At 39.6% G+C, this 1,153,433-nt stretch overlaps 1 protein-coding gene and 1 long non-coding RNA gene across 3 annotated transcripts; both read right to left on the reverse strand.

Moving 5' to 3' along the window:
* Positions 1–59,590: 59,590 nt before the first annotated feature.
* On the reverse strand, positions 59,591–893,902 carry GALNTL6 (polypeptide N-acetylgalactosaminyltransferase like 6). 2 transcript variants are annotated; one of them, XM_067551729.1, is made up of 13 exons: positions 893,799–893,902; positions 892,798–893,103; positions 578,780–578,888; positions 522,930–523,068; positions 471,284–471,450; positions 172,689–172,874; positions 165,845–166,028; positions 127,691–127,808; positions 117,475–117,582; positions 96,476–96,697; positions 80,275–80,391; positions 66,009–66,158; positions 59,591–60,591 (listed from the first exon to the last, which is right to left on the reverse strand). In XM_067551729.1, exons 2-13 carry the CDS (start codon positions 892,948–892,950, stop codon positions 60,424–60,426), a joined length of 1,821 nt encoding a protein of 606 aa, XP_067407830.1. In that variant the 5' UTR covers positions 892,951–893,103; positions 893,799–893,902; the 3' UTR covers positions 59,591–60,423. The 2 variants fall into 2 exon arrangements, with proteins under 2 accessions (XP_067407830.1, XP_067407831.1); XM_067551730.1 differs by lacking the exons at positions 892,798–893,103; positions 893,799–893,902 and adding an exon at positions 600,197–600,264.
* Positions 893,903–897,726: 3,824 nt separating this feature from the next.
* Positions 897,727–898,858, reverse strand: LOC137155589 (uncharacterized). Its single transcript, XR_010920558.1, has 2 exons — positions 898,721–898,858; positions 897,727–898,230 (listed from the first exon to the last, which is right to left on the reverse strand). It is a non-coding gene; the product is annotated as an uncharacterized lncRNA (long non-coding RNA).
* Positions 898,859–1,153,433: the final 254,575 nt, after the last annotated feature.

The raw sequence follows: 1,153,433 nt of genomic DNA on the forward strand, positions 1-1,153,433 counted from the left end.
GTACCAGACCTCTGTCATAAAATACTACTAGTACTTTATTTTCCCTCAAATGTTTGTAATTTGATGTATGGGAACTCTGTATATGCACCTGTCTCATCATAGCTGAAAACTTTAAAAGAAGGGATGAGCCTGGGTTGTCAGGCCTTCAAAATGATTTAGCATGATTATAGCCCTGGCAGCCAAATCTTATTCATTCTTCTCAATCCGTAAAGAATATCATGTAGACATTTTTACTTTAAGGAATAAAGTGTATTCCCCTCCTTAGTGCTTGCTATTGCAGCAACATGCAAAATAAATAACTTTCCATATACCTTAAATTGAAGTAGAGTATTGTCCATAGTATTAAACTGGTGTACCATGAACAAACGGTTGTATGCAGCTTGAGCAAATAACAATGGTGTAAATTCAACATAGCTTCCAAAGTTGGTGAGGTTTCTCAAATTTTGGCTTGTGTGCCAGAGAGCAACCTTATGCTAATCTATCTTTCATTGCACACCTGCACTTTTCTAATAAAACTGAACTGCACTGAAAGTTAAGAATCCTTTTTTTTATCTTGTGCAACAGTTTTGGAAAAATTAGTGTAATACTTCAAGTGCAGTTATCAGGAAAGCAACTATGTAAAAGCAACACTTTGACTGAATCCACAGAAGTATAACTGTTAAACAATTTACTGACTTTTTAAAAAAAAACTTTTGTTCACACTGTAGGAATCTTCTAGATCCCACAATCCTGAACATTGCCTTTGAGTGATATGCAATAACTTGTTTTGCTATAACTTATGACCAGGATTCCCCTTTGAAGATTTTTTAAAAAGCGTAAATGTAGTGCTTTACACACTTGGAAACTGAAGTCTTTTTCAAAACTACTATAGCACTGTTAGTGGCATTAACATTTTCGCCACTCTAATAAATAGCTTGATGCAAAAAACTACATAGATTAATGCTGAATTAAAGTTAAAGGCTCCAATCTTGCAATCACTTGCACAAGTGCTTAACTCTGTGTGTTTCAGTGAGAGTTACAATATCTAGAATTTGAAAAATTTATCAGATACCTACTAGCTAGAAGTAGATATAAAAGACATGAGTGGAGAAACCACCCTCCACCCACAATGAGCTCATTGTAAATTTGAAGCTCCAGCTCTTGGAAGGGTGAAGGAGGGAATATTTTTCTTTGTCTTTGAGCCCCCTGGCTAGTGCAAAAAAAGTGAAATCTCCTCTGCTGTCTTTCCCAAATCTCCATTTTTTGGGACCTCCTCTCCTATGACCGATTCTAGTGCCTCATTATTACTCATAGCTTTCTCAAGGAGCAACAGTGGAAAAATAATATTTTACAGTCTTAATATTGCCCATAATGTGCTTGTAAAACTGACCAAAGTCTTGTAATTTAATTCTGCTGCTGTTTACTCAGTAACAGAAGCATTAGAGTTGTCTGTAGATTGAGAATGACACTACTGCCTCAGTTCACATTTGTGAGGTTATAATCATTGTTTTTTAAATGAAAGTTTAAATTTTTCAAAAAAATTATGAATAAGGCCTCCACAGCTATCTGGAAAAGCTTCAAGTTCACCCCAGGGCGGGTGGAAGTCCTGCACCTGATTAACTATATCCTACAAATTGCCTGGGAATAGTAGTCCCTATGTCAGCCAATTTGGCAGATAAAAACTGCTCTTTTCCTCACAAACGAATCATGGCTTTGTTAGGCTGTTATAGAGCTGATGCTTGCTAGAAAGCAGTGTGGCCTAGTGGACAGGGTACTGGAGTGGGAGTCAGGAGACTTGAGTTCAGTGTCTGGCATTGCCACTAACCTACTGTATAACACTGGGCCAGTCACTTCAACTCTCTGTGCCTGTGTTTTTCCTCCCCTCTTTTATTTGTTTGTCTTGTAAACTTGTCAGGGCAGGGAATGTCACTCACTATTTATTTGAACAATGCCCAATATAATGGGGTCTCCATCTTGACTGGGCCTCTAAGATTCTAAATAATGAGTTTAGAAGTGATTTCAGATGCTTATATCTTTAATTGTATTTTTTACATGCTACAAAATAACTATAGCTTTTTTTCCTACCAGTGAAGCTAGAACAATACTTAGAAGTTAGAGATGGTGGCTTACCCCCTTCAACATATTGCATAAACCTCAAGGGCTCATTCCCATTATCCTTATTCAGAAAAGAGCCCTAGTGAATTTAGTTAAGAAACTAACTTCCCTGTAAGGATACTTCAGTTTAGTTAGGCCACATCCAGCATCTCTATGCACACATTTTGAAAAAGGGTGCCAAACATCATGATTTTCTTTTTTGAGCATTGTATTAAGACCTTCAACTCATTTCACATAGGCCTCCAAAGAGCTGTCAGATGGTATTATTTTTAGTCATTAGTAGCTCATGCTGTACTTGAACCAATGACCTGCTGTGACCTAAAGGTGAAGTATCTTATTACCAATCCTTTAAGCCACTCTGTCACCTTCTTTTGAGAGACTTGGGGGATGGTATCTGCACCGGAGCTGCTAGAAAATGTCAGTGTCATGCATTTTGCTAGTATCTGACAAACCAGTATTTGGATACACTTGTTAACTTGGTTTACTATGGGGAAAATACTTATTCAGGAAAACATTTTAGATGTACATTACCACAATTATTGAAATAATCTTTTAATGAACTTCAATGACCATAAAAAACCAGACTGTTTACTAGTCTACTAGTAAGATGTAAGTATAAGGTGCTATACAAGTTTCCCTGTACATAAAATTGGAAAGGTGCCAAACTGTGATCTTCTTTTCAGAAGGACTGATGGGTTGTTTGTTTGTTTGACTTACAGTCTTTCATGCTTGACCTGTGCTCTTGGTCATACCAGGACTTGTTTAATCTCCTATTACTTTTAGGCCTGTTTTTATTTATTTATTCTAAATTCAAGCCACTCTTTCAATTCAGCACAGTCAGTCAAAAACAATTGTTTTTTCACTAACCTTTTTTTCCAAGCACGTTATTTCAAAACAGCAAGAAACTGTAGGAATTCATCAGAATAATTTGACCTTGAGTACAACATTGTGCCTAGGAATTTTGAAATTCAGCTGCCAGAATTTTCATTTCATAGTCTGATATTTCATTATGTGAGATACTGGGGCTTTGATACATGTGCAATCTTAGAGTTGATATCTTTTAAAAAGAAAAGTTGGCAAGTGTACTGATAGACACTCTTTAAAAATATATTTAAATATCCTGTATACTGATTAATGTTCTTTCTTCATTATTTATTGTTTTCTGAAATAGGATTTATAAACATTTTAGCACCTTAGTAAGTGAAAAGTTTTTCTAGCTTAATTTTAAATCTGATTGATATCAATGCTGATGTCTTTTGATGAGAACATAATTTACACTTCAGTAGCACCTTCTACCTGAGGAGTTTAAAGTACTCTCTGAATTAAATCTCACATGTAGATGGGTAACGGTGGTTATCCTCATTTTACAAATGAGGGGCAGGGAGGAGAGGTTGTGTCACACGAGGAGTGTATGGAACAGAATACATATTTCCTGACTCCCTGTGGTGTGTTTCCATCATCTGGCTATGCCTCCCTCTAATGCTGTTTTGAGTCTTATTACAAATCAGTCACCACCCTTGAAAACAAAAGCAAAAAAACAGTTTTTGACTTTTTTTGTTAGCATTGGTTCTCAGTGAGTCTTATTACATATTGCTGTGAGTCTTCCATCAACTAGAGACTGGGAGTGAAGAGGGCCATTTGCATTTTTAATCATTGTCTGTGAGCCAGGTCAACAAAGCTTTACATATACTACACTCAATACACAGCAAATCTCTCACTGAAAATAAGAGATTTACCTGGCCAAGAGGAGATCCATTTGTCACTGACATTAACACCAAGGAGGATTCCAGGAACTTGGCAGTATTGAGGTAGAGTTGGAGGCAACCCTTGAGTTTCTCAATTACACAGGGTTGAGATACTAGAGGCAATAGATGGAAAAGGCTGGTTTTATCAAGGGATTATTTCTTATATACTAGCCAGATTATGAATTTAGGGAGAGTAGTGAATTTCCCTAAAGGTTGATGATCTCAGATTAGGGCCCAAATTGCTTTCAATTCTCTTTCACTAGCAAAGAGGAGAATGGCTTGATCAAAACTGTGTCAAAATCAGTTTCTCTGCAGTGCTTCTAGGACTTCCTGTTGTGTAAATGGCTTGAGTTCAGAAAGGGGAAAATACCATGTTATCAGGTCTAGGATTATTGCGTGATTTCTGGTGTCCAGAGAGGCCTTCTTACATGCAAGTGATTTTCTTTGAGAAATATGCTGATGGTTCCTTTTAGTAGAAGATGCTGGGTTCTAGTGTTGTGTGGAGGCATTTCAGATTATTGGAATAATTTAGGCCTCACATTAGCAATATGGAATGATGGAGGAGAGAGGTAGGAGGTCTGTGTCCATAAAAATAAAGCTTAAATAGTAAACAGTCTAAGATGAACTGAGCTACAGGTTTTTAATTTTATATTACTGTGATTGGTAGGTGGTTTTTGTCTCATTCATATACATGGAATTGACTGCAAGATACCATGGTAATACCAGGAACAGCAAGTCTTGACATTTTATCTAATTCACAAGCTCTTCATCTTACCTTCCCTGTCTTCCTGATTTAATAGTCTGTAGCAGACACTAACTTACTTCTCATTTACTATTCTCTCTTATTCTAATCCATAGAATTTGCATTGCAACTCCTACCAAAATTATCTATTAGTGTATCACTACTTATATGTGTGGTGTTGACATATAATACATCTTGCTTCCTTTCTCTTGTCACTTCTATAAGATGATATTTTTCAGTGTTGACACTTGTCATGAAATTTAGCCCAACATGCTCCTGTCATGCCTAAATCATAATTTTTCTCCTGCAGCAATACCTCTAACTCATCTTATATTTCAATCCATCACAATATATCACAGCTGAATATATTATGTAGTGCCTTGCTTTATAATATTGTACAATCTTTAGAACGTACAGGAAAAAGACAGGAGTAAGTTAGGTATGATTTTGCTTGTATTGGAGTATCCTAATTATTGCACATTAACTACCAAACACTGATGACTATTATATATTTTGTAACACCTACTACCTTCCTTTCCTATAAGGAAAGATTCTGATGCTTTAACACAGGGGTTCTCAAACTTTTTTTGCTGGGCCCCCCTTTCAAAATATTTCAGGCTCTGACAATTCCCCTCCAAAAAGTGACGACACCCCCATACCAAGTCTCCCTTACTTCTCTGCTGCTGCTGGCCATGGTGGCTGCCTTTAGAGCTGGGTTCCCGTCCAGCATCTGCTACTCTTCAGCTGCCCAGCTCTGAAGGCAGCGCCACCACAAGCAGTAGCACAGAAGTAAGGGTGGCAATACTGCGACCCCCTTAAAATAGCCTTTTGAACCGCTTTTGGGTCAGGACTCCCAGTTTGAGAAATGCTGCTCTAACATATCTATGGTGTTTATAGAGTGCTAGCCAATATGCTATTTCTAAGTTCTGTTTTTTCACATATTAAGGCTAGCTTTTGGATTTTGATAATTCATTATCCTGATTTTCAACCTTAGTGACTGTTGAGGCAATTGTTATCCTATTATTTTTATCTAAAATTACATTAACAATATACATTGCTGATATTGTTTTCCTCTTATACTTACTCTTATTCATTCTTAGGATAATAGCTTTTGTAATGCATAACTCCCTATTTTGCTGGCATATTAACTTTTGAATACACTTTTAAAATCAGTCAGATTTCAATTTTTGAGATCCTACCCCCAAATGTACACTGTGCGTGTTCTAGAAGCAATGTCTTCCCCATATTCATTCTTTAAGGCCTTATCCTGTTCTTGGTTCACATGCAACATTCTTGTAGTGTAGGGCTACCGTTTCACAGGTTCCCAAAAAGGACACTGTGGGGAGGGAAAGGGGGAGAGAACGGGAAAGGGAGAGGGGGTATAATTGGGGGTGTTGGAGGGGGTACCTGCAGCAAGGATACTCACTAGAGGTGGGGGGCAGTGTCACTCCTTGTCATAGTGGTAGGGTGGCTGGCGCAAGCCCAGGACACAGCAACAGCTGTTAGTCAGCACCTCCCTGTGGGAGCCCTGGCTGGGCAGGATCCAGCAGCTGTGGCTGGAGGGGAATAGACCAATCAGCTGTGGATGCAGGGGAGAGACCAATCAGAAAAGGGACCAATCGGGATTCTTTCTGAGCTACAGCTCTGCACTACAAAAGTCCAGGACACTTCCTGTTGTTTGAAAAATCTTCCAGGACAGAGGCTGAAAAAGAGGCAATGTCCTGGAAACCAGGATGTATGGTAATCCTAATGTAGTGTCATTGAGGAGTTTACATGTGGATCCAAGCTAGGACATTGCTTTAAATGGATTACTTTGTTTAGCAGTTCAGATAGGTGAATGTATTTTAAAGAAAAAAAAGTTAAACATTTGTTGCCGTGTTTCTTACTAGTGATGATACAATTGATAATCTGTTTGAATAGTCTTAATCAGCAAATTATCAATAATGACTTGGTTGCAAACGTTCGAAAGGAATGTGAAAATCCAGATAGATTTAACTGGAATTTTTTTAAAGATGAAAACATGCATTTTATTTTCTCTTTTAACAACCTAAATTCTAAATCTAAATAAGCTGACAAAACTACTTTTAAACTTATTTGTAGCTTTGGCAGCAAACAACTTGGTCAGTCATGGTTTGGTGGAGAAGCTGAATCCAGAGCTGAAATGCTGATGTGTTACTCACCTTTTTACCTCCCTGGTATGCAGTCATAAATTGCTGCAACCATACCACATATTTTGGATACAAAAATTTCCTCCTGTTCAATTTTCTCGGGCCTGATTCAGGAAAGAACTTAAGCATGTTCTATTCTATTCACCCATGTAAGTACTGTCGTGAACAGGGATGTTTTCCTGAATCAAGGCCTCAATAGTGATATAAAAGAGTTAAAACAAAACTAGGCATATTTTGGTCATCCAGAGGTGAGCAATATCCGAAACAAATGCAATTTTAAAGATATATATTTGAGTATATTGCTGCTTCATATCTTTTTTTTAAATTTCTCAATTCTACTTTGGAGAAATAATTTTACCCTAAGTAGCATGACACGTACAGAAGCAGTGTTATTCTTTTTACTGCCAAGTATATTTGATGGAACCAAAATCTTTCAAAGATCATCACCAATCCACATAATGTGAGACATTTATTATTATTATTGAATGTCAGAAGCTTTACATTAATACATATTAAATTTAAAAACATGCTCCCAGACAACTTCCTAACATCTGCATATCAGTGATGGTTACAGAAAGTAAGAGCCTGATCCTACCAATAGCTGAGCACCTCCTCCTGGGTGCTGAGTGGCTTCCATTCCTATAATGTGACCATATGAAAAGAATGCTTAAACAATGGAAGGCGTGGTTTTCCGATTAGTGTGACTTCAAACCAGATTGTATTGATTACACTTTCACTCAAATTATACCCTCTGTTAGACATGGGTCAGTCAGTGGGAATTGCAACTGTGTAACTCTGGGCAGCAGCAGCTGAGAGAGCCCAGCATCTTATATGATCAGGCCCTATATTACTAGATATAGGCACTCTGAAATAGATTTCATAAGATTTTTAGTTAATAAAGTACAAATCAGTAATGTTGTGCTAAAACCTCCCCTTTTTGACTACTTCAGAATTTCAGCATATAAAATAAAGCCAGCTGGATGTGAATTAAACACATTTTGCGAAGATGCAATGTTCCCAAGGCTCACCATTTTATAACAAGTTCTAGAATATTTGTTTTTCTGAAAGCTTTCACTCTTTCTAGCCTTCATGTTTTTGGGAAAAGGCTTGAAAACATGAACCATAAAGGCACAATATAGAAAGCAAATTTTTTTAATCTCCTGATTTTGAGAGGCCTGGCTCATGATGTTTTAGCACATGAAGGCAGTATTACTGATAGAATTTCACAAACCTATGTTGCAAACCTTTACTTATGTGAGTAGTCCTAATTACTTTAATGGGACTATATCACATAAGTAGTTTTCAAAATGGGACCAAAACAGTGTTTTTCAGAAATGCCCAGGTACAGATTGGACGACAGAAGCAAATCTTGATTTTGTACTAATATAAACACTACACAGTATAACTTACATCTTTTGCTTTATTGAGTTTATCAATCAACTGAGGGACCTCCCTTTAGAGAAAGGGGATTTATGGTAAGTAGTGCAGATATTTAGCTATTGCCTAATTAATTTTTTCCATTTTGTAGAATCCTTGCTCTTTAAAGCAGTTTAATTTTTCATCTAGTTGTAACATGAAAAGAACTGGGAAGGAGGTGACTTGTATTAGCATGACTTCAAATAAGATAGGAGCAATTAGACATTCATTCTCAATTCCATCCTAAATACTCAAGGGGCTAGTCAGTGGGAACTGCCCCAATATAACTTAGAGCAAAACTGACCCCCTTATTGTTTTTAATTTCAACAACTTTTTCAGCAACATAATAGAAAATATGTCTAATTGTTTGTAGAACACAAAAACGATATCTATAAAACCGATGGACGAAGCATTAGGCCTCTGATAATAAAGAAGAGGGCTAAGGGCAAACTGGGGACCACAGAAAACTCGCATAATGTTAAACAGCCTACTTCCTCCTCTGGAGATGCATTCTGAACCATTGTTTGATTAGCAGCCAGGCCAAGTAAAAAATTAGTGGCTCAATATCAGCTAACAAAATATACCAAGATAAGGTTTTAAATTTTTTTTGAGTCTTTTATCTTCAGGTGATCAAACAAGTAGGTTTATCATATAAATAAAAAAAGGAATTTAACAAGTTACCTTTCTCTCAGGCTTATACCCAAAAGCCCCTCCTCTTCTGACTCATACTGCTCAGCTTTTGGTGTTAGAGTTGATTATTACAAAGAAGGAGAGTGAGGCTGTCTCTTTCTCCAATATTTAGGTCAACTCTGATACTCTCCCTAAGTATGTCTTGGCCACATCTTTAATTAATCCCAGAAGATTCCATCATTGCTGGGTTACCTCAGTCAGCCTCACCTACAGGAACATCTACCTTCATTCCTGGCAGTAGAGCTTTGACCTCAAGGAACAGAACACTTCATTTCCTTACTTCAGGGAAACATTTTAACTTCCTCACCACCATAAACTATGTAGTGTTTATACAACTCTTCACACAAGCCATATGTAACCTACTTGGTACCTCTGAGAGGACAAACTCAAGAGGTGTGCAGTGTTGTTGGGGGGCACACTAACTCTTGGAGCACCCCTTGCATTTGGCTGTACTGTCACCGGGATCCTTGGCTCTAGTACCTCTGGCTCCAGGTCTTCGGTGGCTCAGTCCTCTGGCAAAGTCAAATTTCAGACCTCTTCCATGGTATCATAAAACTGTCCAAATTAATCAGAATAATTCTTCTGGCCCCTGACTACTGACATGTTCTCTTTCTACTTGCAAACCCGTATCTCAGGGCTTCCCTTTCAGGAGCCTACACTGCCCCTGCAGTATGCTACATCATTATATCTGGATATTAACCTAACCTTAGGCTTCGCTCAGCCAGAGAAACCTGCCCCCTCTGCAGTCTCTCCCTCAACTGAGCTCCTTCTGTCTATTTATTATGGCTGAGCTCTGCCCCCTCTAGCTGGGAGCCAATTAGCTACACCCCTGAGCAGAGCATGACCAACTGGGTACATTTGCTAGCCTAGTAGGTGGTGATGGTTAAGACCCGTCACACACATACCTCTTCAAGGTAGTACTCAATAGGTTACTCTCTTTCTCCATCACTGTCCAGGGCTCTGAAGTTGCTCCAGCTCTTCCTTTAAGTCATCTACTTGGGTGAACCAACAGCTTTTGTCATCTAGCACATCAACGTAACATTCCTTCCTGCATTCTCTATCTTGGATGTGTATTTGCAGGGTCTACTCTACAGCAGCTAATCTCTCCCAAAGTTCCCGGATCTGAGTACTCTCTATGGCTGATCTGGCCTCCTATGGTTGCCCTTGGGGTGGCAGGTCAGGGTCCAGGATCAGGGCATTTTTTCCTGTCTCCTCACTCAGGATGTCCATTCCCCCAATTAGCCTCCTCTTCGTCCAGGGCCTGTTCTTGACTTTTAGAGGTCAGGGCCCCTTGTCACATGTTTCCATGATTCGCAGTGCTGCTAGCTCCCATTCAAGTTGCTGCTGACAATTCTTTTCATATACCAGGTCGAGTCTTCTCCGAATTAGTTCTTGCTCTTGTTTTGTTGCCGCCTCTGTTATTTTCTGTTGTGAGGCTTTCAACTCCTTCAGCTATTTGCTTGCCTTGTGTAACTGTGTCTCCAGGGTCTGTAGTTGACTTGGCGTCTCTTGTTCGACTCTCTCAACTAACTTCCCCCAGTCCATTGAGTTTACACATGTTGGTCTCACCTCTAGGCTGCCTGGCCCAACAGCGCGTGTCCAGGCAAGGGTTGCTGTACAGTCAACTCGTCCATGCAGTACCGTTTCTTGAAATAGGGCTGGGAAATTAGGCCAGTCTCTGCCTACAATTATGGGTCAGGAGGTTTCTTGCAAAGCCAACCCTCAGCTTGTCCCTCTGACCTTGTATTTCTACCTCTGTCTCTACTGTTAGGTAGACTCGGGTCTCTTCGTGCACACATGAAATGCGCACTGGCAAATGCGGATCTATTTTCACAGTTCCTAGGCTTCTCCCCTAAACTAGCATCTGCTGACACCAGTAGTCAATCAGTCCCCTCATTTTGCATCCAGCCACTTTCACAGTTATCTGATAGGCTGGAGTGCAACCTCTACTGAGGGAGCATCACAAGCCACAGACTTGGCTGTAGTAGGGAGTCTCCATAAATGGGGAGTCTTTTCTTATATGACCTGGTTGGCCACACTGGAAACACACAACAGTGTTCTCCTGATCAATTACTGGGTGCCTGTCCCAGGTACCCGGTGATAAGTGATGCACTGCTACCTCTTTCAGTTTCTTCAGTACCAGATTTCTTAAGAATTTCTCTCCCTGTATGTCCCCCTTGCTGTCCCAGGGTCAGGGTTCTCTGTCAGGTTACTTCCCTCAGAAGAGTCTCCTTGAACTAACCCCTTTTGATTGCGTTGTTCAGCATTACCAGACTCCATATAGGCCTCTGCCCTCACCATGGCCTCATCAGTAGAAGGCAGTCAAAGCCTCTAGACCCAACTTGGGCTCCAGCAGGCAAGACCTTTAGGAATTTTTTTAAGATTACAAGATCCACAACCTTGGCTATGGAATTCGTGTCAGGTTCCAATCATCACATTGCCAGATCCCATAAATGTTATGCTGCCACCCTAGGGCGCACCTCCCCATGGGAAAGTCTCTATCCTAAACTGGTGGTGGTATGCTTCGGAGGTCAGTCACGGAATATCCAGAATGACTCCTTTTACAGTTTTGTAGGGCTGTGCCTGCTCATCGGACAAAGCTCAGTAGGCTGCTTGAGCTGCTTCCAAGAGGAATGGGGCCACTCAAACTGCCTAAGAGGATTCGGCTCACCCTGCTGCTGTTGGTACCCTCTCGAAAGTGCTCAAAAAGATCTCTGGGTCATCACCTGGACCCAATTTTGCCAGGCTGGGTACTCATCTGGCAGAACTTTCTTCTCCCAAAACTACCCAGGTCCTTGGAGTCCATTTTCTAAGCATTGCAGGAAAGGTTGTTGCTGAGGCCATTAAGCCTCTGGCTGTTCTTGCTGCCCTTGTAATAGATACAACAAAAGAGCATGCAGCTGCTCCTGTTGGGCTGCCAGCATGCAGATTATATGCTCCATGTTCCCCCAGAGGAAGAAAAAAAGACTTTAGTCTGTCTGACTGCTCCTGCTCTTCAGTTAGTTGGTATCTCCCTCCTTCCCTGGGGTCCCCTGAATCCCCCCACTGCTGCTATCAATATGTGGGAGCACACCCACCCTTGGACTGCCCCCTTGCATCCAAGGTGCAATGTTGCCGGAATCCTCAGCTTCTGTGCCTCCTACTGGCCATCTGCCACTGGCTCCTGGTCTTCAGTGGCTCAGTGCTCAGGCCAAGTGAGCAAGCACTGTGTGGTCCAGTGTCTGTCTTGTCTGAGGGGGTCCAGGGTGGTCTGAATCCTCCTCACATTGGGGTAACAAGCTTAGCTACAAGCTTTCTGCTTTTCCTCCTGGCTGAGGTAACTGTCAGTGATCAGGCTGTAGGCTGTGGCAGCTGAGGTGGCTTCCTGAACTGTCCGGTGAGCAGTCACTCCCCTCACAATGGTGTGGTAGGACGGTGGGGAACCTAACTCAATGGGGTTTCCCAACTGAGAATTGGGAAAATTGAAAAAAGAGTCAGTCACTCTGTGGGGGGGAACTGGATGTTCATTCATCTCTGGTTGTCTCCACAGCCCTCTCTTTCTCTTCCCTTTCAACTGACACCAGAGGAAGGGACTATCTCGGTGCTTAATTTGTGGCAGGGCTTGCCATGGGCTGAGCCCCAGCACCTCTAGGTTTGGCAGTTCATAGCCCCGGCACCTCTGGGCTTGCTGCATCAGTTACGAATATAAAGAATTGCTTGAGCCCTGGCACCTCTTTCATTACTAATTAAGCACTGAACTACCTCCTCTCTCCTAGCCATATGGTCCATGGGGTAAAGAAACAGGCAGAGCTCCCCTCTTTCAGGAAATCTGCTTTATTTCCCTCTCTCCAGCCTTCTCTTTGCTTAAGGGAGGGTCATCTGGCAACAAGGCAGCAATGCTTCTGGGATGCAATCTTTGGCCCTGTCAGTGCCCAGGTAAGTTTCACTGTCCCCCTTGTGATAAGGGGTGTGGGGATATATTTTATATATATTGTAATTGCAACTATATACATAATCAAGTCAAATGTGTTAAACTAAGTGTCTCTGTGATGGGGTTTGGTACTCACTGCTGGGGTGCCTCCTTATAATCATCTGGGAATTAGTTCTCAACCAGTCTGACTCCCCCTCCTTCAGTTGCTTGCTCCATCTCTCTTCTTCTTCCTTGCTGGACACGATTGCTCTCGCTTCAAACTCAGGATCCACATAATGCAGAGTAGATGCTGGAGCCCCAGGTTGGGACTCAAGGTTCAACAACCTGGGGTTAGAAATGAGCATAGACACTAGGATAACAAACCCAGGATCTGCTAACTTGAGTTCTTCTAACTCTGGGCTTTTGTTGCAGTGTAGACATACCCCACAATGTCTGCATGTTCACTTCCCAGGTAGAACGAACTAATTCGCTGATCAGATTGATTCTTGTCTTTATTTTCAGCAAGGTCTTGGTAAAATATTCCTTGAAGGTCAAGGTGTCCTCCAGTGTAACACCTAGATACACAGCTTTGAGGCATGGTCCAGCCTACGTCCATTCAGAAAGATGTTGAGCTGTTTATTGGTCTTTGTGTGCTATAAATGGAAACAGCTGAAAACTCTTTTTGGTACTAGGTTTTTTCCATCTTTTATAATAGTGGGCCATCTCTTTCATGTCAGCATTCAAGTCTTCTTCTAGGTGACTGATATCCTGGTCCTATACTGCCAGACAAATGTAATCTGCATAGATTAAACACCTGGCAGTGGTATTGAGGAGGTCATTTGTGAAGAGATTGAAAAGTGGTGTTGTTAGAAATGAGCCCTGAGATAGACAATTGTCTTGGGACTTCCAGGACATGGAGTTTTGATTTTGTTTTTTTTTGTTTTCTTTTTTTTGTGTAAGTAAAACTTAGAACCAGCGGCTGTGACTGATGTGGGAATTTCTTGCTTTATTCTTGGAAGCCCTTATTGAATTAAATTGAAGTATCTTTGGGCATTGTATTAAATACAAAGTTTATGTATTATTGTGGGCCAGAATTGTATGTAACCTCTCTAGGTGAAAAGATGTGATTCAAAGGACTATACTGAAAATGTGCCAGACAAGAATGGACTTTTGGGCCAATAAGTGTGAAGTGGATTTTCTGAGGCATACCTAGGGAGAGGTAAATGTAAATTCCCCACCTCCAGTTATGTAAAAGCCTAGCCTTTTGAAGCTATGCCCTGAGGAGTAAGTCATTGTTTGCTGATTACCTGTTCCTTGACACTAACTCCCTGCCAGAGCCTTTCCCCACTGAGGGAGTTTTTTCCTGTGGCAGCAAAGGACTCCAGCAGCAGGGAGGGGGTGGGACTAAAAAGAACAGTGTGTATGGGGAGGCATGGCTTGGACAAGTAGAGGGGTGGGGTATGTACTCGTATACATCTCCATGCTTCAAGCACATCTTTACTTGCCTATGCCCTGTCTCACCATCTACACTGCTATTTGTACTAGTTCTGGGGTTAGGTGGGTATTGTACTCTACGTGCTGCCAAAAGAAGCATGCAGTCTAGACATCCACTTACTCAGTCTGGCTTGCTGGGGATATCACAGTGTAGGCAGGGAACTGTGCAGCCTTAAAGAATCCCCAGTCAGGAGGAATGAGACACAGGGCTGTGCCCAAGAAAAGAGATAGCTGGGAGCCAGAAACCTTTAAGTGGGTGCCCTGAGGGGACCACATAAGGGAAATACAGATGCAGTTATCCTGAAATTTTTTTTTAGAGTGTCCTCTCAGCAATAGCTGCACAGCCATGACAACCCACTTTGGTAAGACCAATGATAGTTCGGTGGGTCTGTATGCCAGATCATATTATATGCAGCAGTATGATCTAGAAACATTGCACCTGTCTTCTGCCCACACTTGGAAGCCATGCTTGATGTAAATCCATCATGCATCAGTTGTCTTTGCTCGTGTCTGAAATACAGATCTTGAGAGGGAAATCTGGAAAAGAAAAAAATGAAAGAATGAACCAGCTCAGACTCCCTAATGGTAGGGGTCATGGCCTTCATTTTCACAGGAGGTTGTAAAAGGGTGCATTAAACCAGGCGATTAATAAAAACTTGTTTAAATTTGTCAATATGAATGTGTCTCCTCCATACTTGTGTTTGGTAAAAGATGTTACAAGTAGCAGTCATGTCTACGCAGATGGCTCTTTTAAAAAAAATATATTACATCCCTGGGGAAGTTGGGAGCTTGGGAGGGGTGAACTCTCTTTTTCAAGTAGCCAAAAAGCATAGTAAAACTTTGAACAGAAGATAGGTAATAGCTTGGCTTTCAGACCAGGATGCTTATGCTTTACACAAACTGGCCCAAATACATTTTAAAAGAAACAAGACCATTGTTTCAGACGTGGATGCGCAATGGCAGGCAGATTTGGTGGATATACAATAGTTCTTCAAACACAACAGCGGTTTTAAGTACATCTTAACATTCTATTCAAATATGCCTGGGCCTTAGGCCTCAAAGACAAGACCAGCGAATGAACAGCACATGGTCTGGGGCCCAGAGGTATCCCCAGATCCAATCTACAACCTGCCCCTGGGCACTTACCCCGCTGAGGTCAACTGGACGGTGGCACACCAGGTACCCAAGGGAAAGGGGGCAGGAAGTAGTCCGGGGAGGGGGGCCACCCAGTCCAGGGACTGGGGAACTGGACAGTGAGTCAGCGTGTTGTGGTTGGAACCCCGCTGATTCCATGGCATACCCCTCTGCCACGGTTAGGGACCTGGGCTGGGACGCAGTGGAGTCGGGTGGGCCTGCGCCCCCCTCCTCCTTCCCTGACCACCCCGTTTGGGGGTGCTAACCTGTTTGCTGCTCCATGTGGGGCCTCTGAACTATTTGCTGCCTGGTGGGATGCTGGACTATTTGCTGCCTGTTGGGACTTCGGCTAACACCTTTGGACTGCCTGGCCTGAGCCCGGAGACTGTTTCCCTGCCCCGGACTAGGCCAACCCCTGCCGGAGCAGGGTAGGGAGTGGGTGTGGCCTCCCTCCGAAACTGACAGGGAGGGACAGCCACCCATCCTACACAGACCCATTGATGTTAACCCCTCAAATTCTCAGAAGGTGTGGAAAATGGTTTACAGAGACTGTTTTAAAATAAAAGTGGTTGTTGCCCCTTTTAGAAAAGGTGACCAAATGAGACTATCTAAAACCAAAGGAGCTTTTGAAAAAGGTTATGAACAAATGTTTACTGATGAGTTATTCATAGTGGATGAAGCCTTAACCAAGGGCCAGAGAGCTGTATACCGATTAAAAGATTACGAGCGTGAGGCAATTGCTGGATATTTTTACCCCAAAGAATTACCAAAAGTAAACCCCCAACGGGACAGGATTTACAGGATTGAAAAAGTTCTAGGGGAGAAAGGAAAAGGGAGAAAAAAAGCAGCTACTGGTGAAATGGTTGGGGTGGCCTGATAAGTTTAACAGGTGAGTGGAAGTGTCTCAACTCTGCAACATTTAGATGCAAAAGAAAACAATTACTCCTGCAAAGAGAGGGGGGGAAATGAGCGACGGTTGCTTTTATATAACTTTGCCTAGCAATGCCAGCTCTGGAGTTTTTCCCTAAAACACCAGCTCGAACTTTACCGTACAGCTAATTAAACTGTTGGATCTCTGGGGTGCCTGGGAGGTGATGTTTGTGGAAATACAATACCCGCCCAACTGGAACAGTATCAATGAAGACACCCCTTTCAAAATCACCTTTGGAGATAAGAAATAGAGTTTCATCCTATGATGAGTTTATTACTCGTCCATACCCGAATTACTGGATCATATGAACAGCACCATGACTCGTCACCCTGGAGCACCTGAACTATGACCCTGTTGGTAGAAAAGTTAGACTTAAATCCACCGATTTGACACCATCTATTCAGTGGCTGTTGTATACCACTCACAAAGAAAATATACAGATGTGTTATGCGTTACAGGAAGGCCCCTGCTTTCTAGATGGTTACACCATCGTTGGTAGGGTACATACAGCCTTTGTGTTTAACAGATGTTTTTCCATGGCTGCATCATCTGTTACTCTGAAAAAGCACGGAACCCTATGATGGGGATGACTTTCGGGTTACTTTATTACAAGATGCAGCTCAAGACCGACTATCTGAAAAGACTAGGATATGTAGTCAGGACTCTCTGGGCACATGAGTGGGAGCTGATGATAGAAACAGATAGGGAGTTTGCGGATTTCTTAAACAAAGCCCAATTGCCTCAGCCTCTGGTCCCTAGGGATGCTCTTTTTGGGGATAGGACTAACACTATCTGTCTGTATTACAAACCTAACCCCAGGGAAGAAATCCACCATTACGATTTTACCAGCCTGTACCCTTTTGTAAACAAAACCAAAGACTATCCTATCGGACATCCCAATATCGTTTATGAAAAATTTGGACCTCAAATGATTTGGGAATTGCAAAAGTTAGTGTACCCTCTGCAAGGTTTCTTTTTCCCGTTGTTACGTGTCAGAGTGGATGGCAAACTTATGTTCCCACTATGCTGAACCTGTTCAGAAACTGAGCAGCAGGAGACATGCGCCTATACTGATGAAGAGTGGGCCCTCCTGGGGACTTGGTGCACGATGGAATTGAATGCAGCCATAGCGAAAATCTATGAAATCTCAGAAAAATCTGAAACTTTTTTCAGAGTACATAAAATTACACCTGCATCAGAAACAAGAGGCTTCGGAGTATCCCGGCTGGTGCACGGACAAAGAAAAACAAAATAAGTACATTAATTATTTCTATTGGAAAGAAGTCATGCGTTTATGCCAACAGGAGATCATGTTGAACCCTGCTAAGTGTCAAACCGCTAAACTGTTTTTAATTTCTCTTTGGGGTAAATTCAGCCAAAGAACAAACCTGCCCAAAACCAGTATCGTGAAAGACCCCAATGAACTTTTTCAGTACCTGTTTTCCCCCAATTATGAGATTTCATCCTGCGAGTTTATCGATGATGAAACAGCGTGCATGTCTTGGAAGCACACAAAAGACCGCTACTCAGTCTCCAGAAATACCAACGTCTTCATTGCCTGTTTCACCACTGCTCACGCCTGCTTAGAACAATACAATGTGCTAGACAGGCTGCAAGAGAGGTGCCTGTACCACGACACGGATTCAGTGATATTTGTGAAAAGGGAGGGTGACTGGAGACCCTTTGGGGAAATATTTAGGGGACCTCACAAGCAAGATCCCGCCAGATCAGCACATCACAGAGTTTGTGTCAGCTGGTCCGAAAACGTATGGGTACAAGCTGTCAGGAGGAAGGACCTCTAAGAAAGTCAAAGGGATTACTCTCAATGTAGCAAACTGTGAAAAGATCAACTTTGACAGTCTGAAAGATCTGGTTCTGGACCATAGCATGGACATGGGAGAAAACAACCAAAAAAAGATAGAAGTGCAACAACCCTCTATCGTAAGGAACAAAAATCAGTGGCAAATAGAGAGAAAGTCCCTTAAGAAAACAGTCATTTACAACAATAGGGTCCTCAGAGAAGGTTTTAAGACACTGCCGTACGGTTTTTGAAAAATGGATATGTAGTGGAGACACCCCTTTTTTGTAATTCTCGCAGGGCCTAGCAACTGCAGGAAAAGTTACTTTATAAAAAATGTGCTGGATAACGCCGAACGAATGTTGTCTGTTATGCCTGAGAATATTGCATGGTGTTACAGTTGTTGGCAGCCTCTGTATAAAGAACTGCTTGGTAAATATCCCTTTATCAATTTCGTGGAGGGGCTGCCCGATGTTTTGAGGATGACCAGTTGTTTCCTACCAATAAAGTAAATATGATTATCATAGATGATCTGATGAACTCTGCTTGTGAAAGCAAATAAACTGAGAGGCTTTACCAAGTACGTGCATCACAGGAACCTGAGCATTATATATTCAGTTCAGAAAATATTTTGTCAGGGAAAAAAGAGTTGAACGATTAACCTAAACGCCAAGTACATGGTTCTGTTTAAAAAACCACAGGGATAAATTACAAATGACTACGCACAACCAGCAAATGTACCCTGGCAAAACACAATTCTTTCTAGAAGCTTTTGAGGATGCTACCAAAAGACCTTACGTACCTGGTGTTGTGTGTAAATGCTTCTACACCAGAGGCTTATAGACTAAGAACAGGTCTTTTCCCTACAGACTGGCTGGCAGTTTATACTTTGAAAAGAACAACAGCCAGGTATAAAAAGAGACGAATTACCAGTTGAACTTTTTTAACAGCAGGGGTTGCCAACTGGAAAAAATATCTAGCTCTGTAAAAATAAACCTGGTTCTTTTAAAATTACTTAGCAAATCATCCCTGCAGCAAAGGAAGGCTATACTGTGTTCAGCCTCTGACGATTTAGTAACAGCCATCTCAGAAATAAAACTGAATATCTTAAAAGGAAACATACCTTTGACACAGAATCAAGTGTGTGCGCTGAAAAAGACACACATTTATAAAAACACTGTGTAATAAAAGGGTCTCGTTTAAAAGAAAGAAGCATCTGGTGAAGCAGTGGGGGAGGTTTATCGGACCTCTGTTAAGTTTTGCTATCCTTTAATAACAGGGCTTTTGACTAATTGATAATGGAGTATGTGGAAAAAATGTTCCTGGTCCCCAGGTGCCAGTTGGAGCAATTAAGGGCTCCCCCTCTACCGGAGGAAAATATCAGAATGACTGCGACTCACTTGCTGGACACTGAAATGAAGTCTGTTCTTCAAAGGACTGACTTAGCCGAATGTGAAAAGGCTAAACTATACGCTGCCGTGCTTCAAAGGTACCTAACATATGTGAAGCGGAATGATTCAGTTCAAGGGAAAATAAGTCTCTTTCTACCGGAACAGGAACAGAGCATGACTGCTGAGGTCCCAGAAATACCAAAGACCTCTGACTCTATTGCTCAGGAGGTGTTGGATAATGTGAATAAGCATTATAAGAAAAGTGCATTAGTATTGCTAAATAAGCTGGGCCAGCATAAAAATCTCTCTTCGTGGAATGATAAAGGGGCATTTGTGTACAAAGGCTCAGTGGTTAATGACTCTAACAGGGTCGACTTAGTCAGGGCCGTCCCCAGACCTGCTCTGTTCCTAGCAGACACATACCTAAAGGATGGGATGTGTTTATGAGCGCCTTGGCAGAGCTAAATGTGCCATCTTCCATCATGGGCAACGCGGCCAACAGAGATCTTTTGGAATGCCTGAAAGCCTCGACTGGAAAGCCTTGATCATGAAACAACACCAATCCCTTTTTGCCTTCTAAAAAATGAAAACTGACTAAAAGATCCGAATGGCTCAGTGTGTAATATGTTTTCATGCTCTAAAAAATTTTAAAATGGTAATGTTTTGCTTTAAATAAAAAACTTCTGTGCTTTAAAAAAAATTTTTTTTTAATATCTACGTGTACTTTCTCTGAAGTGGTGGTTGTTTAAAAAAAAAAAACCCCACCAGACATCAATTGTCTTTAAACCCCTCGCCTCGGGCGCTTTATTGAGAAACATGGCTATGAAAGCCATTGCAAGATACAACAAACTTTTTGAAGCATGTTATGAGTGACCCTAGGCATGCCAGAGAATTTAATTTTTGAATTTTTTACAAAATTCATCACCATCTGGTCGTTTTCAACTAAGTCGTTAGAATACAATTTTAAAATCTGGTCAAAAGGTAAACCCTTGCTATGGTGATGTAAGAAAAACACACAGCAATAGCCATAGGTGACGGAATGGGGGTCTTCTAGTTGTCTAGTGTGAAACGCAATGTTGGTGGTATTTTTATTTTAAAAATTTCATAATGCTTCTAGGAAACAGCATACTGTTCTGGGGGTGTCCATATGAGTCAAAAAACTCTCTGCGGTTACACTCTGCTAGGTACAAGGTGAGCCAGTGTGTTCACCTGGTTGGTTGTGCAGGTGCATGTAGACCACCAAACCTAAGGGTCTCTGAGACAGCTTGCTACTGGGGACCCAATCGCAAGAGAACACATCTAAGAAATTCTCTTTTGTGTAAGGGTCCACTGATAAGACATGTGAGAGCTGCACGGTGTCCATATTCACATGTATTCAAACAGAATGTTTCTCCTCTGATTTATCTCTATGATGTTGTCAAAAACCCCATACACGATCATATTAACGGTTACTGTCAAAGCTTTCACAAAGCTTATTTCCACTGTCAGGTTCCTCATTTTAATCAGGGAATAGTGGTCAGCGCATGCCTGGTTGGGAGACAGGTCAAAGGCAAACTCCACACGGTCGATTAGCAGCACATGATCTTTCATGTATTTACCAGCCATCTGTACCAAATTCATGTACTCTCTCACGCAGCACCCGGCCTCGAAATCTGGTTTCAGGGGGCTTGGTTGGTATCTGTTCACCATCCACGTACAAGGCCACAAAATTAATATTGTAATGTTTAAAGTGAAAGGAGTTTTTAGCATAACTTCCGCTGAAGGCTTCATTATCCACAATCCCTAGGTCAAGCATTTTGGGTAACTGTCCCAAGAACACTTTCTCCTGGTTACTGACCCTGGTGCCTGTGGGGATGTTGAACACTTTCTTTCCCACACAGCCCACTGGGTATTTAGCATTAGCGGTAATCAGGGCCTCCACATGCCCCAGACGGACACCAGGAGCCACCCATACTTTCTTCACAAAAAGGGACGCTAATACAATGCTCAGTTTATAGCTTTCAACCACATCACCCATTAAGCAGCATTCATCTTTACTGTGCATCAGTTTAATTTTCACATCCACACCATTCAACAAAAGTTTTCTTGAAAAAACAGGTTGCTGTGTAAATGGCCCAGCAGCTCTATCGTCCTGTTTAAGGCCATCAGATTTGCCCGCTTCACAAACCCTAGATTCTCACCATCCAGATCCGTTGCTTTATGTTGTCCGGGGATGTCTTTGTAAAACAGGCCAGCGGAAAATTGTGTGGTGAGAGTATTGTCGCTGTAATTGAGCACCAATTCTATAAAGGCCCTGTAAGGGTAACAGTTATTGCTTTGGCTTATGAGGTGGTCTCCCAGGGTGACATCCAACTGACTGAAAATAGATGCCACGGGGTAATTCACCAGGTCCACCTCAGTGTCCCTGGCGAGTGCGGTTCCGGCTCCTTTTACAGTCTTGCAACAGAGGTACAGAAGCATATTGTTTAAATCCATATAATCTATGCCATTCCCTGCTATAAAAGAATCGGGGGAGAGGGGGGCAGCCTCCATAATGGCTGACAGAGGCGCACCTCGATGTAGATGCTTTTCTTGATGCTGGTCTGCGTAGGGGCTCTTTGGAACAAGTCTAGTTCGGATTTGGTGCACTCTTCAGACCTGCAGTGAACAAAAGCCATGTTGATTAAAATATCTCTCTTTTACCAGGTGGAGAGTATCTCGTATTTCTCCTATGCTTCCCCTTGGTCTTTTGCTTATGGTTGGCCCTGCATGTCAAAGTCTTTCTTTTAAAGGGTTTTGGGGGACCTGTGCATCACGGGTAGGATGCATTTCTCCTTCTCTTCCTTCTTTTAATGTACATCAGCCCCGATCCCTCCTGTGCGGGCAGTTCCCCGACCTTCTCCAGAACAGCATGGGAGACGTGGTCTACCACATCTCTAGCTATGTTTTGAGTGACGGTTTTCACATGGGGTTTAACAATCTCTAGTCCCCTCCTCAAAGTGGTATGGCTTTTTGAAAGAGGCTATGGAATATTCCACCCACGCCAGCCCCATACATCATGGAGGCATGGTCAAACTGTCGAGAGATTTTTAGAAAAGAAATAGCTGTAAGCCCCCCGCCGCTTGGTTTGTACCTAACCCCATCATGCCCCCATGCTCGACCATCAGTTCTTATTGTTCCTTTACCTGCACTGCGTCTTCTCCTTTCGCCTTGTCCGCCGGCGACTCCTGTGAGCCACGGCCACCTTCCTCCATGAGGATGGACAACGTGAGGCTATCACGCTCATTGGGCTGCCTCACAATCGCTTGGGTTTCGGGTTCTGGCGTATCCATCAACATCTGAGCCGAAGGGCCCCCTCGGTCATTATCTCCTCCTCAGAACTGTTGCTGATGTACCATTTTCTCCTCAGGCAGTTAAAGGCCCCTGGAGCCAAAACAAATTCAGAAGATCTCACAAGGGTGGTGAAGGAGTCCATATTTTCCTCTCCGCGTTTCCACGATTTCTGAAACACGTGTTCTTGAAACAAGATGGGCTCTTCTGCTCAGCACTGAGACTTCCGGGGGTGGTGCTGCTGGCCAGCTAAACATTGAGCCCCAGAAATCAGGCGGGGGTTCCAGACTAGACCCGCATGCTACACATATTCCTATTGCTACACATTTCCCATCTGGGATGGCCTAAGCGGGTGAAACCCGCTCTGATTGGTAGAGGGCGGTGGGAGGAGCTATAAGGGGTCACACAGCCCTTTTCTGGGGCAGGTCACTCTGCCCCGCCATGTGACCTTTTTTGTCAAATCCTCCCTCGGGGGCAGTCCTCCAGGGGTGAAACCCACTCCTATTGGCAGAGGACGGTGGGAGAAGTTCTCAGAAGGGTCACACGACCCACTTCCAGTCAGGTGTCCATCTTGACCTGGAAGTAATACCCCAGGGGGGCAGGCTGTAAGGTGACAGGTGGGTGGGGCCTGAGGGGGCACTACTAATGTTTCATTAATGGTAGGGCCCTTGTACTACTTTTGATAAGGCAGCTGGCAGAAAGGGAGTTGACTTATTTCCTGAAGGCAGATTATACCCTTGTTGTGTCTGGAGGCTAGTAACAGAAGAATGGAGCATTTAGCAGCTGAGAAACTTTCAATGTTTAGCCGAAGAATTTTCAGGGATTGGCCAACTTCCAAGGTTTCTTGATCATGGTATACATGACTGTGATCACTTGTAAATCCATGCTGATTAGGATTGGAAATATTTGGCCTGTTAGTTGCAGCTTTGGTTTCCCCTGCCGAAGCAGTGTATTTAGGGAGTATATGATTGGAATGCAGTTGCTTTATATCCCACACAACCCATAAGATATTAAGTCTATATCGGGGTGAAATCCTGACCCATTGAAGTCAATGGGAGTTTTGCCATTGACTTTAATGGAGTCAGGATTTCACGCCAAGTTTTACTGGGATGGATTCCATGAGAGACGACTTGTAACTGTTAATAGTGCAGTTAGGGGGAGAGGGGTTAATGGTTCTGGTGGTATGCAGCAGGGTTCGGAGGAGGGCATGTAAACCGTGGCTTAAATCTGGTGGGGGGCACATGACTTTGCGTGCTTCTCCTCACGCATTGCATCTGGATTTTGTTAGGTATCTTCAAATCATAAAGTTGTCTCTGTTCAAAAGGCAAAACCATTGTTCTTTTTATAAATAAAACTGGTATACAGGGTAAAGTGTTTAATCAAAACATAGGCCAGAAGACACGGGAGATTTCCAAATTTACAAGGGACAATTAAGCTTCCTAACTCCTGTTTGAAAGTCAATGGGCATTGGGGGCCTAAATCCCATCTGTGCCTTTGAAAATCTACCCCATAGTTTTTCTCTGTTTACTTAATATAAATGTTCTCTTTCAGGGAATAAGTCAATCTGCTGTGTTCTGTGATGTGCCTGAATCAAGCATGCAAGTTCCCACAGCTGCTATGAAACTGTGGATACACAAAAGATTAGTGGAGATGCAAAAAAATGAAGTGTTGTCCCCAAATCACAAGTGACCAAGCATGTTTTAGAAGCCGATTGAACCAGGAAAATAATATATGAATAATCAGTTACCACAGTCCAGACATGTCCTTGAAATCCTAACACTAAAAGCAGTATAAATAAAATATGCTCTGAGAGGTGCCATATCTCCACACAACAACTCTCTAGATTGTGTCCAAAAGCATAACAATATATTGAAACAAACTCTTTTTCAGGCTTTGATTTATGGACTCAGTTCTGTATTGTAGTGTACATACACATGACTGTTTGACACAGAAGTATTCTGTTTAAAGACATGCCACATTTTATAACCTATAAGGAACAAGAAATACCTGTTTTTAATACTTACTGATAACCTACAAAAATAATAGAAAAATAATACAAAAACAACAATCCAGGCATTTTTGTAGCTTGTGAGGATTAATTTTTCCACCCCACCCTTAAATTTGAAATTTATATCCGTGAAATCTCAGGTTCTCATACATCAAAGATTTTTGGTGCATTTTATACAACACAATTGTCAGAAAAACTTTTAAATAACTTATTGAATTGCATATTATAAATGTAAATAGGATGCAAACTGTTTTACATAATACTTTATATTTTCCCCACATTTGATTACAGAGACAGGAAATGCTATGAATAAATACTCGACACCTGCATATTAACAATATTCATTTTGAAAACATGCATTTTAAAAACTAATACACTGTCAAAAGCCAGGAGGGATGAGTAAGAGAGACCAAATACACCGCATATTAAGAAGAGTTTTGCCTGAGTAAATCGAGAAGTATCTTCTGATCTGCAGGAGCTTCCATCTCATTTCATAAGTAAATTACTGTATTATCATTCATATCATAGTCAGTTTCTTTGGAAACCTTCATTCAGTGACCAACGACCATCCATCTTTCAGGTGCTGCATAATTCTTGTGACAATTAATTTTTGCCTTTGATAAGCCAGCCTCCAGAACCAACTATTTATAGCTCCCATTATTGTTAAATCACTAAATTCTCCAAGAGCCCTAAGAATTGAATAAATACAACTGCTCATGCTATCTATATGGAGTTTCAGTTTTAAAAATGCCAGTTATTTTTGCACATGAAACACTGAACAGTGTCTTTTCTGGTGGTTTTTTTAATAAGCTTTCACCACTTTTTATTTATTTTTAACCATTCAGACTTAAGCATTGTGGGCTCAGCTGGTATAAATTGAGTCACTCCAATAAAGCCAAAGGAACTATATTGATTGATACCAGAATCCGGCTCTCTTACATTACTGCCAGTTTTACCTGCCTTCACTCCAACTAATCTCCCAACTGCCTTAACCACATCCACTTCCTACTGTAGCCCCATGAATCGCTTTCAATTACCTCCTTCTTAATACATAACCCTCAGTAATTCTTTCCATCCAAAGCCTTCTAAATCCTTCTAGTATTTTTTTTTCTTTTTTAAAACTTAACTAATTGTAGAAGCATTTGTAACTCTTTGAAATCATACTTCTGAATGTACTGTGGTATGTTGACTCTGAGGGCTAGAGTTTCTAAGCAGCTTTCAAAATAATGAGATTTGTGTGCAAGGCTCCCATGGACTGCTTTGAAGATTTACTCTTTATAGTTAAAAAGTTTTTGAAGAATCGGTTTCTTTGTGATGTTCTCTTGTAAACAGTATGCCAAAGCATGCAGTCTTTTTGGTGAAGATTTTTCCCAAGATATTCCACTTTTGGTTGCATATGTTGCACTTTTATAACAATACAACTTTCTAACATAAGGATGTAGCATCTTTTCATCTGATATAATGTGTAGTTTTGATGCCAGATTTGCCTGCAGTCTGCTTTCAGCCTTGTTGTATACACATTCCAAAAAGGAGGCTGATACTGCTTTCTCTGCACATCCAAAGTGTCCATTATCTTTGATAGGAATATGTGATGTATATGCTATATTTCACATTGGCAAACACTTGGATGGTACAGATTTTTATTGTTCAACCCTGGAAACTAATGGTGTGATTATTGCAGTAGGATATTTTGCATTTCTATTGCATCTTTCAGTTGCTGATCTCAAGATGTTTTACAAAGATTAGGTATCACTCCCATTTTAAAGATGGGGGAGGGAGGAAATTGAAGCACAGAAAGGTTAAGTGATTTGCACAATGACAGACAAGTCAGTGGAAGAGATGAGAATTGAACCTATTTCCCAGACCCCAACTGAGAATACTAGACTTGCTCACTCAGTTGAAAGTTGTATCCCAAGTAAAGTTGAACGTCATGCCTGTCATGGGTCATGTGGTTTTCATGTTTCATTTGTTTTATATGGTATATCCATGACTTTTGACATTGTGGGATTTTCAGATGATGATGAGCAAGAACAAATTGTAATAGTACAAACTTTGGGTTGCATTCTGCCCCTGTTACTCCAGTTCATAAGTATCTTACTTTACAAAATAGTCCCACTAACTTCAATTAACTACTTGTGAAATAAGGTACTGCTCAGAGAAAGAGTAGCAGAATCTACCCCTTTGAGAGAACAGCCAATAAAACTGAATGGATGTCTAATAGGGCCTGATTATGCAATGTGCTGAGCATCTCATGGGATATGCTTAGCATCACAGCCACCATTAAATGTTAATAGATGGTGAAGACGCCAAGCACTTCATGGGGCACTCGACAGGTTACAGGATTAGATCCTTTGAGAGCACAAGATCAGCAGCAACAGTGCAGGGACACAAGGTAAGACTGGTAGAATCTACACACAAACACTACGGTAATGGGGCTGTACAGGACAAGGAAGTAAAGGGGAAAAGCGGGCAGCAAGACACCTTTAAGAAACCCTTTAGATGATGGGAAAAATGAACATCTACAAGGACTATATATATGCATACAAACAAAGTTACAGTGCTGGTAAGAGAGAGTTCTTGGGTACCTAGCTACTAACAATATGAAAAAAGTAATTTAGAAAAAAAATATGTTTAGAGACCTGATTCTGCGGTTTGGTACCCACAAGATTTGTCTGTGGCATTTCGAAATTTCTGCCCTGACTTGTGGGGGATGTGGGAACAGCCATACATAACACAAATCAGCACTGTATTTGATCCAGCAGATTGTGCTTGAGTGTAGCAGTCTTTGCATTTGGTCAGTATTATTTTGCTAAGGTTTGTTTATTTTATTAGTTGTGCCCCTTTTTATCTGTGTTTTAACAAGGCTATTTGTTTAACCTTGAAGACTCACTGGCTTATTATGCCAAAGAAGGTTGATTCTGCCAATTGGTGACTAGGCACTTGAATAGATTTAACAAACAAATGATGACTCCTCCATCCCATGCCTGCTGCTGTGTGTTGGTTTGCCAACCCCCCAGGATTGTCCTGGAGTCCCCAGGAAATTAAGATTCATCTATAATTGAAGATTGTCATGTGATTAAAACCTCCAGGATTATATCAATGTGTGCACCAGCAAATTATGCAGGCAAAACCTGAACCTTAAATCCAAAGTTAGCAGTTCCCCAAGGCAAATCAGAAAGACACTCCTTACTTGTTTCAAGACTTTGACTCTTGTTCTTTTTAGAAAGTGCTTGTGGTTTTAACAGGGCCACCTTTAAAAGAGGCAGGGGATCTTGGGCCAGCCAGCCCTGTTCTGAGGAACAGGTGTTTGGGCCTTAAAGAGGACATCAGCAGACCCAATGGGGAAGGGGTCAGCTGATTACAGATGATAAGCACCTGATTTTTATAAAGGCTGGAAGAGTTTACTCAAAGTGGAGAGTTACCGGAAGCAGGTTGGAGCCTATGGCAAGGTTACTCCCAGAAAGGCAGCCTGTAGAGGACTAATGGAGAGCTGCAGAGAGCAGAAAGATCCCTGCAGACAACCCAGGCAGGGCCTGTTCTAGGGACAGGGGCTTGCCCTTGGTCACTATGCTGCCCCCCCCCCCTTTTTTTTTCTCTCCTCCATAACATTGTTCACCCTAGATGGCAAAACTGGTTAGGTTGCTCTAGCAGGTTGTGGGAAAAGAAGGGAAGCAAGGGGTGAGTGATGTGCTAAATTTGTGTTATTTGGAACAAATAAAGCTGAGGAGTTGCAACAGAGAGCCTGAACCAGATTCTGGGTGAGGTGTCAGTCCTTGAGCTGAGGGGCCAGGCCCACCTTTTATATCTGTGGGGGAAAATTAGCTGAAAAAGAGCTAATTGAGGTGTATGTCCAAGCAGTTTGCATTCAGCCACAATTACTTTCCTCTGCAATTTCACACCTAAAACTGTACACTCCTGTCTACTTAGCAGCTCTTATGTGAAATTGTCAGTCCTCTTATGGCTAGATTTCCTTAGGTGCCGCTGGCATTCATAAAACCACCACTCAGCTGCTTCCTATCTCTTTAGGGCCTAATGTCCTCAAGGCACTTAAATTTGTGCTGGTGAGTACATGCACAGCCACCTAAATCCTGACACCATTGAACAACTTGGCACCTAACTCAAACCTGAGCCCTGGTGGAATTCATAAACAAGGCATTCCCCCTCCCCCCACCTATCTCACCAGGGGGCCTGATGCAGTAGATGTGTTCAGAGGCTGCCTAAGACCGCACCTACCAGATAGGCCCCTGTGTGAAACAAAGCTGGAGAGGTGGTGAACCCCTTGTACACGATAGTCCATCCAGGAGGTAGGAGACCCAGGTTCAAATCCTGACTCTGCCTGACTGGGAGCAGACTTGAACTGAGGTCTCCTTACTTCCCAGTAATGTACTAAGCACTGGGCTATTGAATATTCTGTGGTGGATCACCCTTAGTTTTTCCTGTTGAACCTGTTCTACTTGGTTTGAAATACTTAAATATTTATTGGAGCAGAGATTGGAACCTGGGATACCAGGTGAGTGCACTAGCCACTAGACTACAGAGTCAGTCTCCCTCTCTCTGGCTCAATGAATATTTAAGTATTCTTACAAAGTGGAACAGCTTCAACAGAAGTGATTGAGAGCCCCACTCTAGAATAATCTCTAGTCTAGCCCAGTGTTTAGGGCCCTCTCCTGAGAGGTGGGAGACGATTCAAGTCCCTGCTCTGAATCAGGCAGAGTAAGGATTTAAATCTAGGTCTCCCACATTCTGGGTGAGTGCTCTAACCACTGGTCTATTCCTTGAGAGAGGATTTAACAGTCTTTAGGTGCCTGTTTCCAGGTGAGGGTTCACAGCTGTGAATCCTGAGCAAAGACAGGTTCTCTCTTCAGCTCAGAATTAGGCACCTAACTGCCTTTGAGGGGCAGTGCATAGGCCACACCCCTCTCCAAGACATTGCCAATTGGCTGGCTTAGGCAGCTCCGTACTCAGCATGATTGCTTCTGTGAATCTTTTTTTAGGTGCCTAACTCCCACCATGTATTGTATAGAGAGCTTGGGTGCCTAATTTGGAGTTGTGAATTCCACTAGACTGCAGGATCACTAAAAGTCAGGCATTGCGATGGTTAATTCCCCCTTGTGAATCTAGCCCTTAGTTTCACCTAGCTCAGCAGTTCTCAAACTGTGGGTCAGGACCCCAAAGTGAAGTCACTAGGGCTGATGTTAAACTTGCTGAGGCCTGGAGCCTGAGCCCTCCTGCCCAGGGCTGAAGCCATTAAAAGCTTTGGTCCCTCCTCACCCAAAGCAGCATGGCACAGGCTCGGGCTTTGGTCCTCCTTCCAGGGGTCATGTAGTAATTTTTGTTTTCAGAAGGGTGCAATGAAGTTTGAGAACCGCTGACCCAGCTGATTTGATTATTGATCTTAAAGGGCTAACTTTGAATTCCCTTTTTCTCCCTCCATTTGTTATGAATACACATTTGGCAGCCAGGAAGAGAGTAGAAAGAGGGTATGACATTTAGGGGACAAGAGGTAGTCTACAAGAGATATCTCCAATATCTTCTTATATAGCTCTTCCTCCATGGCCTGAATAAAAAATAAACTGAGACATCCGTATCTCACCCTCACCAAAGAAGGGAATCTCATCAATGATCATGCAAACTGACTGACTTTTGATTGTATGTTATTTGCATGGACTCCAGCCTCCTTTATAACTAGATATTGTCCATAAAAAAATTATTAAAAAAAAAAATCCTTTTTGGATAACTAGATTACTTAAGGGAAGCATTCTCTACTCTCTATTAAGACTCCAGAGACCACCAATTATACAAAGAGTATTAAGGATAATGCTAGCATATCTACATATAAACACTTCCCAACTAGCCCCTAGAACCTGAAATTATAGCTCTTACATGTAAAGGGTAGTGGAGTGACTAAGCATTACACTTAATAACTGAGATATACATGTATGGAATCAGTTATAAATATCAGTTCTATAGTGCACATTTTCTCTATCACCCCCTTCAATCTGTTCCAGTATGTTGTTGTTGTCACATTTAAGATGTCTGTAACCATTGATTTCAGTCTTAGTGACCTTCTCATTCAGGGGTGGGGGAAAACAGTGAAGGAAAATGGGATGATGGCAGTGGTATAATCATGCCACTAGTACAATTGCTTCTCTGCACACTTCTTAAAGCCTTGTTAAGGTATAGTATTTTTGGATCAAGAGCATTTTCCAAAGTAGGTATGACAGGAACAAAGGAAAGATGGGAAACTGGAGTCTCTGGGGGCAGATTTAAGATTGTTTGTTTGTGTGACCTTAACTGTGCATTTTCATGCTTTCAAAAGTTTAGGGTTCTTTTAAGTTTAATTATTAGTCAGAATTGCTGGGTTCTAATGCTTGGATTTTGTTTTTGTTTGTGACAATATTCTCATAAGGTTTTTTGTGTTTTGTTTTTTATCCTTAAGTTACTATTAACATCTCCTTAACTACTCAAAGATTTTGTCTGGGAATTTAATATTCTTCTTCGAGGAGTATCACTAGGTGCTCCACTTCAGGTAACTGTGTGTCCTTGCACCTTTTGATAAGAGAATTTCAGCAGCAGTGCACATCTGGGTTGTGCATGTGCTCTCCCCGTCTCGCACTGTTGTTGGCGCCTATCTAGTTCCATGCTCCAGACACCCCTCAGTTCCTTCTCAATACCCCTTAGAATAGTTCGTGTTCATCCTTGAGGCTGAACCACTACAGTTCAAGCCATGCCGGGTTCATCAGGCTTCAAGTGCTGCCTTTCCTGCCAGGAGGCAATCCCGATATCAGACAGACACTCTCAGTGCATCTGGTGCCAAGGTAAGATGTATGTCCCACAGAAGTGCTCTTACTGCATCAACTTAAAGGCTCATGTCAGGAAGGACAGAAATCTATGTCTTAAACCTATACTGATGAAGAAGTATCTGTACCAGGCATCCAGTCCTGGACAGCAGACTCCCTCTGGACAACGGTCTCAAACAATCCCTTCTGAAAGACAGCTTTCACCCTCCTCAAAAAGCAAGGCTCACTCTTCCAAACAGGTAGTGAGGAAAAGATCATCAACTTCCCCCTCTTAAAGAGCCATCGAAAAAGAAACTGTCTCCAGCTCGTTCTATGTCCTCGGTACCAACTGCACAGCAGCTGAGTACATACGAGGCACTGAGATCCTCTGGTACCGTGTGTACTGTAAAAAAGTTAGTGACCACAAGTGGGCAGACACAGAGTCAAGAGGCAAACAGAAGACTACCTCCTCCGCCATGGTACTGACGGAGCTGCCGAAAGATGCAGCATCGATGCATGCTATGGTGCCACCTTCAGCTCCCAAAGCACAGAGCTCTCTCACATCGGTACCGACAACTGCAATTACAATAGCATCGTTGGCACTGACTACCATCTTGGCACCAAAACCACCAGCACCATATCATTTCCTGCACCAGGAATTATTATTATTATTATTTTTCACATAATCATACATCCCACTCATGGGAGGTTCCTCAGATTTACTCTGGAGACAGAACATTATCAATACAAAGTTCTACCTTTCAGTCTTTTTGACATCACCACAGGTGTTTTCCAAAATTCTTGCTGTAATGGCAGTACACCTCCACAGGCAGGGAGTGATAATCTTTCCCTCTCTGGATGATTGCCTGCTAAAGATGCTGGACACCTCTCACAGGACAAATTGCCTTCTTTTCATGGCTGGGATTACAATTAAACAAAGAAAAATCAACACTGACACCGGTGCAGAAACTTAACTTCATCTGGGCTCATCTTGATGCTTTGAAGGTCAAAGTGTTGCTACTACTCAATCTGATCTCTACAGTACTGAACAGCCCACAGATATCGGCACGGACCTGCCTCCAATTATTAAGTCATATGGCAGCAACCACATTTGTGGTACGACATGCGTGACTTCACATGCGCTGCATTCAGGGTTGGCTAAGAACTGTCTGCATTCCAGAGACTCAGCCTGAACAAGTGCCTCATCATGCCGCTCAAAGTCAAAGACTCTCTACACTGGTGGATCCAACCCCACAATATGTGTGGGAGTCCCTTTCACACAGATTCCACCTTCAGTGATTCTCACAACAGACACCTCTTTGATAGGCTGGGTGGGGGCACACCTACAGCACCACACAATTCAGGGCATACAGTCTCCTTTTGAGACACTGTTACATATAAACCTCCTGGAAATGCATGCAGTTCGCAATGCATTTACACTTCCTGCCCTTGATCGGAAACAAGATCATAAGAGTAATGATGGACAACATTGCCTGTATGTTTTTTATAAACTGGCAGGTGGGGGCAAGATCACGTTCCCTATCCACCAAAGCTATGAAACTATGGGACTTGTGTATCTGGCACAATGTCAACATATCAGCCTTGTACCTCCAAGAATGTCAAAACTCCACAGTGGATACATTGAGCAGAGAATTCTCTCAGGACCACGAGTGGTAAGTAAACAACACAGTCCTGCAGAGCATATTCCGACACTGGGGTCAGCCACCCATAGACCTCTTTGTGCCATCCCAGAATTACAAAAGCCCACAATTCTACTCGAGAGCAGAGTTCAGGTCCCAATCCCTAGGCAATGGTTTTCTCATCAAATGGGACATGCCTCCGCTATATGTGTTTCTTCCTATGCCCCTGCTATTGAGGATAACACACAAAATAAAAACCAACAAGGCCAAAGTCCTCTTGATAGTCCCCACATGGCTCAGACAAACCTGGTACTCGTACTTGTTGAAGATGGTAGTATATACATCGCACTTTCTTCCCCTTCTGCCGAGCCTTCTATCATAGGATGCCAGACGGGTTTATCACCGAAACCTGGAGAGGCTTCACCTGAGAGTATGGCTCCTACAATGTTCCATCATGATGAGTTGATCTGCTTGGAACAGGTGAAGGACATATTATTAAACAGCAGAAGGACAACCACATGTAATACTTACCTGCATAAATGGAAGAGATTGAATATATTGTGTCAAAACAAACAAGCCTGGGCCATTACTGCCTCCTTACAATAATATTAGAATAATACATATTGGAACTAAAGAAATGTGGCCTGTTGCTTAGCTCAGACTACACCTCGCTGCTATTACTGCTTTTCACCACAAGGTGGATGGGATATCTATCTTTGCCCATCTTATCACCAAACACTTTCTTAAGGATATCAGAAGGATCCACCCTGAAAAACGAGTACCTACCCCACCTTAGGACTTGAAGTTGGTACTACACTGCCTTATGGGGCCCCATTCAAAACATTAGCAATGTGCTGTCTGACATATCTATTGATGGAGGTGGCCTTCTTAGTCTCTATCATATCTGAGTAGGCAAGCTAGAGGTCCTCATGGCACACCCACCATAAACCATCTTTTTCGGGACAAAGGCACTCTAAGACCACATCCTAAATTTTTACCCAAAATACCTTCTTCTTTCCACCAACCAACCAACCAATCCATCTCTCCTTGTTCTTCCATAAACCTCATGGAAGTAAAGGGACTCCATACTACACACTCTGGACATCAGACACACACTAGTGTTCTACCTTGAAAGAACTAAGCCCTTCAGAAAGTCACAGAAAATTTTTATTTCAACTTTGGAACAATCTAAAGATTCTGCTATTTCTAAACAGAGACTATCCAAATGGATTTCTGGGTGCATCCACCTTTTGTTTTCAACAGAAGGATTTACAACCCCCCACCAGGGATCTGAACCCACGCCACTAGATTCTTATCAACCTCAGTAACCTTTCTAAACAACATACCGATCATGGACATATGAAAAGCGGCTACCTGGGCATCAGCACACATGTTCACAGAACACTATGCTATCCAGGGTTCAAGATCGGATGCATTGTTAGGACTTACTGTATTGTCATTAATTGCTTATGCAACTCCGAAGCCCCTTCCGACCACTGAGAGGCACTGCTGGACAGTCATCTGAAGTGGAACACCCAGAGGTACACTCCTCGAAAAGGAAAAGGTTACTCACCCTGTGCAGTAACTGAAGTTCTTTGAGATGGGTGTCCCTCTGGGTGCCCCACTATCCACCCCTCTCCCCTCTACTTTGAAGTTCAATCTATGGACTTGGCATTAGAGAAGGAACTGAGGGGGGTCTGGTCATGCAACATGAGATGGGGAGAGTACATGCGTGACCCAGACGAGAACTGCTGCTGAAATTCTCAGATCAGTGGTGCAGGGATGCACATCCACCTAAAATGGAGCACCCACTGGGACATCCCTCTCGAAGAATCTCTGCTATTGCACAGGGTGAGTAATGTTCTCATCTTTAATCTTTGATTTTGTTTAAATACGTCGATATATTTGCTTCCTTAATAGTCACAAGGAACAGAGGATTCTACAATACTTCATTGCTGTAGCCTCACAATCCAAATCCCCATCAAGTTTCTCTCATTTTAATTCTCTTCAAATGCTGGGAGGCAGTCTTTGTTGCAACATCTGAGAGTTTAGTAAATAGTTAAGTTACTTGGCACAGTCCCCTTAAGAGAGATGAGCCAGCAGGGACCTAGAAACAGGCTTTTGTTCCTGTGAATAGTTTCATGTTATAGCTCAGTAGGCAAGGGTGTGTTTATCTGATGTATGTATACAGTCTCCTCTATGTGTATTAACCTCAGCAATCTTAACATATCTCTTGGGGGAAAAAAGTTATCATTCTCCCTAGAAAATGGAACTTAACATACATTCCAAGGTAATTTCTAAACACTTAGAGAAATATACTGTACATGTGCTTTAAATATTGTAATTATTAGGGCTGTCCAGTACACCAACCCCCTTGGGTGTCAGTAACAATGCCAGGTGTACTGAAACTTGGAGACAAGCACCATAGGTGCTTTAGCAGCTTGTCCTTGTAGTTGCTAGCCCTGGTGGGTCCCATAACCACTGAGGCATACAGCTAAGGGAAAGAGGACTTTCTGAGGGCCGGCAGGAAAGGGAAAAGTTGCAGATACATTAGGTACAGAGGCTTAGGCAGTTACAGATCAAAGTGAGTAATAGCAATTGTTGTTTGGATTCTGAGGAGAGGCCAGTCCAAATCAAGAGTCAGGGCTCTTCAGGCCTAGTAACTGGGGTTCTCTCTCCAATCTAGGCTCTATTCCAGCAAGTAGGCGCTTGCAAGGTTCCTGGCCAGTCTCTGTTACTGACTCTCATTGGGCCTTTCTCTGCGCTGGCTCCCTATCCAGCTGCTGCTGCTCCCCATAAGTCCCACACAGATCTGTACCCAGCTGTATCATCTGGCAGTCATAGCCTGTTGCACATGTGGCTCTGTCCACAGTTCCTCAGGCTTCTTTCCAGCTCCCTGCTGCTATGTGGCTCCTGCTTGTTGCAGGGTACTTGCTACGATCAGTGGAAGTTGCCAGTGAGACACGGTGCGCCCGATTTGTAGATCAATAAAGTTTAATGCGCAAGGATTTCTTAGAAAGTTAGTTCAGTACAAAGCCAAAAATTAACTACAACGTATCCATACTCACTAGACCCAAGGAGTTACGTGTTCACTCCTTTGGCTGCACACAAGAACAACTTTCTTCAGGAGCCCAGACAGGTGATCAGGCTGGCGGCAGCATCACCTGCGGAATCAGTTGGCAATGAAGCGTGTTCCTTGTCTGGATAGTGGCTTTTTATACCCTTTTTTACACAATGTCCATTCATTCACTTATCTGAGGAGGATTCTTAAGTTGTTCACTTTCTCTATCCTTGAATATTAGTTATTACTAACAGTGATGTTCTCACCATGATAAATTGGAGCAAAATAACCCTTGGTCGTGGGAGAGGCAGGGGAAATATCACCCCTTAACATAAAATATATAAACTCTTGTCCATCTTTATCTGTGTGCAGCTGCAAACTAACAAACTATGTGCTTTATTGTGCCAAACCCACATTAATTATTATTTGCTAGGATGTACAGAAACTGAGGTATCACAAGGTTACTCAGCAATCTATTGGTCTCTGCCACATGTAAAAAGCAGTCAGGCTCCTGAGGCTTAGGCCTCAAACAGTGGTCAAGCAATCTCACCAGTGGTCAAGCAGCTCGGTCAAGCAACTGAGGCCAAGCTAGGCCTCCAACACCACTCTTGTCCCAAACACAGCCAGCTGCTTCCTGTTTTAGGACCTTTCCCCTTACCTGGCCAGGAGAATGGAAGTCCAGAAGGGAAGAGGCTGATGGGAGCTGTAGTTCTCTGCTTTGCTGATCCATCACACTATAGAAAAGTGCCCAAGAATTTAACTTTTGTAATCCAGACCCAACACTCACCATTACACGGGTTGTCATCAGAGATCACATATTTAAAGGCTTTATAACTAAGCAAAGGTTTCTTCTTTGTCCTGGGAGGCAGACTCAAATTGGAAAAACACTCTATTTTCAATAGATTTAACACTTGCTTGGTCTCATTCTTCCCCTATACAACCCCAGTTTGTGTGTCTGCCATTCTTAAAAGTCACTGCAGTGCATCCTGCAAAGGGACTTCACCTCTTTGCCCCTGGCAGGGGTGCCATTTTGTGGGCAGCAGTCCTCAGATGTTGAGCAGGAGCCATGGTTCTACTGAACCAGGAGGATAAGTTTAGCACAAGAATAAAAATAACAATGCCGCCAACTGAGGAATACCACCTTCACCCCATGAATACAGTCTTTAGTCCTTACTATGAAACTTGGCAGGAAAACCCAGAGTAGTTCACTTAACTAATGGGAGCAATGCTTACTGTCCATGGGGTCAATATAGCACAGGACAGTTTAAAAAAAATTTTAAATAAAAAAAAATCACAGAATGGGGGGCAGAATGGCTTCATTTAAACTAACAAGTGCGTAGAAAAGCTGAAAAGAGAAAACAGCGTCTCGTTAAATAACTCCATTGCAAACAGTGTAATACTATATAAAACCACCATCTGACCATTCCCACAATGACCTCCCTCCTTCTTTCAAGAACCAGTTTCTAAAATATGCTAGCTGGTGGGCTCATTGCAACAGGTAATGGACTCCAGTGATAGGATAGAAGGGGAGGGGTACCGCACAAATCAGCAAGAAGGCATAGATACCTCTGGAACTCTAACCATGGCAGGCTACACTAATCCACCCATAATTTTGTCCTTTCCAGCTGGGGGCAGGAATCCACGGCCTCTGTAGGTTGCTGGACCAGGAAGTCCCTTTTGAGAACAATGTCTTGGGCGCTGGCCTGATCTTTTAGCTGAAGTCCGCACTAGCAGTTTACAGAGTTTTAGGTCTCCTGGGTGGGCAATGAGAATTGGAGCCTGCAGAAGATAAGCAGAGAGAGCTCTATTCTCCACCTTATTATTCCCACTCTTGCAATTTTTGGCCTTTTTTTTTTAAGCTCCAACATCTGAAGTCATATGATTTTTAAAAAAGGTTTCTAGCCCTCACGGTTATGGGAGAACCTTGAAAACATGAACTCTTAACATTGAAAAAACAGAAGGCAACTACAAAGACACTTTTTTTCTTTTTTAAAACATTGTAATTTCAAAGGCAATTCATGATCTTTGGATGCTTGGGGTTGGCAATGCTGTCATCTTCTGTCCTCTGCTTAACACTTATGCCTCACCATTTTAGTTCTCCTTCCCTTGGGGAAAGGCTTTTAATTCTTTCAAAGGGTCTCTAGTGACCTGGTCCAGATTCCACAGACTACTTTCATAAAGGTGAGCTCTTGTTGCTATGGCAATTGGAGCTAAAGCCTGTACTCCAATCAGAAGGCTTTTGGGGGGTAGGTTTTTTCCAGGAGTCACTGTTGCAAGTTGGACTGCAATTACATGAATGCCTGAACTCTATAGGGCTCACAGAAATATAGTAAATCCCACCATGGTTATATGACATAGTGCTCCCACTATGAGTTTTGCTTATTGAGGTCATATAGAAATGTTATATATAGCACGTTCTGTCATCTTTAATTTCCAGGTTCAGAAACTCAAGTAGTAATTTTTTCCATGCTTGTAATAGTACCCATGGCTTCCTTGCCAGACATAATTCCCAGAGTTCTTCTATGCCTCATCCATTCACAGCTCTTTAGAAGCCTATACTTCTACTTCACAAAGCTATTTACAGCTGTTCTAGAGTAAAATTTCTGATCCTAAATAGATGGTGTTTTTCTGCACTATAATACGCCCCACCCCCTTCATATCATTTACTTTTGATGCTAGACTATGAAACCTCTCTTTTTCTCTCTCTTTAACTGATGTGAAAATTGTCAGTAATTGATCAGTCTTGTGTTTATGGTTTCCACAAACTCAGGTTGATCCTTGATGCTTGAATTTTCAAAGTGAAATGTCAGCAGTAGAGCAGATGACTCCATCTGTCAAGCTTAGGTATTTTATTTTTACTCTTTGGCACCTTGGAAACTTTCTCTGCATGCCTTTTTTTATGCAGTCAGAGGAACTGAGGGCCTCTTCCAATTTGCTTGTAAAGTTACATATGTTTTAAATAAAATCAATGCACCCTATTATGTTGTTTACCTGCAGTTCCCTTGATATAGGAGCTCAAACACGTAATTTCTGTTCATTAGCAATACGATCATATACAGTAATTGATTAGTTTTGCTTTCACCTACAGTAACAGGGATGTGATAGGGAAAGAGTCTCCATTGCTCAGGCTATGTTTCATGATCCTGTAACCCATGTGTGGCCTTTTTGTCACACTTTGAACAGTCTTCTACCCCCTTGTCCATATCTTTGTTCTTCAGTAGCACTTATTACTGATAAGCTGCTGAATAAAGATGGATTTTGTATCAGACTCTGTAAATATTCAGGCTATTGTTCTTTCTGATCTCCTCTACGGTGTATTCAATAATAAAAACGTAGCACCAAGAATGTCAGGCTCTAGTTCCTGAAAGCTTCACACTCAACAATGAAGGTTTCTACTATATCTTCAAAGAGACTTTCACAAAGGACCCAACTCCCTCTCTGTTCCCAACTATACAAAGTTGGGGAAACTTATCTGTGCATATTTTGGGGGGCTCCATCTAGGTCGTTACAAAAAAATATATGAACGATAGTTTCACAAGATTTTGCATTCAAAATCACTGGTATTTAGTTGCTAGCCTTGGCTTAATTTAATTGCATCATGACTAGTCAGGCTAACGTTTCATTGCTTTAAAAACCTCTTGTTGGAGTTTCAGTATTTGTGTGTCATGCATATAACAGATAGTCAATAAGTGCATTTCTGTGGACTTTTACAATAAATAGAAAACAGGTGTAGAAAGGAATCTAAAGCAATTAAAATAACATGTTCACAGTTGTAATGACTGAGCAATTAGGGACTAAATTCCTGGCCCAGATATGTTGTGATTCAAAGGCCCCTGGAGTAAGGTAACTCCATTATTCAGCTGCCAACCTGAATCCCCTGATGATACTGATATGTAACTGCTGGAAATTTTCAGTTGTCATCTGTTAGGGTATTTCTAGGCATTTTGCCAGTGTTAAGGTTTAGCTTCTGCAGAAAACTTGGGAGATGTGTTATTTTTAATGAATCCATGACTCAGTTTACCTACCTACTTTAATACTGTGTGTTACGTGAACTCAAAGGGTTAACTCCTGCTCTCCACCCAGGAGACCAGGAAGAGAGGCAATGATCTGAAGCAGGGCCTGCTTAACTAAGCACGGAGACGCTAAAGGGTCATCTAAGATTCATGTGTACAACCTTTGTACATCTCATGACACACAATATTTTGTTTTTGAAAAGCCTTAACTGTGTCACTCCATACATTTTCTGGTTACAAAGCTCCCAAGAGAGAAGACTTACGGCTTGTCTACACTTACCTCCGAGATTCGGCGGCAGGCGACGGGAGTTACGCAAGTTTTTTGTGTAGCTTGTGTAACTCCCATCGACTTCTCTGCATCTTTTCTGCGTGCAGTCTTCGCTGCACTGCGCCAACGGGAACTGCGTTCCTATCAACACAGTGCTATGCCACTTAAGAAGGTGGTCTTAATAAGTTGATTTCTGGATCAACTGAGCGGGTCTTCACTGACTACTCAGTCAATCCAGAGAAATCGATCTGACGACGGTGAATTTGCCACCGTCAGTGAAGACGTAGCCTTAAGCAGAGTTCCTACTCTGCAGGCATCTTTATAGCCTTTTCTGCCCATATAATTCATAGATTCATCTTTGGTTTCATTCATTGTATAACTTCAGATATTCCCTTTTGGGGCCAAATAAACATGATATAGAGACAGTCACTTGTAAAATAGGATAAAATATAATCTGTAGATAGGGATTTGTGTGTGTGTGTGTGTGTGTGTCAGTGATCCCACTGATGTCTCATTCTTTGGATTTTGTTAGGTAACAGTTATAAGGCCACACAAATAACAAAGATGAGAGAAGTTAGCCTACTCTTGTAACATGCTGTAAACTGAAAACATGTGAGCTTGAGTTAGTAATCCCTGACTTGACAGAATGGAAAATAACAAAGAATCTGTTTATTGCAAACCTTTATAGTCTATGGTCTGTAAAAGACCATGCACATTTACAGTGTAGTAATCTTTAATTGCTCATAGACTCATAGACTTTAAGGTCAGAAGGGACTATTATGCTCATCTAATCTGACCTCCTGCACAACACAGGCCACAGAACTTCAACCAACCATTCCTGTAATAGAGCCCTAACCTATGATTTGCTATGACTGTACCTAAAGACTTCAAGGTACAGAGAATCCACCAGCAAGTGACCCATGCCCCACGCTACAGAGGAAGACAAAAACCCACCAGGGCCTTTACCAATCTGCCTTGGGGGAGAATTCCTTCCTGACCCCAAATATGGCAATCAGCTAAACCTTGAGTGTGTGCGCAAGACTCACCAGCCAGACACCCAGGAAAGAATTCTCTGTAGTAACGCAGAGCCCACCCCATCTAACATCCCATCGCAGGCCATTGGGCATATTTACCCCTAGTAGTCAAAGATCAGCTAATTGCCAAATTAGTCTGTCCTACCATACTATCCTCTCCATAAACTTCTCAAGCTCAGTCTTGAAGCCAGCTAGGTTTTTTGCTCCCACTGCTCCCCTTGGAAGGCTGTTTCAGAATTTTACTTCTCTGTTGGTTAGAAATCACTCCTCTGATGGTTAGAAAAAATTATATTATTTAGATACAGCGCATATTTTGTATGTATATAGTCTCATACGCCAACAGACATTATGAAATCTAATCACAGCTACACATTTGAAACTGCTCAAATGGTCAAAATTTAATCTGTGTACTAAAAATGTTGTTTGCTCAACATATTAATGAAAAGCTGCACTAAGAATTTAGCTGAAAACTTTCAATATATGTACACAACACAAATAAGTATCTTGAACTGCTGTAACACTGTTTGTATTAAACACTGCTCTTTTGGTGTCAGTGATTATATTTTGTGATTAATTATAGTGGCTTGTTGCGTCACTATTTGAAATGCAAACCTTGTTTCCATATTGATAAGTTTGTTTAACTAGCTCTGCTGTTTTTCTTTATAATTTGAGCTAGGTAGTTTTCTAAAATCTGAAAAAAATACTCCTACTGTGCATCAGATTCTGCATTTTTTTTTCATTGGCACGATGTTATTCTCATTTCCATATGCACAACTATGGCATCAGATACCACAGTGATGAGTACCATCTAAGAACCTAAAAGAAACCTATGTAGTTCACATTGTTCTGGATTTGTGATAGAAAATCAAATTATTTGACCTGTATCTTTACCTTGATAGTGTCTCAGAGTAATAGGGTGGATATTCTTAGCTTTATACAAGCCTGGACTTTCTTTTCTTCTTTTGCTTCATCCTCCACCCATTTCTGACAACCCTGAATTTCCCATGATGGAATTATTGCATCTTTAATTCTTTGAAAAAGATCATGTGGAGGAAAACTGTGATAAATGGTCAGATGAGACACCGGTTCAGAAAGGAGAGGGTTTCTTTTAAGGAGCTAAGACTCAGCAGTAGCATCAGGAGTGAGGATCTGTTCCCCAACCACCTGTAGCCAGAACTTTATGGACACATGGCCCCAGGAGCATCCGTGTCCCTTCCAAGAGCACTACACTGTTGGCAGGAGCCCTCTGTGGAACTCACAGGAAGGTGGCTCTTTAAGAAATATAAACTCATTTGCAGTAGCAGCAGGGGGAGGGAGCTAGCTGAACACCTTTCTACTACCCTACCTGCAGAGACAGGAATTTCAAGGCACATGGCATCTTTACAGTTAGTAGTCCTGATTATGTCAACGGTTCTGACTTCTGTGTGCTCCTTGCAGAGTTAGGAGACAGACTTTGGAGTGGAAAGGGATCTAATTGAGAGGGGTTAGGTTATGGGCTGGCCAGGGTGGCACCTCCAACAGCCTTGATTGCAGTGACAGCAGCATACAGGTCCCAGGATCAACGTGCCCTCTTGTACCTGACAGTTGCAAGGATCCACCCCTGTCCCCTTGGTGGTGGTGGCGGCGGCCTGGGAGAAACCTGGGAACAAGATAGCCTTCCAGCCTTCTCATGGAACCAGCATCCTAAGGGAGGGAGCCTGAGGCAGAGAGATTGGGTGGATGGAGCGACCTCGTCAGAGTGTTTTTGGGATAGTTGCTTTTTGTTAAAGCAACCTAGACTATAAACTCTTTAGGATAGGGACCTGCCTCATTCAGTGTTTTTGTTCAGTGCCCAGCACACCAGGGACCTGATTTGACTGGGGCCTCTGGGTTGTATTGTGCTATGAATAGTAACCACTACTTGCTAGGTAGAGAAGTGATTGGGGATAGTCTACTACATGGAAAGGGGAAAGCAAACAAATACAATATTCTAGCTGAGCCTGCTTGATAGGGATGCTGCGAGTGCCATGATGCACTGAACTCTGTCTGGGACTTGGTAGTATGCCAGGTGTATGAGCTCAGAGACAAGCATTGAGGCACTTCAGATGCTAGGCACCTGGAGGCCCTACCACAAGGTGGGTCCCCTCCCCACTAAGCACTCACCGGCATTGCTAGAAGGAAATGGTAGATCAGTTCCTGGAGGGCACAAGAGGAGACGATAACCCCGTCCTATGGTAGCTCCTCAGGCCTAGTTCCTGCAGTGGACTATCTAGTCCATCTTTTTGTTGAGGGCCACCTAGTAGTGTGTAGATTCCAGTATCAGGGTTCAGTCTCATTGGCTGCGCTTTCTTTGTGGGCCCCTCTGCATTGCCCTTCAGTTGTCTATTCATACAGGTTGTTGCATGCATGCAGACTGCTTCCCTGTATCCTTCAGCTGCTGCGGGCCCTCTGCCAGAATGAAATGCAAACCTCATCTGTTTGTCTTGTTCTTTCAAAGTCTACACACACTTACACACATACTAATTCCAACAGGTTGTGAAGGAAGAAAAAAGGAAAGATTATTTCTATTTTTAAATACAGGAGAGGTGCCCAGAGATACTGCAGCAATGGGAGCCATAGAAGGATTGAGCTAGGCAGCTAAAAAACTAAAACTGGCAGTTTCACCTCATCCCCAAACCAGAAATTAACTAATCAGAGAGATACCAAACACAAATAAACCCTGCCTCCCCCATGGACACCATTGTGACCCGTCCATGCCTAGGGCAGCCACCTGAGAATGCCAAGGTCAGGGCAGGCTGTAAAAGGAGAGCAGATTCTCCCCATACTAGTGGGTGACACTGAAGTCAGACTTCCCAACCAGCCACAAACTGTGCTTCTGATTCCCCACACTGGGTATCAAGAAGCCAAAATAAAATATACACAGCCCCCTTTACTGCATTTCAGTCTCCGGCTCCCAATCAGCCACTAGGTCCAGTAAAGAGACCAATTGTTTAAAACTCTATGCTCTTTACCAAAAAGGTTTCTCCTGACCCCAAAGGGTAAGCCACAGTACCAGATCAATATAAGTTTGGATCTTACCCAAAATACCACGTTGCCAGCCAATCCTTTAGTAACTAAAACTAAAGGTTTATTATAAAAAGAAAGAAACAAACTATAAGAGAAATGTTAAAGGATTAAAGCAATCAGATACATACAAATGATTTGAAAGTCCATATACCTCAGGTTTCTAGTAGAATTGTGGAGTTTGCAGGCTTGTATAATCCCTCTGGTGTACATCCAGTACCTGGATGGGTCACAGTCCTTTGTTTAACATCTTCAGTTCAATTCAGTTGTAGATGAGTTGATCCAGAGGTAGGCTGGAGACTAAAAACAAACTGGATCTCGGGCAGCTGCCTTTTGTGTCCTTTGCCATGCTGCTTGTGGAAACTTACAGGAACAAAATGGAGTCCAGAGTCACATGAGTAAGTCCTAGTGACGCATCAGGTATATCCCTGGCTTCTCCCCCTGGTCCATTGTACCTGTGAGTTTTCTTAATGGGCCATTAAGCAGACTAGTGCTGCAGCCATCCTGTCTGGGGTGTCACCCAGACACAGCACAATTTGAACATAACACATGAATATAACACATAAACATAAACATCATCATCGTACTTAGCACATTATAGCCTTTCTAACAGTACCTGACATTGCATATCTCACATGAATTACTATGATTTTGACATACTGATGTTAAACAACATAATAAATGCCCCCACAATCCAGCCAGCGTGACAACCATCACTTATTATATCGGTCACTCCCTAAAAAGCTAGGCATTGCAGTCTGCCATGAAGGGTCATGGTATTTCAGATCAAGGTGAGAAGTTCCTCACTGAGCACACCCTGGTAGCAACATTCTCCCTTTTATACCAAGAGGATTCCATTTTGAATCCTCTGTTGATCAAATAGGGGTTGGTCCTGCTTTGAGCAGGTGGTTGGACTAGATGATCTCCTGAGATCCCTTCCATCCCTAATCATCTTCAATGATTCAAAGCTGTGGCATTAACAAACTGACAGAAAAGTCAAGACAGATGATCTCTCAGGTGAGCAGGCTCCAACACATTTAGGGAATTATAGGTCAAAAATCAACATCTTAAACACTATCTGGCAGCCAATGCAGAGCTTGGAGCAGTGATTCCCTATGCTCCTAGCGCCATTTATTGTCTACCAAGTGGACTGTCACATTCTTCAGCAGCTCAGTTTCTGGATTAGTTTAAGGTGTAACCGCACATGGACCGTACATTGCAGTTGGGAGGTGCTAAATAGGGCTGATTGGAATTTTTTGGTAAAAAATTAGATTTTCAACTAAATTGAAACATTTTGGAAAATATGTCTAATTTTAGTGACTATTCCTGCAGGAAAAAGATATTTTGCAATGAACAAATTTGTTTTGGAAAATTTTTGTTTCAGAATTCCAAAATGGCATTTCAATTTTTTCTTCATTTTTATATTTTTACATTATTGCACAATATATACTACTACTACTACGACATGTCATAATAGGACATATTGTAATAGGTGAAATATTCTATTCTTTTTAAAATCACTAAAGAGCAGCTGCTACTTAGTAATGATTTAAACAGTCTTCTTTTCTATACCAAAGCGTCTCCCGTTTGTGCTGAATTAAGAGTTTAATACTCTGACACAAAAGTTTTTAAATTCTGAAATAAAATTTTTCTGGAACTGGAGTAATTCAGAAATTTGAAACTATTTGGATTTTGAGCTACAAGATTGTGATAAAAAGAAATGTTGAAATTTTGAGTTTCAACCAGCTGGCCCACGGGTTTAATATTTATTCTTGCTCCTTTTGACCCAAGTGTCTAGTCAATTTTTGGGGCAATGGGTATGTTCCAGCTGGAAGAGAAATTGATGGCCTCAGGTATTTTTTTTTAATGCTGTTTTGTTTATTTACAAAGAATGTACAAAGTTCGGTGTGTCTGAATGCAGAAGGAACCAAAAACAAGAGAAGCAGTTTCTCAGCTTACAGCCCCAAGCCTCTTAAGCCAACAGATCCAAAAGCTCTCTCCCTAGCTTTTTCCAGTCACACTGTGCTCAGAGAATATTCTTACGCTTTCTTGGGTTTTTTAGCTCTGCCTCTCTCTCTGTTTGGACTGCATCCTCAGTTTTTGTATGTTCTCTCACACACCCACATATACCTACCCAAAACCATACTCAGCCCAAAAGGTCATGGGCAGTTTCACTCACACCATTTGTCTGAGGTGGGATTGTGATCAAAAGCACCCCTGTAGTCACACCCTACATACTAATGTAATCATCTTTGTACAAAACATGCCTTGTGAGGTATCATTTGAAAATTAGTCATTCGCTGCTCAATAATGTTATGGTGAAATGTATGTAGCCACAGTACAGTATATGTAAAGTTATGAATTCCTCATATGATGCTATTAGCACGTTTCAAACTAGGGAGCCCCACCTAGGCTAAAGTTATTAAACAAACCCATCTTAAACACAGGAATGTGTTTACACTTCAGTTTTCATATCCTCCAGCCAGCAAGGGGAGGAGATGGCAGGAACAGAACAATTTGCATTTTTTCAAACAAGTGGGAGAAGAAAGAGCATTGATTTCCTTCATCATTAGACTCCATGCCGCCTTCCTCACTGTTTGGATAAACTTTATTTGGAGGGGTAACCTTCAGAAGAATTTACTTCACTTGGTCATTGGACTATAAAGAAAAGGGGCAGAAAACCCCAAGATTTTTCTCTCACCTAAGAAAACAAAAACACCAGCCTCTTTGGTGATCCTGACCAACCAAAGGGACAGTCACCATCTTGATGGAAAACTGTGGGTCAGAAAAGCCATGTCAAACAAAGCCCTGAAGCAAAAGTTGCGAGATTAAGTTTTAGAATGTGTTTTCACTTTTATTTGTTTGTAACCATTTCTAATTTCTCTTACACTTGAATTCACTTAAAACCCTATCTTCTTTTGTTAATAATCTCATTTTATTTTTAATCTAATCCAAATCAGTGTTGTGTTTAAACTGAACTGTTTGGTAACTGCAGTTAAAGTAACTAAAACTGTTGAATATTGACACCTTACTGGGATAACGAATCTTAATATCTAAATTGTCTGGGAGAAGGCTAGAAAGTGCAGAACACACACATTTTCAGAAAACCTTGGCTTGGGAATGTGTTGGAGTCACCCTGCAAGTAGTAACCAAGTCTGGTGGAAGCCAGTGTGTGATTAGTGCGTTGCTGGCAAGCTGTTGGAGTCAGAGTTGCTGGACCAGGGCTACACCTATACGCAGACACTCAGGTTGTGACTTTCATGCTAGTAGGCTGTTTGTGAGCAGCCCAGGTTGGGAACTACAGCATCAGCAAAGTGTTGCGAGGCACCCAGGGTTACAGGGCAGGTTGTGACACAGCCCCTGACTAGTCTGGATTGCACGCCAGAATGTGACTGGAGTTTATGTTTAAAGATATGTAAATTGAAGGGTAAAGCCACACCTACTCACCTCAAAGGGGTTTTAACCCAACCCATAACAAGGTTTCACCCAGTTCATAAAAATATGTAGTATTCCTTTAAACATAGCTTATTTGAAAGCCACCAAGCAAGGCTGAAATAAAATAAAATGAAATTAAACTTTTTTAATATTCTTGGCCTACTGCAAATATTTACATTCTGCAGAAAACCAAAAACTTCTAAGTGGTGTTAGTGAACTTACACCTTAGTCTTTCTGAAAATGAGGAAGAATATGGAAATAATAATGGTGATTATTGCTATCATGTCCCGGGCATAGAGGATGAAATCCTGATGCCATTGATTTCATTAGGGTTGGTTAGTATTTCACCCAGAAAATATAAATCTTTCAATGTATGCTCACGCCTCTTCAAAAAGAAAAGAGGTAGAAAGAGAGACAACCAAATTATTACACTTAACTCTCCTTTCTATCAAGAAAATTAAAATACAGTCTGGTATAAAGGAGATCTCAGACATGGCAATGCTATGCATGTATTTATTCCTCACAAATGTATTTGCTTTAAAGTGATCACAGCTCAAACATAATCTAGATCTGAGGCCCAATCCTGATAGTGTTACTCAAGCAAAGTCCCATTGTTTTCAGTTAGCATTTCAGGATTGGATTTACCAACTTCTAAAATTATAGCTGTGTAAATTTTGGGCTATATGTACACTTGGAGCTAGCAGTGTGATTCCCAGCTCACATAGACATACCCGGGCTAACTCTGATCAACCTAGTGCACTAAAAGTAGTAATGTAGCTCTGGTAACAGGGGCAGTGCCGAGTGTCGGCATGGGCTAGCTTGATGAGAACTAGTGGGAATATGCCAACACAAGGTGGAATTACACCCTTAATTCCAAGTGTAGACACAGCCATATTGATGATAATATTATAATGAAAGTTTGAATGAAATGGATTTCTAGCCCAGTATTGAATAAGATTCCCATTTACTTCAAGAGGTTTTGGATCAGGCCCCATGCTTCCTATATTTTGAGTGACCACACACTCACACTTTATGTCTTACTTCCCAGTGGTTTTTAGCCCATGAAGTTGGGCAAAGAGGAACTGACCAGCTTCCTTTCTCATGTGGTCTAGAAAACAGTACTATGAGAGGAGGGGCTAATCACCATCTTCAGAAAGGCATATGTTCCTCTTCCTACTCCAAGTTTCATCGCCTTCCCAGAAATGCCCTTGCATGCAAAACCCTTTCAAAAGCCATTCTCCTAGAAAGTTTGCATCTGATACTAACAAGAATTGATACAAAGTTCATATAAGCCTGTCTTGTATTTTATGCAAATGCTTTACTTGGGCTGTGAATTTCAGATGATAATGAGGATAGAAACTTTACTTAGCCTATGTTCAACTTCAGTCTACCTTATTTATCTTAAAACTAATGCTAATTTTTTCAGAGACATCTAAAATGGCTTTTTATTCTTTAAATAATAATTGTCCTTTGTTCCCAGTTGTTTTCTTGCCGAGCATAGCTTTCCTGTGATCTTAACTACTCCAGTCTCCTTTGGAATCCGGTGCTAATTTTTGCAGCTGTCTTGTTATTCAGGAAATCTCTTCATTTTATTTTAAAGCAGTGACTCAGGGATATTTGTCAAGGGCTACACAATTGAACTGCCTATAAAGGATTAGGCCCAGATAATTTAGTTATTGGATTGGCTAATATGGCAGTTAAGATAATAGATTTTTTCCTCCTCATCTGCTAATATTTTTTAGTTTTGTTTTGATTAGACACCTTTTATGCCTGCTAGAGAAGCACAGGCAGTTATTTTAATGGGCACTTGTTGTCTCTCTCATCACCTATTAGTTTTAAAGGTCTTGAAAACCAAAGCTTGCTTAATTGAGTCTTCAGAAGAGTGCTGCAACAAACAAATGCTATCCAAAAGAGATTATGACAAAGTAATCCCTGGTGTAACTCCACTGACTTCAGTAGGATGTCAGGTATTAATCTATTTGGAATAATTTTTCACCCACAGCCCTGAACAAGTGAAGAGTATGTGGATAAAAATATAAAAGCATAAACGAATGTAAATAAACAAAAATCATTCCTTGCTCACATGAAGGATAAATAATATACATAAGCAAAAATACCATGAAAAGATGATGGAATCTTGTCATGAATCTACCCAGCATGACCTATCAATTGCTGCATTGCATCTTCAGATTGGTTCAATAGGCAAAGAATTCTTTTACCAACAAAATCGATGCAATTTCTAGTTTATGGATAGTTTCAACTTCAATTTACTATCTGTGGGGCTGAACAAGCATGTTCCAACCCACCTAACGAACTAAGGATATGACGGTGAGAATCATCTCAGATGCACTTAAATAACTAGGTCAAGCAAAAATAATAAACACTGGGTAAAATCCCGGCTCCATTGAAATCAGTTGGAACTTCGCCACTGACTTTCAAAGGACCGGGAATTCACCTACAGAGTCTGACTTAGCACTCACAGAGAACATACATAGGTATAACACTGTTACTTCTGTGAAGATACTCCCAATTTACTCCATTGTTAGATCAGAATCAGGCCCTTAGTATCTTTTTCAGTTCCTTTCTTTTTACTTTGGGCTAGTGTGTATGCATACAGCTGCCCTCTACAAAATGTCAGATAGATATACTCAAGTATGCATGTTCATATCTCATTCTAGTGACTGAGTCACAGAGGATATCAGCCCTAATATTGCCATAGATAACAGATTCTCTTTTAAGCTCAGTGACAGAGGCTTGTGTTTTTTGGAGCGGAAGATTTGTTTTGTCCCTGCTGATGATCATAAAGCCCATGCGGTCACGGTGGGTGGAACAGCAAACGGTTATGAAATCCCATGAAGCCACATAATTGTTATACCTGCTTACTCATAAAAAGCTTTTCAAGTTCTTCATCCACTTGACAGAGTAGGTCATTCTAGTAATAATGTATAAAAAGCAAACTGAAAAAATAAATACTGTGATTTCTGAGAGGTATTTATTCATTCAAATCAAGGTAATTTTTTGGAGACTGTACTTTAACAATCTCTTCCTTTTGTGTCCCATAACTTAATACAATTGAATATAAAACAGGAGGACAGGTGAACAATTTTTATTCCATATTTCAGGATCTGCATTACAGTCTAGTAATTTACAGGCATGTGTTCTCTGTAAATCCTTTAGGGTTGACACGAAAATATTATTTTAATGCATTAAGTTGATCAAAGCTTCTACAGCCATGATTAATTAAGATTTAAGCCAACTATTTTAGACTAGTCAGCACAGAAGTGTTTGCTTACATTTTGTTTATTATAAAGTATATATTATTGGTCATAGCTCAGTTTATAATACCTTAAATGCACACACCTGAAAAATAAATTTCCCATGATTTCAGAAAGATTTAATAAATTACAGTAATAAACGATTATTGTACTCAACTCCCATGAAATTAGACAACTAATTGTACCTGTTAATTGGTCATGATAGTCATCATAGACTAGCTCTCCAGTGGCTAGCATTACCTATTTGCTGACTGGAGCAGGAATATGCAAATTTCTCTCAAGACATTGTCTTTAAAAGCAATTGGATGCTTAAATCTCCAGACATCATCTGATTTGGATGATGTGAAATAGTGAGTAAACCTTGGGGTATGCTCAGGAGCATTGTGGTGGAATGGACTAGAAGACTGTAAGAATAGGATCCTCGCAGGAAAGGATGTCTAACTGACTGATATGTCTGGAAGAGGAGATGGCTGTCATGTAGGTCACTTTGATTGTAAGAAAGGAAATGAAAGGGGGCGTTAAACCCTAGACTGAGACTCCAATTTGTCACTAGATGCCTGGCAACCTAGCTGAGGTGCTAGACTACTTTAAGTAATTAAGGGATGGAAGGATGGATTGCCAAATTATCCAGATATCTGGTTAAGAATAGAGCTTTGAGGGCTGATATTTGTATCCACAGGGAAATGTAAGTCAGTCCAAAGTTGAACCCACCCTATAAGAAATAATGAAAGGAATTCCTAGATGTTTTGAGAAGATAGATATACATGGACTGGGAGAAGACTCCCCACACTGATCAATAGATTAATATCGTCAAAGCTTTCTTGGATGTCAAAAGAATCTCTGTAATATAAGGGGAATAGCCAAAAGAATCCTGATTAAACCCTGATAACCTCTCAGTTATAAAACTACGTTGACAGAGTACAGATGGAGAACTGGACCTTTGTGGAGATACCTAGCTATGATTTGGAGGTCTACACAGTAAGAAGGCAAGAAGCTAAGTCTTAGAGGCCAACCCTTAGAGTCAGTCTGGGAGATCTGAGAGACCTGTTAACCTCCTGTGTGGAATCTTTCTTCCTTGGCCGTCAGTCCTTTCAACCAATTATCTGTGGAATCATACTCATTCTCAGTCATCCTAGGAGTTCCTTCAGTGGACAGAGCTTCTGTTCATGTATGGCAGCTAGACATAACTGACTTTGTAGAAATGGCATCGTCAAGTTCCATGCTGCCTGAGTTTCAGTGATTTAGCTGCCAGCTCTGCAAACTCAGCTTGAGTTCTGGGAGTGAAGCGGAGTTCTTTCTTTCCTGTGCATCTGTGACAGCCACCATCTTGGCGGACAACTGGGGACCTCAGGAGCTAAAATCATGAGCTGTTAACATCTTGAGCCTAAGGATCTGTAATTGCAGTTGTGACAGATTCCTATCCTTTGCAGATCAGCACAGAGCAGTACTTCAGTTACACTTTTATAACCCTTCAGTGTCTTTTCATAGGTGTGTCTTACTGGAATTTAGTACAAGTCTTTATAATACACAAGATGTATGCAAGGATACACAAGGAAAAACATCCAACTCATTCTCTCATAGCTTTGACTCTGTAGGGTTAAGAGGAGGAAAACCCAATAAAATCTTGGTTTTTGTCACCAAATTAAACAAATGTGACTCTGTATACACAAAAGAAGCAGACCTGTTGAGTAGGATGCTTTTTTTTAAATCACTCAGTCTCCTTTCAGAGTAGGACTGCATTTTATGGAGGTGAGAGCAGATGGAATACCTGCTGCCAGATGCTTCTGGGCTTATGGAATCTTAAATACCTAGATGGGGAACAAATATTTAATAATGGACTCTTCAATCTAGTAGAGAAAGGTCCAACATGATTCAATGGCTGGAAGTTGAAGTTAGACAAATTTGGACTGGAAATTAGATATACATTTTTAACAGTGAGAATAATTAATCACTGGAACAGTTTACCAAGGGTCATAGTGGATTCTCCATTGCTGACAATTTTTAAATTAAGATTGGATGTTTTTCTAAGAGACCTACTCTAGGAATTTTTTGAGGGGAAGTTCTATGGCCAGTATTATATAGGAGGTCAGACTAGATGATCACACTGTTCCTTTCTGGTTTTGGAATCCAAGAATCTATGAATTTACTCCCTTCACATCCAGGGAATATAAAAGTCTTATGTGACCCATAGTCCTTCCCTATTCTGAGCTATCTGTTTCCTCTGTCCTTTTCCAACTAAATCAGCAAGTCATAACTTCCTCAGCATCCAGCCTCGCAAATTCCTCCGTCTAGGCTTGTGACTCAGGATCTTCCTAATCTAGTTTTATTGCTGTCAATCACTTCCCTAGGCTAACAACCTCTCAGTTATGAATGAATCATGGGCTTGCCCTAGAAGATCTCTGCTCCCTCTTGTGGCCCAGACTATTATTTTATTCTAGTTCTAATGCCATTTGGGATTTTCTAGGCAAATTGTATCCAATATCATATTGTGCAAATCAGATAGGGATGCCTAGAGCTGAGAAGCAGACAGACTGGACATTTGTCTGTTTGTGATTCTTTCAGACTAGGGAGTCATGGGCTCAAACTTTTTTTAAAAAAAGGTTCAGGAATAGGGCTGAGGTTACTGAGAACTGTGTTTTGCATCCTATTGAAAATCTCTCAGACACTGGCATCACTTATCACTGACTCATTACATCTCCTCTACTGTACCCCGATGCCAGCTTCAATACCCAGTCTGGTCTGTCTCTGCATCTCTAACAACCATCACTATGCCTTTTTCCCATGTCACTCACAACACATGGAATGTCCTTGGCCCAGTCTACAAGGCCATTAACCTCTCTTCATTCATGTCCTTCCCAAAGATCCACTTCTACCAGGATGCGTACAAGAAGTAAATCAATAAACACGTTTAGTTTTATATCTAATTGAAAAAAATAACTTGTTTCACGTCCTTCCTTCATTACTCCTATCCTATTGTCGATATTTCATCATTGTTCGAAATTAGATTGTAAGCTCTTTGGGGCAAGAACTTTTTTTGCACAGTGAGGCATCAAGTACACTCTTGGGCACTGTAAAATAATAAATATCTAAGATAGGTAGACAGATGTCACCAAAGGTGTCTCAGACATACCACACAAACCGCCATGGTAGAAAGCTCTTTAAAATATTAAAATCACAGCCCATTGTTAGCCAATCAGCATGCAGAGCACTGCTACATAATATTTGTAAGTTCCATTTCACTGGGTGATAGCACTGGTATTATTGATACCTGGCAGGCCCCACTGCATCGAAATAGTGTCAAAATATACACCTTCAACAATGTCCTCTGAACAACACTGAACTGGAAGTACCTGAAATGTTTTTCAATTCACCTCTAGTTAAAAGTTAAACTGAATTCTAACTAACGTTTTGAATGAAAAAGTTGCTTTTTCTTGCTGAAATCATTTTTTGAGGGTATTGTGCACACAGAATAATCACAGAGGTAATACCATAAGATTACAAATACTCCTCTACAACAGTTACAAGGAGAACAGAATTGGTTAAAAATAACGCCATCAACTACAGATGTACCAATTTCTGATTCAGATCCAGAGTACAACTTGTAATTACAAAACACTGCATAGGGTAGAACTACTAAGCTTACCTACTCATTCAAACTTTTTCCAGGTGAGGACTTTTTTTTGAGAACAAGAAGTCTAAAGAACCTTTGACTGCTGTGTCCAGAGGTGCCGGATATTTTTCGTGTTAAACCTGCATCTCCAACAGCAACCACTCTGAGTCCCATCATAAATATTATTGCAACTCCTCATTGGCCTATACTCTGAGATCATTTTTGGAAGCTCACTCTTTGTTTCAGAAAAGATGAGCTCTCAAAAATGATGTACAAAAAATTCTGGGGTTCTTGTGCTCTTTGAAACAACTGATACAGCACAGATTTGTGGGGCAGCTAGGCGAGTCACGTTTCTTAGTCCAGTCCTAGCCAGCTTCTACTCTGTAATCAGTTCATGAGCTGTATGTGTCTAGTACCCATCACAAAATTGCCTCAGGTCAGTTTTTCAGCATGAAGACTTTGAAGCAATTTTCATAGCCACCTGGACAGATATTAAAATACATTTTTTTCTTTTTAATGTTCTGATTTAATGTGGATTTCACATGCTCACATAAAAGCTGGACAAAAGAGGTATAGCATGGGTGGTAGCAGCAGTGCAAACCTCCTGTTACGGTCCTGCTAACATGCTTCAACTCTAATCTGTTTGGATAAGATGAAAGGGTAATGAAGTCTCCATTTTATCCAGTCTGCAGCTTCTGCTGAGACTGCCAGCAGGAAAGCAAATTAGCATCAGTTTTGATGGGAATACCTGTCCTTTGTGAAAAGGATTGAGACCACTAACTTCATTTCACTGAACTAGTTTGAACCTTTTGCAACCGGTTTTCCCTGGCCCCAGAATTTCACTTAGGCCTTGTAAGCACATACTGGTACCTGGTAAATTGTCAGCACTGAATGGGTTAAGAAATGCATGTCCATTTTCTTTTAAGCTGAGATATCTTTATCAGGATGAACAGTTCTGAAGATTGAACATTTATTTCAATATTTAAGGAGCATTTTGTCTATAAACTGATCTTATTCAGATATAGAAATATGAATTATGTTATGCTATTAAACACCCATACTCATTGTAGCAGAGTGGATTGCTGACAGCATTGTCTCAAAACAACCTGACTTTTCTGAAATCAGATCACTACTAATAAGAAGTGAAATCTTGTCACAACTTCAGGACTTCTGCAGCAAGATTACTTCTCTGACATGTCAATCATTCTGACAGATTAAAGAGCTGCGGATGCCTCCTGGAAACATTGGACAATCATTCTGTTTAGAAATAGCTGAGCTGACATGATTTTATTTGCCCCCCTCCGATTCCCACCTTTTGTTATTTTATAACTTGGGCTATTTGCTTGAAAACAAGACCTTGCTTTCTTAAGAGTTTTAGTTGGACCTGTTGCTTATTCCACTTTCTCCAGCTAAGGTCCTATTCTCTGTTACATTATAATTTCTGCAGCAATTACCTTTGATGTCACAAATAGATCTAATAACCTTAAAGTGAAAAATAAACTGCAGGAGCTGATAAACTCTTATAAAATAAAGATTTTATTTTCACGACTATGTCAATAGACTCTCTCCTCCCCAAAACCCCGTGTTTTTAGAAACAAAAAATATGGGTCCAGATCATCAGTTGGTGTAAAGTGACATGGTTTCATTGAAATTCATGATATGTAGAACTAATTCTAAATAGTGCTTTTAAGAGTTTTGTGTAAAAGCTATGAAGAAATGCAACATTTGTTGTGATTTTAATTAATTAACAAATTATGTGGTTTGGTGGGAGTTCTCCAAAGGCCCACGTCTGCCATTTTGGAGAGATGCATGCTGACACTGAACAATGAAGGAAGCAAAATTTATCTTTCATTCTGTCCTTTGAGCTGTGCAGATTTTTGGGGTTGGTGGTGGTGGAGGGGTATAGCTGTGGGAAGACTCATAGAATTTCTACACATAAATCACCCATAGAACTCTAGTGAGATCCATCGGAGGCTTTTCTCATTATTCAAGGGAGGATTTAACTTCATGCCTCAAAATCTCAGTTGCAGATGACAATTTACGACTAAATTAAGCTTTTTTGCTGAAGGAGCCATTGTTTTGGCAGTCACATCCCATTCTGAAGACCTATTAACACTAATGTGATTATGTCAGAAGTACATTTGAGCTACACTTTTTGAATGAATTTTAACTTGTGTGGAGCCAGCCTTAAGTCTGCCACACTCTTAGACCCCTTTTCCCTGCTCCACCAGAGTTTTGCTCAGCATAGCAGTAGCGGCAGTAGGGAGCTGGTTATGGCTTCCTGATTCTGTGCCACAACCAGCAGGTGAAAAGTTCCTTGAGTTCAGCATGCTCCAGCCACTCCCCTTCCCAGTCCTCCCTGGCTTCAACATGTTCTTCCCCCCTCCACCAAAATACCACAGGGGGTTTGAGGGTGGAAGAGAGGTTGTGATACCGAAGCCAGCTATGTTAACTACATCTGCTAGAATTCCTCTGCCCTAAAGGCATCTTCAGCAATGGGGCCAGTGTGGTGGGGATGCATGATATAATTTTTATCCCTTAGGACCATGTGCCTGAAATCTGGCCCTTGATTTAAGCACTTTTTGTTCATTTAGGGTGTCTTGTTCTAGACATACCACACGCAATGGGCTCCCTGATAATTTCTCTGTGTGAAATTATGCTGACCTCCTTCTTATAGAAAATGGAAACATTATCTGGAGCACCTTTATGTTTTGTTAAAAGATCTTAATCTCAGTGCTTTGGAAGTTTGTTGACTGATAAATGATGGATTTTAGAAAAACTGTCAGATTTAAACAAATCTTGTCTACCAGCAAATAATGGGAAGTTTTCCTCTGACAGAGGTTAGTATAGAGCCAGCACAATACTGAACATCTGGAAGAGGCATAGAATGTCTTTGCCAAAACAGCAGTCTAATGCCCATTAAATATTTTAATCATCAGATGTTTAGGATTCATTCATATGTTGAATGATATAAACCAAGCAACGTTTTGTACAATTGACATTGCTTAGCCAGGTGAGATGGGTTTAGAACAGTCCTCCTTGGCCCCTTCCACCTCAAACATTCACTATTGATAACAGGCTTTGAGGGTTATGGGCAAGTCCAAACAGATATCCTGGGGATTTCATTTTCACCTCTACTTCTAGACATCAATTTTTCTTTTATTTTCAAATCCTCTTTCCTCGTGCTTAAGATGCAAATGAATTGTGCTACGAGTCCAGCAGCTGAGAGTGATGACAATCTGTAATGCCCAGTCTGGCTCTAATTACTGATAACTACACAAAAAAAATCAAACCCTCTTTGAAAACTCAGATCATCATCAGCCTCTTCTGGGCTCCAGTTCAAGAGACCCTGAGATTAAAGTTTGGGGTCTTCCATGCTGCAATGCAGCGAGTCTTCAAATTAAGTCTGAACAGTAACATATTTAAAGACGTAACGGGAATAGTCTAACTCTACAGACAGATTGCTCCTTGAACATTTGAAATAGATCTTTACTCATTTGCTGCAATTGTCCAGCATATAGTTGCATTTCATACAATTGATTTTCCAGGACATGCATCCTGAAGGCTCCAGGATCTGACATGCTCCTTCTAACATGTCCCTGAGACCTGCAGTTTAGAAGCCTTTCCCATAAACAGCACACAAGTGTGGATAACATAGTCATCCTCCAGGTACAACCATTGCTCTTCACAGATACAGTTGAAAGAGCAATAAACAAAACCAAATCACCCTCAACTCTCAGGCAGGACAGTTTAAATATGAAAATTTTGGTTAGCTGGCCACATTTCTAGCAACATAAGACCATCCAAATTTACAGAGTAACTTCATACAAATTTTTGAAAGTGAAAAGTGCTATTAACAGCCATCTGTTGTGAGCTTTAACGTCTGCATTCATGGAGATTTCATCTCTTGTTTCAGGTTTCAAGTAAAACCAGGCAATTTAAATGTGCTCTTAATTTTAGAAATCCCGGAGCTCTCTACGGAGGCCCACATTGGTACTCATTGATTTCCACTGTGGAAGAAGAACAGGTCTCTCCAAACAAATTTTTAAGCCACTCACTCTTCCCCCGCCCATGTCAAAAATATGTAAGATCTGATGGACACTATGTGCCACAATGATCATCAGTGCAAGAAAATTTCTGTCTTGGGTTGGACAGTTTTGTTTATGCTACTAAAAGGTCAAAATACTGAACATTTTGAAATTTATACTTGCTTTTATTTCCTAACTCCCCCATCCAGAGATTACAATGCCTTTAGCTGAAAACTGGCAGTTTTTTACAATGGATTTCATCAAGTTTTCTGCAAAACAGCTAACTAGTTTTATGGAACCCGCTTCCCCTTTGGCAAAAAACAAAAACCTCCTCTCCACCCAAAAAAACCAACTCGATCTCCTGCAGGATCCTGTAAGATGCATTGCAAGGAACCAACACTCTTCAGCTGATGCCAGTGTACCTATGATTATTTGGCTGTAAGTCTCTCCTGGCTTATGGCAAACAATTAGCCTGTCATTCATGATGCCTCTCATGTCTCTAATTATTTTAATTTGATTTAAAGCAATTTTAATTTTAATAAAAATACTGGAAAAGTAAATACAGATTTCCAAGGGAAATCTTTTCTGTAAACCTTGCATTGTGCTGCTATTATTGGTGATATACCTTCTATTGAATGACTGTTCAAGATTGAGTAGCCTTGTCCTTTTAGCCTTTAAATTGGATGAAGACTAGATTTGAATCACAGTTGATTCAGTTGATGAGTGTTAGGAGTTGTTTCATATATGGAAATCTGATGGCTTTTTTTTTTTTTCCAAACACTGAGGAGAAATGGGACTTTTGAAACCTTAGAAGTCTATTTCATGCTTCATTGCAACATAATTCTAAACCCTTATATTTCTACCATTCCCATTTTGGTAATGAAAGGTATGTAATGGGGAACTGTTTAAAATCATCATCAGCAAGCTGAGGGTTAAACCCGCTTATCCCAATCTTTATTAAGAGAATGGCACCAGATCATATAGTTTGTCTGGAGTGCTGGGAGATTGTTAACATCTTAACCTGTGATTTCTGCAGGTTCCCATAGCAGTCATGCACGCCATATACCCACCCCAACTTGTAGCATCCATTCAGAACTACTCACTACAGCAGGATTTGACCTGAGAAACGCTAGAATTTTGTTTTAATTTATTAACTCTGAATGTTTTGAAAAGTTTTTTTAAATAAAGTTTTCCCTTGGCCAGCAAGGGAATTGTCAGCCTGAAGTTCTCAGCAGCATCTGGTGAGGCTCTCAGCCAAGTTCTTCAGATACTGTACATCCACAATGACAACCCATTGGCCTTTGCCATGGCATTTGCTTAATCCTCAGAAAAGACTTCCTGGATCTAGGAAACTTAATTCCTGACTTCTTCGACCCAGATGCTGGCCAAAATGTAGTCTGCAATCTGCATGTAATCATCTGGTTTCTTCCTAGGAACTGGCTTTGCTGTTAAATTTTTCTAAAACAGTCATATTAATATGTTCAAAAATCCACTGCTGAGTTTCAGATAAAGGATCACATCTGTTCATAAAAATCTTCTTCTCAGCTGGGTTGCAATCTATGCAGCTGTTGCTTACTGGATGGAACAAAGCTTTGTCCTATGGGAATGAGAAAAAAAAATAGAATTAAGTAGTAAAGGCAAAATGATTAAAAGTGTTCTTATTTTCTAGAACTTGGATTAACACAACCCTAGCTGAGGTGATTTAGTTTTCTGTAGAAATTCTCTGCACAATAACCTACAGTGAAAAACAAAGCTATTGTTGGGGAGATATAGATAGCTGAGTGATTTCTTAGGACAAAAAGTGTTTGTCTTATCTCAGGGAATAAAAGCACAGAGACAAATGGCAACAAGCAACGATCCAGTTTCCTATCTTCCCATCTTCATTAGACTCTAAGAAAAGTCTGCTGTACTTTTCGTATGTGTGTGTATTCAAGACAAAATAACCTAGTCATCTGAAGGTGGCAAGGACATTATCCTTCAGAAAATTGGGGATACAGACAAACCCTAGTGGGAAGGGGATGTCAACGAGGTTAATTTAACTGAAGAGGTATGATGGACAGGACTGGGAACCAGGAACTCCAGAGTTTTAATCACAGCTGACCATGGACTCCATGTAACATTGGTTGGACAAATCACTTAAATGTTCTGCCTCACTGTCTCCATCCGTAAATAGGAGATGATATTTGCTTCCTTGCCTTACAGAAGTTTTGTGAATATTAATATTTAAGTTACTTAGAAAAGCAAAATGGATATTTATTAACAACTGGGAGTTTTGGTTAGCTGGAGTTTGGTTAAAAAAGGACTGCACTGTAAATAATGCAAGCTCGATCTCTTACGATTTGGTTTACATCAGTCTAAATTCCAGCTGTACTGCTTACTAGAGAACACTGAAGACTAACATTGAATTTAAAATATTAGGTAAGGAAGAAAATATCCAATGGATGCTGATATTTGAGCTCTAATGTAATGTAATGGAAAGCTCTAATGTATTTGGGTTTTGCCTAGTGTGTGGGTGATTAAATAGCTGGAAAGTTTCCGATGGCTGTACAATACACTTACTCTAGCTGTTGAAATAACATTTCAGATAATCCCTGATAAACATATCCAGGTTTCTCCCTCTGTGCCAGACATGACTCTATTGACATTCAGTACTAATTCAGTACGTGAACACTTGCACAGCAACAGAATATGGGGGAAGAAAGAACAAGAGGCAAACAAGAAAAGGCTCCTGTAATTTAGTCTGACCTATTTCTATTTTCAGTACCTGCAACAGACAGGCCAAATACAAGAGTGCAAGACCCAGTTCTGTCCCTGGGTGGTGGGAATACATCTGGCCTTCTTTAATGTTGTTTCTCATCTCACACATCATCACTCCCCAAAGCTGATACCTGAACACAACTTTTTTTTTCTATATATTTAAAATAAAAATAATTTACAGAGACACTGTCAGTGCTGCCAGGGCTAAACTGGCCCTACAGGCTGTGTTTGGATCACTAGATTACAGGCTCCTACCTCGCTTTTCTCACCTCTGCCTACCCAATTCATTGTCAGAGCAGGCAGGGTATTTCAATTTGCAAGAATCCTGGATTCTCAGGGCTCAGCTGCGCTATTAAAGCATTGGACTAAGTAAGGAATGTTGCAGAGCCACACTGCCCAATGAGAACACAAAAAAGACCCTTAGGTGCAGGTGTGCCCTTCTTATTGTGGCTGGCCAGTGCTACAGGGGTGTGGAGGCTGCTCCTTCCTGCCCCTTCTGTAGCGGCTAGTGCTAGTGCTGAGCAGTCCCTGCACTCAGGAGAGTGCTGGGATTGTAACTGGCCCCTGCTCTGGGGTCTATGGAGAGGAAACCTTCTTAGGTCCTCCTTCACCTTTTGCACAAGGGCCAACCACAGTCTGGTTCTCTGTGCTTTGAGACATCAGGGTCCTTGAAAACTGGAATATCCTGGTTGTGCACAAGCAGAAAACAACCTGTTCCAGCCGGAGAAATGTGCTATTCAAAAGCACTGTTGCCTTCCCAAAGAAAGCCAGTGCACTTCTGGGTTAGTAACTGTAGACTTACCTTAAGTGGGTGGATTTATTACAGTTGCAAGTTTTAGTAATTAGGAAGCAGACAGTGTCCCTTTAAGAACAGCTGTTTCTATTCTGAAAAACTTCTTGGTTCCTTAATAAACAAATGTCATCCATTGTCATCTCTAGCTTTCTCTGGCCTAAGGTTTAATTATTTTTGGGTCACGGATTTCAGTGGAAATGGAATCAGGACCATAAGGGGTAGCAGTAGTTTGTGCTTTAAAGCATAATTTTCCACTTGCAGCCAGAGGGGCATAGGCATAAATCCTCCTTCACAGCCAGCATAAAAAGCCACAAGAAATCCTCCTGTAGATTTCAGTCCTATTGGGGAAGCATAATGAGATTTTTTCTCTGCATGTGGGCAAGTCTGACTATTATTTTAGAAAGAAAACCTTTTCCATAAGATAATGGACTTACTAGCAGGCCAGGACTGCTCAAGTAATTGGTAATGAGACATAGAACCTTTCTCTTCTTCTAGGTCACTGCTTTAACTGTGGCAAAGGTCAGTGGTGACTGAAAGTCATTATCCTTGGATGGCTGCAGTAACTTATCTAATAAGAGGTGATAGCGTCAGCACAGTTTCTACCAGACAGGTGTCCACATGATAAAAACCACCGTAAGAATGATACCCCCCACTGATAATCTCAGAAAAGAAGCTAAGGGTTTAATGTGCATGGTGAGTGAATTACTCTTACAGTTTGTCCCTGCACCTCAGTCAGGGGCAGTCTGAGCAAAATGCACTGCTTTTGTATCTGTTCTCTGGACTGAGAGCTTGAGTTTCTGATGCTGTAAATCTAGCACCTTTCATAATCACTACACTTAGAGTAAAATTATATAATATAATTAAATTGGTCTTTTACAACTGACTTTGTTTTTTACTAAGTCAGTCTCTACTTCGATACATGTAGAAGCACTACAAATGGCAGTAAAGGCATTAGAGTACATAAATTGGATCATGCTTTATCAGATTCAAACCATCATTAGTTCATTTGAAGTGATACTAAAATAAAAATTGAGGGCAGATCCTTTTAAGGGAGAAATGGAAAATGGCAGGGATTAACTAATATGTCAGCATGGTAAAATTTGCTTCATCTGAGGATTTTATAAGATTAATGACAAAAATTAAAGTACTTCATGTGACATGAGAAAAAATAAAAGTAAGAATTCCATGAGATCACTAAGAAGGTGTGGGGACGAGTGGGGGTGATGTGGAACAGAGTAACAGGTCTGGTCTTTGTTTATGAAAAGGGACTGTTTGTTATCTACCCACAGACTATTATTCATATGTATATTTTTGCATGATTAGTTTAAAATTAATGGACACTTGTAAAAAGAGCACTGCCAGTCAATGCTTAATTTGTAAGGAAAGAGGTGCCAGGGCTCGAGCAATTTTTACTTTTGTAAATGATGCAGCAAGCCTAGAGGTGCCGGAGCTATGAAACTGCCACGGCTGCTAGAGGTGTCAAGGCTCAGCCCTGGCACAGGTTAAGGTCTGCTGGCATAGTAAGGTTAGAGGCATGCTTTTTTTTTTTTGGGGGGGGGGGGGGGGGAATATTTCCAAGCTAGCAAAAACCCTTATGCAGATGCAGTTATACCAATGTAGTGTTTTTTGTTGGGATAGCTTTTTCTTTCGGGGAAATAGTGTAAGCACTTTTTTGCTGGTATAAGCTGCATCTATATTAGAGGGAGCGGGTTTGTTGGTATACTTATTTTGGCAAGTTTGTAGTGTAGACCTGGCCTATATCTGATGTAAGGCAATGAATTACTTAATTCACAGTCAAGTTCAGTTGAGAAATCAGCTTAGATCAGAGCAAGGGGAATATATTTAACCAGTAGTTTTGCAAGGTCAGCGGATCCTTGTTTTGAAATTATGTAGCTAAACCAGAGCCACTTGTGTAACTATGGCAATTAAGGAGATAGACTGCTACCAGGTTAGTATTATGGTTAAGATTGTGTCAGCACTTTCATGATAAAAATATTTTGAAGGAATTTCTAACTCAGATGTAAACATTTGACTTGTCCTGAGAATTGTTATGAGTGCTCAGCCTTCTATGTAACAAAAACAAACCAGTACAGGGGACTCAGTGGGACAGCATTTTTGAAAGTGCCACTATTTCATTGGCTGTCTACTGGATTCTGTCCACATAAAAAATGATGAACCAGGTACAGCGGACAGCTCCAGACCTGCATTTTGTCACATGTATCTGGTACATTAGGCACCAATGAAGTGTTTAAGTTGTCAAAGCTTCTTTCTAGCAGCTTGGATAGGCACAGAAATAAATTGGAAGTGGATCTGAAGCGGGAAAGTACTATTATGGGGGTACAGAGACAGCCGTTCAGCTGGTGTGCACTGGCAGAACTCCTCTGACTTCAATGGGGAGCTGGCTCAGAAATTCTAGCTGGATTACAGATGCTACCTCAGTTTCGAAGATATCACATTTCTGGAAAGCCCTTTGGCACGTCTCTGATTGCAATGTAACTACTGGACTAAATGTCGAAGGTCCATAACTAGACACCTGAGAAAAATGTCTGTAGCTAAACTATTTATAATGGCCATAGTTCAGTTTATTACAGTGCATCATCTCAAACTAGAAAGTGCTACTGAGATGTGTGCAGTAATATCCAAATCCTGGCCCTTAAGCTCAGTTTGCATAAATGTGGACGCATGGGGATGGTGGTTACGTGGAGGTGATTGAAGGGTGGGAAGGGATCTCTCAGCGTTTCAAAGAAAACTGCCATGGTTTGCTGCTGCACAGAATGCAACAATGAAACTGTTAATCAAAGTCAGTTACATGTTAATAATCTTATTAGAAATTCTGTTCATAGTACTGTGGCATTGTTTACCCTGAACACAGTTTCCAGCATGAAAATCACTATTTTTAGTGATTTATAAAAATGGGTTGAAACAGCAGATCAGAGGGACATTTAAACTGCTTACCCTTGATTTGTAAACTCTCTTTTTTGTGGTCTCACAACAACGCTTTTAATGTTAATTTTTGGGGTTTTTTTTTTGTGATTGACATGGCAATTATACTCCTTAAGGAATAGTAAAATATTAATATTTAACCCACAAGCAATATTTCTTGCTGCTGTCACATTGAATAAAAATATTCCCAGTGGTGCCTTTGTTAAAATGACACACACGTCTTGACGTGTCAAAATGGTAAGGCATCTTTCAAGGAACAACGGGCTCACTTTGTGTTGGATTAAGTCCGTATTAATTTAACTTTGACCTAAGTAGCTGCAAATGCACACAATGTGCATAAATGCCTAATACATATTAAAAGAAACATGCTCTACAGAGATTCCCATTTAAGCTAAATTGGAATAAGCCAGGATGGTTTTTAAAACCAATGTCTTTTGACTGGACAAACACATTGTTCTCTAAATTCAATACAGACTCAAGAGAGTTTAGAGTATCTAAAAATGACCGAAGGTGACTCCAACCTTCCTATAGCTCCAATGCTGGTTACCCTTCATCCCATGACAGTCATACAGTGTGACAGGGCTACTGTGCGAAATGGCATCGAAGCAGAATTTCCTGGTGTGAAGAGGTTCCCCGGGGCGGATGTCTTCTCTCCAACCAAAGGTAAAGAGCTACAAAAACAACCAGGCAAGATGATAATATATGGCCGTTGAAAGACATTTAAAAACACAAAAACCAAACCAGTGTATATGCCCTTACTTTGCATGTTAGGTTATAGGATTAATTAGACTCCAACTGATGATCCAAAGTTCTGTTGGCTAAATGAGTGCATTAATAACAACATAGAAAAAACACTGCTAATGGAACAACTGCTAATTCTTGGCAGAAAAGGAAAAGTTTAAATGACACTAATATTAGTTATTCTCCCATTTCTAAGAAGAGGGGGATAACTCTCAAGTTACTGACATAGAAGAAATTAGTAAACCTTTGAAATTCCATATGTAGGCAGCATTCTGCAGAATCATTGAAAATACAGGTGCAAAATACATGGATGTTCAGAAAATACCTTGTAGCTTAGCCTCACTCACACAGCATTTTTCTGACCTTCACTTAGAAATCACTAGGGATAGTATCTCAGTCAGATACATAGACAGATCATTCCACTGCCGAATTTTAGTCATGTTTAATTTACAGTTTCTTTTATTTATAGGGTATGCTATCATTGCCTCTTTTTTGCCCCCTCTTTCCCAAGCCATTAAGTTTTATCAATCTCCCTCCTCTACGACTTGTGATCTACATACAAATCATTAAAGCCCTTCTTCATGTGGTTCTGAGAGAGATCCTGGAGGTTTACAGTGAGTAACAGTATTCCTGTTCAATCAGACACCAGCTGCCTGATGTTACTGCGTGGCACCACAAGTCTTTCATTCATATGATGCAGGTGACAGGCCTGACAGCACCAGATTTAAAGATGCAGCATGCATCTTCCTTTCATGTGGGCCAGTGTGTAATACAGGTTACAAATTTTAAGTTTAATATATTGGTAATTAGTTCTTCTACACTGTACTATCTCTTTAGCAGAGTTAAGCTGAAAGTTGTTTTTTGTAGGGCCAACTCTGTCCTTTGGCTCTTAGAATGGCTGTTGATTTCCATGTAGTCCGAGTTACATCTATGTAGTCCAGGCTATTGAAGTCAAGGAGATCAGAATTTGGTTCTAAGTACCTCTGTCATAGGGTGTATATTTTAACACTTTCATTGTCCTCCTCTGAATTATTTCTGAAAGTGATGCTCTTTTTAAAATGAAGTGTCGCAAATGATACACTCTGCTTCAAGTGTGACTGCAATGAAACGGCATAGATAGGCATTATTACTTCCCTTGGCCTGCAGGCAATTCCACCGTACATACAGCATATATCAGAATAATATTTGCCTTTTTTTCCTGCTGCATATCATTGTGAGCTCATGTTCTCTTTGTTATCTGCTATCACTTCCTATTAGTTTCTGCACTACAGGTTCTTTAGCCAGCATTTTCCTTGTTTGGCCCTGTGCTGTGCTTTTTATGTTCTCTTTCCCCTAGGGTATTGCTTTACATTTATCTACAGTAAAGAACAATGGACAGCTTTAACCTGGTTTTTAAACCAATCCTTGCTTTGTAAAAGGTTAAGTCATTTTCTCCTTTTCTTTGTGCTTCTTGAAAAAAGCCTTCTACACCCTCTGCTGAGGTACCTTATTATTCATCAGCAGAGGGGAAAGCAGGATGTGGCACTGCAGAAAGCAGCAAGGCTGCTGCTTCAAAAAAGCAGAAGCCTTAAAAAAATATCACTGCTAATCTGCAGGCCAAGTTACAGGCCTGAGGCGCAAAATGAGAAATGACAGACACCAATGCAAAGCTAGGAATCCCAGCTTCCCAAAGGTGTGGAACAGCAGTTCTGAAACTTTCTCACTCTGTTGACTACTTTGTAAGAGACAAAGCCTCTCATAGGCCATTTTCTAATCTTAAGTCTCCAAATGTTTCATTCTGCATACCAGCAGGAAGGGCAGCACAGACCATTGGTGATCTATGGACCTTAGCTTGAGAACAGCTGCCATATAGAATGCACTGGTACTCTAATTACCAGCTTGCGTCCCTCATCTACCCCCATTTCAATTACTGCATGATTTCTGTAGATGACTGCTTCGGGACAGCTAGAGACAGAGATTAAAGTTGTGCACCATATCTTGTCTGAAACCAAAGAATCCTGCCTTTCCAACATACAGCTTTCATTTCCAGCACTGGTGGGCTGAGAAATATTGGACCTTAAACTTTCAGACTACCAGGGCTTTTTTTTCCTTTTATCTTCTCAGCTGGCTGCCTTTTGAAACAATATCTAATTTTCTTTCTGCTGCAGCAAGTGCTGCCTTTCCCTGGTGATGCCATAATAAAAGCAACTTCAGCAGGGACTGGAACTCCCTCTTAGAGCTAAGCAGAAAAGGAGCAAATTAGATTGGATGGAGGAGCAACTCCCTCAAACTACTATTAAAATCCTGTATTCACAGAGAGAGTTCAGTGGCATTCATCACTTTCAATCTCATCCCTTCACACTGGCTCCTCATTTTGCAATTTCAGTCTATCCCCCACTGTCCTGAGAATTCTGCTTGGTTTGATATCAAATCTGGTCAGCATAAAATGTATTTTATCCTCCAGATAATGTGTGAAGATGTTACATGGTAATAGTCCCAGTGATCAGCCCCATGTCTAGGGCCCTACCAAATTCATGATCCATTTTGGTAAGTTTCACGGTCATAGGATTTTTAAAATTGTAAATTTCATGGTTTCAGATATTTATATCTGAAATTTCACAGTGCTGTAACCTTGGGGTTTCCTGAGTCAAAATGAGGTAATGGGGGATCACAAGACTATTGTTGGGGTGTCATAGTATTGCCTCTCTTACCTCTTTGCTGCTGCTGGTGGGGTGCTGCCTTCAGAGTTGTGCGCCCAGCCAGCAGCCGCCGCTCTACGGCCACCCAGCTCTGGAGGCAGTGCAGAAGTAAGGGTGGCAATATCGCAAACACCCCCCACCCCTCACAACAGCCTGGTGCTCCCCTGTATCTCCCTTTTGGGTTGGGACCCCCAGTTTGAAAAATGCTAATCTGCCCCCCCCCTGGTGAAATCTGTATAATATAGCGTAAAAGTACACAAAAGACCAGATTTCATGGGGGAGACCAGATTTCACAGTCCGTGATGCATTTTTCACAGCTGTGAATTTGGTAGGGCCCTACCCATGACACTCCAATTGTTACTTTCCTCATAATTTGATTCTGCTGCCCCTCTGGCTTGCGTCATTAGCCAATTTTTGGGGCCTTGCAGGATTGTTTTCATTAGGATGACAAATGGATGATAGGAGTCATTCTGTTTACTTACAAAGAACGTACACTGTTTCCTTGAACACAGTAGGAACAATAACAGCAGGCAGTTTTCTTGCTCACAATTTCCAAGTGTGCCCCTCCAGTTAAATCTATGCCACAGGGAGTCTCTCTCGCTCCGCTTCTTCTCAGGACCGCACTGAACTACTTTGTTCTCCCTCTCACACACATGCTTCTCATTCGGAGTTGTGCCATGCATCCAATTGCCTTGGGCAGAAGCTTCTATTATTTCCAGCTGTGTCACTACAAAAAGGAGCTTAATTGTTCCTTCCATTTAACCTGAAAGAAAGGCGCTTAGCACACCCATTGGCTTAAACCAGGTCTGTGATGAACTTTAGATCCTGGCAGCCATGAACACCTTCCAGCATAATGTCATTGTTCTGCTAGTAATTAACCTTATTATGGTCTGTCAGTCAGTATTATGTCCACTCAACAATATTGGCTTTTGCCAGACAGCACATTTCCAGTTTTCTACTAGTTTCTGATATGGGCCTATAATAAAGTCTAGACAAATTATATCCATTGAATTTGCTGTATTCACTAAACCTGTAATACTGTTAAAATAGCTAGAGTTTGTTTGGCACAAATGTCCTTTATAAACATGTTGCTTATTCCCTTTTTCTTAGGGCTTGATGCTGTGTGGTATAGAAAACCTCTGCTGAACACTTTCAACTCTCACTGAAGTCAGTGGAAACTGAGAGCACATAACATCTGAAGGCTAGACTGTGACTTGGATTACACGCCTATGTAAGTGACTGAGAGCTCCCCCTATTTAGGCTGCTTGGATGTTTGCTCCGGGTGTGTAGAAGGAAGCAGGTGCTGTGTACCAACCTCTATTTCTTTTTCCCCAGAGACTGTGAGCAGGGAGAGCACAGAGCAATGGCTTTACTCTGCTGCTAAGCAGCATAGCTGAGCCTGGACAGGCAGGTGTAATTGCTGCTGGCACATCCCAGTTTACTTATGTGTGATCCCTTGCCCAGGGCGCTGCCTGAAGTCAGAATGTAGCCCATAGAAGTAAGAGATGGAAAAGATCTATTAATTGATCCAGACTGGTTCACTGCCAGTACAAGCTTTATTTCCTACAACATATTCTTTTTATTCATTTTGTTTTTCTTTCTGTTGAAGTTTCCTTGATCTTCATTTTAAAACTCAAAACTACAGAGTTACACATCTCCAGCCCTCTGATTCCCTCACCTACTCACTAGAAATTTAAAAAACAAAGAAACACACAAACAAAAGAAGCTAGCCTTTTGTCTACAGATTTGCCTTTGGAACCTTGGGATGGAAGGTCATCTTAAACTACTGCAGGCTGCATAAACGTGTACCAGGTAGGATTGCTGCCAAGAGATTCATCTTTATTTTCTGCCCCCAACACATGGTGAGAGTGAAGTTGTACAAAAGGTTATATCACTGTCTCGTGGCAGGGAGGGGGTCAGCATTATGCAGGTTATATCCTGCCACTGATTTTTCTATAGAACTCTCCGAAAATTTTTATGGGAAGTTACTAAACTGGATCAGCAGCAAATATGCATTTAAAAAAAGACATAACCATAGTAATAAAATATTCGATACCCTAATCAACATCTTTGGTTTCTACCAGCAGATACAGAAATCATGTAGGCAACAAAAAGCTAGCAAAAATTAGAGTCATGTATTTACAACTCTGCTTGAGCACCCTTTTAACCATGAAAACCATTTTCATGGTTTTCTGACAAATCTCAAGAGGAATTACGTGTTCACATTCTCTTTCCCTGGGAGACATTTCACTTGGAATATTTAAACTAGAAAATGTATTTAAAGCATATTGCATGTAACATTCCTGCACAGGCAGTAAGATAGACTAAGTGATCTAGCAAGTCTATTTCATCTTATATTTCTGTGATTCTCTGATTCTTTTTTTTTTTCTTTAACTGGCAGCTTTGAAAAACAGAGTAAAATGATTCCTACCCCTGCCACAAACACTTTGCAGGTTAGATGACTTTCACTTCAAGATTCTGAAGACTTCTTAGAATGTATTTGAATCTTTAATTCATTTGGTCCCTAAAACAATCCAGACACCAGTATAATGTAAGAACCACTAAGAATAATCTTAAAGCAGCACACCATTGCAACAGTAGGCACTGTACCATGTAACACATCCCAGTTGTTCCACTGCAAATATTTTTGCATCATGAATCTTTGCTCCTTCAAAATCGATTTTTTAGTTTAAAAGGAAGAGGTTACTCACTCTGTGCAGTAACGGTGGTTCTTCGAGACGTGTTTCCCAGTGGGTGTCCCACTTCAGGTGCATGTACACCCCACACACCTTTGATTGGAGATTTTCATTAGCAGCATCCGTTCAGCCTGTGCATGCACCCTAAACATCATGACCCGCACTGAGGCAATATATGGCTGCATGAGTGAACTGCCCTCAATTTCTTCACCACCACCTAGTCTCACAAGAAACTCCAAAGCAAAGGGGAAGGAGGGTGGGTAGTGGAGCACCCATAGCGAGACATCTTGAAAAACCACAATTCTGCGTAGGGTGAGTACACTCTTTCTTCTTCGAGTAGTGTCCCTATGGGCACTCCATTGCAAGTGAATCCTTGAATGGAGGAGGGAGTTTCAGAATCTAATCTACAACTGAGAAAAGAACTGCATCTCCAGCTGCCATATCCAGTCTAGAGGCATCAATTAGGGTGTTGTGTCTGGAGATGGTATGTATGGAGGACTATGTAGTGGTGCTATGGATCTCAGTTATGGGGACATTTTAAAGTAGGGCTGTAAATGTAGACTGTGAGCTCATAGAATGAGGAGGTGGAATGCTAGTAGCACCATAATACGCAATAATACATCTGGAGAGTCATTTTGACAGTCTCTGGGTAGAAATAGTAGATCCTTTAGATCTATCTGCAAACAGAATGAATGGTGTAGGAGATTTCCTGAATGATTTAGTTCTATCTAGGTAGAAAGCTAGTGTCCTTCGGACATCTAGTGTGTGGAAAACAGTCGCCAAAATGGAATTATATGGTTTTGGAAAGAAAAATAGTAGATGAATAGTCTGATTCAGATGAAACTCAGAAGATATTTTAGGAAGAAATCTGGGATGTGGCCATAAGGAAACGTTGTCATTGGAGATTATTTTGAAAGGAGGGTCTGCCATTAAGGCTCCAATTTTGCCCACTCTTTGGGCTGATGAAATAGCCACTGAAAAGGAAGTCTTAATAGATAAGTTCAATAATGAGCAGGTTGCCATTGGTTCAAAAGGAGGTTTCATGAGATGTGTAAGAATCAGACTGAGGGGTTCTTCACCTGAGGAAAAATGTTTCCCAAGCCTTTAATGAACCTTATAATTGTAGGATGAGGAACCCCTCAATTGTGAAATGAAAAGCTGCAAAGACAGCTAAGTGAATCTTGAGAGATCTAACTCTCAGCCCTGTTTTCTTTAAATGCCACAGCTAGTGGAAGCAGGGCAGATTCAGGAGCAATTTTCTGGAGGTCACACCACTCACAAAATCTTTCCCACCTTTGAAGATAAGTAATTCTGGTAGACTCTTTTCTACTTTTTAGTAATATCTGCTGTACCTCTGAAGAGCAGTCTGACTCTAACTCAATGAACCATTGAAGAAGGATGCTTTGAGGTGGAGAGTTCTAAGACTGGGATGAAGCAATCGACCAGTGTCCTGTGAGAGGAGTTGAGGAATGATTGGAAGCTTTATTCCTGGACAGAAAGCTAGGTGAAGCAGGTAAAGAAACCATGTATGCCTTGACCCAGGTTGGGGCCACTAAGATAATTCCAACTTTCTCCTGTCTGATCATCTTCACCACTTGAGAATCACAGGTGTGTGTGTGGGGGGGGGGGGGGGAATGAGAAAAATAGCTTCTTGTCCATGGTAGGAAGAAGGCACCCCCACCAATGAATCAGCCTAAGCTGCCCCTTGAGCTGAACAGGTGGCATTTTTTGTTTGAAGCTATGAAGAAGAGATCCACTTCTTGGAACCCCCAAGTTTGAAATATAGGATCTGAGAGTTCAACTCCCATTCCTAGTCTTGGGGAAAAGACCTGCTGAGAGCATCAGTTGTGATGTTTTGCCTTATATAGCAATTCTATAACTATAGCTTTGGTGTAGAGGGAAGGGGATCTTGGTTCCCTCCCCCCAGTTGATGTAAAACATGCAGGGCATATTGTATGCCATGACTCTGATTGTCTTTGATGAGAGGCTGAAAATGAAGGCAGGCATTTCTAACTGCCCTTAGCTCTGACAGATTGACGTGAAGGGTGGTTTCTTGGTGTCACCATCTGCCCTGTACCATGTCAGCATCAAGGTCTGTCCCCTATCCCAACAGAGATGCATCTTATCATTGTGGTTACCATTGGCACCAGTTGGAGTAAAGAAACTTCTGCACCTACATTGCGATGATTTCTCCACCTGTCTGGGGAGTGTTTCTTCTGACGGGGACCAGATACCTATTTGAATAAATGGTGTCCTACATTATCTATAATCTTACATTAGCTGTCACAAAAGTGCAAGATGCCATGTGACCCAGAATCTGAAAACAGTTTCTGTCTGAGGTTTGGAGGCTCATTTGAATAGACTGACAAAATTTGATAGTGCTCAGCATCTGTCTAAGGGAAGAAATGCACTGGCTGCCAGGGAATCCAGAGATGTCCCTCTACTCTGTATATTTTATACAGGAGTCAGTGTGGATTTTTCCACATTCAGTTGCAGGCCCAAGTTCAGGAAAAGGCAAGTGTCCTCTGTGTAACAGAGAGCACCTCCACATAAGACCAACCATTGAACAGCCAATTGTTGGAGTATGGAAACACTACAATTGCCTGTAAATGCAGGTAGGCAGTCACTACTGCTATAATCTTTGAACACCCTCAGAGCCAAGGTAAGGCCAAACAGGAGCACTTAGTACAGAAAGTGATCCTGGCCTATAACAAAATGCAGATATCTTCTGTGAGGTGTGAGTCGCAATGTGGAAGCATGCATCTTGAAGGTTCAGGGCTGAAAACCAATTCCCTGAATCTAGTGAAGGAACCATCCTGAACTTCATGAATCTGTTTCAGAGTCTTAGATCTAAAATCAGTCTCCACCTTCCATTTGTCTTTGGCACAAGGAGGTATTTTGAGTAGAAACCTCTTCCTTTGCGCTGAGCACGAACAGGTTCTGTCACTCAGATAGAAAGAAGGGAGATTATTTCCTATCTTAGGTAAGAGCTCATGAGAGGGGTCATTGAAGAGGGAGGAGGAAGGAAATGAGGAGGAGGAATGGAAGTAAAATGGATGGTGTAGATCATTATTAATTCCAGCATTCATTTGTCTGAGGTGATACATTCCCAAGCCTGTCAGAAAGGAGAGAGGGGTCTCCAAATGTGGGGAGGTGGGCAAATGATTGCAGCTGGCAGTCTACAGAAAGGGGAGGGTTCAAATTATTGACTATCCTTTAAAAATTGATGCTTCAAAGCAGCAGCAGCCTGCTGTAAACTAGTGTCAGATGGAATAGAGGATCTCTCTCTCTGGAACCTCTGTCTTTTTCTTGGAGGTTCCATAGGTCTCTGAAACCCAAAGTATTGCATTGGGTGGGATCTTTGGGCCGCTTGGGTTCTACTAAATTTTCTTTTGTTTGCAAAAGTGTAGGTGCCTAATGAATGCAATGTGGCTCTAGAGTCTTTTAGAGTATGGGATGATTAATTGGTATTCTCTGTGAACAACTTCAATCCGTCAAATGGGAGATCCTCTGCCATATTCTGGACCTCTCTGGGGAACTCAGATAATTGCAGCCAGAATGAGTTGAGGTATCTGCAGCATCTAAGATGCTTGAAGGGCTGTCCTGGCCAGTAACTGTCCCTCAGCAATAATAGCTTGGAATTGTTTCCTTTGGTCTGGAGGAATGTGCTAAACAAAACAATTAAACCTCATATAATTTGTGAAGTTGTATTTGACCATTAGCACCTGGTAATTTGCAGTGCGGAATTGTAGGATTGCATATGAGTAAGATTTTCACCTTAGAAGGTCCAGACGCATCTGGTCTCTCTCATATGGGGTGCACTTATGTCAGTGGTGTTTACATCATTCATTCACCACATCAACTACCAAAGCATTGTTGGAGGGGTGTTGCCTGATTTCTGGGTATTTAGGAATTTGAATGGGGTTATAGGCTCGCCAGCTGATCTGATCAGAAGATAATGAGGTTCTAGCCCTGGAATCAAGCTCCAGAAGAGTTTTATAGGGAATCCCGGGGTGCACGACAGGAATACTCACACAGATAACTGAATCTGTATAATTTTATAAGCTTTTATTAAGATAATATAAAATGATAGACAAATGACTGATTAAAAGAAAATGAATAATCAAATGGATAATGATAGGATTACAGTCTTATTCTAAAGACACATGTGATATATATATGTATATATTTATACAGTATGCTTTGGATTAACATACTCACACCCTTTCCAGATGACCTGGTTGATAGAGATGTCCGGTTCCTCAACTCTTGAGTAGAGGAGTGAAGAGCTAGGCAATGCTCGAGAACAAAAGATCTTAACCCACTAATTGAAAGAAGTTCAAGAAGAAGTAGCTGATGATCGCCCCAAGTAACATGGTTTGCCCCTTCTTATACCCTGAACAATATGGGTCCTCCTCCTAAGTCCAAACTTGGATTCTTCACCCCCAAATTATTAGGGTACACTTATTCCATAGGCTGGCAGATTTGTGCATATTAATGACATATCCATATTCTTTCAGGTGGTTCGTGCATCTCACCTTTGTTATTTCTGGCCCTTTCTGTGGGTTTTGTGGCATACCTTTGAAGTTTACTTGGGGAATAAACTGAGGCAGTGGTTATGTCCAATGGTACCGCTTTTCTATGGTTGGTCTGCCCATCTCTTCCAGACAGTACTGGTGCCTTCTTGGAACCATGTTTTCTGTTAGAGCTACAGGGTCTCTCCAACCCATCAGTGCTGGAGAAACCCTTAACCTCTGTGGTATTTACTGTGCCTCAAGGTAGAGGCTTGCCCGGGATTTGAGGGCTAAATAAAAGTTACAGTTCAGCAGGATGGGACTTTCCTAAACAGTGAACACACTTAGAGGGTCCATTGCTGAAGGGGATGGCCTCTTGGCATGTGAGGCAGCATTTAAAAACCAGTGAACTGGGCATGTCCCTCTCTGGGAGGAAGGATTCTCATGAGGGAGGAAATAACAGCCATCCAAATAAAAGTCAGCTAACTAATTAACTAAATAAAAGTAAACAAATCTAATCTCAGAAAACAAAGCTAACTAAAATTACTAAGGCAAAGTAGCTGACATGTACGCACTGCAGTCACACTAAGGTCTTCCTCAGGCTGAGACAAGAAGGAACTGAGGGCAGTTTGCCCATGCAGATCTATATAGCTTTAGCGTGGAGCACGAGGATGTCTAGGGCACGTGCACAGGTCGAATGGATACTGCTAATGCAAATCTCTGATCAAATGTGTGGGAGTCTCACATGCACCTGAAATGGAACACCCATACGGACACTATTTGAAGACAAAAAATAAGTTCCTCTTCAGATGAAAATTAGTCTACATTTATATTGCTTTAATTTTCTTTTGCAGATGATAATCTTCATAGGATTTATACTTTGAAATATTTCTCATCTTATTTAAGACTATGTTGAAAGGTATATAAACTAATCACAACTTTGTTTCCTGTAACTGAAAGAATAACTTTCGCTTACAGTGTAATCTCTTCTTGAAAAGAAACCTCCAGCTCATTATTGCAAAATAAAACAGACTGTAACATTTTAACCTTAGAATCAATTTACTTTTCATCTGAATTTAAAAAATGATCAACTTCCCCCCCCCTTCTTCTGGCCTTGTTGAATCTCTGAAAAAGCTCCATCTTTAGTGGTTTGAAGAATTGAAAATCTCCAACAGTTAAAAATTAATGAACCTTTTTATCTTCCTTCACCACGTATGGTACTCTGCTTGTCTAGAGCTGCCCTCTCCTGATAAATGTTTGAACTACATATTTCACATTTCAGCCCACCTATGGGAAAGCAGAGAGGAATGTATATAATGCAAACAACTCAGGGCTTGATTCTATGAGGTGCTGACCACTTTCCACACCCAGGGAGTCCAAGAGAGTTGAAGGTGCTCGGTACCATCCAAAGTAGTGTTCTGCAGCTTGTAGAACCAACCCTTATATTATGAAATAATGTTTGTACCTTATACTTTACTTGAATTTATGCACAGTTTTGTCCTCTTATTGGCAGCACTCCATAGAAATAAATATCTGCACTAGAATTTGCCACTTTTTTCTGAAGCTGTTAACCTCTTACACCTCTCTGTCTCCTTAAGTGAGGGTTTCAGTAGTCCTTTGCCAATTAAAGTGTACTGTTATTTTCAAGGACATGTTTTCTTGCATTGATCTGAATAATATTCTGTTGTATGAATGCATACATATGGGTTATGTGTCAGCCACACAAGAATAATTCAGATTGTCTAGGAAGCATAGATTAGTCAGTTTAAAGAGACACCATTATTCTGATTCACTTCTTACACTGGTTTTTCATTGGCTTAACTCCATTTAAATTACTAGAGTTATTGCTGATCATTAATGTTGGGGAGAGTAGAATCAGACACATAGTATTTTTTTTAATTAAATCTGTTTATAGTCATTGTAATATTCAGAAAATCCCAAAATCATTTCTTTCCAACCATCAACTCTTTCTGAAAATTCTCCCGACTTGCTGTCCCTCCTTCCTTTCCACACTGAAATTTGATTTCAATGGGAGTTTGGTGCCTAAACCTCCTTGAGGATCTGGGCCATGCTCTCTTCTTCAAAGATCAGTTACATCCTCTCTCTCCGCTATTCTTTCCTCCGGCAAACTCTCTTCTCTCTCCTGTTACCTCCGTTTCTTGCTGCCTTCTCTTGCATCCCCTCCACCCATCATCGCTTGCTTCCTAACCTGACCTCTTTTGATTCATAGATAATAAAAGCTAGAACAAACCATTGTGATCATCTGGTCTGACCTCCTGCATAACACAGGCTATAGAACTTCACTGCATTAACTCCTGATGAACTAGAGCATCGTTTTTAGAAAAGCATCCAATCTTAATTTAAAATAAAGTCTAGTGAGAATCCACCACAAACATTGATAAAGTGTTTCAATGGTTAATTCCTTCACTGATAAAAATTTGCACCTTAGTTCTCATGGAAATTTGCCTACTTCAACTTCCAGCGATTGGATTTTTTTTAATACCTTTGTCTGCTAGATTGAAGAGCCTTCTAGTATCAAATATCTGTTCTCTATGTAATTATTTACAGATTACACTCAAGTCAATCCTTACCCTCCTGGCATCACACTCAATTTCTCCGTTGCTCTCAATCTCTCTCTATCTCTCCTGCTTCTGGTCTCTCTCCCATTCTCAAAAAGCTGTCCCTTGACCCTAACTCATCCAAGTACCCTTCTTTTTTCACTTCCATTAAATGTGCCATATACAGCTGCTGCTGTGAATTCTCCTCCTCAAAGTCCATGACATATTCCTTTGTCTGGCTCTACCCAAGCAGTAAACTGCATTCACTAAGTCCTATCAAAAACCTTTGATGTGTCTTCACAATTATAGGAGCAGAAGTAGCCAAAGCAGGAATTGCTGCAGTGGGAGGCAGAGGACAAAATGGGGCTCTGGCCAGGCCCACCCATCCCAACAGACTCTCTGAATGTTCAGGAGTGTTCAGGGACTAGAACCCAGGTGGTACCTCCCCCACTTTCCTTCTCCTACCCCTCAGCATATGGCCTTGGGGAAAAATAGCAGAGAGTAGCCAGCCAGTAATGGTAGTAGTGGAAGCAGCCAAAGCAGGGACCTTTAAATGTTCAGAGAACTTTCTACAGTTTTGACTGGACTCTCTCTTTGCCCTTTGCTGATTGGCTGTTTGCTCCAACCCTCTGCCTCCCTCAGTCTCTTCACTCAGCCTTATTTATTCCACACCTGCCCCTTTTACCCTTTTCTCCCCTGACCTGTCCCCCTCACTATCTCCCCTTCCCTTTCCATTTAGCGTATCCCCTTCTAAGTAATCCCTCTGCCCCCAAATATTGGGAACTAACATATTTGTTGACATCACATGGTTCACTCTCCTAGTGTGTTAGATCCATCCTGTGTCTGTCCTGTCTATTGAGATTGTAAACTCTTCAGGCCAGGAACTATCTACTAATATAGTGCCTAGCTGAAGGGAGACCCATTATTGGTTGGCTCTAGACACTGCCTAATAAATACGATTGATAATAAAATAATACATTATCTCTTTTCTTGATTACAGCCTCTTCTTTTCTGGCCTCTCTGAATCCACAGGGTTCCTGTTGGAAATGCATATTGCTCCTTTCTACACCAAATTCTTTCAAAACACAGCTGCTAAGATTATTTTCCTTTCCCATTGACCTGACCCATCTTTGAATCCACCATATTTGAAACTTTTTGTCGCATTTCCAGTCATTAGGGTTATTTGGCTGAAGAGACAAGGAGGAGACAGACAGGGTAGGCTCCTCTGCGCTTTTATGAAACAGATGTGGATGTTTCATGACAAACATGTATATGTTAAGAAATGCTGAGAGCTAACTGAATCAAAGTCAACATTTCTGTGTAACTCAGCAAAAATCAAAAGCCTAAAGAATGTCTGAGCATAACAACTCTTTCCATAAATGAAACTAGGGGAAAGTAGCCAAAAAAAGAGGACTAGCAGAAACCCTAAGGTAATATTAAAGTTTGCTTTGTAAAAGTTATTAAGACCAACAGTAGATTAAAAAGAAATCCATGCTGCGTTTAGACTTAGGAAGAGGAGAAAACCTCAGAAAGGTCTTAAGAATCTGGGGAAGAGAAGCAACAATTGTGCAATGCTTTTTTCTTTACATTGTTAAAATACCTGTTCATGTGACCACGTTCGTTCTGAGCCGTCCTTTACACAAACGTCTAGCCTCAGCTCAGTCCCTGTGGCCCCATGTTTACTGTCCACACAGAGATTGGCTGCCACATTTCGAATCTGCAAAACCAAGCAGCAACATTTCACATCATACAGCAGGCTGAGGAATAGGACTTGTGAGGATGAGGAGGTTGAAATTTGACTCTGTCTTGGTTCATTCAGAAATTAGAGATATGGATATAGGTACATTACTTATGTATCATCAGTGGGACTTTCTGTGTGGCAGAGAGACTGAAGAGATTGTGTCTGGGAGCGATTTATTCCTTCCTCTGCACCAGCATTTGAAAAATTCTGTTAAGAAATTGAGGTTACATTTTGTATTGGAATAGGGAATAGTTTTGGGCATAGGGACTGGAATTAAAAAAAAAAAAAAATCTTGGGAGGGCAAAGTTTAGTTTGTTGTTGTTCTCCTGCCACCAGAGCAAGCTAAATCAAGTGCCTTCAGAGGAAAGTCCTTCTGTTTGAACCTCCACCGGATTTCAGTGACATTTTTCTAAAGCTCAGACACACACAATTCCAGTGCTTCTTTTTATTTTTACATTAAAATTGCTGCAGATAAGGTCAAATACTGGCATTTCATATGTAGAATCTGAAAGAGCCCTTAAATTTGCACTGAAACATGTCTGGAGCATTGAGAGAGTCCTCTATGCTGTGCTTATGGATTCTGAGGTCAATATGCACTGGAATTTATTCTGAAAAGGAAATAGCCTTTTTGAAACTTAAGGTAACTTACTGTCAAGCAATAATTAGTTCCACAACTTCAGTCATACCTTATATGTGGCACTGATTCTTTTCTTGGAAGACACAAATACTGAAGAGCAGTGTGGACACTACCAGTGATAAGAGAAGGTATCAAGTGTATTCTGCATTACATGCATGAGCTTCTTTGAGTTACTTAACTGCACTATTTAAAAATCTCCTACACTTTCACAGTCTGGAGCTGAATCTTTAACTTTGCCTATTAGACATATGTATGTAAATTGAGAAATCAACACATGTGCAGAGATTCATGCAGAGATTACACACGTGTAATGCATTTTAAATGGGTGTATGGTTTGGCCATCCTTTTGGAGCACATCAAAAATGGAGAGTGAACAAAGCAACAATTAAAGTCACACATCTGCAATTTTCGGCAGAAAATTTTGTAGACAGCTATGATTATTGCCATGCAAAGTTAAGCAAAAGTAAGCAAAGTCACTTGTAAACATTACGTATATGTATACACTAAAGCAGTAAAGCCTTTTAATACAGAATAAAGCATTATTATTGACTCATTCATATTGGAGGCAATGTAATCTAAATGAATGAGCCAGGAAGTTTTGAATTCTAATCCTGGCTCTACTGATTTACTATATGGCCTTAAACTAGACACTTAAATTCTCTGCTTCAATTTCTCCCTCTGTAAAAAGGGGATGATAGTAACTATCTAGCTACCTTAGAGTAGTGTTGTGAGGGTTAATTAGTTATTGCTTGTACAGTGCTATGTACAGCTATTATTATTTTAGTTGCTAAGACGTCTGCAAGGGAAATAGTTGCCTAGTGTTACTGTAATGTGTGACCATACTGGGAATCTGAATTCAGGTTCCAAACACAATTGATGACTCCCCAGGCAGGCAGGAGCTAAGAAGCACATTTAGCTCTCTAAGAGGATGAAGGAAATCTCTCTCTCTCAGTTCCACATGCAGGAGTAGCACTGACAGACTCTAACATGGAAGCATGATTCAGTACACAAATCATTTGAAGAGAATAAAAAAGAAAATGGGTGGAACTCATCTCTTTAGCCCTTCTGTGATTTAAATTGTCAGAAAATCTTTGAAAAGAATTTAAAGAGATCAAGATGCTACTGGAGGATCTTGATTTCTCCAGGTCCCTCTTTGTGGAAAAGAAGGAAGATATTAAGGCCGGTAGAATTTATGGCACCCCATTTGGGATCAGAGGTTGTCAACAGAATGCTATTAGTCCATTGTCAGAATCCTATTAGCTGATGTGTCTGACTTCATCTGGTGGAAGGTAGTAGTTGTTGAGACACGGAAATTATTGTGCAGCACATAGGACAGGATAGCTTCAATAATCACACAATACTAACCACTGTAGAAGGAGAAGAGTTTACAAAAGCAAATGACTTCCACTTAGAAAAATGCTGCTAAAAGCTAAGACCATGGGAGACTTAGAATGCATGTCAGTAGTTCCTTGAAATTACAATACAGAATTAGGGCCCGTTTTTCTCAGGTGCAGGGGAAATGCACGTGCTAATATATTCAGGTATATAAATCCATCTTCAAAAACCCACTGCGTAATTATTGCGGACTTAGAAACTAAAACTTTTCCACATTTGCAAAGAATTATGTACTGTATATATTGCCTGGGCAAAATTACTTGACTTGCTACTTGAATATTTAACTGAAGGAATCTTAGAACTCAATCCCTCACACAGGCTGTGTAAGACTGAACTAGGGCCTCATTAACTGAAAAAGGGTTCTGCAGTTGAAAAAGCCAGCCAAGTTGTCAAAACTCTGCCTTCCTTTTACATGTTCTAGAAAAACACAAAATAGCAAGACTAAGGAAATATTTTAATTTCAAATTTTCAAGTCGTTAAAACTGAAGTTAAAGATCAATTTCAAATATAATTTTGACTATTACCTCACCAGGGCCTCATTCAGACACCTCTAATGTGAATAATTTCAAATTAGTTCAAATAAAGTGTACCTGTTCTATTGAAAAACCATTAGCTGTTTTATTAACATTCCTCTCTTCATGTTATATACTCAAAACATAGACACCAACTAAACAGGAAAGCTATAAAACTAGTGTTAACAGTAAAATAAATACTTATTTCAGTGTTTCACTTAAAGCCTTATTGTATTAGTAGGGCTTTCATATTTTTGTCTGGTGGGGGAATTTTGCTTATCCTTTTCTCCTACATTTAAGTTATAAAGTCAATCTACCATATACTTTTCTGGTTTTAACTGAAGAGTTTCCTTTAGCTCACTCATTGTTAGCACTTCTCTATCTGTCTGGTCCTTTCTATTTCCCCTCCCTCTGCCTCTCTCCTCTTTTTACTGCTGAAATGCTTGTCAGTATTTGTTTCTCTGTTCTCTGCATTGTTGCCCGTGTCTTTCCCACCCATTCTCATCTTCTCTTTGCCTCTACCTGCTCCTTGAGTCAGAGAGCACTGGCTTTTTTGGGATGGGGGGCAGGCTTTGGTAATAAAAGGATTTTAATCCAGCCCATACACCTGCTTTGTGGTGCTTCTATCCTGTCTTTGCCATTGTTAGAAACTGAATGGAGCAGTTCAAATGCCTGTCAGAACCACAGGAATATTCTACAGAGCATCAGCCCCATGCTGCCTGCAAATCCTACAAGCAGGAAGCCTCAGACAGCATGTGGCTTTGTTGTTGTTGTGGTTTTTTCTTGATTAGGGAAGCATGAATCTGAGTCCCTCATCTCCAACAACAGGCTAATATGCATTTCTAAGTTATTGGACTTTGATTGAAAACTACTGAAAACATGGCAAATCTGAATTTTCAAAAAGTTGTCCTCATTTGTACAGATATAATTATTGAGCAGCCTCCTAAACACACAGGGGTAGATTTGAACACTCGTGCATACAAAAGATAGAATGTTTACATGCAAAGCCCATTTGTTCACCCCCAAATTCTATTACCTTACACCCAGGTGAGTATGCTAAAAATAAATATGCACTCAAGGGTTTTGTCTGAGCAGAAATGTAGAAACAGAAGTGAATGCCTGATGGAGACCTTTTTAAAAATCTGGCCCTTAAAGTCCTCCGTTTTAGAATTTGATGTAGTGGAAAACAATGCTGTAATCCAGAAACTGCAAACTTTGTATTTCTACCTTAATGTGCATCAAGATTACAATTACACTGAAGGCTGGGACACAAACACTGGTGAAGAGTGCAAGAGGGCTTAAATAGAGCGCATGCAGCATAATCCTACAAAGAGCCCCAATGCTAGGGGATGTATTTTACATTATCCACTTCAAAAGGAAAAGAAGACTGAAGGGGAGGAGACCTGAGTCAGGGGACTTGGAGGCCCCGGCTCTCCCTCCTTTCCTTGCTGCTCCTGTACCTGGGAAAAAGAAGGTATTGACCAAGAGTAAACCTTTGCTGCTGGGGTTGAGAGGTTGTTCAGTACACAGAAGGAATCAAGGAAGGAGGGAAATTACTTCAAACAGAATCTGAAGGATGGACCAGGGTGGGATTGTGGAAAGCCTTAGATGCAAGACGTTTAAGCTGTGCAGGCCTTAAAAGTAAGGCTGAGGGGGTATCATCCCTTGCTAATCTTCTGCACCATGACTGTCTGAAGCTAGTGATATTAGTCTGTTAGCTAGTAAAAAAAAAAAAATCCTCCACCATAACTGATAAATGTATTTGCTCATTGGGCACCTTCATAATATGGGGGAATTGTACATGCAAAATATTTTTGGCAGAAAGTGTCAAATCTGCCTGCTCCACTACCAACTGCTGTTGGGTTATTTACCAGCTAATACTAGAATATTCAATTTTATAATTTAGAGTTTTGAATGTTTAAATTAAAGCATTTCCCTATTTTTCTGAATCAATGGATTCAATTACACTTTTCACCAAATCTCTTGAGTAGAGACCTTTATTAAAAAACCCTCCATTTTGTAGAGAAAAATGACCTGTGGGAACTGAAGCACCTGTGGAAGCCTATGGTTTAAGTAAATCATTGTGTCAGTCAAGGCTTTGACTGGTTAAAGATACATAAAAACCTGGTTGACAAACTTTAGGTTGCTAAAAATGTCTTAAACATGCTGTGAAAGTGAAAAGCATATTTACTATGTGGTTGTTGGAACAAGCCCAAATTACTTCAGTAGAAGACTGTTCAATTCTAAGGGCATTTAAAGGATATTTTCCTTTACATTTTAACCCCTTACACTGAAGATTAAATAAGAATTTCTCCTTTTATCCTGGTCTGAGTGGTGGTGTATATGTTGGAAATGAGTGGGGGAGGCAGACTGTAGAAGTAAATATACATGTTTTTCTTATTATGCACATTTTGATGTTGAAGTTAAAACCACGGTGATCTGCAAAAATGCTATTTTTTAAAACAAATTCTTTCCAAGATTTGATATTAAGGGAAACCAAAATCTTTATGAATTTTAAAAATGTGTAACCCTTTTCATGAAAACAACCAATGTTTTCTAACCATAATATTCACAATTTCTCCAAAGGCGGCGGCTTCATTTTATGCCTCTTTGCAAGCTCCTGTCTGCACTCTTCCGTGATTTCATTCACAGTCCTCTCAGGTCCTAGTTGAGTTGTTTCTCTTTGGCACTCCTTATGTTCATGTAAGCTTAGGGGAGTTTTAAATGGTTCATGCACTCTTAAAGGGAGTAGTAAATTTTATTACTTAACCATACCCAAAGTGTGCTAGGTGCTTCAGAGTACAAATTAGATAAGAGACGGCCAGACTTTGATGCTGCCACAGCAGTGTTGCACCATGTGGTAAAGACAGGTCACCCACACCATGGAGACTATCCAAGCCAAGATGATTCCTTGGGTGGCATAGAACGACTGATGCAATCTGCAGTGATGAGTCTTGAGATTTTGGACCTTTTGACAACAGGTAGATGTCACAAACAGGAATGGCTGTAGACATTGCCAGATCCTAAAAATACCTCCTCCTGCCAGTCTGCATCACCTGTCTTATCAGGATGGATTTTAAGACACCTGACTCCATTCAGGACCCCATCTGTGCCAGACACTGGGAGAACAGTGAGACGGGCACAGCCAGTACTGAAAAAAGGAGATAGAGCTCCTTGACATTAACACAGCACAACAATGCATTCTAGCCAATAATACCTCAGTCTCCCCCAGTGTCTTCACATAGATGTTGAGCAAAAGGGATGACAGAATTGAGGGGAACAGGACTGCTCACCCAGAGGCCGTTCGGAAGAGGAGCAATTCCCCAACACTACCTTCTGGCATACAGTCTAAAAGAACCATCAAAACCATGTTAAAATGATTCTATCCATCCTTGTCTGGGCCTGTACTTGCATCAACAGCACCCCAGGATCAACCATATCAAAGGCTCTGAAAGATCTAGCACCATCAGGAGACACACTTGAACTCTATTTGTTGCCCTACAATCATCCTTCTCACACCTCCTTGCCCTGAGTTCATCCCTAAATCCTCCCATTTCCTCTGTGCTTCCCTTCATGGCTCTTCTCTGTCTTACCAATGACAGCTACCACTGGTAAGCACCAGTGGGCTGTCTCCCCTGCTGTTGCAATGAAGCACTGAAATGGGCCAGCAGGGAGCAATGGAGACCTGGAAGGAAGACAGGAGGCTGCTTCTGCAACCTCTAAACATCTGATAGCACCCCTGGCACCAGGAGAGCCAAAACCAGAAATCACTACCCTCTGAATCCGTGGGACGAACCACAGCTATGAACTAAGTAGAACGTAGGACTCCATGCAGAAATTTAGCAGCACAGTCTTCTGAACTGGAGGTGGGGAACTAATTTGGAGAATGGGCCCTGGCCCTGAGAGTCAGGGAGATAAAGGATCAGACTACAGAGTTCCACTGCATAGTGCAGTCACTTTTAAAAAATCATCAGAAGTGCGAAGAGGCCATTCCCACTGAGCATTTTCCACAACATCCAAACAGGCATCAGAGGATTTGTTGAATATTTTTGCTAAATGATTAGCTGTGAAGATAATTTGTGATCTTTTCCATGGAGGGCATCAGTGACAATGCACTTCTGATCAGACTGCTGGGGACATTACAAGACAGAGTGCATCACCTATATCTGCTCATCATGAAGACCCAGGCTGCTCCAAAATACAGGGTGACAAGCCAGCAGCTTTAGCACATTTAGCACTACCAATGGCACCAAATTTGCCTGAGACGACCATAACTAAGGGAGAGATTTTTTTTAAAGAAAGTGATTAAGGGATTTAGAAGCACAGAGTACATGGAAAGCCAATGGGATTTGTGCTCTTAAATCCCCTAAGCAGTTTTAAAAATCTTCTCCTAAATGTTCTCCTTCTCACCTCCACTTGGTAAATTTAGAATGGATAATAATGTACTAAATCAATGTCTCTTACATTTAAAAAAAAATTATGACAGCATAATGACTGGGTAATCACACACTAAGTTCCTTTATCTATTTTGAAAAGCAACATGAAAACTTTATTCCCTTTGAGGAAATTTGCATTAATTTATGCCAAAAAAAAAAAATGCTACTGAGATGAACAGTGGTCCAGTGCTAACATAGTGACAATTCCTGCTTTTGATTAGTTAAAAATACAGACAGCTACATTACTACAGTAATATCCATTTTAGACATTGAAAGCAACACCTAGCTTCCAGCTCTCACGAGTTTCACTCTTGAGATAGAGAGTGAAATCCTGGCTCCACTGAAGTCAGTGGCAAAACTTCCCACTGGAGGCATGATTTCACCCAGAATGCTTAAGTGTTTCTAATGATGGCAAGTGGTGAGGTGAGTCAGAAAGGAAGGGCAGTCCCTAAGGCAAGTTGGACCTCAGTTTTGCGCATTTAAGGTCATAAAAACATCTATAGCAAAATAAAAATAAATCAGTGCTCTTCTGAATGTGTAATCTTAATCTTAAAACAACTTTATATAATACTATGGAATAATACAGTTTAGCCACATTTAATAACTGCAAATACATGTCTAGGATTCAGGAAATGACTGAAATAGAGTTCTCCAATGAGGTGTTAAAGTTATCTACAGTACATGAAATGAATGGCAAAACATGTCAGAACTACTGCTCAATTTAATCATCTGTTCAAATGATGTATTTGCCCTTGAATAGCAAAGATGGTGCCTTGACTCTGTTGTTGTGGTCACGGCAATACAATACAATATCATGAGAGGCTTCCAGTTGCTACCAATTTAAAGAATGTTTTTCACATAATGTGATTTAGTGTCCTGAATATGAAAGTGGCTGTATCTCCCCAGAGAAAATTAGCAGCATTCACTTCGGTGCAAAAATGGGAATGCCATTGGTCATCTCTGCTTTTTAAGTAAGCAGTACTTGCACTGGATTACTACACTTATTAGTGTGAGAAAGCAATATATCCTTAGATAATCAGAATCTACAGACTGAATGCCTAACATTGAGCATCCTTTCATATTAACTGTTATGCAGTAACTTTAAAAGTCCTGGTTTTTGTGTGAAACATAAAAAGGAAAAGGCCAGGTTAAAAGAAGTCAGGCACAGCCTGAATGAAACACAGAGAAAGCGATGCTGGAGCCAGAGATTGTCTGAGCACTTCATTATTTACCCTGTCTCAAATTGGCATAGGCAAGAAGATGTAAAGCCTTTCCAAGTGCGAGTGGAGAAGGTAGTAAATGACAGTCCATCTTGGGACAAATGTCCCATAAAGGATTCTTGATGTGCACAGCCAGGGAGGTTTCTGTGGCTGCTCAATTCTTCTAAAGTATTAAGGAACAGTCTGTTTTCCTCCTTTCAATTTCTAACTATAACAACCACTGACCTTTACGTTTGTTCAAGGTTACTGCAAGCTCTGAGGAATTAATTAAAACTTTACAGGAATGTGAAAGTCTCAAAAAATTTTTTAAAATAGCAGGAAAATAACTTACAGATGGAACATATTTTTAGGGGATTGGGAGAGTCTTTGGGTCTCAGTTCCATTCCAAGTTGTCTGTGGGTATTTTTAATAGAAAAATTAGATACATATAATACAGTCCTATGATTCTTTTTAAAGACACCTTAATATCATTGTGATGCTGGCAGACCAGGTGCTAGTTCATGCCAAGGCCCCAGGCCTCACTGAACACTTACAAATCCATAGCTGGAAACCAGTCTTGTTTATTGTGTGTTAGTATTATCAAAATAGATATTAGATGTTAAGTTTATAAGGATGTGTTTAATGTTTCGACTTCATGAAATGCAGGTAGGATTCTGCAGATATTGATCTCACTTATAATCTCTGTAGCCCATGCTATAAAGTTATATTGAGCATTTGCACTGTAAACCTCTGTAATTGTGTAACTCAACAAACAGGAAAAGCAGCACTGATTAAAATAAAGTGCTTATCCATGGCCTACTGAAGGCAAATGACCATTGTGTAGCATCAAAGGACAGAGACTTTATTGACTGCATTCCTAACTTCTTCCAGGAAGGAGACACCTATGCATGAACTCAACCCATCAGTTTGGACTCTGAAGCAGAGAGGATAAAAATTCCCAGGCAAGGAGAAACTGAATCTTTCTTTCATGCTGTCTGGACTGTGAGGGGTAAAGATTCCTAAACATAAGCAAAGAGATCCTCATGCTGCTTGGCAAGGGTTAACCCTGAAGGACACTTAGGCCTGGTCTACACTGGCAACGGAGGTCGATGTACGTCGATCTCCTAATCACAGAATCATAGAGTTGGAAGGGACCTTAGGAGGTCATCTAGTCCAACCCCCTGCTCAAAGCAGGACTAACCTCAGTTAAATAATCCCAGCAAGGGTTTTGTCAAGCCGCACCTTAAAAACCTCTAAAGATGGAGATTCCACCACCGCCTTAGGTAACCCATTCCAGTGCTTCACCACCCTCCTAGTGAAAAACTTTTTCCTAATGTCCAACCTAGACCTCCCCCACTGCAACTTGAGACCGTTGCTCCTTGTTCTGTCATCTGCCACCACTGAGAAAAGCCTAGCTCCATCCTCCCTGGAACCCCCTTTCATGTAGTTAAAGGCTGCTATCAAATCCCCCCTCATTCTTCTCTTCTGCAGACTAAACAAGCCCAGTTCCCTCAACCTCTCCTCATAAGTCTTGTGCTCCAGCCCCCTAATCATTTTTGTTGCCCTCCACTGGACTCTCTCCAACTTCTCCACATCCTTTTTGTAGTGGGGGGCCCAAAACTGGACACAATACTCCAAATGCAGCCTCACCAATGCCTAATAGAGGGGAATAATCACTTCCCGCGATCTGCTGGCAATGCTCCTACTAATGCAGCCCAATATGCTATTAGCCTTCTTGGCAACCAGGGCACGCTGCTGACTCATATCCAGCTTCTTATCCACTGTAACCCCCAGGTCCTTTTCTGCATAACTGCCGCCTAACTTGTCAGTCCCCAGTCTGTAGCTGTCTACACTGGCACGGTAGTTCCGTCGACTTAAAGCATGGCAAAAGTTGATGTAATAAAACTACCTCCGCTAGTGGCGTAGTGCATAAATCGAATTTCATGTGTCAATTTTGCATCAGTGTAGACAGAGAGTGATGTAATTCAATGTTAATGGCCTCTGGGAGATATCCCATAATGCCCTGTTGTCACCGCTCTGGACATTCGCGCTTTGCTGTTACGTGGCCACACAAACCGGAAATGGCCCCTCCTCTCATGCCCCAGGAAAATTTGAATTTTCATTTCCTGTGCAGCCAGCGTGGAGAGAGCCTTGTAGCTGAACTCGTCATGGCTACTGCAAGACCCAAATGCGCTCCAGCATGGAGTTGACCAGAGGTCTTAGATCTCATCTGTCTGTAGGGCGAGGAGTCCGTTATAGCTCAACTCAGAGCCAGCAAAAGAAATTTGGACACTTACGGGAAGATTTTGCAGGGCATGTTGGAGAAGGGGCACAACAGGGACACACAGCAGTGCCACATGAAGATCAAGAAGCTATGGCAGGCATATCAAAAAGCCAGGGAAACTAACAGCTGTTCTGGCTCCTCTCCCAAAATATGCTGCTTCTATGGTTCTCTGAGGCGACCCCACCACGGTGCCGCCATGCAGCATCGATACGTCTGCTGGATCCCAGTCCAGGGATGATGAGGACTCCGTGGACGAGGATGAGGAGAGCAGGGTGCAGGAGAGCGGGGCTTCCATTCTCCCAGACAGTCAGGACCTATTCCTGACCCCAGAGCAGTCCAGCAGCACACAGGACTGCAATAATGATCCTTGGGAAGACACATCTGGTGAGTTTTATTTTTCTACGTAGCAGTTATACCCTTTTAACTGGGGGGGAGGGGAAAGGGATTTCAGGGGTTTAGTGGACTTTACTGGGGGGTTACTCCCAAAACAGATTATTTATGTGCAGAGGTATGCTCCGAGAATCATCCGTTGATATCTCAAGGAAACTTTCATGTAGGTAATCTGTTATCCTTTGCACAAGGTTTCGGGGGAGGGCAGCCTTGTTTCTTCCTCCCCGGTAGGATACTTTGTTGCGCCGCGCTGCAATGAAGTGAGCTGGAATCATGGCGGAACACAGCATAGCGGCATAAGGGCCAGGCCAGTACTCCTGTGCGTGCAGCAAATCTTCCCTTTCCTCGTGCGTTACCCTCAGGAGATTGATATCACTCATGGTCACCTAGGGAAGATGGCGCATGTTTAAAGTACCCGAGCTATATAGCCTATACCTCTCTATTCCCTTTTGTATTGTCCTACTGATTCACTTAAATAATTTTGCTTAGGTATCTGATGAGACTATTAACCCGCCCGCGCTGTCCTCAGATCCACTGTGGCCGTCTCATGACAAAACGGTCATCTTAATTAAACCATGGCGCCCGGTCACCCCTCTCACACAGGGCATTTGAAATGAGCTTTTTAGAGATAATTAATCCTCTATAGCAGAGTAAAGTGCCCCTGGCTTACCATCTCTGTAACAGCACAGTGACCCGACCCTTCTGAGATTTTCGGAATGGAATGTGGGTCTGACTTAGCCTTGTGCACACTAAGGGGAATACTTTATATATTGTTTCAGTTGCTTCATTTTCCTGGGTCTGCTAACAATGGCAACACTGTGCATTTCTTTTTGTTCTGTAGACATCTCAGCCTTGGCACCCCCCCTCTAGAACTGCTGTGGAAAGACTATCGCAGATCAGAAAGAGGAAAAAAAATCACGGGATGACATGTTTGGTAAGCTCATGAATATCTCCGCAGCTGCTGAGACAGAGCTCCAAGCGTGGCGGCTGACCTTGTCCCAGAACATGGACATGGTCAGGGAGAATCGAAGAGTGATGCAGGAGCATGATCACAGTACCCAGCAGGAGATGCTGCGAATCATGCACGATCAGGCAGACATGCTCAGGCGGCTTGGCGGAGCTTCAGGAGGAGTGGCAGCCAGACAGAGTCCCGCTGCAGCCCCTCCACAACACTCCTCCACCTATGGCTTTGCTGCTCTCCCCCACCCCCAAGTGGTCTTGGAGGAGAATGGCCAGGCTGCAGTACTCCACCCCAGTACCACGCTGACAGCTGTCCTGCAGGCAACCATGCTACCCCTTGAGGCTGTGAATGAACACTTGCCCCCCACCCCCACCAACTTGAATGTTCATAAATAAACGTTTGCATCATTTCAATACATGTCTCTTTATTATTCATAGCTTGTTTGGGGAGGGCTTTGGAGAGTACTGATATTGATGGTAGGAGGGATGGTAAGCAAAGGCACAAGACATACAGAAACAGAAATCATTACTGTGTCTCACTGCAGAACCTGGTTTTCAGTGCTTCCTGAAGGCAAAGTGCTCTGCGGTTAGCTCTGAATGTATTGCAGACATCTGGCTGCTCAAAATTGGTGGCCAGTCTTTCTGCCTCCACAGCCCAACCCTAGGGGAACCTTTCCCCCTCTGCTTCACACACTTTATGAAGAACATCACGGAGATATAACTGATGGGATGTTCTTTTCACTCATGTCCAGCCTAGTAAGGAGACATCTCCATCTGGCCTTTAAACGCCCAAACGCACATTCCACCACCATTCTGCAAGTGGTTAATCTGTTATTAAAACACTCCTTGTCACTGTCAAGCCGGTGTATGGCTTCATTAGCCAAGGGAGCGAGGGGTAAGCAGGATCCCCCAGGATCAATATTGGCATTTCCACATCACTGATGTTAATTTTTTGGTCTGGGAAGAAAGTACCCACCTGCATGTTAGAGAACAGCCCCAAGTTCCTAAATATGCGCGTGTCATGCACCTTTCCAGACCATCCCATATAGATGTCGGTAAAATGACCCCTGTGATCCACAAGGGTCTGCAGTACCATGGAAAAGTATCCCTTGCAGTTATGTACTCTGTTGGTAGGTGGTCAGGCTCTAAGATAGGGATGTGCGTGCCATCAGTGACCCCTCCTGCAGTTTGGGAACCCCATTGCAGCAAACCCGTCCACTATGTCCTTTCCCAAAAGTCACTACCCAAAGTCATTTGGGTACATTTCCCAATAGCAGAAGTCTATTGATGGCCCTGCACACTTGAATCACAGCAGCTCCCACTGTAGATTTACCGACTCTGAACTGATTCCCAACTGAGTGATAACAGTTGGGGGTTGCCAGCTTCCACAGAGAAATGGCCACTCACTTCTCCACCATCAGAGCTTGTCTCAAGTGAGTATTCATGTGCTTCAGGGAGGAGGACAGCTCCGAGCAAAGTTCAAGGAAAGTGGCCTTTCGCATACAAAAGTTCTGCAGCTACTGGTCATCATCCCACAGCTGCATAACGATGTGGTCCCACCAGTCTGTGCTTGTTTCCCGGGACCAGAACCGGCGCTCCACAGACTGCAGACGATGCGTTACAACCTGCAGCAATCAGGAATTGTTCCACTCAATGTTTTGTAGCAGGGCAGCCTCAGTGACATCTCTGTTGCCTGTGCTTCGGGTTCTTGCTCTCCTTTGAAAATACTCAAGGATAAGGTGTGATGTATTTGTGATGCTCACAATAATAGCACATAGTTAAGCTGGCTCCATGTCTCCGTAGCAATGGTGAGCGCATGGCATAAACAAACGACGCAAAAACCGGTTTCCTGTTCGTTTGGGGGAAGAAGGAAGTGGGAAAAAGTACTGCATCATGGGACGATGAAACTCATTCCAACAGCCCCGCGGCTAGTTGCACTGTGGGATAGCAATCCACAGTGCACTGCTTTGAATGTTGACACAAGCGTGGTGAGTGTGGACGCATGAGCCTGGTGCAAGGAGAGTGGTGTGGACATACTTCAGCAACTTCTAAAAATCGGCGGGTGAAAGTCGATTTTAAGTAAGTCGCTTCACTCTGCAGCATAGACATACCTTAGAATTGACAGATTACCACAACTCTGTCACCTTTTAAAACAGACAAACTTAGTTGCTTGCTTTAACTTATAAATAACTCTCTCATTTCTTTTTCCTAGTAAATAAATCCTTAGCTAGTTTACGATAAGATTGGCTACCAGCATTGTCTTTGGTGTGAGATCTAAGTTCCAAGATCTGGGGTAAGTGACTGGTCTCTTGGGGCTGGGAGCAACCATAATATTTTGCAATTTTTGTTGTAAGTGATCATTTATCACTGAGTCCTGCTTGTCTGGGTGGCAAGATAGACTGGAGTGCTCAAGGGAACCGTCTGTCACTCTGTGATAAGACTGTTACTGGATTGGCAAAATCTAATCATAGAACATATCACCAGTTTGGGGTGGCTGCCCTACTTTTTGACACTCTGCCTTGAGTTTGGCACTCACGGTCATGAATCACTCCAGACAGTTCGACAATCATGTAAAAAGTGTATTCATAATTCTGTATTAAGCATGAATACCTGAATCTCAAAGGTCAGGATGTGCTCCTTTACCCCCTTTCTGGAGCACTGAGTGAGGATTCTAAAGTAGGGCAAGGTAGGTATATATCACATGTTCAAAGTCCTGCAGTTGCAATGGGGTGTCTGGGGGTGGAAGGAGGGACATGGGAGAATTACTGAACTTTGGTCTTTCCTGACTTCTCCTGTTAATTTTCTATTGCCTCTGGGTATAGCTAGTTCACATGAAGTTTATGAAACAAAATGTCAAGGATATGAGAAAAAACAAAAGTGAGGGAATTCACTGGTGTCAGGAGTTTGCATATGTCAAGGCACTGGCACCATGAAGTACTTTGAGGTACTGTAGCTGGGGGCTAGAATAAGAGAGCGTGAAGGTGAAAGGACTGTAAATCTGGGAGGTTATTTTTAAAGTCCTGCTACAAGATGTAAATAAATTGTTTTAGTTTAAAATGTTCTGAAGAGAAAGGGACCAAAAACGGTCTGGATCTTCCCTCCTGGGGAATACCCTGGTATAATGGGAACTTCTGTAGTTTTAGGGGATCTCACCAAAAATCTTTGTTAAAATTTCAACATCTTAATTCTTTCAATTTTGGTATACAATTTTATAATCTGAGAGCCCCTACCAAAACCAGGGAAAACTAGAATTGATATTGCTGATACTTCTAAAATTATTAAAAAAGGCAGAAAAATACACATTAAAAAGTCAAGCCTTCTTTATAAATCATAACCAAAAAGAAAAAAAAAATCTTTTGCATGTCACCTTTAAGGTGGAAGATGTTAAAAGCCAGTGCAATTTTTCAACAAGACCATACAAATTATTTGCCTTCTCTACAGCCTATGTGTATTTATTTCTAATACATAAAGCACCCTGTCGCAACGTGGTGTGCATTAGTAGGCTGTTGGTGTGCTCCCCCAATATGTTAAGAGGAATAAGTCAAAAGGCAGAATGCACCTGAGAAGTGCACCAGCACCCTGCTGACATATATCCCACCATGGCATATTGATATTAAAAAATGGCTCCTTATTTCCTTTTTGTTTAAACTCTTGCTGTGATACCACCAACAAAAGCCAACCAGCAATCAGATCATAGATTGAGACAAACTGCGCCAGTTTTTGTTAAGACCCTGCCCAATTCATTTTTGCATATTTACATTTCCATGTGCAAATGAGAACACACAAAACGCTAGATAGGTACCTAATAGATACCTAATTTACACATGCAATTTGTAATTACTTTGTACAATTTACAATTTGTAAAAACTTTTCAAAAATCAGATTCTCAGCATCCAAAGCCATCCATTAATATGCTGTAATGACTATCTGTTCTTTCTGAATCTTTGGTCTTTGTTGTGCATGCACATCATGGTCCACCGAAGATTATAAGGGATTATTCGAGGAACAGCCCTCAACATCAGACATGGCAGTTCCTTATTTTAGTGGTTGTTTCAGAGATTGTTGCAATCACGACAAGCTCCCTTAATGATACCACCAGTAATAGGAGCCAAACCTCATTTCAAGAGGGCTTTGTTATAATGTAAAACATTACAGTAACTTTATAGGACATTTAGTGTTCTACCAAATGACTTTGCAATAAAAATGGAACATGCTGTTAAATTTGATCTAGCTCGGGTGTTCCTTACCTCCCCCCAGGCAGCAGGTGGAGGCTCAACGGGAGGGTAATATTTAGGGACATCCCATGCCACTGCAGCCATGAACCACTTGAAGTCCTTGCACTTCAGGTGCTTGCGAAGCTCCTTCTGGGCAGAGATATCTCCTGTTGAGAGATGCCTGTACTCAGGCCGCCGCTGGTAAACGTACTCTGCAAACTCATCCATCCATGTCTCCGCCACACGCTTCAGGTTCTGTGTAGCAGAAAGAAAGAGTCGTTAACCTGTCCATGCTTTGACTAGAGGATTGACTTCCAGTGTCAATTATAAAACCAGCCCTGATCGTGTTTTGGATGGTGGTGTGTTAAATAAACAGTAAACCTTTTGCAATTAAAATACTGTTAGGAGCATGATATAATTAGACTGATGACTTCATGCAGTTTGTTTTTTTTAGTACTGCAGTGCAATTGCTGAATGGGGATTTAATTAGCCAGATACAGTAAAGATTTAGCTAATTATTTCAAATGGAATCTCATTGTGAAGCTCCTCCCCCCCCCCCTTTTTTTTTTTTTTTTTTTAAACTTGATTGCTAAAGTTGTTTTTCCACAGTTTTGATGCAGCTGAATTTTGAAGTTGGGATCTTGCTTCTTACTGTAAAATATTATATACAGTCCAATTTACCGACAACACATTGGCTTCAGGGCCCCAAAATGTTCCCAGTCTTTCAGAAGCCAGAGTAACATATCTGCAAAGACAGGCTCAATAACAAGTCTGCTCTGTCCCTCTAGTTACACACAATTAACCGGGCATTATTAATATATTCAGAATGCAGGATGAATTCTGACACAATACATAAATATTAATGCCTGTTACCAGTAATACTGCACAGGAGGATGAGTTTAGGACGGTCAACAAAGCAATGAAGCCACTTCCTCTCCTCTCATGGGTGTTTGCTCAGGTAGCCTGGAGGAGGCTAGAAGACTGCTCTTAGCAAATAGCTCCAATGGCTGGTGATGGGACACTAGATGGGCGGGCTCTGAATTACTATAGAGAATTCTTTCCCAGGTGTCTGACTGGTGCATCTTGCCTACATGCTCATGGTCTAACTGATAGCCATATTTGGGGTTGGGAAGAAATCTTTCCCCAGGTAAGATTGGCAGAGATCCAATGTTTTTTCACCTTCCTCTGCAGAATGGGACATGAGTCACTTGCTGGTTTAAAAGTAGAGTAAATGGTGAATTCTCCGTAACTTCATGTCTTTAAATCATTATTTGAAGACTTCAGTAACTCAGCCAGAAGTTATAGGCCTTTTACAGGAGTGGGTGGGTGAGGTTCTTTGGCTTGCCACGTGCAGGAGGTCAGACTAGATGATCATGTGGGTCCCATCTGGCCTTGAAGTCTCTGAGTAAGAGCATGAAGTTGCCTCATAGACGAATTCTGTCACAACAAAAGCCACCCAAGTTTAGGCTGCATTACCTTTTCTGGATGGTCTCCACAGGGCTGGTGAGAGGATGATGCGGCCCCTTTGGACCTATCCATACCCCAGTCATTCCCTGGTACCAAGCCCCCTTTTCTGCATGGATCACAATTGTGCACTCTGGTGCAACGTAGGCAATTCATCAGGGCTAGAATACCACTGCCTATGCAACTGATCCCCCCATCTGTGTGGGGCAAGGGAGATTTGCATATGAATGAGGCTCAGTCTAGATTTTTCTCTAAACCATCAAAAAGCAGGACATTCAGAGTAGAGGCGGAAACTTTCATTGTACATAAACACTGCAGCATGTATGATTACTAACTGCTTTGTCCCAGGAACAATGAGTTACAGCCTAGTTTCTTTATCACACTTTTATGGGTTTATGAGAGACCTTCAATGCTACTTTAAATGTTTGGAGCGGTTTGTGTCTTTTTTTGCATTTCAAAAAGCCCTTGTTGGTGCAGTACATCATTGGCTCCAGTACATTTAGATAGGCTAGGGATTAAGTATATATTATTACAGTTTGTTGTGTCAAGGCCTAAAATGAAATACTATTATGGCTAAACATTGTATACACTTGCTGTCTAACTTTGCGTCCTAAAAAACATAATACAAATATGGAAAAAGAATGGTAAGTTGGGGGCCCAAAATGCTGAGATGTTGAACACCTTTTGTGGGTGCTGAGTGCCCTAAACAAAGTCTATGGGCTTGGGTCTTTTGCCTATTGAGCATCTTATTTTCCATCCTGTTTTTTATGCATCTTAACCTTTTGCTTGCTTTTCTGAATGCCACTGCATGTTGAGCAGAAGTCTTCATTCAGCTGTTTTCTATGATACCCAGGTCTTTTCCTTTGTTAGTTAGTTTAGTACCCAGTAAACAGCATAAGTAGTACAAATTATTCCTTCTAATGGGCATTACCTTGCATTTGTCAGCATTCATCATGTTGCCTATTCACCTGACTTTGTTACATACCTCTTAAGTTTCTCTCAGTCTTCTTTAGTCTTGACTAACTGGAATAATTTTGTCTTCTGCAAGTTTCATACCCTTGCCTTCTTTTTCAGATCATTAATAATATTAAACACCAGTCCTAGTATGAAACCTTGTAACCTGGTGCTAAACCTTCTCCCCTGAAGACAGCTGACCATTTATTCCTATTCTTTGCTGTGTGTCTTAGCCAGTTTCTGATCTATGACAGTATTTGGTTTCTCAACCCATGACTACTCAATTATTTACTTATTTTTAACAGTCTTGAGTGAGGGACTTTGACAAAGACTTTTGTGAAAATCCAAGTAAAATAGGTCATCTGGTTCTCCTTTATCAACTGTTTTGACAGATTCAAAAATACATTTTATAGATTAAGGATGCAACAAATGACTGATACAACCAAACCCCACAGAGTTCATATGCTCTGTTCAGCATTTGGTACAGACTCAGTCTATTCATATCTCCCCCTTACACACTAATGTGCATCTTCACAGATGCCCCTTTTTCCAGAAGTTTCTCTAATTGTCTTTCATTTTCTGTTCCTGTCAAGTTAAAATCTGCACTTCCACAACTGTCCAAAACCAAACACACACACATACATCAAGTGACATTCTGACACTAGAGGAATCTTATAGCCTTGCTTGTAAAAACAAGATCCTCAAACCTTGTAATGTTCTGTTTATAGAATGCTAGCTGCAACATGCTGATATGTTCTGTAATAAGATAGACGACAGTATACATCTGAAAATCAGCAACAGATGGTAATGTATTCTTTCAGAATTGTCTCTGCATATTTGTGAACCTGATTCTTATTCTGATTTGCTTTCAAGATTCATTTGAAAACCACTCTCCTGAATTTTATTAATTTAGTTTGCTTCAAGCATCTGCACAAACCTAGATATCTCAGAACTAATAAGGCTTATCAGAATATAAAGGCAGCAAGATACAGCACAAATGAAGTATATTCAGCTGGTTCTGTAAGATAAGTTACTATGTGCTTTGTCTCTGTGAAGCAAACACATTAAACCTGAAGAATGAGGCATGTGCAATTAAGACAGTTTAAGAAATAACACTGAAGTCCCTATTCTAAATGACTTATGCCCCACATAAGGTTGACTTTTGTTGCTATTTCATGGGAAACAAAGCAACACGAAATTAGCATTCAATAGTAAGGAAATGGGGTGGGGGGGTTGCTATGACAAAAGGAAAAATAAACCGGATACAAGAATGATAGCTACAAAGGCAATCTGATTCCCTGTGAGGGAACATTATAATATGGAAATCTCCCAAGACTCTGAGAATACTATTTGCCCTTTCCTGTGCAGACAGAGTCAAACTGTATTTTAACCACATTAATCAGAAAAGGCAAAACCATGAATGTCAGTATAACCTGTACAGTAACACATCTTCCTCTCAGATATTCTGTTTATGCCAGTTTTATTGGAAAACTATTTTAAACATGTTTTAGAGAGTTTTAGAAGTAGTATGGTGCTATTTTTAAAAATCATTCCACCTGACCAGTTGCCTTAATACCATGAGTCCTCCTTTACAGGACTCCAAAGACGACAAAACTGGTAAATAACTGTAGCAGTGGCTTACCTGTTCAGTAGCAAGTGTAGCTACTGCCTCAGTTTTCCCCCCTCTTTTGTAGATTAGTTTAGATCTCTGGCTAAACTAAATATACTCCATCCCTTCTGCAGCAACAAGAGTTCAACAAAAGAAAAGTCCAGCAGAAGTCCTTTAAACTTCCATCTCTTGGTGGAGGGGCTCATAAATCATCCTTCGGCCAGACAAATCTTCACCCTTCCCTGAAGAGACTCCCAATCAATCCTTTACTACTTGGCTTTTTCATAGTCTTTTGGTGAAAAACCACAAATAGTGGGTTTCTTAAGAGGGTCACATGCTCTTTTAAGATCTTTCTCTACCTTTCCACCAAGCCTCTGGCTTTCTAGCTCACAACACCAACCTTTGTTCAGGGTACTTTCCCCAACTCTTTGACTGTTCTCTCTATAAGACTCTTCCCAGCTCTTCCAAAGCCCCTCCCAAGCACCATGTCTGGAGAGATTCAACAGCTTTCCCATTACCTTCGATTCTCTCTCTGAAATGGCACAATTGTGCATCTCTGCCCTCCTTCCCGGTATGCATTGCTTCCCAACCAATAGTTCCTCTGCTATAACAATTAACCCTCAGATTTTGGACTGAACCTGGAACAGGGCCAGATGTGGATCTTGAACATCGCTTAAAGAGCCAGTTCTCTATGAGATACCAATACTTTTTAGAAATTTCTAAAAGTGCCTAGCCTTTCCTTTCATGATAATGTCCAACACTGAGGTGCTGAAGGTACTGACTTGACCCAAGATTTGTAGGAGTGTGCCATAGGACATTAGGACTCTAGCTGAACCAGCAGGATGGCAAGCTCATCACACTCTGAAAATCTTCCTATGCCTCATCGGAACCCCTGAAGAGCTTGTCTATGTAGCTATTTATATCACCATCACGTCTGAGGACATAACATGAATTTTAACATGCCCTTCTGACATTCCTTGCTTGGTACTGAATAACTTCTAAAATATGCTTTTCAATCTTCCCTCAATTAACATCATTTGAAATCTCTTGGATAAGCCATATTATAACTACAATACAATAAGAAAACCCATTTTCTGTGTCCTATATCTTTAAAATAGCTATCTGAAAACTTTTGAGTTGGTTCAAAAATTGCCCACTGGTTATACAGACCAAAATTTAAGATGAAAGGATGTAACTATATTTTATTGGGGAAAAGGCAACACTGGGCTTACAATGGAAAGCAGAATGCAATGTTAACTATGGACCAGTTGTTGCTGCATAATATTTTAACCATTTCCCTTTAAAATACACAGAATCTCAGAAAATACTGACTAGCTAGCTATAAGGCTACAAATGAAGAGGGTCTTTTTAGCGAGAGTGTAAGTAACTTTGTTCCTTTGACAGAGCTATTAGTAGGAAGCTCTTTCTGAAGCAGTCAATTACAGTGTTCAAATAATACAAACCAGCTTCCTCAGACTTTGACTGCTTTGAAGGTGGTATATTGAATCAAGTCATCCAAGAGCTCATTATCCTGGTTATCTCTTCACATGCTGACAATATAGCCTTAATAATTACCACAAACCTTTTTGTTTAAAAGAGTAAAGTCCAATGCTGAAAACCACATTCAAGATGCAATCGATCTTAATAGGTGACTCATATGCAATAATGTAGATTTGCACTTATGAAAACTAGAGTCAGCTCCCACCATATACTAAAGAAGTAACACAAATGGTCTATTTGTAAATGTTTATAAGACCCTTACTTAGGGTCTTAGCCAAGGAAAAGACATTTGTGCTCTTCCAAGATGCATGAGTTCTGGAAAGTGACAGATTCCGGTTCTGTGGCTGACTAAACATATTGGAAGGTAAATTGGCCAAATGTGGAGGCCCCTGCAAAAAAAAAAAATCCTCTTTGGAGCCAAGAGCTTTTCAGAAGAGAAGAACTTAATCAATGGGTACTTCACTTCTCTGGACTCTCTGGCCCTTTGCTTACCTCACCTGTAAAGTTAGGCAAGCAGGAGATGATCCAAATCTATAATGTAGTAACCCACCTGCATGGCTGCTGGTGGAAAACCATGAGACTTGGCTAAATCAAACTTCTTCTTCAATTAAAAAAAAAAAGTGAGAAAGAAGGAGTTAATGGTAGTAGGACTGACTAAAGAAGGCGAGGGCAACAGGAAGTTCCTCCTTCCAAGGGCTGTAGGGCTGTGTTACTGGGAACCATTCCCAGCCACTGCATCCATTAAAAATGGGGTTTTAGGACGTTATAATTTTAAGATAAGCCTTTTTTATTATTACAACATTAACTTTGTTTCATGTACCCATATGCTAGGTATTAACATGAGAAGACTCCATGTTTCTAAAACTAAATGGTCTCTTTATTAAGATAACTATTTACAGACATGGCTGCTACATCCTAGCCATGTCCAGACAAACTGACCATCTGGTGCCTTCTCCAAACTCTTCCCTCCATGTTCCATGCAGGTTTCTAGACGCACTGATCTGGGTTCAGGGTTTTTGCTGGCAGGGTCAAAGTTCACTTGTTCTACACTAAATTAAACATTCTTTTACTGTTTGTTAGACAACACACAAAAGTTAAAGCATTTAAAACTAAAAAAAAAAAAAAAAAAAAAAAAAAAATATTAAAATAAATCATAAAGTCTCCCCCTTAGTCCCTCTCTCCCTATTTATATAAGTCTTAACTGGAAACTCTGTGTGACAGTCTCTCAAATGGCATCAAATATCTTTGTCAAGATGAAAAGTCAGTTCTGGGAGGCATGGTCTCAGGTCGTCAACTTCTATTATTACAATGTGATCCCGTCTCCTACAATACATACATATGAATAGGGAGTAAAGAATAGCAAAAGAAAGAAAAATGAAGCTTTTGTCTCTGGGTTTTAGATCAGCTACTGGAAAAATAAAGGTACAGCACACAGCATTATTTTTAGCATGCCAAACTGATCACAGAAAAGTGTTGCTAGGTTAGATTTGACCTGTCTGGTTAAGCCAGACTCAGTAAGGAAAGCAAAAGATAGAAAGATAAAAAGAGACATAAGAGAAATAAAATGAGGTTGGGAATAGACACATCAGGCAGGGAAGTGGCAAGAATTTTAGATTTACTTCTCAGGGTACAACCACAAAGATAATAATGTCATCTGGGTCTCTCTCCTTGTCATTTCTGGTCAGAACAACTTTTTTGGATAAGGATGAAGAAAGCTCAATGATGTTATGGTACATGGTTATGTCTTTGTATGTAGTGGGGACAGTTGTGATCATGAAGCTGATGAATGTCTCCAAAAGCGTTGACAACTTCAATCTAATGAAAGTGAGCAATCAAACCAAAGTATCCAGTTGTCCCATGCATGCAAACCTCCTCTCATTTTAATTATACTTTGTTTTGTTGCTACAACTTTTACCTCACTACGAGTCTTGAAAACCCTTAAATCAACAGTTCTTCAACTTCAAATTATTCTATGATTCTGTTCTATGCTTTTTTCAACAATATTTTACATAACATGTTTGTTAAGTTAAAATTACCTTCCCCCTTTAACTTTCTTTCGACAATTCAGGACTTCAACATAAGGTAGGTAGAGTTCAAACTCAGCTGCAGAGAGGGATAAATGTGCACTTTTTTACTTGATTGCTATTCTTTTGTGGAATCTTTGGGCCATTTTTGGTTCCTGTTTTTTTCTTTTGTGTCTGACAAATTCACCTCTTCCGCCAAATGCCCTGTGCCTCTTCATTAAGCACGTTTAGTGGAGTCCTATCTGACGTTCCCAAGAGACCTCCTGGTGATTCAGGCAATTCAGCTGGGCAAAAGCAGAGATTTTGTTCTTGGCAATGGAATGGCTGCTTAACAGCTGGGGACTGCATAGCACAACAGGCTGGTAAAGATTCCAGGGAAGCAAAATTTAAATGGATCGGTCACTAACAGGAATATTATAGTTTCGTGTTTTAGAAACAGGGCTGGCATGCCAGTGGAAATGACAGTACTTATGAGAAAGACAGAGACATATATGGCTAATGAACCTGCATGCTTCTATCATATAGATTTTTTTCAATTTATATTTTACACTGTTAAATTATCAAAAAAATACTATTTCTGCTCCCAATTTCTCCAGATGTTATTAAGCAGATGTTTTTATCCCCTGGCTGCAAAGGAGTACAATGCTTTTATTATTTTTGCCATTTCACCTTCGTAAACCATTTCTTCTCCTTTCTGCGTACCTCACTCTCTGCACATACGCCAGCCTGACCCCAATGCATGCACTTTGGTTTTGTCAATATTAAACTATTGTATCATATCTGGGTCCCGTAATCAGTTCCTGTTGCTCTATTTGCAATCTGAACATTTTCCAGGATGCTGACAGTCACATACAGGACCTCTTTTATGCACATTGTGTATCTTATTTATTACAACAGGCTTTTTCTCTCAGTGACTTTTTATCCTAGATCCTAGTTTTAACTTTATTGTATCAATAGAGTGTCAATCACCATGGGACAGAGGCACTCCTTCCCTCAGGGATTCTCTGTAGCTGTGAAATCAGTGCCTTGGCATAGTGTTGGAAGCCACAGTGCAGAGTGAGAGATGCGGTATTTCAGATGTGAAATAAAACAGAGGACCGGATTGTTAGGTTCATTAAAAATCTCATGGCACTTTTTTTGGCAAGAAAACAGATATTAATTCCTCTCTCTCCTGACCAAACTTCAGCTTGGATACTTGCCTTCTACCTACCTACTTTTTCCTCAACTGAAGTTATTCTTTATTTCCCAGTCCGTGGTGCTGCTGCAAATGGAAATGGTTGCATTTCATTGAAATGGAATTAGTGACATACGTCAGTTGCATTACTGGTTGCATTTCATTGAAATGGAATTAGTGACATACGTCAGTTGCATTACTGGAGGAGTAAGGAGCTAGAAACTCAAGCTGCTTTCTGTAGGCTGGTGAAAGTCTCTTTACCACCCGACTTTACTGCCTCTGCACACTGCTATTCATATCCTCTTTGTCCTTTTCATTCACCCTCCGTTGCAAGTTGTCACCATATCTTGCAATGAAAATCATGCAAGCACTGCAGAGTGCATCCAAAGTTTGGACACAGACTGTTATTTACTCCCTCTGCTCCCCATGCCACAAAGCACTGTGACAACTTAGCCACACCTCCTTAAAATAGGCAAATATTATGATGCCCATTTTACAGAAGGGTATATTGAATCACACTGAGGTTAAATGAACCACAGGTCACACAGCACGGGAGTGTTGGTGCTAGGAACAGAGCCCAAGAATCCACACTCGCAATACATTTCTCTAGCTACTAGACAACATTACTTTGATAATCCATCAAATAAATCCTGAAAAGTAGTTACTGCCATTGCAAACTAGTTATTTGCCTGGATATTATACAGGTATCTATTATACAGGTAACTAGTTTCTTTTCAAATGGTTAATAGACCACAAACTACCGGCTTATTCCTTTCTTTTTCCTCAAAACAAAACATTTTTGTTAGATTGAAGAAAGCATACAAAACTACTGGGATTTTGATTATTTTGTTTTTCTTGTATTCAAAAATTATCATACAGATTTTTATTTAAGCTTCTTTCTTAAAACGACTGGCTCCTGGGTTGAGACCTTGATTCAGCCGGTAAGTAATTTTGACCATGAATTTATAAAATTGTCTAAATAAGCACTGTTATAATGGAAACTCAGAACTTCAGAGGGGAAAGTGCATTGTTGTGATATATAGAACTGTGTTACTACAAGAGGATAATGCCCCAAATGACCTGCTGATTCTAAGTTGATATTTCTGTCATTTACAGTGATTGCTGGATCACAGTTGACGTCTACGGCTGCTTGATGTGCTAAAGGACTGAGTGATGGCAAAACTGTGCTGCCACCTTACACAGGAGCTGCATCTCTTTTGTGAAGAAGGCTTTAAAACAATACAAAAGGAACCATCTGTCAGTTTGCAATCTGGTCACTAGATAATGTAACTTTGAGGATTTGCTTTGACTAACTGATTCTATTTTGTCTTATAACCTGGCTGGAAACTGTGAATGCAAAAATGTTGGAGTGCTGTATTCAGCAAACCCCAAACATTGCTCACAGCTGGAAAAAAATCATCACTCCTAAACTATGCAGTTGGGAATCACAGCACAAAATGGTATGCCTACACCATCTTGTTCTACAGAAAAAGCCAGAGAAAAAGGCCGATTAAGTAGTTCAGGTGGGAATCTGAACCTACCTTAATCACTTGAATTCCTGCCTCTTAAACTGAACCCAAACACCTACAAATTCCAATTCAGTAACAATGTAATGAGGCAAATGTCATCATGCTGTGCCTGCTGGGTCAGAGGATCTCTGGGCTCTGGGATCCCTCCCAAGTCCTGGAATCCAGGGCGGAATTCAAGTTAAGGTTAGGATTCATCACATTTTTGAGTTAACATCTAACTAGACCTTCATTGGGTTTGCCAATCCCTAGTTCAGAAAGACGTATACTAGTCTAATGCTATGGAGAAAGTGATAGAAGTCTGATTTAAAAACCTTTGCAAATGAAATATATTACTGTAGACATATATTGAAATTCTAAGGTCATCTCTATATCCCCCATGGAACAGTGGGTTGTTATTGATAGAACTCTTATGTTGTTTATAGAACCATAACGAGTAAAATCTGTTAATAGGGAGTTAGCAAAACCTGTCTGATAAACTGTAATGTACCTATAAAAATTGCTGATTTTATTTGAAAAAAATCTATTTTTACCAGATACCTGGCTAGGAGATGATGGCTTAGCTAGAGTGCATAAAAACAGAGAGACATTCATGAATACCAAAGCAGTTAAAATAATATAGCAAAAGAATCCAGAACTTATACACCAAAGCAGTGTCTTGTATGAGGTTTTAAGACTTTTGCTGAAAATTATTTCATATAAAATAGTCGGAAAAAATAGTTATTAGTAGCTGTGATTTTTTGGTAAGATTGTAGGGATTTGGAATGAATGATAAATACGCTGTGCTTCCTTAGGATGTGGAATCTCTGTTAACATCTGTACACCCATTAATCTTGCTCTATGTGCAATTACCTGTACATTACAGGCATTGACTGTGTTAGCAGGCAACAATGTTCTGAGACATCTACAAAAATGTCTTTTTGCTTTAGTAGTCCTCTCATTTTGTTTATCAGAGTCCGCTTTATAAATCTGGTATTTATTTTTCCAGTTTGTTTTGCTCTTTTTCTGTGCACTGAATGGTTTCACCTGCAAAATATTTTTACATGGACATTTTCTAGTTTATAGACCATGATTCAGGGGTGCCATTTCAGGTTTTGGTGGGGTGGGGGCAACTTTAACTGTGATTCCAGGGGCTACACTGCAGACACAAGCAGATTTAAAAAATAACCACACACCACCACTACCCTGCAGGCTAACTATTTTAAACCTTATCCATTTAAACCTTATCCTTAAACTGCATCCATTTGAATGATGCACATGAACAATATTTTATCACACCCTAACTCAAGATTGCTTCATACTACCCCACAACTGAAATACTTTTCATAGCAGCAGGCTTTGTATTTTTACTTTTCCAGTGCACAAATGACTGAAATTCTACTAAATTTAGAATTTCAATCAATGAACCTCAGGGTTTATATTAAGGAGGTCAAAATAGATTGTTCAAAATCTTGTATATGTAACATATAAACTAAAAATGAAATAAAATTCATATTCCGTTCTCATTTACACAACTCCAAATTCAGAATAATGGTTGAAACTCATGCAATAACTCCACTGCTAAGGATATCAGAATTTGCCTCTGTGTTTGTTAGCTGCAGTTCCTGTTGGAAGCTATCTCACTATATTGAAGAATTCGCTCAGCACAACTTACAGTAAGTACTGAAGTGTACCTAATTACTCAAACTTATTTCATGATGTTTCTTTGTAAAACTTCTGTAAAGTAAAGATTGGAATAAACATTTCCTCCCAGTAACATTAGACCTTTGAGTAGGACCATTTGCAACGAATTAACTGTGGTAAAAGGTATGGAGATCATCCACAACAGAACCCTTTCACGGTGGGAGGAAGGGGGAAACAAGCCATTTTACAAGGGGGTTCCTGGATATAAAATTGAACTGGGGACTAGATCCTTAAACACATACATCACAAATAACTATTATCCAATACTTCTGCATAGGTACTAGAAGGGGCATTCTGGAGGTAGTTCTTGCTCTTTCTATTGTAATCCTGGAGATGAAACTAGAAGCTGAGGAGATCTGAAAAGAAACCAGTGGTGCTAGTTTTTATAGTTTTTAAGAAACCAGTGGTGCTAATTTTTATAGTGGGGGTGCAGAGAGAGCCATTGAACCAAACTGTAAACCTTGTATATAATGGAAACCACTTCAAGCCAGGGGTTGTGGCAGGTCCCCCCCCTGTAGATCCAGCACCTACAAAAGAAACCCCTCTGGATAATTCAGAACTACGCCACTGTCTGGCTGCTGAGAATCATTTACCCTCTCTGATCTTTCCCCTTTCATTTCTTTAGGGCACTGTACTAGGCATTTTAGAAATAATGCTACATCAAAGCACTGGCTTTTACTGACATGCTGATTACATGGCAGGCAGCAATATACTTTAATTGTGAAAGGTTAGAAAACTTCTCAAAAATATATGAACTCAGCAAAGATGACATAGATCCATTTGGCAGATAAGGATCTGAAAGCATTTGATCAAACCCTTTTTTGGGGGAAAGGGAGGGAAGAAGGGGAGTTTGCAATTGGCAGCCTGGATGATGAAGGAGATGCAGGATTGAGGGACCAGCAATCCATCCCTCTCCCTGTCCCAGAAAAATTCAGTGAAGTAGCTGCTTGGGGCGGTGTGTGCCAATGAGGCAGGGAAGCCCCAGTCAAGGGGCTGTGGACTTCAAAGGAATCGCTGGCTGACTGACAGCACAGGGGAGGGATTGTGTGACTCCACACACAGCTCTACCTGCCTGTCTTAAAGGACAAGTGCTCCTGTATGCCAGAGCTCATCCGCATGGAGCGAGCTGGAGCCAGACTTGGGTATGAAACTCGGATCTGGGAGGGCGGGGGCGGCAGCCCCCCCCCCCCCCATGGCACCCCTTTTTAGGCCTTGCAGGGCTTGATTGATACTGTAAGAATGTGTGAAATCTGATCTTGAGAAAGAAACAAATGATACCGTGATACATACTTAAGGTGTAGATTATGATACACTAGTGATCATTTACAGTCCTTACTGCCCTGAATGGATGGGATTTTTCTCATGCCAGTTTTTGGATTTAAGAACATAAGATTGGACTGCTAATTTCACTGGATGACCCCTTGTGTTATTTACCCCTTGTGTAATGTGACAGGATAAATAACATATCCCAATTCACTTTCTCCACACCATTCATGATTTTATAGACTTCTCTCATGATCCACTTAGTCATCTCTTTTCTAAAGTGAAAAATCCCAGTCTTTTTAATCTCTCTCCTCATATGAAAGTTGTTCCACACCTCTAATCATTTCTGTTGCCCTTCTCCGTACTTTTCCCAGTTCTAATATACCTTTTTTGAGATGGGGCAACTAGAACTACATGCAGTATTCAAAGTATGGGAGCACCATGGATTTATATAGTGGTATTAGGATATTTTCTGTTTTATTATCTATCCCTTTCCTAATGGTTCCTATCATTCTGTTAGCTTTTTTGACTGCTGCTGCATATTGAGCAGCTGTTTTCAGACAACTATCCAAGATGATTCCAAGATCTCTTTCTTGAGTAGTAACAGCTAATTTAGACCCCATCGTTCTGTATGTATAGTTGGGATTATGGTTTTCAATGTGCATTTCTTTGCACTTAACACTGAATTTCATCTGCCATTTTGTTGCCCAATCACCAGGTTTTGTGGGATCCTTTGTAACTCTGCGCAGTCTGCTTTGGACTTAACTATCTTGAGTAATTTAGTATTGTCTCAGAGAGGTAGCCGTGTTAGTCTGTATACAGCAAAAACAGCGAGAGTCCTGTAGCACCTTAAAGACTAACAAATTTCTGTGGACATAAGCTTTCATGGGCTGCAACCCTGGTCATCAGATGCATGAAGTGGAAACCACAGATAGGAGGTATATACATATACATCCAAGGGTGAGAAACAACAAAAAAACTTCAAAAACAGACTTCAACGAGAAACTGCAGAGCTGGAACTCATATGCAAACTTGACACAATCAGACTGGGTCGGACTAAAGACTTGGAATGGTTATCTCATTACAAGAAGTAATTGTCACTGTTCACACATTCTCACCTTCTAATCAATGGCTGTGAATAGGCCTCATCTACCCTAACTGAATTGACTTTGTTAGCACTTGCCCTCCCCAATGCTATGTTTCTCACCTTTGGATGTATATATATACATCTTATCTGTGGTTTTCACTTCATGCATCTGACAAAGTGGGTTGCAGCCCATGAAAGCTTATGCCCGCAGAAATTTGTTAGTCTTTAAGGTGCTACAGGACTCTCTTTTGTTAGTACTGCCTGCACACTTTGCCACCTTACTGTTTACCTCCCTTTCCAGATCATTTATGAATATGTTGAACAACGCAGGGCCTAGTACAGATCCTTCGGGGACCCTGCTACGTATCTCTTTCCACTGTGAAAACTGGTCATGTATTCCTACCTTTTGTTTCCTATCTTTTAACTAGTTACCAATCTATGAGAGTACCTTCCCTCTTATCCCATGACTGCTTACTTTGCTTAAGAGCCTTTTGGTGTTGCACCTTGTCAAAGGCTTTTTGAAAGTCCAAGTACATTATATTGACTTGTTGACCTCCTCAAAGAATTCTAACAGATTGATGAGGCATGATTTCCCTTTACAAAAGCTGTATTGACTCTTCCCCAACAGATTGTATTCATCTAGGTCTCTGGTAAGTCCGTTGTTTACCATAATTTCAATCAAATGTCAGTAGTAGTAGTAGTAGTGCATAGAAAAACACTACTACTGATATGTCTTAACAATAAATTTATAGATTCTAATGCCAGAAGTGACCACTGTGATCACCTAGTCTGACCTGCTGTATAACACAGGCCAAAGAACTACCCCCTCTTCCCCTGTCCCCCTCACCCCACAAAATTCCTAGAGAATGTCTTCTAAAAAACATCAAATCTTGATTTAAAAATTGTCAATGATGAAGAATCCACATAACCCTTGATAAATTGTTCCAATGGTTAATTACCCTCACAGACAAAAATATATGCCTTATTTCCAGTATGCATTTGTCTAGCTTCAACCTCCAGACACTGGATCGTGTTATACCTTTCTCTGATAGATTGAAGAGACCATTATCAAATATTTGTTCCGCATCTAGGCATTTGAAAATTCTAATTAAGTCACTCCTTAACCTTCTCTTTGTTAAGGTAAATAGACTGGCCTCTTTGAGTCTATCATAATAAGGCATGATTTCTATTCCTTAATCATTCTTTTGGCTCTTCCCTGAACTTTCTCCAATTTATCAATATCCTTCTTGAATTGTGGGCACCAGAACTGTCACAGTATTCTATCAGCCAAATACAGAGGTAAAATAACCTCTCTACTCCTACTCGAGATTCCCCTGCATATGAATCCCAGGATTACATTAGCTATTTTGGCCACACGATCACATTGGAAGCTCTTCTTCAGCTGATTATCTGCCATGACCCCAAATCTTTTTCACAGACATTGCTTCCCAGGATAAAGTACTCCATTGTGTAAGTAGGGCCTACATTCTTTGTTCATAGATGAAGAATTTACATTTAGCCATGTTAAAACACATAATTGTTTGCTTGTGCCCAGTTTATCACATGATCCAAATCACTCTCAATCAGTGACCTGTCCTCTGCATTAGTTACCATTCCCCCTATTTTTGTCATCTACAAACTTTATCAGGGATGATTTTTTGTTTTCTTCCAGGTAATTGATAAAAATGTCAAAAAGCATAGGGCTAAGAACTAGTCCCTTTGGGACCTCATTGGAAACACACCCGCTTGATTATGATTCCCTGTTTACAATTACAGTTTGAGACTTAGCAGTCAGTTTTTAATCTATATATGCCATGTTAATTGTATTTTGTTCTAATTTTTAACCAAAATATCATGTGATACCAAGTCAAACACCTTACAGAATTCTAAATCTATTACTTCAACACTATTACCTTTATCAACCTAACTTGTAATCAAATAAAAAAACATAAACCCATGTTGATTTGCATTAGCATTACATTACATTACCTTCTTTTAATTCTTTATTAAATAAATCCTGTATCAGTCTCTCCATTATCTTGCTTGGGATCAGTGTCAGACTGGCAGGCCTATAATTACCCAGATCAATCCATTTATCCTTTTTAAAAATTAGCAGAATATTAGCTTTCATCCAGTTTTCTGGAACTTCCTCAGTGCTCCAAGACTTATTGAAAAAAGCAACATAAACGCTCTAGTGAGTTCCTCAGCCAGCTCTTTAAAAACTCTTGAATAACAGCTGATATTTTATTTTATTTTTAAAATCATTAGCGGCAGCTGTTACTTAATACTGATTGAAACCTCTTATCTTTTTTTCTCGATTAGAAAGCCTCCTCTTTGTGTTTTAATGAATGATTTGACAGTGACACATTTTCCAAAAAAATTTCCAAAAATTTTGGTTTTGGAACTTCTGTTTCATGGGACATTAAAGAAGATTGTTTTCATTTTGATTCAGAATTAAAACAAATTTTGAAACATTGAAACTTCCCATTGAAATTCTGAGTTGCGACCAGCTTTATTTATGGCAGTACTGTCTCTGGATCTGCCCAGAATTCATATAACAATGCAACATGGCTCTGACAAGCTCTCTTTTCCTCACACAGCTCCAGTCTGCATGTCCTTCATGCTGATGCTTGTGAGATGCTTTTGTAGCGAAGCCTGTGGCTGTTCTATGAAGTGCTTGCACTGGGAAGCTTTCACTGGGCTTTTATGGCCCCTGTATGCCACTGCAGCAGCATGCAGGGCAATAGTGGGTCAGGGCGATGCCTGTGTGTGCTGTGCTTTCAACATCTGCCATCCAACCAGTCAGCACCTTAGATGCACCCATTTCTGTGGGAGAGAGATGTGTCAAACTGACTATTTCCTACAATATCCTGAATGAACTTTATTGAATTAAGTTAAACCTTATTGAATTAGTTCTAACATCTTTGGAGTTTGTTGCATTAAAAATACAATTGTGTATGTGTTATTGTGGAATTGTATTTCCATGGGAAGGGTAAATAGGAGAACTGCAAAGGGTGATTAGAACAATTCACTCAAATTATAACATCTCCAGAGAAGCCACTGGTGCACAAATACTAGTTCAAACTGGTCTTTCCAGGGACTGACAGACAAAGAAAGTGTTCTTTGGATCAACAGTCTGGCTTTAAATTGGGTCAGGGCCTTCTTCCTGATCTAGTAAATAGACAGGACCCTTGGTTAGAATCCATGTTATGGTTAGGGTTAATTCTGGTAAGCTTCTTAATATCTGAGTAGGTTCTTTTATTGTCTTTAATATGTTTTCTCTGGAATTTTTTTTACCTTAAGAATAAAGTAGTTTGCATAGGAAGTGCTGTGAGATAATTTTAACTACTGACAATAACTCTGTTGTCAGTCTCTGAAGAGAAGGCAAGTAGGTGTCCTGGGGCAATCTGTCTGTGCTGGGAATAACACAGTGAAAGCAGGGAACTGTGCACCCTGGGAACATCTCAGTTAGAAGGTAAAGGGGCACTAGTTTCCAGCCAGAAAGGCAATGGCTAGGGAGTGGGAAGCGGAGAGTGGGTGACCTTGTTCAACCACTGAGGGGAAAATACAGGCACAATTGCCCTGAATTGTGAGAACAATCTCACATAGTCCTGAACTGGAGAGTAGTTTTAAATGAAGTATCTGAAAGGTATAGTTCATAGGTAATACAAAAACACCTGAAGCATCCAGATCATCTGTGTGTGTCCTCCTAAAGTACTCCTTTAGTTAATAGCTTTATATGAACCAGCTGATTCAGAATCATAGGGAGATGTGGTCAATAAAGTGGGGCTCCCTGTTCATTAAAGGACTATACATGACCTTGATAACTGCTTTAGTTTTGGATTTCTTTCCCAAACCAAGTCCCTTTTGGACTTGGATCAGTTAATGGGGGCTAATTGACTATGACAAACTTATGACAATGCTGAAGTGCTTTGCTGGATCAGGGACCCAATGCTCTTTCTTGATTGGCAGACTATCTATTTATTTAGAATTATATGAATTCTAAAAAGGCAGTATGTCTATCCATACTCTGTAGGTATCCCTGACTCAACTTAACAGTACATCTTAAGAGCAGCAGTACCGTTTAAGATAACCTACTACATGTAAGCCGGAAAGCCTAGAGACTCAAATTCCCCTTCGAACAAATGTCTACCAAGAGGTTCTGCTAAACATCAAGCTATGTATTATAATCTTGCTGACAAATACCCTCCACATTCTACAGGCCACTGTCCTCTGATCCCACTGAGGAATACCAAAAGAAACTACACCATCTGCTCATGAAACTCCCTGAAGAAGCACAGGAACAAATCCACACAGATACACCCATAGAGCCCCGACCAGGGATATTCTATCTGCTACTCAAAATCCACAAACCCGGGAATCCTGGTTGCCTCGGGCATTGGCACTCTTACAGCAGGGTTATCAGGCTATGTGGACTCTCTCCTCAGACCCTACGCTAGCAGTACTCCCAGATTTCTTCAGGATACCACCGACTTCCTGAGAAAATTACAATCCATTGGTGATCTTCCAGAACACACCATCCTAGCCCCTGTGGATGTAGAAGCTCTCTACACCAACATTCCACACAAAGATGGACTATTAACCATCAGGAACAGTATCCCCGAAAATGCCACAGCATACCTGACAGCTGAACTTTGTGACTTTGTCCTTACCCACAATCATTTCAGATTTGGAGACGATTTATATCTTCAAGTCAGTGGCACGGCTATGGATATCCGCATGGCCCCACAGCATGCTAACCTTTTCATGGCTGATTTAGAACAACACTTTCTCAACTCTCATCCCAAAGTGCCCCTCCTACGCTACATTGATGACATTTTCATCATCTGGACCCACAGAAAAGAGTCCCTCGAAGAATTCCACCGGGATTTCAACAATTTTCACCCCATCATCAACCTTAGCCTGGACCAGTCCACACAAGAAATCCACTTCCTGGTCATTACAGTGAAAATAAGTGATGACCACATAATCACCTTATACTGAAAACTTATTGACCACTATGCGTACCTACATGCCTCCAGCTTCCACCCAGGACACATCACATAATCCATTGTCTACAGCCAAGCCCTAAGATACAACCGCATTTGGTCCAATCCCTTAGACAGAGACAAACACTTCTCTATCAAGCATTCTTAAAACTACAATACCCACCTAGGGAAAGGAAGAAATAGATTGACAGAGCCAGATGGGTACCCAGAAGTCACCTACTACAGGACAGACCCAACAAGGAAAATAACAGAACGCCACTGACCATCACCTACAGCCCCCAGCTAAAACCTCTCCAACACATCACCAAGGATCTATAACCTATCCTGTAAGATGATCCCTCACTCTCACAAACCTTGGGAGGCAGGCCAGTCCTCACTTAGAAACAGCCCCCCAACCTGAAGCAAATACTCACCAGCAACTGCACACCATACAACAGAAACACTAACCAAGGAACGTATCCTTGCAACAAACCCCGTTGCCAACTCTGCCCGCGTATCTATTCAAGTGACACCATCAAAGGTCCTAACCACATCAGCCACACCATCAGGAGCTCGTTCACCTGCACATCTATTAATGTGATATATGCCATTATGTGCCAGCAATGCCCCTCTGCCATGTACATTGGCCAAACTGGACTGTCTCTATGCAAAAGAATAAATGGACACAAATCAGACTTCAAGAATGGTAACGTTCAAAAACCAGTAGGCAAGTACTTCAGTCTCCCTGGACACTCAGCAACAGACTTGAAAGTTGCCATACTTCAACAAAAAAACTTCAAAAACAAACTTCAGCGCAAAACTGCAGAGCTGGAACTCATATGAAAACTTGACACTATCAGACTACGTCTGAATAGAGACTAGAAGTGGCTAGCCCACTACAAAAAATAATGTTCCCTCTTTTGGCTTTCACACCTTCTCATCAACTGTTGTAAATGGGACTCATCCACCCTGACTGAATTACCTCATTAATACTTGCCCTTCTCACTGTGATGTAACTCACCCATCCTTGCATGTGTATATATACCCACCTAACTGAAGTTTCCACTTTATGCATCTGATGAAGTGGGTTTCTGCCCATGAAAGCTTATGCCCAAATAAATATGTTAGTCTTTAAGGTGCCACAGAACTCTCATTTTGCTGAAAACAGACTAACACGGCTCTCCCTCTGGAACTCATGGATACAGATATGTTTAACTGTCTTTGAAAAGGGTATTGGGATCCCTACTCTCACATGGTAACACGGTGGTCAGCTTTTCCTTACTGAGGTTTTAACCAGTCACTTATCAATCCTTTTGTTTCAAAGAATATTCCTTTTGCAAGATGTAGACTGCTTGATTAATTTCCTGACTGATCAAAATACCTGCCTAAATACCAACCATTCAAATTCCTGGTGATGTGTCAGTTTTGCTTTCAAAACCATGATGACAATCGTAGTAAGTGTGTAAAAGGCAATCTTGTGTGTCAAGTAATTCATATATTCTTTTGAATGAATGTGAAAGTATTACACCTCTATTCTGAAGCCTTTAACTTTATTTTTACTGAGCACTGTTTTGTTCTTGGAAGCTTTGCCTCTAGAAGGTGGTTGTTACAAAAGTAAAAGCACTTTTTATGCTAGTCAGAGAAATGGAGAATCTATGATTATTTTATCCTAAATAAAGAAACTGACTTACAAGGAGTAAAGTGACTGACCACTGAAAGACCACTTTAAAGATGGAAAATTTCAGCTACCAGCTACTCACTCGTGCCAGGCTGGTTCCAGATGGAACTTTATAAGGGACGTACTTCCTGTAGATGTGTCCAACTCTAGAACATGGAACATCAAACATGCCACCTCCACACATCCAAACCTGAGGAGGAAACAAAAAACCCAACAGTGACAACTGAATGCCAGCATAGAAGATAAAATCTTAAATCATTCTACACGGATTCCTCTTACTGAGGGTCCTGTTTCATTCTGAATGGCTAGGAATGGGAAGATGAGGGAAAATCCATGTTTTGATACTTGGGGTCTCACTCTACAAAAAGAAGTCTCATTTAAAAAAAAACAATATAAACTATAAATAGCAGCAGCTACAGGTATCTACCCACACAACTTTTCAAAAAAATAAACAAGATTCCTTTATCTAAGAATTTCCAAATTCTTAATGTTCTTGATCAAATAAAAATTAATTAATTACATTCTTAATTCCAACATAGTCAAATTTTCAAAAGTGGTCTCATATTGGGCATATATATAGTTAAACATACAAATCAGGTGATAATTTAGAGGCTAAACTCAGAATCCTTGGCCTACAATCTATAGCATATAATCAATACAAGGCTTGGCTCTTTACTAGGATGTACTTTTCTAAAGAAAAACTGAAACAGAAATATCAAAATACATTATCTAACCAAACTCATACATATGCAGAAAGTGGCATAAGTCATTTATGTGTCATCTTTAGTGCAAGCTTCTGATATTGAAACAAAGAGCTTCAACTGGAGTATGCATTTTCAATGTTTAAGGGCCTGATTTACAAAAGTGCTGAGCAACCACGAGTCCGGTCAAAATTAGTGAGAGCTGTAAGTGCACAGCCCCTCTGAAAATCAGGCCACAGATGCCTGTGCTACAGGATGATGAGCAATGAGCAATTTCACTCTTCACAAGAGCTTTAATGTTGCTTGTTTTTAAAAGATGTATGTGTGAGAGAGGGAGACTGACTCACGCACAAGTCACAATGGAAAGCAGCCCAGCAACTCTGATAGACATGACTTTGGTGACATGAGAACTGCCGTACTTCAGTTTGTCAGCTAAACAAGACTACTAATATAGTATGTGGGCAAAACGGGACAACACACTTGTAGGGTAAGCATATCGATGTTAAGGAGTGTAATTTTGAATTTCTACCAACAAGTCACTGGAAGCATCAAACAGGACAGTAAATAGGCTAGCAGAGCATATAAATAGGTTTTAAAACTAATCACACTCCAAGAGTTCAAAATTCACTCATAGACCTAGTGCTTGGATTACCACAATCATGCAGCAGCCCGCTGACTTTGTCGAGAAGTAAAATCACTTAGCCTTTCATAACCCTGGCAAAACAACTTTCTTGGCTTCCTGATCTTGCAAATTGTTCTGTAAGCAAAACTCCCACTATCCTGAACTAGTTCTGCACACAGCACTTGCAGTCTCAGCTTTTTCAGCCTCTAAACTGTGAGATCATCAACAAGAAAACCATTCCCACGTACAAAAAGAGAGAGAGGAGACCATTAGTAAGGTTAAGATTCTGTCATGGGTATTATTACTAAAAGTCAGGGACAGGTCCTGGGCAATAAACAATAATTCACAGAAACCTGCAACCTGTCCCTGACTTTTACTAAAAATACCAGGAGGGTTAGGGGGCAGAGACTAACAATCTGACCATTGACCTCTAACAGCTGCTCCAGCCCCAGAGGGGCTCACCCAACCCCAGCCTGCCACCCCAATACCCACTGCTTTTGTAGCTTGGAGGTCACTGATCCCATGGCCCCAGGGCTGACCGTCGGTCACTTCTCCATTGGCAGGGTTGACAGCCACTGCTCCATCCCCAGTAGTGCTGACCCAATCCCAGCAGCTGCTCAGTTCTGGGGCTGCTGTTCCAGCCCTGCTCATGGAGGTCCCAGAAAGTCATGGAATCCATGAGCTCTATGACAGAATCGTATCCTTAACCATTAACAGCAGCAAAAGGGAGTTTTACAGATCGAGAACAGCAGCCATAGAATTATGCTGATTTACTCAGCTCTTGAGGTTTGAAGAGCAAAAGATTTGTGATGAAAATTCTTTTGTTATCTAGTTTAGTTAGAAAAACTTTTTTTGTATAGTGCAAAACTTCCATTAAGTCCCCTCCTCCCATTTTCACAGTAGATTATTTTTGGGAAATAGTCAAACTTTTGGAAAAGTTCTAGAGTAGAAGAACTTGACATTTCAAGAGTTCTCTTATTCCCTAAACACTACTGTGCAGCATCTGTCATCTGTGATGGAGAATCAACTAGGAAAACGTATAAAGACACCTAACTTCACTGAGAAGTTACTGTAACTCTATGTTCAGTATTGACACTGTGTGGAAGCTGCAATAGTATACTTTATAAATATCTGGAAGGATCATTCCAGAGACAATGAAGAACACAGTAAGGAGGAATGAAAGTTAAGATATTGTGGCCGATGGCTGGCTTCCCTCTAGTGGATCTCGTGCTTCTCTCCTGTTGGGGGCCAGAAAAGTGCCCGTCATCCCGCCTTCCCAGGGGTCCTATGAACAGCAACTGCAGACTGCTGGCTCTGTATTTTTGGAGTCGCAGCCTCTTCCCCTGGGCTACTTCCCCCCCTCAGTCCTGCTGGCCTCTCAGGCCCTTTTTCCTTGCTGCCCCTTGCTGGGTTCAGTACCTCCTTTTGGGGTTCCTCCGCTCTCCCACACTTCGCTACTCCAATCTGCTACTTCACTCCACTCCACTCCACTCCACTAGCACAGCACAGCACAGCACAGCACAGCACAGCACAGCACAGCACAGCACAGCACAGCACAGCACAGCACAGCACAGCACAGCACAGCACCTCTGCTTCCTCCAGCTTGTGCCCCGTGTTTTTGGGGAGGAGCCCTTTTATGGAGCACCTGGCTGATCCTCAATTGGCCCCAGCTGCCCCTGGTTAGGCTGCAGGGAATAAAGCCCTGATCATTCTGGGGCTGATGTACCTCCCGTCGTACTCTCCTGCTGCCCTCGGTATATCACAATATACTATAATCAGGGTAAAAAAGACATCATGCAACATCTCCCAGAATCTTGTCAGAGCTTCCACGTTGCAAGGTTCAGTCATATACAAAGGACCCAAGCTCTGCGTTCTGTATATATGAGGCAGAGGGCATGTTGTGCTTGTGGTCTAAGGAAAAGTAGAACACAATATATAGACAACAAGGATGAAATGCTGGCCCTACTGACGTCAATAGGAGTTTTGCCATTGACTTCAGTGGAGCCAGGAATTTACTCCAGAGCTTTTATGTTCTCACTGAAAAAAACAGTGAGGGATGTGTGGAAACCAGATAATTAATGTAATTAATATAGCATGCATAATCAGCATAGGTAGCATAGATAAGACACCTATTGTCATGCCCAGTGGCTACTTTATATATTCTTCCCACAAATCAGATGGCAAAAGTGTGCAGTGGAAGTCTAAGTAAAACTGCCCCAGACCTACAGTGCACCCAACAGCATGCATTAAAATGCATACAAGACCAAAAGGTACAAAAAAGGGGTAAGTTATATGCAATCAGAGCTGGCAGACTGATGAGACAAATACAGAACCCAGCAATAGCACATGCTAATCATCACTGTATCATGGTCACCTTAAGTCAGGACAGTGACAGGAAAAGTGAAGGTCTATGTAGAAGGGAAAGTGTGGGATGCTTACCTAGCAGGGATGCTCCCAGCAGAGAGGCTGCGGAACTTCCAGCTGGGAAGAACGGGGTTGCGCCCCAGAAAGAAGGGTTGGGGTGGCCCTCCTGGCAAAGGGATGGAAGAGGACTGATAGGAGCCTAAGCTGTGGTGGAAGACACTGGGGTATGGTGAGAACAAGGAATATGTACACCGGGGTGATATGGTCTTGGGGCTTTAGTTATAGACTGTTTGTTTGCACAAGGTTTTTGTAATAAACTGGTTCCCAGGAGGAGTATTGTTTAAATAAAAACCCGAAGTGGAGCCCTTTGGGTTAGCCAAGGGGGAAACTGAGGTGGTGCCTGGGAGGAAGCCACTCATTTACAATTACTGTTAATTTTTATTTTTTATTACAGCGATGTTTCTAGGACATGTGAAGATAATAAAATGATTACAGTTGGCCCTTGGAAAAGATGACAATATAGATAAACAAAAAGATAAACTCAGTGGAAGGTCAGCTCCCTTTCACAGAGCACATACATAATGTGAGGAAGCAGAAACCTGTCTAGGTGCTTTATTACTGTAACATATGTAATGACTGTTGGAGTACACATATATTGCATCTTCTTGATGCTGTAGGATATCAATAAAAAAGAAAATAAAAGAAGAAAAGGAATTAAGAAAAGGCTATCAGAGACACTCAGGCAATAACAATTGGAAGGAAATCACACTTTGATGTTGGGCTTGTATTTGATAGATATAAAACTTAACTTGAAAGTGCTGTGCTGCACCTGAGGTGCATTTTGTAGCATAATTGCAATGAATCTCAGGCTGGCTTGCAGGACATTTAGCAGCTGTTCCTGTTTATCGTTTAGCTTCAGAATGACTTTAAAGGAATTTTTATATTTTCTTAGGAAGATCAATTCTGGGAACCTCGTCCTTAGAATGTGCATTTTAATGTCACCTGTGCTAAATATTGCGAAAAATTGGAGAAACAACTTGAAATCTTCTGTGTTAAATATTACAGACCTCTAGTGCACCATAAAAGGAATTCTGCTGGTATGGAGCTGCCAAGTGGTGTCACAATGTTGATGCTCTGTTTGTCTAACTAGCAAGCCATAAAACTTCCAAGATCTCTAATGTCTCCTTCTTATAATAGGAATGAATGTGATCCATAGCCAAGGTAAAAAAAATCCCCAACAAAACAAGTCAACTTTAATTCAGAAAGCTCAGAAGAAGAGTATTTTATGATGCAGTGATTCCCAAACATTTTACTACGTTGACCCACCAACAACATTTTGTCTTTTTGGCAACCCACCATTATACATATGCATCTTCCACCCCGGCACTGCAACCCTAATTCAGCTCTGATGCAAGGGGAGGCCCTGGGGGGGAAGGAGTGTGAGTGTTGCAGCCACGCCAAACCTGAATGGTGCTGTGACCCCATGCATTAGCTCACAATACCTAGAATGGGAGCTAGGCCCAGTCCCGCAAGACAAGAGCTGCCATTGTGGGCTGAATGTGGGATGGGCTTGCTTTCCAAACCTCCCCTCCACCTTGGTAGAAATGTATGTTTGCTTAGGGCCCAGTGATGGGTTAACCTGCACTTGGATATGGCAACCCATCTAGAACTTTCCTGTCATCCACCGGTGGTTGGGCCCCATCATTTGGGAAACACTGCACTAAACTATAGTTTATCAGCTCCTTCCTACAGAACATCACAGAACACTTCATAGAGAGAGTCAAAGAGAAAGGCAAAAAAGCAAGCTTTAAAAGATAGGATGCAGTGGTCTAGTGGTTAAGGCACTAGTCTGGGCCTTGGTGATATGGGTTCATTTCCTGGCTCTGCCACAGACTTTGAGAGTCTTGGGCAAGTTCCTTAACTTCTTTATCCCTCAACTCCCACTCTTTGTCTTGTCTATGTCAATTGTAAGCAATTCAGGACAGGGACTATCTGTTATGTGTAAGTACAATGCCAAGCACTGTGGACCACAGTTTTAGTTTAGGGTCTCTAGATGCTACTGTAGTACAAATAAATAATAAGGGAAGGGACTCATGGGCTTAGAGATGTGAAATGGAAGATGGGGGAGAAAGAATTTGATAGATGTGGTAGCACAAATAAAAGAGAATTCCTTGCAATTGTAGAGTGTCGTGGAGAAAGGACAGGGAGCATCCCAAGACTGGAAGAGCACAGAAGGATGGGGAGTTAATGGATGCCTAATAAGGGTATAGTGGAATGAATCCAGAGAGACTTTTGAATCATGTTACTGTATGAAAATAGAATAAAGAAAACATAAGAGAAATCTAATAATATAAATTTAATAACAACTAGGTAGTACATCGTGCGCCTAAATTTTCATGATTTGCATTTGGTTCTGGGGGAAAAGGGAGGCGAAGTGGCTAGTGTGTATGTTGCTGACTGCAGCGTGGATTATGTTGGAGAGGAAGGGGACCAGGCACAGCTCACTTTTAAAGCAGCAGCACTGTGCTCACTACCGTGTGGTGTGACTTTCCTTCCTGCATCAACAAGATAGAATGTTAACAACTCTTGTGATCTGATTGTGAATTTCATTAAACTTAATATTTTTCTTAAAAGCCCACTTCCTGGAGTCCTCTGATTATGAGAGAATTTAAGCTTTCATTTTAATAAAAGTAAGTTCCCACCTTTGTTGTGGAGAGAAGCTGGAAAACACAACACCTTAAAGGTTCAAAACAAGGAAACGAAATAAAAATACCCCAATTTTATTATTTTTAAGCCAATCTCACAAATTTTTGGAGCCTGACTCATTGTTTTTGAAAGGTTGGGGTTGGAACTACTGGAGAGGATTCCTGTAAACAACACATGGTTGGACACTGCTCTGTTTCTTGGCACCTGCAAAGGCCCTCTTTCACTCAAATGTACACCCCATGGCAATCCCGTCAAGATAACTGCCTTCATTTTCAGTTCTTGGAAACCACTAGGATTTTACAGATTTGCCCAACAACTTAGCTGTTGAGATGGATTTTAGGTTGTTTATTGTATCACGTGAGGTGAAAATATATATTTACATTGCATTTGTAATTTGCTCTTTATTAAGTATCTAACTAAACTGTTATGAAGGTGTTAATTGACAGTTTCACATAAAACAGATTCAATTTAAGTATTTTTCTGTAGAGAGACCCACCTCCAGTTATATTTCTGTGAACATATGATTTATTGGACAATAATGGTTCTAACATAGACCTAGCTGATCAATGTGCACTATAGGAATATTTCATGTACACTTTGGAGCATTTATTTGAGATAAAGCTACAGGCATTGAAAACATTCCAAAATTAACTAATTAGCATAATTAATGGTGACTAATTAGCTGCCTCTCAAGTGATGGGGTTGGTGCCACGGATCAGATGATAGGCGCAGACCACCTGGTCCTTGGCTTACAAGACCAAAAAGCAGCTCAGACAAAGGGAAAGACCCGTAGGGAGCAAGTCGGCTCCTGCAGGTGAGCTCGGGTCAGGGGAAAGGATGTGAAGAGATCCAGCCGGAGCTACTTACAGTGATGGGCACAAGCATTAAGAAAAGCAGAAGCCTTCAGAAGAGGAGAGTTCAGAAGAGGCAACGCCAGATAACAGGACCTGGGATTTGTGAAAGAACTGTACAATCCAACATGGAGCCAAGAAACTGTAGAGTTAGGGAAAGACCTGTTTTAGTTCAATTGGACTGTGAAGTTTTAATGAAGCAGATGCCACATTACAAAAGTCTGGATGCAGCTTTTAAGAACTCTAAGAAGGATAAACTGAGTCAGCAGTGAGAATAAATTCTGGAGTGATTATGTTGCTGGTCTGTGCTATACCTTAGTTTAAATAGTGGTGTTAATTCTTTGCTTTCATGTGCACTAAATTTATTCACAATCTAAATAAATAGTTCTAAAAATAGTGACGGTATAATCATAAAATTATATGATTATATTATATTCCCTTTCTCCCTGGAACCATTCATTATGCTGGTACACTCTGACTCTGAAATGGGAGTTAATCAACACTATATCAGAGCTGTAATAACTTCGGTCATCTGTGATTGTGTTACACGGAGACAGACATGAACAAAAGGGAACCACATCGCCTCCTGCAAACCAAGAAACAAGTGTCAGGAAAACTTTAAAAAATCTGAGTGATTACAAAGCTTTATATAAACTGATTTATAAATACTACATAGGGATCACTTCATCTGTCATTGAAATTAGAGATGGGCCTGAACCAAACCTCCAGCTCTGAATTCCCCAAACTATAGGAAAATTCAAATTTGACTCCATATCTCCAACTTTGTGATCTCTAAGTGAAATGCAATCAAGTCTGAGGTGAAATGTGACAGTTGTTTAACAAAACTCAATGAGATTACACAACAGTTTAGGACAGGAAGTGAAAAGAATGCAGCTTCTAGTTGACACTTCAGGGGGAATTGTAGGTAGGCTAAATATAATCACTCAAACTGGAATTTGGCCAGAATACTATCTGTAATCTTGTTAAAGATCCCATATAACTTTTGACAATCACGAATTGTCAGAATATCAGGCTTAAATCTCATGCAACAGCTGGCATCTGTGGGACTCATCACTCCTGGTAATGCTATGTTGCAGCTATTAGTTCAGTACTGACTTCAACGGAAAAAGTATTTCTGACTAAGGACCTGATCCTACAAGATATCTGAGTGCTGAAGTCAGAGAGGCAGGTTTAGTACCAAACACAAGCATCATTGCAATTTGCAAATCTTTTATCCAAATGCTGACTGAGCTTGACACTGCTTAACTTCTATTTGACAAAATCGTAACCCAAAGATGTAACAGAGACACAGCAAATCAAATTAGTATATTTCAAGTAGCTTTAGAATTTTTATTTTCACTTACTTGTTTGAGTGTTTGTGGTTTGTTTTTGTAAAATTCCTATTTATTCCTGCTCATAGAACATTTTCATTGTAATAAATTATCCAATAATGCTCAACAACTGACCAATTCCAAGGCTGCTCTTTGATTTCAAGATTAATTGGGGCCTATTTTCCAATGTTCCCAATCACAAGTACTGAATAATATCAGTTAATGACCTATATATCAAAAAGTATTTCTCTGTTGCTTTCTCTCTGCTGATCTTATTTTTCCTTTCACTATTCCAGGGAAAGCAGTAGCCAGTCTGCATAAAACTTCCATTTGTTGAACATCCACCAACAGAAAGTTCATATTCCTTCTAGTCAAATGCTGTAAAATCCTGTTTAAAGGTTTTTAACGCTAATAAGGAGGGACAGGAACCCTAAGGTCAACATACAGTAATGAGATGAATGAGGAGATATGACTGAAATAGGACCCATTGTGACATAGCTGTTTCCAAAAAAATCTGTCACTCGAACAAAACAGGCTGGATCAATTCAGTATCTAAACTTCCATTGCCGTTACCATGGTTTCTATACAAAGAGGAATGGACTGTATTCCAATTATATTCTTCACAATGACAAACAACACAAACATGGGAAATGGGCTAATAAAATTGTGTGATCCTTGCAGAGATGTGACAGATACTAGTGGCAGTTTACATTTGTTTCTGAAATAACCTAAATATGCAGAGTGATGTATTCAAACAACCTTTCCATCCATTTATCTAGTGAGTTTCTCTTGACCACCAATTTTATTTTGCTCTCATATAAAGCTGATTCAAAGTAACATGAGAGCAGCACAGTTAGGCAAGTAATTTAGCTATTCCCGAGAACACCCATTAAAAACAGCCTAGCAGTTTGGAGTACAGACTTGGTAGGTTCATTTCATTCAATACTTTGCTCTCATTAGCATTGCTTTAATCAATGTTGAAACTCAGATGTAGCTAGATGTACAGTATAGTCTATGACTTACATACTAAATTTCTTCAGTTGGAAATTGGGGGTATGCTTTGTAGAGGTTTAGAACTAGACTGGGAGATCCTGAAGCTAAATGTGAACTGCAATGTAAATGTGTCATTTGACTATTCCCTGAAATTTTATCTCTAAGTGGAAAGGAATTATAGTGAAGAGGCTAAAGGCAAAGTCCTTAATTCCTTGAATACTTTATCTTTGAACATAATGCATTATATTTTCTCAATTAGGTACATTTGCATATAACTGCTTAATATATACAGGTACCTGATATGTGTGTGGAAGTTCATATGGCTGCCAACTAGACGTGCAAATAACCGACTTATGCACATGCGTGCGTGCACACACACACACACACACACAGAGGATGTTTGTGCACATAAGTTAGGCATATGCAAAATCAGATATGCAATTAAGGGATCACCTGATTTTGAAAATCTAGCCTGAAATATGCAACCAATTATGTGACTTTTGTATGGCATGCATTTTCCATTGAAAGCAGTGGAAATTCCTTAAAAAAATCCAAAGGAATATTGTAGAAAATGAGGTCTGACTATGGAGCAACATCCAGTATGAATAAAGGCACCATGATAATAACAAAGCACATCACAAATCAGGGTTCAGATAATTAAAACACAAACCTTTAGGATCATACCCAACAGAGTAAGTAAATATTAAATGGAAGTGACCGGATGACTTACCTTAAAGGAGATTTCATACTGTTCTCCTCCCCATATTTCTAAGCCTGGATCATAGCCACCCAGCTCCCAAAACCACTGTCGGTCAACAGCAAACAGACCTCCAGCCATAACAGGAGACCTGAGGAATGATTAAAAGAAATCATAAATGACAGGCACCATCATATCATGCTTGAAAAACTGTAAAGATCAACAATGCCACATTGACAGATAATATTGAATCGGCTAGCAATTGTGAGTATATGTTTGTTTGCATGTGGGAGGGTGGGGGTAGATGTCAGGTTCCCACCATTCTAGAGCTGTGGGGGAGGGGAAGACATTTACTCATTTGAAAAAAATAAACTCTTTAAAATGCTGGTCCTTCCATGACAGTAGATAAACAGCAGCTCCCCACGTCCACTCAAAACTAGCTTGTCAGGTTGATGTTTTAAATTGCTGGAGAAAGGTGGATCCTAGATCAAAGTTTAGTGACTAATCTCTCAGAAATCATCATCTAGAGCTACTTTACCCTATGATGCTTAGATATTGCTGTGAGCTATTGTATGAAGAGAAATATAGCCTGTGAAAAATATGACAGACATCTTTCACAAATAAACCTTTTATCATTAATCAATTCAGTTATATTTGCTAAATCACGATTTTTTTTTTGTTAGTAGGCAAAGGACTCAGGAAACATGCAAAAATGTAATTCCCATATTCCATGTGAAGTTATGCACTTTTGAACTCTCCCATTCCCCACCCCCGCACTGATATGTGAGCAAAACAGGTCAGTTTATTTCAGTTTCACAGTTGCTCTCTTAAAGAAAGAGCGGTGAAGGTGGCTGGCTTTAGAGCAGTGACGGTGGGTAGGAGTAAAACATCTGCTCTTCTTTATTGGCATTTAAAATTCTTGAAATTTGTCCCACATTGATAATTTACTTCTCAGGCAAATACTTCAATTTTTTTTCTGTTAATATTCACATGAATAAATAACTTAATTTTCTTTAACTCCTTTCTCACACCTTCATGTTCATGTTCCATAGATGATAGAGCAAATGAGTTTAAAGAAAGGAAAATTTTCCTAAGTTAATATTAGAAAATATTGATGGCAAAGTGAGTTTTAAATTCACAAACATGAATATTGGTACAGGAAATCTAATTGTAAAAGTTCTACTCATCCAGTCAGAGAGTAGAGATCCTGATTCTCCAGTGTGTCTGAGTGCATAGGCAGTCACAGGATATCAGCAATGGGTTTCTGGTCTCTGGCCACTGGGCCCCAATGGAAGCTAGAGTAGAAGAGGGCCTGACTCTTTCTACTTCAGAACATATGCCAGCAGGGCACTGGGTGTAGTGGAACTCTGCTCCACCATAATCCCCTCTTACTTCATTCTTCCAGACTACACCGTTCCCACCATCCCCGGGACTTCTCCATGCCAAGGTGGGGAGAGCTTTACAGTGGCAGCGAATCCCCCTACACAGGGTATACTGAATGCATAAGAGAAAATGATTCTCTCCTATACATTAGGGATAATGAACAAAGTGATAGATGTTTTATCTTTTGCTTCTGTTAATCAGTTTGTTTTTGTGCAGTATGTTATTCTTACAATTACATTAAATTTTATATCAATTATGGTGTAAATTATAAGGAGCTGTAGTGGGAAGCCCTCTTTTTAAAAGACACAAAGTAAGGTATTTTCCCAGACAGCACATTTTTAAAAGTAGTTAGTACTCTTTTTGAAATAAAGATTGAATAGTTAGCTGGTGAAGCCACATCCAACAACATACTCTGAATATTAATAGGCTTTTACTTTTTTATTGACATTTTCTACTTTAAATATTGACTACCTTTCCCACAAATGAATAAATCCAGTGAAGTCCTGTTAGAAACCTTCCCCTGGGGATTTTCACTACTATAAAACATTTTCAAGTCCAACCAAAAGTAATTGTAATTACACCATGCCCCTTGTGACTTCAAAATAATCAAAACACAATGTCCACTTATAAAGTGGAACTTGCACAAAGCTTCCTTCCTACATCTTTACTGGCATGTGAAAGGAAGTCTCAGATTACTGGGGCACACATGCTCTTCAGTGCTTTTATTCAGGTATCTTTCATGATCATTCCTCTGGATGCAGTCAATGGGTAACAAAAAAGGCAGCCCACCTCACAATTCAGAGAAGCCAATCAGATTTTATTTGACCAATTAGGGACTTCAAGATGGGAAATAATTGGCAGGTATTTACTGTACAAATTATATTGTGCAACAAAAGCTAATATCCAGAGTTTAAACCTATAATACAGGATAAAGCCTGCTTGTTTCATAGATGGTGGTTCATTAAAATTCAGAACATTTATTATAATTAGGCAAAATATGAAGAGAGAGACTGGAACAGCAGCAAACTATAATTTTTGGCATTTACTTTTTAAAAAATTAATGTTTCATGTAATTTTGCTCTCAGATCATTCATGCTCCACATCATCTTGATATTTGCTGCCTTGCAAAAATATCTGATGGAAGAGGCCCTATAAGGACACAGCTCTCTAATTTTCATTGGAATGGGACCAGCAATGCAGCTGTTTGAACATGATCACTTGGTACAGTGTGTGCCCCATTCAGCAAACAACTGCTATAGAATGAGCTCTAAATTGACTCAGAATGTGAAGACAAAAATGCCTGATCCCTCAGCCCTTACTGATATCAAAAGTCCTTTTTGTAGTGAGTAGGGGTTACTCAGATGGTTAAGGGCTGCAGCACTGGACCAAAGGAAAGGGAATCTCTTGTCAATTGAAATTTTTCATGAAGGACTGTCAGCTATGAAACTACATTTGTATATAGAAAAAGTTATTTAAATTAAATGTTTAATGAAAAATTTTAAACAATCAGATCTAATCTATATGCATCTGTGTTTGATAGGATTGGTTTTAAAACTGGCAGACACTGGGTGGACAGGAAGCAGAAACCCTACCTGGTCACTTGCATGCATGGGCTTAATTCCAGCCTGATTCCCCATCCCCTGAACAGATTTTCACAGAAACATACTGAGGCAGTGATGTGGATTGTAAGCCTGCCTAATTGCTCAGGAGCAGGACAACAAGCTCTATAAGAGTTAGCTTCTTAGCAAACAGAAGAAGAGCAGCCTTGCACACTCAGTCATTGATGGTTGAAGTGATAGTCCAGACAATATTTTCCCCTTCAATTCTGATTCCTGGAGCTCAAGCCAATTGGTATGGTTTCCTCCTCCTGATTGCAATCATCACCCATTGATGGATAGTGCTTATATGTGATGAGCTTGGTATAAAAGTCTACAAAAATCGATTGGCTAGCACACTAATCTATCAGTGTGGGCATCTCTGAGGGACGTCCCTAACATCAGGCTCTCTTTTGTCTTCCATCTTATGAAGAAGTGCTGGGGATGAACCCTTGGCCAGCCCCCTGCCATGCTAGCTTAGCTAGCTGAGGGGCAGCAGAGCAGGTAGCTGGGCTGGGGCTTGATTGCCTGAGGGGAGGCAGCTGTGCGTAGGCACATGCTGATCAGCCTCCCAGGGGTTTGATTAGGTCCTGCTGGCCCAGCAGGGTTCATAAGCCAGGCCCCAGAGGGTTTGAGAGGCCAGAGGGGAAAGGAGTCAGGGAAGGGGTGAGGGATGCAGAGGTGTTGCCTGTCTCCTGAGCAGCAACAGCGGGCCCAGGCAAGGCCCTGTATGATGGTGGGAGGTTCTGTGCATGCTGTAAATAAAGCACTGGTGACTGCAAGCTGGAGGGCCTCTGAGTCCTTTGTGGTCCAGAGGGACACCGAAGAAAGGGGCGGTGAAGGGCTGCCGCACTACACATCTCTTCTGGGATGGAATTTTTCTTATCCAAGCTTTGTTGAGACAAATTCCAGTTACCTAACCTCACATCTTAATACTTCATAGAGCAGAACTTGGCTCATCATTTCTGCAGGCCTGACCATTAGACATATAAAGGTTTTCCTCTGAGCCTGTATCCAACTAGCCACATTCAGGTTCTAAAAAAGTTCTGCCCCTTCATGGTATGAGATGGTGAATGAGTGGGACTTGTCTGAAGTAGGGAAAAGCGATGGGCCCTGTGCTTTTCTCCGTGGTTTGGGCCTTTCAGAATATTTGGATTTTTTTTTTTCGTGGTCGAGGAGAAATGGAGGCAGTCTTGGCATCACTTCTGGCTTTACATTTGGACTTTGCCAGCCAGTGCCATCTTTGCCCTACTTCAATATAAGGAAGGATGGAGCCCTAGGATTCATGGTATGCCCATTTTGTGGGGGAGCAGGAAGCCATGATTAATTGCTTGTAAAGGGAGAGATCCTTGACTGCTTTCCTAGTGTGCATAGTAATAATTTAAAAGCTTTCAGAAGAATCTTCCAGACCTGAGGGACTCTGGGGAACCTAGAAGTTTCCCATACTTTGAAAAAGATTGCCCCTTTTCTAACTCTGCAGAGAGACAGACAGCACACTGTAGCTCTCTCTTCTCTTAGTGGAGCCATTTTGGTGCACCAAAGCTAGTCTCTGTTGACCTCTGCTCTGGGGAGCAGGAGTTGGATGATTTGTTCTCTACACATGCCTACTCTCCTGATGGTACAACGTCTTCCTTGCCTACTGAAGAATATCTTTTAAATGCAAGATGACAACTAGAATTACAATGAATAATCTTCCTCCTAATTTTATACATTAATTTAAGAAACTATGATGTTTCTTCCTCCTGGCAAAGAACAGAATTATTTGCTACTGCCTTATACAAGATACATCAGGCAAAACCTGCCTCTGGCATCCTTCTATGCACTAAGTGCCTGTAAAAAAATGATGTTTCATTGTGATTTCAGTGGAATAGAGGGCCATTCATGTAATGCCACCACATACCATGTAGCAAAGATGCCGGAGTCAAAAATCAGCAATGAAGTTCTTAACTTTCTTTCCACGCCTCTTTTTGAACCCTGATATGTTTATGATTGTTTCACATTGCACTCATTTAGAACACTTATTTTGTTCTGAGAGATGTTCACCAGCACCAGAAATCTAACTTCTACTTAGGTCTAACCAGAGCCTAACATCTACTTTGATTTTTTATCATATTTGTGTACAAAACAATCCTGCTCACTACTTTTGCTGATTTAATTTAGTTTTCTCACTGCAACTGCATATTGGATAATACCTTCAGAGACTTTTGTACAGTAATTTCTATATCCTCACTATGAATCTTTCATTGTTGTTTTAGTGTTCATTTTCCCATTCTCTCCCCATTTTTGCATTAACAGTATTTGTGAAAGCAAAAGTATTAATGAAAGTATTTTAGAGCCACTGTCAGACTCAAACTTTAAAACATTTTATATTTTGTTAAAAGCCCATGAGACAGTCATCTACTTCTTCATTATTTTGTTCTCTACCCCTTCCATTGCTAATTAGCCAAATTCTAATGTACAACAGGAACTCTTTTCTGATCAGTGACCTAACTCTGAGTGTGACTAGTTATTATATTAACATATCCCATCACCAGACATAAAATTAAGATATATTATTTAGTCCCTAGTGAACCCAACTTGACTACACAGAGTTCTGCTGCTTAAGGCCTCAATTCTGCACTGGGATCTCAATTTTAAGCATGTGTTTGCTGAATTGAAATCCTAATGAGGATCCACTCACTTCTGCAAGATAAGGGTCCATTTATTTTTCCTGGCTTTTTCATTCATTGTTACCATATCTGCTGCCTGTGACCGTTCATCACTATGGGAGAAATTCTTAGGTCACACTTTGGATTGTGACTTTATACTTTGCATCCCGAAAATGGTGTTCAGTAAAGGAGAGATCTTACTTTTATAAACTTATAACTTGGTAATCATAGATGCTGGAAGTATGATAAAAATGTAACATCGTTTTAAAAATGTAACAATGATTTTTTATAGTATCTAATAGTTTCTGTAACACATCACCTTTCATTATTTATAGCTCCTCTCAGTCTAACCACCTTGGTAATGTTCCTTCTTATACCATCATCTCAGTAATTTGGTTAAATTGATTTTTTTTAAAGCTGCAGCATTATTCCCTACTTTTTAACCTGTAGGGAATTTTCAGTCCAAAAAATTCTTTCCTCTTATTTCATGACTTTGTACATTTCACCACAATAAGTTCCAGGGCAGAACATAACAAATATATTCTGAAAGTCAGAGTATAAATAGCGTCAGTGTCTGTTATATCTCCTGAGTGTGTTTTGGAAGCAATAACCTCAAAGAATTCTGCAAGTTAATAGACTGTCATGAAGCATGTCAACAGTGCAAGGTAAGAAGCTGCCATAAGTTCAATGTGCTGCCAAGTCCCATAAATGAGGTTGGAAGATGCAATTTTGAGGGATTTAAGCAACCTAAATCCTCCCATACTGACACTTGATGAGGGAAGATGACTTGCAAGGGACTGTTTGAGATAGAAGTCCATTTCTACATGAAACAAAGCTACATCATAGCCATGTGCAACTGCTGCTGCTACCATCGCTGCCAAGTCCCACCCTGTAAGTGGCTGCACATCAACTCACCAATTCAGTGTTTTCTGATGCCACTAAAAAAAACACTATGTATAGTCAAAGCAATAGACACAATACATTATCTGCCCTCCTTACTCATCTATTGGATAAGTAAAACTGAGGTCCTGATCAGTTGTAATGACGTAAGGTCCCATAGCAATTTTCACAAAAGCAAGGAAGGGGGTGTGTGTGTGTGTGTGTGTGTGTGTGTGTGTGTGTGTGTGGGGGGGGGGGGGGGGGGGTGGCTTGTTATGAGTGATAGAATACAATTGCACAAGCCAGAAGTACAGAAATTAGAATTTGGTCCAGTTAATAGACACTATCTCCTTAGATCCCGTCTGTAATTTTAAATGGCTTTAGTATTTTGGCCTGCCTAACTTAAGTTACTGTGTAATGGTACTGTCACTGTTAAACAGCTACCATGTCTCAATGCTGCTTTTCATTAATAGGGGAAACTCATTTCCATTCACCTCTCTGTTGAATCCATACATCAGTCTATATAAATATCTTATCTATCTGCAGGATCAACAGCTTTCAGCTCAAAGGCATCCTATACAGATGAGATACAAAAAAGACAAGATATCTTAAGATATCATGGGTGAGATCCTCACTTCTGCTCTGGTCCCCTCTAAGAGGCATAGAAGAGAATCTCACCTTATATTTGCTACCGTTGCTTAAACTGCATTTTGCTGACTGTTCCCTTTGATTTTTCCAAAATAATTTCTAAAATGTTCATGTAACTTATATAAAAACAATACGGTTAGCGTACCATAAAATGGCTAAATTTTACTACCATAATATAAATCCGTAGTGATAAATATCCTTCTAATTCTAAATTTGTATTTCAACTTATCCCTAAAGATGTAGTATTCCCCATTTTGATATTACATCTATATCACCCTTTCTGTACATGGATGTAATTAGGTAAGGAACACAAGGTCTGATTCTCCTCACACTGATTTTACACAGGTGTCATTCCATCAACTGCAATGGAGTTACTGTCATGCCTAGCACTGCCTAATTTGGACCCTTCCATGCATCCTCATTATTGTTCCCTTTTCCTTCAGTTTAATAGCTGTGTTCCATTAGCTCTCACTTTAAAATAATAGCTCCTTTGTGAATTTCAGACTTGTGAAATGTGCTGGTATAAAAGCCTTGACAAACGGATCTCTCTAGGAATAGGATCTGGAAGAGACAAGCAGCAGCCGCGCGAGCTTTCCCATAGTAACCCAGATACTGAACCCCAGACTTGACCTGGAAGATCCACCACTAAGAGAGGGAAGGTAGCTCAGTTTCCACACCCACACTATCGATGGTGTCTCTACTAAGACTGCCAACAGGAGCTCATATTGATGCCAGTTGTGGCAAAAACTTGTCCACTCGGAACAGAACTGGATAAACATTGATAGAACTCTGCATTTATACAGTGATTTTCATCTAAAATTATCCAAGTACTTTACAAACATCAATTAATTTGACCCATGATAGCTTTGTGACCTGGTATTCTATCAAACTCACTGTACTTAAAATTAAGTAAACATTTTGATCACTTTGGCATTTCAATAAATACTTAGGAATTGTAAACACTAAGAAACCAGGAATTTTCTTACATAACTTATCACTTATATTCAAGTAGAACACTGCTGTAATGTGTAAAAGTCAAACTTAAATTGCTTTAATTAGAATTTAATTAAAATCTAATTATGCATATATACACAAACGCATATGCAGACACGTGCACACACACACACACACACAGTAAAAGCAATCATACAACAAGCTTAAATATATATACTCATCTGCATATGCATGTGTGTATATTATTGCTTTTACAGTTCCTTAAAAATATTAACTCAAACTCAAACTGATCTACTATGAATGTCAGTCCATCTTTCTGCTCCCACAAAGGCAGAGTGTAAAGAAGAGCTGAAAGTGCATGAGGTTTGAGTTATAAACATTTTACAGCCTTGTTTTAACAAGATTTCTTTAAATGTTTTTTCCTAGCATGGAGCCCACAGTGGATAAACCTTCGAGTTACACTTTGAATTGGTGTAAAAGATTCATGACAAAATCATGCCATGCAGTCGAACCACAATGAGAAATCTAACCACAAGGTATGGGGTATTAAAAAGAAATTTACAGAAATAATCCTTTAAGTGAAAACTGTATGTGAACATGGATCTTGGTTCTTCTTAATTTACAATATATTTATTTTAGCAATGGATATAATTTGTCAGGGTTGTTCTCTGTGAAAATATCAACTTTGAAAATTAAAGAAAATTCCGTGCAAAATTTTGCACACAATTGAGAACCCACATTTAGGCCTCTTTTTGTGTGAAGTATGTTTGAAACTAAACAGCTCTTTTTTTAAGAAAAGATACAATCTTCCTCATCTTGTCAGAAGGAAAAACTGTTAGATTCTGCTTTAAAAGTTGACAAGATCAAAAAAGCCAGCAAAGAGATTCTGTATATGCGTTCTTCATAGCCACAGACTCTCAGAAGCCTGGGAAGTTGCCCTTCTTTGTTCGAGTAAAAATCCAATTATTTAACATTACGGAAAAGGACTCCATAGTTCAAATAGGAGGCACAAATGAGGGTCAAGAGACTATGAGTATCTTCTCTATTCCTCCAGGAGTACATCGAGCTGCAATTTTAAAGGCCAATGTTCTGCCTCAGTATACATCTTGTTTTTTAAACAGAAATAAAGCTCTTCTAGCTAACGAAGGAGTCTATAGTTATAACAAGTGATAATTTGCACCAAACTGACATCTCATTTGAGATTAAACTTCTACCTTCAAATGAAAAGCAACATCAGCTATATATCCTCTAGGTTACCTATATAGGTTGAACAGTACACCACCTTACAAGTCCTAAGGAATAACGATCGTTCAATAAATTCCATCAATATTTTCAAGCAAATGCACTACAAATATTCAGGGATAGTAGTTCAATAGAATTAATATCCAGTTACATCATCTACCCTCTTTGTAGACAGAAAATGAATAATCCAAAGAACTCTCTTTGTTGTCCGAGGCCTACTTTTGCTTTGTTTACTATGGCTCAGTACAGTTTCATAAACAATGCTTACACACACAGAAACACTTTGAAACCCTCTGTTAAAGATGGCTATATGCACAGCTCTCTGCTTTTGTCCCATGAACATGCTTCAGGAGTGGATTAGCATTTTATGACTTTTCTCAACTCCCAAGGACTCCATACTTAGTGTTCTTCTCCTTCACTCCTCTAAAATGTTCAAAGATAAATTATTATAACAGGTCCAATCAGCATGGAGAGTTTATTATTGGAGTCATGTTGTTAATTATTCTTTTTTTTAATTCCTAATACTACAAATGTAATAAATTATGAATTTATCCATCAGATAAATACATGGACCTGATTCTGAGCTATGCTTTTCAGGAGGTGCACTTGTATGTAAATGTGGCTTTTCACCCCAGAATTCTTGGCTGCTCTAGGACCAGGCACGTCCGCTGCCCATGTCTGTCAATGAGCTTCTCCATAGACCAAAAGACTATGAGCCTAAAGTGCTCCAGCCACACTGGCATACTCCTTGCTACTTCTTAGACCGAAAGAACATGAGCGCAAAGTGATCCAGCCACACCCCCTGCTACTTCTGGCATATCCCTGTGCTGCAGACAGGCCAGAGTAGGGTTGCTTAAGATAGCCCTACATGATCCCAATGCTGGAGGTTTAAGATTGCTTGGAGGATGGAATTTGGCCCTATTGTTTGTCAGTTTACTGTCCATCCTAAATACTCTACTAAAATAAATTCTCTGGAAGACAAACATAAAAGATTTGAAAAAATAGAAATACATCCCCTTCTCCAGCCCCCCCTTCCCCCCTTTTTTTTCCCAGACCTAGCATCTCATTGCAAGCCAAGACTTTGTTTGTGTGACAGTGAATATTATAGGGTGCAAATGTGTGAAGTCTGTACTTAGTTGACCAAAGCAGAACGATGACAAGGGTTTTATTTGTTCCCCCCAGATCATCTTGAATAATGAAGATTTTTTACAAGTAGTCACATAGTTACAATAACCTGCTCCTTTTCTTTAGATAAATCCTTTTAAATGCCGCTGCTTGGCAAACATTTTTGGAGGGAATCAGCTTTTCCTTCAGGCTCCTTTGAACGTGCACATAATGATACTGACTCAAGCAGACAGGGGCCTTACACTTTGCTAAGCGGATGAGACACACAATTAATGATATGGCCTGTGCTCTGTCATGGAGCAGAGGATGTGACTGAATATTATTCCTTTGATCCACCCATCAGTAGTATTGTCAGCAAGTGCACCCACACTCCCCTTATATACATTCACTGCCCTAATCCAAGCTTCAGGGGAATGGGCATAAAAAGGTAATTTTAATATTTCATTTACTCTAGCCTTTGGGAATTAATAGGGGAGTCTGAAGCAATTACATGGTGGCAGAGATGAAGACCAAAGCCTATGTAGCTTCATGTCTTTGCTACATAAAGCAGGTCACTCAGTTACCAGTGGACAGTAATTTCCAGAGAATGCTATAATTAGGTTGTGAAAAGCAGCAAACATGATGAACTGAAGAGGCAGATATGTCGCCAAAAGTAATTTGGGCTCCTGAAATGTGCTCTTAGCCTCATCCTTGCTATTTATTAAATCTCTATAATATACTATGTTACACTATAATGGAGGGTAATGGGGAAGCAGGCATATACTATTATAGAAGGTAATGGGGAGGCAGGCACTTAACTATAATGAAATTAGATTCCTCCTTGCCTGCACCAGAGGCACAATGACATTTTCTTGTAAAAGCTGTGAAAGCAGTTTCTCAAAAATGGAATTGACAGAAAAACACTGGAATCCACTTCACAGTAAAGGATGAAGGAGCTGAAAGCTGATGAGACTGAGCACTTCGTTGTCCCACAGTAGTGTCTGCTTTTAATTTGATGTTGTTGTAAAGATGGGCAGGCATTGCTGTGGAAACCAAAGGAAATGAAACTTCCTTTTTATCACTCCACTAAAAGGGGGATTGTTTTCTCATTCCAGTGAATCAAAGGGGAAAAAAACCCCACATACCTCCATGATAATACAAATAAAATGAAAGCCAGGTACAAGGACATCTCTTTACACTTGCATAGGTTCATTTGCCCTATATTAAGAACCCAGGATACTTTTTCTTACCAACATTACATGTTAGAGATAGCATCCATATTGTGATCTATGAAATAAGAATACCTCTGAGGGTTTTAACTTCAGGATTTTGAGATACTGCTGAGAGGTTTCCATTACCTTATCTTGTCCCTTCACTTAAATAATTATATGAAATATCTGACTTTTGGAATTCAGATGTGAATTTGTCATTCCCTATAATATACAGTAACTGTCAATAAAACATTCTAATGGCAAAAGAAAACTTAGACAATGGTTACCATTAGAAAGTGAACATTTCCACAGAATAGTACCTCAGATACCACAACTATCTCTTATTCTAAGTGTAGGGAAATACACAATGCAGAGATAGAATTGCTATTTTATTGGTGACTGTTCACTTTTTAAATGTGATTGTGATGCTGTCTCACAGGTTGCCAAAAGGTTGCTAATTCACTCACATGCTAATAGAAATCAAAAGAATGTTAAAAGGTCATGGTGTGTTCAAACCAATTCACTTGTAAAATGTAACTGTATTGTTAAACTCGGTTATATCTTGTTGTTTACTTGCATGCCCTGTAGTAAATAACCCTAGATCAAAAGGTGTGTTAGTATGAGAATGAGAATTTACTTAGTGTGCAGAACTTCATGAATACTAATGAAGGATACTTGTATTGTTCCCACTTATCCACCCCCTATTGTAATGAATGGCCAACAATTATATTATGTACATCACTGCAACTGGATTACTTGGGTATGCATAGGAAATAGAATGTTAACTTCAAATCAAGGGTTGTTCGTGTTCAACAATGGACATTCACAGCTCAATTGGCTGCTTATATGCATCAAAACCCATGGGGGTGGAGACACCTGTCAGCTTGTTTGCTGTGAGCAAGATCTATAAATAGTGGTTTAAGGAAATAATCTTTCATCTCTGAACTGCTTGGATTCTGATAGGGGGAACTCTAAGTGGTTGGTCAGAGATCCCCAAAGCCATTTTGGGAAGCCTGAGAGACTTATGGAAAACTGGCAGATTACTACATCGCTGCTTTCATTTTGGAATTACAAAATTTAATTCACATGTAATGTATTTTATCTGCTTTAACCTGTCAATAAATAATTTCTTTTTCTTAGCTAATAAATCTTTAGTTTAGCCACTTGCTTTAGTAAGCTATCAGCATTGTCTTTTGTGAGATCTGGATGATACCTTGACTTGGGGTAAGTGACTGGCCCTTTGGGGCTGGAAGACTCTAATGTGAGGTGATTTTTTATTTTAATAAACTGGACTTTGTGATAAAAGGTTGTCTGGATGGTAATATAGGCTGGAATGTCTAAGGGGACTGGCTGTGGCTCTATGATAAGATAGTATAATGATCCAGGAGCACATATTTATTACTGGTTTGGTTAAATCTAATTACAGAGTATACCACCAGTTTGGGTGCATCTACCCTATTTTCTGACAGTCTGACCTCAGATTGACACTCTCAATGGTGACCCATTCTAGGACACTGTAAAAGTGACTGCTATAGAGCTAACATTAAGAATACAGTAATTCTGGTTCCAAACGATCGTAGAAAGTTGGAGTTAGGCCTTCAGAGTGTATATGCACGCACACTATATTTTTTATATATCTATATTATATATTGCAATTGCTATATATATAAATATATATTTTATTATGTATATATTGCAATCGAAGCTACATAGTCGTGTGTTAGTTCAAGTGTCTTATCAGATGGTAGACGCTAACAGAGCAAAGTAAAGTTAGCAGAGTTATGCTATGGATCTGGCCATTGTTGTACTGGCACTAAAAATCAGCCCTGGCATTTAAAGCACACCGGCCAGGCGCCGCTGGACCCACGTTAAGGGAGAGGGGCAGGGGAAGGGGCAGGGCCGGGAGGGGAAGCGGAGTGGCCGCTGAGCTTCTACCAAGGTGCTGCTGGGCCCATGGGGTGGGAGGGGCCAGGGGGAAGCGGCTGCCACGCTCTGGCCAGGGTGCTGCTGGGCCCTGGGGGGAGCGGGTGCTGCACTCCGGCCAGGGCGCCATCGCTGGGCCCACGTGGTGGGACATGGGAGAAAGGCGGGGCCGAGTGGGGGAGCGGAGTGGCCGCCGTGCTCTGGCCAGGGTGCTGCTGGGCCCACATGGTGAAAGGGGTGGGGGGAAGGGGCAGGGTTGGGAGTGGGGAGCGGCTGCTGTGCTCAGCCAGGCCCAGCTGGAGGGCCTGGTGAAAGGCTTCTGCAGCAGGCCGACCAGCCCACCAGCCCTTCAGTACACTGGCCCCTCTGGCATTTGCCAAAACTGTCAGATGGCCAGTCCGCTCGTGGATCTGGTCCTTGAAGACTAGTGATAATGATAAGGAGTTTGCAATAATTTTATGGCATGCTTGGTAACTCTTGCACAGGCTCCTATGAAAATGAACTGAAATGAAGCATGTCAGCCTAAGAACTGAAAAGAGTAGCGCCTATACACAGTATCATAACTGCCCTATATGTCGTGGAATATCTACAACACATCCATAGTGAAATCTCTGCAAGGAATGTTGGGAACCATAAACAATTATTAACAAACCATGCTACAGAATTATTATAGCTCATTAAACCTTAATACTCAATGTGCGTTGCTGTGTAAGAGCACAATATAATGCTATAGAAAGTCAGTAGTATTTGCAAAAAATCTTTTTTGTGATTTATCTAGACAAATAATATATAGCTAAAATAAATATAGATTTCTTTTAGCAAATGTTTGAAGAACAGAGAAAATTGTGGGCAACCTGTTTCCTGACTCATTTCCAACAAATCCATTAGTGAAAGCCTCATTACTTGGGACATTTAAAAGTAGACTTAAAAAAATACTGACAAACATCCTGTACAGAACAATCCAGCACTGGCAGGACGATGGACTGGATGATAATAGGTCTTTTAAAACTGACTTATAAGGTTCTATAACTATCCGGAGACACAAAAAATAAGAACAAGATTGTATAGAAAAATGATTATATAGAAAAAAATTGGCCAAGAAAACTCGTTTCCAACACTGTTGGAACTGGCTGTTCAGCCACCAGTTCAACTACAGGTCACGCACCAGGTCTCCTCGACCATGGTGAAATCCTACATTATGACTGAGTGGCCCTCAATTTGACTACATAATTGTTGAAAGGGGTAGGGTTCCATAAGGAAGGGATACTCAGAAGCAGCTGTTAAGATTTATTATTATTTTATGGAGAACCCCAACTGCGCTAGGTGTCTCTAACAAGGCTTTTGGCACCATAAAGAAATCTTTCTGACATTGGTGCAAAGATAGTAGTAACAGCTCTTGTATAGTCCAGGGACCAAATTTAGAGCTACACACACTTAAAGTCTGAATGTAACTCCTGTCCTCTCTAAAGCTTAAGACTTAATACAAGGCTTCAATCTGAGCCTCAGTCACCTCAAAGTATAGGTTTGGTACACAGCCATCACACAGTATAAATGCAGGATGTACAAATTGGCTTCACATCTCATATAGTTTGATTTTTCCAGTCAGTCAAATTGCTCAGGCTACCTGAAACAATGATCACGGAACCTCAGTTTAGTTCTCCAGGCACTCACACCACCATTTTCACCTCTCAGCACCATATCCTTAGTGTTTCTATTGCTCAAAGTGTAGTAGGTTTTTTAGTGACAACTGCACAGGTCAGAAGGTGTTGGAGTTAGGGACTGTTAACTGAGGAAAAACTGTATCTTCCAAACGGACAAAGGCCTTCTTCAGGATCCTAAAGGACTTCATCCCTAAGGTGAACACTAAGTTCCAGGAACTCATTCTTCCCTTGTTATATCCCAATCCAAAATCCCTATGGAGTGGCAGTGATACAAGCAGATCTTTTTAACTTCTGGATTTTTGGAGGGAAGTTCCACCTTTCTTCACTTTCACTACTTTTCTGAGGGCTGCAGATACCTCTTGCTTTTTTTGATCAGCCGTTGGAGTTTGGGTATTTTTTCTTGCCTCTGGAGATATTTATCTTTGTTTGGACAGGAGGCAGCTGGCTGAGAGACTCAGTTTCTCTCTTCGTTGATTGGGCAATACAGCAGGAAGTGAGTGTAGTAAACAGATTACGCTCCCCTACTCCTATTCAGGAATTTCAATACCTCGGGGCTGAGTGGGTGGGTTTGTTGCAATAGTGAGAAAGAGAATAAGAGCTCTAAGAGGTTTTCAGTAAGCGAAAAATGTCAACCATTTTGAAAATAATTTTGGGGAAAAGACAGAAAATGGTAAATTTGAACACTTATTAAAACCTATAACATTTTATATTTTTTCACAAAATTAAATTTTTATTTTTGACCAGCTCTAGTATCCATTAGTAAATATTGCCTCATTATTTTTTAATTTTCTGCTTTCTTGTTGTTTCCAAAATGTTTCACACATTGCTCACTAGTCAAGACTTTTTCGATCACATGGTATTGATTTTGCTCCCTGATTAGCTCATTGAAGCTTATTAAGTAAGAGAGCACAATGTTGAATGCTAAAAATGCATGTCTGGTACAAATTCATGAAGTTTTTGGAATTAGCAGACATTTTCAAGAGTGCTTGGCGGATGTCCGAATACTGCAAAGAACAAATGGCACGACCCTACAATTAGCAGCAAATTGAATTTAAGTAATTTATTCATGAACATATTTGTAAAGCGTTTATTTCAATATTCAACCAGCTATATATATTTTTTCAAGAAAACAAAATCAATGGAGGATTTAAAAAAAATCATATGCACACAAAACTAAATGCAATGAAACACACTGAAATGTGAAAGACAAAAGATAGGTCAAATGTTGAGATAAGCTTTGACAGCATCCCTTTAAAATCTTTTCTAGGGTTGTGAAGTTATAAACAAAAAGCTCTTAAAATTAAATAAAAAAATCAAATAAGACTCCCCCCCCCAAAATTCCCAACACCCTGAATGTGTTCAGTAGCTACTTTTTTTCCCTCAGAGCTGTAATTTACAAGGCAACCTCATGGCATTGCTGTAATTATAGAAGATGCTGTTCCATTAAGAACAATTTTGGGAGAAAGCAGAAATGAAAATAACCTAGGAAGAAAACAACTTTTTTTTGCTTAATCTCTCATTGGAGGCAGAAAAGCAATACAGTCAAAACAAAGTTGTCTTTTGGGGTCAACTGAAGTGGACTCTTGACAAGGCCATTCAATCACTTATGGATGCACCTATCCTGGAAAACCAGACCTCCCTTGGCAGTAAGATACAATTGCTTCGCAATGAGTGAGAGAGAGAAAGAAAGCCTGAGTGCATTTCCTTAGAAAAAGAATGAGCCTAGCAGAGGTCAGCATTCTATCTCTGTCTGTTCAGTTCCCTGAACACAGACAACAATTTCAAGCAAATCTGACACAGCATGCTCTGTATTAATGATTTGCTTCCCTTGCACAACACCCTTTCTGAACTCCTACCCTTTAGATACCCTTCTCTTAGTCTGGGAATGGTTCACATACCTGCATTTCCCAAGGTGACAACTCAACAGTCGAACTCCCTGTTTAGAAAAAGATATGAAATAACCTCCCTCTCCCTCTGTCATAATTGAAAAATTCACCTTGAGGCTTGATTTCACTTCCTGCCGGACTTGATAGATTAGAAAGCAATGAACCAAAGGGTGCACCTCCTGTATAGGTTCAGTTGCAGAGGAGAATGCTATGGGATAAGATGCCAGTAAATGTGGAATACATTGTTATCTGCCATAGAAACTTCTTCTGAAGTAACTATTGAAGAACAATGAAGGAACAGTGAAAACTGGCATCCTATTTTGGCTCCCCTAATCTCAGGAACACTGCAAGCACAAGGTAAATGCCACTAGAGGTCCAGTCGTACAATAGTAGAAAGCTGATAGGCTGCAGCAGCAAATCTGTAGCTTGTGTGTGAGCTCATGAGAATTATTATTTGTTATGTGCACCAACAATATGCTGTACAAAACTCCAGAATAAACAAATGCAACACCCAGAAACTCCTGCTGCCATGAACACTGGCATCTCCACAACAAACATTACACAAATTAACCTATAATCTTCAAGTAGGTTGCTCTCCAAAGCTGTTCAGATTGAAGTTCACCACACACTGTTGATGTGTTCACGTGTATGTATGTATGCATCCAGACAAAAGAAATATACTGCAATGCATAGGAATCATATGCTTGACAAATAATGTATGTGAAAAAGAAGCTTGTGTTTTTTAGGAGTAACAGTGTCAATTTCTTTCATCCTCCCCACCCCTCTTTTCTGTATAAATAACTTATCCTTAGTTTTGTAAGAACAGAAAAGTGGTTTATTGATGAAGCATAAACAAAGTTTACTCTAGGTGGACATTAATGTAATATCTTTCTAATGTAATATATTTTACTAGATAAAAAGTAATTATTCACTTTATTGTAGTACTTTTTGGATAAAGAAATAATATACTTAGGAAGATCACAGCTAAACTTGGCAATTCAAAGGATTATTTAAATGTAGTTTCCCACACATTAGCCTGGAAAACATTTTGCTTAATATTCTAGAATAGAATTTTAATTCTTAATCTTAAAAATAACATTTTAAAATAAAATGTTTCAAATTATGGCCATTTTGGTAGGCTGACTGCAACACAGAAGGTGTAATTGCTATGCTGGTTTTTTTGCCCCTAGGAGACGTACATTTGAGTGATTAAGTGATTCAGGAAGATTCCTCCTCCACATATCAGCTACTGAATTATGTTTCTTGATTGTGTTAGAAAGTTTAACAAATTGTTAAAGACTGTTCTTTATTCAGGAAAAGGCAGTTTTCTTAATACACCAAACTGAAGCCCAATGTGAAAGGATCACAGCATTAAATAAATCAAACTCTCAGGGTAAATTTTCAAAATCCTGCACACAAGGGCAGGATTGGTACTTACATTTATACTAGGGATGTAAAAGGTTAACCTTTTAAATGGTAACCAGCTGTTGAAATATTTTAAACAGCTGATTACCGTTTAAACTGGGGGGAAGGGAGTGGCAGCTGGACAGCTCTCGCTGGTGGGGAGCACAAGCCCAGCACCGGGTAGACGCAACTGGGCTCGGCTCCCTACGAGCGGGGGGAGGCGTGGACCCCAGCGCTTGGGGGGGCGAACCACAGCTGGGCTCAGCTCCCTGAGCACGGGGGCGGAGGGGGAGAAGAGCTGGGGGAGCAGGGCTGCCCACGAGCAGGGGGAGGCAAGCTGCGAAGGGGAGGCATGCCATAGCTGGGCTCAGCTCCCCCAGTGGTGGGGTAGCTGCAGCTGGCCTCGGCTACCCACGAATGGGAGGGAGGCGTAAACGAGAGTGGGGGGGAGAAGCTGCTGCTGGGCTCGGCTCAGCTCCCCGTGAGTGAGAGCTGCCCAGCTACCACCGCAGCTAGGCAGCTCTCACTTGGCAGTGAGGAGTGAGCCCAGCATATCTCTCCCCCCCCCCCCCCCCCCCCCGTTCTATTTTTAGAATGTTTAAAGGGATTTTTAATTAAACTAATTTTTACATCCCCTAATTTATACCAACATATCAAATTTTATCTTTTGACCAGCCTCTGTTCGGTCAAGCCCACACCAAGAACATGTTTTGGGATATTATCAATCAAAGTTTTTATATTGCTAGTTCCTCCTCTTTCTCTTCTCCTCTCCCCCATCACCCCCCAAAAAGAGAAAAAATATTCAGGATAATGTAGCAGAAGCCTCTTTTCCTTACTGAGGAGTCTCCTAAAATAAGTATCCGTCATCCTAACCCGTTCCCCATGGAAATGCTAAAGCATTTCTAGGGCTGGATCCAGAGAGTAGCTTCCCCACAATAGGACCATTACCAAGAAGCATAAACAGTATGTTAGAAACCCTACTGCTGCCTAACTCCCTGCAGAACCTAAGAAATTTAGAGCATCCCCTTATGCCTTCTATAGAAGTTAGTGCAGATTGTTGATTCTGCTGGGGCTGCTATAGAGTTTATGATCATTATGGCAGTTAATGGGAAGCTTGTAAACTCCACATCAGGTTCTCCTTACAACACACCCCTGCAAGACTTTAAGACATTTTTATGCATTCCTTTCATACAACTGCTGCAAATGAACCTCACTCCATCTCCACCGCACAGCTGTTCCAAGAGGACACTGTACTCTAAAATGAAGAACATACACTATATGTAGAGTTTACAGATTCTGAATTAACCACTATGGGACTGTAAATTCTACAGGTATGGGGACTGAGGAAGATGTGGAACTTCTAAGTTCTGTCCCGGTTCCTTGGGAACTTACATTCCATACACAGATCAGTGCAGAGACTGTGATCTCTGCAGGTGTTAGGATGGATCATAGAACTTCTGCAAATACTGGGACATAAACAGTCAGAAAATCAAGGTCTCGTGAACAACTGTGTCAATTATGTGACACTGCCATCTTGATAAAAAAACATCAGTTTTCCCCTTTGAACAATATTAGGAAAATGGCAACAATATTTCTTAACTGCAGCTTGATTGAATAATTTATGTAGTATGTCTAAGATTCTGTGAAGTCAGCAGTGATCACCCTGTTCCCCACTTACCTGAAAACCGAGATGCCTTTTATGCAGCTGCTGCACTGACTTCTAAAACCTGAAATCATATTCCACAAAAAGGTTCTATACTCTTATAAGTATTATAGTAGCACCCAAGGGCCTCATTGAGGATTAGGGCCTATTATTCTAGATTATATACATGCTTCCTGGCCTTAAAAAGCAACAGACAAAGGAAAAGACAGGAGTGGCTTCCACAATCAAAAAAAGATATAGCGCCTCTCCACCAATGACAAACACCCACCAGAGTAAGGAACACCCTTCCTTTTGTGTTATGAAGCACACCACATTAGCTCCTCCAAATGGATATCAGAAGACAAATTCCACAAATATGAATAATGCTCAATCACCACTGTTCATCCTTGAACATCAGTGAATGCTGCCAAATACCAGAGCACCTACAGTTAAAATCTTATCCACCCCAAAGGCTAAAGAGTGCAAGATCTGATGAAACAACATGAACACCCATTGGCTGCTACCATTAACACACTCTCTCTTATACACCTCCTTTCTCTCACTGCCGCTGCAAATCACCAAGGTTCTCTGATGCTCTGTACTGGATGAAGTAGGAAGGAAACTAACACATCATTGGAAGGAAACATGATTCAAACCAGATTACTTCCAACACAATGATTTCCTGAGACCCTATTGAATAATTCAATGATCACCTTACAATAGACACAGTGAATGTGGAATCCTGCAGCATTCACTGTGTACCTTATGAGATGTGCAGTCAGGACCTGTTCAAAGCCCACTGAAATCAATGCAAGTCTTTATATTGACTTCAGTGTACTTTGGGTTAAGTCTCTAAACTAGGCAAGGACTTCTCTGGAGCCTCACTTCATTCACTGTGCACTTTCCCTACAGATTTTCACTACACTGCTAAGTTAGGAATGTACACATGCACAGTATATCTTTGTTCACAACATTGCTACAAAGGGTTAAAAATCAATATGTTGTACATGCACAAAGTGTGATTTTCAAAGGGTTACTATTTGGTGAAATCAAAAACAATTTTCACTGGAAGACTCCAGGATATTTCACCTCAATGAGACCTATTTCTTTATCCAACTTCAGATTTCTTTCTCAGACACTTTTGCACCAGAATTATTTAAAAAAAACAAACAAAACAAAAACAACCCACAAAAACGACTAAAGTTAAAGCTTTCAGTTATAAGGCCCAAAATAGAGTGAGAGAGGAATGAATTGGGAGGTGAAGGAAAGGAAGAAAATATACATTTTAAGATGAGATTTGGACAGAAAGGAAGTCAATGAAGCAGAGAAACACAGGCAAGATGATCAAGACGGCAATAGCTTCAGAAGGGCAGGCTTTTGATCCTACCAGGGTTAGAGAGAAGTTGAGAACTGGATGAATGGAGGAAGCTGGGAAGGTAGAGAGAGACTGAGTCTGTGAAATGGGCAAGGATAAGACAGTGCAGAGATTTAAAAACAAATAAATGTTCAGATTTTAGGATAGTTGCTTGGAACTAAAAGTCAGAGTCCACATCTCTGTCAATTAAGGACTGACATAACTAATGTTACGATTAATGAGTTAAAGTGGACCGCTTTCACCTTGACTTGCACTCAGCTACTTGCTTATATTACATACAGTAATGGAAAGCAAGGACACAGGCACACAACCTTTTAAAAAATCTCTCTCTCTCCAGCTCAGTGTTAATGAGTACCGTTCATTACATATTGGTTCTGGAGAAAATTACACTAATCCAAGAAACAATTTTATTCAGGAAATGAATAAGTCAATAGAAAACTTATACTAAAGATCTAACCAAAATCTCTGCCACTAAATTTTAAAAAGATTAATTAATTCATGCTGTTTTACTACATAAACTGTACAAGAGACCAACTGGCTGAGATTTACAGAAGTACCATAGTTACTTCAGGGTTCTTTTAATGGCCATAAAGACTTCATAACAAGGGAGTATTTCGGAAGCAAATGGATTTTTTTACAATTACATAAAACATGAGAGAATCAGTAGTAAGAATACATACATAACATACCATTGCAGTAACTCAGTATCTGTCTTTATTAGAGGCTCTGGGGTCATGAGATCAAGGCAGGATAGAAGACACAGTATAACTGTCCTCCAAACGGTCATAGTTTGATTATAGTTTATACAGGTGCTGAATGTTGAGATACAGTCTAAGAATATCTGCACTGAATCATTTAATTTTTATGCAAGTAATAATACATGCATGGAACATTGATGATGCTTGGTGTTGTTGTGGTATTAGTCTGACCTTCTGTACAGAGGATGATTATTTTTAATGAAAATTCAGTTATGTGCTTTGGACTTGGTATTAGAGAGTGAAGTTTTTTGGCTAAGGGAATATGGGAAAGGGAGGGGAGATTCTAAAGCACTATTTTGATAGATTTTCATTCAATTCCAGATAACATGTAGAAAAATAACTGAAGAATTTAGCCAATCCACAGAAGTGAGAAGCTTCCAAAGTTCCTCCAAAAATGAGATCTGAGAGAGACAAATGCTACTGTTTGGTTAATGCATCCCTCTTTTACATCTATTGGGGTGAAATCTTTGTCCAATTGAAATCAATGGGAGTTTTGTCATTAACTTCAATGACTTTCACCACGGGAGTTTTCTAATCCTGCCTTGCACTTTCCACTACTGGCATTTTAAAGAACAGTTCCAAGTATTCACAAAATAATTAATAGATAATTGGGACATTTCTTTCTTCCTGATTGTAACTTTAGTTCTGCTAATTATCATCCCTAGGGATTTTTTGATTTAGCAGCAGCAGCAACACTGAATAATTTAAGCATATGGAAAATCAAATGTGCAGAAAGGAAAGCTGTCATGAAATTCCCCTGAAGTTCTCTTTTAGCCAACCACTCTGCCAAATTGTCAGTCACCAATACTGCTGCGTCACAGTAAGAAGAGGTCACTGCTCAAGCTGTTATTCACAACCACAGATTCACTCTTCCATTCTCCATCTCAACAAGAGTATCTCTAAAAGAATAAGTTATTAGGATTAATCATCCTGTTAAAAAAAACAGATAAGACACCTAGAAGCCCATTCTCTCTCTTATTCTCTCCCTTTGATCAGAAGTATACATTTCTTTCGATCTAATCTAATCTAAACAGGCACATCACTGTGGTGCAAGAAATCAATACAAATAATAGATTCAGGGAGATAGCCTTTGACCTTCTAGGTTACACTAAAGTTTACTTAAAACTTACTTTAAATTTACTTAAACAGATAGAAAATTTACAATGTGGACAGAAATTTCATGGCATAGTTTCAATATCAAAACCTTTCATCTAGTACTATTTTCCCTAACACTTTTCCAGTTGCAAGATATTTTCACTTCTATGTTGTCCTCAGAGTAATGTGTTCAACTATCCACTGTCTTCAGAAGGATGAACTAGTATAATTTCCCCATCTTATTATTTTACAAAGCATATTTTTAGCATTATTTACCTATATTTCTTATTGATACAACATCTTTAATAGGTTAAAGGGATACGAGCAACTAGTTTAAGCTCAGAGCTTGCTCTTTCTTAAAATTTGTATGGAGAATATGCTCTGAATTCTAAAAACCTTTCTAAATGTAGTGCTGTAAGACATCAAAATTAAAACTTAGATACTTCAGAAAGTTTCAAATAGTTCAGAAAACCAAAACATTTGGTTATATGGGGCCTATCTAAAAATAGTTTGTTCTGCCATCCAGCAGCTAGACAAATCCTATTCCCACAGCTGTGCTAATATCAATGATATTATAAACATCGACAAGGAAGCAAACAAAAAAAGCTAATGTTAATTTCAAGCTTCATAAGAACAGAGGAGAAAAAAATCAATGTTTGCTGAATGGAAATAGACACAATCATAGAAAAAATGTTATTTTTAAGGTTCTAAAACATTTCAAAGGCATGGTGCTGAATATCTTGACTCACACTGTATACGCTGCACTTACATTTCAGCAAGTGTAGCTCAGGGAATCTATACAGTTTTGTCAATATCATGGGTCAGATATCTGAGCAACCACAGCACTACAATGATATGTAATAAATTTAATTGCTAAGGAGCAATCTTCCTTCTCCCCCACTGGAAAATCACATCAATGCCATTCTATGGATCATCTGGCTGGACATTTTTTTAGAACGGATGTTTTTCATCATTCTCCTGAAGCCTAATTATGTCATATATGTGATGTTGCTAAGTTCCACTGACCAATATAGCAAGAACCTTCTTGAGACCTCCTCTAAATCTGGTTCTCTAATGTGTCAGTGCATTCCTGCTGAGAAGATTCCCAGGCTGACTCTAAATAGAAACTTCCCCTTTTATTCATTAGAATATTTATACCTTTTTCTGTATTAAGGCCATGGCTAGTCAGTATAGATCAATGCATTTAAGGTCATTGGCTTAATAGTTAGAATGAGTGAATCAGTCTAAATAAAATCTCTAGATAAAACACCCTATCTAAAGATCTTAAAAACTTTCCTTGTACTCTTGGATTTTTTAAAGTAGCATTTGAATTGAGACATTACCCCTTTCACCAGTAGATGGAGATACACGTCCAGCAATTTCTCCTGGCAGCAGCATTTTGGTGGTCTTTGCCATACTCCAACATTTGTACGTATTATTTAACTATGAGGTTACAATAATTATCTAATTAATTATCTAATAATAATCACTAGATGAGACTGATGAGATCTATCTACAATTGAAGCCCATCTATCATCTTACCTTGCAGAATCATTCTTATACATTAGTCAAGTATCAGAGCTGTACTCAAATAGTACCAAGTTAAATAGGGGAAAGAAAAGTAGTTTTAAAAAACCTGGACCTTACACTATCAAATTTCTTAAATGTGTGATCACTTTTCTATTAACTTACAGAATTGTGATTAACAAAGGAATCACTGCAATATAGGATATATGACCCCCACTATTCTCAGTACCAGTACCTCTATCAAGTTTCTGGTTCTATGGGTTCTATTCTATTCTCTTCTCTCTCTCTGTCTCTGTGCCATTAGAGGGAATGGGTAAAATTTTCAAATGCGCATAATTTACTTAGGAGCCTGATATTGACTGCAAATGGCAAGCAGGTTTCTAAGAGACTTAGGTGATTTTGAAAATTTTACTTCCTGCCATCAATATGGTCATAATGGTCCATTAAAATCTATTAATCTATGAAAATATTAATATTGGGATTAAGATAAAAAAGCAGTTATTGTAACAGTAATATTTTGCATTTATTAGCACCTACAACTGGGAATCTCAAATCACTTTACAAACATTAATTAAGCCTCCCAACATCCCTGTGTAGTAGCTTAATATCTCTATTTAATAAACTCAGTGGTTATCTACATGGGAAAGTTCTAAAGGTGTGAATTCAAGTCAATGTAGTTTAACTGGTATAGCACCCCATAAGGATGCTCTTATTCTGATACAAGAAGGCCTTTTTTGGTTCAGCTTGTAGCTTAAGAAGGGATTTAAGTGAACCAAAAAAGACACTTTTATACTGGAATAAGAGCATTCTCATGGGGAATTATAGTGGTATAACTATAGTGGTATTACTATGCCAGAATAACTGGTAAAGCTTTCCTGTGTGGACAAGCTTTTAATGACAAAAGACTATTCTTCCTCCCCTGAATATGCTTTAAAAATTCACGTAAAACACACTAAAATTAATTTCAAACAGCTCCACCACTGAAATCTATGTTATCATCTGAGAGATAGTCATCACATAATTTTGCCTCACTAAAGGTGCACCTGAAACATTGCATGAGTTTTGTCTTTCTTGCTTGCTTTTTTTTACCTTTTTCTTGGGTGCCCTGTAAAGCTGCTAAATGGTTCCTTATATATTCTAAAAACAGTTCAAGTAGAAGAATGTAGGCCACCAGTTAAAATCTTCTGAGTCTTCTGTTCTCTCCTTCTGTTGCCGGCTCATCACTGACGGTTCAGCCCCTAACTCACTGCACATTCCCATGTGTTTGTACTCATGGGAAAACAATGGTTATTTGAACTTGCACAAAGAAGTCTGAGTGGTTCTGCAAAATCAGCTAAACTTTCTTCTGTGAAGAGCCAAGAGAAAGGTGGGTGATGTGCTCTGTTCATTAGTTGGTAGTTCTATAGGTGGTTAATTGACTTTGGTAATTAAAAACAAACAATGCCTTGCCAACACTGGAAGTAATAGTTACAACAATTAGACAATGAAAAACAACAAATGTATTGATCTCCAAAATCATTCACTTGAAGGAATGTTTATACTGTATCTACCGTATACTTATGGAGCTATACATTGTTTCCACAGTAGGTCTGGGTATTTTTAGAAACGGGTAAAACTGAAAGAACAATCTGATCGACTAATCACAGCACTTGCAATTTATGGAACAGCTACTGGCAAACTCTGTTTAGCCTTACTTTTCCTTGTCACTCAAAAAAGACAATTATATCATTTTGTAAATGAAATAACACACTCCAGTGAATGTGGAAGCTTTTATGATAATTGGCATTTCACAGGTGCTTAAGGCGCTTGGTATTTGACCCTTGTATCACAATGCACCTGAAATGTGCAGTTATCTCACAGCCATTATAGCTATATCCTCAGAAATCTCATCTAATATGAAAGGAAAACAGGTGTCACAGGGATGTCTACACTGCACACCAGGCCTTTGCTTGAGCATTCATATTGCATTGTAAAGCTGGTTCTCACAGCCATGCTAACGCATCCACACTGTACTGTGTGGACCTTCAAACTCAGATCAGTGGCTTGACCTGCATCCACACTGCAAAAAGACAGGCCTTGGACCTTAGTCACAGCAGAACATGGTCTCTGACTTATCCCCTAAGCAGATCCTAGGTGCTTGCTGATTTGATTCAGACTAATCTGTGTGTGTGAACAGAAGGGGGACTTGGACTCAAACCTGAGTCACAGTCTGGGTTTACTGTGCAGTATAAACATACCCACAGTGTCTAGCGATACATTGGAAGGTGATCTTGTCTTCTTATTTCTAAGGTGCCTATCACGTTGATATCAAAGTGATATTCTCCAGATATTTTAACAAAGGATTTGGACAAACTCTTTTCTGTAGCCGGAGATAAAGCCTTGGTATGAGGGGTAGTTGTAGGGAGTTAAAATAAAGGAGAGCCAAGTGGGCACAGTTCTCCTGCTAATGCTAAAAGCAGATGGAGAGTTCTCCCTCCTCTCCCCTGTCTGGATAAAGAGCGCTTCCCCCAGCTCCTTCTCCTTCATGAGAATGGTAAGAACTTTCCCTTCTCCTGTAACCAATGGATACACATGCTTGTAGAGTGAAGTGGTGCGGGACTGTGGATTGGAATCTATAAACCATAGCTCCCCCAAACCTCTTAACCCAGTGAAAACATTCCAGGAAGGATGCACACATACACATAAATGGAACACACTGTTGCACTAACAATGTGAATATTTTACCTCACCTGTCAATAGCATTGCAATACTCAGTCTCCTGGCCACTCACTCATCTATTTATGTAAGCTACTGAGGAAGGAACCTTGTCTTCATATCTGTCTCCAGAGTACCAAGCACAAAAGAAATAACAATATGCATTCAAACACATAGCCAACCACATGGTTTATCTCAGTCATAGCTAAGAGAGAAGGCAATGTCACTTGGCAGTATTGAGCTGTACTTTGCTGGAAATCTACCCACCTATGGAATTATATTGCACCCATCAACATGTAACAAAGGGTTTGATTCTTGAGCATAGAATTTGGGAAGTATTTTAAAAATATGTGACTTTTGAATGAATCTGTATGCCCCAAAGCATAAATATTTACTGTTCAGAAATACAATATATTTATCAATCATTTCTGGCCTGATGATCTCTAAGTTTGTTTATAAACCATCGGAAGAAGAAGAGATACAAGGTGGGAGACAGCATAAGCTTGCCTCTCTCACTAACAGACATTGGTCAGTAAAATATATTACCTTACCCACCTTCTCACTCTAATATACTTGGACCAATATGATTACAACAGCACTGCATATCAGAAAAAGTTATCTGTATGTGGTGTATAGACATGAAAGAACAGAATAGAAGAAAGTGTTGGAGTGACCTCAGACGGAGTTCATGTCCTTATATTGCCTTCATCATTTCCAGTAACCTGTTAAACAACGTGACTAACATCTGTCATGTGTGATTCATTCTGTCTCTCTGCCTTTTCCCAAGAGAACTGTATGTGCAGTGTAGGATTTTATTTTGGTAAACATTTTTGTTGTTTTTTGGTATTATTTTTTAATTTATTTTAACCAAGTATGTGTTTCTATTAGAGAAGGCAAGGTTGAAGAAGTATACTTTGTAGTTGGAGTGGGAAGGTGGTGTGGTTTTTGATGGTCTTTAATGTAGGAATAAAATTGTAATTGTAACCCTGTAGCTTAATTCATAGCTTTTAATTGTAATTGTAACCCTGTAGATTAATTCATATCTTTTAATTCATACCCTTATTTGTGTCAACCTCTATATGGTTATTATTGATATCATGTAACATTTGAACTTCTCTCAGTCATACTCCATATTGTGAATGTAAAACCCCATTTTGACCTATGTACTCCATCTTGTGTAAAAACCCCATTTTGACCCTATGTACTCCATCTTGTGTCAAACCCTTTCTAAACCTTTAGATGAATAAGATAGTTATCTGAACAAGGTATGAATGGAGGGTGTATGTGTGTGTGAGTCAGACCCAAACTGCCAGCTTGTCTTGATGAAGTTGTCCTGATGAAGTGTGAAGTCCATCCTAGGCTGAAGAGTGTGAACATAGCCCCAAAAAGCAAAGAAGGATCCACCCCAGAAAAACTTAATCAAACTTAATCAAAGACATCAAAGAACAAGCTGAAAGTCCCGTCTGCTATTGTACCAGCAATCAACGGTCACAGAGAAGCGACGTGACACAGCAGAACTGAAAAACCTATAAAAGACTGGGTGAGATTTCAAGGCTTTGGGGGAAAAACAGCGTTCTACACATCATCTAAAGAAGAGCGTCGGTGCGCGCCCGACAAGGACCCTGCTCTCCTCGTGCCCAGCTTCCCTGGCCAGGTAGCTGCCACGAGCCACGAACTCCAGCAACGGACCCTAGCTACGATCTCAAGCCACAACCAGGACTGGTAGCTATATATAACTATAGAACGCTTTCTGGTATGTTTGGGCGCGTGAATGTGTGTGTGTGTGTGTATATGTGTAGGTTTAAGTTAGTTATTACTTTAGTTTCTGTCAATAAATGCGGCATACTGCCTTTTCCCCTTGAAAAAGTCCCGAGTGCTTGATTTTGCACAACATTTAATTCCTATGGGAATTCATTCCACAGTCTTGGATTGTCTTCCAAGAAGGCTCTGTCTCCTGTATAGATGTGCTTGATCCTTACTGTAGGAAATACCACTGTGCTACAGGTCTGGAGCTGTTTGATGCAGAGTATTAAATTTGTTAGTTAGACTTTTAGTAAGTAGCTCCTGCTTGTCCCCTCTGGCACATGACTGAGGTAAGCGAGATGTAAATCAGATATGTATTATTAGTTCAGAGTTCAGTTTTACAGAAATAAAATGGTAATATAGCCAGAGAAGGGGCCTCTACATCATATTTGTAGATATTGAAAGAAATGACTACTTTTATGATATATGGAAGGCTAGATTTACAAAGCACAGATGGATAAACAACCCTCTAGTGACAACACATGTAGACTCTAAGGAATATAGGCCCACTTCAGCCAACATTGGCATTAATTTGCACCTTTTAAAACCTTTAAATCTGGTTTGGATGCTACATATGTGGGCTCTATCTGATATTTGGTCATATCACTTCTCCTTTTGGGAGCATCTACAGAACAAACATGGATGAGATGAAGATCTGGAAAGCTGTAATATTTTAAGAATGGCATTTTACAAGCATAGCTAGAATTTAGTGCAGAAATTGCTTCCAGGCTCTTACACAGATGAACACCGCTAAAAGTGAGAGATCTGCACTGAGGTTCTGACATTATCCCATGGCCCATAGGATTGCTGACATTAAATTCTGGCCCACAGGACTTGCCGACACCGAATTCTGGGCCAAAATTCTTGACAGCGTACCTTAAAAATTATTTTAAGGAAAAAACTAGCTCCTCTTAAATGATGGTAAATGTAATTTGCTTCATTGGAATTTGTTCAATTTAAAAAAAAATTTTTTTTTGAAAGCCAAGTCATTTAAATCAATAGGCTATTGACAGATTCAAATGGTTTACCCTAAGGCAGTAGGTAACCTGTTCTCTTAATGATTTTTTTTTCTTTTAAAAGGAAATTAAGGTCCTCAAGAATTTTGCTGTGGACTTCTCTGATTTAAAGGTGTTTATGATGGTTTAAGTACCCTATTCTACAAATAAGCCTCTGTGTGTAGGAGGTTCTACAAATAAGCTTAGGTATGTATTGTGGTACTTTGTACATTAATTTAATATTTGTGGGAGGTAGCAGGTTGACAGCGGTAGAAACTGGTAATTTAAGTTTATGTTAAAACCCAGAACCCAAATTGAAAGTGATATTTGGAGAATGTCAACTCCCACATATTGAAACTGTAAAAAATGTTTGCATAGCTCTAATCATGAGACAGGCCACCAAGTATCTGTGAGCAAAGTTTTATTATTACTGTTTTTGGAGGGATTTGAACTAGTGATTGGTCTATGGTGATTTTCTAGTGATTGGAAAAGTATGTCAAAATTGTAGGATGTCTCTTAAAATTTCAGGGATTTTTCCTGGTCCTGTTTATATGCTATAGGTCTCTGTAGGGAGGGATGTGATCTGAGCCTACCAATAATCAGCCAGTGCATAGCTGGCCTAGAGTAAGGTGGGGTGAGTTATGCCTCTCTGTTTTAAGGAGCAGCCTTCTTTGTCTCTGTTTTGGGGGTCTTGTGTGATATTCTGAATTCTAAGAAATAAAGCAGTCTAAAGTAGACACCTTCCAACAAGAGTATTTGATATTTTTATCCAACTTCTTGGTGTGTATGCCATGAAACATAATATGAGCCAAAAGTTTTAGCATCCAGTTCTCCTGGACTCTGTGATCCAAATTGTCTGCTGTGGTAACTCTAGAAAAGTCAGTGAAGTCACACCAGTAAAAGGGTTGGCCTTGGATAATTAACATTGTATTAATCTCTTAGGTGTAAATTTGAACACATGCTCTCTCTCTTATTCACTTGTTTTTGGTGAAAACATATTGGGTTATACAGAAACATTGTTCTGCACTCCCAAAGGAGGTAGGGTCATATTAACAAGGGGAAGGAATATATTTTTAATCCCCAAAAATGACTAAAGAAAGCCCTATGAGTGTGTCAGTTTTTACATTTTTCATTAAAAAAACTTGTGATCTTCATAGCACCACAGGGCTAGGACAACACAAAAAGGTATCAAAGTTATTGTTGACTATGGTTTTGGTCCTCTACCAACCACAGTTTAACAAAAATGGAAAATCTGGCCCTTAATCTATGCAAACTCACATGATTTGGAGGCTGTCTTTCTGTAGTATAGTTACCCCTGACATACCCAGCATGGACTACACAGCAGAACTATGCTCAGATAGAAAAAGAAATATTGGTAATTGTTCCTGGCTGTGAGAGGCTTTATGAATATGTTTATGAGCAGAGATCAGTCATAAAAGACACAGACTATAAAGCACTAAAAGCCATACTACAGAAATCATTATTCAAAAGCACTGCCTAAACTTCAGAAAATCATCATAAAATTGCAGAAAAGCACTTGTCAAATGTGAAATACAGGCTTTGTAAGGAGTTTCTTTGAGCTGACATACTTTCAAGAGTATGTATAAATAGTGAAAGCAAGGAAGCTGCAGGAAAAGGGGGTTGAAGTAAATATGACTTAATTTCTAAAATAAAATGTGTCAAATTCAGACAAGACACTAACCTTACAACAGCTTGCGAGAGTAATTCTAGATGCAATTCAAACAGAAGGTAGCCTGGCAGATTGCCAGCATTAGCTATGTCCTCCACACTGAGGTCATATGTCATAACCAACCTACAGGTCAGTCCCACATGAGGAACAGAAGACATCAAAACAAATCCAAGGAAACCACTGGTTTCCTTTTCCTGTGAACAATCATAATGCAACTGAAATGATCTATCTATAGATATGCTCCATCCCCCAGTAGCATCTGAGTGCCTCACAATCTTCCATGTTTTTATCTTCATTACACCTCTGGAAGGTAGGGAAGTCTTAATATGCCTATTTTACAGATGGGGAACTGAGGCACAGAGAGGCTAAGTGACCTGCCCAAGGAAGTCTGTGGTGGAGTAGGGACTCAGACCCAGACCTCCTAAGTCATAGGCTAATGCCCTAACCATTCTTTTTCTCTTATGAGCTGACAAGTAACACACATTCATCCCATGCACTGAAAACCTCCAGGAGCCACAAACAGGTTTGAAGGTGGCAGATTTACTTCAGCAGATGAACAGGCCACTGCAGAAAGAACTACACTGAGGGCAAGATGTAGTTGTAGGACCACACAGACATTGAGTTTCAAAGGTGGAAGGCAGCGGTTTAGAGATCATAGCTAGTGACAGATGTCCATTAAGGAAGAGAATAATCCTCTCATCTGTCAAGATACTCAGATAATATATTGTTATTTATTATAACTTATTTGTATTCCAGTAGCTTCTACGTCCTCCCCTTTCTTCCCCTCAATCATGGCTGAGGGCCGCATTGAGCTAGCTGCCATATAAATATATAATAAAAAGAGTATACCTGCCCTGAACAGCTATCCTATCCTTCCTTCTATATATCTCTGTGTGTTAATTTAATTAACAGACTATTAGTTTGAGATTGCTAACCGGTTGTTCTGAATTGATATTTTAATTTATTTGGATCCAATAAAAAAGTAACTTGCAACAGTAGCCACAGGTATCAATAGTTACTAATGCCTGCCATGTGCCAGGGATCTGAACATTTTGTAACACTAATCGAGGTCATATGACTGGTGCCAGCTATAAACAGCAGTCTCTTCCCAGCACTCCTGTGTCAAACCTCTATTATTTTTATCAGACCTATTTATCTTAGCGCAGAAGTGTTGGGAAGCCTGCATAAACAGCGTTAGGAGTACAGAATGATCCCTAAGGATCACCATGTATATTCTACAGATGAGATTTTAAATTTCATTGAACATTTAAACTGCTTTTTTGGGATGTGCACAGGAATTTTGATGGAAGAATTTAGCTTGTAGGACTAAATCCTGGTCCAATGACATCCACCGGAGTTTTGTCACTGCATGGCTTCACATGCATGGCATCATAAAATTGACAGTTTGGGGATGGGCTGCTGGGTCACTTGCACATTTCCAAAGTCATAACCTTTATGCAAGTTTTAGTCTAGAGCCAATTTGTTGTGAACAAGTTGCACTGGAAATGAAAGTGTGGGTGTTTGATCGAAAGCCTGAGCTATGCTATGACCACAGCTATGTGCTGCAGCTATGCCCCCAGTTCCACTGTAATTGGGAAGGAAGCTGCTGCTTGAATGACAAAGTGGATGTATGTACCATAAGACATATCCAGACTTTTGTTTCAAAATGTCTAAAAGAGTCCAGATTCTTTCCAATCAAGTGGATTTTATACACTATGTCCAGTAGAAGGATGTAACTCCCATACATAATCAACTGCCAAACTGAGTGACAGTAAAAAAAAAGAATAATCTAATTCCAAAGTTACAAGCTCAACTAGCTATGGAGTTCAGCAAGCTGTCCGATATTGTTACAGCAAAAGCCTACTTGACAACAGCTCTGATTGTCAGTGTAGGGCCACGCACACTTTTACAATTTTCTCTGCTTGTGTCCATTGCAATAATATTTTGACTGTGTGCAGACAGAATGCAAGTACCTGGTTTAAATAATACAGCGGCTGTGCTTTAGTTTTCAGTATTGTGGTCTGCTTTCTGATGTGCATCACATCTTAGGCTAACCTTCTGTATTCAGACAAATACTCTGCCAGCATTTGCAGTGGGAGAGAAACGAAATACAAACCACAAACAACAACAACAAAAGAAAAAAAATAACCAACAACTACAACACTATTTTTGAATCACATACTGATTGACTGCTAGTATCGTACCAAAAAAAGTTGGCAATTTCTCAGTTCATTTAGCATGTGCCCAGATCGGAAACTGTTGGCAAGAAGTAAAGCTATTAGAATGCCAATCACAAAATATTTAGTCTAGCTAAAAAAAAATAAAAATAAAATCCCTACTGCTGACAAAATAGTAACATGTTGTTTGAATCTGCCCCAGTGTAAGTACATACATAGCTAAAAGGAAATAGCTCAACTTCTTCACTGCTACAAAAACTGTCTAGGTCAATTAACTTACTGATAGCCTAGGCATGAAGTTTGTTATATTTACCTTATATGTCATATGCTATGTATTAAAAGCATCAGATATTTTTAAGCCTGTGAAATAAGTGGAGTAGAAGCTGTATTTTCTGCCATAAAGACAAAATACTAATCCCTAGCCAAAGCAAAAGCACACTGCTTTTTACCAGTGCATCGGTCCATTGTATTCAAGGAAAGAAAGCACTTCTAAATAGAAGGACTGACCTAGCACAAACTGTCTTGGGTTGCCACCTGTCTAGGTTTTCCCAGGATTGTCCCTTTTTTGAGGTAGCTGTTCCAAAAAATCTAGAAGTCTTTGCAGGACATTAAAAGTCCCAGTTTTCATCAGTAGAGTCACCTCTCAAGCAGCTGTCAAGTGGATCTCTTCTACCTCCTATTCCTCTCTGATGCTGCTGGTCACCCTCCCTCCTGGCTGTTCCACAGCTCTCCGGCAGCAACCATTAAGCAGCCGCTGCTTCCTACCTGACTAATAAGCTGATGAGGAGAGCAAAAGGAGCTCCAATCAGCAGCTTCACAGCGCCCTGCTCCTCACCATGTAGTGGCTCTTTCTGTTCAGCAGGGCCCCGCTCTGTCTCCTAGAGCCCATTTCCTGTCTCCCACACCCCTTCCCCAGCTCAGAAAGTCCCCCATTTTGTACCTTAGAGGTGGCAGCCCTATGGCTGCCTCGTATTCTGCCTTCCAGTTTGTGAAGCAGTTGTCCCAGGATCAGTATAGCTACTATCAGCCTGATCCGATGCCCAGGAAAATTAATGGAAAGACTCCCATTGCCTTCAGTGAGCACTGGATCAGACCCTATATTTTCTACTGTAACCAAGAGATAATTCAAACCACACCAGAGGTGCAAGTATTAAAGGCCTGATTCTACCCTTGCTTGCCCCTTGTGTAGTCATGTAGACCTGTGATGAATGAAGGCAGGGTGTGTCAGATGCTGCCATTCTGATTTAGTAACATTTTATGCAAACTTTGCACAGAGTTCTATAACTACACCAGGTATAAGCCCTTGTGTGCACTGGAAAGTTGTACCACTTTAACTATAATGATATAGCATAATCCCCTAGTGTAAACACAATTGTATTGGATTAAAGGTGTTTATACTGGTATAGCGATTGCTGTATGGGAAATATGCTGTACTATTATAAGACACTTTGCACCCATATAACTGAGTCCACACTAGGGCTTGTACCAATATAACAATGTTGGCAAAAACAAATCACACTCCCCCCCCAACCATAATGTCTGAGTACATGTGGAGCATGTAGAGTACAGATACTGCCCACTCCCTAGCACAGGTTAAAATAGTGTAGATGGAGAGGCACTGCTTAGGCAAGTTAAGAAACACCTGAACCCTAGGATATGTGCCCTACGTGGGCTCTCTACACACCCAAGCAGTGCCTCCATGTCTGCGTTGCTATTTTTAGTAGTGTAGTGTTCTGCTGTCTCCTCACAGACAGAGCCTTTCCCCTCACCACAGTGAAAGGCTCTGGCAGCTCTACAGATTACAGCATCTAAAGAAGCAGCCTGTATAAAATATATGTATGATATTGTATTTTAATTGTCTTGTCCCTTCGTTACAGATTGTTTCGACATTACTCGACTACATCTACATGTCCTTGTTTATGATGCCTTTTACAAAAGACCTTATACAAAGATAATATTTTTAAAGATAGTGATTAAAAACAAGAGTGCACTGGGTGATAACCAAATATCTTCAGTTAGCCGTAAATGCACACACCATCTCTCTTCCTTCTTCAGATACCAGATTTTACCATTGTTTTGGATATAAAGTTTTAAAATTCAAAACAACAAGAAAAAGTATATTCAGTTTTGCAGAAGCACACTGCATATTGTTTAAATGGTATATTTAACCATGGAGAACATATTCTATAGCACTTTATTCTAACCCGTCCCTTTGGAATCCAAAATTGATGCAAAAGTTTATATAGGACATCTAGGTGCCATTATCCTGAAGGTAATATCTCTATGCAATATTGTAGTGCTTATTTTTTTACCATTTATTGACTACAGCAAGACACTGAAAACCTGCCTATAACTTGCTAGTATAAAAGCTAGGGCTGCCTGGAGATGCATTAATGGTTTTTTTGTTTTGAATGGAACACTCAGATTTTAATGTCTTCCTTTTAATTCTCTCTTTTCTCTCCTCTGAGAGTTGTGTACCGCAAAACATTAGGAAAAAAATGCAAGTGTTACAAAAAAGAGCTCTGAATCAGAGCTGGAGGACTGCAATTGTTGGTAGTGGAAGCCACGTGTAAATGCAGGGCTCAAAAGCTGAACTGAACTATTTGAAGTGTTAGGTAACTTCTGGTCTGGAAGCAGGGAATAGGTAGGTGGCAAGAAAAGATGACTGTCAAAGGGGCATAGGAGGAATTGTGGGAAGGCACTGGAGGACTAGTGGCCCATGAGCATTGTGTTGCAGCACTAGCCTGCATCCACATTACAGAGTGGTCGTGCTAGCAACTAATAAATTGTGCTCGCTTTGGCACTGTTGCACATGAGTGAGGGGACTGCGTGTGCAGACAGGTTGAAAACAACAGGAACAATCTAGCTATAAAATGAGTTAACTTTGCAGTGAAGACAAGACCAAAAGATATACCATCTTTTCCTCCAGGAACAGAACCTATTAAATCCATGGAAATTGTGCTGCATTCTGCAAGAATCAGACCCATTTTTTCAGGTAGTACTGGGTTTTTTTTGTAATTTTTAAACTGAATATCTGAATGGAGACTCTGTACTCAATGCTGAGTTTCAGTACCAGACAATGAGGGCATCAAAATAAGTCTCACTGCCAGCCCTGCTGGGATATGAGCTGCGTGAGTGATTCTCCAAGTTTAACGAACTAAGCCATGTTTCTCTCTCCTCTCTCTTTGCTGATGAGGCTAAATCCCATGTTGTCCTTAACATGACAAGGAAAATAAAATAATATAAAATATAGACCAGCTTTGTGGAGGCTGGTAGATCATTACTATGAATTCTCCAATCCATACAATACCAGGATCTGACACTATTTAATCAGAAATCAGCTTGATACTGTTCTGCTTTGATACTACGGTGTTTAAATTCTAGCAATACATAAACATTAGCAATACCATCCATCATAAATAGAGCATTTGCTAGCAGAATGTGGACTCAGCTATTGGTGCAGCTATTACATCAATCTTTAGCAAAGGAATCAAACTAAAGTTTGTTCAGAAAATACTCTGAGGAATAAGAAGAGAATAACTATAGTCACATTTATTATTTCTTGTCCTCTCCCAACTCTTTCCTATTAACTTCAAGTATGTGTTTCTGCCTTGGTTTCTCTCCGACACACCAAGTCCTCCCCCCTGCCCCCATCCTGTCGAGATATGCCAAAGGCAAGGAAGTTCTGTGCATCCAAGCACAGCCTCTGCTATTTTATAACTCGTTACTCTAACCTTTTCTCACTGTTCTGCAGTTTGTGGCTGTTTGCTTTTATTACCTTTAATTAGGGCTGACTAGTCTAGAAAGTCCTGGGCTTGGAGTTTCTGATATTACAGTTACCTTGTTTGCTCTCTCTGCCTTTTGTTCCAACTCTTCCCCTTACTGCTACTTACTCAAAGGGGTCACTGGGGTCAGACCTCTGGAGCTCTGGAGGAATCGGTATTCTTTTGTAGTACATTTCCCAGTCGAAGGCTCCTCGCATGGCATCCCCCGCCTGTGCCTCGTAGCCAAAGTGATTGTGGTCAATGACATCGATCATGGGACACACAATGGTTTTGTGGTTTAGTGCAATCTGGTCTGAAAGATGAAAGCAGAAAAGAGGAAATGACATGTCTACTCAAGCCATCTATCTTATTACTGCAAAGTGAATCCCACAGGTTTTTTGAAGTTCGAAGATTGCCTGCTTAGTTCCCTATGGCCCCCCAAATCATTTCACTTTTCAAATCTGCATCAGGCCTTTATCTAAAGTGGACTTAATGCAGTTGGGCAGTGATTAGATGCAATTACAATTCTTTCAAGCGAGTCACATCCCAGTGAGACTCAGAGAAGTCCAGTCATCTATATCTCTGTCACTTTGCTTCTCTGATCTGTCCCCAATCTGTCACCAAAGGAACCAGCCAGCAAGCAAAATGTAAAAACGCTACCTGTTTAGTGTGAAGTCAGTGCAGCAGGAACTTGAAGAGGAAATGCTCGCCTATTTATTTGTGTTTCAATGTATGAATACTGGACTTTGCAGTAATTCAGCATCTGCTGTCATGGCATTTTGGTGTGCATCAGCTTTTAATTCAAACACCAAAAATTAAAGGTGAACTCCAAAGCCAGAAGCAAATAACGTGCAAAAAATATTGCTCATTTCTCTGAGGAATGAAGAAGCCCCAACGTGTTTTTTTCTCTCCCTCTCTGAGAAACGTCAGTGTGAGACTCAACTTCCCACCTTTCCTCATTTGAGGTTTGGGAAAGGGCCAGCTCTGAGATGACCAGTAGTGTGAAATGGTTATTTCTGGAAGTTTAGTACTCTTTTCAGACTTAAATCTCTAATGGTGAAATACATTTAAAACATGTTAATTCTCTCACATAAATCTGGAGGCCTCCCCCAGAAAGCTGTAATGAGATTTCTTATTACCAGGACTAGGTCAGCTCCCAGACAACTGCACTGGGCAGCACAGTATGGGGAGGAGGTGGGCACCCCTCAGGGGTGAAAAAACAGGTTCAGGATTATTTAGAAAAGCTGGACATGCACAAGTCCATGGGGCTAGATGCAATGCATCCAAAAGTGCTGAGGGAGTTGTCTGATGCAATTGCAGAACCATTGACCATTATCTTTGAAAACTCATGGTGATTGGGGGAGGTCCTGGACAATTGGAAAAAGGCAAACATAGTGCACATCTTTAAAAAGAGGAAGGAGGAGGATCCGGGGAACTACAGACTAGTCAGCCTCACTTCAGTCCCTGGAAAAAAAATCATGGAGCAGGTCCTCAAGGAATCCATTTTGAAGCACTTGGAGGAGAGGTAGGTGACTGGAAACAGTCAGCATGGATTCACCAAGGGCAAGTCATGCCTGACCAACCTGATTGCATTCTATGATGAGATAACTGGCTCTGTGGATGTAGGGAAAGCAGTGGATGTGATATACCTTGATTTTAGCAAAGCTTTTGATATGGTCTCCCATAGTATTCCTGTAAGCAAGTTACAGAAGTATGGGTTGGTTGGATGAATGGATTATGAGACGGAAAGAAAGCTGTCTAGATCATCAGGCTCAATCATCAATAACTTGATGTCTAGTTGGCAGGCGGTATCAAGAGGAGTGCCTCAAGGGTCGGTCTCAGGGTCAGTTTTGTTCAACATATTCATTAATGATCTGGAGGATGGGGTGGCTTGAACCCTCAGCAAGATTGCGGATGACACTAAACTGGAGGGAGTGGTAGATATGCTGGAGGGTGGGGATAACATACAGAGTGACCTAGACAAATTGGAGGATTGGGCCAAAGGAAATCTGATGAGGTTCAACAAGGAGAAGTGCAGAGTCCTGCATTTAAGATGGAGAAATCCCATGCACTGCTACAGACTGGGGACTGACTGGCAAGGCAGCTGTTCTGCAGAAAAGGACCGGGAGTTACAGTGGACAAGAAGCTGGATATGCCTTGTTGTCAAATAGGCTAACGGAATATTGGGCTGCATTAGTAACAGCATTGCCAGCAGATTGAGGAAAATGATTATTCCCCTCTGTTTGGCACTGGTGAGGCCACATTTGGAGCATTGTTCCAGTTTTGGGCCCCCCACCACAGAAAGGATGTGGACAAATTGGAGAGTCCAGCAGTGGGCAACAAAAATGATTTGGGGGTTGGGGCACATGACTTATGAGGAAAGGCTGAGGGAACTAGGCTTGTTTAATCTGCAGAAGAGAAGAGTGAGGGGGGAATTTGATAGTGGCCTTCAGCTGCCTGAAGGAGGGTTCCGGGGAGGAGGAGCTAGGCTTTTCTCAATGGAGGCAGATGACAGAACTAGGAGCAATGGTCTCAAGTTGCAGTGGGGGAGGTCTAGGTTGGCTATTAGGAAAAACTTTTTCTGTAGGAGGATTTAGTTGGGGTTGATCCTGCTTTGAGCAGGGATTGGACTACATGACCTCCGGAGGTCCCTCTCAACCCTAATATTCGTTGATTCTATGACATTGTCACTTTTAGTACTTGCACTGACTAGTGCACCAGGTAGTATTATACTTAGTTTTAAAAATGACATAATGGTGGTAACTATCTCTTTTCAACGGCAGTCCTAGCAACAACCGTGGGATTCGGATACTTTGGCCCTGATGCTCTCCTCTAGTTCCACAGATGGAGGGAAGCTAAAGAGCATAGGTTTGAGGGTATTGGGCTAAAGGTAGAGAGGTGGCTTCATAGCATGAGCCTATCCCTTCCTGGGTCCTGCAGAAGCCTCTACCTGCAAACAGATGGCAGGACTGGAGCCCTGTGAGTCAGAAAGAGGCACATATAGGCATAGAGAGAACTGGGTTAGAGTGGTGCTCTCACTCTCCATAGCATCATCTTCCTTCAAACCTGCAATATTGTTGAGTGTTGCACTGATCTATAGAATCCATTCCTCCTTCAAGGGCATTGTAACAGGCTGGCTTGCCCCTCTAATGACCAGTTGCCTGGAAGTGGCCTACCCCATACAAGTAGCTCTGCCTGCCACACCTGAGATGAAGTGTAGAGTGTAATTAGTAGAACCAATTGGATAAGGAGGAGTTGATTCTCCTGTAAACAGGAACAGGAAATTTCAGAGAATTGGGGGGACGGAGAGAGTAAGAAAGAAACATTACGAAGATTGCTAGGAGTTAGTAGGCTCCAGCAGGAAACCCTGAGTCTTCAGGAGAAAAAACTCCAGGGATTCAGGAGGGAAAGACTCCAGTGGGAAAGAGTGTTTCAGAAAGTTGCTGAAGATTTGAAGACTTTTCTTTTGGGATTGATTTTGTTATGTTAATAAATTCAGTTTAAAGGAAGGGTGTGTTGCACCAGAGAAAAAAAGTTTGTCTGGTAGTTTCAGGGGCCCTGAGCTGAAGAAAAGTGGGGAAACCAAGGCAGGACTGCTGCAGAGTGACTTCAAGCCACAAAGAGGTGCTCAGGAGGCAGCCAGTTCATTTTCAGGGATCTTTCAGGGCAGAAAACACACGGCAGTGTGACTCGAGGGAACCATGTTATCGTGTGTGCGTATGAGGAAGTACTGATCCTCTGTTCAAATTCATCAGCCTTCTGCTGATGGGCCAAGAGTAACTGCATATTTTGCATCCAACTAACTGGGTTTCTGCCCACGAAAGCTTATGCCCAAATAAATTTGTTAGTCTTTAAAGTGCCATAGGACTCTTGCCTGTTTTGCATATTTTCTCTCTCTTTCTTACACACAAACGCATGCACAAGCGCACACACACACGGACACAGAGGTACTGTAATGACCACTGAGCTAAGGTTGAAATCCAGTATAACTCCCTTTCCAACTGTTCAAAACACACTCACAAATTCCTTTTGGTCAGAAAATTTCTCCGTTTTTGCCCAGTGGCCATTTCTTTCGAAAAGTTTAAACAAAGTCTGTTCATTTTTAAATTGTGCATTTAAAAAAACCAAAACCAAAACCAAAAAGTGTATATGCCAATAATCAGAACATTTAATTGTTGCCATACAGCTGCTGTGATGACAGATAAGGCCTGGTCTATACGAGAACACTGCATTTCTTTAAATAAAGATACAAGGTGGGTGAGGTAATATCTTTTATCGGACCAACTCTGTTGCTGAGAAACAATCTTTTGAGCCACACAGAGCTCTTCGTCAGGTCAGAAGAACTCTGTGGCTTGAAAGCTCGTCTCTCTCATCAACTGGAGTTGGTCCAATAAAAGATACTACTTCAACCTCCTTGTCTCTCATGTCCTGGGACTGACATGGCTACAAATACACTGCATTAATTAAAGGTGTGACTTTGAACTCATCTGGTTAAACCACAGCAAACACTGATTTCAGTGTAAGAATGGCTTATTTCCGATTAGTGTAAATCAGTTAGGAATCAGTTTACTCTCACCCCAAAGGAGTCACTCTTATTTTGTTTTAAGAGTGTCCATACATGGGGCTTGCACTAGTTAAAACACAGTTTGAGTTAAACTGTTGCAGCTTTCTCATGTCAAAAAGATTAAATTATTATTTTCTCAGCCCTAATATTTGAGAGATCTCAACCAGAGGAAATGTTCAGAAAGAGGGGCAGGCTGATAAACACAGAAAGCCTTCACACTAGAACAGAGCTGAGTTTATCTCACTGTGAGGACTTTTCAACATGCTTTACAGATCTAATCAGACATAATAAGGGCAGCCTAGATTGCACTGTGGATGCAGCATCAGAGCAGTAAGTGCCAAATGTGCCATCTGCTTCAGCAGAGTTTCATCTAGTATTACTCAATAAATGAAGGACGTGTTGAAAGAGCTACGAGCTGGACCCTTTGGTAAAAACTTACAAGTAGGTATTTAGACCCACTGCCAATAAAGGGCCAGATGCTGCTCCCATTTAAGCCACTAAAATGTTGTCATTTTCTTCAAAGAGAGTAAGACTGGATCTGGAAATGGTTAATTTCTCCCTTTAGGAAGGCAGAGTGCAGGCTGCCCTTGAAACATTTTTTTTTTGTTCATCTTGTGTCTGCCCTTTGCTTTATTTTCTATTGCAAGTTCCAGGTCTAATAGATGAGCATTGAGCCTCAGTGTTTCTCAGTCCTAAATGTTAGAATGGTCCTTGCTGACTCACTGGATGCTATTTCCATTGGACCTGACATCTAAGGAGAGGGGGACTGGATCCCAGGGCCTTGCCTCCTGTTTTAGTTTCCCTTAGAAAGGAGCCGACTGTGGCCAGAAGATGACAGCTGTCATCCGTCTCCTAACACCTGACTGTAACCCAGAGCTTCTCATTTGTCTGTGTGTTTGCCTGAGGAAACTGTCTGTGATTAAGCTGAGATTGTTTTGAGGGTAACCCAGTTAAAAACTTTTTTCTCCTCAGAGAAGGGTTATGAAGAAAAGCTGGGTTTGTAACTTTCAATTTTCCAGCACACTGAAGTTAGCAAAATAGAAGGTTTACATCACATCTGTGGTTACTAAAAAGTTAGAGTTAGAGACCTAAAGATTTTTGCACTACTTGAGGGCTGCACTGAGTCACATCCCGTTAACCCTTCAACCCCAACAGCAGGCAGAAGACTTCCATTGTACTATATAAAGGTGAGCACAATCAGCGGTTTCAGCAGCGACCTGACAGCGTAGCTTGTGGAAGTCTATTGGTCTCTCTGCTCCTTCACACCACCAGCAATCTGGATTTTAAGTGAAGATGGTGGTGGTGTTTAAAAAAGAGGTTAATGCTGATACTGTGAATAAGGAAAAAAGATAACTAGGAGTAGACTGGAGGGGTAATTTGGGTACCCTAGTCAGAAAGGATATAGACTTAAATTTTGTAGATTATGTTGGGATATTTAGGTAGACTAGTTATTGGCCTTTTGGGTCATATTGCATAGTTCAGAAACAACTAAGCATTTTGCTGCTTGAATATGTTTAATCAGCATATTTTGCCACTAAACCAGTTCCAACTGCAAAATTCAAGACATAATGACCACTCACTGATGAAAGGCTAAACTGCCATCCTTATGAGAGATTCTTTTAATGAACAAAAGAAAAAGATTTTTTGTCTGTACTAAAGGAAGGAAGCATTCATCTTTGTCAGGAGGGGGTAAGTAGTCAGATGTGTAGGGAAGGGAGCATTGTTTCCTGACTTAAATCCTAGACTACTTACAATTGTTTCTTTCCAATGCCTTTGACTAATAGAGCTTTGGCTGGTTCTAGCTAGAATCTAGCTATTGCACAGCAGTCAATAGCAAATCATCCTTTCTGAGCTTCCTATTGTGAATGCAGTTGTTACTGGCTTTAACTCCAAAATCTGTGATATATTTACAAGAAAAGCTGATTTAGTGGAATGTGGAAGACTAAGGAGGAGTACAATAGCTGCAAACCAAACATTCCTTAACGCTCTTAGGTTTACAGTACATTCTTTACCTAGTACTAGACTTAGAGGTCTCTTATTAAAAAAGAAATTAAACTAAGGGAGAGCTGAACTATATTTCAGAAGTTATACTAGTTATCCATGGTATAAAGAAGTTCAGATTCCTGTGTTTTTCCAGATAAACAAGCTCTTTCTTATACTGACTTTCCAATTTCCAGATAAACAGCATATACATCTGTCAAATTATGCCTGAGAAATTCAGTGGTGTATATTTAGGTCTACAAATCTTATGCGGCGCTTGGGATATCAGAATTGTCACAGGTCACCTGCAGTACAGTTCTAACTTTTTATTATAGAGCAAGGATCTGCTTATTTTGGGGCACAAGTTTGATTCTTGGTACTATACTATATGTTCTGGTTTGAATGGCCAATTAATGTTCAAGCACTTACTAAGCAAGGGAGGCAGCCAATTCACGTTGACTTCACAATGGGAGTCCAGGAAAGTCAAGACTTCTCCTTTAGCCATTGAGGCTCCTAGCAGTCTGGTCCGAATCAGCCCTTCTCGTTTCTTGGTGCGCACAATTCTCACTTTGGCAAAACGAGCCATGTATTCCTCCAACTTCTCTTTCAAGTGTTCTGGAAAGGACGGGAAAAAAAGGTGGAGATGTCAGCCGTGGAGGGTCTGTGAAAACATGCAAACAACAGATACCACTCTAGAAGCACTCTAGAAGTGCCCTTTTATTTTTTGTAATTTCAAATCCTTCTGTATCTGCTGGAAACCCTTTCTGAGAAGGTTCATAAACTGCAAATGATCTTTGTTCTAACACAAAGAGGAAGCCACTTACATTCTAGACCTTTTACTGCTTCATAGCTGCTACTGGCAAGCTGCCATCCACCATATAATCACAGCCAAAACAACTGCAGGATGTTCACCCATTCTCTGGTTCCTGCAGCCCAAGGCCAGATGATCATCCTAACATATGGTTTTACAAACAATGTCTTTTCCAAGCAGGCTTCACACTTCTATTAATTATGCAAGACGATGCATGGAAAGCAATTTTTAAAAATTAAGTGTAAAATCAGCATGACTAAGTTGTTTTTATGAGCATGGAAGGGCAAATAAACTTGCAAGTGGCAACTGGCTAGCAGCTTGAAGCAAATGGATGGCTGACTTGCAAATAAATTAAGCTGCAGAAGCATAGCAGTGATAGATTCTGTACTATTCTGTCTGTATACTTTGATTGTGTGTGCATCATGGAACAGTGCATTTAGAATATATTGTCTTCTAATTAAAAAACAAACAATAGTGAAGTCACCTCCTACACTTTTGCCTCTTCATAAATAAATTACTGAAAATACTACAATAGGAAAAATAATCCAGTGCCTATGATGAAACACTTAATTGTCAGGTTCATTCCTGTTCTGAATAAATTCAGTAATTATTTTGCAGGGAAAAGAAGAGGGAAAGGCTTGGTCTCTGATACTTGGAAACTTATGACATGCTGTATTTACTGATGCTAGTGAATACAAGCTAATGCTTATAAAAATGATTATAAGGTTATAATTGTCTCTCTCAGTTATTCTGTGCAATTTGCACTTCCTTTGGAATGTTGCTGTTGTTCCCAATAGAAACCAGGAGCTTTGGAGCAGGCCCTGTATTATTACAGATTTTAGTAAATTTGTCATCAAATAGGATTTTCTTTGTTTTGGCCTTATGCAGATATTAAAGGCCTATTATTTAGCACTGACCTCAAAATCTGAGGACATTTCCTACTGTTTGAAGAAGTCTACATTGTCATGTACAGGCAGGGTAACTGCATGCACAAAGGGGCAATTAGCTTCACAGTCATCTTCTTTGAGCTCCATTAGAAGGTAAACAAAATTTGCAGAAGCACTTTCTCCAGCAATCTTGTTGGAGATAATGTACATATCTCCTTTAAGTAATCCATCACCAGGCTTCTATAACAAAAGGTCTATGGATATTTCCAGTCAAAACCACTTTTTGAGGGGTTTATAATATACTCTTTACAGTTTGCTTTAGGCATGTAGGATTTAATCTGAAGAATAGATACTTTACCAGATGTGGAATAATAAAGTTTGGGTTTTTGTTTTGTTTTTTTAAATTCCTTACGCTCTACGAGGAATAAACTAGGGACTTCTGAAAAATGAATTTTTTTTCAGATGTTTCTTTTCCTTTGAACCTCTGTTTTTTGGTAACTAGTGCAGCTGAATTAACATTGGAATATCAGCTACAACAAATCTTGATCTTTTTATTCTGCTAATTTTTATGGTGGAAAATGCTCTTAGCATCGAACGACATTACTATCTCAGTTTGGTAACCATACAGCATTCAGAAGACCATCTTGTTCTTCAACAAGTGCTGTTTTGCAGAACAGCTACAGCAATAGCAGAAGCATTAACAAAAAGCATTAGCAAAAGCATGTCCTTTCCATTAAGCTTTGGTTAGATATGAACATCATTCCTGGCTTTTAGGTACTAAGCCCCACCTGTATGGTCACAATTCAGTGTGGCAAATATTCAGTAAACCTGGTACCACTAGGAGACTCCTGGTGGACTCTGGTGGTTGCATTACACCTGAGTACACCAGAGTCCTTCCTGCCCTACAACACAAGCAGCAGAGAGATAAGAGACAGAGCAGGAAATACAGGTGTCTGGTGGAGCTAGCCCCACTGAAGCAAAGTAAACTGCTGTCTGCACATACTCCCTGCTGTCTCTGTTTTTGTTTTTTAAGTGTCACAAGTTGTCGGTGGGGACTTCTGAGTCTCAGTGCCTGGAAGGAAGACTTGTGACTCTGGGGATGAGTTGTCTAACCTGGAGGGGTAGAAGAGGGGTGTGTGCATTCTGAGCTTAAGACTGTTGGGTTGAGACCATTCAAAGTTGAGGGGGTAGTTCTGAACTATGAAGAGGATAACTAGGAAAAGGAGAAGTTCATAGCCTGGAATCATTGGATTGTAGGTGTTTCTGAGCAGATGGAGATTTGAGTTGGAGGGTGCCGAGTGGGGTGGAGCAGTGCTGAATTAGCAGGAGAATGGGTCAAATAGTGAATGAAGCAGTGAGCAAACTCTGCATGAGGGAGGAAGGGGTGAGATGGTGGGATAAGATCTATGTTGGAGGGGAAGGAGGCTGGTGCTAGAGGAGGATAATAAATGGACTGGAAGAGGGATACATACTGTTTTCTTCCTTCCTGTCCTTGATTTTAAAGAGCCCCAGATTTTCATTCTGAAAGGAAAGTGTCCTGTCCCCTCCCCCCACTTTGCCACCCCACTTCCTGCACACCTACTAAAATGTTTCCCTGTGAGAAACCCTAACCCCATTATCTCAATTTTTCCACTTTGAAAGTATGATCAGCCTGCATTCTTAGGAGCAGGGAGGTGTGCAGATTGTTACCTACATCCACACGACTTATCTTGGGCACCTGCTGCCACTAATCACATCTCTGGCAATATTCTCTTCACCTGCTTAGAGGTGCACACACATGATTTGTCAGCAAAACCACCTGGGTTCAGCATCATGACTCCTAGATTCAAAGTTATCCTTGGATCATTTTGTTTCCACTTGTAAGATCCCTTAAAGTGTATATTTACCCAACTCCTTCGTTGGCTTTTATGAGCTCTTTTCATACTTATTCCTTGAGCAGAAGAATACAGAAAAAGGAAATAATACCTAAGAACAAAGGCACACCCATGCCTTACTGTAGGGTAAGAAAAGTAAAAAGCTAAAATTTTTCTCTGTCATAATTTGGATCACCCGGTAGTATTAAGAAGTAAAACAGCTTTAATGCTACTGAGAACTGCAAATTTCCATGGTAAATCAAGCCAAAGTTGGTACAGTGCATCTGTGAAATTGTACCATGGTCACTTCACCCCTCCCCTCATTTCCACCTACAAGAGTCTAGTTAATTTGTTATGGATTATTTTTGTATTCTACTAGTGCCTAGAAGATCCTAGACTGGGGTTGAGTCCCATTGTTAGGTACCGTAAAGACAAGTAGACAGTCCTGGCCCCAGAGTGCTCCCAATCTACATGTCAGACTGGATCAAGTAGACATGGTAGGGATAACATTAAAAATGAGGTAACAATAAGATAAACAGAGCAGCTGTTAGACTCATCTTATTCCTAAATGGATTAACAATCTCCATTTCAGGACAATGTAGAACGAACACCTCCTCTTTAATTGTCACGACTGTGCTAGTACGTAGTGCAAGCAAGTAAATTGTTCATAAGTATGACCATCACAGGGAAGAAAAGGAAAAGAGAGAAAGGGCTGTTGGGATTTGGAATGAGAGAAAGGAAGACTAAGGCATTCTTTCTTTGTCCCCTGTAGGGTCCTGCTTTTATTCCTCTGAGTTTAAACAATTTTTTTCTTTTGATTTATCCCAAAATTGTCTCTTGCCTTGGTTAAGTAGAAAATAGAAACCCAGTACAGAGGAGTTCATTCCATTCCCCGTGTTTTGGTAAACCAGGATGTCCCAAACTTTTAAGAGGTGAGCCTACTTCAGGAAAATGAAACCAATCACATCCTTCCTGCAATGCTGCCATGTCTTGTTAGTGGCCTAACATCTTAATTTAGACACCTTCCATCCACCATCCTCCCCAAAACCCCCATTGGGAAACATTGGGAAACGCTGATACAGCTCTTCGTATTATGTAACGCTTCAGTGTAGACACTACTTTATGCTAAAAAAAGGTGTGTTCTCCCATCAGCATAGACAATCCACCTCTCAGAGGTGGCAGTGAGGTCGACAGAAGAATTCTTCCATTGATCTAGCACCACCAACATGGGGACTTAGGTTGGCTTAATTACACCACTCTGGGGTGTGGATTTTTCACACCTCTGAGCAATAGTTATGCTGATCTGATTTTCTAGTGTATACCAGGCCTAGGCCAACAAAATTCTTCTGACAACCTAGCACTGTCTACAGGGTTAGGTTGGCACAGCTACGTCTCTCAGTCCGCACCCCTGAGAGATGCAGTTTTGACAATATAAGTTCCCAGTGTAGACCAGCCCTATGATACTTTTTCTTTCTTACCTCATTTGCTAAGCAGTGAAAATGTTGATATTTATAGGATCTTCACTGACATCAGCACTAGCACCCATTGGAATGAATAGGGCACGTCATAACTCAGAGCTACTGTTTCAGGCTCCCTGAAAATTCGGTCAGGCAGTTCTTGATCAGCTGTGCTCTTCATATTTTGAGGATTTTTTTCACAGCCATAACAGAGACTTAAAGTGAAAGCTGAGACTTGAGAGATCTCCACAGAGAGATTCCCATTCCCCCAACTAGACCTTCATGCGTACCAGGGGGTATGTCCCACACTTTGCGAAACACTGTGTTAAATAATTCAGAACATCTTTGAATGTCAGGATTTAGTTTCCTTAAGTTAGCTTTATCTTTTTGAATTAGCCCATTTCTTGCCCTGTGACTGAATGTTTTTTTTTTAGGATTTTAGCATGATACAAGGACCACAGAAGAGCCAACTATACAAACATTTATGCTGTTTACAAAGCATTCTAGTACAGTTTCACTCAGATTTATACATACAAAGTAACCCTACTTACTCAGGAAGTACTAAATGTCAGAGAATACTCATTTTTAAAGAGATCAGTTTGACTGATGCCATCAAAACACTGGAGCCCTTGAAAAACTGAGAAAATCATTGATTACTAAAGACATGTAAAATGTCCCAACCAGTGGTTTTCAACCTTTTTTCTTCTGCAGACTCCTAAACATTTTCAAATGGAAGTGTGGATCCCTTTGGAAACTTAGACAGTCTGCAGACTGCCAGGGTTCCACAGACCACAAGTTGAAAAGCACTGGGCTAGACTGATTAACCCCGAGCAAATTAGGAAATTAAATCTACATAAGCAATATTCTAATCATAAATATTGACACAGAAGAAGAAAGTATCAGCAACTACATCTAATATATCTCTAATCTTGAGGTTTAGCAAAGATGGACAAGTGGAATATTTAGCACGTCATTCACAATTGCTTTACTACAAAAGTTGCATGCAGAACCCAGTTTCAACAATCTACTATAATATGATTTAGAGAGTGAAGATTTTGCAAAACAAAAAAAATCAGGGTCCACAGATGATAATCCTCCTCAAGTTATATCAGTATGAAAGTGCTTCCATACTGCATTTCCATTTTAAACATATGTCTCGGGACACTCAGTTCCATTCCTGCCAATCTCAGGCACATAATGAGACCTAACACAACAGATGGTCCCTCTGGGCAACTGCCCCAAAATTTTCTAAGGTTATATAAATGCTAAAAATAAAGACTTGACAGTCACTCACCAACATATAAGCAACCAATACACTTCTCAGTGTTGGCATCATTGTGGATGAAGACCCTTGAGAAATCATGCTGCTGTTTCTGTAAGAGCAGAGCTTTGTGGTTTGTTTTTAAGAGTCGCCCCCACATAAAGCACATCCCAGCCTAATGGTCATGAAGGTGTAGATCACTCTGACAAGGTCAGTGTCAAGAAGAAAGGCAAAACTGTAAAAGCCCCCTTGCTTAAGAGAATAATTAAAAACTAGAAAGGACAAGCATTTGAGGATATGCTGTAGGGAATAACCCTGTCCTAGCAAGATCTAGTACGTGTTTTCTGTTACTAATTTCTATGATCTTTGGCTTTTAACATCACATTTCTCCATAATATCAAAATAAACTGTCCCTTTACCACAAAACTCCAGTCTGAGTTTCCCTTCATAGGGAAGGGTGGTGGGGTGGTGGAGGGGAATATCTGATTTTTACCACACACACATATCTTAATTTAATTTTTATCACCAGCCTGATGGGTTATTCTATTGCTGTAGATATCATTTTCTGAGAAAACTTCCTGTATGCACATGACCTCTGCATTATCTATACACATTGAGAAGCCGGTAAGCTGCATCTCCAAACATACACACATCCTTCAGTGTCATAGTGAAACCATAATTTCAGGAGAAATTCTGTAAAGAAATTACAGTGTGATGTGCAAAATAGCAAACAAAATGAAATGAAAGGCCTTTAAATCTCCGGGAGAAAACACATTCAGGCCATTTATTGCCAGTGGAATCAGTTCAAGCAAGCTTGCCATGACAATAAAACACTGAGGTAGGATGGCTTCATTTATATGCAGTGATATTACATAAATTTCACTTTCAGAGGCAGGCATGAGAGAGAAGCTAGTATTTAAATTCTTCACTGAACAATAAATGGGGCAGCTCAGATGTAAAAAAAGTCAGCACTCCTGTCACTAAAAATAGGAGGAAGATGCCTAATTAGGTAATTTAAAAAGAAAAGATATCATTCTTTCTTTCACACTGTTGATTAAATGAGGTAATAAATCATATGTCTGATACATGCCAGGCATCTGCCAGGGCAGGAGTTGGCGCAGAAGGTGACAAATAAAGAATCATGCAGGAGCAAGAGTTTTATAGGCTGTCACTGGAATGACAAGTGATGATAAAGGGCAGCATTATGTCTCCACTGCTGATAGTCTATAAACAAATTCTCTATTGTAATTCTTTTGTGTGGCCTCTTTATCTTCATTTAAAGCCTGGAGGAGTTTTTCTAAAAGAGCAGCTAAGAGAAAATTGTTTTGTCCTAATAATTAAAAGTCTGCTCAAGCAGAATACCCAATTGCTAATTCAGTGTCCAAAAGTATAAACTTTGAATTGATAGGGATGACATACGAGGATTTTTTTTTTTTAAATTGAATAGTTTATCCCTCTTTTTCATGTGACTAAAAAGTATATGCTTTCTACTGATGCTTCCTGTTGGCAAATGTTCTAGGTGAATAGAACCTTCTTTATCAAGACCCCCTACATTTCCCAGGAAGTGCATGGAGAGGTTTTAGAGAAGACACTAATCATAGATCTTACTGAGCCATGGACTGAGTACATTCTTCTGTCCCAAACTTTGGGATTGGTGTGGCTACAGTGCAGATATAGGTTGCAGCCGAGAAAAGTAAAGATGCTATAGAGACACTTGAGAAATTAAGCCCCCTAGCTCTGCAGATTCTGGCCAGTCACACAAGTGGTATCTTGTCTGTGATCTAACTCAACTTCTCCCCCCCCCACCAAACCTCTCTCAAAGATAGCACAGCCAGCTCCCACATTTCCTGTCATGGTATTATTGACAACTGGGTCGCTAGCAGTGTTCTTTAACTCACCTGAGGGCAGCCACAGAGTTTGGAGGATTATTTAATGTTCCTTTGAACACCATTATCTAAATCTGTTTTTATGTTGATTTCATTTTAGTTAGAGGAGTAAAATTTTAACTGATTTGACATTGTCTGGCTGTGTTAAATGCATGTAGAATCAGTGCTATAAAGCTTATATATATACACACACACCACCTACTCCCCTCTACACAGAGGAGCATTTTGGGGGACATGCAGGGACATGACTGAGTGTGTGGTGCTCTGCTGATTTTGGGTCAGAAAAATAACCCCTAGAGGACTTTTCCAGTAAATGTAAATTAGAGGAATCATAGGACTGCTCTAACCTGTATAGAGGATTGGTTCACTTCCTTGCCAGTCCTAGGATCTGTGGCGGCAGAAAGTTGCCTTGAAGCCACCTTTTCCTCCTCAATGAGTGGCAGAGACTGTGAGCAGTGCAGTTAAAGATGGAGTTCAATACACCTAGTAAGGAGTGCATACCCATTTGCTTAATTTATTGAGCTCCCATTGCTGAAAGAGGAACCGGAATACTGTAAAAACATAATAAAATAGCTAAAATCCTGTTTCACAAGCCACAGTTAGACACAGAAATCAACAAATGTTCATTACATTTTATACCCTTTTAGAAAAGGTTACAAAGAGAACATAAGCCTTTCTTCACTGAAAGTTTAATGTCATCCCTCTAATGAGAAACCTTGCTATTTTGTACTACCCATTTCTGCTTATTGGGCTGACTGGCATTCTTGTTTCACTGGTGTTCATGATTGACAGTGAAGTATATCCCCAAAGACAGAGTGATGGGAAGAGAAATACTTGGAAAAATGGATTTAGCTTGCTCTTTGTTACAGTAACTTAGCAACTTTCAGGCATATTATACTTTAATATATACCCTTAGCCCTGTTTGTATCTATGCTTAGGAAAAGTCTGAGTGCGCCTGGGAAAATCCTCTCACCTTCTTTCCTTTAAGCTTGCCTCTACCTTTCCTGTTAAGTTTCCTGTTATGCAGTTTGCTATACAAGCTGTCTTACCAAAGAAGGATAGTATATAAATATAAAATACTCTTATAGCTCTGTTCATCCAGGAAGATCCAAAATGCCTTACAAACTACTGGTACATAGAGAAATCAATTTTCTCACCATAGCAATAGTAAATTGTGAAATGCACCCACCTCTACCCAGAAGAGTCACACAGCCACATTGCAAAACCATCTAGAACAGGAAGTTAAGAATAAACTAGCTGACAATTTTCTTTGCAATTAAGCATAACATTTACCTTAATTAGAATATGGCAGGAGACCGGGCTAACCAGTGCTTAAAGCAGATTAGGATAGGAGAGGGAGTTCTCAGCACACAAGTCGGGAAAAAGGAGAATTGTGCTCCACTCTGTTCCCCTCCACGTTTTAACCTCTAGGGCTGTGACACAAGCAGCACAGGTGCCAGCTCTGGCCAAAACTGCAGGAGTCAGTAGAGCACTGATAAATTCATAGCTGGAAGCCAGACCAGCTCACCTGTATATTAGTATTGTTCAAGATAGGTCTTAGACTTGCAGGACTGTGTTTAGACTCTATAAAAAGTTGCTGTGTGCATTAATCTTATTTGTAATGTCTGTATCCCATGCTAGAAAGGTAATATAAAAGCATTGCATTATAGCTGTAAAAATACCTACTCTGAACTTGTGAACTCAGACAGGAGGAGTGGTTCCTCTACCCATCAAAAGGGCTATCAAAACTAAATGGGCCATTGTAGGACAAAAACTTTATTGATGGCCCCATCCACCCATGAAGAAACTATGTGCAGGAGTTTGAACTCTGGGAGAAGGGCATATAAATATGCTCACAAGAAGAAATGGTTCTCTCTTTGCTCTCTGGACTCTTACAAGGACTGGAGCTAAGAAACAAAGGCAGAGATCCCCACGGTCAAGCTGGGTTAGCCCTAAAAGACTTTCAGTAGACACATTACTACATCTTTGTCACCTTTTGGAATCTAGGACTAACTCATTTGTGCATATCTGTTGCCTGCTTTAACCAATAAACAACTCTCTCATTTCTTTTCTTAATTAACAAAGCCTTAGACTCATAGATTAAGGTCAGAAGGGACCAATATGATCATCTAGTTTGACCTCGTGCACAATGCAGGCCATAGAACCTCACACACCCACTCCTGTATCCTATCCCTACCTTCCAGGGTATCTCCCAATCCTCCCAGCTTAGTGTCATCTGCAAACTTGCTGAGGGTGCAATCTACCCCATCCTCCAGATCATTGATGAAGATGTTGAACAAAACCGGCCCCAGGACCGACCCCCTGGGGCACTCCGCTTGTAATAAACCTCTAACCTATGACTGAGTTATTAAAGTCCTCAAATCATGATTTAAAGACTTCAAGGTACAGAGAATCCACCAGCAAGTGAGCTGTGCCCCATGCTACAGAAGAAGGTGGAAAAACCCCAGAGCCTTTGCCAATCTGCCCTGGCAACCCCAAATATGGCAATCAGTTAAACCCTGAGCATGTGGGCAAGACTCATGAGCCAGACACCCAGAAAGAATTCTCTGTAATAACTCAGAACCCACCCCATCTAACGTCCCATCACAGGCCATAGGGCATATTTACTGCTAGGAGTCAAAGATCAGTCAGTTGCCAAATTAGGCTGTCTTATCATACCATCTCCTCCATAAAATTATCAAGCTCAGTCTTGAAGCCAGGTAAGTTTCTTGTCCCCCCACTGCTCCCCTTGGAAGGCTGTTTTAGGACTTCACTCCCCTGATGGTTAGAAACCATCTAATTTCAAGTCTAAACTTCCTGATGGCCAGTTTATATTCATTAGTTCTTGTGTCCACATTGGCGCTGAACTTAAATAATTCCTCTCCCTCCCTGGTATTTATCCCTCTGATGTATTTATAGAGAGCAATCATATCTCCCCTCAGCCTTCTTTTAGTTAGGCTAAATAAGCCAAGCTCTTTGAGTATCCTCTCATAAGGCAGGTTTTCCATTCTGTGGATCAACCTAGTAGCTCTTCTCTGCACCTGTTCCAGTTTGAATTCATCTTTCTTAAACATGGGGGACCAGAACTGCACACAGTATTCCAGATGATATCTCACCAGCATCTTGTATAATGGTACTAACACCGCTCTATCTTCACTGGAAATACCTTGTCTGATGCATCCAAAGACCGCATTAGCTTTTTTTACGGCCACATCACATTGGCAGCTCATAGTCATCCTGTGATCAACCAATACGCCCAGGTCCTTAGTTAGTTTACTATAGGATTGGCTACTAGTGTTGTCTTTGGTGTGAGATCTAAAGTACAAATTAATCTCAGGTAAGTGACTGGTCTCTTGGGACTGGGAGCAACCTGAATATTTTGTGATCTTTGGTGTAAATGACCATTTATCACAGTGGCAAAATAGACTGGCGTGCCCAAGAGGGACTGTCTAGGACTCCATGGTAAGACTGTTATAGTGCTTCAGGGGTTCGCATTTGTTACTGGGCTGGTGAAATCTAATTCTAGAACACACCACCCAGTTTGGGGTGACTGCCCTGGTGTTTGGACAGTCTGCCCTGAAGCTGGCACTCAGTGTGCCAACCAGCATCCAGGCAGCATGACACCCTTAACTGGATGTTAACAAACATAGGAAGAGTACTGAAGACAAATATATGGAAGCCCATTCAGCTATCCTGGGTCTGCTGTATGTGTGGCTGGTCCTGATTTAAATTAGAACAGCTTAATTTACATGGCATGTTAATGGCTCCAAAAGCCTTTATGTTAGCTGGGGATCAGCAGGGCCTATGGAAACTCTGGGTGTTTGCCTTTTCCCAGGGCCACGACCCTTCTGCTCCCCCCAAGGAGGAAGGTGGAATAGAAGGTGTTTGTTGGCTCTGTGTTACTAGGTAGATATGCTGGAGGGTAGGGATAAGGTACCGAGTCACTTAGACAAATTGGAGAATTGGGCCAAAAGAAATCTGATGAAGTTCAACAAGGACAAGTGCAGAGTCCTCCACTTAGGACAGAAGAATCCAATGCACTGCTACAGACTGGGGACCAACTGGCTAGGCAGCAGTTTGGCAGAAAAGGACCTGGGTACTACAGTGGACAAGAAGCTGGATATGAGTGAACAGTGTGCCCTTATTGCCAAGAAGGCTAACGGCACATTGGACTGCATTAGTAGGAGTATTGCCAGCAGATTGAGAGAAGTGATTATTCCCCTCTATTTGGCACTGGTGAGGCCTCATTTGGAGTACTGTGTCCAGTTTTGGTCCCCCCACTACAGAAAGGATGTGGACAAGTTGGAGACTCCAGCGGAGGGCAACAAAAATGATTAGGGGGCTGGAGCACATGACTTGAGAAGAAGCTGAGAACTAGGCTTGTTTAGTCTGCAGAAGAGAAGAATGAGGGGGGATTTGATAGCAGCCTTTAACTACCTGAAAGGGGGTTCCAGGGAGGATGGAGCTAAGCTGTTCTCAGTGGTAGTAGATGACAGAACGAGGAACAATGGTCTCAAGTTGCAGTGGGGGAGGTCTATGTTGGATATTAGGAAAAAAAATTTCACTAGGAGGATAGCGAAGCACTGGAATGGGTTACCTAGGGAAGTGGTGGAATCTCCATCCTTAGAGGTTTTTAAGGTGTGGCGTGACAAAGCCCTGGCTGGGATGATTGAGTTGAGGTTGGTCCTGCTTTTGAGCAGAGGGTTGGACTAGGTGACCTCCAGAAGTCCCTTCCAACCCTAATCTTCTGTGAATCCCCCCAGTGCCAGGAAATCATTCCATGGCAGGCTGCACTGGCTTTAGGACTTCCTTACACTGGTAGTACAACAAAAATGTGGCCCTAAGTCAGTGGAGGATCTGGGCTAGTATATAGTTACAAGAAAAACTATGTTAAGTATGTGGTAACAAATAAATCTAAGACTGCCCTACAGATGATTCTCAGGGCATAGCAACACATTACAAACTTGTCAAATGAATGACCACATTGCATTAAAATTTTTATTCTTTTAACAAGTGTGTTCATTACAGGTATTTATACAGTAAATTGTCTCTAAGGAATGCAAGTCTTGAGTTGTCTCCTAGCCACAGCTAAATAAGGTTACTGAAAACTGAAAATAGAGAAAGCATCATTTTCCTTGATAGCAGTAAATTAGTGATAAATGCCAACTTTGTATTATCTGTGTAACATGGCTGACTAAACTGCATCATGATAACGACATTAATTGTTAACAATTATAAACTATACTTGACAATAACATGTCAACAAGGACAATTTTTGCATATTTATAACACAGTGAAAAGTCTTGGAGATTTGAGACCTGTCATTACACTGACATTTTCTTTGTTGCCTGAAACTATCTGACATATTTTTAGTTCTTCCTCCAAAAAGTACCACTGGGCTTCTATACTAGGCACTGTCTTTTTAGAAAATTGTTTTCTCCAGCATTGCTCTTTTTAACCCCTCAAAAGCCCTAGACACAATATGCTGGAGAACTTTTGCATAACTTTATCCCAGTAATAGCAATGGTCTCTTCTTTAAAAGGATAGAAACACAGGTACTTTCCAAGGTAAAAGGAGGTCACACAGCTCATATAATCCCTGCATCCTTTTTTTAAATTAGGGCTAGGTTCTTACTCCCTTACTCACACTGATTAACAACTTGGCGCTACTAAACCCAGGTATCAGAATTTGACCCTTAGCAAAATACATTGCAATGTGGAAAACTAACTTTCTGGTTACCAATAGACACTTATGCTGCCATTTTTGTTGTCCATTCTATATGTTAATGGGACAAATGCTTAAGTCCTTATTCAGCCTTTTCTTTTTAGTCAGGAAACATTTCAGTGAAAGTTTTTCCTAAGTAAGAATTGACTATCTGTGAGCAAAGATATTCCTTCTATGTTCTCTTTGAGCCCAGGACTGCCAGAAGTTTTAAACCACCCTTACCTCAATCCTTGTTCTAGAGCAGTGACACTCAGACTGAGGCTCAGGAGCCTTAAGTGGCTCTTTAATGTATAATCTAATCAGGATACTTTTACTAGGTTATTAACTAATTGTAGAATACTTGGGCAGTCATTTTGCTGTGAGAATATAAATAAATAAATAAATATATATGTATATAAAATAGTAAATGAAAACAATGGATTCACGCTATTGTGGCTCTTTTGGGTAAAGCTAATTTGGCTCCTGAACTACTGAGGTCTGAATGTCTCTGTTCTAGAGTTTGACATCAGGTCAAGAAGTTGCTTTGGCTTTACAATGACATAACACAATGTATTTCCTTCTAAGGTAGTTTCTAATGTAGGGTCTGCATGCTACATGGTACTGAGCCCCTGAGAATACTACATGGTATTGAGCCCCTGCTCAGGACACTGTACATCTTCAACAGATTACAAACGGACAATGCATAATACCTTGCAGTATGGACTCAGCACCCTACATCACAGGGCCCAGAATTTCTAGCCAATATAAATCTTAAAAATGAAACACCTCTTTTCATATCTGTAAACTTAAATATCCTTGTGGCATCTTTCTAATCCCTTCAATATCTTTCCTAAAATCTGGCTCCCACATTTGAGAACAACATTTTGGTGGCTCAAAGAGGCACAAACTTTGAGAAATTGTGCTAATTCCTTCTATTTCTGAAACCAAGCACTGGGTTAGCTTTTTTAGATTGCTTCATGGTACTGCCCTGACTTTTTCTCTCTTGTGGTTGTTATTCCAAGTTTCTTTTTCTTGTTTAACTTCTTCAGTGTGGGATTGTTCAGGAAAGGTGCATTCCTTCTTCTGATGCTTTGACCCAATTCTCATCAGCTAATGTTTTTATAATGTTGGGACTGCATTAACTACTTGTTTGCTTGCACATGCAGTTTGTAGCAATCTTCCTATATCCCGTCACCTTCTTTTTTTTAGATGGCTGAAACTCCCACCATCCTGATTTCTCCCCCACCTATTTGAAAATGTTAACTGTGCTTTACATATTGCCTTTCAGGTTACTGCTATATCATGTACCACAATGAAAGCAGAAGCATGGGACATAGTGGGTTAATGTTGCTGAGAGAATCTTTAGAAATCTACAACTGATGGCATTCCTCTGAAAACCTGCTCTAACTGCAACACAGGAAAGCAATCTGCTGAAGATTAATTCAAGCAATCTTTCATTGGTCACTTGCCCCAAAGAGTTTGTCTTCTAGGCTGGATATTCGGGGGAGGAGGGTTATATAGCTACAGAGCTAAACTGTTGTTCAGGTTCAATGCTCTGTTTGAGAAGAGGGAGAGGAAGCATGAGGAATAGCTATCAAAAAGGTATCGGTTTCTCAATTCACAAACTAATCTGCCATGATGTTGCTTCATTACATAATGAGGCAAACACTGATGCATAATTAGGCATCAAGTAATGACAGTACGAGCAGTTAATCAAATCATAATTCCGTAGTTTTTCCATGGATGGATGCTCAGCGATTTTGAGAAAACAAGTGAGCTGCTGGGTAAATCAAGCTTGGGAAAACAGAGACAAAGATAAAAAATACTTAAGGATCTTTTCTTTGTTTTTCCAGCTCAACCAACCTGTCCATTCATACTTCTCAGCTGCCAATACTGTTCTGGAGTGTCACAGGTGCTCTTCATCCCTCCCCTTACTCTGGCAGGCACCCTCAGTAAGAAGGGGAATTTGAGAAGCAGAAAGACATTGAATTTCAAATTAGCAGCTGAGGTCTGGAATTTTAAAAAAAATATCATCATTTATTGAAAATTAACTACAGGGTCCAGTTCTGCTCCAAGTAAAGTAACCAGAAGTTTGCTGCTGACGATGAGAGCAATATCAGCCCCACAGTCATAATTTTCTAAAATTGTATACAACTTTTTTAAAATTAAAAGTGCTCCAGGAGATTGCATCATGTTTTAGTCTGTATCCTTCTTGCCATGTCCAGAAGCAGAGAGACTGTTAGAGTGCTACCCTCTGGTTTTTATTTTATTTGCTTCAAAGGAAATTTTACTTTTAAATATATTTACTAAAATTCTTAGGCTTGGAAGTCAGGGAGTAAGACTAGCATGGAAGCTTATTTTACATTCCTTTGGGCAGTTCTGTCAGGAGGTGCAATTTGTCCCCTACCTCTCGAAGAGGCCTACAAAACTGGATGGCTGCCATGGCCAAACCAAAAACCTAACATCCAAATGCCACAAGCATTTTTCAGGTCTGACCTTTCCTCCGAAACTCTGTTCTATCGCAAAAGACTTTTCTAAAACTTCCAGAAACAAAGGTTTCAGGACGGTGTGCTGGGAATTGTGGGAATAGATAGCTAGAGAGCAATGCAGCTTCAACAAAGAAGTGTGGCTGTTGGGCTAAATAGCAACCAGCAGAACTTGGCGAGTATGGACATGCTGCACCATTGGTTCTTACACCAGCACTACCCCACTGGTTCAATTACCCAAATTAGGCACAGCACAAATTAGTTCCCAGGTCTATATAATAAATATTGCATCTATGTGAGAATCTTGTATTCAGCTGTATATAGCCCCATAAATCACGAAAAGATATTTACCATCTTATATTACTGAACCTCCGTAAAGCAATCCTAGACAATTCTATATCAAGAGAGTATTGACAAATTGGAAAGAGTTCAGAGAACAAAAATGACAATTGGGGGCTGGAAAGAGTGACATGAGAAAATTTTAAAAGAGCCAAATGTGTATTGCATGGTAACTGACTGCAAAGGGAGGACATATTTACATTAAGTTTACAAACATTTGAAGGATGTAAACAAACATGGAAACCAAAATGGAAAGGAATTATTTAGGATAATACTTGGCAGCATAAGTAGAAATGAAAAGATGATATTAACAAAGGGGAAAACAGAGGAAAGATTTCTAGACCCATTATCAGACTACAGTATAATCTGTCAAAATATTAGAGAAAAACCATCACTTGGGATATTTGAAACTAAACTGAACAAAACACTAGCAAATGTAATACAGAGAACAATCCTGCATTGCCAGAGGGATGCACTAGATGATAAACGTCTTTTCTATCTCTACTTTCAATAATTCTATGAACTCTCAAAGGGTTTAGTCACATGTAATAAGTACCAACATTTACCACCTTTCCTTCCTGAAGACCTGGCCTGGGTCATAAGAATTAATTTTTGCTGGAGATCTGTCCACAAAACACAGCGTTTTACAAATCATTGATCAGAACTGGGCCAGCCTGAGACAGTGTGGATAACACGTTGAAAGAACTGCAAGAAGGGGCATGACAAATGCTAATCTCTGGATGCTAGAGGTATGGTCCTGCACAGATTTTAAATCCAGAAGGGACCATTGTGATTATCTAGACTGACCTCCTGTATAGCACAAGCCATACAACTTCCCTAAATAATTCTAGCATAGCTTTAAAAAAAATCCAATCATAATTTAAAAATAGTCAGCAATAGAGAATCCACCATGACCCTCGGTAAATTGTTCCAATGGTTAATTACTCTCACCATTAAGAATGTACACTTCTTTTCCTATCTGAATTTTTCAGCTTCCAGCTATTGGATTGTATTATATCTTTCTCTGATAGAGTGAAGAACCTATTAAATATTTGTTCCCCATGTGGGTACTTATAGACAAATCAAATCACTCCTTAATCTTCTCTTTAATCTAAAGAGATTGATCTCCATGAGTTTATCATTCTTTTGGCTCTTCTCTGAACCTTTCCCAGCTTATCAACATCTTTCTTGAAATGTGAGCACCAGAACTGGACACAGTATTCTGGCAACGGTCACACCAGTACCAAATATAGAATTAAAACAACCTCTCTACTCCTACTCAAGATTCCATGGTTTATGCATCCCAAGATTGTATTAGCTTTTTTGGCCACAGAGTTGCACTGGGAACTCATGTTTAGCTGATTATCCACTATGACCCCTAAATCTTTGGGGCCTGCAGCTTAGACTGTTTCCAAATGTATATACTTACATGAGCCATATTAAAATGCATATTTTGCTTGCACCCAGTTTACCAAGTGATCCACATTACTCTGAATCAGTGACCTGTCCTCCTCATTATTTAACATTCCCCCAATTTTTGTGTGATCTTCAAACTTTACGAGTTATGATTTTATGTTTTCTTCCAGGTCACTGATTAAAAAATTTAAATAGCATAGGTTGAAGAACCAATCCCTGAGGGACCCCACTGGAATCACACCTACTTGGTGAGGAGTCCCCATTTACAATTACATATTAAGACCTGTCAGCCAGCTTTTAATCCATTAAATGTATATCATGTTAATTTTACATTGTTCTAGTTTTTTAATCAAATAAAAAGTCAAATACAGTACAGAAGTCCAAGTATATTATGCGAACATTATTACCTTTATCAAACTGGTAATCTCATAAGAAAAAGATATTAAGTTAGTTCGACATGATATATTTTCCACAAGCCCATGCTGATTTGCATTAGTTACATTATCTGCCTTTAGTTTGTTATTAATCAAGTCCTATATTAGCTGCTCCATTATCTTGTCCAGGATCAATGTCAGGATGGCAGGCTTATAATTACGTGGATAATTACCCTTTTTAAAAAATTGGCACAACATTAGTTTTCTTCCAGTCTTCCAGAACTTTCCCCGTGCCCCCATACTTCTAGAAAAGCAGCATTAACAAGTTCAGCAAGTTCCTCAGCCAGCTCTTTTAAAACTCTTGAATGCAAGTTATCTGGATCTGCTGATTTAAAAATGTATAACTTTAGTAACTTTTGTTTAACATCCTCCAGAAATACTAGTGTCATGGAAAGAGTCATCTCCAGACAATATGACTGCATCACCTGTTTTTTCCCTTAAATACAGAACAGAAATATTACTGAACACTTCTGCCTTTTCTTCATTATTATTGATAATTCTACCATTTCCATCTCTTAATGAGCCATTGCCAGGATTCTTTATGTACCCAATACATTTAAAAAACTGCTCCTCATCATTCTTAATTCGAATGGCCATAGATGTCTCCTTGTGTCCCTTGGCTTCCCTTAGAAGTTTTCTACAATTTCTGATTTATATTCATTACTATCAAATTCTCCTTTCTTCCATTTGTTATATATGTTTTATGACTGTTTTCACTTCCCCTCTAAACCAGGTTAACTTTTAACTAGAAAAGCCTTCTTCCTCATTTGTAGAATTGTGGCTTTTTGGGGCATCTAGTAAGATGTTCTTAAATAATTCCCATTATCATTCACATTTTTATGATTGTCTTTTTCCCAGCTCATTTGGCTCGGAATTTTTTTCAGCTTTGTGAAATTGGCCTTTTAAAGCACCAAGTGTGTGTGTGTGCACGTTTGTATCCATATATATTAGTCTAGACTTTATTCTGTTTGCACATTATAAACGTGATCAAGTTATGATCACTTGTACCCAAGTTAACATTAGTGTTTAGTACTGTGAGCACTTCCTCTATCTGTCAAAATGAGGTCTAATATGGAACCCCCCTGTGTCAGCTGCAACACTGAGTTAGAAATGGTCATCTATAATTTAGAAATTCCAAGAATGTCTTAGTACTGGTAGCATGACACCTCCAGCATGTGTGTCACTCAGACTGAAGTCCCTCATGATCATACAGTTTTCCCCCCTATACATTATAGATAGGTGCATAAGGAAATGGTCATCCTCTTCCCTAGTGTGATTTGGTGGTCTTTGGCAGACATCAGGTGTTACCCCATTTTGTGCGTTATCTGTTAGGACACTGATCTGTAAGCATTCAAGATAATTTTCTTTGAGTTACCTGTGACTCAGAAGTGTCATTTCCCCTCCCCCTCTGCCCCACTCGATCCATCCTAAATAGGTTCTAATAATTGATTTTAACATTCCAGTTGTGCGAGTCATCCCACCAGGTTTCAATAATATCAATTAGATTGAATTTTTGCTCATAATGAGCAATTCAAATTCCTCGTTTGTAACCCAGTCTCCTAGCATTAGGGTATAGGCAGTTCAAGAATTTCTTCTCTTCATGTCCTTTGATTCCCTTGATTAATTTTGTTCTCAATATCTCGATTTTGTGCTGAGTGCTCATATCATCCCTCTTTTTACCCCCCTCTCCTTTTGCTAGTAGTTTAACCCCTTCTTGACTACTCTAGCCAGCCAGTACCCAAGGAGATTGGTCCCCCTTCTACTGAGGTGGAGGCCATCTGAACTATACAGCTCCCGCACCTCACACACAATGGACCGATGTTCCACAACTCCTAAGCCCTGCCCCCATTACCACTTATTTAGCCAGTGATTCACTGCCAGAATCTTCTGCCTTCTGTCTTCCTTTGCTTGTGGGGCTGGGACTCAGAGATCATTGCTTGGATATTCTTCTTAGGCATGCTTCAGAGTTCCCTGGGGTTATGTACTACTGTGAGATAGGCTTCTGAAGTCCTACGGTCACGGGCTATCCAATCAGAGTGACATCTCATGGCCCTGCTCTGGGAAAGCAGCACATTGTCCTGTTGTCCACTGTCCCTTGCAGAATGTTCTTTTGATTCTTCTGAATATTGAATCTCCCTCTGTCTATCTTGGACAAATGGAGAACTCTTTGCAGGTAAGCTTGTTTTCTTACAGGTTGGTCTAAGTTGCCATCCACAAGTCTCCTGTACATCTCAAGATCCAGCAGGTCCAAGTGAACAAAGAGGTATCTTCCACCAGGATCTGATACCAATTTGAAACTTCTATCTGTGTGGAATTCCTACTACTTCTCTTTTTCTCTGGTGGCCACAGAATGCCTATCATCATGTATCTCCAACTATGTAGAATGCTGCCATGACCTTTTACTTTTGATGATTATGAACCACCGGACCTCCTCTCTGACTTCCTTTCTCACCGATTCCTTTGTGATAAGCTCCATTCTTACTTGAACCTGGGATACCGATGGTTTCCGAACCTGGATGTCTAGGAACTCGGACTTCTCTGATTCTTAGCAGTGTCTCAACTTGCTCCTCCAGTCCAATAATCTTTTCCTCCAGCACAGCCACCAACTTGCACTTTGTGCAGAGGAAGTCCATTCTGTCTTCAGGCAGGAAAAAACATGGGGCATCCAATGCAGATCACCATCTCTGTTCAATCTCTGGCCATCCTGATATCACATGTAGTACTGAACCTGGAAAGGAAGCTCTCAGATTCTCTCATTTGTCTCGAACTCTCATTAGCTGCTTTTGTTCACTCCTCTCCCATTTATCTAGCAAGTGACTTTTTATACTAAGACTTCCCTAGTTAGCTTAGGTCAGCTCCTCACCACTAAGGAGTGATTAATCACTCAGACTTCAAACACCTGGGCTGATCAAAGGCTAGAGCCTCCTGGCATTTAGAAAAGCATGGATCAAAACTCCAAGGGCTTTTTCAAGATTCCATGACCCAGCTACATAGCCTGTATGCAGAGAACAAAACTCACCAATGGACCAAATGCACTACTCACAGAGTCCTGCTTCTTCCAAGCACAGAGTTTGTAGCTGAACCTACTCCCTCTGACACTCCCCGGTTAGCTGCCTCTGTTCACTGCTCTTCATTGTCATGCTCTCTACAATTCAATGCAGTCACTGAAAAACTATAGTAGTGCCCAAAATGTACTACTAGATCTTCCCCTTCACATTTTTGGGGAAATCTGGACTTGGATTTCACCCTGATGTAAACGCCACAGCTTCAGCTCATTTGTTCTTTAAAAAAGGAATTAAGCATCTCATAAGAGTAGAAAGCAAGAAGGCTTATGTTTATTAAGTTCTTGTAGTCACTCATTATTTCAGAGAAGAAAGTACAGTGAAATTGGACCAAAGGCTCTTGTCGTGTATGAAGTGAAAAATAGAAGCATCTGGAGAATAAGCTGCAGACTCCATAAAGGGCAGTTATAAGTCAGCAGTGATCAGCTGATATAGCTATTACTACTGTGAACTGTGAAACTATCTTATTTTGAACATTTTACATCTGGTTATTGAAGAATAATCAGAGCCATTACAGAATCAGACTGGTGATGTCTGCTTTCAAGTATCTCATATGTCCTCTGAAGTAGACAAAATGGCTTAATTGCGAAGGACAATCCTGATACCTTTATTAACATAAGGATATATACATTAAATTAGAGATACAAATCATAATTTACATTTTCAATTAAACAATTTGTGTGAAACATACCCCTAATCCAACAATGCATATTTTGAGTAGCTATAGTGGATGTGCATGAACTAATAATCCAGGGCAGCTCAGTCCATCTCACAGATCCTTCCCAACATCCTTCTGAAGCCTGCTTCCTTTCTCTCCCCTTGATCCAATCTTGCGGTTATTGGTTGTATTGTAGGGAACGGATAGCTCTAGCCCATTTGTAAGATACCATTTATAACCCTTCCTGCATTTTTCCAATGTGCAGTTTTCTTCCCATCAGAGACTAAGCACCAGATGAAGAATGAAAAAATAAAATAAAGAGAGAAGGGAAGGTGATGATCAGTTACTTTTTGACTTCAGGCTAGTTGATTTTAGTGCATCAAGGATGATCTGATCTCAATAAGCTCCCATCTTGATCACAAACTGTGTTGTGTGCATGTGTGTGGGGCTACTTTTGTTAATGCCTTTGAGGAACCTGTATTTGATGTCCTTCTGGCCAAAGTGGATCTGTTCATAGCATTGAATAAGAACATTGATTAGACAGCACTTCCAGGACAGCCTTAGCTGTTCCAAGACAGTTTCTTACAGCAGGCATTCTGAAGTTGGACTGGAAATTACTAGTGGAAAAGTGTCCCCAAAATAACAATTTTTAAAAAGTCACATTGATATTTGCATGGTAATTTGAATGACCAAACTATGGGTAGCCATCACCATACTAACTGAAAGATCATATGTATTCATAGTATCAGTGTTTCCTTTTTTTTTTTTTTGGGAGGGGGGGAAGGGGGGTCTTTCGTCAGCGAGTGCTTGAATGCACCTTAGAACAAGAAAGCCATTTGTATCAACAATACAAAACAGGCATAATGACACAGTGGAGCTTATCTCAGTAAATATAGTACTTTACAGGGAACAAGTCCCTTAAGCGAATATACTTTCTGAATCAACGGGACCTATCTTTTTCCCCGGAATAAAACATGAAGAGGTATATATTTGTTTTCAATGTCAAAGCATGACAAATTGAAACAAATATTCTAAGAATATTTTTTTCAAAGAGCAAAGCTGGAAAAAGAGTATTTTCTCTATCCTGTGCTTTTAACTGGTGCCCAGATCATTCATTAGAGTGAATAGCAAGAGAAAGATCTGTAGCATTAAGGGTTTAAATATGAAAATATGAAAGCAGAAAATATTCTCCACATGAAGTTTTTCTTCAACTGAGCCACATCTGAATAGACAGATTTTTTTATGAATGACCTCTCCTACCATTCACAATCACACAGGCAATCTCCCCTTTCCATTTGCAATCATGCAATATTCCTGTGGCAACTACAGCAAATTGCTTGCATGAAAAAAGTAACAGTAGGAAAGTTTTTTGGTATTTTATCTGTCAATCTGACAAGTGTTTCGTCCTCTCTGAAAATCTCAATCACACTCTGCTTTTTTGCTCTGTCATCTCCTCCTCCCATTTGATCTGTACCTTTCTCTCCCCTGCACAGGTATTTATCTTTGGCAACGAAGAATCTGGATGCCTATGAAAGCAGCAAAGAGGAAGAGCCAGTACATTGCGACCTACCAGCTCTTCTACACCATCTGGAAGTGTTTTGCTGGTACCAGTGGTCTATGGACCAGTTTTAGAACTGCTGCTAGAGTGTGGATTTGTTCAATTTTTAGAAGCACTAAAACATTCATAGCTTCCATTATCTCCAGAGAGAACTGCAGGTGCTCAGCACCTTTGAAAAATCAAACCATTATTTTCTTACTACATTATTTATGGATCAATTTGTTTTGGCCAATTTCTAACTTTGCTTGAACAAAGCAGCTTGAAAGTCTGACAAGCTCAAATGCTTTTGGGTTCACATGTTGCTTAGGAGACACGGGGGAGGAGGGGAAGGAGCAGTGGAGAGAGAAAAAAGAAAATAATAAGGTGAACAATGGAGTATAGAGTGGGAAGAACTGAATACAGAGAAACTGTAAAAAAAGGGAACAGAAGGGTGAAGAGAAAATGTTTAATAAAATATGTTCAATATACTGTATGCCATATATAGGACAACTGCTTTTGCCACACTAACATTTTACTGGAGAAAATGGAAGCAGAAAGGGGCTTTTCTCTCTCTCCAGGTTTCCCTGACCAACGTGTTTTTTTAATGGTTTCTTTTTGGGGGGAAAAAACCACCAGCAACTCATGCTCCTCAAAATACAGGATAAAAAAGTGTTCAAAATGATATAAGTTTGCAAAACCAAAAACAGTTTGAGATGTTCAGAACAAAGAATGAATACATTTCCTACTGCTGCATGAAGAATGAATCTGCCCAACTTGCTTTGTACTAACAGGAATTACTTGTATAATTCCTTTAACTCACTGAGAGGAAAGGAGTCCCTTAGGGTGAAATTCATCCCAGCACAAAGAGCCTGTGCACCACTAATGTGTATTACTTAAGACCTCTTTAAGCCAAGGTCTTTGCATAGACGTGAATTTCACCTTTGGGCAGTTGCAGTTGTTCATTCATATAGGAATACTGTGTCACAATATTACTTTGGAAGGACCTCTGCATAGTTGAGAAAACTAGAAATTTGTAGCATATAACCTTTAAGTCTATTTCAGTTTTCTTGAAATGTTTATTTTGAGTTTTCAAAATTGATTATTCCAATAATCCTACAGGTTTTTTTTTAAAATGTATCACTTATTGTAGCAAAGCTCTGCAGAATATTATGAAAACAACAAAGTCAGCAGGACAATATTTTACCCATTCCATCAATGTCAACATTATCTCCACTCTAAGAACTTCTGTGGCCTCTGTACACCAGTGCTATCCCTTTAATGAGACATTGGCTTGGGGTTGCACCAAGGGACTTGTTAGTACCATACCAGAAGACTAGGGTAGGTTTATGAACACAAACAATAGTTTTATTATATATATATATATATTATATATAAAAACTGAAAATTTACTTTTGTTTCAAACAAATGCCTTTTTCAAGGGCATTTCAGTGCTTTAATTCAGTGCAGATAATTTGTGAAACATACTGGGAAAACCTGAACACACAGAGCTAGATAGTGGCATTTATGCCTCTTCCTTGGTATAGGGGCAGCTCCTTATTGATGGGGGTGGTGGGCAGATGAGCAGTTGGCTCCATCCATTAGGATGGAGCCCATCACTCATCCTGGTGTGTTGGCAAGGGAGAAGACCCATTTCTTTGTCTCCTCCCACTCCCTTTTTCTGGGACCTACTCCACTGGCAGAACAGAGAGCACAAGGGCTACTACTGTGGGAAGCCTTGCAATAAGGTGTGTGGGGTGGAAGGATCTTCTTGCATGGCCCCATAAGGACTATTCTGACCCACAGTGTATAGTAGTTAGAGTTGGACATATAACAATAAACAGTGCTTGAAAATATTTGCTTGAATTAAAAATGGAACTTGTTTTGCTGTGTTCATACACCTCATGCGTCCCCTTTTCATGAAATGTCTATAAACAATTTACTGGCAGAGGTGTTTGCAGAAACAGCATATTTTAAGCAAATGTCAGAGAATATGCAGGAGAAATGTTGAACTAGTAATTACAAGTTTGTGCACCTAACTCTGTTACACTCACATAACAAGGGAACAGAAACAATACCCTCAGACGTTCATGTCCAATCAAAACTAACCAATACATCTAGACTATCCAATACTGAGCATTTGCAATGAACTTGCTCATAAATAAACTGCAGGCAAAAACTGTTCACAAATATTATTTGGTAAATTATTTTGAATAAGAAATTTGAAAAAAATTGTTCATGAACAATAAACAAACCAAAAATGAAGGTACTTTAATTGATCATCTTATTTGTTCAGTTCCAATAATGACATGGTGCTGAAAACAGTTGTACAAAAGAGTGAAAGAGCAAGGATATTGGTGGGATTAATGTAGCAAATAGTTTGTCAAAATAATACAGGCCATTGACTGACCGGAGAGGTCTTTTCTGGTCTTGCTAATTAGAACAAGTTTTAAGCTGTCACTAAATCAGTTTGAAGGCTGTGGATGTATTTGTTTACACATGCAAATGAAAGCTGATTTGATCTATACGTTTAAAATGTACCCATGCAGAATAACTGCATCATACTTTGCTCCAATGAGGTATTTGTTTCAATTTATTTTTGTAAGAGTTCACATCAATTTGCCTACTTGTCTGGGGGTTCTGCACATTTTTTCCCCCATCATCTCAATTAAAATTTTAGTTCTTTCTGGACACGTTTCCTTTAAAACCTGCCGAAGTGGTTTAGAACTCAATTAGGAATTCATACATATTCTGCATACTCACATACTCAGCACTACTCTACTTAAAACTAAATTTCTGCAACATTGAAGAGCATGTAACTAGAGCTTGGCCAGTATTAAAAAAGCATTTTACATTGTTTAACATTATACATGATTACAAGTTCAGGCTACTTTTTACCCTTTCATGTCATGCCACTAAAAGAAAAGGTGATTACTTACATGAAAATGGAGAATAGTTGCTTTTGTCAAGTGTATAATATATTGATGTTTGTTCTAGATTGTCTTTCACCATACATTTGACCTGAGGTAAAAATGTCTAAAGCGCCTAAGTGACTCAGGAGCCTAAAAGCCACATTTGTAAAGGTGTTTAAGTGCCCACAGATGCAGATCAATGCCTAGTGGGAGTTAGCCACTTTTGAAAATCCCACTGAAGTCAAATCAGTGGGAGTTAAGCGCTTAAATATCCTTTAAAATCTGGCCCTTATGCACTTTGGAAAATTTTACCCCTTGTATAAATTTGTGAATTCTCCTGAAAAATAGGCATAAATAAGTACAGCATCTGCACACGGCCCTACGATCCATGTTTTTGGTCTCTCATCTTACATACTTTTCTATTGTTATTGTCACAGGGTAGCTTGTCTCTGTGGATAGACTGAGTCCAGTACCGCTGGACTGGAGCAGATGAGCCCAATCTAACTAATTAAAGAGGGCTGGGCTGGGCTATGTCTGGGCTTATAAAAGGCTGATAGTAAGCAACTGGAAGGAGACAGGCTGAACCCTGGGAGGAAAAGCCACACTGGAGTGGAGCCAACTCCTGTGGTGGGTCCCTGGAGCAAAGGGCCAGGGAAGAAGCCCTGTGGCTGCTAATCCAGGAGTGGAGCAGAGCTGACTGAGGCTGAGAAACTGCCAGGAGCTTGAGACCCCTGGGTTGGGTGCCCTGGAAGCCTGGGGCCAAGAACTGAATTAAGACTATTTTCTGTTTGTTTCATAATCTCTGTGCAAAAAAACCCCAAACCTCTTTGACTGAGACTGGTTGTGGCAGCATACGCTTTGGAACCGGAGAGAAGCAGTAGCCCTGCTGACAGTCACTTATGATGACAGTATATAAAGAAATGGGTTCTTTATTTAAGTATTACAGGCTTCCAATGTTCAATACCATTTAAGTATTTTAAATCATTAGTATGAACTGAATCTATGTTTTGAGGAGTTTTATTTTTTCCCTGAGTCATTGTATTTGATATTTACTTACTTTTCATGTTATCTATCTGACTTGCCTTCTACCTGATCATTTTCTTTTTCCATTAATTGCCACATTAACACGTGCTGTGGAATCAGAACTGTCCACTAGGTAATATACAGTTGAACATTCCAGCTGCTGTTCCACAAATCAAGGCTCAAGGAAACTATGTAGCATTTCATCTCCTGGTAGCAGTTAAAATACTGTCCTAGAGACTAGAAAAATTCTCTCTAAATATAATCCAGATCCTGAAAATGTTCTCAATGACTAAAGCATGAAGACTGTTTTAAAAAAGACCTTCCTGAAAGATTCATGAACTTTTCCTTTGCACAATTCACCCCACAAGGATAATTTATGAATTTAGCTGGTTTAGCTGCACTTCCTTACATTAACAATGGAGGATGAATGTGAACTGCATTCTAGGCACAAAGGTTTCTCTAAAATAATCTAAAATATTCTTTCACAGTTCACCCACATTTTGCAGAACATTAGTAATAAATGTGTCATTGATTCAATTTCTAAAGATAACTTTTTTGCTTCTCCATATACATTGGCAGGGTCTACACTGGTCAAATCTTCCTTCCTTTGACATCACTTGAGAATTGCAACACCTTATTTTATTAGAAGTGAATTCAGTGTTCATGAAAGAGGATGATTGGTAATCCTGGAAGTTAGAAATTTCTATCCTTAGAAGAAGGGCACAATGCAGGGGGTGGTGAGTGGTAGTCTAAGATTTACCACATTGATAAGTAAACCATTCAGTACATTTTAAAATGTTTGTTTCTCACAACCCCAGTTCACAGAAGCCATCTGAAAAGGACCACCAATAATAACTTAATATATAAGTGTCAGCATCTTTTTGTGGTGTCGGAACATTAATCCACACAACACACCCATGAATTAAGGAGGGGCAAAATTACCATTATTAATTATTATTATTATTACTGTTAAGCTACTGAAAGATTACTATGCTTTACATTTTCTTCATCATTCTAAACCTATGATGTTGGCCAGGAGTAATTACTAATATGTGTTATTTCTCCATCTTGCTTTTTCTACACTCATTCACTTTCTGCATTGCTATTAAAGAACAAATCGGAGGATACCAGTGTAACATTTAGAATAAAACATCAAGATGCCAAAGAGTAATGGCACAAAAATCTACCTGGGTGGAGGTAAATTCCAATAGTCAGAGCTTGCCAGGAATATGATTAAGATAGTTTAAAATTCCTTGAAAATACATGCAGGAAGGACAACTTCACTCATGCTTTATATTTAGTTGCTCAGGTGACATTGCTCCACAGAGGATGTAAGGCAAGCAAATGTATGTAGATAGAGTGGTAAAATGAGAAGAAATAAAGCCTATATGCTGAAGATTCCTGGGCAGAGAAAGTTAATATGGAAACATGCTTTGCTACAGAATATTATACTTCCAAAAAGTTTAATAATTTTTCAGAGTATCTTTGTAAATTGATCTAATGGAACAGATTAACCATCAAATATTCGTGCATTTCTCTTTATGAAGGATAGAATCAAGCTTTACGTTTAGAGCACTTTGCTACCTGACCTAATGTGATCATCTCAATGATCTTGACCGCTTTTCTGCTTAAAGCAAAAAAGGAGGGCATTAATCTATACCACTTCAACAGATTCTTAAAGAATGTTCAACGTTAGTAGTGATAATTAGCACATCTATTTTAGGCTTCAATCATTATCGGTCCCTATCATCCTACAGAAGTGCTTCTGTGGAACTGCTTATACATGATTAATGTGGGAAGATTACATTAGAAATTATGTCTATATCCAATAATGGAATACACATACTATCTCCAAATGGTATAAACAAGTGGTGGGTTGGGGGAGAGAAAGTAGAAAGAAATATTTCTACAGCATCCTCATGCAGCTCCAAATACTTTTACTTTAGTTTGACAGTAATTTTTTTCCCTTGTATTCATTTTTTTAGACCGTTTGAGACCCAGAATTCTTCAGCAGCCTTTTGAATCATGGCTAATGAAACGCCAAAAAAACATCATCATTAGCCTAACAAAGAATTTTTTTTGTAAGATACTAATGTTTTCCCTCTTTGATGTTTGCTTTGCAGGCCCATATATTTTGCCTTACCCCATCCTACTGTTAAGTGAAAATGTGAACTACACGGATTTTCTGGACCTTGTCTAAAGAATCTCTACAAAGTCAGCCTACTAAAAGCAACAATTCTCACTACTGGTCTTGTGCAAATTCATGGTGTAATCCCACAATTTCTTATTCAATAAAACTCCTACTGATGTACTAAAAGTAGTACATCCAGTTTAAGGGGCAAAATGACTTTTGTTCATTACAATTTACCAGGCTTGTAAACCTAAAATCCTTTTGGCCAGTTTAACCTTTGTTAACCAATCACCATTTATGTATGAGAACTTGTGTTTCCCAATACATTGGTTATTATAAGTCAGAAAAACTGCCTCTTCCACAGAGGTGTAAAGTGACCCTAGATGGAAGAAAGAAAGAGAAATGAAAATCCTGTATCTCAACACCTCAAACTTTGAGCCAAACAAGAATCTGAATTTTGCATCTGTTCCCTAGTATAAAAACCCCTGCATTTGAACATCCCTGAATTTTTTTTTTGGGGGGGGGGGGGGGTTTGAAACTTGAGTCTGGATCCACATTTTACAGCTCAAACCCACCCCTGAATGTAAGGGTATGGAATAATTAGAGATGGGCTTAGAGACTGTGTTATGGCTTTGGCAACACCTTCATCACCATATTTTGCCTTTCTAATGAAAAAACAAACCACCCTCTGGAATAGGAAGAATAAGAGGATGAGCATATCATAAAGACACTTGTAATACACAGACACACCGTGGGAAGCATTAAGGCTGCTGTTGGAATAATTTTCTAATTAAAATCATGGACAGTGTTGCATTAACATAGTTTTGTGCACTCGTGGAGGGAAGTGGGTATCCAGGTCAAATTGCAGAGTAACATGAAACAAATTTATCAAGCACATTTGACTACCTCATTTTCACTTAATCCACTAATCCTTCTCCTTTGGAACTTATTCTAACATTCCAACACATTGAGCAGCTTCAAATAACTTTATAAAATCAACCTGCCAGATAATTTTTTTCCTTCTCTTTTCAGATATAGCACATCCCTCCAAAAAAAATTACCTTGTGACACAGGATGGGCCAAATTCAATTCTCCTGCCTACTCATGCCCCAGCAGACCTAGACATAGGAGCCTGAAACCCCCATAAAAAGGAGATTCCCAGCTTTTAAACTAGAGATACAGGACTTATTCTCTGCTGGCAGGGTGGGGAGAGGATGGGGAGGAGAGCCACACTACAATGGACTTCCAAGTCCACTTATTTTTAAGAATTAGGAAAAAAGCTACTTTGAGTCACTTTTAGAGGTTCTTACGGTTTTCTCTGAGCACAGTACAGTGAGACTCAGGCTTCTTGCTTTACAGACAGAGAGATACAAAAGTAGTCTCAATCCTTTGTTTAAAAACTTGAAAACTACCACACATTGACCAATATTCTCACTGTTCACTTGTACTCATCGGTCTATGTCTAGCTGTTGTCTCTTGTCTTATACTTAGATTGCAAGCTCCTTCGGGACAGAGACTATCCGTTTGTTCTGTGTTCATATAGCACTTAGCACAATAAAGTCCTACCCATGACTAGGTCTCCTGGATACAATGATAATATAAATACATAAAAAATGATAAACATTCCTGAAATAGCTTTTCCGTAACATGTGTAGCATATATGAAATACATGATGGTGTGGTGTAGGCTAAAGAGGATACAGACATGCATTTGGGTGCATGATTCAATAGTGGCTTTATCTTGTGAGTAATACAGACATCCCAAGTGGAAACTGGTTAAAGCCTTATACTTGACTAGACCACTGTATACTCCATATTGTGTCTCTTTATACGCACATACAAATATATACATTGTGGCAAACGGCCGGCTTCACCTTAGTGGGTCTCACGCTTTTGCCTCTCATGGTGGGCCAGGGCGTTACCGGCTACCCAGTCTCCCCAGGGAGGGGGGTAGGGACCCAGGCCCACCTGCTCCTCCGGGTCCCAGCCCAGGAAGCCCTATGAGTAGCCGCTATGAGCTGCTGGTACTGTGCTCGCAGCTGCAGTCTTTTCACCTGGGCTACTTCCTCCCCCTCAGTCCTTCTGGCCTCTCACGCCCTGCTTTCTTGCTGCCCGGACTAGGCTTCCTTACCCAGGCCCCTGTGCCTGGGGGAGTAGCTCAGCCCTGCCAGGGGCCAGGTATTCCCCCACCGGGCCCAGTACCTCTCTCAGGACTCCTCCGCCCTTCCATGCAACACTGTACTCCTGTCTGCTCCTTCGCACAGCACAGCACAGCACAGCACAGCACAGCACAGCACAGCACAGCACAGCACAGCAACTCCTCCAGCTTGTACCCTGTCTGTCTGGAGCAGAGGGTTTTTATGAAGCACCTGGCTGGTCCTTAATTTGCCTCAGCTGCTCCAAATTTCCCCCTAATGACTCTTAGCTAGTCTGCAGGGAACAGACCCCTGAGCATTCTGGGGCTTACATACCTCCCTTCAAGCACTTTCCTACTGCCTTCTGCCCTCGCTATATCACGACGTATATATGCATGTGCGCAAATGTGTAGCAACTTCATCTAAAATGACTTCTTCAAAACTAGGGATGAAACAATTATGTCTGACTGACTAAACAAAGGAATACTAACAATCTTGTAAGAAATCCAGACTTGAGTAAAAATGTATTTTGAATGGGTTTTGTATCAAACCATAGGATTCAGATACCACTAAACATTAGAATAACTAGAGCCCAAATATAGATTTGAACTTTGCAGCTGATGTGCATTTCTATCTTGGGAGTGTTTAGAGCTAAATTTCCACACCTTTGGAAGTTCATCCATTGTGAATCAAATAATCACAAAACAATGTCTTGATCCTGCAAATGCTTATGCAAGTGCTTAACTTTAAGTAACATTGAAGTAAATAGAACTGCTTATGTGTTTAAAGTTAAGCAGATCAGTAGGTGGTTGAAGGACTGGAGCCTAAAAGGGTAAAATAAATGCATTACCACAGTCTAGTATCTTGTTAGAAGAAAGCATTAAATCAAACTGCTGGTGTTAAATTTTCAGAGAGGTCTTTAAACAATTCTTTCCTCAGGTGAGCTGTAGCATTTCATACTCTGCTGTTCAGGCAAGTGATTAGAGAAATGGGTGACAGACATGAGTTAGGTATTGATTAACTTCACAGAGAAAAACAGGACTGTCAAAAGTTCCCACAATGTGTCTGTAAAACAATTTGTAATTTAGTGCATGTATTGTTGCACTTAAATAGATATAAGACATATACAGGGGTGTGGATTGCTAATGCTTTTTAAAAGAAAAGAAATCAGATTTAAGTTCTAACAATGGGTAGAGTACAGAGTGGCTCTGCTGAGGTGTAGAAAAATCCAACGTGACCATGAGAAATAGTTGTTTTTGCCCACACAAGTTATGGTTATATAGTCAACATGTGGAATTCCTGATTAGACCATCATCATTAGACCACTGCAAATACAAATTCCTTCCTCTAATGAAGTAATTCCGTCTATTTTGACAACACATTACTTCACAGTGTAGATCTGAAGAAGAATGGCCAGAAGGAAAGATCTCAGAAAATAAAGTTCTTTATTCCTCAGCTCTTTCTCAAGATCCCAGTGGAATTCATTAGCAGTTTTGTGATTCATGCCTGTTAATACTTCCAAGAGCTACAGGAGTAGCAATAGGAGAATGGACTTGCGAATATGAGAGAAGAATGTGGATACGGGATATAATGGTGCTAAAAAAAAGTGGTCACTAGAGGTTAAACTTGTGAATCTGCTGTTCTCATCTCAAAGAAAATGAAATTTTGGATCAGACTACACTTGCACTAATGAACAACAAAACTCTGTTTATTGCACCAGTTAATTCAATTACCCTTCTATCTGATAAAAGGTATGGACGATAGTTGGGAATTATCTGCATGTTTTGCTACATCATGAGATCTGCAGAGAAACTGCGTTCCAGGCATAACACATTATTTTTTCCTAATATGGCAGACAGCTGAAGATAAATGACCAATAAAACTTAGGAGGGGTCAAAGCAGTAGATGATAGTAAGATACTATCACATATAATCACATAATACAATTCATGCCAATGGACCCAGAGGTGTTTTTAAAAATGTCTATATGGGAATCACTTTAAACCACCTTCAAAATCTCTCTCTCTCTGGATGTTAAAGGTGGAGCACTGCACAGCAGCTCAGGGCAAAAAGTGTAAAAGAATACTAACTGACACTGCAGAGTAAATTTCAGTAGGCAGGATGTGGTCAAATTTGACTGGAGTTATTAACAACCCCAACTTTTGTGAAAAGATCTTTTAATGAGAACGAGTTGTTAGGATGCTAATTTTATTTTTGCGAGGGAAGGCATTTCCAACAGAAGACTGCCCCATGCATCAACTCTTTCTTCATGTTTGTTACGGTCATTTGCATCTCTCCATTTTGGAAAAATAAGCTGAATTGAATTAGTCTGTTACCTTTAAGAAAAGAGATTTTAGATTGATTAAAATTTGTTTCAGATTTCTCCAATGTTTTACAGGGAGGAAAAAAGAAGCTATGTACACTTGAACTTTAGTCTTCAATCCTCTTCAAGTGTTCATTTTCCCCTTAGTTGCTTTCCCAAGTAATGTCTGCATAATCAGATCTAACACCTTTTCGTGCTTTGATGATCATGCTCTCCTAAGCTTCCATTCTTCTGTAAGATGAATGTCTGAGACTTTTGTTAACATCTATTCATCTTCCCCCTTCACTCTGGGGCCTAGAACTGACAGACAAAAGCTGTACTCTGAAATGTAGTATTCATATTGATTTCTGTTTGCATTTTCGTAAGACCTATTTGAGGTAACAGATTTTGGTGCCTTACTTCGTTATACTTTCTGAAGAATAAGATGAAACAAGAATTATTGTTTTAAATGCTGCTAAAAAAAACAAAAAAACAAAAACAAAAAACAAACAAAAAAACAAACAAACAACGGAAGAAAATATACCTTGAATTACTGATGTATATTCTAAGAAATCACAGCAACACCAGGAGTTTTTAAAGGTAAGACACGTTCTAATTAGAAACACATGCACAGAATTTTTTGTTATGACAGTAAGATCAAATAATCTGTTTCTTTTCTGTTTTTCCATATACATTATTTAAGAAAATTAAAGATCAGAACAGACTTCAGTAAATATCCTGTCACTGTTGATTGTAATCAGCACAGTTTATCTATATTTAAATGTTACTGTAATAAGGTAGCTTTTAAGGCTTTGATGATCTTGAGCAAATGCAGTCTCTGGTCAGAGACGTTTCTGAACCTACTGCCTAGTAAAAGCACAGTGTTTGATTACATCAGACTCACTGTAATGGTGTATAGTATGAGTTGTGTAGATAAGGGGTTACATTGTGGCACTGCACTCTAGCATCTAATTCCCCATTCTGTACACACTGATTATTACACCATTTCTTTCTATCACAGTCTGTTTGGGTTTGAAAACAGATTAGGGACTGTCTGTATCTTTCCTCAGTTGGCAAAGCAGCTCAGTCTTAATGTTTCTGCTCCATGAAGCTCAAAGACAACTCAGAGAGGAATTAAGTAATAAGCTACAGTGGCTCTGCAAGCATTTTCCATAGTATTAGGTCAATTCAGCAGAAATACATAAATTTAACCCTCCGGTGACAGAATATACCTGTGTTTGCACCCTATACAGTATTCTAATGATGTTCGTACAAGATATGTTTTGTGAAGTATCATTTAAAAAACTCAATTGGCTATTAAATAATATCATGGCAAAATGCACATAGCAGCATTATATATGAAGATAGAAACAAACTGAAATCATGACTGAAAATATCTTTTCCAGATAAATCTGAGAAGTGGCCAAACCAGTTCCTCAAAGACAAAAGGGCAAGCTGACACCTGAGCCAGGCATAAACAAGGCTGATGGACCATTACCTGCTAAGTGGCCATTCTTTGGCAGGAAAGACAGGGGCAATAAATAAATAAAATAAATAAATAATTCTACATCTTAGCAAAAGAAAGTATGGAATTTCCTTCCACACACATTGCCTGTCGCCTTGCGCCCAGCTGGAAATGCTTCTCAAAAGGGGGAGAGAACAATAAAATTAAAGGGCAGATATCCCTTCTCTCTGCCTCCCCATTACATTCTCTGCATCTGAGAAGGCAAAAAGAAATAGCTGTTGGACTTTGGGGGAGGAGACATGACCTGAGAGTTTGGTAAGTAATCTGCTGGACCACTGGTGAGAAAGTTTACTTTGCAACTAAGATAATTTCTTAAGATACTAGTAAACGGTTTATCATTATTTTTCTTGTAACCATTTCTGAATTTATGCCTCATTACTTGTATTCACTTAAAATCTCTCTCTGTGTAGTTACTAAACTTGTTTTACGTAATCCAATGTATTTAAATTGGAGTGTGTGGGTACTCTAAAATAATAAATGGCATATTATACCCTTAAAGGAATAGGGAACTTAATATATTTGCACTGACCAGGAGAGGGCTGGGCAGTACAAGACATACATTTCTGGGGAAGATTTGGGACTGGAGGTGTGTTGGCATCACCCCGCAGCATAACCAAGACTGGCAAAATTGAAGCTGTGGCTAGCTGGCTGCAGCACACACAGACATAGCTGAGAACGACTTACATGCTGGAGACTCTTTGTCCAGATTGGAGGCTACAGCAGCAAGGCATTGTAAAGGGCTCCCTAGGTTACAGGGCAGGAGTGACAGCTACTCACTAGTCTGGACTGTACCACTGATATGTCACCCCTCTCCCAATTATACTAGAATGACTTAGAAGATCAGTCCCTCTCTCCAAAATTCACACACTAGCACCACGCTCCAGAAGCCATTATTTCTATGTAGCAATCTGTACTGTAGTCGTAGTTCTCGTTTTAGCTTATACACGCACACACACTGACCTTTCTTCATTGTGGATGAAACTGATCATATTTTTCATCAATTGCCAAAAAATTTGGCTGCAGCAAGCTTTCAAAAATTATTTATTCCTTTTACACACAAACCATTGATCTAATACTACTAATCCGTTAATCTAATACTACTAGTGCTACACCTCATTTTATTGATGCTTGCTGGATCACGCTGAGCTCAGGTATATACTTTGTGTTATCCTGATGAAATGCTAGGGCATAATTTTAATTAGTGCAGGGAAAAGCTGTGGAAGTCCTAGCTGTTAACATGGCTACTTTAGACAAAAATGACTATGCTGCTATCAGTTCCAGCACTGGAAGCTCCACTAGCAAGGATACACTAAGTTAAAACAAATGACCACCTCTATTCCCTCTGCACCTCTGTCCCCTTTCTGATCTTTCTGACTGCACCCCTTCAGGTGTCAGACTTTGTGCCTTTACTTCTCCTGGGGGGAATAATGTCACTCTCCCACTTTTAGACCAGATCTCAACTGTCTCAACTGTTCATACGCCACAGGTATGACTGGTTTCTGGTATCTGCCGTTTTTCCTTTTGGAGTCTAATCACTGGTGAATATAATGACAAGACTGCCTTCTTAAAACAAAGTATTGTTTATTTAACCATAGGAACAAAGCCTTTAGAGAGAAAGGATTTTAAATCAAATAGCCTTCAGTGGACTGATTTCAGTGGAACTACTAAGTATAAGGTACTATTCAATGTGAGTCAAAGCATCAGAATTTGGCTGCCTCTGACTAATCTAATCAGTAAAAATACTACATGATTCATGCAGTTAATCAAAACAACATAAATTATAAGTATTTCAAACACAACATTTGCTGACTTATTCATGGAAGAAACTCACAAATGTCACACAGTTTAAATGAATTTGCTATGGCAAAACATAGCATTGCAATGGAGAATTCAGTCCTTTTGCAAAGTCAAAGCAATCATACATTTATTGTCTAAAATACCACAATTGAATAATGATTCACAAACATTAAAAAGGTTAAATTAATTAAATAAATTACTCATTGTGAATGATTCACTTCTCTCTATTTTACTTATCATACCCAACTTGGACCTTAAAACCTCAAATCCCGGCTTCATGGACATCGATGGCAAAACTCCTTTTCAATGGGGCCAAGATTTCAACCTCTGTGATTATAAATTAAATCTTTTTTTAATAAACATATGGGTGGCAATAATGCCACATAATGAGTACTGTACGGAAGAATTAGTCACTGCTTTGTTCTGCATACATTACTGGCCACCTAGTAGCATTAGTACTTACTAATAACTAGGAGTCATATACTTCTACATATCTATTGTAGATACACAGTTCAAAAGTTTGATTTTGCCCCAGTCTTGCATGAACTTAACTTTAAGTATATGAGTAATCTCAGTGAGTTCCATATTGCTATTCATGCGCTTAATAATTTGCCAGATAAAGAACTAAGATGAACTTATCTTATCTTAACTTATCCTAACTCTAGGGTCTCATTTTCTCTTCCTCTCTCATCATTTTTCCTCCTTCTCCCTCACCATCTGAATCCTCTTACTTTCCCACCATCCAGTCTTTCACTTCACTTGCCATGACTCCCTCTTCCAAGCAGAGACTGACTGTTACATATGATTAAACCCAATTACTGGTTTTTTGGGTACTAATAAAGGTACACAGAGAAGTTGTTGGTGTCAGAACATATCTTGGAGAGACTTATCTGAACAAATCCAAATGTTAAAAAGGGTTCAACATTAGTTTTGTTTCATCTGATGTTTGAACTAATTCTTCTACCCCTCCTTTAAAAACCAAATACACCCCCCCCTCCCAAATGATTTTGCCAAACTTTATTATTTATCCTCAGAGGTATTTAGGGACCTAACCCTTGTTGATTTCAATAGGAGGGAGGAGCCAATGGCCTGGTCTACACTACAAAGTTATATCTATGTAAGCTGCCTTGCATCTACCTAATTGTGTGCATGTCTACACTTAAATTTGTCTTCCACTGGTATAAATGCCTCGTTATGTTGACATAGTAACACCGCCTCCCTCAGCGGCACTGAGCCATGGTCAATGTACAGAGGGATTAACACAGAGCAAGTATAGACACTGCGTTACCTAGGTCACCCTAACAGTCGTCCAGCAGCTGTCCCACAATGCCTGACACAGATTGCTTTGGTACCATTATGAACTCCACTGCCTAGGGGTCACATAAACCAGAAGCTCCCTCATCCCCTTTTAAAGCCCCACAAATTTTTTAAATTCCTTTTCCTAATAGCCTGAATAGCAAGCACTCTTAGTAGCTATCCATTGTTGAGTGCAACTGTCCAGCTGACCATGCTGGGTACACGCTCTACATGTGCTCCTGCCTGGATTTGAGTGGAGACAGTGGATCTCTTGGGCTTGTGAGAAGAGGCGAGACTGTGCAGGCAAGCTCCGAAGCAGCCATAGAAATGTGTACATCTATGAGCAGATTGTTCACAGGATTCAGAAGAAAGGGTACAACAAGGACCAGCAGTGATGCCGTGTGAAAGCCAGGGACCTAGGGAGGCAAACCAGAAGGCCAGGGAGCTGACACACAAACCTGCCGCTTTGACAAAGAGCTGCAAGCCATACTTGGCAGAGACCCCATCAGCATCCCTACATCACTGTGAATACCTCCAAGGAGCCTGAGTCACATGCCCCTGCTCTGAACAGTGACTAGAAGATGGAGGAGAAATAGGAGGAGGATGGGGAACAGGTGACTGGTTATCCACCTGTGGAGTGAACCAGGACCTGTTTTTGACCCCATCACAGTCCAGCCACTTGAGCACAGGTGAGCTGGATGCAGGGAAAGGAACCTCAGATACATGTGTAGATGAATTTTCCATTACAGTGATGGCATGCCCAAATTAGCAGGAGAGCTTTTGATTTTTCTTTAATTTACTCATGCTAGAAGAGGTAGTGGTACAACCAAAAGAGGTAGAGTTGCCATCTGCTTTTCCGTCCCCTTTAGAATTAGGCCTTGCAGGGGAGGTGGAGGTGGGGGGAAGGTGTGGGCATGCAGAGCTGTTTATGTACACAGGGATGTCCCATGAGTCCTCCTGAGAGATCTTGATGAAACTTCTATGGAGATACTCTGCAATCCTCTCCTGAAGGTTTCTAGGGATGGCTGCCTTATTTTTTCCTCCGTGGTACGGTACTTTCCCATGGCATTCGGTGATTACTGCAATGGTGTCTGTCAAAGTTAACAAGATAGCAGCATACAAGCTTGGCTGGGCTTCAGGACACCAGCAGCAGCTGTGCTCTCTGCCTTTGTTACCCTCAGGAGTGAGATATCAGCTAAAATCACCACTGCCTGTGGTGCCACAGTATTTAGTACCAGTATATAGAGCCATTGCCTTATACTACAAGATTCATGCAACTGCCTCCTTATTTCCCTAACCTGGCAGGCCACACTCACCATATCTGCTGCTGTGACTGGCACCATGCACAAGCAATCCCAAGCAGAAATGATAATGTAGTGCTTAAAACTGTAGGGGATCAAGGGGAGTGAGTTCTGCATCTTAAGTTTTGCTTTCCATAGTGAATAAATTGACAATGGTACCTCTGTTTTATCTGCAGCTGCAGCTATTGCAGCCTTCAGGGTCTCCCCCTCCACACCCCCAGAACACCTGAGTCATATGAAGGGGAAAAAGAAGAGGACCCAGGATGACATGCCCAGTAAGATTCTGCAAGCCAATGCTGCACTGGACCATGAGCACAAGGGCCTGGAGGATGAATATTTCAGACAGCCGGGGACAAGGAAAGAGTGGATGTGAGAAAGGCTCAGGAGTCCCAGCAGGAAGAGGACGGGGAGATGCACCAGGACATAATGGGGCTTCTCAGGCAGCAAACACAGATACTGCAGGCTCTGTTGTACCTGCAGGTTCAACAACCCCCCTCCTCAACATTCCACATGGGCATCAGGGCACACTGCACTACTGCTATCATTTCACCCTGCGGGACATTACAGACCAATCTCAGCTTCCAATACTTTGACCTCTGAAAGCCCCGGTTAGCGTATGTGTAGCTGAAATGGACATGAATGGTCTTTCTCCTTCCTTAGTTCTGTTCTTTTAATTTATAAAAGTTTTAAATATATTTGTTCTAAAATTTCATGGTTTTGTTTTGCTCTGAATTCTTTTACAAAATAAATGTCTATTATTTAAAACATAGCTCACCTTTATTAGTTTGCAACATCTGCTACCAAGTGCTTAGCAGGTTTGAAAGCAACCAATTCCTTGTTACTGACAACGTGATGCAACTCATAGGATAATCCACAAACAAAAGCAATAGATGCATGGACAAAGTTATAGTCCTACATGTACAGCAACCACCACACAATTCCCAACAGGCCACAAAAGAGCAAGGCCAGGTAGAGCACACTACAACGTCTGACTGTGGATCACTGTTACAATGCTCTTTCAAAGCCTCCCTGAGCCATATAGCTCCATGTTGAACTCTTCTAATAGCCCTTGTATCTGGATGTTCAAGCTCAGCAGACAGCCGCTCCACCTCCACCCAGGTGGAAACTTTTCCCCTCTTGATTCACATATATTATGCAGGACACACCAGACAGCTATAACCATTGGGATATTTTTCTGACGGAGATCCAATCTTTTGAGTAAACAATGCCAGTGTCCCTCTAGCCAACCAAAAGCACATTTAACTATCATCTTGCACTTGCTGAGCCCATAGTTGAATTGTTCCTTGGTGCTGTCAAGATGGCTGGCATATGGCTTCATAAACCAGGGAATAAGGGGTAGGCTGGGTCGTCCAGGATCACTATGGACATTTCAACATTCCCAGTAGTAATTCACCAGTCACCTGCTTGCAACTTTCTGAAAAGTCCTATGTTCTTAAAGATGTGAGAGTCATGCACCATTCCTGACCAGCCTACATTGAAGTCAGTGAAGCATCCTCAGTGATCCACCAGCACTTGTATAAACATAGAAAAGTAGCCCTTTCCGATGATGTACTCTGGGGCAAGATAGTCTGGCAGCAAAATAGGGATGTGTGTGCTGTCTATTGCTCTACTGTAGTTCAGGAACCCTATCACTGTGAATCTATCCACGATATCCCCACACATTGCCGTGAATCTCAGTCCTGCACATGAATGGTCCCAAAATGATCTCTCACTTACTGGTAGCTATCTGGTGTTACAAGTTTCCACAGTTCAATCACCACTCTTCTCCACTGTCAGTGCAGCTCTAAGTTTGGTGTTCCTGTGTTGGAGGGCTGGGGTGAGCTCGGTGCACAGATCCAGGAATGTGACATTGTGCATCTGAAAGTTCTGCAGCTGCTGCTCGTCATCTCAAAGTTGCATGATGATATGTTCCCACCAGTCAGTGCTCATTTCTAAGGCCCAGAAGCAGCATTCCACCACCAGCAGCTATTCCATGAACATCATCAACAACTTTGAATTGGTTCTTGCCATGTCTCGCAGCAATCCTGCAAGAAATCGTCATTTCACCTGATTTGGTTCTTATTGTGGTTCTGCAAATACTGCAGGATTGTGCACCCTGTGCTTGCAATGCAGATGGCAATAGTGCAGAGCTGTGCCAGCTCCATGCTTCTGTGAGAGATGGCAGAAGCGAGGAGTGCTGTGCATGTTTGTGGGATTTTGAAAAAAGGCCCGAAAATTATGGGCTATGGATAACATTATGAGATGGATAAAGTTGCAAACTGGGAATTTGACCCCTTGCTCCCAGTCAACCCTGTGTGACTCATTTCAGGCCCATAATGCATTGCCAAAACTTTCCAAGAGATCGTGTGCTAGATGGCGGTGAGCTGAACACTGGGATACCTACCCATGGTGCATGGTGGAATTATGTAGATTAAACTGAGTGCGGATTACAACCTATTGTACAAACAAAATCTGTGTCAATTTATTGGAAGCATTGCTGTATAAATAATGATCTGCACCATTCTGAAGCTACCGCATTGTTTCTGATAATATAGGCCCCAATTCTGCAACAAGATATCTTGTGTATGCACCAATGGACCCACATAGAATTCCACAGGCTTCACTGGGGCCTGGGCACATCTCATTGCAGGACTGGGGTCAAAGATAGTCATCTCCTAATTAATAGTAAGTTACTTACACGGTGTTTCTCATACCACTATATTATGATCCCCACTTTCAAGATAGAAAAACACAGGCACAGCCTGACTTACCTAATGCCACATAATGAGTAAGAAATAGAATCCTGATCCTGCCAAAACTAATGCATCTGGTTACAGGTCTTACAAAACCTTAAGATTTACAATACAGTTCTTCATGTCCACTGACAGTAGAAGTAGTAATTGGCTTAATTTGGAATGAGAGATTTAGATCACATATTAGGAAAAAGTTTCAAACTATAAGGATAATCAAGCACTGGAACAAGTTACCTAGTGAGACTGTTGAATTCCCATCACTGGAAGTTTTAAAAAACAGGTTAGACAAATACCTGTCACAGATAGTCTAGGTATACTTGGTCCTAACTCAGCATGGGAAGATGGACTAGATGACCTTTTATAGTCCATTCCAGCCCCACACTTCTATGATTCTATGTGCTTTACTTAATGCACTGAGGGTAGGGTGACCAGATGTCCTGATTTTATAGGGACACTCGCGATATTCAGGGTTTTTCTTATATAGACGCCTATTACCCCCCTCCCTTTGCCCTGATTTTTCACACTTGCTACCTGGTCACCCTAATTCTGGGGTTGCCCTAATGACTTCAATGTAGCTACTCATGGTGCACAGAGTTAAGCACATTCATAAGTTTTTGCTAGATCAGAGATCATGTTTCTCTGCTCCAATCACATGAAATATCTCCTTACTTTATCCCCTACCTACTGTAACAAAATACTAGTAAAAGTTTTTTAAAGTTTCATCCAGTACTGCTTTATAGCCATTGGAATCCATTCAAATTAAATTTTTAAAATTTAAAATCAAATGCAGGTGCAAGTGAAGGTGAAAGAGGAAAAAAAAAATCACTGAGCCCCAAGGGCTGGGTGTAATTTGACATTTATTCTGAGAGCTTAATGAAGGAGTATGTAATACCATCTAAAATGAAGTGGTATAATAGAATGGGAGTTTTTTCCATTTGTGGATCTACCTAGGGCTCAAGGGATGTGCACACTATGTTGTTAAAAGTGGGCAGTAACATTAATCACAATTCTGTAAATATGCAGGATAGGTAGACCAGTAAACATCTCTAAGTAAAGAAATATAACTGCATTCAGTCTGCTTTCCTAGGCACTCAAATTGCAATATTTGTTACCAAGCAACAAAATTCTCCCATTATACAAAACCCTAATGCTGCTGGCAGAGTATACCTGCAGTAAGGCTTAATACAATTTTTATCATCTCAGTTGCTGCATTTGCTGAGCATGTGCAACAGCAGATCAAGGATAATTAGAAGGGGAGTGGATGATTTTACAGTGCAGTTGCATTCTGAAAAGCAAATAAAGTATTGATTTTGATGATTCTGCCGACTGCCATTTAGTAGGCATAGCTAACATTATTTGAATTGATATGAATGCAATCTAAATAATTGCTAAATGTGTCCTGGGTTTTGGCTGAGCAACTGATGTTCAGCCTTTCTGACTCTGTGTATTATACATAGTTATGAAATACAATAAAATAATGTGAAGAAAAATGTTATGGTTGATACATAACTCACAAGCATAGCTTTAATTTAGTCCTGGCTTTTTTTGGCATTCCCGCACATATGGCCCTTAATGGAGAAATATGGATTCTCAGGACACTTGGTATTTTAAGTGTCAAAGGTACTGAAATACCTGGGAACTAATGTGGCAAATGAAGGAGAACATGGCCAGTTCATGTCAAAATGTCTTATATTATGATTATTTATTGATTTATATAGCACTATTCACATGCATTATGGTGTTTTAATAAAGGTTACAAATGGCTTTTCAAACTATTACACACACATATAGGGTGAAGTTCTGCTCTCAATTACACTGGTGCAAATACAGAGCTACTCCACTGAAGCTAGATCAGTTACTCTGGATTTACATTGTTGAAAATTTCCGGAGTGGTAGATGTGTTAGTCTGTATACCACAAAAACAACGAGAATCTGACAAAGTGGGTTGCAGCCCACGAAAGCTTATGCCTGCAGAAATTTGTTAGTCTTTAAGGTGCTACAGAACTCTCGTTATTGTTGAAAATGAGTGCAGAATTTGGCTGTCACTCTGTAGGAATTGTTTCACTTAAGACTAAATACAGCTACCTGTCAAGTGAAACATGGCAAATGTTTAACAGCATATTACTCAACAGTTCAGAAAAGGAAGCAGAGACTACTACATCTAATTGAAAGTACAGAGATTATTTTTAGTTAAGCAGAGTGGAATTACCTGAGATTAGATTTGTCCAAGACACTAAAGATAATGCCCTTATTATGAATCTTAAAGAAATGGACCAGATTTTAATATGATTTTACTCTGATGTAAATCCAGATTAATTCCACTGACTTCAGATCCTTAAGCCACATTAACTTCTTGTCTGAAGTCAAAGGTATTCTTACACTGCTGTCCATGAGATTCTGGTTCCATGAGTGATCAGGACACCTCCACTCCACTCCCAAAAGGCAAAAGTGAAAAGAAAAACAACATCCGTGCACTTGTTAGTCTGTTCCTCAATATTAAGATTATGTTAATATTTTTTGTCCTACAGGATCTCCTCAGTTCCTTTTTACCTCCTTTCCCAACAAAATTATCTGTTTTGTTAAGTCTTCCTCTAGACCTGGGGTACTCAATGTGACTCCCTTTAGAGGTCTTATATCAATACATCACACAAAATATTCTAAATAGCAACAGTGTAAAATAGTTTTAGAAAGGCCCTTTGCTCTGTTACTTTGGGAATACTTTGGTTATTTGTTTGATAATGCTGGTAGTAAAGAATAAAATACACATACACAAAAGACAAAATTACAGTGATATACCTACAGAAGGTCACATATAGGTAGGAGTATACATTAATCACTAGCTCCAAATAATGCCAATCCAGAATTACATACTGGATTACCGAAAAGTTGGGAATGATACTTCTATATACACCCATTCATATAACATACACCATGCTATAATGTTTCTGTTTTATGCCACACAAATCTAGAAATATTATTTTGGACACTGTAAATTCATTTTTCCATCACTGCAACAGAAACAGACACTAAAAACTGAACAGAAATATATATATATATATATAGCCTATGTTCATACAAAGTGGGTCCTCTAGTTCATGCCAAGAACTCCATGTATACAAAAACAATGAAAATCTACTGTGGCCAGAGGGGACCATTGTGACAATGTAGTCTGACCTCATGGAACTTCCCCAAAATAGTTCCTAGAGCACACCTTTTAGGGAAAAAAAAATCCAATCTTGATTTAAAAATTGCTAGTGATGGAGAATCCACTGTGACCCTTGGTTTCTTATTTCTACAGGTCTTCGCTGTTAAAAACATACACCATATTTCCAGAATGAATTTGTCAAGTTTTAATTTCCAACCATTGAATCACGTTGTGCCTTTGTCTGCTACACTGAAGAGCCTGTTATCAAACATTTGTTCCCCATGTAGGTATCTGGAAACTGAGATCAAGTTATCCCTTAACTCCTCTTTGTTAAGGTAAATAAATTGAGCTCCTTGAGTCTATCCTATAAGGCATGTTTTCTAATTCTTTAATCATTTTCATGGCTCTTTTCCTATCCCTCTCCAGTTTATCATCAACATCCTTCCTGAATTGTGGACGCCAAACCTGGACACAGTATTCCAATAGTTGTCACTCTAATGCCAAATATAGAGGTAAAATAACCTCTTTACCCTGATTCAAGATTTCCTTTTTTGTACATTGTCTGTATATTCTACACTCAATGACTCTTGTACAACCCATTGTCTTCAGCAGGCTTACAACAGCTGTAACTCATTGGAACTTAGTGAAACAATCCTGTTCATACACAAGGAATAGAATCCAGTTCCTTCACTCTTATCTGTGTTGGCTCTGCAGGGCTAACAAATGTAAGCAACTATGTGGCCACACAGGAAGCCATTTTTATATAGTAATATTTTAGATTGCAACTGCAATTTAAGTTCTGTTTTTAAACTATGTTATAAAGCATTTCTTACATTAACCTGTTATAGCCCACTGTCAGAAGAAATAATAGTGCACTATAGAAAGTACCATATTAACCCTGACAACTATTCTCTTGCACTATCCTTTTGTGGAAGCCTATGTTTCATACCAGTAATTTAATGTCTAAATATTTGTTTGTTGTTTTTGTTTTAATCCTCCAAGTTGTAACCAAATTAAGTCATGTTGAACAGTCCAGTTTAGATACCATTTGACAAAGGAGGGATCATTCTTTATGCATTTCCTCACCCAGCCTAATTTTTTAATTTCTGTTTTATTGCCTGTTCTTTAGTTGCCCTCTACTATTCACTTCTGTGACATTGAGATTGGTGCTTTTCTAGAAACTTTATGAGTCAAAAGACTCAATGGGTGCTACTGAATAGCAGCTGCTCAGGATTTTGGCATAAAGGCAATGATAAATAACTGAGTCAGCTGATGTATCTTGGTTTATAGTCTTTTACATTGCTTGACATTTACTTTGGGTCATTCTTTTTATATATATAACATAATATCCTGCAGGCAAATGAGTATCTTGTATCCTTGCCCCAAGACTAGCAAGATTGTGCAAGAAAAAAAAAGAAAAGGGAATTTAGTATATTTTTGCTTATGTAGCTGAAACAAGCATCCTAGCTGGACACAGAATGCTTACCGATTTCATATTTCTTTCTTTGCAGTATGTAGTTATGTATGACTGGGTATCATCATCTTAGTGTTTTGTAAATTCCCACTAAAGCTAACTGCATAGAATGATGTCTGTGCCAAGTGTTTGCAATGAAATCCAAACCTAAATGAAACTCACCTATCATTCATGCCAAATTGAAGAGTTTTGCACATTTCCTGCAAGAATAAACACCTTTGTTAACATAGTGTCTGACTAATACAGCTTAAATAATAAACAGATCCTTAACTGCAAATAGGGGTGTGTAAAACCCATACCTCAAAAATTTACTTCTTTGGTAGAATGTTTGTGTTCCCTTATGTTGCTCCTAATAATCAGAGGTTTTAGGGAAAGGAATACTAAGGAGTAAGGTGATGGAGCAAAATGATTCAGAAACACTATTCCATCAGATCAAAATTGTCCAAATACTAATGACTTTTATCATCTTACAACCACTCAATGACATTTCTATGCTTTATCTGATCCTTTCTTATATTGATTGGGCATTAGACAATGCAAGATAATTTGACTTGGAAAGGATTGTCAGATATATTTTCCTTGGTGGTTTCAGATACCGTTACAGTTTCTCTAGAGCTGACTCTTAACCACTGCCCATGACGCTGGAGTTTCATTTGTGATCTGTGAGCACTGTCAGCTGACATCAAGGATTCAGTGAAAACAAATACATCAAAGCAGAGCTTAAGCAACTCTTGCTTCTGAGCTGCTCACTTTGCCAAAAATGGACTATGCCCTACCCATTTTTGTCTTGTGAATTTTGTTGTGTGCCTCATTAAAGAAGAAAAAGAAAAAGAAAAACATATGGTATTCTAGGAATTAAAGGATGTCATAGTATATTAAGTGAACACTTGCAATAATAAGAAAAAATAAAATCACTGATGTATTCTGTTTGGGATAGAAGGTTTGGGGGGCAGGGGGGAAGAGAATGAATCAGCTACTCAATAGCCATTTCACTCGCCATTAACTGAACGTGAATGTGTAAAACATACTACCCCTAAAGGTACTAGGCCTGCCAAGTAGCCTACATAGTAGGAGCTGTGCCAGGAGGGAGACCTGACCTGAATTCCTAGTCTTATGTTTCCGAAACTGGAAGTTTATGCAATTGCGGTGTGCTCATCTGTGGGAAAGAATGATTATATGAATTACTCTGACTATCATTTGGCCTTGCACAAGGGACCAGATGGTAAACTATTGTAAATGGGCATAGTGCTGTTGACTCCAATGGATCTAAAAATAGTTTATACCAGTTGAGGATCTGTCCCTATAGCATTTTGAGTTAATGCATATGGTAGGACTTTTATATATCTACAGGCTTATTTACATATGGAAATTGATTAAAATAATTATTCTGGAACAGCTTCCCATATTAGAGCGCCCACACAGGGAACTATCATTTATTATTTAATGCTTCTATGATGTTTCCTTTCATTCACCTCATCTCCAAAATAAATTCAATAGTCTGAATCTTTTTAAATCTTTCCTCAAATGGAAATCTTTCCATGTCTTGATTCAGTTTATTGACTCTCTCTGGGCCTTTCTACTATATCCTTTTTTCAGATGGTGTGACCAAAAATGATATCCAACGTGAGGACTGCAATTGGTTTAAATAAAGATATTATAATACTCTATCCTTTTCTCATCAGTTTGCTTTTTTGATCGCCACTATATAGTGAGCAAAGTTTTTCACTGAGTTGTCTACAATGATCCATAGGTTCTAAATTAACAGTAACCCAAGAAGAAGACCTATCTATGTATATAAGTAGTTCACATTGTTCCTTCCAGTGCACGTTACCAATGCTTGTTTACATGTAATTTTATTAGTCATCATGCTGCCCAGTTACCTAGATTTGTTAGCTTCTTTTAAAGATTTTATAATCCTCTCTAGATTTGAGTAACCTAAATAAGTATGTTCCTTCTGGAACATTTGCTGTCTTACTGTTCAACCTTCTTCCAGATCATTAATAAATATATTAAATGATACCAGTCCTACTTTGCTGGATTTAATTTTGACATATTAGAAAAGTGGAGAATCAAAATCAAAATGAGTAACAGATCTGCATTTACAAAATAAATAAATAAATAAATAGTCATATTTTAAAATAGATTATTATAGAAGTTTCATATTCCTAATAAGAATGTTTTATACTATGAAAACAATTTTCTTCCCTGGAAGAAGAGAGGGCCCATATCATAGAGATGTTAACATGACCTACACAGAGAGTTGTGCTGATATTTAGATTGAGATATAGCAGAGCTTCTATGGTGACATTGTTGAAGGTTGAAGTTGGCATGTTAAAAGACATAGGTCTATATATGATAGTATTTAAAATGTTTTGTAGCAATAGAAGTACCACCTTTAGCATCAGCAACACTTAAGGAATTTTTAAATTTAATGTGACCAGCACACAATTATTTAGGTATAACTATTTTCCTATATTTTAATCATTTTGATCATATTTATCATTTTGGCATTTTGTGTTTGCTGACTAATCTCTGGTATATGTCTGAGAGCAGTTAAAGGACTTTGATAGTTTCTTTAATCCAATGATTTCAAAGTCTTTACTCTCCTTCACAAGTTTAACTGAAATTTGTTAATCTTCTGAAATGCAGCTGCTTCTAGGGTGAAACAAGCAAGCAACAATAAATCAGAAGCCGAAAATAGAAAGCACCAGAAATAGAATAGCGATATATCTAGTTGATACTAATTTGTGGTATATAGGTAGGTAACTGACTAAATTAAAATTTGGCAATGGAGTTAATATTCCTATTTTTAGAAAAAAGTTTCAAGTGATGAGACTTCTGGCTTTCACTATCACCCCAAAAATGTCATCAACAGCAATACAATGCCTGCAATACTATACTGGTGCACTACTCGAATAGTGATGCATAGCAAACAGAATCATCCACTGAATCACTGATATCACGTGTCATATTACCTGTGTGTTTTTGTAGGTCTCCTTTGTAAGTATGATTTTAGTCCAACTCAGCAGTCTGCATGAGAAATGATGGTGCCACAGCACAAGGCAGTACAGATGTTAACCAAAATCACAAATCATTGATTCTTGTTATGAATTTTGAAGTAACATTTAGGTTACTAATGTGACACTGTACATTGCTGCTCAAACACCATAGTGCCTATGACAGGTACTGCAGAAATTTTTGGCAGTATCACTTGCCATATGTGCCACGACATCTAGGTATAAGAACATGAGCCAACGATGGATTGGCAGCACTTGGAATTTTCTTTTTTGTTGGTAAAAGTTACAATTTTAATGTCAGTTTAACATCACTCACTTAGCCATAGTAGAGATGACAACACAAGGATTTCTCAAAATCAAAGCAAAAATTCAAGGCAAGACAGACTCAGTCAATTCCAAGCAATCCTGGCCCTGAGAAAGTCTCCAAAGATATTCTCATTAAAGGAATGGAGAGGGGAGGAAGCATTTTTGAGTGCTGTCATATATATAGAATTATTTTTCAAGCAGTTTGTTTTTTTATCATTAGTTTACAAGTTGAGGTTGTTAGAAGATTAAAACATGGGCTCAGAGTGCCGTCAGCTCTAGCCCCAACAAGTTAGATCATTGTGCAACCATGTTTCCTTACCTTCCCAACCTTACCATAACATGTACTTGTTTTTGAACTTTGCCTCTTTTACCAAGAGAGCTTCAAATGCAGGACAATATTAAGAGAGAGCTGGCTTGCAGTGTTTTTCATCTTCAGAACAGAAAACAAGACTTCATGTCTCTGCTGCACACCTGTCTCTGGATTATGTTCATTTAGTTCATGGGAGAGGTTCATAGGCAGGCAAAGAGCCTTCAGAGTAATTTACCACCACAGTGTCCTTCAGTGCTTCAATAAGCAGAATTTATCATTCAAAATTTTAACTTTGTTGGATTAAAATCAGGGGAGACCTTATAAAAACACATACAACAAAAGAGAAATCAGCAACAGCTCTTACTGGGAAGGGAATATAATTGTCTTTTCAGAAATTTCTTTTTGCAGTGTCTTTATATTCACCCCTCCTTCAAATCTGGCACTTCACACCCAAAGGCCAGTGTTTCCCTACATGAATTCTTCCGATTTATGGGCTGAAAACTCCTCATATTTCCACTCAGAGTTTCTTCCCTATTCTTCTTTTAGGGTGGGGGGTGAGGGACAAATTTGCCCCTAAAAATGGCAAGAGGTTCAGCCCCTGAAAGCTTTGTATCTGCCAAAATCTATATAGATTATGAGGGAATCTCATGATGCAAGGATTTACCATGTGGAAGGACTATGCCACCACACTGCCACAAGGTCTCTTTCATCATCCCAAAAGGAGGAAGGATAGTTCAATGGGCCTAGGATGTTGGAGACCCAGATTCAATTCCTTGCTCTGCCATGGATGCCCTGTGTGATCTTGAGTAAGTCACTTAGTCTCTTTGTGCCTCAGTTCCCCATCTGTAAAATGGAGACAGTAGTGCTTCCCTACCTCAGAGGGGTGCTGTGAGGATTAATACTTAAAAAAAGATTGTGAAGTACCTTGAGATTTATTAATGAAAAGTGCTACGTACATAATAGGCATTATTATTAACTCCTTGGCAGCATGTAGATGGGGAAAATGAGGTACAGAAAAGTTCCTATGGTACTCTTTATAAGCTTCAGTAAAGAACTTCAGTGGCTGCTGAGTTTAACTTCAACAGTGAGGCAGAGACTGTAAACATTAATCGGGCGTGACTGAATTAACACCAGAGCAATTTGGAAGAAAGGGAGGTCACACAAGAAACAGTATTAATATTGATTTATTTAACTCTGTATATCAATGAGATGGGAAGGCACTAGTGGTAAAATGAGCTGGCAGTACAACATGGGAGACATGGTCAATGCAAACAAGAGTGGTCAATAAAATAATTACAGACTGATTCTGCAACCCTTATTCATGCAGTAAGAAATATTCAATCAAGAAGTTTCATTGACTTCAGTGAATAAATGATGCTCAACAGAAGTAGGATTTGCAGAATCTGTTCCTTATGGACTTGGATATAAATGAGAATGGTCAGGTAAGTGGCTTATGCAGTTCAGTATACTGAAAACTAAGGTGATGTTACAGTCGTAACTAAGGATTAGAAAGGAATGTACTCTCAATGGTTATAGCCCATGAACAGAAGCAGCAAGATTTAAGGGAAGGAAAACTCAAACAGTATGTAATATCAGCAAAAATAAATAAATACTATTCCAGGGGTGCACAGAGTTATCAAGACTTGGAAAAAACTCATTTTAATATTGTATAAGGGATTCATGTGTAGAGTTAGGAAGTGTAACATAGCCAATGCATCAAGATACATTTGGCCATTCAGTACCTCCCAACAGCTGATTTACATGGGAGAACCCTAAACTCCAGGAAGTGATTAAATCACTTCAAGAAAAATCGCCTTCACAAAAGACAGTATGTTTGATAGGGGCATTAAGAGAATCAACAAGTTACACCTGCCTAGTATTAAAGGCACTCCTGGAAACACTGTACTTATTTCAACTTTTTTTTGCATCTAGATTAAATTAAGTACTCAGGAATCTATGAAGAGCTCTACATTTGTATCCTGGTGTCTTAAATCACTCCAGCTTCACTGAGGGAGGCTACATTCTTAACAATATGTCATGGGTTGATCTTTTTCATTATTAAAAGAGCATCTTAGAAATGGGGAAGATTCAGAAAGGGATAATCAGAATCATGTAAAAAAGTGAAAGATCTTTAGCCCAAAGAGTTAGAAAAGCTGGGTTGGTATTCCAGGACAGAGGAAAAAAAAGATCACAAGGCATCCAGATTAATAAGAAAATAGCTAGTACAGATATCACTGCACAGGGCTAGCTGAGCTAGGGCCTAATACAAGAACAGAAGGGCATGATTTTTAGATAAGGAAGTTCTGACCTAGAAGGAGAGTCTACAGAATTTCTTTACACCAGAACATTAATATATGGAATAAACTGCCTCAGGCAGTGATAAAAGCATCTATTGTAAAAGGTGGGCTTTAAGAAGAAGTCTAAAAACAACTGCCAGGTAAGAGGAGAGAAAGAGACCTAGATAGGCTTCCTGGCCTGATTCTGTCCTATGTTCTTACATTCTGTATAGGAAATATGGAGATTTAATTCAGAATAATGGCAGGTGTCTAAAGCTCACTCAATAGATAATTAAGATTAAAAATTTCTTGATAACCCTGTAATATCTGTGAAATGATCTACCAGCTGAAATGATCTTTAATAATTGCATTCCCAGATTGATAAATGCAAAAAACCCCACTATCATTGAGATTATGGGTAGGTGAAAAAGTCTGCATGAAATCTGATCCATAACATATTGTTATCCCTGAATTAAACCTGAATCCTTTTAAAAGTTTGGATCAGAGACATACTCTCCCGACAGACCTTCCTGCTCTTCCCTAGATGAAGCATCTAGTCAGATTTCTTTCCAGCAGACTTTTTTCCATTAGTTAACTCTTCCTCTTTGCCCCAGAATTACTCTCCTTTTTAGGATTCCTCCCATCTTCTCTGCGGCAATCTCTGATATGTTAATGCAATGTTGACAGTGCACATTTAAATGCATACAAAAAAATCAGGGAATGCAAAAGTTAAAAGGAAATTAAAAGAGCTAGTTTGTGTGGTCATGAGCATCATCAAGTAATGATTTTGTTAGCATTGATTCAGCTGCTGCATGTTTTAGGGTGGGTGAGTTTGCCTCCAGGAAAGAGTTTTACTGGTTATACGGATATAGTTATACTGGTGAAACCCCTCATATGTAGGAGGAGCCTGGCTTTACTTCCAACTGCAAGGAAATAGGGAGAGATCAGGGCTTCAAAGCTCTTAGAGATAGGAAGTGCACTGCTGAACTGGTTCTGTGTAATGTGAAGAGAGCTTGTTTTACTCCTTTCTTTGATATAGCAGTATTCCTTCACTTGCTGCATTCTTATTGCTGGAGAGGTTTGATGGGTTCCTTTTCTTCCCTTCACTCCACCCATATCTGTTAGTTATGTGGGAAAGGTACAGAATAGGGGCATGTGTTTTTAGCAAGCTGATTTTACCACCTCTGAGGCACAAGCTTGGCAAAAGCTTCATACGTCCAAGGCTCATGAATTGCACCAGCAAAAACAAAACAACCTGATTAATGATACCCTCACCATGTTGCTTTTTGCTGAACAAAATTATAACAATTAGTTCTATATAAGCATGGTTCAAAGCTTACAGTATAGGACCTTCCAAGGAACTAGAAAATTCGCCATGTATATTATTTATTTCCTCAGTCGTCTTAGTATACTCTGGGCAGGATTTTGGTATATTTTACCCTGGTGCATAATGGGAGTAACTTCACTGTCGTCAAAGAAGTTACACAGATATGTAAAACTGGGGTAAGGTGTTCATCAGGCTCCCTGTCTCTTTTTCAATTGTATCAGATTGCATTAAATTTAAATAAAAACTCTTTATAGCCAGTTGAATGAGTGAAAATATCTGATGTGGAGAAAACAGTGGCCGGTTATTCTGCCCTTAAGAGAGCCATTTCAAAATTCTATCTATCTACATCAAAGAGCATTTTAATTACCAACATTTAATGTCAAAACCTAATGGCTCCCCTCCCCAGATTTGTGCTAAGGAAGGCAATCAGATAAAGTTACTGCTGAGTGTACTCACAGCTCTGTTTATAGGTCTGAAAATACACATTTGCTGGCTTTACAGAGGAAATCAGGGATTTTAATTTTTATGATGCTGTGAAAACACCACAGATTATTGCTGTTCTCAAGTGCCTTCACACAGCCATAATGAAAGAAATACGATATTCCCTTAGTGTCAGGCAAATGCTGTAATAAAAAAAGTTCATCTTAGCATTCCCACTCTCTCAAGTAGTTTGTACAGCCTGCAGGAGCAAACACAGAATTACAAACTCAACAAGTCTATTGGAAGAATGTCTGAACCCATTCTGGGCTTGAAACAAACCTGATGCATACACAAAGCAAATGAGCATTTAAGCCTTAAAGGTTACCCACCCAGGGAGGGGGGAGAGAGAAAAAATGGCTTGAACCCTTTTTTTTTTTTTTGTTTGTTTCCTTATGATGCTAAAGAAGGCCTGAGAGGGTTTGTTTTATTTCATTTTTAAAATAATGGTTTTGTGTTTTTTTGTTTATATTAGAAATTTAAGTCTTGCTGGCCATGAAAAATTCTATGATGGTGGTAGAACCAGTGAAATGAGGACGTAAGAGTCAGAAGAGTGGAAGGTGAGCAACTGAGAGGACAAGGGATTTGTTGTTGTCAGATTGATTAATGTTGTCAGGTCAGCTCTTTGGCTCCATTCTATCCCATTTACACTCTTCTAAAATTTGCCAGGGACCAGACTGGTTCCTAACTGCTCCCAAATTCAAGGGGCCACAAAGGTGGCATACAGCCCTTTACTCTTTCCCCACTGGGCCGCCCTGAGCACACCTGTGACACGACTGGGGCCTCAGCCTCCATCAGCATGCAGAACAAGAGAATGGGATCAAGGATAGAAGCATGGATCCTGCTAGGCAAGGTAGAACACTACCAATTTGGGCCACTGCAAAAAGCCTGTAAATTACATTTTAAATCAAGAATCCCGAAGAGTTTTAACTGTGTGTGAATGGTTAACCAAGAAACTGGAGAGATTACTGTGATCTACAAATCTCTCAATACTCATTTCTTTTGGCCAGGCTTCCATCACTGATTCCCACCTTACCCTTCCAACTCTAATACAGTGCGCGCGCACACGCACGCACGCACACACACACACACACACACACACACACACACACGCACGCACGCACGCACGCACACACTTTAATTCAAGGAGATTGAACAAGTGCTAATACATTTCATACACAACATGAATCTTTCACTGCTGTATCTCATCAGTCCATACCACGACCTTGGTTTGTCATGCCTCACTGAATTAAATCTAATGTAGCTTCTATGGGCCATGTTCTGCTTTCAGCTATATCTGTGTAAATTTTGGATAATTCCTTTGAGCCCCTCAGGGAACAGACATTTTATTTATTTACCAAGCACCATGGCACTTTATAAATAATACTAATGAAGATATGGACTCATTATAGTAACTAAGAGGTCATCCAGCGTGTTATCTGTAATAAATAATAATTTATAGGTAATTGCTAATAAGTCAGTTGGAATGGACTTTTTGTTTATGGTTATGATGCTGTACTGGGACACAGGAGTTATGGAGTCTGGCATAGCCAGAAACAGATGTGACCTTCAGCAAGTCACATGGATTTTTGTGCCTCACTTCCCCAGCTCAAAAACAGGAATAATATTATTTTGTTCCCACAGAGGGGTGTTGTGTGCGTAAATTCATTGATGTCTGTGAGGGGCTCAGATACAACTGTGAAGAGACCATAGAAAGCCTGTAAACAAATAAATAAAATTAATAGATTTGTAAGGTCAGAAGGGAAATATGCAATAGTGTAGTCTGATCTCCTGTGTAATAATAGTACATATAATTTCACCTAGTAATTCCTGCACTGAGCCCAAATAAGGGTAGGTATATCCTGTTTCTGCAATTTTGTAGACAAACGTGTTTGGGATATCTGGTTTTGTAATAATATAATCTTCCTGCTGTTTCCTTTTACTTTCATTATTATCTTAAATTCTAATCCTAGTTCTGTTGAATATAATGGTAAAACTCTCAGAGAGTTCAACTGGCAATGGTTCAGACTTAGAACCTGAAAACCTAATAGAGCACAGAAAGCAGAAGTACAAGTCCCCCCCATACCACTTCACCAATGTATATCAACTGTGAGTTGGGGCATCCACAGCCAGGAGGTCTCGCTCTCTCTCTGTCTGTCCAGCTTAGTAAATTTCACTAATTGACAACTGGTCATCTGACTTTTATGATGTAGACATCTGATGTGAAATCCTGGCTCCAGTGATGTCAATGGGAGTTTTGCCATTGATTTTAACCAGGTCAGGATTTCAGACCTTTTAACTAGAAACTGGATTGAGAACACCAACTCATGTCAGTTAGGCCAGCAAACAGCCATATGATAGTAACAGCTTTCAGCTGAAAAAGTTCTATATCCCATTATTTCTCAGCAAACACTGAGCATGCATGAATGCAAGATGGCCATGCATGAAGGCAAGATTTAAATGCCAGATGGGATCATTAGACCATCTAGTCTGACCTCTGGTATACCACAGGCTATTAAATTTCACCCAATTACTCATGTATTGAGTCCAATAACTTTAGGGTTAAATTTAAAAACAAGTATTGCTGCAATGCACGCTTCTTTCTAAAATAGAATGGAACACTTTAAACATGAAGTGGAAGTCGGATTCCACTGGAGAATTAACTCCACAATTTATCTGATTAAAACTTAAAATGAATTTTCCCAACTGTAATCAGACTTAGAATACATAAATGCACAGTCCTATTCAAGACACTGCATAGACACTGTATAATGGCATAAACGTTAACAATTTGCTTAACATAACAAAAATTACAAGAATAAACCATTACATTTAACCCATTGCTATTTCTGATCTGAAATAGCTTTGATTGAAATTAGTTGCAGCTTCTGTACCTGTAACAGATGGACAAACAGTTAGATCAGTATCTTTTCTATTAAAGGAAAATAGGATTATTTTTCCAAGAAACACCTGTCAAAATAGACACAAATTCTTTCTTAGAGACCATGTCAGAAAAGTGAGAATAGGTTTTATGTTCTGTGAAAAGATGTGATTACACATATACCTTAGAGTTATAAGAAAGAATATGTACCATAACATATTCTGGATGCAGATCCACATGCAGCTCCAAGAGCTAGACATTTTGTGGTATGACTTGACAACTTTGTTTTTCAGCCAGTAAAAGTATATATTTAATGTATTTGACCAAAATATATAGATGTATAGATATTACAGTGATGGGTACAGTACAAATGACTTAGCTAAACAGACAACGTAAGTGCTTTGTTAATCTCCTGCAGCATTCTGATTGTCTGTGTCATCCCCCACCTTACCCATGCCCTCTCCCCACAGCTAGGCTTTCCTATGCAGTTATTAAGTCTATAGAAGGGAGTCCAAGTCCAAGAGATTCCTTCAGTTCTATCAACTTAGTACTCCTGCCTAGCTAGTTACAGGATGTATTACAGAGAGCAGTGGCCTCCAGAGAAGAGCTATTAGCTTTTCTTGTGAGGCATCTGGAAGTCACACAGCCTGCCATGTCCTATCCCCTACTATGACCAGGTTATAGGCTGGAGGCAGAGAGAGGAGCAGACTTGCAGGTCAAGATGTGTCAGGGAGCAGAACTCTGCTCTCAAGGCAGGTTCTTCATAAGGTTAGCTTCTTGTGGATTGTCAGACCAGAGTCCCTATCTGAGGGCTGTAAGAGGGCCTTGTCAGGTTTGAATCCTACTAGAGAAGGTTAAAACCCCCAGGACACCTTGGAGGCATGACTGAACTCCTCTCCCCTCACATTCTCCCATTTTACTGCTCACCCCATACAGCCGTGTGCACATTCATTCTCTCTCTCTCTCACACACACACACACACACACACACACACACACACACACACACACACACACACACACACACACACACACACACACTTCTCCCTTTCCCCTTGCACCTCCCACAACTTCCCTTCTTTCCTCATCTCTTCATATACCCATAGCCTAGGAAGAGGAGAAAGAGCCTTATGGTTTACCAGAAAAATGTATGGTGTATACTTGCGTTACCACTAAGAGGTTTCACACTAAATATCTAGAAATAATTTTGAGTCAATACAATTAAGAGTGTTGAAACAGGAAAATTCATTTTGCTATAGGAGGAAACTATAAACTATAACTTCTAAAGGAAACTGAGCTTACTTGCATGAAAAGAAGAAAGCAGGTCCAGAGCAATTAGGAGCTAGCAATTATTTCAGATACATGATAACATATAAGACTGACAGATTCTAAGGCAAGAGACAGAATCTTGAATTATTAAGAGTATATGCTAAAGAGTTTACTATTGGTCTAAGTAATTTACTATAAGATTTTATTTTACGTGTTAGGAATAATCACCTGCAAACCTATTATGGTATACCTCTTGTGAATTTCAAGAGAAATCAGCAGCAGTTTTGAATGAACTATATACCGTGGGTTGGTGTGAGACAATTGTATGTGTGGGATAAAGAAAAGGGCTTAACTCTTTATTATTGTCTTTTTAATTAAACTGATATTTCAGTAATTAAGTAATTGTTTAAGTTTCTAATTTCAGAATTACTTTTTATTTAACTTTCACCGACAGTCATGTAATTTTCAATTGACTGATGCATTGATAAGGTGTGTGTTAAGGATTGATAGAGCCATACTAGTACTTAAACCACTTCCTTAGAGTTGTAAATTGACAAATGTGATAAGAATTTGATTTATTATGATTAAATCCATTACTTCTTGGTAAAATTTTAATAGCCTATGTTAAATTCTTTCATTTCAATTTTGTACTCAGGGACATATATCCAACTTTATTTCGCTGCCTGTAAATTCCTAATTATCTTTACATTTCATTTTGATTAATAAAACTGATATGTTTATAACTATTTTCAATTTTATACATTAACAAACAACCCAAAATTCAATGAATTCATGAGAAACCTGGGTAATTACAATTACTTAACCAAGCATTTTATACTGTATTTATCTTAATTGTCTCACTTTAAAATGCTGCACATTCTAGTATGGTGATTTTATACTAGTATTTTAAATAAAGAAATGTTCTTCCAGTGCACAGATCGTTACTCTGGTACTGTTGTTTGGAAGCGATATATGTTGTCAGTGAAATAGATAGTTTAGCAATGAATGGAGTGAAACAAGGACCAGTTTTTTTGACCACCATCACCACCACCCAATATCTTTATACGTGACAACATGCAAGCAACATGAGCAAGTCTGGAAACACAACAATATATTATGGGAAGGAGTCAGACTTTGTGCAAAGGATCCAAGGAATTGAGCAGCTGCGTTTGATGTAAGTGATTTTTAAGAATGATGTCTCTTCCTCAAACAGCATTTGTGCAATAGAATAGAAAAAATTTTGCTTCATAATTTCTCAGAAATTTAAATGTGATTAGTTATGCTGGAATATCAGCTATCACCTACTTCCAGAGAAGTAGTCCCAAGAGCATCAGTAGCAGGCTCAAAGATAGTTTACAGGCACTTGGAAAAGGCCACCTAAGGCTCTCTTCAATCAGAATGGTAACCCTACTGAGCTGGAATAGACACCTAAGTACCTGTCAGTAACAAGATTTAGTCTCATTCTCTTTCTCCTCTTTTTTCTTCTTCTGTGATATATTTGTAGTGCCTTTCAGAAATGTCTAGCAGTTGCTAACTCCAGCATGTTGGCAGCATGCCCCAGGGAAGGAGATGTGGAGTGCTCCTCATTGGCTATTCCCAGCAGTCTGACCTATTCCCGGGGGCTGTAGATAGTTCATTCCAAATTAGGGCGGCCCTCAGAAAGTTAGTGGTGTGAGAGGAAATAGAGGGACTGAGGGAAAAGAGGTTGCAGAAAGGAAAGAAGAGATTAAAAACGTTAAAAGTAATTAATCCTTGTACAGAATTTGTAGAGCACTAAGCTTTTCCAACTTTGAGGTAAGTAGCCTTTGTGGAGAAAAGCTAGTCAGCTTCTTTTAAGTGGGGCAAACCCTTAGTTGCATTGAAGTCAACGTGAGCTTTCCTGTTGATTTCAGTGGGACCAGGAATTGGTCCTGTGTGTTCAAAAAGATTCTCAGGATTGTTATTCAGTGTCTTGTTTCCTGTTTATTTGTTTTATCTTATTTAGATAGTAATCTCTTTTAAACAGGCAACATGCCTCATCTATGCCTGATCATTCAAATTCTTATTCTCAGGGCATCTACCTAACTTCCACTGAAGTCAATGGGAATTGTGTTTTGACTTCAATGGGAATTGGTTTCAGCCAATGAGAGATACCACTGACTACAATCGGAGTACTCATGTGAATAAAAATTTCTAGGATCAGGCCCACTGGCTGTTATGTTTTATGCAAATTAACTGACTATATTAATATATATATATATATGAGAATAACATTAAAATGAAAAACTTGAGAAAATCTGATCCCTGAAAACACAGAATTAAGGACAACTGTATCAAGGGACCCTACCTGGGTGGATCCATTCAGCTCAAAGGGTCAGTGGCTACCCACAGATTTTATTTTAGATTTCTTTCTTTATGTCATCAAATGTGACCAGTTCAATGTAGACACATACGTGGATGACAACAGAGAAGAAGAAAGTCGTGACATCTGCAATCCAATGCTGTGTTGTTAATGCGTCTGATTGTCCCCTGCGCTGTTAGTTTTATGCTGATGTAATGTCTTGCGTTTCAGTGAGTCACAGTGTCATAATGTACAGATGAATCAGACTCATCATCTCTGAGTTGGGTGCCTTCTCTTGGTTTCCACTATTGCTTTCCTTTTCATCTCACCCTGAGGTTTGTGCAAACCACTGAAAAGCAGAGAAGGTTCTGCCTACTCTGGACAAGCCACCTCTGACAAACAAGACTCACTAAAATCTATCTGACAGTGGCAGGAAATGTATAGTGTATAACAAGCACCCCTGTAGTGTGGACAGTTTGAACTGAGTTTAAAGAATATTTATATTGTATAATTTTTTGGGGGGAAAAAAGTTTGAGCAAAAAAACCTCCAAGTTCCCAAATATTTTAAGAAACTGCTGTGGGTGTTATCCACTTTTACCTTCCACAAAACTAATTCACCAGTTGTGTTTTATGACTAAAATTCACGGACATGGGTAGATGCAAAATTATTAGCAAATACAAACTGAAAACCAGAGATGGTGGTTGAGGCTGAGGTAAATAACGTATATAAAATACACTTTTTCTCACTGGTTCCTGAAACATAGGGTATGGTGCTGAAGTGGGTTTTCACTGGTGTTAGAAGTAGAGCTGGGCAAGTAACAGATATTTTGGTTCACTAGCAAATCTGAAAAAAAAATCATTTTATCTTGACAGATGCAAATAAAATTAAAGGAAATGTTGGAACAAAGCCATTTTGAACTTAAACATTCTAATTAAAAAAAATTTTGGACAAACAATTCGGTAAAATCCACATAATGTTTTGCCAATTTGTGGTGTCACCTAATCTCATTTTTCACTTGAATATTTCTATGAAAATTTTCACCCAGCTCTAGTTAAAAGGCAGAAAGACGTTATATCTTCAATTACTATTAAGGTGCCTTACACATTGAACGACATGAATTCAATACTTGGTTCAACTGAGATTGCCATAGCATAGAATGCAATTGGACCTATCCAATAACTTGTGCTGCTGAATGTTTAGGTACTGTGGAGAAAGTAAACACAAAATCATATATGCCTCTTTACACTGAGGAGGGCAGTCACGTATCTTTCTGCTCTTGGATCACAGCTGTGCAACATCTATGTACTGCTAGTACCATAAGAGTGCCTCCAGAATGCAGGTTAGCTGAGAAAAGGGTGAACTTGCCTTCTGGGGAGGAATAATAGTGGAAAACCTGAAATTAGTGTTCAACCAAATGAGCATCACGATTGCACTGAGTTAATGAAAATTTCACAAAAACACTTTTAGAGCAAGGACTATGGTCTCCAGTTTGACATTTGTCTGTGCTCCTTGTGCATCTATTCTAGTTTATAATGGTCCTTGGGAGACTTTAGTTAATTATTTGATTATGAAGTCATTTAAAAAATAAAATATGCTTACATGGCTAAGTAGTAAAAGTTTAATTTAAAAGCAGCAGACCATGACATAATTTTAGTTTAAAATTAACCTCCTGGGTTGAGGCTAATTAAACTAACTTCTGGGTCATAATATACACACTTCACTACTTAAAAACCACTATTAAAAATCATAAATAGCCTAACACATTTTGCCTCCAGGCTGTTACATTTTATATATAAGAGCTCTGTTTATCAGAAGAGATTCACAGCATTCTGTGCTCTACTTGTCAGAGAAGGGCCCTGAGGCTGGCTAACCGAATCATTCAGTAACCGTCCAGTTTCTGGAAGCCGCCTTCCCCTATGGCTGTAGGCCACAAGGACAGAATGGAGATGGAGATATAATGGGACTGATTCTCCATTGTCTTGCACCTTGTGTAATCATCAACATCAACAAAAAGTGAGTGCAAAGTGGGTGTAAAATGCTACAAGATTAGAATGCTAATGTTTTAAGTCTGCTTAGCAAAGGTGTCAGTGATTACACAAGACAAAAAAATAAAAATAAAAATGGGGAATCAGGGCAAGTGTCTATTTTTGTTTTTCTTTCCACTGGATTCAACAGGACCCTTGCATGACTGGGAAGAGAAATGAAAAATTTCAGAGCCAAATTAAGTGATACATGGTGTTGCAATAGCAAAGTGTATTATATGTTATTTTTCTATGGCCAAATAGGAGGCTGAAGTTATGATTTTACATTGTCGTGTGCGAATGAAGTGTATGGCCTATCTATTGTGTTGGGCACATTGGAGATGCATGGTACTTATGGAGGTGCTTGATCAGGACTCATTGAAACCCATTTCAGAACACAACTTTAAAACAGGGCACATATTTCTGTTCTTCTCTATATGTATGTTGCCTTTTAGTATGAAATGTCATGAACTGTTAAGTTTCTATGGCCTTCGCATTTTCTTTGCAATTTATGTTTTCTTCCTTTCATAAATTTATGGCAGAAAGCATTCAGACTGAGCTGTGTCTGAAATTTATAATTGGCAATTCATTGTTTTTGTTGACTGATATATTTCAAAACACATTGTTTATCTATACAAAAATTGCTCCTCCACTCACTTTACCAATATCACAACTGCCTAACACCACACAGCACACACCACAGCCATAACTCTGACCCCTTATCAGGGTTACTGTTCCATCACCGGCTTTACCAAATTATCTTCCACCAACCAAGCTAAACTCCCACACAACACACTCAGCATGCTGGGAGCACACCCATATGCAAAAATCCAGTAGATGTTAAGGTACGTACAATTTTCATAAATTTAAACAAGTATAATTTTAAATATGTGAATCTAAAAATAAAAACAAAGCAAAAAGAAGAGAGGGCAATGGAAGGGAGTGGGAGACTCCAGCATTTAATTTTCTTTCCCATCAAAGTGTTTTGGTATTTTTCAATCCTAGAATCAGCATTCCATTCCAACCCACACAACCCAACTTGCTTGCAAAACCACCTCTTACCTAATCCCACTTCATTGCAAAAAAGAGAAACACCCAGCCAACATCTTAGTTGGGGTAGACGGAACTGTATATTTTTGCAGTTAAGTTATTATTAAAATCTACAGCAGAGATGTCCATCCTTTTCAGCTGTGGGGGGCTAGGGTGGAGGAAGGACCACAATCAGGAGGTAAGGAGAAGTTTAAAGTTACTATTTTTTTCCTTCAGACACCATCTTGCTCTCCTCTCCACTAAATTCTTAATACACTGAATTAAGATCTTAAACCCAAAAATGTAAGAGCCCACAAGCAGAACTTCCTGAGTATGACCTGGGTTTGGAGGTGGCAGTGGTGGATCCAAAATACAAGTCCTACTCTTAGCATTCCAACCCTCAGAAATACACCTATTTCTGTCTTCTTCCGCAGTCCATCCCCTGCAAAACTGCCCTCCTCAGCCCTAATCACTGAAGGAAACATCTGCAACATGCTAGGAGGCCCCAAAGTTTTGCCTCCTACCACCCAGTCCCAGGGACTCAGCTCATCTCCTCCCCTCCCCACCCCACCCCTCCCAGTTTTCCCAGGAACACAACATTAATCCTCAAATCCCTCCTGTCCCACTATGCCACTCAGAAACCCCCCTAAATTCCACCACCTCCATTATGTTCCTATGATTAGCACCATCTCCAAGGTCAATTGTTCTCTTCCTCCAAATCAATTAAAGTCAATTACTGAAGCCCACAACTCCTTCCCCCCCAATTAATTGTAGTGGGGGGGACCCCCCTCTCCGAACACCAACGGTTGACACCACTAGCTCTTTTCGTCAGACCTCTGTTATTCTTCTTCCTAGTGCTCTCTCTACCGGGTGCCCAGCTCCCCCCTGCACTAGCTGCTTGCTAGCTCCTCTTCCCCTCCCCTTCTTGTGAACACTACATGGCTCTGGCCCTCTGCTTTCTCTCTCTCCTTCTCTTAAAGGAGTTGTAGATTAAAGGTTGCTTTGCTCCCCTAGTCTTTCTGAGGGGGGAGCGGGGGAAGAGTATTAGGGAACACATTTTTATAATCAACTACCAACACAAATTTTCTTTGTATTATAATAGCCATGGTTATGAGCCCCAAAAGCCACAGGCTAGACACCCCGATCTACAGAATATAGAGTAGTAAGATAAGGGTTAGGGTTAAAATGATTAAATATATCTTGAAAAGGTGAGACAACAGAATATAATTAATGAGAAATTCTTGCAGCTAGCAAACAGAGGGAACAATTAGTACAGTTTCATCTTCCAGCAGAATAGAAAAATTCTTTGCCACCACAAACAGTATTCAAATACCACTTTGGAGCTTTTTATTTATTTAAAGTTTAGACGGAGCTGTCATTTTGTGCAGAATAAAGACTAATCTTTTAGTACAGTGATGGACAGCAACTCAGTAACTTGGAAGAAGCATTGAGAAAAGCAGATTTCTTCAACATTCAAATAGGATATACACCGATAAGCAAAAAAAATTTGGTCTGGTGACATGGGACATTACTATCAATATATTTATTTATAATCTGAGTTTGGTAGCATCCTCAAGATCTTAAATTCCTGCAAAGTTTAATGCTACGATATATGCTATTGGCACCTTGCTGTATACAAAGTCGCCCCAAAACTCATCCCTCATTCACTAACTTTCTGAATGTTGGGTTGAAATTGATGTCAAAACAGCTGGTTTGTAGTATGAAAATATTTTGTGCCTGTCTTCTCTATTATAAATTAAAGACACTTTATTGATTCATACATTTTTAACCTCAAGAGTTCATCCGTGCCATTCTGTTTGTTGGATTACAATATACCAATTTCAGTTAATGTACCATTTTTCAAGTCAGAGTTCTGCACACTTTAAATGCAGCTGCTACATTGCTACTTTAAGAGTCACCCTCAGTGGCATCCATTTGCATAATGAATCATGTAGTGGCCCCCTCATAGCGAGGCCAGATGAAGGGCAGGGAAATCATTTTCAAGAGGTAGCTCTTTTTACCCTTGGAGTGATGTTAATAGTCAAGAAAATTTTGAAAGCAAGCACGAGAGAGGAAGAGACAGAGAATCATAAGGAGGGCTCTTATGAGTGAGTGAGGGCTAAGAGTTTTGAAACTAATTGGTAGTACTTCTCACTGATTAGGACTAAAATGAGCTGGGCTACAGTGAAAAAAATCTTACTTCTCATCAGGTGATGATTTTTTCTGTATGTATCTAATGCAAGTTCAAGGTTCTCTCTTCCCTATTAGTAAAGTTAAGCTCCCACTGAATTCAACTGAAAAACTCCCACTGACTTCAATGGGAGCAAGATCAGCTGTCAACCTGTGCTCTTTCGGGCAAAAAGTTGTGGTTTCTAATTTTATTTTCTACTCTCCATGTTGTGATATTCTCCATCTGCACACCTTTCCACCTACAGTTATTATTATTACTCCTTGTCATGTGGTAGGGTCTAGGGACTCCAATTAAGGAACAAGCCTCTGTTATACCAGGTGCCGTGCAGGCAAGTAAGGGGCAGCCTGTGGCCCAAGAGAACTCTCAGTTTATGACAAGACAACAGGTGGATGAAACAGACAGATAGTGGTGTGGATGGGAGTGCTGAGTAGGAGGTCAAGATAACAGAAAACGAGCATGTGTTGGACAGTAGGCAGTAGCTCCCCCTGCTTAGCCCTTATGTGATACCAGTGTTTCATGCAGTATTCATAAAATCTACTTCAGCCATCTCTTTTGTTGCTCTTCTTTATAGAGATTTTTCCCCAAACAAACTCAAGATGTACCTGGCCCTTACATCTTTAATCTGACTTTAGAGAATAACTGTTTGCAATCACATTCAACTTTTTGCAGCACTCTCTTTTATGCCTATATTTTAATTTTAATAGCATGTTTACTTAATACTATTCTTTAGTGTATAACATTATTTAAAGGCAATACACATAGTATTAACGTTGTTATATACCCATCTTAGCTCTGTTTGTAGGGATGTGAAAGTCATCTAACATCATTAACCAATTTCCATTGTGGATCATAGTAAGGCAGAGAAAAATTCTCTTCTTCTCCCCCAGTGAATGAGTCCAGACTGCTCAGATTTTTTTCCTTCAAGCTATTATTTACAAGTAGTATGATGAAAGTTGACAGTGATTTCATGAACTACAGAATTTTTTTAAGGAAGAATAAAACTGCCTAAAAAATAATTGTCTCTTAAAACTGACCACACAAATTTGTGTAAAATCTGAATTTGCAAATTAATCTCATTAGATGGGTAAGAGATAAACCTCATTGAAATATGCTGATAGCTCAGAGAAAATGAATAAATTATTAGTCAATAGGTAACGGGACAAAGAAATGGCAATGTTATGACATTGTAATGTTGGTTATGCCTGGGCAGGTGAGCTGTATTCTTATTTACATGATATATATATAAAATGTACCTGAAAAGAAACTGCATGTTTCACTATGCAAGTACACTTGGGGTTCTGGTAGTTAAGAAGAGAGGATTAGGAGGATTTGGGGATGGTGGGTGGTGGTGGTGAGAGAAAAGAGAGTTGTTAACTTTCCGTAATTGTTGTTCTTTGAGATGCGTTGCTCATGTCCACTCCATGCTAGGTGTGTGCGCACCATGTGCACCGGTGCCAGAGATTTTTCCTGCAGTGATATCCATAACGCCGACTCTATTGCCCACTGCAGTGGTGCACTTCTGTGCCAGTATATAGGGCGCTGCCGGCTTCCCTCCCTCTCAGTTCCTTCTTGCTGCATCTCCAACAGAGGGGAAGGAAGGTGGGTTGTGGAATGGACATGAGCAACACATCTTGAAGAACAACAGTTGAGGAAGGTTATTAACTGTCTTCTCTTCTTTGAGTGCTTGCTCATGTTCATTCCATGCTAAGTGACTCACAAGCAGTATCTCTGGAGGTGGACCAGGAGTTCATGGATGTGCTGATTACGATACAGCCCTGCCAAAGCCTGCATCGTCCCAGCTTTGCTGTATGATTGCATCATGGGATATGAAGTTATCTACTGAGGACAAAGTTGCGGCCCTGCATATGTCGTGAATTGGGACTTGGGCTAAGAAGGCCACTGAACAGCCCTGAGCTCTTGTTGAATGGGCTGTTAGAATGGCAGGGGGTGTGACCTTTGCCTGCCCGTAACACGTACAGATGCAGGAGATAATCCAAGAGGAAACCCTTTGCGATGAGATTAGCAGACCTTTCATTTGCTCAGCCACTGCTATGAAGAGCTGTGTGGACTTCTGGAAGGGTTTAGTTCTTTCTATATAGAAAGCCAATGCTTGGCTAACATCCAGTGAGTGTAGACTTTCTTCTGTAGAGCCGTGTGGCTTGGGAAAGAACACTGGCAGGAAAATGTCCTGATTGACATGAAAATGTGACACTACCTTTGGTAGAAATGCAGGGTGAGGTCGCAGCTGGACCTTATCTTTGTAGAATACAGTATAGGGAGGCTCTGAAGTTAGGGCCTTTGTAATCACCACCAGGAAGGCGACTTTCCATGACAAGTGAAGAAGGGAGTAGGATGCCATGGGCTCAAAAGGGGGCCCAGTGAGTCTGGTCAGGCCCTTTAGGAATTTGACTGTCATGTCATGAGATAACATTGAATTGCCCTGGATGTGCTCTGTGGAAAGCTGAGATGGCCGCTAGGTGTACCCTGATTGACGACAGTGGCAGGCCCTACTGTTTCAGGTAGAGTAATTATTGCAAAAATGGATGGCAGTGGTGCTCAAGATGGGGAGATCATGCTCCCCTGCCCACCAAGAGAAGCGTTTCCATTTTGCCAGGTATGTAGTGCTACTGGAAGTTTTCCTGCTCTCCAGTAAGACTCTCTGGACCTGGGCGGAACAGGCTTGCTCCTCCTGGCTTAACCATGCAGCATCCATGCTGTCAGGTGCAAGGAGGTGAGGTCTGGGTGTAGCATTTGGCTGTGATCCTGCGAGATCAAGTCTGGATGGACTGGGAATGTCCAAGGGGCTGCCACCACCAGGTCCAGCAACATGTGAAACCAGTGTTGGAATGGCCATGCTGGTGTGACCATTATAATCCATGCCTTGTCTCTCTTGATCTTTATGAGGACTCTGTGGACAAGAGGAATTGGAGGAAGGCATACATAAGATCTCGTGACCAGTGAAGGAGAAAAGTGTTGCGTAGGCAGCTACTGTCATGTCCTTGCAGGAAGCACAAGTGGTAGCATTTCCTGTTCTGTTTGGTTGCAAACAGGTCCACGCAGGAAGACCCCCACTTCTGGAGGATCATTCTGGTCACCACCAAGTGCAGGGACCACTCATGGGTGAAAGAAGAAAGACCTGTTGATTTGCTAATATGTCCTTGACCCCCGGGAAGTGAGAAACTTTGAGGTGAATCACGTGTCCTACACAGAAGTTCCACAGGCTGTGTGCCTCTAGACACAGGGCTGAGGCTCTTGCTCCTCCTTGAGTGTTGACATAGGTCATTACCGCCATGTTGTCCGTCAGCACTTGCACAGCCTTTCCTTACATCTGGAGAAGGAACACCTCACACGCCAGGCAGATTGCCCTATGCTTCCTGATGTTTATGTGCAACCTCAGCTCCTCCTGGAACCAAGGCCTTGGGTCTTGAGTGGGCTGAGATGGGCTCCCCAACCCAGGTCTGAGGTATCTGACACCAAGGTAAGTCTTGGGTGTGGGGCTACAGAGAAAACTTTTCTGCCACGTGCACAGTGATCGCCTACCAAGCCAAAGAAGTAAGCGGGGCAGGATTATGAGGACCATGTCCAAACTGTGTCTCCCTGGGTTCTGGCAACCGGTCCCGAGGGTCCAATGAACGGTACCTAGAGTCCATCTGGCGGCTACAGTGCCTCATAGATGATGAGGTACTGATGACCATTGTCAGGATATTGGTGGGTGCCGGGGCGGCAGTGAGCAGCGCCGTGATGCTGGAGATCTGAGCGGGGCCCCCATCATGATGTTGCCTTGTGATCCATGTTTGGTCAATTGACCCGGTATAACGTCCTGGCATGAGGGTCTGTCCTCCTGAGGAGTAGTCAGTACTGGGAGCAAAAGCAGGTCCGTGGCCGCCTGAAAGGCCTCGGGCGTGGATGGTACTGCAAGATGCTGGGGCCCTTGCTGCTGCCTGGAATCGGAGGTGGGTCCTGAAGTGGGCTGCGAACTCTAGGGGTTGAGGCCATGGATGACTCGGTTCTGGGGAAGACCAGCAACTTGGCCTGGGTCTTGACTCATCCCTTGCTCCCCAACTTGCTCCGTTTAGATGGGGAACGCCCTCTGTCAGCATGCGTCTTTTTTGTGCTGTATCTTTGGCACTGACGATGGTGATCGGTGCTGGGAGAGTGCTTCAAGTTAACACCGATGTACTAGGTGCCAAGTGTACTGGCTTGGACACCAGTCTGAGGGCCAACTCCATCAGGAACACTTTTAACCTGATGTCTCGGTCTTTCTTTGTGCGTGGCTTTGCAGATCCTGCACTTGTCCTGAATGTGGGCCTCACCCAGGCACTTCAGGCAGCTTTGGTGAGTATTATTCATGGGCAGAGGCTTTTTCCAGGATGCACATAGCTTGAAGCCCAGGGACTGGGGCACGCCCTGTCCCGTGGGCTAAGCCTGTGAATGGAGAACACTTAACTACTAAAACTAACTAATGGAACTCGTTAATAACTATATACACTACTAATACGAGGAAACACTGCAAGTGCTTGTCAAGACAAGGACATTTGACCACCATCATAGGTGGTAAGAAGGAACTAAGAGGGAGGGGGGCTGGAAGCGCCCTATATACTGGTGCACACATGTGCCACAGCAGAGGGTGCTAAAGGGAAAAATCTCCAGCACCGGTGAATGTGGCATGCACACACCCCTAATATGAAATGGACATGAGCAAGCACTCAAAGAAGAAGGGAAGAATTATTGGGAGATCAAAAAGACTCTCTTCATGACAGCATGCCATGAACTTGGAGAGAAGAAAATTAAATTGAGGGCCCAGTTGTGTAACTAAGGGTATGTCTATACTGACGGCGACAAAGTTGCCACCATCAGATCAATCTTTCTGGATCGATTGAGTGATCAGTGTAGACCTGCTCAATCGATCAGGAAGTCGATGCTAGTAAACCATGCCCTCAAGTGGCACAGTGCAGTGAAGATGGCGCGCAGAAGGGAAGGACAGCAGATGATGGGAGTTACGCAAGCTACTCTACGTAGCTTCCGTAACTCCTGTCGACTGCCACTGAATCTCCAGGTAAGAGTAGACCAGGGCTTCGTGTGTGAAAGTAGTACTTTTAACTGAGTTCCAATGAATACAGTGGGGAGATGTATGCGCAATACAGTATTACTCAGCACAAAATATAAAAGTTGGAGAATCATGCCTGTAAGCATACAAATTACCTCTTCCCATAGAGGTGCAGCTGTACCTGACTTTTCTCCTTCTGTGCTTGTTTTCCCTTTAGCAGATGGATGATTTGATCAGACTAAACCTGGAATCAACGAAAGAGTCAACAAAATAATGCTCAAGGTGAGCAAAGGTCTGGGGTAGGAAAATAGTCCTTTATTTGGTCTGTTGTATCCCCTGCATCCAGGGGAGCAAAAGGGAGTTGCCTAAGTATCCTTAAATATGGCCCCTGTTCAGCAAAACGTAATGCTGGAGGGAACAAGTATTGACCAGCGAGATGGCCTTCAGGAACTCAGGGTCTTAAAAAGCTAGCTTGAGAGTGGCGGCAATTGATAGACATAGACATGCCAGCAGATGGGGGTCTGTTCTGACAGGAAGGGTACAGGCAAGGTTACTTCCTGTTACAGATTTCAGACATTTAAGAGATGCATGATATAAGAATGTTTGCTATATACAAAATTATATCAGTAGCACTACGAAACAGAGAGAGGGATATGCATATCTACTGTATGAAATTTGACAGTATTAAAATAAGGATGTTTGCAGTAATCTAAGAACTAATTAGACAAATACAACTAAAGTTCATTAAGTACTTGCACAAACATTTACATGGTGCAGAAAGCTTTAGAAACTCGGATAGCGGTACTGGTGGAATGCAGTTAATCTATAAAACCAGATAGTGTCAATAAACATAATGAAGGGGATCTCTGATGTGTATTTGAGGTTTGTCCAAGGGCACATAGGAAGAACAGCTAGGTGCTCATTTTATTTTGTATTGTTCTAGAAGGTGCTAAGGCTGCCATCAAACATGTGTGATCTATAGATCAACCACAAACCTGGTTGAAGTCCATGGTACTAACCAACTTTCATTCACACTAAATGGAAGGAGCACTTCCATGCCCCCTTTGTGTAATATTAGCTGAAACAATAGGAAGTCATCACCCAAGCAATGAGCTACATGACAAGGCTGATGACAAGGTAAACCATGTTGGCAGAGGCATTTCCCTGGAATTGACTGCAAATGCAGTGGCAGGGGTTTTGACTGTGTGTGTGAAGCAGATAGGGTTGCCAGTTTTGGTTGGATGTATTCCTGGAGGTTCTATCACATGACAATCTTTAAAGATTAATTTTTAACTCCTGGAGATTCCAGGATAATCCTGGAGGATTGGCAACCCTAGAGGCAGAAAGCACCCAGAATGCCAGCAGATAGCAAGAGAAGCAATCGTGAGTACGTTCCTAAGAGGGAGCAGACACACAGCTACTTGGGGCATGCATCACACTTGCTGGAAAGGCAGATTCAGATTTCTGAGGGAGGAAACTGCTTGTTTGTTTGTGTTCAGGGAAACAGGACTTTGGGTACTTTCTTTATAACTAAATAGGATTGCACTAAAGAATATATTTGATGTATACCCCAATTTTATTCCTAAAGGAAACCACCTGGCCAAGTCCCTAATACTGGCTAACTGTTTGGGCCAAAAAGGGAACAATGTAAATCTAGATAAACAACAAAAGAGATGATGTGTCTCATAAGAACGGCCATACTGGGTCAGACCAATGGTCTATCTAGCCCAGTATCCTGTCTTCCGAAAGTGGCCAATGCCAGGTGCCCCAGAGGGAATGAGCAGAACAGGCAATCAAGTGATCCATCCTGTCATCTACTCCCACCCTCCAGCAAACAGAGGCTAAGGGGACACAGAGCATGGTGTTGCATCCTTGCCCGTCCTGGCTACCCTCCAAGAACTTATTTAGTTCTTTTTTTAACTCTGTTATAGTTTTGACCTTCACAACATTCCCTGGCAAAGAGTTCCACAAGTTGACTGTGCATATGTGAAGAAGTACTTTGTTTTTTTTATTTTAAACCTGTTGACTATTAATGTCATGTTCTTGTGTTACGTGAAAGAGTAAACAACATTTCCTTATTCACTTTCTCTACACCAGTCAACATTTCATAGACCTCTATCATATCCCCCCTTAGTTATCTCTTTTCCAAGCTGAAAAGTCCCAGTCCTTTTAATTTCTCCTCTTACGAAAGCTGTTTGATACCCCTAATCATTTTTGTTACCCTTCTCTGTACCTTGTCCAATTCCAATATGTCTTTTTTGAGATGGGGTGACCAGATCTGCGTGCAGTATTCAAGATGTGGTCATTCCAGAGATTTATATAGAGGTATTATGATATTTTCTGCCTTATTATCCCTTTCCTAATGATCCCTAACATTCGGTTAACTCCTTTGGACTGCTGCTGCACATTAATCAGATGTTTTCAGAAAACTATCCATGACTCCAAGATCTCTTTCCTGGGTAACAACTAAACTAGACTCCATCATTTTGTACGTATAGTTGGAATTGTTTTGCAATGTGCATTACTTTGCATTTATCAACGTTTCATCTGCCATTTTGTTGCCTAGTCACCCAGTTTTGGGAGATCCCTTTGTAACTCTTCACAGTCTGCACTGGACTTAACTATCTTGAGTAATTTTTTATTGTCTGCTGAAATCCCCCATTATCTCATTTTCATTTTAAAAAATATTCAAGGAGTTGGGATAAATCAAAGCCTCACAAGTACAAGCTACAAAACATTAAGGCATCATGAAGAAAATGGGTGACTTTCCAGGGACTTCAAGGGGATCTGGATCAGGTCCTTACTTCCTTGCATTAGTAACAACTCACTTCCAGTTTGTAATCTAAGTTTTTATTACCATGCACATCAGTGTGTAATGAGGCCCACACCTTAGAAGGGCCTTTTCAATGCTACTGCAAAATACCAGGGAAACTGATTAGAACAAATGTGACAGAATAAAGAGAGGGCTAATTTGTGTGTAAAGAGAAATAAAGAAATCAAATTTTGGATTACTTAAGTGCCCATACAAAGTTCTTGACACTCAGCCTGCAAGACATTATGGGCACAGTACAAGCTTCCCCACAATGCCTATCCAATAAGCCTCAGCTTGGAAGCACATGCTAGAAGACAGACATTGGCTTAGTCTTCTGTGCTGATTTTGCCAAAAAGTATGCCAGCTGCTGCTATATAGTGCCAGTTTAGATGATAATTTCTAGAAAGTGGACATTTATCTAGTAGGACCAGGACTGAAATGGAAAACTAATTTCACACAGATGAACAGCTCTGGTAAGGAGTTTTCAGTCACTCTGGATCTGATTCCTACTATTCTAGTGACCTAGAGGCAAAAGCTCCATAAGCTAGCCATTACCAATCCCCCAAAGCCAATCAGTCTGCCCCCTTAACATTCCACCTGTTAATTCCCACACCATCTAATCAAGCAATCACTTAGCTCAAATCTTACAGGCACTGGCTTTTAAAAGTAGAAAACTATAAATAAATAAAACCACCCAAAGTGTTTCTAAAGTACTGCTTTTTAAGGCTTGTTGTAAACTTAGTTTCAAAAGAAAAACAAAAAGCTTGGTGATTATGTTGGGGCAATCAATTGGACAAACAACAGAAGTGAGCTTTTTGGAAAGGACATATCAGCATGGCCCTCCAGCCAGCTCAGGCTGGACTTAGCATGCAATCAAATGGACGAAGAAGTGGAAGCCTGTCTGATATTCCTGCTATGGCCAAACTGCACATTGCAGAGATGGAGATAGGCTGTAACCGTGAACTTACTGCTGGCTGCTCCTGATTGGCTCCCAAACTAGCCTTTCCTTTGGCTTGCTTGGTGCACTAGCAATCATAAAAGCCATCATGGGGCAAGGGTTGGGCATCTTTGCTCCTGTGGTAGAAATCCCAGATGTAAAGATGGGCTTGCACAAATGAGAGCTCTGAAATTGGTCAGTCATTGACTAGAGGTGAGTATTATGGCCATATCTTTTATGATATGTTTCAGTTATCTCAAAGGGTACACAACATCTGCAGGCACCATCTGCCAACATCAGAGAAGGGTAAAAACAACAGGTGAGTTGGGTGAGGAAGCATCAAAGAAATGTGGGGGAGTGGAAGAAAGCAAAAGAGATCAGGAAAAAAAGTATGGAAGGACCTGAGGGTGCAGGTGAATAAGGTCTTCAAGGCATTGAATGTGAGATGGTAGGGTCTTGCTGGCACTTTGAGATCACAATAATGAATGCTGATGGTCCCTCCCCCCTCCTCCATGCACCTTCATTACTGCTTCTTCCTGAGTATTAGCTACCCTACTGCTGGGGACCTCTATATTTGCCTGGATCTGTCAAAGGTGTTGGGACACTGCCAGTGCTTTGTAGTCCTCTAACTCTGACGTTGCAGAAGTAAAACAGCATAAGGACTCAATCACTGAATAGTTGTCTGTGGGAGCAATGCTGCTTGCTGCCAGGACGACAATGGCTCCATAAGAACTAAAGGGAGTTCACATAACTATCAATAAGCTGCCAGATATCTAGTGGGTTCAACTTCCCCTGTTGCCTGTAGCTAGTGGCAACTCCAAAAGGTCTTGCTGCCTCCATCCTTGGTGGGGGATGGTGTTTTCAGTGTGTCTCAAGGTGGATGAAATGCTGGGATATCAATTGTCCCTGGATACCCTGAAAGAGTCTGGTGGAAGGTGGTTGTGTATATATTTGTTATCCTGAATATGAACCTTTTCCCTAAGTAACCATTATATTTAATACTAATTGCACATATGGAAGATGCTTGATGTCAATTTTCATCTCCAAGTAGTCCTTTGACTCCAGAAGGGTTGAGGCCTAAGGGGAAAACATTTGAATCAACAGTGGCTGGCGAGCCACTTGCCTAGCAACTTACGACAAAATGAACACAATCGTTAACATACCCAACTGCCTAAGAATGAAAAGCAGCCCAAGAATTGAAGACAGTTTCCAAAAAGGGAGGCAACTGCTTTGAACATTTCAAGATGTATGTACCTTACGCGGCTGTGTATTTAACCTCAAATGTAATAAGCTGGGGTCCAACATGCTGGAAGACAAAAAGGTAAAATCTTCAGCAAAGTAGTGCTCAGGACGATCCATGCAACAGCATGAGAGGGCCAACACCCATTAGGCCTCAGGTCTTATAGGTACCACAGAAATATGTCATATGATCTAGGAGTTAAATGGTGACTGAAAATTTTAGAGGTAGCTTTCATATACCTCTCAAGGCAATCATTCACTGCTCTGAGAGTATGACATGCAAGATTTGGCTATCGTATGTTCAGCCCTAGTATTATTTCCTTTCTCCACCATCCCAGAACTATTTGAACTATGCTATCACCTTAATTGTACAGGATCCAATTCTTACTCTCCATTTCATACTAAAAAGGAATGTATTACAATTAAGAGGGCCAGGAGAGATCTTCAAATGTTTCATTTGCCTTCCCCTCCAATCCATTTCAATTCCGTGAATGATTTCATCAAGCTGTGCATACGATTTTAAAAGGAAAAAAATTGGAAAGATTGATTGGTAAACATCTATAGACTCATTATTCCTCATGCTCCAACCCTGCACCACCCTTCAGAAAATAAATGTCCTCTCTGCTGTATAGCTACTGCTCCATGATTAATTACCAGCAGCCACATGCAAAATGCACCATGATGGGCTGTCTGCAGGCATCAGCATAATTACCCACTATAACCATTGACAGTTCTTGTCACTTGAGCGGCCAATCATCAGGACACAGAACTGAAAAAATGCCTTGTAAAAGTGGGTAAAGAGAGGCAATTAGAAAAAGCAAGACCCATCCACAGTAGTCGGTGTGCTCTTAGCTGTGAGGATAAACTCATCACTGACAGCTAAAGCTGTGCGAGTAATTCATAACGAATAATTTCCTCAACAAAAGTAGCCTCTTTTTCAGCTTGCAGACTGTCCATGAGAAGGCTTACGTTTCTGCACCTGTATTAATACATTTTTACAAGATTTTTAATTCTGAGAATTGATCATGAACAGTTCACTGTAAGTATCCTATAATTGAAATTTCAAGAATATCTGTTAATGGTCACAAAAAAATATCACATGGTATTGTTTCTGTTCCTTGAGTGAACTAATAGTGATCAAAAGGAGGGTTTCAATAAGTGCCTGGATTTTGGCACTTTAAACTGCTATCCTTCCTCACTGTGAAAGAGAAGTAGAGTTCATAATCCTATTTTTCTTCTAATAAATTGTAAACCCTTTGACTTTCTGAGTCACACAGACTTTGTATAAGGCTTCATTCCTAGAAAAATTGGCTGCTGTAGATTTAGGGCCTAAATCAGTGGTTCCCAACCTTTTTGGCTCGAGAGCCAGAAATATCATTTTTACAACCCTGAAGAGCCACCTGTCTATAAACTCATAAATGTATGGATGTGAACATCATTAAGGACTACAAACCACTACATATTTAAAGTAAACATTGTGATACTATTGTGCTCATTTTTAGATTCACTATTTTACACCTACAAATGACTCAGTGGTCACACACTCACAGACTGTCATTACACACTGAAGCACATGGCCTGGCAGCTAAGTCAGGGTGGGTGGTCTGCTACTTGCAGGCCAAACTGGAAGGCAGTGATTTTTAGAGTTCTGCCCCTCCTCAAGCATGGTGGGTCCTGGCTACTCTGCCAGCAGCCCCTCTACTCCTCCCCCCTCCCCACTGCAGCCAGATGGAAGGAGTTCATCAAGGAGGCAGCCTCCTTGCTGATCTCCCATCCCCCTGGCTGCAGCAGGGAAACTGCATGCATCCTGTAGCCCTGTGTGCTCTACCTGGGTCCCCAGGCAGTTCTCCCTTCTGCAGCCAGGGGGATGGGAGATCAGTGCTCATCTTCTTCTGGCTCCAGGAGGCACCGCAGCACCTAAGGACCCAGGTGGAGTGCTTTGCCATGCTCCCTACTACAGCCCGAGGGAGGGGAGCATTGATCTTCCATCCCCTGGGCTGCAGCAAGGATCCTGCACTGGTCTTGTAGCCTTGCGGCAACTCTCTCCACTTGGATCCTTAGGCAGCGGCTCCCTTCTGCAGCCAGCAGGAGGGGAGCGGCAGGCCACTTTGAAAGACCCTGTGGGCCATTTTTGACCTCTGGGCCACAGGTTGGGAACCAGTGGCCTAAATCAATACCCACTGAAGTTACAGATTTAGTTTGGATTCTATTTACTTTACCCATCACACTATTACAAACAGAACATATATGTGCAGTTCTATTGTCAGATTTTGCTTGCGTTGTTTATTTGCCTCTCTGCTGGACTTCTTACAAGGGGTTTTGGTAATTCTGTTCCCCTGCTGTGTCAGATAGTTTGCCATCCCATATACAATATGCCATTTCCAGTGCAAACAGTAGTATATGCACTTCCCATGAACATTCATGTGAATAAAATGCAATCACTTGAGTATTTGCAGGAAGCAAAGTCAAAAGGGCACAGACATAGCTGAAGGAAATTGAGGAGAAAAATAATAATATTGCATTCTCCTAGCCCTACTGACCACAATCCTCAAAATTATAGCAATGATCAGAAGAATTTTCTCTTCCATTGAGTTCAGCCTCCCAAAATGTGGCTTATTATTTACACTGCTATTTTGGACTGAAAATTGTAAAACCATTTTGGTTCCTGGTTTGAGACTGGAATGCAAGCAAAACAGAAGTAATATATAAATAAAACGAGAGTGACTTCTACAGAGAAAGCTACTTTTATGCATTCTAATTTTTGACACAGTACAATGTACCGTATTAAACAGTATATTGGCTCTGTGCCACTGAGTCACAGATTGAAACAACTACAAAACTGTGTAAGGCTAAAATAAGACAGATGTTAAGAAAACAACCATGGAGTGCCTTTGGGTGCTTCTCCTGTACCATACAAGATTGACTTGTGCACGACTGCAAAGTGGACTCATCATTTAACAACTTTGTTGCTGTCACAGCTGGGCTAATCCAGGTCAGCCAAAGGATGAAAAACTATAAAACAGGAGTCATATTTAAAATAATGTGATGTCATTAGCCATCAAAATGTCCCTTGTAGTTTGTCTACGATCGTGGATGCAAAAATTTCAAAATGTCATTATACATGACACATGCCTATCATAATGTGGTGTACCTCATCCAGTACATCAAATGCTTCAACAACTACATGGGTGGAACCAGGCAAACTATGCTCTCAAATGAACTCTCACAGAAAAATGATAAAAGACAAAAATCACCTGTGGACAAACACTTTTCACAAAGCAATCACTCCATATCTGACTGATTGGGAAACCTGCACAACGCTTTCAAAAGATGAGCCAAGGAACTTACATTAAAAACTTTGCTGGACGTTAAAAGCCATGGATTTAACAGAGACACTCATTTTATGGCTCATGACAACAATTTGTAACACACCTTACTGCCTGCTAACTCTTAATTACCTACTTCATTTTAAGTGGTGTCCTACAGCATGTGTGAACTCCTTATGCCTAACAATCTGTCTGTCACAGGGTGCTCTACTCACTTCTGGAGCACCTCCTCCGACCACTGGGGATTAGCTCTGCCAGGCTGGTGGGCGTTCCTGCAGTTCCTCTCCCCATTTTCTCTCTCTCCTTCTGGAAATCGGTTTGCTCCTTCGGGAAACAGGCCTCAAGCCAAGTCACTGGTATCCCAGAGGGGAGGATTACAAAATCTCACTAGACAACCATCCTGGGTAGTCTGTGTTCAACTGCCTGGTCTGTACCATTTCCCCAGTGGCTGGTAGGGGAACTGGGCCTGCCCACTCCTTTGGGTTCCATTCCAGGGACCCTACACACAAATGTGGTCTGCTTTCCCTCAGATCTTGTTGCTCTTTCCCTGGACTCCTTCCTACAGCTTCTAGTTGTACCAGCTCAAATTCTCTTCTCCAGTAGTTTGCAGTTACTCCCATGATCTCTATAGCCCCAAAACAAACCTCTCTACTCCCAGGGAGTAACTGTAGCCTGCTTTGTCTGCAGCTGCTTTCTTCTGGCTTTATATCATCTCCTCCTGTTCCTCCCCAGATGGGCTCCATCTTCAATCAATCCTTCAGTCCCCAGGTGAAGCCTATCAGATCAATTATCCTAATTTACTGGCTCTGCCTTGTGTGGGGGTGAACACACATCATGCTGTCCCACATTGTATTCAGCTCAGACACTGTGGTTACTTTCGCCAGATCTCAGGAAAAGCTTTGTGAAACTTGAAAGTGCATCCTCTTCCACCAAAAAAATATTACCTCACCTACCTTGTCTCTCTTTTGTTCTGGGACCAACACAGCTACAACACTACACTACATTACACATTCAGGAATCTACACAACAGAAGCAGTTTTTTTCCTTAAACAAGCATTATTGAAGAGATTTTCATTTTTTCCTAAAATAAATAACATCACTCCCTGACACAGTTGGCTAATCAGCATGGTAAAACTGCAGCACTGAGCCAGTGACAGCTTGAAATTGCTAGGAATTCAGAAAGTAGTTCAGAATACTTTATCACACAAAGTCTAGCAGATGTCTGATGAAGTTTTAAACAGATAACATCCGGGACTTTCACTAAGAAAACATCAACATTTATTAGTCAACATCCAATGTTTTTATTGACATTCAATAGGGATGTCCTAAACAAGAACAATTTTGAAGTATAATTACTGTGCTGGCACAATAGATGAACAAATTAAAATGTCTAAATCACTGTAGCATGGATCAGCAGTCAGGTATCAGGACTTATCAAGACACAGTATCATAATATGACAATAACTAAGCTGCATAAAGCAGTCTGATCTAAGGTTTGTAGAGAAACAGTACCATTTAGATAAAAATCAAACACAAAAATTGAAAATACTCATATCTGATTATATTTATCTACCACATTATAAGCTTGGATAATAATATGGAAAAGATTCAGCAATGTAAGGAATTCTCCTCCCATTAAGTTAAAATTGTGTTTATGGAGGTTCTTGTATATTTGTGATGGATGGTCTGGGCATCTGTCCATAATTGTAAGCAAAGGAAAAATTGCTTGGAAGAGAAATTGATTTAAAAAACAAAAGTTTTAAACCAAAGACCTGAATATGCTGGGTTCCAACCAAATACAGGAATCTGTGGCATGAGGTCTCTAAATGAAGTAGTTAGGCATTAATCACCATTAAGAGTCAGTGGGCCATCTCTTAATGAATATGATGGTTCCCCAAATTCTACTGTGTGTAGGTAATTGGAGAAAACTTATTTGGAAAGCAGGGGGAGCTACTCTAGATCAAAAAGGGATATTTGGATATGCAAACTGCCCCAGCCATAGGGACTTGATAAGAGAGTCACAACAAGCAGTTGCTATTGAGATAGCAGAATGATGCTGACAGGCAGATCTAGTTTTAATCTAATTAGCTAAAGTAGCAACGAGGTCGAGGTACAATGGGCTGCAGTGTGGGCTAGCAGTATAAGTATGTACCCAAGGGGGACAGGTGAGTTTGTGCAGCCCACACTGAAGACCACATTGCTGTGCCCTCATTGCTATTTTTGGCGTGCCCACCTCCAGCTGTAGTGCAGACATAGCTTAACGATGACATGCAAAGGGGGGAGGGGAATGCTGTACCCTTTTATTCTTTATTTTATATGCATATAAAAGTATTGAATGAGTTTTCATCTTGTTTTTTTAAAACTTTCCTTTTTTTTACATTAGAAATTCAAAAATCTGTTTTCTTTTCTGGAAGACTCTATGGACAATTTGAAAATCAGTAGGATTATGATATCATACATATGCAGATGTAACCCAATTAATAGAGAAAGTAACTTTTATTTAAATTGTTTAAATCTTTTTCGTTATTCAACTTTTCAATATTTTGTTCTGTGCTATTCAATTCAAACACCCTGTAAACAGATGAAAGAAAAGAACTGCTTGTTGAAGATTCAACAACGTGATTCCTCGATTATGATCAGAGAAATTCACAGCACACATCTGAGACTTCCAATGAGTTCTCCAGCAAAAACAGGGAAGAACAAACATCATTAATGATATTTCTAAGGTAAGAAAACAAACTAATAATAATAATAAATATTCTGTCTGCTTATTCTTAATGAAAAAACAAAATAAATTTCCTTTCTCCCCATTTTTGCAAATCTCTTTAAAAATTCCACAAGATTGAAAACCAAAGTTCTAATCAATATACTCAGTGAGATAAGATCTCTACCATTTAACTACATTCAAAGACCAATATATAGATTTCAAAAGTAGAGAGAAAAGCAAATATAAAAAATAGGTTCTCATATTCTGTACTGTACGAGCCCAATAAGAATTTCTATGTACTGCTGTGCAGAGCTTACTAACCCAGATCTTTTGTCACTTAAATGATCATGTTCTGAGCAATTGAATGTTACTACACAAGATAGAAACAAGTGTAAAAATATCATGTTTTTAAGACTCTGTTCTTAATGAAATTATTTCCTTAAGCTGGTCAAATGTGTTAGATTCCACTTTAGTAGAAACTGAGCAGACTGTAAAATTTAATGACTAAATTTACTATTAAATTAAGAAATGGCGTTAAATACTCCACAACAGTCTTTACCTGCAACACTAAACCTCCCTGTTATCTCTTTGTAAATTGTCACCTAGCAATGGCTTATAAAATTTTAATGTAATTTTTAAAGTTAATGGTATAAAAACATAAATGATATTGCAGCCATCATGGGCATTCTAGCATGAATAAAGTGTGGAAGTCACAGTAAATTGTAACTGAAAAAAAGTCACTGAATTCTTGAAAGCAGCTGGCCTTATTGGCCTCATCATGTTACATTTTAAAAGGTTAGTTTAGGTGTTGCTTGAACTTGGGATAAGAGTACCTAGTACTTGCTCATAAAAAAATCCGTGAATAGCTTGAGAACTTGAGATACTGCATTTCTCTCAATTTAGAATAAGAAATAACTGAATGACCTCAGATAGCACAATAGGGCATTTTGATGGTAACCACTATACCTCGCATTCTAGGGCTATTGCTTCCCCATTATAACTATAGCTGATTTTAGAGTCCAATCCAAAGCCTACCGAAGTTAATAGGAGACCTTCCAATGATTCTAGTGGGTTTTGGATTAGGCCTCTAATTATTTTATACTTTTTCTTGTAATATTTCATTTAAACCATTTGATGTCTCTTTGAGTTAGCTAGTGATAGTGTCCTGCAGGGCTAATGTGACAGGCATGATTTGAGTCCTGCTCCTGTTACTCCACTCCCTAGGGTGTCGGTGAATATGACAATCAACAGCAAACCAACAGTAGCCTGCAGCCATACAACTACTGTCCATAATTTTGTCAGGTTCTATATGTAAAGCAAGAATGAGGATGGCCATACACACAGTATTTTTTACTAAAAAGAATGCACCTTTAATGACCTACATAAACTATTCCTTCAGGTCTAGTTGCACCTCACCTATTATGTTTCTCTTTTCATACTTAAAAAAAAAAATTATATTCATGTAGTTTTTTGCATGTTACCATACAGATGAGAATTGCACAAGAATCAGAAAATCAGAATTAACATGGTAACCTAACTCTGCCTCCATTTGTATATACATTACAAATCAGGTTGTCATTATGTAATTGCAGGGCAATGTGGCATACTGATCACGAAACAGTACTAATGTAACAGAAAAAAAGTGCCTTTCTCCATAAGCATACTGTAGATCCACGTATGTGACTTTTAGTGTTTTTGCTTATGTTCTAAAATGGAATTTAAGTTTTTTTCCATTAAGACACATAAAATGGCGGTGTAGGCACAATTTATGTTTAAACTGCACCCGTTTCTATTACCTTATGTAATATATATAATATTTTAAATTACTCATTCACTTTGTTCTCTCATACTGCAATGAAAGGTCTTGTCACAGTTCAGGGCAATTGCACCTGTATTTCCCCTCAGTGACGCAGCAAGAGAACCCACTCTCAGGCTTCCAGTTCCCCAGCCGTTGCTGCGTCCCTCTCCATTCTGACCGGGGTATTTTCAGGCTGCACAGCTTCCTGCTTCCATTGTATTATTCGCAGCACAGACATGTGTCCTAAAGACACCTCCTTGCTTTCCCTTTAGATATGGTTAACAGGTGTAATTGCTACAGTTATAAAGTTATTTGATCAGTGTCAAAATTGCCTTCATCTGAGTTACCAAAGGTGGCCATTAGATGACCTTCCTCCCACTTCTAAGTGTGATTAAATAATTCTCACTTTTTCACAGCCCTGGAAATAGTGATATAATGTGAATCCAGCCAATTGCTGGATTAGAAATGATTTATCTCAAAAGTGGACTAGCCCAGCATAATCAATAGTTCTTTAGATAGCCTAGAGTTGCCTATAAAAAAACCCCAAAGCATAGCAAGAGCACTGCAAGTGTTCAGTGTATGAGATCAAAGAGAAAAATGCTGTAGCTGAATTAAAAAAGGAGCAAGCTAATTTTATAACCATGCATAATATTTATGTCTATGCAAGCAAAGATAATAAGGATAATCAAATCTCATACTTCAGTGTGTCAAATGATTGCCTAATGCTGAGAAAGAAATTCCGTCCCCATCTAGGCCTACCAATGTCTAGAATTGGCTAGATGCGTTATTGGGCTGTTGAGTTGAATTGTTTTATTTTTCTGGGTGGGAGGTTTACTCTTAAACATTGCAAATGGTCTGCTTTTGAAATCAGGATGCCATATATCAGAAAGAATTTATCATTCTGGATCAGTCTATGTTCCTATACATTTTTCACATTCCAAGTTAGGAATGCAAGACTCCACAAAAATATTTCTTGCTTCCTTAAGGTGTCCCTGTAGCTTACACTATAAACATATAGCACTTTATATGCTTCCTAAATTAATCCAACTATTTCACTTGTATACAGGCACACTGTTATAAGGGTTTTCACAGACACATTGCTTAACACTGGAAACATCATGCCTTCCATGACAGTACAGAGAATTAGAGCAACTTTTTCTTTAATCTTTGATCCTACGTGTCCAAGATTTTGTATTCAAATAATTTTGGAGAAAAGGAAAAGCAAATAAACTTCTGCAAGTATGAGTAAGAGCACTTGTTCTGCAGTGACTCCATCTCCATAAAACCCACATCATATCACCCCCACCATTTCCTTCCTTTATTTTTCAGACTAAACTTAATAGTTCAGAGGACAAAATATTTCAAGGACTAGCAGAGGATGCCACATAGAAACTACTTGCCTGTGACCAAAAGAGCTGGTTCACCAGCATCCAGTTGGGGTGCAGTGCAGGATTCAATCAGCCTTCCAAAATCCACAGTTAATAAAGTTAATGATTAAATAAAGTTAATGTCCTGTCTATTAGTTTGTGATAATAAGTGTATTAGAAATTAGAAATTACAGCCATTCTGAGGGAAAAAGGGCCCTTCTCCTAAAGGAATGGTCTGTAAATAAACCTGACTAAAGTGACTTAAATATAAATGATTTAGTTTAAATCAAAGTATGAAGGGGTGATGGATATTGGGAGTGAGGTGGAATTGCAAATAAATAAATAAATAAATAAATAAAGGATTGAAACGAGGGATTGGACGAAGTAGGGGAGGCTCGGAAAGGGTATGTCAAAAGGGATGAGGAAAGTGTAAGCAAAAGCAAAAGGCTAGGTTAATGGTTCAAATCATTTAAAAGGTTAGGCAGCCAATGAAAGGAAGAGGGATAAAAAAAAGAGGTGAAGCGGGGTATGAAAACCGAGGAAGAGGGAGAGGTCAGGTAGTTAACCAGGACAGGTTCAGACTTGGACCAAATCAATGTGCCTGGTGCAAGGAGGAAGGACACTGGAAAAGGGAATGTCCAAAACAAAAGGGGGAGGAAGAAATAGGAAACCTGATGCTGTTTGAAGAATAGGGAAGTCAGGGTTTTTGTTTTTTGGACCAGCTTTCCAGGAACCCTTGATAATCCTGAAGGTTGGTCCGTATGGAGAAGAGGTGGATTTTTTTGGTTGATTCTGGGGCTACACGGTCTACTCTAAATTATTTACCCCGGGGAGTAAAAACTGGAAAGGGAACTAAACAGGCGCAAGGAATTGGAGGGCATGTAATACAATCCTCAATTTGCAAACCTATTTTAGTGCAAATAAAAGAGGAAGGAGGCCCTAAAGTTTGGTGTGACTTTGTGTATATAAAAGGAAATGTAAATTTGTTGGACAGAGATTTAATTGGATCCCTGGGATTAACCATTAAAGAAGTCCAGGGATGGGTGGAAGTAAAACTGATGCAATTGATCAAAGAAGAAAGTAAATCAGTATGGCTAACTAAAGGACTGGCTAAAGAAGTGTTGTCATATTTACATGAGGGAAGTCACTGGGGGATAAAAGGAATGGTGCAAGCCTATTTAAATAGCTATTGCACTATTGGAATTTATGCCATTGCTAAGCATATAGTAATGGGATGTATACCCTGCCAGAAAGTAAATCAGTCTCGAAAAATAACGAACACTGTGGGTGGAAGGGAATTGGCAGTGAGACCGTTTCAATTTGTTCAAGTGGATTTTACAGAATTTCCCCGGTCAGGAAGGATGAAGTATTTCTTGGTATTGGTAGATCATCTAACGGGGTGGATCGAGGCCTACCCTACCATGTCTGCCACTGCAGGAACGGTGTCTAAAATCTTGTTGGAACAAATAATACCCGTTTTGGGATGGTTAAAGCAGTAGACAGTGACTGCGGAACACATTTCACTGGCCAAGTACTCCAGAGAGTAAGTCAAGCCTTGGGAATAGAATGGAAGTTACATACTCCCTGGTATCCCCAAAGTTCAGGTAAAGTTGAAAGAGCAAACAGGAAACTTAAAATTGCTCTAAAAAAAAAAAACTAATTTTGGAAACCCATTTACCCTGGACCAAGGTCCTTCCCTTGGCCTTACTGAGACTCAGGACAGCACCCAGGCAGGACATTGGGCTGTCTCCTTTTGAGTTGTTATATGGAATGCCTATGTATAAATTTTTAGAAGGTAAAGGAACTCAGTTAATCAAAGACCAGGCTGCAAAAAGTTTTGTTATATAGATACTGTCGCAGTTGTCTTCTCTCCGACAGGAAGCCTTGATACCACAAACTCCTCCCTTGGAATTTCCAGTCCATAAACTCGCACCCGGACAGTGGGTATTGATGAAGGTGTGGAAGGAAGAGTCCCTGAAACCAGCTTGGGAGGGGCCTTATCTAGTATTACTAACCACTGAAAGCTCCATCCGGACAGCTGAAAGAGGGTGGACTCACCACACCAGAGTTAAAAGTGTTCCAGCACCTGAGGAACCTGAAAAAGAGTGGACTGTCAAACCAAAGGGAGATTTGAAAATAATTTTGCAAAAGAAAAAGCCTCATGTGTAAATTCTGCGACTGTTTGTGTGGATGCTGTAGTTGTTCTCATTGTTGTGATTGTGGGGCTATACATAGCGACTGTCACTATGCCAATGGCAATTGTCAGGGTACACAGGAGGTGGACCTGGCTAGTGTTAAAGTGGATTCTTCTTTTGACCTTACTGAAGGGGGTGAGTGGGAAAAATCAGAGCCAGGGAAATCAAAATTCTGAATCATGTATTGTCATTACTAAGCAAGGAGCACGAATAAGTCACACACTTATCTATCATACATTCCATTCATGTACAGGAATAATAACAAGTTGTACAAATAATGGTGCCATATATTCCTATTGTGAGAAAGAAAAGAAATGTTTTAACCCCAAGACAACACCTAGAATGGAATATACAGTAACATTGTGGAGGTCACCTGATAACAAACAAATAGTCCAAAATATAACAACCCTAGACACGACAAAAGTGGTTCTTTTGAAGTTTGACATGTGCAAGGCACTCCAAAATTGTGGCTCACTTGAAAAGGAGCGGCAATATGGGTCGTATCACAAGGTTCTGTGCTTAAGTGAAACCCGTTGTTGGGATGAACAGTCTATTACCTCTGCTACTTGGCAGAATCAGTCTCCCAGTGGAAAAATAACCATACATAGAAAAAGAGGATTGCCAACCTGCCAAAGTGGTAGCTGTAACTCCATGGAACTACGAATTAAGGTTGACACAGAAACAACATTTCCCCACTCTTATTCTATTGGAATGCGGATTTTAAACCCTGGGATGCAGACCTCAGGGATAGTAAATATGGGGAATGCCTTTCGTATACATATAACCGCTCGACCCCTGCTGGGGACAGAAGTCAGATCTGTCTTTCATTCCTACTATAGGGAAATGGAAAAAGACATCCCAATCCCAATAGTAGTTAAGAATATGTTTGTAAATCTTGCTGAAAAAGTGGCACAAACCTTAGGCCTTAGGAGTTCAAAATTGTTATGTATGTGGAGGAACCAATATGGGGGAGCAATGGCCTTGGGAAGCTAAAGAAATAAATTATTCTATAGCCAATGTAACTTGGACTACCAGAACGGAGGGAAAATGGGTATTATCCACTAATTTAGTGGCAAAACTCTGTTGGTCTAGAGAGGGGGAAATTTTTACAGAAAACGTAGGACACCTAAAATGTGAATCCGCCTATCAGTACAATAAAACTATCCATAGCACTGAATGGTGGTCAAATGGGCTAAAACAGCAGATTAATCTTACTGGGACTAAGTTTGAGAAATGGATTTCTCAGTTAGGTACTCAAACCACTTCTCCTTGGGAGGCCCCGAAAAACATGTATTGGTTATGTGGAACTTTTGCTTATGCAAAGTTACCCCCCAAAATGGAAAGGGTTCTGTGCATTAGGATATATAAAACCAAGTTTTTTCTTGTTACCCATAGAAACGGGTAACCGCAGTGTTCCAGTATATGAGGATCTCAATTCACGAGTAAAAAGGGCTCTCATAAGTACTACAAACATTAAAATAGGAGATTGGAAAGATGATGAGTGGCCTCCAAGTCGAATAATCCAATATTATGGACCTGCCACTTGGGTCGAGGATGGTATGTATGGATATAGAACCCCAATATATTTGTTAAACAGGCTCATTCGATTATAAGCTGTAATAGAATTATTAACAAATGACACGGCTATTGCTTTAAACTTAATGGCCAAACAAAACACTCAGATGTGAACAGCAATTTATCAAAATCGCCTAGCATTAGACTATTGGCCCAAGAAGGAGGAGTATGTGGGAAGTTTAATCTGACCAACTGCTGCATTCAAATTGATGATCAAGGAAAAGCAATTGAGGAAATTACAAATAGAATGGTCAAACTTGCTCATGTCCCAGTGCAAAAATGGACTGGGGCGTTTGAAGAGGGAGGTTGGTTTAGAACCATTTTTGGGACTGGAAAAAAATACTCTTTGTAATACTTTTGGCTTTGGGGGGATTGTTATTTATTCCTTGCTTGATACCTCTCATACAAAGATTGGTAGTATCAAGTATAAAAGGAATGACTTTGGTAACTACTCCTACTACTAAAAAAAGTAATACCACTGATTTATTAGCAATGTCAGTAAAACCCACCACCCCAGTGGTATTTTCAAATGAAATTGATAAAAAGCTAGAACTAATGATCAGTAAATTCAAAAATTAAACAACATATTTTATTTTAGGATAAAAAGAAAAAGGGAGGACTGAAAGAGTTAAGAGTCTAAAAGAAATAAAATAGTTGTAGGTATAGAAAAGTAATATTTTTGCTATATGCATATATTAACTTAGAAAGTTATTTAATCAGCTTCAAGCCTAAGAAATGCTTTAAAAAGAAAAGAAGGGGGGGGGGGGGGCTAATAGATAAAGAAGAAGTTGAAGGCCGAACAGACATCAAGCGCCTGGATACAGATAAAGGGCAAACCACAAGACAAAGAAACCAAGGTCTACCCGCTTTTGCTAAGGCTATGTGCCAACAAACAATCCCGTTAGAAAAAGGTCAAAAAGGCACCTTAAAAGACGCATGCGTAATGAGGTGTTAGAATATTATCGCACACCCTGCATAGAAAATTGGTTCATTAGCATGAACATGGAATGACGTTTGTATGAAAAAGACAATGTATGTAGTAGGCAGTCGCGAAAGGTGTAAACCTTTTAGTACCCAGCCAATGGGGAACGAAGGGAGGGATTCTTTCGGCCGGGATAGGAAATATATACTGCTGAATAATAAAGGAGGGGCGCGCTCCTTTCAGAATAGATTTTTGTTCTGGAGTTGTGCCCAGCTTTGCAAACCTGTTAAAGAAATAAAAAGTAGGTTTTTTTTACTCTTTACCTGTATCCGATGTTCTTTATTAAACCTTTTTTAGTCAAAGGTATTTTTTACAACATAAAAAAGGAGATAACAGAAGCTGGGCAAAACAGTAGAGTAATAAGATTTAGAAAAGAGGAAAAACTTGAAAATCTCCTTGCCCCTATCCACTGATGCAGTAAAAGCTTGCATGACTTATAGTTTTAAACTATAACAGGGAATAAATGTGCCATTCAATTTTGAACTAATACTGTTATGAGAGGGGGCCTCTTTGTATTTTGCGTGTTAGGCTTCTTCATACTCCCAAACCATGGCTTGCTTGTTGGATGAAGGTTGCTATTTCTCTGGATTTGTAGCATGTATATGCCAAATCATCCTCTGCCAGATACAGGAGGGCACAATTGAAGCCTTAACCTATCAGGGAGTTTTTGACTTCAGCACATCCCATCCTTTCTTCCCGTAACTGGAAAGAAAAATCTTGAAACACCAAGTACGGAGCACACTACTCACCGCTGGCATGTCTCTTTATAGCTCATCTGGGGATTTGCTCAACCGTTTAGATCCTCCTTCCCTTTATCTCTCAGTCTCATACTCCAGGACTCAGGGTAGTTGACTTTTGTGACTCAGCCCACTAGCCAGGTCACTATAATCCTCTCCTTCAGGGTCTGTCAATGCCTCTCTGGATAGGCTGTCCCTCTGTCATTCCAGGAAGTCCTCCATTCTATGTCCAAGGCTATGCCACTTCCCCAGTGGCTGATAGAGGAACCTGGGCCTGCCCTCTATTCCAGGGTCCAGCTCAGGGACCCTGTATTCCACAACTATGGTCTACTTGCTCCCAAACCTGGATGCTACTTCCTTGTGCTCTGTCCTATTTCCTCTTTCTATCCTCTGGCAACTCATTTACCAACCGAGTGTCCTCTGCTCCCCATGGCTACTTTCCCCCTTGGCTTCTTGTCAGACCCTGTCATCTCTAGCAAACCTCCCTCCTGTCAGAAAATAACTGAAGACTATTTCAGCCTGCAGCCCCCTTCTGTTCTTAGCTTTATAGAAGGTCTCCACCTGTTCCTACCCTGGTGAGCTTCATCTTCAATTAAGCAGTATCAAGCCCTGGCTCTCCTCCAGGTGCAGCCTATTTGGTTAATTGGCCCATCTAGCCTACCTTAGCCTCTTTAGGAGTGGTGTGGAGTGAACACTTCAGCACAGCCAAAAACCAAAACACAAAACAAACAAACACTTTTACCCTTGTGTTCTCCCTACTCTTGTGTCCATGATGCTGCTAGAATTTTCACCTGACCTGTGAAGTTGTGAAGCCACAGCTCTTGGCCTTTCATTGTATGAGGAATCAGTGCATAATGAAACTGTCTGATTTTAATGAAGTGATGGTGTGTTTGTATTCCAGATTTAAAATCTCAGGGAGCCACTTGTTCAAAGGAAGTTGTAGGTTGGGGCCTCCTGGAGATCCATAATGAGCAGTTTGTTCCTTCCACAGCTGTTTCTGACATCTAGGCACTTTACCATGTTCAAAACTTCTTGCTGGTATTGGGGCAAACTGAGCAAGTTGTAGCCTCTCACGCTGTAGATTAGAGATACTTTTCTCTGCCCCCTCCATTTTCTCCATTCATTCATTCCTTTTGCTTGCTATCTTTTCTACAAACTAATAGCAGTAACCAGAGAGGCAGTACATCTGAGATTCCCCTGCTGCTGCTGTCTGTTGTGAAGCAGGCCAGGGAGCATAAGAAGATGATGGATCTTGCTGTAGAGAAGCAGCTGGGGACATGTCCACATTCTCTGCCACTGGTCCTGAAATGCGTCTGCTAAGAGAATATTGATTTAAGGCATCTGGAGTCTGGCCAGAGTAGAAAACAAAGTCACTTGAAAAGAACTTTGCCTTTAAAACAAAACTTCACTCTATAAAAGCTCTTGGTTTCATCAATCCATAAGGATTTGATGTAATGGAGTCCAAAATACAAGTTATACAATAGCCTATAAGAAATGGATATTTCAACATGGATAAGGACATAAAGGAGACTTAGTATATACTGATTCTACATGAGAAACATCCACGTTTTGTGGTGCTCAATATAAGAGTACAGAAGATAAATCAGCAGGTGGTGCAACTCAAGATCAGGCCATAGACAGGTATAGAGCAAAAAAAAATTGTGATCAGCATCTTGTAATCTTTGCTGATTGACTGCATCGCCAATGGTAAGCCAGAGCGCTTCCCTCTAAAAGGCTGTTCCATTGGGAAGGTGATGTAAAGACGGGGACTGAGAATGCTTTGTAATACATTAGTAGCATTTGACAACTTCTTTTCAGGAGTGAGAGTACATTGTGACTGTTATTTGTGCTAATTTGGTTTGAGAAAATAGCTAAAGTCAGACATTTGATTTCAATGGATTGCACAAAAAACCTCAGTTTGAGAATTAAAATTTATGACTTCTTTTGCAAATGCTGATGGAGTCTCTAATTAAAAAGTTGGACTATCTTCTGAATTCAATCCTATAACAGAATCATATCCAGTGAAATAAGCAACCCCTCTCCTTCCCCCAAGAATAAGTTTTTATACTTAACTTTTATTTTAACATTCCTTTTGGAAACCTGATTGTTTAAAACCACACTAAAATGTCTATCTTGTGTGCTTTCTACATTGCTGGGTGATAAGAGTAGTGTTCTCAATAAATGGAACAAATGAGTAGGGGCAAGACTCCTACAAATTTTCAGTAGCAACCTTAAAAATCTATTATAAAAAAGCTTAACAAGGGGAAAAATTGTATGAGAATGACTTAGATACCTGTATGTTATCCAAAGCTGCTGGCTTTCCGATAGCACAGGCTCATTAGCAGATCCCTATACACAGAGGATAGTTCATAATAAAATATTTATTGGGCAAGAATTGACATATCGGAATGGGAATTTACAAGGGTTCTTATTGACTGCATTAGCAGGATGTAACATTTTAATGGTAATATAAAGTACTATATGGTTTCTATTGTTTATGACGGCATGACAGCATAGTCACTGCAAAATATTATGAGCCTATTTACACCTGCGTAAAATGGGAGAAACTCAGAAGCAAATTGGGTATTATGTGAATATAAATAGGTTTTCATGTAATTCTCCAAATGGTGGGAGAGACAAATGTAGAGGGGTGATGTTCACTGATAGATTGAAAATACCTAGAGAAACTAATTATATGCCAATGTAGTAATACACAGTTTTGGATTTGATTCCATAAGTGCTTGAGATTTCATTAAGGCATGGTTCTACTTTAAAAAATGATTGTATTGTGCCTCATTTATTTTGACATCACATTTTTCTCAGTTTACAAATGTAAGGAATTTTTGTTTAAGTGATAACATTATTAAGTCACCCTGAGAGCTAAAAATTAAGCTTTATTCTTTCATGTTCAAGATTCTGCACACAAGAGTATGCTCTTAGTGGATGTTTGTATCTTTAATAGGGGTGTGCAGGCGTACATTTAGACAGTATTTGATCCTGCATTTGGAGTGTGGGGAACAACTGCTGATGGTTCATGAGTCAGAATAGAATCCAGTCTCACTCCCAGAACTGTACTGGCTCTGCAATGCTGACAAAAAATAGTCAACATTTTTTTTCCTCTAAAGCAAGAAGCTGTGGCTTAGAATACACTCAGAGGCAAGTTTTTTTAATAGAACTTATCCAGCTTCTTGCTACCCCTTGCTGTGGGCTAACCCTACGGAGACCACCACAGGCATTTTGCCTCAGAGTGCTCAAAGAGGCAGAATACCTCCCAGAGCTCCTTGGCTACACCAGGGACATTCAATCTGTGGCAGCTCTTTAAGGAGCGTGTCATACCCCCACTCCTCACATGTCTGGCCAGTGGTTGGGGGCTTCATATACTCCCCATCTCCTTTCAGGAGCGTTCCAGTTGCAGTCCCTGTGCTTCTCCTTACTCCTGTCCCTGCTCCCACCCACAGTGCAGACCTCACCACAGGTAGCAGATTTGTTGAGTAAGACAATACCATATTTCTCCAGTAGCTGTACATAGGAGAACTGTGTTTTGGGCACACCTTGTAGTCCTTACTCAAGCAAACCACTATTGATTTTAGTGAATTTTTTGTCCAATTATGACTCCTGCCTAAGAGCTTAGTAAGGACATTAAATTCTTTAACTGTAGACAATAACTGATTATATATATAATTTGCTATAAGTAATGTGTGACGCTGGTGCATTAAGTGCTAGCTCTGGCTAAGGCTGTAGGCATTTGCCAAGAACTGAAACTCATAGCTAGAAATCAAACCAGCTCACCTTTGTGTTAGTTTTGTTCAAAATAGGTGTTAGTCTTATAAGAATGTATTTAGTGTTTAGACTCTATGAAATGCTTGTAAGTTGCTGCATGCATTAAACTTACTCGTAACTTCTGTATTCCATGCTACAAGGTAAAATAAAAGTTTGTTTTATAATTGTAAAAATGCCTGCTCTGAACCTGTGAACTCAGATGGGATGACTGGCTCTCCTTCCCACCCAGGAAGACTATCAAAAATGAAGGGCTATCATAGGACAAAAGCTTTGTTAATTGCCCCATCCACCCATAGAGAAGTATGGGCAAAAGGCCTCGTCCTATTAGTTTGAATGCTGAAAAAAGAAAACAACAATAGTTAACATGATTTTTCATCTCTTTGCTTTTTGGACTCTGTAACGGGGTCGGCACCCACCTCTCACGAGTGCCTCCTTGGTCAAGTGCATGTCTGCAATCATTCCATTTTTGCTAACCAGGTGGCACCAACCTCTTGCGAGCACTCCCTTCTGGTCAGGTGTGAGCTACCAGTTTTTCAGTTCTTGGAACAGGGTCAGCACCCACCTCTCATGAACACCCCCTGGGTCAATGGTTTCTTCAGTGAGTCTTCAGAGTCACACACACTGTCTGTAGGTGGAACAAACAAATTCCTTCCGGGGTATATAACCTCTACTTTCTCCTGGCTGGTATGGGGCCATACCCCTAGGGCTTCTTCCCTGGTGACACTGTCTTCAATAACATTCCAAAAGGGCCCACTGTGGTACCCTCAATTGGTCTGGCTAGGTTCTGGGCTCAGTCCTTGCTCACACTGAGCTACCCATGTTCCCACAGCTCTTTCAGCCAGTGACCCCATCTTTCCTCCACACTGAGCTGTCCATGGTGCTGCTTCCAGGAAACTGGTGTTCCCTCTTCCAGTTCTATGCAGCAACTAACAGCTCTGTCTCTGCTGCTCCTTTTTATATGGCCCTCTTGGCCCCTGATTAGCTGCTTCCCCTGCAGCCACTCTAAGCCACCTGGAGGAATTCTCCCCTACTCTCTTTTGGGGCAGAGTGAGGCAAGACCCTGAGGCCTCCAGCAGGGGCCCTCCCATCCTACTCCACCTGATCACAAGGACTACAGCTAAGAAACAAAAAGCAGAGATCCCCAGGATTGACCAAGGTTAAGCCCTAAAACAACATTCAGTGCTGACAGATTACTACATCTCTGTCAGCTTTTGAATCACAGACTGAAGTTCATTTGTACATATGTGCTTGCTTTAATCTGTCAATAACTCTCATTTCTTTTTCCTAGTTAATAAACTTTTAGGTAGTTTATTACAGGACTGGTTACCAGCATTGTCTTTGGTGTGAAATCTAAGGTACAAATTTATTTGGGGCAAGGGACTGGTCTTTTGGGACTGGGAGCAACCTGAATATTTTGTGATATTTGGTGTTAGTAACCATTTATCACTAGGTCCAGCTTGTCTGGGTGACAAGATAGTCCCCTTGGGCTCTCTCGTCTGTCTGTGACTCAGTGGTAAGACTGTTAAAGTGATCTAAGAATTCATATTTGTTATTGAGTTGATTGGGTCGGTGAAATTTAATTGTGGAACATGCCACCAGTTTGGGGTGTCTGCCCTGACTTTGACAGTCTGCCCTGAGGTTTGGTCATGAGCCACTCCAGGCAGTGTGACAGGTGAACCAAGAGCATTCAGAGAGATGATTAGCCCAAAATTAGAAGTGTAAACAAACAAAAACCTTAGACCAACTGAACTGTTACCACAAATATATATAATCTAATGAAAGCAGCTTTTTTTTAAAGCAACAAACATTGTCTGAAACCCCCAAATTGTAGCATTAGGAACCTGAATACAAACTAAAGAGAAAATGAATATTGATTTCCATTGTCTAAGCTGACAAATGCAAAAAGTAAATAAAAAACATTAGGCAACAATATAGGTAAATTAATGTGTTTGTTTACAACACATTAAGTTGACAGCTTCCCATTCATTTTACACTGTTATGACGTGCATTGAAAACAACTTCTAGTAATTTTCTTTCATTTAACATAGTTATTTACTGATATATAAAATACTCCCAGTTAATAAACAGGAAATCAAACCACTAAAGAAATGGAAACTACAGATGGTTTTAATTTTAACATGCATTATTTAAGAGATTTAACACGTATTAGTACTATATATCCGGGCTGGCCAAGCTTACTGGCCCCCAAAGTCCCCCTCTCTGCTGGCCAGAATCCTTTAGCCCCACCACCCTGCTGCAAGGCAGAAGCTCTGAGCTCCCACCCCAGTAGGGTAGGCAGAGAATGGGGGTGGGGGGGGGGAAGCATACGGGGCTCTCTTTTAACTGTAAAAGAGCCGCATGCAGCTCACGAGCCACAGTTTGGCCACCCCTGCTATATACAATGTTTTCTATACTATTATAACCTCAAATTCATATTGCAGCATTTTGGCTGCCAGTGATAACATCAGGATTGCATGGAATAGATGATAAATTTGGAGTTAAGAGGAGTGATGTGCTTCACAACTAGGTACCATAGAGATGTAGGACTGTAGTCCTCTGACAGGCCCAGATTAACCAATGTGCACTTGGTGAACTTGCACAAGGACTCCATTTTAGGGGAGGACCCTGACCATGTGAAACAAAAAACGGGGTGTTACTACAACCCTGTGTGCCAATTTGAAATGTCACCCACTCAATTTGGCCTGGCCACCCCTGTGTCATGACCATGACTTGGGACAAACCTGAGCAGAGTAAGGCCGTGCAAGTGCAGGGCAGGCAATAGGAGCCAGCAGACTTGGGAAGCCAGGATCGGGAGGGGCAGCCGTAGCCTGGGATGGGAGTGGAACACTTAGCTTGAAGTGGGGGGAGGGGAAAAGAAGGACGGATGCTGGTGAATGGCCAGGAAGGTCCTGGGGCAGTGGGTGAGGGGCTAGGGATGAGTGTGGGGGGCTGCAAGGTGAGATGTCAGGGGCTGTGGTGAGTGGGATGTATGTCAGAGTTGCTAGGATATTTGTGGGGACTGTCAGACTAAGTGGGGACTAGTGGAGGGTTGTTGGGATATATGTGGGGTAGAAGGGACATTTGGGGTCTGTCTTGGGGTGGAACTGGTGTGTGTGCAGCGGGGTTTTTTTTGCTGTGCAGGAGCTAGGCATACAGTTCATGATATGCAGGGCTGGCAACCCCGGGAGGAGAGCTGTAGCTTAAGGAAGATGGGGTTCCCCTGATTTCCATAGTACACAAAGTCCCAAAATTTTTTAACCTAGGTCTGCCCTCAGACTGTGACTTTTACCTTCACTTACAAGTAAAGTGATAAAAAAAGTGTGTGTGAGGCAGCAGACTCCACTTGAGCTGCAACAGGAAAAGATGCAACAGCAGGAGCAGGACCTGAAACTCGACTTGCAGTCTCTGATGTAGCATATGTTTGTTCTGTGGTCTGTAATTTATAGACCATTAATGGGTGATGGGTTTAGCATGTATATTTTGCATGAACTAATATTCCAGAGCACAGAATTGCATAAATTGGCGCCACAAGGAAATAAAATATTGCATATATGGATGAGAATCGTCCTATCCAGCTAAGAACTCAGATAAAAGTTTAAAGTGAAGATAGGGCACATTAAAATGCAATACATAGCTACATAAATATACATTTTAAATGTGTGGCATCTACAATGTAACTAATAAATATTTTGTATGTATGCAACCCTACTGTAGAGAGAATTTTATTAAAAAATGGGCCTAAATTCTTCAGCATGGACACATTGCGAATGCCTTTAAGAAAAAGATAAGAGTATGGAAAGCCATATTGGCTCTGGAGCAAAGAGATATAAGCTGTATGTGTTATGTTTGAATGAAGCATAAATGCTCTTAAATTCAGCCAATCTTCAAGTTCTAACACTCCGGTACCAATCTGGACACTGGACTGTATACTGTACTCAAAATGTAAACACAAATCAGCTAGTAAGCAGTCCAGATACAAAATCTTATCTTGCTCAGGCCCTGCTTCTATGCATATAAAGCAATTTATTGAAGATGCCTGTCACTAATAAATTAACAGTGCAAGTATATTGAACAAGTTAAGTCAGATGAAGCAGAAGGCTGCAAATGAGATATTTGTATAAAACAGATTTGGCTTTACTCTTACAAAGCCTGTATACGAGTGATGTTATTGTCTTTCTTTTTTAACCTACTTTTCACTGAAGTAACTTTTGATGCTGTTTTCATGCAGGCCTCAGTCAGCTGGAAAGCAATACATTTCTTTCACTACAATATCTGAGTCTCCAAAAGCAAGTTTTATAAACCGTAGCTCAACCTGCACAAAGAAAATCAAACTTGGATAATAAATGCTCTCATGTTCAAATATGTCATTGGTAAAATTCTTATCTTTTCTAGCAAAGATGTGATTGGGGCCTAAGGTTCCTAATAGTTATTAGGACCCTGTCATCATATGGAAAAAAAGGCACTGTCATGTGAATGTTACTTAAATAATACTACAATAATTCAGATAGCACTTGAGATGTGACGTGCTTTACAATTCTTGGACCAAACAGAAAAGATAAAGCCTTGCACGGATATTAGAATTAGGATATACAATCACTTATTCTTTTTTATTTAGCAACTTGTTTGACTTCAGTGGGGTTCCAAGCAGGCACACGGAATCCCCTTACACAACTGAAGTAGCTCTCTCTCTGTTTTATATTGCTGCACATCACCATAGCATCTAAGCACCTTCAGCGTAAAACCAATAGTGAAGATGGTGTCTCTGGCACGTCTTCCTTTTTGGGTTCAAAACTCTACTTTGAATAGGGTATTTTGTTCATCTGGAAGGGTTTTTTTTTATCAGGGGAGTGGGGAGGAAGGTGGGTAGATAGAATAGAATAGAAGGTGGGAATAGAAAGGGATATTTATATTGTGAAATTTGTCAAACTAAATAGCTATAATTTAGAAGAACGTACATTAATATATGTGCTAAAGATATAGGATTGTTTATATTTAGTTAACTAGTCACAGTTAAACTAATATATTTGAATACGTAAACTAGAAAAGGTTAGAGAGTAAGCAAGACAGTCTCTGGAAGGTCATGCCTCACCAACTGCTGGTTCTTATTGAGGGTATTGGACCAGATCTTCACCTGCTGTAAACCAGCATAGGTACATTGACTTCAATGGAATTATACTGATTTATACCAGCTGAGGATCTGGCCCATCAAACTTTAGTGGTAAACTAAGATTTTTGACAACTCTCTGATCAAGTTGCATCCTACTGATTTACAACAAAGCCATACAGGAGAGCTTATATAGAATACAAGTAACATTAGCTCACTAGACTGAAAAATGATGAAGCCAATTGTACTTGTAAACACCACCTTTGTTCACAGCTGGGATAAAACCCTTCTTTTTACTGTTTCTAGAAATAGTTGGGTATTGTACGAGTCCCATTAGTGCAGCTACATTGGTCATCCTTAAAACTTGCCTTTAGTGAACAATGGGTGAGATCAACTCTTGCCCTACGGATTGGCGATAGGACAGGAAGGGAGTGTAAGACACCAGTTTACTCCCAAGCATGGACTCCAGGCTCTGCAAGCGTCAGCATGGGGGTAAGATCAGAATCACACAGGATGGCAGGGCCAGGATGGGAAACAGGTAGAGCCTTGCCTGCATCCTATGCAATGAACCAATCAGCAGAGCTGATGATCTGCTACTGCTACAAAGACTTGACCCAGTGCCCACGAAAGTCTATGGGAATCTCTCTATTGATTCTGGATCAGGCCCTAAGACAGGAGCAGATTTTTTCCAAGAGGGAAATAATTTCTCTAAGTATTAATGTAAGATAATTCATAATAATAATTGTAACATTCAAGGAATTCCATATAGTAAGTATATTGTAGAGAAGTATAAGGCAATATTGAAGCTACTGAGATAAATTTATACATTCATTGAAAGTAAAATTGGTAATTTTTAAGGCAGATCACTGCTACTAATCTGTAAGGAAAAGCAAATAATGATTTTTAATAAAGGAATTATATCACCAAAATGCTGTAAATAACCTCCATTGGTGCACGTCTAAAAGTAAGAAAATCTTTACCCTACTTATTTCCCCATGTTGAAGATTTAGCTTTAACTCCAGTCTGAGAGGGGACGTCTCAAATTCTCCCCAGCTTGCAACTTTCAATAATAATTTTTAAATAGCAAAATGACTACTTAAAAATGTAAATTAATTAGGCAGAAATTAATGCTCTTGGGTATTATTGCTGTGTAACAGGATATCATGTGGGGCTATTAAACCAAACTGGCACAAATAATTAATAATTAGGACAGTGATGTTGATGGTAAAATCCAACATCAGATCTGGACAGCTTGATGTGCAGGGCCTTTGCTCAATGGCTGGGAGAATAGGATTAATATAGATCTTTGAAAAGAATATTAGAATAAGAAAGATAAGTCATGCTGTATTTCCATCTTCTCTCGGGTGATTCATTAGTGATCAGACAACTAAGAGTTATAGATTGCATTTAAAAGACATGGACGTACTTGACATACATCATAAAACTAATTGTAAGTAGCAAAGCAATAAATGCAATGAAACTTATTTCTTTCACTTCATAGACAAAAAAAGCATCTTTTGTTTATAAAACATGCTGAATCTGCACAGAGTGGCAGACTCTAGGGAGAAAGAAAGGAAAGCAAAAGCAAGAAATAAGTGCTGCACACTGTTAAAAGAGGCAAAGGCTGCCTGTGTGACTTTTACTTGTCTTCCCTGCTAAAGTTGAGGGAGTTGGGAGATACAGAGGGATGAAATGGGGGACAGTGGGCAAGGGTTAACTTTTTCCATATTTTGTACAACTCTTAAAATAAATATTTATTTGCATTCATTTGAAAACACCTCAAAATTTATAACGATTAAATGACTGGCACCATTCCCCAACATATGCAAGAGCATGAAAATAATTTAGTGTGACATTGTGGTAAGCTTTTGTGCAAAAATAAATGAAACTGTCTAGCACAGTCTGAAAAAAAATCCCTGAGTTATTTTAGATTCTATTAGTTTCTCTCTCTCTCTCTCTCTCACACACACACACAGTAACTTAGGCCTAAACACTAGAAAATTAAGTCAGCTTCACTACATCACTCATGGGTGTGAAATTTTTTTCTGTTGATCTAGCTACAACCTCCTGGGGAGGTGGACTACCTCTGACGACAGAAGAACCTGTCAAGGTAGGTAGAGTCTACACTAAAGTGCTACAGTGGTACAACTGTGCCACAGTGGGTATGAACTAAATGGTTCCTAGTTCATATTGAGGTAGTCCTGTTTGAAGAATACTACATTAATGTAAACCACAAACCTTTTAGTTCACTCAACACATCCACACAGGGGAATTACAGTGTAGACAACCTTTAAACTTGCCTGAGGCACACTGCAGGCTCTTATGGGTCATCACTGAGATAACATTACTAAATTGATTAGAACTGAGAGAGAATGAATTTACACTCATTTGTAAAGTGAAAGTTCCCCCTGGAATACACATTTTTGAAAATTTTGGATCACGCTTGACCTCACCAATTTTGTGTAAGCAAGCCCATTAATCAAATACATCCTATAGGCAGCTCATGATCTTTCAGAATTCTAATAGAAGCAGAAAGTCAAGGACAGTACAAATTGATCCACATCCCCTATCTTATTAAGGTAACAATGCTGACAGTGCTTCCCTCATCTTACTCAGAATTGCGGCCCATCTGGTTATTATAGGCCTGCTGTTTTAACAATTAAAACAATTTAGCATACTAATTCCCAACAGACTGCATAATAGTTTTTGTCTTTGTACAAAGATAATATAGCACGTACTCTCTGCAAGTTATGTTGGAGCTCTCTCTTTTTATGCAAAGTTATCATATGTAAATTTTCTCTTTTAAGCACCTCTGAGAAATGCATTGTGCTATCAAGGCAAAGGGCCAAATTCTTCCTCGGGGTATGCTGACTACAGTTGTGTTACCCCAAGATTAGTTTGATCCAAACTGTTTACTCAACAATTTCTTAGCAATTTCTCTTTCTGTAGGATGTTTCAGGTCATTACGCTACCGCTTACAAACTATATATTGATAACTCTTCATTTTCCATGTATCCCTGTAGGATTTTTTCCTCATATAATCAATATGTTGAAAGTACAAATGATAGAAGGAAGAGATCAACAAAATATGAATCAAGAGAGGATGACGATGACCATTACTACTGTTCTCGATGGACCTTACAAAGCAGCACATCGTGAAGCTTCTCAATATTAGGCTTGGCAAAATAGGGAAGTGGGAAGCAATTTTCAAAGTGAGGCTTGTCGAGAAAGAAATCCCAGAACAGGATGAGAACAGATTCACCGCTACAATGTTTGTAGGAGTCTATAGTTAATAGATGCTGAAACTCTGCCCTGGTGAAAAATACGTTGTTTATATTTTAAACAGTAAAATGAGGAAATGAAAGACAATAAAATAAAAAACAAGAACATTACCGTGTACATCACAGAAATAAGAGAAATGGTTGTGTGGCAAGGAATGATTAACAGAGCAAGGCAAAGTACAAAGAGAACATGAGAAGGAATAAGTAAAAAACAGTGCTTAAAGAAAACAACACTGGTGTGACATCTAAACTTAAATTGAAAGCATAAAAAGTAATATAAAAGCAAACCTCAGGAACATTAAATATGAAACAAAACCCAATTAAAGCAAAAAGGATTATGAATTAAAGTTGCAAAGCCATCACAAGTTATCCCATTGTTCCTTAGTGTACTGTAGCTTGTTCTGCAATGCATATTCTAAAAAGACATATAGGGAACTACATGCTATACTACTGTGTAATTTGTGTACATTATACAAGACAGTGAAGTCTCATCTCATAACATGCTTTAGGTTATTAGTCCCAACCTTGGCATTATTTTAATAGTGTCTTTGCTTTTAATTTCCTTGGTGGTTTTTTGTTTTTTAATTATTTTGACTTCCATTCCACTAAATGTTATCTTTGCATATAGTACTGCTAATACTGCTATTGCTATAGTAAAAGATGAAAGTTAATTGCCACACATGCTCAGTGACTAATTATCAAGCTAAAATAAATGGACATTTTAATATATATAAAAGAAAGAGAGGCTTTGTCACAGTCCCTGGGGCAACATATTGCTGTGCCACCATGGGGCAAACTATGATTTCATCTCAATCTTGCTCTTAGCCCCTTGCTGCTCTGCGGAGGGGATATACTGCAACATTTGGAACACAGGATATAACTCTAGGCCAAAGCCACCATTGGTGCAGATAGACGCAAGCCCACTGGCTCCACTTTAAATACCACACTGCAAGCTTTGTCTGTGTTTGTATAGCACCTACCTCAATGGTGACCTGATCCGGATTGACACCTCCAGATTAAGCAATGATGAAATTATTTTCAGAATGTTTCTTGAATCAAATGAAAACAAATAAAATCAAACGGAAGATGGAGAAGATAAGTAATAATAGTAGTAATGCAGGGAGAAAAGATGAGCTGGAAAAGTAATATTCTGGGATGTAGGAGACCTGGGTTATATTTCCTACTCTGCCACAAACTTCCTGTGTGATTTTAGACAAACCATTTACTTTCTCTGTGCTTCAGTGCCCCATTTGTAAAACAGGAGTAGTACTACTTCCATCCCTCACAGGGATGCTGTGAGGATAAATACATTAAATACTGCTCAAAAACTACAGTAATGGTGGTCATAAAAGTACTTCAGGTAGAGATATAGATAGAAATGTACTGTCAGACCTGTAGAAGAGAATCTTCAGATTTTCTATAGTCCCTGTCACCATCTAAGTGCTGACCAAGTAAATGAGATCTGCCTAAGAATGCCCTTAGTGGACTAAACTCAGTGTCCTACTCTTCTCCCTCATTCTCTGGTTATAGAAAGCTCTGCTTGTGGTGTGTATCATTCCTGTTATGGTGAAAAAGCTTTATCAATGAGGAAGGTGTTGCAGCACGCTCTAAATGTGTTCAGAATCGACAAACATAGATTAGACTAAGATTGGTGGAAACTCGTTTCATGGCCAAAACTCATAAACCAAAAATGTTTTAGCTCTTGCTCTCTCATGCTTCATCCTTGGCCTGGTGCTTCATCATTTGTCCCTAATGATATCAACTCTATGGGAGGGTTATCAATGGAGATCCAGTTGCTGATGCAGCTGAGTTTAGTCCTTCTGGTATCTTTGAAGATCATTGTTATTTTTCTGGATAGTGTGTTGACAGCAGGATAGACTTTGCATGCACTGAAGGGTCGAGTTGTTGGGGAGGGTGAGTGTGACTGTAAGTGTGTGTGCGCACCTTTAAGAAACAGCCATTTAGTTGCGAGTAGAAGTTTCCCTCACAGAGGTCTTTCAAGGTATATTGCTTGTAAAATAGTTTGAGTTCCATGAATGGATCGAGCTATATGCATACTCATTTATTACCATTACATTAAATAAGGATGTGATCCTGCAGCAAAGTCAATGGGTTTTTGAGCTAAGTAAGGTCTTGCAAGACTAATGAAATATTAAGGCTGATTTCTGTTAACCCAAAACACTGAACATTAGTAGGATTCCCCCAAACTTAGTTCCATGTAGTCTGTCAAGTGCATACTTCAAAACTGAATAGAACTATTTGTTGAAGAATATTTGTCCATATTTTAAATCTTAACAGCTGGATGGTTCATTCCCAAACAAGGTACTATAGACTCTCTCTATTGCACAAGGCAAAAACAAGTATTATTTAATGATACTAAAGCTCTAGTGGGTCATTAGTTATTCCTGAAGCATTTCTCAAGGGATTAGTAAAACACAGTAAGATTAATAATCTACATTAACACAAGTATAGAGATAAGTGTTTATATTAGTGAGAGAACCGTATCAGGGGTTGCACTATAATAATTTGATATCATGCAATTTCTGGAATCATATGAAAAGAAATCAAGTTACATTAAAGACACTTGAATAGGGATGTGTTTAGAACCGAAGCTGTGTCACGCCCAAGTAATGTCCCCTGCTAGCAAATCCATTAGTTTCATGACAAGAGCCTACGAGGATGCATACTAATAGGGTGGTGAGGACATTAATTATGTGTGGCAATATTTATATAGCTAATATTCTCATTTATATCACCAAACAACAAAGTTCTATTAGCTATTCATTTTGAAGTTTTCACCTAAGGCTAAAAGAAAAAGCTTTAGCAAAATAATATGCTTCAGATAATCAGTTAGATTTCACAGAATTTTGTGGAACTATTAGAAAGAGCTGACTCAGCTTCAGCACTGTGAGTTGCTTCATAACTGCAAAAGTTTGCAGCCTTCTTTTCTTGTAATGAGCACCAGCTCATTAACCAAACACATACAGCCTAATTACAGCACAGGCTAATATTATGAATTTCTCTGAGTCAGTTAATTGAAAACTTATTCTTTACAAAGCTGATAGGAGGAGGCATTTCACAGGTTTTCATTATTTGAATCTTTTGCATCAACAGGGTAAAACAAAAATATTCTTCTTAGTTCATCAAATTACTTCTCTTTTATGAGTTAATATTTATTGAGGAAAACAAACAAAACCTGTCTTAGAGTTACTGAGGGCTCTATTCTATAACCTCTTCTCATAGTGAACAGCAATTACTTGCACCAATAGTCCCACTGAAGTCCACTGCACTACTGGCCTAAGTGATACTTGACATAAATAAGCATTCTAGAATTGGACCCTGGGTTTTTATTCAGTCCTTAATGGGACAGATTTCCATTGAAACAAGTGTATGGCCCAATGTGAAAAAAATTGTAACCAAGCTTTTTCCAGCAGGCTAACTTCTGCTCTCTCCTGAAGAAACTCTGTCCATTCACTTCAAGTAGAATTATCCTCTGAATTTCCTGAAAGGCTTTATAAAGCATGTGAGCAACCAACTAGAAAGTTGAAGGCCTGGGAGACTTCTAGCAGAAACAGAACAGCTCTCAAGGTTGGCATTAGTATGCACTTTCTATCCACTTAGATAGAACTATACTAATAAAGCTGCAGAGATAGGAAAAAGATTGTTGACATAGAAAACAATAAAATGCAGCTGTGGATAGTGGTCACTTCCTAAATATGAATCCCATTCATACTGCTGCATATCCTCTTTCTCCATCAGCAGACAGCAGCTAGTCTTTGTGGTATTTCTGGAGGAAAGGAAGTATTCTGATAAAGACATCCCCAATGATTAAAAAAAGTTACAATGGACAAACATCCGTCCCTTCCTCCTTCCAATCTTTGGAACTATGCGTATCTATGTTCTGAAATGAAAGGCTCTTTCTCTTTTCACCCTCTCATACTACACAGTCCATGAAGACAGACAGGTATCATACAGGTCTTGCAACATGTTTTATAGCTTCCTGGAAAAGGAATAATATGTGCATTAATGGAAGACTTTAAAGCAGGAACAAGAAGGTAGAAAGATGGAGGAACATGACAGCAATTCATGTCAAAGCCCAATAACCCCCCACTGAAGAGAGAAAGGCACAAATAAGAGAAACAGAATATAAGGGCAGTCTGTCTGATACCAAAGGCTCTTCTACGTACCAGGCTCTTTGCCTTCATTATGAGAAATGTCATGATATATTTGCAAGGGGTGCAAACATGGGATGAGATATAGTTAGAAGCTTTTAAGCACTTAACTCGCCAACCTATAGAAACAGATTTTGAATGAGCTATATCAATACAGAATTCTGTGTATCAGTGAAGCTAAAGCGGCAGGGTGAAAGGGGAACTTATCTTTCTTCAGTGGGAATCACTTTTTAAAGCACTTTTCTAAATTTGACTTTAAAACATCATTACACTCTAGCCTAGTTGTATTTTATTTTATTATATATTACTTGATTTCAGGCTTGCTAAACTGACTCAGCACTGAATGCATCAGAAGTAACATGCATATAAATCTTTCCAAAGCAAAATATAAAAAACAGACATGTCCCATTCTTCATTCTGTGGCAATAACAGAAGTTTGAAGAGTTTCCTTGGAATTTTTCAATTGGGGTGAGGGGCTAGATTTGATTGCTGACACATAGGTTGAGATTCTTGCCTATGAAAGCCTACTGATCTTCAGGAATCCACCCAATGAAGCGGGATGCCACTCAGACTCCCCTCACTTCCACACTGTCATCCAGCTCATCTGAACAGCTGCAGCCCTTGAACAGCAGGAGTCCAGTTACTGCAGGAACTCTCTGTGGCATTGAGGAGGTTCACAGCACTGAGCGGGGGAAAGCACCTAAGCTATCTCAGATACTATGGATTTGGATAGAAAGGAAGAATCTGACAGAAACCTGAAAACCTCCTTCCCACGTCCAGCCATCTTCCAAGCTGAACCCCAGTTAAGGAGCTTTTATAGGGGCATGTCAGAGAAAATGCAGGAGTAGTGGAGATCCATGTGTACAGGTTTCTATTCACTTATGGAAGCAGAAGGGAATTTTTGGGAGGAAGCTGCGCATGACATTATATAAACTATAATGCTTTCTGAAAAAGAATCTCAGTTGATTTCAAAATTCAAAGGTCAATTCAGCACACTTGATTAGATTAGTATTAGAATCTGAGCCAGGGCAATAAGTTATTGTATTGAAGAAGACAACAGCACTATACTAAAAACAATTATTATTCTCGAATTGTTAGCCATTTATATATTATATATTGGAGGAGAATATAGGATATTCATACTACCCTTGTAGTGATATAAAATCTTCTTGGAGATTTTTGTTACTTGTTGCTACTAGATGGCACAGATTGTCATTAGGGGAGAAAACTAGAATGTACTTCCTTCTGATACTCAAAGCAACCAAAAATTCCATCCATTCAATTCCTCTGTCAGCCTCTTGTCAATGACAATAACCCATGATAGTCATTGAAACTACAAGTATTGTTACACAGCCATTAGTAAGAACCTACAACAAACCTTGTTGGGTCTTCCAGACCAGGCAATCTGTATTGTTTTTTATTCCCATTTAGACTCTCTGAAACAGGGATTCTCTCTCTTCTTATAGCATGTACAGCACTGAGCACTTGTTGGACAACAGTTCAAAATTAATAAAGAACAGAGCACAGTGAAACACAATGGTTCTGATTCCCTGGGGTTTGCTTGGCCCTTTTCTTTGGTTTCACTTCATGTGGGCAAATTTCATTTTTGCATTTGAATAACGTGCCAAGTTTCACCACTTCTATCGTAAAACTGGCCCATATTTGTCTGAATGTTTGTATACCTTAAGAAACCTTTTAACATACCTGGTATGAGATTTCACCCAAAATTGAGCGAGTTTCATGTGATTTCATTCTTTAGATAAGAGACTCTCCGTTTTCTTATCTGTCAGTTATATTTTGGGGGAATAGTTGGTGTGTGACATTTCTGTGTTGCTTGGGCTTCCAAATGAACAAGTGCCGGATTCCCACTAAGTGTTCCTCCATGGAACTGCTGTTCCCCCATGAGTTCCTTCTATGCCATAGAGAGACATTAATTAAAGAATATGTCATTACCAAAAAAATGTGTATTTTTCACATTGCTATTACTAGTATCTTAGGAAAGGAACATACACTATAAGTAATAATGAGTAGAGATGTCTATTAGATTAGTTCACATTCCTGACAAAACCTGTCCAAATTTCAAGCTGAAATAAGTTGTGATGCTACACTTGGGTGCAAAATACTTGCTGGCTTTATAATTAATCTTCACTTTAATTTTAATAAGTGGCCTTTGTTTATAGCATTTTCCAGATTTTAATAATAAAACATATAAAAAATCTTTAAAATGCAAGTCTAAAATTGTATTTAATGGGCTAAGCTCTGTGCTGAGTATGCTGGCCCACTGAACTCTAGGCAGAATCTGTCTCAGTGACTAACAGTCTAATTGCTAGATTCTGAGCTCTCGGGGGCAGCAATCATCCTTGTGTGGTTTTGCCTGTCTAGTGCCTACTGCAAAGAAGTCAAGATCTCTGACTGGGGTTTTTCAGTGCTACGGATATTGAATTAATAAATAACAGTCACTGTTAACAATTCTAAGCTTAGCGTATTTCTTGGTATAGCACTTTCTGTGGTAATGGACAAAAGAGTTGAATAAAGATTGAGGTCATTAAAGTAAAATTCTTTTCCTGTTTTAAAAAATTTTGTATTTTGGCAAAGAAATGGCACCAATTATTTTTATATCAATTATCATGGAAAACTTTTACAGCATGTATTTCTGTTTTAGAGCTGTACAAATATTCTGGAAATTCTATATCTGCTTATTCACAAAGTGTTGTACTGATTCTGATCTCCTCTCTCTCTGTACATTCAGGAATTGCTTGATGGTGCATGAGGAAGATACTGCATACTTTCCATGACATGCACCATGCATCACTGCATAAAACATCATTTATGATCTTATTAGATTCTATTGAAGCTATTATTTCTCTCATTTGTCAGAATAGTACTGAATTTTCCCAAGCAGAAACGAGTCTTGTAGTTCTTCATTTGCATACTGAGGCCTTGTTTCTGGACATCTACTGTACATAAGTAAACAGAGATTTTAAATATTAAAAACCCATTTGCTATGACTGAAAATATAAACACCTACATTACAGAATCTTTGAGTGTGAAATTGAAAAGTAAATTATGATATTCTCTGTCAGAAAGAAGTTTGTCTAACACTTTGTATTTGTTTAACTGAAAGAACCTTATTTAAAAATGCAATCTTAAAAAGAAACACACTACATATACATTCTAAATTTTCCCTTCCTGTCCTTGTCTAGATACATTAGATAAAAATATGATTTTATCAGTTAAAATGTAAGTTAAAGCAAGGTTTTAATTAATGAAGAGGGAGCCACAAGAGCTGGTCAGAAATTTTCTGACAGAAAATGGCCTGTGAGTAAAATTAACCTTTTCCATTGGAAGATTTCAATATTGCTAAAAAAAAATTCAGTTTTGCATCAGGAAAATGGAAATGATGGCTCCCCACCAGGCAGGCTTTTGTTAATTCCACTTTCTGCTTGCAGGGACAAATCAGAATTGATGAAAGCCTTCTAGACAGACAGCCAGGAAGCTGCAGCTGAAGTTGGAGGGAAGGCAAAGAAGCTGAGCGCTGTGCCTCTCCGTCTTCTCCATAGGCCAGAGGCCTCTCCAGCAGCAAGGCAGTTGTACGGGGGGAAGTGGGAGGCCACTGAATGCTTAGTTTCTGGCAGCCTGCCTGGAAGGCTCTTGTTAATTTTGCTTTCTGCTTGCAGGGAGCAAGTGAAATTGACAAGCGCCTTCCAGGCGGACAGCAGGGAAACTGACAACATCCATTTTGGTTCTCCTGAAACATAGATTCTCTGAAAATCCATTCCCATGAAAAAAAATCACGTTTTTGACTTTTTGTCCCAATTTGGGACAGAAAAAAATGTACAAAATTGCATCCCGCCCCCAGGAATGGATTTCAATTTTCTGGTCAGCTCCAGTAGGAATGTGTAATTTATATTAAGCTACATCCAGATTGTGTATTAGGAGTTTACATTAAAGGACCCATATTCCTTTTTTCCTCATGTTTCCATAAATGTTAACATCTAACTCACTCTAAACACAAGTAACTCAGAATATGGTATGCTGAATTCATTCTATAAAGTCTTCATCTCAGAGTACATTTGGTGTGTTATATCACCAGATATTTGAAGACCCTAACACAGACATATATAATCAACACGTAGATACTACATTAACTGGTGTTCCATAAAAATCTTAGATATAAAGTAAGAGTTGAGAATGGATCTTGACTTTAAGTTGTAATGTATTCATCTTAAGATATTAAAACAGACACTTAGGGTCATACATTGTTGTAGATGTGAACGCAAGCCATGCACTTGAATTGAGGACAATATGTAGCCCTTTATTCACAAACATTCATTCCAATTTTTAATTTTTTTAAAATTTGCTTTGACTGTGTTTGTACTCCGTGTGTGCAGATATCCCAGCAAAAATGTATACTGGAAGGAATGTCAGGCAAAATAGTGAATTTGAACGGAATGTTTTCTATTAATATTCCAAAACATTCAGTACAAATTCATAATCATAAGTATTTGCACTGGAAATCTGATTCTAAAAGTTATATTGTCTAATCAGGAAATAAAAAATATACCATGTGACCTAAGTCTTCATTCAAAACAACTTGAACAGTGAGTTTGGAATAATCAACTACTCAAAGCAATACTCATAGCAAGAAATTTGTGAACAATTTTCAAGGATAAAATTTGTTGGCATAAAACATTCATTAAATAATTTTAAATAGTGAACAAATTATATAACTCAATCAACAGTTGAAAGGAGTTTGTGCTAAATTTTCCAAATAAACTATTTACAGCCAATTATTTGTTCAGTTCTACAGTTTCCTCTACATTATTTTAATTTAGGGTTTTTTTGCATTTAGATTTAATTTTCCTGGTTTTGTAGAGTAACAATAAAAAGGAAAAAACAAGGAACTTTCCAATATTGTATACCTTTAAGCAGTGTGTACTGTAAATACTGTTAAAAAGCCCAATATGGACTTTCATATACACAAAACCATTACACAAAAAGTGATTATATGTCTAGATAGATCATAAAGTCTACTTTAGTCATAACATAGAATTATCTGTACCTTGAAATACATTCTAGCAGTTCATTGTGCTGAACCCTCAGAATGTGCCCAGCAGTGAAAACCTTGCTCTGTCAAAACTCCATTTGAGTTCATAGAAAAAAGAAATCATGACTCTACCCAACATAAATAACAAAATACACATTAAAACATTACAGAAGGGAAGGAAGGGCACACTGAGCCATCAGTATACATTTTGAAGGTTTGAGGCTGATGCACTTGCCCAAAAAACTGCATTGTCATCTTAATCCAAATTTCTGTATTGCAGAATAGGGCCCAACATTGCAGAAGGCTTCTGGCACACTCAGGTAAAAATGTTTTCAGCTGTTTTTTTTGTGCAAATTTCTGTGAGGTGCTGCTGACCTTTGTAATTTTGCAGGAGGAAAATGAATCTCAATCTCTCAGACTCATGAAACAATAAGAACATGGCCATTTCTTGGTTATTTCAATGGTACACTGTCAAAAACAAGGTTTATGAGTTTGATGAATGTGCATTCATGCAGAATAGGGAAAAGGCCACATTTGCATTAAAATTCAATTTTTAATTGTTTTTTTTTATTGATGCTTGGTGAATTGGATCTATAAAGAGCCATTTTAAAGTAGGATGAAATTTGACAAATAATGTAGCCATGTAAATAGTTTCAGCAATTATAACAGTAATTACACACTGTTCCATCTCTCGGTAACATAAAGAAGTGAAGAAAAGGAGACTCGATCAGTTTTAGAAACCCTGGAGAGTTCATAGTATCACCAAGGCCAAAGAAGCTTATGTACCAAAATCTGTGCTAGGTAGGTTTGGTAGAGGTATATAAACCTAATCCTTGTCAACAGTGTTAAAAAGAAAGCAGCCATTCTGGCTTTCTTAGGGTAATCTATAGAAACTAATTGGTTTAGCATCTGGACTATTGCTGTCCACCCAATTAACCTTTGGTTTTTAAACAAATGTGAAAAAAATTCTGCAGTCACAAAATATTCTGAGTGTTCTTATTTTCTACAGCAGCTGGCAACCGTGGAGCTTCTATATTTTGTTAGACAATCTGTCACTCTTCATTTTGGCCTTGGAAGATCCTATAGGCATTCGAGGTATGTTTTGCCTACTTATCTTATTAAAGACAAGGTAAAGAGTTGACTTGATCATGCTCTGTAATTACCTATATGAGGAGAATTTTTCATAGCAGAAAAATCAAGCAGACAAAGGCATAATAGGATCTAAAGGTTAGAATTTGAAGCTAAACATATTCTGTAAGAGTCAAGGTTTAACAGTGAGGGTAGTTAGCTTTTAGAACAACTTACTTAAGGATGTGGTGGATTCTCCATTACTTGGAGTGTTTACATCAAGAATGGATGCCAAGATTGGACTATAAAAGATATGCTTTAGCTCAACCATAAACTATGGTCTAAATGCAGGAATTACTAGGTGAAATACTATGCTAAGGTCTGTGCTACGCAGAAGGTCAGACATCATCCTTTCTTGCCTTAAACTCTATGAATAATTCATTATCCAAAGTTTAACTGCTTTGGCCCAACAGACCACTACTTTCCACCCTTTCACTCCACACTAACCAGGGATTGGGCTCACTGGGAGTCATGCAATACCATGTCTGTGGAAGATGATGAGCTTTGAGGATGCCAAGTGAACTCCACACCAGGCATGAGAGCTTTGAATACAACCAACTTAAAGGAAGACAAAATGGTAACCACTTCCAAAGATGCCTAAAGTGCATCCCACCCTTTAAAAGAAAATGGATAAACAGAAGCACAAAATGAGTCTTACTGGCAGAAAATAATATATTTAAAAACAAAATAATGGCTCTTTTTATATGAGGAGACAGCAATGGAAAAAAATAGTCTCTGAAACCACAGAAAGACTTGTTCAATCTATTGCAGAGTAAAGTCACTAATGGGAAGCTACATTAAAAAGCTGGATATGAGTCAGCAGTGTGCCCTGGTTGTCAAGAAGGCTAATAGCATATTGGGCTGCATTAGGAGGAACATTGCCAGCAGGTCACGGGAAGTGATTATTCCCCTCTATTCAGCATTGGTAAGGCCGCATTTAGAGTAGTGTGTCCAGTTTTGGGCCCCCCACTACAAAAAGGATGTAGACAAGTTGGAGAGAGTCCAGCGGAGGGCAACAAAAATGATTAGGGGGCTGGAGCACAGGACTTATGAGGAGAGGCTAAGGAAACTGGGCTTGTTTAGTTTGCAAAAGAGAAGAATGAGGGGGGATTTGATAGCAGCCTTTAACTACTTGAAAGGGGGTTCCAGGGAGGATGGGGCTAGGCTGTTCTCGGTGGTGACAGATGACAGAACAAGGAGCAACGGTCTCAAGTTGCAGTTGGGGAGGTCTAGGTTGGACATTAGGAAAAAGTTTTTCACTAGGAGGGTGGTGAAGCACTGGAATGGGTTACCTAGGGAGGTGGTGGAATCTCCATCTTTAGAGGTTTTTAAGCTGGCTGGGTGTGGGAGCCACAGATTTAATCTAGAAAATACAACCAACTCTCAGTTATTTCATTTACCCTCAAACATGGAAGATATTAGCAATGCTTATTGCACAATTCCTTTACTTATGTGTGTAAATAACATGGGCCAAATTCTGCTTTCACTGACATTGGATTTAACCCCACTGATATCAAGAGGAGTTGCAGCTGTGTAACAGAGATATATGGCCACTTATCTCTGAATAATTAGAGCCAGATGATGCCTTTAAGGCATAGGAACTTCACTGGGAGTTGTGCTGGGAAGGGCACAATGCCTCCTGGAGATCAGGTACAAAGAAAAAAGGACACACAACATGAGCCCTTATGAGGGTGTAGTATATACTCACCACTGCAGCCAAACAGCTTTGCTGAGAGTTGAGAAGAGCAGGGTCATGGCCTCACTTCCTCCCCTTCTTTAGGGTGTCCCATGAGGTGCAGGTATGAAACAATCAGTAAGAAGAGGAGAACACAGGAACTGCAGTAGTACCTGACCTATGCAGAGGAAGATTGGGGGGGTGTGCCCCTTCCATTATTATTTGTATGGTTGTCGTGCCTAGATGTCCCAATCAAGGCTAAGGGCCCCACTGCATGAAGCACTCTACACCACATAAAATGAAAAGATGATCCCTGCCCCAAAGAATTTACAATCTAAGCATAAGACAAGAGCCAATAGGCGAATCCAACAGATGGGAGGAGCACAAGAGAACATTGACATGGCTGTGATTAGTGTACTAAGCAAAGCACACCAACTTCCCAACCATTACCACCAAATGTTTTGTAGGCATCACAGTAGGTTGGTTTTAAGGAGAAATATAAAGGAATATCAGCTCAGTGGCAAGATACTTATCAGTTCACTCACTGTGGAGAATAATAATTAAATTTCATACAACGACTTGATGGGACATGTTACCAAATGCACAGCTGTGAAAGCATAGATCAGAACACGCAAAAAACTTACTCAAACTGAAGACCCTCACTATTTAGTGCTGAACAGCTGACAAATCAGTTGCTTTTCTATTCACTCTGGAGACTCATCCTTTTTGTTTTCCTTCATATTACTGAACTCCTTTCACTTACATACCTAGAGTGTAGCAGACCCACTTCATGGACAAGCAGCCTTCTCTGAGACGGATGCCAAATCAGTCAGCAGGAGGTACGAGTGAAGCAGATGGTTGTCACCTTCCCCTCAGAGTTCAACCACACCCCCTCTGTGTTATATAACTCCTGGACACCACCCCACTGGCAGGAGAGAGCACCTTGCCTTCATATTTTCATGTTGTTATTAATTACCTTTCTAGATTAGCAATGAAGATATGTTTAATTAGCATATATAAGTGTGGACTACTGCAAGAGTAAAACCTTTGAGGGTTGATTCATAAGACGGTTGATGGTGGAAAGTAAAGCTTAATGAAGCACAGTTAAGCATAAGAGAATATTAATATTATCAGAGAACAACAAATAAGATTGTAATATTAAGAACAAGTCTAATTACTACACTTTTGCATTTTAAATATTAAAGAGATCAGAAAATCAATCCAAGCTCCTCCTTCCTAGCATAAACATAGGATTTTCTTCCTTCCTTTCTCCCTCCCCCACCCCCTTTTTTTTCAAATTATTGTACCTAATGAACTATGTTGCTTTTATTTTCTAAATATAAGATGCTCTGCATCTTTTTCATAGATGCACCTTCTCTCACAATTTCATTACATTTGATATTTTTACCATAAGAATCCATGATTCCCCCCACAATCTGCCACAACACTGTCTCTCTAAAGGTTTAACTATAACCACAGAATTATCCAAATTCTCCCTGTACCCTTCCCCCAATCATATTTTGTTCAATTGTGTGCTCATATAAGACTCTTTTGTAGTTTGCTGGCAGCACACCTTGTTTCTAAGACTCCCACTTTCAAATCAAGATTTTTATTCCTCATATGACATTTACAAAAAAGTTTCCTCCACCATTTGTTTGGCAGTCAGATGCATTAATTATAGTTTACTATCTACAGCCTTATTTTTACATTCTTAACTGTATAAAATATAAATGCAAACTAAGTGACAAACACAGCTAGGCAAACAGCAGGGAACATTCTCGGATATTTATAATTTCTTTTACTAGCACTGAGACGTTAATAAGTAGTTTATTTCATTCAGCCAGCCACTGATCTCAAGAGCTAAGTCTTCTGCTATGTAGTTTCAAACACTATTTTAAATGTAGTTAACTAAGGCTAAAAGCAGTATGGATGACTGGTGGGACTTGCATTGTGGTAGGCAGACAGTTACAGCTAAGTAAGTCAAGGCCTGGAGGGATGCTACAGAACACCAACTAACCCATCATAGATTTGAGGAACTGCAGTTTTTAATAGCAATGAATTGCTTGATTCTGTGAGCTACTGGGTACTCTGTACGGTTGGGCTCTAAGAATTTGAAGGCAAATTAGAAAAATTACTTCATGGAACTTAATCCCCCAAAGTCTCCAGCAAGCAATCAAGTGACAACATACTCAAATAATGCCATACAAAATTATAATAATTCCTGTCAGAACTTGCACAAAATCCATGAACTTTCTTTGAGCTCAGACATGGCAAGAATTACAAAGTGAAGACTTCATATAACTATTCTGGCTTAATGCTAGAACAAAACACAGTAAAAAAAATCCTTTTATCAAGTGCAAATGTCTGGGCCAGAAACAACTTACTTGCAATGCCGGTTTCACCAGGATCATAGAATATAAACTCTTTAGGGCAGGAACAGTCCACACTACATGCTTGTACAACTGACCATCAACTGGGCCAAAATAATGCTGTCTAGGTTGCAAAGTCAAACACTTGAAAGTTAGGAAATGCCAGATTTATGGTTTAATTCTGCCCCTTTGTGCATCCAACCTGTGCACTGAATGAGGCAGTCGTCCTGTGGAAATAATCCTAATCCTAGAGTCTTGTTTTAGCAGGATAGAGGTAAAAAGCAATTCTATTATATGTCTACAACCCCTGAACACCATATCATCTGCAGAATGTGGACCTGAAGCCTTAAGCACTGTAGCATAGACTGCTACCACTTGGGCTACTGGCAGCATGAGAAGGCTGTTATCTGGGATGGGGAGGGGATGGCAGGAGGAGATAGAGGATGGGCTGTTGGCATCATGTGCTGAGTCAAGATGACCAACCTGACTCTCTCTTTCTGGGAGGTGAAGGTCTCTTGTCCCTGTGGGCTGGCTGGGTCTATGTGCTGAGTCTGGGTGATTTATGAGTGGAGCTTTTTCCTCACTACCTTGGGGGTAGGTGCCCCTTGGAAGGACAAGGGAGGATAAGAATCTGGGGCCCTATGCTTTGGAGGGGGGATGGGTACAAGAGGAACTTGTCTCTTTCTCTTGCACCCCCAGGATTGGTGGAGATCGTTCCCCTTTGTGGTGGCCCCTGAGGAAGAATGGGAGGCTGGGTTCATGTGTTGGGTTAGGGATGGTGATGAAGGGATTATGGGGGGAGAGGGAAAGTCAACCTGTTTCTCTCCTCCCCCACCTGCTATAGCTGCTCTGGCAACTGGAAGGTGTTCTCAGGGCAATGGCAGCTGCCCCAGCCTCCGAATGGCAATTTCAAAAAGTTGAAAAAAATGTTTCATTTGAATTTCAAACGTTTAAAACAAAATTAAAAGAAATTTTGAAACAAAGTTGTTTTGAACAAAAAAAATCATTGGGGGTGGGGGGTGGGGAGAAGATAATGGAAATTTTTACTGTATATCTAAGCCAAATCTGAATGAAATTTCACAAGACAAAGGAATGACACTTCTCTACCCTGAGAGGATTCTCAGGGCCAAACACTGGACATGTGAAAGCTTCTGAAAGAAAAGGTTGCAAGAATCTTTTATAATGGAAAGTTAGGCAACCTAAATAAAGCAGTAGCTCCAGACACCCTCTCCCCTGATGTCAATGAAGAGGTCCCCATAACATTAACAACAACAAATGGCAGTCTTTTTGCACAGATTTAATTAGTAACTTCCATGGTCTTCAGGCTACACTTCTACTAAGTAAGATAAAGGGAAGTTTCTTCCTGTTTGACCTACATTAATAGCTATATCACTCATCTTTTCTAAATTGGAAAAAGTTTTCAGATAAATCAGAGTCATTACAACAAAAAAAAGTGTTCCTCCAAAACACAATACACTTTTTTATTGGGTTGTTCTCATGTGTTCCTCACTGAAATATTTACAGCCAGTCTCTAAACCACCAATCACTTTCATTTCCTTCATATTAGTGATGGTGCATTGAAACACTGAAGAATCACAAAACCCTGAGCACCTAAAAGAATACATATGACACCAAATTAGTTAGTTTGTTGCTCTAGGTAAGTTACTTAAAACTGTTTTCATTCTAAATGCCAGGAACTAATTTCAAATCCATGTCCTCATGCAATTTCTATAGCAGCCACATCACATCAATGTACACAAAATAAATGCTTCAAAAACAGTTTCTGGACAGTCACCAGGGAAACAAGACGCAGGAATGATAGACACTAAAATAAGGAGTTGTGGCTTACCATTTACCTTTGTAAAAAAAAGGCCAGTGATATATTAAGATATATATACCCACAAGATGATTGCTTGTAAAACTAGGGAAGTAAGACTATACTATCAGTCTATAAAGACCTGGAGCTTCAGGTTTCTACCCAGTCCTGTGGCAATTTAAGTAGTCTAAACATATAATGGTTCCAATCCTCTCTACATACTCCTGGTTGTGGAATGTTGTGAGCAATTCTGGTCCTCGGATAAGAACAGTACAGGGAATCTACAGAAAATGCAGAGATCAACCGAAGTGGTGTAAGGACAGGATGCTCTGACCTGTGAAATTTGTCCCCTCAGACTCTCCTATGAGGAAGGCCAAGTGGGTTGCATCTCCAGGGAGGCACGATGAGGTAATTAAGGGGGTGGCAAACAGCACAGAGCAGAGCTGCTTCTGAGTCAGCCACATGCGGCAGGCTGCCGCAGGCCCTGCCTGGTGACATTGTTAGGAAGCTGCTGCCAACATTTTTCCAGGGCTCTGGGAGGGGGTTCACTCAAGTTCGAGTTTGACAGGCTGCTAGGCAGCCTTCAGGCACTGTGCACGCACACTGCCGGGGCACCAGATTTGGCAGGAAGGGGAGGAGTCAATGTAGCTGTAGCCTCATGCTGTTGGAAAGTGGCAACATGGAGGCCTCCCCAAGCAGCTGTAAACAGTCTCATTCCGCTTGACAGCAAGTAAGAGGCAGGGGCAACTGGGCACCTGGTACTTATGCTGACAGGGGTGTGCATACACACAGTACCCCCCCCACATCCCATACAATTCGCCCCCCAACCTCCCATAGGCACACACCACCCCCTGCATTCTCCCAGGAACCAACCACCCCTATCTCTTGCTCTCCCCTGCAGTGACAATTTAGCTGACTGGGCTATTTCTTTCCTGGCTCTCATGGTGCTGAGTGCATGGGACATGAATCTCCAAAAGGGGGGCTGCAGCAAAAAAAGTTTGGGAACCTTTGAAATAGAGGAGGAAACACCATCACTGCAGATATTCAAAGAGGTTAGGTAGACAGTTAGTGGAAATGATGCTATGAATAATTATGGAAAATTCATGGTTCCTAATTGCATGACCCAAGCTGGATTTTTTGTCCTGTTTTGAATGGTTCAGTATGCTCTTCTAGAACAATCAAAATCTTGAGTTATTTAAGTCATTGCAGAGAAGTGAGTAAAAGTTACATACATAGTAACTATATATGTGTGTGTGTGTGTGTAACTTTTACTTACACCTCTGCAATGACTTGTATATATAATAGGAGGTAAAGTTACATACATAGTGCAAAAAACAAACAAAAACCCAACCCATCACTGGAGGTATGAAAACAGATTGATGCCTCCCACAACACCAATTCTTTGTTTATGTATTCATAGTTCTTTGATTTTTCCTATTAAAGGGATCTCTCTGTTGCTATGTAGGAGACAAAGCAACAAACAGCTGCTGCAACTGATTAAATTCAAAGAAAAAATTAGACAACTAATCAATTACAAAGGCTGCTTATTGTAAGTATGCAGCAAAGCAATTGAGATGTTTGGTATTCTAAAAAAAAGCATAACAAAATATATGTAAAAATGGTATCTTTTCAAAGCCTGTAATTTCAGTGTAGATTAATTGCTTTAGACTGAGCCAAACAATAAAGAAATAAAGAAGAATGAAATCTTTATACGAAAGGAAGGTGCTCTCTCAGTCTATCTGGAACTCCCTTACAGTCCCGCCTCTAAGTTACAATATATGTTTAGTGGTGTTTTTTGACTTTCTTAAATATGTCAGAACACACAATAGGGGTTCCTTACCCTGAATAAATTGTCAGAATGGTGTTAAAAAGGATTGTATTTTAAGGACTGATGAGTCTGCCATCAGGATCTTTTTATTGAGTGTTGTCTAAAGGAATGGCTTGCATTCAGTGGGCCAAAATTCTCATACCCTTCTTTGTATTAAGTAGTACTTTGCTGCTTGAAGAGTCTCACTGAAATCACTAAGGCTACTCAAGCACTAAAGATTGGTCTACATCTAAACTTAGGTTGATCTCGCTACATTGCTCAAAGGTGTGAAAAACTCACCCCCCTGAGAGTTGTAGTTAAGCTGACCTGAACCCTGGTATAGACATCGGTATAGAAGTCTTCCTAGCTACAACCTCTTCAGAAGACGGATGAACTACAGTGATGGAAAAAACCCTGTGGCAAGTGTATACACCATAGTGCCATAGACATGTCGCTGTAGTGTCTGTAGTGCAGACAAGTCCTATGGTATAACTAAGACTTGGTATATACACTTAAACTTTAGTTTGACATTGCTACATTGGTTAGAGGCATGGAAAATCTACACCTCTGAGTGCTATATCTTAGATGACCTAACCCCCTGTGTAGATGCAGCTAGATCAACGGAAGAATGCATTTGTTGACATTACTGTTGTTTGGGGAAATGGTGTTCCTCCACTGACAGAAAAGCCCCTCCATCAGTTAGGCTGCATCTGTACTATGGGTTATGCCAGCATAGCTATGGTGATGAAGCTAAATTGGTATAGCTCCCGTAGCAAAGACATACCCAGAATGTATGAGAATCTGGTCCAATCTGACTGAAGCAACTGGATATATGTAAAGTCAATGGGATGTTAGTGTTACTTGTGATAGGATAATATTCAGTTTTTCTGATATGTAATTGATTGATATTCTTTTCCCTCTTCTATAACAAAACAATCAACATGTTTACTTTTCATAAAAATATTATTAGGAGCCAACAGATGTCTTAAAGGTACCACTAAAAGCTACTAGTGCTAGGTCACTTTTTACCTTCAGAGTTCTTTAGGGACATTAGCAACTTCATTGTCACTACACCCCTGTGAGATTAGGATACATTGAGGGTGAAAAGCAACCCTTGGCCAAGGGCCTATGCACAGGTCCATATATCAAAAAAGGCACCTCCAACAGTACACATTTTGGAGTAAAGGGTGTACATACAGTAGTCATGACAGAGTGGCATTTGAGCTCAAAATATACCAAGAAGAAACTATAAGGATGATGTAGAGGAGCTGCTGATCCCCTGCAGATCCAGTGACCAGAAACATACAAAGGGAGGGTGCAGAAGGGTTGTCTGGCACTAATCTCTTTTAAATAGCTTCTGTGCTGCATGATTCTTGTTTCTTTTGGATATTTTGAGGTCTTATTCAAGAGCAAAACCAGGATCATAAAATCATAAAAGATTAGGATTGGAAGGAACCTCAGGAGGTCATCTAGTCCAAACCCCCTCCACAGAGCAGGACCAACCCCAACTAAATCATCCCAGCCTCGACTCTGTCAAGCCACACCTTAAAAATCTTTAAGGATGGAGGTTCCACCACCTCCCAACGTAACACTTTCCAATGCTTCACCACCCTCCTAATGAACAAGTTTTTCCTAATATCCAACCTAAACCTCCTCCGCTGCAACATGAGACCATTGCTCCTAATTCTGTCATCTACTATCACTGAGAACAACCTCCATCTTCCCTGGAACCCCCTTTCAGGTGGTTAAAGGCTGCTATCAAATCCCCCTTCATTCTTCTCTTCTGTAGACTAAACAAATCTACTTCCTTCAACCTCTCCTCATAAATCATGTGCTCCAGCCCCCTAATAATGTTGTTGCCTTCCACTGGACTTTTTCCAATTTGTCCACATCCTTTCTGTAGGAGGGGGTCTCAAAACTGGACACAATACTCCAAATGTGGCCTCACCAGTGCCGAATGGAGGGGAATAATCACTTCCCTTAATTTGCCTCACATTAAATGGAGATAACTGACTTGGAAGAAATCAGTCATAGACCACACTCATTGTCTGTAGGATTCAATTGAAGTAGACAATCTTGGGCCTGGGTAATTGTCTTCATCCGAACACTATCCAAGCAATCTTGTGTAGTAAAAGCTTGCTTTCAGTTTTGTAGCCGAGCTGGTCCCAGGATATTATATATACAAGATATATATACAAGATATACAAGATGGGGTTATGATGAATATAAACAGCCATGATCAATGTTGCACTCTACCTGTTAACATCTCCAGTTAATTAGCTTTGCTTTTTTTTTTTTTTTTTTTTTTTTTAAAGTCACATTGAAAACCAAAAAAGAGGTTATTTCACCTGCAAACAAAGATTAATGATACACATAAGTGTGTTTGCAGCATCAGGATTTAAGACCCAATCCAATAACCAGGGACATCAATGGATTGATTAGTCCCTCAATGACTTGTGCTGTGAATAAGAGGAGAGAGAGATTGCAGTAGAGGCTGTTTTTCTCACTATTCTGATTGTACGTTCAAATCGTGTATATGTCTCATTACAGTTCTGTTAGGCAGTCTGAGGTATGACTGCTCCCTCCCACTCCTACAGCAAGTGCAATATTCATCACCATATGGAAGCTATTGTTTACAATCTAAGTCCAAGAACTGGATAGTTTATTAACTTGCATTACTTATTTGGCTTTTTATAGGTCTTAACAAAATACAGTTTATCGGTAGTGAGGGTATTCTCTGTTGTTTGCCCGACTGCAGCTTCATTCTCCTTGACTATGTTAAGGAATGTAAAAAACAAAGAAGAAAATCTCCTTCGGTTTCCATCATGTACTTGGATTCATTTCTTCTGAGTATTCCATTCTAGGAATGCACAGAAAGTCTTCATAATTACAAGGTAAAAACATTACTGCAGTGCATTTGAATTTCTCACACTCTCCAGTCTTCCAGGTAAATGAATATGCCAGTCTCAAAAACAAATAGCTTGTTAAATATGGCTGAGCGGCTGCCTGATTACAAGGAAGCATCCAATTAGTGTACAGAAGAATCAAAAGGCAATTTATCTTACTCATTGCTCCATCTGATTGTCATTCATACTATTTAAAGGCCTGATCCAGCAAGATGCTGAGCAATCCTCACTCTCAAACGAGCACCTGCAATTGCAGTTGTGACTTTACAGGACCAAACCCTAGTTAGTACTATAAAATATGAAATTTGGTGTTTCTTTAGCAACAGAGATTGGATTTAAAGCAAATCATTTCAAAGTCAAGGCCTACATTAATTCACATCTCTGTGGAAAAACACAAAACATGATTGTCTCAGTTAAGAGCAGCTTGGCAGCTATAACTAAAGTTCTTGGAGTCTGTCTGCTTAAAGAAAACCATTAGTGTTATTTAAATGCCATCTTTACATATTTAGTTCCATTAAAAACATGAGAGAAAAAAAATCATGGGACGTTATAAAATGTACATTACTCGGGAGATTAAACAAGCCCTATGTACAGTATTTAGGCTTTTATTTCATTACGTATACAAGACTGTAATGCTTCTTTATGAGTCAATCTAGCCTATGTGGTAAATAGGTTTATAGCTGTTTTTAAAACATCCGCATAACTTATTTGAGATATGAGAGTCAGGGGGCCATTTCCGCCTAATAAGTAAATATGTGTTTCAGCATTTTTAAAAATGACCATGTACTCAACATATTAAAACCATATGTGGTGAAAGCAACACTGTCAAATAGCTTAGACCAAATGATGTGACATATTTCTATCATTTTTATATATTTTAAAGAATTAAGTATTTTAAATGTCTTAAAAATAGAGTTCACATCTGAGACATTAGAAATTTAACAATAGTTGTAACATGAGTGCTACTCAGTGATTGTGTGTGTATATGACCATGAGGGAGAGCGTATGTGTATAAGATGACTGGACCCAAACAGTGAAATATAGCATGTATAAGACGGGATCTTCTTGCATGAGTTCTTTCCCACCCCAGATATCTTTGTCTCCCTCTGGCACTGACCTGAATGGTTTTATTTATATTTCTACTCTTGCATAGCAGACTAACCTTTAGCATACATTGTACTCTGGAATTTGCTGCTCCACAATGTCAGTATATTTTTTTATAAAATATATATCTGCATAGAGAATGTAGACTGGGTTATTAAGTATTTAATCCTTAGTGCTTTTTTAAGAGATTGATGCAGAATAATAATTAAAAACACCCTCTTCTACAGTTCCATTTTCATTCTTGGTGGCTGTTGTAATTTATGGCAACTTCTTCACAGATGTCTGTGGGCTGCTCCATAGCTAAAAAGGCCTCATTCCCTGTGCCATCCTGAATAGGAGAGCTGCAGCTATTACCAATTTGGTTGACAATGTACACTCTCCATCATCCCTCCCCTCACAGCATTTTAAAGTTTATTATGTCTACTTTAAGTTGAGGTTTGATAAAATACAGGTTGTCATAAAAATGGGGATAAACAATTACACCATCAACATGTTAAAATGACCACTGAAATATTTGCATTTCTTTCAGTTATTTTAATGGCTCAAGACATAAAATTGGATTTCTTTGTGACAATATAAAGGGTAAAACAAAATCTAATAAATCTGTACAGGTATTAATGAAATATAATAGTGCTGATTCTAGTCATCATCATCATCACCATCTTGTTCACTATTATGATCTCGATCGAGCGTGCATGGGTAACCAGAGTCTTCATTGCTGGGGAATATACACAGTTGTGTTCAGGGAAGATTGTTTGGATCACAAACAGTTAATTGTGCAGTGACTCATATTGGTACAGTCACAAGTAAGATCTTGTAGAAACTCAGATGCAATTGGACCCTTGAAGAGTACAGGAAATAGCTCCTCAACCTTCTTCCATCCATGTTGCAATGGTGATCCAATATCTGGTCTACCTATGCGCGAAGACATCCAAATCTGTGTTTGCCAAGATGCTCTTTTGATGTGCTCTTCAAAACTGTCCTCACAGGTGGGAGTTTGGCCAGTGACTTGTCCTTTTTGATGGCTAGACCGAGGTGCAAGCAATTCAGGTCTCTGAGATTCTTCTTTTCTTTCTCACTCTGGTCATACAGTACTGCTACCAACTTGCTGCTGTAGTTGCAGCTTGTCTGTCACTCTCTCCCAATTTGGCAAGATCTCAAGTGGCAAGCTCCTTTTGTTTTGACTATATTAAACACAATTCTCCTCCCCCCCCCCCAATATCAGATACGGCTGGCACAGTCACATCCTGCTAATGCATGCACAACAGAAAGTATGTTGCAGAAGTCAGGAATAAATGCATGACAAATTGCATGTATAGGATGAAGTGATGTGATGGTAACGGTGCCTGTTTCAATCCATATTATCTATGTGTTCCAGAAAGGACCAAAACATCTATATCAGGTGACCTAATTTCTATGGATTCTTTGACACCAAGAAACTTAAAAGCCATATTGGCACATATGCCCAGCAGAAGCATCCTCATGTCCGCTTCCTCTTGAGTACTGTACAAGTCTTGGGCTTCCGCAACACATCTACTGGTAATGGGCTTTGCTACTTCATCATTGGAAAAGCCTTCAGCTAGAAGGGGTGTTTGTGCTGGGTGTGCTCCTACACACTCAGGGGCATTTTGAATCATATACTCAGAGGAATTTTACAACTGACTGCTTGAGACTTTTAGAGACTTTTTCCATGGAGGCACAGAGGGTCCAGGAATCACCTGGTATTTCTTGCATCTAACTTAGATTCTGTCCAATGCTATCTTTATGAAGTTTTCACAAGATTACTGTTATCCTATCTGTCAAAATCTTTGATTACAGAATTAGCTTTGTTGAATTCTTTTTGGACCTGCATCAAGTACTCAGCAGCCAATTAATCAAATGTGTGGAATTTATCTCCAGACATTACTTGCCATCTCTGATGTATACTGTGATTTTTCTTCCTTCCTTTGCTCATGGATTCTTTCAGTTTGAGCTTCCAGCTGATACCTTGAACCAATTTTGTCTGTTCTTCTCACTGTTCCACCAGCTTGGAAGAGGAACATAATTACCAATAGGACCTGTGTCTAAGAATAGTTGCCACTGAATTATCTTTCCATCTTCATAAGGAGAGGGCTCTGTGGAAAAATTTTTTTGGACTGGTAGCTGCTGTAATTGTCTCTCCCTTGCCAGTCTTAAATTTGGTCTTCATCATATCAGCAAATGTTTTGATGACAGATTTCTTGACTGGTCTGAAGAAGCTATGTGTCCCATCAGAATGAAGTGCACATCACACAAATCTCTCTGTATGTTCTTCACCGACATCCGGTATTTTCAGTAGTGACTCTTGTACATCTGATGTTACACACAATCCGGTAGATGTTGGTCAGCACCTCTGATCAAGGTCAAATGAGTTTGTCATATTGTTGCTGTCATGGCTCGTAAGAACTGCAGCTTGCTCTTCATCCCACTTCAGTGCAGAGGCAGGACTTGTTCGTGGACTTTGTTGTCACTACTTCTTGTTAGGCCACTTCTTTCTCTCATACCTTTTGCATATTCATAATATGAAGCGGTGTATTGTCATTTCTAACACTAATACTGATCTTTGCATAAGTGTCACTGAATTAAAAAGCCAATTTCTAGAATGTTACATAGGCTGGTAGTGCATCAAGTGTGAGACTGATCTGGTCAGCAAGTTCCAATTGAAAATATAGATAACTATTATAATCTCTTGAGATACTTTGACGATTCCTATATGCACTGTCAAAACATTTCATGTTAGCATGTTGCAAAATGTTGCGAGTTGCCTTTTGCCATATACTAAACAGCTTCCTCATTTCTGGGGTGAAAGAAACACTTGCCCATGCAAATCCAATAAAAAAAAAATCTTTTCTACATTGTAATTCGGTAGCTTTGACCAATAAACAACACACTAAGGTGTTGAAATTAACTTAAACTATAAAAACTGTAGTCAGTCATGTTGCAGTGCTCCTGAAACTGTGCAAAAAATGATACACGCTCGTTTTGGATACCATTGTGTCACCTTACAGGATCACTTGTCAGCTCCACATCATACCTCACCTAAACATATGTAAAATAAGCTTTCAAATACCATACAATGTGGGTGTATGTAGTGTGGGTACAATAATTTCCCAAAATAAGACCCTTTCTATAGAATGGCTGCACACGTATAGCATGCTTTTTACTATCCCTGGAAACACCACTACAGAGGGAGCTGTGAAGAGGGGCAGCAGAAGGTTGTATCCTATGTTGGGGCAGCTCCCCGAGAAGCTCTTGTGGCCCCTTTCTGGAAACCACATTCCATTACAGCAGTGTGCTGGAGCTGGGACCAGAATTTAGCTATATTTTTAGAAGTTCATCAGGGAGAAGCCAGAGGCACACAGGGCAGTGTGAAACTGGGTTCCCCATATGCCCAGAAGCTAGAATCCACCCATTTCTAGCACAGTGCTCTCTAATGGTCTGGCTGAAACTTCAGAATCCTGTCCAGTCCTCAGTGTGGCTAATTGCTGTTCCCTCCTGAGCATTATCAAAACTCCTAAGGGATAAATTGTTTTGTGTTATTTTCTGTATTTGAACAATATACTCTGTTGATATTACAAAGGGCTGTATTCTGTCTTTGATTGTTAAAGCCCCAGGTGTGGGTCTGGGTGTTTGCACAGGTGATCTGACCCAGTGGCAGATCTTAAAGGCATGCTGGTCAATTCAATGTCATTCAGCATGCTACAGTGCATGCTGCAATACATCTGAAAGGCTGCAACACGTCTTCCTGGGCTAGCTCTGCATTGGACTCCTGGAAAGCTTGGACTGAAATTACAGCTACCCATTGGCCTTACTGCAGGGACAGAAGAAAGATGGGGGAAGTGTCCTTGCATACATATATTTGGCATATGCACAGATCATTAATGAGATCAAATAGAGATTATTTTTAGCTGTGAAAAATCCAGCCTTAGTTAAGAATATAAAAACTGTCATATCTCTTTCCACTAAAGATACTATGCTGGACAACAGGGAATAAGAATTTTAGTACTAATCACAGCCTGTGAAATAAAAGGTATAAAAAATATGAAGTAGAGTATGAGTACAGATATGACAGGTTTTTTTTAATTGTCCTGTTGGTATATCATTGCAGCTGGTGGTGTGGTTACAGCTGGATCATGCCCACTTTCAAGTGACATAGAAACTCATTAACATTTTAATTAGATTCACTTTTATGTAGCAAGTCTAAAGTACTTGAATGCACAGTAATCAGACTCATGCAATAGAAACTTTTGATAAGTCCTAAAGAGTCAAGAACAGCGTGTATATTCTTTAAACTGTGTGTACATTCAACCTTTTATTGAGAAACCATAAAAAACAAATCACCAAGGAATATAGTCACATAATATTTACAAAATATGGAAAGTAATCGGCCCTTACTACAATCAACATTGCTAATAAAACATTGCTTCTACTTCATTATAAGTCTATCTATACCACTGCAGTTGGTGCTTTTTTGTCCCCCTCTTGCCATTAATCAGGACTTAGAAATCTTTATTTTGGTGCTTCATTATCAAACACTATGACTTGTGAATGTTAAATTATACAAGCTTTTTAATGAAAATACTGTAGCTTCCTCTTTAGACTGTCTTTCATTCATCAACAAATGTTACTAAGATTTTAAAAAAGAGTATCTTGCATTTTTCAAGTAGACTTGTACAAAATTAAAGGGCACCAATGTCATATGCAGGGGACTGGATAGAAGATCTCTCAAGGTCCCTTCCAGCCCTACACTTCAATGATTCTATGATCATCATGTTTTTATGATTGTTAAAACAAATACAGCATAGTCACATACAAAAAAGAAGCGAACTGGAAACAAAGACCATCTCAACTAAAGCCCACATGGTGCTGAAAGGTTAAAAAAAGAAAGGCACTTAAATAAGGAATTTATCTTTTTAACCTTCCTTTCAATGTCACTGTGACTACTGAAATTAAAATGTTAGTCAGTGAACAGTCTCTATGTATGGATATTTGAAGAGGAGTGAATATAGCAGTCGATTTCAGGAAAGTAGGTTTACAGAGTGTGACCTATCAGAATCTTGTAATTTTCCTGCTATCTAATAAGCAGAAGTTAAAATTTTGCAAAATTGCAGCACAATGTTTCTGGAAATAAAATGAAGATGAGAGCATAAGAAAAATTATGGCAAAAAACTGTGATTGCTTTCATTTGCTTGTTGGCTATAGAGGGTTGTTTTTCCAAATATAATGCAAAATAATAAAAATAATAAAACCCCTACAGCCTCTGCTATATCAACATTCAAGCTCTGGTCATTAAAAAAGAATCCCAAGCTTTTTTGGCAGTGTTGTTTTGATGCTTGAGATCTCATCATCATAACGATGAGAGTTTCAGTCTCTGAAAAGATTACAGATATTTCTTCATGGGTCAATTGCATTTTATTGCAAAGACATGAAATTAAATGACTCTTTGATACACACGTTATATGAGAGGATGTGGATATGTTAGACTATATCCATGTTTCAAAAGATAGCCTGAACTTTCCATGTACAGAACGCAAAGGACCATGTTTTTCTTTAGGAAAACAGAAACAACAATGCAAAAACCTTTAGGATGTTAAAAAGGGATATGACCTGAGAGGCTGTTTTGATGTTTGGGGTAGTAATAATATTGGTCTATAGATATGGGCCACATAGCACTGATGGAATATTCTTTGATAACTTGTTAACTAAGATACTTTCCTTCTCTCTTCTTCTGTTCTTGGTGGCCACTAATGGTAAAATAGTGATAGATGAGATTCAGTGTATGATAAATCTGAATTCTGGCAGTGAGGTAGCTGGATATCAGGCTGGATAAACACAGTTGATGCACAGGGTACTGTAGCCCAAGGCTCTGTCTAAGAATGGGTGCATCAAGCCTGACACCTGAAGGGGGTGTACTCAGAGAGACGGGAATGGGGACAGAGGTGCAGCTAGTTCTGTAATCATAACACACTATATGACAGGAAATTAAGTATAGAGCAGTCACTGTAAAAAGTGAAATTTCAGTCATGTGTCAGCAATTTCTATAAACTCCTACAGTAAGTTATTTATATTTGATATGGAAATGCTTGTTTACCATCCCAAAAATAATTACAAACATACATTTACATTCATGGTTTTATGAAGTGTAACTTTGCCAAAGGTATGACTCACCCTATTCGGATATGCTTCAGTCTACAGACAATGCCATCCAGGTCTGGAAAAAAAATCACTGAAGGTAGCAATTCAAAACCCAAGGAGTTCAACCTTGCCTAGCTCTTTCAATGACTAATAATTATGCTTAGGAAAAAATAAATATCCGGCAACTGAACTTAAGAGCTCAGTAATATTTTGTAATCCCGCAGCTGTCTAAAGAAAAAGGCTGTGTGGTGGTTTAGGTCCAAACAATGAAAATCTAAAGAAAATGCTAGTTTATAATTCCATGCAGGTCTCCCCCAGGAATCTTGACAGTCCACACAGATTGTTTTAAGCCTTTTCATTTACTCCTGCATAACCCCTTTTTGCCAAGTTCTATAGCTCCTTACTAGCATGAAGAACGCATTAGCCATAGATGATTACAATAAGTATTTTTGTTAAGAAACATTTAGGATTCTGACTGAAATATAATAGACTTTCTAAAAACCTATCAAGATCCTTCAGCTCTTCCAATCTACAAAGTGATGATAATTTTGGCTGCTACAGCTGTCACCTTAATGTTGTCCAGTTTAACTTGCTTCACAAACTGGCAAAGATCTTCAATATTTAATCTTGAGTTTTCTTGCTCAAAGCAAACATTGTTGGAGTCCTCTCTATATTCTTCTAAAGTACATTTTCCATAAAATAAAATAAAATATTTATCTTTATTAAAAGTGCTAGTTTCTTTGCTTTTGAAGGCTTTTTCCCCAACCAGTTTACAAAATCATTCTTCTTATATTGATAAAATTCATCCAGACAATTAACTCTATCTTGTCAGGTTTGTTTGGATAATTTGACCTCGCAGAAGAGATTAATAGTGCACAGAAATTAAAGAACTCTTCGTTCCACAGGAGTAAGAGGTTCAAAGGACTTTAAAGATCACTAAACTAATTGAGCTTGTCTTTCATTTATTTGCATGGGCATTTGACATCTGGATTATATGAAGTGGCATTATATGAAGTGGCTCGATGTGAAAAGAAAAGAGGTTGTTACACTTGTGCATTATTCGTTTATCACCACCTTGTCCATATGTATTATCTATTCTACCTAACATACGTTTTATCAGTAAAAAAAAAAAAAGCACCTCAGAAAAACATTAAAACCTTAAAGACTATGGTAATTCAACACCATATCTTTCAAGGAATCCAGTTATTTGTTTCAGGGATGTGTCATATTTACAACTCCCATAAAAACCATAATATCATAATCAAAATGCCAGGCAAGCGGAATGCAAATTAAAATCTTTCAGGAACTATTTAAATAGCACTAATTCTCACTTTGCTAATCTGCAAATCTGATACAACTCACAAAAATTTATCTACAAGAGTCTCTATCATAAAGTGATGTTTTCCAGGAACTAAAGAAAAGGTAGTCATTCCAGGAAAACTGTGGATGAAATTAAACAAAGTTAAACACTGCAATTTTCCTTGCTTTCAAAAACAAGATTAAAGGAAACCACAAATCAAAATTAAAAGGTTTTTCCATTCTCTCAAAAACAGCATGATTCAGTGGTAACCAAAACTAGGGCCTCAAATCATTAGACATTTGTCTTTAAGGTATAATCACTTGGTAAAAAGGATGAGTCTGTGCTTATTGACAAGTACACTCCTAACTAGATCATAAACTAATGGGGACAGGAATCTTGTCTTATTTTATATTTATAAAGCACTATGCACTTACACAGTGTCATAAAAACAATATACATGAAATTTCATGTTGCAGTGGGCACAGGATAATAGTTTCCAGTCTTAGGCTTTAATTGCAGGTCTGGGAAATAAACAATTTGGATTGTGTTCCTGGATCTTCTACACAATCTCTGTGGTCTTGAGCAAGTCACAAAACCTCTCTGGGCATCAGCTTCTCTAGTCGTTAAATGAACATAATACTATTGACCTACCTTGTTGTGTGGCTAATTCACTAATGTTGTGAGATGCACTGACAAGCACATTAGAAATGTCTGCACGTTAAGATAGTATAGGTGAGTTCGCAGCACCATCTATTAAGGTGGCCCAACATTTCCCATTATAAAACCATGTTTTCAGTTGCTTATAACTTTGCCATACTTTAACCACCTGGCTGAAATTTTGCACTATATTTCCCATATTAAAGAATTCTGTAGACTTTTTCTTTGAACAGTTCTACTGCCCCCACACTGTGGAATAGACACTGAAAATTTGGCAGAAGCGGTGCCTCTATACCTGTGATGTTCCTATTGCTGTCCCCATAAAAATCCACCTAAATTTGGTCAAGTTATAAGCCTTTGAAAAAAAACCACTTTTCACACATAAGAACTTCTTCGATTTTAGTCGCCAAATTCTCTGAAGACTGCATCCTCACTGGGCACTAGATTTTCCCTGCAATTGCAGCTGTGCTATGCTAGATGCACCTGAACTGAGATCAGGAAAACTCTCTCTTCTGTGTTCTCAATGCCCTTTGTGCTGGCCCACACAACATGGAGATGGAAGCTGCTTGGTCTGAATGCAGAGGTGACAAAAACTGAGGTATCAGGACAAGGAGCCTGGGGGTCAAATGAGAGGAGACACTGGGACTGGAGACTCAGCAATAAGGGTGAGAGGAAAAGTGGGACTGGGAAACAGGGAGGACTGACTGGCTGGGCAAGGAGACTGGCACTGCCAACAAGTAGATGATTGGAAGAAATTAGATAAGAATCCCGGAGAAAACTAGGACTGATTGGGCAATAAGATTGTTCCAAGGAGTCACAGGGTGGAGGGTACACTGAAATTGGCTAAGGTGCCTGGGGAGGGAGACTAGGTCTGGAATCTGAGTGCAGACAATCAGGCTAAAGTCCCGTGTGACAATAATAGATTTGAGAAGCAGTTGTGGGTGGGGAATGGGACTGACTGGACAAGGAGACTGGGAGCACAGAGGGAACTGGGAATGGTTGGGTGAGCAAACTGTGACAACAGATAGTCTTGAGGGGTAAGACTAGGGATTGTTGGGAAAGGAGACTAAGAGTAGGACAACAAACCTGAGAAGTGAAAACTGAGACTAGATAGGTGAGGAATATGGGACTGGGACAAGAAACCCAGGGTTGGGAAGGGACAGCTCTAGGACAGGCTAGAGACTACTGCAATATCATTTTCTCTTGGCTTGAATGTATTCTTGCTCTGCTCAAATCTATTCAGAACGCTGCTACAAAGATCATTTTCCTAGCCCATCACTTTGACTCCCCCTTCTTTATTGCATCAAACATAAGCTTCTGATCTTCACTTTAAAGGCCCTTCATGACCTACCTATAAAATCTCCTTCATTATCAAGTTGTCAACCCTCACCTACAACTGGCCCATGATGCTGGTCTCCATCATCCAATTATTCAATTTTCAAACAAGCACCTATTTGCTGCCTCTCACGCTTGGGAGAGACTTCCTGTGAACATCTGCAAAACTAACTCCTTTTCCTCCTTCAAATCCTCCTTTGACATGAAGCCTACAAAAAGCTCTACAATGATTTAGATCGCTGGTACACTGAGACCCCTACCTATCATACCAATATTGTCTCCTTTCCTTGTACTCCATTGTCTGTCTAAATCCATCTGTTGTCTCTTGTTCTGTACTTAGATTGCAAATGCCAGGGGCAAGGGACTGTCTTTTTGTTCTATGTTTCTGCAGCACATGAGGGTACTGGTCTATAACTATGACTCATAGGTGATACAGTAATCCAACCAACCAACCAACTGCAGGAGAGTAACCAAATAGAGAGCGGTACATATAAAATGTATTGTAAAAATATGCCGCTATCTCCCATCTTCTTTGCATCAACATTTCCTAACTTTTAAGTGGTTGATTATGCAACCTTAAGGTTCTTTTAATGTAGGGTTATTTTGGGTGTAATTATTTATGATCTGAAGGAATGAGAGACATTCACATGATTTCTGTGATATGGTAAGCATACTTCCTTTCTAACACTGAAGGCAGATCTTCAAGACCCATGTTTTTTATTATGTTATATCCTAAATCACAATGTTACTGGCTAGTTAGGACTAACCGGTGATGTTAACCGAAGCTGTGTAACAAAGTTGGCACACAACTCTATATAAATCAGCATAAAAAAGATTAACATGGATATATGATTATTGTGCTCAATGGCTGGAGGAGGAAGTTAAACAATGAAAAAGCTTTCTTTCTTTTTCCAGCCAAAGTCAGGAATCCCTCTCCTTTCCTTGTCTCTTAACTCTTGTCTCATCTTAGTCCCTCTTCATGCTCACTGCTTCTTTAAACATAACATTAGTCAGAAACTGAATTAGGAAACCTAAACCATTTCCTGCTCTGTTAGAAGCACCTTGTCTTCTTCTAGAACATGTCAGAGAGCCATGAATGACTTTGGAGAGGGAAGCAGTTATTTTCCTTTCGAGACCTCTGGACACCTACCATATTCTAGTACCTTCTCAAGCCACCAATTGTGTAATCCAAAAGTATGACAGAATCAAACAGAGAATTTTAGAATTAAACAGAATATTAAACACCAAGGGTGGATCATCGGTTCAAGTTCTCTGCCCCATCAGGAGATTAGTAAGGCCCTGAAGGTAGTCTGACTGCACCACAAGAAGAGCACGTATTTGTAGTCAGGTTCGATCTGGGAGTGAAATCACCCGAGTTAAATTCATGGCTGACATGGTCATGGGAGCCTGAGTCATCATTAGAAATGTCATCTGCATAGACAATAAGGTCCCCCAGAATAATCAGCCATGATGCTTGTGTTACTGGCATCTAGCTAGCTCAGGTCAGAAGCCTGTGGAGCAGCCAGGTGATCTATACATGATCAAGATTTGGACATTGGTTTTAACCCAGGATTCACATGCCAAATGCATATACTCAAAGGAAGTCATCCTTAAAATGGATCACCTTCTGCATCTGAGGTCAAATGCAAAAAGGATGGATGGGCCAGTCACCTTCCCTAGTCCAGCATTGTGCTCATGATCTGAGCTATTAATTAGCCAGTTGGACATAGCTGTATCCTCACAAATCCCAGATGAGTCATCCAATCCAGTCTTGGTGATAGGGGAGCAGTGGAGGCAAGAAACCTAGCGGGCTTCAAGACTGAGCTTGATAAGTTTATGGAGGAGATGGTATGATGGGACAGCCTAATTTGGCAACTGACTGATCTTTGACTATTAGCAGTAAATATGCCCAATGGCCTGTGATGGGATGGGTTCTGAGTTACTACAGAGAATTCTTTCTGGGTGTCTGGCTGGTAACTCTTGCCCATATGCTCAGGGTTTAACTGATTGCCATAATTGGGGTTGAGAAGGAATTTTCTCCCAGGGCACATTGGCAGAGGCCCTGGGGGTTTTTCGCCTTTCTCTGTAGCATGGGGCATGGGTCACTTGCCGGTAGATTCTCTGTACCTTGAAGTCTTTAAATCATTATTTGAGGACTTCAATAACTCAGTTTTAGGTTAGGGGTCTATTACAGGAGTGGATGTGTGAAGTTCTGTGGCCTGCGTTGTGCAGGATGTCAGACTAGACCATCATAATGGTCCCTTCTGACCTTATAGGCTATGAGTATACGAGTCAATGTAATGCTTTGTAGTTATTACAACTACTCCAGATTTTCTCCAGCATAACTAGGAGCAGAATGAGGCTCACATTCCTGTAATAGGTGAGAGGTTAGGAGAGGTCAGTTAGTGAAATTGCTCTGCTAAAGGTTACAAAATAATAATATTAATTTAAATATTTACTCTGTCATAACTTAGGGAAAAATACCACACAAAAGCCACACACATTGTCATATTCTCGTGTTATAATTGTTTGATTTTGTGACACCACCACAAAAGTAGATGTGCAACTACATGTCAAGCAGTGTCATTCTCCCCGTAATTCTGATTTCAGGCACCTGATTAAACCATCATTGAAAAATGAATTCAGTGTCCTGAATTTAAAATATTCTCCATTTTGTGTAAAGCTGGCACTGTGGAAAGATTGCAAAATGTAGCTGGAAGCCCTACCCACATCGGTTTGGAACTAAGTTCGTGGCTTACTGCAATCTCTCACAGATACTCACAAACACACGTTAGGACTGCTGCAGAGTTTTCACTCAAAACCCTGCTATACTGCAAGAAACATTGCTGAAATTCCAGAGAACTTCATAATTGTCTGCAAGTTAGATGTCTTGCTTGGTCTTACAAATGAATTCGTTTGCGGAGCAGGCACTGATTTAAATTGTATTCAGTGAACTTAATCAGCTTAAGCTGGGATTCTTTTCATGTTGTGCTGAAAGTAAATTTGCATAATCATTTACATATTCTCAGCAACAATTTGCACTTTAAATAATACTAAATAGTAAATCAATTATATCATTTTAGAATCAATTGAAATGTAAACATGCATTTTACAGTATAAAGTGAATATCTGAACAGCATGAGAAATAATATATGAATGCAAACTTTAATTAACAAATGTTTATTCTTTGTCTATACTTACGCTTAGAAACAAGTCAGATTTATGAACCAGAGTGTCATTAAGCTGAGCAGCAAGTTACAACAGTACAGCAATATTCTACACTGAGGGTGATTAAGACTCGCAACAAGGCACATAATCTCCAAAACACCATATTGTATTGATTCCAAATTGAAAGGATAACATTAATCTAAAGATTACTCTATAAATTGTTTTCTGTTTCAGACTTCTTCCCTCACATTGGAGAATCATAGTGACCTGCGAAGCCAAATAACTACACAAAATGAATTAAGTAGGCAGACTGCTGGAACCCTTATGGTGCAAAATTTGCTCAGCCAAAATCCATAAATAGCTCATGGCCAATCTAGAATAGCCAAAAGAAAACTAAAAGGAACTTCCTCTTGGACACAACTGCATGAGCCAATTGATAGAATTGTGAAGCTAAAGCAGCTAATCAACCCAGAATATCTACACATATTTCCTGATCCAAGAGTGACCTAATACAATGACTTCTCAAGCTTATTTCATAGACAAAAATCACTAAAGTTATAGTGTATTTACCTCTTCCTCTCCTAACCACACCAGAACTAGGAACTTATTCCAGCCCATCTGATTATGGAATTTTGGTTGTCTCATTCGTCATGACACTTCAAGATGGCTGCATTCTACAGGAACAATACAGCTGGAAAGACCTAGCTTAGAGAACGTCCATATTTGACTGCGTTCATGCCCAAATGTAAGACATCTTTTGAAAAAGTTGTTCATGGGTGTTGTTCATGGGACATCTCCCCCACCATATAACCACTGAACATTTGAATGAACACACTTCTAGCCATGGTGGAATGGAGAATGGAAAGAAATAATATAATTTGTGTTACAGATTTGAATATTTCTTATTAATTTTTATACAGTACTAGGATATAACTTGAGTCTTAGAAATATGATGGCTAAAGAGAAGTTTATGAATGCTTTGGTTATATTATTAACATATGTAGCAGTCTCAGACTGCTAGTTTGTTAAACAGCATGTTTAACTTCCAAGGAAAACATATTCACCATTATTCACTTACTGGCCTAAATAAATAGAAACTTAAACCCAAATGTTCCAGCAGGTTCCATCCACTGACTAAAACTCACTGTGTACCTAATTATGTTACAGTATTACTTTAAAAATGGTGCTATGCAGAAAGAATAGAGTGAAGAATAAATCTTTACATTAGGAGGGTTAGTCCCATTACAAAGGGAGAACATATTTTTAAAATGGCATTTGGCATTAGGATCGTGTTTTGTGCCAAAACTGTAATGTCAGACAAAAAGAAAACATCAATCTGGAAACAAATTTTTGCCTTCCGCGAACTGTGTGATGGAATTATCTGCTGTTAGATCAGCATATTAACATGAGGCAGTTAAGACCTAATTTGAAATTAAAAGATTGTGCAAAACCACCCAGAAAAGTGCAGGTGAATGAGCTAATTAACTCCAATCTTCTCTTCTGTGGTTTAAGTAGTACATTTTCTTTACGCTTTATGGGACTGATCCAAAGTTCATTGAAGTCAGTGGAAAGACTCCCAATTATTTCATTGGCTTTTGGACTAACTATTTGTTAGTCTATTTACTATCATTAAAAGTATTATCAAACACTATCTTTTATCATTCCCATTCTAAGCAGGGGTTAAAATGATAGGGAGGGATATCTACCTTAAGTGCTAATTACAGATATATAAAAATTGATTTATGTCCCCACCATCATACATCTTAAATAGTATTTAAATGAGTACTTTGTTGTGTCTATTGTAATTAAAGAATGGGAATCAAACACAGAATTAGAGAAAAATCTGTTTTTGTTACCTTTATGGCTGAAAAAAATATTTGTCACTTAGGATAAATTAGTGTAATTGAAAAGTAGGATTTTGATGAAATAATTGCATATGGGTTAGTTTAAATAATTTTATTTTTGCTTTAGTGAAGAAGGCTTTAGAGCAGATTTCTTCATTATTAAACCTGTCTTTCTTTAAGAAGCTTAATTTTATCTTCCAACTACCTGTGTGCGTTCAGCTGTTTTAGGTATTTTTTGTATTGAATTTGTAGCTTTTTGCGTAGAAAGCACATCCCATTTCCCCTTTATTATCTAGGTATATATTTTAAATTAAAGTAATAATGGAAAATTAAGTTTTGTATTGATTCTTGCTAGTTCTCTTTCAGAATTAATGCAATTAAATGCCAGTCTAAAAATCTGGTAATACAGCACACAATATAATTGCTTCCTTATAAAACTGTAATGAATAGAATCAAATAGAAAGAATTCCAGTGGAAACAATGAATGGTAGCCATCTACTTTATCTTATATTACACTGACTGCTTCATATAATTTCATTTCAACCTAAAATAGAGAATTCTATTGTCTACTCTGCTGCCATTTCTCTTGATATTTGAAATATATTTAATTATACAAGGTCACATCTGAATAGGCAAAGCTCTCTAGAGAGAATGAAATTGAACTTTTCCATATCAGATCACTTCTCTCTCCAGAAATGAATTCTTTATTACCCTAAAATTACATGATATTATCCTGAAATGACATGATATGTCTTATTTCTTGTCTAGCACATTCCTGGAATTAGGCTGGAGTATAAAAGAAAACTAATGGTTCTGAGAACTGGCTGCTCCAAAGGGTGCGCTCTTTCATTACTCACTCTTAATAACTGGCAGTCCACAGCAGGAAAAGCTATTAGGAATAACCAAGTTGCATTTAGAGATGGGAGTTATGGCCTTTTCTTTATGATGTAGCATAAAAAACCATGGCAAATTATAACAGCTGTTACGGATGTACTAAACCTGCCAAAGTTCTGTTTGTGCTAAAAGGTTTCATTCCAAATTAAGAGAATTCTCCAATTGTTCAAATACTGAAAGGCTTAGAAACACTGTTTGCAGGAAGATGTCACGATTAAAAAAATATCATTATGGTGCAGAAAAAGGGCACTAAAGAGCAATGCAGGCTTTTTTTCCAAAATTTCCTTTAGACAGTAAACTTTTGTTCACCCCAACTGAGTAGATGAAGTAAAATCGAAAGCAGCAAGGTTTTATGGCTGTATATTTTAGTAAAGTGATGCATTTTCATCAGGAAGCCCCCATTGTCTTGTCTGATTATGCATACTGAGTGCATGTATGTATATGTATATGTAAATAAATAAAGTAAATGGTTATTCTTTTTTTCCATTGGAATTCTTTGTTAGATGTTATTTATTATAATTTTATAAGGAAACAATTATATAGCTGCTGTATTATGAGATTTTTAGATTGGCACTTAATTGTATTAATTCTGAAAGAACTAGCAACAAGCAATACAGAATCTAATTTACTATTACTGCTTCAGTTTTCCAAACTTATCTGTTGGGTCTTCCAGATGACATGAAGAATTTTTTCTATATAAAAAAATGCTATTTCAAAGCAATAAATACCTTAAAATATATATATCCTCTCCCTTCTCACATGTATGTATGTATCTGCATGTGAGCGTATACATCTACAGTGGAATCCCATTATAAGGATTAGTTCTGGAAACCCAGTTTTGGTCATATATCTAAATGGTTACTGCATCCCTATCCATAAAACACATTTCCCAAATCAGTACAGAAGTAAATCTCCACTTTGCAAAGACAACTCAAATTCTAATAGGCATTTTTATGCTCACGAAGATGGTCAAATAGAGCTGGTTATAAACTTTCTCGTCTACTGTAAATTTTGTGATTGAAATCTTAGCCCCATTGAAATCAATGCAAGTTTTACCATTGACTTCAGTAGGGTCAGGATTTCATCCTATACTGCAGATGAGTGGTACTCAAAGAAGTACAAAAATATTTACTATTGTATCTCTTATTGCAATCTGAACCACACCATGTAATTATTCATAGAGCAACATGAAAGAAGGCAAACAAGAGAACCAACAGAAAGTGTGTCTATATTTTCAATTGTTCACTAAAAACAAGATCCAAACATATACCTTTACAAACTGATTTTTATAATTATAAATAAATGCCGTCTGTCTTTTGGGCAACAATTACCTGGGGAGATTTTTAGGCATTCTGGAGGAAGTGGGATTTGAGAAGGTAATGTATTTATGAAAGATGTTCAAAGTATAAGAGGCAGCATGGAAGAAGGCACAGAGAGGTTTGTATGAGAAGCCGATAAGTACTAGTATCATTTTGAAAGCATGAAGAGCTGGAAAACAGTTAAACTTTATAAACTAGTTTTATAAAGTTTTATACTGGCTACAGATGCATATGTACCAAATCATAATATCCAAGCCCAGGTATTGAAATGAAGACTCGGATGAATAAATTGCACAGCTTCCAACAACTGCACAGCTTATGGCAAGAGAGACAGGAGAGATAAAGTGGCCTATTGCTGTTAACACTGCCTGCATTTACTGCAGTCAACAAAACCAGCTTTCTATAAGTCATTGATATTAGAAATTCTGTTTAATGTCTTAACTGAAAAACAAAATCCCCAAACCCTCGAATATAGAGCAATGGGGTTGTCTTTAACATTTCTTAGCATAACTCCTCAGAAAAGTTATGGCTATATAAATGTTTGTGTTCAGCAGTTTGTCTTAATTTATTATTTTTGTTGTCTTATTTATGTTTACTTGTTGGTGTAAAGCTAAATAAAAACAATTTAAAAGATTGAAGATGTATGGGTAATTAAATGCTGGACTAAAAACCAACTAACCAACCATAAACAGTTCCATTTTGTTGTGATGCAAACAACTGGTGGTTCATACGCTTCTCAGTGATTTAATATCTGGAAACTAAGAATAGAATAAGAAATTGAAATACAGTAATTGTTAACATTGGAAAGTAATGTAGCTGTTATGAGCATGTTACACTAATGCAAATGGGTAGTCTGATGGGCCACAGGACAACGTCTGAATTAAGATGTGGTACACATTTTAGAATAGCCCCTTTGGTATAGAATACAGTAATTTTTACGTGGTACTTTTTATGTTTGTTGATAAATACCGAAAACATGTGTTCCGACAGGTTAATGATCCCCGAGAGTTAATAATGAGTCGGTTAGTAATTAACTGGATTTATTATAAGACAACAGAAATAATATAGAATTTTAACTATTTATACACATTTAAACAAACAATTAACTACAATACACAAGCTAATACGATGGAATGCTAAACAGACAGTTAACTGCAAGGCACAGACTAATTTTAAAGAGACAACAGACAGTTAACTGCGAGTCACAGACTGATACGAAGGAATGTTACAGTCAGCTAACTGAAGAACACGGACTGATAATTAACTCCTTACCACCCAGATGAGAACGGGACACAGCATAATGAACACAAAAACTCGAACTCGGCCGGCTAACAAACGATTCGCGCTCGGGGGGAGACACAGGAGCGGGAGGGTCCGGACCAGGTGATCAGGCTGGTAGTTCGGGAAGGCTCTCAGCCAGGGGCTTGGATAAGACCCCTTTTATGGGCTTCGTGCCAGCACCAGATTGGCCGGGGGATACTTGCAATAGGTTTCATTTCCTGGTTGCTGTTAAGTTTCGTTTCCCATGGTCAGCTTCATTTCCCATATATGACGTGGGAGCCGAAGGCACAGCCGATCACATAGGCATACCCTAATAAGGTCAGGTCGTGGGTTGACTGTTAGCACCGAATGGGTGTGGGGGGCAAGGGGTGGTCATGGCAGAATTGGTGCAGCGACAATATGATGGAAACATATTGTTGGAGTACCATTAAAAGCAACTAAATATCAAGGCCCTAAAATTGAGACACATTTCAAGATGCATTCACGGGGAAATTTCTAATGAAGATTCTTTGTAATGATTCACAAACAAAACAGGACTTGGAATGAAAAACCTACATTTAAAGAGGGTAAGAAATGTTGACATTAAAGAATCATGGAATGCTCTCCAAACTCCCCTCTCTAAATAATTTAAGATAAGATATACTGACTTATAACATTGAAATATAAAAATGAAGGATTGCTAAATGATAAAATTAAAAGCATTGTTAGTTATATTTTAATGATTTGTAATTATGGACAGAGAATGAGCATAGATAAGGTAAATATTTAGGCCAAGGCCTTACTAGCATAACTGTGTTTTTGCCAATTCTTCATTTAGATAGAATTGCTGATATGTTTAAAACGATGTTATTGCTGATAGAACAAATGTAACCTATTGTGCTCAAAGTTTTGAGACAAAAATCACACCAATCTGTAACAGCAACAACCACTACTCCTCTTTCTGGGAAGTTCCAGGGCAGAGTGACATAAAATGATGACCCAGAAACAGCAGGAAAAATGCAGGAGTTGGATAACTGAAACTTGTGTTTGTGTAAAAAACAAAAGGCCAGTGTGTTAAAAGCCAACTGGATAACGATCAATGTGTAATGTAGAAATATATAAAAGGCCTCAGTGAGCATGGGCCCAACCTGGAGAAACACTGGATCAGATACTGAAGGATGGGACTGAAGGACCGGACTAAGGGATCAGAGAAGGCGATGACTATCATGGAAGGTGGAAAGGACTTTCCGGTGCCCCACAATGTGGAACTTGGGCCAATTTACCAATTCCGTCTTGTCTGTTGTTATTTGTCTGGCATAAATATAGGTCCAGACACTATAAGTGACAATAATTCTATCTGCAATTGTATAAATAAAGGTGAAAATTGAGTAAGTCTGAATTGGGCAGATTTGTGACTCAGTTTTCAAACTTTTACCCACAACAATATAAAATAATGGTCTAGAGACTGGGAGCATCTGTTCTCCATGTATCAAGACATGAAAACAAGGAGACATTCAATTCAATTAAAAGCTAGCCAATATAAAACCAATAAAGGATTTATTTTTCAAACGCAAACTGGAACTCACTACCATGACCTGTCATTGAGGCTAAAAAAATAGCAAAATTCAAAAAGGGATTGGGTATTTATATGGGTAGGATATTTATATGGGTAGCAGGAATATACAGAGTTAACAGTTAATGCTAAGAAATTTTGGAAGAGGTATTATACCTCATATTTCATGGGTTAAGCCAATCATAATAAAAATAGTAATGATAAGTATTTAGGAATTAGGAGGAAACCTAATATGAAGGACAAATTATCCTACATTTGCCTAATGCAAAGATGCTTTCACCTTCCTCTGAAGCACCCAGTACCGGCCACTGTTGGAGACAAGATACTGGAAAGGATGAACCCCAGGTCTGTTGCAGTATGGAAATTCCTATGTTTTCTATACAAAAATCCCTTTTTCTTTGCTTTTTTAAAGTAACATTGTTTACTAGGCTAAAATACCATTTCTGGAACTAATTCCAAGGAGAGTCAGATACTTCATAAAAATATTATTTAATTGTCAGAATATAACATGTCCCTTTACAGGTTTACTGGGTGTCTGGGGGTGGGGATAGAGTAGAAGATATCAGCATTCAAGTAGCTTTTACCTATGGGCAAGGCCGTTACCCTTATAAGCATAGCAGTACCCCTCTGATGGGCAGAAGCCAATACTTTTTTCCATTTTGCTAGGTCATTCATTTAAAATTAAAAAACACATTAAGAAACTTCTTTGTGTGTGTTCAAATTTGCATAAAATAATAAATGGCTCTTATTTGGCCAGGTTATAGTATGTTTCACAGTGAAACCCTTGCCTCTTTCTCTTTCTCAGGCACACAACAAAATTTGTGACTGCAAAACCACACATTTTCTTTATTTACCTGATACTAAGTGTTACCTGTCAGCTCTGTGTTCTTGGAGAATCAGGGCACAAAACCCCTACTGTTTGACTCACCTGAACCCTGCCCCCCAGCCTCTGCTTGAACCAGAACCAATCAGAGATGAACTTACCAAAAGCAATGGAAAGGCAGTGGGAGACATACCTAAACCCCTCCAGACAAGGATGACAGGATTAAGGCAACTCTCCTAGCCTCATCTACATCGAAGATGTGAGAAGGAGGCATCTTCATTAGCACACCGAATGGAAAACAGAGAGCTTCATTTGCATCAAAGATGGAACAAGGAGACATCTCTATTAGCATATCGAATGGAGAACTAAGCTGCAAGGCAGGAACCGACTGAATTCTGGGATCAGCGAAGCAGGGAAGCTTGGCATGATGGGAGTCAAAAGTCTAAACCTGACTTTTGTAATCAAACTTGGGCAAGTGAATCTTGTAATATTGTATCTCTGTGGTTGTTTTTCTCTCCTTGTATGGTTATTACTATTAGTATCATATGTTTTATATACCTGGCAATAAAATAATAATCAAGCTGGTTGCCAGACTCTCTCCAAACTTAGTTTACTCTTGAGCGTTCTTGGCTTCCATATTTTGTTCTGCAGCAATGCGCTTCTCTTACCTTAGCTAAAGATCCCTGTAGCGCTCAACAATTCTGTGCAGTTTGCTTATTAAGGGGGTTACTACTAGAACAATTATAGCATGAAAGTGGGGATAGCAATATGCTGAACCTGTGGCATATAAGGGTGGTAGCTTGGAAGTGCCGGTAAACCCAGCCTGCTGAGTACAGGGACATATAAAGGGTCAGCTTGAGAGTGATGATAGACCCGGTCTGCTCAGACATGTTCTGTTAATCTGTGAATGTGTGTGTTTATCTGAGTCTGGGGCTGGAGGAACCCAGCCCTGGGAAACTTAGGTTCTGCAGGGTAGCTCCCTTGGGAGGGGACTCGCAGATGGGAGAAGTAAAGCTCCATATGAAAACACAAGTGACAAGCAGTACATTGATAGAATTACAACCCTCATGGGAAAGTAACCCTAATAAATGAACGTACCCCAAGGTGACGGGCAAATCTGGTAGCATAAGTTAAGAAAGTTCTGGAGAGCCCCATTTAAAGATAGTTCGTGCACATACTACTGTAATTAACTTGCTAGCTGACACTAGAGCTGGTTACAAAACCTAGATTTTTCTCCTTGGAAAATTGTAAGTTACCCATAGTAGTTTTCATTCACAAGGAGAAAGGACAAGCAAAAATTTATAACAAGCAAATTGAAGAACACTTAGGGCTTTTTGAATATATTAGGAACAAAAGGAATCCTAAAAAAGGTGTTGGAACAATACTAAATTGAAATGATAGAATTCACAATAATAATAATGCAGAAGAGGCGGACGTGTTCAGTACATATTTTTGTTCTGTATTTGGGAGAAAGCCAGACTATGTAGTCATATCAGGGATAAAGATGAAATACTTTCCATTCCAACAATTACTCAGGAGGATGTTAAATAGCAGCTACTAAAATTAGATATTTTAAAATGAGAAGGTTAGGATAACTTGTGTCTAAGAGTTTTAAAAGGAAGCTGGCCCAAGAGCTCTCTGGATCATTAATGTTGATTTTCAATAAGTCTTGGAACACTGGAGAAGTTCCAGAGGACTGGAAGAAAGCTAATGTTGTGCCAATATATTAAAAGGTTAAATGGGTGACCCAGGTAATTATAGGCCTGTCAGCCTGACATCGATTCCAGGCAAAATAATGGAGCCAATGATATGAGACTCAATTAATAAAGAATTAAAGGGTGATAATATAATTAATAACAGTCAATTTGGGTTTATGGAAAATAGATCTTATCAAACTAACGATAACTTTTTTGATGAGATTACATTGATGTAATATACTTCAACTTCTGGTAAGGCATTTCATTTGGTACAAAATATTTTGATGAAGAAACTAGAAGAATACAAAATCAACACCGCACACTTTAAACGGTTTAAAGACTGGCTAACTGATAGGTCTCAAAATGTCATTGTAAATGGGGAATCATTGAATGGGCATGTTTCTTGTGTCCTGCAGGGATCAGTTGTTAGCAGGGCCGGATTTAGAGGCACATGACCCAGGCAACAGCCTGGGGTGCTGCACTTGGGGGCTGCCAGGCTCGGGGTTCTCTTTTTGTTCTTAGCAGCAAAAGGTAAAATAGAATATTTGAAGTAAAATTTTTCAGGTATTCTGTATATGGATTCATTTTTCACTAACCTCCTAGAACATTCTGGACCTTTGTAGGATCTCTTGGAATCTCCCAGATTTTCTGGGAATTACATTTTCCTTGAACCTCATAGAATGTTGTCAGCCATGCCCTCGTGGGTATATAAGGGGTGGGGCATCACCAGTCAGTCAGTGAGATATAAAAACAAAGTGAAGTGAGAGCCCAGCTGCAATATTGTGAACCTTGTTTTATTGTGGAATTGTGATAGAGTACTTATGTTTTAAGACTTGAAGAATGTAAGTAGTGACTAATAAAGGACATAATTAATGAGATGCCAGAGATATCTATTGAAAAGGCCATTGGCCTTTGAATTTCTTGGACACTGTGCTTCAGTTCACAGGGCAAAGGAGAGAAAAGCAAACTTTTAAACTAAAGGACTAGTGTTAACATTCTAAGGCTGTCACCTATTGTAACACTATTTAGTGCACAGTTCAATTTCTTGATGTTAGTACATTTCAGTTATGCTTAAAATTAAAAAAAGTTCTATAAGCTTAAGGGAAACAAATTGTTTTATGTACTCATATATGGCATGAATAAATACAGATTTAGAGACAGGAATGCAAATCGTGCTCAAAGTTGTGAAATGGGCTACAAACGAATAAAAAATAAGATATTAAAAAGTTTAACAAATGGAGGGGGGCACACCAAAGATGCTCCTCGCCTGGGGCGCCATTTGGTCTAGGACTGGCCCTGGTAATTGGCCTTACACGAAATATTTTTATCAATGACCTGAAAGAATATAAAATCATTACTGATAAAGTTTACAGATGACACAAAGTTTGGAGGAATGGTAAATAATACAGAACAAATCACTGATACAGAGCAAACAGGATTGTTTGGTAAGCTGGGCATTAGCAAACCATGTGTATTTTAATACAGCCAAACAAAGTCAGATAACTTACATACTTACAGGATGTGGGACTTTATCCTGGGATGAATCTGAAAAAGATTTGGGTGGTCATGGTGGATAATCAGCTGAACTTGTGCTCCCAGTTTGCCAAAAGGGCTAATGTAATCCTTGGATACATAAACTGGGGAATCTCAAGTAGGAATAGGGAGGTTATACTACCTCTGTAATTGGCACTGGTGCAACAGCTACTGGAATACTGTGTCTAGTTTTGGTGTTCACCCTTCAAGAAGGATATTCAACAACTGGAGAAGATTCAGAGAAGAGCTACAAAAAGGATTAGATTAAAAGACTGGAAGGATGGTTAAAGAATTGGAAAACATGCCTTATAGATTGAGCTCCCTTAGTCTTTCACTATCATCCTATCAAAGAAAAGGATAAGGAGTGACTTTATCAGTGGCAATCAGAACTTTCATGGGGAGTATCTGAGTATTCCTCAACCCAGAGGTCAAAGGCCCAGATTTTTAAAAAGCTCTCTTTGTAGGTCAGGTTTTCTAAACCTTATTTTTGTTGGTCTCTTCTGACTCTCTATAATTTGTCCATGTCTTGAAGTGTGGGGCCCAGAACAGGATATAGGCCTTATCAGAGTTGAGTAGAACAGGAAGATTACCTGTGTTGTCTTACATACCTCACTCCTGTTAATACACCTCAGAATGATAACAGTCTTCTAGCAACTACATCATATTGACAATGCATTTAATTTTTGCTGAAATGGATCTGGAGGTTATAGAGGGATAACACCTAGATCCACTCCAGCAGTCTACTGTCTAGCCAGCTATTCCCCATTTTGTTATCGTGTGTTTAATTTTTTTCCTTCCTAAGTACGGAACTTTGTTCCTATCTTTACTGAATTTCATTTTGTTGCTTTTGGCCCAATTCTCCAATTTGTCAAGGTCATTTTGAATTATATTCCTGTCCTCCAAGTGTTAGCATCCTCTACCAGCTTGATGTCATCTGCAAATTTTATAAGCATACTCTCCCCTCCATTATCCAAGTCATTAATGACAATATTGAGTAGTTTCAGAACCAGGACAGGCTCCTGTGGGATCCGACGAGATACGTCCTTCCAATTTGACAGTAAACTATTGATACTATTGAATGAATTCTTTCCATTTTGAATTTTCAAGTCAGAGATTCAGACTGGTTCAATAAACATTTTCTACAGGGAATATTTTTAATTCAAAAAAATTTCAACGAGCTCCAGCTTTTCATCTTGTTTTTACACTAGAAACTATCCTGCTTCCTTTGGATAATGAGGACCAAATTCTGCTCTCATTTACAGCCATACAAAACCAAAATAAATTCATTAAAAAAAATGAGGCAAGGATTATTATTTGCTTTGTAGTAGCACCTAAAGACACTAATAATTAGGGCCTCATCATACTAGGAACTGTAGGGAACAAGCTCTTGAGGTAAGGACTGTGTTTTTGTATATGTCTATTGTGAGACATTTGGGGGCACAACTGTAAACAAACAATAAGAATAAAGCCTTAATCTGTGTGAGTTTGTTAACCAATGACAGTTTGAGTAGTTAAAGCATTTGGAGTCTCCTGGTGCGGAGGAAATGTGCATTTTAATTTTCTTGGCAATACAAGTTATTTTCTTATAAATGTAATAATAGAAAGGGCATCAGATATAGAAAATGAGAATACAGCAGAACTGAGATAGAAAAAATTATGATTTATAGTAAGTGTATGCTGTAAAAGTTAGATCAATTATTTGCTTTTAATTAGTTCACCCCAATTGCTCCTTTCTTCTATTTTTAATTTCTCTGATGATCTCTTCTGTGCCTTCAGTACACAGTAGGTTTCCTTTATCCCCTCAGGCAATTGGATTCAATTTCAAATCACAGTTAAGCTTAGTTCACCAGTCATGATGTTGTCTTGATATATTATTCCATTTCAGCAGATCCAGTGTAAAGGAAAAATGAACAAGTAAAGCCAACACAACTGCTACTGCTTCATGGAAATGAAAAGGAACAAGACTTTTGAGGAATAGTTTGCCAATGATTTACCATGGCAAAAGAGGAAGAGGGTAAAGGGTGAAAAACATTGCATTCTGAAAAGTGCGATGTATTTTCTAAGATTTCCTGGAGCTTTGAAAGAAAACTGCTTTGGATTAGTCTAATCCACCTAATCACAAACAGGAACAAGGTTCAATTTTTTCTCTTCCATAAAGCAGGGGAAGCCTGGAGTTATCCCAGAGATGTCTGTGGAGTTACTCCAGAGTCACACCCATGAACAAGGGCCGAATTACTAAAATATATAATGGGTTTCTTAAACTTTGTGTGTTTAAGTCATGACAGTCTGATGACACAGTTGGAGACCCAACTGTCAACTGTTGAACTACTCTTAAATTTAACTCCTTAATTTCCTTAAAAAGAATATAATTTATCTTGCAACTTACCCTTTTCTTGTTACCTATTCAAATGCCAATCTATTTCCTGTGTCTCAAACTATATCACCAGACTTGATTTCCTGGTGGATAGTAATAGTAAAATGATAACTCACTTAAGCGGAGTCATGATTGGGAAAAATTCCAATTAACATCAAAGGGAGCTAATGCACATCAGTGATTTAGGGCTCAGCTATATTCCCAAATGAGAGAGACCAGCACCATTAACAGACAGACTGAAAATAGTATTTCTAAAACTGGTTTTAATACCTTCATTTTTAACATATACATCATAGGCCTCAATTCAGACTTCAGTGGGACTCAGTCAGAGCAATGGCCCACATAGGAGTGGGCCTGGGGGCCTGATCCTTACTCAATAAAGTCACTGAAAGTTTTCAGTGGGTGCAGCATTGAGCCCATAATTAAAAAGGGCAAACTTTTGCTCCTAATTTCACACAGAAGATCTCATTCCTTGACATTCTGCTCTTCCTTCTTGTGTGGATTTCCCGCTTACATGACCAATAGTTTCACAAACACAGAGCGAGTAAACTATCCAAGTTGAGAACAACCACTGCAGACCGGGGAGCAGAATGTAATAGAGTTTACAAACCCCAGTCTGAGCACAGTCAGAAAGAAGCAGAGATTGTTTCCTGCTTATAGGGAACCAGGCTGACCACACACCCCAGCACAGCTGTCAGAACAACCAATCATGGAGGCATGCACCCGCAGCTGAGACCAAAAAAGGAAAACAAGCCCAGCTATAAAGGAAGGAGGACTGAGAGATATGGTGGAAGAGGCATCAGAGCAGAAAGGTTTGTGATAGCAGAGGAGCAACAACCCCACACCAGGCTGCCTCTAAGGCAGGGAAACCAAGGAAAATTGCAAGCCCTGAAGTTTAGAGCTGATTTGCTCATTTTAGATTAAATTGATGCTTTGCAAGGGTGCAGGGTTTTGCTGATGGGGAGTCCCTTGCAGTACTAGGGCCTGGGCTTGAAGTATTAAAACAAATTACTACAGTTTTCCATTAATAGGATGATATTGTATATGCAAAGAAAAAAAGTATTCTGATATGCTGTTACTAAATCACTGAAGGCTTCTCTACAAGGGGAGGGAAGACAAATTAAAGCTGTGAAGTTAATGCACATAAATTAAAATGGATTAAATCCCCATTTGGACACTTTCAATCCAGAAGGATTAAGCTACAGCAAACTAAAGCCACTTTATGTCTAACTGATGGTGTTCACACAGGGTTTAGTGTGCTTTCACTTCACACCTTTAGTGAATTCATCATAACTTTCCTGAGTGTCCCCTTGTAGACAAGCCATCAGTTACCACAGCGCTGAACAGAGTAGAGGAACCAAGAGAGGCAGATTTGGGAGATAACACAAACTCTCTCAGCCTTCCCTTCTTTTACTACATCACTGCTTCTTTCAATAGTCTCTTCCCTCTCTCTCTCTGATATCAAACTGGGGCACAGCCAACAAAAGAAATTATGTTGAGTAGGAGTGAATCTCTTAAAAATTGAAAAGGTATATAAAATTCAAGGAATTAAACGAAAGCTTTTATTAAAGAGAATGTGATGTGTGTGGTAAATATTATGTATTTCAAAGGAATAGTTGGATAAAAGAGTTACATATTCCACAATGCTCCAGGCATTCTACAAAAATTCTACAAGGAATTTTTTTTTTTAGTCACCTTAGCAACACTTTTTTTGCCAGCAAAATATCAGAGGGTTTGTTCTTTCTCACCTATGAGAATCTCCCTCTTTGAAGAAGTTCCCAAACATACTAAGAGTACGTCTACACTATGAGGACTATATCCCCATATATACAGCACTGTAGCTATGCCAGCATAACCCCATAATATAGATGCAGCCTATAATGATAGGATTTTTCTGTCAAAGTAGGGATTTCACCCCAAGTAACAGTAGTTAGATCGTTGAAAGCATTTTTCCATTGACGTAGCTGCGTCTATACTGGACGTTAGGCTGGCATACCTATATCATTCAGGGTGTGGATTTTTCAAACCCCCTGAGTGATGTAGCTATGTCAACCTAAATGGTAAGTGTAGACCACGTCATTATGAACCAGACTCTGAAAACAACTGCTAGAGCAATAACAATCATTTAGCAAAATGCACATATTTCCCTTTGAGAGAAAACTCACACTACTGTGCTCAATTCAGCCATTAATTCATTAGTGTATACCACTGTCATACATGATGAAGGTGGGTGACTGTTTAGTGACCATCCCCCTCTCGCAGGCCCTTTAACTACACACAGGCGTTCACATGGATAATGCCATCCCCTGCCTGCAGCTGGTTTAATCACAAAAACTGTTGGTTTTTTTGGGAACCTCAGGGTTCCAAAATAATGTTCATCACCCCCAACAGCCCCTACTTAGCGCTGTCATTTTCTCTCAGACAGAGTTCATCTACCATCCCAGTCTGTTCTCACAGTCCATCCAACCCGCTCCTCCTAGCTGGAACTCAGCCTCTAGGTCCCCCAAACTTCTAGGTCCAAACTCCATCCAAGTTTCTCCACAGGAACCTCCTGTTTCTGAAGCTCCTCTTTGTCACAGCTTGCTTGGTCTTACAGTCTTCCTTGCAGGAGCTCTGCGCATTCCTTGCAGTCTCCCTCCACTTTCCTGCTCTGGGCTTCTCCCTTCAGCTGCAGGGTCCTGGATGAGCCATCTTGCTCCCTCTAGGGCTCTTTTCCCCCCAATTAAAGCCTGTCAGCACTTAAACCTCTCTTCTTTTATATAGGAAAATCAACAGATTAGTCTCAGGTGGAGCTCATCCTGTAATCAGGGCTGGCTTAGCTCGACGCTCTCCAATTCACAGGGCAAGCCCCTCTATTACACATGTCTCATGTCTCACACTAATCTTGGAGACTTAGGGCCAGATACTAATATCCTTACATTATGTAGCACCTTATTTTACATGGCAATACAAATAAATAAAGTAGTATAGCTTTTACTCTGTTTATCTGTTGTCTCTAGTCTGATACCGTACTTAGATTGGAAGTTCTCTGGGGCAGGGACTATCTTTTTGTTCTGCATTTGTACAGCACCTAGCACAATGGGGTCTTCCTCTATGACTGGGACTCTTAGGTACCACGATAACACAAATAATTAAATAGTAATAATGACTTCACAGGGCCCATTTGTAGAATGAAGTAGTATTTCAATGTGAGTAAGGATATCAGAACCAGGCCACTAGTGGGTAGGAAAGAGGCTGAGGTCTGCAGCAAGCTATCAGAATAATTCTGGGTACAAATGTACATCTGTGAGCTACAACAGGAGTGAACATTTGCTAATTGGAACTAGAAGAACTACTGCCATGCTGTGGGAAACTTTAAAAATGGTAATTCCTTCTTAATTTCTTTCTCTTTATACTACAGTTACCATAGACTCAGACTCATAGACTATAAGGTCAGAAGGGACCATTATGAACATCAGTCTGACCTCCTGTACAACACAGGCCACAGAACTTCACCTGCCCACATCTGTAATAGACCCCTAACCTAAAACTGAGTTACAGAAGTTCTCAAATAATGATTTCAAGATTTCAAGATACAGAGTCCACCATCAAGTGACCTGTGTCCCATGCTGCAGAGGAAGGCGGAAAACCCCCCAGGGCCTCTGCCAATCTGCCTTGGGGGAAAATTCCTTCCTGACCCCAAATATGGTGATCAACTAAACCCTGAGCACGTGGGCAAGACTCACCAGCCAGACATCCAGAAAGAATTCTCTGTAATAACTCAGAACCCACCCCAGGATACATATGTGCAAAGAGTTGATTTTTCCTTTATGATCAGCCTGCTTTAACTGTCCCGTTCCCTCATTGATGTTGCATTGTGATGTTTATGGCGTCACAATTCAACATCTTGGAACTGACTGAGCTGTCACAATACCAGGCTATTGTAACAGTGAATGAGTCAGACAAAGGAACAGGTTGGTTTGAAAGATGACAGTTTCTGTTCACAGACATCTTGTCACAGTAATCAGCAGCAATAAGAAAGGAACATGACAATTTAATGGAGGTTTAAATAAAACATTAGAAAATGTAAAGTTTGCTAGAGCATGGCTGTGTTTTATTAAGAGAACAGCGATATATAATTAGCTGAGAAGTTGCAAGTACTTCTTTCTTCCCTAGGGGGGGAAAAGTCAAACCAACATAAAATGTCTAAACAAGCCTTGAGAATATAAAGGTGCTGCATACCCTATGTCACAAATACTATAAAATATTTCTAAAGTATCCAAAACAAGTAAATCATTTTGCATTAATGGATTTATTTAACTCATTGTTTAACACTACGTTGTAACTGACACGGCTACAGAAAGGAAAGAGTGAAAGCAACTTTTCTCCATTTTAGGTATCTTGGTTTATTTCCATAGAAAAACCAAGGAAACAAAATAAAAAAGAGCAGGTTTTAGTTAGGTTTTTACAGGGAGGGTCATCTAGTAATTCTACAGAAATCAGATATAACTAAATAAAATAATGCCAATATTGCATGAGTTTCTATTTGGGGAAAGGAAGGGAGAGAAGTGATATTTTGAGATCCATAATTAAAGACTCTCTTTGGTTCTTTGAGATTTTACAGATAGAAGTGGCCTGAAAATAATCACTCAGACCACCAAATTTAGAGACATTCTTGGAAAGGTGATGTGTTTGTAACATGTATAGAAGTGTTGCATCTCCAGTATCTCTGATTCAGAAATACTGGGAGAGAGAGATTTTAATATGTCATGAAATTTTAAAGAGAATGGTGTCCAGGATTGAAGTGGTGGGGAGATGAAAATCAGAGTCTTGACAGCATGCTTAGAATCATAGGTACAGTCATATAGAAAAGATGTCACTGAAACAATGCACTTTCAGGAGCTGAGGTCTAGCATATAAAACAAAAACCCTTTCCCTATCATCCTGCAGGATGGCATTAAAGCACATATTCACTTTGAAAAACACTGGCAAAAACGATATTGTTGGGATCTATATTTACTTTCCCCAGATGATTCCAGTATCAAATTTGCTCAATTTACAAATGCAACATTTTCAGTTCTACAAAGCCCAGCTTGAATCTGAAAACAAGCTATATTTTTTCTTACACTTACTCCCATGACCAGTTAAGATGTTGCAATTAGAACTTAACTGAGTTTTGCATTCCTTCCCTCAACCTGAATGACAGGTACGCTGATCTCAATCTACAGAGCACTTTTTTCATGTGGCTATCCTCCCCAGCCATGGAAAACATAGAGGTGTGCCTCACTGTTCCATTTATTAGGATATATTAGGGTATATTAGGTCTATAACACTAAAGGCTCTAAACAATTATTTTGGTCAGCCAAGCAGAAGCAAATATAATTCTTATTAGACACACTTCAGAAAATTAGCTCTGGACCAAAAACCACTTTCCCAAAAATAAAGAGCTCATACTTAAGGATAATCTGCAAAATCTGAACCATCTACTTTGAAATGACCAGAGGGAATAGCATAGTTAAATTAGGGTAAATTAAATTTCAGGGAATCCCTATTGTTTCTTTTGAAGTGAGTCTTTTGTGCTATGGGAATGAATAGCTTCCACTGGTAGCCGAAGAAACTGGGCATTTTGTTACCACATATCAATTAGCATTAGCCATAAAGAGGAATGAAAAAAAAGTTTGTAAAATATAATTGAATCAGTTTAATCCCATAATGTTTCCTAAACCAAAACACTCACAAATCATTTTTTCATACTCTTCTCATACCAAAATTCATAAGATTATATACACACATTAAAGCAGGGGTTTTCCAAATACAAATTATTAATAGCTCAAAATAGGTGATTAGAGTATATTTAGTATATTCTTAGGGACTTGTTAAATATGGATGAAATAGTAGGAAAGTAAAAAAGGCAACCTTGTTTGGGAGTGGGGAGATAAGAGAAAGGAGGGGAATGGAAAGCTGTCCAAGAATACAGAATTCAGTGGAGTTACTCTAAATTTACATTGGTTTAACTTGGAGCACAGTTTGACCCAACAGGTACGAGAGAATGTAAAACATTAGGTGTTTCAATGTAGGATTGCGTGGTAGGCAAGATGCAGTATACTGAGTCATAGACTTTAGTATAATGCAAATCTGTCTGAAAATAGCACATACAGGCAGCAGCATTTAAAACAAATCTAACTAAAATGTAAGAGGAGAAAAATACCATAATTTGACCAAAATTTTTGTTTTGACTCTTCTTTTGTACATCATTCAAGTAATACCATCTTAACAGCCAAACACAATTGGCTAAATCCTGACCTGCTGTAAGCAGCCGCCATTGCTTTAGAAATCAAACTATGTGGTGATGTAAATAGTACTTTAAGTTACAAGATGAGAGAAAGTTGGTCAGAAAATGGGTCTTTTTGATATTAAGTAGCTGTGAAAATTAAGTGCAGCTTACCTAGAACTAGCAATTGCCTATAGGAATGGTTCAGTAAGAGGGGGTGCTATAATAAGTAGACATGAGGAAATTCTAAGAGAATATGCCATTATTTGCTTTGTGGTCCACAGATTTGAATTCCAGCATTTATCTGACTGTACTCCAATTACCTTCACTGCTTTAGATGTAGCTCAACCAACTGGTGGAGTGATCAGTGAGATCAGCTTGGCACTATAGTTACTGTGCTATGACATATGCCTCATTACAGCGCTAAGTTTTGAAGGCTGCGTCTGTAGAGTTGCATAAGAGTGTCTTCTTGCCGTGGGGATTTTCAGCAGTCTGGTGGCATACATTACAGTGATCTCCAGGGTTTATTGAGAGGCAGGGGCTGAGGAGTGCCACATGAGATGGGAGAAGGATTGGGCCACGCCTTTGTGGATGGGAGGTTCTGGGGGGTGGGGCAGGGGGGATTTGAAGAGTGAGTTCACCACAGATTAACACTGCAGCAGCTGGCCTGACTCCCCACTCTGGCCTGTTGGCTCTTGCCATAGCATGCAGGCAGGGCCCTCTCCTAGCAGTGCGCTGTCCTGCAGCTTTACCCCCCTCAGCTCCCCACCCTATAATGAGGGGATAAGTGAAGACACTGTTTTAGAAGGAATCCTCAGGGCAAGAATGAAGAGGAAGTAATAATTTGGGGTGGTTTGTGTGGAGAAGGTCAGGTACAGATAGCTCCTTTTTTGCCTAGTCTAACCTAAACCTGACTTTTCCTGTAGCAAAAAGAAGTTGTTTGACTTTATCCTACAGTGCTTATCTGCTCTGTTTCTGAAGTATTATGTAGTATCAGATAGGGTACAATGCTGATGTGTGTGTTATTGGCGTGCTAGGGTATCATGCAAAGAGGGCAGAGTTAAGATTGTGTGTGGAAGTGGTTTGTACTTCCTAATTTCAGAAGTTTATGTTTAGTTATTCTCCACACTCTGGAAGGGCAGGAGGCACCACTAGGCAACCTTAATTCTGCATTAACTAAATTTCTGGGTATTTAATTTCTTAAAAAAAAAAAAAAAAAAGAATTCTCAGCATCCCTATGTACCACAGCCCAGCTTTTCTCCTCCACTGCCTCCTGCTCCTTGGCAATGATTATGCTGGTCGCAGAATGCACTGGCTGCTTGTCACTTCCTTCACTGCCTCTGCATCATCTCCCCATCTCCTGGCTATCTGTCCAGCACAGCCCAGTTCTCCATCCCATTGTCCTCCCCATGGAGTGGCAGGCATCAACATGGGGCCTATATGTTGGGGAGAGAATGCAGGAAAAGTGCAGGGACCAGCATGGTGTCAGTGGGGACATTTTGTAAAGGTGGGAACAGACATGAGGGACATAGACATAAGGGACATAGACAGAGCTGAAGTTCCCCCAACATCCTCTATGGCTCAGCTCTGACCCACAGCCTAACTATTGTGTGTTTGGTCCCAACCTAAGGGTCAGCACCTATGGACCCCTTGAAGGGCCCACTTCCGCCTAAGGGCGGGAGCCAATAGACTATTTGGGATTCTGCTCCATTGGTCCTAGTCGGCTAATTCTCCTGGGACTAGGCTGTGATCCTGACATCACAGTAAGACCTCCCTCCAACCCAGAAGGGGAGGGGCAACTGCCCATGATTGCAGAACTGCAGATAATGAGTAACTATTAATGGAATGATGTCAGATTGGAAGGAGGCCCCTGGTGGGGTCCCACAGGGATCTGTTCTGGGTCCAGTATTATTTAACATCTTTATTAATGACCGGGATGTAGGCATAGAGAGCTTGTCCCAGAAACGTAGTTAATCCACTTCCCTGAGAAGCTCTTCCATCAACACAGCGCTGTCTGCATGGAGAGTTAGGTTGGTATAATTACATCGCTCAGGGGAGTGGGTTTTTCACTGACATAAGTCTGTAGTGTAGACCTGGCCTTAGTATCCTGGTTCACACATGGGGGCGGGGCAGGGATAAAGTTCTCAGACCTCACAGAGGGCAGGGCCCCCCAGATCCTGGTTCACGTGGGGAGGCAGGCGGTAGACAAAGATTGGCTCACATGCAGAGACAAGGGTAGGGGCTCAGATTCCCTCCCCCAAGGGACAGCACTGCCTTCCCCTTAAATCCCAGCACACAGATGAGGGACAGAGAGAGAGGCTAAACCCACCCCCACCCCCAAGAGGGACAGGGCCTCCAGATCCAAGTTCACACATGGTGGAGGGGTGTGGGGGGAGACATGGAGAGGGACACAGATGTTATGAGGAGCTGTTATGAGAAACTCATGTGAGAGTGACTATGTATCAGGACCCCCTTGACAAAATGACCTAATGATTTGTTTTCCTTTGATCACACTAAATTCTGTTGTTTAGGAATCATGGTTACATTATCCTATCTGTCTTTCAACTTTCCTCTATTTAATCAATGCTAACCTAAAAACCAGGACACACACAGTTTTTTTAAAAACCAGAGTTTGCATGTGGATTTCAGAGGACTTGAAAATATCGCTCCTAAACCAGAAATTTTAGTCTGAAAGTAAAACTTCTAAAAGGAGTTCCTGCAGAATGCAAGAAGAGAGCAAGGAACATGCTCAACACACATTCCCTGCAAACTGCTAAGGGCAGGGCTCAAACACACAGTTCAATGCAACTCCAATTCAATGGCAACAGAATGGCACTTTGAGCCACCCAGTTACTGTGACAACAGCTTGCCTGGAAAAGAATCAACAGAACCCTAGTCTTACTGCACATTTCAGTCTCTTTGGCTTGTCACTTTTGGCACAAGCCATTCTGGAGATCTAAACTCCAAGGCCAAAATCTGTTTTGATATTGCTTCCTCAAAGGAGCAGTGGTGTTCAGGCACTAGGCAAGATGAATGTTGAATGACTGAGATCAGATGGAGGATGATTACAGCCATACTGTGAGCCACAGGTGTGCACAAAAAAACCCATAAGAACCAGGTGATTTTGTAATTTGCTCTTTTTTTTCTTTTAAAGAGGGCCATATCTTGGGAACCTCTTGCTCACATGCCCCCAAAGTTGAACTACACTACATAGCACTTTAGTGGAAGCACTTTAATTTTTGAAAATGCAATCTTCTCTTGGCACTCTGCCAAACATCTTTCAGTCATTTTTATTAAGCTAGGCTCCCCTGTTGTTTCTGTTCTATGTCTTGGTAGTGTACTCCAAATAATGGCTCTAAAGTATTCAACTCAATTAATTCCTATTTAAATTTGTAAATGTTTTGAACTGAGAAAAGCATTTGTTACAATTAAATAAGAGACATGATATTTTTTCAGATCCAAGAGGTCTCCATCAGGATATTTCATTTCCAGTTAAAATGTGCTTTGCTTTCATATAATGTGAGGGAGAGACAAACAGCAAACAAACAACAGTGAGGAATTTGGGGAAATATCAAACCTTTTAAATGCATGTGTCAAATATCATTGGATGTAAAACTTTGTAATGCAACAGGTAAGTCTAGTAGATAGAGAAAAACAATAGTTTGCAACATGAAATATGATTTCTATTATAACTCATACTGAATTACTATTATAAAATGAATGCTGTATGTTGGAAAGGAAATTTCCATAGTCACAAAACTCATTTTTATTATTGGCAACTCAATAATTATAAATTTAGCATCCTAATTCTCAGATTAACTCAATAAAAATACTGAGGTTGCTTGGATCTTAAAATATAATTGTTTCAAATTAAAAAAAAAGGATAGCCAGAATTCTTAAACGTTAATAAAAATTCTGCTGTTCACCTATGAAATAACTACATATGTAAACACAAAACTGCTTCCGTTTAAATCTTATGCTTTTATTTCATTTTCTGTTCGATTCCTAAAAGGCTTATTTCCTTCTGATGCTGTTCCAGTCACACTCAGTGGGAAACAATAGAGTTTATATATTATTCATTCATTTAAAAACCCTGAGGCAAAACCCCTGTGGAGTCTCTTCAATAATTGGTCTCCAGATGCTGATGTGCAGCGCTCTGAAAATCCTTAAACATCATGAGAACACAATTCCATCGGCTTCAAAAGTTGCATGTGTTTAAAGCAACAGCAGATTGCTTTTGCATGTTTTACAGTGTACTTACAGTATCAAATTATTCAATATCTTACAAGTAGTGTGCTACAATTTACTAGTCTAAGACAGCAGTGTAACAGTTTGCAAAGTAGGTAATTAGTGTATTATTTAATAAAGATATAGCATAACTGAATACACTTCATCCCCCAAAATCAGTAGGTGTTGGGGAAAAAAATGGTCAGGTGTCAGAATAAACGGGTAAGAAATTGCTGTAAGTGAATAACTGAATAGACATGACTCTGTATGTCAGACAAGATGCCGTATTATGAAGATGTCAGTAGCAACTCCATAGTTAAGTTTCGCTGAGATTTGAATTTACATCCCCAAAACAGCAAAACATTTAAGCATGTGCTTAAAATCTCATTTAATCCAGTGAGACATTAACATGTACTGAAGTAATCTGTTGAATCAGAACTTTGAAGCAAGACTAAAATTCAAACTCCATTTTCACAAAATAACTTTGCAGAAGATAACTGAATTCTTCATAATGTTTATCCGGTAAGATATTTGCCAACGTTTGTAGAGTAAACATTGTAAAATTTCCTTTTAATAAATTTTCCCTGAGTCGGACATATTTTTGTGTCCTTGTCACCAAAACATCAAATTTCACAGAGTCTCATAACATCTCGGACATATGCCAGATTTTAAACTTAAACATGAAAAGAGTTATTTCTGTTAATCATCATAACTTGAATTCAGATCTGCAAAGCAGAGCGAACAGCTGTCCAGAACCACCAGCCACTCAGCTCTCCAACAGAATGGCTCTACTTGCTATACTAACCATTCTGACCTACCTCACTCCTGCGTTCCTAACTCCTGGATGGAGTTTTTAAGCACTACTGGAGTACAAATAATAATCCTATTGTAAACTGGCATAGCTCCACTGAAGTGAATGGAACTATGCTGATTTACAACATCTGAGGATCCGGCCCTTAATGCCTAAATTTTAAAGTTACATTATTCCATGAATATTAAAAATATCAGATATTTATGTATATTTAATTCCTTTCAGTTTCACTAATATTTTTTGTTATATTTAGAAGTATTGGACATACACAAGTCCATGGGGCCAGATGCAATGCACCCGAGGGTGCTGAGGGAGTTGGCTGATGTGATTTCAGAGCCATTGGCTATTATCTTTGAAAGCTCGTGGTAATTGGGGGAGGTCCCTGAGGACTGGAAAAAAGCAAATATAGTGCCCATCTTCAAAAAAGGGAGGAAAGAGGATCCAGGGAACTACAGACAGGTCAGCCTCACCTCAATCCCTGGAAAAATCATGGAGCAAGTCCTCAAGGAATCCATTTTAAGGCACTTGGAAGAGAGGAAGGTGATCAGGAACAGTCAACATGGATTCACCAAGGGAAAGTCATGCCTGACCAACCTGATTGCCTTCTGTGAAGAGGTGACTGGCTCTGTGGATGTGGGGAAAGCGGTGGACGTGATATACCTTGACTTTAGCAAAGTTTTGATACGGTCTCTCACAGTATTCTTATCAGCAAGTTAAAGAAGTATGGGTTGGATGAATGGACTATAAAATGGATAGAGAACTGCCTAGAGCATAAGGCTCAACGAGTAGTGATCAATGGCTCCATGTCTAGCTCGGTTTTGTTCAACATCTTCATCAATGCTAGATTGCACCCTTGGCAAGTTTGCAGATGACACTAAGCTAGGGGCAGTGGTAGATACCCTGGAAGATAGGGATAGGATACAGAAGGACCCCAGGGCCAAAAGAAATCTGATGAGGTCCTGGGGCCTTTGGATGGGTTTTGTTCAACATCTTCATCAATGATCTGGAGGAGCATTGCCAGCAGATCGCAGGAAGTGATTATTCCCCTCTATTCGGCATTGGTGAGGCCACATTTGGAGTATTGTGTCCAGTTTTGGGCCCCCCACTACAAAAAGGATGTGGACAAGTTGGAGAGAGTCCAGCGGAGGGCAACAAAAATGATTAGGGGGCTGGAGCACAAGACTTATGAGGAGAGGCTGAGGGAATTAGGCTTGTTTAGTCTGCAGAAGAGACAAATGAGGGGAGATTTGATAGCAGCCTTTAACTACCTGAAAGGGGGTTCCAGGGAGGATGGAGCTAGACTGTTCTCAGTGGTGGCAGATGACAGAACAAGACGCAACTGTCTCAAATTGCAGTGGGGGAGATCTAGGTTGGACATTAGAAAAAAGTTTTTCACTAGGAGCATGGTGAAGCACTGGAATGGGTTACCTAGAGAGGTGGTGGAATCTCCATCTTTAGAGGTTTTTAAGATGTGGCTTGACAAAACCCTCGTTGGGATTATTTATCTGAGGTTAGTCCTGCTTTGAGCAGGGGGTTGGACTAGATGACCTCCTGAGGTCCCTTCCAACTCTATGATTCTATGATCACTTACAGGACAGAGCACTGAGGGGATGGATCACTGCTTTGAACCAGTATTAGCACTTCCTGTGTTCAAAAGGTCAGTGAAAGTGTTAACCATGATCTCCTCTGATCTTGGGAAGAGATGTGTGTTGGGGGGAGGGAAAGAGTAAGAATTCTGGAAAGTAGACTTTGTGCACAACCAAAAAGACCTTCAAGACCTGTTGCATGTGCTGAGAAAATGGAAATTTCTTCCTCCTAGGACCTCAAATTTTGAGGACAGTCTGTATTTTAGTGGACAGCATTGGACAGGGAAAAGGAGAGAGATGAAGAAATAGGCTTATTTTTGTTCATAAGGACAAGAGTGGAAATCTTTCTGAGGACAGATATGAAGACATCTCTGAACAGTCCCAAGGCTTTGAAAAGAAGAGCCAAGGGTCTACAATTTAAAGACATGACCATCCCAAGAACAAACACTAATAGAGGCAAGATATTACAAAAGAAACCAGGATATTAGTTCCTAGCCAAAGGGAGTTTTGGGTCATGTCATCCAGTCTGTTGACCTCTTGGGGTATGTCGATACTGCAATGTAAGCTCAGGGTTTAAACTCAGGTTCAAGCCTAACCCCCGCTTCTGTCTACACACAAATCATGCTAACCCAGGACTTGGACCCAGGGTTCCATAACTCTACAGGGGTGGAGGGTCTGAGCCTGAGTCAAGCCGGAATCAGTGTTCAAGCCCTATTGCCTTGAAGTTTAGATGCAGTCCCATTGGACTTGCGCTCTGGGATCTGTCAAAAGTAACCCACAATCCCATGGGCTGACTTTCTTGTTCAAGTTTCAAGTTTAGCAAGACTGCTCAGCATATAAAGCTCTAGAACAGCCACATTTTCGGAGGGTGCTCAGAAGTCAGCTGGTTGGACTCGGGCCCACATAATGCAGTTTAAATGCTGGAGCCACAGGTTGGGACCCTTGGTTCAGGAATTCCTAATCTGGGGATACAAATGAGTGTATATGCTCAAGCCCTAGGTTAACAAACCCAGGATCTGCTAACTCAAGTTCCTGAGCTTACATTGCAGAATGGACATACCTTAGGGGACACTTGAGTAGATTTCTGTAGACCAATTTAGGAAATCTGAAATTCAGTCCATCCATTGGGTGAATAATAGATATCCTGTAGCTATATGGATGGGCCCTAATTCAAACATTCTCCTTACAGCATTCCACCAGGCAGCAAAACCTTTATCATCTGGATTTGTTATGTGATATGAGAGAGGGTATTTGACTTCCAGAAAAGGGAAGGGAATTGAGGGCTGGATTCCCCTTTCATGTTTGAGAGGGGACTGTAGCCCTTAGTGTTTATATCAGCAGAAACTACATCCCAGAAACATCACAATTTTTAAACTACATTTACACATCTGAAATTTAAGAATTAAAAAATGCAAGAAAGCAAGCCAGCCAACCCTTTGTAATACTAAACACTAATTGGTAAGCTTTAAGTTAAAACTGCCACAAGAGGTGCTGTTTACCTAAACTTCTATTGGTCAGAGTGCAAGCTGTGTATTTGTTTCAGTACAGGGACGTTGCTGTGACCAGGTATGAGAGAAGGCATTTGTTATTACCAAGATGTTAGTAGAATATCACTATTTTTTAATTTATAAAGACATTAAAAGTTTTAATAAGATTCTCTAGAAAGACTAAGATAAGGATAAGGTTTTCATATTGTATTAGTGAACTCTGTTTACCTCTAGTGACTTTCATTTCCTTTATGAACACTGGCTGTCCACTTTTGCTACACTGTGCCAATGACATTACGGAAATAACCCTGGTCAGCCTGCTTTACATTCATGAGAGGATCCCCACACAGCAACGCACAAAAAGGAAGCAGGGAGGCTGCCATTAGAGGAGAGATTATACATGACAGAGGAAATATAAATAGAATATATGGGCTGATTTTAATACCAAAATTAGGCCCTCGGACAGTAAAGGAAATACTGGAATGTCTTTTATGCCACCATAATAATACAAAACTAAACTAACAATTTTTTCACGTAGCAAACTTAAAAAGCAACATTAAATGTTGACGTCCAAGTCTGTAATTTACTCCATGTCTTCCAGTAACATGGAATGAATCAAAGGCTGTCCTTCCAGAGAAAATCTTAGAGGGCAAGTAGTTCATTAGATTTTCCATACTGTGTATGTCTTCTCCACATTCACATACCAGGGTGTCTTTCATTTTCAATTCATGTAGTAGTAGGCATCCTTCAGTCTCGAGAGACTATGAGCATGCACCCTGAAGAGGTAAAAAAAAATTGCTCAGTTGGTTTTATGGCAACTGCGACTGTGGTTGAAGAGACCCACTCAAGAAAGAATCTCTGCCATATTTGTCACATTTAAAGGTGGTGTTTCGATACTTTGGGCTCTGCCTTCTGCAAGCTCTTTTCTCCTCTGTTAAGATGGACTGCTTCCTCTCGTGGCTTTGGCGATTTTATTGAGTTCTTGTTTCCAGAGACTGCAGTCCTGAGTGTGATCTTCCCATTTATCCATATCTATGTCCATTTCTTTGAGGTCTCACTTGCACACATCCTTGAAATGCAATTTTGGACGCCCTTTAGATCTTTTTCCAAATGTCAATTAACCATAGAAGAGGTCCTTTGGGGATGCGCCCATTATTCATTCAGCACACATGCCCAAGCCAGTGGAGGCATCTCTGTTTAAGGAGCGTTTGCACGCTGGGTATGCTGGCCCGCTTGAGTACCTTAGAGTTGGTGACACTGTGACCCTCCAGGAGATTCCAAGAATTTGACAAAGACAATGCATATGAAAGCTGTTGAGCCTTATTTCCCTGATAAGAGTGTGAGGTCCATGTCTCATTACTGTACAAAAGTGTACTGATAATACATGACAATACAGATCTTTGCATGTTTTGTCAGTTTATTGTTTTGCCATACCCTCTTGCTCAGTCTAGATATTGTTGTGGCAGCTTTTCCAATGCGGATTTGAGTTCAAGTGAAACGTTGAATTGAATTCAAAGGATGACTGAGATAGTGGATCCCAGTTCACCACTTCAAGTTCATCATTATTGGTGTTGATGGAGGGTGCTGCTTCAACTCCTTAGCACATTATGTTAGTCTTTTTAAGCTTATAGTAAGCATGAAATCTTGGCAGGATTTGGAAACGCTGTCCAGGAGACTTTGGAGATAGGCTTCTGTGTGGGTTGTCACTGCTGCATCATCAGCAATGAGGAGGTGTTGAATAAGGAACTCCCGAGTCTTGGTTTTAGATCTAAGTTTTGCAAGATTGAACAGCTTTCCATCAGATCTTGTGTGCAAGTAGATTCCTTCAGTTGACAAACCAAAAGGTTGTTTCAGTAGCAAGGAGAAGATGACCCCAAACAAAGCTGGGGCAAGTACAGAGCCTTGCTTGGCCCCACTATGAATCTGGAAAACCTCGGAGACTGAGCTGTTGTATTGGACTGTGCCGCACATGTTTTCATAGGACCGAATCATTCTTAAGAGGATGGGGGGACATCCAATCTTTTCTAGAAGCACAAATAGTCTGCTTCTACTGACAAGGTCAAAAGCCTTTCTGAGATCAATAAAAGCTATGTAGAGGGGACTTTTTTGGTCTCTGCATTTCTCTTGTAGTTGTCTCAGCAAGATCATCATGTCTATAGTAGACATTTGACTCTGAAGCCACACTGTGATTCAGGATAAATTCTGTCTGCCAGGATCTGAAGTCTATTCAGAATGACTTGGGCAAAGGCTTTCATCATGATGCTAAGAAGAGAAATGTCATAATAGTTGTTACAGTTGCTCCTCTTGCCCTTGTTTTTATAGAGAGTGATGATGTTGGCATCTCTCGTTTCTTGTGGTACTTCACCTGCTTTCCAGCACAGATAGAGCAACTCGTAAAGGTGTTGCAGTCGGATAGGTTTTCCACATTTTATGATCTCTGAGTCTTTTCTGGGGCCTTTCCATTGGGGAGGCCATCTATGGCAAGGCTTGGCTCCTCAACAGTTGGTTCATCATCAAGTTGTTTCATAACAGGCAGGCTTTTGATGGCATTGATGGCCGCATCCGTAACAATATTTTCACGAGAGTAAGAATGGTGTTCTACCCAGTGATCTATCTATCTGTTTGGTACGGTCGTTGATTGTTTCTCTTTTTGATTTCAATGGGGCTGTTTTCTTTGAAGTGGGGCCCAAGGCTTTCTTGATCCCATCATACATATTTCTGATGTTGCCTATATCAGCTACTACTTGGGGTAGGTAACTGCAACGACTTTGTGAAGTTCTGACGCAATTTACTGTGATCTATATCTAGCGTGGCTTAGTGAAGCCTAGTGGTTGATCTGTAGGATCTATGATCTGGTCTTGATTCTTAACCTCACTGTTTTTCCACAGCCTCCACCACTTGTTGAGTGTCCTGGCCTCTAATCAGAAGGGGTTCCTGGACTTAAGGCAGCATCCTGGGGATGGGGAACAGGGTGGAGATCTTTGTCAATGGGCAAGTTTGCATTTGTTATCATGCATTTATATTCTTGTATTATTGCTGGGTTGGGGAGCCAGACTGTCTATGCTGATTTCAACACTCCTGTGACAGTTCTCATAGTAATGTTCAAATGCACGTTGACAAGTTTTGTATATTTGGTATGAATCACAGAAAAAGTGGTTTACCAAATACCTACATAGTTAGCTACAATAGGGTTTATCTACTTAAAATGGCTGCAAAAAAGAATATCCCCTGTGGCTACAGGAAACTTTGTACACCCTACTGGTCAGCAGACAGTGAAACAATCCTTTAGAAGTACAGGACAACAGGTAATCCTGTTGCTGCAACCACTCTCCTGGAATCACTGAACTCCGCTAAATGAGAGCAATGGGCAAAAGCTATGCAGAGTCTAGATTTTACCTACTCAACAGGAAAACCTGGAGGCTTTTCTATAACCTCCCCAAAACAGAATGCTATCTATTACAACTGATGCCACTACCACTCAAATTCTCCTGAACTCCAAGGTCCAAAGAGATTGTCATCACAAAAGGAAAGTGAAAAAAAGGAGCTTCATCACTCTCTGACTGCCCAGCAATATCAAATGTATCAAAACCATTCATTAAAGAAGAAGAGGACAAGACCAGAACACTCACCAAACTTTGCAAAGCTTCAGGCCCAGATGGCAACTTACCAGAATTTCTAAAAAACCTACATCAGCATGGCCATGACTAGCTGACATTTTTCTTTACCAATGTGCATGCCCTTAGCCAAATGCTAATAGTATGGCAGCAGTCAGCAGTCACCACCATTCTGAAACCAGGAAAAGGAGTCAATGAGCTGGAAAAACTACAGGCTGATGTCATTACTACACTTTTTGTACAAGCTCTTGGAAAAGATGCTATTCCACAGACTTACCACCATCTTTGAGGACTACACCCCTAAAGAGCAATTTGGGTTCATATTAGGACAAAGCACCTGTGATCAGGTAATTGTACTGACAACCCATATCAAAGCCCACTTCAATAAGGGCTCAACACTGCAGTGGTGTTTGTGGATTTGTATTTGGCATACAACAGTTTGGCAGAATGGCATGCTTCTGAAAGTGTTGAAAATAGCACATTGCAGAACAATACTGAGCCTTCTGACAGTTATGGTCACCAACCACAAATTTTGTGTGCATCTAAAGGATCAGCCCAGAAGACTTCACCTACTGAATTTAGGCCTGGCTTGACATGAGTAATTCAACATAGGGGAGGCTGGATTTCTTGGGAAATAGGATTAAGGTGGTAAATGGATTAGCAGGCTGGAAACAGAATGTTTATACTAGCTAAAGTAAGAGGGGCAACACACAGGGAACCATTTACTATGGACAAAATGACAATGGACAAGATAAGCCAGGAACATAAGATGAGATAAAGAGTAAACTGAGCATGGACAGAGCATGATGTATAGTTATTGGTTCCTAAAAAGTGACCAAGCCAATCCCAAAACATGTAATGCAATGTATTGTAAATACAGTATAACATGTAAATGAGTTTAAGGGAAAAGGTTTGCTGTGTAACTTTGGATGTAACTTTGCATGCCCTGTAAGCCCCTCCATACTTGCACCTGATCAACTCAACTGTAGTTTGATTGTATGCATATAGTTTGATTGTACCATACGCCAATAAAGAAACCTCAGTGATGAGTTCAGAGTTGAACTGTGTTCTTAGGGAACCAAGTGGAAGAGGTCTTGGAGGATAGCGGTGTCGTGACTTGGATAGGATCCGTTTGTCTGGAGCAGGTAACGTATAAGTTTATTATACGTGTAGCTTTACTGTCAAAGATCGCAATCCATCAGTTTAGCAAAACTGGAAACATTTAAATTTGGGAGTTTTTCAGTGTACTAGAGTAGGTTAAATCTAAAAGTGGACCCTATGGACTTCCCAGAGAAGTATTGGGGGGAGACTGGGGCCCTGTGGAAAAAGAATTTCAGTGACTAGTGCTGAATGAAAAATTTAAAAAAAACCAAAAAAAAACCTGATTATTGTCCTGGGAATAGAAACCCTGTGTAAAGTAGAAGAGAACCATTATGTAGGAAATCTTGAGGGGAAAAAAATGAGCTGGAAGAACAAAGAGAGATATATACGGTCTGTCATTTTTAACACAAAATAAAAGCTGTAAGAAATTTAGAAAGGGACTTTAAATACCTGTGTAAAGAATGCTTGGCAAAGCACAGCAGAGGTCTGTTAAATGCCACTAAAATGTTTAAAAAAAAAAAAAAAAAAAGACCCATGGGCAGGCATAAAATATAGTATGTTGGGGTTTTTTTTTAAACCTATGGCACAAAAAGTCCAAATGCAGGCAGCAGTTTCACAAGGATTATTTCTGATGACTAAAACTTTACAAACAAGATGTGCCACCTTAAGAAATGAATGCAAAAAGCATAAAAAGGAAATCAAAGTCAGAGAGAAAGATACAAATTAAATAAACATCCTGAAAGGTCAGGGGGAAAAACATGCATAAATCCAAATTAAAAGCAGTTGTCCTTCAAAGATTATATTTAGTGAGTACAGCTTTGAAGGCAATGTGTACTAAGATAAAAATAAGTGCAAAAAACAAAAAAATAAGCTTAAAGCTACCAAAGTAATTCAGTTACAAAATGTATTACTTAAAATTAAGTGAATAATTTTTTACATTTAATAAAAAGCTTTTGCACAAATTAACATTACAAAGTTTGAAAGAAATTAAACAGTGAAATATTGTAAAAATGTTACAAATAAAAGTGTTGAAAAAGGTAATAAATTTAAAATGTTTAAAAATGCTTCATTTAATAATGAAACCCAGTTACTCAGTGCAGTCATGCCTGGTAAAACCCTTAGTCATAAAATAATTTATGCAAAGGAGAAGTCAGGTGGTAATAATGACCCCCCACTTCATACTTTTTTCCTTGAAAAGCCTTTACAGCCATTGTGAAAGAAATGGGCCCTTCCCAATAAATGTGTCAGAAAACAATCAGTTGTACTAGCTGCTGCAGACAGAGTAACAACCCAATTTAAATTATTAAGCTATAAATAGTTTAGTCAAAATCACTTAAAAATAGAAATTTGTATATGGCTTAACTGCTTCCAGATGTGCTCGTGGGAATGTAACCTGAGTATAGCTGTATAAAGAATAATTAAAAGCAATGCAAGGGGCGTTAATTAGCTCAAACAACAAATTATTTAAAAAAAAAAAAAACACCACAGGGATCTGTCTTGGCACCATCGTTCCTTAATATTTATATGAGCGACATGCTACCGACCCAGTCATAGAAATTTGGAGACCTGATGATCCCATACTCTCCATCCAAGTGAGCACTTTCACCCAAGTGGAATGTATGTGCATGGAAGCTCTGAAAAAACTGGAGGAAAATCATTGGTTATGGTGACTCCAATAGAATCCTCAACCCCCTCCCCCAACATTTCTCTCCATGTTCCACCTGAATAAACACCATGCAAAGTAGTACCTGAATGTCACTTACTGTGACTCTAAACTCAGGCATATGTATTTTTCTGAAATATCTCAGAGGGGTTCTGGATTGCAGCCTCACATATTGCCAACCATTGCCAACATTTGACAAAGACCACTGCCAAGGTAAAGGCTTGGAATAATATAATCCACCACTTAGCTAGGACCAGTGGGGAAGCAGATATTTACACTTCTCAAACATCCATCTGAGCCTTTGGTTTCTCATCAGTGTGAATGTTGTGTGCCAGTATGGACAGGTAGCGCACACAGGAAAGTGATGCTAAAAGCAACCTAGTCATTTACAGTTCTGCCAAATCATAAACCACATAGCAACAATGGCAATATGTTGCCCAGTGCAAGTTTGAGTAACTATACAACAATAAGTTTTCCATTTAAATGTAGGAGTAGTAAATATTGAAGGAAAACTGGTAAATAAAGCTGTAGCAGTAGCAATATTAAGTGCCTTTAAGGTTCCTGGAAGCGTACCTTATCTGAATTTTAAAATGACTCGTGAGTATTCACACCAACAGAGACAGGAAACTTTAGATAAACTGTATCACTCTCTTGCCCTCCAGAACTTGTCTCAGAGCTATAAATACAAATCAGAGCCATATTATTATATTATGAATGAGTTTTTAACCTCACATAAAAGAAAGCAGTGTATAGCTCACACTTGTATGCCTTACTAATGTATGTAATTTCCACAACTGTGTACTGCTGACTCTCTAGAAATCAGTTAACTGTGAATAACTACTTTTAACAGAACTGCTCAATTTTCCTTAATGCATTGCAAAGCAATTTTTGTGTGGAAGTTATAAATGACTGTCAGCCAACATTTTGCCAATATACTGCTTCATAGATTGTACAATCAAATATTTTCACTTCCTTATAAACTCCTTGGTTTCTATTAAAGTGTCAATTATACCACCACTTTCTATGAGATGTGAAATCGGTCATGACTCCAGTAGGTTACTCTCTTAGTAATATTAGTTATTAGTTATCTATTGAAATCATTAAGCAATAATCAACAGTACTACAGAGGTATAACTGCATATTCAATTAGCTTCTGCAATGAATACTTTCTCATTAAGTCGTCTTTGATTGTACTTCCTATCACCATAATTACTGACAGGACTCATTTTTGTCAAGTGAAAAGCAGATATGGAAAAACTGTAAAATATTAGCATACCCTAATTATGGATCAGATTATTGCCAGCCCAAATTAACCATCCAGGAGAGTGAGGGGCCAAAAGAAGTGGGCGAGGAGAAAGTCTGAGGCCACTATTCCACCCACCTTGGTAACTAAGTACATGGAATGGGGTAGGCAGGGATGGAGAGAGACCGAGAGAGAGGAGCCTTGACTGTCCGACTGTCCTCCCACAGTGTACTACTTAGCAGATCTGGTTGGATGTAACTGGAAAGTGTGATGTACATTGTAAAGGGCTGTAGTAGGGGCAACCCAGGAGGAATTGAAAGTCACAATTCTTTCTCAAATCTTCTTTTGGATTAGCACAACTGTGTCACTCTTTACTCAGGACTAGAGGTAATATCTCATATTGCCATATATTAAATTATAATAAGTGTGGTTAGTGATTATTTCAGAAAATACTTAGAAATATCTTCTCCCAATTTATTTAAATTATTTTTCAGAAAGAGTTTCACACATATGGAACTCCCCCACCTGCTGCAAAAACAACTGCCAGAACAGGTAGGGATAAATACACCCCTTTTTCTTGGCTGGGTCACATATGTTTAGCTAACTGAACTTCTAGATGCACTGCGGGAGCCTCATCTCATCATCTGCACTAGACCTTTGCTGCTTATACCTGGTAGAAACCAACAGGGAAATTTCAGATTCACTGTTGATGAGAACTGTTCATATCTATTAGAGAGGACTGTATGCCACTACTAAAAGTGTGGTGGTTAAACTCCTCCTTAAGAAATTATCTCTTAACATTATTAATTTTAGTAACCACTACCCAGTCTCTAAACTTTCTTTTCAGAGAAAGTGGTGTTTCAAGATCTCCAGTTATCTCTAAATTCTATTGATATTCTTGATCTCCATCTGTTGGATTTCAGACAGGCCTGTAGTACCAAGACTGTGATGCTATCTTATTGACAATCACTTGTTAGTAGGAACACAACAGAGGTAAGGTATCTGTGCTGATTATGTTACATCTAACAGCAGTTTTTTAATCTACTGACCATGTGATTTTGCCAATTCACTTGTGGGACTTAATGGGGTGGTGAAGAAGTCTTATAATATTCACTTAATCTCAGAGAATTTAGGAGGGCTGTTACTTTCCCTAACAATAAGCTTCAACATATCAAAATCCATGTGGTTCCATTATGTCAATCCTCTTCTTCAAAGCAGATATAGACTCACAAGGTAAGATTTCAAGATGAAGGTGCACCAATACCACCAATATATGGATGATACCCAACTCTGAAACTTCTCATTGTCAAATCTGCATACTGTGATATTTCTGCTATCCCAGTGCCTGACAGAGACAGAACATAGATAAAGCCTGGTCTACACTAGAAAATTAAGTAATCTTAACTATGTTATTCAGGGGTGTGGATTTCCACACCCTTGAGTAGCATAGATAAATTGAATTCTTCCGTTGACCTAGATACTGCCTCTCGGGGAGGTAGATTACTTACACTGATGGGAGAACCCCTCCTATCAGTGTAGGTAGTGTCTACACTGAAGCGCTACAATGGTGCAGTTGTAGCAGCGCAGTTGTGCTGCTGTAGCGTTTTAAGTGTTGACATATCCTAAGGATGCTAAAGCTCAATCCAGGTAAAATGGTGCTGGCCCATAGGGAAATATGTAGAGGGACTATGCCTACGCTCATAGTCGATATGTGTATAAATTCACCATTTGTTGTCACAATTTGAAGCCACATAGTTACACTCAATTCTTCGATGCTTCTGGATTGCCAGCTAATAATGGTGACTCATTGGCTTTGTTTTTCGGTTTTTTTTGGTCATTTATGGTTCACCAGAAAATTGAAGCAAAGAGCTCTGAACCTTCCCTATCAATTCTGCAAAAGAAATGTGAATTTTCCATGTATAAATTGTAGCTTCCCCAAATGAAAAAGTCAAGAAATGGGTGTTTTACCAACTATGAGAGGGATTTGAAGCAATTTAATGCAATATGTGATATCATTAAAATTTCCTCAGAGATAGCATATATAGTAGAAACTTAAATCCTTTAACCAGTTCACTATTTTAGTCTTTTGCAGTCTCTGCACTGCAAGCGAACATGGCCATATTCTCTGTTATGTGTTACCCTTTAAGGCTCTGAATAGCTCTTCGCAGTTCCTAACAGCATTTTATGCTCCATATCCACAGAGTTATTGGATTCTCCAAATTGGAAATAGGAGATTTGAGGCTGTAATTTCTGCATTTTCAGCTATGAAACTGTTTGGTAATTCAAGTCATGATTTAAAATAAAAATTGAAGTTATTTCTTTAATCTTACCTATGCTTGTGTTGGAATGGCACTCAGAAAACTTTGGTATTTTTTGCACCCCTGCACAATGTATTAGGTCTTTGTGCCAATGCCCCACACAGATAGTCACACTTCCCTAAGGTTATGTCTATACTACGGGCCTTACAGTGGCATAACTGTACTGCTGCAGCTGCACCATTATAAGGTCTCCTGGATAGCTGCTCTATGCAGACAGGAGAGAGCTCTCCCGCCAGCATAATTAAACAACCCCCAATACGACCATGCCAACATAGTGCTGTCCACACCGGCGCTGTTGTCGGTGAAGCTTGTATTGGTCAGAGATGTGTTTTTTACAGAGGTTTATAACTGCCAAATTGGGGCACATTTTCAGAGACACAAGCCTAACATCAGGGCAATACCTCCAACAAATATCAAGCTTCATGTAGATGCTAGCGCTTCTGAATGAAACGATTATAAGAATTTTTTAAAATGGGTAAAACAACATATTTTTTCCTAATCTCATTCTCAGACAAGCCCAACCCATTTTTGCTGAAGCTTTTCATAAAAATTACAGCCTGAGGCAGACACAGAGTGTGGAAAATTTTAGCTCAAACAGTTAAAGTCTGACAAAGCTATAAGCAACTGAAAATAGGGTCTTAAAATGGAAAGCATTAGGCAGCTTTTAAATATAGGCAACACTATCACCTGTAATAACTACAAATACTTCATGTGAACATAACAAAAGGGAATGAATCTTACGTTTGCCTCCAATCCACAACATTAAAATTTCCTTTTTTTTTTTTTTTTTTGGATGTCTCAGGCCTGACTCAAATGGCCCAGAAAGTAAACCGTTTCAAATGCCCTAAAAAACCTGAACCCTGATCATAGAACTCTTAACTCCACAAAGTACTCTCACACTCCTTGAGTCAATCAAAGGCCAAATAACTTGTGTTTGCCTTCTCCTTTATTGCAATTGTGCTCATCAAATCAGGGAAGAGACATAACACCATGAGATTAAGATGTTCATTCACAGAGCGGTAATAATCAATAATGAATATCAAATACATGTAGTGAATATAATTCACAAACAATCCATAGGATAAAATGTATTTGCATGCAAACCTGGAAAAGGTTTCAAACGATAAAAATAAAATAAAAGAATACATCTGAGAAAAGGATAAACTTTGTCAGGTTTTCTTTGTTTGTTTTTGTTTTTTTGCTATGAATAGCATGGCCAGCTTTGCTAACAACAATGAATTATTTAAATCAAAAGCAGCCCATGTCTTTTTTAAAAAACTAAATGCACAGTAATGACCATAGTGTACATAATTTCTCCAACTACTGAAAATGCATTTATGGGAAATAAACAGTAAAATAAATTCTGTTGGCTTCTTAAAGGAGATATTTGGAGCTCTTGAGAGCACGTCATTCCTACTAACAAAAACAGTTTTGAAAATAAGAATCTATATTATGCTTCATTCATATACCTATCGAGGTTTGCCTTTGCAAAGATTCATTGAGGAAATAAATAAAGTATAAGGTAAGAAATTTATTAACCTAATATCCACACAATAGCACTTAAAAGTATTTAATGACAAAACATATATTCACAAAAACTCGCCCTGTCTAAGACGCCAGTGCATTTAGCCATCACTTTGCTGTTAGAGTCAAGTGCTTGTATTAGCAATGCTAATTTATTCTGTATTTTGAATTCCCATATGTTAATTAGGATAAAATGTTTAGTAACACTGTAAGTGGACAGAACCATCATAAGGTTTAGATTGAATGATTTATGTCCAGTTTGGAAGGTAATCTGTCCATGATTCAGTAATCCCTTGTTGTCTTTAAAAAAACAAAACCAAAAAAAAAACCTATGAAGCCTCAACATCGTACAATTAGGTAACATGCAATCTTGTGTTTCTAGTATGTCGTTCTTGTCTTTCCCTCCATTATGTCCTATTTCCACCTATGTCTATTGTGATCTCTATGGCCTAGCTTCTAATTTGTTCAGTACACTACATAAAAGGGTCACAATCCTGAGAGGGGCTGCAAATAATAAATATAACAACAATAATTTTAAATTGTAATGGTAATTAAATGCTAAACAGAATGTTTAACTACATAAATGTAATTAAATTGTGTAATTCTTGTGTAATTGAAAACAGGGAATAGTCATCGGGTATGTTTCCAGTGCTGTCCCACAGGGATCAGTTATTGGCCCTATGTTATTTTTATCAATGACCTGGAAGAAAACATAAAATCATCACTGATAAAGTTAGTGGACAACACAAAAACTGGGGGAATGGTAAATAATGAAGAGGACAGGTCACCTATTCAGAACAATTGGGATTGCTTGGTAAATTGTGTGCAAGGAAACAATATACATTTTAATATGGCTAAATGTATACAAAAACAAAAAATGTAGGCCACACTTATAGGATGAGGGACTCTATTACGGAAAGCTGTGAGTTTGAAAAAGTGGCCAATATTGGTACAGTAAATTTCTTTTTGTACAAATCCATGGAAAATGTCCTACTGAATCAGAGGCCAGATACAGTAAAACTATAAAAACCCACATTTTCCAGTCATAAAAGCACTCACCTTTCATCACTGAACTTTAATTAAAAGATCTGGTTGGGTTTTGACCCTACAAATAGATGGAAATATTTTCCCTTCCCATCCCAGAGGATCAAAAGAAAATCTATAGTTAAACAGGATACACTTGGTCAAATCCCAAAGTGATGTCAATATGAAGTGAATGTATTACAGATAAGGACTTGCTTGATAAGGACATGCAGACAGACCACTATTCCTATAACAGAGAATCCACCAGAGAAGAAACATGGAACTTTCACTGTCATTCCCAAAGTATAGCAAATCTACCTAATCCCAGCAAAAATCTTTCCTTTTCTGGACATTAGCAGTAAAAGGATATAATCCCAATATAGGATCATCAATGTGTAAGATCATCTATAAAAACCTAGCTATGCATGATGTCTACTTTTTGACCACTACATATGTGGAAGGAAACAAAACTATCAAGGTGCTAGATTCGGAGGCAGATTTATTTGAATGCAAATATCTTATAGTTTGGAGGGAAATCAGGGTTTCTGGGATGGGCAGAGCTAATAGATCACTCAGTGATGCCTTAAAAACATTTCAGAGCTTCCTTCCTCAACACCCTCAGATCTGAATTGCTGTAAACTGGTGGCTCTCATTTTATTTTCAAATCTATCTTCTCTGTAACCAAGTAAGTAGAAACTGCATCTTGGCCAAATCTCATATTTACAGGCTCTACATCACCACCTTACACTCCCAACAGTTTGGCTGAAATTGTATTTACTTATTTTCTACTTTACCATCAATAGTGACCAAACAGTCTCTTATTCCCACAAGTATTTGATGCTCTAAATCATAACTGATTGCAGACTGATTCTTGCAGACTTTACTCTCCAGTCAATGTCCTGCTGTGAAAAGATGTGCTGCTGCATTTTGGAATTGAGACTCCTGTGGTTTAAACAAAGGCGACCTTGAATACATGGTACAAAAGACTATCTTTAGGCACTTCCAAGTATCCCATTGCTAGTACTTTTACAAACTGCATGAGGGCGGATGTTATCAGAAAGCCGACCTCATGAGGGTAAAACACACAGCAAAAAGGAGCAGGCAGGCCTGCAGAGTCCAGCGAAGTGGCTGCTCCCCTATCTTTGCATGCATGTTATTCCCCATCCCAGAATTATTTTTTGTTTCAATAGGAACCTCTGTTAAGTTTTTGAATTCACCTTGTTGAGCAGAAAACCGCCAGTAGGACAAAAAGGAATTTTAAAGGGCTAGCATTATACTGTGCAAAATTACTTTATACAGATTAAACTTTTGATCATGAAGTAAATAATTATCTATTATCTCAATGTCAGACAGACATCCTGAGAGAGTTCCTGGACACTTATAGCCTGCATGAGTTGAGTGTATGAGACGAAATACATGCATAGCAGGAGCTGAGGGTATTCAACACTTCTGAGAATCCAGCCAGCCATTTAGGTGCCAAAATATGGACATAAAAGTCCAACTTTAAGCACTTATTTCTGAAAATTTTGATCTCAATCTAGGTATTGTTTAAACTAATACAGAATATAAGGAAGTTAAAATAATTTAGATGCACACTGGAGTCATGCAACTGTAAATTCATTTAATGTTCTATGTCCAGTATAACATGGTTATTAGGAACAATAATAATAGAACGATAACCTGAACAGGATCAGAGAGAAACAGAAATAAAATGAATAAATAAGACACAGTTTAAGACAATTTAGCAGAAAGGAGATATAATTGTTTTAAGCCTTCCAACTGGCAGAATTATCAGATGAAGACAAAGTGCTATCAGGAAAGGATTAAGAAAAAAACAAGCAAAAAACAGCCCAATGCTTAAAAGAAAAACAAAAACAAAAATGATCAATAATGGAAAAAGGACAGGGCTACGCAAATCAGGAAAAAGACAATGTGTTTGAAATACAATAAAAGACTTAAAACCAAAGAAAAAAGACTTGTTAGAAATGCAAAATACAATTGACGTTTTTTTTCCAAAGCTTCAAAAGGACAGGAGTATACCAAGGCTATGTCTACACTGACAGTGGCAAAGTCGCCACTGTCAGATTGACTTCTCTGTATCGACTGAGTGTCAGTGAAGACCCGCTCAGTGGACCCAGAAATCGACGTATTAAGACCACCTTCTCAAGTGGCACAGCGCTGCGCCCCAGTCGACGCAGTGCAATGAAGACAGCGCACAGAACAGAAGCAGAGAAGTCGACGGGAGTTACGCAAGTTTTTTCCATAGCTTGCGTAACTCTGGTTGACTGCTGCCGAATCTCCGAGGTAAGTGTAGACAAGCCCTGAGTAATGAAAGAAGAAATGGTAATTTTATAGGAAAGAAACTCCAAAATAATCACATTACTTAAAACATAATTTCCAAACTGAATTTTAAAAATGCTTAACAGATACTGACTGCTTCTCTAATCCACCTAATTCCTTTCCAGATCAATTAGGGATGGCTGATATGTACACTTTGACAATGCAATATCAATGCGAATTTAGCTTCTATCAGCCTACTTGCCAAGTGTCCCATATTTTATGTCCCGTAAGTTGTTCTGTTCTGTACCTGTAACTGAAATGTTCCAGTGCCATATTCAACTCAGAATATTCATCTGTTGCTGTTGCCACATTTCCTTTAATAGGCCACAGCAGCTGCACATATGAGGTGCTCTGTGATTGCATGAGGGAATGTGCTCCCTCCATTCCTGAGATATCTGGCAGCATATATACCAGCAGTTCCTGAACAATGACAGGAAATCCAGTAACAAATCCAGCCACTGTGTAGCCATAGGACCCTTTGCTAGTCCCCCTTGTTCTTCTGTCTGCATTCATTAGCCTGCTTCTCTCCCCCAAAATCTGAATGCCTAATGATGTGCTTGCAAGGTAGGATTTTTGTCCCTATTTTACAGATGGGAAACAGAAATGTAATTTAAAATTATTTGTTCAAGGTCAACAAAAGAAATGAGCAGAACAAGATAAGAACTCAGGGATCATGGATCACAGGCCATGGCATGAACTGCTTACCATGTGTTTCTCATCAGCATTCAACTGCAGTTTCTCTAGAATGCACCTTAGCTTCCTTTGTGCTAGCCGCTATAGGGTTAATCAAGGAAGGGCATCAGGAAGGTACTGTAACACCTACTGCAAAAGATCCTGGGTCAGATTTAAGAGTATCTGAGAATGTGAGCCAGGGAATTGGGTGGGTTGCTTATTTGGATAAGGATGGGAATAAAGAAATGATGAACAGCATTGAGGGAGACTTGTGTTAGGAAAGTGAGAAAGGACTACCCTGCTGGTTAGGAGGAAAAGAGGTAAACAACAGACATGAAATAAAGGAAAAGCCACATATGAACTGAGAAATAAGAGGGAATGTCATGCTTTCAATATTTTCAGGGCATTGCACACAGGCTTTTCTAAATACATTTTTACCATCTGGATAAGTGGCCCCATTTCTGGATTCAACTTTGGCAACTATGAGATGGTGTCCATCCAAAGTGGCTGTTAAACATTTGGCAGTAGATCTGGCTGAATTTTGGAGAAAGGGGAAAATTGTGAACATGTTCTGTAAATCTGACTCACAATTTGGGTTTGATTTTCTGCAAACGTTCACATGATCAGTTTTAACTTTCACAAATGTTTGGGGAAGAGTGACATGAGCAAATTGCATGTAAACTCTGCTAGACAGTTTTGTTTTTATATCTTTTCTCTCCCTTCGTCAAGAAGGAACACATCTTAAAATTTGGGGTCCTTGTACATAGTCAAATATTATGTCCTTTCTTATGCTGTAGAGGAAAAGCATTAATTGGCCATTCCTCCACTCACGGCAGAACATAGCCTTTGGTGCATAGGGGAATAAGGAGCAGGGTAGGAGCTACTGGGATGGGATGGGGCAGAGTCAACAAAATCATGTAAAAGAGCAAAAGAGAATAACAGACAGAAAAGGTACCACAGTCAGAAAAATAAGTCTGTGTGTGGGGGGAGGAAGGGATATAGACAGAAAGATAAAGACACCATGGCAACTATGTTAGGACATGATGTGAGGGTGTTTGGCTGGGGAGAGGTAGTTGCACTTATTCATTAATCCACCTCAAGGAGGTACTGCACCAAAAAAAGGTTGGGAAGCAGCAATCAAAGAACTAGAAGCAAGAAACATGAAAAAAAAAAATTTCTTTCTGGTTATAATCTAAATTAATTCATACTACAGCTATGAACAACAAAGTCTGTAGCTATTAGATTTTACATAGTAGATTCCAATTCTTTAGTTTTCTCATGTCCTGTTGACAAACTAGGATTTAGATGTTAACTTTCTAGAATTATTTTTGAGGATGTGTGGAAAAGGGAATGGGGTTAGAATTATGGTATAAAGTCTAAGCTTGCCCAGACAAGTTAAGACGTACCGTCAAATCAGAAGATGAAAAAACAGTCAGACCATCGAGACCAAGTAGCCCATTACCAAAAATAACAGAGCATTCATTTCCTGGGTCACTGCTCTTGCACACTAGGCAGAAATTAGGGTGACCAGATGTCTCGATTTTATAGCGACAGTCCCTGTATTTGGACTTTTTTTTTTTTTTTTTTTTTAAATATAGGTGTATATTAACCCCAACCCCCATTCCAATTTATCACACTTGCTATCTGATCATTATAGCAGGAATCCCCTAGAATTGGTTTACCTGCTTTTGACAGTAGAGTGAGTGTTTGTCTTAACAGGATTCCTTCTAAAACAAAGAAAATATTGGGCACTATGGGTAATGGATTCCACTGGGAGAGTCGAGTGTCTGTTCTACTTTAGAAAAACATGCACACTCATTCTAAAGGGGAAGCAAGGTAGGAGAACAGGTTGTCAGCTGTGAGCAGAGGGGTCACAGAAGGCTTTTTTGTATATAGGAGAATGTAAGGTGGTTCTTCATTTTCTGTAACTGAAACACAGAAGAGCCTACCCTATATAGCTTTTGGGGGAAATACAAGCCTTCAAAATGATGTGTGTTTAAGTTAGTGGTTTTCTATTTTCCCCTATTAAATCTCCTTTTAAATTAAAATCTAAATAAAACTTTCAATGAAAGAATTACTGACTTACTCCATCCCAATGAAAACTGAGTAGGAACACGGAGGGGCACTCAGAGAGGTACAAGTGGCTCATAAAAATATAACACAGCCCCCCTCCAAATCTCAGCCTGTCTCTCTTCTGCCGCCTTGTCTGAAATATACTGATTTTATCTTGCTGTCAGCAAAAGCAGATATCAATGCTTTCATTAGCATTTTGTGATAGGATGATTTTGCCCTGAATATAATTGCATGTCAATATAATTGCTTCCATTTTACTTCTACCCAACTGGGTTCATTTGGGGCATTTCAAATGGTTCTTTTTTAGGTATGGTAAAAACAGGGTTACTTACCAGTAACTGTTGTTCTTCGAGATGTGTTGCTCATATCCATTCTAATATAGGTGAGTGCATGCCACCGTGCACTGGTTCCTAGAACTTTTTTCCCCTTAGAAGACCGTGTAGGGTCGGCTCAGGCGCCCCCTGGAGACCTGTGCACATGCCACGGTACATGAGGCACTGCCGACCCTACAGCCCCTCAGTCCCTTCTTTCTGCCAACTCCAAGAGCTGGGACGGAAGGTGGGTGTGGAATGGATATGACCAACACATCTCAAAGAACAAGTTACTAGTAAGTAACTCTGTTTTCTACTTCAAGTGATTGCTCATACCCATTCCAATATAGGTGATTAAAAAGCAATACCTCGGAGGTGGGTAGGAGTTACCAGTGAGCTGCCCTTGGCATGGCTCTGCCGAAACCCGCTTCCCCTCTCGCCTGCTGAACCATGGCGTAGTGGGACGTGAAGGTCTGCACTGACGACCAGGCGGCGGCTTTGCAGATGTTCTGCAGGGGCACTCTCTCCAGGAAGGCCACAGAGGAGGCCAGAGCTCTGGTTAAGGGCGCTGTGATGACACCCAGAAGCGGCACATTCACCTGCTCATAGCAGCCCTTGATGCAAGATGTCCTCCATGTGGAGATGCGCTGGGCGGAGACAGGTGAGTCTTTCATCTGGTCTGCCACTGCAACGAAGAGCTGCATCAATTTCCGGAGCGGCTTTGTACGCTCCATGTAGAAGGCCGGCTCGTCTCACGTCCAGCCAATGCCATCTCCTTTCCTCCTCCAAACCATGCGGTTTGGGAAAACACAGGGAGAAAAATATCCTGGTTACAATGAAATTGGGAAACCACCTTGGCAGGAAGGCCGGGTGTGGCCTCAACTGCACCTTACCTTTATAGAACACTGTATAAGGGGGCTCTGAGGTCAAGGCCCTAATTTCAGAGACTCTCCTGGCTGAGGTAATGACCACCAGGAGGGGACCTTCCATGAAAGCATGAGCAGAGGGCATGAAGCCATGGGTTCAAAGGGGGCCCCATGAGTCTCGAGAGGACCAGATTGAGATCCCAGGAAGGCACCGGGTCACGGACCTGTGGATAAAGCCTCTCCACCCCCTTGAGGAACCTGACCGACACGGGATGGAAGAACAGAGATTCTTCAATGAGGTCAGTGCCATACCCTGGATCCTTAACTGGGGCAGGTACTCCAGGATTGCCTTCAGAGGCGAGAGGCTGGGCGGAATGCCTCGGGACTCCACCCAAGAGGTAAACCGTCACCTCTTAGGCCAATACACAACCTGTGTAAAAGGTTTCCTGCTGCCCAGCAGGAGGTGCTGGACCCATACTGGGTAGGGTCTCACTCCTTCCGTCAGCCATAGGGCCTCTGGGCCATGAGGTGCAAGGAGTCCTGGTCTGGGTGCAACAGGCGACCATAGTCCTGGGAGAGAAGGCCGTGCCACCTAGGGATCTCCATGGGCGGAGCGATCGAGAGGTTCAGCAGCATGCTGAACCAGCGCTGTCTCAGCCAGGCCAAAGCGATGAGTGAGATGTCCAATCTATTCCTCTTTATTTCCAGTAGGACCATGGGCAGGAGTGAAATGCGCGGGAGTGCATACATGAGGGTTCCTGCCTAGTTGGTAAGGAACACATTGGAAATCGACCCGGTCTCACCCAGAGCGAGCAGAAGCTTGGGCACCTCGTGTTCCAGGCCGACGTGAATAGGTCCCATTGGGGAACACCCCACTTTTGGAGGGTCACAGCCGCTACCTCCAGGTGCCGTGACCAGTTGTGGAGGGGTCGAAACGACCTGCTGAGGTGATTAGCCTTGTCGTTCTTCACTCCCGGGAGGTGAGAGGCAGTCAAGTGGAAGTCATGCTTCATGGCAAGACCCACAGATGGGTAGCTTCCTCGCAGAGAGCCAAGGAGCGTGCTCCTTCCTACCTGTTTATATAAACATAGATGCGGTGTTGTCCATCAGCACCTGCACCACCCTGCCTGTCAGGAACCGGAGGAACATCCTGTATGCTAGACGAATAGCCCTTAAGTCCTTCACGTTGATGTGCAGGCACCTGTCCTCCCCCAACCACAGCCCTTGTGTACTCAGGTTGGTTGATGTGGGCCTTCCGTCCCACATCTGAGGTGTTGGAAATTAGGGTGACCGATGGAACCAGTTTCCTGAATGGGACGCCCCTCAACATCGCCCTGGGTGATCTCCACCAGCCTCGGGAGGCTAGGATGGGAGGGGGAACTGTGATTACCCGGTCAGTGGGTGTCTGCTTGGCCCGTACACCGAGGCCAACCATTACATGGGGGTCACTAAGTGGCCTAACAGCTCTAGGTGGCGTCTGGCTGTTGTCGTGAGGCATCGGTGCAGCTGGGAGATGATAGAGATCATCGCCTTGAGACGTGGCTGAGGCAGGGGGGCTGTGGTCTGGGAAGCGTCCAGGGTGCCCCCAATCAATTCTATGCGTTGCACAGGGGTTACTGTGGACTTCTGCTTGTTTATGAGCAGTCCCAGCCTGCTTCACGTGTAGTGAATCAGGGTTACGCTCTCCTGCACTTGGAACCTGGACCTGCCCTGATCAGCCAATCGTCCAAGTAAGGGAAGATTTGCACACCCTCTTGCCTCCGGTGGACCACCACTACTGTCATGTATGTGGTGAACACCTTTGGAGCTGAAGACAGGCCAAGGAGCAGGGCCGTAAATTGGTAGTGGGAGCCAGCCACTGTGAAGCGGAGGAAGCTCCTGTGGCTGGGGAGGATGGACCCATGAAAGTATACATCCTTGAGGGCGAGGGCTGCATACCAGTCTCCTGGATCCCTGGAAGGGATTATGGAGGCTAGGGAAAACAGAGGCTATGGCCCTACCCGCCGAGTCAGCAGCATCACTGGATGTTTGGAGCGCTGCTCTAGCCACCGTGATTCCCTCATCCAGGATGGTGGTAAGGTCTGTGGCCTGGTCCTGGGGCAGGGCCTCAGCAAACCGCCTGAGGGAGTCCCACCATTTAAAAGTTACGTCTCCCCAGGAGGGCCTGATGGTTGGCAGTCCTGAACTGCAGGGCTGCCGTGGAATAAATTTTTCTCCCAAACAAATCCCCAACTTTTTGTTGTCTTTGTTCTTGGGAATGGAACCAGGCAGACCTTGCCTGTCCCGCAGGTTGGCTGCGTCCACCACCAGGGTTCCTGGGGCCGGGTGAGTGAACAGATACTTGAACCCTTCGGCCGGCCATAACACTTTTTCTCAGCCATCTCTATGTATGGGGTGACCGAGGAAAGGGTTTGCCAGAGGGCCTTAACAATTTTGAGGACCCTATCGTGGACTGGTAGGGCCACCCTCACTGGGACAGCCGCCATCAGCACATTAAAGAGGGTATCAGCCTCCACTAACTCTTGACCTCCAGTCCTGAGTTAGAAGTCACCCTCTCGAGCAGTCCCTGGTGCGCCCTGAAACCCTTTAGTGGCGCAATGTGGTCCTGTGAGACTGTCTTGTCCAGGGAGGGGGAAAAGGACTGCCAAGGCACGTCCTGCAGGTGCTCCCCTGACTGCTGAAGGAACCCGTAGAGGGGCCCTCCATCGGGTCCGACTCCTCATCCATGGAGAGGTGTCTATGGGCCTTCTCCTGTGTTGGGGGCACGGACTGCACCCCTACTGACAGGGTGGATTGGGGTCCTGGTCCCATCTGGATGCCCCGTGGGGCCCAATAAGGCCATTGTCCCGAGGCCAAACCGGGGCTGACTGTGTCACCTGCTTTGATGCCTTGTGGGTTGTTAACTGTCCCGACGACTGTTCCCCCTGTGGGACCCCGAGCCACTAGACAGGCAGTACTTGGCCCTGGGTGCTGTGCCGTGCCAGGGACCGACTTCTCGCTGCCTCTGATGTGGAGGACAATGAGGACCACCTCCATTGCTGCGTGCAGTGCCCATGGACGGAGGTGCACTGTGAAGAGCTCGGTACAAGAGCCTCGGTACCAAGGACGTCTGCAGCGCCGCTTACCCCTCATTGATCAAGACCAGTGCCGTGCCGAAATCCGCTGTGCCGTTCCTAACTCCGGTGACCGGGATTCGCGTTGGGGCCTGCGCGGTGCGGGGTCCTCGAAAGGCAACCGGGGTTCCGCACTGCCTCGGTGCAGCGAACCCCCCAGTGCCGAGACCTCTGACGATGACTGGGTTCTGCGCTGCCTCAGTGTGAGCCAACACCTCGGTGCCGGAGATCTGCAGCAGGATTTGTCTGAGTACCGCCTGGCGGACCTCGACTGGTGCCGTCTCTTAGCATGAGCTGCCTCCGGTGCCGGGGACTGACGTTGGTACTGAGAGGGAGACTCAGCATCCTGAGTTGAAGCAGGCTGGTTCACCGATGCTGACATGGAGCAACTGCTGGGCGAGCGTCCTCGCTCTACCCCCACTGGCCATCTGGTGGGAGATCTTCCTCCCCATACTGGGGAATCTCCACTGCCCTTCGGGGGGATCCCATGTGGGCTTGCCCCAAGACAATGGCCCCTTCTCTCTCAGCGGAGGGGGGGGCGGAGGTGGCATAGGGAAGCCAACAAGGCTCTTGCTGCCTGAGAATCTCCAGTGTCGATGGCGTCAGCAGGGGCACATTCCCACTCTCAGGAGTTGGGGGAGGCTCCCTGCTCGGAGATGCAGGCACCAGAGAGGACTCGACGGGCCGTGACCGGTGCATCTCCGCACTCGACCCTGTCTGTACCAGCGGCGCAGGGGAATGTCTGCGCTCCACGCGTTCTTGTCTTCTTCGGCACCGGAGATGTTGCTCAGTGCTGAGTCGAGTCCGGTGCCAGCAGTGCACTATGCATCAAGATGACACTCGGTGCAGAGGTGGAGCGGGACGGCTCAGGCACTGGGCGGAGCGCTGCCTCCATAAGAGCAAAGCTTTTAACCTGTTCTCTCTGTCCTTCTGAGCCCACGGTTAAAAGCCCTGCATATCTTACACTTGTCTTTCCTGTTTGCTCTTCCCCCAGGCACTTAAGGTACCGATTGTGGGACTGGCTTAAATCCAGGCGGCCAGGGCATAGCCCGGCCACTCTAAGACCCTCAGGGACTTCTTATCTAACTGCGCTAACTGCACTACTACTACACTAACAACTACTTAAAACTAACTAAAGTACTTTGAATAACAAAGGGGAACGGCACATGCAGAGGGCAAGGCTAGTTCCATGCAACTGTCACCGGCGGAAAGAAGGAACTGAGTGGCCGTAGGGTCGGCAGTGCCTCATGTACTGCGGCATGTGCTCAGGGCTCCAGGGGGCACCTGAGCCGACCCTATGGGGTCTGCTAAGGGGAAAAAAGTTCTGGGAACTGTGCACGGTGGCGTGCACTCACCTATATTGGAATGGACATGAGCAATCACTCGAAGTAGAATAACTTTTTCAAAAAGCATCCCCTCACTGCTGGAGTGGGTTCTAGCTAAACAATCTCTAAGCTTCTTATTTGGGGAAGATGCTGGATTCCCATGCTGCGTGGTTTCTCTGACTCAGAATAACTATAGGCTTATGTGTTCAGGTACATATTGAGAGAAGACATGTGGTTAAGAACATTCAAAAAAAATATAACTCAACTATGTACAGTTACGTCTTACAATGGCACTCTGAGTACTCTCTTTCCATCATGAACTGTTCTGCCCACTGCTCTTGATTATTTGTGTTGTGGGATTTTGGAGCCCCAGAAATGGACCAGAACTTCATTGTACTAGACTCTGTACAGGATAAGACAACTGTTTCCTGTCCCAAGAAGCCTGCAACTTATGTACAAGACTAAACTATGCTTCTCTGGTTTCTAAAAAGGTTTTAAATACATTTCTTGAATTTCACCCATCGCTTTGGACACACACAAAGTTACAGAAAAGATGCTTTCTTGCCCTGAATTTCTGTCAGGTTGTCAATGTAATCATTTATAGATCACCACATTTTCATGTGAGCTTGATTTCTTTCAATATATCTTCTTCCTGTTATGTATGTTTCTGGGATCCAACTGTAGCCCTCTTTATGTATATTGAGCTAAAGAGAATGTATATTATATCATTGTAATAAGGACTACATTTTAAATCAATGAACATTTAGAATAATTTTGTCCCCTTTCCTACAATCTTTTGTCTCCTTTATTGACCTCTTCTTCTTTATCAATTTGAACCATTTTTCTTTATCTTAGTTTCTTGCACAACCAGGCAGGATAAATAACGAGAAAGGTTTCAAACAGATAAAGAAAAAAGAGGTCAATGAAGGAGACAAGAGGGCTTAAAAGGACTGTAAATGTACTTTATTAATTAAAAGGAATTGCTCTTCCTCTATCTTTGCTTCCCCCCCAAAAGGAACACTGCAGAAGCAACCCATACTGATGTACATTCCATCTTGTGGTGTGCATGATGCTGTCAGACCTCAGAAGCTAAGAAAGAGCAAACCAGGATATATGTGGATGGGAGACCTACAAGGATCACCTGCAGTAGGTGCTGCAGGATGTGATGCTAATGATTTAGCATATTACACTCTTCCTTTCGAGTCACTACATAACCAGTGCCCCAGCACAGCATTTGAAAAGATAGGGTGTGCAATGTCAATAGAAAGACCCCATAGATTTCCTGGGATTTGGATTAATCCCATGCAGTCCCATCGTTTAGCTGATGTATAAGACCAATGTCTTGCCCTTGTGTGGTCACTGATGATCCTTTGACACTTTTCAAAACAATAGGGGTGGAAATCCTGGCATTTTAGTAATTACATTCTGTCTACAGAAAGTCTCCCCGCAGTTTTAGTTACATATGATATTCTTTACTTCCTGTCTTGAACTACTGTGAAGTGCTGCTGTTACAGAGCTATCAGCCAGCAGGGGTGACATGATCACTATATATCATTAGACTATCAGGGGTTCTGACGAAGAACTATTTAATATTTGTAAACCACCTTGACATGCTTGGATAACAAACTCCCTAGATCTGCAAAAAAGTGTTACTTGTATATTTTTTTTCAGTAGCACACAGACTGGATATCATGTGCAAAGATCTAAAATACATTGTAATTAGTGTGAGTTTATTTCCCTTGTAAATCTGCCAATTTACACCATCATTCTATTTTTTTAAATAAAAAGCTGAACTTATACCACATCAGCATTAGAAAGCATAGCTCTTCCTTAATGCATGGCTGCTAGATACTTAAATATTTTTCCCTTCTTTCTGACCTTCTTGGGTATTTTTATATGCAGGGACTGAAGCATGTCTTTATTAGATGCATTAACATTCATAGGCTGTACTAAATTTTGACAGTGAAAAGGTCTCCCTACCCTTCCTTCAGTTACACAGTATAATTCCCCAGAATTAATATCTGCTAACATCTTAATTAATACTAGCTTTCTTTTTTTGTGGATATTGGAGTCATGTCATTAAGAGAAGGCAAAAAAGAGTTATTTTAAAGCCTGAATATAGTGGTGATTGTAATTATCTATATATTTTACAAACAATGTGCCCAAATCTCAGCTGGTGCAAATTGATGCAGTTCCATTCAAGTCAACAGAGCCACGTTAATTTACACCAACTGAGGATCTGGCCCTGTCATGACAGAACAAGGAGAATGCTATGCATTATTCTTCCATTATCACTGTGCACACTCATTTGCACAAGACACAAGTAAGGCCAAGTTCTGTTCTCAGTTACACCCAGGTTAAATCCAAGAAAACAAAACAACTGTACTCAATGAAGTTATTTCACTGGTATATCTGTGAGCAGAACATAGTGTAAAAAATAAAGTCAGATGCAACATAACAGTTTAATCTATTAAACTTTATAAACAATGTATTCATAAAGCAATATATTCATGAAGTTTCATACTGTTCCCCATTTGAAGACTCCCAGGACTCATAAGATACTGTAATTAAACAACTAAAGGTGTTTTAAAAAAATGTAAATGATTAATAGTTCAGAATAGACTATTATAGCATATCAAGTTAAGATATAGAAAGGGACTTGCTACATATGGGTGAAACAGTAAAAGAGGGGGAAAAAAGCTTCTGAAATTCTGTATTCCCTTTCCCTTCCTACTCTCTCTCACATATTTTTAAAAAATCAGATGCCTTAGTCCATATTTAGGCATCTAAATAACTGGCCTGATTTTCAGAAGGGCTGAGGACCCATCAGCTCTCACTGACTTATTTATTGGAATAGACGGACCAGTGGCCTGATCCAGTATGGCACTTCCTATGTTTTTGGTGCCTAAATATGGACTTATGAGCCTAACTTTAGGTACTCATTTTTGAAAATCTTGGCAATTAATTTTATCAGTAGTGGAAGTTCCCAGGCTGACACAATTTCACTCTTTACAATTTAGAATTCAGAATTTTTACTAATTTAATTGCCTCCTTCATGAGGACTCCACCCACTTTCTTCAGGTAAGGGTGCCATATTCTGTGTAGCTGTCCTCAAAGCATTAAGCAGGAGACAGTGGTTTAAGGATCCTAATGGGAACTCTCTAAGAGGATAAGTCTGGTACCAGATTTAGAAATGTGAGAGATACTTCCATTTGAAAAAGAAGTCTTCATACACTATGCATAAGCCTTAAGTACCCCCTGACAATTTTATAGGAAACAGAGTAAAGTAGTAACGGAAAATGTTGCTTCTTCTGACTCAAATTTAGATGATGAAAACAAAGATGATGAGCTATCTACCTTGAGAAGCTCTATGTAGGGATATAGAGATTGAAAACTGTAAGTAAGACCTGATAAGCAAATGAAATGCAGTTAAACTAATAATCAAACAATGGCTTCAAGCACTTACTCAAAATAACTCCCAACACACTATTTAAAGACAGTTCCCAATAGCCAAAGCATTAAAACACTTAACAATGCATAAATGTTGGTCAGCTAGTGGAGATAAGGTTAGGAAATGAGAAAGGGCAGGTCCTCATCTGGTATACAGTATTGTCATGGCTCCATTGATTTCAGTGGAGCTATGATAATTTATATCAGCTGAGGATCTGTTATACATGTAGAGAAGAATGTAAAATGTCATCTAATTTAGGGGTTTCACCATAAACTCTCCGATATTAAAATCATATAAGTCCTTACTCAGAATATCTACAGGAGAGGCAATAATAAATTACATTTAGCTAAGGGGATTTACTATTATATTATATATTGTGTGCTATACCCCGCATTTCCAGAGTGGAGGTACCACATATATGGTGGTCATACTCAATGGGATGCAACTCATTCATCATACACTTTTGAGTGCCCTATATACAGTAATCCATCTTCTCTGATCAGTTTACACCAGAATCTGCGTGAGTGTAAATATTAGTCTTATACAAAAACAACATTAAAAGAACGTTAAGGTTGCAAAGTGAAGCACTCAAAAGGTTTGGAAATAATGAAGAGTGTCTCCTGTCCAAACCTTTTCCCATCAGGGAGGCTGCTCTCTCTCTTTGGGAAGAGTCAGGCAACTGTAATTATAAGCATTGCTCTAAGCTCTGCCTATAATATATATTTACACACACATCCCCATCTCCCTTCTTCATATTTACATTAGGCTACCTGGGCTAAATATAGCTCCATTGATTTCAGAAGACATACAGAAAGAATGATTAGGTCCCTATAATATGTTTAACTGATTGCATTGGGGAAACTGTCTGAAAGACCACATAAGTCAGCAAGTTTCTCTGTCAACTTTATCAGGAGTGAATTAGCTGGCCTGATGTTACAAATGTGCTAATGGATTCCCAGAGGATAAACTCTGCTTCTCCAAATAAAGGAAAACAAGTTTGTCTGGTGTGACTGACATGCCAAAGGGCAGTCCAAGTCAGACTAACTGAACTGAGCCCCTGGACTCAGCTAGTGGATAAGATGTTATATCCATTGTCTCTATGATGACTATATGCTATGTGCAGAATTTAATTAATATCTGGGTAGCAGCTCAGAAGGAACGGACCAAAGACACTAGATCTTCCAGTTGGTCTAGGTGCATATTCCTCCTGGCAACATTGTTCAATACATGTAATTTGGTGCATGGCAATGACCCAACATTTTTTGGTGATATCTAAATTGTGCATAAAGGGAAAGATGGAATAAAGACATTTAAATTAGATTTGTTTCCTGAAACCTAATTTTGGCAAAATTGAAGTCTGCAGTGGTTCTCAACTAGTTAATTTATTTGTTCAAGAGAAGATAAAGAGCTGTTTTTCCTTTTATTCAGAATTTCTGTCCTAGAGGAGTACATTGATTTTCCTAGCAAGGAAAACAGGAGCACGATTGGGAAGTGAAACTCAGCTGTGGAGGAAGAGCAGGGTAAAAATGAAAAAGGAGCAGTGAAAGAGGAGTAGAGCATTTTCCGAGAAAGAGATTTAAATATGTCTTTGTTTCAACTTTTTAGTGTCTGGCTGAACAAAGAATATAAAAGATTTACTGATTTATTTATTTATTTTTTAAAGGAAGGCTTCTTTCTGAGAGAAGCTCTGCCTTTAGCTGCAGGCATCCCTGAAGCTACACAGAGCAGCTGGGAGAGAACTGTAGGCTGGCACTTTGATCCCTTACTAGAAACTGCTGCTTAATTGGACAAGCCTGAGGCAGATTCAGAAGTAGCATAGAAGAGCCCCACAGAGTGCTATCATACCCAGAGTGCTTTCAGCCTTCCTCTCTTTGGAGCTGCTGATTCCATGGACAAAAATAGAGAAAACATTAAAACATAGATGGAAAGACACTGAAAATTGCAAGTATTAAAACTGCCAAAATGGGAGGGGTTGCCTTTTCTGCTCTGCCCTCAGGAGAGCTAATTTGGGAGATAAAAAAGAGGGCATAGCCCGGGTAGCTAGAAGGTTCCAACATTTTGGAGATTCTGCCTGGATATCATTTTTGGTTGTAGCTTTGACACAGAAATTACCATGTAAGATAATAGAGGGATCTCTCAATACAGCGTATTCCACATAATAAAATGTTTTCTACCAACCAAGGTGGAAACTGGTTAACAGTAGTACTGCCTACTACATTGATTTTATTGAGAACTGGACAGCTGGCAGTGGCGGACAGCCCATCTGTTGTTCTTTTAGCAGTATCTCCGTAGAACAATTGATCTGATGGTGAGCTGTTCTTTCTCACCTCAGATGTGATGACTCTCCTATGTCACGATTTTAGTACTCATGGATACTGTTCCAGTGAAACAGTATTTCTATAAGTACTAGGGTCATTACTATGCCTGGGAACATCTTGGTCTTGTTTTTATCATCATAATTATTTTGTTGATTATTTTGTTATTTTATTTAAAAAAAAATTCTTTCATAAAATAATGTTACACTTTGCTTGGTGAACATTTTGCCATTTCTGTAAGAGCAACTGCACATTCCTGCTTACTTGAAGTTTTTCCATTGACTTTAATGATTTTGGATCAGAGAGAATTTCAGAGGATGATAAGTTTTCAAGCTTTTGAATTTGTTTATATAAATGTACATTCACAAAATATTTTAATCTTCAGGTTGTGTAATATGAGTGACTTCGCCCACTTACTATGGCAAGATGGAATATCATACCAACCAGGGAAGTGACAAACCTCCAATTTGTCTTGCAAACTCAAATATGTATCTAAATCAATACAAATATCTGGTTAAATAAATAAATAAATCTGTTAGAAGCTTGATTCTTCCAGGGCCAATGAAAGAAAAATGACTCAGTTCTCCTAAGACTCTGATCGTACAAGCTGGTTTATCACCAGTAGTACAAGCTCCATTATAAGACTAACCTGAAAACAGCTTTACTGATTAAGCAAATGGACAAAGAGACCAAAAGCTATCTGAATCAATGCTATATGGTTTTTATCATTACTTTTAGCAGGAAGTTTGCACAGTATTAATACATTAAATCTCAGCTATATAATATTTAGAATGAAGAACTTATACCCTTATTGATTAACTGGTGACCAAGATTTGCATGATTATTAGGTAGGATGGTTTTCAAACTCACAGTTTATAATTTAAATAGTAAAGGCCTAATACTGCAAGATGCCCAGCCCTTTCTGAGCATCTATTATTCCCACTGATTTAAAAATGAGTCAAGGGGCTCAGTAATGCTCAAGATCAGATCCTTCACCCATTGTAGTCAATTGCACTTTTGCCATGAACTTCAAATATGAAGAATCAGATCTTTAAAGAGCAAAGCTCTGGTCCTGCTAACTCTTGTGCATCTAGAACTCCTCCACTTGAATGGAAATCATAGACTCAGAGCCAGCAATGCTCAGCACTTCACAGAATTGGGTCCTACTATGAACATTTTAGAGGTAGCACACTTGCAAGTACAGTACATGTGGTACTTGAAAAAGCAACCAGTGCAATTTGCTTTATAGTGGTTTCAAGGAGGAAAATACGCTTTCTAAGGAGAAAAGGACTACACTTTACCTGGAAGACTCAGTTTATTCAAAAGATCTATGCAGGTCCACTACATTCTTCTGTGCCACTAATTGTTACAGTCTAGAAGGACTCAAATCATTCTTGAATGCTGCCCAAATACCAGCTGTGAAATGCTAGTCTATAATATGCAGAAAAAAATTACTGCAATGAAAAACATCCAAAGATAGTGAAGAAATAAGTACCATTAAAGTATAATCTTCTTAAAAGTACTTTTTTCTAAAATTTTAGTTCCCAAATTCTTTTGATAAGATTATTCCTGATAGTGTGTTAATGGAAGGGGTATTTTTATAGAGGAATATAGAGCTGAGACAAACTGACTTAGAAAATTCTGCCAGCACTGAATAATGGAATCTTAGAAACCTAGAGGTTGAGCAGCTAATTGCTTACCCACTTTTACCTATTGTTATAATTTTCCTTGTTCAGGCTACTCAGTTGAGCCTGCAAAAGACAACACATGTGGTATACAAAAGTAATAATTTAAGACTTCTCTCTACTCTACACACTACTCTGTTATTTGATGAGTTTACTGCACCTCTTGTTGAGAGACAAAAAGCAGTGATCAAAATTTAGGTGGCTCTTTTTCTGTACAACAACTCTAGGATTTTCTTCCTAAAGCACAGCAAAGTGCACTTTATACTGTGTATAGGAAAGTGTACTTTTCTCTCTCTTCCCTCACCGGTAGTGCTTTCTCTGTGTACAGCTATATAACACACACAATTCAATGAACTTTAAATTGTATTTAGCCATTCATATAAAAACATTACACAACATTTCAATCAATTAATGTCTACAAATACACAGTCGTCACTGCATATAGAAATAGCACTGGTGGCAATAAAGACCACCAGTGATGGACTTATGGAATATGCAGTCAGACTGTTTTAAGAATCTAGCCAGCTCTGGGATTTGCCTCGACTTACTAAGACCACCTTCGCAAGTGGTGTAGCACTGCATCGCAATGCAGTGAAGACGGCGCACAGAAGAGGAGCCCAGAAGTTGACGGGAGTTACGCAAGTTTTTTGCATAGCTTGCATAACTCCCGTCGACTGCCGCTGAATCCTGGAGGTAAGTGTAGACAGGGTACCAGTGAGGTTTTCAGGTGTTGGCCAAGTAGTTATTTGTGCCGGGGTTTGATGGGGAGAGAGGGATTTTCTTCATTGCTTTCTCAAATACCATATTTGCAAACACAGTTATGGTCTGGTTGCCTGAACACAGGTCTGAGAGACAAGGACTCCTGAGTTCTTCTCCTGGCCCCTGACACTGACTACCTGTGGCTGCAGGGATGATGTTTTGAGACTGATTTTCACATCCACTGTACATGCACCACATGCCCAACTGCTAAATGCATGCCAACGCAAACCTAATTTAGGAGATTTGTACCCGTTTAGCTAGCGAGATATATACATTTAACACCTATATATACCCGTGTGTGCAAAACAGGTATTTATTTGCACATGGAGAAATGTGAACTTTCCTGGGAACTAAAATCAACTCAACAACTCTTAGCTCTAGTTTCAATATCTATAAAATGCAAATTATATTTACATAACTGTTACGGTGGATATAGCTACTACTGTATCACACATTGCTGAGGAAAAGATTGGTTGGGCACAAGTATACCATAGCCAGGCCCCTTTTTGCCTGGTGATGCCATCTACACATAAAGATGGTAGCAGTAGAAGTACCATAAGAGCCATCACAGTGGTATCTATTCAAGAAGAATCTTTACAGGGACAGATACAATGAGTTTATAGCTGCTTTGTATTGGTACTACCAGATAGCCCAGGATTTTTAATATTTAGGAGGTGATAAAGTTATAATTATATTTAAAAATCAGAATTGCTATATAGTTATACATTTAGTTTCAAATTCTGCCTATAGACTAAGAATTAATTTCTCTAATATTTTAAAATGGAATTTAAACTTCAACATGCTCCAAAAGAAAAGCATGTCAGTACGACGAATGAAATCTCTCCTTAAATTTTAATGAACTTTAATAAATTCCTGTAACTCTGGCCATTAAATGATAAATTAAAATGTGCACTTTACATGGTCGGTATGCACTGACACACAAAGCAGCATGTACTTTCCCTACTCTTAATCATGAAAAATCTATACAGTAACCTACAATATGACCTCAAACTCAAGAAGACATCCTGCATAGAATCTTTATTCTTGGGATTCCTTCATTAGTCATAAAAGCATTTAGTATACTTCCACTGACTTCATAAAACTATCATTTATATTTATTATAATAAATTGTGTGTCCTCTCTGATGTGATTAAATCAGACAAACTGATATTCAGTTTTTATACTTCATTCTTTTTACATTGTTTGTAAGAGTTAAGGATATGTACATAACATATAAAGTATGGCTAAGCTAATTTTTATGGTTTAATCTTCTTTTGATTTTTGCTAATGAAAGATACTGTTAAGGTACTTTTAAGAATTAATTTTTAAAAAAAGTGTGTATACATATTTTCCTCACACTGCTTTAAAAATAAAATCTCCTTAGAAGCTTAAAAAATAAATCTGGTTTCTTTTTTCTTGGACCAATCCTGTGAAGTACTCAGAATTATGCTGAACTGAGCCCCAAATAATGAAATTATTTTCCTCCATCACTCAAAGACACTAGGATTTGTGAGGGTATGTTTTGTTTTGGTAGTTTCTTATGAGTACTGAGTTGCGGGCTCTTTTTTTTAATTAGTTAAAAAAATAATTATCAAGTTCATACCTATGACTGAGCAGAATTGCTTAACTTTAGAGTATCCGTGCAAAAGACCTGCGATAGTTTCTATCCATCTCTCGCTCAGGCAGTGGGCGGCAGACCCATCCTGGCTTACAGACAGCCCTGCAACCTGAAGCAAATATTCACCAGCAACCATACACCCTACAAAAAAATCCTACCCAGGAACCTATCCCTGCAACAAACCCTGTTGTTAGCTCTGCCCACACATTGTCTCTAATGACATCATCACTGGTCCTAACCACATCAATCACACCATAAGGGGCTCATTCACCTGCATATCCACTAATGTTATATATGCCATCATGTGCCAGCAATGCCCCTCTATCATGTACATTGGCCAAACTGGACTATCACTACGCACAAAGATAAATGGACACAAATCAGACATAAAAAATAACATCCATAAACCAGTGGGAGAACACTTTAATTCCCCAGGGCATTCTGTCTCTGACCTGAAAATTGCTGTACTTCTCCAAAAAAACTCCAAAAACAGACTTCAGAGAGAAACTGCTGAGTTAGAAATGATCTGCAAACTTGACACATTCAAACTGGGTTTAAACAGAGACTTGGAGTGGCTATCTCACTACGGAAGATATATTACTTTGCTCACCCATTCTCACCTCCTACTCAATGGTCGTCATTAGGTCTTAAGTACCGGACTCCACCTCCCCCATTGTTCTCAATGCACTTGGATATCTATAAGATGCCTCTGTGTTACCTATTTTCTGTATTACTGCATCTGAAGAAGAGAGCTGAAGTCTCTCGAAAGCTTATGTCTGCAAATATTACATTTGTTAGTCTTTAAAGTGCCACAGAACTCTCGTAGTTTCTATACAGATAGCACTCCTGGTAAAAATGATGACTGATCTCTCTTCAGCTCCCAGCCATATATATTACTGAATGAATTTGTGGTTTATGCATTCTCAGAGCTTTTAAAAACTATTAGAGGTTAGCAGGCTGCAGAGTATTTGAGACAAATGCAGTGCTCTTTGGCTTCTGCTTTGATTTTAAATATACAACTAGCAAAGATCAACTTTCAAGGAGGCGGTATAAAAGTCAATGTCAAGAAGCAAAAGAAATGTTGCCTTGTATGATTTAATGCTGAAAAAATAAGGACTCCTCAGAAGATGATTTTAGTTGTTAGTTCAGAATCAAATCATACCAAGCAATATTTCTCTTTGGGGAGTGTGTGTGTGGAGGACATTTTTAATAACCTTTACCCACATATTTAATAAATCAGGTGTACTAAATATGTTGAGAAAATGAGGCAAGATGATTATGTGAGAATGGTTGTATATCGGTTGTGTAAGAGAGAGATGGAAGGAAGGACCATCTCTGTCATTAACTAATCTATAATGAGAGGGAGCGTTGCTTCATTTTTTAATGGGAAAAAATCAGTTGATATTTACAATATTTGCAGTATAGTCATCAATTGCCTGTAGAAGAAAGATTCCTCATGCTGTTTCTTCACAGAGTTATATTTTTCCTCTGTTGTGGCAAATTAAAATCCACAATGGAATTATGCATGTAAGTGTGTGGGTACTGTACCTGATGTCTGTATTTTTCCATATCTGCCAATATCACTGCGTGAGTTCTCTCTTAACAGTGACACATCTGAAGAAAGATCAGTGTTTCCAGCATGGTGGCACTATTCCTAGCAGAACTGTCTTTGGGCAAGTTTTCTGTGTTAGTGGTCACAAAAGTTTCTTCTACTTTGGGACACATTATTGGGACAGCAGTACTCCCCATTTTAAATTAGAGAATCTATCTGAAACCAGCAGAACCTTTCAAAATGAAAGAAACAGTGTGAACAATGCATGATGGGGCAATACTTGGCAATGCCCCTTCTGGAATAGAGTGTTATGAATATCAAACATTCATCCTAGCCATATAAAATCACAAGTTTTTGAAGTTTTCGAATAAAAATCTGAAGCATCTCTAATTGTATGTTGTTTGGTTTACACATAACCACCACTTTTACCAAAATTATGATAAAACTTGATATCTCACAAGGAATACTTTGTACATTTGGACAGTTATAATCTGCTGAACATTACCGTTGTGTCAAAATATGTGTATCATCATTGTATATGGAGTTATGTGATTTTGCCATAGGTTTGTCACTGAAACACTTTGAGTCTGAGGAACAACCACAAACTAGCCCCTCAGAGATGATGAAGCAGCTGTGAACACAGAGGCCTCATATGCCAAACCTCAGGTAGACAAAAGATGTGAGAAAAAATTTGCAATGCATTTGAAGAACACTGGGCAGCTCACATAGGCCATTGGGGCTTCCTAACCCATGACACAGCATGGATTTGTGCAGCATCTGGAGAAAAGTATAAATGAGGGGCACTGACATCACTTCACCTGCCTCTCCTTCCCCATCTCTACACAAAGCAGCAAGATCAGCTGGAAGACAAAAACTCCATTGAGACTATGAGAGGGGTTGGTCCGAACTAGAAGGCATTTTAGTTAGCAAGAACTGCTGAGAACTTTTGTGAGAGAGAAATCCTTTTGATTTTAGAATTATTAGCATGGTAAAGAGTAGGAATTAGCTTGTGAATTCATATTTTATTTCCTTTTGTAACCAATTCTGATCTTCTATGCCAGAATCACTTAACTTAAAATCTATCTTTAATAAACATAACACAGTTTTAATCTAAACCAGTGTGCTTTTGTCTGAAGTGTCTGGGGAATATACTTAGGTTAACCAGGGCTGGTGCATGATCAATTTCTTTCTCAAATTGACGGACCTCATGAGCTCATACCGTTCAGTAAGTAACTGAACAGTACAAGACAATACATTTCTGGAGTTCAAGGCTGGGGGAATTTGCAGGTGTCTCCCTTTATACAGTATGAGTTGCTGTGAGAGTCTACATGTAACTTTGGGTGTGCCATCCCATGCTGAGAGCAAGGCCTGAAGAGTCTGCTGGTCACTAGTGGAGCAGTGTGAGAGGCACCCTGAGCTAGAGAGTTAAGGCGGCACAGCAATTCCACAGTCCAGGTTGTACCCCGCGGGATGTCACACTTCCCCAGTTGGATTCTCCACTGAAATCACAGTTTCTGTTGTCACGTCTTTTGGTGCTCGTGGGAGAGCCTGTGCCAAACCGCTACTCCAGGCTCCGAGTCAGGTCCCAATGGCAGGCAGCTATGCGCCACACCTGGGGGTGTTAAGCAGCTGCCTCTCTTGGTCACTTCCTATCTATATCCCATTTTCCCCCATGGGGTAAATTAAAGAACCTCAAATAAAGTTTCTGAACTTCACAATCAGTCACCAGTCTCTCTTTTAAAGGCTTTATCAAGTGTTTGTTGCCAGGTTTCAGGCAATAAGAACACCCAGGCAGTACATCCTCAGAGCAGAGGTCTTCTCCCTTCCACTGTCTGCCTCCCATTGCGCTGCTCTGCTCCCTTTTTTAAGCCCCACACAGCTTGTGTATGCTTTGCAGGCGTGGCAGGACAGGGCCATCCAGAGACGAGCTACTCCTTAACCCCTTGCTCTCCAGTATGAGGGTTGTATACCTCATCACAGGGTAGGAGTTCAGTTTCTGTAGATAAGCTCTTCTTATGTGGAGGAGGACCGCTATTTGCTGCTGTTGCTTTTGCCTTGGTTTAATTTTGTTATCTCGTAGGGTGCCTAAAAAGCCTGAGAAAGGTGTTACTTTTATTTTTTATTTCTATTTCAACATACAGAAAAAAAACCTATGCAGGTATGAAATTGTTTCGTGTAGTGCATCATGTTTGATAGCAATTTACAACACCATCAACGGCAGTATTAGGATATGAAAAAAGAATAATTCACTTGTACATTACATTGAAGGTGTTCCTTTGCCAGGAACTGACAAACAGTATTTCCCTCTGTTAGAATTTAGTCTTCTCAGCTATACGCAAGACTTAGATTTAGATCATATATGAAATCAAGATTGATTGAACTGAAAAGCCACAAATCTCATCAAACCGATTATCCAAAATTTCACAAAGGAAACTTAGGCACACATTGATAAATTTATCATTCTTAAGCACTTTCTTTATTATAAACAATAAAACCTTCTTTGATACAAAGGCATTCAAACTGATTCATCAAATGAATATATTGTCATACATTGACCAATGCATATATAGCTCCTTTCAGGTTTATGTTAATAACAGACTTGGCATGAAAAGTCTTTTGGGACACAAGCTCTCAGCTGTAGTTATCCCAACAACTGGGGACTTTTATGCTGCTTAGAAATAATTATTCTAATTAACCTCAGTTGAACCTCAGTTTGTTTCTCTTTTGAAAGGGTTAAGAGCTTTAAAACAATGTTTTTGGAAACGCCGCAGACATTTCAATAAAAAGTGGCCCTTACAAAGAGAAAGATCATATTAAATTGCAAGCCTTGACTCTTTGTGTATGCATGTGAGGGACTACATACACATATGCAGTAGGCACACTAGTGGTTCCCACTATCTCAGTCTCCCTGGATGCACAAATGTACCTGACTAACAGCATCATGAGAAGAAAGGACTGGGAGGAAGATCCCCATAGTTCAAGCATTACAGCCAAGCGATCAGCTGTTCAGTTAATGGTTCTGTTAGCTCAGCCTGCAGGGAACCTTCAATCTACACACAAAAGGATAATCCTCATGCCAAATGTGAACCTCAGATTAAGAGTTTGATGCAACTTTAATTCTGTTTGACATAAATTACTCTACAATCTCAGGAGGAGAGGGGAAAAAAAAGCACCCATTTCATCTGCTGAGTTTTAGTTACTAGAACTTTATCAATCAGTAAAATCTCTGTCTGATCATTTTGTTTTGCCTTCACCGTTCACGTCAGGTAGGTAAATAATTTGAAAAGGACCATCTAGGCATATTCAAACAACTTTTCATTTGCCCTTTCTAATAAGGTACAGTGAAGTGCTCTGGGATAGAAGCGATCAGCAATCATGGAACAAAAACGCATGATGTATTTTATAAAACTTTAAAGTGAATACTGGCCACAAACTTCTTTAATGACAAAAATGAAGATGTCCATTGTTTCTGAAGAAATGAGCCCTGTTCTTTGGCCTGGGAGTCAGGAGGATAAGGCTGTGTTCTCAGCTCTACCACTGACCTCTGTTTCCTCTCTTGCCCTTTTTTCTGTCTTGTCTCAATAAATTGTAAGCTGTTTGAAGCACTTCTTTTACTGTGTCTATGTCACATGATGTGGTCCTGGTCCTAGTCGGGACCTCTCATCACTTCTCTAATAAGTTGTAGTAATAATTCAACCAAATATGTAATTTTAAAAGAACAATATTTCTAGACAATGATGGTGCTGTATAAATGGGGATCACATGTGAGGGCCGCATTTTTGCTTGTGCACATATTTACATGCGTAATGTCCTGCTGGCATATACCCATGCAAGTATTCCATATGGAATGAAGAGCTTTGTAGATATAGTTTTGGAGACGTGTTTAAAATGTTGGCCCTGAAAGAGTCAAGAGTCTGACCTGAAGTTTTTAAAAATGGAAGACTTCTGGGAGATTGGATTCCTATATATGGTGAGTTTTGTATTGTTTGTATGGCACTTTTTCCATGCTAATTTACAATCAGAATTCCAGAGGGAGCCACTCAATCTGCCTTCCCCTGGATTTTTGTGCAAAAGACAAGCAGCATGTACCAGGACAGCAGAGGGAGAATAAAACATTTCAATAATGTCAATTCACAGCAATAATGAAGACAATGGGATATAAGGAAATCTCATCAATACAAAATTATACTTCGGTGGCAAAAATCTAGGAAAGGGGGGTAAAGCAAAATAAGTAAGATAAAAGTGAAATAATGGAGATTTTGTATTTTATATTTAATCCCCAAAGGAGACTAAACTATAGAAATATCACATTATTTTCAAAAGTTTCACTCTCTCCACAGCTGATGGTTTCCTCTGGATGAATCAGCATGAAAGTATTGTATTAGAGATCTTATATTTGCACATCCAGAGAGGAAACGTAGCACTTCCTGATTGTGCTCAGTCTCCAGCAGTCCACTGGCTCCACATAGCAACAGTAGTTAAGGCTTCCCAACAACCAGACCCTTTCTGAAAGTCATTATACAGTTGAATGAAATGGCACAGGATCAAACAAATGCACACCCTTTTGGACTTTCACCAGAAGTAATGATTGTTGTATTATTTCTTTTAGAGACGTTCCCTTGCCCCAGACCAAGAAAACAGGAAGAGGAAAATTGTTGCATGCCAATAATTAGTTTTGCTTCCCATGCTAAAACCAGCAGACTATAACGCACTGGAAATTGTTCCCCATAATTAGATAGAAACATTCCAGTCAACCACTGAGAACATTCCTTATTTAACAAGGCTTTGTGATTATTTGTTGTGTCAGTTAGGAAACCTTAGAATCAGGGCTACAACTTTTATTCTCTACAAAATCTGTCCCCCCTATCCCTTCTTATGGGAACTCAAAGCAAAGTTATTTACTGAATCTTTCCTTGTAACTTAGGTCTTGTTGACAAAAGTCTGCTTTTGTCGTCAAAACAGTGGCTACAATGCTCCTCCCCCTGACAAAACTTGCCTGCTTTGCCAAAAAAATAAAACCATCTTGACGAGCAGCATAGAACTTTTTCTGACAAAGTTAGATCAACAAAGTGTCCAAGTAGACACTGTGCTTGGTTATGTCACCATAAATGGCCTCCAGGAGGTGTCCCACAATGCCCATCCTGACCACTCTAGTCAGCAGTTCAAACTCTGCTGCCCTGCAGGCAAGTACACTGGCATCCACCCCACCCCCTTTAAAGGTACCGGAAGTTTTGAAATTCCACTTCCTGTTTTCTTGGTATGGGGAGCTCACATCACATCTTCCCTGCTGACCACAGTGGCTCCATGCAGCAAACACTCTCCACTTGGAGCACACCTGAGTTGTTAGATCTCCTAGCTCTATAGAGGAGGCTGTGTGGTACCAGCTCTGCTCCAGCCATAGGAACTTTGATACCTATGAAAAGGACACACATCAGTGCTATGTGAAGATAAAGGAGTTGAAGCAAGCATACCAGAAGGCAAGGGAGTCAAACTGTTGCACTGGTGGTGCGCCAAAGACCTGCCGCTTCTATAAGGAGCTGGACACCATCCTTTCCTGCACTAATCGGCTTCTATAAGGAGCTGGACACCATCCTTTCCTGCACTAATCGGCAATCACTTGTCAGGGACCAAAGCGGCACACAGGCGAGCAGCAGAGGGACCCGGTCTGAAGCCACACACAAGCAGGAAGTGCACCTTTGCATCCTTGCTTATCCTTAGGAGGGAGATATCAGCTCGAATGACCCCCACTTGTGGAAAATAGCAGTAAAATTTACAATTTGGTCCCTATTTGCTTGCAGTGATCCCTTTTGAAAGCCACCAAGACTCTTTTCCCCACCTTGAAAGCACCCCTCACCCCACCCCGGGGCCAAACTCACCATGTTTAGGGCATTCGTAACTCGGCCACTATGTGCTTGCCATGGGACAGTGAGAAAGAAGTATTTTACTATAATGATTTGATACAGTGAGTGCACTAACAATCATGCTTCTATTTATTGTGCTTCTGCAGATGTGGCCTTCAAGGTGTGGAATCAAAGAAATAAGCATTACATTTATTAATAGAATTCTTGGCCTGAAACTGGTCATGGAAGGCCTGGCCTGAAGTTGTAGCCTGAAACTGAAATAGAAGCCCCAGGCTAAACCATTAACAGAAGGCCTCAACTGAAATTAGGATAAAGATGTTAAAGTCCCACAAGAGGTCTCTGAACCACACCCGAGAGGCAAGTTCTCTGTTGAGCCTTAAGTCTTACTGAAGTCTGTGAACAGACTTCACCTGTTTGATAAGTACCAGTACTTGTCCCTTTGTCTTACCGGCCCCACAGAGACTCACATCATTGTATACTCAAGTGACTCATTGGGCGTCTCTGGGAGGGCGTCTGGTGTGCCCACTATGCATTGTGATTGTCTACTTTTTTAAGTATAAACTGTTAATCCAATCCCACTACACGATCAACATGTAAATGAACCTAAGCAACCCCTATATAAGTCTTTTGTATCTGTTAACCAGTTGAAGTACATTTGCCCAGCATCCAGACATGCTGCTTGACTTCCCTATAGCCACCTGGGTTTTCCCTATGGCTATAGTATTCCCCATAGCTATGATTATGTGACTGTGTGTGTGTGTCACAATTAAAGCTGCACCCGATCCAACTCTAAAATGTTGCTGTGTGATTCTTTTCCACGACAATTTGGTGCCGTGACTCGGAGCTCCAAGTGCTGGCCTCGCCCAGGAAGGACCATGGATCGCTCCACTTCAACCCCTCGGCGCCACTCAAAGGTAAGAGACCTTTTAAATCTCTATTTGGGGTCTTGAAGGAGGGCTGTCCATAGGCTTCCTATTTGAGAACAGCCAAGCGAGATCCGAACTTTAAGGATCGGGGTAAGCTTTAAATTGTCTGTGTCTATCTGTTTTGTCTGTATGTAACTGAAGTGGTCACCTGGTTTATTGTGGGCTGCAGACCTTAAGTCTCCCCACTTGGTTTACTGTGATCAACTGGTTTATTGTGGGCTGCAGACCTTAGGTCTCCCCCACTTGGGTTATTGTGATACTGGAAAGCGCACCAGGTACTACGGGCTGAAGGACACTATTAGATCCTTACCCCGGCAGACTGCGGGCTGTGGACACTGTTAGATCCACACCCCGGCAGGTTTAGGTTTTACTGCAGGTTTCACGGGTCCCGGCAGACTACGGGCTAAGGATCATGTCCTCTGCCTGGTAGGTTTTTGATTTCACTGCCAGCTGAAGGTAGAAATCTTCACCTTGGCAGGATTGGGTTCTTCCTTTCCTTCTCTTTATAAACTGAAGCTACATAGATTTATATTTTCTTTTCTGTCAGCTAAGGATGGGAATTTTCGCAATAGCAAGTTTAAGTTTCTGTCAGTGGAGGGCTGGTTCTTCCCTGTAGCAGGTTTAAGCATAACACCCAGGAAACTTCAGAGGGTGGGAAAGTAATGTGTGGATATGACCCAAATGATTGTGCTTAGCTAAATGAGCCGTTGACCAGGTCTTGGACTAAGGCAAGTTCTAGCCGCCCTGATTCCACCGCTAGCCTTGTTGGCAGTGACCGGTGAGAGTCAATTGCAAGGGGGACTTGCCTGAACCTAGTGACCCAACGGACAGGCGGAGTGTTTTGCAGCCGAAGAGGCTATCCCTTTTCCCCTTCAATTCATGAGCTTCCTTAGATCCGTTGTCCAAATGGACTCCTGTGACTTTGGAAGACCCCTTCTGTGTCTTGTCTCCTTTCCTAACCCCTTCCCGCTAAATAAGCGTTTCATCATCGGGTTCATTTCACCCCAGCTGCGTTGCGGGCTGAATTGAAGCGGTGTGGATCCCTCAATAAGCCATTCCTGTGTATGTGTGTGAGTGTGTGTGATAAGGGGAACAGGACAATCTAGGCAAGTGTCAGGTCCCCCAAAGGGAACCCCAGTGTATTATCTAGTATACATTAAGCTCCCTGAACTTGCAAGTTTCTAGCAAATTGGCATTCTTACACCAAGAATGACCTGGCCAGGCAATTCCCCCATGTGAAAACACTTGCTTTGGATAAGATAATGCATTTAAGAAAAGTGCTAGAGTCTCCAGAATCCTGAGGGCCCCAGTTATAAAATGCATTTTTTGAATTAGTATAATAAAGCTTCAAAAAGTCACAAACTTGAAATCTCAAAGCCTCCCAGTAAAAATTAAAACAGCAATGGAAGGAGATTTGGGTCTAACATCTGTAAGACCCCTATGAATGTTTGTCTGTCTCTATCTCTGTCTGTGTATGCCTATCAGAATGTGAGTGTGAATGAAGGTACCGATTGAAACATGTGTCTCTGTTGTTGATACAGTATTAATGCTGTTTTCTTGAGTGTTACATTGGTAATACTGTTTGCCTAAGTAAAGAACTATATTAAGGTTGTTACAGTGTTAATACTTTTCCTATTAATACTATTTACTAAGTTTCTGTATTCTCAATGAAGGTGGCTTGTTGCCTTATCCCCAAGAAAAATAGATCCTGTGATATTTGCTGTTTGGGTAATATTAAAAATGCAAGGGGAGAACAGTAAGCATGCCATTGTTGTTGTGAATACCGGGGGTGCACACCCAAGGAAACTTTGTCAGTTTCAACAGCGCAAGGAGTCTGTGTGGGGGGCTGTTGAAATTCCTATTTGTCAGTTTCAGCAGCACAAGCTAGAGTGCTTGCCTGTTGAATCCCCTACTTGTAAATTTCAACAATGCAGGAGCCTGCCTGCCTACTGAAAAACTTAAAACCAGGCTTAGTAACTGTCCCAGATCAAAAGCACATTAGAAATCCAAAGTATTCTTGCAGCACCAGGTGGCTGCACTGCCAGGTTTGTCGCACTTGAATGAGTTTGGGAAACTGGGTGAAAATGTCTTACGAATTGCCCCAGATGCTTCAATGATGTCCTCAAGGGGAGGAAAAGATCATTAAATTTCTAAAGGAAAAAAAAAAACATGCAAAGTTTCAGAAACCTATGGTAAAAGATGGATGGATGGGTATGTGTAAAAGACAGTTTGTTGTGGTGGTCTGGTCAGACTAAAGAAAAGCTAGGAAAAAGAGTTGTGATACTTTACTGTAAAAAAAAAGCTAGAAAAAGGGAAATCTGAACTATAAATTGAAGAAACTCCAAACCCAGAACAGTGCTTTCAGGGTTAAACTGAAAGAGTGTAACTCCTCTGCACATCACAGTACTGCTATCATGCAACAGGAGGAATACACTGATTTTAAATGGAAAACAGCTCAGCATGTTCATAAGTATACTCCTCTCAGTACAGAGGAAATAAGGGGCTTATTAAGAATCTCCCAGATATAAAGCCCAAAGACCAAAACTTGATGTTTTGAAAATAAATGTGTGTAAAACAAGATAAGCCTGCTGCCAAGAATTGTAAGCAAAAGCGGGAAAAGAGTAAAAGATTAACCCTATATAGAAGCTGGAGGAAAAGAAACAGTTAAAAGTTATAAAATTGTTATAGAAAATAAATTCTTGGTTTCATTGCAGCCATTCTGAAGGAAAATGGGCCCTTCTCCTAAAGGAATGGTCTGTAAATAAACCTGACTAAAGTGACTTAAATATGAATGATTTAGTTTAAATCATGAACTAGGAAAAAAAAAAAAAAAAAAAAAAAAAAAAAGGATTTCCATTGGAACTTAACTGCCTCCAAATGCATAAAAGGAAATGTAATTTGTGTACAAATGTGTATTCTAAGCAATAATTCGCCGCCCCCCAAGGGGTAGAAAAAGTGTTCTTTTATCTTTCAGGACTATAAAGAAAAAAACTGGTACCAGTAAAACAGCTAGAAAACAGAACCATGGATCTAGTGTTGCAACAAGGGTGGTGTTTTGTGTTTTATGTTTTGTCTTGATTACTAACATTGTTGTGTTGTGTTGTATTATGTTTTATATTTTGTCTTGTTACTATTATTATTGTGTTTAGTATTGAAGGTACTGCATTAAGCAAAAAGAAATCAGGAAGCACTGTAAATCAATGAATTTGGTAGGAAAAGAGATCCTGAAATTAGATGCTTTTGTAGTTTTGTACCAATTAGACAATGTGATTTTAAATTTCAAGTGCCTAAATTCACTAGTAGCCTTGTTACAAATTCTGATCATAGAGGCACCAAAGCCCACACTTCCTAATTGCAAAAGGAACTGTTGGCACAGGTACCTCAAGTTCTAATTTGTGCAAGATCTGCAAGCAGTTTATGCTGCAGTTTTTCTGTCGTCCCTAATCCGGCTACTACTTGGTCATGTTTTCCTGCAGCTATGATCTATTTTACCATTGTGAAACTCTCCCAATCTGAGCAAGTTTTTGTTGTTGTTGTTGTTTGCCTTCACTTCCTACTACTCGCAAGCAAATAACAAGCCTTTTAAAATAGCAGGGTCTGGTAGACAATGAATCGTAAAGTTTGCTTCACTTGTAAAACTCCTGTAGAACCTAACCTGAATTCAGTCACTGAGCTACTTATCTAATCGGCCGAGGCTGTCTTATCTCTTTACTTTTTGAGTTTTGCTGTGAGAAGGGGGGTTTGCCCACCCCAACTCAACTCCTCGGAGATCACATTACAGCAAGCAGTCTGTCGGCCCGTCCCCCCCGCTTTCGCTCCATGACTACAGCAGCCATCTAACTCTAGGCAAACTGAGTATGAAAGGCTTTTCCTTTCAGCCCTAATGCTCTGTAAACTTAGATCTAACCAGTTAAAGGTGATGTATACTTTGTATTCTTCTGTGAAACCTGTACTGCCTAAAATGAATTTGACAGTTTTACAAGAGTGCCTGTACATCCTAATTTGCAGAACCAGCTGCACTGCCAAATGGAATGGGCACAAGGTCATGGTTATTGTGCCTCAAAGTGTCAAATTAGGTATTTGCAAGAATTGCCCACCAGCAGTCTATGGAGATAAAGTATGGAAGGTAAGCCCCTTACCAAAATTGGCCATAGGATCCTTTGGGTTACCCTGGGTTATAAGTCAGTGGGCTGGGAGAGAGAAAACTATTGGATACCAGGGGCTGTAGTGCATGTAAACCCCACAAATGGGTCTGCCTATCCATACCTTCCTCCGTAGAACCATGCAACAGAACTGCCATAGTGGAAAAATGTATTTGGAATAATTTAGAAAAATGCCACAAAAGTCCTATATGATAAACAGCGTGTTTGTGTAACATCATGAAAAAATGAGAGTACTAGCAAACCCCTGTATTTAAATGCCAATGCAATGTAGGGTACAGTACAACTCTCACTGCCAGTCTAACAAAGCTTTCAGTGAACCGTGGGTTAAAGTGGTCTAAAATAGCTAATCACTTGTTACAGAAAGCAAAAGTAACCCAGTTTCTGCAGCAAACAAAGCAACATGCTGCAAACATGATCAAAATAGCAGAATAAAAGCTTATTGCATATCATGGGTATAATGTTTGTACTGGATGGTCCCCCACCTCTTCAGGGATAATGTCTATTATACTTCACTCATTGTTAATTGTTTTAGTTAAGTTGTATTTGTTTAAGTTAGCATATGTGCCATGTGCTATTAAATAAGAAATATACGCTAAGTTAAAAGCCACAAGTCCATAGTGTAAGCCCAGCAGACCCCTACACTGTGATATTGTAATATCTTGCATACCTTGCCCGTGTGACTCACTCCGTGACTCACACGAGCAAAGGGGGGATGTCGGATGTTATCGTGATTTGATTTCATTGTGATTTCATCGTGTGATTTCATGATTTTTGGTGGTTTGATTTTTTGATTTTGTGTCATCATGATTTGATTTGATCATGATTGGGTTGCCCTGAATTTTTCCTGTTCTCCTTTTTCTGAATCTTTCCCTATTGGCCTAGCGTCCTTTTGTGAACTTCACCCCCTCCACGGGGACCCATTGTAAACTCGCAAATGGATTTACTTTGAATATGTGTTAGTCATCATTGATATGTTTTCAGTATGGGTAAAAGCATATCCTTGTTAGCAAGCAGATGTGATTAGCTGTTGCCAAGAAACTATTGAAAGAATTTATACCTAGGTTTGGGTTACCCCTCATCCTGGACAGCGATAAAGAAACCCACTCCACAGAACAAGTCATTCAAAACCTATGTGCAGAAACCAGCTTAAAGTGGCCAAATGGCTTACCCATGGCTCTCATGTATATTAGAAATACTGTCAACAGAAAACATGGACTATCTCCACATGAGATCCTTATGGCCAGATCCATGAGATCACCACTAGACTCACAAGGATTGGATCTGCACTTAACTGATGAGGTCATACTGAACTATTGTAGATTATTAATGAAGTGTGTTAAGTCTATCTACTCACAGGTTCAAGAAGCCCTTCCAGCACCTGCAACAGAACTGTACCACTCCCTCCAATCTGGCAATTGGGTCTGTGTAAAGGTCCACCAACAACAGAATGTGTTGCAACCTCGGTGTAAAGGACCTTATTTAGTGCTGCTAACCACTAACACTGCAGTGCAATGTTAAAGATACCTTAACTGGATTCATGCTTCACATTGTAAGCAGACTCTACCACCAAAAGAAGAAAACAACCAAGAAATCCAGCAGCTAATGGACATTTTTGTTTCACTGTGAAAGTTCAAAACCCCCCAAGAAAACCTTACATTCTAACTGCCCTAACTGCCTGTTAATCTCGTTTGATGTAATGCAACCTGAATATGTACATAGTTCTAATGTTTTGCCTTATAATAATGTATAACCATACGTTATCCCAGTCTCTCCTCGAAAACCATGCCTGTAGTTTTGGGTATTATTGTCCAAGCAGACAACCGCCTCCCTTGCCTCCCCGTAGCATGCCCAGTGGATAAGGCATCGGACCAACCTGGAGCCTGGGCCTCCTGGACCGATGCCCCACTGGTCAGTGTGCGGGAAGGGTAGGTGCCTGGACCACTCTTTAGATGAGAGTGAGGGTGTGTGGAAGTACAATTTATAGCAGGACAAGTGCTTGAACCTGAACTACAGAAAATGGCTTTGTGGAACAGGCAAACCTAAGTGTGTTTAGCAAAAGTTTTGTTTCAATTTTGTTGTAATTCCCCCCCCCAGTAGTAATGGATAAGAGAGGCCACAGATGCTTATGCCCTTTCAAATCAGTCTTTTTTATGTTGTACTGGAAGTACAAAAGGGAGGATTGTGGAATCAAAGAAATAAGCATTACATTTATTAATAGAATGCTTGGCCTGAAACTGGTCATGGAAGGCCTGGCCTGAAGTTGTAGCCTGAAACTGAAATAGAAGCCCCAGGCTAAACCATTAACAGAAGGCCTCAACTGAAATTAGGATAAAGATGTTAAAGTCCCACAAGAGGTCTCTGAACCACACCCGAGAGGCAAGTTCTCTGTTGAGCCTTAAGTCTTATTGAAGTCTGTGAACAGACTTCACCTGTTTGATAAGTACCAGTACTTGTCCCTTTGTCTTACCGGCCCCACAGAGACTCACATCATTGTATACTCAAGTGACTCATTGGGCGTCTCTGGGAGGGCGTCTGGTGTGCCCACTATGCATTGTGATTGTCTACTTTTTAAGTATAAACTGTTAATCCAATCCCACTATACGATCAACATGTAAATGAACCTAAGCAACCCCTATATAAGTCTTTTGTATCTGTTAACCAGTTGAAGTACATTTGCCCAGCATCCAGACATGCTGCTTGACTTCCCTATAGCCACCTGGGTTTTCCCTATGGCTATAGTATTCCCCATAGCTATGATTATGTGACTGTGTGTGTGTGGTTTCCCCTAAAATGTTGCTGTGAGTATTCCCGACAAAGGGAACCCTATGGTTATGTGACTGTGTTTTGAAAGGTGTTCCAATTTTCAGATGCTGAAAAACAAGAACACAGGGCATGGAGAGAGAGAGTAAATGAAATTTCAATATAGACAGGCAGGAGAGGGAGGAGAGTCAGAAACAAATTTTAATGGGCCAGGAGTGTATGATCAAGGTGATGCAATAGCAAACAGATGTTGAAGTCCCTTATTGCACTGCAGGTAGAATACTTGCCCCACTCTGCGGCCCATACAGAACTGCTTTCCATGCCCTCCCTAAACTCCTCCCACACATTCCAAGCACCTTCCTGACCTGTAACAGCCATTCACTCCACCTCCTCAGACAGCTTCTAAAATGATAGATGGTATTACACACAGCTATGAAAGACTACATCAGGATATAGCGCTTCACTGTTACCTGCCTTTCCACTAAGCATTTTGTGTGTGTTGTTAATTGGTATTTAATAAAAACATACACTCTGAAAGATAATCAATCTTTATTTGTCTCCTGCTCCTAGTGGTTGTGATCGTTGGCATAACTGTTGCTATGTTATGTTACAACTGTTGTTGTAATCGTCGGTAGAGAAAATTCTGTAGTACGGATATAATATAGTTCATACCTCACCTGCCTATCTTTGCATCAGAGCAAGAATGAAAGAACAAGTAGGGTGCTTAGAGTAGACTTCCAAATGATGTATGATTTATTACATTTCTTTTTCTTTTTCTCTTTAACTAAGAGGGAATAAAAGATAAGCTTCTTAAAGAAAACAGAAATCTCAAACTCAGGAGAAGCCTTAGGGAAGTTACAAGTCAAAATAGGAAAAAGAGTGGCAAAAAACATTTAAAGTGGATTATATTAGTCAAAACTATCCAGAACAAAACCCAAGGAATATTGCCTTCCCTTGGACACTGAATTTAATTTTTAATAAAACTAAACTGTAAATGTAACATCTGAAAATAGAAACTTATTTGGAGGGATAATTAAGTGAATTTTTAAGTCTGCTGTCAGACTTACAGCATTTATCTTTCTTAAGACATTTGAGCTCTTAACAAACATTAACTAATTAAGTCCCCAATCCTGCAATGTGATTACACAGGTGGACTGATGCAGAACCCCACTGAAGTTAATGGAGCTCCATGTAGATGCATCAATCTATCTGCATGCAGGATCAGAGCATAAGTCTCTCTGTTAGCTTAGTGAAATACTTAAGAGATATCTTGGAGGCTTACAACTGAAGTGCTGCTGTTGTTTAACACTAATTTATAAAACAGCTAAAGAGCAGTATAGGATAAAACACAAACTAAAGTTTAGAATGTGCAATAAATAATATGGTAGCTAAATAATAAACATACTTTGTACTTCCGATGTGCACAATGGCACTATAGATAGATAGGAATTGGAACTAGAATGTGGCTCAGTTACCACAATTGACACCCCATGTCTTATTGAAAGTGGTAGCTGTTACAATGACTTTGATTTTATATGCAATGACACTGGCTCAGCGTCAGCTGTGAAAGAGGAGTGTCTGGAGACTTACGATACCTGAAAATGAACAAACATAAGGGAATACACAGACACAGTCCTCAGACTAAAGTCAAAACAGAAAATGCAAAGCCTTCTCTGAACTGCCTCCACTGGAAGAACGCCATCTTTTAAACCACCAACACCATTATTCTGTAGCATATTCGAGCTAAAATAAATGCAGCTATGACAATTTACATTAGCTGAGGACCTGCCCAATGGTGTTTATTGGAAGTATGTTAGTGCAATGCTGCTCTTTATTCAAAACACTTCTTATGGTATTCAAGAATTTAGATACATAACTCACATTAATGTTACTGAGAAACAAAAAATTAAATCCTTGCACATGGCATTGAAAATCTCTCTCTATGGGCCATTTTTCCTCTCATTTCAAGCCTGTCTAGTCTTCCTTATTTAATATTAAATAGAGCCTCAGTCATCATTAAGGTTCCCCTCCCTCCAGCAAGAAATAACTAACTTTCGTTTTTATTTCTTGTTCTATACAAGCATGTTTATTATCATTCTGTTAAGTGACAATTCCTGAAATGCATTACTGAGTCTAATATGGCCAGTCCTGTAGTGAAATCATGAAGTTAAATTGTTTATTGGAAACTAACTTTTTAGAATTTTCACATTACAATCTAAATATGAGTCAATAAATCCTATTTCAGTAATCCATTATGATTCTGCAAGGCAATCAAAATTCAGTTAGACTCTATATCCGTGCACATTCAATAGATGTGTCAACCTAAAGTTCATAATTAGTAAGAGATGGAAATTACCATCCTTTGTCTAGACATAAAGATACTTATTGGATGCAGTGTCATCAAAAGCAGAAACCTATTGTTAAAATTAGTCAATTATTTTGACTAATTCAAGTAGTCACTGACTTCAAATTGAAAACCCAGAAGCCCTTTCATTACATTTCATTTAGCATTAGCAACATTTCTGATTGGGATATTTTATAAATGATGGCTGTTCATTAGTCATTGGTATAATTAGACTACATAATTGTTCAAGTCAGATTTGAGTAGTGCTATTTTAGGAAAGCTAAAACCTGAAGCGTGAATCTGAAAGCATTCAGATATGACCACAAAGAAGAATATTAAATGACATGATTTGGAGCTCTGTTACCTGTGTGATCTTTTTCATATTTAAAACTGTAATGAAAGTATGGTACATTAAAGAAAAACATAGCAATTGAAACACACCTTAAGACACAGAGGGCCAGATTTTCTGCTGGTGAAAAGTGGCATAGCTCCACCGAAGTGGCTGATGAGATATACAATCCATATCTTGCAAGTATAAAAACTAACCTTATTCTCTCGGGAATTTAATAGCCTGGAAGTGATATAAATAATCACACGAGTGGAGATGGGACAGACTACTTACAATGAAAACAGAGACTTGTTTTGCTATTTTTCCTTGATTTACCTTCAGAACAAAACCAGACAAACTAGTCACTGATATATTTAGAAGTTCAGACTGGATTCATAAGAGAATGTGAAATATGGCTTAGGACCATTGCTTAAAAATATAAATAACCATGACAAGGTGTTAAAAATCAAATAAATTAATGTAGTAACTAACACTACAGTGGGATTATAAAATGTTATGAAAAATTTCTAGAATCCCTGCATCTCATTTTCACCTGCTATGAAAATGTGTTTTAGTTTAAAATACACTAACAAGTTAACATTATTTATGGCCTTTAGAAAAAGTGATAAACATAGGCTTTTGTGACAGATATTGCAATCCCATGCAATATCTTTGGGGACCGTACTGTATTAAGTTATATATCACTGTGGGCCAGGCATTGTAAATAATTGCAATAGAGAGAGTTACCACAACTCCTTCAGGAACCAGAAATAATGGGAGTGATTAAGGTGAATCACTGAAGTTGTAAACTCCTTCAGGGGGATACATCCACTATGGAGGCTTGCATATACTGGTTCAGCTGGGTTTTCCATAAACCAAGAGACAAAAAGACTTTTGACATACAAAGGCTGTGTTTAAACTGACTCAGGCCCTTCTTTATGATTCAACAAGTGGATAAGACCTGTCCAATGGGGGTCCCAACTCTTGAAAGGTTAGAAAGACTTTCGCCTAGTAGGGCCCCACAATAGATGACTCCTGGTATTTTTAGTTTGTTTAAATCAGTTTATTTATTTAAATGTGTCTTCTCTGTAATTTTTACTTTAAGAATAAATATGCATACTTAAAAAGAGCTGAGTGGCAACTTGTAACTGCAGGCAATAAACATTGCCCTGGAAGAGAAAGCAAAGCACAGGTGCTGGCCTTTATCCAGACTGTGAAAAGGACTAGGGTGTAGTTGGTCGGCCTAGCAGTCACTGCTGGGCTGTAGCCCACAGATCAGGGATGGTAGTCAGTGAGCAGGGGTCAGAAGAATCACTAGAGCCAGGTTTAAAAAGCAAGACTAAGGGTCAAAGTCAGTCTGGAGTTGGAGACTAGAGATCAGAGGTAGTATCAGGCTAGAGTCATAAGACAAGAGTGAGGGTCCTAGTCAGCCTGGAATCAGGGCTAGAGATCAGGAGATAAGGTGAGGTCTGGTGTCACAGCAGGCCAAAAGTCTACGTTGTTGCCCAGGCAACTTCCTGGGGCACCTTCCAGGGTTAAATAGTGTGGTGGGCCAATCAGAGAACCATAGAGTACTGTCATTCTGGGTCCCTTGCACTGCACTTCCTGTGGCACCTATTCTCCAGTGCTTGTTGGCTACAGTTCTGCATGGTCTCCTGTGGCACTGGGACACTGTGGGAACGTCAGCCATCCCATGCTCTACAGACCTGGCAGACAGACCTGGGCTCTAGTCCCAGCATCCTTACAGACTGGCTTGCTGGTGATATCATAGTAAGGCAGAAGGCTATCTTGCCTTAAAATCCTGGTCAGACAGGAGTGGGACAAGGGTCCCTAGTGCCCAGAGACAAGTGATGATTAGAGACCTGACTGGCACTCCTGGACTAGACCATGGGGAAATACAGATGCAGTTACCCTGAAACTGTGACATATCTGATTTTAAATGGTACTCACTGTAGGCACAAGCACCCATCCACCCTTAGTACCCTTCAGGATCAGCACCCACTTCTTTCCTTCACATCTCATAACTAAAGATGTGGGAGGAAGGCTTACGTACAGTGGTTTCACAAATGCCATATGTGATTCGCTATTAACAATGAAAACTTAGATAATGAGGAAATATATATATTTTTGCATATAATGGAATTTATCTGAGGGGAATCTGGGGGAAAAAGGAAGTGCTTTTTAAAAAATGGGATTCCAGTAGCACCATTCACATCATAGCAGGGACATACCATACTGTTAAAACTAAATATGTTATCTTGCATCTTTATCAAATAGTCTTTACTGAATCCAATGGCATACCATGAGTAATGACTCCTCAAGTGAGTAAGGGTTTGCAGAATCAGATAGTACATTTTAAAATGGCACTCAGCTTAGCCCATAATTTTTTCAGGTACAATCTTTCTGTCTTTAACTGTACAATCACTTACAGGCACAAATGATAGGATTTAACCACAATCACGTAAATACTATCATTTGTTCCTGCAATCAACTGCAGTTGCAATTTAGAGGCACTCTTTCAAAATCACACCCTTTTAATGGTCAGTGTTTGACATAACTGGAGCCAGATGTGATTTATCATATGGCTGTTCAAGAAATGTGAAAGATGCATGTTTTCTAGACTAATTTATTTATATATATATATATATATATATATACACACACACACACACACACTTTTTAAAAGTAGTTTTGGCCTACCAACACTGGGTTGGACAAATACATGCATACATTTGGATATGACAAGGTAAAATTTAGTTAGATGTGTATAATTATTCACTTGCAGTTATTGGAATTTTCTCACATCTACAGGTAACAAATGGCTGTTGCTGACAGTTCAGCCCTCAGAGTCAGTTATGCTCATCATACAAACACTATCAAAAAGAATCTTGGGATTTAAGTAAAAGCAAATTAACTTAAAAAAAATGATTGGATGATAATAGCTACACAGAAATGGGTGTATTATTTCTGCTACAAAAGTGCTAACTACAGGTAGTCTCAAGTTATAAAGTCCATATCTGGGCTTCGGTTTGTATTTCAACCGCCAGCTCTCCAAAGGTCAGGGCTGTTCAGAAATGAAGCTTTGATTAAGCTTAATGCCAGAAGAAATTTCAATTGTAAAATTTGGATTTGAACTCAGTTCTGGATTTCAAACTCCCTCACAGTTCAGCCTTTGGTGCTAAATGGATCCTTTTTCACTTTATAATGGATAAAATGAAATAAATTATTCCTTTTCTAAATGTCTAAAAGGATTGTTAGAACTGGAACTACTTAGCAATCAGAAGTCTGGATTTCTGATAACATTAACAGAAAGGGCTCAGTTCATCACCTTTAGACCTTGTTTACACTACACTTGCTGGATGCAGGGCAGTTTTTGTCAACAAAACAGTGGAGGTGTACACACTACAATGCTCTTTCCACCAACAATACTTTCCTGATTTGCTGACAAAATAAAACCACCTTGATGAGAGGCATAGATCTTTTGGTGGCAAATTTAGATCAACAAAGTGTCAGTGTAGAAACTGCATTCCTTACATCGCCATAACTGGCCTCCAGGAGGTATCCCACAATGCCCTTTGTGACCGCCGTGTTCACCATTTTGAAGTCCGCTGCCCTGCATCCAGCTACACAGGTATGTGTCCCTCTCCTTTCAAAGCCCCAGGAAGTTTTGAAATTGAATACTGGACAGCAATGCAGGATCCATGCTTTCTGACAGATGTCTGGATTTCAGGTTACCAGTGCAGTTGAAAAGTGGCTGGCAATCTAGTAGGATGCTCATGAAACAATAAGATTGAGAAACCATCTTGTGATGCTGCACCTGCCCTCAGAAGGCCTTGCAAACTCTTCACAAAGCACCCTGAGGCCTACTGCACAGAGGATAGCTACCCAGAGTGCACTGCTCGCTTTGTCAATGCAAGAGCTGCTATTGGGGATGTGCTCCACTGACACAAAGAGCATGGTATGGACCTGCAACAGTGGTGTAGTTACAGCGGTGACTCTACATCGACGTAATTTAAGTCAATTTAATTTTGTAGTACAGCCCCAGACTTTTGATGAGTTTTATCACATCAGTTTTGATGTGAGCAAACTGCAAAAATAAATGAAAAAGTTGTTAGGTGAATCATTCAAATGTTGCTCTGCTTGGGAACCCACTGGTATTACTCGCTTAACAGGGTCTGAAATATGTTCAATAGTTATTTTAACCAATAATCCCCATTCAGTTCCATTTGCCCTCCATCATAACTCCTAAAGGAGACTTCACAAGATGGATTTGGTGGATCTTGACTACAAAAAAAGTTTCCAAAACATTTTTTCATGTTGCTTTATTTAGAAGTTCACATTAAATTTAGAGATGGCAATTAAAGTTTTCTCCTATTTATGCATATGCATGCCGTAAAGGACACAGGACATATCTGGATTCGGGTGTGTGACTTTGTTTGACAAAACATATAACAAAAGTTAGCATTGCTGAAAGATACTTAAATAAACTTTTTGTATGTAGGCCAACAGTTAGTAGGATAAAGGCCACATACTTGTCCTAGCTACTACCCCATATCTTCGGCTATTTTCCCAGTGTCATAATTAACTCATTGTCATGAGAGTGAGTGGAAGCATGTGAATGCATATCCTTGAATAAGTCATGAATTACATTTAAACAGTCAAGACATTTAAGTCTGGGGCCGTAAGTGGAAGCTGACCTAACAAATCTTATCACATGGCTTCTTCTTGCATTATGTTTTCAAGAGACATCTATTCGCAGTAAATAATGAATTCAGCTACAAAATGTACACCCCAACTTGGAAACTTTGATGCAAACCTAAGACTAGGTGTCAAGTCATTGGTCCCTGATGACTTATACCAACATGCTGGAACCCCTAACTGGCCAAGAGTATGCCTGTGGATGGGGCAGAGGAATCACTGATCCCTACAACAGGTGCCAACTACGTTGAGAAAAAGGGTGGGAGAAGACTCTCTTTCATCAACTAGATAACTGAAGCTGTATCCTGTTCTGTTCCCCAGACTGGCCACTTGGTAGAGAAGTGAAGAGCTCTGGCACCAACTAAGCCAAGCCTGAGCTGTAACCAAGAGAGAGGTAAAGATCAAAGCCCCAGCACATGTGAAAATGCAGTATGTCTTATCAATGAAGATACTGGTTAATATCACCTGAAAGCCAAAGTAAGACCAATCATGTGAGTGAGACATTAAAAAGTGGTCAAAGATCGAGCAATTTTAAAAGAGCAATTTTAGGATGCTCGAATCGTTGCAAACACCCACTAGATTGTTTGTGAATGTGTGTGTCTCTCTTTGCATTACTAACTGTTCCCCAAATTAGACACTCAACCCTTACATCTATTACTGAAACAGTGAGGGACCCCTGGGTTAAATCAATGATGTTCTCAAGTTGCTCTGAGGCTCGAGTTTAATAAATCATTTGTGTTTATGCCAGACTATCAGAGTACTATAGGCATTGTGTAACATAGGAAGGGAAATATATTAGACCAACCAGCTTAATATAATCTTTGTGAGCAGCCAAGCTTAATGTGAGAAATGTAGCCAGGAAGCTACCTTGAAAGCATTTTAAGAATTGTATTTCCTTAATATCAAGGTGAAGTAACAACTGCTGCTTTCAGCAAATTGAGTTAAATTAAATCTAAACAATTGACATTGTGTTTCAACTGTAATATCAATTTGACCATTATAATGTATTTCTTGTAAATTAAGTCAGGAAAACTAAGTTCACCTAGCTAGTAACATATTTCACTTAAACAATATTTGTTTTATAACTGTCAGCCTAATCTTTTAATTTATAAAATATACACTGAACTGGTTTATTTTCCAAATCTTCCCTGCAGACAAAAGTTACCTATACTGGAGAAAAGGTAGAAAGAATCCTTCACAGTCATTCCTGAGCCAATTCTATATTTCAATAATTTAAAATATAGCCCTATTATTCCAATAACGCACATAAACATATCTGAGAAACACAGTAACAGCTATTGTTCTTTTGGATGCTGATTTTAATTTATTGAGCTATCTAATACACCTCTGTATGGTTTAGTCTCTTCTGTCTAACAGCCAAATGTTGAGTACTGCCTGAAATGTAAAATAGTGGAAAAGCTTTTACCTTTTCAGTTTTGATAAATCGACCATTTTACTGATATGGAATCCAATGGTTCTTCAGTAATTGAAGCCATCAGATCTTAAATGATGTATGTTTAAGTAAAGCACCATGAAGCTTTGGCCTGAAATAGTTCTCTAAAATTCTTCAACAGGATTCTGCCAAGTCTTGATAAGACACCAAATGGGTATTACAAGGTAAAAGCCTTGCTCATTAAACCCTATTGCCGTGGATTCTGAAGTTGAATTTCTCTTTTAAAAATGACCAATAAAGCTTTTTGAATAATTAAACATTTGTTGCACATTTTCCCTTCCAAGGAAATAGTACACAGTGTTTTTTAAGTGCATGTAAGGCTAAACACTGCTGTCAGAAAAACTACCCTGTGTGTCATAGATGCAGGTAGAACTACTGAAAGCTTTTCTAATGAGCATCCAGCTCAAAAGTGAAGGTTTTTCAAAGTAGCTGAAAGGGTTACTCCCTAACAGGCTGCTTTCTCTTCACGGCAGCCCTAATATCTTCATGAGACTCAGTGTCTAGATTAAGCCTGAAAAGTTTAAAACTACAACCTGCCAGCTGGTGACAATTTAAAGATGTGTGTGCGCGGACTCCATTAGGGATGATGGAACAAAATGCCCCATTTATTACAATGTCACAGTATTTCCAACCCCAAATATTTGCCAATAATGAGGTAGCCCTTAAAAACTCATCAGAATGGGTTAAACTTGATGAGAGTTTTATAAAAATCAGAAATTTGGGAGTCTTTTCCTTTGCATTCTGGTTTCTGAACTTTCTGGGTACATTCAGGTTGTTTTCACGTTATTCTCCGCAACCATGAAGGCTGGAAGCTTACTAAAATGAAAGCTGAGTTCCTCACTAGTAACTTGACCACAGGAGAAGTGGCTTTAACAAAAATACCCAATATCTAGACATGTACAATTTGTTAACACTGAGGTCATGAATTAAATGGCATGGGATATGACAAGGTGAACTTAATAATGGCTTGAGTCAAAGAGTTACAGAAAAACCGTGTTGTGAATTAAAAACTAACAAGTCTATTGCTGTCTCCTAATATATATGTAGAAGTCACTCATGCTCATGGAAATTACATGTGCACCTAGAGAAAACAGAACCCACTAAGACTTTGAAACAGCATTGCTAGAGCCCTCTTTTTGTTAACAAACACGTGAAAAAACAGCTTAGCAACGGAATATTGGAGGAAGAGAGGAGAGAACACAACATTGGTGCTTAAATTTGCTTTCTTTTCCTTCCAGAATACTTAGAAGTAGTATTTTTCTATTTTGCAAATATTAGGATAATCAAACAATGTTTTGAACTACCACTAGAATGAAATGTTATCTATTGAATGATACATTTGCTCTTGAATATGAAGAAATCTATATCCTGCAATTTCTGAGATGAGTATGAAATTTCACTACCTCACTGTTCATTCGTCTTTCCAGATCATTAATAAATATATCAAACAAGGGACTTACTTATTACTAAACCTTGAGGCACCTCACTGTTAAACTTTTGACACAATGAAAATTGACCATTTAATCCAATCTTTCTGCCTCCTAGCTAGTTTTTGACCCAAGAGAGTAAATTCCCTCTTACCCTATGAAAACTTACCTTCTTTAGTAACTTCTTGTGCTGTACTTTGTAAAGGCCTTTTGGAAATCTAAATACATTATATCAGCTGGTTTTCCCTTATCCTCAGTAACTGATCCTGCATACACTTTCAACCATATATTTAAGCATATGAGTGAGTAGACTTATTGACTTCAGTACATAAAGTTAAGCATGTGGGTATTTACAGGATTGAAACAGCATAGGTAACTAATTTTTTATTGTTTCTCAATAAGCATAACATGAATATTAGTGTTCTAATCACTTCCTTTTTAACTTAAAGTTTTTATTCAGATTGAAATCAAAGCCTAAGGTTTCCAGCTTAAAAAACAAACAAAAACTTTCAAATATATATATTATGAAAACATCTCAAAATTCCAACAAGGTTAAAAAAATACCAGTTTCTCTTTCTCTCAAAAATAAACAAACTTTCATGTGGCTCTGCGTACAACATAAACAATACCTATGCATGAGTGAAACAAAACATTTGTTCCATACAGAAAAAAAAAGTGAATTTTCACCATATATAAAAACCAATACAATTTTTGTACAAGCTAGTCACACACAATAAGTGAACCATAACTACCAACAGCTAACTTTGCACTTTTGCCTACTACTGCACATCTGATACCAGATGCTGTATTAATCAGTGCATGTGGTTTCATCAGTGAAGATAAGTACCTGAGTCTATATTTGATGTTGATAGGTAAGCTGTATTAGTTGTACGTGTGAAAAACTTATATAGAACTGTCAAGTTATATCACTATTATTATGGTCAAGGAAAAATGAGAGAAATAATGCACACCAAATGAAAAAACCCAGTTAGCCAACTTTTTGGAATAAGAGGTAATGTACAGTAAACTGAGCTGTAGAAGAAATGATAATTATGCTCTAAGAAACACTTTGTTGAAAAATATCGGAAGGTCTATACGAACTTAACACTTCTAAATTTAACAGATACTCATGATGGTAGTTCAAGATAATTTTTAAAAGGATAATGTCAAGGATGCTGGATCCAATATTTAGCTTACTCTAAATATAACATTATTAAAAACTTTATTGGGCCTGAAAAATCTATCATCTCTTCTAAACCGAGAGCTGCAATGATTACAGGTTTACTATATTAAATAAGGCCACTGTTCCAGCCTGTTTTCTTGCTTTCCTTACTGGCCAAAACAACCTGATTCTAGAGAGGAAGATAAAAAATGCACAATGCGGCTAGTCAACTGTGCAATAATGTACATGAGAGAACAAATCTTTCCTGACCTCTGCAGTGATCAGCTTATACCCTGAAGTAGGAGTTTTACTTTACCCTTTCCATTACCTTGGCTTGCATAGCTGTGAACATTATTAATACTACAAAATTAGCCATAATGTTTGACTATGACTACTGGTACTGATGCCAACTACACTGTTGTTTGGCTTATCGCTAAACAAACACAATGACGAGATTTGTTTGAGATATATTAATCAGAACAAGCAAAAATCACAGCACTTCACTCAACCCTGCCCACTCCCCCTAAGAGAAAAATTATATTTGAATAAACTTGTACTTTCACAAAATTGGAGAAATAAGACAAAGAGAAATGACTGACACTGCATATACCCACCAGCAATGAAAGATGGTGCTACTGGGATAATTTCAGGCTAGCCAGCAGCCTGGCTCTTGTTTAAACCTAGAATAAACCTACTAAGGTCTGGTTCTGGATAGTGATGAGCATTTTACCATCTCCCATTAACTTCACTGGAATTATGGGTGCTAAGTGCTTCGTAGGTTTGGGTCTTTATTAAGTATCTAATTCCATGGACACAAACCTCTTGTTCACACTCTTGGTGTTTTTAGCCTGTGGGCCAACAGACTCATACAGATGAATAATTTGCACATAAAGCTCTGATCCAGCAAAATGCATAAGCATATGCTTAACATTAAAGCATGAGAGTTGTCCCATTTAAGTCAAGGGGAAGTGACAACAGCCTGAAATGCCTATAAGTAATGCCTACAATGATACATCATATCTAGCGGCTTACAAAATTAATTTTGACAAGCCTAAATTCTATTAAAATTGAGGGGTGGGAGAACCCACTGGTGCTTTGGGTTTGGCAAAAGCTGTAATTTCTGTAACTTTTTTTAAAACATTTTTGTTCTGAATTTTACAAAACATTTCATACCTTTAATTTAAACCCTTGTTTTCTGAGGAAAAATTAAATTAAAAACCAAACAAAAAATCATCTTTTCATTTAAAAAGATTGGAATAACTTGAAGGCAGGAAATGGTTTGTAAAACTCTTAAGGTTAAGCAAAACATAACAAATATTATATAATTCTAAACATTTAACTGAATTAATTAGAAGCTTGTTCTGTGCAAATAATAGAGCTTCATGCTTGAAATAAATTCTTCCTTATGGTTCATGTATGGGTTTATTAGGGAATAAAATAAGATTACAAAAATGTACAGGATTCTTATTTTGCCAGAAACAATGTAAACTCAGAAACCCCAAAAAATTCAATTTTTCCTCATAATCAAGAACCTGTCTAAATGAAGACTCCCTAGGAATAAATTGTGATTAAGTGATCCTTTTGTAGAGGAGAATATTGAATGTATAAATTCAGAAAAAGAAGAACAATTATATTTTAAAATTGATGCTATACATAATTATTGCGTTTCAGAGCTCTTTTCAATTCATGAGTGACATTAGAATACAAATTTCAGAAAGCAGATAGGTCTCCCTCTAGTGAGATGCTATGGTTTGCTGAATAGAGAAGGCAATGGAACACATTTGTACAACTTGCTTGCTATTTATTTGAATTAAACAACTTAGAACGGACTGCTGCACATGAAAATTATTTGTCATGTCTGAGGACAGTAGCACATAAGCCACCTAAGAAAGCACTGATCTCCCCTAGCTTTTCATAATTTGAATGTAAAGCATAGTAATTTGTTCTTAGTACTGTTTGCAAAGAGCTTTTGCATGACATTTATTTATTAATACTTCTTCAGTTAATGTTTATCTGTTTATTTGCTTAAATATGTTTATGTTTAGAATGAAATCATTTGATACGGAATTTCTCAACCAGTGGTACGCATACCACCGGTGGTACGCCGAAGAAGGCTGGGTGGTACGCGAGCCGTACCATGCCGCCAAATCCACCGCCGGAAGTGCCCTCCCACCCTCGCAAAACCCTGCTGCCGAAAAGGGGCAAACAGCGGAAGGGTTTTGGTGGAGGGCATTGTTCCCCCCATGTAACCTTCCGCCACTGAAAGCCCCCCCCGCCGTGAAACCCCGCCGCCGCCGCGAAACCCCGCCGCTGCCAAAAGTCCCCCCCCTTTTTTTCCCCAAGTGGTACTCGGGTCAGGTACAGTCAGGTCAAGTGGTACTTGACCTGACTGTACCTGACCCGAGTGGTACTCGGGAAAAAAAGGTTGAGAACCGCTGTTCTAAACTATTCTTCAGAGTGGATCCCAACATTCTGATAGCCCTTTATGTTTTTGTTGGTTTGCAAAAATCACAGAAAATATGGTGATGCTGGGCTACAATTATTATGGCTATGTCTACACCACAGGGCCTATGCCAGTATAGCCTCCAATGTATATGCAAAAACAACGAGAGTTCTGTAGCACTTTAAAGACTAACAAATTTAATTTCAGCACGCATCAGCTTTCGTGGGCTTCAGCTCACTACCACAGATGCAGTTGGTAGAAATAATACAGCAAATATTGGCAACATATAAAGGAGGCAACATATACATAACAAAAGGCATAGACAACAATGGGGTAGGTGGATGAAAGCTGGGTACTTGAGGCCTAATGACAATCATTGAGTAGGAGGTGGGAATGGGTGATCAGAGCAAATTACTTCTTGTAATGAGATAGCCATTCCAAATCCCTGTTTAAACCCAGTTTGAATGTGTCAAGTTTGCAGATAAATATAAATAAAGTTTGCAGATACTTGCAGATACAGACAGACATCATCTTCCTATCCAGGTGCAAACAAATGGACATCATACCAAATGGACTGAAAGTGAAAAATCCCTTACGATCAACATATTAAACAGTCTATGGTGACAAATTGTGTCTCACACTCTCTAAGAAACTAAGGAACTACCTGATCAGCATTCTGTACAGCAAACAGGAAAAGATCAAGAAAGAACTCTCAATGCTGGATAATCTCATGAAAAGTCAAACTTTCACAGGTATTTCCACATGGCTGACCTTTACCAAAACAAGACAGACCATTTACAACACACGCTTTGCTTCTCTACAGAGGAAAAAGGACTCTAAACTATCTAAACTCCTACATGACACAAGAGACCACAACTCTGCTACCCTTGACTCATCCAACAGTATTGTAAATCTGTCCAGTTATACACTCAACCCAGCAGAAGAATCTGTCTTATCTCGAGGACTATCTTTCTGCCCCACCACCCCCACACACGATACAATTCTGCAGTGACCTGGAATCCTACTTTTGCCGTCTCTGACTCAAGGACCCACCACACCAATGAACAACACACTAACCCACAGATCCCTTCCTACCAATGCTATAAGAAAAGGAATTCTGCATGGACTCCTCCTGATGCTCGAAACAACAGATTAGACTTTTACATACTGTTTCCGCCAACATGCACAAGCTGAGATTGTCGACAAACACCACTTGCCCCATAATCTCAGCAATGCTGAAAGCAACGCCATCCACAGCCTCAATAACAACTCTGACATCGTAATCAAAGAGACAGACAAAGGGGGTGCCATTGTCATCATGAATAGATTGGATTACGAACAGGAGGCTGCCAAACACCTCTCAAACACCACATTCTACAAGCCACTACTGTCCGATCCCACTGAGGAATACCAAAAGAAACTAAAACATCTACTTAATAAACTCCCTAAAGAAACACAGGAACAAATCTACACAGACACCCCCCCCCGAGTCCTGACCAGGGTTATTCTATCTACTACCCAAGGTCACAAACCTGGGAATCCTGGACACCCTATCATCTGAGGCATTGGCACTCTCACAGCAGGACTGTCAGGATATATGGACTCTCTCCCTCACGCCCTATGCCACCAGCACTCCTAGCTATCTTCATGATACCACTGACTTCCTGAGAAAAGTACAATCCATCGGTGATCTCCCAGAAAATATCATCCTAGCCACTATGGATATAGAAGCTCTCTACACCAACATTCCACACAAAGATGGACTTCAAGCCATCAAGAACATTTTCCTTTATGATGATGATATATTACATCTGTGAGCTAAACTTTGTCCTGATCCACAACTACTTCAGATTTGGAGCCAATCTATACTTCCACATGGCCCCACAGTATGCCAACATTTTTATGGCTGACCTAGAACAACGCTTCCTCAAAACTCGTCCCAAACACCTCTTCTTTACCTACGCTACATTGATGACATTTTCATCATCAGGACCCATGGGAAAGAGTCCCTCAAAGAATTTCACTGGGATTTCAATAATTTCCATCCCACTATCAACCTCAGCCTGGACCAGTCCACACAAGAAATCCACTTCCTGGACACTACAATAAAAATAAAAAATGGTCACATTAATACCACCCTATACCAAAAACTGACTGCAATACGTATCTTCATGCCTCCAACTTTCACCCTGGACACATTACATGATCCATTGTCTAAAGCCAAGCCTTAAGATACAACCAGATTTGCTCCGATCGCTCAGACAGAGACAAACACCTACAGGATCTCTATGAAACATTCTTAAAATTATAATACCCACCTGGAGAAGTGAAGAAACAAATTGACAGAGCCAGACGGGTACCCAGAAGTCACCTACTACAGGACAGACTCAACAAAGAAAACAACAGAACACCACTGGTCATCACCTACAGTCCCCAGTTAAAATCTCTCCAACACATCATTAAAGATCTACAACCTATCCTAGCAGATGATCCGTCTCTCACTCAGGCAGTGGGCGACAGACTCATCCTGGCTTACAGACAGTCCCCCAACCTGAAGCAAATACTCACCAGCAACCATACACCTTACAAGAAGCCCAATCCAGGAACCTATCCCTGCAACAAACCCCGTTGCCAGCTCTGCCCACACATCGACTCTAGTGACAGCATCACTGGTCCTAACCACATCAAACACACCATAAGGGGCTCATTCACCTGCACATCCACTAATGTTATATATGCCATCATGTGCCAGCAATGCCCCTCTATCATGTACATTGGCCAAACTGGATTATCACTTCGCAAAAGGATAAATGGACACAAATCAGACATAAAAAATAATAACATCCATAAACCAGTCGGAGAACACTTCAATCTCCCAAGACACTCTGTCTCTGACCTCAAAGTTGCTATACTTCTACAAAAAAACTTCAAAAACAGACTCCAAAGAGAAACTGCTGAGTTAGAATTTACCTGCAAACGACACATTCAAAGTGGGTTTAAACAGGGATTTGGAATGGCTCTCTCATTACAAGAAGTAATTTGGTCTGATCACCCATTCTCACCTCCTACTCAATGGTTGTCATTAGGCCTCAAGTACCCAGCTTTCATCCACCTACTCCATTGTTGTCTATGCTTTTTGATATGTATATGTTGCCTCCTATATATGTTGCCAATATTTGCTGTATTATTTCTACCAGCTGCATCTGAGGAAGTGAGCTGAAGCCCATGAAAGCTTATGCCTGCTGAAATTAAATTTGTTAGTTTTTAAAGTGCTGTTTTTGCTGTATACAGACTAACACGGCTACCCCTCTGGAATGTATATGCAGTATAGCATATGACAGAAAGAGTTCTGTTGGTACATGAACACCACTTTCCTGAATGACATTAGCTTCATTGACAAAAGAGCACTTCTCTCAGCATAGCTGTCTCCACACTGGGGGGGTTTGTTTGTTATGTCTCTGTGCGTGATTTTTTCCCCCCATACCCTGACTGACAAAGCTATGCCAGTATAAATTTATAAGTGTTGACCAAGCCTATAAGATACTGGTGAGAAGTAAACTGGAGAGAGGTTATATCTGCTCACAGTGGATGACCAAATTATTTTTTTTTAATTTTGAGAAAGAGTGGTAAACCGACATCTACTCTCTGATGTTAAAAACTAAAGCGCAGGCCTAGCAAGCATTTAAGCGCATGCTTTCACTAGACTGGGGCAAAAATATATTCCTAAATTATATGCACACAATATTTTATTCCATATAAAAAGTAGGTAATTGCATGTTAATTTGCAATTTCCATTTATGAAAGTGCATCTTTCATGTATAACAGCATGTGTTTTCATGCCAAACTGAGGGATGCAATTATGAAAAAAAGAATCCCCAAATGTGTTTGTCTTCAGAGTTTATGTGCACAGTGGCACTATTGAGCTGTGCAGCAAATTTAAGAACTCCAGCCTGAATAGTAGATGTTCTACTAAGTATATTTGTTCTGTATTTTCTGAGATATTTTTCTGCTGTTGTGTATGTATCTAGGGAAACAATTAAAAAAAAGGGGGGGGGGGGGGATCCTGATAAACGTTCTTGTCAAAAGGAATATTCATGGAACAGATGTTATGATAAGTGTGAAGCCCTTATCAACACATCTGTTATTTGAAGATTCCATTCACCAACAGCTTTGGAGACAATCTTTGTATTTTTGGTTATAAAATCAGCTTTTGTTTCTTCATTTTGAATCAAACACACTTTAAAGTATTTCAGAGAAAATGTAAAGCAGAAACTTATTGGCAAAATATTGTAAACAGCAGCCATCACCAGGCATTATCATAGTCTTTGAGTGGGAGTGAACGGTCAGTCTTGGGAAGACAAGCTATGTTGAGTAATGAAAACTAACAATATTCTCTATAGAGGCAGCACTCACTGGACAGTGTGCTCTCTGCTTTGGTCTCTAATTAGAGTCAATTCCAGAAGCAGATTTACTTTCTGAGAATGGGGCATTGGTGTTGGGCTGGGACTCCAAAGAATCTGTAAGAATCTGAAGAATCTCCTTCATTTAGATCACCTTTGATTCAGGACTGGTTTTTATTTGTGACTAAAACAAGTAACAGATAGAATACACGTATATTCTAAGTTACATTTAGAATATACCCAGACTCTGCATCACTGATTTTTTTCTCAGCTGGGAAGCCAACCTGCAAGACTCCAGACATCCCCCAGTACTTTGGAGAGAGGCACCACTGGTATCAGAGGAAGGAACAACAGAAGCAAAACATGGTCTAAAGTATTTCAGACAATTTAAAATCAGAATTCCATTCGCAAAACATTGTAAACATTCAGCTGCCCAGTTTTAACATGAAATGATGTAATAAACTTCCTGATCAAATCTAATAAATCTAATAAGTTAAACAATATGGAATTTTTGCAGGCACAGCTTTAAGGCATAAATGCATTCCTAATTATTCATCTAATTTTCAGTGCCTTTTCAAATTATTACAGTACCAGTAACTGGTGTGGTAAAAGGGTATCCACATTTTTTTCTTAAAATAAATATATCACCAGGTGCACAGTACTTAATGGATTGGTAGGATCTATAACACTGTCAGGTACACTGATCTGTTGTGCCTTTTATTGTATGCAGAATATAACAGCTTACAACTGAAGGTTTGATGATGCTATCAATTTTAGTAAGATGTACTGTACTTTATGTTCTTAGGAAGGAAACTGACTTTTTTTTAAAACAAAGTATATGAAAAGTCTTGTTGCTGATGACTTACTGTCAAGCATGTAATCTATGAAGATCCATCCTGATGGGAATGTTCATAAAATATAACTTCCCTTCCTAATGGAAATCTCTCTCATCATATTAAAAAAATCTCTTTCAAACTCAAATCAAAATTACATACTGAGTTGTTTAAGGGAAAGGGCATTGCTTAAGTAATAATTCATAATGCAAAGTATAGCAGAACTCTGTCATTCTAATTAAAAAGTTGCCAATGCCTCATGGAAAAATTTGGAAAAAGACATTTAGGAACTCCTGTGCTGATGTGTTATATTTTGTGACTTTCTTCCTTGACCTTTATTACTTTTGGTAAGGAATTATGTATCCTAACTGGAGCCTCTGAGTGACACTGTCATACAAATAGAAAACAATTTATTACAAAAGAATAAAGGATTTTTGCATGAAAATGATATCATGTTTATAAACTGTTGAACTCTTATGGACTGTTTCTGCTCCTGTTTTTTTATTCTGCACATGAAGTAAAATTATTTTCATGTTGTCATTTCCATAGCAACTACTTGTAAAGTCAAAGTCAAAGAAGTTTATGATTTCAGGTGGGGAATAGAGAGAGAAAGATAAATGCTTACAAGTACAGATCTCCTGTGTCTGATTTTTCAGGTGTAAATGGCTACATAAGGTGAAAGAGAATGAGTCCCTATTTTCAGAGATGTAGCTATATTTATCTAAAAATAACTACAGAAGTACAGTTAGCATGTACATATTGTCAAATTTTCCAAGGCCTGCCCTACAGGTACACCAAGCAAAATGCACGCATATCTCTTGTGTACAAAATACTATAGCCGAGTTCCTCACACCTATTCTGACCCCTCACGGTGGGTAAAAGGGCTGGAGTTATGTAAACAGTCTCTAAACCACGGGTGTCAAACTCATTTGCTATGGCGGGCCAGATTTGAATTAAATGTACTTCAAGTGGGCCATACCTACCATAAATTGAAATACTAGGCACTTTTGGAGCCGTGTGTTTCATGCACACAGCGCTCCACACGCTGCCGCCAGAGTACACAGATCTCGTGGCAGTGCGCGCCGCCGCAAGATCTCCTGGCGTCATACTCTCTGGCGGCAGCGTGCGATGCTGCCAGGGGCCGGACCAAAAAGGCTGGTGAGCCATATCTGGCCCGCAGGCCGGATGTTTGACACCCCTGCTCTAAACATTCAGGATCTGCCTCAGGGAGAATTCCTCTGGCACAGGGAGAGAGGAAGACCGCCTCAGGCTACATTCTGAGAACCCCTTGCAATACCAGGGATGGAGGAATGCTAGGGGTGAGGCTGAGAGCCAGAGAGGCATTGTAAGGTTGGAGACCCAGCAAGCAACACTGTGGTGATTCTGAACACTACTACTGCCCACAGAGCAACACAGGGAGACTGCCATAATTTAGAAATACTCCATGGTGTCTCAATTATGCAAGGAACGACAGACTGCACAGAATTAGTAGGGTGCAATACTAGCTTAGTCACCTTAGCCAGTCAACCCATCCTCCTCACTGGGCTGTGATTTCTGTGCTGTGCCTCTTAGGGTATATCTTCACTGCAACTGAAGGGGTGTTTGCAGCATGGATAGGCATATCCTTGATCGCTTTAATCTACCTAGCACAGGTAATAATAGTCACAGCCACACTCAAGCTAGCTGACAGAGACCCTGGATCCACACTCAGGTTGCTAGCCCCTGCCACTGTATCATCATTACTTTTATTACACATGCAAGCTAATTGAAAGGAAACATGGGTGTGCCTATTTGTGCTTAAAAAATAAAAATCACTCCTTCACTTTGCAGGGAAGGCATACCTTAGGGTACACCTACATTTTGAGCTGGAGGTATAATTTTCAGGTAGATGTGTGTGTGTCAGCTCAGTCATGAAAAACAGAAATGTAGCCATGAATGGGCTAACTGCCCCAAATTTTAGTGGTTTTGATCTTTGTTTGTTTTCCTTTCATTCCAACATCAGATGTGCCATCTGCACCTAAAATGTAAGTATTAAACATTTAGCTTCCTGGCATTATCAGCACATTATCATACATTGACAAGCTAATCCTTCCTCTAAACTGTCAAAGTAAATAATACAAGCTTATCTTAGACAAACATTAAACAAAGGAAAGGCAGACCAAGTGGTGGAGAACGAAGTCAGATGATCAGGCAGGATGGCTAGCACAAGTTAGCTTTATTATTGTATTTTTTGTTGAACATGACCTTGCCTTTTACTTTTTCCTTGAAACTGAGATCGCATCTTAGCATATTGTCTTGTCAGAATAGAAAGTGCAGATGATCTGTATCTCAATCAAATTTGCATGTCATGAATACATGTATGGAAATGTTCCAAATCCTGAGGACTGATGTCATTTTTATGTTTTTAATAATCATAATTCAATTTTATTGGGCTTATTCATTTGGAAGAAAACTAATTAACTTTAAATGTACTGTCTCTTGGGAAAAAATGTGTTGTATAGGTTGGGAAGGATATGATCCAGAGCTCCAAGCCATTATGGGGTAGTGGGGAATTTAATGAAGGTGAAGAAATATGGCAGCAAGAGTAAATGAAATTCTGCTTTATTCTGACCATGTACATTGGAGAGACTCTAAGGAGGCTATCCAACAGTCTCTTGAATGACTTTTACCTAGTTTTGGAAGGACAGGAACGGTATGTCCAGGTTAAGTCTTTACTTTTTGGAGGACAGAGTGAAGAACAAGGACTCCATCAAACAACATATATTGTAAAATGTGGACTAATAAGAATTAGAAACCAGATGTTCTGGTACTAGAAAGTATCTGTTGCATGCATATAGGATTTTAATGACTATCATTTCAGTTATTTTAGCACTAGAGGCCTGTAATGGGGATCAAGACCCTGTTGTGCTAGAAACTATATGTATGGCAATGGTCCATCTCGAAAGATGGTGCAAGCGCCAAAAAAGTTCAGATACTATGTATCATGCAGCAGCATCATGAGTGCTTAAAAAGTCCAATGTTTTAGTGAGAGTCCTTGCCACAGATAACGCCGGCACAAAGCGCAGGGCAGATGAAGCAGACACATTACTAGTTCTTTAGGCTTGCTGCACTTTCCTCTTTGCTTTCCTCTTTCTCAGCCTCTGACTCCCTGCATAGCCCTCCAGTGTGACCTGTTACTTGCCACATCTTCCCAGTTTGCAGTGGGACTTAATTCAGCAAAACACTTAATCACATGCTTATGTTCCATGGACTTTAAACATATGCCTAAATTACTTTGCTGGATCAGGGCCTAAACAGATATTGGTACAAAATGACTTTTAATCTCTGTGTATATTTTATTTGATGTTCAGGGAAAGAAGATATTTAATCTCGATCTGTGGGCAAAATGAGATTATTTGTCAAGGAATCTGAAAAAGATCACTGCTAAAAAAAAAAAGCAAACCCAGACAGACTACAGGATCTCATCATGAACTTATCACTGCAGACATGGAAACACATTGTTGTGATTGCATCTCTCCGACTGTGCAGATTGCCAGCTTGTTTTTAATCTCATCCCCCCAAACCCACCTCCTCAAAAAAGCTGAAACATTTTGTTTCAACATTTTTAAATAAACCATGTTGAAACAAAATTCTCGTTTCAAAATTTCCCTTCATTTTATTAAAAACAATTAAAAATATTTTAAAATGGTCAAAATCAAAATTTTTCAATTTTGTCAAAAAAAGTTTTCTTCAAAGTGAAAGGAAATTCTCAACATTTTGATTCACTGAAAATTTCAGAAGAATTTCATTTTGACCCCATTTTTTTTTTTAATTGCCAGTGAACCAAAAATACCATTATTTTTGCAGCTCTCATATAATCAAACAGCACCTTATATATACTATTCCCATATTGCATCTGTAAAAAGTAATTGATTAACAAATGTGGAGTTAGTATAAATAAAAAAAGTGTATAAATAACTTGTGGAATAGCACATTTAAAGTTTAAAGATGGGCACCAAGATGGGGAGTAATTGGGTTGAATCAAAAACATCACTTTTAATTAAAGTTCATTATTGATACTATGAATTGTATAATGGTAGCCCCTAGTGGTCCATAGTAAGAGACAGTCTCTGCCCCAAATAGTTTACAACCCAAACAGTTAAAATGGACTGCGGGTGGGAGTAATAAAAGGTTATTATCCCGATATTTTACAAGTGAGGAAGAGAGATGAAGAAAGATTAAGCCACTTGCCAAGAGTCATATAAGAAGTCTATGGGAGAGTCTGGAACTGAACCAAGATTTCCTGAATCCCAGTCCAGTGCCATAACTATATATCCTCTCTATATTGTTCACCATTCCCCATAAATTAATCTGCTAAAAAGTTCCCCAATAGACCTTCTGATTTAACCCTTTGTCTTGTCCCATGTCAGCCTCTGACACTCCATTCACGGCATGCTATCCATAGGATGCTAAATGTCCAACAAATGTATGTGATGCATTTGAGCAACATAAAAGATTATCATAGGTGAGTGCAAATAAGACAATCATTTTGTACGTGTTACTAAAGGTAACACCTAATCTCCAGTTGCATATTAAAGTGGAAATTCAATTATAGAGTCCTTCTCATGTTTATATTTAGCTCAAATTGTTCATTTGCAGTTTACGACAACAGCATTACTACTTGAATTACAGTCTTGTATTCAAATCAGAGATCACGTATCACACTTAACAAAAGCAGACCTTACAGTGTTTATACAGATCTCTTCACACTACAAAGAGACAGCCTATGTTCAGTTCAGCAGTCTTATCAAGGCATAAATATTCAGGAACACTGAATCAGTTCATATGTCTTCATACATTAAATATGCAGATATACAATTGATTGGTGAACTGAAACACATCAGAACAAAATTTCAATTTCATTCCATTTCAATTTTTCCTCTTGAAACATATTTTTATCAAGTTTCTGCATTTAAATTAGAGTAATTTGTACAAGCTGAATTTGAATTTACTTCTACACATCCTTTTCTTTTTTTTTTTTTTCTGGACATGTTTGTTCATTTTAGAACACAGAAGTTATATAAATGACTCCTTTTTTGCTTTATAATAAGGTGCCACACACAAATGTTGTGAGGAGTACTACAGTCGCAAAAAATTATTTGAATTTCTATGTACGTTGTTGTGTACATGTGAACAGGAAGAATCAAAGTGTCACATCATTCCTACAAAATTACCTTTTTAAAACAGAAGAAAATAAAATGGAAAAAAGTTCCCAACAGACATTAGTGACAATGTTAATCTTACACAGATCAATCCACTGAAATGCTTCAGTGTAATTTCACTTAAGATTAATTCTGGGGCCAAAACAACTGTGGATTTTAATTAAGATCGCTGATATGAGATGGTTATGAAATAATTTCCTCTGTAGAGTTCTCCAAACAACAGATGTCTCACTGAGATTTGAAGGCTGTTTATCAAGCACATTTTTCTGTAAATCTATTGCAGGCCAACAAATAGAATGTCCACAGGCCATCCAGTCAGACCATGCTACTTGTCTATTTGGTTGAAACTTTTGTATGAAAAAAAAAAATTCTCTCTCGAGATACCTAGTATTTAGGAGATAAAAGACAGCATGCTTTTTTTAAAAAAACTTCCTATTTTCATCACTATACTAGAGCAATATAACTGAGAATTAGTACCTACAAGAACTTTTTTTTTTTTTTGAAATATTAAATGAAACTTAAATTTACTACTCTGAAGTAGTGAAATCTGTCTGATAACTGAATCCAATTCAGAAAATTAGAACTTTGTAGACCAGAAATTTCTCACAGGAAGTGATGTTTCTGAGCTTTGCACTCCATTGTAGTGGCCTATTTTAGACTGACTAAGACAAGAGAATAGGCAAGGAAAAACTGCAGGACATGAAATGTTTAGTTGTAATTTAGTCAACTCTTTGTGCTATACCAGCTAAGAATATTTGCGTACCATTCCACTCCACTGAACAGAATGTCAAACCTGTTTAAGTGTCACCTTCCAGTGACTGGCCAACAGAGAAGGTATGGACCTAATACTACTGAATTACCAGATTTTCCTTGAACTCAAGAGGTTGCCTTTTTGGAGGGGTTAGAGTTGCTGGGTTTTCTCTCTACTTCTGCATATTATTCATTTCAGTGGTGATCACGGTAGTTTGAGAATATGGCTTTTTTTACAACCTGCCTCCAGCCAATCAATATTGTAAGATAGCAGAGCTAGTTAGTGATACAGAGGAGAACAGGTGTGGATAATTCCAGAGGAAGTATATTGGAATGACAAAGGTACAAGAGAACCTGTGTTGCTAAGGCCAGATCATAATCCATGTTCCATTGCATTGTTCCGTAACCATAGAGATTTACACATGGGACAAGGGGGAATTCAGGAGCTACTGTGTTCCATGACTACCCATCTTCTTCCAAGTCAAATATATGCAGAGAGATGGCTTGTATGAGCAGTACTGCCCTTAGATCCCTTCCTCACTGAGTGATAACCAGCTGCATGAGGACAGTAAAAGATTTACATGCCCAAAGATACCAGTCTTCGTTGACAGCTCTGAAATTGGGCTGAGAGCTGGACAAGTTGGGCCATACCTCTAAAAAAAAACTTTTTGCTGAGTTATAAAGGGACAGCAAGTTATCAGCGCCTTGTGTTGTGGATTTTCCATCAATTGAACTCTTTAAATAAAATTGGATGTTTTTCTAAATGATGTGCTGTAGCTCAGCCAGAAATTATGGGCAAGGATTATAGATGCAAGGATTGCTTGGTGAAGTTCTATGGTTTGTGTAATCCATGAGGTCAAATGACGTCCCTTCTATAAGTATAAGATGGGACACAACAGGTGAATGATGAAAGAAAAAGACAGAAATGTAAGATACCAGTGAGATCATTATAATCAGCATGATAGGCAGCAGTCACAAAACACGAAGCACTGTTTAGTAGGCAACCAACAGAGATTAGTTTTATAGGAGGTTAAAATGGTGGTTTTATGGATTTTTATGGCAAAATCTTTCATTTAGCCATTTTCAATAACAAATAAAACAAAATATTTGTCCGGGTCAGGTCTCCAGCATTGCTCAATATCAGTTTTAACTACAAAGAATTATGTTTTCATCTCCACAGTTACTCTTACAATATATCTTGCCTTGTGGGCAGGCAGAGGTGCCTTCTTCACTTTCACTGTTCAGGTATCCCTTTTCGGCACATAAATGTAAAAAAGTATCATGAAGTACAGACACATTAGGCAGCACAGTCACAACAGATGACTATTCTAAAGCACAGATGGCACTTGCAGAAATATGCATGTTTCCCCTCTAAACAGCATGTTTATCTGTCACATATTACAAATATACTCCTCTGTGAAGATGGCATGGGACCTAAGTGTTCACCATCGAACTATCATGCAACATACCAACTATGAGAGTCAAAGACAGGATTCTTAGGTGAGAACATCTACATGCTGTCAAATTTATATTTATACACTTCTGGCTAAAGCAATCTGCCATTGCTAATTCTGCTCTGAATTGCTAATTCTGCTCTAATTCTTCCAGGTGTGAAAAGTTAATTCTGTAGAGACAAAAAGGAGTATTTTAGCTTATTTGAGTTACAAATAATGACGTATAGAGGAGGAACAAGAATTATATTATCCTTAGCAGTCCTGTAAAGAGCTCATTTGTCCTCAAAGTATTCTACAAATAAATGTTATTTGTAAGATGGGGAAAATGAGACAGAGGTTAAATGACTTTCCAAAACCACTGAGGGAAAGAACAGATTATATAATATTTAGATATTATTAATATATCTAAGTCAGCAGGCCTGATGAAATGCACCATAGGGTTATGTCTACACAGCAACTGGACACCTGTGGCTGGCCTGTGACAGCTAACTCATGCTGGGCTTGCAGACTGTTTCATTGCTGTGAAAATATCTGGGCTTGGGCTAGACCCTAGGCTTTAGAACCCTGCGAGGGTTCTGGGAAGGACCAAGCCTGGAAGTCTACACAGCAATGAAACAATCCCACAGATCGAGCCTGAGTCACTTGGCGTGGGCCAGGCGTGGGTATTTCTTTGCTGCATATATGAACCCTAAGGTGCTTAAGGAACAAACTGAAACCATCTCAGAACTGGTAAGTGGTTATATTTGATAACTCATGGAGTTATCAGAGGGCAGGAGAAGGTCAAACATATCTGTCTTTTAAAAGGGGAATAAAGAGGGCCCAGGGAATTATAGATCTATCAGTCTAACTTAGATACCTGGAAAGACACTGGAACAAATTAACAAACAATCAATTTGTAAGCATCTAGAGCAGGGGTTCTCAAAGTCTTTTTTCTGGGACCCCCTTTGAAAATATTTCATGCTGTGATGACCCCCCCCAAAAAAGTGACACCCCCACATGCCATGCCACCCTTACACTTCTGCGCTGCTGCTGGGGGTGACACTGCTCTCTGGCTGCCCAGCTCTGAAGGGTTCTGGCTGTCAGCCATGCACAGCATGTGTGGGGAGCTGACTGCTTGCGACCCCCACCCCCATAACCTCATGACCCCTGGAGGGGTCCCAATCCCCAGTTTGAAAAAACCCTGATCTAGAGAATCATAAGTAATAGCCAGCATTGATTTGTCAAGAAGAAATCATGCCAAGTCAATCTAATTTCCTTCTTTGACATGATTATTGGCCTTATGGATCAGGGGAAGCTGTAGACATGATGCATCTTGTTTTTAGTAAGACTTTTAAAATAGTCTCATATACAAATTAGGGAAATATGGTCTAGATCAGCGTTTGTCAATTAAATTTCCCCGCGGAACCCTTTAGGCTCCACAGGGAAATTACACTCATACTCGATACCCTCCGCCGAAAAATCCGGGACATCTTCCCTTTTTCGGCGGTGCGGAGAACAGCTGCTCTTGGCGGCGCGATGTCACTTTTTCGCAGAACCCTAACAGGGTTCCGCAGAACACCAATTGAGAAACACTGCTCTAGATTAAATTACTATAAAGGGGGTGCAAAACTGTACTCAAAGGGTTGTTATCAACAGTTCGCTGTCAACCTGGGAAGACATATTTAGTGGGGTCCACAGGGTCCTTGGATAATGGAACGCAGAGTGTGCTTATAAAATCTGTAGATGACACCAAATTGGAAGCATTTGCTAGCATTTGAGGACAGGATTAGAATTCAAAATGACCTTGACAAATTGGAGAATTTGTCTGAAATCAAGATAAAATTGTTGATTGATCACATAGAAACAAGGTGTTTTTGATCCCTGAGAGGTGAGCATAATGCCTAGAATTCTCACATTTATCATTTGAAAAATTCACTTTTGTAAATATTTTTGATATTTCCTTAAAATTCACCATCTCTTGCCAGTTAACTTTTTTTCTAGAAAATTCAGAGCGCACAAACATAAAAAGGTGCATGAATATAATCGTAAAAAAATTGGAATAAATATTTTTATAGTATTTGTCTATCTTATTTCTAGATTTGGGCTAGTATGAAACTGAGCTATGGAAAGGCTGTAAAGCTAAAGTCAGAGGTTAAGAGGTTAGTCACAATCCTTCATGTGAGTAAATGAATATAACCTCTTTACTGCCTGAAACTCAGACTCTTTATCATCAAGTATTCTATCTTAATCCAAATCCTTAATCCGTTTTGCCATTCAAACTAAAGAGAGCAAACAACTGTAGTCACAATAGTTTTTATTAAATATTTTAGCACCAATTTGCCATAAATTAGGGAGTCCTTTTTGTCTACTTACAAAAAATGAAAACTTGGTATGAATGGTCTAATCTGCTTCAGGTATTAAGAAGAGAAACATACACATACGCTACATACTAACACAAAGTTCAGTTCTTAACTTTTTCAGAATCATAACATATGCCACTTAGCTTCACAATTAGCTTCAATGCAAGGTAGCTTTAGTTTTCCTCACACATGCTCTCTTTCTACTCCTCTAGCAGCAGATGACCTTCAGCTATTATTTCTCTGGATAGTAGAACTGAGCAGTCTTTCCATTGGGTATCGCTGCTATAGTTCTCTTCAGTTTTAACTATACTTTTGAATGTTCCTAGGTACTTACACACAATGACCTCTGACGTGTAATAGATGCCACTAATTTGGAGTAGTCCAAGAAGTAGGAAGATCATGCACAAAAGCTAATATAGGCAAGGGGCCAATTAGCCATGAAATGCACCTGGAGGGAAGCTAGGAGGCTTAAGTGAAGATGAAGCTCACCTGGGCAGACACAGACAGGGCTTCTATAAAGCCAGGGAATTGGCAGTAGAGGAGGGCTGCAATGAGAAAAGCCTGCAGTCACATTTCCTAATACAAGGGGTGAAAGTAGGTGGCTGTAATATAGGAATGTAGTATAGGAAGCAGTCCAGGTAAGGAACAAGTAAGGGCTGAAAGAATAGACCAGAACTGTTGGTTCAAGGATTAGGCCCAGTTTCCTGTCAAGTTACTGTGGGAGTGGCCCAGACAGCGCAGTGAACATGTACACTGCCTGAGACTGTGTGGAGAGACTTTCTGGTGAGAACTCTGAAGGGGAGGATGACTGTGACATAGACAGCAGACAAGCCATGAAGGACAGTTGCTGCAGGCCCTGACCAGTGGGAGAGGGGCCACAGAGCAAGTAACTGAGGCAACAGGCTGAATGACTGCTGGACAGGACATAGAGAGTGGCAAGCTAATTCCCATATAAGCCATGTGGAGAGCCCACCAGAGTGGTGTAGAGTGTGGTGCCCTGTCACAGGCCTGCTTACCTCAAATGTAAAGGTTCAGAGAAGCTTTAGATAAGAATACTTTTCAATACTTATCTGACTTGAGCCTCCCAAGCTTCTGGAGTTTGTCTATTACTAATATAATTGTTTACAATTTGCAATCATTTTATGGACAAATTTTAAGTGACTAATTTTGAATTTGACCTCAGTTTTTTGAGATACTGTGGGATGATTTTCAGAAGTGCTGAGCAAAACAATTCTAATTGAAGTCAGTAGAGCTTTGGGTAGTAAGTACCACTGAAAATCAGGTCCTAGATTTCTAAAGTTGGGCACCTGATTCTGAGATACCCAAAATTATTGGACAGTTACAAACAATTAGGTCCATATATCTACTTCATAAATCACTACCAGAACACTTAAAGCATCATCTGTGATTTTCTCCTTTTAGTGGTTAGTTTCCATGGCTTCTTTCCAAGTTTTAAGCTTCATTTTCTATTGAAATACTGCATGAGTGTAAGCAATGCTCAAATGGCTTTTGCAACTGAAAACAAAAGTTCTAAAGCTTAAATAATGTTCAGTAGAATTAACCCAAGATGGTAACCAATATATCATAGATTCCACAGAATTCTGTAAGATATTAACTTGGTTCCAAAGATCACAGCATCTTAAAGCAACTAATATAATTATATTTTTATATTGCAGTAGTTATGGTAATGATCTCTATAGTTAAAGTTGAAATGCAAAGTCCATAATAATTTTCCCTTTTTCTACCTCTTGTGTTTGGGGAAAAAAATCCTTTTGGGAAATATTTTTTCAAGCAGTCTCAACCCTGCAATTTTTTTTTTTGTTTGAGTTTGGTTGAAACAAACAAAAAAAAGTCAGCCACTTGAGTTGTGAAGGTGTAAAAAATTTCCAAATGAGAAATGTGTACATATCACTCCATGTAATAGCTGACATCTTGTTTAAATGTAGTTTGTTTCTAGGTATCAATCAGATGAAAAGTATATTGCACCATTTGTCAGACCACTATTATATGCACAAGTGCATCCATTCATGGATCTTTTAGGAACACAATTTTAACAGGGAGAAAGAGCATTAGCACTAAAATGATATTTAGAAAAGTATCATGCTGTGCATTTTAAAATTTTCAAAAATCTCATACGTTACATAGCCTGTTACCTAACTAACACCTCTGTTTGTGCATCTGACCTCTTCCTCACTCTTCCCCTTGAGTTTGTAACTTCAGACAATGGGACCAATGCAGTGTATGTGCGTTTCAATAGGAAGACACTCAGTTTAAATGACTTTTCTAGGGGGCAAGGGAATCTATTGGATTATGCAGGGAGTGAATCAGAAGAGCAAGGCTCTCTACTCCTAGTCCTGAGTAACTTGTGTGACCTTGGCTAAGTCGTTTACCCTCTCTATGCCTCTGTTTTCCCAGCTATGAAAGAGGGAATAAAAGCACTCCCTTGAAATAGTATTAATAATTTTCCCCCTACAGTGCCAGGGTTTACTCAGTCTATTTTCTACAGAGATAAATAAAGCCATATATAGTTTATTTTAAGGACTTTTCAGACAAGTTCCTAAAAACTTAAGCTTTGACTACACTGAGCTGATGTCAGAGAGCCTGTGCTGCATATTGTTTTTCCCCAATGTTATCAAAATTTCCATTCTCCCCATTAAATTACTGTGTCTTAGGTGCCAGTTATCAGTTGCCCTCTACCACAGAGACAGTTGTAGTTCAATGGTTCTATGTATGTAATCATCATGAAACGCTTTATGAGAAGTGCTGTGTAAGTGTAATATTCTATTACAGAATACTCTGCTTAATTGGAACATGCTGAATGCGGACAGTTACTTTACTGAGATATCTCCCAGGAAACTGATTTAGCTAATGATACTGAATGGCAATAACCATTGCTTAAACAGGACACTATTAGCACAAATTCAACATAATGGGGATGAATTTAGATAGTGTTAAGTGGTGTTTAACCAACTGATAAATTGGTATGAATTTGTAATCTCTGTCTTTTAATACACAAGTTGACAAATAAATTTTAAAGGGTATATAGTCCTGCAGCGAATGTGTTAATCAAGGCAACTGGATTCATAAAGGCAACAAACCAAGTAGTTCCAGAAAAAGGGGAGGGGGCGGGAGTTGGAGGGAGAAAAAAAGCAGGGAAGCTCCCAGAGGACTCTCTCGCTCTGCTGTCAAAAACAACAGACAGGACATCCAGTAAATACTATTGCATCTACAGCAACATCAAAAGAGAGAGACACCAGTTGCTGACCTGTTCTCTCCTAAAAGGTTTCATGTCTATTTAAAAAACAAAACAAAACAAAACCAAAAAACGTAAGACATACAAACTGGAGATCTTAGACTGTGAGGGAAACTTATTTTAAGGGGGATAATAAAACTGCTTTATATTTACAGGGAAAACCTTAACATTACTATATATATATATCTCATTGTTTAGCATTTTTATATATTTTAGCACATGTAATAATTCTCTGCTAGCAAAGATGGGAGCTTTGTCTCTCTTTGTTCCTCCAATGCCTTATACAAAGTTACTCATCCACATTGCTCGAAAAAGTCAGTCCCCTAGAATAGATACTGCAAACTGAATATAATTAAAATGGTGAGGCACTAAAATATGAAATGACAGTAATGCCCATAAAAGAAATGCCACATTTACACATATTAAACATTAATATAAAAATTCTACGGCATTGTTGTCATAGAACCTGTCAAGTGTGTGAATAATCCTGCATTCTCATGTATCCGTTTATCATCTTCAGCCTACTGAGTCACCATGACTTTGGAATAAATGGTGCTTGTTATATGGGCCAGAGCATTTATCACTTGTGTAGTGTCATTCCACTTGGTTTTACAGCTGCAAACAGAAATCTAGGTATTGATTTTGTGAAGTTCACACTAGATGTAATCATAAGCATGGAAATTAAAAGACTGATAAAATCTAAGCAGTGTAAAGCGATGAATAAAGATATAGTACAGCTGTAGCCTATAGAAACTGGATGAAATAATGGGTAGATGACCTTGAATTGTATTTGCATATTAACTTCTGTAGTCTGAGGAAGTTTATATAGTCCTCTCCAATGAGGGTCTCTCACAGAGAGCCAAAACTGAGGGATTAATTACAATCTAGGTTTTAGTCATGTCAACAAATGAGGGTAATAAATACACATGGCAGGAGGAGGGAGGTGGAGAATCTGGGGAAAGTGGTGAGACAGAATAAAGGTTCCAAATAAAGTCATGCAGTTAGTTCAGGTATGTGTACATCTTTGATGGTTCTGGGGTTTTGTTTTGTTTTTCTTTTTTTCCTGGGAGATTGATGTTTTCTTTTTCGAGTCAGTTTTTGTAGGGGACAAAGCTCACTAAGCTTTGAATGAGAGTTTGGTAGCTTGGTGAAGAGATGGTAAAGACATTCCATTGTTTAGAAGAAGGCATGGGACAAGAGTAGGACCAGGAAATAAATGTGGGATTGAGGATGGTATCACTGGAAGAGTGGTGGATGGTGAGGAGACTCAGAGGAAGATGTAGAACATAGCTAAGCAATGTAGGTCCTTGAAAGTGTGGACAAGGCTGGACTACATATGTAAAATAAGATTAGAAAACTGAGTCCTCCCAGCTGAGAAACTTTCCTTCAAACCAGCCTACTACTTTTCCTGATTGCTCTGGGGCCTGGTACAAGGCCAAGAGAAGTCAGCTGAAAATCCTGAATTCTACTTCCACCGACTTCAATATGATTAACACAGGGCCCTTTGGTGACAAATGCTCTGTAACAGGAAAGCAATGTTAGATCAAAATTGTTAAAATGGGTTGTCTACAAAATCCTGCTAGCATTTTTTGGGCAGGAGAGTAGGAGTGGGAGAAGGTGCCTGTCTTCTGTTGAGGAAGCCACATGGAATTTCATTTGATTTATCATTTCACAAGTGTTAACTGATGCAATCAGCTACCCTACAATTCCAGTTCCTTCTTTCTTTCTGCTCCTCTGATGTATAGTCTGCAATTTGGGAAAACTACGCTAAAAAAATATTTTACACCTCCACTATACAGGGTCTTGGGAAGTAACAAACGGAACATTTTAGATGAGTGAAACAGATAGAAATACAAAAAAAATCCTTGTCTTGTTTCATTTCATAAAGAAGTAAAAGAAATAATGGCCCCTTCTATAGTACTACAGCAGATATAAGTAAATTACTTCCAAGAGGAAGATCTAAGCAATAATTAAAAATGCTCCAGGTTTTTAGGTTACAACGTGATGCTAAAGACAAGTACAACATACAGTATCTTTTCTATTTTGAAATTCTTTACTTGTAAACTATTTTCCATAGCGTATGTATTACACATAAAGGGTCTGGATAGGAAGAGGTGCAGAGTTCAATGGGAGCTTCAGGTATTCATGACCTCCTTGTGACCAGGCCTGTGACCGATAAGAAATATATATTTGAAATGCAGCTGTACAAAAACAAAAGCACTCTAGAATGGAGTTATTTATGGAATTGGGGCACAAATTTAGAAGACAGTTTAAAAACACAGAATCATAGGAATTAGAACACTGATCTGAATTAGCATAGTAAAACGTATGTGTTTCTCGAATGCTGGAGTTAAAGCTCAGAAATCTTTCCAAAAAAGTCTTTTTTGTATGATTATGCCAATTTCTGCACATTTGATAAGTATGTACATGGGGATCCGTATTTTGGGCCTTATCCAGATCAAACCCTAATACCAAGGCTTACTTGTTGCTAAGTGGATTTATAAAGTAAATAAGATGCTGCAGGCTCACAAGGAAAAAATTATATTCTGTGCTATTGTGCCAGGTTAGAAAAAGCATATCAGGCAATTTCATAGGAAATCAGGCCCATCACACCATTTAACAGATGACAAGATTGTCAAAGGCTTTGACAAAGCTAGTATTTAGTCTACTGTTGGTGTCAGACTTTAAAAAGTCAATTGCATATCTATTCAGAATTAAATTATTCTGATTGTTTGAAGCTACCTCTTAGAAGGCACACTTCATAGAACTCAAATTATTTACCCACCCTCCACCCCAAAGATTAATGGAGACTTTGGAATAAGCAGAAAGCATGTCTGGGTTCTGTATCAGCCCCAGGACTGGTTCAGATCACCAATCCATCCAGTTAATTAAGGCAATTAACAAAATTCAGGTTAAGTGCTGAAGCTATTGCACCAGGATACCACCATTTCCAGTTTAATTGGAAGAAAATATCAACATCCAAACTAGAATCTCTCAGATAGTATAAGTCTGACACAAACATGAGAATGGCAGCAGTTGGTCTTGTGACATCACAACAATGGAAGGAATTATATTAGAGATCAGAGCATTTGGAAGATGACATACCAGACTTCAGTTGTAACTAGTGGCATGGCATCTGAAACAACTTCTAGTCAAATTACATTTCCAGACCACACGTGGCATAAAGTAGCAGACAGTAAAGGCAGACAAGAAAGCTTTTCAAATCTCTAAAAATGCCACTTAGTTCTTTCAAAAAAAGGGACAAAACTAAATCAAACACCATTTTCTTACTAATTACATGGGGAAGCATGTAATCTGTGTAGCCTCCTGAAACTCAGAGAACAGTAGGCTTGCATTGGGCAGTCTTCCACTGTTGCTTTTGTTAATGTACTAATGAGCCATTGTCACACTAGAGCCAACCTGGCATCAGCAGTTACAATAAATTTACTGCAAGAACACTGCTGTTTGTAATTAGCTCTTCATTACACAATCAGGCTGATGTAGAGAAACTCTCATATGATTTGCTCAGCAAATGAAGCAATATAATTACACCTCTCTTGAAATCAACAAATTAGACTGCTGTTTGCAATTGGCTATATTATGTGTTATTAGTACTCCAGCAATTGCAGGCCTGTTTCAGCCTTTAGCACTTAAATAAAGTAAGCCTAATTAAAGTACTGAATAGTTTTGAATTTGCAAGATCAGCTGCATAATAGTCACTATTTTTACAATTAAAGAAGGAGTCAAGATTTGTGTGTGGCATATTCTTCATAAATTTATGCCTTGGTCATGCCAATATCTAATGATGCATGTAGGATTCACACATATAAATAATTAACATTTTTATTATTATATATTATGTATGAGCAAAGCAAAAATATGTTTACTTTGTAGCAATTTATTATCTAGCTAGACACAGAAGACTTGAATAGATTCAGATTAAGAGGAAAAGGCATTGTGAACTATCTGTTCACTTGCCTTGTTCCTGGCAGTAAGATGCTTTACTCATCTTTAACCAGTGTGATATTTCCCACATATTTTCCTTCTGTTTTGGATTTCTAGCTTTCTGCCATGACTTTGACCTTAAAGTAAAGTTAATGAGGAGTTAGCTGAACTATTTGAAAGTTACCAAAGTGTTTGCACAAAACAAAAATAATGAACAGTGATGGACCAAGAAAGAATTAATCCATATACGTGAGCACTCAATGTCTTCTCATGGCATGGTTACTGGGAAATGGTAGAGATGCTCTAATATAGTATGGGAAAGTTGAATGCCACAGAAAATATTTTCCTGAAAGGGTTTTCCCCTCCTTTCCAATTGTGCATGTAAAATGATGAGAGATTTATGATGAGCACCGGAGAGAGAGAGATATAAAATACAATGATGGGAACCTGGTCAAAGATTTTGGTATAAAAAATTCATGGTTAAAAAAGCAAAAAATATAAATATATACATAATGCAGTTGGAAAGTTCATTCTCATGTTACTTTATACATGCATCATACTTTTTAATTCAACACTAAGACAAAAGTGAATTTTAAAAAATTAATCTGGAAGGAAAAGCTTTGAAACATAAAACAAAAGGCTAACTTTCTTCTGAAGTAAAGAATAGACAAAACAAGGATATCAAATTATAGGATGAATGATAAGAGGAAACAATAGGTGTACATAAATTACATTATTTCCCTATGTTTGGCACAGCATTACCAGAGTCTACTCAGGATCCCAACAAGGGCAGTCAGGGCCAAGCATCAAAGCAGGGGCAAACCTGAGGCTAAAAGAGTAGCCAAGGAGTTTGTAGTCAGTTCCAGGTCAGGTTTGACTCTGAGGGCCAGAGTCCAAGTTAGATGTCAGGGTCCGAGTCAAGAGGCAAAGTCCAAAATAAGCCAAGTTTAAGTCAGGAGTACAAAAGCATAGAACATGAATGGTTGTGGCAGCCACAGAAGATCCATTCTGTTGCCAGGATGCTTCCTGAAAAGCCCCATAGGTTTATATAGTGCAGGGAGTGATGGAGCCTGCTGGCTGTCAAACCTTTGAGGTGGAACTTGCCATAGTCTGTGTCCCTAGCGAGCAATGGGAAATGGAATCCATGTTGGTTACAGCTTCCACTGTGTAGCAGAAGCTAGAGATGTTAACTGTGGTGGTAGCTCTACAGACCTGGGTTCTAGACCCCTGGGGCCTTGCATCCCATATAATACAGCATATTGCATTATATTAATGCAACAGAAATAAGCCTTGAGGACATTAAGAACTATGCTGGCTAACAATAAAATGGCAACCACACAGTAACCACATTTGCTCTCGTTAGGCAGCAATAATTTTTTTTATGAAATGCATAAACCATAAACTGCTGGTCCATTCAGTTTCAGCAACAGCTGTATTTCTCTTCCAGGACCAGGCCGATACATTCTGTACATTAAAGATGAGATGTTTATAGGTATCTTTAGCTTAGCTCAATATACCTGACACAATATATCCAACAAAATGAATGTAGGAGATTAAGATAAACAGCCCAATGATTTGCTAGACTATGTTTTTAATCAAGCCTAGACATGTGTAAAAGAAGATCTCTGCCACCATACAATTTCACCACAGCTCTTCCAGCAGAGATAAAGAGAAGCTATCTATTTTAAGTTGTTTATTGATATAAGAGACAGAAAAATTATGAAGGTACTTCCACATCACAGTGAAGTAGCTGGATACATTTGTGACTGTGAACTACAAATAATGTCCTGATTGCATCATACACTCAAATTTGATGACCTGAATGTATGTTTTCATAAAATCTTCAAGAAATCTAGTACATTGCTGCTGATTGTGAATATAATTAATGGCAAAATATCTAAGTTGAATGCATTAGATATGATTTCTCTGGCCCTATATAAACTTAAACTGACCTTCCATGAAAAGTTGAGACAGAATTATTATATTCTTAGTGCTAATAGATTGATTAAGTCTTTAGCATAGTAGTTGTCCTTCCTGGCTGCTGAGGTCTCTGAGAAAATACTGTGGTCTTTGCTAGTAGAAATTGTCAATACCTCCCTTGGGGATTATAGGTACAGCTTGTCTAAAGGAAGCACGTATGTAGCCTCTGCTCAAAATGCCATGTAACAGTGCTGACAATCTATTCAATTATTGACCAGCACTGAATCTTCCATTTCTGGTTAAGATTACAGAAAAAATGGCAAGACAATTATCAAAGTAGCTAGAAGTTTCCAATTATCTTGATCCTTGCAATCTAGATTTCAACACAAAGAGACTCCTTTTGTTGCATTGATTGATGATTTTTGGCAATGCATAAAGACAGGGCCCCCACATGGGGGGAAAAAAGGGTACACTTTACTGGGGCTCAGAGGCCCTGGGGGGCCCGGTCCAGGCTGCAACCCCCATTACAAAGAGGAAAAATATTTTCATGGCTCATGAGATTGTATGTATGGGATGAGGGATTGTGGTATGTGTGTGGAAGGGGGCCCGTGTTACAAGTTTGTACTGGGCCCGAAAAAAATTATGCTTGGGCCCTGCACAAAGAGCTGGTATCCAGGCAGATATTATATCTATCAGTACTTCCTGCTGTTGATGCACTTGTGGTTTCTGACAGTAGGGGCTGTTCTTCAGTGGTTTTGTTCCTTTTAAGAGGGAGATTCCAAATAGCACTAATAGGTAATTGCTTTTCAGGCCCAAAAGATCTATTTTATCACCCCCTTATCTAATGTATACAAAAGGTTGTCACAAAAAGTCAGAAAGGAGATATGCAGCAGAGTGGACTGAGAATCCTGGTGTGTTTGGAGAAGCAAGCAGAAGTGATGCAATTTTTTTTAAAGAAACCAATCATGCTGAAACTTTCATCATCTTTGTTATTTTTCCTCACAATAAAATCTTTCCAAAAAACCTCTCATGTGTCTCTAAGGCATCGGTTTCACCACAAAGATAAGTATGTTTTCTATCCTGGTATAGGGATTTTTTTTTTAAGTAAACTTCATGTGCTTTCTAAAGAATGCAATTTGCTGTAGAATTGTGTTAGCTTTTAATTTTTTTGAAATGCATAGACAGTGACATTTTCCTCCTATGATTGTTTTTTAAGCTTGCTAGTAAAGGGAAACACTAACTTTCTGTGTATCATGTGACATTAAATCTTCAAAAGTTGAATTTAGCTCTTGTATGGCTGTTCTGTCATGCTTTTTTTCCACCAAGGTCAGGGGAAAAAAATATTACAGGTCTTAGGTTAACCTAGCAAAAAAAATCAGTGAACACACAGCCATGATCACAAAGGGAGATTTTGTTTCCACGGAGCACTAATCCAATTATTTCAGTCTGCTATACTGGACAAAATTCTGTTGTAGGAGGGGAAATGCTTTGCCGTATGGGAAAAAAAAGAATAGTTCTTTATGTTGGAGGGCAGCACCTCCCCAATACATATGAAAGCTGCATGTTAGTGTAACCCCCTTCCTTTCCTGGGTTACTTGGGAGCAGGCAACACTCACTGGTGTGCAAGGGTGCCTAAGGTTGCTGACAACAAAAGAGATCCTGAGTATCCCAGTGATGTAGGAGAGGTGGGAATCCTCTATCCACCCCTCTGCTGCAGTCCCTTTCCTTCTAAATGAATTTAAAATTGGCAGTACCTCCATCTGGCTGGCCCCTGCACATGCTCAATAGCAAGCCTTGGGAGCTTCCAGGACTAAACCTTGTCTAATAATTGTAATAATCTGAGACATAGGTCTAACTCAACAATTGCAATTATGCAAACTAAACATCCAATATACTTAAATTAGAGTTAACACACCTTTACTTAACAAATTAAAGAAAAATGGAATAACAGACTGAAATTAAACATCACTATTATTTTAACTCCACAGTTAATGGACAGTTGAATAAATCAATTAATAAAAATAGTATACAGTAATTAATGAAACTTGTCTAACTGGCATCTACACTGCCACTATTTATCCCACCTACAGAGTGTACACTTCCCTAGAGTTCAGAGCCCTAACCCCTCGCTTGTGTGGGCGCGCTTGAAGATCTGAAGGAGGAGACAGCACTGTGTTGGTTCAGTGTACCAGTTCAGCTCAGTTATCAAGCTGGAGATTTGGAGTTGGCCCAACCAAATGTCTGCAGTCCTGGCCCTGCTTGAAGGAACTCTCTCTCTGCCTCTTCTCAGACCTTGTCAAAGTCTTTCTGCTTTGCCCCTTCCTTTACAAGCACTGCCCCAAACAACAGAGTGGGGGGACACTCACTCCACCTTCACTGCAGGCCCACCTCAGTCAGCTCCAGGCTCAGTCCCTGCCCTGGCTTGGCCACCAACCTCCAAAGCTCCCTGCTCGATCAAAACTCCAGCAGCAGCTTTGGGACTCTAGCAGCAGGCAGTAGCCAGCAGCTTCCAGCCTCGGCTGCGCTCCATCCCAGCACCAAAATGGGAGCCCCCCACATGCTTTTTTCTGACTCCCTGGAAGGGAAAGAGTCTCTCTCCTTTTTCCCCCAAGGCATCATGGGAGTTGTCTCCCAGGATCTTCCTAACTGTAAAACTCCCAGTTAAGTTCCAAGGCCCCAGACGTACAGGGTGCCAACATTAGTAATACAATTTTTGTGTAGTTTAGAGCTTGGTGGGAGAGGTACTGGGGAAGCCAGACCTATGCTCCCACCATAGAACACAATTAAGTTGATCACACCTATACTGAAAACTGATTACACCAAGTATCTATTTGGTGCATATAAACAAAGTGTAGTCATTATAGCCAGACTAGATTTGGTTGAAAAGTTTCACTTAAAACATTTCAGATGAATAAAAAGGGCAAATTTTTCACAAAAAAGTTTCCCATTTGATAGACCAATCTGACTAGACACAAAAACCCTATCTCCTAGCATCTTCAGTGATGGCTTATATTCCTTTTAAACATATGAAATGTTCAATAAGTATAACCATGTTTTCAGTATTTTTATAATATGAGTAGAAAACTCCGCTAATTTATTTGCTCTGTAATTATTCATTGTCACCTGGAGAATATTGAGTTTCTTGTAAGTCAATGAAATCTGGTTTAAATGTCTAAGCAAGAGAGTCCTTTTCTTCTTAATTGGATGGTTTGTCTGGCTCATTCACATTTACGGATACACACTTATCAATGTGAATTAAGCACCTCACTGCCATTTGTATCTCCCTTTACCTCATCCATTTTAAAAAGTCACATTAGTGCAATGTGTGTGATGATATTGTCACATTCTAGGGTGCAGTCCGGACCAGTGAGAGGTTGTCACCACCTGCCCCACAATCTTGGGTACATCACAATACCTTGCTGAGGTACCTCCCAACCTGGGCCACTCACAAACAGCCTGACAGTATGCAGATCACACACTGAGTGGCTGTGTATAGCTGCAACTCTGATCCAGTACCTGTTAGCAACACACAAGTCACACTGGCTTCCACCAGCCTGGCTTACTACTTACAGAGTAACCCCAACACACACACAGCTCCAAATTTTCCCAAAAACATGTGCTCTGCCATGTTCAGCCGTCTCCTGGACAGTTCAGATATTATAGTTCTTTGCTCTTGTACACAGTGATGATTCAACATTTTGCTACTTTATCTGGAGTTACCAAACAATTCAGCAGTAGATAGGATTTTAAAGGAATTCAAGTGTAAAATTTAGAAGTGGTTACAAGCAAATACAAGTGAAAATAGGCATCTAAAAGTCTAAAGCTTAATCTAGCAAGTTTTGGTTCAAAGACTTTGTTTAAGATGGCTTTTCTCACCCACAGTTTTCCAGCAAGATGGTGACTGACCCTTTCCTTGGTCAGGATCCCTCTCAAAGGCCCAAAGGTGCTGTTACCTTTGTCTTTTTAGGTGAAAGAGAGAACTTGTGATTCTCTTCCCTCCCCCCCTCTTTTATGGTCCGGTGAACTCGAAGTGGATTCTTTTGAAGATTACCCCTCAAAGCAAAGTTTATTCCAACAATAAAGGAGACCACAGAGTCTGGTAGTGAAGGAGGCTCCGGGCTCTTTCTTCCCACCTGTGTTTGCTGAACTGCAAATTTACTTTGTCTCTTGCTATTTCCTCACTCTCTTGTTTCAAGAACCCTGTTTACTACTTATATATAAAATGAGTTAAACACACATCCATTTGTTTAGGATAGGCCTGTTTAGCATCATTTGCCTAGGCAGGCTTGTGTGGATTTGAAAATGTACTAATGACATTATACGGGGGATTTCATAACTTTACATAAAATGTTGCTACATACATTTCACTATGATATTATTGACCAGTGAGTTGTTAGTTTTCAAATGATACATCCGAAGGCACATTTTTATACGAAGATTATTACAGTTGTGTGAGGGTGCGAATACAGAGGTGCTTTCAGTCACAGTTATGATGTACAATATACACAGTCACTGAACAAATTGAATAGACTTTTAACCAGATTGCATCCTATATCTAGCAGACAAAGGCTTAACAAGACCAAAGCCCGGAAATTTAAGACAGAAGAATTGAAATTGGAAATAAGATGCATTTTTTTTTACAGAACATCTGAATGGTTTCTAATGAACCATTGGAAGAAGATTACAAAGGGATGCAGTGAATGTTCCATCATTTTAAATCAAGATTGGAAGTCTTTCCAAAAAGGCATGCTTTCCTTCAAGCACAAAGTACATAATGCAGAAATTACTATTTGGAATTCTATAGTCTATGCAGGAACCCAGAACTGGTGGTCATAATGGTCCTAAAATCTATTAATGTATGAAATATACTCCCCAAGGTACTCTAAATTACTGAGTACAGATTGAAAACAGAATTATAAAAATACCGAGAACATTTGTTTTGTGTATAGATATATACATATTAGGGTTAGTAGAAAACTTCCAATTATCAAAACAGATTTTCAAAAGAAAATTCAGTTTTCAATTAAAACATTTTGGCCACAAACAGGAAAAAAAGATTTTTTTCTTTTTTTAAATGAAAAGGGTATTGGAGAACCTTATATTCAGAGAAAGTAAGCAAGGAACTATTCAAACAATACCTGTCAAAATCAAGTCATGTTTCATAACAACAATATTTAGTGAAACATACCTGTGAGATTTTAAAAAATGCTCAAAGGGTTGAAGTCACTCTTATTGAGGAAAAAAAGAATTAGGCCAACATTGAGTGCTTTTAAAAATCAAGCCCACCACATTCAACATAAGACACTGATCAAAATGGGGGGAAGTGGGGAGGAGAGTAATCATCATCAAGATTATTTCCAGTTATACAAAGAACACAGAATTACCTTTTCTTGTTCCTATTGCAATAATATATATTTGATATCTAAATATGAGAAAATTCTAAACAGAGTTGAGATCAAACTTTGACACCAAAAAAATCTACTTAGCTGAGACATTGTTACATTTAAAACTTTGATCTGGGGCACCACTAGGGAGATATGATTCCCATCATCGAGCAGCTTAAGGTGGGCATGAAAGATTTCCTGTACTTCCTGAGGAGAATTTAAGAATCTTCTTTTACTGACATAGACCAAAATTAATTTTGAAGGATACCACAAAAAATACTTTCCTTACTTTATGCCATTTACATATTTTTCAAAGGTTTCCATGGTCAAATCCAAATACATTGAAATCCACTTCCCTTGAAGTTTCAAGCATTTCAGTTTCTTGCTCCTACCTGAGAATCTCAGGAATATTGGGAACAAGGACCCTCTGTATTTTTGGGTCTTGTACCCTGGTAAGCTTTACTTATTTTCAAATTCTTGGCTATTTCCAAGTTTTGGTACAAATTTTAAAGGGTTTAGATAAAAGAAATGGCTTCATCAATTTGTGTGACTCATTCTTTTTCATCCAAGAGATAGTCTATACCTGTCCTTATGTCTTATCCCGTTTTCTGCCCTTGCTTCCCGATCTTCAGGGACAAGCGTTCTCTGCTCTTCTCTTTTAATACTTATCCAGTTTGACATTTCTATTGGAGACAGAACCTTTAATATTTTCCCCCTTTGATAATGATGATGCCTTGGGACTTTTTTGGTGTCCCTGAACTCTCAACAGCAAAAGTACAGCAGCATTCCCCATCAACAGCTAGAAAAAAAAGTGCAGTTGCCACATTCTCCACAGAGTCAACGGAGCTCCTGCTAAAGTATGTCAAAAATTCCAAAATGGTTTACCAGCATAAAAATCCTTGAACTTTTAGGAATTTGTTATGCAATCCTTCTGCATTTCATTTCAATTTTTGTGCCTCAGTAAATAAATTAAAAAGAAGCAGCCTAAACTGGGATTTGAAACTGTACTTGAGAAGTGCAGTGGTATAAATGCATCTACTCATTCCTTAACCCTGGGTAGGACATGCACACCTTTATATAAACATATATAGTTTGTTGCTGGTAATGTTAAAGTGTAGCCACATTGTAGAAAGTGGAAAACCTAATGGAAGTTGATTGGAAATTCCAATGCCCTTGGTTAAGAGAACAACAATATTGGCTCAGTTCTGCCACTCTTATTCTTAATGAACAGTATCTTAATCTGAAGATAGTCACATTGCAACCACTCAACATGGAAAAAGAGTTGGACAGATACTATGTTTTCCTAACAACCTCAGACAACTTAAATCTTCCACTTTATCCTTTCATCCATTTTTCTACTTTGCACAGTATGTTTTCAACAACTATTCAAAAAAACATTACATGCAGTGTGCCAACTGGAAGAAAATTATCTTTAATGCAGGCACACATGGAAGGAACACACTTGCAGGATAGTATTTCATAGTATGTAGTTCATATATTACTTGTTTATCTTTAATGAGGAAGTAGAAATTATGGAGCAGAAATCATCTTACAGAATCTATTCTCTTTTGATGCACGCAGATAATTAACATTATTGGAAGTTAAGTACACATACTGGGAAAGAGACTATGTATCTTTATTTAGCTTGAAGATAAAGTGTGAGATAATGCTTTGGAAACATGAAATATTCAGACTATTGTATGTATTTTATAAAAGTTATACATATCTTTACAGAGTAGCTAGTTGAGCTGAAAAAATGTTTCTTGTAGGAACTAAAATCACTTGAGGGGTAATTAATGCAAATCCCTAATGCTGTGGAAAACTGTGGAAGTTTTGTGCTCTGTGAAGATAGCATATGCTGGTTTGACTTGGGTCAAGAGGTCTGGCAAACAAAGAGCTGCAATACTGTATAAAGTGACCACTATGACACAGGGAGAGAGAACATGCACCCTTGATCTAAGAACAGACCTGACACTGTGACCAAAGTCCTGGGCAGCACATGAAATACCCTAAATGCTACTAGAATTTCCATGGGGAAGATGGGTGACAAATCTGATAAGCCAAATACATAAAGTGCTTTTTTTAAAAAAAAGTGTTTTCTCTGTAATGCTTTGTTCAGAATAAATGGTACTTTTCTTTATGAAGGCTGGCTGGTCATTAGTTAGCCCTGCGATTGCCCTGATGGAATAGGACTGCAGGTGCTGAACTAAGGTCAGACCTCCTGAGATAATCACAATCAATTGCAGGAACCTGCAGCCTACTTCCCAACTCTAAGGCGTGAGAGTTTCAGGACTGTACCCTGAGAAAGGAGTTGATTAGAGACTTGAGACTTAAGTGAGGTGCCCTCGAGGAGGCTACAAAGGGTTCAGAAGTGCATCGAGGCCACAGAGGGGTCAGAGGTGCAGTTATCTTGGGGATTTGACTAGAAGCTAAATTTTGGAAACCAAAGGGACTACTTGCAGAATAGGGTATTGGTCAACAAGGAAGGCTGAATCAGGCCCTGTATATTTCCAATACGGGTTATTGGTCGCTTTCCTCAGTAAGCAGAACTCGGAATAAGAAGATAAAATCAAGAGGTTTAGAATTGAGAATTTAAAGGCATGGCTGGAACTGTAATGATAATTGTTTTGCATGATCTTTTGCCTTATAAAGAAAAATAACTCTATTTGCTGTTTGCCACCTGTTCCATAAAAAAAAGAAATAATACCTGAGTGTATTTGTCTGTTTTGGAGCAGAGGATTCAAATGCATATTTTATTTGTTGAAACACATGTACTTGAGGGCTAAATCAATAACCACATCCTAAATAGTGCCAACAACTCCTACCTGGGACTGCTTGGACAGAAAAGGAGCCTGGGGGTTGAGAAACACCTTTGAAACTCCATCTGTGCTTTCATTCTGTCTGCGTATTTTGAGATTGTTATGAAAATGGGAGAGAATAAGAATTGGAGATATATCAAGAGTCAAACTGCAACAAATTGGAAGAAAAGAAACAAAATCTACAAGGGATGAGATAATGCCCTATAAAGTTTGGGAATATATTGCCCTAAAAGTTGGGTTTCCGAGGGTTTTATATTTGGGAGTAGTGAATGGGAGATTGTGAGAACAATGACTTTGGGCATATTATTAATTTGCAGTTGTTCATATTCAGTTTAAATTGTTTCAGAAAATCCTAATGCTAATATTCACTGAAGTTACGAACAGCATATTTGTTTGAAAAAATCAAAAAACATTCTTTCCGCTGCACACATATTTTTCTAGATGGCTTCATAGCTGCCTGGCACCTGAACAATATTTGAAATGCCAGCTGCCATTTTCATATTATATACACATACATTTTTTTCAATAGGCATACGTGCATGCACGTACACTCACACAGACGGGGAGTTGCATTCTTTTGCTTCAGCATCCTTGTGTGTGGAGCTGGGAGGTGTAAAAGATGGGGGAAAGCATGCAACTGGCCCTGAGGGAGTGCTATGCTTTCCCTTTCCAACTCTCTCCTCTGTGTGTTAAACAAGAAAACAAAAAGGGGCCGCAGTTTGCTCTGCTCAGATGCTATAGCTCCTTTATCTGTAAGTGGTTTGTTTTTGTTTTGTGGGTTAATGCTGTTTGCCTCCTCCTTTTCTGATGTTCCACAGGCCACTCACAAATAAGACCCAATAGTCAACTACCCACTCTTCATATATACTAAAAACAAAAAAGCTAAACTGTATCTTTCTTACTCATTTAAAGAAAGTTGCTCAAGTGAGATGAAAATGCTTTGTAAAATTTCACCAATTGGCCACCACTTTTCTTTAGGTTTTACATTTCATGTCATAAGTAAAATAACGCACACGCGTTTTGTCACCCTCTCTAGTTGAGAAATACCATGCAGGAGAGCTAGGTGGCAGAATGGTTTAATATACTCACTTTTCTCCTAGAAAGATTTAACTTGAATTTGGCTTCAAAAGTTAAATGAATTTGGGGCTTATTCATTTGTCCACGTCAAAACCATCTCAGTGTGTGACAATTCAATACAATTGACAGCCTCTCCTCTGGACAGATCAAGAACTGACACTGTAGGGGTCCTGCATTATATGACTGAAAGGCATTAAATAAAATGCAGTGAAATTTGCAAAGCACTTTCTGGTTCTAACCACCAATGCTTTCTTAAGCACTACAATTGCTCTCACTCACAAGCAGACGTAGCCACATACTCTAACAGGGGATTTAAAAAGATGATAATGAGAGAGGGTTAATAATGCACATTAGCACAGAAAAAAGTCACCCCCGTCTGGAAGTAGAAAAGTTCCCCATTATTCATGGCTGGGAAAGCTATCACCCTTGCATTAAGCAGCCTGAAGATAAAAATGATTATAAGCCACAAGAAAGCAATCCTAGCATAAAAATAAAATTCAAGCACTGCTATCTCCCAATGTTCAATAATCATGAGAATTAAACAAAATTATGTATTTTGGGTTCTTTTTGTCTGCCTTTTGGGTTTTTGAGCCTGGTCCCATTTTAAAGCTCTCTCTCCGAACATAAGGACTAGGAATTTATTTATTTTAAACGAAAACCACAACTTTTGTATAATCATTTATCTCCAGAAGCTGGGGCTTTAAGTAAAGCATCAAATATCATGAGACTGTACTAATTCAGGAGCCTAATATTCCACCAACACTCAGATGAGCAGTCTCACTGGGTAACAGATGTAAAACTCAATTTTAATGGGACGGAGGAACTGAGGGCTGCAAAAATCAGGCCTCAATTTAATAAATTATTGTGAAAAAACAAAAATCAAGATGTGGCTCCCCATTGAACATTTGAATGGTCTTTGGTTTACTTCATTGACTTATAATAGTGTTTCAAATAGCTACTTCGAAGGACAAGTATCAAGTTAATGGTACGGGTGTGACTATGTAATAATAATTACCTTGATATGGGAATATATGGGAGTAACTATGTTAATACTTATGTTAAGCTTCTGGACAGGCCTAGCATGAACCAGGTGTTTCAAGAAGCACAAGGCAGAATGTGAACTAAGTGCACTAATAAGAAGTGCTATGCTTTTCTCCTGATTAGCATGACTCAGTCTGGAGCCTGTTTAAGTTGATTGTATTCCTTTAAATGTAAAAATCATTGGAGATAGTTAAGATGTTTAAACGGTAATATTTAAAAAACAACAACAAATGCCTTTACTATTATTATAATTTGTATTATAATAGTTCCTAGAGCCCCCAGTTGAGATCAGGACCCCAGTGTATTAGGCACTGTCTGAGCACATAGTGGAAAAACCAGTCCCTGCAGCAGACAGCATACCGCCTAAATAGAGGTCACACAGTTGGCCAGTGATAGGCCTAGGAATAGAGCCCTGTTCTCCTGTCTCCTAGCCCAGTACCCTGTCAGCAGTATCATGCTGTTTCCCACTATCCTCACTTACAGTGTGTTAGTAAAATCACAGGTTATTAAAACTGACAGAATGTTTAAAATCTAATTTACTAATCAGGCTTTTATTTATTTATTTATTACTCTTGGCATTTCAACTAGCACAATGAAGTCAATTTCACTTTTATTTATAATCCGTTTCACTTCATTTATTCAGCTCAGTGCTGTAATATTTGGGTTGCAAACACTGCCGGAAATGTATATTTGTTCAAAATCAACTAATTGAGATAGTATTATAATCATGGAACAGTTTTATTGGTCTAAGTTTTGTAAACACTTTTTTTCTACAAAATCTACATGTTAGGCCAAATGTGAGCTGACTAACTTTGTAAAGAACTATGCCAGCCCTAAGAGTGAAAGGTTTCAAAAGGACAAAATACTGGGCATCAAAATTAATTTATAGGTCGGCTACATTAGGCTGCAGTAACCTAGATGGCAACAGTTTTCAAAGACATCTAGATGTAGCAAATACAGGACAAGGAAAGAAAGACTGTATTGATTAGAAGAATGACAGCATTAAGTTCTCAGGATAACTGCTAGGATAGGAACAGGTAGATAGGAGAATTGGACAAGCCTTTATAAAATATACACTATACTCTTTAATGTTAACATTCCCACATACTGTAGTCCAACAAAAGTCTTGATTGTAGAGTACTATAGTGGTAGTATAATAGCAATATCTCTCTCTTACATTGTGCTTTCATCTATAGGACTCAGAATAGCCATTAGCTATTCTGGGATGGAGGCACTCGCTCTCTCGTGCTTTGACCAGAAATTCCATATTAGGCCTTTCCAGATAGAAACAGCTATTCCATATTGGGCCTTCCATATGGGCCATATCGGACCTTTCCAGATGGAAACAGCATCAAAACTGGTACATACCTGCAAAAAGTTTCAGTTTTAACAAATCGGTATTTCCCAGTGAGAAACCATTTAATCAAATTTCTGACCAGCTCTAGTCAAAACCCTTCAGTGTTTCATTTTTACAATCTATAAAATGGTAATAACACTACACATTCACTTTTGGGTGCACAGAAACTCCTGGATGAAAGAACTCAATTGTGGTGGCACCTAGCGGTTAGCGCACAAGGCCTCTACTCGCTCTGCCTCTGATGCATCTCACAGGCCAATCACACTCGTGGCAGATTGGCTTTTGGTGGAGGTTGACTCAGTCCTGCAGCAGGTCACTAGTTAGCCATATCCCTCTCCAGGGTAACAGAGTCCCAAGCTGATACTGGGATTCCATGTCCTTACCATTCATGGAGGGGACTTTCTACCTATTGAGCCCTGCAGGTATCCAGTCACAGATGTAGAGATTTCAAAGTCTTTACCCTCTCCTTGCCTCCCCAAGGGGGAGACTGGAAACTAGGATTTTCATGTTCTTTATAACAAGGATGGTTGGTAGGGAGCACACTCCACTGGGTTCCAGCCCAAGACCCTGTAAGAAGCAACAATGTTCAGCATCCAAGAGTGACTTAAGGCTGCATACTTGGGCCCCTTTCCACCATCCACTCTCCCACCAAAATTGTAAAGAAAAAAGAGAGAGTAACTGAAACTTTGGTCCCTATGGGCTCAGCTGGCAGGCTCTTTCTTCTAGGGAAAGGCTTCTGCAGCCCCTTTCTTCAGAAGATTTTTCCCTGCCCTGTCAGGCCCCTTCTGAGTTGTCTGGTTTCTTTTTAAGTTCCACCTCCAGTTGGAGCATTCCTTACAGGTGGGGTCATCTGGGCCCAGAGTTGCTCTGCTTAACCCCTTCATTTCCAGTGTAGGCTTTATACACTCCATCTCAGTGGCAAAAGGAACAAATCCTAGTCTCACTTCCTTTCTTGAACACTAGCTGCACAGTACTGTAATGCCAGATGAGTAAGAATCAAGGTTCAGATCTTGAGGTACATGGGTTGTTTACTGATGGTATTTCTAGCACCATGTTCCAAGATGTGTGAGCCCATTCAAAAGAGAAATTCAAATTTATATGTAATCTAAAAAGTGGGTATATATTCTAGATGTTCAATGCATATTTTATATATATTTCTTCCAACCTGTCTCCAGTGTTTTAAACATTTGTTTGAATAGCGATAAATACTATTTTAAGATACTTTTATATACATTTTAAAATATAACCTACTGCTCTTAAAACAAGTGTTTTAAATGTTCAAATAGATGTATGAAGTAACCACAATCTTCTTGACTGAAATTTAAGCAAGAATATTGTCAAGAATGTTATAATTCCTTTTTTGTTCCTCTAAGTTTTAAGCGTCTTCTCTTTTTTCAGTCATGACTTATAGTCAGTTTAAATCACATCTGCCAGGCTGGCGAGAGAGCTGTAAAAGCACCAATTAGAAGTATTGAAAGTACCCAAATAATTTATTGACACCAAGGGATCAATTTGTGTCAGCTAGTGAAAAATGTTGTAGTCCATCACCTCAAGACAGCCCTGGACCAAGTCATCTTTTAAAGTCAATAAAGAAAAAGGAGAATGTGATGCTGGGTTAAGAGGAAAAGAATTTAGCAGGGATTGACGGCCATGCAGAATTGTGTACAAGAATACTTGGAAATGGGATGCAAAACACACACACAGTAATCCATCTACTTTCTCCTCTCTAACAAAACAAAATCTAGGAGTTACAAAAAGTTTGTTCATGTTACAAAAAACTCTCATTGCTCAGAATAAAAATATAATATGAAGTTTGTGTAATGATAAATGAAGTGTGAAAAAGTGAATTATAGAAAACTCACGGTGAAGGAAAGCAGTATCAATAGAGTCTATATGACTGTGCAGTATTAAATATCTCAATCTACTGTAAAATATTGTAGGTAACTTTTGCAAAATCCCCCCATTCAAACCCTGTGTCAAACAAATCACTTCTGGGGCATGTGTGTGGGGGATGGGGCAGGTGGGGGGAGGAGAGGTTTAATGGAGGAGGGAAGGAATCCTTCCCTCTGGCTGATGCTACACAGCAGCTGCATCTCCTTTGCATCCTTGCTGTGCAGGGAACACGGATAGCGGATCTGTGTAATAGAAGATCCATGGGCCATGTGCCCACTGTTCTTTCTTACAACTCTACTGTATTAATGCAGACAGGAAGTCACTGCAGACCTGGGTTCCAGAGAATGCCAGAGGTGTGTACTTTGTGGAGGATTGCTGTAACCCAAATAATGTTCAAACACCTTGGGTGCACTGGAAGACATGAAGTTAAAGCTACTTGTGAAGCCTGTTTGGGAAAAAATACCTGTTTTCCTTATAGCTGACACTATATCAGGCAATGTATTATTCAATTATAGAAACTTTGCACTTTAAGTTTCAAAATAAGGCATTTCATGTGTCTAATCCATATTAATTTGGCCTTCATGTTTTCCACACATTAATATTTTAATGTATGTATTTTATTAACTGTACAAATAGGTTAATCTCTTACTGGCAGTCACTGTTTCTAATTGTTCCATATAATAATTTTAAAAATGAACAAACAGTTTATTCCCAGTACTGACAACGTATACTGATTCTGGATAAGAACATTTGGTTTCACAACTCAAGGGGAACATTTGGTTAGATCGTTTTTGTTATCTGGAAGTAATTTGCTCCTAATACCTGATGAATGTAATGAACTAAGCGAGTTTCACATGTACTTTCTGTAGTAGTTTGTATGCTGTAATTAAAATAAAAACAGAACTCTCAACATAAGATATACATTTTAGATTATTGTAGGCCAACCCATATGATAGAACAGGCGTGAAAACTACACCCAAACCAAAATTTGCCTTATAGATTTAATCAAAAGCCTATTTTTCTCTTTGCATCTTTCATTTAATTGCAAATAGTCTGGAAACGTATGCATCTGCTGGTATGCAAAATTACCTTTAGGAAGTTTGGTATATTCTGCCTTGTGCACACTTCAAGTAAGCATATGATATGTTCAATTGGGAAGTACATTGGTGCAATGTACTACTGTAATATGACAGATGCTTTCTCAATTCAGTGTTTATCATTCATCAAACATTTTAGCATTCAATTCTCTAGATTACGAAATAGAAACTAACATACATAATATGAATTCTTGCGGCAAAGCATTAAATAAAAAAATAAAATAAATAATTTTAAAAATCCCCAAATCTCTACAAGGTAGCTTCTCAGAGTAGATGAAAATATGAGAATGAAATGTTCAAAAAACTTTGAGAGGCCCTTATTTGAATGAGCAAGTAGTCATTTGCAATGGCAAAATGGTTAATTGCAGGCCTAACTATACATCAAACTACTCATTTCGTGCTTTCAAATGGCTTTGAATTTTTGCCTTACATATCAAAATCAAGACATTTACCCAGTGTATGGTATTCTGTATTGTGTAAAAATAGTAAGAAAAAAGTAAACCTTCTGCCTTATACTAATGCTTACTGAATATTGTGAAAAATTAAGATATTTTTCATATTTACATTAAGGGCATGTCTACACTGTGGAGTCAAGTAGATTTATTTTAAATAGACTTTCACCCACCGAAGTTTAGAAATCACAGGAGCGTGATCAATCCATGCTCATTGCATTGGGGGACTGCGTCCCCACTAGCCGTACTTGTGTCAACAATCAAAGCAGTACACCATAGGTAGCTAACCCACATTGTAACTAGCCACAGAGGCTTTTGGGAAGGTTGTCATCCTCCCATGATGCAACCTACTCCCTCCCCCTCCATTCTTGTCCCAATCCAAACAAACAGACGATCGCCTTTTTGCGCCTTTTCAAACCTTTCACTCTCTGCTGCGTCCACGCCATTGCCTGAGAGGAATGGAGCCCACTCAGCTCTGCATTATTATCGTGAGCATCACAACCACCTTATGACTTATTCTGCAGTATTTTCAGGGGTGAGACAGGAGCCGCAGCACTGAAATTGCGATGTTACAGAGGCCGCCTTGCTACAAGCCGTAGAATGAAACAATTCCCATTTGCTGCAGGCTGTCATGCACCACTTCTGGTCCCAGAAAACAAGCAGTGACTGGTGGGATTGCATTGTTATGAAGGTATGGGATGATTAGCAGTGGCTGCAGACTTCTGAATGCGAAAGGCCACATCATTGAACTTTGCCGAGAGTTCTCCCCAGCCCTGAAACGCATGAACACTCGCTTGAGACCAGCTCTAATAGTGGAGAAGAGAGTGGCCATCATTCTGTGGAAGCTAGCAATGCCAGACTGCTACCGGTCAGTTGGGAATCAATTTGGAGTCAGTAAATCCACCGTGGGAGCAACTGTGAGACAAGTGTGCAGGGCCATTAATAGACTTCTGCTAAGAAGGGTAATGACTTTGGGAAACATGGAGAACATAGTGGAAAGCTTTTATGCAATGGGGTTCCCAAACTATGGGGGGGAAAAGCTGGCACGCACATCCCTATCTTAGTCTTGGACCGCCTTGCCACAGAGTACATAAACCGAAAGGGATACTTCTCACAGTGTTGCAGGCCCTTGTGGATCACAAGGGTTGCTCCACTAATATCAGTGTGGGGTGGTCTGGAAAAGTGCATGATGTGCACAATCTTTAGGCACTCAGGGCTGTTAAAAAAGATGCAGGTGGGCACTTTCTTCCCTGACCAAAAAATAAATATTGGCCATGTTGAAATACCAATAGTGATCCTGGGGGATCCTGCTACCCCTTGTCCCCTGGCCAATGAAGCCATACACTGGGCACCTGGACAGCGAGAAGGAGCATTTTAATAATAGGCTCAGCAACTGCAGACTGGTGGTGGAATGTGCATTTGGACATTTAAAAGCATTTAAAAGTGGCACAGTCTGCTCACTAGGTTAGGCCTCAGTGAATAAAACATCCCAATAGTTATCTCTGCCTGCTGTGTGCTCCATAATGTCTGTGAGACCAAGGGGGAGAAAGTTCCCATTGGGTTGTGTTGTGGAGGCAGATAGGCTGGCTGCACATTTTGAGCAGCCAGATGCCACTACAACACAGAGCCAATTGCAGAACTCTGCGCCTCAGGAAAGCATTGAAAAACCGCTTTTGTAATGAGGCACAACAATAATGTGCGTCACTTATCTGTGCTGTGCTTTGACTTCGCATCCCCTACCCATTCCTCACTGATCCAGTTCCTCCATTCCCCTTCACCAACTGTTCCAGTTTTCCCCAACATTCTCCTCCCTTTATTCTCTTCTTATCAATAAACAGTAATGAATTGTGAAGCAGTATGTTTCCCCCCAACCTTCCCCCTCCCCCACCGATCCATTCCCCCCAACTTCCCCCTTTATTCCCTTGTTATCAATGAATAATCAGTAATGATTTGTAAAGCAGTACTCTTTTTATTGGTGATCCTTTGCAGAGGGGGGGAAAAGGAAGATAATTGAATGTTCCGCATGCATTGTGTGTGGTCTGAGAGAGGATAAAGAGCCCATTTCGGCTGTGCACACGTGAAAGAATCACACGCTCCACTCCTTAAAGGGGCTGTCATCTCTTTATGCTCCCCTCAACCGGCGAGGAGTGCAGCACGTACTGCACCCTGCTCAACCTCCTCCTAGACCACTTGGGGGTTGGGGCTAGGAAAGAATGCTCAAGAGTTTTGCAGGGACTGCAGAGGGAGTCTCTCTTGCCACTGAGCTTCCTGAAGCTCAACTGGATGCCTCAACATGTCTGACTGATAATGTATTATATGCAGCATCTCATCTTGTGTTGAACGCTCATACTCATGTGCTGCCTTTCTGTTGTCTATGTCCATGTTCAGCCTGTCAGATAATGAAATCCTCAACACTCGCAGCTCTGTATCAGCAGCTGCATTTAATGAGTGTTCATTAGCTCATTAAACATATCCCGAGGTTTTTTTTTCTGCCTTCTTATCTGTGACAGGCACTCTACAGGAGTATGAGACGGTGCGTTGAAGGCCACATTGTCCATTGTAAGGGAAGCAAAGCACAAGGTACCCATTGGTAATTCAATCCATAGACGAAAATCAATGTTACAATTTATAAATAACTCCCCTTAGCCTTCCCACGGGAAAGCTAGAACCGCATACCATTGCCTAATTATTGCAGGGGTTGGAGCGCTGTTCCAGCCATGGAAGTAAGGGGCTAGTAAATCTATTTTAGGGAAATCCCTGGTGCCCATGCTGCATAAATCCCTGCTCCCTAGAGCAGCATGGATGTCGGGCTCCCATTGATCAGACTTTTAACAGGTGGTAGAAAGGGTGAGGGGTAGTTACGGGTTAACCGTGTCTTTAGGAAAAAAATGGGAACCCGTTTGCAGATGCCAAAGGCCCATAGCAAAAATGTCCTGCTTAGGGACTGGCACTGTGCTGAACCAAGAAACCATCCCCGGCTGTGGAATAACACACACTTTAAAAAACTGTCTTGGGCGGGTACTGTAAATGTGCGCCAGCTTCCCTAGGTAACCATGAGTGATATCAGTCTGCTGAGGGTCAGACAGGTGGAAAAGGAGGATTTGCTGCAAGCATCTGGCTACAGGCCTGGGCCCTTATGCTGCTATGCTGTGTTCCGCGATGATGCCTGCACAATTAATAACAGAGTGGTGGGGGAAAGCATCCTATCATGGTGGAAGAAACAAGGCTGCCCTCCCAAGAAACCTTCTGCAAAGGATTACAGAGTACTTGAATGAAAGCTTCCTGGAGATGTGCATGACGGATTCTCGGAGCATCCCTGTGCACATAAATAATCTTTTCCAGGGTGAACCCAATGGTTAAGCACAATAAATACGAGGAAGCACAGCCCCACTCACTACTTTTTCCTGCTGGTACAAGATTATGGACTGGGGATATAACCAAAGACATGCAATATGCAGTACATATTCACCAGATGTGCCTTCCCCGGCATCATGGTCAGTCACGGTTTCCTGTATCTGGGTGGGCTGCTCCTGTGTTGCAAACAGCTACTGGCTTTCAGGGAGAAAGGATACCCTACTCGCATGGCTGTTTTCTCCTCCTCCTCCTCCACAGACGACTCCCTCATTCATCGTGGCCTCAAATTCTCCCAAGGTATCAACACTGCATGGTGGCATAGTGGTGGGGTCTCTTCCGAGAATTGCATGCAGCTCCTTGTGAAAGCGGCATGTTTTTGCTGAGGAGCCAGAATGACTGTTAGCTTCCCTAGTTTTCTGATAAGCCTGCCTCAGCTCTTTGATCTTAACACGACACTGCTGCGTGTCTCTGTTGTGCCCCTTCTCCAACATGCCATGAGATATCTTCATGTAAATATCCAAATTTCTTTTGCTTGCTCAAAACTGAGCCAGAACAGACTTCACCTCACAAACCGATGAGATCCAAGACCTCAGGTTGATTCCAGGCTGAAGCGTGTTTGGGGCATGCAGACACCATGATCAGTTGTGCTGGCAAGCTCTCTACATGCTGACCAAACAGGAAATGGGAATTCAAAATTTCCTGGGGATTGAAGGGAGGAGCTATTTTGGCCACAGTGCAGCAGACTATGAATGTGCAGAGTGGTCACAACACATTGGCTATCTCCCGGAGGCAATGATGTCGATTTACGTTGTGCTCTGACTATGCTGATGCTCATTTGACCCACAGAATTTGACTTCAGCGCTATACCACTTGCAGAGGTGGTTTCATTAAGTCGAATTTTATCATGATTTAGGTCGGAGATGCATACTTTATGTGGTTGATGGAAGCCGCATTCCATCAACCTGCATTATCAGTGTAGGCCAGGCCTGTGACTGTTTTCATTACCTCTCTGCTCTAAAATGTTGTGACTACAATAAATGTCAAAACAGAAAGCTCTTCAGATCTGAAATAGTGAACAAAGCTCAAAGATGGATAAATAATGCATTCATTCCAGAATTGTAAAAAACTCCCCAACATTTACAACTCTTAGATGTTAGTTTCTTTGTTACTAAAGAATAGAGAAAAGTACATTTATTGAGAAAAATAAATTGAAACATCACAGTAACAACTGGAATAAAAAATGCTGCAGATAAGATGAACATGTTAAACTAGTACTTACTCATTAAAATTGAAGTATTTGTATTATTTCATCAATATACTGAAAATAATATGTGGGTATTTTACACTCATTTTCTTACTTTACAGGCATCCATAAACTGTCTTTTACCATATTTGGCTCTGATTCAACAAAGCTTTTTAGCATGTGCTTGTGTCCCATTAAGTGGTCTTCTGAATAGATGTGGACTTAAGCCAGTGCTTAGGTGCTCTGCTGATTTGGGTCTTACTTACTTTAAAAGTTACTGTGATATTTGTAAAAACAACGAGAGTCCTTAAAGAGCACATTAAAGACTAACAAATTTCTGTGGGCATAAGCTTTCATGGGCTGCAACCCACTTCGTCAGATGCATGAGATGCATGTGATATTTGTGTTAATTCCGCACAGTAGTGCACAGAGAATAGTGCAAATACTTTAATACTGGTAAATTAATGCTAAAAATGGAAAATGAAAGTCCTTAAGGGGGCCCCATGTACATGGGAGTGTGTATTCACCACATCTTTAAAAAATTGGACCAAATTCTCTGCTGGTATAATCTGGCACAGCTCCATTGACTTTGATAGAATTAAACCAAATTAAACCAGCTGAAAATTCAGTCCAATAACTCACAGTTTTAATATCCTATTTTAATTCAATGTTTTCTAATATTTAGGTCCATGATCCTGCAAACACTTCTTCATATGAATAACTATGCACTTGAGTACTTCCACTGAAATAAATTCAATTGGACTACTCATGTGTATGGAAAAATGCATGCATGCAATCTGGACCTTAATTTACATTAGAATTTTTACAGTTCTGAGACCCTGGGTAAAATTTTCAGAAGCATTTAAGTGACTTAACGTCTTCAATTCCCATTTTCAGAAGTAACTTTTGAAAATGGGACTAAAAGGCTTTGTCTACATACAAAAGTTGTATCCTTTTAACTATAGTGGTATGAAGAGGTAAGATCTTCCTAATGTGGACACAATTATACTGATGTTAAAGTGTTTATACTGGTATATCTCATTCCCACACAGAATAGGGATGTTTACCAATATAAGGCATCTTTATATTATTACAACTGTGTCCATGCTGGTGATTGTACCAGTATAACTGTATCAGTAAAAATACCACATCCTCAACTGAAATCGTTATACTGGAACAAACTGTGTGTGTAGAGCACATCTTAGTCTCTTAAGTCACTTAGGCACTTTGAAAATTGTACCCCATAAAGGAAAATGGCTACAGCAGGACTCATCTGTAGAACTCAACTGAATTTAACAGAAAAAAAATTCAATAGTAGTCAGTAAAACAAAAGGAAGTAGCAGTAACTGAGAATTATACATTCATTACAATGGATCACTAACAACAAGATCCTTGAGAGAACCTGCCTACAGACTATGTAGCTTATGCTGGATGCTCACAGGCTTCGCTGGCTGGTACATTGGAGCACGTGCCTCAAGAACCTCTGCCAAAGGTTGTGCGCTATGGCCAACTCAAGAACTACCTGTGATGCAGAGAAGGGCCAAAGCTCCGATACAGCAACAAGGTCAAGCAGGGTCTCAAGAAATTCAGCATTCCCACTGACAACTGGGAGAGCCTGCCCACAACCTCTCAGTCTGGAGAAGTTGGGCCAAGGCTGGTGCAGTCATTGCAAAGAGTGATCAGACAGCCTACGCTGAGGCCCATGCTGAGGCCAGGAAGCTGTGAGTGCACCAACCTCCATCTGGCAAGTGGACCTGTAGCCACTGTGGAAAGGTCTGCCGCTCACATCTTGGGCTCTTCTCCCACACTACTGCCAATCACCATTGATTGACTGACTGACTTCATCGTGTTTCCTTTCATCTGTCAAGATGCTGGATGGCCATATCTATAAAATAGTCATATTCCCAAAATGGGGGGATCTGATAGGTACAACATACTTTAATAGGAAATGAAGAAATAACATTTTCCTATACATTGTTCAAATCAATGTACTTTTCGAGGTGGGTGGTGGTGGATGCTTTAAAATAGTGTGCTTCCTGCAAGTGCATTTCAATTATTATTCATTCAAATCAATAAGGTTTGCTTATTATTCACTGTTTACATAATGCCACCAGGGTACAGGCACTTTATACACTCTTGTATTCATTGTCTCCCACAGCCAATCAACTTATTTTTAAAAAATTGTTCAACTGCTGGAGTCATTAACTTTGGCTTCGAGACACCACACAAATATTTTCAACTGCTGTGCGGTAATCTGCTGGTAAGGCAAGAGATCTGATTAGAGAGCCATGGGAATGCTGCAAAAGTTTAAAATGTAAAACAAGCATAAACATATGTTAATCCTAGAACCCACTTGAGGGCATTTCCACAAAGTATCTTCTGCTATTCTGCTCATATCACGTTAACAATAAGATGTTCTCCTGAGTCTTTAGAATATCACTTGTATAACAACAACAGTATCTCTTCAGCATAAAGTTCCTCAAATGCATAATCTTATCTGCTGGGTTACTATTCCAGCTGGCTAAGAGATATTTTCAGGCAAACCAATGAATCAGATAAGCTCTCTCATACCTGGGAGAATATTATAATAAACAGGAGTTTTAGGGAGCTAATTTCCTTCTGCTCCATTAGGTAAGATGTTCTTGGTCTCCCTGTAGGAAAGTCTAATAAAACACACCTGTGAAACAAGTTTAGGCACAACCTCAAAATACCATAGAACATCATAGCAAGGAAAGACAGATCTTGCGCAGTCTGAGATGCTCAGAGACCCATGATGTTACAGAAATTAAAGATATGGCTTGTGTTAAAGCCTAAATCCAAAGTGGGAGCTAACTTTCATCCACCAGGAGAAATTCCAGTTCAAGAGAAAGCTTCCTAAAGCCATGTAACTCATCTGGAAAGTGGTAGTAACAATGTAGAGTACCCAATGAAAAATTGTGAAGAAGTGTTTGCCAAAAGCTCAATGCATTTCATTTCTCTACCTTTCATTTCTTTTTCTCTTAAGGTTTTTGTAGCACACAGCAGTTACCCATAAATTAAATATTTAACTTGCCTTCACTAAGATTGTTGCTCAAAAGTGTTACAAATCATAATAATTGAAATGCACTTGCAGGAAGCACACTATTTTAAAGCATCCACCACCACCCACCTCGAAAAGTACACTGCTCCTAAACTTCAATGAAGATAGGCTCTTGTTGGACTTCCTGAGATGTGTACGAGATGGCCTCCTCCTGCACATCACAAAAGCCGTGTGGGATTCAATGTTCCAGTGATGTCTATGCAAATAGTTCCACATGGGGTGCAATGCTGTTACTCTTTCTGCATACTGAGTAACATCCTATTCCATGTGGAATCCATGTGTTGTAAATGGAAATATCTATGTACTAAAGTACTAAACATTTATCATCATCATAACACCTAGAAGTTCTAGTCATGGACCAGGACCCCACTATGCTAGCCACTGTACAAACAGAATAAAAAGTTAGCCCCCTCTCCAAAAAGCTTACAATATCAGTATAATGTAAGAGACAACAGATGGATACAGACAGACTGATGGAGGAGTACAAAAACCAACAAAACCAGACCAAACAAACATACTAATGAGTCAACCTTAGTCAACCTGATAGGCTGGTTGCAGCACCACAGTAGCTTTTTGTAGGATTCAGTGCAGAGGAGAGTTTTAAGGAGAGATCTAAATGGAGATAAGGAGTCAGATGTTCACAGGGAGGTTCTTTCAAATTTGAGGGGCAGCATGGGAGAGGACATGCAGGTATTCATTTGAAAATGTAACAAGTGGGTGATGGAGGCCAATAGCATGGGGTGATTGGTGGTGGGAGTTGATCTTTCCATATAGAATGAAAGGCAATAGGTAGGGTGGAAATAGGTCAGGACTGCCTTGAAAGTGAAGACAAGTAGCTTATGTTCGATAGGGTAAAGAAAAGGGAGTCAGCAGAAACATGAATGTGTGAGTGGGGAGAGTGGAACATCATATCCTAAGGATTTTTCCCCCCACTATATTTTTCCCTTTAAAAGTAAAATAAATTATACTAATAGAAGATTAAGGTTGCCTCTACCTAGCACTCAAAATCAGGAAATGTACAACTTTAATTGTGCTCTTCCATTACGGTAACTTTGTATATCCGTTGCAATACACATTGTCAGTTCATATATGAATCATAAATCTAACATAAAAAATGTTACTTACATGGTGGTCACATAAATGTTATACACAGTTTTGTTGCAATTTAGTGACACACCAGTTCAGGGCTCTTTGAAGACTTGTTGTGCAGAAGACATCAAATCTGTTGTCATTTTGGATGACTTGACAGTACATGAAAGTGAGAAGTGCTAACATGAATCCATATGCAGTTGAAAAAATGTGTTCCTGTTGCAATAAATGAATTCTATATGCTATGAAATGAATACAAAGATGGTTTACTCCTTGTTTCATACAATAAATCTCTCAATTATGCCCAACCCTGAGGTTGTATAGTTTTCATTATCATCACTTGTATAGATTTTTGGCTCGGTTTATAAAGGAAACTGTCTAGATGAATACTGCTCACTCTATGAATGAAAGCTCACTCTACCTCATACATAATCAATCTAATTTAAGCCTTCCCTTGTAAAACAACCTATATACCAAGAAACAAGATGCCTTCTGGGATGAAGATTACATCACTGACTCTTTACCTTATCACTTCAATCGCTCTATTTCAATTCTCTTTGGCAACTACTAGTTCCCTGAAGCCATGAAGAAAAACAGCAAAAATGTCTTTATATAGTCCCAAAGCTTTACTCATCAGAGAAACAGAAGTGAGCCGTTTTGCCTTTCTTTGATTTACCATGGCTTAATCTAAGTCTTTTAATTAGCCTTTGTACTTTCTGACTCTTAACAGCACAAAAATCAGAGTTGCTGGTCATTATTATTAGTTAAGCTAATTAATTTCCCTCTGTATATTTAAAAATTTACAATATTCATAAAAGTTTTAAATGACCTGTATTTGGGCAGTTTTGCCTGGCAGTCTACAGATAGCAATTTTCCAGCGAAACAATGAAGCAGCTGTTAAAGGCTGTTAGGAGGAGCTGACCTTAGTCCTGAAGCAGCACAGTTCTATTTAAAACAAAACAAAGTGCTATCTTCAGCAGTTTTCAGCAGTGGCACCCACATTAAGGCTGCGAGGAAACAAGTTCACAGCCCATGGATGCATTAGTGTAATCCTTCATGCAGGGCATTTCTGTAACTAAATTAAAGCCAGCAAAATGAGATAATGTAGGAGAGCCACAGCCATTTGGAAAAGGTTAGGTCCGTTTGTCCTTTTAAAAACAGAATATTTAGCTTCTTTTACATTTTTACAGCAGCAAACCAATAAATGATTAAACATAATTCCAAAGAAAAATAACTTTAGTACAGCCAATTTAAGTTTAAAGGCATACATCAGTATATTACCAAGAATGTTAGAGTTAAAAAATTCGAATGACAACAATTAAACAGGAAATATTAGAAAACCAGGAAATTAAGGGCACTTTTGCAACAAGTTACAAACAAACAACAATCAGAAACTTAACTCTGCCCCAACCAAGTTGCAACAATATATTCTCAGATTAAAAAGTATTGCATAATGTTATTTTTTATAGTACGGTTGAAAGAAATGTTCAGCTGGATGTCTTGAAGTCAGAGAAATCAATGATGTAGTTATTGAGAGCAATGGTACAATCACCAGCTTGGCTTATGGACAAATGAACTTTTGTTCAGGATCTTCTGACCTGGAAGGTTTTTTGAAATTATTTTCCATTGTTAAATATTTAATTTACCAGATTATTTAATATTTATATTATGCCAATGTCTAGACAGTCCAATTAGGTTTAGAATACTATTATCCTAGGAGCTGTACAAATAAGGATCAGTCTCCTAAAAGCTTTATACTTCATCTTGGCACATTTCAATGTTTTTAAAAATATATTTTTGACAAAATCAATATTTATATTTAATCATTTAAATTTTTACAGTTGTGGGAAATTATGGGGGTGTGTTATATTAATTATTTCATGACAGTAGACACTGAGATGCAAAAAGTTAAAGCTTAATAACCGTTAAAATACATATTGTCAATATGACATGCCAAAATATACAAAGTAACTATCCTTAAATCAAGCTCTAAGTTTGCAAGCAGCATTTTTCATACTTTACCTATTTGGAAGTTTTAATGATCTTTGATGGAAAAAAATATTTGTTGGCATGTGTGAATATAGTAAAATTGACATTTAATGACATTTACTGATAAAACTCTAATCCAGCCAAGCCTATTTATACTCTGCACACCCATCAGAAGCGCCAGTGCAGCTGAACACTGAAGGGAGATGCCCAGCTGCTCAAAGTGTAGTAAAAGGAAATCACAGCTACATCATATAGTTGCATAATGACAGCTAGAAAACCTGCCTCTACTCTCCTACCATATGGGCACTAGCCTGAAGTAGCACTGTGCAGTTGAAAATCTGTAAGCAAAATATTTTCATCAGCTCAACATATTTCCTAGCGTCCGGATGTCAGACAGATATCTAATCCCAATGTTCTAGACAAGTACACAAAAAAGTCTTTTTTCTACTGAAGAAACAATAAGAAACATTTTGCCTATTCATGAAAGGTGAAATACAGCTGTGTGTGGAGGGTCAGAACAATGAAAGTGACACTCAATAAAACATATATTGACAGGTTAAAAAAAAGTAAGTTATTTCATATCTGCTGGTACAAAGTACAGTAATATTAAAACCAGTAATTTAACATGCAAATCATTACAGTGAGCAAGAATATATGCAATAAACTAGTGTTATACAAGTTAATATTTTCTCATCACAAAAACAATGCATAGTTGATATTATGAAGCACAGAGTGGCTCCATCCTGTGGGCCTCCTTAGTAGACCATTACAATAAAAAAATCATCATCATAAAGGAAAAGAATAGAGATATTAAACTCTTTGTTCTCAATGCCAGTTATTTTCAAAGAGTTGGTAATAGAGTATACTGATTTTTTGGCAGTGGTATATAAGCATGATTAGATTGAGTTTTTCTGCCATAAACAGGTTGCTAAAACTCAATCCGGTGTGTGCAAAATTAATTAGATGTCCTACATGAGTTGCAAACCTTTTCATCATAGATTTTTTCAGTCAACATAATTGTTTTTTATTACTAGGACAAGCACATTCCTTCTAATAGGCTTTACATGAATTCTAACAGTATTCAAATAGAAAAAGCAAAAACCATTACAGCAGACTGGAATGCAAGTCATTATCTGTGTTAAAGTGAGGAAATGGAAGTGTGAACCACAGTGGACTAAAGCAGTTTATTATTTGACTATTTACATACAGCATGTTGCTTTGTTTATAGAGGTATATATCCCCACTTGAAAGAGTTTTAAACTGAGCTATAGAACCTGTTTCACAGATGTTTTGGTTTTAGGTAACAAACAAAACCCAAATTTTGACTTTTTTGGATTCCATTTTATAAAACAACTATTTTGTGGTCATCTATAGTTAAATCTTTTTTTTTTAATTTTTAACACACATGAGAATGAGAATTACCCCCTTTTAAAAATAGCTTGCATAGCAAAAAGCTTGACAAATAACATGAAAAGAAGTTGTCCACCCTAGGAAAAAGGCACGGTACAAGTAAATATGAGAGCAGTAGTGTAAAAATTATATTGAGAAGTGGCAGTGGGAGAGGTAGAAATTAGTCAAATTTTCTTGCAGCATGAGTTTAGATCCTAAACTCACATAAGCTGACAGGGACTACAAATTCAGAAGTAGTACATGCAGCCCAAGGTGTCATTTGCTTCCAATTAATCATCTTACTTATTTACTATCATCATTCATGTTTATTATTTTAGTGCACAAAGACCAACCAAGAATGGGGTCCCAATGCGCCAAGCACTATACAAATCCAGAACAGTAAATAGTGCTTGCTCTGAAAAGCTTACAATCCATGGCTGGCATTTTGATTGGCACTGATTGGTTTGAGAATGAACAGCATCCAGCCTTCATTAGGTGAAATGCCAAAGGAAGAAGTTTAAGAAGAAAATAAGGAATGAAATTTCAAAAATCCTGGAGGCATTCTACCCATTCAAATAATATATATTTTGAATAGCACTAATCGACTTTTTCATTAAAAACGACCATCTCAAAGATAAAATATTTGTGAACAATTGTTCAGTCAAATATTTTACAAAAACTATATCTTATTTTTTTTATTTTTTTAATCAATATTATAGAAATGGTTATAGACAATTTGTTTATTCAAAATAGGGTTAATGAGAGTGGAAAAAAGCTTCAACAACATATACACAAATAGAAAGTTACGTTTGTGTACTGAGCTCTCATCCTGTGATTAGCGTAGGATTAAGTTTTTTAGTCTGCTGTGACCATCGCACTATAGACTTTTGGCACTGGGAAGGAATTTTTTCCTTATCGCCAGATTAGCTGGGCTGTGGAGGGCTTTTTCTTTCCCATCGCTATTTGGGGACCTGGTGGGGCAGGTGGTGGGAGATAAGATTGTTATTATCTAGAAATAGTATGGCAACCAGTGCTCCCAGTCTCTCTAAATTGGCCTCTTGTGGCCCCACCAGAATCTTCTGTCAGCTGAGGTGAAAATGGCACCCCCTCCCTCAATGAAATGATTAGTTGGGAACTCCACAGAGTTTCAGTTTATTAATGCTTGAATGTTTTTTACCCAAGATGATTTAGTAAAAAATGCATATGTGGCCCATAATTAATATACAGGTTGTCTGTCTACTCTTTTCAAAACAAGAAAGTGCCATGGAAAACAGCACAGAAATGTAATTCAGTATAATTAAATCATTCTTCAAAAGTCCTGACAATTAGACCATTACAGTTTTGAAAATGGATATAAACACATGCTGGAAACAACCCAGCATCACCTTAAAGAGCGCACATATTTGAAGATGATGCTGGGGACATAGATAGCAATTCATATTGTGTCATGTCTGGTGTGACATTTCAATAAAAAAAAATTCCTAGTGATTATTGGAGGCCCAAAACAATTTGAGTTGCTTGATCACTGTCCTACAGGCCTAGCATAGCTTCCGTTGCTTGCTTGGCTATTCTGACCCCCTGTAGCATGACATCTTCCAGTTGGCAGAGATGAATAGAACTACTAAGTAACCTTGCAGATGTCTCAGTTTCTGCATACCATGGGACATAACAGGACGAAATATACAAGTATGCTTGCAGCTGCACATAGATAATGGTGATGGGAACAACAAGTTATCCTTGAACGTCTGGGGTACTCTCTTTCATTGCCAAGGGGCATATTTTTACACCGCCCCTCCTATCACCAGATGTTGTTTTGATGACCCAATTATCATGGTGAGAATGGAATATAGTTAAGGGTGAAAACCCAATGTAGGTAATTAGCATATATGATAATGAGCAGAGAGGTAATTAGGTGAAGGCTGTGTATGGAAGGGTATAAGAAGTCATTATTTAGACAAAGGGGAGTGCTCCATCAACACCAGACTCTGCAGGAGGTGCTGCCAGTCGGACCAGAAGATCCACGGACTCCCTGGCGGGGCCCCTGAAGAAAGCCATTCCTGTATACAGCTTCTGAGTAACTGCTTAGCTCTCCAGGCTTAGTGAGTATGATATATTGTAGTTAATTTTAGGTTTTGTATTCAACTAGTATATCTATAGAAAACCTTGCACATTAAACCTTATTGACCTGCAAATCAGGTGTACTGTGTCTCACTGGCATTCACACTGACCACTAAGTGTCCAGTATCAACAGTGATTACAGATGTTGAAAGGTGGGAGTTTTCTACACTACATAGAATACTCTGTTTGCATTTGTTGACAGAAGCATGAGGCTGGATTTGGTTTCTGTTGGGGTGGTTATTTACTTTAAGTAATTTCAATTTATTTACTTTAAGTACTTTATTTACTTTCACTTGCCAGGTGATGTAAGTTGGCTTGATTTTCTCTCCTCAAAAAGGTTTTAAATACATATCCACAGCTTTTCAATAAGGGTGTAATGTATTTTTGGAGATAGACAAACATTTTGTTCTGTACCACATCAGTCTCAGATTGCAATCCCTTTCTTTCAAGTTAATTTCTTGAATACCGAATTCGACATTTCTTTTTTTGTAGTTGTTGAATGAAGTTCACCATTTACTATGAGCCAAATCACAGAGAGAATTGTACAGCTCAAGTGCACAGCCTGTATCCTCATGAAAATGCAGAAAACACATTGTGGGGCTCAGGAACAAAATATTCAGCCCCAGTATTGCATTAACCAGAATACCAGCAGGGATACAGCCACTATTTAAGAGTAAACCCCCCCCCCCCCCCCAACTATGAAGTGTTTTGTCTCAGAAGGCCTGCAGTGTTCACTAGACACAATCTGGCCCACTTCTATTCCTCCATTCTTCTTCCCCACAGCCTTTCAACTAGGCCTGGAGCTGCACACAGGTTTGGAAAGCTGATTTGACCTAGTCCTATTAAAATAAATCATGTACAATTTCTAGATGCGAGTTGCTCATATTTTTGTGCACAAATCAGCAACATTTTAAAAACAGACAAACTGTGTATGACAGATCTGATAAAGCATGCACATATTTATAAACTTCCCTAAATTGCCCATCTGCAGCAGGAAGATACTTGGACATAGTTTTAAAAATAAGTTGACTGAAATAATTTCTTAAAATCCGGAGATCACTGAAATATTTCTCTCCCTCTGATTTGTAAATAGGACAACTTCCTAAATTGTTAGCGTATCCTATGGTACATCTAAGAAGTACATATCAATAAAGAAATATGCATAAGTACTTTTTTATCTTTGTCTGCACAAAATACAATCTATTTGAATAAACACATACAGATGCCAATGAAAACAGATGCTGATGGCAACATGATCTTCATTTATGCAACTAAAAGAAATATGGTGGAACTGTCTGTTATTAGCCAGGGAAGAGTCATCAAACACAAATGCTGTACAATTATCTAGTGCATTGCTTTCTACAGCTCAATGACAAGATTAAATGAATGCAGGTGAATTACAGCTTTTTTTCATACTAATATATTTAAAAAAAGTTTTCTTTTTTTTTTTTTCTTTCTTTTTTTTTTACAGATCAGTACATAACAAAGCCCTAATGGAATCATTGTCTTCTGAAGGCGTGGTCACTGTAGCTTTTCAAGCTCTTAAAATGTCTCAGATTGTCAGGATTACCAAATTAATAGGATAGAGCAAACCTTTTGTCTCTGTTAAATATAAAATCTTGGAGGCATGCATTTGCTACACTCATTACTCCCCCTTCCTCCCTGATTTTGCATTAGGTTAGTGATGAAACACACAAGTTTAAGAAACAGCCTGCAAAAGGCTTCAACAATAAATTAAGAGAGAGGCATTTCTGAAAGTTTATGTACGATGTAGAAAATTCAACCTTCTTATATGCACAGGCAACACCAAATGAAATCAACACGAGCTCTTATTTGAAGACTTACCCAAGTCTCCCCTATGTTTTGTTTTCTGAAGACTGAACATGCACAGTGTCATATTTTCTAAACCTTTTATCATTTCTTTGTTGCTCTCCTCTGAACTCTCTCCAGTTTGTCTACATCCTTCCTATATATTTTACAAATGTAGAACAAGGTGCATTCTAAACATCACCATTTGCTTCTTTGCATACTGGTGCTTTCCCTTGTATCCCTTACTCTCCAAATCTGGAAACCTGTGGTCAGTTCTCTGCTGTGCCACAGAATTGCTGTGTGATCATGGGCAAGTCAATTAGTCTTTCTATGCCTGATTATCCTACTTTACAGGAACGTAGTTAGGATAAATATAACACAAATTGTGAGATACTCAGATATTACAGTAATAGGAGGTATATGTGAATTTGAGATAGATTGCAATCTCTGTGGAGAAAGAATCTTTTCACCTTTCTGTAAAGTGCCTAGCACTTTGCTGGTGTTAAGTAAATACAAAAAAAAATACTACTATTGTTAAACTACTTATAATTACCATTTGTTTATGGATGCTGGTACATCTCAGACCACCACCATATTACTTGGCATTAGTGCCAATGTCTACCCAGAACCAGAACAGAAGAATTGTCAGTTTAGAAAGAAGATATGTTCACAGATGGGTCTACAAAGTGTACTAAGAACCGATTTTTACCTAAGTGATTATTTACCCAAGAAGTTTAGTCAGTCACTATGCTTAATTCATTATTCAATTTTTAAAATGTTCATTCATACCATCAGGGAACAGAAACAATACCATGTGGCTTAGGTCAGTGGTTCCCTAACTTTTCTATGCCTTGGCACACCTTGATACCTTTAATTATTTTGAGGTACACCACCATACAGTCTCCAAATGAACTAATGAATATTCATGAGCTAATTGAGACTTCAAGTAGTTTTTCAAAAAATCCGTGGCACACCTGCTCAGGCCTGATGTCACACCAGCGGCACACTGGTTGGGAAACACTGACTTAGGTGACCAATTACACACCTCAGTCAACAATCAGCAAAAATAGCTGATTGGATACAGGATGAAACAGGATGAAAATTGTTTACACAAACTGTTTGCCAAATAAGAAAAAATTATACATTTGCAGAAATTGGGATCCATTCACAATGATAAGTCAACAGAAAAAATTGATAAGCAGTTGAATATCTATTTACAGCATATAAATTGTACCAGTTTTAGGAATGTTGACGTCAATTTTTACATAATTAATTTATCCCAGAAATACAGAATAATTAATTCTGAGTTAAATAGAGCTATTATTTGTTCGATTTTAAAGCTCACCGCAATATTTTTGGGAAGTAGAGTTTTTGTTCTCTCTCGTTTTCAGGGCCTATAACTTAGGGTTGGGGAGAAGGGGAAGAGAGACTGAGATGCAGACAGAGAAAGAGAGAAGCTCAGTAACTTCAAACACTGATTAATGAGGCCCAGACCAACATTTCAGTACCCAAGAAAAATCAAATCAAAGTTAACCTGAAAAGTGCAAGACAGGGAACTCATCTGAAAGCTGCCAAAAGCCTCTCTACAAGTAAAAATGAACAGATAGAGTGTTACCCCACATGACCAGAGACAAGTTTCTCATATATAACATGGCTATTCTGGTGATGAATTGAGGCCACATATGGCCCAAGGTTTATTGGATTAGTCACTACTCTGATCACAGCAATTGCAGAAGTTACCAGATTTTCAGTCTCTGATAGCTTCCATTGAGAGCTTCTGTGATTTTCAAGATCAGATATTCACAGCCTCAGCTAAAGCTGAATAAAACATCACCATTTTATTGTATTTTACGGTCTGAAGACCAATAAAAATCCTAAATGAAAATATACAAAAATATGAAGAGATTTGTTATAAATAACCTAGGTTTTCGAGCGTTTGGACTAATTATGTATGACATTCATCTTTCAGCAATGATGACAGCTGAAGAAGGTAACCATGAGTTAATTGTTCAAGCCCATTTTTGGGTTGTTTGATGTTTCAGAGAACTGTCTTCATCATTTTCTTTGGTGTGGAAAGCAAACAGCTGACGTCGGAGTAAGAAACTAATGTAAAAATTAATGTTCACCAGGTTTAGCCATTTTCTCTGCTGTTCATGATATCAAGGTCTAAATATTTCACATGGAGAATTGGGGGATAAAATAAGATTAGCTAAAGAGGAAATTAACTTCATGATACCTATACAACAGCAGTTCAGGATTCATAACTGAATAATTAAAAAAAAAACAAACAAAAAAAAAACAGAAGAAAGAAGTAGGGTGGATGCAGTTTACTACATGAGGAAAAAAAAGGTAAATATACTCTCACAGTATGTTTAGAGGAGGTATTTCACAATCACAAATTATATTTACACTACAAAATGGTCAGAAAGACTTTGTTCAGAATCTGCGCTTAAGTCTTTAGCAGATGGCTCAAAAGTCAGAATGACATGATGTGCAACTAATGTGTACGCATTTTTGGAAGCTGACACAAAGAGGCCTCAGTAGGCAGTGTGGTGTTAGCACACCTTGATCACGCTTGAGAGAAATGCAGCCTGAAATCACCAGCAGAGGTATACCCTTCATACATTTCAGAGGATTGGCAAACAAACTCATCTAGAGACTTACAGATCTAAAAGTACCTGTCATTTGCAACTTCTTATGCATGGATTGTGCAAGGAATAAGGATTCGTTAGCATTTTTGTATTGTCTGATTGAGTTTTCATAACACAGCTGAGTTGGACTTGAGATAACTAAATAAAGACGAGTTTTGCTTTTTCTTCCCCTTTAAAATTCCATCTCCTATACCAGCCACACACACAACCAATTCAAAGCAGCTGGAGTGTGATTTCAATTATTTGAAATTGCTTCTTTTCCCCCTCCTAACATGACAATATTCTTCTCCTGTAGGGAATAAAATCCATTTTGAGACTGGTTGCAGATGTTTTCAAGCTGACCATCAGTCTAATGAGTGCAACTACTGTCCTCAGGGAAAACTCTCCTCTTCCCCACAGGTACGCGAAGTCACTCTGCCAAGTGGTAATGCCTTAGTAATGAAACTGTTATTGGTGGATTCACTCACTTGCTGAAGGCAAAAATCTGTTATCTTCATTCCAGGGAAAACAAACAACAAAAAACAATAGATGGGCATAATATTAAATAATCAAAATGGGTGGGAGAGGGAAGGAGAGTAATGAAAAACTATTTAAATATTTTGTTAATTGGAAATCTTGTAATGGAATCATCAAAAGCATTTTGTTCCTACTGTGGCTTACATGTCCTTTTCTGAAACACTGTTTGTTACACAATACAGAATAAAGCAGAAAGAACCTATTGTATTTCGACTAAAGATGGGCCCAATAGCAAAATTAGATTTGTAATCTAATCCAAATCAGAATTTCCCCAGATTTGGGGGTTTAGCCCAAGATACTGTCCAAGATTGGGCTATCAAACCTCTAGGAATTAGTTAACAGCATTTCCTGGTATTTTCCTCTTTTATTCCCTTCCCAGTGAATTTGTGTCAGGAAGATTGCATCCTTTTGGCTTAAAGGAACGGTATATGACCTTCTTCTGAAATCAGTCAATATTATCCCTTGGATGGCTCAAGAAGTCTCACCTGCAAAAGTGAAAGCACGTGCTTCCACCTCCAGGGACAGTGCGACTCATTCCTGTAAGGTAGCATCACCTGCCATCTTGATGAGTTAAGGTCCCAAACATGGATCTTCTAAGTAGTAATATGCTATTATTAGATCACTGGGCTAGAGTAAACAGCATGAAGTAGGCCCACCTGCTACTAAGGAATTCATATGAGAAAGTATTTTTCAACACATTATACATGGAGCAATATCACATTGTTTCAGATTATATAAAATTGTACTTTAAAATTTTGCAATCCTTCAGAGAATTGGGGTTCATTGTTCTTCAGTGTATATCTATGAAGCTGTATGCCAAGCCCAGATCAGACTGAAGCATCAAGGTGCTTTCCCATACAAATAAGACAAACACATAACTATAACCTAATAGAAATTTACATTCAAATACTGTCTTGCACATCATATCCAAACAATTTGGCTCCAGTAGCTGGACTAATTAGCAGCATTGTGTTTATTGAGAGATTTGTCAATTTGATTGGGGAGCAAAGGCTTTAGGACACAGAGCTGGATGGGGGCTGCTCCTTTCAATACTACAGATACTGAGGATCTAAAGTTGGTACTCTCATTATGGTAAGCTCTCCCTCTATGTAGCTTCACTGGTGCCCTTTTTTCCCAAATAGCATGCCTCTTATAGGGAGGCATTTAGCAAGGTCCCCCCTATGGCCTATTAGCAATGACAGAGGCAACACAGAGGGAACTAAAACTGTTCCAAGTTACATTAACTACTGCCTGGATTTTTGGACAATAAGTCTTCAGGGAATGGTCTCACTGAATGGCTGGTCTCTTCTTCTGCTCATCTTTTTCCTACTCCGTCCACTGCATACCTGAAAGTTATTTGCTCTCCTTTAGAGAGGTTTCCAGAGGGTCAAGGAACAAAAGCATTAAATGCCATAGGCAGTGCTTTCCACTTTCCAAATGATCATGGTAAGAAACAACACCAGCCTTTTTTTAAAAAAAATAGGTTGAGTCATCTTCTGTTGAAATCAATATGAAATTTCTCTTCCCATTTATTTTATGATCTGGCCCAACATCTGTGTTGGTTGCAAACCATTTTTCCAGTAGACTAGTAAGTGCTGATAAGGATTTCATTATAGTGCTTTACATGGCATTGTTTCGGTTTGGCTAGATTCATGGAGAGGAAATAAATGCCATGTCTGAAAAGGACTTATTGCTTAAATGTCATCTCTAGATACAGCTCTTTATATACAGACTGTCCTTCACTAAGAAGGAGAAAACCATTTCAATCATTTCAGAAATGAAATGAAATAAAGGGCCAAAAGATTAAGATGAAATGCCAGATTTTATCCAGGAATTCTTATTAGTACTTCCTTTGTGGTCTTCCTGCTAACACTTGGCTAGGAGTTCATTTTGGAGAGAGATACAAGATGCTGTCAGGATTTCAGCCACTCTGCTTGGCAAATATACCTTTATCAAAGCACTTACCAAAGAAACTCAAAAACAAACCCCTTCAAATTATGTTTTGGGCAAATGAAACAAAGATATAAAAGACATTGGGGAAAAAAGACCATTAGTTGTAGACGGAAGTAGTGAATCTAGGAATCAGAGTGGGACTGCCATGCGATGAGTCTGCTATGTGAAATACGCCTCAGGTATTCCATATATTGCTTAGTTCACCCTTACTTATTCCCTGACCCTTTCCAAATACCAGTGAGGTCATTCTGGTCTGTACTAGTGATTAATGTTCTACAAAAGATTGTAATACAGCATTAGGTGAACTGCCCCATTTCTAAACGTATTGGCGTTCCCATTCCCAATGACAACTGATTTTTGCTGGTAAATCTTACAGCAGAAGATAATTAATTGGCTTTGGTTGTCCGAAGTGCACATATAACCGTGATAGTGTTCTTAAATTTAACAAAGTTGACAGAATAGCTCAGGATACTTAAGGTGACTGATAACTCATGCTTGGTGCAGAGCACTGGACTAAGCAGGTGAGATCCTTGAATTGTATAAGGACAGCATTGTGTTATTCTATAAAGGTTGTGCAGAACTGCTGTAGTGGTTCCCATGCCATCCGTTCTTCCTGTAACCAGACCAAGCAGAAACATCTGGAGGAAAGAAGTATAGCTAGGCAATGTATATGCCCTGGCAATTATAAGCTGCTGTAACAGCTCCTTGAGGCCAATGGCAGCCTACGTTAGTAAGAAAGACCCAGGGTTGTTTTAAGTAATGTTTTCTGAATACCTGAAAATATGGTTCAACCTGAAACAAAAATGTTTCAAATGTTTCAGTGAAACAAAATTTTTAAATTTCATTTTGGTCAACAAAAATATTAAGATCAACCCAAAACAAAACATTTCATTTCAATGTTGAAGTTTTGAAAATGTTTTGAAAAGGTTAATTTTAAAAATAAAATTAAAGGAAATGCTAAAATAAATTGTTCAATGTTTCTGATTTTTTTCTTCCAGTCTGAAACTATTTACAAAAATTGACTCAAATAAATAAATAGTTTAAGTCAACCTGAACCTGCATTTTTGGTGGGAAAAATAAAAAGTTTTGTCCAAAAAATTTCACTGGGTTCTAAGTCTGAATTGCACTGGGGGATTTTGATTAGTGCACAGCCACCCTGGGAACCAGTAAGTGCCTAGTTGACAAAGCAAACCACTCCCTCCCCCCGAGTTCCACCAAGTGCTCTTCAGTCACAACAACTTTTGTGCTCTTTGTTCAAAGGTAATGTAAATAAATCATGAAGTAAGCTATATCTTAGAATGCGTGTTCCCCCTGAAGATTTCAAGGTCCTTTACCCACTTTAATTAATTTAACCTCACAGTATTCCTATGGAGGTAGACAAACATTACTAGCCCTAATATACAGATAAAAGAATAGACAACATCAAGAAATTTACCCAAGATCCAAGAGAAACTCTGAGGCAGAGATTGTTTCCTGACTTCCAATCCACTTCCTGACTCACAGGACTGTCCTAGTCAGATACACAAAGTTAATAATCTCATACCCTAATGACAAGAAGCACAAAGATATAATTGCTTTACAAAAGAAAACTACCATTCCCAGAATTCATATCCTGAGCTCCCTGAAAACATTTAAAGCCACGTAGTAAAGATTATTTGAGAGAGGTATATTTCATAACACTGATAAAATTGTGTGTTTGCTTCTGAAAGAAGCTTCACAAGAACCTCATTTTGTCGAACAGCAGCAACTGCAGAAAGAATGACACGTCTATCAGATGAACAAAACTATTAGGACCTGTTTTGGTTTGTTAAATACATACACAATTGTGTGTAAAAATACACATGCAATTAGGTGACTAATTTATACAAAAAGTCATCTTCATTGCTTGTACACACTGGTATAAACAAACACAAATGGTCAGTTAGATTCCATGATATTGCAACTTTTTTAAAGAAGTTATGTATTTTGACATGGGAGAACACCTAGTGCGAAGAGTGAACATGCACAATAATCAGACAACCTTCTCCTTCTACAGCTGAGTTTTCCTGTAGCAAGATAGATCATACACCATAACCTTAATTCAATCACTAAGGATTTTGCCTGCCCAAACATCTATAAAGTGGTGTCACAAGTGACATCCTACTCAAAGCAGCTGTCTACAAGTCAATTAAATGGGATTTAATCTGCTGTAAAACAGATTGAACAACTTCTTATTCTTGAGAAAGGTATACAGTTCTGATGCTGAACTACAACTGATTTGCTTTTCCAACAGGCAGCCCTCACCTTGTCACATCACTATTTGCAAACTTGAATGAAGCAATAAAGTTAGATGTGTGCTATTTGGCTAAACTAGCTGCAGCTGGATATTATCTGAACATTGATGGTGCTCTTGGTTCTCTAGTGACTCTGAGGAAGATATGGTCCTTGTTCCAGGAAAGTTAGAATCTAAACAAAATAACCAACTAAATAAACCAGGCAGGTGACCCTTGGCAAATGGGCATGGAGCTACCCGCATGAATAATGTGTGAAGTTTTAGGAACTAGGAGTTGCCTTGGTCCACAGTCCATGTCGGAGTGGGCCTCAAGAGAGATACAGCGAAGAGCCAGTAAGATGCTAAACTACACCTTCTATAAAGTGCCAATTTTTATCTCTGGTGAGCACGGCATATAGCTCACTCTAGAAATGAATGGTTAAAATGCCAATTGACCTCACTGGGATAGGCTCAACCCCACAGCAGATAACCAGCAGGAATAAAGACCAGACCAGGCTGAACAGCACAGACGTAAGAGCACATGATGAGAAACAAGGTGTGCAACTGGTGGGCAGGTCTCTTGACCCACTACCTCTGAAGTTCCTTTATAAATCTGGATAGGTGAATCTAACTAACACAACCCCACCACTTGATAGCTGCAGGTCCCCACACTGAGTCTGCAGCAGGCACTCCAGACAGCCACAGAGCATCTTGGATTTTATACACACCCTCATTGACTTACTGTTGAAGGAAAGAAGTTGAGCCACAAGACACCGACCTGTCAAATGTGACTGATTTGCATAGTTTTTAAAGAAGTGTTATGTTAATTCAGTCCTGTAGGGATTTTAGCTGGACATTTTTCCTAAATGTATTTTTGCTCCTTAGCCGAGTAACATTGTCAGACAAATATCAGACTAAAATAAAAACACTAACAAACATTATTTCGAGAAAGTTTGTACAAATAATTTGAGTGTTTCTCTCCATTTCCACTTGCAAGTTGCTTTTTCGTGTTGTTGATATTTGCTGTTGGTGAAGAAGTCACGCTTGCAAGACAGCAGTTCTAATGTTTCTTCTTCTAATTAACACAATACAATTTTGGGAATTAGGAGGAAAATGGTGACATAGAATTAGCACTAGAAAAGGACTGAACTTTTTGATAAATTATGTTTTCATGGGTCTTCACAAGGGGGACCTGCTATTAACTGTTGACAGGTCTGAGAATGCGAATGCAGTCATAAAAACAAAAGGACTAAAGAGTAGCTAAAGAGATTAAACAACAACAGCAAAGATTGCCTTGGTTGGCTTCTTATATGGCCCATGTTAGATTAATTCATTTTACGTAAGTGAAATAAACCCATTGTTCCAGAAGCTCTTTCACACATATATTAGAAATAAATAAAATAAGGCAGATGTATACCAGCAGATCATAGAATCACAAAACTGTAGGGCTGGAAGGAATCTCAAGAGATCATTAAGTCCAGCTCTCTGTGCTGAGACAGGACCAAGTAAACGTAGACCATCCCCGACAGGTGTTTTTCCAACCTGTTCTCAAGAATGTCCAAAGATGGGGATTCCACCACCTCCTTTAGAAGCCTGTTCCAGAGACAAGCTATTCTTACAGGCAAACAGTTTTTCCTAATATCTAACTAAATCTCTTTTGCTGCAGAGTAAACCCATTACCTCATCCTGCCTTCAGAGGACATGGAGAATTGATCATAGTCCTCTTTATAACAGCCCTTAACATACTGAAACACTGCTTACAGGCCCCTTAGGTAGAACAGATTTACAGGTAAAATACTCTAATTATGGATATGAGAAACTTATTTTTCACTAAATAAGTTTCATACACACTTTCTACAAGGGAAATACTAATGTCAGTTATTTCCATTTCAAAACATCACTTCAGAAAGATGTTATGAGTCCATAGAACTCAGCAGTTTGTCACGATCTAGACTATTTTTAAGCTTCCTAGACATATAACTTGAAGAGGCTTGCATGCACTATTTGCAGAAAAGGGCTTACTTGAATCACATACTGGAATATTCTTCACCCAAAGATGTTTCACATTTCTTCTTAACAAAATTGGAACTAAATCTCCTTTGCATACTTTTTCATATACAAAATTAATCCTTTGTCTGTTTGTTTTCTGTAGGTAGGAACTTTAGATGGCAAAAATACAATAAAACAATTTGGAAGAAAATATGGTATATCACCAAACCTATCTAAAATGATTTTACAACTGATAAAGGTCTCCATTAAAATAAGGCTTTACAGAAAAATTATATATATATTTTAGAAGTATAAATGGTACAACAATACATAGAGCCGGAACATAGTTAGAGAGAGATATCAATGCAGTTTTCTAATTGAGAGAACTGACTTCAGCTTATTAGACGAGAAAGCACATCCCTGCTTCTCGAGATCTGCTGAAATATAGTGCTATTAGCTCCCCAGTCAGTGTCTTTTCAGACATATAATTTGGTAGAAGTAAACCACTTGTCTTCTATAGAACTGTTAAATGACAGTATATTCATTTATGATTTGGATTTTGAATCTCCCTCCCCTCCCCCTGACCACCTTTACTTGTGTTCTTGTAAGCCTCAGGCTCATTTTCCTGTGACCCTGGCAACACACTAGTGTTTGCTTTCTTGTTTTTATGAGCATATCAAACACTATGGCTCACTTAAATTTTCACATTTCTTTTTTACCCCATTGTTGTTAAGAGAACCAGAGAAAAGAACTATTTCTACTGAACCCATCAATAAGTTTTACTTTTATTTCTTCACAATCTTTACTTTAGATGTGATAGGAAACATATGTGGGGGGGGGGGGGGGGGGGAGGAGAGAAGCAGCTTTTTAAGATACTGTGCCTTCTGAGATATCTACACCAAAATGTGGATTTCTCCTCTGGATTGTGAGAGTTCCTTTGATTCACAGCCATCAAACACTAAATTTCTTCATAAATAAGTTTTCCATGCCATATTTTATAACATTTATTTAGCTTTCTTTTTTTTTTGTCTTTTTTTTTTTTTTAACAGCTCTCTACTGATTTAAAAGGTGTAGTTGCCCTTCCAGTTTTATAATATCTGTCATAATTTATTGCTATGTTATGCATGAACAATCCAAAGGTTTTGGTATTTATAGCTAAAGCTTTAGGAATAAATGTAAATAAAATCAAGGCATACAAATAACTTTTCATAAATAGTCTAGCTGAAGCTCAGTGAGATGTTATACACTAAAACGTTGTTGTCTGTCATCTAATGCTCTTTATATGCACACTTCAGTGTTAATATTAGGTAAGAATATAAAATAGGAAAAGAACTGCCATTCCTTCATCTATTTTTACAGTCCTTTCAAGTTGCTAAGTGGTCTCCACCTTTCTAAATAATTGTATTTCCAACCAGTTTGTCTGTCTATCAGTAATCTCTCTTCAATAGTGTTTTGCAGAAGAATTTGATTAAGAAAGGGACCTGTGAGGGAATGCTAGATACTTAGCATCATAGAATCATAGAGTTGGAAGGGACCTCAGGAGGTCATCTAGTCCAACCCACTGCTCAAAGCAGGACTAACCTCAGCTAAATAATCCCAGCAAGGGTTTTGTCAAGCCACAGCTTAAAAACCTCTAAAGATGGAGACTCCACCACCCTCCCTAGGTAACCCATTCCAGTGCTCCACCACCCTCCTAGTGAAACACTTTTTCCTAATGTCCAACCTAGACCTCCCCCACTGCAACTTGAGACTGTTGCTCCTTGTTCTGTCATCTGCCACCACTGAGAACAGCCTAGCTCCATCCTCCCTGGAACCCCCTTTCAGGTAGTTAAAGGCTGCTATCAAATCCCCCCTCATTCTTCTCTTCTGCAGACTAAACAAGCCTTGTTCCCTCAGCCTCTCCTCATAAGTCTTGTGCTCCAGCCCCCTAATCTTTTTTGTTGCCCTCCTCTGGACTCTCTCCAACTTGTCCACATCCTTTTTGTAGTGGGGGGCCCAAAACTGGACACAATACTCCAAATGCGGCCTCACCAATGCCGACTAGAGGGGAACAATCACTTCCCTCGATCTGCTGCAATGCTCCTATTAATGCAGCCCAATATGCTATTAGCCTTCTTGGCAACCAGAGCACACTGCTGATTCATATCCAGCTTCTTATCCACTGTAACCCCTAGGTCCTTTTCTGCAGAACAGCTGCCTAGCCTGTCAATCCCCAGTCTGTAGCTGTGTATGGGATTCTTCTGTCCTAAGTGCAGGATTCTGCACTTGTCCTTGTTGAACCTCATCAGATTTTTTTTGGCCCAATCCTCCAGTTTGTTTAGGTCCTTCTGTATCCTATCCCTACCTTCCAGGGTATCTACCACTCCCCCTAGCTTAGTGTCATCTGCAAACTTGCTGAGGGTGCAATCTACCCCATCCCCCAGATCATTAATGAAAGATGTTGAACAAAACCGGCCCCAGGACCGACCCCTGGGGCACTCCACTTGTGACCGGCTGCCAGCTAGACATGGAGCCATTGATCACTACTCGTTGAGCCCTATGCTCTAGGCAGTTCTCTATCCATTTTATAGTCCATTCATCCAACCCATACTTCTTTAACTTGCTGATAAGAATACTGTGAGAGACCGTATCAAAACTTTGCTAAAGTCAAGGTATATCACGTCCACCGCTTTCCCCACATCCACAGAGCCAGTCACCTCTTCATATAAAGCAATCAGGTTGGTCAAGCATGACTTTCCTTTGATGAATCCATGTTGACTGTTCCTGATCACCTTCCTCTCTTCCAAGTGCCTTAAAATGGATTCCTTGAGGACCTGCTCCATGATTTTTCCAGGGATTGAGGTGAGGCTGACCGGTCTGTAGTTCTCTGCATCCTCTTTTCTCGAAGATGGGCACTATATTTGCCTTTTTCCAATCATCAGGGACCTCCCCCAATTGCCATGAGCTTTCAAAGATAATAGCTAATGGCTCTGAAATCACATCAGCCAACTCCCTCAACACCCTCAGGTGCATTGCATCTGGCCCCATGGACTTGTGTATGTCCAATCTTTCTAAATCTTTCTAAATAGTCTTGAACTCCCTAGTCATCTGTGCAAGCTTCCACTTCTTGTAAGCTTCTTTTTTGTGTTTAAGTTCACCAAAGACTTCTTTTTTAAGCCACGCTGGACGCCTACCATATTTGCTATTCTTTCTGCACATCGGGATGGTTTGTTTCTGCGCCCTCAATTAAGTTTCTTTAAAATACAGCCAGCTCTCTTGGATTCCTTGCCCCCTCATATTAGCCTCCCAGGGGATCCTGCCTATCTGCTCCCTGAGGGAGTCAAAGTCTGCTTTTCTGAAGTCCATGGTCCACATCCTGCCGTATCCTGCTGTTCTCCTTTCTCCTTTCAGTTTCAAGATAAATTGGAAGGGTTTAAGAACAGTTTAAATTACCCTAGTCTCAACCGTAACCATGTAAACTTTAAAGGCAGAGACCACCAATTCACAGTAAAAAGTACCTTTCCTCACTTTTCAGTTGAATACTATGGCACAAATGTAACATTACTTAAACAATATAATATAACTCACCCCAGAAAAATAGGAACTAGATTACATCAAGAACTCACAATATGGCACTTACTGGGAAAAAGGACAATATCACCAATAAAAACAGATTCATCACCAGCCCATGTGAGAACATCTCCAGCACAGAGGTGATAGAGGACAACAATTTGCTCTCTATTTCCATGGATTTCAATAACAGTTATACACATGTATCCAAGATAGGAATTAGGCCTAGACTGTTTTAGATATGCCTTCTTGCCTTCCTCTCTAATCTTCCAAAGAGTTCCCCTACAAGATGAAGGACAGATTTTACTCATTACAAATACAAATAAGGTATTTCATGAATCACTGTGATTGGATCATTCCACGAACTGAAAAGTCAATAAAAATCTTGCAACAGAAGTGCAAACCAAACTAATTCATCTGTACTACACAAGCCTGGTGGACTACTACGGAACTGGGGAGCCTCACAGCACTCCAAGTTTCCATAATACATTTAGATACCATTGAATCAGCATGGAGAAAAAAATTTGCCTAGTTTAATGTCAAGCATTTTTGAAGTAGAAACAGTGGTTTGGAAATTTTTTTAAACTAGTATTTATTTTTCAGCGAGACAGAGGCTTGTTCAGAAGCCTTATCTTTATTCCTATATTATTAACAAATGACTTGTCTTAGAGGTTAGACTTTCTCAAAGCTGCATGCATTTTTGGAAGTATAGAGTCTGGCTAAAACTGTGCACAATGTTTTGAAAATGTACTCCAGAGGTTGAAATGTAATATCATTTATTCACACAAAACATTTTCACACTACTAAAGAGAGATCTTGTTTAGCAGGCAGAGGGTCTGCCCTAGAAAAAAACCAAAAGGCTGAGCACTCCTAAAAGAGATACAGGATTCCTTGATTAACTGTAACTGACTTTGTTTTGTAACTGGGAGGTAGATTTAAATCTTTAGATCAATAACACTTTTGTAATAAAAGCTAATTCAGTAAAACCTTCATAAACACCACTAATATGCCACTATATTCTGAATGCACATATGGTCACGAGTGCTTATGAGATAACAGGATCTCAGTAACAGTGTTCTCTTGGAGTAACATTATTCTTTTTAACTTCTAATATGTTTTCATAAAAGCAATAAGACTCCTCCTTTCAGATGCCTCTACAAATTGTTTACTACTGGAAAAATCACTGGCCTGTGGAAAAATTGCAGTATTACTTTATGATTCTTGTACTGGAAAATTCTGGTCATAGTATAGAATCTATCAAACACGGAGCAGCCAGCATTCCACTTGCTTACTTCATGATTGCAGTTAAACTACATTATATGTAAAAGAACAGTTCATCAAAATTTATATTGCAAGAGAGATAACAGTGATGAGAAGCCAAGATAGATGCATGTGTCAGCATTCCCCCCCTCTTCGAATATTATTGTCAAATACAAATCTTGCTGAGAAATGCTCTGTCACAGTAATACTCCACAAACATTTTTCTTAGACACCTAAAGGCTTCCTGCCATAATACCTGTAGGTCAGAAATTTGCTGTGATAAATTCCTTATTGAGACAAAACCTAATTACCTAAAAAACTAACCAAGAATGTAGTTTTCCCTTTACACCACATATCAATCTGTTTGGAGATGAGCAACAGATTTGGTGGACTGCAGTTCAAAGTAAAGTTCACCTATATCAAGTACCCACTGATAATTTTTAGCAATTAAAACAAAATTCAAAATTGTTTACAAGATTTAGGGTCACAAAAATAATGTACATATGAAAAGAAAGAATTATTTCATTTTTTGTCAAAACCCCAAACTGCCATTGTTTGATTTTACCAAGAAGAGAGGGAATTTCTTTACATTGAATTCAAGAACTAATGATGGAGGATGACTAACTCTTGCAGCAACTCAAGAGGCACAAGACTTCACAAAAAAGTTTACTTAGCTTTACCGTATGCAGACTTCTAGAAATTTCAACTAACTCATATTCTGAAGCAATTTTCCCTTTCCAGTCAAAAGAATAATATATATGAACAAATTATAATATTGTCATTCTTCGGTATGGCTATTTTTTATAGTTAAATGGAGCTGCCTCGTGCAATAAAACATAAGGTAAGAAATCTGTCAAGTCAGATCCAAAAAGTGAACATTAATAGGTTTTTACCGGGGAGAATAAAGCCTAGAGAAAAGATGCTTTCAACATTGGTAGTTTGCCATATTCCAGAAAGATACACCAATTCAAACATTTTATTAGTGGAAGGACATGAGAGAAATTTTACTGTTTTCTTCCCCTTGAGATAAAATGTATTTCAGCATTCATCCACAGTAACACAAAAGCTAACCATTAAAACTTAACTAAAGAAGCAATGCTAGATACAAGATCAAACTATAACAACTATGCTGGTCAAACAGGTTTTGTTTCTTTATATCTTTCCTTTCCTTTAATTTCTACATAGTCAGATGGAGTTGTAGGTTCCAAACCAAACTTAAACCTGTGGATCTTACCTCTGTCACTGAAGTCATCCACAAGAATGATTTCAGCTATAAGGATGTCTGGAGTCCGGTTGATAATGCTGTGTATAGTTCGCAAGAGTGAAGTCCATCCTTCATTATGAAATGGGATAATTATGCTTGTATTTGGCAGCTTTTCCAAGTATACCTTGTGCTTACAGCTGAGGAGGGGGAAAAAAAGGAGGTGTATAAGAACACAGAAGAGAAGAATGGACTCAGTATATACAACTCAACTATTTGCCCCATTCAGCCATCACATTTTTTGGAGTGAAATAACTCAGCATATCCAAATATGCCTTTAACACTATAGTCAGTCACATCATTAATTAAATTATGTATTTATTAAATAACATTAAGTACCCACACTGTAACTACCTTGAAACTAATGTTCAATAACTACTAGGATGTTTTTTATTCAAATACTCAATAGCAAGGATTTTACAAATATAACATTGTAAATTAGAAAAAATGGAGGTACAATAGAGCATTGTTGTTGTAAACTCAGAACTAGGTTACCTGGCTTCAGTGGGAATTTTGCCTGAGTAACTAGTAGAGAATGTGCATTCTAAATAATATTTTTCTTTAAAAGGATATATTTACTGAAAATGTTTTTGGGACATCAAATGAAAAACAGAATCTGAACGATCCCTTTCTTATCCAAAACAAAGAAGAATTGTAAAATTAGTTCTTTACTCAAAGAGGCAAAACTGATAGCATTTAATTGTCTATTTTCCTGGATGATATATATTCATCCAAAGACATAAGTACAATTCCAGCTCTACATCAAAATATTCAATACAGCTGGTGCCATTAAGTGAAAAGTGTTATAACAAATGTGTCTCTGGATATCCACACTCATCTTTTGCAGATATTTGGAAGGCAAAGGTATTTCAGAACTGTTCCACAACAACTGCATTATACAATGCCATCAAGTAAAAGACATACTCATAATTTTGCAACAATATCTCAAAGCCCTTAATTCTGAGGTAAAGTTTCAAACCAAATAATATGTCTGGAGTGGATAGTACACTACATTTATTGGGCTATAGAGCCTTTTACCTGGAAGTCACTGCTTCAATTCAGCACAAATCAATAGTGATGGAAAGACATTACTATTTGATATCTTTTTAATAATCCATGGGAAGGAGTTGGTGATCTCAGCCCAATCCCTAATGGATGTTCATATCATAGTTGGAATCCCTTATACACTGCAGCAAGGAATCCAAAGACTGAATAAGTATGGTGCCTCATTCATCCTCTTACACCGAGCTCTTGGGTGAATAACCCGCTGGTCCTCATGAATTATTATTGTTTAATTTGTTCCAAAACGGCCTCTACTGTCACATCAATCTGGGACAGTTCCTCATATTTGTCACCTAAAAAGAATGGTTCAGATGTAAGAATCTCCCTCACATTCTCTGCAGTGAAGACTGAGAACATGCAGCTGCTTCTGCCTAAAATCCAGATTGAAAATGTGATAAGGTAGGCAGTAGAAGTAGCTTTGCCTCAGATAACATAGCCTTGACGTGACCTAACTGCCAGCCAGCCAGGTTATAGTAGTGAAAAACAGTTAGACAGCCCTTCAGGTATTGCTTTAATGAGAGCATTTCTCAGGGAATTAGTGTCAAAGAGACAAAAGTTGAGTGGACTTTCTCAGGCCATTATGTCCGCTCCAAGTAGAACCTCAAGGAGCTTTTAATGCTTGGCATGTGGAGGGGGTGTCCTTGGAATGGGCATGAAAAAAACATGGAACTCTGTTTTACAAAGGAACCGCAGACAAGACTGATGCACTATCTTATCCATGCAAAGGTTATGTCATCAGCCTGTAATTAGTCAAGTAAACTCCTAAATTCATACGAGCTCTTTTAAATTTAGTCTCTCTCTCCTGAAATCTGTGCTATATTTTGACCCAAACAAACTTCCTAAGTGTCCCTTTGAATATTATTGGGAATCTCTCTCCCCCATGTTTTTGTATGGCTACCCAGCACTACAGTAATAAAGCACCTACCGTGTAAAAGAGATTGACACTAACCAACCCCCTAAAGAACTACACAGTCATTAGCTCTTCCCCCTTTTCTAGTTATGGACAGATGTACTCAGGATAGTTTTGTTTGTTTTTACAGGGTTGTGAGTGAGGAGGGGATGCTTGATTTTTTATGATGGAAAAGAGGAGCCACCAATCTTTCTTTTATTTTTATTTATTTATTTATTTTTAATTAAACAGCCAAGCATGAGACTGATTGTGATTGTGGAAAAATATTTTATGTTCTACAACTTATTTTAGGACTGTGGTGGGTATTTGTTCTTTCTCAATGAGGATTAAATAATATGCGGAACACCCATACAGAAGTTTAGGATGATTACATCTGAGTGGTTCTTATCTTTTCCATTTATTTAAGTTGTCTGAGCAGAAGGCAAAGAACTGCTTTTCTCTATTTCTAGATGGCATCTTCAGCAACTTGGACAAAATATCCCACATTATTATTCGCTCACCCCAGACTGAAATCCATGAGAGTAAGAAATACATGACATAACTGACTACACGTGACAATTAAAAACAATACAGTGATAACATTTAGGTTAGGACTCAGAACTTCTAGCCGTGTGAATTTCAAATAGGTTTGGTTTTTTTACATCATTTATTTTCATAAGTATCAATGCTTATTTTATTGAGAGCATTACTATAAATATCAAATATTGCTTTAGGATTGATTTACAAACATTTTCAGTTCAGTTTGTTTTTCTTTTAAAATCTAGTTCAGTAGAATCCATTTAGAAGTCAGTATTTGCTGACTTATCATACACACAGGTGCTATATTTATCTTGTATTTCCAAATAGAGGGGAAACTGTTACTATTATAATTATTACTATGTGGTAACAGCTTTAATTGATGACCAGTGAATATTTAAGGTTTTTCAAATTTTTTAGCAACAAGAAATTGATCTAACTACTTTTTGCTTCACTCATTTCTCCTTAAGATATGGTAATAAAGCTGCCCATTTAACAGCAATCAACGTGTATTAATGATCCATTAATATTACTTTAATCCTCCAGTGGAAAACTTTTTAACCTAGTTACAAACCTTTTAATAAACACATTTTATAAAATGAAAAGAGAATGGTTACTAAAGGATTCCAAGGCCTGGAGAAAATATTTCTTCATTTCGTCCAGAAAAAACAGATTGCACAGTTTTTTTTAATGAAAAGAAACTTTTTTTTCCAGAATGTAAGCATCAAATATTGGCTCTTTTTTAACAAGGCATCAACATTTACATAGCACAGCAAGAGGATTAAATGTAAGTGAATTTTCATTGGAACTGCCCATAAAAGCATCTTATTAACTGATTTTCTATTCTAGTAGCAGACGGTATTTCAATTTACAAACAAAGGAACATGAACATGGAGCACTGATTCGACCAGGCTCTGAGTTTTGCTGATTGAGCGCATACAGTTATACTTCCTAGATAACCATAATTGCAGGACTCTCATTGCATTTCTAAAAGCAAGCTTTTTGTTTAACAATTATCTAGGAGTATTACAGGTAAAAATTGTGGTATTCTCTACAACTAATCATTTTAAAAAGGAAAGGAGCATGCTCATCAACACGGTAACTTTTAACTGGAAGAGAAATAATATTGAATACAGAATAATAATCAGAATAGTAGTAGTAATGAGAGTGGCCATATGGTGGATTGTTTGCCAGCCACATATATGCCATCATAGGACTTGATTCAGTTCCCACTAAAATCAATGAAAATACTCCCATTGACTTCAAAGCAGCGCTTAATTTGTGCCAGGGCTGAACCCTGGCACCTCGAGGCTTGGCCCTTCATAACCTGGCACCTCCGGGCTTGCTGTATCAAAGTAAAAAAAATTGCTTGAGCCTCGGCACCTCTTTCATTACAAACTAAGTATTGCTTTAAAAGGGAGCTGGATTAGGGCTACATATAGGTGGCTTGGATTGCATTGGATATGGGGCCAGAACACCCAGAAGCCATGGCCAACAGATCCTGTACAGAGGGCTGCATAGTGGTAGCTGCCATTCTGCCAGTTTATGGAAATGTAATAGCAATATGGCAGGATGAAGTTTACAGTGCCGTATTCCTCCCACAGTTTGGGAGGGAAATTCCATTCTGCCACACAACCTTTTCATAGTGTCCTCTATGAAACACTATTGCTTGGAATGTGAGGGGAGAATTTCACCCTAAATGTTTCTACTCTCTCTCTCAAATACTCTATTCTCATGATTGCTGCCTCTCCCTCCCAGTCTTTCCTTTTGATAAATATTTGCACAGCTCATTAAAAATAGTGAAGAGGGCACAGTTGCAAAGTCTTCAGTACTGGCTATAAGGCCCACCCGGATCCCAGCTATGAATTCACATTTCTACTCTGACTGAAACCTATGCTGTTGCATCTTTACTGGTATTTTTAGTGAGCTCTCTATCTTAAACCTAGCACAGGAACATCTAAGTGAGCTGAGAATTACAGCCCTGGTTGCAATATAGATGTAGGCACCCTTTAAATATGTATTTGTCTTCTGAATTGGGTTGGTCAGATTTCCCCTACTTTTGAAGTTGGGTAAAAGTGCTTATACCTTAACTTTCATATACATACATCAGATAGACTATGAACTTGTGGCTGAACCTTGCAGTCCTTATTCAGGCAAATGCCAGAGCAGCATGTAGGTTATATTGGGGTTGGTGGACCAGAAGAGTAGCCACTGTTTACCCAGAGGCCTGACTCTCTGGGTAGGCCTAGACCTCTGTATCAGCTGTTGGTTGACAGAGGATAGGAGGAGGAGGAGAACTTCTTAGAATCTCTGCTTAAAGCCAATTATATAACCTCGACTTTCTTCCTTAAAACTTAAAACTATTGCTACCACTGGTGCAGCTCCACCCATGGTAGCAAATTCCCACTAGCTCAGAAAGGGCACTACCATTTTGTACCTCTGCGTCCATTAACCATACTCAGAGTGGATCTGGATGATACAGTAATAAGAATGCTGTCAGCTATCAGCACGCCTACTCCAATTACTGCTAGTAGAATGCACTAGTGGTAGCAAGGGTGGGAAAAGTGTCTCATGAGTCAGGGAGAGGTCATGGGCAATAAACAAAAATTCACAGAAGTCGTGACTTCTTTCTGACTTTTCTAAAAATAACTATCTATGAAAAATGGGGCTGGATGTGGGGGGGTGAGCACAGTGGGGCAGGGTTGTCCGTCCTCCCCTCCTCCCCCACCACTACCCTGTGGGGCCCATGGCTCAGAGCCGCAGTGGCCGCCCCTCCCCACTGGTCGCCTGCAGTGGCGGCTGGGAGCTCCAGGTCCCACCCTGCCACCCTTGGCAGCTGGGAGCTCCAGGTCTCCTCCTGCTCACTGTGGCTTGGAATTCTAGGTCTCTCCTTTCCCCTCTCCACAGGGGCAGGGAGCACCCAGCCAGCTGACAGCTCTTGCCTCTCCTTCCCACTGAAGCAGAAAATTCACAGGTCACAGAACATGGATTCCATGACTTCTGTGACATAATCTTATCCTTACTTATGAGACAAGGGATTAGTCAAGCCTTGAATAGCAGGGAAAGTTGATTGGGAATGAAAGGAGGACAGCATTTGGCCTTCAGTCTTGAAAACTGATATGAGCGAGAGTTTTTTCTGATTTCAGTGTAATTATGTTGTGTTGGTCCCAGGACATTAGAGAGACAGGGTAATGTGTGCGATAATATCTTCTATTGGATGAACTTCTGCTCTTGAAAGAGACTCAAGCTTTCAAGCTACACAGAGCTCCTGCTCTTCTTCATGGCTGGGAAAGATTATTACAGCTAAATACAAGGTGGGTCAGATTAGCATAAGTAGTTAACACACATTGTATGCAACCATTCAAGGTGAAGTGGTCAATTAACACCTTTGCAGTCATAGGACAAAATAGTCTCTGAAATCCAGCCACCAGACAGTGATCATACAAATAGACTCAGTTCTCAAACATGACGGCTATGTTAACAAGGGTAATCGACAACTCTCTGACACGACCTACTGTAAAGAACTCAGAGACGACTCTACACCACAATTCACTCAGGAATTTAAGGATACCATAAAATCCTTTCCTAAACAAATCCAAGAGAAACTCTACAACCTCATCCATCACAACCCCCTTCCCCCGAGATTTTCTATGTGCTCCTGAGAATACACAAACAAGGGAAACCAGGCAGCTTGTCATATCTGGCCATTGCACTCTTACTGAAGGAATATCAGGACTCAGAAACCACCCTCAAACCCCTCACCACACAAAAAGTCCAGCTTATTCCAGAACACAACCAACTTCCTCCAGAAACTCTGAAACATTAACAACCTCCCTCAGAACACCATCCCTGCCCCCATGGATGTCACCTCCCTCTGCAACAACATCCCTCACAATGACGGCATAGCTGTCTGCAACAAGACAATGGACAACACTCTGATATCAACCCCAAACACATTGCCAAACTCATCCATTTCATCCTCACCCAGAACAATTTTACTTTCAATAACAAACATTCTGTCCAAACCATGCGAACAGCCATAGCTCCTAGGATGGAACCTCAAAATACCAACCTCTTCATGGCGCACCTTCAGGAAGACTTTCTGGACAAATGTACCACAAACCCAATGATACATCTGGGATATATCAATGATATTTTTATCCTTTTGACTGATCACTTAAACTCTTTCACAGATTTCCATCACAACTTCAACCACTACCACTCATCCATCAAACTCTCTCTAGAACTCTCCTGCACTAGCATAAACTATAGGGACACCATGATCAGCTTCAAAAATGGAACTCTGCAGACAACTATATACAAGAAACCCATGGATCATCACACTTACCTTCACAGATCCTATAACCATCCAAAACATGCCAGGAAATCTGGTCTACAGCCAGGCAATCAGATACCACTGAATATGCTCCAAGGAGAATGTCCGGGATATATACCTTAACACACAAACCGCCTTCACCAAACAAGGACACGCCATCATAGAAGTAAATTGCATCATGGAATGAGCCACTCAGATACCCTGAGAGAACCTATTTCAATACAGAAACCCTGCCCTCCAACTATATACCCCTCATTGTCACCTTTCACCCCACACTGGAACCCATACGGGGTATCATCAAAAAATTACAACCCATGCTTGATGGGGACCACATCCTGAAAAATCTTTCCTAAACTCCCTCGTTTGGCCTTCAAGTAACCCCCAGCCTAGCCAGGCTCATCATCAGAAGCAAGCTCCACAGACCAACTCAAAGCAGCACCCGACACTGCCAAAACAACAGATTGCAGACATATCTCCATTGCTACAATGATCAATAGCCCCACAACACACCTTTCAAGATTTATGGGGTCCTTTCACATGCCTATCACAACATGAAGTGTACATAATCCTGTGCACTAAATGACCCAACAACTATGTTTGACAGTCACTTTGTTCTCGAATCAACTCATGCAGAAAAGTGATAAAAGACAAAAACACCCTATTGCCCATGGGTGAACACTTTTCACAGAGTGATCCTCCATATCTAATCTCTCAGTCCTCGCCCTCAAAGAAAATCTGCACAACAACACTTTCAAAAGCAAGCATGGGAACTGAAATTCATAACTTTGCTAGACTTTAAAAATCATTGTTTTAAGAAAGCTCTGGATTTATGGTTTATTACCATAATCTGAAACCTGATAACCCTGTTTTTTGTCCCATGATTGCAGAGGTGTTAACTGGTCACTTCACTTTGAACGGTCTCTTACAACATTTGTTAACTATTTATGCTAAACAAATTGTCCAATATAGTATTTAGCTGTGATACTCTGAATACCTTTCCCACACCTGAAGATCTCTGTATTGCTTGAAAGTTTGTCTCTTTTAAGAGCAGAAATTCATCCCATAAGAGACATTACCTCACCCATCTTGTCTCTCTACTTTGAGCAAGAATTGCAGAGTATGGCCCAAAAGCCTGGAACCGCTGAAAAATTTACATGGTAGTAAATCTCACTATTACTCTTTACTTTCTGCATTTTAGAAAAAGATGTCTAATAAAAGATGAGTTGCAGTTACACTGTTCAACAACATTACTTAAAAGCATGAATTTTGGAATATCTAAATATTATAGATGACAATTTCCTAACTCAAAAAAAGTGTTGCATCCCACAAGGGTGAATTCTATATTAGACCTCATTTTGACAGATAAAGAGGAACTGATCACAGAACTGAACATTTATGGTAGCTTAGGTGCAAGTAATCATGACTTCATCACATTTGTATGTGCCAATGAAAGGAAGTCCAAATGAATACCACATTTACTTCATGTTTTGAAAGGGCCAATTTCACAAACCTGAAAACAACCTTGAAACAAAACAGCTGCGAGGAAGAAAATCAGAACTGTGAATGATGACTGGGAATTGTTCAAGAATATTTTTCACTTGATGCCCCAAAAGCCATAATACCACAATCAAAGAAGAATGCTGTATGGGTTATATACCAACCTGGCATATAAGGGAAGTGAAAAGAGCTATCTCTATAAAACAAATGGAAGAAAGGGGAAGTCAATAGTAACGAATATAAATCAGAAGCTAGTAATTGAAGAAAATTGAAAAGAAAGGCAAGGAGACAGAGAAATCTATAGCCAGAAGAGTTAAGGACAATAAGGAGTTTTTAAAATATATTAGAAACAAAACAAAAAAAATCTTAAGAATGGTATTGGTCCATTACAAGATGGAAATGGTAGAATTATCAATAGTAATGTAGAAAAGGCAGAAGTTTTCAATTTTGTTCTATATTTGGGAAAACCAGATGATGTCACATGATGACACTTTCCATTCTATTAGTATCTCAGAGGGATGTTAAGAAGTAGCTATTAAAGTTAGACATTTTTAAATTAAGGGGTCCAGATAACTTGCATCCCAGAGTTTTAAAAGAGCTGGTTGATGATCTCATTGAAATATTGTTGTTTTCAGTAAGTCTTGAAACACTGGAGAACTTCCAGGAGACTGCAAAAAAGCTCATGTTGTGTCAATATTTTGAAAAAGAGAAACAAGATGACCCGGGTAATTGCAGGCTCATCAGCCTGATGTCGACCCCGGGCAAAACAATGGAGTAGCTGATATCAGACTTGATTAATGAAGAATTAAAGGAAGATAATATAATTGATGTCAATAATATGGATTTATGGAAAGTAGATTCTGACAAGCTAATCTGATTTTTTTTTTTTATAATATTACAAGTTTTCTTGGTTACGTGTATTACATCAATACTGTTACCTTTGACTTCTGTAGCACATTTGATTTGTTACCTCATGATGTTTTGATTAAAAAACCAGAACAATAGAAAAATTAACATAGCATTCATTAAGTGTATTAAAAACTGGATTGTTCTCAAAATATAATGAAATGCAGAATCATAATTGATTGGCTGTTTTTTCTAGAGGCGTCTCAGAGGTTTGTGGCCCTATGCTATTTAACACTTATCAATAAACCTGGGAGAAGACATAAAATCATAACTGATAAAGTTTGCAGATGACAAAAATTGGGGGGGAATGATAAACAATGAAAACACAGGCCAAAGATCCAAGCAATCTTGACTGTTTGGTAAACTGGACAAGCAAACAATATGCATTCTTAATATAAATATATATAATATATATAAATAATAATATATATAAATATATATAATATATATATAAATATAAATGTATATGTCCAGGAACAAAGACTGTCGGCCATAATCACGGGATAGAGGACTATACTGGAAGCAGGGATTCTGAAAGAGATTTGGGAGTCGTGGAGGACAATCAGCTGAACAGGAGCTCCTAGTCCGACACTGTGGCCAAAAGGGCTAATGAGATCTATGGATGCATTAACAGAGGCGCAAGAGTAGGAATAAAGAAGTTATTTTACCTCTACATTTGGCATGGTTGCAACTGCTACTGGACTACTACACAACTGCATCCAGTTCTGACGTCCACAATTCAAGAAGAATATTGATAAATTGGGGAGAGTTCAAAGAAGAGATAAGAATGATTAAAGGATTAGAAAATATGCCGCACAGGGTACATCTACACTGCATCCGGGACCCTCCCAGTCCAAACAGACCGACTCATGTTAGCGGGGCTTGAGCAAGTGCACTGAAAATAGCAGTGTGAATGTTGCGGGTCTGGCTGGAGCTCAGGCACTCAAGCCTAGGGGCTCATGTGGGCTTAAGAGCCCAAGCTGCAATGTCCACATTGCTATCTATAGAGCAATAGCTCAAGCCTGGCCAGAATACCCAGACTGGAAGGCTCACTCTCAGCTGCAGCGTAGCATATCCACTTTTATGCTGGCAGACCAGATGCCAGCTCATGCCAAGGCTCCAGGCCTCACTGAATATTTACAATTGCATAGCTGAAAACTATTCTTGCTTATCTGTATGTTAGCATTATCAAAATAAATATTAGATGTTAAGTTGATAAAAATGTGTTTAGGATGCTTGTAGGATGCTGCATGTATACCCCATGTTATACTGTATCAGCAAACATTTGCTTTGTAGGTACCCCTGTAACTAAGTAACCCACAAGAAAGAAGTCTTACATAATGCACATGATGGTCTCTTAAGATGATGTTAAATCCTGTTCATTAAATGCAAATAAGCCATTGTATGAGATCAAGGATCAAGTACTTTAAGTGCATTCCTCTCCCCTACTCCTGCCCCCCCACATGAAGAAAAGACTTGTGTGGAAACTGTTGCTAGTGGTTTGGTTTCAGCAAGAAGAAGCTATAAATATGGACATAAGGAAAACTTCTTCATCTTTCTACTGTTTGGATTCTAACAGGGCAGAATAACTGAATGAGAAGATGATCCCCAGAGTTACTCTGGGTAGCCCTAAAAGATTTTTGGGAAACTGGCAGATTACTACATCTCTGCTACCTGTTGAAATTATAGACTGTGACTCACCTGTACATACATTTTTACCTGTTTAACTTCTCAATAACTCATTCCATTTTCTTAGCAAATAAACCTTTAGTTAGTTCACTATAGAATTGGCTATCAGCATTGTCTTTGGTGTGAAATCTGATGCAAATCAATCTGCATAATGGAATGGTCTCTTGGGACTGGTGTAACCTGAGTATTTTGTGATTTTTGGTGTAAGTGACCATTTATTACATGGTCCAGTGTGGGTGGCAAGATAGACTGACATGTCTAAGGGGACTTTCTGAGACTCCATTATACTATTGTATACTATTGTAGTACTTTGGGAGCACACATTTGATACTGGGCTTGGTGAAGTCTAATTCTAGAACATACCACTAATTTGGCATGTCTGCCCTGCTTTTGACAGTCTGCCCTGAGGTAGGCACTCATGATCATGAGCCACCCCAGACAGTGACACACCCATGGTGAATGATTCCAAGATCTCAGTTTATTCAGTTTAACAAAGAGAAGGTTAAGGGGCGACTTGATTACAGTCTTTAAGAACCTACATGGGGAACTAATAGTTGACAATGGGCTCTTGAATCTAGTAGAGAAAGAAGTAACATGATCAAATTGCTGAACATCGAAACTAGACAAATTCAGACTGAAAATAACAGTGAGGGTAATTAGCCACTGGAACAATTTACCATTGGTCATTATGAGTTCTCCATCACTGGCAATTTTTAGATTGAGGTTGGATTTTTTTTTTTTAAGTTATGCTCAGATTCAAAGAGAATTGTTTTGGGGCGGGGTTTTTTCCTGTGTTGTACAGGAGGTCTGACTAGATGATCACAATGGTACTTTCTGGCTTTGGAATCTATGAAAGTGGTTTGTTGACATTCATTGCTGGTCTTTAACAGAGACTATTCCTTCCTACCAACTGGGACATGAAAAAGTTTCACTAGTCAAAAATAGTCCTGTAGATAGCATGTTATGAACTTTTATAATATAAATTGTCCATGGTACCTACACATGGAATCCACCAGTTAAACTATCCTCAGCTCTAGAACTCAAATGTTAGAACAGAAAGATAATAGTTCTAATGATGCAATCAAAGTGTTGGACTAATTTGTAGGTCTTGTCACTATTTACTGAATAATTTTTAAACATTCTTATATTTACTCAAAGGAGGAGACAATGTCAGTTCCAGAAGTTTCAGGAATCAGCTTTAGTACTACTAAACTATTTTCGGAAATGTACCTATTTTCTCCTCAGCACTAAGCAATCAAAGGATTTTGGAATTAGTAAAGTTAGTTATTTCAACATTAAATCATTTTCAAGAGTTTTCAAGTACTGCTGTACTAAAGCTATTTTGCATTATAGCCTTGAACTAACCTTGCTCTATTGTTGAAATTGAAAGAAAGCTTCAAGTCTGAACTGTTTCTGGCAAGTACTTTATTACATTCATAACTGCCTATTTTATTTTTCAGCCTATATGTGGTAATGGTTTTAAATCCAGATGAATTATACTCTTAAAGACTGTCCTGATCAGATAAATCAAGTAATTAAAATTTCCTAAAGTATTTGTTCATTGAGTAGAAACAGGCCTTGATAGGCCTGTGCTTAAAATTTTGCTGTATCATATTAAGCTCAGGGGGACTACTCAGATCCTTAAAGTTAGGCATGTACTTAACTAGTGTGCAGAATCATGACCTAAAAAGAGAGATTTTTGTTGTTCTGAAGGAGCAGGCTTCTTTCTCTCTAGATTACCTGGTATTTTCTAAAGTTGGTTCAGGAATTGCACATCACTATCAACCAGAAACTAATAAAATAAAATAAATCAGGGTCATTTTATGGTAGGATGGAAGAAGAGAATGTTTTTAATAAAATTCCATGTAGCAAGAGAGTGGCATTCTTGACCTTTCAATCCATACAGTGTGCCTCACTGAGCTCTACATATCAATTCCAAGATGCCAAAATAATTGACAGCTCATGCGTTCTGTAAAAGTTATTTGAATATTATCACAAAAATGTTCCAATATTATTCTATGATGCACAAAATGTGGGCATTTTTGAAACCTAGTACCTTCAATATAGGGAACTCTTCCAGACTTTTATACTTATTTAGAAAATGATAATGCTCATGTATATAGGCCTTCAGTGTAGAGTGAACAGTAAATGTTCCTCCTTGTCATGAACAGACTGCAGCGCTTTGCAAATGCACACCTTCAGTGACTAGTGGCACTCAGGGAACTGCAAGGTTATTTGTGTACATAAAGGCTAATAGTTGCCAGAGTATTTGAGCAATCGACCATGCTACAGTACAAGTTTCTAAATGTACTTTTTGTAAATGCAGAAGAGATTGCAGCCAAAGGCTATTCTAAATTTTCTACCTATATACACAAAGTGAGACTCAATCTTTTGAAATCTTTAAGAAACAGTGCAGAACAAGGAGTTGGACTCAAGAGCTGTCAAAAAGTGTCCCTCACGTCACTAATTTTTTATAAAGCCAAATGGTACCACTTTTGATCTTTTTATCTTTCATTAGCATGTTTACAATATCAGTAAGATATAAGATGATGAGGTTTTAACACAGTTTTCACACAGCTCAGTTGTGTTTTTACATATATTTTACATTTGTTTAATTTAACAAGACAACCAGTTGAAACCAAGCTGAAGTCAATTGTCAAAGCTTGCACAGTGTTTTGAGCTGCACTACTCAAACTGACTAAAAACGGACGCAAAATTTACCCAAATACACATGGTATCTGTTGCAAGTCTCAGAAACACAGCATAGAATAGTGGTACTTAACTCTTCTGTTTTACTTTACAAAATGAAAAAAATTATGGAAATATCAACACTATTTCCTAAATAGACTATGTGGTGAATACTGTAAGTGTATGCACAAAAATTCAGTGAGAATTAAAATACTATTATTTCAGGTTACGTAACCATCATGGATTATAGGTAACATTCTTCAAAGCCACCCTTATTTTAGTGAAATCACTGTATACTGTCATTACAATCAGGAAATTCACAACATTGTCAATATGATACACAATAAGCCACTCCTGTGTTGATGTGAATGAGCTGCCTACATGTTGAAATTCTTGGGAAAATTTCAATCCCCAGTTGCAGCAGTGAAAATCTGAATGGAATAACTTCACTGATGTTAATGGAGTTACTCTGTTTTTACCCCTGTTATAATTAGTCATGATTCGTGAAATCATGTAAGCATGTACTTAAGTCCATCCCTATTCAGGAAGGATAATCAAGTACATTAAACTTTATGCATGAACATGAGTCCCATTAAAGTTAACAATATTCATAAACATTTCTTCTGAATAGGGACGATTTCCGGAACTAGGGCCATGGAGAGCAGGGTATGCTCTCCCCCACAACCCTCTTCATTTATACATATAATAGCTTGGAGGACAAGGGTGACAAAGTCCCTCACCAAAGGCTCTTAAGCAAAGTAAGCAGTCATGGGATAAGAGGGAAGGTCTTCTCCTTGATCAGTAACTGGTTAAAAGATAGGAAACAAAGGGTAGGAATTAAGGGTCAGAATGGGGAGAGGTAAATGATGGTGGTCCCTCAGAGATCTATACTGGGACCAATACTGTTCAACATATTCATAAATGATCTGGAAAAAGGGGCAAACAATGAGGTGGCAAAATTTGCAGATGATACAAAACTACTCAAGATAGTTAAGTTCAAAGGAGATTGAGAAGAGTTACAAAGGATCTCACAAAACTGAGTGACTGGGCAACAAAATGGCAGATGAAATTCAATGTTGATAAACGCAAAGTAATGCACATTGAAAAACAATCCCAAATATACATATAAAATTATGGGATCTAAATTAGCTGTTACTACTCAAGAAAGATCTTGGAGTCACTGTGGATAGTGCTCTGAAAACATCCATTCAATGTGCAGTGGCAGTCAAAAAAGCTAATAATGTTGGGTATCATTAAAAAAGGGATAGATAATAAAAACAGAAAAAATCATATTGCCTCTTTATAAATTTATGGTATGCCCATATCTTGAATACTGTTTGCAGATCTGGCCGCTCCATCTCTAAAAAGATATATTGGAATTGGAAAATGTACAGAAAAGGGCAATTAAAAGGGCATGAAAAAGCTTCCATTTGAGAAGAGATTAATAAGACTGACTTTTCAGCTTGGAAAAGAGATGACTGGGGGGGGGGAAGGGGGCATTATAATAGACTGGTGTGGAGAAAGTAAATAAGGAAGTATTATTTACTCCTTCTCAGAACACAAACTGGGGGTCACCAAATGAAATTAATAGGCAGCAGGTTTGAAATGAACAAAAGAAAGTATTTCTTCACACAAGGCACTGTCAACCTGTGGAACTCCTTGCCAGAGGATGTAGTGAAGTCCAAAACTATAACAGGGGTCAAAAAATAACTAGATAAAGTTCATGGAGGATAGGTCCATCAATGGCTATTATCAGCAAGGATAGGCAGGGATTGCTGTTTGCCAGAGGCTGGAAATGGTTGACGGGATGGATTACGTGATGATTACCTGTTCTATTCATTCCCTCCGAAGCATCTTGGATTCGCACTGTCAGAAGACAGGATACTGTGCTAGATAGACCATTAGTCTGACCCAGTATGGCTATTCTTGTGTTCTTATGGAAAGAGTTGCATAATCCTGAATGAAAACCACATTAGCTCCAATAATATTAGATTTTAATTTCTGCTATTCAACTGAATATTTGTATAGGAATAAAGAAATTTACAAAGGGGAATTGTAGATATGTAGTTTTGTTTGTGAAGCACAATACAGATGTAAAATGTAGAGTGGAGTGATTTAAATCACAGCAATTAAAATAATTTATTTAACTCATTTTTACAAAGCTTCAGCCTAATTGATAAATTTTAATCTAAAATTGCAACAGAACAAATTTTCCATAAAATACATGGCAAGTGCTGATTTCTAAAATGTTTAATTACAATGGCACTACTAGTAAAGTATTTTATTTGAATTTTAATAAGCTGAGGTAAAGAAAAAACCTTGTGTAAATTCACTCATGTGAGTGATCTCATTAACTGCATGCAGTATGACTACAATGCCTTCTTAAAGTTATACACACATTAAGTGTTTGCAGAATTAGGGCCTACAGCTGTATTTTTATTCAAAATGCTTTTCTTAGAACTCTAAAGCACTACACCATAATTTTCACTACAAAACAAAAATTACTTAATGTTAATATTAAAATGTTGTCTAGAGTTTCAATACATTAACCACATACTAAAATATAAAAACTATTTAAATACACTAAGCACAGGTATTGTGCTAACACATCAATATAAATTTCATTATGCAACATTTTAAACATAAGTATAATCCATGATCAAAACTCAAGTCAATTACCACTGAGTGTGCTTACAAGGCTTTCAAAATTAAAATACTTGAGAAGAAAAACAAACCTTAAATTCTATCTGTTCCTATGTGGTTTCTAATCTGAGTCCACTAGGTCAAGTGAGGAAAATTCTTATTCAACGACAGAAGGAGCAGTAGCAATTAACATCTGAGGCACAAACCTTTCAGAATCACCTCGTTTTGTCCCAGAGCATTTACTTGAGCTGTTACATTGCCCCGTATTTCATTGGAGACCACAAATGAGAAGCAAACTCACAGCAAAACCAGGGCTACTCACTCAGCTGTTGCAGTGACTCAGCACTCAGGCATGCATCAGCAACCTATCATTGAGCAGAGCCTGGATCAGATGATCCCAGGCTCAGGTATCTCCTTATCCCCAGCAGAGTTGCAGATCAGTCTGAGCAACAGCGCTAACAAGCCAGGAACCATCCTGCTGCACTGCAGGGCACCAGCCTGAGGCCTGTCCTTGCACTAGCCTCATTCCAGCCTTTTCACTGACTCTCTCCAGTTTTGCCTCTACCTCCTGGTCCACACTCCTCCCCGCCTCCACAATCGGATTCTGACTATCCGGTTTTTGACTTTTGGTGTGTATCTGGACTCTGGCTTCAGTACTGACTTGGCTTGTCTTTCAACTCAGACCACCCAGCTTCAACCTCTGGCCTGCACCTGAATTCTGGCTATGGTTCTGTTCCTGGTTTGTCTATGGACTGTGATCTCAGTCTCAACCCTGGCCTGTCCCTGGATCTCGATTCCATGACCACCCTTGGCTCAGACCCAACCCTATGCCTAGCTGTGAGCCAGACTTGAATCACTAGGCCAGAAGCGGTGACTGACAGTTTGCTCAGACTCCATTACAATTGGACTCCAGTGCCTCGATTGAGTACCTGGGTGCTGTGGCCCTGGAGGCTGAGTCCATCCTCCAGAGCCTCCAGAATCCAATTAGCTATCTGCAGTTGGAGAACACCTCCCAGCAAGCTCAGGTCCAGAGCCCTCCAGAACCCTGGGCATACGTATGGCAGCCATCCCAGAGCATGGTCTGAAAAACACCTTGCCAGAACGGTTTGATGGTCCTCACCACAAATTCCAGCGGTTCATCAACCAGTGCCACTTTTTTTTTCCTGATGTGGCCATCTTTGTACCCAGACTACCCGACAAAGGTGGGACTTGGTTACCTGTCTACTATCTGGGGAAGCCAAATGGAACAGGCTTTGGAATCCAGTGGAACCCAATCTTTCTCGTTAATATTAGACGACCCCCAAGTGAGCCTGTACAACTGAGGGAGCCCAACAGTTCCTCACCTAGGGATCATACATAGCCCACTTACAGCTTCTGGCCATGGATATGGCCTGGAATGAGGTGGCTCAAGTATACCATTTTCATAAGGGATTGAAAGACACCATGAATGATGAGCTGGCCTGGGTCGACTCCTCCATGAAGTTACTACCATAGATACAGCTCTGTGTTAAAATCAAGAACCAGGTAGTCAAGCATCGTCTAGAGAGGAAACAAGTTGCTACCTGTCCCCAGCCTAGTGTCAAGCCCCACCCCCCGCCAATGAACTCTTTGCTTAGTCCTGTGTTCAATTTGACAGCAACAAGAGGCATTTCAGGGCCCAAAAAAAAGGAATATCGGCATCAAAGCAGCCTTGGCCTGTATTGTAGAGAAAGTGGCCATTTTGCCTGAGGGTGCCACCACAAGCCCAGATCCACTACAGGAAACCACCCTGTCCAGCCCTGCTAGTGGGGTTGCAGCTGGACATGACTCAGACAGCAAGGTCTCCGACCAGATCCCCTTTGCTGCCTGCCTGTGCCCCAGCACCAGCAGGGACACACCAACTACACCTGCAGGTCCTCCTCTGGATCTGGGCTCCTGCTGTACCCAAAGTAAGTTGTATCTCACTCACACTAATTGACTCTGGATCATCCAGCCATTTTATGGACCTGACCTTTGCCCGGGCCAATTACCAACCCATCCAGAAGAAGCCTGTTACAGAGCACATAGGGACTATTGACTGCAGTATGCGGACCTTCAGGCCAGTGGCTTATAAGATGGCCCCTCTCCAGATCAGGACTGGGGATCATCAAGGAACTATTAAATATGACCTAATCCTATCGCTGATCTTTTGGGTCATATTGGGCCTTCCCTGTCTCTCCCTACACAACCCAAACATTTTATGGATGATATGGCAGGTATACTTTAACTCTGGATTCTGTCAGCTGCAATGCCTCAAATGACCCCACAGGGAGAGGCTAGGACCCACCCGTGGGAAGGCGTCCTCCCTGCTCAGTACTACCTCACCTCCCAAAGGTACTGATTCTCCAATCGCAGCCAAGTCCGAAGATCACTGCAGATGTGTTTGATGAGAAGGCTGATACATTGCCCCTATAACTACCATACAGACCTCCACCCAACAGGAAGTATCCCCTTTGGCTGCACTTACCTACTATTAGAACCCAAAATAAAGGCCATATGGGATTACCTGGCCAAAGGCTTCATTCAGTCCTCCAAATCCCCTGTGGGCGCCCCCATTTCATTTGTTAGGAACCATGGGACCCTGCACCTCTGTGTTGATTGTGCTCTGAATAGCATTACCATCAAAACCAAATATTATCCTCCATTCATCAATGAGCTCCTAGAATGGGTTAGCATAGCAAAAGTGTTCACCAAGCTTGAACCACACAGTGTACACAACTTGGTCCACATACAAGAGAGCAATGAGTGGAAGATTGCCTTTCACTCCAGGTATGGCCACTATGAGTACTAGGTTATGTCTTTCGGTCTCTCAAATGACCCAGTAATATTCCAGTACCTCTTGAACAAAATCTTCAAAGATATCCTAGACCAGTTTGTGGTGATTTACCTAGAAGATATCGTCATCTTCTTAAAGAAACAGACCCTGCATGACCAGCATGTCCGACAAGTGTTAGAACACCTCAGGAAGAATGGTGTGTATGTCAAACCGGAAAAATTTAAATTCAACTGCACAACCATTGACTTTCTGGGCTACTTCATCTCATCAGCATGGATCTATGGAAAGTTGATGCCATAGTCGACTGGTCTCCACCAAGGACCATCCATGACATTCAATGCTTCCCGGCAATTTCACAAAATTTGACCAAAGATTCATCAAGAAATTCTCCCTGGTAGTGGCCCCAATTACCCAACTCTTCCACAAGAACTCCACCTTCCTCTGGACATCGAAAGCCCTAATAGGGATTTAAGTAACTAAAGAAGGCCTTCACCTCCACACCCATATTGAGGCACTTGGACCCATCCAAGCCCTTCATTTTCAAGTCAGATGCCTCCAATTATGTCACTGAGATGGTACTGTCACAACCAAATGGATCACCCAGCATTCTCCGTCCACATTCCTTCTACTCAAAGAAGCTAAGCCCTATGAGCAAAAGTATGAAATCTACGACATGGAGCTGCTAGCCACCAAGGCTGCCTTCGAGGAGTGGCGTCACCACTTGGAGGGGGCCTGCTTTCCTGTCCAAGTATTCACAGACCACAAAAATGTATGAGCATTTATAATCCACCAAGGTCCTCAACCAGCTCCAGACCTGATGGTTCTGTTCTTTTCACTCTTTGAGTTTACACTACAGTATTGACCCGGAAGCTGGAATAGGAAACCTGATGTGCTCTCCCACAAAGAGGGGTACCTCAGTGACAAAAAAGGACCACCAGAACCTTCCATCATGCTGAAACCATCATTTTTCCAGCGTATTAGTAAACACAGACCTGTTGGCCCTGACTAAGCCCTTACCAAATGACCAGTTGGCAACTAAATAGATGTTGCTAAAGGCCAACCTGGGCATCTCTGTCAAGAACAAGGTACTCCTCATGTTCCAAGGCCATATTTCTGCCCGAAGGCCTGCCCCATCTCACTGATAATCCTCTGATTATGCCATGACTCACCTTTGGCTGGCCACTTTGGACATTGGAAGACCATGAAATTGATTACACACCACTTCTGATGGTGCCAGTTGCACACCTCCGTGAGGTCGTACATCGACTCATGCAAAGTATGTTGCTGTATGAAGGCTCATACTAAGCCCCTGGGTGTCTTGGTCCCCCTACCTACTCCTTTCGACCTGGGGAATCTATTGTGACATTCCCCTAGTGCAATCTGGACTGGTGAATCGCTGTCACCCCAAACACTCACTCTTGGAGCCCATCTTACTCTACTTTGCTGTGAGAACTCCTACTCCTGGGTTTCCACGCACAGCCTTCAACTCAGTGAGTGAGTGTTTCTAGCCAGCCACACTTTGGCTGGGGTCATTCTGCTGCATAACCCAATATTCCCAGTCCCAGATGCAACCCTTTGAACTGCCATCTTACAATGTTCAATGTTGCCCACTGAACACTGCAAGCTTATATGTTCGTCAATTTATCAAAGATGTTGATATGGGCCAGCCGTGTCACTGCAAATAGAATCTCTAATGCGTCTTAAACCAAATGCACCCTTTTAGGTGAAATAAACAAATGTATTAATGTACAGAAGGATTTTAAGTGATTATAGTCAGAAGAAAGCAAACCAGGTTTAGTTAAAATAAACAAAAGCCAAACATATTCTAAAGTAAGCTCAACACTTTCAGCATCCTTACAAACTTAGATGATTCTCACCAGAGGCTGGTTGGATTCCTTTCCAGCCAGGCTCTCCCTGTGAGTTGGCACTTCAGTTGCTTGGTGGTATTTGTATATGTAGGTGAGAGAGAGAGAGAATGGGAAAATGTCTCCTTTTTAAAAAATGTTCCTTCTCCCCTCTGTGATTTCACCCCCTCTTCAGGATCAGATGACAAACAATGTTGGTGTATGGTTCCCTCCATGTCCTGAGTCAGTGAGGTCCTTTGTTGATTCCTTTGTTGACAACTAAGCCAGTCCTTTGTTCCTGGAATGGGAAGCTGGGTTTGTTCTATAAAAGTCTTAATGAGGTGCAAACTGCCCCTCTCCTCAGGGAGTCTTGCTTGAATATGTTGTAAGCCATGAAACACATCTTTGGGGTTATCACATATCGAGGCCTCATAACCACATCACATTGCAACAAACATATTACTATAATAATAATGTTCAGTACATCATGAGCATTCCAAAAACATCTTACATGACATACTTTGCATTAAACAATACACAATAAGGCTGATTATGGAGGATTCAGTGAGTCACATCTATATCCATAGATTTTATTGTAGAGCTTCTTAACTCCCAGAACCACACTGCCATACCAGTAGTCATGGACCTCCTCTCAAAAAAGTCCTATTTTGAGATTCTTACGCAGAGGCAACAGCCTGCCTGTTTTTTGACCATGTTTTTAAAACTTCATGGGTTACCATCCAACATCACATCGGACTCTGGACCACAATTTATCTCCCACTTATGGCAAGAATTTTTCCACCTAGTGGACACTGACCTACATCTCTCCACTGCCCATTACCTCCAGACCAATAGACAATCAGAATAGGTCAATCAAGTACTACAGCAGTACTTGCGATATTTCATCAACTGCCGCAGGATGTCTGGGTCCAACTCCTGCCCTTTGCAGAGTTCACCTACAACAACTCTGAGCATAAGCAGAGTCCCTTTTTCTCCAAATAAAGTTCCACCCATCTCTGTCCTTGGCTTCCCATGTCCCTGATGCCTGTGTCTTGGTTGAATTCCTCCATCATATACAAAAGGAGCTAAAAACCCAGCTGGACACTGCCAAGTCAGAATACAAGCAATTCGCAGGCTGCCAGCACTGGGATAACCTATCCATTTCCATTGGGAACAAGGTATGGCTTTCCACCAACATCTGGACACCTCCCATTCCTCCTGTAAACATGACTACTGCTACCTTGGTCACTTCCTGATCACTCAGCAAATTAACCAGGTCACTTTGCATCTCCAGTTACCCCCAACAATGCGTGTACATCCATGTTCTATGTCTCCATACTGAAAAAAAAAATATATATACTCCAACTCCCCACTGGGACAAATGCAGGAAAAATACCTGGTAAGCCAAATCCTTGACTCCAAGATCCTCTAAGGGAGGCTTCTGTACCTCATGGACTGGGAAGGGTGTGGCCCAAAGGAGCATTGATAGGAGCCGGCAAGCAACATTCCTACCCCTGACCTGCGAGTTCGACTAGGCCCACCTTAACAAAGTTAGCCCAGGGGCAGCAGGGAGATGCCTTTGAATGTGGGAGGCATGATGTGAGGCAAACTCGCAGCCAAACCAAGGCTGCTCACTCTGCTGCTTCAGTGAGTCAGCACTCAGGCATGTGGCAGCAACTATCACCAAGCAAAGGCTGGGTCACATGACCCCAGACATTTCCATAACCCCAACAGAGCTGCAGATCCATCTGAGCAACAGTGTTACCTGGCCAAGAATCCTCCTGCTGCCTCACAGTGCACCAGACTCCAGCAACTTCCAGCCTTTTACTGTTCTTCAGCCTACTCCTCCCTTCCTACCCCAGCCTTGCTTGAGCCCCATCCTTGCCCTGCCCTACCCTCATTTCTGCCTTGACACTGATTCACTCCAGCCTTGCTTCTGCATCCTGATCCATCCCCAACCCCTTACACTCGGACTATCCAGTTTTCAACCTTTGGTGCATATCTGGACTCTGGCTTTGGTACCGACTTGGCTTGTTTTTTCTCTCTGACTAGCCGACTTTGACCTCTGGCCTGCACCTGAACTCTGGCTATGGTTCTGATCTCAGTTTGTCTAAGGACTCTGATCTCAGTGTCAACCCCAGCCTGTCCCTGAATCTCAATTCCAGGACTACCCTTGGCTCTGGTCCAACCCTATGCCCAGTTTTGACTCTAATGCCAACAAATACACCTGATTATTAAAGGCAGTGCCTGACAACTTTTGAAATAAAAGGAAATGTCGCTGTTGTTTACATGATAAAATACTATCATAATGCATACGCACAGGGGGACAGAATTAAGGCTTCAGAGGCATAGAACCTTAATTCTCATGTTTCCTAAGTTTGTGTACATGACTTTACAACCTTAATTAATAATAGGCTTTTAAATAATTGTACATCTTTTAGTGAAATCAATAGTATCCTACAGGGATTTATTGTTGGACAGGTGCTATCTGTGTCAATGATCCAGATGAAAATACAAAATAATTGCTGGTAAAGTTTGCAGAGTCACACATTGATTTGAGTGGTAGAACAACAATGAAGACAGGTCAATTACACAGAGCTGAATAACATGGATCACTTGGAAAGATGGGCAGAACAAAATGCATTTTCATACAGATAAATGCAAAGTCTCGGGACAAAGATTGTTGGCTATAGAGGATAGTGGACTATATCTCAGAATTACCTCTGAAAAAGACTTGGCTAAACTTTTCAAAAGTGCCTAAGTTACTTCAGAGCCTAAAACTAATTTTCAAAAATGACAGGCCCCTAAATCACTTAGGTATTTTCAAAAGCCTACCCTTTGAGGTCATAGCAGACCACAGACTGCACAGGTACTTCAGGTGCAAAGCTGTGGCTAAGAGGACCCTGAAGGTATAAACAAGAGAATATTGAGTAGGAGTACAAGTGGTATCTCTATGGCATTGGGAAGACCATTGTTCTGGTGTCCACACTTTTAAAAGAATGCTGAACATTTGGAGAGCATTTAGAAAAGGGCCATGTAAAAATTCAGGGTCTGGAAAACCCGCCTTACAGTGAGAGACTGAAGAAGTTCAGTCTATTTAGTTTATTCAAGAGAAGAAAGGTGACCTGATCATGGTCTATAAATGCCTGCCCTGTATGAAGATACCTAACACTAGATAATTCTTTAACCTCGCAGACAAAGGCAGAACAAGTTCCAATGGCTGAAAGATGAAGCTTGACAAATTCAGACTGGAAATAAGCTGCACATTTTAAATATTAATCACTGAAGCAGTTTTCAAAGTGAAATGTTAATTTCTCCATCACTTGCAGTCTTTACATCAAGTTAGGATGTCTTTACAAAACATACGTTCTAGCTAACCAAAAGTTAGGCTTAAGGCAAGAATTACTGGGCAAAGTTCTGAGACTTTTGTTATGCAGGTGAGACTCACTAGACTATCCTAACAGTCCCATCTGGCCATCAAAGGTATAAGTTAGAATTGCATTAAGGTCCCAATTCTGTCAGTACCGAGTGGAGGGCAGTGAGCAGCCCACAACCACAGGCACTAAGGCCCCAATCTTGTAAATTCTATACAGGCAAAACTGTATGCCTGTGAAGGGCCCCACTGATTTCAAACAGGGTTCCACAAGGGTGCAAAGATCATTCTGTGAAGAACAAGTTCTAAAATAAAGCTTTAGTTGGCATATTAAGTGCTCAAAACAAAAACAGAAAATAAATCAGGAAATGCCAGAGTTAAGATTGTACTTGCATCTTTAAGTCTGTCCTCTTGTCCGTACGCATCTCTATATAATCTTTAATTATAGAATTACATAGTGTTTTCTAACCATCACAATAATATCAGAATGTTTTTTACAACATTGGATACACATGTACTGTCTTTTCATTTTCCATTATTTCATGTACAGAAATGGAAATTACCACATCCAACGTGGAAAAAAGCTCAGAGTTGAATGTGCTCAAACTAGGGAGAATAGATAATCTCTATTCCAGAACACTGTAAGAACTGGCACATAAAATTGCAATTCTGGTAGCAAAGATTTTTAATAAATCTCTCAAATTGGGGGTGGTACCATATGATTGGAGAATAGTAAATGCAGTATCTATATTTAAGAAGGGGGAAATGATCGGGGCAACTTCAGACTCATGAGTCTGAACTCAAGCATGCATTTCAGAACAAATTTTGAAGGAATGAACAATTAAAGACAGAGGTAAATGGAAATTGGGATAAAATGCAACATGGGTTTACCGAAGGTAGATTGTGCCAGATTCATCTATTTTTTATTAAAATAACTGATTTCTTAGACAAGAGAAATGCATTAGATCTAACCTATCTGGATTTCAGTAAAGCACTTGACATGGCACCGTATGGGAAAATATTAATTAAAATGCAGAAGGTGGTGATAGTACCAAAATTTGTAAGGTGGGTAAGGAACTAGCTAAAGGGGAGATGACAGCGAGTTATGCTCAAAGGAGAATTGCTGGGCTGTGGGGAGGTTACTACAGCTAAGTACACACTACAGCTTACACTGATATAAGTTATGTCACTGGGGGGGGGGGTGAATAAGCCACCCTCAAGTGATCTAAGTTACACGGATCTAAACCCTGGTGTGGACAGCGCTATGTCAATGAGAGAGCTTCTCCCGCCGACATAGCTACCGCAGCTCATGTAGGCTGGGGTAATTAAGTAAAGGGGAGCTCTCTCCCATCGACTAAGAGCATCTGCACTAGCAGCGCTACAATGGTGCAGCTGCATTGGTGCAGCTGTGCCGCTGTCAGATCTATAGTGTAGCCCAAGCCTTGTAGAGTTCTTCAAGGATCAGTCCTTGAGACCAATTTTTTTTAGTGACTTTGGGACAAGTAAGCATGTGCTAATGAAATTTGCTGATAACACAAAGTTGGAGTACTATATAAAGACTGGAATACTATACAAGAAGAACTGGATGACCACGAGGCCTGGAGTGACAGAAATAGAATGCAATTGAATAGTACAAAGTGCAAAGTCATGTACTAAGGCTCTAACAACAAGAAATTCTGCTATTAACTGGGGTGGGGGCTAATCTGTTGAAAGTGACTGAGGAGACAAACCTGGGTGTATTAAATCAGTCACAGGATGAGTATGAACCAACGTAATGTGTCTGTAAAAAAGCAAATGTGATCCTAGGATGCATCAGACGAGGTATTTTCAGTACAGCTAAGAAGCATTAATGCCATTGTACGAGACAGTGGTAAGAGCTCATTTGGAATACCATGTACAGCTCAGATCATCCATGTTCAAGAAAGATTAATTCAAATTGGAATGTATATAGAGAATGGCTAATAGGATGATCAAGGGAATGAAGAGCCTATCTGACAAGGGAAACTAAGCGATGTTGGCTTATTTAACCTAGCATGAAGGCTGAGAGGGGATGTGATTGCTCTCTATAAATATATATAATGGTCCCTTCTGGCCTTGGAATCTACAAATCTAGAAGTAGTGTGGGCAGACAACCTAAGTTTTGTGATAATAGTTTTGTGGAGCTTGATAATTTTATGAACAGAATTATCCATGAGAACAAGGACTCAATAGACTAAATGACCCAGGAGGTCTTTTTCAGTCAATGTACCTTTATAATCTTAGGGCTTCTCTACACAGGAACACTCAGGAAAATTATTGCAAATTAACTAGAGATGTAAATTAAAAGTGCATTAAACTACATTAAACCCTGTGTGGACACACCCATTCACAATTAAAATGGTCTTAATTTGGCTTACCTTAATTCACTCTGACAAACCCTTAGGCTAGGTCTATACTACATACCATTGGCAGCAGCATGCAATGTATGTGTAGCTACATGCCACTGTGAAAAGCAGGCTGCATCCACACTGTAGTGAATATCTTCACGTGTTATTGAAAGACTCTGGCAGAGGGAAGGCATCACGGAAAAGTCTTCAGCAGCTGCCTGCTGCCAGAGCCTTTCACTGTGATGAGGAAAGGCTCTGATAGGGGGCAGGCAGCAGGGAGAGGCTATATTTTAAAACAACCAAACAAAGTTAAGGATTTTTTTTTTGGCAATTCCTTTTAAGAAAAAAGAAAACCTCACATTTTTTTCCACTCTCGAGTTATTTACCTCCCTCCCTCCCCTCCTTCCTTCCCTTTTTTTTTTTTTTTTTTTTTAGTTTAAAAAAAAAAGAAGATTCAGTTCACATAGTGACCAACTCCAGGAAATTTTCAGACCAAAAGGTGAGTTTCAAGAAAACCGACTAACTGAAAACAGGGAGTTAGAACAATAACCATGATTCAACCTAACTCTAGTGGGCTGCCGTTGCTTGAGGTATAATGAGAAACGTGCGGTAAATCTTTTTTTTTTCCCCATAGAAGAGATCCACCTTCTACCTGAGGCAAGAAATGAAAAACTAAGGACTACTGAATGCTGCGAGTTTCCACAGAGAAGTCATTTAAAACAGGTATTTGCAACCGTAATACAAATGAGAAAATTCAGTCCAACAAACCTTAAATTTCCACCTACAGTCCATAATGAACTAGTGTTAGTATTCTGGGATTTAATATCAGACATGCAGGATTATGGATTGGTTTGATCACTTAGTCTCTGTGCTTTCTTACACAGCTGATATTTTATCAGTGCATTCATATTTCGAACATTAAAAAGGCTGAAATAAAGTGTATCATGCATGTACCTTTTCTCCACCACTCTCACCCATTTCCCTGTGTAAGTCTTTTTTAACTCCACCTTCATGTCAACTCTGGGAACCACTCCTTAAACGGTACCCCTGTACCTAGCCCAGCAATTGAGCTAGTGGAAGGAGACGTTTGAACAGTACACAGACCTGGTCATGCATTAGGGTGACAACAGCAACAATGTAAAACTTATTTTATCTTGAGGGGGAACAAGGCAGAGAGGTCTGTAACACTCTGAAGCTTACCACTGCCATAAGCCTCACAGCTGTCCTAGGTGTTCTGGGGAACTATTGCTCCCGGTTTCAGTCACAAAAAATTATGTTAATACAGGTTAATATGAACAAGTGAAACTTTATTAAACCCTGCAAGCACTGGTCTCTCCATGTGGCTGAGTTGCTGCCAGCCTAACTCCCCTCATTCCCTGTTCCACTGGTGTCCTGTCAATGATAGTCCCCCTCCCAGGACATGGGCTCTCTAACTCCAGTTCCACTGATTGCCATACACTTGCCCAAGCAAAACAAGTCTGTGGAATGTCACGGGTTTTTCACAGTAGACTAGTCTGAAGGTAAGGGGATAGATCCTTATGTCACTGTCTCATGCACAATGGCTGCAACATATAATTCTGGGGACTTGACAGTCTGCAGCTTTTGGGATCACCCCCTGTGGGAATGGCTGCTCCAATAAGTCAATTTTCACATTAGACAGATGCTTAGACATGGGGCATGCAGCAGAAGTCTCAAGAGAAAGAATGAAAGCGCTAAGAGAAACAACACCACGAGAAAAATATATAGTGAGACAACAGCAAAGGAGAGTAGGTGGCTACAGTTTCAACATCCACAATGAGATGCATTTACTCTGGGAGACAACATGAGCAGGTAAAGGAGAAGTGTCCTACCTTAGGACAGCGCTGCAAGGCATGTGGCAAGTTGAACCATTTTATCACTGTGTTCAAGAGCAGAGAAAGGTCTCAAAGGTTCCGTCAGACTTGTACAAGAGTAGGATGGCACAGCAGACAGCGGTGATGATGATATGACTCTTGAGTCACAGCATATCAAGTTCAGGCCGTCAGGACAGGAAAACCACAAGGAAAAATAGTGCTGTAAAATCCTGTGCTAGTGTCTATTCCATGTGTTTCACCTTTCACATACCCCCTTGAATAGGTAAGCCAGAAGGCTCACACTTTTCGGCTCACGCTTTTTAAGCTATGGGTGTAGTCAGAAGGCTCAGCACTGGTTCCAGGGACTAGGCAATGGGCCATGCAGCTGCAACTCTCAGGAGGCGATGATAGAAAGAAGATCTTTACCCTCAGAATATGCTCAAATGCCTTAAGATAGGATGGTGCCTGGACTTTGTTCAGACTCTGGAGGCTTAAAATGCATGCTGTTTAGGGCTGTATCCCCTCAAAGCAGCCAATGAGTAGTCAAGAGAAGATATGCTATTGTTAACATTTACCTTATCTTGCAATAGTATCGCTAAATGGGCCCTGAGAAGTTGCTTTCAATCCTGGAAGTTTTACAATTTGGAGTGCTCTTTAATCAAGGCACAGTCAAATGCTGGAGTGTCTTGTGCTTTGAAGGGCAGAGTGTAGGCTTTGCCCTTAATGCTTAGGCCCATGGCTTTTGGGGAAATGTAGTTTAGGGACTGGCATCCATCCAGTTGCACTTTACGATTGTCCAGTTAAAATAGTGTGCTTTTATTACAGGAATGGGTGCATTAAAGGAGAGGGATTACCTATCTGGTCTGTTTGCACCATGCAAGTTAACCAGGGGAAGCAGAGATGCCAGGATTCCTCATCTAATTTAACTGTCAGTTTTTGCAGACTTCATGGTGCAGACTCTTCTTTTTTATCTAACATTCTTATTGAATTTTAAAAGATAATACAAATGACATACCATAAGAGGCATAAAAAAGATACCTGATATAAAGCATTAATAAAATAAAATCTCAGCTGACGTAAAAAATGGCTGTGCTAATACATCTTACATAATTAATTCTGTTTAATACTAATTAATTCAAATAGGCCGTTGTATTCCAAATGTTCAGAAATCTCTCATTGTGTTTAAATGCATATCTTTCGTACATATAAATCTAAAATATGTGGTGAAAACATTGATCAATTTTGCTGTTGCATTGCCTGCATCTTTACAATGTTGAATAATAGCTTCACTAGCTGAGGTTAACAGAATGTCAATTTCTTAGTATAAATGTTAATACATTCTGTTAAACTTATTGATTAAAATATAATTAAATATAAGACCAAAGCAAATTTTGCCTTTGTTATTTTTATGTAATATAACTGAAATCCAAAAGGCCTTGGTAGAGACACTGAAGAAGGAGATAGGCAAGAACACCAATTGTAACATAACACGAGAGAGTCTGGAATTATTAGATAGTTATTTACATAACATACATTTTTACTAAGTTATTTAAGTAGAAAATGGGAAGAGTACAAGTAACAAGACTCATTCTGCATATTATCTGCACACTTTGCACCAGTTTTCATAGAATAGTCAAACAGTAGTAGCAATTTCCTGTGTTAAATACAGTCCTATTTATTGACAAAAGAAAATGTAGGGCAAGATCTTCACAATTGTTGTCGGTGGAGCTATGCTGATATACATCAACTGAGGATTTGGCTGATGAACTGATGTAGTTTTCTTGTCTACTCAGAGAAACAGGTACCAAGACTCCCCCAAAATCACTGTTTCAAAATTGTCAAGATTGAATAATTTTTTCATGCTTCTGTGACAGATGAATTGAGTTCCATACTGTTAATTGGAGGTGGGAGAGGGACGTTAAGATGAGACTTTGGAAACAGAGGTCCTGTCTGCTTTTCATGAGCACGAGAGATTCCATAGCCATTTTCACAGTAAGAAGATTCTTCTCTAGTATCCTTGGCTAAAATTTCTGTTCTATCGTTAGCTTACAAAGTGTTGTGCACCAATCAGATGTTATCCTGCCATTTCAGATGTGGCTGCATTTCAGTGATCTCATACATACATAGCCTAGTTTATCAAGTTTGGAAACTTTGGCAATATCAAACTGTTTTATGTTGGAGAGGCACATAAAAAGATGATAGTTTTGTTTTGAGAACTTCATTGATTTCCTAACACTAGGAAAAGTGAATTTGTTTTCAAGTAGTTTAATCTCTAGCAGCCAAAATGTTCTGTTGTATTAATTTAAATGGAATAAAGGGCCCAAAGAGTCAAAGATGTTAACCCAGTCAATGCAACACTAAATAGCATTAAACAAGGTTCAGGGTTTGGTATACAGAGACCTGAGCCTGCTTAGTGCCATGGCAAACATCATTAAAATCCCTTAAACCTTTTCATGAAAATCAGAGAAGAAAAAACAGTGAGGCATTTCGCATGTGAAGTATTAAATAAGATTTCCATTTTAACATCTCGTGTTCCCTTTCCTTTTAACTGAAAGGAGATTTTAAGAAGGAAAAACCTCATTGTTTGACAGTCTGTTAGATGGTAACAATTGTCCTTCTGGATAAAAGAGAAGTTAATTGAAATGAGCTGAAGTGGTTGCTGTTACCGCACCTCTTAAAGTCTGATCCCATTTCCTAGATGACAAAAACAAAACAAAACAAAACAAAAAACAAATGCATGCAAAAGGGGAAAGTAAAGAACAGCAAAGATAGAAAGAGCAGCTTCTGTCTCTGGTGTTGATTCTCACTTGTAACCTCATTGCTGGAGAGAAACAGGTACAGCACATGGTTTTATGAGCCACATCAAGACCTGGGAAACTTGTATCAGCATCAGACTGTTTAAGGCATTCCTTTTAGTGGCCTCTTTCAGACCACATCCTTACAGCAGTGTTGCAAAATATATAGTTTTGTCCAGCTAAACAAGATTCATATAATTAGAAGGAACTACAAGGGTCATCTAGTCTAATCCCTGTATTAGAAGGAAAAAAGGAAAAGGACAGGAAAGTGAAGAAAAATTGGGGGAAGAAAAAGGACACGTTTGAAGAGGGAGATGGTCTCACATCCCAGATGGTTTTTGGAATATAGGTGGAGCCCGTAGAGATAGTAGAGTCATCTAGGTCCTTTTTTCTCTGGCCCATTCTGGGCAGGATCTCTCAGAATTAGGATGAAGATCTGGGGCCCCAGAAGATGGTGGGTGGCAGTCATGATGGTGAAGCTGGCTCCAGTAGCCAATTTTTCTCACCAAAGTCTCTTTCTTTGAGGAATAAAAAAGGGAGCGGTGGACAGAATAACCTATCCTCTCAGTACTTTGTCCATGAATCAGGACTAGTTTCATGAATTTTGCCTCATTGATTTTCAGTTCCACAATTTTCATGTTTACTAAGCATGATCTTAACAGTCCTTCACTTTTATTCTGTAAACCTTTTTTGTTTTTACCAATTCAGTCTGCCTCTGTTTTGCAACTTTTCCTATCAACATTTAATATTACAGATTATTGTAACACTCACTCACTTTACAGTTGATCTTATAATTAAGGTAAATTTGTAAAGACTGGTTCCTTTGTCTCTAACATAGGTGAGAGAGAGAAACCGCATGCTTGCTCAGGGTGTTTTTGAGCCTCACTTTTATAGTCCAGTCATTCTTTGAAATGCATTTTCCTGAGGGCTACCCCTATATAAAGTTCATTCCAGCTGTGATGACAGAGACATGGAGTCTCGTGGTGAAAGAGGATCCATGCAGTTACATGCTAAAAGGCAGATCGATCTGTTCCTCCCTCGCTTCGTTGCCCAAAAATGGCCACTTACCAGGTGACTACCGATCAACTTTGGTGACACCTGGCTGGAGGTGTGAGCTTGTCCTTTGTCTTTGGGAAACTGGTTTACCCCCTCCCCAGACTTGTCTGGTAAACACATTGTAGTCATAATTTCATTTTATATTAATAATTCTTAATATGCATTTTGTACATACATTACACAAGAATATTGATGATCATTGAGTTGTTTTAAATGATATCTCAAGGCATATTTTGGACAAAAAATATTACAATAATCTTTAGGGTATGAACAGAGGGGTGATTTTGTTCACAGACATCAGATCCTTACCTAAACTCACTCAACATTTAATACCATGATCTAACCATTCATTCTAAACAAGAAGTTTATTTCTTCCAATGTTTGAATGAGGAATAAGAATCAAGGAGTTTGTTTATAATTATTTTGGAATCAAATTAGCTGCCTAAAAGACAACAGTTGCAGAGACAGGGTGGGATTCTCCTGTGCACCCACCTGAGAAGGTAAATATTAATTCTAAAAAATTGTGTCTGGTATATATTTTCAGCATTTACTCACAAAACTTCATAGCAATTTAAATAGAGAAACATCCCCATCTCAGACAGACTTTGAAAGGAGGGAGGAAGGCTCAGCTTCATAGGAGCCTTCCTCCTGCTCCCCTCCCCATATGCATAGGGAAATCATGCCAAGGTAGCAGGAATAGGAGGAGATGTCACTACCTCCTGCCATTAGAGGTATTTAGAGGGGACAGGGGAGGACTAGTGGCTTCTTGCAGTCCCCTCCTTGATGTATCTGAAACCCTCAGGACATCCAATAATCTTCTACTGTGGTTGATATTCCATTCTCTCTGCCCTATAATGGACATACACTCAGGGACACAGTTCAAGGATGCTGCAGGTCTGACTAATTAATAGTTTTGGGAATCAAGAAGGAATTTTTCCCTCAGGGAAGGATTGATGGAAGTGACTGGTGGGTTCCCCCCCCTCCCCCCACACCATTCTTGAAGCCTGTTTCTAGGATAATAAGGACAGGAATTTAAGAGACTATATTTTTAAGTGGAGTTTGTAATATCAGAATTCACTGTTCTGGTGTCTAGTGTAGGTGTGATAGTCTCAAAGAGACTGCTGCCAGAGGTCTGATGATACCTGAGGGATAACTATTGGCCCCTATTAGCCTGGAGAAAGAAGGGGAGTCTTAAGGTCTTTGCAGGCTGATTTATCTTACATGTGTACTCTCATGTGGTGAGGGGTGAAGAAGAGGATTCAGAGCTGGACTGGGTTTAGGCTGAATGGGGCCAATTCTGAATATTAGTTATGTGGCATGGATGATACTTAACACTGTACAGGATCCTAATAAATGTTTGGTATTTTGGGGGTAGGGGGCAGGAGATAAAGGAGGGAGGATTAACTCCCTCTTCCCTAAGTTAACTTCTGCTTTAAAATCCATTCCTATGTCTGTGTTTCATTCTTCTGCATTTCCTGATTACAGGATCATATTTCATATAAATATCAAATAAAAATAAACATTAATAAAATCTCCATGTGTAAAAATCTTTGAAGGTGAGCAACTTCAAAATTATGGCCATTAGCATCCTTAAGAGACCTAATGAAGTTCTGTAAAAAAGGTACAGTGAAAGAAAATGAGCTCCTAAAATGAGAAAGGAGGGCAGTGTAAGCACCATTTCAGTCAGTTTATAGCAAAAGTCAATTCATAAAAGCTGCAATTGGTTTGACCCTGTGGTTATAACAATAGCAATATTTTATACACTTTAAGGGAAACCAGTGTCAGTACCTTGGCCAGCTACCAGGTTGTACGCCTTTTAGACTTGTAAAACCGCCCTTTCTGATGGATAATAGCACAGGAAAAATTAAATGAAGTGAAGGTTGTCTGCAAAACATTTTAGGAAGCAGCTTCCTACAGCACCTAAGAGATCATAACCATCCCCAATATTCTCTTTTAATTCTTATAAAAGTATGACAGCCTAAGTCAGAGCAAAGAAGAAAAATAGCGTTTCAATTCTCTTGAGTTTTTGTCAACACATTCTTTCCTTAGAAATGCTGCTAAATAGTTCTGTTTCCTTCAGAGTAAATTTCCTCAGAACTCTATGATTCAGAAGGGACCATTGTGATCATCTAGTCTGACTTCCTGTATACCACAGGCCCTAGAACACCCCCAAAATAATTCCTAAAACATACTTTTTAGAAAAACATACAATCTTGATTTTAAAATGGTCAGTGATGAAAAATTTACCAAGACCCTTGGTAAGTTGTTCCAGTGGTTAATTATTCTAAATTAAAACATACACCTGATCCCCAGTATGAATTTGTAAGGCTTTAACTTCCAGCCATTGGTTTGTGTTATCTCCCTCTCTGTTAGATTGAAGAGCCAGTTATTAAACGTATGTTCCCCATGTAGGTACTTATAGACTGCAATCAAGTCACCCCTTCACCTTTTCTTTAAGCTAAATAGACTGAGCTCCTTGAATCTATCACTTGACTTACTGACAGTCTAGGTTTGCAAACCTCAGAGCACATTAGTGGTAAAACTCCAGTATACTTAAGAGGAAATAAATTTGCCTAATGAACATGTGCTAAACTAGCTATATTTCATGAGACTCTTGGATGTAATGAATTCTTAAAGTAGATTTATTTTAACTACATTTTGATATGAAGATAAAAACAATTTAAATAGCAGAAGGATTTATTAAAATTCTTGTTTGTTTTTGACATCCTGTATGTTTGTATGTTTAAATTTTATTAATTGGATAAGAACACTGCATCTACTTCCCCTTCAAAAAAGAGAAAAATCAATTATAATTTCCATTTTTAGTGGAACAGCTAAAAAGCTGAAAAAAAATCAATAACGGGCCAAACCCAGAGCTCTACGCCCTCCTCCCCCCCAATTTTGACTCTGTCCTTTCTCAGGCAAAACTCCTATTAGAGTCAATCAGAGAAGTGAAACCAAGCTTTAAAAAGAGTTTGTGCAGTGACATTAGGCTCACCAGACATCCTGAAATTATTGGGACCATCCTGATATTAGGGGCTTTGTCTTATATAGGCAACTATACCCTCCTCCTATTTTCCCCCCTCCCACAAAAAATAAATAAATAGAAGTCTTCCGATTTTTCACCCTAAGTGACATTAGCCAGCACAGGCTGTTTAGGTAGCCTGGTAATTAGAGTCATGAACGGCAACAGGATGTTGTTTGTTTCTAGTTGCTTCAGTAAAGCAATCCCTTTGAAATTCACTGTAGCTGAGACCTATTTCTCCCCTACCATGGGGACACTGATGTCTGTTGCCATTGGCTTCAATGGGAACAAGATTTATGACCTGTATATTTTAGGTTTCTTTTTAAAAAGGTGGTAGGATAGAGGAAAGCATATCGTCAGAAAGCTAGTCATGTTTTTTTAAACTTGCCATATCTAATAAAAAAATATAATCCGTTAGCTTTCAATAGAGGTTTTGCTTAAGGAGTGAAGCAATATTTTGTAACACCTTCAAAACAACAGGGAACAATATTTCAATATATGAGATTTGTATTGTTCATGGTGGAGAAAGTGACAGGATCCGTTGCAGTGAATGCAGCTCTTTATTGAGATATCGGCCACGAAGAATGCCTGTAAGATTCCCGATTAACTACATATTATAGGCAATATTTAAGCAGTCAGGAAAGGGATTGCTGATTGCACTACAAAATAAAACAAGCACTAGGAAGAAGCTCATCATTACTACTTCACTGAGCCATTGACTGACAAAGCAAACATTGTGACATACCTCCTGGAAGTATAGTTTCATGGATGGTATTTCTTGGAATGACAAAATTTGTTAAGGATGTGCATGAACATCAGTTTCTAGGTGAGCAAAAGGGGGCGGAGGGAGAGGGGAAGAGATCAACTATACTTCTCCCTTCAAGTGCAATTCAGTTTGATATGTATCCTGCCAATAATGTCCACAATAGGATAGAGAATAGGTTATTTTAGAACACTTTAGGTGGAAGAGTGGGATGCATGTGTGTGTTGCAGGGGACTCCAGGTAAGGCCCTGGTTGAAATACTTGTGTATAACTTATCTTACAAACACTGCCCTTTTTCTGTTTGCAAATAAGGCTTTTTTCCCAAAATTTAATATTATTTTTCTTCAAATAATTAACTATGAGCAAACTTTAGCTTATGTTCGTTCAAATACAGGTCACTCGGAATATAGTTGGCATTCCTTATTTATTCTGATTGGTCACCTAAAGCACCTAGGGTAAAATCTTGGTCCCATTGAAGTCAGTGGCAAATTCCCATAGTATTGTTTCTACTTTTTGGTTGGATGACCTAATGTTTTATAAACAGGAGGCGTCTTTTACTGTTTGCAAATCATCTAATTGTTTCAATCTGCATTCAACTTTCTGAAATGTTTAAGGACTGTGGCACTATAAGTATATTGCATATACAGTAGAACCTCAGAGTTATGAACATCAGAGGTACGAACTGACCAGTCAACCACACACCTCATTTGGTGTACAAGTGTACAGAAGTACACAATCAGGCATCCACAGAGAAAAAACAAAAGGCAAATACAGTACAGTACTGTGTTAAACTACTAAAAAAATAAAGGGAAAGCATTTTTTGTTCTGCAAAGTAGTGCTTCAAAGCTGTATTAAGTCAATGTTCAAGTTATACTTTTGAAAGAACAACCATAACGTTAGAGTTACGAATATTTCAGTTACAAACAACCTCCATTCCCGAGGTGTTCGTAATTCTGAGGTTCTACTGAACATTTATCCAGGATGAGATAGAGAGTAGAGAGACACCATATAGAGAAACTTTTGAAGTTTAAAATTCGTTTTTCCTGAGTATTCCCTTGAAAAAAAAAGTTACTTATATGTACAGTAACTGTTGTTCTATATATGTTGTGGACCCATAGGTTTCAATGAAGTCAAGTCAGACACTTTCACAGCATCATCACTAAGCAGTGCATGAATCCCATATTTCATGCACTGAGCCAAAGACATAAGAGAGGTGTGTCCATTGTCTCCCTCTCTATTCCGTTGAACCATTGCATCTACAATGTCCAAAGTAGTAGGGAAGGCGGGAGAGTCATGGAATAAATGTGTGCACAACATACGAAAAACAGTTACTGATGAAGAAGGCTAAGCTCCAGTAAAGAGCTGTTATCCTTGGAAGAGGAGTCATTAGCAAGGCTGTAGCACAGCTTATTGAAGTCAGAAATCCAATAAGACATTAGCTGAGCTGTTACTTGTTGGCCTCTAACTCTCTCAGCCTGGGAAACAAAAAAGCCTAGGAGAGGCTCCGAAGGACTTTGTGTAATCCAGATAGCATGCCAGACCTCTACGAATATCAAGGTGGGGAGCTTCTCTTTATCTTTGGAAAAGTGAAGTTTCAGGAAAAAAAACACTGGAAGATGAATGGTTTGATTCAGATGGAAAGCTCAAACTATCTCCGGCATAAATTTAGCATGTGAGTTAAGAAAAACTGTCTATGAAGAACTGTGAAAGGAGGTTCAGCTGAGAGACCTTGAAATTCCAAAACTCTCCTTGCAGAAGTGGTTGTCATCAGGAATGTAGTCTTCATAAACAACAGCGATAGTGAGGTTGTTACCACAGGTGCAAAGGGAGAACCCCCATTAACCTGGAGAGGACAGGGTTAAGATTGCATAAAGATACTGTATCAGACATAGGTGGGTTGGCGTTCACTAGGCCCTTCAAAAATCTGGAAGCCAGAGAGGGAAAGAAGATGGAAAACACATCCAGTGGCGGATGCAGATCAGATATTGATGCCAGGTGGACTCTCACAGAACTGATAGGACTAACAATTTCAAGTTTAACAGATAGTCTAATAAATATGAGATCTCTGTGAGATGGGTCAATAAGTGATGAGACCGCACCCAAACAGAAAACATTCTCCACTTAGCTCCATATGTGTTCTAATATATTCTTTCCTGCTGCTCACCTAGATGGCTTGAACAGCTTGAGAGCATGGTGTGATGAAGTGGAGATATTCTTGGGGTTTCCTCTGAGTGTACACGCATCTCAGTTTCCCCTATATATTACTCATGTATTTCGGGTGTGATCATTGCAGAGGGCGGATGGGCCTTCCCCAGCCACACATACACAAACAATGGCCAGGACCCCCTGCCCTGGATCAACCAACTGCAACAGGTTTTAACAGGTTGCGGCAGGCAGAGACAAGGCGGGGTAGACACCTTGCCCAGGAAGGAGACAAAGGACTGGGGAGGGGCAAGGGAATGGCTCTGGGGGGTGGATGGTAGGAAGGGCAGTCCCCTGTAAGGGGACTCAGGAGCAGGGCCTGAGAATGGGTTCTGAGGCTCCCTAGTTGGTTGATGCTGTAACTTCTAATTAATCTGCTAATGGTTTTTCTATGTTGTGATCCTGAGTATTAATAAACCCTTCTGATTTCCATGCTAGGTGTGATTGACTTCTGACTGCAAGGCAGGGTGCATGGCCCCTTTGGGGGCGTGTAGGAGCTCTGCAGAGTCCCATCCATGGGGGACTCATAAGGGGAGTTCAGGCAACGCAGGGGTGGTGAACATTCCAAGGCCAGATTCAGGAGGTGGCTGCACTGGTGTGTTGAGATCTGGGGGAGGGAGGGTCAGACTCCAAGCACTAGGGTCCTGGCTGGCTTCGCCCCGAGTGGTTCCAGAGCACTGTTCCTGTGGGACTCCATCACACATGGCATTTTATGATTATTCAGCCACAGCTCATCCATGCTCTGAGATGGTACCATCTGGAGGTTGGTAGCTAGAGACTTTCCTGGTTTTGAGAAAAGAGCCCCTCAACTATGGGCAAGGTTATTGCTGAGTTGAACCAAGCTTGGTGTAGATCCATGAATCAGTACTGACTCACCCAGACTGTGACCACCAATGAGTCAAGAATAATCAAAATCCTGCTGAGGGATGTGGTAATATCTATTCATCCAGTTGGCCACAGGTGGTATAGATGCTGGAGTTTGCCAGAGGGCTTTCTCCAGTTCTAGCAGGACTTCACTAATGGGAAAGGCAACCCTTTGTGGGGCAGGGGCCTGTCAAATATCAACGAGGCTCAGCAGGTTTTCTTGTTCAAGTTCTGCCTGCATGCGTAGAGAAGGGGATACACTTCTCATCAAATCCCAAAATACTTTAAAGTCCGCTGGAGGAGGGACATCAACTCTGAAGTGACTGCTTCATCCAGAGAAGAGGATAAAATATGGAGAGCAGGGGAGAACATTTAGGGGTTCCTCCATCAATTCCCCTTTCTCAACAGAATCCCAGTGGAGAGATGGCAGAAGAAGCCTCCCTAGAAACAAGAGGGGTTTTCCTCTTGGACTAACTGATGGAGGTCTAGATTCCCTCAGAACAGTCCAAGACTGTCCAAGTCCATGGAGGGTTTTCTATTTTCTGAGTAGGGTAACACACAGGAGCCTCTTTATAAGATTACTAGTCCTGTTCTTTCTGCTTTGTCCCTTGGACAAGGTCTAAGAGATGAATGAAAGGACCTTGATGGGAATACTGGCCTCTCACACTTAGAATCCAATGAGATGTAGGCCTCATTTGGAAAGGGAGACTTGTTTCCTCTCGGGGTCCATAGGGACCTTGGTATCTGGGAGTTTCACTGGTCAGACGAAGTTCAAGAATGGTCAGAATGCTGAACTAATAATTGACGCCAACTCAAGGTACAGGAGAGATGACAGACAGTGCCAGGTGCAATGGGAATGCTGACCAAGTTCAATGGAACAACATGTGTCAATGGTGCTGACAGTGCTGAAGAGGCCAGATCCAGATACAGCAATGAAAAGTCCAGAAGTGGGAGGCTAAGATGACCCCCCCGTGAACAGGTAGATTTGCAGAGCAAAGGCCCCAAGAGAGCCAGGTGGTCTTCCGATGGTGCAACAGCATCTGAATTGGTGAAGCCAAAGGAGAATCCAACAAAGAGGAAGGTACCAGCCTCAATGGCCACAGAGAAGCTGGTGTCAACAGTGCCACCCCAGATGGACTTGGTAAGTGCCTGTATTTATGCGAAGCCTTGACTCAACACCAGAGGAATTACTAGAAGCCTTCTTGTGAGAAGGCCAGGACTTTGACTGTTTCTGAATCAGAGAGCTTGGATCTCTTGGAAGAGCCCATCGCGGAGAAGGAATAGCAACACTTCTCTCCAGATTTATGCTTCAAGGTTGAAGCTGCTGGAGGAGCACTCCTGGTGGACTCAGTCTGTCATCTTGTGAATTGGGCCTGGTTCCAAAGAGTGATGCATCACCTCCTTCATGTGGTGAAATTTGAGGTGGAAATCCCGTTTTTTAGTCCTGTTTGGGAAGGAGGCACAAATAGGTTATTTGTCCCTCACCTGCCCCTCTCCAAGAGGAATTAAGCAGCTTTTTTGCCTACCTGTGACAGGAATAACAGCCCTGCAAGTGGCACACTGCTTAAAGCCTGGAGATTTTTTCATGACAAACCCATACTGACTATCTAAAACTATCATTAGATCTACTAATGCTAACTAACTAATCTATAAGAACTACATACACTAAAGATCTAAAGTTGGTTAACTGAAGCAAAAGCTACAGGGAGCTCCAACTCCTACCATGGGCATTGAGAGGGAGGCCACAGACATGCCTCGTTTTATGTCCTCAGCTCAGCACTGAGACCAGGAAGGAGTGGGGCTGCCAAGTGGGAAAGGCCTCTGACTTGAGTGCACTGGGTGCACATACATTCCACTTCCAGTGTATATGTGCCTAGTCACTCAAAGGAATACAGATTTTTTTTTTTCTGGGAGAGTTCAGATTTTCACGCTTTTATAATTTAAATACTCAGCCATTGTGCTTCAAGCGTAACTTGATTTTTCTTCAGGAAAAAGCTACTATTTTGCCAAGTTTGAGCTGAATTGCTTTAGCTTTATCAGAGTTATAGGAGACTAAGTCTTAGTACACACTTACCAGTAAATTTGGCAGCAGTTAATGGGAGTTGACTCCCGTCGACTTCCTAACGTCTCTTTCCCTAACTTCCCATCGACACAGCACTTTTGAGGAGGTGGTTTAATTTAATTGACTTACAGATCAATTGAGTGGGTCTTCACTGCCGCTCAATCGATCCAGATAGATCAATCTGACGGCAATGAATTTGCCACCTTCAGTGTGTACATACCCTAAGAGAAAAGAAATAATTTTGAGTGGGAAAATTGGGTATGGTTTTGACATCTTTGCAAATAGTGAAACAATTGACCTTAATCATTTAAGGCAGGGAAAAAATCATCTTTGGGCTAGACCATGGATTGCAATATTCACTACCCATTAATGCAATAATAAAGGATTAATTTAAGTGTATTTTTGGCGTATCGCTGCCAAAAGCACAAATATACTGATACATATTGACCCTTCCCTCACCACCTGCAAGTACAATGATAATGAGTCTTTTCAGACTGAGGTTAAAACAAAATTGGTTTGGAAATCAAGTTCCAGCTCATGTAGAGAAAAGAAGAGCCAGACACTGGAAACAGCGGTCTAATGTTTCAGGAATTCAGATGCCTTAACAGTGTGAATATTATATTATGCAGTATTTTTGCTGAATCGTTTCCAGTTGTCAGCTAGACTTTGGAGCAGAGCAGAGAGTCTATTGGTCTATTCCTGGTATTCCTGACAAAATCACCAGAGACAAAATGCAATATTCTAATGAAGTCTTTAGGGATTTCCACAAGGACCTTGCTTTTATAGCTCAGAAGAGAACCCAGTGTCCTCATGCACAAAGTGGGTCACTGGCACAGCAGTCACTCACAAAGAAGAGTTCTATCTATTGAATCACCACTTACTGCCACACACAGAGTTCGGGCTTGTCTACAAGGTGAAATTTACTAGAATAACCATACTATATAATTATATGTCTATAATTATAATTTTGCAGCTCCCTGCGTGCAAGACACTTATTCTGATCTAAGAATACCGCTTTCTAGTTTAGCGTGTCACTTTGAAAGCAGTATAAACTAATCCAGAGAAAGGTAGTACACACAGGAGCTGCACAGTGATAACTATTGAGGTATAATTATACTACTATAGTTCCCCATGTAAACAAGCCTTCCATTGACCTCTCAGCCACCAGCTAACCACATCCAAATCTGTTTAACTTGGGAGATATGACAAAACAGCCCAGCAAGATATATATTTTAGAATAAATTGCTCTCAAATTGTAGCATGTTATTTATTAATGGGTATAAACACTATGTTTATTTGGCATAGAGTTTTAATTTACAAAAATAAATCTATTTATAAATGAGCATATTACTTACATTCCTCTCAAATATAATAAAATACCTGGCAACGGGGAGATATATTCTTAAAGATGAAATACAGTTTTCAATTTCTAGAAGTCTGGCTCATTCCATGTTAAAGATTTATTTTAATAATTATGTATCATCATGCATATAGCGCTATAAACATACACCATGCTGTACAACAATAGGTACCTGTTATCAAGTTCCTGCCCCATTACCATCTAAAAGCACAAGTGAAGACAATGCATATAGGGCCTGAATCAAGACCCACTGAAGTCAATGAAAGTCTTCCCAGTGACTACAGTGAACTTTGGATCAGGCCTTCAAAGCCTGAGTAGTGCCATTAGAGCTTGTGGGCCTGATTCTGCCCAATTTACATGTACCTTATTCACAAACAGTTTCACTGGAAATCATTTATCTCCTTTAGACTCACACTTGGTCTACACTGTCAACAAAGGTCAATGTAACGTCGCTTACATTGAACCCCAAAAGCATGCGTCTACACTGGCACATTAGTTCCGTCGACTTGAAGCGTGGTAAAAGTTGACCTAATAAAACCACCTTCACAAGTGGCATAGCACATAATTCGAATTTCATGGGTCGAATTTGCATCAATGTAGACAGAGCGTAACGTAATTCAATGTTAATGGCCACCAGGAGCTATCCCATAATGCCCCATTGTGACTGCTCTGGACATTCACGCTCTGCTGTTACGTGGCCACACAAACAAGAAATAGCTCCTCCTCTCAAGTCCCGGGAAAATTTGAATTTTCATTTTCTGTATAGCCAGTGTGGAGAGAGCTTTGTAGCTGAACTCGTCATGGTGACTGCAAGGCCCAAACGCGCTCCAGCATGGAGTCGACCAGAGATCTTGGATCTCATCAGTCTGTGGGGCGAGGAATCTTATGGCTCAGCTCAGAGCCAGCAAAAGAAATTTGGACATATGCAGGAAGATATCCCAGGGCATGTGTTGGAGAAGGGGCACAACAGGGATGCGCAGCAGTGCCGCGTGAAGATCAAAGAGCTACAGCAGGTATATCAGAAAGCTAGAGAAGCTAACAGCCATTCTGGCTCCTCACCTAAAACATGCCGCTTCTATGAGAAGCTGCATACAATTCTCGGTGGCGACCCCACCACCATGCAGCATCGATATCTCCCAGATGGATCCCAGTCCTGAGAGAATGACAAGGACTCTGTGGACGAGGAGGAGAGCAAGGTGCAGAAGAGCGGGGTGTCCATGCTCTCAGACAACCAGGACCTATTCCTGACCCCAGAGCAGTCCAGCAACACACAGGACAGCAATAATTATCGGGATCCCAGGGAAGGCACATCAGTGAGGTTCTTTTTTTCCTTCTTAGTGGGTATGTCCTTGATCCAATGTCTAAAATGCCCTTTTTAATCAGGGGAAGGGGATTTCTGGGTGTTAGTGGACTTGACTACAGGGTTACTCCCGGAACAGATTATGTGCAGAGGTATGCTCTGAGAATCATCAGTCGATATCTCCAGGAAACTCTCATGCAGATAATCTGTTACCCTTTGCACAAGGTTTCTGGGGAGGGCAGCCTTGTTTCTTCCACCATTGTAGGATACTTTTCCACACCACACTGCAATCAAATGAGCCGGAATTATGGCGGAACACAGCACAGCAGCATAAGGGCCAGGCCTGTACCCCGCTGCATGCAGCAAATCTTCTCTTTCCTCCTGTGTTACCCTCAGGAGATTGATATCACTCATGATCACCTAGGAAAGACGGCTCAAGATTAAAGTACCCGAGCTATACAGTCGATACCCTTTACTCCTCTAGTCCCCTTTCTATGGGCATAATGAGTCAGTTCAACAATTGTCCAAAGGTATCTGACGATACAATTAACCCGCGGGATCCTCTGATCAACTTTGCCCACCTCCTCCCACATCATTCCTCTGAATATAAGCGGGGCACCTGGTCACCCCTTCATACATTCATTTTGGACTGTGGTTTTTACTGATAATTAAGCCTCTCTATAACAAATTAAAGAGCCTCTGGCTTACCATCTCTGTAATGGCAGAGCGACCCGACCCTTTTGAGATGTTCAGAATGGAATGCAGGTCTGGCTTAGCCTTGTGCACATGAAGGGAAGTACTTTTTACATTGTGGCAGTTACTTCAATTTTTTGGGTCTGCTGACAATGGCAACGTTGTGCATTTATTGTCTTTCTGTAGACACCTTGGCCTTGAGCCCCCCACCAGAACTGCTGCAGAAAGACTTTCCCAGATCAGAAAGAGGAAAAAAAACACAGGACAACATGTTTGGTGAGCTCATGAACACCTCCGCGGCCTCAGAGACAGAGCTTTGAGCGTGGAGGATGTCCTTGTCCAGAAACTGGACATGGAGCATAGAAGATCCGCACAGGAACAGGAGCGCAGTATGCAGCAGGAGATGCTGTAAATAATGCAGGATCAAGCTGATGTGCTCGAGCATCTTGGGGAACTACAGGAAGAGCGGCAGCAGGACAGAGTCCCTCTACAGCCCCTCCAGAATGCTCCTCTACCTATCACTTTGCTGCCCTTCCCCACCCCCAAGCAGCCTCAGAGGAGACTGGGCAGGCTGCACTATGTGGTGCACTCCACCCTGGTGGAGGCAAGCAGAAAGACGCGGCAGCCCCATTGAGAACTGTACTGCAAGCAACCACAGTTGCTTAGTATCACTTTAAACTGTGAATTAACACGCCCCCCCCCCCCCACTCACCAGAATGTTCATAAATAAAATTTTGCAGTGTTTCAATACACGTCTTTATTAATTCGTAGCTAGTTTGGGGAGGGATTTGGAGGGTGCTGATATCAATGGTGGGGAGGGGATGGGAAAGAAAGACACAAAACATACAGAAAAAATTACTGCGGGTCATTGTAGAACAGGTTTTTCAATGCTTCCCAAAAGCAAAGCACTCCGTGGCTGGCTCTGAGCGTATTGCTGCCATCTGACTGCTCAAAATTTGCAGCCAGCCTTTCTGCCTCCACAGGCCAACCCTGAAGGAACTTTTCCCCCTTTGCTTCACACACATTATGAAGAACACAGCACACAGAGATAACTGATGGGATGTTTTTTTCACTCATGTCCAGCCTAGTAAGGAGACATCTCCATTTGGCCTTTAAACATCCAAATGCACATTCCACCACCATTCTGCAAGTGCTGAGCCTATTATTAAAATGCTCCTTGTTGCTGTTGAGGTGCCCGGTGTAGGGCTTCATTAGCCAAAGGAGCAAGGGGTAAGCAGGATCCCCCAGAATCACTATTAGCATTTCCACATCCCCAATGTTAATTTTACCGTCTGGGAAGAAAGTGCCCACCTGCATGTTCGTGAACAGACCTGAGTTCCTAAATATGTGCACGTCATGCACCTTTCCAGCCTGCCCCACATAGATGTCAGTGAAACGGCCCCTGTGATTTACAGGGCCTGCAACACCATTGAAAAGTACCCCTTGCGCTTTATGTACGCTGTTGCAAGGTGGTCAGGCATTAAAATAGGGATGTGCATGACATCAATAACCCCACACAGTTTGGGAACTCTATTGCGGCAAACCCGTCCAGTATGTCCTGCATGTTTCCCAAAGTCACTACCCTTCGTAGAAGAAGTCTACTGATGGCCATACAAACTTGAATCATGGCAACTCCCACTGTAGATTTACTGACTCTGAACGGATTCCCAACTGAACGATAACAGTTGGGGGTTGCCAGCTCCCACAGCGCGATTGCCATTCGCTTCTCCACTGTCAGAGCCGGTCTCAAGCGAGTATTCATGCGCTTCAGGGCCGGGGACAGTTCCACGCAAAGTTCAAGGAAAGTGGCCTTTTGCATAAGAAAGTTCTGCAGCCACTGGTCATCATCCCACAGCTTCATAACAATGTGGTTCCACCAGTTTGTGCTTGTTTCCTGGGACCAGAACCGGCACTCCACTGACTGCAAATGATGCGTAACAGCCTGCAGAAATCGGGAATTGTTCCATGCTATAGCTTGTAGCAGGGCAGCCTCGGTGACATCACTGTTGTCTGTGCTTCGGGTTCTCTCTCGCCTTTGAAAATAATCCAGGATAAGCCGTGATGTATTTGTGATGCTCACAATAATAGCGCAGAGTTGAGCTGGCTCCATGTCTTTGCAGCAATGGGGAGCACGCAGCATAAACAAACGGCGTGAAAACTGGTTTCTTGTTTGTTTGGGGCAAGAAAGGAGGGGGAAGGAGCGTAGCATCATGGGATGATGAAAATCTTCCGTTGCTAGTTGCACTGTGGGATAGCCACCCACAGTGCACTGCTTTCAATGTCGACTCAAGTATGGCGAGTATGGACGCACGAGCCCAGTGCAAGGAGCGTGGTGTGAACACGCTCCTGCGACTTCTAAAAATCAGCAGGTGAAAGTTGATTTAAAGTAAGATGACTTCACTCTGCAGTGTAGACATACCCTAAGCTATTGGGGAAGTTTGGACTACCCGTGTAATAAGGTACTATGTAATATGAGTAAGGCTGACAAAGTCAAGCCTTGATTGTATTTGCAAATCAATTCACAGAGATGTTACCTAGCCTAATCAATTGTAAAGGGCTACACTGGACAGTATAATAACCTGGTCGAATCAGAACATGAGAATAATTTGGGTGCCTGGGGACTGTGGTTTTCCAAATAAGGCAGTTGAGGTGAAAGAAAGAAAGAAAAAGCAACAGCAGTCACTATAGTGCTGACTTGTTCCTAATAAGTCCCTGCTGACAATGCCTTACTTCTGGGGAGACTCTGTGAAGTGACATGCCCCATGTGACTAGCGGTGGGTAAAAAACAGATTACTAGCAGATATACTGGCAAAAACAGGGGAAATGGACACTAACTTCCTTTTCTCTCTAGCGATTTTCTGCATTGTTTTCATTCACGCTCTTTTGAACACCAATACAAATTAAAATATTCTGTTGTGGAGGTGGATGTTCCTTTATGAGCATATTTATCATGCCAACAACGCAGTTTAATGTAACTTTGATGCTGTGCAATTATGTATTAATATTCCATCTTACTGGAAACATTCTTGGCCAGTGGGAATTGCTGTAGATAATTTTAGGCAACCTGGGATAATTTGGCCAGCCACAAGGCATAGACAAAATATTTAAAACACACAGTTTAGAAAAAAGGGTTAGTTCTTTGCATTAATCCTATGCAAATCAACATTGAGATATGGAAATTAATATACAGTCATAAAAGGACACTGTTTGCTTTCTAAAATAAATACACAAAATATGGTATTTAGATAGAAAACAACTCAATAAAATACATTCTTTTGGGGATTCTCTTTGGGTTAATTCTTCCTCCACATATTTAAAAAATCTTTATATTTTGACATTTATATAATCTTTTTCTTTGTTTTTGAATTTCAAGGTTGTTGTAAAAAAAAATTCTCATTTTTCATGATTCCTCCTCAACTTCCACCTCCAACATTTTCTAGCCAGCTTTATTAATTCCATTCTGTTCAGTGCAAATTTCAAAACAGATTGCCACTGTGACCCATCCGTGCCTAGGATAGCCACCTGAAAATGCCAAGGTCAGGGCAGGCTGTAAAAGGAGAGCGGATTCTCCCAGCACTGGTGGGTGACACTGAAGTCAGACTTCCCAACCAGCCACAAAGAGTGCTTCTGATTCCCCACACTGGTTATCAAGAAGCCAAAATAAAAATATACACAACCTCCTTTATTGCATTTCAGTCTCTGGCTTCCTATCAGCCACTAGGTTCAATAAAGAGACCAGATATTTAAAACTCTATGCTCTTTACCAAAAAGTTTCTCCTGACCTCAAAGGGTCAGCCACAGTATCAGATCAATATAAGTTTGGATCTTTCCCAAAATACCATGCTGCCAATCGATCCTTTAGTAAATAAAACTAAAGGTTTATTATAAAAAGAAAGAAACAAACTATAAGAGAAGTGTTAAAGGATTAAAGCAACCAGACACATACAATTGATTTGAAAGTCCATAAAATGGATGTGGTGCAGCTGCCTTTTATGTCCTTTGGCCTTTGCCATGCTGCTTGTGGAAATTTACAGGAATAAGATGGAGTCCAAAGTCACATGAGTAAGTCCTGATGACTATCAGGTAAATCCCTGGCTTCTCCCCCTGGGCCCCCTGTACCTGTGAATTTCTTAATGGGTCATTAAGCAGGCTCGTGCTGTAGCCATCCTGTCTGGGGTGTCGCCCAGGCATAGCACAATTTGAAATACAGATATATCAAACATATCCATAACTTCTATTACACACAACACATGAACATAAACATTATCTATCTTGGCACATTATAGCCTTTCTAACAGTACCTGACACGGAATATTTCATATGAATTATTATGATTTTGACATATTGATGTTAAATAATATAATGAATGCCTCCCCAAATCCAGCCAGCGTCACAGCCACCTCATATGAATCATACCAGTCCTGAGGACTTTATACTTTCAGGACTGATAATTTTCCTTGGGTTGGAAGCATCATGAAGTGGTGAAGTAAGGACAGTCAGGACTCCTGGACAGAGCTAATCACAACACACCTCTGTCCTTCAGGGAACCCACCTCTTTCCCCTGTCCTGGATGTAAGAGTTACTGAAGAAGAATAGGGAAAAGAAAAGCAGTAGGTTGAGGTAAAGCTTTCCTGGCATGAAAACCAGAAGTGATTTAATGTTGAAGAGGTAGCTGATAGAGAAGCAAAAACCAGAGGGGGAGTTTGTTGAGGCTGCCATCAAATGGGAATGAAAGGGAAATTGATAGCAACTGTGAGTGGAAGATTATGTCAGGAAAAAATAACACCCACATCAAGCAATATTATATATTAAGCAAAATATTGCTTAAGCAATAGCATATATTAAGCAAAATATTGCTTAAACTGGCTAATAGCATATTTAAGTAGGTTTTGCGGTTTGCTCCCACCTTCACAATACTTGTCAATATCATTAGAGCTGGTTGAAAAATGGGAAAAATGTTCCCTTTTTGTCAAAAAAATCAGCATTTGAAAGTTTATACTAGATCTAATTGTTATTTATCACCACTGATGTGTTTGATTCTTTCCAGTTAAATAAGATAGGTACCCTGGCACAAGTTGTGGTCCTTCAGACACATGCAAAACCAATCAGGCACAAATAATATATTATTTACTGGCAGCTGTCAGAGTTGATGCATGCATATAGGAGTGGTCAGTTTTAAAGATTTACTTGATTAGAGATAGTTCTGTGTAAAATGTGTAAAATAGTGTCCTAAAAATGAGTTGTAATAGTAAAGAACTCTAATGAAAAGAAAACAGAAATATTTACTTTTCTGATATTTTCTTTCCACCCAGCCAACAACGGACCAATAACCTCCCCCAAAAGAGGGAGTAGAGGCTCTTAGGGGTTTGTAGTGAGGTGGAGTGGCTTCCCTCCAGACTTGAGAGCAAGGGACCACTACCCTTCCCCGGTGGGTGAACCCAAAGCTGCCCCGTCCCACTCGCCAGAAGTACCAGGGTGGGGCAGGAAGTATAAAGGGAGGGCCTGCAGCTAAGTTGCAACTGCACCAGGGAAGGAGACAGATGACTCTTCTCTGCAGCTGAGCCTTCTGCGGGACCCTGTATCAGCTGTCGAGCAGACCAGTGCCCTACTGAGTGAAGAGACAGAGGACCCAGAGGAGTGGCTGAAGTGACTGCCACCCAACTACAAGACAGAGCCCCAGCTCAACTGAGCAAAACTGACTATAGTGGGGCAGGAAGTAGCCCAGGGGAACCAGATTTCAGTAAAATTGTGCTGCTGGGAAACAAGGCAGTGGAATTTTGGTTTTCCCACCAACCTAGTGGACAACCCACCACTAATAGGGCCGTGTGCTGGGCCCCAATGGATTAGGGTGGGCTCCCGTCTCTCTATCCCCTTTGCTGCTACTCCACAACTGATCCTAGGCCTGAAGGCCTGTACCTTGGTTGTTGGTTGCCCCAACGAGGAAGCTGTGAGCTATAGACTGCTTGTTGCTCAGCCCTGACCAGCACTGCCTGAGCCAAACTACTGTTGCCTGATACAGTGAGGTAGAGTGGCCTCCCCACCACACTTGAGAGTGAGAGACCACTACAGTTTAAAAGTTATTTATCTAGGAATCCATTCTTGCTGTGAACTTTTTTCTTTACATAGTATCCTAAACTGTTGCTGGTTGCATCAACTTTTTCCTGTCACAGTTTGTTGGGAATGTCAGAAGACCCTATTCAGAGACAAAGGTTTTTAAAAATAAAACTGGTTCTAAAAAAAAAAAAGTCAGCTGCCAAAATATCATATACCAGAAGCAACATGACTTGTCACCCTTACCCCTAAATATTTGCTGGGATTCTTCAAACTCTCATATAACAGTAGTAGCAGGAGGCTCTATGCTACTATGTCATTTTTCTGAATGGTCATGCTTAATTTTGATTGGTTACATGGATAATTTTCTGTTCTCTGGCTAGATGACTGGAACAATTAGAATCAGGTTTCTAGCAAAATTATGTGTGTTCAAATTTCACTCTCTGAATGTTCTTCATCATTTGCTTAAAAACTTAAAAATAGACCTATTAATCAAATTTAAGAGTTTAAGTTTCTGAATATTCAGAATATTCACTATTCACTTAAAATTTACAGTTTCTGTGGACATTCCTACCATGGAACTCTACTAAAATATTCAAGGAAATGGAACATGGGCATTTGGGGGAAAATGGCATAAACAGCAAAAGCTTGATTAAAAATACAAATTAAAGTTCACTGAGATTTTTTACAGGATTTACCCAGACCCAGCTTATGGTATGTATTGTGAGATCAAATCATATTCACACAAAACCCCACAAAAAACACAAACTGAAAAACCCTCAACATAAGATTGCCGAACAACTGCACTGCTCACACATTTAACTCCAGCAAATAGTTATATGTCTACTTTTTGCCAACTTCGACAAAATACCTTCATCATACAGCACCATAGTTATATAGTCACATTTCCTGTTAGGCTGGCAGGTACTTCCCCAGAAAGACAACAGGTGAATACACAGAGTGAAGTATTTTATCAAACATAGTTTACATACTTTGGATGTCGAATGTCTGGCAGTGATCGTTCCAGGGCTATGTTGTTGCTAACAAATATGTTAAAGCCATTCTCTCTATAAGCAGTATCATCATGGTCTTCCTCTGTGAGAGGGTACGGCTTTCCATGCTCACCTTTCCCTGTAACAAAATGAAAGAGTTACCAGTTTCTATTATTTGACATCACAGAGAAGGTTCAAATTTGGACTATAGCAAGGATATAACAAGGAGGAATGGAGCAGGAATAATCATAGCAGAAATATTACAGGATAAGGTACTGGAATCCAAAGGAAGAGAGACTGGCTGATGAAAATTATAATAGTACTGAGCAGAGAACAGATATTAATGTTATATGTAGATGAATACCACAGATTGGTTGTACAATTCAGGAGAATGAGGAATTCCAGATAGTCCTGAACAATTGATAAGTGAAGTACCACAAGCTGACTACTTTATTATTGAAGCAGATCTCATGGATGTGTGGGAAAATACAATAAGGTCTATGACAATTGTGATGGACCACAAGGCTTTGGAACCAGAAGTGAAGCAAGGCAATTCTTTAGAATTAGCCAGAGACCATGGCCTTATTGTTGCCAATATGTAGTTTATATAGAGGGAGGAGTGTTTAATTATATAAAAAGTGATAGCAACAAGTTTCAGATTGATTATTTCCTAACAAGAGGAAGACATTTAAACAAACATGAGAGACTGTACAGTGATCACAGGAGAGCAGATTCCAGAGAATCTGGAAGAAGTTAGACACATTTAAGGATGAGGTCCTAAGGAAGCTGGACAATGACCAAACCAACACGATGGCACCAATGAGATTTGGGGGGAAAATATCTAAACACATTACATCAGCTGCCTGTGGCCAAATGAAAGGAGAGAAATTTAATGACCAGGAAATGAAGTCAGGAGGTAATGATGTGCAGGAGACAGTGAAAAAAGGAGGAAAGGTTTAAGTGATGGCAAAAAGTAAGATTGGTGGAAAGTTATGATGAATACAAGCTGGTAAACAAAACAGCAAAAAGAGCTGTTGTGAAAGCTAAAAGATCAGGCATTTAAAGCCTTATATGTAGGACTACCTTGAAGGAAAGAGGGATGGGGGGAAATATATAGACTAACCAAGACTAGGCACAGAAGCATAGAGGACTTAGGAGCTGTAGAGTGTGTCAAAGATGAAAATGGAAGAGTACGGGTGAAAGACGGTGAAACCATTAGGAAGTAGCAGAAGTTTTATGAGAAACAGTTCAATGAAGAAAAAAGTGAAGAAACAATTGAGGGAAGTGTGTGCAAGCAAGAACCTTATGAGATGGGAAAAGCAATGGGATCGGACAGTGTACCTCAACTGGTACACTGTCTGATCCCATTGCTTATCCCACCTTGTGAGGTCTGTCTCTGACCCCTGGTTTCAGTTCCTAGCTCCCACGGATCTGATACTAGTCCTGCTTACCTTTGCTCTGAATCCTGACAGTACTGGAAAAATACTGGATGAGTGGAGGAAGAACACATTGGTCCCCATCTTCAAGTGTAAAAATTACAAGAACGTAGTAATTACTGACCAATCAAGCTAATGAATCACATGGTGAACTGGCTGGAAGGAATTATCAAGAAAAGACTTTGGGTGAAACTGGAGCATCAAATAAGTGACAGCCAATTTGATTTTATGCCAGATAGGTCAACAATAGATGCAGTGTCTGCACCCCAAACATTGCTGGAGAAGTACAGAGAGAAACACAGTGAATTGCACTTCATGTTGGTGGATTTAGAGAAGGCTAAGACAGGATTCCTAGATAATTGTTATTGTAAAGCATGAGGACAAACAATCTGACAGAGACATATGCTCAGACTATCATGGACATGTACAAGGATAGCACAACAGTCATGAGAAGCAGCTGCAACTACAGTGAGTCATTCAAAGCAAGGATAGGTCTATATGAAGGATCAGCACTAAACCCATTTCTATATGTGATTGTAAATGGACACCTGGACACAGGAGATTAGTAGACAGGCTCCATGAAGCATGCTTTTTGCTGATGACATTGTGCAGGAAGATAAATACAAACTGGAAAGGGACCTAGAACTACAGAGAGCTGCATTAGAAAAAAATGGCTTATGAATTAGCACCCTCCTACCTACTCCCTCCCCTCCCCTGAAAGGGGAAGAACTGAAACTGAAGAACAAGAGCCACTGACCCTGATGGATGGGAAAAAGGCAAAGACAACAAGGATGATGACAAGGAAATAGTAGATATGGACTCAAATCAGAACCTCACATCTGAACGCCTGTAAGGACATTTATGATCTAGATATGTATATTGATATAAACATCATGATTCAGATGTACTTCATATAATGGGCTGAATACCAAATCAGAACTAATCGGAATTTCCCCAAAGCTCTGGGGTAGTTTTGATTAAGATCCACTTCTGGGTCTGAACTGTACAGCTTGGTTCCCTGTCTTGCTTTCAATTTTATATTTAAAAAAAAAAAGACAATTCGAAAGCTTCTCACATTTGTTTCAGTATCTTTATTGCCGTTGCTAAGACTTGAACTTAAATGAGGGTGTCATTTAGAGTTGATGGTGCCAGTATTTTTGACAGAATTTGCCATTTTATCAAAATAGAAATATTTCATGAAGACTGTTTGATTCCATTGACTTTGCAATACAATCTTGGCTGGTTTCCTGGCAGATCACCTGCCTTGCTCCTTGTCAGGCTGCAAGGCAGGCTGCCAGGGAGCTAAAAGCCTGGAAGCCATGGGAGTCCTGACACCCAAGTTCATGGCTCCTCGGCAGCCTGGGCTTCCAGGCTCATGGCTCCTCTGCAGTCTGCCAGCCCTGGGAGAAGCTGTGACTCCAAAACTTCCCAGGCTCATGGGTCCTCAACAGGCTAGGTTTCCAGCGCTTCTCAGGTCACCATGCAGACTATTCCAAAGCCTGGGCTCAATTTCCTTTCATGGATAATTGTGAAATGATTCATTTTCATTCTGAAGACAATGCAATCAAATTTTGAAACATCCTAATTCCTCTGTGAAACTAAATTACCTTTTTCTGCTCAGCTCTAGTGCCATCTTCTTTAGTTACAAATATCATTACAAAAATATAAGGGGGAAGGCAATCATTATGTAATAATAAATACTAGTTAGAGCAGATTGAAACAAGAGGAAAACCTCTCAATGAACCAGCCAATGACGAGAGGAAGCTGTAAGGAAACGTCACTCCAAGTTGTGGGGGGCAGGAGTTCTCCTTTGTTTTTAATAGAGGGTGGGAAGCTGTGGTCCTCACTCACATCCCCTTAATGTAACCTTGAATTATAAAAGGCATAGAAGTGAATTTCTCAACTTTTGTCATTCTTAATGTGTGTGTAGAGATGAGGGAGAGGGGGAGAGAAAAGAGAGGCATGATGTGGTATACTTGACTAAATGGCTGTAGGCTCCCCATATTCATGTGAACCAACAGCTGGGAAAGAATCATTTCCTACAAGGAATGTTATAATTATCTTGCATCACATCGCATTATTTAGTATGTGCAAAAGTTAACATCTGCCCTCTCTTGCACAGCTGTGCAGTACATCTTTGCTTTTTTTTCTCGTTGCCTTGTCCTTTTCCACATTGTAGAGGAGAGTTTCTGGCCATTTTAGATTTTTGGCTTTCCAGGAGGCAATCTATGCCTTTAAAAGATAGATGATCTAAGGCCTGGTTCACCACCCCTCAACCTTGTGGGCCTGATCCTCCACTACCTTACATTTTCGCTTTCCCTTCACTAGAAAGTGTTGTATATGCAAGTTATAGCAATCATCAAAAAGCATAATTACAATGCTTGTGCCTATCCACACAGCACTTGTGTCGCTGAAGCGCATCCTCAGTTGGTGCTCTAACAGCGACAGTGAGTGCAGCGCACTGTGGGCAGCTATCCCACTGTGCAACTCACCACCTTGTGCGCTAGGAGTTGTAGGAAGGCAGAGAGGATTGCAGTGTATCATGGGTGCAGGTTCAACATCCCATAATGCAGTCATTTCCATCCTGTCATTTTATGGTTTTCCGACTGCATTTTGTGGCATATTTCAATGGCCCCAGTTTCTTGCGTGCCTGCCATTTTTATCTGAAAGGATGGATTCTGCACTGGTCTCCCCTGTTGATGTCAGTGTTCTGAATATATTGCTGCTGGTCATTCAGTATATTTCATGAGCTTCCAATCAAAACAGGAATCTGAGGTGCCTCATCTGCTCTGTGCTATACAAACAAACAACACTGGATTACTGTTTGCATTCATGGTGCACTGACACTTTCGGGCACATGAAACAAGCATTGAGTGGTAGGATCACATCATTATGTAGGTTTGGGATGATGAGCAGTGACGGCAGAATTTTCACATGCGCAAACCACCTTCTTGGAAGTCCGTGCGGAGCTCACCCCTGCCCTGTGACACACGGACACCAGAATAAGAGCTTCCCACTCTCGGTGGAGAAGCAAGTGGTGATTGCTGTGTGGAAGATGGCAACTCCAGACTGCTACAGCTCAGTTGCTAATCAGTTTGGAGTTGGGAAATCCACCATTGGCACTGTGCAGGGCCATTAATTGCATTCTGCTATGAAGGACAGAGTCTTGAAAATGTGTGATAGTGGATGGCTTCGCAGCGATGGGATTTCCCTAACTGAGGTGGGGTGATAGATGGCACATGTCCCAATTTTGGCTCTGGACCATCTTGTGATGGAGTACATCAATAGAAAGGGGTACTTCTCGATGGTACTGCAGGAGCTTGTGGATCACCGTGGGCGTTTCACTGACATCAGCGGGTTGGCCAGGGAAGGTGCATGACGCATGCATCTTCAGGAAAACTGGCCTGTACAGAAAGCTGCAAGCAGGGACTTTCTTTCCAGTCCAAAAGATTCCAATGAAGGATGTTGAAATGCCCATAGCGATCCTGGGAGACCCAGCCTACCCCTTATTGCCATGGCTCATGAAGCCTTATAGCAACCTGGATAGCAGCAAGGAGCACTTCAATAACAGGTTAAGCAGGTGCTAAATGACTCTTGAATATGCATTTGGCATATTAAGAGCTCGCTGGTGATGCCTTTAAGGCAGGTTAGATTTAAATGGGGAAAATATTCCCATGGTTGTAGCTGCATGCTGTGTGCCCCATAATATTTATGAAGCTAAGGGTGAAAAGTTTCCCCCTGCATGGAGCACAGCGGTAGATGGCCTTGCAGCTGACTATGAGTAACCAGTGTCAGAGCTATTAGAAGTATATAACAGGGGGAGAGGCATTCAAATCAAGGAGGCCTTGAGGAGCCATTTTGACAATGAGCATCAATAGGGTGTGTTTGTAAACAGCACTGTGCCATGATATGACCACTATCCAGCTTGCAGTGTGTATCAATGTGAGATGCAACCACTGTGTGCAAGAGACAAAGATTGCTTATTCTTCACAGAGTATGTCTTTATTAAATAATTATTCACAACACACAAAAAGCTGGGCTGGAGGGGAGAAAGCAGTGAGGGGCAGTGTGAGCTATGACAGCGGGGTGTAAATCCAGCTATCATTCTGAAAGCTGTCTGGGGGGGTGTAGTGAATTTGGTAGGAATGTGTGGGTGAAGTTTGGAGAGGACATGGAAAGCAGTTCTGTATTGGCTGCAAGGGGGTGCAAGCATGCATGAATTCAGTCCGCGGCATTAGTGACTTTAGCTGCTCCATTTTCTCCTTCATGGTTTTTATCATTTGCTCGTGACCTGCTATCACTCCGTCTTGATTTTCCCTCCTCTCCTGCCTATCAATTTTTTGATTTTCGGACACTCTATCTCCATGCTCCTCCCCCCACCTCACAAGAACTCAAATAGTTCTTAGAGCATCTCCTCTTTGCTTCTCCATGGTCATTTTCCTATCAGCCGCGGGCGCTTGGAAGATATGGAGGGGTTTCCCTTCAAGGCCACATCCATAGAAGCACAAAACAAACAATAAATAGAAGCATGAATGTCAGTGCAATACCACTATTGATTCATTACTGTAAAATACACCTCACTGTCCCCTAGCAAGCGGACAGCTCGACAATCAACCAAGGCATGGTGATTTGTGCTTGGGGAGAGAGGTCTCAAGCTGGGAAAAAGGTTATGGTGATTGTTTGGGGGTATTTTGTCTGACATTATGAGACATTCATGAAGTGGTAGGGGAAAAACAGTCTTGTAGTATTCTTAAAACCACAGTAAACAGTTTACATTCAGTTGTTACATTCCTGTTTGGTGCAGCGATTCAACCAAATGGCTGCCCTATGTAACTACCTACCTACAACCTTTTCTACATGAAATGTTAACTACGAAAGCCATCTATGCATTGTATTGAGAAAATCCTATCCCCTCTGCTTGAAAGAAATGGTGTAGTTCTCTTGTTCAAAGGTGGTGCAGAATTCAGGGCAGGGAGGCTTGCAAGGAGTATGCTCTCCCTAGGGGTCATGAAGCTCTGCTATAATGAGATCTCTCCCAGGTGATGTGAAGGCAGGATATGAGAAGTACTGCACCTGTGTAGATTCTCGTCTTCTCCAGCACATAGAAATAACCTTGGATATTAAATTGAAAACTAACAGTTTCTTATATGTCCATCATCGGCCCTTTGATATCCTTAAAGCATTCTCTCTGAGAGACCCTTCCCCCTCACCAGGTTTTAGAGTCTGGGTTCCCACCCATGCAGCAACATCCACACTACTATTTTTAGCTCCATAGTGTGTGCTCAAGTCAGTTGACCCAGTTCTGAGACTCACTGCTGCGGGTGTGGTGGTGGCTTTTTTTGTTTGTTTCTTTGATGCAGTGCAGACTTACCCAGTCTCTTTCCATTAACTTCAATGAGCTTGCAGGCTTTGAATCAGACCCAAAGGGTAGGAGAACCCATACTTTCTGAACCAAATAGCTTTCGCTAAATCTTTCTCAGGGTATGTCTACACTGCCAGCGACTTGGGGATCGAGGCAGTACGATCGATTGAGCAGGTCATGGAGACCTGCTCAATGGATTCCAGAAATGCTCTCCTGTCAACATGATTAATCCACTTTATGTAGCTTGCGTATCTCCCGTCGTGTAGACCAGGCCTTCGCCATTCCTGATACTTACAGGCTGTAATCACTTTTTAGAAGGGAAAATCTCGAATCTTTAAAGGCAAAATATATTTCGTATGGTGACAACTGTCAATACTGGCAACTCAGTTTGCATTGGTACCAAATACTTATCTTTGCAAGTAAAAATGTGAGGTGCCCTAAGTATTTTCATTATTTACTCTGGCTTCATTTGTAATGTTGCCTATAAATGATTATTTCACATTTGGAGATCATTGACATTTAATCAAGTATGCATTTTAGGTTCCGAACTTCATATTTTTTTTCTTTGCTTACAAAGACAAAAAGTCCCAGTCACAATTACTGATGTGTTTTAGGAGGAAAAATGTCAGCTTGAATTACAAAGAATTCTTCACTCACATCATTTTCTTATTCACAGTTAACTTATTTCTATTCAAAAGGAAAATTATCCCTTAAAATGCAAATATCAAACTGCCTGAAGCTAATATGGATGCAGAATCCCTAACATTATGATTCTATGTGAATCTTCATAAAATTCACACTAAATAGCTGTGAGAAGAGTAATCAGAATAACAGCTGCTCATTTATTGATTACAGTAACCAGTGTTAATACAGAGCAGTAGTCAAAGTCTAACAGTGGATTTATATTAGAGCCAAATGTTAAAAAATAGCTATATGCTGTCATATTGCAGTCGAACAAGGCATTGTATAGAGGTCAATGTTTATATATCTCAGAATATAGGCTAAGTAGACCCCAAGCACTTTTTATTTGTTTGAAATAATTCGAGATTTAGATAGTAGATATTATGACTGAGGAAATCCCAGAACAGACAGCTTATATAATTGAGCTAAGTTGTTGCTCACATACCCTTTTCATTATGTAATGTCCGTTATTATCCTGCTGTTTGCTCTCTTTCAAGCAGTGAGACTATTTCCTCTGAAGTTTTCCCCTAACCAGATGAAAGTCACCAGTCACAATACACTATCTTTCCTGAAAGACCAGTCACAAAGGGTGACAAATCACTCTTCTACCAACAAAGTGTGAACAATTGTACTTTGAGGAGAGAGTTCTGCAAGGATAGAAGGGATGGGATCCACCCCTGTCCTTTGCCTCTGTAGCTCTGTTCCAGAATATAGTTTGAAATAGCAGCCACATCTGGTCTCTATATCCTCTGTGGTGTTTTTGGGGCACGAGAAAAGTACAAGGACATCAGTTTAGCTGGGCATTCTAGTTTGCGTAAGTCAGCATTGGCAACCCCAGATGTTTAAAGTCATGAGTCATATCTTAAAAAAAAAAAAAAATCATCACACAAATTGGGGTGAAAATCATGAACTCCTAGAAACAAGTTTTGGGTTCTTTTTATTTGTTTTCTAGTTTCTAAGCCTTTGGGGTTCACATTTTCAGGCTTCGCTCTGCCACCATAAGAACTAGTGACTTACTTTTTTAAAGAAACATGAAAGCTAAGATTCTCAGATATTACCAGATTCATGTTAAAATGGCAACATTTGACATAAAAGTATAGTATAAGGTAGCAGTGGCCCACCATTTGATCTTCCCCCAAATTCCTCACCAAATGGGAGAACTTTTTAGTAGCTTTGCCCATTGCTAGCACAGCTTCCATTATGCAGAAAGCCTATTACTTGCCCTTCATTGTAGGGCAGTGGAGGTGTGAATTTCATCCTCTGGACCAAAGACAAAGGGAAAAAATACTTCTGAGTTCCATGTCTTTGAAGCACACAAGAGTCAGGGAAAGCTGTAAAAAATAATCTTTTGAGGACTTCAGTGACATCGCATAGTGCATTTATAAAAAGTGTAAACTTTTTAAAAATTAGGTTGGAAATTAGATAGTGGAATTCAGATGTGAAGAATTTAATACTGCATTCTTGTATCAATTCTACATCTGAACTCGAGAGGCACTGTGGGAACAGCAATTTGAAATTTGATATTTTTCTTCTTGTGGATTTAAACCTAGAACCCTTTCCCACATAATTTATACCTCTATCACTCTCTTGAGTAGGGTTCAGTTACATTTTCTCTGATAGAAGCTGTGGCAGAGGTTATGTATAGCAGCTTTGAGACACAATGTAACTTTCCTTTTAAATGCTGTCCTGCTACTCTGGTTTCACATATTATTTGGTTGAAGTGAACGTATTTCAGTTGATGGGTTGCTTATGAAATATTTGCCATGACTACAACTTCAAATATTCACTATTCATAATATCACGATATTATGTGTTATTGGTCACAAGTCATTGTCAAGTTTCTACTCCCAAACACAACTTTGAAGACACATTAACACTTTCAGTGCAACTACATATCCACACAAGTATCTGCCATACTTCCACTTTTCACAAGTTTTCTTGGGGGTGCGCGGGGGGTACAGGGACTTGTAGATGTTGATAAAAAGTACAAGATGTTGGTACCACAAAGTTTGGATCACCATCTATATCAGTGTCACTTTCTCAATAAGGTGAGTGATGTACAGTTCCCAGAACTAAAATTCATGGCCATCTTCACTAATTATTGATTTCTATCATTTTATTCCATAAATTAGTTGTTGACTTGCAGCAAAAAAATGGTGGCTACAGATTGAGAATAGTAGGGTGACCAGATAGGAAGTGTGAAAAATTGGGATGAGGGTGGGAAGCAATAGGCACCTATATAAAGAAAAATCCCTGAATATTGGGACTGTCTCTATAAAATCGGGACATCTGGTCACCCTAAAGACTAAAGTCATTATTAAATCCTATCACTGCCTAGAACAGAAAGTGGTACAGGATTACAGTCTTGATATGTTTCTAGGACACAGCCCAGATATAAAACTCAAATGTTGTTTAATTATTAGTTTTTAGATCCAACTTCTCAATTCACCACTCAAGGCTAAACCACCTGAAAATATAATTTTCTTATGCCCTATCACACAAGGAATTTTATTTTTCCTAAAATAGTGTAAGATTTTTTTTTTTGAATATGACATCTCTATATTAGTTAGCAGACTGCTATTGTAAGAATATAAATGAATATGGAATTTAGAATAACAGACGCTTTCTAAAAGCCACCAAAACGTTCAGATAAGCGGATTATAAAAAAGGTACGAGGTTACAGAAATTCTATAGAAGTCACTGCTTTTGTCAGAGTGACAGATATATAATAGGGCTTCTTCAGTCCCAATGGAATAATGCTGATGTCTCTTTGGAATGGACATATACTCAAGGGGTTTGAACTCTTATGCTCAGTTTATGATGTTTGTAGCCAGAACTGCCTCAACCAAAGCCTCTCCTACATATGATGAAGATGTCAAATTCAGCAGAGGGAAGGAAGATTTTTTTTGCACACTAGATAGCACAACAGGGGATTGAGAGAGACAAGAAAAGAAACATTTCCTGCAGTAAGTACAAACACATGATGCCATAAAAATGATGCTGTATCACCCAGAACAGTTTAGTTGCCAGACATGCTAATTATTAAGAGAACAAGACTAAAGTTAACTGAAAAACTCAGCTGCAAATCAAACTGTACATGTATTAAAGGAGCAGTTCTGTGCAACTGTAATGTGCATTGGATAAAACTCCTGTTTAAAAAACACAGCAATGGGTTCTGTATTTTAAATTTGATGCTATTTATGTTTCCATACACACAGCAGAAAAACATTGGCTTTGCTATTGAAAATAACCAAGGCTCAGCAACTGCAAACTTGGCATTCTAGTATATGGGTTAGTGGAAGCTAAGTTTGATAAGGGATATAATCCACTAAGTCTCCAGGGAGACTGTATACAACCTCCATTGTTTTCTTTTCTTCAGTCCACTGCTATAATATTCACTCACATTGCATAACCAGTCCACTGCGCACCAAACCCAGGTCTGAGAGAATATTGTAGCAGTGTTGCTAACACAAAGGGAAGACAATCCAAAGCTAAAGCATAAGACAGTTTGATCACTTACTTACATGCCAATTCATCAAGGTCTCTTTCCCAATGGATATATATAGTAGTTAACCCTTTTAGTCTACTTTCCCACAAATTATATTAGCCCCAGGATTTAATTAACACACCTAACTGTCTAACAAACGCCTACATTTATGACACGCTGCACAGACTGAGTGCAGGTCAAGAGGCTTGCACACTTGATCTCATTTTATTTCTGTTTACACCTAGAACTTGAAAAGGTTGTATGAAATCCTTAACTAGAAAGACACATGCAGTGTTCTGTAGTCTTCATTACAACAGTAAATTGTCGTTTCGTTTCAAAACCACATTGCAACTACCATGATTGGAAACTGTTACAAAACAAGGACACACTATAACTATGACATCTTTAAAGCACATACACAAACTTTTATACTTCCTTACTACTTAGGTACCCAGTTTCAGGAAGTAGTCAATTGACTGATTTGGGTCTTCACACAAGAGAAAGTGTGTGTGTCTGTTACTTTTAATCAGATCTTTGCTCAGCCCTCATTTTCACTCAACTACTGGTCACAGCAGGAGCTAACATTGTGAAGACAGGTGGATCAAAGAATGGACAGCTATAGTCTTTTCCTTGTGAGCTAGTGGGTAACCTGAATTGCTGGAAAATAGAAAGATAGTTAAAAAGGTGCCTACCAGAGTTGGGTACCTGATATCAACAGGATGACTCCCTGGTGGCTGGCCTAGGACCTCAGTCTTCTCCATTCCAGGAATCTCTGGTTTTGGGGAACTGATGTGCTGAACGAGACAAGTATTTCTGCTGAGTGGTCCAAGTTGGGTCCTCTTCTTGGTCCATGCCAGCATCTCCAGTCAGATGGTGACACATATTTCTGCCAAAAATTCAAAGTGTCCAACCAAAATGAGAGTTGTCCTCTCACCAGAGAGCAAGGCTTCACTTTTGAATTTCAGCAACTAGGGCTGAAATTTTCCAGTCTCTTGGTGCAAAATATATCCTACTACTTTGTGCAAGACCAGTTAGGCCATAGCTGTTGGTGCAACTATCTTGAGACATACATTAAACACTGGCTGCTTTACTCCAAAAGCAACTTACCTCCGTAAGTTGCTTTCCATGGGCCCTTCTACAGTGCATCCCTTGATCAACTGCACACCATGCTTGCTTAAGTTGCAGTTTCTCCCATTGCCATTTTGCCAGCTGCTGAAATCGGCAGTTTAAAGTTCTTATAGTTTATACAATGTCCCTTCATATTCTTTGATGCTCTCTCAACTTGTTTTAATAGTCCATTGTACAACACAGAGTCACTTCAAGAAGAGAAAGTTACTCACCCTGTGCAGTAACTGAGGTTCTTCAAGATAGTGTCCTTGGGTGCTCCACTTCAGGTGTTGGTGTGTCCCTGCACCTTTCATCAGAGAATTTCAGCAGCAGTGCACGTCTGGGTCACACATGCACTCTCCCTGTCCCTCGCGATTATTAGTGCCATGTGACCAAACCCACCCCCCAGTTTCTTCTGTATCACCGAGTCCATAGATTGAACTCTGAAGTAGAGAGGAGGAGGGTGGGTAGTGGAGCACCCACCAGGACACCATCTCAAAGAACCTCAGTTACTGCACAGGGTGAGTCCTAGAAGAAAAAGAGAAGGTCAGTTCCCTGTGGGTGCTCCACTTCAGGCTACTGTCGAGCAGTGCCCCTTTGGGGGGCGGAAAGGGCTTCAGAGTTGCGTGGGTAACTGATGACAGTACAGTAAGTCCTACCAATGCATCCGATCTTGAGCTCTGGTATATTGCATAGTGTTTTGTAAATGTGTGCAGATGTGAGGTGACCACTTTACACATGACTATGATTGGTAAATTGTTGAGAAAAGCTACTGAGGTTGATTATGACCTGTGTGGCAGACAGCCGGCTTCCCTTTAGTGGGTCTCACACTTACTCCTCATAGTGGGCCAGGAAGTTGCCCATCACCCCATCTTCTCAGGGGAGGGGGGTAGGGGCCCAGGCCCACCCACTCCTCCAGGTCCCAGCCCAGGGGCCCTGTGACTAGCAGCTGTGGGCTGCTGGCACTGTATTTGCAGCTTCAGTCTTTTTCCCCTGGGCTACTTTTCCCCCCTCAGTCCTTCTGGCCTCTCAGGCCCTGTTTTCCATGTTGTCCCAAGCTGGGCTTCCTGATCCAGGCCCCTGTGCCTGGGGAAGGGTTTCAGTCTGGTGAGGGGCAGGGTCTCCCCTTTCCTGGGCTCAGTACCTCTCTTGGGGCTGCTCCGTCCTTCCACACCTCCAGTACTCTCCAGTCTGCTCCTCAGCTCCTCACAGCACAGCACAGCACAGCACAGCACAGCACAGCACAGCACAGCACAGCACAGCACAGCACAGCACACCTACTTCCTCCAGTTTGTGCCCTGTTTCTCTGGAGCAGTGGGCTTTTAACAGGCAGCTGGCTGGGCCTTAATTGGCCTCAGCTGCTCCTGATTGCCCTCTCCTGACTCCGGCTAGGCTGCAGGGAATAAAGCCCTGATCATTCTGGGGCTTATATCTCCCCCTTCACATACTCTCCTGTTGCCCTCTGTACTTGCTATATCACACCTGGTAGAGTGGGTTCAGATCCCCAGTGGAGATTGTATATCCTGCTGTTGGGAACAAAGGTGAGTGCATCCAGAAATCCATTTGGACAGTCTCTGCTTGGAAATGGCGGAACCTTTAGATCATTGCAAAGTTTAAATAAGTCTGACTTTTTGAAGATTTTGGTTCTCTTAAGTAAAATGGTAGTGCATGTCTGACATATATTGTGTGTAATGTTGAGTCCCGTTTGCTCCCATGAGGTTTGGGGAAGAACAAAGGAAGATGGATTGGTTGGGTTCCACTGAAAAGAGGAGGTACTTTGGATAAGAATTCTGCATGAGGTCTTAGAGTGACCTTGTCCATGAAAAAGATGGTAGATGGTGAATGGACCATGAGGGCCCCTAACTCTCCCACTTGTTGGGCAGACATAATAGCAACTAAGAATGCCAGCTTCATTGACAGATATGTTAGAAAGCATGTTGCTAAGCATTTTAATGGGGCCCCAGTAAGATAACTTAGTAGTAAGTTCAAGTCCCAAAGTGGGGTATGTACTTGTATTTCAGGGTAGGCATTTCTGTTGCCCCTAAGAAAGCATTTGGTGATGCAATAGGCAAATATTGATATCCCATCCACCTTGTGGTGAAAGGCAGTAATAGTGGTGAGGTATACTCTAAGGAAGCTGAAGGCTAGGGTGGAGTGCTTTAGTTCTAGCATGTATTCTAAAATCATTGGAAGGTGGGCAGTAACATGCCGTGCTAGTTTGTTTTGGTACCAGATGGCAAATCTCTTCCATTTGTGAAGGAAAGCATGATGTGTGATTGTCCTTCTACTGTTCATTAATAGGTCTTTCACCTGTTCCAAGCAGCCTTTGTTGTGCTGGAGCCATGCTCTCAGGTAAAGCCTCTCCAGGTTTGGGTAGTAAACCTGTCTGACATCTTGAGATAGAAGATTTGGCAAGAATGGAAGAGTGCATACTCCATCCTCAACAGTATGAGTACCAAGGTTGTCTGGACCATTTGGGGGCTATCAGGATGACTTTGCCCTTGCAGTCTCTTATCTTGTGTATTACTCTCGATAGCAGGGCGATAGGGGAAAATGCCTATAGCAGAGATGCATTGCATTTTAGAAGAAAAGCATTGCCCAAGGATCAGAAGCCCAACCCTGCTCTGAGATCTCACGAAGAGGTCTATGGATGAATGTGAGAGAGAATATGCTCTGCAGGAACATGTTTAGCTTCCACTCATGGTCCTATGCAAATTCTCTGCTCAACATATCCACTGTGGTGTTTTCATGCCCTGGGAGATATGAGGCTGATATGTTGACATTGTGTTGGATACACCAGTTCCATAGTTTTATGGCTTTGGTGCACAGGGAGTGTGACCTTGCCCCTCCTTGTTAATGTATATAGAACATGCAGGCAACGTTGTCCATCATTACCCACATGGTCTCATTCCTTATCAACAGCAGGAAATGCAAGCATACGTGGAAGTAGGCAGGAAGTACAGGAAGCACGCAGTTCCAGACAGTTGTGTGTGTAACAGGGTCTCGGAGGGGAGGCCACCTGCCCTGAATTGAGTAGTGCTGTAAATAGGCTCCCCAGCCTATCAAGGAGACATCAGTTGTGAGAATAATTAAAGATGGAGTTTGTGTAAAAGCAAGTCCCACGCACACATTTTTGGGTTGCATCCAGAAGCGTAGTGAGTCCTTGACTTTGATCAGCTTTACAAGTTGTCTGTTTAGCCTGTGTCTGTGTGGTATGTATGCAGTTCTTAGCCAGCCCTGAAGACATAAGTTTCTGTTTGTCCCTTGACTCTGAGCCTGCCCACTTGGGGTCACTGGCTTTCACGGTACACATGGTACCAGAGAATCCAAGTGCCTTGTAATTACTCAACTGTGGTGCGGTCAGTACAGTGGATGTAGAGCGGGCCGGAAACCGCTTCTTTTTTGGCAACTCCTTGAAGGTAGAAGTCTAAGCCTTTTCCTCTCTACTTTTTTGGAGGGGAAGTCGGCCTTCCGCTGTGAGGCATTTGAAATGGTTGGAGACCATGGTCCAGAGGAGGCCTGCAGACTGGAATCAGATGTGGGGTGCTGAGACTTCTCCATTAATGCAAGTTTGAGACGTAGGTCTGTCCTTCCTGGCACCAGGCTTTAGGTTGGTGCAGTGAAAGCATTTTTGAGGAACATATGTATCCTGTAGGCACTGGACTCACTGAGAACATCCATCTGAGACCAGGATCACCTCTTGGCAGGAAAGGCAGCGCTCAAAGTCCAGAGAACCAGTCATGGCACAAGTTATAATGTTCACCATTAGGGTTGAATCTAACTACCCTAAGGGATAGTCAACTTGAAATATAAAGGAAAAAGGTTTTTGTTTATTTTCTTTTAAATAAACCAAAACAAAAAAACAAAAACAAACAGGGAGAAAGGGATAAGTAAACCTAACTAGGATACTAAAGACTATACTAAACTATTTTAAACACTAAGTATAGCTATCAGTCTTAACACTGCTGGGAACTCTGTCTCAGGCTGAGGACGGTTGAGAAGTAACTAATGGCGGTCTGGTCACGTGGCACTAGATGGGCACCGACAACAGCGCGGGATGGGGAGAGTGCATGTGTGATCCAGACAAGCACTGCTGCTGAAGTTCTCCAATCAAAGACGCAGGGACGCACCAACACCCGAAGTGGAACACCCACAGGAACTCTCCTCGAAGAAGAATTGTCGTTCTCCAGCAGGCCAGAAAAGCTGCATAAGTCTTCCATTTCCTTTCTCCTTGTTTTAACAACAATCTTTGTATGTATGCTTGAGCTGTGCCTCTGTCATGTTGATCAAACAACTGCATTTCTGATTATTGTACTCTGCGATCAAGTGTCCTTCTTACATACTATTTGTTTCCAGTCCCTTTTAGTTACTATCTTTCAGCATAGGTGAATTTCACTACTTTGATAGCATAAGCATACTTGATTCCAAATATTAGCCTTAGTTCTTCACTTTAACATTAAGCTGAAAGAAATTAATATGAACCACTTCTTTCTCTACCAGAATTGTCCAAGGTAAACTCTGTCGTTAAAGTTTACAATATTTAGCCCAAAGCTGTATCACTTTTACACATAATAGGTATTCAGGTTCACTGTTTTTCTCACTATTGTATCTGGCACATAATTCATTCACAAACATGGAAGAAAGGGAAGTTTCTTCAGCTGCATCAACAGCACACTGGTGAAAGGCTGCAGAAACTGAGTTTCCTCAGACTATTTGGAAAGTTTGAAGAAACCTTGCAGTTAGACTTGTTTTTTTAAATTGTTCTTTCAGCCCTCAGCCTTATCTTTTCTTAAAAGCCTTGATGTCTGGGCAATTCTTAAATAGTAATTAATCATAATTTTGGGGCCACTAGTCATTACAAAAAACAAAAGCAAAAAATCCAAACATCCAAATGAACAGCCCAACCAAAACCATCCAAGCTAGAATACCACATTCCAAAACAACCAACCACCATGTCCAACCCTGCCTTTCTAAACCTAACCAAAAGTCTAGCAAACAGTGACCCTTATAGTATACATGCATGCACTTTGCAACATGCAAAACTGGAAGGGGGAAAAAAAAGGGACCTTAACTTCAGTGGACCAAAGCAGCAAGAAAATTCCAGAGCTGAGAACCTCTCACAGAGAATGCCCTGCCACTATTCCCTCCCTTTCATACACTATGTCTACACTAGAGAGCTTACAGCAACACCACTGTACCAATGCAGCTGCGCCACTGTTACATCTCCTGCATAGCCGCTTTAAGCTGACGGGAGCTCTCCTGTCAACAATTAATCCACCCCCAATGAGCAGCAGTAGCTATGTTGGTGGGAGGAGCTCTCCTGCCAACATAGCACTGTCCACACCACCGCTTATGTCAGTGTAACTTATGTCGCTCAGAGGAATGGAACATTCACACCCCTGAGCAACATAAGTTTTGCCGACATAAGTGGTAGTGTAGATATAGCCATAAAGGGATCTTCTAGTGCAAGAACTTAGAAACTAATAGCCAATGCAGACTGAAGACCACCAACCAGTGTGCTGTCTACACACAGCACCATTTGTAAAGTGGATAGCCAGAGTCTGACTTCTGAAAGTTCAGCCCCTCCCCCCCAGTGTTTTTTTAGTAATTTTGTCTCAAGGAAAAGATTGCCATGTAAAGTTGTAGTGAGTTTCACATTTGAAAGAAAAAGTCAAATTCTTCTTATCAGGGACAAACGGGAAGATATAAATCGCCGCTGACATAAGCTTCTATGTTGGTGCAAATCACACAACTGTCCAGAAAAATAGCATGTAGCAAGAAAAGCAATGAACAGGAGGTCAGAATTTGAATAGGATATTCTCTTCTTTAATTTACACATCTTCTAGTTCCTTGCATGTGAGAACCTTTTACGCTGACTCCCACATGAGTCAGTGAGTGGGTCTAATGGAGTCGGAATGCAAGAGTTAAGTTAATATAAGAGAATCTACAGTACCTTCCTCCTTATCTCAGATATTCCCTAGTTTAATCTTTCGAAACAGATTCTGTGCACAAAAATAAATCTCGGAGTCAGAATTCTGATAAAGTAAACACTTCAGTGTCACAGCTGGCCTGAAATATGCCATCTCGCGCAGCTGAGATGGAGCTTTGCCTATTTCCTTGATTAATAATCCGCAATCTGTTAGACTCTCTCTTACTGTTAGAATATGGTGGCACTTTGCACTAAGTTTTGGAAATGTAATTTCTTCTGTGAGGATCAACAAACCAAATTCAATTATTTCTTTAATCAGAGGCTTTTCTTTATCATTCATCGCTATAGTGGAAGAAAAAAAATGTTTTCTGCTGGGAATGGCCAGTTATCTGTGTGGATGGAGAGATTTTCTAAATACACAGAACAAGATTTGGTTTATAAGATATACATGTGTTACAATGTGTTACAATACAAGGAATAAATAATGCAGTGATCAGGTGGGTAAGAAGCCTTTATTAAGTTCAACATTAGCTGAAACAGTCTTAGAAAATAACTGTTCTGAATAAAATCATTTCTAATAACCAGAACTCAAGAATTATCATCTGAACTTTCAAAAGTGGTATGGAATCTTTTTTTCTTCCTCTTCACAGTCAGATGAGATTTTAGTTTAACATCTCATGAGTAAAGTGCCATCAAACGTATAATGATATAAATATTTTAAAAATTCATGTTCTTACTGAATAAGGTTAACTGAAATCAATGACCTGAGTAAAATCTGTGCGGGGGCATCTGGATTTGGCCTAATAGAAAATAAAATAGTTTCCATTCCAGACAGCAGAAATAAGGAGATAATTTTGGAAGCCACTATTGAAATAAGATCTTATCACTGACTGGTTGAACATATGATTTTTTCTCCTGTTTTAAACCCTGCTGCAGAGACATTTTGGCACATGTTGCTGCCAGCTGGAGAAAATTAAATAAAGATAAGATGTAATGGAGAAGACATCCTAAAAATCTCAAAGGGATAACCCATATTGAAAGATGGCTAGTAAGAATGTGACTTGCTCTCTATTTAAAAGATACTTTGGCATATTCTGTGCAATACCTGTGTAATTTAAAACCTAGTAAGCTTTATATGAGTAGTAACCAAATGCACCATTTCATCATCAGACTTGTATGCTGTTTTTTCCCCTGAATTCTTGTGTACATGGGTTTTGTGAGTCAACTTTATTCCTTTCTACTCTACGCAAGGATGTGTTGATCAATAATATACTATGAGAGAATCAGAAATATTTATATAATATATTTATATTTATATATTTAACAAATATAGTTTTAAATTTATTGGTTTTCCATTGGAGACAGTCATTGATGTGCAATTCCAATATCCTGTAACTGTAATTTGTTTTGATTCACAATATATAAAGCAGTTCTCGAACAGAGGTGGTCAAAACCAGCTTGCAGACAGAATCTCCTATTTCAGGAATATCAACCAAAACACCAGTGTCCAGCTTCCTAGGAGCAACTCTGCCTCGAAAACTGACTCTAGTTAGAGACATGAAGGCAGCAAGTGGACTTCTCTGCTGCTTGCAATTGCTCCCCCCTCCCCTCAAAAAAAAAAAATCATCACACCAGTCATGATTTTATTGACCTCTATCATATCCTCCCTTAGACATCTCTTTTCCAAGACGAATAGTCTCAGTCTTTTAATCTCTCCTCTTATGCAAATTTTGGCATAGTCCTAGTAATTTTTGTTGCCTTTTCTGTACTTTATTTCTAATATATCTTTTTGAGATGGGATGATCAAAACTGCACACAAAATTCAAAACATGGCATGCCCACATATTTATAGTGACATTTTCTGTTTTATTAATTTTCTCTTTCCAAATGGTTCCTAAAATAGTTAGCTTTTTTTTACTGTTTCCCATTGAGCAGATGTTTCCAGAGAACTATCCAGGATGACTCCAAGATCTGTATCTTGAGTGGTAATAGCTAATTTAGATCCCATCATCTTGTATGCTTGGTTGGGATTATGTTTTCCAATGTGCATTACTTTGCACTTTAACACTGAATTTCATCTGTCATTTTCTTGCCCAGTCACCCAGTTGGAAGATCTCTTTGTAACTCTTGGCAATCAGCATTGGACTTAACTATCTTGAGTAGTTTTGTATCATCTGCAAATTTTGCCACCTCACTGTTTATTCCCCCCCTTTCCAGATCATTTATGAATATGTTGAACAAAACTGGTCCAAGAACAGATATTTGGAGGACACCACTAGTTACCTCTCTCCACTGTCACCACTGACAATTTATTCCTACCCTGTATTTCCTGTCTTTTAACCAGTTAGTGATCCGTGAGAAGACCTTCACTCTTATCCCATGACTTCCTACTTTACTTAAGGGCCTTTGGTGTGGGACCTTGTCAAAGGCCTTCTGAAAATCCCAGTACACTATATCCACTGGATCATCCTTGTCCACATACTTGTTGACCTCCTCAAAGAATTCTAATAGATTCATGAGGCATGATTTCTCTTTACAAAAGCCTTGTTGACTCTTCCCCAACATTTCTTGTTCATCTGAGTGTCTGATAAGTCTGTTCTTTACTATAATTTTAACCAGTTGCCTAAAGTTAGGCTTACTGGCCTATAATTGCCAGGATTGCCTCAGGAGCCTTTTTAAAAAACTGGCGTTTCATTAGCTACCCTCCAGTGATCTGGTACAGAGGTTGATTTAAGTGATAGGTAACATACCACAGTTAGTACTGCAATTTCATTATGGAGTTCCTTCAGAACTTTTTGGTGAATACCATCTGTTCCCAGTGACTTATTACAGTTTAATTTATCAATTTTTTATGTGCTAAATAAAAACTGTTTGGGCCATTAACTGCAGTCACACAACAATATAAAGTCCTATTGACAGCTAACATTCAGAAAATCAATTTTTTTACTCCTACCTGCATTGTTAGCATTTACAGGGGAAAACATAAAAAATACTAAGGAAAGTTATTCAGGTCTGAATAAATTTTCATTCAGGAATTTGGGATGTGGTTTTGGTGATTTAAGATGTCTTAAAATTTGCTGAGTAAGAAATTAACTCAGGCTGGGAGAAAGTTAAAGTCAGTTTGTGATCTTTGGTGGAATTAATGATGCAATTTCGTTAATACATTTATATTAACATATTAAAATGAGTTGTAACATCAGTTTATGCACAAAGAACCTATGTAAGCCATTGTTCTTATGACTTATGTGGTTGTCTTCCTTTCCTCCCTATTACCCTTTGTTACTCTCCCTTGTCTCTTTTCTTAAATTATATTGTAAGCTCTTGGGGCAAAGACCATTTCTTCCTAGATGCTTGTACAGTAAGTAGCATACAGGTCCAATCCTGATTATAGTCTCTGGGTTCTACCACAATACAAACAACAACAGGCTTCATGTTCTTCATATTAAAGTTGTAAGTAAAAATCACGGATAATTACCTGAAAGGCTGGTATTCAGATACACTATATAAACAAATGGGATGACGTTCACCTCTATGTTGCAGGCCTGCACACGGCCTTTGCATTTCTTACGTACCAAGTAAATTCTTGAAGTACAGATTAAGTGGTACTGAAGAGGTGGCATAGGCTTTTGGCTGCTCTGCAATACAGAGGCAAATTTCAGTATTTTTCATGGTCCCTATACCTAGAACTATAAAGAGTACTGCAAATATTGAGATTACATTATGTTACCTGCAAAGTTTGAGGGTTACCAGTGAATTTCCACCATCTCTATTTACTGCTTGGAAACTTTCCACATGAACAAACCAGCCATCCAAAAACTTTCTCCTTCATGTTATCATTCAGAACGTCTTGATGAGACACCTCCATCACACCTTCTATTTTTAGCTAAATAGATCGGAGAACTGAGAGGTAGGATGGGAGAGTGTTTGCTAGATAATTTCTTCTTTGTAAATCAATAGATCTTGTACTTGAGACAGATGTTTATCATAATTCTCTACTGTCTTTCCTGGAATTCTCAAAGGATCCCACTATTTAAACAACTTTACGAATGTAATTCTGATCTATCATTTTACAGGACTCTAGCTCCACTGACTTTACACTGTAGAGTGGGGTTATAATCAGGCCCATTGTTTTGATTTTTTACTACTTTAGTCCAGTAACACATTGGCAGTCTATGCCAATAAGAGATTCAGAATGTTTTCTAAAATACATTATGTATCTCTGTGAAGGCCTAGGCCAGCAGGTGGTAGAAGGCTCTTTTCTTGGCACTATCTACTACTGGTTGAATTCAAAAGTTGTTTGTATTATTGGAAAGGCACATTGCTCAGGAGTTCCTTGACAGAATTTCTATGAGCATTCCTGTAATAATTAAAAAAAAAATATAACAGTATTGCTAAGCCCAAGATGACGCAGCCCCAAGGGCCTGATCCAGTAAAATATCAGTGGCCTCCTGGACTATAAATCCTAAAAAGTCACAAATGCTGACTCTGTATCTAAATGATCTTTGCAAATTTGTTCTGCTGTAGAAGCCAAAACAACCAGAAATTCATTCTAATTAACTGGTGGGAAGAATTCCTGGAGAAATTAATTTCTCTATCATTTTCTTGCTCTTCAGAAACAAACAACTCAGTCATTTTTTTCACCATGGGCCACAATACCTCATATGTCACTTGGTGCTGATACAGAGTAGCCTCAGACTCTGCCCTACAAAAGTTGAGGTAACAGAGTGGGATGAACCTTGGTCCTTTCATGACTGCTGCTCTAGGTAAGGAAATAACATAAAACCCAGCTGGCTTTCTCTCTGGCTTCTCACAAATTGCTGCGCAGGTGTGTATATGGAGATCAATGTTTGGGCTTTGTGACCTCTCCTCCTATCTTCCTGGATCATCTCCAGTACAAAAGTAGTCAGGCAAGAAGAGATAGCTGCCCCTTTTAAAGCTCTTGATGAACTCATCTCCTTTAATATACGGGGATTTACTCTGTGTTCTCTTGACATCATTCTATGAGCCTGTTGGTTTAATATGTAGATCATGTAGGCAGTATCACAGATTCTGCCACCTCTGGGAAGTTTTGAGATAGTAATCCCCACCTGTTACTTGAAGACATGGGAGCAGCCTCTCTGGATGTGCAGTTTCCAGTCTAATTATATTCTGTCAGCAGCCACAGGTGCTCATTTTGGCTGGGTAGGGCCTGTAGCATTAAAACTAAAGCATGAGACCTTCCACAATACAGATCTTATAAGAAAAGGATGGCGAGAGAGACTTCATTGCTTTAAAGTGTATCATAGGACATAGTCTATTTTTCCATATTTTATTTCAGTATGCAGGACACATGTATTACCATAAATGAGTGCTGCAAGCTCATATTTGAAAACATATGAAAAGCTTTGTAAAAACTCAACTTGCGTGCTTGGAACAGCCTCTCCAACTAGTGCAATGGAATTAAAAAGGAAAAGAAATGCTGAATCTAGTCCTTTATCCAACATCATAAGCCTAAATTCCAAAAACAACTGCTATACAGTATGTCCAGTGTATTTGAAATACCATAGTTGTATGATGCACAATAATGAGCAAAACATGCTGTTTTCATATGAGTTGACCTGCTGTCACCATACTGGAGAAGTTATGTCCCCAGCAGCATGCTACAGTCTGAGCTGAAACTAATCACAACTCTATAGCCAGGGGATGCACAGTACATCTTCTATTTAGTCCAGCTACTTATTACCCAGCGCCACAAGCAGCAGAATGTTTTTTTTCATTTAACATTAGAACAGACTGGCAGTAGACCATTACTCAGAACCAAGCCTTGTAAATAGTGAGTGAACAAGTGAGCGAGCAAGCTTGTGAAAAATACCACTTAACTATAAAGGCTTTGAAATTTGTTACAATCACTGGCTGACTCGCATGGTTTAAAGGGACCCAATATGTAACCAGATCATCTGAAGAAAGTTAGTTAGTGTGGAGGGGAAAATGTTTCAATTTAAATAAATTAATTCACAAAAGTTGACTCAGGAGTAACATTCTAATATTCTCTTTAATGCCAATGTTTCTACTACAACTAATGTGTGCTCCAACCTGATCTCTTTGAAGTACTCGAACTAGTCTGTCACCAATAATGTATATAAGTAAACGTTAAAAATCCTATCTAAATGCAGTATTACAATTGCAAGATGTCAGGAAATGCAAAAGTTAGGATTCCTACACTTCAAGTTAATTTAGCCAGGATTACTTTTTTCATTCTTTATTCCTTTTTTTATTCAAATGTGTTTAATACATTTCAAATGCATACCACAATATATAAACTAGGCTATAACAGTGGGGCACTGAGGTTGTAGACTCCTTAACTTTCTGGATATTCTGCCTTTTTTACACTACCATGAAATCTACAAACCCTAGCCCTTCCCTTGAAAACAATATTGCTGTAACAGCCGTGTACCTCTCCCTGGCATGGAGATATGTCTGCTGCCTCAGTTTCCCCTTTTCCAAATGGTGGTACACAGTGTTACCCAGGGATAAAGGATTTGTCGGTTCAGTCCCTCCAACCAAAACTTCTGAGTCCTTTCCCTTCTGAGGATCAGAGTCCAAATAAAAGACTATTTAAAGGAAAAAATGCAGAAATCTTCTGCCCAGTCTGTACTGGGGAGGAACAGAGTAGGAGGGATTCAAGGTTCCACCCATGCACAGACTGCTCGACCACATAGAGAAAAATATGCTATATCCTTTCCCATGCATACCAAGAAGCTCAGTTGCTCCTCCTGGCACAATCCAGCCCTAATGGGTTTAGCGTCACAAGACTTCTAGTAAAAAATGTATTCCCATTTTACAGATGAGAAAGCCAAGAGATGGAAAGGTTAAGTAACTTCCCCAAGATCATATAGTAAGTTTGCAGAAGAACCAGGAAAAGAACCTACATATCCTGATTCCCACTCAAGCGCCTTAGTCAAAAGGCCAGCCTTCCTCCCACAGTGAAGTCAATGGGAGTATTTATGTGAGAACTACTCAAATTATAGGAATGTGCAGAGGCAGGGCCTTAGCTAGTAAATTCTTCTGGATAGCACATATGTATTTCATTGTCCGTTTAGCACCATGCAAATTTATAGCACAATAAAAATACATTATAGATTCCAAACAAAAATTACATTAATATGGAGTTAAAGTGGAGGGTACATATAATTACATCTAGGAGAAAAACAATTCAGGGATGTTGTAATTATGCTCAAAACAAACGTGAATCCAGGAAATTCAGAGTTAAATTTAGATTTGAAAAAATTCTCAACGTGTTAAGGTATGGTGATGCACATTTGTCACCTCAACACTTAACTCAGCACTGTAATGATGTCATTCAATAACCATACATTTATGATTGGTGTATATAAATGCTTTCAGTCTCAGATTAACATTTTTTTTTTGAAGACACTACTTGATTCTTCCCTCCACCTCCGAGTCCTTAGTGTAACACTGAATCACAATGTTCTTTTCCCATGGCTCCTTGTTTTTCATAGTTTCTTCCAAGTCATTTACCTTCCTTTGCTAGTAGCATGTACACAGTACACTTACATCAGTAAATCAGAACTTTCAATCATCTCTTTATCATCTTCTCACAAATTATTACTATTGCAGCAGTCCTCAGGGTTTCCCTAGATCATTTGCTTTTTGTTATTGAAAACCAATTTTTTATCTGAAAAACTTACACTTGAGTTAAGTAAATATGGCTCTGTGCACTCACTGTCTGTCTGTAGAAGCCCTGCTCTGGAAACAGCAAAACTTATTGATTCAACTATCATGAGCACACTTAACTGCTGCTTCCCATACTAAACTTTTCTTCCATCAATTCACCCTTTTCTGAATACCTGAAGTCTAACTATTTTCACTTCACCTGAGGCTGCACTTAAATTCAGTCCTCTTGCTGGTAAGAGAGCATTAAGCAGGACTGGATCTTGCTGACTCATGAATCACTCCCTCCCACCATATACTGAACAGTTTGCCACCTACTTTATAAAATATACTTTATAATCATGAGCAGAATTCAGCACCTACAGCAAGTGACTAACTAACAACTTTGCCAAAGTCCAAATCTCTGCAGAAACTTAATATGCTGACATGCATGTAGCAACATTTTCAATAAACTGCTGAATTTAACTCTGAGGAGTCTGAATACACCACATTTCTATACACAGATACATGCTGCAATTGCGTATCACATGGTAAATTATCAATAGGACTTCTCTAAAAGAGGAGAGAGACCATGCTGAATCCTTCATATTTGCAGAGAAAAGGGAACTCAATGAAATGGCAAGCTGATGTGCTTCAGTGAGTCAGAGCAACATCCCGTACCTCCAGAGCCACAGGCAGTGGGCAAATCAAGGCAAAATGAAAAGGATTCTCTAATCCATGTCCTATACTTCAAAGAGTTAAATAATTTCAGGAAGCAGTGTAATGCAAGCAGAGAAAGAGAGCCCCCTGCATCTTTGGTAAATATGGATTATTTTTGCCCTTAATTCATCTTTGCATTCATGAGACGCTCCTTTTGGATAAAATGACAGTTTTTTCTGACTTTTCAAGGGTATTTTTGTTTTTAAATTAATATGCATATTAATTATTGTAAAAGCAGGGTCACAAATATCTCACCATAACAAACTTGATAAAGGAATTAAGAAGCATTGTTAAGGACTGTGTTTCGGATGTTTTTTCAGACCACATAATATAAAAAGTAGTTTGAAATGGCTCCAAGTAGTCTTTTAATATGGTTTCCTATCTACTTTTGAAGGTACTTATCACCTTCCTCTCAAAATTCCCACTATACCTAATTTCGCCATCATAATTCAGGCAGAAATAGACTGGTTTCAATGAAAGTTTTAACTGTGAAGGGATTGATGACCCATTTCAGTGCTCTAGCAGAAACAGTGGATTTAGTCCTTTGAAAAGTGATTCAAGTGTATGTAGAAGAAGTGATAATTGGTCCGACTCCACAAACAAAATGAAGTACACAATTAAACTAGTTTGAGAAGGTTTGGTGGAAATAAAGTTGTTAACCTGAGCATGTGAAGGTCATTGAATCACTGGTCTGCATCATGGTAACTGACAAATTCATAGATTCCAGGGCCAGAAGAGACCATTCCATTAATCTACTCCAATCTCCTGTATAACACAGGCCATGGAACTTTCCCAATTCTTAGAGCAATTTTTCTATAAAGCCATCCAATCATAATTTATTAATTGCCAGCAATGAAGAATCCACCAAGACCCTTGGTAAGTTGTTGTAATGTTTAAATAACAATACGTAAAAATGTATGTCTTATTTCCAGTCTGATTTTATCTAGTTTCAAATTCCAGACATTGGAATGTGTTATACCTTTGTTTCCTAGATTGAAGAGCCCATCATCAAATATTTGTTCCCCATGTAGATATTTCTAAACTTGATCAAATCATTGCTTAACCTTCTCTTTGTTAAGGCTCAGACTGATCTCCTTGAGCTTACCATTATAAAGGCATATTTTCCAAATCCTTTAATCAGCCTTGTGGCTCTTCTGAGCCATCTCCAATTTATCAGTATCATTGCTGAAACCAAAACCGGACACAGTACTCCACAGCAGTTGCACCAGTGACACATTCAGAGGTAAAAATAACCTCTCTATTCCTACTCGAGATTCCCGTTTATGCATATCTTAGGATGACATTACTTCTATTGGTCACAGCACTGCACTGGGAGCTCATGTTCTACTGATTATCCCCCTACCCCCAAATTTTTCAGTCACTGCTTCCCAGACTAGAGTCCCCCATTTTATAAGTATGGCCTACATTCTTTGTTTCTATTTGTATACATTGACATTTAACTGTATAAAAACCTCAAATTATTTACCTGAGCCCAATTTACCAGCCAATTCATAGTGCTCTGATTTAATGAGCAGTCCTCTTCATTATTTATCATTCCCCAAGTTGTGTGTCATCTTTACATTTTATCAATTATGATCTCATGTTCTCCACTAGGTCACTGATAAAATTATTAATTAATATAGGGCCAAAAATTGATCCTTCCAGGACCCCACTAGAAACATCTGCTTGATGATGATTCCCAATTAACAGTTACATTTTGATTTCTGTAAGTTAGATAGTTTTTAATCCATTTAATGTAGGCCATGTGAATTTTATATCATTTTAGTTTTTAATAAAAATGTCATGTGGTACCAAGACAAATGCCTTACTGAAGCCTACTTGTATCATAACAAGACTATTACCTTTATCAACCAAACTTGTAACCTCATCAAAAAACGTATCAAGTTAGCTTGACAAGATCTATTTTCCATAAACTTATGTTGATTAGCATTAATTACATTACCCTTCATTAAGTCCTGTAACAGCAGCTCTATTACTTTGTCCTATTACCTTGTCTGGAATCGACAGGCTTATAATTACCCAGGTCATCCCATTTCCCCAAAATTCCAAGACTTGTTGAAAAATCAGCAGCAACCATCCAATGAGCTTGCAGCCAGCTCGTTTAAATTTCTTGGATGCAAGTTACTGGGACATGCTGATTTAAAAAGTATCTAACTTTAGTAGCTTCTATTTAAACATGCTCCTGAGATACTAGTGAAATGGAAAGAGTGATATATGATATAACTACATCACCTGTTTTTTTATCCAAACACAGAACAGAAATATTTATTGAACACTTCCTTTTTCTGCACGACTATTGATAATTCATCCATTTCCATCTAGTCATACCATTTTTATGTTCCCCCCCAAAGTATACTTTAAAAAACCTCCTTCTTATTGTCTTAACTTTGCTGGCCATAGATTTTTCCTTGGGCCCCTTTGCTTCTCTTACCAATTTGCTACAATTCTAAAGCCTCTAATTTATATTCATGACTAATTACTTCTCCTTCCTTCCATGTGTTAAATATTGTTATTTTCTATAGCTACTTTTAGTTCTCTTCTAAGCCAGGTCATTTTTTAAACCAACATGGCATTCCCTCTTGATTGTACCTTTTGAGCATCTAAAAAGTGTTTTTAAAGAATTCCCCATGATCATTCAGTTTTCTGATTGAATTCTTCCTCTGAGCTGATTTGACTCAATTGTTTCCAGCTTTGTGAAACTGACCCTTTTAAAGCATTACATATATATATTACTCATATGGTTTTTATCTTGTTTGCACATTATAAACGTGATCAAGTCATGAACACTTATATCAAAGCTGCCATTAATTTTTAATTTTGCAATCAGTTCCTCTCTCTCTCAAGACAAGGTTTAATATAGAATTTTGCAGTCCTGCATGCAACACTTTTTGAGTTAGGTAACAGTCATCTATTATATTTGGAAATTCCAGGGATGTTCTAGGCAGGCAGCATGTGTCACTCTCATTAAGGTCCCTCATGGTCTCTCAGCTTTTTCCCTAAACATTATGGATAGTTGCTTAAGGAGCTGGTCATCTGTTCTCTAGAGTGACCTGGTAGCAGATCAGTAATATCCCATTTTGTGCTTTATCTATCTGTTAGCAGTGGTGTACTGAAGCGGGCACTGGGCTGGCCCTTCACAAAGTGCAGGGGACAGGGGGTGCTGGCCTCTCCTGCACCCCCCCTTCAGGCCAGCAGGTGAAGCTGCCCCTATCTGAGTAAGTGCCAGACTGGAGTGTGAGAGGCAGGTGCTCAGCAGTGGGTAAGTGCAGGGGGGGGGGGGTGTGCGGTGGAGCCAAGTCTGCATTTGTGGCCCCCCCGGCTCATGCTCCCACTGCCAGTACAGACCCTCCTCTCCCCAGGCAGCAGCGCTGAGACCCCTCCTGCCCTGTGCAAGGAGGCGGCGCATGGGCGGGGGGGGGGGGGGGGGAGCACGCAAATGCAGGCTTGGTCCCCGGGCGCTGGAGACCCACAGTGTGTCACTGTCTGTTAGGAAAGTGATCCCTAATCATTCAATTCAAGTTGTCAGTGACACAGAAAGAGAACGTTGACAGAGTGCCACTCCCTCTCCCCTTTTGCCCACTTGATTCTTCCTAAATGAGTTCGAACCGTTGATTTCAACATGTAACATTCTAACTCTTCTTGCATACCTCAAAACCTTAGAGGATTGTGAAACATAGTTACAGGGTAATGCTGAGAGTGCATCTACACTAACAAAATTTGAACCTATAATTCATCGCCAGCACAGTTCCACCCGTGCAGCAACCGTGGAAGTTGTAGCATAGACAGGGCTCAACCATTCTTACTACCAGCCAATCCCGCTCAAAGTAAAAACTACTAGTATGCTTAGATTACGTACATACATAAGTCTCTGGAGGACTGGCATTGTACATAGGAGGTAGAAATTAGAGATTACCAGAAGACAAAAATTCCTTTTCAGGGCAATTTTCAAAGTTTCCAAGCAAAACATTTTGAACAATTTAGCGAAGAAGGAGGTTTGTGTCCACAGCTGGGTGATTGGCTACTGATGTGGGATGAGGTTCAAGTCCTTGATTTAGAGTGATCTGCAATGAAAAACTGCTCTGAATAAAGCAGATGAGAGTCTTGAATTTACATGTCAGGCCAGTAACCCTAATCACCAGGCTAGAACATCATAGAGTCAAACATGATCAAATCACCTCTAGTGGAAATGTTAACACAGACAAAATCTCCACAAAATATTATGATAAAAATGTATGCACAGATTTCATGAAGTGAAAAGAAAGTGGTCTTTTGGGGACGGTCCATTAGTTTTCAAAATACAATTGAAAGTAATACTAAATCCATTTAGTGCTTTGGCACCATTTCTTAAGCAGATGTGATAGAAATACATCATACAGAATTGAACAACTGATGCTAATTACTAATTAGAATTGAATTGATATCACTTGTTACTATGATGGAACATTTATTTTTCCCCTCTGAAAAAAAACATGCTTCCCCCCCAGCCTGATGCTATGGACTTTTCCCTGTTCCCAATCTTAAAGTATTGAATAAACAAAAATCTGAGGCCATTTTTGTATGTCAGGTAAATATTTTTATGCTAGACTAAAAGTTTGAAAATCAATGTTTGGTGCCCAAAAGAATGAGTGCTCTAGTCCAGTGTTTCTTTACCCCTGGGGTACACAAAGTTCTTCCAGGGGGTACATCAACTCAGCTAGATATTTGCCTAGTTTTACAATAGGCTACATAAAAAACACTAGTGAAGTCAGTACAAACTAAAATTTCATAAACAATTACTTGTTTATACTGCTCTGTGTCATACACTGAAAGGTAAGTGCAATATTTATATTCCAATTGATTTATTTTATAATTATATGGTAAAAATGAAAAAGTAAGCAATTTTTCAGTAACAATGTGCTGTGACACTTTTGTATTTTTATGTCTGTTTTTATAAGCAAATAGTTTTTAAGTGAGGTGAAACTTGGGGTGCACAAGACAAATCAGACTCCTGAAAGGGGAACAATAGTCTGGAAAGGTTCAGAACCACTGCTCTAGTCCAGAAGATAATACTTGCAACTCTTGGGGTACATACATCAAAACAATGCCTGCACTGATAGCAGCCTTTAACTACCTGAAAGGGGGTTCAGGGAGGATGGAGCTAAGCTGTTTTCAATGGTAGTAGATGACAACTTAGAGCAATAGTCTCAAGTTTCAGTGGGGGAGGTCTAGGTTGGATATTAGGAGAAACTTTTTCATCAGGAGGGTGTTGAAGCACTGGAATGGATTACCTAGGGAGATGATGGAAACTCCATCCTTAGAGATTTTTAAGGTGCGGCTGGACAAAGCCCTGCCTGCGATGATTTAGTTGGGGTTGGTCCTGCTTTGAGCAGAGGGTTGGACTAGATGACCTCCTGAGGTCCCTTCCTATCCTAATCTTCTATGATTCTTTTTCTGGAAGGTACTTTAAATACATTTTTGCAGACTGCAAAAAACCCTTCTGTTTAAAGAAAGTATTAACCCAACTTTCAGTTTTGCTAAGAAGCCAAAAATAGTGCGTATTTTTCATTATGAATCAGTTAATCAATGAATTTAGACTTTTTGTTCTTAAAAGTATCTTTAACGGACCCTCATTTTTGATAATTTAATTTCAAATGTCTGCCAAATTTTTTAGATGAACATATTTTCACATTACTGATTCATGGGCTGTTCATGTAAATCAAAGACTACATTTTAGATATTGATGAATGAAAGTTAACAGTGGGGAGAATGAGGTAAAGGACGACAATAATTTAAGCACTATGATCTCTGGGTGACAGTTTGGGCATGTGCACATCTTGATGGTTCAGTTGGACAGACCTTCGCGGTTTTATTTAAATATAAATATTACTAACTCACCTCTTGTGTGGATCAGAAGGAATAAGTGTTAAAGAGGTATTCACGTTATAAGTGGAAGATGTCTTATTGACCAAAACTTGAGAGAGCATTTATAGTAAGTGCCATAGAAAAATATACTGAGACAGTTGTGAGAGAAGCTGATGAACAAGACCTGGCAACAACTGTGAAGCAGAGTAGCGATTGGAGAGGACAGGGGGGAAATGCAACCCATTAGGTCAAGATGGAGTAACAAAGCCTTCAGACAAAAACAAAGTTTTAACTTGAGGTAGTTGAGACAATGGAGATACTGGAGGGATTCAAAGAAGGGGCGGTGTTGTGGCAACACAAAAGGATAAAAAGCTTTTAACAGCTGCACTTTGAATGGACTGGTTGGGAGTGATGCGTAGGTCAGCATGGAAGAGTTGAAGTAACAGAAAATGAATAAAACATGGACAACAAGAGGATGACTGAAATCTGTGGGGTTGCGGAGGAAGAAGCTGAAAGACACAGACAACCTAGTTGAATGGGGAAGAGAGGACAGAATCAAACAGGATAAAAAATATAATACCATTGTACCATTTTCAACAACAGGTTTGTTTTTTTGGTGGGGTGGAGGATGGGGGAGGTTCAAACGTGAAGATATAAAAAACAATTTAATGCTCCACCCAGAGAATCCTTCAACTTTTCTCCTTTGGTCTCCTCCAGGACCACTTCTGCCCATAACTAGACTGTCAAAGGGGAAGGAGAGGCAGACCCAGAAGGGGGCAACAGGATTTATTCTAGAGGATAAGGAAGATGAAAGGTATCTTCTCCAAATGGTGGTGTTCTCAGCATGCCTCCCTGTTCTCTGCAGATTGCTGTTGCCCTGGGAGAGTCACCACTACGCACTGTCCTAGAAACCAATCCCCACCATTCTGATGTGTAACAGCTGCCTCCAGGTCTCTTTTCACCTCTGGGATAACAGTGTAAAAATGACAAAGTAGAAACACTTTTATATGCATTCTGCAGTTATTTGGTTAAAAGCAGAACAGTAGTATTTGTTCAAAGAGTTAAAGTTATTTTAGTGACTTGAAATAATGTTAAACATTTTTTTAAAAAAGCTTTAATTTATTTTGTAAGGACAAGTTGACCTCATTTAAGTTAATTGAATATATTCAGAATTTATTGATGGCAGACAGTGATATCACTTTCAAAAAATATTTTGGACAATGCCATTCAAGGTAATTATTTTTGAAAAGTTAAAAAATCTGATTGTTGGAGTCTTTATTATATTTCGCCAGTCAACTTGCTGGCAGCCCTTATGATTTGGATGGCAATAGCAGAAAAAGGCTTCATATAGGAGTCTGGCCTCACTGTGATACTGAGTCTGAACAGCACTTAAATAACAATCCTTTTCTTTCAGAGTTCTGTAAAGCGGAACTTCCTAAGAGATGAATGGAAGAAGTTCCAGTTCCAATGAATGTGTTTTCTATTTTTACCCCATTTCAGTGGTAAAGGGGACAAACTCTTTTACAAGGATACTGCACATGGCTAGTGTGAGAATACGTTTAATGGGAGCCAGGTTGTGCACACGGGCAGTGATGACATGATATCATTTGAGGAGCTAAAGCCTATAAAATAAATTATAGCATAGCAGCACATATCCCACACCCTCATGTGTATAGGTCACATCATACAAGCAGTATCACAGAAAAATTGCTAGGGTGGTGGAACAAAATATTTTTTATGCACATTTAGGCCTATAGACCCACACTTAGGCCTACAGACCATATTATAGAGCTCCCCCATAACATACAGCAGTAACAGAAATACAGCCTCTTTATCATGTATTACAGGGTGTTACAACCCAACCTTGCTCCCAGAGTTGATGGCACCAGTTCTAGTGTGCACCTTCAGGGTCCACAGCCTATTTGCCTTTTTCCACAACAGATTGAAGATGATCAGACAGATTTATGAAGAGGGCAGTTCCAGGATCACACCTACATACTTGCATGCAATTAATGAGTATTGTGACTAGTTAGTGATAATACAATGTAAAATATAGACCAGTAAATTAAGTGTGTGCACTTGGCAGAAATGTGATATAGGAATTTATATCATATAGGATATAGAATTTATAGTAAGTCTCTAAACCCCGTTGGCCAGAACTCTACCACTTAGACCGTTACATTGACAAGAGAAGAACAACTTCTCTACCCTTTATAAACACAACTGCGCGCACACATACAAACTTGTGTCAACTGAATGTAATGTCTGCTAAAGAGACAATAGATTTGGTTTATAGTGGTCCCTAATCCTTGATAGGAGCCCAGATATTTTAAATGATGAATCCAGGTACCATGCATAACCCACACAAACTCAGGGTGGCTCTTTATCCCACTCTGGTAGCTAAATCCCACACATGAATCTAGCCACTGTCACTAGAATGAGAGACTCACTCATTTAGTTCAGAGATCACAAATTCCGTCCATGCAGACAAGCAGACCACAGAAACTATATTTTGCTGCATATGGGTATTTCTTGTGAAAAGAATAAAGGGGAAAGATTTTAAAATGTTGTCAAATCTCCTAGGCGTGTTCTTCTTGCTCTCCATCTAAAAATGCTCCCATTCTCCCCTTGTGGAAAGGCAAAGTCCCTGACTTGTTCAGCTCTTCCTTATTAAAGCAGATGGAATTTTTTCTGCAACATTTTGGGCATTTTCCCCTGATTTTTCAACCAGCTTAGAACTGACAATGGTGTTTGGAAATTTGAAATTTTGACCAAAGACGTTTTTGTCTCCAGACTGGACAGCATTACAGTCAGAGAAGACACAGAGGCAGAAGCCAGGTATCTCCTTCTGGAAGACTGGCAGCTCTTCCAACTAAAGCTTGGAGATGGACCTACCTGAGTGCAAACTAACCACTGACAATGAACTGTGAGCAGGGTGCAAAGAAAAGGATGGAAGTGACATTCATCCACTCACCGGTTACATTGGCAAGTAAGGAACCTGAGGGAAAGGACTACTGACCAACAAAGTGTGTGGGGGAGGGAAGGAGCAGGGGGGGGGGGAAGGGGAGAAGAGGAGAAGAGAGTAGTGCTATTTATTGTGTTTGCCCAAATAAATGCGGTGTCCTTTCTCCCTTTAACATTTTTTGGATGTATACACTGATCCACCACTTGCAAGAGGGGAAGTATTGCCTGTTAAGAGCATCTAGTCAATGTATTTCATTTTTCCATTTCCCTGGGTGGGGGCTCAAGTGAGAGGTGTTAGCAAATTTTTAGAGGAACTCCTAGATAGTTGAGTCAGGCCTTTCTGCTGCAAGCAGAAAGGTTGCACTTGTTTCACAAGTAATACAAATTGTGCCAAATTCACAAATTTTGGCAAATCGTTTGCTCTGCTCTACCATTTCAATTTAAGAGGTTATTCCAAAATAGTTGAGAAATATACCCATAGGCTCCTGAGGAGCCTAATTGAATAAATGGATGCACAAGTGTTCAGATGACCTATATACACACACAAATGACTAGAAGGAGAAAAGGAAAAAAAGCCTACTTATTCATCCTTAAATCATCATCTCCATTCAGATTATCAGTATTGGATTTCCATTCATGCAAATATAGTTTAGGTCTTCCAATAAAACAGACCCTTATCAAATAACTTCTTTATTATAGTATTTTATATCAACCCATTGGCCTTTTGATATAACAGGAAACCTAGAAAATAGTTTAGCATCCAAGAATGCTTCCTGATGCTGGCATCAACCAAGTGTTCTTTGAAGTTAATTGTTTAAAACATTCCGCCTGCACTTCTGATAGTAATAACTAAATATTCTTCTAGCAAGATATTACATGTAACATTGGCAGAAATATTAAAAATGCAGTGCTGAGACAGTGGTCAGTTAATTATTTGGGGCATCTAGTTTTCTAGCTTCTTGAGAATGATGTAGTCACTGATTGTATTTTTCTGGACGCTAAAGTACACAATTAAATGACTGAGTGGCTTGCAGATAGAGTAGGGAACTATTGAGATACCACAATGAGGGCACTCTGGAATCTGCCATATAGATGACAAAAGAGATGTTTACTCAGACATTTGGCAAAGCATTAAAATTGAATCTCTTATGCTAGATCTTTTGGAATATCTCCACATCCTTAAGACAAAGTAAATTGACAGTGGCTTCTTCTGAGATATAAGCTTACTGAAGATACTAGTAGTTAGAGGAAAAACTCCTTTGTAATGGTTCTGAGATGAAAATATCTAGATTGACTATAATTGTTAAGTTTTTGTCCTAGTCCTTCCCCAATATTTATTCAGGAGGCATTTTCCTTTAAAATTGGACTTCTCATATCAATATGAACAACTGGAAACAATAATATAGAAGATCATTATTTCTCTTTGTTATGCTGGGCCCAGTCACTATCTGCTCTTAAGTGACAAGCTTGGTAATTTCTACAAATACTAAGACAGACAAGTCAACCCAATATAATTGGTCTATAAAGAGAGTTCCTTCCTTCCTATACCAAGTTGGGCATTTTATTTTGAAGATCTTTAAAAAATGTGCTTGATTCTTCTATAGGGAAAGTTTGAAATGGAGAAGGAGTGCTCCAGAGGAAGTCCTTTCAGGCATGAGATTCATTTACTGTCAGAATGCCTTGCACATGCAAAAAAACCCACTAAAAACTCTACAATGACTTATTAGTGTATAGTTCACATCACATTAGATTTAGTTTACTTAGATGATACAGAAATGTTGAAATAGTCTATGCAAAAGTAGCAGGAGAGTGGGTAATTTTAGCAGTAAAATATTTTTAGCAGAAAAAATATAAATAGTTCCAGATTGATGCACAGGCCCAAGCCCTAAGCAAAATATCAGTGACTTAAAAAAAAAGAAAGGAAAGCTTTTAAGAGTGAAGAGGTCCTCCTCTACCTTCATCTCCTCACTCCAATTACCCATACCACAGCACATAAAAAAAAAAAAAAGAAAGAAAATTATCGAGTATCAGGCTCTCAGTAATTTTAAAGCTCATGGAGTTTGATAGTGGTGGTACCTCACCACTGTAGAGAAGCCATGATGTTCAGTGCCACTCACGACTGCAGATAGTCAGTTCAGCTAACTGGATATCAATGTGCTCCTTATCTTTTTAAAAAACAAATAACTGCATGGACCTTGAAATTCAGTAAGTGGGAAAAGGTACTGGATAGAAGCGTTTGGAACATTTGTTGCGCTGCAAAAGCTTCTGGCGACAATAGGTCCTTTTGCATGTGTAGATAAGAGATTTATTCTCTCTAGATAGAAAATATAGGATGCCTGGAATATTTGAGCAACTTTGAGGACTTCTTCACAGAGCACTAATGGAAATTTAGAGGTGCGGGTAAGGGATATTGCACATTGGTGACACAATGGTTAATGATGAAGTCATTAGGAAGTATTAGATGTCAACATTTCCTGTGCAGAGATCATGCTAAAATATAAGTGAAAACACATAGAACATCCATATTTGGTCAGACTCAGTCTCTGCCTAGGATTATGGGACAGAGAAGGTTTTCCAACTGACCTTGTATCTCCCTCTACTTCTGTTGTCAGGTAGAACCAGGTCTTGCGTGCTGGTATGCATCTCCTTGTATGCACGGCATCTGTCTAGTCTTGCTGCCCGGAAGCTGTTTCCCTGACTAGAATCTGCCTCATCTGGAGTTGACCAAGCCTCTCATTTCCCATCCAGCTACCTTAATATGTACATCAGGTGGAGTGTGCACCCTAGTGAGAGAATGCCCTAAGTTTGACTGCAGTAGCAGTCCAAACAAACAGCTACGCTCCATAAGTGAGCAATCCTTCCTTATACGACCTGGTGGGTCACATGAAAAACACACAACCTGGTTCTCCTGACTATCTCCCAGGTAAAAGTAATAAGTGAGTTGATATTTCCACCAGTTCTCTAATTCTACTACTGTCCAAGAATTAACCTCTCTGTATGTCCACTTGGGGTTCTCAATGCTCGTTTCCTTCAACATGATCGTCTGAACCTAACCCCTTGTTTGGATGGTTCAGCGTCATTGGCTTCCCTACAGCCTGGTTACTGAAAACCAGGCGAAACATTTGGATCCAACTTTGGGCTCCAATTGGCAGGATCATTAGAAACTGTTCTAACACTTTAAAGTCCACAGCTTACCCAATACGTTTTTATCAGGCTGTTATCATTGTAGCACTAGGCCTTTTAAACTGGGTTAAAAATTTTGTTTTACTTACGTTGCAAGTGTTTTGTAAAAGGCAGCATTTTTCAGGGGATGGGAGGGAGAAGGAGAAGGGTATACAGAACCTAGCTGTATTATTTACATATTACATAGATCATGTTGATAGGAGTCTACGCTGTGAATCCCATCTGAAACGCAACTTAAATTTTTGAAGTTTTCATTTTTACTAGTAGTGGAGAACTACAGGAGTAACAAACAGTATACAACTTTTGGATTGTAAATATAACTACTCTACAACAAATATTCCCTTTCTATAACCCATTGGGAATTACATTTAACACTGCTATCACAGTGTTGCAGCGTTGTAATACTTCTAGAGGCATTTTAATTCTAAACTTTGCTTTGGCAAAGTTCCTCCACATTTGAAAACAGCACTGTTCAAAAACAAAAAGGATTAACCAAAGACTTCTGAAGGAACGCTTCTATTGCTCTGCACTTTAAAACACTCTCCGATGGGAGTGCTGATGAATCCCCTCAGAACAGAAGTATGTCATCTAACAAGTCAAATTCCAGTGCACTCTAGTTCAGTCATACCTGTGCATGAGTGATCCTGGCACCTTTTAATTCAGTAATCTGAACAATGGAATGTTGCACTCATGGATTTGATCACAAATCTTGTGATATTTGGGGTTGTTTTGTTTTTGTTGTTTCAAGTTCACCTTCTGGAATTATGTAGTTACATAAAACAACTTAAATTTGAAAGAAAAGTCTGTAGTCCTCATGGTTGCAGAGTAAAGCTTGGAAACATGAACCTTCTTTCATGTACTGAACGCTGGGTAATAACAGGATTCCATACTTCTAAAACTAAAAAGGTGCTTTATTAAAAGAACTATTTATAGAGATGCTGCAGCTAAAAGTCCAGTTATATGAACACTGACTTCCTGGTTGCCCCCTTCCTGCAACCTGTGCTACTCCCTTGAAGTATCATGAAGGTGGCTACAAACCCTAAAGGCTCAAAAACTGGAAGGCAAATAAAAGGGACCCCTAAAAATATTAAATTTTTGACTTTTAGGACAACCTCCTGATTCTTTGGGACCTGCCTTGGACAGCACTCATGAGGAAAATGATACCGCTCCCCATTCTGCCGATTACTTGTTTTGAATTGGTCTGTTTTTTCAATAATGCCATGTTAAACATTTATGATCTCCTTTCCAAAGAGTAAAATCACCATCCTAATGCACTGGTTTCTTGCAAAAAAATGATCTCTATTTTTAGATTTTGTTTCCCAGCAATTAATATAAAAGCCATCCAAAATGGGCAATAGTATCTGCAATTAGAGAAGAAAATAATGCAGATTGGAATAAGATTTATACACAAAGTTTTGATCTTTCCTAAATGCCCTTTGTGAATTTTAATGATTAATAATTAACAATTCATAAGTTTCACCTGAACACTAACCTATTTTTGAAATCTGGCCCTTAACATGCAGATAGGCACCTCTAAAAATCCCATTAGGCACCTAACAATATTTGGCACCTAAATAGTTTTAAATATCTGGCCCCAATGCATTTAGCATCATTACAGTCTCTAGAACATGCTATTCACTAGAGCCCAGGCATGCTGGAACGCGGGGGGAGGTGGGGGCAGTAGCAGCCCCTGGCTTGGTTTCCATCATATACAGGGTTTACAGTTTTATTCAATGGATTTCAGCACCCCCACTATAAAAATTGTTCCAATGCCACTGCTAGAACAACTGTATTTAAGGGTTAACATGAGATGTAAAGGGGTGTGGGAAGGTACACCTCAATTACACTTGCAATAAATACCTTTCAGTCAGGATTGCTTGTGTAGTACTTCAAACTTTTAAGACTGAATATGTTTTAAAGGGGAAGTAGATGTTGGAAGGGGGGAAGGAATTAAAACTCTGCTTCTTCTATGCATTCAGTCTAATGCTGGAGATAAAAAGAATCAATCTCCTGGTTGTTGACTTGGCAACTATTCTACCAATCTCTGATTCTTTGCCTGAGAGAGCTTTTATGGTGGTTGCTTTTATTTACTTTTTTAAAAATCTCTCTTCTTGAGGGAACATATTTGTACACAAGAGCAAAAGACTCACTGTTCAAACACAAACTCTATCACTGAAAGATGCATTTTAAAATCACTTGAGTTTTAACCAACTTCCTTTGAAAGCTAAATCTGTTTTTAAATTATGTTTAATGCTGCAGCAGACATGTTTAGCAGTTAGCATCTTTTCCACAAATTAACTATTTTCCCATTATACTGAATTTTCTGTGACCCTCACACAACAGCTATTTAAGCACACAAATGGAGACAGTCAAAAACCCTGTAAAATATGTATCTCCAAAATTATTTGAAAAACAAAGAGTATTTAAAGAAAATTGCCTCAAAATATTCATTCAGTAACAATATGATGCACATGAATTTTTAAGACAAAAGACTTCAGTGAAACTTCATGTGAATTTTCCGAAGCCACTTCAACTGCCTTTAATTTTAAAGGGACAGCTCTAAATCAGAACAAGAGACAATTGGGCACACGTTTAAAAGACTGATTTTTGGTTTCCATCAGTTATGCTTGACTGGAAAATGTCATCAGTTTGCCTGTCCCTTAGTCTCCCAGTATTTCACAATGCAGAAAGCGAGCATGTTGGCAGCCAGAAATGGCTCTCCCCCATTTGAATCACTAATTACTAAGTCAAAAAAGATTCAGCGATTTCAGAGAACAAAGCTAATGTAAATATGATAAAAGGACTCAACCCAGTATAGGGATATATGATTCAAAGTGAATGCTCTGTCATTATTCCATGGAGAGGAAGTCAGTTATTTCAGTGGGAGGGGAGGTGACAGTTAGGAGGAGCTTGAGAGAGAGATGGAGAGAAAAAGTCTGAGCAAACAGAGGATCAGGGTGGGAGGAGAGGAGGCAGCCAGAGGGATGGAGGGAAACCAGAACTGAGAGAAACAGAGTAAGTGGAGAGGCTGAGGTCGAGCAGGATAGAAAGATGGGTCTGATCTTATGTGCACCCCCACCTCCAGCAAGCAGCATTGGAGTAAACTTAATCGCTTCAGAAACTCACAAGAGATGCTTGAGGCTCAAAGACTGACTTGGGCATTAGACAGCACCCATTGAGATATTTAAGGAAAGGGAACCCTTTAAAAAAAAACACAAAAGCTATTTAGAGGGTTATATTTACTGAAGTACACTTAGTAAGTTTAGTGTGTGTGTGTGTATTCAAATATTTTTTGTGTATTCTTCATATATTTAGTGTTATAGGTAGGTAGAATTCACTTCTGTTTGCTCTGGTTTAAATCTTTTTTTTTTTTCCTGGACAATCAGTAGTATCTTGTCCACCATTAAATAGCTTTTATCATGGTATAACACCTCCCCAGCTCTCACCTACCAAGTGAATTATACCACCACTGTGATAGACCATTACTAAATCCTTGGTCAATGGTTTCGAAAATGTCTGAAGTCTTTGGGGGAGGGGGGGGGAATTGCAATTTACACATGCTCAGTAGAGACTGACTAAAACTCCCAAGCTTCCTGAAGATCCTGTCTGCTCCAAATGTGCGTCAGCCTGGGGTTGAGCAGGACTTTCCCACAACTGTAACTCTGGGCTACTGAGAGTCAGGTACAGAGGAGGGAACCTGTCTCTCCTGTGTTCTCAATGATCTCAATGCTAGGCTCAGGCACTGCGGAGAAGTGTGAATGCAAAGGGGACAAGAGCTGGACTTTGGGTGCGGGGAGTAGATTTCAACAACCTATTCCAAAGAAATTTTGTCCATGAGAACACACTGCCCTACAAAGCCTGCAATGGAACCTAAGTTTGCCAAGCCTCATGATTCCTCAGCTGCCAGCAAGTATCTGTGAAGCCCACTGGCAAAGGGACTCATCCCCATCTAATGCTGGCCCACATAGGAATAGTAGGTTGTCATCCTCTATCAGTTAATCCAGGAGTTCAAGAGGCAGAGGCGTCTACGATGAATCTAAATGTTCAAACCCTGCTGACTGAATGATGACCATTGAAACTATAATTAGAGGACCTATGTTCCCTGGAAGGGCTATTCTTAATCCATACCATGGGAACATGGAACACAGGGAGTTAGGCTGGAATCAACTTACCCAGATGGGCAAGAGCAGTTCACAGGGTTTAATGAAGTTCCACTTCTTCAGTTTGACCTGCATTCAACTTCATTCACTGGGAACTGACACTTTGCCATGCCATAGCTCATAGACAGACTTCAGGAAACTAAAGAGCATGTTGAAGAAGAATGTCCAAGCAGTCTTCTCAGAGACCCTTCCTATCCCACCAGTGAAGGCAGATGATTTTGGAAGTCAGCTACTAGCTAAGTAAGTGAAGGATGGTTTTGATTCTATGGAGAGTGGGGGCTGTAGATTGGATGACCTCCACCTCAGTAGAAGGGCAACCAATATCCTTGGGGACAGGCTGGCTAGAGTAGTCAGGTTAGTCAGATTAACAAAAGAGGAGGGTAAAAAGATAGGAATACTTAATTAGCAGCAAATCCAGATGCTGAGAACAAAATTAATCAAGAACCAAAGGACATGAAGAGAAAAAAATGTGCTATCATTATGGCTAAAAAAAAGGAATTGGAATTGCTCATTTATAATACAAATTTGATCTCGTTGATGGGATGATTTACATGACTGGAATGTTAAAGATCAATGTTATAACCTAATAGGGAGAACAAGTGACACTATGTCAAAGATGGCATTACCTACGAGTCACTGACAACTCAGAAATAAATGAGTTTTAATACCTATGTATGAACATCCCAACAAATAAAGCACAATATCGGTATTAACTGGTGTCTGCTACAGACTATCAAATCTCACTAGGGAACAGATTCACCAACTCGTTATGCATCTACTTACAATGTGTATGAAAAAAAGCTGAGAGATATCATGGGGGACTTTAATTTGACTGACATGCTAGAGGTTTCATGCTGCCAATACTATAATGTTCTCCAAATTTCTAAATATTATAGATGACAATTTCCTAACTCAAGAAGTGTTCCATCCAACATGAGGGAAGGCTATATTAAACATTACCTTGAAAGATAAAGAGGAATTGATCACAGAACTGAAAAATAATGGTAGCTTAGGTGCTAGTGATCATGACGATCACATTTTTAAGTGCAAAAGGAATAAAGCCCAAACACCTAGTGTGTAGAAAACAGTGCTCAAAAAGGGTCAGTTTCACACAGCTGAAAACAACTATGAACCACATCAGCTGGGAGGAAGAATTTAATCAGAAAAATGTAAATGGTAATTGGGAATTGTTTAAGAACTCTACATGCTCAAAAAAGCTATAATCCCACAATTGTAGAAGAAGGCCACACTAGTTAAAAAACTGACCTGGTTTAGAGGGAAGTGAAAGCAGCTATAAAAATTAAGAATATTTAACAAAAAGGAAGACAGGGAAAGTATATAGTAAGGAATATAAAATCGGAAGCTAGGAATTATACAAAACTGATATGGGATACAAAAGGACAACGAGAAATCTATAGCCAGCAGAGTTAAGAATTGGAATTTTAAAAAAATAATTAGAAAGCGTCTTAACGATACTATCGGTCCATTACCATAAAGAAATGGTAGAGTTGTTAATGCAGAAGAGGCAGAAGTGTTCAATAAATATTTCTGTGTTGGTTTTTTGTTTTTTAAAGATGTCATGTGACACTATTCTTTCCATTCCAGTGGTATCTCAGGAGGATGTTTAAACTTAATTCAGTCTGTGTGTGTATGCATTATGATACAGTCTTTAATTACACGATTACACCATTTCCCCCCACACACAGGACTGCTGCCTCATTCAGTGTACACAAAGAACAGCTAATATTTTATCACCCCTCACTTGCTCAATGGTGTTGTCCTACACTTTATTTGCTGTACCCTGTTCAAACACTGGTTTGAATACAAGTTTATTCATTTCCTCATGGGGTTTTCTACAACACTCATTCTAATTTAAGTGCTTCACAAATATCAATTTTTATTCTTACAACACCCTGGTGAGGATAGGGGATGGTATTATCCCCTTTTCAGATAAGGAACTGAGACACAGAAAGATTAAGGTCAAAGTATCCTCCAATTTTGGATGCCCATATTGACACCTAGACCCTGATTTTTCAGATTTCTTTGCATAATATAGCAATTTTCTATGTTCAGTGTTCAAACCACATCAACAACTTCAGTTGCAGATCTGAGGGCTCAGCACTTCTGCAAACACCAGGATCTCAAGTTGGGCACCCACAAAATGAGAAACAATTAATGACCGTCACTGAGAAGTTTGGATTATGTGATTTGCCCAGCACCACGGAGGAACTCGGTGGCAGAGGCAAGGATAGAATCTAAGGCAATTCTATTGACTTAAATGTAGACTGTCCTTTCACATCCTTCAGTCCCCTGCTTCATATACTGTATGCTTTCTAACTTCTGCAACAAATGAGGCAGGGTCCTAGAGACAATATACAGAAGCTGGATTCATCCCAAGAACACCATTAGTCTGTTCACTGGAAGAGGAGAGAGGTCTTCTAGAAAAAAAATGTGATCATGAAATTAAAGATGATCATAATGAATATGCACAAGGGGGTTGAGTTAAGGGTGTACATATCATAACCTCTGATGTTAATGTACTCATGTTGACACTCACATGGGTCATCAGCAGGGTTGGCACCTTTGGATGCACCACAAAGACCTCTGCCACTTGAGCTAACAGAGTAACTGATATGTGAATCGGAACTAGAAAGCTCTGGAACACTTTTCCAGTGGGTTTCCCAAAATATTTGCTGACAGGAATGGTCAGACACAGAAACTGTTGATTGCATTCCAGGCTCTGGAGGGGGCCATGCTCTAGTGGTTACAGATCCTTCAGCCTGTTCCTATCAATCTTTTCCAGTCCCAGCCATCTCTACCCACCCTTGGCTCCTCATCCAAACTCAGCATGCCTCCTCAACTAGCCAATCCTCATCTTCACTTATCAGGAGTCTCATCCTTATTCCATTTCCTCCCTCTGGACTCTGTTGCAGATTAAACTTGGCTCCTGGCTTCCCACTCCTATCTCCTCATCCTATCTGTCTCTCTCCAACCTTTGTCCTCTGGTTTCATCCATCCCCTCTGGCACCCAGTCTCCCTTCTTCGGGTCTAATTCCAATGTCCCCCTCCCCCGCCTTTTTTTATCTCATGGCCTTTGCGCCCAGCCTGTCCATCTTCCCCCCCCACACACACTCCAGTCTCCTTATCTGAATCCACATCCCCGATGTTACCCTGATCCAAATGTCCCCTCTACATGTTGCTTGGGCTCATAAAACAATCAGTGTTAAGAGGGATTTGGCATGGAAAATTTAAGCACTAACAGTTGAAGTTTGGCAGTGTTATAAGCAGCTGAAAATGGGGTCTTCTAAAGGGAAGTGTTGAGCAACCTTAGTGCTGAGATACCTGCCCTGCCTGTAATACACCCCAAATAATTTCACATCACGGAAATGCAGTGAATCTGCCCTCCGCTAAATCCAATAGTAAAAATAATTTTTTTTTTGGCAAATTCGAACTGGGAATTTAGGTAAGTAAATTAGGTCTAGTCCAGCAAGGTACTGAGCAATTTCCACGGACTGAAATGGGAGTCGAGAATACACAACCCCTTTCAGGAGGCCTGTGCGATCTTGCAGGATTGGGATCAGCGTAAACACAAGATGAAGTTTGCTAACAGGATTAACATCCCTACTTAGAGAGGGATATTTCCAGTTTGATTCAGAAATGAAGAGGTAGCATTCTGCTTACTACTCATCTGAACAGAATTATGGCATTGTACATTTTATACCTTTCCCTATTTGATTTTTTAATGTAAATTAAGTAGGTTCCTCATCAAGACATGTAATCTATTTCTTAATTTAAACTCTTTTGGGAATAAAAGTAATAGGAACTATTCTTATCTTATTTCTGATAAGAAATCAGCATTAAGTCATGACACCAGCTGCACTAAAATCCGTTTCTCTGATTAACCTTTTTAGCAATTGTAATCTTTTGACTGCTTTGCTGAACTGCTTAGCAAACAGGCAACAAAATTAGACAAGAAAAATTAGAAACTGTTAAAGTGTCCATCAAAGCTATTCATGTTTTCTTAGGTTTATCAGTAGAACTGACTTGTCTCTAAACACGTACCCTCCTATATCCTTCACTAGTGTTTCAACTATAGGTGTTAAAGTGCAAAAACACAAACACACAAATCCAGGCCTTTCTCTGAATAGCACGTGGCACGACTAGACAAAAAACAATACTGGTTTCACTCTGATAACCACTATGTTTTCTTTAAAACAAAGATTTTTACACATTGCTTTTCACCTTTCATGCTCAGCACAGTCTGGGGCTTGGATCACTGGTAGTAACTGGCTACTTGGCTATTCCCTTTGCCCCAATAGCAGCACATTCTCCTGATTTACTCTTCTCACTGCATGAATCAAGAACTAAAATGAGGAGAAGATTGGACAGATTTCCATTTGAAGAGAGATTGAAAAGATTAGGATGGTTTTGCTTAGATGAGATAAATGAGACATGAATAAATGTTCTAGAAAAAACTAGTTAAGCTATTCCCATTTATCCTCATAATACAACAAAGGTGAAACTGGAAGGGAAAAATACACATGCAAACCACAATTCACCTGTAGCCTCATTCAACAGGAGATCACTGAAGACAAGAAACAGATTTTATTCTAGATCAATATAAAGGGATACAAGTTCTCATGCTTCATGGCATCTGTTAACCACTAACTGAGGACAATAAGAAAACTATCCTTCCTATGAGCATAAACAGGCATAGCCTTCTTCTTCAGTAAGAGACAAGAGGCTCAGGTTAATATATTTTTTAAATGTCTTGGGAACATGGAGGAGTGCTGTTTTTTAGTTAGGCTCTAGCAGCACAAAAAGCAAAAGACATACAATCCACCACAGAAATCTGTCTTGTGTGCCAAAGCCACAGTTCCTTTTACACTGTCTTCAGCAGCAATATGTTGTTAGGGATAATATTTCCCAAGCATGGCAGACTGCCTCCTCTCAGTTATCTGGATCAATATCCTTACTGTGTATGGTTTGGCTGGTCTATGAGTTGCTAGGATTCCATGTAGGCAAGGTCAGCCAGTTATATTGTTTTGTACCTGCCACACAAACCTAGTTATTTACTCCCGAATTATCTGAGAAATACCTACAGCAGAAGCAGAAGGGGGGTTTCTTTCCAGGGACCACATTGGGGCAAAGTACCAATAGCCAACAATGGTTCCTTCCTTGAATTCTGGAGGGCTAGCATAAATGCAGTGTGATGGGCAGCACTGAACACAAGTCTGATCTGATCTGCCAATTCCTATCTTCGTATACTCACTTCACATGCTCCACTCCTACTTCCTGAACACCACAGATGAATTAGAGCACAATTTTTTGGCAAGTGGTGTTGCACCCTTTCAGAGGAATGGGGAGGAATAGGTGTCCGTGTGACATATGCCTGATCACCCAAATACCTCCATCCCATAGGTCCATGCCAGGTTCAAACCCTTGCTGAGAATGCCCTGCCTGCAGTCCACCTCATTTGTGCCAGGAAATACTTTTAGCTTAAGTGCTTTACATGACCTCAAATGCCACAATTATTGCAGTGCCAGAGAAAGGTAGCCTCTGAAACAAATGGGACTCAAACCATTCGAAGGTTGCAGTCTAAACCTTAAACATCAACAGGAAGTTGGTTGACAGTTTGTTCAGAACACTGATCAGATAGGCAATATGCGCTGCAAGAAAGTCCACGTAATAAGCAAGACATCATATTCTGCTTCCAACTTCCAAATGGTTTGATGAGAGCCTAATATAGAATGCACTCTAGTAATCTAGCCTCAAACTGACAAAAAAGTCACAGGTAATTACAATAACTTCTGTCTCCGGCAACCTCCTTTCAAGATGCCCAAGACAGATATCAATGAACCATTAGAGACCGGAGGAAAAGAACAGAGACAGAAAAAAAAAAAAAAAGCTTTTTTTTTAAAAAATCATGAGTATCATCACCTGAGAAGCAATATGGAAAAATACACATTTCACATACAATTTAAGCCATTTGATAATTGCTGCTACCTGGAAAGCTAGAACTAACTAGAGATCCAAGAAGACCATAAGGTAAACCACCTTCACTTTTGTTTATATTTATATATAATGTGCCAGATGGAAATTTTAGTCACTGAAGAGAATGGTGAACCACGAATATGCCACAGCATATTCTTACACCATATTTTTTCAGAATTACATTTTTCCTCTCTTATGTAAATAGGATACTTATGTGGACTAACTCTCCAAGTGCCCTGGGTTAACCAGCAGTTATTTCATTCCATTGCAGGAGGAAGCAGCTTTCAAACAAATTTTAGCACTGGGCCCAAAAAAGTCAGTTCACCATATGATGCTGTCATCAGCACAGCCAGGCATCAGACAAGTTATTCAGCTATTCTGGTATTGTCTGAACTCTGGCAGCTGAAGAAAACTCATTTAGTTAGGGTCAAGGCGGTCCAGACATTTGCTTATGCAGAGCAATGTCACTCAAACCTCGGCAGTGTTGAACTCTGCTTTCTGCACTGACAAATATGTTAAATCTACCACTGATCTACTCCCAAGAGCTGTGAAAAGCACAAAATATATAGCAAGGAATGAACAATGTATGACTCAAAGGAAAAGCCTGCCCAAAGTCAGGGTGGCCTGATCTCTCTCAACACCAAGGCCCATACTTCCAGGAGAGGGGTTTCTCAAATTACATTGATACTCAAACCAAATACATGTAGTCACCTGAAACAAACAAACAAAAAGAATAGATTCCTTGTTCTCTCAAAAGGGCCATATCCTACCAGTGGTAGAACCCTCAGAACCTGACTGTAGAACATTTGAAAAGCAGCAGATCTATTTAAAATTTAAAGTTTTATTTAACAGTGTGTGACACTCACTGTACCCCACATATACCCTTATGGTGTGATTGTGTATCATTCATGTTCACCCTTATACTGCAACTGTGTATTGTTTAATGCAAAAGTATGTCATGTAAGGTGTTTCTGGAATGCTCATGACATGAACATTATTAGGATAGTATGCTTCTTGCAATGTCACATGTATGGTTATGAAGCTCTGCTATGTAATATTCCCAAATGTGCATCTCACACGGTTTGAATATATCCAGGAAAACACAAAGCAGAGTGAAAGTTCACACCTCGCTGAGGCATGCATACAGGAACAATGGACTAGCCTGAGCATCTGATAATGAGATGCTCATCGACTCAGGACGTGGAAAAAACCATGCCTGGATACTTTTGTTACCTGACCCTGAAGGGGCAGAGGTGAGGCCCAAGAGATAGGCACAGGAACATGTTAAAGGGGGGAGACATTTTGGTCTCTTGAGCTCTCTCTTGCAATCCATCTACAAGACATCAAGACTGCCCACGGGGGAGGGGGCAGCCTGATTGGAGGTCGACCAACCAGCCTGTGGTGAGAATTATCTAACTTTGGGAAGCTACTAAAAGTAGTAAGCTTAGTTTAGAATGTGATTTGCTTTTATTTCTTCCTGATCAAATTTGATTTATATTAAAATCAATTAAAATCTTTCTGTATTTAATAAACTTGTTTATCTAAAGCAGTGCTTGTGGTTTGGCTGTGTGTAGAGACTTCATTTAGAGTGACAGGGCAAGTGCATATCAATTTCTTTGATAAATTGACAAACCAATGATCTTGCAGAGTCCAGTGGGCAGCACTGAACTCTGTAAGATGTCAGTTCCTAGGTTTGCATCTGGGACGGGGGGAGGGGGAGGTGTCCACACCATTGCAAATCCCAAATGGCTGGCCAGAAGCACTCGTTCACTAAGTCAGAGTTCCATTGGCTTAGAGGTGGCTGTGCATTAGCTGACCCAGGAATAGGGGTTTTCACAGTAAGGCAAGGCCCTAGGACATGGGGAGATTGGGGTGACAGCAATATACAAGTTCATATTGCAGAGGGGATCACCACATGCTGTAAATGAGTTTTAGTAGAAAGAAGATCAAAAAGTATTGTGAATCAACTTGTAAGTTGATCACAGATGGAGACTCAGACAGAAAAAAGTGAAATTTCCTTTTTAAAAAGGACTATATATTGCCTAACGTCCAGTACAGGAGAAAGTTTTGGGTCAAGAACAGCATTATTTTGGTTGGAACAGAACGTCCACCAGCAAAATCAAAGGGACATTTTCATATTTCACAGGACGATGTTTGTCTTAAGTTGATAAATGACCCTGCTGAATACATGTGTAAGTAGTGAAGAACAAAGAGCTGTGACTTAATTATTGTTTACATAATGTCTTTCATGCCAAAGATTCTCAAAGCATTTTTACAAAACTATGGCCTTGAGTCTGCAAGGAAAACCACTTTGGTGGTCCCAAACCCTAAGCTGAGCCCTCACTGGGGCTCTTATGACACTTGGAAGAATAAGTCTGAGATAAATCAAGTCTGATGACCCTTCTGCTTCTTGTCATGCACAAGGGATGGTGTCCTGCACCATGACTCATCCCTGAAGTCGGCGTGGGAAGCTTCTGAAAGAAGAGTGTGGAAAGAGGAAGCAGCAGCAGAAGAGAAAGCAAAAGCTCCATGCTGGCTGCTGCCTGCCCTGGACTCAGCATCTCTGGCTCCTACCCGGGAAGCTGCACCACCGCTCAAGTATTTGCTACCGAGGGGTGGGGGGCAAATGCAAGTATTGGACCCCGGGCACTGGTGATCCACGGTACCCCACTGGAGAAAGCCAACACTGTGGGGGATTCAGGTCTGTTGCCATAAGGAGGAACTGGGGAATGGCTGGACCTGCTTTGTTCTTTGTGCTTTCAGGTAAGGGGATATGAGGGGACCTAGAATACAGACACAGCCCCAATGGACACTGCTGGCCAAAAGAATCCAATCTCGTGCTGCACATGCATGCAAAGAGTGGGGATCTGTGTAGATAATCACTCAAAGAAGAAATATTAGTTTCTGAGGGGCTCAGTCTCTGCAGGAGTCCTTGACTAAGCGTATGACTATGCTACATTTTGAAACCCGTGGCAGCAAGTTTCAAATTCCAGGTCTAGAGACTGAGATTCATGCTGTGTCGCTAAAAACATGCTCTGAAACCCATCCTCCTATGTAGGCTCCACAGGCCAATCTCCAGCCCAGTCTGCAATGATTATACTTCTGCTTTTAGCACTGGAGTGCAAGCTCGAGTCTGTAGATCTGAGCTCTGAGACTCTCTGCCAAATGTAGTGTAGACATACCCCAGTATTCATTTTAGTACTCTGCCACATCAAGACCTCAGCACATCAGAGCCGGTCTCTCCTTCCTCCAGCTCAGAGCCATCCCTTACCTGCACCCTTCTTGGATATTATCCCTTGCTCACAGATGTGGCCTTATAATACTGTTGTGAAAACTTGAGACTGAGCACAGCACAAATGGACCCCTGGCAGCTCACAAAGGCCCCACTTATTTAAGCAGGGCAGTCCTATTAAAGAAACATGAGCCGAATTAATAGGCTGGCCAAAGCATTTTTTTTTAAATATATATGAATGACACCAAAAAGATGGGCTAGAATATTTTATATAAGTTGATATACATCTGTCACATCTCACAAATGTCTTGTCTATTTTACCCCAAGTTGTCCGAGTTTTTTTCCTGGGTAGAGGACCACAAGTGCACAATCACAGACACACTGGTTCTGTTTTGGTGAAGCTAGAGGAGGGTCAACATTTGATTTTATAACAAAACTAGTATAAATAACCTTAATTATGCAGACTAGCATCTCTCCATCATTAGATTTATGAAATTAATGGCCCCAGTACCTTGAAAACCATGAGCTTTAGAGATAAACAGCTATGTGGAATTTAAAAAGACTTCATCCATTTATATTTTTCAATGTAGTGAGAAGTGACTGACATTTCTGAAATCTCATGAGAAGTCTTTTCATTGCTGCTATTTTCATGTCTTCAGATTGAGAGGATTATTCCCTAGATAATTTTAACCAGAAGCTGATTTCAGATAAATTTGTTCTTGTAGTAGGAAGAAAAAATAATACAGTATGTCCCAACAGAGTGCATTCAGAGTCTTTTGCACTCCAACTTTTCACCTGCTTTATTATATTGTGACTGTCAAAGGAAAGATTTCATTAAAAGTTAATTTTAATCTAATGAATAATAATGAATACTGCTGCTTAGACAGTGCCTGCCAAAGTTGACGGTCTAAGAAATCTTGCAATGATTGCTACTGCAAGGAAGCTAAAACCATAAACACATCAATACATTTTAATTAGTTATTATTGACAATAAGAAAAGATATTAGAATTTTATGTAACTGCTACTGACATTTTCCTAGAGTTAAGTATGAGAGTTGGGATGACGACTCTTGGTTAGTACTGTTACATTACAGTCTCTAATTTCTCATTTGACATTATTCTATTATGATTATTAGTATTCATGCAGTGCCACAGTTGTGCATGGTTCTTTACAGACAGTTAGAATACTATCCATTCCTATCCAAGGAATTAGAGTTCTAATTAGTGTGGAAAGCAGCCAGCTCCTCCCTAGTGGGTCTCACGCTTCAACCCCTTGTAGTGGACCAGGAAGTCCCCAGTAACCCTGTCTCCCCTTGGGGGTACCTTGCTCCAGCTTCCTTCTGCTGGCTGGGGCCAGGGGTTTTCTCCTTCTGTAGCCGCAGAGAAGCACTGTCTCTTGGCCTGGGTAGGGAAGTTTCTCCTCCAGCTGCTACCTGCCTTCTGGCAGCTTTCTCCTCCTGTGCTTCCCCCCCTCCCTTTAGGGAAGGCAGAGTTTAAGTACACCTGGACTAGCCCTTCATTGGGTCCAAGTGTCTCTAACTGCCCTGCAATCATCTCTCCCCTGCTTGCAGGAACCAGGGCTTTAGGCATTCTTGGGCTCACACTCTGGCCCTGATATGCCTTTTTGCAGTCCTCTGGCCTGACTTTATCACACTAATCATAATACACCAAGGAATCTGTGATATGCTACCAAGTAATCAAGTGGTTTACTCAAAAATTTTCCACCTCAGTTAGCAAATATATACAAAATTCCTTGAGCAAGACACAGCCCCACCCACAAAATAAATATACTTTAATTTCATAGGGGTTTTTTTTCCACTTCCCTTTGAAACATCTGGTATTCTGTCACTGACAGTTTGAATACTTGATGAGAACCAACACTTGTCCAACTTGGTACATCAGTTCCTTATTTTCTCTAACAACTTCACATGCTCCACTACTATTCCCTTAAGACATATGTGGAGAAATTATAGGATAAATTTTGAGAAGTGGTGTTGCATTTCATCAAAAAGTCAGTGGGATTATAAAATTAAACATGTTTAAATGTTTTACTGATCACAGTGAGTGCTCAGAACCTTGCAAGATCAAACAGTTACTGAGTCTAACAACACTGTCAATTACAGTAAGCGTAACAGTATTTTTGGGGATGTGGATCTTCTAACAACTTGATTCAGACAACAAAACTCATTTCACAGAGGTCAAACTGCCACAACACACTGTATTTCAACCACTGTACTGATAGGAGTAGGATTTGACTCTTGCGCCTCACCTTTTGACAGGGTTACTGACTTAGAGTTACAGGGGAAGCAGTGGAAGATATCTTGATTTTAAATAAGGTGTGTGTCACAGTCCCACATGAGTCTTATAAGCAAACTAGGGAAATGCTGTCTAGATGAAATTACTGTAAGGTGGGTGCACCACTGGTTGACAGACCATACTCAGAGTAGTTATCAATTGTTCACTTCAAACTTGAAGGGTGTATCTTATAGGGATCCACAGGGGTCAGTCCTGTGTCTGGCACATAAAATATTTTCAGTGACGACTTGATTAAGCATTTTACCCAAATTTCAAAATTGCAGATGGCACCAAACCGGGAGTGGTTGCAAGCACTTTGGAGAACAGGATTAGAATTCAAAACCTTGACAACCTGGACAATGTGTCTGAAATCAACAAGATGAAATTCAAATAATACAATATGGGGAATAACTGGCTAGGAGGTACTACTGCTGAAAAGGATATTGGGATTACAGAGATCACAAATTGAATATGAGTCAAAAACGTGATGCAGTTCCAATAAAGTATAACGTTCTGGGTGTATTAACAAGACATAGGGGGTAATTATTCCATTCTACTTGGCACTGGTGAGGCCTTGGCTGAAGTACTGTGTCCAATTCTGGGTGCCATGCTTTAGGAAAGGTGTGAACAAATTGGAGATTGTCCAGAGGAGAGCAACAAAAGTGATTAAAAACCTGACCTAGGAGAAAAAGTTAAAAAACTGGGCATGTCTAGTCTTGAGAAAAGATGACTGAGGTAAGACTTGATAACAGCCTTCAAATATGTTAAGAGCTGTTATAAAGAGAATGGTGATCAACCATACTCTATGTCCACTGAAGGTAGGACAAGTAGCAATGGGCTTAATCTGGAACAGGGGAGATTTTGGTTAGATATTGGGACAAAACTTTCTAACTATAAAGGTAGTTAAGCTCTGAAACAGGCCCCCAAAGGGAGGTTATGGAATCCGTCAATGGAGGTTTTTAAGAACAGGTTGGACAAAACACCTGTATGAGATGGTCTAGGTTTACTTGGTCCTGTCCTATCACAGAGAGCTGGACTTGAGTTCAACATCCTGTCCAGTCTTGCATTTCTGTGATTCTATTACTCCTTTTAAATTTAATCTTTCATGCAGGATTGTTATAAATTACATTAACAAAAAGTGGCTAATCTATGCATATTCCTGTGTATGAGTGGCAGGAGCACTTCAGGAAGCAACGCTGACATTTCCCCTCCATTTGTGTCATATAGCAGCATAAAGAGAGTTCTTATGATATTAGATGTCGTAATCTGAAGGCCAGTGTAAATGAGACTAAGACCAAGAGTAGGGTCAGTGGTACTAACATATTAGTAATCATAGAACTTATTTAGAGTCTTTTGAGACCAATATAACCTTAGCATTCTTGAAACTGGGTGAAAACTGAGCTCATCTTCCAACAATAATGATTTTGGAATAGTTCAAGTAAAGCATATTAAACATTTTTGGGAGAGTCATGGCTTCTATTCCATTTACAATATCAAGCATGGTTTCAAAAAACAGAATAGAATATAAAATTATTTAGCACGGTAAAGATGCCACTACTATACAAGGGCTAGTGAACTTTTTTCTTTTCACCTACCTATTCTGCCAATCAAGATATTATTTCTGCTCAGTCTGACATCTCAACTTGAAATCTCATGTTCTGATGGGTACTGCAGTGAGATGTGAGCAAGCATCCAAAAGCTTGCATCACCAAATACTCTGACTAATGGAAAAATGCCTCACTGGAAAAGGAACAAGTGAAAGATTTACATTTACTCTGAGCACCATACCTGTACGCATTGCATCTTTCTGAATACTTTCATAGTTATGCCAGTCCTTCCTTTTCAAGCCATCAGACCAAGTATAGAACTGTCCATCTCCGAGGCTCAGTGGCAATGTCTGTTGAAAAGGAGAATGATTTATATTAGAGTATAGAGGCATTTATGATACATTACAAGAGTTGAGCATCCTTTCAACTGAACGTTGATATAAATTAGTTTCTAAGAAGTTCAATTTAGTTCCAGATATTGTACAACAATACAACTGTAAAGGAGATTAAGTATTTTATAACATTGATTTTGAGTCTGCCATTCTTGTCTGCAAGATATTTAGCTAATGCAAGGCACATATTGAACCCTATATACAGTAAATCAAGTCTAGCTGGACCTGAAAAGTCCACAAGAAACGACACCAGTTATTTCTTGATTAAATGACTGAGCCATACAAAAGAAAAACAGTACAACTGCTTCTGCTTTGTACTTCTCACTCCCCTTTACAATATTCCTCTTGCTATTACAAAATCTGTGGAAATAAGATGATTCATTGAAAGTGAGCAGTTTACAAAAAAACACCACCACCACCACCACACACCCAAAAAAACAAACCAACCCAGAATACACACAACACCCGCAACCAAACTCAGCTCAAACTAAACTAAACTAAACTCAAGAGCTGTCCAACAATTTTTTACTAATTTCTGCTCAATGGGAGATGTATGTGCTCAGCTCCTCTCAGTCAGATTCTTAAACTCAAACTATTGGTACACAAAAAGGACCACAGTCTTGCTCCACTGATACAAAAGGCCTATAAAGCCAGTAGATCTGGCCCTATATAGGGGAAACAAATGGAGGGGAGAGATATTCTGCGAGCATACTGGTTTTACATCTTCCAGCCCCCAGTTTGGTGGGGAAGGATATTTATGCTCTGGCTATTCTCAGCTGGCAGGCCAGTTCCTTGAGACTATAGGAAGTTAGGTATATTATAAAAAAGTTATAACTATTTCTAAATTGTTCTGAGTTAAGAAGTCATCACAGAAGACAAATTGTGCCATTGGTTACAGATATGAGATTCCTGAGAGTCACACACATAAAGGGCAGAGTTTGTCTCAGAATGTACACGGGGTTAGCAGAATATTTCCACTGCATTCTAATCACATGCGCACCAAACTGTGATTCCCTTTTTAGTTTCTAATATTATTTCACCCACATAGTAAAACATTGTTTGCTTTACGTAGTCAGAGGGCAACCTAAGAGATACCCCAATAAGCAACATGTAAACTGACAGAAAATGCTTCCAACAATCTTCAGAAAAAGATTTGAGTCCTTCCACCAGGCCTGACTTGTAGCAGACATACCTAGAGACAGATCTGATCTGGACTAGATAGATCATGCTTGCCAAGTTTTCAAGGTGACTATATAAAAATCTAGGCAAGCATCTACGGTCCTGCATTTTACCTGTTGGACCATACTGCCCTATCCATTATGTGGTCTTCTACACACTGAACCATAACATTCCCCATCCTCTCTTCCTTGGATAATGGAGATGGAATTTCTATACAGTCCTTTCACATCCCAGTTAGAAGCCAAGTTTCCACGTTGGCCCCCTCAGACTACTGGGGTATTTAGGCTCAGTTGTACCCCTCTGCCCAACAGAATGGATAATACTTTTCAGGCTCTCTGGTCTTGTATTCTCTCTGACGGTGTTTAGGCAATCAGCACATTTCCTCAGTAGACCAGATGATGTGGAAAGTAGCCTGAGCAATGCTTCCATGCCACTTGGTTAAGGCTCTCTTGCAGGTAATGAGTGTGGAAGCAGTACTAGTAGATGGCGCCAACATGTGATAGTCAATTTTGAGCCCTGCTTCCACCATATATTTCACCTGCCTCCAACAGTAAAATACTTGGTCGTCCATGATTTCCTTTTTGGACTGAATGGACACAGAACTCAGTCCTCATCTATTAATGATGTAAGACCCAGTGATTCTGGTAGTCCCAAAATGGGTGATATCAATGATTTTGCAGTATAAGGACTAAAGCACATCCAGCTTCTTTTTACATGCTACAGGAGGTGGAAGAAAAAAAAAGTAGGACAGCAGCATGCATTAGCTCAGTGATATTTGATTGCTTTGTTTTCATGTCAAATGTGCATAAACATTCTGGCAATCAGATTTAGATCTGTCAGTCATGCTCATTTCATTTTCCTTGATTGTTTGAAACAGTGTTTTTTGATGACAGGAAATTAATACTCAACAAATTCAGAGAGCATCAAGTATCGTGAAATACCACAGTAGTTTCAACTGTCCCAACAGTACCTTTTAATAGATGGAAAACAGAGTAGAGGAGGGAAAGGAAGTTCTTTACCATAGAAGTGATTCACTACTTTACTCACATTTCTACCTTTATGATTTAAATTCTAACATGACCTAATATATGTCATTGCTTTTCTGACCTCAGTAATATAGACTGGATTGCATTTCCATTGATAGGTTTTAAGTTACTTGGCCTTAATGCAAGAATTAAGCAATTATTCCATTATCTTTCAATAAAAATGAGTATTCTTAGAAATTACAGAGCTAAATGCAGTGTTTAAATTGTTAGCAAAAACAAAACCCAAGAAGTTTATTTAGAATCCATAACTTCCACATATCTGTTCTCCATTCTAAAGGAGAAATGTGAAATTCATTGCAGATCTCCCTTCTACGGCAGCCCTTTGCTCCTTCACATATGATTTGTATTGTAGCTGATTTTTGGTGAATGCCAGAAACAATATGGTTTGGTTACTTCAGTATTTGCATCAAAATAATAGATCCTAGTGTTCTGGTAAGAGACTGTTTCTACATGTTAATGTAATACAGTTAAACTGGTTCAGTACTGAGACAACTATTGAACAAGATTTCCTGATAAACTATCACTTCTGTAGGTGAAAGTGTTCCTACTCAAGAACTGAACTCTAAGACATGCATTCTAATAATTCCATATGAGTGATGTAGTTTACAGTCCATGAGTGTTGAACTAAGAACTAAAAAAAAAAAAAAAAAAAAAGACCACAGCATCTAGGGATATGTCCACACTGCTGCGGGAAATCAACTTAGTTTAATTTGACTTTCAGCAGCTGATTTTTAGAAATCGCAGCAGACTGTACACACTACGTTATTTGCGCTGGTCTCTTGCGTTTACACTGACCAGCCTTAATTCAAATCGGAAAGCAGTGCAATGTGGGTAGCTATCCCACAGTGCAACTAGCCACGGTGGCTGTTGAGACGAGTGTCATCGTCCCAGGATACAACGCTGCTTTTCCCACCCTTCTCTCTCTCCCCCAAACAAACAGGAAAAGTATTTTTGCGCCTTTTTTTGGGAACTCCACGCGATCGCCATTGCTACAGAGACATGGAGCCAGCTCAACTCTGCACTATAATTGTGAGCGTGACAAATAGATTGCAGCTTATCATTGATTATTTTAGAAATAGAGCAAGAAGCTGAAGCAGAGACAACACTGATGCCACCGAGGCTGCCCTGCTACAAGACATTGAGCAGAACAGTTCCCAATTGTTGCAGGCTGTAACGAGTCATCTGCAGTGCGTGGAGCACCAGGTCTGGTGCAGGGAAACAAGCACAGACTGGTGGGACCGCATCATTATGTAGCGGTGGGATGATGATCAGTGGCTGCAAAACTTTTGTATGTGAAAGACAACTTTCCTCAGACTGTGCTCGGAGCTGGCCCCATCCCTAAGCGTGTGAACACTTGCTTGAGACAAGCTGTGACAGTGGAGAAGAGAGTGGCCATCGCTCTGTGGAAACTGGCAACCCCCGACTGTTACCGCTCGGTTAGGAATCAATTTGGAGTCTGTAAATCTACAGGGGGCATAGCCGTGAATCAAGTATGTAGGGCCATAAATAGACTTCTGCTATGAAGGCTAGTGACTTTGGGAAATGTGCAGAACATAGTGGAGGGGTTTGCCATGATGGGCTTTCCAAACCGCGGGGGGAAAGGGGAGCCTTGATGGGACGCACATCCCTATCTTAGCACCTGCCCACCTAGCAACCGAGTACATAAATCACAAGGGATACTTTTCCATGGTCCTGCAGGGCCTTGTGGATCATAGGAGTTGTTTCACTGACATCTGTGTGGGGTGGTCGGGGAAGGTGCATGATGCTCGTGTATTTTGTAATTCAGGGCTGTTTGGGGCAAGCGGGCACTTTCTTCCCTGACCAAAAAAGTCACATCAGGGGTGTGGAAATGCCAATAATGATCCTGGGGGATCCTACTTACCCCTCACTCCCTTGGCTAATAAAGCCATACACTGCTCACAGTGACAGTGACAAGGAGTGTTTTAATAAGAGGTTAAGTTGCAGAATGGTTGTAGTATGTGCCTTTGGGCATTTAAAGGGTAGTTGGAGAGGTCTCCTCACTAGGCTGGACATGAGTGAGAAGTACCTCCCTTCTGTGATATCTGCTTGTTGTGTTCTTCATAATGTGGGTGAAGCCAAGGGTGAGAGGTTCCCCCAGCATTGGGTTGTGGGGGCAGAAAGACTGGCCACCAATTATGAGCAGCCAGATACCAGCAGTACGTTGAGAGCTAATCACGGAGCGCTTTGCATTAGGGAAGCTTTGAAAACCAGGTTCTGCAATGAGATGCAGGACTCATTTCTGTTCCTGTATGTTTGCCTTTGGTGAACCCTCTCTGTCTCCTCCCCCCCCTCCCCCCAAACAATATCTGTGCTCACCAAATCCATCCTGAAGAAGTTATGATTTAATAAAGAAACATGTTGAAACGATGCAAAACTTTATTTCTGAACATTCAAGTCATGGGGGGGGGGGGAAGTGTGCATTCACTGTCTCCAGGGGTAGGGTGGTAGCTTGCTGGCCAGCTGTCATCATTGCCGCCACTGCTTTCTGCTTGCCTCCACTGAGATCTCTTGGGGTCAGGGAAGGGGGAGGGTGGCAAAGCCCTCAGTTGAGGAGCATTATGGAGGGGGTTCAGCAGGACTCTGTCCTGCCTCCACTCCTCCTAAAGTTCTACAAGCCACTGGAGCATGTCTGCCTGGTCCTGCATGATTCACAGCATTTCCTGTATGGTACTGCGAGCATGCTCCATCATTTCTCAGCGACTCTCCCTGTCCATATTCTGTGACAAGGTCAGCCGCCACGCTCTTTGCTCTGTCTCTGTGGCTGCTGAGGCGTTCATGAGCTTCGCAAAATGTCATCTCTGCTTCCCCCCCTCCTAATCTGAGACAGGATGTCCACAGATTTTCTTAAAGGTCGGTCCAGTGCCGAGGTGTCTACAGAATGAAAGAAAAATAAGGTAGCCATAGTTAGCATAGTGAAGAAAAGAATACAAATGTAACAATTTAGATAATGATCCTCAGATACAATGATCCCCTGAAAAAATGTAGCAAACGATTCCTTGTATTTTAAACCCTTACATAGAGGAACTGCGGACAGCATGGTGTGTGAGGGGGGAGTGGGGGGGGGGGGGGAAATCTGCTTGTATTTTAAATGCTTACAGAGAGGAATTGTGGATACCGTGGGGCGGGGGAGGCTATGTTTAAAAACACAGATTTGCTTGACACAATGGGGTACCAGCAGTGTCCCGCCATGATGCTGGCTACCGGATTGCACCAAAGAATCCTACTGTGCAGGGAGAAATAAGGCAGTCCTCTCCTTAGAAGTTTTGCCAAGGATAACAGATTACATACATGACAGTTTCTGAGAGATATCAACTGGTGATAAACGTAGCCTCTCTCATCACATTAAAAAGCTGATCCCTGGGTAACCCCCCAGTACAGTCACCAAAACACCTGAGATCCCCTTCATGCTCCCCCACCCAATGTAAAAGGACAAATGCTAAGAAGAAAAAACAACTCACCAGATGTGCCTTCCCCGATCATTTATGCTGTCCTATGTGCTGCTGGACTGCTCGGGGTCAGGAATAAGTCCCGACTTTCAGGAAGAATGGACACCACGCTCTTCTGCACCCTGCTCTCCTCAGCTTCCTCCTCCTCCATGGAGTCCTCATTGTTGATCATGGACTGTGACCTAGCAGAGGTATTGATGCTGCGGGGAGGCACCATGGTCGGATCGCCACCGAGAATTGCATGCACCTCATCATAGAAGCGGCATGTTTTGGGTGAAGAACCAGAATGGCTGTTAGCTGCCCTGGCTTTCTGATATGACTTACGCAGCTCCTTGATCTTCACACGGCACTGCTGAGCGTCCCTCTGGTGTTCCTTCTCCAGCATGTCCTGGGATATCTTCCCAGGAATGTCCAGATTCCTTTTACTGGCTCTGAGCTGAACCAGAATGGACTCCTCCCCCCACAGCCCGATGAGGTCTAAGATCGCTGGTCGACTCCATGCTGGAGCACGTTTGGGCTTTTTAGTAGCCATGTGGAGAACAGTGATAAAGCTCTCTCCATGCTGGCAACACAGGAAATGAAAATTCACATCTTCCCAGGGCTTGAGAGGAGAGGACTTTTCCTGATAGCTGTCCAGAGCGGTCAAAACGGAGCATTGTGGGATACATTCCAGAGGTCAATTAATTCGATTTAAGTTCCGTTGTGTCTACACGGACACTAAATCAATTTAACAAATTCAAATTAGACGCTATGCCACTTGCAGACGTGGTCTTATTAAGTCGATTTTACAGGCACCTTAATTCGAATTAACAGTGGTGCCAGTGTAGGCGTGGGTGTAATTAAGTCGACTTAAGTGACTTTAAGTCGCCAGTGTAGACCAGGCCTAGGCTGTATATATTACCTAACAAAATTAAGTACAAATCTGTGACTGCAGAGTCTACTACATGACCATACCTTCTTGTGATACCCTACACCGGGGACCATTCTTACTTATCTAATACAATTTAAATCATAACAGCATGGTGTGTTCTTGAGAGAACATTGAGCATTGCAGCCTACAGCTAGCTTTGCTAGGGTCTCCAACTTGCTTTTAGACATACTCTTGTTAATTATTTGTATTTACTTTACTTGGTAGCATTTACAATTCTAATGTACTATCGATCCTTCTGGCAACCACAACTTAATTTAATAGCCATATTCACTAAAATTCATCTAGCAAAAAGGTAAATATAAATCCAAACAATGTAACAAACAAGCAGCTGGAGCCGCAGCTCATTAATCCAATACATGAGTAAATATAGTAGTCTAGTTTATATCCATCTGAAGTCTTATTCTGGGCTACATAACCTTTCAAAAATATCTAACAGGCAAGGGAAACAAAAAAACAAAATATATATACTTAGTTGATGCTGCCAAAAGAATAAGTGGAATCTGTGTTTAGATCCTCAACCTCCCTTCTATCAAGTTAAACACAGTGGGGGTGTGGGGAGGGGGGTTTCAGGCTTTATCTTACGTCTTCATTCATTCTAAAGGAGAATTAAATACAGTGACCTTGTAAGTCATTTCCAAACAGTTACATTCAGACAATATAATTTCTCTAATGAGAAATGTTAGGGGCCCTCAGAGGGATGAGATTTAATGAAATTTGTGTACACCCCCCACCCTAGGGTTTTGCTTATGAGCATGCAAGTATGAAGCAAGCTTTTTGCAATTTTGTATATTTCAGAGCCAAATTCGGAAAGGGGGGGGGGGGGGGAGAGAGAGAGAGAGAGAGAGAGAGAGAGAGAGAAGAGAGAAGGAATTTTGCAGTAGGGCAGATTCTGTGGCTTTGAAAACTTGAGCTGAAGGACTAGACATCTCCAAGATTTCCCATAAGCAGCTGAAGAAAGCCTTCCTTCCCTCTTGTTGTTTCTATATTGCCTAACAAGTTTTTAAAACTATTTGAAAATACTGTTTCCTGGAGTTGGCTTTAAAGAGGATAGTTAAAATCATATTCCAGTAATTGTGTTTAAGACCGCTGAATATTCACATCTAACCTCACCTCCAGAAAATATTCTAAAGAGGTCAATATGGCTCCAACAGGAGCTATTTAATGACCTGAAAAAAAATGTCAAAGACTGAATCCTACAAAAAAATAGAAACATGGACAATTTGCTTAGGATAAGTGAGACAAATGGCAATTTCCTGAAATATTCTTATAAAACCTTAATAAATTAAGTTGAAGTATCCTTGAAATCCACTGTATTAAATACAAAGGTTATCTATGACTGTGGGCCTGGATGATCAGAGGACTGTGGCAGACAAGAATAGTCTTTTAGAACAATACCGGTGAAATATTTGGTGGGCAATATTTAGGGAGGTGAATGCAAATTCAACATTCCTAGCTGTGCAAAAACCTAGCCTTTTGAAGTTACACCCTGTGGAGTGGGCCTTTGTCTGCTGATCACCTGATGCAAAAGGCCAAGATCAAAGGTACAAACTGTACAAATGAGAAACAGCACTATCCATGGTTGCTCTGGTTCTGAGCTAAGGCTATTAGGAACTTGTAACTACCGAAAAACCTGTTGTGGGATTTGAAAGAATGTCTCCCACCAGGGCCTCTGTTGCAGTCTGTGGGGTGGGGGATGATCTCTGATAAGCTTATTAGCATGTGTGTAGGTTTTTTTTTTTTTTTTTTCCTTTTTTTAAAATAGTTTTTAATGTTCTCTTTAGTGCTTTCAATTTAAGAATAAACATTCCTTCTTAGAAAGAGCTGTGTGGTAACTTGTAACTGCTAATAATTACAGATGTTCATAGCCTTCAAAGAGAAAGCAAAACAGACATTGGCCTATTAGGTAGTCTGGCTTGCTAGGGATATCACAGGACAGGAGAGAGGAAAAAAAAGACATCGGTCTCTGCCCAAGAATGGTGAAGGCTGAAGAATTGGGAGTGAGTACTTTCAAGGGACCACAGAGGAAGAATACAGGTGCACTTGCTATTCCTTTGTATTCGTATCACAATAAAAGGAATGAACATGTAGGGACAAAATCAGAAAGGGCTAAGGCACAAAATGAGTTACACCTTGCAAGGAACATATAAGGCAATAAGTAGAGGTTCTATAAAAATGAGCAAGAGAAAGACAAAGGAAATGGAGATCCTCTACTTAGTAGGGGAAGAGCGCTAACAGATGACATCAAGGAGGTAAAGGTATTTAGTACCTATTTTGCTAGAGTTGTCACTAAAAAGGTAAATTGTGACCAGACATTTAACACAATTAATATTAACAAGGAAGGAAGAAAAACATGAGCCAAAACAGGGAGGGAACAAGTTAAAGAATATTTAGCTAAGTTGGATGAATTCAAGTCTGATGAAATTCACCCAAAGGTACTTAAAGAACTAGCTGAAGCCATCTCAGAACTGTTAATTATATTTGAGAATTAATGGAGGACAAGAGGTCCAGGGAGACTGGAGACGGGATAACATAGTACCGGTATCTAAAAAGAGGAATGAAGATGACCCAGGGAATTATATATCAGTCAGTCCAACTTCAATACCTGCAATGATACTGGAACAAGTCATGAAGCACTTGATTTGTAAGCATCTAAGAGGACAAGAATGATAAACAGCTAACATGGATTTGTCAAGAACAAATCACACCAAACCAACTGAATTTCCTCCTTTAACAAGATTACTGTCCTAGTGGTTAGATGGAGCACTGTATATGTGATATCTTGATTTTAGTAAGGCTTATGACAGTCCCACATGCTATTCTCAAACAAATTAGAGAAATGTGGTCTAGATAAGGTTATAAGGAAGATGATCAGCTGGTTGAATGTTAACCACTCAGAGGATAGTCTATGGTTCACTGCAGAGGATGTACTTAGTGGGTTCCTATAGGGTCAGTTCTGGGTCTGGTATCAGTAAACATTTTCACTAATGATAAATAATGAAGCAGAGAGTATGCTTATAAAATTCTCAGATGACACCTAGCTGGGACAAGTTACAAGCACTTTGGAGGACAAGATTAGAATTCAAAGCAACTGTGATGAACTGGGGAATTTCTCTGAAAACAACAAGATGAAATTCAACAGAGTCAAGTGCAAAGCACTTCACTCAAGAAGAAAAAAAATCAAATGCACAACTATAAAATGAGAACTAACTGGCTAGGTGGTAATAAGGCTGAACAGGTTCTGGGGCTTACAGTGGATCACAAGTTGATTGTTAACCTACAATGTGATGCAGTTATAAAAAAGGCTAATATTCTAGGGTGTATTAACAGAAGCGTTTTAAATAAGACACGGGAAGTTAGTATCCTGCTCTATCCAGTGTTGTTGAGGTCTCAGCTGGAATACAGTGTTCCTTTTTGGGCTCAATGCTTTAAGGCAGTGAACAAACGGATGAGAGCCCAGAACAGAACAAAAATGATGAAAGGCTTAGAAAACCTGATTTGTGAGAAAAGGTTAAAAAATGAGCTTGTTTAGTGTTCAGAAAAGTCAATAGAGGAGGGATCTGGTAACAGTCACCAAATATTTTAAAAGGCTGTTAGAGATCCAGTGTCCTCCATGTCCATCTAAGGCAGGGACAGTAGCAATGGGCTTAATCTACAGCAAGGGAAATTTACAATGGTTAGATATTAGGAAAAAAAAACCAAACACTACAATGTTAGTTGAACTCTGGAATAGGCTTCTAAGAGAGGCTTTGGAAGCCATCAGATTTTTAAGAACAGGTTGGACAAACATTTGTCAGGGAAGGTCTAGGTAACCAGTCCCAGCCTCAGCACAGTAGACTGAGCTACATGACCTCTCTAAACCCTATATTTCTATGCTTACATACTTGCTTAATCCAGACTGCAATGAGTGGAAAGATTACCATTTCTAAAGCACCTAATCCCCCCCCTGAAAAAACAGATTAAAAAAAGAGCAGCAGCCTCCCCTTTTCTCCCTTCCATCTACCCACCCTTTCCCTCTGAGGATGGTGGTAGGGCCTGAATGACTCAAATATGATATTCTGTGTGATGCTGATGTCAGTTCGGGCTTTATACAGTACCTATATCATCTTTCTTAGTGTCATAGCTCAGTTTCAGAAGCTGTTTTTGTTTGGCAACAGTCACTGGCTTTCTCCTTGCTTCTTACCATCCAACTCCCTTTTTCTATAGGGCATGTTAATGCATACAGAGCTCCCGATACTCCCACACAACCAAAACCAAAAAACACATTGATTTTCCCTATACTGTGCTTGTTTTGTAGCTATAATATTGGAGGTGGGAAATATAAAAATGGACGAGGTTCACAAAGTTAATTCCCCCTTCCCTTACGGGAATAGTCAAATATTTAAAGTTTATTTTTTATTTTTGAAGTTACAAGAAAAAATCAGATTTTCCCCACAGCTCTATTGAAGATCTTCTGCTAACTATTCATGATTGCTTAACGTGAGCCAGGATTTCGGTAGATCCCATGTAATAAACATGGAATATAAGGCGAGTTCCTCAATCTGTAAACAGAACATCCAGTTAGAATTAGAATCTGATTTTCTGCTCCATCTGTAGTTAGGCATGAAGCTCTCCAACATGGCAGAGAGCTGGTAGAATGGCTCTTCATCCCTCTCCCCCCCATAATAGGGGCCACAAGTGTGCGCCTGTGGAAGGAATGGCCAAATGCTGGGAAGAGGTTCTAGGCTGTGGCTATTCTCAGCTGCCCACAGTTCCTAGGAGACCATTGGCAGTCCAAGTAGGCCACTCTACCACATTCTGAGGACTGGGTAGGCCCCAAAATGGCTTAAAGTCATTAGCCTTTCCCCATTCCTTTGGGAAGATAAATGGATTTTAAGAGATATGAAAATATATACACGCTAATGAAGGAAAGAGGAATTGCCCACCACTAATGCTATACTATAGGCAGTTCTATAGAAGGATCAGTGAGATTTCAAAAGTTAAGGCTATATGCTTCACCAGTCTTATTTTTTGCTCTGTGCCTTTCATCTAGGCCTTTTCAGATGCCAAAAATGCATTAAACAAGCACCAGTTTCTGTAACACCTTATGTTGAACATTGCAGGGCAAGGAACCTGCCCAGAAGTAGCACAAGAACCAGTACACAGAAATCCCTACTCCTGTACCCTGATTTTGAATTACTGCTGAAGATAAAAAACACAACAACATCAACCATAAACCCATGGCTAAACTGGAATAAGGGAAAGTCACAGTATGACAAAGCACTAAGAAGAAACATATGGAGAGTGGGGACAAACTTAATTTTAACCACTGATCAGTTCAAAGCCTAGACTAAAAGTGATCAGATCTCTCATACCCCCTGCATCACAAAGCCCTATTAAAAACAATTTAACAATCAAGCAAGAGTCTTTAGAATAGTATAAATCTCCTATTTCAGTACTGTTTTACACAAGCCTTTTCAGAGCATGAATAATAGACCCTGCCTTTCTATAGACAGGAATATTAACTCTTAATTCCAGAGTTGGAAAGATCACAATGTAACCCGAACCTACTTGTAGGGGAAGTTACTATTCCAGTGGAAACACCTACTTCAGCTGACTAGACAATTTGCAAGTATCTAGATGATGGTCACTGTAAAAAATTAAGTACATTAATAGTAAACAAATATACTGTTTACTCCTCCAAAGTCAGCTCCTTAGAAGCAAGTAAATGACTTTCCCATCCCTACTCTGTCTCACCAAATGTGATACTATTCCTTTTAACAAAAATCTAGTCACTTTTCTTTAGATCTTTGAAAGTCCATCAGCAAGCTGAATAATCACAAAAATAGCCTCAATGGAACTGAGGAAGCTAATTGTAAGTAATATCTGATAAATGCACACACAAATTGGCCTTTAAAAAGCAAATACAACTCAATCCCAAATTAAAATATATTCTCTGATGAATTGGGGATCTCTGCCTGTACTAATGAATTCTGGCTGATATTGTGAAGTTTTATTATGAAATTACTGTATTTCTGAATGTATCTACTTAAATATGAAGCCCACTCTAGCTGGTATTGGCTGTATCACATCCTCCTAATAGATACAGCAGTGCAGTGCTCAGAACTCCGTGAGCCTATTCAGGTACAAACATGGGAACAATGGTAAACTTGAGGGGGAGGGGAAGGGAAGAGGAGAGGGGAACAAAGTTTTTAAGCTTCCCTCATTAAGGGCAGCAAAAGGTAGGAGCAGTGGAAAATTACCCAAAGACAGAACAAAGGAAGGAGGGAGGAGTGTTAAGTAAAGAGTCACTCAGGAAAAGGAGGCAGACAAAGGAGGAAAGTGTCAGACTGGGAAAGGGCAACGAAGCAAACTGATTTAGGGGGAAAGTGACTCCATGTTGTATCCCTCAAGCAATGCACTGAAGCAGGAGGATTTTGGACAACCCATAGTACTCTGACCCCAGTCCAAAGAATGCTCTGGAATGATGAGGAAACTAAGTGGCATTGTGTGTAATGTTTATTGATTTGTATGCTTTGTATCACTGGTGAAAGAGCAAATGTATTAATTCTTTGTTCAAAGTCTAAGTGCTTTATAACTATTGCATGCCTCTGGAGAGTTAAGCTGTAACCTAGAAGCTTCACACCTTTGGGTGGAATTCTGGGAGAGGATATGCTTAAGTGCCAGATAGCATGAAGAGTTGGCCCTGTGCCCAGAGGCCTAGGCCAGTGATTCCCAACCCATGGCCTGGAGGGTCTTTCAGAATGGCCCACGGCTCCCCTACCACTGGCTGCAGAAGAGCACTGCTGCTTAAGTACCCAGGAGGAGCACACTGCCGGTGCAGGCTTCTTGCTGCAGCCAAGGGGGTGGGAGATCAGCACTCCCCTCCCCTCGCTCCAGCAGAGAGCGAAGTGCTCTGCCTGGGTCCCTAGGCACCGGGGTCCCTCACTGGAGCCAGAGGGAGGGGAGCACTGGGCTAGGCAACTAGATAGAAGTTCCAGCTCTCAGACGGGAGCATCAGGCCTGATCCACACCAGGAATTTACTTCAGTATATCTAGGTCTCTCAGGGGAATGAAAAATTCACACCCCTGGAGACGTAGCTATACCGAGTTAGTCCCCAGCATAGACAGCATTAGGTCAATGGAAGAATTCTTCTGTCAGCCTAGCTATCACTTCTCAGGGAAGTTGAATACTTACACCGATGGGAGAATCCCTCCCAGCAGCATAGGTAACATCTACACTGAAGCCCTGCAGCTTGCTACAGTAGCGTTTTAAGTGTAAACATACCCTTAAACTGCAGGTCTGTATTCCCATTGTATAGGGACCCTGAGATTGTGGTTATGGCTGACTCTTCTCAGGCTCTAAAGGCCTAACACATATGAAGGGTGGTCAACTTTCTAGTTTTCGAAAACTGGACACACTGCCCACCCCCTGCCCCACCCCGCCTCTTTCCCTGAGATCCCACCCCCTGCCCCACCCCATCCCTTGAGGTCCCACTTCCCGCTCTTCCCCTCCATCATGTGCTGCTCTCTCCATCTTTTTCCCCCTGCCAGCTGGGCAGGGCAGGGCAGGGGAGGGGAGGGGGAGCCATACTCCTCCAGGGGTGAGGTTGGAGGGTGCCTGGGACATGGCAGGGGAACTGCTGGTACCTCTCCCCAGTGGAGCCATCCCTGAGTGCTCCTCCAGCTGCAGTTGCTTTGCTTCCCTCCCTCCACAGGTGGAGGCCAGTTACTGCCAAGTCCTCTTTCCCATCGAAAACTGGACACCTGGCAACCCCACACACATGGGGATCCATAGGCTTGGGTTGGCAGTTTGATGGCTGTCTGAAAGGGAGTGGTCAGCCAGATCTGTGGCACAAAGATCAAGGTTTTTTTGTTTGTTTTAAATGGACGCCTAATGTTAAGCGAAGTCCATACTTAGACACCTCAGTAAATGGCCCGATTTTCAAAAGTGCAGAGCATCCAGCACCCCCACTAAAGTCAGCCTATACTGGGAGGCAGGCATAGAAAGGAGGTGGGTGGGGGGGGGGGGGAAGTCTGTTCACACTGAAATATATTGGGCTTTTAGTTCTCCCCTAAAGGGTTTGAAGGTCCTCTTCTGTCATCTTAAATGGATAGTTGACTCCCCAAAGGTAGAAGAATAATGTGTAACTGAATTCCTTTAATGTGCATGTCAATGAAAGTTTTCTGCATATTCTGCAATGTGTACACAGCAATCGTGCTGCTGGTGTTCTTATTTTAAAAAATAATGTGTTATCCTGCTGGCTCCCCTGGATATTAATTAGCCTTAGTATTAGCTTGGGAATTAATGATATACGACTTGTTTTGTTTTAGCCTGTCTAAGGAAATTTAGGAGCCATAAGTACTAACAAATCAGTATTTAGGCCCGGATTTGGTACATACGTATATACCTGCATAGTCCTATTAACTTCAGTGAGACTACTAATATGCTTAGAGATTAACATGTGCATAATTCTTTGCAGGACTAGTGCCTCAGGCTGTTTTTTTCTTTTTAGGCCAAACTTTTAGAAAAAAAATGTACCTAAAGTTAAGCTGCTATTGTAATAGGTCTAAATTTCTTTATGCACATGAATCTGGTTTTTAACTGGCTGTCAAATATGAATGCACAGAATTTTTAGGGGCATGTTAAACATACACAAATGAAAGGTTCGCATGATCCTTCCCCTCCTATCCCCAGATTTCTTGCAACACCTCTGGCAGGGAACATCCAGCAGTGCTACTCTCCCTAGCACTGGCACTGTCCATGTTCCTGTAGCCTGGGGAGGGAGGAAGCAGCAGGGCCACTGGCTGCCAGCTGAGCTCCTCCTCCCCTCATTCCTACAGCTGCTGCTTCTCCTTCCCTGCTGCTGGAATCCCAATGCTGCTGCCTGTTTTGCAAACCATTCACTGAAGTGAGTCAGGGGATGGACACAGATGCAACATGTAGGACTCCAGCAGCAGGGAAAGAGGCTGGAGCCATAGGGCGGGTTGAGGAGAAGCTCAGCTAGCAGCCAGCCGCCTTGCTGCTTCCTCCTTCCCTAGGGACACAGAGATTGAGGGGGGCCGTGCCCCGGCTTGCTGCCCCTTGTGCATACCCATGCTGTCAGAATATTTTATACCCCAGCTGTTTTTTATACCTAATTGGTATCTGTAAACTGCACATTTTTAAGTGGTTTGGTTTAGGAGGAATTATCAACATACAGCAGCATTACATGCAATGTCTAGCTCACCATTTGATTTTGATATTAAACCTCAAACCCTATGGGATGCCAGCCTGATAAAATATTACATGGATTCAGAAGATCTATCTCCTCTAGAGAAGATTTAACATCTGGTTCAATTAGAGACTATGATAATCACATTCTTATTTTGGTTTAAGAAAATCTGAGAGTGAATCTTTTGGATGGATGTCACTGGCAGAGAAGCCATATTTTGTTTCTCTGAGGAATCTAAGTGCTGAAATTTAGAAAACAAGTGCATTCATTGAGTAACTCATTTTTAATTTTTTTCTATAGAGGTACACAATTAGAAGGGACTTAGGCTAAAGCAGAGATCATGAAAATACAAATTCCTAAAAAAAGTTGTATATCAAACTTTCAGGCTTCATTTGAATCTCTCATTTAAAGGATATTTTACTGAGCTAATACCAACGCAAATAGAGATACTGTCATAAGCAGGAAGTAAAACTCAATGTAAAAAAAAAAGTTAAGTGACTGTTCAGCCTGAAAATAAAATTTGCTTTAAAAAGGCTTTTGTCACTTAGCTGTTTAACATGAACATCGTAATGATCGTCGATAAGAAACTGATATCACTTATGTTATAGGATATGGGACAGTAGTCGATACAGAGTTAAGATAGGATCGATTTCCCCAAAACAACTTGCAAGAGCACTGACACAGAAGCAGTTAAAACATCCAGATGAAGGTCTGATTGCACCTTTTGCACTATTTCACATACAACTACTTTATATAAACATGATAACAGACCATTAAATTTAAACTCTGCAACCAGTCAAATCTTACAATAGTTTTCTTTCTAGGAATCATACCTTGTGTGGCTCAAAAAAATAAAGCTTTAAACTGGTTCTAGAATCCCCTCATCTTATTTACGGACTACTTCTCTTTTCACTGCTCTCTCTCATTGAGAGATTCATAGCTCCATTTCCTTCTTCAAGATTTCCTTCTGATTATAAGAGTTACAATAGTCTAACCAGGAATAGGATTTATATGACCAACAGCTACAAGATAACAGAGCTTAAATTTCAGATGTTTACAATTATCTGTTCATAAACAATTCGCAGAATAAAAAGCCCTCAAAATTGAGTATTCTGCAAAAAGAGAGAACACCAATTCATTAAGTGACTTATTTGCTCAGCTGAAGGCATGTGCAATAGCTTTTATTTGTATGTCAGCCAAAGAGCAAGTTAAAGACAGTTGAAAATCCAACACGCACAATTCAATCCATTGAAATTTCTGTACAGTTGCAGTGTTGGAATCAAACCCTTAGCTCTGCATATATCACCCTAGCTTTGGTTCCCGTTCAAATCTAAAATTGTAAGTGGCCTATTTTCCTTTTTTTGTGCAGATATGGCAGCAATCTTATGAGGACTGATATTCTTGTAACAGTCCCAGTACAGTGAAACTATCACAGAAACCATTAATTTCACAAAACTCACTGATCAGGATGCGAAAGCTCTCTCAACATCAAATTATCTTTCTGCCTATTGGGGCTAAATTCTCACACAAGACCGTCAAATTAAATGTCAGCACTATCACATGTAATTTTGAAATCTAGCCCCAAACCCATCCCTGTTTCCAGTCCTTATCTAGCTCCACAAACAAATGCCATCTGTTATGACAAAAATAACTTGCCAATAGTGGGCACTGAAATATGGTTATGTATAGGACAGGTATGAGCCTTCCGTGCCTAGTGCAGCCACCTGAGAATGCCAAGGTCAGGGCAGGCTGGAAAAGGAGAGCAGATTCTCCCAGTGCTGGTGGGTGGCACTGAAGCCAGACTTCCCAACCAGCCACAAACAGTGCTTCTGACTCCCCCGAACTGGTTATCAAGAAGCCAGTACACAAATACACACAACCCCCTTTTACTGCATTTCAGCCTCTGGCTCCCAATCAGCACTAGGTCCAGTAAAGAGACCAGTTGTTTAAACTCTGTGCTCTTTACTAAATAGGTTCCCTCTGACCTCAAGGGGTCAGCCACAGTACCAGTTCAATATAAGTTTGGATCTTATCCAAAATACCACACTGCCAGCCAATCCTTTAGTAATAAAACTAAAGGTTTATTGTAAAAAGAAATAACCCATAACTGTTAAAGAATTACAGCAGATATATACAGATGATTAAAAGTCCATATACATCAGGTTTCTAAAAGAATTGTGGAGTTGCAGGCTTGTATAGTTCCTCTGATATACATCCAGTAATTGGATGGACCTCAGTCCTTTGTTCACAGCTTCAGTTGCAGATGACTTGATTCAGAGGTAGATAAGTGTTTGAAGCGTGGTTCCGACTGAAAAACAAAATGGCTTCCCAAGGCCTCTGTCTTATATACCCTCTGGCCCTGGCCATGCCGTTTGTAGAATTTTACAGGAACCAAAATGGAGTTTAGAGTCACATGGGCAAGTCCTGCTGCCTCATCAGGTGTATTTCCAGCTCCTCCCCCTGGGCCCCTTACACCTGAGGATGTCTTAATGGGCCATTGAGCAGGCTATTGTTCTGTTCAGCCATCCTGTCTGAGTCATTACCCAGACAGCACCATTTGAAATGCAGATATCAAATATATCAACTTCCATTACACATACCACACATGAACATGAGTATCATCTTACTTCACATATTATAACCTTTCTAACAGTACCTGACATGGCATCTCTCACATGAACTATGATTTTGACATATTGATGTTAACCCATATGTTAAATGCCCCCCCCAATCTAACCAGCGTGACAACAGGTATTGTACTTTCTGAAAGTGCTCGATGAGAAAATAGCATTTGTGGAAAAAGACAAAGCCTAACTGGCATGGTCTCACTCTTTGTGTTTGAGCACTAAATACTGTCTGTTAGGCTTATCCCTACTTAAGCATCTTTCAGTTTAGCCTGACAAATGGAACCAAAAAGTTGTATCTGAAATTGCCAGCTAACTGAGAGGTCCAGCTATCTTCTTAGGAACTATATAAAGTACTAGATGAGAAAAAGCGTAGCAGCTATTTGTTAGGTAATGGGCACTCCACACATACATAAGTGTTAGATTCGGTAATCTGGATCTATACATTTGCTATCTAGGCCATTACGGGATTATTTAAACCCACTGGAATGGGTTACCTAGGGAGGTGGTGGAATCTCCATCTTTAGAGGTTTTTAAGATGAGGCTTGACAAAGCCCTGACTGGGATGATATAGCTGAGGTTAGTCCTGCTTTGAGCAGGGGGTTGGACTAGATGACCTCTGAGGTCCCTTCCAACTCTAATATTCTGTGATTTTATGTTAATCAGTGGCTTTTTTGGAATTTCAAACAATTGGCATAGAGTGATTCTTGTGAGTGGCCAGTTGCCTTCTGTCTAGGATAGTATTTATTTGGGGACTACACACACCTCTGTATGCACTGCTAGTCATCAAGCAATGGCAAGTATTACTCAATTCAATACCAATTTGAACATACATACAGATTAGAGGTTACATAATTTTATAGACATATAGAAAGTTTGTGGCAGAGGGGCAAAAACGAAGATCTTTAATTCCCTTTCTGGTAAGCATAAGACTGTCCTTACCTAAGGCTCTCAGGACTATGGTCTGACCTCATTAGACATTCATAGTACCTATCCCCATTAAAAGAACATTGAATAGATCGCCTGTCTGCAAGCAAATATTGTTTCCTTTAAATTTAGATACAGTGCCCTATTAGCTTTAACACATATTGAGGGCACTCAACTACAAGCAGGAGTTGCTCAGAACCTTGAGAGATCAAGCTCATAACTGCCATCTATTAACAGTGGGCAGCAGCATGGGAACTGATCTTTGGAACCTCATGAGAGAGAAAAGTCATCCAGAAAACAAAAATAAGGCTAAATGGCAGTCTTCTTCAAACAACTGAACACATTGTAAAAAGAAACAAATGAAAGGTTGCCAAAAAACACGCTTATTGCCTATTTGTAGCCAATTCTTTTCATATAAAATTTCTTCACCCCCTCCCCACATTTTTTGTACAATTATTATTGTTTACTCTTTATCTATACTAATGTCAATGCAATAATCAGTCCAGCACAGAAGGAAACATTTGATTTGATGTCTAAAAAGATTTAAATTTTGCAAGTACAAATCAATGACTTCTCAGCTTTTAGTTTCAGATATTATGGACTGCACTACAGTGTCATATCATCAAATCCAAATTAAAAAACAAAAAACCACACACTTTAAAAACCATCATCCAGGAAATGCCAAGCTACAGGTCATTTCATTACCATGAAGTTTTCTACAGACATTACAGTTGCACTGTTTTAAAGTCAAATCAGAAAAGCAAAAGTTAAGGTTCCAACAGCAGTGTTAACTCAACTGTGCTGTGTTTTTCATGGTATGGATTTTATTATGAACTGTAATATAGTAACCTACATAATTAATGAGGAAAAACATAAGAATTGAAAATGCCACATGTGAAAAATAGTCGAGTTAAGGTTAACTTTTGCATTTTCTGATTTATGGGGATATGGAAAGAATTACCACAGGAACTGCTCTGTAACCTTAATGATAGTGTTTACTTCCAAACAACCTACTGCCATATCAATACTATTGAGCATGTTGGAAGAAGACATACAGTTAAGGACTACTTTCAGTATATTGAATTGACACAGACTGCATCACTGGCATTTTTCTAACAAATTAACTAACTAAAGCTTATCTGAACTTTTGTAAACAAATCTCTCTTCTTTCCCTTAAACCACCTCTTTAGTAAGCCTCAACCATACATCATTGTTCTCTAATGCCCTCATTTCAAGATACTTTTTCATTCGTTTTCTGAGATTATTGGCAATTTTCTTGAATAGTAGAATTTGTTAGGTATTTTATAATCACATGACCAATTTAACCAAATATCTGAGAGCTCAATCTTATCCAAAAATGAAATATTGGGTCAGCACAGTTTCCAGGGACTAAATTTTTAGTGCTTGCTGGAGAGCTGATCAAAAATATTTTTCTTTTTGGATTGAAGAATACTGTTTTGTTGAAACCAAAAATGTGGACGTGTACTTATTTTGACAAAAGTTTCATCAGGAAGATTTCTCGGGCCCAGATTCAATGTGAAGTTTGTGGTTGTAGATGCACTTCTATTCTCTTACAACTCAAATATGGCTTTGATGTAACACAGGAAATTCTGTAGACCATTCCCCCATCCTTCCAAAAACAGCTTAATATACTGACAACACTTATTTTGATTGTGCTTTGATTGAAAAGCTATCAAGAAAAATCCATGAAATTATATACCAACATCTTTTTCAGGCTACAGCCAATATTCAAAACCTCTATAAGCAGAGAGGAAATTTACAGGTGAACTTGTCCCCTTCCCTGCTGCTGCTAGTTGGAGGGATGAGGGAGGAAAAAATGGCATCTCCACCTTACCCAAAATAAAACCTACATACTGTATGAGGTCAAACTCACTGCTTACCTGGGGTTTTGTTATACTGGTAACTCAAAGCCTTAACCTTCAGTTTAGCATTTCTCCTCAAACTAGACTATTACTAGGTTCCTTCTAGTACCTTCTCTCTCCTCTTATCCCTAGGTTTCTCTGAACAGTAGAGGATTTAACACACCACACCTGCTGCAATGAGTCAGCTGAATTTACTCAGTAGCTTCAAGAGAAATGAAACTCCTCTAAACAGGATCAATTATCAGAGGAGCCCCACCTGTGGTAGATCCTGCTACCCTCTCTCAAGCACACAGGGAATCAGCACTTCCTAATTGGGCTACTAGTTACTAAGCAGTAACAATTCATCACTGAGTTAGTTGTCCTTATGTTAGTTTTTAATGGGTGGGGGGTGAGAAAGGAAAGATTATATCATCCTTTTATGATTACAAGAGGTAAAGGGAAAAACTCTTCTGTGATACAGAACTACAGGAATGAAGGAAATCAGTTACTCCAGTACCAGTTAATAGTCTTGGTACCCATGGTAAGTGAAGGAGAGGGAACTGGCAGTTAGATTCCCACCATCCCCAACCCAAAGTGACTTATGCTGATAAGAAAAAAAACAAAACAAATAACAAAAACAAAACAACAAACAAAATTAAATCTCAAATAAAAATCAGCCCAACTAACCTCTCTCATACAATAATAATTCTGCTGCCACCACTTACTTCCCAACTCCTGAAACTGAGCAAGTAGCTACCCCCCTTCCACTCTTCTTCTACCTAAAGAAGAGCCAGCAACTGCAGCAGCTCTGCTTCCCTATCTCTTGCTCATCTGGTCAGAGTCCCTTTTTCCTTCCCAGTTACAGGATGCTATCTTCTGCCTCACAAGTCACAAGCCACCCAAGCGCCTCATTCCCTCTGCCTCTGTTTCTTCCACAATACTTGGGCCCTGGTGGTGCTTCTACACTGAGGCTTCATTTGCACTCATGCTCTCGGTATACTCTAATTCTCTCCCGCCCTTAGTACTGAAAGAGCAGCCTGAGGGCATGCCGTATTTTAGCACTGTTCAGTGAGGACTAAAACATAGCACCTTCCTCCTCAGAGTGCGGCGCACTGCACTGAAGGATCTATACTACCAACACTTCTAACCTGCCCAGTTTGCTGCAAAAGAAAAAGACCTCTTTTTTTTAAATTAGCAACCACCCAGAAATATGAGGTGAACAATTCAGGTCCCTACTCAGTTTTCACTCAAGCAGATTCCCATTAACTTTACAATTTGGCCCAAGGAAAGTAGTATTAGGCTGAGATAGAGAATAAAAATAAAGACGTTTATTTCCTAAGATTGTCTTTTTTTTTTAAACCTTCACTCTGCAGATTATCTGCTGTGCAATTATAACAATACTGCATTCATTGACTCTCATTGAAAGTGCTTTATAAAAATCCATTTCTTTTAGCCTGTATACGCCTATGAGAAAAGTATTATCTCCATTTTACAATTAAAGATGGAGACACAGAAAGAATTAGTGAAGTACAACGTCCTTCTTTTCCATTTTAAATTTTCAAAAGGAATATTAGCACATGCAATAGCTGTGCATATTCAGTACATTATGCAGATTACAGGATTAATTTTAAAAACATCAATTTACAATTGACACAGCAAACGAATGTTTCAGTAATCTGAATTAAAACTCCCTAAAGTTTATTTGCATATTAGACTGTTTAATTTATCATGTCACTCTTTAGAGGATCCCCAATAACATTCATTGTCATGATAGATTAACAGATTCTTTCATACAGGTACTGTCTTTCGTGTCCATTATGCATGGATTAAGAGCACTCGGAATGCACTGACATTTTGAGTAGTACTGTCTTTTTGGTTAGGATGCTATAGTTATTGGGTAAAGGAATTTGTGAACCTTTTGGTTACTCCCACTTGCAGGACTTCATGAGTACGGCCAATTGCATCAAGAAACATGCTGAGCTTTGGTACCCTTCAATGCATGTTGAAAACATCCTCCATATACTTCTGGCAATGTTTTATAGTCCCTTTGAAATTGTAACAAGATCTATTATCTCCTCAATGGTAAAACATCATGTGTGTGTGCGCACGCACACAAGCGGTGGGAAAGAGGGCACATGGAGGCAGGCTGAAAGTTGGTTCCTGTGCTCTCTGGTCACAGAGTATGGATTGATTAGTGCAGCCAGCAGTATTTAGAGCCAGAAAGGGGGTACTCATGAGTAGGGTGGAGCAATACCAGAGCTCCTCCATGTGCACCTACTTCCATTCAGAGTGGTAGCTAGAGGGAGCACATATCGTAGGTCTAAAATTTATATCAAAGGTACTTATCTGACCACCTCACAATCTTTAATATATTCATATTCACAACACCTCTGTAAGTAAGTACTTCTCTATGATCCCCATTTTACAGAGAATTCCTGCAACACCTTGCACAAATCTGTGGCAGGGCAGGGAACTGCACGGGTGCTCTAGGGTCCCAGGCTAGCACCCTGGCCATTGGACTAACCTTCCTCTGAAGTAATATTGAAGTGTATTGGAAGTGCTATGCCTGAGTGAGCTCCCCGCACCTGCTTCTGTCAGCTATCTAGGTCTCCAACTCAGGTATTAACCTCCACGCTGAAAACAACCCTGTCTGATGGTGGAGCTAATACAAGGGCAGGGAGGCAAGTGCCTCCCTGCCAGCCTTTAAATGTATGTGTGGCACCTTTCACATGGGGATAGAGAGCAAGTGCTCAACTAGCAGCAGGCGCTTTTGTCCTGCACGACTAGACCCACCCCTGTCATGGGGGGAAGAAGGGGAGCAGCAGACAAGCCAAACCAGAATGGCACTGAGACCTTGTGCCAAGTAGCAATGCCTGGAGTGGTGAGCTGGTCTAACCCCTCAGGACAGGAGCTGCTGCTGCCCAGTGAGTGCAGAATGGGCTTGCCCTCCAGCCCACCACCAATGACCCATTGCCCCCCAGTTGAAAAACCCAGCTCTGCCACTGACCTGTCTTTCAAAACCTGAACAGAGATCTATTCTTGCAAATTAAAACAGTAAGAAATTAAACACACAGCTACATTTAAATAACTTATGATTGTCTAAAACCCAAATGAGCTAGAAAACACATCATTGGGCTTTTTACATTGTCTCACACCATCATGCGTGCCTTCTCTTGGACTTGAGGATAGTTATAGACACAACAACCTGAGCTAAAGGAAAGTCCACAAAGTGAATCCTCTAGCTTCGGAAAGTTTAGGATCAAACCTCTAATGTTATTTTAATATTTCATGATGTTGTTAATAGCTACTTCATTCAGTAATTATTTTTAAAGAAGAAAATGTGAGGAGGGCTAAAGGGGAATTCAGTGGAATTATTGCTATTGATATTGTGTTTATTGGCAGAAAGCTCCATTTCTCACAGTAGCTTTGCTTAAAACACCTTGCATATCAACATTTATTTCCCCTTCCCACTTTTCAGCATACATATAATTCTCTATTGAGCTTCTTGATGAACATTATCAAATGTGTTTATGAAAGTCTGAGTGATTCTTGTACATGTGGGTGAGTAATGTATTGCTTACATGATGGGTGATGACTGAATATTAATTTTTCTTTGCCATGCTGTGTTGCTTAACAAATTTTAAATGGCAGTTTTATATAAACAGCCTTTCACCTCTCTCTTAAAGAGTTCTCAATATCAACAGTATAGGACAAACAAATAACAGTCTCTATCACATTTCCAAGAACAAGCATTATACTGACTGGACTTCCAGAGTTCACATCATTGATTTCTAGTGCTATTTAAACAGAGTATGGTAACTACTTGAATTATCTTTATGGTGTTTTCTTAATCACATTTTTTAAAATGTACAATTTATTTTTTACAAAGAATAGCAGGTGATTAATTTATTAAACTTTCATATCCCATATATAGGCATGAAAATTCAAATCGAGGTTGCAGTATGATTTATGACTCAAGCACAGTAAAACAATTTGGCAGAGTTAGTGTGGTATGGATTTTGAAAATCTGGCCACTTATTTAGGTGTCTAAATAAGGTTTAAAAACAAGTGTCTAATCCTGGCAGGATCAAGGAAGTAAGATGGAGATAATGAAGAAGGAGCCTGGGATTTGGGAGACCAGGGTTCAATTTAATGTTCTACAACAGACTACCCATGTGACTTTGGGCACAGAGTCTCTGTGCCTCAATTCTGCAGCAGTAAAAATGGACATAAGCATACTTCACTTGGATGTTATGAGGATAAATATACAAAAGATTTGAGATATTCAGAAATGATAGTGATTAGGGCCATATAAATAGTTTACACATAGGAAAGCATCAAAACACAGAAAACAAAACAAAGGAGGAAACCAAAAGAAGAGTCAAGATCTCTTCCAGCACACCAAACAAGTTTCTCCTCAAACCTGTAGCTGAAATCAGGCATCTCTGCAGTGTTGACAGAATTTGTAGCAAGAATTCAACCTAAACATATTAGATGTTTTTATTTAAACCCCCAGTTTCTGGAGTCAGGTGATTGCATGAGAATCTCAGTTTCTTTTTGAAAGTAAGTAATTTTTTAACATTCATGAGTATGGAGAAAAGCTTGAGAATATACCCCTAAATGTTCAGAAAACGAGGCAAATAAAGAACCCCAAAAGTATTAATTTAAAATATTTTAAAGCCAATTTCATTAATATATGGACCCAACTTAAGGTCTGACCACCTGGAGTTGGCAATGATACAAGAAGGAAGCACTTACAATTCAAGATAAATCACTATACCATAACCATTTAAAAACGATGATAAGCTATATCAAAACAAGTATTATGCTTTGTGGAGGTCCAACAAGCACCTCACAATTTGGGAGACACTCTGAATGGATACTGACAAAAGTTTTGTAAGCTACATTTCACCACAGTCTATAAAAAAGACAAGTCAGATTTGACCATGAATTTAAAAGTAATTTGCAAGTATGGCTATCATCCATATTTTTCAAATAAAAATGAAAGCAATGTTACATAAATTATTAGTATCCTGTCACAACAGAGAGGCCTGTTTCCTTAATAAACAGTAAATGCTGTAAATTAAATTTGTCCCTCAATGGGTACATGTGTGTCCACAGTAAATTAGCTTTTACATTTTCAAATTTCTACAGTGAAAGATCGAGAGATCATTAAAAAAGGTTTTTATCAGCTTTAAGATCAAATCTGTATACATTCTACCATACTGTCAAGTTGTCTATGAGCCATGTATCCCTGTTCCATTTCAATTCTATTTCAAAGTTTTTAAAAAATACTCAGGCACAGTAAGAACTGGACAGTTTAAAAGTATATTTTGGACTGTTTCACTGATTTGTGAGAGAATACAATAGAACTACATAGTCCAGGCCAGGGGGTGAGGCTGCCCCGTTTGAGTCGGTGCCAGGCTGCAGGGCTGGAGCAGGGGGTAAGTGCGGGGCGCTGAGCTGGCCCTAAAATGGTGGGCAGAGGGTGCAAGAGGCTGAAGGGCAGCTGCTCCTGCTCCGGCCCCTCGCACGTCATAAGGCTGCCCCCATCCGAGCCAGAAGAGGCGGATGCTGCGTGGCGGATAAGTGTGTGGGCGGGGGGATGCCTGCATTTACAACCCCTCCCCTCTGCAACTACAGACCCCAACTCCCCAGGGCAGCTGGGGGGCGGTGCTGGAACCCCTGATGCCCTGCTGGGGGGGGGGCACGTGAGGGGGAGGTGCCAATATAGGCTTGGCCCCGGGAGCTGGAGAGCCATGGTACGCCACTGTGCCACGCTGAGTACGAGTGTTGATTTGGGTATTAACCCTTCAAATTATCCATTCCACAAAGTAACCTTTTACACTGGAGAAAAGTGAACATAGTACTGTTCTCATCAGGTGTCTTTCTTCCTGCAACATCAGCTGGGCATAGGAATTCATTAAATGACGCACAAAATTAGCATGTTTGAGCACTAAATTTTGGGGCCTGTGGCAATCATATGGCTTATGTTATATCGGGATAAAAGTGACAAAAACAAGAATCTCATCCTTGAACAACTAATATTAAATTTAAATAGTTCTTAAGACAAACTCATCTCTTGCTAAACTGCAAGAGCTGACTGCTCAGCAGGCTACCAATGTTCCAATTCATGAGTCATTACTAGATCTATCAAGGTATTCTGTTCCTGCCTTTGCATCAAACAGCAGTTTCCATTCAAGAAAGACTCTTAACACACCTGAGGCTGTGAGAAAAGAAAAGAAATTAAAATAAATAGGCAGGTTTAAATTCTAATTCAGTCTTGTTAAAGTCTCAAATAGAAAATGGCTTGATAAAGAGACCTCTTCTAAGTTAATTGGCAAATGTTAGCATGCATACTGTTGTGTTTTGCATAGCATTTTTGTGACATTTCTGCAAGTGAGAGGTGACTGGATTGATCCTGGACCACTGAAACCAATGGCAGTTTTGCCAATGGCAAAACTGCCATTGATCCCAGCATGATCAGGGTTGGACCCAGAGAAGTTTTAAATGTGTGTACACGTTATGCAATTAAGGCCTTTGGAGAGAGGGGGAAATGTGCTTCCCCTAATGCCAGAAGTACCTGTGAAGAGATCATGGGATCTATTGGGTGCTTTCCCCACTTCCACCATGACTAGAAGCACTAGGCTTATTGGGGAGAACTTTAGAAGTCCCCAGCTTTCCTAGAAGCCAAACTCATAGCCAGCAGCAACTGTCAGGGAGAGAAGCATCACAAACACTGATGTCAAAGTATTTGATACTATTCAAGTATTAAATGAGGCTATTGATATAGTAGGCATCACAGAAACTTGGTGGAATGAGGATAATCAATCGGACCAGAGTATTACAGCAGGCAAAATATATCAGAAGGACTTAATAAGTCAGATTAGTGGGGGTGTGGCACTGTTTGTGAAAGAAAGCATAGAGTCAAATGAAATAAAAATCTTAAACGAACCAAATTGTGCCATAGAATCTCTATGGATAGTTACTCCATGCTTGAATAACAACAATTTAACAGTAGGGATATACTACTGACCACCGGACCAGGATGCTGATAGTGACTGTGAAATGCTCAGGGAGATCAGAGAGAGTGTGAAAATAAAAAACTCAATGATAATGGAGGATTTCAGCTATCCCATATTGACTGGGTACATGTCACCTCAAGACAGGATGCAGAAATAAAATTTCTTAACACCTTAAATGACGCTTCTTGGAGCAGCTAGTCCTGGAAGCCACAAGAGGAGAGGCAATTCTTGATTTAGTCCTAAGTGGAGCACAGCTGGTCCAAGAGCTGAATATAGCTGAATTGCTTGGTAATAGTGACTATAACATAATAAAATTTAACATCCCTAGGGTGGTGTGTGTGAAATGGACAAAGACTCAAAAACAAACAGCAACAAAATTTTTAAGTACATCAGAAGCAGGGAGACTGCTAAACAACCAGTGGAGCTAAAGGAGCACTCAAGGAAGATAAGGCTATTGTGGAGAAACTAAATTAATTTTTGCATCGGTCTTCATGGCTGAGGATGTGAGGGAGATACCCAAACCTGAGACATTCTTTTTAGGCGACAAATATGAGGAACTGTCCGAGGTTGAGGTGTCATTAAAGGAGGATTTGGAACAAATTAATAAAATAAGCCATAAGACGTCACCAGGACCAGGTGGTGGAAGGAACTCAGACATGAAACTGCAGAACTGTGGTATGTAACCTATCATTTAAATCAGCTTGCATACCATATGACTGGAGGATAGCTAATGTGGTGCCAATTTTTATAAAAGGCTCCAGAAGTGATCCCGGTAATTACAGACCAGTAAGCCTTACTTCAGTATCAGGCAAGTTGGTTGAAACTACAGAAAAGATCAGAATTATCAGACACATAGATGAATATGATTTGTTGGGGGTGAGCAAATATTTTTTTGTAAAGGGAGATCATGCCTCACCAATCTACTAGAATTCTTTGAGAGGGGGGTCAATAAGCATGTGGACAAGGGTAATCCAGTGGATATAGTGTACTCGGATTTTCAGAAAGCCTTTTACAAGGTCCTTCACCAAAGGCTTTTACAGTAAGCAGTCATGGAATAAGAGGGAAGGTCTTCTCCTTGATCAGTAACTGGTTAAAAGATAGGAAACAAAGGATAGGAATAAAGGGTCAGTTTTCAGAATGGAGAGAGGTAAATGGTGGTGTCCCTCAAAGATCTATACTGGGACCAATACTGTTCAGCATATTCATAAATGATCTGGAAAAAGGGGTAAACAGTGAAGTGGCAAAATTTGTAGATGATAACTATCTTGAGTAGTTTTGTAAGTCCAAAGCAGACTACCAAGAGTTACAAAGGGATCTCACAAAACTGGGTGACTGGGCCACAAAATGGCAAATGAAATTCAATGTTAATAAATGCAAAGTAATGCACACTGGAAAACATAATTCCAACTATATATATACAATGATGGGGTCTAAGTTAGCTGTTACCACTCAAGAAAGATAGTGGATAGTGGATAGATTGTGGATAGTTCTCTGAAATCATCCACTCAATGTGCAGCGACAGTCAAAAAAGCTAACAATGTTAGGAATCATTATGAAAGGGTTTGATAATAAGACAAAAATATTGGATTGCCTCTTTATAGATCCATGGTACAACCACATCTTGAATACTATGTGCAGATTTGGTTGCCCCATCTCAAAAAAGAGATATTAGAATTGGAAAAGGTACAGAAAAGGGCAACTAGAATGCTTAGGGGCATGGAAAAGCTTCCATGCGAGGAGAGAGAAAATAAGACTGGGTCTTTTCATCTTGGAAAAGAGATGACTAAAGGGAGGATGTGCTAGAGTTCTATAAAATCATGACTGGTGTGGAGAACGTAAATAAGGAAGTGTTAGTTACTCTCTCATAACACAAAATCTAGGGGGTCACCAGATGAAATTAATAGACTGTGGGTTTAAAAACTAACAAAAGGAAGTATTTCTTCACACAATGCATAGTCAATCTGCGGAACTCCTTGCCAGAGGATGTTGTGAAGGCCAAGACTATAATGGGGTTCAAAAAAGAAGCAGGTAAGTTCATGGAGGATAGGTCCATCAATGGCTATTAGCCAGGATAGGGCGGGATTGCTGTTTGCCAGAAACTGGGAATAGCCAAAGGGATGTATCATCACTTGATTATCACCTGTTCTATTCATTCCCTCTGAAGCATCTGGCATTGGCCACAGTTGGAAGACAGGATACTGAGCTAGATGGACCACTGATCTGACCCAATATGACCATTCTTATGTTCTTATTCTACATGGGAAATTAGCTAAAATTGAAGATGGGGATTAATATGAGAATCAAAAGGTGGGTAAAGAACTGGTTAAAAGGGAGACTACAATGGGCGATACTGAAACTGTCAAGCTGCAGGGAGGTCACTAGTGGAATTCCTGAAGGATTGGTGTTGGGCCCATCATATGTAACATTTTAATTAATTACCTCAGCACAAAGTGGGTGTGCACTAATAAAATTTGCAGTTGACAGAAAGTTGGAGGTATTGCCAGTGCAGAGGAGGACAGGAATGTTATACAAGATTTTGATGACCCTGAAAACTGGAGTAATAGAAATGGGATGAAATTTAATAGTGCAAACAAGAGTTTTACCAGTTGGAAATAACAGAGCAGGAGAAGAAGGTCCTGAATGTACTGGTCAATCACAGGAAGATTTTGAGCTGCCAATGTGATGCAAACTGTGAGAAAACGCTAATTCAATCCTAGGATGCATTAGGAGAGGATTTCCTGTAGAACAGTGGTTTTCAACCTTTTTTCACTTGGGGACCCCCTAAAAATTTTCAGATGAGATGCAGACCCCTTTGGAAATCGTAGAAAATCTGCAGACCCCTAAGGGTCCGAGGAACACAGGTTGAAAACCACTGCTGTGGAGATAACACTTTCCTATCTTTCGACAAGGCACTGGTGAGACCTCACCTGGTATACCTGTATGTTGTGCAGTTCTGGTCTCCCATGTTTAAGAAGATGAATTCAAACTGGGACAGGTGCAGAAAAGGCCTATTAGGATGATGAGAGGAATGGGGAACCCACCTTATAAGAGGAGATTTAAGAAGACTGGCTTGATTATCTTAACAAAATGAAGGTTGAGGACAGATATGATTGCCGTCTATAAATAGATCAAAGGGATAAACACCAGGGAGGGAAAGGAGTTATCTAAGTTAAGGCTAATGCTGGCACAGGAACAAATGGATATCCAGAGGCCATCAACAACTTTAGGCTTGAAATTAGATGAAGGTTTCTAACCAACAGAGGACTGAAGTTCTGGAACAGCCTTCCAAGGGGAGTAGTGAAGGCAAAAAACTTAATTTTTTTTTCTCCAAGATTGAGCTTGGTAGTTTATAGAGGGGATCATGTGATAAGGTTGCCTACAAAGGCATATGGTCCATCCATATCTGCTATTAGCAAATATCTCCAATGGCCAAAGATGGGACACTAGATAGGGAGGGCTCTGTGTTACTACAGAGAATTCTTTCCCAGCTGCCTGGCTGTTGGGCCTCACCCACATTCTCAGGGTCTAACTGATCTCCATATTTGGAGTTGGGAAGGAATTTTCCTTTAAGTCAGGTTACCAGAGACCCTGGGTTTTTTGTCTTTGTTTTTTGCCTTCCTCTGCAGCGCGGGACATTGGTCACTTGCTAGTTTGAACTAAAGTAAATGGTGGATTCTCTGTCACGAAGTCTTGAAGTCAAGTTTTGAGGGTGGTATGTGGAAATGTTAATAAGTACTAATCTTTTTATTTTTTTATGTCTGTATGTTAACTCTCACAATTTTTTAACATTAACTAAAATGCTTTTTATGTTGTGTATATATATATTCAGTGACCTATACCTATTGAAATTGAAAACACTTGTCCTTCAGTAAAACATACTGGGTAAAGGGAAAATGAACTCAACATAATGTGTCATTTTTTATCCTGACCTTACTAACATAGCTTAGACCCCTCGCTGTATTTTAAAGAAACCTTATTGAGGACACAGGAAAAAAACATCCTGATGTGCAAAAAGAATAGCAAATATGGCAGGCGACCAGCTTGGCTTAACAAAGATGTCTTTGGTGAGTTTAAACACAAAAAGGAAGCTTACAAGAAGTGGAAGCGTGGTCAGATGACTAGGGAGGAGTATACAAATACTGCTCGAGCATGCAGGAGTGAAATCAGGAAAGCGAAATCACAACTGGAGTTACAGCTAGCAAGGGATGTGAAGGGTAACAAGAAGGGGTTTTACAGGTATGTTAGTAACAAGAAGGTGGTCAGGGAAAGTGTGGGCTCATAGAATGGGGGCGGAAACCTAGTGACAGATGATGTTGAAAAAGCTGAAGTACTCAATGCTTTTTTTGCCTCTGTCTTTACAGACAAGGTCAGCTCCCAGACTGCTGCACTGGGCAGCACAGAACAGGGAGGAGAGCAGGCCTCAGTGCTGAGAGAATAGGTTCAGGACTATTTAGAAAGACTGGAGATGCACAAGTCCATAGGGCCAGATGCAGTGCACCCAAGAGTGCTGAGGGAGTTGTCTGATGTGATTGCAGAGCCATTGGCCATTATCTTTGAAAACTCATGGTGATTGGGGGAGGTCCCAGATGATTGGAAAAAGGTAAATATAGTGCTCATCCTCAAAAAAGGGAAGGAGGAGGATCTGGGGACTACAGACCAGTCAGCCTCTCCTCAGTCTCTGGAAAAATCATGGAGCAGGTCCTCAAGGAATCCATTTTGAGGCACTTGGAAGAGAGGAAGGTGATCAGGAACAGTCAACATGGATTCACCAAGGGCAAGACACATCTGACAATCCTGATTGCCTTTTATGATGAGATGACTGACTGTAGATTTGGGAAAAGCAGTGGATGTGATATACCTTGACTTTAGCAAAGCTTTTAATACTGTCTCCCACAGTATTCTTATCAGTAAGTTAAAGAAATATGGGTTGGATGAATGGACAACAAGGTGGATAGAGAGCTGGCTAGATCATTTGGCTCAACAGGTAGTGATCAATAGCTTGATGTCTGGTTGGCAGCTGGTAACAAGTGGAGTGCCCCAGCGGTCGGTGATGGGGCCAGTTTTGTTCAACATCATTAATGATCTGGAAAATGGGGTGGATTGCATCCTCAGAAAGTTTACAGATGACACTAAGCTAGGGGAGGGGGAGTGGTAGATATACTGGAGGGAAGGGATAGGATACAGTGTAACCTAGACAAATTAGAGGATTGGGCCAAAAGAAATCTGATGAGGTTCAACAAGGACAACTGCAGAGTCCTCCACTTAGGATGGAAATATCCCATGCACTGCTACAGACTGGGGATTGACTGGCTAAGCAGCTGTTCGGCAGAAAAGGACCTACGGGTTACAGTGGACAAGAAGTTGGATATGAATCAACAGTGTGCCCTTATTGCCAAGAAAGTTAACGGCATATTCGGCTGCATTAGTAGGAACATTGCTAGCAGATCGAGGGAAATAATCATTTCCCTCTATTTGGCACTGGTGAGGCCTCATTTGGAGCACTGTGTCCACTTTTGGGCCTCCTACTACAGAAAGTTGTGGACAAATTGGAGACAGTCCAGCAGAGGGCAACAATAATGATTATGGTGCTGGACTTATGAAGAGAGGCTGAGAGAACTAAGCTTGTTTAGTCTGCAGAGAGAAGGATGAGGTGGGGTTCAGGGAAGATGGAGCTAGGCTGTTCTCAGTGGTGGCAGATGACAGAACTAGGCGCAATGGTCTCTAGTTGCAGAGGAGGAGGTCTAGGTTGGATATTAGGGAAAACTTTCACTAGGAGGGTGGGGAAGCACTGGAATGTGTTACCTAGGGATGTGGTGGAATCTCCATCCTTAGAGGTTAAGGTGAGGCTTGACAAAGCCCTTTTTGGGATGATTTAGCTAGGGTTGGTCCTGCTTTGAGCAGGAGATTGGAATAGATGACCTCCTAAGGGCCCTTCCAACTCTAATCTTCTATAATTCTATGAATAGATAAGGGAGATGCTTATATTACATTATAAGCAGTAAATAATGAGAGGGTGCTTATAATCCATTATGTTCTGTAATTGATGAGCTATTTATCAAATGTTATCTATGATTTATGAAATGACCCATTCACTGATGTTTAACTCATTAGGAAGTGATTATTACAACAGGTGTTAATTGAATTAGAAATTCCTTTAGCTGATAAAGCTATGCATGCATGATACCATAATAAACTATGTAAATCATTAGGTAAAATGAGAAACTAAAACAGTGAAATTAATTGTGGAAAAATAATTTTCCTTAAAAAAGGAATTATTGTCTGAAAGACTATAAAAGGAAAGAGGTTTTGGGAGTTAGTTTGGGAATGAAAACAGTCAGCATTCCACCAGTTACAGATGGAGGAAAAAGGAGCCGAATCTTCAACTTAAAAGGAGTGGAAACGTGTTTTATTTCTGTATTCAATATAATGCTGTATCAATCTTTGATTGAAATCTTTTATCAAGTAATTCCATTTGAGTCTCTTGATTTGAAAGTCTTGAATTGTTATTAAATGCAATAGAATTATCAAATTCATCTCAGGAACATATCAACAATACTTCTGGAAGTAATTTGATGACATGTGGTATCAAGAACATACTTCATCACCAAAAATCCCAATTTGACTCATGAGGAAATGAGATAAAATCCAAATTTATAAGAAGGATACATTATGTATGTCAATACCAAACAAAGCTTCCTTCAATAAACTAGGTCACCTCTAGTACCTTCCCTGGCAAAATCAGGGGTAGTAAATGATACAACTCTTCTTGGAATGCTGAGTGTACACATTGATCTACAGTGTGCTCAGAAATTGATGAGTCAGATGAGATGACAAGAAGCAAAGGCAGGTTTTACAACGCAGTTAAGAACTCTGATTTTTACACTATTTTATTTGTTTGGATGTTGAGGTACTGGTATATCTGAGCTGATATTGTGCTGCCATTTGTGGAGATTTCTTTATGAAAAGTAAATGTTGCCAATTTGAAGCTTTTAATGGCTCCATATGGAATAAAGTAGTTTGGTTTTTGTCTTGTTTGTGAAGTTGATTAAACTATTTTCATTGATTAATTATCCTTATAAGGTATTTATCTTTTCTGCATAATATATATTTAAAGGCATCCAGATGGGAGCTCAAAAATCTGTATAGATTAGTAATATGTATGTAAGACTGGTTAATTTTTTACTTCTTCCCCAGTAATGGAAGATGGGCTGTTTTTGAAGTGTTTATATGTTAAATGTTTCCCTGTACATTGTGTTTTGATTATAAACCTACATTTAAAAAAAAATCCAAACATTTAAAGAAAGAGAGTCAGCCTCCATATTTCCAAGTTAAAAAAAAAAATGCATTCCCTACACATCACCAACAGTTATGTAATTTGCATTTACTACTGTAAACATATAAGCCAATAAGACATATAATTAAATTGTACCTAAAGTACTCTTCTAAACCCACCAGTAGAAGGAATGTGACTGTATATTCAAATCTAGAAGGAATCATTAGATTACATAGATATTTGCCATGGGACCAAAAAAGGAGAGATAAAAGGAAGATCAAATACATCATTCAGCTGTGTGAAATACAATATCTATGTCGCCGTAATATCTTGTGACACACAGATACAGTTATGCTTTAATTTTTAATTTTTTTTTTACACCTGATTTTTGTCAAAAGCACCCAGTGGGTGAAATCCTGATCCTACTGAAGACAATAGCCATTCACTTTAGTGGCACCAGGATTTTACTTAATGACTATATTAGACCTTACTGAAATACACCTAACAAGTCTTTTTGTCCAAAATTTTAGATTGTGTGAAATGGATGATGTTACATGAAAATAATCAGAAGCTCTTGTGAAATTATTTACAACAAATTTTTTCTCCCAATACAACGACGGCAAATTTTTATGACAATTTTCTTAGTATGTTTTCAAAGTTTGAATGAAATCAGTGGTTTGTGCTTGGTCACAAGTCACATGGAATTCATTCTAGTCTCCTGGGTAGGTCCAGAAGTCAACAGGATTATCAGAAGCTATTTGGATTCATTTTGTCACTAGGAACGACAGCATTTTCTGATGTGTGTCTGAGCTATTTATTATAAAATGATCAGTAGCAGCATTATGGAGGAGTTCCATACTGCCATCCCCAAAGTACATCCTAGATTTTATAGGACAATGACCCATCATGGCAGCACAAAGACATCAGAAGGGAGACCAGTCCATTTAGGAAAGATGGTGGATAAAGGAGGTGGTTACAATTCTTAGAGATAAGGTTAGAAGGAATTTATGTAGAGAGAGACAGTCATGTGTTACAGTGAGGTCCTACATGAGTTTGGATAATTTGATCAGACTGATAGAAGAGATTTTTAAAGCTGTTCTAGTTCACATAATATGCTCAGCACTAGAGACAGCATTTAGCCATACAGCTGAAAATGCAGACGGACGGGGCAAAATTGGCGAAGATTTTATCTGCTTTAATCAGAAGAACAAAAGTGATGATGGTATCATAATGATTAGCCGTGAATAGAATATAGTTATTTTAAGTTTAAAGATTCTGATAAGTAGTAATTAATCATAGTTTACAGTAAGTTTTAGGTAAAAATCAAAATGGTGGCTGATGATGTCATTAGGTAGAGAGGGAGTAGAAAGAAAATGGAGGTATTGAGAAATTGATCAATAGCAGGAAGGCAGAATGGGATGAAAGAACATTCACTCCTGATACCTGAAGGGAGGGGTCTATAAATGAGAAGATGAAGCAGGGTGGAGTCAGGTTTGGAGTAAACAAGTGAAGGTCATTAGCATACAAGATAGCTGATCGGTTAAAGATAATATCACTATGGAGGAGGAGCAGGGGGAAGTCTCTGTTTGATTAGCATAGTGGGATACTGATTGGCTCAACATGATCTCACCCCTTGGTGGGAAGGAGGTGTTGACTGACATTAAGAGAGCAACCAATGAGCAAGGATCTGTAAAGGTCAGAAAAACTATATATAAGGCAGAGAGCTGACAAGTTTGGGTGTGGATGATCGTGATAGCAGCAGAAGACACAACTCAGCAGCAGCAGGATGACCTTTAAAAGAGGGAGAGGGATTAAAGAATGATCATACTTACTCCTCCTGGGTTTAATAATAAGGAATGTATGGGAATGACTGTAAATAAAGCTGGATGCCTGCGGCTTGAGTGGTCACCCCCCCCCCTCCATTCTATGACTGTCAGATCAACAGTCATAGAATGTTACCTAGTTTATAGTAGTATTAAGATTATTGTAATGTTACTGTATACATGTATATTACATGCCACGTTGTAATAAGCTCTTGATATTGCAGCATGCTAAGGATTTGTACATATGTATGCAGGATTTCCTTATGTTATATGCTGTTACTTTGTGTGTATGTTATGCCCTGCTGCAATTAAGTATTTATAACATTGTAGCTTTTGATAAGGGAATACAATATAGTGTTGTGAATGGTATATTGTACCTTTAGAATTTTATACTGTATATTTTATAGTGTTTTGTATTGACTTAAGTGGCTTATTTCTATGTTTTACTGTATGACTTTCAATTTGAAAACCCATTGTTTTAGAATTAGTAGTTACTAAAGAGATTTGTTTTTGAAGAATTTACTGTCTAAGTGTCAATCCTTTGATTGAAGGGCTGTATCTGTGTGCTCAAGGGTAAACCAAGGCAGGCAGTCTGGGGAGTTTTCAGTGATTATAAATGGGAGCCCCCTGATAAACACTCTTAAATCCCCTAGAGCAAAGCACAGTGATCACCCACATATAGAAGTAAGGCTGGGAATGGTATTGTTGGTACACCCAAGCCAGTGTAGGGTCTTGAGGGTCCCAGAGTTTTAGGATAACAAACCAACCATGAGGTTCTCTCATCCCAAAATTTATATTCTAATACAAACACTACATTTTGCAAATCAAAAAAGCCAGTTACATTTTATCAATTATACCACTTGGAAATAACAGCTTATAGAAAGTACAATGCTTATCCAACCACATTCAACACCTTTGCATCATATATTACATTCATGCACAAATATATCTGCAAAATAAGGGATTAGAAAATTCAGTGAATGAACTGGAGGAAAAGAAAAATAATGTTGCTTTGAAAGGAGGAGGCTACAGAATGGGAAGAGAAAACAAAGTTTCAGGTAAGCCTGAAACTACTTCAGATAATCATCCAAACTTTTGGGATCTTAGCTGCACTTTCTTAGGTTTGTTACATATTACCATCCTTAGAAGTTTAACTTTTTCTAGTGTAAATTATGTCAAAAAAAGAAAAAAGGTTAATCACATTTTTCTTAATCTGGTAGCATGACAAGAAAAGTGATCTGGAGATCAAGCATGTGGGGAATTTAGGTTGACCATTTCCAGCATGAAACAATCCTGTATCAAGAGAAACATTCATTCTTGAGAAAAGAACATGGAGAAAGTATGAATGTCCATATAGTGGTTTGCAAACCATTGGGACTGAAACTAATTTTACCTCCTCTTCCATATGATGATAATGGGACATGTTAACCATAGTACAAATTCTACTACTTAGAATTTCTGATTAAACAGGAATGGATTAAATAAACATTTGAAATCTGCTAGATATAGAAATAAATGAAAAGGTGATGATTTATGTACTGTCTTGCAAAAAAGATAATGCAATACATACTGTGTAAATGTGCAGAATGGCCTGTTTGAACATAACTGCTGTGGTCCCACTAAGAGAAATGCAAGCAGCTGAAACTGTTTTCATGGATTGATTAAGACTAATGGAGAACCTTACTGTTTATTGATCTGATTCCAAGTGGTCTGTTCCTCCAGGTCTCCACAGATGCACTCTGATCTTCTGACTCAGAGTTTTATTTTCATTTCAGATGAGACAGTCCCACTTATCCAAATGCAACCCATAGAATTTTGCACCAGTGCCAGACTCCATCTCTAACTCATTACAGTATCGAGGTCTGGGTCTGCTAGATGAGGAGGAGAACTTAATCTACAGACTTTTTTTGATGTAAAGACCATTGGCCAGATCTTTGCATGCATGCAGTACAGTGCTTTGGCCAAAAAGGTGTATCTGCCTATAAAAGTGGCTTAAATGGTCCAAGGAGGATCACTTCAATGTAAAGTGACCCTTTGCTGGCATAAAACCAGTGCAGAGAGACTTACAAGCTACACCCTTCCAGCAGCAGGAAGAGAGATGGCAGGGACATCCTTATACCACACCAGTCCTTGAGCTGTTTTCAGCCTCTTGTGGCCCTTCCAGCTAATAAAAATTAGGGTAGTGTTCACAATGCTATAACACAGTACAGTGGGGATGGCAGGCAGAGTAGCACCATAATTAACGTAGTGCTATAGTGAGCTTTAAGCCATCTGTGAACACCATGCTCTTACACTGTGCAATCTCACTGTAAACCAAGGATCTGATCTCATACATGGAAAGGCATTATTTTGGTAGGTGCATGAGGTGGGGCAGAAGAGGATAATAATTAGAGGAAGGGAAAATTTACTAAGCTGTTTATTAGAAAAATCTGACAGAAATATAGTAGGCTGAGCAATAGGGGAAGTGCTGGGATTTATAATCTAAGACTGGACAAATGACTAGAAAATGTACCATCAGTAATGATCATATCCTGGCAATAGGATGGATTAAATTACCTACTGTAATAGGTCTTCTCCATCTAACTTCCATGATGCCTCCAACAATTTCAACCTACTTAAAATAACCTCGGATACTAACAAACCACTACTTTACCCAACCAGTCATATATTTTATTTTACGAAAGAAATCTCTGAAATGATTACTTTAAAAGAGCCTCAGTGTAAAATGGACACCTAAAAAAAAAACACTTTTCAATGGTATAAATTATCTTAATAGCCCAAAAATTATGTTACAATCCTGGAAATATCTGTGTGTTGAAGTTTAATACCCTATCTAAGGATATTTTAAATTAGACCAGACAAAGCACTAGAAACAGTGGATTTATGATCTAACAGGTCTCTTCCATCTCTAAATTAGAATATTTGATTATTCAAAATATATATGAATAGCTGAAAGACCTGGTTTTCTTTAATGTTGAGACTGTACTAAAATAATCAAGGACTGCATTAAAGCTCTTCCATTTGTGGCAGAGGATGAATGAAGTGGGTTAGTGGGGGCCAGAGATTGTGAGCCTTGAATGAACTGCTTCAAATCTAAAAAGGATAGCCAGCCTGTAATTTTAAACCAAAAAACTTTAAAACTGAACAAGTAGACAGACATTCCTCTGTCTTATGCCATTTAAAATTGACCTTTCAATTTTATGCAGATATTTTTCAATTATAAAAGCAATCATGGTGTATTTCACTAAACAGAGTACTGTGATTAATCTAATTGTATAAACACCAAGACTGAATAGCATATTAAAATGAGATGAAAGAACAGCTTTGACTGAAACTCAGTGTATTAATTTTTATTTCCTTGTCTCCCACACTTTTTGTGGGAATTGAAGGTTACACCTCATTGAACAGTCTAAGCTACTGTAACTCAAATGTAGCTTTAGACATTTAACCTTCAGCTTTTGTTTGACTTTACCCCAGCACATATGCACCAAACTTAGGTTTGAAGCACTTTCAATTGCTTATGCCACAATGTGCACAGTGCTTGCACCAAAACAATCCTTAAAAGTAATTAACCTGGTGCTTGTAGCACAGGTGCTGAGAGTTAGGAAATCTTAGTTTGATGTTCAGCTTTTCTACAGATTTCTTGTGTGAGTTTAGACAAGTCACATCAACATTTTAAAATGCCCTAAGCTAGCTACCTAAATCCATGTTTATTAGTCCATATAAAAATGGTCTGATTTACTGACAGCCCCTATTGACTGAATTTCAATTGAATTTGAAACCATTGACATTGGTATCCCCATCTGTAAACTGGAGTATTTCATTTCCTCATAGGGCTGTTACAAAGATCAGTTGATGCTTGCAAAGCATTTTGAGAACCTTTGAGCTAGTATCTAACTACTATAGTGATAAGTGCTTTAAAACTGATTAAACCAACAAATGGTACTGTAGCATGTGCTTACTCAGTCAGGTTTTCATTGCCTACATTTCCATTCTTTCTCAGGAAAAGTTTGTACTGGGGTGTTTTCTTAACTTTCTCCTTGAGAGGGGCTGGGCTGTAAAGTTCAAGACAAGTCTAACCAGCCTGGGTCACTCACATTCCTTACCAGGGTTTAACACAGTCCCTACTGAGGCTTTCCTCCCAACAAGCTAGCATTCCCAGGCTTGCTCTCCCCAAGTTCTCAGCTAGAAGTTAAGAAGAGCCTCTGCATTGCGCGCACGCACAGAGCTTCTAGAACACTGTTACTCCTCTGAATCTCTCCTTGGACCTACCAAAGCTCAGCTCAGGCTGACCTTATATCCCTCAGCAGGTCTGATTTCTAGTCACATGCTCTGCTGGCTGAGAGTCCCTTAAAGGGCCAGCTCACCCTGCAATGGGCACAATTATCACTATTACAAAGTGAACATTTGCCACAGAAATTTGTGTTCTCTGTGTAGTAACTGTTTCAAATGCTAACATTTTGCTGGTGACCACTGTAAAAGCAAAGAACTAATTAGCCCCCTTTTTCCTGTTCACTGAGTATTACAACTTCAAAATTCAACCAAGATGAACTTTTAAAATGTCCTGGGTTTGGAGAGGAATTAAAAGGGAAACAGCTTAAACTGTCAGTTTAACATATCTTTAAATACACATGCTTTTTTACTAAAGTTCACTTTCGATCTGTATATATGAAGCTTTAATGAGATCTCAGGTAAAAGACAAAGTAGCATGAGACAGATTTGACAGTGTGTGAGAAAAAGTGATTGTGCGAGCATCCACATGGAGGGTAGTTAATGAAAAGTACAAGCACTGAATTGCCATAAACTCCAAGATAAAGATAAAATGGCAGTACAAATGTGATTAAAACTGTTTTAAAACCAACATTTATGTTTCCATACTTGGAATTCACATGTGAGAGAAAGAAAAATGAAATACTGAAAATATTTGGACCATTACATACCAGCATGGAATGCTACTCACTAGGATTTCTAATGTATTAATATGTAGACTGACATGCCTACAGTCAGACCTCTTGTATTTGGTTACTTTGGAGGAGCTCTTGTAAAGAAAAGGAGAACATTAGCTGGAAGAGTTTATAACACATACAATGCCATAGGAATGTCTTGTTCCTGATATCCTTCCTCCCTCTCCCTGGACATATTTCTGAAATGCTACCCTGATGCCATCAGCTATAAAATGATATTAAAGGACTAAATTATTTTGCAACTTAAATGGTGATGTAATAGTAAGGCATACACAGAAGGGAGTGCTATGATCTTACATTTGATCACTGACATTTTCACAGTAGTTGAACTTTTTGGACAACCCACCAATGTGTTACCCAGAGGTGGTAATTTCCAGCACTCTCTACCTGTACTTTCTTCCTGTATGGGTTGTTGTGGTATAGGGTCAGAGAATTTAGTTAGAGCCCTGTTTCCTACAGATCTGACTCTCTCTCTGCACTGCATTACAGGTGTTTGTACTATCTACAGTACTTTCAAAGAACATTGTCCCATTTATGTAACACATTTCAAAGTGAGTGCAACAATTAAAGTAGCGTTAACTTGAAACCACTTTGATATTTATTGGTTATGCAAAATGTACAGGGAAGGACATGGTGAGTAGGAAAAGCAACTAATAGTAGGGCTTATTTTAAAGTCAGTGAGCAGGGGCAGCTTTATCTTACATATACCAGTTACTTTCCCTGCTTCAGCTCTCTATTTTCCCCCTTAGCAGGTGAGTTACAATGACTGTGCACCCACTGAATGCCATACACTATTTTACCTGTTTTATAGCTCACACGCTGCATTTAAAGTTCTCTCTAAAATTTTGAGATGTATTCTCTGTACTCAAAATGAGGAATACCACTGGAGTCAGTATATATTCCTAAAAACCTGATTTAACCTTTTAAGTGTGACAGCTATAATTTTCACCTCAAGAAGTCACCAATGTCTTTGTCCCATAATTTCTGATTAGAGGAAATCGACCATGAAAACATAGAAAATAAAGGCTAATTTTGATCTGCAGCTAAAATGAACCAAGCTATGCTTGCCGTATCAGATTTGTTGATGCACTATTGGGTAATATAGATATATACGTTTTTTAGCTCCAGCCCTATATATATTTGCATCCCTGTAATTCTAATATGCAAATTTGTGCAAGGCTATTGGAACATACGGCCAGGTCAACTTATTGCAAATTCAACTTTTGTCAACAAGATGTTTAATATGCCATTGCACTGTGAAACAGGGCATGTTGATTGCCTAATGATATTTTTTCCTATATCAATTTGCAAGTAATTTTTTTCCTTTAACTGTCAGCTCTAACACCTCAACCGCAGATCTCAGACCACAGTTCAGGCTTGGCTTTTTTATTCTTTCTTTGTTTTTCTCACTTCCACCTCCAGTAACTCCAATTCTGCAGGTGAAATTATTCATTTAGTTACACCCCCACTGTTTAGTGCAACCCCACTGTTCTCCACATTAGTCTCTCAGAAACACCTACAGAAGTAAATGCCTGTCCATGGGTTTACACAGGTGTGACTAATTGACCCTGTAACTGCAGTCTAGTAAGAGTCTGTTCACGATGCACAATAAGGAACAGAATGCAACTCATACTCTTTGCTGCCTTGGCTCGGCAGTGTTAGAAGCAGCAAAAAGTAAAAGATTTACTTTAGACACAGAGTTAAACAGCCATGACTGAATCCACAGAGAGCACATCCGTTAAGTAGGAAGGTGCCATTTTTACAGACACTTTTTAGAGTAGAATTATACCTTTAAAGCTTTTTCAATAGAGGGAGGATTTCAGGCACTCAATGAGCCCAGTAGTTGTTATTTATTTGTATTATCATTCACCAGAGCTCCCATTGTGCTAGATGCTGTACAAATACAGAAGAAAAAGATAGATTAAAAGCTCTTCGGGGCAGGGACTAAGTAGAAGTAACAACAGATGGATACAGACAGCTTGAAAGGGAGTACATGGAAACAATAAGACAATATTGCTTAGCACAATAGGTAGTGATATCAGCACACCAGTGGCCTAACCATTGTCAAGTTTTTTGTAGGCATCATAGCAAAGGAGAGATTTAAGGAAGGATTTGAAGATGGATAACGAGGTAGCTTGAGATTGTTTATGGGCAGCTCCTCCCAACCTGAGGGGCAGTCTTGGAGAAAGGTACTCTTTTGAATATTTAACCAGTGGGCATTGGCAACAGTTAGACAAAACGAGTCACACGAGTTTTAAAGGGATGTGTATTTACCTCAAATTCACATATAAACCATAAACAGAGTCCTCAGACAGTGAAGGACTGGGAGGATGAAAGGTGGGGGGACAAAGGAGATCTGCATTTCAGTAAACAGGGATGATAAAAAAACAACAGAAATTTTCACCAGGAGACTTCATGGTGCCTGGCTGTCTGCTGGAAAGAACTTTTACCAAGAAAAATCACTCAAGAGCTTGAATTTCAAAGGGAGAAAATAAACTATGAAAGTGAGAGGCAAACACCCCAAGATACCTCTCTGTCCCTCTCTTTGCACCTAAGATGAAAAAAGAAAGCTATTGGACTTGGGTGAGGTCCTGACCAAAAAGGTCATTCATTATGGCTGATAGGAGTACGTGGAAAAGAACTTTGCTTTAAAGCAAGCCTAATTTGTTATGTTTTAGCATCAGAAAGTGTTTTATCTTTATTTTTCTTGAAACTGTTTCTAACTGTAATGCCTATACTTGAATTCATTTAAAATCTTATCTTTTACTGTTTAATCAAATCCAGGGTGTTTAAGCGAAACTGTTTGGGTAACTCTATTAAAGCTGGTAAGCTTTTATGTGTTGTACCCTTAGAGGAACAACAGACCTAATATATCTGGGCTGTCCAGGAAAGGGCTGGCAGATCAGAATACATGGTTTGGGGTAAAAATTTGGGACTCTGAGTGTGTTGGGGTTACCCTGCAAATAGTAGATAAGGCAAGTGGGAGCCAGGGGGTGGCTGGTGTTTGCTGACAGGCTGCTGAGATCAGAGGTTCTGGACCAGGGCTGTGGTTGCACGCAGACCCTCGGGAAGTAAATTCTATGCTAACAGGCTGTTCGTGAGCAACTCAGGGGAAAGCTACAACAGCAAAGCATTGTGAGGCACCACCTCACTAATCTGGATTGCACCCAGGAAAGTAACAAGGGGTGACATTGTCAAAGTGACATGCTAGAAAAATGACCTATGATCTTTGCAGCAGCAGTTTTAATGAAATGAGTGAGGCAAGACTGCATTTGTCAGGCCAGAGTAAAGGATGTTGCAGTAACTAAGATGCAAGACTGTGACAGTGTCGACAAGAGTTTTAGCTGTTTGGATGGATAGGAAAGGCTGAATTTAGAGATGTGATGCAAAAAGAATCTGCAAGATTTAGACATAGCCTGGGTGTGAGGACCTAAAGGGATATCTGAATTAAAGAGAAAACCCAGATTATGAGCTTGGGTCACAAGCAGGATGGTGGTGTTGTCCACAGTGATTGAGAAAGGAGGTGAGCAGGGGGAGTATTTGAAAGCGGGGGGAGGAGGGGGGATCAAGAGCTCTTTTAGCCATGCGGTGCTAGAGCTAATGGCTAGATATCCATAGGGATATGTCAGATATCCAGGCCAAGACTATATTTTGGACAGAAGCAGAGGGGTCCAGATCAGAAAGAGAGACTGACGAGTTGTCAGCATAGAGACAGTGATTGAATTTGTGTCTGTGGATGAGATTATAATAAGGGTGTATTAGGCAATAAGGTGTAAAGGGGAAAGAGATGGGACCCAAGGACAGAGCCCTGTGGAACCCTCACAGAAAGCAGGAGAGGAACTGAGGAAGATCCTCTGAAGGATATGCTGATTCAGTGATTAGAGAGATATGAGGAGAACCAGGAGAGGGCAGAGTCATGGATGTGACAGGAGGACAAGATTTCAAGAAGAGCAAAGCTGACTGTGTCGAAGATGGCCAACATATCAAGGAGTATGAGGAATGAATACTGGTTCTGAACTTTGTCTAGGAGCATTCATTAGCGACTTTGGGAAGAGCAGTTTCAGTGGAGTGCAAAGGGTGAAAGCTGGATCAGAGAGGAACTCCAGACTGATCACAAACTGCTTATTCAGTTAACTTAGATGAAATGGAGAAGGGAGATGGGATGGTAGCTGGGAGAGGCAAGTGCAGTCAAGAGTAGTTTTTTTGTGTTTTGTTTTTAAGATGGGAGAGGCTATATCATGCTTATATTGTGAAGGAAAAGAGCCACACACAAAAAGGTAGGCTAAAGAAAAAAGAGTAAGAGAGGCAATGAGAGTGGGTGTAATGTAGATCAAGATATGGGATGGAGTCCCTGTAGCAAATGGAGGAGGTAGAGGAGGAAAGCCAATGAGAAACTTCTGCATCTAACACAGGAGGAGGGAAGAATTGTAGAAAAGGAGCGCCACCATGTATTTGATCAATTCTCTTCGAAAAAAAATCAGTATGATCCTGTGCAAGGAGAGATGGAGAAGCAGGAGGGGGGACAGTTTGAGGAGTGAATCAAAGGTGGGAAAAAGACATCCAGGATTGTAAGCATGGGATTAAATTAAATTGAATAAAAAGAGTTGTTTATCAAAACTGAAGGAGAAAATTGGATCCATTCGTAGAGAAGGAAGTCAGTCTGGTCAGGAGTTACTCAAACAGCAAGTAAGGCAAAGAGCACAATTAAAAACAAAAAAACAAGGGGGGGGGAAAAAAAAGCAAAATGACTTATCTGTTTAATCATCCTGGGATTGAGTACAGGATCTATTTAACTAGCCAGCATCAGTCACAGATCCTCCAAGAGGCATTAGGGGAGTGCCAGTGGGCTCATCAGCAAGTGGGTCAGTCACTCCTAAAAACTAGCATCAAACTCCATCACTAATGCACATTCAAACAGAAATGTGCGCAGTAGCGAGCTAGCCAAACATTAAGATGGAGGGTGGAAACCACAAAACTAACTAGGTGTCTCAGACCAGATTAAATCACCCACTATGATCCAAAAGACTCATATTGAGCCCAGTAGGTGCCTAATTTCCCTTAACAGCTAAATGTTACAGCAAACGTTCTCTAGGCACTTCAGTTTTTGTGTCTTAGCACGGTTGCTGCTGCCTCACTCTACATGTCCAGACGCCTGTCCTCTGCCTAAGCCTGAGAGTGATTCATGAACCAAGGGAAGACACACATTCGACCACCTAACTCACCCAAGGGGCCCAATCCAGTAAGTGCCTTCTGAGCACACCTGCCGGATCAGTCCCATTCAGAAGCCAGCCAGAGGATGTGATGGTGGTACCCACCTTATGACTTTTAGCCAGTGGTTAGGGTACTCACCTAGTATATAGGAGGACCAGGTGCAATTCCCCCATCCCTGCTAGAGGAGGAAGAAAGGGGTTTCCCACTTCTCATAGACTGCTGTAAGCACGGAGCTATATGATATTGTAATGTGGGCACCCTCAGTCTTGCCTGTTGAAGCTGTCCCACTCCGCATAACTAAAGAGAGGTTGGGGGAAAAAAAGAGAGAGAATATGACTGCACCTGGGGATTAGGGCACCAAACCCAGGGGCAGGAGATGCTGGGTTATGTTCCCCTGCTCCAATCGCTTTATCCATGGTGGAACAGTTTCAACAGGAGAGATTGAGAGACAGACACGAATATCCCATAGCTCAGTGCTTAGAACACTCTCCTGAGACATGGGAGGCCCCTTTTCCCTCTCTGTTAGGGAGGATGGAATTGAATGTGGGTCTCTCACATCCAAGATGAGTACTCTAACTACTAGACAAAAAGTTATCAAATGGGCACCACCACTTCTTCCTCCTCTGGCAATTTATTTGTAAAACAGGACAAGTGTCTAATTCATTTCTGCATGACACTATATAGGTGCCTAAGCCAGGAGAGGAGATCCCATGGATTGCTAGCAGAGGAAAGTGCTTCCCTGCAGCCTGGATTTAGAGTCCTATCTCTGAGAAAGGAATGGGACACATCTCCCCCTGGCAGGCTTCAGTGGGGGAGCCTCTTAGTATGCTGGTTTTTGTGAATCATGCCCCTCTCTCTCCACTCATTGTATAGGAAGCCTAGGCACCTAACTCAGCTTTGTGTATCCAGTATTATTCCTGTGATTTTCTAGGCATCTAAAAAGTTGGGCACCATGCTGCTCACTGTTGCAATGCCAAGTCCCTTCTGGGATTCTACACTGAATAGTCAGCAGAGCATGGTGCTACCATTATACAAGAGACAAAGCACAACAGATAGGAGACTGAGACAGGCGAATTTCAAGTACTCAATTTTTGACACTGGTGCAACTGCAGCTGGAATAGTGTGTACACTTTGGGAGTCAACAATTCAATACAGATGTTGATAAATTAGATTGGGTTCAGAGAAGAGCTAGGAGAATGATTAAAGGATTAAAAAATGCCTTCTGGTGAGATTTTCAAGGAACTCAATCTATTTAGTTTAACAAAGAAGGTTAAGGGATAATGATTAAAGTCTGGAACAAATATTTGATAATAAGCTTGTCAATTTAGCACAGAAAGGTATAACAATCTAATGGCTGTAAGCTGAAGCTAGAAAATTCAGACTGGAAATAAGACATATCTTTTTGACAGGGAGTAATTAGCTACTGGAAAAATTTGCCAAGAATTGTGGTCGATTCTCCATCATTGACCATTTTTAAATTAAGATTGTATGTTTTTCTAAAAGATATGCTCTAGAAATTATTGGGAGAAGTTCTTCTGTATAACACAGACTATAGTTCAGACTTGATGATCATAATGGCCCCTTGTGGCTTTGGATTCTATGAATTTCTCTTCAGACAAACTTTTGCACAGTAATTTGAATTCCCACAATCTCATGGGATTGTAAAAGCTAATTTGTTTTTGTGCTTTTGTTTGCTTTTTCTGAAGCTAATTTGAATTCTCACAACTTCATGGGATTGTAAAATTCCTCTGAACATTTAAGAAAAAAGGTCTCATGAGTTGTGTAGTGTGTTGGCTCACAGCTTCAAATGCAACAAGAATAGTGGGATGGTTTTTTGGCACCTCAATTCTGGTCTCACCTCACATCTAGAACCCAAGTTCTACTCTGAGGTTTGATCTATACTAACAAGTAGCATCAATCCAGCTATATCACTCAGGGGTGTGAAAAATCCACAATGTAGTTAAATCAACCTAACCTCTGGCATAGACAGTGCTCTTCCGTCAACCTAGCTACTGCCTTTCAGGGAGATGGATTACTTATGTCGATGGAAGAACCCTTCCCATTGGCATAGGTAGTGTTTACATTGAAGCGCTGCAGTATTCATATGTAGACAAGCGCTTAGTCATAAACAAGAAAGGCAAAGTAGGATGAGGGGATGGTTGCACTGCCACTGCATGTGGTGTTCCTAAAAGGTGGTAAAAGGAGGATTTTTAGGCACCAGGGGTGTAAAGTCAAGACCTTTTGCCAGCACTAGTTTCACAATAAAATATTTAACTTAGAAAGATCAGTTTGATTGCAGTCCTAGAAATGGGTTATAAGGCAGTGTTATTTGTCTAAATGTCTTTCCTCATCTCTTGAAATAGCCAGAGGAATCTCTCAAGTGGGTCTCCTTTCAGGGTTAAAAAAAAGCAATTCTTCTATAAGAGCTACATATTACTAGTATTATTTATTAAAACATGTTAAGGACAGACACTGAGGCTATTTTGGGCCCCAGTTTAATCTGTAAGAACAGATCTGGAGAGAGGATTAAAAGACTTCCCCGTCAAAGAAGAGGTCAGCCAAGAAAACTACTTTAAAATATTTGTAAAAATCCATTCTATCCAGAATAGAAATTTGAGTAAAGAGCGGCTGAAGCCAATGACATCTGCTTTGCAATAAAAAGATGCAATTAAAATCAGAGTTAAAATGCTTTTTCTGGTAGCTCTAAATAAAGAGAAATCTGCCACTGCTTTATGTGTCTGAATTCATGAAAACAGATAGCCTGGAAGCAATCTGGGATTTAAAAAAAAAAAAAAAAAAAAAATGCTGTTTCTTTGTTCTTTCATCCTGTAGATATCAAATTTCTAATGGCCTAAGATTACAAGCAAAGGTGTTCCTGACCTGTTCAGAAACCACTTAGAACACAAGAATCCACCTGCTCTAATTCCTCATTTCAAAGAGCCATCCTTAGTTCATTGTTAATAGTCTTTTCTGGGAGGAAGAATATCACCATTGTTTTATTTAAATCCAATAGAAATTTTAAATGAATGTGGTCTTATTCAATTCCTGCAGAAACTGGCTGCAATTTATTTTTGACATGTTAACATTTACTACATCTGTTTAAAGGATGGGATCATTAGCACAGCAAAGACTGTGTGCTTGATTAATTGCCAGGCTTCTGTTGATAATGTGCACAATGAAAAGAAAGGCCCAGAATTAATCCTTGCAGAACAATCTGATGAATAAGAAAATTTTTTTATTATAAAACATTTTGCTTTCTTTCAGTGAACTATTGTTCAAGATTCTCTGAGAGTATTAAGACTATCAAAAGGGAATTTAGTGAAACATAATATCTAAGTTATGATCCATTATGCCAAAAATATTTTTCACAGATCCATTGTAAACACACTTCACATCTAGAATTAGAGTAAAGTGCACCTTGAAGATAAATAATCTCTTCATAGCAATTCTTAAAGTATTATTTTAATGCACCAACTTTTTAAATGGAAAACACCATGTTTTCCAAAAAGAAGGACTTGCTACTTAAATTACTGAATCTCCCCACTTTTAATCTTTTTGAAAGCGGGAGAATCTTTGAAAAAGTGGGTTTGAAATTTTTCAAAAATCCAGAGTAATAATATCTAACTTCTAAGAATGACTAGGAATTTCAAACCATTGGCATCTTATCTATAGAAACTTTAACTGGAAATGGTTAACATATCAAAATAATCCCACAATGCAAAATAAGAATACAGAGTCAATTCAGAGGATCAACTATACATCCACACTTGAGAAATCCAGACAATAGATTTGTGAATTGCAAACTAAGATAAGGATCAACTCTCAGCAAGAACAAAGGTTAAACACATTGTACTGTATCCTCCAGACAGTTGCTCTAGAGGACTGAAAGTAGTCCAAATGAAAATTTGGAATACCCGAACAAAGTTACCCATAGAGATCCATCTGCTCAAGTTATTTGTTAAATGCTTTGTAAGGTGTATGGCAAGCCTGAGGTGAATTGATCCTGCTCAACAGATGGAGGCCAATTTTCTATTATCTTCAGATTCCTCTTGGTGAACCTGAGTTTGCTGTGAATGGCCTAGGGCCTTCTTCAGTCTGATCCTGGTGAAGCTTTGCTATTCATTGAGGTCTGGACTCAGCACAAATTTATAAGAAAATCATCTTGCAAAGGTCATAATGTTCAATTATATTAACGTACCTGAGAACACATACTACAAACATCAATAGGTCTTTGTGGAAAAATATGATACTACAAACGTATTATACTACTTATTAAAGAGGAACAATACAGATCGGAAAATATAACTTTCCATTACACAGATGATAATAAAAAAGGAAGGGAAAATGATTAAGACAAATAGTTTCAACTCTTAGTGGGTCACATCAATAATTAAACAAATTTATTCTGTCATACAAGTTAGTAACATTACAAAACCAGGACAATATAAAAGGGCAAAGAATGGATATATTTTATGACTGCAAAAATATAAAAGTTACAGCTGATTGATGCTTCCATTCTCTGCAGAAGGGAGTAGATTAGCAGATTGATAGAATTTCTGTTTTTTTAGTTTGCTTTAAAAAAATAATCTAGGAAATTACACACAAAAGCTGTGATCAGAACATCATGTTAGTGAAGTCAAGCACTCGAAATTTAGGGAAGGCCAAAATTAGAGTTGTCTGTACAACATTAATTTGGCTCATGTGTATGCATTATGACACCATCTTTAATTACATGATCACATTCAGACAGATAAACACCTACTTCACTGTATAACTCTGATTCATCCCCTGAGCACAGTCCATTTGGTACACTGTGGAAAAAATAGTAGATGATTATGTAATTAAATCTATCACGATACATATTAACAAGAGGATGAAATTAAGGTTGCACAGACAACCTTACATTTTTGCTTGACTTTGCAACCTTAATTTCCTTTTAACATCGTGTAACAGGGCCTGGCTCTGTAGTGCCCCCTTGTAGGAAAAGCTGGCATTACTCACTCTGTCATGGGATCTCTGACAGTCCATTGCCACCTCTCACAGGTCCAGTGCAGTGGTGTTTTTGCCCTATGGCTAAGGCACATTTGAGTCCCACTCCTTCCAAGGCACTGAAGCTCAAAATATAAAGGAATGGCATGAACTCAAAATGAGGAGTATCCAAGAAGTCTTTGGCAGTAGTCCATTTTCTTCTCAGGGCTTGTCTTCAGACAGCCAGTACTTTTAGTCAGTCTTGCTGGGCCCGGTTACCCCATCCATGGGGAGACTCATCCAGGCAGCAAGCTGCTTCAGACTTATGGCTGAAACCAATCTTCCCTTACCAAAGGAGAAGCAAAACTCTTCTATTCTTCCTCATCAATCCCAGACTGAGTTGGGTCTCCTCATTTTAACACCCTTCTCCACTCTTGACATCTAATACAGCTGTAGTGGGGACAATTGAATCGAGAGGCCCTCATTAATTCCCTCCTTGCCAGGGTGGGGGGCCTGTATGCTCCAATACAGATAGAATTATAGAAGATAAGGGTTGGAAAGGACCTCAGGAGGACATCTAGTCCAATCCCCTGCTAAGAGCAAGACCAACCCCAACTAAATCTCCCAGATAGGGCTTTGTCAAGCCAAGCCTTAAAAATTTCTAGAGGATGGAGATTCCACCACCTCCCTAGGTAACCCATTCCAGTGCTTTGCCACCCTCCTAGTGAAAAACTTTTTCCTAATATCCAACCTAGACTTCACTCACTGCAACTTGAGACCATTGCTTCTTGTTTTGTCATCTGCCACCCAATGAGAACAGCCTAGTTCCATTTACCCTGGAACCTCCCTTCAGGTAGTTGAGGGCTGTTATCAAATCCCCCCCCCCTCATTCTTCTCTTTTGCAGACTAAATAAGCTCAGTTCCCGCAATCTTGCCTCATAATTCATGTGCTCCAGCACCCTAATTATTTTTGTTGCCCTCCGTTGGACTTTTTCCAATTTGTCCACATCCTTCCTGTAGTGGGGGGCCCAAATCTGGACAAAATACTCCAAATGTGGCCTCACCAGTGCTGAATAGAGGGGAATAATCACTTCCCTTGATCTGCTGGCAATGCTCCTACTAATACAGCCCAATATGCCATTAGCCTTCTTGGCAATAAGGGCACACTGTTAACTCATATTTAGGTCCTTTTCTGCAGAACTGCTGCTGAGCCAGTCCCCAGTCTGAAGCAGCGCATGGGATTCTTCCGCCCTAAATGCAGGACTCTGCACTTGTCCTTGTTTAACCTCATCAAATTTCTTTTGGCCCAATCCTCCCATTTGTCTAAGTCACTCTGTATGCTATCCCTCCCTCTGGCATATCTATCAGTCCCCCAAGCTTCTGTAAACTTGCATGAGGGTTCAATCCACCTCATTCTCCAGATCATTAATGAAAATGTTGAACAAAACTGGCCCCAGGACTGCCCTCTGGGACACTTCGCTTGATACTGGCTGCCAACTAGACATCGGGTCATTGATCACCACAGCTGAGCCTGATGATCTAGCCAGCTTTCTATGCATCTTATAATCCACTCATCCAACCCATACTTCTTTAGCTTGCTGGCAAGAATACTGTGGGAGACCATATCAAAAGCTTTGCTAAAGTCAAGATATACCACATCCACAGAGTCAGTCATCTCATCATAGAAGGCAATCAGGTTGTTCAGGCATGGCTTGCCCTTGGTGAATCCATGCTGACCATTCCTGATCACCTTCCTCTCTTCCAAGTGCTTCAAAATGGATTCCTTGAGGACCTGCTCCATGATTTTTCCAGAGACTGAGGAGAGGCTGACTGGTCTGTAGTTCCCTGTCCTCCTCCTTCCCTTTTTTTAAAGATGGGCACTATATTTGCATTATTCTTATCCTTCGGGACCTCGACAAATTTCAAAGATAATGGCCAATGGCTGATGTGATTGCAGATCCACCTCCCTCAGCACCCTTGGATGCATTGCATCCGGCCCCATGGACTCATGCATCTCCAGACGTTCTAAATAATCCTGAACCTGCTCTTTCACCACTGAGGGCTGCTCACTTCCATCCCATACTGTGATGCCCAGTGCAGTAGTCTGGAAGCTGACCTTGTCTGTGAAGACAGAGGCAAAAAAAAGCATTGAGTACTTTAGCTTTTTCAACATTATTTGTCACCAGATTGCCTCCCCCATTCAGTAAGGGGCCCACGCTTTCCCTGACCTTCTTCTTGTTACCAACATACCTGTAGAAACCCTTCTTGTTACCTTTCACTTCCCTTGCTAGCTGCAACTCCAATTGTGATTTGGCCTTCCTGATTTCACTCCTGCATGCTTGAACAGTATTTTTATACTCCTCCCTAGTCATCTGACCAAGCTTTCACTTCTTGTAAGCTTCCTTTTTGTGTTTAAACCCACCAAAGACATCTTTGTTAAGCCAAGCTGGTCGTCTGCCATGTTTGCTATTCTTTCTGCATATTGGGATGGTTTGTTCCTGCGCCCTCAATAAAGTTTCTTTAAGATACAGCCAGTTCTCTTGGACTCCTTTCCCTCTCATATAAGCCTTCCAAAGGATCCTGCCCATCAGTCCCTGAGGGAGTCAAAATCTGTTTTTCTGAAGTTCAGGATCCATATTCTGCTGTTCTCCTTTCTTCCTTTTGTCAGGATCCTGAACTCTACCATCTTGTAGTCACTGATGCCTAAGTTGCCTCCCACTTCTACTTTCCCTATCAATTCTTTTCTGTTTGTGAGCAGCAGGTCAAGAGGAGCATGGCCCCTAGTTGGTTCCTCCACCACCTGCACAAGGAAGTTGTCCCCAACACTCTCCATAAACTTCCTGAATTGTCTGTGCACTGCTGTATTGCTCTCCCATCAGATGTGCGGGTGATTGAAGTCCCCCATGAAAACCAGGAGCTGTGATCTGGAAACTTTTGTTAGTTGTCTGAAGAAAGTCTCATATTCCTCATCCCTCTAGCTTGGTGGTCTATAACAGACGCACACCATGACATCATCCTTGTTGCTTTCACCTCTAAACTTAACCCAGAGACTCTCAACAGGCTCTCAAACAGATAGTTTAGGTGTATTTACTAATAGTTTAAAATATGCAAAGATTTAACAAACTGATTTGTGTGAGTTACTATAGTTGTATATTCAAGTTACTATAGTTGTGTAAATGCCACATAAAGCTGATCTGTTAAAATACAAAGATTTTTTGCTGTAACGGCAGTGTAAGATATTGTAAAAGGGATTTATTCATTGATGTAACCTTCTTCAGGCAATTTTAGTTATTTTAAATATTAATAAATATAAAACTTAAAAATGTTAAATCTTGCATTTTATAAACATAACAAAATAGCAACACAGTCAACTTAGATTCTAATCAAAGAAATTAATCAACAGTGAGATAAAGAAATAATCAAAGCATAAAACTTGAATTTTTCCAACACCTGTTTTTAATTTGTAGAGTGTCAAAGTAATTCTTGAAATGTCTGCTGAAAAGGTTTCGGGCACTGCTGGTAAAGGGCTGTACGCTGAGGAGTACACAAATGTACTTTGATGATTGTGGTTAATTCACACGGTCACTCAGTATTCTTAGGGGACTTTCATCATCATTTGCTACATTTTAATTCAGATAATGTCAATGTCTAACAGGGTAACCAGATGTTTAATATTCTGCAAGATTTTAGAGATCACAAAACACATTCATCGTTGTCTATAAGACAATGTCTGCTGAGAAAGAAAGATATCCTGTAGCAATGGCACATATCATGCAGTGGTTATCTTTAAAAAGTGGACATTTGCCATTTGAAAGTAAATAGCATTACTGAAGTATTACACATATTCTCTATCTTCCTATTTAGTATATGAAGCTACTTTTACTATTACACCACTGCTGATAATTTTCAAATAGTAAATATCAATATCAAATACTATAGTAACGTACGTCCCAAACTATTTATTAAATAGTTTAAACAAATGAGATTTTTTTCACAGTTCATGAACAGTTTTTGAACAGTAGAAGATATTGCCAGTGTTTTCTATTTAAGCTTACTATGATGTGGTGGATTGGTACAAGTCTGACTCAAACTGTGACCTTCTTTTGACCTTTTAACTGCCATTTTGAACAATGTGCCCTACCTTTTGAGTATACAACTATACCTGCCTCGAGATGTCAAGAACAAACCAAGGGCACCTTAATTCTGACAGCTCTCTGCACGGCTAACACAAAAGAGTCATCAACTGTGACTGTCTTCCAGTTGAAGAGATCCACCCTTAGAACAATGGTTTTGCTACAGAAAGTGCCAGGCTGATAGAAACTCATTTTCCCAGTTTGGAGCTGGAATTTCCCAGCTAACAACCCGACTGAAGTTGTGACAAGCTGATCAGCTGCACGTAAGACAGAAACTTAATTTAAGGGCAAGATGTGCACCTGTCATGCTTAATGGCCAACTGCTGCCAGACACCAGGAAGCCAGCAAGAGACAGATGGGGCCTACACATCTGACATGCTGACTGGGCCTAAGGGCTCACAAAAAGGGGTGAGCCTAAATTGAGAGGAGAGAGTGTATAGGTGTTTGCTGTTTATCCTGAAGATCTATCTGTAACTCTTGTATGTTTGACAATAAGTCACTGAGATATTAGAAGCTCCTCTGCAAAATCTGGGTTCCCAACTTTAGCCTACCACATGGTCCCCAAAGAGCTGAACTATAAACTAGTGTGCCCACAGAGAAGGACTCTGGTGGGACCATGCATAAGTAACTGGAAAGATTGGTTTCACAGCCTAGGGCAGCTGTACTGGAGAGTCCGACATCCCAAAGAGGGGTACCAGACAGGAGAGTTTGCATAAAGGAGTGTACCTCAAAGGCCCAGAGCTAGAAACAGAGACTGGACACTGCCCAGACCAAGATGGCTTTGAAGAATATGGAATCCAAAGACTGGGTTGAATTTCAACAGAGTAGGAAAATTCAGCCTGGTCTGGTCCCCATTCTACCCGTGGCTAGGAAGGAGTATGTTTAAATACTTCAATCTGCATGAGCATATCTATGTACAGAATTTAGTCCTTATTATATAGATGCTTATCAGACACAGTGGAGGGCATGGGGCGTATGATGCTATTACAAACATTTTATACCAAGCTGCAGCAGATGAATTGTCAATCCCTAGAAATGTCTAGGGACAGACAAAGTAGTACTTAAAGTTACATTATCTTTGACACTTAGGGCATGTCTACACTACCCCAAAATTCAGATTATGGGGATTGTGACTAGCACAGTGCACCAAAGTTCTGAGCTGTAACTCCCCTGCATGGATGCTGCAGGTGCAAACTAAAAGGTTCCTAGTTAACATTAACATAGTCCTCTTCAAACAAACAAGACTATGTCACTGAGAAGTAGGAACCTTTTAGTTTGCACCTGCAGCAACCATGCAGGGGAGTTAACTCAGAACTTCGGTACACGCTGCTACTCACAAGCCATGTGGGACAATGTAAATATATCCTAAGTCTACTACAATGGATCACCTCCCCTAAAGATGGTTTCTAGAGGCAGACATATGTAGGATTCCTTGTTGCTTCATTGAAGCAGTGGTGCCCAGAAGCAAGGGCGTTTGATATAAAATTGTAAAGAATCAGTTACCTTCTTCTTTAACCTGAACAAAGAAATTTAATTTAGTGAGAACAGTATTAACCTTAAAACTACTCTGTCTGTCTGTGCTTTACTACGGAACTTCCACCTAGAACTTTCACCAGATCTGTTCATCTTGCTACTGGACATAGATTTTCAGAAACCATACACACATTCTCAGTACAATCTAGAATACTGTAGAAATGGAAAAATAAGTATCATTGTGAGCATTAGTGACATGAGGATCAGTTCAGGAGAAAAATGTTTGTTAGGCATCAGAAGAATTGCTGCAGGACATTTATTTTTTGTTATAAAGGAAAAAAAGATGATGAAAACAACTATGTCAGAACGTTGTGTCATCCAACCACCTCTGGCATTTCCCAGTTTGCTGTGCAAGCTATCCAGATGACTTAGACAAGAGTAAACAGCAGTTAGCACTTAGTTTGTAAATTACTAGCGATCCCTAATTCCTTGATCTCATGCTGATAATTTAGGGTCTTTAGAGTATTGCCATCTGTCTAACTGGAGTACTGCTTGGCAAACAGATGGATGTAAAGGTATAAAACATTTCCACACAAGGTAATCCCATGGGTGCCTGGATAAAATGGAGAACCACAGAATAAGGCACTTTGCTACCTTTTGTTCTGTTTGTTAATTAGATCATTCCCGTTAACAGGGAAATTAAACAGATAATCCATTAGAATAATTAACAAAGGCTCACGTTATTTACCTGTGAACATATTCTGAATTTACTACTGGTAATTTACTATTTGCAAAGCCATTAACCCAGGATTGCATGGCATATATTCTGTACTTTATAAAGGCATTTCTGTTGCTTTCAATGGAGTACCACAGAGTGGTTTCAGAAATGTGTGAATCTTCGCTGAAAAAAAGATGGAACTGCATACCCTGAACTTGAGAGGATAAATGTATTTGTACTACCAAATAAAAAAAAAAAAAAAAAAAAAAAATCACACACATACATGCCAAATTTATCACTGTTTCAGAACTTAAACTCAGGTTATTTCCTTAACCCTCTCTAGTAGATGGAGAAGTTCATTTTAACGTAGGTTCCTGGTACTACTAAAGATAGCCCCTTTACTGCTGCAGTGTGGAACAAAACTGCTGCGGATTCATGTGCTTTAGATTGTTTTGAGGGTGTTCCATGCTGCTTTTCTCGCTGCTCTGTAAAAATCAGCTCTCATAGAAACTCTGACATCACCCAAGGGATCAATGTTATATCTCTGAGATCTGCCCTATACTATCTGTATGTGAGGTTTTTTATATTCACTTTAAAAAAAAGAGTTTATTTTAATTTAAACAAGCTAGACATTTCTTTTGTTCATAAATTGTTGATACCTATTAGGGGGAGAATAGGTAGATACCTATTAGTGGGAGAATACCTGGAAGAATAGGGTGCAGGAGCTGTTCTCATAGCAACAGCAAAGAGAAGCAACACTGGCTGCCCCATTTCCTGCTTAGGTCTGGCCTCATAGCCCCCCTGTCTGGGGGTGATGAGATAATGAGGCCAATTCTGAGTGAGTGGCATTGTGACCTGATGCATGGGGAGACAGCACCATGCAGGTTGCTGCCCCTCCCTCCTTCAACCGACAAGACATGAACTGGGCCCTGAGCATGTATCCAATTTGCCTATGCCTTAATCAGGCCCGACACATACCATGTGTACACAAGAAAAATGGTTGTGTTTTTCGTGTATATTAACATCGAAATTAATCCCTAAACTATGACAGTACTGTGACCGAGTATGATAGGTCTCTATCCAACTGCAAACACCATTTTTGTATTACATGTTGAACTGGATTTTACAGCACTGCAGACACTGCCCTACCAGAAGAGATGCTTACTTCATTGAAGGACCATGAGGGAGAAGCCCCTGAGCCAGTTTAAAACCAGGCTATTTATCCAAAAACCCTTTCTTTGTCCGTTGGTCCCTGGAGAATCCAGTTTGAATTTGTATATGCACACCTCTTCAGGAGTGTAGCTTCAAAGGGCTGATAATGGAGGAAACATGTTAGCATCCCCCTCCCTATGAGAGAAGATGCATATAATGCCACAACACCACATACACAGTTGCATTTTTAATATAACGCACCTGGGTCAGGGGTGGGGTCAAAGCTGCCTGGACACTCCAGGTCTCACTGTCCATTGTTGACTCTCCTCTCCCTCAGCTGGCAGCCCTTGGGGAGCTCTCTGAGGGCAACTGCCAACAGGCAGGAGGTTGGCTCTTCCTCTTCCCTCTCTCGAGCATAAAAGGCAGATATGGTTGGCACAAGGACCTGTTTCTCAGGCAGCCCATAGAGATTCAGTTATGAGGGCTCAGTCTCAGAGTCTACTGCCCCTTCCTAGGGTTTACCTTCTACCCCTCTTCTTGCTTTGCTTTGCATTGCTTTTTCATCAGTCAGGGCAGCTTCAGGGGTGGTGCGTCTCACGACAGTCTCCTCAGCTGGATTAACCGGTTACCAGCAGTCTGGGAGTGGAACAACAGCCTTCCTAGTCACAGCCTAACCCTCCACTTTTGTGGACAGTTCCGCCTCTTTTAAGCTCATCACCCTTCAGGCTGAACAAGCCTTGCAGGTGCATCTCGTTAGCATGGAATAGGCCCAGAAGAGCTCGTTAACCTCCTCCATATCAGTGTGAGGGCATGTCCCCTTACAGTACCTCAAAGGTATGAACCTTAATTCAATAAGGTTTAATTCAATAAAGTTAAATTGATCTTAATTCCATAAGTAAGGATATGATTTTGTCACAGAGATCACAGATGTCATGGATTCCGGACTTCCAGAAACCTACATGAAATTATCCACAGGTGGCAAGGGTCCCAGAGCTCTGGGGTGGCGGAGCAGCTCTCAGCCGCTGCAGGGGGCCCACAGTTCCGAGCTGCTGCCGGCAGCAGAATCCGCTGCTGTCTGCCGGTGCAGGCAGAAGGGACCCCCGGCTCCGAGCCACCACAGGCAGCCCCGTAGCCGTGAGCTGGGGCAGAGGTGAAGGGATCCCAGAGCCCCAAGCCACTGCTGGTGGTGGGGGCACTCCACTGCCATCTGCTGTGCTGGGGGCAGCCCGCTGCCATCGTCAGAGTCCCGAGCCATGGCAAGGACCCAGTGGCATCAGGGACCCCACGGCTCCAAGCTGCTGCCAGCAGCAGAGTCTGTTGCTATGTGCCGGTGCAGAGACTTCACCCACAGCTCGGGTGGACAGGAGTAGGAAGCCGCAGTGCTGGCTGGGGACCCAGTGCTCCTCTCTGTGATTGCTGCACCCTCCCCCTCCCGCAGTGGGGTTAAGGCTCTCATCCTCCCCCCTCGGGCATTTGCTCAGCCCCTCCCCCCATTATTTTTAGTAGAAGTCACAGTCAGGTCACAGCTTACATTAATTTTTGTGTATTGCCAGTGACCTGTCTATAATTTCTACTTAAAATAATCATGACAAAATCTTCACCTTATTTATAAGGTTTGCTCAGGATATTGTCAGTGTCACACAGGAGTGCTGATCATTGCCACATGGAAGCAAGATGTACAGGACTAACTCCATCCAGCCTGGAAGGCTGACAAACCTCAGACTCACAGAAGGGTAAGAGTAGACTAGGGGAGGGCTTCAGGACTTCGATTGTTTTCAAAGTTCTGAAACACTCGGGTGCTTACAAGTAAAGTGACTGTGAGTAAGAAATTCCTTTGCTAACCTTGTGTCCCTTTCTCTTCTGCCACATTGTCCCCAAAGGGTTAAACTAGACGCCCAGAGTGCCCACAGCCAATGTGGAGCCAAGTGGGAGCATTCATAAGTCACTCAAAAGGTCTGAAGCACTGGTTTCAGGGTCTAGGATAGCGAGAGTATGGAGTCTCATGTCCCAAAGAAGAGTGTCGGCCAAGAAGTCTCCGCCTGGGAGCGTTCCTGCTAGTTCCAGAGCTAGAAACAATGTCTGGACTCTTTCCAGATCCAGCTGGCTTAGAAGCATGTGAGACCCAATGGACCAGGTCCACTTACATATTGGTGACCGTATATTGAGGTACTGGGCCAGATTGTGACAGGTATACAAGGGTTCAAGTATATCAAATCTGCCCTTCTAATTGCCAAATGTTATGTTTTACCTCTACTAGCACTACAAAGCCAATACAGCTTAGGCAGAGAAGGTTGATTTTACTTTTCACTCACCAGAAAAGCTAAATTTTACTTATCAGATTAAATTATGTCCTCCATTACACCTGATTGCAAACTATACTTTAAGATGATGATTTTGATCCTAATCCTGCTTTTTGCTTCAACTAGACTAGAGGTGGAGGAATATGGTTGTACAGGCCACTTATATGTGAGGCAAGTAAGAGAGGAAATGGGGTGAAGTGAGGTTTTTAAAAGCGAGCATGTGAAGGGTCAGCACATACATTGTTCATTCAAATATACCCACTAATCAACTGAGGGTCCCCCTTCATACCCTTTAGCGGTAGCTGAAACCCACTTTGGACTGTGATGCAGTAGTGACTAGAGACCCCATCCCCTTTCCCAGCAATTCATTGTCTCTCAAGCACTTGGTATGCATCCTGGCCTATTGCTTCATAAGCTCCCTGTGGGAATGGGAGAGCAACTTAAAAAAAGTCACTCTCTCCCACCACTTGCACAAAGGTCAGGATGTGGCAATATGTAAAAACTAACATAACTTAAGTGGATGTGCACTGAAATCTGGCAGTTAGGCGTGTGGTGCTTTGAATGCAAAGCTGGCACAGACAAATGACTTGTATTTGTACTCAGGAAAAGGTATACCAAAAAAACCAGCACTTTTTTTCATGTTAACTACCTGTGAATAACATGAAAACAGGCAAAGGAAGTGCTAGTTATCAAACTCTATGTTTAATAATTTCAAATACTAGTATTTCTGCACTTAATTTATTTGGCAGATATATTTATAGAATCTTGGTACATTTAGTTGTAACTAATAAAAACATCCAGGTAAGCAGATTGATATCCATGGCTGTGGCTGCTAGAACACACACTAGTTCTCTAGAGTAGCTGATTAAACCTTTGAAGTTTTATAATTTAGCTGTTGTTGCAATGACCTGATTGCAATCAAATATAATAAATTATAGAGAATGGTGACTTATGGTTATTATTAAAGCCTTTATCATACATTATGACATGTATTTTGACCTTTGTAAGATCATAAAAAGTGAATGATAATAAAAGTTCAGTGCTGTAGGAGAAAGCAATCAGATATGCTCATTTGAATACAGTCCACACTAATTCTATTCTCTGCCATGTCATTGTTTTACATGTTCAGATTTGATTTCTGTGCATGTATTTATCTAACTCATAAAAAGTAAGGATATACTCTTTCATCAATGCACAGCAAGTTTATGTTTAACTCCATATGGTTTAAATAGTGAGCAGGGGGGCAAACAAATCATTCAGGTGAGAAAAAATATCAGTGTTAAAGTGGGGACTGCTGAAACCCAGGTACATCAAAAGCAGAGGGTTTTGCACAACTAACTGTCCCATAATTACCATTCAATATAACCTTGTGATGAAGGCACAGAGACAAAATAGACTGGGAATAAAGATCGAGATGTGGATGTGGACATAGAAATGTTTAGGGGTGGTAGAAAATTAGAATTTAATTTCATGAAAAAATTTCATGGTTCTGATCTACACTAGGGCAAAACTAAGACTTCTCAGAGTTTCAGGAAAAAAATCAAGACGCTCACTCCTGAATAGGCATTAGCCCAGTGCTTTGGGAACTCGTGGAAAACCAAGGTTCAAGTTCCCGCTCTGCCTGATTCTGACCAGGCCATAGCATATTCTGGGATGTGTGGTCTCTCTCTCTGAACAGAAATGCCATTCTAGATTTTAGAAACCAGATATGTTTCTGATAAAAAGGTTTGGTTTAGATGGATCAGCACTTCATTAAAAACCATTTTAGTGAAGAAATCCAGATCAGCTCTAATTGAGACGCAGACAGCATAATATGATTAAATTCAGAGGCTACAACTTTATTTAAAACTATTATCTAGCTGGAGTAACCACACCAAACTACCCAGCAGGGTTGTTCTAGTACAATTCTAAAAGGACTTTGATAGCCCTGGCGAACTATAAATCTGGGGTGATTGTAAATGCCATCTCCCATTTACATCATCATCAGGCCAGCTATGGGACCCTGACTGGAAGCCAGAGTCCCACCCGCTCCCCTCCTCCACATCAGAAGTAGCAGAGAATACATAAAAGGAGTCACAAGTTGCACAAGCAATAGAAGCTGCCCCCTTGCCAAGCATTACAGTGCCCAGGAAGCTCACTAGGTTACAAGGAACTTCAATCAGACCCTTTCTAACCCATCAGCTGCCCTAGGGAATATGCCATATTTGTAACACTTGTAATGTAACTCATCAAACCCAGGTTTTTTGGATGGTGGATTGAAAGTGAAAAAACCCACACAACAGTTTACCATTTTGCCATGTGTGAAAAATCCCTTCCAGACCCCAAAACTGGCAATCAGCCTTGTCCCTGGTATTACCAGAGGTCCTACAAACACTGTAAGGGTAGAAAGAATGGGGCTGAAATGGGGGGCCTATAATGACTACCTGGCCTAAACAACAAATGGCATTGGCCCTCTTCACACTGCACCACCAGCAGATGGGAGCCAATCACCCCACCCAGCACCATCCCCAGCCCCCAATGGTGGCAGCAGCAGGGGTAAGAAAGCTTGGGCACTAGATACAGTGCATGACACCCCATTCCAGGCTCTGCAGCATAAGAAAAAAAAGGAAGAGGAGTTAAGGGGGAAGAGGAGAAGTAGCCCCCATATGCTATAAAGAAAGGTGTGAGAAGGGCGAGAGAAAAAGAAAAGGAGAGGGGCCACGTAGAACATTGCTTCAATGCTCTGAGATTTCTCCCTGACAGCCCCCGACCTTCTCTCCACTGCTCCGAGCCCCATCAAAGCCTCACCGCAGCTAGCAAGGTGAGCAACTGCAGATAACTGCATTAGAAAGTTATGCGGATCATTCTGCTGATGTTATTACATGCAAAGTAACAGTAATGGTTTGTATGGTCACAAGGACCCTAAAATAGAATTGTAACTTAGTCATACAAATGTAACAGCTTTTTAATTTAATTTCATGTAATACCAGGATTTAAGTCCTGGATCAGACCCTCTCGTCTGAATATAATTGATTTTTTCAAAAAAAGTTTCCTCTTACATATATTAAAGCTTAATTTAAAATATTTCTTTTGATGGCCTATTAATACAGGTAGACATTAATCAGATTTCTGATTGCTACTGTCTGATTGATTGATTTAAATAATCTCTAAGTTTTTAAAATAAAACCTCTTATCAACCTGCAGATAGCATAAAAGTTATTACTATTTACTCTCATCTTAGTATTAATATCGTGCACTATCAATGCTAACATGAACTTTTGGAGTATAAAATGCAAACAGGCAAAGATTCAAAGATAAATACAGTACTAATATTCTATTGTAAAAATGACTAACAAATAGCAGTGTATTATGAGTTGATTCTATCTTGAGTTGTTGGGTCGAGTGTTCACATCTCTAGAGATGGTGCTGGTGTGTATAATAGATGTGTATAATAGAGAGTATGCTGGTGACCCTTACTTTTTAGAACTGCTTCTAAAGGAGGCAGAACTGAATAAGCCAATATAATACAGGGCTTTGTTATCAAAATGTATTTGGATAATGGTTTGTGTTGCTTTAACAAAAATATAGGTAGAATGATTGAACAAGCCTTTCCCCATCAACATAATATTGCTAAGATAAAGATTATACACTATTAGAATTCTGCAAGCATCTTGTTTTCTTCTTCTGATAGTATCATTAAACTATTTTGAGTAAATACTTCCCTAGTCGTCACACTCCCCCCAGACAGGGGATGTCTCCCTTCCCCCATTCCCATCTACCAATTATTATTTTGTACTAATCAGATGGCAGGGCCTCTGTGTCCCCTATTTTTCCCCTTTCAGCCCCCAACCCCCAAATCAATACTGTTCTGATCTAGAATGGTCCCTGAAATTTTGAAATTGATCAAATGTGGTGCTGAAATGTTATTGCATTACATAATGACAAATAGAGAAATGCTGTCATGTTGTATGTAAGGTCTTCACAAACTCGAGATTTGGTTTTATATGAATAAGAACAGTCTATGCATTATATTTATTAAGATAAAAGTGATAAGGATATCAACTCTAAAGCTTCAAGACTGACCTCCTCTGACCTCCAAAGAACATCAAGAAGCAATTGCCTCTGGTAGTATTAGTATTTCACTATTTAGGTGCATTATTGGCAATTTATGCTCTCCATCAAGCATGTACATTGGTCACTGTTGGAGACAGGATAAACTAGACCATGAGTGGTAATTCTTATGCTTAAATTCCTGTAAGTGGAGCATCTTAAAACCGCATTTATCAAATATCTATCAAATGCATTGCATTAGAAGGATGAAATTAATGGTCGCATGAAACTGGAAAAAAAAATTGCATAAAGCCACTAAATACTATTGAGTTTTGAAACTTAAGTCTTTACAAACTTGCACTAATGTAGGAAAAAGTCTCTTATCAAATTCATGAATTTGACGAAAAAAAGGATTAAGCATTGATGAAACTGGTGATCAATTCTGAACTGAAAAGTGGTATGAAAAAAAGCCTCCTCCTCCTTCAAAAACCACACATTTAGACTACATCTACACTACAAGCTAGGGACGTGATTCCCAGCTCATGTACACATACTTGCATTAGTTCTCAGAGTTGTGCAGAGTATAAACCCGTCTGAATTCCATGAGTATGTACTCAGCATGGCTTAGCCCTCCTGCTGCTACCTGTGTTACCATGGATACATTACTATTTATACTCTAAACTAGCTGAGCTGGGAATCATACCCCTAGCTCATAGTGAAGACATGGATTTTGGATTAAAACCTGGTCCCAGTGAAGTCAATGGGAGTTTTGCCATTGACTTCAGTGGGTACAGGATTTTACTCATATTCTTTATGATAAAATATAATCAATGTCAGAGGTGAAACCATCTAATTGTCTTAAAGTGTGGTTTTACTCTATAATGTTTCTGTGTAAAAATGACACAAACAAATTATATACTACTTGCCCTCTCTGCCTAATTTTATCACTATAGAAATGTTTACTACTTTTTTTATTTTTGTTTCTACTACAGAGCCAATACAGCTGAAGAAGTGAGTTAGGTTCTGTTCCTTTTTTTTGCAGCAACATAAATGTTTAAATTCCATTAGTTATGCATTGACCAATGAACTGAAAACAACGGGTTATAAATGTATCACCTTCATAGACAATCTGAAAACAATGGGATTACATAGATGTCGCAAAGGGCATAATTTGGGCTGGAGCAACTTTATTACAGAGGATGCAAAAGGAAAAAAAACTAAGCATTAACTCAGAGTCCAATTTGTGTTTGCAGGGGCTAGCAGTTAAAATACGTTTTTTAACTTGTAAAAATTAATGCAGAAATTAATAAGGAACATAGACCCCACTAAGGTCATCCAATCAGAAAAAAACAAAACCCAACAACCCATGTGATTTATATCTCCAAGTAAAACTAACTAACAGTTTGATTTTCAAATACTTATAGACCAGTCAGCCTAACTACAATACCTGGGAAGTTACTGGAACAAATTATTAAGCACCTAGGGAATAATAGAGGGATAAACAATAGACGATATGGATGTGTCAAAAAAAGTCATGTCAAACCAACCTCATTTCCTTCTTTAACAGGTTTACTGGGCTAATGGAGAAGGCGAAGCTGTAGATGTGACATATCTTGATTTTAATTAAGGCTTTTCATCCAGTCCCACATGACATTCTCATAGGCAAACTAGGGATATGTTGTTTAGAGTAGTTACCAATCGTTTGCTATCAAACTGGGAGGACATATCTAGTTGGGTCATACAGGGGTCTGTCGTTGGTCCAATACTGTTCAATAATGACTTGGATAATGGAGCAGTTAGGCAGCTGTACTGCTGAAAAGGATTTAGGAGTTATAGCGATCGCAAACTGAACATGAGCTACAATGTGATACAGTTGTGAAAAAGGCTAATATTTCGGTGAGTCATATGTAGGACATGAGGTAATAGTCCTGCTCTACTGAGCACTGGTGAGGCATCAGCTGGAGTACTGTGTCCAGTCACTGACAATAGACATGAAAAGATCTGTTTTTTCCTGGAAACTCCCCAGATGTGCAGAAACATTGTTAACCAGAATGCCATATACCTCTGTGTTAGAAAATGTGCCATCTGTTAGAAGAATTGGATTCCAATTTCCTCTGTGCTTCATGTAGTGGTTGAAGGAATTAGAGTTTTGTACAAAAGCTTTGCCTAATTTTTTGCATTGCAGCTTTGAGATTTCCGCTTTTCAGCTTTTCCACTGTTGAACTCTTCATGATCTAAAAGTCTCATTAAGACAAGCATGCCTTCTGAACACTCTGTGCAGCCAAATACAGACTAAACCATGTTGTCGGTACAACTGGAACACTGCATTCAAATGCGATCTTTTCACAAACATCAGAGAAGAGGTTTTTTGTTTTACTTGAATGCTTGAAAACTGCAACAGCATCTATTATGAACCTTTTAAAATTAGTCATTTTGGCAACACCTATTGCATGTGACACAGCAGGTGAGTAGAGCAAGACAAACAAACAAAGCAATTCAGGTTTCCATTCAGGTTTATATCTTCATGCAGTTAGAAGCAGTCAGAATTCACTTTCTTCCACATCTTGTCACATCTTTCCAGCTACGTTCATATTGACAGAAGCTACACCTGTTCGACAGTTTGCTGACTTTGCAAACTCTAAATCTACTAAAGTGAGTGCAGGATTCTCCACAACAAAATAAAAAATGAAAACAAAATCACCAGGGTGGGGCAGCAAGAACATCTGGCTATTTGTCAAAAAAATCAAAGAACTAACTATATTTCCAGCCAACCTCTCTTGAATTTTGCTGGTCAGAGCAACATCGTTCTCTTTCAAACATTTCTTGGTCAGATTGATTGAATTTGGCAAGGATTTTGCAGCTGGTCAGAAATTTTGTACGAAGTCCCCAGAGGACCATCAGCGAGGTCTAGTGGCTGCTCTGAAAAGTAGAGGACACACATAAATTCACTTACTACATCATGTTACTCTTTCTGCCATGCCGGGACAAATGCTGATTCCAATGTTTGCTTGTTTCTATTTTCACCTTTTTGTTTTAATCTTAAGTGTCATTTGCTCTCCAAATGTTCTTTAATCTGATTGGCACAACTGTAAACTTCAATGCCACACCATTTGTAACACATACACTCAACTTCATTCTTTTCTTAATGTATTATCATAATATGCTGTTTTTGTTATTTTTAAAACTTTGGTTAATAAAACTTTGTAAAAATCAGTTTAAACTGAAAATGAAGGGGCTTATACATAAAGAATACTTCTTTGTGTTCTGAAATCTATTCTGATACAATTTTTTTTTATTTCCATTTTAGAGTCAAATCTTTAAACCGTTATCTGCTACAGCCTGAAATGTATATGTCATGGGCGTGAGATTTATCAGTACATTCAGATGCGCAAACACTTCAGAGCAGAAGTAAACAATACAGGAACATGCCATTCAAAACAGGGGGAATTAATGCTTGTAACCCCCATTACCATTAACTGTACCACATGGATTGAATAAGACAGGTAGCTTCTGGAAATAATAGTTTTAAAATCCATGATAACATATTATGTAATGCATAAGCACAAAAGAGCAGAATTAAGCTTACAAGTACAACCTAACTTCAGCATTTCTGGATTTAAGTGAAGAAAAGTATACTGGCTTGTTTGTAGCACAGAGGGTTTTGTTTGAATATTGCAAATCTTTTTTAAAAAAGCTCCTTCCATGACAATGGATCACTCCAATGGATGCTGCTTTGTGCCAAACAACATTTCATGGGAAAAGAAAAAAAAAAACTATGGTGACAGAGCGCTCAGCCAATGGAGCTGTCTGATTGGTTGGACAGTCTTAGGGGCTTTTCAGGATGATCACACAAACAACTGATTTGAGCTACGAAATCATGCAAATTCGGATACTTTGCAACATCAATAATCCTAAACTATTAAAGCTTCCACACTTTAGAGAATATAAATATTTCTATTGTTTTATTAATAGTTTCTTTGTGCAGTAGATCAATTAATGCAAGCAGAAATAAATCCACATTACTATCTTCAAAATCTGCCATACCATGATTACAACCCCAAAAACAAATAAAATCATCCCCCTCTCCTCTTTCGCAAGTGATATGTTAATTCATATTATATAATGAGCACAGTCAATTGTGCTTATGCTTTTCAAAATACAGTTCTAAAATATTTTTGACTCTGTTTAGGTAATTAAAGATCCTTTATTTGTCCACTGTTGTATTGTCATAGGATTTAATATTTTATTATACTCCCTTTTGTGAGTGTCATGTTACAAATCAAGGAAAGTGTTTAAGCTTACACCTCAAACAAACTGAAATGATTTGGGTGTGAACAATAGTCTGATTATGACAGTGTTATTATCTGAATGATACTGTGATGTACTGCAATTTACATTTATATTAGCAATTCATATTCTGAAACAGTTTATCTTTAGCATGTTGACTTTTCAAACATCTTACTATTCAGCTACCTTCAATTATTTTAAAATTACACTGCAAAATTAAAGTACATTACAACTGTAATGTCCCACTGCATCACATGCTACGTCTGTGTGGAACTATATTCTGGAAATTGAGTCAAGGTCACTGATTCCTACTATAATTCCCACAAGAGCAACTTTCATGTAAAAAAAGGACAGACTTACTAAGCCTTTCTGAGCCCCACATGCCCTCCACACAAAAAAATGACTGACACATACTGTAACAATTCCTGGCCTACATCACTGGTGGAAAACAATAATAAAAACAACAAAGGAATTAATCCTTTACTTAGCCTAAGCTGGCACAGAAACTTAGGCGCCTCAAATAGACTGTCATAAATGAACATTTGTATGATAGTGATTATATTATAGCCCTGCATTATTAGTTTTAGTGGCAAAGGGATAGGTCAAAACAGAGTTCTCATTCTTAAGAGCTACACAATAAAGTGAAACTCATCTTAAACTATCTTTTATTTTGTTTTTCATTTCATATCTATATATAACCAAGTATAATCAGGCAAGGGGTGAAAGATCTGTGGCTAAATTTAAATCTGTCCAAATTCTGCATATTCATAATACTTTTGGAGGGGAAAAAATGAAATAAAGCTGAGATGAACAAGGCCATATATACAAAGTTTGATTGCTTCTGAATACAGAAGGCAAGGAGATAATGCAGCTAGGTTAGATATTTAGATACACATTTCATTCATCATGTTTCCCCTCATTTCTGGAAATTGTCCCAGAAAATGTTGCCAAAAACAACCCCTAAAACAAAACAAAAATACCTAAACAAAACACACTACTAAGAATAGCATCACCCTGTCAATACCTGACACTGTTTATTTTCTTTGTGTATGTGTATTGGATGGAGTTTTCCTTTTCCAGGGCTAAATGCTACATTATCATAGCAGCTTTGCTTTCAAAGTGAAGTATTTTCAGTCATATTTTGGAGGCAACAGTAGATATTCTAAAACAAGTATTTTGTGCCAGTTCATTTCAGGATTCTACTGTATCTACTTCCAATGAAAACCTCCATATTGCACACATTACATTGGTGCATGTATTACAGAAACCTGGTTGAACACTGCTGAACTGGTTCTGGCAGAGTTGATTCCAGCTAGGAATTTGATGTAACATGAATTGAAAAGTATTTTGTGTTTGTGGCTGTGCTGTCTGCATCCAATCTGAAATGCAGGTAGTCTCCCACTATGGAACTGGAATGAAAGCAAATCGCCCAGTTTGTGCGAGTTAAGTTGATACCGATGGTTATGTACTATTATCCCACTCTAAAATCCTTAAGTGAGCAGTTGGTAGTAGTGACAATCTGTACCCTTGTATTCCCCCATTTTACAAGATTATGATAAATTTTGTACAAAGTATGCCTTAGGAAGCATCATTTGAAAACTCATTTTGCTAACCATTATTGTCCTGGTAAAATATACGTGGCAATATTGTATGTAAAGTTAAGATTCTACTGTATGGTAATACTAAGTCATGTTCCAATTCTGGGGAGCAGCAAATCAGCTCCCCAGAGACAAAAGGCAAGCTGATGTCTCAGCCAAGTGTTAGCAAAAATCATATGGCCCTGGGCAAGTGGCCACTCCTTGGAAGTAAAGAGGGCGTGGTTGAAAAAATCCACATCTTGACAAAGAAACAGGTTGAAATACACAGACTCTCTCCTGAACCTTAGCTAGAAATGCTTCTTAAAGAAGAGAAAGAACTATAAGAAGGGAGTGTGGATGCCCCCAAATTATTCTTCCCTTTCTTTTTGCCCATGGCACCTGAAGAATAAAAGGAAACAGCACTAGACTGGGGGAGGGATACTGACTGAAAAGTTCAGCCAGTATGACTGCTGAAACATGTGGTAAGAAACCTTTGCTTTGAATTCACTCTAGTTTGTTAAGTTAGGCATTAGTTGTTTTACTTTTAGTTTTCTTGTAACAGTTCCAACTTTTATGCCTCATTACTTATATTCACTTAAAACCTATTCTTTTGTACTTAATAAACTTGTTTTACCTAAACAAGTGTGTTTGGACTGAAGTATTTAGGAAACTCCATTTAGGAAAACTGGATTTGTGCATATCATTCTCTATTAACAAAATGATGGACTTTTATGAGCTTGTGTTGTCCAGGAGAGAGTTGGGTAGTATAAGATGCCCATTTCTGGGGAAAGTCTGGGACTGGGAGTTTGCTGGTCATTCTCTGCAGTATAATTCAAGAGTGGTTGATGAGCGTATTCGTACAATATAACAGGAATAATTTACATGCAGGAGGCTGTGTGTGAGGAGACCAGGAGTGGTTGATCTCATAGCAAAGCAGTGTAAAAGAAACCCCAGACTGAAGAACTGAGGGACACAGTTGTTCATCAGTCCAGATTGTATGTGGGTATGTCACAGGATTCCTCAATGAGATGGCACTGTAGGTATACCAAGGCGGTTACACTGTGTCTGTAATAATATCCACATAGATGTCTATTCTGCTGAGATAGCACAAAATGTCAAACAAATACTTTATATGGTGGCAACATAGTAATATGGTTCTTACAAACCAAAGTCTCTGTTAACACTCCTTGCTTCCCTGTTCTTCCTTATTCATTACTAGCTGAACTAATTTCTATATAATGTGCTGATAGCCATGGTATTTGGGCACAAGCATAACAGCTGTAAGAGACCAAATGTCAGAAAATTTTACAATAAAGCACTCTAGGATCAATTCATATTACAGCTCAAAGAGGCACAAGAGAGACCTCTTTGCACTCCCTACTTAGCTAATGAGTAATCTGGAGTTTATTCTTCTTTTCAAATTTTGTGAGTTCTGTTAAGGTCAGGATTCTACTTTTTCCCGAAAGCTCTTGAGTAACTCATAAAATCCATTCTTGTGCCTCGGAGCAAAGGTTTCTGCTAGTTAAAAAGCTCTCATTATTGCACTGAATTTTCTTGGCTTCTCTTTTAACTTTTTTCATTACACCTGTGATAACATATTTGCAGTCCTGGCAATAAAGGTTGTCAATGTAATGTTTTAAAATCCTGCAGCTTAAAACTTGGCAAATACAGCAAGATTAGTTTAGGAAACAAATAATTGGCAAAAATCTTTTTATGAGGTTATCAAATTAATAGTGCACATCCTGTCTTCAGTCTAGACCATTTCTACTCTGAGCCTGCCCTTAAAAGTACAGAAAGTTTTTCTAGCACATTTGATATATTTTAAATTTATCCTAAACAGCAATTTTTGGTATGATATGCAGATAAGCAAATTCATCACAGTCCTGATCCCTCTAGTATGTCTGTGCAGTATCAAATTATTCCCATAATAGGTAGAGTTTGTGGACTTAACAACCATTATCTTTTGAGGAAAATCAGGGTGGCTTTTGCAAGCAAGCAGTGAATATTACTTTTAAGCTTAAAAGTAAACGCTTATTGAAAGCACTTAAGGAAATGGAGTTAAAAATACTCATGGTAAGAATTAGGAAAATGCTTACAGTCATATATATAACTTGCTCCTTTCATACCAGTGTAGTAGATGACCACCATATTCTTCACCAACAAAGAAAGCAACTTTCAATATTTTTCTGTAAGTATTTGTGATAAATGTTTTCAACAAAACATATCAATTATATGGTCAGCTGGAATATGCAGAAGTAATAATGGATTGTTTCAGTGTCAGTTATGTATGTGCGTTGCAATAATGATTATGATAACAGGAAAGTGTCATAAAAGATAGAAACGTTAGTAAAATAATTTCTCCATTGTCCATTCTGAGTTTTTTTGGTTATTGTAAATTAACAAATAACCCGTTATGAGCAAGTGGAGTCCCTCTCCAGCTCTAAACAACATAAACTACACATTTTGCAGAGTCAAAAAATGATCCCTTCTGGGGTCTGCTTTTATTAACAAACAAGATGTTTCCAAAACAGTGTTACATGAACCTCAGCCCTCTCTCTGTCTGACAGCTGCTGTATGTAGGGTCCTTCCCTCTGTTTGTCCCAGACCCTAGTTCCTGCAATCAGTGGACTACTCCCACCTCCTTTATATTGCTATGTTAGAATCCATTGGTGTCTGCCAACAAGCATGTCCACAGACCTTGTTGAAACTGATGGATGTGCTAGCTACTTGCACTCTGGCTAAATGAGGGAGCAATTAAATGTCCCTTGGTTTAACTAAAATGATGTAAACCACTGCCCAAGGCATGGCATGGACTGAGTAGAAGCTGAGCCATGCAGCCCAATGGATTTACCTGGAGTCTGATTGCAAATATAAGGGCTGGGATATGAATTTGGTTGCAGCTAGGTGTCTCAGTTTGTGGAAAGGAACCAAAAAGCAAGCAGAGAGGGAGAGGAGCAGTGTGAGTATGTGGTCTTGGGAGGAAGCCGAGAGACAGCTTCTTTTGCAAGACAGGCTTGGAGACTGAGCAAGGAAACCAACTAACTGTTTGCTCCTCCTGTGTTAAGGAAAACAGAATTTGGGTACATACTCTAAATTTACAAACAAAACACTTTGTTTAATGTTACAATTGCTCTCAATCAACTAAACCATAAAAATTTAGGAAATACAAATGAAAGGATTAAAAAGATTAAAAGGTTGCAATGTCAGGTACCCTGAAGTAAGGAAATTCCAGAATGAACACTGCCATGCAACCTTACTGAATATGAACAAGGGGGATGAATTATGATACAGCCTTTAACATCCAGAAGTGACTCCCTTTGAAATGTTTGGTGTTAAGTAACTTGGTCAATATCACATAGGAACTAAATGGCAGATAGCATTTAAAATCACAAGATCATTCTTTCTTCCTGCAGTCCCCTGCCTCATCCATTACAAATATTTCAGCTTGTACAACAAATGAGGCAGAGGTCTTCACTACACAACTCAGATTATGCTCAGAGCACATCCAGCCTATGCACTGACTGAGACAGGGTCCTGTGGATAAAATAATATGGGATCGTGTAATAACAAACAAGATTGCACCAAAGACATAGCTCTCTCATATCATCCCTTTCTCCCTCTAATGGAAACAGCCTGGCTAGGTTCAAAATATTGGCTAACTGCTCAGGCCAAGTGGCAACAATATTCAGAGTAATATAATGAGCCATACTTGCTGGATAAATCAGCCATAATTTGTGGCAGCTACTACCAGTGTTTCAGCACCTGCTTACCAGATGGGGCAACAGTAAAATCCTATCTTTTTGTTACACATACTTCAAAGCAAAACTGCAATTCATAAGGAGTGACTTACAGAAGTTAAGAATTCCTGTTTTAAAAACAGAAAATACTCTTAGCTTTATACCCTGCCCTATATCAATTTATGAAATTATAAAAGAGGTCAAAAGTGGGGGGAAATTGTGAATTTTTTTTTATTCGTTTTTTGGTTGAAAAAATTTCCAACCGGTTCTACAGTTCTCCATAGATGGTTCAAAATGGGAGGAATTTTACATAAGTATTTATTAAAGATTCCTTCTCTCATCAACATTTGTAATTTCAAACAAAAGTTTGATTGAAAAATCAAAATTCAGAAAATTTATACCAGTTCTGTGGAATTAGTTTCACTAAATGTTAGTGTTCTTATTCAAAAGATCAAATTTTGTATGTATATGTCATGAAAACTACTCTTTTCATTGCTACTACTGAACAAAATTGCTCTGTACAGCTTGGGGCTGGTCTACATGACATATTAGTCTGCACCAGATGGATATAAATTCTAGTGCGTGCTAGCATGTTGGCTCTAAATAGCCAAAGTGGACCCTACTGGCACACGCAAAGTTTCCTAGTGCACATTGAACTATTTCAAATAGTACTACAATAATGAACACTAGTGAACCTTTAGTGAATGTCAGCAGGGTCCTCATGGGCCAGTTAGTTGTGCACCACACAGTGTGCTTTAGAATTTACACACCTCTGCTGTGGACTAATGCACTGGGAAGACAAGTCCCTGAACTGCTGTGGAAGTGCTATAGTTTTGTTGTGTAGGGTGCGTTTATATCTGAGCTGGGAGAGTTGGGACGGGAGAATGGAAACAGGCAATGCATGGGAGGGCACTGCGGCCTTTAGCACGCTACAAACTATTTTGCAGTTGCTCTAGCTACAGGAATATGCAGGAAGAGTTCATGGACAGGCTAGAGAAGTTGCAGAGGAAGGGTTGTCATAACCACAGAGAGGTATTTCATGCCCTGGTTTCTAGTAGAGGTGGAGGAGGATTTTTTCCCCCGTCTCTTTAGATAGGGTTCTCATGTAAATCCCATTTATTCAGACTTTGTACAGATAAAATCAATTTCACCATTCATGTTCTTGATTTGTATTTGGTATGGTAATTGCTACTACCTCAAACACTACCAAAGTTTGAAGTTATGTGATGAAACTCCAACCTGTAATTGTGTAAGTAAAATTCTTCAGAGCATCACAGCAAAATCTAGACACGGTTTTGTCCCAAATGGTCTCATCTTAAGTGGTTATGTTCTGAAATGCTTTTCAGGGAAGGGGGAGAAAACCCCAATTAATACAATTTGTGTTCATTTAAAATCACCAAAGAATATATTTTTAAATTAAACTCGTTTCAAGGTGAACTTATTTCTTTTAATAAAAATATTACAGAAGCTGTTAGATATTAATCATTGATAGATTCCATATTGTGCTTTAATTAATGCCAAATATGTGGTAAGAAGGGTTAGAGCCCATGACAAGTTTTAGCTTCACAACCATGGATATAAACACTCCTACTTATACACAGATACAGCATAGGCAGTGTCAGGCTTCCCCAAAATGTCCTGTGTAGGAAGGCGCAGTGGCCTTCCTCTGAGCCTGGGCCCGAGACAGGGCCGCAAGCACCCAATCAGATCCTGGACAGGCCGGCAGCACAATCTGCCCGGCAACCAGACAGCTGGGCCCTGATAGGTCCTGCCAGTTGGCCAACCCGTCAGCGGGGGGGGCGGGGCCTCAGGGAGGACGGCAGCCATAAAAAGCAGGCCCCTTGGCTCAGAAAGGAAAAGGCTGCCGATGGGGACAGATGTACTGTCTCGCCGGCTGCAGCGAAGGGCTGAACCACGCCAGACCTCCGCCCCAGGTAACCCTCCCCTGGCCTTGAGGTCCCAGGAGCGACCCCAGCAGCCTGCCTCTAAAGCCTGGGTCGGGCCTCCGGGCCCCCTGGACTGGCCGAGGCCTACAGGCCTGAGGTGCTGGGCCCAGCCTCGGGGCCGCAGCAACTGGGACGAGCCCCCTGAACCGGAGAGCTGGGAGTTCCGCCCAGAAGCAGGTCCGGACTTGGAGGAGCTGCCGGATGCCCAACCCCTGGAGGCAGGACCAGACCTGGAGGAGTTGCCGGAGGCTGAACCCTACCCCCAGCCCTGCGATCTGGAGGAGCTGCCCCTCGCCGAGGAGCTTCCCACTCTACCCCCCATGGACGCAGAGGGACTGACTGGTCTACCCTGTGTGGTGTACCCCGGCGACCCGGAGGAACCGGCGGACACAGGTACTGGGGAACATGAGGAGGAAGAAGCCCAGGGACAGCCAGAGACGTGGCTGTAATAGGGGTAAGCCCAGTCGGCGTGTTGTGGCGGGAGCCCTGCCGACTGAGTGGCAACACCCGTGCCACTGCTAGGGCCCTGGGCTGGGACGCAGTGGAGTTGTGTGGGCCTGCATCCCCCTCATCTCCCTCCCGATCCTTGCCAGCCCCAAAGAGTGAATAGTGTCAACCGCCCACTTGACTTGAGGTCACTGCTCCTTGCCCGCCCGGCCTGAGGGCCGGGGCGAAAGACTCCTTGCCCGCCCGGCCTGAGGGCCGGGGCGAAAGACTCCTTGCCCGCCCGGCCTGAGGGCCGGGGCGAAAGACTGCTAATACTAACATTCCCCTTTGCTGTAGGAAGGCGCAGTGGCCTTCCTCTGAGCCTGGGCCCAAGGAAGGGCCACCAGGACTAGACCGGGCAGGAGCCCGTCTTACATCCTGCCAATGTGCTTCCTCTCTGAACTAGATTGACTAATGGAAAAGGTTGATCATTTGGTTCTTGTGTACTGATGCCACCAGCAAATTCTGATGGTTTTGTGAAGTGAATACCATTGACCTTTGTAAACTGGACTGGGACCAAAGTTATTTTATGTAGCTATTCATTGAACTATCAGAGTTCAAGGTCTTTCGATTGCAAGGGATGTCCACTGGATTTAAACTGGCATCCTAAAGGTGATTGGTTCTATCATTACCATTCCCTTGACCCACACAGTCTGACCAACTAAATACATTTTAAAGGAAACAGATTATTTTTATAAAAATAATCTAAAACAAAACAACTGTCAAGGCCTGAATTCAGTAATCTTTGTTTCTCCTGAAAGCTGCTGACATAAACAAACCTCATTAATCAGAGCAGAGAGCTGCATTACATTTGATTATGCATTCGACTCTCGCAAAAGAGAAAATAAATGAATGCAGGTTTGGGCATGTAAGTAAAAAAGGAAATGATTTTCCAATATGGTAAATCTAAAAAATATTTGCCACTGAAGTTTATGCACGTATTTTGTTAATTATCTAGGATTTTAATCAGTGTTCAATATGTAACCTATATCAAGTAATACTGCGTCTGCTTATTTTGGGGGGAGGGAGGTTTGTTCGAAACATATTTTTGCTTCACCTCTAAGATCATTTTATCCTTCACTTGTCTGCCATGAAATGTTTATGCTGCTACAGCATATTTCTCCAGAAATGTTGCCTTGGCAGATAAGAAGCTTCTCTTCAGTTTCACAATAGATCTGTAATTTGTAAGGTGACACAGACTATGTTAGTTCTTTCAGTTATTTTAAAATAATGCACTTCATTTCATCTTTAGTAACTCATCCTATTTAAAAAGTGTGGGTTTTCACTGTTTTCAAGCATATTTGCAAAGCATAAGAAAAATTATGTCTGATAACTGTGAACCCACAAATAATGCAACATTATCACATATCCTAAAGATATGGTAATAGAAAAGTTAATAATGTAGCATATTTTATGATCACAACAGCCCTTGGGTATATAGGTCATCAATGCAAAGAGCCCCAGTTTTGCCGTGAGTTACAACCTGTGGCTTCATAAATCAGAGGGTTGGGGAGGTGAACTAGCTGTAGCAGTACCCTGAAGCAGTTTTCAGATATAGTGAAATACATAAGGTACTAGCAGGTAAAGATAGCAAATAAAATCTTGGGTGGGATTTGAAATTGAGTTTGCAAAAGTAGCAAATACTGAATATTCAGTTTCTTGGCACAAAGCAGGATGTGCATAGAAGAAATAACCCCTGTGGTGGTTCTGAATTTTGGTAAAAGCCCTGGTTCAGCCAAGATTCAAACTACAATACATGAGGTCCTGAGGCAGCAAAGTACTTCAACATGTGCTTTGCTTAAAGCACATGAGCAGCCCCATTCCCGCAGTTAAGAATCCATTTTAAAGAAAAAAGTAAGAATGTCTTTTTAAAGACAAGGGTTGTAGACCCTCAGAAAAGGAACATATGTAAGGAAAGATCTGAAAACATACCACTCTCTATCAGCTGTAGGCACATATATAAATATTGCACACACCCTCAGAAATCAACGTTAACTAGATAAAAGTAGACTCAATCCAGAAATAAGATGTAATGCAGACAATTTTAGTCCATGAAAACATTAAGGCTCCTCATAGCAAGAAACATGCAACTCTGCTTCCAGATGATTGCAGCCTGGATTCATCAAGCTATCGCTCAAGCCCTCCTGGATGAAACTTTGTGAATGCTCTTATAGAGAAGAAAAACATCTCTTCCTTCACAACAGGAACAGAATTTTAAAGTTTGGCAAAGTTATAAGCAACCCAACACAGTGTCTGATAACAGTCTGTGTGGTGGATTTAAAAGTTCCAAGTCTGTAATGAAATTACTGGCTATGTGGATGTGGGGAAAGTGGTGGACATGATATACCTTGACTTTAACAAACCTTCTGATAGGGTCTCCCGCAGTATTCTTGCCAGCAAGTTAAAGAAGTATAGATTGGATGAATGGACTATAAGGTGGATAGAAAGCTGGTTAGATTATCGAGCTCAATGGGTAGTGATCAATGCCTCAATGTCTAGTTAGCATGCAGTATCAAGCAGTGTGCTCCAGAGGTCAGTCCTGGGGCTGGTTTTGTTCAACATCTTCATGAACGATATGGATGATGGGGTAGATTGAACCTTCAGTAATGAATGACACTGCACTGGGGAAAGTGATAGATGTGCTGGAGGGTAGGGACAGGCTACTGAGTGACCTAGACAAATTGGAGGATTGGGCCAAAAGAAATTTGAGGTTCAGCAAGGACAAGTTCAAAGTCCTGCACTTAGGACAGAAGAATCCTATACAATGTTACAGAGTGGCTAGGCAGCAGTTCTGCAGAAGAGGACCTGGGGGTTAGAGTGGACAAGAAGCTGGATATGAGTCAACAGTGTGCCCTTGTTGCCAAGAAGGCTATCGGCATATTGCATTAGTAGGAGCATTGCCAGAAGATTGAGGGAAGTGATTATTTCCCTTATTTGGCACTGGTGAGGTCACATCCAGAGTATTGTGTCCAGTTTTGGACTTCCCATTATAGAAAGGATGTGGATAAATTGGAGAGAGTCCAGCAGAAGGCAACAAAAATTATTAGGGGGCTGGAGCACTTGACTGATTAGGAGAGGCTGAGGGAACTGGTCTTATTTAGTTTGCAGAAGAGAAGAGTGAGGGAGGGGATTTGATAACAGCCTTCAACTAATGGGAGTTCCAGGGAGGATGGAGCTAGGCTGTTCTCAGTAGTGGCAGATGACAGAACAAGGAGCAATGGTGTCAAGTTGCAGTAGGGGAGATCTAGGTTGGATATGAGGAAAATCTTTTTCACTAGGAGTGGGTAAAGCACTGGAATGGCTTGCCTATGGAGGGGGTGGAATCTCCATTCTTGGACGTTTTTAAGGCCATCTTAAAGCCCTGGCTGGGATGATTTAGTTGGAGTTGGTCCTGTTTTGAGCAGGGGATTGGAGTAGGTGATCTCCTGAGGTCCCTTCCAACCCTAATCTTTTATGATTCTACTGATAACTCACATGGGTATCAACATGGTGAATTTTCCCCCCCAAATCTAGGAAACTGCACACAGCACATTAGAAAATCACTATTAGGGTTGCAAAGTTATGTACTCTGAAGTTAGGAAATGCCAGAATTAAGACTACCCGTGCAAACTTCTGCAACAAATGACATAAGACAAATGACATAATGACATTTGTCTGTAGGATGCCCTAATAATTTTAGCTACAAAAATCTGTGATAAATATCTTACTGACAGAATCTAGATCATTAGAGTTTCACAGAGAAAGCTAGGTTGCTCTGTTACAGTATTAATTGTTAAAATGCACAAAAGTAGTCTGTCAAAAATATCAAAAATCAGATTAGAGATTTAAAATGATTTGACGTGAGAACTATAATTATTTTTACAAAACAGCGTGCACTAAAGCACATAACACTTACAAATTGTACATTGGTTCACTTAGCTAATTTTTCAATTCCAACAGAAGAGAAGAGATAATGCATGAAGCTTGTGTTTTGTTACATTTTTATATAGACTTCAGATTTTTAAGTAATGTACTTGTTATATTTTAAACTAACACAACTTAACCATAACATAACAAATCAAGATAGCCAGGTGAAGGTTAAATTTTTATATATCTAGAGGATCATGACATGTTTGCCTCAAATAGAATCAGAACAATTAAGACTTAATAGGGAGAAGCACTTCATTTTTTATAAAAGCTGATTGAGTGCATTCCATGAACATCCAACAATTCCAGTAATGGGTGGACAAGGAATGCAGAATAGAGTACAAAGAGAAAATTTAGATACTTTGAGATTTGTGTATACAGTCAATATGTATACTAGCAAATTTTGGGGGAATTAATACCAAATGCTGATTTTTGCCAATTACTTTAAAAAGAATAGGATTAAGCTGAATATCAATTCCAAAAATGAAACACTTTTCAAATTCTGCAAAGGTTGCTAACTGGCATCTATCACATCATTCACAAAATCAAGGCACTTAAAAGCAAGGGCAGGAATAGCTGCAGCCGTTATAAATTGGCTCACATAATAAAATAAATAAAATTTTCTCAAATATAAAAAAGTGCATATTTCATCAAAACAACTAACTCTGACCATCAATATATATACTTATTCATCAACATGAGGTGTTTTTGGTAAAGCACTTAAATTCTTGAGAGCAATAGTGTATATTTAGTTCAATAGGAAAAGTGTTAGTATTGTTTTTGGAAAATTATGTTTGCATATGGACTTGCATTTGAGGATTAATTTTGGGTATTTTTTTCCTAATGTTTGTTGTGTTCATATTTTGAAATGGGTGATTTTTGTTCAGAGTTAAAGTTCACCAAACCGAAAACACCTCACAACAACAGAACAAGATGACTCATTGGGACCACACACAAAAGAGTTTCAACAGCTGAATGAACTATGCAGGCTGAATAGCTTGGATTTTCACATGTACCTCCTGCTGTGACACAACTTTCATTTTAGGCCTGACTGGGAAAATACTGATTAGGTTATGACCAAATTTGAAACTAGACTGAGAAGTCCTGCAGAAAACTGGAGAACTATGGCATACTTTATGCAATCCTAAATGATGCAGAAACATACAAGTAACTGCATATAAAAAAAGAGAATGAGACTTCCAGACTTCTGTAGAAGACTGCACTTGGGCAGATGCCCTCATTACTCATTGCATCATCTCCTCACAATTTTGGAGAGGACTGCAAGAGGCAATATCACATGTATCTTCTGCAGTCCAGGTATTAACAACAAATGAATACAAAGATCCTGTGAAGGACGTTCCCTTCACTGCTAGAATGGCACCTCCTCCTGGTTGCTCTGGAAAATAGCTCATGAGGTTGACATCCCTTCCCATGTTTGCACACCATCTCTCCATGCCCTCTCATTTCACAAGCTGCTGCATCTTCATGACTCAGTCCTCCGGCCAGGTCACTGTACATTGAAACCCTTTGTTCCTCTGGAAAGGGACAAAGTCTCTCTCCACATGAGTAGGCTCAGGCAATCTTCCCCTTCACTACCTTATGGTGCCACTTCCCAGTAGCAGCTAGGGAAACCTAGGTCCACCCTTTACTCTGGGTTCCAGCTCAGGGACTCTCTAGCCAGCAGTCAAGATCTGTTCCCTCCTGGACCTTACTGCTTTTCTGTGAGCCCTCTCTCCTACCTTCTGGCACTCTGTGAACCTCTCTGAAGTTTGCCAGCCACCTAACTCCCCTCTCCCAAAGAGTAAATATGGGCTTCTTGTCCCTATAGCTTCCAAACCCTTCTCCCAAGGAGTAACTGCAAACTTTCCCAGCCACCCTTTCTACTTCCAATTTCCTTTATAGTCCCAGCCCAGCTCGTCAGCTGTGCTTCCTCATTCCATCAGGGGATTGCTTAGCCATGTGATTCCCCTCAGCTGTGACTTGTTGGGTTAATTAGCAGTTTCTCAGACTGCCTTAACACTCTCAGGGCAAATGTGGGATGAACATCCCATCACAGATCCCTGATTCTCTTCTGGGGAGATGGGTGAAGATAGGTTACCTCAATCATATGTTTCTGGGACTTGCCTCAAATACAAAATTTCTGGTCACACAAACAGTCTGAAAAATGCCTTCAAATCAGTTTGCTAATAATCCAACCTCTTATATTCTGCTAAGTACCCTTCACAGTCTTCAGAACAACATTTATACAACATTGTAACCATAGCTAACAGTGTGTCACCGTTCTGTGGCATACAAAGAGAGCCCTTCACATAAAATGCGGCTAGACAAGATACAAGGAATGCAAGATATGAAACAAATTATAGCCTGACTCTGACAATTGTGGGAGTGGCTTGAGGAAAGATGGGTCTTAGCAGGCTACTTCTCTCAGCATCTAAAAGAACTCAAAAGACACACAACCATGAACTCAAACTAAAATATTATAATAAAGTATAACCTCAAAATTAATACTGGCAATATGACATAGCCACACCAAATGTGTTAAAAACTGATCCATATATAATGAGACTAAGGATATGTCTACACAGCAGTTGGGAGATGATTCCCAGCTCATGTAGACATACATGTGCACTTAAATAGAGCTGGGTGGCTGTATCAGCCTGGGCTGATGCTCAGGCAAGTTGACCAACTACAGTCTCACTCAATCTCCTGGATACATACTGGAGTAGCTAGCCTGATCCACTTTCCCTGTGGCCACACTGCTACTTTTCACTGCTAGCTTGAGCAGAGCTAGTGTGTAGGTCTACCTACATTGGGAATTACACCTCCCAACTGCTGTGTAGACACCTTCTAAACTCTGCCAATAGACTAGCTAATCTGCATTTGTGTCTACTATTTGTGTACAAACTGACTTATTGATTTGACTTCCTACCAACAGTGTAAAAATATATTGTTCATATTCCTGTTACTTTCTGTCTACATCATTTTCTTGTGAAAATGTGCATATTCTCTGCAACTGTTTACATTAATTATCTTAGATATATTCCCCTTGCCTTCCTGAAATGATCACTTTAAATAATCAGAAATAAATAGCTGTAAAAGAAACAACACTCCCCACCCACACAACCCTTCAAATACATCTCACTGTTTGCCAGTTGCCTCAGGAACCTGATATTAATATTACTTATGATAATTAATATTAGATTTGTGTTGGTGGTGGGGATTAGGGTGAATTGGAATGAAGGATTTCCAATTGCCATTATCCAAAAAAGAGTTTTGTTTGTACAATAATTGTAAAGTTTAGCCTTATATTAGCTTTACTTCATTTTAATTTTACTTAGTATGAAAAATTTAAAGACGTTATAATGTGATAAATGCATCAAGCCAGTGAGAGTTGTTTGTGAGAGCTGCATATTTTTAAAAGCACCACAGAAAAAATTCCTCTTTTCATTTCAGAGTCATTTATGCTGGAGTCAGTAGGTCATCTTAAAAGATATGGCAGAATAGCTGATGCCAACTTCTAATCCTTCCCACTAAGGCTTTGCATGCAGAGGTACTGAAGAATTGCTTTATTAATGATCACCATTATATAGTCCATAGATTTTAGGAACAAACAGGCTCCTAAGATCTGTAGCATTTTATCATTAAAATAATATACTTTTCACTTTTTCTTGAGTGAGTGGACTTTAAGGATGGTAGTGAAGCTAATGAATTGGAACTCCTGCAAGAGCACTGTTGTATTCAAACAGCTCTGGATCCTCATTGGCCTGTCAGAGTCTTTCTTTTATCATTGTAGCCTATACTGGAATAAGAGGTAACATATAGAGGTCTTGGTTCTACTTCGGGAACTTCTCTTTCTGAAACTGCTAATGCTTGGGTGAGATTTTCTTAATTTAGATGATTTAAAAATATACATGGGCATGTTCTCTTCTCTTTGTAGTACATGAACATGGTATACATGGTCAAAGTAGTCTCTTTGGTACGTTTACATGCATCAAAAGGAGCTTATGCACATTCCCAGAATTGCAAACAGACAGAAATGTTCTGCTATGAAATTATTTAAAATATTAAAGGAGAGTTTTACGTTGGAAAATAAACCCTTATAAGCGAACAGGCACAGACTACTTTACGTCTTACAATACTGCAGAAAGTATCTGTCTCAGTTTTATTAAGGCTAATGCATATGCCCAATCAGAAAGGTTAAATTATTACCCTCATTGTTTGGACTTACTAGATCTCCCAAGGCAATTAATCCATTAAAAAAAGCCAGCAGAGAGAATATTAATGATTTTACCTCTGACACAAACACAAGCTGGAATAAACAGAAAAAACTTCTCTGGCATAATAATAACAAAGATTAATCAGTATTGCATTCAATAGTAGCATGTAGTAGGCTGTGAGGGGAAGGGAAGAGGCATATAGAAGGAGAGAGAAGAAAGCTTAGAAATTTATGTTTTGTGATTGTTGTTTGGGTAACAAATAAAGCCAGGCCCCAGGAAAGGGTCAGTTTGGGCTGGATATGCTAGAGCAGAGCTGGAACTTTACCTTCTTACAAAGCCCAATTCTACCACTGTTCTACTAGGAATATTCTTTTTAAAATCAATGAGTGTTGTGTGGGGATTGACTGCAGCATCAGGCATAAAACCTCTTTCTTAACATCCCTGAGTGTTAAAACAATGAATATAACTCACTGAAATATAAGATCATATTTGTCCTTTAAGCTTAAATGCACCTTCTACTATTGGAAGGTACACATTAAAATATTTGTAAAGCTATAAACAGATGACAGTATAGTCAGATGAAGCTGAGATGCAACTCTTTTTTACATTCATGTGCCGGTGATAAATTTAATCCCTGAAGAAAGAAGACGATAAATAGTTTGTATACACTTTTCCTCTGTAGACTTCATGTGGAGCTTTGACTTCTGCATTGCAGATTAGAGATAATCTAATTATGCAAAGGAATGTGTAAATGTGAGAGTTTAGCAGACTATGTGGGTTAGTGCTTGGGAAAACTTTACACAGGTGAGCTCTTAGGCCTGATCTACACTTACCTGGCGATTTGGTGGCAGTCGACGGGAGTTATGCAAGCTACGCAAAGTATGCCACTTGAGGGGATGGTTTTACTGTGTTGACTTCTGGATCGATTGAGTGGGTCTTTACTGACCGCTCAATCGATCCAGAAAGGTCGATCTGATGGCAACAACTTGGCTGCCGTCAGTATAGATATACTCTTAGTCACAAATGATTCCACTGATGTCAAGTCATTGGCAACTGCAGGTGCTCAACATTTATTGGAAAGGCAGTTCTCTAATTTAGGCACCACAATATGTATTTAGGATCTTAACTTTAGGCACACATTTTTAGTAGTTTGGATATTTTTATATGTTTTTGTACTGTGCCAAGCACAATGGAACTCTAGTCCTGACTGGATTTCAATAATATAAATAAGAAATGCATGTATAAGGAAAGGTTAAAAGAACTAAGCATATATACCTTGCCTAGAAGAATATTAAAGGGAGAAAGGATAATACTCCAGAAATATTGAAAATGAATCCACATTAAGGGAGGTTGAGGATTTTGTATGACACAGTTTAAGGAAAAATGAAACTAGACATCATGAAGGATTTCTGAAAAATAAGATTAATTAAAATATGGGACAGTCCTCCAGTGGATATGGAAGCATCCTTATTACGAGAATAATTCAAAATGTAGGTTTGTGAAAGCATTTGAGAAAGTTTTGCATTAGTAGAATTATGAATTGGAAAATCAAATAAATCTTTACAAGTTAAAATTCTGTTTCTCAAAGCTGTCAAGTTGTTTTCAGAATCTGAAGAGTGGATTGTAGCCATAGTGAAATGAAGTTATGCAGGATTAGAACTTTATCTCCTTTCTTCCCGCATTCTACACACACTATTTTTTAAAAAATTCCATAAAACACATAGACAACCCGCTCCCTTAGATTTAACTTAATGTTACGGCTGAAAGCTCAGTTTTAACTCTGCCTCCATATGAAAGACTTGACAGATGGTCTTTTTTTCTATCATTAGGAATGATTTGTTAAACAATACAAGATACGTTTTTTATACATCCTTTCCAGGCCTGTAGACAGGAATGCTGGGCCCCAGGGCAGAACAGTCCTGCCCTGCCTCTTCTGCCTGCAGCCCCACCCACAGTCCGCCCTAGGCCCTGCCACCACTCTGCCCACTCACAACCAGGCCCCCCATCACTCGGTCTACCTCCTGTCTTCCACACTCCCCCTTCTCTGTCTGTGAGCAACATCAGGAGGGCTGAGTGGGGAGGGGGGATGCAGCTGTGGAGAAGCCAAGTGGGGAAAGAGGGGTGTGGAAGAGAGGAGGGGGGACCAAGCAGGGAGGTGGCCTGGTGGGGAGGGATGCATTGTCGTCAGCAAGCGGGCTGAGCCCGAGTGCAGAGTGGGGATGAACTGTGGGCAGGGGCCACAGGTGGAAGAAGTGGGACAGGGAGCTAGCCTCCCCAAGGGGAAGCTTTCACCCTGCCACCTATGGCCCAGGGCCCCTTAAAATTTCTGGGGCCCAGGGCAATTGCCTGCCCCGTCGGCTGGCCTGATCTTTCACACAGCAAGTTAAAGTATAGATAGCAAAATTCTACTGTGCATACATGAGCTATGCAAATATCAGTTCTCATGACTTTATATTTATTCAAATGTTTTGGTCTAAACTTTATTTTTCCTTAGCTATCAAGGAAATAGGTAAACCCCAAATTGATGTTTCTACCTACAGCCACTGAATTACCAATGTGCAAAATTTCAGAGATGCCAACAGATACTTTAAATATATACGTATGCATTATTATAGGTACCATATAATATATTTAACACATGTAGTAAAATCCTACTAATCTGCATGAATGACTGGAAGAGCCACTGCAAGTTACTAAATTTTGCAAAGTAGAAAACAAAGTGAACAAACACAAAAAATATCAAGAATAATGCACTAATAACTACGTAATTTATTTCACAAGTATTGTTCAGATGGAATTATTTAAAAACATACTTCACTAAGTATAATGGTAAGTGTTATGTAATGTATTTTGTAAAAGGAATGAAGTGTTAGTAATTTTAAGACTTTGCTGAGAGGTACCATAGGGATAGATCACTGTTTTTGTAAGGCAGGTACGATCAACGTATGTATGTATTCAGTGGCAAAAATCTATATCCATGTAGAGTTAAGATTGATTGGTGGTATATCACCTCCTTGGAGAAGGTTGAGCTTCATACTTCTGAAACATACTTCTGAAAGTCAGGGAATGCACAGTTAAGGTTGTCCATGCATCCTTAACTCCGCCTTCTTTCACCAATACCCAATATGCCTTGTTAACACACACACACACACACACACACACACACACACACACACACACACACACACACACACACACACACACACTTATTCTGTCAAACCCATGGTCGCTGAAATATACAAGCACTTCTCCTTTTACAACCCATACTCTCTCATCGACAGAATTCCAGCTAATACTGCTGTTGGAGAGCTAAATTATTAAGATTAAGTAGGAGTAATAATTATAGAAGTGTAGGACTGGAATGGACCTTGAGAGGTCTTCTAGTCCCGTCCCCTGAACACAAGGCAGGACTAAGTATTATCTAGACCATCTCTGACAGTTGTTATCTAGCCTGCTCTTAAAAACCTTCAGTGACGAAAATTCCACAACCTCCTTGGGCAATTTATTCCTAATAATGGTCAGGTCTCAGCCTGCTTAAGGTCAAGTGTGACAACATTTAATAAGTATTGCTAAAATAACTTTTTTTATGTTTAGGCTTGGAAGAGTTCAATTTTCTTTGTACTTTTTATGGGTATTATTTATATTTATTTTTAAGCTTTTTTAGAATTGTATTGATTTAAATTGTAATAGGTGTGCAAAATTATGGGTTGTATGCTTTTTTTATTTTTATCTATTTATAATTTTCACAGTTGTGGTAAATTATGGAGGGATGGCAGATTATTTAATGACAGCAGATGTTGAGATACAAAAAGTTAAAACTTCATATCTGTTAAAACACATTGTCAACACATCAAAATAAGACAGTAAATATCTTTAAATCAAACTTTTCAAGCAGCATTTTTCTCACTTTGCCTATTGTAAACATTGATTATTATTGATGGAAATATTTTTCATTGGTTTGTGCATGTATGATGAAATCAACATTTATCAAAATTTGCCAATAAAAATCTAATTCTTCCAAGCCTACTTATGTTCTAGGACAGAAAATTTCTGTTAAAACCACAAAACTACCCAAGTTGTTTGCTTAAAAAAAAAATAATCGTGTGTTCAAAATGGTGTTCCCAACCAGGACAGTGATCACAACAGGGAAGTTGAGATAAAACAAATGTACCATTGAGGAAAGTACAATGGGCTAAGTTGTCAATATATGGTGTAGCTATCATATATGGTTTATGTATAATTGATAATTAATCAATGAGATGGCTAATCTTGTGTTCCTGATTTAATTAAAAAGTAACTGATCATTATCTTTTTCTGTATATGTCATTGCTTTAATAGTAATTGTTAATCACAAGGTATGCTTTTGGTTCAAATAAAGGTTTAAATTAATAAACCTAAGTGTTTCAACCCAAGTAGACTAAAGGAGTTTACAGTAGCCAATGGGAATTATTTGTGTACACTCCAGGTGTAGTCAGTGCATTGGATATACCTACACTAAATGGTAGAGGCAGTACTTGGGCCTGCTTGGTAAAAGCGTGTTTGTGATAGGACAACGTGTGGATTATTTTGAGGTGCGTGACAAAGCTGCGCTTATTATATTAGGAGATCTATGTTTTGCACCCTCTGATGTGTGTCAGGAAAAGGAAGAGGTGCATGTGTACCTTCAAAATGCAGAATGCATCATTTCAATACAGAATTGTGTAGGTAATATCAGTAGCATGACATAGGGCTTTTATTACAAAGGATATTATTAGCAGTGAAGTGGAACAGGAGAGAATGCTTTAATGCTTTAATAATGGTTAAGTGAAAGTGTAGGTTGAGATGGTATCTTCTAAGCGTAAGGGAGCTGTAAAAGGCTGTAAAGCGGTTTGTAAATTGCACACATGTAGTTTCTTTCTGGGGAGTTGGCTAAGTGTGTGAGTGTATGCCAGGATCTGGAACCTCCTGAATCTTAAAGTGCCAAGTGTCAGTGTACTTGCTATGTGCATATTGAGGCATTATTTGAAAATGGGTAGAGAGAAGGTGACATGGGCTACCTTACCCTTACCCTGTTTTTGTCCTTAAGTAGTTTTAGGGTATGTCTACACTGCTGCGGCAGCAGGGATCAATGCACTGGCATCGATTGAGAGGGTCAGTCGGTCAAAGGGCATCTCCCATCAACACAGCACTGTGAAGATATCGCAGTGTGTCAATGTAAGTACGTCGACAAGAGATATGCAAGCTACACAATGTAGTTTGCATATCTCCCATCGATGGCTGCCACCAGTGTAGACCAGCCCTAAGATGGAATCCTTTGGGTGACAGGGAATGAGTTGTAAAAGGAGGTGAAGAGTTTCTGCATTTCAGCCCGAATGGTGTTGGCAGAGTAAAGATTTGTGTATTAAGGGGCCTATTGGAGTCCTGCTGAAAGATGGCAGAACCAAAGATCCACAGGCAACCTGAACTGTGCATGACTTGGTTTTTAGAAGTTTGAGTTTTGCTCAACTCAGCATTCTGAAAGGGGATGACATTCCACCACACAACCCTAACTTTGCATTACTGTAGGTTTTTGCTATTGAATTTCTTAGATTGTTGAACAGGAAAAGATGTTATTGGCAGGAGTTACTTGTCATTTAGGCAGTTTTACATACCATGTCCTGCAATTTGTATAAAGAGCCAAATCAGCCTGTAGTCAGCAGTCCCCATATCATGGTGTACTCCTTGCTGTCTTACAAATTTCTGTACCCTCGTGATCCAGGAATCACCCAGAATCCACGTATTGGCAACCCTGGCACACAATTTTCCCTCAGCGGGTCAAGGTACCTGCACGGCCAGTTCCAAACCTCTGCACAGTATGTCTTTAGAACCACCAATTAATCTGTCCCAAGATCAGGAAGTAACCACTTTTTCCCCCTCTTCCCCCCTGGAGCTAGTAAATTCCTAGTGGATTCCTCACTCAATCCATGACTTGCCTACCTCATGTCCTTATTGCCCAATCCTCTGCAATTGTAACCCCTCTCTCCATCTTTCATCTTCTCCCCATCACCATAGAGTTCTATGTTTTGATATATCTGTGACCCGTCCGTACCTAGGGTAGCCACCTGAAAATGCCAAGGTCAGGGCAGGCTGTAAAAGGAGAGCAGATTCTCCCAACACTGGTGGATAACACTGAAGTCAGACTTCCCAACCAGCCACAAACAGTGCTTCTGATTCCCCACACTGGTTATCAAGAAGCCAAAATAAAAATATACATAGCCTCCTTTACTGCATTTCAGTCTCCGGCTCCCAATCATCCACTAGGTCCAGCAAAGAGATCAGTTATTTAAAACTCTATGCTCTTTACCGAAAAGGTTTCTCCTGACCCCAAAGGGTCAGCCACAGTACCAGATCAATATAAGTTTGGATCTTACCCAAAATACTACGCTACCAGCTAATCCTTTAGTAAATAAAACTAAAGGTTTATTATAAAAAGAGAGAAACAAACTATAAGAGAAATATTAAAGGATTAAAGCAATAACATACATACAAATGATTGGAAAGTCCATATACCTCAGGTTCCTAGTAGAATTGTGGCGTTTGCAGGCTTATATAATCCCTCTGGTATACATCCAGTACTTGGATGGGTCTCAGTCCTTTGTTTCACAGCTTCAGTTCAGTTCAGTTGTAGATGAATTGATCCAGAGGTAGGCTGGAGACTAAAGACAAAATGGATGTCGTGCAGCTGCCTTTTATGTCCTTTGGTCTTTGCCATGTTGCTTGTGGAATTTTACAGGAACAAGATGGAATCCAGAGTCACTTGAGCAAGTCCTGGTGACTCATCAGGTATATCCCTGGCTTCTCCTCCTGGGCCCCCTATACCTGTGAATTTCTTAATGGACCATTAACCAGGCTAGTGCTGCAGCCATCCTGTCTGGGGTGTTGCCCAGACACAGCACTATTTGAAATACAGAGATATCAAACATATCCGTATCTTCCATTACACATATGACACATGAACATAAACATTATCATCTTACTTAGCACATCATAGCCTTTCTAACAGTACCAGACATGGCATATCTCACATGAATTATTATGATTTTGACACACTGATGTTAAATAATATAATAAATGCCCCCCTCCCCCAATCCAGCTTGCGTGACACCCCCCTACGTAAGATTGGTGTAGAAGCGAGTAATCAGAGTTCCTGAATACACCTCAGGGGCCCCCCTAATCCAGCCAGCATCACAATATCCAGATGATATAACAAAAACTGTGGTTAGACTGGCTGCTGACTATACCACTGTGTTCACAGTAAATGTCCCCTTAAACAATAAATAAAAACATTTAACAAAGAAGTCTTGCTGCTTGCCACAGGTTAAGAAGTCTTTACTACACAGGTGAAGAAAGTTTCTGACTAGAAACATCAGAAATGTGTTCACTGGGAACTGTAGCACCTGCACATTCCCTCAAACTACTCAGGTTGCTTAGAAATCCTTTTGCAATATTTTTTTCTTTATTGACGCATGCACATTGTAATTCTTCCAGACTGCAAATCTACACGAGGAAAGGAGTGAACACGTTCTTAAAAAACACTCATAATTTTGGTCCCTGTAACAGGCTCCTTTCTCTGCTCTTTTGGACCATAACACAATGATATCCCATGTACATCCTTATGGTGTGATTGTGTATCATTCATGTACACCCTTATACTGTAACTGTGCATTGTCTAATGCAAACTATGTCATATAAGGTGTTTTTGGAATGTTCATATCATACTGAATGTTACTGTTATGATAGTATGCTTCTTGCAATGTCACATGTGTGGTTATGAAGCTCTGCCCAAACAGGTCTCTCACAGGGCTTGAATAGATACAGACACAAACAAAGCAGAGTGAGAGATCATGCCTCGCTGAGGCATGCATACAAGAACAATGGACTGGCTTGAGCATCTGATAAGATCATGCTCATTTGACTCTACTGGAGGAAACCAGGCCAGACATTGCAGAACACCTGACTCCAGAGGGCGGCAAAGGAACAGGGGTTAAGGGCAGAGACATTTTGGTGTCTCGAGCGCTCTCTTGCATTCCATCTACAAGACAATGCCAAGCAACTGAAAGACGGTCCACAAGGGGAGGGCCTGGCTGAAGAGTCAGCCAGCCTTTGGTGAGAACCATCTGAAGACTAAGGCTATTGAAGTGTTTAGTTTAGAATGTGATTTTTCTTTTATTTCTTCCTGATCAGTTCTGATTAATATTTCTGTCTTATAATCACTTAAAATCTTTCTCTACTTAATAAACTTAATTGTTTGTTTTATCTAAAGCAGTGCATGTGGTTTGGGAGTGTAGAGACCTCATTTAGAGTGACAGAGCTGGTGTATATCAATTTATTTGATTAACTAACCAATGAGCTTGCAGAGTCCAGTGGGCAGTGCTGAACTCACTAAAATGGCAGTTCCTAAGGTTGCATCTGGGACTGGGGATGATGGCTGTGGGATCACACCATTGCCTAATCTCATGAGTAGCTGTCCAGAAGTACTCATTCACTAGGTCAAAGACCGTTTTGCTTGCAGGGTGCTGTGCATGGACTGACCCAGGAATGGGGGTTCACACAGTGGGGCAAGTGCAAGATGGCCCCAGTAGTGGGGGAACTAGATGACACAGCAACATACCAGTCCAGATTGCCAAGGGGAACGTCACAGCTTCCAAGTTTATAAGCAGCACTGTGTTATGTAATTAAGTCCCCTCCACCAGGTCATGAATACACCCTTGTGCAGCAACATCAAATTGGAAGTAAACTTCCCCAGTAATCCACTCTCTGTGGATAGACAGGGCAAGATCTCATCATCTAGAGATTCTTTATTCCCGGCTCCTACCAGCCTCCTCCAGTACCCCCCCGCTCCTTTTTTTTCCCCCATCATGAAGCAGACTTGACTGGATAGTCTTTATAGCCATCACCAACTATAATTCCTAAATAACTAATGGTTTATATTGTTTTGTTCTGCTCCATGTGTTTCAGGGTTATGTAACCACACTTTTCTAATACTACTTCATTTCCCTGATATTTTCATTAAATAATGTAATGAAGATTTTTTCCCTTTCTTTATCAAAGTCCTTACCTACCCATAAAAGGTGATCAATTGTTTCTTCTACCTTACAGTGCATAGTCTATCTTTGTGTTTATTCAAAAAATATCTTCATTAAAACCTCAGCGGCCAGGTAGTATTCTAAACAAAATCACTTCATTTTTCCTATCCGGGCCCTGAAGTAGTTCATTATTAAAGGTTAAGATTATGTCATGGGTATTTTTAGTAAAAGTCAGGGACAAGTCATGGGCAATAAACAAAAATTCACAGATGCCGCAACCTGCCCCTGACTTTTACTAAAATGATCTTGGGGGAGGAGAGAATACAGAGCTTCTGGGGTTTGCAGCTGCTTCAGCCCTGCGGCTGCTCCTGTGGGTTTGCCACTGGTAAGTTGTTCGGCAGTGGCCCCAGGGCTAACAGGGCCCTCCAGCCCTGCCCCAGAAATCCTGGGGATCCAGGAAAGTCATGACTGTGACCTCTACGACTAAATCATATCCTTAGTCCTTGCCTCTAGAGCACAATCCTCTTAAGTTTTTCTGTACTACACTTTTGAATTCCTGTTTACTCAAGAATATTTCTGTCAGTCCTTCCATTTCTTACAGCACATTTAGCTGCTTTGTCTGCCATTTCATTCCCCAGTATTCCAATAGTCACAGGACTTAAGGCTTGTCTTCACCTACAACACTACAGCAGCACAGCTGCACTGGTGCAGCTGGGCTGCTGCAGCACTATAGTGAGGACGCTACTATGCCGACAGGAGAGCTTCTCCTGTTGGCATAGTTAATCCACCTCCCCGAGAGGTGGTAGCTATGTCAGCAGGAGAAGTTCCCCAGTAAACACAGCACTGTCTACACAGGGAGTTTGGTCGGTATAACTGCATCACTCAGGGGTGTGGATTTTTCATACCCCGGGGCAATGTAGTTATACTGACATAGGTCTGTAGCACAGACCTGCCCTGAGAAAGGTCAGCCTTTAAACAGCTGTCATGATGCAACCTTATAGTGGTGCTGCTGTGCCATCATAACATATCTTTATAGTGACTACTTGCTTCAACTATTAACAGAGTTTGAGCCTAGGACCTTTAATAGAAGACTCTTTCCTCTTATGTGGACTAGCCCTGGAATCAAAACTGTCCTAATGAGGGTGTCCTGTACATTTGTAAAGCAATGTTTGGCTCTCCAAATAAAAAATGTATTCTTAGTTTTGTTTAAAAACACAGCATTCATAGCAAACTTTACAGAAATGAACAGAACAGACCATCTTGTAAATGCAGAATTTGCCATCACCCTGATATGCCCACCTGACTATCCTTTGTGCTTTACTATATTGACATCTATTTCAAAGCAGTTTGGAATGAATCCAAGGAGCTTCCAGATGCTTTTTCCCAGAGATAACCACAGATTGTCTCATGATAGCAGACTGCAGATCAAGATTAAAAATGATCCACCAGAAACCCCATTTAGGGGCTCCATTTGGTTTTTATGTATGTACTTCTACAGGGATATTTTTCACAGTTGGATTCATTGGCTACTATATATGCTGCCCAAATTACAGCCAAAATATTTGACCTCATGCTAGACTCTGACATTATTAGTTCCAGGTGTATTGAATCTACATTTCTCCATGCCAGTATCTGAAGTGTGAAGAGCTGCTACCTCCATATTCTGTTGAAAGTGCCAATTAGCACATAGGGGATATGACACTGGCCACATATCCAGGACTGTCACACGCCAAAATGAGAATAATTAATCTCAATTCCCTCCTGAAACATAACAATTTGAAGGGAATAAAGAACATTAGCATATGATCAATAGCACTGGATTTTGAATAAGACAATTCCTGAACTCCAGCTATAATGCTGTGAAAATGCTGAGAAGGAATGGTGAATAAAAATAATATTCTGTATTTCTATAACACCGTCCTTCCATGTATCTACAGATATTAAAGAGCAAAATCTCTCAATGCCTGTGTACATTCCCCATTTTTCATGCCTATATTTTACCCATCCTGGGGAACTGAGCACAAATATATTAATGACTAAATTTTCCAAACCATCTAATTATATGGCCCCAAATCAAGGTACTTAGCACCTGACGTTCCAAGGCACTGAACAAAGCTAGTTGAAATTTTTCACATACATTTTTAATTAAAAAATGGTCTTTGTTTCAAATATGATTTTTTTCCATGAACTGTAAACAAATTTTCTGATTTTTAAACAAAATTGTCAATGACATTTTTATTGAAATAATTTTCAAGTTGTTATACTAATGTTATGCTTATCAAAAATAGTGTTTTCTCACTGAAACATTTCTTTGTGGACAAATAAAATATTCAAAGATAATTTAGATCAACATTTTCAAAATGATTCAAGTAAAAATTTGGATTGAGGATTTGGTGGGAAATGGATCTATTTTGAACATCTGAAATGGAAAAATCTTCATATTTTCATTTTCCCACTGTTTCACCAGCTTTAGTGCTGAATACATGAAACTGTGAGTGGCAGATGCTTAATAACTTTGAAAATCAGACGCTCAGTGTTTCAATGGAGGCACCAATAATTAGTGAACACCTCTGAAAACCTAATTCTAAAGTGACATGCCAGAGGTTACAAGGAAGGTTGCAGTGGATGTGAGAAGAGAATTTAGTTCTTCCTACACCTAACTGTGTTTTTTGGCTTTATCCATCCTCCATAGTTTATATCAATCATGCCTGGGGCAGCTGTAACTTGAATGCCAGTGAGTCAAGGAAAGTAAACAGGGGACTGAGCAGTGTGGAGGCACAAAGCCTCTTTGCAGATAGCCCAGGTTACCATGCAACCTTGAGAATCTTCTGGTTTGTGGGTAGGTGCCACAGCCACTGTTGTACAGTGGGGCAAATCCTGTGTCCCTCATGAAATGATAGGGGGAAATCTTTGTGGAGGGATCCTCACAGAGTCCCTCTCCCTTTACAGGATTTTGCCTCAGAGAAGGAAATCTAGGTCTCTGCTGGCAAATGCTGATCTTTTAATATTCGTCACCATAACACGCACACGCACACACACAATGTATTTTTTGTGACATAGGCCCTTGGAAACATGAAACTGTAATAAATACATAAATAAATGATAATATAATTGGATTAGAACATTCACATAATAATTTCTGGCAGTTGTGCAGTTACTTTGCCACACAGTGTGAAATTCCTTCTCACCAAACAGTGACACACATTAAGCTCTGGCCTCTAGTCATACCCCTGCTTCTGGAGGAGACAGCACAGATTTCCATATAGATCCAGCAATTAACAGATTTTTTTTCTCTGCTATTTTCTATTCAATAAATCAGTTTGTGTAATGAGTGGCACAGACATTTGGAGGCTTATTTATTAATTTTGATTTATAAACAGTTTTGTAAAAGGTGCCAGCCTGAGATGCTCATCACCTGTGATGTAAGGTACTTCCACCAAATAAATAACTAACATCTAACCCTACAAGAATTCATACAAACTTGTCCTCCCAAACTCTTGAAACTCCCCAATCTTCCCATACCTCAATCACCAGTAAACCATATTTCTACAAAAAGAAAATAAGTAAATGTGCTTTGCAGCATGCATGATGGGATAATGGACATGGGTGAAAGGGGAAGAACTCATTCCCAAACTAAAGGCTCCACATGGAGGATACTCTTCCACCAGGACTCTCTCGGAAATCAAGAGGGATACATCTCAAGATCCAATTATCAGGGCAACTCTCCTGAGGCAATAAAAATTTATTTCAGGTTGGACTCTAAAAATATCTGTGCATCACTGAAGAGTAACAAATTATCTCAGGGGAGCAGTCGGAGGTTTATAAATAAGTCTGGGCTGACTCTGGCTTCAGGTCCTGAGGCCAGGTATTATATAAGATACATAAGGGGTTAGGACTCCCCTTTTCCTTCAGTGGTGAAGGATCAGGCTGGCTGTTGTTGGTTTCAACCAGTCTCCCTTTATGAGAGCTGAGAACACAGGGCAGGCTGGACAATGCGATAAATTCTGCCAAGGCAAGATGGAAATAAAGGAGAGTATATAAACTGTCCCTCTTTACACAAGATAGAGAGCTATCTGGAGGTAGCCAGGGTGTGGTATTGAACCTTCTTGGAATGTGTGGGCAAAAAACCCACTCACTTTTACTTTTTTAATCTTTTGTTTTATGATGTTTTTGGAGTAGGCATCTTTGAAGAGTGTCTGAGACAGTCTATGAGACTTGGTGAATTTGCTGTCTACTTGGGTAGATTGAAATAAATAATTCCCTTACTCCAAGGAGGAGAACTTTCTATTCACAAATTCAAAGGATGTGTGTTTTTTTGTTGTTGGGCCTGTGATACCCTGCCTAGCAGAAAACATACTGCAGATAATACTGTATTGCTTCCGCTCTTATTCAACATCTCTGTTCTCAATTTACACAATCTACATAATTAGCAAATAGCATGACTTTTGCATCTAGCACACTGGGAGGTAGAGATATTGTACTCTAGCCATCATTTCATATGCCAACTTCTAAAACACTGAAGTGATAATAACATACTTTCAATTTAATAATGGTAATAGGTGTGCTGAATTCCCTGTGAGGTAAAATCAAACGAAACAAAGGAATACTATGAATTTATTAAGACAAGTGAAGCCTCACATTTAACTGAGCTGTCAAGTAAAATTTCTGAAAATTTTAATACTTCAAGACAATCACAATAGTTGTTCTGTCACCCAAAGTAATTGCAAGACAAAAGGGACACACAGCAAACTTCTTATAAAACAATCCATAGAGTATTCAAAGAATTATTGCGCACTGAAGTTATAGCTCCCCCGCCCTCCTCGGCAATGTAGAGCACACATTTATATGCAAGTCTGAAATCTTAACTCCAAGATAAAAGAAAAGCTGGCCTAGATAGTTACCTAAAAACAAATCATGTTTGTTCTTCTCATTCTTTCCCTCCAAAATGCACCTCTTCCTCTCCATTGCCACTGCTACAACCCTTCTCCATGCCTTTATCTTGTCATGCATTAATTACTGAAGCCTTCTGCATCTTAGCCTGCCTACTTCTCAGGTGTCTGTTCTCCAGTTTATCCAGGATGTCACTGTAAAAATTATCTTCCTCTATTGTTGCGTTACCCTTCTAGTCTGTTCCCACTGGCTTCCATTCCTATTGCTTTCCCTCTCACAAACTCTTTGCCTTCACCTTCACTTTCAAGGTTCTCTGCCTTGCCAAATATGCACTTGTCCCTTACTGCCGTCTTTCTGTCAACTCAACTCACCTTGATCATTTTAGTTTTATGTCTTCTTGTAATCACTAGACTCCCTTTTTTTTGCACATAGTTACTTCACTCTTTGCCATCATGAACTCTCCTCATAACCCATTTCCTCTTCCACCAATAATATTTTCTTGAGAGCTTCCTATTGCTTAGCCTGTACTGTCAATAAAAGCAAAGAAAAATACATTTGTTTTACAAGAATAAAGAGAATAATGACAGTTCAAATGATATATGCATTTCATCAACTCTTCTCAGCACATTAATTATTTCCAAGTTACTTGCATGTAGTACTTCCGAAAATGTTGTTTTTTATAATCCAAACTGATGACTCACATGCAATGAAATGTCCTCTTTGAACGTTATGTTATCTCAGAGATACTGTAGCTAATTCTAAATCATCCCAGTTAAATGGGACGAGTAGCATAATGATACCAGAATAGGTATAGTGGAGGGGATATACATATTATTTTTGGAAGTGAGACTATGCCCATCTCTGTCAAGTGAAAGTTCTTGAATATGCTGGAGGGAAATACTATGATATATATTTTAATTCTCAGGTTTTACCATAATTATAGTTGCTTTGTTAAAATTCAGAACTAATGCAAACTCCTGGCAAAGCCAAGCCTTTAGCACCTTCATCTGATCTTTGTGGGCCTTTGCTTTGCAAATATGTTGCAACTGACTCCTGGTAGCCCTGCTATATTATTTAAGAGGTACAAGTCTTTGCTGAGTTGAGTTCTTGTCTATTGATTGGGTTTTGGCAGTTTTTATTTACTGCCCACTAATAAATTAGAAAATTTTACTGACATTGATCATATTAAACTTGTAAATTAGAACACCTTCATTGGGAATCTGAGCTCAGCAACTATCAGTCTAAGCATTAATGAATAGAAAACTTTCAATTTGCAGTTCAAGCTGAGTAAGAGTTCATATATTTTAATTTTGTGCTAACAAATATTCATGCTTACAGTACTATTAAGAGTCAGAATTTTGGTATCCCAATTGTTCTCACACCAGAAATACATTGACAATTATAAGTTGCAATGCTGGCACTTTTAAAATGGATCACAGGCCTCGCAAAGTTCCCAATCTATGAAACTCAATAGGCCCACTTCTGAAACTGCTTGTATATTATTGGCACTACTCCCTGATCTGTCACTGCATGCAAAATGATACATCTGTTCTTCAATTTACATCACTATCATGGCTGTATAAATATTTTAGAACCAATTTAAGGGCACGTGTGATTTACTGCTTCAAGGTAATATAAATTACATTAGACTAAATAACAGATTATTGTTTTCTCAGGGTCAAATGGTGCCACCTGTAACTCACACTAACTTATAACTTCAGAGTAAGCTACTACTTAGTGTAAGTGATAGTGGTATAATTTGACTGTAAGTGAGCAAAGTAAAGTAGGATACATATTGGGTTTCACTGTCAATATACTTGACACATTATATGGTTTACATCAAAGATACAATGATAAAAGCTTATAAAAGAAAGAAAACATATTTAAGGCATATAAAGGCAAAGATCTATTGTGTTATGTTTTATTTGTTTCTGGTAATATCCACAAAGTGCTAGGTGCTGTACAAACACCAAAAAAAGATATGGTCTCTGCCCTGAAAAGTTTTCCCTTTAAAATGACAAAACAGAGTGGGGACTCAGGGGGGTGGGTGGGAAGGTGCAGCATACAAATAAAACAGTCAAGCAGGAATTGGCCACATACTAACAATACAATATTATAACAAATTGTGTTTGTTTTTGCTCTCTCTTTTAATTTGGAAATAAATAGACCAGAATCTTACCATATTCTGTTCCCCCTATAAAATCATCCTAATTCTACCAGATTACATCTATCAATTAGTGGGCACAACAACTTTATCCCCTGTATGAAGAAATAATGCAAGCTGGCAACTTATTCTCTCTGTGCACACATTCACAAGGTTTTTCAACTGAGACATTCAATCATAATCTTATGCCACATTCAGCAGGAAAATATTACATGCAGTGCTTTTTGTAAACAGCTGATTCAAAAAATCAGAAATATTCAATTTTATTCGGTTGTTGAATTATTTCTTGTAACATCCCAATATAAATTTAGTTAGACATGAATATGATGAATAATTGAACATTTGTTCTTCCTGATACTTCTTTCAGTGATTCATGTCCAGTGAGGATATCATAGCTACAGAAATAAAATGCACTTATGATTCAGTTAATATTCTTCCACTATCGCCACAAAAGGTCAAAATCTCTTTCCATCTCTATAGTGCCAACAACTGAAATATGTCACTGATTGCTAGGGAGAACACAAGTGATACTCTTGAACAGCTTCAAGGGCTCACTCACCAAGACGAAGAGATGCTGAAGAGTGCTAATTAAATAACTTGAAACAGGTGGTAACACCTCCCTGCATCTAAATGTAGTCCAAATCCACACTGAAGCTGAACAGAAGAGTACACAACCAGAAGGCAACAGTGATTCAATGTCAACTGTCAAGGGGGAAGTGAAAGTAGTGGTTCTAATTTAAGCACTAAGCCGATAAAGTAGGCAGATAATTATTGCTTCTTGGGACAACTCATTGATTATTTTTCTGTAAAAGAACTGAAACTACATGCTTTGGGTTACTGGCACAATCATGCTAACTTGATTAGCTACTTTTTTTCCTGCTAATACCGGCCATACCCACCAACTACAGTTTATATTTTTATTTATATAAAGTATTGGGGTGAGGATCCACTAGAGAAAGAAAGGTAGATCTTCAGCTGATGTAAATTGTCAAAGCTTCATTGTAGTCAATGGAGCTATAACAATAATTGCTGAGTATGTATCCCAAAACACCTAGAGTAAAATAAGCACGTTGGGATACTTGGGTGAAAGGGAGTAAACAGGAAAGAGAGAGAATTAATATTACAGCTGAATAGATCAAGTAACTGCAATGCTTGTAGTATCTGGTTATGAAGTGCATCATAACAGAGAATTGCTGTTTACTCCTGGATCAGTAACTGGTTAAAAGATAGGAAAAAAGGGTAGGAATAAAGGGTCAGTTTTCATAACAAAGAGAGGTAAATAGTGATGTCCCCCCAGAGGTCTGTACTGGGACCAATACTGTTCAACATATACACAAATGATCTGGAAAAAGGGTGAACAGTGAGGCGGCAAAATTTGCAGATGATACTAAACTACTCAAGATAGTTAAGTCCAAAGCAGACTGCGAAGAGTTACAAAGGGATCTCACAAAACTGGGTGACTGGGCAACAAAATGGTAGATGAAATTCAATGTTGATAAATGAAAAGTAATGCACATTGGAAAACATAATCCCAAATATACATATATAATGATGGGGTCTAAATTAGCTGTTACCACTCAAGATAGATCTTGGATTCATTGTGGCTAGTTCTCTGAAATCATTCACTCAATGTGCAGCAGTCAAAAAAGCTAACAGAATGTTGGGAATTATTAGGAAAGGGATAGATAACAAAACAGAAAATATCAGATTGCCTCTTTATAAATTCATGGTACGCCCACATCTTGAATAGTGCATGCACATCTGGTCACCCCATCAAAAAAAAAAAAAAAATTGGAATTGGAAAAGGTACAGAAAAGGCAACAAAAATTATTAAGGGTATGGAACAGCTTCCATATGAATCAAGATTAATAACGCTGGGACTTTTCGGCTTGGACAAGAGATGACCAAGAGCGGATATGACAGACATCTATAAAATCATGGCTGGTATGGAGAAAGTAAATAATGAAGTGTTATTTACTCCTTCTCATAACACAAGAATTAGGGGGGCACTGAATGAAATTAATAGGCAACAGATTTAAAATGAACAAAAGGAAGTATTTCTTCACATAATGCGCAATCAACCTGTGGAACTCCTTGCCAAAGGAAGTTGTGAAGGCCAATACTACGACGAGGTTCAAAAAAAAAAAAAAAAGAAAAAACTAGGCAAGTTCATGGAGGATAGCTCCATCCATGGCCATTAGCCAGGATGAGCAGGGATGCAAAACCATGCTCTGAAGTGTCCCTGGCCTCTGTTTGTCAGAAGCTGGGAATGGCTGACAGGGGATGGATCACTTGATGATTACGTCTTCTGTTCATTCCCTCTGAATCATCTGGCATTGGCTACTCTCTGAAGACAGGATACTGGGCTAGATGGACTCTTGGTGTGACCCAGTATGGCCGTTCTTATGTTCTTATGTAAAATATAGATTAGGGAACTGTGTTACAGTAAGTGACTTCAGAGAAATTGGAGACAGTGCATTGAACATGAAATGAAATACAACGTTGCCACAGAAAGGTAGTGCTACAGCATACTGGAGATATCTAAAAAGAGTCGTTACATCTAGCACCAGGGATATAATTATTTCTCTCTCAGTGTCTTGGTGAAGCAATAGAAAGAATCATGTGTACAATTTTGGGACACACACTTTTTATTTATAAAAAAATACTAGTAAGCTGGAGAGAGTCCAAACAACAATTAAAAAAAGAGGTTAGAAAACAAAAATAAAAAAATAAAAAAAGTAGATAGGAGATCTGATTTAGTATACACTACAGTAAAAAACAAAAACAAAAAACAGTAAAACAAAACATGGTATTTCTCTATAGATAGCTGTAAGGAATTAAAAAATTGGAAGGGATTTCAGTAGTCACTGAAGGTGCAATATGCAATGGCCTAAAATTAAGAAAAGAAAAATGCAGACTAAATAATGAGATGCATTTTTAGTGAAGTGAATTAATAGCATAACCTGCCAAGGCAGGCCATGGGATCATCAACCTGGGGAGTGTCCAAGGCAAGAGCTAAACAAAGCAGAGATGTAATGAGGAGTCTGTAGAAATCCACAGATAACTCTGAAGCCTTGGGATGGACAAGCTGACCAACAAGCTCGTTACCAACCATATAATCTATTAATATACATGTTGAATTGAACAAGATGTTTCAATTAACAATAAAGATCTCCAAAGATATGTTCAATCAGCAAAAAAATGTTAGAAAAACAGACACTGAAAATATAGAGTTTGTGTTACAGGGTCAGATCCCACTCCCATTGAATTCAATGGAAATTTTTAACCATTGACTTCAATAAAACATCAAAATGATAGACCAGTAAATGGAAAACGGAGTGTAATGCCAACAAATGTGAAATCAGTCTAATTACCATGAACCAAATGGAAGAGTACTTTTTATATATTACAAGTGGGTAATGTAATTATTGTACATGTATTGATGTGAAAGCTTGCTTTAATCTTTTTCAAATATATTACAGTAATATGGAGAGGCAAGTATGTGGCCATGTAAAAAGGATGAGTAATGCAGTGGTTAGAGTGCTGACCTGGGACAGGATAGACCTGAAGTAAATTCCCTCCTCTGACACAGACTTCCTGTGTAATCTTGGGAAAGTCACTTAGACTTTCTGGGATAGGTCCACAAAAGGAACTTAGGGGCTTACTTGCCTCTTTAGGCACCACAGACCTCCTCAAACCACCATCTGGCTGCCACTTTAACCTGCAGGTGCCTAAAGTCCTCTAGGCATCTGAGCACAAAGCCACTTACGGTGCCAGAAAGTTTGTAAAAGTGTGTGGGGAGGAGCTCAGCTGGCTGCCTGCAGCCAGCCACCCTGCTGCTTCCTCCCTCCCCACGCTGCACAGACACATGGAGAGTGCAGCTGCCAGGGAAAGCGTTGCCTCTTCACTGCTGGGCATCCTGGAAGAGGCACCCCATGACATCTGGGGAGACGTGATCCTGCATGGCGCCTCCCCACCCCCCCCCCACACACACACACTATCTCTGCCATGGCCAAAGTGGATTCCTGTGCTCTTTCTCCCTAACCTTGCACTCCCTCATGGCCCTAGCCCTGTGCACCCACTCCCTGCTCTCCCCAGGCACTTGGTACAACCGGTCACCTACCTTAACTCTCTGGGAACTAGCTGCGTAACCTGGCTTCCTTCTGCTCTTCCCACCAGCTGCCATCTGGCACCTGCAACACCATGATCAGCTCTCCCACTGCTAAGCACAGCCCTCATCAGTGCCATTGTGTGACTGCCTGAGGCTTGCAGTTTGGGGAGGCAATGCTTCTCCCACCCCTCCCAAACTATGCCCATGTTAAAAAGTAAGGGAGCCATGGCCCCCTGGTCCCAGCACCAGTGGCCTAAGTCCTAACACTGCCTCACAGCTAACAAGCTGCTCAAAACTCTAGCTCATAACTAAGCCCTGGTGGGAGTCTCAGGCTAGGTATTCTCCTCACCTATCTCCCTCCTGGGGCCCAATCCAGTAAGTAGTCTCAGAGCACACTTATAGGATGGGGACTTGCACAAGAGAGAGCCAGGGCAAATCTGTATGTGTACCTTAACCAGTGGTACAGCCCAGTGGTTAGGGCACTCAGCTGGGATGTAGGAGACCTGATTTCAAATCCCCACTGTGCCTGAATTGTAGCAGGAATTCACACCCAAGTCTCTCACAACCCAGGTGAGTGCCCTAACCACTTAGGTATTCTGAGGTGGTACTCAATCTCTCCTGTTGGACCTGATCCGATTCGTATAATTAAATATTTATTGGAGTAGGGACTCAAATCTGACTCTCTCACATCCCAGTTATGTGTCCTAACCACAGGACTATAGGTTCTCTCTCTCTGTCTGACTCAATAAATATTTTTAATTATTTATTCAAAGTGGACCAGCTCCAACAGGAGACAGGTGCACCGCAGAATACCACAGCCTGGTGGTTAGGGCACTCACCTGGGATGTAGACGATCTGGATTTAAGTCCCTGCACTACATCAGGCAGAGTGGGTATTTGAAAACAGATTTCTCATATCCCAGTTGAGTGTCCTATCCACTGGGCTATTGGCAGAAATGAAGTAGGTCTCTTTGACATTGTTCACAAGAAAAGACTGGTCTGGTTTAGGTAAGAAGATCAACTCATTCCAAAGTAAATGTCTGCGGAAGATCTTCAGAGTCCAAAGAGTTTCTTGCAACATCAGAAATTCTAAGTACCAATCTAAACCATCAAACATGGAAAGAAAAAGATGGACATATTTAGGACACGCTTTAAGAATGCCACCAACATGACTTCCACATCAAGTGATAATATTGGAAAGAGAAGAGGATGACTTAGAGAAACATTACATACAACAATGAAGATGTTAAATCTATCAACATGACAATCAGTAGCCTGAGCAGACCAGCACAAGACTGAAATAAATGGTGGAAAATGGTAGGTGTCATATGAACATGAGGGCACAAAATAACAAAGAAGACTTTTTCAACAAAATCAGAGAGAAAGGAGCTTGTTCACAAATACTTTGCAAGCTCTTTGGCTCAGGGGTCCTATTTTAGTTGTTTGTCTATAGTGCCTAACATAATGGGGCCGTGATAAAGGACTAGGGGCCCTACATGCTACCACAGTAGCCTCAATTTCTGAATACCAGTTGAAGAAACATTAAAGGGGACTGATCTGCAGAGGATAAGTTCTCAGCACTTTTGAAAATCCGGCCCCTTTAAGTCGCAAGCTGGACACCCAACATGATTAGTCACTTTAGGACACTGTGTGCAATATCACCTTGGAGAAGACCGGATATTCTAGTCCCTGAACATCAAGTTCCATTGCCATACAGTGCCATTGCACTCCTTTTTGGTATTCAAAAGAACTGTGTTAGTCCTAACATGGTCTGAACCTCTTCCACGATAATTAGTAAATAGTAGACAGGAGTGGCTTGATGTAACAACACAAGGCAAGAAATGGACTTCACCACAATATTGTGACATTGATGTGGATATATCTGCCTCCAAATTTCCTCTGCTGTTGGAGCTTCTGTACATTCTTGGGGTAGTGTGATGAGTGGTTCACTCATTGCTCAGCAGTGCTTCCTTGTGGCTCATCTTGGGAATTAGCTCTGCCATCTGGTCTGACGTCCATTCCTGTGGTTACTGAGTCCATCATTCCCCTCAGTTACCCTGTGGCCTCTCATGAGCCAGGAGTGGCAGCACTATTCTCTTCATAGCTTAGCCCTCCAGCTAAGTCACATTAAAATTCTCCCCACTTCCAGAGTATCACAAGCCCTTTGAGGCAAATTGTTTCTGGCAGTCCACTCCCCACTGCCTGGTCTGACATTTTTGCATTTCTTTCACAGAAACTAGAAACCTGCATTGTGTCTTATAACAGTGAAAACTGTGAGTTTAAACACGTAGGTCCTTATTCTTTTCTCGTTTAGATCAACCATACAACCATACAACCTCATTAATTCTAGCCTACTATCCCCAGAACAAGATGGGCTGAGCTTGTGAGTTGCTGAGTAGACTCAGCTCCCTATAACTCTTGTAAGATCCAGCCCTTAGCAGGCTCATCCTTTCCATATTTTTTCACCCTTTGGAAAGGAGCAATACTACTTTGAAAGCATCCGTTTTGTGTATATATTGTGTAAACTTATTTGCTTTCATGCTATCATCAAGGAAAAAAGCACAATGCTTTGAATCAGTATAGATACCACTATGTTCAGCTCATATTTGTTGCTTTGAGGCAGAGTAGCAGAATTTTTTTTTTTCATTATCTTAGTATCGAAACAAATGTTCTTATTATTTTCTCACCCAATTGTAACTATTCCCTGGTATACAGAATCTCTACTCAACAGGATTTTTAATATGATATGATTTCAGAAGTCTATTTGGATAAATAACAGTACTACACAATTATCCTAAAATAATTACATATAATAAACCTTGTCAGTATTATTTAAGGCTGCTAAGTGCTTGGGGGTAGAAAGACTGCACAGCTCAAAAATATCTTAATTAATCCAATGGTAAATTGAAGGATGTCCCTACAGCAGACAGCTTCAGAATAAGTAAGGAAAAAAAGGCCCAGACACAAATGTTGATGTTAAGACTTCAACATTGTAATAACTATGTTACTATTCCAAGTTCTTTGCAAAATCATCAGAGAACCTCTTCACTATTCATTTTAATGATCATAAACTCCTTATATTAACCATAATCAGAGAACATGCATTTTTAATTGTCTTTAGACAAATGTAGGTTAATGCAAGAAACACATAAAGCAAGTAATAACTTCTGCCTTCTAACCTATGATCTTAGAAAGACTGGGAAAAAAAAAAAGGAGAACCTGTAATCATTTAATAAGTTCATTCCTTCTCTTATCCATACTGGTTACATAATTCTCTGCAATTGAAACTGACAGAGTCAAGTTACAGGTGAGGCAATACTTGATCTGGAAGAATTAGATATACATGGATAACTAGAAAATCCAGAGTTATATTACTAAGGATTAAAAAAAGAAATGTTTGGAAGGGTTATAAACCCTTATGCTTCTGAACATAGGCCAATCTGTAAATGATGAGTCTCTGAAAGAAATTTCCCTAATAGGTTATTCTGATACCACCTACTGTGGGAATCTGGCCCTAGCTATTGTTAGAGACATAACAGTGAACCTCATAAATCCCTGGTTCCTATGCTTCTAGTGAGGCTTTATTTGATTTGCTGAATACAGCTAGGATCTGGAGAGGCGTATCAAAACACACCTACAGAATTTAAAAAGATAGATGTTAGGTCAGAAATGTTCTCCTGTCCAGATGGGTCAGGAAATATCACTATACTAATTCAAAGATCTGAATGCCAAGAGGGACCATTGTGATCATCTAGTCTGAATGCCCATGTAATATAGGCTATAAAGTTTCACCAGTTTTTTTTAATATAATTTTTAGAAATCTTGATCTCCTCTCATATCAGGAATTTACCTGGAAGAGGTTTTGAACCACTTTGTTCAAATTTCAGTTCACTGTATGTGTTCTGTGAGTTTTCAAAATTCTTTTCAATTACTTCTCCCTGAAAAAATTCTTTTCAATTACTTTTTCCCTGAAAAAAATGATTAGAGTCTAATTTAGCATCAAACACATCAAACCGTGCCTTTAGTCCCTGAATTGCAAAAACTGTGGTTTCAAAGAAGCCTTCACAGTAACAGCAGCAGTAGACTTAGTGAATTCAGAAACCTTGTTGGATAGTCAAACAGATTTGAGTTCTGTGGCAGCACCCTGACATCATGTAGACAACCTGAATATAAGAGAATGTCATTGACATTTTGTATGGGTCTTTATGGATTCCTCTGTAACATTTTGCCTCTGTTTCCTTATGGAGAACTTTTAAATGTAATACTATGATAGGGAAATATATCCTCAGTATAGCACTGTATAAGTTAATTAAGGGAAAACATTTCTGTATAGCCTAAGTTAGGCTGTTTTAGAGGTAGCTGTACAGTGTTGACCATCAGAATAAGAGTTACACGAAGCCCACTAGTAATAAAAGGAAGATAAGAATTATGGACTTTATAAAATACCCCAATCCTTCCTAAGGTGATTTTAAATACAATAGGAAACAAGGAAGCAATCAATCCCTGATAGCAGCAGAAAGAGCAATGGGGAGAGAAAGTAACCAATCCTTTCTCCTTGATATCAGCTTCAAAGCTTAAGACAATCTTGGCAAATTGCAAGCAGCCTCAGTATCTCTGGCAGTCTTAGAAGTCTTTCTGACAATATCACTTATTTATGAAGGGATCTTCCTCTTACTCCTGGGCAACACCAGAAGCTGAGGAGACAAAGTTTTTTTCCATTGCCCCTCAGTGATACTACTTCTTGCAGAAATGCAGGGACTGAGAAGAGGGTCCCTCTAATTTCTGGTCAGTGCCAGTCTCTAATTAGCACTTCGTAATGTTCTGTGCAGCATCTTATTTCTCAACGTTGATACAAGATTTGGAACAAGGTCTGCAATGGCAACTTCCCAGGAAGGTAACTGATTTGCACAGAGTTTACATACAAGACATTAAAATGAAATGTGCACAGCCACGATACTTGATTGTACTTGTATCCTTCTTAATAGATCAACAGAAACTGCTTCTTGTTGAAGTTCACCAGTAATAAAAAAGCACATCAGCTTTTATTCTCATTTTTCATTTACAAGTAGAGGCTTGGGAATTTTGGCATACCTTGCAGAAGAAGCCACCTCACATAGTTTTGCTTCCTTCAGGTTTGCTTTCCATTTGAACTTAAAAACTCCAAATGCAACTGTACAAACCCAGGTGAGTTTCTGATTAAACTGGTTTGATTCATGGGGATGCCCTTACCTCCCAGAGAATTTCCTTTCAGGATGGCCTGAGGCATGCATGCCTACTGCACCGCACAAACTAGGTAACTGCATGCACATAAATGTATAGTAGTCACCCTTAACAATAAGTAAACAAACAAAACTTGCCAATAATAGTATTATCAACCCCAACTCTACAAAAAAAAATAAAGTCAGGCCCCAAAAATCATGAGATTGAGTTAAAAATCATGAGGTTGTATTTTTGAAAGACATGTTGGGTTATTTTTATTTGCATTCTAGGTTTTCAGCCTTTCAGGTTCACATTCTTAAGCTTTTCTTCATGATGGCTAAAAACTTACACTTTTTTATAAATGGAACCTGGGATTCTCACATCATAACAAGTTTACAGGAGCTTTAGGAAACACCAAATATCGCACTATTTTGATAAAATTGCAAGAGGTGGCAAAATTGCAATAGTTGCCAAATAAGAGAGCCAGAGAGTAGGAGTCATCTATGGGAACTGTGAGACAACAGTTGGCGAATTACGTCTTTTGGATGGTTTCTCCTGTAGATTAGCACACACTTACTTTAATTTCCATGCACCAATGCCTATTTGTAAACCTGCTCCCCCCTCCCCCCCGTATTTCCATATCTCCAGAGAAAGAGAAACTAAAACACACAGCAATATAAGAATAGAACAGAAATATATTTTTGTGGGTGTACTAGACAGTTCCTTAAGGGAAAAAATTGGCCCTTTTTGTCATCTTGATCAATAATATTTATAAAAGTTCATAATATATAATCTACTATAACCACTTATATTAGTGGTGCCTAGATGGTATGGTGACTGATTGGTGCTCTATAAACATGAGAGAGTTTAATTTATTGTCCCAAGGTCTGAAATACTTTCATCCACTGAAAGTCATTGGGCTTAATATAGGGGTATATGGATAAAATTTAATGACTTATGATATACAGGAGGTCACATTAGATGATATAATGGTTCCTTCTGGTTTTAATCTCTATGAATAATATAGATTTTAAATGCACATTTGGAGAGATTAATATAAAATCACATTCTGACTGGGCCCTTTGAGAATTGCTTGGAGTACAACAGATAAAGAATTAATAGAGATTAAACTCTTTATTTTGCACTTCCTTACTTTCCCCATATTCACCACATTTCTGTGTGATTATTTAAAAAAGAATGGTACTTAACTGTGAGTACTGCAAGTTTTAATTAGAGATTTTCTGCTCACTATAAGTCCAGTATAATCAGCATTCAAGCCAATGAACACTCAAAGACTTGTTCAAGAGCTGAGTACCTGATCTCTGGCTCAAGATATGTGGATAAGGATAGTTGTGATAATTGGACCTACACATTTATACTAATTGTTAGATTAATTGTAAAAAGTATATAAAAGTTCATAAAGTGTTTGTTACAATAACCTACAACAACAAATGTTGATGGGAAGTATGTCAAGTTGTTTTTAATAATGAATATTATGAACAAGTGCCAGAGGACCAGACAGATAAACTAAATTAGCGCAAACAAAAAAGGCATAATATAACTAATATGATTCAAGGACTATGTTGAAATCATGCTTTGTAAAATCAGAAAATGTGGAGGTAGAAATTTATGAACCAAAATTGGTATGTTGGTGTGACCTAATGTACACCCTTTTAGTGTGATTTGTGTATCATTCATGATCACCCTTATAGTGTAACTGTGTATTGTCTAATGCAAAGTATGTCATGTAAGATGTTTTTGGAATGCTCGTGGCATACTGAATATTATTGTTATGGCAGCATGTTTCCTGCAATGCCATACATATACACATATATGAAACTCTGCTATGTCATATTCCCAAATGTGTCTCTCACGTGGCTTGAATAGATGCAGACAAACACAAAGCTGAAGGTCCACGCGTCACAGAGGACAATGCATACAGGAACAATGGACAGGCCTGAGCACATGATAAGGTAACATTCATTTGTGTCAAGTGTGGTAAATCATGCCCATTGCTGGACATGGCCGATCACCTGACCCCAGAGGATATCAAAGAAACTTGTCAAAAGAGAGAGGCATCTTTGTCTCTGGAGCTCTCCCTTGGAATCCATCTACAAAGCAACATCAAGGACACTGAGAAACTGCCCACAAGGGCCAGGGGAGGGCCTGGCTGCAAGATTCATCCCAGCCAGCTTGTGGGTAAGCTGCCATCATAGACTGAAAAGCTACTGAAATATTGTCTAGTTTAGGGTGCAAGTTACCTTTTAGTTAATTGTGATCTACTCTCTCGATTCATATTAATATGACTTATGATCACTTAAAATCTTGCTGTAGTCAATAAATGTGTGTGTTTGTTTGTTTTATCTAAAACAGTGCATGTGGATTGAGCATGTGTAGAGACTTCACTTAGAGTGACAGAACTGGTGCATATCAATTTCTTTGATAAACTGACAGACGAATATAAATGAGCTTGCAGGGTGCAGTGTGCAGCACTGAACCCTGTAAGACAGCAGTTCCCAGGGTTGCATCTAGGACTGAGGGTGTTTGCTGGGAGTCAATCCTATCAGCCGCTGGCCAGAAGCGCTCTTTCACTGGGCCAGGGACTGATTACTTACAGGACTCTGGGAATAGGCTTACCCAGGAGTGGGTAGTTCGCACAGCAAAGCAGAGTGAGTCAGGGCCCAGGAGTGAGTGATCGGGGTGACACAGCTACACACCAGTCTAGATCGCAGGGGGGGAACGTCACAGTCAAATATTAGGCCAAAATGATGGACAAAATAATGAGGGGATGGGCTATTCCACACATTACTCCCTTTTTGTCCTTAAAGAATTGGCAGAAGAAAATTAGAAGAACAGACCAAAGCTACTGGAGCAAAAGTTATGATCATTGCTGTCACACCACCATCTCCTGCGACCCAGCCCTTCTTTATCCTAATCCTGAGGGATGTCCTGATCAGCTCAGGTCAGATAAAGGGATCCACATGACTTCACCACTCCTACCAGTTCCAAATGAATCCCAGCCACCAGAAGAGATGAAACAGGATCAGACTTCAGCAGCAGCAGCAACAATTCCAGTCCATCTTATCTAGCTGCTTTTTCCCCCAGAAAGGACTGTTCTGGACTTAAACAACAGCAGCAACAATAGCTCCAGCCCATACCAACTAACTTTTTTTATTTAAAAATACCCAAAAGAGCAGTTATTACCATCTTTAATGCCACATAAGAGACTGTCAAACAAGGGATTTTTCTTCTAAAACTCTCTCTAGCTAAAGGGAAAGAACAATAAATGTTGTTAAAATATAAGTCTTACTTAATACTTTACATTTCAAATGCTTTAACTGTTTTTCTATTCTGTATCTTCAAAGAAAAAGTAAAAAGGATTTTAATAGTGTATTGGCCATCATAGTAAGCAGGCCAATGTCTCTGTATACCAAATCCAGGCCTTGTTTAACACTGTTTAAAGTTGAACAGTGACTGGGTTATATTAACACCCTTGTCCTATGTATTCCATCTAAATTAATAAAACAGGATACACTGAGGAAAAGCCGAACCATTAGAATGTATTGGCATTAACTCCTGACAGCCTCAAATGACCTTCCATGGAAAGCAACACTTCATATGTACTATATACATATGCGTATTTTTAAATCTGTAATATCAGATTCAGTGCTTCAACTTGCCTCTCACCTTAACAATACTTAAAAATCTAAATCAGAATATAAGAATGGCCTTAATTTGGGGGGGAAATGAACTGTCTTTTTTCCACAGCCACCTAAACCTTCTGGTCAAGCAGATAGCTCCAGCTGCCAGAGTTGTCCTGAAAGTAGAAATAGAACATAAATCCCAAACCATGTTCTAACTGGAAAAAGTTGGCAAGGTCATAAAAGGAAGTTATTTATGACAGTATTGGCAAATTTTATAGAAATCTAAAACTTCTACATCATGCTATGTAGTAAGTAAAACAAGCATATTATTCTCTAGATTCTGAAGAAAATGTTCTTCCACGAGGAGGATTTGTTCTCCTCAGAGATGAAAGCAACACATTAATCTAAGGTGACTGGACCTGGTAGATGGTTTAATTATTCTGTTTACTTTTTATGACACAAAAGACATGGGTAGACATGAGATCTTGACAGTCCCCTTTGCATTAATTAATTCAATTATATTTTTATAATCAATTAATGCAAAGTAATACATTAATTAAATTAACTGCAATTTAAACAAGCTTCTCCGGATTTAGGCCTTTCAATACTTAAAAGGTTTAATGTCATAAATGTACAACTCCTCCTCTGAAATTTTTGCAACAGGTTATTTACCTTATCATTATACTATGATTCTCACCCTGTGGCAGGTCATTGGGCTACAGAAGTCATTAGCTGCATTTAAAGATTACCTCAGGGGTCATGTTGAGATCAAGATTAGGTTTGGGCTGTAGTGGAGAGTCCAGGTTTGAAGTCATATCAAGGTTGGGTTTTGGATTCAATAGTATCTAAATTTCATTAGATCTTCATAGGAAAATGGAGGAAATACTCAAAAATGATCTCACAAGAATTCCATCATTCTAAATAGTGACTATTTTAAAATTTTCAGCTGTTCTCGTGATCATGAAGCCATTTGGAGCTTTTGCCTGATGAGAATGTCACTTCTTGTCCTCAGCTACCATCCAAGCCAGGACGGAGGCCACTTTTTGTTCTAGATCTAAGACACAATCCAAACCATGGAGGCAAGTTATATAATTGGGTGCTGCCCTCGAGTGAACTCCCTTGTGTTCCCTCATGGCCCACAGAAGATCAATTCAAAGCAAATATCCCCTTCATGGGGTCTGGTTTATCAACTTTTTCTACAGAGTGTAACTTTTCTTCTGTAGTTGCTCATATTCATGCCCATTCTAGGTCCATATAAGACACTTGGTAGGTTTTTTTGACCCTGCTCAAGAGGCCTCAGCCCTCCTTTGGGGGCTGGGTTCTACTTCAGACAGTCACTCTGCCTTAAGACTGGAATTCCCTGTTTTTTTACTTGGAGCTAGCTTGTACTTCCAATACTCCCTCTCCTTGCCACAAGTGTCTCCAGTTCTTCTCGTTGGAGTTGGAGCTGTAATTTAGGTCAACTGTAGGGCCTCAGAGAGCTTGACCCCTTTTCCTCAACCAGTCCTCAAACTCAGAAGGTTCAGGCAGAACTTCTGCTCTGAGGGAGGAGGCAGCATAAATGCTAGTCCCTTTCCCCTAGCTCATCCTAGGTGGTTGGGTGAGTGGGAAGCCTTGCCCTGACCACTGTGCAAGGCTCCTGGTCCTTAGCTCTTAAAGAAATAGTGAGTTTTTTCCTCCCAAACACCAGAGGTTCCTGGGACAGCTTCATCTCAACTAATATCTCCTACATCTTTGTATATCAGAACTTTCAAAATCTTAAAGGGCCATACCATGTCACACATCACTATCTTTGAAGAGTCAGACTACCTTATCACAAATTAGAATACAAGAGTTTAGTATATGTTCTCAATTTGTCCCTTCTTTAGTTGTAATAACATGAATATGTTGTAGAATACGTTTAATAAAAATCAATATAACTAAAAAATCAACTAAACAATCCTTTCTTAGAACTAAACAACCCTTAAATAAATGTTTTCCAGGATAAAACAACATTTAATGAGAATTGTATATATAACTCTTAGACCTAAGCCAAAAAATATGTTCCTATTCTTTTCATTAGTCTTGCAATATTCACTCCAATGGCTTATCTTATTCAACTGCACTCCCGCTGCAAACAAAATAGGATGGAGACATCTGCAAATTCTTATTTTATTTTCTTCATTCAACTAGAGTCTTTTAAACGTTGAGCCAATCTCAAAACATTATCATATATTGCACAATCATTCATGTACTAAATAAGTATGCATCTTTGACAGGATAACATCATGGTTGCAAATAGAAAATGTAATAGATGAGCAAACAGAAGCTTAAAAGCCCTGATGCCTGAAAAGATTAGTCTGCTTGGGAAGTTCTGGAAGAACAATAAAATAAAACACACCTTTCTGAATTATAGTTGATCCAAAAAGAAATATTACAAAAGCAGAGTCAGAAATAGCAGCCCCTTGAAAGCTCTTTCTCTCAGTGCCTGAAGAGTTGGCAGTAGCAGTTCACTGCTGCTCTGTATTAATTTTTTTCAAGGGTTTGCTAAGCAGACAGGAATATGAAATCCTGACAGGGAAACAAGAGGCTCAAAAGAGGTTCAGCAATAGTCTAAAAATTGACAGTTATGTGCATTATGTTTATTTTATATATTAAGATTTTATCTGAGTTTCCAGCAAAAGGAGAACAGATTCTGTAATAACCACAAGCATCACACCCATCTCCTCCAGCAACAAAGATGTTAAAGACAGATTACTCTCCCTCATCCTACCTCTTTCTGATTTTTGTTCTTTTCCTCTGTACCCCAGGCAGCATATTTCTGAGAAAGATTTGATGGTTTCTGGCATGGTTATCATAGCATTATTATGCTAGAGCAGAAGTCTAGAAGTTCCATCTAGTCCCAAGCCTGCCACTCTGTGCGACTCAGGACAACTGATTTACTCATTCATAACGTAAGGCGCATGATACTCAGAAACACAGTGTTTATAAGAGGCTTAGCTAAAATGCTTTGAAAACCCTAGAGTTTGGGGCAGCGATTGTCTCTTACAATGTTTTTGAACAGCACCCTATACAATGGGGCTCAGTCTGATTGGAGCCTCAGAGTGCTACCATACTACAAATTAGTATAAATAAACTATTATACAGATAAGCACAGGTTTTATAGATCTTCAGTTATCTTTGTGTACAAATATTTCCTTTGGGTTTTTTTCCTTGTAATGATTTTTTCAAAAGTAAATCAAGTACATTTTAAAAAGTGATCTGACATAATCTGCCTTCGTATTGATCCTGAGCCCTGAGGAGAAAGTACAAAAAGAACAACTTTGGTCTAGACTGTATTCATATTGAGTAGTATCTTACTTCACAAGTTGACCACTTGACTTCAGTGGGACTATTTGTGATGCACAATACTATTTAATGTGAGTAAGCATATTACAATCTGGCCCTTAAATAAAAGGGAGAGAAAGGTAGATGAGGCACAATTTTATAATGTACCAAATTCATCAGCAAGAGGTTGCAAGGACCTCACAATTCCCCTGGGCAGCATGCCACTGAAATTAATGAAAAGGGATGACAGTGAGATTAAAAACCTGAGTAGAGCTGGTCAGAAAATGGGATATTTTCTGTGGAAAATTTTCACTTGGTGAAAATTGAAACCCAAAATAATTCTACTGAAAACTGAAATACAGTTGAACCCTGTTTAGCCAAGCCTCCATTATCTGGCTCGCCATATTAACCAAACCACCAACACATACAGGAATATGGGAAATTTACACTTCAGCCCTGGGCAACAGGGCTTCAGCTGTTGGATCCCTGAGCAGCAAGGCTCCGGCTGAAGCCAGATAATGGAAGGTCTACTGTATTTAATTGCTGATAGCCTGAGCCCCACTGCCCAGGGGCTGACAGCTTCTTAAAATAACAGACAGAAAATCTTTGCCCATTCTCTTGATTATCTGAATTTTTGATGATCTGATCTGGCTCCGGTCCCAATTAGATCAAATAAATAGGGTTCCACTGTATTTCAATACTTCAGTTATAGAACAGTAAAAATCCTGCAAACACATACAAGACGAACTATACAAGACTCATTGAAATGAATAGGACTACGTGCATGAGTAAAGTTAAGTGCTGAAGTGGTTGCAGAATTGAGCCCCTAAAGACATCAGAAATTTTTCAGATTAATCATGGATAAAAATACTTAATTGTAGAAAATAAAAACCATGAAGACAATTAACCATTAGTGTGGCTTGTTATACTGTTCCTTTAATTAAGTTTTTAAACCAGTAAGATGTTTGATTTATATGAGCAAATGAGCATTCACAGTATCCACCGTGAATTCATTATTCGTACCATATATGTTGTGAAGGATATGGCACTGTTATGAATGAAATTGCTGTAATGGTTCTACTGGGACAATCTGGTCATAGATTTACCAAATGTTTGGACTGGATATCCTGGCTGTCTTGAGTTTCAAATAGCACACTGCAGAAGAATCTTGACACACTATCAGCCTTGTTGTATGTTTATGTTTAAAAAAAAGTAGGGGGAGGGAATAGGCTTTTATTTCTAAAAATTTTTTACACCAGATCCTGTGTTTTCTTTTCAAACATATTTTAGCTAACAAAAGGTTGATATTTAAAAAAAAAACAAAAAAAAAAACATTTTATAGACTCTGTAGTGCAGTACTGTGGTTTTGAACAGCCAGGCTATTTATATGTGAGAAATAGATCTTAAAAATATTAAAAGTAGCAACTTTTACATGCAAAATGGTGATGGGAGACTTCAGTTACCCAGATATCTGTTGGGAAAACAACATGACAGAGCACTGATTATCCAATAAGTTCTTGGAATGCATTGGAGACCATTTTTTATTTTAGAAGATGGAGAAAACAAGTTGGGAAAAAGTTGCTCTAGATTTGATTTTGACAAATAGGGAGGAACAGGTTGAGAATTTGAAAATGGAAGGCAGCTTGGATGAAAATGATCATGAAATGGTAGAGTTTATGATTCTAAGGAATGGTGAGGGAAACCAACACAATAATGATACTGGATTTCAATAAGGCAGACTTTAGCAAACTCAGGGAGTTGGTACGTAAGAGCTCGTGGGAAGCAAGTCGAATGGAAAAACAAATCAAAAGAGTTGACATTTTTTCCAAAGATATATTAAGGGCACAAGAGCAAACTATCGCACTACGTAGGAAAGATAGAAAGGATGGCAAGAGACTCCCTTGGTTTAACCAGGATATTTTCAATGATTTGAAACTCTAAAAAGAGTCAACTTATGTCAAATTACAAAGGATGAATATAAACAAATAACACAAGTATGTAGGGACAAAAGTAGAAAGCCCAAGACACAAAACGAGATTAAACTAGCTAGAGACATAAAGTGTTATAAGAAAACATTCTACAAATACATTAGAAGCAAGTAGTATGCTCCAGAAAGTGAAATACAATAAGGGTACTACAGCCAGGGGGAGGCACCGTCAATTTTAATTTCCTTTACAAGTAAAAGGGCTGCAGCATGGATAGAGGATTCCCACCTAGCCAACCTCACCATCGGGATACTCAGGATCTCCTTTACTATCAAACAACATCAGGCACCTGGGCACACAGGAATGTTGCCTGCTCCCGAGTAACTGAGGGAGGAAAAGAGGGATTACATAAGTAATAATACTTTGCACTTGGACAGCAACTTTCAGACAAATTTCTAAACATGCATGTGTGAAACAGCTAAAGAGTAAATACAAATCTCTTCACCACCACTGAAACGCTGCTATCTGGGATATGGATTTGTTAAAAAGCACATGGCAACAAAAGCTCAGACAAAATGAAAAATACTGTGTCCAATCAAAGTTAGAGGGGAAATTTTGGTAGGCAGAATAGACATAGCCCAGCTGAACAGTGGCCAGGGGACCATGTTTATTGACAATTTTCTAAACATTGCTCCAGGGATTGATTTTTGTCTTTATTTTTCATGGGAAACAGTGTCTGGGCAGTCCTCACCTCACTAGTGGAGATGCAGTTCTGATGAGTACAGGAGTAGAGGAGACACCTTCCAGGGATGAGTGGGGGAGATCTCAAGTGGAAGCATCAGAAATGGTGTTTCATGCAACCCCCTCTGATTTCCTTTGCCCCTCCCCCACTTTGCCCTCAGCATGTGGGGCTGCTTCTTCTCTCTTCCTTCTCCCCTGCCCCTTTCCTTACCTATGCTGCAGAGCAAAGGGTGGGGAAGTGGCATATCCTGTATATGGGCACAGACTTTGGAGCTTGTCCCAACAACTGCTGCTACCACTGGGCAAAGGGAGTATTATGGAGGTCAGGTCAGGCCCTCATTTGGTGGTGGAACAGCATAAAGGGAGTTGCTATAGTTTGCTGCCTGGGCAGTCCCACCCATACCACCCTTAATGTGGTTTCAGGATCGCTGGTGATGGAGGGAACTAGGCTGATAGCCAGTTTTGAGGGTTGGAAGGAATTTTCCCACATGGTAAGACTGCTATGCTGGGTTTTTCACCTTCCATCCAGCATCCAGAAGACCTGAGTTTGAGAGGTTAAATTACAAATATTGAGAATTTGATAGGTTCTAGTGTAGTTGGTGGGATAGAAAGGGCCTGAATGAGCTCCCTGTAAACCAATGGGTTTCCTGGGTACTTGTCGTGAGCACTGCAATGCCTAGTGAGAGGATGTGCCTCTATGACTCATGCAGCTTGTGGCCCCTCATCTTACCCCTCTTACCTCTGGCATGGAGGAGTGGAGCGGCTTGGCACTCTGGCTTTCAATCAAAGACCCTTGGCAAGCCTCAGGGTGTAAAGGGGGCCTGGTCTTCCCACTCACCCTCAGGTTTATAGCCCACCCAGGCCAGTTGAAATACACATTGAAATAACTTTGCTGGGTAATTTGGAATGGTTACCCCATGGCAAAGTGGTAGTTTTAAATAAAGTTGCTGCCTCCTCATTTAACCAGATTATGCTGTCTTTGTGTCATTGTTTCCATGTCCACACCGATAAATATATCCTGCCATTTTTCTTCCCAAATTTTACTTTTAACTAAATCTTATCAACCACATTATACAATAAAGTTGCCATGTAAACAGCCTTGACAGTGTCTTAAGCAAGTTATGAAGTGTCACTACAGAGGGCATGATATTTAATACAAACAAAAGTTTCCTCCCACTGCATCTAGGTATTTGAGCCTCAGTGAAGAAGGTGATCTAACACCTTCAGTCAGTCAAGACAGTTACATCCACCGAAAGCCATGTTCTAGCCTCAGTTCAGATTTCTTCAATTTTTGTTTACACCCCTCCCCAGCAGAGCTATGCTGGGATAGAGTCTATGCTTTAACTCAGCCCTGCTTATCCTGATTTCTGGTGGCAACAGTGTTAATAAACTCATTATTTATATCTTTGACTTTAATGCAGTGAATAACATCTGACATGTTTTGTTTTAATTTCGTAATGCATAAAATATTTAATGGTCACACAGAAAAATATATTGGGTATAATTCTCTTCATCAAGAGGTTTGAAAGTATGTGAAAATCTACTGCTGATATTTCCTATAATACAAACTTCCACTAACTTTTTTGTATCTCATCTCTTCATATCAATCTGTTTTCCTGTCTGTTGATAATGGTATTGGATAAAAACAGAAAGCAAACAAACAATAAACAATAAACGAGAAAATGATTAACAACAATTCACTCTTATCAGATCGGTAGCTTGTTTTGATGTCATTTACTCTGCAACTTAGTCGCCATCTCTAATATTTCTCTAACCAGAGTTTTCTTATTCTCAGGTATAAAGGGGCAGAAAAAAAGCTAGGCAAAATTCAACTAATGCATCATTTTGACACATTTGTTGTTTAGCCAGTGGTGTGCAGTCTGCTATTTCTGATATAATAAATGTTTACTGTATTTCAAATTTAATGAGTACTCTAGGCTACAGCAATTGTTGAATATCCTTCTGTGGTATATATATATATATATATATCCGTTCTGGGAGAATGCCCCAAGTTGTCTGTTTAGACTAATAGAAAGCAAGGTTGAATGGAAAAAAAGAGACAAGTGCAGTGGCCTCAGTGAACATTTTCCAGAGAGTCAACAGAGAGCTGCAGAGAATGCAGCAATAGAGAAGTGGCATCTGATGGGTCAGTCAATTACTGTGGTGGCAATGAACAGGAGATGGTGGAGGAAGGCAGGAACCATTTTTAGACAGCTAGACTCTGTATAATGATGTCTGGGAAGCATTTGATTCTCTTATGGACCCTGGTTCCAATCAGATTCTGATTATAAGCCTGATCCTGAGTATAACAGGAGTTTTACCTGATCAGGAATTGCAGAGTCTGGCCCTAAAGTGATAACTTCTGCTCACCTATGAAGACAAAGAAGTACATACTTACAGAGTCCATAAAAAGTTTAGAGTGTATTCCTATATAGCTTCCTACAACCAACCAAACAAAAACCAAACAATTGTTCATTTGGAGTTAAGGTTTCTCAAGTTCAAATCCTAACAAAGTCATCTCTAAGAATCTAGATCTGTTAAATTCTTCTTCCTTCTCCCCATTCCACAATAATAAAAAAACCTCTCCTTGTATTCACCTATATTTACCCAATAAACACAATATCTGTACCATCTCCATCACATTCTTAAGAAATGTGCAACCTTAACTCTCATCTATCAGCCAGCCATCAGCCCAAAAACCATTCCACTTTAAAGCACATTTCCTAAACACAAAATAGTGACTCTTCTATATATTTCTACGTAGATATTCCAGTTACACATATACATCTTAAACATTCATTATTATTTTCTATTATTCTACTTCTCCTCCACATTAATACAGTTCTAATGCAACAAAAAATGACACTGAAGAAATAAAGAACAACAGAGAGAGATGATGAATTTTATAGAGTGGTGATTTTCTAGATTTTTAGATTGCATTGGTTGAATTTGCACTTGAGCAATCAAAGCTCCAAATTAACCATGTTTTTTATTTTGTTTGCACTTTTTTTGTGGGGCGGGGGGAAGGAATTACTCTGGTTTTAAACAAGTATATATCACTGGTTTTCAAACTTATTTGATCATGCCCCCTTTCTGTGAGTCTGTAGTAGTTTACACCCCTCTCCCCGAGCACCCGGCCAGTTGCTGCCACTCTCCCACCATCCAGCTCTGACGGCAGTGGCACTGCCAACAGCAGTACAGAAGTAAGGGTGGCAATACCATAACACCATACCTTTTCCACTGCTGCTGGCAGCACTGTTGCCTTCAGAGCTGGGCACCCGGCCAGCAGACACCACTCTCTGGGTGCCCAGCTCTGAATGTGTGCAATATGTTTTTTTACCTAAAGTTTATTATGTCCCCACTCCCCAGAATACATTCCACGCGCACACACCCCAGTTTGAGAATCTCTAATATAGATCAATGTTGAGAGTTATTCATGCACTTAGAAGTTGAACAAACACATACACTCCTTCCCTATGTCCCCTGCAAAGCCCCTATCCATCATCTTAGCCCCCATGCAGAGTATAGATTGTTCCCACGTCCTCCCTTCCGGAGCCCTGTATCCCTCCATACTCACCAACAATCAGTTCTCAATATTCTCATCCCTGCCTCTCACCTACCAACCACATTCAGATTTTAAACAGTGACATTTATCAACATTTAAACACTGGGTGTAGGGAAGAAATGGGGAAGCTGAATGACAGGTCTATAGGATTGTATGCAGGTGAAAAGGGCTGTGTGAAGAGATTAGAACATGGGGTAAATACATTGGGAGGCACTGGGGACTTGAAGGGAAGGGGGGGAACTTTGTAACAGGTGTGGGAGGATTTGGGGACCATTTTGAGAGAAGCATGGGTATGCAGGGGTGATTTGTGCTGTGTGTGGGGACATAATGGATGTGTGTGTGAGGGGGCACCTGGTGGAAGTGGATTTGAGTTAGGAAGGTCTTTGGTGTGAGAGATTTGAGCCAAGCAAACATTTACTCTGCTATACCATTTTTGCCTGTATGCTGCAAAATGATCAAAGCGGACCAAAGAACATAGCCCATCATCTATCCCTATTCTACTAAACCCATATGTATTTCTAAATGAAATGTGGACATTTGCAATCATTCTGTCTGGAAATTAAATAACCTACAATAAATAACTTCTCTTGATGTAAATAAAGAGAGGAGACTGTGTAATTTAATTAAGTGATTATTCATAACACAGAGTATTCAATAAAATGTGATTAATTTTCAATGGCATACATACATTTTAACACAAATATTATATTTATGTTCAGTTTTCAGACTGCTACATCAAAGTAAACAGCCCCAGAAAATGCATACATTGGAACTGAATGAAGATTTCTGAATTCCTTTGCTGCTACAGATCGTGGACAAAGAGATTGTAGAATGGGCTCCTGCCCGGTCTGGTCCTTGCGGCCCTTCCTCGGGCCTCAGGCAGGGCCTCAGGCAGGGCGGGCGGGCAAGCAGTCTATCGCCCTGGGCGGGCAAGGGCAGGCAGGCAAGTAGTGTCCTAGAGTCAAGAGGGCAGGGGATGGTATTCGCTCTCTGGGTGGCAAGGATAAAGGGGAGAGTAGGGGGAAGCAGGCCCACTCAACTCCACTGCGTCCCGGCCCAGGGCCCTAGCAGTGGCAAAGGCAATGTCACTCAGTTGGCGGGGCTCCCGCCACAACACACCGACGGGGCTTGCCCCTTGTACAGCCATGCCTATGGCTGTCCCTGGGCCACTTCCTCCCCATATCCCCCGGTACCTGCATCCGCTGGTTCCTCAGGGTCGCTGGGGTACACCGACCGGGGCAAACCAGCCAGTCCCTCCTCATCCATGGGCGGCAAGGCGGGGAGCTCCTCTGTGAGGGGCAGCTCCTCCAGGTCCCAGGGCTCGGGGTAGGGCTCTGCCTCAGGCAGCTCCTCCAGATCTGATCCTGCCTCTGGGGGCTCGGCGTCCAGCAGCTCTTCCAAGTCAGGGCTGACCTCAGGGGGGAACTCCCAGCCCTCAGTCTCAGGGGGCTCGGTCCAGTCGCTCGGGCCCTGAGGCCTGGTCCAGTCCTTCGGGCCTGTAGGCCTAGGCCAGTCTAGAAGGCCCCAGAGGCTGTATCCAGCACTCAGAGGCGAGCCGCTGGGGTCGTTCCCGGGGCCTCTGTGCTGGGGGGCATTCGCCTGGGGCAGAGGCCCGGCCCGCTTCAGGCCTTCGCTGCAGCCGGTGGGACAGCACGTCTGCCTCCAGCGGCAGCTCTCTTCCTACTGAGCAACAGGGCCTGCTTTTTGTAGTTACAGCCCTCACTGAGGCTCCGCCCCCCTGTTGCTGGGTTGGCCGGCTGGCGGAACCTATTGGTGGCCGGCTCCCCGGTTGCCGGGCAGACTGAGATGCCAGCCTGTTCAGGGCCTGATCTTGTCCTTGAGGCCCTTCCTCGGGCCCAGGCTTGGAGGAAGGCCACTGTGCCTTCCTACAGAGGTATAAGCAGTTGTTACCTCCATCACTGTTTTGTTCAACAGTGTCCATCACTGTTTTGTTCAACTGCTCCCAAAATAACAACAAAGCATCCAAATGTACTAAAATAATAGCTTGTGTTCTGTAACTTTGGAAAGAGCCCAAATCTGAAAGATCAAATCTCAGCATCACTTACAATGTTTATCTTAGTCACTAACATTTCCTAAATCATTTTTATGAACCAAAGGAAATCATTGGCCCTGCTAATTATTGCAATAAATATATTGTTTATATATATACTGTTGCAATAAATATATTATCAAGCCTGTATGATTAAATATCTAAGTGAAACTTTCATGAACTTGACATAATTCTTTTTTATCCCAATTTTCTTCTTTACATCTCTTTCCCTTCACTGCTCAAGCCTCAATCCTACAAATGGTTAAATACACCCTGTTAACTTGACACCGGGTGTATTCTTGTTGACTTCAAGAGGACTACTTACATGCATAAAGTTAAGCACATGTGTAACCCTTATGCAGAATCAGGGCCTAATTTGGTAACATTTTTATTAAACTGTATAGTGTTTTAGGATGCAGGTTGTATGAAAGATGCTATACAAAATGAAGTTACAATACCTTATAGTTGTTTTTAAATTTAGACAGTCCAGAACACTTAGCAATGGACCAGCTGGGATGTTCTGACAAGAAAGAGGGTATGGTCTGTGATGACAGCAGACTGTATTTGGTTTTGTTTAAATTAATTAATTGTGGGGTAGAGCTACTAGAATGTGTGCAGTTATTTTGGTCTGAAGCTGTTAACTCTCTTTCACTCACTCCGTATGTGTCTGATCTTTATATAACAAATACAATTTACTGGAGAGTGTTGAATTTATTCCTCATTTTTGTCCTTCCCATCTGCTGGTAAACATTTTGTACTAAAATAATTTAGGGTAGCTCAGGTATAGTATTCATATCTTTATGAAAAGTTACCAAAAATTGGGATTTAAATGGTGCATAGGCCTTGTACTGGCCTTCTGCCCATGGGTGACTTTTACCTTGTATGAATGAGCCCTAAGTGTGCTTAACACTGATGGCAGCATATAGTAAGAGAAGCACAGATTCTTCTTTGAGCAGAGGAGTCTGTGACAACAGTGAGCTACGTTTAAATTGATTTTTCAGAGCTTTGCTTCTGCAAGTCAAAACCCACTGAATGAGTGGATAAGGGGGGTTTTCCCACTTATTTATTTCACTAGAAAATAGACTCCCTTTTGTAGGGGTGGATGAACATGTTTGGGTGTGATTTCTAGTACAAAGTGTGGGAAACTGAACTTGATTCTAGGTTTCTCCCTGCTCCACAGAGACATCACTCCATTGTGAGCCAGTAATACATAATAAATATAAGTACATGTATGACACGATATAATAAATAAAAAAGATAATAATGAGCACTTGAATAACACTGTCTTTAAGGTGTTTACAAATATTGATCCTTACAACACCTTTGTGAGTTAAGTATGTGTGTATTTCAAAGATAGGGTCACTGAGGCAGAGAGGTGAAGTGAATTATATTTGGTCAAAGTGGTAATCAGAAACAAACGTAGAACTCAGAATTTCCCAGTTCTGTGTTCAGACCAGCTCTTTCACACATCACAAACATGTTGACTTGAGTCATGCTGATATGTCTCCCAAGCTCAAACTCACAAAAGTTCAGGTTAGAAGGTGGTAGGTTCAGGTTTGCGACTCAACCATATGCCAAGAATGTCCTTTAGTTTCTAATAACCTCAAGAGCTTCTAACATCTGAGATGATATCCGACAAATTTGCCTTCTGTCTCCATGGAATATGAAGAGCTACAATACATGATGCAGTTGCCTCTTCTCCCAATTTGTGTTCTCATGTCTACTCAATATTAATCTCATCAGTAATAAGATTTCATGGGCGGGAAATAAAGGTCAAAAACCGCCACTGGCAAAAGACTGAGCTCGGCTGGATGATTTATCACATGGTAAATTAAGAACTTCATCTATCTACCAGCATGATTAATGACTTAATATTGATTACTAATATGCAAGGTCCCTAAATTTAAACAAATTATCTTATGTTATTTTTTTCCATAACTTGAAAAAGGTCTTGTGGATTAAATGCATCTGTCTGATCTGGTAAACTCTCCGACTTTTTTATTTTGTCTGATATGTATTTTGTTAACCTCTTACCAATAGAATTGGTACAAGCATCTGAAGATTGAAACCTCAGCAATTTAAGATAAGGTCAGAGTGCCCAAATTTTCAGAACACAGAATATCTTGATCGTATTTTAGCTGGCTGTAAATGAAAAACTGAAACTATTTGCTTTTGTGTGCTGTACAACATCATCAAAAGAAGTCTTAAAACGCTAAGCATTTTTTTTTGTTAATGAATCCTATTTCCTCAGCCTTCAGCAGGTTTATAATGAATGTTCTACTGAGAGATGTTGAGGTCTGAAAGGATATAATTTACTCTTGGAAGTTTATTTTAATCCAAGGTATTTACTTTTCTGAGCAATTGCTCTAAAGGCGCATGTGCATATGTGCACGTTTAGAGATTTTTGTTTTTAAAAAAAAATAAGAACTAATTGTTGCAGATTATCTCCATAAAAAGAGCCCCTTATGATTAGCAATACTAATTCTATCTATACTATAGTGAACTGAAGTTGAGTGAAAATCCAGAGCATATCAATGGACTTACATTCCTTCTATAGTGAATATCAGCACTACAGACAGCTGGGTTTGACATGAAACGTTAAATATGGCAGCCTTCCTTCCTCTCAAATTAGTGTGGGTGGTGTGTCTGGCATGTGCAATCAATACTGTATGCTCTGTATGTAACTATCATGGCACAGGTTGTATACAGAAGCCAATATTCCCCACTGAAATGCTTCCACTTCTTATTTTCACAATTGACTTGTAATTTGCTGACATCCACCCAGATTCTGCTAATCAAATGCATATACTGACCAGTATTAACGTAAGTAGTCTCACTGACTTCTTACACTAATGTCAAGGGGACAACTCATGTGAATAAAATTCCATATATGCATACATTTTTATAAGATCGGGCCCATGGTTTAAATACAGATTTTGACATTTGGCTTTCATTTTGTTGGGTAAAAACCACCAGGCTCTTTTAATCCTTTGATTTTTCTTTTAAAGTGCAGGGCAGAGGTGAAATAATCTGTAGTTTAGTCAGTGAACATTATAAAGAATTTACTGACTGACATTGAGGAAGGGTAGATTTTACTGACATATCTGGCAAATGGGAGCCAGATTTACTAGAGGAATTTGACTTCAGCCTTGGGCAAATCATCGTAAGAAATACTACCATGTCTCAGAATTTCTCCAATATGGCTCTCTTTGCATAATGGCATGTCACAAAAGAATATTATATTCTCTATTGATCCATTCCTCATCCAAGGATCTGATTAGCTATGGAATACTAACCTGGCATATTACTGAAAAATGCTGATGATCACATTTGGTACATAACAATTCTACACTGCAAAAAATGTGCAAAAGCTTTTTCATTTCAAAATCAAACACTCCTCTACAACAAATTTCAGAAGAGGTAAGACTATGCAAGAATAGACTAAGAAGACAGTATTATTATTAACACAATACCATAGCATGCACAATATTTTATACTAAAAAAAATTGCCTATTTTTCACCCAGAGTTATATAATATTACTTCATTATTATTACTATCCCTTTGACCTTCCCTATACCTATTAGAGAAAATATTTTATATACTGCAAATATTTAGGTTGACTAACTGCAAATGTTAGGCAATTAATGAGTTTTTAAGTACTAGCAATGCAGGGGGAAACAGGAGGAGGAGAAGGGGGAACAGATCCTCAGGTGGTATTAGTTGCTTTAATCTCACTGAAATCAATAGATATATGCCAATTTACATCAGCAGAGGATCTATCCTGTAGTGTCTTCCTGGAATATTTTACAATCTAAAACTCCAGGAATGCCAGTATTTATGCACATGTGTAATTTTATGAGTAGTCCTTTTGTAGTCAATGAGAGTGTCCATTTGAATAAACTTATGCATGAGTATTACAGGGTCGGGGTATAAATCCAATTACTAAATGGAAGAAACAAGCCAAGTGAAGTGAGAACAGAATTACAAAAATAAGTAATCGTGGCTGCTTTATGTATGAATCTTGATGGTTACCTGAAAAAAATGGGTGTACTATTTATAAAGTTGTTTATTATCTGTTCAAGAACTTCATGTTCTCCTCAAAAAGCACTCAACTCTCAAATTACAAAATGCCCATTTATGAAGAATGTACAGGAATTAAAAATCTAGATATTTTCAGTAGATATAAAAACACACACATTGAAAGCTTTAAATAAGTGACACCTAAGTTACAGCTATTATTCTGACTGCAACAACAGGAGGTTCAGTTTCATAAACATGGAAGGACTCACACACGGACTGAATTACTGGTTGTACTGGCATAAAATTGATCGTTAGAACAAAATTCATTATATAAATGGGCTTGGCAGAATTCAATAGTTATCTTTTAATCATTTCTACAGATATCAAAGTTTATTCTTATGCATTTTTATTACTGATTTAAAGTTTCACAATTGCACCAAATTACGGGTTTTAAGTTTTATCATCAATGTCAATTTTCACAGTTTTGGAAATTATGGGGAGTCAGGCAACGGGGGGGGGGGGGGGGGGGGGGGGGGGGGGAAGAGGTCAGAAAATTATTTAATGATAGACACAGATTCAAAAAGTTAAAGGTTTATAACATTAAAACACAAAGTTTAAATATCACTTATCAAAATATACAAAAGAAATATCCCGAAACCTCTCTAAGAAGTTTTCAAGCCATATTTTTCTTACTTGGCCTATCTGTAAATTTTGATCAGCATCACTAGAAGTATATTCATCAGTTTGTATGTGTATGACAAAATCATTGTTTACCAACATTTATTGATAAAAATCTAATCTGTCCAAGCCCATTTATACATTATGGGCCAGATTGTGCCTGAGCCCTATGCAGACATGCAATTTGAGAAGCGAGTTCAAGGGGACTTCCCTCTTTGTACGTCCTATGCTAGGCACAGTGCAATTATGGTGATCAAAGATTGCAAGGATTATGGACCCAATTCAGTAGTCCATCCTTATTCATTTAAATTAATGTTAAGCACATGTTTAATTCCCATTAAATATGTGCTTAAGTGCTTTCTTGAACAGAAATGGATTTAAGCATATACTTAAATGTTTTCCTGAAATCATGCTTATGATTCTAGTTTCCACAGCAGCACTCTATAAAGTGGATTAGACCAGTGGCTCTCAACCTTTCCAGACTACTGTACCCCTTTCAGAAGTCTGATTTGTCTTGCGTGCCCCCAAGTTTCACCTCACTTAAAAACTACTTGCTTACAAAATCAGACATAAAAATATGAGTGTCACAGCACACTATTACTGAAAAATTGTTTACTTTCTCATTTTTACCATATAATTATAAAGTAAATCAATTGGAATATACATCTTGTACTTACATTTCAGTATACAGTATATAGAGCAGTATAAACAGGACATTATCTGTATGAAATTTTAGTTCGTACTGAATTCGCTAGCGCTTTTTATGTAGCCTGTTGTAAAACTAGGCAAATATCTAGATAAGTTGATGTACCCCTTGGAAAACCTATGTGTACCTCCACGGTTATATATACACCCCAGTTCAGAACCACTGGATTAGACAATGACCCTTCATAGCCAGCAGTACATTTATGTAATACTGTATCTTTCACCTCAAAGGATCCCACGGCACTTTAAAAAAGTAAGTTGATATATAACTGTGCTTCACACAGAGACTGCGTCATCTACCACTGAAATGCAGCCTCTCTGAAATGACAACTACTCATGCACCCAAACCAGCAAAACTTTTAAACACTTGCTTAACTTTATACACATGAATAATCATGTTGATCAGGGCCCTATATCACAAGGCAACACTACACAACAGCTAAGTGAAAGAATCCCAGGCCCAATTGACAGTGAATTTTGGGAAGGCAGAGTAGCAGCACCCAAAAATCTGCTGTGAGTTCTCAGGAGCCGAAACAATATTGTTCTACCAATTACTGGGCTGCTATGGTGATATAGTACCTGCATCTGATTTCCAATAAAGGAACGTTCACTGTAGCTTCAATAGTCAAATAAATTTTAGCCAGGAACTGGTAGGAATGGTTATGGTGCAATCTGATCCATGGTGCATCTGCAGCCTATGGCCACCAAGACTAGAAGGGCCTTTGAGTGCTCCATGACCACAAATGCTCAAGCAACTCCTGTGGGGACATTCCCCTCCCCCAGTCTTGTTGCCTCATGTTAGCTATCAGGCAGAAGGGATTATGTCAGGAAAGAGAACACTTTCTCAATGTTCCAAGAAATGAGAGGATCCTTGTTTCTTCTGGAAAAAGAGTGGCAGCTAGAGAGATGGAAAGGGTTGAAGGACTGAAGAGAGTTGTCAGCCAGGAAAGTTTTCACCCATTTGGGGGTAACTCCACCCTCCCAATATAGATGGACCTTCAAGGCATCCTTAACTACCAAATGGTTCCGCCCAAAACACCTGAAGATAAAAATTGTTTCCTTTCTCTTCCCACTCTTCTGCTGTTGTGCAAGTTCTAAAAGTCATGGCAACTTTAAGGCTGCAATAAACTCTGTAGCCCTGAGTGTAGGGTAGAGAGAAGCTCAAGCTCTATAATGGGCTTTTCCTTCACATAAGCTCTGTCCTTCCCCAAGGCAACTCAACAGTTTGACTGCAGAATGAACACAGAGCCCAAATGTTGTAGTACCAGACCTGTGGAAAAAACATATTGAATTCTTCATTGCTGATGTTGCAGGAAGAGGGGAGAAACCCCTACAGAGTATGCATCAGACGTAGTGACATCAGCATGACATATTATAAAAGTTGCATCCCAGCCTATGGGCAGTAAGAGAGGAAAGAGAGATAGCCCTTGGGAGGTGCCAGAATCACAGCTACTGGTGATGAAGGGGAAAGTGATGGTGATGAGGAAGATGGCGGCTAACGTTTCAGGTTCTTCTGAAAGGGACGGTGGAGTATATGGATGTGCAGATATGCATTCTGTAGTATCTCTATCTATCTTACTGAGTTGGGGTGTTTGTGACTGTGCTAAATGTATTAATAATAATAATAATAATAATATATTTGTAATATAGCAGAGTTCCTACCATGTGAGTGTTGCAGCTGTGCACATCAGGGTTCCCAACTGTATAATAATTTGAATAACACTGGGCCTGATCTTGGGACAAGAACCTGTTAACCCTCAAAGTGATAACTGGAAATTCTTCAGTAATCAATATACTTACTACATAATCAATAGATCAGGCTACAGCTGAAACTATAATATTGAATCTGAACTCCTTTGAATGTGTGTGAGAAGTGGGGATTAAATTTGATTCTTCAGATTTTTACCTGCCATTCCAGTTTCAATTCCAGATTGGACCCAAAACTGAAAGCCATATTTTTCAATTCTACATCAGACACAGAAAAGAACCAAATGAGACCACAACCGACGCACTAGATATCCACCTTTTGAGGCTGAAATCTTGGTAGAACTCAAGAAATCTTGGTATTATGAAATCCAAGCCCTCCTTGAAACCTAAACATTAATCAAAACCAAATCCAGATCCAGATCCAAATAGTGGATCCTCAATCTACTTATAGTAGAATCACAGCTTGCACAACAACAAAAAGTACCCTGTGTGGTTTCTGTCCCTTAGAAACTTTACGAGGTTTAGGAGGTTTCCGAGCTCCACAAATATGAGGGTGATTGAATGGATGACACTCCGAGTAGAAAGATCCCTTTCTCTGGCCATCACAGAATGCAAATTACACACTAGCTATGTTGGGCTGCCGAGTTGATGAGTCAGGATCCATAGCTTTTCACAGCTCAAAAGGACATGCATACCCTACCTGTTGAACTGGATCTATTGCCCAATGATAGCTGAAGGATTGTTGTGGGTTCACAATTTAGAAAGAAGGAGTGCACAAATTTCAGGTAAAAATATTAGTGTTTATTAGGATATTCACATGATGGTTTCATTTTATTCTTTAGAACATGAAGCATATTAGCACCCAGGTTGATTTTCTCTGTGCAATATGAAAATCAATCTTCTATCATAAAACTCATGGTATTACTACTGTAATTTAAATACTAGGATATGTATAGCTAAAAAGATCAGAGCAGCCATGTGTAATAGCCAAATATTTCAGTTACATATCAAAATATTTTCATAAAAGAAATGTAGAGATAATGCATGTTTCAAAGAGATTGGGAGTGTAAGAATGTTTGTGTAAGTAAGTGTGTGGCAGAAATCAAGTCAGATTCCTTCCTGATAAAGCCATTTCCGTAGTTGACAACTGTCAAAAACACTGCAGAAACCCATGAATATTGAAGTGCTATTCACTGGCACATTTGGCATTTTGAAGCCAGGCAAATAAGAACTCATGAAATATGAAAGGAGTGCTTCATGTCACTTTATAGAAAATGTTGCCATTAAGATGATGTATGGGGAAGTTCACACCTTCATCTTCTGGGAGTGCTAACCTGTATTTTCAATCAGCTGTATTACTTTGCTTTGAAAGCATTACTGTTGGCCTATATTCCTTTTCTCCTGGCAGCAGGATCTCTAAGAAACTAGAGCTACAATCAGGGTTTTAAATGTATGTTAATACTGATGTATTCACTAATCTAAAACAAGTGCATTTTTTACTTCTAGTATAATGAAACTTCCTGCTAAGAGCAGATTTCTAAACCAGGTGTTTTCATACTTATTAATAGCCACCACGCGGCAGGCAGTTATTTCTAAAGCCAGTTTTGCCTCCTCAACTTCTATGGTTCAAAACCTTATCAGAATACAGAAATAAGAGTGATGTTTTTCTTAATCTAGACAAGATCAGAATCAATTTTCTCTCTCCCTTTTCTTGTTACTAAACATCATGGACTGGTTCATCAATAGATGAGGAATTTGGCCACTTATTAAGGAGGTGCAGTAGTTGCGCTACATATTTATTATGATTGGTCTCAGTTTTTCACTTAATGAAGGGATTTAAAGTTTTTTGTTTTGTATGACGGATACCATGTGTTAACCCCTGCTGCTCAGTACCAGATTATGTGCTATGAATTTGGGGATAGCTAGTTTGAGTTAAATCTAATTTTAAAATGTAACCTTTGAAAAATGTCTTAATGTCTGACCTTTTATTTGTAGTTCTTTTGCTAGCAAATGGCTGGTCTTTTCAAATCATTCAAGTACATCATCATTTAGTACAATTAAAACATATTGCCAGCCCTCCATTTTTACCTTTATGTCGCTTTTCCTGGTGAGGGTCACGGCAGCAGCATGGAGAATAGGAGGGAGAACCAGACCTCCCTTTCTTCCACAACAGTTTCCAGCTCCTCCTGGGGGGTTCCCGTGTGTTCCCAGGCCAGTTGGAAGATATAATCCCTCCAGCCTCGGGGCTTCCCAGGACATGCCTGGTATAGTCCCAGTAGGACATGCCTGGTAGAGTTCCAAAAGAAGCCTAGCAGGAGGCAATCTTATCAGATCCCCAAACCAGCTCAGCTGACTTCTCCTGATCCAGAAGAGTAGCAGCTTTACTCTGAGGCTCTCCTGAATAGCTGAGCCCCTAACCCTATTTTAGAGAGTCAGCCTAGCCATCCTGTGGAGAAACCTCATTTCTGCCTCCTGTACCCACAATCTCATCCTTTTGGTCATTACTCAAAGTTCATGACCACAGGTGAGGATGGGGATGTAGATTGACCTGTAAAAACTGAGAGTTTCATCCAAAAATTTACCGTCCACTTCACCACCACGGATCAATACAGTGCCCACATCAATGCCATCACCGCACTAATCCGTCAGTCAATCTCACACTACCGTTTACCATCACTCATGAACAAGACCCCTAGATACTTAAACTCTTCCACTAAGGGCAGCTGTTCCCCCTTCACCTGGAGAGAACACTCCTCTTTCTTCCAGGAAGGAACCATGACCTCCAATTTGTAGGTGCTGATTCTCATCCGAGCTGCTTCACACTTGGCAGCGAAGCATTTGAGCGCGTCAGAGATCACAGTCTGAAGAAGCAAGAACAACATCATCATCTGCAAACAGCAGAGATGCCACCTCCAAGTCCCCGTACCAGATATACTCCCCAACTCAGCTGTGCCTTGATATCCTGTCCATGAAGATCACAAACAGGAGTGGGGGAAGGACACACCCTTGATGGAGTCCAAGACCCACCTTGAACAAACTCGACTTAATGTCAAGAATGCAGATACAATTCTCACTTCAGGAATAGAGGGACCGGATAGCATGCAGCAGTGGTATGGGGACCTCATACTCCCACAGTACTTCCCACAGGACATTTCAGGGAACACGGCCATAAGTCTTCTCCATGTCTACAAAACAAATGTAGTCAGGGTTAGCAAATTTCCACGACTCCTCAAGTATCTGAGATAGCAAAGAGCTGGCCGGTTGTTCCATGTCCAGGATGGAAACTGCATTGTTACTCCTGAATCTGAGGTTCAACTAATGGGTGTAGCTTCTTCTCCAACACCCAGGAATGTGCGTTACTGGGAAGGCTGAGCAGTATGATCCCTCTGTAGTTAGAACACTCCCTCTGGTCTCCTTTCTTACATCATCTCCAGGCGAATCTCATCCACCCCTGCTGCCTTACCACTGCAACTTTACTGCTGCAGCGACTTCATCAACAGAAATAGATCTGATCCTATCAGGGGTTTTGGGCACTGCCGCCTGAAAGGAGGGCATGTCCACTGTATTGAGGAGTTCCTCAAAATGCTCCTTCACTTCTCAACAATCTTCTCCGTCGCAGTCAGCATTTCACCACCCTTGCTCAGAACAGCCTGGGCAATGTTCCGCTGGCCCCTTCCTAAGGCGATGAATGGTTTGCCAAAACATCTTACATACAATATCCTTAACACATAGAACATATAATATCCTTATATATGGAGACATCATATGTTCTCCTTAGATCAATAGGGCCATTCCTACCTTGTGCTGTGAAAGTGAGATGGAGAAGGAAAATGGCACTGAGAGCCTTTTGGTCTCCAGCTCAACAGCAGCAGCAGCAGAGTACAGGTTCTAAAGCCATTTAATGTCAATGAAAGAACTCTTATTGACTTCAAAGGGCTTTGGATCAGGCCCCAGTGCTCTAGTAACTGCTAAGGGGATTGCTACTACCTTGTCAATTGGTATATGACTGCAACAACATGGTGTAGTTTGCCATATGCTGCAATCTCCATCACATGGTAGTGAAGGGTGCATACTATTCCTTTATGGAGCAGAACTAAACTGGATCCCACTTATCTCCTGGCTGCCCTGATCATAATAAATGACCAACTATGCAGTTTCACTGAGCCCTGTTCCAAACATCCCTACTATCAAAGGAGAACATGACCTAAAATATTTTCAGACATATATTAGATGTGCCATTGTTTTTTAATCAAATCTTGATTGGAAGCCAATCTTGTTTGGTAGCCACATATTTACTATGATCGTTTTAGGAGAGAGCACTCTCTTTAAAGGAATTGCTTCTTGAAGATGCAAGTCACAACAGTTCTCTTCCTTCTATATCTATTTGCTATGTAAACTATACTCATGCCTGTACAGCTCTCTCCCCACACAATGGCCTTCATTCATTGACTGGGAGTTCTTACACTGACTTTAATATAATGTGGAGCAGGTTCATTAGAGTTACTGTGGTATGAGAGAAGTTGTATATAACTCCAATTAATAGCAATAAAAGCTACTCAGACCAATCACTATACTGAAAATACAGCATTCCTATGTGACTATTTCTTTTTCACTCCTGTTCTGAAATATACCAAGCTGTTTTTGTTTTTTGAAGTAGTGTTATTTTATTTTCATCCTGGTATAAAAACTCCTTTTTGCGTCTCAAACTTCATGCTCTCAGCATGTGTGTTAGCTACAAATCAATACACCATTTTAGCAATGAGGATTTAATTAAGATAAACAGGCTGCTAAATATTTGTTTCTTTATCTAACTGATACTCCTTTGAGGATTTGTAATGCCTTCCTGCAGGTTTCTGTAAATATGCAGAAATATAAGAGCAAAAAGCTGCTTAGATATGCAGTGAGGTGTCAACTGATGTTACTTTGCATGAATCAGGATAATTGTCTCCAAAGATGTCTTTGTGAACAAAGATACCAATATTTAGCAGCTGGTTTATTAAATCCTTCTTGCTTAAACAATATATGATTTTGAGCTGACACATACTAAAAGCACAAAATTACAGACCTACTGTAAATGCAGATGAAAAAACTCTCCATCTGTAGTCTGTACAAAATGACTCCTGCCCTTTTGGTAAGATAAAATGATCCTCAATAAATACTTCTCATGTTCCTGTATCTTTTAATAATTTACTTTAAAAAGCCAACAATCGCTGTAGGCATAGTCTATTATGATTAATGACAGAAGCAATGGCCTTTGTGTAACAATACTGTACTAGTACTAGGAGTTTTCAAGGTCGTTATTTCTTTCTGAAAAGTTGAACTCAAGTTAAATATTCATAAAACATGACCTGGTTTTATGTAGGGTGCCATATTTGTTGTCTCAGACAGTGTATTACAAGTGATCTCCCAGGAAGCTTTAGATTTATAAAATTCACATGCAACTTCAAAGCAGAATGCAATTGAAAGGTTTTGTTTTTCCCTCCAGTAAGTGTTGAAGGAATGAACTAAGACATGGAAATTTTAAGGAAGCCTCGATCCACAGTATCTTTTTTCACTGCACTAATGTTATCCTCAAAAGCCAGAAGCTACATTAAACTACCATTTTGGTATATTCTGAGAGTGAAATTATAATAAAAAATCAAGCTGTAAAGAATTTTAAAGGATGCCTTATTTCCTAGGCTAGCTTTAACAAAAGCCACTGACAACCTTTAGAACACAAGAATGTAAGAGTTGCCATACCGAGTCAGATTATGGTCCATCTTATCCAGCATCCTGTCTCCAACAGAGGTCCATACAGTATATAGAATAGGGCAATTATGGAGTGATCCACTTGTCTTCCACTGCCAGCTTCTGGTAGTCAGGTTTAGCGTCACCCTGAGAATGGGATTGAGGCTAATAGCTACTGTTGGACCTATCCACCAGGAATTTATCCAGTTCTTTTTTTAACCCAGTTATACTTTTGGCCATCACAACATCCCATGGCAATGAGTTCCACAGGTTATTTGTGTGAAAAGTACTTCCTGTTGTTTATATTAAACCTTCTGCCTATTAATTTCATCAGTTGATCCTGTATTTTTGTATTATGTGAAGGGGTAAACAACACTTCTCTATTCACTTTTTCCACACTATTTATGATTTTATAGACCTCTATCACATTTCCCCTTAGTTGTCTGTTTTCTAAGATGAGTAGCCCTAATGTTTTTAGTCTCTCTTCATATGGAAACTGTTCCATACGATTTATCATCTTTGTTACTTTTCTCTGAACATTTTCCAGTTCCACCATGTCATTGTGAGATGGGGCAACCAGAACTGAAAACAGTATTCAAGACGTGGGCACACCATGTGTTTATATAATGGCATTCTGATATTTTCTGTTTTATTTTGTATCCCTTTCCTAATAATTCCCAACATACTGTTAGCCTTTTTGACCACTGCCGCGCGTTGAGGGAAAGTTTTCAAAGAACTATCCACAGTGACTCCAAGATCTCTTTCTTAGGTGGTAATAGCTAATTTAGAACCTCCAAAGTGTATTACTTTGCACTTATCGATAATGGATTTCATATGCCATTTTGTTCCCCAGTTTTGTCAGATCCCTCTGTAACTCATCGCCATCAGGTTCGAACTTAACTATCTTGAGTAATTTTGTACAAACTGCCATTTCAGTGTTTACCCCCTTTTCTAGATCATTAATGAATATGTTGACAAGCACAGGTCCCAGCACAGATTCTTGGTGGGCTCACCGCTGTTAACCTATTCCCATTGCGAAAATAAACCATTTATTCCTACTCCTTTTTTCCTTTTCTGTCAACCAATTTCTGATCCATGAGAAGAACTTCCCTCTTATCCCATGGGTACTTAGTTTCCTTAAGAAACCTTTGACAAGGTCCTTCAGCTAAGGCTTCTGAAAATCCAAGTACACTATATTGACTGGATCACCCTTCTCCACATGTTGACTCCCGCAAAGAATTCTAATAGATTGGTAAGACATAATTTCTCTTTACAAAAGCCATGTCGACATTTACCCCAGCGTATTGTGTTAATTTATCTGTCTGATAAATCTGTTCTTTGCTATAATTTCAATCAATTTGCCTGGTACTGAAATTTGTCTCACCAGCCTGTAAATTGCCAGGATCTCCTCTTGAGCCCTTTTCATAAGTAAAAAGGTTTAACATTAGCTACCCTCCAGATATCTGGTACTGAGGATTATTTCTGTAATAGGTTAATATTTCATATTTCGGTTCCTTCAAGATTGTTGGGTAAATATCATCTGGTCTTGGTGATCTATTACTGTTTAGTTTATTAACTTGTTCTAAAAATCTCTTCCATTGACATCAGTTTAGGACAGTATTCTCTCCTCTCCCACACCCCCAATATAGCTCTGATGTGGATATCTCCCCCCATTCTCTGCTGTGAAGACCTATGCCAATAATTAATTAACTTAGCTTCTATTCAATGGTCATGCTTTCCTTGAGTGCTCCTTTAACACCTTTGTCATGTAGTGGTCCCATTGCCTATTTGGTAGGCTTCCTGCTTCTGATGGATTAAAAAGATTTTACTGTTAGTTTTTGCATCTTTAGCAAATTACTTCTCAAATTCTTTCAGCTTGACTTATTACACTTTTACTGGCCAGAATTGTGTACTTTCTCATTTTCCTCATTAGGATTTGACCTCCACATTTTAAAGGATGCCTTTTTGCTTTTAACAGCCCCCATTACTCTGCTGATTAACCATGGTTGCATCATTTAGGTCCTCCTCCTATATATTTTTATTTGGTGTACACATTTAGTCTGAGCATCTATTATGTTGTTTTTAAGTAGTCTCCATTCTGTTTGCAGGGATTTCATTCTTGTGACTGCTCTTTTTAATTTCCTTCCATCCTGCATCCTCATTTTTGTGTAGATCCCCTTTTTAAAGTTAAAAGTTGTTGTGGTGGTGGATTTTTTTTCCCCTCCCCATAAAAGGATGCTATATTTAATTATATTATGTGTCACGATTACCAAGCAGTTCAGCTATAGTTATGTCTTGGATCAGATCCTGAACACCAGTTAGGGCTAAGTCAAAAATTGCCTCTCTCCTTATGGGTGAGAAAGAACGGTTACTTACCTCGTAACTGTTGTACTTTGAGATGTTTTGCTCATATCCATTCTGAATTAGGTTCACGCCACATGCCACTGGTGCCAGAAATATTTTCCCTAGTAGTATTTGTAAAGCCAGCTCTAGTGTCCTCCGCAGCAGCACACTGGAATCAGAGAATGCTACCTGGAGGTCCTTAACTTTAATCTCTTACCTAGCAGCCTAAATTTAGCCTCCATGATCTTTCTCCTACCTTTCCCTATAGTGAATGCTTTGTTTGTCTTTATATAGTAACAAGCTATGGTATATCACCCGGAAATCACCACCATTTTTATACTGTAACATATGTGGGCCAAAGAAGATCAGCAACACTGCGCTTTCCACCATAAAACATATTCCTGTTGACTACTACTCCTATATAATTTTGTAATAATTACACATAGAAGCCATTTAATATGGTTATCAGCAGGCTTTTGCAACCTTTTATCAAATAAAGTGGTATTGTATTTATGTCCTTCATAGAAAGCATATGACAAAATACTTTAGAAAATTAAGAAATACAAGACAGCAGGGAGCATATATAAGTAACAGAAAACAGTACAGTTAAATGCCATTGTGATGGGGCTTAACCCTCATCACCTGGAAGGCTAGCAAACACACTGAATGAGTCATGCTTTGCATCAGGGGAGATGATTAGCTAATTGGTTTAGCTCTGCCCCTTCTGGCTAGGAACCAGAAGTAGGCTGAAGGAACTCAGTTGAAGGAGCAGTGAGGTTTCTCTGATTCAGAGAAACGTAGGGTTAAGATATACAAAGACAAAGTGTAGAGACAAAGGGCAGTGTAGGCTCCTGTAAAATAATTCCTGAGATAGTGTTTGTAAGAAAAGATTTCAGCAGCTCAAGACATTAGGAAAACTATTCAGTTTGTTTGGACTTGTTTAGGACACCTGGAAATAACCTGAACTTAAGTAACTAGACCAGAGATCTGAGCCACAGAAAACCTAGAATGGCAGGTAGGGTGCTGGGCAGGAGATGCTGCAGCAGAATATAGCAGCAACATCCTGCACTGGTGCAAGGGGGTGCATGGAGGGTGAGTGAGCCCTGCCACAGCAGTGCATATGGAGGCCCCTGGAAAAATTATGGACCAGGTCCCCCACTTTGAAGCAGTTGGAGGAAAGGAAGGTGATCAGGAACAATCAACATGGACTCATCAAGGGCAACTCATGCCTGACCAACCTGATTGCCTTCTCTAATGAGTTAGCTGGCTCTGTGGATGAGGGGAAAGCGGTGGACGTGATGTATCTTGACTTTAGCAAAGCTTTTGATACAGTCTCCCACAGTATTCTTGCCATCAAGTTAAAAAGTAAGCGTTGGTTGAATGAATTATAACATGGATAGAAAGCTGGCTAGATCATCGGGCTCAACTGTGGTGATCAATGACCCGATGTCTAGTTGGCAGCCAGTATCAAGCGGAGTACCCCAGGGATCGGTCCTGGGGCTGGTTTTGTTCAACATCTTTATTAATGATCTGGAGGATAGGGTGGATTGCACCCTTGATTAATTCACAGATGACACTAAACTGGGGGAAGTGGTAAATATGCTGTAGGGTAGGGATAGGATACAAAGTGACCTAGACAAACTGGAGGATTGGGCCAAAGGAAATTGGATGAGGTTCAATAAAGACAAGTGCAGAGTCCTGCACTTAGGATGGAAGAATCCCATGCACTGCTACAGACTGGGGAATGACTGACTAAGCAGCAGTTCTGCAGAAAAAGGACCTTAGGATTACAGTGGACAAGAAGCTGGATATGAGTCAACAATGTGCCCTTATTGCGAAGAAGGTTAATGGTATATTGGGCTGCATTAGTAGGAGCGTTGTGAACAGACTGAGGGAAGTGATTATTTCCCTCTATTCGGCACTCGTAAGGCCACATCTGGAGTGCTGTGTCAAGTTTCAGGCCTCCTGCTACAGAAAGGATGTGGACAAATTGGAGATAGTTCAGCAGAGGGCAACAAAAATGATTAGGGAGCTGGGGCACATGACTTATGAGGAGAGGTTGAGGGAAGTGGGCTTATTTAGTCTGAAGAGGAGAAGAGTGAGGGGGATTTGATAGCAGCCTTCAACCACCTGAACGGGGGTTCCAAAGAGGATGAAACTAGACTGTTCTCAGTAGTGGCAGATGACAGAAACAAGAAGCAATGGTCTCAAGTTGCAGTGGGGGATGTCCAGGTTGGAAATTGGGAAAAACCTTTTCACTAGGAGGGTGGTGAAGCTCTGGAATGGATTATCTCGGGAGGTGGTGGAAAATCCATTTTTAGAGGTTTTTAAGGCCCTCCTTGACAAAGCCCTGGTTGGGATGATTTAGATGGGATTAGTCCTGCTTTGAGCAGTGAGTTGGACTAGATGATTTCCTGAAGTCCCCTCCAAATCTGATCTTCTAATATTCTAAGATGTGACTATGTAAAGAATGAATTAGTGGGGGTTTGGACATAGATAGGGAACTGATTAGGTACACTCAGTGAAAGCTGTTCATGATGGCAGGAGCTGCAGAAGAGAAGGTTCTCATCTCCACATTGTATGGCGTTTGGAATATTATAAGTAGCATCCAGGAAATGGGTCAGTGGGCAAAGAGGAAGTGAATATGATAAATGAAATTTAATCACAGTGTGTGTTTTATTATATTCACATACCCAATTAAATATCTCATAATTATACCTAAATTCAGGCAGCAGGCCAATTTTTTTTTATACAGGTGAATTAAAGTGCAGATGCAAATGGGCAAGTGGTTGAACAATTATTCAATCTGGATGTGTTAATGCTGCATTGTAAATACACTTTTAAAAAATTTGTCCCTGTACATGGATTTCCTATGTCTAAGATTAATGAAATCAATCAAAATTAGCCATCATCAGGACTGTGGCTGAACACTGGGGTGGGGTATATATGTATAAACAAACTGCAGCATAAAAAAGGCAGAGCTACAAATGCTAAGTTTTCTTTTATACACTGAAGACTCAGGACAAGCACCCAGCCCCCAAAAAACATTCAATAATGCTTCAAAAATTTTCAGCAAATATTTAATGTGACCTTTGATTTACCCATTATTAAAATCTCACTTATGTATCATTTACACTTTTAGCACTTTCAGTCTTAATTAATACCTGTCAGACAAAGTATTTCTCAAAGTATTCATTTTCCAGTACTATTCCTCACAGATAGCAATTGGTGCTTTTACTACAATATAAAACATCTCAGGCTAGTGTTGCAATAAAAATTTGAAAAGTTCCCACTGCTCCATTTGTAGGCAAGGGGAGTTGTAAAAATGCCATTTTGTAAACTGCATACTTTCTATTTAATAAAACATGCTTTGTATGAAATGACTGAAAGAGCCAGAGAGTTTACTTTGCATCCAGCACTGCCTGAAAAGAAGAGAGAACCATACATCTAAATCTCTATTCTGCATATAGGCAAACAAAATCCCAGCCTGCATATGGATTGAAAAATCAAGCTCTGTACTTGCTAAACTAAACTTTTCATTTTTTTGGTACTATCTTCATTGTGATTCCAGGCCTCTTCCAAAGGCTTCTCATAGTAGCACCTGTGGATTAGTTAATATTTAGTTGCATAGGAGACAGCTCCTATTGCAAGAATACATTGGTGCAGAAATGCTCTTTTCTTCAATGGGAAAGGCATTAATCAGCAAGTTTCCATGGAGACCTTGAAGTTTACTTCACCTCCACCAACTTGTGCGCAGGTGAAAGGAGACTTGCTTGTAATTTACACAAGGGAAATACATACAGCTTTCTCAACATTTCAGAATGTGGTGTTCTGTAGGAAATACCCAGGTTAGCAAGATAGAATCAACTTGAACATCAGGTCCACATGAAATTTGTGCTTTTTATAGTGCCAAGTAATACCTAGGAGATTACTCAAATGTAAGATGTTGTCTGTTTTCTGTATTTTTTCAGTCAGTTTACTTTGTGCATTTGAGAGTACATTGTGGGCAGTCTGTGTCATTGTTTCCTTCTACAGTCAATCAGTTTCCCTTTTGCTGAAGAAAAGCATTACAAACAGCAAGGGATCAGAAAAAAAAATCTTGTATGAAATTTTAAAGGATTAAAGTAAGTGATATGGACACATTCAAGGAATGCTCTATCAAAAACCTGGCATTCAATTCGGAGGGAAAAAATCAAGTTGACAGTGCCCCAGTGACAAAGCTGAGGGCTTTGCATGACCTTTGGCCATAAGAGCAGGAGTTCACATCCACTGTCAATTCAAAGGCACTCAAGGACATGACTATCAGATAAGATAGTTTCTCTAATGAGGAAAGGCGAGCAAGAGCTTTAAAATGTATTTGGTTTCCTACAGGTTTAATTTTACAACCACAGGAAAGAGAGATGAATTAGGGAATGAAGATTGTAGTTGAGTAAAAAGTAGTAGCCTCAGAATAGAGTTGCACAACAGCCAGATGCATAAATGTCTAAGGAGCAACCAATAAAAGTGATCAGACTGATATGTCCTCTATCTCAGAAAACCCTGCTACACTGAAGGATGGCAACAAAAAACACCTTGCTCTTTCCATATGAGATATGTAGTCATTAAGAGCATTTGATAATTTAATCTAAATAGAGATTTCAATAGATCAGTATTTCACTGGCATTTTAATTGACTAATTGGTATAAATTCTAAACGGGGAATTTAAATCATTATTTAAACAGAATAACTGAGATTATCAGATGACAATTAAGATAATTGATTTCTCTTGAATGATAGATTGCATACATTGAGTACTGAATTTATTATTGCCAACATTACTTAATTCCACATACCGCACTTCAAATTGCTGCTACAGTATCTTTTCACATAATCACTATTGGTATTTTTAAAACTATATTTCCTACTTAGTTGCACTGGTCCTGGTTAGTCTGGCCTACAATGCTATAATTAAATTTCATCAATAACTTCATTGATACTAAGCATTCCCACTGTGTGTTCTTTAACTTGTAATCCTTTCAGAGACTGGCAATATAACCATACAGTTAGCAATCTTTTACCACTGTCAAAAAATGAAAAGTTGACTTTATGAAAATTATGCAAGACAAGATACCTTAAACTGTAATAATTGATGCAGAAATAATTTATACAGAAATGATGATTTTCTCTGGACATGTTTTCTAGCTCCATTTTCAGGGTGCCCTAATGTCCAGGCAACAGACCTTTAATTATCTATATCATTATGATCAGAAAGTGACATGGGAAAAATAGCTGATTGGTTCTCCATGTAACTGCTCTTAGGTATCTTTAAAAAGAAACATTCCAATGGACGCTTTTGAACAGTTATTGCTAGATGTTATTCAAGGCATACTGAAAATGATACTTCTGCTCTAGACTACCAATCAGGTTACTGATAAGGCAAATGGGACCTGTACCATTATAAAACTTAAGAGGCTGTTAAAGATGACAAGTCTCCATTTATTAGTTTATGTAAAATTAGCATTCCTGTGGGCTAACCTCTCTGCTTTCCCATTGTACAAAATGTGAAATGCTGGCAGGAAAAATAAGCCCATTTAAAAAAGAATACCAAAAAAAACCCGTAACTCATTTTTCCTTTAGAAGAATGCAGATCTTATTGGTTGATTAGGAACCAGGCTAAAAGAAGCATAAAAATGTGCATAAACTCCTTATAAAGGTACTTTCTTCAGCATACATTTGTCTGCCCTAGTTTTATTTTTTCAAGGTTTCTTATTGTATTGGAAGCTCTAGTTTTTCCTCCCTTCATCTCTCTTAGTGTCTGTCAATAGTCTCATAATTTTATGTTTTATTTAGAATCCCAGCTCCTTTAGTCCTGTGATTATGTGAAAATCTCAGCATTTTTTATTAAAGATATGTTTAAAGGTATATCTAGCCCTCACAGTTGTAGAGAAAAGTTTTAAACTATGACCTGAATGCTCCTTAAAAGCTCAGAATCCAGAAGGCAAAGAAAAAAACAATTTTTGTTTTTAAAAATTATCCTGATTATTTTAAGACAATAGGGGAGGCCTGATTCATGGTATTTGAACATTTGGGGTTGGCAATACCACAGATGCTGAAATCAATTTTTAGCTTATGACTAACACTGCTACTGCAAAATAACATCTACAAATAAGAACACACCAGAGTTCTGCAAAACTGTAATTTTTCTACAGGTCAGAATTTGTGGCCCTTCTTCTGCAATTCCTCAGGACTGAAGCTCCAGATGAAATATTATACAAGTGGAGCCTAGGAGCTCTGCAAGACTGAACATTCCTGTGGAATTCGCACATTCTGCAAGGGCAGAGATCCTCTGCTATTTTCCAATGTGGCTGGAAATGGCATAAATAGAGACGTGATGAACTTATTACATTTTCAATCCGATTATGATTTCATAAATAAATCTTATTTGCTCTTGTCTTGTGGAGTACCAAAGTTATATGCTTATGCAAATGGAGAAGTTAGTTAAATAGTCAAATAGTCTAGTCAAATAAAGTCTTTGCTAGAAGTATTGCAAGAAATGTTATGGAGTAAATTAATAGAGTAAGAGGCATGGGAGCTTTTAAGTTTGTTAATTTAGATTTATTTCTTTGGGTTTTAAGGCTTGGCATGAGCCACAGAATTCAGGTCAGTACATGTTGTTTTGAGTTTCTCTTGCTTTCTCTCTTGATGGACAGAAAATCTCTCTTTTTGATCAGGGTGATCTGCCCAATTCTAAGGCAAGGAATAGGTTGATTTGGGGAGAAAAAAATGGGGAGTGGGGGAGTTTGACAAGCCCAGTCATTAGGAAGATGGAGGCAGCAGGGACCCCAACATATCCAGAGTTCCTATGTTCCTCCTGAAAAAGGGAACCCCCTGAAGGTGTACTCCTCCGTTAGTAAATATTAACCCTTTTAGTCTTTTATTTTCTTGTATTTTTATATATCAACTATTCATTAGAATCTTAATGAATATTAAGAAATATACAAATTCTAAGGCCCAGAACACTAATCCTTGACTGACAAGTAACCCTATTCAGGAATTGTATGCATTAGGGTGTATTTAATATGTGGTGCATTCATGTCTATAATACTCTAGATATTCTTGGAAACCATCTCGTTAACTTATTTTAATCATATGTTATATATATATTGCTTAAATAAGCATATATAAACTTGGGAAACTAATAAGGGATAATTGTTAGAGCAAACAATTAGAGTTGTTAGAGTTTTCTGTTAGGGAATCAATAGGGAAGAATGATTATGGCAGGGGTGTCAAACTCATTTGCTATGGCGGGCCAGATTTGAATTAAATGTACTTCAAGTGGGCCATACATACCATAAATCAAAATACTAGGCACTTTTGGAACACTGTGTCTCGTGCACACAGCGCTCCACACGCTGCCTCCAGAGTACACAAATCTTGTGGCAGCGCATGATGCAACAAGATCTCATGGCGTTGTACTCTGTGGCGGCAGCTCGCACTGCCACCAGGGGCTGGACCAAAAAGGTTGGTGGGCCATATCCAGCCCAGGAACCGGATATTTGACACGCCTGGATTATGGGGTAAGAAGGACCCACTGAGAGAGATTATCTTGAAGAATTTAGTCCACTCAGCTGTAAATAATTATGCCTTCATACATAAATCAGGTAAACTAAGAATGCACAGAAATTACATAACAATATATGTTTCTTTGGCAAAGAGATTTTCTTTGTCTGAAGCCCCATCCAATGACACTAGTATGGGAACTCAGTCGGGGAATGAAACTGTGTGCCCCTCCAGATACAGTGAAGGAGAGAGAACCAGCTATGATCAACAAGGAGTGGCAATGCATCTATTCTTTCCGTGTAGTGCTGTACTAAACTCTGATTGATAATATTTGATTATATAATTCCAATTAAGCCTGTGAGTTGCCATTCTTGAGTCATCATTAACTCAGACATGCAATAAATTCATCTCTCTTATGCACTGTGCCCCAAAGGCCTTCTCCAGGCATATGAGCAAAAAAGAGAAAGAATTGGAATCAGATTCAGCTCCCAAGAACAGAGAAACCTGCAAGTTGCCACAGGGCACACACAGAGTTTGAGGTTTTATATCTGGGAACAGGAAGTGATCCCTGACTACAGGTTAAAGGAATTCTGCAAAATATAGTTGAGTAATTGGGGGTAATTTTGTTTTGGTCCATTGTTTATAATTGGCTGAATTTAAAGTTGTGATTTTAAGAGATTGTGAGTTGTTTCTTTTTGTTTGTTTTTAATTTAATTTAATTTAATTTAAAAGCTACCTGTTTTCAAGTACATCTGCTGATTAAATGTTATAGTTTTCAGATCAGGAAGGGTTTTGTTAACATTGGGAAGAGGGTATATAGATTCTAATATAAAGAATGGTACGGGTAAACAGCCACAGCAGCTATTTTATTAAATCCTGTGCCTTGCTGTAGCAAAAACTGGAGTTGGACAGAAGCCTGGTTCCAGGAGGGTGTCCTGAGTTGTAGATTATATATTTACGTGAGGTACATCTGAACAGGACCACTTTAAGTGCTGTGGTGTCATATCTTGATAGTCATCTCTACTTTTAACTTTTTCAATATACCTTCCCAATCTATTTAGTGAGATGTCCCAGGCTTTCACATGGAGTATGAAAGACTCTTTAAAGCTGGAGTTAAAGCTTTTTTTTTCCTTTCTGTCTTTGACCATTAGGGAGTTCCTTGATGTTAGGATGGGAGAAGTGTTACCAGTAACATTGGCATTTTAAAATGAGCACTTATGAAACCAGCTTAGCAGCATATCTTGCATCAAATATCTACTTACAATTTCCTCCCCACTCTAATGATGCTTACACAAACTCAATGAAAGTGGAAGAAAGGGTGGTAGCATTACAGCTTATCCACAGTGGTCAGGAAATTGCACAAGGCTCATGTAGGAAGGCAGAGTGACAGCATAGTGAGTACTGCTAATACCTTTGAGGACTGGCAGTAACTTGTTTCTCACTGAAGCAGTTCTTCTGCCACAGTTTTTCCAAGGCTACAATAGCCATCAGAAAGAATCCACCCACCCGTTTGTGTGTGTCACCCTTACCTCTTATCCATTATGTATCTTTGTTCTGATGGGAGAATACTAACCTTTGCAACCTGGACACTTAACTACACCTACAGGTTATACTTTTTCTTTTTTTGCCTGCATGAATGATTACTTTCTTTAAAGTCAGAAAATTACTCTTAGAATTTAAGCTCTTTAGAATGTGGTCAAGTCTGGCTATGTTTGTACAACACGAAGCATACTGCCAACATTCAACGAATAAGAAGTCTTGTATGTCAGCATTGCAGTTTGGGATTTAAAATACATACTATAAAAATTAACCCTCATTACAAATAAAGTAATAAACAAGCAGAACAGATCACCCCCTTTGAAATGCAGACTATAATTCCAGATATAGTATCAGTGTTTGAATTATTATACCACACTCAATCTTAGCCAAGAGGCCATGAAGGACATATAAACTGTGACGTGAAAAACTTGGAACTTGCATAAATATCAAAAAGGAAAGGGAAACTATGAAAATTTATTCCAGTTGAAAGTTAAAGGGACTTAACGTTTGATTATGATACAGTTTAATTAGTCTACTTTTGCTTCTTGCATAAACCTAAAAGATAGTCAGACAATGTGACCAAGTTCCACCAACATTATAATTCTTTTTAATCTTCCCCAGCTTTCTTTCCAATTATTTTGCTTGAATTTAGCCTTGCAAATATCTTAGCTACAACAGCATACCCAATTACCTTAGCCACAGTCCACAAAACGCCGCACTCTAAAATTGCACAGAACACATTTATTCCTACAGAAGGTAACCTAAGAAGATAATAAATTGCAAACAAAATTTATTTTTAGAAAAGATATGTAATCACCTATTTGTGATAGCAAACTTTGATGGTAGGTGTTAGCTGTAGCATCCGTATAGATAAAACCTACTACGGATCCCTCACTAATGTATGTTGAGTTCCAGAGGTCTCAGATTCTCTAAATCAGTACATATATGCCATCTTTAATATAAACAAGTGCAAGACTGGCATCTCACAAGAGTATTGTAAGTGTACTGATTATAAGGGAAAAAAGACATTTGACCTATATATGTTGTGATTGCTGCATGATCAACATTTCATTGTAGGCTATTCTTTATCTACAAAAAAGACAAATTCCTTGAGGTACTGAAATTTGATCTGATAGCCAGAAATCTGTTTGGGTTTAAATTTAGATCTGCAGCCCTTCTTAATCCTATGGGCCAAATTCTGTCCTCAGATACATGTGTGTCCTTTCCCTTGAAGTCATCATAAATTGTGTATGTGCATTTGATGGCAGACTTTTGTCCTATTTTAGAGGCTAGCCCACACCTATCATTATCAATGCATCATTTCTGTTAGACAGCTAATTTAGGAAGCACTTTCATGTAAGTTTAGATTTTCATGATGATATTCCCTACCTCATGCAACAGTGCAGGTGAAACTGAGGGTACATATGTCTGCAGTCATTTTCTTATGCATTTTTAAAATGAGAAAATTGTGAACAGAAATAGGATGTAAAAAACAGATCTTATCCAGAGGAATACAATTTGTTGAAGAGTTCAAATCTCCAGTTAAACTCCCTTTAAAAACTCCCAGAATGATACAGTCCATTTATTAAAACTCATCCGGTCTTTCACCAAGAGAGTCACTTTCAAACCTAGATTCATTTCCAGCTGTTGTGTTTGTTCACGCTATTGAAAAATGTGTTTCTATCAGAGAGAAACATTTGAATCAAAGTGCACTGTGCTCAAACTTGTACCCTTTTAGGTAATTGAAAAATCAATTTCAGGTTATGGTATAATTCATAATGATATATCTGGTATCTCTCCCCTCAATTTATTGCCACCATTTGGCTCCAGGGTCTGCAAACTTGACCACACAGTTTATCCTTCTCCTATATCTGAAGCTTTCCCTAGTGTCACCTTCACAATGTGATCCATGAATCACCCTGATTCCACCTCTGCAGAAATCCTTCACCTCAGAATCTGTATTGTAGATTGTCTACCCTACATTCCAGCTCTCTTGACTCCAATAGTCTTTCCCATTTGGAGATGCAAAAACAATTACCTCATATCTGAACTCTTTATCTGCCTACTCAATGTATGAGTTTCTAGTTCAAAAAAACCCACCTTGGCGTCGGTGTATATGTGTGTTTTACACTTGGACTTCATCCCTCATTCTCTTTGTGATTTTAAAACTATCCTAGACCATGTCACTCTATGTCCTGATCATCGATCCATTTCTTCTCTCTCTTCCTTTACACAATATGGTTGTGTTACATCATGGTTGGTGCAAGAACTTTCACTACGACTCTTTACAAATTGAACAGACTTCCTGTATCTCTTTTCTTCATCACCAATCCATCATATTTTTAAGGCAGATCCTCAGCTGCTGTAAATTGTTAGAGTTCTAACTATTTATAACAGCTGAGGACCTGTCCCAAAAATCTCCTCAGAAAGAAAAAACACTAATTTCCCCTGCCCTTGCCTCTTAATTTCTCTTTTGTCATTCAGCATCCAAGGCATTTAAACTACCATTTTCTGTGATAATTGTTACGGTTAATCAATAAAACAGGTTAGTTGGGGATCTTTTTGAAAATGAAGTCATATTTCTGTTTCACTGCCAAGACTGTTCAGGGTGTTTTGTTATTTTTACCTTCCCACTATCCCTGGCACTGATTTAAGAACTATTCTTGACTCAAAGTTATTGCAAAATAATCAAATTCCAACAGCCAAAAGAAGAAAGGGGAATGTCAGAATAAAAAGTAACTCCTCTTGTTAAATACCACTTGCATGCCATCTCTGGCTCTGCTAATGAAACTTGTACTCAGGTGATTTGCTCAAATTAAACAAACTGTCTTCAGTCAGAAACCTACAAACTGTCAATTGATCTAGTTCATTACCTGTTGGCAAATGGGAGAACCAAAGCCAATTCTGACATCTACAGATTATAAATTTATTACTACATCTGGCACGTCCAGCTTGAGGGGGAAAAGGAAGTCAATAGGAAAAATGTAGAGTGAGTTGTGGGGCAGGTTTTTTATGTATTTATCTATTTTAAGAACTGCTTGTTCAAAGAATAGTTGCTTGTATTATTCAGTTCTCTAGAGCATTTTGGGAGCTAGTTCATATGAAAGATGATATATCAAGTTGTATCATTTAATACATTCAGATTGTTACATGATTTCTAACTTTTTAAAATTTTCCTTTTTAGATTACCTCAAGAGATACACATCTATCCTCTCCTGGTGTAAACTGTCATAGCTCCATTATCATTGCTCCACTGACTCCATTCAAGTTATGACAATTTATCCCCAGCTGAGGATCTTCTCATTTCCTATCAATCATATTACTATAGCATTCTTCAGTACAGTTTAAAAACATAATTTTCATAAGAGCTACTCAAGAAAAAAAAAAAGCGTTTAAGAAATCAGTTTATAGATAAGGAATTATTTATACTATTATACTGAACTTTTATTTTACTTTATTATTGTCTAAGTGGAGTGCTAAATTTTGATTACTATAATTTTCAAGGACCTAGTATATCATTTCCCTAAAGAAAATTAAAATATCCAAAGTAAATATCAACTTGAGGTGACCTTCAATCAGAAGAGTGACTATGTAAAAATTGGCACTTTTTTGCTCCACAGACATACTCCATCTTAGTTTTCCATATCAATGCTGTTTACTTCACTGGGCAAAAAAAAAAAAACAAACAAACAAAATGAAGAAAACCCACAAAAATTCTAGCTTCCTTTTATTTTGTAAGCAATACACAGATGGAAGGAGTAGCTGAATTCTATTCTGGTTCACACATCACCAAACTTAGCCAAGTTCTAATGACAGAATCCTCATTACTGGTAATAGAGTCAGAGCCAGAAACACAACTTGATTTTCAGATTCCAGGTTGAGTTTTCAGGGCTGGAAGTGTAGGCCTAGATTCGCAGGCTGTTCCAGCCTATGTGGACCTAGAGCCATAGTCTCTTGTGGAAAAAAACAAGGAACCATAACTAGATCCCTGATGATCATCTCCCTTTCTTGTGCTAAGCGGATCTTTGCACAGAAGAGAGTCTGACCCAATATCTTCATATAATTTCTTATGTAACAAGATGTTTAAAAAATCAGATAAATATAATTTATTAAACTACAATAAAAGAATAGTCCATTCAGTGCTGTGGGCACCCTGATAATGCTTGACAAATACACTAACAAACAGATCTGTCAATTACCTCAGACCAAATCGAGCAACATAAACACAAGAGATACCAACTGGCCACCTCACACAATCCCTACATTTCCCCTACCAATTTCCTCATGGGCAAGGGAGAAGGGGTAGGCTTTGTAGTATGCCCTGAAAGGCTTTATGGGCCTGGGCAGGGAGTGAGTTCAAGGATCACGGCCCTAATGGAAAACACCCTGCCAGCTGCCCCATCTCTCATTCTGATTCAGTTTCAGCTAAGATGCTTCCATCTGAATTTCATAAAACCTTTCTGAATAAGCTTCTAATGTGCATTTGTTTATCATCTGCTTCTTTTATTCATATTGAATATCTCACCTTCATAATTTTAGAAATAGATTCACCAGTTTGTTCAGCTGAATAAAATAAAGATGCCAATGTTAAGAAAAAAAAAAAGGTGTTTTTTCAATCAGAACAGTCTTGAAATGAAGACAACAGCTTTTTTTTCTCTCATGGCTGAATGAAACAAACATGAATCCAGCTGGTGAAAGGTTAACAAAATCCCTACAGAAAACAATAATGTAATTGATTAATATTTTTTCAGTTTTGCTGGCCTATACACACTTTTGATGTGCTTTTACCTGGTAGTAAATCCAAAGTGATGCTGTTGTTATCCCTACAGCTGATCAATCTTCCCAGTTTCTGAGGGGGAATTCTGTAACCCTTCTTCTTTCTGCACATCCATCAGGCAGGCAAAACAAAAGGCAAACTTGGCAAACACTGCCTGCCCAAGGTAAGCATTAATCTTAATAGCTGGCTGTAATTAGGAACAAGATGTATGAACAGACACAAAACAGTAAATAACTTTAAACCAGAAAGGTGATGAGATAAAACCCGGAGACTGAAATCGGTCTACATCAGTGCCTTTCCTGATATTCCTCTCCCTAGTGGTATCTAACTGGCCTAGATTAATTGTTCTGGATTATATCAATTTTTGGATACCAACCACCATGAATCAGCTCAGGATTTTATGGACTCCATGACTGGCCCACATGTGTTTTGACTCAACTCAAGTACTGGTCATTCTCGATCTTGGAGGCCCATTCTACTCCTTTAGTACCATTCAGGAAATAAGTGAGGCTGCAACCCCCAGCTGGGGACTCGCCAGCAGCATATCCAGCTCCTACACTATCCTGCCCCCTTGTATATAGCGACACTAGCTACACTCTCCTTGCAGATAATTTTTTGAGGACTGTTGCCAGTTATTGAATGCTGGAGCAGCCAGCAGCCTGCTGCCCTGCCCATAATTCTCCACTGCTGCACTTTGCAGAAACTAACCCCGTGACTTGGTGACTAGAGTAGAGGAAAGAGGGACTGAAATTGTACCTTTGAGAGAGATTGACCATGACCTACCTTCAGTATGATGATGACACACACTATTTCTCTTCCAATACAGCCACTGTAGTAGAACGACTCACTCAGCATCTAACAGAAACTGGGGCATGGTGAGAGTTAGCTGGTTGAATATAATGCTAGAAAAGCATGAGATCATACTTATAGGATGGAAGAAAAGAATCAAAAAAGAAAAGAAATTGAGGAAGTTATATCAGCACCTCTGATTGGTGGGATGTCTCTGCAGTTTGTTTCCCTAGATGCTTCTGGAAACTCCAGTATAAGTAGATGTCAAAAATAGTTTGGGTTTGACAAGAAATTATACGTGCCTTACTCACCTCTACATTGGATTAATGTAACACATTCTACATGGAACAACATTTTCAAATCATGGAGAAATTGAAGCTAATGTACAATGAAGAGGCCTTTCACAGAGGAAGCACATTACTCCCATACTTAATACTTTGCATTTGGCTACCACTCAGTTTCCAAATGAATGTTATTATGCTAGTTTTGAGCTCTAAATCCCCAGATGGTTGAGGTTCTGCCTATTTCACAAGCTTCCTCTGTCTCTATTTGATACCAGAATGATTGTGATTGTCTGATGTGCTCTTGTTTTAATTTGTGGGGACTGGTCCTGGGGAGCTGGTGTGTGCTTGGTTTTGGAATTGTTCCTGTATTGCTGTGCCAGAACCTGAATTTGGTGACCTTCAGGAGATGCTTCAAGAATCACCTGTTTTCAAAAGTATTGCATGAAAGGGGGATTGAATGGGAGCTATGGAGGAAGTTATGATGGTGTCTGCATCAGCTGCCATGTTGATAGGCAGGAGCATTTGTAAGGCAGTAACCAATGGCCATGTCATTGGTTTTACACTGCTTGTATTGGAAAAACTTCGACAACAGATTGCTGTGATTCATTAAAGTCAGATAACTTGATTAAGATACGACTTGGCCTTTAGGCATCAGTGGTTATTCCTCTAAGGCCAGAAAAAGTACATTAAGGAACTCAATACATTTCAGAGCTGTTGTCCCAATCTTGATGGCTCTCAGTCTTCAGAGATTGTTCAACTGCTTTGTGAAAGTACTATATCCTGGCACATAGGAGAGACCTGTTTGGATGCAATTTTGTGAAATGATTTCATAGCCTGACTGAAGGGAGTCTTATTGGGGTGAGGTGGTCTTTTCTCATAATCATACACCAGATCACAGAAAACTGTTCTAGTTTCACATAATATACTTTGTCTTCTAAGAGGCTGGATGTGATTGTGGTTGTGGATAGGCAAGAAGAAAGGATAAACATTATATATACACGGGTTTAAAAAGAGAAAAAGTAACATATGGTTAACATACCTAACAAGAAAGAATATTTCCTGCCAAATCTCCACCAACAAGCTTTTAGTAAGATTAATATTTTCCTAAAGAAGTGTATAAACAAGAAAAGAAAAAATATACTACTGCTTGTGAACTGTTCTATTGAGTGAAGGATTGTTGCATCATGAGTACATCAGTTACCAAGGCAACCTGACACTTTTAATTGCTGTAGTCAGGGTTCGCCTCTGAGGAAATCCATTTCATTGAACCTAAAATCCAGAGCCTTGAGACAGAGCCACTGAGTAAGAAGTAGAGGGAAGAATAGGTTGTGAAGTCCCAGGATTTGTTTTTATTCCTTACTATGTCACCTGTAGAAACCTAAAAAGAAAGGTCATGCCTATGGTGAAACTAACAGGAAGAACCTAACCTAATGTGATTCTGAAAAAAGAACTACCACATAGGTAGGATGTGAAATAGGGAATAAATTTTGGGCTGCTGAGAATGTAGAGAACTAATGGACTATGGCCCAGGATTTGTAAAGGTATTCCACTGTTGCTCCACTCAGTGTTGGAAGACACAAGGCCCAGATTTTTAAATGTATTTAGGTGTGGCAAAGTGTAATGACTTAAAGGTATTCAGTGTTGCAAGGTGTAAGTGACTTAGGAACTCATACACGCTTAAATCAGTTTTGAAAATGGGACTTGGCTTTCGAAATAGCATAGGCCTTGCAACACGTAGTGGAGAAATGCCTAAAGACCTTTAAAAATCTGGGATTACAGCCTTTGAAGGAGACTGCCTGTGAAAAACTGAAAGCTGAAAAGAACCAAAGCACTTATTTGCATCCTGTATCATTGTTTTGCTTGAAACAGAATGAAAGAAAACTTACTTAGTAGAAAACAAAACCGTCTTGCTGGAGTGTCATGGGAACAGAGAAACCTAGGAGTATGTCACAGGATTTATTCAAGGACACAAACATGATACTTTCAGGGAATTTGCTATAGCCAATAAAACCCCAGAAGAAAAAAAGTTTCTCCCTAATTTGAGTGCTAATAAAAAAATAATCCTCCAAGAATTGTTGAAATCCTGGAGAGCCTGATAGGGTCATTAGGAGAGCAGCTGGCAGGGCTTACAAAAATAAGTTAGAATGACAATGAAAAACCTGCTCAAGTCACAAAAAAGCAAGCAGGCAGTTTGTGAAGGGCATGGAACCAACAATGCCCAAAACAATAAAACCTTATAATTTTTTTCAGAAAAACCAACGTAATTTAACCAACAGTTATGTCACATCAATTAAGTCTAACTAGAAAAAAAGTGTTGTAAATTGATGAAGATTTCTACTCTGGATAAAGGAATAACCAAATAATGCTTGAAAAGTTCCAGAGGGATAGCCGTGTTAGTCTATATATAGCAAAAACAATGAGAGTCCTGTAGCACCTTAAAGACTAACAAATTTCTGTGGGCATAAACTTTCATTGGCTGCAATCCACTTCGTCAGATGCAAATAATGCTTCTGAGTTGAAGTCTTAGATTAATTGAAATGAATGTATTCCCTCTTCCTTTCTCCTTCCATTTCCCTTACTGGTGTGAGAAATCTGGTGAGATAAATAGAAGGAGAAAATTAAAAACTGGCTCATACAAACTGTTAGTCAAAAAGCTTATTGGACTGATGAGTTATCCTGATGGCATTAAATGCATCAGAAAAAGCTATGAATTTAAGGATAAAATGTTTCATCTTTAGATGGTTTATATATTTAGATGGTGCAAAGATTAGGACAGCAAATTGCTAGTGTAATAGGCAAGAATGTTCTCATACTGGCTGGCAAAGCTCTCTCTCAGAGAGAATCTTTTTCTGCTTTTCTTTCTTTTAGGTGTGTTCATTCTTTCTGACCATGAAGGGCTGGAAGGCAACTTCATGTGGACCATGAAGAATCATTCAAGAGGGATGTCCATTACCATGACCTCTTCCTTTCTGTCCCTGGTGGGCCAAGCAACAAGGGATGACTTCAGAACCTGGATGCCTATTCTCTGTCTAGCAGCTAATATGTACTGTTAGTAGCATATAAAAAGACATTAAAAGATTTACTATGTTCAGCGTTTAACTGAAAAATCAATTTACTTGAAGGCACACAACCCTAAAACAAAGTGTTTAAAGGTGGGATACAGTTTCTAAAACACAAATGGGCAAAATCTGTTGGCCACTGGAACTGAATGGATGTAAAGTGAAGACAGTATTTGGCCTCATTTTTAATATCTTTCTATGTGAGAAGATTACTTTAAGAGAAAGCTTAGTTAAAACATACATTATTGTGACATTGCTGCACTGCACAAAGATAGAACCTCTTCTCTCAGTATAATGGGGGTTAGGTTTCCGATTATAATCAGCATTTAGAGCTTAAAAATAAATATAACTCAAACATTAGCAAGTCAGTTCCAGTTTAAAAACCATGCTCACAAGTTATCTGACGGCAAGGCTCAGATCTATTTTTCCACTTCCAAGAACAGACTTTACTGACATCTCTACTGTACGAGAAATTCCATAAACTATATTAAGAGTCTTCCAAGCAAGTTCATAAATACAAACTCCTTAACTATCGTTGTTTTGAAATAATAAGACACGTATAGGCTTTTCCAAGGGGGAAGAGGTTTCAGTACAGGCAGGATTATGGAAATAATAGTTTAACTGCTATTTTTATATTTGATTTCCTTAAGATGGCTTCCTTTCCCTTTTTATAAATATACATGATCCCAAAAGTCCTTCATTAAGATAATGGAGAGTGGCTTCCTCTCTCTCATGCTGAGGGAAGCCAATAGTGCAGTACTAAAAGCTGCTACTGCCAGCTGTGGTAAAACATTTGCGAAAGTGCCACAATATGCACTTTGTTATGCTTTAAAATAACTTAGAAATAACGTAAGTAAAGCTTAATAATAGTTATGCTTTTTATCACAGTAATAATATAAATAATAATTATAGTGTTACTTGTTTAAAACTGAAATGCAGTTACGAAAAGCTGTGAATACTGAAAAAAGACAAAATAAGCCCCCTAAGCTTTTTTTTTAATGAAGATGGATGAGGAGCCTGAATTTCATATTGATCTAACGCTGATTTTTCACTGGTGAAACTCCATTTATTTCAGTAAAGCTATTCTAGATTTACATCACTAGAAGGGAGACCAGGATCAGGAATGCTATCTTTGCCTGCTAATGCTAGAAATGGGCCCAAACCAAAGTTTTGGGCTTTAACATACCTACATTTCAAATACTGCTTCCAATCTGTGCACCCATTGTCATAAATTTATCATTTTACAGAACAGCTATAATCAGCAAAATCCAGATTCTAGGTTGGAGCCATCTATGGCCAGGACCTTTGTAATATCTGTCATAATACAACAGTGGCTATGGCCATGTGACCAGACAGCAGGCCCCGAGCCTTCCTTGTGACTCTCTAGCTACCAGCCAACAGAATGGATGACCAGCATCAAAAACGTACTGCATAAGATGACCCTACAGTACACCACGCACAAGGTTTTCAAAAAAGTTTTAATAGTTCAGACTATGAGTATTATTTCTATGCCAGGATGAAGGAATCAGTAAAACTGTTGGTGTCAGACGTGTTCAAACAAGGAGAAAATTCCAGCATGAAGATACATTGTCAACCAATACCAGTCAACTTACTTTGCTTGTGTTGCCTCTATGTTTTACTACCTACTATTCACAAATTATGAACAGAGCTATCAAAGGAGGACAATATTGTTACCCATGACACGTATTGAACAAGAAGAGCTTTTTAGAAGGTCATAGTAAAAAAAATGACAAACACTTTACAATATGGATGCTACCCCCCTGTGAAGGGGGGCATTAACCAGCAGTGCTGCCTAGTGGTCATGCCAGGATGTAGCATGTCGTTTTCCTCTCAAGCATTCCTCTTTCTCACTGTAGATCCACTGTGTTACCGTGTGTTCTTTTAGCAACATAACCCTCCGGCTGGGTTACACATTTGAGCCCACCCCTCTTAGGGTACACAAAGAGTGCAATGATGTGGAAGTCTGTAGAACTCAGCAAGGACTTTGGGGCTTCCCCCTAGGGTCAAGGTCTTAGGGTCTGGACCCTTGCAGCTTCAGGATCTTCCCAACTTGGTTCCTCATAGAGGGATAGACTTCTGTCACTGTTCCCTGTTTAGGGGAGCCTGGACCCCCACTCTCTCTACTGGGCTCTACTAAGAACTGCGCCTCGGGATGCTATGCAGCTGCCTCCATGGATCACTTCCTACCAGTTTCCCCTCTTCTTGCAGGGTAAAATAAAGAACCAAACACAAAATTCAAGTTTCTAACCTTCAAAAGTCAATAGTCCATCTTATGCAGTCTGGGAGAGGTCAGCATTTCCAAGTCTCAGGCAGCAAAAGCTCCTGGGACACTCCTTCCCAAGTGCACAGGTCTGCTCCTTTCCACTGCCTGTCCTCCTCTGAGCTGCTCTGCTTCCTTTTTAAAGCTCTGTCTCCAGCTTGTGCAGGCTTTGCAGATGCAGCAGGGCAGGATCACCTGGGCCTAGGGCCGCTCCTTAACCCCTTCTTCTCCAGTGCGGGGTCTGTATACCCCATCACACCTAAATCTGTCACAAAAATAGTGTAGGTACTTTCAAAGTCATTAAATGTATAATGCAAATATCTATCACAAAGTATCCTGCTGCTAATTTATACTAGTTCCTGAACAAAAAGGTACTATGCAAGGTAGACTACATGCATTGATATAGAGATTTTTGAAAAAAATATATCATATTTACTACCTTAGAGCCATTAAGATATATTTGCATCTATGCAATGGATACACAAATACAGAGATCTTTTACAAAATTGAGAGCTATTAGATTGTTAGCTGGTAATGTGGCTATTAAATGGTTAATAGCGAGAAATAAAAATTAAGAAAAGCTACTGTACACACAGAATTTGATTTTTCAAAAGTTAATTTAGCTGTTACACTTTAGCATATATTGGAAGGGTCTAGAACTATGAATATATCATTGGGAGAAAAAAAAGGTATATACTGAGCTCAAGGCAAATTCTGTTGTGTCAGCTTATAAACCTTTAAAAGGCAGCATCCAAAGCCCTGAAGAAGCTACCTGAAGTAAAATGCCACAGCAGCTTAGGCTAGTACAACTGCACCTGATGACACACCATCATGATGATCCAACCTCAAGATATATTGTCCCATGGATAGATACAAATAACCACTGTTCCAATTCCGTACTAACTTTTTCATTTCTAAAACATAAGGATTGCTAATTGTTCTCGTAAGTAAGCTAGTTAAGCAACCTGAAGAGGTATTTGTAAATTTAAAGAGCATAAATTAAATCAGTATTAATTAACTAAAATAAGGATGCCCTAGAGCACCAGAGTGAAGAATGGGAATTTCGCAGTAGTGAACTAGAGTGAAATTGAAGATGTATTCAGTTTACAGCTGAATAAGCCTGTAGTGCTGTAAAGCAGCCCTACATTATCACATTATCACATCAGCAGTTTGAATATTACAGTACCACGGGCTTCTGAATAATTGGACAGCAGTAGAATAGTGTTAACTGGTTGCCTAACAGCAACAGTTTAGGTTACATGAAAACTGAAGCAAGAGCTATGACGCTCAAGAAGGGGAAACCATCAAAAGGAATTACTACACACAAAGCATGGGAAGAACGAAGAGTGAATTTTCACCTTACAGCCCTTTCACAATAAACCCCATTTTGACTTCTTGATTTTTTTCATATTTTACTAAAAGATTTATTTCTCTTTTTCAAGCAGATACCGTCAAGATGAAAGAAGTATTCATAAAGTCATTTTCCAGGCAAAAAGCACCATAGGTTACTAAAAGAGAGAGAATTTTTAGCATGCAATATAAATAGGGAAAAGAAAATTATCTGTTTACTTTTTGTTTGTTTGTTTCAGTCAGCCTGGAAAGTCAAACTAGATTAAGTTGCTATGACGATGTAGGGAGTAGGCATACGGGAACCTGGGCTGGGCTGGGGTTCCTGGGATTGCTGTGGAGCTGCCTGAACCTTTTTTTTTTTTTTTTTGGTTTTGTTTATTTTGATGTTGATGTTGGTTTTTCTTTTGTTTTAAAGCTGCTGGTTGCACTTCAGGAAAGTTACAGCAGAGGGCACCAGACCTCCATCTTTGGAGCACCAGACTTCCAACCACCAGACACTTCATGCCTCTCCCTGTGGAGGAGCCAGCCTGGATCAATGCTGCATGACAGGTGTGCTAAAAATTCCAGGTCCGTTGGCAGGAAAAGGCAAGAGTGATTCCCAATCCTTACAAGCAACATGCCATGATAGGAAGTTGAGGAAGAAAATCTGGAGAGATATGCAGGGGAAACCCAGTTGCTCCAACTTCTTGCTCCCCCAAGAAAGAAAGAAAAGACGACTCCTTATGGAAAGCGAGGTCCTCCTTGGTGGGTGTTGGTGTGTGTGTGTGAGAGAGAGACTGGGCAAGAGGAGAGGTGTGGGTGTGTTTACGGGGGATGTGAGGGATCAGTGAAGAGGTAGCTAGTTGGGTAGGATATGTCACCATGGCCAACAACTTCACTCCTCTAAGCCCAAAGGAACTTTCTGCAACAAGGAAAACCTTATCACCTCCCACTGCAAGTGCATGGTGCATTTCCTTGACTTTTCCAAAATAAATACAAAGCAAAAGGTATATTTTAAACATAAAACCCTGAAGTCTTACTAAAACAAGGCATCCCACTGCACATGCTTCTCTCCCAGGGGAGACGATGACAGAACAAAGAACACCAGAGAAATGTTAGTCACATTGCTAAACACTTTACAGGAAGGTACTCAGATTCTACTGGGATAAGTCCGGTACAAGAACCTGTATAGAATAGAGGATGTGGTGTTCATTGGGTGAGTGGTGGGTTCAGTACTAGATCTGGGAATGATGGTTTGGGTATTTGGTGGTGTACACATGGGTTACAGGTGGCAAGGGATGGTATATGTGGGACTGGCTGCGAGTGAATAATGGTATTTTGGGTTGTGTGAATTTTTTGGGATTGACTAGGTAAGCTAATGAATAATGGGGTGTGGACATGGATATTCAGAGGGTTGACAGACAGTGAATGAAGTGACAGTGTTGTGCTTAGGGGAGGACAGAGATTTACACCATTTTCTTCAGTGACTGGAAGAGCTATATTCTAAACCCTGTCTCGCTGAAATCTGCTGGTGTGCTCATCTGCCTGGAGTGCTGCTACTGGCTCAGTCTCCACATGTGCAAGCAACTATTAAAATAAATTAAAATACAAAAAATATGAGGGAGACTAAATTATTGAGGAAAATTATGTATCAATATAAGAAAAAACACACTAATTGAAGAAAATGCCAAAATCATGGTGATGGGAACAGGGAACCACGTATATGGAAAACTGCAATGGGGAAGTAGGGAAATGGTGAAAAAATGTGTATGTTTTGGGAGAGGGGCTGTTTTCAAAGATTGTCCCAGTCTCTGACTCCTGAGCACAATCCTGCGCTGGTTGGTCAGTTTCACTTTCTGGTTCTTAAGCACTAGAGAGTTACTGTATCTTCAACAATGCAGAATAATAGTTTTAACCCCCCCCCCCCACACACACACACACTTTTGTGTTTGTTTCATAATCACCTTTCTGTCCAGATTAGGTTTGGTAAAGCTGCAGTTTTATTTTTAACAAAATCTAAATTTGGGACCTGACTTAGTTAATGGCGTCCATTTTAACTGTTCAGAAAGGACTGAAATATTTATGAAAGAATGGGAAGTTTGGTGAATGAAACGGGTTAATTTTTCACACCCCAATCACCAATGTTCACTGAAATTGGATATTTATGTTTAATCAGGAAAATGTGTTCCATCTCTACTTTTTAATAATGTACAGCTGAGTGGACACAGACGCACCACCCTGCAAAAAGGTACAAGCTATTTCACTTTAACTAAATAAAGGTGGCCAGCCCTGTCCCTTGAAGTTCTCCCCCACCCCAAAAATCAAGTAGGCAATATGACAATGATATTTACAGTGTGTGATTTGCATAATGTCAGCCTTTTCATTATAAATCCTATTTCAAGTGGTTTTCTTGCTTGGCTGTGCTGGCTAAAGTGGCCTGTACCTTTTGTGTGTGTATGTATGTGTGTGAGTGTTGTTTTAAATAATAATGGGCCATTATGTGTAATCAATAATTTTGAATTTCCTTTCATTTGTGTCACACACTCATAACATTGTTTAGATGAAGCAATGCATATTTAGAAGAGAGAAATGTAGCTATGACATAGACTACAGACTCAGGTGAACAGTTTGTCTAGTACGATTAATGTTTGCCAGAAAAAAAATTGAATGATCTTCTAAATACTCGGTTCAAAATGGTTTTAGCATGGATACAACAACAGGTGGTACATTCCCTCACATTGTATCATATTACTTCTTAACATGTCCCCTTCAACACACAGCATCGTACAACCTTACAGAAATTAACAAAGCAAAATTATTTTCATGGCTTTTAGATCTAGTATTGTGCTGGTTTAGATATTTGAAGACAAATTATGGTATCCTTACTCACGTTGAGTAATACTTACTCCTCAAGTAGTCCCATTGATTTCAATAAAGAATAAGTACTGCTCAAGACAAGAAAAGATATCATAATCCAGCCACTGAAATGCTGATTAATTTTTACAGAAGAACATGGAAGCAGATAATAAATATAAATAACTAAGCTTCTAGCATCCTTATCGGTATAAAGAAAATAAGATAGGAAGTCAACAATTAGTTCCATTGTCTGAAATAAGCTTCAGGAATAACAATATTATTAAGATGCCTCCAACTAGATGGTGATATTAAATCTGAATTTTACTGTAAATGAATAAATAATTTACTTCTGTAAATTACCATACAGTGAGTTAATCTTTCTGGTTAAAAACTGTCTGAAAAGACAAAGTCAAATGTAGTTCTTGCCTCATCAAAACTATTTTTACACTGAAAATGTTATAGTCTCAGCTGTCGAAAATATTTTAAATGTCTAAGGCCCCCGTCTTTTTTCTCTTTCCAACCTGCATTTCCTCAATAATTGTTGATCCATATTTTTCTCATCATGAATTAAAGATCCAAGACCAGATTAACACTTTGCTGTGTCTTGCGTAAGAGCAGGAGGGAACCAAGACACTCCAAAAAAAAAAAAAAAAAGAATGGTACTTCTTTGGATTAACACTAAACCCAGGGAACAGGGATTTATTCCCCAGCATCTAAGATTGAAAGTAACCTTCCTTAGTACAGCCATAACCCTGACAGAGCTACCATCCTTTTTTATTCTCTGAGAACTAATTTAGATTCTGGAGCTCAAAGCCTTCAACAGCATTAATACATCAGGCTTTCACTATTCTAATACATCCTGACTTCTTTGCACAGTTCTTCTCAGAACAGATTATTAGAAAGTTATGTCATATTAGTAGTGTGCTTATCAAAGGGTCTTTATATTAAGGAACCTGAACAATTTAGGGGTCAAGGGTCCAAATTGAACTGAATTCTAGATTTTCCTCAAAGACAACCATTTCTTAGAATGCAAACTTGAAAGTTGCAATGTAACTGCACATGGATTTTGTTCACATTAAGTCACATTAAACATGTCTTACACATCTCTCCTTTTTTTAAAAAAAGGGTACGCTTCAGGAAACAGGCTTATTGCTTTACAACCGGTCTGCAAGGAGCATAGTGCCCTTAACTCTCCTGGATCATCAGGAACTCAGTAACTTGCAGAATTGGGCCCAGCGGTAACTGAATGTGCCGAAGATCTGAGTCCATACACCCATTTCACTTGTACACAAATGGTCACAAATGATGCAAGTTGCTCACTACTAGAGTAAAAATAAGGAGAAGAAATAACTTTGGAAAGCAGGTTCTTTTGTCAGTATAGCTGAATTCTGAATTGAGCTGTTATAGGATTATTCCAACATCTTGTGTGTAAATTGAAATAGCATAATTTTAATTGCCAGACAATTCATGGCCTTCCATTAGGTAGCTATCTGTATTAAGAATTGTAATAAGGATTTGCTTTCAGTGGCAGTGGCGTCTTATAGAAAAAGCTATAGCAGGAAAAGGAAAAATTGCACACAAAAAGCCTTATTTAAGGAGAGAAATACTTTCTCATAATTGTGGGTTAGTCACAGTTTTCAACTGCTTAAAAAGCTGCACTTACATTCATCTAGAATAATGGATTTTTATTGACTTTTTCCTCCCAATGAAGCTGTTATTTATCAGCATAAGAAAGAATGCTTTTTTTTTTCTTGATTTTGCCATTTCCCCTTGTATACACTTATGGTATGATTGCTGTGTCTATTCATCAATCTCAAAGTGCAAAATCACAAAACAACAAAAACCATTCGTAGGAAAAGAAAACAAGGAATTTGTTCGGGCATGAAATTCAGTGCAGAAGTAATCAGATTTACAGAGAATTCAAGAATCCTCTAAGTAGAAGTTTGTTCTTTTGGAGAGATTTAGGCCTGGTCTACACTATATGGTTAGGTTGACGCAAGGCAGCTTACGTCAACCTAGTTGTGAAAGCATCTTCACTTAAATTTGTCTCCCACTGATGTAAGTGCCACACTATGACAACTTAATACTACCACCTCCCCAAGCGGGCTCACCTCCTTCTGCATCCCATAGAGAACTCTGTATTTCAGAGCTCCCTATACTCCCTCTCAACATGCCAAGTGGCATCAAGAGTCAAGTGCACTGCTCTTACCAATCCACCCAGGGGGCATTAAAGAAAACAACAGTTTCACACACACTGACCTAGGAACAAACACCTGAAATGGAAATGACTGTTCTTTCCCCTTCATAAGCGCTGTTCCCTTAATTTATTAAGTTTTATTAAGTTCTAAAAGGTTTTTTTATTTGCCTGGTTCATGTTATGGAATAAAATTCTATTTTTTGGAACATAATTTGTCATTATTAGGTTACAACATATGCTGGCTGGTGCTGAGCAGGTTTGACAGCAATCAATTTCCTGTTGCTGCACTGTGTTACAGAACCCATAACATGATTCACAAACAATATTAATAGGTGGGTTGACAATGTTTGATTCCTACATACACAGCAATCACTACAAGATTAATTCCAGGCCACAAAAGACAGATGGTAGAGAATACTACAGCAACACATACTACTCTGGCTCACTATTAAAATGATCTTTCAAAGCCTCCCTGATTCATATAGCTCATAGAGCTCTCACATAGCTGAGCTCTTCTTATAGCCTGTCGTGGGATAAGTGTATCCCTTCCCTCTTTGGCGAGGGGGAGGGGCATACCTGGCCCACCTTTAAGTCTCCCTGGTCAGCCTTGGTGCTAGGGAAGTGCAGCCTAATGGCCAGAGTCGGTAGGATCACCCTTGTTGGTAGTACGGTAAGGCCTACGGGCCAGAGTCAATCGGTTTGTCCTCATCTGCAGGGTGGTAAAGCCTAGTTTCAGAGTCAATGGGGGTTGCCCTTGTCTGCAGGGTGGCAAGGCCTCATGGCCAGAGTCAATAGGGCATTCCCTGTCTGTAGGGCTGTGTGACCCAATAGCTACCCTGACTCCTGAAGCTGTGGCATAGGCATTGTCGGCGTCTCTGGCTCCCTTAGCTAGTGTAGCATCTGGTTACTTCGGGCTCTGCTGGGCCATCTGAATCTCCCGCAATCTGGTGCTCTGGCAGCTCCCATGCTGGAGCTTCTATTACAGTAATTAGTGTCCAGCTCTAACTGAGCTGAGCTGCTCCCTTTCATGCTTGGAGCATGCCCAGTAGGGATGAGGGGGCATGGCTTCCTCAGCCCACAATGTGCAGTTAACCCTTTCCCATCCAGTGTGGGGTGAGTGTATTCTGTCACATAGCCCTTACATCGACTACTCAAATTCATCAGACAGCCGCTCCAGCCCCATCCTCCAACCCATTGGAAACCCTTCCTCCTTTGCATCATAGATATTATGCAGGACCCAGCAAGCAGCTATAACCAAGTGGATATTTTTCTCACTGAGCTCCAATCTTATAAGTAAACAACATCAGGAACCCTTCACATGACCAAAAGCACATTCAACTTTCATTCTGCACCAGCTGAGTCTGTAGTTGAAGCGCTCCTTGGCTTTGTCAAGGTGGTCAATGTACAGCTTCATAAGTCAGGGGAACAAGAGGTAGGCTGGGTCACCAGACTCATTATTGGCATTTCAACATTCCCAATGGTAATCTGCCAGTCAGGAAAGAAAATCCCTGCTTTCAGCTTTCTGAACATTCCTTTGTTCTTATTGATGCATGCATCATGCATCTTCCCTGACCAGACAACATTGATGTCAGTGAAGCATCCCCAGAGATCCACCAGCACTTGCATAGCCATAGATAAGTAGCCCTTTCTGTTGATGTACTCTGATGTTCTGACATTTATCATCCTACTGCAGTTTGGGAACCCTATTGCTGCAAAACCCACTATGGCCTGCACATTGCCCAGAGTCACAGTCCTACATAGCAAGAGGCAATTAATAGCTCTGCACCCTTGCATGACAGTGGCGTCTATCGTGGATCTCCTGACTTCAAAATGATTCCCAACTGACTGGTAGCAATCTGGCGTTGCAAGTTTTCACAGTGCCATTGACACTTGCTTCTCCACTATCAGTGCAGCTCACATTTTGGTGTCCCATGCTGGAGGGCTGAGGCAAGTTCAGCACACAGATGAAGGAATGTGGCCTTGAACATCCGCAAGTTCTTCAGCCACTGTTCATCATCCCATACCTGCATGATGGGTTCCCACTAGTCAATGCTTGTTTTTGGGCCCAGAATTGGTGCTCCGCCATCTCCGGCTGATTAGCGACCACCATCAACAACCTTGGGTTGTTACTTTCTATGTCCCACAACGTTCTATCCTCCCAGGAATCATCAAGTTCCCTTTGGCTCCTCAAACACTGCAGGATTAGGTGTCCTGTGCAATACTCACGACATAGTGCAGAGTGTGCAGATTCCATGCGTTTATCATAGATGGTGGACAGCAAGGAGGGACATGTGGTTTTGTGGGACTTTGCAAAGAAATATTATGGGCCGCAGGTGAAATTACGTGATGGAGAACACTGTATTATGGGAAGTTGACCTTGTGCTCCCACTCATCCCTCCGTGACTCATTTCGGCCCCATCAGCCATTGCAAGAACTTCCCAAAAGTCCCTGTGCTGGAAGGTGGTGAGTTGCACAGTGGAATACCTCCCCACAGTGCACTGCATCTGCATCATTACAAACATGGCTGGTGAGGATGTGCACTGCCAACATAAGGAGTCAAGTGTGCACATACACAATTGATTTAATAACTGCAGCGGCTGTATGCTGACGTAACTTATCTTGACATAATTTTGTAGTATAGATATGGCCTAAGACTTCTTTATGGTGCAATTTTGATTTAAGACACAGAGGAGGAAAAAAGAAAAAGATGGTAATTGGAGTATACTGACCACACAAAAAAAGCCTTAGTCGGTATGTCAACAAGCACCTTTCCAGCATCCCACTCTTTCTGCATAACTAACACATTCCACAGAAACACTAACTGATTAAGATGCTGTAATGAAAATATCATTTTGTCGCATGAAAAGAGCCATTATGTGTATTTAAATAATTCAGGAGCTTACCAAAGAAGCTTTATCTTCCACTTTTTTAACAAGAGTATGGTGAAAAACAAAAATATATGCGCAAACAGATGAAGTGCTCCATTTGCTTGGGAGCTGAAGTAGGACAATCATCCTTTTGTTTAGCAAATCAGTTTCAAAGCATTATTTTATCACTTACAACTGGAAAAAAGTTATCTGCCTAGGCTGACTGTACAGAACCAAGGTGGGTGAGGTAATATCTTTTATTGGACCAAATTCTATTGTTGAGAGAGAGAAGCTTTCCAGCCACAAAGAGCCCTTCTTCAGATCTGGGAAAGGTACTCACAGCCTCACAGCAAAATGGATGGTAGAACAGATTGTTTAGCATAAGTAGTTAGCACATATTGTAAGGGACTATTCAAGATAGAGTGGCCCGTTAACACCTCTGAAGGCATAGGACAAAAAGAGGGGCTTAGTGGATTACAGATTGCTATAATAAGCAATAAATTCAGTGTCTCTATTCAGTCCATGATTTTTTGGTGTCTGGCAGAGTTATGAATTTCAGCTCCCAGGCTCATCTTTTGAAAGTGTTGTTCAGGTTTCCTTTGAGGATGAGGATTGATATGTCGCTTTGTGAAGTATTCACCCATAGGTGACAGGGTGTTTTTCCTATGTGAGTTCATTCCAGAGCACAGTGATTTTCTGGTTTCACTTACCTTTCCCAAACCTAAAGGGCACTGTGTGGCTCAAAAGCTTGTTTCTCTCACCAACAAAAGTTGATTCCAATAAAAGATATTACCTCACCCTCATTGTCTCTCTAATATCTTGGGACCCAAATAGGTATAACTATATTGCACAGGCTGAATATACTCATAGCAGGGAAAATTATAATGACAGTAGTGTTCCTTTTAAAAGCCATGAGCTTTCCATAATATAAAACTCATGCACGTAATCATGACTACCCTGAAATCCATTATAAACTCACTTTTATGATTATATACCCTGCTTACTATTAGAGCTGGTCGAATTATTCATCATGAACAATTTATCAGTCAAACTGAACATGTCACAATTTTTTACAATGGTATCTGTGATGGAAGGTCTGGGTCTGTAGCTAAGAACCTGTCTACATTTAAAAGTCTTGCTGTATTAATTCTGCATAGTGAAAGTGGCAAATCCTCTCCCCCACCCCCAATTTCATAATTGTAGATGCAGTTATATCGGTATAAAAGTTCTTTTACTGGAATATTTTAGTTTTGTTCAGAAAACAAAATAAATGATACCAGTGTAACTGAACTAGGACTTTTACCAGCATTACTCTGTCAGAAAGAAAAATTGCACCCTAGTCAACATATTTATGCTAGGAAATCTTTTTAAGTGTAAACCAAATGATATATTATAATATATATATTATAATAAGGGATAACGTGTTATTATAATAAGGGATAACGTCTATGGGGGGGAAATACATACTGCCTGTTTGAGAGAACTGGATAAACCAGACACAGCCAGATCATATTATCTATGAAATGCTGTACTTGAGCCAGGTGGTTAATCATTTCAAAGATGGCTATTTAATGCTGCTAATTGACCTTCTTTCCTGCCCTTATAATCTCCTGGAGGGTGAGAGAATGCAAATGATTACCAATCCCTATGGTGTGTAGTTATCTTCAGAAAAGTATTTGCAAAATCAGGAGCCTATCTGGGATACTGCCTGGTCCTGTGCCTATTGACGTCAATGGGGCCATTTCGTTCAGTGGTGCAGGATCACACCCCAGTGAACTCTTAAAACTTGGGAGTTGTCTTGGATTGAAAGATTTCATGAGGAAGAAGAAGTCCTTATCAGGAAAATTTCTAGATACAGCAGCAGAAGCTGACGGTTTTGCCAGGGTCAGAGAGGGATTTGATTTCAAGAGAAGTAAAATTTTCTTGTACTCTGTAACTAAGCTAAGGGGAAATGTCCTCACTGGGCTTTGCAGAGTATTCCATTGAACTATGTTATACAATTTGTTTCTTTTATTTAACTACCATTTTCTCTCAATTCCCAAAAAATCTTGTTTTTTAACACATGTACCGTTAGCTGGGAACGTTCAAACAGATAGCCCTAAAAGAGAGAAGAGACCTTCAACTTCTGAGAAGAGGTAGACATTAGGGCTGGTCAAAGATTTTCTGTCAAAATTGGTGTTCAATGGAAAATTGGGTTTTGTGACAATTTTTTTTTTAACATGTTTGCTTTCCATGGAAATTTTCACTTTTCATTGAAAAACTGAATATTCAAAAAGGGTTTTTTTCCAGCCAAAAAACTACATATTTTAGCCCAAAAAGGGGGGAAATAAAAAAGTTTAGAAAATACCATTGTAGTGCTTCAAGGCAGTTGTAGTCTGGGTGCTTCTTCCTTGATTTTCTACGATGGGCCATGTTCGCAGCTGGACTGCATTTACCCATGATGCACCCCAGCAGTTCAGCAATAGAGGGACTCCATAGTGCATCATGGGAGAAGTAGTCTGACCATGGATTCTAGCCAACGTAGGAGAATAGGAGCATGAGGCACAATGGCAGCATTTCCAAATCAAAAGATTTAGGTCCAAAAATTTTTGGTTAGCAGCCAAAAGTTTTCTGGTTTTGATTTTTTGCTGGAAGGTTAAACTTTTCTGTGGAAACAAAAATCCTATCAGCTCTAGCAGGAAAGAAAAAAACATGTTTCTGAACCCTAATGCCCTCTACTCATGGTTTTGGTCAAATGAGCCATGGACAGAAGTGTCCTCTCCTATGGAAGTGTAATGCAAGGGGCTGCAGCAGGAAGAAGATCAGCAACCAAAGAGAATGTGTGAGCTGGCGAGGGAGCTGATGACAGTACTCATTATTCAAGATAGTGTTTCCATAAAGCATCCAGTAAATTAGTCACCTAATGCAGTGCTCCCCAAAGTTTCTACATTGTGCCTTCCTGTTGCCTATGTCCACGTCCACTCCCTCCCACCCAGAAACTGGGACTGGGGCTGCGGCTAAGAGCAGGAATGTGATTGGGGGCTGGGACCGTAGGTGCGGTCAGGGCCAGGGGCTGAGGCTGTGTCCAGGGCCGCAGTTGGAACCACGACTTGGGGCCAAAGCTGGGGGTGGAGCCAGCTGGGGGCAGAGCCAGGGGCTGAGCTGGGGGCAGAGCAGGGTTGGGTGGCACTCCCTCCCCGCTCCCCTGTGGGGTCTCATCTAGGCCACGCTGCGCCCTCCCGACATTCCTCCATGGATCCCCATAATTTGGAAACCCCTGACCTAATGGATTATTTTTTAATTGCTACAATAATTGTAGTATTTGGGATATACTGCTTGAACTATATGACTAGTCACTTAACTCACATAATTGTCGGGTTTTTTCCTGCTCCAAGATTGGATGACCTAATCTTTGTAAAGAGGAGGAGTACATAAAGAAAACACTGGGGCTTTGATTCTATCAGGTACAAGATGGTGAGGAAATACAGCACCTTAGGAAGAGACATCAGAAAATCCAAATAGATAAGTAATATGAAAAAAATTCTTAGTTAAGGAATGGTCCGACACCCACTGAAATCTACCTACTGAAAGACTGCCATTGACTTCAAAATGAATGATGGATCAAGCTTTTATTGAATTTACTGATCTCCCATTTTCTCTCACCATCTGTCACCATTTATTATATTCAGTTACACAACTTACACATGATGACTAAGTGTAGATGTGTGCATGCATGTACATGCCTGCTCCTTGGTAAAAGCAGTCATCTGAGAAACAGTCTCTGTGCTCGGACTCTGTATAACGAAGACTTCTACAACAGTAACTAAAGCGATGTCTCATTCCCATTTGTAAGTGCCATTACCTATCATAAGCACATACAACATACATACAACATATTCAAAGTACTCAGAGTGCCAGTGAAAGAAATGATTGAATGAAGGAACCTGCTGAACGGGCAAGGTTAGACCACAGACAGAAGTTAGGAGTCAGAGATATCATGGTCACCACCATCACAAGTTTATTCTCACAGCTAAGCACCATCGCTGGGGGAAGACAATGCTGACCTACTGCAAAGAAACAGCATTTTTTTATTGAACAAACAAATTAGGAAAAGCAGGAAGTCAGAGACCAGAGGGAACTGCTTAAGAGCAGTACTGTAGTATAAACTGTTTTCCAATCTCAGGAAGAGAAGAAATATGTGTGGTGAATCAGACTGACAGATTTTCAAGGGAGCTGGTGATGAGGATGACCAAACTAGCATAGTAGCAGTTATTTCTGAGAACGAGGAAGAGCATAATAGTCATCTTGCTGAGAACAAGTGCTAAAAGCAGGCCTCTGTTATGGGAGGAAGATTTCCCCATAATGAGCTGCTGAAATTTTACTTGCTCAGTTTCTGAAGAGAGAGAAATTGAACACCTAACACCTCGGGGAGAAGAGCATGATCCTGCATCACTGAAATCAATGGAAGCTTTACCTTTGACTTCAATATCGCCGGGGTCAAGCAATTAGTGGCTCAATGGAGACCGCAGAGAGCAGTAACAATAATGGAGACTCCCGTCTGCTGTCTTTAGCGCACAAACTGTCTTTAGCAGCAGCAACACAGGACACAGAACTGGCTTAATTCATGTGCAAACTGGCTGGAAAAATATAATCAAGGTTCCAGCACTCAGATTCATGTACCTTTAAAAAAAATGTGTAAAAATGGATCCTCCAATAATTCAGAAAAGACCCCATCAATGCAACCATAGGCTGAATGCAGATAATTGTGATCCTTATTCTTCCTGAAGAGATGCTTACTTTATTAAAGCATTATTTATTTTAATTTAAAGAACATTTCCTCTGATCTCACTACTGAAATAAAAGGAACATTACTTGGATGTTGCTTCTTGCACAATGAAAGCACAAGCTATAGTCATTTAAACAGCAGCCATTATGATCTAACTGCTGAAAACACCACCAGTTCCCTCTCCAATGATTTACCTATACATTAAATGAAATACAACATTCCTACTCTAGTAATCAAATAATTATATCCACAGCTTTTGGACTTCTATAAATAAAATCATACAAAAAATATTTCCTTGTACCGATTTCCCCGCTATCCCTTAAATAGGGTTTGTTAAATATCTATTTCTAAACATTGTACTGTACAATTAAAAAAATAGATTTTTCAACTTTATTATTTTTAAAAACAAGTAAAGCCCTCACCCTGCACTGCTTCCTGTGTGGGTGAAAACGTCTGCCTCTCTGGTGGGGAGTGCAGCACCGGGGCCTATATAACTGCCAAATCAAACAAGCAGAAACCAGTGGACACTTCTGAACTCTGAAGTGGCTGCCTGGCTTAGAGGAGCGTAACTGCCCTCGGAACAGTATCCGTCTGGAAGGCTAGAGGCCTCCCTTCATGGTGGTTACATGAACAGAAAGGTCCTCTGTAGCCAGCACCAGGAACAGCAGCATCCACCACATCATCAGAGCAGGAGGGACAAGTAGGGGATTGCAAGAAGCCTTTTTTTTAGGGCTTCATTTCATGAGCAACTTGTACACAAAGGTCAGATTTTTTAGATAGCTACAGTACATTAATCAATCAACAGTCAGTGGTAGAGTTCAACTTTTAACTTGTCAGCTTACATATTTTAAATTGTTTGGTTTTTAGTGTACAGCCCCCACTTCAGATCAGAGTCAGGTAAGAGCTGGCATATAAGACATTATTAGGATGTTAAGTTTTCCTCATTTGTGACCCCAATGCAGTTTTTATATTGGATTAAGTATATCCTGGTGATTATTTAAAAGTTAGTCTTAATTTATTAACAAAGAGGCTAAGGCTACTTCTCCTCCTTCCCACACGGGACCATCACATTTATCTAAGGCCTTGTCCACATTAGAAAAATAAGTTGACCTACGTAGATCAACTTACAGCCACTGCAATAATTACCACAGTGGCTGACGTCCACACTACCCTCCTTGGATTGGTGGAGTGCGTCCTCACCAGGAGCACTTCCACCAACCTGAGAGGGGCAGTGTGGGGAGCTAAGAGCTTGGTCTCTCAGCTACCTGCCGGGAGCTCCACTCCCCATTCCTGTTGGGAGCCAGCCCTGGCTTCTCCCTCCCCCTTCCCCCCCGGGAGCCAGGGAAAGCTGCTTGTGGCTTCCTCCCTCCCCGTTCCCAGTGGGAAGTTGCCTGGGGCTTCCTGGCCCTGAAGAGTGGGGTCCACCTGCTCCGGCTTCCCCCCATCCCTGCTTCCAGCCTCCCCCTCCCTCCGTTCCCTCTGGGAGCAGATAGAGATGCACCTGGGTTTCTTGCCCTGCTTGCAGCCAGGATTGATCCAGGTGCCTGGGCTTGAAGCGGAGACCAGCTGCTCAGCTCTCTTAGCAGGGCTTTCTTGTCCATTTCAATTAACAAGAATGACAGCCCCACAGCCGATGTAAAGGGGACGCAGTGACTACATTGACACTGTGTCACCTTAACTAAGCTGGCATGAGCCCTATACCTCTCATTGAAGTGGTTTTATTTTGTCAAACAACAGGGAAGTTTTGTCAGGAGGGGGATGATTGTAGTGTGTATCTCAGCACTGTTGTGTCGAAAAAAGGCTGACTTTTGTTAACAAAATAGTCTAGTGTAAACAAGGCCTAAGTGAAGTAATACTTAGCACAGCAGTGTGACTTAAAAATTGGATACTGCAGATGGAAATCGAGTAATGAGTAATTTTACTTTAAATTGTTGTTTGGGTTAGTCAAGTTTTTCTTAGAACTTTTAAGAATGGATTTACATTTACATAAAATTGAAAAACAGTTATTCTCTCTCATTTTCTTTGACACGCCCCACTCCCTCAACTCCTACTGAAGACAACTAAACATTTACCAAGGTCACTCAGGAAGTTGTCAAGAAAACTTCTAAGTTATACCTGTGAGATCCTCTTTTTCCATCTCAGAACAAATATATGCTTACATAGACATAACTACAACAAAGACCAGCAATTAATTTTACCTTTGATAAACAGTAAATGGCAACTTGATGGCTATAATGGTAGAAGGTTTCCAATTGGACTATGAATCTCATGCTGATTTCAAGATAGGATTATTTGTTTGTGATGGTGCTAGTGAGTCAGGGATGATCCTTGTACCTTCGTAATATACATAGTTTGATATGGGAGAAGGAGAATTATATAGGGCTTTTGAAGGTGCTAAACTTAGTTTTGATGTAATAGCAAATGGTAAGACAGTGGACATACTCAAGGGTCAAAGTGACATGATCAAATTAATGGGCAAGGATGATGGCTGAATTTTGTATAGATTGATGCAGGAATGTGTGTGTTTGGGAAGCCAGAGAGTGGAAAGTTACAGTTGTCGAGGTGAGATATAGCCTTGATTCATCAAGGAATTTGAGCATAAGACTCAAAGGTGAAGAATGTATGACAGAGGAAGTGAACAACTAACTTTACTGACCTCAAGCACGGGAGAGTTTGGAAGACGGAGATGAGGGTGGCAGTGAAGTCAAACACACAGAAGTATGGTAGATCATGGGAAGCCTAAGTGGAGGGAGGGACAGGTCATGAGTGACTCATGTTGAATGGGAAGAGTTGTTGGCCAGGAAAAAGAACTCTGATATTGAGAAACCAGAGAAAACATGCATTTAGTGTAAACAAGATTGAGTAAGTGGCCATTTTGGTGTGTGGAAGAGTAATCCATGGCTGAAAAAATAGGAGGAGGTGAGAATGAGGATTCAGGTGGCTAATGTATTGCAAGGTATGTCTATATGGAAATTGAAGTCAGCAAGCGTGATGGCAGGAGACTGAGATCAGAAAGAAAGGGAGTGTCAGGAGTCAAAATCAGAGGGAAAGGTGATTGGCAATGGGGTGAGTGAAAGGTGACAGTTGTGTTGCAGGTTAAATGAGCATATAGTTTGATGGGGTGATGGTCAAAGGAGAAGGAGTGGGAAGAGTTTGACGCTATCATATATAGACAATGGCTCTGGAGTTAACATGTTTCTGAAAAACACAAACAGTTTTACTAACAGAGGATTCCATGAAATTGAAGTGGCCAATCAGGAGAGAAATTGGACACATTCTACTGGCAAATATAATGGATTTCTGCCATTGTAGTGTTAGCAAAACATACAATTGCTATATTATTCTGTGCTAGTGGAATATACAACTTTATCCGTTATTACACCAGGCATTCAGTAACACCACAAAGGCTAGATAATAGCTTTTAAGCCACAGTACTGGGTGTGGAAATGTCCCAGCTCAGGAGGAACTCCCAAGAGATCATTCCTCAGACAGGCACAGTGTCTCAGAGGCTGTTTCTTGAGCATAGGGTGCTGCGCTATCCATTTGGATAAGGAAGATTGCTCCCTTTGATGAGTTCGCTCCACTCTGCCTTACTGGAGGGGAGAACAAGAGTATGGTCCAGACTTGCCCATCCTCACTCCCTTTTTCGGCATTTTCCCCTGGAGTTCACTGTGGGGAAAAAGCAGTCCCTAAACTCCCCAAGGCATGGGGACTGCCATTCTGAGTGATCTTTACATAGCTGTGCCAGGAGGTTGGAAGGTTTTTGTCCATCGCTTGGTCCTTGCACAGCCACAGAAGGTCTGTTCATGATCCAGGTGGAAATATATCCTGTCTCCTTAATCACAGATTCATAAAAGTGGAGGGTTGGAAGGGACCTTGAGAGGTCATCTAGTTCAATGTTTCTCAACAACCGGTCCACAGACCGACACTGGTCCCCGAGATCTCCCTGACACAGTTTAGGAAGGCAGCAAGCTGGTCCTTGGTATCAAAAAGGTTGAGAAACACTAATTTCTAGGCTATCTTTCCACTCTGAGGCAAGACCAAATATACCTAGGCCATGCTCTAACGAGCATGTGGCAAAATCCACTAGCGAGACAAACACTGAAACAATTACTGAGATATTTAACTTGTCTTTCTTACTTTACTGATGTGCTGCCTGATACCATGTCAATGCACAGTGGGCATACTGAATCTAGGAAGCTGAAATAGTCCATGGGCAGTGTTAAACTAAGCACTAAAATTCAGCAATATATGTTGACACTGGCATTTGGAGAAGTAAAGCTAGTGTTTCATTTTCTCTGTTAAAACCTCATATCTCATTTAAGGCATCTAAAATCGCTGAGTGTCATCTACACACTCACTGAACACTGCACTGTTTAAAAAAAAAAAAGATCAATTCTAAACTTCTGACAGACTGCTGAAACATGAAAAGAGTGGAAAAGACGTGAAAATTTAAAACAAGTCACCCAACGGCCATAACACTCAGCTACACCACACTGCAAATTATAGCAACAGAACTGCTGCTGTTTCCAAATGTGTCAGCCTTCAGCAAGGTCTTTAGTGCTGCAGACTTACATTACCATTTCTAAAATACAAGTGCTAAAATACAAGTGCCCAGTTTTAGTAGTAAAAAGAGTGATCTTCTCTGGAGTTAGAGAGTGTGGCTACTGACATTTAGCTGTATTGATGCACCAGCCAAACTAGAACTCTGGTAAAAAGCCTCATTGTTCTTAATGTTCTTGAGGGAATATGAAAGCAGATACAAGATGACAGAAATTAGAAGGGGTTGAGAGATGCCTGTGATTTCAGATAATTGGCTCAGTAGCATGAAAACGATTTGCAAAAGACATTCCCTGACTGTTGCTTCTTACAAACAAAAGCATACAATTTCTTAGATGTGTGTGAAAATCTAAATTGCGTTACATTGTGTCTCACTAGTCTTTCACATTTAACTGGAAGTCTCAATATCTGCTGAGTTTACAAGTAAAAATAGGGTTTTTTCCCTTAACAGCCAATGCTGCAAACTTATCCTGGGCTCGAAAAAACAAGATGGGTTATTTTCATCGTGTCTGTTATCATCAAAAACATAGGTTCTATAATCCAAGTGACATCTGTGTGGCACCACTGAACACTGGGACTGCACAGGTGTAACTGATTAAGTCTTAGCCATTCTGTTGCTGATGCACAAGATGGTACAGAATCCAACTCAGTCAGTCAAAACCTGGGTTAATTGTGTAGATGTAACATGAATTGAAAACCCTAACAATATTTTAAACAATATTTTTGTCATTAAAGTTAGCAGATACGACAACGAATAACCAAAAAGAGGCAATCTGTTGAGTAAGTTGGTATCGTTCATAAATGGTCACTCTTTGAAGTGGAGCCACACTTTGAGAATGACCCAAAGCCCACTGAAATTAATGACAGTCTTTTTGATGAGGCCCTTCCAGGATTAGTCCAAATCAATTCTTCCTTTTGCATGATCTTTGGCCATTTTTTCTTTTTACAGAATGGGCTAGGGCAAAGCCAAGTGGCACTGATGAAAAAAACCCCAAACCAACTGTTCGTTATTCATTTTACATGATACAGCTACTTAAGATGTGCCACCTTGAACTCTGAACATTCCCCCTCATTAAGCTCATTATGCATCATTTGGAGCTGATACAGCCACAGTGTGGGGAAATGAACAGCACATATGGTGTTTTATTCGTGGTAGCCTGGATACCAGAAAATAGCAAATTCAGCCACATGTTGCAGTCAAAGTTTTATATTTCTGAGACCAAGTCTTGCTGGATCTTTTGCCTTATTTCAAAACTTCTCAAGATTCTTATATTTTGAATCACAAAGACATTACCCAAAAGAACTCAGTGTTCCTGGGGCATGACAAACGTACCAGAAGAAATACTCGTCCTAACTACTCAATACTAACATTTACCAGACATTTTGAAAGGGTTGATCTTTGTTACATAAAACTTCAAAGAAAATACTATCATCATTCTGAATCATCTAAAACCGGTGTAGTACATGAAGCTGAGAAGTCTCATACTGAAAGGAAAACATCGTAAGACTTACATTTTGACTTTAGCAGATTCTGCTTTTCTCCAATGTTTGCCTGAGGACATTTCTGTTTGTTAAATCTTCATGAAAAATGATGTATGTCCATTCTAGCTTGCAACAAATAAAATAAAAAACCCAGGAAAAAGCAATATAAAATTCCATTTGTGATTTTCATGCGACTTGAACTTTTTAAGGCACAATGATTAAAGCTCACGTTCTGCATCAGAGATTAAAAGTTTGGTTTATAAAAGTATCTGCGATGACAGGGATAGATCAGTTTATACTGTCATGTCTGTATAGAACTGCCTTCACAATTTAAATTGTACTCTAAATTTTTGTCTTTACCTACCTGTCTTTACCTTACTCTTTTAAGCCCCATGAATTTATTGACTGTGTGCTATTTCAATAAAAAGAACATCCAAAATATGTGATCACATTATATCATATGACTAAGCATTTTGAAGACCCATTTCAGGTGGAGAGACGGACTTAGATCTTATTTTGATTTACAGGGAAAGACTAAGGCCACAGTGAAGTCCATGAGACTCCTGAGCTTAAGTGCTTTGCTGGATTGAGCTTTAAGACCTTAGCTCTAATTTCACTTTATATGGCCTCTATCACTAATCTTAAACTACAGGGCTATCAGTCCATTTTTCTTACCTAATCATAATAAAATAACGCACACAGAACCTAAGTAATACCTGTAATACTAACAATAGTAATTATGGTATACACATAAGTAAACAAACTCTAAAAATAACAAAATAAGCATTCAGCCCTCAACTACTCCAGACTGTAAAGTCATGAAACTGGCTGAGGCACAGGTCAGTTAAAAAAAAAAGTATTCTACCACTTAGCTGGAATAGTTGATGTGCAACAGGTCCTCAAATGCAGAGCCATACAATGTCAAATCAACTAATATCAATTAATAATATAATGGTGTCAATGAAAATATTACCATGATCTGGATGCACCCTTGTTATGGGATTTAGGCTGATAATTGAAGGGTGACTTCACACCTAACATAACTGTAAAATTAATCCCTACCGAAGAAAAAAGGAGTGTGAGAACCTGCTCAGGAGCTTTTTCTGACTATTGATTTGCGTAGGAGTGGTGGTGGGGGAGGCAGACCAAAAAGAAACTGAGAACAGACAAGAAAGTCTGAGATCGTGAGACAGCCTGAAGGAGCAGCTGGAAGTGTCTAACCCTGAAATAAGACTGGGGAGAGGTTTTTGGGTTAATATTTTAGGCTGAAAAAAAAGGCTCTTCAAGCCCACCGACAGCAATTCCAGGCCCCAGGGCAGACCAGTCAATGCCCTCCCCCTCCTAGAAAGGGATGGCTGAGGCCTGAGTGGTCTTCCACCAGAAGTTTTTACTTATTTATTATGTGTTTTATTATGTATTATTTATTATGGGCCTGCAGGTTCCTGGGTGGCTGAGGAGGCTGCTACTCAGCTTCCCAGGTCCCTTGGACTCCCCAGGGAGATTACTGATGAACCCGGGAAGCTGAGTAACAGATATTACCTATTCAGCCTGCCCAGGAACCTTCATGGTGCATAATAAATAAGCTCGGTTCAGGTGAGGGGCAGAGAGCATGAGTGGTGGGAGACTCGGGGGAAGGTGGAGGTGTGGAGAAGAGGAGGATATGTATCTATCTTCCCCCCACCCGGGCCTTTTTAAATCACTGGGCCCTTGCGCAATTCCCCCCTTGTTTCCCCTGTCAACAGGCCTGAGGGTCTTGCTGCTGTGAGCAAAAGAACCTCTTTCTTGCAATTTGATTCCTTCTGCAATCAGAGATGCAACACTTTGCACATTTTTTCATAAGTAAACAAAACTGCATCAAAGAAATTATTACCACCAAATTTCTGCTGTCAACCGGCATACCCAGAGAGCCCCAAACTTTGACTTGTCACTTGGTTCAGTCATGAAGAATGTGTGTTTAGTCCTCAAACATCCCAGATCAACATTTGGCATACCTGGGAAGGAAGGGAATAGAGGTTTGCTTTATGTCACCTTTCTTCCCCCAGTCCCGGTATTGCTGAGGGCCAAATCAATTCCCAGCACTGGCTAGAGCAGTTTTAGGGATGCTCCAACTTGTGGAAGTGGTAATGGTTCCCTAAGAGCCACTCCACTGGTAGGATAATTTTGCACTTCAGCCCTTCCCAACCTACTATTAAAAATCCCCAAAGACAGAGATTCAACAATTTATAGGCAATTTATTCCAGTGCTTTACTGCCCTGACAGCTAGGAAGTTTTTCCTAATGTCCAACCTAAGTTGTCCTTATTGCAATTTAAGCTCATTTCCTCTTGTCCTATCCTCAGAGGTTAACAAGAACAATTTTTCTCCCTCCTCCGTGTAACAACCTTTTATGTACTTGAAAACTTATGTCCCTCCTCAGTCTTCTCTTCTCTGTACTAAATAAACCCATTTTTTTCAATCTTCCCTCATAGGTCATGTTTTCTAGAACTTTAATAATTTTTGTTGCTCTTCTCCAATTTGTCCACATCTTTCCTGAAATGTGGCATCCAGAATTGGAGAGAATTCTGAAGCCTTATCAGCATGAAGTAAAAGGGAAGAATTACTTTTTGTGTCTTTCTTACAATACTCCTGCTAATACATCCCAAAACAAAGTTCTATTTTTTTTTGCAATGTTACACTGTTGACTCATATTTAGCTTGTGATCCACTATGACCCCCAGATCCCTTTCTGCAGTACTCTTTCCTATACAGTCATTTCCCATGTTGTATGCACACAACTGATTGTTCCTTTCTAAGTGGAGTACTTTGCATTTGTCCTTATTAAATTTCATCCTATTTACTTCAGCCCATTTCTCCAGTTTGTCCAGATCATTTTGAATTTTAATCCTATCCTCCAACACACTTGCAACCCCCCACAGCTTAGTATTGTCCACAAACTTTATAAGTGTACTGTCTATGCCATTATCTAAATCACCAATGAAGATATTAAACAGAACTAAACCCAGAACTGATCCTTATCATAGAATCATAGAGTATTAGGGCTGGAAGGGACCTCAGGAGGTCATCTAGTCCAACCCCCTGCTCAAAGCAGAACCAAGGCCAGTTAAATCATCCCAGCCAGCACTATCAACCAGCCTTGTTATCCTGTCAAAGAAAGCTATCAGGTTTGTTTGACATGATTTGTTCTTGACAAATCCATGCTGATGGTTACTTATCACCTTATTATCTTCTATATGTTTGCAAATTGATTGCTTAATTATTTGCTCCCTTATCTTTCCAGGTACTGAAGTTAAGTCGACAGGTCTGTAATTCCCTGGCTTGTCCTTATTCCCCTTTTTATAGATAGGCACTATATTTGCTCTTTTCATTTCCTCTGGAATCTCTCCCATCTTCCATGACTTTTTGAAGATAATCGCTAATGGCTCAGATATCTCTTCTGTTAACTCCTTGAGTATTCTAGTATGCATTTCATCAAGCCCTGGTGACTTGAAGACATCTAACCTAAGTAATTTTAACTTGTTCTTTCCCTATTTTAGCCTCTGATCCTACTTCATGTTCACTGTCATTCATTAAGTTAGATGTCCAATTGCTAATAAACTTTTTGGTAAAAACTGAAACAAAAGTCATTTAGCACTTCTGCCATTTCCACATTTTGTTATTATTCCCCCTGCCCCATCCCAATACCAATATTTAGCGGACATTTTGAAAGGGTTGATCTCTGTTAAATAAAACATCAAAAAAAAAAACAAAAAAAACCCCATCATCATTCTGTCCTCTAAAACTTGTGTAGTACATGAAGCTGAGATGTCTCATACTGACTTACATCCTACAGGAGATTAGACTAGATCATCTTAATTGTTAATTTAATCCTTAAAAATCTATTAATTTATTAACTAACTCCCCTTGCGCTGCTGCAGCAACTAGGGAAAAATCCCTGAAAAATAGGGGGGAGAGAATGGCAATATTGATGGATTTTCCTTCAAAACCTGTCTTAAAATGAGATGGCCTGTCTAGATTGTATTCCTAGTCTTCCAGCATCCACTTGAGTCTGAGGATACTGAACTTATCATGTGATGGCAGGGTTTTAATATCTGTAACCCTGACCCACTTCAGCTGACTAGAGCCAGCCAATAAAGTTCAATGCTCTTATCAGTACTGCTACATGCCACATTTTTATCATAAATAGATTAACAATGTATGAAAAAGAAAGACAAAAGAAAATTCTGCATTCAGTTTCCAAAAAATCTGGATAACACATCCTGAAGATCTGGCATATTTCCTTTGGCCTAGCCAATGGCAATAACCACAAATATTTTGTACTAAGGACCTGATTTCTAAAGAGTGCCAAAAAGATGCAGATAGGTGGTACATACTGGGATTTTCAAAAGCACTTAGGCACCTAACTCCCATTGAAATTCATGGGAATGAGGCACCGATGCCCATTTAAAAATCCCACTAAATGCCTATGTAAATACCTTTAAAAATTTTGACCCTAAGTGCTTAATATGATGACTCATTCAGAGCTTATTGTATGAAAAACTTCAGATGCACAAGTTTTGTTATTCTCCAAAAACATCATGCAGTGTTAGGTGTTCAGGAAGCACAAACACCACAGAACAACGTTTCAATCTTGGTATGTATGCTTTTTTACATTGCTTGGGATTGATTGAACTTTGGTATTATTGAACTTTATTGGAAAAAAGCCGTTTATTAGTAATAATTGATTATCTCTCAAAGCAATCTCATATTCACTGCACAATTTAGCTACAGTCACAAGTAAGTCTTATCAATCAAGATTTTAATAGCCTCTAATAGTGAAGTAGAATGGCTTTATAGTCTTAAATTTTATCTATTTCTATTATGTAAATTATTTCTTCCATTTCCTTTATTTATCAGCTATTATTGTATTACTGGAAATACATTTTTGCACTTTTGTTTTTGAGCTATATTGTATTAGGTTAGATTTGACAAGGGACTAGTTGTGGTAATGTGGTAATTAAGACCTGAACAGATGTCAGCATTAATAAGAGACTCAAATGAAGTGTAAGGAGATAAATGTACTGTATTAGCTGTGCTGGCAGGCCAGGCATCATTGGTAGCAGTGGATGGCATGGATTCAACAATTCTTTGGTTGAGAAAGCTTCCAGCAGGATCTTTGATAAGTAGGATCTCTGATACTACAATAGTTACTGTATGTGCAGTGACTACACATAAAAATCAGTTTATGACCAGATTTCCAGACTATCTGGTACTTATGCTAACAATTTTTTCCAATGATATATATGAAACTACTGATACATCAACATTTATTTGAACCACAGGAATTTGGTTCATATATTAAGATCTTAATTATGGAAATAAATTTCTCTTTTTTATGAATATCTTGATTGCAAATATTTTATAAGATTCTTTCGACATAGTGATTCTCAATATAACATCAAACATAAATAATGGTTAAACTGCTTCCATCATCACAATTTTAGATGAGTTTCAGTAACTGTTAAAAAGAACGTATACCTTATTTTCCTTTCTTTAAAGAATTAACCTGGATAAAATGTACCTTGATTTCAAGGTTGGGTTCTTGGTTGTCATTTATTTGGAAATGGATGAAACTAGGCAGTTCTAGGCCTATATATAAGTTCCAACACTAAAATCCCAGTGTGTTCACTCAAACTCAGACCCATGAGGAAGCACATTTAGGTATCCAATGCAGTAGCTGAAAGTTACCATAAAGTCCAATCAAATTGCTGTTGATACTGGGGGAAATCTATTATTTTTTATAAAAATAAAGTGCAGTGCAGTTTACCTGTGTGATATCCATACAGTTAAATCAAAGGAGATGGTAAGGGATTAACCAACCAGAAACAAAACAATGGCAAAAGTAAGGGACTATCACAGGGAATGACAAGGGACCTGGGAGGAGGGGAAACAACCGGGGGGATGCTATTAATCAGGGAATATGCAGCTATTGGCTTCAACTCAGCTGAGTGTAATCTTTCCAGGCTGAACTTCAGAACAAAAGGATACTAAAACCTGAAAGACACTAGCCTAAGGAAGGAGGGGGGTTGAGTGGGTTATCCACAGCTGCCTGGGAGGAGACACAAAGACACACTGAGAAAGAGATAAACTGCAGCAAGAAAGCGGTTTCTCCCATAGGGGTAAATGGTGTGAGGGCAACTTAAAAAAGCTTGCAAAGAAAGGCTACAGTATAGGTAAGAGCCAGACATACAGGCCTTTTATTGTTTTAACCCTTTTCTCTGTTTACTGCTTACCTTTGGGTGAATACATTATGCTTTGTATTGAAAAAATATTTTTGACTCAGTCATGTTTACAAGGTTGGTAAACAAGGGGCTGCAGCGCAGAGATCCAGTTCCAAATCAGTTGAACTGTGTGGGTCCACTCTTGAAAGAGGTGAAGCCCTCTTGAAGCTTGCCCTTCAACTGTGACAGCTGCCCTTGCCATACACACATTTTTTTTTACTTGAGAGAAATTATGTACGACTAAACTTCATATTTGGGAGAGGATAACCAATGCTCAATGTACAGAAATAAACAGAAGTAAGATGGCTGTGTCTAGCTGGAATACAGTATTTCTAGAAGGCATCATAAATACTAGATTTCTGATTGTATATTCTGTTACAGAAATTCAAGGTACATCACACTGCCAGCAGAGAGTTTCACCGTATACCATTGAAAGAACCCTAAATCAAAACAGAAGCATCCATTTTCCATCACCACTGCATGAATAGGTAGAATTAAATTCATAGTAGATATCTTGGAATAGATACAAATCATTATCATACAGATTGTGTGTAAGTGCCCATCTGCAGTGTACAATAAATGTAACTTATATTCCCAGTCAGGAAACAGATAAAACTAAATTAACCTGGATTTTCATTTGTTACAGTGTTAGAGAAATAACTGAAGAATCTCTGACTTTTCTGCTACTGTGTATTTGTACCTTACACCTATCTTGCACGTTAGAATTACACTGTCTACACTTGCTTCAGGCCCCGATCTTGAATTTCCTGGATAGTTTTATGTACACTAGGAACAAAAGATGGGACTCTTAGATTGTAAACTATTTGGGGCAAGGACAGTGGGCCTTCTCCACTGCTCTGCATCATGCAGCATCATTTCCACCTGTATAGAGGGAGTGCAAAGTGTGTAGAATACTGATTTGACAGCATTTCAGCCCCATGGTTTTCATATTTTACACATGGCAGAATCAAGCCCCGTTTCTTCCTTTCCTTTCCTTTCCGTTTGCTCATTGCAAAATGGAAAAATAAAAAGTTCGTATTTGTATAAAATACTTTTAAACCAAATTAGCACTCACAGAACAAGCTTCCCACTCACTGTCTTGGTTGACTCTTTTCTCAGTGGGCCATGCACTTGGCCCTGTGAAGCATTGGCATCTTGATCTGCCATCTGAAAAGCAGACTGATGGCAGACTCAGGGCAGGTCTACACTTAAAAGCTGCAGGTGCGCCACTGTAGCACTTTAGGAAAGACACTACTATGCCAATGGGAGAGCTTTTCCCGTTGGCATAGTTAATTCACAAGAGTAGCTATGTCGACTGGGAAACTCTCCTATCAACCTACACTGGAGGTTAGGTGGTGGATTTTTCATACCCCTGAGCAATGAAGTTATACCAATGTAAGTTTGTAGTGTAGACCTGGCCTCAGACTTCCAGGTTTCTGGCCAAAGGAGACCGGGTGTCTATTGCATAATAATTTTCATGTACTCAGGAGCTCAGAGTGGTCAGGAAGGCCACTGGCTACACTGTCATTACACTATAGTTTCCTGCCTGCTGGCAGATGAGAGGGTTAGACATGAGGGCTTGTCTACATGAGAAAAAAGTCCAGGATAGTTAGAGCAGCACAATAGCTATTTTGCACTAGCTCCCTGTGTGGACACTCTTATTCTGCATTGAGAGTGCCTCTGTGGTTTAGGTTAATCCACTTTGGAATTTTGCATTAGCTTCCCTGTGAACTCTGTACATAGACAAGCCCTTAGTACGAGCCCCGTATGTGGCCATAGCCCCAAATAAAGATGAGTGCATCTGAAAAAATGTTTATGGCATTTTGATAAAAAGACACCAGAGAAAATCCCACAACCTTGAAAACTTCACTACCAGCTAGTAAATAGGATGTTCCCATTCTCTCCATGCAGTAAAACAGGTTACAGTTGAACCCTCTACAATGCTGCATAAAAAAGCATTCAGAAGCAAAAGGCTGCGTTCACAAACAGGAGAGAGCCCTAACTGACACTTCTAGAAATCCAAGTCAATGTAATCTGTAATTCATATATCATGTACTGAACTTTGGTAAGTGTTTCACGAATTGATCATTAACTGACAAAGATTAAATAAAACAAGTTGATAATTTCATTTGCAATTGATCATTTAAGGTTCGGGAAGAAGACCTGTCTTATTGCCTGAAGTAATATATACACCTTTTAAAAGATTTAAAGTGTTATTTAATGGCTTGCCCAAAGACATGACTCAGAGGCTTCTACTGTCAAAAATCATCGACTGATTTTTCAACTTTTATTTTCTACCTACTCTTAACAGGAATCGTTCTTCTCTCTTGGAGCAATGTGCAAGAAAACTGGGGCTTTAAGGAGAGTAATTTAATTTAATTTACTGCTTTTTCTTTTCATAAATTAATAAAAATATAGGAACAGCATCTTTTCCTCTTGTTACTAAGTTCGTGATGTGCTTATGCCCTTAGGACCTGTTGCAAACAACCACTGAAATCAATGGGATTCTTTCCATTACTTCAGTAGGCTTTGGATCAAGCTCATAGACAAGTGGTAAAAGGAGTTCCCTTGGTAAGAAGTATTTTTATCAAAGTATCTTTTGAAAAAATACCAACACATTTTCCATTGTAGTTCATTTTTTTGATGAAACGTTTCACAACTGTATCTGCTTCATTTCCTCAACATTGGAGCTGTATTAGGCTTGCATTATACCATTAAGAGCCTCTTTCAACTAAACCATGTACACGTTTCATTATAAACTCAAAATGCAAGTAAGGTCCATGAATCTTGGTCCTTTATTAAAGAAACGAGGATGGATTTAGGGTTTACACTGAACTGGTTGAATTAATTTTGGGGGGATAAGCTGCTCATTAATTTTGCCTATTTCTTCTGTTTGTGAATAAGGAACTTAATTTGATATTTATAAATGTATTCATTATTCTTAATTAGTTCATGCAAATAAACTTCAGCCAATGGGGCATTCATGAAGTTTTTTAAAAGGATAACAATGAATAGTGAATAACCATTAACAACAAATCTTGTTCTCATGTAAATACCGGCATGTGTCTGCACAACAACCTCTCTGCAAACATTGTTGCAAACAAAAAGCAGTTTGTGGGTATGTCCATGATATCCAATAGTAAGAACCATGAAGATGGATGGATCAAACAGCTGTTCAGAATTTGCACAGAAGCTTGCAAACTTTATTTTAGATTACTCTATCAGCTCTGGTGTGAAAGTTGATGTTATCATGGTTTCGATGCAGAAATAGGTCAACTTTTAGATCAGTAAGTTCTTTGGGACAGGGCTCCGGGGCTTTGGTACTGACAGCATCAACATCAAAGTCTCAGTTGTTCTAGATCTGTGTAGCTCTACTGACTTCAGAGATATGTTGATTTACATCAAGGATCTAGCCCCAAATATTAAGTACAGCTGGTCAGAATACGGGGGTAGTGGATTATGAAATTTTAAAAATATGTTTCATATTTATTTATATTTTCTGATTAGCTCTGACATTAAATATTAGTAATCAATCATATTAACAAAAAACTCAAAGCAAAGTTCAGATATATCTGAAAAATGAAAACAGGTTTTATGGGAAACTCTGGAAAATGAAACTTCTGAATAAGCCAGGGAGCTGCTTGGCATCTCTTAAGCTTTTGATGATGGATGGTGTATATTTAAAAGCTTGAGTCTCCTGCAGATTGTTTAGACCATATTTATTCTATTGTAATGTTTTTCTCACTGTTTATGGTTTGTTGCCTTACCTCACTATGTCTGTCTCGCCTTTAAAAAACTGAATCACAATGACAAAATTCAAGTTCAGTTAGTCATACATAGATCCTTGAGAAATAGCAACTATTTCTTGCTCTGGCTGACTATTTCAAATTCCAAAATAATAATACAAGAGAGAGTGAAACACTTTGAAAACAGAAAGGCGGTCCTACATGAAACTCAAGTTACCAGAGAACTATTTGTTACAGTCTGTCATTGCTTCGTAAAGAACCATAATCATTTAAAAATCACAGTATTTTCCACTTTTATAGCTCTTTTAGTCTCAAAATCTCAAACAGCATTGCAAACATGGATGAATTTAACTCTATAATACCCTTACACAATTAGCTGTAGTAGCCCCATTTTGTAGATAGGAAAACTAATGCAGAATGATGTAGAGTAACTTTCCCAGGTCATGCGTTGAATCTGTGGCAGGTCTGGGAAGGAAACCAGTGCTGTCAACCAGTCCTGTGCCCTAAGCACAAGACCTACCAAATGCATATTCTGATTTTTATATTTTACATGTTAATTTTCAGCTGACACTGATTCCTATTTGACCATACTCAAACAAGCATACATATATTAGAAATCTGTCAGCAAATTGATCAGTCATTTGACTTGCTAATCTAAATATAAACTAAAACAATATCCCAAGAGCAGATTTCATGCAGCTAAAAACTCTCAAAAGGAAAAAAAAGTCACTACAAGCAATTCTCAAAATTGAAAGAAAATAGTAGAAATAAATCAGAGAGGATATCTGCTGACAATTAATGTTGTAACTGAGAAGACTATTTGATTTTGCTTCCCTAGCATCAATGGGCAACATAAGCATAAGATCCTTTATTGTAGTGTTTATGCTTTCATTTTTCTAATGTACTCACTCTTGTATTATTTTATTTAGGTTCCTGTATCTTTTTTATTTTCAGGGTACAGTTCTTCTATGATTATATTTTATTTCTATTTTTATTTTCACTAAGCTAAAGAAAAACAAAAGAAGAAAACAAAGAAAACAAAAAGGGGGGAAATACAGGCTTTGTTTTGAATGTTACTACTTTAATATGGGTTGATTTGTAAACTGCAAAACAATAAAGGTGCTAAAACTAAACAAACACAACACTACATTATGATGTTCCACAACATTTTCCCTCATGCATTGCTCTTTGGAGGCTAGTGTTGAAGGGGAGGAGAGATTTCTCTGGAAAAACACTTAAGGCATTGCCTAGCAGCACAAATCCCTCTCCCCTGAAAGTGGTAATACTAGTAGCTAATGGCCAAAAGCACAACGGCCCAGTTGGGAAAATAGATGATCTGCAAGCAAAGAACTACAGATTCTTTTCTGCAGAGGCTGTGATCCAGAATGCCATATATTGCAATGCCAACCCACGAAAGTGGTGCACCTGTTGACATTCAACACAACATTCTGTACTCAGGAGTATTTTAGATAAACTAACAGCCATTATCAAACTGAACTACATGTGATACAAAAAGGCATCACACAACCAAATCTTAGCAATGCTTGAAAAAGTAACTAGAAAATGTAAGTGGTTATGTGATTATTGGTGTTGGAATATGTTTTGAGCTTTTTGTGAACTACTACCGATTATTGTTCATACTCTTAGAATTTTTAGACTTCCAGCAGCAGATTATTTTTGTAACATCTGTTTCCTTAGAGTTCTTTTACACTGCCCTCCTGCTAGGTTATTATTCTAACAATTTGTTTCTTTTCAGCAAGTTACATGATTGTTTTAGGAAATTATTTCTTCCCAGGCCTCCATTGTATGCTGACAACAATCTCACTTGACAAAGGTGATGTTTATATGCATTTATATTTTTTATTTTCTCTCTCTAGATTTAATTTGGTGGTCAGAGTAGGATTTCTGTTCAGCTTAATCTCGAACTCTGTATGCAGGCACAAAGTGCAAGTAAACTGTATGTCATATTAAACCTCTTCTCCTAATTGCTTAATCTATCTTGCTCTTGTACACCCTTTTTAATATTAATAATAATAATTATTATAACTGTTTCCGCTTCATTCATTCTTCCAAACCTCCTCTAGCAATGAATGTAGGAGGCTGGAGTCTAGCTTCTTTTGACAGAAAAGAAGGCATAGGTAGAGCTCTGGCTGAATACAAGCTAGGAGTGCATCTGACTTACAACATGATGCTGCAATGTCGAGATGTTCCCAGTCTCCCAACAGCATTTCTGACAAAGCCTCATAACGCCTCAAGGTTACAACCCCCTTTTTGTTGTTTGCAATGTTTAGGGTAAAGCACATCGGGTATGTAACACAGTCAACCATTAATGTCCAAAGTTGGTTCCTCTTTTCTCCCATTATTTAACTATTTTAATGTATTTAAAAAGTGACAAATAGAACCTTCTTCCCTTTTTTTGTTGTCAACAGTTCTTTTCAGTCTATATCAATATGTGGACTGAAAGTTGTACTGTGGGTTATGCTTCCACTGTTTTGCCACTGACTCACTGCATCAGCTTGGGTAAGTCAGTTAACTTTACCCTGTGACATTGAGGAAATCAATTAATGTCTCTGTGGTGCAGTTAATCATTTGGGGCTATTAATTCTTACCAGTCTCTCTGGGGTATTAAGAGACTCAATAAATTAGGGCAAAATTCTGTTCTTAGAGTTTCTCTGATTATCTCTTTGACATATTCACCATTATGACTCTAAGAAAATTCCCAGTGATTCTAGTGGCAGTTACTGCTAGGAGTAAATATGCAGTATGCCAGAGATACATAGTGCAGAAGTTACAGGGACTCTCAGCATCAGGACCACGGAGCCAGATTTTCAGATAATGTAAATAGGTGTAGTGCACAAAAGTCAGTGAGCTAAAATGATTTACATCAGCTGAGAAACTGGCCCCCTTTGATGCAAAACCTGTTGGAAGCAAAATCTTATGTGAGTGCAAATATTTTTGGCAGCAATAAAGACATAACAAGAAGGATCATATGTGACATTTCATGAACAAGATAATGTAATTTGAGTTATGCTATATAACTTCACTGATGGAAAACTCAGAAATGCAGTGATTGTAAACACTGCCCCCCTAACAATGTATTAATATTCAATATACAATACCCCAGTCTGTCTATGGAATGACATCCCCAAGTGACCAATATGTTATGAAGCAAAAAATACAGAATAAACTGCTGTTCAGCAATTCTGAAAGATAGAATAAACTTCCCAAAATGGCTCTGTATTTTCCATTTAAATGACAATGCTTTTCTCTTTCTTTTGCAATAACTGTTTGTGTGATTCAGGCAAGGTTTCCCAGCTTGTGCTGGCTTCACAGCACAGAAACTAGCTGTATTTTTGGCTGAATCTGGCCTTAAATGATTAAGCAATCAAACCATCTGTATGTAAAAACACTTTCACACAAACACAGCGTATGGAGGGATTTTTATTTTGGCCATTTTGTGGAATTTAAAATCATGATTTGAAAGAGATGTTTCCAAATATATTTACCAAATGGCCTTTTTAATATAAGTTTCCTTTAATAAGTGGAACAAGTGGTAAAGCAGAGATGCAACAAAACAGGAAATATACCTGGTTTATATTATGTGCTGTGACAAAGCTCTTCCTCTACCTCGATGGGTCCAACACTTCCTTCTAGCGGTAGGTCAGGGAACTACTTCACCCCTTAGTGTTCTTCCACACTCTAGTGGTGGGGGAGGGTAATACAGACTCTCTAAGATGGTCACTCCCTGCTGGCTCCTGGTCCTGTCTCTTGTTCTCACAGGCCCTGGCCTCTTCGCTGGGGCTCTTGCCCCTCCATTGAATGGCTGGTGGGGCGTGGAAGGACCCGGTCCCACTCAACTCTGGGCCCCAACCCAGGGGCCCTACAAATAGCAGCCTCATGCTGTGGCTTAGGAAAGCTGCTAGCTTCCCAGGGTTATTTCCCTGTGCCCCTTGACTTAATGTCTGGATCCTGTTTGGACAGGGGCCCTTCCTTGCCAGGGGAGACTCTTGGCCCTTGAAGCCCCACTATACATGCTAGTGCCGAAACCAAATGTCCAGTTCAGACTTTCCCTTCTGGCAGGGTCTCTTCCCTTAGGCCTCCAGGCCTGGGAAAGGTCCATTGCCCTCTTCGGGCAGGGTTTTCTCTCCCCTAGTCTTTATATCTGCAGGGTTCTCTTCTGTCAACATTCTGCTCCCTCTCCTAAACCCTCCTGGTTCTTCACAGTGTCTTGCCTGCTCTCACATTCTGGTAGCTCACCTCGCTCTCACAACTCCAGCCACATCCTCTCTCTGGTGGGGAGGCTTTTAACAAGTCCTAGGTGGGACCTTGATTGGCTCCAGGCATATTAATTAACCTGAAGTAAACCTTCCTCAGCTATCAAGGGAAAAAAGACTTGCTGAGCCTAGGGCTGATATATTGGCCTTCTAGCCCTCTCCGGTAGCCATCTAGTCTGACCCTGTCACAGTGCATACTCATGTTGCCATAGAATAATAATAATGACACATGAAAACTGTATATTCTTAGAGTTATGGCCTCAGCGCTAACAGTTAACAGATTGTATTTAGTCATTAAAGCAAAATATAGTACACAAACAGATGAAAGAATTATGCTGAGCACACGGGGAGGAGAGATTAAAAGCCTTTGGAAAAATGATTGTATCGCTGTTTACAAATGTACCAGATGCACAGAAAATGCCTTTTTGCATCAGAAGGATCAGATTCTATTATACAGCAGCCTTATTTTTTATGTCATCATGAAGAAGATTCCCATGTTTGATTGGATTTATGGAGTTTATTCCTGATGACAAAAGTAACTCTTTAAAAGCTGGCCCTGCCATGCTTTATCCTCTATCCCTAAAGCATCTGGCATTCTCTAAAATACCTAATTAAAAGTTTGCTTTTGTTTTTCTGAATCCCACATTACTTTGTCTCAGGAGCTGAGCTTTCTGATTTCTTTTTAAGTGTTCATAAATTTGTCATATCCCCTAACAAAATAGCTTTGTGTTCCTAAGAGATATTGTCATTTTAATCCTACATAATACTTTCCTTGGACATTCTCACAGTGCACGTAGTAATATATACGTTCCTTTCTACACTTCCAGTTTCAGCCCAGGTCTGTTAGCTTCCAGACACATGGGTGAGCAAGTGATAGGTGTTATTTATATTTTAAGTTTTATCGCTCTCCTTACAAGTCTCATCTGTTTTTCCCTGTCATTTTTTTTTTTGTTTGTTTATTCTCAGGTTCTCTTTGGTTCATTTATATTGCAAAGTCTTCAGGAAAGTGAGCATGGGGCAGATCATGCAATTATGTCTATTTACACTGGCTGAGAATCTGGAACTATGTCTATTTTTAAAATCCGTTTACAGTGCCCCATAATGTTATTGTTCTATATTACAGTTTACTCATAACAAAATATAACAGGATAGCCAAGGGCTTAGTCCCTACCAATCTGCTATGAAAGGGCTAATCTCATTATTTTGGGTAGAGACTCTGATTTTTGTTTTTAAAGAAATATAAAGGGAGAAGAGGAATATAAAGGGAGGAGTAAATTCAATTACTCCAATGGAAGGAAATAATAGGCAAAATAAACAGTTCTCCCCATCCCTCCCCTTTTGTAACTATGCTAATAAAATCTAGCAAAACAGTTTGTCATTTCAAGTTTAAGAGATTGGTTGGTTAACTGGTCACTTTACATAACATACTTTTTTGGGCTGATTAGTTGTGAGAGCCTATTAGTCAGCATTAAACCATTTGGAGCTAGGGATGATTATGTTAGCATAGATATAATCCGCACAGGATGCTGACTGAAGGAAAGAACTCACAGCAGTTCTTAGTCAAAAGTCTCAAGTCATGCTGCTGTTTGTTAAGTGATTAAAAGAACACATGCATTGCAAAGCCTCACCTCCATAAAGGGGGGCCCCTCCTGGAAACCAATATGTACTAATCACTCTGTGTTCTCCAAAGGGCTACATGAAAGATTAGGTCATTTCCTTTTACGCAAAATTACAGACAAACATTCAGAAAATGTTTCATCCCCAAAAATATTTCACATGAACATAGGAGTTCTTAAGGCATCCATTGTATTATTTACACTTTGATGGCTAGCACTGCTCCTGAAATGCTTCTATTCACTCTAATTCAGATTTTTAGTGGATTTTATTTTGCAAAGATGGCAATTGAAGGATAGGCAAGAGATGGTTTGTGTCAACATCTTTAGCTTTGATCTCTACAGTTAGATCTGGATAGGTTTGGGGAAATGCCTGCCTCCCTAAGCTGAGTATGCCAAGAAATGAGAACTACCCACCCTTAGTTAAGGCAAATAGGTAGCATACTGGGACACTAAAGGTCACAATCTCTCTCAATCCCAAAGGACTTGCAGTAGGAAGTTCCCTCACTGCCATACTAAAGATTTTCTTACTGTCTCCTTGTGGCACCCGAAGAACAACATGACCCTGTAGAAGTTTTTACTCCCGTCATGGGATTTGTCAAGGTGAGCCTCCAGATTTATCCCAGGTAACATAGAGGCTAAGCCAAATAACCCCCAAAACTAAGACTCCACCACCTGGAGATTGATTATATCTTCTGGATCCCAGGAACTTCCACTGGACCTGTCCAACGTAAAATGGACACTCTGAGGAAGATAGAGGTGCCTCAGCACTCGAGGACTCATACTGTCCATGAAGGAGCAAGAGTCTAACAGAGTCAGAATGACCAGTATTAGTGGAACAGCTGGAAGTGTTTTCAGAACTGAATAAGCTGGAACACAGACCATGGATCCACCCATATGTTCCCAAAACCATGGTAACATTTCTTATTCCTAGACTGGTTGGGAATTTACTATTAGAATGATTTTTCAACAAAAAAATGCAATGTCCAGAGGAAAATTTCAATTTTGCCCAAAAAAAATTCTTAAGGGAAAATCAACACAAAATATTTTGTTCTGGGTCACTTCAACCTGAATTGGAATATTTTGTTTTATTGAACTGACTCTCTATGTTTTGTTTTAAAACAAGTCAACAAAATGTCAACACACTGTTTCATGGGAGTTGTCATTTAGGCTATTCTCTCATATCGACTGTGGTTACTGGAAGGGATACATCTCTTAGCATTCAACTATTCCTCTCTGACCAAGTTGTGTAATGCCTCAAAGGATACACGGTGCCAAGGAGCCTGGCCATTAGGGGAAAATAGGGGCATTAAGCTCCCACACAACTCCCAGAAGGCAAAGCATTTGGGATCAATTCAGCAAACCAAAATTAAATATTTCAGTTTTGGAATATCAAAATGCTTTGTTTCATTCAAAAACTTCATTCTCATTTCTAATTAGAATTTTTTTGGAATATTTCATTCTGAAAAAGTTTTCGATAATTCAGCTTCCTTGTCCTGATGTGGGACAAAAACAAACCGTTGAAAAGCAGAATTTCATGTGGAACAGAAATTCTGAACTTCAAGTTCTACTTATTCCTTCCCTGGGGCGACACCAAATTATCCATCCTTAAGCTCTGCTTCCTCTGTCATTATGTGACCCCAGATGCAACGGAAAATCAGTACTAAAACAAATGTGACGCCAGCACACTCTGGCTGGGAGGAGGCACAATTTTTTTCTTTGGCACCTAAAGTTACCTATTTATAAAGTCTAAAATATAAATTAACAGATTACTTGGGATTAAAACAAAGAAAAATCTCTCTTAAAATGTAGCTGCTATATTTGCAGCTAACAACCTAAAGAGAGAGAAAAAAAGAGACAGTTATTTGGCCTCTTAAAACTTCAGCTATAAAAACTCAATGTCACAAGATCTCAATCCACATTGCTTTTCTAGCAGGTCCTCAAAGCTCATTGGTGCTAGACAGAGTTGGGGATACATCTTAATAATGGGAATACGTAGCAGCCACCTTGAGAAAAAACATGAATTTTCCTAATTTCTATGTAACAGCCATATTCACTCAAGAAATGTTTGTCTCAGGCCTGATTCTGATTGAAAATTGGACCAATTTCACTTGAAAAGGGCCCTGTTTTTATTTAAAGTAGTTCTGTACCATAGTAAAAAGTTCTGCAAAAATGTCTTATGGTCAAGTCCATAATGAAATGTGATTAATCTTAATTTGTGTAGTTGAACCTTTTTCTTATAAATTTGTCACACTTCTGGTGGTGAGGGGAAAAGGGTTCCACTTGGAGATGTAGGTAGGGGTGTGGATGTGGGTGAGAGAGAGTGTAACCTCAATGTTCAAGCACATTTTATTTTATAAAGAACAAACAGAAATGATCCTAAAGGTTTGGGCATTCTTCGGTTTTTATGGTGTCACTACATGTCTGTTAAAAAAAGGGTGTGCGGGGAGGGGAAATAAATATACAAATGTCAGTATCATAAACTACTAACCTTTGGTTAGGAGAATAATAGAGATTTTTCCTGTGTTACAGCTCAGAGCCTGTTATAACAACATGTAAGAATATGGAGTGGGATAAGGGATTTACTGGAAAAAAAAAACTGAAGAGATCAGCCCATTAGTAACTTCAATTTGAACAGGGGTCTGAGTATGGGTGAATTCAGGTTAGTGAGTGAGTGCCTCTGTTTGACAGTAATTTGAAGCACTGATTGATTTCCACCACAGCAATGATGGCACTGATTGAGCTGACAGCGCAGAAGACAATTTTAACCTACAGCCTTGAAAATTTCCATCAGAGAAATAAATCTGGAAACTGTGGATCACTGCAACAGGGTTTGACACTGATGCCTAAGACATCAACTGCACTGGCCCTGTGCTGACAGAACACAACAGTAACAAAAAGTTTAAGGTGGTTTCCTTTTCAAGACAATAAGAACAAAGGGAAAATGGCTTAATATTCTGAAAAGAATCCCACCAAAATAAATACAGCCAGGAAAATTAGTCAACTCTTACTTATATTAAGGATAAACCCAAAAGATTTATCATTTTCTTAGAACTGGCAGAGTAGCTTTTATTTTGCAAAACCAACAGTCGTATGTGCACGGTAATTGTGCTGTTATGTATTTTAGTTAGGTTAGTGAGAAGAAGGAAGAATTTACCTGATAACTAGGTTTGCAGGCTTTTAATTAGCGCATACAGCTGAATTTATTCTTTAGAAGGACGACAAAGGAGGGCTGACCAAAAGTTTGATCTACTTTTCTTTATATATATATTAAATAGTGTCTATTTATAAAGTCCATCAAAAAGATTTCTATGGATTAATATATTAAAATAAATAAATTGCAATAGGACAACACTTATGACTATCCCTTTAGTACCAAAATCAGAGTGTGAACACCTTGGAACAAATCTCATTTCAGTAAGAAATAGATATCAATTTCCAGTTTCAAATGAATCAGCAGTAAGAAATAAAAATAAGTTAAAAATAAGTTAAATAACTTCATGTTATCCTTTGAACCAAGCATTAATTTGGTGATACTCTCCTCCCTCCCACAGTTAATAATAGTGATTTCATAGGGGAATCAATCCTGGAAGGTACTCCACAACTTTTGGAGGTGCTAAGCACTCTAACCTATTATTGATGTCCAACAGTTTCCCTTTATCACTTAATAGGATCACAAATTCATCAAAGACATTTAAGCACTTAATTTTAAGCATGGGGGCAGTCCTACTGAAGACTATACTTGAAGTTAAGCAAGTGCTTAAGTGTTTTGCTGAATCAGGGCTTATATTAAGAGACAGTCAGAGTAGTATGTTTAATTTGAAATGCCAGCATTCCAAGAACTTCAGGCACTTGGACAGGGACCATTTTTCCTGTCCAGGAGTTCTGGCAGTGGCAATAACAATGTTAGAAATAGATATTCACACAACCAAAGTTTTCACTGAAGTCAGATGAATTCTTTCTGCAATTGTATATAATGAACTTCAAATCTGAGGGCCAAATTTTCAGATTAGAAGTGCAATCACTCAAAATTAGCCACCCATTTCCCCCAATTCTAGTTATTAGTACAGTTAAGTCACTGTTAACTGGGTGGAAATTAGGCATTCAATTGTGCACTTAATTTGATTGAAAATGTCCCCCATAAAGTTTTGATTCAACATTTTAAAAGGTTGAATCAAAAGAATAATCTTAAAGTAGATGGTTGGTTATCATTTCAGAGTTTAACTACTGTTAAACTTACTACAAATATTTCTGAAATCACATTGTAAGTTTCCTTTCAGTGCCCAAGTCACTGGCACATACAAATTACTATATATGCTACTTGTTACAGTTCAAAATTGAAGCCTCCCATGCTGTCAGAGCTAATAAAACCCTCTGTAAAGCTTTTTTATTTCTTACGACAAGTACCACAGGCTAACACACACCACTGTTTTTTTTGTTTGTGGTGCTTACTGTTTCAAAAGATAAACAAAATATCTGCCCTATTCACTGTCATTTTCACAAGAAATTATAAATTTATTTTTAACTTGATTCTCTTTGTAGAGCCTTCACAAATTAAAGAGGAATAAAATGCAGTAAAATTCTTCATTCCCTGTCAAGAAACTTCTTTGTATTTATTAAAAAACAAAGTAGTTTACTTTCCTAAAGATGATGGACAGTAGCACAGTCAATTGCTAGTGTAGTATGATTCACAGAAGAGAACTTTTATATTCATTATAGTATTGAAAGATTTGTGGCGAAGCAGGTTGTGGTTATGTAACAAGAGCCATACATAGGAGCCTATACATTTCCATATATTGTGCATAATTCCTATTATTTTTATATGGTTTTTATTTGGCTGTTGAACAGAATGTAATCTTCAGGATGAAGCAATATACAGAAAGCAAAGAGGGAGTCTAAATCAGTGCAATCCTTATTTTAGAAGTTTGCAAGTTGTTAGTAATTTCCACCATGTACAGAATGTAAGATTCATAAAGTAACAGTCCGTTAAAATTGAACATCAGTGCTAACAGAAAAATAGGATCTCTGTCTCACAGAAAATTCTAGTATTTTGACATATGTATTCATTCCAAATTGGAACAAAATGTCAAATATTGAACAAAAGTTCAAAATAATTGCAATTCAGAAATGTTGAAACTTTTCATTCTCATGGTTTTGGCCAAAATGAAACATTTCAACATTCCTGTTTCATTTTGTCTTGGGTTAACATTAATCTCTGCAACTGCCTCACCTATATAATGTCTCACAAGAGACCCCACCTGCCTCTTTTCTCCATGTTTTGATGTGGGCTATGCTCCTCCGCTCCATGATGCTCGGAGGTCTTTTCCTATGGCAGAGCTGCAGTGGTTCGTCATGAGAATCCTGAGAGAATTTTTTCAAATCATAACATTGCAGTTTTGGTCATATTTCAGATGATATCTAGATTTTTGAGGGACTATTTTTGTTCTTACACATTTAGCTTTGTAATATTTTATTATGAATGAATACACACATGTATGCCACCATCAGGTCGCTCTGAAATCTACATTTTGAAACACAGAATTTACTTTAATATTTAATTCAAAATTCTAATTTTAGTCACTACTTTTTCCATTTGTCAGTGTACTCTGCAGATATTTTGAATTTCATATACTGTTCAAAATAAGGCAGAAGTCTGATAGCTCTCTAAGTATCCCTAGTAGAAATGTTGCTTGTGGATCAGGAACAATGGATGCTTTACATGCAGAGTGAAATTACATGTCAACTTTACCTAAGCTTTACATTCTTTTCTACAGAATATTTCTCAAATTTCTATGGTTGTACAACAAAAATTGCACTCACTTTTCAAAAAGGTCACCCTTGTTTTTCACAACTCAGTTGTTATCATTTCCTAATCACTACTTGCGACCTGCCATTGCTGTTGGGAGATAGATCTGAGCTTTCATTTTTCAAAAAGCTTGCAAGCCCCATGTTTTTGACTCAGCAGTGGAGAAGTGTGGGATTAATGTAGTGGCATTCCAAAGTCATTTCTGTGTCACAGCATTTCTTGAAAGCAGGAATGATAATATTCGGTTCAGGCAACATGATTTTGACAAAATCTTTTTGGAATTATAGGGTAATTGAACCATTAAGGTGAGTGATCCACAAATCTGGGGCTGGATTCAGCAAATCAGTATTTCCCACATACCCAAATAATATTTTTGTGTGTTGAGTAGCTGAAATTCTTTGAACTACTGAAATTTGATAGTTGACAAATAAAATATTAAAAATACAGGGGGGTCAGGTGCTGAAACTTTTCTAAATCGGCTTCTCAAAACAACAATACTATAGGAAAATTCTGCTCTTACTGTGTCTTCTAGCACATTTTCTTACATTTTCAGTCAATGAAATAAATTACTTGGGAAGAAAAAAAAAAGTATCCACACTGCATATCCAGGGACATCACTAGATAAGAAGGCTGGCAATTAATAATGCCAGATTAATGAATGCAAAAAGATTAAAATGCTATTTCCCTCTCAAAGAAGAGCTGTAAGAATTGGGGGATGAAGCAGTATTCAACTTTAATAAATTTTCACCACTTAATGGTGATGAAATTCAATGCCCAAAAAAGACAATTTAAACATACTAAATAAGAATCATAAAAATAACAACATCTAATCTATTGGGGATTTACGTGGTCAGATTCTGCTCTCATCAATGTCAGTAAAAGGTTAAGGGAACTTTGATTAATTCAGTGGAACTCTTTCAGATTTACACCAGGTAACTGAGCAGAATTGGCCCATAATCTTCAAGATCCATATATGACATGAGTTAACTCCCCCCTCACACACACACATGGTGCAGTCTAAATAAAAACAACAACTTTGCCCCAAGTTACTAATTCTAAGCTACACACATTTGTAAATTGTGGATCATTAATGATATTTAATTCCTTCCTCTTCTTTTTCGTTTGTTGAAAATGCTTATTTTATTTTTCTGTTTAAAACACTGAAAAGCACAGGATTATGGGCTGGTACATTTTTATAGTAGGTATTTTTCAGAAATCTGGGACCTTATCACAATTTCAGAATGACATCCATTCAATATTTCTTCCAATAAAAAGGGAAGGGTTTTTTTTCCTCCTCTTCAGTTTTAGGAAATCAGAATGAACACCTTTCTTGGGTGTTTAGAAGATTGAGCATGAAAATTGGCCTTTGTTCTAATAATAATGAATGAGTTTCTAGACATGTGGCATTAAGAAAGAAGAACTTTGGAGAAGATAATTTACTAACATCTGAGAGGAAAATTGTCAGTATAAAGTCAATGAAATAATAAAATATTTGCATACTGAATATCTAGGGGCAACCCTAGATAAGAAGATTGACAGTTATTAATGCCTGCTTAATCAATAGAAACATCTTAAATGTTACTTTTTTTCTCTGAGAGATTTTTGTAATTGGTTTCCTGAGGTCTTCATCTTCTACTGTGCAGCACTTGGTACAAACAAGGCACACTGAAGTGATTGAAGTGAAAGTAGAAGAAACCCACCTGCTCATATTTATGTGAAACTAGAAAACTGTTCTTGTGGAGAAATTGCCAGACTATGTTAAAGCCTAAATTTGAAATAGACTGCTCTATTCTGGATTTGCACCTCAACAGCTGGGATAAAAGGGGAGAGGTGGCCATGTCTTAGCTTTTAAATGTTCCTATGACCGTCATTCTCAGGATTTGCAAGTTTAACCTCAAAATACTTTCTGTGCAAGATATGGGTACTAGAATTTATACTAGATTCTACCCTTTGATGTTTGTGGTTATGTGCATGCAGCTCTGCATGTCGAAAGAGTTATCTGTTCTTAAATCACCATCTAATCTGCAAATAGGCCCACTTACAGACATATATTTATACTGCTTTTATCTCCAGGATGGTCTTTGTTTCCACTGCTAAGCGCCAAACTGGATTGTTATTCATTTCTCCATTTAACACAGACCACAATCTGAGCTAAGAACTGCTTATATTGTTATTATAGCAGACTGATATTCTTAAAGTTGTCCAACATTTCCCATTATAAGATCATGTTTTCAGTTGCTTATAACTTTTCCAAACTAAGTGTTTGGACTGAAATTTTACATGATGCATATCTGCCTCAGGCTGATTTCCCTCCTCTCCATATTCAGCAAAGTAATAAGCCTTTGAAACAAAAATAAATTAAATTAAAAAAAAATCAGTTTGCACTTTCTTCGATTTTAAGAGGTAAAATCTCCCAGGATTCCATCTTCACTGAGTGCACCCCAACCTCTCATAGCTTCTAGTCCTGACCAGATTTCACATGTGCCATCCTCACAGAATGAATGAACATGGTCCAGACCAAGGCTACAAGAAATTCTCTCTAATGGCCTTCTCTGGGCTTAGCACGGGCACTGAAAGCCAGGACCCTGTCTCTTCTATGCTCTCAATGCCCCACTCCACTTCACCCTGCTGGTGCCCAGGCAGTGTGGAGAGGGAAGCCATCCATCTTGAATGCAGAGGGGACAAAAACTAGTTGAGTGGGAGGGAAAAGAACAGATTGGGACAAGGAATCTGGTTAGATTGGGACTGGAAAGAGTTGGGGGACAGAAACTGGGACTGGGACTGAAACTGGTTAGGCAAAAGACTGGGACTGAGACATAGGATGGTGGGGGGCATGAGAAGGGGAAGCTAGAACTGGTCAGGCAAGAAGCCAGGAAGATGGTGAGTGAGAGACTGAAATTGGATGAGGAGCCCAGGGAGGGAATCTAGGACTGGGACTCATTGGAAAATGGAGGGGAAGCGGCACATAGAGTGGACAAAAACCTGGGAGGGGGAACTGGGAGTCGCTGCGCAGAGGTTGGAGCTGGGTGTGGCGAGGGGAAGATGGGAACTCAGACAGCAAGCCTGGAGTTGAGACTAGGACTTTCTGGACTGGGATCAGAAGCTTGAGGAATGAGAACTGGGACTGGATAGGTGAGGAGACTGAAACTGGAACAAGGAGCTAGGTGTAAGGAAGAGATAAGACTGGGAACAGGACTGCTTGGAGGAGGTGGGGCAGAAGAGTACAAGCTTGAAGGGAATGGGCAAAAGAACGTCTCCATTATCATACACTCCCTTCCAGAGTCTGGAATGGAACCCAAGATCCCCAAATCTCACCATTCCTCTGCTGTCAGCAAATACTTGTGAAACCCACTGGCAAAATGTGAGACTCATCAATCTTTAGTGCTGGCCCACATGGAGTATGACAACCTACAACTGCTACCCTTAGCACAAATGGCAGAGGTCTGTACAGTGTATCTAAAGGGTCCAGCTCTACTGAATATTCATATAGATGTATGTTGATACCACATGATGGAATTTGATTTTTCAATGTTCTTTTTAAAAACCTAGGAATTATACACAAAAGAACAACATTAAAAGGAGTGTTATTAATGTTGCAAAATCAAACACTCAAAATGTCAGAATTAAGCTTGCCTTTGCTTCAACTCCCTTGTGCATAGGCATTGTGATACACTCTTTATGGTCGCATACAATTTTTTCCATAGAACCCCTGCCTCATTCAGTGTATAAAACTGACCTGCTCTGAGAATGAATCAGAGGTTTACAGCAGAAAGGATAAGAAGCAATTATTTTAAAAATAAATACATTGGATTTTTTTATTTAAATTAAATACATTTTTGCAAGCTAAATGGATTTTCATTTAGAAACTATGGCAACCTGTGTTAAGGCCTACATTCACCATAATCTATTCAAATGAATAAAAATAAGGTGAATAAAGGCCTTCACAAAGTTTAATAAGTTAAAGGGTGTTGGTTTTTTCAAGTTATATACAGAATCAGGGGGAAACATCTAACTTTTGAGGTCAACTCAAGCTTTATAAATATGTCACAATATTATGTACTGCATTAAGTATTTTATTTTCAGTCTTTACAATGGAGCCAATGCTGGTATTTACATTTTTCCAAATGTAAGTGCTTTCATTTTTTGTTGCACTGAAAAGCTTTTCCCTTAATTACTTTTGGCTTTAGTTTTGCTAATAGGTGCACAGATAATATTTTCTTCATTTGGACTAGTTAATTCAAAGTTGAGAAACTGACTGGGAGTTGAGAAAGCTGGGATAATCTGTCAATAAAAGTCAGGGAGAAGAGAATAAAATTTACTCATTCTAAATACCTGAAGGACATGGGGACAGATTTTTTAGGATATTTAGGCAAGCAACTATGCAGATAGATATCTAGTGGAACTTTCAAAAGCACCTATACAGTTTAGGTGTCTAACTCCCAGTGATTTCAACTTCCATTAATTCCAATGGGAGTTAGGCACCTAATCTGCAAAGGAACTTTTGAAAATCTCACTAGGAAAATATCTGCATCATTAAGCAAATAAATACTTTTGAAAATCTGGCCCATGATAACCAGAAACAATCCATCAATTCACTAACTACAGTTAATGCTTTCTTTCTTTAATAAATCCAGCATATTTAAGTAGCTTCATTTAATTAATAATAAATTTCAAATGCTATTTTGTGCATTTTATTTGAATTCTAATTTCCATCCAAATGCAACTTGACACAAATCATAAATAAAATATAATCTATTAAATAAGAAATGCATAATTCAATATTTTCTTACATAATAAAGAATGTGAAAAATAAGGATCTGAATAAATGTATGTTGATATATACTTTAGCTTAAATAAATGTGTATAAATACAACATTTTCTCTTGGTTAACAAAAAAGCAACACATTTAGTGTAAAGGTTATGTTTAGTTGCAAATCAACATGTTTTAATGGTAGAACCAATCAATTCACCTTTCTTTTAAAAAACAAATAAATACAAAACAGGATCGTAATCAAGGTTTACTGTTCAGTGATTTAAATTACCTATTTAAATTAATCCACCCTGTTGTATATTAGAGGAGACCCGTACCTCATTTGTTGCAGATGTTGCAAGGTGTCTGGTGAATGCAGCATGGGATTGCAGGAAGGAAAAGGACAGTCTCATGGTTAAGGCACTTAAATGCTGCCCTGGAGAACTGGATTCTATCTCTGCCTCAGACACAGAGTTCCTACATGATGGTAGTGAAGTTACTTAAACCAATTATTTCACAGATGGTCACCAATTCTATGTTTCTTGTTTCCCAATTTGATACTCTGAGGTCTGAGGGAACAGATGTATTAGCTTAGGGTGTCCACGCCACTGCCAGTCCTTGAAAGAACATAAAATGTACTAAGCCACTGTTTGCCAGAATCTGATCGTGACATTGGTAAAGGTATCCATTTAGTTATTTATCATTATTAATTTTATTTGGATTCAAAGAGCTTAGTTATTTCAGCATCTCTACATCAGATATCAAATCAGTATGGTTTCTTTGCCTCACCTGAGAACAAGGGGTAGCCTCAGCCCATCAGAAAACTAAATTAAATACTATACAACCTCATCCATCACTATTATTAATTTGTATTGCAGTAGAGCCTAGGAGTTTCAGTCATACAGCAGGACCCAATTGTGCTAGGCACTGTACAAACACAGAACAGTAAGCTCTTTACAACAGAAACTACAACCTGAGTAGAAAACAAGAGACAACCCACAGGGAGCACAAGGATACAATGATAATTGATTAGCATGATAGGCAGTGATCTCAAAACATCAGCAGCCTAACAGTTCTCCATTTTCTAAGCATTACATCAAAAGATTTTTAAGGAAGGACCTGAAAGAGGAGAAGGAGGGAGCTCTGCGAATGTTTATGGCTCCAACCTTTCTTGGGAAAATTCTGCTTCTTTTCCTTTAACTTGTAAATGGAGGGGGGATGGGAGGAGGACTGGATTTCTCAAGGCAGATCTTTTTGCAGTACCTTAGGCTTTTAGACTATGTTCCACCATATTATAACCCCTCAGTCTTTTCTTCATCTAATTATTCCTCCTCTCCCAGTTTTGTACATTATGGAAGGGTCCTGGTCCTTCCATAATTAAGGTTGGAACTAGTTTTCCTTTCTTAGTCTGGGATACACAAGTAGCCCTTGACACAAAAAATCCCCTTAAATTTGCTTCTGCTTCCACGTGTTAAGTAGCTTCTGGATCTGGACCTGAAGCTGGATTAAAATTCAGGCTACAGAATAAGGTGCACATTTAAAAACATTATTGTGATTAGCCATTGGAATAATTTATCATGGATGTGGCAGATTCTCAATCATCTGAAGTGTCTAAATCAAGACTGGATATCTTTCTAAAAGATACTCACTAACTCAAGCACAAGAAATAGGATCACTGGGTAAGGTTTTCTGGCCTGTGTTATATAGGAAATCAGATTAGATTATCATAATGGACCCTTCTGGCCTTAAAAATCTATTTAAGATATGTGAACAATCCCATTTCAAAACTCCAAACACACTGTGAACAAGTACCTAGGAAAATCTTTACAGAGTGTCAGAGAGTGCAAATAAAAAAAACTTGTATGTTGAACTTTGGCACATGTTTGCTGATTAATATTAAAAATATTTCTAACATGTTTATGGAAGTAGCTCAAAAATGAGAAACAATGACTTTGAGTACAATATTTTACCAATAGTACTTTCCTTATGACCACACTCTGTCCCAGAAACCATGTAGATCTATTTTCCAATATATCTTAACAGCTAACAGTCCCAGATCTTCAACAAAAGGAATGAAATCCAAACTTTAAAAATGACTAATGTTAATACTGCAGAAATCTAAGGGCAAATCCAGTCCCTAGTGTTTCTCAGCAGAGTGCTGGAGATCACTATGAGGAAAGGTATCAGATAACCTGGTCAGATGATAGGTGTGGTGTAAGAAACTAGTGTCAAAGACTCACCACCCTGGAGGCAGCCACTCCTGGCTCTCCTTACCTGCAGGCTCTCTTTACCTGCAGCCCTATTGACAGCTGCCTCTCAGCACTCCAACCTGGTCACATCTAGTCCCACCCCTTCCAGTGGAACAGAGAATTCAACAAACAGAAGTCCAATGGCCTCATGCCAAATCTTTGATCAGAGTTCAGAGTCACTAGTCCTTCCATCCCAAGGCCTTTCTTTCCTGTTTGTGAGCAGCAGTTCAAGAGGAGTACAGTCCCTAATTGGTTCCTTCCAGCAGTTGCATCAGGAAGTTGTCCACAACTCTCCAAAAACTTTCTGGATTGTCTGTGCTCTGCTGTATTGCTCTCCCAGCAGATGTCAGAGTGATTGAAGTCCCCCGTGAGAACCAGGGAAACTGGTCATTAGTTTTTTTTGAAGAAAGCCTCGCCTACCTGATCCTCCTGGTCTCGTGATCTATAACAGACACCAACCACGACTTCATCCTTGTCGCTCTTGCCTCTAAATTTAACCCAGAGGCTTTCAACAGGCTTTCTCCAGTTTCATACTGGAGCTCTGAGCAGTCATGGATTAGAAACTCCTGTTGAGGAGAATAGGGAATCTTCTGCATGGGGACAAGCAGTTATGGGCCAGAGCTGCTCAGCCCCTCAGTGAAAGGGAACAGCTTAACTGAGAAAAACTACTAGGGACCAGTTTGAGTTTCATTTTTGGACTTGGTAGCTGAGAGAAGCAGAACAGCTCAGGGAGCCTCTGATTAATTCCTTTCCCCACAAAGGGAGTCTTTCAACTGTTCTGGGAGCTAGTGCCTGGGTCAGGCAGTTCCAGCCCTGCAGAAGTCCAACCAGGTGCCAGCTACTGAGAGCCAACTGAAACCTCCTCATGACTCCAGACAAGGAGCCTGGAGAGGACCCTGCCACTCCCAGGGGTGAAGACACTTTAGGAGGATCTCCCTTTTTTTGTTTCAGCCAGCCAACATTCAGTGCTGCAGCACTCATCTCTGAACTTCTCCTCACCATGCCATCTGCTTGAGAAGGTGCCAGCAAGGTAGCAGAGGGTTGGGAAGAGTTGTGAGTGTTCAGAGGTGAGAAATTTGTTGATGTGTTAGTATTTATTAGTTAATCCTAACCCTTTCCTTCCCCAGATGCTATTACCCTGTTTCTAATATAGTGCCCCTTTGTTACTTTGGTTGCATCATTTCTTTGCTGGGATTTGTGTTGATGTACTTTACTGTTTCTTATATAATGGGTTTTATACTTCTTGCCAGCATTATTCATTTTCTTAAGGGACAGCACTCTTGTGTTTCAAGCACGGTGAGGCATCACAAAAAAGAACCCAGGCCCCAACACAGGTAAAAAGAAGGGAAAAGCCACTCCTAGTAGCAAGCACCCAAGAGGAGTCTTGCACCACACCTCAGGGCAGGGGCTGCATACTTATAATACACAATTTTTGGTTCATCAGAATTTCACATTGTTCAACTGATTTGTAGATAAAAGTAGAATGACAACAGAAGGAAGACACTCATACTGAAAGGCTAAATACCAGGAGAATTCAATTAAAACAGAAGTGAGTAGTTTCACACAATCTTTATTTGGAGATGTTCAGTGTTGAAAACAGTTCTATACCCATCTGGTTTATTAATACTAAACTTGTCTCTCTTATTTATACCAAACAGCCTATTCAAAAGGATACTTTAAGACAAAAGGGAATGTAGACATCATGACACTTTCCCTCCTAATAGTTCAGGTTGCTCTGCTAAATCAATGGTGCCAAATCCTGTTGTTTGTACAGCCTGATCCTCAGGTTGTTCTGTACTCAAACTCTCACTGACTTTAAAGTGAGCTTCATGTATGGAGCAATTTTCAGCACGCTGTCTGCGTAATGCAAAAGATGCACATACACAGTATTTTGTCTTATTTGCCTTCACTTATGCCCATTTGTTTGAATGGGATGTTGCTTGCACACAATTGGACTTTTTGAGTAGTCCAGGTAAAATGCTTTGAGGTTCAGCAGGAATGGATTATAGAATAGGCATAACAAGAACATACCACTGGCCTCAGCCCACAGAGTCATGTGATAACAACAGAATCTAAGCTCTCCTGTTGAAAAAATTAAGTTTCTAGCCATTATGATTATAAAGAAAATTTAAAAACCGGACCCAAATGTAACTATTTCAGAGACATCTTCTCAAGTCTGCAGTCAGCTTTTGGGGTAGAAGTAGTAGGAGGGATAGCAGTAGTCTTGTGAGCCAGGTAGAAAGCCACCAGAACACACCTGGTTCTGTTCTGTGGGGTATGCAGCTGTTACTGCTTTGGGGAGCAGGAAAGTAGGTCTGTGTTTGTGTCTGTTTTTGGGAGGCGTCATTAAAGTGAAGTTTTGCCTGTGGAACATTAAATTTGGCATTTCAAACTTCTTAGTGTTTGATTTTGCAGCCTTGATGTTCTTTTAGCATCTTTTTGTATGTATAATATCAAATTCATACTATTTGTAGAGAATGTTATGTCCAAATGTAGATTTTATGGGGCATATTTATTTAAAACATTTATTATATATATAATAAATTTTATAATTTTTTTTAAATATCCACAGAATATTCATTTGGAGATAGATGCTCTACAGTTTTCCTTTAAAGAAAATACTATGATAACTATTGTAATAAACATTTAATTAGGGGGAAAATGTTTGGTTTAAAAATTTTTTTTCCACAATAGTCCAAAAAGGTCCAAAGCTCACATGGCAGAGTGTTCAATTTTTTTCTTTAAGAAGGTGTTTTGTATCCTAAAGATAACTAAAAAAACCAGTGTGTGATATGGCAGTTGTTATGGCAACCATTGCATTGAATGAAAGAGCAAGAAGTCGTGTAAAATCAGTATAGCGGGTTGGCAAATAGAACTCTTGTTTACAAGGATATTTTAATATTCTCTTGCTACTAATCAAATGTAGATTGTACAGAGAAGTCTGAAGCAAAATAGGCAGGTTTTTTTTGACTGACAAAATAAAATTTTATAGGTTGGCATGTTATTTAACATATCATTTATTTCCCCCTTTTCCCCCTAGAAAAACAAAAACAAAATTAAAAAAAAAAACCACTTATCCGGTGGGCCTATTAAGATTGGACCAAATATTTTCTAACCAGCCTTCATCACTACTGCCATAAGATACAATAAAAACAAGAAATAAGAAAAAGACAAACATTTCTGAATTCTGATTGAGGCATCCCTGCTCTTGTTAAAACACACGTGTACAGTATTTTATGGTAATAGCCCAAAACATTGTGATATCACTAAAGTAAGTGGACCATGACTATAGAAAACTGTAATACTTAAACAAATTTCAGTGGTGCTCTTGCCAGTAATTGTGTTATAACTGAATTTTCCCATGTTAAACAGCATCCAGCCAATGGTTACTTCTACCTTCATATTTAGAACAGTGGCCAAAAAAGACCTCTAAGCCTTCACTTTGGTGTCTTTGTGGACCCCTGACACAACCTCTTGTGTGGGGTTAAGATCACTAATGAGGTTGGATAAATGTTGACACAAAACCTCAAACCTATCTGAGTGGGTATTATTGAAAGTTCAGATGGGTGAAAAACATGGGGGGAAATGAATGCAAAATGTAGATTTTGGTGGGTTTGTTTCCTGAAAAAGCTTTTGAGGAAATTTTTCAGTCAACTCTAATTACAATCCTGAGTCTCAGTCCTACAGTTATGATTGGTCTGCTGTGCTTCTGCAGATTGAAATGGGGCTCAAGAGTAGCACTATGGTTCTGTTAACTTTGATTCAATTGCAGAATTAAAGCCTTGAGAAACAGCGCAGGTCCACAGAATTTCAGTGAATGAATCCTAGTTGAGTTCAGACACACTAGGCACTATTCCATACAAGTAGCTTCTTTTCCTTTAAGTATTCCCCAGTCCACCACCACTTTGGTTTTCTTTGCAGTGGTAGCAACCTAGCCACTTTCCAGTTCCCCAGGTATAGCACCAGAGCTTATAGGCATTTTCTACTGCTAGCACAGCAAAGCTAGCATTATAGTGAAGAGAGAAATGCATTTCCTTTAGTTCTAGAAGAATAAAGGGGGGAAAAGTCCACACTTACTCCTTCCAGTTTTTGGAGTTCACAAGGTCTCGGCTAACCTTGGCTGAAAATGCTGAAGAAGACTTTAGGTGAGATAAACTTCTTTCAACAGGAGCTTAACCAGTTAGTTAAGTTTAGTCTTTAGAAAGTGTATTATCATTTTGTTTTATATATAACCATTTATTTCCCATATCCTTACTCACCATCACCTGAATTTCTAATGTTTGATGATAAACTTATTCTTGTTTTCATTGCAGATATCTAAGTGCTGAGGTGTTAAGCAAAATGCTGGTTTCTAGTTAAATCTTACAAGCTAACGTGTACTGTTCTTGTGGGAAAGGCAGTCCTGGTAATTCCGTAAGTGGAATTTACAGAATTTCTTACAAAATTCTGTAAATTCTGTAGTCGATAAGGGGCTCAATACTGCAAGAAATGCTCTGAATATTTGGGAGTTGGTGTGTGCCTGTCACTACCCATGCAGATAGAATGAGGTCTGTGGAGACCTGGAAGGCAGTGTTTGTGTTGCTAGAGGTGGTTAGTTTTAGGGAGCAGCTCCACAGCAAGCACAAACAAGATTCCTTCAGGCTAAGGGCCGGCAGTGGTGGCCTCACACCCTCGGTACTCCTGGAACATATCACAATGTGGCAGTGGGGATAAATAATTCCTCCCTTTCAGTACCATAGCACCAGTATTCCCCTCCCCCTGCCCCACTTATCTGGAATGGGCATTTCTGGATAAATCCATAGAGGTATCCCACCTTGCAAAAAACAAAGGTTTATTAACTGTGACACTGGCCATATCAGCAGTTACAGGAGCAACTTTAGCAGGGACTGAGGGACACTGATAATGTCAGAGAATTTTCTACAGTTTTGACAAGACATTCTGTCTTCTGTGCTGATTGGCTCTTCACTCCAACCTCCTTCCTCACAGTCTCCTCACGTTGGCCTCACTTTACACCTGTCTTTCCTTCCCTCCTTCTTCCTCACCAGCCCTGTTTCTCCACTCCCTCCCTCCAATATCCCCACTCCTTGCCTTTCCGTTTAGTTTATCCTTTCCCAGTTGAATCCCACTACCCAAATAAAACTTGTGGAACTAGTGTGACCTTTGACACCATCACATTGTTCTCTCTCCTTGTGTATCATGGCTCTTTCCTCTCTCCTGTCTATTTAGATTGTAAGCTCTTTGGGACAGGGACTGTATGCTACTCTGTGTTTTTACGGTTCCAAGTACTATGGGGCCCTTTTCTTTGTTAATCCATACACACTACCTTAATAAATGTGATTAATAATAATAAATGTTACACTATTTACATATTAGATTTACATATTAGGTATTTACTATTTACATATTAGATTTCTTGTAATGAATGTTAGTAAAGGTAATGTGAAATAGTAGTGTGTCTATTTATTAAATCCTCATTATTTTAACTTTTCACTTGTATGGAATTTCTCCATCTCCTCACACTCACAAGGTCACATTAATATTCTTTAATAAATCATGCCAAGAATTCTACAAGGGCATTGTTCCTGCAAAATATTTCCTTTCTTGAAAGGTGTGCAAAGACCCCGTTATATAGACAAGTCACGTCATCTACCAATTGCTTCCTACACGGACAGAAAGGTGCAATAGGCCCACTGACTTTGAGCTCTCTAAAGTAGCTGCTCATCACTGATAATGAACTATGCCAACTGTACACAAATACCGCACTTTCACCAATGATAGTCCACCCACCAGCTGCTACAGGGAGAACTCGGACAAACCTACTAACAAATGCAGCTCCTCTTGTAAAACTCCAAGTACATCATTCAGATCTTACTTCATCAAAGACAATTCCAAGAAGGCTTCGTTGTGACTAGTATTATAAACTGAGAGCATAAACATGCACATTTGAGTGAGACAAACTTATATTAAAGAAACATACTATAAAGTTCCAAATACATTTTTTTTTTTGTTATTTTTTCTTTGAAGGGAACTCAGTGACTTCAATGATAGCACAATCAGGTTCTACGTGTGGACTACTGAAGCAACACTTATTCTTACTTGGCTACCTATACGGGTATCCAACTGCTTTTCATTGCAACAACCCTATTAGGAAAGCAAACAACAGGGAAGATCCAAATGAAAGACAGCAAAAAAAAAAAAAAAAAAAATTAAAACAGTGATTATGTATTAAAAAAATCTGATTTAAATCTTTTTCAATCTGGAAAACTCAATCTTCAGAGTAACTATCCATTTGTATTTAATGATAAATAGCAGTCACAGATTCACAAAAACTGTAATTAATCTTTTCTACAATGAGTTAGTCTGGGAACAAGTATTCACTAGGAAATAAAAACACATGATTGAATTTTTCAACTCCATTTACTAAAGATATATTTATGCTCAATTATTCTTTTGTGCTTTCTGCAGAAGGCAGATTAAGAATATCATACATAGTAGAAATCATAGCTGGAAAGAGATAAAGTACAGCTATCCTCATACACTTTGATATGTATTTCATGTCATCCAACTGAGATTCCAAACTGAACTGCATTCAAAAGGCTGAAAATATTTTCACCGGTCTTTAACATGCAAAGAACTGCTCATGGTGGTTTGTAATGTTAATCCAATTAATTCAGAGAAAAGAGAGCACTAAACAAACAAACAAAAAAGTTATAAATACATATTCCAAGCTTTGTCTCTGATTTGTGAAACTAAAGAAAATAAGATTTGTCTAGCTATTTTCTGAGTAAATTTAAGTGGCATTACGGACATGAATTTGGTGAATGTAAATCAATCCACATTTATTCACTTTATATATCTCCAGTTCCCTGCTCTCAGTATGCTAAGCATGTCTGTGGTTACTATACATCACTAGGATCTCTGGGCTTCTCATAATGCAAGCTAACCAGATCAGATAAAGGATCCTCTCTCTCGTTTTATATTTTAAAGATTCAGATCCTTAAATGGTAGAGCCAGGAAAAGGCTCACTCATGTCCTCAATATGTGAAATATGTTTTTTGCCTTCTTTGCTTCTCTTACAATAGCCTCTTTATACTGCCCCTGAGGCGTTCATTCCACACACATGTACACTACTTATCCTTCCATCCACCTCTGTGGAGTACAATAATTTCATTTTATTATTATTTCGTTTCCCGTTTTAGCAGAATAATATGCCAAAATCTATACTATTGAGGGGAGGGGGGCATTAAAAAGTTTTACTAAATTTCAAAAAGCCTTGCTAAGCCCTTTGCTAAAGTGTCTTATTAAAAATCTCCTGTACAAGGGGAGAATCTAGACTTCAGCCAAGGCCCCACAGCACTGATATTCAGGTGCCTTCACGTTCATATTTCTACAGTCTCTGTACTAGTATTTCTAGATATACAAAACCTTATAAACACTAGGCCTGAAATCCTTAAATTCACATTCAGAGCCAGATTCTTCCATCCTGGCTCATACTAAGTGGTTTTTTAACTTCATAAATAGTTCTATTAATTTCTATGGTGTAACTGCAAAATAAGGTAATACTCATGAATGAATGTGACAGAATTGTGCCTTCACTTTTCACTCAGCTCTAACTCGGCCAAAACACATATGCCTCTTCCAGTATGCACAAAACACTGTTAAACATGAACAAAGGGCCAAGTCTGCCTGTCCCTCATGTGAGTTTGCAGAGAACATAAGGAGTCTTCCACCCCCTGCATTCTTGTACTGTTAATGTAAGAGCCAGGCGGAATTCCAGTTCTTATGGCCTGAAAGTTCAGGGACTGCTCTCCTGCACCTCTTTCTTGGGAAGATTATCAAATCTCATAGTAAAATTGATGGAAGAGACTCAGGGCATGATGCCATACAGGTAGATGGAAGAGGTATGATCTGTGCCTTTGTACTGTGTTTTGTGATAAATTGCATAGTATTGCATGCTGTGTGTTGCTTTTTGTTTGCTCTGCAGCAACAATAATGCTGGCTGGTTCAGTAGTCAACAGCAAGGTAGCCACGTCCAGACCAAACTGTTCATAACGAAACTGTACACACCCACACAGCAGTAATCTAACTGAACATCAGAACATTACATCAAGATGTTACAAAGTGTTTAGGAATTAATTTAATTCAAAATCACTTATTAGATAACAAGCAGAAATATGTTAAATTTATTCTTTTGTTGTTCATAATTCAAACTCATGGAAAATGGATTCCCATTGCAGTTAAAATTAGGATTGCTATAATATTGCGACTAAAATGGTATCAAATTTTAATTCATATTACTTTATCCATCAGTGTTGGTATGCCTTTTTTTCATGTGTCCTATAGGAGTTAGCATTCTTTTCAACAAAATTTTTTGAAGTTTTTTTTCTAACTGAATTTATTCCCCTGACATGTAAACGGGAAAGAATAGACAAGTCCTTTCAAGAGATTCCTAGAAACAAAATTAAAAAATATATGCCTGAAGATTCATTAGGGAATTCAGTGGCATGACAACTTAAAATTAATATATTCTGGAGTGTGCTGTTGCAGACAAACATGCATGCAAAAAGTTGCATAAAGGAATTTATTAAAGTGATATGTAGCTTGATTAGCTATCCCAAGTTTCCCTATTAAATGTGCTCCATCTGTTTAGGGCATAGCTTCCATATTATCTCCATGCTGTCTATTTTGCAAGTTATTTACAAGAAAAGAAAAAAAGTCACATGAGACTGGATGAAAATGGAACTTTCCCTGCTTAGAAAAAGTTTAGCGATGAGATGTTTAAAAAAAAAATATTCAGAGGGGGAGCATCTTTCTGAAAAGAAATTTTGACACTAATATATTCTTTATGGGTGAAATTCACCCCTGGGTAGAACACTGACACAAAACCTATGCACACCGTGAATCACTTACATCTTATCTTGAAGACTAAGACCTCAATCTTGTAAGCTGACAGGTAGACCTCAATGACCTGCAGAGCACCACTGACTTCAAGAGATCTGCCTGCAAGAAACACTGGCCAGACTAAGGCTATAAAGTAGGACATAAGTGCCAGGTAGACTTTGTGCTCGTGCTCTACAAAGGAGTGAAATTCACCCTAATGAAACATACTGTGTCTTTCCATAGAGAGAGAATTCTCTGAGCATTTTATGGTGTAATAAAATTTATTTTCAACATGAATCAGAGAAGACACATTACTCAAGAATAGCTAATCCCTTGTTAGCTATTCAGGTCACCCAATAAAGCAGCAACATAATTTTTATGGACCACTATCCTGTACTCTGTATATACTTCTAAAAATAGCTTTGCTCTAAAAATAGATGGTCTTTGAGTTGTTTTGTTTTTTATACTTAATGTAATGGTTTATATAATTTAGACTGAATGCTCTTCCAGGAAGGGAACTGTATCTTACTATATTTTCTAAAACCTATTTTGGGGGCGGCTTCTTGTACCTTCTTTTCCTGTAAAGCCAGGTGTCTTAGTACTATAAGCACAACTGTTCAGAACTCTGAAGTGGAAAAAAAACCCATAGCTAATAGTTTAGGCAACCCTAACTTCTGACTGCCAGATGTCAGAGGAAGTCAGTGATGGTTCACTCCAAAATTGCACTATTCTGTATACTTCCCCTAAAGTTCTGGTACTGGCCAATGTTGGAAGACAGGATACTGGGCTAGATGGACCTTTGGTCTGACCCAGTATGTCAGTTGTCATGTTTTTATTTTAAAACCTCTCAAATGTATCCAAAAATAGTTTATCAATATATATCTCCATGTATCTATATATCTATATCTATATATAAATATGATAAAACTTTGATGTCATATATTTCAGACTATTCCAGGGGTAGAAGCTTCTGCTTCTTATCCTTGGAAGCTGGGAAGCCTCTTTTTTCAATGGAATAAACCTCTGTCTTTTAGCCCTGAAAGGTCATAATATATCATACCTTCAATCTGTCACTGGTTCAAATACTGAATATTGCAAATCCTGCACAAATGTAATTTATCTTAGGAGAAATTTCACATTTGGAAAAGAAGGAAACGTTTTTCAGACAGGCTGATTTTTTCTTTGAAAACGGTGGCTGTTTGAAGCTATTCAGAGATATAGTGAAATGCTGGCCCTAATGACAAAGCTCTCCTTGAATTCACAGGAGCAGAATTTTATGGGTGGAATACTGGAAGTAATCCTGGTGGAGACACGTTAGTGGGAAGAAGGCTAACAAGACAGTCAGAGGAGGGTGATTTATTGCATAGCTCTCTCACTTATCACATGGATATCACCAACATATGCAGTACACATGTACACACACACACACACACACACACACACACACACACATACACACACACACACACACAAACCTGCACACACCATGAACCACAGATAATAAGATAAGTGTACAGTGGTCAAAAGACTCACAAAGAAAAACTACCAGGCTGCCTGAGGCCTCCGTAGTACCATTGCAATTTCAAAGAAAATGGTCCAGCTCAGCTGAGAAAAGAAAGTGTTGAGGTACATCTCCTTTAAAGCCACAAATCACCTGAACAAAAGTGGGTCAAGCAGCATTTTCTCTGAAGTTCCACAAGCTCTGGGAAAGGTAGAAGTGAGACCTCAGTCTGTCCCTTACCACCAGATGGAAGATACGAGAGTAATAAGCAATTTCATATAAGACCTGTCAGTAGGCTTGGAATACCTACAATTCTGCTTTAATACTGTGACTGACATATGTAACCATTCTTCCACAGATCCAAAATTGAAAGTACAAAGGTTAGGTGACTTACCCAAAGCCATGACCCAGTTTTGCTCAGGAAGTCAATGTCAGAGACAGGATAAGAATTCAGGAGTTCTTCCCTTACTGCAGACTGCCTTTCTGAATTGCAAAGGAAGATTGCTACTTACTGAAGATTGCTACTTACTTCTGAAGCAGGTACATAATGGCTAAACCCTGGTCTACACTGCCGGAGAAATTCGGCAGTAGTCAATGGGAGTTATGCAACTCCTGTCAATTTCATAACGTCTGTTTAGCGTGCCGTCTCCATTGTGCTGCGCCGACAGGAAATGCATACCCATCAATGCAGTGCTATGCTTTTTGGGGAGATGGTTTTATTAAATCGACTTCCAGATCGCTTGAGCATGTCTTCACTGCTGCTCAATCAAACCAGAAAAATCGATCTGATGGTGGCGAATTTGCCGCCGTCAGTGTAGACATAGCCTGAGTCACCATAACATCTAAACCTAGCCACACCTGTCTCCTTTCCAAGAGTAGAGCAATATGGCAATCAGGCTCATAGAAATGACATCTGGGGATGCACAGTGCAATGTCAGACACCCTCAGGTTCTTCCCTGGCTGACTGGGAAGACATTTACATTTAAGGGATTACATAATGCATAATGCAAAAAATCTCCCGGTGGCTGACAACTCTGAAGTGTACATTTTATTTCAGAAATTAAAAAAAGGAAAATTGCATTAGTATTATCTAGCGTGGTGCAATAGTGCTGGCTATGATTATCAGTAGACTAGTAAAATTAGGTAAAATTAACAATATAAAATAAAAATAACTAGAAGTGAAAGCCTAATTTTATAAAAAGATCAATTACCTATTAACGAGCATCCATGTTATGAGAAAAATACTACCCACATTTATCTTTTTCATTCGGATCCTACTAACAGGAATAAAATCAATCTATTTCCTATCTATTTTTTTCTCTTCTGTGACATCTGGAATTTCCCAGGGAACTACATTAGGTCCTTTTTTATTTCCTTTTTACATGTCAGCCTTCAGCAAGATTATGGTTAGTTATGCCCTCCAATTTCATTGTTATGCTGATGACACTGAGATCTATTGCTCTAATGATCATTTCTTTTCAAATGTATTTCTGGTAGTAGAAATTTCAAATATCAGTGACTTTAATTCTTTATATCTTAATGACTAAAATACAAAATTACTTACAAATAAATCTTCTAAAAGGCTGCATTCTGTAACACTTTTGTTAGTCACTTGAAAACAAAATAATTTCTATATTTGATGCCAATATTGCAAACTCCTTTTTCTTTTAGTTGTCATCTTATGGTACTATTAGAGGCACTCAGAGGTATCTGCTCCCACACTAACCCCTGAGGCCCAAGAGCAGTACATTAAACTGTGTTTTAATGAGCAAAACCTCAAAACTGCAGAGATGTTTCTTCGTTATTAAAAATGAATAATATCTTGCTCCTTTAAAGTGCCAAACACTTAATATATTTATTATATAAATAAACCTTAAACAGTAGTGAATGTTAATTCTTTATAAAAAGGTGTCCATTAATTATCATTAGGAACTAAGAATAACAGAAAGAGGTTATATTTTTTAAAGAATCTGGTGAGGCTAAATGTGTGGAAGAGGTTGCATTAAAATTAATCTCGAAATGCTTAAAGATAACCTGACTATTCAGATAATTTCGCATAATGCCTTGGATCTGGTTTGCTTTCCACAGTTTCTATAATAACATCATAATTTCCCTCTACACAATTTCACACTTATTGGGGTTGATTCTCATTTATGTTAACATCCCATTAGACCCCTCTGAAAGAGTTAAGGGGACTTAATATAGATGCAAATTACACTTATGCCCATTTTAAGGTCCTTTTATACTGCCAGAGCAGTGGGAAGTGGCTACAGCATTACTGAGAAATCAGGCCATTTTCTTTTATGACAATATTCATTGCACTTGAGATTTGGCATTTCCCAGTGGCAGAGGGAATTCCGTCTGCTCCAGTAAGGACACACTGCCATCCTTACACTGACTAATACTATCCTCCATGAATAGTTCAATTCATTTTAATGGAACCACTTATGGAGTAAAGTACTACTCAGCTTAAGTAAGGACAACAAAACTTGGCCTACAGTGTTTTTCTCTTGTGAGTTTTGTATGTGTGGTTTTTTTTTAAACAGATTTTTGTGGCTAAAGAGAGTTACTATTAGTTAGACCTGATTTCTGCCATAGCAAATGAATACATAAATGTGTGTATATAATAAATTCAGAATTGATGAAGATTTCTGTTGCCAAATTTTCCCATGGGTTTTCTATTATGAAAACAGTTGAAGACATTCTATATCCAAAGCTCTGTTTTGCTACTATTTTCTCAACAAGTAGGGTTGTCTGGAAACTTTCCAGTTTGGAAAAGTCCTGCTTTCCATATTCTTCTAAGGTAATGGCAATGGTCCAACCGCAAATTTAAGCATAGAATAAAATGTACTTACATGAAGCAGTAGCAGTATTCTGCAAGAACAGCTGTTCCAAGTGGCATTTAAGGCTCCTATGAAATTCATTGTGAGAGCCCATCAATTTGAGAAAATTAGAAATTTAAGAAATAATTGGCAATAAAGAATCATTTTAGCAATAATTGGCAATCAGCTGATGAAGTTCATAGCTTAAAGTTGTTCAGGCTGCAAATTGCTGCAGTTTTAACCAGAATACTATTTACAGGATGATGATATCTTATAGCATGTTTCATTAACCAGTATAATGGTAATCTTCCATATAGCCTAATACCTTATGGCCTATATAGCTTAACTAAGTTTTCATAAATTTGAAAGAAAACATCACATTCCAAAATGTTTGTGTGGAGGATGAGGGAGTAAATGTGTTGTTTTTTTAAATAAGTATCATGTGCACATTAGCTTACCTGTGTAATGTTACCTTGTCCAAATGAACAGAGTTAAATCAAAGGCGGCTATAAGAGGGAAAACAACAAGAACCGTGACAATGGCAAAGATATAAGGCATATTGAGGATCCATGAGGAAATGATGGGGAAACTATTAAGTGGAAAATACCCCCAAGCCTGGCACCTACTAAGCTGGCAAAGTTTATTCTTCCGAGGCCAAATGTAGGACATACTAAAATTTAGGGCATACTAAAAACTTTAAGAAGCTGCACTAGGCAGAAAGGGGAGTTGCGTGGATTGTCAGCAGCAGCTGGAGTTGGGTCTCTGACAAAGACTCACACTCTGTCCTCCCAACCTAGATATTGAAGTAACTGGGCGGAATGGACTTTACCAAAGTTTACAAAGAAAGATTAAGGTGTAGGTAAGGGGAAATACGAATATAGGCATTTAATTGTTTTTACCCATTGCAATGCATGCTGTGTACCTTTGGGTGAATAAATTATGTTTTGTTTTGAAGAAGCTGTTTGTGTCTGCCTTCAAACTTATTCTGTCTCAGACACCAAATCCAGTTGAAACTGTTGGATTGACACGGTAAACAGGATGGCTGCAGCCCAGAGACCCAGCACTGCATGGTTCCACCCTTCAGAAAGGTCAGGCTTCCTGCACCTGTCATTAAGGAGTGCACTCAAGAGGGAATAAATGATGTCTAAACCACTGCTCTCAAGGGTCAGGTAAAGGTTTATGAACTAAATAAAAGTCTGAGTCGACTATTTTTATTTGGAATACATCTTTAATAATTATTGCAAAATACATTTTCTTCAAATGTTAATGAGTTACTAAGATTAGACTTAACAAATACTTCTTTTTTGCTAAATTGTGAATCAGCTCTGCCTAAGTTTCTCTAAATCTTCAGCACAAATTAAACATCTCCAGCAGATTGTCATAGCTAGAATAAAAAAGATAAAATACTGTATGTATTACCGTACAGTACCATATTACCGCCTGGAACTCTAAGTCATGAACCTGGATCCCCACTGTGCATGGAGCAGTACAAATTGGAACAAAACAGTCAAGACAGCAAGAATGCAATGAACTCTTAACTGAAGCTGCTTTTGTAAGCATGTTCTTTCTCTTCTTTTCTGGAGAAGGGATTTAAATGTGAATATGTAAAAACAGTACAAGATATTAATAATATTTTTATGTCTTTAGAATTAGGGTGAAACTGTCAAAAGTACTTAAGTGATATGGAAATCCCATTTTGAAAAGAGGTGTCCAAGTTCCACTGACTCTCAGTAAAAGAGACTCCAAACTTTAGAAAATGGGATGCAGGTCCTTTTTGTAAATGTCTCATACAATAAAGTGTCCATCACTCAATAAATGCTTATCTCATGCTCCAGGTGCCCATATAATAATAACTTTGCAATCTCATATAAAAACATCATTATAAACTACTCAAAACACCATGAATACCTAACTCCACAATTATCAAGTTCCAGAGGGGTAGCCGTGTTAGTCCATATACAGCAAAAACAACGGGAGTCCTGTAGCACTTTAAAGACCAACAAATTTAATTTTTGCAGGCATAAGCTTTCGTAACCCATAGCCCACAAAAATTTATGCCTGCAAAATTAAATTTGTTAGTCTTTAAAGTGCTACAATTATCAAGATAAAAGCTTAGAAAACCTCCATCCAGATGCTTAGGAGGAAAAATGGGCCTTGAACCCTGCCTGAAAAGTTAACAAATCTGGGCCATAGTATTCTAGAAGGGAGAACCTTGACAGAGAATGACTTTCTGTTATCTTTCTTGTTTAGCTCCTTACTACCGCTTGCATTTCTCAGCTCTCACAAATGGAACAATATAGCACAAGGCAGAAAGTAGTCTCTCAGGTAACCTGATCTCAAGCCATTTAGGATTTGTAAAGCTAAAACCAACACCTTAGAGTCCACCTGGAGCATTGATGTTATGTGTTCTTAACGTGGTTGAGGTGCCCTGAAACTGTACAGTAGGAGAGTTGCCATGTTCTGAACTAGCTTCATTTTCCAAGAGGTATTAAGATGTAGCTGTATGTAGGAGCTCATTCAAGAACTCTAATCTTGAAGGGATAAAGGTAAGCATAGCAAGGTCCTCATCCAGAACCAACCATCATCTTCATCTCACCCAGTGAAGATCAAAAGGCCTTATTAGCTACAGCTACTGCCTGGGCATCTAATAGTAGCTTGGAGTTAATCAAAGCCAGAAACTGTGAAACTGAGACACAAATATTAGAAGCACTACCTCAATTGGGGTACCAATATGATACTTACCATTTCATATAACTGCCTACCCCAGTTTACCAACATCTTATCAGATCTGGATTGAGTCTCAGCCAGTTACCTTCATCTAGATGTCATGATCGTGCAAATTCTAAGTCATTAGTTCTGCTGCATCAACAGGATCAAATGAAAAAGAGCTGTAGAGCTGAGTAACATCAGCATACTGAAGATATCATACAACTGTCTCTCAGATGCCTCATATAAAAGCTGAACAGAAAGGAGGCAGAATAGAATTCTGTGACACTGGCATTAGAGTACCCTTAGGTCAACTCACCTGTACTCCATGATTATCCTCTAAGATAAAAAGGAATGAGCCACTCTAAAGCGATGCCAGCAATCCCAGCCATTGTCATAGACATGTGACAGGGAGCAAAGGTAGCAAAGATTGATACAATAAAATCAACTGAGACATTGTTAGGAAGAAGTCATCAACCAACATATCTAAAAATGTTTAACCATTTCCAAAGCCATATCTAACACTGGATTGACCAGCACTAAAGAAATGAGGATTCCAAATATTGCCAGAGGAGCTTTGCCAAAAATTTCTCATCTCAGTAACTTTTCCCAATGAGAGAGAGATTTGGCATAGCTGACATAGTTGACAAAATTACAAAGATCAAATTATAGTTTATGAAGTGAAAACCTGATCAGTTTCTTTGAGAGCACCAGGCACTCTACCCTCTAAAAGGAGGTATTGACAATCTCATTCAACAAATGTCACCTCACTGGGTTTAAATCAGATGGGTTTTTGGACCCATATCCATCCTATGTTTTGGCCCTACAGGGCTCCCAATAATCAGCAAAGACACTGACCATAAGCAGAGAAACCTTTGTGTTTGTCCAATCAAGATAAACACAAACACATCTGAGCAATTTGTCACCGTAAGAAAAAACTTCATTTTGTAATCAAGTCAAGGCAGCCTGGGTTAACTTGACTCTTCACCCGAAAGTTCTGCTGTGGATAATTTTGCAGATACTATGGCAAAAGCAAAGAATGCTGTCTTCTAAACAGCTTCTCACATTACTTAAAAAATTATCGATTCTGAAATCAGACCCAGTGCTAGCGTTCTCTTACCAGGATTTTAGCCATCTCCCTTCTCCTATAGTTTTGCTTTATAACTTTCTGTTCTAGACATCTGCTAGCTGTTTAAGCACACATGCAGTGAACATGCCTACGACAGTAAGAGCAGAAGGAAAAGGGTAGATGACGTGCGTCATTCTTCTCGCAGAGTGAAAATGTCATAATTGTTCTTTGTGAGGGCTCCTCAAATTGTTTGACATCTTGAATCAAATGCTCTTCTTGTCTTCACAGCTGTCCTTGGTTGCAAGCACACTTCCAAAAAATACATGCAGTGCAATATGACATTCCACTGCACTGCTTAATAAGAAAGGCCAGCATTTATCCTAATTCTATGTTGCATAGAGCTGGTCAGAAAATGTGTTTTTCACACAGAAAATGTTGACTTTTTTTTTGGTGAAATATTGAAAACTAGAAAATTTTGGCTGAAATGGAAATGCCACTGTGGTCTCTTATGAGAATTGTAATTAGGGTGGCTCATGTCTTTTCTTGTATGGGCTGGGCTTCCTGGCCAAACTATTTCTACAGTGATGAACTATGGTTTTCTCTCTTTGTGTGCTCCTGAGATGCATCATGGGACCCTCTGGCCATGGTGCATCAGGCACCCAACTCCCATCAGGCACTGTGGCAGCATTTCCAATGAAAATGTTTCAATTTTTAATTAATGTATCCCTTCTGTCAGGTGGAATCAGCAGCAACAAGGGCCACGTTCAATATCTAGGGGTTTCTCTTAACAATACAAAACAGAACCAGCTCAAGCCCTCACCCAGTAATCTGAAAAAATTAACCACCACCCTAGGTGTCTCTAAGAGGCAATACTTCCCCTCTCACAAGCACTGAGTCTGTGTGTAGAAAAGAAAACTTAATAAAAAGGGAGAAGGTGGGAAAACACAACCATGATTTGAAAGCATATGACCATAGGCAAACATCCCCTCCAGATCACAGTGTCCTTTCCATTAGCGTCTCACCATGCAGAGTGAAAGTTTGATACCCAAAAGTTCCTTTAACACACCATTCCCCTCTCTCCGTTACACCCCACTCACAGTTGCAGTCCTAGGTCAGCGAGGACCCAGAATCCAGAGGTATGATGACATGAGTTCACCTCCCACCCTGGGCAATGGGGGAGGCATCGAGCAACGACTGAGCTCTGGTGGCCACCACTGCAACGGATTCACAGTTGCCACTGTTCACTCTGCCATCACTGTCCATTGCTTCCACATCCACCATTCCTCTATTACCACTATCTCTCTGCTGCACCAGGTAGGAGCATTGGTCTTCACTCATTCTCCCCTTCACAGGGATTTGGCATTTCTACTCCCTGCTTAGCAAGTGAGGTTCAGTTTAGGGCGACCCCCTCAATCAGGGCAGGCTAAGTACACTTCTGCTGCCTTCTACTCATGCAAACAGGATAACAGCATTTCTTTATCTCCACACTCAATACTACTGTGGCAAAGCAGCTACATCATGCTCTGCATCTAGGCAGACTAGGTGTGTTTTATGCAATTATGATCTGTTCCTGAAGTCTTTTGCCGCCAGCTCATCACTAGATGTCAGGGGAGAGCTCATTCAGATCCTGCTTACACTAAGAGCCCAAAATTTTTCAGTTTTTGGATGTTTGATTTTTCAGTCAAAGGTTGATATTTTCTGCAGCACACACGCTGTTCATGAACAGTTTTGTCTGGTTGAAAATCTACGGGTCTGTAAAGAAAAAGTTTCAAAGGAACCCTGAGCCCTAAAGTTGACTAACTTTTCTGGCTGCCAAGAGAGAAGTAATTCTCTCTGCAACCATTTAACAGAGCAAACAAATATGAAAATAGTAATTGGTGAAAGGAGTGGTCTGTTTAAATCAGTATATACCAGTGGTTTTACTCAACCTCTATCCTAAATCCAGTTGCCACGCTAAAGCAAGAAGGACAAGTGGTAAGCAGCCACTTAAGGATGCTGTTTTATAATATATGAAATAGCTTGACTCCTACAAAAATATAGTGGGTTCTGCTTGACAGGAAGATTAAAACTTTTTCACACCTTCTGCTTTTAGATCAAGGGCTAATAAACATAAAATCTGCATTACAAATTATTTTAAAGGTTTGTATTTTGAAGCACTGCAAAGAGTTAAGCAAATCAAATTCAATACAAATCTGTTCTTGCACTTTCAAAGCTCTGTTCTTGATGCTTAAAACATTCAAGATGGATGGCTGATGCCAATGCACTTGCACCAGTTTAGATCAAAGTTAACAAAAGCCTTTGAAGTTGTCCAGCTGTAAAAATATCATTTCTAAGAGAGGTCGACAGTTATTCTATCCTGTGTCAGGGGAGGGAATGATTTTCAAGAGATTATACATTATACTGGGGCGGAGGGGAATGGTGTTTTCTGTCTGAGAGGGGAAGGAGAGAGGTCAGAGAGAGCCTGCTGATACTAAAACAAATAAAAACAAATCTCTCTTATAGGACATCGTAGCTCCAAGGTTCAACATTTTTTTCATGGTTCTTCCTCAGCATATTTTAAGTTTCCACAAAGGACTAAAATAATATTTCTTTAAAATCCCAAACCTTTGATTTGGAAAATTTAGAGAAATATTTCTTAAAATTAAAATGAGCTCTCAAAGTTCTATTGCTACTTTCTTTGCTTACTGTAGGTTTCAGCACTATGCATATGCAAAGCATGAACTTTTGCAATAAAAAATTAGAAGAGTTTAATTATCTCATCTAGAAGTTGCCTACAGAGTCCAATAACGTGCAGGAAGGAGAGTCACTGTGCATAGTTGCATCTAGAGAACAACCGGCAGCAAGGCACATGAGCACACTATGCTCTCAGGGAACAACAGGACTGGGGGGTCTTCAGCTTCATGTGCCTGCTGGGGGTTTCCTGGTTTTTAGACAGTCTTGCAGGCATCTCCACCCTACGTGGGGATTATAGGCACCAGCTCCTACCTCTCTGGAGGCCTCCAAACCTGCCTCACTAATGATATAATGTAGCAAAAAAACCCCAAACAAACAAAAGAAAAACCCACCACCCACATTACTAGCACCTCATGAATTGTTTCAAGTCAATTTTCAGTTTTCCTTTCTCTCAAGAAATGGGAAGTAACTAGCAATTAAGGGTCATATTTGATTTTGTTCTACACACACACAGTACTTTAAATTATTAAAGCAGAATGCTAGAAGTCTGCTGGGAGGCCTGGTCTACATTTGAAAAGGTCCATTGGCATAACTGTGTTAGTAAGGGGTGTATTTTTTTCATATATATATTTATGCCAGTAAAATGCCTAGAGTAGGTGCAGTTATACCAGTATATGGTGCTTTCTGTTGGTAAAGCTCATTTTGCTTTGCTGAGCTGCAGTAAGTTAAATTGGCGTAAGCATTTCTACACCAGTACAACTGCATTTACATTAGGGAAGCTTTGCTGCTTTACATATACTTTACATATGCTAGTGTAGTTAAAGAGGCAAAATTTAAGTGCATACAAGGCCTCACTTTCACTGGCACGCTGTTTGTTTACAGTCAACTGTGGGCACTGAAAATACATAAGTTATTGTTCCTTTTTTCCCCTCTAGTCTATCTTCATTTAATTTCACGAAAACTGCTTTCATCTTTTGTTCTGATTAGATCTCTGTGATTCTTTTTTGTTCAGCACCAAAGAAAAAGCATTTTGTTTTAAACAGAAGCTGTTTTTTTTTGGTTTCCCACCAAAATGAAAAACAAGTGGAAAAAAAGCTTTTCAACTCAAAAATATCCAAAACAAAAGAAAAAAAACAACATTAAAAAAAATTCATTTCATTTTCAGGGTGTTTTTCACTTTTTTTGGTTGGAGGGATTGTTTTCGTTTGTTTTAAATAAATTAGCTAAATTTGTAAAAGAAATGTTTTGACTTTTAAAAAATATTGCCTTCCAGCAGTCCAGAAAATGCATTTTTCAGTGAATTTACTATTCACCCAAAATCTTGACCAAGCTCTAGGTCTGATATGCAGACACGAACACACATCAGTTACTTCATTATCTTGTATAGTCCAATGGACTTCAATGAATAAAGTGTATCGAGTTCACATGAATAAAGCTACTAATTTGTGTGTTAGCAGGATCAGACACTTGGATTATTATAAGGTCCTCAAGATAGGGATTTCATCTTGCTCGGTATGTGAACAATGTTTAGCGTACTGAAATCAATGGATTTTAAACACCTTAAAGTTGTACATGTGTTTAAGTGCTTTGCTGAAAGTCCTCCTGCTTGCAAATCATACACATTTAGGGCAACCAATCCTGCATTACAAGATGCAAACAGGACTTTTGCCTGAATAGAAGAGTGCAAAACCAGGCTCTTTTACACAAAAAATACCATGGAAAATGTTTTGCTAGAAGTGAGAAAAATTTCTAGCTTTTACTAAGGAGACTTGATGTCATAATTATGATGCCAAAGTAATCAGCACATCACTGAAATATTTCAGATGACAAAACATTCTTCTTCATCTTCACATGTTTCAAACCGCTGCTTTAAGTTTAGATTACAACTTGTAATAATTTTCTATCTTCCCTTTGAATTATTCAGGAAAGGACAGAGGCCTCTATTACAATCTGGTTGAAGAAAAATTGCTGATAACTAGAAGATATGCAATGTGTCCCATCATTAGTCCTTTAATGCACAGAATGCATACTTTTTAAAATATAGCATTCAGTATTTAATTAACAAAATTAGCTAAGCCAAAAATGTGGAATGTAGTTTTATTACTGCTAAAGATCTATAATAGTAGAACTGCATTTGCATACACAATGAATGTATTCACAGCACGCCAAGTCCATCTACTCCATTGGGATACAGATTACAATTTGCAGAGATTTTTTTTTTCTCTCCAAACGTGAAGGTTATATCTCTAATTTCATTAAAATCACAGTGAAATTATCTTTCCACTCTCTGAATACCTATAAAATATTAGTCATTTGAAATAGGAATTAGTCATTGTGGCCTATGTCATTTATCTCAATGACCCTCAGATCTAATTAGTTAGAAGTTTCAAGACAATTTTGACAAATGAAGAGAACATCATTATGTATTACAATTTTAGGGCTCTATTCCCCTATTATAAATCCTGTAGAATATTGTCAGATTTTTGTGGAATCTGAACAAAAAATGGCATTAGGCTGGCTCTGATTCAAATTATGTAAGAGCAGTACTTTACCATCTAGAGCTGACGAAGTGTCCCCAGGCAGAAATGTGATGTGTGTGTCTGTGTGCGCATGTGCATGCAAGTGAGAGAGAAAGAGAGAGCATGCGTGCACATGCATATGATTTTTTAAAAAATGGAGAAAATGGAGAATCCTTCTAAAATTAGTAAACTTGAAAAAATACACTGCCTTCTAGAACGATTTTCGAAATCAACATTCTGAGTATGCCCTCCACCTTAATTTGTGAAACAAGCACATTTTACTCAAAAGATCACGACCGACGTCCCTAATTTTCAAGTTAGCATTCTGCCCATTGCACATATCATATTTCCATTATTAGGAGCAAAAAGGTGGGTATGCAAAGCCAGACAGTACAGTGTTGCAAAAAGCAGGGCTATGAGACACTGTAAGTAGTTCAAATCTCTCTCTCTCAGAAAAGTTCACATGTCCCAAATAGAGCAGCAACTCTGTTTGGTTGAGCTGGGAGTTGGAAAGATGTGCCAGGGAATGAATGTTATTCTCTTGGACACAGAGCTACTCTGTGAACACTGCTACAGCCCAATGTCTGGATAGGCTCTGTAGTCCCTTACATACCTACTCAAGTCAACTTCACAGCTGTAACTCACCACCACTGGCACCAATGGAAGAAACCACACTTTAGACAGGACTTGAGTGTTTTTACCACTGACATCTAACCCTGCTTACATCCAGGTCATTCAGAGATGGATTAACCGAGTGGTAAAAACTGCTAAGCCCCACCTACACGGCAGCTTCTGCCTCAACTACAGTTGTTATCATTGCTGTTGGTGGATAAAAGTGCTCTGTTGTCATGGCCCCCTGCATGTGCCTGCTTCTGTCTCTCAGGCTTCCCAACAGCCTGCACCAGCAACATGACCCTGGAAAGGAGGAAGGGAGAAAGAGTAGCATAAAGTGCCTGGTTCTCAATAGAATCAGTCTGGGGATCTCTGCCACTTAACTGCACCAAACTGTAAGCAGCAGCTTTAAAATTAAAACTGTGCAGGTGGTTCAGATGGTGTCTTGATGCAAAGCCTAGGTCTACACCCTCAGCTGAACCACGACCTCCAACAGCAGCTCCAAATCAGAGGCACTTGTAGCAAAAATGCAGTGCTTTTTAGTCCCCCATCGTCTTCTACCATTTTTTCCTCCTTCAGAATTCTCAATAAAAGGACAGTCCTGCAACTCCTCTTTACTAGGCTACGTCTTCTTACTATGCTCACATTAAAAAAAGACTACTTTATTTGCAATGGTGTTACACTTTTCAACCATTTCTAGCAGACATATGTGGTTTGAAGGATTTTACTTTCAGCATTCAGATCAGATTCGCTAGGGTTTTATGCATGATTTTTTCTCCTTAAAGAACTTATTTTCCTTTGTGCTACCTCAAATTACCCAAAATACAAGACCGGATGTATTTGTCCTCCTGCTTATTAATTTTCTCTTGTACTGTAAATGTGCATCCAGTTTTCCTCCCACAGCAGTTTTATTTTTCCTTTGTTTGCAATCGGGTATTCACTTGAAGTCAGTCTCTGCATGTCTTAATGCCTCTTTACTCCTCTCCTTTGTAGATCTGTGAAGGTTTTTCTTTACCTTCCTTAAATTCTTCTCAAAGCACTTTTTCCCTAGTCTGCAGCTTTAAGTCTTGATTCTCCTTTGTAACAGCCTCTGCCTGCGTCTTCACTTTGGCTTCCAATTTCCTCTTAATAGCATCACCTTTTCTACATTATTCTTTCACAGGGGCATATTCGATGTAATGATTCTGGTAAAGTGAGAGAGTTCTTTTTTCCCATCTAAATCTGCTTTGTGCACAGCACAGTTCTGATGGCCTTTATGAAGATCACTTCCCATACTCTTCCAATAACCAGAACAAAGTAAGTTTTGATGTACTAAAAGGAATGCTGCAAAGCTTAGCTGATGAAAAATACTATAGAATTTGCATCTTAATCCAGGTCTCCAAATGCACATGGAAGTGCTAGTTGTTTAACCTAACATACACATTGGTCAGTGTCTCATCTGCTTCCCGTCTGCTTTGACCAATGTGTCATCATGTCATGTTATTTTCAGAGAGAAGTGATCAATAAAAACACTAATGCTTTTTCAAGAGAATCTTCACCTCTGGCAGGTGTTTTGTTGGACACCGAATTAAACTTTACCCCCCTCACAGTGTCCCAGAAGAGCAAATTGTTGTTTTGGGCTTTCAATTTCTTCCAGCACAGCCAACAGACTTTGAAAATGGCTCCTTCATTTCTGCCACGGCTGAACATTCTCCCATCATTGCTGTACCACAGATGAAGACCCACTGGTACTAGCAATGAAGGGAATGCTAGTACAAGTCAGTTGCTGGTGTTTCTATCATTGTGTTGTCTGACTCTCCTCTGGACAGGATCTAAAGGATGTACTAATGAAATTGCCTGTGACTGTTCTGTCACTCTCCATTTATTGTGTTTCCTAGTGTCTCATGTGTATTATCTAATAGCTAAAACTACTTTTCCAATTAAATATAAAATCTAAACAGGAACATTGCTAGTACCAGTAGTAGCAATGCAGGAAAATTGTCCTTGATTAAGCATGGTACAACCCATGGTACAACATGGTGATAAACCCTTTGAAAAGACGACTGAAATATACAATAACCAGACAGAGCTACTTTAATGGTAATTTGAACAGTTATTCTCTTGTTGAAAAGCACAGCACAATTCAGTGATTGGTTGTTTACGTAAATGTGATGGAGATGTATTTTTTCTTCTTTGGTGCATGCCCTGAATGATGTGGAGGCACGTAAGGTGGTTTTTGAAGATCATCATCTCAGGGTTGCTTATGAGTGTCAGGAGAGAACACATATTTTAAGGATTCTCCGAAACAAATTTGTTTCATTCAAGGTAGTGACCAGCAACACATATGCACCTATGTGGATTACAGAGAATAAAAGCACCAGGGAAGAAAGAATATATTTTCTACTAGCACAAAGGCTAAGGTCTTCATTTTAGACAACATAGATATGGAAGCTCATGCACAAACAAAGATTTGTAGTGGTGTCCAAAATTGTATTACAGTAGTAGATGAATTATTAAAGAAGCTGCCACTGCAGGACCAAACATTACAGAATTTAGCGGTGCCTTCTCCTGTGAAGAAGAGACACTATGATGACCAAACCATTCATCATCTCCTTGGGCAGTTTCCCACACTAGTCTCCTCTGAGGAAGAGAAGGAAAATACTGCCATAAATTGAATGAATGTCAAGTATACTTCCCTACGTTCACACCTTGGGAAACAAAATAGATGTTTGGTAAGGCAAAATGTTTGCTAAGAACAGAGATGAAACAGAGCAAAAAGGATTATGCAAATTTATCTACACTGACAAAGCATCACTGATTTTGCCATATAACCAGGCCAGTGTTGAATGGGTGTTTTCAGACACACACAGAAATAAAATTGTGTTCCAAGCATGGGTATCTAGTCAACTATTATGCCCAACTAAATCTGCAAAACAGACTGCAATGATATGAACTGTTTTCAGTGTATTTCAAATATAGAATTGTTACAAATGGCAAAGCAAGCCTGTAGATAAAATCTTTAGAGCTGTATGACCAATGATATTTAACAAAGCAAATATATATATATTTGGCTCGTCGACTGCCCTCTGGTGTCCTTGTTTTCCTAGTGCTGAGGACTTTTGTACATGACAGCAAATGATCAGTGCAAATGTCTATTTGCAAATATACTGGAAACGTTTCCTCCAGCACTATAAGTGTTCTTTAAAGTTACCAAACATAATGATTTCTCCTGAACCCACCTACTGAGATAAATTATTATACATTAAAAACAAAGGCCAAATCCTAAGCTGATGTATGTTGATGCACACCACTGAAGAACTGACCCAAAATCCTAAAAAAGTATGTGGTTATCTGTGATATACTTGGCACATTGACAACACTGCTTGAAATGCACTATTTACAATTATAAGATATTTTGTACGTATCTGGTGGCAAATGAATTGTTGGGACTGGCAATCCTATGACAACAAAATTATGATCTTGAACAAATCCAGAAATGAAAAATTAAGATCTCATGGTAACTCGGTAGTATTTTCTATCACTGCTTCTCTCTCTCTCACTGACCTACAAATGTATTCTTAAAATCAAATAAATGTTAGAATTAGGTACCACATGTACCAAACACTAGTATTCAACATATTTGTCCTATAAAATTGAACTATTGTTATTTAGTCCCACAAAAACCAAATCCATTGCTATTTGCTATTCCCTGCTTGTGATTACATCCTTGACTCTTTTGGCTTGCATATCACACTCTGTGCAGAGCCCTGCTAGAGATTATGGACAGATTCACAAAGAAACATAGGAGTGATGACACTCAGCATCGCCATATCTAACTTTCAGGTGCCTAGAAAAATCACTGGGATTCACAAAACCTGGAGTAGGCACCAAGGCTCCCTATACAATGAATGGGGAGAGAAGTGCCTCAAAAAGGTATTCACAAAAACCGGTATGCCAGGTGGCTCCATGGCTAAACTAAATAATGGGAGGTGGGGATGCCATGCTCAGGGATAAGCGCTAATCCCTGCCCCTCTCCCAGAGATAGGCATCTAAACTCCCTCATGATTTTTAGCCCAGCACTTAGGGTACTCATTTAGGAAGTGGTGGAACCCAGGTTCAATTCCCCATCTCCCAAAGGGGAAAAGGAATTGGAACAGGGACAGGTCAGCTCTCAGAAGAGTGCTCTAACCACTGAGCTACGGGATATTTTGGCTCCTTTAATCTCTCCTATTTATTGTTCCACTGTGAATAAATAAATCAAAGAAACAAGTGGTGGGGAGAGAGACAGAATATGACTCTGTAGCTTGATTAGATTAGGGTTAGATAGTGCTGTCACCAGGGAAGTGAAAGACCCAGGATCCAATCCTCTTGTGCCAATTAATTTTTAATAATATTTATCCACAGTGGAACAGCTTCAATAGAAAAGAAAGTGAGAGCCCCACATCGGCATATCCCGTAATTCAGTGGTAAAGGCACTCTCCTGGTGGGAGAGTCCTATTCAAATCCTATCTCCCCTTCTGTCAGGTGAGGGACTGGAGTTGGGGTTTTCCCAATTCCCAGGTGAGTCCCTTAACTCCTGGGCTATAGGTTTGAGGGAGCTCCTCCTCTTCTCTCTCCTACTGTTTTGTGTAAGCTTCTCTAAGCCGAATCTAATAGGTGAGCTCTGAGCATGCTTACTGGGTCAGGTCCCACAGGTGAGTTCTCTCTCCCATTTCACGCATCTCTCTGTGCCTTACGTGTCTGGATGCCTGGAGTGGGACTGCAGTATGCATGTGCAGAGACAGAAATATAGGCTTCTATGGAACTTTTACTGAAAACATTTAGACACACAGAGTTTAGTTGCCTACAGAGTTTGGGTGCAGCTGAATGAGGGTTTTGTGAATCCCAGTAGGGCCTGATTCTAGGATTTAGGCACTACAGTGGTAATTAGCTGCCCATGTGTTCATACATCTAAGCCCCATGTATACATAAGATCCACTGAGAAGAGGATGGGATAAAAAAAGGAAAGAACCACACATGACAGTCACTAGTCACAAAACTTAATACACTACTGGGAGCTCTCAGATACCACAGGGATGGGTACAAGTTCCTTAACAGAACAGACTACATCCTTTAAAAAGAATTCTTTAAAAAAAAAAAAAAAAAAAAGGTTTAAAAAAATGTAATATTCTAACTGTATCAGGGATATAAACTACATAAGGACCTCAGATTCACACAGACAAAGAGGGCTTCTCAAATTTAATTATTTTGAACTCATCATGGTGTCGCGCTTCGTTTTGCCACAGCAGCAACTTTCCCTGTATTAACACAGGAACTAGCCCTCTTGTGTCAGAAAATGAACAGCACAGTCAGAAACACACTTAACATCACACTTAACTATGGCATTTTTTCCCTCCATTTGCAACTACAGTATAGCAATTACTGGTGCACTCTAGAAGAGAGCAGATTAAATCTGGTGCTCCGTTTTACAAAGTAATGATCCAGCTCTCAGGCGGATAAATATGAACCCAAAGGCCAGATAGTTCATTGCCATAACAGAAGTAGATTACTGCTGAAGACAATGCAGCACACCTCTGTACATCATGGTTAAACTGCAAATTTAACATTAGACATTATTAATGGAAATAAAGTTCTCATTTACCTGAGTATCCTATCCCATTTTAAACCCCATCTCTTAAAAACTTTTTCTAATGGAGTTAAAGTATCTAGACATTCCCTAAAGCACAGTAGTTCTGTGTTCAAGACTAATTTAACAAAAGGTAAAAACTAAAATCTTGCCCCAATTTTCTTTTGTCTGCAGCTCCATTGTGCTAGAGTATCTTAAATGCCTTTATAGAATCCTATTATTCAATCATGTATAGAACAGATTTTAAGAATAACTAATTAGGCAATAACAACTAATTCAATTTATAGAAACCAAAGAAAGCTCCTGAAATAAGTACAAAAACATCTTTTTTTTTTCATGTTTCTAGAATTTAAAAATAGCCTAACAATTTTTATTTAGAAAATTTAAAATCTATACATTGCACATGGCCTGCTTTCAGGCTAAGATTTAAATACAGGCTACGGCTACACTGACGGCGGAAAATTCGCTGCCGTCAGATCGATTTCTCTGTATTGACTAAGCAGTCAGTGCAGACCTGCTCAGCCAATCCAGAAATCGATGTACTAAGACCAGCTACACAAGTAGTGCAGCACAGTGCAGATGGAGCGCAGAAGAGAAGCTCAGCAGTCAATGGGAGTTACGCAAGTTTTTTTGTGTACTTTGCGTAACTCCCATCGACTGCCACCGAATCTCACAGGTAAGTGTAGACAGGCCAGAGACCAACCTGAAGTCTATTTAATTAAAGAAAAGAATTAAAATAGTTTCAGGAACTATACTTGCCACCTGAGACTGTTTTTGCAATTACATCATTTTATACATATTTGTCTCCTCTGTTGCTTTGCAAAATTGACTAATCAGAAAAAACAGTGAACAAAAGTTTTCCCCCCCTTTAATTTCTTTCATTTATAATGATCTTTGGTGTCACTTGTAAGAGTGGGTAAATTCAGACAATTTTTATGTTGATGGCAAACAAACAACAATCAATTCAGAGAGATGGTTGCTTCAATTACATTCTTCTTGCTCTCCAACTCTCCTTTTTTTGTCTATATCCCTGTGACAGTAATCCTGAAATAGACCCTGTCCCAGAGAGTGCTATGAAATAATGATTTTGTTTCGTTCCCAATCGTTCCTTAGTTTCCCATACTTTGCCTTTAAAGTTGTAAGAGAAAAGGTTTTTCTTTCTAGTGCACCTTTTTTCCTAGCATTTCCCATTTCACCCCCTCAGTCCCCTCTCTTCCCACCGTTTAGCTGTTCTTTCCTTTCTACTACCTCTTTCTCTTTCATTTCTTTAGCCTGCTACTGGCAGCTTTATTGCACCTGGAGCTGGGTTTGGGCTAAGCAAAGGATCCACAATGGAAGACGGGGGTTTTATAGAATCAACCCAAACCACAGAAAGCTTTATGTAAGTGAGAAGTCCAACCTTATGTTAATAGTTCTAGCCTTAGTACTAAGTAGTTTGTGTTAGATCTGGAAAGACGAAAAATATCTAAAACAACCTAAGCTGATGCTTCTATTGCACTGGTTATAACCAGGTTTCTTCTATGCATATAGTATTTCTTGTATTTTATTCTGATCATTACAGTACTCAATACCACATTTGTCAGCGGTACATCATAAGTCATGTATGTTTCATAAAAACCCTTGGACAAGGGATTGTTAATTATCCCTTTTTGTTCCTCATTCATGATACTCTGATAGTTTCTCTTCCCTCATTTTCTGTGTTACCCTTACTCTGTCTCTTCACATATATTCATGATGGCAGCTTCATTACATGATCACATTATCCTGGCAACGGGACAGACAACTAAATAACTATTTATTTTACAATCTTGGTTATACAGGATGGAGGTGTGGAAATATTTCATACATAAGCCAATAATCCAGTGTGATCAGTTTAGATAGATAAACTGACAAAGAAGAGATTCCCTATAAAGTTGTCCTATATCATGCATAGAAGTAGAGAGAGAGAGAGAGACACACAAACCAAGATGAGAAAAGGACATAAAATCAAAGAGAATACAGAAGAGGGAGATATAATGAAACAGCCACATCTCCTTAAATTAAACATGGAAAAACCCCAGGTCTGGCTGCCTTTCAAATGGAGTTTATGAAGTGATGACATCAAACTTGGCTCTGCGCTCTCAAAAGTATTTATTAAATCTTTTGAAAGAAGAATTTTGCAATTTCTTCTAACACAGCATGTATCTTTTTAAATATTAACACCAGATGAGGATGGGGCTTAATCCATTTTATTTGTTATTTTCCTTTACAGAGATACTGACTGGCCATTAAGATTCATTGCTTTCTCGTTTGCTTGGTCCAATCAGGTACATTTAGTGAAGGGGCACCACTTAATTTTACTATTCAGCATCTCTTTCATGTATTAGGCTGTCCACATCTAAGGGGTAAATTGATTTTGATTATCTACATAGAGACAGAGGCATTTACCTTTAACAAGGGCATTACTAGAGAACACAGGGGAGAAACCAGTTGAAAATGAGTACTTGTTTTATGCGTTTCATGGGGGCCAAAATGTGCAAATGATTTGTGTACTTCCCTTTTGTAGATGGGTCAGAGAAATTTGGCAGCATTGCTCTCTCTGCAATTGGGAAAGGTTGCTTCCCCTCCCTGAGTTATGGTATGGCAAGACAGAAAGGTGAACAATATTAAAGTCAGTTCTGAGATGGACTTCAAAGGCATCAGGATCAGGTCCTACAGGAGAAGAGTTTAACTGTCAAGGACGTTTAGGGGCATGTTTTCAAAAGTGCCCTCTGAATATGGGTGTGCAATTTGAGAGTGGTAAGTATCTCAAGTCAGGCACCCAAAAATTGAGGCATTCAAGTCACTAGCTTGTGATCTGAGAACTGAGAAACTTTATTGCCATTTCGAGTCCTTAAAATTAAACCTTTCCTGAAAAAAGGACTCTAATAGTTCAGTAGAATTCACCGTGCAAGAAGTTGCCTACAGGAATTGTGGAAATTTAAGTCTCTAAGGCTACAGCAAACTCGACGCCGTCAGATTGACTTATCTGGATCGACTAAGCGGTCAGTGAAGACCCGCTCAGTCGATCCAGAAATCGACGTAATAAGACTACCTTCTCAAGTGGCGTAGCGCTGCGTTGACAGGAACGCGGTTCCCATGAGCGCAGTGCAGTGAAGATGGCACGCAGAACAGAAGTACAAGTTTTTTGCTGAACTCCGGTCGACTGCCGCTGAATCTCAGAGGTAAGAGAAGACAAGCCCTAAGATTGTAAAGTTGCGCTATTGTATGCATAAGCATACAATGCAGAGATAGAGTGTGTGTTTATTCTGGGTACAGACTCCTACATTAAATCTCTTTTTTATTCTAACTAGTGAGGTACCCAAGTCAGATACAATCTTTTCCTTACAAAACAGATTTGGTATAGGGGTTGTAGATCACTGTAAAATCGGTGGGAGCCACTGACTAGATCTCTTAGCCCCAAGCCTTCAATCAGATCCACTAGAACTGACATCTTTGGGTCTGTACATGTGTAAAGAAGTTCACACTAATGCATCAAAGCACAGGATTGGGGTTTTACTCTGGAAATACTGTCAGGTAATTTCTTTTTAAAAATAGGCTGTTTACTACTTCCTACATTTATTTCACTCCAAGTTAAAAAAAAAAATTGCAATTTTGGTAATGAACATGTGTACAAACTTTATTTTACTCAGCCACTAACACACATTTCTTGTATTTCTGACAAGGATTCACCTTGCTGAAAAACATAGCTCCTTAGATTACATTACAGGTACCACGTTGGATAATTTATAATAGCTTTGTGTGCTAATGATATTTTTGTTTTTTTCTTAAACTTCAGAAAAACCCTGTACCTTAGAAGATGAAATGTAATTTCTTTAAAAGCTTGATAATTAATTTTATAATATGGAAGATGCTATAGATTTGTGGTAGTGGACACAGATAAAAGCTTAGCATTTAATTAGTTATCTCCTCATCCAGGGCCCAAGCATAGTTTTTTCGGGCTCAGTACAAACTTGTAACACAGGCCCCCGCCCACACACATATCACAATCCCTCATCCCATACATACAATCTCATGAGCCATGAAAATTTTTTTCCTCATAGTAATGGGGGTTGCAGCCTGGGCCGGGTCCCCCCCAGGGTAAAGTGTACCCTTTTCCCCCTCATGTGGGGCCTTGTCCTCATCCAGTGTATGAATCTTAGATATAACAGCATTACCAAAAAGATATTAAGAGACATCATTGCAACAAATGTATCTTTTCTTCATTTTGGAGAATACATATACTAAAGATATTGATGTTGACATGTCCACTTTATTATTTGCAAATGTTCCCCATGGGGCTGAAGGATAATGAATTCATTCTTGGGGAAGTTTCCAGGATTCGTTCTAGGGGAAGTCCCCAGGTGGCGTCAATTCACTTTGCTCTATATGGAAAATCTGGCCCAATATATTAATTGATCTTGCTTTGGGCTAGAACCTGCAACCGAGATATGCAGCTTTTTATACGCCTGTCCCTGCATGGAGTCCATTGACTTCAATAGGATGCCACATGTGCACGGGAGTGCCCCAGGCAGATCCAACTGTAGCATCTACCACTTAGACTGTAAACTCCCTGAGGCAGGGAATTTATTTTATTAATCTGTAAATGGTGTTATATAAACATTATACTTAATACATCATTCATATTGGACTGCATCCACATTTTAGAATTTTAGCCAGATTTTACTCTGACTCTTAGACAGAACACTAGCACCTGTCGACAAACATGTTTGGAAGAAATAAAGCAACGTTCTGCCAGAACAAAGAGAGAGAGAGTCTCTCCCAGATTCTGTTGTGAAGACAGTTTTGAAAAAGCCACATACTCAAGTGAGAAATCACAACTAATTTAAGGCAGGACTATTATTATATATCGTTGTCCAGATCATCTCTGCACACAAATTTCCCACCTCCTGAATGGAAAGGATGCTTAGAGGCCTGCATGGCATTGTTTTCCCCTTTCCTCCACATTTTTCCTTTGCCCATTCTCGGGCCACTATAAGTGGTACTCCATGGGCCTGGAGAGGGGACGGACGCTGCCCAGACTGGGACAGAAAGGGTCATGTGCGTGTCATTCTCTTCTATCTGGCCATGCAGAGTTTACCCTTAAAAAGGGAGCACATTGGAGCCTCTTTTTTTGGGGGGAGGGAGGGAGCTTCCCCCCACCCTCATTTGGGAGGCAGTAGGGCCAGCCATGATCAGGGGACTGCTAAGTGACTGCATTGGAGCTGCAGTGCCATGCAGCTAGGATAGGGATGGAGGTACTACTGGGAACCAGAGAAGATCGAGATGCATAGGACCTTTGTGTGATCTCCTGTGGATATCCTAGGAGATGCCATATTTGGGGGAAGGCTCCATGGCCTTTTTCATCGGTGCACATCTTGCCCCAATAAGGGGATACGAGGGAATCTTCATAAAGGGATCCTCACACAAACGTCCCCGTCCATCCCGCACCTTCTGATGGCTTTATCATAGGAGGTACTGATCTGGCCAAATATATTTATACAGATGAATACAAATACCTTCCCTCTCGAAGCACTGTATATACATTCATTCATTACTCCAAACACACCTATCACTTGTATTATCATCCCCTTTATGAAGATGGAAAACTAAGTCCAAGAGGAAGGAAGTCATGGCATGTATACAGAGAAGTTAGACAAAAACTTCTTGCTGGAAGGTTGCAGTGTAACACTACTTTATTTCTTAGAATTCAGAACCATATCACACAGCAACCAGAAACAGAGACAAAGCAGGCTGCTTTCCAAGGCAGAGAGGCACATCCCACCTCCTTCTAGGCTGGTCCCTTCCAGACTGATTCCAATCACACACTTTACTGCAAAGCTTCCCATCCCCATCCTCTCGAAGTTGAAAAATTTGCAATTCCAACACAGTTCCTAATGCACCACATGACAGTTTCAAGGATCATACCAGTGAATCGATGGAAAGGTAAAGAGAATTCAGGAGCTTCTTCCTTTCAGTGCCTTTGGCTCATTCTTTTAGGCCACTCTGCCAATTAGCTCTTTTAGAGTTGGGCAAAAGTTTTGGATTAGGTTTTTTTTCGGGGGGAGGGGGGGATATGCAGATGTAGGTTGATTGAAACATTTTGTGAATTTGCATCAAATCAGTTCAATTGTTTCAGCTCTGAAAAAAAACAAAATATTTTGACATTTTCTAAATGAAACACTTGGATATTTCAACTCAAAATTATTTTGAGTTTTGAATTTTATTTCAATTTTATTAAAGGAAGTATAAAAAAAACTCAAAAAAGAAAACATTTTTCTTTGGGTCAAACAAAATTTTTTGTTTGACCCAAATATCTATTTTACTTTTTTGGTTCACTGAAAAAAATTTTTTAAAAATTGTTTCATGCTGAAAAGAAATTATTTTTTAATAATTTTTAATAATTTCACCAGTGAACCAAAAAAATGCTTATTTTTCTCTAATCAACAGGGTTGGCAGAATACTCCTTTTATTTTATTTTGTATTTGAAGGATAATGTCAATGTTTGTTTATAATTTCTTTAGATTTCATTAAAACTCAGGGCCAGGAAAACATCTTAGATTGGTATTAAGTGGAGAATGCAAGCTACCACGTCTGTGCTGCAAGGAACAAGCACGTACCCTCAGACTCTTGCTTTGGTGTAATGTTGTGCCACCACTTATGTCCAAATGCAGGATACTCATTCGCTTCTCAACTTCAGCCCTAGCCCTAGCTTGTCTTCACACATATTACACTTATTTTTAGGCTTGTGTAAATGATCAAAAACATTTTGTTGCTCTGCATTTTTATTGCCAAAATTGATTTCCATCAGTTTTTGTGGCAAGGTGAAATTGACATTTACTAATTGAAATCAAATCCTACCTATCAACCAGTTGTCTTTCCTATGAACCAAAAAATTCCATTCTCCAGTCTACACACTATAGGCACCATTCTAATTTACATTAAGGACACTTTATATGCTTTGCCAGCGCAAAATGGGTGCAGACGGCATTACTTTTTAATCCACTTTAGGTCCCCCTTTCACTGCCAAAATGATGCAAAATGGCCTCACCGTAAATGTGAATCAGGCCCTATTATATTTTTTTTTAAGAAGAGGTTTTGTTATATAGGAGTCTGATCCAAAGTCTATAGAAGTGAATGGAACTCTTTCCATTGACTTCAGTGGTGTGTGGCTCAGGTCCAATGTGGTGAAGCTTCAGTTACACTCTGTGAAACGTCTATATTTTAGCTGACAAGAATACATCAATAGTGGAGCTCCATCATGAGTCATCTAAGATAAATACAAGAATAGATGGATTATTTTCCGCACATTTTACAGCTTTTCTTCTCTTTTACTTTAAAGTCTTGGTCTCTCTATACTGTAATGTCTCTTGTGAGTATTCCTAATAATTCCAACAGGACTACTCCTGTGTGTAAGATTTCGCAGGATAAGTCTTCTTTGTCGTATTCCAACATTCTGCACATCTTTATGAACTGTTTTACTTTTTTGATAATTTTTGCTTCCTTTCTGCAGCTCTTTTAACGGTATAAAATATTTCTATGCAAAGACTTTGGATAGCAAGTTTCAGCCAAGAATGAATATTGATGGTTGAGTTACTATTCCTTGGAAAATGGGATTTATAATGAAAAAAGTAAGACCATCTTATTTATCTTCCTTCCATTATGCTCTGCTGCATCCATGAAAGGATTTCCCTGCTGCTAGGAAAATACCACACAGTGCTGACATTTTCCCCTCTTTTATCAGTTTTCTAATCTTTTGCCCATGCTTTCCAAAGACAATGATAGGGAGCTGATTCGCTGATTCCTTGATGTGAGAGTCTGTAAATAAGCAAAGCAATATTACAGAGCAATCAAACACTGGGCGTCCCTTTTTTATTAAAGTGATGAAAATTTTTAAAACTCTTTTCATTTTCCTAAAATTAACAACTTCAGAAGTCTAAAGCTACCCCATTTGTGCTCACACTGAATAACTCCCCAGCTCTAACAACACTGAATTAAATTCTCTGTTAATTTAAATCCCTTGAAAATTTTTCATATCTTTGGGAATTATGTAAAATTTCAGTCAGATAATGGTGAATTGCTTTCTAAATGTAATTTGTGTAAATATTTTATTTATATATAAATATACAAATATAAATATTGCATAAGTGAAATCAGGAAGTTAATTTTAAAGTTAAAATCCTCTAACAATTCAGGGAAACATCCCTATTCAAGACAATACTTAAGCTTAGTTCTAAGCATGTGTGTGACAGATTTATCCATTTCATGCAATATCTTTGGGAGACCTTATGAATTAAGTTTAAATATGTTTGGGGTCCATTGTACTAAATAAAAGTTTGTGTGTTATTGTGGACCACGATTGTATGTAGCCTCTCTCAGGGGAGCTGAATGCAGATTCCCACCTCCGGTTCTGCAAAAATCTAGGCTTCTGAAGCTGTGCCCCAAGAAGGGGACCATTGTCTACTGATTACCGGTTCCTAGAATCTGAAAAATCAAAAGGCCTTGATTGTATAAAGGAAAGACCGAACTATTCATTGGTGTGCTGGTTCTGAGCTAAGGTTGTTATGAACTTGTAACCACAGAAAAACCCATTGATGGGATTTGAAGGACTGACATCTACCAGGGTCCTTGTTGGAGTTGGGGCAAACTCTGGTAAATTTATTAGCATTCGTGGAGGTTCTTTTATTGTTTTTAATATGTTTTCTCTATATTGCTTTCATCTTCAGAATAAATATGCTAATTAACAAAGGGCTGTGTGGTAATTTATATCTGCTGGCAATTACGCTGTTCAGTGTTCATAGTCTTAGAAGAGAAAGCAAAGTGCAGATGCTGGCCTGTTTAGGCAACCTGGCTCGCTGGGAATATCACAGAACAGGCAAGGAACTATGCAGAGCATGGAAAAAACCCAGTCAAGTGGGAAAGAGACATCTGAGGTGACAGCAGCCTAGAGTGGATACCCTTGCTGAGCCATGGAGGGAGAGTGCAGGTGCAGTTGCCCTGAACTGTGACAATGTTTGTAAGTCCCATTGAAGCAAAGGAGACTTAAAAACCAAAAAAAAGGGAAAAAAGAGAAAACCACCAGCACAGCAATGACAACTAATGGAAAGCTGAAAACTACAACCTTTATTTTGGCATTCTCTGATTTTTGAGTGCTTAGGAGCATAACTTTAACTTTCCTGTCAGTCAAGCTATGGGTATTTTGTACGGATTCTATATACATCATGACCGTTCAAAAACTAAGGCAAGTGCTGAATGTACTATGTCTCTTATTAAGTGGAGTTTCACACCAGAAGCAGATATCTACACTGCAGAATCTACACTGGCTGTCAAAAAGTTTGTGTGGAAGTCAAGGTATTGTTTTTAACCTCTAAGGTTTGGGTTTGAGATCTGGGTATCTATTTGTATAACCATAGCATCTAAGCTCGCCAGTCATGGACCAGTGCCTCATACAAACAGAACATGATTATAGGTCCATCTTCTATACCCTTACATAGGTTTTGGGCTAAGAATGGCTGGGACATTGAATGGCTGGAGGTTTTTTAAAAAAAATGGTTTTTTTTAATTAATATTTGTACTTATGTCCACAATGATGTTTTATTGTGAAGGTACATTAATGTGCCTACAACATGGAGTTTTTATATATATTACAAACTGAAATAAACTTACAATAGGTTCTTTTAAAACATTCTTCAGTCAGTTATCAATTATTAAGTGAATAATACCATACACACTTTGCAAAACTGCAATTATGTTGTTATCCTAAAACATCACAGGTGCTATTACAGCCCACCCAGAAATTATATGCAACTCAAGCTGTACGTAATTATTCTACAGCGAGGTACACCGTTATATTGAGGGCCACTGCTGTACATACTGTGTGGCATATTATAATATTTATATACACACACTCAAAGATGATATAGGCTATACTCATATCCCTGCGTTACGTTTGTACTCCTGGATGGAGGCTGCCAACTCTGTTAAATTCTGAATTTATGTATTTGTTTGTTTGTTTATTTATTTATTGCTGCTGTAGGTTTAAATCAGACCTGGGGTTAACTCGTTACTATATCTTTTCCCTGCTGTGCATTTTTGGATAAATGTTTTGAAAACAAATCTGTTTTGTTCATTTTCAAGGATGGTGGAGAGTGATGTTTTAATGAGACAGTTAGGGCATGCCTCAAAAAACAAACCAACCAACCCTCTGATTTGTGAATTCCTGAGACAGCCAAACAAAAGGAGTGGAGGAAAAGTGGTTTGTATGTTCCTGAAGTGCTGGATTCTGTCCCCAGAAAGAGAGATTTCCTTGACCATCTGGGCAAGCACAGAAACTGGTTTGGCAAGATACCAAACCCTTGTTTGTTAAGTTTATTATTCTGACTGATTAACTGTGTGCCCACACAAGTTGGATCAGTGATCAAAAACAAAGACCTCCCATCCTACCACTCAACCAAACAGAGAATCTATTGCACTTGGGAAAGGAAAAGGAGCATATTTCAGAATAAAAGGGCCCCCTCGGGAAGACTGTCCCATCACCAGCCCCATCTCTTTTAAACTAGGAAGTCATTAGCTCAAGTGACTCCACCGATCACAACTGTCATGGCATCACATGGACAGAGAAGTAGTCTCTCATGTAGCCAGGATCCCAACAAATTAAGCTGGGTTTACTGCTGTTTTGAGTCAGGGGAGCAGAGCAAAGCAGCCAGAGGGGACTGCTGAATCTGACCCCATCTCTCTTAGTTACCACAGCTTCCCCAGAGATAGCAGTTTGTTACAAAGGAGAATGAGAGGATCCTCCAAAGAAAATTGCATACACATTTCCTTTGTAACATAAATCTTCCCCAAATTATTCCATGCCATTATACTATTATTCCATAACATCATTATGTTTACAGTAAAAACGAAAGACAAGGAAAAATGGAAGCCTTGTAAAAATGACAGTGAATGATATTCCAAAATAATAACTAGTCAATTCCTTCTTTATATCTCCAGCAGCATTTAAGAAACACTGTTGCAACAAGATTCACTGGTAATGATGTTTCATCCGTCTCATCTTTGGCAAATTTGATTTAACAACGTTTAACCTGACACATTCTCATTTTTCATATTTTGACCTTTCCATCCCCCTAACTGTGGACTTCGGGCTGTGAACATAAGAAATGATAACTGGATTAGTCTTTTTTCCTTACCATGAAAGCCATTTCTCAGGAGCTAAAACTAGCTTTTAGTTCACAAAAACACTAAGAATTATCAATCTCTTTCTCTGTCTGACCGGAATATTCCTGTGTGATTATAGAAAGCTGTGATAGTCTATTTGTCTACATTCTATAAAACAAAATTATTAATCATTACTTCAGCAGCACGCACCAACTATCTTTCAAGTCTGCTATCACATGGGAAATGAATTCATTCTTTACTGAAACCACTGTCTTGCTCCATTGGGGCTGTTTGTCAGTTCCTCCAGAGTGACACTAAATCAAGTTGCAAAGCACTGTAATGTAAATCTCAGTCTAATTTACTTGTCACTGTGTTGTGACACTTGGTTAAAAATGCTTTTTAATTGTGACTATAAATTATACATTAACAATTCTTAGTGGCAGTTTTAATACTGCATCAGATTATTTCACTCAGGAGGAAAAAAACTGAACAGCAAGCTATGAAAGAATATTTTTAAACTGTAATCCTGTACAGATCCATGGTGATTATGTCTATGAATTCTGTCCCCACCTAACAAAACAAAAAAAGAATAATCAAAGTTTTTACATTCCGTAACCCATAAAGGAAAATTACCCAGTCTTCTTGACCCTTCAGATCATTCCTGCTTCACACTTGTGGACTATTAGTCAGAATCCCTAAAGTAATATGAAGTGGTTCTCAGTCATGCTGAGAAATCAGTTTTTTCTCTCTTCCATAATCTAGGGCAAGAAAAGAATTGCCGATAGAACAAACTACATTTTTAAAAAACTGATTTTTTTTTGTGCTTTTGAAAGTTGCCAGCACTGGAACTGGCGTTCTCTCTTCATAAACATGTACAGTGCCTGAAATAAGAAACCAGGCTTCTGTATACGTGTGCCTCAACACTTGGTGCCAGAACGGGGTTGACCTTTGTCTTTTAGGAATTGGACTACAGCCTGCAATTCATTTTACTCAGTAGCCATCAAGCAATGACCTGTGCTTGATTTACACTAGTACCCTAAAGGTAAAAGGCTATGCATTGCATTCTCAAGCCCCTGAGTTAATACAGGGGAAGGAGGAAGCAAAAACCTGTCCCTATGAATCATTTTCCTAAGTCATTTTTATACTGCATTACATTATGATCACATACGTTATGTGTAAATAAAATAAAGTCCAAATCAGTAACATATATACATAGACACGCACGCACACACACTTGGGCCAGCGTCACACATTGAAAACAATTATGAGGCAATTCAGTTATGGAACAGAGTTTAAACGAACAAAAAAGTTAATGATCATTACAAATTGTTTAAGAAAATGTTTCTAGACACCCAGAAATCCACCACCCATTGAGCAAGAAAGAAGGCTACACTGGTAAATAACCAAGCTAGCTTAAAGATGACGTGAAGGCAGGAATACAGAGAAAGATCAGGATATCCTACAAGATCTGGATGACTTATAATAGTGGAAAGTGCAAGGTCATGCCCTTAGGGACTAATAACAAGAACTTTTGCTATATGCTGGGGACACATCTGTTGGAAGTTACAGAGGAAGAGAAGGACCTGGGCATATTGGTTGCTCACAGGATGACTATGAGCCGCCAGTATGATGTGGCCATGAAAAAAGCTAAGGCAGTCCTAGGGTGCATCCGGCGAGGTATTTCCAGCAGAGATAGGGAGGTGTTAGTATTGTTATAAAGGCATTGGTCAGACTCATCTGGAATACTGTGTGCAGCTCTGGTCTCCACGTTTAAGAAAGATGAATTCAAACTGGAACAGGTGCAGAGAAGGGCTGCTAGGATGATCCGAGGAATGGAAAACCTGCCTTATGAGAGGAGACTCAAAGAGCTTGGCTTGTTTAGCCTAACCAAAAGAAGGCTGAGGGGAGATATGATTGCTCTCTATAAATACATCAGAGGGATAAACACCAAGGAGGGAGAGGAGTTATTTAAATTCAGCACCTATGTGGACACATGAACAAATGGATATAAACTGGCCATCAGGAAGTTTGGACTTGAAATTAGACGAAGGTTTCTAACCATCAGCGAAGTGAAGTTCTAGAACAGCCTTCCAAGGGGAGCAGTGGGAGCAAGAAACCTAGCTGGCTTCAAGACTGAGCTTGATAAGTTTATGGAGGGGATGGTATGATGGGACAGCCTAATTTGGCAATTGACTGATCTTTGACTATAAGCGGTAAATATGCCCAATGGCCTGTGAAGGGACATTAGATGGGGTGGGTTCTGAGTTACTACAGAGAATTATTTCTGGGTATCTGGCTCATGAGTCTTGCAGACATGCTCAGGGTTTAACTGATTGCCATATTTGGGGTTGGGAAGGATAGGCCTTGGGGGCTTTTTCCTTTCCTCTGCAGCATGTGGCATGGGTCACTTGCTTGTGGATTCTCTGTATCTTGAAGTCTTTAAAACATTATTTGAGGACTTCAATAACTCAGTGTTAGATTAGGGGTCTATTAGAGGAGTTGGGTGGGTGAAGTTCTGTGGCCTGCGTTGTGCAGGAGGTCAGACTAGATGATCATAATGGTTCCTTCTGACCTTAGAGTCTATGAGTCTAAAATAAATAATCATACATAACAAATGAAAGCAAGGAGAAAATGATAGTAATGAATATGAATCGGAAGGTAGGAATAATAGAAAACCAATAAGAGAAACAAAAGGGTGCAAGGAGAAGGCCATTAGAGATAAGGACAATAAAAAGTTGTTTTTGAAGTTATAGGAACAAAAAAAATCCTAACAATGATATTGGGCCATTACTAGATGAAAATGGTAGAAATGTCAATAATAATACACAACAAGCAGAAGTGTTCAGTAAATATATCTGCTCTGTAGATGGGAACAATATAGATGATAGAATGATGACGGAACACCTCTGATTCCAATAGTAACTCAGGAGGATGTTAAACAGCAAATGCTTAAAATTAGCCATTTTTTAAATCAGCCTGTCCAGATAACTTGCTTTCACAAGTTTTCAAAGAGCTGGCTGAGGAGTTCACTGGACCATTAATGTTGATTTTCAATAAGTCTTGGAGCCTTGGGGAAATTCCAGAAATACAGGAAGAAAGCTAATATTGTAGCAATATTTAAAATGAGTAAACAGATGACCTGGGTGATAACAGGCCTATTGGTTTGACACCAAACTCAGCAAAGTAATGGAACAGCTGATATGAGACAATTAATAAAAAATGAAAGGAGTGTAATATCCAATCCAATCAAAATAGACTTATAAAAAATAGATCCTGTCAAACTGCCTTGATATATATGTTTGATGATATTACATGTTTGATTGATAAAGGAAATAGTGTTGATGTAATATACTTATACTTCTGGAAGGCATTTGAATTGGTACTGCATGACTTCTTTATTAAAAAGCTAGTGCAATATAAAATAAATATAGCACACATTACATAGATTAAAAATTGGCTAACTGATAGGTCTCAAAACGTAATTGTAAATGAGGAATCCTCAGTAAGCAGGTCCCCCCCTCACAGACACCTAGGGGTGCACGGAGGAGCAGCTTTCGAGGTGGGAGCAAGCATCATTACCAGCCACTCTGTGCATGCAGGTCTGTTTCCCCAGATGAGTGCAAGGAGGGGTTTGCAGGGGTTAGGGGTGAAGCAGGAGTGGGGAGTCTGCAGGGGTTAGTGGCAAAGGAGGAGTGGGGAGCCTATGTAGATCAGGGGCAGACACCCACGGGGACGAGAGGGTCACACTCAGAGGCTTGCTATGTGAAAGGGGTCACCAATACAAAACGTTTGAGAACCAGTGGTCTGGAACACTGATGAAGTTTGCAGATGAAACAGAGATTGAAGGAGTGGTAAATAAATAAAGAAAAGGTCACTGCTCTGGACTGCTTGGTAAACTGGGTGCAAGCAAACAATATGATTTTTAAATGGAGGAGGTCATACATCTCGGAACATAAAATATAGGCCAAATTTACAGGATGTGGGACTGTATCCTGGAAAGCAGTGACTCTGAAAAAGATCTGATGGTCATGGGGGATAACCAGCTGAACATGAGCTCCCAGTGCAATGCTGTGTCTGAAAGGGCTAATGCAATCCTTAGATACATAAACCAGGAGAGTCTCAAGTAGGAGTAGACAGATTATTTTACTTCTACAGTTGACACTTTTGCCACCACTACTAGAATAACATGTCCAGTTCACAATTCAAGAGAGAGATTGATAAATTGAAGAGTGTTCAGAGATGAGTCACAATAATGATTAAAAGGATTAGAAAACATGCCTTATAATGGTAGATTTAAGGAGCTCACTATTTGGTTAACAAAGAGAAGGTGAAGGGGAGCCTTGATTACAATCTGTAAATACTTAAAAGGGAAGAAATATTTAATAATGAGCTCTTGAATCTAGCAGAGGTATGATATGATCCAAAGGCTAGAAATTGAAGCTGGACATTTCAGACCTGAAATAAGGTGTACATTTTTTATCAGTGAGGTTAATTAGCAATTGGAACTACATATCAAGGATCATGGTGGATTCTCCAGCATTGGCAATTTTTAAGTCAAGACTGGATGTTGTTCTGAAAGATATGTGCTAGGAATTATTTTGAGCAAGTTCTATGATCTGTGTTATACAGCAAGTCAGACTAGATGATCACAGCAGTCTCTTCTGACCTTGGAATCTAGAAGTTTTCTTACAGGGAACAATTATGAGATAGTAAGTGACATAACATCACCTAGGGATTCCTTCCCTAGAAGCTGGAGGAGGGGAAGGTTATTTGGAACGATGCCCAACTAAACAGGGAATGGGTTATGGGAATGAGAGGGAAAGGAGAATTTTCCTCACTCCTCCTACACTAAGAGCTCTGAATCCTCCCTCTCATGCAAGAGCCACCTAGACTTTCTTTCCAACTGCGTCTATCCTGCTTCTGCGCAATGATCCTGGATTTCTGTGTCACTCCAATGACTGAAATTCTTCAGCAAGTTGAAATGCATTTCATACTATTTCATAATTTTCATATTTATGCAGAATTCAAAAGATTCTTGCTGCAGGCTAGTTCTAGTGTTCCATAGATACAAAGAATTCTGTCAATATTTCAGTGGGTAACAGAACTAATGAGCAAAAGTGATTTGTTGATCTTTTTAATACATGACTGAGTTAGTACTCATTACAGAGAAATATATAGATTATGAGCCTATAAAGTATATGTTGCTATTCCACATTCACCCTATATGGTCAGGTATATCTCATGTTGCTTCAGATTATGAACGTCCTGGGTTTGCTTGTTTTTTTGGGAGTGGGTGGCGGGAGTTGCAATTTTTTTTGTCCCCTGTAATTTGAATGTTTAATCTTCCGCTATCTCCTTCTCCCCATATTGGTGAAGAAATTTCCAACTGAAACATAATAGCAAGAGCAAACTGGCACATTGCATACTCTGTATACGCACCATATTTGTTTCTCTCCCCACCCCCCATCCCTCCCATCCACATTCGCATTCACATTCCTTCATAAGCAGAACATGAACCCAATAATGTTTGGCTGAAATTTGGGGCTTTTGAGATTTAAAAGGCTTACTAATTAGGCAAAGCATGTTTGCTCACCTTTCATGTGACTGGCATCAATATACACAAAAGACAATATGCTTTAGAAATAGCCTCCAATATATTGGGGCACATCAACGCATCAGGCTAATGAATGGTATTGGCTGGTCAGAGGATATACACTGAAATTGTGATTTAACACTGAGAGACAAGAGTGCAATTCATTCAAAGAGAGGCATATAAGTGGGGCAGAAATGAAAGCCTACGCTTGTAGGCCAGCCAAAACAGGACCCATGCAGTTACTCCAGTAATGTATTTGGCCCCTTTATTACTGGACGGGGCCTAGAGATCAAGTCTGAGATACAAAGAATGCTGTGCCAACCTAATGAGAGCACCTTGGTCTCATCCTCCTGACAAAGCAGTGCTTGCCAAGCCAGTGGGCAATGTTACTGGGCCAGCTGGGCCTTCACTAACTCCCCCGTAGTCACTCAGGTCACAATGTGGCCCTGTGAGTTTGAGCTGCATCCCCAGCCCAGCATCTCAGCTCCACACTGCTGCTCAGAAGAGAAGATAATCTATAAGTACCTATGTGGGGAACAAAAAAATGATAAAGGGCTCTTCACTCAGAAAAAAGATATAAGAAGATCCAACTACTGGAAGTTGAAGCTAGACAAATTCAGGTGGGAAATAAGACATACAGTTTTACAAGGAGGGTAATTAACCATCAGAACAACTTTCCAAGTGTCATGGTGGATTCTCCATCACTGGCAATTTTTAAATCAAGATTAGGTGTTTTTCTAAAAATGAGATGCTCTAGTTCAAAGAGGAGTTAATGTTGGGAAGAGTTCTAGGGCCTGTGTTATGCAGAAGATCAGACTAGATGATCATAGTGGACCCTTCTGGCCTTATAATTTATGTCATTCCATTAAGGTTATTAATTTTGTATAGTTCATAATAGTTGTGAGTCTGTTTACTCATCACCCCAGTAAAAAAAAAAAAAAAAAAAAGGATAGTATCATTTAAACCTAAATCATTACAATCATGCAATTTCAGAGTAAGATGATTCTTCGGTACTATCCCAGTTATGAAAGGATCTAAAATAGACACAATGATAAGGATTAAAAAAATTACATTTTCTCTCTTTGGCAATTTTTGTTGCAGTTTCTACCTTACATTGATTGAAGATTTCAGCTTATTTGAGAAATTCTTTATTTACTGCATCTTGCTGTAAAATGCATTAGAAAATAATTACATAAATTTGATTTGTGACATGTAGATTCTGTACCCAAAAAAATCAGATATTCAACTGAATTCAAGATATTCAAGGTTATACCAGCAGTTACCAGTTTTGAAAGATTTATGCTTATTTTAAAATAGATACCATGCCTTTTTCCAGTATTGATTCTCAGACTCCATTTGGCATACATACTGGTGAGTCAATGAACATTGCTAACATACACTATTATAAAAACTCAATCGTTTTCTAGATTTGCACACCTTTCATCCTTCTAGTCACTGACTTTTTACAGAAGGTCTGGAAGAATGTTTCCCCCCCTCCCTCAGAAATCATTATTGCCAAAGAATAATGCACAGGGGAATTGGATGGCTTAGAGAGTTGTTAATAGGATACAGATATAAGTAAGCTTCTGGGTTTCTAGGGACCAAACCCTACTCCCTTCCTGGTAAATGGAAAAAACTCTCACTGGCTTCAGTGGAAGCTGGATTGTGCCCTAGGTGACCCACAAACTTAAAGACTGAGAATCCAGCCTAATTTGGATGTGGCTGAAAATCTTTGGTGACGATTTGGTAGCCTATATGGAATGAGGTGGTGTGGAAGGTCTACATCAAAATGCACAATCAAATCTTGCACTAACTGGCACCACTAGCTGTCAATCTCAAGAGAGCGAATTCACTTCCAGAGTTGAGTGTATCCTTCCAGATCAAGTTTGAGGCACATGAGCCAGGTGGTAGCGGAAGCTTGGACTACCATTCTCTCTGCTGTTCCTCTAACTGTCAGTTTAGCTCTGAGGGAGCTCCCACAATTCCCTTGCAGTCACTAGAATTTTGGCCTAATTTTTGTTGTTTAAATTATGGAGCAGATCCTGATGTGAACTGCCATAGCTCCATTAACTTCAATGAAGCTATGGCAATACTACATGGCAGATATCTGTCCCCACATCTTTTATAGCTAAATTGACAGAGTTATGTTCAAAGATTTGCTATTCTGGAAGGGAGGCAATAGGAGCAGTGCAAGTGGCTTTCCTTTCCCTAGCACAGTTCTTCGGCAAACATAAAGCATGATTTCAGTGGGGTGCTCTCAACACTTAGGAACCTAACTCTAGGCACACAAGTTTGAAGATTGGTTTTAAGTTTCTTTAATTAACCTATCACCACTTTTATTGTTTTATCCTGGTTTAAGACACAGGTCTCCAAGTCCAGATAGAAAGCTCCACCATTTCTCTCACTGGTTCTTTAGATATGTCTCAAAATATGTGCAATACTTGAGGGGATATAGCCAGTTTCTGAGGGTCAAAAGAGGAGTTTGAGTGAAACTAAAAGGGAGAAGAAGCACCTCAGCAACGCTTACTCAGATAAAAATTTCCATGGATATTGCTCTCAAAATAGAGTGATTCTTCAAGGCCACGTTCCAGAAAGAGGGAGAACACCACATCAAATTCCTTGTTAACTGCTTGTAAACTTAGGGAGAATACCTCTCTCAGTGATTCTTTAAGAAGAACGTGCAAGTTTGTGTTGCTTAACCCTAAAAATATCTGCTTAAAATCAGAAATGGAGGATCCTCCGTTTCTGTACATAACTTGTATTAAAAAACTTCAAGCCATTTAGAGTCCAATCCAGCCAAACTCTTTAAATCTCAGTGAAAATCATTTTCTGTCTTCCAGGCCTATAAAATATACAGCATGTATTTGAGGAATTTGTTGCAGGCTAAATGGAGTCACTTGTTTTCCTTTGTGAACAGAAGTCATCTTTGGAGGGTAAGGCTATATTAACACATCCTACACTTAACCACATAGGGCTAAATGCTTGAAGCATGACTTCTAGTTCTGTACACATTCTCATTCAACCACACAAATGACAGAAATTCTATGAACACCTGATGTTGTGTACCACAATCACAGGCATTGTTGTTTAGGTGTTCACTTTCTAGCCTTTGGACATACAAATGATGAAATGGTAGCGCATGCCAAATTATACGCACAAATGTTTTTATTCATAGCATTAAGTGGCCACACTGAGGTCACACAAAAATGTAGCCCAAATAGTTTATAGGTATGTCACAAAAATATGTCCTTAGCTAAAACATGACATACAAGGTTGTAGCCAGAGAGAATAATTTTTAAAATTCAAATCAGATTTGTTTTTTGAAAATAAACTATTTAAATTAATGCATTAGGGTTCTATAATGTAATGTACCAAGTGAACTCAACTCCTCAATTCAATGAAAGTTGAGGGCACTCATCATCTCACAAGACTGAGCCTTCTTTAACCCTTTATTTGGTTTACTGATTTTGTGCCAAGTTATTCCGTGTGCTAAAACAGGTCATCACACACAAACAGTACGATTTTTCATAAATATTTACAAAAGGAATTTTAAAATGCAGACTTACTATGAATGCCAGGCAACCACATAATTAGCCCAATAGTTCAGGGCCCAATCCCAATGGATTTTGGATCTGGGTCTCAGTAAGTGAGTTAGGCACCTTTTAATGGGGGTTAGTCACTTAACCTGATTAGATGCTTTTATAAATCCCACTAGATACCTATCTACATCTTTTAGATGTGTGAATACCCCTTGCTAATATTCAATGACAAAAAAAAAATCACAAGGGAAATGAGAAGAGATGGATGCTATCGGGATAGCCAGTGAAATGAATTTCTATGAAAAAATACTCCAATTGCTCTTTATGATAAAAGATTCATATCATAATATAAATCTGTACATTTTCCTGCAGCCAAAGTGACAGAAAGATCTTCGCATAAAAGAATTACAGTCCATGATATCAGAAAGGATACATACAGTTGTGCAAATTTTAGGTCTTTTATACTATGCCAGAAAAGGCTCTGAAAAAGAATGTTTCTTATTTTGTGTCAAAGGGGGACCAATTACAACTGCATATGTGACAACTAACTTCAATAGAGCAGTCTGCAACTTCATTGTTGTGTAGAGTACCAGCGTATCATTTGGATGACACTCAAACTGTTTAGGGATATTATACAGATCCCAATGTATGTCTCGCAAACACAGGATATAGGGCTGTAGCTATACCTGCTTAAACTAGGGTTGAGTTTTGGTCTGTCAACTCCAATGTCCTAACCAAATCCCAAGCTAAGTATCTGCATCCTGTCAACTTAAAACAATTTTTTTAAATTGTTTTTACTGGATAAAGTATTCCTCATTTTCTAAAGCTATAATTTAGTCATGCTAGAGAGGATATAACAGGTGCCATATCCCCAATTCTGTGTAGAAAGGGTATATAAATCAAATACAATATATTATAAATCACAATTACTTATATTCATAGTAATGTCCAGAGGCCTCAGTCAGAATCGGGGCTCAATTGTGTTTGATGCTGTACAAACACTTAGATGCAGTCTCTGCTTTAGTGAGCTTTCAATAGAAGAAATAATACCAGTAAAATAAACCAAATCTCAGCCATACACAGACAGTATCAGAACAAAAGAACATGGGAAGAAGTGGCAGGGAAAGGGAAATGGAGACCTGGATGGAGAATGGCCCCAAATAGCACAAAAGAAATTGAGCACAACCTAGGGCAGTGAAAGGCCCAGGAAAGATATAAGAGAAAGTGACTGAACTGACATGGGGAGTACAGAGAATGAGTCTGAGTGAGTAAGCTAGTCAGTTTAGCACAGAATAGTGTCAAAAGGCCTGACTAATTAAGTACCAATTTTACACTGGTGTAATTCCATTGCTCCTGATCTACACTGGTGGAATTAAGGGAACAATCAAGTCTAAAGTGTCCAGGAAAAGCAGTGAGAGAAGAGGACATATAGTAAAATCAGAGGAGCTGTCACAAGTTCAAAGAGCACTGAAGGGACCATGATCCAAAATAAAAAACAATAAATTGAGGACAGCCATTGTTAGTGAAGAGAGCATGTGCAACGTCATTTCTACTCACAGGGAAGGTGAAAGAGGTTGGAGGGGGGGGGGGGGTAGGGAGGGAAGAGAGAAAGAAAATATCAGAGTAGTTGAGATGGCATCTAACAAAAAAGACAAAACAGCCCAAGGGAAGTCAATAGAGTTTTGCAGTGGCACAGGAAAATGCAGAAAAAAGCACTGAAACAGATAGGGGTGCACAACAAGGGCACAAAAGCAGGCAGCAAGTTCAATCGAGGAAAAAAAGAAACTCAGATCTAGTAGGGAAGCACAAGGAGAAAAATCACAATTATAGTGTGGACTTGCTGCTTAAACTGGGAAAATCAGAGCTTGTTTGAATGAAATTACATCAAACACAACCTCTTCACAGCTTCAATCCCCTGCATAGAGAGGTTTGTAGAAAAAGAAAAATAATGGGAAAGAGAAATAGATATCAAATGTGCAAGCCCTTACCCATGATTACATTCAAATATACGAACAAAACCCCTTTAGAGGTTAATAGAATGTGTGGGGTGCATGCACACCTACTTAAGCTTACTTCTAAATTAGACAACATGATGTTTTTATCTCTGCAAATGACTTGGCCCACTTGTCCTTAGATGCCCTATTTTAGACCCAGGGTAAATTAATAACCATTGTTGTACAGCTGAACACTTAGTAAGAAAAAGAGATTGAACATCTGAGTCACAAGAATCAGGCGAATTAATTAGCCAGGGTTTAGACACGCTGGGCCAGATTCTCATCTGCTGTATATTGGCACAGCTCTGTTTAAAGCAACGGAACGGCGCAATTTACACAGGCTGAGGCTCTGGCCCATTATTTTGCTTTAAGCTGCCTGTTCATCCTTCTGACTGATCTACACTGTTTCAGCAGTCACTTCTCACCAGAGCATAGGCCCCATCCATGCTAGACATTCCCCTTGCCCCAGGGGCAGGTAGATGATATGATGCAAGAGCCAACTCAGTGGATCTATTCCACCTCAGGATTTGCCAGTTCAACAAAGATCCTTAAAGGACTAGTTAAGATGGTTTTAAGGCTGCTTTGCATGGCTAGTGTGGTATAAGGCAGCTAGAGCAGGGTCAAAGACCTGGTCTACAGTCTGCAACGTGTGCTACTTCAGGAAGAAAGATTCTATTTAAATGTAAGATTGTTCAGTGAAAGTGACAGTATTATGAAAAAAAAATACTTCTTGCTATGTCATATATAAAATAGGTGGGAGAGACAGCCCCTGCCGATTCACCCAATTCATTATAGAATTCAGTTTAATGTAATACTTACATGGGAATAATTAGTGCCTTCCAACAGGAAGCACACTTCAGAGTCAGCATGAGTCCTCACTTTTAAAGGTGTGTTTACACAGCACACTTCTTTCAGCAGCATGTAGTACACATACCCATGTGCCCCCTAGCACAGAAAGTAGAGAGTGAGCAGTAGAGAGTAGGCAGTGAGCCATGGTTTAGACAAGTAGAGCAAAGACACACCTGAAGGACATGGGTACATTGTCAAGTACATCCCATACATGGCTCTCTACTCTCTCAAGTCATACTTCCTTGCCTATGCTGCTGTTTTTAACAGTATAGTGCCCCAGTGCAGGAGTCTTTCCCCAGAAAAGACTCTTGCACCAGGGAAAGGCTCTGGGTGGGGGAGGCAGCCGAGAAAGGCTCAGCCTTTTCCCACTGTACCCCACTACCAGAGCCTTTCCTCACCACAGTGAAATCCCCACCACTGTGGCAAATCCTCCAGTAAGGGGGAGCTGCTGAAACCTTACACGGACACATGTAGCTACACACCACAGTGGGGGTGTGGTGTGCTTTTCATTGCAGCATGTAGCTGCATTGTATACTACGTGCTGCTGCCAGTGGTGAGTAGTGTAGATGTAGTCTAAGAGAGATGGGTTTTGCTTTCAAGTGGGCTTTTTGTGCTGCCAAGTGGCTATCAGTAGGAAAGGCAACACACCTGCCCAAACCATTGACTACTCAACATGCTTTGGGTGTTAGTTCCACTGTGACTTTGTACAACATTTGTAGTGTATGATCACTTAAGTTTATTGGCAGATCAAGCACATGCTTATCACTATGTGGTCCAAATAGATCTTCATGAAGGGGAGTCTCTGAGGTGTACATCCTGCTTGGCACCTCAGATGGCACACAGCTGACAGATTGCCTACTACCTCCTTTCCCACAGACCAGTCACCAAATGTCAAGCAATGTAACCAGAAGGGGATAAGCTGCATCCAGAGTATTTCCAGTACATTTCATCAGCAGCAGGCAACTGGCTATTAATTATCAGCTGACAAATATGTGGTTCCCTTGCCAGAATATATCCACATTTTAGAGATGCACGTATCTGCCCTTATTATACCTCTCTAACACACGTCCAGCCCATAGATGGTGAGTTGACATGGATAAGGAGCAGAATTAGAACTGGTGCAAAAAAATTAAAAGCTAAGTTTGCACAGCCCCTCAACTTTAGATTTTTTTTTCTTTTGAAACCATTACAATATTCTCTTAACATTATTTCAGAGAGTTATATAATTATCATCCTCGCTCTGTCTTAAAGATTTTTGTCTTGGACTATTCTGTTGAAACAAGCTATTCATTCAGCCCTGAATCAAACAAGAAGCCTAAATCTTAATTATTCAAATAGTTACCAGACACAGATCTAGTTACAATGCACTGCTAGCTTAACACACAGAAAAGCCAGTCCATTAAAAAGCTAGCATTTATAGCTAGTGAATCATTTTATTAAAATCTAGGCAGCTCTGAAGAGAACAGTGGGGATTATGAAGTGGTCAAGGGATGCACCTTTGAGGATTAAACCGAATTCCTTCATTCTTGCAAACTCGGCAGAATGTCATCAATGGAAATTAAAAGGAAGTATTATTGCTAGGAGATTTGTTCTTAGAAGCGAGCTGAACAATTAAAAAAACCCAATTCCCTCCAAACATGATTTTATCAATATTTATGCATTAGGCATTGAATTTCTACTGAGTATATGAGAAAAATATTAACACTGAGAAATTCAGATCTAAAAGTACATAGTGTTTCTAATATTATTTCAACAAAAATTCATTTCCAAACAAAACTGGACATTAGCTCAAATTCACAAAAGAAATAAGAGGGCTGATAATAGATGTGTGTCTTGACAAACACAATTACAATTAACACAAAGAAGAGAATGTATGATATAGAATTTGTAGAGCTGATTGAAACTCATTATAAATCACAAACTAACAAACACGTTTAATTTCAGTTTGTGTTACAAACTTCCTCCAATATCCATGCTAAGAAGGTTGCCATAATTCACCAACACTTTGGATAAACACGGACTAAGTTTCAAATAAACGTGGACCTATTGTCAAGCAAATCTGGGCTGAACTTTGTGAAAATTTCAACAAAATTTTGAAATATATATAATTGAAACTACATGGGACTGGATGGTTTTGGCAGAATTGACTTGCAATATGACAGACTCCTAAGTGCTAAATCACTTATGAAAATGGGACTCAAGTTATTAAGACACTGAGATGCTTTTGAAAATTGGATTCAGTTTCTCGGGCTCTGATCTTTCACATAGTTATGTACATGCTTAATTAAGTAATCCTACTAAAGCCAGCTTTAGTTTTAAGTACAGTGGGGCATGTGCTTAAGTGTTGACAGGATCCAGACTTGGTGGCTCATTTTCAACAGAAACAGATACTAATACTTCTCAAATTCAAATCAGAGAGCTAGAAAACTAATCATTCTGATGATGACCAACTTTTACATATTGTAATATGCCTGTGTGAGAAAAATTCTGCAATTCAAAATTGGAAATCCATCAACATCTCCACATGAAAAGCTCCCCTCTCTCCCCTCGAGACTTTGATGAGTACATGAAAGAATAATCTAAAGCAACAGAAAAAAGTGACAGGACATTTTCAGCCATATGGAACCCTCTCACCCTCTTGCTCTTTATTTGATTAAACTGTAATTTAATTCAGAGCAATAAAGCTCTCTAACATTAAGCCATTACCCAAGTAACAATTGGTGGAAAATCATATGTTAAAGGCATTTTAGATTAAAGATGCTATAACAGGATGGCTTTTCCCATGGGCTCAAAAGCCTGGAGCTAGCCAACATTGATTGAGCCCTTGTGACGGAGTGGAAATATTCTGGGGGTTTTCTCTGAGAGCTGTGTGTGTGCCTCAGTTTCCCGCATATGTTACTCATGTATTTCGGTAATGGGACCCACGTGTGATCATTGCAGAGGCCACTAAAGGGTGGATGGGTCTTCCTCAGCCACACATATGCAGAAAAGAGCAAGGACCCCCTGCCCTGCATCAACCAGCTGCAACAGGTTGTATTGTAACAGGTAGCAGCAGATGGAGACAATGAGGGGGTAGACCTCCTGCCTGAGAAGAAGACAAAAGACTGGGGAGAGGCAAGGGGACAACTCTAGTGGTGGATGGCCAGTTCCTCCGTAAGGAGGCTCAGGAGCAGGGCCTGAGAATGGGCTCGGAGGATCCTTCGTTGGTTACTGCTGTAACCTCTAATTAATCTGCTATCAAAGTCTCCCAACCCTGTGATCCTGAGAACTAATAAACCTTTCTTATTTCCACGCTGGCTGTAAATTGCTTCGGACGGCAAAGTGAGATGCATGGCCCCTTTGGGGGCATGTAGGAGCTCCCCAGAATCTCATCCAGGAGGACTCACAGGGGGGAGTTCAGGCGGAGCAGAGGTGCTGGACACTCGGAGGGCAGATTCAGAGGCAGCTGCACTAGTGTGTGGAGACCCGGCGGGGGAGTGGCAGACTCTGAGCACTAGATTCCTGATTGGCTTCGCCCTGAGCGGTTCCAGAGCCTTGTTCCTGTTGGACTCCATCACAGCCCTATAAACAGCAGCAGGAGACAGCAGTGAAAGGGGTGGAGGATGGGGATGATCAGGAGAGCAGCAACTGCTAGGAGTGAGCAGGTTTCATTTGGGACTTAATGTATGTCTGCACTGCAATTATACGCCTGTGGCTGACCTGTGCCAGACTCAGGCTGGCAGGACGCAGGCTAAGGGGCTGTTTAATTGCAGTGGAGATGTTTGGGTTGCAGCCTGAGCTCAGGACCTGCGCACCTTGCAGGATGCTAGAACTCAGGCTCCAGTCCAAGCCCAAACATCTCCCCCACAGTTAAACAGCCCATTAGCCTGAGCCTCACAAGTCCCAGTCAGCTGCCATGAGCCAGCTGTGAGTTTTTAACTGCAGTGTAGACATACCTTATGACACCAGTCAGAAAGGGCTGGGAGTAGCCTGTTAAGGCAGGAGAGACCCCAAGGAAGCAGGAGAAAGACTGCAGTGCTCTCCGGGAAGAAAGGATAGGGAATAGGAAGAAAAATGTGTTCTATGGACTTTATTTTGGGACTTTCAGTTTTATTTGGGGGTTATTTTCTGTGAATAAACTCAGACCCCAAGGAAGAGTAATTTGGCCACAGAGAAAGGGTGTGGAGACTTTGTTCAGGGCCCTGAAGAGGAGGAAACAGAAGTAGGGCACCAAAGAGTGACTCTGGGCCATGAGGGTGTGCTCAGAAGGCAGCTGTCAGTGTTACAAATACAAAAACAAGTAACAGTTTCTTAAATGTATCAGACAGTTAATAAAAATACTTAAAATAGAAACACAGAACTGGAAGGGACCAGGCCATTGAGTCCAGTTCCCTGCAATTACAGGCAATCTAGTCATGTAATCCTGTTCATAAATTTATCAAGTTCCATCTTAAAACTAGTTAGATTGTTTGCCCTCTCTACTTCTATTGGGTGGCTGTTTCAGAACCGCACACCTCTGAACAGTAGAAACCTTCTTCTAATTTCCAACCTAAATGTATTCATAGCCGGTTTATACCCATTTTTTCTTTTTCCAACATTATTCTTTAGCTTAAATAGTTCTTCTGTCTCCCAGGTGTTGACCCCATGATGTATTTAGAGAGCTCATACCCCCTCTCAGCCTTCTTTTTGCTTCGCTAAACACCCCAAGGTCTTTTCGCTTCCTCTCCTAAAAGGGCTCTCCATTCCCTTGAACATCCTAGTAGCCATTCTCTGCATCTATCCCAATTTGAATTAATCTTTCTTGAACATGGGTACCCAGAACTGTACACAATACTTCAGATGAGGTCTTGCAATGGCATTACTTCCTATCTCTACTGAAAAATGCCTCATCTGATAAACGCGATCCTGGAATGTGTCTCTTCCACCACCACACCATATTGGTGGTTCATATTCATTGCGTGGTTGACTAATACACTTAGGTATTTCTCTTCCTCTGTTGCTTCCAACTGATGAGCTCCCTTTTATAGCAAAAACTCACTATTAGCACTTTGTACAATTATATTTTCTCCTGTTTCTATTACTCCAGTCCTCTAGGTCATCCATTTCTTCCTTCATAGTATTCCAATCCACCTCTGTCCTGTCAGTGCCTCCCAATTTCATGTCAGCAAATTTCATTAGCACACTCCTTCTTGTGCCAAAGTTATTAATGAAAATATTAAATAAGATTGATCCCAAGACTGAATCTTGAGGAACTCTAACAGTAAGATTCCTTCAGACTGATAGTTGCCCTTTCAGCACAGCCTGTTGTCATCTCCCTTTTAGCCAGTTCCTTACCCACCCTACAATTTCTGTACTAATCCCCATTTTCTCTTATTTAACTAATAATTTCCCATGTGGTACTGTGTCAAATGCTTTACCGAAGTCCACATAGATTAGATCTATTGCATTTGCCTTGTATAAATAATTAGTTATCTTATCAAAGAATGGCATCAGATTAGTCTGGCAAAATAAACCCATGTTGCATTTTATCCAATATTCCATTTACCTCTATGTCTTTAATTATTCTTTCCTCTGTGTAGTCACACAGAAAGAAACAAAAGTACAAAGGGCCCTTCATGATTGACATACACAGCAGCTAAAAATTCCAGTTGTAGTGAACTGTATCTAAATTTTATATCCAAGCATGCGGTTTGAAAATAAATGAGACTACTGCATTCCTTTTTGTTTAATATAATATCAGGCTCAACAAGTACTAATTTACTATTCTCGTTATTTTGTGACAACCTAGCATCACAAGCTGCACAGGAAAAGCCAAATTAACTTGAGAAAATAATTCTGAAAAATAAGTATGGGTCTCAAGAGTTGCCATAGGATTATTTTGATTAATTCATTATCTTTCACTGCATGGCAAAACAGGAGGCCTGGGATAATAAACTCTATATTCTCCTTACAGTATTTCTACTAAATCAGCAATAACTACAAATGCAACACAAGAGAATTCATTTATGCTTTGTTGAAATATTCTGATTTTGATTAGTGCCTCTGTGTGTTGTATAGTTCTTTAAGGGCGAGTAGTTGCCCTTTAGAAGAGAAAAGTAGCTTTTGATGAAAATTTTGGTGGAACTCTATGCAGTTTTAGGACAGCAGGATGCCTATCAGATTGTGCTCTTTCATAAATGCAGAGCTCAGTGTGAATCAGACCATGGAAATGGGAGCAGCCACTGGAGAGTGCAGTAGGACTTGCCACTCCAACTTCCCTTCTTCTGGCAATGCAACTCAGACAACACAATTTGGAGGGTGGCAGAAATTAAAGTTTGCCGACCTTTCCAATGGTCTCCGCTCATCCCATTCTCTTCTGCCTCCCTCCCCATACTGTGCTCCTTCCATGCTGCTTCTAGGTCCTGCAGAAAGCTGTTGCCACCATTCCCTTTCTTTCTTCCCCAGGCTAATATTATGTCAGAAAATGCTTCATCATCACATTTTGTTCCTCTAACATTAATATATTTTATGTCATCAGTTTGATCCTCTATATCTTAGTCTCCTCTCATAAGGCAGATTTTCCATTCCTTGGATCATCCTAGTAGCCCTTTTCTGCAACTTTTCCAGCTTCAATTAATCTTTCTTAAACATGGGAAACCAGATGAAGTCTCACCAGTGCTTTGTATAATGGTACTAACACTTCCCTATCTGTACTAGAAATACCTCAACTGATGCATCCTAGGATTGCATTAGCTTTTTTCACAGCTTCATCACAGGTGGCTCAGTCATTCTTTGATCAACCAGTACACCTAGGTCTTTCTCCTCTGTCACTTCCAACTGATAAGTCCCTAGCTTATAGCAAAAATTCTTGTTGTTAGTCCTTAAGTACTTGACCTTGTACTTTGCACTATTACATTTCATCCCATTTCTATTACTCCAGTTTACAAGGTTGTTCAAATCTTCTTGTATGATATTCCAGTCCTCCTCCATACTGGCATTACCTCCCAGCTTTGTGTGCTCCGCAAATTTTATTAGCACACTCCCACTTTTCATACCAGGTTCAATAATGAAAATGTTAAATAAGACCAATCTCTGAGGAACTCCATTAGTAACATCCCTCCAGCTTGACAGTTCACCTTTCACTATGACCCATTATAGTTTCCACTGTAACTAGTTCCTTATCCACCTTTCCATTCTCATATTAATCCCCGTGTTCTCTAATTTAATTAATAATTTCCCATGTGGAACTGCATCAAATGGCTTACTAAAATCTAGGTAGATTAGATCTACTGCATTTCCTTGGTATAAAAAAAAAAAAATCAGTTAACTTCTCCTCCCTAGTACCTGAACGATCTCTTCTCATTTCTGCACAGAGGATAACCAACACCAGTGGCTAAATAGACACTCATCTGTGTATCAGAGCTAAACATTGATAAACTAGCCAAGTCTGATAGATAAGAAGGGTGTCTGCATGGATGTAATGGGTACCCCAGTCTGGCATGACAGTGGCACAGCCTGCAGGGGAGGAGGAAGTACTAGGAGTTTCTTCCATAAAGGAGCACAGTGGGCAGCCAGGGAGGCTGGATATAATAGCAATACTATATTGTGAATACTATGAGTTTTTAATTTTTGTCCTTATATCATCATGCAGTGAAAAAAAGTAAATTAATTACAATAATCCTAGCACAACTCTGAGATCTAAATTGATGTTTGGAATTCCAGAAACTATTTTTCTTAACATCCCATGGCAATGAGTTCTATATTAAATATGCTTTCTGTAAAACAGGATTTCCTTTCATTAGTTCTAGATTTGTTGTCATTTAATATAATCATACATCCTTCTGTTCTTGCATTATGGAATAAGTGAGAAAGGTGATGTGTAATTTAGGACTGACTGCACTACAGTGTCATATTGTTTGCTTGGATATAAAAATTCCCAACAGGAGAACATTTACATTTAGATCAGATAGGTTTCTGTATATTTTAGAATGGTTCAAGCTAAACACTAAGGGCTCGTCCACTAGGATAAAAAGTGGTTATTTAAAAAACTGTTAGCTCACCCTGTGGGGAGCCTTGAGATTCACCTTCATCAGGTAAACTAAAATGTGTTAAGATTCAACTAAAGTTCTCAAACATCTTACTTAGAGAGCCTGTTCATAATCAATCCACCTTTTATTCTGACACGTAGAAGCCCTAACTGAAGAGGGTTAGGAAGAAACTTTCCATATGGACAGGCTATTCCATAATCATCTACTATAGACATCTTGCAATATCTTCTGAATCATTTTGTTCTGGCCGCAGTCAGAGACAGGATACTGAACTAAATAGGCAATTCCGCTGTAAAAAAGTAATGTTATTGCCATTCTACCAAGCTATAGAAGATGTCTAAGACCTTGCAGGTCACTTTTCCAGTGAAGGAGAAATTAGTAATGCAGAGTCTAGGTATATTTTAAGTGTAACTTCATTTATTCACATATAAATACCAGTCCTGGAACAAAGGTGGTCAAAGAGCCTGCAGGACAAACCCTTTTTGAAAAAGTCTTAGCCCAACACCAATGCCTGGTTCCCAGAAAGCATCTGTGCCTTAAGAATTGATGTTTATTCTCAAATACAAAGGTAAAAGCCACTCTTCCTAACTAACTCATTTTGTTACCCTTCCCTTGGCCCTTCCTATTTCTGCTTGGAAATAATTGCACAGGTACAGATGTTTAAGTGAGTGTATTATACCAGATAAAGTCAGCTTTAATGTATGCTCAAAAATTTTCCTCACTGCTTTGATTCAGCTTTCAGTCAATTTCTGCAGATTCCACTCATATTTAATCAAACCTTACTTCTTGTTGTAAGACATGGGGAATGGAGGGAGGTCCATTTTTTGTGTGGACTGGGTAGCGATGCACTCAGAACAACGCAGAGTTTAATGTTGACCCATTGAATATGTATATAAACTCAGATTTTGCACATCCTCAATGTGGATCTGATGATATATAATCTTAAATGTTTTTTCTTACACATATTCTTCAGGCCCTTCTCACAGCATTTTACTTACCCTTTACTCATGAAAAATTCCTCTAGAAGGGGGCCCTAAGTTATTAAAATACCATTAAACAAAGGTAGGCACACAGTTACCTATACAGTCAATTATTTTAAGATTATTTGTTTTTCTTAAAAGAGAAAATCTGATACAAGTATCTGTGAAATGCATGGGCTTGATTTTCCACAGCTTTGCACCAAAGCAAGAAAGAAGTGGGTGTAAAATATCACCATCAGATAGCATTTTTATTCCAAATCCACAGGTGTCAATGACTACACAAGGCACAAGAAAGGGAAGGAACAGTCCTCTTGGGTTTAGGTGGCATATAAAAACCACTGGATTGATGTTGGTCTTGAGGAATGGTTGGACTAACTTACATAATGTGATAACACTGAAAAATGAGATACTCCTATCCCTGGCCATACTCCAATATCTGACTAAACATAAAAACACATTCCAGTCCCCTTCCCTCTTATACCTTGGTCTTTATCTGCTGACTAAATAGGATGTTTCATTGTCATAAATTACTTTCCAAATAATTGCATTGCTTTACTGCTTGTTGCCCAAAACTTAGCCAGTAAACAGTATGCTTGGCAAGACATTGGCTTTTCAGTCAGAGCTTCCAGATCTGAAATTTTATTACATTTCAGGGCATATATTTGTAGAAATTATAATGACATTTCTGCAAGATTGTTCTCTCAAGTACTGTAACTACCAAAAATAATTATGTGAAAGATATGAATCACACTATTCCATTTCCTAAAATATTCAGGTTGTGTGTTGATGTCTTATAGAATAATGATCGAAGCACAGAACATTTCCTAGAGATTAATTTACAACTAGGAGGAGTAGACAACCCAAGGTGCAGTCAGGAGCCACTAACCCACAACTGGTCATTAATCCTATGAAATGCCCTGTGCCAAAGTCAGCATTACTATCATCAACTGAAAACGATAAACATAGAAATACAGATTTTTGATAAGTGATGCTGTTTAAATTGCTTTCTATAGCATGGTTCTAGGGAATTAGGACCCTCTATATCAACCAACCAGATTTCTTGAATCATCTCTCAACATTCCAATCCTTATTTTACTCCTAACATATTATTGATTAGACTTGTCAAATTGTGCACTGCACATTAATTATCTGACAATTTAGTCCTTTTTCTGTCTGCAAATCTTTCACAAACTGATCCTGCTTTGAAAGAATGCGTGCTAGTCACCAGAATCTGTCAGATGATTTGGGCAAATAAATTTCACCCTGTGTAGATTTAGGTCATCTATCACTTTGACTCTCATTCAGGTAGAGAATTGGTCACTTAAGAAACACGTTTTTACTCCCCGAGTGGATGATTAATTTTTTTTTTAAACAGAAGAATGAACAAGGATGACAAAAAATATTTGCCATCTATTGGCAATATCATTAAGGCCCCGACCCTGCAAATTATTCTATTTAGGCATGGAATAACTTCCAGGAAATATGTTTTTTTATACCTATTCATAATGGGGAAAAATCATCTTAATGGGCAAATCTCTGCCCCTTCACAGAAGTTGCAGAGTTCCATTCCTTTTAAAGAAGGGGTGGAGAGGTTGTGGTGGAGAGATGACTACATGGGGAAATTAGGGGTCCACTATTTTTGATGGATTGGACGATATCAGTAAATGGCACAGAAATGTATGAGTGAACAGTGGGGCAGTGCAGAGCTAATGTTAGCCAGCAGATGCCGACATGAATCCAAATAATGGATATCTGCAAATGCAAGGGAGTCTGCACAGCAGACTCTTGGGGAAAGGGCAGGGTTAGAGACAGTGCCACAGAATTTAAGGCCCAAAGGTCTCACTTGATCATCTAGTCTGACCTCCTGATTAGCACAGGCCACCATCAGCACGCAGCACTCCCCAATACAAATGAGATCAAAGTATTACAACCCTCAGGAGACTAGAATGTTATGTGCCACAGGCAGAGAATAAGAGGGACCAAGATGCACCAGTGTCTGAGGCCACTGCAAGGACAGTGGATAGGCCATTACTGTGTGGAGTGGGGAGGAGGGCAGAGTGTCAAGGACTACTGTGGATGTGGCCATGGACCAGTTCCTTTGCCATTCTACACAGCCTCCTCCTCCTCCACCAATCCCGGTGATTCAGGATCGGTGGGGTTGAGAGGATTTAGCTTTAAGAAAGTGGTTAGGTTCTAGGGCCCATAGCACTACGTCCCTGAATGTGTATCTCATTTTTATTTGCCTGTTTATGCCACATCTATCTATCTATATATCCTCCTTCATTTAGAAACTCAATTGATTTTCTGTTGAACTCATTGAAGCTCATTGCCTCTGTTGCCCTCTTTGGTAATTTATTTTGTACCCTTTATTACCTTTTTGTCTAAACTACCTTTTCCACTCATACATTCCTAATTTTAAGATCATATAATCTTGACTTTGTATTTGTGTATTCTTGGCAAGCACCCAGAGTTTGCTTCAATCAATGCTATTGATCCTTTACATCTCTTTAACAACTTCAGTAATGTCACCATGATGTTTTTTTTGTTTCCTAATAACAAAAAGGCAAAAATATCAAAGTTTCCCATCATCACCACTTGAAATGTCTGAGACTGGACATTTTTCTAGTTACCCCTCATTGTTGGCTCTCTGTTCTGCTCTACACCTTACCACTAAGGTTTCTGGCTTTTATGACTGACATTCTAAAATACCCTTCCTTCCTTAGATCTAGAGACTTCAAGGTGCTAGGTGTGCCCTCAAGTCCCATCCACTTCACTTAGAAGATAAGGACAGCATTCAGTGTGGGGCAGCACTAGGCCTCTCATGAGCGTCCATGCCCTGCAGCATCATTCCTGACCATCTCCCACTCATGCTCCAAACTCATCAGAATTTGAGGTCCAAACCCTAGCATGCACCAAAGTCCAGCAATCACAAAACCCACTGCAGGTGACAGCAAGCCCAACTGAAAAGGAGGCAACACGTATTGCCTGGTGCAGACAATGTCTTAATCTAGTAAATGGACAGTTCTCTTTGCAAACATTGCAAACCATTGGTCTGTACTGCCATCCACTCTGACCTGACACCATCATGTTATTTTCCTTTCTAAGAGAAGGGTCTAATATATTATACACACAATAGAGAGCTCTAACATTTAAAGAGTGTTTCGGTTACAATAACGCTAGTTTTCATTTTCAGAGAGTTCCTCTAGCAGAATGGATGCATGTTGGATGTAAGGCTTAGGGCATTTTTCTCTCATGAAATGTCTGTACAAAAAAATTGAAATCCTGTTTTAATCTGATACTACAAATTGTTCTGACAAAAAAATTTAACACCAGAGCCCAGCTCTTTACTACCACCGTTAGATATTTTTATAATTTAATAAACCATTTTTTGCACATTCTGTACCTGCAACATTAGTGTTTGATATTGAATTTATGCACATACGTTTTCTTTTTACTCCTAAGTATGTGATGTTCATCAACAAGGGAGAAACTGACTTGATAGTTGGGAAGTATGTTGACTACCAAGACGCCACAAACTCCCAATTTCCTGAAGAGTGAAGTTTCCTTTCTGTAACTAGCAACAACTCCAGACCCCTTCCAGGCTTTCCTCCCAAAGCTTACTTCCCATCCTCCTATGCAAGATGTGATACACCCCTTTCTATAACTAAAAACTCACTGATAATCACATGAATTTCAAATAGATTACTTCCCCTCTCCTTTCCAACGCCACATCCCTTCCCCACACATCCTTTCCTCCAGATCTCTAATCTATGCTTTTTTCCTCTGTCTCCAGCAACTCTGGATCCCTGATTACTTCCCCTCTCCTATCCCTCGGTCACCTTTCCCAATTCTTCAGGAGCTAGAGGTGATGCCTTTTGTGGGAGGCCACCATCAGGACTTCTCCAAGAAGAAACAGGAATTTTCTTCTAAAGAATGCCCACTCATAGGGCTGCTCCAACACAAGGATGCTGGGAAAGCTGGCTAAAATCAGATCTTCTTTCCCTGAAAGAGGTAGGGAGACATGCCAGACTCAGCAGATCATCTTCTCTCTCTGCAAGGAAGGACAGATAGGTTGGAAATGGCTGCCTCTCATTTGCTCTAGCCAAGGCTCTCTCCACTCCTTCACATGTCATAGTCACAGATTAGAGATAGAAAAGATCTATTACTGTAGATGATTTAGTTGACCTCCTCATCAGCACAGGAAGACCACCACAGATGGAGAAGAGGATTCAGACACAACATAAATGAGAACTGTTTTTGGATCACCAGCTTTAAGAGAACATTCCTGGAATGGAGAAATAACCTTTTGTGTTTTCAGGTGTAGCCTTTGGAAAACTTAAGATACCTATAAACACTAATGGTTATGGATGAAATAATAACAATACAGAATCTCACCATAAAATGGAAATAATTCCTTATGAAGTTACGTAAATTCAGTGCTCATTAAAGTTCTTCAGTTGACAGATCGGAAGACTGAATGTTTCTACTTGTCCACAGAACAGTTATAGCATGGGAAGTGCAAGCTGTGTTAAGGCCAAACAGGACTTTGCACTGTGTTTGGTGATGAATTTATACCATGTTCTGGAGATGCTAAGAAAATTTTGGACAGAAGCAGAACAGTGAAATCAGTAAGGCACAAATGGGTTAGTATCTCAGCATAAATCGTCAGTTTCAAAAGGCTGTTCCAGGCTATGTCTACACTACAGCACTAATGTGTATTAGCTTAATGCGTATTTTAGGAAGCGCTTTATAGAAAGCGCTGCAGACTGTCCACACTACAGTGCTTGATCCGCTTTATTGCGTCCACACTGGAAAACCATACTTGGAATTAGAGAGCAGTGCAATGTGGGAAGCTATCCCACAGTGCAACTAACCATAGAGGCTGTTGTGACGAGTGTCATTGTCCCATGATGCAGTGCTGCTTCCCCCCCCCCCCCAAGCAAACAGGAAAAGGATTTTCATGCCGTTTTTTCATTCCCCTAACCCATGATCACCATTGCTGCAGAGACATGGAGACAGACGAGTTGTGCACTGTGATTCTGAGAATGACAAATACAACCCAGCTTATCCTGGATTACTTTCTAATTGAAGCAGTAAGTGAAAGTATGTATTTCACCACTGTCACTCTGTCTGCCCTGATACAGGCAATAGATACTAATAATGACCGATTGCTGCAGGCTATCATGTTTCATCGACAGTCAGTGGACCACAGGTTCTGGTGCAGAGAAACCAGCACAGACTGGTGGGACCGCATTGTTATGCAGCTGTGGAATGATGATCAGTCGCTGCAAAACTTTCATATGTGGAAGGCAACTTTCCTTGGACTGTGCTCAGAGCTGTCACCATCCCTGAAGTGCGCGAATATTCGCTTGCGACAAGCTATGACGGTGAAGAAGAGAGTTGCCATCGCTCTCTGGAAGCTGGCAACCCCCGACTGTTACCGCTCTGTTGGGAATCAATTTGGAGTTGGTAAATCTACAGTGGGAGCTGCTGTGATTCAAGTGCGCAGTGCCATCAATAGACTTTTGCTTAGAAAGCGTGTGACTTTGGGAAACATGCAGGGCATAGTGGAGGGGTTTGCCACAATGGGGTTCCCAAACTGTAGGGGGGTGCGGGAGCATTGATGGGACTCACATCCCCATCTTGGCATCTGCACACCCGGCAACAGAGTACATAAACCGCAAGGGGTACTTCTCCATGGTCCTTCAGGGGCTTGTGGATCACAGAGGTCGTTTTACAGACATCTGTGTGGGATGGCCTGGGAAGGTGCATGATGCTCGTGTATTTCATAATTCGGGGCTTTTCTCTAAGCTGCAGGTGGGCACTTTCTTCCCTGACCAAAAAATTGACCTTGGGGGTGTGGAAATGCCCATAGTGATCCTGGGGGATCCTGCTTACCCCTTGCTCCCTTGGCTAATGAAGCCCTACACCGGTTACCTTGAATGTGACAAGGAGTGTTTTAATAAGAGGTTAAGCAGCTGCAGAATGGTTGTTGAATGTGCCTTTAGGCGCTTAAAGGGTAGATGGAGGAGTCTCCTCACTAGGCTGGACATCAGTTGGAAGTACCTCCCTTCTGTGATATCTGCTTGCTGTGTTCTTCATAATGTGTGTGAAGCTAAGGGGGAAAGGTTCCCCCAGGGTTGGGCTGTGGAGGCAGAAAGACTGGGTGCCAGTTATGAACAGCCAGATGCCAGCAGTACGCGTAGAGCTAATCGAGTAGTGATTTGCATTAGGGAAGCTTTGAAAACCAGGTTCTGCAATGAGATGCAGGACTGATTTATGTTCATGTATGTTGTTTGGCTTTGATGTTCCCCCCACCCAATCCCCCTTTGATAGCTGTGCCCAACAAATGCCACCTGAATATGTAAGTTTTTTTTATTAAACACCATTTTTAATACAGAAAACCTTTCTTTACATTCCAGTAATGGGACGGGGTGGGGAGGCTTCATTCACTGTCTGCAGGGGTTGGGTGGGAGCTTGCTGGGGTGGAGTACAGCAGCGGCTGCATCCTGGACAATCTAGCACGAGACCTTGTGGTAGCAGGGAAGGTGGAGGGCACCATAACCCTGGTTTCTGGAGCATTCTGGAGGGGCTGCAGCAGCACTGTGCCCTGCCTCCGCTCCTGAAGATCCACAAGACGCCCGAGCATGTCTGACTGGTACCACAGGACTTTCAGAACCTCCACCGCAGTGCTGTGCACAGTCTCCTGCGTTTGTCTATGACTATCCATGGCACTGTGGATGGTCTGGCTCAAGATCTGTCTCCACGTTCTTTGCTCTGTCTCTGATGATGTTGCGGTGCTCATGAGCTCAGAAAACATATCTTCTGTTTTTTCTTCCCCCCCCCAATCAGAGATAGTCTGTCAGCTGCATTTCTTAAGGGTCGGTCCACTGCATAGGTGTCTACAGAATGAAATAGAAACAACAGGGTACACATAGTTAGAATACTGAGTTCAGCGATAGAACTGTAACAGTTTGAAAAATGACTCAATGAAACCTTGTTGCAAAAAGTTGCATTCAGAACGTCTTGCAACAAATGTAACATCACATCATTAGCTAGATACAATCTAAATTTGTTGCCAATTACACAAAGTGGTCCATGAAACAATGTATCTAGGAAGCAAGGCTTGGATTGAAAACACTTTCACCAGGCACTCCTGGCTGTGCGCTGGGTAGGGGGGGATGCAAGACTTGGCTTTAAAAGAGTTTGAGCAGGCACTCCTGGCTTGTGCTGTTGGGGGGGAGGGGGGGGGGAAAGCAAGGCTTGGATTTAAATAAGTTTGAGCAGGCACTAGGGGCTTGCACTGTGCCGGGGAGAGGGGAAGCAAGGCTTGGATTTAAAACACTGCATGGTGGTCTGGGAGAACAAGGCTTAAAACACAGGAAGCCAAGAGTCTGCCTCCCTTGATTGCAGAGAAAATCAAGGGAGGGATCATAGATTACATACATAATATTTCCCATGTTATAACAAGTGATGCTACAGGTAGCGTTTCTCAACACATACAGTAACTGAGACCTGGGTTATCACCCAGTACAGGCAACAAAATGCCTGAGATCCCTCTCGTGCCCCCCACCACACGCTCAATGTACAAGGACACCAATGATAATAAAGAAAACTCACCAGATGTACCTTCCACGAGATCATTTGTGCTGTCCTGTGTGCTGCTGGACTGCTCAGGGGTCAAGAATAACTCCTGTGTTCTGGGAGCACATTGGGGCTTTGCAGTAGCCATGCTGAGAACAATGGGGAAGTTCTCTCCACGCTGGTAACTACAGGAAATGAAGATTCAAATCTTCCCGGGGCTGCTTTGGGGGCAGGTACTGAAATGGGGCATGATGGGATACACTCCGGAGGCCAATTAATGCGCATTAAGTCGGATTGAGTCCACACTTGCACTACTGCGCAGTAGCTAATGCACTTCAGGTGCTAATCCTCTTGGCAGAGGTGGTCTTATTGCTGCACATCAAAGTGCTCCTTAATATGCATTAACAACGTGCTAGTGTGGACGCAGTTATTATTAATGTGTATTAAGGGACTTTAATGCGCAGTAAGCTGCCATTGTAGACCAGGCCCCAGATAGAACTCATACTGCTCAGGCTTAGTTTAGATCACTTGCACTTACCATTTGAAATGGAGTTTGAAATTTTAAACTACCCCCGTCATCGGTACTAGAAATTTTATTTTTGGGGAGGGGTTGGGGGGGGGGGGAATGAGTTAAAATGGATCAATGTAACTGAGGGAATCATGCTGTAAAATGATGTGAGCCACTGAACCCCTTCATTATCCACTGAAGAAAATGGCAATTTAGGACAAGCACCACTTCACAGGAGGTCATCAGCCCTTCACAGGATGAGGATCAGTTTCTTCTAACCAACAATTAAGTAAATTGCCACTGTTCCTGTTAAAGCTAATAATCTAATCATGCTGACCCTAGAAGTTGTCAGAGACTACTGGGAATGCAAACAGGTTACACTATGTTAGTCTCAAATGTTAAAGGAAGACTAAATGGAAACAAAATATGGCTAGAATATATCTTCATTTTTGCCTGATGTTTTAGAAACTACATTAAAAAGAATCCCTAAAGTATCATCACAGTCTAGTAACTACTAAAAGAACAATTCTCAATCACTGGGATAAGGCAGCATACTCTAGCAGGAATTGTACATTGATCCTTTTTAAATGAGTATCTTGCAACCTGCATCTCCCTGTTTTGCTCACTAGGATTTGTGGAGCAGAGGATGCATCATGTAGTGTCTCTATTTGACAGAACAGCATTTGGAGAATAGTTGGGAATCTTTATGATATAGCAAGCAGCACCTGCTAAAAACATAAGACAGGAAAAGGGAATAGACTATAAATTGGTAAGTGATAGTCTACATTCAAAGGTAGTGTTTCTATTCTGCTACTATCCACCCCCTAGCTCCTGATTCCCTCCCCCTCTGCTCCTATCCATCTCCATCCTGGCTCCTGTCCCCATTCCTCTCTACTCCTATCCAACCCACCTCACCCTGGTTCCTGCCTTGTGCCCCTTCCTCCTTAGCACCTTTATATCCCCAAAGACCCTCTACTTTTATTCATCCCCACTCCCACCTACCCCAAGCTTCTATCCCCCTTTTCCCTTTTGCAGTCCTCCCCCTTCTTTACCCCTCTGCATTCAAATCAGGCTCCTTCTCTTTAACACCTTCTTCTCTTTGCTGTCTGGGCACCAGTAGGGGCAGTACTGAGAGCACAAGTCTGTCTCCTTAGTCTCAATTCCTGTGCCAGGTGCCACAGCAGCCTTTGTAGGTGGGGGCAGCAATTGCAGAAGTTGCAGGCTGCACATGCTCAGTCACTCTGAGGGAACGGCACAAATACAGTCTGGTTGAATCATAGCTCTGAGGAAGTGGAGTGTGGTCATTATAGACGGAATCTTCAGACAATTTAGCTACCAAATACTAACACATCTCTACTGAGCTTGTCTGAACTGATTTTTTTTTTTTTTTTTAAAGTTTATAACTTGGCCAAATGTAAGCACTTTTTCACCAGAACAGCAAGATGCACATTCCTGACTCCACAGTAACACCCCTATTCGCACCAAATTTCTAATCTCTGCTCTAAAACACAGAAGTGCTAGTTTCTCAACAAACAAGTTTTTTTTTATATAGGGGAAAAATACATGTTTCCTAAATTCAAAGCAGTTGATCCATTTTTTTATTATTATTTAAAAAAAAATGCCTGACAACCAGTATGGAAAATTTCAGCCCAAACTGTCTAGCCAAGTTATAAGCAACTGAAAACAAGCTCTTATAATGGGAAGTTTGGGCCTTGACTGTAGGTGGCACCATCAGCACCACCCATAACCTGATACAGGTTGAGATGTACCTCTATGCCCAACTGGTTTGGAATATAGTATCCAAAACAGAGAAGAAAAAAAGTAAAGAACAAAACAACAAATTAAGGAACAGTTAGGTGTTCGAGGGTTCGATTTTAAGGATAGGTAAAGAGTTTTGTAACTTGTAAAATCATACTTTAAATACAACTAGCTGAAATGTTTATCTTTGAAATACATTTTCTATGAAAGGTGAACATGCTGTAAGATAAGAATTGCTTACCAGAAGAAGGGCATGCAGCTCTCTTTTCATATTGTACTGCTTTGTCTGTAGACAATACATTTGGCTCAGTTTGGTTATTTGTTCTCTTGAACATTTTTAAGAATGAACCATGAATGTAGTCAAACAATTGGCTACACCTGTTAGTCAATACTTTTTTTAGTTTAAAAAAGGATCTTCTATTATGGTTCATTCCAGTTAACCCACTTCTACCTATAGTGCATCAAATTATTTTCTCACTCACAATGCTTCAACCCTACTGATGTCAGTGGGATTACACAGATGTAAATTAGAGCACACTTTGCCCCATTACGGGTGTACAATATTTACTTGACAGAATATATCAGGCTGTTGCCATCAGCTAAGAGCTGTGCATGCTAAGCACCTCTGAAAAGTCAGGCCATATATATACACATACAGCATCACAAATGAAATTATACCATAGAGCAAAGACTAGTAACCAACTAATACACAGTCTGTTTCACAACAGCAGGGAAATGGTAAATTAAGACAAAGACACTTGAGCAATATTCTGTCTCTTATAAAAAGTTCCATGGAATTTTTAATATTCATACATAGAGGAAAGGACCTCTGCTTTGAAGGTTTCAAACAAAAGATCTCAACATAAAAAGCTTCATGTTACCAAGCCAACTCTCACTGGCAGTATTTCTATTGACTTAAATGAGTTGGATAAACTATGTACCTACCTCTGAAGGAGGAAGGACTATGTCACAGTGTGAAGCTGTAGCTCAGCTCTTAAGTGGGAAAAACTCCCATTTACTTCCATGAGGTCAGGATTTTATGAGAGAAATCCAGATTAGCCTATTCATCAGGTTTGTCCTCTAAACTATTCCCCTCTTCATGAGGTCTAAGACACTAACACAATACTGGAATTTCAAATTTTGAGAAATAATTGGGCCACTTTATTCAGCATAATTCAGTGTCCCAAATTAAGCCTTAAGGTTTTTCTAGATGATTATCAGAAGTAACAGAAAAATCAAGGCAGGATGCTTCTTATCCTAACACATTTCTTTAAGAAGCTTTTCTTTAGAGGAATCCATTTTGTATGTCATAATCATATACATTGTTTCAGGTTAATTTACAAATTGATTTAATGTAGACCAGAAATTAAATATATCCTTCTTCAACAGGTTAAGGCAGCAAGCTTGTAGAGCTTATATTTGGAATTAAAAAAAGAAGAAATCACAGAAGACTCCATTTAAGGGGAAAAAAGAGACCTGAAGAGCTTAAGAAGTTGATAGTTTAATATAGTCAGAATGACAAGCTTCTCCAACTGGCTTTTTATATTTTTACCATTAAACCTTCATTTTGCAACCCAGTCACTTTTGTAAAGTAATGATTAAACATACTTTCTTCAAAACCTGTTTTAAAATTGTAGATTTCTGACAACAGTCTAACATTATTATAACCAAAATCAGCACAAGATTCCTTAGGAATGTACACCAAGTCATCCATACACTTTTGTTGAAAAGTTCTACATTGGCTGTTAATAGGTGTTAATCACAACTTCACTGGTGTGTATAGGTGTTTGTATTGTTTAGCTGCTGCTTATAGGAAACCTGACAACTGTTATAATACATTAGTTGCTTTGGCAAAGTAGAATATCTAATAACGACAGCTTTATTTTCTGAATTTTTTAACTTAGTCACGCATCTCTTTCCCCTACAGACATTCTGTCAAAGGACAGTTTCATTTGATGCATGGTATTTTGCTATCAGAACATATCATAGAGGGAAAAGAAAGCCACTTATTTGTCTTAGTTGATGATATATGACAAGGTGTAGGCCAGATATTCTGGTCTGGCTGAGCCGTGCTTCACTCAGGATTGAAGGAGGAGTTCCCAAAGGTGGTTTTAAGTAACCATGCAGCCCCTGGATCCTGGGACCAATGTAGCCAAGAGAGAGACTTGATAAAATTTAGAGAAGCTACTCTAATTTATTGCAGTTGCCCTCAGCCCCCAAGGATATGGGGATTACTAAGGTATAGGAGTGACTTGACCACAACCCCTTCTCCCCTAGCTATGTCCCCACAACAGTGACCAGAAGAGATGGTGTAGGAGTTGCTATGGTGCTTTTATAGAATCCCAGGATTCACCTAAGCAGAAGGATTCCTGGTCTGCCAGCTTTAATGTTGCTTTGTGCCCATGGATAAGAGGGTATGCAATTCACTTGGAAGCCAATAGGAGTTGCATGTATACATCCAAGAACAGAATTTGGCCCTCATGCATTAATATTTTCAAAATTAGAGTAGTTCAGAAGAGACAGCATGTGTTGCTCAGCTCACCCTTTTTTTATTTTCTCTGCTATTTGGATATCAAATACTGACAGCCCCTTCCCCCCATACCATTTTCTGAAACATACATCAAATTCTAGAAGGGAAAACAATGACTGTATATTGTCTGAAAAGAGCAATTCCCAAAATAAAATGTTCATTCAAATTACATGAAAATCCAAGCACTTCAAGGTATAAAAGTAAAGATGGCTCAGAATTTCACAGATTCAGAATTCTTAAGGGTTCTGGATTGCATTCCACTTTGCATTTCCATTTATGTTTACTGTTGTATGTGATATGAACCTAGATGATGATAGTAAGGAGAAAGTACATCATAACAATAAAATAAAATAACTGGCAATTGGAACATATGTCACTTTTTAAATCTAATTTGACCATTTCAGTATAGCTCCTATTAGAATTTATACTTTAACATCTGCTTATAAATTCCCAAAGTACTGATGTACTGATATGACTTAAAACTACTTGTAACTTGGGTTTTCAGGTTTGTTTGAAACCCATATAAGCTTTCCCCTCACTTCTCTGTGAATTAGAACAGTTATAGCAATCTGTGTTTACATCTTAGTTCTGATCTCTGTTAAAAAACAATAAAAGTATTCTTATAGTTCTCTATTATTTGTATTAACAGGAGTTCAAAGACACTAATTAAAGAACATGAACTTCTAACCATTTAGCTTTGAAAAGTCCATGTTTCTCTTTTCAAGCTTATTACTATGGAACTAGCTTGGTCCCTCAGAACTTCATATTTGAGTAGGAAGTGGAGTGGCAGAGTAGGTCAATCTCAGAAAAATAAATTTGTGAAATAAAATGAAAGTGATTTTTCTTTTTAGGCACTTCAAAGCAAACCATTAAAAAACAGAGTGAGTGACACTGTAGGCCTGGCTCACAAATGTCATTAAAGCCTTAATAAAAGATGCAGAGGTTTTCAATGTGTGTGCCTTCAAGCAGCCAGTGAATCTTACAACTTTTCCTCCCCTCCCAAAGCCAAAATGTTATTTTTGAAATGATCTGTCAGAACACAATCCTTTACAACAAGAGAATAATATGTCTTTTCCCCCTAAATTTAAGCCCTGTTGGAAAGTGTTATTGCTTTCTTCATGCTGCAGTCTAAGTTAAAACAGAACAATGGGTTCTAAAAATAAACATAATATATAACAGTCTCTCAGGCAATGTCAAATGCAATGGAAAAAGAGTGATGAGGGTTCTTCAACACGAGTTTTAATGAACCTTCTCCCTTGATTCAGTACAAGTATCATTTATTTTTAAAGCAATCGGTCACAGCTTTCTGTTAGAATGATGGCCTCTTGACTGATTCTGCCAAAGTGCAGAACAATAAGGAATAATAATATTCCCAAGCTGGGAATCAGTAATGAACAAAGTTTGATGTCAGCTAAAATGAAGTACTGGATGAACTTAGTTGTACAATATAAGGGATATAAATTCTCATGCTTCAGCCAACCACTAACTGACAGGAGATAGGCAACCACTAACTAACATGAAGAAACTTCCCGTGTATGCAGGTTATTCCATAATTGTCCATTATGGGAATTCTAACAACCTCCTCTAAGCACCTTGTAGTGGCCAGTATGGAAGACAGAATACTGGTCTAGATGGACCCGTCATCTGTTATGGTATAGCACTTCTTATGGCCTTAATTTATGATTCTCACTCCTTGTGGAATGGTGTAAATGTAAATGGTGAATAAATATTAATTCTCCTATTGTAAAACACACCCCTCATCCCCCCAAAAAACAAGTTAACTTCTATCTTTGTTTCTATTTTGTACATAATTTTACTTCTAATTTTTGCCCTATTGGTATAATAATATCTCATGATCTGTGATGGGGTGTGTAAATCCCACACTTGTCCCGAATGGGTTAAAAGGCAATAATGGGCCCAGGTAGCTCCATCCCTACAGGCCTGCTGAGCATACACCAATGGAGAAGTGGGTTAAAAGGAGCTCAGAACCCCAGGCAAGGAGTGATAGATTCTTCTCTCCTGAAGCCTGGATTCTCCAGGAATCCAGACAAAAGATGGAGCCTGAGGGGGTACCACGTAATGAGTAAGGCCTCCAGAAGGCCAGAGGCTTTCATCAACCACCACCCACTTCAAGAAGCAATAGATCTTGCAGGCCTCTCTCATTTGGGACTTTGTGACGCTATTGACTGTTTGGCCTATAGGAGCCATGACCCAAACTGAAAAGGCACATAGATAGGAACCAGGGTGGCAGATTTAGGCTCTCTATTGGGAAGAACCTGCCGGTGTTACTTTCCATATGGCCCTGGGCTGGGACCCAGTGGAGAGCAAATTCCTAGGTCCCCCTTCCATACCACATTTAAGGGCAAAGTCCCTACACACTGAGGAGGCCCAAACATTCCTGGCCTGGGGGCAGGGACCATTCATTGCTACCAACTCTCCCCCCATTCTCTCCCCCAACAGGAGGTTAGAGGTTAAGTGCACTAACCACTAGGACACCTGGCCCTCCAAGCACCTATCACATTCATATTATTCTTTTCATCAATAAATCACAAAGTACTTTATCTGTTTTAACAGATGGAGAATCTGAAGCACAGAGAAGAGAAATGACTTATCTACCACCACCCAGCAGGCCAGTAGCAGAACCAAGAATAGAACCCAGGTCTCCTGAATCCACATCCAGCATTCTGTCTGCTAGGCCACACTGCCTCCCGCTACGTAGCTGAATTATTTCATGGCTATGGTAAAACCAATAGCTAAAAAGTGCCATGTCAAAACTCCAAAATGTAAAGACGCTTCTCGCAATAGATATTGCTTGAACCTGCTTACACAATTTATCAATCATTTCTTACAAAAGCTTAACTTGTTTTAAGATAAAAACAATTTTTTCCTAATATCCACTCTCTCTCTCAAGAGATACTAGAACTTTTTTAAGCTTTTCAGTTGTTTTTTTTTTGGCGGAGGGGGTATTAGTACTTACATCAAATTAGATAAAGCCTTTTCAAATCCGCACATTAATCAGGGACTGTAAAGTAAATACAGGCGAGTAAATTGTAATCTGAACATCTTGTAAAGACCAGTTTTAGATTTTGGAACTAATCTGTTTTTCTTTAATTCATTTGTCCACCGGAACCGAGTAATCTGGAAACAACAGATGTGCCTGGATGTCAGCAAGCCAACCCCAGTCTACATGTAGATATGTCCGGTATTTAGGACTCTGGTATTTGCTTATAATAAATGTTGTGGCAAATACATCCTGCCAATCCTCCAAATGCATCCACAAGCATCTTCCCTTACTCTTGTGTGGGGAGACTTACTATAGCAAAACCAATGGAACACGATGAGAGAATGGAGGGGTTTGCATTTGTGGATCCCTTTGCAGGGCTAAAACTGCAGTTTCATGTTAGTGAGTACTAATGTTGTAACCTAGACCTGTAGCATTCATGTCGCCAGTAGTCACTGGCTTAGGAGGAAATTTACTAAAGTTTGTTAAGTTTTCCACCATTATTATCCAGGTTTTTTAAAACTACCCTAGGCACTGTTCTAGCCCCCGTTACTATAGCTGCTGAGTATCTCACAATCTTTTAGTGTATTCATCCTCTCATTATCCTGTGATCTTTGGCAAGTCACATAGCCTTTCTGTGCCTTGGTCCCCCCATCCCTGCAATGGGGATAGTAGTACTTTCCTACCTCGCAGGGAAGTACTACTATCCCCACTGAAGAGATGAAGCATCAAGACAGAGAGAGTGTCGACTATGTCTACATTACCCCACAATTTGAACTACGAGTTGTGAATAGTAGTGCACATCAAAGTGCTGCTCTGTAACTCTCCCATGAAGACATGAACAAGGTTCTTAGAGGACTACATTAACACAAACTAGGAACCTTTCAAGTTCGCACCCGCAGCATACACCTGTGAGACTTATAGCACAGCACTTTGGTGCACAGTGCTAGTCACATCCCTGCAGTCCAAACTGCAGTGCAGTGTAGACAAGCACTAAGTGACTTGACCAAGATCACAGAAAAGGTCTCTGATGGAGAGCTAGGTTCGATTGCTATTCTAAGAGCCCAGGCTAATACTCTAACCATTGGACCATCATGTGCCAGATTTGGAGCTGCTCTGCAATAATTTATGAATACCGTATGTTGGCCTGAAAGTAGAGTAAAAGTCAGCCACAGGGTCAGCCCACAGAGAAGAAAGTCAAGATAACCACAGCTACTGTCAGTCAGGAAAGGAAAAGAAAGACAACTCACAGAAGTAGCAGTGCAGCAAGCCTCTTGCAAAAGCTAGAAGAGAGCAAGGATGTCAGTCCTCTAGCAGCAACTACAAGGGAGAGGCCTCCCCAGCAGTATCAGTCATAATAATCATTAATAATATCCAGCTCTCATATAGCATTTTTCCATCTGTAGTTTTAAAAGCACTTTACAAAAAAGGCCTGCATCATCCTCATTTTACAGATTGGGAAACTGAGTCAGAGAGGTGAAGAAATTTACCCAAGGTCACCTACCAAGAAATGAAAAACAATCCAGGTTGGGCCACACTGCTCAACAAGAAAGGGGAGAAAGTTCCCAGCTGCAACAGAACGGAGGAGAGATCCAGATAATAAATAGACAGATATACATGTTTTTGTGCTGCCTCAGACCCCTTAACAACTTCATTTTATTTGTATCTTAAATGCAGTTAGACAAATTAAGTAAGGGCTTCACAATTTGTGCTAATTTTTAATTGTTCACCATTTAAGTTGTACCTTTCTGTATTTCACTCTTCCTGTTAGTTATTTCACATAAAAATTAACATCTGCGGTTTTATTGGGACGCCTTTACCAAAATACAAACATCAGAGTTTTATATTTTAATACTTTGTGGTGAGATTGTTCTTTACCACACTTCTCAATATTTTTTAAAAGGACAAATTGATGTTCTTTCCCCATGGTTATTCATTTCCAGAGTGAGCATGATAATACTTACATTTTATATATTTACTTCTACATGCTTGCTGCCTGGCTACATTTGCACATACAATTTTTAATCCTCCAAAATAGAGTTCCATAAAAGTTAACGTCATTAGATATATATGTACTGTTCAGCTCAAATTACAAATGATCCCAAACCATTCTTGGTTAGAGTTCAAATTATGTTCATGAACCAACAATGATCTGCTCAAATTTTGTTTGTATGAACCATTCACAGAAGCCTGTTGGAAACATGTCTGCTCTATCTAGATATCCACAGACTTTTTCCAGGTGACATTTCACTTCTGAATCAGGTTTAGAAATAGGTTACATGCAAGCAATACGCTGAAAGTAAACTGTTGTTTAAAAACAACAAGACATCCTTTTTCTAGTTTAACTCAGTTTTACACAAAGTTATTTTCATATGCTTTTTCCTTCCTTCCATAATTCAAAACCAAGTAATTAGCCAACAGTGCTAATTTCTTTGCTTTTCCTCCTCTGAATTCACCAGTATATCTCATCTCCAGTGTGTGTGTGTCTTTTAAACTGTAATGTCTGTGGGTCCAGAACCCAAATTTATGGTCTAATTTACTTAAATCAAAGAGCATTTAAGATTCGTTTTCTGTTCCAAGTGCTACAAGAAATAAACACTATGCTCCACTCAAAACAAAGCTACAACAAAATAAAAAGTAAAAAACAAAAACAAAAAAACTGTGCAGGATAATAAATTGTTGTATGTTTAGTTCTAACAGTGCTATTCAAAAGAAGAACTGCACCAAACAAGTTAGAGGTCCCTTACGCTCCTACAGTCAAGAGGAACAATGCAGCACAGGACAGCACAAACCAAGCACAATATGAGTTTCTCTTATTATAGCTAGAGGGTTTCATGGAGTAAATGGATTTTCAGAATTTATTTGAAATAGACAGTTTTGAAAGATTGTTTCATGCATAGAAGAAGACATGAAATATGGTACAAAGATAGGAGTTGGAAAGGAGTCAATCAAGTAGTAAAAACAGTTGCTACCCCAGAAAGAAACAATGCTGTATTGGGGAACAAGTTTATATACAAGAGGGAAATACAGCCCAAGATGGTGAGAGTAACAACAATTGGTTTGGGAGTTTCACCATTTTTTCAATAAGTGCAGAGTGAGGCCAATGGTGAGTACTGTAGAACTTCAGAGTTCTGAACACCAGAATCGTGAACTGACCAGTCAACCACACACAACCAAAAAAAAGAAAGAAGAGGGGGGAGCAAATACAGTACAGTACTGTGTTAAATGTACTCTATTGAAAAATGAAGAAAGTTTAAAAAGCTGACAAGGTAAGGAATCGATTTCTGTGTTTGTTTCATTTAAATTAACATGGTTAGAAGCAGCATTTTTCTTCTGCAGAGTAAAGTTTCAAAGCTGTATTAAGTCAATGTTCAGTTGTAAACATTTTGTTCAGAGTTAAGAACATTTCAGAGTTATGAACAACCTCCATTCCCGAGGTGTTTGTAACTCTGATGTTCTACTGTACTTTTGAAAACCCCACTCCCAATTGTTTTGGCAAGAAATAAACTGAAAACACTAAATGACTAAGTAGTACAAGACTCAGAAGTCTGTCCGTTCTAAAAACAACTGCAAGGCTGGCATGGTGTCATGCTGTGAATCATTTACATGTGAGCAAGATATGTGAAAACACACTCACACTCTCTCTATATATATGCAAATGAGCATTCAAAGAAATTCTAAAACAAGTCTTGGGAAACACCTTTTTGTCTTATGACTTAGATGCACTCTTCTTTGCATTAGCAACTGCACACTATGTTATTCACTGACAAAATATCAGCTTTTATTTCCACCAGTTACTGTCAGCAGGCTTTAAGTAGTATTCTGGTAAGAACCTGGCAAATCCCTTACTAGCACATCCCATATAGAATTCTAATAAAAAGGTTTCCAGTAAGTAAACTGTACTTAAGGGAAAAGATGTTTTTCTTTATTTTTGGCTGGTTGAGTTGCAAAAACTTCTGGGGTAGATTCCACTTATACTGGCATCCAATATACAGACTTGTACATCAAACAAAATTTAGAGCTGAAGAAAAAAATGTGCATAAGGCACAAGTAACAGAATATCATATTCATATTGCATAGAGTTCCAACTACAGAGGCACATATGTACAACTCTACCTCACAGCATAGTCTAAAAAAACCAAACATTTGAGATCCTGAGCTCACCCCATACAATTGTGTATGGATGCAGACAGCCAGATTTTTCTCTGCACAGGAAAAATGAAACAATTGTTTCACCTGTACCACACTAAAGCAAGGCAACTAGATCTCTGGCTGCTGCCTGGCCATCCAAGATTTCTCTACTTTACTCTTAGAGGTGGGGGAAGAAGGAGGGAGAAATCACATTTCACCAGTATTAAGTGGGTTTGTACATATTCCCTCCACTTTTATGGCCTTTTCTAATTAAGCATGCACCTAGATTTTGGGAGAGGTACTGCTAATGCCCTACAGAAAATGGAGATGATTTTCAAAAGCAATAATGACAGTTAGGAAATGCCCAATTCCCACTGACTTTCAAAAGGGGGTTATGTGCCTAACTGCTATTTGTGCCTTTGAAAATCTCCCCCAACCACCATTGTACTTTAATTTTCTGCTGCTAAGTTTTGTCTCTCTTTTTGAAGCAGTTGGGCACACAGAAATGCTTTTTTAAATATGAAAATGCTTATAATTACAAATACATTCAGTCCACCATAGTTATTCCCCAACTTCTCAGAATTTTCTACATCTCAAATTCACTAAGAATCTTCTGCCAGCTTTTAACCATCCTTTCTGGTTTACCAAGATATTTTCAAACATCTAGTAATTAATCTGAAATCTTTCCACCCGGTGTGGCTTGATCTCCCATCACTACCCATTATAGGTGATCTGAAGGTATGTGTCACTTAGTTTAAGGTACATTTCTCACCCTGTGGGCCAAAGATATGGATAAGTGCCAATGAGTACCATAACTTGTTTTTTAGCTTCTTGTGGTTCTGCTTCTGCTCTGAAGACCCAATCTGTACACATTATATACATGTGATTGATAAGAGAATGCTTGCTGCAGTTAGTGCACTAAACACAGGATGCAACATTTGGGAAGGGCTCCAGAAAGTACAACTGAAAAGTGGGGACTCCATCCTACACCACTTCTGTCCCATACTCTGTCCCCACCCCATCTATCGAAAATGTCCACCCTAGTGCCCCCCCATTGGCTATTGAGCTCCCCACTGATTATCTACCTATCCAGGTGTTTCCACCACACATATCATTGTGGTGTCTGAGCACCTCACAAAGAGTTCATAACCAAAAAAAAAGACAGAGGTCTACTTTCCCCTCCATACTTTTTCTGTGGCACCTGGAACTAAGTTTTTTTTTTTCTTTTAAACATATAAGTCATTTATTCCTCCACTGACTGGGCTCCTATAGTAACTCTTAAGATCCCTGCTGGTTTCTCCTGGGTCTCAGTCACTGTTGAGCTCTCTACTTCCTAGACTAGCAAACAAATTCCTGGCCTCATACCAGGCTACCTTAACCTTTCCTCAGAGCCTGGTAAAAAAAAAAGTTTCTCTTCCTCCTCCACTAGCAAGATGGAGGATAGGATTATCATAGCTCTGATTGACAAACCTCCAAGATTTACTGAGGCACCATTCTCCCTTCTTTTTACAGGTAAGTGCCTTATTTGCAGTTTTTAGTTCACTTTTTATGTGTAATAGTAGAGGTAGAGTTTGTGGCAGTGGTGAGAGATTATCATTTCTCTAAGGACAGCTCCTCTTCCAGATACTCAATAAGAAGAAATCACCACCTCCAGAACCCACAAGTAAAGCATGTGGACCAAACTGAGTCTCCAAGAACTTTGAATCCCCAAAGCATGTAGGGCTTGCAGACACTAGTTTTATGTATCTGGGACTGCCTGATCATCAAGTATAGGTGGCAATCCCAATGTCACTGGAGGGCCAGTTTTGCTGTCATTAAATGCTGCCATTCAGGTGACTTTCTATCTGTAATAAAGCTAATCAGATGACCTGAAAGGAAGATAAATGCTCACAGAAGGAACAGCAATACATCTCTATATTCAAAAAGTAGAAGGAGTTGAAATATGGGGGAATATGGGGCACCTGAAAACAAATACATGGATTGTGAAATATTTGTCTCTTTCTTCAATGAAAAATTTTAAAAAAAATATAATTTTTCTAACTAGCTCTACTCAAAAGTAAAAAACAAATGGAAGTTACTTCTTTCCAAAGGAGCCATATCTTCTGATCATAATTACCTATACGACAAACTTTACCACAAGAAATTAGATTTTTGTGAATGATGGTTGGGAAAGAAAAAGTTCTCTGATGCTCTGTTGTTGCACAAGTCTCACACAGTGCTAGGAATTATCACTTCCCATTCAAGTACCAGCACGACAGCAATTCACCTTCCCAGCACATTCAGTAATTCATCGTCTCTCTTATGATTTCCTGGTTAGTACACCTCCCAGACCAGCTCCATGGAAACATCACTAAACATTTACATTTGTTTGCCACCTGAGTCAATTTGCCCAAGACAGATCTGGGGTGTAGTGTTTTTGGTGCACTGTCTTGCACTGTGTGGCTGTGGTATACACAATGTCCATATTCCTCTCCACACAAAGTCATTTTGCTGCCCCTTTTGTTGGCTGCCACAGCATTTGAGGGGAAATGAAGGCCTGCTTTTACCCATGTGCTCCAGAACATTCGGATGCTTCTCCACCTTTGACATCATCATCTACAAACCTGTAGCTGTCTGCTGATGTTTGAAAGGGCATAGAATGTCAGAAGCATAATAAGAAGTGCTTTACCTTTGCCTTGGTTTTAGCAGGAACTCAAGGAGTCGTTTCAACATTATATTAAAAATCTGGGAATCTTACCTTTACCTCAAGTTACACCCACTACCCAAAAACACTCTAAGCAACTCAAGCTGTTTCTCCCATAGTCTGGGAAGGAAGGACGGAAAAGAGATTATTTCTGTTTTTAAATACTTGGGAGGCACTGAGCTGGAGGCTATGGAATTGGAGAGAAAATACAGCATTACCTAATTGAGCATAAGCAGCACCTGTGCCTCAGTAAGTTCTGCCTTTTTGTCAAAAAGGTCAGACAAGCTTGCTCTACTCAGAATCAGTACAAAAGCAGTGACTACACATATACCGGAATAGAATGAGACTGTAGATGCTGCGCTCTGAACGCCATGTCTGAGCAGAGATTTCAGTTTTCTATAGAAAAGTTTGAAATATGCTATCTTCAGACATTTTGAATTCAGTACAATATTAAAACATCAAAGGTCATGTTTGTATGATGTGTTTAACATAAAACTAAAAGCTTACTGCAATCGAAATAAAATATTCCTCACTGGCACTATCTCAATCATTGACCTAGCCTCGGGTCATTTTAAAGCAGTTTAAATGCATCATAAATCCATGGTATTCCAAAAGAGCTTTACTAATATATTTAAAGAAATTACAGTAAAGAATTAAGGTAGCAATGAGCTGTGCACACACATTAAGAGTCATAAAAACGATATGGAAAACAGAAATGTGAAAGAAAAGACATAGGGAAGCAGGTTAACAACAGGATGGGTCTATTTTGGGAACATATTACACACAGAAAATATGTCCCCCACTTCTCACACTACTTTTCCTCCTCTTTGCTGTTACTTTCATGCATGAACTGCTCCCTCTTTCTGTGTATTTCCTCTTATTTTCCTTTCACTCCCACCAATGACTTACCTCTTACCTTCCAGCAACACTAAACAGAGCAGCTTGTCTCTCTCAAAGAACAGGTCGATAAATTGTAGATCAACCTGTAACCTGAAAAAGGTAACTAAGCTGAGAAGATCAAGTCAATTGATTTTGTTAGAGCAAGCACACCAGGAGGAGAGCAGGGTGGCAGACAAGATCTTTGAAACCTTTTCTACATGACCAAACCGGAGATAGACTTCATGACTGAAAGGGAAAAATGAAAGGAAGAGTCCATGTGCAAAGAGTAAAGATAACTAAAATGTCAGAAAGAAATGGGTAAAGTGAAGATTTTATCACTGGTATTTTTAGTAAAAGTCATGGACAGGTTGTAGGCAATAAACAAAAATTCACAGAAGTTGGCAACCTGTCTGTGATTTTTACTAAAAATTTCTGGGGATGGGCTGACAGCTGGGGGGAGAAAGGGGGAGACCACCGCCCATGGTAGCTGCCAGCTCCCAGGCCCCTACCACCCTGGGGCTGAATCTGAAGCAAAAAATGGAAGTCTCTGAAGGTCATGGAATCTGTGACCTCTGACAAAATCTTATCCTTAGTAATGAGGGTTAATGTGAAGGGTCTCTGAGGAAATGATTCGATAGTTCCATTTCCTACAGAAAATCAAGATCATCAGAGACCTGAAGTGTTCATTAATAGCCAAGATTCACAAAAGCATAGTGAAAAATCCATGATGGCCTCCAAGGTAAATCAACGTATAGGGCTACCATTGCAAAAGGAGATGTGTATAAACAATCCGTGGAGAAGCAGGCAACAAAACACATTCTACTTCCATGATGTTACACAGAGACCCATTGGCAAAGAGTCACCTTGTTCTTTGTAAACAGCTCTCACTTCAGACCTGACAAATCCATTACACCAACACATCTCTTTGTAGGGTATTTAACCATAAAGGATATCACGTACAGTGTTTCTAAAGAATGCTCATAACTTGTCAATGGATGGGTAATATTTAAGAAATGATGTATTTATATTGAAAACATGCTTTATGGACTTGGAATAGAAATTGGTCTCCAGAAGGTAATATGTTCAGGTGATGACCCATTCAAACAAGAGAGAACTGTTACTCCTCCCTAATCCATTAGTGAGGTAACGCAAGGCTCAACTGAACAGCCTTGCTGCCTCCCAAAACTATCAATAGAAAACCATCAGAGGCACGACCAAACAATGAAAATCTCTTAGAGGTGAAAAAGGAGCCCTGGCTGTGAATAGAAACAAAAGACTGTGTTCAGTGTAACAGAGCATAGGAAAAGACACTCTGAATCCATTCACTGAGGAAAACCCCTGGCTGCGGGGGGCAGAGGGGTGTTCTTTCATTAATGTTCTGCATCGCAGTTCTTGAGAAACCAGCCAGCTCTGTAACAGACTGAATTTGGGTGGCGGGGAGAAGTCAGGGGGTGAAAAAAATCTACTTTATTGGATAGGAAAGTTAACTATTGATAAGTGTAGACCTAGATTTAATTATTTTGTTTTGTATTGCAAACACTTGTTTCCACTACTCTCTCTTGTTTCTAGTTAAATATTCTGTTTTAAATCAACCTACCTTTGTTTGATTGTTAAGTGCTCACCTGAGTGCTATATGGCTTACAGGAGGCGTGGTTTAAGGTAAAACTGATTAATGCACCTTTGGGTTCATAGGATCTGGAATTTCTGTGAGTAGCCAATGTCAGGATTGGATATTGCAGGGGAACAATTCAAGAGGGCTCAGGCATTGTTAACCTGCAAGGCAAAGTCAGGGCTGGCATAGCCCAGAGGAGAGCAGTGGAATGGCTAAAAGGTTGGCGGTGTTAGTGAGCTGACACCCAGCTACCACAGGAAAGACTCTTCCTCACTGGAAGTAGGAAGGTAACAAGATGGCTCACAGTCCTGGGTATCCCAAGAACCATCACACACAGATAAAGTAACACTGCAGAATTCCAGAAATAGAAGATAGCATTTTTGATGTTACCAACATTAGTTTGCAAGTTCTTTGAGGGCAGGAACAATATTTTTCCTATGCATTTGTCCACTGTGCTAGACATACCTTTCCAGCTTTCAACCTTTCTAGACTACTGTACCCCTTTGAGGAGTCTTATTTGTCTTGTGTACCCCAAGTTTCCCCTCACTTAAAATCTACTTGCTTACAAAAATCAGACATAAAATACAAAAAAGGAACGGCACGCTATTACTGAAAATGTCCTTACTTTCTCATTTTTACCATAGAATTATAAAATAAATTGATTGGAATATAAATTTTGTACTTACATTTCAGTTTACAGTATATACAGCAGTATAAACAGGTCATTGTCTGTATGAAATTTTAGTTTGTACTGACTTTGCCAGTACTTTTTATGTAACCTGTCATAAAACAAGGCAAATATCTAGATGAGTTGATGTACTCTGCGAACCCCCAGGTACATGTACCCCTCATTGAGAACAACTGGTCTAGCATAATGGGACTTGATTCTTGTTGGGCCTTTGGGCTCTCAATACCATAATAAATGAGAATAGCTCAGATAAGTATTTCCACCGTGTCCATTCTAGTGGATCATACAAAGTTGGGGGGAAAAAAAGGAGAACTTCAACATACAGTCTCATTTCATTTTCAATTCAATGAGACTTTATTAGTATGAATAGCTATGCAAGTGTTGACAGAGTGGAAGAAAACAACAGGCCCATCAGGTATCTTTCCAAAGGCAGGTATGACGCACCCAGGATAGGACTCATACTCTGTTTGGGGTCTTGCCCCCCACTTCCATTTGTCATTGTTGACCATTGCTGATCTGGTGGGAGGTTATGTAGCAGTGTGACACCTCGGTCATCTCTCTCCGCCAGGACCAAACAGTTTCTCCTCATCACTTTTGGATCAGATGTCCAGATCATTTGAGGAAATATTTGCCTCACTTACTCATATTTGGAACAGAAAGTGTCTATCCTTCTCATTCTGTCCTCTGTCACATTGGCCGTGCAATCACATCTCTCTTGATTTAGACTGTTCTTTGTGCATCCTCATTTCTACCTCTGGTTTTGCATGTTTCATTGTAGTGACGTACTCTACAGGTCTGATAACTCTGTGCAAGGATCTGTAGCAAGCCAGCTTGTCGCTATTTATGTTTATCCCTCCCAATGACTTATCTATTGGTGGCTAAGGTGCTGGTCAGCATTTTGAGCATCTTTCAGTTTTGATTGTTCTGCTGGTCAAGAATTTGGATTTGTTGATCCCGGAGAGTGATGATAAATGGCTGGATTGTATTTTCATTTGGATATAGCTTTTGATCCTCTAGTGCTTTGTGGTGAAGGGAGTGTTTACTGCTTTGATTGAGGTGACACCAGAGGCTGAATATTCTTTTCTGTATGTTGATTAGCACGGGGCATCAGCCAGTTCTGCTCTGCAACTGTTGTAGCTGTAGTTCCTGTACACATGGAGTGTTTGCAGAACTGCAGATGTCGGGTTTCTATTGGGGTTTTATCCCAGCTAATGTAATCAACTGTTCGAGTTAGATCCAGATTTCACTCTCATAAAGTAAAATGGCATGGATTATGCTGATGACTGTTTTGGCAGTAGTTTTATTGGGGGCTTTACCTGTTTATGGGCTGTCTCCACCAAAAGGAAGCTTCTAAAGCTTTTTTCTTGTAGTGCTTTGATAGACCAAGAAGGAAAAAAAGATTTGACCATTGTAGGATGGAGCTTCTTGACATATTTGGAGAAAATTCCCTACCAATTAATAACTCTTGGCAAAACGTGTTTAACAGTTTCAATTATTTTTCCAGGATGCCCTTACTGTTATTGGGAAATCTAATCTATCTATCTATTATGCTGAACAAACTAATTCTGTATGCAATACAAGTTAACAAAGCTATTCAATATTTTGCTGTGATGCTTTCACACATCAATTTTGGGGAGTTTCAGATAATTCTTGTAACTATACCAACTCCTTTTTACATCACTCTCCTTGTGCTTTGATACCATTATTTTAATAGAGCATTCTTTACTTTATTTAATGTCAAATGTTCTGGATTTACATTTTTATACCGTGTTATAATTGCAAAATTTGATCAGCAATTTGACTGTCCCTTTAGTTTATATTGAAGCATTCTGGATAAACAACATCCATTGAAGCTTGTCTTTGATATGTACACAAAATGAATGACAACTTAAAATGTGGTCGTTTATCAGAGACTGAAAGATAACAATATACTTCTTGTTGTGTAGCATTAATGTGTGTTCTTCATGCATGCTCCATGCTAATGTGTAACAATCACTTCTTAGAAAGGCAATCTAAAAGGTTCCAAGATTCAACAAACCAAATATAATAATTTTCCACAGCACTCAAATGAGAAATCCAAATAATAATTTATACATTGGAATATGTTTCTTTTGAGAGAGAGAGAGAGAGAGAGAGAGAGAGAGGTATGCTGTGACATTAAATAGGAGAGATCTTTCCCCATTATATGATCAGTGTGTGTGCTTAACCTTTCATGGAATCTTTATAAAGTGACATAAAAATGGTTAATAAATTAAGTGTGTTAGGCTGTGATAAAGTTCTGCTCTGCGCTGAAAAACAGTGCAGAGTACCTGAGTCACTGCTGGAGCCCCAGGGGAAAAAAAAAAAAATCTTCCAAGGCATACATGCTGTAAGAGATCAGGTGCAGTTTGCACACACCTCTCTGGCTGTCTAGCTTTCCTAGCTAACCCATGCAGTAGTGAGAATTTTTCAGGAGAGGGTGGCAAGACTGTGTAAATCGTAGAGCTCTTCTGTGCAAGAAACAAAAGCTTTTTGGGGTGCCAGTCCTGCTCTGTGGAACAAATGCTCCCAGGAGCTAAGTACCATAACAAACCTTCCAGTTACGTAGTGCACTTTGACCTTGCCTTCTTTAATATAAACACAACATAGCCGTGTACACACACACACACACACACCAGTGCTTAATTTGAGCTGGGGCTGAGCTCCAGCACTTCTAGGCTTGGCAGTTCATAGCCCCAGCACCACTGGGCTCCCAACCAGCAGCTGTCACTCTCCAGACACCCAGCTCTGAAGGCAGTGCCACTGCAAGCAGCAGTGCAGAAGTAAGGGTGACAACACACCATACCACACCATCCTTACTTCTGCATTGCTGCTGGTGGCGGCGGTGCTGCCTTCAGAGCTGGGCACCTAGCCAACAGCCGTCACTCTCAGGCCATCCTCCTTGAGGCCTGGCCCCTGTTTCATTACAAATTAAGCACACACACGCACGCACTGAACCAAAACCAAACACTGAATGCACAATCTTCTCCTTAGGGAAGAGGATGAGAGAACCACACACGAGACATGTTAGTCACCACCTAGTAAAAGGTGTTGAGATACTCCAGTGATAAGAACAGTGTAAAAACATATTTAAGAACAGAATACCCTCATCTCATCCATCCCACCCCTTCCTGGGAGATTAGCACTGTTGGTAAGGATACCATTGTGCAGCATCTGCATGCCCCAGCCACACTTTCATTAGACCTCCAAGCAGGTACACAAGGAGCTAGGGAAAAAGCAAGAAGCATTTCAATCTTGTGTAACCAGTCAGGGCCCATCACAATCTGGCTATAAGGTTAAATTACACATGCTATCATTAATTACCTGTTTTCATACTCTTATTTCTCAAAACAAACTCCTATAATGCTCTTTTGCAGGTTGGGGGAGGAAGAATGGGTCACAAAAGACTGATTAACCCATTTTTTTGTTTTAAACAGAGATGTGAGACATATATTCAAGATTTACTTAAAATGACTACCTAAGTCAAGCTACTAAGTCCATATTTAGGCACTAAATAAGAGGCCTGATTTTCAAAAGCACCCAGCATTAATACTGGTGTCCTGGCCAAATTCCAGCTCAGATATTTATAGTCTGTCAAGCTACTAAGTCCATATTTAGGCACTAAATAAGAGGCCTACCAGATATTTATAGTCTGTCTACCTAAATCCCCACTGTAGTTTCCTGTTCTGTCCTAAACTCTTGTGCAGTGTTGATGTAGGTTGTTAAACAGTCACTGTGTTTTAGCCCAGAACTGGCTGTTTTTAGTAGTGGGTGAAGTAATGTGTGAACTGTATGGGGTAGATTCTCTTGTCCACTAAGACCCATTTGCACTGCCTAAGCAGTAGGAACAGGCCTTAAATTCAGCCAAAGATGGCTAGTGGGGAAGGCCCCCTATGTATATGAAAGGCCTACTGGTATAAATTTGTTAGTGGTAGCTCTACCATCCTGTATGAGAGCTATCCATTTCTTCCCAATGTCAGAGACATTCCTGAAATAGGGTGTGCGAAAGAGGGGAACGGGAGGGGGCACTGCAGAAGAAAGTTCTACTATGCCCAATCCTCCACTAGTATAAAATCATTGAGGAACCTTACATCAATGGCACCTAACTTGTACTGGGACTAGGTAGCTCTGAATCAGGGAGTTGCAACCAACTCTTGGCAGAGTAGGGAATCAGGGTCCACATATTTTGTATATTGGTTCAAGTTTATAGACCGTTTGGAATACTTCAGTAGGAAAGGTGTTATGTCAGTGTAAGTTCATATCTCATAGAGAACCTGTCTGCACAGTTTTCTTTATACTTCTCTTTCACACATTCCAATCATAGAGGGTTTGGCAGCTGGCATGAGTGTCGAGTCAGGTATTCGTCATTGGAGAAATCAGGAGGACAGGTCAGTGGTTGAGCAACTAGAAGTGAGTAAGTTTGGAGACCCTTGTCTAATCCATTAATTTAGTATTTTTAGTCAACAAAAGTAAGACAAAAACTCAATTTAAAATTCTATTTATGCCACATTAGAGAACTTCTGAATGAGAAAGGCAGGCAATTCTCAATTAAATTATTTCTACAGTAAGTTTTCCACCTGCCTCCTCCTGCATGGCATAGCTACAACATCTGTTGAGCAAGCTTCCTCCTCCCCTTCAGAATAATACTCTAAGTAATGCTTGAAAAGCTGTTCAAGTTTCCTCAGGGGAGAACGGTCACTATGGAGGAGAGAATGGCCTAACTATTTTGAAGAAGGTTCCACACTCCATCACCCAGCAGTGGAACCTTCTCCAAAAATGGAAGCACAGGATCCTGTACAACATGTCTAGCAAGCCATAAATCATAAGAGACTTGGGCTTTCCTGTACACCATACACTCTGAGGAATTGCTAAGAAATTTTCAGATGGGAGCTGGCATAATAGGTTAAGATCATGTCAACCAAAGACAAGGGAAGGAGTTTACTGGACTGGTCCCAAACCCCCCACCTTTCTATTCATTTTGAGGGAAGGACAAAGATTTATGCTGTAGTTTATTTTAATCAGCCTAGTCTGCTCCACCTGGCTGGCTGAGGGAGAAGTAGGGTAGGTGTGGGAATTTTAATTGAGAATTTCCCAAGTTGCTTTGTGTTTAAATTATCAGCCTTTGAATTAACGTATTTATTTAGCTGAGGTTACTCCTGCTTTGAGCAGGGGGTTGGACTAGATGACCTCCTGAGGTCCCTTCCAACTCTATGATTCTATTTCTGCATGTGTTTTACCTTGTTTAATGTGACCATTCGCATGTGCTTCTCACCTGGGCCCCAATCCAGCAAAGCATTTAAGCATGTGCTTAACTTTATGAACATGGAGTCATATCACTGAAGTCAATGGCACTGCTCACATGCCTAAGTGTTTTGCTCGATCAGGGCCATAATGTAGCTGTTTTTTTAATACAGCTGAGCTGTTCTTTTTCTAACTTGTGTCCTGATCCTGTGCGGTGCTCCATATGGACAGACACCTGGGCCCACAAGCTCACTGACTTCAATAGGTCTCTTTACCGGTACAGGGGTCCACCTGCTCTAACTGACGTGCACGATCAGGGCCTTGGATTCTTCACATGGAAAATTATTTGGATTATTCTGAGATTTTCTTTCCCCCTAGAAAAGTGGCAAGAATTAATCAGTCTAAAATAGACAGGGGAAAATGTTAACAGGAGCTGTATAACAGACATACATATAATTAAAGGACTGAAGTTTAAAAATAGAAAAGAGTCATTGTGTCTTCCAAATTTTATCCTTTTTGGCAACATCCCTGCAAATTGATAGGTACTAAATTACCCACAGGAGGGCTTCCTCCGGTATACTGAATGCAACAGAAAAAAAAAATTGTTAGTTGCCAAAAGTAATAAAAGTTCTACCATTTTAAAATGAGGCTTTTTAAGACCACACCAAGACAGACAGGCACACAAAAAGTAGACAACACATTTTACTCCTCTAACTACTTATACTGCAGGTGAAATTCACTCATGTACAGACAACCAGCAGGCAGCACTTTACACCATTTAAGCCCTGCATTGTGATGGTCAGACAGACTACGAGTCACTGGATCTGCATTTATACACTTTCAAGGTTGATCTGCATTATCTCTCACTCACTATCAAGATGCTGACTCCTGCCTCCAGTTGGCCCATGATGCCAGTCTTCACCACCCATTTGTTAAATTTTCAAACAAGCATGTTTGTCTTTTCTCCCCTGAAACCTCTAAAGGCTGGGGAGGAGCTCCCCTTAAACATTGGCAAAGCTACCTCATTATCCTGCTTCAAAACTCTCCTTTGCCATGATGCCTACAAAAACCTGACAATGGTTAAGCCACCGGTACACAGAGAACACAGCCTATCATGCTGACCAATATTGTCTCATTGTTTCCTTGTATTTCCCTATTTGTCTCCATCTTTTTTCTCACCTTATACTTAAATTGTAAGCTCTTTGGGGCAGAAACAGTCTTTTTGTTCTGTATTTGTACAGCATCAAGCACAATGACTGGAGGTCCTAGATGCTTTGATACTATAAAAAAATAATAATAATTTGAAGGATGTTCCACACGAAAAAATCTGAAAGTTTTAGATATGCAAATAGCTGAATATTCTATCATGCTTGTGGAGGAAAAATGATTACTTCATTAACAGACAAACAACCTTCTCTTACTAGGCCACAAGGTCATCAAAGAACATTACACGTTACTCCATTCTCTATAGGGTCCTCTGCAGGTCAGCAGATGAAGAAACTGAACATCAACTTGAATTGCCAAGTAATAGTGGAATGTGCTATCCAGCTTCCACTGTACCAGTAATAAAAGGAATATCAGATGGCTCTTTTGATTGAAATATTTGCTATGGGCCATAAAAAAGTAGGTGTAAAGGGGTATTTTCATTCAAATTGTTGATTCCCTGTGAGGCAGGCAAGACTACTTCGTAGAAACTCTGCAAAATGTGCTCCTGTTTTCATGATTTTCCTTGTAGTTTACAATAGTATCTGATACTAGAATATAAACAAGAAAGCCAAGTACAATAGAAAATAGATTTACTGCAAACATTCTGGACATTTGAGGAAGTCCTCAGTAATTTTTCTGCAAGTTTATGGGGGAAAAATCTCCTCCTATTTCTCCAAATTCCCTGTAGATTTGTTTTCCCTGGTTACTGTTGAGCTCACAACAGGAACCACATTTTTCTACACAGCCACTGAATCATCATTCTCTAACCTGGAACTTTACAAAATGCTTTGGGATAAAAAGTAGCTAGGGAAAGGGGAACAAAGACCAATCAACATACAAAGTTGTAGCAATTTAACTAAAGGTATGACATAAAACTGTAACTATGTGTGGTTACTCCTACATTAAGATACAAGATAGAAGCAGAGAGAAAGGACAGTCTAAAAAGGCTGTTTGTGTTGGACTTCAAAGACCCAGATTCAATTCCTTGCTCTACCACAGATGTCCTGTGTCCTTTGGCAAGTCGGTCAGTTTATTCTCAGTTGTCCACCTGTAAAATTGGGATAGTACTATTTCTCTACCTCACAAAGTTGTTGTGAACATAAATACCTTAAGTAATTGTGATGGGAGATCATATAAGTACCATAGATAAATAGATCAGTTTAGCCTGCCCCAAGATAAACTGACACAATCAATTTTAAATCAACATAGATGTGTCCACATAGAAGTTTGAACCAATTGAATTAAACCAGTGCAAGTTTGCACAAGGCATTAGATTTGGGAGAGCTACAGTGTTGCTGATGGAGGAAAAAGCAGGAGCTTGGAGATGTAGGTGACTCCTTTAATGGCCCCTGCCAACCTACTTTCCTTCCCTGTTTCACTCATGAACTAGTGGGAGAATGGAGCAGCCAACGTAACTAAGTAGCTAACTAAAGTACCCACTCATCTCTGATCTTCTCTGGTCTTATGCACAGCAGAACATTGTGGAACACAGGCAGATGCAGCCTTCAGCAGCAGATGCTGGACCCCCAGAGAAGCAAAAAGTTGAAGCACTCTTTCCCATGGACTCCACAATGTGGGGAAGCCAGACAAATTCAGGGGAGGGGGAAGAGGAAAGAGCAAAATAGTGGGAAGGATATGCAAATAATAGGAGGAGGAGAATGATGTGTGAGGCTGGGGGTAGGAATTCAAGACACTAGGGGAAAAGGAAGTTTGAGCAACCAAAAGTAGGGAGACTTGGAGGGGAGAGGATGATTTAAGCAAATTCAGCAAGCTGATAAAAGAGGCTTCTAACAAATCAGAATGAAGAGTTACTTAACTTGTACAGTAACTTAAATTCTTCAAGATGTGTGGTTCCTATCTGTACTCCATTGTGGGTGCACATGTGCTCCACATGCCTGAAACCAGAAGATTTTTGCTTGTAGTGTCTCTTAATCCATGCCTTTGCCCTTCTCCTCCTTGTGCTCCATACAGAGAACATATGGGGCAGTTCAGAACAACCACTTTTCCAGTTCCTTCTCTACTATCAATTTTGCATAAAGGATCCAAAGCATAGAGGAAGGAGGGTGGGTAGGGGAACACAGAGAGGGACCACACATCTCAAAGAACTCCAATTACTTCATGAGGTAAATAACTTCTCCTCCTCCTCCTGATAGTCCCTTTGTGTACTCCACTGTAGATGGCTGACAAGCAGAACTCATTAAGGAGGAGCATACAAAGACCTCTATGGTATTGATGACTGGAGGACTCTTCTGCCAAAAGATGCATTAGCTGCAAAAACTTGCATCATGGTGTTAAGTGTCATGAAGGTATGGACAGAACTCCACATTGCTGCTTTACAGATGTCAGTAAGAGGAACATCTCAAAGTGAGACTACCACAGCAGCCTTGACCCTAGTTGAACATCGAAGCAATTTCCTAAAAAAATTGTTGTTTGGAGGTAGAATGCCAAAACTCAATGGATCAGTTCATTTACCTGTCTAGCTGAGGTGATAGTGACCAGAAAGGTAACCTTCTTAGATAGGTGGGTCAAAGAGCAAGAGGCCAGTGGTTTGAATAGAGGCCTTGTTAATTCTGAGAGGACCAGACTGAAGCCCCATGATGGAATAGGTTTCATTAGGAGAGAAAGGCTCTGCTCAGATCTTTCTGAAAGAAGATGGAGTGGCTGTAAATTAATTAGAGAATGACAGACAAACAGCTGTTGTGTGTACCTAGACAAAGTCTTTAAGGAAAAGAGATATTCTAATATCTATCTATCTATCCTAACATGATGGGGACTTCAGGGTCATCTGGTAATACTAACACCAGACAAAGAACCTTTTCCACTTCTCTGTGGAGCACTTGCTAATGGACTCCTTCCTACTATAGTTAAGGGTACCCTAAACTCTATGCAAACGTTTCCTTTTTAGATTCAACACCCATCCAAATACCAGCCTGTCAGGTGGAGGGATGCAGGATTGAGATACCTGACCTTGCCTCTGTCTTAGGTCAATGAGTCCAGGAAAAAGTTTGGATACTGACGTACAAACATGCAGACATCTGAAAAATATTGGGTAGACAGAATTGTCTGGGCCATCTGGGAACAGTCAGGATGACCAATGCTCCATCTAGTTAGATCTTCCTCAGAACCCAAAGAAAGAGTGGAATAGGCAGAAAGTCCTTTGGTTGGGGACAGCTTATGTATGCCAAGGAGTGAATCTCTTCTGGAGCCATGACCTTGAGCTCCTTTGGAACAGTAGATCATGTATTTTCAGTCCTCTTGAGATGCAGAGAGATCCCAGGGTAGAACCCCCTCTCCCCTCCCTCCACCGCCCACTGGGAAAATGTCTGCAGTATGGAATCATGTAGTTCCCAGTCATGGTCCTTGGAGAACCATCTACTGAGACTGCCTACCAGTGTGTTGTGTATCCCTGGGAGGCGCATTGCCAACAGAGTGATCTGGTAGCGAAAACACCAGTTCCAAAAATTGACAGCTTCCATATGTAGATCTCACTCCCCCTTGTTTGTTGATGTAGAACACTATAATCATGATGTCTGACATCACTTGACTATAAAAGGTATGTATGAATGACAGAAATGGCTTGCAAGTTTCACAGACTGCACACAGTTTGTGTGCATCTGGGACTCTTGGGAAGTCCATGTCCTTGTTTTGTATGCTTAGCTATATAAGAACCCCACCCTACCAAGAAGGCATCTGTGATTAATGTCTTTTCAGGTAGGGAGCCTTGTTCTCCCACTGGGCTAGAGGAGCTTACACTGTGTGAGGAAACTGATGGCAGCTTGTCCTTACTGTATCTTCTCGGCACATATGCTGTTCGAAGCCGATCATGGAGGCAACAAAAGCAAAGTTTCATGAGGGTGTCACACAAGTGCAGGAAGCTATGTGACCTAGAAGAAGATGACTGAGTGGACAGATGATTCTGGGCTCAGCTGAAGACGAGTGACAAGTTCTTGATCAATTGGAATCTGTCCTGAGGAAGGTATGTATTGGCACAGATAAAGTCCAGTGTTGCCCCCCCATAAACACTACAGTCAGTTTATAGTCTAAAAAGCACTTTTGTATGCACAAAATTTTATGCAGATTCCCATTGAACTCAGAAGATTGACCAAAAGGTGAGGTTTCTGTCAGTGCCTCCTGATGAGAAAGCCCCCTTAGTAACCAGTCATCAGAAATGAGCTGCCACAACTGAAAGTACTTTTGTAAATACCCTTAGCATGGTTGCAGGGCTGAAGGGAAGCATCTGTATTGATAGTGGTTTAGATGTACAGTGAATCTCAGGAATCCTCCGTGGGAGGAGTGGGTGTCTATATGGAAGTAGGCATCCTTCATATTGAGAGCTGTGAACAGTAGTATTTGTTCAGTGAGGGAATTACTGAAAATAGAATGATTATCCTGAACCTTTAGATTCCTGTGTCTTTAGATACAGTCAGAGCTGTCTAAGATCCAAGAGGAGTTTCCATCTTACCTTCTTTTTGAGGATGAGGAAATATTGAGTAAAATCCCTTTCCCCAATACTGTAACATTACTGCCTCTATGGCTCACAGATAAAGCAGAGCATCTACTTCTTGACTGCACATCCTTTTGTGAGAGGGGTCCCCGAAGAGGGACAGGGAAAGGAATTCCATAGTGTATCCTGTATGAATGATGTCAAGAACCCATTTGTTCTGCCAAGCTTGGAAGAAGAGAGACTAATGGCCACCAAAATTGGGTATTAGAAGCTTGGGCAGGTGTACATGGTATCTGGAATGGCTCACAGTTCTCAGAAATCCTGTCAAAAAAGTGTTTCTTAGCAGCAGAATGGGGTTGGAAGAAGGGGAAACATATTTGCTCTACTGCACCTTCTGTCGTTTCTTTGATGGTTCACAACCCCTTTAATGATAAAGGGTTGGAGTGCCAGTCATTGCTTATATGGTTGTGGCCTTGGTGCTGGAGTGTAGATCCCTAGTGACTAGAGGGTTGCCTTTGAGTATTTCAATAAATGTAACAAATCAGTTGTCTTCCCACTGAACAGATTGTTCTCGTCACAAAGCAAATCCTCCATGGTAGGTTGGACTTCCCTGGGAAATTCTGAGGACTGAAGCCACAAAACTCTACTTAGAACAATAGTTGTTGACATCAAAACAGGAGGCTGTGTCTGCTGCATTGACTGAAGCTTATCCCCAATATGAACACTGGGTGGGGGGGAAAATGGTGGTTTAGGTGGTCCCCAAGGCATAGGTCCCACACCATTGGTCCCAACCATTGAGAGCCAGGAGACTGGTATTCTGACTCTCATGAGTGCCTATACTTCCTATACCAAGGCACAGAGCCTCACCCGACTTTGATAGCATCGAAAAAAGGAAGTAATCTTCTGGAAAGCGGATCTGGAGGAGGATTTCTTTCATCTTTTAGGAGAGTTTTCTATCCTCCTGATGTCCGTGTGCTAAAGGGTCTTTAGGTCTACTTTCCTCGGTCCTGGCATCTCAATGCCTCCACCTGCTGTCTGACTTCGGTCAAACCGGGGCCTCATCGCACAATCCATAAAATATCTTCAAAGTCTACACTCAGGGGCTTGTCAAGTTCTGATGTGGAAGGCTCAGCAAATGCTGCACTCTGAGAGGATGTGAGTTTCCTTAGGTTAGTAAGAGGCACAGCGTTGCTGACAGAGATGGCCTGGAGAGGAGACACCGTTCTTGAATCCCAGGCATTCAGGTTACCCAGTTCATAAGAGGGGAGAAGGCAAGGGGGCACCCAAGTCCTAAACTTATCCAAATTAAGTGCTAAGAAATATCTAAAACTATCTAAAAGTAGCAAAGAAACTTTTTACAATTATTTACAGTTAAAAGTAGAAGAAAGTATCAAATGCTGCAGATTCTGAGTGGTTCTATCTCAGACCATAGGCAGAAGAAAGGTACTGGGGAGTCAATCGGTCTCGGTTCAGAGCAGTAGGAGTAGAAGGGTGCAGGCATGGACCAGTGGACATTACTAACAAAAATCTTCCAGTCTCAGGCACATGGAGAGCATGTGCATTTACAGTGGAATACAGAGACCATCACTTGAAGGTGGGGTTTTACTTTACTATGCTCCTCTTCTCCATCCCACCTCTCCCTTGGAAAAAACCTCACAATAATATTCGCCACCCTCCTATTTTTGGGATACCTTGACTATGTAAGGTATAAGAGGAAATTCTATCCATTGAATCATTTTTCCTACATTAAAGAATAGTTGTATAGAATAAACATAGATAAAACTTCATTACAGTTGCATAAAACAATGTTACAAAGATACCATCCAAATTAACTAGCACTGTATTAGGACTATATCATACTGGCTATAGGAATAAGCAACTGCAATAAGAGGAAAGGAGAAGTGAAATTAAGAGGGTGAATCAGAGTAATTTAATATCCCAACAAGTGCCAAGAAGAAATCAGACAAGACACTTAAAATTATGCATATGAATATTTCAGTGATGAACAATACAAAAGGAAGGAAAAAAATGACTTACAATAAATAAAGACAACTGTAAAAACTGTAAACAGAACTCAAATACACCTATGATGTGTTAAGAAATTAACAAGCCCATTAAAAAAAAAAAAAGACAGTAAAATATTCTATGAAATGTATCTTGTTTCCGTAGTATAACAAGGAGTCTGATTCACAGAGAATAAAAGAGAAAATCATATTATTTTAGAGATTTATATTTAGTGTTTCTGAACTGCCATTTAATTGTTAAACAGGATTTTTAGGGGGAGTTTAATATTTTTCCTTTTTCCAACCCTTGGTCGGTGCCACTGTACCTCTGGAGTCTCTGTTTAAATACTTGCAATGATAAAAACAAGTTGAGCAATTTTCAGCAAAGTGATAAAGCTACCAAAAATGTAAGTAATCACCTCAGAAAAATATGACAGACCAGAGAAATAAAACTGTATGAAACACTCAAGGGCTTAGTACTGCATATAAAATTAACGCACAATGACTAAAATGATGATATACTCTTTCAGTGTTGCCAGGATCGTATTTCCAATCTGATTTTGCACTTCCCCTCTCATAAGAAGGAGCTTCTGTGCTTAGCAATAGCTATGCAAGACTTCCGTGAATCAAGACTTCCACAATGTGATCTGATTTAGTTTAAATTAAGGGTGGCCGACTGAAATTCTAATTATTATTATTATTAGGAACTGTAAAATCATCATTTCACTGTAATGTAGTCTAACAACTCAGGTATATAAATACCATAGATTTTCCCCACATGCAACCATACCACACAGCAGGGCCACTTTCCTATATATTAATAAAAACAGACACCTCATTTAACCATGTGGCCCATTTTGAGTAGCTTTCTTGCCTGCTGCTGTCATGATGTCAATGTTTCAGTCAGCACACTATCATTCCTTGCATCCTATTCTGAAACTAGCAGACTCATGTAGTAATAATGGTTGACAGAACTTTCATTCAGCAATTAAGTTGGAGGATGTCTGCTTTAAAAATTCATTGGCAAATTTTTATACAGCATATAGAGTCAAAATGCCATAAAACCACACCATACCCTCCAATGAAGAATAGCTGATGCTTATTCCATATAATAATGTTAGCCTAATTGTAACAAAGTACAGCAAGATATCAGCTCTATCGCTAATAGTGGCAATGTCAAAATATACTATAAAAACGATGGACATGTGTTTGAGTCATGACAGCAATAGTCACTCCTGATTCAGCCAATTTCTGGTCTATTACTCCAAGGTCATAACTCCCTCTTCTTTCCCCCTGACCCCAATCATATCTATGTTGTATAGTAACAATACACTTATCTGCCATACAGTCTAATTTTTCAAGCTATACATGCTTTCTCTGACATCACAACTAAAATAAATCACAGCTAACTTTTGCATATCCTACTTAATTAGGCTTAAAATTAACTTGCAGCATTCATACTTATTGTTCATCAGTTTAGAATGTTAAAGGCTGTAAGAAGTATAGCTTCACAAATAATTATACAAAGAGAATAACTGTTCAATAGAAAAAATGGTTCAGCAAATTGTTGACATTGTTTTACTAATACTCTCCCCTGAGATTACATTACAATCTTCCTATGACTTTTCTTTTTTGCTTTATATTTTAAGTATTTAAGTTCTTTGGTTCAAAACTATTAGCATTCAAATCTTGTGTTTCTTTTGTGCACCTTTGTCTATAATACATCACACATTAAATCATGACATCAAGTGGAGGAGTTAAATGTACAGAAGTAACATTACTCATCCCCACATCAACTTGCTGTTCTCATTCACTATGGCAGATGAACCTCACTTTTGAGGGTGATATTGAACTGGAGGCAATTGAACAGATCCAAGTAGTTTTCTAAAGTTGAAGTCAGGGCTGAAAGTTTCATTGCAATGCTTTATTGTTTTTGCCATTAGCTTCCCGCAGTCACATTGCTGGTCAATTAGCATTAGAAATAAAACTTAAGATTTTAGCAACTGTAAAATTGAGTATTAGTAAGACTCATTAGCTCTTCACATGTTCCACCTCAGAGGTTTAGAGTTCATCCTTGCAGTCTGTGTGTTTGTTTTTTTAAATTGTTTCCTTTCTGTTGCTTATACATGTTACTCTACTCAGGCTGTAATCTTTAAAACTAGACATTTTCTCATATTTCTAGCTATGATTCTTTAGAAAAACGGTTTGTGTGTGTCAGTCATTGAAAAGGGGATTTCACATAGGACACCATACCTTCCTTAAATCACCAGCTGAAGAAAAAACTACAAGAAAAATCTAAATGTACAATCTCTTCAAACTACTGATAGCCACCAATCAATATTTTGGACTTTCTTTAGAAAAAAATAATTTCTATCCCCTATATTCCAAGATCCAGTGTATTTAAAAAACCTGTAACAATGAAAGATACTCAAAATAGAACTGACATTAACTTCCTATTATTATAAAGTAGTATCTTCATTTAGAGCATTTTACAACTATACTTAACAGGTATGGTAATGTGAAGAGCAAACTCCAGTAGCAGCAAAACTGTTTGATTGTTATTAATATATGCCATTGTTTAACTGAACAGGATGACTTAAATACATTCAATATGCAGAAAATGTAGGCTATATATAGGTAATGACCCTTGAAATTAAGAATATTAATATACTAAGATTATACATGATGTTGTCTAACAAACTCACAACAAGGCTGTGGAAGTAGTAAATGAGCTAAAAGATCAAACAACACTTTTTTTAAAACTAACCAGCCTTAAAATATACCACAGATTACACAGTAGAAAAATAACAGTGTTTTGCAAAAGAAATAAGTGATTATGGAATTTAGCAGCAGCAACGATTTAAAATGTTGCATTAAAACAATTCAATATATTTAATTTAACAAAAGTCAATTAATAAACCTAAAGCAATATATAAACCTAACGAGTTGAATAATTTTAAGAAAAAACAGGTGAAAGCAACTGCTGTGAATAATAACTGATGATTGAAGGAACTGTAAATTTGAAATATTTAAGTGCCTATTATGACATCAAACACACAGCCTTATCTCTGTATACATTATCTTTAGTTGTATCAGGCCATATTAACAACATTCAGTGAAAGGAGAAGACTAACAGTTACTTTAAACTTCTAGTAGAAAAAAGGGAAGCAGTTCTTAGCAGGAAAAGAGTAACTGGAAATTAATTTGATTGTATGATGAGCTATTTTTTTTTTATAGACACTAATGTATTTCCTTTTAGGATGCATCTCAGATTGCATAATGGCTAGATTAAAGTTCTGATGATTGCACTTTTTGTTTGTCCTAGTGAATATTACAGACTTCGGGGGGCAAGTTCAGCACTGATACGGCCACTGGAGTGTGCCTGTCTACATCAGCATGAGACTCTAGTCCCAGATCTTTATAATTACACAGTCAGATTTTGTAACTATTCATGCAAACGTTTCCCCTGAGAAACTTAAATCCATAGATTAATTTGCCTTCTACAACTTCCTTGCTTAAGTTTGCTTCTATAACCATGCTTTCCTGTTCTCTACTTCATATTATATTTACCATTGGGATATCAAAGAGTCTTCAAGCTTTTAAATATCATTTGGCATTCAAAGCAATCTCAAGTTAAAAATGACACATGACCATGGTTAAGTGCAAACTAGCTTTTTATAGCAGCCACGGATCAAGCTAAATGATACTTTTAATTCTTAATGGTTGGTTACTTAGCAAACACAACTATATTTGCCCCCACCTCTCACTCACCTGCTGCTCTCCTGGCTCTGGGGATTTCACCAGATGTTTATCCTTGTATAAAGACCAGAGACCAATATTAGGCAGGAAAATTAAAGCCACCATGAACAACAAGGTCATTTGCAGAAATCTCTTCTGTTTTCTCTTCATGGCAAATGGCAGCATATGGAGAAAAAGAGGAGCTATTCCTCGCGCTCAGGACCAATTTCCTTTCCCCTCTCTCTCCCCGAGTCACCCCCAGACTGAGAGGCGGTGAGAAGAAACTTTTGTTACAAGCCTCGCCGCCAATCCACACAGTTCACAGGGGGAGTGTGTAACCTGCGGAACAAACGCAAACACAGGTTTACTTAATTCCACCACAATTGCGACTGAAAACATCGCCCATCGGCTGAGACTTTCCCGAGGCAACTGTGAAGCACACCGATCCCCGCAAATACAAAACAAGAGAGTACAGATGAGCGGCGGATAGACTGATCAGAAGTTACCGAGACATCGATACAAATGGTTTGTGGGAAGTAGTAGGGGCTACTCGCGGTTAAAGCAAGCGATCCCTCAACCCCACTGATCACGGGGGGGTGGCTGCCAGGGAGCAAGCCCTTCCTCTGCAAGATGAAATGTAACCTCTGCCTCTAGCAAGAGGAGCCCATCTCCCCCCACCAGCCTCTTCCCACCTCGGAGAAAACCAGGAGCGACAGGGAGCAACTCGAGCTGGGAGGCTGGAAGGAGGGAACAGGAACTCCCGTTTGAAAGGCGAGCTCTAAACTCCTGGCCACAGACACACACTTACTGCCTCCGTCTCCCCTCCGCTCGAGTCTCAACTGCATCAAGTGCACTTCCTGACAGAGTCCTTGCAGGATACCGCTGACATCATGACGAGCCTGGGCTGAGACTTACCCTCCCTCCTCCCTTTGGGGCAGCGTTCTCTTATCGCCAAGGACGCTCCCCGCCGCTCAGTCTCTCTCTCTCCTCCCCTCTCAGACAATATGTTCGCGCTCTTAGGCTGGTCATGTTACCATTCTTCTCCTGGAGCCGATCCGGTGGAGAAGAGAGAGAAAAACACCACGAAGCTCCCCAGTTTATTCAACACAAAATGCGCAAAGAGGCAAAGCCCTAAATGTGCAGGAGGGACTGGCAAGAGGATAATCAAGAGGGATGAACAACTCCTTCCCTCGCCGCCGCCGCCGCCTCCTCGCCTCCCTCTCTGCTGGCTTTCAGCTGAGAGAGGTTAGTGGGTGTACAACATGTGCAGGGAGCTAAGCGGGGGGAGGGGAAAGCTCGCCCCGCTCCTCTTTAAACAAAGCAGGAGGCGGTACCGGCTAAAGCCACGGATCTCTGCGCTCCATTCCTCCCGGACTCTGTCCACCTCGCCCTCACCTCATCTCAGCAGCTCCGGGCCCCGGAGAAGGGGCTGCCAAGGGGCAGGAGTAGCGATTGTTGCCTGGGCTCTTTCTCTTCGTCTCCTTCTTCATGATGAGTTCACTGGGAGCAGCTGCTGCAAGCTGCCTTCGTCGGAGAGGAGCCCAGAGGAGGGAGGGTGGGTGGCAGCGTGGGGGTTACTTGGCACAGAAAGCTGCTCTTCCAGGAGCTGTCAGTGGGAGCAATTCCCCAGCCGCTCGAGGCAGGTAAAGCGTCGAGCTCCCGCCTAGTCCCTCCCGCTGCGGTCCCCATCTGCTCCGGCCGGGCCTGGTGCTTCTTGTCTCCCCAGGCTGGCAGCAAGGGGCCCGGCCGGGCGGCTCCCGTGCAGCCCCTGACCGGAGCGGAGCAGCTGCTGCGGGCGGTGGATGTTGGCTAGCCGCCTCCGGCCCCTGCTCGGGCTGGTCTAGAAGGAGAATTGCGGAGCCTCCCGGCGCAGCAGCCCGAGCATTTGCATAGCGTTAGCTGCCGAGCCGCGCCGCCCTGGGGGGCTGGGGAACGCAGCCCATCGCCGAGCTCTGCGCCCTCGGCCGCGGCGGGGGGCGCCCAGGGGGGCCGCAATGGGCCGTCTCCAGGGAGCTGGGCTGGGCCCGCAGCCCGAACCCCCTGGGCCACACTGCTCCCTGCGTGCCCGCAGCGGGGTTAGTCGGGGCCCCTGGGGCAGCGGGGAGACGCCTGAGGATGGCACCGCAGCCTTGGGATCTCAGGCGCCGCGCTCCAGGAATGAAGGGGCCCACTTCAGTCCTGGTGTAAACGCATGGAGCGGGCTGTGGCCTGGTCCCAGGCGTGGGCTTCAATGTCAACCCCCCCCCAACCTCCCTCTTCTCGAATTGCGCCTCCCTCAGAATGAACCGTACCCCCCGGTGTTAGTCCCCTTCCCAGAGTATCTCTGCCTAGCCAGCCTCGTTAGCCAGAGGGGCCCCTATCTGGGGGAGACCCTGTGCTTGGAGTAGGTTGTCCTGTGTGTATAGTGATGCCCCTCACCCAAAAGATCAGCTAAACTGCTTTGCCAGCCTTTGAAATACTACCAAACCTTCACTTGAGCCAAACATTCTTGGGTTCAAGTTCTGCTTAGGAAGGAATGGGGGACAGGAGGGTAGAGACTTGATCCAGGGCTCCCTGTATAGAGCATAGAATCATAGAGTGGAAAGGGACCTCAGGAGGTCATCTAGTCCCAACCCCCTGCTCAAAGCAGGACTAACCTCAGCTAAATAATCCCAGCCAGGGCTTTGTCAAGCCGCAGCTTAAAAACCTCTAAAGATGGAGACTCCACCACCTCCCTAGGTAACCCATTCCAGTGCTTCACCACCCTCCTAGTGAAAAACTTTTTCCTAATGTCCAACCTAGACCTCCCCCACTGCAACTTGACACCATTGCTCCTTGTTCTGTCATCTACTACCACTGAGAACAGCCTAGCTCCATCCTCCCTGCAACCCCCTTTCTGGTAGTTAAAGGCTGCTATCAAATCTCCCCTCAGTCTTCTCTTCTGCAGACTAATCTTCTCTTCTGCATACAGTGTGCCAGGCAGTGTCCCTTGCTGTTCTGTTAGAAATTCCTTCCCTGAGGGCAGGAGAGTGGGCAAGGGGATGCTTACATTTAAACTACATGAAAAGAGTTGCAATCGCTTCCTCCCCAAAAAAGACGTTTATAATTTCAAGCACCAGGAGTTTGCTTGAGTGTGCATAGGGTGAATGCTGGCTTACAAGGTATGCTTGACAGATGCACAATCTGTATCTTCCTCTGTAATGAGCACTAACTCAGTCATGTATTAAAAAGGTCACCAAGTCGGTTGTTGCTCATTATTTCTATTAGCCACTGAAATATTGACAGGGTTCTTTGGAGTCTGTAGAGTACAGGAGCTATCCTTCAGCGAAACCCTATGCATAAATTCTGAAAAGTGTGAGGTAGTATGAAATACATAGTAGAACATTTGTGCCTGCTTGTTCTGGGCATTTTAACTTGCTGAAGATCTTCACTGGTTGGAGTAACACAGAAATACAGAAACAGTGCACAGAAGTAGGGCAGATGCAATTGGAAAGGGTCTAGGTTGTGATTACTTGACAAAGAGGGTGCAGGGATCTTAAAAGGATAATTCCCTTCACTCTGCCTATACTTGTTTCCCTTCCCCCCAACCCCCTCCCTGGGGCTAGGAGTGGTTCCATGTACCCTGTCTCTCCTCCAGCTTCTGGAGAAGCAATCCCTAGCTGTTTCCTTCCTTGAAGGTGATGCTGTGTCACTTGTGCCATGGAATTGCCCCCTGCAGAAAATATAGATTCCAAGACTAGATCAGCTTATCTGCTGTAGAATACAGACTATACATATCCCCAAATTAATTCCTAAGGCATATTTTATAAAATCCAGTGTTTATTTTAAAAAGTGGCAGTGATGGAGAAATCACCAAACCATTGAAACAATTTGACCCTCACTTTAAATTGTACCTGAATTTGTCTAGCTTCAGCTTCCACTCATTGGCTCATGTCATACCTTTCTTTCTCTGCTAGATTCAAGAGCTCATTATCAAATATGTTTCCCTGGACCTACTTAAACTGTCATCAAGTCACTCCTTACTCTTCTCTTTGTTAAACTAACTAGAGGGAGCTCCTTGAGAATGTCACTGTACAACATGTTTTCTAATCCTGTAATCTTTCTTGGAGCCCTCTCTGTAATATTTCTTCAACCCTCTAATTGTGGACAGCAGCACTGGACACAGTATTCCAGGAGCGGTCACACCAGTGACAAATAGGAGTAAAATAACTTCTCTGCTCCTATGTGAGATTCCCGTTTATGCAATCAAATGATTAACTTTCTTGATCACAGCAATGGACTGCAACCTCATGGTTCAGCTGTTTATCTACCACAATCCCCAAACTGTTTTTAGAGTCACCCATCCTCTGATGGTCTACATTCTTTGTTCTTAGATATATATTTAGCCATATTAAAATGGTTATTTGCTTGGGGCCAGTTTTCTCTGCAATCCAGCTGTATTAATGAGTTGCCCTCTTCATTATTTATTACTTCCCCAATTTTATCATCTGATAAAAATGTTAAATAGGGTAGGGGTAACAACCAATCCCTCTATGACCCCTCTTAAAACACCAAGTTGATCATTCCCCCTTTAAAATTCCATTTTGAGACCTAACAGTTAAACATTTGATCCATTTAGTGTGTACCATGTTAATTCTATATCTTTCTAGTTTTTTAATCATAGTGTTGTGCAATACTCACTCAAATGTCTTACTAGTGTGATTGTAATATACATACTTCTGTAAGTATCAACCAAACTTTTACTTTCATCCAAAAAATTAACATTTCACTGGATCTATTTTCCATAAACCTATTTTGAGTGGCATTCATTTTATTACCCTCCTCTTAATTATTTATCTCCTATCAGCTTTTCCATTATCTTGTCAGGGATCAATATCAGACTGCCAGGCCTATAATTTGCCAGGTTATCCTCTCTAACATTTTTAAATATTGGCACACCATTAGCTTTCTTCCAGTGTTCTTGAACTTCCCTGGTGTCTAAAACTGTGCATAAGGCAACTCAGGCCCAAAATGGAAGTCAAGTGCAAGAAGCCTTGTGGGGCACCTGAGCCCAACCAGGGGAAGCCCATCAAACCCCATGTATTTTCTGGACCCCTCTCCCCCCGAGAAGCTGAGCCTAGAGAGCAAGTGGTAATGTCTTTGAACATCTACAGTGACCTTTCAGATGTTTGGAAGACCACCCCCACCAACTTTTTCCCACCCAAATCTGCTCCCTTAGATGTTGGTTCTGTATCACTCTTCTTCCTTTCAACCATGGTGGTCTGAAGTTTCCATCCTATAGGGATACAGGACAGTGTGTCTAGCAGCTATAGTGGCGCCATACATTTGTGCTTATGGCAGCATATATTGATCCTCTTGATCATGACTTTACCAACATGTTTAGTCAATCTGTAAACAGTACTGAGCAGCACTGCTTTGATGGTGGCTTTCTCTCAGGGTAGCCACTTTCCAGGGGATATATTCTGAGGCAGGAGTCAAATGCTGCAGCTGTGAAATCACAGAAGATATGGTACTCAGTAATAAGGCATATTATAGCTTACTAAAAGGAACTTGCTGTAGATCATGAAGTCTGTGGAGTTATGATTAACTTAGCAATGTAAAATTGTAATTAAGTGTAGGGCATCAGGCTATCCCTCCCTGTCCATCTGGGAGGGAGGCCACCCTCCCTCACTACAGTGCTTCTATGGTTGCACATACTCAAAGGGGGAAATTCGTGTTCGGGCAAGAGTCCTGGTTGGGCAAGGCAAGCAAGCAGTCAGTCTCTAGATCTCTAAGGCTTCACAAGCCAGGCTGAGACAACTACTCCAGGGGTGATGTGGAAAGGGGAGAGAGGAACACAGGCCCTCCCAGCTCCACCACATCCCAGCCCAGGGCCCTGTCAGTGGCAAAGTGTTCCACCACTGGGTTAGCAGGACTCCAGCTGCAGGCCACAATCCAACCAGACAGTCATCTAGTTCCCCTTCCTTCCCTAAAGTACCTGGGTTTCAGTGCTGCCTTCAGTCTTCTAGGAGTAGATGGCCAGGGGTACCCCCCAGAGGCTTTCAGCATCATGAGCAGCAGACAGTTCCAGCAGCAACTCAGTGGTTGGAGTTGGGAAGATATCCTTCCCCTCCAGCAGCTCCCTCCAAAGTGAATTGGATGGCTCACCTTTTATATTTCCTGTCCCACTCCCTCTGCTTCTGGTGGGGTGGGCAAGCTTGTTCTGGCTCCACCCACCATTGCTCAGGCCATCTCTCCCTCTCCATCAATGAGGGAGGCTACAGCCCCTAGGGCCACAAAGTTAATGGAAATGGAGTGAACAGTGATTGCAGTATCTAACCCAGGTGATAAAGTCACTAGAAAGTGAAATGACCAGCTTTCCAGCCTGTTCCCACCTACTGATTCAGTCTGTCTCATTCTAGAACAGAAAGGAATGCTATGAAACACTTTCAGGAGTGGTTTTCTGTGACTGTTATTACTTAGGTGTGAAGTAGGATTGTTGGCCAATAGTGAGCCAGATGCTTTGGGTACTGATTTGCCTTTAACAGGACTCTTTATTTTTCAAGTACTTGTGGGTCCCTCTCAACCCACCTCATAAGTCTGTTACCATCTCTCATTGTTCTAACTCACAATGACATGCTGGGGGCAAGAACACTTATGGTGTTGTATTGGTAATAAAGAAGCAGAAACCAGGGCAATATAAAAAAAGAAGGATCCACTTATTGTAAAACCTTAAAACACACAACCACCCATACCTGCACACACAAACACAAGAATGGTCATACTGGGTCAGATCAAAGGTTCATTTAGCCCTGCCTTCTGATGGTGGCTGGTGCCAGATTTTTCAGAGGGAATGAACAGAACAGGGAAATTATTGAGTGATCCATTCTCTGTTGTCCAGTCAGAGATTTACGGACATCAAGAAAATGGAGTTGAATCCATGCTCGTCTTGGGTAATAGCCATTGATGGATCTATCCTCCATGAATTTATCTAATTCTTTTTTTTTTTTTAAACTCAGTTTTACTTTTAGCCTTCACAACATCTCCTGGCAACGAATTCTGCAGGTTGACTATGTGGAAAAAGTACTTCCTTCTGTGTGTTTTAAACCTGCTGCCTATCAATTTCATTGGATGAACCCTGGTTCTTGTGTTATATAAAGGAGTTAAATAGCACTTTCTTCTTCACTTTCTCCACACCATTCATGATTTTATAGACCATCATATTCCCCCTTAGTTGTCTCTTCTCTAAGATGAACAATCCCAGGTTTTGTAATCTTATACGGAAGCTTTTCCATACTCCCAATCATTTTTGTTGATCTTTGAATCTTTTCCAATTCTAATTTATCTTTTTTGAGATAGGACAACCAGAATTACATGCATTATTCGAGTTGTGGGTATATTATTGATTTATATAGTGGCATGATATTTACTGTCTTATCTAACCCTTTCCTAATGATTCCTAACATTAGCTTTTTTTGCTTGCCCCTACAGACTGAGCAGATGTTTTCAGAGAGCTATCTACTGTTACTCTAAGATTTCTTTCTTGAGTGGTAACTGCTAATTTAGACCCCATTATTTTGTAGTTGTTAGTTGGTGTTATGTTTTCCAGTGTGCCTTATTTTGCATTTATCACCATTGAATTTCATCTGCCATTTTATTGCCCGGTCACCCAATTTTAGGAAATCTCTTTGTAATTCTTCAGTCTGTTTTGGACTTAACTTCTTGATTAACTTTGTATCATCTGTAAATGTTGCCATATCACTTCACCCCTTTTTCCACTTTTTCATTTATGAATATGTTGAACAGCAATGGTATCAGTACAGATCCTTGGGGAATCCCCCTATTTACCTCTCTTCAGTCTGAAAACTGATCATTTATTCCTACCTTCGTTTCCTATCTTTTAACTAGTTTTTGATATGTGAGAGAACCTTGCCTCTTATCCCAGGACTGTTTACTTTGCTTAAGAGCATTTGATGTGGCACCTTATTAAAGCCTTTCTGGAAATCCAAGTACACTATATTGACTGGATATTTCTTGTCCATGTGGTTGTTGACAACCGCATAGAATTCTAATAGATGGGTGAGGCATGATTTCCCTTTACAAAAATTGTAACTATCATAGCATGTTCAGCTATGTGTCTCATAAGTCTGTTCTTTACTATAGTTTCAACCAGTTTGCCTGAAAATGAAGCTAGGCTTACTGGCCTGGAAGTTTCAGGATTGCCTCTGAAGCCTTTTTTAGAAATTAGCATTACACTACTTATCCTCCGGTCATCTGGTACAGAAGCTGATTTAAGTGATAAGTTATATATCACAGTTAGTAAGTCTACAATTTCATAGCTGATTTCTTTCACAACTCTTGGGTGAAACCATCTGATCCTGGAGAGTTATTACTGTTTAATTTATCAGTTTGTTCTAAAACTACCTCTACCACCACCACCTCAATCTGGGACAGTTCTTCAGATCTGTCACCTAAGGTATGGGAATCTCCCTCTCATCCTTTGCAGTGAGGACAGATGTAAAGAATTCATTTAGTTTCTCCACACTGGCCTTGTATTCCTTGAGTACTCCTTTAGAAGCTCCGTTGTCCAATGATCCATTTATTGCTTGGCAGGCTGCCTGCATCTGATGTACTTAAACATTTTTTTTTTTTGCTGTTTGTGTTTCTGAGGCTAGTTGTTCCTCAGATTCTTTTTTGGCCAGCCTAATTGTACTTTTACACTTGACTTTCCAGAATTTATGCTCCTCTCTATTTTCCTCACTAGGATCTGACTTGTAATTTTTAAATCTAACCACATCTTTTACGCGGGTGTTTAGCTATAGTGGCTTTTTTTGATCCTTTTCTTTTGTTTTTATTTGAAGTATACATTACATTTGAGCCTCTGTTAGGGTGGTTTTAAGAGTTTACATGCAGCTTACAGGCCTTTCATTTTTGTGACTGTTTCAATTTCCATTTAAGTAACCTCCTCATTTTTATGGAGTTTCCCTTTTTGAAGTTAAATGCTACAATGGTGGGTTTCTTTGTTATTTTCCCTCTTACAAAGAAGTTTAAGTACATTATGACTGCTATTACCAATCAATTCAGCTATATTTACCTAGTGGAACAGATTCTTTGCTTAGGACTAAGTCAAGATCTGTCTTTCACCTTGAGGGTTCCAGGAGGGCTACAAGCAGCCATCAATTAATGGTACCTAGAAATTTTATCTCTGCATCCCATCCTGAAGTGACATGTTCTCACTCAACATTCCCCCATTATTATTGCATGTTCTGGTTGTGTAGCCTCTTTAGTCTCCCTGAGCATTTCACAGTCACCATCACTATCCTGATCAATAGCATGTTCCTACTGTTCAATCATGGAATTTCTATCCAGAGGGATTCTGTGGTGCAGTTTGAGTCATTTAAGATTTTTACTAGATTTGATTGTTTTCTTTGTGTCACTCCTACAGCAGCACAACTTAATCTGTCATTCCTATCTATTTTGTACTCCTATTGCCCCGCCCCATTGATCATTGTTCCACCAAGTTTCTGTGATACTATCAATATTCTCATTTAATACCAGGCATTGTAGTCCACCCTTGTTAGTATTTAGACTTTTAGCACTTGTGTATAAGCATTTGTAAAACGTGTCAATATTTCGTTGTTTGCCTTCATGTGATGTAATTGAATGGGACAATCTTATTTGACTGTTTCTTTTCAGTTCCTACCTGTACTTCAGTGACTTCTATCATCCCCTTTTTACTGGGATATAGAGTATCTCTTTCATAATTTCTCCCTGTAGAGAGGTCTTTGTCCAATTAGTGTGCTTCTTCACATGGGTCAACTTGCCCACAGTACTTAGTTTAAAAACTCCTCTATGACCTTTTTAATTTTACATGCCAGCTGGTTACATTTTTGTTTAGGTAGCACCTATCCTTCCTGCACAGGCTCCTCTTTTCCCAAAAGGTTTCCCATTTCCTACTAAACCTAAATCCTCCTTCCAACACCATCATCTCAACCACACATTGAGACCCTCTAGTTCTGCCTGCCTAACTGTTCCTGTGTACAGAACAGTGATTCTCCCAGTAATCACAAACCTATCTATATCTATAATAATTGAATCCCCCATTCCTAGTACCCGTCTCTTCCTAACAACTAGGGTATCCTCCCAAAGAGATGTATCCTCAGTGCACAAGGATACCATGACATTGGGGAGTAGAGACTGTTTTCCTCCACCCCAGTCTGATGTTCTCCTTCCAAGATTTTCTATCATCCTGACCGTGTCTGTGCTGTGGAGATTGGGAGTGTGACTATTCCACTATGTACCTGTCTGTCTCCCTTAGCTCCTCTAGTTCAGCCACTCGGGCATCAAAGAGCCCATAGTCTGAGGGCCATGAGTTGTTGCATCAAATGCAAACAAGGCACAATTGTACATGCTGTATTCAGTGCAATGAACTGCAAACGCTGCCCCTTCCTCTCCACCCCTTCTGAGCTTCTGCCTGCATTTTTTACTCTTGCAGGTTTTGGCCTATCTCTGCAGTATGTTAGGTGTCATCTGCCTTTCATACTCCCTTGCAAAACTGCCATGTTTGGTGTTCTGTGTGCTTAAGAGGTCTCTCACGGAGATCTCTTATTAGATATCTTTATCTGCATGCTCAGATCAATTCTTATTGCACTAAAATGTAAATGCTCATTTTGTACATAAAATTGGATTAAATTGTACCTGCTTGAAGCAGACTTAAGTCTAAAGGTATACTCACTTATTCCAGAAACGAATTTTGCTTATTGTTTCCACGTCATTTTGAGCTTCCTTTGGTGCAGTTTTACCATCACATTTTAAAACCAGCTTCACATCTTTGCAGTATTGCCAACGCTAAATTTTCCCACAAGTGTCATATGTGGAGGTGAGGGGGGAGACTCCTGGAATCATATAGCTAACATTTATTTACAAGAAATGAAAATTACTAAACCTCAGTGAAAGAACACAAAGACAGAACCCTAAAGATTCAAATCAGAAGGCAAATAAAAGAACCAAAAAGAGTTTGATTAGTTGGCAGCTAATTGCATGATTCCGGAAACCTGACTCAGTTTTTCAGCCCCTCGGGTTAGCAATATTACATTTGGGCCACTGAAGATTAGTTTGAAACTATGCCTCAACACATACTAAAACCTCTAGTAGGAATAGACCTACTTCTATTTCTTTTTCCCAAACCAGTGTCTGCTCCTTTACCAGGACATTACTTTGCGTAACATTAAAAAACTATTGTATACATTTTAGGGAAGAATTATTTTGTTTTGGTCCAACACAAAAATCTCAAGTTGCTTGGCATTCTGAACATCTAGTCTGATCTGCTTCATAGAATCATAGACTATTAGAGTTGGAAGGGACCTCAGGAGGTCCATCTAGTCCAACCCACTGCTCAAAGAAGGACTAACCTCAGCTAAATTATCCTACTCATAATACAGGCAATTGAATTTCAATCATTAATTTCTTCAGCCAACCTGTAACTTCTGGGTGAGTTAGAAAATATCTTAAAAAATACATATACCTATATATGCACACACAAATAAAATATAGTTTTGCATTTTAACACACCCCAGTTTTTTTGGGGGTCTGGGTCAGTTTCTTGCCTCTGTCTGTCATAAGAACTACGTTTTAATGTAGAGAGCGCAATTGGGAAAATGAACAGCCAAGACCAAGAATGGGGCATTTGAACAGTGAAAGGAGTTTTGTATAACCTAGGACTTTAAAAAGAAGGAAAACAACACCCACACCTTCTTGGTAGTTGTGTGTAACTGTAACAAAGACAACTGTCAGTAATAAATATCTAAGAACTTGTTCCGAAAGTTTTCTAACCAACTAGCACAAAGACAGCCTACTTTTTTGCAAAAAGCCATTGCTGTTCATTGACCATTGTACACCTCAAAGTTTTATATGGTCATGTAATTGCCCCACCCCTCCCCCAATGAGTTAGGAATCTGACAGGTAAGTGATAACTGAGATGTAGGGGTTAATGTGCTTGAGGCACTATGTTTTTGAAATATTACTGAATAGTCTATCTTCTCCCCTTAACTGTTAAAAAAAATCAGACACTGAACTGGAGGATTTGAGAATTTTAATGACAGAAACTGAACTCAAAAGATTTTTTACTATATCTGATGTCTGGGGCCTGAGGTCCAAATGGGATATTCACCACTCTGATTGTACATTGAGTGTTGGTGTCTGAACAATTTTAGAAATTATGTTTTAATTAAGTTTGAAGTAGGGTTGGGGTGGGTTTTTTTTTTACTCTTTGCTTGAGTATCGTTATTCCATGTGATTTTTCAAAAACAAAATATTGTGAAGGCACATTAATTGTCTGCAGCTTATTTTAATCTTTTTAGTAAGATATCAACTTGAGCAGGTAAAAATTGATTCACTTATAACCAACCACTTTACTGTTAACACTTAGCCTTTATATATCACTTACTCTCAACAGAAATTAATCCTTTTAACAACCTGTGAGGCAGAAAAATATTTTCCCACATTTAACAATGGATAAACAAACAGAAGCAGAAAGGTTAAGTAAAGGCCATAGAAGAGGTCTGTGAAAGAGACAAGGAATTTGTGTCCTTAAGTCCCATGGTGACACCATGTTACTTTCTAATGATGTCTAGTTACATGAAAGGCAAAGCAAATATAAGTATCCTCTTCATATTACAGCATTACAAGATAGCATTGTATAATAGCAATAAACAGGCTCCCATAATTGACAAAGGTAACAGAGAAGCCAGGGTGTCTATACATTTTTTATATTTTATTTTTACCTTTGCTACTTAATGCCTGACAATTAGAAAATGTGGATCCTATGGATTTTGGAATGTGTTACTTCCTTTTGAAGAAGAATAAAACAAGGTATGTCATCCTATTTTATATTAGGATTACCAAGTTTGGTGATTTGCAATCAACTGTATAAATATAACTTGCAATATTATTTCCTTATTTGAGTATAATGGAAACAAGTTTAGAAAAAAGTGGATTAAGTTAGATCTACATATATTTGAAGGTGGTTATGGAGGACCTTGGACATATATTAATTTAACTGGTGTAAGTAAGCTATTCATTAATTAAATGGCAGACAGCAGTTCAGTTCTATAATGAATGCTTTATAATTGCCATATTGTTTTCCTTTGGAACTTGTATATTTAAGTTAAAAGGACTCATATTTACACAAAGTAAGAGCAAAAAAAGGCAGATGGGAACTTCTCTCCTGAGCTATACATACTGTATTCAGGTCCAATCCTGCAGCCTTTCCTCATATTAATCATTTTCACTTATGCAATTAGTCCTATAAAACTCAACAGGACTATTTGCGTGATTGGGAACTACCTATGTAAGAATCACAGTACTGTGGGCTTACTACATAAGTCCAAATACACCTTACATATTAAAGACTAACTTTTAACAAACATTCCTGTAGAATGTAAGATGCCAAGCTGGCAACACTATTGGATGAAGTCTACTACCACACAACAGCCAGGTATAGGGCTTGATGCTTCAAAAAGTCGAGCCCTTGCTATTCTCATTGAAGTCTAGGGGAGCTGTAGGTTATCAGCACTTTGAAATATCTGGCCCATAGGGAGTGGAGTGGCCTAATCTTAGCACAAGACCGGAGCCAGGAACTCATAAGTTCTGATATAAAGTCCGACTCTGAGGCCTTGAGGAAATGACTTAGGGCTAAGTCTTGATCCTAGTGAAGTCAGCTGCACAACTATCTGCTGCCACATCAATACAATAGGAACAATACTATTTATGCAGGCAGTTTCCCCATCAGAAATTGCAGTTTGACACAAATCAAAACGTTGTCGTGTTGATTGATTGAAAAACGTCAAACAGAACAAAAAAACCAAATGTGTTTCAGCAAGGCAGAAACATTGTTTCAACTTTGTTTTGATGAATTCCGTCAAAAGGTTATGAGCATATTCATTTTACTTATTTCATTACATTAGAATATTGCTACAATCAATATTTTTACCCTATTGAAACAAAGCTATTCAAAATTATTGAACTGAAATATTTCTGAATTGAGGATTTTTAGCATTTCTATTCTGTAAGAAATTGACTTTTTCCAAATTCAGAATGAAAAATTTTGAAGTGTTAGAATTTCTGTTCTATTGGAAATCCTGTTTTCCAACCTCATCCATACAGTGATGTTATGAGGCTTAAAATTTGTAAGTCATTTTGAAAATGAAAAGTTATATTTGTGCTAAAGCGTACTATTAGCACACATGCAGTTGCACTCTCCCTTCTGTTCCATGAATCTATGCCATACCTCTGTTGCTGAGGTAATTCCCTGATAGCTGGTTCCAACAATTTTATTGTCCATTTGTCTGAATCGGGCCTTAAGTTTCTATAGATGAGCTTCCACATACCAAGGCCTCTAAAATTAGAAGACACTTTTGTAAGTGTACCTGGTCTAAGTTACTTCTAAGTTACACAGGAAGCCTGTGGCAGAGCTAGGAAAACTTCAGCCACCAAACTGTGTTTTTATTCTTTTAAGGTCTTTTGGCTCCAAGCATTCTCCCTTGTTTTTTTCTTATTCCAGAATTAGGGCTCTTAGGAAAACAATGGCCTGGTTCTTCTTACACTTGGCTTACCCAAATATAAGTAACTCCATTGAAGTCAATGGTGTTAACTTGAGTAAAAGGAAAATCATGCTCTAAAGGTTTAAAACCTATACTTGTCACATACAAAGAAAAGCTACTTTGTGTGACTTGCTGAAATTAAAAAAAATACATACTGCAACTCATTTTTGTTAAACATGTTTTAATGAACTAGCACTGAGTGTTTACTTTTAGTAAAATTAGATTTCTTTTTTTTTATATTATGTAGAAGGAGCAAATATGATTAGACCTAGGAAATACTGAGGGTTTCTCACTTTAAGGAGTACCAGGAGATAAAAATGAGAAGTATTCAAAAGGGACTGCTCTATGTCAGAAGATAACAATAGCTGAGAACAGACCCAAATGGTTTTCTGAAAGCTTTTAGTATTCCATTTAATGATCGCTTTAGAATAAGTGGTGTTACGGTCACCTCAGGTCAGTGACTAAACTGGTTAGTTGAGTAGTAAATACTGATTTCTCTGGGGCAGTCTTAGATGCATGCTTTCTCCTTGCAAATATATATTTGTTAGAAAGTGCTGGAGTTCCCAGTTAGAAAGAGATTTATTCAAATAAAGAGCAAGCACTACATTTCCCTTTTGCCCCACCTCTGTTTGAATAGAACTTGAAATTGAGAAATCATTAACACTTTTTGAGTTTGCATGTATAATATCACATTAGAGTTAAATCTGGTCCCTCATAACAAATGCAGGACTTAATCCTGCATTTACGGAAGTTGGTGGGAATTTTTGTAGATTCCAAGGCCATAAGGGAGCATTGTGATCATATAGTCAGACCTCCTGTGTAACAAGCTATAGAACTTCCTAAAAATAGTTTCTAGAACATATTTTAGATGGTCATTCTATCTTGATTTAAAAGTTGTCAGTGATGAGAAAATCCACCTCAATCAGTAAGTTGTTCCAGTGGTTAATTACCATCACTGTTAAAAATGTATGCCTCAGAGTCTGAATTTGTTTAGCTTAAACTTCCAGCCACTAGATCACCTTATACTTTTTTGTGCTAGACTGAAATTATCAAGTATTTGTTCTCCATATAAGTACTTATAAATTAATCAAGTCACCCCTTAGTTTTTCCATTGATTTCCAATGGCAAGAGAATCATAATCTGTTAAATGGTATAATGATTCCCTGATAGACTGAGTATTTTGCTGAAAATTACTTCCATAAAGATAGAATTAAATAAAAGCAATTCATAGCTGAATATGCATGTATTCTCAACGGTTGATTTCACACAGGTTCCAAAAGATTTATGGCTCAGTTCCAGTGTCAGATAGGCCACCTCAGGGATTTGAGCGTGATCGGGTACATGGTCACTGGATTCATTATTGCATGGATACAGTGCTCCAAGCAGCCTATGTAGCTGATGGGGAGTAAAAATTGTATTTTTGCTTAATGATTTGATACATGTTATCATAATCTTGTATTCATTTTTGTTTTATGCAGCCACCCTAATAGAATACTAAATGTAAGTGACAAAAGCAAAATTATAAAATAGTGACATTGGCAGATATTATAAAGTGACTATTTGCAAAACAGAAAATTAGATGATTCTGTAATTATACCATGTAAAACTTTCAGTAACCATGTCAAATAATTTAATTTTCCATTTAGTGTACATGTAACTATTTAGTGCAATACCGTATTTGAGATTATTCTTCTCAAATTCTAGAGTTCCAATCCTCAGTGATTAGAGTAATTTCTTTGACGTTTGGTATGTAAACTCCCATTGTATCAATGGGAAAGCAGCCCTCACATATGCAAAAGCATCAGACAAATAAAGGACTCTATTCACCAGAAAAGATTTGCTGATTACCAATACTTGATCAATGTCTGCACTTGGATAGGTAATACTACATAAGTTTCACTACTCTGATCAAGGAAGTTGTACTTTCCATGATTCTGAGGCACTGTCTCTAGACCAGTGATACTCAGATCTTCTGGTGGGCCAATCTGAGAATTTTATGACAAGAGGCAGGCCATTTGCACAGACAGCTGACAAAATAGATAAATAAATTCAGCTGCCCACAAATGAAGACCTTGATTGCAATGTAAACATTAGTATCTTTTAACTAAGTTTATAAATGAACGTTACCTGTGCTTGCAGCAGTCTAATGGGAGAAGTGACATCCACAATCTCTAGCAAGCTTTGTGAAGAGTGATTTGTGGGAGGTCAAGGCAAGATGTATGCACTGGTGAAGATGCTCATCCATTAGGCAGTTGCAGTGCTGGTTTTTTATAATGTTCATGGTAGAAAACCCTGATTCACAGGTATGTTGATCTGAATGTCGTTAAAAGATAGATGGTTAGATTCTGGCTATTCTGAAACTGATCAGTATATTGAGACCAGGAATCACCAAGTCCCACCTTCCCTGAATTTTTCCTTCAAGTCATCTGAGCTCTGGTGCCTTACAATTTCTAACTGAGAGGCACCTTCATCAATTGAATCAAGAATCTGCTTTGCTTCAGAAGGGCAAGGTCCATTAGCTGAGACAAATGGATCACAAATAAAAGCAAATCTTTTGGCATTTTAAAAATGCGATTTGAGAATTTTAAAATTCCAGTCAGGTTGTTTGGGAATTCTTGTTCATTCATCGAAGTTTTATCTATAGTAACAACATGCAGTTTGAGAAGGTACAACATCTTTTCTGTTAAGTGTGTCTGAAAAAGATTTCAAGATTCTTCTGAAAGGTGCATGCTTTTTCAAACAGATCCCCGTCACTGCTTGCACTGCCTTGGAGCTGCAAGTTGAAGGAATTCACATGACCAGTAACATCACACAGAAAAGCTATCTGTGATATAGCAGGAACATCATTCATAAATTCCAGGAACTCACAAGCCTTGTTGGTCTTGTGGTTTGAAAGAAATTCTATTACTTCTTTCTGAAGCGCACAAGGCCTCTAACACAACCCTACTTACCCAGTGAAACATCGTTCTTCTGCAACAGGTCACTGTATTTGGCCGAAACATGTTGTAAAAGAGCTGTAAAAAGATGATGTTGCAAGCTAGAAGTTGAGCGTATGCAACTTTTATTACAATACCAATTCTTTTTTTAAAGTCCCCAGACAATTTACTGCACAGGACAGTCTGGTGAAAGATGCAGTGAAGTGTATTTGATGAAGGGTGTATCACTACCAAACATGGTGAAGCAAAGCCCTTCTCTTTCGCTGTTATAGAATCATAAACGATTAGGGTTGGAAGGGACCTCAGGAGATCTTCTAGTCCAACCCCCTGCTCAGAGCAGGACCAACCCCAACTAAATCATCCCAGCCAGGGCTTTAAGCTGCACCTTAAAAACCTCTAGGGATAGAAATTCCAACACCTCTCTAGGTAACCCATTCCAGGGCTTCACCACCCTCATACTGGAAAAAGTTTTTCCTAATATCAATCAAGACCTCCCCCACTGCAACTTGAGACCATTGCTCCTAATTCTGTCATCTACCACCACTGAGAACAGCCTAGTTCCATCCTCCCTGGAACCCCCTTTCAGGTGGTTGAAGGCTGGTTTAAATCTTCCCCCTCATTCTTCTCTTCTGCAGACTAAAAAGCCTAGTTCCCTCAGCCTCTCCTCATAAGTCATGTGCTCCAGCCTCCTAATAATTTTTTGTTGCCCTCCGCTGGACTCTCTCCAATTTGTCCACATCTTTCTGTAGTAGGAGGCCCAAAAGTGGACACAGTACTCCAAATGAAGCCTCACCAGTGCTGAACAGAGGGGAATAATCACTTCCCCCAATATGCTGGCAATGCTCCTACTAATGCAGCTCAATATGCCGTTAACCTTCTTGCAACAAGGGTACACTGTTGACTCATATCCAGCTTCTTGTCCACTGTAACCCCCAGGTCCTTTTCTGCAGAACTGCTGCCTAGCCTGTCGGGCCCCAGTCTGTAGCAGTACATGGGATTCTTCCATCTTAAGTGCAGGACTCTGCACTTGTCCTTGTTGAACCTCATCAGATCTCTTTTGGCCCAATCCTCCAATTTGTCTAAGTCACTCTGTATCCTATCCCTACCCTCCAGCCTATCTCTCTGTCTGTAATAAGCAAGTTTACTTTACTTTCCGCAGATCTAAACCTTAAAAAACACTTACTTTTTCAAAAATGATCTCTCCTGTGGTGCAAGTTTCTAATGGTATTAAGCATAAAAATTCTTCTTTGAAAAATCTCATCAACATAAAATCTAACAAACAGCCATAGCTGGGCAGTTGTCACTTAAATCACTTGATTTGTCTCCTGCAAGAGACATGTATTTGGTGTTTTCAAAATGGGAAAGCAGTGCTGACAAACAATCCTTGTCAGTTACCTCCAGTCTTCACACTGCTGTGTCAGGGGAACTTGCTTCACAATGTCAGCTTTGTTTCTATCTGTGGCAAAAAGCTCCTCCAGCATTTCCAACATGCAGTGCTTCACAAGTTCAGCATTCAGGAAAGGCTTTTTCTTTTTAGCTAGTAACAACATTATCTGAAGAGAAGCAGCTGTTGCTTTTTCCTGTACAGTTGCTGATGTGAAAATGACATTTGAAGTGTGATACAAAGACTTCAGATTTTCAATTTTGTCTCATGTTGCAACAGGGCCAGGAGGATAGGCCGTGTTGAAGTTACTGTGCTTTAATTCAAAGCAGTGCCTCACTTTGATGACCCTACAGACGGATACAGTGGTTTGGTACATTAAACCCAAAGATTTTGCATTTAAATGAGGGGGCATAAAAAAATCTGCTGTCCAGTTTGAGATAAAAACTGTTTTCGCTGTTGATTTTGCGATGTTTACTCCCACTCATTCATTTTTGGCTCCATTTCCATCACTAATGAAAAAAGGGCAATGTCCTAGCTCAATCATAGTTGATGCTATTGTGAGAACTTAAGATCCAGTAAGTAGTGTTTAATCTGTGCTAGAGCTTAGCCCTGACACCTCTAGGCTTGGTAGTTCATAGTCCCAACACTTCAGGGCTCCCAGCCAGCAGCTGCCACTCACTGGCCACCCAGCTGGAAGGCAGTGCAGCTACCAGCAGCAGGGCAGATGGGTGGCAATACACCATACCATGCCACCCCTACTTCGGTCCTGCCATTGGCAGAAGCCCTGCTTTCAGGGCTGGGTACCCAGCCAGCAGCTGCCTCTCTCCAGCTGCCCAGCCAATGCTTATTTGTTCTGGGGCTTGCCGGGGCTGAGCCCTGGCATCTCTTTATTTGAAAATTAGTCATTGCCAGTAAGTTACTAACTAAGCAATCAAATGATAGGCAGGGCATCACTGGTCATGAATTTAATTATAAATATTTTTATAGCGAGCTGGAAGGCCATATTCGCAGGCCACATTTGTCCTACGGGACCCCTATCGAGTATTACCGCTATAGAGTCGCTTTCAGAATCTTGAGGCAAAAAGACCAAACAAACAATTACTCCTCCCCACTTATACTATTCATTTAACTACTGTATTTGTATATTCACAATAGGAATTGAGTGCCAAATAGATAAGTTTCCTGCCCTGAAGAGCTTACAATAGAGCTGAAGGTAAAAAGTACAGAAATATACATCAAGATGGAGAGTGGCCCTTAGAATTTGAATGCTTTAGAAAATAGGTAGGAATTTAGAAGTTTCTTATAAGCCTGGAGAAGCATGTTCACACAGTTAAATCTAATCTAACTCAGAACTGAATTAAGTGGTTTCAAAGCTTTAGGCAGACCACCAGAGCAGTGTTGGTATTACAGCTGTTAGGCCTAAATGAGAGAATGTAAGCCCTCTACTTGCCTTTTCTACAGTCAACCCACAGAGCAAAGAGGGTGTTAGTTCCTAAACTGAGGGAGTTAACCATTACTTCTGTCTGTCAACAACATACTATGGCATCACAAGCCACTTTACAATAAAGATATATAGATATATTTTAGGTGTAAGGACAAGTTAAATAGTAGTCTTAAGTTTTATCTCTCTCTCCTCCCCCCCGCTTTTTCAGACTCTCCTTTTGCTTGGCTCTCTGCTAATGGAGATCTTCCTTGCCAAGATTGTGGCCATATCTGTCATTCACCTTTCATGTTTCTTAAAAGAGGTAAGGAGCCTGACAGTTTCCATGAATAACAATGACACACTCCAATATGTCTCTCAAAAAAGCAATTATATTGATGAAAAAGGGAAAAAGCCACAATTAACAATATTTTTTCTGGTTATTATTCATCTCTGGTTTTGAGCAAAGGTGAGGTTGTCCTCATGCATGAATCACCTTCCTGTCTATATCAGAGTATATCTGCTGACTTAGGCTACTGTAACTCAGGCCTTTATAAAAAGTACACATTTTTTGTAGTGTAGATAACCAGGGCACCAGAGCTTCAGCTGAGACATTTTACAACAAACAAGGTTGAGTTATATAGTCACAAAATAACTACATATTGACCATGTTTGTGCTGCTGTACCTGTCAAGCTGCTTAACTGTTTTTGCATGAATGAATTCTAGGAAGCTATCCCGTAAGTCTTAGCAGGAGACAGAGTGCCTGGAGGACATGAATACAGAGCAAGAGATAGGAAAGTGTACTCTGGGATGTCTTTCATGCTCTGAAAGCTGATGTAGGAACCAGAAAAGCTGGTTACACAGATGCAGTTAGAAGGTGATATCTATGCTGCAAAATGATGCTGTTTCTGGAACCCTCGCAAGAACAACATATGGTTTGATGCTATGTCTACTGTGTGGACACAAATGTGTCAGGGGTGGGAGGAGTGGAATCACCAACTGTTGTAAAGCTGAGGTAGCCAACCCTACACCAACTGTACCTGGTCTCCCCAGTGATTTGTGTACTGCTTCTTTCTCACAATCTCTGGACAGCACACTATATATTCCTATGCAGCTTCAGGGCTGCACTAACTTGCACAGGAGACTTGGGGTGGCAGGACAATGTAAGAAGCTGGCACACAGCCACCTTTCCTCCAGTCCCCTTGGTTCCTGCATTGCGTGTGAACAGTTTGTTTTAATTATTACTGTGGCAAAGCTATCAAAAAGAGAGGAGTCTTGCATTTAGTCGTAGAGGAGAGAGTGTTTTCATTTCCCTCTCATTTCATGCCTGGTTCAATATTCATTTTCCTCAGTCACATTTTTGAATGTCACACTCTGGGTCAATCAGGTTGGATTATGAAGCCTGAACTAGTGGCAGCTGGGGTATGTAATGCTTCAGATCATGTACCTTTTCCCTTCTGTAACTTCTCTATTCACTGTATACAAACTGTCATCTCATCTGACCTGAGCTATTTCAGTGCTCCAGTAATATTGCTCATGTTTAGAGTGCGCTACTCAGTGAAAAGACTCATTTCACTCCCCTCTAAGAGCTAAAAGCACCATCTCCTCCCCCAATTTTCCATCTGACTCAGGCTTGTAGGAATGAAGCAGATTTTCTTGTTTATTCTTAGCACTTAAATTGACACCCAGCTGTTGATAGCATAAACTGCTAGGCCTATGCTGCTAAATAAAAATCACATTCTTTGTATGTAAAAAAAAAAAAAATGAAGCTGCTAAAGTTGAACTAACATAGGGAGAAATGATGTCTCCCTTGATCAAAACCCTATCAGAAATATTTGTACCATTGATACAGGCAATGTTTTCAGGCTGGGACCATGCCACAATTAGATTTCAGGGAAGATACATAGCTTCTCAGATGTAGTAGGTGACATGAGGACTTAGCCCTTTTTTTGGGGAACCTGCTCTGAGGAAAGGATATTTTTCAAATTTGATTGTTCCTATCCCTGGGACAGTCTGTGTGGAGACAGTGTTAGACACCAAAAGCGGGAAGATACTGAGGCACATCAATCTATGCCTCACATACAGCACAGTACGATGCAATGGTATGGTTTTATGACAAAGACCATTAAGTCAGACAATTAGTTAGCCCATACAAACACGTCCACAGAACCTTACATTTATAGCTGCCCTTAACATCTTTCCCAATTAGAATGTCAGCCCAGGAGCACTTCATTCAGGAAGAAGCCTAATAACCCTTTTGGGTCTATTCCAATTGCTCACACAACAGCCTCTTTATTAACTTTCACATTACTGTGCTTTTTTCACATTATACAGACCTAACGCAACCCTACATTTCATTTTTTTTATCATCTTTAAATATGGTTTCTGGGTTTTCTAAAACATACTTCTTTTCTAAAATGGAAACAGATCAAGAACAGTCTCCACCACACAAACTTTTTGTAACAAAACTAGATCAAATTCACTTTGTTGGGCAGTCCCTTACCAGCTGGAGATTTAGCCCTGCCTTGCCAAACTAGGTACGTCTTTCACATGAAGCTTGGCCTAGTTGCAGACAGACAAACTTCCTTTCTCCACAGGGTCTAGGAAGAGATTTATAGCTTTATCAGGAGACTCCACAGTTCGGACTGGTTTCTTTGAATGTTCTAGTTTGGCCAAACTTAGGAACAGAGTGCCCTCGTCTTCCACAGGAGAGCTATCCACACCTAGCAGGGTCAAGCATCAAACCAAATTTAGCAGAACCTCATGCAAAATGAGGTTAAAGAATGTCATACAGTTCTATTCATATCATGGTCTCTAAGTGGGGTTGCAACAGTGCGAAGCAGAGGAGAATTTGGCCCTGCATATTTAGTTTGTCTATTAGTATTGTATGCTTTATTATTAAAAAAAGTTAGAGGCCCTAAAAATTGGAAGGGACAGAAAAAGGCTGCCAGGATCTGGGAATATTGGAAACCATTTCATTATTGCAGACACCTTGCAATACTGGATTATCTGTTCATCACTGGATAGGTCTAATTGAACACAGTCCCTGGCTTGTCCAGAAATAAAATTCTGTGTCAAAAAGGAAGATCATTGAATCTTCCTACAACACAAGTTGTTATTCTTTTTGAGTCACGTTGTTCTTCATTACAAGCATGTGTGGCTAAAACAAGCCATAGAAATGGACCTGGCAGTGTGACTTGTGTGTTATGTTAATATGTGATGGTGGCCAGTGACAGGGTAGCATGCTGATATAGGAAGTGATATATTATTCCATCTGAAGCTGTGTTGTGCTGTATCTTTTTCTTCCTTGTGTGTTTGTGAAGACGATAATTCCATGCCAGTTTGTGACAGACAGAATGGAACTTAATGTAGATTCACATGGAAAGAAGATGGTGTTGCCCAACCCCGGAAGTTTTGGAGCAAATGTGGTAGAACTGTTGATTCTGAAGCAATCTTTGGTGCTGTGATTTAGAGCTCCAGTCACCCAAGATGTCAGCAGTAAGAAATCCCATTTTGTGATGATTGAAATCCATAATGAGGACTAACAGTGCTGAACTGAAACTGGGGGAAAGACTGGGGGGAGGGGGGAGGGAGAGATGATTGTTGGACCAATGCATATAGCAAAGTAGCTCCTGTTTTAAGCAAGAATTTAAAATAAAAAAGTTGTCCAAGTAAAAAAGGATGCATACTGATTAATTTTTCATCCAGTTTGGGTTTTAAAATTAAGACATCAAAAACACTAACTTTCAATTGACATTTATAGCATTTGATTACTTAAACATGTTTCCACTGTTTTTACCTTTTTCTAAGTACAATACTTGCATGTTTTGAAGAGATCTAATTATTGTCATCTTATAAATATACTACAAATAGGCAAGTTAGAAAAAAAGTTGAAATTTAAGCTTGAAAACAAGTAGCTGCTTCAAAATTGGATATGTTACATGGTGAGTGGCAACACTGAACTTGCAGTTACACTTGACAGCTCCACGGTGGAGCCAAAAGCATGATCTTTACATTTATTTCTCTAAAAGTGGAGCAGAAACAGATGAAAGTTACAGAATGCTACAGTTACTGAATATTTTATATAGGATACTTGTAAATAACATGCAACATTTTCTGTAGACCCATTTGTAGCCATAGTGTTTTAGACAGTCTTTCATTAACTGAAGTAGGTAATCATTTACGTACAATTCCAATTTATTTCGTTAGTGTTGAATGTAGACAATATCACAGATCTACCCTGCTAAAGGACATATCCAAGGTCTGGATAGCAAACAGTGTAAATTAAGCCAGTTGTACACATTTTTAGACTAAGATACTGTGTGTCAAAGATAGTAAATACTGATTTTCTTTTGCTATTTTAGAATGATAGCTGTTAGAACACCTATGGAAAAAATCTGAAAATATAAACATTTTAACAGTGGTGTTTTAGGGAAAAGAAAAAAAAAGTAATTTTTATATTAAATCTTAAAAGACTGGTTTGGATGGAGTTTAAAAATTGAATCCCAGTAAAAGCAATATTAAGTTTTATACATACAAGCAAAGATGGTAACTGTCATTCTCCCCACTCCTACCCCATTTCTGGGGAGACAGAACAAGAAATCAGTTCTCAGCGGTGCTTTTTCACTCTCTGTCATAATCGACAACTCTCCCCTTAAATATGAAATGTCTTCAACGGGGAGAAGGTGCACCCTTTGAAACACTACTACACATAGGGTGTGGAACAAGACCTTAAGATGTAGCTTGAACATGCATACACACTTGTAATGGATTCAGTAGGTTTTCACTGCATCATCTAGGAATAATTGCTGGCAAGGGTTAAACTTCAGATTTTGCAACAAACTTGCAAAGAAAACAACTACAGAAATTTGTAAAACTCGGAATAGGGGATAAAGCTACTATTGTGCCTCAGACCTTACTCCCATATCCATACATCAAACTGCAGCCTCAAACTGAGCCCCAAGCCACTCCACATGTCCTGTCACTCCAGGTTCCTCTCAGAAAAGGGGTGGGGGAATTCTGCCACACTTATAGAGCCATGGATGGGGATTCAGTTTCTGTATGTAAATGTAACTCCTTGGATGTTGCTCAATCGTTGTCTCCCTTAATGAGGGGGACTATCCTATCCTCCCTTCATTACTATTTATGGGGATCTCTTTTTGAAGTTCAAGTAGAGGTCAGCTTTGGGTCATGCAGACCTTTTTAAAATGTCTCCACTGCTACTAACATCAGTCCAAGAGATGATCGATCCATCCATCGCATATTGGGACATCAGGAGACATGATATGTGCAATTTATCCCTTTAGGCTATTCCCGTTACAGTGTTTGGGATGCTCTGAGGCAAATTTGAGCTGGATAAATAGAAACTATATTATGCTGAATAGTTTATACACAGCTGGCAAAGGAGACATTTAACACATTAGTAGTTAGGGCCATATCAAACTCCACATCACCTCTGTGGTTAGGTAAGCAGATCTTGTACTCTATTTCAAAAGGAGCACTTCCTGCTCTGACGTGAATACAGAGTGCCAGTTTTCACAAAGTGCACTGCCGCATAAACCTGCCTGCCTTCATCACAGGTTACACCCACACTCCCTGAGAGATATGGCAGTGACATGCTGAACACTACATCCCCAGATTTCCTAATGCCAGGCATTAAATACATTCTGACATATAGCGCTCATCCAGGTTAAGAAATGTTATTTGGGCCAAAATGGATCCTAAACTTTAAGATCTTCAAGGGTAGGGGCCATTTCTCACTAAAGTTTTATACAGCACAGTGATTGAATGCAGCGCTGTATTCGCACTGTACAAGCCATTGTAATAATCTTTGTACAAAATATGCATTACAAGGTATCATTTGAAAACTAACAACTCACTGGACAACATGTAAAATGTGTGCAGTAAAATTATATGTAAAGTTCTGAACATAAGCTGAAATTATGACTGAAGTGTGTTTACCAGACAAGTTGAGGAGTTGGGGGAAGTAAACCTATTCCTCCAAGACAAAAGAGAAGCTGACATCTCTAGCCAGGTGGCAATCACTGGTTTAGGGGCCATTCTTGTGCAACAGAGAGGGGCAGGAACAGCAAGCAATCACATGGAACCTCTTTCACCATGAACTCCCACTGTGATGCTGCTGCAGAGAGTCAATGCAATGCTTGGATGTACAAACAGGGTGTACTGATTGGGGGCAGGGAGATTTTATTTTTGTATACTGCATTGGGATAACAGATACGGGAATGCTGTGTACAGATAGTTGTGGTGTCCACATTTCAAAAAAGATGTTGCAAAAATTGGAGAAGTTGCCAAGGAAATCATCAAAAGTGATTTGGGGCCTGGAGAAAAGAGCCTTACTGTGAAAGACTTAAGGAGCTCAATTTGTTCAGCTAATCAAAAAGGAGATGGAGAGGTGACTTGATTACAGTGTAAAATACCTGCACAGGAAAAAACACTGGATTCTAAAGGGCTCTTTGTTCTAGCATACAAAGGCATAAACAAGAACCACCAGCTGGAAGCTGGAGCTAGACAAATTCAAATTAGGCACACGTGTAACAAAGAGGGTGATTAACTACTGGAAAAAGATGACCCAGGGAAGCAGTGGATTCTCCATCTTTTCAGGTCTTTAAATAAAGAATGGATCTTTCTTTGGAAGATATGCTTTAGTCAAATCTAAATTATTGGGCTCAATACAGGGGTAACACATATGAAATGTAATGGCCTGTGCTTTGTAGGAGGTCAGATGAGCTGATCTAATGGTCCCTTCTGGTTTTAAACTCTATGAATACTATTTCAATGCTCTGTTCTCAGTCTAGGTTACTGGTGAAAATAGATTTCTGTCTAGTATGCCATAGTTGTACTTCACACTGCCATTACTTTCCCAGAGATAATCTATTTACTGAATGGTATCAGTCCCAGAACATCTTTTCCTTTCAAGTCTTGGGTAACCCTTCTATGCATCTCATTTTGTCTTTTTAAAAAATTTACTTTCTTCCATATTTCAAAAATGCTATAGTCTCTTGACTGTCCTCTTCAAGTTCAGGTGGTTGGAGCGTGGAAGGCAGGACAGGAAATCAAAAGGGAAAATTTAAGCCTTTCTGCTCTGTAAGATTTTTCTAAAGTCTTCTCTGGAATCTTGGGGGAAATTCCTCCGAACAGCTTCTAGTTTCTTGCAACTCCTATTCTTTCAGTTGTATCCACAGCTCACAGAGGTTTCTCTTTCTTCATGGAAAGAAATCCTTCAGAAAAATAAAGTTCCCTTTTCCTGGTACATCTTACTATCTTAATTATCTTGGAAGTTTTTCTAGTTGGAGTGTTAAGGCAGCACAGCATTGAATTTGTTCTATTGCTTTCAGTGAAGTTTTATTTGATTCTGGTGGACAGTGGATGCTGAAAAAATCAGAGTTGCTGATTAAAAACCCCCTGGGTGCCTGAAAAAATGTAGTTTACAAATTTGTGTAAATTGGTGGTTTTGAGAAGAATGGTCTTGTAGTTAAGGTTCAGACCTGGGTGAAAATCCTGACTGTCACAGACTTCTTATGTGACTTTAGGCAAGTCACCTAGGTCTATATTCAAGGGGCACTTACACATATGCTCCAGTTCATTCCTATTCAAGAAAGTACTTATGCTGAAATTTAAGCATAAATGTCCTTCCTGAGTACAGATGCCTTCCTGGATCAGGGCCTTAATACTTGTGCCTCAGTTTACCATATATAAAAAGGGAATAGTACTTCCTTTCTCCCACCTCTGCCTTGTGTTTTTAGACCAAATGCTTTTTGAGGTAGGGGCTGCCTCCTTTTATGGACTTTGTGCACCATCTAGCATGTACACAGCATCCTGATGTAGCTAGGAACTCTAGGCACTATAATATGAAAAATGAAAAATAACTATACAATTCTCCAATGCATGCACATTACAGATACATGTTTCCACATCACAGTATAAAAGCACATGAAATGTACACAACACTGCTTTCTCAGTTTAAGATTTGGAAATGATAATGTCAAGTTTATGAACACTTCCTTTCATGAGTTAACTGCAAGATTAATTGGTTTACAAAATTATGTATTATGACTTCAGCTGTGTCTGTGATTCAATGTAAGTGACCAGTTTACATGCCCAACAAACTTAATTTTTATGCAATCTTTGGGTACGTCTATACCAACATCAGCAAAGTCGCTGCCGTCAGATTGACCTATCTGGATCGATTGAGCGGTCAGTAAAGACCTGCTCAATCAATCCAGAAGTCGACGCTGGTAAGCTACCCCCTCAAGTGGCATAGCGAAGACACCGCACAGAAGGGAAGCACAACAGTCGCCAGGAGTTACGCAAACTATTCTGTGTAGCTTGTGTAACTCCCGTCAACTGCCACCAAAACGCCAGATCAGTGTAGACCAGGGCTTAAGGTCAGAAAGCATTCACTGGGTATTTTTATTCTCCATTCAAATTTAGACTCTCCTTCGGGGCTCTCAGTTGTACTGGCCTTAAAAAAAGTTCAGAGCTCAAATACAGTCTTAAATAGCAAACAGTTGAATGCATGCTTTTTTTTTGCCACTAACTCCAGCATATAACAAACATACATTTATTGGCTTCCCAGGTACTAAATTTATTCTCACTCTGCAAAGAAGTCCCAGGTATGTTCCTAATAATCTAGAGTTCAATTCTCTCCTAAACCCTAGGCTTCAGCTACCTAAAACCCCATCACACACATGACATCTGCCCAAAACCCTATTCTCAGCATACCTGTATCTCCATTTCCTCAGTCACCAATCTCTTTTCTCTGGATAGCAGGTAGTGAAACCTCTTTCTGAAGAAACCACTACCATCATTGCAGAAAATGCTATGATCTAAGAGCTCGCTCTGATTGGAAAGTAGCCAAAGAGGCTATTTCTACATGTATAACTATTAAACTACTAGTTAACTCAAGAAGATTTGTGCTTTTAGATAACCTAGAAGCCACATGATAATTTTTTTTTTAAAAAGTGTTGTTACAATATTGTCATTTCCACAAAGAAATCCATGTGACACCTAACATATGTATTTCTACCCCCCTCCGTCCCCGATATATAAAATACTTTCTTAGAGAGCTACAAAGCTAGGATGATGATGATTGCTCGTTTGGCTGAGTATAAATAAGATGTCCTGAGAGAATTAGGTTAAAGTACTCTCAGATGCATCCACTGATAGTTACCTTGTGGGGTTTTTTAATAGCTTTCCAAACGTGTAATAGCTTCTCTCAACAATTTGGAATAAAGAATTGTGAAACAAGATAAAAAGCTTCCTGACTAATAGTGATTGTTTAGAATGGATGTTGACTAATATCTAGTATTGATGGTGTAAAGGAATATTTACACAAGGAATCTGTGGTAAGACACTCCTTATGGGAAGTCATTAGGGAGTATGGTACTCAGTATTCTGCCTAAAATACTCAAGATTATTAATTTTTTATATAACAAGGATTGCAAATGGAAAAACAAAAATTTGTTATTACGATATGATTACCCATTCATCTAAAAAACATTTGGAAAAATATAGACCGACTTTTAAAATAAACAGGAAAAAGTGTTTGTGAAATAGACATTGACTTTAATAACTACACAGTAAACTAACTAAGGAGATTAATCCTTTATTAAAAAATACTCAGGTTTAGTGGATACATGAATCTTCCTGGTGCACTTTTATAGATGAGGCTAATAATTAGGATTTTGGATCTGATGACTTGCGGGTAAGCAATATAGGGTCTTTTTAAAACTCAGCTCTTAATTAGATCTTATAATAAAATGGGTGAAATTAATCTGATACAGTTTCAAAAAATTGATCTAAACCTTTGATCACAACTTACAAAGTCTGAATCTTTATCTTGGAAAACTGAATTAGCCAGATGTTGAAAAATTCCAGTACCTTCATGCAGTTTTATCCAATGTGCTGGATTTGGGGAAGAAAGTCACCAGTTTGCAAAGGTCATTTGCTGGATAAAACTTTGTTTTACTTTATATATAGGAATATTTTTATCACTGGAATCTACATTCCCTTTTTCTGTAACTTAATTTTGTCACTACATTAATGTGCTCTTGGGAGTATCTGAAATATAAAACTTGTGAAGGTCAGTTAGGCAGCAGAAGAAAGCTTAGTCCATCTTACTAACAGAGGTCATTTCCATTAATATTGTATCTTAATAAGTATACCCTCAGACTGGCACAAAGCCTTATGCATTAGCCTTTTACATGAACTCTAGGACTGAAAATTGTTTATAAGAATATGAAAGAATGACACATTGCTATAAAGAGTATACTGCATGCCATTAACATAGATCTGTTATTTTAATACACAGACTTTTAAAATGCATACTTTACATCTCCTGCTTTTTTAGACTAAAGGTGAATGCAGAAAGTGATTTGGAAGCCAAAACTAATTAAGATATTTTAGAAATTTGCTTCATTTTTTTAAAGTAAATTAGGCTTGATTGTTTACTCTTATTTTGCTTTCAAAACAATTTAAAAATAAATGATTTTTTCTAATATTTCTTAAATAGCTTCCTCTAGTGTATATACCAAAAAGAGGTTTACCAAAGGAATACGTAGGAGAGAATATTTCATTGTAATTACTCCCTGCACTTGCCTCCATGATTATAGAGGATGGGCAGGGCTTTCCCCCAATGCTGAAAATCAAACAGGCATCACAGATTGGTCTACAAGTAGCAGGTGATGGTCTACACCAGTGTTTCTCAATTTTATTTCCTCCCGGAACCCTTGCGCACCCATGCCATACCCTCTGCCGAAAAGTCGAGGAAATCTTCCTCTTTTTGGTGGCGCGGTATAGGGTTGTTTCGGCGGCGCACTCTCTGAGCCGTTTTCGGCAGCGCGCGGACAGCTGTTCGGCGGCATGCGATTTTTGTTACTTTCAGCGGCGCGGTTCCGCTTCTTCGAGGAACCCTTCAACTCAGCCCATGGAACCCTGGGGTTCCGCGGAACACCATTTGAGAAACACTGGTCTACACAAATAGATATTCAGCCCTAGCAGTAAACCCATTATTTGAAGTTTGTCTACATGAGGATATTCTGATTTTTATTCACTCTGGGAGGAATTTGTTGTTAACAAGCAAGCAGAGAGAGTACATTTCTGCTGCAGGGGAAGGATGAGATTCCTTCAGCCTATGCAAAGGGAATAGGCTCCACACTCCTCCTACACTATTCAACTGTTCTCCATAGGAGTGTCCTGTGCCCCAGCATCCAGGAAGCTGTGTGGGAGTGGCAGGGCTTAGATTTACAGATCTACCAGCCATTTCCTCCACCTTCTCCAATACCTACTGTCCTACAACATCCAGAGTTACCTTCATACCAGGCAAATACTCAGGCAACCGAGTTCCCCACTTTTGTGGCCACTGTGCAAATGAATCAGGGCAAAGCAGCTACAGCAGGGACAGGATCTGGCCTTGATAGTGTTCATTCTAACTATGGAAATCTTGAAAATAATTTCTAGGTAGTTTGTGAAAATCTATTGCTGAAGTAGGGGGTGAAATGTTTCAGGAGAAAAAGCGTTAACAAATGACAAGAATGTTCAGCTATAAAGCTGCTCCACACTTTGTAAACAAATCATTGCCAGGATCTCCAGATTGTTTTAAGTGTTGGGAATATATTCACTGAGCAAGCTTTACACTAGTTGCACTGTCCCTACTCCTGTAGTAGAGTATGGTGAAAAGTGGAGATGTGACACACCTACTGACCAAATATGCTTACAGCATACATAATAAACATGATAATAAAAGCTCAGCACATTGCACTTGTCTAGTATCTTTCATTTTAAGATATCAAAACATTTTCAGAAATGAACTGAGTGAGTTTCAAAAAGCCTGAGAGATACAGTATTGTTATAAAGAGGATACTGGAGATTGAAACTAAGGGATAGAGAAGTTAACCCTTAGAGTCATCAGGACATGTATCTGCATCCTGAAAATTCCAAACTGAGGGACAGGGCTAAGCCACCTCAGCTCATGTCTCTCTCCTCCTTTCCTCCCACAACAGGTTCCCTGCCTCCTTCTCTTCTGCTCCTCTCCTCTTCACCTGTGTCAAAGAAGACTATCTAGGGCCTCAGTTTATGACTTGTGAAGTAATGGTGGTAATTACTGGTGGTGATATGAGGACTGAGTGTTCTTCATATAAACTGGAAATATTTGTATTCTGTAACTTCATCCCAATATTAACGTGATTTATTGACAGAGATGATTTAAAATGCATCTGAAATATGTCAGTAGGAAAACCAATGCAATAACATTGTGAATTATTTAGTACATTTCTTTTAAAAATGAAGATACCGTACAACTCTTTAATGCTTGGTTAACTTTTTTCCCTTCTCAATAACTGGCAGTTTAAGTATTAGCCAAGTTTGGCCCCTCACATAGGTATAGAGCCAATAGCCTGGATGATAATGTTTCCAAATATAAGTAATTCATAGGGATGTTTTATAACAGATTTACCAGTAGCAACATATTTTCACTAATGAGAATGCAAGACTCACAGTAATGTTAATGGCAGTTATACACCATTTGTGTCAAAGGAACAAGACTAGGTTGCTTAAGAGGTTCATGCCAGTATTAGCAAGTTATATTTTTAAAGTGCTCCTCACACCAAAAGACCCTTCAAAAAAATTCTGCTCTGCCTCCCCTGTAAAACTCTGTTTAAGACAATTGTACTTGGTCTTCTCAAGTATATCTGAGCAGCAATAAAATACAAACTAGGAGCCAATTCTTCAAATGTGTGTTTAGCTTTATTTCTATGAGTGGCCCCACTGGCTTAATGTACATGTGTTTGCAGAATTGGGTCCCAAGTGACTTATGCTTATGGCTTAAGCATATGGGTAACAGTCACGTAAACAGTATGATTGACTACCATGGGAAGGCTCGTGTGAGTGAAGTTATTCACTTGCATAAACGTTTGCAAGCTAGGGGTAAGAATCATATACCACAATTTGATTTAAACTTATGGAATATTAAAGAAATAGAACACCAAATAGTACCATAGAAGTAACATAAGCAATTGTTCTATTAAAAAAGAACTTCATAGATTTTAAAGCTAGAAGGGACCACTATGATCATCTAGTCTGACCTACTGTATGACAGGCTACATAAGTCCCCAAAATAATTCCTAAATCATGTCTTTTATAAAAGCATCCAATCTTGATTTAAAAATTGCCAGTGATGGAGAATCCACCATGATCCTTTGTAAATTATTCTAATTATTAGTTACCTTCACGGATAAAATTGTGCTCCTTATTTCCAATCGGAATTTGTCTAGCTTCAACTTCCAGCTACTGAATCATGTTATACCTTTGTCTAACAAATTCATCATCAAATATTTGTTCCCCTTGTAGGTATTGTGAATGAATAAACTGTGACCAAGTTACCCCCTTAACCGTCTCCATTAAACTACATGATTGAGCCCCTTGAGTTCTAGAAACTGAAAGTCAGCTCTGCAGCAGGAGGACCACTGGCACCTTCTGAGACAGGGATCACCTTAGATTTATCCAACGGAGGCTCACAAAGGTTTTTACCTAATTGTATAGGTTGCTCTACTCCCTGAAAGAATAGCATCTCTTCCTGGTCACTCTGGAGACTAGCTCATGAGGTCAATACCCCTTCCCACAGTTGCACACCTTCTCTCCACCTCTCTGGTTCTGCAGCCCTTCTCTCACACAACAAGCTACAGCCTCCTCTTCATGACTTGTCCCTCCAGTCAGTTCACCCTACAGGATTTTCTCCCTTCTGCTTCACTAAAACCTTCCTTCAGCAATCCTGAGCAGTCTTCCCATTCACTGCCACATAGCGCCACTTCTTCAGTGACTAGCAGGGAAACCCAGGCCCATCCTCTGCTCAGGGACCCTCTAGTCAGCAGCCAAGGTCTGTTTCCTCCTAGTCCTTATTGCCTTTTCCTCAGCCCTGCCCTTCTCCCCCTTCTCTGGGTTTGCCAGCTTTACCACTTCCTCCTCCCAGGGAGAAAGTGCATGTCTCTGCTACAGCCTCCAAAACTCCTCCCTTCTCCCAGGGAGTAGCTACAACTTGTTTCCTAACCACCCCTAGCTTCTGCTGCCAATGGCCTGTTTTTAGAAGTCCAGCCCAGATCATTCCTCCTCAGCTGAGTTCCTTCATTCATTCAGGAATTAGCCATCTGATTCCCCTCAGATGTGGCCTGTCAGGCTCATCACCCCCCTTCTCAATCTGCATTAATCTTTCCAGGGCAAGTTTGGGGGAAAACACTCCATCACACCAATATTATCTTAAAGGTATGGGAGTAACCATTTGTCAGAGAGAATGTAGCAATTGCCCCTGACTCACAAAGAAAAGAACCAGAAATACTGAGGGGGAAAAAAAATAGTAAGATGTTGGAAAATAAATAAGAGCCATAGCATACTAAAGGTAGGAAATTTTTAACTCTAACAAGCATTACGAACTGGAAGAACATGTGTCTTCTATATTCTTTTCATACTCTATGGACAGGGAGGGTGTGTTATTTTCAGAATTAATGAGACTTATTGCCCAGGCTCAGATCCCGGTAAATAGGTCAGAATGTTGTGGGTTCCCTCATTCCTGCCTAAAGCGTTAAAACCCAAGGCAGACTCAACTACAGTAGACTCAGCTACCTCGGGAATGGAGGTTGTTTGTAACTCTGAACAAAACATTATGGTACAGTACCCTGCACTCAGCGTATTCAGCTGAGGCTGGGAGAGATCTCTGCAAAGGTGGCACCTGGCAGCACTGCCTGGTTTGCAAGCAGCTCCTTGCCCTATTCCTGTTTTCTTGCCTTTGGGATGAGCTGGGTGTGCCTGCCCCCATCTTTGGCACTACCAGCCCCAGCCCTCAGCCACCTCTCAGGACTTGCTCTGCTCTGGGCACTGCTCACCAGGCTCCCAAAGTGGCATGTGGCAGGGGATTGGTGCCAGCCTGCTGCCAGCACCTCTTCCTCTCCTCCCCTTGCATTACCAGAGGTGCTGGCAGGATCCAGGAGTGCAGCCCTGGGCAAAGCTTGGGCCACACTGGTGAACAGGCTGTAGCCCTTTAAAACATCTCCAGAGTGCAGTGTACAGGCAGTAGCTCTGAGTCTCAGACTCTGGCTCCCACTCCAGGCCAGATTTTGGCCACAACAGTAGCAGCTCAGTAGCTCCCTGTGGCAGGATGCAGCTTCTTTCCAGACTGCTTGTCCCCCTCCTAACAGAAGGTGATGGTGAAAATAGCTTCCCTCTCCCAGGTGGAGGGTGTGTGTGTGGGTAAAACAGCACCCTTGGCTTACAGGAAACAGCGCTGGCCCCAGGCTGCTTCTGTTTTGCATGCCAACCTTTTAAGCATAGTACTGTATTTGCTGTCTTTTTTTTCCCCTCCTCCTCTGCTGCCGGATTGCTTACTTATAGTTCCACCTGGTGTTTGGGTGACCAGCCAGTTCATAATTCTGGTGTTTGTATCTTTGCGGTTCTACTGTATCCCAATTTGTCATCTGCTTAACTGTCTTTTATGTACATGTTTTCACAACATTTTTCTGTAAAATGTCCAATGACTATTTGGCCAGAAGAACACACTCTGCTAAATATGTTCAGCTTTGCTTGCTTGCTTGAGCTATGATATGTTGATAAGCAATAAAGCATCGGCATAGCATAGCACTGAAGTGTCACAATATCCCATAACTCTTCAGATCCATGTACCCAAGATTTAAAATTTCATTAGTAAACACGGGAAGTAGGTTTGATTTTGTTATTGTTACATCCTAGTTGCAGAGTCCACCAGAGAAAAGAGCACTTGTGAAAGTTATCGCCACAACTATAAAGATCAGAATCTCACTTATTACAACAATTTGTAACTCACTAACAAACTCCCCCAACTCATTCCCCCGCATCCCCCTTCATTCCTCCCTAGGGCTGGAGAGGTGTTAACAGGCCACTTCATCTTGAATGGTCCCTTGAAATGTGTTAACTACTTATGCTAATCAATCTGTTCAAATCTTGTATTTAGTAATGATAAGACACTTTGAATTAGTGTCCCAGACTTGAAGAAGAGCTCTCTGTGTAACTCAAAAGCTTGTCTCTCTCACCAACAAAAGTTGGCCCGTGTAGCACAGTTCAACTCACCACCTTGGTGCCTCCTACTGGACCCTGCTTTTCATGACACAGCCCTCTGGCTGAGTCACAGTCCATGTTCTCCCCCGTCTGGGGGATTCTGTAGGTCATTCTCACCACTTCTCATGGCCACCTGCTCTGGGAGAAGGAGTGGAGGGACACAGGCCCACCAACTACTCCAGGCCCAGAGACCCAGTGTGTGGCAGCCTTTCACTGCATCTCCCCCAACTCCTCAATGGACTTCCCTGAGCCACTTCCCTGCAACCCCAGTACCTTCTCCACCCTTGCTTCAGGGCATTTGGCTCTGCTGAGCCCTACCAGCTAGCCACTGCTCTGTCCAGGGTGCTAACAGTTCTTCCTCTTCAAACTCCTGGGCAGCATTCCCCTCATTCTGTTCTGCAGTTCCCTGTTATACCGGCCTCCTGGGCCCCGATTGGTTGACACACAGCCCCTTCCTATTGGTTATCTTTCATGAACAGCTCCAGGGGCCCTTTTAACCCTTTCCAGACCAGTAAGGGACAGGCACCCTGTCTCAATCTGATAAAAGATATTACCTCATCGACCATGTGTCTCTAGAATCTGAGTTGGTATAAATCAGTGAAACTTCTTTGACTTCATAGCTTTAATTGAGTTTCATAACTGACTTAGATGGGAGCAGAGCTAGGGCCTTTGAGCCTCTTCGAAAGCCAATTGAAATCAGTGGAAGTCTTTAAGGGCCTCAGAAGCCAAATTATTTTTTAACTGGCATCATTTGAACAAGACTTTTAGGAAAAATTTGTCTATAGATCACTATGCCACCAATCCTGATAATAGTGCACAATTTCAAAGAATAATGAAAACAAAAAGTCTCCTAGCTCTGCTGTATGTTAGATCAACTGAACATCATACATTAAAAACACAATAACTAATTAATTCTGTTTTCCAGTAAATCATTTGGGAGTGTTTGCTGCTTTTATTTTGCCAGAGTTTTGCTCTTCTACAAATCAGATTAGCAATCATGCATCTTGTTAGGCAGAATTTTAAGAAAACTGCAATTCATGCACAGTTAGGCAGCAATGCCCTAAGCTTTTTGTTGCTGCTAGGGGTCTGTTGCTTGCTAACAAGATGCAATCATAAGATGGGAGTGCCTAAGGGTTCTGATGTAACAAAAGTGAGAATTACAGAGTCTATGAAGCTCATTGAGCATCCAAATTCTGTGCTTTATGAGCATATTTGAATCTCAGCCATGTAGTTTTATTCTTTTGATTGTTTCTCATTAAGCAGCTGTACTAAAATATCAGTAACATTAAAGTCTTTTTCCATGTGGATTATAAAGCAACTATGCTGATATTAATAAATTAACAACTTAGAATGAAAGCTTTTCTGAACAGAGAGCTTGTCTTATTTTATAGGACTGATCCTGTAAATCCTTACATACCTCAGTAGTTCTTACATGATTAAGGCTCACTCACACATGTAAAGTTGTAAAATAAGGCCCTGAGTTTTTCAAGCACCATTAGAACAATGGGTCTGTTGTGATAACTGAGCCTACAAATTTACCTTAGTTGTGAGCTCAACTGTGAAAGTTCATAAGGTATCATGGTAACCTATTATAACAAATGTTAATGGAAAAGATAAAAAAAGGGAGACGGAGACTGAATTAGTTAACCCCTGCTTCCCACCCCCTGCTGATCTGATTCAAAAACTACTAAGATCATGTTTGGTAAACAAGAACAGTATAGAACGAGAAATCAGTGAACCAAAATTGGTGTGTTGGAAATGATGCCTAATTGATGGACAAAATAATAAGGGGATTGGCTATTCTGCCCACCATTCCCTTGGGGGTCCTTAAAGAAGATACTTAGGGAGAAATATTGGCTACTAGACAAAGCTTTACTGTCATGGCTGACATCCCACCATGGTCTCCTAGGATCATGGGCCTTCATTATCCTGATCCTTAGAGATACCCAGACCAGGCAGAAAGAGGGACCCAAATGACATTGCCTCCTCTACCAGCTCCAGCTAAATCCCAGACTCTATCCAGGATGAAACAGGATTGAACTTTAACAACAAACAACAACAGCTTCTCTTGTCCCAAAAGGACAGTTATTACCATTTTGATACCATCTAAGAGACTGTTAAACAAGGGGGTATTTCCTTCTAAAAGCTCTCTCTATCTAAAGGGAAAGGGAAGTGGTTAAAATGAAGGCTTTATTTAATACTTTACATTTCAAATGTTTTAATTGTGTCTCCTTTTATCTTTAATAAAAGGTTAAAAGACTATTTAATAATGTGTTGTCATGGTACTAAGCAGGTTGAGGTCTCTGTATAGCAAAACCCAGATATTGCTTAACACTTTAATGTTGGACGGTTAATGGGTTATATTAACTCCTTTATAGCACATATATTCCATCTAAGTAATATAACAGCTCAAGTGTAATATACACATTAGATAACATTTCTCTTAATGAAACCTCAGTATTATCCTGACCTGCAAGTACATTAATATCCACATAAGAATAATCTTCAAAATAAAATAGTTGTATTTCTAAAGGCTTTTCAGAGAGCAAGGTTTACTAAACCTATCAGGCACGGATATGCACTCATGTTGTATAATTGAGAATATACACCAAAACCAAACAACATGTTAAAATTCTCATTTCTCCACCACTAAGTTATGCTGTGCAAATTTCTGAACGTCAACTATTCATTTCAAGGATAATAGAGGCCAAAAACAAGGCTCTCTCTACTAATCAATGATGATGACAAAATCATATTGATCCAGAATTCTTTTTTTACTTATTCTCTCAAGGGTTTGATTCTGCAAACCTTACCCAGACAAAACGTTCATTAACTTTAACAGAGGCTTCATCTGAGTAAATGTATGCAGAATCCTAGATGTATATGAGTTATACAAAGCTGAAGCATTTTAATAGATATGACAAATATCTTGGCTACATTTGAAAAATACAGGATTCCCTTTTTAGATGGCTATCATGGACTTAAAATCTGCAACTGCTACATTCCCTTTAACCACTGCTTCAGCTTAGTGTTACATTTGTTATGACATTTGTATGTAGTGTCATAGGTGTGCAGGTTGTTTACTATGAGAATACCAGTACTCGATACACATTCAGCATTGTCTCTCAAGTAAATTTACAGTCATGGTGTGGTGGGGCCTATATAATTGCTGTGGGAATATAGCTATTTCCTCAGTTTTCCTTGGCAAGTTGGTTTACATGTCCGGCCAAACTAGAAAACTGTACTTGATCCAGGATGACAAAAGTCCAAGGAAAATCTGGACAAAAGCAAATTCTCCACCTGTTCTTTCCTCTCCAGATATAATAACAATGCCCTCCATGGTCCCTCAAAAACAAAGGGGAGCTCCCACTCTTACTCTTCTGAGAACCACAGCCCTGGGTGACTAAATGGGCATCAGGTATGACCCTGAACTTCTTTTTCCTCTAGATTACTTCCTTTGGTTCAGTAAGTCCCTAGCAGGTCTTTCCTCTTCCCAGTCTTCCAAAAAACTGAGGAAAGGGAGTTGTTTGTATACAGTCTCCCTTCTTAGCATTCTTGCTGTGAAGAGTATAGTTCTCATGTTTCCCTCTGGACTAAATGTATCAGACTAATGCTGGATTCTAGGCCAGCCTTAACTGCTGTTTTACATATATTTTGATTCAGTCTTGAGTCAGCAATTTGATTGACCAATGGTTCAGCTAGTCTGAAGCTTAGATACTTGCAGGTATCCTCCTACAGCATTCAATTAGGCATCCAGTTAAAGCATCACCATCACCACCACTTGCCTAATGGCGCAATGCTTTAACACAGAAGGACCATAGGGTGAACAATTTATATCCCAAAGGAAGCATGAGAATTGATAATTCTTGTCATGTTGTTATACCAGAATGATTGGATTTGTGAGATGCTGAATACCTGTTAGGTTTATTGCCACATTTGGTCCACACCAGAGAGTGATACATGAACTAAATTAATTAACATCAAATTTTTAACAGTCCAATTGTTAATATGATTTTTAAAGGTATTTTTACAATTTTTTACAATTTGACATATAATTACATATAATATGTGAACTGAGTTACATTTTTATTATGGCAAACACATGAAGAAAAGGAATTAGAAACTAATCTAGAAAGGAATGTAGAAACTAATCTAGAAAGCTTTTGAGCTCGAAAGTTTGACATCATATATAGAATAGACACAAAGGTTTATGGGGTTGCATACAGATCCCTGACTTGGCCCTGAAATAATATGTATTATAGATTTTGAATTTGCACACGATAAACCAAATTATTTCACATAAAGATATCAGGGTGCCATGCAGGACTGTTACCTACTTAGGAAAGCAGTATTATGTATACTTAATATTTATGCTACTCATGTTTTTTCTCTGACATTCTTAAGTCTCCAGATAGACTTTGATGTTATATATTTTAGCATTATGCTCATAACTCATTCAAATCTTATTTGAAATGAGATGCTATCTAACATTGGAGTTATGTGCATATGCACATTATGTATGTTTATTAAAGGTTTTAAATTATAATTTTGATTAATGTTGTATTTAATATAATATATCACATCATATATTTTAATTTTTTTAAATGTGATATGAATTTGTTACTGATAGTGTGGATGTGGTTACAGAGAAAGAGAGAAAAAGACAAAGATCTCTACCCTTATGAGATATTTCTATAGAATGTAATAGAAAATTATAATCTTTCTATAGGTTTTAAAATTTAATAGAGAATTATATTTGCAACCTTTCTTCATGAGATCTCTGGCTTACAAATCCTCCTTAACAAATTAAAAATGTCCTTACATAGCACATCCTAATTTAGTTTCATGTTGTTACCCAACATGTTATCTTTTCAATCTCATGTGGGGTATAAATAATTTGGCCTTCACTGGTGGTTATATTATTATGAAGAAAACAATTCTAGACTAAAATACATACACTGAAAAGGGTTCTTAATGTCGTCTGCTATATTGTTGGTATTACAACAAAGTTTCAGTTATAGACACTTATTTTCACACGGTCATATCTTACCAAATTGTTCAGCTTTGGGGCTGGAATTTTTCATACTGATCTGTGCCCAAAAATTGATTATTTTTTTGAAAGTTTGGGCAAAATTGTTTGGACTTTGTTGAATTCAGTGAGGATGGAAAGTCTGCACTTTGCAGTACCTCAGTAAATCTTTCATAGTGGCACATAGTATGTCTGGGTAGCATATGATTCACGCAACAAAATCCTAATTTTTCTTTTCCAGTGTTATTGGAATATATTGCTATCCAAATAAAAATGGTATATGCTTTCAAAATACTGCAGTCCAAATGTATTCTCTATGCAATGAGGACTGCTGCCCTTTAAGAAAATAATTTTAGCTTCTTCCTCTCATACTGCTTTGAACAATGTCCTACTGCCCATTCCTCTCAAAATGTTGCTGCATCTTTTTTCTTTGTTGTATATTGATGACCTCCTGTGGTGGCATCTTTCCTACTCACTACATTATGCAGCCTGCAGCACATCAGGCTGTGCATATTTTCCTCAATATTTTGTTGAAGGTCACCACTGTCATATGGAAGAAAACAAACACAAAACTTTATGCTGAGCTTTGCTTGCAAAGGCTGGAAATGAAAAAATAACTTTTCTGGTGATGGTGTTAATTTGTAACCCTGGGACATTCTAACCTTTAATATTGGGGGGCTGCCAAAAGTAACAGCAGGAGGTAGATTCTGGCATATTTCATTTGGGTTGCAAACTAACACAAACGAGACCTGGAGACAAGACACTACTGAAGGCATTGCTATTTGCCTCAGCTTACAACTTGTGATGGGAATTACATTTGGAAAGCTGGGGTGAAATCCAGGCAAAACTCCTGTTGATTTCAATGGGGCCAAGATTTCACCCCTGCGATTCAGATGGAGTTCTTTGGACTAAGGAGTGGAGGCCTAGTGTGCCAGAGAAATGGTAGTGCCCCCAAATAAAAAACAGGAGGGAAAGTCTGAGCAGGACTAGTTAAAGTAGGTTATTTGGAGACACATATAAGGTAAAGTAAATTTAGTCCGAGTGAGTTTATTTTCTTCTTTATTATTAGATAGGAACAAATCTTAACCCCATCACTGTAAGTCTGAAAAGCCAATAGGCAGTAGAACTGGTGCATTTTCACTACCTTTGGTGTGTCCATAAATATAATTCTTAGCCCAGAGGGTTCAGTATCTCTTACAACTCTGAGGCTGAGCAGTGATTACTCCACAGATTCTTTGCAGTAGAAAGGGTGGATTCCAGCCCTTAAAGAGCTCTCCAGTGTCAAGCCATTTTACCTGGAATTGAAACAGGGCACAGATTTGGCCCACAATAGTATAGACAAGGTGCATTTGTGTATATGTTAATAATAGTTTTCAATGTTTTCATCTACAACATATATGGTTGTGCTATCCATATTTTTCAGGCACCAGCTCGCTCCACCTGGATGCTACTCACTATCACCCTGCACAGGACTACCTCTAAACGTCCCAAACCTCTGAACAGCTGCCATTCAAACAGCTGCTATTGTTTAAAAGAAGAAAAAAAACTACTAGAAAAAAACATTTTTCTTTTCCCCCTTCTTAAGTGGAATGTCCCTACCAGGCTACTTGGAGAAGCACTATTTAATCCTGGACCAGGGACACGTTTAGTATGTGGAGTATCATTAGCCACCAATGGAACTTAAAAAAATACTTCCATTCCTGTGATATAAGACTTTTGTTTCTAGCAGATCATGACATACTGAACCTCTGGATCATAACAGTAAAATGCATACACGATACAAGCTATTTTAGAAGCCTTCAGAATTTCCTGAAACATTTTTCATAATATTTCTCTCCTTATCAGCCCTGTGTTTTCAGACTCATGATAATGAAAGCATCTGGTTTTACCTGCAAAAACATCAAAAATAGTACCAATTTATTTTAAAAACAAACGCTCCCAAACATACATAAAATAGATTTTCTCCAAAATATGTGGCAGGCGCAGTTGGTGCATATAGAGGTTATTGGCACACGTTTGGGACAAGCCTATATAATTTATAATTTTTAAAGTTACTTTATGGTGATCCCAAACTCAAGATAACAACATCTGTTTAACATGCCATCATGGTATTTTCTTTGCCTGTGTATTGTGTTTGTAGACACTGGAGTTCTTTGTTTTATGCAAATTATGTTCCTAGGGTTTTTATTTGCTCCTTTGATTTTGTTGGTATTTATAAATAAATACATCCCTATTATAATCTATCTCCTGACATTAAAAGGGGATGTAAGAAGAAAGAAATAGCTTAATTTTCATCCACCTCTGCACTGACCTGAATAGCTTCAAACCTTAAAGAAAGTAGTAATAAAAGTTACTGTAATACTCTGCTTAGGAACCATCTTGTTAGTGACAGTATCTGTTTAGGTCACCAGTCTTGCAGTGGGATCAATGGGGCTCTTGTATAGGGATTTACCCCCGTGGATCTCATTCCAAGATTAGGATCTAGATTATTAAGGGCTTGTTTACATGGGGAAGCCATTGTAAAATATGTTAGAGTATGAAAGCATGATAGCTATTTCCTCCCTAACTCCCCAGGGGACAATTTCAAAGTATATTACGCTAAACCTAACAAAAGGAATTCCGTGTGGAATAAGTATGGCCACAGGGAGCGCCAGTGGAGAATAGCAAGCTCCCTCCTAAATACGTGCTAACTGTGCTCAGTGGTATACAAAATACATATAAAAAGAGAGTCCCTGCCCTGTGGAACACCACCAGACAGATAAATGAAAGGGAAGTACTGAAATGATGTTGACTGTTTAAATTTTTTTAAATTTCAGTATGGCTCTTCTCCCAGATGAAGTTGGGCATGAACAAGACTCATGCCTGGTATGAGTAAGTGTTGGTGGGCCTGGACTCTTGATCATCCTCTTATTCATCACTGGATTCACATGGTTATGAAAAATGTTTTTGTGGTGTCACATCTCAAACGTTCTTTTGCAAATCTTCCTTTGTCAAGAATCACTATGGGAGGATTTATGTTTCTTAAATCTCTCAAAATTGCATCTTCTAATCTCATTCCTGGCTGAGCTCATACTCTAGTTCCTTCAACCCCACCCCAGCTTTATAAATCTTCTGTTCTTCTGTACATTGGAGATGAGCCCACCATAACAGTCATCTTGGTTTGAACTGGTGTAAGACTGCAACTTGCCGACATCACTATCTCCTCAGTTGTGACAAATCAAATCAAAAGAAGTTTTTAAAGGCATGGTTTTGCTCCATTTTATATCTGACTCCTGATCAAAGGATTAAAATACAAAATTGATCAATCCACCATTCTGGCCCTGGTAACATTGGGTGAAATTAGTTTATATTATACTACAGCCATATTTTGTGGATTTAAGTGGGACTTGCATGGTGCATAGTCCTTATACTGGTCCGCTGCATATCAGTGAATTTTAACCCGTGTTGTTAGGTATGTAATGTAAGACTTAAATATCATGTTCATTGTGACTTTAAGATCACATCCATTTTTCCCCCTTGTTTGTATTAGGATATCTCTATCCTTTTGTATATATCTTGGTTTTGTAGGCTGATATGATATAGCTGCACTTGGTGCTATGAAGCATTTAAAAGACAACTTCTTTTGAAAGTGAAAGTTTTTTTTCCAAATAATGTTTTCAGTAGGACTCTGACACATTTCTATCATAGAAATTTATATAGCTAGGCCCTCATTCCTCTAGTATCTGACTGGTTCAATATCTTTAGTCTTACCACACCCTGTGAGGTAGGGAAGCACTATTATTCCCATTTTACTGATGGGAAACTAACTCAGAGGAAGGTTAAATGATTCACCCAAGGTCACACAGGATGTTAGGAGAATCCAGAGCTCCCAAGTCTTAAACTAGTGCCTGAATGAGTTGACCATCCTCATTTTAAAATGTCCTTTTTAAATTACCATACATGTTCATTTTGATTAAAGTCTATATTGAAGTTGTGGTTGTCTATCCAAGAAAATCAGACACATTAGTGGTAGCACATTTATGTGTAGAAATACATTCTGATTCAATCTCGATTAGTCTCTGCTTTAATCTCAATTACATATACAACAAATACATTTATTAGCCTCATAATGTGCTTTGGCTGCAATTTAGAAGTTAACAAAAGACAACTTAATTGCTTTAAGAAATGTATTGTTACTCTGTTTTCTGTGAGTTATAAGCTAAATATTATGCACATCAGTCACAGCAAGTACAAGTATAACTCACATTTTAATAACGCTAAATGAAGTCTCACTGAATAAACCTCTGCTGTGAAGACACATAATATTCAGATTACCTTTCATTTAATAGCAAAAGACACTGAAAAGAAAAGGAGAGGTTTAATTTTAATGACATCATATTTTCATTTCTGTTAAATATCACACAGTATGGTACACATGAATCAATTTGAATACGCAGTACTTATCAGCTAAATGTGTGTGTGTGTATAATTTTTTTAATTAATTTTTCCACAAATCAGTTTTTATGGGAAGAACAAAATGAAATAAACCTAATAGTTTCATAAATATCTTAAGGGCATCACATGTTGCCAACACGTTGTCCCCAGACTGAAGTCGAAGAATGAATCAGAAGATCTCATATAATATTACTTTCCCCTTTGTGATATTATATATCACACAACTATTCAAGCAACTATTCAATACCTGATTTGTGTGCACTGTCATGATAATGTCATATACCTAATTTTGACAATCAGGTCTTCTGATGCATCTGAGCTGTGCATCTTTAGCCCTACATAATCCTGGGGCCAGCTGGCATCTGGTCTGGTTCCTAATATAATTCAGACCATCTTGAGGACTATAGTAACATATGGCCAGAACCATAGGGCCCCAAGGAGCTGTTCTGGAAGGCAAGCATTGCTGCAGTTGCGAGTGAGGTCACATAGGAACCCTAGGAATCCTCCACCAGCTGGTTAAGGCAGCAATACATCTCCTTTGTTCCTCTAGAGAGTGGTTAGATACTATCTGAATACTTGGTCTCTAAAATGATCAAAATATATACTCTGTGTATCTTTGCGTATGAAACATCCAGTCAAAACTTATGGCTGCTTGTAAGAAAAACATCAGAAAGAATCAGACTGCCAGTTGCTGCATATACAATAGATTTTCAATTTATGTAGCTAAAGTCAAACAAAGGAATATTAGGGTGGGTTGTATTTATTTCAATGCATCTGAATTTTCCTTTCACTTTTAGTTTGTACCAGAAAACAACTCCAGGAAAACGCTGGTAAAAAGATCAGTTCACTTTAATTTTGACTGCATGATCCATCAATTTACAGAAGCTATTAAATCACAACAGGAAAGGTATTATAATGTGGTGATTACTCCATTGGGACATTCTAGAGTATGATAAGCAGCCAAAAGTTTCATATACTACAGGACTGTGATTATCTCATGACAACAATAGACCCTGGAGATCACTTCAGAGCTATTATAAAGCGATTGTGGAGAAAAGTGTGTATATGTTGTGCTAGAGGAAGATGAAGGTGGCACTCTAGAATCACAAAGTAGTTTTAGCTGACTGTGAGGTATACATTGATTAACGTGAAGTGTTACCAGCCAATTGAACAGCTCTTCAGATGAAGCATATTTATAATACAGTGTACTATACAGTTAATCACACTTTGAAACTGCAACATAAAAACGCAGTTTCAGGGTAACTCCATTTTGATAGCAGTTATTTATCCTAATTCAAAGCACTTTCAGTGCTTTAAAGTGCCTTTAAAGAACTTTTTTAAAATGTAAGGGCTGTTCTCCTACTTCTTAAAAATTACTTTCAACTTTGGCCGTTGGCCTACTTATGGAATACTGCTGAAGAGGAGTAGTTAGGAAGGATTGTGAGTGAGCAGGCTTGAGTCCTGTGGGATTTCAATGACTGACCGAATAGAAATCAGTTTACAGCTCTCATAAAATAAGATCTTTGTATCTTTGCCATAGGCATATAATAGTTCCAATATTCCAAATATCCATCTACTTACATGTAAATATGCATCAGTTACACATTTCAGGGTCCCTGGAAACATGCCAATCATCCCCTGTGCCTCCAAATTCTCCTTTATAGAAACAACAATAGTATTTTACTCCTAATCTGAAACAATACAACAAACAATAAAAACAGTATTTTATTTTAACCTGCAAGTTTTTCTCACAACCCCCTGTATTTGATTTCCATTTCTATCAAAACAAACGAGGTAATGAAGGAAAGAAAGAGAGAGAAAATTTTGATTCTGAACTTTCTGTGCTGCCTTTGAAAAACAACCTTCAAAAAGTGCATAGAAAATTGAATTCCTGTATGTGAGAATGTTTCATTTAAAAATCACCATGTGGGTTAAGGAATTAGCAAGCAAAATATTAAACTATAAGGCAAAGATTTCGATAGCTCAGAGCTGGGTTCAGTTTTATAAAAGTCAATTCTGTAACTTCAGTCTTAGAAAATCATTTGTTGCTACTTTCATAGCCTTCTGCAGTGATGATACTGGATATATTGTTTAATTTAATCAAGCCCTCTGAGGACAGGGTTAGCACCAAATAACTTGTGGATGCATAACATCATTCTTATATTTAATAAAGAATCCAGAGAGAATCTAGGGAACTGTAGTTTGGTAATCTTCAATATGCATAAGAATAGAAATAGAAAAATGGTAATAAGAACATTTTTATTTTTATTTTTTTTAAATTTGGCCCTATAATGAATATTGATGAGAGTGAAACAGAATAGCAACAAGCAGCTAAGATGATTCTGAGGGTATGAGGTATGAATAAAGGTTATCCAGATTTAGTCTATATTGTGGCTCATCTTTTTTCTAAGAGATCTCATGGAGATATTAAAATATGAAAGGAAAGGAATAGATCATTGTCAATGCCCCGAGGCAGTATTTAATAAGAGACTGAAACTTGTACCCATTTGTACAAGGTGCTGGGAGCCTTCAAAATGGGAGCTGAGTGCACTGTGTTGAGGGAACCAAACTATGAGATATGTATGCAGAATTTCTATATGCAGAAGGGGTGCAATTCATCCATGGGCAGAGGGCCAGCACAAAGTTTATGCCCCACTTAAATTTTATGTTGAGGGCTTAAGAGGCACTAAAGTGACCTTGTGCTGGCCATCTGCTTGGGATGAATTTCATGCAAGGTGATTAGAATATGGAACAAATTGCCAGACAGCATTGTAGTGTTTCTAGATAAAATATGAACTATATCCCTTTTGAGAAAAGGGATGAATCTAGAGGTACCATTAGTCACCAGCCATAGTTTGGAGATTCAAATGAGCCATCAGTTGTTTTATAATTCCTGAATTTAATAGAGAAGGAGGTACTTAATGGGCCATGTGATCTCGCCTGGCTTATTAGTCCTGTCTTGCAATTTACTCTTAAACACTCTAACACAATAGGTAGGAAATTATGCAGTATTCCCTTTACAATACATTGCCTTGTGCCCTTGCAAAATAAAGCCTTACTTACTGTCACAGTTCAGGGCATGGGCCTGCAAAGGCACCCACTCTCAGGTTTCCATTTCCCTAGCTGGTGCCATTCCAGATGGAGACCCCCATCTCTCTCTACTGATTAGGGGTGTTTCCAGGCTGCACAAATCCTTTACTACACTGTGTTATTCCCAGCACAGACAGGTTACCCAAGGATTTCTATTTGTTTTTTCTTCAGACATGGTTCACAGGTGTAACTGCTACAGTTATAAGGCACAGAGCAATTCCTATGCAAACCCACTTTATTCTTAAGATAAAAAGTATTCCAGAGAAAACATAATGAAAACAGTAAAAGAACCTACATGCATGCTAATAAGCATAGCCGAGCTAACTCCATCCTTAACATGGATTGTGGCAGGAGCAGCCTGTCAGTCCCCACCCCAGAGGGATTCCTTGTGTTTACAAGTTCATTGCAGCTTCAGCTCAGAACCAGCACTCAGTCCTACCACTCCTGCCCTAAGTATAGGGACCCTCTGTGGACTAAGGGCACTGTCTGTTTGCTGGATCAGGAAGAAGGCCATGAGCCAGTTTGTCCAAAAACCTTTTCTTTGTCCCTGGAGAATTCAGTTTCAATTAGTACATGCACACCTCTTCAAGGGGATGGCTTGAAAGAGTTGATAATGGAGGAAGTACATTAGCATCCTCCCTCCCTACTAGAGAAGGTACACACGCTGCCACAATAACACATATACCATTCATTTTTAATATCATATACCCCCAAAGTTCTAACTTAATTCAATAAAGTTTACCTTAATGCCATAGGTTTGCTGAGGATATTGTCAGTCTGACACACTTACAATGAAACCCACACTAAGGATCACCTCCAACGGACAACTCAGTATGACCAAATTTTCCACTTCAGTATTATTTAATCTTTAGTTAAAGATGCATCTGTGGCAGGCATTGCATTTTTTTTTTCAAATCCCTTCTGTAAATAGTTGTAGGAAGCAGAACATTTTCTAAAGAAATCTTTGAGCTATGTAACAGTCATCACAAAAATTTGTTTTGTGTTAACAAATCTAGCATGTCCATAATTCACATACTTTAATTTGAATTAATTAAGCTAATTTTTACAGTGTGGGCTTTTAAAATCCTCTTCACTTCATCAGTGGTGATATTTCATTTTAACAGTCTTTGTAATTAGCTATTTGCACTAGCAGAACAAGTGTGATGCTTTCAACAGCGAAAGGAAAGGTTGATGAGAAATTGAACGAGAGTACTAAAAGTTAGATTAGTCAGCAAGATTTTCCACTTGTTAAAATTAATGTAATTCATCATTAGAGTACACTACAGATCAGTGCTTCACAAGTAAGACAAATGAAATGGTAACATATACTATACATTTCAATCTACTTTTTAAGTCATTTAATCTTCCTTCAGCAAATCAAGACACAAAGATGTCCTGAAGCTTTCAATATGGTCTGGCAATACAATGATGTGTCTATATTCTGAGTCTCTTACAACTCCAGTGTAGCCTGAGTAATTGAAAAAAGTATAACCTGCTTATAGGGATGGAGAAAGATTGCTCCTCGGTGTTCTGGAATGAGTTTACTTGTTTTCAGTGATGGACGAGTGGCAAAGTGACAGGAACGGTGATGCTGGACTGGTCATAGTCGCAGATCTGCATGTATGTGGCTCATGATACCTGTTATAATAGCTTTGTGAAATGTTTATGAAACAACCCTAACAAGAGCTGGCCTGGGAGAGGCACAGCACTTGTTGCAAGAGAACTAACCAGTTATAGGGTTGACATTGACACACATCTGTGAAACCAGACTCGCTGATGAAGAGCAACTAGCAGAGATTGGTGGATGGTATTCGTTTTTAAGGTGATGTAACTCATCCTCAGAGCCACAACAATTGCATGTTGGATTGCCATTAGCAACTTTCTTGCTTCCAAGCTCCAACGTCTGCCTAAAGGCATAAGTGATCATCTTATGGTTCTACAGTTGCGATTGAAACATGAGCAGTATGTTACCATCATCAGCACAAATGCCGACTATGAGAAAGAAAAGTTCTGTAGTGACTTATGCAAACTCATTGTGTCTACATCAGCATCAGATAAATTGATTATCATGGGGTACTTTAATACAGTCATCTGGTAATCTGGCAGCCTGCCATCAAAAAACATAGGACCAGGAAAGAAAATAGCAATGGAACTCTGCTACTTAATGAGTCTGTCATGCATCAATTAGTAATTATGCATACCTTTTTCCTCCTACCACACAAAAAGAAAATGTTGTGGATGCACCCAAGACCCAGACAAATGGCATCTTCTTGACTGCATCATCGATGATCAGCTAGATCTACAGGATGTATAAATCACTGCAGCCATGCATAAGGCAGACTACTGAACAGACCATTGCATGATCCACTGTAAGCTGTTATTAGTAATTGAATCAGTGCATCGCAGATCTAAACCAATCAGATGTCTCATCATAAAACAATTGCAAGATGAAGCTATGAGTGCTGCTCTGTAATACCATTACACCAGCTTTGTGTGACCTTGATGGCTTGACAACTAGTGTTAATGTAAACAGTGAACATGTCACAATATTTCAAACTCCTTTTGCTACACTGGGTGCAGCAAAATGACATCATCAAGACTGGTTTGATGAGAATGATCCAGAAATTCATCAGCTACTCACTAAAAACAAGAGAAGCATTATCAAATTTGTGTCCCATGTAGGTGCAGTTAGAACATACAGGAACCTGTCTCATGCAATCCAATCTAAGTATAGAAACATTCAGGATCAATGGTGGAATGCCAAAACAGATTAAATCTAGGGCTATGCTGACTGTCATGAACCCAAAGCCTTTTATGCTGCTTTGAAAGATGTATATGGGTCTACACATACCACTACTATGCCTTTCAATATTAGGCCATCCTCACTCTTGATCACTGACCAAGGAGAAATCCTTCAGAAGTGGCAGTATCATTTCAGTGATCTTTTGAACACAGAGTCCAATGTCACAGATGAGGCACTAATAAGAGTAGTGGATCAGCCAAAATGTAATGACAACATGGACACAGCCCCTTTCCTTGACAAAGTCAGTACTGCACTCAGTACCATGAAGAACTGCAGGGCTCCTGGATCTGATGGCATTCCTTCAGAAATATTCAAGTATGTAGGTGAGATCCTGCTGAGGTAACTGCATGGACTACTTGTCAATATATGGAGTACTGAATACGTACCGCAAGACTTCAAAAACAACATTTGTCACCATATATAAGAAGAAAATGTGAAAAGTCTAACTGTGGTAAGGATTGAGATATCTCGTTACTCTCCATCGCTGGAAAGATACTGACTAGAGTACTCTTCGATCATCTGCTAAGCAACATCACTAATCACGTCCCACTAGAGTCGCAATGTAGTTTGGCCAATGCAAGGAATGGCAGATATAATATTTTTAGCTGGTCAGATGAAGGAAAAATGCCGAGAACAGCTGCAGGACCGTTACATTGTCATTATTGTCTTTTATTTAATGCTATCAGTAGACCTGGACTTTGGCAATTATTATGTAAGTTGGGTTGTCCAGAAAAACTCAACATTTGGAGGCTATTTCATGTTGGACTGTTCAGGCGAGTCTGAGTAAATGGGGTTCCATCTGACCCATTTCCTATCACTAATGGTATTAAGCAGGGCTGCATAATTGGTCCACTCTTGTTTAATCTTTTCTATGTACCAATGCTTGATGATTCTACAAGAGACCTGAATGCTGGTCTCAGGATACATTTTTTATCCTCTGGAAAATTATTGAATCGGAACAGGTTGCAATCTTTCACAAAAGCCTTTGAGGCAGTTATTCATGAGCTGCTATAAGCCAATGACTGTGTTCTCAAGGCACATACTTTAGAGGATTGACAACAGATTATGGACAGATTTGCAGAGTCTGCAGAAAGGTTCAGGCTGAAAAATCAATCTGAACCTGTGCCAGGGAAACCCCACACAAACCCAAAAGTCACCTTCAGCAACACACAGCTGAATGCTGTTACAGACTTCTGCTATCTTGGAGGTATATTGTTGAATGATGTTACTGTAGAGAAGGAGATGACAAGTGGCATCAACATAGCCAGTTCATGATATGGCAGACTATCAGGCAGAATCTGGCAGCAACATGGTATTAAGCTTCAAACCAAACTAAAGGGTCATAAAGCAGTTGTGCTGTTTGACTTGTTTTATGAGTGAGAGACCTGGACCTGCTACAGGCATTACATTAAGCTTCTTGATAAGTTCCATTTATGACATCTGCTTGCCATATCCTGCAATGAAATGGCAGGATAAAGTTATATAATGAGGTTCTGGAATGTAGTCACTCCACAGGGATTGAAGCCATGCTCATCACAGTTACTCTGGTCTGGACATGTATTGAGGATGGACACCAGAATGTCAAAGCAATTGCTGTATTGCAAACTGAAAGTGAGCAAGTGCATCTGAAGCAGCCAGAAGATAGTCTTCAAGGACACACTGCAGCATAACTCGAAACAGTGCAACCCACTGATGCCCTCAGATGGGAGTCATCAGCAACAGATAGATCATGCTGGCAAGCAGTAGTCAATTATGGGGTGGCCCAGTTCAAGATTAACCGGCATATGAATCTTGAGACAAAAAGGCTGAGCCGTAAACAGCAGCAGACTCAGCAGGCACAGATGTAGTCCCTTCCTTGGCATTGAGCTACCTATGCACTTCATATGAAATGGACCGCAATTCATGCATCGGTCTTTTTAGCCACAACTGTACTCACAAGACATAAAACTGTCAGTAGCATCCTCTTCAGTCATGAAGGACAAAGACGACGACAACAACTTGTTTCCAGTACCTTACCTGCTTCCCTCCTTGATCATGCTTTCTCTTCTGAACAGTGCTTCAAAGACTTGCTTGTGCCTCAAACACCTCCCCCAATCATTAGAACATCCCATTCTAACAACAGCCCACTACTCACTGCCTGTTGCCTGTCAGCTTCTTGTCCTGCCTCCCCACACAGAGCTACTCCTACCAGGTCAGTGTCATAATATGATCTCTTTCCCCTTTGCTGGTTTCTTTCCTGAGAGTGGGGTCAGGAACTGGTCGGTCACACTGAGAGCACAGGCCAGGGGAAGAGTAAAGGTGGATTCTAAGGGTAGGTCTACACTAGAGGCACTACTGCGCCACTGTAGCATATCTGGTGAAGATGCATCAGCATAATTACTCCACCTCCGTGTCTCCTGCCGACATAGCGCCGGTATGGACAGCGCTTAGGTTGCAGAAACTTTTGTTGCTCTGGGGGTGGGGAGGAGTATCTTTTCCACCCCCTGAGTGACGTGAGTTAGATTGACTCAAGCGGTAGTGTAGACCTGCCCTTAGTAGAAGGAAGAAGGGTCAGATTGGGATTTGTTCCACAACCGAGTCTGGAGCTATCCCACTTCCCAGGTGTAAGTCTCTCTTCCTCTTTACTGCTCAGTGCTCCATCTTACACTCAGAGTTCTTAACCATACAAAGTTTGCGAGTTCTCAAATAGTAGCTCTCTGAGAATTAGATGGTTTCTTAAAGGATAACAGACTATGGCATAATACATCATGTTAAAATATTTAGAAAACATTAAAAGTGCATGAGGTCGAATATTTGTGACCAAAAGAAAATGGCTAAATTGAAGTGTTAGGAAACATTAAACTCAGTTGCTTCCACTAAATTCTCTGCATATAATAGGAAGCATTTGCAAAAAGGGGGACCACACTGAGGACCTATCCAAAATGGGGCCCTTCATAGCTTGTTCCTGTTGTCGTCACCAGTCCGTATTGAGAACTCTCATTCATGGCAATAGGATTTCTGTGCTTGGGTGGCTGCAGTATTGGATCATTAATTTACATTTTCTTTATTTTGTTGCAAATGTTAAGGCTGCCCTGTAATAATGGATGTGTTCTAACTTTAAGTCAGCAGTTCCTAACATGTAAATTCAATTCCATATTCTCTTCCTATGCTTAACAAAATGCATGAAAATGGCTTGCAGCTGAACAGCAATCATGACCACTCATAATACAGCTGACTATTACCTGGAACATGTAGCTTCTATCTCTAGTTCACTACACTACAACATTTTTTCCATTGTAAGTACATATAACAAATTTATTAAAAATAATACTGGTTTTTGTGGGGAGGGACAGTAAAATAAATTTGTGCCCACTGCTTTTCCTATCTCTCTCTTCTTTTAGATCTCTCTCTCTGCCTATTCCATCTCTGCAAATTACATCTTTTTCCCAGTTGCTTCACAAATGTATTTGCACCATCAAAAACATTCAGAGCACATTTCCAGACAGAAAGTTTTCCAGAAAGTCTTGAGTGCCAAAATCCAGATTCATATTCACAGCCATTTGTAATTTAGCCTAAAGTGATGAGTGACACAAAATCTGTCACAATCTGTGTTCAGCAGTTGAGTAAAATGGCATTTTTTTTTGTGATGTGACCACCTGTCTAGACAATGAACAATGATCTTAAGTGGCTGAATAGCTATCTGATAACATGAGTCACTACAAACTAGGGTCAAAATCTAGTAACTGATAAATTATTAGAATTGTGCTAGGCTTAACAATTTTGCTTTGTAGTTTCATACAGATATTTTATGCTTGGCTGTGATTAGAGATGTGCCTGAGTCACAAAGCTGGGAGGTATTCTGGTTCAGCCCATTACAGAATGAAAGACCGAGGTCATAAAACTTCAATCTACATCTGGATCCCGATGGAAAATTCCTCAAAGTTAAGGGGACGGTTTGCAGTTAGATTCAGTTACACATTTGAGTATATGTGTATTGTCTCTTGCAGCAGAAAGCCAAACTGGAAGGAGAGGGGGAGAGTTCTGAGCACAGAGTTCTGCCGTCAAACAGAGAAGTTTTAGGAATAAAATTGTTTCCCATCTTCTAATAAGATTCTTTATTCAGTATTAGAAGAAAATAATTCTAGTTGAGATTCTTTAGTAGAGCTGGCTGGAATATTTCACTGAAAATGAAACAGATGACAAAAATCAGAAACAAAGTTTAGTGAAAATTGTCATGATATTTTCCCTATTTCTCCATCTGCTCTATTCTTTGTCATTATCGCATGATAAGGCCTATCTCATATTTCATTTCCCCCTGGCTTCTACACCCATTACATAAAGTGACAAAATTTGCCAAATAGTTCAGTTTTGCATCAAAATGGGGAATGTCATTCACTGTACTTAACTTTGATAGGAAATGAGAAACCAATGAGTTTATAACAAAACTTCACAGGATCTGTGGTTACACAGTGAATATTTTGCACAGCTTCCCTTGTAATCTAAAGATGAAAGAGTCTATGGTTTGGATCATTATGCCCCCACTCTCCCACCTTCAAAAAACATACACAAAAGAAAATATTTTTCAAGAGAGTGCTGGGGAAGAAATCTCGAGCAAGATACTTCTGTGAGACATCTTTACCTTGTCCCATTAGTGGTCTGCAGAGTTTTGGCAGGGGTGGGATGAAGGAATCAGTGTCCCTAATGGCACTGCTCTTGGTCTGCCCACTCCTCCCTATGCCTTCACCCCAGATTCATGGAGAAGGCTCTTCAGAATCTGAAAAAGGCAGGATAGTTCTGCTAGGCCCCCACTTTGAGGGGAAAATATATGCATTGAAGGGCTATATCCCCAATAATAATCAGTTCTACAAAATTTTGACTTTCTGGTTCAGTTTTTGCTGAATTTCAATAGCCCATAAACTTTTAACAAAATGCTGTATCAACTTTATTTGGAGTTAGCATAGCTTTAATGAATCTGACCCTTTTATTCTCAACTCCAAGAAAAACAAAAATGGTGTAATGAACTGACACATTGTTTAGCATACATTCTTTTTAATCTCATTTAATTTTATTGCATATTTTTTGTCTTAAATCCTTAAAAGTTTATTGAGCAATTAAACTATGTTCTCTGTCAGGGAAAAAATGCCCATAAAAAAGCAATAAGCCAAGCAGTAATTTCTAGATAGAAGTCACATTTTTATTTCTTCCTGTCCAAGTATGAATGAGTATTTGCTCTGTAAAATAAGAAGCAGAGCCTGCTGTAAATGACAATTGATTTTTTTTAGTGAGATGAAGTTTAGGACTCTTGGAGTAACAAACTGTTTCTGCTATACTGGCTTCATCAGATCAATCAATAGAATGAAATAAGCAATAGTTGATGGGATCCTTTTCCACAACCTTTTTGCTGACTTATTGCTACTTTATAGCACTGCACACTGAATTTGTTTCCAGAAAGCACCCCTACTTTAACATGAAGTTTTTATTGGAAACCTTGTTCCCTCTAACACAACTAATGAAATCCTGTGCCAGTTAAAAGAAAATTGTTCTGCTGCTCAAAGAAAAAAAGACAAAAGACATCTTAATGATGTTGCTGTGATTACTTAAGAGCTGTGAAGAGGATGTTTAAAATGTATCATGGTATTTATGATACATAAGCATGACCTCAACTGTAGCAACTATGAAGACAAGAATAATTTTCATAGGTGGGAACTTTATGGACATTTAAAATACGTATTTAAAAAGATATAAGTCAATATGAATGTACTTTATTAAGGGTCAAATTCTGCCACTTTTGTTCACAATGAGCAATACCTTTCTTCATGAATTGCTCCTTCGATTTTGATCAGATGAGTCATGAAGTAAGGTACTACTCAAGATGAGTAGAGATAGAGAAATCTAGCCCTAAAAAAATATACAAAAATCTACAAATTGGTAAAAATGAAGAAATATTAGCCTTGTGAAAAATGAAACACTTAACTTCCGAGGCATCCTGAGTTAATCTAGCACAGAGTTCATTTCTTTTCTTCTGTCAACTGCTGAAATATCATTGAGAAAGTGGATAAAATTAATTATGTTTCCCAGAAAATGCTTTGTTAAAACAGCTAGAAAATACCCAGAAATATACATAGGTGATCACTTATTAGCTGGACTTTTTCTTTGAGTACATATGAAAAGTGATAAAAAGATACTAACAGTGAACAATAATCTTGGAAGGGATAACATACATGGTTTGTTCGTCATAGAATCATAGAAATGTAGGACTGAAAGGGATTCAAGAGGTCATGTAATGCAGTCCCCTATATTACAGTCCTAGACCATCCCTGACATATGTTTGCTTAACCTATTTATAAAAGCCTTCAATGATAGAGATTCTACAACCTTCCATGGAAGCCTTTCTAGAGCTTAATCCTTGTAGTTAGAAAGTTTTTCCTAACATGTACCCTAAATTTCCCTTGCTACAAATTAAGCCGATTACTTATTGTCCTACCATCAGTGACCATGGGGAACAGTTGTTCACAGTCCTCTTTGTAACAGTCCTTAATATATTTGAAGGCTATCAGGCCCCCCTCAGTCTTCTTTCCTTAAGACTGAACATGCTCCAGTTTTTTTAACCTTTCCTCAAAAGTCAGGTTTTCTAACCTTTTATCATTTTTATTGCTCTTCTCAGGACTCTCTCCAGTTTGTTCCTCTATTTCCTAAACTGTTGAGCCCAGATTTGGAGACAGTACTCCAGCTGAGGCCTCATCAGTGCAAAGTAGAGTGGTACAATTACCTCCAGTGTCTTACACATAACGCTCCTGTTAACACATTCAGAATGATGATAGCTGTTTTAGCAACTGCATAACATTGTTGATTCAATTTGTAATCCACTAGAACCCCTAGATCTGTATCAGCAGGACTACTGCCTGCTCAATTAGTCCCTATTCTGTATTTGTGCATTTGATTTTTTCTGCTTAAGTGAAGTACTTTGTACTTACCTTTACTGAATTTCATCTTGTTGATTTCAGACCAATTCTCCATTTGTCAATGTCATTTTGATTTCTAATCCTCTCCTTCAATGTGCTTGTAACTCCTCCCACCTTGGTGTCATCTTCAAGTTTTATAGGCATATTCTCTACTCCACTCTTCAAATCATTAATGAAAATATTGAACAGTAATGGATCAAGGACAGTTCCCTGCAGGACCCCACTAGCTACCTCCTCCCAGTTTTACAGCAAATCATGAGTATGGTCTTTCAACCACATATGCACCCTCCTTATACTAATTTCATCCAAACCACATTTGATGAATTGTGGCAATAGATAAATAATAATAAACTGAAACCTGCAGCCCTTACTTAGTCCTTCATTGAATGGGACTATTCACAAGGCACAAAGTTAAACACATATGTAACTCTTTGCAGGACAGAATCTTGGGGTAAAACTCCCCTTTATTTCAATTACTATCTGAGTAACAAACAAAACTGTGGTAGAATAGGAGAGAGATTCTTACACAAACGCACAAACATGTATGCCACATAAGGAGAGAAGGAGGTGATTTCATTCAGCATAATCTTGTAGTTAGAGCTGTTTGATAATTAATTATTATAACACAATTTATAATAGTATATAAAAATGTAAATGTGAAATGAAGCGCTTTGTCCTTATGGAACTGAAATTTCATAATGTTAGAATTTCCCACAGAACAGACATTTTGAATTTCAACTAGCTCTATTTGTAATCAAGTTTGCTTTCATTTCTTTTACTGTGGACTAAACAGTATGGAATGGCAAACAGCAGAGTTATAACACTGAAATGTAATGGTTGTTAGATCAATAAAGTCATTGTGACATGCTGTACTCCCAGGTGAAAGGAAAATTGAACTGGCAATTGACATCTTGTATCTGCCAATTCCTTACACACAGGGACACCATTATTTAGCCTGTTGAAGGCAATATTCAAATACAACCAAAGGTCAGGATTGAGTAATAAATCTGAAATTGGGGTCTGTTTTATCATAATATTAGAGTCTAAATGTCACAATGCCTAGATAAAGGTCATTTTTAGCAAGTCATGTTTAAGTGTTTTTCCTTTGGGGTAAGGCAAGACAACTTTACCCCACTATTCTGTAAGTAAATATTTCAAAGTCTAATGACCACTAAATATTAAATTACAGATTATCTGTTCTAGTGTTAATCCAAATGATGATATACTCAATGCATTGTATTTCCAAATGTTTCTTATTTCCACAGAACTGCAAAATCTAGTGAGTCTTTTAATCTTTCAGCACAACATCAAGTTAACCTTCTAACATGATACTTATCAGCTGGTAAAAATAAAGCTCATTATACCACAGACATTTAAATAGCCTTCCAAAGTTTCATTACTTTTTGTATTGTACTTGTGGCACTTGGGGTTTACAAAGCCTTTGAGGTTAAACATGGCTTGTCAGGAAAGTCTATAGAAGCAAAACAATGCAAAGAATTATGTGAATTGGGTTGCTTTACTGTAGTTCTTTTTCCAATGTTGTAAACTGAGATACGCTGTCACGCACCTGTCAACACACGGGAGGCTAACGACCAGGAGTACCATATTAGTAGGTTAGCTGGGAATACTAGCAGCATTCTCCATAAGGACAATACATTTGAGCTGAATGTCTGCTTCACAAATCAAGAGCAGCTACCCAAAACTGAAACAGTTTTTTTAAAAGAGCAACAAAAAGTCCATTAAGGGATGCTGCTTTACATGAGAGACTTAGTGACAGAACATTATATCTTGTTAGTTACTCAAAGTGATGCGATATAAAAAGAAATAACATGATACAACCCTACACTGTGCAAAGCAATGCAATTAAAACATTTTTTTCTTTCAGGTCAAGTAACCATTACAAGTTCAGAAAGCAGATAAGGCTTGACATTTGTGGGTAATTCATGAGTAAGGGACTGGTGGGAATTTTTTTTTTTTAATACTTGTAAGTCAAAGGTGATAGTCAATATCCATTAAAAATGATTTCATGTTTCCAGGCAGAAAATAAAATACTATGTATGGCTTTTTGGTAGATTGATGGCTCTTCCCTGAGGGAACGCACAAAGTAGGCATGTATGTGAAATTATTTGAATGATCCTTGTCACTTACATTTTCAATAAGAGTTCTCCAGAGATTTTCAGCTTGTGTAGGTGTTTATTATATCATGTTCAATACCTTGGAAGCCACTGTTTTTATGAAAGTCTCCCAAACATTTTTGTTTGTCAGTGTCCTCTTCCATCACCTGTTCCTTCCTGTAGTGTTCAAAGGATATAACCTGAATACTAAGGACTAAATTCTAAACTTTTGGAGCCCTTTCCCCCTCTAATCAGACATGTTAACATCTTTCCTTAACAGCATACACCATGCAGCATATTTACCCTAATCCATAGCATGATTCCCATACCTAGCAATGGGAACTGAACGCAGGGGGACTGAAGACAATATATGATTCTATAATAAGTAGCACCACTACTGGATTCTGCACTTTGACTTTCACTGACCTAATTGTGGTAATGATTTTTCTGTCCTCACTTTTGCACTGGGTAGCAAACTGAACCTAAAGTCTACAGAAAGGTCCCTGGATTCTTCATTGTTCTGGTGCACAGACTAAATATTTCATGGAAATTTCACTTAGTTAATAAAATTACTGTCCCTAATTAAGATTTTAGTATTGATGATGCATAACTGCATCATAAATGTTGTCAGGGGAGAATAAGATAAGAGGGTATGGAGAAAGCTGGAGAGTTTGATAGCCATGTAGGGGATAATTAGCACTTTTGCCCCAGGAAAAGGTATAGGAACTGTTTTGGAACGGTAGGGTAAGTATATAATTTAGGTATTTCCCTTAAAAGAAAACCAGTGTATATCGACATTTATATTGACATAATTGGGTTTCAGAGAAAACACCCAGTTGTAATGAATAGGGCAGTTCATATGTCTCAGTGCTAGAGCTGTTTTAGGATGTGTGTAGATGCAGGAAGGCAAGACATTTTATCCACTGTTTATATTTTCAAGATTATCTTCATATCTATGAGGACAAGAAGCATTGTTTCCCAATGCTAGTTAAAGGTCTGGAGAACAGTTTCTCAGGAAGAGATGGATTCCTTTGTCAGGGTTCAGCTTCTATTCTGATAACAGTTAGTGGGTCACTGGGCAGTGGGTTAGAACTTACTAGCTCCTAAGAGTCTTGTAGCCCCAGACTTCAAGATCTGTGGTCCCTGACAATGGCTGAAATGATTATTTTAATGCTATGGGTATGTTATTGTGTTACACATTGGGGTGCCTATAGCCTTGGATAGACATCTTTTATTAATTATTATTTAAATCTAAATAACTAACGTTGACTCGCTCCTACCAAATTCATTGTGGAAATGGAATGCGTTGGATCATATTGTTCACTAATTCATATTGATGTGAGTTCAGAGAAACTTAACTTGTTTCAATGAAGTTAGCCTGCATTTGTACTGGAATAGATGCGAGCATAGTTTGTCTTAAATTCAGCCTAGCAAAGAAGGAAGATATTCTGAGAGTCTGACTGAGATACTGTTACATAAATTTTAACAAGCAGTCAATAAATCATAATTCTCCCAACATTAATTCCCAGAGGGTCAACAGATAAGAGTAAATATACTCCATGATGAGATTTAGTATATTTTTAATGTCCCAATTCTGAGCTAATTATGGTATGTCGTTTGTGTTTACACTAGATACAGATTTACAAAATTACCCACAGTAGCTATAGACAGTGCTTTGAAAAATGATTAGTAAACTAAATTTTGTGATTTTTTTACAGAAATTATTTTCTTTTGTATTTCCTAATATTGTAGGGATAGAGGGATTAATGTGATGTCTTGTTGAGGGTTATACTGCCTTTTTTCCCAATATAATATTGATTAAAACTAGCTGTAGTACTAGAGATTGGCTGAACAGATTTAACTGAGGAAGGGTATCTTGGAGAATGGTATGCAAAAAAAGTCAGGCATTTTTCCAAACCCTTCATTTGGCAGTTCTGACACAGTGGTTTTGGCTGTTGATATTACTTCAGCATTACCAAAGTATTTCCAGCGTCTCTCACTGAGAGCAGTTGATACTTAGAAATAATATTACAGTGCTGCATACTAGTCTCAATCAGCAAATACTATAAAAAACAGAGAACCCCACTAAAGAGTGCAGAGGTCTATAGGGTACTTTGCAAATAATCAAATATGACCCAACTGTACAATACTTACATTGAAAAGCATTTACTCTTGTCAGTATTTCCATGGAAGTCAGTGACACAATTTACGTGTCTATAGGCTTGCTAAAAATCCCACTCAAATTAATGGGAATGTTTCAATAGACTTCAAGAGGCTTTTGGGTCAGGTGCTACTCAGAGTAAGTAGAGCTTGTTTAAACATTTTGCATTCCAAAGTTTTTCAGGGAAAAAAAGGGACACTTTTTTTGCAAGTTTTTGACCATTTCTAAGTGTGAGGCAGTATTGCAGAATAGGATTCAAAATGATTAGCGGAACTGAGCATCCAGTAGTAGGTCTGAGTGATTTGTCCGCTCTAACTTGAAGTGACTTGATAAGGCTTCCATCTAACTGCTCTTCAAATTATTTTTGTTAAAAAAAAGCACATGGGCTAGTTCTATATTGGAACTATACATCATTGAGGAATTATGTCTATTGTGTCATTTTTGCTTATTTAGTTTAATGTTCATAGAACAAATGTGGCATTGATAGGGACAACTGTTCCTATTAGATAGCCATAAGGCTCAGAGAATTGATGGATGACGCATATTATTTCAGGACTTCAGTATTTTTATAACAAATCAATTATGTTAAATATGATCTATTTAATAATTTCTACTTTGTCCTTAGTGGTAGGTAGGTTAGAGTATGTAAGTACTTGAAGTATGACAAAAATAGTTTAATACAGGAAAAATGATCCTGATGTCAGCAAGGCAGAAATGTGGAAACCAGTGTATATATTTCAAAAGACTATAAACTATCCTGAATGGCCAAATAAATGGCTAGAGTGTATAAATTGCACACAGCCTATCTTAAGGAGTGACATGGAATTGCTCTGCCCCAATGGAAGTATTATTAGGCATTCTACAAGACCAACCTCCTGAGTGACAGAAACCGCACACTATTGTTGCCCTGCTTCATGGATTACTGCACTGCTGGTTGATGCAGAGGGGTGAGTGGAGACATGACCCTATCTCATCCCAGTTCCTTTTAGATACTGTGTCCCTTTTGTTGTAGGGACTCTGCACTGTGCAAGGCCCTGCAATTCTGTCTGACTCTTCACGGGTTCTCATAAGGTGACCGTCTTTCCCTGCAATGTACATCCATAAAATGGCCAGGCTGAATGTGGCCTGTAAAACTGGCAGGTTCTGAATTAATAGCAGCCTTTATCCCCCTCAAGTGGGTTTCAGAAAAAATGAATTGCATCATTATAGCTATGGGTATACCACAATTCTGTACAGGCTGATCCAAAGCCCCCCGAAGTTAGAGATCAGGTTTCATCTATGCAGTGCAGGAGAAACTAACACCTGAAGGAAAGCTCTTGTGCTATGTCAATTTGTCTTGCTTTCTCATGGGATGTCACCAATTCTCCAAGTCTCATACTGCAAATATAACCCCTGCCAACAATGCAACTCATGGTCCTCCTTTAGTAACTAGACCATGTATAGATGTTTATTGATTGGTTGCTCTCAGCTACTGGGTCTAGTTTTTAGGTTCAAGTAGTTGAGGCACCTTCTTTTAGATTCAGTAGTCCATGAAGAATGTTTAAGGGGAAGTGGATACTTGACACCTGGATGTGAATTTAGTGGCTCGGATCAACCTCACATTCTAATATTATTGAACTGGTAGAAAGATGGTTTTGATGTATATATTTCTACAGAATTGATTAATTTGAGGTGTAAAGGTCTGGTTTCATTACTGGACAGAGTAATCTTGAAAAATTCCACACTTATAATTAACTTGAAAGTCCCTCAGGGCTCCCTATCATTCTCTTCACACTTAAATTAACCTAGTCAATAGTTAAGTCATGCAAGCATACTGATAGCTGGTTTATTCGTTATCGCCATATGAATGGGCATGATAAGGAAGCAAAATAAAACCCAGAAGGTTCCTTTATTAGATTTAGAAGACACGCAATATAAGCAAAATATGGCACAGTTTAACTAACCCTGCAAGCACAGCCTCATTACTAAGATAGATATTTTACAAAACAAAATATGACACTATAACTCAGATATGCTCCTGCAGATTTTTTTTTAATAAAAAGATGGGATTGAATTGAAACCTCATACATGAGTATTCAGTAGCAGCATTTCAGCTATCAACAGAGAGGCCAAAAACAGAATGGATGCAGAAGCTGCATTACTCTCTCACCTGCTGAATGGGCTCTCCAGGCCGTAACTAAGGTACAGGAAGAGGGACAAGCAATGCAGGGAAGCTTGCACTGGTACTTTCTGTCCCATACTTACTTAGGGATAAATAGAGGACTTTAGTTTCCTATGCTATCAAGCAGGCATCTTTCATGAGTGTGCCATTTATTTAAAAGATCCAACATCCCATAAATCCTTATTTAAAAAAAACCAACAAAACAAAACAAAAAAAACCCCACACTTCTAATTTATGCTGGTGTAAATCAAGCTCAGGTCCAAAGTCTTTTTCTTTCATTCTGATTTGATATTTTTTGGGAGGGGGGGAGGCGGGAAGGAAAGGTGGAGGGTGAAATTAGCTCTCTTGTTTTAGTATCTGATATAAATATTTCTAGGGAAAAGAAATAGTCAGTGTGTCCTTGACACTTCAAGACTACTGCAATATACCTCATTGATATTCATCATTTAGACCCTGGTTGAGCTTAGTGTCCTCTATAATGTGTTAAATAAGAATATGGTGCTCTCTAGTTAATAATAATAAACTGTCTGCAAAGATGACACAATCACCATTGATAGAAGTATTTTCATTCATAGAGTGCACAGGATAGATTCCTGCATTATTTACACTTAATGGACTTAGTTTTAGTCAGTTTTTCAGGCTGCTCTCCATTTTTGTGCCTATAAATTTGCAGGTGCCAATAGTTACAGGTTCACTTTTGCTCCTGCAGTAATGTACGGGCATAAGTGATATTGTACGGATGCTGAACTACCTACTATGCAAGCACAATCAGGTAGTTAGAAATCAGATGTGTGTTGACATAATAGAGGGTAAACAAATTATGGGCTGGGTCTTGCCCATAGATATCTGAAGGTTAGAATTCATAATATCCATCATTCCATATGAACATAAGAATGGCCATACCAGTTCCATCAAGACCAGTGCCAGATGTTTCAGAGGGATGAATAGAACAAGGCAATTACAAATGATCCATCCCATGGCATCCAGTCCCAGCTTCTAGCAATTGGAGCTATAGGGATATCCAGAGCATAGGATTGCATTCCTGACCATTTTGGCTAATAGCCATTTGATGGATCCAATCTCCATGAATTTATCCAATTAATTTTTAAACCCATTTATACTTTTAGCCTTCACAACTTCCCAAGACAAGAAGTTCCAATGGCTAACTGTGCACTGTTTGAAGTAGTATTTTCTTATGTTTGTTTAAACCTGTTGCCTATTAAACACAAGATATAGGGGGAACAGCCCATGAAATTATGGGCAGGGTTAATTAACACTTTTCTATTTTTTTCTCCACACCATCCATGATTTTATAGACCTTTATCATATTTTCCTCTTAGTTGTCTCATTTCTAAGCTCAACAGTCCCAGTCTTTTTAATCTCTCCTCATATGTAAGTTGTTCCATACCCCTTATTTTTGTTACCATGCTCTGTACCTTTTCCAATTCTAATATATATTTTTGAAACGGGGCTACCAGAACTGCACACAGTATTCGAGATGTGTGCATACCATGGATTTATAGAGAGGCAATATGATATTTTCTATCTTATTATTATCTATCCCTTTCCTAATGATACCCAACATGGTTAGTATTTTTAACTGCCACTGCACATTGATTGGATGTTGTCAGAGAACTATCTATGATGACTCCAAGTTCACTGGCTTGATATTCATTTTCAGTAAGATGGGTACTATGATATGCAATATTTAAGGCATAAGACATAATTAGAAATAAGAGATACTAAAGCTAACAGGAAAGCTTTTGTACCAAGCATCAGTAGTGAGTTAGCATTTTATCAATGCACTTGTGAAAAGGGCTAATATTGTGTAAAGTAACTTAATCCACAAAATACCAAATGCATAAAATATGAAAAATTGGGTGAAATCTCATTTACAAAGTGTTTGGTTTGTGAAAGATTTGCCACAAAACACATACATTTTACAATTCTGTTTATGACCTTACAAATATGTAAAAAACAATATCCAGCATACTTAATATATCCAGCTATGCTGTTATGGATTTTTAGGTCAATAAAAGCATTATAAAAGAATCAGAATTATCTGACTGAGAAGAGACTGAGGAGAGACAGCAGGCTGGCTAGATATCAAAAGGAATCCCAGAAAGATAGTTATCACGGCTATCAAGAGACGAATGTACTTGATTTGCAACTTGACAGTGAAGAATATGTCGCTAGGTAAAGCAAACAGAACGATGTCCTTCCTGGATACTGGGACAAGAGATGTGATGACAATGAAAAAGTGCATACTAAAAAAAAAAAATAAAGAGGAATTCCCGTTTCTTGTAAACCATATGCAAACCTGAAACTTGAGTGAGTAAAGATTTGATGGAATCAACAATCAATTTGGGGAGGAGAAATGAAGACCGAGCCTGTGCAGGTTGTCCTCTGAGAGACACTTACAGTATTTACAGCTTCTGGAGAAAGGTAATCAGTGACACTGAGAATCAAACTGGATGTGCAAATGGTACAGAAAAAAATACTGGGTATGTGAAACAGCAATGAAATGCCTCCTTCTAACTCTTTGAGTAAGATGCCAATATATTCAGAAAACACAAAATACTACACAAATATATAAGCACATTAACAAATGAGAAAGATGAAGTCAACCATTAGACATTGTGTGCCCTTGGCTATGTCAATGGAACTCTATTGAAGTCCACTGGTGAGCAGAGATCCATTGGTCTCTGTAAAAATTAGTTGGATATTTAAAAAAAAAAAAGTGGCTGTGATACTGAACTTCTTTTTAAAATTGTTTTTAGGAAGAAAAATGAAAAAAAATTGCATGGATAATTATGAAGTCATGAACACCTTGAAAGCTCTCAGTATAGCTATTGAATTAAAAAAAAAAAGAGATAAGGGACTAGTTTGAAAAACTAAATATAAAACAGTGAATGATGATACATATGTCAAGAGCTGAAAGAAACTAGAAAGTGCATTTACTGAAGCACTAGCAGTTATTTCTGGAGAGTCATAGAATGGCAACAGGGCAGAGAATTGCAAAAAGGCAGACGGTGGTACAAATCTTTCAAGTGCCACTCTAAGAAGTGATTATGCAAAACTGACACATTCTCACTCCATAGCTCTCTGCTCCATGGGTGTATTCAAGGTCACAGTTGCTTGAGTCACAAAAATAACTTCCTACTGCTTTTTACTTCTGTTAGCACTGCAGACTTAACACAGCTAAGAGACCGACTGATCTAGATTCTTATTTGTTCTTATACATCACAGGATTGGCTCCATAATTGGAAAAACAAACAAACAATCAGTTACAATTGAGCAAACCTAGTGACAGTAACCTGTTTGCACAAGATTTACTGAGAGCATAATTTGAAGATGATGATGTTCTATCTGTAATTAAGAGAATAATTTGGCCTGCAGAAGCTTAATTACTAATGATGATGGATGAGAAGAAAACAAACCTGTTTGAATATCAAAGCACAGGTAGAATAAGCAGGAAAGTCAGTTAGGAAAAAAACCCACCACTTATAAAAAGAGTGCATTTGATATGAAAATATTAAAAGATAATAAACCTGGAATCCCACAATGGCTCTTTTGGAATCATTTTTCAGAGCAGAATCATAATTTTCAAAAGGAAAAGAGAATAACCTTGGAAATTACTGACCATTATTAGTGCTGGTCAAACTTTCTCACATTCCCCTAGCTTTTTCATCAAAATTTAACAGTTACATTTTCTTTTTTTCCTCATTTTTAAACTATCTTATTCCATATCATTTTGATAATTTGTTCCTGATTTGATAAGGTAAAAAATATTAAGAAATGCTGTAAGTTCTTACAGGATAATGGAAACAGTAAAAGCAGCATAAGTTTATAGGCACAAGTTTCCCAGACACACTTGATACTAAAAATTAAATTATAATTAATGATTGACACCTTCAGATCTGTGGCTTCTCAGGGCAGGACTGCTGTCCATTCTAAGGGGGCATAGAAGACACCACCCTCCTACAGAACAATGTAGAGAAAATTTCAAAAAAAATATTCTCATGTAGTTTTCTATGCCCTGAAATCCTATCCCAGAGGTATATTCAGAGACTGATCACCTGCTGTGGCAACATTATGTGGACTGGACAAATTTTCCTGTTAGTTACACCGGCTCAGAGTATGCATTAGGGTTGAATTGATGTAAATGAGAGGAGAATTTTGCTCTCTCTACACAAGGCTGACTGCTAATAAAACTGATATAGCTTTTAGGCACAAAATTTAAGTTAAGATTTACATTACCATTGTATGTATGGAAAGTTTGAGGTTTTATTTCAGTGTGAAGTTCATTACCAACAGTTAAGCTAGAGAAATGCACTTCAGTTATCACGAACACAAATAATTTTGCATCATATAAAGACTTCACAGTATAGATTAAAAAAAAAGCAGAGCACATTCAGTTATATTAGAACCTTGGAAAATACATTGGTTATTGAAATTATCAAACACACCTTTTGTAAGGGACCATATCTTGAAAATATAATGTTGGACATATTCAAGCACTTGGTGTTATCAGCTGAGCTTTTACAAGAGAAGAGAAGTAAAACCCACAATATCTGGCTTACTTGTATATAAGCATGTGAAAAGTGTCAGATTGACAGCCCCAGATATGGAAGTCCTCTCTTAACACACAGAACAGGTATAGCAAGACTGTGATGTTACAAAAATTGCCTCAACAATATAATTTCTCTCTGCCCTGGAAGAAACACATCTAAGGCTGAGAAACTCTCCCTACTAAATCAAGCCAGCTTGCTGGGTATGTGAATTAGTGGCAGTTAGGGTTGTGGGTTTTGGAATGCGAACACCCGTTCATTAGGAATTAGAATGAGGCCATCACCCATTTTTCAAAGGTAGCAAGACTTCAGATGGTACAAGCATTCCATTGCTTAAAAATTTGGGCAAGGTTTGTACCAGTAAATGAGAGCCAGGTTGCTGCTCCTCCTCTGAAACAGTGATGCCTTGCAGTTTGTGTAACTCAAAGATCAAGTATCACCTAAGCAACTTAACACATATACACCTGCAAAGTGCCCCCAAAGATCCTATTGCCAACTTCCCCTGAATTGGTCTGTTGGACTCTAGGGTTTGTTGTCCCCCAAGTCCTGCTTCCACAGTAGGCCACAGTTCCGTCCCTAACTCCTGCAGATGCTAGAAACACATGAGAACAGGGTATTCTATATAGGGTACCTGAGCTTAAGGGGTGTGCACCAGGGGCAAGAAGGGGCACAGAACTCTGGCCAAGGGGCCGTGGCAGCAGGGAGAGCAAGCTCCTCTCAGGGCCAGGCCGGGACGGGGTGGAGGGAGGGTGCGGGAAGAGCAAGCTCTGGCCGTGGATGGAATGAGGTGGGATGGGGAGGGGGTAAGTGAGCTCCTCCCAGTCTGAGGCTGCAGTGGGGGCACAGAACGTGTCCCTCCAAAAGGGGTCAATTTTAAATTTCTGTGCATGCTCCTGCTGTACTTCTTTGCTAGCCCTGGAACTCTGGTGAACTCTGTGTTGGCAGCATGGTTCCAGAGGCCCATAAAGAGAATAAAATTGTTATAGATTACTACTATTTGGGGATTAATCTCAGATGCAGAAGCCTCCCTAGCCTTCCCCCTCCCCCACTCAGTGCAGATTAAGGGGTCAGAATGCCATAGAGCTATGTGACCTTTGCCCATGATACTGAGGAGTGGAGAGATCCATGTATGGAGAATGCTCCCGAGAATGGATCTCAGGAAAACAATTTGTGTCACGGAATGAAAGAGATCTTCAACCTGGTTACCAGTTGCCTAAGCCTCTAGTCTCCCATTCGGTTTCCTTTTAACAGACATTGGAATTGTGGCAGAGGTCAAAGCTTAGTTGCTTTAAGGAAAACCCCTCTTGTTTTTGCTGTAGCATCTTCCTGAGAACCTTCGATTCTGCTCTCTCAGAAGCAATCTTTTTTCCTATTTACAGAGAGGCCCACCCTCTGGTTTCTTTGCCAAGTCTTTTTTTAGAATACATTGTAGGGACCCATTAACTTCTGTCCTTAGAAACAAACATATAGTAGATACTGGGAGCCAATCTCTCATTAGGTTTTTTTTTTAAAAAAAACAAGCGAATAATTACAATGGAGGATGCACGTAGGAAAATGATAAGATTTAAGTGGGTTGAAACATACAGGGGTTATAATGACCTGGGGAAATGTATCAATTTATTGAAACAAGCTGATTTCTCCAGCAAAATGCTTGTTTAAGAAGGGCTATCTAGTTATTGTTAATTTTTTTTTGTATGAAACTGCAGCTGTTTCATACAAAATGCTGCTTCATGCTCACTTCATTCCTTTTTTAGAGTTTCAGGCTTTTCTATGTGTAAATAAGAACCATCAGTTTTCAAGCAGGTAAACCATGTGGTGCGTGAAAAAGAAAATGGATGTAAGAAGATTAGAAGTAAAGCACATTTTCTACTTTTCCTAAGCAAATATATTAGCAGCATCTGAATATGGGGTGGAAAGCTAACGAGCTTTTTAACTTAAAGATGCAAGGTTTTTTTTTTGTTAAGCTTTTATACTGAAGATCAAAGTGTTTTATTATGCTAGTTACTATATAAAACATATTTTCACCTTGTCCCATCAGTTGATGTCAGAGGCTCTCGTTCTTACTCTCCAAGTGTCCTTCAAGTGAATCTTCCAAGCTGACACTAACTGTGACCCTTTTGTGCCGGGGTACCCACCTGAATATGCCAAGGTCAGGGTAGGCTGCAAAAGGAGAGCAGATTCTCCCAGCCCTGGTGGGTGGCACTGAAGCCAGACTTCCCAACCAGCCACAAACTGTGCTTCTGATTCCCCCAAACCGGTTATCAAGAAGCCAGTACACAAATACACACAGACCTCTTTACTGCATTTCAGTCTCTGGCTCCCAATCAGCCACTAAGTCCAGTAAAGAGACCAGTTATTTAAACTCTATGCTCTTTACTAAAAAGGTTCCCTCTGACCCCAAAGGGTCAGCCATAGTACCAGATCAATATAAGTTTGGATCTTACCCAAAATACCACGCTGCCAGTCAATCCTTTAGTAACTAAAACCAAAGGTTTTAAAAAGGAAAGGAAAGGAACAAATGATAAGAGAAATGTTAAAAGATTAGAGCAATCAGATACATACAAATGATTGAAAGTCCATATACATCAAGTTTCTGGGAGAACTTTGGAGTTGCAGGCTTGTACAGTTCCTCTAGCATACATCCAGTATCTGGATGGGTCTTAGTCCTTTGGTTCAGTTCCAAGTGAATTGATCCAGAAGCAGGCATGTGTCTGTAGCTGAACAGGAACAAAAGACAAAATGGATTCCCCAGGCCTCTGCCTTATATACCTCCTTACTCTGGCCATGCTGTTTGTGGAGTTTTACAGGAACTAAAATGGAGTCCAGAGTCACATGGGCCAGTCCTGATGCCTCATCAGGTATATCCCTGGCTTTCCCCCCTCCCCCCCCCTCCCCCCCGGGTCCCTTGCACCTGGGAATGTCTTAATTGGCCATTAAGCAGGTTATTGTTCTGCAGCCATCCTGTCTTAGTTGTTACCTAAACTGCACAATTTGAAATGCTGATATGTCAAACATATCCATAACTTCCATCTCACATATAACACATGAACATAATCATCATCATCTTACTTAGCACATCATAGCCTTTCTAACAGTACCTGACATGGCATATCTCACATGAATTATTATGATTTTGACATATTGATGTTAAACCATATAACAAATGCCCCCCCACAATCCAGCCAGCGTGACACCCCCAACGTGAGACTGGTGTAGAAGGGAGTAATCAGAGCTCCTAAATACACCTCAAGGGCCCCCTTGATCCAGCCAGCATGACACTAACTCCCTAGGTCTTCTTCATAGTCTTTGGCCTGTGACTACTAGCTTTGGCGTTCTCTGGTCAACATACCCCACATCTTGTTGCCTCACGTGACCACATCTCAGTCAATACTTGCTCAGCTTTTCTGTGTTGAGGGCTACTTGCATCATAGCTTGTACTGTTTCATTGCATAGCCTATCAGCATTTGTCTTACCAGCCAACATTCATCTGAACATTTTCATTTTAGCAGTGTGATATAATAGTTCTCTCTTCCTGATTGGTCAGCATTCCAAACCATACATCATAGCTGGTCTGGTCATGACCTTATACATTTTGCTCTTTATATTACTTGGCATATTATCACAGAGAATTCCTGTCAACTCCCTCCATTTACAGCAAGCTCTCTTCACGCAGTTCCTGACAGCCTCATCTACATTCCCATCAATGCTGAAAACAATTGTTGCAGACTAACTCTGAATCATCTAGTTTTACTAGCTTCTTGTTGTCTCTCAATAAAGCATTGTATGTATTCCATCTTTTGTCAGCTGATTCATAAGCTATTTTCTTTAAATGCAGGCATCTAGAGTTCTAGGTCCCTTTCCAATTCACATTTATCGTCACAGCGTATCATATCATCATTGGCTTAAAATATGGTCTATGGAGCCTCTGCCTTATCTCCTGCATCAAGGTATCCATTACAGTCACAGACAGGAATGGGTTTAAGGCTGATCCTTTTTGTAGGCCTATCCTCCCAATGAGTCACTCACTGTAGCCACAGTTGCTTCTCACTAGGGCTGTGCTAACCTTGCACAAGACCACGATAGTTTGAACATATGTCTCTGATTAGTATGGAAAAACATTATGTTTTATAATTAAACAATATTAGTAGAGAAGAAATTTGAGTTATAGTAACTGTAACTTTGAAAGGGTAAATGAGCTTAGAAGACATTTAGGCTTTTCTCTCTCTCTCTCACCCCCCCCCCCTTCCTCCTCCCCCCATTCTTTTTCACATTTAAAGCTTTTAAAAAAAAAATAAAAAAAAATATTTAGATGATGAAAACATGGAATGAAGTAACAAGAAAGAGGAAAATGTTAAAAAATAAAGTGTCTTATTATTACACACAATGGTTACTGAATAGATAACATTCATATGCTCTGAATAAAGACAATACAAGGTCAAGAAGAAATCAGATTGACCTAAATATTGATATCCCACATAATCCAAATTCTAAAACATAATACAAATCAAAAAAACCCAACACACCCAAACAACATTCTGGTGAGATTTAGAGTGATTATTGGTTTGATTTAGAAATCTCATAATAATCAAATTCAGTTTGTATTGTATTGTATTTTTACAAACTACTACTAATCCTTGTATACACCCAGTAGATGTAGGTAGATTTATATCCATCTAATGCTATTTGTTTGTTGAGACTGTTTTAGGCACTGCTGCTGCACATCTGCTTGCAAGCCCCATTGTCTTCACTGATGTAGAGGTTCACCTGCGTGCAACAAGTTGCAGAATCAAGACTTAGGCTAGCAGAAGGATCACAGAACAGAAGAAAGTATTTTATAGTGGCTGATGACTTGTAAAGTCAATATAAGAGAGGCAGATACAGGCCTATACAAACAGCCTGTTTCATGCAACCACCTCTACATGGTGTGGGAGATGGTTCTGTGCAGGGAAGGGGTGTGACCAGAACGTATTGCACTTTGACTGTCTCTTGCTGATGGATTCCTTCTTTTGAGCCATTACTAGCTGCCAGACATTCGGCAGATCTCAGGTCAGTCAGGGCCCAGTGTATAATTGACCTCACTATCAAGGAGCTATAACTAAGCACAGCAGGGGATGCGGGTCTAATACTGAAAAAAGAAAAATAAAGTTGCAATTCAAGAATGACTGAACTGATTTTCCCTCAAGCCTTCCAGATTTCCTCTTCTCCCACCCAGGCTGAGAATCAACCTACCAAATTTCATCCAGAAACATACAATTTACAACGTTATAGGCATCTGAAATGCCTTAGGAAGGAAACACGTCTTTAACTTCAACTGCAGGTGTCACTATGTATCTAAGTGCCGATAAATGTTAATGGGGTGAAAAGAAAGTTCAGAGTGCAACTAGATTACTTATTGGAGATATTATCCCTTTTGACATGAATGATTAGCCAATATTCAAGGTCTTGCAAATGGTTTCCTTTAGAAGGAAAAATTTATGATGGAGTCAGATATGCCTTTTATACAATCCTCTTTATTTACAAAGAATGTACAAAGTCCGTGTACCAGGGTACCTGCCTACTGAACACCCCCATATGGTCAGAGGTGACTTTGCCACACCCAGTCTGTTCCCCTTCTTCAGGACCCTTTAAGAATGCCATACAGTCTTTGTAGCTAACCCTCACTCAACCATGGGCTGTAAATCCAAAGACTGAAGTAAATCCTAAGAAAGAGAATTAGAATTACTAGACTTGCAATGAGCAAAGGACAATTTTATTTGATTTTAAAGAAAATTTTCCTAATAAGAAAGTCTACTGGATTGTGGAATAACTTCCCTAGGAATCCCAGCACTTGCATCATTTATAACTGTACAATACTGGGCAAAGCACTAGGAAGTATAATATTGTGTGAATATTAACAGATTAATATTCGAGCTGTTTCTAGCGGCTGCAGAGGACACACATTATGTTTCTGCTTTCTGATTGGTGAGCATAGCCTTAGACTCAGTTTTCCATTGCGAATAACTGCATTTACTAAATCACAATTTAATTTCCATGGCTATTTTCCAATATTTGCTTAAAATTTTCTGTATCAGAAAATATTCCTGCCAGTAAACTTATATAAACTAGAATATTCACAGGGGACAAACATGAAATATTAACCATAACTGAATGAATATCTGTGAAAAATTGTATGCAATATGCTGCCCATCACTATTGCTCAGTAAGATAGTCACTATTCTTGGAAAAATAAATACTATTAGCTGCATTCATTGACATTGCTTCAGGTTTTAGTCTTCTCTAATGCTGCTGAGAAACTTCTACTGTACCTCATCTGACCATAATTAATGTTTTGGAACATCTCTAATGTTGGAACAATCCAAATTTGCCCAGAGTAGTGTGTTTAGTGTTTTTATATAATGTCCTTTTTCATTTCCCACATGGATAGGCTACTTATTCATTTATTTGGGGTGAAATTCACCACAGTTCAGAGGGTCCACTCAGGATAGCATGCCCTATTTGTTCTCTGTTCCCCCTTAGGGCCAAATCCTGTTTCTATTCAAAGCCTTGATCCAGAAAAGTACTTAAATACATGTGTAACTTTAAGCATGTACGTACTTATGTGCTTTCCTGGATTGGGGGTCAAGTCTGTTATACACCTCCTGTTTACGTCAGTGGAAGCCTATCTACGTCTTACAGAATTGTTTATCAAAGAATTTGACAAGACTTTTGGCAAAGTTTTATTTCGGGTCCAGATTGTGCCATTAGTACTCTTACTCCAGAGAGGAGCTGGGTGAAATATTTTTGTGACACCAAAACTTTTCAGGAATTTTAGTTAATTTTAATTGAATTGTTTTTTGGTCAAAACCCCTAAAACCTCCCCACCTCTCCACCCCCAAAATTGGAAGATTTTATTTCAAAAGTTTGTTTTGGGTTTTTAGGGGTTTTGACCAAAAACAATTCAAGAAGTTTTGATTTTTTGATTTTTCAATTCCAAACAACCTTTCATTTCAGTTTTCCTTTTATTTATTTATTTACATTTTTTGATACTGTTAAATCTTAAAATCAAAATAAAATGTTTCACGTTGGGCTAAACAGAACATTTTGTTCAAACTAAACAGTTTTTCCCTATGACTTTTTGTAATTGCCAGTGAAAAAAAGTGTTATTCACCCAACTCTACTCTGGTGTAGTCCTAGCAGAAACAGAACTTTACTGAGTGTGCCATATACACAAGAGAAAAAACTGAGTTTGTAAATTTCCTGCTCTTCTTAGGTATTTTGCTTCTGATCCAAGGTCCACTGAAGTCAATGACCCCTGTTGACTTATCTCAATGGGCTTCTGGTGAAGTCTTTGGACATCTGTTAAAGGGATAAAATTAAGTTATGAACAGGTTACTTTACGGTAGAAGGATTTCTCTTGTATTATATCAAAAAATATTTTGCTTCACAAGAAGTCATGACTGTTGTCTGTAGATTTTTAAGAAATAAATAATGGAAAAAATGAAATCCAAGTGTGAATACTTTCCTGAAGCTTTCATGGGCTAATATTTGAACTCTTTACTCAGGTACAATACTCAGATTCAATGAGAGCTTAAACTGAAAAATGAATACACAATTGTCCCAAAAATAGCACAAGTTATTCACATTTGACATTCATTTTTCTTAAACAAAAGGGGAAGTTCTGATTCTTTTCAGAAACAATTTTGTGGTCAATCACATCATCTTTCACATATTAAAATCTATTATAATATATCTGAGTTCAAGACTTAGTGTTATTGGAATCACGAGATGAGGGAATACTCAACATGCATAAAAGCATCAGAATCTGGTCCTTTTTAAAGACATTTTGGGGCCCTCAAGAGACAATTATATAAGTTTGATTCATCAAATAAAACAATGTTTTGTAACCTGTAAAACAGTTAAATATTCAGATTATTTGGAATCTGTATTATTCATTGCCTATTCTATTTTTATGTATACCCTGAATACTTCAGCTCAAAAATGCAAATATATGCAGTGCTATTTTACTGTTCTGAAAACTGCTGTTTATATATTCTAGCTATTTGGAACTTTTTCAATAACCTTCATTATTTTAGACATTTTGAGAATATATTCAAAGCTTGAGTAAATGCCTAACCACTGAATGCCTAGGGCAGCTAAGCACAGTCTGAAGACTCAGTGAATTGAGTGACTCTTAAATTAGAAATTTGCATGGTTATTTTTAATTAATTACCATAGAAAATGTAATTAGTATGCACCACTTATGGTTTGAATAGCAGTTGGCAATTTAGTTATTTATTTATTTAGGTAAGTTCTTACAGCATGCAATTCACAAGGAAAAGTGGAATCCCAGGGGCTAATGTCAGGAACAATCAGGAGTGATTTAACTGGCTGTTTCTCAAGCTATAGCAAGTAGTTTTTCACTCTTCATTGTTGGCTTTTTGGCTCAGACATACACAATTGTCCATGCTGATCATCTTTCACTACCGTTTTGGAATGCCAATATGCTTGACTAAGAGGATGAAGAAATAAATGAAAAAATTCTGTGGAAGCAAACCTGCTGCCATTAAAATCAATGGCAAAACTCGCATTGACTTCAATGGGTAAAAGTTTGTGGTTGTATGAAGGAAAATGTCTAAAATTGCTGTAAATCATCTGCAGAAACAGAGGAATAAATATATTCTGGTGCATCCAAAGGCTCAGACAAAGAACACTGTTATACTTGTTAGGATATTACACTCACTATAGCTCAGGCAGTCTCAAAAATGTTTTTCTTGGACCCCCTTTGAAAATATTTCAGGCAGTAACACCCTCCCCCCCCCCATGCCATGACACCCTTACTTCTGCACTGCTGCTGGGGGTGGCATTGCCTTCAGAGAATGAAACCAGCAGCCACTGCTCTCCGGCCACTCTGAAGGGCTCTGGCTGTCAGTCATACACGGGGCTGACAGCTGCAGCCACGGCATGCGGCAGCTGACAGCTTGCAACCCATCCATAATAACCTCGTGACCCCTTGAGGGGTCCTGACCCCCAGTTTGAGAACCCCTGCTATAGCTATATTAAATGTCACACTGAGCTAAATTCTGTACCTGGTACTGCAGAGTGCTGAGGGCCTATGGTGAGATGCTAATTATTCTCAGCTCCGATTGATTCAATAGCTTGGAAAAGGTGCTCAATAACTGACAGTATTGGGTCCTTTGCTTTCAGTTAAACTGCTGAAGATCTGGAATAACTCAAAGGAAGCTCTGACAAAGACAGTTCTAATTTTAATCCCACAAAAAGTTGATAATACCAATAGTGCACTATGCTTTAAATCTTTAAATCCTAGGTGCTGGCTGAGATGCACATATTGCAGGTAGGTAAAGGGGACAGCAAAAGTGGTGTACAGTTACCTTAGTACCTCCCAGATGTGGGAGCTGCTAGGTGCTGGCCTAAATTAGAGCTCACTACTCTAGCTTTTGTCAGCTGTTAATATGGCCCTAAGAGACTAAAAGGGCAGCTAAGGATTTGGGGGGTTTGGAGGAGTTAAGGAAGTGCTGGCCACATCCATTTTGCTATGGCCACACCACCGACACTGGTATTAGGGAGTAGGAGTGGCATAGGATGAAACATCAGAGTGTTCCCTCACATTAGAGCAATCCATCTGGGACCAGTAATGGCAGCTTATTGGCCAGATTCCTCTGGCAGTATGCCCTAAAGCAACTGCACTGCACTCAAGAGCGTGGCCTTGATTTTCCATAGAAAATAATTTGGTTCAGAGAGAGGATTTAAAAATGACCTGGTCTGAAGGTACATTCATGACTATCTTTATCTCACTTGCACATGTTGGCCCAGATTCAAAGCCATGCTGCATCCGCTGGTATGAATCAGCCATCACCTTCCCTTGGGGGTAAAGGGCTGAACAGGGACTCAGTTGCCTGCAGGATTGGAGGTGCCCCCTCCCACTTCCCTGGCTATTAGGTGCATCAGAGGATAATCTCTTAAAACACTCAGGACTGTTCTTCTCTGACTTAAACAACAACACCTATAGTGAAGCTTTAGGTGCTTGAAAATTATTTTGTCATACACAGCCAAACAAAATTAAAATACTAAATCTAGCTTATGACAACCCAAACAATTAAATGAAACAGAAATAGTCTATCCTGGAAATCCTGCACACTCCAACCACCTTGTGACTTCCAGTTTTCCCCCAAAGCCTCTTGTGGATCTAGCAACATGTTCTTATGAGCAAGACTAGAAGGCGCAAGACTGAATTCCAAATTTAAGGGCCATTCTCAGAGATCATCCTTTCATCATCCCCCCCCTCCCCCACCCATCTCTAACTACTAGAGCAGATGGCTGGTTTTGGTTAGTCCTTCCCTCTTTTACTTAATATACTTTGCTTTCCAATGACACACACTTTCTAGTTTTCCTCTCTTGTTCTCCTAGGCTGAGCATTAGGAAACAGGACTTGAATACTAGTCTACTGAAATCATTATTTTTACTACCTCAGTAGCTGGTAATAAAGCCGTTTTCTCCTGTTGAGACCTTTTAACATAGTTTGTTTTAAACTGTCTATATGCTTGTAAGCAGTTCCAGAGTGCTGTAAATTGATCCATCTAACAACCCTCTTCCTGGTGTGGATAGTTCGGATAAAGAAGGAGAGGTTAATTACAAAGAAGATGTGTTAATTATATAATTAATACATTTCACTGAAGCAGGCAGAAAGGAGGAGGACAATAACTGGGGAATTGAATGAAGTGAGAACAGTTTACACAGCACAGAGAACAAGAGAGTAGGTGTGACAAGACACCACAGCTGTGTGTAATGCAGCCCTAGAAAGCTGTTTAAGTCAACCCAGTCATTCATTTTTCCCTTTCATTCAGGACAACCTAAAGTAGTGATGAGTTTGGCCTCTTGTCTATGGGCTTGATTGTGGATGGCTCCTGCTCATAGGGGCAAGTGCGGAGGGCTGGTTGGAAGGAGACCTCCTTTGCAGCCTATTACACAAGAGGCCAGGAACTCCACTGAACTCAAGCGCTACTTGAACCTAGCACCACTAGTGGTGCTAGACATCTTGAAGGGAGGCGTCCAGGAACACAGCATGTGCAAATGACACACTCCCCCCTGCACCCAGGCAGTCACACTCCAGGAGCTCATGCAGGGTAGGCCAGCTCCTTACCCCCTGCATTTGAAGGCTGTAGCTCAGTGCCACTATGGGTATGTCTACATTGCAATTAGACACCTATGGCTGACCTTTGCCAGCTGACTAGGACTCAGTTGGCTCAGGGTAAAAGGCTGTTTAATTGCAATGTAGATGTTCAGGTTTTGGCTCCAGCCCAAGCTTTGGGACCCTCCCACTTTGTAGGGACCTAGAGTTCAGGCTCCTGCTAGGTGGGAGGGTCAGAGCTTGGGCTACAACTCGAGCCTGAACATGTACACACCAGTTAAACAATCCCTCAGCCTAAGCTCTGTGACCCTGAGTCAGCTGGAATGGGCCAATCGCAGATTTTTCGTTTCAGTGTTGACATACCTGGCCTAAGTGTTTTAAGGAGGGTCAATACTTCATGCTGATCCTCTATATATGTTAGATCATGTGCTGAGAATCTTGTTTTAAACCTGTATATCGTACAGTTTTACATAAAAGGTTGTTACAAGGAGGTGGGAGAAAAAGTGTTCTCGTTAACTTCTGAGGAAAGAACAAGAAGCAGTGGGCTTAAATTGCAGCAAGGGTGGTTTAGGTAGGACATTAAGAAAAATTTCCTGTCAGGGTAGTTAAGCAATGGAATAAATTGCCTAGGGAGGCTGTGGAATCTCCATCATTAGAGGTTTTTCAGAGTAGGTTAGACAAACACCTGTCAGGGATGGTCTATGTAGCACAGGGTCCAGTCGGTCCCCGCAGTTGTGGGGCTTCTTTGGGCCCCGGTTCGGAGGAAGGTCACCGCACCTTCCTACAAGGTGAATGTTAGCTGTGCGAGGAGTTTATCGCTCAGGCTCTGAGACAGGGCGAGCAGGCAGTGGGTCTGCTCTTGGGAGTGGTCGGGAGGGGGCTCTCCCGGGGTGGCTAGGGAAGGGTGGAGGGGGACGCAGGCCAACCTGTCTCCACTGCGTCCCAGCCCAGGGCCCTAGTAGTGGCAACCCATTTAGTCAGCGGGGCTCCCGCCGCAACACACCGACGGGGCTTACCCCTGTCCCAGCCACTAACTATGGCTGTCCCTGGGCCACTTCCTCACTGTATCCCCAGGTATCTGCCTCCTCAGGGTCGCTGGGACACTCCGTCCAGGGTAGGCCTGCCAGTCCCTCCTCATCCACGGGTGGCAATGCAGGGAGCTCCTCCTCGAGGGTCAGCTCCTCTAAGTCATTGTGTGCAGGGAATGGCTCGTCTTCCGGCAGCTCATCCAGATCCTGTCCCAAGTCAGGGGGCTCGGCGGCCGGCAACTCCTCCAGGTCCTGTCCGGCCTCAGGGGCTATGCTCCACACGGATTGCTGCGGGGGCTCTGCCTAATCCCGGGGTCCGGGTACCTCGACCCAGTCCCTCTGGCCAGGTTGCCTGGTCCAGCTCCTTGAAGGCCCCACCCAGTCTCCAGGTCGGGCCGGAGGTGGTCGGAGGCTCTGCTCAGGCCTAGGCCTCTGCTGGCAGGGCAATATGTCTGCCTCCAGCAGGAGCTTCCTCCCTTCTGACCTGTGGGACCTGTGTTTTATACTCTCAGCCCTGGCTGAGGCTCCGCCCCTCTGGGGCTGGATTGGGCGGCAGGACGGACCTATCGCTTGCCGGCCTTCCGGTTGCTGGGCAGACTGGGCGGCCGGCCCTTTTACTGTCCCACCCCGCGGTTGTGGCCCTTCTTTGGGCCCCAGCTCAGAGGAAGGCCACCGCACCTTCCTACAGTCTAGATAATACTTAGTCCTGCCTTGAATGCAGATGATTGGACTGGATGACCTCTCGAAGTCCCTTCCAGTCCTACAATTCTCTGGATTACTGGAGTGTACTCATTTCTGCTTATTGCTTTATGCAAAATGAATTTGGTGGTCTCAGTCCAATCCCTAAAATATAGTTGTTCACACGATAAAATCTGCCCCCCACAATTGGTACTCATTGGCAACATTTTTGGCAGCCTCAGTGAAAAGACCCAAAACTGAACTAGCAAGAAGGCTGAACTATCCTCCAACTATCCTACGGAGGTCGTACCACCAGTTCATGTTTGAGGATATTTCTGGAGCACAGTAAGAAAGATTTATACTTTGCCTACCTATGCTGTACATGTTCTGTGTTTTTTCCAAAATAACTTCAGATTACAGGACTGCCTTGCCAGCACTTTCATAAGAACTAAATAGAAAAAAAAAATTAAAAAAATTAGGAAGAACCCCCCTCCCTGCATTTTAATGGTATCTGTGTTGTTCAGTGAACTTACTGGGTAATTTTTTGATTTAAGCAGTTTTTACATTTTGAATATCCATTCCATGATAATCTGTTGTTTCAAAGTCTTCACTTTCCATGATACAAGCATGCAAATTTAGAAATAAAACAAGAATAAGACAAACTCAGTGAATAAAAATTACATGGAGCAATTTTGTTTAGACATCTAATATTAAATAAAAATATTGCTAGTGTTGCAACTGTATCCTGATTTATCCTGATCCTAAATAACAAAATAACTAATTAGACATTATACATATAATTTAATTTGTTTAAATGTTTAGGAGCACAGAATTATCTCCAAGGGTAACAGATAAAAGACAATAGAGAAAAGGGGAAATGAGGAAGTGGAAAAAAAAAAAAAAAAAAGAGGAAAGAAGGAAGATAGAGAGAAAGTGACAGAAGTCATCATACAAAGCAGAAAGTAGCACAGGCACTTGAGAAAAAGTATATTGTAACAATTACAAGTAAATAAAATTGGTCAAAGATGCCATTTGTAGCTGCCATTATTTTTTCCAAAATAAGTATTATAGCAATTTCTTGCTCCAGTCACTGAGGAGGTTCAGAATTCTTCCAGTGGACAGAAGATTTAAAAAGAGCCACCATTTTTATTTTAGGTTTTATGAAGTAGATAGGAGTGGATGAGTATCTGACTCTATTAAGTGCACTTCAACTGAGGAAAAAATGGAAAAATGTAAAGTAACTGAAGTAGTCTCTGCAGAGTGGAGAAATTTGATTGCAAGAACAGAAAGTAGGTGAAAGAGGACTCAGGGGAAACTCACATTACTAATTTTCAGCCAAAGGAGAAAATTTGAACAAAAATTTTGCTGGTGTATATCAGTATCTGCTTAAAAGTCCTGTTTGACATGTAGTAGAGAGAAAGTAAGAATAAAGTTAAACTAATGTTGAGCCATTTTCTTATCCAGTCTTCTTTAGACTCAGATTCCAAGGCCAGAAAAGACCACTGTCATCATCTAGTCTGACTCCTTATATAACTAAGGTTAAGATTTATTTTGAGTATAAGTCATGGATAGGTTGTGACCCATCTGTGCCTAGGGTAGCCACCTAAAAATGCCAAGGCCAGGGCAGACTGAAAAAGGAGAGCAGATTCTCCCAAACTGGTGGCTAACACTTCAGTAAATTCACCAACCAGTCACAACACAAACAGTGCTTCTGATTCCCCACACTGGCCATCAAGAAGCTACACAGCCCCTTTATTGCATTTCAGTCTCAGGCTATCAGTCACTAGGTTGAGTATAGGGACAAGTTATTAAAACTCTATTCCCTTTACCAAAATGTTCTCCTGACCCCAAAGGGTCAGACTCAGCCACATTTGCCAGATCAATATGAGTTTGGATCTTACCCAAAATACCATGCTGCCAGCCAATCCTTTAGTACAGGGGTTCTCAACCGGTGGTACGCGTACCCCCGGTGGTACTTGGAGGACGGGTTGGTGGTACGCGCGACGTACCCTGCTGCCGCCGCCGAATTTTCCCCCGCCGCCGCCGCCGAACCCCCCCCCACCCCGAAGATGCGTATCATACCTGCGGCTGCAACCCTGCTGCCGCCGAAATCCCCCCCTGCCGCCGAATAAGCGTCTTCTACTGCCGCCGATTCCCCCCCACCCCCCCCTGCTGCCGCCTAAATTCCTTCCTGCTGCAGGGTTTAGGCACAGGCAACCCTGCCGGCTCCGCATGTCTCTGTGGTTTAAATCCTGCCGCCGAAATTTGCGCAACGGCGGCCAGGATTCGGCGGAGAGTACTGCTCCCCCTTTTTTTTTTCTCGAGAACCACTCGGGTCAGGACTAGTGGTACTTGACCTGACCCGACTGGTACTGGGGAAAAAAAGGTTGAGAGTCGCTGCTTTAGTAACTAAGACTAAAGGTTTATTATAAAAGGAAAGAAACAAACAAGGTGAGAGGTGTTATATGATTAAAGCAATCAGATACATACAAATGATTTGAAAGTCCATATACATCAGGTATCCAGTAGAATAGTGGAGTTTGCAGGCTTGTATAGAACCTTTGGTGCACATCCAGTACCTGGATGGGTCTCAGTCTTCTGTTTCACAGTTCCTGTTGCAGATGAGTTAAAACAGATATATTAAGCAAGAATGAAGACAATATGGATCTGGTGAAGCTGCATTTTATAGCCTCTAGTCTGCCATGTGGCTTGTTTCAAACACAAGCCCACAGCATATGGGCAGGGCAAGGGCACGCAGACCCCCTAACCACAGGCATGTCTCTACATTTCCTGGTGACTCAAAGTGTGCAGTGAAGTCCTGGCTTCTCTCTCTGGGCTCCTTGTAAAGATAATAGCCCTCAATGAGTCATCAGTGCTGACACTAATCTGTCTGGGGGATAGCCCAATAACACAACACAAGTGTTTGGACATGGACATATAACATACCTATCCATATTCCAGGATTTCATTAGCTCTGTTGGCCACCATGATCCCCAAATCTTTTTCAGAATCACTGTTTCCCAGGATAGAGTCTCCTATTCCCGAAGTATGAGCTATACCCTTTGCTCCTACATGTATACATTTACAGTTAGCCATATTAAAACTCAGTGTTTACTTTCACCCAGTTTACCAAGCGATTCAGATTGCTCTGTATCAGTGACCTGTCGTCTTCATTATTTACCATTCACCCAATTTGTGTCATCTGCAATCTTTATCAGTGATGGTTTTGTGTTTTCTTCCAGGTCATTGATTAAGATCTGAAATAGCACAGGGCCAAGAACCAATCCCTGCAGGACACCACTGGAAACACATCCACTTGATGACAATTCCCCATTTACAATTACATTTTGAGACCTATCAGATCAAGTGATGTTTCATAGGGTATGTTCACACTGCAATTAGACACCCATGGATGGCCCATGCCAGCTGACTCAAACTCGCAGGGCTTGGGTTAATGGGCTGTATAATTGCAATGTAGATGTTAGAGTCCTAGAGCCCAGGCTCCAGCCCAAGCCCAAGCATCTACACTGCAATTAAATAGCTCCTTAGCCCAAGCATAAGTCAGCTGGCAAGTTTTTAATTGCAGTGTAGACATACTCTTAAGCTCTTCTGAAAATCTCTCCCTGGATAAATGAGAAATTCTATTTTATTGGTCCGGAGGGTTAACTTCACCTGCCTCCAGGTTTCAGGTAGTTAAGAGTTTTTTGTAGCTTTCAGCTCTCTCTCTCACTTACATACAATAGACCCACAGTGAGAGATTCTGTGCAGCACCCTTAGGAGCAGAACGCAGAGCAAGAGGCAGGGGGCAGTTACAGTGGCTCTTTTCATCCTCCCAATCCTGGGACTTACTGGGGGCTGGAGAGGGCCCCTCTGTACCTCAGACAGACTTGTGGTCCTGTGTAAGTTACAGCAGCCTCCCTGGGCTACTTCATGGGCAGCCATGCTGCCTGGAATCTCTGCAGCACTATGGACTGAAGCCCTGCCAACAAGCCCTCCTGCCTCTGCTATGCCTCCTGTGCTAGGGCACGTGGATAGATACTTAAAGGCATACTTACGTCTGTCTTCCTCAGTGACTGCAGTGAAAGAAAACTCCCCCAACCAGGACTTCTAGGGCCACTTTATGCAGTGCGTGCTCTCTTCTCTGATGTAAAATTGCTGGAGCAGGTGTGAAGATCTCACCCCATACATTTGTGTACATAACTACTGCATGGGCTGGGGATATTTGTTCATGTGCACAAAACCACCAGGTAAGTGGATTATTACATATTTTAGTAAGTCTGGCAAGAATTAATTTAATTGGTTTTGACGAGATGGAAGGTATTTCATAGGGCTCCACCAAAGTTCTCCTGCTGCTAAAACATTGAAATATTTTCCTTTCCTTTGCATATTCTGTGTGTGCATTTATAAGCACTGTTTGATGCTCTTAGGCTACATCTACACTTGGAGCTGTGGTGTGACACCCAGTTTACATAGACATACTCACGTTAGCTCTCATCAAGCTAGTGCACTAAAAATAGAAGTGTAGCCATGGTAGCAAGAGTAGTGGTGAGCAGCAAAACGGGCTACAGCAGTGGCCACAAAGTAAAAACCATCCCAGATCCATGGGTGTGTTTTAGGGGTGGCTAGTCCAGGCCACTGCTGTGCATGCTACCATGGCCACACTACTGTTTTTAGAACACTAGCTCAATGAGACCTAGTGCAAATATGGCTACATGAGCCAGAAATCATATCCCCAAGTGTAGACGTAGCCATAGATGTAAGCTTGCAAAGTTTTGGTTGCATTCTGTATGGTGTTGGAGACAACTCCCACTGGAGTCAGAGAGCTGTGGAGATCTCTCACCTCTCACAATCAGATCACTTCTTCGGGTTCCTAGATATGGCTTTAGGTAACTTTAGTTACCTCCATTTAGAAAATATGGTCTATCTTTATGCACTGTCTGTTTGTATTATGGTAGCACCTTTAATTTCCAACCAAGATGGGGAGCCCATTCTTCTAGGCACTGTAGAAACTCACAGTAAAATACAATCCATATTCTGAAGCACTTACAATCTAAAAACATAAGACAGACAAAGGGATGGGAGAAAATGTAACAGGTTTGGGGAAAAGCACTATGTTAATATTAGGTATAATATTTTCCCCCTATCTTGTAACTCAATTTTCCTCTCTGCTGAGGTACAGACTAGAGTTCAGTCTTTTCAGGCTTTGAGATTATATATAGATAAACAGATGGAGGGAGGAGCATCAAGAGGGAGAGAGCAAGCTCTATTTTATATAGTGTTAAATCTCTGAGAAAAGAAAAGGGATGCTAAATCTCGAAAGGAAAAACATTTACTAAATCTCTTTATATACTGTACATAACAATTGTGAATAGTCTCAATAACAATTTTTTAAAGATAACACTGTCAGGGCATGTTTTTCAAGTTTTAGTACTTATTACTACCACAAGTTCAAATGCAAATTCAATGTGCACACTTACATAACTGCCTGCCCATATGGCTCCCCTGTGGGCAGATTTACCGTTCTGTCTCCATGGATTGGTGTCCAAACCCTCTAAGAGCATACTACATTCTTAAAGTTAAGAAACAAATGATGATCCCACAGTCTCCTTCAAACTCCCCTTCAGTATCAGTCTACAATTTTGACAGCCTGCATCAAATTCTAGTCCCCTTCTTCTCAAGTGGAGTGAGGGAGCCAACAATCAAAACCCCACAAAACCAGTGCAGTCCGTAGAACTCACTCTTTTTAGCAGACACTGATGTTCTACCACTAAGTTCTCCAGTCTAGCTTCCACTCTTTTTATTTATAAATGTATCCCTCTGAACTCCCATTGGTTCCACTCTCAGAAAGTGACTGTGGGTGTGTCCTGCCAGGCTGCCTGCTCATAATGCCTCTCTTGTTGTGTGGACCTTTACTGAGGGTCTAAAATGGGTGCCTGTCTAGCATGATTTGCTAGAAAATAATAATAAACATAATCATAACTAATAACTAATAATGCAGTACTTCTTCAAAATTCCCCATACACTAGCCGCTTCATACCCTGTTTAAAATATCCTTTGTATGTGAATAGGCCATTTCACACTGCTCGTATACTATTAGCACTATTGTCACTGATCAGAAATCCAGGGAAAAGACCTTGAGAGGTAAGTAAGCTATGATTTGTACTTGAAGCTTTGATAGTACTATATATCGGCTGCTGTGTGGAATTGTAAATTACATCTACTTTTCAAGTCCCTGCCAGTGATGGAGACCAAGCATTTTTGAAGTGACACAGGAAATCCAGTCCTGCTCTCAGTGAAGGAAAAGGCAAAATCTGGGAGCACAATTAAGTCCAAAATCAGCTATGACATTAATGCAGTCATGTCCTTTTGTCTGTGATACTTTTGTCATTTGTTTGTTACATATCTCAAGGCTTTCTTGGTTAGGTTTCTTTGATTTTGTTCAAAATGTTCCCTGTTCCTCGATACTTGCAAATATGTCTGGTTTTTTTGACAGTTTTATGGCAATAATGTTTCCATTTTCTTTATGCTCACTGAACATTGTTCAGCTTGTCCACTATAAAATAAGGAAAAGTCAGTCATCTGAATGCTTCTGCACATCAGCATACCATTTGGTTATGAAAGGCATTTGACATCTTGATTTAATTAATAAAATTGTCCTGTTAACTTTACATCTGTATTCACCAACTAAAAAAATTGAGGGCCAGATTTATCCCTGGGATAACTTCTATTAACTTCCTAAATGGCCATACATGGTAAATTACACAACTGATTTTCATCATTGTCCAATGACAAGGTATAAATACATATACAATTATCCACTGATATTTCAGTTTTAACTAAGGATGTATTTTTGTCATGATAAACTTGTAAGGAAGTAATAAAAATGATATGCTCTGTACTAGTATAGAGGTTTGACTTTAATTTAAGCATGTTAAAGGATGACCTTCAGTCATCCATTCCAAAAACTTCTATCCTTACTAGACATTTTCCAGGTATTTTCCTCATGTAACTGTTATTACGTGACAACTAACGGAAATTTCCAGATCACAGGCCCTGGTGCACATGGGGGACTTCAATCACCTTGACATCTGCTGGGAGAGCAATACAGCAGTGCACAGACAATCCAGGAAGTTTTTGGAGAGTGTTGGGGACAACTTCCTGATGCAAGTATTGGAAGAACCAACGAGGGGCCATGATCCTTTTGACCTACTTACAAACAGGGAAGAATTAGTAGGGGAAGTAGAAGTGGATGGCAACCTGGGCAGCAGTGACCATGAGATGGTAGAGTTCAGGATCCTGAGAAAAGGAAAAAAGGGAGAACAGCAGAATATGGACCCTGGACTTCAGAAAAGCAGATTTTGACTCTCTCAGGGACTGATGGGCAGGATTCCCTGAAAGGCTAATCTGAGGGGGAAAGGAGTCCAAGAGACCTTGTATTTTAAATAAACGTTATTTAGGGCCTCTTGTCCTTTCCTTGTAGGTTAATGAGAACTATTTTTCTCCCTCATCCTTGTAACAACCTTCTATGTACTTGAATACTATTATTATATTCCCACTCAGTCTTCTGTTCGCCAGACTAAAGAAACCCAGTTTTTTCAATCTTCCCTCATAGATCATGTTTTCTAGACCTTTAATGATTTTTTGTGGTTCTTCTCTAGACTTTCTCCAATTTTTCCACATCTTTCCTGAAATGTGGAACCTAGAACAGGACACAATACTCCGGTTGAGGCCTGATCAGTGTGGAGTAGAGCAGAAGAATTACTTTTTGTGTCTTGCTTACACTTGTGCTAATTCATCCCAAAATGGTGTTTGCTTTTTTTTCCAGCAGTATTACACTATTGACTCATATTTAACTTGCAATCCACTATAACCCGCAGATCCTTTTCCACAGCATTCTTCCTCTGCACTCCTTGTTTTGTATGTGTGCAACTGATTGTTCCTTCCTAAGTGGAGTACTTTGCATTTGTCCTTATTGAATTTCCTCCTATTTACTTCAAACCATTTCTCCAGTTTGTCCAGATCATTTTGAATTTTAATCCTATCCTCCAAAGCACTTGCAACCCTGCCCAGCTTGGTATCGTCTGCAAACTTTATAAGTGTACGCTCTATCAAGATCTCAAACAGAACCAGACCCAGAACTGATCCCTGCAGGACCCCACTCAATATGCTTTTCCATCTTGACTGCGAACCACAGATAACTACTCTCTGGAAATGATTTTCCAACCGGTTATGCACCCCATTCTAATAGTTCCATCTAGGTTACGTTTCCCTGGTTTGTTTATGAGAATGTCATTTGAGACAACATCAAAAGCCTTACTAAAGTCAAGATATACTACATCTGCCATTTCCACCCATCCACAAGGTTTGTTACCATATCAATGAAAGCTATTAGGTTGGTTTGACATGATTTGTTCTTGACAAATCCATGCTGACTATTGCTTATCACCTTATTATCTTCTAGGTGTTTTCAAATTAATTGCTTAATTATTTTCTCCATTATCTTTCCAGCTACTGAAGTTAAGGTGACTGGTCTTTAATCCTGGGTTGTCCTAATTCCCCTTTTAATAGATTGGCACTATATTTGCCCTTTCTAGTCCCCTGGAATCTCTCCTATCTTCCATGACTTTTTGAAGGTAATCGCCAATGGCTCAGATATCTCCTCAGTTAGCTCCTTGAGTATTCCAGGATGTATTTCATCAGGCCCTGGTGACTTGAAGACATCTAACTTGTCTAAGTAATTTTTAACTTATTTCCCTATTTTAGCCTTTGGTCCTACCTCGTGTTCAATGGCATTAATTAAATTAGACATCCAATTGCTACTAAACTTTTTAGTGAAAACTGAAGCAAAAACATCATTTAGCACTTCTGTCATTTCCATATTTTCTGTTATTGTTTTTCCCCCCTCATTGAGTAATAGGACTACTCTGTCCTTGGGTCTTCCTCTTGCTTATAATATATTTGTAGAATGTTTTCTTGTTACCCTTGATGTTGCTAGCTAATTTAATCTCGTTTTGTGCTTTGGTCTTTCTAATTTTGTTCCTACATACTTGTGTTATTTGTTTACATTCAGCCTTTGTAATTTGACCTATTTTTTGTAGGACTCTTTTTTTGAATTTCAGATCATTGAAGATCTCCTGGTTAAGCCAGAGTGGTCTCCTGCCATACTTTCTATCTTTCCTATGCTCTGCTCTTGTGCCTTTAATAATGTCTCTTTGAAAAACTGCCAGCTCTCTTGAACTGCCAATCCCTTAGATTTGTTTCCCATTGTATCTTAGTTACCAACTCCCTGAGTTTGCTAAAGTCTGTCTTCTTAAAATCCATGATCTTTAATGTTCTGTTTTTCCTCATTATTCTTTAGAATCATGGGCTCCATCATTTCATGGCCACTTCCATGCAAGCTGCTTTCCACTTTCAAATTCTCAACCTGTTTCTCCCTAAATCCCATGAAAAAGCAGCATTTAGTGGTGTAACATATTTACCTATTTCATCATAATTTGTGGCTGCATTAGGTTTGTCAATTAATCCTTTAGATCTGCCCATTTGAGGGTACCTTGCAAGGTATATTGGCAGTAATATGTATTCCCCATCTGATCTGCAAAGGCAGTACTGTGGGAAGAGGAAGAACTGAAACTGGGGATTGTATATTGTGGTAATTGTTCAAATGATTTCAGATCTGAGACCTCAAAAAACTAATCTAAATGCGTCAAATTATCCTGTTCCCATCATAGAATTTGTAAAGCATACTGATCTCATGGGACTAGTATAACGATGTTGTATATGGGTATCAAAAATGCAGGCAATTAAATATTTCAGTTAGATTGCCTCATAGCATATGGTGAAATTTGAAGAGAACCACTCTTCCATGATTCTATGGTATCCTGAAGACATTTATCTTTAATTCTGATAATTTCTGCTCATTTTAATTCCTCCAGTAAATTTGAAAATGTGTATCCAGAGGTTGAAAAAATATTTCTGGAAATTTTAAAGGGTAGATATTAGGATAAGATTGGGAATTTTACGAGGACATTCTTTTTAATTATTTCAGCTTTGCCTGAAAAAATTAGAGGCAGTATGGACCATCTTTTTTTAGTTTGGTCCAAATAACTTGTGAATAATTTTGTCACATAATGACTCAGTGTCTGGTTGTCCTATTACTCTTAACACATCAGCAGTCATCTCTGCTCCATTTACAGGAACTGTAATGTAGCAGAATAGTATAACCTCCCTTTTGTAGTTGTCTACCTTATAACAGGCAAACAAACTGACTTTCTGGCCTGGTCTACACTTACCTGGTGATTCAGAGGCAGTCAATGGGAGTTACGCAAGCTACGCAGATCTTTGCAGATCTCTGCATAGCTTGCGTAACTCCCGTCGACTGCTGTGCTTCCTTTCTGCATGGCATCTTCACTGCATTGTGCCACTTGAGGGGGTGGTTTTGCAGCGTCGACTTCTGGATTGATTGAGCGGGTCTTCACTGACCTCTCAATCGATCCAGAAAGGTTGATCTGACAGTGGCGACTTTGCTGCCTCAGTGTAGACATATCCTTTGTTTTAAAGACCTGGAGTGTCTGTCTAGATTTGTAGTATAAAAGACTATCACCATATAGAGTTTGTTTTTCCTTGTCCCCTCTTATTCCCCACTCATAGTTGTGCATTATATCTATGTGTTATTGAGCATTACACTAAGCAATGGGATTGAACACTGACTAAACTTCCTGGTTGCTTTTATCCAACTATTCTTTGTCCCAGTATCCTTGTCTACTTCCTCTTTGGTGTGAAAGGCTTCAAATTTAAGTTAATCACCAACATTATTGAGGAGTCAAGTGCTTTAATCCAGTGTATATTTCCCCCCACTTCCATAGGGTGAAATACTGCTAACAAGTATGCCCAAGGTATTCTCTCAATCTGATGCTAGGGTAATAGAGGAGAATGTCTGCTGAGTTTATAAGAAAACCTTTATATGTAAACCTTTTAAACTCTTCTCATAATGACTGAACCATGTCTCCATTTTTGAAGACTATCTGGTCTAAGAGAATGAGGTTTTTCAGCTTTGTTGTTTGTTTTTTTCTGAGCTGGGTGGCAAGTTTTTCTGGACTGGAAGATTATACTAGGGGATGGTTATTTCAACAGTTGGAATGCTTATAGAATTCCTGATCTCTTCTCAGGTTCAGAAGAGTTTAGATTTTCATAGTGAGTTATTTTTCTAACTCCCCAGACCACAATTAGTTATCTTAACACAGCAGACATCTCTTTTGCATTTTACAATTATTTTTGTTTTAACTAGGTGATAGCAATTGTAAGCATCTCAGGGCAAGGACTGGTTCTTCCTTTATATCTTGTATAGGGCCAAACATGATGTCATCATTCTGCAAATAGTAAGCGAGAAAGAAAAAGAATAAGTGAATAATCTGGCTTGTACAACTGACACCTACAGTGGCAAATAATCTGTACAAATACTGATTTTCTCTTAATTATAGCAGTAATATTTTCAAAAGAAGAAACTATTTTTGAATTTTTTATCTAAAACTTTCAGCAGAAACTTATCTTTTCATTGTCAAAGGAACTAGTGCTCAATACCACTGTGAAGATGAGCATGGTATAAATGCCTAGAGAGGTTAGGTAAAATAGAGAGATATGACTTTTGATTCATTTAATTCGTCTAAAAGGAAACTCTTAGCAACATCTAATGTTCATCATTACTCTAACAAGAAGTATAGCCAATTGTAGAGTGATGTTTTACCTTCCTACCTATTTGCAGGCTCTATTTCAAGATTTTAATGATGTGGGAACATTAATTCTAGGGCTGTCCTTGTGTATTCCACCTTTTTAGAACTGATGCTGATTCAAACATGTCCCTGGCTCCATTGACTAAAAGTCGGAAGTCACACACTAATAGCAGAAGATAGAGGAGCAGCAATCTGGGGGATAATCAGTGCACTAGTAGGAGGATAAAGCAATGGGTTGGGCAGAGATACGCAGATACTGCAGAGTTTGGTTACTAATGGGTTTTGTGAACTAACCCCTGCTTTTCCATTTGGAGGAAATTGGAAGTGAACGGACTCCTTCAGATTTGCTTTGACATAGAAATGTCAGTGACTGGTGAAATTTTAACCCTAAGGTACTTGGTAAATGTTTAAAAACTTATAAGTCATTCAATTACCATGAATAGGCTATAAATGAATGGATCGGTGGACTAATAGATGGATGGATGGTGGGATAAGAGTGGAGTTTTTATGGTATCCCTCTTTCATTGTGCACTCAGTCTCCTTGTAGAAGGAGTAGAAGCCAATTTGGTCATATGGATGGGGGTATCCCTGTCACAAAGAATTTACAATCTAAATATAAGACAAGAGACAACAGATGCGTAGAGACAGACAGATGGGGGAGTACAGGGAAACAAACACAACATTCATCAGCATGATAGGCAGTAGTATCAGTACACAAGAAGCCTACTTGATGCATTTTTTTTTTGGTGAGCATCATAGCAAAGTAGGTATTAGTAAGCATGCCACTAAGAATTATGTAAGATATGCTACATAGTACCAAGGGATGATGCAAGGATAGTGATGATAGATACAGCCTTCCAGATACTGTAAAATTAAATCACATTCTCTGTTCTCCTGTTTGGCATAATATCATGGTTCCCAGTAAACTTAAGAAGTGACAGTTCACTTTTGGCAAGAAAAAGGAATATTTTAGACATAAGATTTGTTTTATAACACTAGTTATTACTTTTGCACAACTGTAAGAGATTTGATCTGGCTCTTGGAAATATATTTCAATATATACAAAGAGAAAAGTGTTTAAACCCCACTTGGAGATCTGATACACCAGTGACTGATTTAAATCAGTTACAAAATCTCCACTGAGGAATAATATTGCTGATGTTTATCAATTGCATTAGCAACAAGGAAAGGCTTTTAATAATTCTTCCCATTTGCCTTGGGACACAGAGTTAAATACACATACTTCTTCTAAAGATATTGGACCCAATTTTATTCATGTGCTTATAGCATGCTCATCACGGTGCTATCTGAGAACATTCTAGCAATGTGTTAAGGTATGTGACTAGCATTCATCACATGTGGTTGTTTCCTTCTTCCTATTTCTTGGGAAAAATCCTGAGAGATGCTGAGTACTTTCACTAATCTCAATGGAAGCTACATAAGCTCTGTATGTCTTAGGGTTTGGCCCAGGAGGAAGATTTTTCCTCTGACTAGATTTATTTTTATTATATCCAAGTATTGTTTATCAATTAATATTTTTGACATGCATTTTGAATGCACAATTTGCACTATATTTTGGCAAAATAAATTAGAACAAATTGTTCTCCTGAAAAATTTAAAGGAAGGAAGAGCAATTACTCATATTACTTGAAGTTCACTCCAAGAAATGTGGTTAACTTCTTAATTATGAAAATACAGCTTTTATTTAAATGTTTCTGGTATTGCAAGGCTAGTTATGAGTGTGTTATCAAAAGTGAATACTCTAAGACTTTACAATCAGTTATTTAACCATACAACTTTTCATATAGATTGGCTCTTGAGTTTTTAAAATAGCTTCCCACAGTTTAAGGGAGAAAAGCTCAGACAACTTGAAAATGACTCCAAATTGGGAGACACTACCCAGAGCAGAATATTTATGCAATAAGCATAGAATACTCTATATGAGGTTCTTTGTATGTGTGGATAACAAGGTGACTGCTAGGTCACAGGGCTCTGGTTCGGCAGGACCTGTGGCATTTTGGACAAGCCAAAGGAAGGATGACCATTTTCCATCATTCATTCTTACAGCTGAGTGCAGTTATTCTAGTGGAAATTTAAACATAGTATTTGCCTGAATGTGGCAGCAAGGCTTAGAAGACATCAAAATATGTCATAATCCTTAGTTTGTGAAACCTTATTGGTTGCTATGGAAATGGTTAAAAATAGTAATTAGCTGAACATCAGCTGTAGTCATAATCTGTCCTAAATGCAAACTCCCATGTTCATGATCTTGGGTAATCGTAAATGCATAGGTATTGCCTGTAATTTCATATGCAGTGGCAGTATTGTTGAATTTGGCTTGTTGCCCCACCCTCAGACAGTAGCCATAATAGATGCATTATTTAATCTTACTTTTGCACTGCCCAGAGATACCCAACCCTCATGAGAAAGCACACAAGATGTATTATAATATTCTGGATTCTGTGACACTTTACCACAGTTGTCTAGTTTACAAAAATTAAGGGGACTAATTCACTCTGAAATTTAGCAACCTTTGCATACGTATGCAGCACATCCACGGTTCTAACTGTAATCCCACTTTAGCAGCATTTCCTGCTGCACCTGCATTCAGGCAGATTTTCAGTTAATCACAGCTAAGTTTCCTGAAACTTAAAAAGTTTTTCCTTTTTAAATACACTAGGATGAAAGATTATGCCAATATTTAAATGAGGAATACTGCTGGAACTGGTTCTCTTTCAAACTGGAAGAAACTTGAGGTACTTGTACTGCATAATGAGCTGATGAGCATAATGAGCTGACTGAAGTCAATGGAAACCTCAGGCCTTCCGTTTATGCCAGATTTCAAGTTGAAAGATACAGCTGTTTCCAAACTATCACCTAGATAAAATCATTAAGCTAATTTTTAACCAATTTTCAATCTTGTGAGCTGGTGTGTCAGTGCAATGACATCCCCTCTGGCCAGAAGGAGCATTGCACCTGAGTTCACCCAGTCTGGCAGAGCTGTCAGCCAACTAATGTTGCCCAGAAAGTCTGAAAACCCCTTCCGTTCCTAAGTCCCTCAGGGGAACCCAGACCCACCCACTCCACTGGGTTCCAGTTCAGGGCCCTGAAGCTGAATCAGGATTTGAATACTCCCTGTACCCTGAGCTCCTTCCTACCTCCCACTGGTTTCTGTAGGCTCTTCTGGTCCTCCCCTCCTAGGCTGCTGTCTCTGAGCTGCTTTCAGCAGTTTGCTGGCAGGAGTCCCCTTCTCCAGCATGCTCGCTCCTCTGGTAGCTGCCCTCCCCACTGTTTCATAGTCCTTTTATCCTCCCAGCTATTGTCAGGCTGTCAATCAGCATTGGCTTGCAGTGTCTGCATTAACACCTTGGTTGCTGTGCCAGCATGAGGTACCTACGCCCCATGACAAATCCACTCTAATTTAAACAGATAAAGGGATTTTATTCAAACTTTTCAAATAAAATTCACCCTCTGACAGAGACAAAGCCTTGAAAATGTGAAACCCAAAATGAAAGTTTCAGAAAGTAAAACAGAAGATTATAATAGAAAATGTTTTGCATCAATAACTACTCAGCTTGCATTTACTTAACATATTTATATCTAGATAGTTAATTGGAGAAAATATAAAGGATAGTTAATTGGAGAAAATTTTCAAAAGCTATCAGCATTGGCCTAACTTTAGAAGACTTGTATTTTTGGTACCCAAGCTAATTACCTCCAACACAGCCTTGTATGTACCTCTTATTACCACCAATGCTACTTTTCCTGTAAAAAGAAGGGGAAAGGAGCAATCTGAGAAGGAGAAGGTATAAAAGCAAAATAGCAAGTATAGGATAACAAAATGTGTTATCACTATATTTATAAGCTTTCTTCTCAAGGAGCTAAGGCTTAGAAGATGGCATCACTACAGAAAGTTAAAAAGAAGTAACAATGAAAATTGTTTTATTGTCATTGCTGTGCAGTGCTATTTGCTGCATGACAGAGACAATATGCAACACAGTCAGAGACCACCAGATCAAATATCAAGCCCAGATGTCTGTTTCTGTTAATTGCTCTGAATTGCTTAATATGGTTTTCCTTTACATTCATAGGCTCCCTCGCCCCAGCAGCTCTCTAACTCATGCCTAAGAAAAAAACAGAACAAAAAATCTCCAGTGCTCAGCACATGCCACCCCATCAAGCCCCTTAAATCAGAGGTTCTCAAAATTTTTTTGCTGGGACCTCCTTTGAAAATATTTTAGGCTGTGACAATCTTCCCCACCCTTATCGGCATACACGGGGGCTAACAGCTCGCAACCTCACATAATAATCTTGCGACCCCGGGGGATCATGACCCCTAGTTTGAGAACCCCTGCCTTAAATATACTTCTAGATTACAGGGATTTTGTTTTGTTGTTTTTAATGAAAGTTTCTGAGGAGCTGTATTTTTTTTGATGAAAAGTTGGCCATGTCCCAATGAAATACCTGTGGGAATGTCCATCAGTTCTACTCCGAAAAGTCACTGTGCAAAAATGTCATCATTAGGTTTGCTGCATATTGTCATTATGACAGTCTGTATACAAGACTTTTTACAAGACTATGATAAATTTTGTTCAAAGAATGCCTTGTGATGTATCATTTGAAAACTCATAATTTGCTGATCATTGTTGTCCTGGTAAAATGTGTCAAAGTTGTATGCAAAGTTATAAAATTCTACTGTATGACATTACTGAGAAATGTTCCAAGTTTAGAAAAGTGGGCACAAACCAGTTCTTCAGAGACAAAAGGCAAACTGATGCCTCAGTCAGGTGTCAACAAAATCAAATAGACTATCATTTGGTTAAGCAGTCATTCTTCAGCGGGAGAAAGTGAGAGTGAGTGAGAAATCTACATTTTGGCAAAGAAACAGCTGGAGGTTCTCATCCCCACAGAGTTGCTGTCTCCAGAACCTCAGCTGGAGATGATTTTCAAAGGAAAAGAAAACTATAAAAAAGGGGAACAGATGTTCCAAAATATCTCTCCCTTCATCTCTACTCACAACATCGACAACACTTGAAGGATGAAGGAAGCATCATTGGACTGGAGAGGGATTCTGGCAGAAAAGAATTCAGCTGGTAAGATTGCTGAAGCATGTGGTGAGACATAACAAGCTAAGAGAATTCAAAGCAAAAGGTGTGTTACATACTAGCTGTGTTTTACCTTATATTTTGTTTTAACCAATTCTGACTTTTATGCCTCATTATCTGTAGTCACTTAAAATCTATCTTTCTGTCATTAAACTTATTTTATTGTTTAATCTAAACCAATGTGCTTGGATTAAAGTATTTGGGAAACTGTTTGAGATAATGGGATTTGTGCATATCATTTTCTATTAATAATGGCAGACTATATGAGATTGTGTTGTGCAGGAAAGAACTAGGCTATACAAAACGCACATTTCTGGAAGAAAATCTGGAACTGGGAATTTGCTGGTATTGCTCTGCAGTGTAATTCAATAGTGGCTGGCCATAGCACTCATACAGTTATAGCTAGGAGTAATTTTCATGCTGGAAGCTGTGTGAGAGCAGACCAGGAGTGGTTATTCTCACAGAAAAGCAGTTAAAGGCACCCCAGGCTGGAGAATACAGCTATATATATATCCCACATCTGGCAGCTTGTGATGCCGTGAACTCACCACACTGGTGCCTCTTGCTGGTTGTCACGGGGATTAGCTTTGCTCACCAGTGCATCCCCTGCTGGGATTACTCGCCACCATCATTTCTTCTCCGGGACCCGCATCACATCCAGGACTGTGGCGTTCTCTTTAGTGACACAGCCCTCCGGCCGTGCCACACTCTGTACTTGCCCCCCTCCAGGGGACCTGAAGTCTGCTGTGTAGTCACTTGCCTTAGTGGCCACTTCAGCCAATTGTCCGGCGACTTCCCCAATAGTGAGGGAGTGGGGGACCCAAGCCCGTCCACTACTCCAAGTCCCGGCCCAGGTGTCCTGTAAACAGTAGCCACTTGTTGTGTCCCCTAAAAATCCTCCATACCTTTCCCTGGGTCACTTCCCTGTGGCCCCAGCACCCTCTTCACCCTTGTCTCAGGGCCTCAGCCTGCATGTCCCTGCAGCCAGCCAGGAGCTGGCTTTAGCTTCCCTGGTCCCTGTCTGAAGCACTGCTCTGTCCAGGGTGTTAGCTGTCCTCAGCCAGCAAGGCATCTAGTTCTCTCTCCTCTAGTTCTCTCTCCTCAAGCTCCAGGGAGTGACTGATCCTGCTCTGCCTTACTGCTCTCCTTATATGGGCCTGGCTGGCCCTGATTGGCTGCTTCTCACAGCCTCCTCCCTATTGGTTGCTTTTCACACAGCCTCCCCGTGGCTCTGTTAACCCCCTAGCGGCCAATGTGGGCCAGATGCCTCATCACACAGCCCCAGAAATACAATCTAGGACCTGAATGTCATCTGTGTTCTTTTTGCTTGTGCATCACTCAATCACCTGAGGTTTAGTTAAAGTGGAATTGAAGGATATAAGTCACATGGTATTGCTACACTTCCTTGTTTGGTTAAACGTAAACATTTTTTCCAGGGAAGCTAGATCAACTGACTGCTCACTGAAAGCAAACTGAAACGGGGTCACCTGACTATAGCTCATGCTAGTTAATTTTAAAATGAACACATTTTCACTTTTCTTTCTTTCCATTTTTCAATAAATAATACTTAAGTTTCAGGCTGTCTCTGGACTAAACTTGTTAGGCTACAGGTAGAAAAAAATATAATTTTGGAGTAGACTGTGGTCTCCTTACTCATGTTGAATAGTATTTTAGTCCACAAGTGGTCCACTGAAGTTAATGGGGCCAGTGGGGGAGCACATATCAGTATCCAGCTAGTACATATCAGAATCCAGCTCTTTATTTGGAACTCGGTAGATTTCATATGAAATTACTGAATGTCAATAAACATGGATATCCACAATGTCATTCTAATACTCATTCTTCTGATTAGAACCATTTTGAGTGTGTCAGTGGCCATAGCTTTTATGACCAAAGAGAAGCATTTACCTTGAAAGAGAACATGTGCTCTTGTGATTTGAGACTGGAGCATGAAGTCAGGAAATGGGGATTCTCTAGTTCTGACCCTTGTCCTGAAATTGCAAGTAATGTTATAGTGTCACCGATAATTCCAACTAATCGACCTAGTGGTGGCAAGCAGGTGGTATAAGAAAGAGAATAAGCTCTCTGCTATACCCCTGGGCTTCCACACATCCACAGGGTCCAAAGCTATGCTAACTGTACCAAAATTATTTTACTTTATGTAGTATGAAGAACAACAATTAGGTTTTTTTTTTCTATTAGGCTGAAAAATTGAGCTTAAAATTGTATACATTGTGATAAATCTTAAGGCAATTAAAGAGCTCAGCAGTGATCTCAGGAGAGTTATTAACTCTATACTTTATTTTAATATTCTTCCTCTGCCTTAGAGCAATTGACCAAAGGTGTGAAGGGAGTTGCAGATAAGATACTGTTCTACCACTGCTTTTCAGATGATGGATCACCTAGGCTTGAAAATTGACAGTGACTCATGAATTTACAGTGTAAAATGAACAGCTGTATATCTTCACAAGCTGGAATTCAGGTTTTAAAACCAAACTACAAGAACTTCTCAGTTAGGTCACCAACTAACATTCCATGGCATTTCTTAATGAGAAAATGAGGAAAATTAAGTCCACGCCAAAAACATAAGATGTACAAAATCTCCCTTGAGAGAAATGAGTACCCTAACTGGGTCTACGGAGGTTCTTTTTCAGACTCTACAACGTTATGAAGCAAAAATGTTTGAGACATTGATTTTAGCCACCAAACTTTTGACGCCTATGACCTTTTGGGCACTACAACATAGGGGGAACTTATCTGAATGAATCTTAGATAGTTATTACAGAGAATGACCCCATGTCAGGTCAGTGCAAATAAGGAAAAGCTTGGCTGGTCTTAACCTAAAAAGCTATAAAATATGTCAAATGGCTGTCTCTCAAGTGTGTGATAAAAGTGCATCTTCACTGCCTCTAGCAATATTGTATCTGACCTCAGAGCATTAGTGAAGAGAGACCATACTGAATGCTTTCATTTCCACATAAAATGCTGATCATAATAGTTCAGACATGCCAGATGGCAGTAATAGTGATAAATGGTGTTGATGCCTCAGGAGAAATGAGCTAGTAAAGTTATATTATATTCAGTTGGGATTTAAAACACGTAATATAGTTAAAAGTGTTATTCTCCAGCAAAATCTTACACCTCATATTTCAGCAATGTGTCATATATGGAGAAAAAACGTTCATCCTTGTGTGCCAGGCAAGATGGGTTTTACTCTTGCCGTGTTGCAACAGAACAACTGTGTGCCTGCAACATTACACACATAAAAAGGAGTTATTTCTGTAGGAAAATTGAATCATGTTATTTCTCTTCTACCTGCTGTGCAGAGGGGTCAATTTTTTTTTTCTACTTGAGTAACTCTGGGACTACTGTGAAATAAGGATCTATTATTAAACCAAGTGACACTTTTGCCATAACATGCATGTGTGAAGTGTCCTTCCCCTCTTTCTGAATTGTTTAGGATTTCTGAGGTTAACTTGAGTTAGAGAGATGCTTTTAGAAATGTAATGGATCCAGGCCCAGATTGTGCCCTCTCAAGGCGAGGAAGACTCCATAAGGTTCCCCTTACAGAGTTCCTACCAAATTCCTTTGGGAGTAAGGTTGTTCCTTCCCTCCTGTGGAAGAATGGGTCTGGCCCCAAAACCCTGAAGATTCTCAAACACTGGAGAAAGTCATCCACACAGAGGCCTCGCACATCCATTGTGCTCTGTAGCTTTCCTCACTCCCTAGCAACATGGCTCCATTAAAGTCTTGTTCCTAGTGTATTTTCCATATTGGTTGTCCCTTTGGCACACCCATGAAAGTGGTTCCACCATGCAGAGGAGAGACAGGGGGAAGGTCATATAAAGAGTTCTGGGCTAAGGTCCCTGCTCCCTCAGCTTCCTCTGTCTTCATGTACAGAGCCCCAGGTTCCTCTGTGGAGTATGGGTCAGGGAGGAGATATGACCGTGTCTGACCCACTTTTCCCATGTGAGAAGGGTATGATTTGTTCATGGAGAGAACCTCTCACATGAAGATCTATACGGAATGATCTCAAAGTATTTTAATAATCAAAATGTTTGCTGCAGTCAGAGGCCTAGATTGTATCCAATAATGTCAGTCAATAAAATACATAGTTTAGCTTATTGGCAATAGCCAGACAAATATAAAAATAAAAAACCCACCAAAACCAGTCAATCTATCCCCATCTGACAAAGTCACAATGAGCATAATGATCATTTTATCTATATGACACATAATATATAATAATCGTAAACCTGAATTAACCTTGATTCTGATTTGGGCAATTGGACTTCCTTAGCACAATTAAAAGTAGCAGGTTAATGAAAAATCAATGCAGTATGAAATTGAAAATGAGCATGAATGGTAAGGATCTATCACTTAAAAGTTAGAAAAGTCAGAATGAAGTCAAACTGCACCCACTTCTGAACTTAATAAGGTCTATTAGTCCATTAGCATGATATGCAGAAATGGTACATTTTTTGCACATGGTGGGAAAGAATGCACAGGGGGAAAGAATTATACAGTAACGGTGCACTTTAAAAGTACCAGTTCTTAAGTGATGTAAATCAGGAGTATGCACAGTGGAATTGAAGGCATACATGAGATGTTAACATTGGTTCTTAAACTGTTATTAATCTGTATTGTGGAATTTTATATGATTGAGTGTTGGACTGTATATAATTATCCTTAGCATCTTCAGGTCTGTGGGAATCCATGTGTCCAGGGAAAGGACCCCCTCTAACTACTAAAAGTGTCATCAGCAGTAATACACAAAAATGGGTGATTGATAAGGGATACTTGTTATGGCAGATGTTTTCTGTAGTGGAGTGGGTGATCGATAAGGAATAATTGTTATTACAGTTGGGTTCTATAATGGATGAAATAATGACCCATTGAAAGATGTTTTTAACTCATTAAGAACTGTCAGTTTCCACAGCTGTTACTAATAATGACTGGAAGAGAAATTTATTTTTACTCATCAATCAGGTAAACTGAGGTCATAAAACATACCCTATCAAGAATTAGGAAAACAGAACACATGATCGATTCAGCCATGGGAAAGTATTTCTCCCTCCTAAAAAGGTAATTGTTTCATTCACTATAAAAAGACAGAGGTTTTGAAAGTTAGGTTGGGGAGTGCAAACTGTCAGCATCCCACCAGTTACAGAGGAGAGAGACATAGAGGTCAGCTTTTTACCTTACACTAAGGGATTTATTCTTTCTGTATTTTATATAGTGCTATATTAACCTCTAATTAAATAATTCCATTTGAGCCTGTTATTTGACAATCTGAAATTGTTATTAAATTCAAACATGCAACAAATTTTACTAATCAGAAGAAAACTGAATTTAGAATAAATACATCATAGAAATATATAAGATTTGAAACAGTAGATGAGTCTATCATGTAAAGATTAATTTAGACAATTTCAAAAAGTGTATTACAGCTTTATATTATGTTATAGCAGACAAGTGATCCTGGGCAGATGGTCATTACAATTTATCACAGCAGGAAGCTGTTAAAATGTCAATATGCGTATGTGTAAAATGTGATGGGAAAAAATTTACAGGAGATCATTTTCAAATGTTAATAACTTGTCCTTTTTAAATTAAAAAAATCATCAGAAGAGCTTATTCCAAAAGTCTATTTTAATTTTAAAAAGTGGTAATGGATTAGTTAGATGAACACAGAAATACCACCTAAAACTGGCAAGATTTTAATTTTATTTCATTTCATATTTTTAAACTTGCAGTTCAATATAAATGAATTTAAAAAAGACTTTTTTCTCATTTGTTTTCAATGGGGAGATTTTCAAAGCACAAAGGGAGTTAGGTGCCCAAATTCGACTGATTCCAATGGGAATGGAACTCCTAATTTTTAGTGATACCTTTGTAAATCTCCCCCTCATATTTCTTTTGCCATTGTTTATAGTTTATAGTTTATAAAGCAGCCAAATTTATTATTTTGAGGTTTAAAAGAAACGTTCTGAGGCATTGATCTGCTATAGTGAATTGCCAGAGCAGAATTATAAACTTCTCAATACCGGGCTTTAAAACGGAATTGCTTAAAGTACTCTAATCCTTGTGTGCTAGCTGGCACTACTAGACAATTCTGAATGGATTCTCATTATACACTAAAGAAAGGATTTTGAAATTCTCTCCTTATTGCTGCAAACACCCAGTTGTTGCCTCTTGGCAACAGCAGCCTGGAGGACATTAAGGATGCTTGCTTTATTTATGCAGGTGTATGTATGTAAAAAAAAATCTTTGAATTGAATGGGAAATTTTTGTTTTAAAGATCTGTCAGAGGCAGCTAAAGCTTCAATTTTATATATATAAAATTAATTGAAAAAATAAATACATGTGTATTATGGTGTTTTGTGTTTGTAGCTGAGTGGCAGGAGGTAGGCTGGCAGTGCAACAAAGAGAGTATCTCTGTGACTGTGGAAGATTCAGGGATGATGGCAGGAGAGAAGAGTATAGGGACCTCTCAGGATGGGGAAATGTTCAAGGGAGCACAGCAGGAGGTAGCAAGAAGATTGTAAACATTTTGAAGCAAGAGTCATCTTTTTGCTATATATTTGTACTGTGCCTAGCACAACGAGGCTGAGGTCTGTAGGCTTTACCATGATATAAAAAAACACCAACACAGGTCGGCTCCACACTGGGAAGTTAGGTCAGCTTAACTACATTGCTCAGCACTATGAAAAATATAATGAAGCCGACCTAAGTCCCAGTGTAGTCACCGTTAAGTTGACAGACAAATTCTTCAGTTGACCTAGCTACTGCCTCTTGGAGAAGTGTATTTACTACAGCTACAGAAGAATCCCTTCCTTTGCTGTAGAAAGTGTCTACATTACACTAGCACAAGTGCAACGCTGAAGCAGTGCCTCTGTAGCATTTCTAGTATAGATATACCCAAAGAAGGGGATCTTTGTGGCAAAGGAAAGCTTCAAGAAGAGAGTAGAGTGGGGATCTCTAGGACAGGAGAAAGGTCATAGAAGACAGGCTCAGCAGTGGATGGGAACAAAAAGGGGACCAGACCATATTTAAAATGGCCACTGGACTTGCAGCCATTTAAAATATTTATCTGTACATTTATAGTCACCAAAACCATATAAAAACAGACTCCAATTCACATTAATTTTATGTCCCTCATAGTATAGAATACTGAAAGTAAAATTCACCCCAGTACAGAGGACCAATACAACCTTCTCCTAGGCATTATTTAAATTCCATGATAAGAACTTAAATGGGGCCCTTATCTTCAGTGGGACCAGGATTTCACCACCCTTAGTGCTGAAGCCAGTGGCTACTCTACCCGTTACTTCAGTGGAGCCAGGATTTCATTCTCAATGTGAAATATGAACGATACCCATGAAGCCCAAGCCACTCTCCATGAAACCATTACATGAGGTTTAAGTGGTGCTTAGGGTCTTTTACCAATTCTCTGAACAGGGAGTAAATGTGATTCTACAGCAGATTTTACTCATTGTTTTAAAACAATGTGTAATGTAACACTGTGTATGATTTAGGGCAGTGAAATACATGAAGAGGGTAAAAATATTTTAAAATAACTTAATTGATGAGCAAAAAAATTAACACACTTTTCCCCCAATTCCCACATTTTCTTTGACTTCACGGTTTGGGACAAAAGCAGCTTACAATAAACATATCATGTTAACTGAGTCTCTTTAAAAGCTTGGTACAGATACATAAAGTATAAAAATCCATTTGAAGAAATGTCACACTCCAGTACATGAGACCAGAAAATATTTTTTAAAAAACCCAAATTTAATTTTCTAATTTTAATTAGTTAAAAAAATATATCTGCTCAATGACATTCATTTTGAATACATGAAATTAAATGTTACTTATAACCATATAGTCATGTAGCCATATAAAAGTTTTTGTCTTATTTCAATATGTGGTGAGTAATAGGCTTTTGAACTGATTTCTGAGCAGTGTGGTCATGTTATGCAGACATGACAATCACAGATAATTACTCCAGCGGCAGGAGATACCTGAATGCATATTCATGAACTTTATTTAAATAATATTGGAATTACATCCCAGTACTTTATTTATATTGACTGCTGGTATTTAAAGCTGTTTTAAGAACAACACTATTGTCTGAGAAAAGTGATTAAGTGGTTTTTTATGTCCAGAATATTCATGCATGACATTCACATCCATATTTATAAGCTTAATACATTTTCTCCTGTCATTTTCATACATTATTGAACTGAACAAAACTCAAAACACAGGCTCCACAGTTCACTTTTTAACATCAACTATGCTTTGTACAGGCTCTCTTTGCTAATTGATTGCATAGTATTTTATTTGAACAGGCCACAAAATTTAAAGAGATACCATCAATTTGAAAATCACATGTATCTGAAAATTCTGTACCACTATATAATTCTAACACCTAATGGCCTCTGAATCACACCTGGACAATCCCATCTGCTCAGGCCTTTCCCACTTCAACACCATCCTCTCCCCACCCAAATCCCCTCCTTTTCTCCCAGACCCCATGGAAAGTACTCTATTTTTAGGGTCCATACAGGGAGGAGAGTAGTGACTGGGTGGGCCAGTGAGAGGAGTCTGGGCAGCAGTAGGGGCAAAAGGACACACACATCATTCCCTGTTGGTCCTGAAGACCTCAGGCCGTATTATCTTTTTTCAGGGCGCTCATCACTACAGGGGGTCAGTCACAAATAGGAGAGCCTCTGTCAGAAGAACTCCACGCTGCCAAGGCCTGAGGGTGGAAGGGAACAAGGCGACTGTGGAGGCACAAGCCTCTTTGCAGATGCTATAGGCCTCTCTTAGATCCATTTCTTTAAATCGGCAGCATGAAGTCAGATAGCAAGGCACCAGGAAGGTTCTAGGCAGAAGCTCTTCAGTGAAGCAGAGAGAGAGAGAGAGAGAGAGAATAGCTTTAGGGATAATATTGTTTTCCTTATTCTAATAAAGCTGTTTGTTCAGTAGGGCTGATCAAAATCTTTTGAATGAAAAGATTTTTAATAAAAAAGTCGCCTCTATCAAAAGCAATTTCCATAAAAATCTTGAGACTTTTGCCCCCACCTGCTCCCGATTGCAGTTTTTAAGTTCTTTTAAAAAAATATTATTAAAATTGTTGTGGAAATGTTTCTGCTTCTGAGGAGTTGGGAAATGAAACTTTTTAAAAAAAAACTGATTTGGGGTAAAAAAAATATTTGATATTGTTTCCAAGCAATTATGCTGCATAACAAATTCCAAAGCAGCATAAACAACGAGAGTCCTGTAGCACCTTAAAGACTAACACATTTCTGCAGGCATAAGCTTTCATGGGCTGCAACCCACGAAAGTTTATGCCCGCAGAAATTTGTTAATCTTTAAGGTGCTTCAGGACTCTCGTTGTTTTTGCTGTATACAGACTAACACAGCTACCCCTCTGGAACAAAGCAGCATAGAAGATCTGAAGGACCATAAAATATTTTGAGTCTTGTCTACTTACAGTGTGAAACAATATTGATTACAGATGGTTGTTTTTAGAGAGCAGATAGTGCCAAAGATATTTCAACTTTGTGATCATATATCGTATTCTATAATACTAAACATCTGCAGTTGCTCTTTGGATTATGAGAGAGAAAACATTTGTGCTGGAGATTATTTTTTATTTAAGAATTTTACTAGTTAATTAACACTTTTCCCCATTGCCTTTTGTGCTGAAGAGATTTGCCGGCACAGATTGCTTTGAGGCTTTAATGCTTTCAGTTGAACAAGGGGGGAAATGTGGCTGTGAACTCCCCTGAAAGCATTTAAATGCCTAGTCATAACATTCTCCAAAGGCTGTTAATCAACACACTCTAATTTTTACCTGCCTGATCCAACATAGTGAGAGGACCTGCATTACTTAATGCTTATGTCATTCCTTGGAGAAATGACCCTAACTTATTGTAATTTCCAGTTGGAAGCTTATCAAATTGGTTCTGAATTTAAGTATTCCTGTGGGGGCACAGTCATTTATTGCTGTATTATGTGAGGCACACTGATTATTTTGAATTACAAAAGATTCATTTTTGTTATTTAGTAAATTTACATTTATTACTAAATATATTCCAAAAATACTAAATATTTACTACTACTATCTTGCATTTATATAGCACCTTACATCCCAAGTTCCCCCAAATAATTTTATAAATGGAAATACATTCTGTATTTTAAATCTATCTCAATATATACAATAGAGATCCTTTTGTCCATCACTAAAATGCAGCCATTTGTGGGTGAAACACATTGGCTGTTTAACCAACTGTTTAGGTTAGGAAAAGAATAACTTCTCTACTTGAAACTGTAATAAGAATTTAAGAAAGCAAAATGTAACAAGTTGTTTTTCTTAAGCACCAACAGCACATGAGGCACCGTACAAGGCACTAAGGAAGTCCTTGCTCTGAAGAGTTTAAATCTAACTTGAGGAAGATTGAACACTTTTGGAGACCCACAGGATGTTTCTAACTTGGAGTAATTTTAGAAAGTCTCTTGTTTCATAATTGGCTTATGACAGAATTTTGCTGAAATGGGTTAGTGTTCATAGGGTTTACAGAAGAAGTGAGTTTTCAAGGAGGCATCTGGAAGACCAGAGGTGTGAGAAATAAAAGCAGAGTTGTAGGCAGGATCAACTGTTTTTAGAGCTTTGAAGGCTGGGATGAGATGCTTGAAATTCATTCAAAAGATGAGTTGAAATTTGGGTAGCTGTGCTGCATTTTGGACACAACAACTACTCTTACAGAAAGTCAGGAAATCTTTCATGGCAATAAATGACCAGGAGCTTTATCTGATATTCCATGTGAAAGATGATAGTCCTATTAAAGGTTCCCAAATCCAGTAGAACCCTTTGATGACAGATTTCTAGTGTTTCAAGAGTAGTTTCTTTGATACCAGAAAAAGAAAGTTACAATGTTATTGGTTACAAATAATGGAGGAATCTATTTAAAACAACATCACAGAAGCAACAGGGTTTAGAGGCAAGGACCCAATCCTGATAGATTACTACAGTATTGTGGAAGTGTCTGTAGTCGAGACAGACAGCCTGGAGAACTGGATCTAGTGCAATATCTGAGGCCTGAACCAGAGTCTGTGAACCAAAATCAGGCCATTTATTAAAGTAGATGCTTATAAATTCACTGTCCAGTACATTAATTTGGCAAAGTTGTTGCTAATGTACTAAGCATTAGATATTTACGTAAATATATTCCAGCTATACAGCTACATCCCAGTCTAATGCAAGACAAGATGGCTTGACAAAATAATGATTCGGGATGTTTATCTGAGATATCAGGAATAAGGGGAGGTAATAAATAGATGTCATGAAACACGTAAGATGGTACATAAGTTGTCTATTCTAGTTGTTTGTCTCAGTCTATAAATGTCAGGGTACCTTGTCTTAACCCTTTGTCCAGTCTAGGGGGCAGCAAAAAGTCCGGCTGCTGACCGAGATGAGTCCTGGCCACTGGTTACCCATGTGTTAGTGTATCTGTAGACATTGATCCAGGCAGCTAGCACTGTGTGTTAATAAACCTAGCCAAGTGCCTTCACCACCGAACCGAGTCTCTTGTCTTTCTGAGTAATACTATCGAGGTCTTCTGGGTCGGCTATCTGTGCAGAGCCAGGACAGCACACAGAGAGAACACACACACATGCATGCCAAGTTACATCAAGTATTACTGCTTCTAACAAACCACCACCAGTGTTGAGGTTCGGCACATTAAAACATTAGAACAAAATCTGTGAAAGAGTCTTACAACTTTTATGGTTTATGATTGATATCTTAGATGTCACTGTCCTGCACACGCCAGTGTTCACAGTATACTTGTGTGATCTGAAAAATTCTGAGGTCAGTGGAGATCTGACTTTTTTAATCTCATAGGTAACATCAAACTACTCCCAGGGAATATTTTCTGTCTCCACAGAATCTTGATCATAGCCCTAAAATCCCAGTCTTCACATTTCTTCTTCCCCTCAGTTCCCTAGGAAGACTTGCATCTGACCACCATTCTTCTGATTGAGAAAGGCTCACTTCAGAGCCCATGAACAACTATTCATCATTCACCAGTGCTTCCTCTTGTGGGAATTTTTGCTACCAACAAGTATCTTCATTTTTTCACTCTGTTGCACTGGACTCAAGGTTTTCAGATTGCAGCTACTTGATCCATCCGATTGAGACTCTATTATAGACATGTCCCAGAAGCTCCTGATAAAAGCTTAATACTGGATAGCCCTCCATGAAGAATTCTCATCACAGAAAACCCCCGAACAATTAAGAATTCTTCAAGCAATGAAGAAGGGACTTTTCCTGGTAGACTTTGAATTGGATGCTTTTGCTGCTCTTTTCTCTCTCTCCCTTCCTTCATCCTTTTTTTAAATATATGGACTGCCTGTGTGTCATATATTTCCATCACAGCAGGGTTAGGAAATTAGAATTCCAGTGGCAGTGCATGCAAAAGGATCCTTAAAAACTCAGAACTGACTCCTGCTTAAATTGGAGCATTTGTCATCCTTATTCTGGTGATGATCTAATCTGTGCATAAAATGATAAAATCTTCCTTAAGGACACCTGACTGCAGTAATCGCTTATAGCATTAAACACAGTTCAAACACAGATTGTACTTTCTCTATGGTCTGAATGCCTGTTCGGTTTTTCTTCACTTCCCTGACTATTTTTTTTATACTAAAAACCTCACAAGAAATTAATGTTTGTAACTAATCATCACATCCTTCCTTCTTTATCAGTTGAGCAAACTGAAATTAAAGGTTAAGGTCATAGGGATTCTTTCTTTGGGGATACAAAAGCCAAGGTGAAGTACTTGTTTTAGGATTTTTTCCCCGTTTCTTGATATGAATTTTCTTATCTGGCTATAAGATGTATCTACATAGATCTAGTTCTTTGCTTTGCTGAGCAAATGGATCAAACTTGAGCTTTACAAAATAGTCTTTATTGGTTTTAAACTATTATTTCAGAAATACTACTGAAATCTAATAAGCTTTAGGGATGTGCTGCCTAATTTTTTAATATAAATAAAGTATACACTTGGACACAAGCCATTCTTTGGGAACCCCAAATGCCCTGAATAGTAATCAGAGGAAAAAAAACCAAAACAAGTTCTCGAGCACTCCCTCCCCCCTTTCTGAGGTCTGTGCCATCACTTCTCCTTTAAAGCTCTGAGGTCCTATCAGAGCCATCTTAATCAGCCAGTAGCAATTAGAGCACAGCAACTGTGGGTTGTCATTTTGGAGAGGAAGCCATTGTGGGCAGGCTGATGAGCAGCATTAGTGAGGACATTGGGGGGTTTGTATGAATAGTGAAATCCCCTGTGTGTGTCTGATCATCCAGCATGCATTTGGAAGCTGTACATAAACTGGGCTAGAGGAGAAACTGTAGTCATGTCCCTGGCCATACAACATATGACAGCAACAGAACTGACGAGGCAGCATGGGGCTGGGGAAAAAGAGTGGAGTCAGGGAAGGAACTGCAGAGCCAGTTAAGCAGCCAGTTCTATACTACTCAGTTACTGAGTAGTAAATTCTGGGAGCATGGCAACCCTTTGATCTCTGAGCCAGGGCACCTGGAAAAAAATGGTTTTGAATATGCAGAGGACTGCACAAAGTTTTCACGCCAACAGGCAGTCCCTGGGTTGGTCAAACTCTGGGACTTCATTACAGAGAGCTCAGAGGTCTTCACTGCTCCTCCTAACTCCTCAGTGACATTCACTGCATTCTCTTCAGAATGGGTGGCTGCTTCCCCAGCATCTATTTCAGGAGCTGCCTGCTGTAGACACTTGTTTGCCAAATTCAAAAACAGAGAGGAAGCAGGGTCTGTAATCTATCAGACAGGCAATTATCTAGGTTTACTGCTCTTCTGAATTACTGACTTCCTGGGTTGAATATATTCCATGTTCTTTTGTGACAGCTGATAACCAGGCAACTCCTTGGTTTAATTAATGCCTATTAAGTCTGCATGACTGTCTATGTTAGGGTACCAAAGAATATACTATAAAGTCAACAATTAATAATATAAGTTAATTACTTACTAAGTGTAAATCAATAAGTGAGTCAAAATTATCTTTCCACGAAATTGAGAATTTATTTCCATCACTAATAATTTTGAGAGTTACCCAGCTGCCAGAATTTGTGTGTAGAGTTCCCCCGTCGTATAGAATAGTTTGGAGATAACTATTCGTTTATATACATCAATACTGGTTTCTTCCTACTGACATTTAAACAAGGATTAGTCAATTCATATGTGCATTTTTACAGTCACTTGAGTTGTTACTGATAAATTGCTTTTCATTTTCTTTTACCCCATTTGAGTAGGTTTGATATAATAACTTGTGGTTTTACCATGCTGTGTTTTACTAGCTGGCAGTTCAAAGCCCCCATCTTTAGTTCACAGATTTAACAGAAATGCCTTATGGAATTCTTTTAATGACAATATGTACAGTCAAAAAATAGTTAAATGGTTTCACTGCCCAATGATGCATAGTCTGAAAGCAATGCTTTGGTATACCTGGCATTCCTTGATTCTAATGTGCCAAGTTGTACCAGTTAGGTCCTAGTCTGCACTGGGGGCAATGCAGAGCTGCCTCCTCTTCCAGGGATCTCAGGTAGGGGTTGATGCTACTGTATAATCTCTCCTCAAGCACTTTGATGCACACAGAGGGGTGTACAGCATGCATCATCTTTTATGATTCACATTCAGATTTTAAGGCCAGAAGGGGCCACTAGCATCATCCAGTCCGACCTCCTGGATATCACAAGCCATTAAAATTCACTTAGTTACCTCCATATTGAGCCCAATATCTTGTTTGTCTAAAGAGTATCTTCCAGAAAAGCATTTAATATTGATTTAACTACCTCAAGAAATGAAGATTCCACCATTTCCCTTGGTAATTTGTTCCAACGGTTAATCATCCTCACTGTTGAAAATGTGTGCCTTATTTCTAGTTTGAATTTGTCTGGCTTCAGATTCCAGCCACCAGTTAGGCCTCTCTCTGCTAGATTGCAGAGCCCTTTAGTACCCGGTATTTCTTCCCCAGCGAAGGTACTGATACACGGATTGCGTAGCCTCTGGCATGCTGCATTTAGTCCACTTCATGGGGTGAAGCACAATGGGAGAGCTTGTTTGTCCATCACCTCCCTGTTCTGTTTGGAGCAATGTGTGCCCCTGTGCATGCATAGATGGAGCAGTCCCATTAGTCTCCTGAACACAGGGTCTGAAATTATGAGTGGCTTGTGTGTAGGGTGATGGGTGGAGACCTCTGGTGCTCATTTCCTAGACTCCCCAGGAAGGAACACTCACAATCTGGCCCAAAATATCCCTTGTCCTTATTGTAAGGATGTAATAGACATTTAGAAATTCTGTAAAATCTGTTTTTTTGTAAGATTAAAAGAGTACGCAGCCAAACCAGAGACATTTACACACATCTGGTTGAAGCTAGCAAAGTTATTCTTGCCAAGTCTGTGTGAAGCCCCTAAGCTCCATTTTGAACTGGACTCTTTGCTCATAAGTACCTCCTACCTGAACCTGCATTTCTTTGTGTTACCACTTGAAAGAAAAACTGCTCTTGAGAACATCTGCAAAATTACTGCCTTACTCTAGTTTATTGAATAATATTTTTGAATCAATTACTGCAATTGACATTTTATCCATAGAAATATAGCCTATTAAGGATGCAATTCCCAGAATATTTTCAAACCGTTAGATGTTAAACAACACAAAAATAATAATAATTGCAATAATGTAATAATGTAAAATTTATATAAAGTGCCAGAGAATTTAACATAAAACATCCCTGTCCCAATGAGTTGACAACCTAGGGGCCTGATCCAAAGTCCATTGAAGTCAATTAAAAAAATCCCATTGATCAAGGGCTTTGGATCAGGCCTGAGAGAGGATTCAAGTTGACATGACACAGAGGATATCAAGTAAGGAAAAGGAAGGGAGAGGAGTTTACTTGATTTCACAAGGTACCATCCCATCCTGGCTTCTTCTCAGTGCTGGAAGGAAGCAGAGTGTCAGTACCATGTTTTTGTCTCATACACTGTGTACCCTACATCTCCCGAACTCCAGGGAACAGAGACAATCCTTGTCCAACCTCCCTTTAGTGCAGTGCAGTCCCACAGTGCCTCCAGTCAGGGTGGTGCTTAGTTGGCATGACCTACTGTAGCCCTCAATCTAGATTTTTAAGTTCATTTGGGAACATGGGTTAATGGTCAGGAAATTTTAACAAGAAACTTATTATGGAAATTGTGGATTACAAGTCTTTACCATTGCTCTGAACTGCTTTTCTCACCATTAACAACTTCTATTTTTATGGGGGCACATTCTTACTATTAGAACAGGGGAAACTGGGGAAGAAGTTCTTTAAAGTTTAGAAGAGAATCCTCCTAACATTTTGGAGATGATGGGAATCTCTCAAACTTTTGAAACTCCCCCATCACTGCTTGTAACTAAACCTTTACGCTATGTAAACAGCGTCCAGCAAAAAATCAATGAACTCACCAGCACCAACATGATTTTTCTGGAACAGGTTGTCAACTTCTTTTTTGCAAAGCAGTAATCATATTTTATTGTACCCACTAAACACATATCCCTGTCACATTCTGGGGTTCAATCCAGACCAGTGAGGGGTTGTGTCACTTCCTAACCCTCAGCCTTTGAGACTGCTGCTCAATGCTTTGCTATTGTAGCGCCTAACCTGGGTCACTCACAAACAGTCTGCCAGCATGCAGGTCACACCCTGAGTGTCTGTGTTTAGCTGCAGTCCTGGCCCAGCAGCAACACTCAGACTGTCAACAGCCCTGGTTGCTCCTTGCAGGGTGACCCCAACACATTCCCAGTCCCAAATCTTCCCAAAACATGTGTTCTGCACTGACCAGCCTTCTCCTGGACAGTTCAGATATTAAAGATCCATTGCACCTGTAAAGGGTCAATATTCAATAGTCTGCTACTTTAACTGGAGTTATCAAACAGTTCCATTTAAACACAGCACTGGATTGGTTTAGATTAAAAACATAAAACAAGTTTATTAACAAAAGAAAATAGGAATTTAAGTGAATTCAAGTATAAGGTATTAAAGTCAGAAATGGTTACAAGAGAAAAAGATAAAATACTTTTTAGCATTTAAAACTCAACCAGCTAGACTTGGTTCAAGGTAAAATCCTTAACACATGTTCCCAACAACATGGCTCATCAATTTTTCAGGTCAGGATCTCTCCACAAAGTCAAAGGGCTGTTTTGTTTTTTTTTCTTTCTTAGGAGGAAGAAAGATTGTTTGGGTTGTTTTTGCCCCTTACTTTTATAGTCCAGTCACCTTTGAAGTGGATCTTTCTCAAGATTGAATAAATGTTGCTTGGCAGGGGGGCGGTAAATGGTAAAGAAGGCTTGGAGTCTGGTGGTGAAGAAGACTCCATGCTCTTTCTTCTCACCTATGTTTGATGAAATGCAGATTTGCCTTTTCTGCCATCCCTCTTCCCCCCACTGCTTGCTGTCTTGAGGTCCCTGTTTATTACTTAGGTAAACACACATTCTTTTGTTTAGGATAGGCCTTTTAAATAAACTTTGGCCTAGTCAAGACTGTTTTTGAACAACGACATCATCATCATACAGAGGGATTTCATGATTTTAGGTGTGATGTGCTACATACATTTCACCATGGTATTATTGACCAACCGTTACCAGTTTCCAAATGATACCACACAAGGTATAGTTTGTACAAAGATTATTGCAATAGAGTGTAGCGTGTGAATAGAGGGATGCATTTGGTCACAATCCACATTCAAAATCCTTTTTTGTGGACAGTGAAACAACCATGTTCAAGAGTAAAACAATGTACAAGTTAAAAAATACATAACAGAATTTATCAAAAGGATATAAATGTGATATTAAAGCAGTCATCCCTTTTATCATTAAAAGGAGGATTCTGGTTCAGAGTGATTTACATAATATAATAGCCTAGAAGAGTTATTTTAAACAAACCTTTTAGGGATTAAATTCATATCTGGGATTAATGTTTCAAAACATATAATACTACTGAGCTGGATTTCAAACATATTAAACTATGCTTTCTGAATAGTGCTAACAGTCATATCCTGCCCTCCAGTACCAAGTGGTTGTGACGAACGATGCACAGGTGTAACTAAGAGAATTTGAACCTAAATTGATTGAGAAGCCTTCATAGCTATTTATATAAAGACAGAGATCATTGCCCACACCTTATAGGCCTCCTAGGGTATGGGCACCAAATATAACAAGTTGAAGTACTGTACTGTTATGAGCTGGGTGGAACCTTGATTTGAGTTGAATTAAAACCATCATTGAGATTGATAGGTGTGGACTCACCCTTCAATTAACATGACTATAAACCTGGATGGGGTCCATAGAAGAGATGAGTACACCTAACCAAGAAGAGGAAGAGTATCTTCATGCAATGACTTTCCAGCATAGTGGAAAGGCTGTAGACATGGTTTAAAGGGTGCAGGTGACAATAGTCCACAAGTAAATATAAAAAACCCACAATCTTAACACAGGTTTAAGATGTCGGGATGCAGACTGACAAGGAGAATTACAATAGGTCATACAAGCAACATGAGGGAAATCAGTGGGGGAATCCCCTTAACATCTTAGATATCTACACACAAATGCAAGGAGTATGGGGAATAAACAGGAAGAACTGGAAGTATTGGTACATAAGCTAAATTATGACTTAATTGGCATCACAGAGATTTGGTGGAATAAGTCTCATGCCTAGAATACACCTTGCTCAGGATGAACAGGCAGGGTGAAAAAGGAGAAGGTGTTGAATTGTATATCAGGAATATATACACTAGTTCGGAGGTCCAGAAGGTGGTGGGAGGCAGACCAGTTAAGAGTTGCAGGGTAAAGATAAAAGGGGCAAAAAAAATAGGTGTGACATTTTGGTATTATAGACCAGGAAATGGAGGTGGATGAGGCATTTCTAGAACAAACAACAAAAATATCCAGAACACAAGACCTGGTAGTAATGGGGGACTTTAACTACCTGGACATATGTTGGAAAGGTAATATGGCAAATACAAAATTTCCGGTTAGTTCTTGGGATAACTTTTTGTTCCAGAAAGTGGATGAACTAACCAGGAAGAAAAACATTTCTAGCAAATCTGAAGATGGAAGGCAATTTGGGTGAAAGTGATCTTGAACTGATAGACATCATGATTCTAAAGAAATGAAATTGGTGATAATCAGGTGTTTCTTTGATGCAATTTTGTTTATTTACAAAGAATTGTCCAAAGTTCTATGTCTGAATGCAGAAGGAGTTGAATAGCAGGAAACAGCTTCTTCTGCTCACAGCGCCAAGAACACTCTTTTCAGACTGAACCCTGACCCAAAAACCTCTCCCCAGGTTTCTTCTAGGGTTAGCCACTGAGCATTCAGCTGCTCCTTCAGATGGGAAAATCCACACCCTGAGTGATGCAGTTATACTGACCAAACTCTCGGTGTAGACAGTGCTATGTCAGTGGGAACGCTTTTCCCGTTGACACAGCTACCACCTCTCAAGAAGGTGGAGTACCTACACTGAGGGTAGAAGCTTTCCAATGAGTGTAGGTAGTGTTTTCAGTAAGCGCTACAGCAGCATCTGTGTCTGTATAAACAAGCCCTCAGTCTTTCTAAGGTTTTTGTGGGTTTTTTTTTGTTGGTCTCTTCAGTCCCCCCCCCCCAACACACTCTCCTACAAAACGATACTTAGCTGAAGTTCCCTCTGTCTGGAACAAACTACTCTTCCACAACTTATTTGCTTGCTGCTTGAGTCAAAGGGGCAACAGTATGCACCAGAGTGCACTGGCTACCATGTCCAAATGATCAGTGAGTCACACAGTGAGCTGAAGTGAAGCACAGTGCCAAGTCAAATTAAAACAAAGACAAACATTTCATGAAAGTCAGCCCCGGTCCCTTTACATAAGACTTTGGGCCCTTCTGTTCCAAAGGTCAATATGTCATTGACTTGTTTCTTACTACCATACTTTTTCTGATAGTCTGGTAAAAGTTCCATTTACTGGTTCCCTGAACTGGGTTTTGTCAATATAGCATACCAACCTGTCATCCTGATGCATTCTGATGGCCTTTCATGCAAAGTTCTATGTGGTGTGAGAGCAATAGAGCAGGGCACAAAGACGTTGCTCTGTATGGCCTGGATGGGGCTCAATACCAAATACATTGTTTTATGGGAGACCATCCTGGAGCTGAGTGGAAGGCCAGTGCCAGCCAGAAGATGCAGTACTCTAGGAGGCAGCCTGTCCAAAAGCAGCTGAGGCAGGAACCAATGGGGGTATTTTGTTGAGAGAGACAGTTGCACACATCAGAGGTAACTATTTTATAGATTCTTAACTTTCTATAATACTATTAACAAGGTTTTACTAATTATCAATAGGACTTAAAATCTAGCTGTGGACAGAGTAAACATTTCCTTTTTTGAACTCTTAATGAGTTTACTGTGTGTGTTCACTTTAATTTTAATTTACTGTGTAATAAATCATGTTGAAGTTTGCTCACATCAGCACATTTTTGTGCTAACCTGTTATTTATAATCATTCTGAATTATGTCTTCGGTTTTGCTCTTTTCATTTAAGTTGTGAACTCTATACAAAAAATTAATCTTGCAGTCATTTCAATTTTTGTTCTAATTTCTGGCAAAAATCCAAAGTAACAATTTATAAACCACACTAAACCCATTACATATTTTGAGCTTAGATAAATAAAACTAAGGAAATACAATTACCTACACTAAGTGTCCATTTGTTCACATACGAAATCCATTATGCCATTTGTCACTATTGGAAAGATCTCTTCATGGGCTCAATCCTGCCCCTCATTGAAGTCATTGGGAGTTTTGCCTTAGATTTCAATGAGTGCAGGATCAAGTCTTTTTGTGAAGCAAAGGACTTGGATAAGAGTGGTGCTGAAAGTCAGGACTGAGGAACATTAGCAAAGTTGTGTAAGCAGGACTGATTCAATAAGTGAATCTGGGGTCCTCTTCAAAACCACTTGAATGGAACTCCTGGACTGCAAAGCATAAAGTTCAGAATGTGACACTCTTTTCTCACCACAGCTCCCACAAAATGTTTTATGACATCATCTTGGGGCAGGAAAAGTTAGCCCCAAGAGGCATGTCCACAGCTGGAATGTGTGTGGATGTTTCTGGAGGGAGTTAGGGGAGAGCTAGGCTGTCTCAGTGGTGGCAGATGACAAAACAAGGAGCAATGGTCTCAAGTTGCAGTGGGGGAGGTCTAGGTTGGATATTAGGAAAAACTTTTTCCCTAGGAGGGTGGTGAAGCACTGATGGGTTACCTAGGGAGGTGGTGGAATCTCCATTCTTAGAGGTTTTTAAGGCCCAGCTTGACAAAGCCCTGGCTGGGATGATTTAATTGGGGTTGGTCCTGCTTTGAGCAGGGAGTTGGACTAGATGACCTCCTGAGGTCCCTTCCAACCCTAATTTTCTATGATCCTATGAAATAGTGGAAAAAATTTCATGTTAAACAGGAAGAAGGGGAATCTGTGGTGTAGGAAAGGAGAAAGATATTGGCTCTGATGGAGTCAGAGTTTCATTCAGTCTTATTCCTCATGGCATTCATGCTATCACCCCAGAGCTTCCAGTCATCACAAAACAGTGCATACTCCATATCAAGTGGTGCTCGGAGCAACAGCAGCAAACATCATACTAGAATTTGAACTATTCCATGCTGGGGTGGTAGACTTGAGGCAGCTGAAAGTCTACATACCAACCAACCAACCAAAGTTAGCCCTACCCAACCCTGCTGTTGGAAAGAAAGGGATGATGATGGTAGCGTAGGAAGGCACTGTGGCTTTCCTCGGAGCCTGGGCCCGAGGAAGGGCTGCAACACCCAAGCCTGACAGGAACAGGTCCAGCAAGCCAGTCTGCCCGGCAACCAAGGAGCCGGACAGTGATAGGGCCGACAGGCCAGTCTGCCCAGCAACAGAGGGGCGGAGCTTCCATAGGGGAAGGAAATATAAAAAGGCAGGCCCCACTACTCAGTAGGAGACAGGCTGCCACTGGAGGCAGATGTGCCATCTCGCCGGCTGCTGTGTAGGCCTGACCCCAGTGACTGGACTGGACTACTGAGCCCCAGGGACTGCGTAGAGCCTCCGGGCCGCAGTGACTGGACTGAGCCCCCCAAGGTCCATGGGTGGGAGGTACACCCTGAGGCCGGCCCTGACCTGGAGGAGCTGCCTGACACCAAGACCCTGGAGCCCTGTTACCTGGAGGAGATGCCCTCTGCAGAGGAGCTCCCCAACTTGCTACCAGTGGACGAAGAGGGACTGGTGAGCCTGCCATGTGCCGAATACCCCAGCGACCCTGCGGACATGGAAGACACAGGTACCTGGGGAATAGGGGGAAGAAGTGGCCCAGGGACAGCCATAGCCAGTGGCTGAGTCAGGGACAAGACCCCCGTTGGCGTGTTGTGGCGGGAGCCCTGCCGACTCAGTGGCAAACGCCTTTGCCACAGCTAGGGCCGTGGGCTGGGACGCAGGGGAGATGGGTGGGCCTGCGTCCCCCTCCCCGCTTCCCTAGACACCCCGGGAGAAAGTGTTCTCCCCTGGCTCTACAGACAGCGGATTCACTGTTTCCCTGTCTCACCCCACCTGGGGGTTGGAGACCAAAGACTGTGTATCGGCCTCGCCCTACCTAAGGGCCGGAGGCTATAGAGTACTTGTTTGCCCGCCCTGCCTGAGGGCTGGGGCTAAGATTGATGCCTAGGCACCAAATTATTCCCCTTGTAGGAAGGCACTGTGGCCTTCCTCGGAGCCTGGGCCTGAGGAAGGGCCACAACGCCCAGGCCATACAGGACCACCAGCCTACAGTAGTAATAGGATGAAGTCACCATGAGTGGGGCCTTCTGAACCTGCAGGCTTGGCAACATTGGCCCTGTGTATGAAGAATCTTCCATTGCCTCAGCTCACATTACATCTGACAGAAACCCAGGCTCCTGGGCCTGATCCAAAGCTTATCGAAGTAAATGGAAAGACTGAAACTGACTACTGGGTTTAGATCAGGCCCTCATGGTGTCACTAGCATGATAGTTAAAAGGGACATTCAAGATGTTAAAAAAAGAAAGGAATTTTGTAGACAAAATCAATTTAACCATACGTTTGCCTAAAATCTTTAGTTTCTTTAGCTTTAATAGGGTCTACAGTTCTGTGCACTGTAAGCAAAGGATGAATGGAGGATAATTGCCAGTGGTAGTTAATGCTTCATTTACAAAAAAACCTCTTGTGTTTTACATTATAAATGGAGCCATTGGTAAGAGTGTCATGTGAGTGGTTCATTTTGTCATTCTAGATACTATTTTCATGTTGAAAAGATAATTTGGATTTATAAATGTCAAAATCTTAGTTCTGAATGGGCTTGGATCTGTTATTGCCAGATGTTTTCCTCCTCCATTGGCTAGTGAACAGAGTTGTGCTATTTTGCGATTCTGAACAATGCATCACACTCATATTCAGAGCAGACCTGCCATTTTGGGTGAGTACAATACTTTGACTGACACATTAATAGATAGCTCTACATGTTGGCTCTGTTGGCCTCTAAGGCACAATTTAAAACAAGGCAACTCACAATGAGATTTTGTTTACAATCTGTTCAGAAAGAAATGCAAGATATGCATGAATGCTAAACACATTTTTTCAGTAATATTTAGGTTTCTAAGATGCAGAATTAGACATTTGTGTTTATTTTAGTAAACTTTTGCTACAATGAGATAATTAATCAGTATTCAAAGGCATGATAAAAACCAAGCAGAGTTTCTGATAGTGGCTGCTTAAAGCAGATTTAAAAAAGCTTTTCGTTTTATGCTGTGATTTTGCAGAACATGAAAAAATAATAATTGATTTCAACCTGATCTAGAGTTTGATATGCTATTGTCTTGGGGCAAATCTAGAATCCTGTCTTGGACTAGTATAACAGGGTAGGCTCCTTCCTTGTGCTGAGATGCTTCACAAACAGCCCTGGACACCTTTGGTTGGTTATTACCTCAGGTGTTTTTATTTTTTTAAATTACTTTCACAAAACCACCCTCACAATCCTGCATGGCTAGTCTATTTACAGGTTTTCCTAATCCTCATACCTTTCTCCAGGGAGAGACAGCAAAAGAGACCTCAGCACTCTGAGGCTTTTCTTCTTCTGGGCTCTGCTAGCCTCCCCCTTTTGCACTTCCTTCTCATGCTTTTAACTTACCACCCCCGCTGGTGGAATAATTAGTTCCTTAGCTCATCAACCCCCTGCTTAGACAATTAATAACTTTTCCTCCATCAAGCCTTTCCTTGTGGAGCTAATTAATTAATAAGTGATCAGAATTAAGAATTAATAAATGATCAGAATGCTGGGTCAGCAACTGGCTCTCAGCATAGTCACAACTGAACTGATGCACAAGAGTTAAGAGAAAACAATCCCTTTCCCCAAGGCCTGGATGTCTGTGGAGCCATTCCATGGAGGCTGCTAGAGCCCAATGGATTGAAAGGTCTCCATGGGCATTTATATGGTTGTGCTACCTTAGGGAGACGGTAAGAGCATCTTCATAGCTTGTCCTGCAATTCCACCTAAAGCCTGTCTATGTCCCTCCCACACCTTGCATGCTGGTGTGCCATGAAAATGGTGCACACACACACACCCACTTGAGCCCCCAAAGGCAGTCTCCCATTCCTCCAGGGTCCCTTTGTGACTATGAAGGCACAGGCAGTATTTTCCCCCTTAGAGGTTGTTTAGATAGTTCTATTCTAATCTAGATTATGGACTAAAGGTTCAAATTCTCTGCTTAGTTACCTTTAGTTGTCTGGACATCAGACATAAATTAGAGCAGGACTTAGGCATTCTGGCAATTTGGAACAACTGAGCTGGCACAACTTTTTCCTCCAGTCATGTTCTGTCCACCAGGGGGCTATAAAGGAAGGGGTTTAGAAAAACCTGTATGGTGGCTCCGCTCCACCTGGTAAGCAATTAGTCATAGCAAGGCAGAGGATGTTGCTCACAACACAGATGGACAAGTCTCATGAAAGATAATACTTACTGCCTAATGTTTGCCAGTTAAAATAGAGTATTGTGTATATGGCATTAATTTTTGCCATCCCATAAGCAACCTCAGCCATACTATATGCATCTTGCCAATGAATTGGACCAGTTGATTGATGTGGAAAAAAAAAAAAAAAAGAGTACAAAGACAAATTTACCAATCCAGATGAAACTAAACTAAAAGCTAAAGCCAAGAACTACAGGATGCTAAAACACAGGATGTAGAAACTAGAATTATGATTGCATGACAGCTGTGAGATCACTTGAGGAACAATGAACCAGTGAGGACATCTGTGTATGTAGAGGAGAGCCAGTAAGGCTACCAGAATTCAGAAGAGAAAGAGAGTAAAGAAGAATAAATTTAAAAAAAATCACCAGCTGCATGGGAACAAGTTGGAACCACAAGGGTGAGACATCCATCACTTAATCAGAATCAGATTAAAGAGTTTAAGTGGCTAGAAGGGTAAGAATCAGAGAGAAAACCTGAGTCTAATAAATAACTGAGCCAAAAATTGGAAAGATCACCCTACCTGCTTACTGAGCAGAAGGCCAGAAAATGCTCCAGATCTATAATCTGCAGGAAAAAAAAGAGAGAGAGAGCTGATAAAAATGCCTCCCAGCCACTTCAACAGGTGGGGAACTTGATGGAACCAGTGGTGAAAGGGTGACAGTGTCAGTAGCCATGGAGGGAGACACTTACTAAGGGGACAATAGATAGCACCTCTCTCTGGGAGTCATTGGCCAGCTGGGAGAGAGGTGCTGATCGGCCAGCATTCCCCAACTCCCATGATTTAGCCTAGCGCAGGAATCCACGGGAGCATCCTCTCCTACCCACCTGAATTAGGAATGGGAACTGAGCCATACAAATGCTACAGGTCTAACCAATTGCCTGCGTAGGTGGTCAGGAAAGGCGTTTTTCTCCCATGGACCAATTGGCAGAGGATCAGGGAGTTTATTGCCTTTTTTGAAGCACCTTCAAGCCACAGTGGGTTGAGTAGGAATGAGCTTAGTACCTGAGGTACTGGATGGAATTGTTTGTTCGTTGCAACTTGTGCCCAGTTTCCAGTGTGGTTAAGATAATAAAACGAACGGTTCACAGAGATAAACAACCTGGGATTTTGGAAATGGGCTTTGGACTCATGTGATAAGGTGAAACCTTGTGGCCTTGGAGGCCAAGGTCTTCACTGTACAGCACCTCTGTCCCCCTTGCAGGGGGAAGGGTGCTTGGACTCAGAGCTGAGCCCTGGGGGGGTGGGCTGAGGAGAACCTACCTCATGTTATGGGTTATGAGATAAGGAGCCCTGTAGCTCCTGCACTGGAACCAATTAAATGCCTATTAAAGGAGAGTATGGGTGATGAGTGGGTAGTGCCCCATCTGTGTTAAAGTTTAATAAAAATTGCAGACTGCCATTTAACTCCATACATCTGTCCTCATTTTGTCACGGTGTCCACCTCAATCTATCTTGTCTCATAAAAGTTCTACATTGTACTCAAAATCTTTAAACAACAATCTTAAATTAAACCCTAGTTCTTGTGAAATAGTATGTTATAACTATAATTCCAGTCCATAGTTATGAGAATTTATGAAAAAGTGTTTAATTTGTAGGAAAACCGTAAATAAACCATATGGCATGAGAAGATATATAATGTGTTTATATAATGTGTTTAAAGGATACATCTATTATTTTTAAGATAAATTAGGGTCTGTGGCAAATAATTGCTTTTCCTGAGACTTCGGTTCACACAAAGAAGGAAATACTGGAAAGAAATTGCCATATACTTATATATTTTGATTTTCACATCCTATTCAGTTGTAAAGGAACACAGTATTCTAATGAGAATGTGATTAGGTTGCTCTATGAACATTTCTAACTGTGAAACAATAATGCTGTAGTAAGAAATTGTTTCAAGGAACTTGCTGAAAAGAGAAAATTGGAAGGAGTTTTGAAGGGCAAGAGAGAGACTTGCTTATTGCATAAATTTTCTTTTCAACAGGTTAAGAACTTACTTACAGTCTATAAACTAAGATGAAGAATTTGGTGAGATATGGTAACCATTCACAGGGGCATACAGGAATAAAAATTTGGCTGATTTCAGAGGGGCACATTCTGTGCCCCCACAGAGCCCCGTGGGCTGGAGAAGTTATCTCCTACCCCAGAGGAGCTTGCATTCCCTGTCCCAGCCCCAGAGGAGTTCTGTGCCCCTGTTGATGGGGGGGGGGAGGGGGTTATGTCCTGGCTTGCTCCCATTCGTGCATGCCCCTGACCATTCAGAAACATCTGGAGGGTGTGAACAACACAAAGGAGAAAAATGGTAGAGGGGAATTCCAAAGGAATAAAGTGATTAATTTATTAAGATACTTTTGGCTATCAGATTTTGAAATGGTCTCCTATGAGAAATTGTATTTGTATATGGGAAGTTATTCATAACTGTGGATAACGCACTGACACCAATACTATGGGGAAAACTAGCAGAGGGATGACCTGTCTGACCAAATGGATCTCTTCTCTACTTTCTAGTATTACAAAATCTGTGGAGATTTTAAAGCTAGAAAAAGCAGAAAAAGACAGTCTTATAGCTCTGATTTAGCAAAGCTCGTAAGCACATACTACTTTGTAAGCACATGCTTCAATCCCATTGACTTCAGTTAATGAGTTATTCACCATTCAGCCAGTGCTCCTGATAAAACTCCTCTAAGTGCTGGCTCCCACACAATTCCTTGAGTTAGGAGCCAGGAGGAAAAAGGCAAGCCACAATGGGAGATCACAACAGAAGTAAGCATACCTGGCCTGGAATTCACAGTGAGTAAGAGAGAGAAGGTAGTGGTGATGATGATAGCGATGGTGGCAGGGTGTTTGAAGCTATAACCTGTTGGATCAGAGGCATCCTCTACAGCCCATTAGGATTATGGTGCAAAATTCAGCAAAACGTAAGATTTCCACATTTCAACCATTTGTTACAATTTTCGCTGCTTGTATTACACATTGGGAAGGCTAAAGGTTGAGAAGTATGACCCCAGGCATACTTACACCCAAATGTTTGGAAATAAAATGGATTGTAAACAGCAGTGAAATTAATTGATGTATTTTAAATGCAAGAATGTTTCCAAATACCTTGTTTTATTTGCCTGGCACTACTAATAACATTTCATTTCCTACATTATTAACAACATCTCCAATTTTCAGAAATGAATAAAAATACAATATACATTTGACTATTTAAACTGTTATTTGCATTTCACTCAGCTTGCATAGTGACAATGAGACAATTTTCACTTTTGTTCACGGTTGTTTTCACAACAAGGTTCTCAGTGGTGCATTGATTTGTGCTGTAAACATGGCAAGGAAATTATTTACTAACAACGAACGTTACCAGTGGAAAATAAAGAAAGCAAAAATCATGGTAACATTTCTATCTGAAGCAATACTTTGTTGTGATCTGCTCTGCATACTATAGATAATGTTGAATATGCATATTAATGAAACAGGTTGATATTTACACTGGAGACCATAATATTATATATGCTTGCAGCCATTTGAATTCAGTCCCTAAGGACTAAAAAAAACCCTTTTTCCTCTGGATCTTTTCCAGCCTGAATATTTTATTACATTTCTTAATTTAAACTACAAAACTTCTATCAAAAATAATCATTTCTAATTAAGCTCTGGAAGAAATTGAGTTTATCTGCTGAAGTGTTATGGATATTTTACATGGTTCTCCAGTTCCTTTGGGCTATGACTTTATATAAATGGATCGCATTTCTTTTCCAAGTGATCATTGCTAACTGCTGTTCCTGCATGCCATAATGATGTATGCTTGTAACGGTATAATTTCAAAGGTTATACTCCGCAAAATATAAATATGGCCATTAGAAACTGTGCAATTTAATGTAAATCACAGCTAAAACATTCTCATTTTCAGCTTTTTCTCTCTATTTCAACACTTGTGTTCATTAAGGAATTAGTTACCTTATAAAAAGTGCTCGAACAATATTTTTTTCTTTAGAAAAAGAAACAATATATACTGAGATTCATTATATCCTACAGCCCTGCAGTACTGTTCTTGAAACCTCTTTCCCTGATAGACATTAATGAAAAGATTTGTTTACCTGTCCTGTGTTGCTTACCTTTTTACATTTATTATCAGTCTACTGTATTTTTAGGGTTGCTCTCAGTGTAATGGCTGAGTGATATTATGTCTTGGCATTGATTGTGTTTACTACAGCGGAAAAACAGTTTCAGGGGAAATTGCAAAGCTTGCTGTTCCAAAAGATTCTAAATGGACACATTTTTGCAGGTTTTTTTATAATATTTTTAATGTTTTTTTAAAAAATAAATATACTTTTTTATTGAGATTGTGTTGGAAATAGTTATAGAACATCTGCATTTACCAAGAATCATGATCAAACTTGTAATCATTTTGGACACTATCGATACAAAAATTCAATAAAAAATAGTGACCTTTTTTTTTTTTTTTTTGGAAAATGCTGAAAATGGAAAATTTTCCAGTGAAAAATTGTCCTTTTTTCCAAATATGGAAATTTTCACAAAACACCAAACTGCAACTTTTTTTGACCAGCTCTAGTGTTTATATTTTAATCATTGTGATATTCATACATTGTAAGGCCATAAGGAACCATTGTGATCATCAAGTCTGATCTCCTGTATTAATATGCAATATCTTTTTTAAAAAAATATAAATCCCCCCACCAAAATAATGTATTTTGTCTCTAGTTTGCAAAGAAACAACATGTATATTTGTAACATCATTAAGTAAGGATTTTAAAATATAACATCAAAACTTGCTGTTTTTTCCCCCCAACTATTTTTAACGATTCATAAGGACCCTGTGTGACATCCTGAGGGTATTCAAGGATGTCAAAGCTTTGATAACATTAGTATTAGCCAGATAAGTGAATTTATCTGTCCACTGGGAAAAAACCAACCAATCAAGTCTATGATCCAGCAGTAAGAACTTATGAGATGAATCTACTATGGCACATACAACACAATGTGCACAATGCAGATATTTATTTACAAGGGCTTTATATCCTGGCTATATACAGAGATACCAATCAATCAATGTTTTTCTGCCTGAAGTTGGGGGAGACAGAGGGAGACATGGATATTCACAGGTGTGAACTTACAGTAGGATTTTCAAAAACTTTGAACTGTGTCACTGAAGTCAAGGGGATTGTATACCTTATATCACTCACTTTCCCCACTGATAAAGTCATCTGCTCAATTCTGCTGATACCATCCACTGCTATAGTAACAAGTGTAGTATACATCCCATATACTAGGTGCTGTTCACATGACCAATTTACATGGATTTGGTGGGAGAATGAGGTGGGAATAATACTTCCCTGTCTCTGTGGTATTTAAAGCATTCTTTTCCTGACCCTCCCACCATCCCTGCCCCCTCCCCCCCTTTTTTTTTTTTTTTTGTTCCAGACTGCAAGATCAGGCCCAGAGTCAAGATAAACAATGTATGTTTGATGGCCACTCAAAAGCCTGAAACCTGTGTTACTGATCTACTGTAACAAGTATGTCATCTCCTGAATCACCAATACCATATCTTGCAGGACCTGATTTTTTCCTGAGGACTTCTGTTCTAAGTACTGATTCAGCCCAAACCTGCTTAGTTCGTGAGTGTGAACAGCTGCGCAACACTGCAGAAAACATCCCTTTACCTTTGTCCCATGCCTATTTCAATTAAGGTGATGATCAAACTCGCCACTGAGTTATGTTTTGTTTTTCTGTCATGGTAAATTTGCTTTTCAAAAGCAAGAATTTTTTTGTTTTGTTTTGTTTATTTGGTTTTTTAGATTGCTACTAACCCAAGAATTGAAAAAATATATGGAAACTGGGTAGCTGAGAACAAGGAACAGGAAGCTTTAAGTTTTAAGACATTTTAAAGTAAATGCCACAGAGAAATCCACATAAAGTGATGTACCTAGTGACATGCACCAATATTTTTTAAAATGTGGCTTAAACTAAAATTGACAATTATCATAAGATATAAAGATAAATTATCTTTCCTACCATGTGCAATGCTTTTCACAATGCAGTAAATTTCAATGAATTGAAACATATCTATATCCACTCTTTTCTTCAGTCTGTGTGAAATGCTGTATTATTTCAATGTAGTGTAACTTTCTCCAGGCTTCTCCAGATAAAATTATTGAATTTACATCTGTGCTGTAAATAAAGTAAAACAGCAAAATATTCCTAGTTATGTTGTGTAGGAAAACAGTTCTTTTGTGCTTTCTTTACTAGAAAAATCAGTATAGAATACAGTATTCATGTTTGCAATCCAAATTCAGGTAATAATACCACACTATATTCTATTTTTGTTTTTAGTGCAGTGATGGAGTTGGAGATATAATTGTTCCTAAACGTTGTATAATTATTTTTAGATTAGCTAAATATTAAATTATATTGCTTGAATTTGTTTAACTATTATGCCTTTCATCTGAAAACTGAGAATTTGAAGCAAACCTCAAACTCTTTCAATACTCTGATAAAATAGGATTTTATATTTACAGTAAACCCAGTAGTCTTTACTCAGTGTTTGCACATCACCTATCAAAATAGGGGAGGTCCAATTCTGATTGAGTCCTCAAAGTGCTATAATCACATTAATTTTCGTTTTACTAATCGATGAACACATTAATTCTCACCAAAACAGTTGCTGTTTTACCTCATTTCTCAGCAAAATATTAATGGCAGAGTGATGTAATGAAGTCTTATGATATTAAGACACCAATACATTTAAACTTATGATTGTACCTATTCTGTATCATTAAATATTTAATAAATAATTACAACTAAACAATGACCCCACAAAATCAACAAAAGAAGGACCGTTTGTGATGTATAGCTCAAACATCAGATATTTGTATCATTTGTTCACATTTACTAATTCTGCAAATTTGATGCTAGATTGGAGATAATCCGCCCTGAGCAACGGGCAGCAAATTGCTGCATTGTTCCTTGAGCAGCTAAGAAGGTTCGACCCATTTCCCTTCCACTCCTTCTGTCCATGGAGATGGGTGAGAAGGGGCTCAGCAGAGCTTGCTTCAGCTCCCTTACTGCTAGCTGTGATGTGGGTTACACAGGTAGCAAATGCCCCTTTATGCCCCAGCATCACTGTTAGCCAAGCAACAATTTGGCCCCTGATATGCCACCAAAGATATCTACAGTTATTAGTATGATTAGCAAGGTTCTTCTACTAGTCTATTTCATTCCAAAGAAAAATCATTCATTCCTACATCTGAGGATGGGAAGGCTGAAGGAAATGATTTTTATACTGGTACCTATATTTTTATGTTCTTGTTGTTTAAACTATAAAATATAAATGCTATTTTTTCCAAGCTACTAATCAATAAGAATCCTACCCCTGGAAATTTCATATCAGGACTATTACTCTATACATTTCTATCTGCTCTCTCATCAGGCTTTTTCATAAACCCTTTCAGAGATCTGTTGTTCATCATTGGATTCTCAGTAGCAAGATTTTTCCATTTAGAATTTTTTTTTGTAAAAGCATAGATGTTAGCTTTCATTCAGTTCACAAATTGTTTTACCTTGACTGACAGTCCTTTTCTCATATCAAAAGTTCTCTCTTGTTCCTATCTAGTAATCAAAGCCCCAAGAAATACCAAAATTGACTCAAATGAGCCTTACATGTAGTACTACCTAATTATTTCAAAAATAGCAAACAAGTTAGCCTAAGGCAGCTGGAGTGAATGTTATACATTTGCTGCCAAAGTTACTGAGCCAGATCTTTTGCTACGGACAAGGAGAGTCTAGGCCAAAGAAGGTGTGCTAAGTTTGTGAGAAGCTGCCGTTTGAAATCTCTCAAATTCTAGAGCTGCTGTGTGCCTGTCTGGTCCCTAAATGTAAGTGAGAGCTGCTCTGGTTTATGCAGGCTCTGACTTCCCTAAGGGGCTGAAACCATGGCCAGGCAGGAATCCGCATAATAAAGGGATACCCTTGTTATATTCCTTTCCTCCAGTCATGCACTAACTCCAGTGGCAGGGATAGAGATGCTGTATCGTTAGAGGATCCTTTTCCCACTGGACTGATTCTCCTGGGGTCATCAGAGATGCTGGCTCTATCACCAGATTCTCCTTCTTGAAGAGGTGCAAGGCAGAACAACCACACTGTGTCATCTCCCTTCTAGTCAATAATTTACTTTCAGCACATCGTATTACTATCTCTCCTTTAGCCAGTTCCTTATTCACCTAACAATTCTTGTACTGATTCTCCATCTATCCCAATTTAATTGAATTTCCCATGTGGTACCATGTCAAATGCTTTTCTGAAGTCCCAATATATGAGATTTTAAAAAAATCAGTTATATTTTCAAAGAAGAAAATCAGCTTTATCTGTTATGATCTATCTTTGGTAAATCAATGTTGCATCACATTCCCTTTACCATTTACCGCCATGAGTTTAATTATTCTTTCCTTCAAAATTTGTTCTAAATCCTTGCATACTATTGAGGTCAGACTATTAGGTCTGTAATTGTCCAGATCATTCCCCCCTTTCTTAAGTATAGGTACAGTGTTAGCTAGTCTAGAAAAAAATGCCTCAAATAAACATTGATATTATCCATCAAAATTTGAAAAAAAAAATCTAGTTCTGCCATGCCTACTGACAATGCAAGAATGACCAATGGCGAAAGTAGATCTAGGATCCACTGTATCAATGTTTGAGGACAAAATAAATTTAGTGTTTTACTAGGACAATGATAGCTTGCCCTATCAGCTAGTCAGCTTTTTCTCAGAAATCTGAAAGTCTTTTATGTATTGTAATTTACTTCTTGGCAATGAAAATACTTTGTTTCTAAAATTCTTGCTGTTCTACTATTTTAGGGGCCTGATTATGTACAGTATATTTGCACAGGTGAACAAACATCACATAATTTTAGCCTTTGACCATCACAGTATACAGGATTGAACTGTATTAGTCTATACTTATGTAGTACAAAAACCTTTGCACAATAAAACTATTGTAATTGAAAATGTAATTCACAGTATTGCATACTAAAAGTACGTGCGGTGGAAAGGGCTCATTTTAAATTGGTGGACAAGTAATCTTATTTTAAAAATGATTACAATATTTAGTTTAGAGAAACAAGACATGGTAAATCAGATTTACTGTTTTTTCTAACTGCTAACCCGGGGATGTGGCTCCCAATACTTAGTAAGACTGTTTCTTTCAGATACTTGTGGTGATTTTGCTTGGTTTTAATCATGGTGTCCCCTGAAGTATAACCTTGGCTATATTGTTATTAAGGAGAGGAAAACAAGCAAACCAACAGAAGTGACAAACAATTGATAAACTGGTTACTTCTATTATATTCTCTTCTGTATGCCTGTCAAGAGGGAAAGTGGTGGGGCTTTTAACATAGATTACACCATTTAGTGTGGACTACTCTAGAGGCATTTTGTTTGGTAAGTTAAGACCAAAGGATATAGTTACCCAAAAACTATTGAGAGTCCAGTTTTAGTATTTCAGAGATCTTTAATAACTGTTTATGGATAGGCAAAATAACTAGTTTCAGAGAAAACGAGATCTGTCCAGTTTATCATTAATAACAAGGCAGTTTATAATTAGGCAAGATGAGCAATCAGAACTAAATCATATGAAATAAAAATATTTAAATCAGTTACTTAGAAGAACTGAGAGCCACACTCACAGTGGAAAATAGAATGGTGATTGCTGTGTGGAAGCTTTCAATGCCAGATTGCTTGCTACCAATCGTCGGGAATCAGTTTGGAGTTGGGAAATCCACCATGGGGTTTGCTGTGATGCAAATGTGCAGGGTCATTAATCCCATCTTGCTATGAAAGATTGTGACTCTGGGCAACGTGCAAGACATAGGGGATGGTTTTGCAGCAATGGGATTCCCAAACTGTGATGGGGCAATAGATGGCATACATATACCTATTTTGGCACCAGACCCCTTGCTACAGAGAACATCAAGTTCTATTTTTCTATGTTATTGCAAGCATTGGTGGATCACCAGGTCATTTCACTGACATCAGTGTGGGCTGGTCAGGAAAAGTGCATGATACATGCATCCTTATGAACACAGGCCTGCATAGAAAGTTGCAAGCAGGGACTTTCTTTCCAGACCAGAGGATTACCATTGGGGATGTTGAAATACCAATAGTGATCCTGGGAGACCCAGACTACCGTTTACTCCCATGGCTCTTGAAGCTATGCACCAGTCACCTGCACCTCCACACCACACCTCTGAGGAAACTTTTCCTCCTTTTATTCACAGATATTATGAAGTGCACAGCAGGCTGCTATGAATGTGGGATATTTCCTTCACTGATTTTGAGCTGCCAGATACCAGGGTTATAAGAAGATCTCAATGGGGAGCTATACAGTTCATGGAGGCTTTGAAGGACCATTTTAACAACTGCATTGAATACTGGCACTGTTTTCCCACAAGCAGTGATGATTTTAGCTGATATTTCATTCCTAAGGGTCACGAAGGCTAAAAGGGAACAGTTCCGGCATGTGTCCAGCTGCAGACTGGGTCCACATGCTGCTAGCCTGTGTGTTGCAATGGTGCTTGCTGAAGTAATTGCGGAGTGGTGTGAGAAAGTGTCCTACCACCGTGGAAGAAACAAGTAGTCCTCCCCAGAAACCTTCAGCAGAGGTTTGCAGTCTAGTTTACTTGAGATCTCTATGGAGGATTCATGGGACATCCTGGTGCACATTAAAAATTGTTCTTAAGCGCCTCCTTTGCGCAGCTGTGCCAGGCAATGAGAAGCAGATAGCAACTCTATCTCTATTGGTTATTTCATTACTTCTTCTAGCCTGGTTTAAAATAAATAGTAAATGAACAGGTGTATCCTTGCAATATTGAAGCAAATTGCACACTTACCAGAGGTTTCTGCTCCTGCATCAGGTTTGCCAGTGCTGGACTTCTGGGAGTGGCTCAACTGCTCAGGAGTCTGTCCCCCATAATCCTCTTCCTCATCCAACAACTCGAATTCATAGTTCACTCCAGTGGCCTGTGACTCCAGCTCCTCTGAAGTATCCACAAGGCCTTGAGGTCACCACCAAGGCTATCATGCAGTTCCTTGTAGAAGCCGCATGTCTGCCGTTTCGCACCAGAACAACTGTTTGCCTGCCTTGCTTTCTGGTACAGCTGACGCAGCTCCTTGATTTTCACACAGCAGTTGTAGCCCTTCTCCCCCATGTCCTGTGTGATCTGGCTGTAGATGTTGATGTTTCTGGCTGGATCAGAGCTGTGCCTACACAGCCTCCTCTCCCTGCAGACCCAGGAGATCTACCACCTCCTGTGTATTCCAGGCAGAAGCATGTTTGCTGCATGCAGTAAGCTGGGCCGTTGCTATGAGAGTTCTCTACACCAATCAAACAGGAAATGGAATTTCAAATTTGCAGGGCTTTAAAAGGGGAGGGACATGTTCCTGTGTACCTGGGCAACAGAGTTCAAAATGGTGGCCAGATCAGTCATGGTGGGGCATTGTGGGACACCTCTTGGGTGTCGACATAAGTAGCACAGTGTCTTCACTGATATTGCGGTGACCTAACAACGTCAAACTAAGCGCTATGCCTCTCGTGGAGGTGGAGTTAAGTTGGTGTAGTGGGCGAGTTACATTGGCCAGAGGAACATTGCAGTGTAGATGCTTACAGTTAGGTTGACATAAACTGCCTTGTGTCAGCCTAACTGTAGTTTAACCCAGTCCTTAGTTAACTTTCTCTGTAATCCACGTTGAAATCTTGGGAAGGTTTTTTCGTTTTTTTGTTTTGTTTTTTGGGGGGAGTCTTCTCTGCTCTTAGCTGTCTGTAATAACTTGCTCATAGAGATGGACAGTATGAAGTGTGGACTTCTTGCTGTTTAAATATGGTAGTGAACTGTGAGAGTGGTATTCACCTCGAAATTTTTATGCTCTTCTTCCTATTTCAATGGAGTTGTAGGAAAACACCTCTTTCAGGCTTGTTTTTATTGAAAGTTTGTTGCTGTCACCCTTTCATTGACTCAGTACCTTCATGGATTGTCTTTAGGATCCTCTTCACATGTCAATATATAGTTTATTAATGCATATATGCATTAGGGTTGTAATTCTCTCTTGAGAGATATAATTCTTTATCTTTGTGGCAGAAGATTTTCAGAACATCTTTACATTGATGGTTTTAACTTTCTCTTTATTCAGTCCATTTCTGAGATATTTATTTAATTTCATTAGGGTTTAACAGCAAACTGAAATTCTGCTTTTGAAAAGTCCAAACACCCCAGTTCTTTATATGAAGATTTTTTAATTCTCAAAACAGTCTTTCAATAATGCTTAGAGTCTTTGCATTAAAGAAGTTGTTGATTTTCATAACAATTTTTGGAGGGATGATTCTTCCTGTCTTCCTGAACTGGGTGAGGGAGTTGCTTTGGCACTGCCAAAATTAACTAACTCTCCAAAAATATAAGTATTTTATACTTAAATGGCTTCTTACATTAGTAATTAATTTACTGAGATCATTAGATTCCATCCTAGTACAGAAAACATTTTACTATTTACATAGCAATATTAGGAAATTATATTAGACATTTTGTATTCATTTGCAAATAAACCATTCAAAACAGTTTGCTATTTGAACATTTAAAAAATAAAGAAAGGTTTTCTACAAAACACTTTCCCACTATACATGTTTTCTTTAAAGCTTTAAAAATACAAGCATTGATTTTTTGCAAAAGGGTAGGACTTGATGGACTCTACTCTCTTCCTAGGTTTTATGGTTTGATAAGGATTTCAGTATTACTTCTCTCTGAAGTCCTTTTGACCAAATTGTGTTTACCAGTTTAAGTTTTTACAATTAAAACTATCACAACAACCACAAGCTTACATCCGTTTTTCAAAACCTATAAAAGAAATTGACATAGATGAAGCAAGACAGTTTGAAATGCAGTTTTTCTGATTTTGTATAAACTCTTAGGAGTGAGAAACATGGTTTTCTGGCTAACTAGTGGTTATCTTTGAGACATTTGCTTGCCTCCAGGATGACAGAAAGAAGCCTTCAGGAATTCCTTTCGTTAGCTTGAATATTTCATATAAATAAACAAATATATGCATGTAAGGTACTTTTATTCCAAGCACCGTAAGTATGAAAGAAATGATGAATATATCCTAAGCTTCAGTAAAGACGTAGACCAGTTTAATAACAAAATTATAACTTTTTTTACTGTTAGGTTATTATTACTTTTGCATTAATATTGAGGTCTCTCCCCCTACAAATATGATGGTTTAAATAGGTACAGACTATCTTGTTTAGATTAAACTCTATGATCTCTTCAATCAGGCTTAAGTGACAGCCTGTAGAGAAGAACCTGGCATGTATCAGAGCCCTGAGGACATCAGTACACATGACACCTCTGAAGCACAGCTTGTATTTGTGAAGATAATCCTGGGGTATTATCCTGTGGTATTATCTTTCTCTTGGGCTCAAAGGCACCAGTAGATGCTATGTCTTGCTTGAAGTATTGCAACACATAGCCTATCCTGGGGCACATTGTTGCTCCCAAAGATATCACTGAACATATAACCATTGCCACTAAACAGATAAAAAAGTTAAATACAGTGCACAACTGGTATTGGGAGCACTTTTGCATACTTCAATTAGCAAAAATCCTTGCAAATAATTTAAAAAATTATAATTCAGGATTATTTTTAACTAAAGAAGAACATCTCACCTCCAAAGCCTGGCAATCCATCGGTGGGCAGAATACTTCCAGAACATATTTTGTCAGAACTCATCTTTAATTTCTTTTTAATCTCCTTTCCTCTTGATTGTTTCCTCCTAGCTCTTTATAAATTGGATCCAGCTGTTAGCAATATTCACTAACTTTCCCTGAAGAACCTCTGAGTTTGGCAGATTGAAATAAATATTGGGCTTTGAACAGCTTTTAGCTTTGATTTTTAAATAAAAATACAAATATCAAACGGCTCACTTTTAAATCTCTTTTGAAAGACACTTTTTTAAAGTTAGTGGCTTATTTTTATAGAAGTTCAATAACTTGTACTATTATAAACGCAATACACAACAGGGTCCATTTTGTTGTTTTCTCATGAGAGTTTGTGTTGGCAAAATAAAAACCACCACACCAGGAAAGCCCTGATCCTCAAAAGGTATTTAGGCACCTAACTTCCACTTAAATCAATGGGAGTTAGGCACCTAAATACCTTTGAGGATCTGGGCCAAAATGCATAACCTTGCATTTCTCATAGCAATCTTAATATACCCACAATGCAACTGCTGGGTACAAAACTGCAGTCCTGCTCTGAGCAAAGCTTCTATTGTCTTGAACGGGAGCTTTGCTTGCTTGAGGACATCTGCCTAACTCTTTCTTGAGTTACCACTCTAACTACTCATCATAATTAGTAAAGCTACCTCAGTATCTTCCTTCAAATCCCTCTTAAAACTCTCCTTTGCCATGATGCCTACAAAAATACTTAGACTGCTGGTATGCTGAGACCACTGCCCTATTATGGCTGACCAATATATTTGCTTCCTTGTACTTGCCTGTTAGTCTATCTGTATCCATCTGTTGTTTTATACTTACTGTAAGCTCTCTGAGGCAGAAACCATCTTTGTTCTGTTTGTATAGCATTTAGCAGTGAGGTCCTAGTCTGTGACTAGGGCTCCTTGGTGCTATAGGAATTCAAATAATAATACTATGAATGCTAATGAACATTGCTGAAGAACTTAACTTTTACTTTCTTTACTTTTTTTGCAGCTCTGAGCATTAAGTCCTGTGAAAGTTGACATATTTAAAACTTTTGCCATTTAACTGGTAGTATGACGAAGTTCGGTCACTCACTCTAAGTTATGATGAGGTAGTCACATAGACTGAAATGTACTGTACTTCCAAACTGGATTTTGGGACACGTTGCTAATGTTAAAACTCCCCATTGAAAGTGACCAGAGGAAGAGTAAAGAAGCTGTTGTGAGAACATTGGTTCTGATCTTGCAAAATTCTACTCATGTCAGTAATTTGTATTCATGTAGCTAATCTCTTTTGAAGCTATTGGGACTAGACACAAAGTTTTTGCAGGATTGGGCCCACTATCTTATTCCATTGAATTGTATAACTGATTTCATTTGCTGCATCAGCCATAACTGAATATTAGCCATTGTTTTTAGTTGACCTTATCTGAATAGGACTCGGTTTTTCATGGCTCAAAAGAGAATCAGCTGATGAAGAAGTCATTGAAAAGTCCTCTTAGGTTCTTTTTTTTGTGAGTGGGGCTTTTTTTTTTTTTTTTTTTAAAAGGACAGATTTTATCATAGAAATTGTCTCCACATGACTGAATGGCATCTACCCCTGGTTTCACCAGAGGCAGAAACTGACTACTAATGCTCTGTAAACCTTGCTTTATGATCATTAATTTTATACAGCACTCCTCTGAGTTCTATTCCAATTCAAAACTTTTACTATGGAAGTTTGTGCCCACTGAAGTAAGGATCATTGTTAATTTTAGATATTTATAGCCTACCCATGGAGAACTATATTCATCTGACTGGTTAGATTTACTCATATGATAATATATTTTTCTCCAGGAGATTACCCTGTTTTGCATTTTGAGGAGGTTTAGTAAAAATTAGGCTGAACCATTCATACAAGGAGTATTGAATGTCATAGCATCACTGATTAAACATTTAGGGTGGCATGTTAAATTCTTGGCTGAAGCTAGAGTCACTCCAATTTTCCAATAAAGATAGGCATACACTTAATGCAATCATTTATCACAAAGATGCTGAACAGCATTTCTAACAAGAAAGATCTTTTACTATGGTCATTCTACAGTGTATACAGTATTTAAATAGAGAATAACTTAAAATGTGTACCTTAAATTGACTAGATGACAAACGAATAAGCCCCAGTGTCCTTGTTAGCATTTAATACAGTGTTGTAATTCTATATAAATCAAATATTTAGATATGTAAAGACAGTTCACCATTTATAAAGCCAAGAAGTAATGACAGAAAGGCCTTTCACCCAGTTATGACTATATCTGGGGAGGCAGTAACAGCTATAATAGAGGTGACATGACCAATTCCTTTTTAACCCTTTAAGTCACTAATAACTTTTTAAACTTTTCATCTATTGGGCTGAAATTTTCCAGGTGTAGTGCCTGTTCATGGATGATTATTTTTTCTCTGAATCAAAATGGCAGAACAGTTTTGAAAAATTTAAACACACACCCTATACTTTTTTTAAAAGCAGCATTAGCAGTGAAGTGACTGGGGTTAGAAAGTTGAGATTTGGCAATGAAAAACTCTCATCACTAAGTAAAAACACCTAATAATATTCTGGTTATGTTTCTGAGATTGAAAGGCACAATTTCTGCCCATCAGAAGCCTCGGTCTGACTTTTTATCACTCTTGCCAATGTTCCAGACGACAGAAGTTGGTTTCATTACACACGTATGTGATACGAATTTAGGCAGGCAGTGAACATCTGAGTGACACTGGCAGACCAAGTGCAAGCTCATGCCAAATCCCCAGGCCAATTCATTTCTGTGTTAGTATAGATCAAACGTTAAATGTATAAGAATGTATTTGGTGTTTAAACTTCATGAAAACTAATGGGATGTTACATGTGCATTGTTTTCACTTATCTGTATCCAGTTATAATGTAATAGCAAACATTTACATTGTACGTACTCTTGTAACTAAAGAGCCCATCCTATGGGAAAGAAGTCTTGTGTAATGCAAATGAAGAACTTTTGCAGGATAGTTCTAATTCTTATGCATTTGAAACCAAATGTCCAGCTCAATCTTCCCCTTCCTGCAGAAAGTCTCCTTCCTTAGGCCTCCAGGCCTGGGAAAGGTCCTTTGCCCTCTTCGGGCACGATTTTCACTCCCACAATCTTTGTACCTGTAGGGTTCTCTTCTGCCAGCGTTCTGCTCCTTCTCCTAAAACCTCCTGGCTCTTGACAGTATCTTGCCTGCTCACACACTCTGGTAGCTCACCTCACTTTCACAACTCTAGCCACACCCTTTCTCTGCAGGGGAGGCTTTTAACAAGCCAGGGCCTTGATTGGCTTCAGGTGTGCTAATTAACCTGGAGTAATCCCTGCTCAGTTACCAGGAAAAAAGGACTTGCTTAGCCTGGGGCTGATATATTGGCCTTCTAGCACTCTCCGGTAGCCATCTAGTCTGACCCCATCACACTGGTCTCTTTGGACTGAGAGTAACTTGCAATATTTGTGATTTTTGGTGTAAGTGACCATTTATCACATAATCCCTCTTGCCTGGGTGACAAGATAGACTGGAGTGTCTAAGGGGACTGTCTGTGACTTCATTATAAGACTAATGTAGTACTTAGTAGTACAAATGTAGTCATATTTGGTACGGGATAGTGAAGTCTAATTATAGAAAATACAATCAGTTTGGGGTATTCTGCCCTGCTTTTGACAGTCTGCCCTGAGGTAGGCACTCACGGTCATGAACCACTTCAGACAGCATGACAATGTGTGTCACCTGAATGGATTTTACTGGGGTCACACATATGGTGGTCTTCACTTAGTTCCTATTGAGGTACATCATAAAACCACAACCATTTGTAATCTCCGTTCAAGAGAGGCACAAAATTGGAATAGCAGGTGTTGCCTGCAGCATGCAGAACGTAAGCCATCACTGCCATAAACTCCGATAATTACTAATTATTATTGGCTATTTTTGTGAACAATTCACTTTTTATATATAAAAAATGAATGCACAATTCAGCATCAAATTAAGTACCAAAAAATGAATATTTGGTTCTCTCAATTGGTACAGCAGATACTTTAAAATCAATGGCACCAGGCCCATATGAAATATCAGATACTTGATTTAAATGTGTTCTGCTGCATCGTTGAGTTATGTCCAAATTTCACCATCTGTGAACATTTCTGTGTGAGACATATACACCCAGGAACAGAGTTGGGTTTCAAATACATTAACCATTTTGTTCAAGGATTATGTAAAACACACAAGCAAGTGACAATAGTTCCCTGATTTCCAAAGTTTATACTAACTGTACCACTATCTTCAAATTATAGGCACATATTTATGGTTGCAAAACAGTATCCATTACATACTAATTCAATATAGTGATAATTATTTTCAGAAGATATTTGTACACATTTTAACTGTGCATTGGCTGTTTTAGTCACACACTCCTTATGTGGATATCATGAACCTATGTGAATGATCCCTTATATACATATACAGTGTGAATGATCCCTTATTTCCTCTCTCATTTTTGATGTAATTGCTTTTGTAGCATATGGGCCAGATTATTGGACATGTGGGGAGAGGTAAGAGACCCAGGCACAACTGCAGTTACTGTAATCAGGGAAGAACAGGATCTACTCCTCTTCCCAGCACCATAAGGTGCAAAACACCCTGAAGATGCAGGGTCATGGCTCGGTCTCCCCCAATCCCTGAACTGGTTAGCAAAGCTGGCAGGTCACTAAGAGGGTAATACTCTATTATCATCCTAAAGGAAAATGCAGAATACACACTTCCCTTGTGCTCCTGAAATCCCCGGGAAAGGCTACGTCTTTTGAGCCACACTGCCCCAAATTGGGACCTTTGCTTACTCAGTACAACCTGGTCCAAAGTACATTGATTGTGCATTAACACATGAGCATGCTTACACTATAGTTCATTCAATTTTGTTTAGTGCAGCGGTTCTCAACTTTTTTTCCCCCGAGTACCACTCCGGTCAGGTATGGTCAGGTCAAGTACCACTTCACCTGACTGTACCTAGCCAGAGTACTACTCTTTCAATAAATGCCCTCCGCTGAAACCCTACAGCCATTTGCCCGTTTTCGGCGGCAGCAAGGGGGCATGATTCAGCGGGAGGAGGGAAGAACGGCAGCAGCGGCTTTTCTCAGCAGGCGGGGGGGAACGGCGGCGGGGGGGAACGGTGGCGGTGGGGTTTCTCAGCCCTGGGGGGGGAATCAACAGCAGCATTTGTCGGCGGCGGGGGGGGGATCGGCGGCAGCAGGGTTTCTCGGCGGCGGGGAGGGGGGGATTCAGCGGCAGAATCGGCGGCGCGGTTTGCCTCGCGTACCACCGAACCGGCTTCCGCGTACCACCGGTTGAGAACCCCTGGTTTAGTGCACTGAATTGTTTGTGGAAGGCAATGTGGTTTTTGTGCACATTAAATGGATACATGCAAATTGAGAGTCCGAGCTGAAACCATGTTAGCTGTATAGGCTTGATATAAAACCAATTGAAAGCAAGGCCATGTCACCCCTTGATTTCAACAGGGTCTAAAACAGGCTCTGTACCATTAATTAAAGGAAGGGATTGATATTAGGCAAGCTATTTCCATTGCTCACTTTGCCTTATGATCATATCTGCTCCCTCCCCCCCGGCCATTTTTCCTCCACTGCACATCTCTTAGCCTCATCCATATTTTTGAGGTAGGCTTCCAAATGCAGAATCCCTACTTGAGACTGCAGTGAGATACATCACTGCTGCTGCTGCATCCACTGCCACCAGCAACATCAGTCCTTTTGATATTACTTGGAAAGTTACTGATTTTAAAATACATTTCAGTTACTTTGGTGGTTTTGCTAAGTAGTAAGGACATCATAAGAGAGCTAATCATAGGAAATAACCTTGGATCAAGTGATCACAAGTTGATTGCATTTAAATTAAATGGAAGGATATTCAAAACCAGGTCAACTATGGTTTTGATTTCAGAACAGCAGCCTTGGAGAAACTAAGAGAATTAAATAAGAAGTCAGCTTCACTGAAGAGCTCAAGGACTTAAATGTGGAGGAGGCTTGGAATGTCTTTAAATTAAGTATACAAAAACTATCTGCAATTTGCATCCCATGCAAAGAGGGAAAAACATGTTGAGAAAGGCTCCAAACACAATTGGATGAATAACCATTTGTCAGTGGGGGCCGCCACTATTCCCTTGCTCCAAGCATACACTGCCATGGCCAGTCTCAGTCATGGATACTTATTTTTCTTAAAACAAAGGTTAAAAAACAGAACATAGTCTTAACGCAATACCTGGCTCCCAGGCTTCAGGGCCACCCCTACCAGAGGTCTCTGGGACCCCAGCAGCTTGCCTCCACCAGCTCTGCTCCCCTCTTGCAGCCAGAGACATGAGGTTGCTTCCTTGAGCCCCTAGCCTTCTTACTCCCAGGACCCCTCTCTGGTGTTAATTCTACTCCCGTACAGAAAGGCATAGCTCAGCCTGTCTCAGACCTCCTTCTACTTCCTACTAGCAGCCCTTTATAGGCCCAGGTGTAGCCCAGCCCTCTTTAATTAGCTGGATTGGGCTCACCTGTTCCAGTCCAGGGTAGCTTGGCTCGGTCTGTCCCCAGAGACCAGCTATCTTGTGACACCACTTCTAAAAGATAATTAAGACTGAGCAAAAAGCCTATGTGTAATGGAAAAAGGGATTGATAAGCAAAGAAAGCTACATCTCGGGGATTAACAATTGTGGGAATAAAGTGAGAATTGCCAAAAGTCAAACTGAATTATCCCTTGTCAAGGAAATTAAAATAAAAAGGTGGATTTTTAAAAAGTTATATTAATGAAAAGAATAAGGAAGGATGAGGTTGAGCTGCTTTGCAACATGGATACGGAGGAGATTATTTTTAATCTATGTATGGCCCAAAAACTACATGACTGCTTTGCCTCTATTTTCAATAAGGTTGATAAGATAGATCATGGTCATGAAGGCAGTACAGCTGATGTAAATGAGTGTATAGAAGTAACTGTTACTACATCTGAAATTAAAGAGTTTAATGCGCTCAAATCAGGGGGATCAGATAATTTCCATCCCAGAATACTGAAAGAACTGGAATATGAGATTGCTAGTCCAGTAGTAAAGATTTATTATAAATATGTCTGTTAGGAGCTGGTTCCATATTACTGGAGCATAGCTAGCATTGTACCTATATTTAAAGAAAGGCAGGGGGAATAATCCAGGCAATTACAGACCTGTTACTGTGACCTCAGTAGTATGCAAAGGTTTAGGACAAACTTTGAAGGAAAGAATAATTAAAGAAAAACAGTGAGAGTCCTGTGGCACCTTAAAGACTAACAAATTTATTTGGGCATAAGCTTTTGTGGGCAGAAACCCACTTGGTTGGATGCATACAAAGTAAAATAATTAAAGTAAAGTAAAAATAATTAAAGAGTTCATTCAAGAGTGCAGTGATTCACCCACATAGTAGCTGTGGGGGGTATTTAGTACACTGGATAAAGTACACCACATATTGTGATGAGCATGCCTAAAACACATGCATCTTTAAAGGTGTGGCATTGGGGATATTGATCATCATAGCAGTGAAGATATGTCTGCAAGTTTTGCATCTGTCGTTCTGTCAGGGTCTGGTGCAGCTTTGAGTTGATGTATTCTGGTCTGTGGGGAGCTTGCTTCTGATTATGAGTTTGGGGGATTGTCTGAAGGTCAGAGGAGAGCATTTGGAAAAGATTTATTTCAGGATTTGGTCCCCATTAAGTATGGGTTGTCGTTGTTTAATGATAGCTCAAATGTGTTCCAGTGTGGGATGGTTTTGTCCGATGACTGCAGAGGAGTTAACTCGTCACTTCACCTTGAATGATCTTTTACACGATGTGTAAATTATTTATGTTAAACAATCTGTTCCACCTTATATTTAGGTGTAATACTTAGGGGCTTGTCTACACATACAGTGCTGCAGCACATCTGGAGAAGACGCTCTGTTCCAATGGGAGAGAGCTCACCTGCTAGCATAATAAAACCACCTCCTCAAGCGGCGGTAGCTATGTCAATAGGAGAAGCTCTCGTGCCAATATAGCGCTATGCACACCGCTGCTTACGTCCATGTAACTTATGTTACTCAGGAGAGTGGCTTAGGGTGTGAATAAAGAAACACTTTTCCACAAGCTACCCTTAATAGGAATTATTCAGATTAATTTCCTCTTTATCAGTTGGAAAATGCACCCTAAACTGTTTAAATGCTGTTCTACTACTACTAGCTAAGCAAGCTAAAATTCCCATTATTAAAACTAAAGACTTCTACCAGCTTTTTCATTTTGATTGTAATTTCCCTCCCCACCATTTCATCCTAAACTATGTGCTATTACTGAAGAACTAGGTCCTTTAGCGCAATATACTGGACCCTCCTCCCTCCCACACCAAAAAAGAAACCAAAAAAAAGTAAGCATTTGTTCTAGCAGGCAAAGGTTTCCAATGATTTATCCACCAAGATTAGGAAACATCTTTACTTATATTACTGAACAGCTGCTGTATGAATATTTTATACATCCTGGATGATTCCAATGTAGTGTGTATTTCAGTGATGGCCTAGTAAAATGAAATATTTTAAAAAGCATAAGTCATTAGTAATAGAAAGTTAGTGAATTTTCGTATTTTCCCTTCTTACAAAAATACTAATTTTCCTCATAGTGGAAAAATCCATGCTCGGAAAATTGAACAAACTGCTATTCAATTTCACACTTGCATTGTGAGTAATGGAATTCTACAGGCTATACAGCTAGATTTGTATTTAACAGTTTCAAAGTTGGAGGGAAAGAAGTCTATTCATTAGCTCACCATAGTTCCCTTTAATACCTCTGTTGGTATGAAGGATTGTTCAGGTTCTGTTCCACTTCAGGGCTTCTTGCCCTCCGTTTCACTAGTGATGAGAATCTAAGGCCCAATTGCATATTCATACAACATACTAAAGAGTAATTCAAGCATGGAGGAGTGAAATGCAAGGAGAAAAACTTTGCTAAAAAGGAAAGCTGTTAGTCATTTCTTTCTGGTTTTTGGCATCTGAAATGCTTATGTTTCACAAATCATCAGAACCAAAACAGCTGAAGTCATAAAATTAATGTAGGAGATTAAGAAAGCAACCCAAACTGGGTTACAGAGTCCAAATGTGTCATCAGTTTATTCAGCCTGGTTTCATCTCACCAAGCATTGGTTTCACTCTCCTAGTTTAGCATGCTAACTCATTATCATATAATTGTAGGGCTGGAAAGGATCTTGCGGGGTCATGTAGTCCAACTCCTTGCACTGAGACAGGACCAAGCGTACCCAGACCACCTCTGACTGGTATTTGTCTCATCTGTTCTTAAAATCTTCCAGTGCTTGGGTATTCCACAACCTCTTGAAAACTTATTCCAGTACATAACTATCCTTATAGTTAGAAAAGTTTTCCTAATATCCAACCTAAATCTCTCTTGCCTTAGATTAAGATGATTACTTCTTGTCTGACCTACAGTGAACATGGAGAACAATTGCTCACTGTCCTCTTTATAACAAATTTGAAAACTTATCAGGTCTCTCCCTCAGTCTTCTTTTCTATTAACACTGCAAATAATAAATATAATTTACATAGTCCCATATATTTATAATGAGCTTTGTAAATAAGATACACTGTAAGATCCTTGGGGCAGAAAGCACGTCTAAGAACTCAGTTCTGTAGGATGCTGATGAGGTTTGTCCGGCAGAAGTGCTGAGGTTACCGCTTGGTAACTCATGGTCCAGAAAGGTGAAATTAATTGATGGGATGGTGCTGTAGGCTGAGTAAAACACCGTGTCCACCATGCATCATGAAGTATCAAAAAGGCAGGTGTGAGAGTGTATTTTTTTCCTTTTTGTCAGAGCTCTCTGGCTTCTAGTTACCTCTGCTCTCACTTTCTTCTAAGATAAACTTTTAAGCTCATTCACAAATTATTCTACGGCTGACTGACAGAAAGAATAACTGAAAATCCTAAACATGGCCACTATGTGTACTGGACCAAAGGCTCTGCTGACATAAGTATGGATATCAGTGAAGTTATGTCAGCAAAGAATTTGGACCATTGCTTGAGTTATGTCATGAAAGAATTTGGACCATTTGTGACCATATACATCTCCTGGCCACATCCTATCTCCAAGCCCCATCATGCCCCCTTTGCACCAGTGCTTATTTCAGAACAGGAACAGAGATTTACTCCCATTACTAATCATTGTGTGCACTTCTCTACAGCATGCAGATTCTTGTCTGCACAGATCAGGAGCATTATAATTTTGGCTCACCACACTTCTTTCGACAATGCTCAGCAGCCTGCAAGATCAAGCCCCAATTTAGATAAGAATCACACACATCACAGGACACGTACAGGGAAAGTTGTGGAGGTGGTAGGAAGTATACTTTAAGAAACTTTCCTTGGCAAGGTTTTGAAGAAGAGACATGGGAAGCTGTGTAAGTGAAAGAATAGTAGGACATTAGATCTGATATTAGATCAGATAAATAATGTGGTTGAGGAGCTTGAATTTGATGCAGAAAGAGACAGGGAGCCAATGAAGAAAGTTGTGTAGGAGGAAACATGGATGGTATGGAAGAGAAATTAAGCTACAGCATTCTGGATAGAGGGAAAGAGAGACAGATCAGAATAGGGAGACAGGTCAAAATAAGGAAATTTCAGTGATTACAAAGAGGGATGAACAAAGTGTGAACAAGGAGTTAGTAGAAGAGATGGGAAGAGGGTGGATTTTGATGATAAGAGAAGATAAGAGACAAGGTTTAGTGAAAGACTGTGTGTGAGGAAAGAAGGAAAGAAAAAGTAAAAAATGACACCTGTACTGTTAGCCTGATAGACAGAAGGGTAGTGGGGTTCCTAATAATGAGAGAAAATGCAGTAGTCACACATTTACTCCTACACTAAAAACACATTTAATCATCCTTCAAGCACAACAACAAATCTGCAGCTTTGTTTTTTTTATGTTATTTTCAAATTAAGAAAAAACTAGTCTTTGTTTTATTGCATGTTCAACAGCGTGTACTGAAAGAAAGTGGTTGCTAAGAATATCTTCACAGTAGACTGGAGCTGAAGAATTAGTAGCTCAGATATTTTTCCCCCCTAATGTCAAGTGAGGATTGATGTTTGCAATGGGATTTTTACACAATGACCTTCATCCCACTGGTATGAAAATGTTACTGAATAACGCTGCAATTATTTCTCCATACTTAGGGGATGTGTACCTATGAGCTTTAAAACTAAACATAAATAATTCTTGATGAGTCTTGTGGATCCTCTAGTATCTCTTTTGGTGATTCATTGTTTGTATTTGAATGCATTGTCTCATCTCTAAACTAACATGGAATTCAAAAGATAAATGTCATCCTCTTCTTAAAGGTCAAACATCCAAGCGCAAAGAGATTGTTGTTAGAGATAGATATTGAAAAAACATTATTGCTTTATATATCACAGGCACACCTTGTACTAACAAATCTTTGACAAATTTTGGGAATTGCCTCATATTTTGATGCAGCACTGTCGAGATGTTTGACTAATATAATCAGGCAACCTAAAATTTTTGGTACACAGTATCTTGTAGTATACATTTACTTGCTGGTCTATTCAGGACACACACTGCTCATATAGATATGAGCACAATTCCTATTGAAGACAGTGTTTTGCTGTAGTTTACACTATGTGCTTTTCCAGATTAATTGTGGTGTAAAATTAATATTTTTACTAAGCATTAAAAAAGGACATAAAAATAAGTGACAGTTTCTTAACATCCAGTTAGCAGCATTCAAATTGAATTAATGTGCCTAGCTATTTATTGATAGGCAGTAAAATGGTTCTCTCAGCAGTATAAAAATACTATTACTGTGTTTAAAAAAAAAAGCATTTTTAAAATATCTGGATCCAAGTTTTCACTATTTGCATGATCACTCAGGGTGAAGTTCACTCCTGTACATAGGGCCAGCCATATATCACTTTGAAGGTTCAAGGTGGGATTTAAGTGGCATAACGGTCTGTGCTGGTACTCTGTAGAGTGATAGATTTCACCCTTAGGTGCCATGTTTTCTCCATTTAATCCAACATGATATAATAACTTTCTTCATAGGATCACATGCATACGAAAATGAATCTCCAAACCTCTGTCAGAATTATTCGCAGTATGCACACACTACAGACTCTAGAGGAACTGAGAAATTGCTAAGAAAATGATTTGGTGAGTCACATTTTCTTGCACCAAATGGGAAGGCTGTGATTTACCTGTGATTCTGTCTACTCACAAATAGTTAAATGCTGGCAAGATAACTTCTCTGAGTATACCCAAAAAAACCAACCAACCAAACAAAAAACCTGTGCCTGCATGAGATAAAATTCTCCATGCCAGGATTTAATCATTATGCCACAAGACTGCTCCACTTTAAAAATCAGGAAAACAAATGTATTTCTTACTTTAAGTGAACTTAGACAATGATGGGGCTAAAAAGGTGTCTCCTTTGCAGCCTCGACTGGACTTTTCATTTTCCCTTTATTCAATATCACTTTCATATTTGCAGTTCGTGACTGTAGAGCCTATGGCAACAAGAAGTAGCCCTGAACGCCTTAGTTTTCCCTCAGGAGCTTAAGCTGAGGTAGATATAGCAGTGATTTGCTTTAGAGAAAGGAGTTTCCTGAACTTCCAAATCCATGTGAATAATGGCAGAGCACAGTTAAACTACTATTGTTTACTTATACTTAGGAGACAGGGAAAAGGAAGTTAGCTTTGGGAATTAATTCTGGCCTTTTCCTGTGACATTTGCAGGTGTGAAGTGTTTTCATTAGCTAACTGAGGCAGGCTATTGGAACCTGCCTTACCATTTCTTTCAATTACTTACTGTGTGCACACATGCACACACTCACAATGGTTTGGCCCAAGTGCTGAAGTTCTTATTTAGGCAAAACTAATTGAAGGCAGTGGAAAATTTTCCCTGAATAAGGACATTAGGATTAAAAATATACTGCCCATCAGTGTTCTATTAAAAAAAAAAAAAATCCAAAATCTAAAACCATGGGCATTATGCTGCCATTTACTTTGATTTTTAACACTGGTAAACATCTGTCTGAGCCTCCATTACTGTATCCCCTTCTATTACTAGAGGGGAAACTAATAATGATTTCTATAATTGGTTACCTAACACTTTCCATTAAAAAGGATTCTTGCAAATATATTTTTAGAAGCTATAACACCTCCTTTGTTGCATATGCACTATGGTAAACTCTCTAATAACATGATCACACGGTATTTTTTCCAAGGAACTCTGCCTCATTCAGTGCACAGGATGGATGTAAAAGGGGACAAAATTAATGTTGCTGGGCAACCATAAAACTGGCATTTCCTAACTTTCAGAAACTTGACTTTGCACCCCAAATCATTTTTGTTTAACATAGCTTTTGGATATACAATATGCAAGTATGTCGGTATTTTATGCTGCAGTTCTCACCTAGTGAATCAGCAGAAGCATGAGAGAAATATATTTCAGTCTTCAGCTCTAATCACTGGACTCTGGGTTTTAGTTATTTCTTGTGTGTTTCAGGTTTGCATAACGGAACATGCACTTGATGGGATGTGTGAAGTCCTGGGGTGCAATCCAAACCAGGGAGAGGTTATGTCACTACCTGCCACAACTTTGGGTGCCTCACAATGTTTTGCTTTTGTAGCTCCTAATCTGGGCCACTCACAAACAGCCTAACAGCATGCAGGTCTGTGTGCACCCTGAGGCTATGTCTACAGTGACGGCGGCAAAGTCGCTGCCGTCAGATCGACTTATCTGGATCGACTGAGCAGTCAATGTAGACCTGCTCAATCAATCAGGAAGTCAGCATTAGTAAACCACCTCCTCAAGTGGTGTAGCACTGCATTGATGGGAACACAGTTCCTGTCAGCACAGTGCAGTGAAGACATCGTGCAGAACAGAAGTTCAGCAGTCAACGGGAGTTATGCAAGCTACTCTGCATAGCTGGCATAACTCCTGCCGCCGAATCACCTGGTAAGTGTAGACTGGGCCTGAGGTTCTGTGTATAGCTGCAGCCCTGGTCCAGCAGCGCTGACCCAACCGCCTGTCAATAACACTCTGGCTTCCACCAGCCTTGGTTACTATTTTCAGGGTGTCTCCAACACACTCCAAGTCCCAAATTTTTCCAGTAACATGTGTTCTGTGCTGTCCAGCTCTCTCTTGGACAGTTCAGATATAAAAGGTCCTTTGCCCTGGTACAGGGTCTATATTCAACAATTTGCTACTTTAACTAGAGTTAAACACAATCCTAGATTAGTTTGGATTAAAAATAAAACAATTTTGAACTATAAAGAGAGAGATATTAAGTGAGTAAAGTATAAAGGTATTAAAGTCAGAAATGGTTAAAAGAGAAATAAAGATAAAACATTTTCTAGTAGCTAAAACTTAAACTAGACTTGGTTCAAGATAAAATCTTTACCACATGTTCCCAGAAACATGGCTGACCAAATTCTCAGGTCATGATTTTCCCCCAAGTCAAAGGGCTGGTTCCTTTGTCTTCTTAGGTGAGGGTGAGAGAAAGAGAAAGAGAGAGAGAGAGAGAGAGAAAAAAACCTGGGTGTTTTTGTCTGTCATTTTTATGGTCTAGTCACTCTTTGAAATGCATTTTTTTGAGGCTAACTGTAGGTAAAGTTCAGTCCAGTTGTGAGGATGGAGACATGGAGTCTCATGGTGAAAGTGTTTCCATGATGTTGTTTGCTACAGTGCAGATAGATCAGTTCCTGCCTCGCTTTGTTGCCCAAAAATGTCCACTTGCCAGATGATTGCTAATCAACTTTGATAACACCTGGCTAAGGCATGAGCTTGTCCTTTGTCTTTGAGAAACCAATTTACCCCCTCCCCAGACTTGTCTGGTAAACACATTTTAGTCATATTTTCAGCTTATGTTCACAACTCTTAAAATGCTTTTTGTACATACCTTACACAAGAATATTGAAGATCAGTGAGTTATTCATTTTTAAATGATACCTCTGAAAGCATATTTTGCACAAAGATTATTACAATAATGTGTAGGGTGTGAATACAGGGAATGCTTTCTGTCACAGAATGTTTCATGAGTATGAAAATAAACGAGTACTTACTTGGGGGGTCTTAGTTCTACATTAGGATCTTGGAAAATTGAGAGGTGTTTCTAGGAATTCATTTTCACATTTTGCTCTGAAAGGGTGCAACATTGATAAGAACCAGTTGGGAACCAGAAGACAAAGTTGCTTCCTTCAATGTGAAATAAGCCTTTATAGCTCACCAACCTAAGAAGAATAGAAATTTAAGAAGGAGAAAACATTTTAGGTCATCTAATCCATTTTCTTGACAACACAAATGATATGTAATAATGGTGTAATATTAAGTACAGAAAAATTTAGCTAGAATATCCAGAAAATATTCCTAATATTTTTAGGAACTGAATCCCTACAGTTTAGCAGGGATTAAATCAATATAGTTTTATGGCAATTATTCCAGCCTTTAACAGAGAATTATAACCATCTATATTTTTATGAAATATTCTATATAATTTTATAGAACAAATTAATCTCTATTAACTTCTAGAGAAGGGTCCAAAAACTTATAGAAAAATTACCTTTTTCTATTTAATTCTAAAAGCGTTAGATCTTAGACTGTATAATAGCCTCCCAAGTAGTAGTGGAAGCTGCTAAGTATTGTTTAATTTGAAACTGAACTTGATAAGGAACTACTCTGTGTACCATACTCCTAGGCACGCCCACTTTTTGCATCCTACACAGTTCCTCTCAATCCACAGTATTTACACGCTGCAAATGCATGCACACAGTTATTAGATCCCGTTTAGTCATTGTCTTGGCAAGCTATATAGATATATCTCTTCACTTTTAATATGAAACAGATATAGGTGAGGTTCAGGGAACCCCAGTAAGCAAGCTCTGTAACTCTTGACAGAGTATCTTAGTGTGAAGATGACAAAGGAAGGAGAGAGGAGAAATTAAGGCAGGTTGGCAGTAAGCCAGCAACTAAATGATGCCAGTTATCTTCTTGAACTCTCTGCAATAAAAATGTCAAAAACAGCAAAATTTTGATGCAAGGCCGTATATCCTGATTCAAAGGGAAAGAGAGAGAGCTTGATTGAACCAATCTAAGTTTCAAATAAATAAATAAATAAGAGTTCAGCATTTACCAGATAGAGCCCACAAAAACCCATCTAGTGCTGAGGCTTTTGGCTGGCTTAATTGCCCTAACATTTTTAAATGAACTGATTTGAAGAAGGAATTGCTGACCATGGAAGACTGCAATAAAAAGAAACAAAAAAATAAAAAAATGTCATGTCATTGAGAGCGGTGCAGTATTTTGTGACTCTGACCTAGGTAAAGCAAATTAAATAGGAGATTCTTCTGTTTTGAAAAGAATTAAGTGGAATCCATTTTATGATTTCACTATGTGCCTGATTCACTGAAATCAGAGGGAGTCTTCCCATTTAGAAAAGAGTCAAAGACACAAAGTCATAGCTGTTTTGCACTAATTGCTGTCTGATATCAGTTATTATGGAGGGGGGTGTAAGCACTGCCTATTAAGGTTGACTGGTAAGTCTCGTTATAAGTCTCTGTTTTTAGTTGATTGTAATTTTGCAAAAATTTAACTGTTTGGGCTGAAACTTTTCATGCTGGGTATCTGAATTAGGCTGTTGGTTTGGTTTTTTTTAAATTATTTTTTAAAAGGGGGTTGGGAAGGGTGTTTCAGCCAAAAGAGTTCAGCTATTTTGGAGAACAAGCAAAAAATACATTGTTTTGCGCATGTTAAAAAATTCTGGTGACCTTTTATTTGAAAAGCTCTGGGACTCCCATGCTTTTGAGATGTAGAATTTTGGTCAGGAATGTCAGGGGATGTGCCTTTTGCTGTTCCAATGAAAAATCTACCCAAATTTGGCCAAGTTATAAACCATTGAAAAAATCCCAGTTTTTGCAGCTAAACTCCCTGAAGATTCTGTCCTCAGTGAGCCTGCTGTTAAGCAAAACTTTCAAAGCCCTGAGTAGGTGGCTGCAGCTGAGTCCAGGTACAGTCACTGGATCTGAGGGAAGGGAGCCTATGTCTCCTGAGCTTTCAAGGACACCACTGCTGGCCCAGGAAGCTTGGAGAATGAGCTACCTAATTTGAATGCAAGAGGGACAAGGTCCAGGCCTTGGGGGAGGTGGCTGGGGACAGTAGACAGGGACAAGGAGCTGGGGTGGGAGGAAGAAGAAGAAATTGGAACTAGTGGGGTAGAGGAAGCTGTGGAGAGGAGACTGGGATTTGCTGGATAAGGAGATGGTAGAGGGGAAGTGTGACTGACTGGGCAAGGAGATTAGTACTGACAAGCGATGGGATGGGAGAATGAGGGTGAGGGAGGATGGGTCACAAATCTAATACAAAGCCAGATTGTTGGGAGAGCACTGTCACTGGTTGGTCAAAGAGACTGGGGAAAGCAGCTGGGAGTGGGGGAAACGAGAACACAGATTGAATGAGGTAGCCAATGGGGACAGGGAACATGGAGGAGATGGGGGTATCTATTGGAAGCCAAGGTTGGGGGAGACAAATCAAATGAGGAGTCAGAAAGGGAGGAACTGGGACTTCCTTTTCAAGGATACTGGCACTAGTGTGATGAGCATGAAGAATGGAAGCTGGAAGTAGATAGGAGAGGAGGAGGAGAAGAAACAGACTGGGACAAGGACAATTGGAGGGAATGGGGCAGGAGGGGTAAAGCTTGGAAGGGATAGGCAGAAGAGTATGTGTCCATTACATCACACTCCCCTCCAAAGGGTGGAATGGAACCTGAGAATCCTGAGTCTCTCCATGCCTCTGCTCTCAGCAAATACCTGTGAAACCTACGAGCAAAATGTATGTCCCATCTCCCTCTACTACTGGTCCACACAGTGGCTGTCACAGGGATGACAACCCACCACTGCTATTCGTTTGTCTGTTAACTTAAATGACAGAGGCTGGTGTGTGAATCTAAAGGTTCCAATTCTGTAGAACATGAGCCACATGATGGGATTTTTGATTTTTTCAGTTTGATTTTTATAAAACTAGGAAATTTCACACATTAAAAGAAAATATTAATATTCCTAAGATAAGCATTCAAATGTTAGACAATGGTAGAATTAAGGTTGCCTGTGCAAACATAATTTAGTCCCTTTGCATGTAAGCATTATGGATCCAATCATTAATGACATAATCACATATTTGTTTCCACAGGATCCTGCCTCATTCAATGCATAGGATAGACACTGTTCAGGGAATGAATCAAGGCTGCACAGTGAAGGAGACTGTCTGTGGGACCTCTGCTTCATTTTGAAGATGGGTAGTGAATGAGGCAGGGGATTGTAGGACGTGAAAGGGTGGTCTCAGGGTTGAGACAGTTGAATGCGGCTCTAGAGAAATGTATTCTCTATTTCCTTCAGCCATGGAGCTCCTATGGAATGCTGGGCAAGTCACTTGAACCAGCTTTTCACAGCTGGTCACTTATTATGTGTTCCTCATTTTCTGGATGCCTGTCTTGAGACCCTGGAGTCTGATTTGCAGAAGTGCTGAGCACTCACAGCTGCAATAGAAGTCAACAGGAGACCTGCTTTGAACATTGCAAGTGCTATATAATGTCAAGTATTCTGAAAAAAATAGCTCCTAGGTGTCTCAGATTCGGCATCCAAAAGTATTGAACACATTTGACCTCAACTTCTCTGAGCCTCAGTTCCCTATCTGTAAAATGGGGATAATATCACCCCTGACTTCGTAGGGGTGTAGTGAAAATAAGATATTAATTGTTGTGAAGAACTGACACTTTAGTGCTGTGCACCAAAGTAAATCCCAGAGGAAATTAATAATTCTGTGTTCAGAAGAAGGCTTGAATAGCGTGCCACAAATAAGGCCTGGGGCCACACATCAAACAATGAGAAGAAAACAAAATATTGACTCATTAAGTGAACATCATTCATCAAGTACAATAAATAAATCAGGAGTCCTATGGAAACAAGAGTGTAATCATGTAATTAAAGACTATATGTACAAGGGGTCAAATTAAGGTTGCCACAGGTAACCTTCATTCTCACATTTCCTAACTTTGGAGTGCTTGACTTTAACAACCCTAATGTTTTTACAACATAATTTGTGCGTAATTAACTAGAGGTTAAAAATCTTATCTGTGCAAAGTAACTTAAAAATTAATACTAATAATTCTAATACTAATAACTGATGCTTAATATATAGTAACTTACATAGCACCTTTTAGACCACAGTCTCAATGCACTTTACACTCCAGTGAGGCATGTGTTTTTATACCCATTTTACAGAGCGTTAAACTGAAACACACACACAGACATTACATGTTTTGCTCATGGTCACATGGTGAATCCATGGCAGATCTATAAAAGATAGCAAAGGTCTTCTGGCTTTCATTCTCTTAGTCTAACCCCTCATTCCAGCTCCCATTCAAATCTTATTGACTTCAATCAGGTAGGATCTTGGTCTAAATCTTTCTAACTATAAAAAACAATACACAATGAAAGCATAACAGGTAATGAAAAAAATGAAAAGTTGTACAGGAAAATAAAAGTGAAAAGGAACAACTTTTTTCTATTCTGAACAAATACTAGCCGTCTCACATTCGTTGCTAGAAGAATCTACCATGCACCTGGATCCAAGGAAATAATGTTAACAACATTTAATCACAAAGACACACTCCTTTCCCTACATAACCATATTACATGGATTATTTATGTAAGGGGAATGACTTTCCCATAGTTCTTTCTTATCCTCCCATTAAATATGAACCTTTCACAGAGCACATCACCACTCCCCTCTAATGCACACTTTCAACTCTTGAATCCAACCCCATCTTAAGATACAACCCCCTGCAGGCACAATGACATACAGACACAATGACAAAGTCATACAGTTGCAAAAATGTATTGCATTTCCTATAATTTAAAAGCAAAGAAAACTGCTAGTGGGGAAAAGTGTGCATAAAACCTAGTCTGAACTAAGTACTTAATGTTTTCATTCTTTCAAGTAATTGAAGTGAATTAATCATACTGTATTCATTTGTAATAATAATGTTCATTCTTAAGTGGAACATTTAACTCTGTTGAACATTTAACAAGTTACAACCACAACAAAAGGTAATATTAGTAATAATGAAATTCCTGTGTCTTAGTTAACATATCCATCATTTATATTGTCTTTCAATATGCATGACTAAACAACTGTTAAATAAAAATAACTCAGTTCAGAGATCTTTGCTTCTATATATTATCACCATTGGAGATGAACTGGAAAACTAAATATCAATTCTCTTTCTGATCTTTCATATATTTGGAAGTCCTACCCTAAATGAGTTCTGTTACTTATGCTTCAGGTACATAGATTTGTCTCTTTTTCTCTTTTACCTGTGAAATATGCTAAATGAAAAGAAATGTCAAGGTTTTCTTAGTCATTGAAACAATCTTACCATTTTGGTGCCTATAGTTAGGTATCTACACTCATATTTACTGTAGATATTTAAATGTGGTTTGATTTTCAGAGGTTCTGTGCACGCACAATTTCTATGGGAAAAAATATCAACAAGAGCTGTTAGTGCTGAAAATTAAATGTGGATTTATGTACCTAATTTTATGCAATGAAGTACTTCACATACACACTATGGTGAAACCTTAGCCTATTTTTTCATTTATTTTTGGATAGTATATGAACTGCAATGGTGTCAGTCTCACAGACTTTATTATGTGCAAAAGGGATCTTGGTTCCATTACGTATACTGCTATAGAGGTGTTTTGAATGCATGTGTCAGTGCAATGATTTGTATTTTATTGTACTGAAATTTTTTTAAAAAATTGGAAGAGGGAAAAAACAGGAAATCTTCCTTCACACTTAGATGAGATCTTATTAAATAATCAAGCTGGAACCCATTTGAACGTTTCTGTTTAAATCAATATAGGAATGTAATGTGTCTTAGTAGTGATAAGGCAGAAACATACAGCCTCTCTGTCTGGGCTCAAGGCAAAAGGCATAGGTTGAAGTGTAATAAAAAATTATCTCCTGGTTTGCTGTGTGTAGTCTTTTTTCCCCCCTCCTTCTCTGGGATGAAGAGTCAATCAATGGTCTCAGAGTTTCAGATTATCTATGAAACTGAGAAAAGCTGTCTTAGCTTGAACCTCTAATCAAATATTGACAGATGAGATTTTCTGGGTGATAAAGCTAGATTTAAAACTCAGTGTGACATTATTTGATGAATATTATAGCCTGCTTGTTAAAGTCATGATATAAAGTATATGATACAATCTAAGCCTAGGGATCAATTTATTACCTTTCCTAAATATAATAAGATAAGAGATTCTTATTTAAGACCAAGGTCAAGCCCCCACAAATTAGCTTAACCACATTCAGTTTGCATTGCTCCCCATATTGATAAAAAGGCACACAAATTAAGTACATAAGCCACTTTAACATTCATACTGGTTCAAAACATTTTACTGGTTTGAAAAATATTTCCTATAATGAGGAATACTGGTGGAACTGGGAAAAATCTTTCAAATCAGTAGGCATCTTAAATGAGTCCATTGTAAATACATAATATTTAATAGCAAGCATGTATTTATTGTATATACACAAGATTAGTAGGTATATGTATTTGACACTTGTTTTTCCACAGTAAAAATAAGTAAATAAATAAATAGTGTCAAAATACCAGTGAAGTACATGATGAATGTACCTAAAGAAACCAAAAGGTTAAAAAATTAAACATAGAAAAGTCATTCTTGCAAAGAAGGAAACCATTTCTTCATGGATGCAAAAAGGAGGAGGACAGACTGTTGGCTGCTATGGAATCAGAAGTTATAAAAAAAAAACCCAGGTTCTTAGTCACATACATTAAAAGGAATGATCTTACTGGGTTTTAAGTATTATTTTGGTTATTCAGGGGTAAAAAGCTCTGTGTTTACTTGCCAATGGAGTCTTTGGCAGATTTAGAACCAAATCCAGGAGTTGTGAAAGATAATATTCACCATTAACTGAATTGGGCCCCCAAATGTTATGCAAAGAGATCATTTCCATATTTTTAAACTGACACTTAATGAAGTGATACATTCAAATATAGAAAGTAAAATTCTATTATGTTGCAGTTCTTACACTGCACCCATCCCCATGGCATCTGATAGATTGAAGGCTGCCTATGAAATAAACTTGAAGTACATTTTTTATAGTTACATATGGATAGTTAGATAAAAATAATAAAATGATAGAGCCATTACTACTGCTCTAAGTCTTTCATCATGTGGCACATTTTTATGAGCTGTGCCAGTGAATCAGTTTTTAGTTGATTTGTGGCTCTTACTTAGGGTTTAGTCCTATTCCTTTTGAAGTCAGTGGCAAAATTCCCATTGGCTTCAATGAGAGCAAAATAAGCCCTTTATTCTATTGTAAATCTGCAATAAATTCACTGAAATCTCTAGTGTTGCTCTGGACTTGCACTGGTGTAACTTGCAAGGTAATATTCCTCTTCTTAGCTGAAGAATTATTTTTCATATGGATATTTAAGTGATATATTAGAATTGCCCTGTTATTATTATGGTTTCATATTCTTTAAACTTCTTAAATGGCCTAATTCAGACACTGAATTACACTGTACATAGGAGTATTTTTGGTAGAGAAGGAGAAACAAGTTGTTAACCAAATAGCTTGTCAGCCAACCAACCAACCTTACCCAACCAGAAGCAAATCAATTATATATATATATGTAGAATCCATTCTTGATTTGAAAGAAATGTAGAGGGTTATGCCATATTCCAACTAGCTGCTGCTACTGATGGAGGCAAAAAAAAAAAAAAAAGTGGGGGTCAGAAAAAGAGGAAAAAGCCAATAAATCTTTTGATCTATTATGTTTGAGCACTGTATTGGATTAGAGGTGTTCTAAATGAATATCAGGATCCATTGACTTTAACAGAGTAATGCTGACCTTGGTTTGGTTTTGTTTTCAATATTGTGCAAGTCTATAGTAACCTGTTATAATCAATTAATCATGGTCCAATGAATTTTTGGCAGAAATGGTTTTCAAAGCCTACATATTATTCTAGGAAATAAGTTAAATAAATTGGACTTCATCTCAATGAAGGTTACATTAGTTACTAGTTGAAGAAAATGTCAGACATTCCCATTTTAAATGAGCTGCGTTCTCTCATTCTCATCCCTGCTGGACTGGCTTTAAATATATGTTTTTCAGGATTACTGTGGGGGAAATAATAGAGAATAAAGGACATTTTCATACACACAGTAGCACATTCTTCTAAAAAGTATATTATGAAAAGCAGAGATATAAGCACCCAAAACTGGATATTGTTGTAACTGAGGAATTGTCAGCAAGAGATACCATAAAGAGGTATCTTATAGTTCTCTAGTCCCAGAATAAAATATAACTGGTAAATTTTAACTCTTTAAATGGTGACCATTCTGTCTGCTCTGTTTTGCAGAGTATAGAGTATTTGTATCTACAGGAGCCCATGAATGGTTTGCAGAGAGAGTTCCTAACATACATTTCCACATTGCAGTTATTCTAGGAGAGGAATACAGTGTAACATATCTTTCTTCACATCATGTCTATCACCCGTATAGCTATTATTCAAATAGCATGTTTAATGCAAGATTAATTTTTAAATGGTATTTTCTTCTGTATTATCATACTTTCCACATAGAGACAAAATCATATTGTATGGGAAATGTTTCATACTGAAGGCTCTTATTAGAAATAAAAAAACCCTTTACAAATAAAAAAAAACATAGCATAGGTGTATATTTTGAGAGGAAGAGGAGAGTTTTTCACATACCTGATTATTTATATATATATAAAACCATGAGAGTAAAGCTTGATACTATTAACACCAGGTGAAATTTATCTCATGAAAGGGGTCAGCCTCAAAATAGAGCTAATGAGGTATTAAGTAATGTCTTAAGTGGTGCATAGTTAAAAAAATATCCTTCAGAGGCATGATGTAATTTTGATCGGTTTTAAAAGTATATTTAATTTTTTAATTTAAACATTTTCAGGGGAACGTGCTTGAAGTCTTGGGACTGCCTAATTTGCCACATAGATATGAAGGGCTATTTCAAGACACTTTGTGAAATATGGTGCCAATTTAGTTTATGTTTCTATCTGCCTTTTTAGCAGACCCCCTCAAAACATATAATGTTAATTACACTGCGAGCAGTAAACACTCAGTGTTCCTATGCCAGGACTAATAAGTAGAGTTGGTAAGGAAATTTTTTTTTTTTTTTTTACAAAGCAAATTTTTAATTGGAAAATGCCTATTTGTCACAAACTTTATGTGGTAATCTCAGTTTCAATGAGAAGATTTCTCATTTTTCACAAAACACTTCAAAAGGCATCTGCTTCATTCCCATTCAGAATGAGAAATGTTTACTGAAATCTCAAACTTTCATGGGATAGGAAAACCACCTTCTACCCAGCTCTTGTTGTAAGACACTTTGCTGCCAAAAAACAGCTGTAGACACTCCTTCCCCTGCTGGAGAATGGTGAGGGGTTCATTGTTGGGGTTTCTCACTTTTCACAGAAGCATCTGGTATTAACCTTTGCTAGAGGTAGGATACCAGACTTATAGATCAATAAACTGATATAGTATTGCATACACTAAAATTACCAATATGCTTTATTTTATGAATGGTTTCTAGCACTTGCCTTCTTAAGAGTATGGCAGGTCACTCAGACCTCCGTTTCCTCTGATGTTATTATATAATACAGAATGCCACTCTCTTAAAAGAATTAATGAACTCTCTTAAGAATGTATTCACTCCATATGGTGAAAACCAGTGAGGCAATTATTCCATTACACTGTACTTGGCATTGGTGAGACCTTAGCTAAAATACTGAATTCAATTCCATTTTGGGCACCAGACTTTAAAAGGCAGACAAATTGGAGACAGGTCAGAGGAGAACCACAAAAAGTAAATGGTTTGGAAAATAAGAGCTATGAAGCAAGGTTGAGAAAACTGGGCTTGTTCAGACTGGAGAAAAGAGTGAGAGGAAACAAACTGTTTAATACATATAAGAATGTTGTAAAGACATTAGTAAACAAGCACACAACAAGCAGTAATGTGCTTAAAATTGAAAGGAAAAATTAAATTAGTAGATTAAATATTAGAGAAAGTTTTATAGTTATTAGAATAAGCAATGGAACAAGTTGCCAAGGGAAGTTGTGTAATCTGTCAGAGGAGATTTCTACCTCTGCCATTGATGGCACTCAGCCTTTAATGCTTAACACACAAGCATGAATTGATAAACACAACCTGTTCTCTCACATATCTGTTTTCTCACATTCCAATGTTTAAGAAAAAAAACTTATGCTATAACAGAGATTACCATGAGATTCTGTTTTTATCTGTATTTTGAATGTCTGAACAGTAAATTGAGTTGATTACAGTTACAATCTAATTTATCAATCACTAGATTCTTGCACATTTTCTAATTCACTTTGTTGATAATTTGTAGATATAAAATAATGGCCACGGATTACATTTTCAGTTAAATTGTACTGCGTTTCATAGTCACACACTTACCTCTGCATTTCACACATAGTAACTGAAGGAAACCTTTAGATTATATATTTAAATACATCTGAACAATAAGGCCAGCAGGTGAGGGAACGTTCCATGTAAGGAACTAGTAGAAGCATCATTACTAAAAATTTAAGAGGACATAATACAAACACTAAAGAGGACTAATGTAGAGGAAAATCCTGTTGCATATAGTAGATTGAACAAGTTAAACCAGAAGACAGTCTTTCTGAGCCCGACAATCTATTTTTCTCTGGTTCTCTATTTTACCCAGTAGTCTCACTCCTTGTGTCATATCAAACATATCATGTATTTTGTAAAGATTCCTACAGGATTCCCACTTCAGAGTCTTGGGCTCTCTAGCATGAGACAGGTGTATCTTTGCAAACTATAAAGTTTTGGTTTCTAAGGGGAGCAGTAATGGGGTCAAGGCATGAACTAGTGGCCACATGCCAGCCACCCAGGACTATAACTCCTACACGTGGAATCTTCCAATCAGATTCTACTTGACCAGAGTTAGTGAAGGAAATTCCCCATAGGAACTTCACCTCTCTGGTGGCTGCTTCTATTCTTCTTCATACTTTGCAGCTTTGGCTGCTGTGTGTGTGATTTCTGCAGTATTTTTCTCAGTCATTAAAAATATCGGCTCAGATTCTAGGCTGCACAGCGGTCACTTTGCACCACACCATTGACATAGCCAGCCATGGATGGATCTTCCTAGTTTAGTGGAGATTCTTTAGTGGTGCAGAGCCAACCTACTGTCTCCTATGCCACTTCCCTTCCAATGCCCAGCATATGGGCATAGCTACCTCTGATCCCTCTTTGCCAAATTATCACCTTGGGTCTTTGGTAGCTAGCTGAAGTTAAAACTAACTTTGAAACCTCTTTCCTGACCTTCACTGTGAACTCCTTGGCTAAGGGTCTGGGCTGTAGTGGTTTTAAATACATAAATTCAGGCAAATACACTTAGGAGAAGAGAAAAGCAGGTGAAATTAAAAAAAGTAAAAAATTTATTGAAATTGTAATCTGAAATTAAATTCTGGACCCATTTTCTACTTTTGTGTTGAATTATTTGACTAGTTTAGGCTGTTATAATAACTGGGTGGGGTTCAGTGAGCATGAGAGCATTTCAAACAGCCCTAGGTCAGTGCACACTAGGGAACTTTTAGTGTGCAGCAACAGAGTCCACACAGACAGACAGTGCATGTCACACTGGAGTGTTTTAGATTTACATTCCAGCTTGCCATGCACTAGTTCATTGCAGAGAGAAGTCCTCAGGAAATTTCCAACCAATTGTACTTATGTCTCCCTTTTGTGAAAGATGATGTAATCTCTCAGGAGAACATCTGAGGGGTCCTACTATTATAATGGCAGGGAAAAGAAAATGTGATAATTAGTTCAATACCAGCATGTCTGAAGAAGAATATTTGGCTTCGTTGTTATTAAATATTGTATATTAAATTTACTGTGAAATTCTGTTATTATGGAAGGAGTTGAAATGTAGTCTTACCAAGAGGATGATCTCGTCCTTATTTTCAACTTACTTTAATTATTAAATTAATTACTTTAATAAGGTGAGTTATGCTTTCCCAGTTCACATTTAGTTCAAGACTGGCTTCCACTTTTCTTCCTGAAATGTAATGAAAAATATTCTGAAGTAATAGCTACCAGTAAAAGAATATTACATTCCTGTTACTAACAGTAACATTTGAAACACATGCATTTTTTATAACCTACCAAGGTTTTCTCATGTTAATAGACTTGTGTTAAATGCTTGTGTGAACTGGACATGGGTTTTGAGATTTATGCTCTCTTTGGGGTGGACCACTGCTGTATACTGTTGAGTCTTGTTAACGTGTGTAAATGCATGTTGGGTTTGAGGTCTAGCAAGGTGAGGCAGGCAAGCTAAAAACTTGAACAGAACAGAATCTTTGGTGAGAAAATACAGGAAACGGAATTTGTACTTGGACATAATATACAAATACCCTCTTCTTCGGACAAAAGTCTGAGCACGGACTTAAAAACAGATTACTTCAGATTTAAGGCACAGGTAGTTTTAGTTATCTGAGAGAAATGGACATTTTCTGTTTACCTGTCCATTTAAATAATGTTGTCATGGGAAAGATTTAAAGCTCATACTCTTAAGTTTTCCATTTGCGTTTTCTGCAAATCGGGTTGATGTCAGTGCCTCACTGTAAGTAAGACTAACCTTCTGTACAGGGAAGCTTTAAAGACCCACAAACATGATAAAAGGTAAGATAGAGATTTTGTGATAATAAAACTAGAAACTGTGAAGAAAAAAAAATTTCTGCCATGCCATAAAAGGCATAAGCCAAGAAAGTTATCCATTATTTAGGAACTGGGCAGGGAGCTATTCTCCCTTGCACAGGAGTGGAAACATAGGGCTAATTTCCTATTGCCCTGAATCTTGTGTAGTCATTTGAACCAGTGAAAATTGGATACAAAATGTTTCATAACCATTTTGCCCTGAAGTAACAAAAGATGCAGTGCTATAGAGCTTCAGGCCCTCAGAGCATTCACGTGCAGAGGATCTGTAGAATTATGTGGTGGGACTGCTCACTTGCATGTTAGAGCAAAGGTTCTACTCCCTTAAACATATACACACCTGAAGATACGTTTGGACCTGAAAGGACCCTTGATTCCATACTTCTGCCCAGTTCCCTAGGCTTTCAGTTTATAGGAGGTGAAGTTAGCCCTTGCGCCTCCTGCTTCTCTTACTTTCCTTGAATGGGTCCTGCAGGAAGGTGCTCCCTGCTCACCCTTCACCCTTGCCGTTCTGGAACTTGTCATCAGGCTCCGTCACGGTGAGCTTCCCCAGCTGCCCCAACACGCCACCTGAGCAACATCCAGCTGGTACACCTCTGAACCATGCCAAGACAACGTCTTTATGCACTCGTGCACCATGCCATCCACTTCCTTGCTCTCGTAGGCCACCCTGACACCAAACAGTGGGACCTGCTGCCACTGAGGTGGGTGAGGAACCTCGAAGTGCAAGCTTGTACTCTCCACTCTGGTTCCACAGCCTGCCACGGATATTTGTTGGTAGCTCCTCCACGGAGCTGTGAGCATGGGCATGTCCTTGGTGCAGTTCATGAACTCTCCCAACACCTGTACCTTTTGCAGCAAGAGGGAGACAGTGGTGCATGTTTGTATAGGGTGCCAGCGTGAAGCCGCTCCTCCAGCTCCTTTAGAATCTCTTACTGAGGCTCTGGCTGCACTTTTCCATGCACCTCCTAATCTATGCACATCTCTATCTGTGGCCCCACAGTGATGGGACCTCCTCGCAACCTCCTCCTGGCACTGGCCAAGCTGGCCATCCATCATTCCAGGAGGAGGCTGGGTGGGATATGTGTGTGCTTTGTGACTGTAGGGCCTATTTCTGTTCCTTTATCCAATGACGCCTCCAGGCAGAGTTCCTCTGGGTGGCATCCACTGACCCCTTAGATGACATTGAGGAGCAATAGGAACTGTTGGGGGTTCTCTGCTCAGTGTCCCCATCTAGTTACTTGAGTTTTATCCTTTGATCTTCACTTCTATCCCTGTTTTTCATTTCAAATATTGTTTTCCCCAGTATTTAATTGTGGTCTGGATTCAATCATCCCTCCCTCTCAGTTGAGAGGAGAGGCCTTTCATTTTGGGCAGCCTTAGGCCCACTGTCTCCTAGCAACCACAATAGGTAGGCTAGCAGCTTATGGGCTCTCCTAAACACTGAATGCCCACAAGAAGATCACCCCACAACAAGGGGGTCCACAGCACAGAGAATGAAGCAGCACAAATGAATGCAAACTCTGTTTTAGAGCCATCACTTGACATCATGATTAAAAAGAGACAAACACCCAAATCTTTGGGAGTAATGTGGTATTATTGCACGCTATATTAGGAGATAAACATGCAAACTTCATTCTGCTCTGAACAGTGAGGACTGTTAAGTTTTGTTTCCACACAGAGTTACTCAGTGGCATAATTTTACAATTATGCTATATTGCTATTTACTACCCTAGTTATCGAGTGTAAAAATCATAGTATATCCCCACAATATTCAGTTTATTACTAATAGAAATAATATTCATATCAAAGCTTCAATTATGTTTATAAATGCTTAATGCTAATATCTTTCTTGGGTACCTCCAAGGTAATCTTTATTCTGTATCCTGCCTTTTCCTTTTGCTATGATGTGCATGTATTGTATATGAGAATCCATCATCTTAAGCTACATGCTGTCATCTTCTCTTATCCCATTAATTTTGCATCCAGAGGTGCTTATGGCTGATGACTGTTTTTACATAATAAAAAAATCTAATGCATTATATTAGACTGAGCATTATAGCAGAGAAGCTTGTGATGAAGGTGTAGCATTAGATACTCCACAGCTCTGGGTTCTAAATATTTATATGAAATAGATTTAAAGTATGGCACAAAAAAGTCAGGTAAAAAACAGACTTACAGAGGGCCAGATTCTTAGTTGATGCATATCAGTGCAGCTCCACTGAAATCCATGTAGTTATGCTGAATTACACCAGCTAAGAATCTGGCTCACACAAACTATATAAACCTCACAGTCTACGTATTGGGAGATGAACCTGGTTTAGAGATGAAAGTACCTGGTCAGAGAAGACCCCACAAAAATAGATTACTGTGAAGGACATGGAAGATACCTTTAATATTTTAATCACTATTTTATGTTCCATTTGCGTTTTTGATTGTTAGTCTATTGCTTGCTATATGTTACCAAGAATAATAACAGCTGGAGCCAATGGGCATATAGTTCAGAAAGCAAACTAACCTTTCTGATAGCCACCCTTTCTGGTGTACTTAATATGACAATGCAGGCATAGTGGTCTTTGAAATTTATTATCTGGTTGGTGACTCCCCACTTGTAATCCTGAGAAAAGGTACTAACTTGTTTCCCTGAGGGGGGTCGCTTCAGGTTGGAAAAAGGAACCAGATTTGGGATTGATAAACAGAGATCCTGAAGCATAGAGCAGAGAAACAGGGACTGCAGGAAAGCAGACTGAACCCAAGTGCCCATATATGGGGGTATCTGTATAAGCTAGGCCTCCCTAAACATTAGGTAAAACAAATATGCGGGTAGACTTTGTGTCCAAACTCCTGTGCTCTTGTTATTCTTTCTTTTTACTATTGAGATTAAACAATTTGTTTTGGAAAAGCTGTTTTATGTCACTATATTCACACACTGATCACAGATCCCAAAGGGCTCGTCAGGCCAGCTAAGGAATCATTGTTGGTACACAGCATACTGTAACCCAGGATCTAGTCAGAGTGGGAGATTTACTGGGTTCCATCCTGAGAAAGTTGTAGGTGCAGAGCCTGTCATCTAAGGGGAATGGACTTAGAAACACTAGGGTGGGTCTAAACCGTGACATACATATGTTCTGGACTTTATCTGTAATACTTAAAAACCTTATTCCAGGTGACCTGGAAACATGAGAAGATAGATGTTTTAATCTGTTTTCATTTCTAAGATGAATAATGGCATTCCTATTAAAACCAAACTAAACAATTTGTTAAAGTTGTTCGAATTTATAGCTGAACAATATCAGAGACTCCTGACACTGGTAATATGCATGTGGTTATTAAAAGTCTGTTGTGGTGTCAAAAATTAACACTGAGGTTAAGAAGTGTAGTTAGCTTGTAAAACTGAAAAAAGTGAAGCATGCTGACCCTACAATTTAGTATTTAATTTACATTTTTTAACTTTTTGCACAGAATTGTCAGTTTTTGTTATGTTCCAACATTGGATTCTCCACAAAGAATGTACACTTTGGTTTTGAATAATCAATTTAGTTAATACTTGATATAGGAAGATATCAAATACTGACCTGTAAAGCCATTAGAAGAAATTTGAATCTCAGTATTTTTTCATCATATTTGGACAAATATTTGCAAACATGGATGCCTAAAGTTAGGTTCCTAAATCCATATTTAGGCTTCTAAATAATCCTTTTATTCTTAAAACTACAGTTTAGAACATAAGTGAAGGTAAATGTCAGTTCTAGCCTAATTCAATGACCGTTTGGTTTGCATCACAACACAACTACACATCATTTGACACTAGAGCTGGATGAAATTTTTCAGATGAATAGTTTTTGTTGAAATGTGCAGCCTTTGACAAAAATATTAGGATAGATACACAAAGGGACTTTAGGCACCATTCACAAAACAGAAGCAGGAGGAGATCGGGCCCCCCTTTTAAGTTAATAGACCAATGGTTAGCTTAGGGCACTCTTGTAGGAGTGGTTCAAGTTCCGCTCCAGAGCAGGGATTTGAACTTGGGATCACTGGCAGTGAATCTGCAGTGGAGCCATACTGCCAAAGAAAAGGATGTGACAAGGTCTTATGTAGATCTGCCAGGTTTGTGAGCAGCTTTTCTGCAAAGAAGCATTCCCCACTTCCCAACCAGATGATGGCAGGAAAACTCCACTAAGAAATTCTCACGGACAATTCCTGGTAAAAATTTCCTCCCATGCATTTTACCTTAGGAAAGAATCATCTAGCTTTGAGAGGGGCAAAGTCATTGCAGATCAGGATTGTGAAATCAAAATCTTTTAAGTTGGTACTTAGGCTAAACTCTAACCATGTTTTAATGAAATTACTGTATAAGGTTTTGTTCCATCATGCTGAATGGTGATGAACATATAGGGATTTCTGTTGGGATTTTGCTTTTTCCCTCCTGCTGTTGGTTTTGATGTTGAAACATTTTTTTTAAATAGTACTACCTGACTACCTATGAAGAGTCCAAGAATCTAGTTCTTTCATGGTATTATTCTTTTAGGATAAAATTTCATATAGGATCACAGAGGTCTGGTGAGTTTGCAGGTCATATTTTGTCATAAATCTTAGAATATGTGTATTATCTTATACTCTGTCCACTGACAAACTTGTAAATTAAACTCCTCATTTGACCTTTTTAAAATCAGTGAACATGAAACAGTGGAGAATTCAAGTCTATTGTCAAAACAACTAGAAATAAATCAAATCTAAATTTGGAAGTTCAATAGTGGACTAACTAAATCCTTTTCCTTAGATTATAATGGTAAAACTATGTCTTTATTTATAAAACTCAGTCCAACATTTTGACACAAACTCCATGAGAACCCATCTGATGTGCTAATTTAACCAACAGTGGCTGTTCACCTAGTGTGGCAGGATAAACCTGACATTCAGTTACATAGAGAAAAAACACTTCTGCTACCAACATTTCACAGGCAAACTGAACATCTACCATAATAAACAAATATATAATAATTTATAAATACTCATATAGTATCTTTTAAAGTATATATAACTGAGAATGCAACTATAGAGAAACACTTATTTGAACATTAGCTTGTCTTTCATTTCGTAATGAGAAAGTCAGAAGATATGAGCAATAGAGAAAACTAAAAGGAGAGCAAGTTACATTTTGCATTATAATTTGCACCCTCAGCAAGTTTGCAGATGACACTAAGCTAGGGGAAGTGGTAGATATCCTGGAAGGTAGGGATAGGAAACAGAGTGACCGAGACAAATTGCAGATTGAACCTCATCAGATTTCTTTTGGCCCAACAAGGAAAAGTGCAGAGTCCTGCACTTAGAACCGAAGAATCCCATGCACGGCTACAAACTGGGGATTGACGGGCTAGGCAGCTATTCTGCAGAAAAGGACCTAGGGGTTACAGTGGATAAGAAGCTGGATATGAATCAGCAGTGGGCCCTGGTTTCCAAGGAGGCTAATAGCATATTGGGCTGCATTAGTAGGAGCATTGCCAGCAGATCGAGGGAAGTGATTATTCCCCTCTATTCAGCACTGATGAGGCTGCATTTGGAGTATTGTGTCCAGTTTTGGGCCACCCATTACAAAAAGGATGTGGACAAGTTGGAGAGAGTCCAGCAGAGGGCAACAAAAATGATTAGGGGGCTGGAGCACAAGACTTATGAGGAGAGGCTGAGGGAACTAGGTTTGTTTAGTCTGCAAAAGAGAAGAATGAGGGGAGATTTGATAGCAGCCTTTAACTACCTGAAAGGGGCCTCCAGGGAGGATGGAGCTAGGCTGTTCTCAATTGTAGTAGATGACAGAACAAGGAGCAATGGTGTCAAGTTGCAGTGGGGGTGGTCTAGGTTGGATATTAGGAAAAAGTTTTTTACTAGGAGGGTGGTGAAGCACTGGAATGGGTTACCTAGGGAGGTGGTAGAATCTCCATCTTTAGAGGTTTCTAAATTATGGCTTGACAAAGCCCTGGATGGGATGATTTAGCTGAGGTTAGTCCTGCTTTGAGCAGGGGGTTGGACTAGACGACCTCCTGAGGTCCCTTCCAACTCTAATATTCTATGATTCTATATTGCAACATGATATCTGATAGTGGATCTGCAGAATAGGACAGTGCTGTAGCTGATTTCTTCTCCCATCCCCTACTTCATTGATTCACAGAGAAAGGAGAAATCCTCACTGGGTGGAAAACCTCTCAACATGTAGGAGAATGATTCTCTGTATGGTTGTAATAATTATTTGGCTGAGATTTAACAAGGGTTCTTGAATAGCTTTAAAGAATAATTTTAGGCTAAGAAGAGAAAAAGTTAAAAGGAAGCTGTGATGCACTATGCATATGGCAGGATACATTTTTCATGTCTAAAATACTTCATATTCAATGTCATATTGAAATTTAATTAAAGATCTGTCTGTGTCTCACAACATTCATTAAGATTTTATAACACTTTGCATTCCTGATAGCACCTCTCACCTGAAGAGCTTATCATCCTTTATAAACATTAAAGAATTTAAGCCTCAGAACATCCAGGCCATACTGAGAAGCTGTATCCCCACATTACAGGTGCACATGGACATCAAGTAACACGAATAAGGTCACACAGCAAGTCAATTGGAAAACTAGACTAGAATCCAGGGCTGAAATCCTGGTCCCATTAAAATAAATGGGAATTTTGCCTTTGGCTTCAGTGGAGCCAGAATTTCAGGCCTGATCTTCAGATTCACAGACTCATGCTCTAGATAAGATTATGTTCTCTAGTTACCTGTCAAACATCCAGGTAAAATATTCAGCAGTACACAAGAGTTATGCTGCTGAACATTAGAAATATGCTATACTATTTAATTATGAAACAGCAACACCACAGTGAGTGACCCAGAGAACTAGCAACAACGGGGTTAAAACAAATTAAGTTTCTGATCAGAGCAGTCCCAAGAGCACTGTTGCTCTGACAACTGCCTCCACCAACTGCTCACAGATCTATTCCAATACATTTCATCTGACTGATTTTCAGTTTGCCTCTGCACATCCTTACCTCTACCACATTCTTCCACACATTGCAGACTTGCTGGGATGAGTGAGGGGAGAGTGGTCACCCAAACATGTCTTTCTATCCAGCATTCAAATAGAACACATGCTTTTTTGAAAAGAAAAAAGAGAGGCATTCTGAACCCTTAAGTTGTTTCCTAAAAGCATTTTACAGAGGCATGTAAGTGGCAATGTTGTCGGGCAACCAGAAAGTGTGTATTGGTGAAGTTTACTCATCTTCCCCCCCGCATTGTTTTTAAAAACTTGCAAAAGTAAATATAAGAATTAGGTTGACATAATATTAAGGCTCAGACTTAAAATAAAAATAATTCAGGGAATACAAGGGTTAATGTTCATGCTGCAACAATAACTAAACCCCGTGACACATATGGATTATTTTCTATCCTTAAATATTCATGTATAACAAGGAAATCATATTAAACGTGTAACACAAACACAGTGCACAATGAGACCAAGGTAGTAATGGTGTAGGAGCCTAATATTTTGATATTTCCTGATTTTCTTGTATTTTCATTGTGCCTGTATGTAAAGAGTCCCTCCCTTCCTCCTCCACTATATATACACATGTAGGCAAGTATGCACACTATAAATATATAGCTATACATGTATATGCATACACATCTATCCCAAGCACCCATGTGGTATCAGCATATTAACATTTTTTGCAATGCTTTGCCATTATTCATTAACTTAATGGAATTGATCACAGAAAACTCATGTGGTTTTTAAATTTCCTTTCTTATGCAGACCAATGGTTATTGCATCTTTTGGCATATCATTAGATACGATTTCTTGATGCTCCATGGCTGTCTTTATAAAGCAATGACCTGTCAGCATGTATATTTACTGCCATCTTTATTCTTTCCTGTTATTACTATTGTTTCAGTTTTGTTTGTTTTCTTTTAAATCATAAATCTAAGTCGAAGGATATAGCATTAACACAATAGAACAGGACCAAAACAGGAGTATTTTTCATCTTCCCTATAAGAAATGTTTACAAGCCTTTTCCATGCACATACAAATTCTGACAGCTCTTCCATCACTGATTTCAGTTCACTGGTTTTGATATTCTTCTTAACATCTGAGTTTATTAGGAGAGATGCAAGTAAACTTCTCAGCTGCTACCTTCCATTTCCTTCAGAATTATAAACATTGCCAGTATACAATGATTCTTTACTAGGGCACTTTTTATGAAGGCCTGTATCTCCAGATGAATTTTAAGAATCTTGATTTCCATGTCACCTAGAATCTGTCCATACTTTGGGCCAAATTCATAAGTGAGTCCTTGGGCAGATTATCTCACTTTATATGTTCTTGAAATAAGCAACAAAAACGAAAATACACTGTATAACCTTAATTTCATTAGCTTGCTAATGTTACATCAGATTGCTTCAGACAGTGCAAAATATTCAGAATTTGCTACCATAGCTTTTTCAGGGGGAAAAAGAGGAAAAAGGGAGAAAGTGAGGGTTTCAGCAGCTGAGAGGGGGTTTTAGGAGGAAGCTGCAGAACACTGAATCTAGATAGCACTTCCTTTTTCTTGTCTATATGCCTTTATCCACTTTATCCAGAGTGGTTGAAAATGCCACATTACAAGGATCTTGTCTAGTATTCTTCAGGGTCTATCTTGTTATTGGGTGTCAAGTCAGCTAAAGCACTGAAATGCTCATTGCTAGGTCATGTTTCGATTGTTTCCCTGTCTTCTTTAGGCTATTGAAATCAAGGCAGCTGCTGCGTTTTGCCTTCCACAATCCCATATGCCTGAAGGTTCATGTTCACTGTCAAAACTAGGAACTAGTGATTTTTGCTTTTCAGTTTAATTTTGCATAATCAATATGCTTTTGTCTTGTTTTGTTTCTAGTAATGATCTATCGATCCATCCTTTCATCTAGTGAGCTTTTTTCCTGTACCTAAGTGTATCATAGAAAACAGCAATAGAAATAGTTCATACCTTGAATTATTGTTCATTTACAACCTAAATATACACAGGGATGTACAGTAGTAGTTCAGTATCAAATCAGCAGACCTACTATCTAAGGGCCTGAAGTACTACAAAGCATCTTCAATGCTTACTGAAAACAATGTGAATTGAATTCTTTCTGCATCTCACAGGACAATTCATAGAATTAGCATCACCTCTTTTCTGTGGTCATTATGGTGTACTATTAGGGCCCAAATTTACAAGGAAAACTAGAAAAGATAAAACATATGCAGATAAAGTGGGGTGTTACCATTATAGTTTGAATGCTCCATGGAGTGGGTGTTTTTAAGACAAAATTGCTTTTGAAGGAGGAGACTGAATTAATTAATGTCCATTAACTTGATAATAGACAGTAGGACTTAGTGGATACAGCACAGGACTGGAATTCAAGAGATCAGGTTCTATTCCTGGCTCTGCCACTGGCCTGCTTGGCGATCTTCGGAAAATCACTTCACGTCTATATTCCTTAGTTTCCCCTTCTGTAAAATGGGAATAATAATGTTGGCCTCCTTTGTAAAGCACTTTGAGGTTTGTGGAGGAAAAGTGCTATATAATAATTAGATATTATTATGGTGATTTTTAGCTTTGGGAGGGATTTTTCAAAATAAATTTTTCCATAAATAGCAACCTCAGACTGGGTAGAGATTGGAGGGGAAGGAATGGACAACTTAAAACTATACTATGAGACATCTAAATATAAATCCATTTTGACATGCTTTCCTAACTTTCTTAGTTTGCAACTTGATGCTTTTCCTATGCATTCCTAACTTTCTTTGATGCTTTTCCCAGCTTGCAGCTCTTTATTCTGCTACAAAGCACTAATGCTGAATTTCTAATGTATAGTCACCAACATCACACCACACTAGGATACCATAAATTTGTCATCATGGCTTTGACCAGGCTTAGGCCCAAGCAGAAGCTGATTGTGAAGAAAGACTATTCTTCTTAAAACAAATTGTCTTCAGTAACTAGCATTAATTTCAAGGGAAATACAGACAATAGCTGTCATGGGGTCCACTCTCCCTTGGGGCACCTCCTTCTGGCAGCTCAGGGGATAAGCTCCTTTCAGGTGCTGCGCCATCCTTTGGTAGTCTCTCCACCCGTCCTTTCTCATCCTGCAAGCCCTCTTCACTCTAGGAACAGCAGCTTCTTCTTCATGACTTGGTCCTCCTGCCAGGTCACTATGGTCTCCACTTCCAGGGTATCAGTCTTTAGGGACAAACTCTACTGCATGGTCTGTGTCACTTCCCCAGTTGCTGGTAGGGGGCCCTGGGCCCACTCTCTATTCCAGGTTCCAGGTCACAGGACCTCTCAGCAGCCAAGGTCTGCACTACCCTATGCCTTGCTGCTTTTCCCCTAAGCCTTTCCCACCTTTATGGCTCTCCCACTTTCTCTCGGTTTGCCAGCCACACAACTCCTTCCTCCTAGGGAGTAACTGTAGGCTACCTGCCTCTATAGTCCCACAACCTCTCTTTTCTCTCAGGCCTACAAACTACTTTCCCACAGCCCCCAGGTACTAGGTTTTATACCCGCTCCCCCATTGCTGTCCAACTGACCCTTGTCTCTAATTAATCCCTGCTACCTGGCTCCTCCTACAGGTGCAGCATGGACAGTTAATTGTCCCCATAGCCACCTTAAACCCTTCACAGTGGCTTTCAAAATACTATAAATTGATCTTTTAACCTAAATTCTCTCTCTTCAAATCTGGCAGACCTTATTTGGTCTACTTATATTTTTTACTACCTTTTCCCAGCAATCCCTGAACACCAAGTAGCAAATACAGTATCACTAATATCAGGCACTAAACAGAAGTGTCACTTATTGTTTTCACACACACTGTCAGATTCTGCCCTCAGTTACACCCCATTCAATCTACTGGGGGTGTAACTAACTGTATAATTTGGCCCTGTGTTTCTAAACTTAGGATTCCTCAAAAACATGGAATGAAAGAATGAGAAAGAATTCAGCTTTAAAAGCTGATAAGATTACCATGTCTACCTTCCTTTTTTTAAGCAAAGGAAATAATATGAAGAAGAATGCACATCATTTTGGCATCATTCTGACATGCCGTGTGATGTATAAAGCCCAGGGACAAATGGCCTCCTGTTGTCATTTTCTGACTGGAAACCTAAGTAAAATTGTAAAAGGAATGTAATACTGCACACCAACTGTATACAAACTGTGTTACCATATGCTTGATAATTTTCTTTGCAAGTGACTCAGTGGCTCAGAAGTAAGTAATTTTATTTTAGATTTGACTGGAGAAATCTATATTAACTTCTGTTTGATTAGAAATGTTCACTGACAACAGGTGAGTTTAGAGGGGAAGGGGATTGTTTCTTCAATGGATTTTTTACCATTCAAGCAAAATAGGATTCACAAATATTAATTCATTAAAGTCTCTCAGCGAGTCAGAGAGATAGGAAAGCATTATTATTGTCATTTTATATATGGGGAAACTAAGGCATACCCAAAGTCACACAGAATGTCTGTGACAGAATGGTGCATGCAATCTGGATCTCCCAGCATTCAGAGAGATTGTGCCTCAGCCAGTTTATTTCTGTTAGAGAGCAAGCAGTTAGCTACTTCAAGTACACACCCCTGTTCCATGGGCCAGTGTACAGTCCGCTCCATTGCCAGTATGGGGGAATAAGGGGTGGAAGGGTAGAGAGGGTGTTGAAATGTTAAATGTGCAGCTCTATGAACTGTGCCGATCACTGGCTTTAGCATAGTATAGGGAGGATGTAATAGACCATGGCCACTACTATAGTTCATAGGCTATAGCACTCACATAGGCTGGGATTTTCCAAGCTGCTTAAGGGATTTAAGTACCCAAATCTGACACATAGCTCCCTTAGCATCCTCTGAAAATCCTTCCAGAATTGCGCCACAAATGCTCTGTACCTTGCCCCTCCACAGTGCCTCCTTGGTACCTCATGCAAAGCTCATTTCCTTGGGCTTTGTATAAAGGAATGTAAATTTTAACCATAGGCCTCTGTCATTCGGTTGTTGCTCAGTCAACGCTCTGGACTGCAGCCATTTGGCTCAGTAATGATGACGGGATCAAGCCAAGTCCACATTTATGCAGGGCCAATTATCAGTCTATAATCTATTATCCTTCCACATACAGTATGAAAATAACAGATAGCTAGCTCTTAGCTCTTTTCAGAAAGAAACAGTGATTGTTCAGTGTTGGGTACAGCATGAGTCATTGGTTAACCATTTATTAAAATTTGAAAAATGGATTTCTACCCAAAAATGTGAAGGCAGCTCAAAAACTTAACATTTGAAGGCCAGAAAAGCAATTCTTAAAAGTTCTGCCATACTTCTCAATAAGAAACTCACTGAAACAAACCATTAAATGGATCAAGGAGTCCAGATAACGAAGTTCCTATCTGCATATCATACTAATAAGTAGTGCTTTGAATTAAAGGAACTCTTTATTGTATTTGTAAGAAAAAGTTTGTTAAAAACAGCATTTTTTAAATTAATGATTTAATAATTTTAAATAAAATTAAATACATATTGTACATTTTACAGAGAAAGCCGCAAAATAATTAGTGAGATAAACTTCCCCAAACTGCCTATTCTGCACTCTCCAGTTCTCTTTTGCTTTAGATTACTTGTTTCTAATTTTATTTTCTATTTTCAACGTTTAAATATGCTGTTTTTACATTATTAAGGAATATAACTTAGGTGGAAAATACCTAATTATATAATTAAAAAACCCAAATATCTGTGGAATAGGACAAAAAAAAGTATTATTGATGCATTTCATTATACTTTAACCTGTAATGAAAGATCATTTAAAGATGTGATAGACTAATAAAATGTATGTTATTGGTTTGCTGACTGGGAAACCTACAAATATCTGTATTTGTAAATTTTCTCTCAGAGAAAAAGGAGATTATGTACACACAAACACACCAAAGCATTAGATTCTAGAGCTTGGATGCTAACGTTTTTTAATTTGAGTTGGATAAAGTATTCTAGACATTGGCAAACAAATGAAGAAGGGGGGCCAAATTTTGTTTTCTAGCAAAACAAGCAGCTGAATCTTTTTGCCATTTGTTTGCAGGGGCTCTGGAGTAGGCCCTAAATCCACTGATTTGTACAGTTACTTCACATTGATACCAGCTGAATTGAGAGCAGAAGAGGGCCCCAATGATGGACAAAGTTCTAACATTAAGAAAATGAACATTAAACTTTAAAAAATTATGGGCACAACTTGTGAGCTTGCTAAACACCCTCAGTCCTACTTGAAACCCATAGGAGTTGTTACTAGTCAGCACCTTGTACAAACAGACCTCTTGGGATTAATTTTGCAGGGGTGAAAAACATTAGCTACAGAAATGCAGTTTTGTGATTTGATCTCCACAATAGAGGTACAGTAATGGACTACAAGCAGAGAGGGACAATACCATGACTGTACAGCACAGAGGTAAATGTTAGTTTAAAATATGTAATGTGTCTCAAAATTAAGCAGTATAGAGGTAAAATGAGCACATATAATCTCACTTTGCTTTTAACATTCCTATATTTAATACTCAAATATGGCTTTTTTTTTTTAAAACAAAACTGTTTTCCTTGGCTAGGATGTCAAATACTAGCCTACTCTGGTCCCTGCCATTCAAGTATGTGTATTGGTTTGGATTTATAATAGCTTTACCTAAGCCACATAGTTATACCATACCCCTGTACCCAAACAGGCTGAAACTCATGTTCTTAATTATCAACAGGGGAAACTTCTTCTCTTGGAGGAGCACAAACAACATGTCTTTTTATTGGGCTGAAGATGGGAATTCCCGAAACAAAATGAGATACCTTATAACAAAATCTACGTACAATAGATAACAAATACAATTACTAGATCTCTCTCTCTCTCTCTCACACACACACACACACACACACACACACACACACACACACACACACACACACACACACACACACACACACACACGTCTGTGCAGAACAATTGGCTCTCCCACTTGAAATAACATGGAATTTGTTTAGCTGATGGTTACAGGTCTCTTGTCCCACATTGCAAATCAGCCATTACAGGATATAATTATACGATCATAGACACAAAACTAGTACATTACACCTTGAAATATTTGTGTTCCTGCCAAAAAATGACTGCTTTTCTAATTGTTTTAGAAATGAAACCAGAAGTGGAACTTCTCTGATTTCACGTAAGCCTGAGCTGTATTCTCTGTGGGAAACTGCTACACAAAACGATACGATGGCTTTTCTTTTCCATTAATCTTTATTGGTTATTTTATTTATTCTGTAAACTGTAATGATAAAGCCTGTTTTTTTAAGTTTTCTATATCAACTTGTGTTGCTTCATGTAAAAATGATCAAGACCTTCACTGTTCTAGCAATTGAAAAATCATTTATCATATTGTTTATAATTTATATTAAACCATGGTGGTAACACAGCTGGTGCATTTCTACACTTTTTTTTTTCTTTAAGTTGACTTCACGATAACTTAAGACCCTGTTCTCTTCTGTACATGAGGAAGTTTCCATTTTAAAGATGTAAACAAAATACGGAGCCTGTTCAGATAGGACTATTCCTATCAATTTGTTTCAGCTTTGGGACTGCTATTGCTCCTTTGAGGGTTGTCTGTTCAGATCCACACAACATTCAGCACCTATTGGTGGCTGTTAGAGGCAGTGCAGCCTCTCTCATAGATTTGAACGTTTGGACTCAAGGTACATAAGGAAGTAAGGACTCAATCACCTTCTATTGCATTATGAAAACTGAAGACAGCGAAACTGGAACCCTCTAACTCCTTCACACCCCTCTCATGGGCTGTGTGTCCAGGGATCCGCAACAATTCTGTTCAGGTTCTTATAAAGCCTTTCAGTGTAGCAACTAAGTGTTTTTGGGCACAGACTAATTGATGTGACTAGCTTCTGTTACATGTGCTTCTTTCTTGCTTCCTTTATCCTGCAGAAAGCATGTGTGAATTTTAAGCTTTTTGTTTTTAAATTATGCATGTTGTACTATCTATTTTTATTAGTTAAAATAAGGTCAAAGAAATGCTCTTCTTGCAGTTGGAATGGAAACTAGAAAGGTTCATAATGGTTATTAGACCTGTGGGAGATCCTTCCCCAGTCTTGGATCAGCCCCCAAGAAAACTCAGTCTATTGCACGCACAGGTCCACAAACTATATTAGTTGTTATTGGTGTCATAGCTGTTATTGGTCTTCAGTATGGCCAGTTGCAGGGGAAAAAATGATAATCAGGCTCAATTCACTTTGTCTACTGAGAAACTAAAATGTTGGCTTCTCACAAACATGCCTTATGCTCAAACTGACTAAATAAGGGTCATTCTTGGAGAGAAATACGGTCATGTAGCCTTCACCCCTCTAGTCCATAAAGAAAGAGTCTCAGACTCAACTGTTCCTGCTAGATGAGGCACTGAAGACCAATCAGACTGAGTCAGTCACTGATCTTCATCTCAACTTCCTTTAGCTTTGGTGTTGAAACCTCCAGTTAAGGTGGTATATTTGAGGACTGTGTGGGAATTGCAAGCTCTTGCTTTAAGAGTGTGTATACTGGTGGGTTTCTGGTCCTGCTTGCAGACTAAAGGGGCTCTGTAGCAAGGAGTGCCAGCAGAGTTGGTCTGAAAAGGTAAGTTGGTCAACTTAAAGCACGATGAGGTGAATCGTACTCCATTGCCTGAGGGAGAAGCCTGTTTTCTCTCACTCTGTTTTGAGTTCTTGGGTGTTCTTTCTGAATTCAATCTTTCAGCAAGAATAGTTTTTTTTTTCCATCCAACTTCTGTGTTTATTCCATGAACATAACTTTTACCAGCTTTTACAGATATTGTGTCAGAATCAGTTTAAAATTGTCTATCTAGATCCAGAAATTCTGACCCCAGTCATCTGGAGTATGGTACTTTAAGATACTGAACGTTTCTGAGAACTGCAACAGATTTTACCAGAGTCACTGGTCTTCCACAAGAAAGACTTTTTGTTTTAAAATGCAAAATGTTTTCATTTGGATATTATATGGAGGAGCCAGCCAGCTGCAGAAAGCAGTTCAAGAAGAACTGCTGTGCTGGAGAGAGAATGGGGGAAAATGGGGCCTAGCCAGAGCCATTACTCACCTTTAGTATTCCCCTGGCCCAGACTATGCAGGGGAGTCCTCTTCTCCTGTACAGAGCACTATGATCTATGGGCATCCCTCTAATTCCCGCTCATGGTAAAGTCCAAGGCTTTTGGGAAAGACAATGCTGGGAGGAACCACCAAGAGTCTGCAGCCAGCAGAAAGCAGCTAAAGTGGAGCCTAAGGGACACTCATAATATTAACAAATTGTTTTCTGAATTTCACTCTCCATGTTCACTTTGAACATTTTCTCCCCTCCTGTTGATTGGGTACTTGCTTCAAGCCCTCCTTTCCCTTGTCTTTCTAACTAGACAATCCCCTCCTAGCATAACCCCGCTGAAAGGAACAAAATGAAACCAATGAATTAATAAATCGTGACACTCGCACGATTTTTGCTATCATCGCATTTTTTCACTCTGCTTGTTTGTTATATCCCTTTCCCCATTGCACTATTATAATAAATATAATAATAAATCTCATTATGGGTTTTCAGCAAAGGCGATGGATGTTTCATTAACTTCCACAATTGCTTTTATTTTGGGATATTTGTTATCACACTGAGGAGTCTGCTTTGCTCCCAAGTACAGTTAAAGTCAATTAGGCAGTTCTATGAACATTCCTTCCAGACCTGGCTAGGAGTAGAGAGACATCACGCATTTAACTGTTTAAAGATTTTCAGACGGACTGATGAAAATGAAATGAATACTGTCATGTCTGGGTTTGAATCCAGTGCTCACCAAATTGATGAAATTACTGTTTAAGTCTCTGAGGGAATATTTGCTGAGGCAATAAATGCAGCCAATCAGATACAAGCCCAATGTCTCACCTATACAGCAGTATTTTCCAAAGATAAAGTGATATTTTTCTCACACTAAATTCCTGCCTAAAGTTGGGATCTACACAGGAAATAGAAATACGGGAAATAGAAAGGTTAATTGGCAATAACTGTAGTTCTTCAAGTAGACTGCCGGTATAGATTTAATCTCTCCATCCTCCTTCTTCCAAGGTCTTTGACATGGACCATAATTAAAACGAAAGGAACTGAAGCGTGCTTGGACCCAAAGTTTCTTATATATAAGAAGCATGAATATTTGGCTCATTAAGAAAGCATGCGCAGTCCCTGTTATTCACTGCTCTTCAGAGGATTTTGAACCTACATCCCAAGTGTGTAGATCTTTCTAGTCTACATGAATTACTACAATTCCTAATAAGTAAACTTGCTATCTTTCTTATTCAAGAAATCTGGAATGAAGTGAAGATTCTGAAATGGCTTTAATGCTAATCTTCATGTTACATAATAAGCAAGAAATTTACCAATTGTTCACTGTAAGACTCAGATTAATAAAATGGATAATGTTGATAGAATGTTGTTCCCTATTCTCCACTTCTTAATAGAAATTACTGAAAACCAAGTTGTACCAAATGGTTCTAGTGCTGGAGATATTTGATTTTAAAGTAAAAGCAACCATAGTTCAGAATATGAAAAGTCTGGTGTATAGAATGCCATTTTTTCTTTAAAAAATATTGGAAGTTAGCTAAAGAACTACTCATTAAAAAAGTCACATCTTTCAATATTTTTCACCAAGAGGTGAAAAATAACTATGTGTCATTTAATAGTTATAATTGCAACTAAGTTGATTTGGAAAGCCAGAAGTCAAAACCTACTAGTCTAGTGTTTCTCAGACTGGTGGTCCAGACCCAAAAGGAGGTTGCACAAGTGGTTACAATGACATCATTGGCACTAACTCTTCAATTCCTGTCCACACCATCAGGATCAAATAATTCTGAAGGAGCGCATAAGGAAGACTTGAAGAATGGATCAATATAGGAACACTACTAACATCCCTGGGGCTATTCATTCATGTAAGACAAACAGAATTTGGCTTGAACTCAAAAGAGACCTATGATTAAAGTCATACATTTTATTCAAAAGTTAGAGTTATATGAATCAAAGCTATTCATCCATAATCTTTTCCATGAACACTTTTTTAAAGCCAAATACAGGATAATGTACCCCAAATGTACATAATAAATTATATGACACTGAAGATGTTTCTGTGATACTATAAATCATTAGAACAAAAGTTTCCGTGTGGTTTACTCAAGACTCATTAAAATGAATGAGGATCTGCGATCAGCTGAAATAAAACATTATATTTATCCCACCAATGAAGAATAATCTGACAGAAAAGATTGTTTAAAATCCACAAGCAGATTTCAAGGCTTTTGCTTTCGAACAGACCCAGTCAAATGAATGAACTAAATACTTCAACTCATACCATTTTCACAACAGGCTCTCTGTAGCAATTTATTTTTATGTTTTAAATATTTTGACAGTTTTTAGTTCAGAATAATTTTCTCAATTTCTATGATAATGGAGTTGTAATGAAATACTTTATCTACTTGAGTCACCTCATCTTGCCTAACTAGCTGTTGATAAATAGCAACAAGATTATGGACTGAAAAAATGGAAATAGCTAACAGATACATTTCAATACAGACCCAATTCTGCACTCTGTTTGGAATCCAAAACACTCATTAATATCAGGCCAAGGATTAGACCCTAAAAGAACTTTCTATTTTGCCGTCACTAGTAATAAATTGAAGGTTTGTTCAGACGAACCATCAGTCATATTAAGAAGTAGGCTGATATTGTAACAATTTAACAGCATAGGGCCAGATTCACTCCATAAACCCAAACTCTACGTTTCTCCCCAACCTGTGATTGAAAGTTATCCAGGGAGCCCAGGGCCAAGTACTGCAGTAAAAGTTGGCAGGAATGCCCAGGAGGGAATGAATCACAGTTTTTCTGGGAAGCCTCTACTAGTCAGGGTCTTCTGGAACCCCAGCCTGAATTTTAAAGTTGCTTTCTCCCTGAGGTTGAATTGTACAGCACCACCATCTGCCCTACCTAGGGGAAATTCCACTGTGTCACAGCTGTGAAAGTGAATATGGCTTATAAATTCTTCATGGGCACTGCCAACATACTCACTAGTAATTGGTCAAATCTTCAGAACATGCCACTATACTGTACTAATTGAGGTGCACGTGTACACACACACAAATACACACACGTTTTAAAACATATACAATTTTTTAGTTTAGTAGTTTTAATAAATATATTTGTGTGTTTTCCAAATTTTAACTTGTGAGGGAGCAGAGAAACTGCCACTCAGCACAGTGGGGGTAAAAGAAAAACTTTGGGTTCAGCTATCCTTGAGGGGGAAAAAAGAAGGGAGCCTGGCTCACATGGGGGCTGGCTGGTGAGGAGACAGGAGCTCTCTGTCTGCTGCCTGGCCAAAGGGATGGATCAGCAATCAGCCAGCCGATCCAACCACTTGTGGCAAGTAATGGCTTCCCTGCCAAGAAGAGCCTGCAAATAAGCCCCAACTGTGGTGCAACTGGACTAGTGGGTCCATGGCCCAAACTAAAAGAAAATTGTAGGAAGTAGTCCAGAGAAGTGGGTTTTGACCCACCTGCTGGGAGGGACACCCATCTCCTCAGTTTAGGGGTTGACCTACAAAGGGCCCTGCGTTGGCACCTGATGTAGAGGGAGGGGGGTCGCGTCCCCCGACCACTTCTTTGGCCTTACAGACTAAAAAGACTGGTAATCTAGCCACTAGGCAGTCTCGCCACAGAAGACTATCACATAGCTATGTAGGTTAGTGTGTGTATGAAATATCTACCTAGAGGATTAATTTGTGTGATTAAAGAAAATGGACTGCCACAACAGGGGGGAGTGCACACAGGCATTGTTCCAGTGGTAACTCCTGAAGGCATAACACCTCCAGCCTGTGACTACATGTGGAGTAAGGTACTACTGAGTGTGAATAAGGAAGCAGAATCTAGCCCCATGAGTTCAAGGGTTGCTCAGGTATTCAGACCCTTTACAGGATAAGGTTCTCCTACTTGTGTACCTGCTCAGCGTATATTCCACACATGGAAAAGTACATTCAAGTAATGGAGATTTACAAATCTGAAATACTAGATGTTAATGGCTGAGTCTTGCCAGGTCAGGAAGCCGGGGCAATGGAAGGGCTGACAGCACATCTGAAATGTGATCCATCCTGCAAGCCCTAATATCATGAAGCCTTAGCTGAAGCGGTAGCTAGTCACCCAAGTCTGGCATTTTGAGCTGTGGGTTGTAATCCTTTCCTGTTGCTGCATGGGGTACTGATTGAGGTGGTTGGAGGCTTCTAATGTCTTCTCTCCCCATAGTTCATCTCTGTAACATAGGGCAAGTTTTTGCTTTGTATGCTATGGCAATAGTGATTTATTAAAATTTAATGTATGACTTGTGGTACTAAGGAATCTTAACAACTTAGGTGGGGATAAGTTTATGCATATAACAATTGTATGTCTGAACATGTCACATCTATAACACAACAGCCTTTTCCAGCTTTGAACGATTGTTAAAAGTAACATCAAACCTAGATCTGAAGTGAAAATTAGTTTTTTGCTTTCAAAGTAGTACTGAGTAAGTCTGTGCTGATTGACATCACAAAGCCAGCATGTGTTTTGGCAAGATTGGCAATCTATGGGGTATTTTCCAAACAAGTAAAACTTCAAATTGTTGGTCACATCTTTGAAATATTTGATATCAACACATTAGATACTTATATCTCCTGTATCTCCATTACCATAGTAACTGATGACATATATTATGCCTTTTTTTGCAAAATATTAATTACAATGTGGCATTGTTCAGTCACTAAATTATAGTACATTGAATATTATCTATGCTGCTTGAAAATATTTCAGGTGGGATTTTCAAAACCATTCCACACTGACCTATGTCTGTGCTATTCAAGTCACTGTCTTTGACTTGAATGAGAGCAGACATGGGCCAATGTGGAATGATTTTTTAAAATTCCATCCTTATTTTCAGAAAGTAAAAGGTAGAAAAAATGTTATAATAATGAAATACAAATAACGATATCTAAGTATGTGGCTGCATATATTGGATAATGCATGTTTGGTATAAATATACTGGATATAAATTAGCAGCGTTAAAAATTGCAACGTGTTGTATATATTTGAATTTAAAGGACCCAAACCCAGGTCACCTGTCAGTGAAGATTTTCATTTACCCCTTACTTACAGGAGTAAGGTGAGCAGGATTTGGTCCTAAATAACTTAGATAAACTCTTGCTGGAGAATTTGTTTACATCTCACGCCACAATCACTGAAATAACAATCAAGTAAAAATGCTGAAAGGGTAATAATGAAAGTAGCTAAATTAAGTTGCTGATATTATGCTCATAAATCATTTAACTAATTTAGTGCTTAGTAAAAAAAATGACATTAATACAAACATTACATTCACTGTTCATATCCAATGATGTTCACAACTGTTGTTAAAAGTGGGTAGATAAATGAAATGGCACCCTCTTCCCCGCAGAAGCAAGGAATTTGATTACAAATCCTGTACAGTATATATAGGATTTTGACAAGAAGAAATTAATTTCTTTTTTTTTTTTTTCAACTTGACCAAATTCCTGTTGATGAAAATTTTAGATTCTGTAATTTGCAGACTGGAAAAAAGATTCATGTGCAAAACTAGATTGGTGAATCTTGTCTGTCTTTTCTGTGTTTAGTCTACACTTTTACTCTAATGAAGAAAACCAGTTCTATTAACACAAAAAACCCAAAAGAACACATGAACATCTAAGGATTAAAATATTCCTAACTTTTATGATAAAGATTTATGGGGTATGTCTACATGGTGATAAAAGACCTGAGGCATGCCCATGGATGGCGTGGGTCAGCTGACTTGGACTCCGGCTGCATGACTATAAAATTGCAGTATAGACCTCTGTGACATGCCGCCTTCATGGGTCAGCTGACCCAGGCTCTGAGACTCAGTGTGATGGTTTTTTAATCAGTCTAGACATACCCATGATGGTCTTTAATAGAACTCCATAGGTTTAATCCCTAAGGATATTTAATCAGGTTCTATATAAATAATTCAAAAATACATATAGAATTTATAGAGAATGATATCCCTTTGTATAGGTTTTATGAACCACACTATACACTTCTATTGCTGGGATATATTCCTCTATCAAATTCCATAAAGTCTGAGACACACTAAGGACTGAGAAGATGTACACTATCTAGTGATACTGGGCCAACATATTATGCTTTAAATTAAATAATACCTGCAGAGTGGTTAGACTGTAGTGAAAGTTCCCTTTACAACACCTACATAACAGATGTAGCCAGCACTTCCTTTCAAATAAATCTGCTGGTTTGGAAAGGAAGTTTGTTGGACCATAGATTATTCGATAAACAGTACAGAAAGCAGCCAGAAGATCAAGGATGAAGAACCAGTTCTGAGGTCTTCCTACAGCGAAATTATTGCTGATCCCTGCTAAGAAAAGAACTCCTTCTCATCTCTTAGCAGCTAGCAATCACCCACCATACCTACACTAAAGAGGCCATAATTTGGCTTCCATTTCTTATAAGTACCGCTGCTATCAAGAAAGACAATAACCATTAGGGGGAAGGACGGGACACAGAAGAGCTGGAATCTTGCCCAGAAACTGAAGCATAACTAATAGTAAAACTTTCTGTTCCTAGAAAAAGTTTGGTTAACTCTATTATTATACATATAAATATAAAATTTCCACAACATCTATTTCCTGGTTCCAGAAAAAGTGCTAAAATACAGTTTTTCTGGCTTATCCAGGAGGATGTAGTGAAATCTCACCAAAAAGCATATTCTCAGGAGAGATCTATATCAGTTTTGCCAGCTCAAGAGGTTCAGATATTTTTAAGAGTCGAGGAAGCAACAGAGTTTTGGGGTATTTTATCTGAAACAAACCCAAAATGTTGAGCTCTGCTCATTACTAGTAATAACTCAGTTTGATAAGATACTATTCCAGTCTAATAACCAAGCAGCACGACTGGGAATATTCACTGTTACTTTTTCACCAATACTTAAAAAAATCCTCAAAAATATATTTATAACCAATATTTCCTGCTGAGAAATTGAGCAGCAAGTGGTCTGTTGCTGCTTGTCACTAATGTGTAAGTCTTGTGTTGTCACAACTAGGCCGGGCCTATTGTGCAAGTAATAGCGATAGTGGAAAAAACAGCAGTTTTCACAAAAAGATTACAGGATATGAAATTTCACTTGAATTCTTCCATGCTTTTTCCAAAAATAGAATTTTTCATTTCAATTTTACTTGAAGCTAAACAAAAAATACTGATTATTTGTATTTTTCCCCCATTAGCCTCTCCTTTACCACTTCACTCTTTTTACCATTAGAACAGAGGGGTGAAATGGGTGGGGAGAAAACAAAACTGAAACAAAAATCATTTTAGCTTCAAATCAGAGAGTTTTTAAAATTTTGATGAAAAATTGAAGATTTTCAACAATACAAAAAATTCATGCAATTTGAAAAGTCACATCTTGGCACAAAACTTGGTTGAAATTTTTTCATCCATGTCTAGGAAATAATCACATGTAAAGAAATGGACAACCTTCGTTTTTAGAAATAATGCAAACTATTCATTATTTTTGTAACTGTTTGCATAGGATACATTAAAAAGCTCAGCAGGTGCAGACACCCACTTTTACAGGGTACAATCGATTAGCAGTAAGCTTGAAAGGATTCCAGCCAGTGACATGCAAATGAGCAGACCAATGGTCCTATCTGACCTTTGTAGACATCAATGTGAGTTAGAACAGGTCACACAGCTGGCTTTGTTTTAAGAATTCTTGCATTCAATACGGTCACAAGAAGCATCTTTTCAGTTGGTGTCAGGTTTAACTTACTGGACACAGGATTTCTGAAGCAAAGTGACATGGCGGTGATGAATGCTGCATAAATGCCTAGCTGGGTGGATGTATGTTAATATTCATCTCCAATTCATAGCTACTTTAAAGCAGTACTTACATTTGAAATATGGAACAAGCCTGCTATTGTGACCACTGAGTTTTTCTGTTTGTATGCTGGAATTATGGAATGACATTTTAGGCTTCATAACCTGAACGTAGCATGGGTTTTACTTCACTTTCAGCAGGGAATACCATGTATAGGAGGAGGCTGGTTATGTAAGCCCAAAGCCTGATTCTGTTATATTGATTCTATGAGAAATACCCTTATTTTTTTAGTACGCGACAAACCACCATAGCAGTTTCTGTGAGGCTTTGCGTTTTGGGTATGTAGGATGATCTGTTCACTATCAATAAGTTTGTTTGAAACCACCATCTGTTTGTCCAAAACGAACATCTGGTTATTGATTATCCTGTTTATAAAGTTACCAAAGATCATTCTGTGAAACTGTTGCTATTGTGGAAGTACACATGTTTTAAGATAACTCCTTAAAGTAACATCAGCAAATGTTCTGAAAATGAAAGATTCAATATTAAATGAGAATGTTTTGTAATAATAGTGAAGATCTTAGATAAAAAAAAAAGTTATTGTTTCTGAAGGACACTTGTGTCTTCCAGTTACAAGTGTTAAGTAAATGTTAAGAGATTAGGGTGTGAATAGATGAATGAGTGATATGTGCATGTGAGACCAGGGAGTGATGGAGAAAGGCACCAACCTTGGATGTTTAAGGGAGTTATGATAACTTTTATGACCCATATAGCCTAAGACTGCCCACCCTGAATGACCCTGGGATCCACCTCAAAGGACGAAAACAAGATGGACTGTGATAGATAACAATGGTCATGCTTGCAAAATATGGGTGATTAATAATCACACCAGGACGCAGATGCAGCATGACAAAGCAAAACCCATAGAGTGACATAAGAGCTTACCCCTATAAAAAGGGGACAGAAAGATGAGGACTTTGGGTTTGGTTCTACAATCATCCTCCAGGAGCATAGGTGCGCACTGAAAGACCTCTGCTCCTTCCCTTGTGCTTAGCCACCTGGCCAGTGGACTAATACAAGCAACTGAGGCTGGTAATTATACTCCATCTTTGTAGAACTTTAATAATTAAAATCTCTCTATTTTAAGACCAATTTTTGGGAGGGTGAGAAGTATAGATTGCAATACATCTCCCTCTTACAAACATACATTCTTCAGAGCCATGACTTCCAAGGCTCTGTTTTACTCCTGAACGGCATATAATCAGTGTTACTTGTATGGTCTTGGCTTAGTACCTGGGTCACATCAAGTACATTATATCCCTCAGGCAGCTGAAATTTAAAAGCTCCATAAATGTGTCATGATGACAAAAATCTCATAAAGTTGATATAAATTCAATATGAATGACCACTATTCTAGATTTTCCCTCAGGTATTGGTAAAATTACTTTTTTTTAAATTATTAACTGCTTCCTGGGTAACCTTACAGAAGTGACAGACTTGAATTACAGTACCGAAAGTTCCAATTTATGTTAAGAAAGCATTTTAAATAAACTGAAGTCCACAATCAGAATGCTTGTTGGATGTACCCTCCTCAGCCCTGTTTATTCTGTTCAGTAATAGAGGTACAAATAACTATTTAGAGTTAGAAGATCCCTGTGTGTATTTTTCTTCTGCAGTATGATTCCTACTATAAAAGGAAGGATGTTCAATAATGGGAAATAAACACAGCTTGTTAATAATCCTTTTATGTATTATTTTAATCACTTTTAAATATTTAATATTCAAACCAAAATTAAAATTGCAGCCAGGTAGCCATGGGTTTTCAGGCAGGAATACTGCATGCATAACATTAATGTCAGCACTGACTTCGTGTAGAAATGCTTAATAATTATCTTATGCAATAATATAGGTTCAAGAGAGATAAACAGCAAAGGTCAACATACCAAAGCTGACTCATTTTTGTGTTCCAGAGCTTAGATATTCATAAAATAAGAAGTCAAAGGATAATGTGAGGCCCCTGTGGTATTTTAAAAGTCAACTAATTGTGTTAATGTTTAAAATAATTATTAACATTTCTCTTCAAACTTTGTGGTTTCTTGTGTGCATGGAAAATGCTTAACTGACAGACACACAAAGTTACATTCATACGTTTCCACAGATGGTGTTATCAAGGATTTTATGAATTATTGGTAAAGGGAAATTAGATTGAAATAACTATAAAAAATTGAGGTTGTCCAAGCAACAGAGTAAGACAATATGCTAACTAAATTGTAACCTTACACTGAAATAGTTTCTGCTATGCACATTAGTGCATAGACAGGCAATAATGTGACAAAATATTACCTACATTTTCTTGTTTTCTATTATTTTCTTCTCTTCCTAGTTCTAGTGTATGCAACTGCAGCTTTTGCCTTATGGTATGTCCCATTTCCCTAATGTATAAAGAACTAGAATCTTCTGCTGCTTTGATTCTCTGAACATTAATTCTCCAGAATCAAGACAATGAAACAACATTATTGTTGGTTAGTACAGGCTGCTCAGGTGTCAGACTGTGCCCTTACTGGTACTTAAACCTAATGAACAAGAAACTATATTAGTGTGTGTCTTGCAGAATAAGTCTTACATTCACCTTTTTTCCATTCTGTATTTGACATGTCAGAAAATACTAGTGTTAAGATACAAAAAAAAAAATTTTTTTAAATTGCTTGTAAGCAAAAATCCTTCCTATCCTGTTCTGAAGAGACTCTATTCACACAGTGTGAAATCTTGGCCCCACTGTTGTCAGTGGCTAAACTCCCATTGACTTCAATGGGACCAGGATTTCACCTACTGTATAGTCCAAATTTACCCCTTTTGGGGTTTGGTTTAATTAGTAACTCAGGTAACCTAAACTTAAGTTTTCTTACTAAGCTTGACTATTCCTAGAGTTTCTCTACACCCCCAGTCCACAATCCATATAGCCAAAGAGCCACTTAATTCTCCCAGGGTGCAGGTGTGACACACTGCACCCCATCTATACCCTTATAGTGTAATTATGTATTGTTTAATGCAAAGTATGTCAAGTAAGATGTTTTTGGAATGCTCATAGCATACTGAACATTATTGTTATAGTAATATGTTTGTTGCAATATCATGTGTAGTGTTATGAGGCTTCGCTATGTTCCCAAATTCTCAAATGTGTCTCTCATGGCTTGAGACAGATCTAGGCAAAACTCTACAGAGCTGAGGAGCAATTTACACCTCATTAGGACTTGTATAGAACAACCCAGCCCAGCATTCCAGGAACAAATGACTGGCCCAGATGTCAACAAATGAATCCTCAAAGGACCACAATGACTCAAGACATGGAGGGAACCATACATGGCTATCAGTGGGATTTTTGCTTTTATAAGCATTGAGGGAGTGGGTCCAATAATATAAATCTTAGCAAAGTTACATAAATACAGTAAACAACAAAAACAAACAAATGTATTTCAACTGCAATAAAAGCTCAATCTAGCACCCAGAGAATTCATTGGGACCTTCCATTGACTTCAACAGCCATTCATTCTATTTTGCCCTTCACTGGTTATATAGCTCAGAAGGGATCTGGTTCATGATATTGACATTTGTGGTCCTTTTGCCTGGGTAAGGACTGAGAACTATGTCATGTCACTAATTGCTAAGCAGAACTCCCCATTGAAATCATTAATGAAATTTGCCAACAAATCAAAGGCATGACGTAACACTGAATGAGAATTTCAGGCTTGACCCCCTTTCCCCTACCTCACCCCCCCCTTCTTTTTTTAAACAGAAAATGTTCCCATTTTATTGTACATGTTAAATATAAAGCCAGATTAAAAAATATAATAAAACTGTTGTATTTCTTTTTTATGTAATTAATTCTATCCACCACATTGAGCAGCTGTGCCATCTTCCATAGCCACAATCCAGATAAACTTCCAGTATTCAAAACTGTTTTCCATCTGCAGCAAGTTCTTCCATTTTTTTCTTTTTCTTTTCTTTTTTTTTTTTTTTTTTTGCCAGGGGCGGGGGCCAGGGCCTCCAGCTTCTAAATTCCTTTCCACAATATGCAATATCTAGCAAATTTGCAGGGTGTTCCCTCTCTAATGACAAGAGAATTCTGAAGTGTCTGTCAAATAAAATGCTCCAAAATACATTTCATTGGGGTTTTTCAAGTGTTCAATACATGCTAAAGAGAGATGACAAAAAAGGGGCTATTACAAGGTGAGTGGCAGACAGTTGAGGAATTTGGATGCCTCCAAATGTGAAGGAGCTCAGCATCAGAATGGTGACATGAATATATTGGTTTACCTGGTGCTATGAGAAAACTATATCAAGAGATTTGTGTGGGTCTGACCTGAGTTACCAAGAAGAAAGAAGAAAAAAGGAGGGAAAAATTAGATACACTAAATTACTTGGAAACCTTCAAACAATCAAGAACAAATCAACATACTTTCATATTCTGATGCCTTTAATTCGCTGGAAATCGCTTTGCAATGTTTTGAAAGACAAGAAGAAAGTGGTGCAGTGTGACATACTGAAATGTATGCATTGTACTTAATGTCATTTTAAGATGTTCAATTTTATTAACTTTTTGATTTAACTCCTCACTCCTCTATTAATTAGTAAAATAGGAGTTCTACTGTAAATATGTCCACCAACTGCATCCTGCTAATATACTTTATTTTCTCTTAATTCCTCTCCAAATAAAATAGGTATATTTTAACCAGAACTAGATGAGGGACGCAACATGATTTTCATCAGTATTCATTCATTTTTCAATAAATTTGTTCAGCTCTGTTTTTTTAATGAATATTCTAGCAAGTGATATTTCGCAGAAATGTTTTTGAAAAGCAATGAATTTTCAGTGAAATAGTGAAGAATATTCATAGAAAATAATGAATTTATAATCAAAAGAATTTTCATGGGAATATTGGTTCATTCAAATCAAGAAACATACCATTCTAACACTGCTAACTGAGTGCTGTAGCAGGCCCAATGAATTCACATAAATATGGATTCTGTGGCCCCTCCCACTGGCTCCCTTCTGTGTAGGGCTAGCATGCAGATACTCTCTGCAGCATATGCTGGGTGCAGTGTGAGAGTTGGATTCAGAAAATTAGGCAAAACATTTTAGGGGATGATTTTCCTCTTCCCATTGCTTTTACACCAGTGTAGCTCCAATGACTTCAGCAGAGCTCCTCCTGATTTCTACTGTAGTGAGATTATAATACTTATTTTCTACCTACTTCACCATATGTTATATGGGAAAGGAAAACAACACATTCTTATACCAATTTTTTTTAGACCCAAAGATTCAGGAAGAAAAATCCTCTAATTGGCAGTTAAAATTTTACATTATAGTTTAGAGTAGGGCCAACACAATATTTATGGATTACAGAACTTTTATTTTAAATCATAAAATCATAGCTCACCACCAATAGAATTAGATAAGAATTCAGTTTTGTTCTAGTTTAGTTTTTTTCCCCTTTTTTTCCTTTAATATATGGTCATGATTTGATTTAATTATCCCAGGAACACCTGGATTATTTAACAATCTGTCTGAAATAAAATATAGGATCTATTGTCTACAGCTCATAATCCATGGGGGGAAATGAAGACACTTTCCACGTCACTGAACAGCAATCAGACACAGCCATAGCTCCACCATTGCTTTCCCCATTACAAATACTGGGATAACTGCTACAATTAGATCTTTGCAGTTAATTTATGATTTGTCGTAAGAGCAAAACATCACTAAATAGCACATATATGGAAAAGATCTCTGTGCTAGCCTGTTATGTTCAGTCACTGAAGTATTGCTACTGGAGCTATAGTATCAGAGGGCAGAGTTTCAATTTTTCCTCTTGGATGAGGAGACTATTTTAAAAATAGCCAATTTGTTTTTGCAGTACAATCTGACTGTAAATACTAATACACAAGTGCTGGGTAGTTACCTCAAAACTTTTCATTGACTACCAACCTTAATCAAAAGAGGAATTTCCTTCAGCTATGGTCCCATCTGCTTTGCAAGAGTTTTCTATGAATTTCCTAATGGCTGGCCTAATTATCTTTTATGTTGGTCTAAATCAGGAGTAACTCCTTTGAAATCAAACCCTGGTGTAAAATTGCTGTGAACTGACAGTTAGACCAAAAGAATTTACCACTCTAGAAGGAAAGTTTGCAGACACTCTCAATTTTAAGCATATATTTATTTGCAGAAAAAGCTCATTTTGAACTCATGAGAATTCACACTGTAAAAGTGATTCCAAAGCCATGCCTTCACTAAGGGAATGCACAAAAAATTCCTAGTGGTAGAACCTGTGGGAGCTCCAATGCAGGTAAGACTAGTGTGAATCATGTTTTCCACTAACTAACCACAGTACATTAGTATTCAGCTATGATAAACAATATCTTTTCTTTTTTGTAATTAACTAGATAATTGCATAACCCCAGAGAGACCCTTAAACTCTCACTATATACTTCCTTGACTTTCTATTTAACCTGTAACTTCTACCCTACAGAGCCCCTCCCACACACAAAAAAACCCAACAAAACCCCCAAAACTGAAAACACGAGGCTCAGAAAATGAATTGTTAAGCCAATATTTAATTGTCTGAACTCAAACTAATTAATAGATCTGCTTGACACTTCTCAGAAAATTCTAGCTTTAATGAGAGATTGTGTGCAGAAAAACTGGGACACATGCACTGTATTTTTCAAAGTTAAAGAGATGGATTATATTTTTGCAGTTAAAGTGGAAGTTCAAAGTTTAACTGTAGCATCACTTTTGCTCTACCATATTAATCTGTCTATCCATCCATCCATCCATCCAACCAACTACTTGATTTTTCAATGATTGCAGTGAATTGATCACAAATTTATACAGCAAGAAATTTGGTGTTCTATATACACAACTCTGTATTCCATAGACTGCACACAAGCTTCCATTTTGTTTCCAGGTGAAAGCCAAGGTATTGATTGTGGACTCTAAAGCCTCTTTGTAAATGAATTCACTCACCACTAGGCACCCCCAGGCATGGCATAAGAACTCGCTTGCTGGGCTAGCGCTCCCTGCCAAAGCTCACACTGGCACTATGGCTGTTTCTCGATCAGGAACTTGGCCTCCAGCCAGGTCACCATCTTAAGTCCACCCTTTCCAGGGTCACAGTTGTCCAAACTAAAAGTCCCAAAAACATCTTTAACAGAAACAAAAGTCCTTCCACTCTCTATGGGGCTCTTCCTCAGCCAATGTTCAGTTCAGCCCGCCATTCCTTGCAGTGGTAGACAACCCTTACAATGAGTTTGCACACTCCCAGCCTTGGGGCCGGTAGGGGAACCCAATTCCACCGTCTTCTCTGGGTTCCAGCTCCAGGATCTATACCAAACAGATAGGTTTGTGCCTTTACTTCCCTGGCCACGTCCTCCTACCTCTCTTCAAGTTTCCCTCTGGGTTTAACAGTCACTTTCCTGGTTACTCACAGTCTCTATCAGGTCTGTGTGCCTGGAGAGTTTTTAATCCCTTCCTTGCTTGGTCAAGGTCTCTCTCTCCTTGCTCTTTTGCTTTCCTGCTCTGAGCATTTCCCCTGCTGACTCAAGGCATTGCAGAAGCCTTCTTGGGACCTGCAGTGTCTATAGACACAGCTGTACTCTCCTTAAGTTTCACTCTTTACCACAACCACCTTTCACTTTTTATGGGGAAGAGCCTGATGCCCTTAATGTGGGGGCTCACTCCGTAATCAGCTTGGCTTAGTCCCAAGCTGTCCTGCCCATGGGGCAAATCACCCTATTCAAGCACTCTTATGGTTTGGATTCTAGATGCTCTTTTTATATTTTATTATTTACCTTAAAATCACCCCTCTCACTTTGCCCCATCTTTGCACTCCAGGAGTATAGAGGTAGAATGCTGTCAGAGAGAAGGGCTTCTAGAATTTCCTTCTCCTATTTATCTGACAGAGTCTCAATGTGTTGATCTTCTAGGGAGGCTTTCTACAGAGTTTAAATGTCTGGGTGAGTGCAGTATTTTGGAATGCAGCACTGTTATCTGAACACTGCTAGGTATGCAAACAGGGTCTGATTTCCATTTACACCAAAGTTCTTTGACACTGCTCTGGTAGTCCCAAGGTAGGCCCTTTAAGGCTCCCTAACACTGCTGGAGTGGTGTCAAGGAGCCTTAGCGTAAACAAGACTCATCCCACAATACCTAACAGAAAACAACATTTGCAGCATGTTGAGAGAGAGAAATAAAACCACACATGTGTCACTCAGAGTAATCCAAGATTTCAGCATCTATTTGGAACCTGAAATAGAGGTCCATATTGTGGCTGGCAATTGCACAGATGTGTGAGGGGAGGAGAGAATGAAAGGTGCCTTCCCTTCTACTGCAGACCCTAACCAGTAGCCAGCCATAGTTGCAATCCCTGCACACTCTTGAGGTTTTAACCTTGTTTCCAAGATTTATGAAAATGGTTAATAAAAAATGGGTTCCGTTTTGGCCTATGAGTGGTTGATTAGTTTCCATAGTGATTTTCTCTACTTGTTAAGCCTGAGACAACAATTTACAACAAATAAATTATTCAGTAAATTCAGTCTCTTTTTACTCATGGACCATGTAGGATCACAGTCAGATCATTCTAATACTTCAGCAAATTTATGCATTGTTCACATGTGACAAATATCTTTCTGATTTTTTTTTCCTATGGATTGATTGCAAATATCCAAAATTCAAGCTGTGTTGCTTAGTTGTGGTCAAATATATCTCAAGGTATTTTTTCCATTCCTGGATTGAAAGATCATGCAGACACCTCTGAAATATATATATATATTGGTTTATGTAAATACTCATGCTTACAAGTTTGAAATTAGAGTTCAAAACATCTTGCAATAAAGCTTGATTGCGTTAATGTTCAGAGAGAGAGGGCACACCAGTGTTGCACACAAGGCCATTGTTTAAATTTTTTTAAAATAGAAACACGCCCATGTTTTGTGTGTGCCTTATTTTCCCAGTTCTTCTATCCTGAAAGTTTAGACTGAGGCTGTAGGGACAGTAAATCTGAAATGTGACCTATGAGGTCAAGTTTTAGATGCCCATAGACTCAGCCAGACCAGTCAAGACATTATCCAAAGGACTTCTTATGCACTCTCTTGCTCTTCCTGTTTAGGGCAGTTTTCACACACCTCATGATTAAGGTTGAGATGTTGTCACTGTTATTTTTAGTAAAAGTCACAGACAGGTCATGGGTAATAAACAAAAAATCATGGGAGCCATGATCTATCTGACTTTTACTAAAAATAACCATGGAGGGGGAGGGCTAAGTAGACTGGGGACGGGGAGTGAGGGCAAGGATGACAACTTGAGCTGGAGCCTTATGGGAGAAGGACTGACAACTTGAGTCCCATTGCCCTGAGGTGGGGTTCAGCCCTGGCTCCAGCCCCAGCTCTGGCTGAAGCCATGGGGCGTGGTCGCATAGCGCCAGCCACAGACACAGAGTGTGGGGGTGTACAGAGCCCTGGCTCCAGTCCCGGCTGCAGCCAGGGAAGGGGCAAGAGGGCGCACAGCCAAGGCTCTGGCCACCGCTGCTGACAGCTGAAGGAGTCACGGAGGTCTGGTAAAATCATGGAATCTGTCACCTACAGGACTAAATTGTATCTTTACTCATGATACCCTATTACAAGCCAAGTTACATACCCAAGTTACCTATTTCAGTGTTTTCATTCTCTCCTCTTTGACCCTCTTCACCTAGAAGTTTACTTACTCTTGCTAGAATTTAAGAGCTAGATTGGGATCAGTCCTGCTGATGTATGTAATAGAAGGGCAAAAGTTGCAAGGTGCATTTCTCCATCTTTTGAGTCCCTGTGGATGGGCCAGGCATAATCTTTACATGGAGTGAAGGCATTGTGTCCAACCGCAGCCACCAGGTGTGCTGGCTGCCATAAAAGGGACAGAGAAGAGTGAAGGCAGAACGGGCCTGACACAGAGGGGAAAAACACTTTCCAAAGAATGGTAGAGCTGCTCCTCTAGCATGACCGACTTACCCCTGAGCCCTAAGGGCCTAAGAGAAATTTCAGCTGAATCTGCCAGAGTGTAACCTGGGGATCCTGCTACAGAATGACCCTTTCTTATCCCCTACAATGCAGGACATGCTTAAAGCCATGATTTGTTCCCTAGGTTGTTAAAAGTGAACACACGGAGTAACACCTTGTGAAAAGAAAAATTCAGATCTCACCTTTAGCCATGTTCTGCCCTCTGACACACACAAAGTTTTCCATGAGTGCAGTAGGAATTGGTCCCTTGTTTTTGAGCACAAATTTAACTGTTTTGTTTTCAGGTAAAATGGGAAATTACAATAGCCATCTAAATTCTTATAAAATATATTAACAAATATAAAAGTCAATGATAAGATTCAGAAGGTGAGTGGGGCAGCTAATGTGTTGGACTGTGCATGGACCAATCAATGGATTTAACAAAGGAATGAGAAAAGGAGGGACTTTGGATTTGTAAACCTTGTTTCTTCTTCACTGGTCCCAGTTTGATGGTACTGTTTAAATACATTACCACAAACTGTAGCCTTAATGTTTATTATTACATGATATGTTATTACTTTCGTAGCACTTCAAATTTTGAAATTGCTTTACAGATTTAAACTAATTAAACCATAGAATAAATACACCATGAGGCGGGCAGGTGAATATTATCCCCATTCTAAAAATGAGGAAACTGACCTACAGAAAGATTATATGACTTGCCCAATGCCACACAGTAACCCTGTGTCAAAGTCAGGATTACAACTCAAGAGCTCTTGCTCAGTCCACTAAATCATACTTCCTCTTTTGACTTCCTGCTTGGCTTATCTTTCCAACTCAGCATTTGATTGTGCTTCCATAAAAGTCAGTGGCAAAACCCCCATGGATTTCTATGTGAATAGGCTTGGGTCCTCACTAATGTACAGCTTGTAGAATCAAATCAGCCTCCTTCAAACCTCACTGAAAAGCAAAGTCTCACCCCTACAAAGTGGAGTCTCCCTAATAGTGTCCAGAGAATGTTTAGCTATATAGAGTGGAAACAAAGATTAATTTACATTTTCCTTAACTGTTGAAGTGATTTTACTGTTGGTTTGAAGCCCCGGCTATCTGAACATGCTTGTGATTACAGGTTGTCTTCTGAACCATTAATGTCGCCAGGAATTGCTCCAATATGCTTAAGTTGCTTAAGTTCATCTTGCTGACATGAGAACAGGTTTCATTTTTTAAAATTCTGAAGTGAAAGCTCTATGGGCATCGCAATAGCTTTTAACCTAATTCTAAGGCAAGCATACATTTCCCCCCCCATAATGTAATGGCCAACTGGTGCATTTATTATTCACCAGTCAGTACACTTTGTGTTGTTTATACTGCATTCATCAGAATTACATGATCTCCCATGACACTTATCCAGATTGGCTTCTGTGTCTTCTGCATATTTACATATGCCCCTCTTTAAGAGATGAGCAACTGGGGTTTTTTGAATTTGCTGAAAGCACAATTGGGTTAAATATTAGTATTAAGTGACACTCAGGAGATTCAGAGATACAGTTCAGTTAGGCTAGTCCCTAAAATTGAATGCAAATCCATACTGTTACCATACCCATGAAGTTGCATTTTAAAAATATATATATATAGTTTTTATATTATATTTAAAAAAAACCAAAGTCTTCCTTAAAGGCAATTTATTGGGTGTGAAGTAGATTGTGTGAAGTAATCCCATTCTGACCCACACAGAATGTATGGATGATGAGGTCAGAAGTGTGGATGTTATTTATTTTGTAATATATAGTTAAATCATTTCTATTTTCATCAGTGAGATCAAGGCAAAGCACTGTTTAAATTAAAATAAGGAATGCTTTGATAGTGGAAGCAGCTGTATGCAAGGAGAATAAGCATTGCACTTGTCAGCATTTAGGCCTTGATTCAGCAAGGTGTTTAAACATCTGCCTAACATTAAACGCAAGTAATCCCAATAAAGTCAATAGGACTAAACTCCTTCATAAGTACACCTTACTGAATTGGAGCTCTCATCATCTGCTGTTCCATGGGGTATTTTCCTTAACACACACTGCAACATCCATCTTTAACAGAAATTGTTTTTAAAAAGTTACAAAATCTGGAATCTTTCATTATGTTTCTCTAATAAATTTACTGAGAGTTCTGGAAGTCACTTTCTCTCTTATTATGTAGGTTCTAACAGAACTTATGTTTGTTTAGAGTTAAAAGTATCATTCCAATGTGCAACATAATGAAAATGAAAACTTGCTCTAAATGGCATTAAGATAACCCTGGGCCCACCTGCAAGAGATACCGTATATTTGTCATTCTACCCAGCCACAAGAACTCTAAGCTAGATGTATCAGTTGTAATTCAAGGTGACCTCCCTCACTGCACTGATATTCCCAGATGGTTTAAAGCTTAGCTGCACAGCTCCTTTCTCAATGTCAGAAGTATTGTATATGAATATTACACCAATTTTCAAATTTCCAGTGTCTCCCAATAGGAAAGTATAGACGTTAACATTCTTGTCATCCAGAATATTGGATTTTCTATTTATTAGACATTGAAAGAAATATCAACAAATTGGTTTTACCTCAGGTATGTATTGCTGGTCATGGAGTTCATTTTTTTTTTTTTTTTTTTATGCCTACCTTCTCAGTACCAGAATAAATTTCTTAGAAAATATTACTAACATAATATCTACATTGGGTGAAATGTAAAGTTACATGTGACACATTCTTTGAGAATTCAGGATTTATTTTGTATTTTAGATTATTCCACCTTCAGATGGATTTGTGTGTGAACGCGAACATTTTCAGTGCCGCATAGTAATACCAAATATTTTCCATAAATATTATATTCCTTAAATAACATGGGATTCACCTTGATATAAGTTAACATCATCAAAATAAATGTAACATTGTTTGGTTAGCCATATTTTTAAACCCTGCATTTTCATGTGAAATTGTTTTTGGTCCCAATTCTGTCAGTGTTACTCATGCTAAGTGGTGTCTTAATTGGCAAATATTCCTCTATTGAGAGCTTGTAGTGCCAGTTCCTACTTGGGCAAGAACAGCCTGTCGATTTCAACATAAAGGTGGCAGAACTGGGCTTGTATTGGATTAGAATTATTGGCAAAGAGCCTCAGGATCACAGTTGGCTTTTCCCTTCTCCCCACCTGGGTTCTTTTTCTGATGCTTCCACTAAAGGTGACTCCTCACTATGCAAAACACAAGGAGTGCTGTACCATGGGATTATGAATAATGCTACTAAAAGGCAAGGGGTATAAAACCCATTAATCAAGAAACCATAAAGCACCACAACACAAACCTCAGCAAAAGAATGACACCCCCCTATAAAGAATATAAACAATGGGGAGTCAGGACAGATCTCTGCTACTGCAGACACTGTTCTTTGCAGGGCTGGGCCTGCCTGACCCATGCATTAGCTCCCACAGTTGTTCAAAGACTCTCTTTATGGGGAGGGGAGTTAATCAGAGGCTGCCTGATATTTTCTGCTTCTCTCAGCTCCAAACTCAAAGCTTAACACAAAAACTAGTCTCTCAATCAGGCGTTCCCTTCTCAGTGAAGGGCTGAGCAGACCTGGCTCATCACTGGACCAGCAAACTGCTTGTCCATATCACCCCCCAAGCAGAAGCCACCCTATTGGCCTCAGCAGAAGTTTCTAGTCCCTTCTGTCCTTGCCCCAATTCCTAGCATACTGGGAAATGGTGTCAAAGGACTTTGGTACCATTACATATATAGTCGCCTGGGTAGGACTCCCTAGAGGCTCAGCCTGGCACTCCAGGATATGTCAAACTTCAAGCAGCAGTTACATGCCTTTTAAACAAAACTTATTTGAATCAGGTATAAAAATAAAATAGACAAAAGTAGCAATTTAAGTATTTCCTGGGTTTTCAGCTAAAAAAAGAGATATAGTTGGTGCTATTGAGCAAACCCTAAAAGAATTACCAGAGGACAATGTTTCAGCTGATTTTCAAGAGGCAAGAAAGGTAAAATTAATATCTAATTTAGTAATTAAACCTAAAGGGCTTGACTCTAAAATAATGGTTGCTCTTTTTTCTGCCCTGACCCTAAGTTTACTTCAGTTATGTTATGTGCATGGTACAAATAAAGCTTAATGAATATATAAATCACATGGAAGGATAGTAAAGGGTCGCTAATCAAGACGACGAGTAGCTGCAATTTCAGTCTGCAACTCCAGCAAGAAGTGAGAAAGTTGAACTTAGCCTGGAAGATGCACAACACAGACACAGAATGAACCATTTGTTATTTGTAGGTCTCGAGAAGATTCCTCATCCTCTGAATAACAGAAGGCCAAGAGCTGTTACACTGTTGCTCCACTTCTTCCTAGATCAGGTGAAAATTGTAGCACCATTATGGAGACAAGAGCAGGAGGTATTCAGAGGGGAAAGATTGTTTTTGCATTTTGTATCATCCATGGGTGAATACTTTTCACAAAACAATCACTCTATAATCTGACCTCTCATTCCTTGCTGTTAAAGGAAACCTGCACAATACCTTCAAAAGACAAGTCTGAGAACTTAAATTCATTACTCTGCTGGACATTAAAAATCATGGACTTAACAGAGGAACTGGTTTTATGGCTCATTACGACGATTTGTAACACACCCTACTGCCTGCTAACCCTTAACTGCCCACTTTATTTTAAGTGGTCTCCTACCACGTATGTGAACCTCTTTTGCTTAACAATCTGTTCCCACCTCATATTTAGCTTAGACACTCTGGTTACCTTCTCCATACCTGAGATAGAGCTCTGTGAAGCTCAAAAACTTGTCTGTTTCACCAACAGAAGCTGGTCCAATAAAAGATATTCCTCATCTACTTTTTCTCTCTGATCTCCTGGGACCAACATACAACAGTACTGCAAACACAACTTTTCTCCCCAGTTATAAGAAAGAAAGAATGGCATCTGCTTAAGTCACAAACTCCCTCAGAGGAAAATTCTTTAGCAGTGCCCTCCTGTATTCAGCAGTGCTAACTAAAGGTTAAAAAAGATGATGCGGTGTGTATATTCCACAAACCCAGAAAAATAGCAGCCTTCATCCCAACTGAAGCAATCCATGATCTGTGGGCTGAAGAAGCCTGACACTCAGCAAATACAAATTGTATTAACTCAAAAATGAATGGCACATTTATTCCCTTTTCTAGTTTAAAACAACTAGTTATGTCATGCAAGCTCTTACTTCATTAATGTGGAAATATTAGCTTTCTTTTTTCTTATTTATTTATGTTCTGCCTAGTTTCTGAGATCTCCTTTTACATGTCAGCAATACCTATAGCTAATCACAGTTCTTACTACTATTACATTGGCTGTATTTTGCAATGATGCATCTTCCCTGTCCTACTCAGCTCTGGATTTTAATACACATGGGTTGATCTATTCTCAGTGACAAATTTTGATTGCTGTTTTCATTCCATCTCTCTGGATTAGATAGGTATGATTACACTTGTCCTAATGAATACCAGCCTGAATCTGATAGTATTGGTTTACCCCATGAATTGAATTTATGACGAGCAGAGATTGTTAGTCTGGTTCAACAATCTTTTGCAAAATATGACCTATTTTAACTGTCTCGGGGAAGTTGGGGGAGTGAGGGGGGAAAGTTGGTTATTTAGCTTCTTCTCTGGCAGCTTGTTGTTTTCTGTTTCTTAAAGGGAAAGAATTATAAAAGGATAGCTTATTCAAATCAAGCATATTCAAATTAAATGCATCAGTGATAGGAATAAAGGAGTAAGAGCAAATGCAATAATTTTATATAGAGACATTACCACATTAGATTTTAGGTTCTGTTTCTATAGGTTTATTACATTTTTGTAATTTTTTTTGCCTACGGAAATAGGTTTTGTCCTTGATGGATATGTCCACATAGCCCAAAGCAGTAAGCCTCCCAGCTCAGGTCAATTTGGACTAGTGGGGCTTGCACTAGTGCTCTAAAAATAGTAATATAAACAGAGCATTGAAGTTGTGGATTTGGGTCTCAGGCTCACCCCTGCTAGGCTTCCAAGCTCATGCGTCAACAGACAACTTGTCAGGGATGGTCTAGGTAATATTTAGTCCTTCCTCAGTGCAAGGGACTGGACTAGATGCCCTATCGAGATTCCTTCCTGTCCTACGTTTCTATGATTCTCTCCCTCTGGAGATTTGTGAAAAAGGGAGGTTGAAAGTTCTTATTTATTTATTTATTGACAAATAAAAGTGGTATCTGGACTTTGTGTGAGCGGGAACAAAAAAAAGAGTCTGGTGTGAACTGGTGTGAGAGCTGTCTTATGATTTAGTTAAAATTTAGATGTCATTCTTCATGACCCCTCAAATCATGTTAAATGTTTATATGATGCTTTCATGTTTTGAATACTTAACTGACACTGTCTGTCAACCAATAAAATTCACATTAAAAAAGTAACAAAAACATCAATAAAACTGAAGTTCTGACATATTGACTGGCACAAAGTGCTAGAGAGTCTTTTGTGAGGTCTGTCTGTTAACCACCAGCTCTTTTCATGCATAGATTCCAAGGCCAGAAGGGACAATTGTCATCATCTAGTCTGCCCACCTGTATGACACCAGCCATAAAACCTCACTAAAACAATTCCCTTAGAACTAGAGCATAATCTTTCAAGAAAACATCTGATCTCAATGTAAAAATTGTATCCATCACAGTCTTTGATAAACTGTTGCAATGGTTAACTAACCTCACTGTTAAAAATTTACACCTTATTTCCAATCTGAACTTGTCTTGCTTCAATTTCCAGCCATTTCAATGTATTATACCTTTGTCTGTTTGTAATGGTCCCCCTCATTGGGGTTTGGTAGGGAAACATGACCTAATGGTCAAGGCCATAACCCATGACAAGCAGGAGGGGTTGTGGAGAGGGGATTACCAGTGTCCAGGGTCCACCACTGGGAAAGAAGGGGAGATACTTCTCTTTCTCTGATTATTTCTGGGCTGATATATTCTGAGGGCCCTTTTGGAGCAATTGTGCCAGACTCTAGACCAGCCTCTGTTCTGCTCTGTGCTGCTGGAGTTGTCGGCTGCAGGTCTGCTTTCTTCCAGGTCTACTGCCCAAATGAGCTATTTCTCTCTCTTTTAAATGCTCCACCAGATGGAGAATTTGCTGCAGGTGTGGCAGGGTGGAGCTGGCTGGGCCCAAAATAATACCTTAACTTTTGTTGCCCAGTGTGGGGTTTGTACACTTCATCACACACCATTCCTCTCAAGATGGAGCCGGGGGGCTGTGTCTATCAGATTGTTCTCCCACACTTCCATGGAGAAGTTAGCATTCTGGTGGGCTTTGCTGGCCCGATGCTGGATTTGGGACATGTAGGGCTGATGGGACAAATACCAGTGCATCAGGCAGGGGTCATTGTGTTTAGCCACTTTAATGGGGTTGGTGACGAGGTTGAATGGGTTTCCCAGAAGATAATATCACAGCGAATCTATGGCTCATTTTACCTCCTTCTCTATGACAGAGTAAGCCTGTTCTCATTGGAACAGTTTGTGGCTAAATAGAGCATGCGGTGTTCCTACCCCTTTATTTCCTGAGATAAAATGGCACCCAGCCCCACATCCGAAGCATCCTTGCAAAATGAATTCCTTGGAGAAGTCCAGACCGAATAGGACCAGCTCTGTACATAGGAGTTCTTTCAATTTTTGAAAGGCCTTTCCACAGGCCTCAGACCAGTATCTTTCATGACAAGATCTGTATGGGGGGCTGTAACCATCAAAAACCCTGGTACAAACCGGTGGTAGTAGCCAGCAAGTCCCAGAAAACTCATGACCTGTTTCTTGGTGGCAGGTCTTGGGGTTTCCTTGAGGGCCTGAATTTATCTATAGGGAGCCAAACCTTGCCTTTCCCCCAAAATGTATCCCAAGTAAGTAGTCTCTTCTTTCCCTATTTTACATTTTGCAGGGTTTGCTGTTAGTCCAGCCTTCTGTAGAGACCAGAGAATGGCTGCAACTTGTGTCAGGTGTGCCTCCTAGGTTTGGCTGTAGATGACTACATCTAAATAGGTTGCGGCATACAAATTATGGGGCTGTAAAACCTGCTCCATAAGGCACTGGAACATCATGGGTGCCCCGTGGAGTCCAAAAGGCATAGTTTGAAATTGGTAGAGGCTGAATGGAGTGGCAAAGGCAGTTTTTACTTCCAAGTTTGATGTGAGTGGGATCTGCCAATACTCCTTTGTTAAATCCAATGTGCTAATATACTGTGCCTCACCCATTTGGTCTAGTAGTTCATCCACATGGGGTGTGGCTTAGGCATCAAATTTGGAGATGATGTTGACCTTTCTGAAGTTGATGCAAAATCAACAGTGCTGTCCAGGTTCGGGACTAGTAAGACAGTGCTTCACCACTCGCTCTGGAATTCCTCAATGATTCCGAGTTACAACATGGTCTGGAATTCCTGTTTTACAGCCTCATGCACCTTCTGGGAAGTGGCCAGGGGTTCTCCTGGATGAGCTGCCCAGATTCATTCTACATGTGCTGGTGCATGAGGTGGGTCCTTTCTGGCTGGGAGGAAAACACGTTGGAAAGGCTTTCACGAGGCTCTGTTTAAGTTGAAGTTGTTCCCCCACCTGTACACAGCACAATGGATAGGCTTTCTCATTTTTTCCATACCTTCAGTAGGTTGATGTGATAGATCCAGATGGGACTTCCATTTGTTGGACTGTCTAACCTCATAATTGACCGGCCCAACTGGGCACACAATTTCATAGGGCCTTTGCCACTTGGCCAATAGTTTAGACTCCGTACTCGAGAGTAGAAGGCAGACCCAATAGCCTGGCCTGAAAGTGCATACCTGTGTTCCCTTGTTATAGGAGCATTCTTGGATCTGTTGGCAGTGATGAGGTTTTCTTTAGTCAAAATTCCCACAGTCTCAAGTCTCTCCCAAGTCTCAACACATATTGGAGGACATTCTCAGCTCAAGGCATTCGTCCTTCCCACATCTCCCAAATGAGGTCAAGTATTCCCTGTGGTCATCTCCCATACAACAGCTCAAAGGGGGAGAATCCAGTAGAGGATTGTGAGACTTCCTGAATGGCAAACAGGAAAGGGAGATCAGCTGATCCCAATGACGCTGGTCTTCTAGTATAAAACCTTTCCAGCATCTGCTTCAAGATTTGGTTGAAGCTTTCAACGAGGCCATCCATCAGAGGGTGATAAACTGAGATGCAGAGGATCTTTATTTTTTAGGAGATCACAGAGTTTCTTTCATCAAGCGGAATGTGAACTTCATGCCTTGGTCTATGAGAATCTCCTTGGGAACCCCCACTCGAGAAAAGACTCTCAGTAGTTCCATGGCAATAGTCTTTGCATTGGTGCTCCATAGGGGAATTGCCTCAGGATAGTGAGAAGCATAATCAACTACCACCAATAGGTGTTTGTATCCAGCTGCCCTTTTTTTCTAAGGGACTGACAAGGTCTATCCCAATTCATTCGAAGGGGATGTCAACGACTAGGAGAAGGATGAGGGGGGCTTTCACCCCTCCTTTTGGCCTGATTAGATGGCATTCAGGGCAGGAGTTGCAGAAACTTTTAACTTCTTGATGTATGCCAGGCTAGAAGAAGTGGTCTAGGATCCGGGACAGAGTTTTTTTTGTCCCAGGTGGCCTGTGGAGGGGATGACATGGACCAGTCACATGACTTCTTATCAATGTGGCCAAGGGACAAGTAGCTGTGATTGAATTTCCCCCGGCCAATGGTCTTTTTCCAGCCAATATAGTCATTCTCTTGGAGCTCAAAGTGGGGGTACTGCACAGCATGGTGGGGATCTACTGCTTTGCCATTAACTATGGGGAGTTGTTTGTATGAATGACTCAAGGTCTCATCCTTTCTCTGGTCCTTCACAAAGTCCACCTCTTGGGTCAGTAAGTCTTCCTCCTTGATTGGGGTTTGTAACACCTCTTCATTAGGAGGCTTGTCCAGCAATGCTTTCTCTTGGCTGAAACCCCACTCATCGGGATCCTGCTCCTCATCCAATCCAGCCAATGCTGTGGGCCAGGGTTCCACATCTGCCCTGGTTCCCTTGAGTGCTTCCTCTGGGTTCCCTGGAGTAGGTTTACATCCCTTTAATATGTCAGAGAAGTGCTCCTTTTGGGGGCTGCTGTGCCAGAGACTCTAGGCCTGCCTCTGTTCTCCTCTGTGCTGCAGGAGCTGTGGGCTGCAGGTCTGCTTTCTTCCAACTCTGCGGCCAAAATTATCTGTTTCGCTCTCTTTTAAATGCTCCACCAGATGGCACATTTGCTGAAGGTATGGCAGGGAGAGGCTGGCAGGGCCCAAAATAATCCCTTCACCCTTTGTTGCCCATTGTGGGGTTTATACACCCCATCACACTACTAGTTTTAAGAGCCAATTATCAAATATTTTTATCCCAGTAGGTATTTATAGACTGATCAAATCACCCCTTAACATGGTCTTTGGTGAGCTAAATACATTGCGCTCCTTGAGTTTGTCCCTATAAGGTATGTTTTCTAATCCTTTAATCATTTGGTGGCTCTTCTCTGGACCCTTTCTAATTTATCAACATCCTTCTTGAATTTTGGACACCAGAACTGGACACAGTATTCTAGTAGCAGTCACATGGGTACTAAACACAGGGGTAAAATATCCTCTTTATTCCTACCTATGATTCCCCTGTATATGCATCCATGAATTGCATTAGCCCTTTTATCCACAGCGTCACAGTGGTGCTCATGTTCAGCTGATTATCTACCAGGAATCCAAAATTTTTTTCAAAGTCACTGCTTCCCAGGATAAAGTCCCTAATCCTGTAAGTATGGACTACGTTCTTTGTTCCTAGATATATACATTTACATTTAGCCATATTAAAACCCATAATGTTTGCTTGTGCCCAGCTTACTAAAAGATTCAGATTGCTCTATATCAGGGGTCTGTCCTTTTAGTTATTTGTATCTCCTCCAATTTTTGTCTTGGGCAAGTGGTATTCTGAATACCAAGGAAAGCATTCAGTATCCCTCATATTTTTCATAGAATCACAGAATCATAGAAGTGTAGGACTGGAAGAGACCTTGAAAGGTCATCCATTCCAATCTCCTGCACTCAAGTCAGGTCTACGTAAATACTAGATCATTCTGACCGATATTTGTCTAACCTGTTTTTAAAAACCTCCAACGACAGAGATTCCACAGCCTCCCTAGGCAATTTGTTCCAGTGCTTAACTACCCTGACAGGTAGCTTTTCCTTATGTCCACCTAAAATTCCTTTGCTGCAGTTTAAGCTCTTTGCTTCTTGTCCTATCCTCAGAGGTTAACGAGAACAAATTTTCTACAGCATCCTTTTATGTACTTGAAAACTGTTATGTTTCTTCCCCCCTCCTCCCCCCCCTCCTTCTCCTTTCTTCTAAACAAACCAATTTTTTTTCAATCTTCCCTCATAGGTCATGTTTTCTAGACCTTTAATCATTTTTGTTGCTGTCCTCTGGATTTTTTCCAATTTGTCCATATCTTTCTTGAAACGTGGCACTCAGAAATGGACACAATACTCCAGTTGAGGCCAAATCAGCGCATACTAGAGTGAAAGAATTACTTCTTGTATCTTGCTTACAGTACTCCTGTTAATACATCCCAGAATGATGTTTGCTTTTTTTGCAGCAATATTACACTACTGACTCATATTTAGCTTACAGTCCATTATAACCCCCAGATTATTTGCAGTCACTTCCTGTTTTGTACATGTGCAGTTGATTGTTCCTTTCTAAGTGGAGGGCTTTGCATTTGTCCTTATGGAATTTCATCTTATTTTCTTCAGACCATTTCTTCAGTTTGTCCAGATCATTTTGAATTTTAATCCTATCCTTCAAAGCACTTACAACCCATCCCAGCTTGGTATCATCCACAAACTCTTTAAATGCACTCTGTGCCATTAGTTAAATCATTTATGAAGATATTGAACAGAACTGGACCCAGTCTGAAACAAAAAGAGTTGATTAAAACAGAAAAAAATTGAATGTGTCCCTATCAAATTTATTATGGTGGACATTTTCAGACTAGTGCTAAACTGCATTTATACAGAGATTTTTTTTTTAGGCAGTTCAATTGATTGACAAGCATAGCTCCTCTGGTACAATGGTTGAGTGCAGACGAGGTGCCAGCATTTTTACCATTTTGTTGTCTAGACCTGCTTTACTATGTTTTCTAGGTCAGACTTGGAACATTAAACTTTAGGTGATTAAATGCTACTAGAACGAGTGCACAGATAGATGCCTCTTTGCTGAAGGGATGGTTATATCTGTGGCCATGTTTAATGCCTCTTCAAACTTATGGCAATGTATAGATTCTTGCTTTGTATGACCGTGGTTTAATTTATGGCCCAATAAACCCTGGGATAATGAATTTCTCATTTTAATCTCAAATAGTTGTCAGGTGAAGGAGACCTGGAACTCCAGGATTCCAGGACTGGCTTGACTGGTGCTGCTCTCCTTCAACAGGAGACAAAGAATCATAAAAGATGAGAGTTGGAAGAGACCTCAGGAGGTCATCTAGTCCAACCCCCTGCTCAAAGCAGGACTAACCTCAGCTAAATCATCCCATCCAGGGCTTAAAAACCTCCAAAGATGGAGATTCCACCACCTCCCTAAGTAACACATTCCAGTGCTTCACCACCCTCCTAGTGAAAACTTTTTCCTGATGTCCAACCTAGACCTCCCCAACTGCAACTTGAGACCATTGCTCCTTGTTCTGTCATCGACTAACATTGAGAACAGCCTAGCTCCATCCTCCCTGAAATCCCCTTTCAGGTAGTTAAAGGCTGCTATCAAATCCCCCCTCATTCTTCTCTTTTGCAGACTAAGCAAACCTCGTTCCCTCAGCCTCTCCTCAAAAGTCTTGTGCTCCAGCCCCCTAATCATTTTTGTTGCCCTCTGCTGGATTCTCTCCAACTTGTCCACATCCTTTTTGTAGTGGGGGGCCCAAAATTGGACACAGTACTCCAAATGCGACTTCACCAATGCTGAATAGAGGGGAATAATCACTTCCCTCGATCTGATGGCAATGCTCCTACTCATGCAGCCCGATATTCTATTAGCCTTCTTGGCAACCAGGAAACACTGCTGACTCATATCTAGCTTCTTATCCACTGTAACCCCCAGATCATTTCTGCAGAACTGCTGCCTAGCTTGTCGGTCCCCAGTCAGTAACTGTGCTTAGGATTCTTCTGTCCTAAGTGGAGGACTCTGCACTTGTCCTTGTTAAACCTCATCAGATTTCTTTTGGCCCAATCCTCCAATTTGTCTAGGTCACTCTGTATCCTATCCCTATCTTCCAGGGTATCTACCACTCCCCCTTCCTTGGTGTCATCTGCAAACTTGCTGAGGGTGCAATCTACCCCATCCTCCAGATCATTAATGAAGATGTTGAACAAAATCAGCCCCAGACTGATTCCTGGGGCACTCCGTCTGTGACTGGCTGCCAGCTAGACATGGAGCCATTGATCACTACCCGTTGAGCCCGATGATCTAGCCAGCTCTCTATCCATTTTATAGTCCATTCATGCAACCCATACTTTAACTTGCTGATCAGAATACTGTGGGAGACTGTATCAAAAGGTTTGCCAAAGTCAAGGTATCTCACATCCACCGCTATTCCCACATCCACAGAGCCAGTCACCTCTTCACAGAAAGCAATCAGGTTGGTCAGGCATGACTTGCCCTTGGTGAATCCATGTTGACTGTTCCTGATCACCTTCCTCTCTTCTAAGTGCGTTAAAATGGATTCCTTGAGGACCTGCTCCAAGATTTTTCCAGGAATTGAGGTGAGGTTGACCGGGCTATAGTTCCTTTCATCTAACTGATCAACTGAGCATGTAATAACAATGATTGTGCATGTAATTCATCTGTGTGCACATTTCACAAAATTTGGATTTAAAAACTAATATTGATAGCTATCCCACTTTCCCTTTGCCTAATACACATTCCTCACCACATGCAAGAGAAGTTCAGTAGATTTGGGAAAAATCAGGCCAACCAATTACAATATCTGAGTGGGCAGTTTTTCAGGGAAGTTCATCTTGATTATAGAAGACAACTTGAAAAATGCAGTGCCAGAATGCCATCTTTTATGTCAGCTGTCAGTTTATATTCTTGCCTTGGGCTCTGAAAGGAACTGATTTTCAAAATAACATTACATGAAAAATGATGTATTCCATCTGCAGTTCTGTGGCATTTGCCTGGTAAAGATCAGTAATGATCCTTGAGAAGGCACAAGCTCCCCTATCAAATGAATTTTTCAGGTATTGGTTATGGACCCAATGCATGCTTCAACTACAGATATTTTGTAACCTACTGTACTTTCTTTCTTAGTTTCTTAGTTTAGGCAAGTACCCAGGCAAGTTAACATTAAGGTTGCCTTCAAATCCTTTCAGATTTTTTAACAATATTCACCTGAATGAGAAGTTCTGTTCAGTTTCCTTTCACTTAAAAATATACACATAGTGTTCTGCACTGCTAGTTACCGGGTTCCAGACTCTTGCTTTTCTGCCTCAACATAGGCAATCCTTCTGGCTGGTTAAGCAAACAAATGTTCAAATTAAACATTTAGGATAAACATTAGGAACCCTTTCTATCGTTATTGCAGTATGAATGATCGGCAGATTACTTCTGTTTAAAACCAGTACCTGTTTTTAATGTTGTTTTGCTACACAAACTCAGTCATGTAACTTAATGTACAGACAGCAGAAGGTGAAACTTCTGTTTGTCTCACCTAACCTCCTTGCTAAGCAATACTCTTATCTGATAAAAGGTACCCCAAACAAAACATATAGAGCAGCAGTTCTCAACCGGTGGTACACGTACCACTGGTGGTACTTCGCAGAAGGCTGGGTGGTATGCAAGCCGTACCACGCCGCCGAATCCGCCGCCGGATGTGCCCACCCACCCACCCTCGGGAAACCCTGCCGCCAAAAAGGGGCAAATGGCAGAAGGGTTTTGGCGGAGGACATTGTTCCCCCCATGTAACCTGCCACCGCTGCAAGTCCTCCCCCCTCCCCCCACTGCCACCGCGAAATCCCGCCACTGCCACCACCACAAGTCCCCCGCACTTTTTTTCCCAAGTGGTACTTGACCTGACTGTACCTGACCCAAATGGTACTCGGGGAAAAAAAGGTTGAGAACCGCTGATATAGAGGATTAATGTGTATTAGGATCAAGCAACAGAAAACGTGTTTGGGAAAGAAAATATCACAATAAGAGATTTCGCTGCCTCACAAAGCGGACTTCTGTCCACAGAATAAAAATTGGCTAACTGATGTGCAGCAGTTCAGATTTGCAAGTTAGGACAAGAAGAAGCTACCCTGGACCACTCAGTAAAACAGCCAAGATCTCACTCATCCAATGCACCCAACTCACCTGGACTGTTATGTGTATTTCAACTCTAATCTGCTGGTTAATTGTCTGATCATCCAACTCCATCCACAGCATTCACAGATTTGTTGTGAAAGTGTGTACGGAGCCACGGACACCTGAGAAATAAATTAATTGTGCTGCACTTCATGAGCAGAAATGATATTGACAGGCTGCTATTTCAAACACAAAGTTTCCGAATGCTGTACTCAATGAGCCAGATTCTACTGACCATGTACCCATTTTATATCAGTATTGAGCAGGAGCGAGAGTACAATCAGGCCCTGTCTGTGAAATATATGGTCACTTGGTGCTATTCAACTTGATTTGTTCTCCATTCAAACACTTTAATAGCAGTCATCCCTGCTCCCAGCACTTTTATATAAATAACAGAACAACAATGGTGGCTTCAAAATCTTTATATATTCTGGCTTTGGTTTTGATCTCAAACAGTATATTTCAGGATTACCACCAAAGTCATTGGAGTTTAGATATAATGCAAAACTGGCATCAATGGCCGATCAGATTCAAGCCAGGCATCCCTTAATCCTTTTTTATATCTAGTACACACAAAAAACACTATGTTAAAAGAACGTTAAAGTTGCAAAGTCAAGCACAATAGATTAGGAATTTATTTAACATCAGGTGTGTACTGTGTTTTTTCCCTTCCATTTCATAGGCTTTAAAATAAATTCTGAAAAAAACTGAAATTGCATCCTGTGGCATCATATTGACACCCACAAGGATCATCAGCAAGGTTGTAGCCTTCATAGCCACTGCACAACCTCTGTTCCCTGAGTTAACAGAGTAATTGACAGCAGTCATACTCCATGCGGACCAACAGGAGAAGACAATGAATCACACATTTTCACAGTGGGTTTCACAGATATTTGCTGACAGCAGACAGATGGAGAAAGTCAGGAATCTTGGTTCTTGATGAGAATGTTCTCTAGTGGGGCACCCATTTGCCTGTTTTCCCACAAGCTTTACTCTGTACCACCCCTCCAACCTGTCCCTGTCCCAGTCTTGTCTCTTCCCTGTCTCCTCTTCCCAATTCCTTTCTCCTTGCTTATCCAGTCCTAGTGTCATCCTAGGTTTCCATATGAGTCCCAGTCTCCCCACTTAGTAGCAGTCTCTTTTGCCATCACACTCCCAATCTCTTTGCCCAACTGTTGTGTATTTTGTGTCTTGCCTAATTGCCTAGGTTGCTGTAGCAACAGAGCTTAGCTTGTTGCCATAGCAACAGTTAGACTATTAGGAAATAGCTCAGACAGTCCTGGCTGGTTTTAGTGTTAGTTCAATAAAGATGCTCCCTGTGTTGCATCTCTCTGTGATCCTGTGCTGATTTCTCTCTCTGAATACAAGCAATTAAAAGGAAGTCAACATAACACCAACCACTTGTAATTCCCTCTCCCACTTCTCATCTGATCTATCCCCCATTCCCGTTTTTCCACCCACACTAGCTCCCACTATCTGTGTGGGGATTCATCAGCAAATCTTAATCTCCCCCACTTTCCTGCCTCCTACTCTCTTTTGCCATTCACAGTTCTCCCCTTACACCCTACTTCCTCCTGCCATGTGTCTTCTGCACACAGGTTTCCAGTTCCAGTCTCTTTGTCTAGCCAACTCGACTATCACTTCCTCCTGCCCAGCGCTTCATCCAAGCTCAGTGTCTGATCCCCCATATTCCTCGCTGGCTCCCAGATCCAATCTCCCTCCTGCTTCTGGTCTCAGTCTTCCCACCAACCCCCAGTTGCTATCTCCTTCCATCAGTTCCAGTCTCACCAGGGTCCTTCCTTATCCTAATCCATTCCTCTCCCTTCCCCTTGGTTCTGGCTCTTGTCCTTGCTGTATTACAGTAAGGCAGCATCCTTATCCATGCTGCCTAGGTGCCAGCAAGGAGGTTGTGGGGGCGAGGGAGGAAATGAGAGCACAGGAGAAAGGCTTTCGCCTCTCATTTCCCGTGTATGGCTCCACCTCAAAGATGGAGCATGCTCACTTGCTCAAAGGGGTTGGAGCATACACAGTATAGTCAGATCTAAGAAGTGTGAGGCACTTAAGCATGCTCAATGAAGATGGAATCTTCAGAGATTTCTAACGGCTAAACCCTAGGAAGCTGTGACTGTATATGCAAACCGACTTTTTTTCAAAAAGTTTGTAACTTGATCTCAGGAATAGCAAGAGTACATCTCTGACACAAAGGCCATTCCCTCCCCACAGCCAAATTTCAAGCTCCTTCTCCAAAGCATTGGGGAATTAGAACTTCTCAAAGAAAAGGTCGTTGGAATTCTTTTTTTAACATCACAAAACATATTTTCTTCTAGCTTTGTTCTCAAAAAAGACTGAACTTTTTTGGCTGTAATAAAAAGAGGCTGAAACTTTTCTAGGAAAAATATCAAGCCAAATGGTTAAAGTTTAGCAACATTACTAGCAACTGAAAACAAGATCTTCTAATGAGAACTGTCAGCAGTGTTGCCAGCCCTACCTATTATATGGAGGTGTCTTTAATTCCTTGCAAATTGTCCTAAGTTATGTTAAAGTTTTGAGAAATAATTAGGCAGTTAATTGTCTTTTATTGGCTAACTCCGTTTCATCTGACAATGCCAAAAGAACACAGAGATTACATTAGAATTTATTATTTATACTGTCATAATTCCTAGGTACCCTAATCAAGATTGAGGATCCCATTCATTGTGCTTGGAGCTGTACAAACAGATAGTCCCTAAGAGTTTGCAATCTAAGATGAAAGAAGGTGTGGGGAGAAGGATGCAATCAAAGCACTTTTTCGTATACAATATATACACTTTGTTCACAGATTCATAGCTTTTTAAGGCCATAAGTGACCACTGAGATAATATATTTTGATCTTGTACATAACCGAGGTCATAGAACTTCACTAAAAACTTGGTGAACTAAGAACCATAAGAAAACAAACAATGTATGTCAATTATATTTGTCAAGTCAATCCATCCTTAATTAGCTGGCCAGTTACTTGTAATCAAGGTACACAAACAAGGGATCCCAAGCAGACCCATCATATCTGGCCACAGCACTTCTACTGAAGGAATATTGGGACTCATAGGAACCATTCTCAAATCACTCACCACACGAAGACAGAGCGTTCTCCAGTTCACAACCGACTTCCTCCACAAATTCTGCAATATTAACCACCTGCCTTAGAACACCATCCTTGCCACCTTGTATGTCACCTCGGTGTAAACCAACATCCCTCACAATTTTGGCATACATGTCTGCCTAAAATATTTAAAGACAATGGACAACCCTCAGATATCCAGCCCAAACACATTGCCAAACTCATCCATTTCATCCTCACTCATAACAATTTTACATTCAACAATACTTTGTCCAAACCATGGGAACAACCATAGGTACTAGCATGACTCCCTGGTATGTCAACTTCTTCATGAGGGACTTTGAAGAAGAACTTTAGGACAAATGCACCAATGATATACCTGAGATACATGGATTATATTTTCATCCTCTGAACAGACAGCTTAAACTCCTTCATAGATTTCAACCACAACATCAGCAACCACCAGCTGTCCATTAAACTCTTTCTGGAACACTCCTCCACCATCACCAACTTCCTGGACACCACAATCAGCTTCAACAATGGAAACCTACAGACAACTATATATTAGAAACCCATGGATCACCACGCTTATCTTCACAGATCCAATAAGCACCCCAAACATACCAAGAAATTGGTTATCTACATCCAGGCACTCAGATACCACAGAATACTCTCCAAGGAGAAAGTTGAGGATATACACCTTCATACACTTAAAACCATCTTCAACAAACAAGGACACTCCACCAGAGAAGTAGATTGCATCATGAAATGGGCCATCCAAGTACACTGAGAGAACCTGCTTCAGTACAGAAATAAAACCTCCTCTGAGTGCACACCCCTAGTTGTTACCTAAAACCCTACACTGGAACCTACATGGGACATCATTAAACAACTACAACCTATACTCGATGGGGAACCCATCCTGAAAAAAAATCTTTCCTGAATCCCCTTTTCTGGCCTTCAAACAACCCTCAATCTGCAAGCTCCCAACAGACTAGGGCTTACCAGCTCAAAGCTGCACCAGACCCTGCCAGAAGAACAGATGCAAAACCCGCAAACAAAACAGAGAATTAAAGATGTTCAGCATCTGAAATATTAATAACTCTGTTTTCCATCAACAATAACAAACACTGTGGTAGCAACAAGTAATTCACTTTTCACAGTTAGGGGTCTACTCCCACGAAGTAAGCACATAATTCCCATTAATACTATACATTTGCACTCTAAGGAAACGATCTTCCAAAATCTGCTGCTTTTTGCTTTGAAAATAAACACCTACTGCATCCTTAAAATGTTTGTGTGTGTGCACGCACACGCACATACTAAAGTTGACATTAATGACTGTATTGTAAAAACAAGTACATCTTCCCACCCTATAGGAAACTATGATTTTAATCTTCCTGTTATTAACACATTATTGAAACCTCTCACTGTTGGCCTCCTTGTTAATAAGTATTTGCTGTTTCAAACACCCATAGTAATAAAAATAAAATGCATTTAACTCCCCACAGTCCCATTATGTTAAGGTAGTAGTTCATTTTTAATTAGTTTGTCTAATTGTTTAATTTCAAAGTCTGATTTCCTTAAGTGAGGAAGGAAAGAAAGACTTTGATCGATCAGTTAATTTCATTTACCCTAAAGACTTACGGTTAATTGTTAAAAGGTATTTGGGTAAACAAAGTTACTGAAATGTGAACAGTTGTGGCTTTCCAGTGGATGAACAGGTACAATATGGACCAAATCCTGCACTCAGTTCACAGTCTGACTAAAAGATCTATGTGTATGGGGATTTCTGTAAGGCTTAGGAGACAGAGAATCTTCCACTCCTGAGCTGCAGAGTAACATTGTCAAATCTGTGACACCATTTCTGCTTTTAAAGGGTAATATGTATATTTTTTATTTCAAGATGGTGGTCTTTTTGATGGTAGGTTTAGGTAGGGAAATAACAAATCTTCCTAACAAACATATTTTGACTACCTTTATTGCACAATATGTTCAATCAGAAAATGTAGGAATATCACATGGGAATAGTTGAGAATTTTTTTTTAATTGAAGTTCCAAAGATCACTATCCCTTCCCACGGGAAGGGAATCATTTAAGAGTGAATGCTGTGAATAGTCACAATTTACCAAAAATTAACATATTCTAGTACCTGAGACACCACACTATTTCCATCTACTTAGAATAGAAAATAAATGGCTATACCTAATATACTATAGTGTGGTAATTATTGGCAAATATTTATTTCTGAATACTAACTATTGTACATATGAAAAGACAGATAGGCATATGTATTTATCGGAAAGGCCACATTTGTTCAAAGGAAACTTTCTGGTATGTTTGGTAAACAACTTAAAAAATTACCCATTTATGTGTTATTCAGAGAAGTTCTGACTAAAGCCCTGATCTTGTGAAGTCAATGAACTCCATGGGATTAAGCATGTGATTAGATCTTTGCAGGGTTGGGTCTTAATGTTTGTGTGTGTATTTTATTAATTAATTTAAAGGATTTTTCATCACATAGGAAATTACATGTTCTTCAAGATATGAATGTGCTCATGAATCTAACAGGACTTTTCCTCAGAGCTGTATTTCTTCAAAGCTGGGGGAGGTGCCATGAACTCCTACAGCCTGAATGTTTACCTGCCTCTATATTACTTAAAACTAATTGAAGTCAGGCTATATTGAGACAATGCTGTCCAGAGCAGCAACAGACAATGCTCATACATTATTTCCTCCAATTAGAGCTTGTCAAACTATTGATTTTGAATAATATTAATTAATTCAACCCTCTTTTGATTAGCAAATCATTCAAAAACCATTCCTGATTTTGGTTCACGTTATTGATTTTTTGCACAAATTCATCAAATAATTTTCATGAAAAATGTTTAGATTCTGCAATATTTGAGAACTGTTTGCATTGATTATTTATTATTTGTGTGTGCAACTGGTTACATAACTCACATAGTATTGTGTCTGCAGTCCAAATGATAACAAAAACTCTTTCAATAGGATGATAGGAAATAACAATAAGTTTCCTGTATTTATTTTTTGAGTGAAGAAATATTCATACTAAAATTCATAAAAATTGTTTTTGCAATTCACAAGCACTTCAGCAATATCATGCCATCAGACATCCAAACCTCATGACTCAGGACCAGCCAAAGACAAAATAGCACCCCAGGCAAGGAATGTCTTTGGCACCCATTCTCCATTTGTCAAGCTTTTGAATAACTTATTTTTTATTGCATTTGTAGCCCATTTCACAACTTGGATGCATGATTTGCCTGCATGATTTATCCCTGTCATACAAGATGATAAATTTGCATGCTAGGATCTGTAAATCTGTATTTATTCATGACATACATAAACAAATAAAAAAATTGTTTCTTCTAATCTTATAGAATTTTAAGAATAACTGAAATGTACTAACATCAAGAAATGGAACAGTGCACCAACATTGGGTGGGCCACTATTAAATAGCTTTACAGTAGGTGACAGCTTAAGAACGTTAACCCTAGTCCTTTAGTTCAAAAGGTAACTTTTCTTGCTTTTGCACCTTGTGAACTGAAGCACAGCATCAGAGGGATCCATAGATTAGCCAATGACATTTTCAAGCAACAAAATAGCAAGTGATGTCAGTCTCTTGTTGGCCATCGTCAAATCAAAAGGTGTGTTTTAATGAGCCTGAGTTTCAAAAAGCTGTGCTCAGCACTTGAGGCTGTGACTGGCAATGTGAGCAGAATTCTCAAAGCTGTCTACACATTAGGAACAATATCCTTCAGCTCTGCATCATGAATGAACTGGAGAACTTGAAGTGGAGAATGTTTCCTGTGTGGCAAATTGTAATGGATGTTGTCCATTTCAACATAGAGGTCTTTATCATTGATGTCAGATATTTCTCCATGTGTCAGCATCCAGTGACGGTCCACGCAATAGTTCAAGAGTGCTTTACTGTCCACCGGCAGCTTGCTAAAGTCAGACAAAACCACCCAGGTCTTTTCATGGTGCTTCATTTGTCCAAAAATTGCTTTGATGGACACTCAATGAGCGAGCAAAGAAACTGTCTCTCAATTTTTTCTGACGAGCTTCCCATCACCTTCTCATTGCCCTGGTAACCAAACAGTCTCTTCTTCCGATGAAAACGAGTTTCCTTTAAGACCAGATCAACTCCTAAGTTTTCTGCCATTTCTTTGGCAGCAGTGATGGCATCTTCAAATTCAAAGTACAAGTATTTCTTTTATGTTGTTATGTAGATAGAGGCTTGATAGATATATTTGGCATCTCATTAAATATGCCCTTTATTATCGCAGCTTACACTTTTCAAGTCTTACAGCAGAAGTACACTTTCACAATTACACAATAAAACAAGGTTCACAAGATCACAGCTGGGCTCTCACTTCACTTCAGTACATGCTTATATTTCACTGACTGACTGGCAATGCCCTGCCCCTTAATTACCCACGAGGACATGGCTGACAACATTCTAGGAGGTTTGAGGAAAATGTAGTTCTCAGAAAGTCTGGAAGGTTCCATGAGATTCTACAAAGGTCTATAACATTCTAAGAGGTTAATGAAAAATCAATCCACATTCAGAATACCTGAAACATTTTACTTCAAACATTCTATTTTCTCTTTTGTTGCAAACAAAAACAGCACCCTGAATCCAGCGCCCCTTCCCAAAGCCCAGCACCCCAGGTGGTTGCCTCCTCCTATATCTGGCCCTGTCATGACTAATAAGTTATATGACCCAATGAATCACAATGAATAGAACTTAGTGTTTATATATGAAGTTACTGTTTTTAAATCTATTTGCCAATTGCACTTTCAGTCAGGAGACAGGTATAGACAGACCTAGCAAGACAACTGCCAAATACTATGTAAATTCACTCGGCAATATGTCCACTTGCTATAAACAATAGTGCTCCTGCTGTCAGTTGTCTTGACTTTCTTTCTTCCCTTAATATAAGGTTATGCCACAAATGTAAAAAAGCTAGGCAGTTCAAAGTGAGTTGGTCACTCCACCCTTAATTTAAAATATTGTGCCTTTCTCAACAGCATAAATTACGGATCGATTATTGTCCTTAGCTTTCAACTAGCAGGCATTTGTGGTTTGTGTCTCAACCTTAACATTATTCAAACAGAGTGTTTAGAATTTAATATTCTAATATCAGTGAAACCCTACTGTGAGAGTAAACAGTGTTAAATGTTTCATTAATATGTATGATCTTTTTCATATTCACTGCAATTAAACTACCCGTTATTTTGGATAACAAAACCACCACCATATTTGAACTATAGGAACTATAATTAAGATTCAGTTTTAGATTATTACACATAAAAAGAATACATAGAATGGCAAGTATGGGATTTCAATAATTGAAACCTATCCAACTCTGGGTTTTATCATTATACAATGTGTAATTGATGTGCAGTAAATACGAAATACTAAAATTAATTTGCAAGCATTACATATGGAGACAATGAAAAAATATAGTCCAATAAATCCCTGGTTTCTAAGATAAAATCTTCAACTTCATTTTGGATTTTACAGTGTACCAATCTACTGAGAATGAAGATGTTTTGCAAACTGTGAAGAAGCATTAAGAATGTATGAAGAAATTAATTAGTTGTTCTCCTTTTGATTTGTTTCCTGCACAAATGACATGAAGCTTCATAAAATATGCATGCTACTTTGTCCAAGCTCACCTCAAAAAATACATCCATTGGGGCTCTGGAGCATAAGAACTTGAACTGATGAGGCTCTGGTATTAGAGCTGATTAAATTGTATGCAGCCAAAATTAACTTTAATACTGGGACAACTCTCTGTATGGGGAACAATTACCACCATGGTCCACACAAATGGATTGAAGTCCTCTTCGCTAAAAGCTGCATATAAAGAGCAACCAATAAGAAGCCATCTGCCATTTGATATATTCATATAAAGAACATCCAATAAAAAGTTTTATAGCTTCTAGAAAACCCAGGAACAATGCTACATATTTTTGAGTGCCATTTTACTGCCTATTAACCAGCTGTAACACTGACTGCACCTATTCCCTCATCCTCCCACCCATCATGAACCCTATCCTGCCCTTCTGTACCTTGCAGTATTATTGACTCCCAGGCTTCTTCTCTTCCAGCAGGTGAGACAGGCCAGGCTGCTACTACTGAAGATACTGCTAGGCCAGCAGCTCTTTCCCCTCTCTTTTTTCCTTCCATCTTTCCACCCTCATTCCCTGCTTCCTCTAGGTCTCTCCCTGGAGGAGTTGAGAATAAAGAAGGGCACAGACTGGCTGGCATGAAAAGGAGGACAGTCTCTTCAACCAGCCCAGCGCACTTGGGCAGCTGATCAAAAACCCAAGACTCAGCAAGAGAGCCTGGGGAGTCAGAGAAAAATCTCAAATGCCAAAGGCTAGGAGGTTTGGACACAGCTCAGTGACTGATGCTTATGAAAGTAACACACTCTGTAATACATACATACACACACACACACACACACTCTCTCTCTCTCTCTCTCTCCAGAAGGTAAAGGAAGCTCATAAATTACTAGTGTATGAGGATGATATACTTCTTATCATCATACTACAGAAAGACAGCAATAATGAAAATCGAGGACAACATCATATTTTGGATTTTAGCACAGCATTATAATAAGAAGTTTATCTTCTTGCCCCTGATGATCAATTATTGATAACATAAAAGTAATATTTTTCCCATGCAAGCAGAATTTTGCAATGTTGGGTTAGTATCAGGTTATAAAATTAGGTGGCAAAATGGTAGTAATGTTTTGCCAATCTCTTCAGTTTGCCCCATGGAATTTAAGATTTATTTGTGAGCTAAGCATAGGGCTAGATAATATAATGAAGGATAATCTGAGAACAATAATACTGCATATAAAGGAAGATCTCAAGGGTTAGAACTCATTAAATCTGAGTTTATGGAGATGAGTTAATGCTATTAAGTTGATATCTGCTCCACAACAACTATTTTTCTCAAATGTTCCCAGTACAATTGCTGGCAGCCTACTTTGCACAAAAGGGCAATCTCTGTTCACCTAGGGAGAATCAAACAGCCGTGACTAAAGTTTAAACAAAACAACTCAATGTAGGCTTAGATACAGAAGGCTTATGTTTAACTGACCTTAAAATCCATGAAATGGTTTTTAAGTGTAACCTAAATGAACTTACTATGGCATGGTGAAACAAAAAGCCTTGTTGTAGGTTAGGATGGACTATTGTGAGCATAGGAATATTAGAAGACTATTACATAACCTAATATACCATAGCCAGAAACTTACAGCTATACTTTAAAAAATTAGTCTTCCCCTATATCATGAACTTGAGGATGCAAAAAAAAGATCACAAGTAGAGTGTGCATTTATGAAGAACAGTTCTACTGGTCTTTAAGTGAGTTGTGTTCACCAAGAATTGTACCTTCTAAGAGGGACCCTAGAAAATGCCCCTCATATGGAATTCCTAAAGGAGTATGCTTGAGAGCAATTGACATATGCAGCCCCCAAAGTTTTTGACACTATTATTTATTACTTGTATTACTGTAGCATCTAGCAGCTCCAGTTGTGGATCAGGACTCCGTTATGCTGGGCTCTATACAAACCCAGAACCAAAAGATGGTCCCTGCCCCCAAAAAGAGCTTACAATCTAAGTTTTCAGACAGTAATGTCTCCAGAAAGGGACCAGTCCATACCAGTTGTTCTACATTGACTCATTAGTCCAGTCACAGGCAGAAGCCAGAGACAAGCATTTCCCTAGTAGCTCTTGATCACTGTTTAGCACTATAACAGCAACTACCTCTGAATGTAAAGGAAACAACCTCTGGCTCAAAAAGGATGGGATAAGAGAATGATAAAGAAGTCCAGAGGACAAGAGGTCTAGATGAGCAGTAAATATGGCAAAAGGTATAGGTAAGACACACAATATTATCCTGGGTCCTGAGAGTTAACAAGGGCATGTTGAAAAGCAACAGAACTTCTTTCTTATTATTTTCAACCTACTTCATACACCACCCACTCCTAATAAATGTAACTAAACTTACTCACTTTCACAACTGCCCTGAGATCAACCAACATGTGATAGCTGCTTAGTCCTTAATATAACCATGCACGTATGACAGTTGTGGAGGAGGGGAAGAAGTCACTTTGCTGGTAGAGCAGCCTAGGTGCATAAATAGGATTTAGAACCTTAAATTTAGACACCATAATTTCAACATTTTGGCTTACATGATTTATCAGAAAATATATATCAGGGCAGAACCAGGAATGAAATTGAGGCTTCACAATTCCTAGTCTTTTGTTTGAACCAATAAACAACACTGCCTCCTTATTGACAGGTTATGTAAATAATGATAGCCATCTGAAAATATAATTTTTGCCTCAGAGATACTTGTATAAACTTAGTAGAAATCATTCCTCTTTTTATAAATGAAACACACTCAAAAAAGCATGAAATTCTGGAAGTTTAACAGTATGATATAGATTTAGGCATCTGCTGATTAAGCAGCTAAATATGAATTTGGATTCTTTATGTTAGGCAACTGTATTTGAACATTTTGACTTCTTTTGCGCCTCAATAAAAGGAGAATAGTAATACCACCACTTACGTGCCTTACAGGAATATTATTCTTTATTATTATCTGTAAAATACTTGAGATGAAAGTGGCTAGATAACTAGAACATGTTATATAAGAGTATAATTTTAAAATGGATACCATACAATAGTAATACAATTTGGCCTTGTCAAAGATTTCCACTTTGATTCATAGTGCTTCTTCAGAAAGTCTTTTTGGAAATAAAGATGTATGCACATGTTTCCTTAATATTTATTCAGATTTAAACATGTTACAAAAAAAACCAAAAGTCAGGGAGATACTTTCTTGTCAATATTAGATTTTTCTTTTGATTTTTAAAAATATTTAAATATATCTAGACCTGCTACTATCTTTCATCATCCATTTTGAAGGATCAATGACATATTGTAGTACAAGATGCAATCATGAGAATTAAATGTCAACATTTCAGATCCTCGTATTTCACAGAACATCTGCTATAGAATAGGACAACTGCTCTTCATAATAGGCAACAATGTGTAACAAGCTGGGTTAATAGCGCTATATATGGCGGTAATGAAATAACTATTGTTCTGAGTTGCTTTGAATACATATATCACCACTGAAGGTAAATGGGTTTCCACATCTGGGATTTGACCTAAAGATCTCTGGCATTGTAGGCAAAAGCCCTAACAGTAGGCCATTAAATTCATCAATAATAATACAGAAAAGACAGATGTTCAAATTTATATTTTGTGAAAAAACAGATGACGTAGTCCTATCATGTAATAGGATTCCACTAATTCCACAAATTATCAATTTCACTTTCAAGTCCACTAATATCTCAGGAGGATATTAAACAGCAGCTACTAAAGTTAGTCATTTTTAAATCATCAGGTATGGATAACTTGGATCCAAGATTATTAGAAGAGCTGCCTGAGGAACTTGGCACACTGTTAATGTTGATTTTCAGTAAGTGTTGGACCATCAGGGGGATGCCAAAAGACTAGAAAAAACATGCAAACATTAAAAAAAGGGTAAAGGGGATTACCCGGGTAATTATATGCCTGTCATTCTGACATCAATCCTGGGCAAGATAATGGAGTGGCTGATACAGGACTCAATTAATAAAGAATTAAAGGAGGGTAATATAATTAATGCCAATCAACATGGGTTTATGGAAAATAAAGATCTAGTCAAACTAACTTGGTATCTTTTTTCTGTCTCTTCAGGAGAATTAAGGCCTAATTGGCCCATAACAACCCTATTGGCTATACCTAATAGCAATCTGGTGCTCCAGGTGGTGTCCTATTAGCTAATTAGTCATGGAGCAGCTGAGTTAGAAAGGAGCTCCTAGAACAGTATAAAGGAAAAGTTTCTTAGAAGGCAAGGGGAGAGGGAAAGAGCTTTCTGTAGAGAAGGCTTACAGCTGCTGCAGACTAGAAGGAGCCCATAAGACCTCTGTGGGGTTGAGCACTGAATGGGGGCTTGGAATTGACAGTGAGAGCCCCAAGAGAACTATCAGGGTCCCAGTGGTATCCTGTCTATGTATGCAACATATGCATCGCATGCCCGAAAGGCTGTGTGTTACATGCCTAAATGGCTGTACAGTGCCAACAAGATCCAGCCTGCAGGATGATTCCATCTGGCACCTGAATGTGCATGTAGAACAAAATGGCATTCTCTGCACAGCATGACCTCGCACACTGCATGTAGAGAACGCACACAGGTAGGTCATGCTTTGCATGTAAAACAGTTGTTGCATGCCTCACTGAAAATGTCCTGGCACCCCACTACAGGGTCCCTGAGGAAGTGAGACAGTGGCATAGCTCCTTATTAGGCTTTGGAAGAAACTGGCATAGGCCTCCAAACCTGAGAGTTGCACAGGTGGAACTGGCTCCAGGGAAGAGAGTAAGAAAGAGAGAGAGAGAGAGAGAGATCTATTAGAGGAAACCCACAGGGAGCAGCATAAACTCCTGTGGGTAAAGCCCTGAGTTAGGACCTACAATGAATAGAAGAAACCCACAGGGAGCAGGTTAGGCTCCTGTGGAAGAAGTCCTGGAATAAGGCTTGTAAGTGGGAGCAAGGAGACCTGATAGACAATCAGCCAGAGTCCCTGGAGAGTGGGAAGCATGATGAAGAAGTAGTAATTATTAGTTTAGCCTGAGAGGGGCTGAAGAATTATTACTACTTTGGGTTTTTAGACCTTTTAGACCTTTTGTTTTGTTTGGACCTTTTTGTTACCCTGCAAGGGGTTTGGACTTTCTGATTTGGCCAGAGGCCTGAACCATGGAAGACTCGGCTAGCGGCACACAGCTAGCAGGAGATTCCAGGAATGAGACCCCCTTGAAGCATCCCACCCTGACACAAGGGGGGGCGCTACAGGTGCTGAGTATACCACCTTACACAGGCAGTCTTACCACTGTCCAACAGAGTGACCAAGACACACTGAATGATCTATTTGAGAGTGAGGATGTAGGCCACCATAGGAGGCCAGGAGGCATAAGAAAGTGATATTGCTGGGTTTGTCATTAGTCCTGATAACCTTTTCTTAAGCCTTGAATTATAATTTAACGTTAGCTGTAAAGTTTTTGCATCAAGAAGTTCTTCTATCAATTTGTACAGTGTCTACCCTCAATGATCAGAAACAGATAACATGCATGGATATGCCTTACCAATACCTCTCGGAAGCTTTCATCCATTCATCTGTTTTCCAGAATCTCAGGGGGTTGTTTTGTTTATTTAATAACAAAAACAATAAAGTCTCTGGCTTTTACAGTGGTGAAGAAAGCCTCAAAAATGTGTCCTAAGTGTATCTGATACTGAGAGGGGTCTGCACAGAGCCTGGAGCAATAGCTCTAAGAAGTGTGCATTGGCTGATTCACCTTAGTCAGGTGTTAACTTAGACACCCAATGATGATAGTTTAAATGTGAACATTGTTAACTATTTCACTCCTCATGTGAAAAAGAAGAAGAAGAGTTGTCACAGAACTGAATCCATTACTATGAGTAACATCTCATTTTGATGATTCAAGTAGATGGCATTTGGAAGATATCTCCACTTATTTTCCCCAGTCAAGGAGCCCAAGTATAAGGAAACTAGCAGAGCACATGAGCATGAACAGATCTTTCCATTGAGGAGCCAAGCTCAGGAAGTGTGGTGGAGTCAAAAAAACAAACATGTTTTGATCTACACACATCCTTGTAGTGTTTCCTTTTGTTGACTCACATGGGGATGAGTCTTTTGTGGGCAGAGCATGGAAGAATATCATATATCTAACCACTGCCAAGACAATGGGACCCTGAACTTGACTGGGATAAAATGCACTACCACAATTACATAGCAATTATACAAACAACAGTACACAAAGGAGGCATGATTTGATGCATCTCCACAGCAAAGCACACTAATTCAAATGCAAGAGGTAGCTAACAGCAAAAGACTATAATAATGAAGTAATTGAGAACCCCTGTACCTGTTTAAACTCCAAAAAGGAAGAGAGATGAAGAATGAGAGGGAAAAAAAGTACTATTATGCCAATTTCACAGAGGAGAACTGACACACAGAATGTCAATGATTTGCACACACGCACCCAGTAGGTCTGTGGCAGAGATGAGAACTGAAATCTGACTCCCAGTCCAGTACCTTAAGACAATTCTTCATACCTAGCAGTGTTTCCATGTAGCAAAGAATGCTTTATCTAAATGACTATTGAGAAGCAGAAATGGAAACAAAGCCTTTTTTCCACAGGAACAATATTCTCAAATCTTTCATTCATGGAATCATGTATTATGCCATTTAATTCATGGTTCTTTAAATCAGAGTGAAATCTGAAGGAGAAATTATATCCTGGTAAAGGTATGTTAGGTTTGGGATGCCAATACATGAGTTATCTGGTAACCCAGAAATAGAAATACCTGTAAAAATTATTAAAATATTTTGGGGTGTTAGAAAATGCAGAGGTTTGAGGAATGCATTTTCACTGTTAGCCACTTATAGAACAAATGGGGTTTGTTCAATGATTCACATCTTTTACATATTACTACTGGAGTGCCAACTTAATAGCTGTGAAAAGTGTCTTTCATTCAGGATACTCTACTTGGGTGATTGATATGATTAAATTATGCTGAAAAATTGCCATATGGTATAACTCCCTATTAGGAATGTATTAGGCTAATACAATATGTTACAGTAGCACTGTAGCAACAATACTAACAACAGATTGTAACTTCATATGTGCTTATCAAGTAGAAGCTGTTTATTAGCAAAGCAGGCTTGCTCTTTTAAAATCTTTAAATACCAAATATCAAACCCTAGGTGGCTATTAACCATTGTCATTCAAATTATTTCAAAAGAGTGACTTCTAATAGCTATCCCTAATATTTAGCACATCAATTATTCATTCAGAACCTTTGTGATACAGTTGTAATTCTTAGGATTTATGAAGGGAAAAAAGGAAAGCAGCCACATCGGTGTCTGTCATTCAAATCTTGCATGAAGTGCTAAGTAATCATTTTGGTCCCCTATGAAGTGGACTCTCTGGACTGTAATTTGTAATTGTTTGCACATTTTGATCTCCCAAATGAATATGTTATAAGGTTTATTATGAGCCTCACTCCACATACCCTTGAAATTTAAGAGAAAATAATGGCAGCTGCCAGGTTTTTAATAAATATGAAATGTAATCAAAGTACCCATTTTCCTCGATGATTCCATGGGGCCATCTACAGTGTGCTATATCTGTGTTCAGTATGGAATACAGTGGCTATCATTATTGATTTGGACAGCATCTTCTATGACCCCTTATGACTAAATTATCACCTCTATAAATTATTACCTCTTGAAGACTAGAGGGCCTGAGGCTAGACAGCCTTGATTACTAAGGAGCCACACATGGATATGGATCAAGTAATTCCACTATAATAAGTGAAGGAAGAGAAAAGCTCAAGGAACTGCAGGAATCTCACTCTCAGCAAGGAATAGTCTGCTGTCAGGAGAGTTTGGAGGCAAGAGCTAGAGCGCTGGCCAAGTAAAGCCTATAAGTAGGTGTTGAATGAGATAAGGGAAGACAGACCCCTCAGGAAGGTGGGGATGAGCTGGACCAGGCCAGGTACAGTTTCAAACAGGTGTAAAGACTTTGCGTTTATATTGGACTACCAGGTCTGCTCATGACAAACTTTATTGCTAGCTTGAGTGGAACTGGCAAAGAGTGGATCAATGGGATGAGGGAGAAGAACAGCCCAAACCACAGAAGGTGGGCTATTGGGTTCCCTTTATCAATAAGGAAAGGCTTGGGGCCTAGACAGCTACTAGAGAATGTGAGTTAGATTAAATAAATTAGAGCTCTTGCCCCCCAGAAATGGTACTTTTGTTTAAAGTGCTGTGGATCGTGCAGTTCTTAAGAGGCCCTGAAGAGGGAAGGAAACAGAGTGCTGCAGAGTGACTTCTGGCCATAAGGTGTCACCTGGGAGGCAGCTGCCCTGCTACGCAAATGATTGTTATACCTAACTACAGTAGAAAAAGTGATCTCTCAAAAAAAAGAACATTTTAACTGCATATTTTCACATCTCATTTTCAGTGCAATTTAACTGAATACTACTAATGCAATATAGCAGTATTTTAAGTTATGTTTCATACCTTGAAATTATTCCCAGCACTAAAAATGTAATTACTTTGCTTTCCATTATCGAAGTTACAAGAAGATGACGAACTGGGTATTTAAGAAATATTTCCTCAAAAACAGAACAAACCTGATTTTTCAACAATGAAAAGTCAGTAACATTTTTTTTGGTGCTTTGTAAGTTCTATACAGCCATATGTGTTATAAAACAAAATACCAAGGAGAATCCTATACAGGTGCTCTATAATTTTCTGGTTTGTTCCTTTGCCAACTCTCACAACTGTACAGTGAATCTCTCAATAACCTGGTAGCTGAACTTTGTGATTTTGTCCTGACCCACAACTACTTCAGATTTGGATACAATCTATACCTTCAAGTCAGTGGCACAGCTATGGGCATTCGCATGGCCCCACAATATGCCAACAACTTCATGGCTGACCTAGAACACCACTTCCTCAAAACTCGTCCCCAAGCACCTCTCCTTTACCTACGCTACATTGATGACATTTTCATCATCTGGACCCAGGGGAAAGAGTCCCTGGAAGAATTCCCCTGGGATTTCAATAATTTCCACCCCGCCATCAACCTCAGCCTGGACCAGTCCACACAAGAAATCCACTTCCTGGACACACAATACAAATAAAGGATGGTCACATTAATACCAACCTATACTGAAAACCACCTGATCGCAATACATATCTTCATGCCTCCAGCTTCCACCCTGGACACATTACACAATCCATTGTCTACAGCCAAGCCCTAAGATACAACCAGATTTGCTCCGATCCCTCAGACAGAGACAAACACCTACAGGATCTCCATAAAACATTCTTAAATCTACAGTACCCACCTGGTGAGGTGAAGAAACAAATTGACAGAGTCAGATGGATACCCAGAAGTCACCTGCTACAGGAGAGACCCAACAAAGAAAACAACAGAACACCACTGGCCATCACCTACAGCCCCCAACTAAAATCTCTCCAACACATCATTAAGGATCTACAACCTATCCTAGAAGATGATTCTTCACTCGCTACTCACCAGCAACCGTACACCATACAACAAGAACACTAACCTAGGAACCTATCCCAGCAACAAACCCCTCTAGTGACACCATCAGAGTTCCTAACCGCATCAGCCACACCATAAGGAGCTCATTCACCTGCACATTTACATTGTGCCAGCAATGCCCTTCTGCCATGTACATTGGCCAAACTGGACTGTCACTACGCAAAAGAATAAATGGCCACAAATCAGACATAAAAATGGTAACATCCATAAACCAGTAGGAAAGCACTTCAATCTCCTAGGACACTCGGTAGCTGACATGAAAGTTGCCATTCTTCAACAAAAAAACTTCAAAAACAGACTTCAACAAGAAACTGCAGAACTGGAACTCATATACAAACTTGACACAATCAGACTGGGTCTGAATTTGGGACTTGGAATGGTTATCTCATTACAAGAAGTAATTGTCACTGTTCACACATTCTTACCTTCTAATCAACAGTTGTGAGTAGGCCTCATCTACCCTAACTGAACTGACTTTGTTATCACTTGCCCTCCCCATTGTTTCTTACTCTTGGATGTATATATATACCGCTTATCTGTGATTTCCACTTCATGCATCTGACAAAGTGGGTTGCAGCTCACAAAAGCTTATGCCCACAGAAATTTGTTAGTCTTTAAGGTGCTACAGGATTCTGTTTTTTCAATAATTATAGTTCTTAAAGCTGCAACTACTGGAGTTAGATGGATTTGTGAGAATTTCAGCTCTAGAATACAAATAAAAGTAAGTCTCTAGCCATCATGGTTGGAGAGAAAAGCTTGAAAATGTGATCTCAGAGTAACCTAAAAGTTAAAAAAACAGAAGGCAAATAAAAAGAACCCTTAGTTTGTTTTTAAATCTCATGATTTCTAAATCAATCCCGTGAGTTTTAGGGGGCTGAGTCATCATTTTCAATGTCTGTTTCTTTCTGTATTGAAACAACAAAGACTTTTTAATTATTGTATGTTGTGTCATCATTAATTCCATGTTTCTGGTTTTGCTACTTAGGGGATGCCAGCTTTGTAGTCAGCTGTGTGATTGCAGCACGCATACCTGAATTAGTGTGAGTATCAACGGTGGTGAAACTGCTGTAGCACATCCTATTGGTACCTGAGCTAGCTAGATCAAAGCTAGCTCATGTACAACTAGAATGAAAACATACCTTTGGGGGTCAGCTGACTTGAGCCAGCTGTGGTTTCATTGCAGTGTAGACATATGCTTAGAGACTAATCCTGCAAGATCCTGAACAACTCCTGAAAAATGCTGAGTATTCTCAGCTCCTACAGACTTCCATGCAGCTGAGAGTATTTAGTACCTTGTAAGATTAGGTCTCAGGCTCCATCATTTCTTTCAGTGTCATAGTGCCCCATATCTGTTTATAGAAAACTCTCTTAAATTTGCAATCCTTTTCAATGTTCTCAGAATTGTCAAAGATTTGATCTATCAGCCTATATTTCTGGAAACAGTTCACACTCCATGCAAATCTGCAAAACAATTTGCCAGGCAGTAACTATCCTGTTAATTTACAACACAGTGGGCAAAACAGGTAGCAAAGCAAATGGTCTGTTCCCTCAAAGTTTGCTTCAGAGGATGACCATACTCTGTTTTATTTTTGAAGGCTTGTATGAACCTCAGGTTTATGAGGCAGCACTAGTCTTTTGTTTCTAGGGGGGAAAACAACCTGATTGTGTTGTATTATGACCAACAGAATTGCTTAGCAGAAAAGCAATTTTTCCTTCAATGATGACCAAATTGTACATTCCACTTTCTGAAAACCATTCACTTGACTGCAGTCATAACAGCTCTACAAGTTCAGTTAGAACTGAGTGAAACATTAAAACAGACAGTATTTCCACGCTTTCAGGTCTGAGACTTCCATGAAACTGTTTCACTTTAACAAAAGTTTTAAGGAACTTTCTTGTGAACTATTTTTCACTGAACAAAAACACAAAGCTACTTTGGCCAAACAACGTATTTAGGAATTTTGGAAGACCAGTGAGACGTGCCCCCTCGAAGTCACAAGAACTGAGCACAGACTGGAAGGTAGGAAGTCTGTGAGTAAACAGCTAGTAGAGCTAATTGGAAAATTTAAATGAAAAGAAGTTTGGATGAAAAACAAAAATGGATTTTTCAGAACATTGTTAGATTTCCCATCCCTGCTCCACCACCCCAGTATTTTCTGACCTGACTGGCTAGATACCCTTTATACTGGATAACAGGAGTCCTTTGTTAAAGGATAATTATTATTAATTAATTAATATTATTATTGCAGGGTTCCCAAAGGCCCCACTGAGGATCTGACCCTATCGTGCTAGACACTGAACACACACATAGGAAGACACTGTCCCTGGCCTGAAAGGCTTACTCTAAAAAACAGCAAACATATGAGAGCTAGGGAAAGGGACAAAACATCCAAGAAAAGTGATCAGGACAATAGCAGGAATGTGGAGATTTGTTTATATATTTGTCTTATATTACAAATATTTTATAGTTTAAGATTATTATTACAAAACCTTAGTAGTTAAGATTATTCCCTCACAGTGGAGTGGTGGTGGATTGTGTAAATGGAGAGGGTAACTGCAGGCAAGGAAGGCAGAGCAGGAAAGGACAGGAAGGTGAGAACCACAGTGGACAGGAAGAGGAAGGCTGGATAGCTGAAGTCTGTAAACTCACAAAGTCCACAAGAGAGAATGAAATGGAGAGGAGGCAGAATGTGGTGCATCTCACTTGTATCACTCATTCTATTCTGCCAACCAGAAGAGGTATCAGGGATCCTTAACCAACCATTTTCCAATCTTCAGAAAGGTTTGGTTTGACACGTACAATGGCATAACCCTAATATTTGTGTAGCTTTACTCCAGGGAGCCCAAATCAATACAAACAAAAGGGCAAAAACAACTGAACAGGGAAAGGCTGGGCAGAGGGCCAGATTGGTTGTTTCTTTAAAAGAACTGGTTCAATGCATCCTTGCTCATCAACCTAGGCACAGGAAAGCATTTCAAAGTACACTCCTAGTGTTTTAATAATAATAACAACAAAAAACACAGCTTATGCAGAAGCACTCATTGCTAGTACTGACTTTATTCCTTAGATGATAAACTGCAGTCTACTAAGATCTGGAGGAATGGTGGGGAAAGGGAATAGGATTTAAACAACTTGAAAAATACTTTAGTCAGTCAATTATATTTCTGTGTGTCCCTAGTGAATTCCTCACACCTTGGCATACTTGACAAACATGCATTAGCTGGAGTTTCTAATGTATAAAAATGACATACAGAGAAATTCTAAAAAGCACTTGTTTCCTTGGGCTGAAAGTCTATAAAGAGGCTGAAAAATTCAGTTCAGAACTGACTGTTGCAAGGGATGGTGAGCCAAATTCTGTCCTTGTTACACAAGGAAGTCTTACTAAAATTAGTGAGAGATGTGTGCCTGTTACCCAGGGTAGAAATTGGGCTAAGCCCGATTTCAGTTCATCAGAAGCATACTTCTTATTCTTGGTCAATATTTGTATTATAGTGGTATCAATTCTTGGGTTTCAATTCTATTTGTATCTGCATTCTATGTCTTCATAGACATTCCTGAAGCTTATCCCACTTAGGACCACAGGACTCAAATGGACTTCTCCTGAAGGCACAAGCCTTCCATTCAGCTCCCCTTTTCCAACAATGTGGACAAGTGAAGAACTTCCCTTGCTTCTGAGGTAGCCAGGCAGAAGGAAGGGAAGAGAAAGTGGACCATCCCCTTACCACCTCCAGTAATGAGATTTTTCTTCCTAAAGTCACAAGTCACCATGCAACGCCACCCACAACAGCTACACAGTGGGATAGTGGGAAGGGAGGACCTACAAAAGTACTGCTCAGCTGCCTCGCCATCTGAGTACGGGTATCTCAACTGTGAGACTCCATTGATCTCACAGCCTCATTTCACATTTACATTGTGGACATTTGGTCTCAACAGCTGTAGCCAGGAAAGCAATTGGAGTAGTAGATCATTGTTTCTAGGAAGAAGAAGGCTAATATTGAGGTAGCCCAGAGACTGTGGTTTCACAGGGAGTTTTAAAATACTAATTAACCCCCCAATGTTTACATGGATTCAAAATAATCGAGTTATATGTACAATTAAATGTAACTTCTTCATCTTACTACAACTAACTTCCTCCTCCTCCTCCTCCACATGCCACCTTCCTGTGGCTTATTAGCACTACAGCATATAAGTGTTTCTTTAATTGGATGGTAAGCATTGAGGCTGGGAACACATTTTCCTAGGTGTTTTTACAGCACCTAGCACAATGAGGCCCCATCCTGATTAGAGTTTTGGATGTTCTATAAATAATAATGTTCCTTTTATTGGGCTCAGGAGTTCAGCAGCTTCCTGCCATTCCAATTGGCATGCTCCTTTCTTCTGTCTCACAAATCAATCAGCTGGATGAAACATACACATTGAAGATGCAACTCTTCTCTACAAAAAGATATAGAAAGTTGACCTTTACTGAGTCACAAGTGAATGTGGCATGGGATTATGATGATTTAACAAGTCAATTATTACTGAACTCACTGGTTAGAAACAGAACAAACAATAAGCATAGCCACTACTGACAAACCTTGCTGTAAAAGCCTAACAAATCCTGCCTTCCAAAATCGTTGCTGGATTATTCAGACTAGAGCACGGTTTTGTTTTTTCTTTTAAATGTATCTATCTGCTGCTTTTCCCATACTGAGATGAAAGAAATGGGGAGAAAAAAAAAAAAAAGCTGAAAATCAGCAATCTAAACAAACAAAAATCAATGCTTATTTCCCGTGAAGATAACTGTGAGGAGGGGACCATCGCAAATAATCATGTGTAATTTTACTAGTAGGATACTAGTAGGATAGGCTATCTGTGCCTGCTTCTGGGAGGCAGCTGACATCTTAATTTTACTGCTTGTTCACTATTAAATCATTTTAAGGATCTCAGTAGTCATGGGCAAACCCATTTTGGTAAAATAAGAACTAACCTGAACCATTGCCAGAATTCCAACCAAACCAAATATTTGTAAAGGTTCAGAAAAGTTCAGTTAATTGCCCCCACATCTGCTGTTATTCACTGTTGCTGACCTCTGCACTAGTAGTTCTTAGTAGAGTTGGTTGAAACATTTTCAATAAAATACATTTTTTTTAAAGCCAGAACAATTTGGGGTTACATATCAGTTTCAACTATGTTTTCACTGGGAAGGATTTTTGGGTCCACGGCTCTCTGTTTACATCTGACCTGAGAGAGAATGTTTACACTGCAATAAAACACCCACAGTTAGCCCGGGTCAGCTAGGGGACTCTTGGGGCTCAGACTGAGGGGCAATAAAATACCCACCAGGTTACCAGGTCCCAGAGCTTGGATTCCAGCCCAAGCCCAAATGTATAGACTGCACTTTTATAGCCCCGCAACCTGAGCCCCATGAACTTGAGTCACCTGACAGGGGAGAGGCGCTGATGTTTTATTGCAGCGTAGATGTACCCAGAAAGAGAAGGATCTGGCAGGTGGGAAACTCAAATTCAAGTCCCTCTTCTGCCTGATTTAGTGTGACGATGGAAGAAAAACTGCTTTGACTAAACAATTTTTTAAAATGTTTATTTTTAACCTATTTCAGGTTGAGGGCAGAAGGCAGCTGACTCATGGTTTTACAGTAATTGGAGATGGTAATACTGAAAACTGTTTACAAAATTTTAGAATGCTTTTCCTTTTGTGTGGCTATAGCAACAAACGTTCACTTTATAACTACCATTAGTGTTTGACAGCTTTATTTATAAACAGATAATTACACTCAATCAAGTTTATATCAATTAAATATATAAACAGCACAGGAGGACAGACAAGCAAAGGGATGGAACAGCAGCATAATCTGCTCCAAAAAACTATTCACTCATCACTAACTATATACATGCACCTTAGTCTTTTACCCTGGTGAGAAAACTCCCCAAATTCCTTTATTTTCCATGTACCCTAAATTTTCCTTTCCCATGCAGTTTCCACCTACTGAATATCTGTACCCAGTTAATTTGAACAATCTTGCAATAATCATAATAGTTGCTAATTACGTTAACAAAGCTTAGCAAAACCTCAACAAAACACTGTCTTATCCCTGATGATCTTGATCTATGTGAAGAATAAAAGTTTACACACACTTTTTAATATATTTCCAGCACAAAACATGTCAGAAGTGTGACTCACATGAGTGCAGAGCCTTAAATAACATATTAACTTTGAGTAAATAATTCTGGTTACCAATACTTCAGTGAAGGCTAATTCCATGGCACATGTGGGGTCACACAGCTAGCTCAACCAATCAGCTGAGGATTCCACTGAGATGGGGGAATTCCTGCGTGGGGGTAGAGCTAGCCCAACCAGCAAGATGTTACAGCTCTTTGAAGGATGTTAGCAGCTGGCTCCATTTAGAGAAGCTCTGAAGCTGCTGTAATTTGCACTGGGGAATGGGGGGCAGAACAAATCCCCAGTCTGGATCAGGATGGCATAAAGACTGGGTAGAGCCATCTCCACCACAGGTCCTGTGCTGATCAAATGTCAGATAGGGTCAATGCTTGTGGCCACTGATCACAAAACAAGGGAACTGTTTATTTGATGATTGGCTTTGATGGTGTAAATAAAACTGCATTTCTATATTAATAATAATGCTGTAAACCAGTCTATTAATACATTCTGTTATATATGAGACAATTGAGATTATTGCTGAGTTGTATATTTCCATGATTGTGTCCTGTCCTGTCAATCAATATTTGAGTTCTCTGAAATGGCAGTACACAAATCCGTAATGGATTTAGCTGTTACCCACCTCAGGAAAAGGAGCTGATAGCACAAGAGGAGACTCACGTGGGAGGAATACTGGTACCAGACACAGGGAATTTAGAACAAGCAGCTCCTCCTATCAGAAGCAGTAGAGCTGGTTTGTAGGGCCTAGGAGTATGGGCAGTTATTCCCAGGAAAGAAGAAATGCCCGTCATTGGAGTTTAGGAGAAGGAACTAAAATTAGAATAGAAGGACCAGTGTGAGCAGCAGCTGTAAATGTGACAGTATGGCTCACTCTCTAATCCCAAAATTCTCTGGTTTATGTGATGAGACTGCCTACTAGGTGACAATTAATGAATATCATCATGGTGGTGTTTGTGATGCTAACAGCTGTCTATAAGGCACTAGTGTTTGGGGCCACCAATACATTTCAAAATTGCTGTCAGGCACGCTTGACTTTTTGACCATCTTCAAATCAGAGCTTTGTACATAGAAAATTTGATTATGGAACACACATTTGTAAGTAATGCAGATCCTCTTGTTTACATCTACCTCAAAACAAGGAAATCTACTTGGAAATCAAAGGAACAAAAATCAAACAAAACCCACAGGAAAATCAAGCAAAGAGACAAATTCTACTGTTAAGTTTCAGTGGCGAGTCTCAGGTGCCAAGTACTTTTCCCCAGATTTGCTGCTTGAGCAAGTCAAACTAACTAAAGATTTCTAATGGGTGTTGCAAGGGAACAGTGGTATGTCTGGTTTTAGTTAACAATTTCATTAATGACCAGGAGTTTAAAAAACAACATATTAGTGAAATCCACAGATAAAACTAATATAAAGGGACCTAGACATATTAGAAACATGAGCAGAGAAGTCACAAAATTAGATTGTTAGGGGGAAAATGGAAAACAGATATTTGAAAGATAATCATTAATGCAAATATATGACAGGGAAGAGAAACCTGGATAGAAGTAAAGATGAAAGTGGTTGAAGGGTGACACTGGAAGGCAAATTAGACATGGGTTTGCAGTGTAATATGGCAGCAAAAAAGGACAGTTTAATTTCAGTTTGCATAAGCAGAGGCACTATGTCACTAAACGGGGAGGTAATACTATGTCTCTATATGGCACTAGTGACTGCACATGAAATATTGCTTATACTTTTAGATGCCCTGTTACTTCAGTTTGTTGCTTTTTTTTTCTGGTGTGTTCTGAATACAGAAACAAGACTTACCAGAAGCTCTGGAGGACTTTCTTATAAAGAAAGATTAAAAGAAGATCATGTGGAAATGTTAGTTATGCTTTAAAACTGGAGATGATGCAAGACATGGGATGAAATTAAGAAATAGAATTTAGAATTAGAGGAAAGCTTCCAGCCAGTAAATTCCATTAGATTAAAGAATAGTCCTCCAATGATTAAAAAAGACCAAGTCTCATTGCTTGGCCCATATAAAACTGAACTAGATAAAATATTAGCAAATGGATTGTAGAGATAAACTCTGCATTGGAGAAAAGACGGACAGGATGAACTAATAAGTCTTAACCGCCACCTCTTACTTTCTCTGATTCAGAGATGAATAAGCCCACCTATTCCAACTTCTTGTTCATCTCCTGGAAATGTTGTCTCTGGTCAAGTCAAGCACACACTCTTGACCACTCGTGAGACTGCTCTGAGGAGACCCAGCTGCTGGATCATTGGTATTTTAAGCTTCCAGAATCTGAACTGACACTGCTCTACTGCTCAGGGAACTTCTATCTGGCATCCTGTCCAAAGAGTTGCTACCACACAGTTCATTGTCCAGCCCATGGAATCAGTGCTGAGCCTTGCTCCCTTTGTAACTTAAATACAGTGTCAGAACTCCACCCAAAAGTGAGTGTCTTTTGGTTTAACTCATTAAAGGGGAACATGATAGATGTAATGCATGAAACAGACACTTCGCACAGGATCCTAACATGCTATTGCTCTTTATTTAATTAACAGAAATACACTAAAGCTGGGTGAATAATTGATTTTTCAGTTTGGTGGCAGTTCTGGGGAAAAAATTGGTTCTAGTCAAACCAAATCTAAAACATTCAGGAATTTTTGGTGAATTGAGAAAAGAAAAAAAAAAGAAAAAGAAATACACTGTAGGTCTGTTCCAGAATGGAGATTTGAATCTCTACCTCTAACATCTAGGTGAGTGCTCTAACCACTGTGCTAAAGAATTTGGAAAACCACAGCTTCCACCTCTCCCCCTGCACACAGCTGAGATTCATTTCTTCCACAATGCTCTTAGTGATTCAGTAATATTTCACATTTTCCATCTTTACCTTCTTTTAAATATCAACAAAAACTCAAGAGAAGCTCCAAGCTGTGCATACATCTAACCTGAGCAATCATGGCATAATTCAACCCCCTTTAACAATCCTCCGGACCCCGGTAAAGTGTACTCTTCCCCCCCTCCCATCTGAGGGCCCTGATTGTATTTGAGGCAAATACACGGAGGCCTCACGCTTTTGGGCGGGGGGAGGGGGAGAGGGAACAGATAAGGAAAAAAGTAATTTTCTTCTTGTGTGTTATGTTCTAGAACATTTTTTTATGTTTTTTTTAATGTTACTTAAGTTTTTAAAAAGTTCGGTTCTCACTGTGGTCAGTTGCAAACTCATTGACTTAAATCAAAATGGGGAAAAAAAATCAAATCCATAGACATAGGTAAATTCTATCATTTGGATGCATAAATGACAGAGTGAAAAACGTTGCCGGTACCCAGTAGAGGAGGCCAGTTTGAGACCTGTTAGAAAATTCGGCCCTTGGTATCGGTCAACCTTTGTGGGGTCAGACCTGTGTACAAGTAAAGCAGGAAGCAAGAATGTAAGGTGGCCATTGTTACCTACTGTACTATAGCTATGCATTGAACAAACCCTAAATTATCTATTTGTCAGATCTAACGGGATAGGGTGAAATTAAAAACTGTAGTATGTGTCTTATCAGTCCTCAGTGGCTTTCACAAAATAGCTTATGTGATAGTATGTGATCATGTAAATGGCAGACTATTAATGCAATCACACTGTTCGGTAAGGAGAATGATTTGGGAGCAAATACCAACTAATTTCTACTATAATAGAGGATATTGCATTTTGGACATTTGAAGGGGAGGAACACTGGAGGACCATCACCACCTCCTCCTCCATTGGCTGTTTTATGAATGACTAATTTATGAATTCATGAATGATTTTGAATCAACCAAAGCTACATTTTTCATCAAATAAACTATTTGTCCAAAAAATTTCACAGAGCTCTAAAATTCACAGAAAGTACAGTTCATACAAAACCCCCAAGCATCCTGAATGCAATGTCACCCCCCCACCTCCAACTTTCTAGCTCACTCTTCCCTCGGGAGTCCTTTACAGCCCATCTGAATTCAGGTAGGGAGGGTTCCTCCCTGCAGAGGTGACACATGAGAGGGGACATGTGAGGTCATGTTCCCCCTCCCCAGATTTGCTGCTTGGCTTCTATTGAGTATGCTCACACGGACTGAGCATGCTCATAATGCGGTTGAAGCCAGCTGCCCTCACTTTACCCCCCTCGCTATTGGCAGGCATGGGTTGTCTCTGTGTCCCTGCCTTGTCAGGCTCCAACAGCTTCCTTCATATTGATCTGAATATGGCTGAAGGCCCCAAATAGATCAGCCTCGGCCCTTTTTGTAACCTGTAAGGTGACCTTCTGCTCAGCCTCAATGGGTGATCATAGACCCCTGGCAGGTGACTTCCCTCCAACTTCTCCCCTGACAAACCAGTTCTCCTGATTGGGAGTCACCCTATTGTCCAGGATGCTCATATTTGAATAGAGGGCCATCTTGATTTCACAGCCCTCTATTGTCAGGCCAGTACAACTACCCTTTGGAATGTCAGACTAAGATGGAGGCAAAGAGACTACACAAAAGGCAATTTGTCCCCATATTCATAATGGAGTTTGCAGTCTGATAAAGATATATATAAAGAGAATTCATAATCTCACACAGAATTCATAAATTGTACAGATAGATTCCCAGATCATCCCACATACATTTATCTTGATGCATTTTCCTATGGGATATCAGGAAACACTAAGTAAACTGGCATGGTGAAGGCCCACATATTTCAGGGTGTACCTTCAACATTGTTCAGCACTGAACTGGTTAACAGCCTTGGCATTTATGTAACTCAAGTGGGGGTTCAGATCAACTTAAACATCCTGTAAAGATGCGTGAGCGAAGGTTACACTTACCCTGTCCCAACAGCCTAATACTGTCTGATTGCAGACTCATTACTGGATCATATTAGAGAGATTATGTTAATAAACAGAAGTAGAAAAGCTTTTTAAAAAACTATTTGGCAAAACAGATGCTAGAAAAATATAGCAAAACCTGCAGGAAAATCCTATTTATGCAGATTCCATAGCTCTGCTCTGCCTGTGGATTTCCATTGTCCTTGCTGATAAGTGAACAGACCCCCAAACAGGTATCATGTGGCATGCATCTCTCTAATTGCCATTTTCTCTGATAACATGTTCAGCTTGTCTTATCTGTCAGCCATATCTCATTGTTATTTAGAGGAAATGCTGATTTGTGCAAAAAAAGACAAGATTTGCATGGAAGGTATTTATTCATTGAACATCACTCCAGTATGTTGTGCCTCAGCATATAGGGATTTAAAAAAAACAAAACAAACCCCACAATTTTTTCATGGCTCACACATTCATAGGTAGAGAGTATCACCCCCCCCTCACCCCCGTTCCCGCCCCCCGGGATATATTCATGAGCTTTTCTAATCAGAATATTTTGTTATTTGGGAAAAGAAAGGTACAATCTACTATTAATCATTTGATTTTACTTTTCTTTGGCAGGTACAATCCAGAGGAGCTGAGCAAGTTGTCATCTTCAAAAAAATAATCACTGAAAGTTTCTTATTCCTCACCGTTTGCAAAGTTTAGTAAAACATCTTTTTAAATCATCCATTCTCAGGGCTCAGGCTGTACTTATTTCATCATGTCATTTTGCATCAGTGTTTTATTACTTTCTGATGCAGTGTAAGGTGTCAGCTTGATACTTGAAAGATTTTATGATTTTGCATTATTGTAGGCGGAATTTGAAAGGAATTTGTTCTGTTTTACTGTTCAGTTTCTGCCTATTTACTATATAATGCGCAGCAATAGGAGAGTTTTGGTTTAACTTTTCTGGCATGACCCCAAATTTTTATCTTAGCTATTTCAACAACAATTGTGAAAAATAATACGTTAGGAAATGTTAAATGTAAAATCAAGCACTGAAATGTTAGGGAATGTGGGAATTAAAGTGTCCTGTGCACCCTTAATTTAGCTCACTTCTGGATACCCATTATGATACAGTCTTATATGACCAAATACTATTATTTCCATAGGACCCCTTTGGTCCTATTCACCCTTCCTCCCCCTCTGCTCCTATCCATCCCCATTGCCCCAGCTCCTGCCTCCTCCTACCATCACCCAGACTCCTCACCATCATATGCTTTGCTATTATCCTACCTCCCCCGACCCTGGCTCTCTCCTGATCTTCACCTATATATCTCCAGCCCTTTCTGCTTATATCCTACACTCCCCACTCCCTGTCTCCTGCCCCCTCCTACTCTGTTGCTATTCCAAATCCCCCATTCTCTGTTCCTACCCAAATCCTTGTCCACTTATAGCATACTTAATGTCTAGCATATATCACAACTGCCTGTGAGAAATGTTGTATGGGAACCTGTGGAAGAATTGGTGTGAGTGATTAGCCCTCATGACTCCCCTGCTCTCACTTTCTGCCATAAGCAGCTCATAAATGCACTGGTATAAGCCCCTGTCCCTGACTGCATGTTTTAAAATGGCTGCCATCGCAGTCATTTCCATTTTCTGGATTGTATTTAAGCACCTGTGTTCTAGCCACACCCTCCTTCTTCCCCCTCTTTTCTAACTCTTTAGCATTGCTCAGATCAAGAGCAAACAAAAAGTAGAGAGAGTTGCTCACATTGTTGAACAAGTGAGCATTACTCACGTTTAGCCTAGCTATGCAGAAGCCTCTCTGCACATAAGCTAAGCCCTAATGTTGCGCCGGAGGGGGGGGGGGGAAGAGAGCTTCCTGCCCTTCCTTCAGCAATGCTCTGGTGCCAGCAGGCTCAAGCTCTGTTTTATGGCACTGCCACAGATTGCATGGGCAGTTGGCTTTCATCTACTCTCTCAGTGGAATATCTCTTGATGTCTTGTAAATGGAAAAAGGCTTTCAAATTAAGTTTCTGAACTTTTTTAAGCCTATGGACCCCAGAAGTTATTCATGTCCAGCCTCCCTTTCAGCAGTCTTTCCTATATAACAAAAGGCATGCTAGGTGCATTTATTATTATGATTTGTACTCGGGTAGCACTCACAATGTGCTGGGCAATGGTTTCTGCCTTACACAGTTCCAAAAGAGCTTAATTTGTTTTGCTTATTTATGTGGGTCACTTCAAAATTTCTTCTCTAAGTATCTTGTCAAAAAGGCCTAAGAAAAAGGTTATGAAGAGATCTTTAAAACTTGATCACAGACAACACATCCATGTGCTACTTTAAGATATCAAAAATCTAGATGTTTTTAAATAATGAAAACTATCATGAAAAACAGGATTAAAAAGGACTGACAAATGTGGAAGTACTTCGTTCACAGTAGAAATTCCAACATTCATACTAGCTGTATGACAGGGTATGTGCACTAGTTGTTAGATCCTCACTTTGCAAGGAGTTAGGATGCTGGTACCTCTATGGTTAATGTGACAATTTGCTTGTGTTACTAGAAATTCTGTAGCTCATGACTGGTCCCTTCTAGTTACCCTGTGTATCGTATGTGGACTCCAATAAAATTTGGCTTTGCTGATCATTTTATTTTTTATCTAGAGTAACTGCTAACTGATTATTTAACGGTGTGGATAAAATCTCACTTCCCAAGCCAGTGCTCGTTTGCCTGTGCTCTCAGATATAATGATCAGCAGGTGGCTTTTTGATAGGACCACCAAACTGGAAGTGATTTGATTTTCATAGGTGGGAAAGGAATTTCATTCGGGTGCTGGTAAAGGATTTATCACCTTGGGAGAGTGCTAATTGAGCCCATTATAACTTGATTCACCTGCCATAATAATAAAATGCCTCACTGAATTCTCTCTGCCCTTGCAAGACTGAGTTTTTTTTCCTTCTATGAGTTAGCCCAGTTTGGGACACTTACTAGTTTAATAGATCTGCATCTTACTACTACTGAAATATTGGGGAATGAAAGAAGAGAATTGTTACCAAAATTGATCCTCATAATTGAAGTCTAACAAAACATCAGTTTTGTTAATAAAAGGCCACGACGTGTTGTGGTTTATGTAAGCACTGTTCTTCACTGCTCTTCCCAGATTACTAAAAATGTTCTTGACAGTGGACTGAAGAAAAACATCTCTGATAAGAAAAAAAAGCAGTTACACTTTCATTTATGAGTTTTTATGCATTGCCCCTCTTTTCTTTATCCTTTTCTTTATCTGTATTCATAGTCAGTGTTTAATTTAGGGTCCAATTTTCCTTCCAGTGAAGTAAATGGGAGTTTTTCCATTGAGTACACTGGGAGAGGATAAAGCCCTTTAACTTATTCATTTTAATCCCTATAAATAGCATGTCAAATTATAGCATGTTTCAACTACATATGGATTTTTTTGGCTCCTTAGATGCTCAGGTAACTGTAGCTATGAGCTCTTCGTGTTCCATCTTCACCTCGTGAGACAGCAGGATCACAAAATGAAATATGTCAGAAGAGGATAGGAAGATTATGAATGGGATTATAGAATGTTAGGGAGAGAAATATAAATCTCAGTGGTGAAATTTCATATATGATTTTAAAGTGTATGGTTTTTTTTAAATGTACTCAATGCTTTGCAAAAGGCAGGTGAAATAAACTGAAATAAACAAAAGTAACTTTGATTATTTGACTATTTCAAAGAGTACATGTGTGTTTCTAATTTATTCAGCTTTGTCCCTTTTGGAAAATACATATTTCTTACATTTGTTTTAGCATGCAATTAGCAACTAGAGAGTGGAAAAGAACTGTAAAAAATTACTGCTAACCCTCTTCCTTCCCCAGTTTCCTTGAAAAGGTAGAAACTAAAGGTATAAATTCGAAACCAAGTTTCGACTTCATTTCCCTGGGCATAATTCTTCCTTGAATCTCTGAGAGTCACACAAATGTAACAGAGAGCAGAAAATGGCTTTCTGATTTATTGGAATAAAAATAATCCCTCAAATAAAAAACAATCAATAGCTTCTCTTTATAATTCTCCATACACCCATACAGGTGAAATGATTGTATAGTTCCTTGTCCTCCACACTTACAAGACAGGACCAAGATGTGTTGTAAATGTGGGGCTTAACAAATGGGGAAACTTCCTTGTCAGGGAGTTCTCCACTCACTGCTTAAAGCATGATTCTTAGTGTTCATGTCCTCACATTACATGGCGTTAGCGTGAGAGAATCCCTCTCTAAAAAAGTAAAGGAAAGAAAAGAAAAGAGATGTCCCAGACTACATCCATGTCCTCAAAGTACAATAAGAGTAGGGTTTTTTTAATTGATGGAAGTTCAGCAAAGGATTTACATTTATTGAACCAGCTGTGTATCTGTGTTATAGGACACTGTTCACTCAACATAATGCACAATTAATTTTTTTTCCCTACCATCTGGTAAATGCTTCATGAAAACAATTTACAATTAAAATTTCTTTGAAAAAACTTTTCTTTAAAAAAAAGTAAAATTGCCTATTTACAATCCTGATTTTTGAACTAAGTACATTTCTTTTAATCCTGAAGAATGAACACAGACAGACAATAACAGTGCACACAAATTAACTAAGACCATGGAAAGCATGAATTTCTCATGGCTGGCCAAGCTCCTTTCCCTTCCAACAGGGGAAGTGCTGAAAATGATAGCCCAAAGGATAAGGAGAGCAGGTTATGCAATTATGGGCAAGTTGACATCCCTGCTTCTCCATCTCTAATCTCTATGACATTGCAAATCATTTTATTCAGTACTGAAGGATAACTTTCCCCAAAGTTAAGAACTTTCAAGACTAGAGCAACAGAGATATTTTAGGCAGGACAAGACTGAGTTGCACTGATTGCATTATGTCTGGCTAAAGCTCATTTCTCTTTCATGAACACTTTATTAATCAGACACCATGGTGATGGGGATTGGATAAATACTTTTGGAGATACACTGGCAGGCAGTCAGTGAAAAATTTTTCAAATCAATAGCACTTATAAAAAAAGCCACTCCATCACAGGGTTTTTTTGTTTGTTTGTTTGTTTGTTTTGGAAAAAGAAAATGACTCCATGGAACAGATTGTGATCCCAGATGTAGATCTGAAGTAACCCCATTTAAGCCAATGGAATAAATTGTGGTTTTTACTCCAGTGTACAGTAATACACAGCAAAATGAGGCCCAGTGCTTGTGTTTTCTCTGCTCACATAGCACATTTTCCCAAAGGCTGTGATGGCATCTTCTGTGATGCTAATGGCAAAATATGTTTTTGCTTGAAAAGTTCCTATTTAGTTTACTGTTTGTCCTCTAAAACAGTATCAAGCTATGTTAATAGCAGCTCCATTCACAAAACAAAAAAATACTTGCTAAGTGAAAAAAAGGACAGAATCAATAGATGAAAAGTTTTAAGAGCACAAAGTAAACAATGAAATGTAAAACTTAAAACGGTATAAAATAATTGGATATTCTTCTAGTTTTGGTCCCATTTATATGGGGTTGGCTCTTTGAGTCCTTCTTCTTCCTTCCAGTCTGTCTTGAAACAGTTTATCAGAAATGTGCACCTAATTGAATCCTTTTGTATGACATGCGTCCATCTAGTTTGGGTTCTTCCGATTGTTGAATTTCCCTCCACTTCTAAGTTTGACACCCTGTGTCTGCTATAGTCTTCCAACATTCTTTTCAAATACCCAAACCATGTAAGGCTGGATTCCCTCAGCTTTTCTATAATTAGTACCATCATCACACTTCCCCAAATTCAGGGACATGCAGAAGGGAGGGGGGCAAGCAGGGGCTCGGCAAGCCCTACCCATATTTGTTGGGGGCACAAAACTCATCCGGCTCTGGGGCCACAGGGATGGGAGGTGACAGTGAGCTCCTGTCAGGGTCACGGAGGGTGGGTGGGGGCGAGAAGAAGAAGAGCGGGCTTCCTCAGTGCTTAGCATTTGGAGCCATACAAAAGTAAAGGGCTAATTACTATCTTGTATATCTTACTTTTCAATTGATCACCCCACTCACTTCTCTCCATTTAGTCCATGTCTTTCTTGGTCTGCTTATAAATTCATTGTTGAGTTCACCATTATCCTGTACGATCAAGCCTAGATGGTTGAACTTCTGCACCTTTGGTAGTGGCTGCCCCAAGACTTACAGTCCTGTCTTTCTTCAGGGTATCATTGCATCCATAGACCATATTTCCTCCCCTCGCCCCGGCTGATTTTTATGCCATTTCTTTCAAGTACGTACATCCATCTCTCTAAATCTTCTTCTACTTCCTTTTTGCTCTCCCCCATCAGTGCTACAGCATCTGCAAAAAGCATGCACCAGGGTGCCACTCTCTGGATGTTTTCTGTCAGTGTATCAAGTACCGAAGGGAACAAAAAGGGGCTTAGTGTCGAGTCTTGATATACTCTGGCTCTTATTAGAAACTGGCCTTTTGACAGCGGTAACATGACTCTCGTATGTGTCCTGGATGAGCCTATATAGTCTTCAGGTGTCTGTTTCATCCTCATACACCACCAGATGAGTTTTCTTGAAATGCTGTTATAAGCTTTCTCAAGACTGATGAGTACTATATGCAGTGTTTTCCTTTGTTCTCTCTGTTTTTTCACAAACAAGCTTAATGCAAAGATAACATCCACTGGTGGCTTGTCTGGCCTGAATCTAGATTGATTATCAACCATCTTTACTTCGCTTCATATTTTCCTATCAATAGTTTTGCCCTGGATTTTCATTCTGTGGCTCATGTGTTCAATGCCATGGAAGTTATCATACTCTTGTATGTCTCCTTTTCTCTTAAATATTAGTACAAATGTGTTCTTTCTCCAGGCATCAGACATCCTCTCCATTTTCATGATGAAATTAAAACTGTTGAGTCAATATGTGCTTGTCTACTTGCCCTAGGCACTTCCATACTTCTGCTGATATGCCATCAGGACCCTGAGCTTTATTTTCCACATTGCTTCTGTAACTACTTCTATGACTGGTGCCACCAGACCCTGCTGTTTTATCATATGGCTTGGTTTTCTTGGACTCTTTTCACAAGATTCACAAATCTTTGAAAGTAGTTTCTCCCTCATTCCTTTTTCTGATTCTCATGCATTAAAGATGAAAGTGGAAATACATTAATGACTTTGGTGAGATCAATGTCTTTAGTTCTCTTATTTCAGGTCTTTACCAGTCTAACCCTTCATTTCAAGACAGGCATGTGACACTGGCAGACCAGGTTCCAGTTCTTGCCAAGGCTGCAGGCATTAGTTAAGAACTGACAAACTCATAGCTGGAGACCAGATCAATTCACCTGTATGTTAGTTTTGCTCAAATTAAGTATTAGTTTTATAAGAATTTATTTAGTGTTTGGACTTTATTAAATGCTTATAAGTTGTTGCATGCATTAATCTCTCTTGTAATGTCTATATTCCTTACTATAAGAAAATACGTAAGTTTTGTTTTATAACTTTGAAAAATGTTTGCTCTGAACTTGTAAACCCAGGTACAGGAATCATCCCCTCCTCACCCAGCCAGGAGAACTATCAAAATGTAAGGGGATCATTATAAGACAAAAGCTTTGTTAACTGCCCCAGCCATCCATGGAGATGTATGTACAGAAGGCTTCATTCCATCACTTTGAATGCTGAAAGGAGGAAAATTAATGTAAAGAATTTTCATCTCTTTGCTGTTTGAACTCTCACAAAGCCAGAGAATCCAAAATGAAGCCAGAGAGCCTCAAAGTTTATCTCACATGTCCATCCTAAAAGACACTCTGAGTTGACACATCTGTAGAACTATCACTGTTAGGATTTAGATGGTAACTGTAGCAGGTTCACACAGGCCTCCCTTGCTGACCAGGTGCTCTGTGCTCACAAACCACTCACAGCTGTGAGCTTCGTGCTCCCACCAGTGCTCTTTATTTACAAGTTGTCTCCCACCACCATCTATCAATACATAGTCTGGCCTTAGAGCCCCAGGAGCCTCACTGCTCCAGACACTGTTCAAGGGAAGCTCACCCTCCTCTTGTGCCTTCTCCCTTTGCTGGCTGCTTGCCTCCCCCCGGCCACCTCTTTTTTCATTATCTTTCTGTCTTTTTTATACTTCTGAATATCCTGCTGTTGTACTGTCACTTGCCAGAGTTTAAAACATTTCTGTTTCATGGCCTCTCAAACTTTCCCAGGCCACTACCAGATCTCATTGGGGAAAAAGGTTCTTGCTTTTGTTTCACCAAGCAGGCTTTTCATACAATTCTTAAGCTTTGCTTACAATATGATTCATATTAATTGATTCATATTTTCTCTTAAGCCTTCTCCGACACTTTCATTTTAAACTCCTTGCCAGCTTCATTAAGTTTCCACCACTTGATTTTCTATACTGCTATGGATCATTTTCTTCTCATGTACATATCTATCCATGGTCAAAAAGCAGCATTTTGTATTGAGTTGCAGTGCTTTCCTCTGGGATAACCTTATAGTTTTTGATAAACTGAACTGAGCGGAAGAACACCAGGAAGTAATCTATCTGGACTCATACTACCAATCTTACACAATCAAATGCTCTTCCTTCTTAGGAAAAAAAACCGTATGAACTACCGCCCCTTTCTCCAAGCATCAGACATCCTCTCAATCTTCATGATAAAATTAAAAACAGTTATGTCAGTATGTGCATGCTATAAAATAGTTTCCCCTTCCTTGTTCCTATGTCCATATCTCTGGCCGCCATGTTATCATTTCTCTCCACATGATCATTAAGGTCAACTTCTATGATGACTCTCTATTGCTTTTTGTTCAACAACATCCATTTTCCCTCAGAAATCTTTTTTTCCCCTCATATCCTACTGGAGATGTATATTCACACAACATTTAGGGGGCCACTTTCAAAAACCAGCTTAACCAAAATAATCCTTACCTATCCACAACCATTACACGTTCCCACATGACTTGGTCTAACATTGTTCCAACTCCATTTCTCTGATTCAGCATGCCATAGTATAATAACTTATTGCCTTCCCCAAGACTTTTTGCTTGTACTCTCTTCCATTTGGTCTTAAGAATGCAGGCAATCTGTACTTTCCTTCTCATCATAAAATTAATTGTATGTTGTCCTTTCAAATTAATTCTGGTTTATTGACTGGACAATGAACTAAAGTGGTACACATGGGTGCTATATAATGCATTGTGGGGAGGAAGTGGAGCCTTGTGGATAGAGCACTGAGCTTCAGGAGACCTAGGTTCTATTTCTGGCTCTGACACTGGCTTGCTGGGTGACTTTGAGACTCAGTTCCCCCCCCCCCCCCCCAATCTGTAAAATGGGGCTAATGATCTGACCTCCTTTTAGAACATCAGAATGGCCATAGTGAGTGAAACCGATAGTCCATCTAGCCCAGTATCCTGTCTTACAACAGTGGCCAATACCAGGTGCTTCAGAGGGAATGAATAGAACAAGTAATCATCAAGTGATCCATCCCATTGGCCATTCCCAACCTCTGGCAAACAGCAATCTCTGCCTATCCTGGCTAATAGACATTGATGGACCTATCTGCCATGAATTTATATAGTTCTTTTTTTAACGCCGTTATAGTCTTGGCCTTCACAACATCCTCTGGCAAGAAGTTCCACAGGTTGACTGTGCATTGTGTGAAGAAATACTTCCCTTTGTTCGTTTTAAACCTGCTGCCTATTCATTTCATTTGGTGACCCTAGTTTTTGTGTTCTGAGGAGTAACTAACACTTCCTTATTTACTTTCTCCACACCAGTCATGATTTTATAGACCTCTATCATAGCACCCATCCCTCAGTCATCTCTTTTCCAAGCTGAAATGTCTCAGTCTTATTAATCTCTCCTCATATGGAAGCTTTTCATACCCCTCATCATTTTAGTTGCCCTTTTCTGTACCTTTTCCAATTCCAATATATCTTTTTTGAGGTGGGAGACCACATCTGCATGCTATATTCAAGATATGGGCATACCATGGATTTACAAACATGCAATACAATATTTTCTGTCTTATTATCTATCCCTTTCCTAATGATTCCCAACATTCTGTTAGCTTTTTTTACTTCTGCTGCACATTGAGTGGATGTTTTCAGAGCACTATCCACAATGACTCCAAAATCTCTTTCTTGAGTGGTAACAGCCAATTTAGACCCCATCATTGTATATGTATAGTTGGGATTATGTTTTCCAATGTGCATTACTTTGCTTTTATTAACATTGAATTTCATCTGCCATTTTGTTGTCCAGTAACCCAGTTTTGTGAGATCCCTTTGTAACTCTTCACAGTAAATTTATCTTGAGTAGTTTTGTATCATCTGAAAATGTTGCCACCTCACTGTTTACCCCTTTTTCCAGATCATTTATTAATATGTTGAACAGTACTGGTCCCAGTACAGATCCCTGTGGACAGCACTATTTATCGCTCTCTATTCTGAAAACTGACCATTTATTCCTACTCTTTGGTTCCTATCTTTTAAATAGTTATTGATTTAGGAGAAGACCCTCCCTTTTATCCCAGGACTGCTTACTTTACTTAAGAGCCTTTGGTGAGGGACCTTCTCAAAGGCTTTCTGAAAATCTAAGTACACTATATCCAGTGGGCCATCCTTGTCCACATACTAATTGACCCCCCCCTTAAGAATTCTAGTAGATTGGTGAGGCATGATTTCCCTTTACAAAAAGCATGTTGACTCTTCCCCAACAAATCGTGTTCATCTGTGTGTGTGATAATTCTTCTTCACTATAGTTTCAACCAATTTGCCTGGTACTGAAGTTAGGTTTACCAGCCTGTAATTGCCGGGATCGCCTCTGGAGCCTTTTTAAAAAAATTGGTGTCACATTAGCTATTACAAAGTGAGACAACAAAATCACTTTGTAAAGCACTTTGAGTTCGACGCCTGCAAAGCACTATAGAGGAGCTAAGTATTATTATTATTACTAATGCACACATTGCTAAGAGCACTGAGTCAGAAAGAGCGAGAAATACAATGGAATTACCTGCTAACAGGGCTCTTTCCTTCACTTATTTTTAAAAAAATCATTTCTAACACAATCCTTGTTTGCAGTGTCATTCAAAATGCAGCCACTATGCACAATACTGCACTCACTCCCATGGGCAATTAATTTATTGAGATTGGATTGGGTGAAAGTCATTACAGCGTTGGCCCAAAAGCTTAAGCTATGTTACTGTAGTGTTATTACAACATACATTAGCACTGTCTCCAAAGAGGGGGATATGCCAAGTAAGTGGAAGGGATTGTATGGTATTGTTTTCTATTGACCCATGACTGTGGTGTGGACATAATACACATACAATATTTGCTGATTATTTTTCAATATTAAAAGGTGTTGTGCTGCCTTTATATATATATACACACATATATATCCCCAGTGTTCTGGCTAGATTCCAGTTGATAAGTGTCCTATTTTAGCCCATCCCTTCTATCTCCCTGCCAGCTCATCAGCTTTGTTTTCTATTGTTTTGTTTTTGTTTTGTGTCTAATAAGGTTCTAATCACTGATGATGATGAGGCTTTCCACCACTTTCTTTGGGATTTTAGTCCATTACCCTAGTGATCTCTCTGCAAGAGGTTTTTTTTATATATTAAACTTCCATTTTCCCCTCATTAATTTCATTGCATTGCTCTTAGAATACACTCTTCTCTTTGCAGGAACACACATGGGGGAGTGGGAGCTCTACAAGGTTCCCCCCTCATAGTATGACCAGGGCCACCCCTTAATCTAATGCACCCCAAAATGCCTCTACTCCCCCAGTAGAAAGTTCCACAGCTTGGAAGAGATGTCTGTCAAAGAAAATATTTGTCAATTAATTTTGCTAAAGAATCCCAACAGATTTAGGGTGATGTGCTCTCCTTGTCACTGCTCCTTCCCCACTGAGGTCCATTGGAAAAGTTGAATTATGCTCTAGAGGTAGAACAGGCTTTCAAAATGGGGTTGCATAGGGTTTTCATTGTATCAGCCCAAAAAGATGAAGGGGATGATTTGGGATTTAACTATTTTCCTCTTGCTGACAGTACAGTGGCAATAATAAAGGAGAGAGATGAGCAGCAGTATTTAAGGGATGATAATTATTCCAGAAACTGACTCAAACTGGATAATCTTCCTTCTGATTCTCATGACATTTTGTTTCATCTTTTCCCTCCCAGTGATGTTAGTGCCAACAAAAAATGCCAGACAGAGAGCCCCGCAGACTGAAGTCTGATTCCCTTGTACTCAAGGACATTACTGGAGGGGAAAAAAGTTGAAGTTCACCTTCAGAAGTGGTTTTCACAGGCATGATGTTGATCTGCTGAAGCTCTGAATGTCTTTTATGTTAATTTCCAAAAGAAAATAATAATTTGATCCCCAGATTTTCTTTAAATTGTTTATTTCATGTAGAGGTGATGAAGAAAAAAAGATATTCGGACTTGGGAATGAAAAGAACAAATGCTGGAGTAGTTCAGATTTACCAGTCAAGAAATGGTGTAGGGAAAAAAGCTCTGCCAGTTTGCCTCAAATTTTTAAGACAATTTCCTATCAGATGACTCATTTTGCTGGAGCTCAGCAAATTTAATCTGGATCCAAATAGATTTTGGAATGACCTGACATGAGATCAATGAGTAACACAGAACACAATGTGTCAGAATCCACCAAACTGATCAAATGAAAAACTGGCAAAATATAAAATCATGCTTCTTACATTTTCTGTAGTAAATAAGATACAAATTAAAATCAAACTAGTTTAAGAATAAGAGATCCTGAAGCGTCATATGTGCATTTTGAAAATTAAGGAACAAAACGTTACTTTTAGCGTCTGCTGGATCATAAACACAGCCAAACAGAAGACACAATAATGGCCAGTTCCTGATAGGCACAACTGACTCCTAAGAAAGGAAAAATATGGGCTAAATGTCAGGAAAGGCTTTCTGAGAGTTAGATCTGTTGATCTATGGAATAATCTTCCAAGCAAAGTGCTGGAAGCACAATTATTATGTTTAAAACTCATCTAAACAAAGCATTATAAAATATGTTGTAAGGAACAATCCTGCTCTTGCAGTAGGATAGAGCACACAATGTAATAGATCTTTTCCATATCTCATTTCTATATCATGATGGGGAATCCTTTTGTTCTTATATTGCAAGCATGTATATTCAATCAGGGAGAGAGATGGGTTGTTAGTATTTGAAATTACTGTATGAGTTAACAAATGGTACACTTCACTTGCAGGGCTCAACAGAGTGACTGAAACAGCCATCAAAAGAATGATTAAACCAGGCATTGTCATCAATCATTAGGCAAAGTAAATTAGAACAATTTACTTATCTTTCATAAAGGGAACAGGAAAAAAGCAGTGAAAACGAAAGGCGAGGAGGGTAATTAACATCATGGACCAAATGAATAAAGAAGGAAGTCTGTTAAACCAATGCATTAAGTTAAACTAAAACCTGAACTTAATTGAGATGATTAACCTTTCTTTAGTACCATTTTAAAGCGGTCTTCTGAGGAAGAAATTCCTCCCAGCTGTTTTCAAAGTTCTCCATTTCATGCTCTTTTTTTCTGTTTCAAGTTTCCTCTTTTGTTTCTGATGGTATTTCTTATATGGGCCACATTGGCCCCAGTTCTTATATGGGTGCAAGAAGCCTTCTCAACCCCTTGCACACCCTGCATAAGAACTGGGAATAGCATTACCCCTATACTATGGGGAGCTCAGGAACTGCTCACTCAGCATACCCCCTGGGCTTCACATCACTGCAAAGGGGACAGGTGGCATTGGTGAGGATATGGAGCACCCATCTGGCCCTCTGCACTCAGACATACAGAACAGTCTGGGCACACCACTCTCTAATGGGCACCCTCTAGTTCTATACCTAAACAATTTTAGCTATGTCTTATTTCTCCTCCATGCTCCACTCTAAGCTCAGTTATAAAGAGACCATTTCAAGTAGACACGTGAGACAAAAGGTAACAGTTTTTAAGAATGGTACAGACCTTCCTTTTTGTTCTAAGTGAATTAACAGACAGAGGAAGCCCTTTATCAGAGCATAGTGTGAGCTCAGTCTTACGTTCTTTCTCACTTTTGGAGTGAAATTGAAGCTGAAGTCAATGAGGCTACTTACATGAATCAGGTGTGCAGCATTAGGCTCTTTATTATTACTTTAATCCCTTCCACCAGGTGTCCGAAGAAATAACAAAGGCTAGGTTAAATGGGTCTCTTTTTAAAATAGCTAAAATAATTGGCTCAAGCCATCACAGGCATCTTCTGGCTCTTGAAAATTTAAAATCTAAATACCCTGGTCACTATTAATACTAAGCATTGTCCCAGAGAAGAATACTATGCACTATAATCTTAACTCTGTCCCATTTTCACCCTCCTGCGTACATCACTTTACCGAATTGTTACCCCTTCCCGCCCCCACTACTAATAGTTTTGAGTGTTGGTTTAGTAGTTGGTTGTGTTGGGAGAGATTAGTTCGGCAAAGAGTTGTGTGGAGAAAGGGCTACTAAAAGGAGTGATAGAAGGCTGGCATCCCCAGGAGGCAGAGTTAAGGTTGCGGCACATGGTCTATGATGTTAGGTGTGGTAATTATAAAGGTGTGTGTTTGTTGGCAGAGGACTGAAGGGTATTAGATATTAACTTTACATTTCCATGTTTTTGTGGGTTTGTATCAGGTATTATGTCCGTAGAGCAACCCAAATTGCTTCCTAAAATAGTTTCTGTATTATTTTCCTACTGTTAGCACCTGTTAGTAAATATTAACCCCTTTTTCCCATATATTAAATTCATTTGCATATTAACTACTCCCCCAGAATCTTTTACAATATTGGTAAAGAGTGTGTCTGAATTCTAAGCGTCAGAGTGTTGATGCTTAACCTGTGAGTGACCTGTATTCAGGCATTTCATGTGATCAAGTATTCAGCTGTACTTCATTATTGCTGGTGCCATCATTCGTGTCTGTGGGAATACAGATGTCTAAGGAAAAGACCCTGAAGCTGATAAAAAGTCTTGGTATAAACAAGACTAGGTCATTGATAAGGAGTGCCTATGATGTAATTATGTTCTGTGATTGATAAGAGGTACTTGCTATTGCAAATGCTTTCCATAATGGATGAAACGAGGATCCACTGAAAGATGTTTTTAACTCAGTAAGAACTGCCAGTTATCTCAGCTGTCAATAACAAAGCCCAGATTAGAAATTCCTTTAGTTTAATCGATCGTGTAACAAAGATAATACAAAAAAAAAAAAAATTGCATAAGTAATTAGGTAAAATGAAATTGTCAGAAACAGAAAACAGTGAAATTAATCATGGCAAAGCAATTTTCCCTCCAAAAAAGAGTTTCTTTGTCTCACATCCTATAAAAGACAGAGGGCTTGAAAATTAGGACAGGAAGCGCAGGCTACCAGTATCCCACCAGCTACAGAGGATGGGTGGTAAAGTATTCTAGATGTATTCATGCAATACTCTTTTTTTTTTTTTTTAAATGCTTGATGAGTACAGGGCATTGGATGAGGACAGAGGGAGCAGACCAGGGATGGTAGAAGTTCAATGGGAAAATCTTTTATCCATCTGCAGCTGGGCACAAGCATCTGTGTGTGGTGGGAAAAATCTGAAAGAAAAGTGTAGTTCCTCAGGATAAAAATGTTTGGCTAATCAGGATTGAATGGTTCTGACCCCCCACAAATCAGGTTAGTTTGCACCTGGCCTCCACCAATCAGAGCTGTGTGCACACTGCATAAGATTTAAGTTTTAAGCAGTC

Source organism: Emydura macquarii, unplaced genomic scaffold (genome assembly GCF_026122565.2).
Source record: "Emydura macquarii macquarii isolate MOO-44397 ecotype Brisbane River unplaced genomic scaffold, CSIRO-AGI_Emac_v2 contig_1363, whole genome shotgun sequence".
NCBI lineage: Eukaryota > Metazoa > Chordata > Testudines > Chelidae > Emydura > Emydura macquarii.

What these genes read in the sequence shown, in the direction of transcription:
- GALNTL6 (XM_067551729.1), bottom strand. Translation starts at nt 892,950, where the DNA reads ATGCTGCCATTTGCCATGAAGAGAAAACAGAAGAGATTTCTGCAAATG. An exon ending in GACCCCAGTGACCCCTTTGA is followed by an intron (nt 127,809 to 165,844) that starts GTAAGTAGCAGT and finishes ATCATTCCTCAG; the next exon opens with GTCTCCTGTTATGGCTGGAG. An exon ending in AGTATGAAATCTCCTTTAAG is followed by an intron (nt 117,583 to 127,690) that starts GTAAGTCATCCG and finishes TTTCCTCCTCAG; the next exon opens with GTTTGGATGTGTGGAGGTGG.